Genomic DNA, 1,153,433 nt, shown 5'->3' with positions numbered 1-1,153,433 from the left:
GGATCCCTTGAACCCGTGAGGTCCAGGCTGGAGTGAGCCATGATCACCCTGCAGTGGAGTGGAGTGGAACACCACTGAGTCCAGCCTGGGCCACAGAACAAGACCCTGTCTCAAACAAACAAACAAACAAATAAACAAACAAACAAAAAAACCCAAACAGATACTGGGCATTGAACCTGGACCCTCTGGATTACAGTTGCCAAGAGTAGAGCACAGTAATGTGCATTTTTAAGTAGTTCTCCCAAGGCGACTGAGTCTAAAAACCTTTAGAACTTTGTGTGTGAATGGTCTCTAGGTGAGTTTGTCTCCTGGTGGGTTTGGTGAGGTGGCTGGGCTGCAGCCAGACTGTGCTCTCGAGCCACCAAAGCACCACAACACCTTAGAGAGCCCCTAATTCCTAGCCTGGGTGGGGCCTGGAACATCTTACACTATCATTAAAGAAGGACGCTCTCTGAGGCTCATGGCGGCAATGCCAAATGATTGAAAACCCAACTCAGACAGGCTTCCAATGGCCACAGAGGGAATAATTTGAGCAGCAACAAAGAAAGAAGACTGCTCTGGACTGGGGCACATCAATCATTTTAAAATTAATGAGTTCATCATGACAACAAAGAATGAAACTCGTTGACCACCTGGAAGGATGCTGGGGAACCAATCAATGCATAAAGACTGTGAATCATGCATGGATCCTGCCTTCCCCTCTGTGACCGAAAGCTGGCCTTTTGTTTCTTCAAGGAAGGTACTGAATCCCACTTGTCTGTGCGGTCCCGACAGCAGCCTCTCTCAGCCTTGCAAGTGCTTAGTGAGCATTAAATCAGGAGGACGAGGCATTTCTCCACCAGCAAAGACATCCCTCGTATGTGTAATTACCTCAGACCATTGAGGGAAGTGTCTGCTCCAAATTCTCACTACAGCGGCCCAGCTAGTTTGCCTCCTTACAAACTGTCGGGATTGCTGGGGTGACTTTACCCTTACCCTGAGGCTAGAGTCTCTCATTTTTCATCCAGGTGACTGCATGTTGCCGGTTTTCTAATGTCATGAGCAGCCCCCACAAGCTGCAATCTTCAGACCTACAACTACCCGATCAGTTGAGTCTGCTCGCTCTGGTTTTGCCAAATTGGTCTAGTTTCAAGAGGCCTCCAGTTACACATTGCTCATTGGAGAAGGGGGCTGTGTCTGAACCTAGAGTGACCTCAGAATTGTGGTTGGGAACCAAGTTCACCTTCCAAGTGCTAATCTCACTCTGTAGAAGAGTGGGCCGCAGTGCAAGGGGTGGTAGCTCCTCAGCCTCCTATTGGTAGAGGCCTTGGGGGAGCAGAGAGGACATCTCCTCCCTTTGGATCCTGGCACCTGAGCCAGACATCGGCTCTCCCAGAGGCAATATGCATCTCCAAGCTGAGCTGTACACAGGGCTGAGACCCACATCGGCCACTGGCCAGCTGGTGACCTTGGGTAAGTAATGGCGGCCCTGAATCTCTGTATTCTCAACTTTAAAAGATGAGAAAGGTGTTTTTCTTGGGAGTGCTGTGTCAATTAGGAAGAGGATGGTGTACAGCAGGCACTTAATTGGCACTGCGTTCGTCCTGTGTGGGGTACTCTGGACCTTCCCTCCTCCCTCTGGGCTCCTTAGAAGCGAGGATCAACCCCTCTGGGCTTATTATCTCAGGCTGCCCTTTCACCCACCCTGTTTGTTGTCTGCTCCTGGGCAGGGACTCTCATTAAGGGCAACAGTGTCAAGGGGTGGCCCAGGCCCTGGAGCCTGTTACCCCTATTTTGAGGCTCAATGGGAATGCCCATGGCCAGCTCCACAGCAGGACAGATGGCTCTGTCACTGGCCTTGAGTAATGGGAGGCTCCTCTCACCCTACTGGGTCAAAATCAAAGGTTTCTACCATCTTTGTGAGGCAGTTTTACATATATCAATCTCATGTGGACCCTCTCAAAAACTCAAGATGTGGGCAGGGCAGGGGCAAGGTAATTTGCCCTCTTTAACGGGATCAGAAAGTGAGATTCAGAAAGCCACTCATCCGGTGTCTTGCAGCTCCCAGGGGCTGCGCCACACATCACGCAGCCTTGGTGCCCCTCCTCCTCCCATTGGCCAATTTTACTGGAACCCATGGGTACACGAGGCCTCAGGACACCTCTGCTACTCTTACTAGCCCTACTGAAAAATCCCTAAGGACAGCAGGCTCCAGGATGTGAGGTCTAAACGTTTACAGCTTTTCTCAGGGGAACTCCAGTTGTTATCTCATCATTTCAACACAAAACCTCAAAATAAACCCACACGAATTATGGACGAAATGCCCAATTCACAAGAATTTTGTAAAATAAATGAAGAAGCATCTAAAATATTTCATGTATGTGCCGGACAAATCTGAATTGTGTACCCAGGTCTATCCTTAGAGCCTTGGTAAGTAGAGATTCTCTGGGGAAAAAGTTTGAGAGCAAACTTAGGCTTAGGAGAAGCAACAGGGTTGAGACTGAGCATGGGGTTTGATGCTGGAGTGTCTGAACACAAATCCCAGCTCTGTCTCTCACTTTACTGGCCTCAAGGAAGCCGTTTAGAATCCCGAGGCTCAATCTTCTCATTTATAAAATAAGGTAATGGCTGGGCGCAGTGGCTCATGCCTGTAACCCCAGCACTTTGGGAGGCCAAGGTTGGCAGATCACCTGAGGTCAAGAGTTCAAGACCAGCCTGGCCAACATGGCAAAACCCCATTTTTACAAACACACAAAAGTTATCTGGGCATGGTGGTGCACTTCTGTAATCCCAGATACCCAGAAGACTGAGGAGGGAGAATCACTTGAACCCGAGAGACGGAGGTTGCAGTGAGCCGAGATCACACCACTGCACTCAGACCTGGGTGACAGAGTGAGACTCCATCTCAAAATAAATAAATAAATACATACATAATAAATAAAATGAGGTAACAAGGCGTTTTTCAAAGGGTACTTTTGAAGTTTCTAACTTTTTTTTCTAAATGTAATATTGATTCTTTTTTTTCCTTCTCTCCTTCCCTCCCTCCCTCCCTGCCTCCCTTCCTCCCTCCCTTCCTTCTTTTTTTGATGGATTTTCACTCCATCACCCAGGCTGGAGTGCAGTGGTGGGATCTCAGCTCACTGCAACCTCTGCCTCCCAGGCTCAAGTGATTCTCCTGTTTCAGCCTCCTGAGTACCTGGGACCACAGGTGTGCACCACCATGCCCAGCTAATTTTTGTACTTTTTTTTTTTTTTTAATGAGATGGAGTCTTGCTCTGTTGCCTCTGACTCCCAGGTTCAAACAATTCTCTGCCTCAGCCTCCCAAGTAGCTGAGGTTACAGGTGCCTGCCACCATGCCTGGCTAATTTTTTTGTATTTTAGTAGAGACAGAGATTCACCATTTTGGCCAGGCTGGTCTTGAACTCCTGACCTTGTGATCCACCCACCTTGGCCTTCCAAAGTGCTGGGATTACAGGCGTGAGCCACAGTGCCCAGTCTAATTTTTGCATTTTTAGTATAGACAGTTTCACCATTTTGGCCAGGCCGGGATCAAACTCCTGACCTCAAGTGATTCGCCTGCTTGGTCTCCCAAAATGCTAGGATTATAGGCGTGAGCCACCCTGTCTGGCTTGATTCTTCTTCTTCTTCTTTTTTTTTTTAAAAAAAAGACTTCATACTTTTCTTTCTTGTCCTTTGCCTTGTTGTCAAGTTTGGAGATGATGAAATTGAGACATTATGATCACCTTTTCTTGTATGTTGTTTGCAGTTGAGTCCTAAGAGACAGAAGGGGGCCACTCTGGAAATTCCAAGTCCTTGGGAGTGGTTTGTGTTTGCAGTTTCACATAAAAATGAACCTGTTCCATGAAGACTCAGAAGGGAGACTCAGAAGGGTGGGAGGAAGAAGAGGGGTGGATGATGATAAATTGTTTAATAGGTATAATGTACATTATTTGGATGTTGAATACACTAAAATACCGCTACACAATTGATATGGTTCGGCTCTGTGTCCCCACCCAAATCTCATCTGGAACTGTAATCCCCATGTGTTGTGTCAAGGGAGGGACGTGGTAGAGGGTGATCATGGAGGCAGCTTTTCCCATGCTGTTCTAGTGATAGTGAGGGAGTTCCCACAAGATCTGATGTGTTTGTAAGTGTTGGGCAGTCACTCCTTTGCTTGCACTCTCTCCCCTGCCACCTTCTGAAGAAGGTGCCTGCTTCCCCTTCTGCCATGATTGTAAGTTTCATGAGGTCTCCCCAACCATGCGAAACTGTGAGTTAATTAAGCCTCTTTCTTTTTTTAAATTACCCAATCTTGGGTGGTATCTTAATAGCAGTGCGAAAACAGACTAGTAAAACAATATATCTGTGTAACAAAGTTATACTTGTACTCCGTAAGTTTGTACAAATAAAATGATAAAACTGAACCAGTTCTAAATCAGGTTAAATTGAACAAGAATATCAGGCATAGTCCATGGAAAACGACTCATGCTTCTCTCTGATTCCATAATTTATTTTTTATTTCCAACTTCATGCCTCTCAGCCACACCGGCCATCTCTATCATGTACCTTGGACCCTCTGGCCTTGGGGCCCGAGTGACGGCTTCAGCCCCTCTGGCCAGTATGTCTTTCTGCTGCCTGTACTGGACACATGTACTGCCTAAACCTGGAGACTTTCTTACCTGGTCCAGACCCCCAGTTCCTCTAACACACTCATTCCACAAATAGAGCCTCAGGCCCCTCCAGGCCCATGGCTACAGAGCCTTTCCTCTCCTAGAGCTTCTTTCCTTTTAGACTCACAAGCCCTCTGCTTACCTGCAAGGTGACAGCCTCACTTGAGGAGGAGGAGCTGAGGCTCACCAGGTGGGAGCTGCCCCAAATCAGTTTAGCTCAGAGGTCAGGGGTCTTTGTAAGATGCAGCAGACAATGAAGTGTTACAACCTCAACCTCCCTCTTCCATCACCCACTAGGCAAACGCCAATGTCACATCCTATAAACTGACTTCCTGCCTCCTAGGTCTCTGCCTTGCCTGGTTTAGATCAAAGTGATCAACCTTCTCCCTGGAGCTCGGGGAGGGAAATCTGGATGAGCCCTCTTGCCCTTCAGTTCTGCTGTCCTGCTCTACCCAGGTGGGTATCTGACAAGTTTGTGGATTTCAAGCAAAATGTATCTAAAACACATTGTCTTACAGTATGAACTAAAGGAAACAGTGTTTAAATGATATCTGTCTCTTTTGGAACCAAATCATTGGTTTGGATGACTTATTAAGAATTGAATCGGCTGGGCCGGTGACTCATGCCTGTAATCCCAGCACTTTGGGAGGCCGAGGTGGGCTGACCACTTGAAGTTAGGAGTTCGAGACCAGCCTGATCAACACGGTGAAAGCCTGTCTCTACTAAAAATATCAAAAACTTAGCTGGGTGTCCTGGCGCACACCTGTAATCCGAGCTACTCAGGAGGCTGAGGCACAAGAATTACTTGAACCTGGGAGGCGGAGGTTGCAGTGAGCCGCAATCACACCATTGCACTCCAGCCTGGGCTCCTTTGTCTAAAAAAAAAAAAAAAAAAAAATTAAAATGCTCCAATTTGGGGGGAGGAACAGGGTCACTACTATGAGAAAGCTAGACATAGCCTAAAGTCCTTTCTAAAATTTCCTCTGATATTCCTCGCACTTTCGAATGATTTCTCCTTTCTTCCCATTCCAGCCACAGACTGCTAGGAAGTACAGTATTTTTTCTTTTGGAAGAAAATATAAATGGGAAGGCACAAGGTTTTTGTTAATGCTGTTGCTGATTTTAAAATAAGCTAAAAATGTGCCGTCAATCCAGTTGGCTGCTCCCTGCCGCCCACGGAGCCTGTAATCACTGCCTTACAACTCACAGGAGCAGTGGCAACACAGGCAAACCACATCTGCATTTCCAAATTCTGAGCAGCAGGTCCCTGAAATAGAGGCAGGGTGCGGGAAATTATAGGACTTGAGTGAAACTGTAGGATTGCTGGGATTCCCACAGGCGCCCAGCCCTGGCTTGGGGAATGTTTGAGTGTGGGAACTACCCCAGCTTCTCCGCACTTACAGGAGAGCCGGGGATTCGCCCGTCATGAGAGCAGAGCTCCTGTCCCCTGGCATCCTACGCCCCAGGCAGGGCACCTGAGGAATCCTGGGAAAACCCAAAGCTATGTGGCTGAAGCTCCTACTTTGGGGCTTAGGGTTCAGCGGGTACACTAGACTTCTGTCCCCATTTGATTCTTGCATTTGGCAGACGAGTCACCCGGGCAGTGGGATGAGGAGGTCACTAACAGAGTCAACAGCAGGAAGGCGGCTCCGGCCGGGCCCCAGGGAGGGAGGCAGTGGTTAGGACAGTGATCATTTGTGGGGCCTGGGAGGTGTGGATGCTGGGAGGGACGTGGGGGTGGTCTTGGAGGACTGTTGTTCTTTCTGGACCTGGGAAGTGGTTCCATAGGCGTGTCCACTTCATGATAATTTGATTTTTTGCCTTTTTTCAAATGTTTGTTATCCATAAAAATTTGAAAAAGCTCCCAGGGCTTTGGTAACTCCCTGTGGGGTAGAGAGAGGCCCTCAGAATGTCAAGGCTGGATTTTCCACCAGGCTAGAGGGAGGAGGGCTCCTTCTAGAGCATCAAAATGTATTTGATTTGTTTAGCAGAGGGAAAGAAACTGGGCATGTCTTACACAAGGGAAAATAATTGTTTTCCTAACATCTGGGGTCTCAAAGGCACTTGAGAAGTGATTACTTTGGGGGTTTCTGATTCTCCTGGCAGGCTGAGCTGTTCTGGCTGGGGGGCTTCACTGTCTGCCTGTCCACAGTGCTGGCCTGCAGGGTCTCGTGATGGCTGATGCAGACGTGTGGGAAAGCCACGTACCCCAAGAGGCTCCATCCTCCCAGTAAGCACTCCATGGAGGAAAGAGAGAGGTGGCAATCAATGAACTTGAGTCATTATTGATATTAGTTGTATTGAACATTTACCACGTGGCTAGCAGGGGTGCCGGGGGGAAAGTGACTAAAACCTGGAAGGAAGGTTTTTGTTGTTGTTGTTGTTTTGTTTTTTCTTTTGAGACGGAGTCTCGCTCTGTCGCCCAGGCTGGAGTGCAGTAGCACCATCTCGGCTCACTGGAAGCTCCCCCTCCCGGGTTCACACCATTCTCCAGCCTCAGCCTCCCAAGTAGCTGGCACCCACTACCACACCCGGCTAATTTTTTGTATTTTTAGTAGAGACAGTGTTTCATGGTGTTAGCCAGGATGGTCTCAGTCTCCTGACCTCAAGATCTGCCCGCCTCGGCCTCCCAAAGTGCTGGGATTACAGGCGTGAGCCACCGTGCCTGGCTGGAGGAAGGTGTTTTTATCGGTCACAATTGACAGATGAGAAAGGAGAAGATCCAAGTGTGTTTGGAGTTTGGCCCAGGTTAGGGGGCTACACAGGCTCAAGAACTAACTGCCTTTCGTTTGTTTAGATTCCGTCAGTACCGGAACAGAGAGAAACACAGAGGTATCTGACCTGGAGTGGGCCTTCAGGGATCGCATAGCTTCTCAGTGCTCGGCTTGCGTGATGCGATAAGGGCCCTTAGAGCTCACTCACCCCTTCTGTCATGTGAGGACACAGGGAGATGGCATCAGCAATGAACTAGAAAGTGGGCCCTCCCCAGACAGCAAATCTCCTGGCACCTTGAGCTTGGACTTTCAGCCATGAGAACTGCAAGAAACAAATTTCTGTTGTGTACGAGCCACCCAGTCCATAGTACTTTGTTATAGCAGCCTGACGGGACTAGCAAGCCTTAAGAAAAGTATCAGAAAATTGTCAGCCTGTCTCAAGAGCCTCAAGATATTTTCACTAAGGGGTTGTTGATACCCTTGAACATCTCTTTCTGTACACACATGCGCCTGAGCACATGCGTCTTTTCACAATAGCCCACTGTGCATGTTGCTTCCCACACACCTGAGAGTATCAGTCTTGGTAGGTGGTGTTGGGGGTATGTCAAGGGTTCCCCGTGACCTCCAAGGTGTAGCCACTTCTGGCCCTTACCCACAGCCCTTCCAGACTCGTCTCTCAGCTTGCCCTGCACCCCCTGCCTTGAGCACCTCATCTTGCAGACACGGACACCTTTCACTTGATCTCCTTTGTTCCTTTGGTGCTGCCGCTCTGCTGCCTGGCTGCCTTTTCCCATTTATGAATAGTATAATTAGATTTTCCTGTAATTAAGTGAGTGGGACTTTGGAGGCCTCCATTCCCACTTTGTCCCTGTCCTGACTTCCTCACATCCCCTCCAGGACTGTTCCTCTATGTGGCCTTCGGCCTTCAAGCTTCTTGCCACTGCCTCTTCACTCAACCTGTGCCTTCTCTCTGGAATGCCTCTCCCACCTTCTCTGGGCATCAAAGCCTTATTCACTCCCGAACTCAGCCTGCAGGATTCTACATAGAATGAAACTTCCCTCCTCTGGAGGCCTGTGCACTTGTTCGTTGAATTAGTCAAGTGTCCTTGGTACAAGTGGTCAAGGGCACGAACTGGGTGCGGGACTGGGTCTATATCTTACTCTGCCACTCTCTGGCAAAGTTGGAACATCTCTGTGCCTCGCTCTTATCCTTAAAATGGGGTTAATGGCCGGGCATGTGGCTCATGCCTGTAATCCCAGCACTTTGGGAGGCCGTGGTGGGCAGATCATGAGGTGAGGAGATCGAGACCATCCTGGCCAACATGGTGAAACCCTGTCTTTACTAAAAATATAAAAATTACTAAAAAATATAAAAATTAGCTGGGTGTGGTGGTACGTGCCTGTAATCCCAGTTACTTGGGAAGCTGAGGCAGGAGAATTGCTTGAATCCGGGAGGTGGAGGTTGCAGTGAGCCAAGAACACACCATTGCACTCCAGCCTGGGCAACAGAGTGAGATTCTGTCTTAAAAATTTTTTTTAAAAAAATAGGGTTAATAACTGTGAGTTCCTTGTAGGGATGTGTGATCATTCATTGAGCGGAAATATGGGAAGTATTTAACACTTGACACGGGGTAAGCACTAGGTGAGTATGGCAGTTGCTACATTTATTTCCTTGTGTTCTAGTTGGTTTTTACCCTTTTGTACCCCAATCCCAGACCCCCACACTGTCAGCTACCAGAAAGCAGAAGCCATGTTCATGTTTACATTCCCAGTGCCTTATCTATGGATTGGCACAGGGGAGGTTCCCCCAAATGTGACTAGTGAATGGGCAGCTTTGCTCCAGACCATTGATGCACCCTCCATGGCTGAATGGAAATTAGAATCCCCACCTGAGTTACTTCAGGTATTCCCATTTATAGATTACAGGAAAGTTTCCCATGCTCTTAGGAAAAGGGAGCTCATGGTCACCAGGCACTATACCTAGTACTTTCATGGATGCTATTCAGTTTAACCTCCTAAATGCCTGCTCTTATTGTGCAGGTAAGGAAACAACTTCAGAGAAGTTAAGCAACTTGCCTAGGCCACACAGCTATTCAAAAAAGAGGTAATATTTGAGTTCAGGGCTGGGTGGCCCCAAGCCAGCACACCTTCTTACTTCTTACTCATTTGTAAATTCCATGGTGGGTCGAGGACATATCCTGGAGAGGGTATTGAGTGGTTCGGGATTTACTAAAACCCCTCTTGCTTCACACATAGCTGATGCTGAGTCCTTCAGAAGAGTACCTGCGCATTTGAAAAATGCAGAGAAGTGTTCAGAGCCTGCTGGGGAAGCAGGGAGCTGCTATTTCTGTTCAAGGCAATGAGTGAGGCTGTGGCTGGCAAGATACTGGATCTTGCTGGCTCAGCTAGGCATAATGCAAGGTGGTATACATAAATGGTTTCACTGACTCCTGGAAGGATGCCCAGGCCAGGACACTCACTGTGAGTTGCAAAAAAAGGAAAGGGGAACCCTCAGAGGGAAGGCAGGAGCAAGGGCTCATGGCCGGAGGTGTGGAGCTGCATTGAAATCCTTTTGAGTGGGATGCCCAGGCTTCCCCCAGCAGATCCCAGAAGCTCAACGTAGTGTCCTGATGTCCTGACTGGTTCTGCAGAAGCCCAGGTGTCACTCTGGGTGAGTGGGCTCAGATCCTCCACACTCTTCATCCTCCAGGCACTCTGGGTATCCCCCAATCTCTGGGTGGGGACAGCTTTCTGGTTGAGCTGGGTGAGGGTGATCATAGCCAGCAATCCTGACTGGGCCTTCAGTTCTTGATCCCCAGTACAGGCAGGGGCTACAGGGTGCCCTGGTGCACAGAGGCCCACTGGCTGCTCAAGGTCTCCTCCCACATCCATCTACATCCTGACTCAGTGCTGAACTGTGACACTCTGGAGGACAAGGCTGGTGCTCCCAGTGTGTACCTGCCTTCCTGGAGGCCAGGCTGCCAAGAACTGGCTCCTAGCCACCCGCTTCTTCAAGGCCCTTAACACTTGACACAGGGTAAGCACTAGGTGAGTATGGCAGTTGCTGCATTTATCTCCTTGTGTTCTAGTTGGTTTTTACCCTTTTGTACCCCAATCCCAGACCCCCACACTGTCAGCCAGAATTCCACTGCTCAGAGCAGCGACAGCACTCCTCACCCCCTCCCTGTCCACCCCACAAGTGCTACCTGCTTCCCTGGGTTGTGTCCACGCTGGCCTCTGTTCTTGGGGCCTGGGGAGCCAGAGAGCCACCAAGGACAGACAGGCCAGGCTCAGGAAGCAGCCTTTGGTGGGGCAGCCCACCTGCACTCGCCCCTCCCTTGCGCCTTCTCACCTGGCAGCATCCCCACTGGATGCAGGTTCCCTCCATGCCTCCACCTAGGGGCATCCCACCCCTCATTGCAACACTCTCCAGAGCCCTTTCTCCCCTGCACCATCCCTGCTCCTTCGTCTCCTGCCCTTTGCCTGCCCTACCTGTCACCTCAGTGTGCACTGACCTGGCCCTGCAGGCACTCACACGAGCACATCTTGGCCTCCCTCCTGAGGGCCCTACCCAGACCAGTCACAGGAAGGCAACCTCGGGCAGCACCAGGTGGTCACTGGGCAGTGGGAACAAGGACCAATATGCCCACGGCAGTGGGCATCGTGTGTTGGGGAGGGGGTGTGGGTTGGGGAGGAGGTTTGGGTTCCTGGACCTTTGCCCTGTTCCTGAGGTGGGCAGATGGGGTTCCTGGTTGACCCTGCACACAGCCTCCGGGGTGGCCCCCGGAGGACTGTGCAGTGGGGACAGCCAGTGGCAGCCTAAAGAGTGCAGGATGGGGGTGGGGGGTGCCCACTGAAACAAATGCTAAAGAGCAGCTGGTTATGGCAGGACTTTAAGTATATATTCCCGTACGTCTTTTCAAACATATAAACAAAGCAATTCACATTTTCATATACTGGAAAGGCAGGCTAACTTGGTTAATTTTCCTGCAACATGTGCCTAGTAATAAAAAGTTCTGGCTGAGCGCGGGGACTCACGCCTGTAATCCCAGCACTTTGGGAGGCCAAGGCGGGCAGATCATGAGGTCAGGAGTTTGAGATCAGCCTGACCAACATGGTGAAACCCCATCTCTAGTAAAAATACAAAAATTAGCTGGGTGTGGTGGCACACACCTATAATCCCAGCTACTCGGGAGGCTGAAGCAGGAGAATTGCGTGAACCTGGGAGGCAGAGGTTGCAGTGAGTCGAGATTGCGTCACTGCACTCCAGCCTGGGCGACAAAGCTGGACTCAGTCTCCAAAAAAAAAAAGGTTCTATAGCCTTCTTCCAGTTTCTCCCCTCAATTAAATGTAATAACAATCTAATCAGTGCACTGAAAGTTAAGATAATAGAAAAAATTTCATCCAGAATCCCATCACCCACATGTTACTGAGGGAGAAATAATTTTACCACCTCTCGTTTCAGGCCAGTTCAGGCAGGTGTATATCATCTCAGAAGGAGATATTTCTTTCATCTGGTATTGGAGAGTCACCAGAGTCGCCAGACAACAGGACAGGACACTCGTCTTGCCCACAGGCTAGGTTTGCTGAATGCCACTAGGCATGCCAGACACCAACTCTTGTCAGAGTTATTCCATTTGCCTGTTTGGAGAGTCTTCACCCCTGCATTCCTAGCTCCTGGGCTGGTGGCCTGCCTGACGTCTGGGGGGAGTGGAGTGAGGTTGCACTTGCCCCGCACTGAGAGTGGAGGGGAGATAATGGCTTAAGTGGGAAAGTACAGTCCCTCCAGCTTCAGGGATCAGCTCACAGCAGCAGGGGGAAATCTCCAGAGGAAGACTGGGGTAGGGCATGCCTGCTCATTCACAACCCCACCAAAAGCAGATTCGTTATTACAGGGACTTTAAAGAGGGATGTGTGTGGGTAGATGGGATCCTCACCGAGGTGTGACCTGCTTTTTCTAGTATTTGTGAGGATGTCTCGTTAACGTGCAGGAAAGTGCTGGTTTCAATTCGAGGGTTTGTTTTCTGTTTTGTTTCCTTTCTGTTACAAACACAAAGAGTACGTTAAAGAGCCTTTCCCCACCATCTTGTTTTTTAAAAAATATGTTTTTACTTGTTAGAGTTTAATTATGGAGATAATTCAAATCCACAGCAACATGTAGCTAATGACAAACAATTCCAAAAACATTTTAGGAGGAGCAACACATTGACTTTTCCTTTTTGAAACGTGTAAGGCGTTCATTATTGCAGTGCCGTGCTTATGTGCCTCAGGACTTGCTTAGTTCTGCCCTCTAAGAATACCGCTCTGTCCCCTTCAGGATGGACAGGGTTCCACTGTCGTTCCCCTCATATGTCCTTCATAAAACCCATCAAGTAATGTTTTCACGTGGCTCTCTCCCTCCCAGATATGAGCAGGAACTCATCTGCTGAGCTCACATCCAGGCACGAAGATACCAGCAAAAAAAAAAATAGGCTGGATGTGGTGGCTCACGCCTGTAATTCCAGCCCTTCAGGAGGTCAGATCACCTGAGGGCAGGAGTTGGAGAACAGCCTGGCCAACATGGTGAAACCCCATCTCTACTAAAAATACAAAAATTAGCCGGCATGGTGGCATGCACCTGAAATCTTAGCTACTTGGGAGGCTGAGGCACAAGAATCCCTTGAACTCGGGAGGCAGAGGTTGCAGTGAGCCAAGATTGCACCACTGCATTCCAGCCTGGGCGACAGAGCAAGACTCCATCTCAAAATAAAAAAAAAAAAAAAAAAAGAAAAAGAAAAAAAAGAAAATTTGTGCATAGTCAGACTTTTTAAATTTAGGAGCTGCATAATCATGAAGACTGATCTCAAGAAAATTAAATGACTGACCAATTTGATGAACCATTTCCTGAGCTTGGTCAATTGAATATAAACAGTGGTGCTTTCTCAGCATAAACATTCTAAATGAGGATAGGAAGTGTGCTTTGCAGGATGGACAGATTATTCTTTTAACTAGATGCATCTGGAGAGTCCCTTAGTCATTCCATGACTTTGTAGGGAAAAGACCTTCCTGACCGGGAGACCAATTCTTCTTGGCCAAACTGGGCATGATGCCAGCCTATAACATCATCAATTAAACACAGCAGAAGATTCAGAGAGAGGCAAATTAAAAGTGATAAGGAGCTATCCATTTTTGACATATATAATGGCAATTTTTTTTTTTTTGAGATGAGTTCTCACTCTGTTGCCCAGGCTAGAGTGTGGTGGCGTGACTTTGGCTCACTGCAACCTCCACCTCCTGGGTTCAAGCAATTCTCTGCCTCAGCCTCCTGAGTAGCTGGGATTACACGTGCCTGCCACCATGCATAGCTAATTTTTGTATATTTAGTAGAGACGGGGTTTCAATATTTTGGCTAGGCTGATCTTGAACTCCTGACCTCGTGATCCACCTGCCTCGGCCTCCCAAAGTGCTGGGATTACAGGTGTGAGCCACCATGCCCAGCCTTGCCCTATATTTTAAACAAAGATTTTAAGTTACTGTGCTCAACTTAGTTACTAGACAACCTCCAGGGAGAGAGAACACTGACTGGCATTGTATTTCTGGAAAACTACAGGGCAACTGGTATCTAAAGCTTTAGGTCTGACTGAATAATAATCTTCATACAAGTCTAAAAATAATAAAGTATAAACAGAGATTTATCTACAAGAAAGTTCTTAAAGAGTTATTCATAAAAGCCAAGTTTTTTTTTTTTTTTTTTTTGAGACAGAGTCTCACTCTGTCGCCCAGGTTGGAGTGCAGTGGTGCGATCTCGGCTCACTGCAAGCTCCACCTCCCGGGTTCACGCCATTCTTCTGCCTCAGGCTCCCGAGTAGCTGGGACTACAGGCGCCTGCCACCATGCCCGGCTAAGTTTTTTTAATTTTTAGTAGAGACTGGGTTTCACCATGTTAGCAGGATGATCTCCATCTCCTGACCTGGTGATCCGCCTGCCTTGGCCTCCCAAAGTGCTGGGATTACAGGCATGAGCCACCCCACCCAGCCAAAGCCAAGATTTTTAAAACGTGAAAATGAAATGTTCAATAATAGGAGAATGATCACATTGATGATGACACATTCCTATGATGGGAAGAGACGTAGCCGGTCATCAGTGATGCTCATACATGGTCTTAGTAATATGGACAAATACTCCTCCTGAGATATGAAATGCAAAAAAAAAAAATTGTTTATGTAGCTCAATTCAAAGTATTTTAAAAATCTATGCTATGGTTAAAAACATGCGAACTAAATATTAACACTGTTGGAATATAGATGCCAGCATTATAGTAACTACATTTACTTATTTATTTTCTGATTTTTTTCATAATGACAATGAATCCATTTTGTTTGTTTGTTTGCTTGCTTTTGAGATGGAGTTTCACTCTCATTGCCCAGGCTGGAGTGCAATGGCATGATCTCAGCTCACTGCAACCTCCGCCTCCTGGTTCAAGCAATTCTTCTGCCTCAGCCTCCCGAATAGCTGGGATTACAGGCGTGCACCACCATGCCCAGATAACTTTATTTCTAGTAGAGACAGGTTTCACCATGTTGGTCAGGCTGGTCTCGAACTCTTGACCTCAGGTGATCCGTCTGCCTCGGCCTCCCTAAGTGCTGGGATTACAGGCATGAGCCACCATACCTATAATTTTGTCTTTTTTGCTTTTGTTTTTGTTTTTTGAGATGGAGCCTCACTCTGTCACCCAGGCTGGAGTGCAGTGGCATGATTACAGCTCACTGCAGCCTCCACTTCCCGGGTTCAAGCAATCCCTGCCTCACCCTCCAATCACTGGGATTACAGGCATGCGCCACAACGCTTGGCTAATTTTTGTAATTTTAGTACAGATGGGGTTTCCCCATGTTGGCCAGGCTGGTCTCGAACTCTTGACCTCAGGTGATCTACTTCCTCAGCCTCCCAAAGTGCTTGGATTACAGGCGTGAGCCACTGTGCCCAGCCCACAATGAGTCATTTTATGATCAGAGAACAGCAGAGTGACAGGCAGCAGAGCTAACAGTTCTGTTCCAGAGCCAGGTGTGAGGCTCCATGTTTGACTTGTCTTACTTCCAAGCCATATGGCATCCTACAAGGTGGGCAAAAAAGATCTATTTCCACTGTGAAGAAACCGACACTTAAGTAACAAATTAGTAGGAGAAGGACCGAACTTTTGAACATGGGGCTTTCCTTCCCATTTCAGGTCTCATTCTTTCCATCATGCCACATGACTTGCAGAGTCTGTGAACTACTAGGGGATGAGTAGCTAACTCGTATGCCTCAGGGTTCAAAAACGTAACAAAGAATGGTCTCTTAAACTCCTTAAGAAATATTTTTTCAGGCGTATGGGAATTCATAAATGTAATATCCCATTAAAATGCCAAGCATCTGCTTTTGGTTGAAATTGTATCTAACTTTTTAAATACCAATTGACACCAGCGATTAGCTTTTGGTGAATTGTGTTGCCTATGGAGACATAATTTCCAGAGCCACAGCTCAGGTATCAAAGTTCCTGAAATGAAATTGATCTATCTAGGGATCAGGCCAAGCGTATTAAAATAGGATGGCTACGAGGACAGCGAGGTTGGGGGAGGAAGAGGGCAGAGATGGGCAGGAATATAACTTAGGCCTGACCTTGACTCCCCAAGGCCCCCATCTGATGTTCTGGAGATCCCCCTCATATCTCAGTCTTGCAAGACATTGCCCCAAAACACACCCCTAAACTCCTTCAGTTTTTAGAAAATTAGCAAATGTTGAGCTGGAATAACCATTAGCGACCATCTGGTCCAGACTCATTATCTGAAATTGGAAGAGACTGAAACACAGGAGAAAGAATGACATTTCTGCTGTTCCTGTTGCTGGCTGTGCAGAATGCAATGTTTCCTGCATGGACAATAACAGGAATTATTTTACATGGGAAGAAACTGAAGCTCAGCAAGCTTTGTTAATTTTCTCAAGACACTCAAGATGTTCATTTTCCATAGGACAGCCTCTCTGGGTCTCTTCCAACCTCTCTCTGTCCAATTCTGAGCTAGGGGCTAAGTCTAACAGTGGGACCAAATTCCCTACATAGAAGTGAGATTTTAACCCAGATCTTTCAGTTTTAGGGTTTATTCCCTTTCCATTGCCTTTAAAGGATTACTGTAACTGAATAACTTCAACAATAAAATTAGATTCATTTTGAAGACATTGAAAGATATTTATCTGAGGAATGCATTTATTTGCTATTTACTGAAGAACAACTCTAGGTGCTAACAGTATCAAGATAACTAAGAGACAGTTCTGGGCCAGGCACGGTGGCCCACACCTGTAATCCCAGCACTTTGGAGGCCAAGGTGGGCAGATCATGAGGTTAGGAGATCGAGACCCTCCTGGCTAACACGGTGAAACCCCGTCTCTACTAAAAATACAAAAAAATTAGCTGGGCCTGGTGGTGGGTGCCTGCAGTCCCAGCTACTCGGGAGGCTGAGGAGGAGAATGGCGTGAACCCAAGAGGTGGAGCTTGCAGTGAGCTGAGATCGCAACACTGCATTCTAGCCTGAGCGACAGAATGAGATTCCGTCTCAGGAAAAAAAAAAAAGAGAGACAGTTCTTAGATCCATGGAGAATGTAGACCTTTATCCCTCTCACAGCACATCCAACAAATAGGCATTCATCCTATCACTTACTAGTTACTTATTAAATCCTCACAGCAAACCAGACATTTTGCAAAGACACAGGGGCTATCAGACGGAGACTTCCAAGAAGCTTAGGGGGAGCAAGCGCTGGGGCACAAGTTACTGTTGCAACACAGGGAGCTCATGGTGAGCAGCACGGGATACTGGGGCCTCTCTGACTATGGACTGGGCAGTGGGAGAGGTCTCAGCAGTCCAGGGACTTCTCAAGGGACATTATCTGGCAACACGTGAGCCAATTCTCCCCGCCTCATTTCTCTCTGCATGTTCCTTTAGAGAAAAAAAGAGATGGAATTACATCTACAAAAGTGTTGCAACAAACAGGCTAATTCACCAAGAAAGACTTTTCTGGGACTCTTCCCTGTCACTTGCGCCAGCTCCTAGTGGGAGATAGGCCCATCTATGGGGCCACGTTGCCCAAATCCGATCACCATCTGTGGCTCAAGTTCTGCTCTTTGCTGGTCTGAGCAGGTGCTAAAGAGGACTGGAAAGTAGAATTTAACAGTGCTGGGGAAACTGGGTTTTCCAATTCATTCTTTCATCAGTCCATTCATTCATCAGCATATGAGCAGTTCACAAGGGCCAGGCATGGATGGATGCCTGGGGATACAGATACAGACGAAAGCAGACTGCGCCCGGGAGAAATGCTTACTCTCATGGGACCAGTGGAAGGGCTGAGGGGCAACTGTGGTTGACTGCTGCTCTGTTTTCAAGGAGCCGTCTCTGCCAGCTGCTCTTCTCCAGGCCTTCTCCAAAGATCTGCCCACTAAAAGATGAAAACAACAAAAACAAAAACAAACTTTCCCACAAAATCAATTTCTTACATCACAAATTAACGAGTATGATTATAGCTTGACTGACGGAAAATAAGTGAGAAAGGTCTTCTACCATAACTCATTAGTTAAAGCATGTTATGCATGCATGTATATATGTGTACCCACTTTGTTCCAGACAGGATTCAAAAATCACTTACAAAGGAAAATGTGATACCTTTAGTTAATTGATTCTCTGGCTTTTCTTGGAAATTTGCATTCTTCTTTAGAATGTAAAGTGCTGGATTGGCAGCAGAAGGAAACCAGAACAGAAACCCCCCCGCTTACCTGCTGCAGGGCTTGGACAGGCTGCTAGGCCTCAGGTTCTCCTGCTGAATGAACCCTTTGTGCCATCTGTGCATAATTGACCCGGGCCAGGAGGAACTGTGGAAATGCTGCCTCAGCCTGAATGTCAATTCTACATTCCAGCAGAATGTCTCGAACATCACATGTACTTTAAGGGAATTCAGTTTTCAACCAGCTCCTCCATGACATCCACCCGCCTCAGTCTCCCAAAGTGCTGGGATTACAGGCATGAGCCACCGCACCGGGCCGAGTGAGCCTTCTTGAACGGTACACATATTCAGATACAATAAAGGTAGGTTCATGAGAAAAAAAAAAAAAAGCTGTTGTTTTGCTTTTCTTGCTAATTTTTTTTTTTTTTTTGTCATTGGCATATCAAATTTAAGAATGACCTAACCCTTCAGGAATCATACTGTTAAAATTCTGTGAAAAATATGGGCTGTTCCTGGAATAGTAAGAGTTCAGTTCATGGCAGCGGCTGTGATTGTCATTCAGACAGTGAACTCTAAAGTGCTGTAATCAAATATGGTTAACTACAAAGGCAGACCTAGTCCCACTGCAGTCCTCTGGATCGGTGACTCCAAGGAGCCCAAGGGACCAGTTCTTCTGGTTTCCCTATGTGGAGACCAGGGGGCCTTGGCCCTTGGCTGGAGGTGGAACATGGATCTCAGCCTTGCAGCACAGCCCTTCTGTGACTGGCCTACAAGGACACAAGCCATGTTGTTCATTCCCACCCATGAGTCCCTTTTTGATGACTACTGGGGCCTAAGGTTGAGGGCCATGACACTTCCTAGTGAGTAGGACCTCAGCAGCATGTACTGGTCCCATAAAGCCGACCTGCTGGCTCTGTCCTGCAGGGACCCTAACATGTACCTTGCAAGAAGGCTCACTCGGCCGTCGTGGTGGCTCATGCCTGTAATCCCAGCACTTTGGGGGGCCGAGGCGGGTGGATCACCTGAGGTCAGGAGCTCAAGACCAGCCTGGCCAACGTGGTGAAACCCTGTCTCTACGAAAAATACACAAAAATTAGCTGGACGTGGTGGTGCATGCCTGTAGTCCCAGCTACTCCAGCCTGGGTGACAGAGTGAGACTCTGTCTAAAAAAAAAAAAAAAAAAAAGAAGAAGAGGAAGGTTCACTCAGGAAGGTTGCAGCATTGTGGTGGCAGGATGAGTTGATGAACTAACCTAGTTAAAGCTAGGGTCAGCCTCCCCTGTTGGAAGTACACAGGCCCTGTAGGACCCCTGGTCTTGAGTCCTTCTCTATCATCAAACTCAGATACCCTCTTTAAGGCCCAAGTCAAACGTTACCTTAGGTGGGCGGGGCGGGTGGCAAACCCTTCCCCTTTCTGTTCCCACAGGGCTTTGTGCTGCCCTCAGGAGTATTCAGCCCTGGAGTCTGCAGGGCTGCTGTGCATGTAGCCTCGCTCCCTTGGTTCATGCAGGCATGTAGTCGACCCTCAGTCGAAGCACAGAGCCCATTTTCTCCATAAAGAAAACGTGAATTGGCCGGGCGCAGTGGCTCAAGCCTATAATCTCAGCACTTTGGGAGGCTGAGGTGGGCGAATCACGAGGTCAGGAGTCTGAGACCAGCCTGGCCAACACGGTGAAACCCCATCCTCACCAAAAATACAGAATGTTAGCTGGGCGTGGTGGCAGGCACCTATAATCCCAGCTACTCGGGAGGCTGAGGCAGGAGAATCACTTGACCCCGGGAGGTGGAGGTTGCAGTGAGTTGAGATTGCACCACTGCACTCCAGCCTGAGTGACAGTGAGAGACTCCATCTCAAAAAAAAAAAAAAAAAAAAAAAAAAGTGAGTCAAATGGATGAATGAATGTAGCAAAGTCTAGGAGTGGGCTGTGGGAACCGAGGTTGCCTTTCAGGATCTTTGTGTGAGGAAGAGGACATCCGGGAGTGGGCTCCAGGGACCACTGAACATGGGGACCAAGGAAGGGGCAGCATTTGCAGAAAAGTGAGAGCCGCCCTGGCCTTGCCCAGCTGCTCAAGAGGGAGGCTCCAAGCTCTGTCTGAGCAGTAGCAAGGAAAGGGCTGGACTGAGCCAATGGGGGTCTGCCTTCTGGCTTCTTTTCACTGTGCAGATGTTGAGTGCCTAATGTACTCCAGCAACCATTCAGGCCCTTGGGGTGCAGCAGTAGGAGGTGCTCCTAGAGCCAGGAGGATACTGACGGGTTCCCTCCAGGCCATGTAGTACCTGCGGCTAGGTCCATTGAACTAAACTTGATGAGTGTCATCTAGGTCTGTTTGTCCCTAGGGCATAGCAGATGCTCAATAAATACTTGCTTAATGAATAAAAGTCTCCTATTAAAAATAGTAATAGTAGCCAATATCATTATTGAGTGTTTCCCTGTGTCAGGCATTGTTCTAAACTTCCCATGAACTCAATCCTTTTTTTTTTCTTTTTTTTTTTTTTGAAACGGCGGAGTCTTACTCTGTCGCCCGGGCTGGAATACAGTGGCACGATCTCGGCTCACTGCAAGCTTTGCCTCCCGGGTTCACGCCATTCTCCTGCCTCAGGCTCCCGAGTAGCTGGGACTACAGATGCCCGCCACCATGCCCGGCTAATTTTTTGTGTTTTTAGTAGAGATGGGGTTTCACCGTGTTAGCCAGGATGGTCTCGATCTCCCGATCTCGTGATCTGCCTGCCTCGGCCTCCCAAAGTGCTGGGATTACAGGCGTGAGCCACCGCGCCCAGCCTGAACTCAATCTTCTTAACAGCTCTCATGATGAAGGCCATAGGATCCCACCTTTACCAGTGAGAAAACGGAGGCACGGAAAGCTGAAGGAATTCAGCAAGGGTTGTGTGTGAACTACCTTAAGGAGTGTAGGAGTGAATTCCAAACCTAGCGTGCTTTATCCCGGGCTTGGGTCTGTCCTCAAACCACAGGAGGTGGAGAAAATGGAGCACAGTCTTCGTTTTCTGAGGAAGTCACAGCAGGTGCCACAGGCTGGGTGGCTGAACCCTCGGAAATGAATTCCCTCACCGTCCTGGAGGCAGCAAGGCAGAGACCAAGGTGTTGGCAGGTTTGGTTTCTCCTGAGGCATCTCTTCCTGGATGGTAAATGACTGTCTTCTCCCTCTTCCCTAGGGTTGTGTGTGTGTGAGCCGGTGTCCCAATCTCCTCTTGTTATAAGGACACCAGTCATTGGATTAAGGCCCACTGTAATGCCTCATTTTACCTTAATTACCTGTGTAAAGGCCCTATCTCTGAAGAAGGTCACATCCTGAGATTCCGATTGGGACTTCAGTCTTAGAATTTTGGGGAACACAATTCAGCCTATGACATTGGCACAGCCTGGGGCTGCCCAGTCTTCCCAGAAGGGGCAGGAGGAATGGGTCGAAAACCCATCACTCATCAAGAAAAATCAGTTCATGTGTCGAGGCACCATCTTGTCTGCCGTCCTTCAGAACAAGTGCACAGTTGTTTTGCTGTTTTCTTGGGAACCAGCTGTGGAATGCTGTGCTTCCGTTTTCTTGCTTTTCAAGGACCTTGGTGCCCACCTGGCCTCCTGGAGGACACCTGTGTGCAGAGGCTGCTGGAGCAGGAAGATGGAGATGGGGGAGGGGAGTAGGTGATGCTGGCCATTGTTGAAAGAAAATGGTCAAGAGCACGGGTGGTTATTTCTCCTGTTACAGAAAGGGCTCGCTAAGGTAGGCTTCATGTGGCATTGTGTTCTTTTGAACATTGCTTAAGGCATACATGAAGCGTGTGCGCATCACACAGCCCAGTGGAACCAGGGAGTGACTCAACCTGCTGCCCAGCACTCACTGCAAGTTGTTCCTGTGGCTGCCTCTAGCTGCTTCCCCAGCTGACATTTGTTTTTCATTTTCCTTCACTTAAAAAAAACTTGTTGGCTGGGCTCAGTGGCTCACACCTGTCATCTCAGTACTTTGGAAGGCCAATGAGGGAGGACTGCTTGAGCCCAGGAGTTTGAGACCAGCCTGGGCAACATAGTGAGACCCTGTCTCTACTAAAAGATAAAAATAAAACAATTAGCTGGCCATGGTGGTGCATGCCTGTGGTCCCAGCTACTGGGGAAGCTGAGGTGGGAGGATGGCTCAAGCCTGGGAGGTTGAGATTACAGTAAGCCATGATCTCGCCACTGTACTCCAGCCTGGGCAACAAAGTGAGACCTTTTCTCAAAAAAAAGTTGTAACGGCCGGGCGCAGTGGCTCACACCTGTAATCCCAGCACTTTGGGAGGCCGAGGTGGGCGGATCACAAGGTCAGGAGATCGAGACCACGGTGAAACCTTGTCTCTACAGTAAAAAATACAAAAAATTAGCTGGGCACTGTGGCGGGCGCCTCTAGTCCCAGGTACTCGGGGAGCTGAGGCAGGAGAATGGCGTGAACCCGGGAGGCGGAGCTTGCAGTGAGCTGAGATCGCGCCACTGCACTCCAGCCTGGGGGACAGAGCAAGACTCCATTTCAAAAAAAAAAAAAGGTTGTAACATGCATGTATCCGCAAACAAGAAATTGCTTAGTCAGGCTTATGTGGGACTTTCTAGAAATGCTGTCACACTTTGTATTGACTTCTGAGCCTTGCTTTTTTCCCTTCAGGTTTATGTTCCCTTCCCAAGGCTCTCCCAGGCCAAAGGGTCCATCATGCTCTGTTAAACCTGTGCTCAAAGCTTTTCCCCTGAGGCTCTGGGTGATACTGAAGTAAAACAAGTTCCCAGGAAAGGTTTTTGTTTTGTTTTGTTTTGTTTTTTACACCAGACCAGGCCCAGATTGGGTATTTTTAATATGTAAAAACAAGGCTGGGTGTGGTGGCTCACACCTGTAATCCTAGCACTTTGGGAGGCCAAGGTGGGCAGATTGCCTGAGGTCAGGAGTTCGAGACCGGCCTGGCCAACATAGTGAAACCTCATCTCTACTAAAAATACAAAAGAAATTAGCTGGGCGTGGTCGTGCGTGCCTGTAATCCCAGCTACTTGGGAGGCCCGAGGCAGGGGAATCTCTTGAACCCGGGAGGTGGAGGTTGCAGTGAGCTGAGATCGCGCCACTGCACTCCAGCTTGGGTGACAGAGCGAGACTCTACCTAAAAAAAGCAAAAACAAAAAACAAAACAAAACAAAACAAAAATATGTAAAAACAGGGAAGGCCCCAGTGTGCTTGTTAAGATGCAGATGTGAGTGCCAGTTTGCAGAGCAGGCACAGCCTAGGCGGGCACTGAGCAGGATTCACAGCTGGGTCCAGACGCCTTCGCTCCCTGCAGATGACACCTGCAGCGAGGTTCTGCTGACCTTGAACTTCAAGTCCTGTGCTTCCACTTTTGGCATTCATTTGTTTCTTAGCCTAAACTTGACACTTCCTCTTAGCATTATGCAAATTCAAGGCTGTCACAGAACAGCATCTGGAAAGTTATAACAGCAGCCCATTGGTGGTGATGGTGGGATTGTGTAGGGCTTACATTTTTTAACTTACTTGAGTATACTTTTTGAGTTTTCCACAACTGGCATGCATTGCCTGGGAATGAGGAAAACACAGTGTCTTCCTCAGGAACCCAGGCTTCACCACTCTATGTGCCCTCTCTTCTACAAAATGGGGCTAACATGAATGCTTTCCTCACCAGGCTTGCTAAGGGCTTAGCTTACAGACATTATTGAGCACCTTCTGTGTACCAGAGGTTGGGGGCACAGGAGGAGTCAGATGTGGACCCTGCCCTTTAGGGTCTAGTGCAGAATAGAGGTTTCCATAGGCAACTAGAATTCAAAATGGCATGCACGGCGGTGGAGTGAGGGGATGGCTCTGGGGGAGCTACGAAAAGGTAGATAGGCTGGAGTCTGGCAGATTGGAGGCCAGGGCCTTCTAAGTATCAGAACACATGGGCATACGTGGAAGGTTGAGCCGTTGCATTTGGGAACCCGCACAACCCCCTGGGGCTGGGCACAGCATCCAGGGAGCACACGGCCTGGGGGTTGGGGAAAGAACGAAGGGACAGCACTTGGTCCCTCGGGTCTTGTGCACCGAGCTCAGCTGCTGGGATCCATGGATCCAGTTCTGGTTGCGCTTTATTTTCATTTTATTTTATTTATTTATTTATTTGAGACGGAGTCTTTGTCGCCTAGGCTGGAGTGCAGTGGTACTGTCTCCACTCACTGAAATCTCCGCTTCCCAGGTTCATGCAATTGTCCTGCCTCAGCCTCCCAAGTAGCTGGGATTATAGGCACCCATAACCATGCCTGGCTAATTTTTTTTCTATTTTTAGTAGAGTCGGGGTTTCACCATGTTGGCCAGGTTGTTTTTGAACTCCTGGATCAAGTGATCCACCCACTTCGGCCTCCCAAAGTGCTGGGATTACAGGCATGAGCCACCGCACCCCGCTTGGCTGTGCTTTAGAGTCCTCTGCAGGGTCAGTGGTGAGCTCAGTGCCCAGGCCTGACCCAGATTCATCAGACCACACCGTTAGAGCAAGACCAGCCTGGATGGTATGGGAATTTTTTTGTTAGTGTTCTCAAGTCTACAAAAGCTCTGGTTATAGGCAAGGCTGAGTGACCTGCTATTTGGGGAGCTTTGTGTAATTGAATGAAAGCTAAAAAGATTCATGTTGGTAAAAATAAAATCCCAGAGGGTCTGCACCACGTTCCAGCAATGTTTGAAGGAGCCAGTGTCTCCACAGCCTTACCAGCGTGTGATGTGGGCCCTGTTTTTCATGTTAGCCATGCTGATAGGTGAGCAGCAATATCTCATGTGATCCGATCTTCCACTTCCCTAAAGGCCCCACTGATGCCTTTTCATTTGCTTATTTGGCACCTGTATGTCCTCTTTGGTGAGATGCCTCTTCATGCCTTTTGGCCACACCGAGAGTTCCTTTTCCTTGCCTCTCACAGTGATATTTGGAAAACAAATGGGTGGTGGTTGCCAGGGGGTTAGAGCTGTGAGGGAGGAGAGGCGTATACCTCTAAAGAGGCAGCAGGAGGGAGAGCCATGTGGCGGTGGGACGGTTGTGTGCCTGGATTGCAATGGTTACACAAATCTTCACGTGCGATAAGATGACATAGAACTACACGCACACATTGAAGCTGCGCCCATTTTCTGGCTTTGACATTGTGCTATAGTTATGAAAGACTGGGGGAACTGGGACAGGCATGCGTGGGCGTTCTCTCTGCTATCTTGGCAAGTTCCTGGGGATCTACAATTATCTCCAGACATAAAAATTAAAAAGAAAAGTCAGTATCAATCAGTCTAAGAGTAGAAGGTTCATAAACCTATAATTGCTATTTTACCTTTTCCTCCCAATTGATTAGTTGTTTGTTCTCACACAGCCAGACCACATCATATAACATTTAGGTTCTGACGATGTTCCTTGAAGAAAATACACACTCATCATGTGGGGAAACAATGGTGACATTTCACCTAAGGAATGTGAAGATGGAAATCAAAGTTTTCTCCCAATCAGGTAACTGAGAAAGGCAGGAGGCCAGAGAAGCAGCCGCCCCAGCCCCATGGGCCACATCTGTGCTGAGTGACAATCTGTGTCTTAATGAGAAGAAATAAAGGCTAATTATCCCCAGAGTTTGACAGATCTTTCTCAACACTTCTGCATAAAAAAGCAAGGCCACCCAGTTGGTCTCTGGGTTGCAGCCTGCAAGAATCCCATGGTGGTGTTTAAACAAACGAGAAAGAACACATCAAAGGGGCATCTTACAAAGGCCCAGGAGAAACCGAAGGGACCTGGTGGCCCGTGTCCCCAGCTAGAAAGACAGATTGAAGAGTGGTCATTGCAAGGGCAGGCTTGAAGGGGATCATGTGTGGCCATATGGAATAAAAGAACATCTCATCGGCCATCCATCACTCCCCTCCAACAGGAACAGGTGGGTGATGGACAAAGGCTGTAGATAACAGGTGCGTTTCTACCACACCAAATTAGCCTAAGGAAAAGCATGGTAGGAATGAAATTAGGCATTGCACTTTTTATCTAATTTACGTTTAGTGCCTTAAAAGCCTGTGAATGCACTGGTTTATGCAGTCTGTTCACTCCGTTTTCAGTGGATTGCTGCAGAAGTAGCCTCTGATGTTATGGGGCCTGCACACGCTGGCTCCTGCAATCTTAGGGCCTGGTCTGAGGAGGGGCCCGGAGAGTGTGGGAGGATGAAAAATGGAGCAATCAGGGCCGGGCGCGGTGGCTCACGCCTGTAATCCCAGCACTTTGGGAGGCCAAGGCAGGTGGATCACGAGGTCAAGAGATCAAGACCGTCCTGCCTAACATGGTGAAACCACGTCTCTATTAAAAATACAAAAAATTAGCCTGGCATGGTGGCACACACCTGTAATCCCAGCTACTTGGGAGGCTGAGGCAGGAGAATCGCTTGAACCTGGGAGGCAGAGGTTGCAGTGAGCCAAGATTGTGCCACTGTAATCCAGCCTGGGCAACAGAGTGAGACTCAGTCTCAAAAAAAAAAAAAAAAAAGAACGGAAAAAATAAAAATGGAGCAACCAAGTCTCAGAGGGTCTAAGATGCTGGACGACGGCAACTCTGCAGGGGCAGGCTCGGATTCCCAGCCCGGTGCATCAACCACTGGCCTTCATAGAGATTCTTGGGGGTCTGCGGGGGCCTGCTGTATGCCCGGCCCTGGAGATATGGCCAGAAACAGGACCCACTAGCCTCATGAACTCACATTCTAAAAGTGGGAGATGGAGGTAATCAGTCCATGTGGATGGGGTCAAAGGCCTCTCTGAAGATGTGAGCTTTCCTAACACTTGCACCGGCCAGAGGACAAGGCATTCTGGGGGTCTGGGTTGGGAGGACATACGAAGTCCTTACAGTGCCAAAGAGCTTGGTCCCTCCCAGGCTGGCCAAAAGCTCATCGTGGCTGGGGCAAGCAGAAGGGGAGAGAGGCGGAGCCAGGCTCTGAGCAGCAGGCAGGTGCCCCACCTCACTGAGCTAGGGCCTATAGGGCACGGTGAGGAGCTGGGTTTTAGTTAGAACTCACAGGGAAGCTGCTGGAAGATTTTAGGCAGGGGAATCATAGGGTATTATCAGCTCCACACATAGAGAGCTTAGGTGTTGTGTGGAGAAGGGATTCTGGGGGGCAAATGTGGAGGAAGAGAGGCCAGGTAGAAAAGTGATCAGAGCAGAGGAAACACACCTGCCTTCACACGCTCACGCACACACACACACACAGGCACACATGCACATATCCTGTCACACACACACATGCACACATGCACACATACTCTCATTAATGCTCTCACACACTCACACATGCACACATACTCTCAAAATGCACTCACATATGCACACATGCACACATACACGTACACTCACACAATGCTGTCACACCATGATGCACACACACACGTGCACACATACTCTCACAATGCTATCACACACACATACATGCACACATGCACACATACTCTCGCAATGCTCTCACATGCTCCACAGAAACACTCTCTTATAGACTAATGCACTCACACGCACTCTTATGTACTCACACTGCCTCACAAACACACAAACTTTTATACATATTAGCATAACACTCAGACAAACATACCCACACAAGCACATCCCAGTGGTGATTGATCAGGGCAGTCACTGTGCACATTGTAACACAGGAGAGAAATGGCACCTTTAAGGGTTTGTGAGCTAAAAGCTCTGCCACAGGATGAGGTGGGCTGCTCAGCAGCTGTCTCCTTCCAGGACAACCCAGGGCAAGGACATAGTCACTGGGGAGGGAGGTCCTGATGCTTCAGGCTTTATACTCCATAAATATGAAAAAGCAGGAGTAGAGACAATAGAATAGAATAGAATAGAGAGATAGAATAGAATAAAGAACAATAGAATAGAAGATAGAGATAGAATTAGAGATAGAATAAAATAGAATAGAATAGAGAGACAGAATAAAGAACAGAATAGATTAGAAGATACAGATAGAATTAGAGATAGAGAGAATAGAATAGAATAGAACAGAACAGAACAGAACAGAACAGAACAGAATAGAATAGAATGATAAGAGAATGCACAAACTTTCAGTGCAATTCCTTTTTTTTTTTTCTTTTTTTTTAATTTTGAGAAACAGTCTTACTCTGTTGCCCAGGCTGGAGTACAGTGGCACAATCAGGGCTCACTGCAGCCTTGACTTCCCGGTTTCAAGCAATCCTCTAGTTTCGGCCCACGAAGTGGCTGGGACTACAGGCATGTGCCACCACACTGGGCTGGGCTAATTTTTATTATTATTGTTATTTGTGAGACAGAGTCTCATTGTGTTGTCCAGGGTGGAGTGCACTGGTGCAATCTTGGTTCACTGCAACCTCTGCCTCCTGGGTTCAAGCAGTTCTATCTTGGGCATCCAAGTAGCTGGGATTACAGGCACGCACCACCACGCCCAGCTAATTTTTGTATTTTTAGTAGAGACAGGGTTTTGCCATGTTGGCCAGGCTGGTCTCAAACTCCTGACCTCACATGATCTGCCCCCCTCAGCCTCCCAAAGTGGCGGATTACAGGAGTGAACCACCACATTCGGCCTGAACTAATTATTTTGAATTTTAGTAGAGAATAGGTCTTGCTATGTTGCCCAGGCTGGATTCAAACTCCTGAGCTCAAGCAATCCTCCTGCCTTGGCCTCCCAAAGTGCTGGGATTACAGGCATGAACCACCAAGCTTGGCCTCAGTGCAATTCTTTTTTTGTTTTTTGAGACAGAGTCTCTCTCTGTCACCCAGGCTGGGGTACAATGGCACGATCTCAGCTCACTGCAACCTCTGGCTCCCCGGTTCAAGTGATTCTCTTGCCTCAGCCTACCAAGTAGCTGGGACTACAGGTGCCCACCACCACACCTGGCTAATTTTTGTATTTTTAGTGGAGACAGAATTTCACCATATTGGCAAGGCTGGTCTTGAACTCCTGACTTTGCAATCCGCCCACCTCAGCCTCCCAAAGTGCTGGCATTACAGATGTAAGCCACCATGCCTGGCCACCTCAGCGCAATTCTTAAATGACACTGAAAATTGTTAGCTTAGTATGATGTTTTTCCAGGCATACTGGGAATATTGAATTGACTTAATTTATTACATAGGAGGGAACATGCTGCCTGAAGAAAAGGTATCCTAAACCCTAATGGTTCAAGTCATCAGATATTTCCAAGTTCACCAAGAAATTCAAACCCTGTTCTTCTTTACCATTTGAGGGAAATCTGACTCAGATCGAAATATTGATGTCCTTCATGTTTACTGCCAACAAGTAAGGCAGCACAGAAGAGTGAAAATTGTCTCAGTTTCCCAAATCTTGCTCTTGGGTTCAAATCTTGCCTTTGCTGAGTCTCAGTTTGCCTGTGGATTAAATGGGTGCAACAACAGTTATTGCCCATTCCTTTTTTTTTTTTTTTTTTTTTTTTTGAGATAGAGTCTCACTCTGTCCCCCAGACTGGACTGCAGTGGCACAATCTTGGCTCACTGCAAGTTCCACCTCCCGGGTTCATGCCGTTCTCCTGCCTCAGCCTCCTGAGTAGCTGGGACTACAGGTGCCCGCCACCAAGCCCAGCTAATTTTTTGTATTTTTAGTAGAGACAGGGTTTCACCATGTTAGCCAGGATGGTCTCAATCTCCTGACCTCATGATCTGCCCACCTCAGCCTCCCAAAGTGCTGGGATTACAAGTGTGAGCCACTGCACCCGGCCCAGTTATCGCCCATTCTTACAGGACTGAAGAAATTGTGCACTGGCTATGTAACCCCTGAGTGAAGTGCCTGATTCAAGATGGTAGAAAAACATTCCCTCCCATTCTATAGAACACATATGTATTGGATGTCTTTTCTGTGCTAGGTATGGTGCTTGGTGCTTAGGGAAAAAACATTAGAGAGAATATGTGGTCTGTGCTTGTGACAGTTTCATGTGTCAACTTGACTGGGCTAAGGGATGCCCAGATAATTGGTAAAAGATTATTTTGGGTGTGTCTGTGAGGGTGTTTGCAGAAAAGATTAGCATTTGAATTTGTAGATGGAGTGAAGCAGATCCAGTGCAAACTTCTCTACTCTCTCCTCCAAACCACGTGACACTCCTCTGTACTGGGAGGTTTTGTCATGTTGTTTATCTGTAGATGTCATAGCTCTGCAGTTACCTGCTATGGTTTGGAAATGGGTTTATTCATCCCCACCATCAGTGTGGTGGCTTTGGGGGACGGGGCCTAGTGGGAGGTGTTTGGGTCATGGGGACAGATCCCTCGTGAATGTCTTGGTGCTGTTCTTGTGGTAATGAGTTCTCACTCTGATGAGCCTGGATAATTTCCCACAGAATGAATTAGTTCCGCAAGAGTTGACTGTTAAATAGACACAATACCTCTTGCATTTGGTTTCTTCAGGTGTGTCTTCTTGCCCTTTGACCTTCATCACGTATGTTATGATGCAGCACAAAAGCTCTCACCAGAAACCAGGCCCATGCTCTTGAACTTCTCAGCCTGCAGAACTGTGAGCTAAATAAACCTCTTTTCTTTACATATTATCCAGTCTCAGGTATTCTGTTATAGTGACACAAAATAGACTAAGATAGAAAATTGGTGCTGAGCAGTGGGGTCTTGTTATAAAGGTACCTGAAAATGTGGAAGCCAGTGTGGAACTGGGAAATGGGCACAGGTTGAAAGAGTTCGGAGGAGCAGGGTAGAAAAGCACTGTATTGCCCTGAAGCGGACATTAAGGGTAATTCTGGTGAGGGCCCAAAGAAGACAAAGCGATTAGGGAAAGTTTGGAATGTCTTGGAGACTAGTTCAGTTATTGTGACTAAAATGTTTATAGAAATATGGACAGTAAAGGCCATTCTGATAAGGTCTCAGATGGAAATGAGAAGTATTTATTTGGAAACTGGAACAAAGGTCACCCTTGTTACGTGCTACCAAAGATTTATATTTATGTCCTAGGGCTTTACGGAAGGTTGAACTTAACAGAGATGACCTAAGATAATCTGGCGGATGAAATATCTAAGCAGCAAATCACTCAAGAAGTGGTGTGGTTATTTTTAACAGCTTAGGCTCAGTTGGCCGGGCGTGGTGGCTCATGCCTGCAACCCCAGCACTTTGGGAGGCCGAGGCGGGCGGATCAAGAGGTCAGGAGATCGAGACCATCCTGGCTAACATGGTGAAACTCTGTCTTTACTAAAAAAATACAAAAAAATTAGCCAGGCATGATGACAGGCGCCTACAGTCCCAGCTACTCGGGAGGCTGAGGCAGGAGAATGGTGTGAACCTGGGAGGCGGAGCTTGCAGTGAGCCGAGATCGTGGCACTGCACTCCAGCCTGGGCAACAGAGCGAGACTCTGTCTCAAACAAGCAAACAAACAAACAAACACACAAAAAACAGCTTATCTCAGTTATGGCAGCAAAATAATGACCCGAAGGCAGAATTTGCAATTAAAAGGAAAGCAGAGAAATTCAGAAAATTTCCAGCCTGGCCATGTGGCAGAGAATGAATGGGCATTTTCAGGAGAGGAATTTAAGTGTTCAGCAGAGCAATCACTTGCTGAAGAGATTACTGGGGATGAAAAAGGAGCCAGGTGGTAACAGTAAGAGCAATGGGGGCTGGGCACGGTGGCTCATGCCTGTAATCCCAGCACTTTGGAAGGCCGAGGTGGGCCGATCACCTGAGGTCAGGATTTGGAGACCAGCCTGGTCAACATAGTGAAACCTTGTCTCTACTAAAAATACAAAAATTACCCAGGCTTGTTGGTGGGCGCCTGTAATCCCAGCTACTCAGGAGGCTAAGGCCAGGGGATCGCTTGAGCCAGGGAGGTGGAGGTTGCAGTGAGCAGAACCAGGGAGGTAGAGGTTGCAGTGAGCAGAGCCAGGGAGGTGGAGGTTGCAGTGAGCAGAGCCAGGGAGGTGGAGGTTGCAGTGAGCAGAGATCGAGCCACTACACTGTAGCCTAGGCGACAGAGCAAGACTCCATCTCAAAAAAAGAAAAAGGACAATGGGAAAAGGCTGGAGAGGCATTTCGGAGATCCCCTCCCATCACAGGCCCAGAGGCCTTAAAGGGCAGAATAATTTGGGAAGATGGGCCTGGGACCCTGATGCCCTGCGTAGCCTCAGGAAGCTGTTCCCTGGATCCAGGCTGGAGCAGCCAATTGGCTGAGATATTGAAGTGGTGTCATTGTCTGGGATAATGCCTGAGGTTAATTGTCCTACGGCCATGGAAAGCCAGGATGCGGACACACCAGAGTGAGGTTAAACTCAGAAGTTTAATAGGTGAAAGAAAGAGAAGAGCTCTCTGTGCAAAGAGGGGTCTCAGAGAAAAACGGGTTGCTGTGGTGTAATGCAGGAGATTTTATAGATGAGCTTGAGAAGGCAGTGTCTGATTTACAAAAGGCATGAAAGATTGGCTGGACCAGGTATGCCATTTGCATAGCACACGAATGGCTGGGGACATAGCTCCTGAGAGACCAAGTTGTAAGCCTTGGAGGCTTCCATGTGATGTCAAGTCTGCAGGCACCTAGAAGGCGAGAGCTGTGGAGGCTTGGCAGCTTTTTTATTTCAGAGGATGTTTCTGAAAACCTAGGGTCCAAGGCAGAAAACTGCTGCAGGGGCAGAGCCACCACAGAGTCCCTCCTGGGGCAATGTCTAGTGGAACGATGGGGCCAGGGTCACCGCTGAAAACCTGGAATGGGAAAGCCACCAGCAGTATGAAACCTCAGCCTGGAAAAGCTGCCAGCACCAAACTCCAACCCATGAGAGTAGCCGCATGGGCTGTACACAGGAAAGCCACGGGAGCAGGGCTGGCTAAGACACTCGCTTACTAGGTGTTTCCTTACTAGGTGTTGACTTCTAGAGCAACTGAAATCTACTCCTTGTTTAATTCCGTCGAGGCATGCTAATTAGAATTCTAATGCATAAAAATCCCCTTTAGCTGGGTGCTGTGACTCACGCCTGTAATCCCAGCACTTTGGGAAGCCGAGGCAGGCAGATCACCTGAGGTCAAGAGTTTGAGACCAGCCTGGCCAACACGGTGAAACCCCATCTTTGCTAAAAATACAAAAATTAGCCAGGTGTGGTGGCACGTGCCTGTAATCCCAGCTACCTGGGAGGCTGAGGCAGGAGAAGAGCCAATATCGCGCCATTGCACTCCAGCCTTGGTGACAGAGACACTGTCTCAAAAAAAAAAAAAAAAACTCACCAAAAAAAACCAAAAAACAGAAACCAAAAACAAAATCTTTTAGCTGTCTAGAGAACGTCAATGGTTGTGCATATATCAGTGGTTCTCAAAATGTGGGCCATGGATCCCTGAGGGTCCTTGAGAGCTCCTCAGGGGACTGTCCTTCCCATACCAGGGCCGTTTTCTTTGCCCTTTTCACTGTGTTTAGATTTTCACTGATGGTGCAAAAGCAATGGTGTCTGATACTGCTGGTGCCTCAGTGGGAATGTGGTCACTGATACTGTAAACCAAAAATAAAAGTCTAAGGCTCCCCAGCCCTCAGAATGGACTTCCTCCTAGGCCAGGGAACTCTTATATTTAACCTGATAGACTGGTTCAGGCCATGACAGGGAGACAGAGTTGGGCAAGCTTCATTTTCCCTCTGCAGCACTAACATCAACACAGACCTTAAGTGTGACAAGAAACATTTACAGGCCGGTGTGGTGGCTCACGCCTGTAATCTCCACACTTTGGGAGGCCAAGGCGAGTGGATCACCTGAGGCCAGGAGTTCAAGACCAGCCTGGCCAACATGGAGAAACCCCATCTCTACTGAAAATACAAAAATTAGCCAGGTGTGGTGGTGAGTCCCTGTAATCCCAGCTATTCGGGAGGCTGAGACAGGAGAATCGCTTGAACCTGGGAGGCAGAGGTTGCAGGGAGCCGAGATCACCCCACTGCACTCCAGCCTGGGTGACAGAGTGAGACTTCATCTCAAAAAAGAAAAAAAAAAAAAAAGGAAAGAAAAAGAAACATTTACAATCTATTGTAATGTATTCTCATGCAGATGAAGTCTGCTACCTGGAGGCTTCAACTGCATGATAAAACTTTAGTCTCCACAACCTCTTATGGCAACCCAGACATTCCTTTCTACTGATAACTCTTTTAACCAATTGCCAATTAGAAAAATTGTAAAAGTACTTATAACCTGTAAGCACCCTCCCTTTCCTGCTTCAAGTTGTCCCACCTTTCTGTACCGAACCAATGTATTTCTTCAACGTATTTGATTGAAGTCTCCTGTCTCCCTAAAATGTATAAAACCAAGCTGCAATCGGACCACGTTCTCAGGATCTCCTGAGGGCTGTGTCACAGGCCATGGTCACTCATACTGGGCTCAGAATAAATCTCTTCAGATATTTTACAGAGTTTGACTGTTTTCTTCGACACAGCTTTCTTTACTGCCACAAACTTGGAGTAAGAAAACTCAGTTTCTGATGAAACAGTAAACACTATTGATCAAAGGTCGAGTCCCTGAGTACAGATCTCTTAAATATATTCTGTGGGTTGCAACATGAAGGGCACAGAAAGCCCCTTTGCTGCTTGCTGAATGGCACCTGCTGTCTGCACAGAAGCGTTTGTGTGATCCTTGCCTTGGAGCTGAACAGAGAGCCTTTGCCAGGGAAGGAGCAACGGACAGGCTGTGGTCATTTACACTTATGTAGTGGTTGGCTCATAGAGACTCTTGTGAAGAGAATGGGAACGCTATTAACAAATGGGATTTCTTTTTTCCTATTAAATAATAAAATGAGTCAACATTTGGAAGATCTGCTTAATTCAGTGAATCAACATTTTTCAAATGACCAATGGATGATGTTATATAGGTAAGAGATTCATTCAGTGTGCTAGAGAGACCAACAGATTTTATATATAGAGTAGGAAAAGTTCATTGATTCCACAGTGTAATTAAACTTTAAGAAACTAATGCTTGTCAAGTTTTGGTGGATTATCAAAGAAAAATATTGACAATAATCTAAAAATGCCATTAAAAGTGCTCCATCGGCCGGGCAGGGTGGCTCATGCCTGTAATCCCAGCACTTTGGGGGGCCGAGGTGGGCGGATCATGAGGTCAGGAGATCGAGACCATTCTGGCTAACACAGTGAAACCTCGTCTCTACTAAAAAATACAAAAAATTAGCCAGGTGTGGTGGTGGGTGCCTGCGATCCAAGCTACTTGGGAGGCTGAGGCAGGAGAATGGCATGAACCAGGGAGGTGGAGCTTGCAGTGAGCCAAGATGGTGCCACTGTACTTCAGCCTGGGCAATGGAGTGAGACTCCATCTCAAAAAAAAAAAAAAAAAAAAAAAGTGCTCCATCATTTATTAACTACATATCTACGTGGATCTAGATTTTCTTTTCATATTTCACCAAAACAATACTCTGCACAGACTGAATGCAAAAGCAAATTGAGAATCCAGAATCTCCACTAAGCCAGATATTAAATAGATTTGCATGAAATGAAAACAACACCACTCTTTCCACTAAGTTGTCTGGTTTGGGCACATACAGTAGTTGATTTCCTTAAATTACTATTATTTATGTTAACATGTGATTGATTTATTACATTTTAATAATAAATTGTAATACATTTTAATAAATTTTAAATAACATTTTAAATAAATTTTAAATAAATTACATTTTAAATAAATAAATGTTTAGTTTAAACAATTTCTACTATGATAAATATTGATAGTATGAAACACATAAACATAAGCTCTTTTGGCCTCTTAACACATTTTTTTTTTTTGAGACGGAGTCTCACTCTGTCGCCCAGGCTGGAGTGCAGTGGCTGGATCTCAGCTCACTGCAAGCTCCGCCTCCCGGGTTTACACCATTCTCCTGCCTCAGCCTCCCGAGTAACTGGGACAACAGGCACCCACCACCTCACTCGGCTAGTTTTTTTTATTTTTTAGTAGAGACGGGGTTTCACTGTGTTAGCCAGGATGGTCTCGATCTCCTGACCTCGTGATCCGCCCGTCTCAGCCTCCCAAAGTGCTGGGATTACAGGCTTGAGCCACTGTACCCAGCCTCTTAATAAATTTTAAGAGTATAAAGGGGTGCCTTGGTGCAGTGGCTCACGCCTATAATCCTAGCACTTTGGGAGGCCAAGGCAGGTGGATCACCTGATGTCAGGAGATCGAGACTATTCTGGCCTACATGGTGAAATCCCATCTCTACTAAAAATACATACATACACACAAAAAATAATAATAATAATAAAATAAGGTGGGTGTGGTGGCATGTGCCTGTAATCCCAGCTACTTGGGAGACTGAGGCAGCAGAATCGCTTGTAACCAGTAGGTGGAGGTTGCAGTGAGCCGAGACCACACCACTGCACTCCAGCCTGGGCGACACAGCGAGACTCTGTCTCAAAAAAACAAAACAAGGAGTGTAAAGGGGTCTCAAGACACGAGTTTAAGAATGTTGGTTTCGGCCGGGCGCAGTGGCTCACGCCTGTAATCCTAGCACTTTGGGAGGCCAAGGTGGGTGGATCATGAGGTCAGGAGATCGAGACCACCCTGGCTAACACGGTGAAACCCCATCTCTACTAAAAATACAAAAATATTAGCCAGGCATGGTGGCGGGCACCTGTAGTCCCAGCTATTCGGGAGGCTGAGGCAGGAGAATGGCGTGAACCCAGGAGGTGGAGCTTGCAGTGAGCCGAGACGGCGCCACTGCACCCCAGCCTGGGCGACAGAGTGAGACTCCATCTCAAAAAAAAAAAAAAGAATCTTGGTTTCAAATGTGATTCCAGAAATGAGTTGGGAGGAGGGGCTAGAGAGGATAGCTTGCTCTGCAGATGGAGAAAAATTTGGGGTTCACAAGGTCAATCCAGGGGAAGGTGGAAAGGGAATCAACTGGGTACAGTAGAGGGCTGAGGGGCCAAGCGGACAGTGAGCATCCTGGGTGTGGGGTTGATAGATGACTTGGAAGACTGGGGAGGTCTGACCTTCGACTTGACTGTGCTGCTGTGATGTAGTTTTCAGTTAGGTCTACTATCCATAGGATGGCGTGTGTGTGTGTGTGTGTGTGCATGTGCACATGTATGTGTGAAAAGAGCTGACCCAAGGCAGTTCAGGGAAGAAATAAATTTCCAGGAGATAAACTCCTTCATCCATGGAAGCACTCCAGGTGACACAGCCTTCTGGAGCCAGAGCTAACTCAGAGCATACACCTGACTGCTGCATCCCCAACTCCCCAAGATCAATGGAATTCACAGAAGTCCTAGAGAGACTTTGGATGTCCCCAGTGTGTGGAACAAGAGCTGGACTCTGTGTTGGATTTCTGTGTTATACATGTTCACACGGTAGAGGCTTGGATAAATTATTGAGTAAATAGATCCCACAGTGCCTTTGCCAGGGTGCCCCTGTAGTCGTGGGCAAAGCAGTGTGGCGTGGGCATAGTTCAGTGCTGCTGAGACCTGCAGGAGAGGCCTTCAGAGGCTTGCGTTCTCCCCATGCCCAAATTGCAGCACTGGGGTAGACAGCCACGCACCAGCCCGCTCTATGAGTTGAGTGGCTCACTGTTCCATGTGGGCCTCTGTCCCCTCACTGTGAACTCAGGGCAGGAGCAAGATCTCTAAGGCTGGCACCTATCCAAAGGCCTACTGATGCCATGAATTGAACTGCCAGTAAATCTGCCTTCTCACCTACCTTTTCACAATTTATTTGTCTGCATTTTTCACTGTACACTTGATTTTCTTCTTTCTCAGGTGGTATAATGAATTTTCTCCCAGTCTAGAGGTTGCAGGTTGAGCAACTTACAAAACCAAATATAGCTAACAAGAGAACGACATTTAAAGAACTTTGCATGGAGGTATAGTAGTATGAGGCAACTAATTGGAAAAAGAAAGCAGCAAGCTATTTATTTCCCAGGGTCCAGGTGTTCTGTTTAGTGCATCAAGAAAGTTTTAAGGAGAGATGGAGGTGGACTGGTTTCTTTCCCTTGAAAAAATCATCTGGGGGCCGGGTGCAGTGGCTCGTGCCTGTAATCCCAGCACTTTGGGAGGCTGAAGGGGGCATATCACTTGAGGACAGGAGTTTGAGACCAGCCTGGCCAACATGGTGAAAACCAGTCTCTACTAAAGATACAAAAATTAGCCAGCTGTGGTGGCACGTGCTTGTAGTCCCAGCTATTCAGGAGGCTGAGACAGGAGAATTGCTTGAATCTGGGAGGCGAAGGTTGTTGTGAGCCAAGATCGTGCCACTGCACTCCAGCCTGGGCAACAGAGTGAGACTCTGTCTCAAAAAAAAAAGAAAAAGAAAAAAAGAAAAAAAACATCTGGGTCAGGGGAGTCCATGGCACAGCAAAGATGGAACTGTCTTGCAGGAGGGAGAGAAGGCTGCCTATCCAGGAACTAGGACCCTGCAGACCCAGGGAGCCAGGCCATTAAAATAAAGTTGCTCATCTAGGCCAGGCACAGTGGCTCACACCTGTAATCCCATCACTTTGGGAGGCCAAGGTGGGCAGATTGCCTGAGCTCGGGAGTTTATGACCAGCTTGGGCAATATGGTGAAACTTTGTCTCTACTAAAATACAAAAAATTAGCCGGGCATGGTGGCGTGCGTCTGGAGTCCCAGCTATTTGGGAGGCTGAGGCAGGAGAATTGCTTGAACCTGGGAGGCAGAGGTTGCAGTGAGCTGAGATCACGCCACTACACTCCAGCCTCGGCGACAGAGCGAGACTCCATCTCAAAAAAAAAAAAAAAAAAAGTTGCTCATCTAACAGATACCTGTGAGAGACACGGCTCTGGAGACGAAGCCAGCCTCGTGCAGGGGGCCTCTTGGGATTGCTGTGGACCTTGGTCCTCCTCGATCCTGTTACACCCACACTGTTGGAAACCAAGGCCTGGGAGGTGGAGTGGCTTGCTCTGCTTCACACTGCTGCACCACGGAATTCACATCCAGTCCAGGCCTGTGTGGCTGCATTCTCTCTGTTGTCTACAGTGCTTCAGAAAATGAGTCGAAAGTTTACAAATTTGTGCCACTCTATATTCAATATGCACTGACATCGTTGTGTACAAATTAGTTACATATGCCCTAGAAGTGATATTTACAGATTGAAAAAAATTCCTAGAAAGCAAATAAAAAGAAACTGTAGGGTGGAGAGTATGTGATATTTAAAGGTTGAGTGAAGATAATTTCCACTAGTGCTTCAAAGTGTTCTAATGACTTCCACACCTATTAACCTGCATATATTAATCCCACAGTGTCCTGGAGAAATTGTTACCCCAGTTTACAGATCAGGAAATGGGGGTCGGAGAAATTAAGTAACTGAGGCACGGATGCATTCAGTGTGAGCAGGGTCTGAAGCTCTTGCCCTCTCCTCTCCAAGGTGCTGACAATCTGTCCGGCTAATGAGGCTAACAGGCCATTACTCCTACCCTGTGCTTTTCCAAAGACATGGACACAGGGGTGACTCCAACCCCTCCCACTCCTTCAGCAACAATGGGGCATGCTGACTTTGGGTCTCCTAAGGTTAGAGGTTCTCATCACGTTGTCTCTATCCATTTACCAGTGACAACACCAAACAATGTTTGTCTACAGTGCCCTGTGAATTGCCATTAGCTTTGCAGGAAACTCTCAGAATAGAGCATGAAAGGGTGGGAAGTTGAGCCCAGTGGCCAGGAGTTTGGACCTTCTAGCCAAGCTCAGGGAGATTCACACTGACTGGATTTCCCTCACTGGAGGCTTGTTTGAAAAGACCTTCCAAGCCAGGGTGGCACTGCGTGTAGCTCCTGTAGGCAATCCTCATGCTGGCCAAACACGCCTACCTTGGGTGGTCAACACAGCAGCCCAACTCCCCAGCTCCACTTCTCACAGTGAGAATCAAGATTTAGAAACTGCTGTGACCACAGATGCTGCTAATATGTTGTTAGGGCCAGGTACCTCAAAGGACATTTATTCAGCTAGGCAACCTCTTCCATAAGAATGGCTTGGTGAAAGTGGGCGATAAACGCCAAAAATAAAAGTGTATAATGGAGAGAAATGCACATGGTGCTTAAGTGCCAGCACAGAAACCGCAGTGGGGTGGCCCCAGCCTCTGCCAGTAGGAAAGGATAGTCTGTATTGGTAACTCATCACTGCCGTAAAAGGTGTGAATAAAAGGGTTGGGAGCATGGATACAAAGTCCAAGGACTTTGCTTTTTAAAAAAATTAATAGGCCAGGCGTGGTGGCTCACACTTGTAATTCCAGCACCTTGGGAGGTAGAGGCGGGCAGACCACTTGAGGTTAGGAGTTCGTGACCAGCCTGGTCAACATGGTGAAGCCACATCACTACTGAAAATACAAACATTAGCTGGGTATGGTGGAGGGTGCCTGTAATCCCAGCTACTCGGGAGGCTGAGGCAGGAGAATCACATGAACCCGGGAGGCAGAGGTTGCAGTGAGCCGAGATTGTGCCACTGCACTCCAGCCTGGGCAACAGAGTGAGACCTTGTCTCAAAAAAAAAAAAAAAAAAAAAAAAAAGGAACACACTTTATTTTCTAGAACAGTTTTAGTTTTACAGAAAAATTGAGCAGATGGTACAGAGAGTTTCCATATTCCTCCTGCCCAACAGCTGCCTGTTTATCAACACCGTCCACCAGAGTGAGGCATCTGTTATAACTGACGGACCTGCACTGACCCATCCTTAACACTCAAGGTCCATGCTTTACTTTAGGGCCCTTTCTTGGTGTTGTATATTCTATGGGTTTTAACAAATGTGTACTGACTGTCATGTACTCACCATTAGAGTATATCATACAGTAGTTTCACTGCCCTAAAAGTCCCCTGTGTGCCACCTATTTATCCCTCCCCCAAACCCCTAATCTTTTTATTGTCTTCATAGTTTTGCCTTTTCCAAAATGTGGTAGAGCTGGAATTATACGGTGTGTAGCCTGTTCAGATGGGCCTCTGTCACTCCGCCGTATGCATCTGGGGTTCCTCTGTGTCTCTTCTTGGCTTGATAGTTTCTTTCTTTTTAGCGCTGAATAATATTTTATTGTCTAGATGGACTATAGTTTATGTATCCATTCACCTACTGAAGGACATCTTGGTTACTTCCAAATTTTGACAACTATAAATAAAACTGCTGTAGACATCTGTGTACAAGCTTTTAGGTTTTCAGGTTTTTACAGTAAATACCAAAAAGCTCAATTGCTAGATCGCATGGCGAGAATATGCTTAGTTTTGTAAGAAATCACCTTAGAAACTGCCTATCCATGAAATTGCAAGGAAGGTAAAAGAAGTTTGTGCTAGCTTTGCTGTTGTGCTTCAAACTGCAACAGTTGCAACCAGTGTGTGATGTTGTATGAAGATGGGAAAGGCATTACATTTGCCCCTGGAAGACCTAAAGAGAAACTTGTTACAATTTTTTTCTTTTTTTTTTTTTGGTGGGGGTTGGAATCTCTGTTACCCAGGCTGAAGTGCAGTGGCGTGATTTCAGCTCACTGCAATCTCTGCCTCTCGGGTTCAAGTGATTCTCCTGCCTCAGCTTCCCCAGTAGCTGGGGTTAGAGGTCCACGCCACCACATCTGGCTAATTTTTGTATTTTTAGTAGAGACAGGGTTTCGCCATGTTGACCAGGCTGGTCTTGAACTCGTGACCTCAAGTGATTCGCCTGCCTTGGCTTCCCAAAGCGCTGGGATTACAGGGGTGAGCCACCTCACTCCGCTAACATGTTACAATTAATGGCAATTCAGTGTGGTATCATCTGTGGTTTCAGGATGGGAGGAGGGGGGCTTGGATAAGGGCTTGGATAAGACCGTCAATGCCAGTCTTCAAAGGAGACATAGTCGTATATCCCTTAATGACAAGGATATGTTCTGAGAAATGCGTTGTCAGATGATTTCATCATTGTGTATATATCAGAGTGGACTTAATGCAAACCTAGATGGACTAGCCTACAACACACCCATGCTGTATGGTATGGCCTATTGTTCCTAGGCTACATGCCTTTGCAGCCTGTACCATACTGAATACTGAAGGCAACTGTAACACAATGGGAAGTATTTGTGTATCTAAATATATCTGAACATAGAAAAGGTACAGTAAAAATACAGCATACAAGACAAAAAAAAAAAATGGTGCATCTGTACAGGGCACTTCCCAGGAATGGAGCATGCAGGACTGGAAGTTGCTCTTGGTGAGTCAATGAGTAGGTGGTGAGTGAATGTGAAGGCTTAGGCCATTACTGTGCACTACTACACAGTTTATAAACACTTAGGCTACACTAAACTCATTTAAAAAGACCTTTCTTTAATAATAAATTAAGCTCAGTTTACTGTACCTTTTTACTTTATAAACTTTTCAGTTTTTTAAACCTTTTTTTTTTTATTTTTTATTTTGGAGAGGGTGTCTCATTCTGTCTCCCAGGCTGGAGTGCAGTCGGGCAATCTCAACTCACTGCAGCCTCTGCCTCATGGGCTCAAGGGATTCTCCCGCTGGGATTATAGGCACTTGCCACCACACCTGACTAATTTTATTTATTTACGTATTTTTTTCTGAGACAGAGTCTTACTGTCGCCCAGGCTGGAGTGCGGTGGCGCAATCTCGGCTCCCTACAACCTCTGCCCTCTGAGTTCAAGCGATTCTCCTGCTTCAGCCTCCTGAGTAGCTGGGATTACAGGCGCCTGCCACCGCGCCCAGATAATTATTTTGTATTTTTAGTAGAGACGGGGCTTCACCATCTCGGCCAGGCTCGTCTTGAACTCCTGACTTTGTGATCCACCCGCCTCTGCCTCCCAAAGTGCTGGGATTACAGGCATGAGCCAGTGCACCCATCCAATTTTTGTATTTTTAGTAGAGACAGGGTTTCACCATGGCCAGGCTGGTCTCAGACTCCCAACCTCAAGTGATCCACCTGCCTTGGCCTTCTAAAGTGCTGGGATTGCAGGTGTGAGCCACCACACCTGGCCTGGTTTTTTAAACTTTTTGATGCTTTTGTAATAACACTTAGCCCAAGACACAAACACATCGTATAGCTGTACAAAAATATTTTCTTTATCTATATCCTTATTCTATAAGTTTTATTTCTATTTGTTTCTATTTATTCATTTATTTATTTTAATTTTAAAAGTATTTTTGTTAAAAATAAAGACACAAACACACATATTAGCCTGGGCCTACACAGGGTAAGGAGCATCAATATCACGGTCCTTTACCTCCACATCTTGCCCCACAGGAAGGTCTTCAGGGACTAATATACACAGTGCTGTCATTTCCTGCAACAGCAATGTTTCCTTCTGGATACCTCCCGAAGGGCCTGGCTGAGCTTGCTTTGCAGTTAACTTCTTTTTTGCGTAAGACTACACTCTAAAGTTACTATAAAAGTATACCATAGGGCCGGATGTGGTGGCTCAGACCTGTAATCCTAGCACTTTGGGAGGCCAAGGCGGGCAAAACACGAGGTCAGGATTTCGAGACCAGTCTGGCCAACATGGTGAAACCCCGTCTTTACCAAAAATACAAAAACTTAGCCAGGTGTGGTGGTGTGCACCTATAGTCCCAGCTACTCAGGAGGTTGAGGCAGGAGAATCGAGTGAACGTGGGAGGTGGAGGTTGCAGTGAGCCAAGATAGCGCCATTGCACTCCAGCCTGGGCAACAGAGTGAGACTGTGTCTTAAATAAATAAATAAATAAATAAATAAATAAATAAATAGCATAGTAAATACTAAGGGATAGGAGTTCTTTAGCTCCATTATAATCTCATGGAACCACTGTTACCTACGTGGCCTGCCATTGACTGAAGCGTCAATATGCGCTGCATGAGTGCATTTTTGTGCCATGTGAGTATGGTTTTGTTTCTTTTTGGCAGTTGGTGCACAAGGGTGAGTGTTGAAGAGAGAACATGATTCAGTACATTTTAACTCATAGCTTCCACTGTAAAATCTGTGGCTAACTACTGACCCTTTTATTAAGCTTATTGTTAGGGTGATTTGAGAAAAGATTTCTGAAAAAAAAGCATGTGCTTCAAATTTTTATGCAAAACAAAACTAAACCTAAAACAACTAGTGGCAGCTGCCTAGCCTTTGGCATCGCTTTTAATTATATAATTATTTATTTATTTTTTGAAAAGGAGTTTCACTCTGTTGCCCAGGCTGGAGTACAGTGGCACAATCTCGGCTCACTGCAACATCTGCCTCCCAGGTTTAAGCGATTCTTATGCCTCAGCCTCCCAAGTAGCTAGGATTACAGGGCACATGCCATCACGCCCGACTAATTTTTGTATTTTTAGTAGAGACGGTGTTTCACATGTTGGCCAGGCTGGTCTCGAACTCCTGACCTCAGGTGATCCACCCACCTCGGCCTCCCAAAGTGCTGAGATTACAGGTGTGAGCCACCATGCCCAGCCTGGCACCGCTTTTAAAAACACATGTTCATGGTGGAGAAAAGCTGTGTCCTGTCTTTTGTCCTCATTGTCTGGGAGGCCTAACCTTAGGCTTCCCTCAGAGCAGTAAAGGAACTATAGGGTCTTAGAGCTGGGAAGGGGCCGGATCCCATGTGCCCGATCCCATGTGCCCGATCTTGAGGCCAGTGAGCCTGTGAAAGGGAAGCAAGAGGTGTATGGGATGCCACAAGGCTGTGGCTGGATCAAGGCATCGTTCTAAGAGGATTCCAAACAGTCAGAAAAGCGGGGAGATGAAAAGGGCCTCACAGTGCTGGGCAGGGGGTGCACAAAGGAGCTCTGTTCCTGTGCCCCCAGGGTGCCCCCTCTGCCTGCCTGGCTCTCATGGTTGTCAAAACAGAGGGAACATTCCTCAGCTGACCCAGGACACAAAGGCTTGTCCTGGGCTGAGAGTGAGGCGTGGTGGTTTCATTAGTCCCGGCACAGTCATAAATCCCTGCCCGGAAGCCTGGCCTGCCTGCCTCAACGCCCAGCCTGAGAGCCATGGCCAGCCCCACAAGTCCAAGGTAGGCTCATTTTTCTTCATTTGTAGAAATGACTTTTTGGTCAATGTAACATCAATTGTTCATTGTGGAAAATTTGGAAACTACTGAAATCAAAGAATAGAAAGCAAAAGTCATATATACTATCTATATCCGCAAATAATTACTGAATACAAACATGATATATGTGTATTTACATACATATTATGTATATATTTATATATATGTCAAATATCTATATATGTTTGAATGGGGCGGGATTAGTGTTTTATCAATCTTTTTATTGTGAAATACAGTATTTAGAATGCATAAATATAAGATGTGCAGGTTAACAAATAATTATCATGTAAATCCCATGAAGCTGTCAGTGACACTAAAGACCCCCTGAGATAGTTTCTTCTGAGTCCCCCACCTTGACTGTAGCAGTAACCGCCATCCTGATTTTGAGGACACATCCTCTTGCGTTTCTTTGTGGTTTACCATCTACATATGTGTCCCTGAAAGTTTAGTTTAGCTTATTTTTGAACTGTGTATGAATAGAACTCTCCCACTCATATACCTTTGTTTCTGGGGTGTTTTGCTCAGTTTTGTTTGGAAGATGAACTTATCAACGTTGTTGAATGTAGTTCGTTCATTCTCGTGACTGTAGAGTATGACTTTCCAGGAATAAGCTACTTTCTGTTTATCAATTTACTGCCGAGGGAACACTTGGGTTCTTTCCAGTGTTGGACTTCTACACACAATGCTACGTTGGTTCCTGTGGCCTGTGTGCCTGGACTTCTCATGTGCAGGCCTTGGATGAGAAGCATTGTGTCAACAAGTATCCAAAGAAGATAATGCTGAACTGTCTTTCAAATGGCTGCACCATTTATGTTCCAGATGCTCCTCATTCTCCCCAGCATTGCCAGATATCTGGAAGGTTTCTGAGAGTTTCTCATTTGGTGCATGCAGAAATAACTGACATATAGTAGACATTTAGTATTGTTTGTGGAGGGGCAGGGGGCGACGGCTCACTCCTGTAATCCCAGCAGTTTCGGAGGTTGATGTGGGCGGATCATTTGAGGTCAGGAATTTGAGACCAGCCAGTTCAACATGGCAAAACCCCGTCTCTACCAAAAATACAAAAAATAAAATAAAATAAAATTAGCTACTGCGGTGGCACACGCCTGTAATCCCAGCTACTTGGGAGACTGAGGCAGGAGAATCACTGGAACTAGGGAGGTGGAGGTTGCAGTGAGCTGAGATCCATCACTGCACTCTAGTCTGGATGACAGAACGAGACTCTGTCTCAAATAAAAAAAAAAGTGTCTAGCAGCTCTATTTATTACGAGTGTAATTAGTTATATAACTACATATATCTCATTAAATATATATTATATAGTATAGCTATACATTAGTAACAGTATATACTATATAGTTCCATATAGTTCTGTTTGTTATCAATTATATATTAGTTATTTGTCAGTTATACATGTTACCTCTACAATGAGTTATTTTAGGTAAATTATTTTAGTGAGTATAGACAGACTACTTTGACTCTGCATCTTGTTTTTAATTTGTAAAATAAAGATAATAATCCTTGGGCCGGGCGTGGTGGCTCATGCCCATAATCCCAGCATTTTGGGAGGCCGAGATGGGTGGATCACCTGAGGTTGGAAGTTTGAGATCAGCCTGGCTAACGTGGTGAAACCCTGTCTCTACTAAAAATACAAAAATTAGCCGGGCGTGGTGGTGCATGCCTGTAAACCCAGCTACTCGGGAGGCTGAGGCAGGAGAATCGCTTGAATCCAGGTGGCAGAAGTTGCAGTGAGCTGAGATCATGCCACTGCACTCCAGCCTGGGAGACAGAGTGAAACTCTGCCTTAAAATAATAATAATAATAATAATCCCTTTCTTATAGAGTTGTTATAAGAATTAAATAAGCAATCAGACAGATTTCTGGTACAAAATAAACATTTTAACAAATGTTCATTTCCTTCTATTAAATGGTAACTGTAGAACACTGCTGAAAGGGCTGCTTGTCAGAGTTGCCTGATTAAATGCTAGCTAAGGGCATTCACCTTGCTATTCATGTGCTTCAAACTACTCTAATCTAGAGGATCGTGTAATCTATTTAAAATCTTATTTTCATTTAAGAAAACCGTCAACTTCTCTCTCTGTTACTTTACCTTGAAAGACATTTTTAAAATGTGTGCTACCAAATGACTCATGAGTCATCCATCATTTCTTACAGTGACCCATTTGGAGAGAGTGACTTTTAAAACGTGTGAATGCTCCAGGATCGCGACACCGCGGAATTCAGGATGGTCAGGACTGCAGCCTCCTGTTGTGAGGTTTCCCGAGCAGATCTGGGCCTGTGGGCCAAATGGACACAGCTGGCCTTTGCTTTCTATGTACCACCAGAAAATGCTTGATAATTCACTGGCTTTCTTTGAATCTAATTTAGATTATACAGAGCTGTTAAGTGTGGAATTTCTTTCTTTCTTTTTTTTTTTTTTTTTTTTTTGAGACACAGTCTCACTCTGTCACCCAGGGGGGAGTGCAGCGGCGCGATTTCAGTTCACTGCAAGCTCCGCCTCCCAGGTTCCCGCTATTCTCCTGCCTCAACACAGGCAGCCACTGTGCCTGGCCAAGTGTGGAATATTTTTAAGACAAATGATATGATTTTTTTAAACCTGTGTCTTTGATGTGTACTTTTTGACCATTAAATATGACGTTTTTTGATCTTATATTTAAAAAGATGCACTGGCTTATGTTAGACACAAGCAGAAAATTTGACTTTTCCAAGAGCAACATATAATTTTTAGTCATGGTTTGTTCATATTAAACATATGGTTACTGTATTACTAAAAAATGCCAAAGTAATTTATGACTTTTAGAAAATCCACAATGCTGGTTCTTATTTAAAAAAAAAAAAAATCAGGGTGAAGGTTACTGGAAGGAGTGCTATTTTGCAGTTATTTCTCTTTGGATATTTTTAACATTTCATTACAGGAAGCTCATAAGTAGAAGTAGACAAGGAACATTTTGTCCTTGAGTCTAAAAATATGATTTTCCCCTTTCTTTCAAATTTTGAAGACTTTAACATCTCATAGTTTCTTTTTAAATGAAATCATTTAAACATAAAGTCATTGGAATATTTTTAATGAGCCATTTCAAAGAACTAATGAATTAAAATAACTTTCTGCTTCTCAGCTTAACTGTTTTTTCCCGGACTGTAGAATTATTATTTGGAAAGTGGAAAGACTGGTCGGGTGCGGTGGCTCACGCCTGTAATCCCAGCACTTTGGGAGGCCGAGGCAGGTGGATCACAAGGTCAAGAGACCAAGACTATCCTGGCTAACACAGTGAAACCCTGTTTCTACTAAAAAATACAAAAAATCAGCCGGGTGTGGTGGTGGGCGCCTGTAGTCCCAGCTACTCGGAAGGCTGAGGCAGGAGAATGGCGTGAACCTGGGAGGTGGAGCTTGCAGTGAGCCGAGATTGTGCCACTGCACTCCAGACTAGGAGACAGAACGAGACTACATCTAAAAAAGAAAAAGAAGAAAAGAAAGTGGAAAGATTAATTTTGGCAGAAGGGAAAGATGGAAGTTGGGGGGAGCTATGTCTAAGGTGATGAAGTTCTGGAAGATGTGACTGGGGAAGAGACAGTCCAGTGGAAGGCCCAAAAGCCCGATTCTCTGAGGCACAGTACCAAATCTCTTCCACTGGCTAGATCTGGAAACCCACTGGGTATCTGTCCTTGGAAGGACACACTACCAACTTCTTAGTCCTCATTTGAGGCGTTGGGAATGTCTTTATCTCTTCTGACACTGTAGTCTTTGTGACGTTGGGGACCTCAGCTTCACCTGGGACGTTGCCTGCTTGTCTGATAGCTCCTCTCTGGGCTTTTACTCCAGGACCATTGGTCCTGGGCTGATTCCCCCTCCTACCTCCCAGCTATTCTCATTCTTCGTATAGGCCCAGGATGGCCCCAGCTCTCAAGGTGGCCACCATCCCCTATGAACCATGAATGCACTGTAGTTTGTTTCCAGCCCAGTCTCTTTCCATGACCTTAGGCTCCTATGCTAAGCATCTCCATGTTTCACCGTTACTTCACTGGATGAACTACTCTACCCTTGCACGGTAACTCCACATCCATGCATTCACTCTGTGTCAACTGCAGGATACACACTTCACCCAGTCACCTAGACTAGAATACTTAGTTATCTTTGTCTGTTTGGACTCCATTGTAGACTCATTCAATTAGTCACTGTTCTGTTCATCTGATTTCTTGAATTCCCCTCAAATCCTTCCAGCTTTCTTTATCAGCCCTAGGCTTTAGTTCAGACTATTCTCACATCACTTACTTCATCTTTAAAACTAGCTGCTTACTGGTTTCTCTCCCTATAGAGTTCTCCTTCTCTCCCCAGTCAATAGTTGCAATACAACCAGAGATCCTTCTACAACACTTATTATTTATTTATTTATTTATTTATTTATTTATTTACTTATTTATTTTTCTGACATGGAATCTCGCTCTGTCACCCAGGCTGGAGTGCAGTGGCGCAATCTCAGCTCACTACAACCTCCACCTTCCAGGTTCAAGCAATTTTCCTGCCTCAGCCTCCCGAGGAGTTGGGATTACAGGCGGCTGCCACCATGCCTGGCATGGTGTATTTTTAGTAGAGATGAGGTTTTGCCATGTTGGCCAGGCTGGTCTCAAAGTCCTGGTCTCAGGTGATCTGCCCACCTCAGCCTCCCAAAATCCTGGCATTATGGGTGTGAGCCATCGCACCAGGCCTAACATTCTGATCTTATCTTTTCTTTAATTAAAATGGTTTGATGGGTCGGGGGTGGTGGCTCACACCTGTAATTCCAGCACTTTAGGAGGCTGAGGCGGGCAGATCACCCGAGTTCAGGAGTTCGAGACCAGCCTGGCCAACATGGCAAAACCTTGTTTCTACTAAAATTACAGAAATTACCTACTGGGGAGGTTGAGACAGGAGAATCACTTGAACCCGGGAGGCGGAGGTTGCGGTGAGCTGAGATCACGCCACTGCACTCCAGCCTGTGCAACAGAGTGAAACTCTGTCTCAATAAATAAATAAAATGGTTCGATGGCTCTCTAACTCATCTAGGAAAAGTTCAAACTTCTTAACGTGATGAAGAAAGAAAGCCCTTTGCACAGACTTCAACCTTTCCTGTCTGAGTCTGAGCTGGCCTCTGGTGCTGAATCTGAGCGCCCCGGGTTAATGAGAATGTTGCCTCTCTCTCCATGGGCTCTCTAAGATTTATCCCACGTGTCTGACTTCAGATAGCCGAGTCTCTCACTAAGGACAACCACTGAGTTGAATTCACTGGCGCATCCTCTGCACATATGGAGTTTTGTGCTAAGAAGTTTAACAATATTTCATAAAAATCATGATGGAATTTATTGTCTACCATAAGGAGCCATGCAATAAATTCCTGTGTATGTTCCACTTCAGGAAATATTTAGTCTCTGCAGTTGGAGGCATCTGTTTTCTGTTGTCAAAAATTTAAATCAGTGTAACCTGAGGTCTCCTTTGCCGTTAAATGCCAGAAAACTCAGAAGGAGATACATTAGTCAAGAATAGTAAACTGCTTGGCTCTGCAGTCTGAGACTAGGAACCCCTTTTGTTTACTTTAAATAGATTCTTTTCTTTAACCCCTAAAAAATACTTTTCCCTGCTTGTTCTCCAACAACCTATAAGACTTTCAGATGTAGGTGGGGTACTCAGAACGCTGTCAATGTTCAACATAATGGATTTTCTCAGTTTGATGATTAACCTCTAGCTTTTACCCATGCATTTTTACAAAGTTGCAATTTTCACATAAAATGAGAAGGACCAATAAATCTTGGCCATCCTGTCTTTTCTCCAGAGCTTCTCTATTGCTTTCACTTCTCTCACATTACTCAGACCCTCATGTTCTCTGACCAGGATTTTTTTTTTTTTTGAGGTGGAGAATCTTGCTCTGTCATCCAGGCTGGAGTACAGTGTAACGATCTGCACTGCAGCCTCACTGCAACCTCCTCCTCCTGGGTTCAAGCAATTCTCCTGCCTCAGAGTCCTAAGTAGCTGGGATTACAGGTGCCCACCACCAAGTGCAGCTAATTTGTTTTTGTATTTTTAGTAGAGACGTAGTTTCACGATGTTGGCCAGGCTGGTCTCAAACTCCTGACCTAAGGTGATCTGCTGGCCTCAGCCTCCCAAAGTGCTGGGATTACAGGCGTGAGCTACTGTGCAGGCCCGGTCTTGACCAGAATCATTTCAATCTTCCTTTTTGGACCATTTGCATCCAGATTGTCTTCTGCGAATCCAGCTTCAAAAATGACCACCAGAGCAATGCTCTTAATATTTATGAGGTGGGTCAGATATCGGACAAGGTGAGATTTTAAAATTTATGTCTACATGCATATGTTACTTAGGGAAGAGAACTGTTATGTTAAGTCTGGAATTTGCTTGGTGAAGGAGATGATAGTATTCAAAGATTTAAAAGTATTAAAATTCTGTTAGGTTAGCGCAAAAGTAATTGCATTTTTGCCATTAAAAGTTATGCAAAACCACAATTACTTTTGCACCAACCTAATAGAAACCTCCTGCAAGAGAGAAGTTGGAGATTCCGATCCCTTCTCCCTGAGATTCTAAGTATAACAGGACATTAAATAAGACCTTTTCTGTTGCCTTGACATCCAGAAATGCCCAAAGGCTCAAAGCTGTAGGTAAAAGACTCTGTATTGTGAAACCTGTTTGGAGACTCTTAACTCTTAACCCTCCTCCAGGATACATAAGGAATGCAGAAGATATTGGTGGAGACCTTTTTTGGAGAGAACGTTCGTGTACTGTGCATTCTAGCTCCCTCTGTGGGGAAGTGATCAGGTACTTCTCCACAATCTCAAGCTGCCAGTTGAGTAAGCAGTGGTTTTGGAGAGTCACTGGGAGAGCTGCACATGCCACCCAGGCATTTAGAGCCATCAAAGTCTCATACCTGATTTTCACCAGAAAACATCTAAAGGAGAGAAGCTGGCTGGTGCTCTGAAGATTGGGTCACAGCAGTAGGATGCCACATTCCCACTGATGGAGGGGTGAAGATGTGAGTTTCTGTGGTCAGCTATGGAGTCACGTTATGTGTTAGTCCGTTTGCCTTGCTATAAAGAAATACCTGAGGCCGAGTAATTCATAAAGAAAAGAGGTTTATTTTGGCTCATGTTTCTGCAGACTGTACAGGAAGCATGGTGCTGCATCTGCTTTTGGGGAGGGCCTCAGGAAGCTCAAAGTCACGGTGGAAAGTGAGGGGAGCCAGTGCGTTACGTGGTGACACAGGGAGGAAGAGGGATGCCAGGCTCTGTTTTTTTTTTTTTTTTTTTTTTTTTTGAGATGGAGTCTAGCTCTGTCTCCCAGGCCGGAGTGCAGCGGTGTGATCTCGGCTCTTTGCAACCTCTGCCTCCCGGGTTCAAGCAATTCTCCTGCCTCAGCCTCTGGAGTAGCTGGGACTACACGCACGCCACCACACCTGGCTAATTTTTGTATTTTTAGTAGAGACAGGGTTTCACCATATTGGTCAGGCTGGTCTTGAACTCCTGACCTCATGATCCACCCCCCTCAACCTCCTAAAGCGCTGGGATTACAGGTGTGAGCCACGGCGCCTGGCCACCAAGCTCATTTTAACCATCAGCTCTCATGTGAACTCACAGAGCAAGAATTCATTTATTACCAAGGGGAGGGCACCAAGCTGTTCATGAGGGATCTGCCCCCATGACCAAAACACCTCCCACCAGGCCCCACATTCAATATTGGGGATCACATTTCAACATGAAATGGAGGGAAAAACATCTAAACCATATCAGATTGCATCACTTGACAGTGACCTGGCTGAAGAGAATGGACATTTACCAGCTTTACTCCTTCCAGGTGCCAGGAAAGTTGCACTTCTCCCAAACCATTTGAAGTTGGATGTTGCTGCATGAGTTGCTTTGGCCATTAAAAGGTAGCAGAAACAATGTGGGTCACTTCCATTTTTAAGGGCCAGTGAATGATTTGCCTCTTTCTCTCTGGCATATGTGTTGAATGATCACCTCCTGAGTGCCAGGGAAAGCAGATCAGGCAGTCCATGAACAGGTGCACGGAGATATGGCAGGGTCTTAGACTAGCCACTCAAATCACCATAGACTGCAGGTATCAAGCCAACATTCAGAGGTGAATATTTTTAGGTGGAGTTTCCTGTCAGTCCAAAATGCCTTTACGATGTCTCTTTGATGGATCTGACTCAGGACGATGGACTGAACACCCACATCCACCACTATGCATCCCAAATTTCTTTAAGGTAGAGATAAGGATAAGAGGAGAACAGAGAGGGCTGGGTTACTCTCAGCCATGAAACGCCAATACACTTCTGAAAAATGGAAAACAACTGGAAGGGTGCTGCCTGGTGCAGTGTGGTGGAGGAAACAAGTCCAGGATGTGCCCAGGGCAAGCTGGGACCCAGGAGGTGGAGGTGTTGACCTGGCTAGAGGAGCCCTGGAGGAACAGAGGGGTGGGAAGATAGGAGGGCACACAGCTCAAGCAGGGAAGGGATTGAGGAGCTTGTGGGCAGAGGGTTGACCCTGCCCCTTTTTCCACCAAGCATGCATTCCCTAGGCATTGGCAATTCAAAAGATCCTTCTTGAAATAAACTGAACTAATCCTCTGTGCAAAGTCAGAGCAGCTGCTGTTGAGGCTGACACTCTAGAGCAAGCCCTGTTCATTTTAGCTTTGACTGACTCCCTTGAATTCAATCACTCTTTGCCCACTCAACCTAAAATGGACCTTGCCAATTGACAAGCACAGCTCACCTACAGAGTGAGTGTCTGGTTCTTAGATACTCACTAAGTGTCTGACTATCTGGTTCTTAGGTACAAACAGTTACTGAGCATCACCAGACCCTTGAGAAAAATCTGCAATATAAATTGTACAGACAAGATGAGCCAAGGTAATTCAGAATAGGAAAGAATTAACAACAACAACTATAAAGTTTAAGTATGGTCCAACCAGAACTGCATTCATACAGTAAGGAAGGGATGCTATTGTAAAGTAACAATCAGAGAATAAGAAAGGCTCTTGGAAATTAATTATGTATCTGATTGTCAAAACAATAAAATTTAATACAAATGTTAACAGATAAAGTCAAGGAATATTTGGAATGTAGAACAAAAACTTAATTAATTAAAAATATGAATAAGAAATATAAAAAACACTAAGGATTAGTCCAGGACTGTATTAGCTGATTGACAGGATTTCTAAAAATAAAAAAGAAAGAGCCAATGCCAATGTGTAATTGTCAAGTAGATTGTAAAAAAAAAATCCATTTTGACAGACACATGAACATTCATTGTCAAATTGTATGAATGAAGTTTCACTTCCAAAAATAACAAAAAGTAACCACTACCACCACCAAAACCACACCATCACCACCATCACCATCACTACCACCACCGTCACCACAACCATCATTACTTGCATCATCACCACAATGACCAATGCCATCACCACTGTTACCACCACCACCATCACCATCATCACCATCAGCACCACACCCCTAATACCACCACCATTATTACCACCACCACTATCACCACTACTGTCACCACCAACACCAACACCATGATCATCACCACTGCCACCACCACCACAATCACCATCTCCATCATCTAACCACCATTGCCTCCACCATCACCATCACCACTATCACTACCATTGCCACCATCACCACTACCACTATCACCACTACCACTCCTATCATCACCACCACCACCACCAAAACCACCACCATCACAATTACTACCTCCATCACTGTCACCACAATGATCATAACTACCATCATCACCACAATCACCAATATCATCGTCACCATTACTACCACCACTATCACCATCACCAATAGTACCACCCTTACAACTCCAACCACAATAACCATCACCACCACCAATGTAACTATTATTACTACCATCACCATCTCCGCCATCATAACCACCATCACCTTCACCATCACCATCATCACTCTACACTACCATCACCACCATCACTGTTGTCACTACTAACATTATCACTACCACCAGTACCACCATTATCACCACTGCCACTACCACCGCCACCACCACCACAATTAGTGTCTCCTCCATCATAACCACCTTTGCCTTCACTATCAGCACCACCACCTCCACTATCACCATCACCATTACTACCATTACCATTATCACTACCACCACCATCACCATAATCACTACTATCAACACCACCACTACTATCGCCACTATAGTCATCACCATTATCACCATCATCATCAGTACAGCACCACCACCACCAACACTACCATTATCACCACTGCCACCATCACCACCATCCTGACCACCACCATCATTATCACTATAACCACCTCCTCCGTCACTACTGTCACCAGCATGCTTACCACCAGGAACAATAACTATAACATCTATTTATTGAGCGCTTACTACAATCCAGTCACTGTTTCAGGTACTTCCCACATTTTAACTTATTTAGTCAGCACATTAACACTGTAGGGTGAAATTTGAGAACACCAGGAATGAAGAAAAGGTGGTAAAATCTCCCAGGAACAAAAAAAGTCACTCATAAATATTAAGACTATTACTGGCACCAGACTTTCCATTATCAGTTGTAAATGTTAGAAGGCAAAGAACAAAGCTTTAAAAGTTCTGAGGGGGTCAGTCGTGATGGCTCACGCCTGTAATCCCAGCACTTTGGGAGGCCGAGGAGGGCGGATCACAAGGTCAGGAGTTCAAGACCAGCCTGACCAATATGGTGAAACTCTGTCTCCACTAAAAAAAAAATATGAAAAAAAAAAAAAAAAAGCTGGGTGTGGTGGTGCACGCCTGTAATCCCAGCTACTCAGGAGGCTGAGGCAGGAGAATTGCTTAAACCTGGGAGGTGGAGGTTGTGGTGAGCCGAGATTGTGCCACTGCACTCCAGCCTGGGTGACAGAAGGGGACTCCGTCTCAAAAAAAGAAAAAAAGTTCTGAGGAAATATCTTAACCTTCTATACATTAGAGAAACTCAAGTATGGTAGCAGAATAAATTCTTTTAGACATTTAAGAACCCACAGATGTTTTTGCAGGAAGTCTCTGAAGATGAATTCCAAAATGGAAGAGGAGGGGACTGGATCCAAGACATCAGAGACTAGACAGGGCCAAGAGCTCTTGAAGGATGGTCTCCAGGAATATAGCATAGAAAGTGGACTCCACAACTGGAAGAACTTGAAGACAGGAAAAAGGCACAGAAGGAAAGATTATAAATAAACATTTTTACCCTAGGTAAAACAAAACACTGGATGAGAAAGCCATGAACACTTATGAATAGAAACGTGAAGTCAATGGGCCTTAAGGGGGGGGGGGGGGAAGGATTCTTAGCCATTGAAAGAAAGAGATTAGAAAATTTTAGAGGGCTGGCATTTGTTTCCTATCTTCCCTATACCCCTTCCCTCCACACTGTGAAGAAAGGCATTCAAAATCCCAGGATTACAAAGGAAGAGAGAAAGGAAAGAAGGAAGGAAAAAAGGAAAGAAAGAAGGAAGGGAAGGAAGGAAGGAAGGAAGGAAGGAAGGAAGGAAGGAAGGAAGGAAGGAAGGAAGAAAAGGAAAGAGGGAGGAAAGAAGGGAGAATGGGCAAAATATATGATAGGTGAGGTCTAGAATATGCAAATTTGTTTCATGTTTTCAGCCATTGGTAGAATATGAGAAAAGAGAATCTATATGTGAGCATTTAAAATATGTATTTGAATTTTTATCAAGGTGATACAAACCCATACTTAACAAAAAATTAAGCACCACTAATAATCATATGATGATACACAGTGGTCTCCTGCCCCACACCCCCTATTTTACTTTCTCGTGTCCCAGAGGAAATCTCTATTCTTCTAAGTTATTTTTGACATTTATTTCCATATTTCCAAAGAACATTTCTTATACTGATACTTGTGGATTTATTAATTTTAGACAATACGTTTAACTTCCTTTTATGACAAGTGAGACTTAGCTTTCTTACCTGGTACCCTCCCCAGCAGGGTACACGCACTGCCTCTGCCACACTGTCCCAACAGTGTGTTTGGGTCCTAAAGTTAACTTATATCATTGGTTTATCTTAATATCATTGCACCTGTGTAAACATTGTTCACTCTTGGGCTAAGAGGTGTCTGTTCCATGTTTACATTTTCTTTTTCACTTTAAACATTTTTCCTGAAATTATTGACTGTTTTTTTCATTGCTTTGATTTCCTTTTTATCTGAGCTCATTTCTTCAATATGATCAATCTGATAGCCTATTTTATATTTCTTTTGCAAACCCATCTTGAATATGCATGTCTACCTGCTCCACCCTGCGTTGTCTGCACCCAGGCCTGCTGCACAGCTGTCATTCAGGATATTCTCAGGCTGGAATATCCTGAGTAACAGCTACATGTGAGGCCTGGATCAGGCCTTATTTCCTGGATCCAGTGCTGTGCTGTAGACATGCACATTCCTTTTATGACAAGTGAGACTTAGCTTTCTTACCTGCTTGACTTTGCTTTCGGTCTAACATCATTTTTGTAGCCTAAAATAAACATAAAATAAACAGCAAGTAATAAGTCATCAGAAAAAAACATAAAGTGAGAAATGCCCATTAAAATGATGTATAACATAACCATATATATTTAAGAATGTATTCCAATATCAAATGGCAAATTCCAACAATGCAGAAAACATAATTACTTTTGCACCAACGTGATATTTTCAGTGAAAACCTAGTGATGTCTGAGCATTGAGTAATTGAAAATTGAAACCAAGGATTTACTGTAATTAACACAGAATTCATGTAAAGGATGGTATTAATTTCTACTAAAACAGATGCAGTATATGGAAGAACATATAGACAGAAACACAACCAAGTGCTAAAAGAAAAGTGTCTCTGCTATTGAAACTAGCTAAGGATTCCACCAACTTACTGTGGGGAGGGATTGGGGTTAACTTCAGAATTGTGTCATGTCTTAATTAGAGCTTTTAAAAGATATAGTCATAGGAAATTAACTGCATAAATCTTAACTGCACAAATCGTTCCACAGTGAGAATCATCATTTTCAAAGAATTTGTCTTTATAAAAGTCAAAATACGACTTTATAAAGTCGTAATTGTTATTTTTCATTGAGTTTTTTCTAAGTACTAAATGTTGCATTTATGCATTATGTGTATAGTCTCACATTAAATATATCTGTGTTCATGTATATGTGTAGATTATTAAATATTTAAAATCACTCAGAATTTTGAGATTATCCTCACTTTATGCTTTAAGAAACTAAGCCCAACAAAGTCAAGTTGCTTGTCTAAGGACACTGAGTGACTAAGGGCAGAACTGAGATTCAGAGCAAGCCTTCTGCTTTTAGATTCTGTGATCATTCCCTCAGCAGCACATGTACTCCATTCTCCCCACCGAGGTGTGGTCCAATCAGCTGAGCTGCCTGCCTAGGGGCATCCCAGAAGCTGGGATGAGTGGAAACAGACAAAAAACAGCAATAGAATGCACCCACATAACATCTTCAGCAACAAACTTCTCAGTTTTTGTTTTCAGAGGGGTTTTCTTTTTCTCTTGGAAAAATATAGGAGTGTGGAGATTTTTCACATCTCCAGTCAAAGTGATGAGAGACATGAATTATCGCTTTACCTCAGGTGGTCTTTGACGTGAGGCGTTGGAAGCCGCTATGCTGCTTTGCTGCTTCTCAACACAGACGTCTCCCACCCTTGACATGGAGCAGGAGGGAAAGCCCTTTGCGGGGAGGGAAAAAGGAGCTTCCAAACCCGGACTCAGAATAGAGAGCTGGGTGCAGGTGGGGTGCGCTCATCTGGTGGGGTGTGCTCCTCTGACAGGGGCGGAGAGTTTACCGGTTCTAGCTCCTACCATGAATGTGACAGCCACTGCAGGGAAGAGCTCAGGGAGCTTATTTTAAGATTCAAAATTGTAGGCCTGGAACGGTGGCTCATGCCTGTAATCCCAGCACTTTGGGAGGCTGAGGTGGGTGGATCACCTCAGGTCAGGAGTTTGAGACCAGCCTGACCAACATGTTAAAACCCTGTCTCTACTAAAAATGCAAAAGTAGCTGGATGTGGTGGTGCTTGCCGGTAATGTCAGCTACTCAGGAAGCTGAAGCGAGAGAATCACTTGAACCTGGGAGGCAGAGGTCGTAGTGAGCCGAGATCATGCCATCGCACTCCAGCCTGGGCAACAAAAGCGAAACTCCATCTCAACAACAACAGGAAAATAAATACAATAAATAAAATTCAAAATTGTGGGGAAAATGAAGTCAATGTTTAAAAAAAACTTAGGGTACAAAGTTTTATTTTTAGGAATAGCAATGGTACATGATGGAAGCAGAGGCAGAAAAAAATAAAAAGAACCGTAAAAAGTCACAGAAAAGAGGGAGGGATGGGGAGAGGAGAGAGGAAGATACAGGAGGAGAAGACTTGGAAAAACAGATTTTTTTTTCTTTTTTTTTGAGACTTAGTTTCACTCTTGTTGCCCAGGCTGGAATGCAATGGCGAGATCTTGGTTCACTGTAACCTCCATCTCCTGGGTTCAAGTGATTCTCCTGCCTCAGCCTTTGGAGTAGGTGGGACTACAGAGGCCCACCAAGATGCCCTGCTAATTTTTTGTATTTTTAGTAGAGACAGGGTTTCACCATGTTGGTGAGGCTGGTCCCGAACTCCTGACCTCAGGTGATCCACCCACTTCGGCCTCCCAAAGTGCTGGGATTATAGGCATGAGCCACTGTGCCCGGCCCTCTGTTGTTTCTTTAAAAAATATACATTTTAGTCCATGGATAGATCCGTGATGGAAATAGACAAAGGAACACATGGTGCGAATATGAAAAGAGATTTTTAAAAAGAGAACAAAAGGGAGAACAAAGCAAGGTAAACAGAAGAGATCCCATCGCAATGAAGCAGTTGCCCCGTGCAACGTGTGTCCCACTCACACTGGCGTTGCTTGCCTGGATTCTGAGCAGCTCTCTGGCTCTCAGCACTGTTTAAAATATGACAACATCTGACCTCAAGATTTTCCTATAGAATACACTGGCTGACAGAAAGATGTACTGCAGCGGGTCTTAATATTCTTTCTTTGGCACAGGGCTGTGAGACCAGGAAAGCGATACAGATGTAGTCAGACAGAAATATCCATAACCACCATAGCAGAAAATTCTCAGATGCAAAAGATGGATGATTTTTAGTAGAAGGGAAACAAGTAAGAAAAGTAGAGAGAAAGCACCTTCAACCAAATAACATTTCATGTATTTGATTATGTGTTTTTTTGAAATAGAATTTTCTTTAATTATTTCTACTTCAGAGACATTATGTGGCCCTATGGTCTATGAATATCATCTTAATTGTCCTTTAACATTTAATTAATATTTATATAATTTAATATCTTCATTTAATATTTACCCCAAATGAGGCAGGAAAGTAGAAGTTATCACAATTTGTTTTGTTTTGTTTTGTTTGAGATGGAGTCTCGCTCTGTCGCCAGGCTGGAGTGTAGTGGCGAAATCTCGGCGCACTGCAACCTCTGCCTCCTGGGTTGAAGTGATTCTCCTGTCTCAGCCTCCTGAGTATCTGGGGCTACAGGTGTGTACCACCACGTCCAGCTAATTTTTGTATTTTTAGTACAGACGACATTTCACCATGTTGGCCAGGATGGTCTCGATCTCTTGACCTTGTGATCTGCCTGCCTCAGCCTCCCAAAGTGCTGGGATTATAGGCGTGAGCCACCGCGCTCGGCCCACAATTTTTGATTGATTAATTAATTCATATGAAACGGGGTTGGGGGTGTCTCCCTCTGTTGCCTAGGCTAGAGTGCAGTGGCATGAACATGGCTCCCTGCAGCCTTGACCTCCTGGGCTCAAGTGATCCTCTCGTCTCTGTCTCCTGAGTAGCTGGGACTACAGGCACACATACCTGGCTAATTTTTGAAATTTTCTGTAGAGTCAGGGGTTTCCCTAAGTTTTCCAGGCTGGTCTTGAACTCCTGGACTCAAGCGATCCTCCCTACTCTGCCTCCCAAAGCGCTGGGATTATAGGCGTGAGGCCTTGCACCCGGCCTATCTCAACTTTTAAAAGAATAGACAAAGCTGCTTCCAGTTCTGAAAGAGACCAGGCCTGTGAATTGCAGCCTGGCATGCAGGAGTGCCCTGGCAGCTTCCCTATAGACAGTGGCAGCAGTTAGTGTGGGGACTCTGTGGTGGGGTTACTTCTGCAGCTGTGTCTGCCACCTTAGGCAGGCCCATCCCATGCTGGTCCTGCCTTGCTGCCCTGGGGCCGTGGGCCAGCATCTGTCCCTGTTCCACAGGAAGCAGAGAGTCACTTAAGAGCTCCCTTGGGGTGATCACCCACAGTCACACAGTGATAATATTGCACCTCCACCTCTATTGCCAACCACCACCTTTCCCTCACCTCAGGCAACCGCATTCACCTCCTAATGCAGCAAACACTGACAGACCATCTTCTAGGGTCAGGCTGGTTCCAGGGCCCAAGTGTCTCCATGGTTGAGTGATGTTTGGGGCCGACTGATCATGCACAGAAAAGCTAAAGGAGATGGAAAGTCCTGTTGGAGGAGGGGCAGAAGGCAAGGGAGGGTCTCAGAGAGGCACATGATTCAGGCCTCCACGGGGGCATGGGCAGATAGAGGTGGGCTGGAATCAGCCATGTCACCTGCAAAGCTTTGGTGTGAATGGGAGGTGGGGGAGGGGCACAGGCTGGGCTCAGGATCCACCACACAAGTCATTTCTGAGGGATCTTCCACTCCACCTGGCCATTTGAGAAAGAGGGGTGGATGAACACCTTTACCCAGGAATCGCTCTGTCTGCGCCCAGGGAGAAGCCATCCCTGAGTCTGGCCTTCGAGGCCCTGTTCCTCCTTCCCTCCAGGCAGCCTACAGCCAGAGCCAGAGGGAAGAGGAGCCGACACAGTCACCCACAGAGGCCTGTTTCTCTCTAGACAGAGATTCTGGCACAGCAGAGGACCTGCCCTTCTCATTCCTGCGGGGTCCATGGATTCAAAGAGTCCAGGCCCTCAGTCCCATGGGAAGGTGGCCCCTGGGGAGTCCAGCACATGGCTGGGCTGATTACGCGACGACCCTCCAGCTGCAGGTTCTTGATTTCTGCCAAGGTCCTCCGCCCAGCTTTGACAACACACATCTTTCTGCATTGGGGGGAGTCTCCCCATAACAGATGAGCCACGGTGGCTTTCGGGAGAGCTGAGAGACGTTACGGAGGTTGTATCTGGAAAAGACATGTGTTCTCCCTTCAGCCAGTGCACCGGCCCTGTTTCTGGGCCCCAGCTCCCCAGGCTGGGTGGGTTTCAGTGCTGTTGGGGTCACCTGCGGTCTCAGACATGTTTCCCATCCCTGAGTGCATAGGAGAGGACCTGCGAGGTTGTAAACATCACTGTTGCTAGGCTCCACCTCGACATTTAAATCAGAAACGAGGATGGGAGTGAGGCTCATAAGTCCATATTTTTAGAAATCTCCCCAGGGGCTTTTACCTGCAGTTAAGGGCGAGGACCCCCCCTCCAACCGTCTGAATCACGCTGTTGGTGAGGGGCCCACACAGGCCCCTGTGGGCTGAGCAGCCTCCCAACCCCTGCAGCGCTAGCAGAGGGGCCAGAGGTCAGAGAACTGGACCTGCCCACCGTCTCCAGGCAAGGTGAAGAAAAACAGACTCCGCTGTCCAAGTAAGCAGTGTTATGTGTCAAAGAGAAAAGTCTGGGACTCCATCCAAAATATGGAATGGATTGGAGATAAATGACTCCTTGAAACCAGAGCTCAGCGGCCACTGCGTGAGCCAAGCAGACTCCAGCAAAGCTGGGCACGGCCTGGCTCAGGCTCCAGAGACATCCCCTCCCCAAAGCGGAGGGCAGATCCTAGGGTGAGGCGTGGGTGGCCCCTAAGAACTCCAGCAGGGCCCTGTTCAGACAGAGACAAGCCTGGGACTGTCTGGAACCTGAAGATCTGGGGGTTCTCAATGGTGCACGCTGGCTTCACCCCTGGAGGATGAGAAGCAGGCAGAGGATCTCAAGGAACATCCCCTGGGAGTGGGGGAAGGACTTATCCTTGGGTCCCATGCAGTCACATGCTGCAAGGGCCACACAGGGGCACACCTGGACCTTCTCAGCCACTAGAGTTTCTGATTGTCTAGTGTGGGGATCCATGAAAAGGTTAAATTCAATGGGAGAAAATAGTGAATGAGACAGCAGTTAGCACAGGACTTTCTCCTGTGTGAAAACAGGGTTGAAAATTAAGTTCTGAATAAAAAATCTCTCTGAGCATTCAAAATAGATGTCATATGCATCTGTAGACTGTTGCCTGCTGACTGTGACTCTTCGGTGAATGCCATAGGCCTATAAAAGGAGGAAATTTGTTTGCATTTCTTAAAAAAAAACCTTAAATCCCAGCACTTTGGGAGGCCGTGGTGGGAGGATCACCTGAGGTCGAGAATTCGAGACCAGCCTGACCAACATGGAGAAACCCCGTCTCTACTAAAAATATAAAATTAGCCGGGCGTGGTGGTGCATGCCTGTAATCCCAGCTACTCAGGAGGCTGGGGCGGGAGAATTGCTTGAGCCTGGGAGGCAGAGGTTGCAGTGAGCCGAGATCACGCTGTTGCACTCCAGCCTGGGCAAAAAGAGTAAAACTCCTGTCTAGGCACAGTGGCTCACGCCTGTAATCCCAGCACTTTGGGAGGCTGAGGCAGGCAGATCACCTGAGGTCAGGAGTTTGAGACAAGCCTGACCAACATGGAGAAACCCCGTCTCTACTAAAAATACAAAATTAGCCGGGCATGGTGGCGCATGCCTGTAATCCCAGCTACTCGGGAGGCTGAGACAGGAGAATTGCTTGAACCCGAGAGGTGGAGGTTGCTGTGAGCCGAGATCGCGCCTCCAGTCTGGGCAAGAGTGAAATTCTGTCTCAAAAAAAAAAAAAGAAAGAAAGAAAGAGTGAAAGTCTGTTCCAAAAAAAAAAAAAAAGCTTAAAAATCTGGATGGTGTGATTTTTCAACTGAAAGAAGGCCAGGAGCAACAGGTGTAGAAGTGAGGAGAAGGAGGATGAAGAAAATCACACTGAGTGGAGTCAGGGTTGGGCCCCACAGGTGAGAGCCCGACGTATTGTCACAGCCCCTTCCGTGATCTAGCCCACAGGCGGACTGCAGGGTGCTGCATGGCGTGGTGGGTATGACTGAGGCTCTTCACAAGGTCTACTGCCCAAGCAGTCGTCTTAGGAAAGTAACTGGTACTGTCTTCCGTGCCTCCATTTCCCCCACTGTAAAACGGCATGCTCATAACAATCTCCCTCAGAGGTTTCTGTGAGGATTCCACGTGCAGCGACAGCAATGCTCTTGTTAGAGTTCAGCAATGATCACGACTGGCGCAGAGTCAGTGAGGAAGGAGCCTTCGACTCGGTGCACTTGTGTGGGCTTCCATCTAAATGGGTTCAAAAGCCCAACCCCCACCCCCACCCCGACCTGACATTTACAACAGCAGTCCATCAGCTATTCAGGAAGGTGATCTTTCCAAGGGCTCCTCACAGGTAAGATTTTACTGCAATAATCCTAAAAGTTTAAAATCTGCTTGTGTTTTCTTTTTTTTTTCAAGTGAGCTATTTGGGGCAGCGAAATACTATCTTTGAGTCACTTTTTCCCATGACAGTCCCATTCACAGGCGCATTCATTTGACACCAACAAGTCAGAAATGAAATAGGAACGTCTGTACCTATCACCTAGGGATTCCTGTCAATATCACAGGCAGGTAATTACATTGAAAATTGAACTTGGGGCATCACAGTTGTCTTCGTAAGCATAAAAGCTATCAATGTATTAGGCAACAAGCACTGCGTGCGTACTCAGCACCCCCGCGCTCTCTGCTGTGTCTCAGCGCTTTCAGTTAACCTCTCCTGGGAGCAGGACCTTCCAAATGGAAGACTAAGGAAAGAATGTGAGAAGGGCTGGAAAGAGCTGTGTTCTATAATATATACAAAGTGCCTTGAAAATTGCCAGGAGACAGTGCTTGGGAAACCTTGACTTCAGTTATGTCCCTACACTTCATAGCAGCTTGACTGCAAACTATCTTGGCTAAATTAAAACCTTCAAAGGAAATTCCTTTGAATTTAAACATAGAAAGGTCATCTTTAAATGTAGAAGAACTAAAATATTTGAGGATAAGGACCCCCAAAGTAGATGATACATTATATATTGTCAAGAGCCCACGGGATGTTTTATTTTAAAAATGCTTCCACTTCAACTTCAAGGGGTACGGGTACAAAGTAGGTAACCTGATAATTCCAAAAAATCCAAAAAGAAAGAAAAAATTTTCTCATCGACAGCTCTCACAGAAGTCCTATTTGAAATGCTTAAAAAGATTAAATTAACAATCTTAAAGTAACTCATCTAATACTGGGGGTAGTGTGAAGTAGTTTTCCTCATGAGTTGGTCACACTGCAATTTGTAGCAGACATTTTAGAATGCATATGTGTCCCAAACTATAAGTATATTTTATTTATTTTCCTTGGCCCAGGAATCAAAATTCTTTTGTTTGTTTTTTGAGACAGAGTCTCGCTCTGTCGCCCAGGCTGGAGTGCAGTGGTACAATCTCAGCTCGCTGCAAGCTCCGCCTCCCAGGTTCACGCCATTCTCCTGCCTCAGCTTCCCGAGTAGCTAGGACTACAGGCGCCCACCACCACACCCGGCTAATTTTTTGTATTTTTAGTAGAGACGGGGTTTCACCATGTTAGCCTGGATGGTCTTGATCTCCTGACCTCGTGATCCGCCCGCCTCGGCCTCCCAAAGCGCAGGGATTACAGGCGTGAGGCACTGCGCCTGGCCAGGAATCAAAACTCTAAGTCCATCTTCAGGAAATATTTCAAAAGAGGGAACACTTTAGAAGTAGCATAATACTCCTTGTAGTATTTTATGCTAGAGGAAGAAGACAATCACTTGTAGCAGGGGCTGGCAAACTATGTCCCACAGGACAAACTGGCCTTCCGGCTGTTTTAGCGAATAAAGTTTTATTAAAACACAGCCACACTTGGTGGCTTATTTATGTTTTGTTTTCACACAATCATGGCAGAAGCGAGCAGCCGGAACAGAGACTGTGTGGCTCCCAAAGCTGAAAAATATTTACTAACTGGCCTCTTTTGTGGTACTGAGCTTTGAATCCTGGATTATGATATCACTCGATTCATCAAGTTATTCTGTTTATATCCGTATGTAAATCTTAACTTTAATCCTAGATATTTTAGATTTTTTTGCTGTTGTGAGTAGAATACTTATTAAAAATGATATTCTCTTGCTAATATTGAAAAAGCTTTTGATTTCTAAATATTTATATTATAACTGACCACACTCTGAATTCTCTTATTTCATCAATTAATTTTTACTTGATTCTCTTAAGATTTTTTTTTTTTTTTTTTTTTGAGATGGAGTCTCACTCTGTTACCCAGGCTGGAGTACAGTGGCATGATCTCGGCTCACTGCAAGCTCCACCTCCCAGGTTCACTCCATTCTCCTGCCTCAGCCTCCCGAGTAGCTGAGGCTGCAGGCGCCCGCCACCAGGCTTGGCTAAGTTTTTTGTATTTTTAGTAGAGACGGGGTTTCACTATGTTAGCCAGGATGGTCTCGATCTCCAGACCCCGTGATTCACCTGCCTCGGCCTCCCAAAATGCTGGGATTACAGGCATGAGCCACCGCGCCCGGCATCTCTTAAGATTTTTAAGTAGACATTTTAAATTAGTTTTAAATAATTAGTTTGTAATAATTTTAATTAGTTTATCTGGAAGCAATAAACTAATAGTTTACCCCCTCACTTCCAGTATTTTTCTTTCATCTTCTCGTCGTACTGACTTACTTGCTATTTCTAGGGCAGTGTTAGATACCAATAGTGAAAATGAGTACCATTCTGTTAATTTTGAAGTGGCCTTGACCTAGTTACTCAGAAGTCAGGAGCCTGAAGCTAGCCCTGAAAATCCTGACTGCAAAGAGTTCTATATACCCCTAAAGAAATTCCTCCCGGCCGGGCGCGGTGGCTCAAGCCTGTAATCCCAGCACTTTGGGAGGCCGAGACGGGCGGATCACGAGGTCAGGAGATCAAGACCATCCTGGCTAACCCGGTGAAACCCCGTCTCTACTAAAAAATACAAAAATCTAGCCGGGCGAGGTGGCGGGCGCCTGTAGTCCCAGCTACTCGGGAGGCTGAGGCAGGAGAATGGCGTGAACCCGGGAGGCGGAGCTTGCAGTGAGCTGAGATCCGGCCACTGCACTCCAGCCTGGGCGACAGAGCGAAACTCCGCCTCAAAAAAAAAAAAAAAAAAAAAAAAAAAAAAGAAATTCCTCCCGATCAGCTCACTCCACACAAGGCAGCTGGACACAGAGCAACTGAGACATCCGTGCTCTGAGCAGAGTTCCGGGTCAGCCCTACCTGGGCCACTGGGAGAAAGCCGTGGATTCTTTCTATTCTCTGATCACTGGGATGTTGGTTCCAATGCTTAAGTTTCCCTCCCCCCAGGCACATAAAGACAGGTGTGAGGAATACAAATTTCAGAAGCTAAATAAACCAAACAAAACATTTTAGTCAAAATATGAGGTAAGCACCCACAGTACAGAGGGTGAAAACATCTGTGCTTCGATAGACAGGTTCTGGTTCTGTCCTATCTCCTAAAATCTCAGTGACACTGGCACATCTTCTCTAAGGCTCAGTTCTCTCATCTGTAATGAGAAACAATACCTAAACTGTAGAGTTCTTGCAAGAATTAGAAGGAATTCGTAAGTATGGTATGTAGGAGATAATCAATACATAATTTGTAAGTATCGTATGTAGGAAATATTGAATAAATCCTAATAAAACAGCAACAATAACCACCAAAACTTTCTCAGCAATTTGAGGAAGTTCCATTGGGTGCTGAAAACACAACTGTCCTTTGAACACAAGGATTGACTGTGGGGAGATGCTGTGGTCTTGGATGGTTGTCATTTGCATAGTTTCTCTTTCAGGTTTCTTTCCTTATAGCCATGCAAACCAATATCCAATATGGTCACAGCAGATGCAATCTCAGTCTTCACTTAAAGTAAGCTTCCTTTGCTACAGAATGGCCTAATCTTTTCCATCCATTTTTTGTGGACCACCACAGTGTAACACCCCCACCCCAACCCAAGTAGGCACATGGCAATTGTCAAGTAACCAGAAGTCATTGATTGTGCCCCTTGGGTAGCCATTTTGACCCATGGAGGCCCTGTGTGGGGCAGGGCAGGTTACATGTTAACATATACTTCTGGAAAGTGCTTGATCATATGTCCAGCTAAGAAACCATTGGCACCTCCTCTCACCCCATGCCTAGGTCCTTTCCTCAGCATGCTCTGTTGTGGAGACCCCAACTATTTTTGTCTCTGCCTAAGGATCATATGCAGGTACCTAATGCCCCTGGTGTTACAGATTAATGTACAACGTTGTCACCCCTGCTAAAGAAGGACTCGCTGGGCTTCCGATCTATAAACAAGAAGGCAGGGCTTGCTTGCATGAAACACAAGGACCCTGGACTTGGAGCAAAGGGCTCTGGCTTGATGCCTGGCTCTCCAGCTGGATCTAGTCCTGTCCTTTAATTTTCTCATCTCAGATGTTTAACCCGAAAAAGAGGAGAGCATAGCAATCATTACTCTGTGTGGAAAAAGTAAAGCTTCTCTTTACTGATGGGATCTTTATCCAATAATAATTTAGTTGGACTAAATTATTTACATTTAACTTGTTAAAGGTCTATTTATATATTTTTACATTTTTATGTATTTATTTTTTTGAGATGGAGTTTCACTCTTGCTGGAGTGCAATGGTGCAATCTTGGCTCACTGTGACCTCTGCCTCCCGGGTTCCCGCAATTCTCCTATCTCAGCCTCCTGAGTAACTGGGATTACAGATACCTACCACCAAGCCTGGCTAATTTTTGTATTTTTAGTAAAGACGGGGTTTCGCCACGTTCGCTAGGCTGGTCTTGAACTCCTGACCTCAGGTCCACCCACCTCGGCCTTCCAAAGTGCTAGGATTACAGGCGTGAGCCACAGTGCTTGGCCCTGTTTATTTTTTTAACCTAATGACTTAATAGCACTTAATAAATAACAAATTTATTGTCTATTAATGATGATTCTTAAAACATAAGCTATTAAAATCCATCCTGGAACAATGCCAAATATTATTCTGAATTAAAATAGAAAGTAAGAAATATCGGGCTAGGTGCGATGGCTCACGCCTGTAATCCCAGCACTTTGGGAGGCTGAGATGGGCGGATCATGAGTTTAGGAGTTTGAGACCAGCCTGGTCAACAAGGTGAAACCCCACCTCTACTACAGATACAAAAAATTAGCCAGGTGTGGTGGTGTGCACCTGTAATCCCAGCTACTTGGGAGGCTGAGGCAGGAGAATCGCTTGAACCTAGGAGGCAGAGATTGCAGTGAGCGGCGATTGCGCCATTGCACTTCAGCCTGGGTGACAGGGCGAGACTCCATCTCAAAAAACAAAAACAGAACAAAATAAAACAAAAGAAATATCAAGCTTTGTAAAAGTGAAAAAAATCCTTGCAGCTATTCACAGTTTGTCGTATGTGTAGAGGATAAGTATTGAAGTGGGCAAAATATTTTCTCTCCTTTTATTTAATCATCACAATTACTTTTTAAGGCAAAAGCACTTAGAACAGTGTCTGGGCCAGAAAAATCTGTATATCTATGGGAAATTGATTTTAAATTAGAGTACAAAGACAACTCTTCTTTTCTCAACAAATGGTTCTAGGAAAACTGAAATCCACATGCAAAGCAGTGAAGCTAGACTCAAACCTCACACCATATACAAAAATCTGCTAAAAAATGGATCAACGACCTGCAGGTAGGAGCTAAAGCTATAAATCTCTTACAACTAAACATAGGACTTAATCTTCCTGACCTTGGATTTGACAGTGGTTTCTCAGATATGACAACAAAAGCACAAACAACCAAAGAATAATAGATAATTTCAGTATTCAGAATATAAAAAGAACTAATACAACTCAGCAATAAAAGCACAAGTAACCTAATTAAAAATAGACAAATTGAATAGACATGCTTCCAGAAAGGATACACAAATGGCCACTAAACACATGAAAAAGTACTCAACATCCCTAGTCACTAAGAGAATTAAATCAACACCACAATGAAATACCACTTCACATCCACAGGATGGCTGTAATCAGAATGACAGGCAATAACAAGTGTCAGTGAGGAAGAAGAGACATTGGAGCCCTCCTGCACTGCCGGTGGGAATGTAAAATGGTATAACCACTGTGGAAAACAGTCTGGAAGTCAAGCGTATAATTACCCTATAGCCTAATAACTCTGCTCCTAGGTTACATACCCAAATGAGTTAAAAATATGTTCACACAGGCCGGGCGTGGTGGCTCACGCCTGTAATCCCAGCACTTTGGGAGGCTGAGGCAGGTGGATCACGAGGTCAGGAGATCAAGACTATCCTGACTAACACAGTGAATCCCTGTCTCTACTAAAAATACACAAAATTAGCCAGGTGTGGTGGTGAGTGCCTGTAGTCCCAGCTACTCTGGAGGCTGAGGCAGGAGAATGGCGTGAACCTGGGAGGCGGAGCTTGCAGTGAGCTGAGATTGTACCACTGCACTGGAGCTTGCAGTGAGCTGAGATTGTACCACTGCACTCCAGCCTGGACGACAGAGTGAGACTCTGCCTCCAAAAAACAAAAAACAAACAAAAAAACATGTTCACACAATAATTGGCATGTAGGAGTTTTTAGTAGCATCATTCATAATAGCCAAAAGGTGGAAACAGCTCACATGTCCATCAGCAGATGGCTGGATCAACAAAATGTGGCATATAGGTGCAATAAAATATTACTCAGTCATAAAGAGGAATGGAGTACTGACATGTGCTGCAAGGTGGATAAACCTTGAAAGCTTTATATCAGGTGAATGAAGCCAGATCCAAAAGACCATGTTTAATATGATTCAATTTATATTAAGTGTCCAGAATAGGAAAATCCATAATGACAGAAAGGAGGTTAATTTGTCATTGCCAGGAGGTGGGGGTAGGTGATGGATTGGGTGCAGGATTACTGCTAATTGCTACAGGGTTTCTTCTGGGGTGATGAAAATGTTCTGGAATTAAATCATGATGATGGTTTGTAAACACGCTTTAAAAAACCACTGAATTGTACACTTTACAATGGTAAATTTTATTACAAGTGAATTTTCTCCATTTTAAAAACAAGTGCGTGAAACCCAGGGAGCACCTGGTAAGTGAGGACTATTACGACTATTAAATCCTGTCACCAGCTGCAATTTACACATGATGAACAGTCTCTGAGGGAACAGGTGCCTCACCTAGAAGCACAGGGCTGGATTGCACTGGTTCCAAAACCCACCAGTTAACCAGGATACTTTACGTCTCTCCAGGATTCATCTCTTCAAATCCTGCCAGTGACTTCCAACCCAGAGGGAGAGGGAGAAGATAATATGCTGAGCTAAGAAATGTGTCTGATGAGAGTATGGTTCCTGTTTATTATATAGACAGGTATGACAGCATTTACATTTGCACATTTTCCTCCGTGATTAAGCATTACATGTTGTCTTCATGTAGCATTGTTGACCAGCCTCCATTCAGAATGAAGGTTGGAGAACCATGCAACTTCTCAAATCTGAGAAAGTGTTACTATGAATGTGTTCCAAAGCTCCTACCAGCTTAGCATCACGATCAACCTTTGGAGTTGGAGAGAATGTGGAAGCTCTGGGTACACTGTTAAGTGTTCCATAATGGCGAATTCCAGCAGTAATAGTGATCACTGAAAGGTCCTAATAGTAAGGCGTGGAAGTGGTGAGAGATTGGAGCCCTTGTGTTGGGGGGCAGGCAACATGAAATAGTGTGCCCACTGCGGAAAACAGTACGGAAGCTTCTCAAAATATGAAAACTAGAATTACCGTATGATCTCATGAGTCCATGCTGGATATACATGTAAAAGAATTGAAATCAGGGACTCAAGCAGATACTTGCATACCCGTGTTCATGGCAGTATTATTCACAATAGCCAAAGGTAGAAATAGCCCAAATGTCCCCCAGTAGATGAATAGATAAGCAAAATGTAGTATATGCATACAATGGGGTGTTATTCAGCTTTGAAAAGAAAGGGAATTCTGTCACATGCTATGACGCGGATGAACTTGGAGGACATTCTACTACAGGAAATAGCCAGGCACAAAAGAACAGATACTGTACGATACTTAAGGAACCCAGAATAGAGACCTAGAATAGCTAAATTCATGTGACAGACCTAGAGTGGTCAAATTCATAGAGACAGAAAGTACAGTGGTGGCTGCTAGGGGCTGGAGGGACACAGAATGGAGAGTTCATGTTGAATGGGGACAGACTTTCAATTTTGCAGACGAAAACATTCTGGAGATGAAGCGTGGTGATGACTGCACAATAATGTGAATGTGTTTAAATATCACTGAACTATATTGTACACTTACAATGGTTAAAATGGTAAATTTTATGTTAAGTGTATTTTACCACATTTTTTTTAAAGAAAGAGAAGGTGCAGAAGTTGCACCAGCTCACCTTTCTGTCAGTGAACCTCTTAGATCAGACAGGTCAAAACTTCTGGAGACGTTCAGGCCACTGGGGTCCCCTTTCCCCAACCGCTAAGCTATTTTCTCATTTTCATAGCTGCCCTCAAGGCCTCCTGGCCGATCCTTGAACTTGCTGCGAACTTTATAGCGATTGGCGATTACCCTGCTCCCCGGTGGCTGGGCTGTTATAAATAATAATGATGCTGATAATGAAAAGAATTGCTCAGGGTGCAGCAGGAGGCTCGCCAGGCTCCCAGACTCACTGGGGGAATGAGGAATGTCATGTCCAGGGGGCTGCTTTATGTACTTGGTGTTAATAAATCATAATAATTAGATACTGGTCCAAGTCGTTTGAAATTCATTTCTTTCATTCATGCAGCATTGCAGGAAGATGAAGATGCTGGCTGATTGACCTCATTCTTCACGTGCATTCAGGGCTCAGGGCCAGCGCAGGGCTGGGGACGCTGCTTTCTTCCCACGCCTCCAGGGCCCAGCCTGGCTGTCTCACAACCTGGCCTCCTTCTTGCCTGTGAGCTCACACTCTCTTTCTTCCCCTGCTTGCAGATAGTGATGATGGCCAGGACACTGGCCACCTGCCTGCAGCATGCCCAGGGCCTGGGCTTTGAGGCTTGTCTTCCCATGCTGAGTGCTCCACATGCTTTATCTCACTGGAGTCTCACCAACATGCCTTTGGCAGGTGAGGCGGCCGAGGCTGAAGCTTGGCCTTGAATGTCGGCATGAGTCCTTACCAGCGTGTGTATTTGTCAGGCTAGACTGGGTTCTGCTGTGGTAATGAAACATCTCCTAAATCTCAGTGGCTTCACATTGTCTGTGTTTATTTCTCACATATGCAAAATCTTCTGTGGGCCTGTGACTTCGCAGGGCAGCTGTCCCCTTGTGCAGAAATCCAACCCTGCAGGCTGCTCTTGTCTCCAAGCTTGGCCAGCTCCAGGGGAAGCGACCTTCACCTTCATGGTGGGGGAACGTCCATGGAGGTTTCTCACCCACATGTCTACACTTCTGCCCAGAAGTGACACACGCACTTCCTCTCATGGTCTGTTAGAGAGCAGCCACAAGCCAGTCCCCCTGCAAGGGTCTTGGGGTGTGGAGATCCTGGGCCTCCGTGAGCAGAGCAGGGTCTGAGTGGGCTCCAGTGAGGTCTGCAGCTGTGTCTCCTCACCTCAGTGCTGTTGACCTTTGCAGCTGGAGAAATTTCTGCTACAGAGCCTGTCCTGGGCATCGTAGGATGTTTAGCAGCATCCCTGGCCTCCACCCACCAGATGCCAGTGGCACCATCCACTTGTGACACCAAAAATGTCTTCCATATTGCCAAATGTCCCTTTGTGGGCAAAACGGCCTTTAGTTGGGAACCCTCGGTCTGCACCATGCTGTGTCTGTGGATGAGGTGCCCAGCGTTCTGAATCTCTTCACTGATTGCGAGTTCATGCTGCCCACTCTACAGAGCTGATGTGAGGATGAAATGTCTCTGACGCGTGTGCAGCGCTGAATCCCAACTCAGTAGGCCAGGGTCCTGTTTTTGCTTCCCACTCTATTCCCAGTGACTGGCATGGAGGAGGCTCTCGGTGTTGACTGAGATGATGAATGAATGAATGCTCAGTCCTGGCATAGGATAGTGCTGAGTAAGTGGCAGTTCCACCCCCTCCCCCCATGGCCTATTTACACACAGATATGGGTTTTCGGGCCTTCATGGAGGCAGGAAGCAAGGGGCAGAAAAGGATAGCCCTGTTGGGCTTCTCTACCTGGCCGACAGGTGTCCCCCTGAGCCCCTTCTCATGGGGCACTGCTCCCAGAAGGGCTGTGGTGAGACTGCTCCCCAACTCTCCTTTTCCCTGGCCACTGGTCAGAGTCTCCTGGGAAGGCGCCGACCACAGTTGGCCAGTCCAAGGGGGTCTTCGTCTGTAGGGAGTCCATGCTTCTGCAGGGGAAGAACCTCTTGAGGAGCACATCTGGTGCTTTGACTCTGACGTCAGATCAGACAAATCCAGTGCTCTGCGGTCCCGGGGTTCGCTGACAGAGGCTGTCCCATTCCTTATACACCTGGGACACTTTCTCTCCCTGTTGAGACTAGCGCTTTTTCTCCTTCCCTGGACTTGATTCTCCAAACCTGTGCTCCCCCAGCCCTTCCAGCTACCTCCAGCTCTCAGTGAATCACTCTGTGCCCCTGATACCCTTCACCCAGGCCGTGGGCCAGTCTCCATGAGCAGCGTCTGTGCTCACGCTGGCCTGACTCCATCTGGAGGCCTGTGTGCTGGGCTTCTCAGGCCATGCTGTCCTCACTCTCCTTTGGTTCCACGCAGCTCTGCTGAGGGGCTTCGACTCAGCTCCAAATGCCTCCTCTTGGCCTAAGACCTGCTCACTATCTTCTGCATCTTCTACCTGGGGCAGGGAAAAAGGGCGCTGGGCCCGCCTCCCGTGGTTGTGGTGTGGTGGGAAGAGGAGACACTGAGGAGCCAGACACATCTGGGAACCATCCCAGTTCGGTCCTTTCACAGCCTCGGTTTCCTCAGTTTCAAAGTGTTCATAATAAGAATGACTCTCATGTCTTGCTTAGCTCAGGCTGCTGTAATAAAATAGCACAGACTGGGTGGCTTAAACAACACACATTTCTCTCTCACAGCCCTGAAGGCTGGAAATCAAAAACCAACGTGTTGTCAGGCTGGATTCCCCTGAGGCCTCTCTCCTGGGCTTGCAGATGGCTGAGCTCCCCCTGTGGCCCCACAGGGCCGTCCCTCTGTGTGTCTCTGTCCTAATCTCCTCTTCTTATAAGGACACAGGTCATACTGGATGAGGGCCTACTCTAATCATCCCATGTTACCTTTTTTTTTTTTTTTTTTTTGAGACAGGGTCTCGCGTTTCGCCCAGGCTGGAGTGCAGTGATGCAATCTCAGCTCACTGCAACCTCTGCCTCCCAGGTTCAAGCGATTCTCCTGCCTCAGCCTCCCAAGTAGCTGAGATTATAGGCATCCACCACCATGCCCGGCTAATTTTTTGTATTTTTGGTAGAGACAGGGTTTCACTAAGTTGGCCAGGCTGGTCTCAAACTCCTGACCTTGTGATCTGCCCGCCTTGGCCTCCCAAGGTGCTGGGATTACAGGCGTGAGCCACTGCACCCGGCCCCCCATTTTACTTTAAGTACCTCTTTGAAACCCTGTCTCCAAATACAGCCACATCTGAGGGCCTGGGAGGTTAGACTTCAGCATATGAGTTTTGGGGGGGACACAGTTCAGCCCATAGCACTTGGCAGTAGGACCTGAAGATGACCCCAAATGATTGAATGAGTTGATGCAGTTACCTCCTGTTATGCTTCAACCCCATCCTGCGCCCGCCATCTAGCCCATGGGGTTCTGCCTCCAAACCATCATCTTCTACTCCACTACTGCTGTCCTATTCAATGACCAGAGACAGAGAAGCCAAGACTTCCTAACTCCACATTTAATTTTTAATTCCTCCCAGTTCTTACTTATTCTGTGCTGGGAACACAGAAGTTGTGCATAGATGGAAATGAATAGTGGGTGGCATTTCAGGGGGATTACACATGGCTGTCTACCTCCTTAGCCCAATGGCTGGTTTGCATTTGCCCCAAGGGGTGGACTTGACTTCTGCTACCTCTGTGGTCACCTCTGTGCCCTCCCAGGGACAGGATGGAAGTCCTGATTTCAAGTCACTCCATTATTCTCCATGACATGGGTCTCAGGCCCCATGGATTCTGGTTGGAGCCATAAGCGAGTATGAATAGCACTGTCTGTGTGACCCTGGAGATGGCCTCATGCAGGGGTCCCCAGTCCCAGGGCCGCGGGCTGGTACTGGTCCATGGCCTTTTAAGAACTGGGCCACCCAGCAGGGAGTGAACTGCAGGCAAATAAGCATGACCACTGGAGCTCCGCCTCCCATCAGATCAGCGGTGCCATTAGAGTTGCATAGGAGTTCCAACCCTATTGTGAACTGCACATGTGAGGGATCTAGGTTGCCTGCTCCTTTTTTTTTTTTCTTTTTGAGACGGAGTCTCACCCTGTTGCTCAGGCTGGAGTGCAGTGGTGCGATCTCGGCTCACTGCAAACTCCATCTCCCGGATTCATGCCATTCTCCTGCCTCAGCCTCCCAAGCAGCTGGGACTACAGGCGCCCGCCACTATGCCTGGCTAATTTTTTGTGTTTTTAGTAGAGACGGGGTTTCACCGTGTTAGCCAAGATGGTCTCAGTCTCCTGACCTCGTGATCCGCCCGCCTTGGCCTCCCCAAGTGCTGGGATTACAGGCATGAGCCACCGCGCCCGGCCTGCATGCTCCTTCTAAGAATCTAACTAATGCCTGATAATCTGAGGTGAAACTGTTTCATCCTGAGATCATCCCCCCTCCCCCATCGCCAGTCTATGGAAGAATTACCTTCCAGGAAACTGGTTCCAGGTGCCAAAATGGTTGGAAACCGCTGGCCTACTGGGTGTGAAAGCTGTGTGGAAATTGCCATACCCCTAGAGAAGTGAGACTTTGTCATCCTTCGGCCATTCGTTCATGCCTTCCTGGGTCCACCCCTCTGGTGTCTACTGGAGTCTCCCATTGGCCATGCATAAGGAGGATACAGGGCAAGTCTGACACTGACACTGTTCTCAGGGGCTCTGCCATCCTGGGGTGAATGTCTGAGGCTTCCTCCAATTCCTACATGGCAAGGCCTAAAGGGCCACTGGCAGGATGTGAGGACGCCCCTGTGCTAGCTGAGAGCAGCAGTGCTGGGAAAGGTGCGTGCCTGGTGCGCGGCCTTCGAGTTGGTCCCTGAGGTGTGGCGCGACGTTGCTCAGGGAGTCAGGAGCAGGGAAGGGACCTGAAGCAGGTGGAACAACCTGGGTGGGTGCAAGGCCAGGTATGGTTAGAAATGGCCTGCCTCAGCCGGGCGCGGTGACTCACGCCTGTAATCCTAGCACTTTGGGAGGCCGAGGCAGGCGGATCACGAGGTCAGGAGATCGAGACCATCCTGGCTAACACGGGGAAACCCCGTCTCTACTAAAAAAAAAATACAAAGAAACTAGCCGGGCGAGGTGGCAGGCGCCTGTAGTCCCAGCTACTTGGGAGGCTGAGGCAGGAGAATGGCGTAAACCTGGGAGGTGGAGCTTGCAGTGAGCTGAGATCTGGCCACTGCACTCCAACCTGGGCGACAGCGCGAGACTCCGTCTCAAAAACAAAACAAACAAACAAAAAAATTACCTGCCTCCCTCCACAAAGAGCTACATACATCCAAGCTGCGTACAGTCCCCTAAACCCTGTGCAGATGGCAAAGCCCATGTGTTTAAAAAGCCTGCAAGTCCCCGACCCAAGGGTGGCCCCAGCAGGATGTTGAGGAAGGCCATTCAAGGCATTTGGAGATGAAGTCATCAGGATTCTTTCAATAGTGCTTAGATTTCATGTAACCTGAAACTTTTACACAAGCCAGTCTCTGCCTATAAATGAAAAAATAATGTCCCTCCACCTCCAACCAAACCCTTTCCTTTCCCCCTTTCTTTGATCTGGTGACAGACAAAAGAGACACATTTGCCTATGAAAGCCATGGGATTTAAGTTCCAGGACTACCCAGTGCTCACTCGGAAATTCCCAGAAATAAGGTTAAATGGCTGAGCCTGGCTGCAAAGCTGAAATGTGCAAGGACCAATGAGGGAAATGTCAGAAGGGCAGGGTAGGGTGCCAAGCTGGGATGATGAGGGCAGACAGTGGGCGGTCCCGGTGCTATGCAAGCTCTGGGGAAATATCTGAGCGACTCTGAATCTGACATGATCCACACTGATGGGCTCTGAGATTCAGATAGCAGTAAAGGAGGGGCCAGGAGCTGGCTAGGCCAGGTGAGGGCGGCTGTTCCATCAGGCAGTGGGGACCTTGTGGTCTCGAGTGATGCTGAAGGGCATGGGGCCTGGGCTCCTCAGAAAGAAGCAAGCCCTGCCCCATGCTGCTTGCAGGCCCTCCTGCCCATCTCTGGGGTTATCTGCAAACTACCTTCAGGGAGTTCAGCGGGAACCAAAACAATGAACTCTTGAGAACAAGGTTGCCCTTAAATGAATCTGCACCCTGAAAAGCCCTTGAGGTCTGATACCTCAATTTCCTGGTGAAGGATGTTTTTATCTGGTTGGCTGGGCACTCATCTCATGGTGGGTTTGTTCAGTAAGTCATTCTACCGAGCCCCCACGTGATAGGGGCTCCCTCTTCGGCCTGCTGAGCAGGGAAGGTCAGGCTCTCCATCCAGGAATCTGTCCATTTCATCAACTCGACCTCTCCTAGGTGATTAATCTGCCCCCAACCAGCAAAACAGAATACTGTATGCGGAATACTGTACTCAGGATACAGCCAGGAACACCTTTCATCTGATTCTCATCAAATGTTCTGCTAGGAACACAAAGTTTACACTCACGGAGGATTGCATGAAAGCCTCTTTCTTCTAAGAAGACTACATTTCAAACTTGGATTAAGCCAAACTGGAAAGCATATATTTTAAACACAGTGTTTGGCTCCTTGTAGAACCTTTACCTTTACTGAATTATACATGGGGATTAGGCCAATGGTCAGCATGGAGAAATGTGAGAGTCCATTAAAAAAAAGAAGAGCTGAAACATAGACAGTGTTGCCCAGCCGCTGAGAGAATAGGCTTTGGTGCCAGTAAAAAACTGGTGTCCTCTGGCACATTACTGAAGGTGTCTGTGGCTCAGTTTCTTCACCTGCAAAGTGAAGCTGTCGCTCTACCTACTTTGTAGGCTGGCTGGGATGACTGAGTGCGAGGAAGAAGGTCAGTGCCATGCCCCATAGAGCAGGTGTCCTTCCATGCATGTTGCTGGAGAGGTCAGAGACCAAAGGAAGGCAGGCATGGCAGCAGGCATGATCAAGTGGAGGCTGGTTCTTCTCAGTCAGACTGGCTGGTACCAAAACTGTTTCCCAGTTCTGTTTTTGGTTTTTATGTGTTTATTAATTTTTTCACCCTGCTGCTCCACTATAAAGCCAACACAGAGTTTCCAACCAATGGCTTCTTCCTTCGACAATTTAACATCCAGCCAGGTGCATCTGCAGCTGAGCCAGTTGGAGGCATTCTGGCTGGTGGGTGCAGGGCTAAACTGATTACTCTGCATGTTGCTGTTCTGGTTTGCAGAGAAGCAATATTCCTCATTAATGTGTGTCAGTCTGTAGAGAGCAGAAGTTGAATTAGGAATTGCTGATTGAAAACCTGATTTTTGAACTCTCCATAACCTGGTAAATGTTTAAATGTCCTATTAGGAGGAAATTAAAGCTCTGCTGGACTAGTTATAGATTAACAATAGGAAATCTTATTATAAAAGTATAAAGAGATTTCACATTTCCTCAATATTCAGAACAATATCAACCTAGCAATAGCAACTTGCTGTTTGACATTAAGCACAGAAACCAGATTATTACCATAGTAATGAACTTGTTTTTCTGTTCTTCTTGCAATGAATGACACTGATTTCTGGATATGGTTGACTACAACTTGCCACAAGGGTCATAAGAGAGTTGGCTTTTCTGGTTTTGTTTTGTTTTGTTTTTTTGTCTGTACCCACTGGCATCTCCAGGTCATTGGTTTCTCCATCTCCCTGTCTGAGATATATATGAGGCAAGAGGAAAACGCCCCAAAGAACTCACCATTGAGCCATTCAGTGGGGGCCCAAAGTCTCAATACAGTCTGCCTTCTTTCTACCTTCAGAGTCCTCTTATTGTGTTTAATACCCAGTGCTCAGGCTTTTTAGTTATGCTTAGGGTAAAATGAGTTTATTTCATCTTTCCACAAGATGGAGTACTCTGTTGTTTCTATTCTTTCTTTCTTTTTATTTTTGAGATGGAGTCTTACTCTGTTGCTCAGGCTGGAGTGCAATGGTGCAATCTCAGCTCACTGCAACCTTCACCTCCTGGATTCAAGCAATTCTCCTGTCTCAGCCTCCTGAGTGGCTGGGTTTACAGGTGCCCACCACCATGCCTGGCTAATTTTTGTATTTTTAATAGAGACAGAGTTTCACCATGTTGGCCAGTCTGGTCTCGAAGTCCTGACCTTGTGATCTGCCCTCCTTGGCCTCCCCAAGTGCTGGGATTACAGGTGTGAGTCACCACGCCCTGCCAGCTTTTTTTTTTTTTTTTAAAAGCAGGTTAAAAAATCATACTGAATAGCCCTGAAGTAATCAAGTATATTGATGCAGTACTTTCCATCAGTTATCCTACATATATTCTCTCTCTCATTCCAATTCTTTTTCTCATTCTTTCACTCTCTCCTTTGTTTTTTAAACCTTCTCTCACTGTCTGTCTCACAAAAATATGAACACACTTATATAAGCTCACACACACAAACCTTAACTTATAATTAACACAAGTGAACAAATTAAAATTAAATGCTAGAAGAGTGAAGAATCAGTAAAGAGAATTATGAAGTTATAAAACAAATTAAATATCTAGATACATTAAGAATTTTTAGTTCAACATCTTCTCTGCAAATGTTAAAGTCAACAAAGAGATCCAATTCCTTTGCTGAGGAATAAAAGCTTTTAAAACACATTTTGAAAAGGAGTTGTTTACAATTAGAAGATCCAGATGTGCTCACATTTAAAAAGATATTTTTAAACTAAAAATGACTGCCCAATTGAAAGACTCATACTTTTTTGTTTAATGTGGTTAAAGTTTAGATGAGAATCAGACTAGTTATAATCTAGAAATACTTTAGTTCTGAAAGTTAGGGATCGATGTAAAGTTTTATGGATGAAATTTTCGGATTTTGAGAGAGTAGGCCGCCTACAACTTCATACTGTTTTCAAATTTTAACTCCAGATTTAAAAATGTTTATTGTATTTTCTAGCAATTTCATCAACAGGCTGATGACTTTCAAGTTTAAACTCCAGCTTAAGGATTGAATTTTAATAAACAGAAAAGGAGTCTGGTCACAAGCATGCTCTTTGAAGGTTATCACACATTGTATTCCTTGCTGTTGTGTGTAGTACTGGTTCACTCACTTTAATTCTGCATAGTGTTTTGTTGTGTGAGTATACCCGCTTCAACCATCCTGTTATGCACGGACAGTTGTGGGCTGTTTCCTCCTCGTTCCCTGGTTTTGGTTTGCAGCAAATGATGCCTCTGTAAGCATTCCTATATGTCTATTTACACCTATGGGCTTGCATCGATGTTGGGCTTTCCCTAGGAAGGAAGTCTCTAGGGTATCCAGTTTGTGTAATGTTCATACTTAGTATTTGCTGTCCAAGGGTTTTTTGAAGTGGTTGTGCCCATTTTCATCAGCAGCGTACATGAGTGCCCATGGCTCCCTTCCTTTCCAATGGTTGGTGTTGCCCCAGCCTCCGCTGCCACTGCATCTCACAAGAGCTCCAGGGGAAGGCGTTTCTCTTTCTGTCAGTTGGAATGTTAATGATCCCACTTGAGTAAACTAGAGGACTTCCGCACCCTCACTTTCCCCCAGACTTTTGTCATTTATTCCATTGAGATGTAATTCACATACCATACGCACCACCATTATCAATGTCTACAATCTCCATAAGGTTGTGGAACCACAACCATAATCTAATTCTGTAATATACATCTACTGAGAGCCGTGTTTTCAAGGTTCAGGCGTGTGTCGTTACATGCATCAGTTGCACGTATCATTCATTGTTATAGCTGAATAATACTCCATTGTCTGGCTGGAATGCATTTTGTTTTCCATTCATCAGTTGATGGGCATTTGGGCTGATTCTGCCTTTGCCAATTTGGAATCATGCCGCTATGAATATTAGTGTACAAATTTTTTGGTGGACGTAAGTTTTCAGTTCTTTTGGGTATGTCCCTAGGAGAATTGCTGGGTCATGTGGGAACTCTATGTTTAACTTTTTGAGGGGCCACCAGATTGGTTTCCACAGCAGCTCCACCATTTTGCATTCCCACCAGCAGTGTGTGAGGCTTTTAAATTCTCTACGTCCTTACCAACACTTGTTATTGTCCTTTTTAAAATTGTGTTTTAGCCATCCTAGTGAGTGAACACTCATTTTTGCAATCAAATTTCTCTTAGTAGATTCTCATAAACTCAGAGTCAAGGTTGATTTCTTTCTCTTTATTTCCCTGTAGGAAGGAGATTTAGCACACTTCCTTTTAAAACAGAAATACTCACAGTTAAAAGCCTTGATTTGTTACTAGCAAGACTACCATAATTACACCAACTTTAACGCTTATTCTTTGATAGTTGTCTGGATCATAAGAAGAACTTCTTCTGTTCCCCTGAAATTGAGAGCTGGTCCCCAAATCTTCAGACAAAGAAGATATCAAGTACAGCTTATTCTAAAGAGAATCATGAGTTGAGAGGCAGATACTTGCTCCAGGTTTTATGAAGAGGCCGCTGACTCTGATCACCAAAAAGTAGGGTACCCCTCCTCCCACCCCACTCCACACACCCCCAATACCACATGGACACCCAAGTTCTCCCACTTCAGTGGGCCAGATGCCTCAGCTCCCACTTTGTGGTTTTGTCACGATCGGTGAAATCAGACAATTCCTCAACGTTGTGCTCATATTTTCATTTTGATACCTTGGCATCTATTCCGTTTCCCTTGTTTTGTAGTCTCCCATGATCTCCCATGATTCATAACTTACAGAAATTTCTCTCAATTTCCTCCAAGGAGGTTTCCCATTACATTAATGCACATTTCATCGGCTTGATTTGTTTGGCAAGGAGCTCTGGTGCCTCCGGGGTCAGAGCTAGACTGGAGTACCAGCTGAAGGCATTCTCAGGAATTTCCATAAATCAGGTGTGGCTTCCTGCCCAAAGGCAAGGCAGCTTGGAGGGGGTTTCACAAAGAGAAGTTTCCACACGGGGAGGAGTGGTCTTCCAAGTTGTCTCTGGCTCTAGGGAAACACCCTCCAGGGGCAGGAATTCCTCCTGCTCTCGGTCCCCGGTTCTCCAAGGCTCCACTGCAGGTGGGAGTCAGAACCCAGCAAACACATGACAACCAGGCTGTGCGTGTTGGTTGCTGAAGCGCTCATCACAGTTCTTGGGGCGCTGCATCCTTCCCCGAGGAGGCACACTGCCATGGGTTGAATGGTGTTCCCCAAAAGATATGCTGATATTTGAAAACAAACTTATGGGTGGTAAAGTTTAGAGCCTTATATGTATACAGAGTTTAGTATGCAGCAAAAATGTACACCTGATATTTTTGAACTGGTTATTTGTTGTTGTTGTTGTTGCTGTTGTATTCCAACTGACCAGAACAATGTTAAGAATGCGTCTTAAATGGGTGCTCACTGATCAAGGAATGGTTAATAATGAAGCCATACGTTTATGTCTGGATTTAAACATTTTAAGGAGTCATTTACCAAATCCTTGCCTGTTGCCTTGAAGAACATAGACTGCTGTTTCCAGTATTCACATTGGCAGGATCTTATTCATAATATGAAATGTCTTATTGCACTGAAATGTACTGTAACATGGGAAAGTTTAAGCCTTTTGTATGTTTTTTCTTTCATTGTGAAATAAAATTTAATTCCAAAAGAAAAAAAATACGTTGACGTCCCAACTCCCCACTACCTGTGAATGTTACCTTGTTTAGAAATATGACCTTCACAGGTGTGATCAAGTTAAGATGAGGTCACTGGGGTGGGCCCTGATCCAATAAGACTGGTGTCCTTATAAGAAGAGGGAAAGCTGGACACAGACACAGAGGGCAGAGGTCACAGGAAGACGGAGGCAGCACTTGGAGTGATGAGCACGAGCCAAGGAGCACTGGGAGCCTCAGAAACTGGAAGAATCAGGAGGAACCCTCCCCTGGAGCCTTCAAAGACAGCACAGTCCTGCTGGCCCTTGATTCAGACCTCTGGCCTCTAGAACTGGAACTGTGAGGGAGTACAGTTAGGTGGTTTAAGCCACCTGGTTTGTGGAACTGTGCAATGGCAGCTCTGGGAGAGTAGGACAGATGCTGAGCGCACCGACTCCAGGCATCCCTGGCCAGATGACTGGGCTTGCCTGGTCTGCACCTCAGCCTCCAGGCTCTTCTCCTGCCTGGAACCCTGTACATGGTCTCATCATGGCTGGCCAAGCTCATCATGCTTCTGCTGTGAGACCCCTCATTAGATTGGTTAGATAATGGCTGGGTGTGGTGGCTCATGCCTGTAATCCCAGCACTTTTGAGGGGCTAAGGCGGGAAGATCACTTGAAATCAGGAGTTTGAGACCAGCCTGGTCAACATGGTGAAACCCCATCTCTACTAAAACTACAAAAATTAGCCAAGGCCGGGCGTGGTGGCTCACACCTGTAATCCTGTAATCCCAGCACTTTGGGAGGCCGAGGTGGGCGGATCACGAGGTCAGGAGATCAAGACCATCCTGGCTAACATGATGAAACCCCGTCTCTACTAACAAAATACAAAAAATTAGCCAGGCGTGGTGGCGGGCGCCTGTAGTCCCAGCTACTCGGGAGACTGAGGCAGGAGAATGGCATGAACCCAGGTGGCAGAGCTTGTAGTGAGCCGAGATCACACCACTGCACTCCAGCCTGGGCAGCAGAGCAAGACTCCGTCTCAAAAAAAAAAAAAAAAAAAAAAATTATCCAGACGTGGTGGCGGGTGCCTGTAATCCCAGTTACTCAGGTGGCTGATGAGGGAAGAGGTTGCAGTGAGTTAAATTGTGCTACTGTACTCCAGCCTGGGTGACAAGAGTGAGACTGTGTCTCAAAAAAAAAAAAAAGGATTGGTTTGATAACTTGAGATCCAGTTGTGGGTACAGCTCATAGGATGATTTTTAAACCGGACAAGCTCAGCTTCCTACTTGAAATCTGCCTGGCTTCATCTCCGCTCAGGAACGCACATGGGGTGTAATCATTTTGTTCTGGTTTTGCTTTTCAAGCTGGATCTTCTGGTGGAAGAAACCTCAGAAGTCATCTCCAGACTTGACATTTCCTAGTTTTTATTTGAGAAATCAGGAAAGAGAGGCTCAAAGAGAGAAACAAGGCAGATCTGTCTTCTCAAAGCCCTCTCCATCACCTGGGTCTAAGTTCCTCACCTTCTCCATGAGTTAAATAGAGAGGCGCCACAACCATGCAATATGCAAAATGCATGTGCCTATGGGATCGTCATCGCATTGAACTCTTTGGCATCCTTGAGAGAGGCACAATTGTTAGTCCAGGTTGCAGATGAGGAAACAATCTCAGTGGGGTTACGTGCCTCCTCCGTGTTTCACAGCGAATCCTGGATGGGGCAGGATTTGCACACAGGACTGTTACTGTCGACTGCACAGCAAACACGTGCAAACCTCTCCCTGTAGCATGCTTCTGTCTACTGCCTCTCAAATCATCTCTCCCCAGGTATTTTTGGTTGGCCCGTGGGGTGCTCCAAGGCCACAGCCCTTGGTGCCATTCTTGGGGGATCCATCCCTTACTTCTAGCCTGGATTCTGGAGTCTCACCCCTGAAATTTTGTTCTGATCCTTGTATGTGGTGCCAGAACTTTGTAGAGGTCATTTCCACAAACACCCTGGCACCTAATATCCATGCAGACTGATTAACTGAAGTTTTTGTAGAGGGACTAGTTGGGCAAGGTTAGCTTAAGTTTTCAAGCCATTTTGAGATGCAGATTCTGTGAAATAGGAGTTTGTAAGAAAACAAACAAAATCAGGCAGGGTGTGGTGGTTCATGCCTGTAATCCTAGCACGTTGGGAGGTGGAGGTGGGCAGGTCACCTGAGGTCAGGAGTTTGAGACCAGCCTGGCTAATATGGTGAAACCCTGTCTCTATTAAAAATACAAAAACTAGTGGGGCGTGGTGGCGGGAGCCTGTAATCCCAGCTACTCAGGAGGCTGAGGCGGAAGAATTGCTTGAACCTGGGAGGCAGAGGTTGCAGTGAGCCGAGATGGTGCCACTGCACCCCAGCCTGGGCAACTCAGTGAGACTCCATCTCAAAAACAACAATAATAACAAACCAAAAAATGAAATCAGAAGGAAGCACAGAAATCTAGAGTGGGTGAAGGCTGGGCAGCTTTTTACGCCTCCTCAGGTGTTCATCAACTTAAAATAATCTAGCAAGCCACAGAACAGACTTCCTGCCCTCCTCTGCAGCCCGGAAGGTAGGTGGGAAGGTATTTCTCATAGGGAAAGCAGACACCAGGCATTGGAGCCTGAGAGCTAGGTTGGAAGATTGTGCAGACAAGCCCTGTCATTCCCAAAATGCCGGTCAACTCCATGCAGGGCTGCTCCTCTGAGCTCTTTCTGCAATGTGGTTCTCTCATTGCTCTTTCCTTCACCCTACCTCCAATTTTTATTCTTTTCGTTTTGTTTTGTCTTTGAGATGGAGTTTTGCTCTTGTTGCCCAAGCTAGAGTGCAATGGTGTGATCTCGGCCCACTGCAACCTCTGCTTCCTGGGTTCAAGCGATTCTCCTGCCTCAGCCTCCCAAGTAGCTGAGATTATAGATGCATGCCGCCATGCCCAGCTAATTTTTTGTATTTTTAGTAGAAACGGGTTTTCACCATGTTAGCCAGGTTAGTCTCAAACTCCTAACCTCAGGTTATCCGCCCGCCTCAGCCTCCAAAAGTCCTGGGATTACAGGCATGAGTCACTGCGCCCGACCCAATTTTTATTGTTAAAAAGCTAACTGCATAGCAACACCCATGCTGGAGAATGTGAATATGTAATGAGTCCAGCGCAGAGAATGCTGGGTTCCTGCTTCCATCCACTCCAAGGCAGCCACATCCCTCCTCGTGCTACCACGGTATTCAGTGGGCAGCCGGTATTGCTGCACATGCACAGTTCACTGCCAACACCAAATCTCACTGTAAATTCAGACTAAAAAAATACTAGCAACCCTCCACTGGTTTTTTTTTCTGAATCAATATAATGGTGTAAAATAGCTACCAGGGTACCGGCATATGCAAAGACTCCTTAATCATTCATTACAATAATCATTACTGTTCAGTGGACTTTGCCATGCAGAATACAATTTACTTTGACAGTATCATATGAAGCTACCTTCAGCTGCTGGAGTCCTATAAAATACATGTTCAGTCTGTTGGTCCACCACAGACTGAGTTTTCTCTCGCTGGAAAGAAGTAGTATCCAGCCCATGGTCTGTGACCCCTAAATATTTGCTGAGCGATGGATGATTTAGTGTTTGAATAACTCCAGCAAAGCCCGTGGCCAAGCTGGTGAATGTGTAACTGGGAGAAACTCTTTCTAGATGTGGCCAGTCTTTTCTAACTATAGTCACGTGATGAGAGGAGATGACAACGACAGAGATGAGGAAGGGATGTCTGGACTAGAGACAGAAAGCTTTGTCACCTGTCACCTCAGTTCTGGGCTTCTGAATGGTGACGGGGGTCTGTGTACACAGGACATTTAGAGGCAAAAGAAACATCCGGCTCTGGGCTTCCACCCGACCTGGCTCCCTGCCCCATCCTCCTGCGGGCCCAGGACATAGGCTGACTCGTAGCCGGAGAGCGGAGAAGGTCACCAGCTACAGATCCTCCACCAGTCTGGCTAGGGCACAGAGCTTTCCTGCTGGCCACCGTTATCACAATGCTGTGTGTGTACAGGCGAGACCAGCCCATCCACGCAAGGCACTGACGTCCCGTCAGAGTCTAGGTCATTTCTAGTTCATCCTATTAATGATTTGCTGTTCTCAGTATAGGGTATCTCTATCTTTTTCAACATAGCCCAGCATTTACTTAGTCATCCTACTTCTGACCTAAACAGCTGATTATTTCCAATGCATCTTAAACACAGTGCTTTACGATGGCCTCCCTACTCAGCCTCATGAACAGCCCAATGTATAGATGAGACAACCAAAACCCAAAGAGGTTGCTTCATGTGCTAAGGTCCCTTCATACTAGAAAATCATGAGAGATTCTATTCATTTCCTATTGTCGCTATAACAAATGAACACAAATTTAGTAGCTTAAGATGGCTCAGCTGTATTGTCTTAGGGTTCTGGAGATGAGAAAGGCTCGCAGGCTGTGCTCCTCCTGAGGCTCTAAGAAAGAATCCATTGCCCAGCATTTTCCAGCTTCTAGAGGCCATCCACATTCCTTGAGTTGTGTCTCCTTCGTGCATCCTCAAAGCAAGTGGCACGGCATCTTCATATCCCTCTCCCTCTGTTCTCTGACCTACGCTTCCGTCGTCACATCTCCCTCTCTGACTCCGAGCCTCCCTCTTATAAGGATCCTGTGATGACATTGGGCCCAGCCCCGCAATCCAGGACAATCTTTCTACTTCAAGACCCTTAATTTAATCACATCTACGGTGTCCCCTTTGCCGTACCCACATGTTCTAGGGCCCAGGACGTGGACATCTTTGGGGGTCATTATTCTGCAGATTACAGAGACGTGGTGGGAATTCCCCTCAATTTCTCCTTACTCCCCATTCACTCCTTCACTTTAGCCATTTAAAATAATTAGTCCCCAACAGGGCCCATCCGACCAAAGGCTGTCTGCCTAGGAGTGCCAGCTGTGAGAAGGGATGTGGGGAGCAAGTGAGGGGAGCAAACTGGGACCCACAGAGGGGCCTCCATGTCTGAACAGCTGGCAGCAAGATGGACTTCCCTGCAGCTAGTGCTCAGGTCCTAACCTGGAGGGAGGCTTCAGCTCCCACCTCCATCCTTTCCCTCTTTGTGCAAGCCCAGAGGGAGGGAACCATTCCTCTGCCTCAGTCACAAACTCACAAAGCAGGACTGCCGTGCAACTTAAATGCTCCAGGCTGGGCTCTGGGGTCTACACAGCTGACATTCATTCATTGCTGCAGGGCAGAGAGTGGCAACAGTGACAAAAGGGCATCTGCCTTCAGCTTATGTTACCCTTTTCTCGTGGGAAACACAGAACCAGCGGAGCCTTTTTAGTGTTCAGTCTTGAGCTGTTCGCAGTGGCCCAGCTTGTTCCAATTTCCAGGTCCTGAGCCAGAGGCTAAGGGTATGGATGTGACTATCTCCCATCCCCTGCCCTGTCTGAGACCATGTGAGGAACCTTTTAGGCTCCATGTCCTCTGGCCCCATGTCCACCTGTCCACCTGTCCTGCGGCCCCATGATGATGTTCCTAGTGTTTCACATCTGCTGCAAGTCGCCTCAATTATGTGGGGGCTGGTCCATCTCTCACCTGGGTTTCACAGCCTTTGTCCTCCCTGGTTTCAGACCCTCATCTTCATGTGTGTAGCAAGACTGGTGTCTGCATCCTACAGCCCATAGCTTTCCTGATTCAAAATATTAAACCACGCTTCCCCAGGCTCTCACTGAAGCCTCCCATCCAGTCCAGACTGTGGCTACTCAAAGTGTGGTCCCCGGACCAGCAGCCTTAGCATCTCTGGAGAGCTGGTTAGAAAGGTACAACTTTAGGTCCACGCCAGACCTGCTGAATTCTAATCTTCATTTTACCAAAAGCCCCAACTTGCACGTGTGCAAATTCAAGCGTGAGAATCACGGCCTGGCTTTGGGAAACCATGCCATCTCCCAGAGTCGCACTTTCCTTGTCTGTAAAATGAGCAGTTGGATCAAAGGAGCCCTGAGTTTTCTCCTCTGTGGTGTCTTATGGCTCCTCTATGTGGCTCCACCTTTTGTAAAGTGTTTAACAAGAGACCAGCTCCATGAGCCTCACAAAACAAAGACTGAACAACAATCACATTAGTGGCTGAGTTGTTAAACTTCTAAATAGAATCTGACTTGTGTGCTATATGATGTGTGACTGTCATGAGTGACTTTGACATTTCTGGGGACTGCCCCACCCTTCTTGTGGGCCTAAGCCACACTCATACCTGAGTCACAGCAACAGCCTCCTCAGGGTCTCTGCCTCTGCCCTCAAAAAGCAGTGGAGAGCTCTTTGTGGAGCCCATATGGACAGAGCCTGAATCCCTCCACCAGACCCTCCCTCGCCTCCTGCCCCTTCTCACTCGCTCTTGCCTCCAGCAGCCTAGCCTTGGCTGACCTTTGACCTCAGGTCCTCGGGCCTTTGCACATCATCCTGTGGGCCTGAGACACTGCCCCATAGGCCCAGACTAGTCTGCTCTCCCAGTGCCCTCAGGTCTCTGCTCAAATGATACCATCTGCAGATGCCTCTCTGGAGCAACGTATTTGACGCTTATACTTGCTTTCCACTAGCCCACACCACACTCCTGGTCTCCTTTGCCGTCCTCTAATTTTTCATTTTTCCATAGTAATTCCCACATCCTAAGACGATGCAGCATTTACCTCCTGTGATGATGGCTGTTGCCCCACAAGGACAGGGGTTCTCGTCAATTTGAGTTCCCAGATGTTTCCCAGCATGGTGAATGTCTGGCGCAGAGCATGCACTGTATTTTTGGGAGGAACACACTTCTTACTCCGCTAAGTTTCAGGGGACAGGCCCCATCAGGTGCCTCTGTATCCCTAGGTGATGCCCGAGGGAGGCCGAGGGCCGAAGAGTGGCATTCTCCCAATGTCCTGACCTGGGCCACAGTGGGGCCAGGAAGCCCTCTGGTATGGAGACTTTCACTGAACTAAACACAGCCTGAGTGGACCAGCCCAGGAATGATGTGGTCTCCTTCTTCCCTCTTTTTTTTTTTTTTTTTTTTTGAGACGGAGTCTTGCTCTGTCGCCCAGGCTGGAGTGCAGTGGCCAGATCTCGGCTCACTGCAAGCTCTGCCTCCCGGGTTCACGCCATTCTCCTGCCTCAGCCTCCCGAGTAGCTGGGACTACAGGCATCCGCCACCTCGCCCGGCTAGTTTTTTGTAATATTTAGTAGAGACGGGGTTTCACCGTGTTAGCCAGGATGGTCTCGATCTCCTGACCTCGTGATCCACCCATCTCCGCCTCCCAAAGTGCTGGGATTACAGGCTTGAGCCACCGCGCCCGGCCTCTTCCCTCTTGCTCTGACCCATGTTGGCCTCCCCGTGGGGCCTGCCTGCCCCGAGCCTTAAGGATCTGTTGCTTATTGCTGCTGCTTCTCTGCCTCCAGTTCTTTCTCTGCAGTGTTCCTTCAGCAGGAGGACTTCTTATTTTCTCTATGGACCCCGTGGCTTTCTTATGCGACACAAAGAACCAGCCCCTTAGCGCAACGAGAGGAAGAGAGGATGGTCACTTTGGGAGATTGACTGTGCAGCTTTGATACATGGTGGCTCCTGGGAACATCAACCAGGAGGACTGCGTTTTTATTTTTATTAATTGTATTTACTTATTTTATTTCTAAATCTCATCTGTGGCTTGACAAAGCAGCTGAACTCGAAAGTCCAGCCCCTGCTCCCCGCCCCCAGTTAATCATCTGCAGCTGTGGGTACAGGGTCCCAGTGCCCCTGGGACTTAATGCAGGTGGCCCAAGTCCTGGACACACGATCACAAGAACGGAAGCCTTACTATGTGGAAGCAGCATAAGTGTTACTCAGCAGACAGTTTATTTATTTTCTACTTGTGTTTATAAGCCCCTCCTCTGCAGAGGGAGCCTGGAGGCTGCTCAGAGGCTATTGTACAGAAATGAAAATGTACTAATGTGTACACACACACACACACACACACACACACACAATGGAAAATTGTTCAGCTTTCAAAAGGAGATCTTGTCATTTGCAACAACGTGGATGAACCTGGAAGACATCTTCATTAAAAAAAAAAAAAAAAGAAAGAAATGCCAAGTTAGAACAAAACATTAAATATGCTCAAGGATCAAAATATGACCATGAGACCATGACACTGTTGCCATTCTGCTCTGTTTTCTTTCAGTCTCCTTGTAAATGCTTTGTACAATAGTCCCCCCTCACCTGAGCAGCAAAACTTCCAAGAACCCCAGTGGATGATTGAAACTGTGGCTAGCATCAACCCCCATAGAAACTATGCTTTTTTCCTACACACACACCTACGGCAAAGCTTAATTTATCAATTAGGCACAGTAAGAGATTAATAACAATGAATAATAATAAATAATAGAACAATTATAACAACATATGGTAATAAAAGTTATGTGAGGCCGGGTGCAGTGGCTCACACCTGTAATCCCAACACTTTGGGAGGCCAAGGCAGGTGGATCACCTGAGGTCAGGAGTTTGAGACCATCCTGGCCAACATGATGAAACCCCATCTCTACTAAAAATACAAAAATTAGCCAGGCATGGTGGCACACACCTGTAATCCCAGCTACTTGGGAGGCCAAGGCAAGAGAATCGCTTGAACCTGGGATGTGGAGGTTGCAGTGAGCTGACATAGTGCCACTGCACTTCAGCCTGGGTGACAACAGTGAGACTCTGTCTCAAAGGAAAAAAAAAAAAAGTTATGTGAATGTGGTCTGTCTCAGAATGTCTTGTTATTTCATAATTGTTTCATCTGTTCTTGGACTGCAGTTGACCCAGGGTAACTGAAACGTTGGAAAGCAAAACGGAAACTACTGTACACATAAATAACAAGAATATATATCACAATTTCTTTGTCCATTCATCTGTCAGTGGACATGGAGGTTGTTTTCATATCTTGGCTATTGCAAATAATGCTGCAATAAAGTTTAATGGAGGTGAGGGAAATTCTCTTCCTCCTCAAGTCAAGTCTCCCCAAGCCAGGTCTCCCGCCCTCTACCTGCCCCAGCCTGCCCCAGGAGGTGAGCTGCCACTACTGAGAAAGAGAGCCATCGCCTGCCTCCTGCCTTAACCCCAAACCAGAAACTGTCCTCCAGACCGTGAGAACTCTTCCTGTGTCCTTCCACCTCCACCAAAATCAATCAGAAAAGTGCTCCTTTACCTTCCCCTTAGCTGGGGCTCCAACCTCACCAGTCTTCACTCTTAGTTCTTCACTAAGTTCCTCTCCAAAAGACTCTCCCCTATAAATGTGTTAACTGCACCAACCTGATCTGGGCTCCCTGTGTGTGTTTCTCTGTGGAATATTCTTTTTTTTTTTTTTGAGACGGAGTCTCGCTCTGTCACCCAGGCTGGAGTGCGGTGGTGCAATCTTGGCTCACTGCAAGCTCTGCCTCCTGGGTTCATGCCATTCTCCTGCCTCAGCCTCCCGAGTAGCTGGGACTACAGGTGCCCACCACCACACCCGGCAAATGTTTTGTATTTTTAGTAGAGATAAGGTTTCACTGTATTAGCCAGGATGGTCTCAATCTCCTCACCTCTCCGCCCGCCTCGGCCTCCCAAAGTGCTGGGATTACAGGCGTGAGCCACTGCGCCCAGCTCTCTGTGGAATATTCTTAGGCAGGGAGCTGCCAGCTGCAGGATGCGAGCATCTTCAACTTTCCTAGATGTTGCCAAACGACTATGCCCCGGCTACATTAACTTAACGCTCTACCAGGGTGTTTGGGGTTTATAGAATTCTTATAGGACCTGTGGTCTTGGACACTAGCTAATCAGTTGATACAGAAATAGTGCCATGATCTAGGGGCATGCTTAGAATCTGAAAAGGTAGATTCTGGAGGAGAGCAGCAGTCCTTTGTACGGTACGGACAGACGTAAGGAATTCATTACCCAGGAGGTCATGTGGGTCGACAACATAAATAGACTCAAGAAAGATGAAGACACTCTCAGGAGTGATCCATGAGCAGCCGGGTCATTAGGAAGAGCTGAGCTCCTCTTTAGGCCTTCTGTGTTTATGTTTCCCATTAAAAACACATTTTCATTTAAAAAAAATTAGAAATACCAAGTTATATACAGTACAAAATTAAATATGCCCAAGTATCAAAATACGACCACCAGTGCCATGTGTTTTTTGTCCAGTCTCTCTGCAAATGTTTGTTTAATCGAACCATTGTATATAAACAACTTAATAACTTGCTTTCTAATTCAACATTAGATCATAAATATCTCACCAGAATATTTAAAATTCTTTGTGACCATTTGTATAGTAGCATACTGTGATGAATAACTTTGTACTGTTTTCGTATATTTAGAGTTGTTTCTTTTGGTCATTTAAAAATGCATATTAAGCATTTTGTTTTTGAGACGGAGTCTCACTCTGTCACCCAGACTGGAATGCAGTGGTGCAATCTCAGGTCACTGCAACCTCCACCTCCAGGATTCAAGCAATTCTCCTGCCTCAGCCTCCTGAGTAGCTGGGAGTACAGGCATGCATCACCATGCCCGGCTGATTTTTTTTATTTTTAGTAGAGACAAGGTTTCATAATGTTGGCCAGGCTAGTTTCAAACTCCTGACTTCAAATAATCTGCCCGCCTCAGCCTCCCACAGTGCTGGGATTACAGGTGTGAACTACTGTGCTAGGACTCGGAATTTTCTTTAGTAAGATTTGGTGATATGGATTACTGGTTAAATGATCTAAACATTAGGTTAAAAGGCATGGTTATCTCTTATGGTTCTTAGTACATACTGCCTAATTGCCTTTGAAAATGGTTGTATGGCCTGGCGCGGTGGCTCACGCCTGTAATCTCAGCACTTTAGGAAGCCGAGGCAGGCAGATCACGAAGCGAGGAGTTCAAGACCAGCCTGACTTATATGGTGAAACACTATCTCTACTAAAAATATAAAAATTAGCCAAGCGTGGTGGTTCACACCTGTAGTCCCAGCTAGTCAGGAGGCTGAGGCAGAAGAATCCCTTGAGCCTGGGAGGTGGAGGTTACAGTGAGCCAAGACTCCAGCCTGGGTGACAAAGTGAGACTCGTTCTCAAAAAAAAAAAAAAGAAAAAAAAAAAAAGAAAATAGTTGTACTGATTTATAAGTCTACCAGCATCATATGTGTTTCCCTGATTTTACCCGTTTTATGTATTATATTATTTTTAAGATTTTGTTAATTTGATAGACAGTGAAATAACCTAATTACTTTAATGTTTATTTCTTTAATCACTAGAAGGGTTGAACATTTTCACATATGCGTGTTCCCTAATTCTTTTTCTTCTGTTGGGAATTTTCTGTGCCTATTGCTTACTTGTTTACAGGATCTTGTTAATTTCCATAATTTGTATGAGCTCTTCGTGTAACAAAAATACCAAGCTGCTCACTGAACGCCAGCACCGTGGCTGAACAACAGCACACGGGGTTGGCGCTGCCGGTTGGCCTCACCCAGAGGAAAACGTCCATGTCCTTCTTTCTGGGTCGTCCTCTCCTTCCTAGGGCTCTCTCTGCATCAGAGTCACCCTTTGTGAGCGGGGTCATGTTTGTTTTACTTTTCACAACAATTTATTAAAATAAATGAGTCTGTTTTTACTGACAGCCCACTTCCTCCCTTTTCCCCCAAGGAAAACACAGAGACGGCAGATCTGGAGTTGGCAAGGAGTTCTCCTGGAGCTGGCTGTGCCTGGAGACCCTCCGCAGCTTGTTAATCAGCCCCAAACGAGGTGCCAGCGCCCAGATCCCGGGCTGTCACACACGCAGAGTCAGGTTACAGTGGCAGGGCAGCCCGGACAGGGAGCCCTGGACGCCCAGAGGGGTAGAGGTGGAGGTGGTAGGTGGGGGTGGGGCAGCTCTTCATGCCTGGTTGAGGGGAATGATGGATGGAGGGGTTTAGGAAGAGATTAGTGGCTATGGGACGCGGAATGGCCTCCTTTCTGCGTGTTGCCGCACTTCAGAAAATACTCCCACAGGTTGGGCGCGGTGGCTCATGATTATAATCCCAGCACTATTGGGAGGCCGAGGTGGGCGGATCACGAGGTCAAGAGATCGACACCATCCTGGGCAACATGGTGAAACCCCGTCTCTACTAAAAATACAAAAATTAGCTGGGGAGTGCCAGCTACTCAGGAGGCTGAGGCAGGGGAATGGCTTGAACCTGGGAGGCGGAGGTTGCAGTGAGCTGAAATAGTTCCACAGCACTCCAGCCTGCATGACAGAGTGAGACTCCCAGTCTCAAAAAAAAAAAAAAAAAAAAAGAAAAAAGAAAATACTCTCACACTCTCACATGATCCTTAAGACCACCTTGCAAACTAGGCTATTCGATCGATTTCCTGGGTGGGGAAGCTGAGTCTCAGGGAGCAGGGGTGCATAGCCCACCATCTCAGTACCAGGGACGCGCCCAAGCAGGGACCTGGTCCAGCTGAGCCTTCTCAGGCCGGCAAAAGAGAGGCTGCACCAGGGCGATGTTCATATGCCTGAGAAGACTGAAGCTCTGGGCCCATGGTAATAACATCAAAGGAAGACAGCACGCTGCAGCCGGCCGAACCCTAAAGTGTTCTGGGTGAAATTTCTCATTTCCAGTCCAAAAGTTTCACCCATTTTGTATTTTGAAGCAAAATAACTAAGAAACGCTGGAACACTGATCTTATTGAGGATAAACTTCATTCATATATTCATCCATTCAGCAAATGATGATTTTTAAATGATACATTTTACAGTAGCACACAGTAATATTAACTTTTTGTGTATAGTTCTATGCATTTGGGCACATGTATAGATTTACATGACCACTATGGCAATCAGGATACAGAACCGCACCTGACCCTTAAACTCCCTTCACAATATCCTTCGGAGGCACCCCTACCCCAATCCTTGGCAGCCACCGAGCTGTTCTGTGTCACAATAATTTTGTCTTTTGCAGAATGTCATGTCAATGCAATAATACCTATTGAGACTGGCCTCATTTACATAGCACAATGTCTTTGAGATGCTTTGTGCTGCATATAGCAATAGTCCTTTGCTTTATAGAGCTGATAGCATTCCATTGTATGGAAGTAACACCCTTTCAACCACTGGAGGACTTCTGTGTTGTTTCTAGTTTTTGGTGATTATGAATAAGGCTGCTATAAACATTTGTGTCAGGCTTTAAATACCCTAAATTTCTTTAGGTTATTTCTTTAAGGTAAATGCCTAGTACTGGGATTGTTGGGCCATATGGTAAATGTATACTTAACTTTATAAGAAAGTACCAAATTATCTTCCAGAATGGCTGTACCATTTTGTATTCTCACCAACAACATAGAGTTATCAGTTGTTCCACACCCTCCCCAGCACTTGATATCGTCAGTATTTATCCCAGCCATTTTAATGGGTATATAATATCCCACTGTGGTTTAATTCACATCTCCTTAATGGCTGATGATGTTGAACATCTTTTTATGTGCTTATTTGCCACCTGTAGTAAAAAGATCTGGATATTTTGGTGAAGTAAAAAGACCTGGGAACTTTGCTGAAGTATCCAGGTCTTTTTACTACTTTTCTTTTTTTTTACTGAGACGGAGTCTCACTCTGTCACCTAGGCTTGAGTGCAATGGCACAATCTTGGCTCACCGCAACTTCTGTCACTCAGTTCAAGCAATTCTTCTGCCTCAGCCTCTCAAGTAGCTGGGATTACAGGCACCTGCCACCATGCCCAGCTAATTTTTAGTATTCTTCATAGAGATGGGGTTTTGCCACGTTGGCCAGGCTGGTCTTGAATTCCTGACTTCAGGTGATCCACCCGCCTCAGCCTCCCAAAGTGCTGGGATTACAGGTGTGAGCCACCATGCCTGGCTATCTTTTTACTTCTTTTCAGTTGGGTTGTTTGCCTTCTTTCTGTTGAGTTTGAGAATTCTTTACACATTCTGGAGTAATTTGCCTGATTTGCAAATGCTGGTTGATGGTTCCCAGGTGCCAGAGCAGTGTCCAGCATGACTTTCCAGATAAGGTGTTCCTGAACCAGGGTTTATCCAAACTCCTTGCCCAGTTGTCTGTGGTTATCACACTTCCTCAGGTCCCATTGGTTCCTTGCCTCACTCTGGCCAGGCTGCACACTTACCAGTCCTCTGTGGCAATGATCCACCTCTCACCTGGGCAGGAATCAGTGCTCAGCCCTTACCTGAGTGCACTGTCAACAGCACCCCACTCCATGTCTGGCTACGCCCGTCCTGGCACACTTTCTTTCCCAGGCTTTCTTCCCTGCCCGCACACCCTCCTGGTGCTTCTCCCACCTCCTCTGTTGCTCTTTCTGCATCTCGTTTGTAGGAGGCGATGGTCTTCTCCAGAAGAACCCTGAATGCACAACTGTACTTAGATTTCTGTCTTTAATCCCCTACTCTAATCTCTCTCACTCCCCTAGGTCATCTTGATAAGAACCATGTCTTTAAACATTAGGAATGTGTTTGGTTGGACCTCTCTCCTGCTTCTTGACACAGGCACCCAATAGCCTACTCTGAACCTCTAAGTGTCAAATGCGATGGCAAAGAGAGCTCCCGATTTATCCTGCTGAGCCTTCCCCGGCATGCTATAATCTTAGAATCAGATCAACTTCTGTGTTCTGTGTTCCTTCCGCCCCCGTATCCAGTTCACTCTGTGGGTTCTAATTTCACAATGCAGCTTGAATAGAGCCACAACTACTGCCCTAATCTAGCAATGGCCACCTCTTGCCTGGGCTACTGCAAGAGCTGCCTGTCTTCCTCCACTCTTGATTTTTTTCCAGCCAAGAGCCAGTGGCAACATGCATATCTGCTCTGATTACATCTCATTATACATGGCTTCCCATCATCCTAGTTTTTTTTTTTTGAGATGGAGTTTTGCTCTTGTTGCCCAGGCTGGAGTGCAGTGGTACAATCTCAGCTCACTGCAACCTCTGCCTCCAGGTTCAAGTGATTCTCCTGCCTCAGCCTCCCGAGTAGCTGGGATTACAGGCATATACCACCACGCCCGGCTAATTTTTGTATTTTTAGTAGAGATGGGGTTTCACCATGTTGGCTAGGCTGGTCTCCAACTCCTGACCTCGGGTGAACTACCTGGTTGGCCTCCCAAAGTGCTGAGATTACAGGCGTGAGCCACTGCGTCCGGCCCCATCACCCTAGTATTCTTATCCTTTCCACGGAGGCCCTCTGTGATCTGACCCTGGCTAACTGTTCTCTCCTCCTCCCATTTTTTCTTCTCCGTCCTCCCAGATCTTCATGCTGCTGCCTCCTGTTTACAAAGTTTTTACTTAAATGTTTCTTCATGTTACTACTGTGACTACCCTTGGGAAATCTCTATCCCATTAACCATTTTATCTTCTTCATAAAATCTGTAAGGTCCTGGAAGCATTCTGTTTGTCTGCTCGTGGACTTATTGACATGCCTCTTGCTTGTTTCTCCCTACTAGCGTGTCTGTTCTATGAGGCAGGAGCTCTGCTTGGTTCGCATGGCATCCCCAGCTGCTAGTACAGTGCTCCACACGCAGTTGGTGCCCAACACACACCAGGAAGAGACAGAGTGCTGCTGGTGGGTCCCAGTGGATTACTATGTCTGGATCCTGGGTAATAGGGAGGGAGGAAAGGAAAGCCACGTTCTGGTGTGAAGGGCTTAAAGAAGAGTGTGAAAGTCAGAATTTTATTATTGGAAATTAACTCTGGATACTGATTGGAAAATGGATTGGGGTGGCAAGATCTGAGGAAAGGAGACAAGTTAGGTGAAACTTATACAATTCCAGGGGGAAGGTTGTGCTGCTTTAACTGTAGTATTTGAAACAAAGACTAAGATGAGGCAGCAGAGTCCAGAAATAACAAGGAAGATATATCTATGGGATATTCTGGGTAAGAGATATGAAGTCAAGGATAACACCCAAGTTTCCTTCTTGCCAAATCAGGGTCACAGTGGTGCCCATTCCTGAGGGAGATGGCAGGAAGAGGGAGAGGATGAGTGGGCCTAGGAGGCAGGCTGGCGGATATTCCCAGTGGGCGTGAGGGTTCCCAGCCAAGCAAGCAACTCTGCCCAGCGGCCCATGAACAGGAAGGGTTACTCAAGGGCAATTGATAGGTTATATATTTGATCTAGCTTGGAGGATATTAAATCTTATATTTATAGGGAGAATTTTAAGTACCTGATTCTCTTAGGGGGACAATACATTCCTTAGAAACAGCCTCTTCCCATATTCTCTCTTTTTTAAATTAACGGACTCATTTTTCTTTTTTAGCCTATTGCTATGATTGATTACACTAAATGATTTTTGAATGTTGAACCAGACATGCATACCTGAAATAACTGCCTTTTGGTCACAGCATATAATTCTTTTTATACATTGTTGGATTTGATTTGTTAATATTTTGATTTTTGCATCAATGTTTATGGGAGATATTGGTGTGTAGTTTCCGTTCTTGTAATACTTTTGTCTGGTTTTAGTATGAAGGTAATGCTGGCCTCATGGAACGTGTTAGGAAGCATTACCTCTGCTTCTATTTTCTGGAACACATTATAAGGAATTGGCATAATTTTTTTCTCAAATATTTAGTGAAATTTACCAATCAACCATCTGGGCTCAGCGATTTCTCTTTTGGAGGTTATTAATTATGGATTCAATTTATTTAATAAATATAGGTCTATTTGGATTATCTATTTTTAATGAATTTTGACAGATTCTACCTTTCAAGAAATTGGTCCATCTAATTTATCAAGTTTGTGGACATAGAGTCGTTCATAATATTCTTTTACTGTCCTTTTAATGCTCATGGGCTATAACCTATTTCAATTATGCCACTAGTTTTTTTTTTCTTTGTTTGTAGGTGCTGCATACTAATTTGCTTTTTTGCTTGCCTGTTTCGTAAATATTGATGAATACCTGTTGAGGTCAGGTACTGTGTTGGGGACTGGGAATCCCAATAGCTGTCTAGGGTGACTTATTGACATGCCTTTTGTTTGTTTCTCCTTACTAGCATGTCTGTTCTATGAGGCAGGAGCTCTGCTTGGTTCAGTAAGTAGCCCACTGGAGAGTGGGCTTGGTGGTCAGGAAGGTATTCTGGAGCTAGAGCTGTTCTTTAGGTAAGGCAAATCTGGGTTTGCAGTTTTGTTCTTTGGTGTTGGGGTCTGCAAAACCATTGCAGCAGGTGGTTGGAGGGGCACCAGTGACATTATTAGCTATGGCTACTCACACTTTAAGACAGTGACAGAACATTAGATTTACAGCAACATATATAGGGATAATCCAGTTTAATTGATTAGAACAATGCAGATGAATCTGCAACTGAAATGCTGGGTAATGGAATTATCGAAAGGGATAGGAAAGTTTATCTAATACGATTGACAAATGGGCTTCTTTATTGTATCTGTTGCACATTTCCTTGGTTGTGAACAAAAGCACCACCAACCCTGTCTATATTCAGTGAAATGGGGCTTATACCAACCCTGGGGGCTCACAGAACCAAGAAGTCTCTTATAATTAACATGAGGTTGATACTGGGCTGGACAGGCAGGACCCAAGGGCACAGCACTCTTTCTTGGAGTGAAACCGCAATCATTTCCATTTCTTTGTACTGCCGTTCAAGATTCAAATTCTGGGGGGGATATCCACTTGGGGGTGCGCTCACCTCTTACATAGGAGACAGTGACGTTTCTGATTACAGTCTGCCCGATTCTACCCAATGGCAAAGAAGTCAAACTGGATCTATGATTATTTCTTTAGGATATGGTTTTTATTTATTTATTTATTTTTAGTTTTTTAGATGGAGTCTTGATCTGTCACCAGGCTGGAGTGCAGTGGTGCGAACTTGGCTCACTGCAACCTATGCCTAATGGGTTCAAGCCATTCTCCTGTCTTAGCATCCCAAGTAGCTGGGACTACAGGCGCGAGCCACCACGTACAGCTAATTTTTTGTATTTTTAGTAGAGACGGGGTTTCACCAGGCTGGCCAGGATGGTCTCAGTCTCTTGACCTCGTGATTGGCCCGCCTCAGCCTCCCAAAGTGTTGGGATTACAGGCGTGAGCCACTGTGCCTGGCCTCTTTAGGATATGTTTAAGCAGGTATAATTACTGAATCAAAAGGAATGTCTGTCTTAGATTTGCACAAGGTTTTGTTGAGGGGTGAGTGTCATTTCAGAGTTTCCTGGGGAAACATGTTCACCACCTAAATGTTAGAGATAATTATGGCAAGTAGTATTTTAAGCTTTTGAGATAAAATAATAGTAATCGTGATGTAAAAGAATCCCATCAAGCAGGGCTAGCTGTTCTGTTGAATTTCACTTTCCATTTTGAAACCAAGTATTTGAGCTCACTTTCTTGGAATTGGTTACTGTGCCTTGGGGCAACACGGCACATAAAGCAGTCAATGTTGTATAAATATACTGCACAGCTTCATTGCAGAAACCTCATCTTGGAGGAGGCACAGGTTTTCCAGATCGAAAGATAAATTAGAGACGCGACAGGAGGTGACCTTCAAAGATGTGGTTCTTGTGGTGGGCTATACCACAAGGAGCTAGAGCAAGCAGAGAAGAGCAGACGATTAGGAAAACATGGAGTGACAACTGGAAGAGAGAACACGTGGTCCTGGGGAGGACGGTGATGAGGACAGGGTAAACTCCTGTGTGCCTACCAAGAACCTCTAGGGATCTCTAGGTCACAGAAAGCTGTCCTCTGCCTCAGATGAGAAGTGTCCTCCCTGGAGGAGGCTCTGCTCATGAGGTGGTGTGGCTGATGGGCCCAGGCGACACCAGACTCTCTTGCTGTAGATACCAACCCAGATCTACTGGGGAAATGTACAAGCAGAATTGGCAAGAAAATTAGGTGCTCTTTCCTCCAGGAACTTATATAACAGGCTGGGAACAGTGGGGATAACCTGGGGTCCTGGTGGGAAATGGAAGCCATGCACACCCCTTTCCCACGGAAGGAGAAGGAATCCTCCACCCCTGCTCTGTGTCAGCGAGCCACAGAGGTGCCAGCCGGCCGCTCCTCTACCACCTCTGTGTGACAGGAGCCGCTTCAGATCCACATTCAATGGTAAGAACCAAAATGAACAAGTTGATTGGAACTACAGGACTCTACTTCATTTCTTTTCCTAGAAAGGATTTGATTTAATGTTTATTTTTTTCTCAATTTTTTTGTTTCAAAGCTTATAAAAACATTGAGAGGCTAATACATGAATACCTATATAAACATCACCTGATTCACCAAATGTGAATGTTTTGCCACATTTGTGCCCTCTCTCTCAATCTCTTTCTCTTTGTCTCCATTATATATATTTAAACATATTTTTACTGAGAGATACTAATTGTACATATTTCTGAGCTACATGTAATATTTTGCCACATGTATATACAACGTGTAATAATCAAATCACACTAATTAGGATATTCTTCACTTCAAACATTTATATTTCTTTGTGTTGGGAGCATTTCAGATCCGCACTCTAGCTATTTTGATACGTATTATAAATTATCACTAACTGTAGTCACTCTACTGTGTGATCAAACACTAGAACTTATTTCTTCTTCTACTGTATTTTTGTACTCATGAACTGACCTCTCTTCATCTTCCTCCTCCCACTACGCTTTCCAACCTCTAGTAACCCCCATTCTATGCTCTATCCTCGTGAGATTCACTATTGGTTTTTTTTTTTTTTTTTTTTTTTTTTGAGATGGAGTCTTGCATGTTGCCCAGGCTGGAGTGCAGTGGCACAATCTCGTCTCACTGCAACCTCCGCCTCCCATGTTCAAGCAATTCTCCTGTCTTGGCCTCCCGAGTAGCTGGGATTACAGGTGCCCATCACCATGCCCAGCTAATTTTATTATTTTTAGTAGCAACAGGGGTTTCATCATGTTGGCCAGGCTGGTCTTGAACTTCTGACCTCAAGTGATCTGCCCACCTCGGCTTCCCAAAGTGCTGGGATTACAGGCGTGAGCCACAACGCCTGGCCGAGATCCACTTTTTTAACTCCTACATATGAGTGAGAACATGCAATATTTGTCTTTTCGGGTCTGATTTATTTCATTTAACATAATGATCTCCAGTTCCATCTGTGCTGCCACAAATGACAGAATTCTTTGTAATGGCTGAATAATATCCCCCTTCTGCATATATACCACATTTTATTCATCCATTCATCTGTGGATGGACATTTCGGTTGATTCTCTATCTTGGCTGTTGTGAACAGTGCGACAATAAACATGGGAGTGCAGATACACCTTTGATATTCTGATTTCCTTTCTTTTGAATATATACCTAGCAGTGGGATTGCTGGATCATATAGTAGTTCTATTTTTAGTTTTTGGAGCAACCTTCATACAGTTTCCCATAGTGGTTGTACGAATGTACATTCCCACCGACAGTGTACTAGTGTCCCTCCTCTGCATCCTAGCCAGTATCTATTATTTTTTGTCTTTTTGTTAACAGACACTTTAAAAAATTTTTATTTATTTTATTTATTTATTTTTTTGAGACGGAATCTCACTCTTTCACCCAGTGCAATGGAGTGCAATGGCATGGTCTTGGTTCACTGCAACCTCCACCTCCCAGGTTCAAGCGATCCTCCTGCCTCAGCCTCCCAAGTAGCTGGGATTACGGGCATCCACCACCATGCTCGGCTAATTTTTGTATTTTTAGTAGAGATGGGGTTTCACTATGTTGGCCAGGCTGGTCTTGAACTCCTGACCTCAGGTGATCCGCCCACCTCAGCCTCCCAAAGTGCTGGGATTACAGGCGTGAGCCACCATGCCAGGTGGATAACAGCCATTTTAACAGGGCTGGGCAGATATCTCAACATGGTTTTGATTTGTGTTTCCCTGACGATTAGTGATATGAAGCCTTTTTTCACATGTGTTTTGGCCACTTGTATATCTTCTTTTAAGAAATGTCTATTCAGATCATTTGCCCATTTTTCAACCAGATTTTTTTAAATGTATTTTTTGTTTTATTTTTTCTGCTATTTGAGTTGTTTGCACTCCTTACATATTCTGGTTATTAATCCCTTGTCAGATGAGAAGTCTGCAAATATTTTTTCCAATTCCATAAGTTGTCTTTTCACTTGGTTGATGTTTCCTTTGTTGTACAGATGCTTTTGGCTTGATACAATTTCATGCGTCTACTTTCAATTTTGTTGCCTGTGCTTTTGAGGTCTTAACCAAAAAATATTTGCCCCGACCAATGTCCTGAAGCATTTGCCCGTATATACATGCATATTTTTGAACCATTTAAAAACAGTGACAGACATCATAACACTTCACCAGTAAATGCCTCGCCAAGAATATTCTGCTATATGACACAGAGCCATTATTATGCTTAATAAGAAACTTACTATTGATTCAAATGTTTTCCTTTGTCCCCAAAAGGTCTCTTACAGATTTTTTATTTTTTATTTTTTTTGAGACAGAGTCTGTCTCTTTCGCTTAGGCTGGAGTGCAGTGGCATAGTCTCAGCTCACTGCAACCTCTGCCTCCCAGATTCAAGCAATTCTCGTGCCTCAGCCCTCTGAGTAGCTGGGATAACAGGCATGTGCCATCACACTCGGCTAAAATTTTGTATTTTTAGTAGAGATGGAGTTTCGCCATGTTGGCCAGGCTGATCTCGAACTCCTAACCTCAGGTTATCCTCCCACCTCAGCCTCCCAAAGTGCTGGGATTACAGGCATGAGCCACTGTGCTCGGCCTTCTTACAGATTTTTAAAATACAAAATCCAGTCAAGTATCTTACATTGCATTTGATTGTCATGTCTCTTTAATCTAGAACAATCTTCTCTATATTTCTGTTTTCACTATTTTGTTTTTGTTTTTGAGATGGAGTCTCACTCTGTCACCCAGGCTGGAGTGCAGTGGCATGATCTTGGTTCACCGAAACCTCTACCTTCTGGGTTTAAGCGATTCTCCTGCCTCAGCCTCCCGAGTAGCTGGGACTGCAGGTACCCACCATCACGCTCAGCTAATTTCTGTGTTTTTTAGTAGAGATGAGATTTTGCCATATTGACCAGATTAGTCTTGAACTCCTGACCTCAAGTGATCCTCCCACCTTGGCCTCCCAAAGTGCTGGGATTATAGGTGTGAGCCACCTTGCCTGACCCGTGATTCTGTTTTTAAACAGTCAAATTTTAAGCCAGTAAGGGATCATTTATGGAGAAATCAACTATGTGCCAGGAGTTTTGCGTATCTTAGCACAATTTTAATGGTATATTTTGACATTTGTTTTCCAATTACCTACCTCACAAGAGGTAGGACCCATCAGGGCAAGAGTTATGTCGAAGAATAAACTAAACTCAGACCCTAAACTCAGTCCCTATCTCGGTGCTTACTTACCAGGTGGTAAAGAATGCTTGTTGTAAGAATGATTTCAGTTGATTCCTATGAATGATATACTACTATCTGATTTCCAGGGTGTGGTGGGGAGTACCAGATTTACCCAAAGTGCTAAGAACTGGCAAAATGGGGATTCATATCGGGACCTCTGATTACAAGCCTGAATCTGTTCAACTTGAAGGCAGCCCATCTTCTCAGAACTTTCGTTTCCCCACAGGGAGATTAAGGTATTAAACTATCTCACCATGAAGATGTATCGCAGTTCTTGATGTGCTGAAAGTCTGAGCATTCAGGAGCTCCAGTGGGATCAGGTCCTTAAAGCAGCATGGCCTAGAAAAGGACATGTCCAGACCCTGGCCTCCCATCCCAGCTCTAGCGTTTGCTGTCCGTGGTCATGGGCAAGATGGTAAACCTCACGTGGGAAGAGTGAACAGTATCTACCTAGTGGAGATGAAGGAGGAGAAAATGATGCCAAACAACCAGCACGATGCCCTGTTCAGGATGCCCGAAGTGCCTGATGAATGAGGTGGAGATGGGGGAGCCGTAGCCTATGAGGGCAAAGGGCAGAGCAGGCGAGGATGGAGCAGAAGTGACATCAGAAGAGTTAGGAAACAGCCAACACTTTCTGCTCAGTGAGAGCTCTTATTTCTTATTTTAAAAAATATTTCCAAAAACGAAGGCAAATGCCCTGACTTCTGTTATGTACTTTGCCTTTGCTCCTCCTGGGGGCTTGCTGCCTCTGGGGTTCAGGGTGTCTGAAGAGTTCAGACAGCATCATTCAGAGCCAGTAGAGGACCCCAGATGTGACCCTAGAGCTCCATGCTGTAATTTGCCCACACCACGCCCTGCCCACCAACTTCAGTCTCCGCCCCAGACTGTGGCTCAGAAAATACATAACAAAAAGATACTTGGCATAGTTCTGGAATGACCAGGTGGAAAGTTGAAACAGACTGACGGACTGACTTTTTCAATTCTCGTTAAAGAATTAAATGGATCAGAATGTGTGTGTCTTCCAAGTTTCAGGCAAAATAAAATAGATTACTTTTAAAAGAAAAAATATTTTTGGTTGCTAAGGCCATATATCTAGATCAAAACCATCCTGGCTTCATAAACTTTAAATTATTTTAGATTTCAGAAAAACATGCTTCAGTCTGCTGGTGAGAAAATGGGAATTTTACACGTGTGCCTAATGCTATAACAAACTATCTAGAGAGAAAACCGTAATGATTCCTCCTGAGAATGGAGGTGAATGGGACTTCTTTGAAAGTAAAACCTACAGTGGGTGTCCCCACTAGACGAAAGAGAAGCCCAAATATATACATATATATTATGTGTGTATATATATGTATATGTGTGTGTATATATATGTGTGTGTGTATATATGTGTGTGTGTGTGTATATATATGCATATAATATGTATTTTTTTCTTTTTTTGAGACAGAGTCTTGCTCTGTCTCCCAGGCTGGAGTGCAGTGGTGCAATCTCGGCTCCACCTCCCGTGTTCAAGCAATTTCTCCCGCCTCAGCCTCCCAAGCAGCTGAGATTGCAGGCCTGCACCACCATGCCTGGCTAATTTTTTTTGTATTTTTAGTAGAGACAGGTTTTGCCATGTTGGCCAGGCTAGTCTTGAACTCCTGACCTCAAATGATCCACTCACCTTGGCCTTCCAAAGTGCTGAGATTACAGGTGTGAGCCACCACGCCTGGCCACAGTATTTTTAAAGCCTGGTTGGAGAGTTGACTGGGCAGGAAACCACCTGGATATGCCACTGTAAAACCTCAGGCGGAAAACAAGGTGGTTGAAGCAGGTGGAGGCAAATGGTGGGTGGCCGGCAGCAGGGGTTGCTTCACTGATTGGATGTCGGGGGAGAAAGTGGCCAAGGATGGGAAGTCCAGGACGAACCGGGACTCTGGCTTGAGTTGTTGGATGGATGGTTGGGCCAGTCGCTGTCATAGGAAACTCAAGAGTTAGGGGGACACTTTGGGGGAAGTTACTTAGTCTTTTGATACCTTAGCTTCCTCTGCTGTAAAATGAAGAAAACACCACATACCCGACAGTTGAAATAAACATTGGAAAACTTTATAAAACATCTGAAAGTGCCAGGAATGGAGACTGTCATCAGAAATGCTTTTTCCCACTACGTGTCTCATGGCACTCCTGTTTGCAGGCGCGGCAGCTCCTCCCACAGCCAGGCACGCTCACCCACACTGCACCAGAACATCTTGTTCCTGCAGGATGGCCCAGCCCTTCGCTGGCTGCCCTGCCGACCACGGGACAGATCACCATCACTCTCACCCACAAAGCTGCTGTTGGAATGCAGGCATTTTATGGTGTGTGGGAAGACAGTATTTTTACACTTTTCTCAGAAATTGGTCAAATTCTTTTTGCTCCCTGCTATTTTTCCCCTTCTCCCTCTCCCCTTTCCCTTTTCTTCATTCCAGCAATAGCTAGATCTCTACCACACCGGAGAAAGGACATGACAGTGGCAAAGCAAAACAGCAAACAAGCAACGACAAAACTCCTGAGCCTGGCTGGCTTTGATTTCCCAAAGCAAATCAATCAAGGAATTAAGAAGGCATGAGAAAAATAGAAACACACACACACAATCTTTACTACCTGTGGGGAGGATTGTGAGGGAAAAAGAAAAATATACCCCTCTGTACCCCACAGGTTATGGAAAGAAGTGACAGAGGTGAGGAGTGTGTGTGAGAGAGACAGAGACATAGAGACAGAGACACAGAGAGACAGAGACAGAGAGACAAAGACAGAGATAGACAGAGAGACAAAGACAGGAGAGACAGAGAGACAGACAGAGAAAGACACAGAAATAGAAAGAGAGACAGAACAGAGAGACACAGGCACAGACAGAAGTGTCTCCTCAGGTTGGGCCTCTGAGTCCTGCTCTCTGGAGAGTACTCTAGAAAAATGGCAAGATCTCAGGGACCTTGGTGTTGTAGATGACTGATCGCCAAAGCAGGAGCTCTGGTCTTTGGCCAGATACCCTGAAGCAGCCAAAGAGTCAAGGTTCCCTCTGGGCCGTGCCCTGGGGGTGAGGGGTGTAGGAAGTGCTGCAGCTGGGTGCGGTGTTCCCCTAGGGCTCAGGGGAAGTGACAGACAGAGAGCCCAGCAAGCACCCACAGCCTGAGCCTGGTGTGTCCATTGGTGTGACCAAGACCTATATAGAGAAAGGTGAAGGTGCACAATGAACTCAGACTTTATCTGAAAAGGGGTAAGATCCATTTCAAAATTGGAAGTAGGGCAGATTTGAAAAAATCTATTTTATGGGAATAAACTGATGATGAGATATATTCTATAGATACGGTTTTCCTTGACTTCTAAGAGAACAGATACACAGAAGGTAATTAGTGAGTTAGAGTTGTCTTTCGATTTTGAGAAAATGATAACGACAATTTATATTTGTCACAGTCTTGCCTTCTTGCTCCACCAGGGGTCACAGCTGACCTTACATATTTCGGGGTGTGGACACAACTTTACCACTCTTCCAAGGACCAATGTAAAGCCATTCTTTGCTTACTGAAGACTCCCCCAACCAAATCCACGTGTTACCTGTGCCTCATCCATCACTGGTTAATTACTCTGATTAAAAAAAAAAAACAGTGATTTGATGTTTCCAAGGAGCTTCATTAGAATGAGAAAAAATTATATTTACCAAGGAAAGGAGGAAATGGTTGAATAAAAAATATGACAAGTAATTTAATTTTAGGTCAATGAATGCTGCACTGTGATTCAATTCTGACACATGAAACAGATAATGAGATGATCAAGCCCTCTTCTTCCTTGCAGAAACCCGCTAATCCATATGAATGGTCTGTTGTTCACGAGCATCTGGTTCCCTTAATGCCCTGCGGCCTGTTTACTCCAGGGGGAGAATCTGGTCCTCAGAGCAGCTTTAGGGTCCACGCACATTACTGGACATCCACAATGCATCACAGAGTGTGGTGCAGCAATATGCCACGTGAGGATTTTTTAATCCTCGAAAAGTTGGGTGAAGAGGATAAGGTTTTTCGTATAAGACAATACAGGCTTCAAAAGGTTGGAAAAAGAGCACATTTAGAGAGTCCCAGAGCTGGGATTTGAACCCCTGTGCTTCTGATTCTAAATTGCAAGTTCCTCCCACTACGCTCATGGTGACCTCTAGAAGGCGTTAGTGAGGTGGAGATGTACCCGGTAATCCTGCCAGTGTATCTGTGCACTGAGTCTCTATTGCTAGCTGTCCTTCTTGGCATCTTATTCAACAATAGCTACTATAAGGGGAGAAATAGTCTTATATTTTGCGAAAGAACTCATATGGCCAATTCATATATGGCCAGTTTACTTAAGAATGAAATACTGACTGGGCACAGTCGCTCATGCCTGTAATCTCAGCACTTTGGGAGGCTGAGGCGGGTGGATCACCTGAGGTCAGGAGTTTGAGACCAGCCTGGCCAACATGGCAAAACCTCGTCTCTACTAAAAATACAAAAATTAGCCAGGTGTGGTGGCAGGCACCTAAAATCCTAGCTACTTGGGAGGCTGAGGCAGAAGAATCACTTGAACCCAGGGGATGGAGGTTGCAGTGAACCGAGATTGTGCCACTGCACTGCAGGTTGGATGGAGCAAAAAAAAAAAAAAAAAAAAAAAAAAGAATTACCAGGCTCTAAAAACCTATCAGATTTTTTGGTTTTGTTTTTTGTTTTTTTTTTTTTTTAAGACACACTTGATGCTAAGGAAATTGCAACAATACAATGTCCTAATACACTGTTGACAAGATTAAATTTTTTAAAAAATTTTTTAATTTTTAATTTTTGTGCGTACACGGTAGGGGTATATATTTATGGGGTACATGAGATGTTTTCATACGGGCATGTTACATGAAATAGGCACATCATGAAAAATGGGGTATCCATACCCTCAAGCATTTGTTCTTTGTGGTATAAACAATCCAATTATACTCTTTTAGTTATTTTAAAATGTACAATTAAATTATTATTGACTATAGTCTCCCTGTTGTGCTATCAAATAGTAGGTCTTATTCATTCTTCTATTTTTTTTTTTTTTTTGGTACCCATGAACCATTCCCACCTCATCTCCCCAGTCCTCTACTACCCTTCTCAGCCTCTGGTAACCATCCTTCCTGTTCTCTACGTCCATGATTTCAATTGTTTTGATTTTTAGATCCCACAAATAAGTGAGAACATGTGATGTTTGTCTTTCTGTGCATGGCTTATTTCACTTAACATAATGTCCTCCAATTTCGTTCCATCCATGTTGTTGCAAATGACAGGATCTCATTATTTTTGTAGCTGAATAGTACTCCATTGTGTATATGTACCACATTTTCCTTATCTGTCCATCTGTTGATGAACTGTTAATTTGCTTCCAAATCTTAGCTATTGTCAACAGTGCTGCAACAAACATGGGAGTGCAGATATCTCTTCAATATACTGATTTCCTTCCTTTTGGGTATAGACCCAGCAGTGAGATTGCTGGATCATAGGGTAGCTCTATTTTTAGTTTTTTGAGGAACCTCCACACTGTTCTCCATAGTGGTTGTACTAATTTACATTCCTACTAACAATGTACTAGTGTTCCCTTTTCTCCACGTCCTCACCAGCATTTGTTATTGCCTGTCTTTTGGATAAAAAACCATTTTAACTGGGGTGAGATATCTCATTGTAGTTTTAATTTGCATTTCTCTGATGATCAGTGATCATGAGCACCTTTTCATATGCCTGTTTGCCAATTTGTAAGTCTTCTTTTGAGAAATATCTATTCATTTCTGATTTTTGATTTGGATTACTAGATTTTGATTTTTGATTGGATTACTAGATATTTTTCCTGTTGAGTTGCTTGAGCTCCTTATATATTCTGGTTATTAATTCTTTGTCAGATGGGTAGTTTGCAAATATTTTCTCCCATTTTGTGGGTTGTTGCTTCACTTTAAGAAGATCGTTAATTGCCTTAATCATTCAAAAAAGTGATTTGGCAAATAAGTGTTGAATTGTGTCCCCCAAAATGTCTGTGTCCAAGTCCTAATCCCCTAGTTCCTCAGAATGCAACTGCATTTGGACACAGGTTTTTGAAGATGTGATTAAGTTCAAATGAGGTCATACTAGAGTAGAGTGGGCATCTAATCCAATATGACCAGTGTTCTTATAAAGAAGGGGAGATTTGACCAGGTGTGGTGGCTCATACCTGTAATCCCAACACTTTGGGAGGCCGAGGTGGGTGGATCACCTGAAGTCAGGAGTTCAAGACCAGCCTGGCCAACATGGAGAAACCCCATCTCTACTAAAAATTCAAGGAAAAAAAATAGCTTGGTGTGGCAGCGGACACCTGTAATCCCAGCTACTTGGGAGGCTAAGGCAGCAGAACCACTTGAACCCTGGAGGCAGAGGTTGCAGAGAGCTGAGATCGCGCCATTGCACTCCAGGCTAGGCAACAAGAGTGAAACTCCATCCCAAAAAATAATAATAATAAATACATAAAAATAACGAAAAGGGTAAATTTGAACCCGGACCTGCCTAGAGGGAAGACGATGTGAAGAGACACAGGGAGAAGATGGTTGTCCTCAAACCAAGGAGAGAGGCCTGCAACAGATTCTCCTTCAGCCTTTAGAAGGAGCAACCCTGCCAACACCTTGTTCTTAGACTTCTGTCCTCCAGAAATTGTGAGACAATACAGTTTTGTTGTTTAAGGCAACCAATTTGTGTAACTTTGTTCTGGCAGCCTGAGCAAACTACTACAACAAAATATACACTGTATTGAGAACCTTAACATTGGCAATACCATTTGGCACAGGAACACCTTGCCTTTGGTTGCCACCTAAGAAATCATGCATATTGACATGGAATTACACAAAAAGTATATTTAGCTAGTTTTTCTTCAACATGCTATTGCAAGAGGACAATTCAAAAATCCTCCCAACTCCCAGCTGATTTCTGAAAGTTCTCTGGGAGCCTGCGCATCAGCCATCAAAACACAGCTTGTCATCTTTTTCTTTCCCTTTGGCCTCCTTTAGTGAAGTCAGCTGCCTGAGGCTGGGCAGAGGTGCCTGGCACTCCCTCTGGTTTGTGGGGGCGGTGTCACGCTTATTCTACTGGATATCACTGTTCCTGGGCCCTGCCACCACTCTCAGCCCTGGTGCTGTGGATTCTGTTCATGAGAGGGGCTGAAGCCGAGCCTCCCTCTCAGGCCCAGATCTGAGTCTACAGGTCAGCTGGGGCTGGGGCCTCGCAGTAGCAGGTGGTGATAGAGGATATGTCATCATCGCAGTCACTGAGGACACTGGTTCTCATAGCCCAGCCTCTGTGCCTGGACCTCAGTTGTAGGCCTGGCCCCCTTGTGCTCTCCCTGATGAGAATCTCCAGGCCTTGAGCTACCTGACTCTTCCCAGTTGGCCAGACACGTCCCAGTGAATGATCATCATCCTGCTCGTATCTCATAGCCAGCCGATCAGTCTGTTCACCCTCCACCTACTCAAGTACAGAGTGGCACATCCCAAGCAACAATCGCATGAGAAATTCCACCACTTGGGGAGGGCAGACCTGGGACTGATTTCTTTCATTTTCTGATCTGCTTTTGCCAGATGTCCTCTGTAGCAAGAGGCAGGACAAACAGTGAGGACTCCACCAACACTCACCGGGTGACCCCTTTGCTTTGGAAACTCACTCAGGGTGAAAGGAATTCTGATTTCAAATGGCATCTCTTTGTGTGGCCTGTTTGAGGCACCACACAGAGCTTGCTGCAGCAGCTCTGTTGACCGCTGACCCCTGGCCTGCTAACTGAAACAAGGTGAGCATTTCTAAGGCTGTCCTGGCCAAGGGAGGACCAGAGAATAAATGTGGACCTATTTACATTCTCTTTTCCCTGAAGGTGATAAATGGCTTCCCCCATCCAAACCAGGCCCCTCTAGGGCTTTTATTTGCTATTCTGGTTTTAAAAGGCAGGCCGAGAATGTATTGAGTATCTTTCAACTGTTTACTAGCAGAAGGGAAAAGATCAGATTACCAGCTCAGAGTGATTCATCTTTTCTCCCAAATCAAAGCCATATGTACACAGAGTCTGTGTACACATTAGTTCATTTCATTCATTCATCTGGGTCAGGAGAGGGAGATCAGGGACAAAGGCCCCGCAGAAAGAGATGGAGGCATCAGGTCACAGACAGTGAGCAGCACGGGTCTTTTCTCTGCCTTCACATTAGGACTTTAATGTTGGGGTTTTTTTTGTTTGTTTTGTTTTGTTTTTTAAAAAAGACAAAACTGTCTCTGATTTCTTGTCAGGTCACTTAATGATTTCTTTTCACCATGTTTCTGGTATAGGGGATGTTTTAATTTGAGAGAAGTTTCCACCCACAAAAACGCATATTTGTCCGGGTGCGGTGGCTCACACCTGTAATTCCAGCACTTTGGGATGCTGAGGTGGGTGGATCACGAGGTCAAGAGATCGAGACCATCCCGACCAACATGGTGAAACCCTGTTTCTACTAAAAATACAAAAATTAGCTGGGCGTGGTGGTGCATGCCTGTAGTCCCAGGTGCTCCGGAGGCTGAAGCAGGAGAATGGCTTGAACCCGGGAGGTGGAGGTTGCAGTGAGTAGAGATCACGCCACTGCACTCTAGCCTGGTGACAGAGCGAGACTCTGTCTCCAACACACAAAAACAAAACCAAAAAACATATTTATAATTTTGGAAGCATTAAGCCTCCAACTATGAGAACCAAGATTCATATTTAAAGGGAAATGTGAGGTAATTCTGTGAATCTTAGACAGACCGATGGTACAAAATGGGAAGCTCCATCATCACTGATATTCTGAAATTATGGATGACTTCAAATATCCAGAAAAGCATAAAAACAACATAATGAACGCCTGTATTCTCAAGTACAAAATTTTGGCAGATTTGCGTCAGGTTTTTTTTCCCCTTAAGAAACAACACACACAAGGATCATGGAAGCCCCTCCATGTTTCCCACCCTGTCCTTAAACTGATGTTTTTCATCCCCAGAATGACACTATATTAATACTACATATTAATGACACTGTATTAATACTACATACAGTTTATGGAATGGCTCCATAAACTGTATATAGCAAAGTGTTGAACTTCTGTTAATTACATCACTCTCTAACAAGCTTTTTTCACTGAACATCATGTTTTTGCAATTTAATAATGCCAACAGATATAGGTACATTCATTTAACTAGTGTATTGCATTTCATTTTGTTACCAAACCGAACTGGGGACACTCATCCTGGCATAGCAAAGCCAAACACTGACAGTGAGATTTGCAGTGAAAAAAGTGAGGCATGTATAACAGGCACCAAGCAAGAAGAAACAGATAGCTCACGCTTAGGACCTAAACTCCCAAATGCCTTGAGTGTAAGGGTTTCTAAAGGTGGGAAGGCAGAAGTTACAGGCAAAGTCATAAATCAATACATAGAGATCTTACATTGGTTTGGCAAAAAAAGGTGGGATATCTTGAAGTGTGGGGCGAGGCACAGGTCTTGGGTAGATTCAAAGATTTTCTGATTTGCAAACTGGTTAAGGGAGTGAAACTGTCTAAAGACTAGGGGTCTGCAGAAAGGAATGCTGAGCTCTGACCTGTAGGCATGACTTCCTCCAGGCTGCTCAGGAAGAAATTCAGAGCAAAAAATGGCAGTCAGAGTTCAGTCCCCAGTTCCTCTGTTAAGGTCTATGTGCCAACGGATGTCATTTTCCATTTGGTGGGAGTCCAGGTTTCTTGAAAACAACTCAAGGATATATATTAAGATGTTGTCTTTAGTTTCTATGGGGAACCAAACATTTGGTGGCTCTAACTTCCTTGGCTACTGTCTTCAGCTATTGTTACCTTCTTGCTTATCAGGTTGCTCACTTACTCCTCAGGGCTAGCTAGGTGCCTGGAATTTCCCTCAAAGGAACTCAAGATTTTTCTTTATTTCCTTGCTTGGTTGGGAGGGTGGTAGGCCCCTCAAAAGAATTCCTCCTCTGTCTCCATTTGACGTGAATCATACAATTTAATCATGATGATAATGGATATTTGGGTGGCTTCTGTCAAGAACTGTGAAGAGGCTGAGATTTCACTCACTACTTACAGATTCAAAAGTGAGGCTGCTGCCCCAGTTTCACGGATGCTGGCAGAAGACTTAAGATTTCTGAATCAGAGACAAAAGACTTCACTTATTATTCACAGATAAAGCAATGGCCAGTGTCAGTGTATTTGCACTGGTGCCCCAAGCCCTGACACCCATGAGGTGATGCAGAGACCCCATGACTCCCGCATATGCACTGGGTCAAGTCACAGTGGAGGACCGCTGAGCTAGGGCACCATGTGGGCCCACAGCAGGCAGTAGGCAAGCCCTCTCCTTTGAGGTTCCTCCCTGCAACTATGACCCTGAAAAATGGATCCGGTAAAGAAGAGTCAAGGCTTTACAGTCTTGGTGCACCCAGTAAGACCTGTAGGAGAACAGTAAGCCTGTGGAGGACTATTTCTTCCAAAAGTTTCCAAGTGTTCGCTCTTACAGATGTATAAACAATACTGCCATTTGTCTCCTTGCACAGTACATCTAAGAAGCAGATTTGCTTCTTGCCAAATTGTTTCCCTCAGTGATTTCAAGAACTGACAATTCCCAGGCGCATATAGGAATTTTCTTGCATCTTCATTTCCTGACTAACTCTTGTGTTGTCAGACACTTTCATTTGTGCTAAGCTGATAAGTGTCAAACGATGATGCAGGCTATTCATTATGTGAGTCCTTGATTACTGATGAGTTTGAGCAATTGTCATTTGTTGGATTGATTGTTCAATTTCCTCTTCTGTCCTTGGCCTTTTCACATATTTTGCTTTTTTTGGTAAGTGTGTCCTTTTCAAACTGATTTTTTTTGGTGTTTTTTGTATATCCTGTGTACTAATTCTTTGTCATTTATATGCATTCATAATATCTCCTTTCACTCTATGGCTTGTCTTCTCAATTTGTTTTTGGGTTTTTGTTTCAGAGAAAATTTTATAAACTTTAAATAATAAAGTTTATTTATTTTTAATTATTTTGATTTTGCTTTTGCAACTTGTTTAAGAAACCCTGTCCTACTTATATAAGGCCATAATTATTTCTCTTATTTTATTTATTTATTTATTTTGAGACAGAGTCTCGCTCTGTTGCCCAAGCTGGAGCACAGCGGTGCGATCTCGGCACACTGCAGCCTCCACCTCCCGGGTTCAAGCGACTCTCCTGCCTCAGCCTCCTGAGTAGCTGGGACCACAGGCGTGCACCACCACGCCTGGCTAATTTTGTATTTTTGGTAGAGATGGGGTTTCACCATGTTGGCCAGGATGGTCTCAATCTCCTGAACTCGTGATCCACCCGCCTCAGCCTCCCAAAATGCCTTATTTTTCTTTTAAAATGTAAAACTTAGGCCAGGTGGGTAGCTCACTCCTGTAATCCCAGCACTTTGGGAGGCCAAGGCGGGTATATCACCTGAGGTCAGAAGTCTGAGGCCAGCCTGACCAACATGGTGAAACCCCGTCTCTACTAAAAATACAAAATTAGTGGGCATGGTGGCACATGCCTATAATCCCAGCTACTCTGGAGGCTGAGGCAGAATTGCTTGAACCCAGGAGGTGGTGGTTGCAGTGAGCCAAGATAGTGCCACTGCCCTCCAGCCTAGACAACAAGAGTAAAACTCCATCTCAAAAAAAAAAAAAAAAAAAGAAAAGAAAAAAGAAAAAAATATGAAAGTTTTGTTTTTTTTCATTTAGGTCATAAATACATGGGGAACTTAACCTCTTATGCAGGGTGAGGTATGAATCTAATTTATTTTTACTTGAGGACAACCAGTCATCTCACCAACTTCTGGCGGATGCTCCTTCCTTCCCTGCGGACATGTAAAATATTCATTCTGTCATATCATATATCACTTTGCCAGTTGCTCAGGCTGAAAACCTTGGGGCTATCCAGACTCTCTTGTGCCTGACATCCAATCCATTAGCAAATCCTGACAGCTCTACCTTAAAACAGACTTTCTGAAGCCAGCCATTCATCACCCCCTCCAGCACTGCCACTCAGGGCCAAACCACTGCCATCTTTTGCCTGGACTACTCTACGGCCTCCTAATTAGTTACCCCTTCATCTCTTGCTCCCCTACAGTTTTTTGTCTGCATAGCAACAGAGTTATGTCTCTTTTCTTTCTTTTCTTTTCTTTTTTTTTTTTTTGAGAAGGAGTTTCGCTCTTGTTGTCCACACTGGAGTGCAGTGGCACAATCTTGTCTTACTGCAACCTCCACCTCCCGGGTTCAAGTGATTCTCCTGCCTCAGCCTCCCGAGTAGCTGAGATTACAGGCATGCACCAACACGCCGGGCTAATTTTTGTAGTTTTAGTAGAGATGGGGTGTCTTCATGTTGGTCAGGCTGGTTTCGAACTTCCGACCTCAGGTGATCCACCTGCCTAGGCCTCCCAAAGTGCTGGGATTACAGGCGTGAGCCACCATGCCGGGCCGAGTTATGTCTTTAAAAATACATTTGATCGTGCTTTTCCCTGTTCACATTCAGAATAACATTCCCAATCTTACTGTGTCTATAAGATCTCCTATGTTCTGGTTGCTGGTTGCAGTTTGCACCTCATTTTCTACTGCGCTTTCTCTCTCTCTTGCTGTGTTTCAGAAACACTTGCAATTCCTTGCACACTGACTGTGTTCCCAGTTCAGGCCTTTGCACTTACTCTTTCTTCTTCCTGCTATTTCTCTCCCCTCAGAGAGCTGTACAGCTTGCTTGAACCTCATTCAAGGTTTCTGTTCAAACATCACATTATCAAGAGGGGCCTTCCCTTTTAACCCTCTTTAAAATAGAGCCCTCCCTAATTCACTTAATTTTTCTTCATAACATTCACCACTGTCCACGATTGCAGTATATTATTTTTATTACTTGACCCACCCGCTAGAATGTAAGCACCCTGAGGGCAGGCATTTTGTTGGTTTTGTTCTTTGATCTATTCTCAAAGCCAAGAATAGAGCCTGGGACACAGTAGAGTTTTAAAACATGACAAATAAATGGATGAATGAATGAATGAGAAAGCAAAATTTTCCATCGGGAAAGATAAAATCTTTTGTGGTAATAGTTGCAGAGTTGAGATCTAAGTCTTTCCATTTTGCTATCATTATAAAAATGATCTTAGCTATTCTTGGGCCTTTCTTTTCTCATTTGAATTTTATGATCAATGTATCAAGTTTCACATAGACCTGCATTGAAATTTTGAATGGAAATGCACTGAATTTATGCATTCATTTGACATGAACACCATCCATAAGTATGTGATGTCTTTCTATTCAGGTTTAAAGTTTTTCAATAAACATTGGGTGCTTTTTTTTTTAAAATAAAAAGTATGCACATGTTTTCCTAGATTTACTAGGTACACTCATAATTTTCTTTTTGTTGTTGTTCCCCACACTGAATAAGATCTTTTCATTTTGCATTTTCTAATTGTTGGTGTATAGGAACAGTATTCAGTTTTTATGTTGATCTTCTAAGAAGTTTTCTTAGTTGACTGTCTTGAGTTGGGGAGGAGGGTAGGCAAGTATGTCGTCTGCAACTGAGGACTGTTTGTTTGGTTTCTTTGTCTTCTATTCTTATCCTTTCTGCACCTTATTCCATTGGCTTTATCTTACTGGTTGATTGCATTTTTTGTATTACATTGGTTTTCAACCTACAGGATACATGCAGAAATAGCAAACATCCATGTCCTGTCCTCTGTTTTCCTAGGGATGCTTCTAAGACTGTACTATTAAGCATGATGTCTGCTAATTTTGGAGGATAGCCACCTTGGTTTCCTTACACAGGTTTTATTATGAAATAATGTTGAATTTTATGAAGTACTTATTATTTATTTATTTGTTCATTTATTTATTTATTTTTTGAGATGGAGTCTCGCTCTGTCTCCCAGGCTGGAGTGCAGTGGTGCAGTTACTGCAACCTCTGCCTCCTGGGTTCAAGCAATTCTCCTGCCTCAGCCTCCCAAGTAGCTGAGACTACAGTTGTGGGCCTCCACGCCCAGCTAATTTTTGTATTTTTAGTAGAGACGGAGTTTCACTATGTTGGCCAAGCTGGTCTCAAACTCCTGACCTCAGGTGATCCACCCACCTCAGCATCTCAAAGTGCTGGAATTACAGGTGTAAGCCACTGTGCCCGGCCAAGTACTTTTTTCCTGTAATCTTTAATGTGGTGGATTACATTAACATATTTTCTGATGTTAAGTCATTTTTCCATCTTCAGGATAAAACCCCACTTGTTACCACATGTTAGTTTTATACACTTCTGAATTTGATTTGTGTTTTAAGATATTTGAAATTATGTTTATTAGTAAGATGGGTCTATCATTTTTGTATGATGCTTTTAAGTTTTTAAAAATCCAGATTATACTAGTTTCATAGAACAAGTTGCTAAAGTTTACCTCTGTTTTTAATTCTCTGGGAGAATTTGTATGAGATAAAGAGATCTGTTTTTTGAATGTCTGGTAAAATTTGCTTGTAAAAATGCTCTAGAAATTTTGAGTACCATTAGATTTCCAGTTCTATGTATGTAATGTCTATGGTTTACATTTCCAATTTTCCTTGTCAAATTATTTATATTTTCTAGAAAATGTCATTTAAGTTTTCAAATGTATTGAAATAAAGTTGTTCATGGGATTATCTTACTAATTTTTTAATCTTTATGATATCTGAATTTGCTGTTTTATGCTCTTATTTTTTTGTTATTTTTCTCATTATTTCTAAATCAACTCTGCTAGAAATCTATCCTCTTTAGTGTTCTTTCAAAAAATCATCTTTTGATTTTGTTGAGTTTCTGAACTGTTTCATTGTTTTTTATTTTTGTGCTTATATGTTTAAGTTTTATATTTCTATGGGGTTTTGTTGTTTGAGTCTCGCTCTGTTGCCCAGGCTAGAATGCAGTGGCCTGATCTCGGGGCAGTGGCGTGATCTCGGCTCACAGCAGCCTTCACTGCCCAGGTTCAAGTGATTCTCCTGCCTCAGCCTCCTGAGTAGCTGGGACTACAGGCACACATCACCATGCCCAGTTAATTTTTGTATTTTTGGTAGAGACGGAGTTTTGCCATGTTGGCCAGGCTGGTCTCGAACTCCTGACCTCAGGTGATCTACCTGCCTCAACCTCCCAAAGTGCTGGAATTACAGGCCTGAGCCACCATGCTGGCCATATTCCTATGTTTTTTATGTTTATTCAATTTATCTTCCTCTAAGTTCTTGAGTTGCATATGAAGTTTTTATTTTTAAACTTTCTTGGTCTTAAATAAATACATTTAAAATATAATTTTCCTTCTAAATACTGATTGAGATGCATCATATAATTTAGTTTGCATTGTAATTTTTCTCTGTAATTCATGAGTTTTTTCAGTTATTTAAAATTTTCAGTGATAGTCTGTTTTAAAGTTATCGTTTCACCTTTTGTATATCTAATTGGTCACATTGTGGTAAGAGAATCAGTTCCAGAAAACATCAGTTTCCTGAAATTTTGCTCAGAGTTCTTTCTACAGGGTGTCATGTGAGAAACTCCTTTTCAAAATTAATGCTGGACCGTGAGCTCCGAAATCCACATTTGTTCATTCACTGCAGTGTTCCGAGCAGCCTAGGCGGCGCCTAGGGGTGCATGCCCAATGGTGTGACGGCAGCCAGCGTGTGTTTTCCACCGGAAAGCTCTCTGACAGCAAGGGCTGTGTCTGCCACAGTCTTTTCTTCATCTTGGCCATCAGCAGCTTAACTTCAGTGATTAGTTTTCCTCCTGGGGTCATTTGCTTTTCTTTCCATGACTTTTTATTAACTACCGTGTAGTCTGGACATCCTTCTTTATATACTGTCTTGATTTAGTTTTTTTAATGGAGAGAGGCCAGGTAGAAAGGGAAATAGAAAAACAGAACTCATTCCCATTCACAATGAAAGTGTTTTTTATAAAAACAAAAATAAAGCCTTAAGCAATTTTTCCACTTGTCTCATATGTGACTGTACAACCAGATTCCTAGAAAATGTCCCTGTTTTTCTCATTCCTCTCCCTGTGGTGTGGAAACAGGATCCCAGGTCTAAAGGACGAGAACTCTCAGGGTGAAGGTTAAAACTGGATGGAGGGAGCCCAGTGGCATCGGCTGGCTGCACCCTGGTGGGTCACACAGCTAAGTTCAGCAAGAATATAATTTAATTACATATTCTACACAATGGGATGGAATGAAAGACCCTTTTGAGGAAATAATAGTTTCTCAAAGAAGTGGAGAAATGCCCATGGGAGAAGCACGCTCAGAGCAGGCACAGAGTGGATAGATTTCAGAAGGAATTTGGCTGTCACTGGTTGGAGGCCAGGCCACTCCCCTCTGAGCAGGCTCTGACAGCAAGGAGCTGCTAAGACCTGGATGTGTGGTGAAAAAACAAAGCGGTTGTGCAGAATTTCACAGTTAACAAATCACCTTAATACAAACAATCTCATGAACTCCTCTCATGCCTAAGGGAAAATGTTAATTGTGTTTATTTTGTGAAGTTGCATATTCACTCAGTTTCTCTGAGCCCAATGTGAGCCCCAAACTGTATAAAAACATGCATTTAGCCCCTCTACCACCTCTAGGCAACTTCACTTGCTAAAAATGTGTGACATTCCAAAGTTCTGAAATGGCCAGGGTGACCTGTCATTCCCAACCATTGCTAGAAATCAACGTGACCCATGAGGACAAATGCAGCAATTGATACAGTAACACCCCCATTTCTCTAGGTTTGGTTTGACAATTCCTTTCACGCCTACCCCCTTGGGTTGGTTCCCTAATCATGTCCCCCTACAGAACCTTCTCCAAGGTCCACTTGCCCTACTAAGGACTCACATGGACTGTGGATTGGAGAGTCAGCCAGTGACTTACTCCCTGTGTGACCTTGGGCAAGGTGCTTAACCACCCTTGGACCTCAGTTTACTCATCTGTGAAATGGATGATGTGGTAAAGAGCGAATGAGCTGAAGCGGTCGCCCTTAGAAGATGCACTGGCACATAATGGCATTTCCCTTTCCACAGCAGCTACTTGCCCTCTTTAGCCTCTGTTTCTTGTGAAATGGGGTTAGTAAAAGCTGTGTCCCGAAGAGCTCTTGTAAAAGAGGGAGGCTTCTGTGGGAGGCAGGACAATCGCTCCTCCCAGACCTCCACTGCCTGACCCTCGGCACTTATGTTTCCTACATAACAAAGGGGATAAGGCTGAAGATGGAATTAAGGCTGCTCGTCAGCCACCATGAGATGAGGGATTATCCTAGATTATCCAGCAGGCCCAATGTAACCACAAGGGTCCTTATTAGTGGAGGCAGGAGGCAAGAGTTGGTGTCAGAGTGATGGGATGTAAGAAGGACTCAACCTACCATTGCTGGCCTTGAAGATGGAGGAAGGGGCCATGAGCCAAGAATTGCAGGCGACCTCTGGAGGTCAGAAAATGCAGAGAAATGGACTCTGCCCTAGAGCTTCCGAAAGGAACATTGCCCTCATAGCAGCTTGATTTTTGTTCAGTGAGACTCATTCACACTTCTGGCCTCCAGAACTGTAAGATGATACATTAGTGTTGTTTTAACCACTAAGTTTGTGGTAACTTGATACTGCAGCCTAGCAGGGTGCCTTGCTCAGGTAACCTCCCATATGTGACGCTGTCACCATGTTCATTACCATCACCATTGTGGGCCTAAGGTATACAGAAGTGAAAGTTATCCCAAAGGTTCTCACAGTGGCTTATCCTGTAACGCAGCCTCATTTTAAGACTGTCTGATCTCCATGATACATCACCTCCTCATCCAGACCACCCAGGGCATGTGAGAAGAGCCACTCATGAGGCTCCTTGGGTGTGCTTAACCCTGTCAACTTGCGTCCTGTGTGCTATGGGAAAGGCAACAGTCCACCAGTGTTGCCTCTGTTGGGATTGGTTCTATCCTCCCACACAGAACTCACTGCTGGCCTTACCGCTTCCCCTCCTGAAACAGCTACCTGTAAAAGGGGCATGGGTCTTGCTTTCTTTATATTTTTCAAAGCTCTTTGAACATGGTGAGTGCTCCATGAAAGTATTTGGAATGAAAAAATCCACGAAAAGAGTCTGTCAAAGCACTGGATGAAGATGTATGTTGTGATGCCTTATTTATTTATTTATTTATTTATTTATTTTTGAGATGGAGTCTTGCTCTGTCGCCCAGTCTGGAGTGCAGTGGTGCAATCATGGCTCACTGCAAGCTCCGCCTCCTGGGTTCCTGCCATTCTCCTGGCTCAGCCTCGTAAGTAGCTGGGACTACAGGCACCTGCCACCACACCCTGCTAATTTTTTTTTTTTTTGTACTTTTTAGTGGAGATGGGGTTTCACCGTGTTAGCCAGGATGGTCTCGATCTCCTGACCTGGTGATCCACCCATCTCGGCCTCCTAAAGTGCTGGGATTACAGGCGTGAGCCACCGGTGGCGCCCGGCCTATGATGCCTTATTACTTCACTGGGGAAGGGAGGAGTCTTCTCCAAGCCACCCACCCACCTGGCAGTCCTGGCTCATGCAGAGGTCTCCAGTCTGGATGAGCTCTCACTGTCCATCAATGTGGAACTGGGGCAACATCCCCCAAATGAGTTAGCCTGCCAATCATACAATTTACTCCCTGAGGAGACCTGTACATTCTCAAATACATAAACGCACACAGAGAATTCGTATTAGCTTCAGTCAAATCAATGAGACAGAGATGCCATGTGCCATCAGGCACTGTGCTACATGCTTTAAACAAACTCTTTGAGGTGGGTTCCATTATACTCCCATTCTGCCCATGAGGTAGTTGTGGATTAAGATGGCTGTGCACCTTGCTCGGTTTCTACATAATAAATGATTACACTGAAAATCCTTCCCAGGTCTGCTTGCCACACGCTCTGCCCCTGTCCTTTCCCAGTGTGCAGCCCCAGGCCCACGGGGCGGCCACAGCACGGTGTGTTTCCATGACGCTGGAGGCACCTCCATCCCATTCATCCACTTCTACCCACTGTCACTGATATGCACGCCAAACCAGGCATTTTGAAACTATTTAGAATCCAAAAATATAGCATGCGCTCCAAACTTAATAATCTCCTTAGCAAATTGTGATCTGAGCATGGAGGTTTTTAAATGGATTCAAAAACAGCAGCACAGATGACTTCAAAGTTCAGTTTGAATAACCATTTTATATTGAATTAGTACATCAGGAAAAATGAGTTATTAATCTAGCAAGATTCAATTGTTAAGTTTACAAAATAAGGACTTTATTACGAAAATCTTATTTAATTATTAGAATGTTATCCTGGTCTCTTTCATCACTTTTATTAGACCTAAAAGAAATTTCACAAGATACAAGGCTTTTAATACTCAGATTCAGTAAAACAAACAAATAAGACAATACGTAACTCTAGGGCAACTGGCAAATGAACCATTTGGGAGAAGGCTGGAGTTAGAATCTTGTCCCACATCTGAGCTCTCTGAATGGTGATTATGAGTAACAGTCTGATGACAGATAGACTTTGATTTTCATCCTGGTTTCCCATTTACTTGTTGCATGAACTGGAAAAATTAACAAAACTTCTTTGTATCTCAATTCTTCTCACCTGCAAAACCAGGATATCTGCTAAAATTGGCTGCTGGGTGGGTTAAGCAAAACAGGGTCCGTAGTGCCTATGCAAGGTACTGGGCTCCTCAGAAGTCCTTAATGTCTGCTGGCTAAAAAGAAAAAATGAAAAACATACTGAAACAAATTCCAAATCAACCTGATATAAGTAGCAGAAGGAAAAATAAATCAGTATTTATAGGTCATTGGGATGACAAAAGGTTCTATGAAGCATAATCCCAATGGTGAAAGCTGGGAAGTGACACAGGTTATGGATAAGGTTTGAGACATCTATAAAATCAAAATGGAAGGTCTATCCTTGAGAGACAAGATAGCATAGTGGTTCAGAGCTGGATTCTAGAGCTTGTGTGCCTGGGTTCAATAGTAGCCTCGCCTGTTCACAGCTGTGTGACCTAGGACACATTATCCTCCCTCTCGGTGTCTCATTTTGCTCAATCTTCAACGGAGCTAATAATAAAATATAGTCCATAGGGTTGTCATGATGATGAAAGTCATTAATACTTCTGAAGAATTTAGAACAGTGCCTGACTTATGGAAAGTACTAATTTAAATAATACATATAAAACAACATACACCAGCTCCTCAAACAGCATTGCTTCATTCAATGTTGTTTTGTTATAATCCTGATGAGGAAAAAAGTTAGTTTCGTTATATGTTATTTCACTTAAAAATCATGATTTCCAGGTAAGTGTCGATGTACTCACTCTTACTACATATATAATATACACATACACATATATATGTGTGTATACATATATATAAAATTTGTTAGCTGTCAATATAAAAAATTAAAAGTAAAAAATAGACTATTTAACAAGTTTACATTCTTATTTTAAAGGGTATTGCAAAATCAGACAAAAGGCTAAATATTCCAGTTGAAAGCTAAGCCACATAAATGAACAGACTATATATATTAATATATTATATATTTTATATATAGGCATATTTATATATGTGAAGGTCAGCAAACATATATAAAAATACTAAACTTCACTAACCAAAGAAATGTGAATTTCAGCAATGAGGTAAATAGTAATTTATCACATCAGTCTAAGACATAAAGGAAAGGGAATCCCCAGTATGAGCCACTGTTTCTGAGGGAAAGAAACTTCCCTCCTTGCTGGTGAGAGAGTAAACTGAAAAAATACTTCTGGAGGGCAACTTAAATTGATGCCTAGCGTTCCATTACTGGAACGCTAAGCATGTGGGAGTTGTTTACATCCTATTGCTCAAGGTCATCGCCAAAATCTGATTGCAAAAATTCAAAAAACTGCAACCTCAGGCATAAACGGGTTAACAATAATTATCAAAGTCCCAGCTTCAAAATGCATTCTGCCTGATCTTGCAGGGTTTTTAGATTTTTTTTTCCTAAGAAAATAACTGGACAGGTGAGCAGCTATTTGCTGTGCTGGTGGTCAAGCAGGCACCAGTCTCTGCTGCCCCTCTGCACAGTCACCACCGCTGAGAGCCATGTGGGATGGCAGAGAGAGGGTGACAAGGACCCCAGGGCAAGTGTGTGGGTGCACTGCGGTCTTAAGACTGCTCTTCTAGTTTTGCCTTATGGCCCTTGTTCTTCCTTAGAGACGGATGAATGTCTCTGGGCGAGGAAAAGGATTGACAGCCAACAAGCTTGCTCAGGATTACTATTTTTTAAACAGCTTTATTGAAATATATTTGACAGGCTGGGCGCAGTGGCTCATGCCTGTAATCCCAGCACTTTGGGAGGCCAAGACAGGTAGGTCACAAGGTCAGGAGATCGAGACCACTTGGCCAATATGGTGAAACTCCGTCTCTACTTAAAAAAAATACAAAAAATAGCCAGGCATGGTGTGGGCACCTGTAGTCCCAGCTACTCAGGAGGCTGAGGCAGGAGAACTACTTGAACCCGGGAGGCGGAGGTTGTAGTGAGCCGAGATGGAGCCACTGCACTCCAGCCTGGGCAACGGAGTGAGACTCCGTCTCAAAATAAATAAATAAATAAATGAAAATAATCTATATAAAATATATATATATTTGACAGATAATAAACTGCACACACTTAAAATATACCATGTGATATATGTGTGTGTGTATGTGTGTGTGTGTATATATGTATGTACATATATATACTGTACACATATATAACTGTAAAACCATCACTATAATCAAGATCATCACCCCAAGTTGTCTCAGGCCTCTTTGTCATGTCTCCCTTTTGCCCAGCCCCACCCTCACCCTCAGACAGCCAGGATCTGCTTTCTGTCACTCTCTATTACTTTCACATTTCCTAGAGTTTTCTATGAATGGCAGCATTGTGTAGGTACTCTTTTTGGTCTGGCTTCTTTCACTCAGCATAAATATTGTGAGGTTGTAACTATATTTCATATATTCAAAACATTAAGTAGAGATATGGAAGATATGTTTTAAAAAACAAAACTTTCAGAGACGAAAACTGCAATGTGTGAGAAAAATACGCTGCATGGGATTCAGGGAAGGTCAGACATTGCAAAAGACTCGCGACCTTGATACAGCAATTTAAAATATTTAAAATGAAACACGGGGAGAAAAAAAGATGTTTTAAATGAAAGGAACACCAGTGAAGCTGTGGGACAGCTTTAAGTGGCTTAATACACTTGCAGTTGAAGCCAGTGAAAGTGAGTTTTCTGATCTTGATGAAAACTATAAACCCCCAGATCCAAGAAGCTCAGCAAAAGCCACACACCATAAACATGAAGACAACTAAGACACCAAGACACATCATAATCAAACTGCCCAAAACCAGAGACAAAGAGAAAATTTTAAAAGCAGCCAGAGAAAGAAGACACTTTATATACAGAGAATGAAGATAATGTTATGTGAAGCAAAAACCAAGAGAATTGCAAGAGAAATGAGCAAAGCCACACTTATAGAATGTGATTTCAGCACCCCTCTCTCAGTGATTGATGGGACAAGTAGGCAGAAAGGCAGCAAGTGCCGGGCAGACCTGAACGCCATCATCAGCTAACTTGATCAAGGTGACATTTACAGAACACTTCGTTCAGCAACAGCAGAATACAAATCTTTTAAAGTTCAAAGGAAACATTTGCCAACTTAGATCATGTTTTGGGCCATCAAAACAAGCTTCAATAACATTCAAATGATTCAAGACCCAGGATGTTCTCTGACCACAACAGATTAAAATTAGAAATCAGTTACATAAAGACATCAGGAAAATCTCAAAATACATACAAACTAAATAATATACTTCTAAATCACCCATGAATCAAAGAATAAATCAAAAGGGAAGTTAGAAAGTATTTTTATCTGAATAAAAATGAAAACACATCATTTTCATTCAGGGATGAATACTAACACAGTACTCTGAGAGAAACCTGAAGCACTAAATGCCTATATTAAAAGAAGAAAGGTCTTAAATGACCTCAGCTTTTATGTGAAAGACTATAAAAAGAAAAACAACTTAAACTCAATGTAAACAGAAGAATGTAACTAATAAATAAATAAATAATAAAAATCAAAGCAGAAACCATTGCTATAGAGAACAGAAAAAAAAAAACAGAGAATATGAATGAAACCAAAAGCTAGTTCCTTGAGAATATCAATTTAAATTGATAAGCCTCTAGCCAGGACGATCAGAACAACAACAACAGCAACAACAACAACAACAACAAAGACGCAAATTGCCAATATCAGGAATGAGAGAGGTGACAACACTACACTTCTTACAGATAAGGGATAAAATGGAAATATTATGAACAACTTTATGCCTATACATTTCACAACTGAGATGAAGTAGAAAAATTCCTTAATGATATACATTACCAAAGTTATCTTAAAAAGAAATAGATAAGCTGTATAGTCCTATACTTATTTAAAAATTGAATTCATAGTTAAAAAGTTTCTAATAAAAAACTTCAACTCTAGATGGCATCTCTGGTGAATTCTATCAAACATTTAAGAAAGAAATAGTTTCGATTCTAGTCAAACCCATCCAGAAAACTGAAGCAGAGACAATTATTTCCAAATTTATTCTAGGAGGACAGCATTATCCTGATATTCATATGAGATAAAGACATTACAAGAACAGTAACAACAAAACAAAATTCAGGGTCCCCCATTGTCACTGGCTGCTTCTCCCTTGAGGAATTCTCCTCCAGGTCTCTCAGCTCCAGCTCTGATGCACCCTGATTTGCTCTAGCAGCTGACTGAGCCTGGCCCCAAGCCTAGCGCATCTCCACACCTGTTTGCTCATTTGCTTTTACTGGATTGTGAGATGGTTGAGGAATTTTCTTCTTCATGCCCCAGTGCTGAGAACATAGTAGGTATCTGGTAAATATTATAGGATTCAGTTTTGAAGCTGGGAGATAGGTTGAACATAAGTGTTAGCAGAATCCAATTCAACCTGGAATGCTGTGATAAACATATGAAGTCTAACAGGAATAATAATTAAGAACTGTATTTATGACCACAAAATAAATAGCACCATTATGGAGAGAAAGGTACAGGAGCAAAGACATTGCTTAGCAATAAAATTTAAGGACGGAACAGGTTGGGCGGTGTTAAGACCTCCAAAGATCCTACTGGTTGACACTTAAATTTTTTTTTTTTTTTTTTTTTTTTTGAGAAGGAGTCTTGCTCTGTCACGCAGGCTGGAGTGCAGTGGTGCAATCTTGGCTTACTGCAACATCCACCTCCCAGGTTCAATTGATTCTCCTGCCTCAGCCTCCCGAGTAACTGGGATTACAAGCATAAGCCACCACGTTGGGCTAATTTTTGTATTTTTAGCAGAGATGGGGTTTTGCCACGTTGGCCAGGCTGGTCTGGAAACCCGGCCTCAAGTGATCCGTCCACTTCAGCCTCCCAAAGTGTTGGGATTACAGGCGTGAGCCACCGCACCCAGCTGACACTTAAATTCTGACTATCCCAAATGATTAGTCTAAATTAATCATGATAATTCCATTTCACCAAGATCAATTTAGGAATGAGTTTGAGGGAAAATATTCTTGGGGACTTCCTGAAAAAGTTTCCTCATATCTCATGATAAGACCGAGGGAGATGGTCTCTTCCTTCCATGGACATTTCATCTCTGGATGTGATCCCTGGACCTGTAGCAGATATCCTGCAACCAAGCAGGGTGTCCTCCATCCTGAGGCAAAGCTAGCGCAAAGCTAGCACACAGCAGAATGCAGAGATGGCATCTGTCCCACCTCTCAACTTCTGGTTTTGTAGATAACATATTTCCTTGCAGTTTCAGTCAATTAGGGTCATGTTTTACATTATTTATAGTCAAAACCATTGTCAAAGGTTATAAATAATAATATAATTGGGGGCTGCATTAGTGTCAGTATAGTTTCTAAGGCAAGTGTGAAGCATGAGAAATTATTTGGTAAAAGCCATGCTGCTGCTATAACACAGAGCCCCCAGATTCCTCAGAGCAAAACAGGATCAAGGTTTATTTCTCACATAAGCAAGGGAAAGTTGGCACCGTTCCCATCTTAGAAAGGCAGCTCTGCCATCTTCAGCACAAGGCTTCTTTCTAACCTTGCTCCAGGTATCACTTACGCTTGGGAAAGAAAAAAGAGCGTGAGGTCGGGCGTGGTGGCTCACGCCTGTAATCTCAGCACTTTGGGAGGCCGAGGAGGGCGGATCATGAGGTCAGGAGATCGAAATCATCCTGGCTAACACGGTGAAACCCCGTCTCTACCAGAAATAAAAAAAAAAGGCGGGTGTGGTGGTGTGCACCTGTAGTTCCAGCTACTCGGGAGGCTGAGGCAGGAGAATGGTGTGAAACCGTGAGGCGGAGCTTGCAGTGAGCAGAGATGGCACCACTGCACTCCAGCCTGGGCGACAGAGAGAGACTCCATCTCAAAAAAAAAAAGAGCGTGAAGAGGTGCCTGCCTGATGCCTTCAGGAGCAATTTCAGAAGCAGGGTACATTGCTCTCTGTAGGGGCTATGCGGAGCTGCAGGGGAGGTGGCCTTAGTGCCTGGGCAGTAACTGGGGCCTGGACAAAGCTTGGGCAGTGAGGGAGAGACAGAGATGGATGCTGGTAGCCATCAACATTTAGCACAGCACATACTTTTCCTAATCGTGGTACTCCTGGACTATTGTTTATCATTAAGAGTAGACACAAGAAGTACAAACAAGGCCCGAGGAGAATCACCAGGAGCCAACCAGCAGATGAGGTGACTCAAAGCCACGTCATGGGAGGATGGTGGCAGTGGGGGTTGATGGGACTTAGGCTGGGGAAGGAAGACCACCAGCGCTGCCAAGGTGGGAGGAAGAACACAACACTTCCTCACATGTGAGAGAAGCGGTTAAATGATTAATTTTGATTCCGGGGAAAATTCCTTCCGTCTGGTGGAGTTTACAGAGCAGGTTACGGCTCAACACCAGACGGGAACAAAAGAATGATAGGGTGTTGAAGTCACTCATGATTAGAATAAAGAAACGCCAGTGAGTCACTTGGAGATCATACAGACCTGGTGGCTCATCAAGGAGGTATTATAGCCCACAGACAGGTGAAGATGAAGAAAACATTTTCCCTTACAAACAATAATGCACCTGTATTTGATCTGCTGGAAAGGTCTTTGACCTGTGATTTACCAACTTCCAGTGTGCTTCAGTCTAGAGATAAGGGCAATTGAAATGAGACTATGTATTACTGATATATAGGAGAGTTATGATTTTAAAAGTCATCCTCATCTTGTATGAGATGCTTAGTCTCATAAGAATTTCAATTTCAGGGCTGGGCTTCAGCACATGAATGTCTTCTCTGACCCAGCATACTGTGGAACAGGCTTGGACACTGACTTCCCACTGACCTCAAAGGCAGTGCTCTTCTTGAGCTGGACTTACTTCAAATGCAAGGCAGAACTTTTTATTCTGGAAAGAATTGTGCCCACAGAACAGACACTGGCAATCACATCCTTTTTAAAAAACGATGTTCAGCTAACAGGGTGTTGTATTAGTAACTAAACTAGAAGCTCTTGTCCTATGGAGAGAATCTCAAGTCTTTGGAAACATATTCTCTCCTACCCTTCCCTGAAGTCATTTATCTGCTCTGAAGAATGCCAAAAACACATCACCGTGCCCTGCCCAAGCGCCACACACATTTCCACTTATTTTTTAGGCTAAGCAGCAAATACGGATCCAAAAGTGGAAGAAATCAGACACTGCTGATAGCAGACGTTTTGCCAATAGGTCAGATGGCTGCATGGATTTTATCAAGCAGGCCCCATCACCTGAGAGCAGAGATCGAATGATCAAGGTAGTGTGTGTGGACAGCTTTTTACAGCCACTGGCAGACTCAGTCTCCTTTGTCAGTTTCTGTCTGGGATACGATGCTGTTCAAAATGCTGGCGAGCCTTTTGTGGTTAAATTATGCTGAAACATGGTGTGTTTTGAGGAGCAAGTTGTCAGCCAGCTCAATGATACCATCAGTGGGAGTGGTCCGTAACTCAGGCTCAGCTCCCGTATCTCTGTGTCTTGGTCAGATTCTCTTCCACCCACATTTCTTGCTAGTATTCTCTATGGAGATATTTGGTTACTGATACAAACATATTACTCTTGTCCCAAATAACTCAGATGTTTTGAACTTCTGAGAATGGCTGCACCTTTACAGAGTCTAAGATGACACAGGCTCTTCCCTCCACCCCTATTTGGGTTTTAGTCCAGCAGAAACTGCGAACATATGGTGCGGGGCCCACAGATGAGGCCAGAATCTCATTAGGTAGAAATCTGAGCAATTCAGGATGTCCAGCTACTGCAGGAGCTCAGATGCCTTCACGCTTTGGAGCTTTCATTTATAAAAGATACTTGGGGAAAGGATAAACCATGGGCTGGGTGGGAGAAAGGAGGTGTCCAGAAAGAGCACTTGTTATGCACATTTGTGACTGGACTATTCTCTTGTTTGCTAGAAAAATAATTAATATTTACACTGGTTTTTAAGTTATTACCATTTTCAACTTATTGTAATTTTGTATGCTATAACACTCTTGTTATTGTTTAATTTTTTTTTTTTTTTTTACTTTGAGATAATTGTAGATTCACACACAGTTGTAAGACATAATACAGAACACTCCTATGTACCTTTTACCAGGTTTTCCTCAATGGTTACATCTTGCAAAATTGCAAAACAATATCCCAGCCAGGATATTGACATTGATACAATTAAGGTAAAGAACATTCCATCACCAAGATCCCTTCTGCTGTCCTTTCATAGACGCACCTAAGCCTTCTCCCTTCCTTCCTGACTCCTGGCAACCGCGAACTGCTTCCCATGTCTATAATTTTGTCATTTTAAGAATGTTATATTTGCCTGGCGTGGTGGCTCGTGCCTGTAATCCAGCATTTTAGGAGGCTGAGGTGGGTGGATGGCTTGAGGTCTGGAGTTTGAGACTAGCCTGGCCAACATGGTGAAACCCTGTCTTTACTAAAAATACAAAAATTAGCCAGGCATCGTGCTGTGCACCTGTAGACCCAGCTACTTGGGGAGGCTGAGGCATGAGAATCACTTTAACCCGGGAGGTGGAGGTTGCAGTGAGTCGAGATTGTACCACTGTACTCCAGCCTGGGTGACAGAGTGAGACTCTGTCTCAAAAAAAAAAGAAAAAAAAGTTATATAAATAGAATAATATAGTATGTAACCTTTTGAGTTTGGCTTTTTGCACTCAGCATAATTCTCTGGAGATTCACCCAGGTGGCTGTGTGGATCAATAGTCTTTTTGTCTTCATTGCTTAGTAGCATTCCATGACATGAAGCGACCACAGTTTGTTTAACCATTCACTCAGTGAAAGCTATTTCCAGTTCAGAGGTGTCACAAATAAAGCTGCTGTGAACATTCATGTGCAGGTTTTTATGTAAACCTAAGTCTTCACTTCTTTGGGATCTATGATCCAGATAATTTCTGGGCGATAATTTTCATGTTTCATTTTATAAGAAACTGCCAGACTATTTCCCATGGTTGCTGTACCATTTTACATTCCCACCAGCCATGTATGAGTGATGTGGTCTCTGCATTCTTCCCAGCATTTGGTGTTGTCACTATTTTTTATTTTAGTCTTTCTAAGGTATGTAGTGATATATCATTATGGTCTTAATTTTCATTTCCCTAACGGCTAGTGATAGTCACATCTTTTCATGTGTTTGCCATTTGTACATCTTCTTCAGTGAAATGTCTGTTCATTTTTTTTGGCCCGTTTTCTAATGAGATTATTTGCATTTTTACTGTTGAATTCTGAGGCTTGGCTTCTTTATATATTATAGATACTAGTTCTTTGTTGACTATGTGATCTGCAAATATTTTCCTCCAGTCTGTAGAGGACTGTCTTTCCATCCTCTCAACAAAGTCATTTGCAGAACAAAAGGTTTTTTTTTTGTTTGTTTTGAGACAGAGTTTCGATCTGTCGCCCAGGCTGGAGAGCAGTGACATGATCTTGGCTCACTGCAAGCTCCGCGCCTCCTTGGGTTCATGCCATTCTCCTGCCTTAGCCTCCCAATTAGCTGGGACTACAGGCGCCAGTCACCACGCCTGGCTAAATTTTTTGTATTTTTAGTAGAGACGGGGTTTCACCGTGTTAGCCAGGATGGTCTCAAGTTCCTGACCTCGTGATCCGCCCGCCTCAGCCTCCCAAAGTGCTGGCATTACAGGCATGAGCTACCGCACTCTGCCAGAACAAAACATTTTAATTTTTAAAGTTCCAATTTCTGATTTCCTCCTGTTTTTTCCTCCCCCAAATTTGATAGTTTCATGTTTTGCATAAAGCATTGTTCATGATCCATTTTGAATTACTTTTGTATATGGTATGAGGTGTAGGTCCAAGTTCTTTTTGTTTTCTTTTGCTTTTGGATATTCAATTGCGTCAGTAACATTGTCAAAAAATGCTATTTTTCCTTCAATGAATTGCTTCAGCACCTTTGTCAAGATGAGTCTGGCATATTTGTGTGAGTCCATGCTGGGATCTCTATTTCTGGGATCTATTCTGTTCCAAGGATCTTTGTCTCTTCCCCTCTGTCAGAACCACATGGTGTTGACTGCTGTGGCTGCATAGTATAGTATAACCACCTTCTGTGCAAGGCATCCAGTTCCTCCCCTCTCCACTCTGACCCACCATCCAAGAAACCAGCTGCCTATGAGAGTTATAAATTATGTCACCCACAGCTTTTGAAAAAAGACACTCAACTTCTGCAGGGTGCAGGGTGTTGGTAGGTCCTTTAAAGGTCAGTGCATATTTCTCAACTTTAATAATCATATTTCCTTACTCCTGCCTGGCAACAGGACCAGGATGTTTGTCAAAAAAATGCAGTAACTTATGAAAGTAGAGACTGCAAGGAGGCTCTGGCAAGCACAAATCTCTGGAAAATTATTCAACTCACGACAGTTGCAGCAGAAACTTTCCTAAGGTCTCTACGTTTTCAAGGACAAGGGCTAGAATTTCAGTAACACTTAAATTGATTCTAAACTAGCAAGAGAAGCCAGGAAGAAGGTCACCATGAGAAAAGAGTTCCTTCCTACAGTCCCAGAGATTTGTACAACCTCATTCTATATTTACTTGAATTCTGAAGATCAGATAGAATAAATTCCCACACTGGTATAGTGAATGATGACATTGGTACACCCATGTGTGCTAGCTGTAACTTGGATCTTCTGTCTTCCACTCAAGAAAAGTCTACTGGGATACTGGCTGAGTGAACATAGCTTTGTAATAGGGAAACCCTTGGATCTGCTTTAATTTTTCCTCTCCTTGGTCCTACTTAAAACCAATTAATTGTCAAGCCTTTCAACTATATGTTGAGCAATAAATTATTCAAGACATAGCTAAGAGTGCAAAACCAGTGGGAAATGCTGTGCTAGATTTTACCAAAGATAGACACTCACTCCCAAACCACTGGGGAAATGGATTCGATCTTTACTAAAGGTGTTGTGCTGGTGACATAGATGAGGTATGTCTTTGGGATTATTACATGATTTTATCCCTTGAGAATGAGTCACTTACCCAAGGAGGAGGCAACAGGAGCTCCTGACCTCAGAGGCTCTCCTACATTCCTGCGTTCTGTAACTTAGAAAGCCAATGGGAGTATACATTGATAGCTATATAGTATTTTAGGGAAGACCCAATCGTATTTCTATGTAAAAGTACTATTTTAAATGGCAAAAAATCATCTTTTGTTATTACTTGATCTTTTCCACAGTCAAAGAACTCAGATAATCTACTTGTTTTATAATTTTAATGATAATCAACATATACTAACATACAAACATCATTCTTATAAAAGCATTTCTAAATTAAGATCTATACGGAGTAAAAAAGAAGAGTTTGCTAATTTTTTGAGTATTTTGTTTTACTTTTGTCAGATGAGTAAAATTAAAGTTTTCAAAAAGCTGGAGTTAATAGAAAACTATAATACGTGTCTTCAAATATTTACATTTGCTTAAATGTATTTGTTATGGATTGAACTGTTCTTCCTCCAGAACAAAAAAGGATGTTAACATGCCAACCCTCGGTACCAGTGAATGTGACCTTATTTTGCTGATGACCAAGTTAAGATAAGGTCATTAGGGTGGGTCCTAATCCAATACGATTGTGTCCTTATAAAAAGAGAAAATTTGGACACCTAGGGAGAATGCCCTGTAAAAATGAGACTTACACTGCCACAAGCCGAGGAGCTAAGGGAAGCTGGGAGAGGCCTAGAACAGATCATTCGCCAGGGCCTTCAGAGGGAGCATGGCCCTGCTGACACCCTGATCTTGGACTTCTGGACTCCAGACTGTAAGAGAATAAATTTCTGTTTGTGGCACTTTGTCATGGCAGCCCTAGCAAACTAATGCAGTATTTTACATATTCTTTTGAGAAATAATTGTAGTTTGCAAGACTCCAAATTGAAATAGAAACCTCAAAAAGAAGCCAGCTGACAGTGTATTTTAGTCCTTGAGAATTCAAGTTTCTTGAACCCTGCTAGGAGACAATTTGGCTCAAGTAAATGAATTATGTGTTCACAGTCATTCAGAAGCCCTGGTTTATATCCTTAGTGCCTCGAGTGCCATTCTAGCACACATCTAAATAAAAGGGATTAACAATAATATTTCAACTTCATTGGAGCTATGTCTGCCAGGAAGGAATGAATCAGCAGCCACAGAAACATTCCTGCTTGTGAAGTCATCCCAGGAAGACTTAGTATAATCCATGAAAGCAGAGAGAATTCATTTCATAAGGCTGTCTACTTCAACATTTCTCTTTAGGTTTTAAAGTTATTCTCACTTCTAATATATTAAGTATTTGTAAGCCATAGCTAGTTCTTTTAAATTTAATTAGCTTTTCTCGTGATGTCCATCATGGGAAAAATTCCAAGACATACTTAGAAACATAGAAAAGCTTAGAAAAAACAGTAAGAACCATTAAAACAAATCATATCTCACAGCCATGACTCTATCATTTTGTCATCTCTTTACTTGAGTAATACAATAGCTTCTTTTTTTTTCTGAGATGGAGTTTCACTCTTGTTGCCCAAGCTAGAGTGCAATGGTGCTATCTCGGCTTACTGCAACCTCTGCCTCTCGGGCCCAAGCGATTCTCCTGCCTCAGCCTCCCGAGTAGCTGGGATTACAGGTGCCCACCACCATGCCCAGCTAATTTTTTTGTATTTTTAGTAGAAACGGGGTTTCACCATGTTGGCCAGGCTGGTCTCGAACTCCTGACCTCAGGTGATCCGCCTGCCTCAGCCTCCTAAAGTGCTGGGATTACAGGCATGAGCCACTGTGCCCGGCCCACAATAGCTTCTTTTTAAAAGCGTTTCACTTGGAAATAATTTTAAACTTAAGAAAGTTACAAGAATAATTCAGAAGCATTCAGCTACCCTTTCCAGAGCCACCTATTAGAATTTTCCCATGCTTACTTTATTAGTTGCCCTTTTCTATCCATATACATCATCCACCACTTCTTTTGGCTCACTAACCAGTTCACTAAATATTTACTGAGTGCTGGGTTCTGTGGAAGCCACAGTGGTGGAGAGAAAGTCATGAGAACTCAGCTAGCAAGGGCAGAACCAGGATGTGAGAGCAGGTGAAAATGATCATTTTTAGTTAAGTCCAGGAATATACTGGTCCTTAACATACTGAATGAAGTCTGGGAATTATGGAGTGCATTCTTCCCGAGCATATTTCATTTGAACTTGATGTTTGCATCCTTACTGACCCCTCTCGGCTTCACATGAAGAAACACATCATAACCTAGGTCCAAGTGGATACAAAAGTTGCTCAGGTTTTTGTCCATAATTTTGAGATTTGTATTTTCCAATTCCAGGAATATAATGTTTTCTGAGTGGACATAGTTCACTTTCAAGTCAATGTTGTTCATCTTTGGATCCCCAGCCTCTAGAATTGTGCCTGGCACAAAATTACTTGAGGAATGCATGAAACGTGAAACTCTTACTAGTCTCTATTAAAGCTATAGAGAACACTTACAGCATGCAGACACAAACTCCTTTAACTCCTTTACCTCTCTCAGCGGTCTCATGGGAGAGGCTCTACTAGTGTCCTCCTTTTACAGAGTAGGATGTAAAGACACAAAGAAGTTAAGTCGCTTTCCCATAGTCGCCCAGTCACGCTCCACAGTTGCTCCACCCTCAGACCTGCCTGACTTCCATGTTTATTAGCAGGAGTTGGGGCATCTCTAGGGCATCATCCTTTCTGCATGTTCAGGCCAAGTTGATATTTCCTTTTTTTTTTTTTTTTTTTTTTTTTTAAGGGAGTCTCACTGTGTCGCCCAGGCTGGAGTGCAGTGGCACAATCTCAGCTCACTGCAACCTCTGCTTCCCAGGTTCAAGCGATTTTCCTGCCTCAGTCGCCTGAGTAGCTGGGATTATAGGCACCCATCACCACACCTGGCTAATTTTTGTATTTTTAGGAGGGATGGAATTTCACCATGTTGACCAGGCTGGTCTTGGACTCCTTACCTCAAGTGATCTACCTGCCTCGGCCTCCCAAAGTTCTGGAATTAGGTGTGAGGCACTGCGCCTGGCCAATATTTCCTTTTAAAAAGCCTCTCCTAGCCTGTTTCTTCCTCAAGGCTTCAAACTTAGTGTTCAGATACATTGCATTATCCATTAGAAAATACTGAAGTCAATGAAGATTCAGTAAGTTTACAGGACCCAACTATAATTACAAAAACTTCCAGATTTGAGGGAGTTCAGTAAATTTCTTTGATAGTCACCTGTGATGGGGGCTATGTAAATGCATTGGGAAAAGCTAAGTATTCTAAATCTTCTCATTATTCTACAAACTGGCAAGTTAAGGGAAGAAGCTGAGAGAACATTCACCCTCTCGATGGCTTCCTGCTCCTAAGTAACACTGACCGGCAGAGTTCAGAGCACAAAGCTTGCTGAAAAGAGTGGCTGTGGACTGTGGCATGCCAGTCTTCACAAATTGTGTTGGAGACCCCAAATGTGAAAGGGAATGCAGATTTTCCACGGTTACAAAAAACATCTCACCTTCCTCCTGGCAGGTAGGTGCTAAGGAATTACACTGAAAAAAATAAAGACAAAAACCCTCTAGGACAGACTCTGTGCTCTGAGGTCAGGCACTCCCCTCTGGATGTTCCTGCCTTACGCAGTGGTATTCACAAAAGCAAATCAAGAGGAAGATATGTGGAGGAAAAACCCTTCTGACATCTCTAAATGGCATCCACTGACTAGTGGCCCAGCCAGCTCCTGTAAAGTGGTGAGTCATCGCAGTAAAGAGGCCCGAGCAGGGAGCAGGGAGCAGGGCAAGAGCTCGGAGGTCCTTCTGCGCAATCAGCAGCAGCCCCCGGCTGGGAGCTCTCCTCGGGGTCCAAGGCTGCATAGCTGAGAGGCCACAGAGTGCCAAGAACCGTTAAGGGGGCCGAGCTGGCCAGGGGGAGGAGGTGGGGGCTGGCAACTCACCGCATTTTGTTGCCATGAGTCACTTAAAAAGTACAAAGAACAATATGATTGGTAGGTGGTTATTGATAGCTCCAGGCATCCAATCCTTCTAGTTTATAAAGATACAAATCTTAATTATTAATGGTTAAGATGAAGAAACAAATGCCTTGAAGTTAGGAAATTCAAACGAATTGTTTCCTCAGATCCCCTCACACAAAAGAGGGTCTGTTCTGTAAAGTCCAGTTTGCTTGGCCTATTCCAAGACCAATGACATTCCTGGTTCTTTCCCAGGGAGGCCAGCTAAACTCACGTTGCAGAAACTTGAGTTCTGCAGGCAGAAACCCACCTGGGAGCCAGGTGAGAGAGACCCACCCTTGGCAGCATTAACTTTTTGGCAAACATACTTTTGATAAATACCCCATAAAGTGATAGTCCAGAAAGCATTGTGTTTTCCTGTGGAATGAAACCAAAGTTAAGACTGCATTGCTGCCAAAAACGTCCCACTCACACACAAGAAGAGTAAGTCATAAGGGCAAAGACAGCACCTACAAGCCTCCAACATCATTTGAGGGAAATTCTCTCAGTCATAGGAAATTAGTATGGATTACTATATATTGTAACCGTATAAGGACTCACAATAGTGTGTGTTGTGTATATAAAAGACAGCCCAGCCATATTATAAATTTAAAGTTCTTGCTAGCTCTATGAGCTATTAAATATATAAACAAATTAAGTGGGTTTATAGGAAAGAGATGAGGCATACCCCTTTAAAATGCTGTGGTGGGACTTTGTTTTCATTTTTTTTTTTTTTTTTTCTTTTTTGAGACAGGTTTTCTGCTCTGTTCCCCAAGCTGGAGTACAGTGGCATAATCATGGCTCACTGCAGCCTTGACTTCCCCAGCTCAAGTGATCCTCCCACCTCAGCCTTCCAAGTAGCGGGGACTAGAGGTGTGTGCCACCACACCTGGCTAATTTTGTATTTTTTGTACAGACAAGATCTCATCATGTTGCCCAGACTGGTCACGAACTCCTGGGCTCAAGTGATCCTCCAGTCTCGGACTCCTAAAATGCTTGTATTGTAGGCGGGAGCCACTGTGTCCGGCCTGTTGTAGGACTTTTGAATTGACAATCTTTTTGTCTTTAACCTTAGTAGTAAAGGCTCTGATGTTGTATTATTAAATATAATACTGGCATTTAACTTGAGCTATATTCCTATTTTTTTTTAAACTATCACTTTCATTGTTATTAAGAATACATTTTAAAAATTAGGAATGAATGTTGAATTTTATCAAATGCAGCCATGGAAAAAATAAAATGATAGTTTTCTCCCTGTTTGGTGAAGGTTATTAATATAGTCTTATTTTATTTCATTTATTTTTATTATTTCATTTTTTATTTTATTCATATATTTTTATTTTATTTATTCCATTGCCCAGGCTGGAAATGCAGTGGCGTGATCTCTGTTCACTGCAACCTCCACCTTTCAGGTTTAAGAGAGTCTCATGCCTCAGCCTCCTGAGTAGCGGTGATTATAGGCATGCACCACACTGGGCTTTTTGTTGGCCAGGCTGGTCTCGAACTCCTGGCCTCAAGTGACCCACCTGCCTTGGCCTCCCAAAGTGCTGGGATTACAGGTGTGAACTACCACACCTGGCACAGATATATATATATATATATATGTATTTATTTTATTTTATTTATTTTTTATTTTTTGAGATGGAGTCTCACTCTGTCACCCAGGCTGGAGTGCAGTGGCAGGATCTCGGCTCACTGCAAGCTCTACCTCTTGGGTTCACGCCATTCTCCTGCCTCAGCCTGTAGCTGGAACTACAGGTGCCCGCCACCACATCCGGCTAATTTGTTTTGTATTTTCAGTAGAGACAGGTTTTCACCGTGCTAGCCAGGATGGTCTCGATCTCCTGACCTCATGATATGCCCACCTTGGCTTCCCAAAGTGTTGGATTACAGGTATGAAACACTGCTCCTGGCAAAATACCACAAGATTTTCTATAGGTATTGACAAACTGATTCTAAAATTTATATGAAAAGCAAAGGAACTAGAATAGCCTAAACAATTCTGAAAACGATGAGCAAAGTCAGAGGATGGACACTATTAATATATTTTTAATATTAAAACATTTATATCCTGATTTAATACTCATATGACCATGGGATATAATTTTCTGAATCTGCTGCTGGATTCTATTTGTTAATGTTTTATTTAGATTTTTGATATCAAAACTCAGTAAGACTGACATTGACACTGTAATTTTATTTTTAATTTGGAATATTTTTGTCCAGTTTTTAGATCAATAAATTGCTTGTTTCATAAAAACACATTCAGAAGCGTTTCTTCTGTCTCTGCTGTGGCACAGTTTGAAGATTGTTCTGGACTTAAGTGCTTCTTAATAATTTGGTGTATTTTCTCTGTAAAACCATCTGGGGCTAGTGCTTTTGGAAGGACAGAACTTCAAATACTGTTTCAGGTTTCTGTCTCTACTCAAGTCAGTTTGCTGCATAATGAACACTGACTGATAAGTGTTCTCTCCTTCCAAAATTTTATAATTTATTTAATTTCCTTGAGGTTATTTTCTGTTTCTCATTTTTATTTTGTATATTAATTGTACTCACTTTGTTCATCATATTTAGATATGTTAGCCAATAATTTGTCAATTTAGTTGTTTGTAAAAAGAATCATCTCTTGGATTACTTCATTTTGCTGTTGAGTTCATTAAATTATACTTTCATCCCCTCAACTTCTTCCCTTCTGATTTGCTTAGTGTGTGTGTATATTTGTGTGTGTTGTGAATTTTTCTGATTTGAGTTGTACACATACTTAGTTTACTTTCATTTGTTGTTGCTCCACATTATATACCATGGGTTTTCATCTGTCAGTGCTTTCTGCGAAGCACTAATTAGCAGTATATATGGTCCTTTGTTTTAATCCTTTCATTAAAAAATAATATATACCTTATGGTTTAAATATAAATACATAAAATTATCTTTCTTATAAAATTTTTAATTAAATTCTTTTATGTTACAAATATAGTAAATACTATCCCATCTTTTTTTCCTCTATATAAATCCTCTATTTTATTTATTTATTTATTCATTTATTTTTGAGGCAGAGTCTCACTCTGTCACTTAGGCTGGAGTGCAGCGGTGTGATCTCGGCTCACTGCAACTTCCGCCTCCCAGGTTTAAGCGATTCTCTTGCCTCAGCCTCCCGAGTAGCTGGGACTACAGCTGCGTGCCATCATGCCCGGCTAATTTTCTGTATTTTTAGTAGAGACAGAGTTTCACTGTGTTAGCCAGGATGGCCTCTATCTCCTGATCTTGTGATCCGCCCGCCTAGGCCTCCCAAAGTGCTGGGATTACGGGCGTGAGCAACTGCACCCTGTCAAATTTTATTTTATTTTTTTACAAAATTGGTCATTATATTTTCTTTTTTTTTTTTTGAGACAGAGTCTCGCTCTGTCGCCCGGCCTGGAGTGCAGTGGCCGGATCTCAGCTCACTGCAAACTCTGCCTCCTGGGTTTAGTCATTCTCCTGCCTCAGCCTCCGGAGTAGCTGGGACTACAGGCGCCCGCCACCTCGCCCGGCTAGTTTTTTGTGTTTTTTAGTAGAGACGGGGTTTCACCATGTTAGCCAGGATGGTCTCGATCGCCTGACCTCGTGATCCGCCCGTCTCGGCCTCCCAAAGTGCTGGGATTACAGGCTTGAGCCACCGCGCCCGGCCTTATATTTTCTTTTCTTAAAAATTATGTTTTTCCTATCATTTGCCCAATTTTCATACGCATATTTAAACAGTTTTTTATAATTAAAACAATAATAATAGTTGCTAAATACCTTAAATTATTTTAAATCACTTGAAGGTGACTTGATTTTTGGGGGTAGGAGGTATCTGGGTGTCAGTAAGATCTTCTTGAAGTCCAGTGACTTTATTAGGGTGTGTTTTAGTTTTTTTTTTTTTTTTTTTTGAGATGTGGTCTCACTCTGTCACCTAGGTTGGATCACTGCTCACTACAGCCTCTACCTCCTGGACCCCAGTAATCCTTCCATCTCAGCCTTCTGAGTATCTGGGACCACAGATGTGTGCCACCACACCCACTGAATTTTTTTTTTTTTTTTTTTTTTTTTGGAGATGGGGTTTCACTGTATTGCTCAGGCTGGTCTTGAACTCCTGGGCTCAAGCGATCCTCCTGCCTTGGCATCCCAAATGCTGGGATTATAAGCATAAGCCACTACAGCCACCCATGTTCTAGTTTTTTTTTGTTTTTGTTTTTTTTTGAGACGGAGTCTTGCTCTGTCGCCCAGGCTGGAGTGCTGGAGTTCAGTGGCGCAATCTCCGCTTATTGCAAGCTCTGCCTCCTGGGTTCATGCCATTCTTCTGCCTCAGCCTCCCGAGTAGCTGGCACTACAGGTGCCCGCCACCATGCCTGGCTAATTTTTTGTATTTTTTAGTAGAGATGGGCTTTCACTGTGTTAGCCAGGATGGTCTTGATCTCCTGACTTCATGATCTGCCTGCCACGGCCTCCCAGAGTGCTGGGATTACAGGCCTGAGCCACCGTGCCTGGCCCCCATATTCTAGTTTTAATCGATGTGAATCCATTTCTTCCCTGGGACACAGTTCCTTTTTAAATATATAAGTCTATATCTCTTTTCCAGTAAAGTCTTTTAAAATTATATTTAAAAATTTTTTTTTCTGTTCAAATTTTCTGGGCTTTTTTAGGGGAGACACTAATTACAGATACCCTTTCCATGTCTTATGCACGTTCTTCCCAGTCTGATTTCCATGTGTATTAATTTTCCTAAAATCAATTTTAACTTTTTTTTTTCTTTCAGAATTTTCTCAAATATGTCATCCATATAGTTTATTCTCTTTTCTGTGAATCCATTTGCTTTATTTTATTTTCCATTTCTTTCCTCAACTCCGTTAATTCATTGTCTTTTTATTTCATCTTAGAGTTCTTTCATCTTGACTTCAAACTGTCATTTCAAAGAAATATTTTTTTTTTCCATTAATTTACCTTTTGTGTGGAGAACATCTCGGTTACAATTTTTATCTGTTGATGGCAAATGTTTTCAAAGTGATACTTCATCTTCACTTTTGATCATTTGTACATACTGCTTTTTCCTGAAGCAGATTGCATAGATCCAATAATTAAATAATTATTTATTATTATTATTACTTTTATATATATTATTATATAAATTATATATATCATATATAATTATATACTTTTATTATTATTACTCCTCTCTACATTTGGAAGTTCATCTTTTCATAAAGGTGTTATTCCCTGGGTTGTTGTGAATTAGGGCCAGAGAAGGGCTGGGGCAGACAGCTTGTAGCAGGTACCTCATGTTCTCCTCTGCCTTCAGAGAGCTCCTTCATTGCCACTCAGCCATGTGAACATGACTGCTATGGGCCAGCAGAGTATCTCTCTGGATCTCAGGGAAGTTACCACTGGAAGCTATTTATCGTCGGGGCACACCAATCATTTTTCTTTTTCACTATGTACCTGGCATGTGGTATGTCTATTTGTGTTGATTTTTCTATAGTTTGCAAGTAGTGTGACTCTAGGTCTGTGAATCACCAATAGTTCCTCCTCTAGGCAGCTGCATCAACACACAGCTTCCTACAAAGATGGCTTCCTGCATGTTTTGTCCTTCAGTCCTATGTCCCAGGAACTCTGTGGCATTAGGGTTCAGGGAAATTCCTCAAACTCTTTTGTGCTCTATAATCTTTTCTTCCAAACCAGGGGCCTTTTGTTGGCTCCTCCAGACACACTGTCTGACTTGGAGAATTCTGTGTGCTCTTGGAAATAGTAGCATCCTATCTCCTTTTGATCTAATTTTTACTGTTCTTGGCATCAATTGTTGGGATTACTGGTTATATTCTGGGGCAGATTTCTGTTTTTTCATTTCTGGGAAGATCCAGTTTCCATTTCTGTTTCTCAATCTCCTTGCCGATTTCAGTTGTAATCAGAAATAAGGGGCAGGTAGATACTTATGCTACCATTTTAAACTGGAAGTCACATCATGCACTTTATTAAGTGGTTCTTTAGTTTTGGCCAGAGCATATCTTATCAGCAGTATGATCCCTAGAGAATATTTATGCAAATTGACCTTATAATTTGGAAAAACAAGTATACCAAAACTCCTTTAGAACTTAAATTGCTATAAAGAAAATTGACATAAATAATTTTGCATGGTCTTACCTCAGTAGCTTGTTTACTAGAAATGTCCACCAAGGGACTCTCTTCTGCCCTTGCCTCCCCTGTGCTGTTGGATGTGTTTTCCAGAAGAGGGAGTTGTAGGCTGTCGGACAAACCATTAATCTTCATCAGAAGTTCGTCTAACAGATTTGCAAATTCATCCAAGTAGTAATTCTGAAGGGAAGAAGGTTAGATTAGTAAATGCATTCAAGAATCTCATTATCCCTCTTCCCTCATTATGCGACGCATCTGCAGACAGTATTGGGCTATGTTAGGAAACATACTGATCCTGCCTGCAGTTAGAAGACCTGGGTGCTAGACCTGCTTTTACGTCTCTATATCTCAGTGCTTCGATTATAATGTACATATACATATATGCATGTAAATGCTACAGTTAATAATGCCTACATAAAACATTATTGAATGGATTTAAAGGCAATAATGCATAGTGCTACTATGGGAAATGAGGTCATTCTTTCATCCCTTCAATTAATAAGTCTTTATTGAGCACTGTTAAAAAAAATAAGGCAATAATGAATGGGGAAGCACATGACAGAGAGTAAAGCCCTATCAAAACGTACAGTACCGTGATTTTTTTTTTTTTTTTTTGAGACAGAGTCTCACTCTGTCACCCAGGCTGGAGTGCAGTGGCACAATCTCAGCTCACTGCAAGCTCTGCCACCTGGGTTCACGCCATTCTCCTGCCTCAGCCTCCCGAGCAGCTGGGACTACAGGCGCCCGCCAACACGCTCAGCTAATTTTTTTTTTTTTGTATTTTTAGTAGAGATGGGGTTTCGTCGTGTTAGCCAGGATGGTCTCGATCTCCTGACCTCATGATCCACCTGTCTTGGCCTCCCAAAATGCTGGGATTACAGGTGTGAGCCACCGTGCCCAGCCAGTACCATGATTATATATGATCGCCTTCAGAACCTCACTGGATGATGCTTAAATATCAGCCGATATGGTTTGGCTGTGTCTCCATTCAAATCTCAACTTGAATTGTATCTCCCAGAATTCCTATGTGTTGTGGGAGGGACCTAGGGGGAGGTAATTGAATCATGGGGGCTGGTCTTTCCCATGCTATTCTTGTGATAGTGAATAAGTCTCACGAGATCTGATGGTTTATCAGGTGTTTCTGCTTTCTCATCTTTCTCATTTTTCTCTTGCCGCTGCCATGTAAGATGTGCCTTTCACCTCTCACCATGATTCTGAGTCCTCCCCAGCCATGTGGAACTGTAAGTCCAATCAAACCTCTTTTTGGGGGCTGGGCACTGTGGCTCATGCCTGTAATCCCAGTACTTTGGTGGTCTGAGATGGGTGGATCATGAGGTCAGGAGATCGAGACCATCCTGGCTAACACGGTGAAACCCCGTCTCTACTAAAAATACAAAATAATTAGCTGGGTGTGGTGGCAGGCACCTGTAGTCCCAGTTACTCGGGAGGTTGAGGTGGGAGAATGGTGTGAACCTTGGAGCTGGCAGTGAGCCAAGATCACGCCACTGCACTCCAGCCTGGGCGACAGAGCAAGACTCCATCTCAAAAAAAAAAAAAACAAAAAACCTCTTTTTGTCCCCAGTTTCAGGTATGTCTTTATCAGCAGCTTGAAAATGAACTAATACACTAATACAGTAAATTGGTACCAGTAGAGTCGGGTGTTGCTGAAAAGATACCCAAAAATGTGGAGGCGACTTTGGAACTTGATGACAGGCAGAGGTTGGAACAGTTTGGAGGGCTCAGAAGAAGACAGGAAAATGTGGGAAAGTTTGGAACCTCCTAGAGACTTGTTGAATGGCTTTGACAAAAATGCTGATAGTGATATGAGCCAAGAAGTCCAGGCTGAGGTGGTCTCAGATGGAGATGAGGAACTTGTTGGGAACTGGAGCAAAGGTGACTCTTGTTACGTTTTAGCAGAGACTGGTGGCATTTTGCCCCTTCCCTAGAGTTCTGTGGAACTTTGAACTTGAGAGAGATGATTTAGGGTATCTGGCAGAAGAAATCTCTAAGCAGCAAAGCATTCGAGAGGTGACTTGGGTGCTGTTAAAAGCATTCCATTTTAAAAGGGAAATGGAGCATAAAAGTTAAAAAAAATTGCAGCCTGACAATGCAGTGGAAAAGAAAAACTCATTTTCTGGGGAGAAGTTCAAGCCAGCTGCAGAAATCTGCATAAGTAGCAAGGAGCCTAATGTTAATCCCCAAGACCATGGGGAAAATGTCTCCAAGCCATGTCAGAGACCCTCATAGCAGCCCCTCCCATCACAGGCCTGGAAGCCAAGGAGGAAAAAGTGGTTTTGTGGGTTGGGCCCAGGTTCCCCGTGCTGTATGCAGCCTAGAGACTTGGTGTCCTGTGTCCCAGCTGCTCCAGCCATGGCTGAAAGGGGCCAATGCACAACTTGGGCTGTGGCTTCAGAGGGTGGAAGCCCCAAGCCTTGGCAGCTTCCATGTGGTGTTGAGCCTGTGGGTGCACAGAAGTCACGAATTGAGGTTTGGGAACCTCAGCCTGGATTTCAGAAGATGTATGGAAATGCCTGGATGCCCAGGCAAAAGTTTTCTGCAGGGGTGGGGCCCTCATGGAGAACTTCTGCTAGGGCAGTGTGGAAGGGACCTAGTGGAGCTGTGAGAAGAGGGCCACCGTCCTCCAGGCCCCAGAATGGTAGATCCTCTGACAGCTTGCACTGTGCACCTGGAAAAGCCACAGACACTCAATGCCAGCCCATGAAAGCAGCCTGGAGGGGGCTGTACCCTGCAAAGCTACAGGGGCAGAGCTGCCCAAGACCATGGGAACCCACCTCTTGCATCAGCATGACCTGCATGTGAGCCCTGGAATCAAAGGAGATCATTTTGGAGCTTTAAAATTTGATCGACCTGTTGGATTTTGGACTTGTATGGGGCCTATAATCCCTTTGTTTTGGTCAATTTCTCCCATTTGGAACAGTTGTATTTACCCAATACCTGTACCCACATTGTATCTAGGAAGTAATCAGCTTGTTTTGATTTTACAGGCTCATAGGCAGAAGGGACTTGCCTTGTTTCAGATGACACTTTGGACTGTGTACTTTTGGGTTAATGCTAAAATGAGTTAAGACTTTGGGGTACTGTTGGGAAGGCATTAATTGGTTTTGAAATGTGAGGACATGAGATTTGGAGGGGCCAGGGGCAGAATGATATTGTTTGGCTGTGTCCTGATTCAAATCTCAACTTGAATTGTATCTCCCAGAATTCCCGCATGTTGTGGGAGACCTAGTGGGAGGTAATTGAATCATAGGGGCTGGTCTTTCTCATGCTGTTCTCGTGATAGTGAATAAGTCTCACAAGATCTGATGGTTTATAGTGGGTTCCCACTTTTGCATCTTGATCATTTTTCTCCTGCCGCCTCCTTTCACCTCCCACCATGAATCTCAGGCCTCCCGAGTCCTGTGGAACTGTAAGTCCAATTAAACTTCTTTTTGTTCCCAGTTTGGGGTATGTCTTTATCAGAAGTGTGAAAACGAACTAATACATCAGCCATGGAAGAAAGTGAGTATTCAGTGTGTAAACACCTGGTTTGATTTGTTTACATTCATGTCTGGGATGACCGACTCAAACAATGCACCTAAGGCTCCATGGTTTGGATAGGAGTTTGGGTTTGATAGTAGGCACCAAAAGCAAATGACTAACTCAGGGGACAGAATACAGCATGTCTGTGTCCTGGGGAAGACCATAAACTCTGTCTTTCCAACTGTACAGGTCATTATAAGGCTATAGCGAGTTAATGCAGGAGAATGTGGTTAGTAATCTGTAAAGTGTTTTAGAATTGCAAGGGAAAATTCCATGAGTTGCACTATGATTGAGACTAATTCTGTGGCTTTGCAATGAGATTTGGCATGGAAACATACTCATGCTTTGATAACTGATAGCAAAGTTCTGCAATGAAACCATCACCTTGAGTGTGTGCTATCATGCTCAGTAATCCAAGATCCCATAGCTTACGTGATTCTCAACCATCTCAGCCTCTTCCAGCTTTGGTGTTTCCAGTCTCAGAAAGGTGAGGGTCTTTTCCCACATATAAGCAGTGACATCTTTAAGTCTCACAAGAGATTTACTTTGAAAATATTTTCTTTTTCGGGGTAAAGTCATGAGAAAACCTCTCAGCTAGGAAAAAGAAAAAAATAAAGACAAATTTCATGTTAGCAACCTAAATAAAGAGCCTTGTTAATGTGAAAAACTACACAATGAAGATTATATCTGATGATGCTACTTTGTGACCTTTTGGTAAAATAGTGATTTGTTGGTTAAAAAAAGCAAAATCAGGAAAATACCTCTCCTGAATTGAACTAAATGGCGGTAAGATGATCTCAGCAATGGAAATTCATTGTATTATAAAGGTTGTTTTCAGAATCTAACTTTGAAGACTCAGATTATCAATGCAATGTGCAGGCCTGTAATGTAAAGTCTATGTCTCAGTTTCGGTGTCCCCTGCTGAGCCATTCTGAGCTGTGGGTGAGCCTCAGGAGAGAGGCCTGTGCCCGTGCCTGGTAGACCAGAAAGGGTCTTGGGTTCAGCAACCTGTTGTGCCCTCAGCATGTGCTCTATAAGCCTCCAGGTGTTTTATTTCTTCACTGCAGACTGTAAGCTGTTAGCTCAAAAGCCTACTGGTACCAAATTCAAATTTTTACACATCCAATTATTTCAAAAACAACCCAAACAATTTTTTAGCCACGTTGAGCCTGTCAGCTTTACACACCCTGCAAAACCTCAGGGGACAGCAGTTACCCACTGATAATGTTATAAGGCCTCAAGCTGCCACTGGCCTCAGGAGCTTTCTGACCCAGAGCCTCCCCTCCATGCTGCCCAGCAGCATCCTCTAAGGGGTAAACTCCCTCTCTGCTGCCCCTCTCCCCTGAGATCTCCCTTGCTCTTCCTCCTTTATGGATTGTTCTTGGCCCCTACACTGTAAACCTGTGGACAGTTTCATAGCATGAGGTAGTTCCCCCACATGGAAACACTTCAAAACATTACCCAAATAAAGTTTGTGTGTGTTATCATCTCTTGTGGTCATATGTGTGTTCTTGATTGGTCCGCAAATCCCTCGAACCCCTCACAAAGTTTCAGAACTCTGCAAAGATGCTCAGGAGCCTGAAAGGGTAGGCCACTGGTGTGTAAGTCTGAGGCCTCCCGGCTTTACCAGCAAAACAGCCACGGGGGATAGCAAGGCCTGACTCTTGCACCCAGAGACCTCCATGCAATATTGCCTGCCTGTCTCAGAAGATAGCATCCAGGTGCCTAAGCATGATATTCAAGGCCCTTCACTCCTGACTCTAACCATCCTTTTCAGCACATTGTCCACTTGACCCAGAACTCCAGCATGGCCCTCGCTGCATGCCCGCTGTTTAAAATGCTGCTCTCAGCAGTTGTCACCATGAGTGGAACTCCTTATCAAGGCTCCCTCTCCTGCTGTGTGAAGATTTCCTGGTCTCCTTAGGAAGAATAAATGAGTCTCTGATCTAAGTTTCTTGCTATTTGAGGACACTTCTAGTTAGGCTTTAAAAGTGCCTATAATTGTGTAAGATCTGTATGCTGAGAACTATAAAACAGTGATGAAAAAAAATCAAAGACTACCTAAATAAATGGAGAGAAATACAGAATTCTAGGACTGAAAAAACTTAATATTATTAGGATGACAATTCCCCCAAATTTGATTTATACTTGCATAGCAAGTTCAATCAAAATACCAACATGATTTTTAAAAAAGATATTAACAAGATGATTCTAAAACTTACATTGAAAGGCAGACGAGCTAGAATAGCTACAACCAAAACAGAATAAAGCTGGAGGACTCATCCATGCTACTTTAAGATTTGCCACAGAGTGATCAAGACCTCGTGGGATTGGCTAAAGGAAAGATCAATGGAGTAGAACAGAGAACCCAGGTATAGATACACACAGTCGATTGCTTTTTGACAAAAAAGCACCTGGAGGCTTATAGAGCACATGCTGAGGGCACAACAGGTTGCTGAACCCAAGACCCTTTCTGGTTTCCCAGGCATAGGCACAGGCCTCTCTCCTGACGCTCACCCACAGCTCAGAATGGCTCACCAGCGGACACCGAAACTGAGACACAGACTTTACACACAGGCATGCACATTGCGTTGATAATCTCAGTCTTCAAAGTTAGATTCTGCAATTCAATGGAGTAAATATTCTTTGAAAAAATTGTGCTGGAATAATTGGATATTCATTTATAAAAAACAGGAACTCTGTTCCATACCTCACATCTTACATTAAAATTAGCTCAAAACACATGATTAACCTAAATGTAAAACATAAAACTATAAAAATTCTAGAAGAAAGGCTGGGTGCAGTGGCTCAGTCTGTAATCCCAGCACTTTGGGAGGCCGAGGCTGGAGGATCATGAGGTCAGGAGTTCGAGACCAGCCTGACCAACATGGCGAAACCCTGTCTCTACTAAAAATACAAAACTAGCCGTGCGTGGTGGCACATGCCTGTAATCCCAGCTACCCAGGAGGCTGAGGTAGGAGAATCACTTGAACCTGGGAGGCAGAGTTTGCAGTGATCTGAGATCACGCCACTGCACTCCAGCCTGGGTGACAGGTGAGACTCTGTCAAAAAAAAAAAAAAAAAAATTATAGAATAAAATAATAGGAGAAAATATATGTGACCTTGGGTTTGGCAATTCATTTGAGCCAGGGAACCAACAGCAAAATCCATAAAAGAAAACATTGAAAAACTGGCCTTTATCAAAATTTATAACTTCTGCTCTGTAGAGATGCTGTTAAGGGAATAAAAGGAGAAGCTACATATTTATAAATCACATATCCAATTTAAAAACGGTATTCAAAATATAAAAATCATCATAATTGTTTGTATATGCCAGTCTTCCCCTCTGGACTGTGAGCTCCCTAAGGCAGGAACCAGTTATTATCTTTGTTTCGCCATTGCCTAAATATAATGGGCATTCTTTAGGTTTTTGTTGAATGAGTGCGTGAATGAACAAATGATGGATGGGTGGGTGGATGGGTGGACAGGTAACTAGTTTGGTGAGCAGGTGGGCGGATGGGTGATCAATGGATTTATGCATTCATGGATGAGCAAGAGTGGGGAGCTAGCATCACTGATAAAAGCAAAGGGCTTGGGCCTGAGTGTTGTCAAGGTGTGAACATGAACAATCACTTTTAGTTTCCCTCTAGCTACTAAACTAGAGCACCGGTAGACTTTTAAGGACTGTGGAGAATTTTTATCCACTTACAAAGCTTGAATATTCAATTTACTGCACTTGTAATGGGCTCTACAATGTGTCAGAAACTACTACTCTAAAAGGCAGGCACACCAATATGCCTGCTAGGAATGTGGCTAGAGTTCAAAAGGAAACCAAAACCAACAGCACAGGACAATGGGCGCAATGAGGAGGCATGCTCAGAGCCTTCGGGGCTCCAGGGGAGGATCGGTGCTGGCAGAGCTCCTGGAGGGAACACCACACTGACCCTGTGTGGAAGAAGAATCTCTTCTTCCATTGAAGGAGTTTAAGCCATGTATGACATGACTAGAGTTACCAGTGGCAGATCACTAGGAGGGTGTGAAACAGGGAGCCGTTCCTCCTTCGGCCCCTAGCCTAGCCTGGAGAACACGTCCAGTGGAGGGTGGCTGATGGGAGTGCAACTCTGATAAGATGGAAAGACTGAGAAAAGGCAACAGATACCCCTGAGGCAGTGTGAGATTGCAGATGAAGTTCAAAGCAAGGAGATGATGTGATTCAGTGCAGGGTGAGGGGGGCCAGGGAAGCTTCCTGGAGGAGGTGGCACCCTGGGGTGGCTGTTGTCGTGCTGGACTGTTCTAGAGTAAGTGAGAGTCAAACCAACTGTGTTTGACTGATCTGACCTCCCAGGGCAGGTGAGCTGGGTGGCAGGGATTCATTACTATGAGATCTGGCCTGTGTTGCCTGGCCCTGTCCACGTGGACCAGAGTGTCACTCCAACAGCAAATGAAACTTTTACAAACCATGACTTGAAAGTTGGGGACGTGTTTACTTACCATTCCAAAACACAATGTGGCAGAGACTGTGAAAAGGATGCCAAGGTAACAAGCCATGGCCCGCTGGTCAGACTTGGAAAGGCCAAGGAGGGAGTCTTTTTGGCTTCTGGGAAAATGAAATAGCAGTCCGGGGAAGGCGTCTGTGAAGGTACCAGGTGGCAGAGCCCACATAGTGAGCAGAAATCGGCGCAGGTAGGAGAGGGCAGCCAGCATCAGGGCCCCCGCCAGCTGCAGAAAGAAAAGCCAGAGAGCACTGACCTTGTCACCTCTTCTTAGGAGTGGAAGACTCAACTTCCAAATGTTGAAAATAGAGATGAACTTGGAGGGGCAGTTCTGGGAGTGTGGATCAATCACATCATCCCTGGTTTTGAACCCAAAAGGCGGTGTCGCCCTCTCACCCCTCTCCCAGGCTCCCTCCTCCCACCCCACCAGCCCCCGACACTGTGGATAGTCTTCCTCCTCTCTTTCAAGGGATCTTCCTGCCAGTGCCACTCTTCTCTCCTCAGCTGCCTCCTCTCCTGTGGTGACAAGCGGCCTGCTCCCCTGGCCTTTGGGCCCCTTAGGAGGCCATGGTTGCCACGAGGAGGCAGCTCCCTCATCATCTTTATGCCCCCTGCACCTGGCCAGAGCTTAGTAAAATAAACCCCTTAGGAAGCATCAGGAGAGCTTTCCGATTTTGATGTAAATTTGGTTCAGGTTAAGTTTCATGGTCCTGGTTGTTCTAACAGACTGGGAACTTGGCCTGGGATCTAAGCGGTTGTATCATTGGCCTTGTTCATGCTTCTCACTCCATCTGCTCCAACCAGCTCTGGTGCTGACAAGTATTTTCTCAGCCTGGATGTCAGACCATCAGGCGGTTGTTCCATAGGTCCACACGGGGCTGTGTGTGTAGACTGTGGACGGGCCTGCAGAGAGGCCCTACCCAGCTGCAGCTATAGTCACGGGCTGCGTTCTGTGTGGGTCCTTGCTGGATTCATGTGTAACCCTGGACGGGTACCCAAAGACTCCCCTATGAATGCACTGGGACTCATTTTAGTGTTACTTACTCCACAAGTGAAATCAGACATCAGTGGAACTCAGAAGAAAGACAGCACAACCTGTGAGTCTACAACTGGACAAATTGAGCTGTGTGGTCTCCTGGTCTCCTCTTGATGCCTATGCATCTATACTTGCTGCAGTTAGAATTCTGCTACTTAATTTGGACATAAATTATTTATATTCTGGGCTTTTTTTTCCTTACATAAAAGCATTTTTGCATGTTGGTAAATGGTCTCAATAATGACTAGTTCAATCGCTCCGTAAATTCTACACGCATATAATCTCAAAGGCCAGTAATAACCTTCAGGGCAAACATTGTTAATGCTTCTTCTGGAGGCAGAGGTTGGGCAACTGGTTGGTGCTCACAACAGTAAGTTAGGGCGTAGGACAGCCGGGTTCGAAAGTCACTCTCTCTGACTCTCAGGTTTGTTCTCTCTGCCCTGGTTTGCTGAGAGTGTTCCTCCACTGCAAGGCAAATAAGGTTTGGGGAACCCCTTCCCTGGAGCAGGAGACCTGTGCTTGGTGTCCTGTGTGGCCTGGATGCTGACAGCCAGAGCCTCCTAACTCAGGGCACTTGGCCAAGACTCTCCCTTGGCCCTGATTGCAATTCTGTGCTGTACTAGGGCCTGTCAGGTTGGAGCAAGCTCTTTCCCTGCTGGGACCAGATCGGAATCAACAGCACTCCAGGAACTTCATCAGGGCTCCAAGCTGTACTCCAGACCTGTTGATGTGGGGCTTCACCCTCCAGACCAGACTTCAGGGCCAGCCCTGGATGAAAACTTGGCTGTGCCCTGGGGTTTGAGCCAGGAAAACCTGAGAACCTTCTAAGAAGAACCGTGCCTACCCATAGATATCTTGGTTATGATAGTTAAATGAAGTAATCTATGAAAGGCCCAAAGTGCCATTCCTGGCACTTAGAGAAAGCTCAGTAGGTATTAATAACTACTTATATTAGTCATAATGACATGCTGTTGTAAGGTATAGTACAGAGCAAGTGTTTCATAAGTCACAGTCATTGTTGTCATGAGCATAACTTACTATATAACTATTGATATCAGTTATCTAAAACCGCACTGTAAGGGGTTAGAAGACTGGAATTCTAGACAGTGTTTACCTTGAGAGCAGTTTGTTTTCCCCTTGAGAAAGGCTGACAAGAGTACACAGATCAATGGTTTACAAGGGAAATCACATGATAAAGGGGAGAGTTCTTACCACTGCTACAAAGATGCTGGGGAGCGAGTGGCGCGTCATGGAGGAGCAGGATGCCATTGTGTTTCGAATACCAGGAAGATAGATGCATTTTAATGTGAAGAGGAATAAGAGGATTCCCTGGAGCCATCGAGCCCTCTAAGACAGAAGAACAGAGCAGTCAGTGTGTCATGCCAGTCACTGAAAGGTGCAGACATATTCACAGCTGTCAGCCGTGCATAAAGAGTTCACTGGATTTGATGATGTTATATAGACCCATGAGTCTCCGAGGAACATCAAGTGCAGATGTCTGCAGAGGAGAATGAGTTGGAATTAGGGCTAAATACAAATCATAACATATTTTGAGAAGACCTGCTGTGAATTCTGGCCTGGCCATTTCTTTGAACACCAGGATGGAGCAGGTCTAGCAGGCACACACAGATGGGACTCTGTCCACCCCACATCTGTTCTCCCTGTCTGCGCCACAGTCTAGTGGGCTATAAGAAAATCATTACCACGGAGGGGGCTCAAATAAGTATTTAGTGCATGCTTATTTCCTTCCTCCCCAGTTACATGTACAGAATAGGGCACCAACACTTTCCAAGTAGGTTTTTAAAAATGTAATCCTCACAAATACGGGAGGTACTCCCCTTTTACAGCTCCAGAGTCTACGGCTCAGATAAACAGTGTGAACAGACAAACATAGTACAACTGGAGGCACGGCAGACCCAGGGGCAGACAGCCTCCTGGACTCGTCCACATTCACAAGGCCTCTAGGAAGGCTCCTCCCTTCTCCCCTCCCTACCAGGGACTCACGGGGAAAGTACTTCTGTGTATGATCTCATATGCTCTCACCAAAATTGTAAGGTCAAGAGAAAAGAAATGACAGCTGGATGGTTTAAAATCTATATGGGCAATGAATCAAGGTTTTCTGTTTGTTTTATTTCCTCAGTGATTGGGACAAAGTCAACAATGACTTCTGACAACCAAAACCTAGAGAAGCTGTGAGTGGCTGTCACCGCTCAGGTTCCTTCAGAGCAGGCAGGGCCACACACAGGAGAATGGGGATGAATAGGGCTCTAGCCAGCACCAGCCAAGAGAAATGCAATGCAAGCTGTGGAATTTTCTAGTAGCCACGTTTTAAAAAGTACAATTAAACAGAGTAAATGTATTTTACAATATATTTTGTTTAAATGAGTTCATGTTAAATCATGTAAAATAGCATCATGTCAATATGTAACCAACATAAAGATTATTGAGATATCTTACATTTTTAATTTTTTTTCTTTTTTGTTGAGATGGAGTCTCGCTCTGTCGCCTAGACTGGAGTGCGAGTGCAGTGGCCGGATCTCAGCTCACTGCAATCTCCCGCCTCCTGGTGAGTTCAAGCAATTCTCCTGTCTCAGCCTACTGAGTAGCTGGGACTACAGGCATATGCCACCACAGCGGCTAATTTTTTTTTGTATTTTAATAGAGACGGGATTTCACCATGTTGCCCAGGCTGGGCTTTTTTTTTTTGTTTGTTTGTTTGTTTTTTGAGACAGAGTCTCGTTCTGTCACCCAGGCTGGAGTGCAGTGACGTGATCTCCATTCACTGCAAGCTCCGCCTCCCGGGTTCATGCCATTCTCCTGCCTCAGCCTCCCGAGTAGCTGCGACTACAGGTGCCCACCACCACGCCTGGCTAATTTTTTGTATTTTTAGTAGAGATGGGGATTCACTGTGTTAGCCAGGATGGTCTCAATCTCCTGACCTCGTGATCCGCCTGCCTCCACCTCCCAAAGTGTTGGGATTACAGGCGTGAGCCTGGGTGCCCGGCCTGCCCAGGCTGGTCTTGAACTCCTGAGGTCAGGCAATCCGCCTGCCTTGGCCTCCTGAAATGCTAGGATTATAGGCATGAGCCACTGCACCCAGCACATTTTTAATTTTTGTACTAAGTTTATAAAGTCCAGTGAGTATTTTACACCCACAGCACATCTCAGTTTGGACTATCCCCATTTCGAGTTCTCAATAGCCATCTGTGGCTAGTGCTGACTATTGGACAACACAGCTCTAAACTTCTGTGGACAGAGTGAAAGGGCCCCTTTCTTGCCCGCATCTGACTGACGGATGCCATAAAGCCTTCTGAGTAATTCACCATTATTAGGACTTTTATTTATGGAACATCTGCTAGGTGCCAAGCTGTTCCAAGGATATGTTTGGATATGCATGTACAAATACACAGACACGCGTGCGCACACACACACACACACACACACTCAAATCCTGGCAAAACCCCCAAGGTGTGTATCATAGTTCTACGTTATTAAGACTCGAAGAAAGTTAAGAAACTTGCCCAATGGTACATGGTCAAAGCGGAGCTGGGAGTGAGTTTTAAGTCTGCTGACTCTAAAGCCTGTGCATTTTCATTTTCACACGCTCAAGTCATAGCTCTTTAATTCTGGGTGTTAAATTCCATCATCAGAAAGTCATTTGTGCTTATCTTGAAGATGACTCGTTCTTCCAGCACCTGGGATGCAGCCTACGTTGAAGTTAGAGCTAAATTCCTCTAACTGTCTCTACAGAGAATAAGTTGACGAACAGCACAAGAGGTGCCCACAGAAGTGGAATCAGGAGGGAAACCCATAGTGTGGGCAGAGACCAAGGTGCCAGAACAGAGATGGGTACACGAGGGAACCTCAGAGGACAAACATTGTCTACGCTGCACATTTCCCGAAAGCTGGCCCTGAACACACAGCAACATAGCAATAGAGCTGAATGGTGTGAGATATAGGTTCCTGCCTTGAGCACTCCTGGGCCAGGACAGTGTGGACCATGTCCTTGGAGGGCCGTTCCATTGCATTATAGTTCTGTGCTTAGGAATGCGGCTACCCAGGACCCCAAGACCAGAGGCCAATTCCAGTGCAGCTCGTATGTCAATGTGAGTGACCTTGCGCCAGTTGCTTAACCTTTCAGAGCCTCGGTCTAGATGGGTGGCATATTAGTCCTGTTTCATTAGATGGTGGGATAACTTAACATACACGTGATTATATAGAATTTAGGCAGTGCATGGCAGGAGCAATCCTCAGTACATGTCGGCTCTTCTCAGAAGCTAATTGAGGAAATGGAAATTGGCACCTGCCCTAGACAGGATCCCCAGGGAGGAGGGACTCTCCCCTGGTAAGTTTTTCTGGCAGGGGCAGGGAACATAATGAGAAAGATAGGACATCAGCGGGGAAAAGGGATATAAGGATGAATTCACCTCCCAAGGCGAGAAGTCAGAAGGAGGCTATTTACTCCAAGTCACCAGGTCAGTATGTAGACCAGATTCATGTTTGCCCTAATCATGCTTCTAGAAAACCTCCCCTGCCCACATCAGGTGAAAAGAACATCCTACAAGTGTTTCACTCTGCTTCACCTTCCTGAGGTCCGCACCTGCTGGCCAATCAGTGACTAATCAGATGCTCTTGTAAGCTGTGCACTGAGAGAGAGAAAGCCGGCCACCATCTGTGGGCCTTTAAGCACGGGCTAGAGAGTACCAGGCGTGTTGGCATTGCAACCACCAGGGTCATGCAAGGCCACAGTTATGTGGGTAAGCCAGAACCCAAATAGTAGGAAGTGGGTTGACTAGCAGAGCTATACTGTAAAAGGTAGACCAGGAAGCCTGCTGTCTGTCCCAGAGAGCGATGCCAATAAATTAGGCAGTCAGTCCTCATCAGGCCCTAATATTGGTACCAGGTGAGCAGTAGTGAACAAACTAGATACATTCTCTATTCTGCAGCTTCCAGCCTTGTGGGGGAAGACAGTAAACCAAATAATTGCTTAATGCAGATTTCATTAGATGCTGATAAGTGCCTGCAGAACACGTCCCTAGTTGGCCTTGGCCAGCACAGCTCTTCCCCTTTTCTTGCTTATAGTTCTCACAATAACTGTTGAATTTGCTAGGAATGCAACATCCGGAGATAAGGAGGAACTACATGGAACATCGTGGGCTCTGGTCATGTTCCTCTGAGAAGAGGATGCCCTCTAACACTTTAGCACAGCATGTTATGTTCCCCCAGCTTATGAAACTTCAGGGCAGGCGACTTTCCAGGCTCTCTGAACTGGTGCAAGTGGGACACACATAGACAGGACTCTGTCGGGACACACGCAGATGGGACTCTGTCCACCCTGGTCAGCTTTCCTGAGCTGGGGGCACCAGCTCATCATGCAGCCCAGGCTTCCGCTGTCCCTGCCAATCTGTGAGTGACAGTTGCTTTGCTTTGCATGTGCAAGTGTTCTGTCTCATCAGACTCATGTATTCTTTTTTTTTTTTTTTTTTTTTTTTTTTTTTGAGACGGAGTCTGGCTCTGTCGCCCGGGCTGGAGTGCAGTGGCCGGATCTCAGCTCACTGCAAGCTCCGCCTCCCAGGTTCACGCCATTCTCCGGCCTCAGCCTCCCGAGTAGCTGGGACTACAGGCGCCCGCCACCTCGCCCGGCTAGTTTTTTGTATTTCTTAGTAGAGACGGGGTTTCACCGTGTTAGCCAGGATGGTCTCGATCTCCTGACCTCGTGATCCGCCCGTCTCGGCCTCCCAAAGTGCTGGGATTACAGGCTTGAGCCACCGCGCCCGGCCAGACTCATGTATTCTTTTACTTCAGGAGAAAAGCCAAATCTTCCGCTTGGGCTCCTTTAGAACCTGTTTCTTTCCTCTAGCCTAGGGAGTTTCTCTTACTTGCAACAAAGTAAGAGTTTGCAAAGGAGGCAGGGACTGGGGCACTGGTGGAGGAAGCAGAAGTGTAGTGCAAATGAGCCTCATCCTGCCTGGTTCTCCTTCCACAGAGGACAGGAGCCAAGGGGTGAGAGGGAGGTTGTGGGGGAGATGGATGGACTGTGGGGAGAAGTGGCCTGAAGCTGGAGGGGAACTTGCCCTTGTTCTCTAGGTTGCTATAGGACTCACCCAGCCCTGGGGGTGGCCCTGGGGCCTTGACCGCCCTCTAGATGGGAAAAGGAGGGCAAGGGGGGTAGGGGAGGGGCTAGTTCTGAGGGCAGCAGGGTAAGGAAGCAGAATATGTGGGCTCATCTTCCACCACCACAGCACGGCAGCGTCCCATACTGTTGTGGGGGGATCCTGCCCCGTCTCATGGGCCCCCTCCCCGGGGCTCATCCAGTCCCATCTGTGCTCATTTGCCTGCTCCTCCTAGTAGGAGCTCCCATCCTGTGGGGAACCATTCCCTGCAGGAAGGGCCGCCTAGGGGAAGGAGGTGCAGGGACTTTGAAACCAGACTTCCCTCAGTTGAGAGACCTGATGCTTTCTGTGAGCCTTGGTGTCTTCACTTGCAGAGTGGCTAATACTGCCTGCATTTATGACTGTCACCAGGATGAAGAGAGAAAATAGTGTGTCTAAGCAAGTCAGCGCTAGCCTCCTTTCTCCACACTGCATCAACACCTGCTTCCTGTGCCCCTTACGGTCCCCTGGAAGCACTGGGAAAATTCCAGGCTCTTGAGTTCTGCTCCACGCAGAATCCACACACCCCAGTGTTCAAAGCACGTCTCAAGTTCTCCAGGCCCTTCACTGACTGTCCTGGCCAGTCTCATCTGCCAGCTCAGAGCATCATCTCTCAATATGGAACAAATCTGTTATCTCGCACCTTCTAGAGCTTGTGTGACCTCTGCCTTTTGGATGGCATCACAGTGCATGGCCTCTATCTGTATGGCCCTGAGCACACTATGTACCTGATTCCATGATGTTATAAGGGTGAGGTCCATAAAGGCTTGGCAAAGGCAAAGTCCTCTGTGAAACTGGTCAGTGACGTCTCCAGCAAGAGTAGCAAGGTGGCCGGAAACTGCATAGTAGGTGAGGCTCACTCCAACCACGGAGAGCTGCAACATCCAAGAGAAAGGCCCTCAGATGGCTCCTGAGGAAGGGCGTACCTGGCACCCCATGTGACACGCATCGTAAGTTACAGTGATGCGTTGCTTAACGACAGGAATGCCTTCTGAGAAATGCATCGCTGGGCGGTTTTGTCCTTGGGGTAACATTATAAGGTGCACTTACACAAATACAGACAGTCCCACACCCCTAGGCTATATGAGACAGCCTATTGTTCCCAGGCTACAAACCTGTGCAGCGTGTTCCTGTACTGAACACTGTAGGCAATCATACACAAAGGCAATCATACACAATGGTAAGTACTGGTGTATCTAAATATATCTAAGTGTAGAAAAGATACAGTAAAAATATAGTACGAAAGGTAAAAAATGGTCCACCTGTATCAGCACTTACCATGAATGGTACTTGCAGGACTAGAAATGGCTCTGGGTGAGGCAGTGAGTGAGTGGTAAGTGAACATGAAGGTCTAGAGCATTACCGTACGCTAATGTAGACTTTAAAAACGCTGCACACTTAGGCTACACTAAATGTGTAAACACATTTTTGTTTCTTCAGAAATAAATTAACCTTAGCTTATTGTAACCCTTTTACTTAAAAAACTTCTAATTTTTTAACTTTTTACTTTATAATAACACAGCTTAAAACACAAACACACTGTACAGCTGTACAAAAAATATTTTCCTTATATCCTAATTCCAAAAGCTTTCTTCTATGTTTAAAAGTTTTTTTAAAATTTTTATTTTTAAACTTCTTTACTAAAAACTAAGATACAAACAGACATATGTAGCCTAGGCCTACACAGGGTCAGAATCAAGATGTCATTAGGTGACAGGAATTTCTTAGCACCATATGATCTTACGGGACCACCGCCTCGGCTGAAATTCGTGTGGTACATGATGGTGACTGTAACAACACTAAATGATGCCTGATCTCAAATGCTGTTTTGAGATTAACACTACAGAGGGAGAAAACTGCAATAACGTTAGCAGTAGCTAGTGCATCATCAATTTCTTATTTAAATTATTTTTTCAAGATATACACAGTTTATTGTTATTTTTCAAAAGAAAATGACACAAGAGAGGCTACCTCCAGCCAGTTCCTTGGTTTTCGCCAGTAGCTGAGGAAGCCCTTATCCATCATATGGTAGAGTTGAACACAGAGGTGGACCAGGCTGAGCGCCAGGAAGACCAGCTTGTGGAGAGAATGTAAACAAACAAGATCAGCACGAATGCTGATAAATTGTTTTCTGAAGGTCTAAACATGTGAGTGGCTCCCCTGCCGATCACCTTTGAGTAGCCAGGATGCAAGCCCATTTCCTGTTCTGCAGAGGTTTAATCCTAAACTTGCTCTTCGGTAGGCACTTGGGGTGGTTTGGTGCCTCTCCACAAGTCAAGCACTCACAGAAACTCCATGCCAGGGGTTAGAGCCCGAGATGGTCTCTGCACTCAGGGAAAGCATGGAATACGGGCATCTACAGCCACTAGGTCTCCCGACCGCCATGCCGATCCTCCAGGCCTTCCTTGGCACCACTCAAAAGAGTGAGTTTCTGTGTACATGTGAAATAGATAACATACGAACTATATATACATATATATTAGTTTTCTCAGTCAAGTAAAGCCTTCTTTTAAAGCTCCCTTATAAGCACTTTCTTGAAGTTCTCTACGTGGTTCTCTCTCCATTGGTGAGTTACCTGTTGATTCATGCCTTCAATCACTAACCCAAACTCAAATTTAGTTATGGATTTGCAAGTAACCGAAGCACATCAGCACGGCTTTATGCATCTTCTCTGTCCTCTGTTGGAGTTATGTGCCTTGTGTCCCATTGGCCCGCTGTAAGGAGCTACACACATAATCAGAGCAGGGTTCACTTTTGGGTGCTGCAAGGTGTTTAAAAGCAGTGCTGTGCTGTTCTCTATTGGAGCCTGAAACAAAGAAACTATCAGGAAAAGTGATCCTGCCATTGTCTACAATTGCCATATTTTGTCCAATATGATGTTTTGATATGAATTCTGATGTTTATAAATATCGCACCAGAATACTGTTTGCCGTGATTACCAAGTATTTGTGGTGCCCCTTAAGTTTGATGCCTAAGGTAAGTGCCTCACGTGTCTCCCCCAGGCAGACTCTGACCAGTGGCCCAGGCTCCCACCCTCCGTTCCACCCACTCCAGCACGAGCTGAGCTCTACGCAAATCACAGCCTTTACTGGGTCACTGAACAGTCCCTAGAGTCTAAAACCTCTTGGGACTCCCCTCTCTTCACTCCTAAGGCAAAGTAACCTTGACCTGAAGAGTCAGCAGGACTTAGTTCTTCATAGCAGAAAAGTCAGCTACAGGCAGAAAATCAGGAAAGTTACCAAGGAATAACTCAGAGTGACTTCTGATGTTTTGGATTGTTCAGTGAAGATATGTGGACATATTCCATCTCACCAAGACCCTGGGTACTATGGACTGAAGATTTGTGTTCCCTTGAATTCGCAGGTGGAAGCCCTAACTCCCGGTGTGGATATATGTGGGGAAGGGGCCTATAAGGAAGTAATCAAGGTTAACTGGGGCCCTGGTCCTATAGGATTAGTGTCCTTACGCAAAGAGACCCTAGACAGCTCTCTCTTGCTCTCTTTCCCTGTGTACACCCACAAAGAAGAGGTTCTGTGAGCACATCGTGAGAAGGTGGCCATCTCCCAGGACTAGAGCCCTCGCCAGAACTTGACCAGGCTGGGCTCTTGATCACGGAATTCCAGCCTCGGGGAGTGTGGGAAATAAATGTCTTTTCTTTTCTTTTTTTTTTTTTTTTGAGATGGAGTCTTGCTTTGTCACCCAGGCTGGAGTGCAGTGGCGCGATCTCGGCTCACTGCAACCTCCACCTCCCAGGTTCAAGCAATTCTCCCGCCTCAGCCTCCCGAGTAGCTGGGATTACAGGCGCATGCCACCATGCCCAGCTAATTTTCATATTTTTTTTTTTTTTTTAGTAGAGATGGGTTTTCACCATATTGGCCAGGCTGGTCTTGAACTCTTGACCTTGTGATCTGCCTACCTTGGCCTCCGAAAGTGCTGAGATTACAGGCGTAAACCACCGCACCTGGCCATAAATGTCTCTTTTCAAAGCACCTAGTGTAGGCTATTCCGTTATAGCAGCCTGAGCTAAACCCCTGGGGGAATCTAAGCATCAGGCCCCATTCCCCCGTGATGAATTTGGTACCTCAAGACAGCTCTATATTTGCCCTTGCCACACGTGTGAGGACTGGTTTCCCCACTGGGGGTCTTCTTCGTCTCGTGCCCCAGCACTTAGTGTGATGCCTGCCACATGAAGGAGATGTGACAAAGAGTGTGACTGCAGGGGTGGGTGAATGGGTAGGGAACTAGTCCTGTCTGGTGGAGAAGCCCAGCCCAGGTGAAGCCCCATCTCCCTGTGCACTTCCAGGAGGCCCAAAAGACAGGTCAGCTCACCTGGGGAAGCACGAGGTGGTACTGCAAGCCTGAGTCACTGCGGAAGATGCTGAATGACTCCACCAGGGATGAGGGGACGAGACACCCCGTAGGGAGGATCTCCACGCTCAGGGACACGCTGGTGAAGAGTTGGGTTGGAGGGTTATAGAGGGTGAAGTGCACAGACACAGCCCTGGTGCTGTGGTCAATCCACGTGCTAGCCCTGAGTCGAGACAGGGCTGTGTGGGCTTCAGGCCTGTAAAGCAGCACACACTGGGGTAGGCAGGGCAGGGAGGAAGGCGCAGAAGTCCACTGAGGCTCCCAGCTGCAGGTCCCATGCTGGGAACACCCCACGCAAGACTTTGCAAGGACACACAGTGCCTGGGGCTTCAAGGAGCAGGACAGATGGCCCTCTGTATCTAAGGGACCTCATCAATAGCCCTCTGTCCTCTCTCCTTGCCCCACCCTCTTCCCTGCAGCAGCTCAGGGGACCCTCAGGCAGGAGGGACCTGGAGAACGGAGGCCTCAATTTCCCACCCCACCCCATGTGAGGGAGAGATGCCCAGTGTCTCTCCCCAGGGACTCTAGAATATTCATTTTTCTTTTTTTTCTAGAGACCCCATTGTTTGGAACAGACAAGCTGGGGGAAGGCAGTTACTAAATACTAATTTGCATTTAGTAACAATTCAATCATTTTCTTTTTAAAGAGTATTACTCAAAGACACACATTGCTGTAACTGTCTAGAGCTCCCGGTTGGTCTAAGACCATCCGTGTTACCACTGGGTCAGCACAGCTCCAACCCAGTGTGAGGTGCATGCTGCTCAGGGAGCCCCGGGCGGCTGTGGGCAACAGTGTGCCTGGCTGGATGGGGCAGGCAGCTTGACCTCAGACCTAGCTGCAACATGGGGTCGTGCTTGTTACGCACTTGAACCTCCACCCCTCACCCTCAGGACGTGGGAAAAGTAGCACGGGGCCTACTCCACAGAGTTGGGTGAGGATTAAATGAGACAGTAAACACCCAGCTTGGCACAAGGTCAGCACGCAACAAATGCTCCTTATATTCCATGAGCTCCAGATATTCTAGCGGTCACTTTTTGAAAGAACGTTTGCTCTGTGCTCTCCCACATGAAGGCCTGAGCCTGTGTGACGCTTCTATCATTCACAACAATGACAAGTCTTGCTGGAGCTCCTGGCAGTGGTGCGCTGACCTCGCGGGCCTGTCAGGAGGCTGCACCTGCTGCAGATGCACCGCGTCCAGCAGGCACCCGAGCAGGAGTGGCGGCAGCAGGCAGGATGAGCACCGGACCTTTGAATCTCACTGACCTTGTTCTGCCCAGGCTGAGCACACAGTCCTTCCTTGCCCCATAGCCCCTGGGACCATTCAGGGTCATGTTTTGGTTCTCTGGGTCTATCAGGTAGGGGTTCTCAGGGCCTCCACCTTCGGGGCTACATGTAGGAATAGAGTCTTCAGTGGGTGCTGAAAATGGCCTGGGAAGCTGTAAAACAAACCAGCAGTCAGAAGAAGACACAGATGCTATTCCCAAGGCCAACCTGCAATCCGGGGTCTCCAGGCCTGGCCGCCTGTGAACACCTGCTCTGTCCTGCAACATGGCGCCCTTCTCTCCTCATAGGATCATTCTGCAGCTTGTTTCGTGGTCTACAGACTCTAGCTCAAGCTACAGGATCAACGTTCTACCCATGGAAGGTTGGCGTCTGAGGTGTGTATGGGTCTAAGGCTTAGAGCACTTGAAGACTTCCCCATCATGAGATGCCAGGTAAAATGCCCATCCCTCTAATGGGGAGGGCACACCCTTCCCATTAGAAAAGGATATGTGAATATTCTATTTTTAGATTGTTTGATTAAAAATCCTAGTTTTGCCTGGAATGCCAGTCTCTAAGGCCAAAGAGTGAATTGAATAAATCTGCAGTAGAACGCCAAGGAAGGAAGAGGCTTTGGGAAAGGGTTCATAAGGGGTAAGGAAGGAAGGGCGAGGCTCGCCCTCTCCCCAGCCCTGGCACTGACAATTCCAATCACCACCGACTCTCCGAGAAGTTCAAATGATCTGCCAGGGTCCTGCCCCAATATTGCCTAGACTTCTCTAATTCCATTTATTTTTGGAAGCAAAAGGAAAAGGAACATCTTACCTTGCATAAATGGCTAGGAAAAACTTTTAGTTGCTTAATTACAGAACTGCCTATTAGATAGCATTTTCCTCCAAGAGCTCCAGGCTGAAAGGAGAAAAAAGATCATGAGGACTGGGTGTGCTGAGGACTCAAACCTCCTCATCAAGCAGCACTCAAAAGGTGTGGGGATGCTCTGGGTAACTCCACCTGCTACCATAGAGGTCAGAGTTTTACTTTCCTTCCAACACCATTTTAGGGATATAACCAACATTCCAAGAAGGCAGCAACAACCTCCCCAGGCTTGTCCTGGAAAAGGGTTAACATTCAAATGATGTCCGTAACTTGCGTCACACGAGAATGCTCTCTTTTATCTTTTTTGAAAGTTTCTCCAGCATCATCAACCCAAGAGACTATATAGAATACAACAAAATAAAATTAGAAATAAACTGCTCAAGGAATATGGACAAATATATAAATATATTTCTCTGTCTTTTTAAAATTTAGAGACAGAGAAAAGCTCTGTCACCCAGGCTGGAGTGCAGTGGTGCGACCTCAGCTCACTGCAACCTCCACCCACCGGGTTCAAGCAATTCTGCCTCAGCCTCCCAAGTAGCTAGGATTACAGGCACGTGCCACCATGCCCGGCTAATTTTTGTATTTTTAGGCTGGAGTGCAGTGGCATGATCTTGGTTCACTGCAACCTCCACCTCTCGGGTTCAAGCAATTCTCTTGCCTCAGCCTTGCAAGAAGCTGGGATTATAGGCACGCACCACCACACACAGCTAACTTTTGTATTTTTAGTAGAGACAGGGTTTCACCATGTTGGCCAGGCTGGTCTCGAACTCTTGATCTCGTGATCCATCTGCCTGGGCCTCCCAAAGTGCTGGGATTACAGGTGTGCGCCACCGTGCCCAGTGTATTTCATTTTTAAACGTGGGAAAGGGGTTGAAAATAAAAGATGAGCAAGGAATGGGATTATGCAAAATGCATATTAACTTTTCAGAACTTGGGATCAGCCTCACCTCTTTCTGGAAGCTTCCTTGCACTTCCTCTGTTTTGGTGTGGTTCTTGTGTTTCCTTGTCAGGGTAGTTAGCACACGGAACTAGAATCTTCTATTTCCTGACCTCGCACCCCATCAGCCTGAGGGCTCCTGAGGCTCTGCCATAGCCCCTGTGTCTATCTCAGGCCTGGGAAGCACAGGAATCTGGAGAACCCCTGTGCAGCTCAGCAGGGTGTAATGGGATGGGGCCAACGGGTTCCGGCAGGAAAGGAACAGGATGCTCTGCTGGGACCCGCTGGAGAGCCACCAGCCTTACACCTGCATGCTCATTCAAGAACCTACGCAGTGCTGCAGTTCAGTATTAGTGACTGTTTCACCCACTGCAAGATGGCTTTTCTGAGATGATCTCTGAGATGAAGAGGAGATGGAAAGCTCACCTGAGCCCCCGGCACACGGGTTGTTGGGGAGCCTCCCGGGTACAGGCTGTCCAGAAGTGTGGTCAGACTCCAGTCCCACCAGTCAGTGATGTTTCTCAGGCCACCAAAGGAGTTTCTGGCATTTCTTAATGCAAGAACAAAAATTAAAAGTTGCTTCTGCATCAACAAGAACATTTAAACGTGAGAAAAAAAGCATGTTTCCTTGCCAATTTTTCTCTCATTCAGATTTCAGGTACTCCACAGGAATTAAACTAAAGCTGCCTGCAGCGTGAAGCATGAAACCCTGGAACTCACTTTGCTCCTTAGTAGCAGGAGATAAGAGAGAATGGTGGATGAAGCACTTGTTCATTTGTTCACTGAGTCAGTCACTCAACAAACATTACCATGCAACTACTAGGTGTCAGGCACTCTTCTAGGCACTGGGAAACATAAAATCAATTATTTGCCCTCCTATGGGGAAACAGGCAACAAATAAGATAAATAAGCAAACATACACTATGCTGTGACAAATGTGAAGGAGGGAAAAAAAAAAGCAGGAAAGACAGGCAAGTGGTGGGGTGAGCAGGTGTTCAAGCAGCCATGGAAGGTTTCAGTAGGTGGTGACGTCCAGCAAAGACCTGAAGGTGAGGGTGGAGCCCGTGGTCATCTGAGGGAGGGTATTCCAGGCAGAGGGGACAGCGAGGGCTTCCACAAGCCTAAAGGGTGGGAAGGTGTGGGGGCCACAGAGCTAGTGCAGAGGGAGCACCGGGGCTAGGGTAGACAAGGGAGGCTCTGGGACACCCAGACCAAGACCCAGTCCTCTCTCTGCACTGACTGCCGACTGGGCGCAGCGTGTGACTGTGAGTGGCAGATGTGAAGGCATAGACGAAAGTGCAGTGTTCGCACAAACACTAGTCTGTTTTCTTTCCAATTAACTTCTTTATTATGCTTACAAATATGCTTCATTTTTTTTCCACCAAGGAGCTGATTTAAAGGAGCATTGAAATAATGTCAAATGAACAAAATTTATCATTTTTAGTTTGCTCAGACACTGCCATAAAGCCACATGCATAGGCCAAGGCTGCACACGGCAGCGGCAGGGTGTACATTTGGCTCTGAGCTACGGCCAGAGGCAAAAGAATAAAATCAAGTGTTCCTAAGAGAAAGCAAAGTACCTCTCACCTAACTCTAAAAAACTTTCTCGTACATGGCTTCCCATGAAGAGTCACTGAAGAATGGAAAGGATGGGGTGCTCATCAACATGCCCTGAGCAAACAGAAATGGCTCTGATGTGGTTGTTTCATCCCGGTTTCTCTCCACAAAAAGGGGAGACCAAAATAGTTCTCAGGAAGAGGAATTTTGTCCTAAGGTGAGAAGAAGTTAGAAAGAAGTACACATAATTGAATGCCTGGTCCAGCACCAGATCCAGATTACTACAAAGAATGAACACACTGTGAGTCATTCAGATGATGGCCATGGCTTTGGTAAACAAGGCTTGAGAGCAAAGTTGGGCTGTAGACAGCAGGCCTGGAGCTGACTCTCATTGTGAGAGCCAGTTTTGCACAACTCCTGCCAACTCCATGTTCAGTGATGTCATACTGGTGGTGTAAAAGACCATGGTGGTTCCGGGCACAGTGGCTCATGCCTGTAATCCTAGAACTTTGGGAGGCTGAGGCAGGCAGACCACCTGAAGTCAGGAGTTTGAGACCAGCCTAGCCAAAATGATGAGACTCCATCTCTACTAAAAATACAAAAAATTAGCCGGGCGTGATGGTGCATGCCTGTAATCTCAGCTACTCAGGAAGCTGAGGCAGGAGAATCGCTGGAACTCAGGAGGCGCAGGTTGCAGTGAGTCAAGATCATGCCACTGCACTCCAGCCTCAGGGACAGAGTGAGCCTTCATCAAAAAACAAACAAACAAACAAACAAAACGAAATGAAACAAAACAAAAAAATCATGCTGGGAAGATTTATACCATGGAAATTGGCTGGCAAATGCTATAATTTTGCAGATAATTTAGAAAAAGTTTTTTTAAAAACCTGATAGTCATGACAATAATTGGACAATATTAAAAAAATCAAAGACAAAAATAAATGTCACCAGTATATAGAGTAATAAAGAGATGCAGTAGCCTCAACCAATAATCTATATATACTATAAATGTGTTCGAAAATTTCCATATGGCTGGGCATGGTGGCTCAGGCCTGTAATCCTAGCACTTTGGAAGGCCAAGGTTAGAAGATCACTTGAGGCCAGGAATTTGAGACCAGCCTGGCCAATATGGCTAATGCCCCGTCTTTACTAAAAACACTAAAATTAGCCAGGCATGGTGATGTGCGCCTGTAGTCTCAGCTACTTGGGGGGCTGAGGCAGGAGAATTCCTTGAACTCGGGAGGCAGAGGCTGCAGTGAGCCGAGATCACATCACTGCACTCCAGCCTGGGCAACAGCGAGGCTCTGTCTCAAAAAAAAAATTTCCATAGCATGTATGAGGAAAAGTCTAGTGAATTAATTTATCTGACTGGTTTTATTTCCTTTTTCTTACAAAGAAATGATCTCTTATTCTTTCAAGTATTTGATCTTTATTGGTTTGTACATCTTTAGAACTTAATCTTTGCAGGTCTTTTATTGGGTACTGGTTCTTAACTCTGGACTTCTCTACAAGTTTTGTCAAACTATCAAAAGGAGAGCAAGTTGGAGGCCTGCCAGAGCACCCAGAGGGTGGAATGAGGCAACAGAGAGGCATCAGGAAAGGAGAACACAGATGGAGACAGAGGTGGGAGGCATAAGGTGAGCAGATACATCTCTGCAAATATTCATGCCAAAGGAAAGGATGAATGAACCAGGGGGCACAGAGATGCAGTGAAAGGGCGGGAGGGTAGGAAAGAGGCAAAGGATGGCTGGAGGTGAATTTTCAACAGAGGAAAATGTTGAGCATCTGCTGTGGGAAGCAAGATGGTTTGACAGACAAACATCGTACATTTATAGCAACTAAAATGCTCCATATTCTGTGTTTTTAAAGAGTAAAGTATAGACATTACAGCCATGTTGAGTTTGTACCACTTTCAGGGAAATGGTCTCACTTCTTGACACTTGCTTCCCTATTGGAATAACATCAAGAAACTAAAAAAGCCCTGAAAATAACCCAAAGCACCCAATGGTGAGACTGTAGACATCTCACGCCTCATTCCTGGCACATCCAAAGTGCAGGTAGTGAACCCAATGAGCCAGGAGTATTCTGGCCCTGTCTGTATTAATTACCACAATTACATAAAATAAGCCCACAAAGCTGGTTAAACAATGCAAAAGATAAAATCAGCTGCTTACATTTATGGCACTTGGATAGAACGCTTGCTTCATTGATTGGTGCTTTATTTGCTGGTTTATTTTTTGTTTTATGTATTTTTTTTTGAATTTCATGAAGTATTTCATAAGTTCAGAAACACTTCAAATATGACATAAATATGGCGAAATCCAAGAACGCAATGACTTCTTAAGACGTAAGTACTCAGTAGTCCAGTTCCCTCCCTTTACAGATGAAGGTGCTAAGTCCAAGCACTTGCCAGAGTCACCTAGCAACCAAACGTGAGTTGGGGCCCTGATCTCTGAACTCTGTTTCATCCATTTCCCCTCCTGGGCTTATCTGGAATGCTAGTAAATGCCAAACCCTCCGTTGTTGATATTTCAGGATTAGGTATTGGGGGCTAGGCGGTGAGATGGAGAGGGTCCACTTTAAACATTCCATTACCAACTGGGACACACAAATATCTCTGCCTGGTGGCCAGAGCACCGTGGGGTTTTGCATCCTTGTGGGAAACATAAGGTCTGTGCAAATCCGCAGGAGTTGTGAATGTGGGCACATCAATCTCATCTGCACCTGAGATCTCACAAATATTATCTCAGCTGCGATATTTCTGATTTGACTATCAAGAAGCAACAATTCATATGAGAAATATGCCAAATGATGTTGACTTGTGAAATGTGAGATAAAAAATAAACTAGCAAAAGTCAGAGGTTTTTCATGTTTACATTTCCATTTTCAGAGAGGACCAAATTATCACTTTGTTTTGCACACAGCGCCACCTACTGGCACAGGCTTGCACTTGCACAGATAGGAGGACTGAAAAGTTGGTCATGGATGGAAATAACTGCTCGTTTCACAAATGAGGAGGCAGAAAATTCCACTTAATTTCACTACTAGAATGCTCAGCAGAAAAAAAAAAAACTTGGATTACTGAGCTACAGAACACCCAGACTCATAGCACTGGGACTTCCAGGTCTGATCTTATGAGTGGTTCACAACGCTGACAAAGGGGACAGTATCCATTAACCATTATCTTGCTGTGTATGAATAACCCTCTCTCTTACAAAAAATAAAGATAGATGTGTTCTGAAATAACGGATAAAATTAAATGGACTTTCCAGCCACTCACTTCTGCCAAAAAATCTCACCAAAAAGTATTTATATCAAATTGAATTACTTAGTCAAAGGCAACACACTCATAGAGCTGTTGCATAAATGTGTCTTTAAATATTCACCAGAGTAAAATAAGGTAACTCCTGGAACACACTGAATTATTGTATTTACAGGCATTGCAATCATAGCGAAGAACCAATATTATTTCATATCATGCACTTTAGAATTCAAAGCCACACTGCCTTGAAAGGACTATCAGACTGACTATTTGTGGCAGGTAAAAATAAAGTCTAACCATGGATTCAAGAACAACTCTCATCAAAAAAGGAATACTACATTAAATGCACCTGTTGGTGACAATATGCATCCCAATTTTAGAAGCACTGAGACATGGAAAAGAAATAGGACACAACAAAATGCTATCATGCTTGCCTCTGCCTGGTGGCATCATGGAAATTTTTCTGCTTTTCACTTTTCAGTTCTGCTAGATTTACCTATGGTCAACATCTACTACTTATAGAAAGAAGGAGGAAGAAGCAAATGAGTAACTTGAGAAATGATCAAGAATTTGAGAGGTGTTAGAAATTGTTTGAAGGCCAGGCACAGTGGCACACACCTGTAATCCCAGCACTTTGGGAAGCCAAATCGGGTGGATCACTTGAGGTCAGGAGTTCAAGATCAGCCTGACCAACATGGTGAACCCCATCTCTACTAAAAATACAAAAAAATTAGGCGAGCGTGGTGGCACATGCCTGTAATCCCAGTTATTTGGGAGGCTGAGGCAGGAGAATTGCTTGAACCTGGGAGATTGCAGTGAGCTGAGAGCGCGCCATTACACTCCAGCCTGGGTGACAAGAGCAAAACTCTGTCTCAAAAACAAACAAACAAACAAACAAACAAAAACAAGAAAAAAAAAAGAAACTGTTTGAACTTGAGTGTTGGTTATTATGAACTGCAACCATAGGCTTTGGCAGAAAACTGATGTCTCCAGCAAAAAAGAAACTGCAAGACCCTGTTTTGGTGCAGAACTTAAAATTCCTTGAAATATCCTCGTTTCACTATTTACCCCAAAGAAAATGCTAAGAATGTATCCAAAGTCTGCGAATGGAGGGGGTTTTACTAATACCAGGGAAATCGTGACAACCTTCCTTATATTTCATATGTGGGTTGTGAAATATGGGGAAGGTGCACACGGGCTATGGACTAGTGCAATGGCCCCAGATCTAGAGGAGTTACCCAAACCTCCTACCTTGTAAATTCTTTCCGGATAGCTTGATTGAGGGAGTATTCATCTTGAGAAAACCTCCCATACATTATACCCAAAAGCAGAAGCAGCATGAGGATGTCCATGGAAATGTCTCTGTAAGAAGAGTTTTTAAATTAGCATCCATACAGACCCTGTATGTAAGTATCTGAATGTTTCAATCTGCAATTTTTCTTTTGAGATGGAGTCTCACTCTGTCACCAGGCGGGTGCGCAGTGGCGCAATCTCGGCTCACTGCAACCTCCGCCTCCTGGGTTCAAGCGATTCCTCTGCCTCAGTCTCCCGAGTAGTTGGAACTACAGGTGTGTGCCACCACGCCTGGCTCACTTTTGTTATTTTTAGTAGAGACAGGGTTTCTCCATATTGGTCAGACTGGTCTCGAACTCCCGACCTCAAGTGATCTGCCCGCCTCGGTCTCCCAAAGTGCTGGGATTACAGGCGTGAACCACTATGCCGGGCCAAAAGATTTTAAATGAAGTTCGGCTTTTAAATCCCTGGGAGGAAATTTTTGTATAAAGTGTGAGGTGTGTGTTGGGGTTTGTTTATTTATTTTGCATATCAATATCCAGTTTTTCCAGCACCATTTTTTTTTTTTTTTTTTTTTTTCCGAGACAGAGTCTAGCTCTGTTGCCTAGACTGGAGTGCAGTGGCACAATCTCGACTCATTGCAACCTACCCTTCCCTGGTTCAAGTGATTCTCCTGCCTCAGCCTCCTGAGTAGCTGGGATTACAGGCACCCACCACCACGTCCAGCTAATTTTTTGTATTTTTCATAGAGATGGGGTTTGACCATGTTGACCAGGCTGGTCTTGAACTCCTGACATCAGGTGATCCACCTGCCTTGGCCTCCCAAAGTGCTGGGATCACAGGCATGAGCCACCATGCCCTGACTCCAGCACCATTTTTAAAAGACTATTCTTTTTCCATTGGATCATCTTTGCGCCTCTGCCAAAAAATCAGTTGAGCATATTTGGGTAAGTCTATTCCTGAGTTCTCTATTCTGTTCCATTGATTTGCATGTCTATCTGTCCCCAAACATCATGCTGCCTTGGTTTCTGCAGCTGTATAGTATGTTTTAAAGCCAGATAGTGTCCGTCCTCTGACTTCGCTCATCGTTTTCAGAATTGTTTAGGCTATTTTAGTTCCTTTGCTTTCCATATAAATTTTAGAATCAGTTTGTCAATATCTGTTAAAAAAAGCTTGTGGTATTTTTCTGGGCATAGTGGCTCAAACTTTGGGAGGCCAAGGCAGGCAGATCACGAGGTCAGGAGATCGAGACCATCCCGGCTAACACAGTGAAACCCCATCTCTACTAAAAGTATATATATATATATATATATATATATATATATATATATATATATATATATATAAAGAGCCGGGCATGGTGGCGGGTACCTGTAGTCCCAGCTACTCAGGAGACTGAGGCAGGAGAATGGCGTGAACCTAGGAGATGGAGGTTGCAGTGAGCTGAGATCCCGCCACTGCACTCCAGCCTGGGCGACAGAGTGAGACTCTGTATTAAAAAAACAAAAAACAAACAAACAAAAAACTTGTGGTATTGCATTGAAACTGCAGAAAGAGTAGACACCTGAACATTACTGAGTCCTCCAATCAACGCACACAGTCTCTCTCTTCATTTATTCAGATCTTCTTGACTTCCTTCATCAGAGTTTTGTGATTTTCAACATACAGATCCTGCACACGTTTTCTTAGACTTACGTCCATGTACTTAATTTATTTGGTGCTGTTGTAAATGGTATTCCTTTTTAAATTTCAATTGTTCATTGCTGGTACATAGGAATATAATTTACTTTTGTATACTGACTTGTCTTGCAAACTTGCTAAATTCACTCATTAGTTCCAGAACCCTTGTTTTTGTAAGTTATTTGGGATTTTCTGCATAGATGATTTATGTCATTTGCCAATAGATGGTTTTATTTCTTCCTTTCAAATCGATACGTTTTTAATTTCTTTCTCTTGCCTATTACATTGGTTAGGACTTCCAATGATGTTCAATACGTGTGATCAGAGAGGACATTTTTGCCTTGTTCGTTATCTTAAAAAACATTCAATGTCTCTCTATTAAGTATGATGTTAGGTGTCGAGTTTTCATAAATACCCTTTATTAGTTCAGGGAAACTCTTTTCTATTCCTACGTCTACTCCTAGTTTGCTGAGAGGTTCTTTTTTTTTTTTTGGATGAATTAATGTTGAATTTTATCAAATGCTTTTTCTGCCTCTGTTGAGATCATCATATGGCTTTTCTTAGTCTGTTACTATGACGAATTGCATTAATTGCTTTTCTCCTCATGTCTCTTCCAGTGTGTGGGTATCATCTCTATTTATTTTTGCTTCTTTGCAATCCATTTGTTGAGCATGTTCTCCGAGTCCTGCTTTTCGATGGAGGTGTCAACATACTCTTACTGTAAACTACAAGTTGGCGAAATCACTTCATCAGATTAAGATTGGACTGTTATGTGTAGGTTGCCTCATAGATGATGGTGTTTTCCCACCAGCGGACACAGAATGTCTGATGTTTCTCTCTCTCTCCTTCTCTCTTTTATGTTGGCCACTGTTAATGAGCAATGCCTAGATTCATTACTTCATTAAAACTGCAAAAATGGTCAGGCTCTAATTCTATTGCCTGGTCCTCATTCATTAGCTAGAATTCCTCTCTAAAGAGAAATATCCCCCGTCCTGTGATGTGGTTTCCCAGGGGTACAGTTTGTATAGGAAAGGCAGACTTTCACTGGCTTTTATCAAGTTGGTTTCTGGGTGTCCACCAACACTGATCAATTACATTGCGGGTGTTGTTACCAGCTCATGGCTTTAGATAGATTTCATGAACTTCAATTCAGTAGTTTCTAATCTTGATGTCAAATTACCCCATGTTTGACCAATCTGAGCCTCTTCAAACTGGCTTCTTGGTCCTTTGACAATGACTCCAGCAGTTATTAATTGCTCCCTTGCCTAAGAAAGATTTCAGGCTCATCTTAAACATTTTCCATCACCGTCTTCAAATCAGGAATCCCAGTGACTCCTATTTCTTTTTGGCAGACCAAATCTAGGTGTTAAAAGTGTGTGTTGCTTCTGGGCTGTTTCTAGGTCTTTTCTTGCTGGAAAGATCTAGAAAAATATATATTTTTTTTCCTTAAAAAAAAAAACCACATGATTCCATACCTATACTTGCAATTCAAATTCAGGACTACAGAGTTTTGACTTCCTTGAACTCAGATCCGTACCTTCTTTCTCTCACATCAAGAATTCCACTTTTAAAGGACACCAGGAATGACAGAATTAGAAAATAACAGAATTCATTTCCTTTACCCCACAATAAATCAACAATGAGAATAAAGATACTAACGCTCCACTAACAATACGATTGGTGAAAACAGCTTTAGGGTGTTTTCCCTTCGTTCTTTTCTGTGCTTAGAGACTAGGCTTATAAGTTCGAATTTTTAAACTTAACACAGATTTAAAAAAATCGTATTCTTTCTCTCCCCATAAGTAACTACTAATATTTCCTAAAGGTGCCTGGATTGCCTTTCCCTTGTTTTATTTAGGGTGAGCGGATCCACAGGCACGCATATTCATGTCCCCTTTCATTAAGCAGTGGGCAGCACAGCACGCCTGCTTTCCTCCACCCGGCTTCACTCCTGTAGTGATTCCTACAGGCCTCTCCCTGGGAGTCTGGAGGGATAGTCCTCATGCTTCTACATAGCTGGACACTACTCCACTGTTTTCCTGTCCCTCCAGCAAGACATGTGGGTTCTTTCCAGGCTATTCTCATTACAAAAGTTCCCACACAAATGGCTTTGTGCATGGGTCTGCTCATGTTTTCCTTACTGTGTCTTTAAGAGCGATTCTAAGAAGTGGGGATGCTGGATAAACGGTAAATGAATCTATCGTTGTGTAGAGACTTCGAATTTTCCCCATAGTGGCTGTACCATTTTGCATTCACACCAGCACTGTGTGAAAGTCTCTATTTGCCATGGGCTCACTAACAGAGTATGTGGCCACATTTTTGGATTTTCACAGTTTAATTTGCAATTCTCTTACTGTAAGTGAAAGAGCCATCTGAATTTCTTTTTTTCTGTGAACTCTCTGTTCACTTTTCCAGTCCAGTTTTCTGTTTTAAAGAGTTGCTGATCCCTTAGGCCGGGAGTGGTGGCTCATGCCTATAATCCCAGCACTTTGGGAGGCTGAGGCGGGTGGATCACTTGAGGTCAGGAGTTCGAGACCAGCCTGACCTACATGGAGAAACTCTGTCTCTACTAAAAATACAAGAAATTAGCCAGGCGTGGTGGCACATGCCTGTAAACCCAGCTACTTGGGAGGCTGAGGCAGGAGAATCGCTTGAACCTGGGAGGCAGAGGTTGCAGTGAGCCGAGATTGAGCCACTGCACTCCAGCCTGGGCAACAAGAGCAAAACTCTGTCTAAAAAAAACAAAAAAACAAAAAACAAAGAGAGAATATTAAAACTTTGTTACAAATATTTTTTTCTTAGTTTGTCGTTGTCATTTTATTTTACAAATAGTTTCTTTTAATGTAGGAGTTATTTTTTTCTCTTCAAGTTTTATGTAATCCAATTTATTTTTATTTTCCCCTTTTGTGTCTGGATTTTGAGTCATAGGGAAGTTTTCCTCAGTGAAATCTTAGAGAAACTTAAGATTATGCCTAAGTGTATTTTGTTGTATTTATTTTATTATTTGCTTTGTTGCACATGGTCTTGTATTAAATCTCTGACTTTTGCTTGTATATAAATATGATATTGGTTTTTGTCTTTTAATTTTGTAACCTAATACTTTACTAGTTTTGCCTGTTTCCTAAATGCTTTCTCTGGGCCTGTTCTGCTTGGTATGGATGCTTCCCCCAGCAGTGCCCCAAGCCACCCCACCCCAGAGGGCTACGTCCTGGCAGAGCTGGGTTTGGTTAGTTCTGAGGGCTGAGCTGGCACAGCAGCTCCAGACCTCCAGACCTTGCACTCACCTGTAAACTTGACAGTGCAAATTCCTCCCAGATGTGCCCACCACACTCCCAGTGAACACCACCTACAGGAGCTTGGGGTTCTCCTATTCTCAGATACATCAGGTACCCTATCCTTCCCTCCGCCATGTTCTGTAGCTGCTGAGCTACAGGGCGGGTGCACTATCTGGTTGGTTCCCACCTGAGTGCCTTTGGGGGTGTGTGTGGTGGCGGCGGCCAACTCATATAATTTTGTTGTGCATGTTTTCTATGGGTTTTGTTTTTGCTATCTTAATTGCTCTATTTTTATGAGGAGATTTGGTAAGAGTAAAAAACTTGGCCACCGCTCCATCTTCCCAGAATTCCTCTCCCATTCTCCTTTAAATGTGACATCCTAACACAACCACAGCTCTTTTCCTTGGAAAGGGATGTGAAAATATTTAAGGGGAAGCTAATGGTGTGCCACATGGTATGAAGGGATTGTTTTTTAAGGAAGATGGTTGGAGGTGCTTCTATGACATGCCATTTTTTAAAAACTATCAGAAATTCCCAAATCCTTGACAAACTACACCAGAAAGATTTGCAGGAGACCGAATTCGTGTTTCGAATTTGAAGGGGGATTTTGGCTAGCATTTAGAGAAGGCTCCTTGCGGTGGCTGCCATCCAGCACCACCATGATTGGAGGGGGATGGTACCACTGAGAGAAATGTGTTGGAGGTAGAAGTTGGAGAGATTTGCCACAGCATGGTATTTATTAAGGTTTGTATTTTATCTAAAAAAATTTAAAATATGTTATGAACACCAGCTGTGCATATCTGAATATTAAATATTTTAAAATACCTGTCACTGGGCTAAATCCATGCCCTAAGAAGAGGTGTTGCATTTATCTTACGAGCTTCCACATCCCTGTGTGTCCCAGCTGGAGAAGCAGAAGTCCTAGACCATGTGCTAAGCACACGTATGGGTGGGATGAAATCCAACTGTGTGTGTGAATCCATGCTGGATGCATGAAGCTGAGGCCCAGAGGAGGAAGCTTTCTTAATCAATTTCTCATCATGGGCAAATTGTGGAACTGAGTTTTCTGACTTCAATTCTGTTTCCCTGAATTCCTCCCACCTGCTGGGCAGCACAGGCTGTTACATAGATAAGGATAGCTCTGAGGACAGCAAGGTGGTCCCCACCTCCACTCCTGACTCCTCGAGGAGAACAATCTCCCAGGAGGACCAGCAGCAGCGGGGCGCCCCCTCCGAGAAGGGAGCTGGAGTGGAGCAAGCCCTCCCAACAGAGGCCGCCACCCACCTCAGGGCAGCCTGTGTGCGACTCTCTCTCCTCATCCTCTCTCTGGTGACCTTCAGATGGGCCTTGGAGGGTGGATGTGCCCAGCGCAGGTGGCGAGCTTGTTGTCGGGCAGCCAAGACCTGTCAGGGACAAGAGCCCGGTGAGCCGTGGGCTGTCGGGTGGAAGGAGAGAGGCCCCTGGTGCTCCTGCCAAGCCAAGGAATGCGTCATTGCTGTGCTGTACATTCAGCCTGGCATTTGGGAACAAAGAGGCACTTTGTATGAATAACATAAACCAGGTTGTTGGGGAAGGGACCAGAGACGGGGGGTAGATCCATTTTTAAAAATCTGCTCATGTCCCAGGCAAGCTTTTTTGGCAGGGATTGCAGTTGGGCTATTACAAAGAGCTGCTGTACACGAGGGGTGTGTCTACTACCGCCAAATTACAGCAGCAATTATCTCGGGCACTGGCACAGTATTTTCTCTCAGAGACTTTCAAGGTATGAAAAAATCATTTTAAAGTATAGTCTTAGCAAGAAATGATCTTTCTTTTCTTTCTTCAAAAATCATTTTTACTTTTATACTCTGTTCGTGGACAGGGCATAACAGTAGCCAGATAAATGAACTCATCGTAGGTATTCATTCATCAACACACATTCACTGGATCAGGCACTGGGGACATCTGAGGAATCAGAGACAGTCCTTCCTCCTAGAGACTTGGGCTTCTAGGAACTCGACAGCAGGGATGCAAACAATATAAAGGTGCACATGCAGGGTGTTGGGAGTTAAGTTACTCCCTTCGGCTGTTGTGCCGTTCTGAGAAGGGAACATGTGTGGCCGAGAGATCCGTGGGGAGGCTTGGGTGTGGGGGGCATCCCGATTCCAAGGTGCTAATGAGCCATGCGTAGGTTTGGAGATGACACAGCCTGGCCCTCAGGATCAGGCTGAATTCATCTGAAGGAGCCTCACCCCCAAGGCTGGGACGATAGAAAGAAAATGAACAAACTTGCAGCACAGCAGGGCATAGCTGCCGGAGGGGAGAAGAGGAAGGACAGCCTTCGAAGCACAAAGGAAAGCTGAGATCCAACAGGTATGAGGGAACCAGGGCAATGCTGCTTCTCAAGAGCTAAGGTGCTGCAGGGCGGGGTGCAGGAGGAAAGGGCAAGGTGGGCCAGGTTTGGGCCCCAGACTCCCCTTTATTGCAGTATACCTTGGGCCTAATTGTTTCACATCATCTTTAAATGGGGTGCAGTGATGCTGTCTAATTCATAAAGGTGTTATAAGGAACAAATGATATGACAAATGTAAATACAATGTAGATGCAAAATAGCACAATGACTAGTACATAGCCTGTGTGCACCACCTATCTTCAGCAGCAGCAGCCCTGGTTTCAGGCAGGGCTGAGAGGCCTCAGACAGGTCCTCAGACATGGAGTTTATCAGGATCCTTTGCGAGGAGGAGGGTGGAGATGAGCAGAGGCCCAGACCAGGGTCTGACTCTAAATGAACTGGGATTGGGTCCTTGGTCATAAGTGACTTGTGGTTATTACAAGAGTACAGACTCGCACATGCATTTCATGTGCACTTAATCAATGAGCCTGTGAATTTCTTTGCAGTGGCCAGTAGACCTTTCTCTTCCTTCATATCATTCACACTGCCCAACAGAAGGCTACACATACAATAGGCAACACTGAATAAAAGAAGGAAGAAAGTGAGGGAGGAAGGGACAAAGGGATGAAGTCAGGGAGGGAGGAATGATGGGGAGGAGTACATTTTCTGTGGGTCCACTGAAGGGCAAATGGCCTAAAAGTTCTCGAAAATCATGGCCAAGAATTAGAGTTCTCATTTGCTCCAGTATTTTAAAATATGCTAATTTTCTTGATGCTCTAACTTCTTTAGGATGGGAGTGAAAAAAAAAAATAAGTCCTATGTGTTCATCTATCATATATATGTGTGCAAAGAAACATAAGAAATTAAGACATCCCATGGGTCTCCAAAGATGCAACCCAATTTGAATTCAAAGCCTACATTCAGACATGAGTGATAGAACATAAAGCAGTTTTTTAAAGCTCAATTTGCACTGCATAGGTCATTTTTTTACTTTTTCAACCTCGCCTGCACAGTCAGGAATACCGCAGCTTGAAGAGAGGGGGAGGCGAGTCCAGGAACGTTCTGCCAATTCAGAGTCCAGATCCCTGGTAGCCTCACGTAAAGACTCAGTAAAAAAGTGGTTGTCAGCTCTTCTTTTCCAAGCAAAACCCAAGGCCATGAGGCATACCTGGAAGGAAAAACATGACAGAGCAGAGAGCCACCCTGTGCCTGTGTTCGTTCCACACAGAGCTGTCCTCCTGTCCCCTAATCATGAACAGGACTCCATCTCCCAGTTTTAAAGACACCAGTAGTCACTGCCTTGGATTCCCAGCCCAGCTACTCACCAGGTGTAACCTCGCCCAAGAGACCTAAATTCTCTGAGGCTCAATTTCCTCAAATGAAAAATGTGGGTTAAAGTGGTTCACTTCTCAAAGATGTTTATGAGGATTAAAGAACAGCCCTTTGTGCAGCTTAGCACAGAGCCTGGCTCCTGGTTCTCTCTCACCACAATTGAAATCAGGGTGTAAAGAAAAGTCATACACCACCAAAATGAAGCCTGTATTTCCCCTTCCCGTCTAGGTCCCCTCCTGATGGAAGGCACTTCTACCATAGAGGGTGTTTCTTACCATAAGCGGCTGGGTGATGAAAACACAGCAGACCATGGAGAGGGACAGCAGGTGCAGCCACCGCACACACTGCTCCTGGCCAAACCTGCCCCCAGGGAAAGTGTGGTGGTCAGCACCCTCTAGGGCAGCAGGCCACCCAGCAGTCATTGCTGCCTAAGCACAGGGACACTGCCTGCGAGGGCCCATGGCCTCGCCATGGCAGGAAGCCAGCTGTGGGAGTGGTGCTGGACGTGGGCAGTGTCTTTCTGCTCATCGGAGGGGAACTCCTGTCTGCTAAGAGGACATTGACCTCCCTGAAGCTGCCCAGTGGGAAAGAGAAAGGAAAACCCAACAGGCAGATGGAACAGAGCACAGAGAGGGGAAGGGGGAAGAAAACAGGTTGGGCTATAATAATCATAACAGCAGCAACAACAACAAAGCTGGATGCCGGCGGGCACTCCGATGGGGCAGGCATGATGCTAACAGGACAGCTTTCATATTTCAGCTGCTCTTCCCCAAGCCCTAAGAATTAAGCTCTCTGATGTTCCTGTTTTACAGATGAGCAAACTGAGGCACAAGAGAGGTCTAAGTACCTGCCCATTCTCACAGAGTGATTCAACATCTACAGTTGAGATGGAAGAGACGGGAAGAAAGGGCCTTGGCTTTGTGGCTACTCTTTGTGGTTTATGAAGACGTGGGCCATGGAGCCACACTGAATGACCCTGCAGTGTCCGATGGCGAGTCCAAGCTGGACAGGAGCCAGAGAGGCAGGATGTGCCGGGGTGACAGGATCAGAATCTGTGACACATGCATCATAATCCCTGTCCCAAAGGCATATGCTTTTTCAAATGATGGGAGACCATGAACAGCATATTCTAGCCAGAGCTCCTGGCTGGGAACTGGCTCCTCTCAGGAGCTCAGCAGCTGGGTTGCTTCCTTCCTTAGGCGGGCGTCCTGCAGCTTCTTGTTTAATATCTGGACTCCATCCAGGCCTTCTGCCGTGGCAGGGCTGACCAGACCAAGCCACCCATTGGGATCTGCATATGATTTTATTTACCCCAGGAGGTGGGAGGGAAAAATGAGGGAGAAAATAGCAATAGCGACATCTGGAGCCTGAATCTGGAGAGTTCCCAGAAATGCAGGGATTTATTTTCAAATGCGAGACTTTCCATCTGAGGACCTGAGGATGTTTGAAAACCTCTACAGCTCACCTGTAGCCTAGAAATCCTGTCCCCAAACCGCAGGCCAGAGAAGCGGTCCCACAAATGGCCCACACTGCAGAGCTCCACCAAGGCTGAGGGGCCCTTGACCACCGGGGCATTAGTCCCTCCAAACCACCGTTGGGTGCTGCGGAAGAGTAGGACAGAGACAAGGCAGCTTAAGAGACCTTGGCGTCTCCATCACGCGGAGTGTGGTGGTGAATCTTAGGCATCAACTAGACTGGGTTGCAGGGTGCCCAGGCATTTGGTTAAATGTGATTTTTGAGTGTGTTCGGGGTTGGGGGTGTTTCCAGGTGATATTAACATCTGAATCAGCAGACTGAGTGAAGCAGAGGGCCTTCCTAGCCACAGGCCTCCTCCAATCCCTTGAGGTCCCGAATAGAACGCACAGGCTGAGAACAAGGGAACTCCTGCCCGACTGCTGAGCTGGGACATTGGTGCTCACCTGAGGGTCTGGGGTAGGGGTGGGGGTGGTGAGCAGCAACTCCTGCCTCACTGTGCCCTCAGAAGGCTTTTGGGGGCCTCTTTTTCTGAACAGACCTATGGATCCCCAACATCAGAGGCAGAGGGATCAGTTTCCATTTCAGACCCCAAACAACTAAGCAGGCTGACCTGGGATCTGAGGGTCTGCCCTGATTTGGATCAGGTCCCACACACCACGAGGGACAGGGCTGTGACTGGTCCCCTGTGGTTTTCATCCTTCCCTCTCTGCTGTGTGATTTCCCCAGGGCCAGGTACAGGACCAGAGGGTTGCCCTATATAGCTCTTCATACCTCCAGGTGCAGCCGTCTCAGCCCATTTTCTAGCGACTGCTCTTAGAGGCAGGATGCCACGTCAACCTAGGGCAATCGAGCACAACACCTTTCAACAACTAAGGAGCTCTTGCTGGGAAGCTGGTATTAGGCAAACTGTGGGACACTGGCTGAACGTAAATCAAGGAATGTGAGCTGTGACTGGGACAGTGGTGTCGTCCTGAGCCACACCTCCTCCAAAACCTCATCAGTGGCTGGTCTGCCAGTGTGAGCCTTGTATTCCTGAGTGCTCCCTTCCAGCCCACGCCATGTGTCCAGCTTGTCTGGGAGGGTCGCTGGTCCTTGGGATGAGTTTCCCTTCTGATCTACTGCTGATACTTGTGCCTACACTGAAGGCTCACCTGCCTGAAGCTTGTTCACTCACAGAAAGGATCTTTTTTGTGCCCCACTGTGTTAGGTACTGTGCAGCATGGGTCCAACCAGACATAGCTGCATGCACAGGCCTTGCCAGTCACTGTGAACAAGCACCTGAATCCAGTACACAAGGACCTGGGCTGAGCTGGAGCCTCGATTAAACCATCTGCTCACGTACCACATGGCTCCAGGATCCCAAAGCCACACACCCCTGCCAGGCCAGGCCCACCACAGTCTCCCCTTTGCCATGATTTGGCTGCCCTCCTAGGATTGCAGCAGGATTCAATCTCCCTGGGCACAGCCCTGGTTGTTCTAGGGTAATCCCTGCCTTTACTAGTTCACTGCTGAGATTCCAGCATAATTGGAAGCTGGGACTATCATTCACTGTCATTAGCATTAAAAAATGCAAAGCTTCAAATTCCAGAATACTTTAAAAAGGTTATGAGTACATTACTGACTTTTAAAAAGATCTGACCAAACTTATGTTAAGTACCTGCCAGAAAGCACCAAGACTTTGGAGGAAAGTTGGACGCTTCAGTTTTGGGTGGGCCCATGCCTGGTTTTCAGATGAGACTAGAATATTCAGTGACATTTGGCTTAACTGTGGCTCTGCTTGCCCCACCTCTCCCAATAGCTGCAGGTCTGCTGGACTGGTAGGAAGGGGGCTGTGGTTGCAAGCCAGTTACCTTGAGTAACTGGAGGGCAGCAGTGGCTCTTCCCCATCAGAGCAGTCCCGCTGTGGTCAGCCCCGTAGGCCTCCAGCTTAGGAACTGGACAGGCTGTGCCATCATCACTTGCTGCCTTCCTTTGGGCCCTGCCACTCCCAGAGACAATGGCTGATGCAGGATGCTAGAATGACAAGGTCATGCCGAGGTTAATGTCTTCACAGACAGGGCTTCACACGTGACGCTCAACAGTGGTGTGGCTTGCCGCCTTCTCAGAGGATGGGCCTGACATGGGCAGGGTGTGGTGCTCAGGCCTCTAAAGAATTCTGAGGGAGGAAGCACAGGCGGCCTGAGAGCCCGCTCCTTCATACCCCTCAGAGGACAGTGGCCATGCCTGGGGAAATGTTGGTGGCCTAATAGCAGCTCCATGCGGTCAGGGTGATTGCACCTGGTTCTCTGGGAGGCATGACCCCGCCACAGAGGGGAATTCAGCCAAGAGCAACTGGCTGAACAAAGCCTCCAAGTGGGGAGGGCGCCGAGCTCTGGCATGGTGTTTGGGGCATGGGGGGCACACTGTGTTTCAAGCAGCGGCTCGAGAGTACCACCCTCAGGAACAGGAGCGGCAGAGCTGCCGCCAGGGAGTTAGAACCTGGCAAACCCGGCATCGTGTGTGCCCTCACGTGTCCCACAGAGCAGAATCCCACGTAAGCAAAGGGGCAGTCACACAGATCCGAAAAGCACTATAGCAATGGGGTACCGCAGCGGTGCCATTAGAAGCTGCCCTTCAACTGCCCTGTGTCACAGGCCTCTTTGAGACCTGGAACGGAGCTCCCAGCACTGGGGCAGCTTCTCTGAGCCCCCTCCTCACAAGGAGGTGGAGAAGCTCACTGAGCAATCACCCGAGTCTTGCTGCTCCACAGTGTCTCTCCCACGGGCCTGCTGGTATTGACTGAGTGGACACACTGGGCTTTCCGAATTCTGCTGGGCTGCGCTTCCTTCCTTTTTCAGGCCTCTGCTGAGACCCCTTCTCTCTGACCCACCTGGACAGCCGGGCTGCTGTGGCATGTGTCCTGGGAAACAGACCTCCCTCTAGGGAGGACGGCACCCAGCCAGCACAGCAGGTCTTGCATCGATCTTTTCTTGTGTCCATCTCACCTTGGGCCTGACCCATCCATGGCCAGACCATAGCCAAGGGAGGATGCCAGAGAAATCTAATCGCTCGCATTTCATGCTAGAGGATTAGCTGCTGTGCGCAATGCTTGATTTACCTTGCATGGCTCCTGTGCGTCTGGTATCCTTCCGCAGGAATTAAGACCTGATTCAAAAAAAATAAAAGTCCAATGTGTGATGTTTTGGGATCATACATTTAGACAGGGATATGTTTAAGGATTAGCAGGGATATTTCTTTCTTCAGCAAATACTCTTCCTTCCTGACTCAGCCAGAATGAGTACTTCTGAGAGAACAAGACTAGAACGAGGATTTTGGTTGATGCTTCAGTCCTGGTATAGGCTTGGGCAACCCTCACACCCACTCGAGGTTGCCTTAAGGAAACATGGTAGCTTGAGAAAAATGTTTAATTAATAAAACAAATGGCACTAGCAACTAGAAAATGGATTCACTATCCATCTGACAAAGACCTACTTTACTTAGCTGGTGAAAAGTATTTATGTATCACTCAGAAAAGAAAGGATTTTATAAGGTTCATATAAATGTGGGCAAATAAAATGGACAGACCACAGAAAATAAAATGACTTTTAAACACATGAAATGATGCCCAGCATTACTCATAATAAACACAGTGCAAACTGAAAGCAGAAGATACAATTTCTACTTAGTAGATTGGTGCAAAAGGCTCAGCCCCACGGAGAGTTTCTGAGAGTTTTAATACACATTTACCCTGGGGTGCCTCGGCCTGTGCTTCTCCTCTAGGCGGGCAGGGTGGCTCTGCTCGGGCAGGCCCTGGGGCTTCCTGCAGAAGGAAAGAGGTGGTTTGCCAAGTGTGTTCCCCAGCAATGAAGGGACTGCTCAGGAGAACAGGGCCATGAGGACAAGTCGCAAGTACCTTGCTGAGCCTGAAGAGCAGGGACAAGAGCTGGGCCCCTGGAGAAGCGAGGAGGGTACACAGGAGACCCACCCTGAAGGATCCAAGGGTGGGGCTGACATCCAACTGGGGTTGCAACAAACCAACAGCAGCCGTTACATCAACCTGATATGAGTCCAACTTAAAACAGTCATGGTGTAATTACAAATATATGTAATGTGAATACATACATTATATTTAATAAAAGTACTCTCTTCATGAACCATGAATTTTAAGTTACAATTCAATTGATTGATTGATTGATTGATTGAGATGGAGTCTTGCTCTGTCACCCAGCCTGGAGTGCAGTGGCAAGATCTCGGCTTACTGCCACCTCTGCCTCCCAGGTTTAAGTGATTCTCCTGCCTCAGCCTTCCGAGTAGCTGGGATTACAGGCACGCACCACCACGCCCAGCTAATTTTTGTATTTTTAGTAGAAACAGGGTTTCACCATGTTGGCCAGGCTGGTCTCAAACTCCGGACCTCAGGTGTTCTGTCTGCCTCGGCCCCGCAAAGTGCTGGGATTACAAGCGTGAGCTACCACCCTGGCCACAATTCAATTTAAATACTGCATCATGTTCAATATTGTTCTAAGTAAAAAATAGAACTATATATAAAACTGATATGATGGATACAAGCAGAAGGAATCCAGCAAAAGCTTCTTATACCCCAGGAGTGAAAAAAAAACACACGCAATCATTTTGTTTCTTCTTATACAAATCCTTTTGGATTGTACAAATGCTTGCCAAGCACCCACTCTCTACCAGGCACGTGCTCCATGGATTGAATCATGGCTACGATCCGGCAAGGCATCAACACCCACAAGGTACCAATGAACAGAGAGAAGTGGTCAGTGGCCCAACGTCAGACAACATGTCAGCCTCAAAGAAGAGACTAACCGTAGGTTTCCTCACCACAGGCCCTGGTCTATTTCCAGCTGGACAAAGCTGTTCCCTTCCTGCTACTTGATGATACTTGTTTATCCTCTTTTTACAAATTCTATGCATTGTTATTTTTTCAATTTCACCAATCCATAATTGTTATTGGATCTCTCTGACACCTGGTGTCATAAAGGAGCCACTATGCCTGGCTGTCACATGGATGGGTCGCTGGCCCCCTCCACGGAAACGGACCTTGTCACCACATTCTCCAGGTGCACCACGACCCAGCAGTGAACCCGGTGGGCCAGGTGCATGAATGGCCATGATGTTGTCATAGTAAACAAGTCAGTTTTCCCTCAGCCCACGTCCTGCTGTGTTGTTTTTCCTCAGGAAAGGGACGGTCTCCATTTTAACTGCTGACACTGATTTCGAAGTAATTTACTACATCTCATGAGGAACAATCAGACCAGAGTTGCCAGTGCAAACTGGCATCTTGAGGGAAAATGTGCCCATCAGAATGGCTCTGCGTTCTTTTGTCCAGGGGACTTGTTCAAAATCTAAATGAATTGCCAACTTAAAAAAAAAAAATTCAAGATCATTCTCAAAGACAACTGACTGCCAGCCTCTCTGGAAAAGTTCTGCTGCTGGGCCTGGGCACGAGCTCCCACAGAGCAGCTGTTCACTGAGCCAGCAGAGTCAGGGCTGTGCAGGCCCACCCAGTGCCACACCGGGCAGAGCCCTCCCGCTCCTTCTCTGGTCCCCAGGCAGCCAGGCTTGCTTCCCCTGGTTTAAACTTTTCTCAGAGGACTGTAAGCTTTGTAGATTTCTTAGGCAAAAAGGGGCCACAGTGTAGTCTGGGATCTGGAAGCTGCTGTAAGGCAAAGCGACAGCCCTCACCTGCTCTTGCCCTCCAGTAGCGACCAGGGCAGTGAGACACGCGTAGACGCAGAGCAGGGAGAAAGACACGGTGAGGCGTGGTGTGTGCAGGTAGCGGCTGGAGGAGGGCCTGCTGTACACCGACAGCCAGATGTGGAAATCCTCCAGGTACTCTGTGAACTTGCAATAGAAAAGCTGAAACGGAAAGCGGGAGAAGTGTTCCCTGACATGGGCATTTCTGTCAATAAAGCAAAGTCCTGACTGTTAAACCGCGATCTTCTGAGCAGAGACGGCGAGCTTTCTGGCTCTTCCATCCCAGCTGCTTAGCTGTGTATCAGGTGGGCCATGGTGCAGGTAGATGGCACTGCACTCCCCACACTCTCTGGCTCTGCTATCCTGGCTGGTTAGCTAGGTACTAGGTGGGCCGTGGGTGCAGGTGAACAGCACCTCACTCTAGGCCTCTGGAAGCTGCTCTTCCTTCTGCCTCCTTGGCAACCCCCTTGCTCCAGCCACACTCCCATCATGCTGGACTCTGGCCCACCTGGCCTTCCCCTGGTACCTCCTGAGCTTTGGCATATGCTTCTCCCGGCTTCACCTGCCTGGCTCTCAAATGCCTTCATGCCCAGCCTCCGGAGACCTTCTCTCCAGAGCTTCTGATCAGTCTCTCCTTGGTTCTCCTGCATGTTCCTAAGAGACTTCTTAAAACCCCGCCACTCTCAGAACTTTCCGGGGCAATATGCTTAATTTCAATTGGACTTTGAGTGCACTGAGAGTGGGGCTGAGTCGCCTCCACCTCTGTCCTCAGTAGCCCACAATGTCTGGCACACAGCAGGAGATGTGTTGCATAGGAATCGCACTGAATTTTAAGTTCCAATTCAATTTCAATAATGCTTGGGGCTCAACATTGTTCTAGAAAAAACAAAATTATATACAGAACTGCAACTGCTCTTATGGAATATGAGCAGAGCACAGATACAAATACCAGAAAAATCAAGAATATATCTTCTTTATGTAACTGGATTAGCCAACAAGCAACGCTCGATTCGCAGCACACACAAGTGCTTATACGTGACTAAGTTAATAAGTGTACGTTTCTCACAAAAAGCTGTCAAGCACAATAGCTTAAGGATAAGCGATGTATGTCTCCCATTGTTAACTACAGTTCCTGAGCTAAACAGTCATTCTCACGAGGAAACAATCATCTAAGGGGAAGCCCCAGTTTGAGATGTTGAAGAATTTCCACATGCTGTGACTGATTGAAAACTTGTTTCAAATCCTTTATGATCATGTTTCTTACTAGCTTAGCAATATCTCAGGCCTGAAAATGCCAAGGTCTTGAGCCTGGGCCTCTCATCAAGGCAGGTGGCAACAGGGCAGGTTGGAAAGAAAGCCTAGTGGCCTGGCAAGGTCCGGTGACACTGGGGACTGTCTGAGTTCACTGGCTTTTACCACTGTCTGAGACCCAGTTTCAGGAAGTACTCATCAGGAACAGAGAGTCACACATGAAAGTTTCCACAATGTTGTCCATTACCATAATAAATGAAAGAAAGCTATACATGCCCAACAGGTCTTCAGCAAATGGTCATGTGCAGTGGGCTATTATACAGCCCTGAAATGATGTTTTAAAAATTCATGAAGAGACCTACTCTAAAATGTTGAATAAGAAAGTGCAAAATGCAGCCGGGTATGTTGGCTTATGCCTGTAATCGCAGCCTTTGGGAGGCCAAGGCTGGAGGATCACAAGGTCAAGAGATCAAGACCATCCTGGCCAACATGGTGAAACCCCATCTCTACTAAAAATACAAAAATTAGCCGGGCATGGTGGCATGTGCCTGTAGTCCCAGCTACTTGGGAGGCTGAGGCAGGAGAATCACTTGAACCTGGGAGGCAGAGGTTGCAGTGAGTCGAGATCATGCCACTGCACCCCAGCCTGGCAACAGAGCGAGACTCCATCTCAAAAAAAAAAAAAAATTATTATCACAATTGTATGCAATTTGTTTGTATATAGGGAAAGATGGAAAGGACATGCAAAAACCACAACTTCTATGGTTAGTTTGTGAGGTTATCTGTTATTTTGTCACTTTGGCCATCTCCTGCCATCCCGGCCATGATCACATCTGTACCATATCTGTAATTACTCTATTGATAGTTATCTAGGCCGTTTGGGACACACACAGGGCACTGAATAGTCTTTAATTACGGGCCTCTGGACATCACAGACCACCAGAACCATAAATTCCAGAAATTTACATTCTTATTACATTTACAGAGAAGCATTACTGCAATAATTAATAATTGTGAAGGGTAATTAATCCATGCTTGGATGGCCACTTAATGAATGTATCATTTAATATTTTGATATATTGGTAATTAACTAAGAAAAGAGGAATACACTTTAGAGGAGTTGAAAGACACAACTGTGGCAAGCGAAGCAGAGCCAGGTGCCACGCTCTGCCAGTCAGCCAGGTGCGCCATGAGAGGCCACCTGGAGGGGGCCTACCTTCCGGAAGCCAAGTCCCCCTTGCAGACAGGTGAGCTCCCGCTCCACGCGACCATCATGCCTGCCGGCAGACAGCCAGCACTGGGCAGGGAAGAACCAGCCCTGTCCTGTGCGCAGCTCCTTCACCATCACGTGGCTGATGAACCAGCCTGGGGAAGGCCCACGGCTGTCGTGCCAGAGGCGAATCTTCCTCAGCAGGCCCAGCTGGGCAGGAGTGCTGGAGGCACACACAGCAGCGTCTCATCAGCTGGGAGGGTGACAGTGTGGTCCTGGCATCCCATCAGCCCCAGTGCTCACCCTCAAGGCACTGATGGCCCACAGAGGAGGGATGGGACATGTCAAAGGTGACTGACATGCAGAGTGACATGTGAAGCCCCCTGGAACCCGGCCAGAGGATGGGAGATCCCACCACGCACAGTGACCCTGCACTCAGGCCTTCAATATCCACCAGCTTTCCCAAACCAAAGTCACACAAATCTCGTTCATCTATTTGTCTCTGGTGTGGATTAGTCTAAAGTTAACCTTTTCTCTCTTAATGAAGACATAATACTCCAAACCAATAAATGTCATACATGAAATTCACCAGGAGAAAAAATAATTTAGTTCAGTCCTTTCATATTTTCTAAAACGCCAGGTGCTTGCATCCTATCTTGTTAAACTCCCTCTTTCTCCAACCCCGCCATCTTTGTGACACAACGTGTCCTCGCTCTTCCAAACTGGGGACAAACCTAATTAAGGTCAGAAGGTTTAGTGTCATAGAAAACACTGATTATGAACTCTACTAATATGTAAAATCAGTAAATCTTCTTCCCCCACCCTCCTTCCTTCCTTGCCTCGCATAAACCTATCGTTTAATCTACTCAGAATAACAAACTGTAAAAATACATCATAAAATTGTTTGTATATAAATTGATGCTCACTATTAGAGACCAATGTTATGTAGTCTGTTTTGTATTCGTGATAAGGCTACACTAATTCTGACTGGCCTCTCCCAAATCTAGCAGTGAAATATTTTGGAATACCTCAGGATAAAGGTGTGTCTGGAATTCCTTTCAAACAGGGGCTTCTCTGGACAGGAGAGCTCCTTGGTTTCTGACAGTCCGTTGTCGCCACATAAAACAATGTACACCTCAAAACAAAGAACAGGGGTAGGAACTCAGGCTGTTTCACAGCAGACGCCATCCAATGCTGGGCAGGGCTTCCTCGCACTTTCTCCCAGCGTCTTACCCTTCCACAAAACCACCTGCATGGTGGTGGAGTGCCACAACCTGGAGCCAGGGAATGAGAGGGCACGCCCAGTCCCAGACTTCCCTGGAGAGAGCAGAGGACGGCCTTGAAGTGGAGCCTGGTAGAATTGGCCATTTCCTCACCTTCTTGATCTAGAAAAGCCAGATCCCAACTAGGTTTCGGAAGGGCATTTGTTTTCTCATGAGAGCAGGAGAGCACCACGGTGGGTACACCATTTTCCTCCCTCTGGCTTGGCAGGGAGATGCCAGAGGAGCCTGGACCCAGAGGAGGGTACCCATGCACCTACGGGCATATCCTGGGGAGGCACACGTCAATCTGGCTGGGCTTGTCATTCCTCACTGCTGTCTTCTGTCACACAGAAATGAACAATTCTGATGTAATATAACTTATTAAACTTTCATTTAAGAAAGATATTTCTGTTTCTGAAATCCTTCCTTATTCCAAAGTGTATATTTTCTTTGACTAGTTTCTAAACTTTGTGTTTTCACCTTTCTGTCTCTAATGTTCTGGAGTTTATTTTTTGTGTGTATGATGTACAGATTCAATAGTACCTTTTTCTACAAGGACAGCTATTGTTCCAAAATATTTTTTAAACAGTGCACCCTTTCCTGTGGTTTGTAAGACCTCTAGTCTTCCCCAGAAATCCCTCCTCAGTACCTCTCCTGAGGTCACGACATGATCTCAGGTACTACAGTTTCAAAATAAGCCTGAATATTGGGTAGGGAGTCCCTGCCCTGTTCTTCTCTTGAGAGTCGGCATGACTGGTATTGCAATTCTCTTGTATTCTTTTCCACCTGAATTTTAGGATCAGTTTTCCAAGTTCCACAAAACACCTTCCTAGAATTATGAATAGATCTAATTGGATTTAACCTCATTATGCCTTAGGTTTTCATCTGTAAAGTGGGTATATTAATAGAATTTCATTCATACTATTATTATTAATGTTATAGATTAATTTGGGAGAAATGACAAAGGAAAATTGGCTTTCTCATCCATAAACATAGCTCTTTATTTAGATCTCTTATGCATATTGGGGATAGTTCTTTCATGATGGTCTTGTATGTGGGGTTTGATGAATTCACTTCTAAGCACCCCACCATTTTTTACTGTGACAAAGAGGTTCTTGTTTTCAACTCCATGTTATAAATAGTCATTGCTGTTTTATAGAGATTATTTTGATGATTTTTTCTCAATCAAAAATTCAGCAAGTTTCTTAAATGCTATTAGTGCTAATCATTAGCGTGAACATGCTTCTTCATTTGCTGTGTAGACAACCTCATCCTGTTCGAAGAACCATCTTTTGGCCGGGCGTGGTGGCTCACACCTGTAATCCCAGCACTTTGGGAGGCCAAGACGGGTGGATCACGAGGTCAGGAGATTGAGACCATCCTGGCTAACACGGTGGAACCCCGTCTCTACTAAAAAATACAAAAAACTAGCCGGGCGAGGTGGCGGGCGCCTGTAGTCCCAGTTACTCGGGAGGCTGAGGCAGGAGAATGGCGTGAACCTGGGAGGCGGAGCTTGCAGTGAGCTGAGATCCGGCCACTGCACTCCAGCCTGGGTGACAGAGCGAGACTCCGTCTCAAAAAAAAAAAAGAACCATCTCTCTTTCTCGCTTTTGGAATCTTACATTCCCGTTTTATTTCTTGCTTTATTGTTTTTACCAGGATTTCCAGCACAATGATAAATTGCAGTGCTGACAGCAGAGATCCCTTAGAAACCATCTGAAGCTTCACCACTAAATCTTCCTTTGTTAGGTTAAGAACATTCCTATGTGTATGCATTGCCCGTGAATATATACATGTATGTTTATCTGATAGACAATTTAAATATACAGTTGGTAGACGAAGGGTTTATGGTGAGTAAGGACCACATAAGCTTTAAAAATGTGTCCCCATCTATCCTACTACACTGTGGCATCCCATCTCATTCATCCTCCCATCTAACTCTTTCTCATCCACACCCCAATCCTATGGATTCCATAAAGTAACCATGGTTCCCTCGGGAAATGGGAGTATGAATTCCAAGGGCAGAGGGAGCCTCCCTCTCTTTGAGGGATTTGTGTCACACGCACTTCGAATTGCAAATGGCTCTGCCCAGGCTCAATTTCCGCCCCTGCAGACCTCACCTCTACAGCTCACCGCGGCACCGCTGCTCCACTGGGCCCAGTGCTGGACTATTTCCTCCTCCTCCACCGCATCCTGCTTCCCACCCCACCTTCATCCTCCACCAGCTTCTCTGGGACTGTCGTTTTCTGCCCCAAGCTCAGAATAGTACATCTCATTCTCAGAGTCTCAAAGATCCACTCAGAGACAGAACAGATCTCCCTGGGCTGCTTTCCACAGTGGAGACAGCTGCAGAAGGGACTGGAACAGCTGCAGAAGGTGAAGGGGTCTGCTCTTCACCCTGACAGACGTGCAGGCTGAGGGAGGGCCCTGGAAAGGGCAGGCAAGCCTTGCCTCAGCAATGAGATGGGCCTGCTGTGACAGGTAACAGACAGGGAAGCCAAATCACCAGATCCTCACTTCTGATGCTGACATTGCTTAGACACCATCAAAGAGTACCCCCAGATGCTCGAGCTACCTTTGAGGTCAACCTGGCCGGAGCTCGGAAGCCAGTGTCAATGACGACCGCATACAGCTGGTGGCCTGGCAAGGGGGCTTCTTGCAGAAAGATGTAACCAGATTTCTTTTTTTCATGATGATCTACTTGTCTGCTTTTAGCGACCAAAAATCCATAAAGAATCACAGAACCCATAATAAAAATACTGGGAAGCAAGTTTTCTCGGTGGCTATAAACAAAAGGAGAGATATAAAGAAAATTGCTCATGAAAACAGACATATAGGAAAAGACTGATTGCCACCCCTAACCCCTTATACACAAAAGTCCCTGCTGGGCTTCACTGATACGTTTTTACTCTTGCTGGAAGCTGAATTGGGAGGGCTTTGAAGGCAGGGAGCTGGCCCATGGTCCAGCGAGCAGCACTCCACAAGCATGGACTCCAGAGTCAAAGAAACCTTGTAATGGACCAGCCTCTGTACCAAGTGGCTGTGCCATGCTGGCTCTGAGGAACTTTCATTGTGAACTACGGCTAAGAATGCCAATCTCACTGCTATTGTAAAGATTATTCTTGAAACATACAAGTGGCATTATGTTTCTCCCTCTCTCCTTCTCCTGCTAGCAGAACAAGGCTAGGAGATGTTGGTGATGTTTTGGAGCCCCTGCCTGTGCCTCCCACTGCCCCTGTGGATGCTGCTGCTTGTTGCCTACCTGCAGCCTCCACCTACTTGTTCCCAGCCACCAACACTGGCTTGGGAGACATCACTGAACCCCCACAGATCCGTAGAATGACGTTCATATCAAGCTGCTGTGCTGGGACTCTAATCTAACTGAAGTCTTACAGATTTTTGATGGGATCTCAGAGGATGGGCACCAGGGTCTATGCCACATGGGGATGTTGCCCGCCCCATCCCCTGCCATTCTGCTCTTTGATTCCATCTGAGGATTGGGCTCTGTTCTTGGTTTCTCACCTGCCCTCTTTTTCCCCACCAGGACAGAGCCTGTTCAGAGCTCTGCCCCATGAGCTCTGCAGGGTGCTCACATCCTTCCACCTGGACAATACTCTGAAACCTTCAAGATTCTGGCCAGATATCCCACTCGCTACTGCCTCTGTAGAACTTCAGGTGTTGCCTCTCTCTGGACACCTTCCAGGGCTGCTTCCTCCATGGTTTGCCCCAGCCCCAGCAATATCAATGCCAGACACCACAGTTGAGGCTGCTGTCCTCTGAGCCCTGATCGCTGAATGGTCAGTGACCTTTTCTGTATCCAGCATCTGTTGCATTAGCAATTAATGTCTTTTTTACTAAGTATCTGATCCATCAACTAGTCTATAAAGTAATATGATTGATGAAATAATAGAGTTTCTTACTACTTGAACATAATGAGAAGAAAACTTAACACTCAGCACCCCAGAAAATGCAGACTCTACCCTAGATAGTCATTCAGCAAATATTTACTCTGAGCATTGTATTAAATGTAGGGTGACACTGATAAATAAGACAGGGAAAGCTCCTGTCCACATCAGCTTAAACTCACTTTACCCATATCTGAGTCTAAATATAGTCATTTCATATAAAAGTGGCTATAAAAATAGTGTACATTTTAAATTTATTATCTAAAATGAGATACTCCAGAGAGAGAAAGAGGGAGCTATTAATAATTAGGCTATGACAGTAAACATAAACCAGGACAAGCCCTTTAGGCAGTATTGTCACTGTAGAGATCAACCCTATCAATAATAATTGACCAAATTCACACTGAACTAAAACTAAACTTAAAAATATGAAAAGTATGTTGACTTTCTTGTGTTTATGAATCTCTCATCAGTGAATTTAAGTATAGAGAGACAAAATATATATGTATATATTCAACTATAAAAATATTTAAAGATAATTATAAAAAATATTTAAAGATAATTATCCACTAACATGCATATTTCAAAAACACAAGGATAGTAAGTAACATGGATTTCAAGCACCCCTGGAATTATATGTGGACATCCTGAGTGAACCATAAAACAAATAAAGTCTATGAAGTCTTTATGTAGGAAATGGAACTTACCTCTGTAACTTGGAAATGTCACTCACTTCAAAACTGGCCTTCAGCTTTCTCCTTAGGAGACCAAATGCCGCAAGGCGATCGTAGCTAGGAGGGAAATGCGGATGAGGATACAGAATGTGTGGAGAGAGCAGCTGTTGACGGTGTGAAGGCATGTTGGTTAAAGGAATGTGAAAAGGAAGAAAGAGTGCAATAATGATAACTTTATGACTAAGACCCAGTTTAAAAGATTCACCTGAAACCTAAGTTAGAAATGAGGGACTCTTCCTTTGTGCCAGAGTTCTTCACGTCTGTGTGTTGGGATACATGGCTCCCATGGAGGCTGTCCTGAGACACAAGAGTTCAGAGCAGATGGCCGTCTTCATGACAGCCCTCCACAGCATGGCTGCAGCCTGAGGCTCCCAGTCACAGCCTAGCTGTGCCACTAGTCAAGCTCCGGCCAACTCCTCTGCCTAAGCGCCAGTTCCTGGCATTACAAACATTCAACCCTGACAATCACTGTAAACACTGTCTCCTTTTTGAAAAGTACAGTCTATCTCACCCTCATTCTCTTGTGAGCAGGTCCTATGTGTTATTGATTTTTTTTTTTTTTTTTTTTGAGATGGAGTCTCGCTCTTCTGCCCAGGCTGGAGTGCAGTGGCATGATTTCAGCTCACTGCAACCTCTGCCTCCCAGGTTCAAGCGATTCTTGTGCCTCAGCCTCCCAAGTAAATGGGATTGCCGGTGTGTGCCCATCTAATTTTGTATTTTTAGTAGAGATGGGGTTTTGCTGTGTTGGCTAGGCTGGTCTCAAACTCCTAACCTCAAGTGATCCACCCATCTCGGCCTCCCAAAGTACTGGGATTACAGGCATGAGCCACCACGCCTGGCCTGTTATTCACTTTTGTACCCTTGGCTCACAAAAATGTGCCTATCAGAGAGTAGTTATGTAATGTAGAATGAATGATTGCATTAATGCATTTATCAATAATTTAATATTGAAGCAAAATATTGGGCCATTACCAGTAAGTAATGAAATGGCATTAGATAAATTTAAGAGTGCAACATAAGAAAACATAAGAAAATCAATAAGCGGCTATGAATTGCACTGATACGGTTATCATCTGTATATATTTGCCTCCTAGCAGGAAATCACAAAATATATTGCCTTATGGCTTATTTAGAAATGACTACTTCTATTTCTAAATATGCCTAATAATTGTTTATCTTTCTCCTAATGAAAAGGTAAGGGCAACAAAAAAGAATGAACTGAGTCTCTCATAGAATTGTTAGTCAGCTAGATGACAAATAATTTCCAATTTAGTGACATGACTCATATACCCAGAAATTTCTGAGGAGGCTGCTCATCTTTGCGCAGAGACTTTTCTTGCCTCAGAAGGCACACCTTCACCACCAGGCTGTGGAGGGTCCTCTGAAGATGAGGGACTCTCAGGGCAACATGGGGGCATGGTGAGAGCTGAGGGTCCCACCTGCCTGACTACAAACTGCGTACTCAACGGATGTCGGCGCTTCTGTGATAAGAAAACGGATGGGTTCATCTATCACTCATCCACTGACTCACGTCTTCAACACTTACTAAACACCTCCTGCATGACAGTCACCATGGGAAGGAGGAACACGAAGACAGTCTATAGAGCAGCCCCTGCTCCTTGGGAGCCCACAGAGTGGGAGAACCAAGGCTGACACACGACCCGGCTACAAGAGAACTGACATAGGCTGGAGAGTTGTACAAACCAAGGGTGCTCCAGCTTCTTACGGACAAGGTTCAGGAAGGGCTCTGGGGGTTGGGCCAAATGCAGAAGACAAGGCAGTCATTTACTAAATATCTCAGATTCTTTCTCAAATGTGTCTATACCTGCAGTTCACTTTTTCAGGAGAAGTTCCTGGTTGTGGAGAGAAACGTTCAGATTTCCACTCTCTCTTGTCCCAAAACAGGCATCGGATCCACTGGAAATGTACTGTATAGTTCACTGCCTTTGCTAAATATTTGTTTGGAGGTTTTCTGTCATAGTCAGCATCCAATAAGGATAAATAGCCTACATTGGCATCTAAAAAGAGAAAACATAAATTAAAAATACAACCTGAGGTTTGCAGAAAAGCATTCTCCATTTTAAATGCGGAGAAAGTAGACAGATAGGTGGGGACAAGGACTAGAGATGAGCAAGAACTGAAAGACAGCATCAAATTCTAGACATTTCCTGTCCTTAGAGCATTTAAATTTGGATTAAATCCACCCAGTCAAAGCTCCTGGATGCAGATATGAATTGAGGAACGGTAGAGAATTGGGAAGAAAAACAGTGTTTCTAGCATCCCTTATGTTCCAAGTGCCCCCTGACACCCTGAACATAATTCATATAAAACGCCTATTAAAATGAACGTTTCTCAATTATACGACTGGCAAAACTCAACAGCTTGAAAATACATCCTGTTGGCAAAGATGTGGGAAAACAGGCAGCGTCAGACACTGCTGGAGGTGAATGTGACAATACTTACCAAAATCACATAGGCATTTACTGTTCAACCCAGGAACAGCCTACCTAGGAATTAAACTTGAAGATACACTCCTCCCACTACATTTAATGCACAAGTCTTTCATGCGAGTACATAGGAGACTGGCTGAATAAACTATGGTCCATCTATACAGTGGAGAAGCACACAGCAGTTAAAAAAAAGATATTGATGAATAAATACATATGAAGTGATTTCCAAATATGTAATTTAACTAAGAAAAGCACAATGCAAATGAGTGTAAGAAATAAGGGGAAATAATGTGGGTATGCATGGGCTTATTGTCCCAAAAAGAAACATCAGAAAAACAATTCCCATAAAATTACAATAATCGAGGCAGGGTGCAATGGCTCACACTTGTAATCCCAGCATTTTGGGATGCCGAGGCGGGTGGACCACCTGAGGTCGGGAGTTCGAGACCAGCCTGACCAACATGGAGAAACCCTGTTTCTACTAAAAATACAAAATTAGCCAGGTGTGGTGTAATCCCAGCTACTCGGGAGGCTGAGGCAGGAGAATCGCTTGAACCGAGGAGGTGGAGGTTGTGGTGAGCCAAGATCGTGCTATGGCACTCCAGCCTGGGCAACAAGAATGAAACTCCAGTCTCAAAAAAAAAAAAAAAAAAAAAAATTATAATCATTCTTCTTCACAGAACTAGACAAAACAATCCTAAAATTCATATGGAATCACATAGCCAAAGCAATACTAAGCAAAAAGAATAAGTCTGGAGGCAACACATTACCAGACTTCAAACTATACTACAAGGCTATAGTTACCAACACAGCATGCCAGTGGCATAGAAATAGGCATGTAGACCAATGGAACAGAATGGAGAACCCAAAAATAAGGCCAAACACCTAAAGCCAATTGATTTTTGACAAAGCAAACAAAAACATGAAGTGAGTAAAGGACACCCTGTTCAACAAATGGTGCTGGGATAATTGGCTAGCCACATGTAGAAGAATAAAACTGGATCCTCATCTCTCATTTTATGTAAAAAATCAACTCAAGCTGGATCAAAGACGTAAATCTAAGACTTGAAGCTATAAAAATTCTAAAAGATAACATCGGAAAAACTCTTCTAGACATTGGCTCAGGCAAATAATTCATGACCAAGACCCAAAAGCAAATGCAACGAAAACAAAAATAAATAGATGGGACCCAGTTAAACCAAAAAGCTTCCGCAAAGCAAAAGAAATAATCAGCAGAGTAAGCAGACAACCAACAGAGTAGGAGAAAAAATCTGCAAACTATGCATGTGACAAAGGACTAATACCCAGAATTTATAAGGAACTCAAACAAATCAGCAAGAAAAAACAACCCCATCAAAAAGTGGGCAAGGACATGATCAGACGATTCTCAAAAGAAGATATATAAATGGCTAAAAAATATGTGAAAAAATATGCTACATCACTAAGTAACAGGGAAATGCAAATTAAAACCACAATGAGATACCGTCTTACTCCTGCAAGAATGGCCATAATTTTTAAAAATCAAAAAATAATAGATGTTGGTGTGTATGTGGTGAAAAGGGAACACTTTTACACCGCTTGTGGGAATGTAAACTAGTACAACAGGACCAACCTAAATGCCCACCAACCAATAAGAGGATAAAGAAAATATGTTATGTGTGCACCATGGAATACTACTCAGCCATAAGAAGGAACAAAACAATGGCATTTGCAGAAACCTGGATGGAGTTGGAGACCATTATTCTAAGTGAAGTAACTCAGGAATGGAAAACCAAACATTGTATATTCTCACTTATAAGTGGGAGATAAGCTATGAGGATGCAAAGGCATAAGAATGATATAATAGGACTTTGGGGACTTAGGGGTAAGAATGTGGGGGTGAGAGATAAAAGACTATGTATAGGGTACGAGGTATGCTGCTTGGGTGATGCGTGCGCCAAATCTAACAAATCACCACTAAGGAACTTATTAATGTAACCAAAAACCACCTGTCCCCCCAAAACTACTGAAATAAAATAAAATAAAGGAAACAAATGAAAACCATTACCTATAAGGACTAGGTGAGAACAAGGTAGAGGAATAAGGCTGTTGAAAGATTTAGCTCTGAATACATACATCTTTAAATGTGCTTTAGACATTTGAACAATAAAAATGTCTCACAAATTCAAAACAAAAATTAATGTTAAAAAATGGGGCTGGGCACCGTCGCTCACGCCTGTAATCCCAGCACTTTGGGAGGCCAAGGAGGGTGGATCACCCGAGGTCAGGATTTCAAGGCCAGCCTGACCAACATGGTGAAACCCTGTCTCTATTAAAAATACAAAAATTAGCTGGGCCTGGTGGTGCATGCCTTTAATCTCAGCTACCCGGGAGGCTGAGGCAGGAGAATCGCTTGAACTCGGGAGGTGGAGGTTGCAGTGAGCCAAAGTCGCGCCATTGCTCTCCAGCCTGGGCAACAAGAGTGAGACTCTGTCTCAAAAACAAAAACAAAAACAAAACAAAAGGATAAAAGTAGGCCTTAGCATTAAGTACATGCAAAAAAGTTAACCTAGCTGTATATAAAATGTATAGCAAAACCCTACAGAGAAAATAATTAATTCGACTAACTTTTGACTATGTGCTCTTACTGTAATATATTATGTAAGAATGTAAAGTCAAAACTAAACCAAAAAAATCTAGAAAGAAATATTGAACTTTATCTGGTAGGTTTGTGATTGTTAAGGGTACAGGTGCTTTAATTCTAAAACGATTTTATATATACTGTAGGATACAGCAAAGTGAATTTAGGTCATTGGAAACTGGCTCTCAAGTTCTCGTGTTTTGGCAACTGGAATTCTCACTGTAGGAGAATGGGGATCTGAACACACAATGGGAGAAAGTAAGAAGGAACCCTGGGTGTTAGATTTGAATTAAAGCATTGTCAGGAACTCATTTTACACACACACACACACACACACACACACACACACACACACACACTTGTTAAATCAATGATGCCCCAATAGCAATGAGCAAATGTGATGCGCAGTTCTTGTGTTCTAATTTCACTTCCCATCAATGAACCAAGCCTCACTGAGGACGTGGCCAGTTCCAAGGAAGGGCTGGCCAAACACAGGATAAGCCAGAACACCCTGGTGTCCCAGAAAGTTAAGAAGCACTTGAGGATCATGACGTCATGTCAAAAAAACCTCAGGTAGCATCTTGGAGGAGCTCCCACTGGAATAATTTGTGCATCAAAAAGTAAAACAATGGAGGTGAACTAAACACATTGAATTTTTAAGAAACGCTACGCACCATAGAGACAAGAGAGCAAGAGTAAGATAGAGAGAGACAGAAGCTCTTCTTTACTGAAGAATGCCAGCTAATTCATGGTGGAATTAGCAAATCACCATTTTGTAGCCTTCTGTGTACCTATGTCACCCATGGATCCTTAAAATCACGGGGTGACAGTTTGTAAGGGAAGAAGATACTAAGATGGTCTCACAAGTACCATCTCTCAAAGGGGAAAATGGAGAGATTGGAGGTTCTTTCCCCACGCAAATTACCAAACTTAGCACCATCGCCTATGGAATATGCTGCCAATCATCTGTGAGCTGAATTTAATCATGAAGAAACAGTCAGGCAATTTCCTGAATGTACAACATTCAGAAAATAACTAACCTAAGCTCATAAAAAAAAGTCTGGAAAAAAAAAGGCAAAAATTGGGAGTGTGTTGTAGATTTTACAGGGACTATATAAAAACACAGCAACAAAATGCATTCATGAACTTTCACCTACTTCTGATTAAAAAATATAAAGAGCTATAGAAGGCATTTGGGGGGATTTTAAAAATTTAACTGTGGATTACAGAACAGATATTCTTCAATTAATGTTGATTTCTTTTCCTTATGATAGTGTACTGAGTTTTGTAGAGAATGCCCTTGTTTTCATGAGATGTTTAAGTATTTAGGGGTGGTATGTCACAGGGCCTGCAACTTTCTCTCCAATGGCTTGTCCTTCCCTCAAAAACATCCCCCACCCACATGTGCACACCTGTACACATGCAGATAAGACAAATGAGGCAGAAATCAACAAATGGTGAATCTCAAGTAAAAGGATACAGGTATATGTTGTACATATTTTTCTAATTTTCTATCAACTTGAAATTACAATAAAAACTGTGAAAAAGAACACACGAAATGCAACATTAAAAAATACCATTGAGAATTTGAATTTGGTGAGCAATACAGGTTGATTCATTTTTAAAAGAAACAAATACTGGTTCTCAGAGGAAAATAACTATATCCCAGTAAAAATGTAGAGACAATGGGTCTGGCCCACTCACTGGCAGTCAGAAGCCAGCTCCTCTCCAGGGCCAGGGCCTCTGGAAGTCAGTGTAAAGCGCGTGTATGGTGAGTTGCCTGTGGGTGCCACTTCAGCCCACTGAGCTTCAGTTTCTTGCTTTTTTGGGGAGGCTCAGAATCCTAAGGTACCAGGGGCAGAACATGGAGAAGGGGTGAGCCCCAAACTTCACACTCTGCCCCCACATTCAGAGGGGGTCCTGTGCCCTGTTGATAATGTGAGATACAGAGACATCTCAGAAGTCCTGGGTCAACTCTGCAGTCAGGGAAGCTCAGCAGAGGTTAGTTTGAGGGAAGCAAGGCAGGAGGGTGCTGCAGGCAAAGACTCAGCCTGAGCACACACGGAGCCCTGAGGGTCAGGAGGAGTCGCGAGAGACCAGCTGGGGAGGGATGGGCAGGGCAGCAAGCAGCAGCAGCCACTGCGTCACGTGGGTGGTGCTCACCGTGGGCAGTTTCCATGTGGGGTATCCACAGTGGAGCAGTTTGTTTATAAGCAAGCAGAGAAAAAGGATTTTGATGTTTTTGTCATGAATAAAGAAAAACACCACTATACATACAAAGGTTATAGGAGATGTTTTAATCATGTCAACAGAATTGGAAAAGAAGGCGCTTTGTCCACTGACCTTTCTGAGAAGCAGCAGGTATATAAATCTGCACAGTTGACTCATCCCAGAAGTAGATCTGCTTCACAAGAAAATCAGAGGGAGTAGGTTTCTCAGAGAATCTAGGAGATAAAAACAAAATAGGGATTTCTCAATTTTTTTCTTCTCTCTCAAAGATTTTAGTCAAATTTCTATCAAGAGTTTACTCAATTTGTGCAAAATATCCTTGTCACTGCAAGGAGGTAGCCTGGGACTTAAAAGGGTCAATGTGCTGAATTCCACAACGCCACCTGGTCTCTTAGTAAAAACTCCTACATAACACTTTCACCCTGCATCTCATTAAAAACAAACACTTTGGCCGGGCGTGGTGGCTCACACCTGTAGTCCCAGCACTTTGGGAGGCCGAGGTGGGTGGATCACCTGAGGTAGGGAGTTCAAGACCAGCCTGACCAACATGGTGAAACCCCATCTCTACTTAAAAATACAACATCAACTGGGCGCGGTGGTTCACACTTGCAATCCCAACTACTTGGGAGGCTGAGGCTGGAGAATTGCTTGGGAGGCAGAGGTTGCAGTGAACCGAGATTGCACCATTGCATTCCAGCCTGGGCAACAAGAATGAAACTCCATCTCAAAAACAAACAAAAAAACAAACCAAATAACAAACACTTCAGTAGCAAACAAGTACAAGAATGGCCAGCACAGTCTGTAGGAATAAGACAAACAGCACTGGCTACACGTGGTTAGGGAGGGGCACTGCAGCACACACACATATGTTTGCATGTTTGTATTAACTTTTTACCGTAACCTGTTTATAGATAAAAGATAGCAACACAAAGCTAAATAGTAGTCTTAGTAGTTAGACTCAGAAATTCCTCAGAACTGATTTACTTTTTCTGCATGTGACTTAAAGAATTAAATTAAAATCCAAACTCTAAGCAGATAGCCACTTTTAGACATCGAATGGTTAGCTAAGTTGGCAGAATGAGGGTCAGGCCAATAAGCAGAGATTAAACTGTGTGCTAAGGGCTGTGTGGACAGCGCCTGCATAAGATACAACCTTGTTCACGAGAACCCTTTAATCTAGTTGAGATGCCCACCTAACCAACCAGGAGGAGTAGAACAGTGAGCTCCTTTGCCACATAGACTAAACACACGGGGACTCGGAGAAGGAAAGTGATCAAGGCCCTGCCCATCGAGACCTCCAACGAACTCTGCAGACTATTGGTTTCCATTAGCACCTTTGCTGTAGAATTTCAAACTATCTTTTCAATAGTCACTTACCTTCCCAATAGTCAATTACCTTCCCAGGTAATTTATTTATTAACTGGGGCCTATACAAGTCTCATGAACTCAACATCCCTGAGAAAAATAATTATTTTATCAAGTTTCCTTAGATACATAAATTTAAACACATTTTCTCCTTTAGGAAAAATAAAAAAAATCTAGCTCAGACCTATGCTGAGAGAATTAGATTTCTAAATGAGACTGTATGCATTATCACTAATAATTATAATGCTTCTCACTCTAATAATGTTAACAAGCAGGAATCCAAACTCAAAAACCAAAGTCAGGAAGCTTACTGTCTGAGCGGCAGAATAGATAACAATTTCTTTAAACAATAAGCCTTATTATTGCTTTAAAAACACAATTTAATTCACTGATTTTTTTTTTTTTCACAAAACATTCCTAAGGACAATATGTCTTACTCCAATCTCATTCTCATCGTAGCTGTCACCATCAACACACCTTACTAGCAACATGACCGGAAATGCCCTTGTAACAGGTTTGGAAAATTCAATTTCTATCCGTAGAGATTCCTGCGGGTTTTCAGAAAGCTCAGTGAACTGATGGAGATTCACTTTATCCCGAAGCAATACAAATGATGTTTTATTTCTCCTATTATCCTGTCATCACAAAGAAAACAAGTTAAGCAAAATTTGCCTTTGGTAAAACAAACACATTAGAAGTCAGCCAGCAGAGCCTAAATGAAGCAGAGATACCGAGAAAGGCTCTCCTTACCGGGCCATCTTCCTCCCCAAACTCGACCATCACAGGTTTCCTGAGCCACTGCCTGTTGATGGGTCTTCTGCTGGAGCAGGTATAGAGGTTGAGGCCCACAACTTCACCAATCTTGGGGAACAAAGACCATCTCAGAGCAAAGGACAGCAAGCAGTGGACTTCAGTGAGAAAAGCAGCAAACCAAAGTATCGTGGTGCTGTATTACACTTACATAAAATTGTATATCTGATATTAGAGGTTAGCATACAAAAATAAACTAGTTTTACTAGTCAGGATGGCAGGATTGGAGTGAATACAATGCTTCATTTGCATCATTCTTATTAAAATTAATTATTTCCAAAGTATTTTGAAGTATTTTTTATTTTAAAAACTATTACAAAAGAAATATCCGCTCATTGTAGATAATCAGGAAGGTATAGAAAAGTATATAGAAGAGTGAAGAACAGCTTTTCTATAGTCCCATTGCTCAAACAAATCATATTTCAGGATGTTGAGTATCAAATTTTGCTATGTAATAGAGTACATATTTGGCAGACAATTTAGTCGTCTATATCTATATAGAGAGAGATGTGTACACACACACACACATATATATATTTTTGACACAGAATCTTGCTCTGTCGCCCAGGCTGGAGTGCAGTCGTGTGATCTTGGCTCACTGCAACCTCTGCCTCCGGGTTCAAGCAATTCTCCTGCCCCAGCCTCCCAAATAACTGGGACTACAGGCGTGCGTCACCACGCTCAGCTAATTTTTGTATTTTTAGTAGACACGGGGGTTTCACTATGTTGGTCAGGCTGGTCTTGAACTCCTGACCTCAGGTGATCCACCTGCCTCGGCCTCCCAAAGTGCTGGGATTACAGGCATGAGTCACCGTGCCCAGCCTCAGTTGTCTATATTTTTGCAGTCTTCCCAAATTACTAAAATTCCCTAATTGACATAATATCAATTAACTGTATATGAACTCTATCCCTATGTTGAACACTTAGGTACATTTCTATTTGAGTTATCACAAATAATGTTGTTTTGAGTAAATAAATAAGACGAGACATCTTGCTCTGAACAAATCTTTTCTCATTTCCCCAGCATGGATTCTTACAAGTGTAACAGTGTAGGCCAGGTTGTTGCTGGATGCCTAGTTGACAAAGTGCTTTCCAAAAGGTCACACTGACGAACGCCATGGTTTACTCACTGCACCTCCACAAGCAGTAAGTGTTTTTAAGTAATTGCACTTTTGTAAGTTTAAAAAAAATCATTTTAATTTGTGTTTGTTATTGCTTGTTAGTTTGATTTATTTTCATATGCTGATTAGCCATTTCCATTTCCATTTAAAAAAGCAAATGCTGTAAAAGATGAGCATTTTTTGACCAAAATAAGATGTATCTCATTTATTTGTCCATATATCCATCAGACATTTGTTGGGTCACCAAATGAGCCACGTACTTGAGCCAGACTGGGCTCTGGGGCTACAGAAATATAGAGAATCCTTGCTCTCTGCCCTTCCAAACTCGCTTACGGTGACCCTGGGGTAATTCACAAAGCTTCTGAGTGGATGTCTACAAAATTGCCAAGTGGCTGGGACAATCCTCCCTGACTTCCCCATCCTCACATCCCCCTTTCACTGTGGTCCCCTGTTTCTCCTGACCTCCCAGGGAGCCAGGGGCCACCCTGCAGGTTCAGCCCAGCTGTGCCTCTCCAGTGAGCAGGGAGGATGGGGGTAAGCACTGCCATGTCCTCAGCAAACCCTTCTTAAGTGTCATTCAGGTATACTCCGCATTTGATGTTAGAACCATATCTTCATTGATCTAAAGACAAGATTGGCTGGGCGCGGTGGGTCATGCCTATAATCCCAGCACTTTGGGAGGCTGAGGTGGGCGGATCGCGAGGTCAGGAGATCGATACCATTCTGGCTAACATGGTGAAAACCTGTCTCCACTAAAAATGCAAGAAAAAATTAGCCGGGCGTGGTGGCGGGTGCCTGTAGTCCCAGCTACTCAGGAGACTGAGGCAGGAGAATCGCTTGAACCCAGGAGGCGGAGGCTGCAGTGAGCTGAGATTGCGCCTCTGCACTCCAGCCTGGGCGACACAGCAAGACTCTGTCTCAAAAAAAAAAAAAAAAAAAAGACGTGATTGGCCACAATGCTTGCATAATCACTGCATCACATGCTACAATGCCCCAGAGCCTTCTTTTCTCTGACAATGGATTAGAAGGCCTCAAGGAAACACTGAATGGGCCCAGTGACCCAGATACAAGTGAAATCTAGTTTTGCCAGGAGTTTTCTGAAGAAGTTAATCTTCTAAGAGGAGTAGAGTCAGCAACATGTTCTAAGTGGTCCCTCTTGACACTCAGAGAGTGCAAACATGCAAAAAACCAGTGCAAATATGCCAACCTAGTCTCTTTTTTTTTGTCATTAAAGCCCAATTACTGCAAATTTGAAATAGTCATTAGAAGTAGCAGGTCATCTGTCAGCTTGTACCTGCCCAGGAGCTTGGCCCCCTGGATATGGGTTCTTCTTGAAGAGTATGAGCTGGCTAATGTAGCATGGGCTCTGTGTCTCTGCCCCAGCAGGATTGTGTCCAGCAAGGTCACCAGGTAAATGCACCTGGACAGATCCCAGGCTCTGGACAGAGCTCTGAAGGTTGTAATGAAAAAGCGTCCGGAACTCCATCTGCCCAGTGCTAACGTGGTTCAAAGGGAGACAACCCTGAAACACAGAGTACAGGGAGTGGGGTGTTTATAACACAAATGTGCGAACTGTCTTGAATCCAGACCAGGGGAGAGGGGAAAAGTAGTTAAAAAGATAGCCCATCTCAAGTTAGATTGGATGGCAGGAAGCAAGAGTGCAGGCCTTAGGACTCAGTGCTGGGTACGTAGGCAACGAATGTTCTTAAACACTCAAGAGTAATGGTGATGATTATTAGTAGGTTCAGATAGACTATTTACTTGTTAATTTCCCAAATGTTACAGTAGCCATCAGTTAAATAAGCCAGCAAGACTGGAGAGGGATGCTAAATTGGCAGGAGAGTAAGGCCAGAAGCCTATTCACTTACTTCTTCTTGAAAGCACTGGCCATTTAATAAAGTAAAAATAAAAAAATCTCAGAGACAATTTCCAAAGTTACCAGAGCAGAAATAAATGAAATAAACTTTGGCCTTTTTAAGCAGTTATGTATCAGCAGGGCTACTTTAAGAATTACTGCGTGTAATAAATCATTTGCATTACTTCACATCATTCCTCAAAAAAAAAACCCAGAAAGTATCCTGAGAAATAATGTTTCTGAGTCAAACATCCCAAGTATCCCAGATGAAAACCTACCAAAACAAAAAAGGATAAAATAGAAGCAAGGTTTCACTGGCAACCTTATACTATTACCATGAAATACTTAAAATTCAAAATGAAAGTCTCCAAATACCAAACTGCCACCCAGAAAAATAAACACAGTACTTCAGAAACTGATTCTGTTTTTGGTTTTGAGAAGCAATTACAAATACAGGTTAACATCCTGGGAGAGGGAAATAGTATTTTTATGGATGGAGAAAAAGTGTGACTTACCAACAATAAATCTGAGATGACCGTAATTCCTTCTTCATGTAGATAGCCTTCCTCCTTTGAGTTTCCTTGCTCAGAGACTTCCCAGATTCTAGATATGAGACCGATGAGTTCAAGCCTCACTCCTTTGTCAACCACAAATGGCCCTGAGGACTGGCCCTGAGCAAGGAGCGCCCGGGTATATTTGAAGATGAGAACTGCACTCATAAAATTTAGCTGCACAAACCGAAAAGATGTCAATAAAATGCTTCACGGAGTATGATGCATATATTCTTGCCTCTTTGATTATTATAAGGAATTAAGATGACTGAACTACAGGCTGAGAGAACTGGATTTAAGTCCAGGTTTGTCTTTAGGTGATTATTGGCCAACTTCCTAAGTAACAGGTTGCTTTCTGATATTCAGCCTCTTGACCAAAGGAAAATAAATGGCGTCTATGTTTTATGATGTTACTTGGTTTAAACCCCAACAACCACTTGGCAAATCCCTTCACAAATTGGCCCCCACCTCCTCCCACAGCCTTCTCCCTCCCCATTACCTATGTGCATTCTAATCTCAAGCCACCTGAATCTCTTATTGTTCCCAAAGAATTGAAGCTTTTTCTTTTTGCCCTAGAGATTCCCCACCTGCAGTACCTTTACCCTCGTTTGGATTGGCAAAATCCATCCTACTTTTCTCTCTCTCTTTTCCTTCTCCTCTCTCTCTCTCTCTCTCTCTCTCTCCCCCTCCTTCTCTCTCTCTCTCTCTCTCTCTGTGTCTCTCTCTGTTTAGAGATGGGGTCTCACCCTGTCCCCCAGGCTGGAGTGCAGTGGCACAAGCACCACTCCCTGCAGACTTGAACTCCTGGGTTCACATGATCCTCCCACCTCAGCCTCCCAAGCACTGGGTCTACAGACATGCTTGGACTTCTCTTGATTTTTCTGAACTCTTAATGTAGTCCCCTTTCAAATCTACACGAAAGTAGAGAGAATAGTATAGTAGTATAATATGCCTATCACCCAACTTTAACAATTATTCACCTGAATATTCTTTCTTCTATTCTCTACTCAACTTTTAAAAAATATTTAAAAGCAAAAAGCAAATCTCAGATATTATTTTTATCCATGAACAATTTAGTGTGTAGTACTGATAGATGAGGACTCTTTCTAAAAACATGCCCACAATGCCATTACCACATCTAACAAAACTATGATTCTTTACTATGTTTTTTTTTTTTTTTTAATCTGATACAGAGTCTTGCTCTGTCACCTAGGCTTGAGTGCAATGGTGCGATCTCCGCTCACTGCAACTTCCGCCTCCAAGGTTCAAGCGATTCTCCTGCCTCAACCTCCCGAGTAGCTAGGATTACAGGTGTGCACCACCATGCCCAGCTAATTTTTGTATTTTTAGTAGAGACGGGGTTTCACCATGCTGGCTAGGCTAGTCTGGAACTCCTGACCTTGCGATCCGCCTGGCTCAGCCTCCCAAAGTGCTGGGATTACAGACGCGAGCCACCGCAGCAGGCCCTACTACATATCTTTTAAAACCAACCTCAAATGTCCACGAGACAAAGTCAGCTGCACCGCTGCTTGTGTTTGTGCAGAATTTTGTCATTCTCCTAATCATAGGACTAAGCATATTTATTGAAATATATCTATTTGCAACTTCATTCATCGATGCTTAAAAGACACAGACTAATCTTTTTCTTCTTTGTACCCTAGAAGCTCCTAGCAATTGCTAGATAAAGTGTGTCCATGAAATGAAATTGAGATTCTGTTTTCTATTGGCCATGCTTATTTAACCACAATGATATCTAATGGCTTAGATATACCTTTTAAAATCTAGTTCTTTCACCAACAATAAGGTTACACTAGTTTGGAAATGCATTTAAACCACTATTAAAAGCCCTTTACATGAGGTAGCTTACCACGGATATTAGGACTTAAAATGAAAGAATAGTTTTTAAATTAAACAAATGCTTTAAAGAATATACTATGCCCACTTTCACAATGCCCACTTTTTGGACCAAAAATATCAGAAATGGTCACTTTAAGAGGACAATCATGTTCAGTTTTATTTCCCACTCTGAACTAAGAACTGTGGCAGACCCTGGGGTTCAGAGATGCACGAGACAGGGACAGTGGCGGGAATGATTTGATATCTACCAGATTTGTGCTCTGGAGCCTCATGTAGGGTCATCGCTGGGAAGTAATTCCATTTTCCAGGTGCCTCAAGTCCAGGTGAGGCCATGTGTGCTCACCAGGGGAAGGTGAATGCAGCGAGGTGTGCACCTGCAGGGCCACACGGCTGACAGGCAGCATACCTTCTCCATGCGCCATTCCCCTGACTTAGGAAACCACAGAGTGGAGGTGTTGGGGGCACAAGATGGATGGGGCCAGAGTCCCTGAGTCACCACGAGGGAGACCAGCCACTGAAAACCTGCTATGGAATGTGTGCGAATGAAGAAAAAACATCGGTTGTATTCAGCTTCTGGGATTTCAGGGTTATCTGTTATAGCAGCTAACGTTATTTCAACTAAAAACTTAACTGCATTAAGTTTGTGTCTTAAGAGGCTAAGTAGTCTAAAGTTGGAAGACAGATGTACAAAAAGAAATTACAAAACAAAGGTGTTGAAGTGCTAAAACAAAGTCACGTACAAATTTGTCTCAAACAAAATGAACTCTGCCTTCAGATCTTTGTGAAGATTTCATGGAGAAAGTGGCATTTGAATCTATCCTTGAAGAGAAAGTAATATTTTTCCAGGGGAAGAAGCTCCAGTTACGGGAAAACATACCATTTCAAGGACATAAGGGGCATCCCGAATGCCCACACACTGAAGCTGCTTATGTTGGGCTGCGTGCACAATGAGGTGCAGAGAGTCAGGCAAAAACGGATGAAGTCCTCGTATGATACAAAGCACAATCGGGCTGGGTGCGGTGGCTCACGCCTTTAATCCCAGCACTTTGGGAGGCCAAGTCGAGTGGATCACCTGAGGTCAGGAGTTCGAGACCAGCCTGACCAACAAGGTGAAACACTGTCTCTACTAAAAATACAAAAATTGGCTGGGTATGGTGGCGTGCACCTGTCATCCCAGGTACTCAGGAGGCTGAGACAGGAGAATCGCTTGAACCTGGGAGGCGGAGGTTGCAGTGAGCTGAGATTGCACCACTGCACTCCAGCCTGGGTGACAGAGTAAGACTCTGTCTGAAAAATTAAAAAAGAAGAACAATCGGATTTTGTCCTCAAACTACTAGAAAGCCATCAAGTATTCTGAACAAACAGATGACATGACCCGGTGTGTTGTTTATGAAGACAGCTAATCAGAACAGAGGAGAATGATGATGCTGTCCCACCTAGACTGGAGATTGTTGGGTTGAGCGGCCCTCAGTGAGGAGGGAGGAGGGATGGAAGGAGGACAGGGCCATCCAGCCACCTTTCCTATATCCATTCCCCATCTCTCCTGAGCTTCTGCCATGTGTCACGTATATGGTATTTCTGCACCGAAGAGGAAGGTCCCTGGTATCAGGGAGTTGACATTCCAGTGGAGGAAGAGCAGCAATAAATAAATAAATGAGATAGTTGCTGTTGTGAAAATATTGAAAGAGATAGCCTGTAACAGGAAGGATGACTTCAGATGGTGGGTCTAGGACAATGTCTCTAAGAAAGTAGCATTTGTGCTGAGAGTCAATGAAAGGTCAGCTCTTTGAGAAGCCAAGGGGAGGGCACTGCAGAAAAAGGATCAAGGCAGTACTCCTGGAGGATGGCTAGGAAGGGGGAGAAAAGCCAGGAGAGGAGGACAGAAGGAAAGAAGGAGCTAGACACTGTAGGTGCATAAGATGTTTGGTTTCTATTCTGCACACAATGAGTAGCCATGGGAAGTGCTGAGCAGGAGAATGACACTCACTGACTCAGGCTTTTACAATGACTCGACTGCTGTGTGTAGCATGTATTCTAAGGTGACCTGAGAGGAGGCAGGGAGGACAGGACAGTGAGAGAACGTGCCAGCCTGGATGAGAAATGACATATGCTTGGATTCAGGTGGGGGGCAGTAGAGGTAGGAGAGATAGAAAGATTCTAGCTATGTGTTTGAGGAAGAACAGACAAGACTTCGTTATAAGTGAATGGATGAGGGGAAGAAAGGACTCTGGTGACACCTGGGTTTTAACATGGGATTCTGCATGGACGGCGCCGCCCTGTCCTGGGCTGAGGAAAGTAGGAGGAACACGGGGTTAGAAGGGGTCAGAGGAGGAGCCCACTCTGCCATGCTGGGTCTGTGCAGTTTCAACCCCTGTGGAAATGAGAGCGTATAGTTATATGTGTGTGTATGGGGTGCTTGAGTCAGGTTTGGGTTGGAGGTGTAGGATGTAGAGTCCCTATCAGATGGATGTAAAGTGGAAGGAGTGGATGAGATCACATAGGGAGGAGGTGTGGGCAGAGAATCTAGGTGGCCCAAGACAAAGCCTTGAGGCACTGACCATGTAACTGTAGATGGGAGGAGCCAACAGGAGTCAGCCAAGAAGGCCAACCAAGAAACCATGTCATGAAGCCAAGAGAAGAGTGTGTCCTCCAAAGCAGGGTGAGCCCCACAGAAAGTCCCTGGGAGGGAGAGAATGGGGAGCAGAGCGTATCCAGTGGATTTGGCCAGATGGAGATCTGCTATGACTTTGGCAGGAGCAGCGGCAGTGTGGAGATGGAGATGGAAGCCAGAGTTCGATGATCTAAAATGTATGAGAAACCAGATGTGGTGATGCGCACCTGTGGTCCCAGGTCCTTGGAAGGCCAAGGCAGGAGGATGGCTTGAGTCCAGGAGTTTGAGGCAGCCTGAGCAACCCAGTGAGACCTCATCTCTTAAAAAGACACACACACAAGAGGCAACAAGTATAGCCCATAGCAGGCTCAGAACTCACTTTTTAAATGCTCTGCTGTGAAGAGGAACATGAAAGCTGGGTGGAAGCTGGAAGCAGGTTTGATTTCACTGGAGGGATTTTTTTAAAAAAAATAAATGAGATTCTAAGCATGTGCAGGATCATTCAGCAGACAGAAGTGGAAGCAGCAGCAAAGAGTGGAAAATGAAAAGAGATGATCTCCAGAGAAGGCAAGGTGGACAGGAGCAGGACTGTGCTACCTGCAGCCACGCAGGTTGGACATTGTCTAACGCTGGGGCACCCCCTCACTCAGACTGAGATGAGGGACAATGAGGGGAGCCTGGAGGAGAGCTCTACACAAATAAAGGGAGAAGCCCATGCAGGGGCTGGAGATTCCTTCTATGGTGACAGAGCATGGCCACAGTTAGATTCACAGACTGGAAGTAGATAAGAGAATGACGCGTGTTCTTCTCATCTCTCAAGCAGCAATGCAGGCATCAGCCGACGGGGAGGAAAGCGTGCCAGAGACTCAAGAAGAAAAGAAGATGCGACGAAGGGAAAACCCAATGCCATGTGTTACCAATAAAGAACAAGCCCCTCACCAAAAGTATTCATAGCATGGACAGTATGTGTTCTCATCCATTTCTACTTTGGGATTCCAAATTTCTTTCTTTCCCTTCCTTCCTTCCTTCCGTCCTTCCTTCCTTCCTTCCGTCCTTCCTTCCTTCCTTCCTTCCTTCCTTCCTTCCTTCCTTCCTTCCTTCCTTCCATCCTTCCTTCCTTCCTTCTTTCCTCCCTCCCTCATTCCCTTCCCTTCCTTCCTTCCTTCCTTCCCTGCCTCCCTCCCTCCCTCCCTCCCTTCTTTCTTTCTCTCTTTCTTTCTTTCTTTCTTTCTTTCTTTCTTTCTTTCTTTCTTTCTTTCTTTCTTTCTCTCTTTCTCTCTTTCTCTCTTTCTCTCTTTCTCTCTTCTTTCTTTCTTTCTTTCTTTCTTTCTTTCTTTCTTTCTTTCTTTCTTTCCTCCCTTCCTTCTTTCCTTCTTTCTTTCTTTCTTTTTCTTTTCTTTCCTTCTTTCTTTCTTTCCTTCTTTCTTCTTTCTTTTCTTTCTTTTCTTTCCCTTTCTCCCTTTCTCTCCCTTCCCTTCCCTTCCCTTCCCTTCCCTTCCCTTCCCTTCCCTTCCCTTCCCTTCCCTTCCCTTCCCTTCCCTTCCCTTCCCTTCCCTTCCCTTCCCTTCCCTTCCCTTCCCTTCCCTTCCCTTCCCTTCCCTTCCCTTCCCTTCCCTTCCCTTCCCTTCCCTTCCCTTCCCTTCCCTTCCCTTCCCTTCCCTTCCCTTCCCTTCCCTTCCCTTCCCTTCCCTTCCCTTCCCTTCCCTTCCCTTCCCTTCCCTTCCCTTCCCTTCCCTTCCCTTCTTCCCTTCCCTTCTTCCCTTCCCTTCCCTTCCCTTCCCTTCCCTTTTCTGACAGAGTCTCGCTGTGTTACCCAGGCTGTAGTACAGTGGCACCATCTCGGCTCACTGCAACCTCCACCTTCTGGGTTCAAGCGATTCTACTGTCTCAGTAGAGTACTTCTCCTGAGTAGCTGAGATTACAGGTGCACACCACCATGCCTGGCTAATTTTTATATTTTTAGTAGAGACAGGGTTTGACCATGTTGGTCAGGCTGGTCTTGAACTCCTGACTTCGTCATCTGCCTGCCTTGGCCTCCCAAAGTGCTGGGATTACAGGTGTGAGCCACCGCTCCTGGACTGGATTCCATATTTCTATATTCAAAATATCTGAGATGGGTTTTGCTATTCAGATGAATTCTTAAGGGAAAATCACATTTCTAATCTAAGTGTCAAAATATGATTCCGGGCAGTATATTTTTCAAGAACTGATCATGTCCCTCAAAACTATATAAAATAGCAGGAAAATATTCTTGGGAAAAAATTGCACTTACCTTATTAGAGAAGCTCACGAGGTCCCTCAACATAAGAACAGAACCAATCATTTCTTCCTGACCGGGAGAAACAACAACAAAACAAAAAGAAAATGCAGGGAGAGGAAAATTAGCTTGTTTGGGTTAAAGTTACATTTTGCCTATGTAGAAATAGCACAGATTCCCTGCTTTTTGGCCAAGAGACCAATTGGAGGCCAGATCTTCTGTAGAGAGACCATTACTGTGGTGTCCAGTTTTCCTGGAAATCCAGCATCTCCCCTCAATGTGCCCCCTGGACATCCTCAGCACACCCCACCAGGGAACTGACACGAGCGCTGATGAAATAAGGGCACAGAGCTAAGCAACATTTCTTTCTTTCTTTCAGATGGAGTACCGCTCTGTCGCCCAGGCTGGAGTGCAGTGGTGCGATCTCAGCTCACTGCAAGCTCTGCCTCCTGGGTTCACGCCATTCTCCTGCCTCAGCCTCTTGAGTAGCTGGGACTACAGGCGCCTGCCACCACTCCCGGCTAAATTTTGTGTGTGTGTTTTTTTAGTGGAGACGGGGTTTCACTGTGTTAGCCAGGATGGTCTCGATCTCTTGACTTCGTGATCCGCCTGCCTCGGCCTCCCAAAGTGCTGGGATTATAGGCGTGAGCCACCACGCCCAGCCAGAGCTAAGTAACATTTTTAAAAAGGGTCAGGAAGAATGAGAAAAAAATTACATCAAGTGAAGTAATGGTAATTGTAATGAAATAGGATGTATTCTTTGTAGATGTGAATATTCTCTATTGACAATTATAAGATAGCAGTTGCAGAAATTCTGTGAGCAAAGACAGTCACATTTGAATACATGATTTCTTCAGAAGCTGCACACAATCATGAACTTAACCCTCCAAGATAGAATCAGACTGTTTTACATAAGTTGTACTTAAACAAACTTGAGCAGAATGATCTGTAACAATGATTGACTTGGCCATTCTCTCTTTTATAAACCAGCAGCATTCATTTGTGATATACATCAGCTGACTAGAGAGACCACAGCCATGTATGGGAACTGAACTGGCTGGCCCTCTTGGTCTCATTTCTTGCCTGTGTTTCATAAGCATGACCACTTGCTAGTGAGCCAGCCAATCATGAGCCCTGCCACTTGATAAAGGTTTACAGACACAAACTCACCCTCCTCTGGGCCATACCTGATCTACAAAAGCTAATTTGCATACTGAAGAAATTAATGCATCCTGTATTCGTGACCATTGGTGGCAGGAGGCAGTTTTGTCCTCCTTAGACAAACGACTCAGGATTCTGGTGATCACAGTGATGTAGTTCCTGATTTCTGTGTAACTCCCCATCAGCTGGAGGGTAGACAGGTTTTTCAGGCTGGAATCATACCTGAAGGAAACACAAGAGTTATCATTACTGTTCCAACACGTGGCAAAACTTCTCACCCTGCCTACCAAGAGTGGGATGGAATTTGTTGCAAAAATACCTCTTGGACAGGTCAGGGTAGAAAGAGAATGATGCAAAGGAGAATTGGTCTGTGCAACGGAAACTCTAAAAAGACGCAGTAAGCCATAATATAAAATTTCACAAAAACTCCTTTTATCAGAAGTAAAAAAGGCACAAGAAATCAGCTACTAATATAGAAGCATCATGGCAAGTGAAAGAATGTATTCCAGAGCCAGACAGAGATACCACCGTGCTACAGCTGGCCGGAGTTTATGACAACGGGTTTCAATAATTGGGTATTTATTTACTTATTTACAAACAGCATACTTACTTGCACTGGAAAAGATAACACAATATTGTGAAAAGAGGCCTATGCATGTGGTCAAAGGCCAGTTCCAGCCCTTGCTCTGCAATTTATCTGCTGTATGAGCTCAAGAGTATTGTTTAAGAGAATAAATGAGCCTCAGTTTCCAAATATATAAAATAGAAATTTTCTTTTCTTTTTTTTTTTTTCTTTTTTTTGAAACAGAGTCTTGCTCTGCCGCCCAGGCTGGAGTGCAGTGGCCGGATCTCAGCTCACTGCAAGCTCCGCCTCCCGGGTTCACGCCATTCTCCTGCCTCAGCCTCCCGAGTAGCTGGGACTACAGGCGCCCGCCACAGTGCCCGGCTAGTTTTTTGTATTTTTTAGTAGAGACGGGGTTTCACCGTGTTAGCCAGGATGGTCTCGATCTCCTGACCTCGTGATCCGCCCGCCTCGGCCTCCCAAAGTGCTGGGATAAAATATAAATTTTCATCTGGACACATTGCAGTGGGTCATTGCAAGAAATAGATTAATTAGAAATCATGTTCTAATTGATTAGAAAATGCATCATGGGCTCTATACACATATGTTTAAGCTCACCCTTGACCACTAAGTGATTCGTGGAGACTAAAACCTTAGGAACCCAAGCTAAAGATAAAAAGAACAAATAAATCTGAGCAGAAACATCACTGGCTGCACAACGAGGGGAAGTATACTTCACAGAATTCATCTTGCCAAACTAATAAACATATAAACCAATGACCAAACAAGCAAAAACAATGACCACAAACCCAGGAAAAGAAGATGGGCCAATCCCCAGAGTGGCTGCAATGTATTATCTAAAATGTCCAGTTATCAATGAAAAATTATGAGACATCCTAAGAAACATTAAGTGTGACCCAAACATGAGAAAAATAAGCAGGCAATAGAAACTGCCTATGAGGAGACTCAAATGTTGGATTTAGCAAGGACTTTGAAACAGCTATTATAAACATGATTCAAAGAATGAAAGGAAAACATATTTTTAAAAATCAAAGGAAGTTAGAACAATGATTAGTCAAATACAGACTATCAATAAAGAGATAAAAACTATAAATTTATAAGTTATAGAGAGAACCAAATGGAAATTCTGAAGTTACATATATAATAATTATAACAAAAGAGATGTTTAAAAGTAAATTTGAGAAAGAATCTAGAAACTTGAAGACAGAGCAATAGAGATTATAAAAAACAGGAAGAAAAAAGTAAGAAGAAAATGAATAGCAACTCAGAGAAATGTTAAACAATTAAGTTCATGAATTACCTTTTTCTCTCCCTTCTTATTTAAAAAGCCATTCCATAAAGACATTTCTATAGAGCTGTACTGTCGGGCCCATAACACACAGAAATGTAATATAACAAGAACACAAAGGCCAGGTGCGGTGGCTCATGCCTGTAATCCCACCACTTTGGGAGGCTGCGGCAGGTGGATCACCTGAGGTCAAGAGTTCAAGACCAGCCTGGCCAACATGGTGAAACTCCATCTCTACTAAAAATACAAAAAATTAGCTGGGTGTGGTGGTGTGCACCTGTAATCCCAGCTACTTGGGAGGCTGAGGGAGGAGAATCACTTGAATCTGGGAGGCAGAAGTTGCAGTGAGCCAAGATCATGCCATTGCACTCCAGCCTGGGCGACAGGGTGAGACCTCGTTTCAAGACAAAACAAAACAAAACAAAACAAAACAAAAAACAACAACAAAAAAAAAACACAAATAAGGGAGGTGGGAATAAAATTATATATTTTATTATATGTAAGAATAAAGAAATGACACTAGATGGTAACTTAAAGCCACAGGAAGACATGAAGACAAACAAAAATACTAAATAAGATTAATATACATTAAAAGCAATTTCTAAAAACATATTTGTGCTCTCCTCTCCAGTTTATTTAAAAGACAGAAAACTGGCCAGGTGCAGTGGCTCACACCTGTAATCCCAGCACTTTGGGAGGCCAGGGTGGGCAGATCACCTGAGGTCAGGAGTTCGAGACAAGTCTGACCAACATGGAGAAATCCCATCTCTACTAAAAATACAAAATTAGCCAGGCATAGTGACGCATGCCTGTAATACCAGCTACTTCAGAGGCTGAGGCAGTAGAATTGCTTCAACCCAGGAGGAGGAGGTTGCAGCGAGCCAAGATCGTGGCACTGCACTCCAGCCTGGGCGACAGAATGAGACTCTGTCTCAAGAAAAAATAAAAAGACAGAACATTTTATAAAACCATAATTATAACATTGGACTGTTGGGTTTGTAACACTGATAGATGTAACATACATAATAATCATGACACAAAAAGGGAAGAGGAAATGAATCTATAGAGGAGTAAATTTTCTACATCTTGCTGAAATTAATATAAATTTGAAGTAGTTTCTAGTAAGTTAAAGTGTATATTGTAAGCCTGAGTGCAACAACTAAGAAAATATCTAAAATACATACTTAATAATCATTAAAGGAGTGAAAATGATATACTAGAAAATACTTAACATAAAAGGAGGCAGTAAAGAAACAGAGGAACAAAGCAATAATGAGACATGTAAAAAATAAGCAAAATGGCGTGCATAAATCCATCCAACCACATCAATAATAATATAAATGTGAGTAGATTACATGAGCCAATCAAAAGGCAGAGATTGTAAGACTATATACAAAACCAAGATTCAACTATATGCTGTCTACTGGAGTCTAGCTTAGGTTCAAGGATAAAATTAGGTTGTAAGTAAAAGGATGGAAAGAGACATGCAAACAGTAACAGCAAGGCATGTAGAGTGGTTATATCTATACCAGACAAAAAAAAAAATTAGACAAAAACAGATAGTAGCAATAAAGAGGGACATTTTCTAATGATAATATAGGTAAATTCATCAGGAAGATTAAAAAATTGTAAACATACAGGGACCTAACAATAGGTTCCATATACATGAGCAATAATGGACAGAACTGAAGGGACAGACAGAAAACTCAAAACAATAATACTGTTAATAATGGATAGAACCATTAGGCAGAAAATCAACAAGGATACATAAGACTCAAACAATAATATAAATCAAATAGACCTAACAGACAGCCATTGAACATTTTAGCCAACAAAATCAGATACATATTCTTTTCAAGTGCACATGGGACATTTTCTAGAATACACCGTATAGTAGGCCACAAACAAAACTCAATAAATTTTAAACTACTGCTATTATACAGAGTATATCCTCTGACCATGATGGAATTAAATAATTAGAAATCAATGACAAAAGAAATTTGGAAAATTACAAATATGTGAAAAAGTAAAAAACATTCTCCTAAATATTATAATCAATGGTTCAAAGAAGAAATTGCAACAAGAATTACAAAATGCTTTGAGATTAATAAATGAAAACACCAACATTCTAAAACACATTGGGTGCAGCTAAATCAGTGCTTGAAGGGAATTTAAAGATACAAATGGCTATAAAGAAGATGCCAAATCAATAATCTAATTTTTCACCTTAAGAAACAAAATTAAAAAAAAAAAAAAAAGATCAAAGTAAACCAGAGCAAGCACAAGGGGAAAAAATAATAATAAAAATTAGTGTAGAAATGAATGAAATAAAGAATAGAAAAACAACAACAACAACAACAAAAATCAATGAAGCCAAAAGCTGGTTTTTTGAAAACATCAACAAAATGACAAATTTTTAGCTAGACTGACAGACAAAAAATAAGAGAGAGAAAAAGAGAACACTTAAATTACTAAAATCAGGAATAAAATTGATCTTTACTGACCATATAGAAATAAGAAGGATTATAAGAGAACACCATACAAAACTGTATGCCAAAAAAATTAAGAGAATGTCGACAAAATGGAAAATTCCTAGAAAGAAACAAACTACTGAAACTGACTCAAGAAGAAACAGAAATCTGAATAGTTAAGATACTGAACTAGTCATTTCAAAATTTCCACAAAGAAAATGCCAGATCCAAATAACTTTGCTGGTAAATGTTTATAGAAGAATCACTATCCATCCTTCACAAAATCTTCCAAATATTTGAATGCAAAGGAATCTAGGTGTGGTGGCACACAGTTGTTATCCCAGCACTTTGGGAGGTCAAGATGGGAGGATTGCTTGAGCCCAGGAGTTTGAGACCAGCCTTGGCAACATGATGAAATTAGCTGGGCATGGTGGCATGTGCCTATAATCCCAGCTACTTGGGAGGCTGAGGTGGAAGGATGGCTTGAGCCTAGGAGGTCAAGGTTGCAGTAAGCCATGATCGTGCCACTGTACTCCAACCTAGACAACAGATGGAGATTTGGAATACTTCCAAACTGATTGGGGCCAGTATTATTTTGATACCAAAACCAGACAAAGACAACACAGGAAAAGAAAGACAACTACAGGCCAATACCTCTTATGAACATAGACAAAATTCTCAGTAAAGTACTAGAAGTCAAACCTAGCATGCAGAAAAAGATGTATACATCATGACCAAACGGAATTTGTTCCCAGACTGTAAGAGTGATTCAACATCTGAAAATCAAACAATTTTATATAACTTGTGTCTTAGTTTGTTTGTGCTATTATAATAAAATGCCTGAGACTGGGTAATGTATAAAGAACAGAAATTTATTTTCACAGTTTTGGAATCTGGGAAGTCTGAGATCAAGACACCAGTAGGTTCAGTGTCTGGTGAGGCTGCTCTCTGCTTCCAAGGTGGCACCTGTTGCCGCCTCCTCCAGAGGGGAAGAAGGCTGTGACCTCACATGACGGAAGGGACAGAACAACAAAAGGGGGCCTAGCTATTTCCCTCCAGCCATTTTATAAAGTGACAAATTTCATTTATGAGAGCAGAACCCTTACGGCCTAATCACCTCCTACAGGCACCACCTCTTACTACTGTCGCATTGGGGATAAAGTTTCAACAGAAATTTTAGAGAGGACACAAACATAACAAATTAACAGACTAAGGGACAAAAAACATATAATCATCTCCATAGACCTAGGAAAAGCATTTAACAAAATCTAATACCTTTTTATGATGAAATACACACACAGGCCGGGTGCGGTGGCTCACGCTTGTAATCCCAGCACTTTGGGAGGCTGAGACGGGCGGATCACGAGGTCAGGAGATCGAGACCATCCTGGCTAACCGGGTGAAACCCCGTCTCTACTAAAAAATACAAAAAAACTAGCCGGGCGAGGTGGCGGGCACCTGTAGTTCCAGCTACTCGGGAGGCTGAGGCAGGAGAATGGCATAAACCCGGGAGGCGGAGCTTGCAGTGAGCTGAGATCCGGCCACTGCACTCCAGCCTGGGTGACAAAGCGAGACTCCGTCTCAACAACAACAAAAAATAAATAAAAAAATACACACACAACAAACTAGGAATAGAAGAGAATATCCTCAACCCGATAACGGTTGTCTATGAAAGGCCTCTAGCTAATACTTATATGAAGTGGTTAAAGACTGAGTGCTTCCTCCTTAAAAACGGGGAAGAAGACCAGGATTTCCACGCTTGCCACTCTGTTCAGCATTGAACTGGAGGTTCTAGTCAAGAGAATTAGGCAAGAAAAAGAAATGGAAGGCATCCAGATTAGAAAGAAAGAAGCAAAATTATCTCTAGTGACAAATGACATGATCTTATATACAGAACATCTCAAGGAATTCAGTGAAAAACCATTAACACTAACAAACACATTCAACAGGGTTATAGGATACAAGATATTCCCCCCCAAACAGATGTACAGACTTGACAAAACCCTATGAAAATCCCAGCTGGCTTTTGCTTTGTTTTGTTTTTCCATCCCCTTCAGCAGGTGTCTGGAGCCCCAGTTTGCCCCAGCCAGAGCAAGGCTGAAGAGGCTGGCCGGCACCAAAGCCACTGTGCCATGCCTGTGCTGCTTTGTTTTTGCAGAAATTGACAGGCTGATTCTAAAACTCATATGGAAATATGAGAGACCTGAAATACCCAGCCTTGTAAAAAGAACAAAGTTAGTGGGTTCAGCCTTTTCAGTTTCAGAATTTACTACTAAACTATAGTAATCAAGGCAGCATAGTACTGGTATGAAGAGAGACATTTAGACTAATGGAATAGAATTGAGAATCAAGAAACAAACCTTTTAATTAGGTTATCAATTATAAAAATACAGATAACCTATATAAAAATGGGTAAAGTACTAAGTAGACATTTCTTCAAGGAAGATATACAAAGCACATGAAAAGATGCTCAGCCTCATCAATTACTGGAGAAATGCAAGTCCAAACCTTAATGAGATACTACTTCATACTAACTAGAACAGCTGTGAACAAAAGGACAATAACCATTGTTGATTAGGATATCAAGAAACTGGAACCCTCACACATTGCTAGTGGAAATATAATGGTGCAGCCACTATGGAAAATGGTTTGGTAGTTAACGTATGACACAGTGTTTCCACTCCTAGTTACCTAGCCAAGGAAAATGAAATCACATACTCACACAAAAACTTGCACATAAATGTTCATAGCAGTGTGATTCATGATAGCCAAAAAAATGAAAACAACCTACACATTCATCAACTAATGAATGAATAAATAAAATATGGTATGTTCAAAAACAATAAAATATTATTCAGCAATAAAAAAGAATGAAATGCTGATACATTCTACTACATAGATGAAACTCGAAAACATTCATTCATATGCGAAGTGAAAAAAGACAGTTACTTAAGATTGTATGTTGTATTATCTCACTTACATGAAATTTTCAGAATCAACAAACCTGTAGATATGAAACAGATCTGTGGTTGTCTGGGGCTGGTGGGAGGAAGCTGGGTGGTAGGTAAAGGGAGTGACTGCCAACAAGTCAAGATTTTCATGGGATGAGGAAAATTGTCTAAAACTAGCTTATGGTGAAGGCTGCATAATTCAATAAATTATTAAAACCAAGGAACTGCATACTTTAAATGGATGAACTATGTGGAATGTAAATGATATCTTTAAAAATGGTTTTTAAAAGAGAAGAAATTGAGGCTGGGCGCGGTGGCTCAGGCCTGTAATCTCAGCACTTTGGGAGGCCCAGGCAGGCAGATCACGAGGTCAGGAGTTCAATACCAGCCTGACCAATATGGTGAGATCCCATCTCTACTAAAAATCCAAAAATTAGTTGGGCATGGTGGCGCGCACCTGTGCACTTATAGTCCTAGCTACTCAGGAGGCTGAGGCAGGAGAGTCACTTGAACCTGGGAGGCGGAGCTTGCAGTGAGCCGAGATCGTGCCACTGCACTCCAGCCTGGGCGACAGAGCGAGACTCTGTCTCAAAAAAAAAAGGAAGAAGAAGAGGAAAGAAGAAGAAAGAGGAAGAAAGAAGAAGAAAGAAGAAGAAAGAAGAAGAAGAAGAAGAAGGAGGAGGAGGAGGAGGAGGAGGAGGAGGAGGCGGTGGCGGCGGCGGTGGCAGTTTTATAGGCTCTGAAGCACCTGCACAAATGCCATGCAAATATGAGTTAGCAGGATTGCAGTGATAGCACCCGGACTTTTTTATTTGCTCCATCTTGAGAAGATGAGTTCCTGACACGTTTTTGACACTTGTTAACAACTTGGGGGACAGCCAGCTCTGGAGGAAATACAAACAATGGCTAGGATGTCTGTGTGGCATTGTGTTACTCACAGGTCCTCGACCAGACAGTCATTTCCATGGTAGCGGGGCAGCACAGTCACCACCACAGTGCACGGCTGGACCTTGGAGCCTTTTCCATCTGTGATTTCAGTAGAAACCATGACTGTGAAGGAACATGTCAGAAGAGGGTCATCTTGGACATGTGGGTTACAGAGATGCTTCTTCACACACAGACAGCATCTTCTGGATGACTAAAACTGTGACAAGTGCTAGAAAAGGGGCCAGGTTCCGGGCCACAGGGAGCCCAGGGAGTGAAATACAAACTCGGCAATGGACCGTCAAGGCTTGGGGTTATAGTTTGACCAGTTCCTAAATGATATATACAAATTTAACAGGCCTAGAAAAAAGGTGAAGAAGAATTCTGACAAAGGGGACTTTTTAAAAGACCTAAGACCTGTTTGGGGGACCCAGGAATTCCTTCATGTAACAGGGGTACAGGGCAGTAGTGAGGAGACCTGCAGATCAGGCTCAGGGTGCAGGTGATGGCCAGATAGTGAGGGCCACAGGTACCGTCATGGGAACCACACAGAAAGATCGACACCCAGGTGTGCCCTGCATATCTTCATAACAACATTCTCAACCTAAAACCCAGTGCCAAAGATTGGGGACTTAATTTTGGAGGTCAGTGCTTCTCAAGATGTGGTCTATGGATCTTGCAGCCCAATAGCCAGAAATCCTGTCTAAAAGCAAATTCTGGGCTCCATCTTCTCTCCATGACTCTGAGTCAGTGGATACTAGGTGGGCCCTGGAGGCAGTAATTTTAACAAATACCCTTAACAGATAAGGTTGGTCCTATGCACAGACACAGAAAGTCTAAGAGAAGGAGCAGTTTTTAGGCAAGACTGCACTTACTTTGACAAGTTGAGTCTGTGCCATACTCACTCATGCAAAAGACAGGACAAGAAAAGGTGTGTGTTATTTACTATATTGTATTTATTTTGCTTATGTTTGCCCCCTTATAAATCTTGGGTTCAGGTATTCATAGGAATTGACTGTACTGATACTGACAATTATAAACAAATACCATGGTTGTGAATGATTTGAGTAACATCACTAACCCTGACACTGCTCCGGGACTGTGACCTAAAATTTGGTCTGTAAATTTATGTTAAGAAATCCTTACTTCCAACACAGAGCTGAGGCCCTGGCTCAAGGTCTTTCTACTGGGACATTTGCCCAGCCTAGGTCTCACATAACCCTGTATGCAGCTTGACTTCAAAAAAGCTCAAGATCAGATGGAGTATAAAGTCACTGTGATACAAAGCAGAGCATGATTACGAAGATCTCAAAATGCCCTGCTCAGAAGTTTTGCTCAATATAATTGACTTATATCTACAAGAAGGTGCAAGTATTTCTAACTGAAGGTGACAGGCAAGGTCTCATGAAGAAGGGGGCATTTCAGCTTGGCTTGAAGGAGAGGTGAAACTTAAATAAATCAGGTGAATGAAGTAGTTCAGACTTCAGGCTTAATAATCTTACCAGCCCAAATCAAAGAAACTTCTAGATCAGCGACTCTCAACCTTTCCTGCACGTCAGAATCCTCCAGATGTTTAAAAAATAAAACAGAAATGTAAAAAGTCACTACCCCCCAAGATTTTTATTTAACTTGCCTGGGGTTGTGCATGACAAGACACCTTCCTAAATGGCTGCATGTCTCTTATACTCAGTTGAAACCAGTTCCAAGGGACTGGGTTAGAAGTGACCACAACCTCAGGAACAGGGTCAGAGGAGAAAGTTGTCAACACTGGGGGATTCATTTTGTTTAGAGGTTATGTTACTAACATACTAACTCAACATTCATTTACCCCACATTTTGTTCCTTAGCGGAATACCTTGATTTGGTTTTATCTACAATAAATGCAAGATTCACCAGATATGATATATTTCTTTAGTAAATAAGAAATGTCCTGATTTCAAATATTTATATATGAAAAAACATTCTCTGGCATTTTATCATATACAATATATTTCAGTTAAAATTTAAGATATAAAAAACTGATTTAACTTATTGATATTACTAATGTTCTTTCTGCACTAAAAGGTAGGTAGTCAACCTAAACTGAAAAGCATTAAACTGATCAAGGTGAATACATAATTTTATTTTCTAGACACAGTTCAGTTTTTGAAAACCAGGAAAAAAGGTTTAGAACTCTAGGTCGGCACAGCTAGTGACCCCAGCTGGCACCATGGCTTACCTTTGTAATTGTCCAAGTGCTCACCAGCTGGCAACACAAAATAATACTGGGTGTCTCTCCCATGGTACAAAGTGTGTTTGGAGGCGTTTCCTATCTGGTAACTAAATTCATAATGGAAGTCCTATGATCCAGTCCATGGGAGCAAAAATAGTATAAATGAACACACTGTGAATGACATCCCAAGACATACACACATGCCTGAGCCTTCATTGCACCAAGGATGTTCTTTACAGCCAAAAAGAGGGTCAGTGACAGGTAAGCAGCATTCCCAGCTGCCCAGAGCCCTGGGCCCTGCAGGGCTCTCCCTTCCCCGAGCCCAAAGGGCTCCTCGAACAGCACTGAGATTCCTCACCAGTGTCTGTGTCCTCTCCTTGCCCTGGAATCTCCCCACAGTCACAGATCAGACTGTCACAGACCCCTCAGGGTGAAGGGCCCCAGCTGCCCCTCAGCTTCCCCACTGCTGGGCATCACACAGCAGGAGGGGCAGGAGGGAGGGGTGGGGCTGCCTCAAGAGAAGGCCATGGTCTGGACTGTCTGGAGGACAAGGGTGGGGCTTCCTACAGAAGGGGTCAGGCAGAAGGGCAGGGAGGTCAGTGTCCTGGCTGAGAGGATGGAGAGGGCAGTGCCAGGGTCGCAATATCACAGGCTCCTGCCCTGCCTGCTCACCACCTGAGGAACTCATCTTTTTTATTTTTTTGAGATGGAGTCTCGCACTGTCTCCCAGGCTGGAGTGCAGTGGCCTGATCTCAGCTCACTGCAACCTCAGTCTCCTGGGTTCAAGCAATTCTCCTGCCTCAGTCTCTCAAGTAGCTGGGACTACAGGCGCCCACCACCATGCCCAGCTAATTTTTGTATTTTTAGTAAAGACAGGGTTTCACCATGTTGGGCAGGCTGGTTTGCATTCATCTCTTTAAATCCATCCTCTCATTTCACCTTCTCAAGACCCTGAGCAACAAAATCACAATGGTCTTCTCCATGGCCCAGAGAAAGAGTGAGGGTAAGTCCGTGTTAGAGATGTGACCTGGGAGGGAAAGGGCCAGGCTCCTCTCCTCACTTTGGGCCACGTGCCTGCCTTTTTCTTCAGGGCAGCATTAACGGAGGCCCTTGCTCTAACCAGGCTTCAGGGCAGCGGATGCCCTGCCACGTCTCCTGGTGAGCAGGCCCTTGTCTCTTTGTGCAATTCTGAACCTTCTCAACCAGGGGGCCACTTTGTACTCCTCTCATTAGTGGGTGGGGAAGTCCATTCATGCCTAACCAACTTTCCAACATTCAACTGCAGGCTGAATTCCTTCACAAGTAGGAAAGACATTGCTGTCCATTCCTATAGCACCCGTGATTGCTGTGACTGCCAGGTGCCACTGTCTGGGTGGGGTCACTCAGGACAGACATGGGGTTGTCCACGTACCGGTTTTCCAGACATGCAGAAGACACTGAAGACGGTGTGTGCCTCCAGACCGTGGTGGGGTTGCACCTGACAGACCATGTCCCGCGGAGCCGGGTTGACTGTCAAGTACAGCTGAGTTTTACCCAGTAAGCCGTGCTTTGAAGCTAAAGAGAAAGATGAAGCAGGGGTTTCACCCATGATGGAGAATTACAGCAGCATAGGATTAAGTTTTTATAGATAAACTTTATAGCAGGGATTCTGAAAGTTGGGTCCCCAGACCAGCAGCATCAGACTCACCTGGGAATTTGTCAGAAATGCAGATTCTTGAGCCCCACCCCAGACCTGCTGACTCAGAAACTGAGACTCAGTGATAGTTTTCACATACGTTAGGGGATTCTGAAGTGCTGGGGTTTGAGAACCACTGCCTATAGCATTCATTAATCTAACAAACACTCACTGGGTGGGGCAGGTACTCTCCTAGGCCCTGGGGAGACAGAAGTGGCTCCCTACCTGGGAGTCACATGGCAACCAACCAGACAGGAACCGAAGCCTAGGGGAGAGATGATGCTGACAGACCCATCACCCAGCAAAGCAGACTTTCCCCATTGTCCTGGTTTCTTTCAAAACCTTAGCCACATACACATAAGTACAGCTTAGTTGAATGTACAGCACTGATACAACTTTATATTTTTATTTATTTATTTATTTGAGACAGAGCTGTGCTCTTGTCGCCCAGGCTGGAGTGCAATGGCGCAATCTTGGCTCACTGCAACCTCTGCCTCCCAGTTTCAAGCAATTCTCCTGCCTCAGCCTCCCGAGTAGCTGGGATTACAGGCATGCACCACCACGCCCGGCTAATTTTGTATTTTTAGTAGAGACAGGGTTTCACCATGTTGGTCAGGCTGGTCTCGAACTCCCGACCTCAGGTAAATTGCCCGCCTCAGCCTCCCAAAGTGCTGGGATTACAGGTGTGAGCCACCGTGCCAGGCCTATTTTGTTTTATTAACTATATTAATATCATAACTATTTTCCATGTTGACATAGAGCATTCAAAATCACTATTGTGAATAGCTGCCTAAGATTCCATGGAACAGATATACCCAAATATGCATAACTATGATCCCCAACGATTAAACATTTTGCTTATTTTCCATTTTCTGTTATTATTGATCATCCCATAATGATTATTCTCATACATACAGTTTTTAAACGTTTAATGTATTTTTCTTGAGATGGATTATAGAAATGAAATTTACATGTCAAATGGTTTAAAATCTTGATGATCATCATCCTCATCATAACAGCAGGTACCATCTATCGAGCCTCTGCTACATACCAGGTGCCCTGCTAGACACTGTTTCTGTATTATGCTATTTAACAGTCACATCAGCCGTGGAAGACATATCTCATAACAAAAGTAAAACCCAAGAGAAAAGGATGATGAATCCTGCCTGACTGACCAGGGAAATCTCCACAAAAGAAGACACATTTGAGCTAGCAGTCTTGGGATATCGGTCTTATACTGGGCTTAGGAAGAGATGTGGGGAAAAGAATGGGCATTCTAGCCAAAATAACCACAGGGAAAGACTTAGAGTCATGAGAGGGTCTGGTGTTATCCGAAGAGCATGGGAAGCGAGGGCAGCAGTCAGTGAGGGTGTGCAAGGCTGAGGGGTAGGAGGCTGACAGGAGACCTGGAGCCTCAGTGCACACCTGGCAGTCAGCCAAGGACACTGACCAGGTCCATGGGCCATGAAGAGGCTCTCAGGTGTCTCCTGCGCCAGGTAAGAGAACTGTCTTTAGACTTATCACTTAGGCAAATTTCAGAGGCAAAAGAAAGAGGTCCAGCCAAAAGGCAGAAAGTATTTGTTGAAACCAAAGCAAACGCTGCCCGTCTTGTACCCAAAGCAGGGACCCAAGGCTAGTTGTTAAATGCTAAATGTGGAAGGGGCAGGCAGATGTTTATAGAAACTGTGAGAATCAAGATGACCCTCAAGGAATGTCATTGAGTCCAGCCCAGTCAGTTCTCAGGAGAAAGTGAACCTCGAGTTTCCCACTTGCATGACACAAGAGTTCACATAGAATGCAAGTTTGCAAATTCCTGGTGGGTTTTGATTAATGCAAAACTGTGGATGTTGAACCAAACCTATCCATAGATAAAAATTGTTGGCTGGGCGTGGTGGCTCATGGCTACAATCCCAGCGGTTGGGGAGGCCGAGGCAGGTGGATAGATCACTTGAGGTCAGGGGTTTGAGACCAGCCTGGCCAACGTGGTGAAACCCCAACTCTACAAAAAATACAAAACATTAGCCGGCCATGGTGGCAGGCGGCTGCAATCCCAATCCCAGCTACTCAGGAGGCTGAGGCAGGAGAATTGCTTAAACCTGGGAGGCGGAGGTCGCAGTGAGCTGAGACCGTGCCTCTGCACTCCAGGCTGGGCAACAGAGTGAGACTCTGTCTCAAAAACAAAACAAACCAAAAAAAAATTGTTAAGTCCACTGTGCTTGTCATATGGAATGAAAATCTCTAGAAATGGGGGAAAATGTCTACCGGTTCCCCTAAACGATGATCTCAGATTGAGATAGGCATGGAAATGCAAGAAGGAATACAGAGCAAGGGTAAGAGGAGGCCAGGGGGTGAATTTCAATGAACATCAGCGGCACAAAACAAGCAATAACACCTTTCTAGGGTTTGAATAGAGAAAGGGAGAGAGATTACGGACAGATTTGCAGGAAAGGAATCAACTTGTCCAGCTGTCTAGCATAAATAAGAGATATATGTAATTTTTTTTTTTGAGACAGAGTCTTGCCCTGTCGTTCAGGCAGGAATGCAGTCGCACAATCTCGGCTCACTGTAAGCTCCACCTCCTGGGTTCACGCCATTCTCCTGCCTCGGCCTCCCAAGTAGCTGGGACTATAGGGGCCCGCCACCACGCCCAGCCAATTTTTTGTATTTTTAGTAGAGACGGGGTTTCACTGTGTTAGCCAGGTTGGTCTCCATCTCCTGACCTCGTGATACGCCTGCCTCGGCCTCCCAAAGTGCTGGGATTACAGGCATGAGCCACCGCGCCCAGCCCTATATATATGTAATTTTTTAAAAAGTCAACTGCTCAGCCTTTACCCTGATGTAGACCTGCACCCCATTCCTCAGAAAGATTAAACTACAGAGACTCAGCAGGACTCCTTCCCATCCTCTCATAAATGCAATTGACAATGTAGCATACCCACAGACGCTTGCAGGACGTACGTCTCTCCACTGTTCAGAGAGTATGGCTTGATTGTCACTGTCTGTTCTGTAACACCTGCAGAAAAGACGTGGCTACATGGAAACGACAGTCAGTGGGCTCAGGGACAGAGGTCACACAGAGTCCTTGGGAATGGGCTCCCCTCTTCCCCGAGGGGTGAAATTAACATAGATACTAGTGAAACATGCCACTCCTGCTTGGAAAGTCGGTTGGTTAGTGCCTGCTATAAAGAGCCTCTCCCGCTCAACAGAAGCATTACTGAGGATGGTCCGTCCATCCCTGGCTCAGAAATGACACTAATGTCACAAGCAACAAGAGAATTCTGTTAAGATCTTATTTTATATGTTTATAATTATGTTCATGCTTAATTTGGCAGTTTTATAAATCATACTATACAGTATGATTGAGGAATTTTGAAGCTATTTTTAAGTCTGCAGAATACTAGTTATGGACAATTTTTAACCTGGGTGTAACTGCTGACTGTAGTGACTGGATTATTTCCTTAGCAGGGAGAGGCTGACCCCACACTACTTACCCTGAAAAAAGGAGAGATCCGAAATACAAGATTGATGATCTAAACATGGACAGTTTCTAAAATCACAATTTGACAATAGTACTTCCCGAAATGGTTCAAGGAAAGGGTGAAGGAAAAATTATATAAAAATAGTGTGAAATCCAGATCCTCAAGAGGTCTGTAGGGATGACACAATCACATGCATTACCACGAAAGGGGGCGATCCAACAAATTGAGCAAAATCAGCATGTCTGGGCTGGGAAAATACATTAGAAATTCAATTGCTCTTCAGGAGCAGTTTCATTTTGATCAATTCATGTAAATCCTTGACCACCCTCCAAAAGGCTGTCACAGAAAAGGCTATGCACACCAAGGTGTCTGGGCACACAGAATGTGCAGCATTGGCAGCGCCCCTCTTCCCCTTTGGTCTGCACACAGGGAGCTCCTGGTAGCAACAGATGCTAACTTTACTTTTTTAAGAAGAGTCTCAGGCCATAGTCCATAGAGGAGCAAGCACAAGTAGAAAAGGTACCACAATTCTAAATACTCATCTAATAAAATGAAAAGTTCAGAAGAAATTGAGGGCTGATATCTAAAAGCTTTAAAAATATTGCAAATTGCAGGGTACAAAGAGGACATTCATACCTGAGGATGAATAGCCTTGGAAAACTGCTCGGCTCAGCAGGGCCTTGTGCCAATCAATCATGAGGACAGGCTTGGCTCTGCCTGCAGACAGGGAGGAGTCCACCAGGTTATCCCCATCTCCAGGGCTCTCCTCGGCACTCAAGCTAGGTCCTGATTCTGGAAAGCTCGTGTCCTTCGCTAGGAAGATAAACCAAGCCAATAGATATTAAAGAAAAAAAGTCATGATGATCTTAAAGCATTAGTGATTCAATGCTAATATTAATAACTATTTGTACTATTGCTGGATACTGCATATCTAATATAACATCTTCAGCAGCTAAACATATTCAAGAGATGTACTTTGTTATCATGTAATTAGTGGACCAATGGCCTCTTCCCTCCCTCCCTCCCTCCCTCCCTTCCTTCTACAAGATTTATTATGGTCTACTAAGTCCAGGTACTAGTCTAGAAACAGGAGACACAGTGTGAACCAGATTAATGGTGTCCTTGCTATCTGGAGTTTAATAGTGAGGCAGTCAGAAAAATAAATGAGAAAATACATAAATAAACAATGTAAAGTCAGTTAATGAGGGAAAGCAAAGCGGGGTATGCAGAGGAAGAGAGAGGGGTGTGGAAAGGGAGTCCTTTTGAGATGGAGTTCAGGGAGGTCACTTCTGAAGACTAAGACTAGAAGGAGCTCTTTGAAGATCTGAAGGAAGGAGTTTCCAGGTTGAGTAAAACCAAAATGCCTTGGGAATGATATTCCCTAGGGTTGCAGGGTGGGAGGGAGGGAAGGAGGGCAGGAGGAGGAAAAACGTGGCTGGAGGCATTGCCAAGGTCACATCATGCTGGGCGTACGGTCATGGGCTTTCGTCCTGAGTGCCCTGGGAAGCCACTGGAGGGACCTGTCAGGAGAGTGACAACAGCCTGGTTTGTGGTGAAAAGAGTCCTCTGGCTGTCAGGTGATGAAATGACAGAGAGCAGCAAGAAGAGAAGCAGCGAGAGCAGAGGAAGGGTTCCTGCACGGTCTAGGCAAGAAGGAGTCACTGCACTTCACTTAGGCTAAGGAGGCTCCTTTAAGACTTGAAACCAAGGTCACTGAAGCAAGATGTAGTAATAAAACACAAATGTTGAGGGGTCAGAATTACTCTTGTAAGGAGGAATAATTTTATAAATGCAATACAAAGGCAGATCTTTCTTCATTCATTCAGTTGTACTGTTTAAGCACCTACTGTGAGTATCAATGTGAGTCTCTACAACAGACCTGCGTGTGTATTGTAAAAACTTTTAAACGTTCTGTATGATGATGTTTTGATTTACTGAAGAACAAAATGAAACAAAAGTGTTCTGGTTAAGGAGAGAGTGCTTCTCCTGGGGCTGGGGCTAGCCAACTCTTAAGAGTTTACAAAAGGCCCAGCCTGCAATGTGTCTTCGATTTGCAAACTGATCAATCCAGAACCACCCCCAACAAATCATCCTGGGCAACTAGAGATCACCCTTAGGCCTAGGATCTGCTGAAATTAAACTAACTGATTCTAAACTATTCATCCAGCCCTGCCTTGGCCTTGCCGTTCTTTCCCATGGAAACCCCAAAAAAGACCTTGGCTTAAGCATTCTCCTTGCTCCTGTCTGCTGCCTCTAGACCTCCCTGCAGCTTCCCCATGTGACCCTGCGTGGCCTGCCATGCCTCTTTTCTCTAGGACCTGGGAGTATTTTCTTTGTTTTTCTCTCCTCTGTGACTGCACCTGACTGACCATCTCATCCAAGAACAGCGTGACACACAGGAAGGAACATGGGAAGGGCTGGAGAAGCCGTGGAGTTGGAAGCAGCTGAGGAGGACTGTTGAAGGAAACACTGCCGCAAATCAGAGGAATAAATCATTCATTCATCATCCATTATTCCCTCGATAGATAAATCATTCACTCCTCAGCCATTTATCCATTCATTCATCAAATAAATCATTTACCTACTCATTTGACAGATAAATCATTCACTAGACATCCATCTCTTCACTAGACAGATAAATCAGTCACTCGCTGATCATCCATCTGTTCATTTGATAGATGAATAAGTCATTCACTGATGGCATCAATTCATTCTACAATGTGTTTACTGAGTGCCAATATGCCAGGGACTGTGATCCATCTGGGAACATAGCATAAGCTGGCCATGGAAGCTTTCTGGAAGAGCCCAGAACAGAAGACACAGACACAGAGAGAGCCACTAAGTGCCAGGTGCCACCTACTTCCCAGAGGAAGGAATAAATACTGAGCTGGTGTGTGTGGAGCGGGGGTGGTGGTGGGGGTGGTGGTCCTTACAAGACAAGCCTGAGGAAGACTTCCTAGAGAGAAATGGAGCCAGACCTGAAGGAGGAGGCTCGCTGAACAGATAACTTAGGAAGGACATGGAGGAAGGCATTTTTGGCAGACGACACCCCATGACCAAGGTATGGAAGAGCTGGGATACCCACCCTTGGGTCTGGGGCTACTCTCAGGATTTTGGAGCATAGGGTCAGAGAAGGGCAGAAAGAAGGGAGCTAGAAATAAAGGTTTGGTTCAGACTGTGCCATGTAAGCATTTCAACTTTTCCCTGTGATTCCGTGGAGCTCTCAGTGGCTTGTGTAAGGGAGCAGGTGGGAAATCCAGATTGCAGAAAGGCTGCGGAGGAGAGCTGAGTGGAGAGAGGCAGCAGGCACAGAAGCACAGTCACCTGGCTGTCTTCCTCCCGACGGTATTGCTTCTTGAATATCACTGTAATAGGCTTCAAAATCTATATGAAAGGACAAAATCATAATGTTTCCTTTAAAATCACAGAATCTCCTGAAATTTATAGCAGCTCCCCTGATGGGTCACATTGTCCTTAGTGTATTTCTAGAGTCCATACATTGCTCTGTGGATTACAAAATACCCCCAGTGGTGGTGTCTTTCCTCCCTCATGACAGCTGGGCAAGGCAGGTGCCATTGCCCCAGGGCCCCAGGAGGAGGAGATGGAGCTCCAGTCGGTGTGTGGTTTCTAAGAATAATCCAGCGAGTAAATTGAGACCAAGGCTCACATGTGGCTGTCTGCCTCCACACCCAGCATCTCATCCTCTCTTCAAGCGAGTCTTTTACTGTTCTTTTAGAGAAAATGTCTCGCTCTTTTCTTTTAGAAGGAGAGAAATGGACATAAGAATGCCCTGCTGCAAATGTCGCTTCCTGTCCCCTCAGCCCTCTTTTCCCAGAGGTAGAGGCGCTTACAGTGGTCCCTCCAGCCAGCCAAGCCAAGACTGGGAGGCCTGAAGCACAGCTGAATTGACAAGAGCGTGCAGAGCATGAGACCACCATCACCCAAGAGTAAGCAGCAAAATCATACGGGGTCACCAGCTGGGGACAGTGATGGAAAGACAGGTTCCAGGTCAGAGCTTTTCTCACTATTACCTTTTCTCTCCATTTTTTAAGTACCAGAATGGTTTCTGTCCCCCTGAAACCCAATGATAAAGTGAAACAATTGATCCCAGAGCAGGGGAGAAGGATGAGGAAGCCAGTGTGAAGCAAACGACTACTGTATCATAGACACTGCACACACGGGACCTCACTGCAGCCTCAGAACCTGCTGTGGGTTTGTCATTTTCCCAGTTCAGAGATGAGGAATCCGGAACTCGATGACTATTGCACCATCAGCAAGTGGTGGGTGTGAACCTGGTGCTCTCTGATTTAAAGGCCTGTGTTGATGTGATCTCATACCTTACCCACCAGATTCACTACTTCCAGAGGTAACTTTGGTGCCCAGACGAGAGGGATGATATGTAGGAACAGTGGCACTTACCAGAGAGGTGAGGGCTAGGGCTGTGGGTGGGCTGACTTCTCTCAGAGGGGCCAGTCATCAGGGATCCCTTGCTCTGTGGTCCTGATTCTAGGTCTAGTGAACCTTCCTCTGGAGCCTCCCCCAGGACTGCAGAGTCCTCCGCAGCAGGAATCCAGTAGACTCCAGTCATGGGCTCTGTGGGGGTTCCCCTTGGAACTGAAGGAGCAGGCTGGCCAAGGGTCACGAGTGAAGGTTCCCATGAGAATGGTGTGGTCGTTGCATCAGGATTTACAGTGCCAGGCTCAGTGGGAAGCAGGTTTGACTGCGATGACTTTGAAATGGCACCGAGTCCCAGCGAGCCCAGCAGTCCCACTACTCTGCAGAAGGGAACTTAAGCAAACATTTGGCAGTGTTAGAATTTTGCAGCAAAAATATGAAACATTTGCTTAAAAAGTCTACAGACTATATAAGGATGCTCTGTTTTAAACAAATCTGTTGTGAATTTGAAAACCTACACTAAGAGATACAGGGCACAGAGTGTGGTGTTGGCGTGTTCTGTGTTGGCGTGTTCTGTGTTGGCGTGTTGGCCAACAGCAGGAAGCACACGTATGGAAGTAGAAGGCAGGATTCACAGTGATTGCACCTGGCGTTTGCTCTCCCAAGTTGGGGGGAGGGGTCTGCTGAATCGTATGCACTCCAAGGCATGACTTATTCATGGGTATTCTAGAAACAACTTGGGGTGCATGGGGTTTCTCTTAATCCTCACTCCCCTACCCGCCAGTAGGTGATTTGGTTTGGATGTTTTGCCCCTCCAAGTCTCATGTTGAAATGTAATCCGCAGTGTTGGAGGGGGAGCCTGGTGGGAGGTGTTTAGATCATGCGGCGGATCCCTCACCAGTCACTTAGTGCCCTCCTCGCTGTAATGAGTGAGATCTTGCTCTGAGTTTGTGGGAGGTCTGGTTATTTAAAGGAGCATGGCAGCTGCCCTGCCACCTCGCTCCCTCTCTCACCATGTAATGTGGCAGCTCCCTTTTGCCCTCCACCATGAGTAAAAGTTTCCTGAGGCCTCATGCGAGCAGATGCTAGCACCACGCTTCCTGTACAGTCTGCAGAACCATAAGCCAAAATAAACCACTTTTCTTTATAAATTACCCAGCCTCAGGTATTCCTTTATAGCAGTGTAAGAAGGGAATAATACAGCAAGTATCTAGTATAACAGTTTTCAAAACTGCTGTTAGAATTTATGATAAAGGATCAATAGCAAAGAAAAAAATGCCATGAGCATATAAATGACCTCTCAATAAAGCAAGCTTTCACTTGCAACCATGGGAGAACCCAATTCTTTGAGATATATCTAGGGGCCATGATTCACTTTGTTGAAAGTCTAACTACTGGATGAGTTTCTACTGCAAGTTCCTCTGATCTATTCAGCACGGGCTCTGATTCAGAAAAGTTCAATTTACCTAAAAGAATTTGGAATGCCTCTCTTGCCAAGAAGGGCACAATACCCCTCTATGTCTTCATTTCCCTGTGGCCGCTGAGGTCAGCTGTACCCAAAGCTCTACTTGTGGAAGCTTTGTATGGCCTCATGGAGGGGATCTTTAAGAAACGTGAAGGTCAGTGGGGGCTTGGCACCAGCTCTGTTGTAGGAGCTGGCTCTCCAGCTCAGAAATAAAGCTCCTCTGTTTGCCATTCACAGCCACCTCTCTGATCACAAATATTGCCGAGTGAGAACTCATCTCCCTCCTGGTTCAAACCTTCGTGCCCTGTAGCACCCAGTGTCCTGACACCAGTGCCCCGCACACTCCGACACATTGCATTTAGCCCTGATACCACCCTGCGAAATAGTAGGATCCTCATCTTTCACCTAAGAAAACTAAACCTCAGAATTGCTTAAAGCCACCAGCTGGTAGTGTGGGAGCAAAGATTGGAAGCTTCTGCCCTGGTTCCTCTGCTCGTTCCTCACTGTGCAGCTGGTCCAAAAGACAGGCGAGGTGGTGAGGGACACAGCCCTCTGGGCAGTGTGTCACATCGCAGATCCTTCTGAACTGTGGCTTTAGCTCAATAAAACTGCCTACATGGGGCCGGGCGCGGTGGCTCAAGCCTGTAATCCCAGCACTTTGGGAGGCCGAGGCGGGTGGATCACGAGGTCAGGAGATCGGGACCATCCTGGCTAACATGGTGAAACCCCGTCTCTACTAAAAATACAAAAAACTAGCCAGGCGTGGTGGTGGGCGCCTGTAGTCCCAGCTACTTGGGAGGCTGAGGCGGGAGAATGGCGTGAACCCGGGAGGCGGAGTTTGCAGTGAGCCGAGATCGCACTCCAGCCTGGGAGACCACAGCGAGACTCCGTCTCAAAAAAACAAAACAAAACAAAAAAAAAAAACTGCCTACATGGATGTTGAGCGCAGCCTTCCATATCACACTGAGGTCCGAAGCAGCCCTCGAGTGTGTCACCTCTTCTGCTGGTGCCTCACACGTGTTCATAAGGACTGTAGAGGCAAGAGGGGCTGGGGAAGCACGATGGACTGTTCACCAGACAGATTAGACACACTGGGTCATACCAATTGTATTTTGCAACATTTTAGCAATCTCACAATAACCCTGAGTTTTTCCCTCCCACAACAAAATAAAGCCATCAATCCTTTTTACCTTCTATCCTATTCTTTTCTGTGGCATTGACTAAAAAGAGATCCCAGGAATAAGACAGATTCGATATTTCACTGCAGTCCTCACACGTAGCTTGAAGGGAGAGTTCGTCATTCCAGTTGACGAAGGTGTCTTTAAAGCTGACCCAGGAGATGTGGATGAATCTGAAATATATAAATTGGCTTGAGATCTTACGAAAATAATGTGAGGGTTCTTTGGTCACATTAATTCATGGTAAGCATGTTTAAATCACCCTACTTTGGATCTTAATTAAGGGAATTCAATAGCAATGTCACAGCACATAAGATGGCACATATGGAGTGGCCAACACTGCGCCATGCTTGACACTCACGTGATCTGCTCTAACACTGCGAGATCCAGTGAGGCAAGGACACTGCCACCCTACAGAGTTCAGAGAGGCTGTGCAGCTTGTCCTAGTCACACAGCGGTGAGGGCAGAGCTGCGCCTGGCCAAGGTCCCTCTGTTTCCAAGCCTGGGCTCTGGCCCAGCTCTCCACACTAGAGCGGTTGCCACCACATGGCCCCTCCTCACTGCCTCGCCTCAGGGCTTGCTTCTACCAGCTGCAAACCCATCCCCTCCAAACCCTCCCCGTGGCCGTCCACCTTTGCGATTCCCATACAGCCTGAGATGCTCACAGAGAAAGAAGTCTCCACCGCCTCAGCCCCGCCTCTTCCCCACGGCTGCCTTCTGTCAAGCCCTCTAGTCTCTTTACTGACCCAGCACTTTCCAGAGTGCACTTTTATGGTTTTTCATGGTATCAAGGGGATGGTCTGGGATTTAACAGATTTATTTCCTGTGGGACTTAGGAAGGTTTTTAAACGGCCAGGTCGGTAGACACTCTGGGGTGTGTGTGGTACCTGGTGTCTCCCATGCAAACATCCTATACCCTGCACCTGACGGCCCATGTTTCAGACTATGGCCTCAGCACTCGGCTCCCAGCACAGGCTGAGGGACCACAGTGGGAAGGGCCACACAGCATCCTCACCCAGCACTGGGTCCAGGCTGTGTGTGTGTGTGAAAGGGTGCGTCCATGTGGGTGCACAGTGGGGTGACAGGGGTATGGACAGACATGGGCAAAGAGAGGTCCCTCCAGCCCACAGATCTCCTGGGGACATCATCCACACAGGCCTGGACCTTCCTGACAGGATCAAAAGATGTTCACTCGACAGCTTTGGCACATATTGAAAGAATATTTTAAAATGAATTCTGTAATTATCTCATGAGTAACAGAGGTATATAGTATATTACATTTTTGGAAAAAAAGTATTTAATTTGTTAAATTTAATGATTCAAACGTGCCCCAATTGTTGTAGCCTTGTACCTGGCATTTCTTCACTTTTACTACACATCCGGAGCCCCAAATAACAGTCAGTAGTCTGGGCCTGTGGGGACCCCTGGGCAGGGCTGTGTGACGTTGGAGCCCACCATGGCATGGCCCACTCTTATCTACTGAGCCTTATTTTCATGGTTCTAATCTTGAAACCCTGAATTCCAGTCCAGGGCATGACCTTCAAAGCAGTCTTTCTGATCTCCGAGGATAGCAGATTTGCTTCCTCCTCCAGGAAGCCTTCCCAAACCACCCAGCCCACAAATAGGACCATAGTAGCTGCCCAGGCCCCTTGCCCCTACCATCCATGATGGAAGCAGCTCGATCTACTTGGGGCCTTCCAGGTGACATACAGGGCTACAGGCAGAGGGTCAGTCCCAGCACTGCTTCCTGGGTGGGTGCCAGCTTGCAGCCCCCACAGGAGAGTGTCCAAAGTAGGTGGGCCTGGGCTCCTGCTCCATCCTCGACGCTCACTTACATAATGACCCAACCCCCTCAGAGGAGGAGGCTGTGAAACAGCTGCAACCCGTGCACACCCCTGCACTTGGCTCGGTCCTGGTGTCCTGTGTTTGGTGTCTGGGGGCTGCACTTCACCCATGGGTGCTTTTCTGGCCTCAGCGCTACAGGGGTTCTGGGTTTGGGGCATAGCACTTCTTTGCCTCTGCACCTTTCACAGTCTCAGACATTATAACTTGGCCCACACTGTTGTCCCTTCCACCCTGTGATGCTTGGAAGGCCTGGGCAGCGGCCCTGAAACCCCTGGCTGGGAACTTGATGGCTTTGCCTCCTGGCTTCAGCCCCAAGCCCCAGGACAGTCCCCAATCTTTCGGGCAGGTGCTGTGATGGGAGGGTTCCCACTGAGGCTCCACTCGGAACCCCCGGCTGTGCCAGCTTTAGTTAGCTTGCTTGGCTGTCAGATGCTGCCTAGACGTCAGCCCGAGAGCGCAGACTGCTTCCCCAGCCCCTTTCTGAACAGTCTTCTCCTCCTTTGCAGTGAGAATCCTGCATGGCCAAACTCCAAACTGCTTGCTGTGCACAGCAGATTCCTTTCACGGATGCTAGCACCAGGTGGGAGCAAACACATGTGAGCTGAGCTGTGCTGAACGCAGGGCAGGTGGTACCTGAGTGCCGAGTCAGGGTAGGGGGACAGGAACACCCGGGCCTCAGAAGAGTTCCGGCTACCACTGGAGACCCTCAGCATCACAAGGAACTGATCATAGCTGTCACTGAGCCATTGTGCCTCAAAGGAAACAGTGGGAGCAGTGGCGTCCAGTTGGTGTGCAGTGGAGGAGTCGAAGCAGGGATGTGCTGGGGAGCTGGCCGTGGCGCATTCCCAGTGATACCTGTTGGAGAAGTCATTGGAGTGGCTGAGGGGAGCATCAGGCAGAGCCAGGGACTTCCCTGTGTCACTGCATGGGTTTTCTCCAGGTGAAGGGGGGACCCCAGGGAACAGGTGTTGGGAAAGAGATATTGCTTCCCACATTTTCTCCTGTAAGTGAGGTGAGAGGTTGCAAAAGTGCAGCAGCACCACCATCTGGGGTGGGCTCAGGCCACCCCTCCCGACTCACTGAGGCCTGCCTCCAGACAGCCTTGTTTCCGGCCGCCCCAGGCTTCCTACCCCTTCCCTGCGCACAGCAACCTCCTCTGCTCACATCACTGCCACTTCCCAAGTCACACAGCTGTGCTGCCCTCAAGTATTTCCCAAACACTGCACCCAACCCTCATGACAGCTCCACGTGACAGACAAGAACGCCATGTGAGCCCAATTTTAGGAAGAAAATGCATTTGGGAGGCTTCAGAGTGTTTCCCTGTAGCACAGCTAGTGAGGGGTCTGTGAGATGGACTTCAGGCATCTCTCCTCCCAGTCTCACAGTCTTTCTGCAATATAACAATTGCCACACCCAACGAGATAAACGTGGCTGCTCCGTCCGGGTCAAGCAAGAAGATGTCACCCCCAACCTTGAGCCAGTCTTACTCTAGCAGGGATGCACACTCAAACATGCAGTTCCAGCAGGGAGGAAGCGCTGCCATGGAAATGTTCGTGGCTAGGAAGGCCTGGCTCCATCCCGCAGCCATAAGCCCTTTTTAGAGGTGCCACTTAAATGTGAACTGATATTGATCTTTTAAAGAGCATTTCCCTGATCTTTTAAAGAGCATTTGCCTGTGTGCAGGCACCTCATTCTAGACCTTTCTGTTTCCAGAGCCTGCATAAAGAGGCACTGTGATGGCTCAGGAACTACCCCACTCAGCAGGAACACTGCCTCCAGCTCACAGGCTGTGCAGAGCAACTGCCCCTGGGACTTAGCTGCAATATTCTATATTCCCAGGGAACAAATTCAGCTCATTTCAGCAGCCACACATGGAGCTCTTGTTTTGGGGCACTGTGCTGGTGCTAGGGCATAGGGATGAGAAGATGAGTAAGACACAGTCTCTGTCTCCTTAGATTGGGTGCAGGGAAGTTGGCAGATGGCTGAGGGCTTTCCCCAGAGCATGTGCATGAATCAAATCGTTGAGTCCAAGCAGCCTTTTGCCTCCTCTCAACTCAAGAAACACCAAATCCCACACCTACAATACAGCAAATATGTGTGATCACAGGGGTTGGGAAAACAACACAACTCATCTATTGCTTTATAAATAAATATTCCCTGACTAGCTACTACATTCCAGGCATGGGGGATATGTCAAATAAGAGCCCTGCCCTCTGGAGCAGTGACCATAGTAAGTGAGCAAAGGCTCCATGTCAGGGGTGACTACTGTGAAGAAAGATGCCATCAAACCAGGGCAGGATCTGTCATTTTGGAGTCTCAGCGGGGGCCCCACTGGGAAGGTGATATTTGAGCAATGAGTGAAAGGAAGGGGGTGATGGCAGATGTTTGGTGAACTGAGTGATGAGCTTCAGAGGGAATCCTTGCTGTAAAGAGCTGAGAGAGATGCAACCTGGGTAAATCCAAGGAGGGGCAGGAAGGCCAAACGGGCTGCGCAGTGAGCTGTGGAGGCAGGAAGGGACAGCTGAAGCCGCAGTGGGTTGGGAGAGATCACTTCGGCCTCATTGGCAGTGTGAGGACGTTGGCTTTTACTCTTGAGTAAAAAGAGGGTGCTGGAGGGTCGAACTGTGAAGTAAAGTCTTCTGACTGTTTTAAAAGAATCTGTCTCCAAAAGGAGGGAGGGTGGGAGGCGGGTGAGGGATGAGAAATTACCTATTGGGTGCAATGTACAGCATTCAGGGAATGGTTACATTAAAAGTCCAGGCTTTAACACCACCAATATATCCATGGAACAAAACTGCACTCATATCCCCTAAATCAGAAAGAATAAAAACCAATAATACTAGCAAAAGAATCCATCCCTGCCATGGAGACAGGGTTGCAGGGGAGGATGGAGGTATGGAAACTGGCCAGGAGACCTTACAGAGATAAGCCCAAGACCCTGGCAGCTCAAACCAGAATGAACGGGGGTAGGGGAGGTGGTATGGAACTGATGTTTAAGGGAGGGCCACAAAGAGAAAAAGTAAAAGAAAAAGATGCTGCTAAAGATTTTGGCCTGTGGCCGGGCATGATGGCTCACGCCTGTAATCCCAGCACTTTGGGAGGCCAAGGTGGGCAGATCACTTCAGGTCGGTTTAAAACTAGCCTGGCCAACATGGCGAAATCCATCTCTACTAAAAATACAAAAATTAGCCAGGCATGGTGGCGTGCATCTGTAGTCCCAGCTACTCAGGAGGCTGAGGCAGGAGAATCACTTGAATCCGGGAGGCGGAGTTTCCAGTGACCTGAGATCAAGCCACTGCACTCCAGTCTGGGCGACAGAGTGAGACCCTATCTCAAAAAAAAAAAGAAAGAAGATTTTGGCCTGAACAACGGGAAAGGTCCTTCCATGGGTGCAGAAGGCAGGCGTGTGGCTGAGATGTCTCGAGGCTGTCCAGAGGGGGCGCTGTAGGGAGGCCGGGACTCACAGCCCAGAGTCCGGGGAGTGGTCTAAACAGAGAATCCCTGCTTGAGTCTGTTGCACATGGATCATGGATGGATCCACATCAGGACCCTGGCTGAGGCCATAGGTGGGAAGGGGTGTGGATGGAGAAGAGAAACAAGGCCTGAACTGGGGGCAGCCTCCAGCAACAGGAGACCCATCCACCTGGAGATGAGCAACCTGTGGAAACCAAGCCTTCCACTCACCATGGCATCTCACCAACCAAAAATTTAATAATGGTGACACTCAAACCTCATGTTCCAAAACAGAACATTCTTTAAACACCACCTTAAAAAGCGACGCACATTTTACTTCCACTCTTTTCCTCAATTCCCTTATATTTTGATCCTAAATAAAGCAGTTAAACTTATGAAAGTGGATGTACTTAAAATTTAAAACTATTAATAGCCTCCAACGTCCCTGAGCCTGCATTTGCAGAATGCACGGTCTGAGTAGCTGCACAGCTGTGTGTGTGCGTGGTGCTCACCTGAGAGTTGCCCCAGGGTTGTCAGGGTCGAAGGACTCGGTCCCTCTGAGGACAATGGGGGATGAGGTGGTCCTGGAGAAGAACAGGTGTGTGCCCTCGGAGATCACACTGACAGGGTCCTGGGCTCGCACCTCTAGGCCCACACAGTAGTTGCTGTACACCACACTGCCTTCAATCTGAACCTGCAGGGCCAAGGAAGGACAGGGGAGGTCATGCAGGGACAAGGCAGGGACTCGCTGGAGAAACACATTCATCTGAAAATTAGAAAGGAAACTCAATGCATCCCCGGCTCCAACTAAAACAGTCATGCTAGTCAAACTAACCACTCTACTGTGCGACATGAGAGCTGTTACTGGAGTCCACAAGAGCACGAACATCTTCCTATTCAAGCTTGTGTTAATGTACAAAGTTGGGCATTTCCTAGCTTGTGAACACAAGAGAGACTCTCCATGTGTGCACATTTTATGGTTTTTAAACCTCTTCCTTCCACAGTGAATTGTTCAGGCTCCCGGCTTTTGTGCAACTTCCTTCACCTATCTTAGAGCTGCTTCTTTCTAACCCGCAAACATATCATGGACTTTAGGAAGTGTAAATGAAATTTAAGACAAATACTTTTAAACCGAGGAATAGCGGAACATGTTATAAATAAAAGCATTCACATTGTTCTTTTACAAGTTTGATGCGGCCAGGCACGGTGGCTCATGTTTGTAAGCCCAGCACTTTGGGAGGCTGAGGTGGGTGGATTGCTTGCACTCAGGAGTTTGAGACCAGCCTGGGCAACATGGTGAAACCTCATCACTACTAAAAACACAAACATTAGCTGAGTGTGGTGGCGTGCGCCTGTAATCCCAGCTACTTGGGAGGCAGAGGCACGAGAATCTCTTGAACCCAGGAGGCCCAGAGTGGGAGGTTGCAGTGAGCTGAGAACACACCACTATACTCCAGCCTGGGCGACAGAGTGAGATGATGTCAAAAAATAAAAAATTTGATGCAATTTGAAAAAATACAGTCTAATACTTGCTGTTCTTTCACTGGGCCTCAGCCTTGTTCACTCTAGATTTTCTTCAGATGCACACAGCTCCCTGCTGATCAGTCTCCTGAGTAGGACCAAAGACTACGGAACAGCTGTAGGATCAGAACTTCCATTTCCGCCTTCAACCTCTGCTTGCTCAGCCTGTCCAGCTCCAAGGAGCTGCTGAGAATGTTCCAAGTATATACAAAGGCTGGAGGAGGCACCAAGCGGCAAGCTGCTTGGGGAAGATGCAGGGATTGTCAGGAGCAAAGGAAACCTGAGGCTCTGACTGTGAGGTCAGAGACAGCAGAAGTTACCTTATCTGTCAGAAAGACTCCAAGACTTAGAGAGACACGGATCCCCTGTAAAGACACTGAAGACCACAGAGCTGGCTCCCGGCTCACAGCCAAATCTCCCTTGGAGCTCCCATTGCCTGGCCTGTCCCACAGACTGGACACATCTTCTATGGCTTATTGGGCTTCATTTAAAAAGTACGTAGTTTATCAATTTAGAAAGCAGAGTTTTATTTTTTAAGAAGGGGATGGTAATCTGTAAGCAGGAAGTGTAGTCTCTGGCTAAAAAATTGAAAGTAAGTATTTTGAGGAGGGAGGGAAGTGTAAGACAGGAATTTAAGTTGAATGGGTTATCCCATATTCACAGGATATAGGTGTTATGGATATCTATGGAAGAGGATTGTGTTTTTGTGTAATAAGTAAACATATATATGTGTTTTATGTTTACTTTTGGGTGGAGACAACATTGGAATGTATTATAATTAGGTTGTTTATGTTACAAGGCAAAGTGCGGACATGAAGGCACTTAAATGCGTAGTCTCTATAAAACTGGGCAGAATTAGTTTATGGTTGGTGTTTTTTATTAGGAAAAAGTTATAGAAATTAGTTTTTTGTTTAATTAAAGTTATAGTTATGGCTTGAGGAATAGGGGGGTTTAGTTAGTTGATGTTTGGTGGTTGTAGAGTTGTAATTGTTTTAATGTTGCTTATTTTAAGGCTAGTGTTTGTTTAGTTGATAGAGAAAGGGAGAAAAATCCTGTGGCAATGAGAACCTAGTTTATTTTTTAATTGTAGGACTGCATGATTTCACTCTTGCCTGGCATCACCTTAGGCCTTGTTTATAATTTGGTATCTTATTGTCATAAATAGTATGTCCTGGCCAGACGTGATGGCTCACGCCTACAATCCCAGCACTTTGGGAGGCTGAGGCAGGCAAATTGCTTGAGCCAGGAGTTCGAGAGCAGCCTTTGCAACAGGGTGAAACCCCGTCTCTACAAAAAATTAGCCAGGCATGGTGGTATGCACATGTAGTCCCAGCTATTCAGGAGGCTGAGGCAGAAGGATCACTTGAGCCCAGGAGGGAGAGGTTGCAGTGAGCTGAGATTGCAGCCATTGCACTCCAGCCTGGGCAACAGAGTGAGACCCTGTCTCAAAAAAAAAAGAGTCTGTTCTGTCAGTCTTATAATCTCTATTTTAACATTAATGCTGGTTAGTTGTGCCTAAACTGTGAAAGGGAGGGGGTGTAATGAGGCATATTTGACCTGGAGTCCCATTATGGCCAGGAACTCTATTTTTTAAAGGTTTTTCTGGGTCCCCTTGGCCAAGAGGGGATTTATTTAGTTGGTTGGGGGGTCTTAGGATTTTATTTTTAGTTTACAGTTTCTATCTACCTCACCTACTAGGTTGTTCACGAAAGTGTGCAAATACCTTATTTATCTCCAAATCCCTCCCCCAGCACACAGCCAGGTACAAATAGTGTTGTTTTCATTAGGAAAATGAAGAGCAGACTCACCCTCCTTCACTCGTTCGGTATTACAGATTTTCCTTTGCATTTCACCTTGGCTTCTTACAATTAACCACCCATCAGGTCAGATGCTACCCATCACCCCGAGGTCCCCCGACACTGACCCTACTCTGCTCTCTATTCCCCGGCTGCCCCCTGCTTCAGCCTCTAGTGACTTCTCACCTTCACTAGCACTCTCCCAACATCCCATCCTTCAGTCTGTTTCCTACTTGTTCCCAATCAACATTCCAAAGAAGAGTATACAGCCTGCTGGGAAAGCTCTGGATTTTCCTACAACCTCCATCTGAAGTAATGCTATGCTAAGCCTGGTCTGCAGTCTGCTGTCACTTGGCCCATCGTTACCTGCCTATTTCACAATGAGATAAGTACAGACACTGAGAGGAAGCTTCTGGCAACTTCAGCGTTTGCCATTGCTGTGACATCCCAGCACAGATTGGGAGGATTTGCTTCCTCAGGCAAGGTCAGGGCAGTTTGGATGCCGAGGAGCTCTGTGGCCAGTCACACAAGGCACCAGCTGGAACTGTGCTCAGTAGGACTGCAGGCCCCACAGCTTAAAAGAACAAAGTTCTTTCACTGCAGGTATCCTGATGGTCCCTGATCTGGTCACCGCAGTCTGGCCTGCTCACTATGTCATTTGATCCCAGACTCTCCCACCAGGGTCTGCTCACTATCCCTGGTCTTCTTCTAGCCTTTGCCAAGCTGTTGCCCCTCTCAATCCCTTTCTAAGTCTGTGAACAGATTCTCTTTTCAGGACCCTCTTTCTTGAAGCCTACTTTTTAAAAAATGACCTCTCCCTCTTTTAACTTGCATATTTTCACCATTTTTTCCAGCCAAAATGTACCAAGCACATGCTGAGAATCAAAGTGCCAGGCAGTCACTGTGAATGCCTCTTGGATGCCCTGCCCTCTGACTGTCATCCCCTTTCCTTTCTGGGTGATTGGCCCCTAAATGGTAGGCCACGTATTCTCCTTACATCCCAGCACCAGCACAGGGTTTATTCAAATTAGGTACACAGGAAGGTTTTCTTATACACATTGGAAGGAGTTTTTCATCAATTGCTTTGCCGGCATTTGAACATCATTTGTTCTCTTTGGGGGAATTACACATATCTCTTAAAATCCTATCCAGATTTTTTTTTTTTTTAAACAACCTCCGTTTTCCTGGATAGAACAGGTGTTGAATCACAAATGCTGAGCTCTTGCTCCAGGGTGATGGGAAGCATGGGTTTCACTGGGCCAGTAGAGCCCTAAGTCAGTGAGCTGACCTTGGCAAGGACAGTGTAGTTCCCATACTCCAGGGTGTGGCTCGGGAGGATGAGGGTCTGTCTGCGAGTGTCCACAGCAGCAGGGAGGGAGACAGGGAGCCCTTCAGAGTCCATCAAGTTCCAGGTGTAAGACAGACCATGGGAAATATCACAGAAGACTGCCGCTTCAAACGTCACCCCCAGCCTCACAGGCTGAGACCTCCATATCTAAGTATCAAGAAGAGAAGATGTCTCATTAAAATGTCCACCACATCTAATGTACTGGTAACTTACCAGAAACTTAGTTTTAACTGTAGATCTCCAATTATTTGTTTGCATAATCACAAAATGGTATTCTTAGGGCTGGGCTTTAGAAAACACCAGAATAAATATTACATCTATTTTACAGACAAAAATAAAAGGTAAAAACAAACAAACAAACTAAAATAATAAGTAAATATTTATATACTCATGAGAAAAAACTTCCTATGCATAAAATTAATGGAAAAATAGCAAAGATATCTGATATTTGATTACATAAAAAATTTAAGCTTCCAAATGTCAAAAATATAAACGTTATGCTCCTGGGTTTTGGTACCTATGTATATATATGTGTGTATATACATTTTTTAAATCAATATAATAAGAAAATCATTTGCAGTATACACAACAGATGTTTGCTTTCCCTATTTTTTTCTTCATTGAAATATTCTTAAGTCATTCTCAGAAATCATGACATTTAACCCTTAAATGCTAAATATAATCTCTAAAAACTAAGGGAATTTTCCTACATAAACACAATACTACTATCTCACCTTAAAAATTAACAATTTCTTAATATAATCTAAACCTAGTTTATAATCAAATTTCCCTTATTGTTTCCAAAACATACCTTTGTGCAATTGTTTGATTTGAGATGCACTAAAGATCCTTTGTAAAAAAAAAAAAAAAAAAAAGGAGAGGAGAAAAAAGTTTTCTTATCAACCAGAACTATGAGGTTTCCTAAACTATAGTTTGGTCAGGAAAATAAGCATAAATGCTTAATTCTTTCCCTTAATCACCCACATTCAGAGTAAGAAGTTGGGGCAGTAGTTACTTTCAAAGGTGACCAATATGTTACTTGTGTCTGCCTGCTTGGTGGGAACAGGAGAAGCTTCTCTTTCAGCATAATTATTTTTAAAATATTAGCATTATTCATTCAATTGTAGATGTTCTCTTTTAGACGCTCCAAGTAGCCCATCTGGGACCTGGGGCACTCTCCTTGGCCTGGCTCTGGCAACCTTCTGATATGACCCTACTAGTCTTTGAAAGTGATGGGTTTGTTGCACTATTCTTTCTATTTTTATTTATGCTTTAAAATTTCCATAACAAAGAATTTTAAATGTAAATAGTAGCTGATACATATATAAAAAGCATATTTGCTCACTTTAATAAGCCAATGAGGACAAGGTTATGGGGGAAAATATTAGTGTCTACCCATCCACACCCCTTATCCCTCCCAGTCACTCTGTCTTTCTGAAGCTCCTCCACACCACCTACTTTGGGCTGGATCCAGATTTCACCCCAAGCATGGAGGAGCAAGCCAGGCTAGGGGGCCTCAGGATGGAGTCTCTGCCTGGCCAGGGAGCCTCCACCCTGGGGCAGATACTGAGTTCAGGGTCTCCCCCTGGGGGGCCTTTTTTTTTTTTTTTTTTTCTGAAGATTCTATAAAAATTGGAAAGGGAAGCCCGGATGCAGTGACTCATGCCTGTAATCCCTGCACTTTGGGAGGCCGAGGCGGTTGGATCATGAGGTCAAGAGATTGAGATCGAGACCATCCTGGCTAACACAGTGAAACCCTGTCTCTACTAAAAATACAAAAATTTAGCTGGGTGTTGTGACGGGTGCCTGTAGTCCCAGCTACTTGGGAGGCTGAGGCAGGAGAATGGCCTGAACACAGGACGCGGAGCTTGCAGTGAGCCGAGATCGCACTACTGCACTCCAGCCTGGGAGACAGAGTGAGACTCCATCTCAAAAAAAAAAAAAAAAAAAAAAAAAAAAAAAAAATTCAGAAAGGGAAAAACCTGGAGGCAGCTGAGAAATGGGATTTTAAGAAATCTTGGTGCTCATTACAAATGAAAGTTTATGGGCTACCCTCTTTGGGTCCCCTCCCATTGTATGGGAGCTCTGTTTTCACTCTATTAAATCTTGCAACTGCACTCTCCTCTGGTCCATGTTTGTTCTGGCTTGAGCTGAGCTTTCGCTCGCCGTCCACCACTGCGGTTTGCCGCTGTCGCAGATCTGCTGCTGACTTCCATCCCTCCAGATCTGGCAGGGTGTCTGCTGTGCTCCCAATCCATGGAGGCGCCCATTGCCTCTCCTGATTGGGCTAGAAGCTTGCCATTGTTCCTGCATGGCTAAGTGCCCTGGTTCGTCCTAATCGAGCTGAACACTAGTCACTGGGTTCCACCGTTCTCTTCTGTGACCCACAGCTTCTAATAGAGCTATAACACTCACCGCATGGCCCAAGATTCCATTCCTTGGAATCTGTGAGGCCAAGAACCCCAGGTCAGAGAACACATGGCTTGCCACCATCTTGGAAGCGGGCCGCCGCCATCTTGGAAGTGGCCCCACCACCACCTTGTGACCTCTGGGAGCAGGGATCCCCGGTAACATTTGGCGACCACGAAGGGACCTCCAAAGCGGTAATATTGGACCACTTTCACTTGCTATTCTGCCCTATCTTCCTTAGAATTGGAGGAAAATACTGGGCACCTATTGGCCAGTTAAAAACGATTAGCGCAGCCGCTGGACTTAAGACTCAGGTGTGAGGCTGTCTGGGGAAGGGCTTTCTAACAACCCCCAACCCTTCTGGGTTGGGAGCCTTCATCTGCCTAGAACCAGCTTTCGTTTTCAGTTTTCCTGGGGAAGCCGAGGGCCGACTAGAGGCAGAAAGCTGTCGTCCCAAACTCCTGGCATTAGCTGGTTGAGATCATGGTGCAGCCAGAAGTCTCTACTCAACAGTCGCCCATGCGTGCTCCACTACCTTTCCTTCTCACTCATACCTCCTGGGTCCCGACCACGACTTTCTTGAAAGCATAGCCCCAAAATTCTCCTTACCTCTGAATCTACTTCCTCTGATCCCTGCCTCCTAGGTACTAACAGTTTAGACTTTCATTTCCTCTAGGAAGTTGTATCTCCAAAGGGATCTAAGGAAGCTTTAGGCTGCATCCTTAGGCATCTAGGCTATAAACCCAGAGAGTCTTGTCCCTGGTGTCCCTCCTGATTTAGGTCTACAGCTCTCGACATGGGCAGTTATGTGGGACCCGTTCCCCACCACCCCTGCCAGGGCCCCAAGTTTGTAATGGCTAAGGGAGGGAGAGAGAGAGACAGAGAGGAGAGAGAGAGAGACAGAGAGGAGCGAGAGAGAGACAGAGAGGACAGAGAGAGAGAGGAGAAAGAGGAGTCGAAGAGAGAAATAAAGAGAAAGAAATAGTAAAAAACAGTGTTCCCTATTCCTTTAAAAGCAAGGGTAAATTTAGAACCTGTAATTGATAATTGAAGGTCTTCTCCCGTGACCCTGTAACACTCCAATACTACCTTGTTGTCAGTGTAAACAAGGGCGTAGCCTGAAAACACTGAGAACACTGACAACCTGTAGCCTTCCTATCAAAAATCCTTAACCCAGTAACCCACAGATGGGCCAAATGCATTCAGTCGGTAGCGGTAACTGCTTTGCTAAAAGTAGAAAAATAACCTTTAGAGGAAACCTCATTGTGAGCACACCTCACCAGAATTTTTCTAAGTCAAAAAAAGCAACTGGTAGCTTACTAACTCAAAAATCTTAAAGTATGGGGCTAGTCTGTCAGAAAAAAGTAATTTAACACTCACCACTGATAATTCCCTTAACCCAGCAGATTTCCTTACAGGGGATTTAAGTCTTAATTACCATACAAAGGTCCGACCAGACCTAGGAGGAGCACCCTTCAGGACAGGATGATAGACAGATGGTTCCTCCCAGGTGATTGAGAAAAAACCACAATGGGTATTCAGTAATTGATAGGAGACTCTTGTGGAAGCAGAGTTAGAAAAATTGCCTAATAATTGGTCTCTTAAAACATGGGAGCTGTTTGCACTCAGCAAAGCCTTAAAGTACCTACAGAATCAAAAAGACTATCTCAATCCTGACTCAAAAGGTTACCTACACGCTCTCTGAAATGAATTTGCATAAGAACTGTTTATGGGAATGCATCCTGATGGGGCAGCTGGGTTGTTATGCGATACTCAGGAACCCAGCCCAGCTCTAGGACTCACCCCTGAGAACAAAGGCAATGTTGGACACGCTGGTAAAGGACCATTAGGATCCAGCAGCCCAGACCCCTTTCTTTGTGGTCAAGAGAGGCGGGAAAAGGGGTGCAGGACTGCTACATCCGTGAGCATAACTAATCGGATAAGCAGAGGTCCATGGGTGGTGACGCACCCTGGAAAGGAATAAGCGTTAGGACCATAGAGGACGCTCTAGGACTAATGCTCATTGGAAAATGACTAGGGGTTCTGGCATCCCTGTGTTCTTTTTCAGATGGGAAATGCTCCCCTCAAGGTAAAAACGCCCCTAAGATGTATTCTGGAGAAGTGGGACCAATTTAACCCTCAGATGTTAAGAAAGAAATGACTTATATTCTTCTGCAGTACCGCCTGGCCACCATAGCCTCTTCAAGGGGGAGAAACTTGGCCTCCTGAGGGTGAAAGGAGCTGGGCACATTCCTCAGCCCTGGGCTCAAGACTCCCTGAGCCTAGTACAAACACATTCCATCCTCCCATCCCACCACATATCGCCATATATCTCTCAAACTCCCTGAGCCCAATATAAACACCACCTGGAAAGCCTCCGATAAGGAGACAGCCGTTCAAGGTTTTACTGAAAGCGCGGGAACCAAAAGAATTTCTTTGTTCCCCTGTAACTTTCGGGCTATAAAAAGCAAACGCTCGCATTGTTCGAGGCCCTCTCTTGTATGCTGTAAAATGGAGGGACCAGGTTCGAACTTGTAATAAAGATCCTTGCCGCTTGGCTTTGACACTGGAGTCTGGTGGTCTTCTTTGGGGAACAAACGGTCTGGGCATAACAAGGGGAGGATAAATTATAACGCTATCTTACAGCTAGACCTCTTTTGTAGAAAAGAAGGCAAATGGAGTGAAGTGCCATATGTACAAACTTCCTTTTCATTAAGAGACAACTCGCAATTATGTAAAAAGTGTGATTTATGCCCTACAGAAAGCCTTCAGAGTCTACCTCCCTAACCCAGCATCCCCCCAACTCCTTCTCCAGCTAATAAGGACCCTGCTTCAACCCAAACGGTCCAAAAGGAGATAGACAAAGGGGTAAACAATGAACCAAAGAGTGCCAATATTCCCCGATTATGCCCCCTCCAAGCAGTGGGAGGAGGTAAATTTGGCCCAGCCAGAGAGCATGTACCTTTTTCTCTCTCAGACTTGGAGCAAATTAAAAATAGACCTAGGTAAATTCTCAGATAACCCTGATGGCTATATTGATGTTTTACAAGGGTTAGGACAATACTCTGATCTGACACGGACAGATATAATGTTACTGCTAAATCAGACACTAGCCCCAAATGAGAGAAGTGCTACCGTAACTGCAGCCCGACAATTTGGCGATCTCTGGTATCTAAGTCAGGTCAATGATACGAGGATAACAGAGGAAAGAACAATTCCCCACAGGCCAGCAGGCAGTTCCCAGTGTAGACCCTCATTGGGACACAGAATCAGGACATGGAGATTGGTGCCGCAGACATTTGCTAACTTTTGTGCTAGAAGGACTAAGGAAAACTAGGAATAAGTCTACGAATTATTCAATGATATCCACTGTAACACAAGGAAAGGAAGAAAATCCTACTGCCTTTCTGGAGAGACTAAGGGAGGCACTGAGGAAGCAGACCTCTCTGTCACTTGACTCTACTGAAGGTCAACTAATCTTAAAGGATAAGTTTATCACTCAGTCAGCTGCAGACATTAGAAAAAAACCTTAAAAAGTCCGCCTTAGGCCCGGAGCAAAACTCAGAAACCCTATTAAACTTGGCAACCTTGTTTTTTGTAATAGAGATCAGGAGGAGCAGGCGGAATGGGACAAACGGGATAAAAAAAGGCCACCGCTTTAGTCATGACCCTCAGGCAAGCAGACTTTGGAGGCTCTGGAAAAGGGAAAAGCTGGGCAAATCGAACGCCTAATAGGGCTTGCTTCCTGTGCAGTCTACAAGGACACTTTAAAATGATTGTCCAAATAGAAATAAGCCGCCCCCTGGTCCAGCCCCTTATGTCAAGGGAATCATTGGAAGGCCCACTGCCCCAGGGGACGAAGGTCCTCTGAATCAGAAGCCACTAACCAGATGATCCAGCAGCAGGATTGAGGGTGCCCAGGGCAAGTGCCAGCCCATGCCATCACCCTCACAGAGCCCCAGGAATGCTTGACCATTGAGGGCCAGGAAGTTAACTGTCTCCTGAACACTGGCACGGCCTTCTCAGTCTTCCTCTCCTGTCCCGGACAACTGTCCTCCAGATCTGTCGCTATCCGAGGAGTCCTAGGACAGCCAGTCACTAGATACTTCTCCCAGGCACTAAGTTGTGACTGGGGAACTTTACTCTTATCACATGCTTTTCTAATTATGCCTGAAAGCCCCACTTCTTTGTTAGGGAGAGACATTCTAGCAAAAGCAAAGGCCATTATACACCTGAACAGAGGAGAAGGAACACCCGTTTGTTGTCCCCGGCTTGAGGAAGGAATTAATCCTGAAGTCCGGGCAACAGAAGAACAATATGGATGAGCAAAGAATGCCCGTCCTGTTCAAGTTAAACTAAAGGATTGCACCTCCTTTTCCTACCAAAGGCAGTACCCCCTTAGACCCGAGGCCCAGCAAGGAATCCAAAAGATTGTTAAGGACCTAAAAGCCCAAGGCCTAGTAAAACCACGCAATAGCCCCTTCAATACTCCAGTTTTAGGAGTACAGAAACCCAACGGACAGTGGAGGTTAGTGCAAGATATCGGGATTATCAATGAGGCCGTTGTCCCTCTATATCCAGTTGTCCCTAACCCCTATACTCTGCTTTCCCAAATACCAGAGGAAGCAGAGTGGTTTACAGTCCTGAACCTTAAGGATGTCTTTTTCTGCATCTGTGTACATCCTGACTCTCAATTCTTGTTTGCCTTTGAAGATCCTTTGAACCCAACGTCTCAACTCACCTGGACTGTTTTACCCCAAGGGTTCAGGGATAGCCCCCATCTGTTTGGCCAGGCATTAGCCAAGACTTGAGCCAGTTCTCATACCTGGACACTCTTGTCCTTCGGTACGTGGATGATTTACTTCTAGCCGCCCATTCAGAAACCTTGTGCCATCAAGCCACCCAAGTGCTCTTAAATTTCCTCATCACCTGTGGCTACAAGGTTTCCAAACCAAAGGCTCAGCTCTGCTCACAGCAGGTTAAATACTTAGGGCTAAAATTATCCAAAGGCACCAGGGCCCTCAGTGAGGAACGTGTCCAGCCTATACTGGCTTATCCTCATCCCAAAACCCTAAAGCAACTAAGAGGGTTCCTTGGCGTAACAAATTTCTGCTGAATATGGATTCCCAAGTGCGCAAAAATAGCCAGATCATTATATACACTAATTAAGGAAACTCAGAAAGCCAATACCCATTTAGTAAGATGGACACCTGAAGCAGAAGTGGCTTTCCAGGCCCTAAAGAAGGCCCTAACCCAAGCCCCAGTGTTAAACTTGCCAACGGGGCAAGACTTTTCTTTATATGTCACAGAAAAAGACAGGAATAGCTCTAGGAGTCTTTACACAGGTCCGAGGGATGAACTTGCAACCCATGGCATACCTGAGTAAAGAAACTGATGTAGTGGCAAAGGGTTGGCCTCATTGTTTACGGGTAGTGGCAGCAGTAGTAGTCTTAGTGTCTGAAGCAGTTAAAATAATACAGGGAAGACATCTTACTGTGTGGAATCTCATGACGTGAACAGCATACTCAATGCTAAAGGAGACTTGTGGCTGTCAGACAACCATGAGGAAAGTAAAATCATAAATCCCCATGGCCCTCTCTTGTCATATTTTTTTCTTTACTGTTCTCTTACCGCCTTTCACTCTCACTGCACCCCCTCCATGCCACTGTACGACCAGTAGCTCCCCTCACCAAGAGTTTCTATGGAGAATGCAGCTTCTTGGAAATATTGATGCCCCATTGCATAGGAGTTTAAGGGAAACCCCACCTTCACCACCCACACCCATATGCCCCGCAACTGCTATAACTCTGCCACTCTTTGCATGCATGCAAATACTCATTATTGGACAGGGAAAATGATTAATCCTAGTTGTCTTGGAGGACTTGGAGCCACTATCTGTTGGACTTACTTCACCCATACCAGTATGTCTGATGGGGGTGGAGTTCAAGATCAGGCAAGAGAAAAACACGTAAAGGAAGTAATCTCTCAACTGACCCTCGTACATAGTACCCCTAGACCCTACAAAGGAGTAGATCTCTCAAAACTACATGAAACCCTCTGTACCCATACTCGCCTGGTAAGCCTATTTAATACCACCCTCACTGGGCTCCATGAGGTCTAGGCCCAAAACCTTACTAACTGTTGGATGTGCCTCCCCCTGCACTTTAGGCCACATATTTCAATCCCTGTACCTGAACAATGGAACAACTTCAGCACAGAAATAAATACCACTTCTGTTTTAGTAGGACCTCTTGTTTCCAATCTGGAAATAACTCATACCTCAAACCTCACCTACGTAAAATTTAGCGATACTATAGACACAACCAACTCCCAATGCATCAGGTGGGTAACTCCTCCCACACGAATAGTCAGCTACCCTCAGGAATATTTTTTTTCTGTGGTACCTCAGCCTATCATTGTTTGAATGGCTCTTCAGAATCTATGTGCTTCCTTTCGTTCTTAGTGCCCCCTGTGACCATTTACACTGAACAAGATTTATACAAATATGTCGTAACTAAGCCCTGCAACAAAAGAGTACCCATTCTTCCTTTTGTTATCAGAGCAGGAGTGCTAGGCAGACTAGGTATTGGTGTTGGCGGTATCACAACCTCTACTCAGTTCTACTACAAACTCTCTCAAGAACTAAATGATAACGTGGAACGGGTCGCCAACTCCCTGGTCACCCTGCAAGATCAACTTAACTCCCTAGCAGCAGTAGGCCTTCAAAATCAAAGAGCTTTAGACTTGCTAACTGCTGAAAGAGGGGGAACCTGTTTATTTTTAGGGGAAGAATGCCATTATTATGTTAATCAATCTGGAATCGTCACCAAGAAAGTTAAAGAAATTCGAGATCGAGTACAACATAGAGCAGAGGAGCTTCAAAACACCGGACCCTGGGGCCTCCTCAGCCAATGGATGCCCTGGATTCTCCCATTAGGACCTCTTGCAGCTGTAATATTGTTACTCCTCTTTGGACCCTGTATCTTTAACCTCCTTGTTAAGTTTGCCTCTTCCAGAATCGAAGCTGTAAAGCTATAAATTGTTCTTCAAATGGAGCCCCAGATGCAGTCCATGACTAAGATCTACTGTGGATCCCTGGACCAGCCTGCTAGCCCATGCTCCAATGTTAATGACATCAAAGGCACCCCTCCCAAGGAAATCTCAACTGCACAACCCCTACTATGCCCCAGTTCAGCAGGAAAGAGTTAGAGCGGTCGTCGGCCAGCCTCCCCAACAGTACTTGTGTTTTCCTGTTGAGAGGGGTAACTGAGAGACAGGACTAGCTGGATTTCTTAGGCCGACTAAGAATCCCTAAGCCTAGCTGGGAAGGTGACTGCATCCACCTTTAAACACAGGGCTTGCAACTTAGCTCACACCCGACCAATTAGGTAGTAAAGCGAGCTCACTAAAGGTAAAGAAATAGCCAATCATCTATTGCCTGAGAGCACAGTGGGAGGGACAGTGATTGGGATATAAACCCAGGCATTTGAGCTGGCAAGGGCTGCCTTCTTTGGGTCACCTCCCTTTGTATGGGAGCTCTGTTTTCACTCTATTAAATCTTGCAACAGCCAAAAAAAAAAAAAAACAACAACAAAAAAGTTTACTTTTGACATTATTTAAGTGACTTTAGTTATCATTAAAATTACTTTTCAATTACTTTTTGTTGTTTCTATTCTGAATATGATACCACTCTAAGATTTGTCACAAACCTGCCCAGACTTATATGGGCTATAGCATATTTTAATACTAGGATGCCAATTTTTAGCTCATTCATAATAATAAACATTAAAAAATATGAAATGCCTAGTGAGAGTGAGAGTTGGTCCCTCAGTGCCAACAAATGTGAGCTGCTACAAGAACATCTCTAGGCTTGTCAAGATTCCGGGAAAGGCATTGTGTCCTTCAATTCTATAACTTGTAGTAATTATTCCTGTGAAGAGGCCATACACTTGCAGAACAATGTACAGATAGTGTAATTGCCAAGTTATTTGTAGTGATAGAAAACTGGAAGCTTAGCCAGGTGCAGTAGCTCACTGCACATTGGGAGGGAGGCCAAGGCAGGCAGATTGCCTGAGGTCAGAAGTTCAAGACCAGCCTGACCAACATGGCAAAACCCTGTCTCTACTAAAAATACAAAATTAGCTGGCTGTGGTAGGGGGCACCTGTAATGCCAGCTACTTGAGAGGCTGAGGCAGGAGAATTGCTTGAACCCAGGAGGTGGAAGTTGCAGTGAGCTGAGATCATGCCATTGCACTCCAGCCTGGGCAACAAGAGCAAAACTCCATCTCAAATAATAATAATAATAGTAATGATAATAATAATCAGAAGAAGAAGAAAGAAAACTGGAAACAACAAATTGTCCAACCAGAGGACATTATAAAATGATGTATAATTCATATACATAAGATTTAACATTAGGACATCATTAAAATCATGTAATCGAAAGACTGCTTAATAACAAAAGAAAATGCTCACACTGCAACCCAGGTTTGTGACAAACACACATACCACATATAAAAAGCCTTAGAAAAATACTGAAAATAAACACAGCAGACAAAAGTGGCTATTGCCTACTGCCTGGATTTCAGATGATTTCATTTTTTTTTTCCCTTATACTTTTGGAAAACATGTAAAATAAAAAATGACTGAGTAGGGTCCTTCAGGTATGTAATCCCAGAACTTTGGGAGGCCAAGGCAGGTGCGTCACTTGAGGCCAGGAGTTTGAGACCGGCCTGGCCAATATGGCAAAACCCCGTCTCTACTAAAAATGTAAAAATTAGCTAGGCATGGTGGTGCACACCTGTAATCCCAACTACTTGGGAGGCTGAGGCAGGAGAATCATTTGAAGCCAGGAGGCAGAGGTTATAGTGAGCCAAGATCATGCCACTGCATTCCAGCCTGGGCAACAGAGTTCCCCCGCTTCCCACCAAAAAAAAAAAGAAAAAATGAAATTATCAATATTGTTTTCTGTGTTTTACAGATAAGAAAATAAAAATAAAAATGTTTTACAGATGAAAAACTCAAGAAAACCACTCTGTCCTGTGTCCTAACAGCAGAGTCAGGACAGGAGCCAGAGCTCTCCTGCCTGGAGTCTGTGGTTTTTTCCTGCTGTGCCTTTTGCTTTAGTCCCTTTGCTGTTTGGGTCCATCTCTCACACCCAGAGAACACGTTCCCCCAGCACGCAGACCTCCTCAACAGTGTAGGTGCTCACTGGTCTAAAGGTGGGCAGGGGTCTTGCCTGTGTGAGGGCCAGGACCCTCTCCAGAACGTCCTAGGCACTTGGTCTCTGCATGCTGATCTCCACCAGCACCGTCTGGGGGCTGACCTCTTGGGGTCAGATGCCATAGAAAGCATTTTAGCAAATACAGCTCAGTCACGCATTTTAATTACTGTGTGTCATTTGAGCACCTTTGCCCTGAAAAGGAAAATTTGCTCTAAATCACAGGCCTCAAAGGAATTAAAGAAATAAAAAAGCAACCCTATTTTTTCTAACCCAGAATAGGTGTTCAACAGATAACTGATCATGTCCTTTCATTTTGGTGTCATATATATTCAAATGTTTCATTCTCCTGAAAATGCTACAGTTCTTAGCACAATCCAAAAAAAAAAAAAAAGAAAGAAAGAAAAGAAAAGAAAAAAGCTCCTTAAAGTGAGCTGTGCTGAATGCCAGAGTAATGCAGGCGAATAAAGAACTTATTCACACACCAGACCCCAGAAATGACACGGTCTCCTCCTGTCCAGACTGGGGTAGCCCTCCCTCCCCTGAGGGTCACCCACTCTGAAGCCCTTATAGGCGCTCCTTTGTGTAAATTGCAGCAGGATAAACTGGACAAAGCCTCGCTTCATTCCCCAAACTCTCACCACTCCAGTGGTCCCAACTCAGAGGGAGGCTGAAAAAAGGCCGCTGGAGGATTTCCCAGACTCCGACCCTACCTGAACTTTCTCAGGCCCCATGTTCTTAACCAAGGGTGGCTGGCAGGGCTCGCACACGATGAAAAGTTGCTTTCTTAGGGTGGAGGCACTGACGTCATTGAAGGCAAGTACCTCCACTGTAAATTCTCCTTCCCTAGGAGGATGGAAAGCATGGAAATTAACAGATTTATGTTGATGAACATCAGGCTTTCATTCTCTTCATTCCCACCCCTATCTGCAGAATTAAGTATTTGACAGCAAGTCATCCCAATGAATAAGAACAGAAGAGGCAAAGGTCACAAGACTGATTTCCACAGAGGTCTTTCATCAACTAACCAACAGACTGGCTCCCCGACTTGCCTGGGCCAGGCCAAGGACCAGACTCCCAGACTAATGTCACATGCTATATTCATCCAGGTGAGGGGTGTGTTGCTTCCTTCTTTGGGCAACCGTCCCCACAGCCATGACCTGGCCCCCTCTTGACAACAGAGCAGATCTATATGTCTTCCCTGTGTGATGGGTACCCCAACCCACAACTAGGGGGTCTCTGGGGATGGTCTTCCTGTTCCATTTCTGCTCTATGAATCTGGTTTCCTGACCAATTTCTTAGACTCCTACAAACTCAGGAAGGACAGGATAGATCCATAGCCTGTCTCCGGGGAAGGGGAGTGGGTCATAGCTGTGGAGGGATTCAGGACAGTTGGAGGTGAGAGCTGGGTAGCTCCTGACCCAGCAGGTGGTGCTTTACTAAGGAAATACATGGTTATTTTGCAAACGTTGCAACATGGATAATTACTTAAGACTTCTGAATTTGAAACAGAAAAATATTCCCATCAGAAGATCGCAAATTTGAGTTTGCAAGGACCAAAATATCACTTGCCATCCTGGAGCCCCAGCAACAAAGGTAGGGCCTACTGATAAGAATGAAGACTGGATGGCTGTCTCAGGTTGTCAGAGAGCCCAGAGCACACTCTAGAGATGACAGTGGAGGCACCGAATAAACCATGTCACTTCCACAGGGCACAAAAGGGCTCCTGCAGCTACCGAGTACATCGCAAGGTACCTAGGCCACCATGTGCTCCACTGAGGATACACCAGTCTACAAGCCACTGCTACTCAATGCTTTCCTCATGTGAAAATCTATTTCTGATGAAAAAGTCCTGAATCCATAGTTAGTGATGGGGCCATTCAGTCCCCACCAAAGCGTGGAGAGGCTGCAGTGTGGGTTCTCATGGAAATCCTGCATTGGAGGAAGTTTGCAATCTTTCCCTGATGCCACTGCCTACATGAACCTAATTTTCTAGATACTTCCGCACACTTTGATATTTCCCTATAGCAGCATAAAATTTTGATGCCAGCCTGTGGCTCAGCCTTGGCCATGCATGTCTCCTCACTGAAAGGATTCGACCCACTTGGGTCCTAGAACTCACTCACCCTAGAGGCTCGGTTGGGAATGAGTGATCCAGCCAGTCTGCACCTTATCATAGCTCCGTGACGCTTTGTCCCAGGCACACCGCGGGCACTCAGTAAATGCAGAGTTAAAGGACAGAGTTCATGCTCTTCCATATGACATCAAGGCCCTTCACAATCTGCCAACCTACACTCATCTCACCCATCTATATACGTCTTGCCAGTCACTCCAAACATCTCCTGTTGGCACCTCACCGAGCACCTTTGCCCAGGCCCTTGTCTCTGTTTGGGATCCTCTCTCCCATTTCCCTTTGTCAAGCTCCTACTCAAGGTATCACTTTCAGTGAGCCATCTCCACCACATCACAGGCCTCCTTTGCAGCCACAGCCCTTGTGCTGAAAGCATCTCTTTCCTCTTTGTCTTTCCCCTGGACTAGGAGCTCCTTGAAAGGCATGGGCAGGTCTTATTTGTCTCTGTGTAATCATCTGTCACCTATGCTGACTGACAGGCAGGTCTTAATGTGGAACCCAATGGCTGATGCCTTAAGACTCTGATTCCTGCGCTGTCTGTAGAGAGCACCCTGCTGCCTTGCAGTGGCTCACCTACTGTAGACGTGGCTGCTGGAGCTGCTCCCCAGGCTGATGGTGCCATCCCCAAAGTCCCACAGGTAGGCAACATCGGTGCCGAAGTTGATCCGGCACTCAAAGGCCACACTGGCATTTACCAGAGCTGAGGAGGGGGACATGAGCCGATTGGCCACAATTTTCTTCTGCACCCTGATGACGTGGGGCTCAGAGACCACACTGCTGATCCTGTTGGAAGCCTTAACCATCACACGATACCTGCAGGATGGGGAAAGGAGGGCAGGGAAAGCAGACAGCAAGACAAGAACAGGGTCAGATCTAGAGAAACTGTCTGCCATACTTCAAGAGGAAGGCGGGGGAGGGGTAAGCAGCACTTAATTTGTAAGAACTACCAAAGTATCCAGTGATTTTCATCTTATTGAGGAGAAGGGGGTTGATATTTTTGACTACCCCCTCTTCATTATTTAATTCATTTCTCAAAGCAGTAGGGGTAAGCATCATTGCCCTTTCTTAGATGAGGAATTTCTTAGGTCATATGGGTGGCTGAGATAGAATTTGAACCTAGGACTGTCTGCTTCAAAGCCCTACACCGTTTCCCTTAGTTCAAGCTGAAGAGAAATGAACTAAATCTTCCCCTAAATCTTACTTTGAGTTTGCTTCACAGAAGGACCTAGTCGCCCATTGTAATACAAATGTAACAGCCATAAGATGCCTTCAGTAGCGGCATGGTGATCTTCAGACTGAGTATAGGCTGCGGTACAAACAGCTACTCAGCAGGACTGCTACTTTTACTGACCATTGGGGGTTGCTAAGTCTTTTTTTAATGCTTCTTGAAGTTGTCCTCACTGGTGGATCCTCTCCAAAATACCACTCAAATTCCAGGGGTATTGTTTCCTTGGTAACAGCTGTAAATGTAATGTCTGTGTCTGTGGCAAACACAGTTCCATTTGTGTAGACAGAGACGGCTGTGGCAAAAGAAAGGAAGGCGTAGCTATGTCAACATAGGAGGGCTGGAATCTCCAGAGAAACTAGTACCTCTACTTTCCCACTTGGTCATGGGCTTGAGTGATGGTGAGGAAGCTCTCATACGCATGCAGGTTGGAGGCAAGGATGCAGCTATGGGCACACGGTAGGCAGTGCTGGCCCTGGTTCAAAGGCCCCAAAGTGCTTGCACAGGAGGAGCTCCTAAGGCCATAGGGCCAAGTCCTTTTGGGAGTCTGCTAGAAAGGGTGTGGCACATGGAGCTGACAGATAATAGTCCTGATAACCCACCTTCCCATTCCTTCAGATGGGAGGCTTAATGCCTGTGGTTTCAGAAAAGTCCCAGAACAAACAGCAGGTGAACAAAGAACCTGTCCAAGGACAAATGGGGCTCTCGGGCAGAGCTGATAACAAAACCTGGTGCTGCCTATGGCTTTCCTAATCCCAGTTGACCGCGCGAGGGAGGTTTTTGTTAAGCGAGGGAGGTTTTTGTTAAATCTGGAATTAAAACAAAGACATACATTGCATCCTATACCAGACAGTTATGCTGTGCCAAGCCTGGCTGTCACCCACTTGAGTCTGAGAAATAAAGGACACGTGATATGAAGAAATAGATGGAAAATGATGTATAACAACAGTGCCTAAAATGAGAAAAAAAAAGGAGGTAAGAGAAAAAGTATTAAAATTAATTCACTTTTATCATGCAACACACAGTCAGTATTTTTCTTATTTTTTTTTTTTTTTTTTTTTTTTGAGACGGAGTCTCGCTCTGTCGCCAGGCTGGAGTGCAGTGGCGCAATCTCGGCTCACTGCAAGCTCCGCCTCCCGGGTTCACGCCGTTCTCCTGCCTCAGCCTCCCGAGTAGCTGGGACTACAGGCACCCGCCACCGCGCCCGGCTAATTTTTTTTCTATTTTTTTAGTAGAGACGGGGTTTCACCATGGTCTCAATATCCTGACCTTGTGATCCGCCCGCCTCGGCCTCCCAAAGTGCTGGGATTACAGGCGTGAGCCACCGCGCCCGGCCCACACAGTCAGTATTTTTCATTTTTAACTTTCCCTCTTTGAATCTCAATAAATTTCAAAATTCTAAGCGTGTGCTCTGAAATCAGACATACCTGGGAAACATAAACTTAATCACAGAATTTCTGTCATTAAAATTTTCTTTGTATATTTTCTCTATTTGAGAGCTCCCTACATGGTATTAAATATGTTAATTCCTTTGAAATACGTCAATTACTTTGATAGACGGCCTTGTTTTTAAAGTATTTCTCAATGTGTACACTAAGTAGTCTTCACTTCACAGGAGTTCTTAAATAGAGGTCTAAAGATAAGCCTCATGCATTTAAGTCCTATAAGATGTAAGATTGTGCATATATGTATATATACATGTACACACACCATACACATATCACACAAATAGCACATACACACATACATACCATATACACACCATACACAGCATATGCACCATACACATATGCACCACATGTACACACATACCACACATACCCCCTACATACATACTACACATGCATGTACATATGTATCTGCATACATATGGAGGTGGATACCAAACACTGAATCAGATTCTGAAAGAGTACTGTGATGTCTAGGAAGATTTAGAGCAACTCATTTATCATAAAAGGATATTAAGAAAGGAGGGTTATTTGGCCGGGCATGGTGGCTCAAGCCTGTAATCCCAGCACTTTGGGAGGCCGAGGCGGGTGGATCACGAGGTCAGGAGATCGAAACCATCCTGGCTAACATGGTGAAACCCTGTCTCTACTAAAAATACAAAAAATTAGCCAGGCATGGTGGCGGGCACCTGTAGTCCCAGCTACTTGGGAGGCTGAGGCAGGAGAATGGCATGAACCTGGGAGGTGGAACTCACAGTGAGCCAAGATCACACCATTGCACTCCAGCCTGGGCGACAGAGCAAGACTCTGCCTCACAAAAAAAAAAGAGAAAGGAGGGTTATTTATTATTACTACTGTTCTTCTCTTTATAAAGAGAAAATACTTGTTTATAACAGAGATAAAGTGGAATGAATATTCTGTCCATCAATGCATCAGAGTTTTTGAAAAATAAATCTCATATGACTAAAAATAGATATCATATGATAAATAAATATCACATGGTCTCATTAACTATGTCTGAAAATTAATTCTGAGCTGATAATCAAAAGTGTTAAAGAAAAAGATACAGTTTACAGATTTGCACAAGAATACCCTATTATGAATCTGTAGGGCTGGATGCAAACTTGCACCTTCCTATTCTAAATCCTGGTAGGGAACCACTGGAGAAACAAGAATTGTGCTCTTGCACTGGCTAGACGTGCCGCTTATTCATTCAGGGTTAGATAAGACAAGTCAATATGAATGACCGGCTGGCTAGTTAGGGTATGCAAACAGGTTAAAAAAGTCCTTCCATATGTATGTCATAACTTCTTGGATGGAGAGTTTCTCACTAGTCTGATTGTAAACAGGTACAGCCACACAGCCACTGTGTGGAACAGCTGGACAGAATTCTTACATGGATGAGTTCACTGGGACTCATCCCTCCATTGGATCTCCCTTTCTCCTGTTTCTGGGAAATGCGACCCCATCATCCCATCCACGTAGGCTGCACTTTGGGAGTGCCACTGGCTGGCTCCCCATTTGCTCTGTTGTAAAGTGTAGGGACTCTTTTCTCTACCGTAATTGGCTGGGGTTCCCCATTTCCACCCCCACTGGTCTCTGAGCTTCCGGTCCCTCCCTCTACAAAACTGACATGAAGGGAATACCTTCCTTACAGGTAGCTGTGCGGATAAAGTGGGGTGACACGAGTGAGGTATTAGCAGTGGATAAGGTGGAATGGATATTTTGTCTTTCATCAATGCATCAGTGTGCACCTGGCACACTCAGCGAGCACTGGATTCTTTCTCAGTTCTGTGTTTAGCTCAAGGCCATGCTGTCTGACCAAAATGTCCCTCCAGCCCGTGCTGCAAGGCTCATCATGCCTGCCAGCTCCCACTTCAGATATGCCCTGTCCCCACAGTTAGATAAAGTTCCTGTCTCCTAAAATCTCCCAGCCCCTTAGCCATGTTCCCTCCTAAGCATTTTTAATATCCTGTCTCATCCTGCTCCTATCCATATCTTAACGTTTTCACTAAGATAATAGATTCCTTGAGATGAAGACTTTGTATGACTTTATCTTCGTGTTCCCCTAGAACACAGTATTCGGCAAGACATATTTTCTGAATTAGGGAAGAATGAATGAAGGATGTTGTATCGAATTTAGAACTGCTATAACTTGAACAATGTAAGTAAAGCAGAGACGCCCTGCTTCGTTTATAACTGAGGGGTGCTTGCTCAGACTCCAGATATAGGTCTTACTTTTCTGATTCACTTGGGAGTCAGTAAAGACAAGCACTTCATCCTCATGGACACTGCTGGAGTTCATGAACGCAGACACGGCCTCATGGCCAATCTCCACATAATAAGGTCCAAGCTCCACTTTGGTTCCATGAAACTCATTATAAATAACAGCCTTGAGCATATAGACTCCTTCTGGAAAAATAAGAAAGAACGGACATTTGATGAATTTTTAATAACAGGCATAACAGTTAACATGTGCAGAATGGTCATAATGGGGTGACTAATAGGGGAACTGATACAGGAAAGGTGATCTTTCTTATCTCTTGTGGCAGCAGGATCATTTCACGGGCATGTGGCCCATACAGTTGCACAGAGCCCCACAAGCAATGGAGCTATGTGAGTGATTTAATGCTCTTCTATCTTGAAATTCTTCATAATTATTTTCAGCAAGGGGTCCTGCATTTTCATTTTCCCCTGGGCCTTGAGAATTATGTTTCCAATCCTGTGCAGTAGGAAATATTCATAAGGATGAACATAGATATTGGTTATCCCACAGCTAGACAAATAATACTTAAACAGCCAAATGGGAATATATCAAATAACTATGATGGTGGATGACAAAAATGGCCCCAAACCCTTACCCGTTTTCACACACTTACAATATAACTGTAATATGACTCTGTGGTTCCTCTCATTAAGTGGTGAAGCCTATAGCTTCACCCCTCAAATCAGTGCTAATCATGTGGCCAATGGATTTTCAAAGTGCTTGCACATTGGGGCTTGCCCTCTCTTTCTTGTCTTGGGACCTCTGTCATTGTCATTGGGACCGTGTCATTGCCATGTGAATAGCCTGGCCTAGTCTGCTGAAGGATGAGAGACACATGACTGAGTCCCCCCATGGCCCCAGCCGAGGGTCAGTCACCTGCAGGAGAAGAGCCACCTGGCTGATTGGCAGCTGGCTGCTTATCTGTGAGTGAGCCCCTCTAAGACCAGCTTAGACCTGAAGAACTCCCAGCAGAACTGGGAGCCGAATACAGGACTGTGTTTTAAGGCACTAAGTTTAGGGTGGCTTGTTAACACAGCAATAGACTACTGATACAATTCCACTGAACTGGAAAGACATTAGTAATTCTCTAACCTCAACTCCCTATACAATATTCTTAAACTGTACATTTGATGATGTCATTCTCCAGCTTGGAAAATGTTAAGTGATTCCTAATGTGTCACAGGAGCAAATTTGTAGCTGAGCCCTTCCCCCTCAGCTGAGCTGGTCCCAATCACTCATCCTTGACTCCACCAGGCCCACACCTGACTCATCAGCCACACAGAACCAGCCTCCACTGCTCATATGGCCAGTCTCCACCACAAAGATGCCCCTATACACAGTCTTCTCTCAGTTTACAACATCCTTCTTTGTGCCTCCATCTGGCCAACTTGCACCTACCATGAGCCTCTTTGAATGACCCGGGCAGAATCACTGGCTTCACCTGGCATCTGACCACGGAACATGGGCCGGGCTTCCCTCTCAGACTCACTACATTCTCTGTCTTTCTTGTCCCCAAACCTCATCACAGAACACTTAGGACATACACAATATATGTTTATCAAAGGACCAGTCAAGTTTACAGAATGGAATGCTGAAGCTCGAAAGGTTAAACAATGTACTCTAGGCCTAGAGTATGTAATGCTTTCTTAGGAATTAAGATAGTCATTTCTCTCTTCACTTGCTGCATCCAAATTATATGGAATAATATGTGGATCTACTAGCAGCATAAGAAGAAAAAAGGGAATGATTTTAAAGAGTAAAAGTCTATCTCCGGGGAAGAATAGTGAACGTGGTAGCATGCAGGAGGATTTGGGAATATACTGTGATAAGCAGAGGCCAGAGAGAAGGGCATCCTACTTTAAGCACAACTCAGATTAACATGTAGAAGAAACAGGTACACTTTCCCAAATTGTATTTTCATCTTGGAAGCTATATCTCAAATGTTGAGACACCATTCATAACTTTATTCCAATTTTCTTACAATACTGCTTCTCATAACTGTGTCCAAAATAACTTTGCACATGAATTTTATGACAAGTAGAAAGTGAAATAGACATCCATGCAGGTCATCCCATTCATAGGAAACAGAACTTAACTAAGAGTGTGCTATGTGTTGTTTCATGTCAAAAGGCAGATTTCACGACCACAAGTTAGAAAAGGCAGTTTATGTAATAGTTAAGAATGCACTCCATGGACTCAGAGGAATTTGGCATTGGAAATCTTTGTGACCAAATCTTAGGCATAAATCTTACTTTCTTTTTTTCTTTTTTTTTTTTTTTGAGATGGAGTCTCGCTCTGTCACCCAGGCTAAAGTGCAGTGGCGTGATCTCAGCTCACTGCAAGCTCTGCCTCCTGGGTTCATGCCATTCTCCTGCCTCAGCCTCCCGAGTAGCTGGGACTACAGGTGCCTTCCACCATGCCTGGCTAATTTTGTTTTTGAATTTTTAGTAGACATAGGGTTTCACTGTGTTAGCCAGGATAGTCTTTATCTCCTGACTTCATGATCCACCTGCCTTGGCCTCCCAAAGCACTGGGATTACAGACATGAGCCACCACGCCCAGCCAGGCATATCTTACTTTCAAGTTGACTTTTTTTGAGATGGAGTTTCACTCTGTCACCCAGGCTGGAGTGCAGTGGCATTATCTCAGCTCACTGCGACCTCCGCCTCCCAGGTTCAAGCGATTCTCCTGCCTCACCTTCCCAAGTAGCTCAGATTACAGGTGTCCGCCACCATGCCTAGTTGATTATTATTATTATTATTATTTTGTATTTTTAGTAGAGATAGGATTTCACCATGTTGGCCAAGCTGGTCTCGAACTCCTGACCTCAGGTGATCCACCTCAGCCTCCCAAATTGCTGGGATTACAGGCATGAACCGCCGTGCCTAGCCTCAAGTTGACTTTAGACTTAACCCCTGATAGAAGATGTAACACCGATATAGTTTGGGTGTTTACCTCTCCCTAATCTCATGTGTTGAATTGTAATACCCCAAGTTGGAAGTAGAGCTTGGTGGAAGGTGACTGGATGATGGGAGTGGATTTCTCATGAATGGTTTAGTACCATCCTTTGGTACTGTCCTTGCGACAGTGAGTGACTTCTCTTGAGATCTGGCTGTTTAAAAGTGTGTGGCATCTCACTCTCTCTCTCTCATTCCTGCTTTCACTGTGTGATGTGCCTGCTACCCTGTAGCCTTCTACCATGATTGTAAACTTCCTGAAGCCTCCCCAGAAGGTGAGCAAAGGTCGGCACCATGCTTCCTGTAAAGCCTGCAGAACCGTGAGCCAATTAAGCTTCTTTTCTTTATAAATTACCTAGTTCGAAGTATTTCTTTATATCAATTGGAGAATGGCCTAATACAAATACCAACTCCTTACTTCATTCATAAAGCAACAAAAGAAACCAATGAATATGTATCAAAGTTTCAGATGCTTAAAATTATTATAATAGAGCAAGTCCTGATGTGAAATAGAGATATAGTTAGCCTTCTACTTAACCTTCTAGGAGTTAATCCAAAAATAAAAAAGAAAACAGTGAATAAAAATAAAAACTCTTTCTCTTTTTGTTTAGTGAAACTAAGAGGTAGCTAGCATGTTCAGAATACAAAATGGATGCAAAAACTGCTAAAAGCGGCAAATATCAAACATGCATGAGCAGGAACCATTCTGAAGGAAGAAAACAGAAAACGTCCTAAAGTGAGAACTCAGTTGCCAAAGGGCTCAGTGTCTGTGAATATCAACACACATACATGTGTGTACGCAACACACACACAGACACACACACTCCACCTGCAGTTAGTTAAGAAAAAATGCAACTCTTTAAATTATGAGTAATGCTGGAAGAAAAAAAAAAAAGAAAGGAAGAAAGGAAGGAAGGTAGGAAAGAAGAAGGGAGGGAAGGATAAATGGAGAAAATACCATTCAACACATACAAGATACTACAAGAGTCAAGAGGGGAAATTCTAAATACTCATAGTAGATTAAGATAATTTATCAGAAAAACACTGTACACAAGAACAGGATTGAACAACCTGAGGAATCATTATCTTCTGAGATGTAAGACCAGAGAGCAGAAATGAAGGAAACAAAGTCAACATTTTAGAGTATAATGGAGAATGGAAAGTGCGGAACACAAAAGAAGGGATGCAGAGGAAAATATAAGGAGAGTGGGCTAGATGAAAAAGGAAAAACAAAAAAGATTTGAAAAGACAAAAGAGAACTAATAGATGTATGCCAGTCTCCCAAAAAGAAAGTTGACATATTGGAATAGAAACAATGTAAAGATCTAATTCAAGAAATCTTTCCTGAAACAAAGGACACATTAAAAGGTACACCATGTGCTGAAAAAAGGTGACCCAGAGTGGCCAGCACTTAGACACGTCCTGGCAAAGCTGCTGGAGTTGCAAATAAAGAAATAATTACCGGCTGGGCGCGGTGGCTCACAACTGTGATCCTAGCACTTTGGGAGGCCGAGGTGTGTGGATCACTTGAGGTCAGGAGTTCTAGCCCAGCCTGGCCAACATGGTGAAATGCCATCTCTTCTAAAAATACAAAAATCAGTCAGGCGTGGTGGTATATGCCTGTAATCCTAGCTACTTGGGAGGCTGAGGCATGAGAATCGCTTGAACCCAGGAGGTTTTAGTGAGCCAAGATCGTGCCACTGTACTCCAGCCTGGGCAACAGAGTGAGACTGTGTCTCAAAAAGAAAACAAAAGAAAAGAATTCTCTTGACAATCACAGAAAAACATTAATCGTTGAGGGGGGAAAAGAAGGCTGACCTTGAAATCACCACAAATAAGAAAGATAGAATGGAGAATTTCAGGGAGGCTTCTTCAGACACAGAGTGTTGGGGCCACCAGCTGAATTTCTGATTCAGCAGGTCTGCAGTGGGCCTGAGAGTCTGTATTCTAAGCCAGTCTCAGGTGGTCATGATGCTGCTGGGCCACAGTTGGAGAACCACAGTTACAGGAGAGAACAGAATGGAAAGATAACCACATTCCCCAGGAAAAGAACATGTGTCCAAGGAGTCCAGAGTCAGCACACTGTCATTCCAATATAATGGCTGCAACAGTTTTCAATATGTGGGAACTTAGAGGAAGCTTATTCCATGAATCTTCCTACAAAATCTACTAGAGGGCAAACTTCAGACAACCAAAGAGGAACACTATGCCAAATAAAAGCCGAGCAAGAACCAAATATATTAGCTCCAGAACCAGAAGTAAGACTAATGTGGGGAAGTAGGTTGATATGGTTTGGATCTGTGCCCACATCAAATCTCATGTCAAATTGCATTCCCCAGTATTGAAAGTTGGGCCTTCAGCATTGGCAGTGAGGAGGTGGGAGGTGATTGGATGATGGTGGCAGGTTTCTCATAAATGGTTTAGTGTCACCCCCAATCCCTGCCACTTGGTACTGTCCTCATGATAGTGAGTTCTCATGAGATCTGGTCTTTTAAAAGTGTGTGGCACCTCCCCCGCTCTTGCTCTTACTCCGGCTATGTAATATGTGTGTTCCCCGTTAGCTTTCTGCCATGATTGTAAGTTTCCTGAGGCTTCCCCAGAAGCTGAGTAGATGCCCACATCAATGCTTCCTATACAGTCTGCAGAACTGTGAGCCAATTAAATCTCTTTTCTTATAAATTATCCGGTGTCAGGTATTTCTTTATAGCAATGCAAGAACAAACTAATACATAGGTGGTAAGAAAAAAGGGTAAATATTTCATGTTCTGACAATGTAGAAATCATACAATAAACCAAATTTGGGTGAGGGAAGAGAAGAAGAGGTGGGAGCTGTGGAATAATGCAGATTCTCTCATCAGTAATTGCTGGAAATCAAAAGACATGAAGATTTAACAAAGCAACTAAAAAAGGTAAAAGCATATATAAGAGAAAAAAATGACTAAAACTGGTGATAAAGAAGAGAGGGGAAGAGGAAGATGAGGAATATGCTAATTTCATAATTGCTAATGGTAGCTAATGAATGAATACTCTGAAGAAACAGAGGGATAAGGACATTTTATAAATAAAAGGGGTCAACTAAAACAAGGCACAAACCTTTCAAGTATCAGAAGGCTAACTCAGATGAACATACAAAAGAAAGAAAAGACTACTTAATGAAACGTATTTTAAAATGTACACAGGGCCCATAATGTAAAATACGACAAACAGCTGTCATTTCAATAAAGACAAAATCACTAAACTCATGTATCTCAAATAAGAATGATCAGAATGATTCACACAGCAAAGCCAAGTCCATTGTAGAGAAACATCTAGGACAGTGATTCCAAAGGGTGGCAAATGAAAGAATCTCCCAAATTGTGAGAGGCTGTGTGATGAGGTGGGAGTGATGCCCATCCTGCAGGGGCCTCCATAGGCAAGGCAGGGCAGAAGACACAAAGGAAGAGGCTTGGGCCACCTGGGTTGTTCAAGGAATTGGGATTTCCAGTGAAAAGGGTAAAACGGGGGTTATGTTTTCCTACTCAGGACAGAGGGCCAGCCATGTGGGAGGATCACCCAGAACCCTGATCCTCAACCTCATCTTACCCAATGTTTGCCTCTCTCTTTCCCTCCCTCTCCATCTGTTTTCCTTTCTCTCCCCTTCCTCCCTCTTTCTCTCTCTGTTTTCTCCCCGCCAACATCTCCTCTCCCTCATCAGCCTTTTCCACTGGAGGGTTGGGTGTGGTTATGAGGACCACAGAAGAGGGTGAGCAGAGGGGCTCAGCAGATAGCAGACACCTGGAGCCAGCTCATGCTCACTGTATAGGAGGGACACGGGGCTGCAACTCCCTGTAACCTCCTGAGCAGCCATGGATTTTTATTCCTAACACTGACCACATTTTAAGCCATAAAGACAACATCAGGACTTAAAAAAAAGTTAAAATAGCAGAGAAAAGATTTGCTTATCATGCTACATTAAAACTAGAAATTAATAATGAAAGCAGTGCACAAAGAGGCCACATGGCATGTGAAAAATTTAAATGTAAATAATAACTAATTTAGCATCTGAGAAAGAAAAGAAGCTTTTATCTGAGGAATGCAAACCTCCTCTAAATGATCAGTCCCCAGAGGCGCGTGGGAATGAGACAGCAATCACATACTACTTCCCTCCTTGGGGTTAGGAATGCTGTCTTGAAACTGCTAGCTATCCCATGAGTGGCTATAAATTAACCTAACAATGCCACACACAGGACACCATAGCCCACACAGTGTATAGCCAATCACTAATCAATGTCATCTCTGTAAACCAATGAAAATTTCTGACAAACAGCTTTATATCAGCCCACTCCTTGTGGTGTCTTTTTGCTTTTAAAAACATACTTGTGACAAAGGCAGAAATAAGCTCATATCCAAGGTTACTGGGGTCTGAGTCTTCCTGGCAGCTGTTTTCACTTTGGCACAAGTAAACTTTTAAAGTCATGTTTTTTGTCTCTGCTTCTTTGTAGGTGGAAACATTCAACTGAAAATATAAAAGAAGAAAAAAATACTATAAAAGCAAAAAGAGGAAAATAAACATAAAAGCGGAAATTAATAAACTAGGGGAAAATGTGGAATAAACAAAATCTAGTTAAGAAACTAAGAGAGCTAGTTCTTTAAATAAACTAATGAAAATTTACCCAACCAATTAAGGAACGAAAAAGAAATGAAACAAAATAAAATAAAAACAATAGAAGAAAATATAGATACCAATTAAAACAAAAAAATTATAAGAGCCTATTTTGCTCACCTCTATGCAAATAAATGTTAAAACCTGGATTAAATAGATAATTATACAAGAAAAAATAACTTGAAAGAACTAACTAGTGGAGAAACGGAAATTCTTAACAGATGAATTTCCACAGAAGAAATAGAGGAAGGTGTCAATGAGCTACTCCAATGGCAGTAAGAAGAAAGTACCAGTCCCAGAGGGTTAAAAAGGAAATTCTCTGAAATAGAATATATATTTCTGATGCTATTCAAACTGTTTCAGGACAAATAAAAGACAAAGAAAACTTTCACACAGCACTGATATCAAAGACCAAAACTATTACACAAAAATCAACGACTAGAAATTGTTCTGCACCAGCCATTTGAAGGTGATCCAGTACCTATCTACCTACCTGTTGTTGAGGAGAAAAGCCGTAATGAGGCAACAGGAAAACTGGACTACTTTTCAAATGCATTTGCAAATGCCTTTAAGGACTTTGGCATTTAGAATCATAGGTCTTGCTGTTACCTTCTGAGTTCTTTCTAGGGTTGACCTATTCATTAATTGGAACTTGGGTTCTAAGATTTAGGTGTCTTAGTCCACTTTTTATAAATAAATAAATAAATAAATAAATAAATAAATAAATAAAGGGGAGATCACAGTGGATGGGAGGAAGGACTAGATTGCAGCTCCAACTTGGATGGACAGAGCAGTGTGTGGAGGCTTGCACAGTGAATTTTTGCTCCAGAATGACTGCAGGAATAAATCAGGAAAGCTGAGAGGACCCAAAGACTCCCTGAAGTAAGTGGATTGCTCCTGCAGGACCCAGAAGACACCCCAAATACTGTGCTGGTATACACGACTGAGAGACTCACAAATGGTTCATATCACAGTACTCTGTGCAGACAACCCCCAGTACCAGCCTGGAACCTGGTAGACTGGCTGGGTGGCTAGATCCAGAAGAGTGATAATTACTACAGCTCAGTTCTCAGGAAGCCACATCCATAGGAAAAGGGGGAGAGTACTACATCAAGGGAACACCCCACAGGACAAAAGAATCTGAACAACAGCCTTCAGCCCTAGACCTCCCCTCTGACAGAGCCTACCCAAATGAGAAAGAACTAGAAAACCAACTCTGGTAATAGGACAAAACAAGGTTCTTTAACACCTCCAAAAAAATCACAGTAGCTCAAATCAAGAAGAAATCCCCAATTTACCTTAAAAAGAATACAGGAGGTTAGTTATTATCAGGGAGGCACCAGAGAAAGGCAAAGCCCAGTGTAAGGAAATCCAAAAAATGATACAAGAAGTGAAGGGAGAAATAGTCCAGGCAATAGATGGCATAAATTTAAAAAATCAAAACTTCAGGAAACAATGGACACACTTACAGAAATGCAAAATGCTCTGAAAAGCCTCAGCAATAGAACTGAACAAGTAAAAGAAAGAAATTCAGAGCTCAAAGACAAGGTCTTTGAATTAGCCCATATCAACAAAGACAAAGAAAAAAGAGTAAGAAAATAAGAACTAAGCCTCCAAGAAGTCTGGGATTATGTTAAATGACCAAACCTAAGAATAATTAGTGTTCCTGAGGAAGAAGAGAAATCTAAGTTTGGAAAACATATTTGGGACAATAAATGAGAGGAATAAACTTCCCCAGCTTTACTAGAGACCCAGACATCCAAATACAAGAAGCACAAAGAATACCTTGGAAATTCATCACAAAAAGATAATTACCTAGGCACATTGTCATCGAGTTATCTAAAGTTAAGATGAAGTAAAGAATCTTAAGAGCTGTGAGACAAAAGCACCAGGTAACCTATAAAGGAAAACCTATCAGATTAGCAGCAGATTTCTCAGCAGAAACCCTATAAGCTGGAAGGGTTTGGTCAGTCTCTTCAAATGAAACAATTATCAGACAAGAATTTTGTATCTAGCAAAACTAAGCTTCATACATGAAGGAAAGATACAGTCTTTTTCAGACAAAGAAATGCTGACAGAATTTGCTACTACCAAGCTACCACTACAAGAACTGTTTTAAAAGGAGCTCCAAATCTTGAAACAAGTCCTGGAAACACATCAAAACACAACCTCTTTAAAGCATAAATCCCACAGGACCTATAAAACAAAACTAGAATTTAAAAAACAAAAAACCAATAACGAAGGTATACAGGCAACAAATAGCATAATGAATGGAATGGTACCTCACATTTCAATACTAACGTTGAATGTAAATGACCTAAATGCTCCACTTAAAGGATACAGAATAGCAGAATGGATAAGAATTCACCAACCAACTATCTGCTGCCTTCAAGAGACTCGCCTAACACATAAGGACTCACACAAACTTAAGGTAAAGTGGTAGAAAAAGACATTTCATGTGAGCAAACACCAAAAGCAAGCAGGAGTAGCTATTCTCATATCAAACAAAACAAACTTTAAAGCAAGAGCAGTTAAAAGAGACAAAGATGGACATTATATAATGATAAAATGCCTTGTCCAACAGGAAAATATCACAATCCTAAACATACATGCTCCTAACACTGGAGACCCCAAATTGATAAAATAATTACTAATAGACCTAAGAAATGAGATAGACAGCAACACAATAATAGTGGGGGACTTCAATACTCCACTGACAGCACTAGACAGGTCATCAAGACAGAAAGTCAACAACAACAACAAAAAAACAATGGATTTAAACTATACCCTGGAACAAATGGACTTAACAGATACGTACAGAACATTCCATCCAACATACACAGAATACACATTCTATTCAACAGTGCATGGAACTTTCTCCAAGATAGACCATATGACAGGCCACAAAACAAGCCTCAATAAATTTAAGAAAATTGAAATTGTATCAAGCACTCTCTCAACCACAGTGGAATAAAACTGGAAATCAACTCCAAAAGGAACTTTCAAAATCATGCAAATGCATAGAAATTGAATAACCTGCTCCTGAGTGATCACTGGGTCAAAAATGAAATAAAGATGGAAATTTAAAAATTCTTCAAACTGAACCACAGTAGTGACACAACGTATCAAAACCTCTGGGACATAGCAAAGGTGGTGCTGAGAGGAAATTTCATAGCCCTAAATGCCTACATCAAGAAGTCTGAAAGAGCACAAACAGATAATCTAAAGTCATACCTCAAGGAACTAGAGAAACAAGAACAAACCAAAGACAAACCCAGCAGAAGAAAGGAAATAACCAAGATAAGAGCAGAACTAAATGAAATTGAAACAAACAAAAAATACAAAAGATAAATAAAATAAAAAGCTGGTTCTTTGAAAAAATAAATAAAATTGATAGACCATTAGCAAGATTAACCAAAAAAAGAAGAGAGAAAATCCAAATAAGCTCAATAAGAAACAAAACAGGAGATACTACAATTGACACCACAGAAATACAAAAGATCATTCAAGGCTACTTAATGAACACCTTTACACACATAAACTAGAAAACCTAGAAGAGATGGATAAATTCCTGGAAAGATATAACCCTCCTAGCTTAAGTCAGGAAAGAATTAGATACCATGAACAGACCAATAATAAGCAGTGAGATTGAAATGGTAATTTAAAAATTACCAACAAAAAAACTCCAGGTCCAGACGAATTCACAGAAGAATTCTACCAGACATTTAAAGAATTGGTACCAATCCTATTAACACCATTCCACAAGACAGAGAAAGAAACCCTCCCTAAATCATTTTATGAAGCCAGTATCACCCTAATACCAAAACCAGGAAAGGACATAACCAAAACAGAAAACTACAGACCTATATCCCTGATGAGCATAGATGCTGGAATCCTTAAAATACTAGCTAACCAAATCCAACATATCAGAAAGATAATCCACCATAATCAAGTGGGTTTCATATGAGGGATGCAGGTATACTCAAGTCAATAAATGTGATACACCACATAAACAGAATTAAAAACAAAAATCACATGGTCATCTCAATAGATGCAGAAAAAGCATTCAACAGAATCCAGCATCCCTTTATGATTAAAACTCTGAGCAAAACTGGCATACAAGGGACATACCTGAATATAATAAAAGCCAGCTATAACAAACCCACAGCCAACATAATAGTGAATGGGAAAAAGTTGACAGCATTCCCTCTGAGAACTGGAACAAGACAAGGATGCCTGCTCTCACCACTCCTCTTCAACATAGTACTGGAAGTCTTAGCCAGAGCAATCAAGAGAAAGGAATAAAGGGCATCCAAATCAGTAAAGAGGAATTCAAACTGTCACTGTTTTCTGATGATATGATTGTATATCTAGAAAACCCTAAAGAATCATCCAAAAAGCACCTAGAACTGATAAAAGAATTCAGTTAAGTTTCTGGATACATAACTAATGTACACAAATCAGTAGGTCTTCTATACATCAACAGAGATCAAGCTGAGAAACAAATCAAGAATCCAACCCCTTTTAAAATAGCTGCAAAAAACCCATAAAACAAAAAACAAAAAACAAAAACAAAAACCACGTAGGAATATACCTAACCAAGGAGGTGAAAGACATTTACAAGGAAAACTACAAAACAGTGCTGAAAAAAATCATGGATGACACAAACAAATGGAAACACATCCCATGCTCATGGATGGGTAGAATCAATATTGTGAAAATGACCATACTGCCAAAAGCAATCTACAAATTCAATGGAATCCCCATCAAAATACCACCACCATCTTCACAGAATTAGAAAAAACAATTCTAAAATTCATATGGAACCAAAAAAGAGCTTGCACAGCCAACGCAAGACTAACAGCAAAAAGAACAAATCTGGAGGCATCACATTACCTGACTTCAAATTATATTATGAAGCCATAGTCACCAAAACAGCATGGTACTGGTATAAAAATAAGCACATAGACCAATGGAACAGAATAGTGATCCCAGAAATAAACCCAAGCACTTACAGCCAACTGATCTGCAACAAAGCAAACAAAAACATAAAGTGGGGAAAGGATACTCTTTTCAACAAATGGTGCTGGGATAATTGGCTAACCACATGTAGGAGAATGAAACTGGATCCTCATCTCTCACCTTATACAAAAATCAACTCAAGATGGATTAAGGACTTGAATCTAAGACCTGAAACTATAAAAATTCTAGAAGATAACATTGGAAAAATCCTTCTAGACATTGGCTTAGGTAAGGATTTCATGACCAAGAACCCAACAGCAAATGCAATAACAACAAAGGTAAATCGTTGGGAGTTAATTAAACTAAAGAGATTTTGCATGGCAAAAGAAACATTCAGCAGAGTAAACAGACAACCCACAGAGTGGGAAAAAATCTTCACAATCTATACATCTGACAAAGGACTAATATCCAGTATCTACAATGAATTCAAACAAATCAACAATCCCATCAAGAAGTGGGCTAAGGACATGAATAGACAATTCTCAAAAAAAAAAAAAAAAGATATACAAATGGTCAGCAAACATATGAAAAATGCTCAACATCACTAATGATCAGGGAAATGCAAATCAAAACCACAATGCCATACCACTTTACTCCTGCAACAATGGCTATAATCAAAAAATCAAAAAATAGTAGATGTTGGTGTGGATGCAGTGAACAGGGAACACTTCTATACTGCTGGTAGGAACGTAAACCAGTATGGAAAACAGTGTGGAGATTTCTTAAAGAACTAAGAGTAGAACTACCATTTGATCCAGCAATCCCATTACTGCGTATCAACCCATTGGAAAAGAAGTCATTATACGAACAAGATACTGGCACATGCATGTTTATAGCAGCACAATTTGCAATTGTAAAAACATGGAACTAACCCAAATACACACCAATCAATGAGTGGATAAAGAAACTGTGAGGTATACACACACACACACACACACACACACGTAAAATGAAATACTACTAAGCCATAAGAGGAATGAAGTAATAACATTCACAGCGACCTGGATGAGATTGGAGATTATGATTCTAAGTGAAGTAACTTAGGAATGGAAAGCCAAACATTATATGTTCTCACTCTTAAGTGGAAGCTAAGCTATGAGGATGCTAAGGAATAAGAATGACACATGGACTTTGGGGACTCAGGGGGAAAGGGTGGGAAGTGGGTGAGAGATAAAAAGACTACTAATAGGGTGCAGTGTATACGGCTCAGGTGATGGTTGCACCAAAATCTCAGAGATTACCACTGAAGAACTTACTCATGTAACCAACCAAACACCACCCATTCCCCAATAACCTATGGAAATAAATTTAAAAAAAAAAAAAAACAACGCTAATTGAGGGGACTCTTGAGCAGCCACTTGCTCAAGCCTGCTCCCACTCTGTGAATTGTCTTCAACAAATCTGTGCCTACTCTGGCAAAAGAAAAAAAGGAATAAAAATAAATAAATAAAATGAATGACTAGAAGCCAACACCATTTATGAGGAAGAACCATGAACAATATGTTAGAAAACTGAATGCAATAGCATAATAAAACAAGTAATTCATCAAAATCAAGTGTTTTCCACCCCTAGGAATTCAAGAATGAGTCAGTAAGATATTGGCTAATATAACACATGAGATTTGGAATTCTAAAGAAGCAAAGAAAAATGTTATAAAATCAGCTTCACAGATGCTGGAGAGAATTTAACAAAATCAACAACTCTTATTTTCTTTAAGTCTTCATTAAGAGAGGGAAAGATGAAAACTTCCTTTACATGATAAATTATATCTGTCAAAAATCTAGTATCTAGTTTAATGGAAAAATGTCACAGCCTGATGGGTTCTTCTTTCCCGCTGCCCTGAAAAAAGACTAATGAGACCAGCAGGTGTTGCAGCAAAGAATGTAATAATCACGGGCCTGCCGAGCAAGGAGAACAGGGAGGAAGTTCTCAAACCTGTCTCCCCCAGAATTTGGAGGCTGGGGCTTTGTAAAAGTACTTTTTAAAAAGTACTTTCCCAGCAGGGTTCTGGGAAACTGGAACAAATGATTGGCTGAACAATTGGGAAGAAATCACAGGAGCATCTCAAACTGTCTTTGTGCAGCTGAGTTAGTTCCTTGGCAGGGATGTGAGGGGGTAGTCTTAGAACTAGACAGTGTGTCTTGATCTACTTAAATGTTAAATCTAAAAAATATCTCAAAGACCATATCTTTAGGTTTCACAATAGTGATGTTATCTATAGGAGTAGTTGGGAAAGTTACACATTTTGCAACCCTCAGTTACATGACTCTGGGGCAATAGACAACCTATAGAAACGCAAACTAAGCAATGGCAGATTATGGTTTAATGCCTACTCATTAGCAAAGTTCAAACCCCTATCATAATTTTAACCTTGCCTTATGAATATGGCTTTAATCTTCAGACAAGCAGGGTGCCAGTTTCCTTTGCCTCCAAGTTTAATGATAAACTAAATCCTTCTCATAGTTATATTGGCCTCTGCATGACAATAAGCAAGAAAAATATTTAGTCTGTGAATTTAGAAGCAAGATGGAATCAGTCATGCTAGATATCTCTCATTACTTATAATTCTGCAAAGGCAGTTCAAAAACACTGGAAGGATCCTGAGACTGACATGCCCATCATCATCCATCTCATTTAACACTGTTCTGGCAGTATCAGCCATTGTAATTAAACAAGAGAAAGAAACTGGAGGGGTCAATCTGGAAATGAGAGGTTGATCATCACCATTCATAATTAATATGTTTACATAGCTGAAAAACACTAAAGAATACAATTCAAGATAACTATAAACAACACGAGAATTAAGTGAAGGAGAAGAGGACCTAAAATCAACAGAAAATAGCAGCAGCTTTTCTATATACGAATGACAACCAGTTTGGGGACAAAATGGGAAAAAAATGGAAAAAAAATCCCTTTTATAATACAATAGTACAAAAAATAAAATATCACATAAGAAACATGTAAATTCTATATAAAGAAATGCTCAGGCTGGGCGCAGTGGTTCACGCCTGTAATCCCAACACTTTGGGAGGCTGAGGCTGTAGGGTCACTTGAGGCCAGGAGTTCAAGACCAACCTGGTCAATACAGTGAGACTCTTGTCTCTATTAAAACAGAAAAAAAAAGAAAAAACAGAAATGTTTAAAATACTTTTAAAGAAAGATGCATGGAAAAATGAACAGGAACAGGGCAGTTCATGCAGGGGGAGACTCTTAAATATAAAGGCTCTACATAAATTAATTTATATGTTAAACATTTGTAAATGAAAAATAAAATTCTAAGCCCTCCGGCCTACTGAATGGACCCCTCCTTCTGGCCAAGGGCATTCCAAAGTTAACCTGAAAAATGAGTTCAGGCCATAATGGGAAGGGAGGGTCAGACATTCAGACATGCCCCACGATACCCTCCTTCCTTTGGAATTCAGGCACAACTGACCAGCATTAACATTTAAACAGAGGCCTTAAGAATGACAAAACAGACTTTCTGTAGCAATAAGATACCAACATGACAGATAGCAGGCCATAAAAGAAATCAGATTATTATTACTATTATTATTATTATTATTTTGAGACGGAGTCTCGCTCTGTTGCTCAGGCTGGAGTGCAGTGGCGTGATCTTGGCTCACTGCAAGCTCCACCTCCTGGGTTCACACCATTCTCCTCCCTCAGCCTCCCGAGTAGCTGGGACTACAGGCGCCCACCACCATGCTCAGCGAATTTTTTTGTCTTTTTTAGTAGAGATGGGGTTTCACTGTGTTAGCCAGGATGCTCCCGATCTCCTGACCTCATGATCCACCCACCTCGGCCTCCCAAAGTGCTGGGATTACAGGTGTGAGCCACCGTGCCCGGCCGAAATCAAATTATTTTACCCCAAAATGTATTTGACACTTCAAAATCGTCCTATGAAGAGAGGAGGACCCAAAATCAACAGCAAATAGCAGCAGCTTTTCTATATACCAATGACAACCAGTTTGGGGACAAAATGGGAAAAAATATCCCTTTTATAATACAATAGTGCAAAAAATAAAATATCATACAAGAAACATGTAAATTCCATATAAAGAAATGTTCAGGTCCGGCACAGTGGTTAATGCCTATAATCCCAACACTTTGGGAGGCTGAGGCTGTAGGATCACTTGAGGCCAGGAGTTCAGGGAAAATCTATGTTCTGCAGAGAATTCCCTTACCTTTCCAGATCTTTTCCTGATCCAGGACAGAATTAACTCAATCTGGCACCTTGTAAAGGCTGATAAGAAACATTTACAATCTATTCTCTCTGAAGGCTGCTACCTGGAGGCTTTGTCTGCATGATAAAATCTTTGGTCTTCACCACCCCTTATTTTCACCCAGACACTCCTTTCTATTGATTCCAGGTCTTTAGATAATAACTTAACTCTTTCAACCAAGTGCCAATCAGAAAATCTTTGTATCCACCTATGACCTGGAAGCCTCCTCCTACCCCCATCTTTGAGCTGTCCCACCTTTCCGGACAGAACCAATGTATATCTTAAATGTATTGATTGATGTCTTACATCTCCCTAAAATGTATAAAACTAAGCTGTAGCATGACCTCTTGGGACCTCTTGGGACTGTGCCTCAGGCCATGGTCTTAGGACCTCTTGGGACTGTGCCTCAGGCCATGGTCACTCATATTTGGCTCAGAACAAATCTGTTCAAAAATTTTACTTAGTTTGATTCTTCATCAACACATGATTTAAATAAAAATACCAATAAGATATTTTTATACTAGTCAGTGTGAATCTAAAGTTCATGTGGAAAAATAAACAAGCAAAAATGGCAAGAATAATGCTAGAGAAGATGAGTGACAAGGGAAGCCACCAGCAAATCACCGAGGGCAGAGACGAACCCAGCGTTGGTACAGGCAGCACACCCCATCAGTGTGGCAACTGAATTCCAGCAAATGACGCTGAGCCGAATGGGTGGCCATGCTAGAGAAGATGAGTGACAAGGGATGCCAGCAAACCGCCTGAGGGCAGAGAGGAAGCCAGCATAGGTAGAGGGAGCACGCCCCATCAGTGTGGCAACCGAATCTTCCAGCAAATGACGCTGAGCCAAATGGGTGGCCATTCAGGAAACAGTCAAATGGAATCTACAATGCAGGCTTTATGCCAGGCTATGTATTCAAATGCATTCAGTATTTAAATGAGAAGACAGAATAATAAAAACTCTAGGAGAAACCATGAGAGAATTGTTCCATAAACTTAGAGGAAGGAAATAATTTCTAACTATGACATAAAACTCAGAAACCATAAAATAAAGGGTTGATAAAGTATACTTAATAAAAGTTAAAAATTCCTACATGAAAAGAAAAAAAAAACTATAAGTAAAACCAAAACACAAATGACAAATTGAAAAATAAAAATTTGCAATGTATACTAAACAGACAACTTTTCTTAATAACTAAAAGAGCTCATTGAAACCCCATATTAGATGGAACTGTGAAAGTGCTCTATTTGGTTGAATATGGTCATATACTGGCAGCTGACAAGGATGAACCTAATAAAATGCAAATTTTAATACTTCAGAAAGATACTGTTTTTACCTATCATATTGATATCTACATTGTTCACAGGAATGTAAACCGGACAAGAGTCCTAATCAAAAGCAATTTAGCAATAACTATCAATTACAGATGCACATAGCATTTGAGGCAATAATCTTGCCTTTCCATTAAATGACATACATATGTAATTATTCACTGCAATGTTGTTTGCAATACTGAAAGATCAGAAACAATTTCAATGTCCACCGGTAAAAAGAAATAGCTGAGTAGATTTGGTCCATTAAATTAATGGACTACTCAGCAACTACACCAAAAACCAGGGAAGCCCTTTCTGTGTAGACAGGGAAGCCTGTCTAGATATGGATATGCATTTAAGTGAGCAAGGAGTGGGACATGTGCATGGTATACTTCCATTTGTGGAAAGGAGGGGAAACAACATTTATACTTGCTTATACACATAAAAGAAATACGAAGTAGAAGGCAGTGGGTCAGTAGAAAAGGACTTTTTACTATATATCTTTCTAGAATGTGGGAGTTTACACCATGAGAATGTACACGTTCAAAAAGTAACTTTTTAAAAAAAGGGGGGCGTGAAGGTGCAGTGGCTCACACCAGCACTTTGGGAGGCCCACGCAGGCAGATCTCTTGAGGTCAGGAGTTTGAGAACAGCTAGGCCAACAGAGTGAAACCCCATCTCTACTGAAAACACAAAAAATTAGCTGGGCGTGGTGGTGCACACCTGTAATCCCAGCTACTTGGGAGGCTGAGGTGGGAGGATCCCTTGAACCCAGGAGGTGGAGATTGCAGTGAGCTGAGATTGGGCCACTGCACTCCAGCCTGGGCAACAGAACAAGACTTTGTCTCAGAAAAAAAAAAAAAAAAAGGAAGAAATAATGAAAGAAAAAAAAAGAAAAAATTAAATCCGATCCATAAGTGGTAAAGTATCAGAACTCTCCACTCACCCTCCACCCCCAATCATCATCTCTAGGGGTTTAGTAGTTGTCTGAGTAGAATGGGTCCAACACTGGTGTAAAGAATTTTTTTCTTACTTTGGTTGAGACTACAAAATGTTGGAAATTTTAGTGCAAAAGAATTCATATACAACACTGTGTGTGTGTATATGTGTGTTCATGTACTTGAAGGACAATTTGAGTAATTTTTCAATAGTTATTATTTTTAGCATTCTGCTTCTGTGTAGGATGAAGCGCCAGTACATTAGCTTTGGGACCTCAGGACAAATCCCTCAGGCTCGCCACCCCTACCTCACAAGGCAGGTGGAAAGATTAAATGCGATGAAGTATGTAGAGTTGGTCACAGTGCAAAACACAGTGCACAAACCCACCTACATCTGCAGTGCACCACTGAACTACTATTCTTAGAGCCAGGAAGCTTGGCTGAGTCCAGAGAAATGGAATGTGGTTTCTTTCTATTCCCAACACTGCCTCTTGGGTCTCCTAGCTCAGGATCTCCTTCCCAGGCTCCTGAAAAGGACACTGTGCACCTTACCTTTTGAGTACCGGTGGTAGGCAGTCACCGCCATTGCCTCAGACATGTTGTGTAGCCTCATTTCCACCCCAGAGCTGTCCCCAAAATCCATCATCAGACAGACAGCCTCTCCAGAAGCCATATGAACACGGAATCCCAGATTTGGAGGTGCCCGAGCTTCCATTTCCAGGGAACAATCGAGAACAGGGTTCATGGAGTTTTCAGAATTTTGGGCTAGGATGGCCACAGGAGGATGCTGAGTAGGGGGATAGAGGATCTCAGAACCAGACTGCAATGCCATGAAGCTGGGCGTGCGAGGAGTGCCGGGCGGAAGGCTGTGGGAGCTGTGGGAGAGAAGGAGAGGCTTCAAATTTCATGACAGTGGACCACATCACCAGGTGGGTTGGGAAGGCAGAAGCCAAGCAGCCTGGGCTGGGTCCAACCAGCTAGAAGCCAAGTCTGAGAAACCTGATGAAAGGCTTCACTTCCACTGGTTCTCAGAGCAGGGTCCCAGGGCCAGCAGCATCAGCATCACCTGAGCACTTGTGAGACATGCAAATTCTTCACCCACCCCAGACCCACTGGGTCAGAAACTGGGGTGGGGCCAGCAAGCCCCTAGGTGAATCTGAGGTCAGCAAAAGTTTGGGAGTCACTGCTCTAGCTACATTACTAATAGTAAAAGGTAGAGTTTCTCTCATCACTGATTTAATGGACATGAAAGATGGTATCTCCCACAAGTCACTACTTCCTGTGTTTTTGCGAAAAGCTCCCCGTGAGGGTGGGTGCCATCCTTTCTACATTTCTCCCTAGCTCCTTGTGCTGCAAATCGGTTGGGGAGTTGGGAATAGTCTAGGATACTCGTCTCAGCTTCCAATCACACAGGACTTTCGTGATCATCATATATGTGTTAAAAGCTGGTCTTGAGTAAAGCATATGGTGTTGGTACCAATACATGGCATAAACGAAAGATTAAAGAAAGCAGGAAAAGGAAGATCATGGAAATGGCTTAAGTATCTTAATGGCCAATTCTCATGCTCCCATTTTTTTTTTTTCTTCTCCCAGTGTGCTGTGCATGTCCCGTTAAAAATACACACAGGCGGGTGGATCACAGGGTCAGGAGATCGAGACCATCCTGGCTAACACGGTGAAATCCCGTCTCTACTAAAAATCCAAAAAATTAGCTGGGCGTGGTGGTGGGCACCTGTAGTCCCAGCTACTCGGGAGGTTGAGGCAAGAGAATGGCATAAACCCGGAAGGCAGAGCTTGCAGTGAGCTGAGATCGCACCACTGCACTCCAGCCTGGGTGACGGAGCAAAACTCTGTCTCAAAAAAAAAAAAAAAAAATTACACACAGTCACGCCTGTAATCCCAGAACTTTGGGAGGCTGAGGTGGGTGGATCACGAGGTCAAGAGATCAAGACCAGTCTGACCAACATGGTGAAGCCCCATCTCTACTAAAAATACAAAAAGTAGCCAGGTGTGATGGCACGTGCCTGTAGTCCCAGCTACTCAGGAGACTGAGGCAGCAGAATCACTTGAATCCGGGAGGCGGAGGTTGCAGTGAGCTGAGATTGTGCCACTTCACTCCAGCTTGGGTGACAGAGCGAGACTCTGTCAAAAAAACAAACAACAACAACAAAAAATATACACAGTCAGACAAAGCCTCAGTCTCAGTATGTGATTGATAGGAAACATAAAGGCAACCAAGTGACATGGGTCCCTGATGGCAAACAGTGGCCAATTACGTTTACACCATCGTAACTTGAAAGTCATTGGACTTAATTGCAACAATAATTAAAGCAAACAACGAAGATACTAAAATCACCAACGATTAGGCATGGATGGCTCCAGACTGGGGATGGAGAAGTGATGCTGGCCTCCACACCTCCTTTACCTTACCTTCTGGGAGAAGTGGGAAAATGGGAAATCGGCCACAGGGGTACTCGCTTGGAGCTGGTCTGAGTGGGTCTGGCCACCTTGGTGGGGGTCTCCATCGTGACAGTCCCAGGAAGCAGCCCCGTGGCCGTATCCTCCGCACAGCACAGCAGTCTCAGGACACAGCAGGAAGCCTCCATCTTCAGGCTGCAGGGAGCTGCTGCAGAAGAGGTGCCCTGGACCTTAAAAGTTTAAGAACAGCTCAGGATTTATTGAATGGCCTCGTCCGGCATCAGTAGTTGATGTCCTCCACGCTCAAAAAGCCAATTTAATAAAAAGCCCCACTGCTGCTGAGGTCTCTGCTATTTGGGTGGGCGACCACACATTGGCCCTATGCATTGGTGCTATGTCATGAGTGGTAGGATTCACCCTTTCCAGCATACTAGCCAAGAAAGTGCCCTGCTGGCACCAGCTAGAACTATGAGACATGTTTGATCAGGAATTTCAGGGTTGCTTAGTATTGGAAGTTCGTGTTATCCCCTCAGCTAAGCCAATAGAAAATTAGCAACTTCATAAGGTCATCTATAACTCTATAAGGTTGTCAGCTGAGAGATGGCGCTCTTACAGACAGCAAAAATGTAAAGTCTATTTTCCCTTACTGTGGTGACAAATTTTAGTGATGCCTTCAAACTGCCTGAGCAGTGTCCAAATGACTTAGAAAGGCAAAATATGCTTCACTGACAAACTCTGAGGCCGCCTACGTACGGATGAGTCTCCCAGATGCTCACCAGCAGCTTTCTGATGAAATTCAATGGCAGGGGTTAGATACCAACCTGGAGAAGGCCAGAGAATGTGCTGTCCGTGGTCCCAGTGGCACACAGCCGCCTGTGATGGAACCTGGGGACACCACTGCTCCAGACCCTCGTGATTATAATGGAAGGTTTGTGGGGAATTCTGTATGGGGAGGAAAGTGCAGAAAGAAAAGGAAACCCAGTCATGTTTCAGTCATGTATCTGGCTTATTTGATTACGAATCATGCCGCTCCCCAGGCTTTGCTGGAAATTCCCTCGCTGTGATCGCAGGCCCATTCCTGGGAGTCAGGCCCAGGCTGACCATGGGGATATGATGTGGTTAGAAGCCAAACCAGCGGGGCTGCTGCAGGCACTCGAGCGAGAAGTCTTAGGTAGAGTAGAGCTTATTAAACCATTGACTAAAATCCACGCCCACTTAGGACACTGCTTCAGACAGTTCACCCAAAGGGGCGAGTCACGTACAAAATGTGCTCTGTCTGCCCCGTGGGGCCTGGACTCGGCTGGAACATACTGTGATGCAGTGACTGAGGGGGCACCGCGGGAGGCCTGGTGGCAACTACTTGCCTAGCAGTCAAAGCCTGGCAGGGAGGCAGGGCTTGGGAATGGGACTCAAGGACCGTGCCTCCGGCCAGCAGGGACAAGGGCCATTTAGCTGGTCATCTTTGTGTTCCCCTGTCATAGGACCCTGTTTTCAGCTGTTATCACCACCTCACCCTGCTGATGAGCCCCAGCGAGCCCTGCAGGAGGGAGTGAGGCACAGCGGTTCCTTTCTTAGCTGCAGCTCCAGGCTCCTCCTCTGGCAAGACCAACCTGACTCTCAGCCTCCCTTCCCCAACATGGCTCCAGTGAGGTGAGTGTCTCTGTCTCAGGCTGTGGCAAGGCCAGGCCAGCATTATAATCCTGCATGAGAAAAATCCACGACGAGTATTTCCAATGCCTGCAGCCGACTGGCTCTGGGCTTCTCTGCTCTGCAGAAGAGTTAAGGCACGCTAGGGGACACAGGCTCTGGGTCAGAGGCTGTGGAGCTCAGTCCCCACCTACACAAGAGTCACTATTCCAGTGCCTCAGCTGAGGCTCAGTGTCTGTGTCTGTTAACACGGAGCTCAGAGAATAGACCTGCCCTGGTGAAGAGTAAACTATTAGATGATAAGAAAGAAAAAAAAAACGTTTTATCTGAGGCATGCAAGCCCCTTTACACGATCAGGCCCAGAGAGGCATTAAAATATGACAGCAGTCATGTCTCATTCCACTTGAGCTAAATAATGACCTCTTGAAGCCACTTGCTATGTGGGCTCTAAACTGACTGACGCCAAGTAGCCAAAAAATGCCATCCACCTTATAGTTCAACCATGTATAGCCAATCACTGACCAATGCTATTTCTGTAAACCAATGAGAATTCCTGAGGAACAACTTCTGTAATTGCCTCCTCCTCTCCTGAGTCGCCATTTTTTCTTTAAAACTTGAGCCCCTCATTTGTTCTCCAAAGCACTTCCCAGTGTTTCCCATGCTGCAGTGCTCAGCCTTGGCCCAAATAAACTCCCCATTTATTAACTTTGCCTTGGTTTCTTCCTTTAGGTCAACAATGTGGACTGCACTTAACCTCAAATCCGACGCAACGTCCTGGCCCTGGGACGCTCACAGTGACCACCATGCCACTGCCTGGGCCGCCCCCTGTTTGTCCCCAACCCTTTCTTCACCATGATCAGCCTTTGTATATGGAGTACCCATGACATAACTAACTCCACCTTAGAAAAAGTCTCCATTTCTTTTCACAGGGCACTCTGCCAACAAGGAGAAGATGTTTGGTTTAATAAAGAAATCAAAAAAATAAAGACTGCATCCAATTAGATAAGGACACGAGCACACTCTTCCATTATCGGTTCTTACCAGAGGGCCCTGTGACCATACAAGATTAGGCGTGAACAGCTCCAAATGGCCGTCTTAACTGCCACTTTCTTGTAGTCACTTGTGATGACAGCTTGGCATCTGCCGCCAGAGGCTCTGCTACCTTCAAGATTTTCTTGTAAGACTGATGAACCATTCGGCTCAGACCGGGACTCCTTTTGTCTTCTTGGCTCCCCCTGGACTGGTTCATTAACCCTTTCTCCTATCTCTTTTTCTTATTGATGTTAAATGTTACTTTGTTTGCCATGGAATGTTTAATCTATAACATTTATAGGTTAAGTATACTATTATGTATGGTTTGCAATACTGACTGACAGAGTGGCATCAGCCTGTGTGCCCGCGGCTCTGACTGCCAAGTGAATGGGAAGTACTACGGAGAACTGCCTCCTCAAGAGCTCCATGTAGCTCATGGCTTTTGTGATTGAATCACAATCAATAAAAGCCTGACATTGTGGAAAGACACAAATATGCGTGGACCTGGTTATCTGTAACCTTGTACTACTCATGACACTTCGGCTGTGGGGCTTGTGGTGCGGGGGCCTACATGCTGTCCACTCCATCAGCTGAAGCCCACTTCCAGGCATTTCCAACGGCATGTCAACCCAGATCTTCTGTCCTCCGAGGGACATCTGAAGTCACTTCAGCTGTTCCTAATGTGACATATTTTTAGTCCATTCATCATGCGAGTCACTTGCTTTCTATTTTTCCCTTTATATCCCTTTAGTTCTTAATGTAGTGATTCTCTTTAGGAAAACAACAACAACAACAAACCTGCATGTCTTAGTTGTGTCCTGGGAAAAAAGAAAAAGGCACTCGTGTCTATCCAGATTAAGGTCCATGCATGTTTGTATTTTTCCACAAAGTCAGGCTTTGATTGATTGTGATTCAGTCATAAAAGTAAAGGGCCTCAGAACAGGGACCGGCTTGGGGGTGGAGGGGATTGTGCTCAGGCCTCAGGAGACAGACACAAGAGTACCCCCACCAGGCTTCACTCTGCTCACAGCTAAGAAGGTCTTCTGTTGCTAGGAAGGAAGACCCTTTCCTTCTAAGCACAGGCCAGAGGTTTGCTCACCCAAGCACTTCGAATTTGTAACCAGTGAGGGCCCAAGACAGACTGCAGCAGCTAAGCAGGAGGTGGGAGCTGGAGTCAATGACCTGCCACACAGGGAGACCCCACCCCGCTCTTGTTTCCCGTGTGTATTCACAGGCCCTGCCTGCATTGCCAGGTCTCAGCAGAGGACAAGAATGACATTCCCGTGGCGGCACACAGGGAGTGCTGATTCCATTTGAAGATTTCTCTCTCATTGAACAGTTATTTACACCTTAGCTAAGTCTTGAAATAATTTCTCAAAAATAAGCTGTGAAATTCTTCATTCGTTGACCCAAGCATTGGAGAAAATCATTCTGTTCAAGCTGCAAAGAATGAGTTTTCTTAACTGGGGCTCCAGGAGATACACCAGTCTACCCACTAGAATCCAAAAGAAGTAAGAATTTCACACAGAGATGCTCTGCCCTGAAATGGATGCTACACAGGGTCTCAGTCATCATATTTCCAGGGGACAGACAGACAAATCTGGCCATAAAAGGTAGGCTTATTGTTATCAAAATGGAGTCCAAAAAACAACAGCCCTGGACCCACACATCCAAGTTTCTGGGTCACTGTCAGGAGGGTCCAATTCTCCCCAGTACTGCTGCCAGCAAAGACGCGGAGACTACTATGGTGGGGAACACAGTCAGGTGTGCAGCGTGGGCTGCCCTCACAGGTGGCTGTCAAGGATTCTTCTTTTCCTAAATTTCCACCTAGGGGCTGAATCAGGTGCATCCATGGTCACAGGTTGGACTTGGCCTGTGGTCTCCCAGGGCACAGTGCCAGCTTCATGCTCTGCCCTGCCTCCTTTCCTGTCAGGTTTGAGGATCTTACAAATAAATAAAAGGAGCAATATTATAGCAACAGATCAAGAGTAAAGATCAGGTGGACTGGAGGTAGATCAGAAAGAACTGTGATCAGTTTAGCTGTTCTTGGCAACATTGATGGGCCATTACCAGTCACTGCCTTTGAACAAATACATGAAGGGAAAAGTCGCATCAGTGAAAACAGTGGAACTGAATAATAATGAGGAAAACAAACATCTACATTTACCCATGTTTTTCCTTTAAGAAAGAAAAGTTACATTTGTTCTTTGTATGATTCAATGTTTAATTTCCATTAGAAGGAGTAAAACCATCGATTTCAGGTACAGTGTGACACTAGAGAATCCAGAAGAAGGCCAACTATTTTTTTAAATTATGCCTACTTTGAATTTTGTATTGTCTGGTGCTATTGTGTTTTTTTAAACTGTGGCAAAAAAATAACATAAAATTTACCATCTGAACTATTTGAAGGCACAGTTCAGTGGTGTTAAGTGTATGCACACGTACATGGTTGTGCAGTACCTTTTTAGGACTTTCCTATCCTGCAAAACTGAAGCTCTGTACCCATTAAGCAACCCTCCGTTCCTCCCCACCACAGCCCCTGGCAACTACCCCACTCTCCTTTCAGTGTCTATGAATGTGACTACTCTAGGGACCTCGCATAAGTAGAATTATAAAGGATGTGTCTTTTTGTGACTGGTTATCTCACAAAGCATAATGTCTTCAAGGTTCATCGAATGCTGTTTTAAAGTCTGTATGTTATGCACCATGAAATAACCAATTACCATCATGTCTAGTGCTTGTACCCAGAAGGCTCACCATATTCCTTCCCAGGGTTCATAATAGAGACAATGACGATTCTTGTATGACATCGCCTTCTATGGCTCCCAGCATTCGGGGGTTTGTCATACTACCTGTTCTACTCCAGCAAATTAACTTCAGAACACCATTCTTTTTTCCACCAATTTAAGAGCTGCATTTGCTAACCCACCCTCGGGCCATGTAGGAACAAGCATCCACTTTCACATCTGAGCAATTCTTTGTAAGTCTCATATCATTTGCATGTTCAGAAAAGCAAGATTTCGCCATGGTACATTGACATACCTATCAGCACTGTTATCACAATCCAGAGGCGCCTGTGTTTTTTCATTAACAACACTTAACGCTGCTTTACTAGTTGTTTTCCAAATGTTCTGTAACAAAAAATAATAAAATAACTTGAGAGAGCTGCTTATGAAAACCCAGTACATTTGGGAAAGTAACATTACTTCGTTAACAGAATAGCAGTAGACCGCTGCTATGGACCCCTGCTGTGCACCTGGTACTGTGCTGGGCACCAGAGAAGCAACAGTGAGGAAAGCAGACAGTTTCATCCTCCCAGGGCTCGCCTTCAGCCAGAGGAAGCAAGAAAGCAAACACGTAGCCATAACAGCATCTGCTGGGGGTCGTGCTGCAAGGGAATTCACAAACCTCCAGGTTGCCTAGTCTTAATAGGGTCTTCAAAGAGCTCCTCACACTGTGCAAGATAAGCAGGGTTTCGGTGCTTTGGCTGCTGGAAGCCTTGTCTGTGCTGGAGCCATCTGGGGGCAGCCCCTACTCCCCACCCCGGGGGTAGTCCCACCCCCCACCTGAGGGGCACACCCACTCCCCATCCTGGGGGTATCGCCCACTCCCCACCTGAGGGCTACCCCCTCACTCCCCATCTGAGGGCCATCCCCTACTCCTCTGGGCTGGGCTACCCCTGCCTGCACTTCTTATCTGTGGAACTACACTCTAGAGCTGAATTAAGACTTTATAAGTCACACTTGCTTCACTGGCACAAACACACATGATAGGAAAACAATCCCTTATAAATTCCTGCTGAAACATGGAGGTGCTTTTGAGCTGTACTGTACATGTACTGTATTCAGGAAGAAAAGCCGAATTTCCCCAGATCCAGGAATACCTTCTGCCCAGAAGGCAATGAGGATGGGCTCTGTGATTCCCGGTCTTCTGCCTTTGTCTTCAGAGCACACCAAGGACAGTCACACTTCCCATCCCTCATAAGAAGCACGTGATTAGCATAGACCTCTAGAGAAAACAACAACAACAAGAAGCAAACAGATTCTGAAGACTGCAATGTTCTGGGAAGGTGAGAAAATAAAGCTGGAGAAGCCCTAAGTGATACACAAGTTCAAAGCCACCCGGGCCTAACAACGGGCTGATCATGAAGATGTGTGTCCTTGGGCTGCGGTGTCCTGCAGTGTGTCTCTTCTTTCTATTTCCTTGCTTAAACAATGTCTTAGGTGTAGCCCACGCTAAGCAATATGAGGGAACGCACGACCGCCAGCCACACTGACAATGAATGCCTGTTCCAGAAAAACCCAGCGGTCCGGTCATAAAATAATGAGGGTCAAGGGTCTTGCTCAGTGGTGTGTAGTAGAGGGGGCAATACCACAGTCCGAAGGAGTGGTGTGGGGGAACTGTTGAACAAACAAGAAGACCATTAAAGACACTCCAAAGTTTATAAGCAGGATGTTCCCACCCGGGCAATCTGGCCCTGACAGTAGTGTGGACCTGGCTGATGTTCACTCCTCCCATCTCTGAGGAATGAAGGCTGGGCAGTGAGCGGGGCTGTGTCCACCCAGCTGGGAGGCTGAGGGCCCCGCCACATCCCATGTCTGTGGGAGTAGCTGGAATAGGATCTGCGCACAGCTGACAACTGTCGCCGGCGGTGACAGGTCCTTGAGTGTTTGTGATGCCATTCTCTCTACTCATGCGGATGTTTGAAAATGTCCATAATAAAAGTTAAAAGAAAATATTTCTGCTAGACCTGGCCCTGCACAAAGCCACTCTCAGCAAGAAGCCAGGCGACTGCCTTGGGTGCAAGAGCTGCTTTCCCTGAAGCCCCCACCCCTCTGCCCTTTGGGGAGGGCCTCGCATCCCCGGGTAGGAGGGGAAGGAAGTGGAGGTGGCGGGTGAAGGGGGGACTGGAGCACCCTAACTGCTTTTCTCTCAGACCTGAGTTCCCGCAAGGAAACCCGTTTCTGCCTGGGCTCCCTTAACCCCAGTCTCTTATTCTGGCCAGCTTTGCTCAGGCTAGAAGGAACCCAGAGGCCTGCAGGCCGCCGAGCTCAGCAAGTTCTCCAGGAGCTCCAGGCCAGGGCTGGGCCATCCTCACGGGGGGCGTGGCTTCCTCCCTGCACCCCAGCAGTGATGCCGGCAGGCAGCTTTCCCGTAGCCTCCCGGGACACTCTCAAGTTTAGCCTAGGACAATATCAAATCCAGTGTTAACACTGTGAGTCAAAGCCACTATTTACTGTCAGGAGTCCAGTGTACTAATATCTTGTGATAATAAAAGCTGAGAAAAAAGCAAAGGCTGTGCTTCCGAGGGTTGTCTAATACGTGACGTGCTGCAAGTACCATCGAGTGCCGTTGAGCGCCCATGCAGGCTGGATGCGCCAACTGAGGTAGGAAGCAATTTCCTGAACTGGACACATCTGAGAGGAAGAAATATTTAGAAAATGTTTGGGAATAAGCTAGAATAGTCAAGTGACTCATATTTCTCTGAAACCAATTAGTCATCAAAGTCACTGTGCTCAAATTATCTGAAAAAAAAAATGTGGACATATCCCTGAACAGAAAAAATTCAATAAAAAATCATAAAAAGTACACAAAATCGCAAAATTGAACAAAAGGAAAAATAAACTAAATGAGTGAAACTAATCCTGAAATTGGCCTAATTGTCCCACAGAACTGATATTTATAGGTTTTTTTGAATAATCACGGAAATTGACTCTGCTAGTCTTAAAACTTGAAACTTCACATCCATCTCATCTGAGTTCCTCCCTCAGGAAACCAACCCAGGAAAGGGACCCAGCAGATCCCTGCATCCAGCCAGGCCCCTCATTCCTCAGATTGCTTCCTCACCCCTCTCTTAATTTTTGTTTTCTTGCCTTCCCTGCTATATAAACCCCCAGTTTTAGTCAGTTGGGGAGACATATTGAGACTTTATCTCCCTTCTCCTCATCTGCAGCACCTGATAAAGCTTTCTTCCCTGGCAATCCTCGCTGTCTCAGTGATGATTATGCTCTGTACGTAAGCAGCGGCAGCAGGACATCAGGCAAACCCCTGGCATTTAGGTAACAATTCCACATGATCTTAACATAAGAATTGCAAAAAGAGTTGGCGTTGCATTATTTCAACACTGATGCCAGGCGCGCGCGCGCGCGCGCGCGCACGCGCACACACACACACACACACACACACACCATTTAAATCTGTCACTTCAGAAATTTAAAAAATTTTTAAATTTTAATTTTTAAAATCAGTTTCTCAGGTCTACCAAATGTGTAGCCTAAGTTGAAAACTCAAAAATTCCTTCTACTTAAAGGAATCCTGGCAATTACATTTCAGGCAACACTTTAGACTTTTCATTTTAAAAATTGAAAACAGAGATGCTCTCTGTGTTAAGCAGGAGGAGGAAAACCCCACACCTGTGGCCATGCAGACACCTCCTGTAACCTAAGTATCCCCTTCTGGGGATAGTCTCAGTGGTTCTCGAAGTGTCGCCCCCAGAGCTCCTCAGCCTCACCCCAGACCTAAAGCAGAAAGTCAGGGGTGGGCCCCAGTGAAGAAGTTCAAAATATACCACCCTGGCATGTGGACTATTTAAGTCAGAGGCACTTGCAAAACAGCAGGTTTAAGATCACTCTGACCTTCCTTCTGTTTCTTAAAAGCAGAAAATGAAATTGCCATGTGGAAGATGTCCTCTTTATACCAGGGAAATAAAGCAACATTCTTATCATGGTGGCCATGCCTCCTTCCCCAAGGCCTTACCGACCCACAGTCCACCTCCAGGAGGGCTACAGCTGCACAGATGAAGACCCCAGCTCTTGTCAGTGCTCACAGACAGCTCACCACCGAAGGAAAGGCAGCAGGCAGCCTGGAGACACCTAAGGGAAAGAAAATAACCAGAGGAAAATCAAGCACAACCGTTTAATCACAGCCATCCTGTGACCACTCTTCCTTCCATATCCATATTTCTGCCACAAATGTATTAAGTACATAATTGGCTGCCAAATGAACAAAAAAACGACTTGCATCTGTGGTTTCTTCACTTCATATTTCCCAAACTCAGGGTCTGTTTTGGAAGATTAACTGAAATATAGTTCCCATCTGACTACTAAAACAGCCTCTGAACAGACCCATCTCTCTTCCTGCTGCCTCTAGGGCTTCCTGTTCAGATGCACAGAGCTGACCTTCCAGGGCAAGGCCTGATGGCCCCCAGGTCTCCTCTTCCTCCTCCTTTCTTCCTGCCTCACCGTCCCCATTCCCACTGCTCACTCGCAGTCCTGAAAGCACATACTTCCAGCCCATGGGGATCTGGCATGCTGCAGAAAGGAACAGCATGGAACCCATGGCCCTGAGGAGAGACCCCAGCACAGACACAGAGTAGGCACTGCATGGCATCCTCCCCGTTCATCTCCACAACAGACTTGAGAGGTTCTGTGCAGTTACTTTTTAAGATGCTGGTAACATTTTGATAGTTGTCCCTATGCAAATCTCATGTTGAATTGTAATCTCCAATGCTAGAGGTGAGGCCTGGTGGGAGGTGTTTGGATCACGGGGGCAGATCTCTCATGGCTTGGTGCTGTCTTTGTGAGTTCTCCGAGATACGGTCATTTAAAAGTGTGTGGCATCTCCTCCCCTCCTCTTGCTCCTGCTGTTGCCATGTGATGCATCTGCTCCCCCTTCACCCTCCACCATGATTGTAATCTTCCTGAGGCCTCCCCAGTGGCAGATGCCAGCATTATGCTTCCTGTACAGCCTGCAGAACCGTGAGCCAATTAAACCTCCTTTCTCAGTCTCACGTATTCCTTTATAGCAATGCAAGAACAGCAATGCAGATGGGATCATGGAGGCCCAGCAAAACAAGTGAACTCAGCGAAGCTCACACCATCAGTGAGAGGCAGAGCCAACGTTTAAACCTGGTTCTCAGCACACCCAAAGCCGACGTCAATTCCATGGCACCTTCCTTCAAAGCTCTCTACAGGTGTGCCTCCAGAGCTCAAGCTGCAGCTGAAGTCAGCCCCAGAGCTCTGTCCCTTGGCATAGCTGGTGACTTTCCCTCTGGACTCCCTAGGCCTTGGCAGCTGTCTGCTGCTCTCATGTTTGTCAACAGAGATCACTGTGGGTCGTCATCTGGTCCCTGGTCACTCCCTTTCAGCCTGTGGCTCCTTGGGTCCTGAGGTGTCTGTGTCTGGCACCAATCGACTTGAGAAAGATCAAGTGCAGTGAGTGAAACAGTCCTGATCTAAGGTGCGGGTTTCCTGGGTTCAGGTCTTGATTCAGCCAGAAACGGATGGTGTGATTCGGGTTTCTCCTCCACGCCCATTGCCAGCAACAGGGCAATGGGAACCATCGCCAAGTTCCCGGCTCCATGTAGGCTGCTGTGCTAAGGAAAAGGGCAAGCTCTACATCCACTTCTTCTAGACACAGGCAGTCACCTTGCCTCTCTGTGTCAGTCTCCTTCACTGTTTAAGAGGAACGACACAGACCTACTTCACGGGGCTGCTGCCAGGACTGTCACTCCGGAAAGGAACGCCGTGTATTAGCTAAATGCTTGGTAACCAGCTGCTAAGGGTGTTTGCCTTGTTCTTAGATGCTGTGTTCCACTTTTCCCCTGAAAAATGCATTCAGCTCTTTAGAATTCTCTTTTTTACCCATTTTGGATGTCTATAAAGTCTAAAGGATATCTACTTCATCTTAAACAAGGTTTCTACAAAGATAAAACTGGACAGTTTCACCCAATTTTTACAAGTCTGGTTCTTGATGCCCAAGAAGCCGCCACCAGAGGGCAGACGAGGACACTATTTATAGTTGAGGAAAGTTTGCAGGGAGGTGCAAAGCTGTATTTTGAAGATGAAGATGGTGGCTAGGTCAAAGGCCTCAAACTGTTGAATAATTCCAAGGATTTCCTTGTCTACTCTCAACTATGCTTGTCTTCCAAAGGCCAGAGAAATGAGAAAATAAAAAATAATAATAATAGAAAAGGGGGACAGCTTTGGAATCATACAGACCAGACCAGATCAGACTTAGAGGATTTCTGCAATGATCTGGTGGGCAAATAAAATTGAGGAAAGGACCAACCTAACCTCTGTCCACCGTGTGTGCCTCACAGCTGATGGCTGTGAGACTGCCCGCCACTCTGGGCCCACACAAGGTTAGATAGCCCTGGCACCCACCAGGTTCGGAGACCCTCCCAGACGCCCCCACAACAGGATCGCTTCCAAGTGCTACATACAGAAAACACCAGCCCTGGTTCCTGGGACATAGTTGGCCTTTGAGAAGTAACTTTCTGTCTCAGAAGGTGAAAAGCACATCCCCAACAGCGGTGTCCTCCACTCACAGAGGCGCCAAGGATAGCGCTGCAAAGCTAATATTCCTTGAGATTCCAGAAATCTTTTCAAATAAAAAAATGGAAGGGGGAGATAATTTAAATACAAGGGAGGCTGTTTTTCCTGGTGTTGGGAGGAGGCAGGCCCCCAGGCCCTGGCACAGAATCAGCACCATTTTCACAGAGGCACCTGGCTTCCTCTTAGTTAACTGTGGCCATTGGGGAATGGGATGATACTGATGGCTCAAACACAGTCTGTGATGCCTCAAGGGAACTAGTTGAGTCATTTGTTTGAATTACATGACAGATCTCTTATAATTCCTTAAAAGCGAGTGTTTTTCGGGGCTTGTTGGGGGTTGGGGGTAAGGGGAGGGAGAGCATTAGGACAAATACCTTAAGCAGATAGCTTAACTTTGTCTACTACCGGGCAGCAGAAAGTCCTGTAATTTGGAAGGTATCCTGCATTTGCAGGAAGAGCAATCAGCACTTCTCATGACTGAAGGCATCCGCTTTGAGGAGTCTTCTAAAAAGCCTTCAGGAAAAAATCCATTCTCAACACCAACTCCAACCTCTGAACTGACCTTGCTGGCCAACTGCACCCTCCTGGTACAGGCCCTCCACCTATGCCAGAGTGAGCCCACATCCTGGACGTGATGACTTTTGAAAGAAAATTTCTGAATGCATACTTTAAAATCAAGCTTACCAAACCCTCTGAGAACAGTGCTAACTCACCTTTCCTGGTCACCAGGAATGTTCTGGGCTGCCTCCTCAGCCATGTCCTGTGCAAGCTGGTCACGAGTATCACAGTCAGCAGACCAGCTTCCTCCTACATCCTCTGGAAGACAAAGAAACAGAGCTTAATGCTTCCAGCTTCTGTACTTGTGACCCCTTATCAGGACACACATCAAACACAGAGAGAAAAATCCAAACTCTGGTAACATTTTCCCAATCAGAAACAGCTTTTGTTTTCTAACACTGTCAGACAAATCCCTTCCTAAGAAGTGTGCTTTCAACAGACGTGGTGGTTCTTGCCTGTAATCCCAGCACTTTGGGAGGCCGAGGTGGGTGGATCACTTGAGGCCAGAAGTTTGAGACCAGCCTGGCCAATATGGTGAAACCCTGTCTCTACTAAAAATACAAAAATAGCCTGGTGTAGTGGCAAGCACCTGTAATCCCAGTTACGCAGGAGGCTGAGGCGAGAGAATTGCTTGAACCCAGGAGGTGGAGGTTGCAGTGAGACGAGATCGCACTACTGCGCTTCAGCTTGGGCAATAGAGTGAGATTCTGCCTCAAAAACAAAACAAAATAAAACAAAAGTGTGTTTTAGGTAGGGATCTTTGTGGCTGCCTGAAACAGATCACTACTCAAGGGAAAGACTGTACATGGAAGCTGAGAGAATTCTGAGAATTAAAAGCTGTAACTGTCGGCTGGGCATGGTGGCTCACGCCTGTAATCCCAGCACTTTGGGAGGCTGAGGCGGGCGGATCACGAGGTCAGGAGCTTGAGACCAGCCTGGCCAACGTAGTGAAACCCCGTCTCTACTAAAAATACAAAAATTAGCCGGGCATGGTGGCATGCACCTGTAATCCCAGCTACTTGGGAGGCTGAGGCTGGAGAATCACTTGAAACCAAGAGGCGGAGGTTGCAGTGAGCCAAGATGGTGCCATTGCACTCCAGCCTGGGCAATGGGCACTGTGGCTCATGCCTGTAATCCCAGCACTTTGGGAGGCCGAGGTGGGCGGATCACAAAGTCAGGAGATCGAGACCATTCTGGCTAACATGGTGAAATCCCATCTCTACTAAAAATACAAAAAACTAGCCGGGTGTGGTGGCGGGCGCCTGTAGTCCCAGCTACTCGGGAGGCTGAGGCAGGAGAATGGCCTGAACCCGGGAGGCAGAGCTTGCAGTGAGCCGAGATGGCGCCACTGCGTCACTGCACTCCAGCCTGGGAGACAGAGTGAGACTCCATCTCAAACAAACAAACAAACAAACAAACAAACAAAACAAAGCTGTAATTGTCCACAACTGGATTGGGGAACAGGACACCTTCCAGAAGAGCAGAAGAGCATTCATAAGGAAGGCTGGCAAGGCACACCCTTGGTGCACTCTGTCTTCTGGCACAGCCTAGGAATGATCTGGTTCTGAACCTCCTGCACCTCTCCAGTTTGCAACTGGCGCGTCAGACTGAGTTCTCTCCATTATGAAACATTTTCTGTTACATTTTTAAAGCATTTGTTAGTTGCCTTAGTTCTTTATACCAACATGTAAACCTTCATAGAGATTTGAGAAAACTTAATGTTTTACTTGGAAAACTAGATAATTTTTCTAGTTTTTTCTATCACTCTAGAGAGTGATACCAAGAAGAGTGGGAATGTTTTCAGGCACGAGCTCCTACTCAGATGGGAACAGGGACCCCTTGAACAATGATCCAAGCTACGGGTGTCTGACCTTGGATCCTGTGTTTTCTGGAACTTTGCTGCAGATGAGGTGAGTAATCAGAGCCCTGTGGGGGTTTAAGGGGCCTGCTGTTGACCTAACACACCTGTCTTTCCTGGGGCTTGCTGTCACCTCTGCTTTTCTCACAGTGCCTTGGCAGTGCCTCTGGCTTTGTCCCCACTATGCTTGTTGTGGGTAAATCTCAGATTTGGGGGAAACGCCTACTTTCCAATTTTGTTAGCAATACGCTTTCTTTTTTTTTTTTTTTTTTTGAGACGGAGTCTCGCTCTGTCACCCAGGCTGGAGTGCAGTGGCCCGCTCTCTGCTCACTGCAAGCTCCGCCTCCCGGGTTCGCGCAATTCTCCTGCCTCAGCCTCCCGAGCAGCTGGGACTACAGGCGCCCGCCACCTCGCCCGGCTTATTTTTTTGTATTTTTAGTAGAGACGGGGTTTCACCATGTTAGCCAGGATGGTCTCGATCTCCTGACCTCGTGATCCGCCCGTCTCGGCCTCCCAAAGTGCTGGGATTACAGGCTTGAGCCACCGCGCCCGGCCAGCAATACGCTGTCAAATGTGCTTGTGACCAAGGAAAGGATAAACTGCAACTGCAGTTTGTAAACGAACAAAATTCCTTCTTTCTGGAGCCCCTGTGATTTGCTCTGACACCTTCCTGTCAAATCTAAACAGAGTCCACTGGGTAAAGACACCTGCGCAACCTTGCCTGCTGGCGCAACCTTGCCTGCTGGGCTAGCATCCATACTCACATGTACACCTGGATGCTCTGACCTTGTTGCTGCCTGTGCCTCCCTGTGGGGCTGGACATCCTGAGAACAGGGCCTACATTTAAAGTGTGGGATGTTTTTGAAGCCAGCAGTGCTAACCAAAGATGCCAGGAAATGAGGAGGAGCAAAGAAAGTGACATAACTGAGGGAAGAAAAATGCCTGCACTGCCCTACGTGGGAGGCAGTCTCATAGCCACTCTCAGCTACTGAAGCTTAAGTTACTTACAATTAAATAGAATTGAGAATTAGCTGGAGAAACCCCATCTCTACTAAAAATACAAAAAAAATTAGCCAGGTGTGGTGGTGCATGCCTGAAATCCCAGCTACCCAGGAGGTTGAGGCAGGAGATTCGCTTGAACCCAGGAGGCAGAGGTTGTGGTGAGTCAACTTCCTGCCATTGCACTCCAGATTGGGCAACAAGAGTGAAACTCTTGTCTCCAAAAAAAAAAGAATTAGCTTTAGCTTCTCCATCATTAGCCACATTTCACAGGCTCAGTAGCCGAGATACAAATTATACAATGTTTCCGTCATTGCAGAACACCCTCGTGGCCAGCGCTGGGTTGGGCAGCCTCCAGTCTTTTTCCTGGCCCCTGTGGCCAGCATTGTGTCCTCAGAGCAGTTGCATCCAGACAAGGGAGGGGTTCTCACTTCATCTACATTCTTGGGCCGTACTCCTCCACCTGGGGTTTGCTGAACACTGCATTGGTACAACAGGGAGCACAACACAGAGCCAAACTCACTGTTTCCCTCCCGAGGACAGAGGGGTGTGCCGCTTAAGGAGAGACGTGGATGCAGCCAAGCAAACTGGAAAACGTCAAGTTTTAAAAACTGCTTTAAGTAAAAATATTCTGAATGAAATTAGGTAAATGGCTTCCAAATATGGCCCATTTTAAGAAATCACTATCTAAGCTCCTGATTTAGAAACAAAGATTCGATCAGGATTTTGACTCTCCTTCTGACCCTGATGAAAGGAGGAAAAAAACACAAGAAATATCGTTTCTTTGCATGAAATCAGTGTGCAAGGACAGAATCCCCCTGGCTGGAAGAGATCCTGGGAGGCCTTTCCCTTTGGCTTCATTGTTTTAAACAAAATCCACCTCCTTAGAATTTGTTTTTTAAGCCACACATTCTGTATTTCAGATTTAATACTTAGTTTCTAATACTGCTCCTTAGATAATAGCTCACTTCGTGAACCCCTGCCTTACTCCACAGATTTAAGGTGCTTAGCGTGTACATAGTTCAGAACGGATACCTGAAAGTAGGTAGCACTGCCTGAAGACTTTCAATAGTCAAAGTAGAAAAGCAAACACAGGTGTTTACACAGTTCACAGTGTAAAAAGGCACAAACAGAGCTGCAGTTTCAACAGCACAGGGTTTCTCTTCAGATGGAAACCTCAGCAATTGTTCTCACATGGGTTTTCATACTTAAAGATGTAATAGATGGCATTTAAGGATATTAGGTTTCAGATTTGGGAAATTCTACATTTGCAGCTCAGGCAAGTGCATACATAAAATATACAAGGAAGAATAACACTAGAATGATGATTATCATGAGCAACCAACTTCGTTTCTCAGGTCTCAATGCAAGCCCCGCTTCTGATCATTATCATCTTATTATCGGCCTGCCTCAGTTTCTCACCTCCAAATGGAGCTTCCCGGGAAAGCACCTGGCCGGTCAGCATCACTTGACCTTCTCTTTGCATGAGCAGTTGCACAGGCTGACATGTCCCTTCCTAGCAAGACTGCCAGTCACTGTCATTTCCATTCTGTTCCTTGAGGCAGCTTGTGGACCTCTACTCATCTACCTTTAGATATTCTACATCTTTTTTTTATTACCACCCCATCCCCACCCCCAGCCCACACTCTGGGTCCCATCATACTCACGGAAACAAGCACAGTGCTTGGGCAAATTTTTGTAATTAATTGTGGGGAAAAGAAAGAAAAATTGATAAGATCTTGGTAGGATGTCAAACTCACCATCCTTTGAGCTGGTCCCCAGAGTGGGCTGCACCAGGGAGAGCAGGGGCAAGGCTGCGATCAGCCCCCTCCAGCCTGGCTGCAAGCAGGCTGCTCCCATGGGGCTGCTGATCAGCATTCACACCAGGGGTGGCTGTGGGGAAGTGAGCGCAGGTGGAAAGCCCACAAATGCATCCGGAAGCAACGGGGGACTGGTCTTGCTCCGCCCCATGGGCTGGAGCAGTGAGCCTTCCCTGCCTCCATTAGCATCTTGGGACAAGCAGCCAACAAGAAGCTTCCCCTGAGAAGCAAATCTCCTGCCCAGAAGGTCTGGGACCTTAGCCTCCCTTCACCCCAACATGCGTCTGGGCCATTTCCTCTGAGATGAGTATGTCCTAAGTGATGTTCATTTGCAGGGAAGTATGTGTTAATCTATCTGTGAGGCTCAATCGTAGCTCCACTAAAGAAAAACAACATAGTTATTAAAGTATGATTTTGTGAAAAATAGCTGAGTGCCCTGTAATTTGCAGTGGGAGGGCATCATGGGACACTTTTAAAGCTACTGTCAAACTAGAAAAGACAAATTTGCTGGGACTAAACACCTGGGACTAAACACTTTTAGTACACCTGGGACTAAAAGTAGGTACTTTGTCTTATATACATCCTCAATAATTTGAATTATAAATGGCATCTCTCTCTTCTATAGTCTTCCGTGCTTTCCATTGGCTTCAAAATAAAATTAAGTATCCATGGCTTGATATTTAAACACCTTGATAGGCTGCCCCCAAATGTCTTGGGTCCTCTGGCCACTTGGAATGTAGGGGAACATAACCATACCCTAATTGTTCTCTCTTTGCAGAGTCACATGCAGCAATTCCACTGAAGGAATGCGGTGATCGCAGTAGGAATCATCTTTCAGCACTACAGAGTTTGGTGATCACTTTGATTTTTCCCTCTCAAAAGTACGTTACAAATAGGGAATTGCCATAACCACCTTTGCATTTATCTTGTTCCAATGAAATTGTTAAGAAAAGCACAACACATGTATTATATGGGGTAATGTATTAGGTTCTGAAGCACATATTTTGAGTAGTATACAATTATCCATATTATCTCAGCTTCCTTACCCTCACCCGCCCACCTTATTTTTATCAAAGTCTGTCCTTCCATCTGGAGTGGTTTCTCCACACTGAATATTATTTGATATAGACAACTGATATTTCATAAAGTATGAATAGAATCCTCTTAGGAAAGCATTGCTACTTACGTGAGCCCAGATCATAGGATGGCACATGCCAAGGCAGACCCAGGACAAGTCCCATGGTCCCTGGGCATGGCCCCTCTCAGCTTCCCCACGGAGCTGAGCTGGAGCACCAGTTTCTCTTGGTTATTTCAGACTTGTCCAGTGTGAAGGGAGGCCCACCTGTCATTTGGGACAGGTTAAGCCACTAAACATCTAAGAATCACACTGGGCATTTCTTTCTAGATTTAAGACTGCATGCTCCAAAAACTGGTAAAGCCCCAGGTAGGAGCTGCTTTGGGAAGGCCAAATTTGAACTAGGTGAAGTGTTAATGAGGAGGTTCTACATCCCATCAGGCACTTCCCTCATGAGGGCCCCTTATGTCCTCTGCCTCCTTGGCAGGGTTTATTTGCAAACAGTGAAAGAAGCGAACAGAGAAAAGTACAAAAACACAAGGTAGACACCCTCCACTCAGTTCTGGTTCTCACTTCCGTCTGGTCATCTGTTTTTCTTCCCCTGTAAGGGGAATCCTCACCCAGAAGACTTCACTAGAATTTTCTCTCAATAAGGAAGATAACCAAACAGATAATTTTAAATTGAAACTAGTATGGTAAAAAGTGGTTACAGTGTGTATATATGTAGATTCCTTTAAATTTTTAAATAGTTTGAGGTTAGAAACGCAGGGCTGTCTGGTAATAAGGTTTGAGCTCGAAGGTCACTGGATGATGTCATGGTGTGCTGAGACACGCCAGCCAAACCTCTATGAGCCTTGTAAGAGCCATGGAAGTCACCCAGTCTGCACTGTGTGCTGCTGTGAACTGGCAACATCTGGTTAGCAGCGTATATTCACTGAGAAAAAAGCCAATTTTTGCTTGTTTTGTTTTGTAAGGCTTATGTTATGGTTTGAGTGTGTCCCCTAAATTCCTGTTAGAAGCTTGGTCCTCTGCAGTGGTGTTGGGAGGTAGGGCCTGATGAGAAGTGATGAGGTCACAAGGGCTCTGCTCTCATGATGGCTTAATGCTGTTATTGTGAGAATGAGTTGTTATCAAAGACGGTCCGCCCCTCTTGCCTCCTTTCTGTCTCCTGCACACGCTTCTGCCTTGTGCCCTTCTGCCAGGGGACAATACAGCAAGGAGGGCTTTACCAGATGCATCCTCTTACCTTACTTTGGACATCCCAGCTCCCAAAACTGTCTGTGGGAATCAGCTATAGCCACACAACACAGACTAAGACCACTTATAAATGCTCACATTTTACACTTCCCAATTTAGAAACCTGCCAATGAGTAATGCTATTTTCTCTAATTCCAACCACCACAGGTGGTCAGCACATTTAGTCACTGTTAGAGAAACTGTCTCAAGAGGCTGAATGACTTGCCCAACACTAGGACGCTGGAAAGAGCCAAAATCCATTCCCAGGTCTTAGGATGTGGAATTTAGCATCTTTCCAAGCTACATATGCTGGTTATGGTTTAAGACTGGCTCATTTTGTGCTACAGGCGAATAGGACCTAGATTCCAGGAAGGGAGCTACATTTTCTCATGCTACCCTGTGGGGTCATCTTCCTTACTGTCCAGTGATTTGTGAAGTCCTCTGTGTGGCTGGTCTCTCCCAGAATCCTTTAGCCTAGAACTTAATAAGTGGTCACTCTGCCCTCACTGCAAAGACTTACAGATACTGATTGATCCTCATCCATGTTGGGCCCATGGTAAAAAGAGATGACTCTGCAATGTGGTGCCACCTTATTGATTGAGACTGCCATATTCTAAACCTGGCATAATATCAAAGTGACAAATAAAAAGTTTAATTTTCTATTTATGAAAATAAGGATGTGCTGTGAAGAGTCTGAAGTCCAATGTTCAGGAAACTGTAATTGCCAAGTGAATACGTAAAGCACTCAAATAACAAATATTTATTATTTAGTCCCTTAAAAATAATTTACTTTATTACAAAGATAGTAATACAATTTTTAGAAAATACATACATCTACAAAGATTGAAATAAAAAAACACTCATAAATATCCAGATTTAAATGTCAGTGTATACCTTCCTGATCTTTTTCTATTATACTGTATATATCAACATCTAATCTGCTTTTTTAACTATGTCATATACATTTTGCCATATCAGTACACTTTTTTCTGTAACATTATTTTTTAGAGCATATCAAACCATAGTTTATTTCACTGATCCCCAATTAATTCATAATTAGAATATTTCATGTTTTTCCAGCATAACAGTTCTAGAACATCTTTGATTATAACCTTTGTGTAAATTCCTTTAAGTATTGAGTCAAAGGAGACACACATCTTTTCAGGAATTCTGTATAAAATAAATACTAAACTAGACTCCAGGAAAGTGATATCAATTCACATTCCCAATAGCACTGTCCCAATGGGGCTAATTTATCTCCTTTTTAATCTCGGGGTTATTTCCAGTTATAACATCATTTTTGTCTCTTGATTCAACAATTGTACTTAGAAGAAGCTCTAAAAATCCCAAACTGAAGCTTCCTTTTAGACCCTCCCTATTAAAATCCATATGAAAGAACAGAATTCAAGAGCCATCAGCAAAATGGAGGAGTTAAAGTTACTGGCTTCTGTCCCCACCACATAATTTCAACTAAGCAAATACCCAGTGGCAAGATTATTGCCCTGATTATCCCAGAAATTGGGAGTGAAGCTGTGACAACTCACTGGACCACAGAGCCAAGAAAAACCATGATCAGAGGGTAAAGAGAATGGTTCTGTTTGATCATGACACCCCTCCCCCAAGCGCACATAGCACCTCACTTGGAGAATTTCTCTGGAATCACAATTTCTACAGTGGGAAAAAAGAGCAAGAGGTGGGCATTCACCTTCCCCACCATTCTGAGACTCTTCACAGGGGCACACTATGGTCCTTTCCCACTGGAAGCACTGCAGGTGCCAGCAGGGTTAGCCTACTAGGTGTAAATTAGAAACAAAGAATGGGGGTGGGGCTTACAGCAATCAGCAAACAAATCACAGAGCCAACTGTAGGGAACCTGGGCTTAGGGCACCATTTGGCACTACACGGGCTGTAGCACTCACGGGCTTAAAGACCAAAAAAGACAGTGTGCTTACAATTTCTGGACAGACCTACTGTACAAGGACAATCACAGACAAAGCCAGATTGCAAAGACTGTTTATAAATACCTATATTCAATGCTTAGATATCAATATATAACTACAAGGATGAAGGTCAGGGAAACATGATGTCACCAAACAAAGTGCCAGTGACTGACTCTAAAGAGGCAGAGATACATGATATTCCTGAGATAATGCAAAATAGCTGTCTGAAGGTATAAAACTCACTGGTAAAAATAACTCAGGATGAAACCCTGTCTCTACTAAAAAATACAAAAATCTAGCCAGGCGAGGTGGCGGGCGCCTGTAGTCCCAGCTACTCAGGAGGCTGAAGCAGGAGAATGGCGTAAACCCAGGAGGCGGAGCTTGCAGTGAGCTGAGATCTGGCCACTGCACTCCAGCCTGGGCGACAGAGCGAGACTCCGTCTCAAAAAAAAAAATAAAAAAATAAAAAACTCAGGAACTGATAACCAAATGATGATGATGATGAACAACCTAGAGGACTGGTTGAATTCGTTGCTCAAACTAGAGAAAAACACGGTCCTACTAAATGATACCATTTTAAATAAACTGATTGGTCATTACTGTCAAGCAATTGAAGTAATTTGTCCAGATACAAATAAAGATGAAGGTTTTCCTCAAATTCAAGTGAGATTTAAAAGCTGAATTAAAAGCTATTCAAGAGTCAGATGACGCATAAGCGGCTATAGCAAACTGCAAGACATTTGCTTTTGTGCATCTATCTTCTGCACAATTTGAAATGTCTTAAGGTAATTTCAAAAAAAGTAAACACCTTCTTCATAAAGCTATAAAATATGGAGCAGTACCACTAGAAATGCTGCAAATTGCCACGCAGAATTGAAACCTCCAAGAAAGTAGCTGCTTTCAGAGAAGGAAAAGAGTTCATCAACATTGACAATATTAACTACCCAAGAATCATTCTCTAGTTCATTGGACATTTACAGAATAGGAACATGCTGTAATTAGGCAATTAGGCAACAGAAAGCAAAGGCATCCAAATTGGGAAGGAGGAAGTTAAACTGTCCCTGTTTACAGATGACATATCATAAGTATAGAAAATCTTAGAGACTCCACCAAAAAAACTGTTCAAACTAAAACACATTCAGTAAAGTTTCAGGATACAAAACCAACACACAAAAACTAGTATTATTTCCTTTTTTTGAGACAAGATCTCACTCTGTTGCCCAGGGTGAAGTGCAGTGTTGCAATCACAGCTCATTGCAGCCTCAGCCCCCTGGGCTCAACCAATCCTCCCACCTCAGCCTCCCAAGTAGTTGGGACCATCACATCTGGCTAACTTTTGTATTTTTTGTAGAGAAGGGGTTTTGCCATGTTGCCCAGGCTGGTCTCAAACTCGCGAGCTCAAGCAACTCACCTGTCTTGGCCTCCCAGAGTGCTGGGATTACAGCCATAACACCAGTATCATTTCTATACATTAATAGTGAACTATTTGAAAAAGAAATCAAGAAAATCCCATTTACAATAGCTACAAATAGATACTACATATATATAAATAAACTTAACCATGGTGAAAAATCTCTAGGATGAAAACTATAAAACACTGATGAAAGAAACTGAAGACACAAATAAATGGGAAGTTATCCTGTGTTCATGGATTGAAAGAATTATTTCTTAAATGTTCATACTGTCCAAAGCAATCTGCAGATTCAGTGCAATTCCTATCAAGATACCAATGAAATTCTTCACAGCGATAGAAAAAAAATCCTAAAATTCGTATGTAACCACAAAAGACCTTGAATAGCCAAAGCAATCTTGAGCAAAAAGAACAAAGCCGGAGGCATCATAATACCTGACTTCAAAATATACCATAAAATTAACGTTATAAAAACAGCATGTTAGTGGTATAAAAATAGATAGATAGATCAGTGGAACAGAGAACCCAGGAATAAATCCACACATTTACAGCCAACTGATATTCAACAAAGGTGCCAATAACACACATTTATTGAAAAGAAAGGACAGTCTTTCAATAAACGATCCTGGGAAAACTGAAAATCCACATGCAGAAGAATGAAATTAAACCCTTATCTCCCACCATATACACAAATCAACTCAAGATGAATTAAAGACATAGATGTAAGACCTGAAACTATGAAACTGCTAGAGGAAACACAGGGGAAATGCTTCACTATATTTATACAGGCAAGAATTTTATGAACAAGACTTCAAAAGCACAGGCAACAAACGCAAACAATGGGCAAATCAAACTACATCAAATTAAAAGGCTTCTGCACAGCAAAGGAAACAACCGACAGAGTGAAGAGACAATCTATAGAATGGGAGAAAACATTATATTTGCAAACTATACATCCGACAAAGATTTAATATCTAAAATATAAAAGGAACTCAAACAACTGAATAGTAAGAAAACAAATAAGCCTATTTAAAAATGGGCAAAAGACCTTCAGAGACTTCTCAAAAGAAGACAAGCAAACGGCCAATGGGTATATGAAAAAATGTTCATCACTAATCATCAGGAAAATGAAAATCAAAACTACAAAGACATATCACCTCAGTCACCTCACACCAGTTAAAATGGCCATTACCAAAAAGATAAAAGATTAGCTTTCTTTGGGCCTTTCTTGGGAAAAAAAAAAAAAAAGACAGAAGGTAAGTGTTGGCAAGGATGTGGAGAAAAGGAAGTTTTTGTATGCTGTTGGAAGAAATGTAAATTAGTATCCCCATTAAGGCAAACAGTATGGAGGTTCTTTAAAATATTAAAAATAGAACTACCATATGATCCAGCAATCCCACTACTGGGTATTCACCCAGAGGAAATGAAATCAGTATATCAAAAAGACATCTTGCACTCCCATATTCACTGCATTATTCACTACAGCCAAGATATGGAAACAACCTAAGTGACCACCAACGGATGAATGGATAAACAAAATGGACATATACACAATGGAGTACTATTCAGCGATAAAAAAGAACAAAATCTGGTCATTTGCAACCACATGGTTGAACCCCTGGAGAACATTATATTAAGTGAAATAAGCCGGGCACAGACAATGCACGATCTCACTTATATTTAGAATCTAAAAAAGCAAATCTCATAGAAGGAGAGTAGAATGGTAGTTACCAGATGCTTAGGTGTTTGGGGGCAGCGGGTAAGGGAGACCCTGGTCAAGGATATATAATTACAGTTGGATAAAAAGAAATGCTGGGTGTGGTGGCTCATGCCTGTGGTCCTAGCACTTTGGGAGGCTGAGGCAGGCAGACTGCTTGAGCCCAAGAGTTTGAGACCAGCCTGGGCAATGTGGTAAAACCTCATCTCTACAAAAAATACAAAAATTAGTCAGGCACAGTGGAACACACTTGTGGTTCCAGCTACTTGGGAGGGTGAGGCAGGAGGACTGCTTAAGCCCCAGAGTTTGAGACTGCAGTGAGCCGTGATTGTACCACTACACTCCAGCCTGGGGGACAGAGCCAGACTCTTGTCTCCTCCAAGAAAAAAAAAAGAGCTAAAAACCAGAATAGGCAAATATATAGAGACAGATATTAGACAAGTAATTGCCTGGGGCCAGGAGGTATATGCTGGGGGAGAGCAGAACAAGGGAAGAGAGAAAAATGAAAAATGATTACTTATGGTTAAGAAGTTTCTTTATTGGGTGATGAAAATGTTCTAAAATTGATAGTGGTGATGGTTGTACAACTCTGACAACATACTAAAAACCACTAGACAGTCTATTTTAAATGGGTGAATTGTGTGATATGTGAATTACATCTCAATACAGCTGTTTTAAAAAGTACTGAATTGTTACCTCTTCAAAATGATGGATGCTTTGCTAAATTGGCAACATATACTAAGAACATGAATGTCATTAAACACCTTTGCCTAGTGGCTGAACCAGAATTCCAGCCCCAGGACTACTATTGAGGCCACATTCTAGGTTCCCAAAAGTGGGCTCCTTCACACCAGGCACAGTCCCTCACTGTAAACTCAGCCTACAGAACTGACGGCTAAGCAGTTCCCTGCTGGGCCAAGGAAGCACTGGAGGACAACAGGGCCACTTGGATGCTAGCCAGGAGCACCTGGAATGTGAAATTCTTAAGTGTCTCCAATATGGCACAGAATGACTTCAAAACTCAGCTGATAAAATTCTTGGATAAAAAGAATTGCTGGGTGTGGTGGCATACGGCTATGATCCTAGCACTTTGGGAGGCTGAGGTGGGCAGACTGCTTGAGCCCAGGAATCCTGGGCAACATGGCAAAACCTCATCTCTACAAAACAATATAAAAATTAGTCAGGCACAGTGGCACACACCTGTGGTTCCAGCTACTTGGGAGGGTGAGGCAGGAGGACTGCTTAAGCCCAGGAGTTTGAGACTGCAGTGAGCCGTGACTCTACTACTGCACTCCAGCCTGGGGGACAGAGCCAGATCCTGTTTCCCCCAGGAAAAAAAAAAAAAACAGCTAAAAACCAGAATAGGCAAATATATAGAGACAGATATCAGACAAGTAATTGCCTAGGGCCAGGAGGTATATGCTGGGGGAGAGCAGAACAAGGGAGGAGAGAAAAGATGTGCCTACCAAAAGGACGTGGGGCCCTCAGCCCAGGGCAGGCAAGGCATGGGACTGCCTTATTTTACCCTGGCATTTAGGACAGTACTCCACAAACCACAAATTCTTATAAATCACAGCCAGTAAAAGTATGTCTCAAAATCCAGAAAGCTATTTAAAAGCAGGTCTCAACACTTTGAGATGTTAGTCTTGAAATAAGTTAATTTTTAAAATTATATTCATTCCTCTAAATGGATTAAATTGCTATTTCTTGACCTGGCAAAATTTTACCTTGGGAGATCATTCAATAAAGCAGCACTGTGCCCTTCTCTAAGTCTGTGGTTTTGTACGGGCTCCTGCCATCATTTTTCACAGCTCTTTTGAGGAGCAAAGAGGTGGAGGACTTGGTAGACACTAAGTAGCAAGTTGTGATAAGAATCAGAAACAGACACCAACTTCTTGAATCTCAACTAAGGTTTCTTTAGCCACATTCTACACAAAGATAAAATCTTAAGCCATTCATTAAAATCTTCAAAATTATGTGTATTTGATAATAAACATCATAGAGAGCAAATGGTTAAGTCACTAATACCATTCTCTTTAACAATAATTTCAGTTTTATAAAACTACTTTCAGATATTGTTTCATTTTGTATCATGATTTTTAAGTTTTCTCACTACAGCTGGAATTAATTTTGTTATAACGAGGAGAAAGGGTTTAAAAATTAAAATGGCGTCTTCTAATTTTAAAATGTTAATTTAACAAAATATTCCACCCTATTTAAACATTATTAAACACAGGCCAGGCATGGTGGCTCACGCATGTAATCCCAGCACTTTTGAGAGGCCAAGGCAGGTGGATCACGAAGTCAAGAGATCGAGACCATCCTGGCCAACATAGTGAAATGCCATCTCTACTAAAAATACAAAAATTAGCTGGGCGTGGTGGCACGTGCCTATAGTCCCAGCTACTCGGGAGGCTGAGGCAGGAGAATCGCTTGAACTTGGGAGGTGGAGGTTGCAGTGAGCCAAGATCGTGACACTGGCACTCCGGCCTGGCGACAGAGCAAGATTCTGTCTCAAGAAAAAAAAAAAAACCGAACCAAGCAAACAAACAAAAAACCATTATTAAACATCAAAAGAACCATTCAAACATAATGGTTTTACCAAAAAACATGAAAAAGCCAAAATATAAATTTTCATGTTAGCTAGTCTTCGATTTCTTCATCTTGTCCTAAGCAACTTAGGCCTCAGTTTTGTAATGTGACATTAAGATAACGTTTACGGATGGGTGTGATGGCTAATGCCTGTAATCCTAGCACTTTGGGAGGCCCAGGTGGGCGGGTGGCTTGAGCCCAGGAGTTCAAGACCAGCCTAGACAACACAGTGAGACTCTGTCTCTATGAAAAATTAAAAACTAGCTGGATGTGGTGGCGCACACCAGTAGTCCCAGGTAGTCAGGAGGCTGAGGTGGGAGGATGTCTTGAGCCAAGAAGGTCAAGGCGGTGAGCCATGATTGTTGCCCTTCACTCCAGTCTGGGTGACAGAGTGAGACCTTGTCTCAAACAAAACAAAACAAGAAAATAAAAGATATTGTTGATCATGTCCACCTCCACAGGACAATGAGATAGAATTATAATAGGAAATAAGATAAGTATGTTTCAGGGAGAATGAGCACATCTACCAGTACTGAATCAGCTTTGATGTTCAGAAACATCAAAGAAATATGGTCTCATCACCTAACACAGATGATACCTTAGAAGTTTCGTTTGTTTCTACTCTAAATAGAAGGGTCTTCTTTCCAGAACGACAGATCTGATGCACTGCGGAAGAAAGAAATATAAGGAATTACAACCTAAACCCAAAACTGGCCCCAGGAAGAAACTAATTGGAATGGCAGAAGGAGCTCCCAGTGAAGAGCTGTGTTGGCTGGGCCAGCTTTCCAGGCATCAAGAGGGGAGTGGACTCAGGTGGGCTTGAGTCCTCAGCAAGAGAGAGAGAGACCCCAAATGCTGCAGCTGTGACACCCCACAGCGCTCTGGGTAACCAAGGCAGTGGCGGCGGGGTGACAGAGGCTATACTTTCTGTCACTGGGCTCCAAGGGGCAGGAGCAAGCAGGGTGAACACACTGAAATGCAAGACCGACTGTGCGCTACAGGCTGTGCTGAGCTAGAGCCTCTGCCTAGAGGGAAAGTACCCAGCTCCCAGGCAACAGCTGCACGAATTCTGGCTACTATACCAAGTCTAAATACATGAGGATTTTCACAACGTCAATGAGAAATTGTTCTTTAAAGTCTGAATAAATAAATTCTAGCTTTTCTTTTCAATGTCTTAAAAACAAAACAAAACAGACATGAGCAACATGAAGTGATATGTTTATCCGACTGTGTGCCATTAAGTCAACTTTTAGTTAAAATGTTAGAGAGGGACAAATAAGTACAGTGTGTCGATGTGCGGTGCTGTGAGGACACAGACCAGTGATCAGAACACAACGCCTACGGCCTCTCCCATCCTGACAAAGTCTCTGCATGCCAACTCCAGCAACAGGGTGCTAGGACAGCGCAGGGATGAAGTACTGAAGGGAGACGTCTTCGTGAAGCAGATCAAAATGCACCATCTTGTTATTCACAATATCTGGGAAGAGAAAAGCCATGATTTTAAAGACCTAGTGCAGCACACACATTTTGATATCTACTTTTTCAGAACAGCCTTCCCAGCCTGTGCCTGCTGTTTCAGGCATCTGTCTTCCCCCAGGCAGCTGTGGAGACCACAGTCTCCCACTCTCACTGCCACAGCTGAGGCTGCATCACTGGCATTTAGGACAGTACTCCACAAACCACAAATTCTGATAAATCACAGCCAGTAAAAGTATGTCTCAAAATCCAGAAAGCTATTTAAAAGCAGGTCTCAACACTTTGAGATGTTAGTCTTGAAATAAGTTAATTTTTAAAATTATATTCATTCCTCTAAATGGATTAAATTGCTATTTCTTGACCTGGCAAAATTTTACCTTGGAAGATTATTCAATAAAGCAGCACATCTACCAGTACTGAATCAGCTCTGATGTTCAGCACTGGCGGCTTCCTGCAGCGAGGAAAGGAAGAGTGAAGCGGCCCAAGCCCTTGGCAAAACACCCAGCAGGCTGGCTTTCTGGCAAACCACATTCACCCACATCAGCATCCTTCTGCGGGCAAGAGCAGCTCCTCACCAGTGAGTGGAGGAACTGTGCTGAGAAGAGCCGAGAGCCAGGATCCCCCAACACCTGGGACAGACTGTGTCACACGCTGCTGCATGGAAGGGACCCCTGCATCTCAACGGTCCTGCCAATCCGGTGAGGGCCGTGGGGGATGGCTAAAATCCAAGGCATCAGGCATGCAACCAAGCAGGGAAGTGAAGAGCACATGAGGGCGGGCAGGAGCACACAGTGTGACAACCACCCAGAGCTCGGGGAGCTGCAGCACAGCAGCTGAGGAAAGCTCTCCAGCAGATATGAGTGAGTGACAAGAAACCATGTGTGAGCAGGCTGCAGAGAGGCCAGTCCCAGGAGATGGGAGGTCAGGGAAAGGACCGGAAAGGACAAGCAGGAAGACAAGCATTCTTTAAGAGAGGTGGTGCAAGGGCACAGGAGAGGCAGAGACTGAGGGTGGCAGGACCTAGCTAGAGGAGGGGACAACTGATTCGACACCTGAAGGAGACTGATAGAGACAGAAAAGGGGCTTTGGGAAGTTAAGAAGGTATGAGAAGTTCAACCTAGGGTTTTTTTTTTTAAATTTTTTGCTACATCACAATTTGCTGGTCCTCCTTTCTCTGCTACACGTGGGGACACCAAAATGAATGTTGAGAAGACACATGGCTTAGTCAACCACCTTTGATAAGAACTCTTCTGTATTCCTCATCAGCCTTGGATTCAGAAGGTCCCCAAAATACCAAGTTCAAAGACTGATGTTGTGCAGCCCAGGGACCCCCCAACCCGTGTTTCCGCACTCTACATAGACGAGGAGTATTTCACCCTCTCACCATTCACACTGTGCTTGTCAGGACCAAGGGTCTGGGCATTGTACAGGAGCTTGGGAGAAATGCAGCCATGAGGCCCAGCCCAAACTATGAACAAGGAGTCCCTTTACACAACCTCCAGGTGACCTCCATGCACATCAAGGTTCTGAGAAGCACCTTTAAGGACCCGGCACTGCCACACAGCTCCCACTATGCTCGGCCTTAGAAATATGACACCGTTCATGTCAAAGTTCCTTAAAAAGCAGCACAGGTACCTCACGCCAAAACTCCTCATGATCTGGCCTCATCTAGCGTCTCCATCTCTACCCTCAGAGCTGCTTCTCTGGCGGTATCTCCTTCTGTGCCCATCACTCCAACTGATGCCTTCCCCAATTCCCTAACACCCATCGCTCCTCCCATGGTCTCTTCTGATTCTCTTCATGTCTCTCATTCAAAAGGGCTGGTCCTTGACATTGCCACCTAGAATGTTCTGTTCCTTCTCTATAGCACACTGCAGATCTGAAGGGGATGAGGTGCAGTGTTGGCCCAACCTCCCTCTCAGCTCAGCCTGGGAGCTATTCTACAAAACGTGGAACTTCAAATCCAGGCTGCAGTCGCTGTGATTTCAGTAGAAGGTGACAAAAATGCCTTGAAAAGCTCTTGGCAGGTAATGACCTTCTCATGTGTGGCCAGCAGATGAATAGCGCTGGAGCAGGTGTGTGACGTCACAAGACGGGGCCCAGCCAGAATCAAGAGGCAACTGTTAACCAGCAGCCAAGGGACAGATGTGGGGCAGCGAGTGCAGGCCAGCGTAGCCACAGAAAGGAAACAAGGCATCACAAGGGAAAACTGAAATCCAAGCCAAGCCGTGTCTGGCACTCTGAGTAGGTCAAATTAGATGGCCATGGAGAAGGTGGGAGGATCTGCACCCATCCTCCCGAGGGCGCCTCCAGGTGCGCTGGCCAGCTGAGGCAGCACACAACCCACCTACCAACCAGTGTGGCTGCCGGTTGCAGGCGCTAACAGAGTGCCCAGGGGTTGTTTCTCTGCTGCCACCTTAGGTACTTCTAAATCCAGGAAAATTTAAAAAGCCCGACTGTCCTAGGAAGCTAAAGTCCATATAATTGAGCTTTTTTTTTTTTTTTTTGGACTTATGAGACTATATGCAATCTGTTAGATTAGAGTTGACTGAAGTATTTAGAATATGAAAGAATATGAAAAACAAAAGAGAAGCACACTCACTGCATAAGGCCTTTGTGGGATTTACTTGTTGTCCAGCAAGAAACTGTAGGAGCTTCCTAATATCTATGTGCACTTCAGCCATGTGTTCCATGTTTCTGTCTTGATGGGTGCTTTCAGAGGCTAAAATGATAGGAATGCGTTTAAATACAACATCTTTGCACATAACAGGAAACCTGGAGACACTTGCATTTTGCCTGAATAAGTGATTCACTTTAGCACTGGTTTTAGCATCCCGGAGAAATGCTGCAACTTGTAAATGTTGTCATTCATTAAGCATTAAGTCCTAACTATTTAAAATACTATGATAATTTCCAGGGCATCTTTATTTACAGGGGACTTGAAATATAACTCAATCTCCCTCTTTAGGTCAAAGAAAATTGTATTTATTTGTACTCGCTATGTATTTTAAGAGTGAAAATACATACATTAACTAATGCAAGGCCTGTCATTCTCAAGTGCAATTAAAAAAAATCCTTTCAACTTCTGAGAAAGTACCAAAGATAAGTCCCACCTTATGTTTATTAAAAGAAACAAAATGAGTGACATCAGAATTAATCACTTTACACAATATTATCAAAGGTATAACCACATGGATTTCACTCTGCTAGAATAGGATGCTCTTAACTAGAAAGTAAACATTCCTTCCAATTCTATGGTAAAATCTGTGTTTATATTCAAGCAAACTTGTAGTAACTTAATTCTAAACGTGACCAGGGCCGATTTTATTGGTTCTGGAACACCTATGTATCATAAAATGATTTTCTCATCATCCCCAGGCGTTTCTCCCCTGGTCCTTTGCCTGCTTTCCTGCTGAGGCAGCCCCTGCTACTGTGCAGCTGCCCACTTTCCAGCCATGATTCTAACCCCCTCTTGGCTTATGACTCACCAGACTGTCCAACCGTCCCCTCTTTCCCCACTTGCTGAACTGACTCTATCGTCCCTTATTACCTTGTATGAGATGAGAAATGTGATCAAGTGAAACAGTTTTGCATCTGCTACACTAATTTCTTACATATGGAAGTAACTAAAGGAGGAGAATATAAGAACAAATGTATCAACCTTTCTGAATCCATTCCAGGTGAGAAATGGAAATCTAGGAGTAGAATAGGAATTGAAGAGCTGGAAGGGATCTTGGAGGTTGTTTAACTTGATCCAAATTCTACAGAGTATGGAGACCCTGAACAGATCCGTCAGCTACTTGGTGGCACAGCTTCTCCCCCTGGTGGCTAACTGCTCCACTACACCACAGAGATAGGTAAATCCAATCTCAATTCCTTTGTTCTTTACCCAAGCATGAAACTGACTAAAGTCAACTGAATTTCAACCTTTTTACATTAAGAGACCTCAATAGGTAGGTTATCTGAAACAGTTAACTTATCAAAAGTAAAATATAACCCACTAGAACACTTACCTAAAGGAGGATTTCCAAGATCTTTAAAATGAGTTGTAACACATACTAATTCAGTTTCTATTTTCAAATTCAATTCTCCATCTAGGTTTGCTTCAATAACCTGCAAATTGAGTATTTTACATAGTCTTAGAAAAGGAAGACAAAAGGAAAAAAACTCCATGGGCAGCAGCTTTCACACAACCAGATGACAAAGTACCCTACAAAACCTCAAAACACCTCAGAGCGCCCTGAGACCCCCATGCTATCAGCGAAAGAGAGAAGATAAGGCCCAAGAGCCAAGAACTCAGAAACCTCCCAAAAATCCCAAAGGGGAAGTCCCCCTGCCTGCCTCCCGGAATGGAGAACACAGTAAAGATGTGAAAACAGGTAGAACTCAGAGAGGACTTGCCAGGAGACTACAGCAGCACAAGGGCAGGGCTCTAGGGAGGGCCGGGTAGAGCTGATGAGAACTCCCTTACAGCAGGAGAGAGTCCTGCACTGAGAAGGAACCATGGGAAGTAAGAGCCTCAACTGAGCAGAATGGGAACCTTGGGCGAAAAAAAAAAAAAAAAAAAAAAAGGGAATGAAGCTTTAAAAGAATGAAAAAGAGGGACAGATCTCAGAAAGTCCTGGGGACGTGGTGAGGATGCATGTTTTAATATTTTATGGTTACAAAGAATAGAGAATTCTAGAGTCATTAAATTAGAAAATTATTTTGGTCCACTTTCACTCCTACAATGAAACTTCCTCCTAAAATAACCAGAAAAACCACCTACAACAGCAACAACAAAAGGATTGTGGTTGACTTCCATATAGTAATATTCTGAAAAAAGAAAAATAGAAATTATAATGTCCAAATAGCACACTCAGAAACTAAAAACACTCTGCAAACCAGATGCAGAGTGTAGCCTATTATTTCAAGACCAACTAAAAGAAATGAACAATAATAAAAGCTATGACAGAACAACATGAATCAGAACTAGGGAAGCTCAGATATGAGATGACCAGACAGCACGCACATACGAAAACATAGCTGACAGCACAGGAAGTAATTAGAAACACAAGGAAAATTTTCAGAAACAGAAACTAGTTTAGAAGGAAGAAGACTAGAGCAAAAAGGTGCCACAGAGAGAACAGTAAGAGAAACTGGGATGGAAAGGAGAAAAATAAAATTTACCAAACAGAAACAAAGAGATGAAAAGGATCTGACAGAAAATAATAAAGATGGTGGAGAAGAACCAAGCCCTCTGAGTGCCAGAAGAAAAAGCAAGCACTGGAAAATAAATGCTATCAACTATAGCTCAAAACTTTCCTAAAGTGAATGAAGAGTTGGGCCCACTTACTGAAAGGACACACCACACACCTGGGAAAATTGACCCCGGATGGTCAAGACAGTTGGATTTAAAGAAAATGGGAAAAATCCCCAGAGTATTTAGTCCCCACCTTCAAATGAATAAATCCAAGCTGTGAAACAAAATCAGAATGGAATCAGACTTTTTGACAGCAATAATATACACCAGCAGACAACGCAGTGCAGTGAGCCAAACTGACATTATGATAAAACACATGATAACCAATGGAATCCTATTCCTGTGAGTCCTTTCTGAGTGATATGCTAGAGAATAAGCTTTTGAAAACCAAAAAATCATTGGAGAACTTACAGCATAAACAGTGTGAGCCTTATTTTGACCTTTGGAACCAAAACTAAACAACAGGAGTGAAGAGGACAGAATAATGTGTAGTAATAAAATTTTATGCTCTGATGATGTAGATATAATATAACCATTACAAAACAGGAAGGAGGAAAATGAGAAAAGAAAGTGGAAATCAGTGTCTTATTTTTATAAAATATAATAAACCATTTGTCATAAATACACATTTAATACGACTATAAGGCCTTTAGAATTTCACGAGAACATAGCCATTTATTTAGAAAATAAACTCACATGTTGGAAAATGAAATTTCCAAATCCAGAAGGGTCTGGGGTTGCTGTTGGGTTACCAGGACTGAGGATGGCTGAGCTGAACTCCACATGCCCAGGCTACCAGACTTCTGCCTCTCCCTCACATACCATAGGGCGTCCCTCTTCTACTCCTGCTTTTGCTGCCTTAGGACTGTCTCCACAGGTCACAGGGGGCTCCTTTCCTTTGAAGCTCCTCTCTACCCACCCCAACAACCAATCAGTTCTTTTAATTGGATGGAACCTAGAAATGAAGCCTATGCCACAGTGTGGTTGAGGTTTTGCTAACCTATCCTGGTCTACTCCTGCACCTACAATGAAACTTCCTCCTAAAAGAACCAGTACATATTATTTCTCTTTTTTGACGTTGATATCTACCCAATGTTAAAGCCTAGGAGGTCTCTGGAAAGCCCGTGTGTAGTCTGCCAGACAGCATTTTGCCATCTTGTACTATAAAAGTGTCATCTAGCAACTAGTCTTATTTAGGGCCATTCCATCCTCACAGTGCCACAGAGAGAAAAGAGAGAAGGCATCCTGTCTGCACAGCTCTGTATCAGTGTGCATGTTTACTGAATACAATTTAGTGTTCCTTGTTCCTGTTCCTTAAAATTGGTGAACTCTGAATAGTTTTTATTCCAAAAACAAAGTTTTTCTAACTTGGGTGAGCTCTTATTTCTGAGTTTTTCACATTAATAGAAAAATAGTGCCCCAGACTTACTTGTTGTATAATCTACTTTGAATGAGAAATACTCACTTTCAACCCTTTTCTTTCATTAATCTAAAAAACAGATTGTTATATTTCCTAACCTGCTTTCCTACAATCTGGAACAATAGGTGACTGAAATAAAATATATAAAACAATCTTTGTGAATATGCTGTACTGCTTACTGGGGCTCTGTAAGGTTAACACATGACTTATGCTCATTTGTTCCAAACAACCACACACCCAAGATCTGTAAATTCCCATTGTTTTGAAAAACAATGGTTTTAGATATAAATAAATAAATACTTATTCAAAAATGCAACTTGCAATGATCCTAGATGCACTTCAGGCTTAAATGTTCTCTTGCATTTTCTTTGAATTCCTAAAAGTCTCAGCAACAGAACATTAGATTCTAACTCCCTCCTAAATGTTAACACCTGGTGCCTAGCACATGGTGGCCTTCAGTCAATACTTATTGAAGAAATTAACAAACAACTAATTCTCTGAACACTGGTCACTCATGTCTATTTTATGATTTGGTTATTTGGAATATGATGCACATCAACACACTTGATTTCTTAAGTATCAGGGTAAGATCTTTTCAATGATTTCCTTAAAATAGTCACCTATTGTTTACTGAATGCTCACTATACTGGGCACTTAGTAAAAATTATCTCTAAATTTATAGAAAGTGACGAAGCCCCTGTCATAGCTGCACTGTTATCCCTATTTGGGGTAGTACCCAGCACTAGGGCACTCACTGCACAGCGCAGCCTGGAGCTGAACCCAGGTGTGTGGCTCCAAAGACTCCCCTCTTCCACATCATGACTCTAAACATAGACTCTCTGGTTTCCATCATTAAGGTGACCCTGCAAAGCTGTTTCTCAGATAACATTTGAAGTACAATATAGTATGGCACTGATATGGTTTGTTTTGGCTCAGTATTCCCACCCAAATCTCATCTCGAATTATAATCCCCAAGTGCTGATGAAGGGGCCTGGTGGTAGGTGACTGGATCACGGGGGCAGCTTCTCCTATACTGTTCTCATGATAGTGAGGGAGTTCTCATGAGATCCGACGGTTTTAAAAATGACAGTTTTTCCTGTGCTCTTCTCCAGCTGCCATGTAAGACGTGCCTTGCTTCCCCTTTGCCTTCTGTCATGATTGTAAATTTCCTGAGGCCTCCTCAGCTAGACAGAACTGTGAGTCAATTAAACCTCTTTTGTTTATAAATTCCCTGGTCTCAGGTAATATCTTTATAGCAGTGTGAAAACGGAGTAATACAGGCACAAATCACAAAGTACTGTTACGTGATATGGTCTGAAGGCAGGCAGCATTGACATCCCCCAGGAGCTGGTCAGCAATAGAGCCTCAGGCTCCAGCTCAGACCTCCCAAATCAGAACCTGCAATTTAACCAGATCCCAGGGGATTCACACACATGGTAGAACTTAGAAGCAATGTCTTAGAACATGATGTCGATTCCCTCCAGTTCTTGCTTATTTTTCTGTTCCTGCATGAGTCACATACACAACCCACCCCATCAGTCACACTTCACATTTAATGAAAGGAAGTGACTGGGCATCTCTAATGGGAATGTGGACATTTTTAGTGTGTTGAGTCTACCATTTTCCTTAATTCTACTGCCTGTAATATTCAGACACAGAATTCTGGATACCCAGGAAGACCTCATTATGTACTTTGCTACAGTAACTTGATTGATTATATACTTTGCTACAGTAACTTGATAACTTTCCATTTAGTAATTCCAGATTGTAATAGCCACTCCACAAAATTTTTGTCTGCTTTTTAAACTCCAAAAAAGAGAAAACAAAACACCTCTGATGATTCTAAGCTAGCCTTCTACCTCTCTACTTTGCTGAATCATTTTCATTGAACAGAAAGAACAAACAAATGCCATCCTTCAATTAACCGCCCTGCCTTTCTCTCCTGGGCCTCTTTGAATTTCTCTGGAAGTCCCCAGGGTATCCCTAGATGAAGCCAGCCTGACAACTGGATCAACATCACTGCAGTCACAGGTGACACCAATGTCGGCACAGTGCACATTGCTTCATGGAAAACAGATTTTAAATTAAAATGAGCTCTATATAGAATTTATGAAAGAAAAGCCTTGAGTTAGGTCCAATGACAGCAATGCTCTTAGTGAGAAGAACTCTAGAAAAAAACAGCCCAACGTACATTTTCTAGGCTTCAAAATACTTTTGTGATTTCAAAGACCTCTTGAAGCTAAATTTTAACACTAAAATTTAACACTAAATTTTAATACTAAAAATTTAACACACTAAAAATGTCCACCTTCCCATTAGAGATGCCCAGTCACTTCCTTCTTTCATTAAATGTAACACTTACTGCTGCCTACCGAGTGGCAATCCCAAACTGGGCAGCTGGGACACAAAGATGATTAAGACGGGGTTTCCCTTATCAAGAAGCTAGTGGTTCAGGAGACCTTCAGAGATATTAGCAGGTGATTTACCATGTACACTGGACAGCTCAGCTCCACGGAGGAGGGGCTTCCAGAGGGGTGGTGGGGAAAGGTCTGTGATGAAGCATGAGAATGGCTAAGTGCCTTCCAGGGAGATGGAGAGAAGAAGCCATGTGCGAAATAGCAAAGAAACTGAATAGAAAAGAAGAGGCATTGTCGGGGAATACCAGAACCCAGCCTGGTTCTGCAGGGAGGGTGTGGCAATACAACAGAGATGTGGCTACAGAGGTGGACTGGTATACTAGGAAGATCAAAAGTTTACGCTTCATCAGGTGGACAGTGGTTTTTAAAAGATTCAGGGACATAACCAAGTGTGTTTTTTGGAGTGGCGTAGGAGGGAGCAGGGGGCAGGGGGAGGGGCAGTGAGTGAAGGAAGAACTCGGAATAACCCCAGGTATGAATGAGGATAATCCACGTATTTCTCACCACTGTCACATACTGTAACATTTCAAGCCACGTGGCCATAGGAGACTTTCACAAAATAAACAGAAAATAAACAGAAATATAAAAGTGCCCCCTAGCTTGGTGTGAGGGGTTCTTGGAATACAGGCTGCTATGGTGTGGTATACCTTTGTCCCTGGCTCACTGAAAGACATTTGGCATGCAGACAGGAAACTCCAAACTCACTGTCAATCATATCAGTGACTCATAGAAAAATATGGGCACATTAGCAGGTAAAAGATACAATGTTCTGGCCGGGCACAGTGGCTCACGCCTATAATCCCAGTACTTTGTGAGGGATCGCGAGGCAGATCACGAGGTCAGGAGATCGAGACCATCCTGGCTAACACGGTGAAACCCCATCTCTACTAAAAATACAAAAACAAAACAGTAACTGGGTGTGGTGGCGGGCGCCTGTAGTCCCAGTTACTTGGGAGGCTGAAGTGGGAGAATGATGTGAACCCGGGAGGCGGAGCTTGCAGTGAGCCAAGACTGCACCACTGCACTCCAGCCTGGGCGACACAGTGAGATGCTGTCTCAAAAAAAAAAGAAAAAAAAAAAAATCTTTCATCCAAAATGTAAGAGGAAAAACAAGCAGAACGGCTGAACAGATCCTTAATATACTATAAATATAAACACAAGGCATTAAAGGCAAATATAAAAGCTTTCCTCAGTGAATGAGACTTGAAAAGTACTGGAATAGGTTTCTAAATCCAACTAGCAATCTGCAGGTTCTCAGCACTAGGCCAGGTCCTCATGAGTGGGAACTCGGTTAGGAGGTGCCCATCTGCGTGGACTGCTGCAGGGTGAGCTAGAGCACCCACGCCGCCCCACCAAATACTTCAGAGTTCTTTTCTAAAGATGTTGTGACTTACAAGGTGATTGCTGATGTTTTTCATTTTTTCCACAACACTCTTCATAGTCTTCAAGACTGGTAAATAAATACTAACCTACAAAACCAATGAGAAAAAGCACAAGTATTAAAAAAATTAATATACTCTAGTTATGACAAGGGCCCCATAACTAACTCTGGAACATATGCATGCTCAAAAACTATGGGATACTATTTTACAATTTTCTGAATAAAGTTCTTTTAAAAATATAAAAAGAAAACCAATTCTATTTCACTAACTCAAGGATGCTCAAGCAAAATTAAAGAATGGAATGCCTGCCTCTGGTTACCTCAGCAACCATGTCCCTGCGGGCGTTCTTCTGGCTCAAGAAGGAATAGGGCACTTCAGCTGAGATGCCCCTATATGGGTCCAGGGGGAATAAAACTCAGGCACTCAGCAGGAGGCCCTCCTCTAAGGGACATTTACACCTATGACTCAGGGGCCTTTTCCATGCTCTGTGCAAAAATACGGCAGAGAGTCACTGCATCACATCTGAGACTGTTACCAAGAGTTCTCTATAAAACATGGGCTTTTTCAAAATCAGTGTAGAAGTCGTCTAGTAAAAAGTCAAGTAATTATTTTACCCAGCATATTTTTGTACTTTCTTCTTAAATAAATTGTGAGCAAGAGGAAATGGGCCCGTTGGCATCATCTTTACTTTCTGGGGTTCTAGGGTTAACCACCAGCATGACTGTTAACCCATATTAGCCCTAAACCATGAAATTCCTCTCTTCCTGGCTTTGATGCACATCTAGATATCGCTCCTGACTGGCTGAGGAAAAGATCAAGTCTTGGAAACCCAAATTGCTGTCTAAGGTCAAGAATACTAACAAATACTAATTGTCCTCCAAAGTATCATTTCAGTTGTGTTTTAAATGATGTTGCTGAGTGAGACATTTTCTACATATAGGAAGGCATGACATTTCTATCATATGCAACATGTTTTAAGATGTTTTATGTAAATAACAAAAGGCAAATATTCTAATGTTTTCCTTAAGAATCCTTTAAAAATAAAATATACTGCAAGACTACAACTGAAATTAGAGAATTCAAGTCATGCCATTTAATGTGGGGTGTACAATAGGATTGTGGGCATCACCTACGTCAGGATCTGGGACCACCGGTTCTTGCAAGTCCTTCCACAATTTCCTAGGAATCACCTTTATGGGGATGTCATGTGTCACAATGCGGCTACTGCTTGACATAGATAACTGCCAAGAAAAGAATTAATTTAAAAATATTTCTATGTTGTTAATATTAAGCAACAACAAAACAACCCAAAGACCCAAGGACAAAAAAGTTGAAATGCCAAATCTAAGTGGAATGCTGTCAATTTATTCACTGAAGAGTCATTCGACCATATTGATGGTGCCAATATTTATGGAACAGACTCTGGGTACTTTCAGGAACTGGGAAGTGTGGTGAATAAGACAAAAAGGTTCTCAGTGTTCCAGTGGAACAAACAGATCAACAAAAATGCAAACAAATGAAATTGCATGACATGCTCATTAGAGTCGTGAGAAAGCAAACCACAGTGACCAGAGTGAGTGTGGGGGAGTTTCCTTAGACTGACCAGGTGACATTTCAGATACCACCAAAAGCAGCAGCCATGGGAAGACAGGAACAAGGGGACAGGGTTTCAGGCTGGGGAAACAGCACATGTAAAGACATGAGGCACAAAGAAGCAAGCCTGCTATGTTGACGCAACCAAGCGAAGGCCATTCTTTGGGCATTGGACACTCAGGGTGCTGCAGTTTCTAAACAGTTAAAAGGCAAACTATATTTACTTCTAGGGGCTTCTATGAGACTCGCAGAACAAAATATCTTGCACTTTTGGACAAAAAGTATTATACGTTACTATCTTGCTTTTCCTTAAGCAATAGAAAAAACATACCAAACTTATGTTGTGACATGAAATACCCTAATTAGCTCTAAGAACTGCCTGACTGCAAAGAGTCGAGAGTTATGAAGAAAAGTTGGGTCGGGCGCAGTGGTTCATGCCTATAATCGCAGCACTTTGGGAGGCCTTTGGGAGGACGAGGTAGGTGGATCACTTGAGGTCAGGAGTTCAAGACCAGCCTGGCCAACATGGTGAAACCCCAACTCTACTAAAAAAATACAAAAATTAGCCGGGTGTGGTGTTGGGGGCCTGTAATCCCAGCTACTCGGGAGGCTGAGGCATGAGAATCACTTGAACCTGGAAGGTGGAGGTTGCAGTAAGCCGAGATCGCACCACTGCACTCCAGCCTGGATGACAGAGAGAGACTCAGTCTCAAAAAAAAGGAAATACGAACCTCATTCCATGAGTAACAAGAGCAACTCTGGGTTGTATGTGTGCACATGAGGTTGTGTATTTGTGTGTTTGGAGGACAGCTGTGCACTAAATTCATCTGGCAGTAGCATATAAAACATATGTGTACTGAACAATGAGGGGCCATTTAAAGGTTATCACAGCAGATGAGGCAGGGTAGGAGTGGGGAGAAAACATGTCAACAGTGAAAATGCATAGAAACCATGATTTCTAGACAAGGTGACAATACCACTACAAGAAATAGAGAGGCTGGAAGTTTTATGGCTTGGAAAAAGCAGCAGTCTAGCCGAATGCATATGATAACAACACTATTTTAAAATGAGGAGGAACTGACTCTAATGCAAAATATAATTATGGACCAGATCTTTAAATTTAAATAAACCAAATAGCTTTCAACAATATTTATTGCTAAAGAGGCTAGGCTAACTATGTCTATTCCTTCGAAGCCAAGACTTCTGTGGGAAATTTCTGGAACCCTGACTCTCCTACTCACCAGCTCCACGGAGACTGTGAGGCAGGGAAAGTGTTTATTAGTCAGTTTGATTTTCAAGGCTCTGGCATTCTGTGCAGTTTTCAAGGCTCGAGATAAGTTTTCCGATGTTAGCTCTAAATAAATCTCATTGTTTTCTGCAGAGACACCCTCCATTTGAAATTCGTTGAAGAAGTTCTCCTAAGGGAAAAACATGGGGGATGAGGCAGGGCACTTGTGGTCTTTCCAGAGACAATCTGTAGAGTGTGCAGGGCTCTCAGAAGTTTTTGCTCACCTGTTCCAGCTCACACCACATGCTCACTCCTCCATTAGCCAGCTTGTCACAAAGGATGAAGTTAAGCTTATCAGGGCTGATGCGGAGGGTGCAGGTTTTGGCAAGCTTGGCTATCATGTTACTGATTCCTAAAGCAGGGGTTAAAATAAGGAATTACTAGAACGCACATCATGTATCCTAGAGACCAACTTATTTTACAGAATTTCTTGTTCATCATGGTGCAACTTCTCGGTGGAAAAATAACCACTTACATTGGTATCACATTGGAAAGTCTGATGTCACACAATTCTCCCAACAAACCCGGGGAGATGTACAGCATACATCATCAGTGCTCAAATAAAAAAAACAGGCACCTACTAGTCATTCATTAATTTAACACGAACTTACTGACTACTGGGTACCGCAGTACAGAGTTCAATGCAAGGTTAGGCACTGTCAGGGTGGAGGGACGAATGGGGCCTTGAAGGAATGTCAATGCCTGATAAAGCCGTCTGTCGGAGCAGTGGCCGCTTGCTTTTAAAGCCGCGTGATCGGAATCAAGTTTCAGAAACGTCCCTTGAAAGCCGCCTTCACCCCCACAAGTGCCCTACGATCCGACCCGCGCACCCCAGGCCCATCATCCCGCGGCCTCCACAGCGCCCCTATGCCTGCCCCATCCTTCCGCGGCTCCTCCCGCGGCTCCTCCCGCGGCCCCTTCCACTGCCCATCCCCGCTCTGATCTTCCTCCGCGGTCCCCACCGCGCGCTCACTGCTTCCTTCCGTTCCTCCCTCGCTCCCCTCCGGCCTCCCTGCTCACGTGTGAAGTGGTTCAGACAGGCCCCGTCCACGATCTTGGCCCGAAACCTCATGGCCGTGCCTGCCGCAGCCGCGACGGACTCTGTGGGTAACAGATAAGTGTCGCGCCCTGAGTGTCCCCGCCCGGAAACACGGCGGCGCACACAATGGTTCCGCCCGGCTCGGGCTACCCTGCTCTTGCCAGGATTGCCTCCGGGCCACGCCCCTGAGGTGGTGGGGCCAGGGGTCACGCCCCAGAGAAGGTGGGGTCACGGGTCAAGGATCACAGGTCACGCCCCGAGGAGGTGGGGTCCCAGTCTTCGGGTATGCCTCCGCGCTCCGGGGTAATGGTGGGATCTGCTTTTAGTGAGGCGGTGGCTTCAAGCCCCAGATTTGGGGAGGTGGTTCTGAGAATTCACGTTTTGAAAGAATTTTGTGACACCTACTCCAAGTGCTATTTTAAAATATCCAAATAAAATTAGTCGTTTATAAAGATTAAACAATATTATCTTAAATATACCTAAGGTAGAGCAGCTTTAAACCCTCTAGCCTCAGATGACGGTACCGGTACTTTGGTATTGAAGCATCTTGGTTGATTAAGGTTCTGAAAACTGTTTTAAATGACTTTTTAAAAAATTTAACATATTACTGGCTAGTTGGTAAAGACGGGATGCTTAAAGAACACTGACGTTAAGTGGTAATTCTGCAGTTTGCCTCAAGATGAACTTTATTACATCCGATAAAATTCTTATTAGCATAAATAATGTCATTAGGTTTTTTTTAAAGGAAAGAAATTTTAAAGGGGGAAATGAAGCAACCATTGTATCTAATTTGGTTTTTCAAAGACTAAAGATTATCTATGTTAATTGTTATTTTTAATGCCCTTTGCAAATAGGAGCCTAGACCGTTGTCTTTAACTTGACATATAGAATCAAGACAATGCAGATGATGATGATGATGATGATGATGATTTTGAGATGGAGTCTGGCTCTGTTACCCAGGCTGGAGTGCAATGGCGTGATCTCGGCCCTCTGCAACCTCCACTTCCCGGGTTCAAGGGATTCTCCTGCCTCAGCTTCCCGAGTAGTTGGGATTACAGGCACAAGCTACCAGGCCCAGTTAATTTATTATTTTTTTTAGACGGAGTCTCGCTCTATTGCCCAGGCTGGAGTGCAGTGGTGCGATCTCGGCTATAATCCCAAAGTGCTGGGATTATGGGCATGAGCCACTGTGCCAGGCCTAGGTTATTTTTAAAGACACATGCACACATTATGTTTATTGTGGCACTATTCACAATAGCAAAGACTTGGAACCATCCCAAATGTCCATCAATAACAGACTGGATAAGGACAAGTTGGACATATACACCATGGAATACTATGCAGCCATAAAAAAGGATGAGTTCATGCCCTTTGCAGGGACATGGATGAAGTTGGAAACCATCATTCTCAGCAAAATATCAGGGGACAGAAAACCAAACATTGCATGTTCTCACCCATAAGTGGGAGTTGAACAATGAGAACACATGGACACAGGGAGGGGAACATCACACACTGGGGCCTCTTGCGGGGTGGAAGCCTGGGGGAGGGATAGCCTTAGGAGAAATACCTCATGTAAATGATGAGTTGATAGGTGCAGCAAACCAACATGGCATATGTATACCTATGCCACAAACCTGCACATTGTGCACATGTGCCCTAAAACTTAAAATATAATAATAAAAAGGTGCAAAATACAAAAATTGCAGTTTTTGCCTATTTTAAGACTATAACATGAAGCAAAATTCTAATCTTCATTGTCACATGCGAGCGTTTACCAGACCAAACTTAATATATCACTTTCAAAGTTATGCCAACAGGTGGGGCAGAGTGACTCTCTCCTGTAATCCCAGCACTCTGGGAGGCCGAGGCGGGTGGATCATCTGAGGTCAGGAGTTTGAGACCAGCCTGGCCAACATGGTGAAACCCTGTCTCTACTAAAAATACAAAAATTAGCCCGACGTGATAGCTTGTGCCTGTAATCCCAACTACTCAGGAATCTGAGGCAGGAGAATCACTTGAACCCAGGAGGTGGAGATTTCAGTGAGCCAAGATCTGCCACTGCACTCCAGCCTAGGCAATAGAGCAAGACTCCGTCACCAAAAAAAAAAAAAAAAAGTTCTGCCAACATTTTTCATTTGCCCCATATGATCTACAGGAAAAAAGCATGTTTTTAAATTTCCTCGAAAAGTTTGAGTGAGGGGCGGAGCACGATGGCCGAATAGGAACAGCTCCAGTCTCCAACTCCCAGCGCGAGTGACACAGAAGACTGGTGATTTCTGCATTTTCAACTGAGCCTCTGCTGCTGACACCCAGGTAAACAGGGTCTGGAGTGGACCTCAAGCAATCTCCAACAGACCTACAGCTGAGGGTCCTGACTGTTAGAAGGAAAACTATCAAACAGGAAGGACACCTACACCAAAACCCCATCAGTACGTCACCATCATCATCAAAGACCAGTGGCAGATAAAACCACAAAGATGGGGAAAAAGCAGGGCAGAAAAGCTGGAAATTCAAAAAATAAGAGCGCATCTCCCCCGGCAAAGGAGCGCAGCTCATTGCCAGCAACGGATCAAAGCTTAACAGAGAATGACTTTGACGAGATGAGAGAAGAAGGCTTCAGTCCATCAAACTTCTCAGAGCTAAAGGAGGAATTACGTACCCAGCGCAAAGAAACTAAAACTCTTGAAAAAAAAAGGGGAAGAATTGATGGCTAGAGTAATTAATGCAGAGAAGGTCATAAATGAAATGAAAGACATGAAAACCATGACACGAGAAATATGTGACAAATGCACAAGCTTCAGTAACCGTCTCGATCAACTGGAAGAAAGAGTATCAGTGATTGAGGATCAAATGAACGAAATGAAGCGAGAAGAGAAACCAAAAGAAAAAAGAAGAAAAAGAAATGAACAAAGCCTGCAAGAAGTATGGGATTATGTAAAAAGACCAAATCTACGTCTGATTGGGGTGCCTGAAAGTGAGGGGGAAAATGGAACCAAGTTGGAAAACACTCTGCAGGATATCATCCAGGAGAACTTCCCCAACCTAGTAGGGCAGGCCAGCATTCAAATCCAGGAAATACAGAGAACGCTACAAAGATACTCCTCGAGAAGAGCAACTCCAAGACACATAATTGCCAGATTCACCAAAGTTGAAATGAAGGAAAAAATCTTAAGGGCAGCCAGAGAGAAAGGTCGGGATACCCACAAAGGGAAGCCCATCAGACTAACAGCAGAAACTCTACAAGCCAGAAGAGAGTGAGGGCCAATATTCAACATTCTTAAAGAAAAGAATTTTAAACCCAGAATTTCATATCTAGCCAAACTAAGTTTCATAAGTGAAGGAGAAATAAAATCCTTTACAGATAAGCAAAAGCTTAGAGATTTTGTCACCACTAGGTCTGCCTTACAAGAGACCCTGAAGGAAGCAATAAACGTGGAAAGGAACAACCGGTACCAGCCATTGCAAAAACATGCCAAAATGTAAAGACCATCAAGGCTAGGAAGAAACTGCATCAACTAACAAGCAAAATAACCAGTTAATATCATAATGGCAGGATCAAGTTCACACATAACAATATTAACCTTAAATGTAAATGGACTAAATGCTCCAATTAAAAGACACAGACTGGCAAACTGGATAAAGAGTCAAGACCCATCAGTCTGCTGTATTCAGGAGACCCATCTCACATGCAGAGACATACATAGGCTCAAAATAAAGGGATGGAGGAAGATTTACCAAGCAAATGGAGAACAAAAAAAAGCAGGGGTTGCAATACTAGTCTCTGATAAAACAGACTTTAAACCATCAAAGATCAAAAGAGACAAAGAAGGCCATTACATAATGGTAAAGGGATCAATTCAACAGGAAGAGCTAACTATCCTAAATATATATGCACCCAATACAGGAGCACCCAGATTCATAAAGCAAGTCCTTAGAGACTTACAAAGAGACTTAGACTTCCATACAATAATAATGGGAGACTTCAACACTCCACTGTCAACATTAGACAGATCAACGAGACAGAAAGTTAACAAGGATATCCAGGAATTGAACTCATCTCTGCAGCAAGCAGACCTAATAGACATCTACACAACTCTCCACCCCAAATCAACAGAATATACATTCTTCTCAGCACTACGCCGCACTTATTCCAAAATTGACCACGTAATTGGAAGTAAAGCACTCCTCAGCTAATGTACAAGAACAGAAATTATAACAAACTGTCTCTCAGACCACAGTGCAGTCAAACTAGAACTCAGGACTAAGAAACTCGATCAAAACCGCTCAACTACATGGAAACTGAACAACCTGCTCCTGAATGACTACTGGGTACATAACGAAATGAAGGCAGAAATAAAGATGTTATTTGAAACCAATGAGAACAAAGATACAACATACCAGAATCTCTGGGACACATTTAAAGCAGTGTGTAGAGGGAAATTTATAGCACTAAATGCCCACAAGAAAAAGCAGGAAAGATCTAAAATTGACACTCTAATATCACAATTAAAAGAACTAGAAAAGCAAGAGCAAACGCATTCAAAAGCTAGCAGAAGGCAAGAAATAATTAAGATCAGAGCAGAACTGAAGGAGATAGAGACACAAAAATCTCTCCAAAAAAATCAATGAATCCAGGAGTTGATTTTTTGAAAAGATCAACAAAATTGACAGACTGCTAGCAAGACTAATAAAGAAGAAAAGAGAGAAGAATCAAATAGATGCAATAAAAAGTGATAAAGGGGATATCACCACCGACCCCACAGAAATACAAACTACCATTAGAGAATACTATAAACACCTCTACGCAAATAAACTAGAAAATCTAGAAGAAATGGATAATTTCCTGGACACTTACACTCTTCCAATACTAAACCAGGAAGAAGTTGAATCCCTCAATAGACCAATAGCAGGCTCTGAAATTGAGGCAATAATTAATAGCCTACCAACCAAAAAAAGTCCAGGACCAGATGGATTCACAGCTGAATTCTACCAGAGGTACAAGGAGGAGCTGGTACCATTCCTTCTGAAACTATTCCAATCAATAGAAAAAGAGGGAATCCTCCCTAACTCATTTTATGAGGCCAACATCATCCTGATACCAAAGCCTGGCAGAGACACAACAAAAAAAGAGAATTTTAGACCAATATCCCTGATGAACATCGATGCAAAAATCCTCAATAAAATACTGGCAAACCGGATTCAGCAGCACATTACAAAGCTTATCCACCATGATCAAGTGGGCTTCATCCCTGGGATGCAAGCCTGGTTCAACATTTGCAAATCAATAAACATAATCCAGCATATAAACAGAACCAAAGACAAGAACCACATGATTATCTCAATAGATGCAGAAAAGTCTTTTGACAAAATTCAACAGCCCTTCATGCTAAAAACGCTCAATAAATTCGGTATTGATGGAATGTACCTCAAAATAATAAGAGCTATTTATGACAAACCCACAGCCAATATCATTCTGAATAGGCAAAAACTGGAAAAATTCCCTTTGAAAACTGGCACAAGACAGGGATGCCCTCTCTCACCACTCCTATTCAACATAGTGTTGGAATTTCTGGCTAGGGCAATCAGGCAAGAGAAAGAAATCAAGGGTATTCAGTTAGGAAAAGAAGAAGTCAAATTGTCCCTCTTTGCAGATGACATGATTGTATATTTAGAAAACCCCATTGTCTCAGCCCAAAATCTCCTTAAGCTGATAAGCAACTTCAGCAAAGTCTCAGGATACAAAATTAATGTGCAAAAATCAAAAGCATTTGTATACACCAGTAACAGACAAACAGAGAGCCAAATCATGAATGAACTTCCATTCACAATTGCTTCAAAGAGAATAAAATACCTAGGAATCCAACTTACAAGGGATGTAAAGCACCTCTTCAAGGAGAACTACAAACCACTGCTCAGTGAAATCAAAGAGGACACAAACAAATGGAAGAACATACCATGCTCATGGATAGGAAGAATCAATATTGTGAAAATGGCCATACTGCCCAAGGTTATTTATAGATTCAATGCCATCCCCATCAAGCTACCAATGAGTTTCTTCACAGAATTGGAAAAAACTGCTTTAAAGTTCATATGGAACCACAAAAGAGCCCGCATCTCCAAGACAATCCTAAGTCAAAAGAACAAAGCTGGAGGCATCACGCTACCTGACTTCAAACTATACTACAAGGCTACAGTAACCAAAACAGCATGGTACTGGTACCAAAACAGAGATATAGACCAATGGAACAGAACAGAGTCCTCAGAAATGATACCACACATCTACAGCCATCTGATCTTTGACAAACCTGAGAGAAACAAGAAATGGGGAAAGGATTCCCTATTTAATAAATGGTGCTGGGAAAATTGGCTAGCCATAAGTAGAAAGCTGAAACTGGATCCTTTCCTTACTCCTTATACAAAAATTAATTCAAGATGGATTAGAGACTTAAATGTTAGACCTAATACCATAAAAACCCTAGAGGAAAACCTAGGTAGTACCATTCAGGACATAGGCATGGGCAAAGACTTCATGTCTAAAACACCAAAAGCAATGGCAGCAAAAGCCAAAATTGACAAATGGGATCTCATTAAACTAAAGAGCTTCTGCACAGCATAAGAAACTACCATCAGAGTGAACAGGCAACCTACATAATGGGAGAAAATTTTTGCAATCTACTCATCTCATCTGACAAAGGGCTAATATACAGAACCTACAAAGAACTCAAACAAATTTACAACAAAAAAACAAACAGCCCCATCAAAAAGTGGGCAAAGGATATGAACAGACATTTCTCAAAAGAAGACATTCATACAGCCAATAGACACATGAAAAAATGTTCATCATCACTGGCCATCAGAGAAATGCAAATCAAAACCACAATGAGGTACCATCTCACACCAGTTAGAATGGCGATCATTAAAAAGTCAGGAAACAACAGGTGCTGGAGAGGATGTGGAGAAATAGGAACACTTTTACACTGTTGATGGGACTGTAAACTAGTTCAACCATTATGGAAAACAGTATGGTGATTCCTCAAGGATCTAGAACTAGATGTACCATATGACCCAGCCATCCCATTACTGGGTATATACCCAAAGGATTATAAATCATGCTGCTATAAAGACACATGCACACGTATGTTTATTGCGGCACTATTCACAATAGCAAAGACTTGGAATCAACCCAAATGTCCATCAGTGACAGACTGGATTAATAAAATGTGGCACATATATACCATGGAATACTATGCAGCCATAAAAAAGGATGAGTTTGTGTCCTTTGTAGGGACATGGATGCAGCTGGAAACCATCATTCTTAGCAAACTATCACAAGAACAGAAAACCAAACACCGTTATGTTCTCACTCATAGGTGGGAACTGAGCAACGAGATCACTTGGACTCGGGAAGGGGAACATCACACACCGGGGCCTATCATGGGGAGGGGGGCGGGGGGGAGGGGGGAGGGATTGCACTGGGAGTTATACCTGATGTAAATGACGAGTTGATGGGTGCTGACGAGTTGATGGGTGCAGCACAGCAACATGGCACAAGTATACATATGTAACAAACCTGCACGTTATGCACATGTACCCTAGAACTTAAAGTATAATAATAATAAAAAAAATAAAAATAAAAATACATTTCCTCATGAATGAGTAATTTGAAGAACTGAGCGTCACATTAAATAAAGTGGCTGCTAGTAGATAAATGAATATAATTAAAGAATGTATCTAAATAAACTTTGTAAACAATATTTTGTAACATCTTTCACTTTACTGTAAATTGCTTAATTTTATGTCATAAAAACTGATAAAGCAATTTTTTAAACTTCCTAAGAAGATGTGATATACATTCTGCATTGATAAATGCCCAAATCATATAGGAATTTGACTCAAGAAATAGAAAATAAAGCTGCAGTTATCTTTTCTTGGAAGAAGAAAGGAATATTTTATGTGCTCCTGTAATTTTCTTAAATAGGTTTAGCAAATTAATTCAATAACTTCAGAATTGATAATTAAATATACTGACACTACTTCTGTACTTTCTGAATGATTTTGAGGCAAGGAATGTGATCTCTAGAGATTTCTAGAAGCCCCGTGTACCACTGAGTTTTCTAATGCAATGTATATTCATGTTCTTATCTAGCTACGGTAAATTGCCTTCTGACTTAAGAACTGCCGAACCTCAGGGGTTAGTAATTCAGTCACACAATGATTTGGGAAACGGTGTTGACGCTGTTTGTTAAGTTTGTTTAGTGGGGAGGTAAATGCCTTAATCTTGTGTTAGAAACTGAAATAAATAGTGGTGCAAATAAAATGTCAGTCAGGATGCATGTAGTTGGAAGTAAGGGAAATAACCTCTCTACAGCTACAGATGGTCAATTCTGTCTAGGTATTTGGCCAGTCTCTTTTAGGTACTTACTTGCTTTCTCTAGTTCCTGGGGGAAGTGGCAGCAATTTGCAGCCCTGTTGTTAGCAGTTAATGTCGGAAAAATTACCCAAGGGAAACATGTGACTAGCTCAGTTGTTAAGCATCAAATTTGAAAGGCAGTATTTGTCTTCTTTTTTAACATGAGAAAACTGTAAAATGAAGGAAAGCATACCCTAGAGGTGGCATGAGTGAATGTCTTTTGAGAATTGTACTTGTTCTAAGAGATGGGTTTTTGCTTAAGCACCTCTTCAAAGACTCTTTTCATCTTTAAGGTGTCAAAAAAATTCTTCAATAAATTCCATAGATACTTTTTTAAATGAACATTTGTGGAGCACATGAGAAGTGTCAGGCATGGTAGTAAGTGATGGGGTTTAAGGAAGGGGACCAGCCCCACTCAAGAGGAGGGTGATCAACATTTGTTGGATGCCTTTAAAGCGCTATCTAAATATTATTGATCAGTAGGATGAGATAGATAGCTCTCATTTTATAGCACTCTGCACTGATATCATCACTTAGATAACATAAACATGCATAAAATAAGCACTATTATTCCTGTTTTATTTTATTTTATTTGAGACGGAGTCTTGCTCTTGTCGCCCAAGCTGGAGTGCAATGGTGCAATCTCGGCTCACTACAACCTCCGAGTCCTGGGTTCAAGTGATTCTGCTGCCTCAGCCTCCCGAGTAGCTGGGATTAAAGGCACCCGCCACCATGCCCGGACAATTTTTTGTATTTTTAGTAGAGATGGGGTTTCACCATGTTGGCCAGGCTGGTCTCAAACTCATGACATCAGGTGAGCTGCCTGCTTCAGCCTTCCAAAGTGCTGGGATTACAGGTGTGAGCCACCACGCTTGGCCTGTTATTCCCATTTTAAAGATGGGGACAGATAGAATTGGTAATGTTGGCCATGGCATGCCCTACCTCACACTCTTGGTGAGAATCTGCATCACTGGATTGCTGAGTGTCCAGTGACCCACATGCTCCTGCTGACTGGACCAGCCCTATTTACACTTGACCTTCAGGAAAACAATTGATAGTGTGGAAATAAATGAAGACCAACCAAATGGAACAGGCAAAGCCTATTTATTCAGAGTCAGCCATCATCACTTGCATTTCGGCAGAGACTCAAAGGCAGGCAGAGAACTAGGAATGCTTTATAGTGGAAAAGGGAAGGCACCGGGGGTGAGCCCTGATGGAGGCTGTCGGCCTGGAGAAGCTGAGGGGGCTCACCAGAAGGGATGCTTCCCACATGATTGTTTAGGGAAGGATATTTGCCTATCTCTAGTTATTCCTAAGTTGCAAGCAGGGACAAAAATTATGGAATCTGCAAGTTATTAATCAAATCCTGGCCATTTGAGGTGAATTATTAGAGGAGTTGTTTGGCCTCCTGCATCAGTTGTTAGAGAGAGTTGTCTGTCTCCTACCCGGAGTGTGTCTCCTAGGTAGCAAGCCAGCACCCGGGCCGGTTACTGTAGAGAATGGCTTGGCTTTCTGGTCAGGTCGCTGCAGATTGTGGGCCAGAGTTCAGTTCTGTTTTCATATATGGTCTGGTCATTTGCATGTTCATTCTCTCAATAGGCTGCCAGCAACTTGCAGCCTGGGTAAAAAAAAAAAAATAGAAATCGAACTCAGTCGATTCAGAGTCCTCTTTCAGAAACTGGGAATAGGAACCTGGGGAATTGTAGTAATTGGGGAGTGGGAAGTATGTCGGTTCCCTATTGATGTGTAAGACACTCCCCCAAACATGTGACTTCACCAAGGATTTAGGATGTTGGCTGAGTGATTGCTCTGCTGCTTTCACCTGGGCTCCCTAATGAGGCTGCATTTGACTGAAGGTCTGCTGGGCTGGAAGGTCCAAGGTGGCCTCATTGACATGCCTGAGAGTTGGTGCTAGGATGTTGCCTGGGCACCTTGTTCTCTGCTACATAGTCTCGCACCCTCCAGCAGGCAAGTCCAACTTCTTGACAAGGTGGTTTCTGGAGAGCAGTCCAAGGGGAGAGTGGAAACCGCAAGATCTTTTAAGGCTAAGGCACCGGAGCTCCTAGAACATTACTTCCATCACAAACTACTATTCAGAGCAATCCATGGGCCAGTCTAGATACAATGGACTAGAGAACAGACTTGCCTCAATCATTATCAATAGCTAACTAATATACTCCCCATTTCCTGATTGCTACAATTTCTCAGGTTCCTATTCCCAGTTTCTTCTCCTCCTCCTCCTTCTCCTCCTCCTCCTCCTCCTCCTCCTCCTCCTCCTTCTTCTTCTCCTTCTCCTTCTTCTTCTTCTTCTTTGGAGTTTCACTCTTGCCCAAGCTGGAATGCAATGGTGCGATCTTGGCTCACAACAACCTCCACCTCCTGGGTTCAAGCGATTCTCCTGACTCAGCCTCCTGAGTAGCTGGGATTACAGGTGCCTACCACCATGCCCGGCTAATTTTTATCTTTTTAGTAGAGATGGGGTTTCGCAGTGTTGGTGAGGCTGGTCTCAAACTCCCAACCTCAGGTGATCCACCTGCCTCGCCCTCTCAAAATGCTGGGATTACAGGCATGAACCACCACATCCAACCCCTATTCCCTGTTTCTAAAAGATAACTCTGAATTAGCTGAGCTCCATCTCTATTTATTTTTTATCTGAGCTGTAAGTTGCTGGCCACCTAATGAGAGAATGAATTTATAGAGACAAGTTTCATTTGATTTTAATTGATAGTAGTGGCTGCATGACGACACAATGGGATGGGCCAATGCCATAGGAAGAGTCCCTCTTCAGGGTCACACGGGGAAGCACCAGTTTTTGGTCATGCTATGGTTTGGATGTTTGTCCCCTCCAAATCTTATGTTGAAATGTGATTCCCAATGTTATAGTTAGGACCTAATGAAAGGTATTTGAATCATGGGGACAGATACCTCACGAATGGCTTGTTGCCATACTCATGATAATAGTAAGTTCTAGCTCTATAGTTCCCATGAGAGCTGGTTGTTGCAAAGAGCCTGGTACCTCTTCTGCTTTCTCTCTCTCACTTCTTCTCTCTCCATGTGGCCTGAATGCCAGTTCCCCATTGCCTTTTGCTATGAGTAGAAGCTTCCTGAGGCCCTCATCAGAAGCAGATGTTGATGTCATGCTTCTTGTATAGCCTGCAGAATTGTGAGCCAAATAAAGCTTTTTTTCTTTATAAATAACTCAGCCTGAGATGTAATAGAGTATTCCAGCCTTGAAATGCACTTTAAAACTTTTTTCGCTTCCTTTCTGATTTCAAAACGTAGCCTTGTACTGTGAGATTCTTTGTTTCTCTGCCTTTCCCGCCAGGCACACTGGTGCACAGCTCTTGTTTATCTAATTATGTGCTTGCTTAGAAATTCCCGTGACCAATTTTGAAACAAACCAGGCAGACAGACCCAGCTGCAGAATCTTGCTGCTCACAGGAAGTTAGAAACATTGAGCCTACCACTACCAGGTCAAAGGCAGGATGATGCAAATTGCTCTTCAGGATGGGTGATTCCTCAAGATAACCATCAGAACAAGACAGGCAGCCTATAGCTGGGTGCGGTGGCTCACCCCTGTAATCCCAGCACTTTGGGAGGCTGAGGCAGGCGGATCACCTGAGGTCAGGAGTTCAAGACCAGCCTGACCAACATGGTGAAACCCCATCTCTACTAAAAATACAAAATTAGCCAGGTGTGGTGGTGCAAGCCTGTAATCCCAGCTACTTGGGAGGCTGAGGCAGGAGAATTGCTTGAACCCGGGAGGCAGAGTTTGCAGTGAGCTGAGATCACACCATTGTACTCCAGGCTGGGCGACAAGAGCGAAACTTGCATCTTAAAAAAAAAAAAAAGACAGGCAGCCATGTACTCTCTTTTTCACTACTCCTGTAAGTTTTCCACACTTGTTTTCTTCTTAAAGCCCTTTACTCAGCCCAGAAGGCTGAGAGGGTTCCTTTGAGGCTGAATCCGGCTATTCTCTCATCTGGTAGCATTTGATCAATAAAAGCTGCTTTCCTTTTACCACACCGCAGTTCTCATTCTTTGACTTCTGAATGGCCAGCATCTTGACATGAGTCAGTTACACAGGTATTTCTTTTTTTTTTTTTTTTCTTGAGATGGAGTCTCGCTCTGTTGCCCAGGTTGGAGTGCAGTGGTGTGATCTTGGCTCACTGCAAGCTCCGTTTCCTGGGTTCACGCCATTCTCCTGCCTCAGCCTCCCGAGTAGCTGGAACTATAGGCGCCTGCCACCACGCCTGGCTAATTTTTTGTATTTTTAGTAGAGACAGGGTTTCACTATGTTAGCCAGGATGGTCTCAATCTCCTGACCTCGTGATCTGCCCGCCTCAGCCTCCCAAAGTGCTGGGATTACAGGCGTGAGCCACCACGCCTGGCCAGGTATTTCTTTATAGCAACACAAACGGACTAAGATAGATCAGGTGGCAAAAGTAGGAGCAAGCAGACAGCCTGAGCCGGAGCTGTTATGGGGATTTCCATGGCAAAGGCAAGGCAGGGAAGGGTGAACAATTTAGAACTGGCCCGTCTGAATAATGTTGGCCAACACTGGGTCTCAGGAGTGGTCTCTAGTTGTCTGGTACCTGGCCCTGGATGATTTAAGGCAGGAGAAAATTGGCTCGGCATGTGGAAGTTAGATAAGGAGGTAGTTGGGGCAGTTGGATCTGCATATGAAAGATGTGTGATCTCTAAGAATTGGCTAGCCCTGGATGGGGCAGTCTCTCTTCAGATTTTTATTTTAATTTTTTTAAACTTTTTTTTAGAATTGGCCACTTAGAACTCCCTCCTCTCCCCAGATTTTTTTTTTTTTTTTTTTTTTTTTTTTAAAACAGAGTTTCTCTCTTGTTGCCCAGGCTGGAGTGCAATGGCGCAATCTTGGCTCACTGCAACCTCTGCCTCCCTGGTTCAAGCAATTCTCCTGCCTCAGCCTCCCAAGTAGCTGGGATTATAGGTGCATACCACCACATCTGGCTGATTTTTTTTTTTTTTTTGTAGTCTTAGTAGAGTTGAGGTTTCACCATGTTGGTCTGAAGCAGGAGTTAAAAGAGAAAAACAAGTTTCCTGTACTTAGCTAACACATTCCAAGGACAGTGGTAGACAGGGCCCTGGCGAAACCTTGACAACACTGTCTGGAAAGTCAGAGCCCAAAGAACTGGGCTCCAGACATTGCCCCAGAGCAAGGTAAAGAAAAACAAATTTCTTTACTGTCTCCCCTTCCCCTTGCTATAACTCATAGCTATTTTTATAAGCACCTGTATTTTGCAAGTTTTGTAAGTTCCTCTTTTTCCTTCAATGCAGCTGCAAGGTCACAAGCTATGCTAAAGATTATGAGACCTGTCACTGTTTGATTAACTGTCTTTGTTCTGCTTCCGTGAGCTTGCTTGTAAAAGTCAAGCCCTGTTTTTGTTCAGGGCTCAACCTTTTGGTTGCGAATCTGCTGAGCCAGTGCACACCTTAATAAAATCCTCCTGTTCCACCCATTGGTCTCTCTAGTCCTCTGATTTCCTGCAACAGGTCAGGCTGGTCTTGAACTCCTGACCTCAAGTTATCCACCTCCCTCAGCTTCCCAAAGTACTGAGATTACAGATGTGAGGCACCACACCCAGCCTCCCCAGATTTTTATAATGCCAAATCATCATAAGATATAGAAAAGATAAAAGAATGATTGAAACAAGACTTCACCTCTGGATGGGAGGAGCAGCAGAGTTCCATTGTCAAGGGGCTTGCACATGGGATGTGTGGAGGCAGGAGTATGTTGCCATTAAACAGCTCCCCAACTCCCAGGAACCTGGCTGGTATTGAACAGCCATACTAGTCATGAGTGCAACTCCAGAGAACAGCTGCAGCTCCTGACCCTTGGTCCTATTGTCAGGAGGTCTGGCTATATTTCATTTCCTGCCCTTGCATTTCATGATCTTTTGGGAACTTTGTAAGAACCCTCTCCCAACTACTGCACTAGTTGTAGGGCCTTTCTCTTTCTTATAACCAAAAATTCCTTTTCTAGAACACTCTTCAAGTTCACAGTGCTTGCTAGCTTTGAAATTGATTTTTAACTCACATCTCCTGATTTCAAACCTGCACTCTAAATTTACACCACCCTACTGGAATTAATATCCACCACTTGAAATAGAATTCTATACTTTATTCCTCAACCTAAGGAAAGCCAAGGGAACACAAAGGGATGCCAGCATCATTACTACCCGTGAGAAAGCTGACTTTGCCAAGTATTGGTGCATGTCATGGGTAATTGCTGGAAGGAGACTTAGTTCAACTGCCTTAAGGCAAAGTCTTTTGCGAACTGATTTCTACTTTGAAAGCATGGAAGCAATTGCTTTATTTACCCCATGAGAGCAGTGGCTATTTGTGACTCAGAATGGATCCCATCCTAACCAGCCTACTGGCCCTTTCCATTGATTCTGTTTCTCCTTTTATTTCCATTTTCCTCTCTCCATCCTGCTATTCCCACTAATCACCACCCAGACTATTGCAACAACTCTCTCATTGACCTCCCCTGCCTACTCCTGGGCCTCTATGGTCCATTCTCCACATGCCAACCAGTGTGATATGCCTAAACTCCACTTCAATTATATCACAATCTTATCTTAGATCCTCAATGGCTACAAAAACATTGCTCCTCAGTTAAAGTCTAAAATCTTTTGTCTACTTCCCTGAGTAGCACTGCCTACATTTTCCAGCTACTCCATTTGTCTGCTGCCATCCCATCAGTCTTAAGCCATTTTTGCAAAGCTCTTGAACTTCTCGTTCCTCCAAAGTGTCACACATGTGCCCCCATTATAGTCAAAAGAATGACCACCCCTAGCACTGCTGCCACTCCCAGCCCCACTTCACTGCACATGGCTTTCATGGTTTCATAAAAAGTCACCTTTTCAAAGAAGTGGTACGTTTTTGGTGGGCTACCTGTTAGCAGGTAGAAAACACACATTTACATAGAGAATTGTTTGCTAAAGCTTCCAATCTGCTTAGCAAAGAGACAGAAACTAGGCTACGGCTGTGTGGCCACATGAACAGGAGGAGTTTGGAGCTTCCCTTAGCCCAGGGTCACTAGAAGTGGACCCTGTATTCAAGAGGGTGATTTAGAAGGAGGTGAGGATCATAATTTTGTGCTGGTTTTCCATGCTGAAAATGAGAGGGCTGGCATTACTATGCCTCATAAAAGGCACCCAGGTCTTTTCCATTTTCATACCACCCCATCATATCCACATCCTCAAGAGGATATACAGAGGCAGCACACTGGTGTTGTTTTCTCTACCTTCATCTTTCTAGCTCTTGGGTGTTTCAGAAAGCCCACTGATTTTTCTCGTATGACCAGAGGAATCTAATACAGAGGGTAGCCCGAGACCACTATCTCACAAATTGTTTTCCTGGCAGGGGGCTTCCCTAGTCTCCTGGCTAAGGTCCCCTGGTTTCGTGTGTCTCTTTCTTATGTTTTTCTTTTCATTACATTTATCACTCTTTACTTATTGAATATCTATTTTCTCCTTGACCATTGTATTAAAAAACAAAAGAACATGTCTGTTTAAAAAATCGTGTAATGCCTTAATTGGCAAAATATTCACATGGTTTAAAAACAAAATAGTAGGCTGGGCGTGGTGGCTCACACCTGTAATCCCAGCACTTTGGGAGGCTGAGATGGGTGGATCACAAGGTCAGGAGATCGAGACCACGGTGAAACCCCGTCTCTACTAAAAATACAAAAAATTAGCCAGGCACGGTGGTGGGCGCCTGTAGTCCCAGCTACTCAGGAGGCTGAGGCAGGAGAATGGCGTGAACCCAGGAGGCAGAGCTTGCAGTGAGACGAGATCGCGCCACTGCACTCCAGCCTGGGCGACAGAGCGAGACTCCGTCTCAAAAAAAAAAAAAAAAAAAAAAAAAAGAAAAAAAATAGTATAAATATACAGTAAAACACTTTGGTCCTGCCTATGTGGGGAACTCCTCCTACCCCATTCCTACCTCTCTGATTACATTTCCTCCTGGGAAATATTGCTGATGAATAACATTTTATATATGGCATTTTGCACATAGTTAAGTTTTTCAGTCAAAGGATATATTCATCCCTAATTTTTATAGCTAGGCCAAATTTCCTCCATAAATGTTATACCTATTTGCATTCCTTCCAGCAACATGTGAGAGATCCTGTTTCCCCAAAGCCTTGGAATGAAACATTGTCAAACTTTTAGATCTTTCTAATTTCATCAGTGAAACATGGTACAATATAATTTTTGCCAATTTTCTTAAGTAAATAAGCTTGAATACCTTTCATATGCTTCTCTAGATGATCTGTTCACTGGCCATTTTTCTAATGGGTTATTGATATTATAATTGCTTTCAGGGGACTGTGTATATATTGGAAAGGTTGGTCCTTATAATGTCAACTGTGAATATTTTTTCCATTTTAAGTTTTGTTGGCCATGCAGAGGTTCTTGATTTTTATATAGTAGAATCTTTTTTCTTTTGTGACTTTTAAATTTTGAGTCATATTTAGAAAGCCATTCCTCTATTCAATGCCATACAGGAATTATCCCAAGTTTCCCTGTTAATATTTTTATGGTTTTATTACCTACTTGTATATATTTTACCATATTGGGAGTTTGTCATGTTGTAAAGTGAGAAATATGGATGGAATTTTATTTTCTTAATGACTAGATAATTGTCCCAAGTAATTTATTTTTTTCCCCCGTATTCTTTTGAGATGCTACCTTTATCATACACCCAACTTCCACATACATGTAAATGTATTTTTGGACTTGTTTATCTGCTCCATTGGTCTATCTGTTTGCCAGTATCATACAGTTTTAACTATTGTTTTATACCTATGTCATAGAGCTATTTCTTTTTGTTGATTTTTTTTTCAGAGATTTTCTGGCTGTGCTTTTGCTAAGTTTATACTTCCATATGAACTTTAGAATCAATTTCATTTAAAACATACCCCCCTTTGAGTTTTAAAAAATATATATGTCTTAATTTCTAAAAAACTTTTTAATCGAAAATATCAAACTTTTATAAATCGAGACAGAATAGTATAATGAAGCTCCATGGACTGGCAGCATTCAACTTCAATGATCATTTCATGGCCAATCTTTTTCATGAATTTTCTTATCAATTTCCTCACCTTATGTTATTTTGGAAAAGATCCCACATATACCATTTCAACTTTAAATATTTAAATATGTAAATAAAAAGTTAAGATTTATTTTTAAAGCATCATTGTAGTACCATAATCACACACACCTATAATTTGTTTTTTTCAGACAGGGTCTTGCTCTGCCGCCCAGACAGGAGTGCAGTGATCATGGCTCACTGTGGCCTCAAATTCTTGGGCTCAAGTGATCCTCCCACCTCAGCCTCCCAAGTAGCTGAGACTGCAGGTGTGCACCGCCAGGCCCAGCTAATTTTTTTATTTTTAATAGAGACAGGGTCTCACTATGTCGCCCAGGCTCATCTTGAACTCCTGGAGTCAAGTGGTCCTTCCACCTTGGCCTCTCAAAGTGCTGAGATTATAGGTGTGAGCCACCATGCCCAGCCCAAATTATTTTTTTAATAATAATTCTTTAATATCTCATAACTGTCCCATAAATGCCATATTTTTCTGGTTTTTAACTGAGATCAAGTTACATTTATAAATTAACTTAGAATTGACATCTTGACAGTTGAGATTTCCCATCGAAGGATATGGCATATAGTATATCTATCTTTCCATTTATTTTATTGAAGTCTTTTTTTTTTTTCCTCCAGGCAGGTCACCCAGGCTGGAGTGTAGTGGCTCGAACACACCTCACTTGAAGCTTCAACCTCCCAGGCTCAAGTGATCCTCCCACCTGTCTCCTGAGTAGCTGCAACATGCAAGACGTCTGGTTAATTTTTAAATTTGTTATAGGAATGAGGTCTTGCTGTGTTGCCCAGACTGGTCTCAAAACTCCTGGGCTCGAGTGATCTCACACCCTTGACCTCCCAAAGTGCTAAGATTACAGTTGTGAGCCACTATGCCTGGCCTTAAGTCTTCTTTTAGTCATTCACTGCTGTTTGGGATTTCTTCACGTAGATATTTTATTTTCTTCTTTTATTTGATGTTTATTATCTAAAGATAATAATGGATTTTGTAAGTTATACTCTGTAACTGGTTGTTGTTTTTATTTATGAATGATATTAATTTATATGTGGGAATTTTGCATCCACTAACTTACAACAGTTTTTCCTTGTTTGTAATTCTTTTAAAATAGACTCTATTGCATTTCAAGGGATTCATCAAATTATCTGCAAATGGTCATGGTCAGAACTCCCCACTAATTTTTACCTCTAATTTAAAAATTACTGGTTTCCTATCTAATTGCGCTGACCAGTGCCTCCAGATCAGCACTAAATGATAGTGGTGATAGTGGACACCCAAGCCTGGTGTAAATAAATGAGTCAGTGAAGGCAAATATGGCATTATGAGAAAGACTGATGATGAGACTATCTTCTTCTAAATACAAAATGAGTTTTCAATGCTCGGACAACATGAAGCATCCTTAAAGACTAAACTATGGCAAGGATATTTAATCTACTTCCATATTTTTTATTCGTAAAATTCGTTTACTTTTTATAGGCAAGTATGAACCACTTTGAGGTTTTCTTCCCACTCCTAATTCTCAATTCCTATGTGTGCAGTATCATCTAAGAGAATAAGTGTTCTTGAATATTCTGGACATGTGGCATGACCTTCTGCACCAACTCTTCTAGATGTGCTTGCCTGGTGTGCCGTGGACCCTGAATCGATATAAACAAGTATACTTCGGGTGTCCCCAGTTGCTAAAGATGTTAAGTTTCACACATAATAAATATTCAGAAACAGCATGCTGAAAATAAAGAAAAGAAAATCAATGCCTCATAAAGAAATTCATCGCAAATAACCCCAACGAATACTGATAAAATTTTAAAATTATATAATCTTCTTTTTTTTTTGAGACAGGATCTGGCTCTGTCACACAGGCTGGAATGTAGTGGCATGATCACGGCTTGTTGCCACCTCTACCTCCTGGGCTCAAGCCATCCTCACAGCTCAGACTCCTGAGGAGCTGGAACTGCAGGCACATGCCACCACACCTAGCTAATTTATTAATTTTTTGTAGAGACAAGGTTTTGCCATATTGCCCAGGCTGGTCTTGAACTCCAGGGTTCAAGCAATTTAACTGCCTAGGCCTCCAAAAGTGATGGGATTATAGGCGTGAGCCACCACGCCTGGCCTATATACTTTTTTCTTTTCTAACATAACTGTTTTCAAATATCAGTCTAATGAATGAGAAAATAAGCTACTGGAATAAAGAGCTTATGAAAAGATAAGTAGAGGGAGAGGAGGATAATATGGCAGCCAAGTGACCTCTCTGTTCCACTGTTTCTCCCTTCTACACTCTTTGCTGGCTGTACCGAGGAGCAGGGGAGAGAGGGCTTGTTGTCTAAAAACCAGACCTATGAAGCCAACCATAAGAACAGATAATATGAGTTCAAATGCATATGAATATATAATCAAATATGAAATTTGACAGATATGCTCATTTTTAACATGTATTATTGTTATATCTTTATTTTCTCACTATTTGGCCAAAAAGTGTCATAAGGGGGGCACGCCCAAGAAGGCCGAATAGGAACAGCTCCAGCCTCCAGCTCCCAGCGTGAGCGACACAGAAGATGGGTGATTTCTGCATTTTCAACTGAGATACCAGGTTCATCTCACTGGGGCATGTCGGACAGTTGGTGCTGGTCCGCGAATGGAGCCCGACCAGCGAGAGCTGAAGCAGGGTAAGGCATCACCTCACCTGGGAAGCACAAGGGGGAAGGGAATTCCTTTTCCTAGCCAAAGGAAATTGAGACACACAACACCTGGAAAATCGGGTAACTCCCACCCTAATACTGCACTTTACCAAGGGTCTTAGCAAATGGCACACCAGGAGATTATACCCCACACCTGGCCCAGAGGGTCCCACGCCCACGGAGCCTCCCTCATTGCTAGCACAGCAGTCTGAGCTCTAACTGCAAGGTGGAAGCGAGGCTGGGGGAGGGGTGCCCGCCATTGCTGAGGCTTAAGTAGGTAAACAAAGCCACTGGGAAGCTCGAATTGGGTGGAGCCCACCACAGGTCAAGGAGGCCTGCCTGCCTCTGTAGACTCCACCTCTGGGGACAGGGCATAGCTAAACAAAAAGCAGCAGAAACCTCAGCAGAGGTAAATGTCCCTGTCTGACAGCTTTGAAGAGAGCAGTGGCTCTCCCAGCAAGGAGGTTGAGATCTGAGAACGGACAGACTGCCTGCTCAAGTGGGTCCTAACTAGGAGACATCCCCCACTAGGTGCAGACCGACACCTCACATCTCACATGGCTGGGTACACCCCTGAGACAAAGCTTCCATAGCAAGAATCAGACAGCAACACTCACTGTTCAGCAATATTCTATCTTCTGCAGCCTCCACTGCCGATACCAAGGCAAACAGGGCCTGGAGTGGACCTCAAGCAAACTCCAACAGACCTGCAGCTGAGGGTCCTGACTGTTAGAAGGAAAACTAACAAACAGAAAGGACAACCACACCAAAACCCCATCAGTACATCACCATCATCAAAGACCAAAGGCAGATAAAACCACAAAGATGGGGAAAAAGCAGTGCAGAAAAGCTGGAAATTCAAAAAATCAGAGTGCATCTCCCCCTCCAAAGGAACACAGCTCATCGCCAGCAATGGAACAAAGCTGGATGGAGAATGACTTTGATGAGTTGAGAGAAGAAGGCTTCAGTCGATCAATCTTCTCAGAGCTAAAGGAAGAACTATGTAACCAGCGCAAAGAAACTAAAAACCTTGAAAAAAGAATGGATGAATGGCTAACTAGAATAACCAATGTAGAGAAGTCCTTAAAAGAATTGATAGAGATGAAAACCATAACATGAGAACTACGTGACAAATGCACAAGCTTCAGGAACTGACTCGATCAACTGGAAGAAAGAGTATCAGCGATTGAAGATCAAATGAATGAAATGAAGCGAGAAGAGAAGTGTAGAGAAAAAAGAGTAAAAAGTAATGAACAAAGCCTCCAAGAAATGTGGGATTATGTGAAAAGACCAAATCTACGTCTGATTGGTGTGCCTGAAAGTGACAGGGTAAATGGAAACAAGTTGGAAAACACTCTGCAGGATATCATCCAGGAAAACTTCCCCAACCTAGTAAGGCAGGCCAACATTCAAATTCAGGAAATACAAAGAACGCCACAAAGATACTCCTCGAGAAGAGCAACTCCAAGACATATAATTGTCAGATTCACCAAAGTTGAAATGAAGGAAAAAATGTTAAGGGCAGCCAGAGAGAAAGGTCAGGTTACCCACGAAGGGAAGCCCATCAGACCAACAGCAGATCTCTTGGCAGAAACTCTACAAGCCAGAAGAGAGTGGGGGCCAATATTCAACATTCTTAAAGAAAAGAATTTTAAACCCAGAATTTCATATCCAGCCAAACTAAGTTTCATGAGTGAAGGAGAAATAAAATCCTTTACAGACAAGCAAATGCTTAGAGATTTTGTCACCACCAGGCCTGCCCTACAAGAGATCCTGAAGGAAGCACTAAACATAGAAAGGAAAAACAAGTACCAGCTATTGCAAAAACATGCCAAAATGTAAAGTCCATCCATGCTAGGAAGAAAGTGCATCAACTAACGAGCAAAATAACCAGCTAATATCATAATGACAGGATCAAGTTCACACATAACAATATTAACCTTAAATGTAAATGGACTAAATGCTCCAATTAAAAGACACAGACTGGCAAATTGGATAAAGAGTCGAGACCCATCAGTGTGCTGTATTCAGGAGACCCATTTTACATGCAGAGACACATATAGGCTCAAAATAAAGGGATGGAGGAAGATCTACCAAGCAAATGGAGAACAAAAAAAAGCAGGGGTTGCAATCCTAGTCTCTGATAAAACAGACTTGAAACCATCAAAGATCAAAACAGACAAAGAAGGCCATTACATAATGGTAAAGTGATCAATTCATCAGGAAGAGCTAACTATCCTAAACACATATGCACCCAATACAGGAGCACCCAGATTCATAAAGCAAGTCCTTAGAGACTTACAAAGAGACTTAGACTCCCATACAATAATAATGGGAGAGGCCGGGCGTGGTGGCTCACGCCTGTAATCTCAGCACTTTGGGAGGCCGAGGTGGGTGGATCACGAGATCAGGAGATTGAGACTATCTCGGCTAACACGGTGAAACCCCATCTCTACTAAAAATACAAAAAATTAGCCAGGTGTGGTGGCAGGCACCTGTAGTCCCAGCTACTTGGGAGGCTGAGGCAGGAGAATCACTTGAACTTGGGAGGTGGAGGTTGCAGTAAGCCAAGATCGTGACACTAGCACTTTGGCCTGGTGACAGAGCAAGACTCCATCTCAGAATAAAAAAAAAAAATAATAATAATAATGGGATACTTTAATACCCCATTGTCAACATTAGAGAGATCAACGAGACCGAAAGTTAACAAGGATATCCAGGAATTGAACTCAGCTCTGCACCAAGTGGACCTAATAGACATCTACAGAACTCTCCATCCCAAAGCAACAGAATATACATTCTTCTTAGCACCACATTGTGCTTACTCCAAAATTGACCACATAGTTGGAAGTAAAGCACTCCTCAGCAAATGTAAAAGAACAGAAATTATAGCAAACTGTCTCTCAGACCACAGTGCAATCAAACTAGAACTCAGGACTAAGAAACTCAATCAAAACCGCTCAACTACATGGAAACTGAACAACCTGCTCCTGAATGACTACTGGGTACATAACGAAATGAAGGCAGAAATAAAGATGTTATTTGAAACCAATGAGAACAAAGATACAACATACCAGAATCTCTGGGACACATTTAAAGCAGTGTGTAGGGGGAAATTTATAGCACTAAATGCCCACAAGAAAAAGCAGGAAAGATCTAAAATTGACACTCTAATATCACAATTAAAAGAACTAGAAAAGCAAGAGCAAACGCATTCAAAAGCTAGCAGAAGGCAAGAAATAATTAAGATCAGAGCAGAACTGAAGGAGATAGAGACACAAAAATCTCTCCAAAAAAATCAATGAATCCAGGAGTTGATTTTTTGAAAAGATCAACAAAATTGACAGACCGCTAGCAAGACTAATAAAGAAGAAAAGAGAGAAGAATCAAATAGATGCAATAAAAAGTGATAAAGGGGATGTCACCACTGACCCCACAGAAATACAAACTACTATCAGAGAATACTATAAACACCTCTACGCAAATAAACTAGAAAACCTAGAAGAAATGGATAATTTCCTGGACACTTACACTCTCCCAAGACTAAACCAGGAAGAAGTTGAATCCCTGAATAGACCAATAGCAGGCTCTGAAATTGAGGCAATAATTAATAGCCTACCAACCAAAAAAAGTCCAGGACCAGATGGATTCACAGCTGAATTCTACCAGAGGTACAAGGAGGAGCTGGTACCATTCCTTCTGAAACTATTCCAATCAATAGAAAAAGAGGGAATCCTCCCTAACTCATTTTATGAGGCCAACATCATCCTGATACCAAAGCCTGGCAGAGACACAACAAAAAAAGAGAATTTTAGACCAATATCCCTGATGAACATCGATGCAAAAATCCTCAATAAAATACTGGCAAACCGGATTCAGCAGCACATCACAAAGCTTATCCACCATGATCAAGTGGGCTTCATCCCTGGGATGCAAGCCTGGTTCAACATTTGCAAATCAATAAACATAATCCAGCATATAAACAGAACCAAAGACAAGAACCACATGATTATCTCAATAGATGCAGAAAAGTCTTTTGACAAAATTCAACAGCCCTTCATGCTAAAAACGCTCAATAAATTCGGTATTGATGGAATGTACCTCAAAATAATAAGAGCTATTTATGACAAACCCACAGCCAATATCATTCTGAATAGGCAAAAACTGGAAAAATTCCCTTTGAAAACTGGCACAAGACAGGGATGCCCTCTCTCACCACTCCTATTCAACATAGTGTTGGAAGTTCTGGCTAGGGCAATCAGGCAAGAGAAAGAAATCAAGGGTATTCAGTTAGGAAAAGAAGAAGTCAAATTGTCCCTCTTTGCAGATGACATGACTGTATATTTAGAAAAGCCCATCGTCTCAGCCCAAAATCTCCTTAAGCTGATAAGCAACTTCAGCAAAGTCTCAGGGTACAAAATTAATGTGCAAAAATCAAAAGCATTTGTATACACCAGTAACAGACAAACAGAGAGCCAAATCATGAATGAACTTCCATTCACAATTGCTTCAAAGAGAATAAAATACCTAGGAATCCAACTTACAAGGGATGTAAGAGACCTCTTCAAGGAGAACTACAAACCACTGCTCAGTGAAATAAAAGAGGACACAAACAAATAGAAGGACATACCATGCTCATGGATAGGAAGAATCAATATTGTGAAAATGGTCATACTGCCCAAGGTTATTTATAGATTCAATGCCATCCCCATCAAGCTACCAATGAGTTTCTTCACAGAATTGGAAAAAACTGCTTTAAAGTTCATATGGAACCACAAAAGAGCCTCCATTGCCAAGACAATCCTAAGTCAAAAGAACAAAGCTGGAGGCATCACGCTACCTGACTTCAAACTATACTACAAGGCTACAGTAACCAAAACAGCATGGTACTGGTACCAAAACAGAGATATAGACCAATGGAACAGAACAGAGTCCTCAGAAATAATACCACACATCTACAGCCATCTGATCTTTGATAAACCTGACAGAAACAAGAAATGGGGAAAGGATTCCCTATTTAATAAATTGTACTGGGAAAATTGGCTAGCCATAAGTAGAAAGCTGAAACTGGATCTTTTCCTTACTACTTATATGAAAATTAATTCAAGATGGATTAGAGACTTAAATGTTAGACCTAAAACCATAAAAACCCTAGAAGAAAACCTAGGTAATACCATTCAGGACATAGGCATGGACAAGGACTTCATGTCTAAAACACCAAAAGCAATGGCAACAAAAGCCAAAATTGACAAATGGGATCTAATTAAACTAAAGAGCTTCTGCACAGCAAAAGAAATTGCCCTCAGAGTGAACAGGCAACCTACAGAATGGGAGAAAATTTTTGCAATCTACTCATCTGACAAAGGGCTAATATCCAGAACCTACAAAGAACTCAATCAAATTTACAAGAAAAAAACAACCCCATGAAAAAGTGGGCAAAGGATATGAACAGACACTTCTCAAAAGAAGACATTCATACAGCCAATAGACACATGAAAAAATGCTCATCATCACTGGCCATCAGAGAAATGGCAAATCAAAACCACAATGAGATGCCATCTCACACCAGTTAGAATGGCAATCATTAAAAAGTCAGGAAACAACAGGTGCTGGAGAGGATGTGGAGAAATAGGAACTTTTACACTGTTGATGGGACTGTAAACTAGTTCAACCATTGTGGAAAATAGTGTGGCGATTCCTCAAGGATGTAGAACTAGAAATACCATTTGACCCAGCCATCCCATAACTGGGGATATACCCAAATGATTATAAGTCATGCTGCTCTAAAGACACATGCACACGTATGTTTATTGCGGCACTATTCACAATAGCAAAGACTTGGAATCAACCCAAATGTCCATCAGTGACAGACTGGATTAAGAAAATGTGGCACATATATACCATGGAATACTATGCAGCCATAAAAAAGGATGAGTTTGTGTCCTTTGTAGGGACATGGATGCAGCTGGAAACCATCATTCTCAGCAAACTATCACAAGAACAGAAAACCCAACACCACATATTCTCACTCATAGGTGGGAATTGAACAATGAGAACACTTGGACACAGGAAGGGGAACATCACACACTGGTGCCTATTGTAGAGAGGGGTGAGGGGGGAGAGATAGCATTAGGAGATATACCTAATGTAAATGACGAGTTAATGGGTGCAGCACACCAACATGGCACATGTATACATATGTAACAAACCTGCATGTTGTGCACATGTACCCTAGGACTTAAAGTATAATTTAAAAAAAAGTGTCATAAAACACTTGGTTTTACATGATATAAAATGTCTTCTACGTCTCTTCAGTTACTCCCTGTGGCTAATTTAAAAAATGAGAATATATTTCATATGCTTTGGTGAGTTTCAGGGGATTTATAAGTTAACAGTTGATATTTTCCCCCATTGGATTAGGAGTTTTACTTGTATTAGCTGATATTAAATCTTTATCCACTCTTCCTTTGAGCTTCTCTCTGCCTCTGTCCACTTCATATTGTACCATCTTCCTCCTCCCCTATACTCAAGCAAGGTGAGGTAGTAACTATTACACTTAATAATATTCAGTGCATGGAATAGTTGAGAAAGAACTGAGAAATTAAATATATATATTATAAAAAAGTGATAGGAGGTGAGGAACAATTAGAAACTGGTTTTGCATTTGTCCGTCTTTTGCATTAAAATCCTTGTAAGCACTTGGAGCTAAGAATTGAAGTTCAGATAAGCCTTGTGTAACTCATGCTTTTGTCATTATTATTTTCATACATCACTTTACATGAAGCAATCCCGACAAATTTCTTCCAGTGATAGAGCTACTTATATCATTTCCCAGGGCACACATTACCTGGAGTTCAAATGTTTGAACGGTGGTTCCTGTTTTGTTATATATAAACTGACCTAGGAAAATTTCTTCTCCTTCACATTTTTTTGTGACGCCCTATAAAGAAAGCAACAGATACAGAGATTGTAATGAATGGATACAGTTGTGTTTTCAAAAAGAAGAAATAATTCACCAGATATCTCTGCGTGTCCACCAGGGGCACAGTGCTGTGATCATGCCAGTACTAATCTACGCACCCAGAGGGCATTTAACAAGGGACCAGTGAGGCCAAAGGCTGATCACGGGACTGACTAGAAGGACAGAGGATGGATGGATAGATAGATAGATAGATAGATAGATAGATAGATAGAAGACAGATGAAAGATAGATGATTGATAGATAAACAACTGATAGATGAAAGACAGATACATACATGTCGAGCAAATCCCAGCATTAACTCTGGTCTGATAACTATATTTGCAATAAGCATACTTTGAATAAAATAAAAATGGGTCCCCATATTGAACTGATGTTTTCCAAAATGAGACAAACATAGGCCAATTGCTAGATTTTGATCACACAGATAATTTCCTCTAAAAAGTAAGCTTCTGTTGACTGATAAAAACACTGATTTTTTCTTTGTATGCAATTTCTCTTGTGCTTTTTGTTCTTCCTCTCTACCCTTCAAATTGAAGATTTGTGAGAGGAGAATGCACTGCTGCAAACTAATTCATTTTGTGAAACTGAAGTTTACTGTTAGGTTCCTTAAATTGTAGTAACATAGCAAAATAAAGAGTACATTCATTAAATCATTTTATAATAAAAATATTAATATCAAACTATAACATTTTTATTAAAAGAGTTGGATACATCATGGTTACATAATGTACTGACAATTATATATGTATATGTGACTGAAGCCTCATATAGTCTCTTTAGCTTAAGAGAGGACTGCTAGTTTTATTTCTACCTTCTTTATCACCTTCTTGGTTTTTTTTTTTTAAGAAACAGGATCTGATGGAATACTATGCAGCCATAAAAAAGAACAAGATCATGTCCTTTGCAGGAACATGGATGGAGCTGGAGGCCATTATCCTTAGCAAACTAACACAGGAATAGAAAAACAAATACCTATGTTCTCACTTATAAGTGGGAGCTAAATAATGAGAACACATGAACACAAAGGGGAGCAACAGACACTGAGATCTACTTGAGGGTGGTGGGGGTGGGAGGAGGGAGAGGAGCAGAGAAATACCTGTTGGGTATTACTACTTACTGCCTATATAACAAACCTGCACATATATCCCTGAACCTAAAATAAAAGTTAAAAGAAAAGAAAAACAAACAAACAAAGAAAAAACGGGGTCTGGCCATGCTGCCCAGGCTGGCCTCGAATTCCTGGGCTCAGGTGATCCTCCTGCTTTAGCCTTTTAAGGAGGTGGGATCACAGGAGCAGCTACTGCACCCAGCCCTTTTATCACCTTGTTTTGATTTTACTTGTTTCATAAATTCTCTACTGTAGAAGAAAATAATGAGAAGCAGTTTTTATTACTAAAGGATCCCTGCCTTTGGGATTCACCCATAATTTTTCTAAACAATTAATATGTTCACCTTTCTGAGATGGAACTTAGCTGCTCAAACTCAACTTTTCAGACACCACTTGCAGGTGGTGGGGCTTCTATGAAAGGACAGCAGCCCTTTGTTGTGAAACTCCACATATGGAATGTAGAGGCATTTGGGTGGCATGTAAGACAGGCTGTTTAACCCGGGGCCCTCCTCCAGATGGGAAGATCGAATAATTGAAGTAAGGCATAAACCTATAAGGCAAAAGGGGGAGTAGACAGTAAAACCAAAAACCAAACCAAACCAAAACAAACAAAAACAAAAAGAAAGAAACAAAAAAACACCAAAAAGTGAAGATGGCCCAATGGCAGCTGGAGAGAGAGAACACAAACTACTCTGGCTGTAGGTAGAACCAGCAGCGCAGGACTTAAGCGGCAGGTTCCCAGAAAGGCCGGAAGAGGGAGTCCACGTGGGGCGGGGAGGTGTGGGGGAAAGGAGCCCAAATCTGCGGTTTAGCTGACAGTCGTTTCAAAAAGCACTTACAACGCCTCCACACCCCTCCAGCCCCGCCTGGCCCAGCAGAGGGCTCTGTTCTTCCTCCCATCTCGAAGACCACTGCTGGCACCGCCCCAGAACCGCCCACAAGAGCATGACCCCTGCACAAAGTGGTGGCCCCGCGGCCGTCCTCTCCCCAGCAGTTCCTGGTGTGGTTGGCCAGGCTGGTACCTCCTGTGCACTGCAGGAGTCCTCTCAGGGTCAACTCTCCTGATGGCACACTTGTGACTCCCAACGAAATGGCCTGACCTGATGATTCCCGGGGCAAACTCACAACGTATGAGCCCCACCGTGCGCACAAAACTTCCTGCTGGCTTTGCACCGCCTAGCAATTCATGTGACAAGCATCACAGACATGGGAGAAAAGCATTGTACAGGAAACAGAGAGACCATACGCACAAGAGGGGAAAAGTGGGGCTAGGAAATCCAGACCCGGAAGCGAGCAGAAGAAAGTGAGACAAACCTACAGTTAATATCTTCAGAAGCATAAGGGAAGGTACTGCCTTCATAAAAGAAAAAAAATATAGGCTCTAAAAAAGGGAATATGTATAGAAACAAGAAGTCTCAGAAAGTATAATCATGACAGCAGGAATGAAAATTTCCATAGACGAGTTAAAATATGAATTGATATGATCTTCCAGAAGGTGGAACAAAAAACAGAAAAGGGAAATAAGAAACACTTTTTAAAAATAATAAATTAGACAACAAGTTGAATCCTCAGGATGCAGGCATGAAATCCCATGACAACAGTTGTGCATCAGGCCTACCTAACAAGGCTGGAGCAAAACGCTGAGGGTGCCAGTGGGATATCTCGGGGAAAAAGAAAAAAGAAAAAAATGAATAGAAAATGAAGGAAGGGATGAAGAATGGAAGAAATTTATAAATTATCTCATGTGAATCAACATAATGGGGGAATATTTGTACCTCCGAAGAAGAATTTGGGAAAGTTTTAGTAATAGGAATACAGAAAACTAAGCAAATTAAAGAAAAATAGGCTGGGCACCTGTGGCTCACGTCTGTAATCCCAGCACTGTGGGAGGCCAAGGAGGGAGGATCCCCTGAGCCCTGGAGTTTGAGACCTGCCTGGGTAACATAGTAAGACCCTTATCTCTACTAAAAAACTTAAAAAACAATCCCATGAGTTTGAAGTTGCAGTGAGCTGTGATTGTGCCACTGTACTCCAACCTGGGCGACAGAGCTGAGACCCTGTCTCAAGAAAAAAAAAAGTAAAGCAATTATTACACTCAGAAACATAAAAAAAAATGGAAGAAAGTAGTATTTAAGTACACTAAATAGTTCAACTGAGAGCTGTTTTGTTCACATAGTCACCGTGAAAACATTGAGTATTGCTTGAACAAAAAGATAATACAGTCTTCTAGCAGTGCCTCAAATGTTAAACCTACATTTACCATGCTATCTAAGAATTCCAGTCTTAGGTATACACCCAAGCAAAACAAAAACTCATGTCCACACAAAAACTTGTACATGAATGTTTATTGAAACATTATTCGTAATGACCAAAAAAATGAAAATAATTCAGATGTCCATCAACTGATGAATAGATAAATAAAATGTCATCTATCCATACAATGAAATGTTATTCAGCAATAAAAAATAAATGAAATATTGAGACATACTATATCATAAATGAACCTTGAAAGCATTATGCTAAGTTAAGCCATTTGCAAAAGATCACACATTATAAATGATTCAATTTATATGAAATGCATAGAATGGTAAATTTATTGAGACAAAGTAGATTAGTGGTTGCCAGGGGTTGGAGGAGTACACTAGGGGAATAGGAGGTGATGGCTAAGGGGTATGGGGTTTCCTTTTAGGGTAAGAAAAATGTTCTAAAATTGATTATGGTGATGGATACACAACTCTGTGAATATACTAAAAGCCACTGAAGGGTGTACTTTAAGTGGGTGAATTAATTGTTATGGGAATTATATCTCCAGAAACATGTTTTGTTTTTTAAATCAAGACATAAACATGTTGGGAGGATGGAAGTGCCATGGAAAAGATCAGTATACTCTTCACTTTCCATGAGAGGATGTCATAACTAAAACTGAAAAATCAAGAAGTAATGGTAAAAGCCAACATGGAGGCAAGTACCCAAATAAACATCTAAAATTGTTGCAAGTAGAAGCTCTGGGATAATGAGAATTGGAGATGTGGAGAAGTGGGACAAGGAATAACTATTTCTTTACAAACTTTATGGAAATACTTGATTTTTACATGTACGTGTATAACTTTGATAAAAGTAAAAAAAAGTTGAATAATATAAATCATTTGGTCCAACTCTCTCTCTTTGTAGGTGAGAAAGCAAAAGTTCAGGAAATAAGTGACACAACTAGTTATCTGTCCTAGTTCAGAGGACAGACCCTAATTCCCAGCCAACCACCTTCTATCAGGCCAATCTGAGTGACAAATTTATATAACTTCTTACATAGACAGAAAATTCCTTGGGTGCACTGGAGATGTTCCCTGAGGGAGACACCTTCTCTGAGATGTGCTCCATGGTAACAGCAGTAGGTATGATCTTTGTAGCAAGCTTGATTAGGGTATGACCCTGGGAACCTGGAAAAGCCCAGCACTTTCCAGGGTAGACATCCGGCTGGAAAGAAAACACTGAATTAATCTCTTAACTAGTTATGTGAATCCATTCCCACAATACTGATCAGCTAATCACTATTGACTGCAGATCTCTCTTATGCCTATCAAATAGGAAAACTTCCAAGACACCTCTAGTGTGGTTGCTCTTCCAGAGCACTGTATGCTTATATCAATCAGAGTCCTTTATCATATGAGCATGTTTTCTTTCATTGCTCTAACTAGACTGTAACCTGTTACAAGGCAGCTAGAGGGCATGAGTGGGGTGCTGGTAAGGCTAGTGATGGTGGTAGTGAGGACGATGGTGGTGACCACTGTGGTGATCATTGTGGTGATGATGGTGGTAATAATGGTGGCAGTGGAGGTGATGATGATGGTGGTAGTGGTAGTGGTGATGGTGATGGCAATGGTGGTCATGGCAATGGTGGTGGTGGTAGAGGTAATGGTGATGGTAGTAATGGTAGTGGTGGTGATAGTGATAGTGATAATTGAAGTAGTAGTGGTGAAGGTGGTGATAAAGGCAGTGGTGGTGGTGGCAGTGACATTGGTGGTGGTGATGATGATGGACATGAGGGTGGTGATAAAGAAAGATGGTGATGGAGGTGGCGGTGGTGGTGGCAGTGATGGTGGCTGTGGTGGCAGTGATAGTGGTGGTGGTGATGGTGATGGACGTGGAGGCTGTGATGAAGATGAGGGTGGTGGTGATGAAGATGAGGGTGTTGATGGAGATGGGAGTGGTGGTGGTGATTATGGTGATAGAGAAGAAAAATGAGGTCTACTACTTTGTAGATATAAACTACAGCCTGGAATAAGATCAATGGGTTTTACCCCTGAAAGTTCTAAATTTGCGACTAACTTCAGGTGTATGGATCAAAGTTGAGAGGTGCTCTGCTGTCTATTGATGGCTACTGCCTTTAGAATGTAACTGAAAAGTTTGGTGGGGATCTTACTTGGAGATTTCTTCTATTATAATTAGACTTAAGAACATGTGGTCTGAATAGCACTTAACACAGTACAGTACTGGCACTTAGCAGACAAGTACTTTCAACAAATGTTTGTTGAATGACTGAAGTTTTCAATGGAAAAGGATGGTCACAGAATCAACTTACAGAAAAGACACGGAATGTATATGTTTTATTTGAGAATAAAATAATCTAGTTTACTAATCTGAAAATGATAAATAAGTAAATAATTAATCATAGTTTACTGACCATAAAATAAGACATAATTGATGCAGTGTACTGACTATAAAAAATGTAATGAGATGATTTCAGGTTCTGTAACAAGTTCGGACACTCTTATATTGCCTCTATTTTAAAATTAACATTTTCATGATAAATAATAAGAACAAAATTCTAAAATAGAAATAAGTGATTCTCAATTTAGCTTTACCTGAAGAATAATATCTGGAGGCATTTCATGATTTAGGAAACCTATCCCATGCCAGTACAATTTTGCTTTATTATTTTTATAACTTTCTGAGGTCCCGGCTTCAATGATGGAGGCTCCTAAAATTATAAAGTAAGTTTTAAAATGAAGAAACAACATACACCATTCAAAACACCTCATTTGAATTTTAACAGTGTCTCTAGAAAATTATTACTGGGCAAATTATAAGTGAGGTAAAATTCATACTTAGGAATTGATAGGAAAAGTATGACAGTTTTCACTACCACTGAAATTTTGTCATTTTGAAGAAAACAAGTTTGCTCTGTTTAGTTTCACAAAATGTAAGATAAAAATTGAATTTTGAGGCAAGTAAAGTAGAGATGAGAACATTATATGGATTCTGTATCACCTAAAAACATATGTAGATCTCTATATTTTAACAGCTCATGCGATAAATGAGACTTCCTGTCATCCCCATTCACTCAATAACAAAAAAAGCAGAAAACCAACAATGCTCCAAATGTCCTTCAAGTTACATTTGCAGCAATTATGCAGATTCATTGAACTCAATTTTAATCAAATAAATATGAAATATACTCATCAAACATTATCCCTTCAGGTTACTTCATTTTAGAAGCAAAATGCATTTTATACATAAGAAATAAAGAAAATGCAAATGGCTTTTTCAAATTGCATTTGCATAACACACCACAACACTAAAAATACATGTGCCTCATGAAGTTTTTTTTTTTTTTTTTGAGACGGAGTCTCACTCTGTTGCCAGGCTGGAGTGCAGTGGCGCAATCTTGGCTTACTGCAACCTCCGCCTCCCGGGTTCAAGTGATTCTCCCGCCTCAGCTTCCCGAGCAGCTGAGGCTACAGGTGCCCACCACCACACCGGCTAAGTTTTTGTATTTTTAGTAGAGATGGGGTTTCACCATATTGGCCAGGATAGTCTCCAACTCTTGACCTAGTGATCCACCCACCTCGGCCTCCCAAAGTGTTGGGATTACAGGCATGAGCCACCGCACCCAGCTGATTATCCATACTTTTTCTAAGATGACACACTTTTTGAAATAGTAAATGAGTTCCCAGAGCTGCCAGATTTGGCAAATAAAAATACAAGATGGCCATTTAAATTTGAATTTCAGGTAAACAAAGAATAAGTTTTTAGTTGTAGTCATACAACTTTGGGATATATACATACAATATTTGGGATATATTTATACTAAAAGATTGTTTACTATTTATCTGAAATTTAAATTTAACTGGGCTCCCTTCATTTTATCTGGAAACCCTATGTGTACTTCGTTTTTGAAGGCTGATATTGACTGCCCACTCACTATTCCTACTCGACCAAGTGGCTGGACAGAATCTACACTTTCACCTGCTATTGTGAGGACTGAGCACCCCATCCCCATAATCCTTTCCAGAAAAAAATTAAAATTTTAGTGTTGTGGAATTTTGAAAATAATTCATATTTATTCATTTTCTCATTTATTAAAAAATTTAAGTCAGCTTTATTAAGATATAATTCACATCCTAAACAATTCACTCATTCACAGTGTGTGACTCAGGGTTTTGTATTATATTCTTAGAGTGGCACAGCCACCACAATCAATTTTAGATCATTTAGTCAGCCCCAAAAGGAACCCATAGCAGTTAGCTATCATTCCCCATTTCCCTCAGTATCCCTCCCCAAGCTTTGGCAATTATTAATCTATTTTCTGTCCCTGTGGGTTTACCTATTCTGGACATTTCTTTTGCTGCTCCCTTGTAGTCAGTCACAGTATGTAGCCTTTTCACTAAGGCTACTTTCATTTAGCCAATGCGTTTGAGGTTTATGAATGCTGTAATGAGTATCGGAAGTTCATTCCTTTTATTGACTGCAGGTTAATATTCCGTTGTATGAATGCATCTGTTATTCTTTGTTGATGGACATGGGGTTATTCTCAATTTTGGTGATTATGAATACAGTTGCTATAGATATTCTTGGCAAGTTTTGATGTGAACATGTTTCAATTTATCTTAGATAAATATGTAGAAGTGGGATTGCTGGGTCAATAAGATGTTATGTTGAACTTCATAAGAAATTGTCAGACTTTGCCAGAGTGGCTGTGCCAGGTTACATTCTCACCCACAGTGTATGAGAGGTCCATTTGGTTCATGCTGTTGCCAGCACTTAGTATGGTCAGTTTTGTCCTGTTTGGCATTCTAATAGGTGTGTAATGATATAACATTGAGATTTTAATTGACATTTCACTAATGAATAATAATGTGAGGCATTTTTTCATATACTTTTTTGATATGCATATATCTTCTTTAATGAAGTGTCTTCTAAATCTTTTGCCTATTTTGTATCGGGTTGTCTGTTTGCTTAATTGAGGCTTGACAGTTTTCTATAAATTCTGGATTCAAGAATGTGTGTGGTTTCCAAATATTCTCCCCCAGCCTGTAACTTGTCTTTTCCTTCTCGTAACTGCTTTTTGGCAGAGCAGAAATTAATTTTGATGAACCCTGTATTATCCATTATTTTCCTTTTACAATCATAGTTTTTGATGTTGTGTTTAAGAAAAGTTTTTCTAACTCTAAAAAATTTCTCTTATTTTTTTCTTAGCTTTAAGTTTTATATTTAAGACTGTGACCCATTTGGGGTTAATTTTTACAAATTGTGGGTTTTGGGCCAAGGCATTTTTTTTTCTTTTTTTGCATATGAATGTCCACCTGTTCCAGCACCACTGACTTGCCTTTTTTCCGTTTTTCAAAAATCTATTCACCACAGGTGTGAACTACTTCTAGACTTTTTGTATTGTTCTATTGATTTCACGAGTACCACATGCTCTTGATTACTGTAAACTTATAGTAAGCCTTAAAATCAGGTAGTGTGAGTTCTCCAACTTGGTCCCTTTTTTTCCCAAAACAAATTTGGCTCTTCTAGTTCCTTCACCATTTCACATACATTTTGAAAACAGATTGTCAATTTCTACAAATAATCCTGCTGGGATTTTGATTAGGATTGTATTGAATCCATAGAAAAGCTGGACAGTATTGTCATCTTAATGGTATTGAGTCTTCAAATCCATAAACATGGTATACCTGTCCATTTATTTAAATCTTTGTTTATTTCTTTCATTATTATTTTTTAGTTTTTAGCTCTCAGTTCCCACATTTTATTACCCTTATACCTAAGTATTTTATGTTTTTTACTGCATTTATGAATAGTGCTGCTTTTAAATATTTTCTAATTTTCTATTGTTAGCATATAGAAATTGTGTATATACCCTTGAACTTGTAAACCTCACTTATTCTAGTAGAATTTTTTGGTGGTTTTTCTACATAAGCAATCATGTTGTCTCTGAATAGAACCATTTTTATTTCTTCCTTTCTAATTTGCATGCCTTTTCCCCCACCCTCTGCCTTTCTTACTCTCTCTCTCTCCCAGGTTTTCTTCATTTCCTTTTCCTGCCTTTTTTTAATATGAGTTGAAATTTTTAATTTTTTTTAAATTTTTTTATTTTTTTGAAACTGAGTCTCGCTCTGGGGCCCAGGCTGGAGTGCAATGGCACAATCTCGGCTCACTGCAATCTCTGCCTCGCCTTGCAGGTTCAAGCGATTCTCCTGCCTCAGCTTCCTGAGTAGCTGGGATTACAGGTGTGCGCCACCACACCTGGCTTTTTGTATTTTTAGTAGAGACGGGGTTTCACCATGTTGGCCAGGCTGGTCTCGAACTCCTGACCTCAAGTGATTCACCCGCCTCGGCCTCCCAAAGTGCCAGGATTATAGGCATGAGCTACTGTGCCTGGCCTCCATTTTGATTTCTCTATTAGCGTTTGGATATCTCTGTGTTTTAAAGTAATTATTCTCATGATTACAACGCACATACCTAGCAGCTCATGGTTTATTTAAGAGTTAACTCTTTATTATTCATGTAAAATCTTTACATTTATAGATGCCCATTACATCTCACCCACTGACTTTTCCTTTATGGTTGTCATAGTGTTAAATCTACATATATTAGCCCTCCACCCCCGGATAATGCCATACATTTTTTCCTTTCAACAGTCATACATATTTTGAAGTACTTAATGAAAGAAAATTACCTCATCTTTTGTTGTTGTTTTGAGATGGAGTTTCACTCTCGTCACCCAGGCTGGAGAGCAATGGCATGATCTAGGCTCACTGCAACCTCCACCTCCTGGGTTGAAGCTATTCTCCTGCCTCAGCCTCTGGAGTAGCTGGAATTACAGGCATGTGCCACCACACCTGGCTAATTTTTCTATTTTTAGTAGAGACAGGATTTCACCATGTTGGCCTGGCTAGTCTGGAACTCCTGACCTCAGGTGATCCACCTGCCTCAGCCTCCCAAAGTGCTGGGATTGCAAGGTATGAGCCACCGTGCCGGGCCACCTCATCTTTACTCACAGATGAGGCTGTTGCTCCTTCTTCATTCTTTAAGTCCCAAGTTTCTTTTTGGTGTCATTTCTATTGAGCTGAAGAACTTCCTTTAGCGGATTCATTGGCAGAGAATTTTCTTAGTTTTTCTTCATCTAAGAGTGTCTTCATTTTGCCTTCATTTCCTGAAAGATATTTTCACTGGATCTACAATTCTGCATTACTAGATCCTTTCCTTCAGCACTTTAAACATGTAGTTTCCTTCTCTTCCGGTCTCTTTAACTTCTGGTAAGAAATCTGTAATAATGCATTTTTTTTTTTAAGCTTCTTTCAAATATTTTTCTTCATCTTTGATTTTGAGCAATTTAACTATGATGTGTCTGGATGTCATTTTCCTTGAATTTATCTTGTTTCTGATTTGCCATGCTTTTTGAATCTGTAAATTTATTTTTTATTTTTTTAAATCGAGTTTGAGATGTTTTTGGTTATTACTTCTTTAGATTATTGTCCTACATTGGTCTCCTCTTCATCTCCCTCTGAGACTACAAGGATAAGAATATTATACCTTTTTATAGTGTCCTATACATTTCTGAAGTTGTTTGCATTTTTTTCGAACATTTTTTCATTGAATTGCATAATTTCTTTTGATCTATCTTCAACTGCACTACTTCTTTCTTTTTAATTTTTAAGTTTGGGGCACATGTGCAGGTTTGTTACATAGAAAAACTTGTGTCGTGGGGATTTGTTGTACAGATTATTTTGTCACCCAGGTGTTAAACCTGGTATTCATTAGTTATTTTTCCTGATCTTCTCCCTTCTGTCACCCTCCATCCTCCAGTAGGCCCCAGTGTATGTTGCTGCCCTCTATGTGTTTATGTGTTCTCATCATTTAGCTCCCACTTATAAGTGAGAACATGTGTTTTTGGTTTTCTATTCCTGTGTTAGTTTGCTAAGGATAATGGCCTCCAGCTCCATCCATGTTCCTGCAAAGGACATGATCTTGTTCTTTTTTATGGTTGCATACTATTCTATAGTGTCTATGTACAACATTTTCTTTATCCAATCTATCATTGATGGGCATTTAGGTTGGTTCCATGTCTTTTCTATTGTGAATAGTGCTACAGTGAACACATGCATGCATATATCTTTATAAAAGAACAATTTACATTCCTCTGGATATCCTAGTAATGAGTTTGATGGTTCGAATGGTATTTTTGTCTTTAGGTCTTTGAGGAATCACCACACTGTCTTTCGCAGTGGTTGAAATAATTTACACTCCCATCAACAGTGAATAACCATTCCTTTTTCTCCACAACCTTGCCAGTATCTGTTAGTTTTTAACTTTTTGATAATAGCCATTCTGACTGGTGTGAGATGTTATCTCATTGTGGTTTTGATTTGCATTTCTCTTATGATCAGTGATGTTGAGATTTTTTTCAAATGATTTTTGGCCATATGCAGGTCTTCTTCTGAAAAGTGTCTGTTCATGTCCTTTGCCCACTTTTTAATGGGGTTGTTTTGTTTTCTTGTAAATTTGTGCAAGTTCCTTATAAATGCTGGATATTAGACCATTGTTGGATATAGAGTTTGCAAAAATTTCCTTCCATTCTGTAGGTTGTCTGTTTACTCTGCTGATAGTTTCTTTTTCTGTGCAGAGCTCTTTAGTTTAATTAAACCCCATTTGCCAATTCTTACTTTTGTTGCAATTACTTTTGATGTCTTTGTCATGATATCTTTGCCCATGCCTATGTCCTGAATGGTACATACAACTTTCAGGCTGAGACTATGGGGTTTTCTAGATATAGGATTATGTTGTCTGCAAACAGGTATAGTTTGACTTCCTCTCTTCCTATTTGGATGCCCTATATTTCTTTCTCTTGCCTGATTACCTTGGCCAGGACTTCTAATACTGCATTGAACAGGAGTGACTTCATAGGCAATACCTAGGTTGTCTTCCTGGGTTTTTAATTTTTTAATTTTTTAATTTTTTATTTTTTTTGTAGTTTTGGCTTTTACATTTAAGTCTATGTTCGATTTTCAGTTTTTTAAATATTTGATGTATGGAAGGGGTCCAATTTCAGTCTTCTGCATATGGCTAGCCAGTTATTCCAGTACCATTTATTGAATAGGAATACTTTCTGCAATGTTTGTTTCTGTCAGATTGGTAGAATATTAGATAGTTGTGTGTGGCCTTATTTCTGGGTTCTCTATTCTCTTCCATTGGTATATATGTCTGTTTTTGTGCCAGTACCATGCTGTTTTGGTTACTGTAGCTCTGTAGTATAGTTTGAAGTTGGGTAATGTGATGCCTCCAGCTTTGTTCTTTTTGCTTAGACTTGCCCTTGCTATTTTTGGTTTCATATGACTTTTAAAATAGTTTTATCTAGTTATGTGAAGAATGTCAATGGTAGTTTAATAAGTATAGCATTGAATCTATAAATTGCTTTCAGCAGTATGGCCATTTTAATGATATTGATTCTTTCTATCCATGAGCATGAGATGTTTTTCCATTTGTTTGTATCATCTCTGATTTCGTTAAACAATGGTTTGTAGTTCTCTTTGTAGAGATCTTTCACCTCCAAAATTATCTGTATTCCTAGGTATTTTATTCTTTTTATGGCAATTGTGAATGGGAGTTCGTTACTGATTTGGCTCTTGGCTTGACTTTTGTTGGTGTATAGGAATGCTAGTGATTTTTGCACATTGATTTTGTATCCTGAAACTTGGCTGAAGTTGTTTATCAACTTAAGAAGCTTTCGGGCTGAGACTATGGGGATTATGTTGTCTGCAAACAGGGATAGTTTGACTTCCTCTCTTCCTATTTGGATGCCCTATATTTTTTTTGTCTTGCCTGATTACCTTGGCCAGGACTTCTAATACTGTGTTAAATAGGAGTGACTTCACTACTTTTTTTTCTCTATTTTTGTTTTTCTATTATTAAGCATATGTAGTCAATTTTTATTTTAGATATTGTATTTTTCAGTTCTAAAATTCCATCTGGTTCTTTTTATTCTCTTGGCTGAGAACAGGTATCTTTTCATTCGTTTCAAGTGTACTTACTTTTATCTCATAAAGCATAATTATGCTAGCTGCTTCAAGCTTTGTGTGACAATTCGAACATCTGTGTCATGATGAGGTTGGCATCTGTTGTCTTTTCCCTTGGTAGTTGGTCTTATTTCCCTAGGAGTCTTCATGCCAAGTAATTGTGATTTGTACCCTAGACATACTGAATATTATATCGTAAGACTCTGAGTCCCATAAAAATCCACGAGGGAATGCTTTCATTTGCTTCGTCAATCAGCCTAGAAATATGAGTCCTCCCTCCTTTTATGGGTGGTGGTTCCAATCTCAATTCAGTCCTCAAAACCTTTGCTACAGGCCTGTCATGTCCATGTACCACTCAGGGGTTAGTCGAAGACTTGAGCCATAGTTTACATTATTGCCAAATGCTCAAAGCCTCCACTTTGCTGCTTTGGGTCTGTTCCCATGAATGGGCAGCTGAGAGGTGAGGCCAGAAGCTGGCCACAAACAGACAGGGGAGCAGGCGTCTTCTTTGCAGCTTTGCCTTCCCAGGCTTTCTACCCACACTCTCTGGACCACAGAACTACTTTATTCTGCATCTTTGGCTAGAAAAATGGGGCCTCTCTCAGTTTTAGCTGCCCAACTTGCTGCCACGTTTGCAGCTCTGTAATTGCTGCCTGCCTCAGCCTACGCTGCAAGAGAAAAGAAAAGAAAAAAGGAAACTCCCACAGGCTCACAACTACAGTTTTTGGTTCCCCTCTTCCAACTGCCTGCTTTGTTTACTTTTCAGCTCACTCAGGTAGTTGCTTTTTGAATTTTGTCCAGATTTTTTTTTCATTGTAATCAGGTGGAAGGGACTTAACAGGCTTTCTCCATCTTGGCCAAAGCCAAAGCAGAACTGACATTTGTTTCCATATCTATGGTTACAGAGAAGCCCAATTATCTCCTTCTTTTCCTCACTCTTCATGCGCTACTTGTGCACCTACATTCGTCGTCATAGGCTTTTCAAAATGGAAGTTGTAATTACATCAATTGATATAAATACATCAATACAAAGAAGAAAGCATTTAAAAAGTGTATCAGAATGCCAAGACCAAAAAATAAATAAATAAATAAATAAATAAATAAATAAATAAATAAATAAAAAATAAAGAACTATGGTCCTTCTCCCGTCTTACCTTAACACTCATGCTTTAGGGCATCAGGTTCGGGAAAGTTCTGCCCTCTAACTCACTCTCTCAAAAAACACACACTCTCAAGCCTGAGTAATCATGCTGTTCCAAATGCTCTCCAGTTCATGTAAGCTGGAAATTTATTTCCCTGGCATAAATTTGAGTATCAATTGATTAAAATTAGCATTACTATATGTTTTATATTTCCTTTCTCCTTCTGTCCCTTTCTTCTTTCCTTCCACATTGTTCACTGAACACATATTATTCGTAGTCTATTATAGGCAGAGCATGGTAGAGAAGATTAAGGTTAATGATTCATAGCCTTAGCCCTTAAGAATTAATTTTAATTGAAATATATTAGGAACATTACATATAACCTTTAAACACTGTCATTTAATCCCTAATAATGCATTTAGATTGGTTATCATAGTTGTTTTAGTATATAATAATGTAAAATGTCCTAATATTTTGTGCCTTTCACAACTTCACTGTGGCATCTTGGCTTTCTTGGTGGTTCTTTTAGATGCGTGTTAATGAAGTTGCACAGGCTTTATTCCCTGGAACATTTGCACACAGAAAGCAATCAGTGACAACTATTTCTATTCTCTTCTTTATTATCTAAATTGATTAATTTCCCCCCTCTCAAGTTACCAGATAAACATGTTTTCCTCATAAACAAATGTAGAGGATAGAGACACTCCTGAAGCATTGTTTTTTTAAATGTTCCTCTTTTCACTTTTTCTGTACTCACCGGCCGACTTCAGAGCATAATCAGCCATCTGGACTTGGTCTTCTCTCAACTTTTTAAGTACATAATTGACCAAGTTTGACATTTCCTGTAGAAATTTTAGAAACAGTTTTCTGTTAACAATCTCTGCCAACTGCTTGAGTTTTGACCATTCGTTTTATTGATTTGGACCTAATTTGCAAAATTAGAATAGCAGTGAGCACCTATCAGCTGCACTCTGAGCCAGGCACTGTGCATGTGTCGTGGACTGACATCTTCACGGCTCCTGGGAGTGTCCCTCTCAGGCATACGATGTAAATAAAGCCAAGGTGTGTTCAGGGACTCCCACAAGGTCACGCAGCATGGTGGACCTAGGGTCCCTTCTGAAGCCCTAACCACTGCATCACAGTGCCCTCCCGGTGAGGTGTGAGGTGAGGTTGTGCTGTGACCTACTGTGTTCCATCCCTCATTAGTGTCCTGTGGTTAGCAGTAAAGACTGAAAGACTTGAACATTCTAGAGTTACTTGGGAATCAAGGCAGTTTACACAGATTACATGATTACTTATATTAGACATTTTTCACTGACTCTAATTAATATTGGGTTCTGAAGGATGCTGTCATTCTAAAAAACAAAAACAAACAAACAAACAAACAAACAAAACCATAAGCACCCTAAGTAGGCGCAACAGTTTAAGTTCAAGCTGCCTAAATGTAACACCTTCACAGTGACAAGGATGAAATGGGGCCTGGCAGGCGGCAGGTGGTCTGTGTCAGATTGCTGCGTATTTCAAAAAGTAGACATTAGGGAAGAAAAAGAAAGTAGTAATGACAGCAGAAGAGAAAGAAGCAAAACAGAGCTCATGGTTTCCAACCCAGTTTTGCCTGAATCTGATGCTGACCAGACTAACTGCATTAGCTACAAAGATGATGAATGCAAATCTTTTGCTATTTAAAGTATTTGTGTATAGAGCTCAGAGACTGTTCTTTCTTTCTCTTTCTTTCTTTCTTTCTTTCTTTCTCTCTTTCTTTCTTTCTACTGGAAAATAGAAGAGTTATTTATTTTGGTGTGAAGTAAGTCATATGCAATAGAATGTCTTCTCTGTGACACAGCATTTATGAAACAGTGGGTTTCTGTACATGAACCAAATATCAGTCAACACTGGACTTCCCATTGGGAGAAGAAGTGGATGTGACACTGGAAGGACATACTCCCCGTCACCCTGGACATCCTCACTATCCACCACCCCATCCCGCCCAACACGCCTTGCCTCATCCAGGACCTCTGTGTGGTCTGGGTCCTCCACAGGGACTCCATGGGCGTTCCAGCTGTGATTATTGTCCGTACCATCCTTCGTATCTCTAAGCAATGCCTTCAGGACATCTATTTGTTCAATCAAAAGTAGAATTTTACGAAAATTGTTTTCCAGAGTCTGGCTTTCCTTCCTGTAAAGGGAGAACCTCAGCATGAGAGGAAGAAAGTGTAAAGCTCCTGTTATCAGCTGTGGCTGGGCTTCGGAGCCTGCCACGTGATGAGGTGCTTTATATTGTTGAAGATATACATTCTTGAGTGAGGGGAGAGCAGAGCACACCCATTTCTCTAAAGCATCATGCTTCACTTAAAAAAAAACCCCGAGGCCATCCAGGGGTCACATGGCTGAAGGTGTCCTAGTGCTTGGCTGGGCTCTGCACAGGACGACAGGCAAGGCTCAATCAACCTTGCTGGTCCCCCAGCTGGGTGACATTACACAGGTGAATCCTGGTACCCTCCTTCCGACTGGGAACACCTTGCATTTCCAGTGTAGTACAGAGCAGTGGCGTTTGAACCGTAGCCTGAGTTCAGTGGAAGTGCCTTGGGCAAGGAGTGCTGGGGGATCCAGCCAGTGGGCAGCAACTGGTTACCAGATTGACAGCCTGAGCATGCAAGATTTTACTTCCCAAGAATGGGTTTTCTGTGTTTACAGTTTGAAAATTACTAGTAGAGAGAATAAGAAAATGTCAAGTGAATAGGTATTTCTTTATGCTGAAAAAGTATAAACACTACTTATCTAGTATTTTTCCCCATTTGTAAAACGATACATGCTTAAAATTGGGGAAAAAACAAGCATTTAGAAGAAATAAACACTGTTAAATTTTAATGACTTTCTACCAGTTTTTATTCCATGCAAAAAATTAGTAACAAAATAGAAATAATATTTATAATTTTGTGTCTCTACTACACTTCCAAATGATTAAACCTATTTTAAAAGTATTTAAATGGCTTTATAATTCTTCATTTCATGAATATATTCCAATGTAGTTAACCATTGGTCTATTTTTCTTATAAGGTTGTTTTCCATTTTTAATTATCATAAATAACATGCAAAGCACACCTCAGTGTGTATTTTGTTAAGGAATGCTCCATAGAAGTAGAAATATATAAAGGGGCAAGTAATTTTCTAAAGTACTAAAAATGTTACTGTTTGGTGTTTAAAATTTTAAATTATGTAGATGCACAAGTGAGAGGAGGCAACTTTAATTGGGTTGTTTCCTTCTTCTGAGAAATCCAAATAACAATAAATGTACTATTTTTAATACTAAACACAGCAGGAGTAGATTAATTCACCTCTAACCCTTTAATCTTTTCTATCTTCTTTTTTTTCTTTTTCTTCCTCTTTCTTTCCATCTGCATATATACATAGAGAAATGCTAAGAATGATGTCATTAACTATTAATAATCGTTATTTCTGGGAGTGAAATTTTGAGTTATTTCAGGGAGTAGCTTTTCTTTCTTATGCTTTTTTGTACAAAAACATTTCAGTATTTGAAATCACATCAAAAAGAGACACATAGCAAAAAAAATCTCACTCACTTTAAAAGTTCCAGTTGCTCTTTAGGCATACGAAGTCTGGCCTGAAAACAACAGAAAAAGATAAATCATTCTGAATTCTGCTTATTCAAGTAGAGTTTTTTTTTTTTTTTTTTCCTCAGAAAGGGGAAATAAATAGCACGTTGACTCCTGATATATAGATGTGCTAGCTGGAACTCAGGAGCATCCTCTGAGTGGCCTGCCTCTTTCCCAGCCTCATCTGTACCTCATGAATGTATTTGAAGGAGATGAGGTAATGCAAATCTATTTAATGAGTGACATTCAACAGGAACTCTTGGATGGGCACATCATTTCCTGTTTCTTAAGACTGTAAAGGCCTGAAGACAGTCTGATGGGGAGGAGAGAGTGAGGTTGGAAGAGGAAAAAATAGAGGGAGGAGGAAGAGAGGGAAGGGAAGACAAAGGGGAGAGGCACCCCTGGTGAATGTGGAAAAACCCAAGGAGCACGTGGTGACATTAGAGGGCATGCTGAGCTCTTTGGGCTTGTCCCTGAACAAGGAGGGAGACTCCCACTTACAAATAAGAAAGGGATGTGATTACTTTTGGGCTAGATTGGCCATCACAGTCAGAATATTGCAGAAATGTATCTAACATTGGTGACATGTGTGGTATAGATAGTCTCTGGTGTGGATGGTCTTGGTGGTTACCAAACTAAGACAAGAAACCAGGAAAAGGTAAAATTACCGTTTGGACACAACGTTTGCCTTCAGAGGATTTTCTGCTGTGGAGGTGGTCAGGGAAAATATAAACACTGGAGAGGTAGAGGATACCAGAATGCAGGCAGCACTCTAGTCTGCAGTACCGGACTACTGTGCTGCCTGTTCCTCTCCTAGAATGGGGGAATGGCCTAGCCGCCTCTTCCTGTCACTGAGAAGACCTTGGGCCTGGGTGGCCAACACCTCTATGTTCCTTAGCTCATCCTGCTGTGTGTCTTCCACACATCTGAGGCCCTGCCACAGATGACGGTGGTTGGTTGGGTGCTCACATTTTTTTTTTTTTTTTTTTTGAGATGGAGTCTTGCTCTGTCGCCCAGGCTGGAGTGCAGTGGCACCATCTCGGCTCACTGCAAGCTCCGCCTCCCGGGTTCACGCCATTCTCCTGCCTCAGCCTCCCGAGTAGCTGGGACTACAGGCGCCCACCACCATGCCCGGCTAACTTTTTTGTATTTTTAGTAGAGACAGAGTTTCACCGTGTTAGCCAGGATGGTCTTGATCTCCTGACCTCATGATCTGCCCGCCTTGGCCTCCCAAAGTGCTGGGATTACAGGCGTGAGCCACTGCACCCGGCTAAGGGTGCTCACATTTCAAATGCCCTACAAGTCATTAGCCTGGGAGCCTCCAAAGCCCTGCACTCTCTTCCCATCTGTCTTTACCCAGCATGAAACACACACACACAAACACACACACTCCACATACACACTCTCATACACACATATGCCCATGCTCATATGCACACATGCACACTCACATATGCACACATGCACAGCCTCTATTCCAACATGGGATAGTTGGAGAAGGTCAATAATATTACCAACAGAGAAAGGAGGGCAAAAGAGAGCACCTTGGGGCACCAATCTTGAAGGGCTCAGAAGCCAACTGAGTGGACAAGCTGGTGAGAAGGGGAGGACAAATGTGGAAGGGAGATCTCTTCCCCAGAGAATTCCAGGAAAAATAGTCAACAACGCCCATCAACGGATGGCTCCTGACATCCTTTCTTTATATCTGGAACTCCCCTACCCTGACATGTTTTACTCAAGTGATTTATCAATTAAGAGGCAGTATCTTTGACTACGTGCAAAGAAAATAATGTAAATCAGAGTGGAGGAATGATAAGTGTGAAAACGAAGTCTGACCCAAGCAATCAATTCCCTTGGGTTTAAACTTAAATCTTGGAGGATTCCCACAGCAGTTTCCAGAATTTTGTCTCATCCACATACTCTCCCTGCCAGGTTGGGAAGCAGACACCTCTGCTTTTAATGATCACTTTCTTGTAGCAACAAAGCTCATACTTCAGGCGCCCAACAGAGAACTCAAAGAGACCCTATGAGTTTCCTGGGGCTCTTGACACACATGACCACAAATGAGGTGGCTTGAAACAATGGAAATTTATTCTGTTGCTGTTCCGGAGGTCAGAAGCGTGAGGTTAACGTGTCTACATGGTTAAGCTCCTCTGAAGGTCCTCAGGGAGATTCTGTTTCTTGCCTTTTCTAACTTCTGGTGGCTCTGGGCACTTCTAGGCTTGTGGCTACATCGCTCCAGTCTCTGCTTCTGCCTTTACGTGGTCTCCTCTTCTCCTCTCTGTGTCTCTGTCTTCTGTAAGTCTCCTAAGGAGATCCCTGTCATTGTATTTAGGATCCATCTGAGTAATCTAGGACGATTTGATATCAAGAACCTTAATTACATCTGCAAAGACCTTTTTCCCAAATAAAGGTCACGTTCCCAGGTTCTGGGGGTCAGGAGGTAGACATATCTTTTTGGGGATCACCTTTCAATCTCCTACAGTGACCATCAATGTGTTATCTGGGAAGTAATGCTCCATCTTTATCCAGTAATTAGCCTGCTTTTCTGTTTCAAAGACTGGCTTTTTATCAGTTTTCTCTGCCCAAAATAGTGTCACATACTATAAATGTGTTGTATCTTGTATGGTGCTGTTGCGTCACGTGTGAGAATGGTGTCAGAATGGAATGTAGTGTGACACATGGAAAAATATTGCCTTACTTTTGTTCTGAGCAATTACACTTCTTATATGTTCTCCTCATCATTTTTATTTTGACAAGGATGTGAATTTGGGAGCTTATCATTGGTAGATATTCTCACTTCTAGTTTTTCACATTCTGTTTGAGCAAGTTCCCTGTCAGTAGGAGCAGTGTTTTCAATTTGTTTCTTTTTTCTGTTCTAGCCATAAAATAACATATAGAAAACACTCCTCAATTAGTTTGCTGATAAATGAACTTGAGAGTTCCTTGAAAAATAAAATTTTTCACAATTTTAAAAACATTTTTATTTTGCCTCATTCCCAAAAGCATTTCAGGCAAGTTCTACTATAGGAACATATATAGTATAAGAACATGTAGGACAAAACAGTAAGTGAGGAAGTCAAAGTGACGATAAAATAAAGATTGGAAAAGTAAGGTAACGCAAGAAGGATGAGGTTTGAACCTACTCGTGCCTGAAATTCTTGAAAGTTATTAGCTGTGGGCTATAAATTTGTTTCAGAGCATCACAGCAACCAAATGGGTGGGAAAGGGGGCAGGCCAATGACCAAAATTTACCACATCCACAATGTGGAAAAAGAAAATCAAAAATGTTATAAAGGCTGCTTTGTGTATAGTTGATGATCTTTCTGCAACATTTCTGGCAATGAGATGGGGGTTCAGTGTCCTAGGAACCTTCCTAAAACATCCCTCCCTGTAGGCTGTTGGCCTCATGACAAAGCCTACCTCAGGGAAAGCCTCATCAGATGTGAAAATGTCCAAAGCACTCATTAAGAGGACACAGCCTCCAGGGATATTGTTTTCAGCAACAAAGCCCCTGTGCCCTATCCTAACCATGGATTAAGGTAGGGTCTGTCTGCATGTGCTGTCAATTTACTGCCTCCTGAGATATGAAAGCATCAGGTAGAGGCTGGCAAAAAAATAGCCATGGGCAAAGCCCAGTCTTATTTGTTTTTTGTTTGTTTGTTTGTTTGTTTCCAGATAATGTTGACTGAGACCCAAAGCTTTATGCCTTGGAACATGGCTGTAGTAATTTGAACCAGGATAAATTCAATGATGTGTTAACAAATTTCTTACATGGTCATTAAAATTTTTTCTCAGTGAAGTCCCATAAGATATCTAATTTTAAACCATATAACTTCAAGGTGAATCCTACAAACTATAGAGATTACAGACTATGTCCTGCGTAAATAACTAAGCTTGCTGCCTAATACAGGTTTTAAGATAGAAACCAATTAAATATTGGAGTAAGAAATTTGAAGTCATTTGTCTTGAACTCATGGCTGTGATCACTATGGCTTGAACATCTACCTATATTTCTTCCAAAATTCATGTTGAAACTTAATCCCCATTGTGGTGGTGTTAAGAGGTAGGGTATTTTGGGGAGTGATTAAGTCATGAAGGTACCAACCACGTGAATAGCATTAGTGCTTTTAATAAAAAGCTCAAAGGAAGTAGTTTAGGCCCTTTTTGCCCTTCGACCTTCTGCCACGTGAAGACACAAGAAAGCTCTCATTAAACATAGAATGCTCATGCCTTGATCTTGGACTTCACAGCCTCTAGAACTGTGAGAAACACATGTCTGTTGTTTATAAGCTACCCAGTCTATGGCATTTTGTTATAATAGCACAAATGGATTAAGACTGTGCTGGTGATTTGAAAGTGGCATGTGACAATAAAATTTTGTTCTCAGTGTAGCAGTGAGCAAAGTCTTTGTCTGGATGGCAGGCCCAGTCTCAACAAAATCTGGATCCTCAGGGAGGACTATTTCAGCTCTGGAATATGCAGTGGTGTGACCACAGGCTGCCTTCCTTCACTGTGCTGATCCAGCTTCCTAATCTATAAATGGATTTAGTAATACTCTTACTAAAAGGTCATTTCGAGGATAAAGTGTAATATATATTTAGTGTTCTTAGGATCCCTTCTGATGCATAGTTATTACCATTATCCTGTTCTCCATGGTGGAATATGGGGCGATATATCCAGCTTTTTGAAAAGTAATATCAAATCATTAGAATTCAATATGAAAACAAAGTCACCTAAAAATTATAAATATTCTTTACTTATTTTTCTTTTAAGAGTTTATCCTAAGTAGGTAATCAATGAGAGGCAAATTGATTAAGCCATAGGATGTTTATGTTTATAATATTTAAAAAATTAGAGACAATCCAATTATTTAGAAATAAGTATTCATTGAAAATATTCATTGGAATATTTTATCATCCATTAAATGTCATTATAAAATTATATCTAAAGGCAAGGGAGCATATTTAAAATCTATTACTGGCCGAGTGCAGTGTTTCATGCCTGTAATCGCTTGAGCTCAGGAGATTGAGAAACAACATCTACTTCATGTAGCTTGGGATTTATAAAGAACTCACCTAGATATAAGTTACCATCAGTCTCCAGTGGTTTCTGACAGTGCTCTTGTCTATGTGAAAACCAGGTTAACACTGGTCAAAAGTTAAATGATCATAGCTCAACCTCAACCTCACAAAAAATACTGTCCTTAGAAACACGGCCATAGACATTTTATTTTATATTTTGAGACAGAGTCTTGCTTTATCACCCAGGCTGGAGTGCAGTGGCACGAGCACAGCTGACTGCAGCCTCAACCTCCCAGGCTCAAGTGATCCTGCCACCTCAGGCTCCAGAGTAGCTAGGACTACAGGTATACGCCACCATGTCTGGCTGATTTTTTTGTTGTTCAGGCTGGTCTTGAACTCCTGGAGCCAAGTGATCTGTCCACCTCATGCACCCAAAGTGCTGGGATTATAGGAATGAGCCACCGTGTTGGGCTGGCTAGACATTTTTAAAGGGTTGAATTTGCTGTTGAGTATGCTGGTTAGTCTAAAATCGGAAGGTAGAAGGGAAGGATGCCTTTTTAAAATGTGATTAGTCTCAGATAATTTATTTATTTATTTGTTGATGTATATATTTATTAAGCCTCCATTTACCTGGGGACTCTTCTAGGCTCTAGACAAGCTCCTTGATCATTACATTTTAGTTAAAAGGGGAGAATGCAAAAAGAGAGCTGGTAAAGAAATTGTTGAGTGTCTAAGATAAAGCAGGGGTAAAACTAGGATGCACCTACACCTGGATTTTGTCACAGGTGGTTTGGGTGGTCACAGAAGCCTGTCTGGTGAGGAGACATTTGAGCTAGCTGGAATTTCAGAAAGAAACCATCCCTGCAAAGATCTGCAGCAGAAGACTATGGGCAAAGGGGCACCCAATATTCAGGCACTAACAGAACCTGCCAGATAAACTTAATGAGTATATTAGTCAGAGTTCTCCAGAGAAACGGAACCAAGCCAATGTATATATATAGAGAGATTTATTTTGAGGAATTGGCTCAAGGGGCTAAGTCTGAAGTTTTCAGGGCAGGCTGGCAGGCTGGAGAACCAGGGAAGAGTTGATGCTGCAGCTCAAGTCTGAAGGCTATTTGGAGACAACATTTCTTCTTTCTTGGGGGATCTCATTCTTTATTCTTAAGCCCTTAAAATGACTATGAGATGAACCCACACTGTAGAGGGTAGTCTTCTGTACTTAGTCTATAGATTTAGATGTTAATCACATCTAAAAAATACCTTCACTGAAATATCTAGACTGGTGTTTGACCAAACATTTGGGCACCATGGCCTAGTCAAACTGACACACAAAATTAACCATCACAATGAAGCTTAGGCACAAATTGGCAATAATTGGAGCCACCATTGACCACTCTACATGCTCATCTCTGCTTTTCTGGTGATGACCTAACTATCCAGCTTCAGTTCCCATGGGCTTGGTCTTAGTCTTTGATGTGAGGACCTCGTGGAGTAGGAGCTATCTGAGCTGACTCTCTCTGTGGGGTTCCCAGGTGGCTGTGCTTTTGTGTAAGACTGGGGTCTCACAGATTGTCAACTGAATAGCACATTTGAGATGGGCGTTATAAACCCATGAACATCCAGGGAGGCTTCCTCACTGGACTGGAATGCTATGGGCATCATACACGTGCAGTCTCCTCCCTTTAGGGACTTCACATGGCAAGACACATTGAAATGAGGCAGTTGCTGGAGGAACTGGGAAGTAGAAGATTTCAGAGGCCCTCAGTGCAAAGGGTATGAAGTATGAATCTGATCAGTCAGGCCCGAGGTCACTGACTGGGGTCACTGCAGTCACTATGGGTTAAAAGGTCAGCATACTGGTGGAGACAGGTCAATGTCTGTCCATCTTCCCACAGAGCAGCAGTGACCTGGTCATAGCTTCTGCTGAAACCATCTTTGCAAAAATGGTAACTGAGGGAATTATGACAGTGAAAGAGACAAGACCTATCCTACTCCATTGTGCTTCTAACCTTTAAGCTGTCCTTTTTCATTCCTGGGAGTAGGCCAAACTAACTTTGGGAAGGAATTCAGTTCATGGTTTGACTCTGAAACAAAATTGATAATAGCCCTTTCCTGAAAACACCACCTTCTTTCTTGGGGACCAATCTGCCTTTTTAGGACTAATAAATTCTCTACAAGATTAGAAATTACAGTTTAGGGGTCATGCAGCCCCTGGCTCCAGGAGTCTGAACCTCCCCAAATTGTTCCTGGGGATAACATCACTATTGTAAAACCCGAGATCAGTGCTTGAGGTATTTTGCAGACCCTGCACTGCATGGATCAGCTGACACCACCCAGACCGGTAATCTGACTCAACCAGTTCTGCCAGCCTACCTAGGAACAGAAGACAGCAAGAAAACCTTACTTTGACCCTCTATGATTCCATCTCCAACCTGACCAATTAGCACTCCCCACTTCCCAAACCCCTACCTGCCAAATTATCTTTAAAAACTTTGATCCTCAAATGCTTGGTAAGACTAATTTGAGTAATAATAAAACTCTGGTCTCCTGTACAACCGGCTCTGCATGAATTAATCTTTCTCTATTGCAATTCTCCTGTCTCGATAAATTGGCTCTGTCAAGGCAACGGGCAAGGTGAACCCTTTGGGTGGTTACACTGCCACCCTCCTCCCTCCAGTCTTCTGAGTTTCTGAGCGTAGGTGGGCAAGTCTTATTCTGGAATGTTGGGGGTGGGGTGGATCAGAAAGAGGACATTTAATGACTGACCTCAGTCTAAGCCCACTTAGATCTAACTAGTTTCAGGATAAAGGGAAGTGCCATACTCCTGTCTGGTGTCAGGCAGTGTCAGGCAGAAGTTGATGACAAAGATTTATTTGCCATTTTATTTGTGCTTGAGATTCTCTTGGGGAACTGTGGAGAATTTTTAGGATGTCATAGCTATGAAGCTATTGTCTTTGTCAGTTTTCTGCTGCTATAACAGAATACCACAGCCTGGGTAATTTATAAACGACAGAAGTTTGTTTGGCTTGCAGTTCTGGAGGCTTGGAAATCTGAGACTTTGGCACTGGCATGTGGTGAAGATTCTACCATGGCAGAAGGATGAAAGGACACAGGAACATGTGAGACAGAGAGAAATGGGGCCAAACTCATCCTTTTATTAGGAGCCCACTCTTCAGTTGGGTCTTGCATTCCAATGATAATGGCATTAATTCAAGCTCTTATGATCCAATCACTTTTTAAAGGTCCTACCTCTGAACACTGTTACAATGGCAATTAAATTTCGACATGAGGTTTGGCGGTCACAATCAAACCATAGAAACTACTTAATAGAATTCCATTTCCTACATTAACTTTATTAGATATTCTCATATAAAACAAAGATAACATATTGAAAGTTGAACTAGCCTTGTAGCATATTAAACTTCAAATGAGTGATACACAAAATGACTTAACAAAACATCACCTGATATTTATAAAGCCTTGAGCCATATTCTGCAATTATGGCATATAATTGTCTGGATTTCTGAGGAACCTCTGTTTCTTTAAGCCACTGATGACTTAGGAGTCCTGTTAAAGAAAAGACAAACTCTGATTAAAGAGTTTCTCTGGAAACATAAAATATTTTACATGTATTCATAAGAATTTCCCTAAACTTGAAAAATATATATACTCTTAAGAGTATCAGATCCTTGGGTGAAATCATGGAAAATGGTGGAATAGTACACACAAAAAATCAAGCCTCCATATAAACAATATAGCTGGTAAAGATTGACAGAATCAAATTTTTTAGAACTCTGGAATCTAATTCAAAACCTACAGCAGCCAGATAACTAAGGATGGAGGGCTAGTTTCTAGAAACAGATCATGTGGCATTTTTGTTTACCTGACTACCATCTTCCATTTCCCAACCTGGTGGTGGCAGCTATAGGGACAGCATTTCACATCCCTTTAATATAGACCTTGTTCTTATACCTTGGCAATGTTTTTTTGACCCATCTAGTGGTTCCCTGAGGGGCTGGCACAGAAACTGACCTGTGTTTATTCCACTCCCATAGCTTTCTAGGAAGTGGAAATATCTATAGAAAGCCTTCAAAGACATACTGCCCAAGCCCAGCTGGGACAAAAGACAGTAGATGATGGAAGTGACAGACAGACCCAAAGGCCCATGAATAAAGAGGCAGTCTCCTGCTGGAAAAAGGGCTCAGAAGGACTGCTGAATCATATACTAGGAAAGAGAGAATGTAATGTGCATTTCTAGGACTGGATACATGTTCATAAATGATCTCAAGAAGATGCTGGGTTGCACCTCTGGTGGATCTGTCGATTGTGTACAAGCAGGAAGTGAAGGCTAAGGCAGAGTTGTAGGTGGCCTGGCTTAGTCTTGAAGGAGTGTCCCAGCTTAGAGCCAAGCTGCAAAGACTGAGAGAGTAATCTCCCTGTCTCTGTTTCTCTCTCTCTCTCTGGATTCAGGAATTCAAGGAAATATGTGTGAAATCAGTGGCTAACCACTGAGATAGTGGAATAGTAAACATATATGACAAGAAATACAGTCTCAAAAATAGTTTTGGGTGGCCAAGGCAGGCGGATCATGAAGTCAAGAGCTCGAGACCATTCTGGCCAACATGGTGAAACCCTGTCTCTACTAAAAGTACAAAAATTAGCTGGGCTTGGTGGCACTTGCCTGTAGTCCCAGCTACTTGGGAGACTGAGAGAGGAGAATTGCTTGAACCCGGGATGTGGAGGTTGCAGTGAGCCGAAATCGTGCCACTGCACTCCAGCCTGGTGACAGAGCAAGACTCCGTCTCAAAAAAAAAAAAAAAAAAATTGTTTGAAAATGTTACTAAACAAACAAGTGATTGCAGCCCTTAACATGCAACAGCAGGTAAACCCTGGGGAATAGGAAAATCTGATTTCTAGAGTTGTTAATTATAATATTAAAATGCTCAATTTACAAAATCACATGGCATACAATAAAACAGGAAAGTATGGCCCATTCAAAAGGAGAAAATGGCAGAAACCATCCCTGAGGAATCTGACATTGGAATTATGAGACAAAAACTTTAAATCAGCTATTCTACATATGTTCAAAAACTAAAGGAAACCATGGACAAAGAACTAAAGGAAACCAGGAAGATTATGCATGAATAAAATGAGAATAGTGATCAAAATAAATTATGAAAGAAACCAAATATAAATTCTGAAGCTGAAAGAGGAATAACTAAAATGAAGAACTTACTAGAAGGGCTCAACAGTCAATTGAAGCAGGCAGATGAAAGAATCAGTTAACTTAAAGATAGAGCTATTGAAATTATTGAGTCTGTGAACAGAAAGAAAAAAGTGAAAAGTGAACAGAGCCCAAGAGACCTATCAGACACCATGAAGTGGATCAACATATGCATTGTGCATGTGTTGAAACAGGAGAGAGAGAGAGAGAGAAAGAGGCAGAAAGAATATTTGAAGAAATAAACAAAACCTATGGGATACAGCAAAAGACGTACTAGGAGGGAATATTATAGCTCTAAGTGCCTATATTGAAAAAGAGGAAAAACATACTATAAATGACCTAATGATGTACCTTAAAGAACTAGAAAAGCAAGAGCAAACCAAACCCAAAATGAATAGAAGAAAAGAAATAATAAAGATAAGATCAGAAATAAATAAAATTGAAATGAAGTAAACAATACAAAAGATCAATGGGACAAAGGTTTTTAGAAAAATTAAATGAAATTGGCAAACCTTTAACCAGATTAAGGAAAAAAAAAAAAAGAGAAGATACAAATGAAATTAGAAATAATAAAGGAGACATTAAAACTGGTACTGCACGGATTTAAAGGATCATTACTAGCTACTATGAACAACTGTATGCCAATAAATTGGAAAATCTAGAAGAAACGGACAAATTACTAGACACATACAATCTACCAAGATTGAACCAGAAAGAAATTCAAAACCTGAACAGACCAATAAAAAGTAATGAGATCGAAGCCATAATAAAAAATCTCCCAGTAAAGAAAAGCCGAGGACCCCATGGCTTCACTGCTGAATTCTATCACACACTTAAAGAAGAGCTAAGACCAACCTTATGCAAACTATTCTGAAAAAGAGGAGGAGGAGGGAATATTTCTAAACTCATTCTACAATGCCGGTATTACCCTGATATGAAAACCAGACAAAGACACATTAAAAAAAAAAAAAAAAAAAAAGAAAAGAAAAGAAAAGAAAAGAAAACTGCAGGCCAATATCTCTGATGAATATTGATGCAAAAGCCCTTAACAAAATACCAGCAAACTGAATTCCATAGCACATTAGAAAGATCATCCATCATGACCAAGTGGAATTTATCCCTGGGATGCAGAATGGTTCAATATGTGCAAATCAATCAGTGTGATACACCATATCAATAGAATGAAGGATAAAAACCATATAATGGTTTTCAACTGATGCTGAAAAAGCATTTGGATGAAATTCAACATCTCTCCATGACAAAAACCATAAAAAAAACTGGGTATAGAAGGAACATACCTCAATGTAATAAAAGCTATGAATGACAGACAGATTCATAGCTGGTGTCACACTGAATGGGAACAAACTGAAAGCCTTTCCTCAAAGACCTGGAACACGACAAGGTTTCTCACTTTCACCCTGCTATTCAACATAGTATTGGAAGTCATAGCTAGAGCAACCAGACAAAAGAAAGAAATAAAGGGCATCCAAACTGCAATGAAAGAAGTTAAATTATCCTTGCTTCCTGATGATATGATCTTATATTAGGAAAAAACCTAAAGACTCCACAAAAAGACTATTAGAACTGATAAACAAATTCAGCAGTGTTGCAGGATACAAAGTCAATGTACAAAAATCAGTAGCATTTCTATATGTCAACAGTGAACAATCTGAAAAATTAATAAAGTAATCTCATTTATGATAGCCACAAATAAAATCAAATATCTAGGAATTAACCAAAGAAGTGAAAGAGCTCTACAATGAAAACTATAAAACATTGACGAAAGAAATCGAAAAGGACACAAAAAGTAGATAACTCATGTTCATGAATTAGAAGATAAATATTGCTAAATGGCCATACTACCCACAGCAATCTACATATTCAATGCAATCTCTATCAAAATACCAATGACATTCTTCACAGAAATAGAAAAAACAACCCTAAAATTTATACGGAACCACAAAAGATCCCAAATAGTCAAAGCTATTCTAAGCAAAAAGAAGAAAATTGGAGGAATCACATTACCTGACTTCAAATTATACTACAGAGCTTAGTAACCAAAACAGCATGGTACTGGCCTAAAAAGAGAGAGACAGGCTGATGAAACAGAATAGAGAACCCCTACAGAAAACTCATTTTCAACAAATGTGCCAAGAACACACGCTGGGGAAAACATGGTCTCTTCAATAAATGGTGCTGGGAAAACTAGATATTCATACGCAGAAGAATGAAACCAGACCCCTGTCTCCTGCCATATATAAAAATCAAATCAAAATGGATTAAAGGCTTAAATCTAAGACTTTAGACTATGAAGCAACTATAAGAAAACACTGGGGGAAAATCTCCAGGTTATTGGTCTGGGCAAAAATTTCTTGAGCAGTACCCCACAAGCACAGGCAACAAAAACAAAAATGGACAAATGAGATCACAGCTAAAAAGCTTCTGACAGCAAAGGGTACAATCAACAAAGTGAAGAGACAACCCACAGAATGGGAGAAAATATTTACAAACTACCCATCTGACAAGGGATTAATAAGAATATATAAGGAGCTCAAACAACTCTATAGGGAAAAAAAACCTAAATAATCTGATTTTTAAAATGGGCCAAAGATTCAAATAAACATCACTCAAAAGAAGACACACAAATGGCAAATAGGCATATGAAAAGGTGCCTGTTTCATTGATTGTCAGAGAAATGAAAATCAAAACTACAATAGGATGTTATCTCACCTCGGTTAAAATGGCTTATATCCAAAAGACAGGCAATAACAAATGCTGGAGAGGATGTGGAGAGAAGAGAGCCCTCATACACTGTTGGTGGGAATGTAAATTAGTACAACCACTATACAGAATAGTCTGGAGAATCTTCCAAAAATGATAAACAGAGCTAACATATGATCCAGCAGTCCCACTGTTGGGAATATACCCACAATAAAGGAAATCAGTATACCAAAGAGATATCTGCACTCCCTTTTGTTGCAGCATTGTTCACAATAGCTAAGATTTGGAAGCAACCTAAGTGACCATCAGCAGATAAATGTATAAAGAAAATGTACATATTCACAATGGTGTACTACTCAGCCATAAAAAAGAATGAGATAATGTTATTTGCAACAACATATATGGAATTGGAGATCATTATGTTCAGCAAAATAAGTCATGCACAGAAAGACAAATATCACAAGTTCTCACTTATTTGTGGGAGCTAAAATTTAAAACAATTAAACTCATGAACATAGAGAGTAAAATGATGATTACCAGAAGCTGGGGAGGGTAGTGTTGAAGACAGAGGAGGTGAGGATGGTTAATAGGTACGAAAAATAGAAAGAATAAATAAGACCTACTATTTGACAGCACAATAGGTGACTACAGTAAAAAATTACTTAATTGTACATTTTAAAATAACTAAAAGATTGTAATTGGATTGTTTGCAACACAAAGGATAAATGCTTGAGGGGATGGATACCCCATTCTTAATGATATGATTATTTCACATTGCATGCCTGTATCAAAACATCTCATGCACCCCATAAGTATATATACTATGTACCCACAAAAATTTAAAAATTTTTGAATTCTAAATAAGAAAAATAATATTTAAAGAAATAATAGCTGAAAAAGTTCCAAATTTGATAAAAAGCCATGAATCTACACATCCAAGAAGCTCAACAAATTTCAAGTAAGACAAACTTAAAAAGACTCATGCTGAAACCTATTATAATCAAACTGTTGAAAGACAAAAACACGGAGAGAATCTTGAAAGCAGAAAGAGAGCAATGCCTTGTCATATAGAAGGAAGTCTTCACTGGATTATCACCTGATTTTTTCTTCAGAAACCATGGAGGCCAGAAGAGAGTGGGATGACATATTTAAAGTGCCAAAAGAAAAAAAATTCTATATATGAGAAAAATATTCTCCCAACTGAAGAAAAAACTAACATATTCTAAGATAAATAAAAGCTCATGGTGTCTCTACTACTAGACCAACCCTTCAGGAAATGCTAAAGGGATTCCTTCAGGCTGTAGTGAAAGGACATAGAGAGTAACTCAATGCCACATGAAGCAATCAAAATCTCCAGTAAAGGTAATAGAGAGGTAAATATGAAACCAGTATTATTGTTTTGGGTTTGTAACTCCTTTTTTTATTTCCTACATAATTTAAAAGACAAATTTATAAAGCATAATTATACATCTGTGTTTATGGGTACCCAATGTGTAAAGATGTAATTTCTGACAACATAAAGAGGAGTAAATCCCAGTGAATACAGATCATAAGGAGGAAAAAAAAGAGGAGCAGAGCTGAAAAGGAGCAGAATATTTGTATGCTATTAAAGTTAATTTGGTATAAATTTAAACTATATTGTTATAAATGTAGGGTCTTAGTTGAAATCCCCATGGTAACCACTAAGAAAATATCTAAAAAAAATACAAAATGAAAGTGAACAGAATCAAAACAGTACACTACAACAAAGCAATTAAACACAAAAGAAGGCAGTAAAGAAGGAAATGAACAAAAAGAAGGTATAGATTTTCTAAAAAATAGAAAAATGGCAGAAGTAAGTCATTCCTTATTAGTAATTAATGTAAATGAAAATTTATTAAACTTTCTAATCAAAAGGCAGAGGCTGGCAGAATGAATTTAAAAACATGATTCAACTATATACTGCTTACAAGAGATTTACTTTAGAATCAAAACTGAAATTTATAAAATATGGCTGAAAGAAATAAAGAAGACCTAAATAAATAGAAGGACAACTTGTGTTCATGAATTGGAAGATTTACTATTGCTAAGATGGCAAAACTACCTAAAGCTGTCCACAGATTCCAAGTAGTCTTTATCAAAATCACAACAACATGATACTGGATAATGATAGACATATAGACTAATGGGCTAGAATATCCAGAAATAAACTCACTCAACTATAGCCAATTCAGTTTTTGGAAAGGAGGACAAGGCATTCAAAGATCCCTATAGGGAAAGAGTAATATTTTTAGCAAATGGTCCTGGGACAACAGGCTTTCCACATGCTATAAAATGAAGTTGGATCCCTTGCATCATACACAAAAATGAACTCAAAATGGGTCAATTACCTAAATATTAGAAGAGCTAAAACCACAAAACTCTTTAAAAAAGATTTAGCAATGGGTTCTTCGATATGACACCCTTAAAATTACAAACCTTTTTGTATCAAAGGACAGTATAAAGAAAGTGCAAAGACAACCCAGAATGAAAGAAATATTTTCAAGTGATATATCTGAGAAGGGTTTGGTATCTAGAATACATAAAAAACTCTTCCAACTCAACAACAAAAGGACAAACAACTTAATCAAAAATGAGCAAAAGACTTTACTGGACATTTCTCCAAGGAACACATACAAACGGTCAATAAGCACATAAAAAGATGCTTGACATCATTAGTCATTAGAGAAATCAAACCATGATGAAACATGACTTTTTATCCACCAGGATGGCTGTAATGAAAAAAAAAAAAAAAAAAGGAAAAAAAATGTTAGTGGAAATGTAGAGAAATCGGACTTCTTGTTTTAATCCAGTCATGTTGCTGTAAAGGAATATCTGAGGTTGGGCAATTTATAAGGAAAAGAGGTTTATTTGGCTCACAGTTCTATAGGCTGTACAAGAAGCATGGCACCAGCATCTACAGCTGGTGAGGATCTCTGGCTGCTTTCACTCATAGTGGAAAGCAAAAAGGAGCCAGCATGTGCAGAGACCACATGGTGAGAGAGGGAGCAAGAGAGAGTTGGGAGAAGTCAGGTTCTTTTTAGCAATTAGCTCCCACAAGAACTAATAGAGTGACAACTCATTACTGCAAGGATGGAACCAAGTGATTCATGAGGAATCTGTCCCCATGACCCAAATGCCTTCCATTAGGCCCCCATCTGCAACATTGGGAGTCAAATTTCAACATGAGATTTGGGAGGACAGATATCCAAACTATAACACTCCTCCTACACTGCTTGTGGGAATGTAAAATAGTGCAGCCATTGAGGAAAACAGTCTGGTGGTTCCTCCCCAGAAATCTCATTCCTAGGTATATACTTGAAAGAATTGAGAACAGATGTTCAAATAAGCACACGTACACACTTATGCGCAGCATCACTATTCGCAATAGCCAAAAGATAAAAGCACTCTAAATGTCCATGAATAGGTAAATGGATAAACAAAATGTGGTATATACATACAATGAAATATTATTTAGCTACAAAAAGGAATGAAGAACATGCTAGGATATGGATGAACCTTAAAAACATTATGGTAAGTGAAAGAAGTCAGATAAGAAAGATCACATGCTATATGATCTTTTTTATAACAATAACTTGGTTGAAACTTTGATTTTAATGGGAGATCCATGCCTTAAGTTGTCAATATATTAAAGAACAATTTTCCAGTGTGCTGGGGGTTGTGGATTGTGATATTTCCCAATATGAAACTACACATTGCACATTCTGCAATAATTTTTTGGGGAACTGTGTGATGAGCAAGAATCTCTGGTTGTCAAAACCTCCCAAGTGCAGTCACTTAAATTTAGAAAAGGTAAAATGTATAATATGTTTGCAATAAATATATTAGAAATCCTTAACTTTAAAGCAATATATATGACTACAAAATTTGCAAAAAGCAAACCACAATTCTAAAAGAAAATAGGTCCTTTCTAAATTTTCTATTTAAAAGCCAATATTAACTTTACAATCAGAAATAAAAAACAAACAAAAAAGCTTTGATAATGTGCAGGTCACCTCCAGCACTTTCCATGGCATTTATTTACAAATATGAGTCATTCTGTTGAGATCTCTCTCACCAGGCAGACATATAGAGAAATGGTTTTTAAGGATCATTACTTAGGAAGACTTACCTACAAGAAGAAAAGTCAATGTAAACATTGTACTTAGAATAATCTTCCATGATCGAGTTACCCTAAAAGAATAAAAACAATGATTAGAAAAAGAATTTAACAACATCATGCATTTAACTTGGACTTTAGCCACTACTCCCAAGTCAACAAACTTACTTATTCTCATTCTTGTTTAATCTAGGTTGAGTCTATGAATTACTTTAATTTCCAATCCACTATTTTTTAAATCAAGAGATCATTTTCGTGATGATACACACTTACCAGCATATATGTGAGCACATAGATTTAGTCATACCTCTCGCTTTCACATATGGAATGCTTATGCTAGTATACGTCTATTTATATTCTTAAATGCTTATAAGAAAAAAACAAAGGCAGTTTTCTAGAGGTCTCAAATGTAGAATTAGACGAAAAAAGAAAAAAAAGAAAAATCAGGCTCTAATTTTATGGAAATTCGGTATTAAGATAAAAAACTATGACAATTAACAAATATCTGATAAAACTCTTTGAAGTCATCATGACCTTTTTTCCTACTCTGTTTTGAAGTATAGTATGCTATACAAATACGATTTGTGTTCTTTTCTGTATAATTGTACAGCCCAGTGATGCTTCACAGAATGAACACATCCATGAAACCTCACCCAGGACTGGAAATTGAGCACACTCAGTTCCGTGGACTGAATTGCACTCCACCTCCCAACACAAACACACACCACACACACATTCATTTGTTGAAGCCCTACCCTCATTGTTACTGTATTTAGAAATAGGGTCTTTAATTGCTAATTCAGGGTAAAAGAGGTTATCAATGGGACTCTAAACTAGCAGGATTGTTGTCCTTAGAAGAGGTGGAAGAGAGACTAGAACTTTTTCCCTCTTTGTGTAGTCAGAAGAAAGGTCACATGGGGACACAGTGAGAAGACAATCCAGGAAGAGAGCCCTCACCAGAGACCAAATCAGCTGGAATCTTGGACTTCCTAGCCTCCAAAACTGCGAGAAAATAAATTTCTGTTGTTTCAGCCACGAAGTCTGTGGTATTTATTGTTGCAGCCTGAGCAGATAAATACACCAAGCACATCAGAAGCCCATCTTGTGCCCTCATCAACCCTATACCTCCCACCTCTGAAGGTACCTGCTCTCCTGAGCTCTATCCCCATTAAGTAGGTTTGCTGGGTTTGAACCATCTATAAATGGACCCATGCGGGTATGGGCCCTATCTGTCTGCCTCCTGTTCCTAACCTTATGTCTGTGAGAGTCAACTGTGCTGTTGTGTATAGCCGTGGTTCATTCATTCTTATAACTGTTCATTCATTCTTATAACTGTATTATAACTGTATAATTCTTATAATATTCTTATAACTGCATTCTTATAACTATATTTCATTGTGTGAATATACCATGTGGTTATCCATCCTAACATTGATGGGTGTTTGGGGCTATGATAAACAATGGAGTTATAAATATTACTACAAGCAATGCAGCTATGAACATTCTTGTACATGGTTTTTGATGAAGACAAGTATGTATTTCATTTAAGTATATTCTCAAGAGAGGCATTGCTGGGTCATAGGATACATGCATAATCTGTTGCAGTAGATTTTGCTCAGTTTTACAAAGTGGTTGTAATGATAACCTTTTCACATCCAACCTTTTAAAAAGCCCTAAAGGGTGGATGGGGAGGGAAGCTAAAATGATCACATTAAACTAAGGTGAAAGTTGTAAACTTCTGGATAAAGTATTACAAGTTGGCAAACTAAAAATTTCTACTTAAAACATACGAAAAATCACATTAAGATGGATCATTTGTTAACTGTATTCACTAGAGTGGGCCTCCTAATTCTCCCAGAACATAATCTTTAAGTAGCTTATCTCCCCTACATACAGCAGTCATGCCTATTAGCCATCCAAGAGTGTGAGACAGTGTGGAAAGCAACTAAGAAGAGAATTTTCTTAACTCTCTTCTCTCCAGGGAAGTGTATTCTGAAACCTCTTCCTATTAACTATTATTGGAGATGTGGAGAGCGGTAGGGGGTCCACTGTATAAAAAAGTTGTTCATAGGTCAATTATGGTCTATAAGAGCTCTTCTGGTGGACTGCGTTAAACGAAAATTATCACATTGCCATATTTACCAAAGATTAATTCCAGTGTTATTTTTCTTTTCTACTAGAAAACTTGCTGCCAGGCTCAGCATTGCAAAATTCCTTCGGTGCTTTCTCCTAGCCAGTGGGATTCTGCCATTTGGGGCAAGCATATTTTGTTATTACTGTGATTTTGAAATGCTGCTCTACTTGTACTAATAACTTTGTAGTATTCCTTTTATTTTTATTGACAGTTTTGTTTATGTGCAAGTGCTTCATTGTTACCAATAGGAAGGTTATTTCATCACCATTCATAATGCAGATGGCCACCATGCCCAGCCAGGGCATGGACACGCATCTGCCTCTCTGCTTCAAGGGCCTAATTGTATCATATGTCAAACCCACTGAATAATACAAAGCCCCCCACTCCATATGCCTACCACTTTTCTATGGCAAATCTGGATGTTTTTCTGTGTTTGCTTCAGTGCTTTTCTAATAAAGTTCTTGTTTTTCCAGCAGGCAGCACATGGGCAGGGAATTTGTAAATAGGTTTAGGGTCTTTGGATTCCCTACTATAATAATCCCCACATATGTTCTTACTAGAGGAAACAGGGTGATTCACTCAAAATATGCATCCCCTACCAGAGTCTTTAGTCAATTATCACCCAAGAGTGTAATAAATGCCCCTCTGTGCCCAGAGTCCTGAGCCCGGTGCTAAGCTCTGCATATCACCAAGACTATACAAGTGAGGCCAATGACCAAAAAAAAAAAAAAAAAAAAAAGTGAATTATCTGGATGATTTTAAGTTCCTGCTGCTGCAGCTCATTCTTTTAAACAGGATGACTTTCCTTTCTTAATCCTTGTCCCCAGTCTGCTGTTATTAATCCAGATACTGTTGACATAGAAGTATTGTGATCAAGCGTAAGTACTGTGATCAAGAGAAACCTTCAAAGGAAACTATTTGGAAATGATTTTCTCTATAAAGGAAGAAAACACTGTCTGTCAGGTAACAGGTGAACAGGACACAAGTGACAGATGTAACACATACAACCTACAATTTCAAGCACACCATTCTGCCGTGTTTACCTACCCATTCGCATCAGGGTTTTCATCCTCTGATAGCAAAGTGCTGCCACTGGTGCTACCGCTGGCGTCTTCAGAGCAACCTCTAAAAAACATGGCAGCCCTTCTTGCCTTTGCTTTTCCACTCATGATCCCCTACCAAAGAACAAACAGCTGGTAGGATGAAGAGCAACATTTGTCCTCATTCCTATTTTATTAAAAACATGAAGCTATACATACAGTTTTTAAATTTGTTTTGTTTAATGTCTTCTTCCTCCACGGGTGTTTCTTCTTGAAGAAGGAATTTTGTAAAGCTTCTGAGTCTTCTGTTGCATCATCCTCCGTGACACCTCATAATGCAGATGGCCACCACGTCCAGCCAGGGCATGGACACGCATCCGCCTCTCTGCTTCAAGGGCCTAATTGTACCACATGTCAAACCCACTGAATAATACAAAGACCCCTCGTCCCATGTACCTACCACTTTTCTATAGCAAATCTGGATGTTTTGCTGTGTTTGCTTCAGTGCTTTTCTAATAAAGAAAATATCAGAAATATAATGGTAGACCCCCAGGTATCCTGAATCTCAGCCCTCTCTCTTATTTTCCACAGATAACTACAGCCTGAAACTTGATATACTCTATTCTCATTATTTTTGATACTTTACTATGTAAATGTGTATCTACAAATAATATTGTTTTCATGCTTAAACTATAGACTAAATGTTATGCCACTCTTGGTTTTCTTACAATATTATCCATCTTGAGACATTAACTCCACTCAGTTTAATTGCTCTATGGTATTTCATTATATATACATCACAGTTCATTTACCCATCCTTCTATAGATGTATACTTACGTTGTTTTCAGGTTTTTTTGGCAAAGAATAATGCTTATTGCATGTTGTTATATACACATCACAAGGTTTTTCTAAACATACACCTAGAAACAGAATAGTTAGGTGGAAGGGTGAGCTGGTTTATTCGGGGCATAAATTCTAGGATGACAGTTATTTCACTCTCAGCACTTTGGAGATACTACTGAATGGCTTCGTGGATTGATTGTTGCTGATGAGAATTCTGTCTGATCTTCATTTCTCTTTTGTTTTGGACAATTTGTCTTCTCTGGTAGTTTTTAAGATTTTCTGTTTATCCATATTTTCCAGTTGTATATTAGTGTATCCAGGTTTGATACTAGTTTTTGTTTTTTCTCACTTATAACTCAGAGAGTCTTTTCAGTTTGGACACTTGTGTGTTTTTTCAGTTCTGGACTATTTTTCAGCCATCAGGTCTTCAAATATTGCATCTCTGCCACTACCCCAATTTTCTTAGGATGGTCCACCTATTGACACTTGTGTCTTCCCTTTACTTTCCATATAGTTCAACTGCTCCTTCATATTTGTTTTTGCCCTTTTCTCTTTTTACTTATGCTGATTCCTGGGTGAATTTGTAAGTGTTATTTTTCAATTTACTATCTATTTTCTGAGGGTCTAGATCTATCCCAAGAAACCCCCAAGTTTCTACTTTTTTACCTATTGGTCCAAAATTTGAAAGTTACAAAATGGTACATAGCAAATATGGCCTTTCCACCCTGCATTTGCCTTCTAGCTATTGGTTCCCCTCCCTCCTTGCATCTATGCTACCATTTATACTGTTTCCTTTCAAAGGTGTGATATGCATGCACAATATGTGACATTGTATTATATATGTAGTATTTTATATGTATATTTATCTCTCCACATTCTTAATGGTAGCTTACTATAAATCGTGGTCTCCATCTTGCTGCTTTCACTTAAATATTTATCTTGGAAGTTTTTCTGATGGTTTGAGATAATCTTCCTCATTCATTTATGATTGAATAGTGTTTCATTGGGTGCATGGGCCATAGGCTGTTTAGCCTGTCTCATATTGATGGGAAGTTTGATATTTAAAATAATGTGCAATAGTAATCTTGTATTTAAGTTATTATCCATATGTGTGAATATATCTTTAAGGATATATACCCAGAGGAGGAATTTCTGGGTCAAAGTCTATGTGTATTTTTCAAGAATAAACCCGTACATATACAGTCAACTAATCATTGATAAGTTTGCCAGGTGTACACAATAAGGAAAGGACACTGTAGTCCCTTCAATGAATGGTGCGGGGAAAACTAGATATTCACATGCAAAATAATTAAATTGGACACTTATCTTACACCATACCCAAATATTACCTTGAAATAGATAAAAGACTTAAACATAAGAGCTATAACCATAAAATTCCTAGAAGAAAACAAGAAAAAATCTCTTTGACATTGGTCTTGACAATGACTTTTTACATATGCATCAAAAGCACAAGCAAAAATAAATAACTGGAACCACATCAAACCAAAAACCAAGAAGCTTTCGCACAGCAAAGGAACTTAATAGCAAGAAAACAAATAACTGAATTTAAAAGTTGGTAAAAGTCTTGAATAGACTTTTTTTTTCCCAAAGAAGACATACACATGGCCAACAGGCATATGAATAGATGCCCCACATCATTAATCATTAGGGAAATGTAAATCAAAACAACAATGAGATACCACTTCACTGCTGTTAGGATGGCTATTATAAAAAAGATAAGTAGCTAGTGTTGCACAAAGTGGTACATGCCTGTAATCCCAGCTACTCGGGAGGCTGAGGCAGGAGGACTGCTTGAGCCCAGGAGTTTGAGACCAGCCTGGGCAACATAGCCAGACACCATATTTTAAAAAATTTGTTAATCTTAAAACAAACAAAAATATGTAAAGATAAGTGTAGGCAAGAATGCGGAGAAAAGGTAACCCCTTGTATACTGTTGGTGGGATGGAAATTGGTATACTTATTATGCAAAACAGTATGGAAGTGCCTTAAAAAATTAAAAATAGAACTACCATATGATTCAGCAATCCCACTTCTGGGTATATATATCCAAAGGAAATGAAATCAGTGTGTTGAAGAGATAGTTGCACTTCCATGTTCATTGTATCACTATTTACAAGCCAAGATATAAAAACAACCCAAGTGTTCATTGATGGACGAATGAATGTGATTTATGCACACGCACGCACAAACACACACACATACACACACGGTGGGTAGGGGGTGGCGGGGGGGAGAGAGAGAAAGAGAATGGAATATTATTCAGCGTAAAAAGTAGGAAATTGTGTTATCTGTGTCCACATGAATGAGCCTGGAGGACATTATGCTCAGTAAAATAAACCAGACACAGATAGGTGAATACTGTATGATCTAATTTATATGTGGAGCTTAAAAAGTCAAATTTGTAGAAGCGAAGAGTAGAACGGGAGTTGCCAGTGGCTGATGGGCAGAGGGAGTGGGAATGGGCAGATGTTGGTCAAAAGGTGCAGAGTTTCATTTACAAGAGGCATACATTCTGGGGATCTAATATACAGCAGGCTGACTACAGTTAGCAATATTGTACTACATACTTGAAATGTGTTGAGAGAGTAGATCTCAAGTGTTCTTACCCCACACACACATACACAAACGTAACTAAGTGAGATGATGAATATGTTAATTAGCTTGATTGTAGTAATTATTTCACAATGTAGATGTGTATAAAATTAACATGTACAACCGAAACATAGAAGTTTTGCTTGTTAATTATATCTCAATAAAGTTGGAAAAACTCCAAAATGTGTCATTTTCCTCGGGAAAAATTTCAAACAAAGAAAAAGGCCATTATTTTCACATGCAGAGCACTGCAGAGTCAAAGAAATCCAGTCTCTCTCCTGTGTGAAAGAAGATGATCTTGTTTCTCCAACGAGGTTGAAAACCCAAACTGCTATATAACATTGAAATACATAAATATATATCAAAAAAGAAAAGCTTGTCTTTAAATTACTCAGATTATCAGAAAAAAAGCACAAAATGTAAAAGCCCCTCCAGTTTGTGAAACCCTGGTGAGAGTGTGTTGTATGTTCTAGAGGGAAAGACTGAACCCACAGAGGTGAAGTTTGGAGAGGGGAATTATACAAGGGTTTTCAGCTGCTTGAGATAGGAATAGACAGTAACAAGGCAGGGCAAAAGTGGAGAGATGGAAAAGCACAAACAGAAGATGTATCCTGAAAGTTTAAATAAACCAGCTTCAGGCAACAACATGGGTAAACCAACAGAGACCAGGCAGGAAAGAAAGACCAGAGGGCTTTGAAAAATCCGAATTAGTACTCAAATACATTTTTCCTCTTCTCAAAAAGGTCATAAGCAGGAGATTATCTGCATATCTACAAGTAAAGTGAATAAAATTAGGCACAAAGTGAAAATATATGTCAGAGAATGTTGGATCTTTCTAAATACTGAGGGCCATAATGTGGTAGAAAGATGATCATGTCATAAAGTATAGAAAATAAAGACATTGAGATATTCTCGTTATAAATAAATTATTCTTGTATCATGTTTTAATTTGCATGGCATCATTACCTACATTCTTATCTGATCTGGTTTGCAAATATTTGTAATTTCAATCACACGGCAAAAGTCAAAAATTGGCCAGGCATGGGGGCTCATGCCTAGAGGCTGAGGCAGGAGGATACGTTGAGGCCAGGAGTTGAAGACCAGCCTGGGTGACATAGCAAAACCATTGTCTCTACTAAAAAATTTTAAAATTAGCTAGATGTGGTGGTGTGGGCCTGGAGTCCTAACTACTCCGGAAGCTAAGGTGCGAGGATCTCTTGAGCTCATGAGTTCAAAGCTTCACTGAGCCATGATCACACTAATGCATTTCAGCCTGGATGACAGAGCAATATCCTGTCAAAAAATAAAAATAAAAAATAAAAATAAAATGAAAAGTTTCTTCTAAAGAATGATAACACTTCATCATCACTCAACTTATGATTTCAGCTAGTCAAGAAGGTTATCAGCTTGGATGAATGCTGTACTCTTCTGTTAATCCAATGGAGAAATAAAGATGCTCTTTGGTAATGACAGCTCCAGTTATTACGATCAATTAAAAAATATAACCTTCTTGACTGGGAGCCGTGGCTCATGCCTGTAATCCCAGCACTTTGGGAGGCCGAGGCGGGTGGATCACGAGGTCAGGAGTTTGAGACCAGCTTGATCAACATGGCGAAACCCTGTCTGTACTAAAAATACAAAAATTAGCCAGGTGTGGTAGCACGTGCCTGTAATCCCAGCTACCCTGGAGGCTGAGGCAGGAGAATTGCTTGAACCCAGGAGGTGGAGGTTGCAGTGAACCGAGATCGCGCCACTGCACTCCAGCCTGGGCCACGGAGCAAGGCTGTCTCTAAGTAAATAAATAAATAAATAACCTTCTCTTGACCATACAATCGCTTAGCTAGAGGATGCCGTGACTTTCACAAACAAAAGCGTTTGTCATGCTTGGCAATAACCTAAGAGCCTGTATATGCAGTGGAACAAACATTTGACATTGCAGTATGAAGTCTTGATTACTCATGACTGGACCCCTGAAGATGCTTAGAATTTGTTATGAAATTATATTAGAGCAGGATAAACCACAGAATTAGAGTTAATTCCTGCACAAAAACTATCTTCTCTTTAACCAATTCTGATATTACCTGTCTCCTGCTAGATATCTAAGGCTATACTCATGTAACAGAAACAGACTCATGTTCAGTTCAAGTTGTCAAATACCCACCATTATAAAAAGTCTTGATTTTTTAAAAAAAAATTTCAACAATTTCAAACCAAGGCTACTAACTGTTGCTGCAGTCGTTGGAACAACAGGATTTCTTTGAATGTTCTCTGTATCAACTTATCCCCTCAAACTCTCACAAGGGGTTACCACTGGGTAATTAGCCCTATTATTTTTGCCAGGGTGACATGGGGCTTTCTGGGTATCAAAAGTGTCTCCTACCGAACTGTGCCATAGCTGTTGGTGTCTATTGACCTCACCAAGCATATGCCAGATCGATAATCTTCATTCCCATGAAGCACCATTGATAATATATTCATTGTACTTTCTGTAGACCTCAAAATCCACGCAACCAAAAAGTTCGCACTTAAGCCAAGTGTTTGGAGTTCTAAACACGATTCTATATGAATATGGTCAAGAGCTTTAAAAAAAGTCTCTCAACTTACAAAACAGAATTATTCCCGAAAAATAAGATGTAAGGAAGAATGTTCACATAATTTTTTCATCAACACACAATTTCCAAATACTTATTAGTCTTTAAAAAACGCATTAGATAAGAAATTTGCAAGCAAACTTGTCTAAAATTAAGGATTCCTTTATTTATTAAGTGAACAATTACTCTTGCATCTCATTAGCAAATTCTTTTTTTTTGTATACTGGTGTTTTGTTTTGTTTTGTTTTGTTTTTAGGGTGAGACAGTTATACTTTGGAAAACATGATGCATGTCCCTAAGTTTTCTGGACCTCTCTGCAGTAACTGTGGTTCCCAGCCAGAGCAGCACGAGGACTGAGGTCTGACTCTTGCCTTGCGCCCACGTCCCCACACCCCTACACCCCCACACCCCCACACGCTTGCAGCAGTAAGGCCCTGCTCCCATCCCCGCTAAGTCCCGCCCTGCTCCCGGTGGCATCGCCGCGCAGTCCTGCCCTGGTGCGGCTCTGGGCTCAGGGCAGTTGACAGGCGGCGCCCGCGCTCCGCTTCCGGCCCTGATTGGTCCACTGCTGCCCACTAGGCTTCCCCTATTGGCTGCCAGTGATCCCGCCTCGCCCGCCGGTTGGCCGTTCAGCCGTTGCCCTGGCGACGCCGATGTTGTGGTTCCGCAGCTCCCTGGGAGTTTGGGTTTGGTTGGCTGCAGCCCGCCAGCCGTGTAAAAACTCCACCGCCGGGCGCCGCGGGCAGCACCCACGGAGACCCACGGGGAGCTGGTGAGCCTGAGCGGGCTGGAGGACAATGGGGGCGCCCACAGGGGCCCCGGCCTTGTCCACTGTGCGGAGCTCACGGTGCGGGCAGTGCGCGCCGGGGCTGGAGGGAGGGGACCACCTTGTCGCCGGGTTGGGATGAGCACAGGGCGGGATCTCCCAGCCTGCCCAAGTCCCGCGGCCCCTTGGTTACCTGTTGTTTATCTTCTCTGTACCTACTGTGTCCCTGGCGTGGACATGCCGGTACTGAATACCTGATGTGACGTATCCCCTGCTGTGTGACCCGCACGCACGCGTCTCTGCTGAATACCCCGCGTGAATGTGCCCCTGCTGTGTACCCGGAGTGCGTACGCCCCTGCTGTGTACCCTGTGTGGACATGCCCTGCTGTCTACCTGGCGTGCATGTGTTCCTGCTGTATGCCGGCGTGATGTGCTCCCTTCTGTTTACCTGGCGTCGACATGCCCCCTGCTGTATACCCTGCATGGAAGTGCCAGCGCTAGGGGATCGCAAGGCACCTGCAGGCATGTCAGGTGGAGGCGTACAGACCCACCCAGAGGGGGCGCGCAGATTTTGCTTTTGCAGCTGCAGCTTCTGGCAGCGGGTCAAGCAGGCAGCGTCCAGCGCACCCGCGAACACCAGGTCCGGCAGCATCTGTCTTTTCCCGCAGCGTGCAGCGCCTGACCATGAGGAACACGAGCAAGGAACTTCAGGGCGCCACGCACCGCTACGCTCCCTGCGGTGAGTGCGCCCTGAGCGCGTCCCGGCCAGAAAGAGCTGGGTGCGTGCACTCTGCTTGCTAGACACGCTGTGGACCCGTCGTCCTCTATGTGGGCTGGAGGGGGCTGTGAACGATGGAGGACCAAGTGATAAAACAAGTCAAAGAAAGCCACAAACTACTCCTGTGCCTGAGTGTGAAATCAAGACTTAAAGAGAAATATGAGTGGGGGAAGTCTTGTTTTTCTTTATTTTCAACAAGAGAGAACCAAGGCTACCTATCTTGGTTCAATCTGGAGCAACAGGATCCCTTGGAAGTTTTCATTGTTATAGTTCAATCCTATACAATTCTCACAACTGTGTTCCTGAATGTTGACCTGGGAAGTTTCTTTTCTAGCTGAATTCCCTAGGTATTTCATTGAATCCCTAGACCTTGCTCCTACTTTAGACCCCAAGCAAGTTAAACATACATTCTGGTTTTAGTGTCTGGATACAGGAAAAGGAATTCAGTGAGGTTCACGTCTTCTTATGTGCCAGGGTTTGAAGTGGAGGAGAGGGGAAGGAAGAATAAGTCTTGAGATGCTGTCATCTTTTTTTCTTTTTTCCTGTTGTTTTTTTTATTGGGAAAGGCTGTAAGAGGGTAGAGAAGAGGGTCGTGGGGATCAGCTGGGACAGCCGAGTTGGAGCTGGTCGGCACTCTGGAGCCAGCACATCTGCTCAGAAGTGAACCATATGTGGCCCTTCTGCATACTCTAAACATGTTGCTAGCCCAGAGCGCTACCTTGTGACTGCTATTGAAGATAATGTGGCCATGCTGGGGATTGGAAAGGGAACAGCACAGAAGGCCTGGCTGATTTGCCTTTTCCCAGTGGGCTCTGGAGCCTTTATGTGACTTCTTGGTGTCTTCTAGTGGCCTTGTCTGTATGAACAACACTAAGGAACACTAATAACTGCCAGGCACTGTTCTAAGTGCTTTATATTAATATATACTAACTCATTTAACCTCATAACAGCCCTACAAGGTAACATTACCCTCGTTTTATAGAGTTTGGAGTAATTTGTCCAAGGTCACACACTTTGTAAGTGACTCCACAGCTGTTAAGTGAGGCCACAGCAGCCTAAAGCAGGAGCCTGTGCCCCGCGGGTATGTGAGCATATAACACACTGCCTTGTGCCTTAGAGACCAGAAGAGCTGGAGGATCTTTAGTTCATCTCATAGACTGTCACAGACTGTGTTTCCTCACTGATGAAACAAGGGTACTAATATTTGGCAAACCAGAAGGCAGGGAAGGCTATATATAAAAAAATCTATATGATAGTAAATGACTGATATGGTACAAGTGCCAACAATGTGTTTTGCATGATAAAAACTGTGATAACTCTTAGTCCCTTTAACCCTCTGTGTGTGTGTGTGTGTGTGCGCGCGTGCGCGCGCATGAGGTGATCACGGTTGGTTCTTACTGATCTGGGCCCTCGCTCTCTGAGTGCCTCCTTTGCCTGCATTTAGAAATGGCCAACCAGATTAGAGTTCAGTGCCTGTTCACAGCTTCCAGTAATGAGAAGAAGGTAGAAGACACACTGTTCTCTGTGGATTAATTAGTAATCAAAACACAGAGTGGAAAAATAAAGCAACAATAAAATGCCTTCTCTCAAAAAGAAAATATTTGAACTGAATATGATCAGACTATGAAGCTGCTAAATTCTCCTATTCATTCTTAAATTGATTCTCTGTGATGTTTTGTGCAATTCTTTAAACCTTTTCCAATTTTTTTCTTTCCTTTACAAAACCATATAGTGTTTATTCAGTTATTTAATGTCCTTTAGATACTTAAAAGATTGTCTGTATTAAATACCATCCATTAAAAATTTGATGTCTAAGCTTTTAGCTTTAAAGGATGGTTACTTCTCATTTCTCTATGCTTACATGAATGGATTTATTCAGTACTATTTTCCTGTGTGTCTACTGCATTAGTCAGCATTCTCCACACCAACATAACCAACAGCATATCCATGTCTACCTTTCTATATACATACACATATATACATAGATAGATAGATAGATAGATAGATAGATAGATAGATAGATAGATGGATGTAAAGAGAGAGAGAGAGATTTGTTTTAAGGAATTTGTTTTAATGATTGTGGAGCCTGGCAGGTTCGAAATTTGCAGTGCAGACCAATAGGCTGGAGACCTAGGGAAGAGCTGATGTTGCAGTTTGAGTTTCAGAGCAGTCTGTAGGAAGAGTTTCCTCTTTCTGGGGGAATCTCATTCTTTTCTCTTAAGACTTTCAATTAATTGCCCACAAAAAGAGTCAAACTCTGTAAAATATTTAAAGAGGTTTATTCTAAGCTGAATATGAGTGGCCAAGGCCTGTGACACAGCCCCAGGAGGTCTTGAGAACATATGCCCAAGATGGTTGAGTCACAGAACGATTTTATACATTTTAGGGAGACAGAAGTCATAGGAAGACATCAATCAATCCATGTAAGGAATACATTGATTCAGTTTGAAAAGGTGGGATAACTCCAAGTATGTGTGTGTGTATGTGGGTGGGAGTTGGTTCCAGGTCATAGGTGGATTTAAAGATTTTCTGATTGGTAATTTGTTGCAAGTTATTAACCAAAGACACAGAATCAATAGAAAGTAGTGACTGGGTTAAGATAAGGAGTTGCAGAGACTAGGGTTTTTGTCATGGTAGCCACCTTCAGAGAGAGTATATGTAAACATCTTTTTTTTTTTTTTTTTTTTTTTTTTTTTTTTTTTTTTTTTGAGACAGAGTCTTGCTCTGTCACCCAGGTTGGAGTTCAGTGGCTGGATCTCGGCTCACTGCAAGCTCTGCCTCCCGGGTTCATGCCATTCTCCTGCCTCAGCCTCCCGAGTGGCTGGGACTACAGGCACCTGCCACCTCGCCCGGCTAGTTTTTTGCATTTTTTTAGTAGAGATGGGGTTTCACCGCGTTAGCCAGGATGGTCTCGATCTCCTGACCTCGTGATCCGCCCGTCTAACATCTCTTATCAGACCTAAAAAGGTGTCAGACTCAATTAATTCTCTCCTGGATCAGGAAGAGAGCTGGAAAGGGAAGGGGATTCTCTACAGAATGCAGATTTTCCCCACAAGAGCCAGCTTTGTAGGACCATTTCAAACTATGTCAAAGAAATCTATTTTGTGGTAAAATACTTCAATTTCTTTCAGGACCTGCTATCTGTCATGTGATGCTCTACTACAGTCAGGTTGCAATTTGGTCTCTGATTGCCACAAACAGTCTGTTTTTTCAGTCTTAAGATCTCTGTTTTAATGATAATGCTGGTCTGCTGTGCCTGAATTCCAAAGGAAGGAGGGTATAAGGAGGCACGTGCAACCTCCCTTCCCATTATGGCCTGAACTAGTTTTTCAGGTTTACTTTGGAATGCCCTTGGCTGAGTAGGGGGATTCATTCAGTCAGCTGGGGGATGGGGGGTGCGGGGCTTAGCATTTTATTTTTGCTTTACTCTGATTGGAGGAAGCCCACCCACATTACAGAGGACAGTCTACTTCACTCAAATGCTACTGTTTTTAATGTTATTTTCATCTAAAAAACGTCATAGACACAGCTAAAATAATGCCTTACCAATATCTGGGTACCATGGTCCAGCCAAGTTGACACATAAAATTAGACATTATATCTACCCAAGAAGAGGGTATTGTGTTAGACTCTGAACATACTGCCCCTGTGACAGTACATTCTGATAAGTGCTACTGAATACACCCAGTCACTTGTCTCACATTAATTGCATCTTTTGTATCTGACATTCTTCCTGGGTTTTGTTTCTAAAGTTCTCAATCAGGTGTGATATTTTTGTCTTATATTTGGGTATCTGGTTAATCAATTTCAGATTCAGATAGTTACCTAGAACACCAGGTGTCTGAATGCCCCGGATCTCTTCTCTCTGTGAGGATCATCAATAAACACTGGTAACTCCAGGTCCCTGGGATTTTGCCAACTCACTTGACAGAAGCTCCCAGTAGGACTCCAGGGAGTCTCCTGGGTGGTCCCAAGCCAGTCTGCAGGGCCTGTCCTGGATGCCCTCAGCTCAAGGCCTTAGGGAGCCTCATGGCTTCACCAGGCCCATGTTCAGCTTCTCTGTCCACAGCCCCTTTCTGCATGGGCTCCAATCAGGAAGGGAGGAAGGACAGAGAGTAGCTGTCCTCCTCCACTCGATTGTGCCTGGCTTCTTCACGGGAGCTTTGACGATACAAACCACACAATCTACACTCCCTGTGTTTCAACTTGATCTTTCTCAAGGGAACCAAACCCAGTCACCTTAAGAATCTCTGAGTCTCCACCTGATAAGTTTTTCCATAACACATAGGCACCTGTTTCCACCATTTTTCAGGAACCATCTAGACCTCTGGCCACCTTTCACTGCTCCCTTTGGCTTCAGGCATAAGCAAAGCCATTATTATTGAAAACAGTAATTACACATTAATAATAATGAAAGGGACAAGGAGAGAGGGAGAAGGAGAGTGATAAGGTGAGATGAACTCTCACGTGGGGAGTCTGGGTGGAGGGAAGGTACTGTACTTGCTCGTGTGGAGACGGGCTGCTGAGCTGATTCTAGCACCCTTGCTTGGTGGACAGGTCTCTTTGACCACTCCCCAGTCCCGCCTCTTCTCACTTTTGTGCTAGTGGTAAATGTGTTCAAACAGGCTGTTATTTCTGTGACAGAACTTAGATTTCAGTATTTTTAGCATACTAAATTTAGCAAATCTTGGTCAACATTTAGCCATATATTCCACAGGCTTACCCATAACATTTTATTTAAGTGATTTGGGATTTTTCAGCAATGTATATTTCCCAGCATAACCGGAAATACAGTTGTCTTATTTTTATGGAGGATTAGGAGAGAGAGAGACAGAGACCTAATGAGGCTTGGGTAACTCCCTGGGAAGCTAAAGTGCCCATGAAAGAGGCTGAGCCCTCAGAGCTTTCCCCTCGGTTGGTGCCAGTGGTGGCGTCTTGGTGGGCAGTAGAGACTGAATTGCATGGCTTGTGTTATGATTCACATCAGGAACTCAGAAGAGGGCATTTCCTTCCTTGCTAATAGGCTCTGTGGCCTGCACTACTCCACCTGATGGGGCTGTCTGCATAGACACTCTGGTAGAGGACTAGAGGCCACCCTGGCACACAGCAACAGCGTGGCCCTCTGCCTCTCTCCTCTATAGATTGGTATTACCATGTTCCAGTGAAGCGCTCTGAGAAGGCCGTGGATGCCCCACCAGCGTCCCAGATCCCAGGTCTCAGCAATTTGGGAGACTCACACGGCAGGGACCTGCCTGGGACTCGAAGATACTGGATAAAAGAAACAGATTCGGAATATGTGAAGCTCGCGAAACAAGGTGGCAGGCCTGGTGAGCTCCCGCCTGCCCTGTTCAATGTGGCAGCCTCGTGGGCAGTGATGGGGACATTTGTTCCTAATTTCTTCCATATAAAAATATTACTATAGAGTCTACATGTTTAGCTTAGGACCTTTGGAAATTTAGGTTAATTAACTAGGTGTAGGGATGGGCATGCTCTTCAGGGATGAGCTAATTTTTATGAAGTTAGAATAAATAGGCTGAATTCACAGAATTGCCTGTGTAGGATATTTCTTCTGAGTAATGCCTTTGCGATGATCCAACCTTCCCTCACCCACTTTATATTCTTATTACAAAGAGAATCTCAGGAAGTTGCCTCCAAGAGAGAATCTGTCTTTGCACGCTACCAATTCTTGGCTAATTTTTGAAAAGGTTTTGTTTCCTGTTGTTTATTCTCATTGCGGCTTGTCCTTTGTATGCAAATGTTTTAGAAAATGAAGACCATAGATGAGTTTCAGTGTGATGTTGATGAGGATCAAATTTTGATACATGATTTAATTGAGAAAGGACTGCTTAATCATGCTAAAAACTAAGGCATTTGAGCTCAACAGAAATTACTCAGAGGGTTGGGAGACCACATCTAAAATGTCTCAGAGCCAGTCTTGGGGTCAGTGACTTTGAGAGACACTAACCTTTTTTCCCCTCTGGCTGCCATTACTCCTGTGGGGATTGTCAGAAAGAAAATGGGAAGCAAAATGGCGACATCTTTGCTTTAATATTAAAAAGGTTGGACCAAACAATTTGATGGACTAGGTGTGACACTCAGAGAACAGGACCTAGACATTTTTTCTTAGATTCACCTCCTCCTGCTAAAGAACATTAAGGGGACAAACTCTGAATGTCGGTAAATCAGATAAAAGAATTGCATCAATAGTAGTTTCCTGAATGTGATCATTGTGCCATGATTATGTCAGGAATGTCTTTTGGCAACATCTGCTGAGGTATAGGGGGATGACTGGGCATTGTGTCTGCAACACGCTGCCCAATGATTCTGAAAACAATAACGACAACAAAAATAATAATGAGAGAGAGGGATAGACAAAGAGAGAAAACATAAAGCAAATATGGTAGAATATCATCTGGGGAGCCTAGGTCAGGGTACAGGGGAACTCATACTATTCATGCAATGTTTCTGTAAGTCTGACACATTTAACAATGAAAAGTGTTTTAAAAGTAAAAAAAAAAAATGAAAAGTTAAAATTTTATTATTGATAGTAATAGGTCAACCAAAGTTGTCTGCTACTGCCATGGGCACTGTTACCATTTTGCTGTCCTTATTAACAGGGAAGTCAGTTCTTCCCACTCCCTGCGTTTTGAAACCAGAGGAGGGAAGTGTGGGGAGCTAGAAAGCAAGTGGGTGAGTCGGGAGCTAGTCTCGGCCTCTGAGAAGGACCCTGTACTCTCTGTGCCTCTCAGGGTTGGCTCCAAGGTGACTGTGAAATCTCCCAGGTACCTTTTAGGGGCTTGTATCCGACTTCCCATCTGGAAACCTGGAGGGGTGGTTTCTTCTGGAAATGGTAGGGGTGGGGTTAGGGACAGCTCCACAGTGGCAGAGGACAGTCAGACTGTCCTATGCTAGGAATGGTGTGAGGGTAGCTGAAGATGAGGGAGCCAGCTCATGTGCAGTCCCTGGAGACCTCAGCAGTGGAGGGATGGGCCCGCTCCAGGAACTGGTGGATGCTGGCCTGCATAGATGCTGCTCAAGATCAAGAGCTCTGTCCAGATCTGCAAAGAGTGAGATGTGGGGAGGCATACAGGATGTCCCTTCCTGAGCACAAAGCAGGATGCCCATCTGTTAGCCTGTGCAGAGACAGGTGAGGATCAGGGATGCTCTGTTAGCCCCTGAATCCCAGAGGCAACCCCAGGGAGACCTACAGTTCCCCTTGTAAATTGAGCCTATCACTGGCAATGCTGTGCGTCTGTATAGGGGCAACGGGGTGTCTCACAGCCATGTCATTTTTTCTTTGAGATTTGTTGAAGCACTTTGCCCCTGGGACCAGAAAAGGCTCCCCGGTGGCCTACTCCCTGCCAGACTGGTATATCCACCACAGCAAGCCACCGACAGCCAACCAGCAAGAGTAAGTATCTTAAAGCACTCACATTGTTGTTTATCTTTACAGGAAAAAAAAATAGCCCAATTTGAATTTTAAAAATACAAATGTCTAATACTGATAGTAAGCATGTAATATGACAACTTCAGGTTCTCTTTTACAATAGCCCGCTCTTTGAGGGATATAGCCTAAGTTGTCAGAAAACCAGAGTTCTGGAAACCCTGGCATTTTGTGCCACCCTAGAGTTGTGTGTCTTTGGGCTCCTTCTTGGTAAATTGCGCTGTAGTGTTACCGGCGGGTCTTTGTTCTTAGAGCTCCCAAGATGGTGGCAAGCCTTTTGTTCTCTGACCTGGGGTTCTTGGCCTCACGGATTCCAAGGAATGGAATCTTGGGCCATGTGGTGAGTGTTATAGCTCTGTTAGAAGTTGTGGGTCACAGAAGAGACCCTTGGAACCCAGTGACTAGTGTTCAGCTCCATTAGGGCAAACCCAGGCACTTAGCTGTGCAGGAACAATGAGGAGCCTCTAGCCCGATGGGGAGTGTCAATGGGTGCCTCGCTGGATCAGAAGTGCAGTGGACACTCTGTGGGATCCGGAGGGGTGGAAATTAGCGGCAGGTCTGCGACGGAGGCAATCAGCAGTGGTGGACCGTGGGCAAAAGCTCAGCTCAAGCCGGAACAAACACAGACCAGAAGAGTGTGCAGTTGCAAGATTGAATACAGTGAAAACAGAGCTCCCATACAATGGGAGGGGACCCAGAGGAGTTTGCCACTGCCAGCTCAAATGCCTGGGTTTATATCCCGATCATTGTCCCTCCCCCTGTGCTCTCAGGCAACAGATGATTGACTATTTCATTATCTCCTGCTTTTAGCCTCATTGGTATTTTAGTGAGCTCTTTTTACTACCTGATTGATCAGGTGTGAGCTGAGTTACCAGTCCCGTGTTTAAAGGTGGGTGTGGTCACCTTCGCCAGCTGGGCTTAGTAATTCTTAGCAGGCCTAGGAAATCCAGCTAGTCCTGTCTCTCAGTAGGACTGACCACATCCTCCTGACGTGGAAATAGCAGCCTATCCCAAAGGGTTCTCATTAAAGACAAAAGGCACTAGGTAAAGCTACAAATATATAAAATCCTAAATTTCTATGTTCAGTATTGAGTTATGAGGAGCCATTGTTCCCATAATATTTGAAATGTCTAAGAAATTTGTATTTGTGGACATGCAAACTTTATCTCCAAAACCACCTCTCTTGGATTGAGAGGTAAAATGAAAAATCATTTCAGGCCATTTCCCCATTTTTTTTGGCTTGAAAATAAGACTACCATAGATATATTTCCAAGTAGTTATCTGGTGTTACTTGAGTGTTCTGCCATGGTCACAATATGGCTTTTGTCTTCAGGATTCTGTTTCCCTCTGTAGTTTAAAATGAATACGCAGGGTGGCTCACACCCAGGTGGGTGGATCACCTGAGGTCAGGAGTTCGAGACCAGCCTGACCAATATGGTGAAACCCCATCTCTACTAAAAATACAAAAATTAGCTGGATGTGGTGGTGTAGGCCAGTAGTCCCAGCTACCTGGGAGGCTGAGACCGGAGATTTGCTTGAACCCAGGAGGCAGAGGTTGCAGTGAGCCAAGATAGCACTGCTGCACTCAAGCCAGGGTGACAGAACAAGACTATCTCAAAAAAAAAAAAAAAAAAAGGAATACTCTGTGCTAACAGAGGTTACATCAAAGTGGATGAGCTGAGCAAGAAGAGAGAGTCTTAGAACGGGAAGCAGGAGACTGGGGGCACTCCTGCAATGCTGCTTGCGCTTGCAAGAACAGAGCAGAGCAGGCAGCCTCAGGTGAGAGTAGAGCCCGAGTACCCCAGGCAGATGTGGAAGGATGGGTTTCCTGAGCACCATTGACCCTGAGCTCTGACTGAGGGGTGCCCAGTGGTCCTGCGGCTACTGGACTCTAAGCAGCCGTGCACTTTCTTGCAGCCGAGGGCGGCTCCTGCTCTAGCTGGGTGCCCTGAGCCAACGATTAATTCTTGGGGGGAGGTGGGGGCACTTCATGTCTCTGGGGTGCTCCTGGAGAGCGTTACCTCAGGCATGCCCCTTCCTCCCATATCCACACTTCCACATGGACTTTTTCATCCCTTCTTTCTGCTTTTTCCTTCCAAACTGTTGGTACCCCTGTCCCTTTGCTGTCTCCTCCCACCCCATATGTCCTTACTAATTGTCCAAGCCTTCTAGTGATGATCTTCTTCTGGGGCCTTCAGTGTTTTTCGTCCTCCTGGGACCTTGTCCTCCTCTGGACTGCAGACCACCTGCTCCAGGTCCTGGCACAGGCCGAGGATGTGAAGAGTGGGAAGCACAGGAGAAATTCTTCCTTCACTGAAAATCTGGGAACCCAGGAGCTACAACTTAACACGCTTTTTTAAAAAAAATTGTCCCTCCCTTTGTTGTTTTCAATGCTCATCCGTCTCTGTGGGCTTTTTACTGCCCTCAGACTGTATCAGAAGTGGGAGGGCTGGGGAGAGGTGCCACTTCTCACACCTGTGCTCCCTGAGCAACTCAGTCACACTCGTGGCTTCTCTTACTGGGTATCTGCGGCCACCTTCCAAGCCTGCATTTCCAGCCTCTGACCGCTGCTCCCTGGCCTCTTCACTCGCTCTCTCGGAGGACCCCAGCCACCTCCTTTAGGTGCTTTGCTGCAGTGGTGCCCAGGACCCTACTCCTCAACCTTGCCCTTGATGCCCACTTTGCAGCCGGGGCCTCTTCTCAGCATCCTGGAGCCCTGAACAAGTGCAAATGAGGAGCAGGACATGGAGGAGGGGAGTCGCTGCAGCCCCTCAGACACTGCGTGGTTGGGGGGGTTGTGCTGCCGTGTCAAATTTGAATGCAGTGTTCTTCCCTGTTCAAACCTGGTTATGTGTACAGATGGTCCTTCGGGGATCTAAAGGCTGAAGCATTCCAGTGCCTTTGATGCCCCTTCTGTATGCGCTGTGTGTATGGGAAGACTGGTTGCTGGTTTAAATGCCCACATTAAAAATAACCATCCAACAGGAAACAGAGCATGTTATTATTATTTTAAATGAACATGTTAAATGGTAAATGTTTAGGGGTGTTTAGTTATTTTAAGGGGTCAAAGTGGTAGATGCTATTCTAAAATAAATAATTATTTTAGAAGATATGTTTTATAATTTCATATTTTAGTATATCTTGTTTTACTAATGTTGAGACCTTGTGATTTCTGAGTGGCCCTCCTGGGAGGCAGGCCCCAGAGGGGTTGGTGTGTTGTTTAGCAGGCACAGGAGGGAAAGGCCTGTCTGTGTTTTCAAGGAGGATGGGTAGTGCTGATGTCAAGAGAGACGGAAGAGAAGAGAATAAGGGAGGGAGAGAAAGAGAAAGAGGGAAAGAAGAAGAAGAGGAAAAGAGAGAGAGAGAGTGCAAGAGAGGGAGAGAGAGAGGAGAAAGGAAAGGAGGGAGACAGTGAGAGAGGGAGGAAGACAGGAGAGAGGGAGAGGGAGAGCCAGCAATGGAGATGGAAGGAAGGGAGGGAGCTGAAATGGCTCTGAGCACCTGGCTATAACTGCTGTCTGTCCCTGCAGAGTGCGGGCTGTCTCCATGCCGGATTACATGGCTCATGAAGAATTTAACCCCGATCAGGCCAACGGTAGCTATGCATCCAGAAGAGGGCCCTTCGACTTCGACATGAAAACAGTTTGGCAAAGAGAGGCTGAGGAACTTGAAAAGGAGAAAAAAAAGGTGACGAGAGCCCATAAATAGATGGCATCTGCATCCGCTTTGCTTCTGTGGCCCCGAGTAATTAAGTGCTGTGATGTTAGCTGCTGGTGGTGTCTTATGTTGCCCGTGGCATCGGCCACGTGCTCTGTATTTTAAGTTTGGATCTACTAAAAGGCAAGCAGCCACCATACTGTGGTCTTTCTTTTTCTTTTTATGAATAATGACTTTAAGAGGTAAGATTCCTTTTTGCTAAATGATTTACAGATAGTTAATGCTTATCTAGAGGAAAACTGGCTTAGCACTTCTGATCTGGCAAATACAGAAAAGGAATTTTATATTTAGTTATCCCATTTCTGAATGTTTTCATTTATTTAAGTATTAAGCGTTTTCTGGAATACTCTTTGTTGATAATAAAGGAAGAGAAGATGAATTCTCTTCTTCTATGTGAAGTCCTGGTGGTGTATTTGATCGCAAAGGAGTGACTGGCCGTGCAGTGAAGCCTTCTCAGAGGATGTGTATTTTAAGAATGCAATGAAGAAAGTTGGAAGCAATCTTGAATTGGTGACTCTGTTGTTGGGAAGTCTTGATCAGAGGCCCTTCTCTCCCCTTTCCTTGGGGCTGGAAGGAACAAGAGCCAGGCCTGCAGCTCTGCCAGGGGCTTAGTATTGCCTGGGGCTTCAGCACCACGTCTCAGATTAGTCTCAGTTCTTGCATCTCTGGGGTTTGTGAGTGAAACGGTGAAGTTCACATTACAAATAACAGTAGTGTTTGATACTGAGAATAAGAGTGAACACCGTTGTCACCTGACGGGTGACATTTGAACAGTGAAGAGACTGGATGTGTCTCAGCATAGGCGGCAGTTGTTATGAACTCTCTATGCCTGATTCCTAGACTGTTGCCTCAGCATCTTGGTTTGAAGGGAAACCCCTCAGTTTATTTTGGGGACTTGAGTAGCTGAACACCAAGTAGAATGTCAACTGGCTGCAATGGGCCACATGCTTTTTCTTTAAGATTTCCATGTCCAGCTGTGATTCGGATTTTGGGTTGTTTCCGTGATCCGTGCAAAGGCACTGGACCTTTTATTGTTGTTTTTTATTTTTATTTTTAATTAGAGAGAAGTTCTCGCTCTGTCACCCAGGCTGGAGTGCAGTGGCATTGTCATAGCTCACTACACCCTCGAACTCCTGGGCTCAAGGTCTCCTCTGCCACAGCCTCCTGAGTAGCTGGGTCTACAGGTGCATACTACCGTAGACACTCAGTCAAAATGGACCATGTTAAGAATCAGATCTATCTCTTAGTGTTGTTCAAGTGGCCAATTACACTGAGTTACAGCCTCTAGTGACAAATGAACCTTTGGATATTAACCATGGTTACAGCTCACATCTACAGAAATCTTAAAATGCTAAATGGCTATATCATTCTCAAGTCAAGTGGGGTTTCTAAGTTAGTACCCATTTACAAAAGGTGTGCTAGGGGCTGCACAAAGTTCCTGAAGCCAGCCCCTCACTGTGGGGAAGGAGATAGGGTGACAAGTGGTGGTGGTTAAAGATACACATGCTGAATATTTAACAGGTAGAGGGACACGGTGTCAGGTAAGGTGGAGGGGATGAGCACCACATCGGGATGGGCTCCGATTGCCCTAATAAGTCAACACAATCACCACTTTGGTACGAAGGTCACCTATGAGTGATGATCACATCCTGGGTGTGGGCCAGCACTTTCCTCATCTGTGCCCTGGCCCCACATGGGGCATGTGGTGGATGCTTGACAAGACTTAGGGCACCTGTGTTGCCTGTTGGTTACCAGCATTCATGGGGGTCTTGCTCACCTACAGGGTGATCGGGGGATCTTGTTTCCTTTTTTTGAATAGCCATCTTTTCTTCCTGTAATTGTTAGCAATACCTCCATGGATTTTGTTTGCTTGGTTTGTTTTTTTCCAGTTTTCCTGTAGCATTTATTTATACTTCTTTTAATAAGAAATAATTTACGTAGAGTGAAACCCATCTTTTATAGAGAACTGCTCTCCAGGTTTTGACTAAGGTGTCCCTTGTGTACCACCACAGCCATCAAGGAACATAGCAGTCCTGTCGCCCCCAGCATTTCTACACCATTTTGTGGTCAGCCCCTCACCAGACCGTTGCAAGTCCCGATCTGTTTTCAGTCTTTATAGTTCTTCCGGACAGAGCAGGAGCATCGCCATCTTGGACAAGCCTCTCATTTTAAAAGTTCACCTTAATAAAATCCACCTAAATCCAAGGGGCATTAGCCTAACGGCTAAGGTCAATGAACCACAGGTAACATCTCCAACCAGAAACATTCAAACTCCTCCCTGACCAGAGACGTGGTGGCCCCTAAATAAGCTCCCTCCAGCCAGGAAGATTCCAGGCCCGAGTTAACCGCCCTCCGGGCTGAAAGATGTCTGCCCCGAGATAACTTCCCCTCCTCCCAGAGAGTTTCCAATCCCGCCATGAACTTCTCCACACACATGGACATTCCAAGCTTCTCATAAGCCCCTCACCCTAAAACCAATATATACTTTTAGTCTGTAAGAAAAAGTGCTCCTGACCACAATCGGCCAGGAGCGCCTCTCAGGTTTTAACTAAAGAAAACCTGTCTTTGACTGTCAAGCCACATTTTGTGTTTCTTTCCTCTTTCTTTAATTCTTACACTTCCTTTTCCAGAATGTGAAATCAACGGAATCATACGGCGTGGAGTCTTTCCTGCTGGACTTCTCCAATGTGGTGTAATGCATTTATATTATGCACCTACATTACATACGCGTGGCCGTGCTGTTCCGAGTATCAGTAGTTCATTCATTTCTGTTGCTGAGTTTCATTGGCTGATCATGATACAATTTGTTTATCCATTCATTTGTTGGTGGACATCTGGTTTGCTTCCAGTTCTGGGTGATTATTACAAAAGCATACAGGTGCTTTTGTGAACATATGTTTTCATCCGGGTGTGGGAAATTCCTTCAGGACCAGGCTCTTAGCTATTCATTGTTTTTCCTCCTGAGCAGATGGCATTTTTACTCGAATATAGCAACTGCTTTTGAGTTACAGATAGTCCCTTTTACATAACTATTTTGTTGAATGAGATGATTGCTGAATTATATTTTATTGTGACCATTTACAATGACCACATTGAAAGTCCAGCCCTATAAGCTTTGTATCTTTGCTACCATTTGTGAGTTTTCTTCTAGTTGTTGAGTGCTTTCCACTAACTCAGGGTTTTGTGTGTTTCCTCACACAGCTGAGGCTACCGGCCATTGACTCAAAGTACCTGAGCAAAGCAGACACCCCATTTGGCCCTAAGGACCCTACAGGAAGTAGACTCTCCTTCCCCCCCATGTAAGTGCTTGAGCTACGCCCGCACTGTCTGGACTGGGTTTGGGTTTGGCCTTCCGTCTTTCATCCGGTGATGACTGCGCCAGTGACATCATCCACACAACTTCCCGAAGCCCTGTCTGTGGCCTGGCCTGGCTGTGCCTGTCGCCCCCTCACTGTGGTTTCTGTTCCTTCCTAATGTCATTTTGCTGCTGTTGAACACATCTGCCCTTCCAGGTCATGCTTGCTGCAGGTTGGCAGTGTGGAGGCCCTGCTTCTCCATCAGGCTGTGTCCTGCCTGAAGCACCCACCCCCTCCAAGGCACCACCCTCACCATAGTTTGCCGGGGCTGCTTGTCCTGCATGTAGGGTCCACTAGGTCCTGATGTTTCTGTGTCCAAGTCCTGAACTGAGGTGTCAGCACCTTGTAAGCGTGCTGGCTCTGTTTCCAGTCAGAAGATATAGCAGGCACACTGACATTTGCTGATCTTCCAGCTGGAGAGTGAAATCCCTGAGGCCTTAGGTGTCTTCTTACTCTCCCAGAATCCAAGTTTAATGCTAGGATAAATGTTATTAATTACCTGACTAATTCTTCAAACAGCTTCTTGTCCAATGGGGAAAAAACAATCAGATACATTGCATTGTGACAAATGCCATGACAGCACCAAGCTAGACTGATAGAGAGGGGAATATACATGTATTCATATGTGTTTATATATATGTAAGTATATAGGTATACCTAGACATGTATTTATAGATGTGCAAGAGAGAGAAAATGAAGCATTAGGAGTGGCCTTGATAACAAAGTGATTGGGCACAAGAAATCCTCCCACCTCAGCCTCCCAGGTAGCTGGGGCTATACGCATGCACCACCACACCCAGCTAATTTTTTATTTTTTGTAGAGACAAGGTCTCATTATGTTGCCCAGGCTGGTGTCAAACACCTGCACTCAAACAATCCTCCTGCCTCTGTCTCTCAAAGTGCTGAGATGGAGGCTCAGAGAGAACAGGTGGTGGGTTGCTACTGGTCGAGCTGAAAGCTCACACTACCTCTACCGTGGCAAACTGCCCTGTCACTCTTCAGTGTGGGTCAGGGTAAGATGTGAAGATGCAGTAGGTGGTGAAAGGCTAAGCTAACATCAAGAAATGACTGGAGACAAACCTGTGTAAGAGAGTAAAATAGCAGCGGGTAACCATTGATAAGGACAAGAAAGAACCAATAAGAAAGTAATCATTTCTCTTTTTTTTGAGATGGAGTCTTGCTCTGTTGCCCAGGCTGGAGTGCAGTGGTACGAACTCAGCTCACTGCAGCCTCCACCTTCCAGGTTCAAGTGATTCTCTTGCCTCAGCCTCCCAAGTAGCAGGACTATAGGTGCCTGCCACCACAGCTGGCTTTTTTTTTTTTTGAGACAGAGTCTCGCCCTGTCCCCCAGGCTGGAGTGCAGTGGTGCGATCTTGGCTCATTGCAAGCTCCACCTCCCCTCCTGGGTTCATGCGATTCTCCTGCCTCAGCCTCCTGAGTGGCTGGGACTACAGGCGTCTGCCACCACGCCCAGCTAATTTTTTGTATTCTTAGTAGAGGTGGGGTTTCACCATGTTGGCCAGAGTGATCTCGAATTCCTGACCTCAAGTGATCTGCCCGCCTCGGCCTCCCAAAGTGCTGGGATTACAGGTGTGAGCTACTGTGCCCAGCCCCCTTCCTTCCTCCCTTCCTTCCTCACTTCCTTCCGTTCCTTCCCTCCCTTCCCTCCCTCCCCTCCCTTCCTCTTCTTTCTTTCTTTCTTTCTTTCTTTCTTTCTTTCTTTCTTTCTTTCTTTCTTTCTTTCTTTCTTTCTTTCTTTCTTTCTTTCTTTCTTTCTTTCTTTCTTTCTTTCTTTCTTTCTTTCTTTCTTTCTTTCTTCTTTCTCTCTCTCTCTCTCTTTCTTTCTTTCTTTTTTCTTTCTTTCTTTCTTTTCTTTCTTTCTTTTCTTTTTCTTTCTTTCTTTTCTTTCCTTTCTTTCTTTCTCTTTTGTTCTCTTTCTTTCTCCTTCCTTCCTTCCTTCTTTCCTTCCTTCCTTTCTTCCTTTCTTTCTTTTCTTTCGTTTCTCTTTTTTCCTTTTTTCTTTTTTTTGAGACTGAGTCTCACTCTGTTGCCCAAGCTGGAGTGCAGTGGTGTGATCTCGGCTCACTGCAACCTCCAGCTGTCAGGTTCAAGCGATTCTCCTGCCTCAGCCTTCTGAGTAGCTGGGACTACAGGTGTGCGCCACCATGTCCAGCTAATTTTTGTATTTTTTGTAGAGACAGGGTTTCATCAGGTTGGCCAGGATGGCCTCGATCTCTTGACCTCGTGGCTGCCTGCCTTGGCCTCCCAAAGTGCTAGGATTATAGGCGTGAGTCACCGCACCCAGCAGGTTTTTTGTTGTTGTTTTGTTTTGTTTTTAAAGGTAGTTCTGAGCAATCCATTACTATGAAGGAAGGGGGTGGTGTTTTCTTAGGAAGGCTTCCCAGTGAAATACTAGAATTATTATTAATTCTTAATTGACTATCACAAAGAAAGATTTTGGAAGCTGAACTAAACATGCTCTCATCCCTGTACAAGGGATGCTTTGACATGCACTTGTTATGCTTAAAAATGGAGACAGTGAGACAGACAGAGAAGCAGAGGGAGATACAAAAGGGCAGAGAGAGATAGAGAGAGAAAGAGAGAGGGAGAGACAGAGAGAGAGAGGTTTGTTAGGTTTGAAGGGACAGTGACACCTATTTAGTGTGTTCACGGAATACTGCTTCTGCTTTATCATTAACCCTGTGCTTAAGTTTCACATTACTTTTACTCTTTTTAAGGCCTGGTCAAAAAAACAGTTCACCTACCAATTTTTCCAAACTCATTAGCAATGGTTATAAGGATGAGTGGTTGCAGCAGCAGCGAGCTGACTCAGGCAAGAGGACCCCAAAGATCTCCGGGGCGTCAGTGTCATCTCAGTCCCCACGAGACCCGGAAGGTCCCCAGGATGCAGCGAGGCTCCAGGACACAGAGGCTTCTGAAGGTCCTGAGGATGCCCCAGGTGAGGCACAGGCAGCCATCTGTTTACTGGAGGCTTGGTTAATTGTGATGCAGCAGCTGATGTTCTTATCGCATGATGCTTCTTGTAATGAGAAATGAGTAACCCAAAAACGATGTGAAAACACCCATAGAAGTACCAAGGTTACAGATAAGCAAGAGGGTAATACATGTTTCGCTCTTTCCTCTTTATTCAAATGAATAGCGGAAGTCATGACTTTTGGGGTTTTACATTTTATTTGTCAAAAAGTTTGATAGTCCATTTGATATAACAAACAAATAACATACCAAATAATATCAACTTTTAATCTTCCAGATCCAAAAAATGTTGACCCTAAAATGCTTAGACTTTTGCAAAAGCAACTGGTCCTTTTTGAGATCACTTTTTAAAAATTTTTGAAAATAAGTCAAAATTCAAACTTAAAATTACTCCATTATTGGCATATCTCAAACTTTGAATAATTTAGAACTTTCTCCGTAATTAGACGTTCAAAGTACTATATTAGTTTTAATTTATTATAATATTTTATTTTATTTATTTTTTGAGATAGAATCTTACTCTGTTGTCCTGACTGGAGTGAAGTGGCACAATCACAGATCACTGTAGCCTCGAACTCCTGGGCTCAAGAGATCCTCCCACCTCAGCCTCCCAAATAGCTGGGACTATAGGCATGCACCACTACACCCAGCTACTTTTTTGTTTTTCATAAAGACAAGGCCTCACTATTTTGCCCCGGCTGGTCTCAAACTCCTGGGCTCAAAAAATTCTTCTACCTCTGCCTTGCAAACTATTGAGATTACAGGTGTGAACCACTATGCACAGTCATTCATTTTTATTTTTAATAGTACAGAAAGAATTCATCTTATTTTTTCAACACATCCATCTTAACACCTATTGAGCATTATGTTCAGTATCCATAGCTCTATTAATTATTGACCATTTGCTTCTGGGAAACTTGTTTTTACTCTTGAGGCTTGAGTTATTTGATTAAGAGGAAAGATGGCGTGTTATGCCTCTTCAGACATTTCAAGTGTTTGGTGTGGTTATTTGTAAGTGAGGTCACTGCTTGCCCTTATTCCACACCCTGTTCCTTACTGTATTTGTTGAGCAAGATCTGCCACTTACTGGCTGACTCTCTCCTTTATTATCCTGGAGGATGAGATGGTGACAAGTTCATATTCAGTGTTGGTAAAAAGCACCCTATTGGCTGGGCACGGTGGCTCACGTCTGTAATCCCAGCACTGTGGGAGACCGAGGCAGGTGGATCACCTGAGGTCAGGAGTTTGAGACCTGCCTGACCAACATGGAGAAACCCCATCTCTACTAAAAATACAAAATTAGCTGCGCGTGGTGGCGCATGCCTGTAATCCCAGCTACTCGGGAGGCTGAGGCAGGAGAATCACTTGAACCCGGGAGGCGGACGTTGAGGTGAGGCGAGATTGCGCCATTGCACTGCAGCCTGGGCAACAAGAGGGAAACTCCGTCTCAAAAAAAAAAAAAAAAAAAAAAAAAAAGTGTGCCCTATTGACCTTTACAATGTCAAGAGTGTTTTCTGACTTGTTGTTTTAAGTAATATAGAATTTTTATTAACTCTTCAAGTAATTATGACTTCTTTTAATACTTGGTCTGTTTCGTTAACCTGAACAATGAATGTACTTGTTTTTTATTACAGAGTCTTCTCAAAGTGAGTATTTATAAAGTAACCTGCACCAAAACAAGACAAAAGTCTTGCACAAAAAAATCGATGGACATAGTCCTGTAATCTGAGACTACAGCCTCTGGGCAGCCTGGAATGTCCTTCTCCAAACTGCATGCATTCTGATTACAAAGCCTGTGCCATGTATGTTTTAAAAAAATCGGAGTTCCAGAAACATAACTTAGGGAGAGCAAAAAGAGGATCGCTTACACTGTTACAACATGATTCTTCTTCTTCTTCTTCTTCTTTTTTTTTTTTGAGAGGGAGTCTCACTCTGTCACCCAGGCTGGAGTTCAGTGGCGTGATCTCGGCTCACTGCAAACTCCGCCTTCCGGGTTCACGCCATTCTCCCGCCTCAGCCTCCCAAGTAGCTGGGACTACAGGCGCCCAGCGACACGCCCGGCTAATTTTTTGTATTGTTAGTAGAGACAGGGTTTCACCGTGTTAGCCAGGATGGTCTCGATCTCCTGATCTCGTGATCTGCCCGCCTCGGCCTCCCAAAGTGCTGGGATTACAGGCGTGAGTCACTGCGCCTGGCCTATTGTTCTTTTATACGTGTTACACAAGCAAAAACATACTTTAGTTCATAGGCACACACTGTATTACTCGCCATGTGAGAGTCGTACTGGAAAAGGTAAGTAAAAAGCCATGGGAGACTCCAATTTATTTTTTAGGTTACTTTTTATTTTATTTTTAATTGACTAATAATAATTGCATACAACTACGGGGTGCAATGCAATGTTTTGATACATGTACACATTGTGGCATCATTAAATAAAGATAACTAACATATCCATTACCTCAAATATACTTATGCTTTTTTTGTGGCGATCACACTTAAAATCTGTTCTTTTAACGATTTTGAAATATCCAATATATTATTATTAACTTTATTCACCTTGCTGTGAAATAGATCATTAAAACTTAACTCATCCTGTCTAAGGGAAACTTGGTACCCTTTGACCAACTTCTTCTCTTATCCCATCAACTACTAGCCCATCCCCAGCACCTGGTAACACATTCTGTTCTGCTTCTATGAGTTCAACTTTTTTAGATTCCATATATGGCTGCAATTATGCAGTATTTGTCTTTCTGTACCTGGCTTATTTTACTCAGAAGAATGTACTCCAGGTTCATCCATGTTGTCACAAATGACAGAATTTACTTCTTTTTTAAAGGCTGACTAGTGTTCCATCGTGTATATACCACATTTTCTTTCCTTATTCATCTGCTGATGCACAGTGAGGTTGATGCCATAGCTTGGTTATTGTGAATGATGCTGCGGAAAATTTGGGAGTGCAGTTATAGCTTTGTGACATACTGATTCCATTTCCTTTGATATATGCCCAGCAGTGGGATTGCTATATCATACGGGAATTCGATTTTTAGTTTTTTAAGGAAACTCCATAATGTTTTCCATTATGGCTATTCTAATTTACATTTCACCTTCAGTATGTAAGGGATCCTTTTTCTCCATATTATCGTCAACACTTACTTTTCATCTTTTTGATAATAGCCATTTTGACAGGTGTGAGATGATACCTCATTGTGGTTTTCATTTGCATTTCCCCGATGACAGTAATGTTGAGCTTTTTTTATATACCTGTTGGCCATTTACATGTCTTCTTTTCAGAAATATCTGTGCAAGTCCTTTGCCTATTTTTAAATTGGATTATTTGTTTTTTTTGCTACTGAGTTGAGTTCCTTATATATTTTGGATATTAACCCCTTATCAGACTTATTGGAAACTTATACAGTTTCCAAATATTTTTTCCTGTGCTGTGGCTTGTCTTTTTATTTTGTTGTTTGTTTCTTTTGCTTGCAGAAACTTTTTAATGTAGTCCCACTTATTTTTCCTTTTGTTGCCTGGGTTTTTGGTGTTCTATCCAAAAAATCACTGCCCAGACCAATGCTGGGGAGCTTGTTCCCTGTATTTTTTTCTACAGGTTGAGCATCCCAAATCTGAAAATCTGAAATCAAAGGAAATGCTCACTCAAACATTTCAGATTTTGGATTTTTGGATTTGGGATGCTCAACCAGTAAGTATGCAAATATTTCAAAATTTAAAGATAATTGAAATCCCAAACACTTCTGGTCTCAAGGATTTCAAATAAAGGATACTCAACCTATAGCAGTTTTACAGTTTCAGGTCTTTTGTTTAAGTCTTCATCTATTTTGAGTTGATTTTAGCATATTAAATGAGATGAAGATCCAATTTTACGTCTCTGCATGTGGATATTCAGTTTACCCAGCACCATTTATTGAAGAAACTGTCCTTTCCCTCATTGTGTGTTCTTGGCACCTTTGTTGAAAATTAATTGACTGGTAATGCGTGGGTTTATTTCTTGGCTGTATCCATTGATCTATACTTCCGTTTTTATGCCAATACCATGCGGTTTTGCTTACTCTAGCTTTCCAACATATTTTGAAATCAAATAGCATGATTCCATATATCTGCTTTTTTTTTTTTCTGTTTGCTTAAGATTGGTTTGGCTATTCAGAGCCTTTTGTGGTTCCCTACAAATTCTAGGATTTATTTTCTATTTCTGTGAAAAATGTCATTGGAATTTTGATAGGGATTGCATTGAATCTGTACATTGTTTTGGGTAGTATGGACATTTTGACAATATTAATTATTCTGATCCATGTATGTAGGCTATGTTTCCATTTATTTGTGTCTTCTTCAATTTATTGCATCCATGTTTTATAGTTTTCAGTGTACAGGTCTTTCACCTCCTTGGCTAAATTTATTGTTAAGTATTTTTTAATGCTAATGAGACTGGGATTGTTTCCTTACTTTCTTTTTCAGATCATTTGTTGTTAGTACATAGAATGCTACCAATTTTTGTCTGTTGATTTTGTATCTTGCAATTTTACTGGATTTGTTTATCAGTTTTCACAGTTTTTTGGTGGAGTCTTTAGGGCTTTCTATATATAAGATCACATTGTCACCAAACAGAATATTTCACTTGTCTCTTTATAATCTGAATGATTTCTATTTATTTTTCATGCCTAATTGCTCTGGATAAGACTTCAGGTACTAAGTCAAATAGAAGTGGTGATAGTGAGCGCCCCTGTATTTCTCCTGATCTTAGAAAAAAAGCTTTCAGTTTTCACTGGTGAATGTCATATTAGCTATGGGCTTCTCATGTATGGCCTTTATTGTGTAAAGGTACATTTCCTCTATGCTTAATTTGTTGAGAGTTTTTATCATAAAAGGATGTTGAACTTTGTTAAGCACTTTTCCTGTATCTATTAAGGTGACCATATGGTTTTTGTCCTTCATTCTGTTAATTTGGTATATCACATTTAATGATTTGCATATGTTGAACCATCCTTGCTTACCAGGGATAAATTCCACATGATCATGGTTTATGATCTTTTTAATGTGCTGTTGAATTTGGTTTGCTAGTATTTTGTTGTGAATTTTTGCATCTATGTTTATCAAGGAAATTGGCCTGTTATTTTCTTTTCTTATAGTGTCCTTGTCTGACTTTGGTATCAGGGTATTGCTGGCCTCATAAAATGAGTTTGGAAGTGCTCCTTCCTTTTCAATTTTTTTGGAACAGCTTGAGAAGAGTTAGTATGAGTTCTTCCTTTACATGTTTGGTAGAATTCACCAGTGAAGCCATTATGTCCTGGGCTTTTCTGTGATGGGAGAGTTTTTTTTTTTTTTTTTTTTTTTTTTTAACCTGATTCAATCTCCATACACATTCTTAGACTTCAGATTTTCTATTTCTTCATGATTCAGCTTTGGTGGATTGCATGATTCTAGGAATGTATCCATTTCCTCTAGACTATCCAATTTGTTGGTGTATAATCGTTCACAGTCGTCCTTTGTGGTCCTTTGTGTTTTGCAGTATCAGTTGCAACATATCCTCTTTCTTTTCTTATTTTTTTCAGTCTTTTCTTTTTTTCTCTTTTAGTCTAACTAAATATTTGTCAATTTTGTTTATAATAAGAATATTACTCTTACATTTTTGATCTTTTCTATCTTTCCTTCTGCTAACCTTCGGCTTAAATTATTCTTCTTTAGGACCTCAAGTTAAATATACAAATGCAGCAGGTACAGAAGATCAACTTCATAAGATATGATAAAGGTTTTATTATTCTGCATTGTCTTAAGAAGATAGAATTTACTTCACCATTGACAAAATATTACATATCTGATCAAGGGACTATCATTTGATATTCATATAAATGTATAAACTTTATATTGCAGGTGTTACATAATCTTTGTGTTTATATTATCAGCAAGATCTGTTTAATTTTGAAGAAACCTTTTAAGCTTTCAAATTAATGAAAGCCTAAATAAGCAGCAAAGCCCCTAAGAGCTGGAAGAATCATCATGCGGAGAAGAGGATCTGCTCTGCTTAGTTTCTGGATAGCTGAGGCGGGTGTCACTATGAAACGCTTGCTCCCACCTCAGTATCTCTGATTTCAAGGCTAATGTTAGAGCTTTTGACACCCAAACTCTCTCCACTGTCAGTCTGACCACTATTTTCCTTCCTATATTTCATTTCCTTGTTTTTTTCCTATTTTCCCATTTTCCCTGCTGTCCATCATGGTTTTAACTTTATAAACAATAGGCAATTTAGAAAGTGCCTTTTTTTCCTTCCAACTAGACATCTCTCCACTTAGAATGTGTTGCTATAACTTTCTGGAGACTAATCTTGTCAAGGCTTCTTATTTAATTTAATTTAATTTTATTTTTTTAAGATAGGATCTTGCTCTGTTGCTGGGCCTGGAGTGCAGTGGTGCAGTCGTGGCTCACTGCAGCCTTGACCTCCTGTGCTCAAGTGACCCTTGTGCCTCAGCCTCCTGAGCAGCTGGAACTACAGGTGCATGCCACCATGCCTGGCTAATTTTTTTATTTTTTATAGGGACGAGGTTTCACCATGTTGCCCAGGCTGGTCTTGAACTCCTGAGCTCAAGCAATCCACCCACTTCAGCCTCCCACAGTGTTGGGATTTTAGGCGTGAGCCACCACGCCCAGCCTAAGGCTTCTTCTTAATGTTTCTTTCCCTCCATGAGACACAAGATTATTATTATTCTTGTTTATTGCATTTTTTTCTAGCTGTCCTAGATATTTTGACGTGCCCTAAAGCTTGGCATTAGGAAACTGGTACACTATTGTACTTTGAGAGGGTCAGCATTAATGAAGATTTCAAAAGACTTGGGAGCAGGGATGCGTGTCATGCCAAGACTGACAGCCTGAGTTGCCCCACCTCCCTACTCGCCTTGCCCAGGCTGTGCTCATACTATTTATTTAATAATTCTTGTCAGGGTGCTTATGTCAGCAGAAACTTTCCACAATACACAGGCAAAACTCATGAATTAAACTGTTTCCAATGGGGCACTCTCTTCTAGTCTACCAGTGCAGAAGTTGTAGTCTTGTGTTTCCAATGTATGATTTATGCCAGGATCATAAGCTCGATTTTTCTGTAGACTCAGAAATAATCCTTATTAATAGGTACAGAACTATGTGTTTTCTTATATTTAAAATTAAGGTTTTTTAATTTATAGAAAACGTCATCTTTGTCTACTTATTTATTTACTTTGTGTTGCAGGCCCAGAAGAATCTGTATCTGCATCAACACCAGCAGAGCTCAAATAAATCCTGATGCAATATATATTTAGGATAATTTTAAAATGGCTAAATATGACATGACTATATTATAGCTATATTTCTGAGGCTCTTTTTGTATTTTGTTAATATAGACTCTCATTGAATAATTTAACTTGTAGCAGATTTGACATTGCTGCATAGAAGGGGCAGGTGTTGGTTTTTGTTTCTTGCGTTTCTCTGGGATGTGAAACACATGGCTAACAAACATAACTATGGCCTCTGATACCCTCTGCCCTGCTGGCCTGTTGATGTCCCAGTATCTCAGAACCAATCACTTGCCCCTGTCATCAACTAACATAACCTCCTACTGTGTGAACCACTCTTAGTGGGCATTGCTACTGGATTCTTGACTAGAGGAAACTTACAGAACAGGTGTTAAACCTTTTCCGATATTTGGTACTGCAATCTTTACAGAAATCATTTTCTAGTTACAAAAAAATTTAATTCCAGAATATGGTGATATAGTTTATGTTAAGAAAAATATTTTAATGTATTATGCCATGAATTTATTAACATTTAATATAAAATATTGTAACATTTGCTGTTTTTAAATGTTTGCTATTTTTTCATAAACTGAGATTCAAAATATTAAACATTTATTATTTTGTATAAACCTTTAAGTAAAAATATGCTGAGTTTTAATATTTAATTTAGTAGAATTAACAAAAACTCCCAAGCTGAATTACTTTGTTTTATAAATGTTAAATTGTTTATATTTAAGTAATTAGCTGAAATATAGTTCTATGTTTTGTATATTAATTGATTAATAACATAATAATTTTATGTGGGAATGTTTTCAAAAAGCCAAATAAAGCCACAGATATTTTAGCTTCTTTCCCAGAATAAACTTATCATGCATTTGCTTACCTAAAATTTAAGTTTCAAATTAGTTCTCTATATAAGACACTTAATAGAGCATATATGTCTATATTCATTGATCAAACTGATATGCTACGGGAGAATGTATGCAACATGTAAAAAATGCAAATGGCTGTATGCATTGAATAAAAATCATATGCAATTATAGTAAAAAGTTTGTTTTTTCCCTTTCCTATTCTCTTCCTTCCTCTATATGAATTCTTACCTCATTCCCAGACACCTCCGCCTTAATGAAATAGTCATCAGGAACAGATGTCAATAGTGTAGAACTCTTCAATTCTTTATTTAGATTATTATAGTAACAGAAACCTGTGGTTTAGGAAAAATGAGGACAAAATTTGGAGTAAGGACCAGTGATCAAATTTAGGCTCCACCTACAGTAGCCAGTGTCAACCTAAACAACAAGCAGAGAGGCTGTCTGAAAGCAAATGGTATTTATTTGGGAATGAGGCAGTTCAATGGAAATATAGTAAACTATGCACATATAGTAAACTGTGCACATATTCACGGAGGTCAAGGAAGATAAAAAGAGACAGGATTACATAATTGTTTTTGACATAATTATCCTTGACTATAATGATCAATAATGAGGGTGATGCCACTCCCAAGTTTGAACAGGCAGTGGCTGGACAGATGTCCTCACAGAAGTATTTTTTTATGTATAGTTGCAATACCCTTTGTTCAAGGTTGCAGTTTTATAGAGTCTTTTGTGATTGCTTTTGCTATTCTGTGCAATTCCAACTATATGGCATGCTGGGGATGGTAAAACTATGGCTACAGTAAAACTATCATTGATAGACGGGGATTAGGGAGGAGGAATGAATAGACAGAGCACAGAGGAATTTTAGGCCAGCTAAACTATTCTCTGTATAATGCTACAATGGTAGAGACATATCATTATAAATTTGTCCAAACCCATAGAATCTATAACACCAAGAGTAGGCCTTAATATAAACTATGAACTTTGGGTGATAATGGTGTCTCAATGTGGGTTCATCAGTTGTAACAAATGTATCACTGCTGTTCCAGGTGTTGACGGTAGGAGAGGCTGTGAGTGCTTGAGAGGAAAATGTATATGGGAACTCTGTTCTTTCTGCTCAATTTTGTTGTGATCCTATAACTGACCCAAAAAGTCTATTAAAAATAAAAAAATAAGATAATGCCCTATATGTCATAAAAAAACCTAAAACTACAGTGTGAAAAAAGCAGGTTGGGCATGGTGGCACATGCCTATAGTCCCAGCTACATAGGAGGCTGAGTAGAGACTATTTTTTGAGCCCAGGAGTTCAAGTCCAGCCTGAGCAGCATAGCGAGACCTTGTCTCATAAATAAATAAATAAATAAATAAATAAATAAATAAATAAATATTTGTATGAAGTAGAAAGTGCTGGGTATGCTGCCTGCAGTGCTAAATGATGGGATATACAAGTGGTTATATCACATCCCTTGAGTTAAAGGTTAAAAAACAACAGATCAACTTAGGTCTAAAGGATAAATCCGCATTAGTAACATTTAAAAATGAAAATAAAGGTGCTCACCAGGGCAGCACATATACTAAAAATGAAAACAAGGAGGAAAAAATATTTTCAAGCCTTTTTGTCCTTAGAGAGCAAAGCTCAGCAGCTTTGACAGGCTCTCATGCTCTTAGTTTAGATTTTACGTGGGAGCTCTTTGTGAAACAATAAAGAGGCTGTCTATGCAGTTTTAACAAGTACAATAATGTGCAACAGAAATTCTGATTCAGTAGCAAGCTCTTCAGGTGGTAAGACATGAACCCTCCTTTGAGACATACCGCCCTGTAACTTGGGTCAATGCGACTTAGAATTAAAAGATTTTGTTTTGAATGTGCCATGTTTTTATGAGGTTACTAAAAGATTTGCAATAAAGTACAACTTTTCTACCCAAGAATATCCTAATTTCTTTGAAACTATTCATTATGTATTAATATGTAACTATTCCTTGCCTCATGAACTATAGATGTAAAATTATTTTAAAACTGCATCTTGGGGACTTTCTAGTAGTTAATTACAACCACCTCAGCTAAATCTCCCCACACATCATTTAAAAATTGAGCAGATCGAATAACCAAATTGAGCAGATGTACCAATCTTTGTACATCTATAATATAAAGACAACCACCAATGGCCCATTTCTTCAGCACAATTAGAAAAGAAAGGACATCATAAGCTTAACATGACCTGTAAATAGACAAACATAAACTTCCAGCAGAGTCATTTCTACAGCTCCCACCACACACTTTACTGAAGATGAGGGAGGATCCAGAAAGACTCCAGACAGAGAAGAAAGGGTGCAGGTTAAACTACCTGCAGAAGGAAAAGTCCCGATTATGTGGGAACATAGTAAAAATGCATGGTGAAGGAGAAATTGAAGTGGAGAAAACGGAAGATTCTATCAAACCACAGTAAGCCAAAAAAAATGGAAGGACACACAATTCCTTCCCTGTATGTATGAAAACAGCCACTCAAGAAAAAAATCTTTACGTGTCACTACTGATAGAAGATGGCACATTAGAATTGTATAAATCATCCCAGTAGCCAACTCTATTCACAAAGTAAAATATACTAGAAGTCTTTCTCTATTAGGAGTACAATAAGACAAAGACAAAAACTGAGAATAAAAATATTTTGGCTGATAAAAATTTTCCCCAAAAGTTAACAATAAAACACAAGATACCTCTATTACAACACTTCTCAAGCAAGCATTTAGAGATTTTAAAAATGTGCAGACAACAACAAACATACACTCTGGCTTGGAAATTTAAAAGCTAAGAACAAATTAATTTCATCCTGTAAAAAAAAAGAACAAATAAAATGAGAGTTTATTTAATTTCAAGAAGAAAAAGAATCAAAAGAAAAATTCTATCGGAAATGAGGACTATAAGATGCCCCAAGGAGAACAGATTAAAATAAAAATGCAATGTGGGTCATTGAAGAAAAGAAAGAAAAGAATGAAGAGATTGAAAATGAGATGAAATAGAAAGGATTAGAGGGAAATTTATTGAAATGGAAGACAATGAAAGAAGATTAAACATATGTATAATTGGATTCTCTGAAGAAGGAAAAAGCTATATACAGTGGAACAGAACTAATATTTATAACTGCAACTCTAGAAAATATTTCAGAAATAATACTTGAATCTACATATTGGAAAGATCCACAATGTACCAGGAAAACTTATCTGTAACAATGTCAAGACATATTCTAATAAAATTATGAGATTTTATTGGAAATAAAATATTCCCAGTTCCTCTAAACAAAAAGATCTAATAATTTACAAGGTCAAGCAAAATTATCTGGCATAAGATTTCTCAAAAGCAATATGCAAGGCAACATTGAAGCAGCATTTTCAAGAAACTCAATGAAAGAATATATGAACCAAGCCAAACTGTCCCTCAAGTATCAAGGCTACAGAAGAACAGTTTCAAACATGTAAGAATGAGCCTTTTCTGAAGCACCAGTTAGAGGATGAGATTCACTCAGCTAAAAATGACTGAAGAAAATTCAGCAAAAGAACTACTGATGAGCACTTAATATATAGTTAATTATGGACCTAAAACTAAAATAAAAGTGGGGAAAACATGAGAGAGTAATATATAAGTGTTCTATATTCTGACAAACTGGAAATAACATAACTAAAAATTTAGAAAAGGAAAAGATAAATCTAAAATAAACCCTTTGGTGGATAGATCATGCACAGTACTCAAAGAATACCATTAGAAACTGACAAAACAGATAGTAAAAAATTAAATAAGAAAACAGAAATAAGGGCACTAAGAAAGACATAAGTTAAAAAATTACAGAGAGAAAGAAAAATAGTAAATATAATACTCATAGTAATTACAATAATGTGACTGAATTAAGACTACACCTGTAAGTCATATCAATAAATGTAAATGAGCTTAACTCATTGGTTAAAAGATCTTCATTTTGGTTTACAAAGCAAGACACAAATGTCATATGCTGGAGACATGGGACACATCTGAAACAAAGGATTCAGAAAGGCTAAAAATGAAATGATGAGCAAAGGCATACCAGGAAAACTGAAATAATAGAAAACACAGGTGGCAATATTTACGTCATACAAAGTAAAATTCAAACAATAAACATTACATGAGACAAAGAACTTTTTAATACTAAAAGCCAAAAGTCACAGGAAAGACAGTACAGTTATGAACATCTAAGTATTGAGTATAACAGAGACCACTTTTATGAGGCAGGAACTACAGGAAATGCAAGGAGTCGACTACTAATAGGATACTTTAACACATCACTCTAAGTGCAATTCAGATCAACCAGAAAAAGACAAGAAAGGTTATAGAAGGCCTAAGCAGTGTAATCAATATGATAGGTTTCATGGATATATATCAAAAGTTAAGATGTGATAATAGAATGTATACCTTCAAATGCATGCACAGAATATTCACATAAATAGTTGTTACAGTGGGACACAATAATGTAGAAATGTGCAAATACTACTCTGACCACAGCTCAATAAATCTGGAAATTAATCACAAAATCAATAAACTTAAAAAATTCCCACCAGGAAATTTTTGAAAACTTGCACAACTTATATTTAATGCCTGTGATGAAAGAGAAAGTACTAACCTAAATTACAAAATTTCTAAAAATAAATACAGTAAAAATACTCCTAGTATGGACCTATGAGAACTAGAGCCAACACATTTATACAGAACACTACACCCAACTAAAGCAGAATGCAAAATCTTCTCAAGTGTACACAGAATATTCTTCAGGACATAGCATATATTAGGCAATAAAATAAGCCTCAATAAAGCTAGTAAAATGGACATCATACAAAGTATCCTCTCCAGCCACAATGGACTGAAACCAGAAATTAATAACAGGAAAACTGGAAATTTCACAAATACGTGGAACTTAAACAACACATATGTAAGTGACCAGTTGGTCAAAGAAGACATCATGGGGAAATTAGAAAATAGTTTGAGACGAATGAAACAAAAGCACAATATGCAAAAATTTATGGGGGCCAAGCTCGGTGGCTCACACCTTAATCCCAGCATTTTGGGAAGCCGAAGTGTGTGGATCACCTGAGATCAGGAGTTCAAGGTGAGCCTGGCCAATATGGTAAAATCCCTACTAAGAATACAAAAATCAGCTGGGCATGGCAGTGCATGCCTGTGATACCAACTACTGGGGTGGCTGAGGCAAAAGAATCGCTTGAACCCAGGAGGTGGAGGTTGCGGTGAGCCGAGATCACGCCGCTGCACTCCAACCTGGGTGACAGAATGAGACTCTGTCTCAAAAAAACAGAAAACAAAAAACAAAAACAACACTTATGGGATGCAGTGAAAGCAATGGTCAGAAATTATAAATTTAGAAAATTTAGAAATTTTCATTATAAATTTAGAAATTTATAATTCCTGACCACTGTTTTCACTGCATCCCAGAAGTCTTTTTAAAAATTTTTACATGTTGTACTTTTTTAATGTAAACAAATACATGAAAAAAGAATAAAGATCTCGAATCAGTAACCTACCATTACATTTTGAGGAACTATAAGAAGAACAAGTTGAACCCAAAGCTAGCAGAAGGAAGGGAATGATCAAGATTAAAGCAAAAGTCAACAAAATAGAGAATAGGAAAAAATACAGACTCAATGAAACCAAAGTTGGTTCTGTGAATAGATTAACAAAGCTGACAAACTGTTAGCTAGAATGACAAATGAGAAAGAAAAAAAGAGAGAAAACTCATATTACCAAAAAAAGAAAAGAAAGTAAGGACATTGCTACCAACATTAAAGAAATTAAAAAGGATTATAACACTATGAACAACTGTACTCCAATAGAAATAGATAACCAAGATGAATGGCCAAATTCTTAGAACACTCATATTACAAAAACTGACTCACGAAGAAATAAGAAAATATGAACAGATCTATAAAAATTAAAGATACTGACCCAGTAATCAAAAACCTCCCAATAAAGGAAGTAGCCTTCACTAGTCACCAGTTATTAACAACAACCTTTCTCCAGCTCTTCTAAAAATCGAAAAGGAAGGAGTACTTCCTAACTCATGAGGCCAGCATTACTATGATCCCAAAGTCAGACAAAGGACATTGCAAAAAAAATTACTAACCAATATTCCTTACGAATATAGATGCAAAAATCTTTAACAAACAGTATTCAAACTGAATCCACTAGCATATTAAAAGAATTATATGTCATGACCAAGTGGGATGTATCCTAAGAATACAAGGCTGGCTAAATTATCAACCACATTGAGGGAATGAAAGGCAAAAAAACAAAAACCATAATCATCTAAATTCATCCAGAAATGTATGTATAGCATACATCCACAATATATCCAATATCATGGTAAACACTGAACATACCAGGAATTGAAGGGCACTTCCTTAACCTGATAAAGGACATTTATGAAAAACCCGCAGCTAATACCAAAATTAATGATGAAAGGCTGAAAGCTTTCCTTCTAAGATCAAGAATCAGATAAAAATGCCTGATTTTGGCCAGGTGCTGTGGCTCACGCCTGTAATCCTAGCACTTTGGGAGACCGAGGCGAGTGGATTGCCTGAGCTCAGGAGTTTGAAACCAGCCCGGGCAACATGGTGAAACCCCATCTCTACTAAAAATATAAAAAAATTAGCCAGGTGTGGTGGCTGGGCACCTGTAGTCCCAGACTTGGGAGGCTGAGGCAGGAGAATTGCTTGAACCCGGGAGGTGGAGGTTGCAGTAAGACGAGATCACGCCACTGTACTCCAGCCTGGGGACAGAGCGAGACTGCATCTCAAAAAAAACAAAAAACAAAAAAACAAAAAAAACCCCCTGCTTTTGTCACTTCTATTTCAACAATGCACTGCAATTAGGGAAGGAAAAAAGAGGCATACCAACTGGAAATAAATAAGTAGAATTATCTCTATTTCCAAATGGTTCTACAGTTTGAGTATTGGCGTCTCCCTACTCCAAATTCCCAATTAAGATAGTATTTAGAGGTGGGGACTTTAGGAAGTCATCAGGTCATAAGGGCAGAGTCCTCATAAATGAGATTAGTGCCCTTATAGAAGAGGCTTGAGAGAACCTGTTTGCCACTTCTGCCATTTGAAGATGAAGCAAGAAGCCACCATATTTGAAGCAGACAGTGACTCCTCACCAGACACTGAATCTGCTGGCCCCTTGATCTTGGACCTCCCAACTTCCAGAACAGTGAGCAATACATTTCTGTTGTTTGTTAATTAAGAATTTGAAGGTATTTTTTTATAGCAATAGGAACAAACTGAGACAGATGGAATGATCTTATACAGTGCAGTATACAGAAAATCCTAAAGAATACACCCCACCCCCCCATTATATGGCCTATGGCCAATAAATGAATTCAGCAAAGTTGCAGAATACAAAATCAATGCACAAAAATCAGTTGCATTTCTATACTCCAACAATGCACAATCTGAAAAGCAAATTAAGAAAACATTTCCATTTATAATAGTATCAAAAAGAATAAAATACTTAGAAATAAATTTAAATAAGGAGGAGACTTGTACACTAAAAACTACAAAACATTACTAAAAGAAATTAAAGAATACAGAGTAAATCCAGAGACATCTGTGGTCATGGATTGGAAGACAATATGAAGATAACAACACGCCTGCAAACAATCTACACACTTAATGCTATACTAATGGAGGCATAGTTGTACTGGTATAAGGAGAGGCATATACACCAATGTCATAGAACTGAGTGTCCAGAAATAGCGCCATATGCCTACAGTCAGTTGATTTTAAACAAGGGTGTCAAAACCATTCATGGTGAAAGAATAGTATGAAGTTCTAACCCATTAATTTTACCTTGGTTTTTCCTAATCCTGAAGCTAATCTAGGGGCTCCTAACCAAAAAGGGCATCTCATCATCGTATAAACGACACTCTTTTTCACTCTGGAGATTCCACAGGTTTTAGGAGTTGTGTGCCAAAAACCAAAGACAAAACCCAAGTATCTTTTAAAAATTATAACACAGGTAGTGTATCTGGAAAACCCTAAAACAGAAATAACAAAACTAACCCAGACTGTAAGACAAACCAGTATTATTGGCATATATGATCAATATGCAGAAATCTGCAATATAAGTTTTTTAGTTGACAAAATCATATATATTTATAGTATGCAACATAATGCATGTTATGTATACACAAACGATGGCCATTTAGATGATAAAATGGTAGAGAAAATTCCATTTACAGTAACAAAAAGAAGAATAAATATTTGGGAATAAATTTATCAACAAGAAAATCTATATGAGAAAAAAATTTAAAACACTCCTGAAGACACAAAAGTAGTCTTGAACTAGACATCCCTTGCTTTAGCCAGGATAGCAATATTAAAAGGATGCCAGTTAATTTATAAATTTAACACAATCCCAATAAAAATATGAATAACCCTTTTAAAGTCAATACTAAAACCCCTACAGAGGCCAGGCTCAGTGGCTCCCGCCTATAATCCCAGCACTTTGGGAGGCCAAGGCTGGCGGATCACCTGAGGTCAGGAGTTTGAGACCAGCCTGATTAATATGGTGAAACCCCGCCTCTACTAAAAATACAAAAATTAGCCAGGCATAGTGGCAGGCGCCTGTAATCCCAGCTACTCAGGAGGCTGAAGCAGGAGAATCGCTTGAACCTGGGAGGTGGAGGTTGCAGTGAGCAGAGATAGTGCCATTGCACTCTAGCCTGGGTGACAGAGTGAGACTCCATGTCAAAAAAAAAAAAAAAAAAAAAAAAAAAAAAGCCCTACAGAAAGGAAAATATGCAAGAATAGAATGAAAACACTTAAAACGGAAAATCTACAAGGGTGACTAGGCCTACTGAAAAGTAAAACATACCAAAAAGCCTTCATAATAAAACAGTGCGGTTCTGGCACATGAATGACAAACAGGCCAGTGGAAAAGATGAAAAAATCATGCTTATAACTATATGCCTATAGTTATAGGCATAGATAAATACGTGTATAATAAAGGTGGCATCACATATCGACCGAGAAAATAAAGTTTTTAATACATGGGACAAGTATACAGCCATTTGGATAGATAAAAGAAAAAAAAGAGAAAATTAGACGCACACTTCACACCATACACAAGTAATACTCAGCATGGACGCTGAGAAGGCGTGTCATCAGTTACGTGGTGCCAGGCTACAGTTGCAAGCTCCTCATCTCTCAGTCAGGTGGGAAGGACAACAGCATTGCTAGGTCTTCTTCCAGTTCTGAGAAAAGGGAGTCAAAATTCATGAAACCTGACACTTGGGTCTCTGTCATCCCAGTCTAAATGCCCTGGTGAGAGCTTAATCTGTACATGACAGCGATCGTGAGTAAGACACCAGGTGCCATCTGGAGTGTGAGCTACCTGCAGCCCTTCAAGGGAAAACAGGATTCAGATCCACTTTTTAGAGAAAACAGCGGTTCTCAGAGCATGTTCCCAAGGGTGCTTGGGAATACCCAAGACCTGTTCAGGACTCTGCTAGGTCAGAACTATTTTGATAATAATTTAAAAACTGTATTTATCTTTTTCTCTTATTTTCTCCCTATATTCGGCAGTGTTTACTGTACTATATGACATACGATTCTATTTCAGATTAAATGCAGAGGCAGACCTGAGAATTCAACTGTCTCTATTAAGCTGGATAGTGAAGGAATTTGCAAAAATGTAGAATTATGTCACACTCCTCACACTTTTTGTGGTTTGTAAAGATATAGTTCTGTTTCATATAAATGTTATGTATACTAATGTAATGGGTTAATCATTGTTACTTTAAAATAAATTAATAAGTAAATAGGCTAAATATATTAGTTTTAATATCTAGTATAATAAATATCAATAGCTAAATACCTACATACCCATTTCTTTGAAGTCTTCGGTGATTTTTAAGAGTGTAAAGGGGTCCTGAGACAAAAACGTTGGAGGTCTCTTGAGGTACAGCAACTCAGAGAGGTTAAGTGACTTCCCAGCTATCACACAGCATGTGCCAGACAGATGTCAGTCCACCTCTGGACTTTATGCTCTTTCGTTTCTTGTTTCACTGTGTTCCAGCCTTTGCATTACCCCACATGATACATGCAAATTGGATGCCGCTTTTTAAAAACCCTTACTTAAATAATTCTATTTTCATTTGGTGCAGTGTTTGTGCTTTGCCGGTGGAGTATAAAACACTTATTCTTTCCACTCACTCAGATCTGGAGTTCAAGTAGTTTACAGGACAAGGACACCAAGCTCTCCACTTAGGATGTTACCCAGAAAGGCTTTCTGATATCTCAAGGTTGTGCAAGGGAAAGCTCACACCAGCATTTCTTTTGAGATAGACCTGCTTTGGACAGTCATCTGCCGCAGGGTGAGGTGGTGTGGGACACAGAAGGCAACAGAAGAGAAATAAGCAGAAAAGAATAAATGTCCAAACTGCTTGGCAATGCACAGTATATGTTACATAGCATACAATGCACAGTATATATTACAATGCACGGTGTATATTACATAGCTGTATATTACACAGTGTATATTACATGTTACATTACACATACACAGTGTATAATATTATATTACACAGTGTATATTACTGTATATTACACAGTGTATATTACATATTACACTGTATATATTACATGTAAATAGGTGTACAATGTGCAGTAGAAAGGCATGCACCCATACATGTAAAAAGCAGGAAGTATAGTTAAATCACTGTACTTATCAACATATCCTTCACCGTAGTTATCATTTCCACTTTTTCCTATTTTATTTTATTTTTATTTTTTGGGACACAGTCTAACTCTGTTGACCAGACTGGAGTGCAGTGATGCCATCTTGGCTCACTGCAACCTCCGCCTTCTGAGTTCAAGCGATTCTCCTGCCTCAGCCTCCTGAGGAGCTTGGACTACAGGCATGGGCCACCACGCCTGGCTGATTTTTGTATTTATAGTAAAGACAGGGTTTCACCACATTGGCCAGGCTGGTCTTGAATTCCTGACCTCAAGTGATGCGCCCACCTTGGCTTCCCAAAGTGCTGGGATTACAGGCGTGAGCCACCGCACCTCGTTCTATTTTATTTTGTTCCCTCCAAATCATACCTCATTCAAAGCTCAAAAAAGCTAAATAGGGCTGGGCACCATGGCTCCTGCCTGTAATCCCAGCATTTTGGGAGGCCTAGAAGAATCGCTTGAACCTAGGAGGCGGAGGTTGCAGTGAGCTGAGACTGCAACACTGCACTCCAGCCTGGGTGACAGAGTGAGATTTGTCTCCAAAAAAAAAAAAAAAAAAGCTAAATATATTAATATAGTTGTGCACCAGCAGGGGTCCAGGAACAAACTGTACATGCCATGGGGCTTGGTGTCCTCCCAGCATTGGCACAGGACTCAAAGAAGGCTGGTAACTGCTGAGGAAGTGGAGTATGTGTGCGTGTGTGTGTGTGTGTGTGAGAGAGAGAGACAGAGACAGAAACAGGCAAAAATTAGCACTGTTAGCTGCCATATGTGACTCTGATAATAATAACCCCTACACCCCTACATTTATTTTCCTTTGTATACTGGTGTATTTGGATAGCACATAGTATCAATCAGGGTTCCACTAGGGAATTAAATAATGTGTGTGTGTTTGTGTGTACCTATATGTATGTATGTGTGTGGGGTATGTATACACTCCCCCACCCCACACATACATGAATTAGCTAGCACCTTTGTTGAGGTGGCTGGGCAAGTCTGAATTTCATAAGGCAGATGATCAGGAGGGATAGATAGGAACTCTCTGGTGCAAACTAAAGCTGCTGTCCACAGGACTTTTTGCTTCTTCAGAGGAATCTCAATTCTGCTATTAAACTGTTTCAATGGATAGAATCAGGCCCATCAAGATTATCTAGAATAATCTCCCTTACTAAAAGTCAACTGATTATGGACCTTAATCACATCTACAAAATACCTCACAGAAACACCTAGATTAGTGTTTGACTGAATAACTGTGGACTAGAATAGCTGGCCTGGCTAAGTTGACACATGAACTGACCATCAAAAATAGCAAATGTTTATTTAACAAAGGTTTTATGGTTTTGTTTTTCACGTTTTTTTTTTACTTTTTAAATTTAGAAAATAACACATATAGATGAGAACCTAAACCACACATGTACAACATGACAAATTGTTGTAAAATATACCCTCTTGTTATTACAACCAAGGTCCAAAACCGAAATAGTGTAGCTCCAGTACCCTGACACACTCCTTCCTATCGAGCCCTATTCATCCTCATATTCAGGCAATCACAGTCCTGACTTTCTAAAACTCACTTCTTGCTTTTCTTTACAGTTTACCTCTTTATTATAAATCCTAGACAATATGCTTCAGTTTTGCTTTTTCACCTAAGAAAGTGAAATCATACAGTACGTGTTTGTGTCTGTCTTCTCTCATCTGACATTATATATGTTATTGTACATATTGGTTGTTATTCATTTCTGTTTTGTGTATGATGAACATTATTTCATTATATAAATATGCCATTATTTCTTATCCATTCCGCTTTTGTTTTCAGCTATTGGCTATGGTCAAGAAAACTTTTGAAATATTTTAAATTTTGAAAATTTTCAAAAACATTTTTGAAAATGTTTTGAAATCCTAGGATTATTGTTGGGTCATGAGATATGGCTATTGTCAATTTTACTGGATAATATCTATTTCTAGGATTATTGTTGGGTCATGAGATATGGCTATTGTCAATTTTACTGGATAATATCTATTTCTTAACGTGGTCAAACCATTAGATACTCCTACTAGCAATATAAGAGAGTTGCCATTCATCCAAGTCAAAGCTCAGTTTTGTCACACTTTTTAATGTTGCCAACTTCTCATCCCCAAAATAGAAAAAAAAGCCTCCCACAAAGGAGAGAGAAAGGAGGAGGGTGGAGAGAGAGAGAGAAAAATCAAATAGAAAAATGATCAGGAGCCTGATACACACTTCTCATGGATATCCAATGATCAATAAAAATATGGAAAGATGTTCAACATCATTAGCCATTCAGGCAAATCTTAATTAAAACCACAATGAGCTATAAGCTACTCACATACCAGAATGGCTAAAATCAAAACAAAACAAAACAACGCAAACAAACAAAAACTGACAAGACCTAGTGATGGAAGGCTATGGTGCTCCTGGAACACTTCAGAGCTACTGGCAGCCCAACCTTTCCCAAGATGAGGCACACAGTTTTATAAAGTAGGTGATGCCCATAACATTTTCTGAACATCTGTCTTGCCTTGTCTCATGTTACTCGCTTTATCCACATTATTCACTAAATGTTCACTGTTACCTAATGAGACAGGCATGTTAAAATGATTTTATTGAATCTTTGTTGGGTGGCTATGAATTGACCTATCTCACTCAACACATATTCACACCTATTTAGTTAACAGTCATTGTTTGGGGCACTAGAAACATATCTGCAATTAAAACAAGTCCCACAAGTCATGGTGGCTCATGCCTGTAATCCTAGCACTTTGGGAGGCCGAGGTGGAAGGATCACTTGAGCTCAGGAGCTCAATACCAGCCTGTGTGACCTCATAGTGAGACCTCATCTCTATTTAAAACAAAACAAAACAAAGTCCCTGCTGTAGTGGAATTTGTATTCTATTCTAAGAGACAGATAGATACACAAATAATGTAAATAATGCAAATTCCTTCATGATAATATTTGACAATATCACAATGGAAGACCTCCATCCAGAGAAGTTGGCATAGATCCATTTTTCCTGCTCCTTCCCTCTAAGTGCCACTATAAGCCCTAAAAGTCACTAAAAAAAATAGTCAAACAGAATCTGTGGAAGGCAGTAGGAAGGTAGTAAGCTGGTGTGGGACCCCAAGACTGGAGGAACTACTTCATGGTGGGATCCCTGAGTTCTTCCCATCCAATAGAACAAGAGAAACCAAACTCCAAAGTTTCTCATTCCCAAACCAGCAACCAAAGGCAGCCCAGGTAAGCTCATTCCATCCCTGGACTAAAGGAGAATACCACAAAAAACACCCAGTTAGCTGAGCAACACAGTTGATGGGGAGTCTCACCAACCAGAAGTAGCCAGAGATGCAGTCTCCCTTCCAGACAGGCCTGGGATTCCCCTCCCTCATGGAGAGATACTCAGGCAACTAGATGGCACTGGTGAGAGTAAACATGAGACAAGGCAAGATAGATGTTCAGAAAATGTTAGGGGTATCACCTACTTTATAAAACTGTGTGCCTCACCTTGGGAAAGTTTGGGCTGCCAATGGCTCTGGAGTGTTCCAGGAGCACCATAGCCTTCCATCACTAGGTCTTGTCAGTTTTTGTTTGCTTGGGTTGTTTTGTTTTGTTTTGATTTTAGCCATTCTGGTATGTGAGAGTAAAAAAGAGAGACAAAGGAATGAGAAACAGTTGAAGCAAACAGAACATGAGCAATGAAATGGCAGATTAATCACTAACATATCAACAATTATCTTAAATATAAGTGGTCTAGATAAATGGATCAAAAAATAGAGATTTGCAGACTGGATTAAAAAAACAGAAAATTGGCTGGGCACAGTGGTTCACACCTGTAATCCTAGTACTTTGGGAGGCCGAGGTGGGCAGATCACAAGGTCAGGAGATGGAGACCATCCTGTATAACATGGTGAAACCCCGTCTCAACTAAAAATACAAAAAAATTAGCCGGGTGTGGTGGTGGGCGCCTGTAGTCCCAGCTACTTGGGAGGCTGAGGCAGGAGAATGGCATGAACCCAGTAGGCAGAGCTTGCAGTGAGCTGAGATTGGACCACTGCACTCCAGCCTGGGCAACAGAGTGAGACTCTATCTCAAAAAACCAACCAACAAACAAACAAACAAACACACAAAACACAAAAACCCAGAAAACTACAACCCAACTATATGCTATTTATAAGAAACTTACTTAACTTATGACATATGAAAATACAAAATGATCATGTACCACATAATAATGTTTCTGTCAATGACAGAGCTCATATGCAACTGTGGTCTTATAAGGCTACAATACTGTATTTTTAATTACATTTTCAGTGTTTTTACATGTTTAGATACACTAATACTTACCATTGTGTTATAATTGACTGTGCTATTCAGCACAGTACTATGCTGTACAGGATTGTAGCCTAGAAACAATAGGATATACCACATAACCCAGCCCAGATATGTTAGGTATACCATCTAGGTTTGTAGAAATACACTCTATGCTGTTTTACAATGAGGAAATCATCTAATTGTCTAATGGTGCATTTCTCAGAATGTACCTCCAGTGCTAATTGAGGAATAACTCTACATCAAAATTTGTGGGATGCAGCTAAAGCAATGCTGAGAGGAAAATCTATGCCCACATTAGAATTGAAGACAGGCTTCAAATCAATATCCTAGGTTGTCACCTCAAAAAACTATACAAAAGTAGCAAAATAAGCCCAGAGAAAGCAGAAGAAAGGAAACAACAAAGCTCAGAACAGAAATCAATAAAGTTAAAAATAGAAAAACAGTAGAGGAAATCACTGAAACAAAAGTTTGTTCTTGAAAAAAAAATCAATAAAATCAACAAACCTCTAGCAAGACTGATAAGAATAACAAGAAAGAGGATACATACACCAGTATCAATAATGAAATAGGGAATACCACAACAGACATTGCAGCCATTAAAAAGATGGTAGAAAAAAACAGTAGGACCAACTTTACCTTCATAGACCGAGCAATTTATAAGAAATAAATGAATTCTTCAAAAAGCACAAACTACCAAAACTCAACCAAGATGAAATAGACTGCTTGAATTGTTCTATACCTGTTTAAAAAGCTGAATTCATAATTCCTCACAACCTGGAGGTTTCCCACATGGTTTCAATGGGGAATTCAACAAAACGTGTAAAGAATGAATGCCAATTTTACACAATTTCTTTTAGAAATTAAAAGAGGAGAGAACCCTTTTCAACTTATTTCATGAGGCCAGTATTATCTTGATGCCAAAATGAGATGAGCACAGCATAGAGGAGGAAAGCTGCAGACCAATATTTCTTATAAATTTAGATTTTAAAATCTTCAACAAAATATTAGCAAACAGAATTCAAGAATGTGTAAAAATAATTATATCCAATTACCAAGTGAAATCTATTACAGGTCTGCAAGGAGGTTCAACATTCAAAAATCAGTTAGTTTAGTGCAGTTTGACATGTAAATATGCTAAAGAAGAAAAAATCACATGATTCTAGAAATTGACACAGAGCATTTGGCAAAATTCAGCATCTATGTATGACAAAATCTCCTAGCAAATTAGGAATCAACAAGGATTGCCTCAATTTGATAAAGAACATTCACAAAAAGCCCTACAGTTAACATATTTCATAGTGAAAGATGAAATGTTGCTTTCCTTCAATGACCAGAAACAAAGCAAGGATGTCCACTCTCACCCTTCTTATTCAACATAGTATTGGAAGGCCTAGCCACTGAAGCAAGGGGAAAAAAAAAAACAAAATAAAAGGCATACAGGTGGGAAAGGAAGAAATAAAACTGACTGTATTTGTAAATGAGATGATTGTCTATGTAAGAATTCACAAAGGATCTACAGAAACACTCTTAGAACTAATAAGTGAGTCCGGTAATGTTGCAGTTTAAAAGACCCAGACATACAAATAAATCACTCTTCTATATATAACGATGAAGATGTAAGAATTGAAAATTTAAAACACAATGCCATTTACGTTCACTCTAAAGATAATGGACTAGAAGACTCAACATAGTACACATGTCATTTCTACTGTTAAAGAAAAAATATTATTCACGAAGCTTATTAAAGATAGTAGAGAGGCTTTATTCAGGACTTTTGCTACAGATATACGCACCACTATGATGGGGTTTTACACCACTATGATGGGAGAGAGAGAGATCATGAAAGAACCTTTGCAAAAATTATGACAGTGAATGAAACCTAATATGCCTGACAACATCTTGCTTCTAGTCCCGAGGGCTGACTGTCTTCACTCATTCCTGCACATAGGCCAAGCTAACCACAGGAGGAATTTAGTTTATAGTTTAAGTTGGAAACAAGGATAATAATAGCACTTCCCTAATAGCACTTAGACTATGGACTAAGCCCCTCCTTGCTCAGGGACTGAAAATGGGTGAAAGTCCATGAGATTAGGATCATGGGAAGAACCTGAACTCTGCTAAAATGTAGGCACAGTTTCTATAATTCTTTACTTCTCAAGAGTCATGTGGCCAGAGGTCACAAGATTGGTGACTTCACCAATTGCTCCGGTAGATAACATCACTATTGTAGAACCTAAGATTGGTTTTTTGAGATGGTTTTCAGATTTTTGCCTTCTGGCAGCCAGCTGACTTCATCTGGAGCCATGACTCATGGCTCTACCTGGCATGTAGCCCACACGCAGAGGCCGGCTCAATTTTTCAATCAGCATCACCAATTCCCTAGCCCCCTGCCTACCAAGTTATCTATAAAAACTCGTCTCTGAGTTTTCAGACTGGTTTGAGTGATAACCCCAGTCCTTCTGCTCAGTTGCCTTGCTTTAATTCACCTCTTTCTTTACTGCAATACCGTGGTCTCAGTGAACTGGTTTTGTCTGTGCAACAGCTAGGACTAACACATCAGGTGATTACAGCTGGATTCAATTCCTAATATAAGGATAAGTGGGAATTTACAGCCAAGGAGCTGTACAGGGTCAGTAGACAGAAAATTACTAGGAGGAAACATCTAGGCTAAGGGGATTCTAGCTAAACTGAATCAACCTACTTGCTGAAGACAAGGCAAAGTGATACAGTATCTAGGGCAAATAATTAGAAATTTGATCAGATACCAAGCATAGGGGACTTTTGCTAAATTAACTCAGCAGAATAATTGCTAAAACTCAACTAAGTGGACATAGACTATGGACTAAGGACAGATCAGGTTCTAGTCAGAAAGGGGACTCAGAGGAATCTGACTCAAGCTTGGTCAAAAAAAGAAAGCCTTAGTCACTACCCAAATTGATCTATAGGTTTAATACAATCTCTATCAGAATCCCAGTATGTTTTGTTTTATTTTATTTTTTCGCAGACATAGACACGTGTTTTTGAAAATTTATGCTAGTTAGGTGTAGTGGCTCACACCTGTAATCCCAGCTGAGATCGGAGGATCACCTGAGACCAAGAGTTTGAGACTAGTCTGAGAAACATGGTAAAATACTGTCCATATAAAAAATTTAAAAATTAGCTAGGCATGGTGGCACACACCTGTGGTCCCAGCTGCACGTGAGGCTGAAGCAGAGGGATTACTTAAGCCCAGGAAGTGAAGGCTGCAGTGAGCCATGATTGTACCGCTGTACTCCAGTGTGGGAGACAGAGCAAGACCCCGTCTCAAAAAAATAAAAAGAAAAAAGAAAAAAAAAAAAAGTATATGGAAAGGGACAAGTCTTGGAATAGCTTAACATTTTAACAAAGAAGAATCTAACAGGAAAATCACTCTACTCTATATTGAAGTCTAGTACAGTGATGAAAAACGTACAATATTGACAGAAGAGGGATAGATATGTACATGATTGGAACAGAATAGAAAACCCAGAAACAGACCCACACAAATAAGCTTAACTAAACTCTGACAAAATGCCAAAGCAATTCAATGGAGAAGGATGGCCTTTTCGATCAATGGTCCTAGAGCAATTGGATATCCACAGGCAAAAAAAAAAAAAAAAAAAAAAAACAACAAAAAACTTCACCCAACCATCACACCTAAAAACAGATCATAAACTTAACTGTAAAGTAGAAAACTATTAAACTTTTAGAAAAAAACATAAAATGAAATTTTCAGGATCTAGGACTAGAAGACAGTCTTGACAACAAAAGCATAATTCACAAAAGTGATAATATATGAATTAAAAATTAAAATTAAATTGAAAATTAAGGCCAGGAACAGTGGCTCATGCCTGTAATTCCAGCACTTTGGGAGGCCGAGGCAGGAGGATCACTTGAGGTCAGGAGTTTAAGACCAGCCTGGTCAACATGGTGAAACCCTGATTCTACTAAAAATATAAAAAGTAGCTGGGCATGGTGGTGGACACCTGTATTCCTAGCTACTCTGGAGGCTGAGGCAGGAGAATAGCTTGAACCCAGGAGGCAGAGGTTGCAGTGAGCCAAGATCACACCACTGCACTGCAACCTGGGCAACATAGCAAGACTCTGTCTCAAAAAAAAAATTGAAAAATTTTAAAAATGCTCTATAACAGCTCAAATACATGAAGAGGATAAAACAACAAGTTAAAAACAGGGAAAAAAAATATTTGCAAATGTGTATTCAACAAAAGACTGATATCTAGAATATACAAAGAACACTCAAATCTCAACAAGAATAACAACAACAACAACAGAAAACCCAAACCATTCAATTAGAAAATGGGGAAAAGACATGAACAAATATTTCACCAATGCAGATACACAGATGTCAATAAGCATCACAAGATGCTCAACACTGGCCAGGTGCAGTGGCTTAAGCCTGTAATCCAAGCACTTTGGGAGGTCGAGGTGGGTGGATCACGAGGTCAGGAGATTGAGACCATCCTGGCTAACACGGTGAAACCCCGTCTCTACTAAAAATACACAAAATTAGCTGGGCATGGCGGCAGGTGCCTGTAGTCCCAGCTACTCGGGAGGCTGAGGCAGGAGAATGACATGAACCCAGGAGGCAGAGCTTGCAGTGAACCGAGATCGTGCCACTGCACTCCAGCCTGGGCGACAGAGCAAGACTCCATCTAAAAAGAAAAAAAAAAAAAAAGGTGCTCAATATCATTAGCCACCGGTAAGGGCAAATTAAGACCACAATGAGACATTGAGACATCACTGAACATCTATCAGAATCCCTAACATTTTTAAAAATGACAACATTAAATACTGGTGAGGATGCAAAGAACCTGGATCTCTTATAAATTGCTTTTGGGAATGTGAGATGGAGCAAGGACACCCCTCTTAGGGGTCTGCAGGTCCCCCACTCTTCAAGCATAGCAATAAAGGAAAACCCCGAGTTTCTTCAAGGAAAATTCTAGACACGTAGCTAGCCCTGAGAAGTACATAAGCAACCTGATAAGTAAGAAGGTAATAGTAGCTTAGAACAATAGCTGAGGAAGCTAGAATCACAGGATGTTTGGTTCCCCTATAGAAGTTAAAGATAATAGCTTCACATATGTCCCTGAGTTGTTTTTCAGGAACCCAGACCCCTACCAAATGGATCTACCAGCACATAGACCTCAGATAAAGGGAACTGGGGACTGAACTCTGACTATCATTCTTTATTCTAAATTTCTTCCTGAGGGATCTGGAGGAAGTCACAGCCATGAGCCAGAAGTAACATTCTTTTCTGCTGAGCCCAAATTTTAAAACAAAGCTTCTCTTCCCTAGCCAGTTGGAAATCAAAATATCTTTGAATTAACCTGTGACCTGGAAGCCCCCATTTCATAGCCCATCCTTTAGGCCAAAACCAATGTGTGAACTCCATGTACTGATCTAAAGTTTTGTCTGTAGCATGTGCTTTCCTGAAATCACCCTTGCCTTAAAAATCCCTTACCTGGCCGGGTGTGGTGGCTCATGCTTGTAATCCTAGCACTTTGGGAGGCTGAGGCGGGCAGATCACCTGAGGTTAGGAGTTCAAGACCAGCCTGTCCAACATGGTGAAACCCCGTCTCTACTAAAAATACAAAAATTAGTACCGCATGGTGGTGGGCGCCTGTAGTATCAGCTACTTGGGAGGCTGAGGCAGGAGAATCGCTTGAACCCAGGAGGCGGAGGCTGCAGTTAGCTGAGATTGCGCCACTGCACTCCACCCTGGGTGACAAAGCTAGACTTTGTCTCAAAACAAAAACAAAAACAAAAACAAACCAAAACAAAACCCTTAGCTGACAGGCATCAAGGAGGTCAGGACTTAAGTGTGAGCTGGCTGATGCTCCTTATTTGGTGCCTACAAACCTCAGTGTGGATAACTGGTCTTCCCATGCCAGGGGAGTGGACTCTAGTTCAGTTAGATAACAGATATAAAACATTATAGCCACTCTGAAAAACAGTTGGGCAACTTCTTATAGAACTAAACATGCAATTACCATACCACTCAGCAAGTGCACTCTGGGCATTTATCCAAGAAGGAAGAAAAGTTGTTGCTGAGTTGTATGGTAGTTGCATACGTGAAATTTCATGCCAGCTGTATTCTTAATAGCCTAACGCTGAAAACATCCTGGATGTCTTTCAACAAGTGAGTCGTTAAACTGTGGCACATCACGCCATGGAATATGGCTCAGCAATAAAAAGGAATGAACTACCGATACACACAACATGGGTGAATGTCTGGGGAGTTATGTGGAGTGAAAAAAGCCAATTTCAAAAGGTTACACACTGTATATTTCCATGTACATAACATTCATGAAATGGCAACATTTTAGGAATGGGGGACAGATTAGTGGATGCCAGGCTTAGGGTTGGAGTGGGTGAAGGGGAATTGGGGTGAGATAGGTGAGCTATAAAAGGGCAAATGAGGGATCCTGAAACTGCTGAGGACCTTGACTGTGATGGTATCACACTGTGACAGAATTGTATAGAACTAAAGCCAGCACAAAATGAGTACAAGAAAAACAGGAAATCTGAAGGTTGGTGGATTATGTTAATGCCATATCCTGGGTGTGACACCCTCCTATAGTTTTTCAAGACATTACATCTGAGGGAAACCAGGTAAGGACTACGAGGGATCCCTCTGTGTTATTCCTTAAAACTTCATAATCAATTTAAATGCAATTTAAAAATTGCAGGGGTCCATGGGCTAGAATTTCAGGGATAGGGCTCTAGAAGAACCGGGGCTCAGGGAAGGCTCTCTGGGAGACGACCTTTACGTTGAGACCTAAATGAGGAAGGAAGAGAAGATGCCTGCAGGGTGAGTGAACACTGAGTGGAAAGGCCTGGAGCAGCAGCAGAATGTTCAGAGAGCAGGAAAGGAACCCGTGGGGACAGCTCAAGGCACCTGGATGATCTGACAGCACTTGTCTTCTCACAGACTCCTGGACATTTCCACACCACATGCTTTTTGGCTTCCTAAGTCGGATTATGGCACTTCTAGAAAATGAACAGTGAACCCCTTAGTAATTTAAATAACCATGCCTTTAAGGGTCATCTCTGCCAGGGGTCCCCAATCCCTGGGCTGTGGACCAGAGCCAGTCCACGGCCTGTTAGGAACTGGGCTACACACCAGGAGGTGAGCAAGCGGGTGAATGAGCAAAGCTTCATCTGTATTTATGGCCATTTTTCATTGTTCATGTTACTGTGTAAGCTCTGCCTCCTGTCAGATCAGGGGCAGCATTAGATTTTCATAGGAGCATGAACCCTATTGTGAACTGCACATGTGAGGGATCTAGGCTGTACATGCCTTATGAAAATCTAATGCCTGATGATCTGTCACTATCTCCCATCACCCCCAGATGGGACTGTCTAGTTGCAGGAGAACAAGCTCAGGGCTCCCATTGATTCTACATGATAATGGATTGCATAATTATTTAATATTTCATTATATATTATAATGTAATAGAAATAAATGTACAATAAATGAACTGTGCTTGAACCACCCTAAAACCATCATCCCCATACCCCCACGTCTGTAGAAAAAATATCTGCCAAAAAAATTGAGGACTGCTGATCTATGACATCATAGATGTAAGATTTAGCCAACCTGAAGTTTTTTAAAAAGCAGCAATATTGAAGGTATCTCAGGGCACTGAGTAGTTCTATATGATGAGTGAGAGTTGGTGGGAAGAATCTCACTTTTCGTATTTTGGCAAGAATTTGCCAGTTTTAATACATTTTTCCCTGACCCCAACCATCCTGCAGAACCATATTATTCCCTTCGGTAGATGAGGAGGCTGGCTCAGATGGGTTTTGGTAACTTGCCAAGTCATCAGCTGGGGTGCGGCATGGCCAACAACCCCTGTGTCAAATCTCACGAGGAAAATGTCTCCATGGGTCATATGGTGTGCTGAGCCCAGTTCAGAAATGAACGTTTATTATTCCCGGGTGGAATTTGTGAAGAATTTCAGTCTGAGATAGTAGTTAAGAGCAAAACCAGTCAGGTAGAAGGCTGCCTGGAAAACTGCAGTGCAAACGGAGCTGTGCGGCAGCGAGGCATGAGACAAGGGTGTTTCCTAGATTAGATGGTTTCAGAGGCCCTGCATGAGAAATGCCACATCCTGCCAGCACCTCTTGTCCTAAAAGTGAAGACCGAGAGGGCAAGAACCAGTCAGCCATTGGCATCTGTCGGGTAGCTGGCTGTGACTCCTAAGTGTTTTGTGTGAATATCTCATGGCCTGTATCTTTTCTGTAAACATGGATATGTCTGTGCAGCCTCTGGGCAGCTGGAATCCTCTGGGAATCCTCTACTTCCTTGGAGGCTAGCCATTGACTGTGAGGACTAAGCTCTGATGTTTTTTTTATCTTGCCCAAATTCTCATCTAAGGGCTCTGGGGAGTCATGCCCTACAAACGGGTTTTTGAGATGGGTTTTATTTAACCCTATATATCGTGACTTACTTTCCAACCTGACTCCGGCATAACATTACGAGACAGGGAAGAAAATAAAATTATTTTATCCCAAAACATGTTTCTTTGCCATATCTTGAAATGGCCCTGCAAAGCTGTCCTTTGTGGGGGAAATTTGTATCTGTAAAAAATCTCTATTAACATAGCTAGAGCTTTTTCTTCCAGGCTCTCCCAATTTTAAAGAGATTAAGTGTCTAGCACCTTTTATTAAAGATCTGAATAGGAAACATCTGTCATCTATTGTCTCTAAGGCAGCCACTGTAAGACTTCAAAGAACCTTGGTCTCCACAATCTTTTATCTTAACCTGAACATTTCCTTTCTATCAATCCAGGTCTTTAGACAAACTCAACCAATTGTAAACCAGAAAATGTCTAAATTTACCTATAGCCTTGAACCCTGCCCCCATCCCGCTTTGAGTTGTCTTGCCTTTCTAGACCAAACCAATGTATTTCTTAAATGTATTTGATTGCTGTCTCATGCATCCCTAAAATGTATAAAACCAAGCTGCACCCTGATCGCCTTGGGCACATGTTCTCAGGACCTTCTGAGGGCTGTGTCACGGGCCATGGTCACTCAACATTTGGCTTAGAATAAATCTCTTCAAATGTTTTACAGAGTTTGACTCTTTTTGCTGACAACTAGGACAAGCAACCTGGGAAAGTGATGGCTTATTAGACTGGACTTGGCTGCCAGGGGAGTGGGCCTGCCACTGTGAGCCTCTCTGAGCTGGGGGCAGGTCAGGAGTCTGGGGTCTGAGTCATGCTGTAGTCTCACCACAGGCCCCAGGTGAATCAGCCTCTGACCTGGGGGCCTGGTTTGGGTTTGTGGTGTCTGAGTCATAGTTTGTGTGACAAAAGTACGTGCTCCGGTGTGGAAAGCAGGCAGAGGCTTTTCCACTCTATTCTATCTCATTGACAATGAAAACGCTAGCTGTGACCCACCACGTGGGTTTCATGACCCACGGATGGACCAGGCAGCTGTTTAGAAAACACTGCACCTGAACTTCTGCCCTCTCTGAGGGGTGTTCTAGAAATCTGTATGGCTGCTGGGTTGGAAAGAAAAGAGCAATTGCATGAGGAATTGGGAAGTGAGGCCAAACAGAGAAGAAGCCTCAGTTATTATCATCTGAGAAAGAAAACAAACAAACAAACAAACACCAAACACATTTCTTTTCCTGAGGAAGGTGAACCCCTTTAAATTATCAGGTCCAGAGAACATTTAGAAAGGAACAACAGTCATGGCTCACTCTCCCTTCAGCTAAATAGTTACCTCTTGAAGCCACTTGCTATGTGGCTCTAGACTGAGGCCAATTAGTCATAAGATGTCATCCACCCTATAATTCAACACTGTGTAGCCAATCACTAACCAATGTTTTTTCCATAAACCAGTGAGGATTCCTGACAACTCTGTAATCACCCCATCTCCCAAATTGGTCTTTTATCTTGAAGAACTTGGGCCTCCTTTTTGTTCTTGGAGCACTCCCCAAGGCAACTTGGAAGTGTGTCCTGGGCTACAGCTCTCAATCTGAGCACAAATAAACTCTCTATGTTAATTTTGTCTCATCTTTCTTTTAGGCAGACACATTAACTTTGGGAGAATTTCAAATAGTTTGAAGTTACTCAGATCTGAGAAATCTCAAGGGCAGTGGGGTGTCACTGCCTGGTGTGGCCTGGCCTTCAGCCTCTCAGCCCCTCCCCTTCCCACCTCTCAGAGCTCAGGGCCAACTGTATTTCTGAAAGAGCCCAAAGGCCTTGTTGAGGAGCAGGGGGAGGCTGGCCGAGCCTGCAAGCCCTGGGTCCCTTCCAGACTTTCTTGCTTCTAGCAGCTGCTGCTCCAGGTGACCATTGGTGGGCTGCATTTGCTCTCTGCTTGAAACATTGATGACCCAGGCATTTTGAGTGTGGTTTAGTAGCGGCCCAACACAATTTTGTTTCCAGTTTGTCACACTGACAGGGTTTTAACCTGACACATGTTAAACACAAATTATAGGAGGCCATTGTTTTGGACTAAGCTCTTGCACTAGGCCCCAAAAGACAAGACTAAAAATAAAAATAAACGTAAAGTCACCCATGTTAAAGTTTCAGTTCACCAAACTATTACTGGAAAGGGGTCCTGATCCTGACCCCTGGAGAAAGTTCTTGGATCTCCTGCAAGAAAGAATTTGGGATGAGTCCACAGAGTAAAGTCAAAGGAAGTTTATTAAGAAAGGAAGGGAATAAAAGAGTGGCTACTCCACAGGCAGAGCATCCCCAAGGGCTGCTGGTGGGTACTTTTTACGATTATTCTTGAATATGTGTTAAGCAAGGGGTGGATTATTCATGAGTTTCCCAAGAAAGGGGCGGGTTATTCGGTTATTCCCTCTTCCCTTTTACAAGGGAAGCCTTAATCCTAAGTGTGGTAGAGCCAGGAAATATGTCAGAAGGAGTCAACTCAGAGACTCTTCATCTTGAATAGGAGATGGGTGAAATGAGACTGAGATCTGCTGGAGTGCATTCCCAGGAGGTTAGGCATCCTTAGTCACAGGATCAAATAGGAGGTTGGCAGGCTGGTATCACAAGATACAGGTTACAAAGCCCTTGCTGATGAAACAGGATGCAGTAAAGAAGCCAGCGAAACTGGCCAAAACCTGCCGAAAACCAAGATGGTGAGGAAAGCTACCTCTGGTCATCCTCATTGCTCATTATTCACTAATCACAATGCATTCTCATGCTAGACGACACTCTTACCAGCACCATGACAGTATATAAATATCATGGCAACATCTAGAAGTTACCCTATATGTTCTAAAAGGAAGAATTCCTAGAAAACTCATGAATAATCCACCCTTATTTAGTCTACAATCAAGAAATAACCATAAAAATAGCCAACCAGCGGCTGGGCGTGGTGGCTCATGCCTGTAATCCCAGCACTTTGGGAGGCTGAAGCAGGCGAATCACAAGGTTAGGAGTTTGAGACAAGCCTGGCCAACATGGTGAAACCTCATCTCTACTAAAAACACAAAAAATTAGTTGGGTGTAGTGGCGGGAGACTGTAATCCCAGCTACTCGGGAGGCTGAGGCAGGAGAATCGCTTGAACCCAGGAGGCGGAGATTGCAGTGAGCTGAGATCGTGCCACTGCACTCCAGCCTAAGCCACAGAGTAAGACTCTGTCTCAAAAAAAAAAAAAAAAAAAAAAAGAGGCCAACCAGCAGCCCTAGGGGCTGCCCTGCCCATGGAGTTGCCATTCTTTTATTCCTTTACTTTCTCAATAAGCTTTCTTCTTTCACTTTTCTCTGTGGACTCACTCTGGACCCGAATTCTTTCCTGTGCAAGATCCAAGAATATTCTCTTGGGGTCTGGATTGGGACCCTTTTCCGGTAACAAAACTAAAACTAAGTTGTTAATCTACCTTCTGAGAAATCAACAGAGAGAGAGAGAATAGCCAACTTCCTAACCAGGCCAGTTTCAGTCTTCAGTATGAGGCAGGAAAACAGGGTCAGGAGGCAGGGAACATAAGGCCGATTCACACTTCAGCTATGACAGGAAATAGCCTCTGCGTAGGCCAAGTAAATGACTTTGTAACTTTGCGTCATCTCTTTCATTTACATAGCGTGTACCCCAAGCAGAGGATATTGAAACTCCCAAAAATTCTGGAATGGGGTCTTTGAGCCCCTATGCTCAGGCCCACTCCCACACTGTGGAGTGTACTTTCATTTACTTTTTTTTGAGATGGTGTCTCACTCTGTCACCCAAGGTGGAATGCAGTGGCATGATCTCAGCTCATTGCAACCTCTGCCGCGCAGGTTCAAGTGATTCTCCTGCTTCAGCCTCCCAAGTAGCTGAAATCACAGGCACCTGCCACTGTGCCCGGCTATTTTTTTTTTCTTTTTTTTTTTTTTTTGTACTTTTAATAGAGACGTGGTTTCACTATCTTGGTCAGGCTGGTCTTGAGCTCCTGACTTCGTAATCCACCCGCCTCGGCCTCCCAAAGTGCTGGGATTACAGGTGTGGGCCACTGCGCCCGGCCGTGCTTTCATTTTCAATGAAACTCTTCATCCCTTCCTTGCTTTGTTTGTGCGTTTTGTTCAATTCTTTGTTCGAGATGCCAAGAACCTGGACACCCTCCATGGTTAACAAGCCCACATGATAATAAAGTTCCCTCTTCTTTAATTCTTACACACAAAAATAGGTAGCCTGAAGTAACCTGAGGTTGACTAATCAGTTATTCTGTATTATTCGTCTCCCTGTCCCTGCCTTACAAGGAAAGTAATTTTGAAAAGACCCATCTGCTTTTTGATCTTCATTTCTGCCTTCTTTAGCCCTTCCTGTCTGTCTATAAAGCCAAATCCCTCTGCTCAGCTCATTGGAACACTTATTCTGTTCTACGTAATGATGCACTGCCTGAGCCTAGAACCAAAAATAAAGCCAACTGAGATCTTTAAACTAAATTGGTTATAATTTTGTCTTTTGACACAGGAAGTCTTTGGTGTTGGTTTGATTTCCCCGCTCATGTGCAGCCTCTTGGAAATGAAGGAAAACGTAATCTCCGGGGCATGGGGGCTTACAGGCCATAGCTGTCAACCCCACGTTTTCTTTCTGTCTTTTGTTTTCTTTCTTTCTTTTTTTTTTTTTTTTTTTTTGAGATGGAGTTTCACCCTTGTCACCCAGTATGGAGTGCAATGGTGCGATCTCAGCTCACTGCATCTTCTGCTGGGTTCAACTAAGCCTCCCTAGTAGCTTGGATTACAGGCACATGCCACCACGTCCGGCTAATTTTTGTATTTTTAGTAGAGACAGGGTTTCACCATGTTGGGGAGGCTGGTCTCGAACTCCTGACCTCAGGCGATCCATCCGTCTCCGCCTTCCAAAATGCTAGGATTACAGGCGTAAGCCACCACTCCTGGTCCAACCCCATGTTTTCTCAGGAACTGGAGTTCCCTTTAGGAAGCAAGTAACAGATGTGCTGGGCAGCCCGGGCCGCTAGGTCGTCTTCTTTCCCAGGCTCTGTGCTCTCACCAGAGTGCGCGTTCGGGAAGCAGGGAGAGGACCAGGAAAGACGTCTTAGACGGAGAGTGGGCACCGGCCGGGGAGAGGCGGGTCTGGCCGCTGGGGGTCAGAGTGCAGCGCCGGTGTGAGGTAGTTCTGCCACTTAGCTGCGACTCTAAATGAATGAGTCACTTCCCTTCCTCGGGCGAGCTCCTGGCTTTGCCCCAGCTGGGGAACTCCCAGGATCAGGAAGGTTCCAGAGAAACTTTCCGCGGGGGAAGCGGAGGCCGTCCAGAGAGATAGAGGGTACACACGGTGACAGTGCCAGCTCCACATCCCCGACCACTGGGCCAGGGCTGGTTCCACGCTGGCATTTGTCTCCGCTGGCCCCAGCCGCGGGGCCACCTCCAGACAGACAGACCGGGGATCCTGCCTGGCGGCGTGACCTTGGGTTACTCCTAGAGCCGCTTCTAGCCGGGTTTCCTCCGCCCCAGATCCACCCCAGGCTAGGATCACGTGGGTAAGGAGATTTCCTCTATAGTAGGGGCGGTTTAATAAGTAACAGAACTGGCTGCTGGTTTTTGACAATTGCCCAACTGCTCCGCAGAGGGTAGAAGCAAGTGAGGGCGGAGGCTCCCGGCACCTAGGTGGGAAGAGGGTGGGAGGTGTAGGGTGGTGGGGGTGGGCGGGGCCGGAGGAGCAGAGGAAGGTGGGGGCGGGCGGGGCTTGTCAGCGGGATGGCCCAGGGTGCGGTCAGCCGAGTCCGCCGGCCCAGGGCAGGCGGGGCCTGAGCCAAGCGGTAACCCCAGGGTAGGGCGGGGCGCTCGCAGACTCCCTATGAGCTTCACCTGGCAAGAGGTTCCTTCATTCGAGTGCTCCGGCGAACAGACTCTCGCCCTGTAGTCCGCGAGCCTCCCGAGAGCTGCCCCTTCGGCCTGCCCTGGAGCATAGTGTTTGTCGCCGGTGTAGCCGTGCGAGGATGGCGCAGCGGGTGTAGCGGGTCTCTGCGCAGACCGAGCGGTGAGTTCGCCGCGGCCCGGTTCCCGCCATTCTCTCTTCCCTGGAGGCTGGCCCGTCCCCTGCCTTGGCGACTTGCCCACTTACCGGTAGGGGCGGTGACGGAGGCTCAGGCGCACCCTGGCTGTCAGCTGCGAGAAGGAGCAGAGAGCAGCCCGGGAAGGCTGCGCGGGGAGGCGTGCGCGCGGCTGGGAGGTTCTGGGGCCGATGTGTGCCGGGCAGGTGGGTATGGGGGGAAGCGCGCGGGCGGGACGCGCTTCCTTGGGTCCACCCCGTGCCCGCCTCTGCCACGTCCCGGCGACCGAGCGCGCGGGGCTCCGGGCGGGGAGCCCACCAGGCCGAGGTGCTGCGAGGGTGGAGGCAGAGCCAGCAGGGTCAGGTCCCGCAGGGCGCAGGCGGGCGCTTCTCGCGCCCAAACCCGGGCAGGCAGTGCGGGAACCCCTAAAACTGTGCTGGGAGCCCCAGATAAGAGGAAGGAATTGGTGACTTCAGTGACCAAGTGATGTTTTGGTCCCCACTGCCTTTTAAAGGGAGAGGGGGTAAAATTTCATTTGGAGGATGATTGTTACGGGAGCCCTCAGTTAAGATGGAGTCAAGTGGCCATCGAGTCAACATTTAACAAAATGTTACCGCATAAAATATTGGCATCGAGTTACCTGGCAGCTCCGCAGAGAAACTTTACAGTCATATGCGTTATATGACATAATTTGCATGGGGAAGGAGGTCCCTTTACGATTCTTTTATATGGCAACCTGTTCTTGGACCTGATAGGGCCAAGAGAAGCAAGGAACTCCGCAGCTCGTCGACACTTCTCGACTCCTGTTCCAGTTCAGGGCTTGGTGAGGTGACTCGCGGTCGCGGGTGACTCGCCGGCAGTCTTCCTGCCCCTGCCTGGAACGCCTGGAGGGCCTCCCACTGCGGCTCCCACTGCAGACGTCTGTCCGCCTCCAGCCGCTGTTCTCTGACGGTCAGTTTCAAAGAAGCACAGTCTGGGATCCGGAGTAGAAAGAGGCCGTTTCCCGTGAAGGCCTTGGAGGCAGTTTCCAGGCGCCTGGGTGACCTGTCTCTGCACTTCCGTCTCTGATTCTCCATCCCTGTTTCCTTTCCCCAACGTCCCCTGCCTGGCCTTTCCTTGGCTCATTTTCTACCTTCCTGGGGTCTTCTGGGTTGAAAAGACCAGTGGTTCCATTCATTGGCTGTAACCGCGAGTCTTTAAAAAACTTTGTGACTTCCTTGAATAGACGGAATGTCTTACTCTGGGTTTTTACAAGCTCTGCTGAGCCATTCCCAGGGCAAGCCTTTGTCTCTTCCGCCTCTCAGTTTGTTTGCCATCTGCATTTTGGCCCAAGCTTTCCCCACTTCTCAGCCACTCTTACATTATTTCTTTCTTCAGAGGCCACCCTGACCTTCTGGTCCTCTGCATTAAACCTCATCACCGCAGACCGTTTTAATTCAGCACAGGTTTATCGAGCACACATTTTATTCTTGGTTCCAATACTTTCAGCACTGGTGGGCATTCATGTTTCATTTAAGAAGGACAAATTAGTTTTTCTTTACGTGGGCTTTTTGTCAAAGTGGACTTTTGTTGACCTTATTTATCTTAAAATTAATGCAAACTTATTGTAAACAAAACAAAACAAAACCCAAAAACCAAAAATCAAATATATAACAGAAAATGAAACTTCTAGGTTTTCCTCTTCCCTAAAGATAAACACCATTCTTCTCCCTTCTCTCTCTCTCACACACATTTGCGTTTGAAATATGTTCATTCAAGAAAGTATTTTAAATGTTTACAAACTAAGCTATTTATGCAAGTAACTTACCAATCTGATTTGAGTTCAATGGGTTAAAAGTAAAAAAAAAAAAAAAAGGTAAAAACATCTTCAGTTTTTTTTTTTTTTTTTAGTAAGCTGGATCTGGCTGGTAATAGGTAGGGGAACCCCAGGTGATCACTGAAAAGACTCCTCCTCAGGGAACCAAATCCTGAGCCAGGTTTAGGATTTCCTTGGGAGGCAGAATTTGCAGCCCAGGTAAAACCAGCAAAACTCTCCTGTTACGTGGGGAGGGGAGTGAAGAGCATGACTTTCTAGAGCGGTGAGAGAAGACTTGTTGAGAAACTGAATTTCATTTCCTTACAGAAGTTGGAGAACATTGTGGTACAATGTTAGGAGAAAGGTTTTCTAAAATCAGCCCAGTCTGACATCTTCCTCAACACCAGGGTCTTTTCAACTGGAGCATTGCAGACATCTGCAACTTTCTCTGCCTACATGGGTGTGGTTAAATAGAACCTCCCTGAGTGCAGGACTGAAAAGTGGAGAGAAGGTAGCTCTTGGGACACTCACACCCAGGAGGGGGGATGCTACAGGTACTAAGATTGCAAGGGGAAAGAGAGAGTGAGGCGGGCCCTGGAGCCCACTAGGAAGGAGCCAGCTGAAGGCAATGACTGGACAAGGGAGCTGATTTATCCGCTGATGTGGTCTTGGTTTCTCTGGTTCAGAGTAAAGAAAAGCAACCGAACCTAGAGAGAAACATCCTTACTCTGCAAGACCAGACAGGAAGTTCTGTCTTTGGTTGGGTTTCCTTTTCTACAAATGGGGTTGGATTCTCTCTGGAGAGCTTTCCAGGAGCCACTTAGCAGTCTCTGATTCAGTGGGATGTTCTCAGCTGTTGACCCAAGGGAGCTCACTTCTTAGCTCTTCCCCTGCCCAGTTCACTGGGGGGCTGCTCCCTCCCATTAGCTCCCTACTCCTAAAGACAAAAATAGCAGCTTGGAGGAGACAGAGTTTTGGGGGAGGTTGTAAGAGGGGATGTTCTTCAGAGGAGCCACTCTTACGGGAGAATGTTCCTGCTCAACAGAAACTGGCCCTGGGGACCAGGACTCTCTGCCTGACCCTAAACACTACTTTTTCCCTCAGTGGGTAGGTCTGCTTAATGGATCCTGAAGAAGGTCTGAAATCATGACCAGATGCCAATGCCCCAGGATCCTCCTGTAGGGCCTTTTGATGAGAAGCACTGCTCTGGCTCCTCTCTCCTCCTTCCACACATGTAGGGAGAGGTAGCTCTGCCTATTCATGAAGTTTCATCCCTACACTGTCCTTCATTTGGCCCCTGGTGAACCGGGGACCAGGGCGTGATACCTCTTTTAAAACTCATTCCCTTTACACTGGTGGTGTGACTCATGCCTGTAATTCCAGCTACTCGGAGGCTGAGATGGGAGGATCACTTGAGCCCAGTGATTTGAGGCGGCAGCGAGCTATGATTGCACCACTGCACTCCAGCCTTGGTAACAGAGTGAAACCCTCTTTCTTTCTTCCTTTCTTCCTTCCTTCCTTCCTTCCTTCCTTCCTTCCTTCCTTCCTTCCTTCCTTCCTTCCTTTCTTTCTCTCTCTCTCTCTCTTTTCCTTCCTTCCTTCCTTCCTTCCTTCCTTCCTTCCTTCCTTCCTTCCTTCCTTCCTTCCTTCCTTCCTTCCTTCCTTCCTTTCTCTTTCTTTCTTTCTTTCTTTCTTTCTTTCTTTCTTTCTTTCTTTCTTTCTTTCTTTCTTTCTTTCTTTCTTTCTTTTTTTTCTTTCTTTCTTTCCTCTCTCTCTTTCTTTCCTTTCTTTCTTTCTTTCTTTTTTTTTTTTTTTTTTTGACAGAGTCTTCTTCTTTCACCAGGCTGGAGTACAGTGGCACGATCTTGACTCACTGCAACCTTCGTCTCCTGGGTTCAAGCGATTCTCCTGCCTCAGTCTCCTGAGTAGCTGGGATTCCAGGCGTGCACCACCACACCCAGCAACTTTTTTGCGTTTTTAGTAGAGATGGAGTTTCACCATGTTGGCCAGGCTGGTCTTGAACTCCTGACCTCAAGTGATCTGCCAGACTTGGCCTCCCAAAGTGCTGGGATTAAGGGCGTGGGCCACCTGCATGGCCCCTGTTTCTAAAACGCGAAAAATAAAGTGTCGAATTAAAAAAAAAAAATCAGCAACACCACACCTTATTCCCCTTCTTAGTGCTCCTTAGCTGGATTGCAGTAGGCTTTCCAAAGAAGTGTTGTGTAAATGCTAAGGGAAAATGAAAGCCTGGTGGAGAGATTTAAGGCAGCAATTGGAGGGAACATTTTTGCTCCACACCTAACAACTGTAATTTCCCTGGCATTCAAGATTTGCTGGGAATGATCACTATATAATGGTAATAATAAATCCCATTGTCCAAAAAGGGACCTTTTGGGTTTTAGCTTGGTGACAAGAGACTGCTGAGTTACGAAGGTGAGAACCACGTGCTGGAAACAATGCCTTGACCTCAGGAAAGCAGCTCCACTTCACAAATCCTACTGGTGTCTTTATGAGCTTGGATCATCCCGTAGACTCAGTGCTTCACTCTCCTCCTCTGGCCATTAATCCTGTCCACTCTGCAAGGCTTTCCAGGGAGTTGGGGGCCTGGCCATTACAGAGCATTCAGGGATTTGTTGCTTTATTAACTGAGTTCAAAACGTGAGTCTCACCCTCCTTCTAAGAGCTCTGGCAGAACCCTGCCCTTCTCCACACAGAGAAGTGGTCTTGGGGATTTCTGACTAATGAGCCCTACTGGAGTAACTGCAGGTACGCCACGTTTTCCTTCATGGGGCTTTGCAGTGGAGGCGAGGCTGTGGGCTGACTCAGGTCAGCCTCAGTCCATCTCCCTCCCATGGTGGTCCCCTGTCCCCACTGCCCCGCCTGGAGCTGGTACCTTTTCCTCACCTTTGACCCAATTCCTCCCACTCCCCTGGCTGTCCTTGAATGCTAGAGAAGAGCATCTGAGAGTCTAGAAAAGTGAGGCATTTGGCTGGGCACGGTGGCTCACACCTGTAATCCCAGCACTTTGGGAGGCCAAGGCGGGTGGATCACCTGAGGTCAGCAGTTCGAGAACAGCCTGGCCAGCATGGTGAAACCCCATCTCTACTAAAAATACAAAAATTAGCTGAACGTGGTGGTGGGTGTCTGTAGTCTAAGCTACTCAGGAGGCTGAGGCAGAAGAATTGCTTGAACCCAGGAGGCAGAGGTTGCAGTGAGCCGAGATGGCACCACTGCACTCCAGCCTGGGTGACACTATATTGGAAAAAGAAAAGGGAGGCAGAGAGGTGTGGTGTGTTGGGTCAGTCAGTCTTGACTTGCTGGGCTGGGAAATTGGGAATAAGGGACAGGTTTTTGTTTTGTTTTGTTTTTTGAGATGGAGTCTCACTCTGCAACTTCTGCCTCCCTGATTCAAGCGATTCTCCTGCCCAGCCTCCTGAGAGTAGCTGAGATTACCGGCACCTGTTACCATACCTGGCTAATTTTTGTATTTTTAGTAGAGACTGTGTTTCACTGTATTGGACAGGCTGGTCTTAAACTCCTGACTTCACCTGCCTCGGCCTCCCATAGTGCTGGGTTTACAGGCATAAAGGGGACAGGTTCTCTGGAGATGTGAGGTGCCTGTCCACTTAGGCTTTTGGCACATTTTCACCACCTCCTCTCTGAAACTAGCAACGCTATAAACACACATACACATTCTCCTCTCTATTTCTCACACAGTCCACACACATATCAGGTGTGTAAGGAATTCCACTTCATTGCACTGACTTTCTACATATTAGTGGGGCTCTGCACAACCTTGGTTTCTACTGAGTGGATTCACTCCATTCTGTGATTTTTTTTTCCTTAGGGTCTTGCCTCAGTTGACAGAATGGCGGCCACAGGAGCCAATGCAGAGAACCCTGAAAGCCACAAGTAAGACTCCATTTCATTCCAGATTGGGTTGGGTTGGGTTGGGTTGCGTTGTTTATAGAGCATACGTTGTGCCACACATTTTTCTAAGGACTTGACATATATTAACACATGTGATGCTTGTGAAAGAGACTGAGGCCTGGAGGGATTAATGACTCAGGAGGTTCGTAAATTAAATGGTTAAAGAACTCTGGGGTCGGGTGCTGGGGCCTCAGCTCTTGATTCTTAGGACATGTTTTTTCAGAAAACCAGGCAAGTCCCTGCTCAAATCTCTGTCTAGTAGGTTTTTCCTCTATGTGCCACTTTGCTTAACCAAAATCCCCTGCTTATCACTCAGCTCTGCCTTGGTTCTGAATCTTAAATGCCTTCTTATTTCTTTGCAGTTTGTCATACTTCTAGTATGCTTGGCATGACACCGCTTGTGCTTAGGCATTGCTAGAAAAGCAAGAATTTCTTGTCTTCATTCTGATTCCTATGTGAACTGTAATCCGCTGATTATTCTTATTTTCTCACCCCCCCACCCAGTTGTCTCCCACCTCTGCTGGGGTTACCTGGGCAGGCCTTCTGTCCTGCCGCCATGGCCTCTCCCCAGTCCTGGTGGCCTCTGACCTTGGCACCACCCAGGGTTGTGGTGACCTCTGGCCATCCTTGCTCTGCTGGTCCTTTGTTCCTCTGTAACTTCCCTGAGACCTCTCTGAAGTCTCACATGTGACAGCTGCATACCCAGGTCATAATTCCATATGGATAATACCCCTCTCCTCCTCCATTCCCCAGAAGTCCCGGTGTCCATTTTGGAGTTTCTGGTGCCTGTGGACATTCCCTGCAGTGATTTTTTTTTTTTTTTTTTTTGAGACGGAGTTTTGTTTTTGTTGCCCAGGCTAGAGTGCAGTTAGTGGTGCAGTCTCGGCTCACTGCAACCTTCCCGGTTTCAAGTGATTCTGGTGCCTCCGCCTCCCAGGTAGCTGGGATTACAGGTGCAAGCCAGCACGCTTGGCAAATTTTGTATTTTTAGTAGAGATGGGGTTTCACCATGTTGGCCAGGCTGGTCTCGAACTCCTGACCTCAAGTGATCCACCCACCTCAGTCTCCCAAAGTGCTGGGATTACAGGCGTGAGCCATTGTGCCCCACCTCAGTGACTATTTTTTAATTGAACTAATAGTCTTCCTGGTACTTTCAGTCATTGACAGCCAAAAATGCCTTGTCCCCAGTTTCTGGAGCTCCCCTCCTCCCTCCTCCTGCTCATGGCTTGAGGTTGAGGCCCAGCAGGAGGCTGGTGGGGGCGGAGGGGAGTGGTGGAAATGAAGGCTGGAGAAAACAGGGCCGGCACACCAAGTGCCAAGCAACTCAATGCGGGCTTCCTCCCCTTCCCTCTCTTTAGCAATTATTTTACCCTCCCTTGTTTTATCATCAGCTATTTGCTAATCGTGTTCCACTTGCTGAAAGGCAGTCAGGTGTAGAGCTCAGGGGTACAGCCTCTTAGGAAGGATGTGACCTTGGACTTTGAATGGGGTTACTGATGGTACTTAGTTTATACTGAGAATAGTAAATGAATTGATATGTGCTAGCTATTAATAATTTCATTTCTACCCCAAGTCAAAAACCTTCCATGAGTGGAACTGGATCGTACTCATCTTTATGTTCAGTACACCCAGCACAGGATGCTTGACTGGTGCGAGATTCAGCCAGCATTTTCTAGAGCGCTCCCTCTTCCCCTTCCCCAGAACCCCAGGCCCCTGTGTCTCCCCTGTCTCATTCTCTTCTTGTCTCCACATGTGCCTGTCCTAAGCTATTTGGGCAAGTTTATATAAAGGTTGATCCTGCTTTCTTTTCCCTGCTGATAAACTCTTGGAATCAGAAGCCAGTTTTCATTTCTTTCTTTTTTTTCTTTTTTTCTTTTCTTTTCTTTTTTTTTTTTGAGACAGAGTCTCGCTCTATCGCCCAGGCTGGAGTGGCACGATCTCGGCTCACTGCAAGCTCCGCCTCCCGGGTCACACCATTCCCCTGCCTCAGCCTCCCGAGTAGCTGGGACTACAGGCACCCGCCACCATGCCCGGCTAATTTTTTGTATTTTTAGTAGTGACGGGGTTTCACCATGTTAGCCAGGGTGGTCTTGATCTCCTGACCTTGTGATCTGCCTGCCTCGGCCTCCCAAAGTGCTGGGATTACAGGCGTGAGCCACTGTGCCCGACCTCCTTTTTTTCTTTTATTGAGACAGGGTTTCGCCCTGTTACCCAGGCTGGAGTGCTGTGGTGTGATCTCAGCTCACTGCAACCTCTGCCTCCTGGGCTCAAGTGATCCTCTTGCTTCAGCCTCCTGAGTAGCTGGGACTACAGGCATGCACCACCACACCTGGCTAATTTTTGTATTTTTCATAGAGACGGGGTTTCACTGTGTTGTCCAAGCTGATCTCAAACTCCTGGGCTCAAGCGATCTGCACACCTCAGCCTCCCAAATTGCTGGGATTACAGGCATGAGCCACTGCACCCAGATAGTTTTCATTTCTTTCATCTCACATGTTTCTTTTACATAGTAGATGCTCAATGAATATTTGCTGGATGAATAAAGTGATAGAATAAAGCAGAAGAAAGTCACTTGAAATTATGTGTAGACTAGAGAAATATTTTTTTCCAAGTAGTATGTCTCTGACTTGTTCTTTTAAAATCCTTCAAAAAATAAATTGGGACATCTACTGGTTCATTATGGCACATGTTAAATTTACTTTTTTTATTTTTATTTATTTGTATTTTTAGACAGAGTCTTACCCTGTTACCCAGGCTGGAGTGCGGTGGTGTGATCATGTCTCGCTGCAGCCTCAACCTCTTGGGCTCAGGTGATCCTCCCACATCAGCCTCCCAGGGAGCTGGGACTACAGGTGCATGCCACCATGCCTGGCTAATTTTTGCATTTTCTGTAGAGTCAGGGTTTCACCATGTTGCCCTGGCTGGTCTCGAACTCCTGGGCTCCAGTGATCCACCCGTGTTGGCCTCCTAAAGTACTGGGATTACAGGAGTGAGCCACTGCACCTGGCCACATTTTCATGTTTTAAAATCATTGCCTGTCTTCACGGTTACACCCTATTTCCTTCTTCTTCATTTCTCAGAATCAAGGAGAAAAGACAAGTATTTTATTTTGAAATATGTGACAAAGTGCTTAATCACATCCTGTTTTGTTATTTTGAAGCATGACTCTTAGCCCTTCTGTGTTGTACTCTGTGTATTCCTCACATCCTGAAGAAGGAGAATGAAAATGTTACTTACATGAAAAATAGTTGTCACTAAAGGATCCTAAAATACTGTGGGGTGTGCGGATTGTCAGAATTTCAGATTGGCCTGGAGATCAAAGAGGCTTTCTGAGAAAAAAGTTCAAGGATGGTCCTTACCACACGTGATTCTGGATTTGGCCCCTTGATAAATGGCCTTGCCCCACATCCCAGAGTAGAATGAACCCTGATTCTGGAGACCGCCCCACAGCTTGTTAGGAAGAGGTGGGCTTAGGGGCAGGTGGGTGTGGCTCTGTGCTTCAGGCAGCCTGCTGCGCCTTCCTGAGCAGGGTTTTCAGCGGATTCGCTGGTGTAGTTAGCACAGTCTCTGCCTGCCCTTACAGGAAACAGTCACCTAGCCCCCGTCCCTTTATACAGAGATCTCCCCGTCTCTGTGTATAACCTTTTGTACTTACGTTTTCTGTTTCAGCCTTTTGGAAATGTTCAGGTGTGAGCTCACCTGGGCCCCACTCTAGGGGAATTGACAGGAAGGAACATTTGACGGGCATGAAAGGAGGAAGTGGTCAGGTGTAGGCCACCAGTGTGTTTGCAGCCTGGGTGTCTGCTGTTGATGCGTGCCAGATAGAAATAGGGATTTGATAAAATGATGAAATAAATAAAACAGGATGGGTCCATCTCAACCTTGTTTTGCTTGTCTGCGGTGTGTTCCGTGGGATTCAGAGATAAATAAGATGTGGTCATGGCCTCCAGAAGTTATTGTTGCTGGAGGTAAAGTTATTACATTAATTGTGTATATCAGTGTTAGAATATAGATAAGCTGTAGCAAGCATCGTGTGGGGAGAGAATGGACAATGTCTGTGAAGGGGGTACCTCCCTTATGTAACAGTTATTTTCCAAATCCGTGGCAGCTGAGACCCTGCCTCTCTTGTATCTTTTTCTTTTCTCATGAGTTAGATTGAGGAGGAGACATGACCATGGGGTTCAGGGCAGAAAGTCGGACTCAGAAGGAAGAAAAAGAGGTCCCCAATTGCTCTGACATCAGGGTTCCATGTCTGCCTCGGTTTCCTGTAAGGGAGCCCGCCCATCTCTAGGACTCGGAAGGGATACATTGTTGAAGGAGGTGTGTTTGAGGCTGGCTCTAGGAGACTTTGACAGGCTTGAGATGGACTCATCTAGACTTGGGGCATTTGTTTTGTAAGGAAGGTTTTATTGGAACACAGCCACACTCACTCATTTGTGTGCTATCTGTAGTTGCTTTCACATGCCTACGGTGGACTTGAGAAGTAGCAGAAACCATGCAACCTACAAAACCACACGTATTTATTGCCTGGCCTTTTATGAAGAAAAGCTTGCTGATGCTTGCTCTAGACCAGCATGAGCCACATGTACATTTTCTAGCAGATAAACAGATGTCTTATCATGTCACTCCTATTGGATATTGTACCGAGAAGACGTAGCTAGTGTAACAAACAAAACAAAACAAAACAAAAACAAATTGAAGGTATGCAGATTGGAAAAGTTATCTCTGGGAGGTAGGATTAGAGTTTGTTTTTATTTTTGTTCGTATTTCCTATGGTAAACATAGTAGTTTTAAAATAAAGTCAAGTTTTTACATTGAATGAACTTGATTAGAGGAGCAACTGGCTATACTCTCTACTCCTTGTATGGGTAGACTGAACATTTCCATCTGTGTACTTTTGTGTGTTCTTCTGATTTCATCCCTATTGCCCTCCAAACAGAGCCGCGGGAGCAACAGGGGTTAAGAGGAAGGAGAAGGGGGAAGAACAGAGGGGAGGCAGGTGGGAACCTTGGCAATGTGAGGGTTGTCTTATTTCCAGAGTTGGCCCTGTCCTTCTCCCACCATGAGCCTTTCCCACCATGAGCCTCGTGTGTGACATAGGGCACTTCTGTGATAATGGGCACTGATGTTCTATAAGCCTTCCACTTTCTTGTTTTTTAACAGTGATTGTCCCGTCAGACTTTTAAATCCAAACATAGCAAAAATGAAAGAAGACATTCTCTATCATTTCAATCTCGCCACTAGCAGACACAATTTCCCAGCCTTGTTTGGAGATGTGAAGGTAAGAGGCCAGGTGTTGACACCTTGGAATTTGTCTTAAGATCAACCTCCCCTTGTATCATACAGGTAGACCAACCCACAAATGCTGGAGAGGCCACAGCCAACAGGTTTATGCAGACATAATGTTTACCAAAGTTTTGCAAATTTTTAACTTTCAAATATGTGAACCACCAAGTAAAACTATCCTAAGTAGTGCCAAATTGTTCCCTAATTCACCTCTTGCAAATTTAGAGCAGTCCCGCATGGCTTAACGCTGGAAATACGGTCTGAGAAATGCAGCCTTAGGTCTTTCATCGTTGTGTGGACAACGTAGGGCGTAACCACACAAACCTAGGTGGTAGAGCCTATTACTTGCCTCGGCCATATGCCCCTAGGCTACAAACCTCTACAGCATGTGAGTGTCCTGAATACTGTAGACAGTTGTAACACAGTGATAAGCATTTGTGTATCTGTACATATCCAAACATAGAAAAGCTACAGTAAAATCATGGTATTATATAATTTTCTGGGACCACTGTTGTGTATATGTGATTCCTTGCTTACCAAAACATCGTTACATGGGGCATGCCTATGTATTTGAAACAATATATAAAATAAACTTCCTAATGCTTCATTGAGAGAAGAGAAAGATGTAAACATTTCCTAGGGAAGCAAAGGATAGTAAATAAAAGTCATTGTATCTTGTTATTGATATTCTGTTTAGTTAATTGCCTTTAATGTCTTATTTTGCTTCATGCAGCTTCCAGTTAATTTTTTCTACAAAGTCTTAAGTTGCTTAGTTCTGATTTATCTTAACATAGGACTTTGAAATGTCTAATGGGTAAAGATGAACTGACATATAGAATTAAAAATCAAAATACGCCAGGACCCTGGAATCCAATGCTGCTACATGGGATCATAATTAAACAATGGTGCTATGTCTTATCAATCATCCTGTTCTTTGATAGTGTTGGTTTCCAATTGTGGACAACTTTCCATGTGCTTTTAATTCATTAAATTTTCATTCATCCTATTAAGTTACTCCACAGTGATTTTTATTCCAGGCTATGGAATTTTCTTTTTTATGTTTAGAGAATAATTATTTTCTTTTATCTTAAACCTTTTTTTTTTTTATTTTTCATTTTTTTCATTTTCTTTTATTTTTTGAGCTGGACTCTCAATGCCCAGGCTGGAGTACAGTGATGTGATCTCAGCTCACTGCAACCTCCCCTTCCTGGGTTCAAGCAATTCTCCTGCCTCAGCCTCCCGAGTAGTTGGGATTATAGGCACATGATACCATGCCCAGCTAATTTTTGTATTTTTTAGTAGAGATGGGGTTTCACCATGTTGGGCAGGCTGGTCTGGATCTCCTGACCTCAGGTGATCTGCCTGCCCACTCCCAAAGTGCTAGGATTATAGGTGTGAGCCACCGTGCCCAGCCATCTTCAAACTCTTTAAAAACTTACTCACTTAAAACAATTTTTTTTTTCAAAACCAACATTTTCTTACATGACGTTCTGCAAATTAAAGTTTTTACTTCTCTGAGAGAGACCCACCCAGAATAGCTATCACTTCCTGAGCCTCTTCTAGGCTTCGGCTGGCTCTTCCCAAGCATTGGCCATTTGGCACTCAGGTAACCAGGTGAGAGAGTGATCAGTAGCCCATTTTGTGGGGCCCTGGTATCACAGAGGGACAGTGAGGAGTTGCTCCCTCTGTTTCAAACCCAGGCTCTCTCCACAAGCTGCCTTCTACATGACTGAGGGGGGCTGAGGATGCAAAGGACCTGGAATTACCTCCTCAGAGAGAGCAAGGGTCTGGATTCCTGCGTTTGTGGAGCTGACTGCCTTTTGATGCTTGGCCGCCCACCCTAAGCACTCACCAGGGGGGCTTGTTAAAGCAGATTACTGGGCCCCTTAGATTCAGCAGGTCCTGGTAAGGCCAGTGAACTTATATTTTTAGCAAGTTCCTTGGTGATACTGATGTTGCTGGTCGAGGGGCCCCACTTGAGGACCTCTGCTATAGACAGTGCACTAATGGGGGTCTCTCTTCTCTGGCTGCAGTTTGTGTGTGTTGGCGGAAGCCCCTCCCGGATGAAAGCCTTCATCAGGTGCGTTGGTGCAGAGCTGGGCCTTGACTGCCCAGGTAGAGACTATCCCAACATCTGTGCGGGAACTGACCGCTATGCCATGTATAAAGTAGGACCGGTGCTGTCTGTCAGTGTGAGTACCTGCCCTCCCTTGTGCTCAGTCTCTAGGCTCTGCAAGGCCCTGTGCCCCACCCCTCTGCACACACAGACAGCTGGTCCCCTAACACCTGCTTACTGTAAATGGCTGGGAGCAGGGTGAGCCCACAGTAGCTGGGATTCAGAGATTATTGAACCCAGGCTATTGCCCTTGAGGCTCAGTCTCCAGGGGAGACTAAGTACACAAATGCAAATACACAGCTGTGTGTCTACACAGTGTGAGGGTGGCAGGTGCAGGGAGTTAGAGTGCTTGGGGTATAGAGGAGGGACAGTAGGGGGTGCCCTGCCTGGAGCAGGATGGAAGGAGAGCCTCAAAGTACCAGGCCTCTAATCCCCTCTGCCACCTCACAGTGAGTTACTTCAAAACACATTTTGATTTAAGCAGTGAGCATGGTGAACACAGAAATCTCCAGATTCTACCATAGAAGTCTTTTCATTTTTCAGTTTTGATTTTCTTTGTCAGGAGCCATATAAATGAACAGCTGCAGAGTAAGGAAAGGGAACCCCTTTTGCTGAGACGTGCACCCCTACCTCTCCAGTCAGCTGAGGACTCTAGCTATGTCAACCAGCTAGAACACATTGGGGAACCAAGGCATTATTCAGTTACTGATAATCTGTGCAAGCCTTTCCTGTGTGTAAGGCTCTGTGACCGATTCTAGCAGGGATGCCTCTACTGTATGGCTCTGCCATAGGAACAGCCCCTGGAAAGTGCTGAGGCCATCCGGGGAGAGGCATCATGGAAGATGTGACACTAGGGGGGGTGCTCTGAAGAGGAGAGCAGGAGAAGGAGGTATGCAGAGACCCCAAAGAGAGGAAAAGGCACAGACAGAAGTACAAGATCAGCAAGGCATCCTGTGTCCAGTGGGCTGAGAAACCAGCTGATTACTTAGTTTGGCTGAAGCAGAGGGTGTAGGGAGAAAAGAGAAAGGAGATAAAACTGTAACCTATGGAGGGGTGTGGGGGAATAGGGTGGGTATTTGTGCAGGGATTCAAATGCTAGAAGGAGCTGTTTGTTACCTGGCAATAGCAGACTGCTGCTTCCCTGCTGAGCCCCTGGGTCCTCAGCTGTTACCTATTTGACAAATTGTGTCAATCAAATGGGGTTTTGTCTTTGACAGCTTTGCATACACTTTAAAGTTTCCCAACGTGTTACTACTTCTTAGATGTATATTTAAGAAGTTTATCTTCCATCACTATGACAATGGGCATGTTAGATTGAATTACATCCCTTGAAACGTCAGCCAGAACATTGACAAAGTCACAACCTTGGCTTAACACGGGTGTTTCTCCCTGGTTCCAGCATGGTATGGGCATTCCTTCTATCTCAATCATGTTGCATGAGCTCATAAAGCTGCTGTACTATGCCCGGTGCTCCGACGTCACTATCATCCGCATTGGCACTTCTGGTGGGATAGGTAAGGTCTGCAGAGGGGCCTCTTGCCCTGTGAATGGATGAGGGACCGGGGCATGCCGAGGCAGCTTCTATGTGGTGTGGGATTAGAGACAAAGAGTTCCTTTCTTGGCTTTGTTCAAGGAAAGCTTGTTAACAGGAGGTGTGAAAAGAAGCTTGTTTTGTTGTTTTGTCCAACCCGTTCTCCCAACCCCAGAGCTAGGCAGCAGAAGGGCACCACACCATGCATATGGGAGAAACTCATCCTTTTGGGATTACACACTTTGTGCCTTCTTGTCTGCTTGATTCTCTCTTATTCTTTCTAATTCACCTTCTTCTCCATTCTCTCCTTTCTTTGGCTTACTTTTCCTCCTCCCTAATCCTGCAGGGATTTGAAGCACCTTATGAGAAAAGCCACAGGAAAATCAAAGGGGGGAAGAGAGAGGTGCAGTATGAACCTCAGATAAGTGTCCTTAAATTAGCTTAAAATGTCCCTGTCCTCAAGATGTTTTAAAAAACAAAGATGGTTGGCCGGGCATGGTGGCAGCTCACACCTGTAATCCCAGCACTTTGGGAGGCTGAGGTGGGTGGATCACAAGGTCAGGAGATCGAGACCATCCTGGCCAACATAGTGAAACCCCATTTCTACTAAAATACAAAAAATTAGCTGGGTGTGGTGGTGCATGTCTATAGTCGCAGCTACTTGGGAGGCTGAGGCAGGAGAATTGCTTGAACCCAGGAGGCTGAGGTTGCAGTGAGCCAAGATCACGCCATTGTACTCCAGCCTGGCGACAGAGTGAGACTCTGTCTCAAAAACAACAACAACAACAAACAAACAAAAAACCCCCACAATAATGGCAAAGAAAGAATGAGATTTAACGAGAAAGCAAAAGCTAACAAGTTGTTGAATTGTCTGTTAGGCAGATTTGTTTTAAATAAGTAGTCTCGCTTTCTGGGGTTCCAAACCCTGTGCCATTCTTTCTGCTAAAAACTGGGTTCTAGCGATTCCTGCTCCCATCCAGGTGTTTGGAGCTCAGGGGAGAAGCCTGCACATGCCCTAGAGAAAGTTGAGCTTTGACGCTGCTGGCTAGGCCTGTGTGTACTTGTTCCAGGCTGTCTAGGGTCTGGACTATCTAGGATTTGCAGCAATTCTAGAATTTAAGTGTCCTTCCTGACTTTGAAAGGGGACTTGCCTTAGACCCAAATCTTTTGAATATGTTATCTTGTCTCTTTTCTTTTTGTTATATAGAGAGATTGATGCATACAATCTGTGTTTGTGTGACTGTAATTCCAAGGTTAGTGAAATTGTCCCTAGGACAACGCACCAACAGCCATGAGCCGTGTGGGTCCTGCAGACTTAGTCTCCAGTGCCACCCACCTGACACTAACAGCTGTGCAGAGCTTGCTGGCCTCTGCCAGGAACTCTAGCGAATGGTTCTTGAGTTCTTGCTCTAGAGTGATTTTTAAAACAGTGATCAGATAATTCTGGAGGGAGTAGTATAGATTTTGAATTTTCTTCATTTGCTCTGTAAAAATGGAAAGAGCAACTAGGGACGAAAACCAAAAACCCCTGGACATAGTTGATTATAAAAGGTGATGTGCTCTCTTCACAAACCCCAAAGTATGAATGGGTGGGGACAAAAAGACCTCAAGATCTGGGTTGTGTTGGCAGCTGCTCAGGGGGAAGCTCAGGGCAATGGACAGAGCTGAGAACAAGAGTCCCAGGCGCTCCTAGAAAGGTGCAGGGGACATGGTGAAGATGGCAGCTGACACTGGCGGGGGCCTGTGTGTCCCAATGTGAGTGATGCTGGAATTCCAAGGGGCTTGAACACTCCAGGCCCTGTGGGTTCGCCAAGGCATCAGCCACGCTGTCCTCTAGCTCCAGCCTCGGTGCTGGGAGAAGCTGCTGCAAGGAGACTCTGAATTGCCCAGAACAGCCGCAGGAGTAGCAAGGGAAAGAGGAGTTCAGATACATGTGGGGAGCGAAGCAAAGGTCTTTGCAGTCGGCCGTGTTTTTTAACGTTACATGAAAACAACTGACTTGGGAGCTCTGGAAAAGATCTGACTTCTTGTTCCCTCCCACATGTTTAGGAAAACCAATTTTGCATTAAAATAAGTATCAGAAACGGATCATAGTTATTGTAGTCCTGCAGGTTGATAGACAAGATGCCATTGACCAGGTGGCTTATAAACAACAGGAATTGATCTCTCATAGTCTGGAGGCTGTGAAGTTCAAGGTCAAGGAGCCAGCAAACTTGGTGTCTGGTGAGGGCTAACTTTCGGATTTGTAGAGCTCTGTTTTCTCCCTGTGTCCTCACATGGCAGAAGGGGCAGGCAGCTCTCTGGGGTCCCTTTTATAAGGGCACTAATCCCACTCATGCAGGCTCCACCCTCATGACCTAATCACCTCCCAAAGGCCCTGCTGCCTAAACCATCACCTTTGGGTTTAGGATTTCAGCCTATGAATTTTGAGGGGGAAGCCAACATTCAGTCCTGGTCCATAACAATGGTCAAATCCCATCTAAAATTATTATAACACAAAGAATAAGGAGCAGAGTAGTGTCCCTACAAGCAGGAAACTACTCCAGGAAGGCATGCCCAGAACACAGACACTGGACCCTGATAATGCATCAATCTGAGAGGAAGGCCAGGTAGGTCAGGAGTTGGTCAGAGTTCACCTGGGTTTAGGGTGTGGGACTTCATTATACTGTTCCAGTCTGCCTTTTGCTGGTTTACTTTTCAAGTATGTGCCTGAAATCTTAAATATTAACAAGGTGGGAAACAGGGATCAATGAAACACATCATGGTATATGGTTCAGTGACAGACGACAGTGGGAAATCACAACGAATGGAAGCAAGAAACATGGGACAAAGTACCCGAAGGTTCCTGGCCATTTTTATTTTGTTCTTTTTTTTTTTTTGAGGTGGAGTTGGCTCTTTTTGCCCATGCTAGAGTGCAGTGGCGTAATCTTGGCTCACTGCAACCTCTGCCTCCTGGGTTCAAGTGATTCTCCTGCCTCAGCCTCCCAAGTAGCTGGGATTACAGACACCCAGCACAACGCCTGGCTAATTTTTGTATTTTTACTAGAGATGGGGTCTTACCATGTTGGCCAGGCTAGTCTTGAACTCCTGACCTCAGGTAATCTACTCGCCTTGGCCTCCCAAAGTGCTTGTGATTACAGGCGTGAGCCACCGCACCCAGCCCTCTGTGTTCTTCTTTGTGCCTTTCTCTTCCATAGTGTCCATAATGATCATGCATTAATTACTTTCATAGCTTAAAAAAAAGTGGAATGGGAAAATGGGTCACTGTGTATTTGAGAACAGTACTGGATGCTTCGTGTTTGGGTGTGCGGGTGGATCTGCTTCTTTCCTCTATGTGCTCTGCTGTGTGCTTCCTGGCTGCCCCGCTTTTATTTTATGTTGTTTTACACCCTGCATATCTTGATGTCTGCTTTTTTCCTCAGGTCTGGAACCCGGTACCGTGGTCATAACAGAGCAGGCAGTGGATACCTGCTTCAAGGCAGAGTTTGAGCAGATTGTGCTGGGGAAGCGGGTCATCCGGAAAACGGACCTGAACAAGAAGCTGGTGCAGGAGCTGTTGCTGTGTTCTGCAGAGCTGAGCGAGTTCACCGCGGTGGTGGGGAACACCATGTGTACCTTGGACTTCTATGAAGGTGAGGCCGTGGATACCAGGAGGCATCCTTCAGCCAGGGAGCCCTGGTCCATCCCCTGATCCTGCCTTCTCACTGTGAGCTGGGATTTCTACGTGCCAAGCTGCTGTCTCAGTTGCACCTCTCCCATGGTGGCCATGATGACCCATTTGAGTGGACCTAGGCAGGACCTGGATGGGTCTTGCTTGTCCCTGTGACCTTCTGGGCATCGTGGCGCTGATGTGTTGTAGGAGCTTCTTACATGCATGTGGTTCTCATGTCTCCATGTGTGCCTCAGGGCAAGGCCGTCTGGATGGGGCACTCTGCTCCTACACGGAGAAGGACAAGCAGGCGTATCTGGAGGCGGCCTACGCAGCCGGCGTCCGCAACATTGAGATGGAGTCCTCGGTGTTTGCCGCCATGTGCAGCGCCTGCGGCCTCCAAGGTAGGCGGCACCCGATGAGCCGCAGCATCCTTCCTTCACTTCTGCTCTCCTGGAGCCCCTCACTGGGGCCCCTCCTCCTGGGGCACCCCGGTACCCATTTCTGGCTTCTGTCTCCCCTGCCCCCAAGTCACTTTCTGAACATACATGTCGTCCCCACAGCCCTGTGTTCAATGTCCTTTGATTGTCACATGACAAAATGCAGGATTCTCAGTGTCGTTGCGTAGGAAAAATGACAAAAAGGTTTTGCTGCCCCATGAGGCTGCCTGCCACCAGCTCTATAAAAAACTCGGCTTCCAAAGTGCTTTGACTTTCTGAATTGTGGTTCATCTACCCTCAAGGTACTAGCCACCCTTGAAGGCCAACTCACAGCTCTGCAGAATCCCCTTGTCACCTCACCCAAAATGTGCCTTTCAAGGTGGTGCTTGCAGCCCTGCGCTGGTCCTGGAATGGGGAATTCCTTTTAGAAGGAGAGGCACAAGAATAAGGGAGGGACAGGGCAGGGTGGTGTCAGAGAAGCAGGAGCCTTCCGAGCTCCTGGACCAGCGCCTTCCCTCCCGCGCTCCATCCTCTGGCCCCCGCCTGACTGCACGGGCAGCCCGGTTTCCTGAGGAGGCCGAGAGGCTGCTCCTCAGAGCTCATGGGTCCTTCATTCCGTCCCTGTGAACTGTCAGACCCCCGGCACCTTGCCTTGATGTGGTCTTTTCCCTTTGCAGCGGCCGTGGTGTGTGTCACCCTCCTGAACCGCCTGGAAGGGGACCAGATCAGCAGCCCTCACAATGTGCTCACCGAGTACCAGCAGAGGCCGCAGCGGCTGGTGAGCTACTTCATCAAGAAGAAACTGAGCAAGGCCTGAGCGCTGCCCTGCACCTCCACAGACCTGTTGGGATCACTGGCCATTAAAAGCACTGTCCAAAATCCCCTGTTGTGTGGACTTTGAGCATACTTTACACAAGAATCTAGAAAATCAGATCGCAATTAAGAGACAGAGAATCTTGGATTAACTACCTGGGAGATGTTCTTCCTTTTGAAGTTTCATTGGAGCATTTTCAACTATGTTAGCCTGATTTGGGGTTTCTTCAAGAACATTCTACCAAATTTTTGTGCTATTTCTAGGGAAATGTTTCAGACTTTAAAATTCTAATGGTAGTCAGATTTCATGTCACTAGATGAGAAATCTGACAACAGTGCCGGGAAACTAATTTCCTGATACATTTAAAAAATTCTGTGCACCACTTACAATGAGAGATGACTGAAAACCAATAAAGCAGACAACAGGGATATTTGAGAAATAATGTAAACCTAAATAGGCGTATACACAGTTTCCAAGTTAGAGTCACACACATTCCCAAAACCATCCACACCAGCTTAGTCACATGACAGCAATCCTCCCACCCACTCTCCACACTGCTAGTATCTTGATCCAAGTACCTAGGGATGGGAAATGGGACGCCTGGGCTCAAGACAGCTTGTCCTGTTGTTTCTGTTCATGGTTTGGCAGCCTAGCATTCATTCCTGGCCTCACACTGACATTCCCAGACTCTGTGTCTCTTGGCTTCCTTTTGGGTTGCACCTTATAGTGGAGGGGAGAATCCAAGGTGGCCTCTCTGTCTGTCTCAGATGAGTCTGGCAGCAACTACTTCTTGGGCAGGGCTAGGTCCCCAGCTCAGGGGCAGTTGGGTCTTTGGTCTTCACTGGCTTGCGGGTTGCCCAGGGTCCTGGCTGACTTCTCAACTCAGCCCACATCAGTGTGGCCACTTTCTAGTATTATTGTTTCCTGTCTTTGAGATGGACTTATTTCCTGGTGGACTGTAAGGGACACTACCACGCTCAGGGGCTCTGCTTAGCAGTTTGCTGTGTGACTTGGAGTGGCGCGGGGAGGTGTGTGGGGACCTTGGTGTGGGTGCACGCATGTGGTCTGTGCACTCTTCAATGTGCCTTCCCTGTGATTCTGAGATTCAACCCAAATTGAGGGTCATTCAGCATCTCCTGAGCCCACATGCCCTTCTAGGTGCTAAGAGCAAGAGAGACCCTTGTCCCAATCAAAAACCTCCTTCCCTTCCACCTTCTCAAGCTCTAAGGTCTGTAATACAGATTTGCTTAGGGTGGAGAGTGAATCTCCTTCCATTTCTCCCTCAGCCTTTCTTGGTCCCTTTGTTGAAGCTGTCCAGGAGAAACTGGAACCCTCCAGGAGGCTTCAGTGTCCTGGGATGTGGCTCTGTGTCATCTGTGCACCCGGGGTAGTGTGCTAAAGGCTCTGCTCCTGGCCTCTCCAGCACGAGCTGCAGGGGCTGGACTTGCTACTGTTGTGCGCCCATCTGTCTCCAAATTACCAAGTGCCCCCAGACTTCAACTGGACGTCACCATGCCCCTGTGGGTACAGGACTCAGTGTGGGATAGCCTTTCTCTTCTTTGACCAGCCAGACGATCTTTATCACCAGGCTCTGGGGCAGGCTGAGGATGCAGGTGCGGACCATTGCCCCAGATAGTAGGGGACTTGCAGGTTAATTTCTTCCACACCTCAACCCAGGGAAGTGTGGCCAGGTGGGCCCGCCACTTCCTAGGAGGACATCTTTGGTAAAGCAGAGAAAAAACACACACACACAGAATTTAAGGCTGTAGAGGAGGCTACTATTAGTAAGAGAAGGACTAGTTTCTTTTTGAGGTGTTTTGTCTATGCACTGCCTGGAAGTCTGTGTCACTGTGGGAGCTGTCGCAGAGCCTGTGGCCTGAGCGCCCTCCTCCAGGACAAGGCAGAAGGTAAAGTGACTTCTGAACATGAGATTCTTTCTACAGGTGTCAATGGCCAAGTTGCAGGTGTTGGCACTGCACTGCCCTCTGCTGGTTATGTGAGGTAGGGCACATCAGCCACCCCAGGTGGATCTCTGTTGATCTAATGGGGCAGCATCTCTGACCTTATAGGTGAACCCTGCGGTCCCTGACACGCAGGAAATGCCGGTTGAATAACACATCTTGTTCTGATTGAGTAAACATAATAACTATACTTATATGACAACTGAACTTGTTGGATTAGTTTACGTCGGCCTAAAAGGAAGAAGCCGAGGCAAAACTGGTAAAAGTAGAGAATTAACTGGATCCAAGCTTGAGGACTGCAACCCGAGAACATAGATTCAAGTTCCCCGGAATGAACACTCTGATTAGCAGCACTGACAAGTGGATTTTTAAAGGCAAAAGGGATAGGGAATGGGCTGATACACAGCTGTCTGCCAGGAATTCTCACTGGTTTACAGAAATGACATTGATCAATGGCTACACATTGTTGAGCCATAGGGTGTGGGTTATAGTGTTCAGTGTGGCATCATTAGGTTAATTTATAGCTACTTGTGGCAATAGCAAACAGTTCCAAGAGATGAATACATAACTAAAAAGGAGGAGGGATTGATGTCTTTTTCTTGAGACAAGGTCTTGCTCTGTCACCCAGGCTGGACGGCAGTGGTGCAATCATAGCTCACTGCAGCCTTGACCTCCTGGGCTCAAGCAATCCTCCCACCTCATCCTTCCGAGTAGCTGGGACTACAGGTGCGCGCCACCACATCTGGATAAGTTTTGTATTTTTTTGCAGAGATGGGGTCTTGTGTGTTTCCTGGGCTGGTCCTGACCTCCTAGGTTCAAGCACTCCTCCCACCTTGGCTTCCCAAAGCACCATGATTAGAGACGTGAGCCACTGTGTCCAGCTTATTGTCCCATTTTAATGTCTCTCCGGGCCTAATAATTTGAAAGGCCTCAAATTCCTCAGATGAAAATTCTTTTCTTTCCTCATTCGGCTACCAGGATGTCTCTGGAGCTGACATTATAAATGTCCTCACATGCGTGTTACTTGAATTCCTCAGGAGATGACCAGAAACTTGGTCCCCTTCCTCATCCTACACTGGCCACTCTGACTTTCAGGCCCTTGTGCCACGCTGCTATCATTGGCCTGCTGCTATCATTGTACCCTTGTGTGCGCTTCCCACAACCTGGGCAATGGCCCCTTCCTCAATGCCTCCTCCGTTCCCAGTACTGGTGATAAAGACTCCTCTGAGCAGGAATATAATGACACCAACACGGTTCACTTTCGGTGCTTTCAGCAAGGCAGAGAGAATTAGGAACATAATTGGGATTGTTCTGATGGAACTAATTACCCCGGATTTCAAAAATTGTTGTCAGCGAGTTCACGCCATGTTTTCCTCTAGTGCCTCCCACTAATGTGAAAATAAAATGTTAATAATTATCCATCCCTTTGTAAAATGGAAAATCAGCACGTCACTAGTAAGTTAGTCAAGAATGTACCTCGGGAAGCCTGCCACGCTTTCATGTAAAAGGTCGGACTTTGGTGTCAATTGCGGAAGTGGCCACGCTCCTCCTGCTGCCTCCTTGCGGTCCAGTCTCATCACAGTGATGACAATGCCACCCTGACCAGAAACAATGAGATGATGGTTTGTCTTTATAAATGACAATAGGGACAGCGGAATATGTTAGAGCATGAACTGTGCATCTCCCATACCGTTATCCTTAAACCTAGCACTAAGCCACGTTTTAAAGCCAGGTGTCCTTCATGTATTATCTGGTAATTCCACTCCTCCTGAGCTCATGTGGAGAGAACTCATGTGGCCCAGGAGACATGGACAGGAATGTTCATAATCGCAAAGGCTTCAGTAGCAAAAGTCAGAAGTCAAATATCCATGTGCTAGAGAACGGATGGATGCATAGAGTTTGGTGTGCTCGGATGATGGAAAACAGTGAAAATAAATGCAGACAGCTTCACCATCAGTACAGAACCATCTCAGGTAACATTCTAAGTGAAAAAAGCAAATTGTAGAATAGTACCTACAACATGATTCCATTTATATAAAGTTTGAAAATGGGCAAAACTAAACAATATCTTGTTTAGGATTACGTGCATTGCATGGTAAGACTAGGGGAAAAAACTCCAGCAGGGATTGAGAAAGTCCCAGTTGAGATCAGGAGTTGCCTCTGTTGGGAGGCAGGGTGCATTTGGGAGGAGGGGGGACCTTCAAGGACATGAAGGATGTTCTGTTTCCTAGGTTAGGAATGACTTTCACATCTGGGCTTCTGGGTTTCATGGTAGCTTACTCACATTTAAGTACTCCTTGGTATGTATGTAATAGTAGAATAGCATCTAATTAATCACCACCCAGGCATTAGGCTCAACTTATCAAATAAGGAAGCAGTGCTAGTATAAGAAAATAGTACTGCTCTGCTGGTGCTTAGTAGTTTTTCAGTTACCACGTACATGAAGGAGAGTGATTTCTGACCAATTTTCATGGAGTAGGATCAGCTCTGCATATGTGAGCTTTTAATAATAGCTAATATTTTTTGAGCCGTCATTGTAGGGCCGTTTGTGTGGAACTTCCATCAGCGATCCCGCCTGGCTCTCTCCCCATCGTGTTATCCCCAAATGCCAGATGAGGACACAGCCTGGGCTCAGGTGTGTGTGAGGGTTGGGACTGTGCAGTCACAGTGTGTTATTTACATATGTGCACACATACACACCTGTGCGTTTCCATGCACATCCGTGCACAGACTGTCATACACACACAGCCACGCAGAAGTTTACTTACTAGGAAAAGAGTAGCACTCAGTTCTCTGGACTTCACAAGGAGAGGAGAACGCAGGCGTAAATGTCAGTCCTCTGAATCCTGGCGTAGTCCGTGCTGCGGTGGAGTGGGGTGGGAGCTGGAAAGAGTTCTCCTTTAGGGTCTCCTTCAGTAAGTGTTTTGTAGGAAGAAAATTTAAAAAGGGTAAAATCATGACTGCCATACAGATATGAAATGAACATGTGTGTTATGGCAATAAAGCCATCCCACCAGTGATAGGCCTTTCCATGTCCAGTCTAAGAGACAGAAAGCCCCAGTTATCAGAGGCTGGTGTGCTGAGACTCCGCGCGTGTGGGAGGAGACTATGTGGAGAGACTCTTACTCACATTACACAGTGAAGTGGAAGAAAAATGAGGACTTCTCCCAGATCTCCTTGAATGGTGCCTGGATGTCTTTGTAACAGTCCCTGCGTGCCCCCCGAGGGCGCCTGAGTTATTTGGGTGCGTGTATTCCCAGTTCTAGGGGGCAGAAAGCCCTGTACCTTGCATTATAAAATCAAAATCTCTCACCCGGCTGATTCTGGAGGCACCCTAAGGAGGGAGGAGGGAAGCAACTACCTCCCACAAGAGAGGTTCATCATTTTACCCTTATACATGGAAAAGACTGTTTTTTTTTCTTTTTTCTTCTTTTTTTTTTTTGAGACAGAGTCTTATTCTGTCATCCAGGCCAGAGTGCAGTGGCACTATCTCAGCTCAGTGCAAATTCTGCCTCCCAAGTTCAAGCTATTCTCCTGCCTCAACCTCCTGAGAGCTGGGACTACAGTCATGTACCACCACACCAGGCTAATTTTTGTAATTTTAGTAGAGACGAGGTTTGGCCATGTGGGCCAGGCTGGTCTGGAACTACTGACCTCAAGTGATCCACCTGCGTGATCTGCCTGCCTCGGCCTCCCAAAGTTCTGGGATTATAGGCGTGAGCTGCTGTATTGCACTCACCATGAGGGAAGCTGGCAGGTGCTGTGACCGGTTCTCAGAGGCAGTCCCAGTGGCAGGAGTCCACACGGAGCAAGGAGCATGAAGTGCAGATGGAAGCAGAGCCAACCTCTCGGCAGGGCCCACAGGGGCAGTCAAGCCTCTCCAGGCAGGACAGAAGATAGTCTGCTGAGGACACAAACCATTTATCCATGCTGGTAGTTCTCTACGATTCCCAGGGTTGCAAATAGCTCCTGTGGAAGGGACTCCAGAAGCTCCGCAGAGGCATCTTGCAGAGTCTGGACAAGGCAGGGTCCCCTGCCGGGCCCCACGGCTTCCCTTGGCCAGTGGCAGGAAGACGTAGTGGTGGACTGCCTGGCTGGCAGGTTCCCAGGCCTGCCTGGGCAGGTTCCTCCTTTCACTCAACAGCAGTTTCCTTTCCTGCGAAATTCTATGTACCGGACAGGGCTCTTGTGAAGATGGGATGAGGTCACAGGTAGAGGGGCACAGGTGTGAGGGGCTCATGAACAGACTTAAACTCTTCCCCAGATAGCTGAGCTCGGTGCCATTTGCTCTGGGACCTCTTTCTGGCTCACATTTTCCTCCTATGGCAGCAGTTCCCTGAGGCCAGTCCAGTCTCACCTCAACCTCAAGCACTCCTCCTTGTGCCTGGCCAGTTGTCACCTGTTGTCTGAGGGCTGTGCCCCTGCGTCCCTGACCTCCTTCTCACCGGGGACACAGCGGGTCCCCTCTTTCTAGTCCCACGTGAGAATCACTCCTCGGGGCTAGCTCTGGGCTTTGGTTCACGTGCTGCACACCCTGTCCATGCCAGGCTGGCCTCTGGAAGGCGAGGGTCTCACTGGGGACAGGATACGGGATAGTGTGGTCCAGGAAGGACACCTAGTCGGGGGGCTGAGGAGAGGGAGGTGGCGGTTGGGAGAAAGGCAGGACAGGCAGGATGGAAACTCTGTTGGTCCATTTGCACTGCTATACAGAAATACATGAGACTGGGTCACTTATAAAGGAAAGAGGCTTAATTGGCTCACAGTTCTACAGATGGTGCAGAGAGCATAGCCCTGGCATCTGCTTCTGGTGAGGCTTACAATTATGGCGGAGGGGAAGGGGAGCAGGTGTGTCACACGGGGAGAGAAGGAGCAAGAGAGATGGGTGCAAGTCCCAGATTCTTTTAAACCGCCAGATCTCATGTGAACTCACTCATCACCAAGCGGAGGGCACCAAGTCATTCATGAGGGATTCACTCAACACCTCCCAACAGGCCCAGCTTTAACACTGGGAATCACATTCAACATAAGATTTGGAGGGGACAATCACCCAAACTATGCCAGGAACAGTACTCGGGGATGGTCCTTGTGTGTGTGTTTGTATGTGTGTTTGTGTATGTGTGTCTGTGTGTGTTTGGGTATGTGTGTCTGTGTGTGTCTGTGTGTGTGATCAAGATGTGGGCAGGACAGGTTCCTTTTGAGGCCTCTCTCCTGGGTCTACAAATGGCCGCCTTCTTGCTGTGTTCTCTATTGTCTTCCCTCTGTACGTGTCTGCATCCTAATCTCCTTTCTCATAAGGACACCAGGCATATTGGATCAGGCCTGCCACAATGACTCTGTTTATTCATTCATTCATTTACTTTTAAAAATAGAGATGGGGTCTCAGTATATTGCCCAGGCTGGTCTTGAACTCCTGGCCTCAAGTGATCCCCCTGCCCCAGTCTCTCAAAGTGGTGGAATTACAGGGACGAGCCACCAAGCCCAGCCCCAGTGACCCCATTTAAATGTAATCACTTCTTTAAATTCTCCATGTAGACCACAGTTGCATTCTGAGGTCCTAGGTGTTAGGACTTCAATACATGACTTTTGGGGAAACACAATTCAGCTTATAACCAGAAGGAGCTGGCACCAGGGCCTTGTGAAAACAGAGGCACATAAATATTAATAGTGTTGATCCACCGTCTTTGATATAATACAGATACATCCAGCCCTGGTCCCAAAACAAATGACCTTCAGTCAGAGGTAATTTTTTAAGTGTGGATTTCCCTAGGAGCAACCAATGTGTAAGAGCAGGCTGCTCAAAATTAATCTGGTTTTAAACAATTCTACCCACTTTGCTTTTCAACTAGAACATCATGACCCTTCCATATCACCTTTCCACTAACTGTGTTGCTGCCACTTACCAGGCCACCGGTTTGGGCTGGTCACCAGTGGACACAGGGCTGAGATTCCCTGTGTGGGCTGATCACTGTTGGACGCCGGGCTGTGATTCTCCCTGTGTGGACTGGTCACCAGTGAATGCAGGGCTGTGATTCTCCCTGTGTGGACTGGTCACTGGTGGACACAGGGCTGTGATTCCCCCTGTGTGGGCTGGTCACCAGTGGATGTGGGGCTGCGATTCCCCCCGTGTGGACTAGTCAATGGTGGATGTGGGGCTGCGATTCTCCGTGTGTGGACTGGTCATTGGTGGACGCAGGGCTGTGATTCCCCCTGTGTGGGCTGGTCATTGGTGGACATGGGACTGTGATTTCCCCTGTGTGGGCTGGTCACTGGTGGATGCAATGCTGTGATTCCCACTGCATCAGCTCGTCACTGGTGGATGTGGGGCTGTGATTCCAGTGCTGGGTAAGCAGATGCTTAGAGAGCTTCAGACCCTGGCATGGGTGATGAAAACTGACAATATGGCAGAAGATGAGAGAGGGTTCTTTTGGGAGTGGCTACTTTAGAATTATTGTTGGGGTTTATGATACCCAGTTGGTTATGGGGCAGTGCAGGAACAGGAAGCCTGTGGCTCCAGCAGGGAAACTTGCCAGATACATGGCAGAGGAATGAACTTGGTATGTGAGAAGGTCCCAGTGAAGGGGACTAGTGGTGTGGTATATCAGGTGGGTCCGAGCTGCTGAGAGATCATACAGATTCCTGTAGACCACACATGTCCCTGTAGACCACACATGTCCCTGTAGACCACACAGGTTCTTATAGTCAGAACAGGTCCCTGTAGGCCACACAGGTCCATAAACCATACGGGTCCCTTTAGACAGGAGAGGTCACTCTAGTGCATACAAGTCTCTGTAGACCACATTTTCTTTTTTTTTAAAGTTCACTGAAAAATGCATGCTACAATTATAACCAAATTTTATAGCAGGAGGAAAAAAGTGAAACCAAGTAAAACCAATTACAACAAAATTGAGAAAATATAGGCAGCCAAAATAATGGAAAATAGCATTTTTCATGGTGCTGTCACATTTTTCATTGCAAATCTAAGAACTAAATCAATGTCCAAGCAATCACTTTTATAAGATTTCCATCAAGTTATATTTACTCATCTTATTCTTCAAATCCAAACTGTAATAAAAGCAAAACTTACTAATATTTTTGTGTGTATTAAAGCAAATTTGACAACAATGTTTCATATTCTGTAACTTTGCTTTGGTCATTATTTTAAAAATGACTTTCCATGTTTTTCTTACAGGGCCCAAAAGGCAATCCTGGCCCAGTGGTATGGAGGTCTCCATGTTTTCTGTCATTTAGGATATAGGTCTTTGTTCAAGTTTGAAAGAAAAGAATCAGGAAAGTTAGCCTTCTTAGGTGTTCATCAGTTAACATGTTGGAGGTGACAAGCAGGCCACCAAAGAAATGCCAACATCCATCCTTTCCCTCCCTCCTGCCTTCCCTCCCTTCCTCCCTTCCTTCCTTCTTTCCTTTTTTTTCTTTCATTTTTTGAGACAGAGTCTCACTCTGTTGCCCAGGCTGAAGTGCAGTGGCATGATCTTGGCTCACTGCAACCTCTGCCTCTTGGGTTCAAGCAATTCTCCTGTCTCAACCTCCTGAGTAGCTAGGATTACAGGCACATGCCACCATGCCCAGCTAATTTTTGTATTTTTAGTAGAGACAAGGTATCACCATATTGGCCAGGCTGGTCTTGAACTCTTGACCTCATGATCTGCCCGCCTTGGCCTCTCAAAGTGCTGGGATTACAGGCGTGAGCCACTGCGCCCTGCCTGTTTTTTATTTTTAAGAGGCATTAGAGCTGATGTTGTCACTGCCCTTGAGGTTCGCCTCTTCCCATCAGTGTGTTTAAAATCATCCTGCGATGGAGGACGGCACACAGAAAGCTCTGATAAATGGGACACTTTCTTTTAATAGCTCTCTCTTGATGACTGATTCTATTTTTAGATTGTGGAAGATAAATACTGACTGGAGAGAAATTCCTTAACATATCTACCACCTCCCCAACAAAAAAGAAAGGAACTGTTTCTCCGCTTTAAACCAGACCATATTTTCTTTATCCAATCCGCTGTTGAGGGGCACCTTGGTTGATTCCATGTCTTTGCTATTGTGAATAGTGTTGTGACTAACATACAAGTGCATGTGTCTTTTTGGCAGAGCAATTTATTTTCCTTTGGGTGTACACCCAGTAATGGGATTGCTAGGTTGAATGGTAGTAGGACATAGGAATCTTTTGATTTCTATGTCTTTGGAAATCTGTTTCCTGATATAAAGGAGCAAGTTGAAGATAATGTAATTGGATACAGGTCAGCCCTTTGATATTACTTGGGCTGCAATCCAATTCTTTGAGGAATGACAAAGAACTGCCCTTGTCTCATAAATTGAGCCTTTACAGAAACAAAAATGTGACTCTGCAAGCGATTCAAAACCCATCCATCCTACTTATCAGCCCTCAAACCTCCTCTATTCACCTGGAGATGCATCAGGTACTGTAGAGTCAGGACCCTGGAAATGTAGCCATCCTGCATTTCAGGAAAAAGGAAAAAGTTTAAATAGTTCTAACCTAAAACTCTGATCATAGGCAAATGTGCTCCACAACTCTTTCTTTGTTTTTACCTTTTCTTTTTTTTTTCCCCATAGGTTATTGGGGTACAGGTGATGTTTGGTTACATAAGTTCTTTAGTGGTGGTTTGTGAGATTATGGTGCAGCCATCACCCGAGCACTATACTCTCTACCCTATGTGTAGGCTTTCATCTCTCACTCCCCTCCAATCCTTCCCCCCAAGTCCCCAAAGCCTACTGTATCATTCTTATGCCTTTGTGTCCTCATAGCTTAGCTCCCACATATCAGTGAGAACATATGGTATTTGGTTTTTCATTCCTGCAGAATTCTTTCTTGAAGAAACTTCCATCTTTTCTCTTTGCCATTGAGGTGTAAATCTTCTGTTCTGTCTTCTCTTGGACCCAAAAGCCATCTCTTTGAAACTTCCAGGGAGTTACAAACTTCCAGGAAAATTGTATTCTTCCCCCAAATTTAAGGGAAACAAAAGTGGGGTTAGGGGAGGCTATTAAGAAAAAAACTGGCAAATACAAATTCCTGAAGGTTTCATCCACAAATATTGGTGAGAAGCTTTAGCCATCTGAGCAGATTTGTTTCGTCTTCCAGAAACAACTTAAATCCAGCTATTTTAAAAATATAAACTAGTGAGTTTTGTATTATTGCATTGTATTGTAAAATTTTAAAACAAAGGCTATAAAATCTCTATTTGCATCTGTCTGTTTATGTATGTGTGTTTGTATGTATGTTATGTAGTATGATATTTTTCTACCTTTGGATGATATGAAATTAATATATAAAATCCCTTAAAGGCATTCTATTTAATTAGCTTAAATAAAATAAGTGCTTATATAAGTTTAGTATTTTTTTATTTTTATTTTTATTTTTTAAGATGAAGTCTCACTCTGTAGCCCAGGCTAGAGTGCAGTGGCACGATCTCAGGTCACTGCAACCTCCACCTCCCAGTCCTGGTTCAAGAAATTCTCCTGCCTCAGGCCCCCAAATATCTGGGATTACAGGCATGTGCCATCATGCCCAGCTAATTTTTGTATTTTTAGTAGAGACAGGGTTTCACCATGTTGGCCAGGCTGGTCTTGAACTCCTGACCTCATGATCTGCCCGCCTCGGCCTCCCAAAGTGCTGGGATTACAGGCATGAGCCACCACGCCCGGCCGATTAAGTATTCTTAAAACTTTCAGAGATGTAGAAACGAGTCCAAATGTTTGTTTAAGTTCACATAATCTGTGATAATCTTTGGTAAAGAAAGTTTTAAGATTGCTGACAAAATAGAAGTATGGTTTCCAGAGTTGTTAGTATTAAATATAATAAAGACATACACTCTTTTCTACCTAGTTTACTAGTCAAACAAACTTATGTTATCTCTATTAGATGTTTAAGATTACAAAGCTATAAATCCAACCTAAGAACAACATTAAGAACAAATTGTTTGATGCATGTTAAGTGTGGCAGTGAGGAAAACAAATAGAGAAGAACCATATATTTGCTGTTGTAATTTCCTAGCTTCTGTGATTTTTTTTACTACTTGTCTGATATGTCAACAACAAAAAAGTTAAATAATTTAGGATGATGGCTACTTTTGTTTAATGTCTCATGAAATTTTCATAAGCAGTACTGTTGGGAATAGGCCCCAAAATCTGGCCATTAACTGGCCCCAAAACTGGCCATAAACAACATCTCCGCAGCACTGTGACATGTTCGTGATGGCCATGACACTCACGCTGGAAGGTTGTGGGTTTACTGGAATGAGGGCAAGTAACACCCAGGGCGGAAAACTGCTTAAAGACATTCTTAAACCACAAACAATAGCATGAGCTATCTGTGCCTTAAGGACATGCGCCTGCTGCAGATAACTAACCAGACCCATCCCTTTATTTTGGCCTATCCCTCTGTGATAAGGAATACTTTAAGTTAATCTATAATCTATAGAAACAATGCTTATCACTGGCTTGCTGTCAATAAATATGTGAGTAAATCTCTGTTTGAGGCTCTCAGCTTTGAAGGCTGTGAGACCCCTGATTTCCCACTCCACGCTAATATATTTCTGTGTGTGTGTCTTTAATTCCTCTAGTGCCGCTGGGTTAGGGTCTCCCCGACTGAGTTGGTCTCAGCACAGTACAAATATAGTTGTTAAGAACAAGTAAATTACATAAATATAAGTGGGATTAAAAATGTACAAATGAACTATTCAGCAATGATTATGTTTTATAATATGTCTGCCTGAAAACACTTTTCAGTCTTTTGGTAACTTGCAACCTTAAGGTTATGCTAAATTAAATTAAGTCATAGATACTCATTAACTGTCTGGGTCATTCCTAAATAAGAGAAAATATTAAAATGTTAATTACTAAGCAGAAGTAGGCATTTATATACCTTGTTTTCATGTGATATAGAGAGGGTAAATATATTCAAATTTATTAAGAAACAAGAAATTGTAATATGAAGAAATAGCAAATAGCTACAAAAATGTGAGAGGAATCCTTTTTTAAAATTCGATTTAATTCTTAATTTTTTTATTTCAACAGGTTTTGAGAGAACAGGTGGTGGTTGGTTACATGGATAAATTCTTTAGTGGTGATTTCTGCTACTTTAAAGCACCTGAGCAGTGTACACTGCACCCAATGTGTAGTCTTTTAACCCTTAACTTCCTCCCACCCTTTCCCCCAAGTCCCCAAAGTTTGTTGTGTCATTCTTATGTCTTTGCATCCTCAGAGCTTAGCTCTCACTTATAAGTGAGAACATACAATGTTTGGTTTTCCATTCCTGAGTTACTTCATTTAGAATAATAATCTCCAACTACATCCAGGTTGCTGTGAATGCCGTTATTTCATTCCTTTTTATGCCTGAGTACTATTCCATTTATACACACACACACACACACACACACACACACACACACACACACGTACACACACATACACACACACCAACTTTTCTTTATCCACTTGTTTATTGATGGACATTTGGGCTGGTTCCATATTTTTGCAATTGCAAATTGTACTGCTATAAACATGTGTGTGCAAGTGTCTTGTTCATTTAATGACTTCTTTTCCTTTGGGTAGATACCCAGGAGTGGAATTGCTGGATCAAATGGTAGATGTATTTTTAGTTCTTTAAGGAATTTTCACACCATTTTCCATAGTGGTTTTACTAGTTTACATTCCCACTAACAGTGTAAAAGTGTTCCCTTTTCACCACATCCATGCTGACATCTATTATTTTTTGATTATGGCCATTCTTGCAAGAGTAAGGTGATACCACATAGTGGTTTTCATTTGCATTTCCCCAATAATTAGTGATGATGAGCATTTTTTCATATGTTTGTTGCCCATTTGCATATATTCTTTTGAGAATTATCTATTCATGTCCTTAGCCCACTTTTTGATGGGATTGTTTGTTTTTTTCTTGTTGACTTGTTTGAGTTCCTTGAAGATTCTGGATATCAGTCCTTTGTCAGATGCATAGTTTGTGAAGATTTTCTCCCAGCCTGTGGGTGGTCCGTTTACACTGCTGATTATTTCTTTTGCTGTGCAGAAGCTTTTTAGTTTAAATAAGGCCCATCTATTTATCTTTGCTTTTGTTCCATTGGCTTTCGGGTTCTTGGTCATGAAGTCTTTGTCTAAGCCAATGTCTGAAAGGGTTTTTCTGATGTTATCTTCTAGAATTTTTACAGTTTCTAGTGTCAGATTTAAGTCTTTGATCCATCTTAAATTGATTTTGATATAAGGTGAGAGATGAGAATCCAGTTTCATTCTTCTATTCATTCTTCTACATGTGGCTTGCCAATTATCCCAGCACTATTTGTTGAATAGGGTGTCCTTTCCCCACTTTATGTTTTTGTTTGCTTTGTCAAAGATCAGTTGGCTGTAAGTATGTGGCTTTATTTCTGGGTCATTGATTCTGTTCCCCTGGTCTATGTGCCTATTTTTATACCAATACCATGATGATTTGGTGTCTATAGCATTACAATAGTTTGAAGTCAGGAAATGTGAGGCCTCCAGATTTGTTTTTTTTTTTTTTTTGCTTAGTCTTAATTTGGCAGTGTGGGCTCCTTTATGGTTCCAATGAATCTTAGGATTGTGTTTTCTAGTTCTGTGAAGAATGGTGATGGTATTGTGGTGGGAATTGTATAGAAGCTGTAAATTGCTTTTGGCAGTATGGTAATTTTCACAATATTGATTCTACCCACCCACGAGCATGGGATGTGTTTCCATTTGTTTGTGTCATCTATGATTTCTTCCAGCAGTATTTTTTAGTTTTCTTTGTAGAGGTCTTCCACCTCCTTGGTAGGTATATCCCTATGTATTTAATTTAATTTAATTTTAATTTAATTTTATTTTTTGCAGCTAATGTAAAAGGGGTTGAGTTCTTGATTTGATTCTCACCTTGGTCACTGTTGGTGTATGGTGGTGCTACTGATTTGTGTACATTGATTTTGTATCCTGAAGCTTTACCAAATTCGTTTATCAGATCTAGGAGCTTTTTGAATGAGTCTTTAAGGTTTTCTAGGTAAAAGAACATATCATCGTCTAAGAGCAACAGTTTGACTTCCTCTTTATCAATTTGGATGTCCTTTATTTGTTTCTTTCTTCTGATTGCTCTGGCTAGGACTAGCAGTACTATATTGAATAGAAGTGGTGAAAGTGGGCATCCTTGTTTTGTTCCAGTTCTCAGGGGGAATGTTTTCAATTTTTCCCCTTTCAGTATAATGTTGACTGTGGGTTTGTCATAGATGGCTTTTATTACTTTGCTAAGGGTTTTAATCATAAAGGGATGCTCGATTTTGTCAAATGATTTTTCTGCATCTATTGAAATAATCATGTGATTTTTGTTTCTAATTCTGTTCATGTAGTATATCACATTTATTGACTTGCATATATTAGACCATTCCTGCATCCCTGGTATGAAACCCACTTGATCATGGTGGATTTTCTTTTTGATATGCTGTTGGATTCTGTTAGCTAGCATTTCTTTTTAGGATTTTTGCATCTAGGTTCATCAGAGATATTGGTCTATAGTGTCCTCTTTTGTTCTGTCCTTTCCTGGTTTTGGTAATAGGGTGATACTGGCTTCACAGAGTGATTTAGGGAGGATTCCCTCTTTCTCTGTCTTTTGGAATAGTGTCAATAGGATTGGTACCAATTCTTCTTTCAATGTCTGATAGAATTCAGCTGTGAATCCATCTGGTCCTGGATTTTTTTATTGGCATTTTTTTCAGTTATCATTGAAACCTTCCTGCTTGTTATTGGTTTGTTCAGAGTTTGTTTCTTCCTGGTTTAATCTAGGAGCATTGTGTATTTCCAGGAGTTTATACATCTCCTCTAGGTTTTCTAAGTTTTTGTGTGTAAAGGTGTTCATTGTCGCCTTGAATGATCTTTGTATTTCTGTGGTATGAGTTATAATATCTCCCATTTCATTTCTAATTAAGCTTATTTGCACCTTCTCTCTCTCTTCTTTTCTTAGTTAAACTTGCTAACAAACTCTCAATTTTGCTTATCTTTTCGAAGAACCAGCTTTTTGTTTCATTTATCTTTTTATTTCAATTTCATTTAGTTCTGATATGATTTTTGTTATTTCTTTTGTTCTGCTGGTTTTGGGTTTGGTTTGTTTTTGTTTCTCTGGTTCCTTGAGGTATGACCTTATATCATCTATTTGTGCTCTTTCAGACTTTTTGATGTAAGCATTTAATGCTCTGAACTTTGCTCTTAGCACTACTTTTGCTGTATCCCAGAAGTTTTCATAGGTTGTGTCACTATTATTGTTCAAAGAATATTTTAATTTATAACTTGATTTCATTGTTGACCCATTGATCATTCAGGAGCAGATTATTTAATTTCCACATATTTGCATGGTTTTGAGGATTCCTGTTGATTTCCAAGTTTATTCCACTTTGGTCTGAAAGAGTACTTGATATAATTTTGGTATTCTTAAATTTATTGAGATTTGTTTTGTGGTCTGTCACATATATGGTCTATCTTGGAGAATGTTCCATATGCTGATGAATAGAAAGTATATTCTGCAGTTGTTGAGTAGAATGTTCTGTAAATATCTGTTAAGTCCATTTATTCTAGGTTATGTTTCAGTCTATTGCTTCTTTGTTGACTTTCTGTCTCGGTGACTGGTCTAGTGCTGTCAGTGGAGTATTAAAGTTCCCCACTATTACTGTTTTCTGTGTGTCTCATTTCTTAGGGCTAGTAGTAATTGTTTTATAAATTTGGGTGGTCTGGTGTTATGTGCTTATATATTTAGGATTGTGACATTTTCCTGTTGGACTAGTCCTTTTATCATTATATAATGTCCCTCTTTGTCTTTTTTAACTGTTGTGGCTTTGAAGTCTGTTTTGTCTGATATAATAAGTATTCCTGCTCCCTTTTGGTGTCCGTTTGCATGGAATATTTTTTTCCATCCCTTTACCTTAAGTTTATTTCAGTTCTTAAGTGTTTGGTGAGTCTCTTGAAGACAGCAGATACTTGGTTGGTGAAGTCTTATCTATTTTGCCATTCTGTATCTGTTAAGTGGAGCATTTAGGCCATTTACATTCAATGTTACTATTGAGATGTGAGGTACTATTCTATTCATCATGCTAGTTGTGGCCTAAATATCCTGTTTTTTTCTTTTTCATTGTGTATTGTTTATTTTTATTTTTAATTTTTTTATTATTTATTTATTTATTTATTTTATTATACTTTAAGTTATAGGGTACATGTGCATAACGTGTAGGTTTGTTACATATGTATACTTGTGCCATGTTGGTGTGCTACACCCATCAACTCGTCAGCACCCATCAACTCGTCATTTACATCAGGTGTAACTCCCAATGCAATCCCTCCCCCCTCCCCCCTCCCCGTGATAGGCCCCGGTGTGTGATGTTCCCCTTCCCGAGTCCAAGTGATTTCATTGTTCAGTTCCCACCTATGAGTGAGAACATGCGGTGTTTGCTTTTCTGTTCTTGCGATAGTTTGCTGAGAATAATGGTTTCTAGCTGCATCCATGTCCTTACAAAGGACACGAGCTCATCCTTTTTTATGGCTGCATAGTATTCCATGGTGTATATGTGCCACATTTTCTTAATCCAGTCTGTCACTGATGGACATTTGGGTTGATTCCAAGTCTTTGCTATTGTGAATAGTGCCACAATAAACATACGTGTGCATGTGTCTTTATAGCAGCATGATTTATAATCCTTTGGGTATATACCCAGTAATGGGATGGCTGGGTCAAATGGTACTTCTAGTTCTAGATCCTTGAGGAATCGCCATACTGTTTTCCATAATGGTTGAACTAGTTTGCAATTCCACCAACAATGTAAAAGTGTTCCTATTTCTCCACATCCTCTCCAGCACCTGTTGTTTCCTGACTTTTTAATGATTGCCATTCTAACTGGTGTGAGATGGTATCTCATTGTGGTTTTGATTTGCATTTCTCTGATGGCCAGTGATGATGAGCATTTTTTCATGTGTCTGTTGGCTGTATGAATGTCTTCTTTTGAGAAGTGTCTGTTCATATCCTTTGCCCACTTTTTGATGGGGTTGTTTGTTTTTTTCTTGTAAATTTGATTGAGTTCTCTGTAGGTTCTGGATATTAGCCCTTTGTCTCATGAGTAGATTGCAAAAATTTTCTCCCATTCTGTAGGTTGCCTGTTCACTCTGATGGTAGTGTCTTTTGCTGTGCAGAAGCTCTTTAGTTTAATGAGATCCCATTTGTCAATTTTGGCTTTTGTTGCTGTTGCTTTTGGTGTTTTAGACATGAAGTCCTTGCCCATGCCTATGTTCTGAATGGTATTACCTAGGTTTTCTTCTAGGGTTTTTATGGTATTAGGTCTAACATTTAAGTCTGTAATCCATCTTGAATTAATTTTCGTATAAGGAGTAAGGAAAGGATCCAGTTTCAGCTTTCTACTTATGGCTAGCCAATTTTCCCAGGACCATTTATTAAATAAGGAATCCTTTCCCCATTTCTTGTTTTTCTCAGGTTTATCAAAGATCAGATGGCTGTAGATGTGTGGTATTATTTCTGAGGACTCTGTTCTGTTCCATTGGTCTATATCTCTGTTTTGGTACCAGTACCATGCTGTTTTGGTTACTGTAGCCTTGTAGTATAGTTTGAAGTCAGGTATCCTGATGCCTCCAGCTTTGTTCTTTTGACTTAGGATTGTCTTGGAGATGCGGGCTCTTTTTTGGTTCCATATGAACTTTAAAGCAGTTTTTTCCAATTCTGTGAAGAAACTCATTGGTAGCTTGATGGGTATGGCATTGAATCTATAAATTACCTTGGGCAGTATGGCCATTTTCATGATATTGATTCTTCCTATCCATGAGTATGATATGTTCTTCCATTTGTTTATGTCCTCTTTTATTTCACTGAGCAGTGGTTTGTAGTTCTCCTTGAGGAGGTCCTTTACATCCCTTGTAAGTTGGATTCCTAGGTATTTTATTCTCTTTGAAGCAATTGTGAATGGAAGTTCATTCACAATTTGGCTCTGTTTGTCTGTTACTGGTGTATAAGAATGCTTGCAGTTTTTGCACATTAATTTTGTATCCTGAGACTTTGCTGAAGTTTCTTATCAGCTTAAGGAGATTTTGGGCTGAGGCAATGGGGTTTTCTAAATATACAATCATGTCATCTGCAAACAGGGACAATTTGACTTCTTCTTTTCCTAACTGAATACCCTTGATTTCTTTCTCTTGCCTGATTGCCCTAGCCAGAACTTCCAACACTATGTTGAATAGAAGTGGTGAGAGAGGGCATCCCTGTCTTGTGCCAGTTTTCAAAGGAAATTTTTCCAGTTTTTGCCCATTCAGTATGATATTGGCTGTGGGTTTGTCATAAATAGCTCTTATTATTTTGAGATATGTTCCATCAATACCGAATTTATTGAGAGATTTTAGCATGAAGGGCTGTTGAATTTTGTCAAAGGCCTTTTCTGCATCTATTGAGATAATCATGTGGTTTTTGTCTTTGGTTCTGTTTATATGCTGGATTATATTTATTGATTTGCGAATGTTGAACCAGCCTTGCATCCTAGGGAGGAAGCCCAGTTGATCATGGTGGATAAGCTTTTTGATGTGCTGCTGGATCCAGTTTGCCAGTATTTTATTGAGGATTTTTGCGTCGATGTTCATCAGGGATATTGGTCTAAAATTCCCTTTTTTTTGTTGTGTCTCTGCCAGGCTTTGGTATCAGGATGATGTTGGCCTCATCAAATGAGTTAGGGAGGATTTCCTCTTTTTCTATTGATTGGAATAGTTTCAGAAGGAATGGTACCAGCTTTTCCTTGTACCTCTGGTAGAATTCAGCTGTGAATCCATCTGGTCCTGGACTTTTTTTGGTTGGTAGGCTATTGATTATTACCTCAATTTCAGAGCCTGCTATTGGTCTATTCAGGGATTCAGCTTCTTCCTGATTTAGTCTTGGGAGAGTGTAAGTGTCCAGGAAATTATCCATTTCTTCTAGATTTTCTAGTTTATTTGCGTAGAGGTGTTTATAGTATTCTCTGATGGTAGTTTGTATTTCTGTGGGGTCGGTGGTGATATCCCCTTTATCATTTTTTATTGCTTCTATTTGATTCTTCTCTCTTTTCTTCTTTATTAGTCTTGCTAGCAGTCTATCAATTTTGTTTATCTTTTCAAAAAACCAACTCCTGGATTCATTGATTTTTTGGAGGGTTTTTTGTGTCTCTATCTCCTTCAGTTCTGCTCTGATCTTAGTTATTTCTTGCCTTCTGCTAGCTTTTGAATGTGTTTGCTCTTGCTTCTCTAGTTCTTTTAATTGTGATGTTAGAGTGTCAATTTTAGATCTTTCCTGCTTTCTCTTGTGGGCATTTAGTGCTGTAAATTTCCCTCTACACACTGCCTTAAATGTGTCCCAGAGATTCTGGTATGTTGTATCTTTGTTCTTATTGGTTTCAAAGAACATTTTTATTTATGCCTTCATTTCGTTATGTACCCAGTAGTCATTCAGGAGCAGGTTGTTCAGTTTCCATGTAGTTGAGCGGTTTTGATTGAGTTTCTTAGTCCTGAGTTCTAGTTTGATTGCACTGTGGTCTGAGAGACAGTTTGTTATAATTTCTGTTCTTGTACATTTGCTGAGGAGTGCTTTACTTCCAATTTTGTGGTCAATTTTGGAATAAGTGTGATGTGGTGCTGAGAAGAATGTATATTCTGTTGATTTGGGGTGGAGAGTTCTGTAGGTGTCTATTAGGTCTGCTTGCTGCAGAGCTGAGTTCAATTCCTGGATATCCTTGTTAACTTTCTGTCTCGTTGATCTGTCTAATGTTGACAGTGGGGTGTTGAAGACTCCCATTATTATTGTGTGGGAGTCTAAGTCTCTTTGTAAGTCTCTAAGGACTTGCTTTATGAATCTGGGTGCTCCTGTATTGGGTGCATATATATTTAGGATAGTTAGCTCTTCCTGTTGAATTGATCCCTTTACCATTATGTAATGGCCTTCTTTGTCTCTTTTGATCTTTGATGGTTTCAGGTCTGTTTTATCAGAGACTAGTATTGCAACCCCTGCTTTTTTTTGTTGTCCATTTGCTTGGTAGATCTTCCTCCATCCCTTTATTTTGAGCCTATGTATGTCTCTGTGTGTGAGATGGGTCTCCTGAATACAGCAGACTGATGAGTCTTGACTCTTTATCCAGTTTGCCAGTCTGTGTCTTTTAATTGGAGCATTTAGTCCATTTACATTTAAGGTTAATATTGTTATGTGTGTACTTGATCCTGCCATTGTGGTATTAACTGGTTATTTTGCTCGTTAGTTGATGCAGTTTCTTCCTAGCCTCGATGGTCTTTACATTTTGGTGTGGTTTTGCAATGGCTGGTACCGTTTGTTCCTTTCCATGTTTAGTGCTTCCTTCAGGGTCTCTTGTAAGGCAGGCCTGGTGGTGACAAAATCTCTAAGCATTTGCTTGTCTGTAAAGGATTTTATTTCTCCTTCACTTATGAAACTTAGTTTGGCTGGATATGAAATTCTGGGTTTAAAATTCTTTTCTTTAAGAATTTTGAATATTGGCCCCCACTCTCTTCTGGCTTGTAGAGTTTCTGCCGAGAGATCTGCTGTTAGTCTGATGGGCTTCCCTTTGTGGGTAACCCGACCTTTCTCTCTGGCTGCCCTTAAGATTTTTTCCTTCATTTCAACTTTGGTGAATCTGGCAATTATGTGTCTTGGAGTTGCTCTTCTCGAGGAGTATCTTTGTGGCGTTCTCTGTATTTCCTGGATTTGAATGTTGGCCTGCCCTACTAGGTTGGGGAAGTTCTCCTGGATGATATCCTGAAGAGTGTTTTCCAACTTGGTTCCATGTTCTCCCTCACTTTCAGGCACCCCAATCAGACGTAGATTTGGTCTTTTTACATAATCCCATACTTCTTGCAGGCTTTGTTCATTTCTTTTTCTTCTTTTTTCTTTAGATTTGTCTTCTCACTTCATTTCATTCTTTTGATCCTCAATCACTGATACTCTTTCTTCCAGTTGATCAAGTCGGTTACTGAAGCTTGTGCATTTGTCACATGTTTCTCATGTCATGGTTTTCATCTCTGTCCATTCGTTTATGGCCTTCTCTGTATTAATTATTCTGGTTATCAATTCTTCCACTCTTTTTTCAAGATTTTTAGTTTCTTTGTGCTGGGTACGTAATTCCTCCTTTAGCTCTGAGAAGTTTGATGGACTGATGAAGCCTTCTTCTCTCATCTCGTCAAAGTCATTCTCTGTCCAGTTTTGATCCGTTGCTGGCGATGAGCTGCATTCCTTTGGAGGGGAGATGCACTCTTATTTTTTGAATTTCCAGCTTTTCTGCCCTGCTTTTTCCATCTTTGTGGTTTTATCTGCCTCTGGTCTTTCATCATGGTGACGTACTGATGGGGTTTTGGTGTGAGTGTCCTTCCTGTTTGTTAGTTTTCCTTCTAACAGTCGGGACCCTTAGCTGTAGGTCTGTTGGAGATTGCTTGAGGTCCACTCCAGACCCTGTTTGCCTGGGTATCAGCAGCAGAGGCTGCAGAAGATAGAGTACTGCTGAACTGCGAGTGTACCTGTCTGATTTTTGCTTTGGAAGCTTCCTCTCAGGGGTGTACTCCACCATGTGAGGTGTGGGGTGTCGGTCTGCCCCTAGTGGAGGATGTCTCCCAGTTAGGCTACTCAGGGGTCAGGGACCCACTTGAGCAGGCAGTCTGTCCCTTCTCAGATCTCAACCTCCGTGTTGGGAGATCCACAGCTCTCTTCAAAGCTGTCAGACAGAGTTGCCTGCATCTGCAGAGGTTTCTGCTGCTTTTTCTTGTTGTTTAGCTGTGCCCTGTCCCCAGAGGTGGAGTCTACAGAGACTGTCAGGCCTCCTTGAGCTGCTGTGAGCTCCACCCAGTTCGATCTTCCCAGGGCTTTGTTTACCTACTTAAGCCTCAGCAATGGCGGGCACCCCTCCCCCAGCCTCGCTGCTGCCTTGCGGTTAGATCACAGACTACTATGCTAGCAATGAGGAAGGCTCTGTGGGCGTGGGACCCTCCCGGCCAGGTGTGGGATTTAATCTCCTGGTGTGCCCATTTGCTTAAAGTGCAGTATTGGGGTGGGAGTTACCCAATTTTCCAGGTGTTGTGTGTCTCTGTTCCCCTGGCTAAGAAAAGGGATTCCCTTCCCCCTTGCGCTTCCCAGGTGAGGTGATGCCTCACCCTGCTTCAGCTCTCCCTGGTCAGGCTGCAGCAGCTGACCAGCACCGTTGTCCGACACTCCCCAGTGAGATGAACCCAGTACCTCAGTTGATAATGCAGAAATCACCTGTCTTCTATGTTGCTCGCGCTGGGAGCTGGAGACTGGAGCTGTTCCTATTCAGCCATCTTGCTCCACCCTCCCATTGTGTATTGTTTTATAGGCCCTGTGAGATTTATGTTCTGAGGAGGTTATATTTTGGTATATTATGAAGTTTTGCTTTAAGATTAGAACTCCTTTTAGCAGTTCTAGTAGTGCTGACATGATAGTGGCAAATTCTCTCAGCATTTGTTTGTCTGAAAAAGACGATGTTTCCTTCATTTATGAGCTTAGTGTTGCTGAATACAAAATTCTTGACTGATAATCGTTTTGTTTAGGGAGTCTAAAAATGTGAACCTAATCCCTTCTAGTTTGTGAGGTTTCTGCTGAGAAACCTGCTGCTAATCTGGTAGGTTTTCCTTTATGGGTTCCCTGATGCTTTTGTATCACAACTCTTAAGATTTTTTCTTGCATCTTGACATTAGATAACCTGATAACTATGTGCCTAGGTGATGATCTTTTTGTGATGAAATTCCCAGGTGTTCTTTGAGCTTCTTGTATTTGAATATCTAGATCTTTAGCAAGGCCAGGGAAGTTTTGCCTTGATTATTCCCTCAAATAAGTTTCCCAGACTTACTAAGCTTGCTTGCTTTCTTTCCTCCTTCCTTCCTTCCTTCCTTCCTTCCTTCCTTCCTTCCTTCCTTCCTTCCTTCCTTCCTTCCTTCCTTCCTTCCTTCTTCTTTCTTTCTTTCTTTCTTTCTTTCTTTCTTTCTTTCTTTCTTTCTTTCTTTTCTTTCTCTTTCTTCCTCTTTCTTTCTTTCCCCCTCCCTCCCTCCCTCCCTCCCTTCCTCTCCTTCCTTCCTTCCTTCCTTCCTTCCTTCCTTCCTTCCTTCCTTCCTTCCTTCCTTCCTTCCTTCTCTTTCTTTCTTTCTTTCTTTCTTTCTTTCTTTCTTTCTTTCTTTCTTTCTTTCTTTCTTTCTTTCTTTCTTTCTTCTTTCTATTTCTTCTTTCTTTTTCTCTCTTTCTCTGTTTCTCCCTCTCTTTCTTGTTTTTTGACATCTCACTCAGTGTCCCAGGCTGGAGTGCAGAGGCATGATCTCAGCTCACTGCCACCTCCACCCCCCGTTTGAAGTGATTCTAATGGTTCAGCCTCCTGAGTGGCTGGGATTATAAGAACCTGCCACCATACCTGGCTAATTTTTATATTTTTAGTAGAGACAGTGTTTCGCCATGTTGGCCAGGCTGGTTTCAACCTCTTGACCTCGTGTGATCTGCCTACCTCAGCCTCCTATACTTAAATTTTTCTTCTTCCTTGGGAACACCAATTATTCTTAGGTTTGATCATTTAACATAATCCCAAAAACTTCTTGAAGGCTTTTCCATTTTTTAAAGTTCTTTTTTCATTGTCTTTGTCAGATTGGATTAATTTGAAAGCCTTGTCTTCAAGCTCTGACGTTCTTTCTTCTACTTGTTCAATGCTATTGTTGAGATTTTCTAGTGTATTTTGCATTACTCTAAGTATGTCTTTCATTATCAGAAGTTGTGATTGTTTTTTATTTATGTTGTCTGTTTCTCTGGAGACTTTTTCATCCATATACTTTATTATTTTTAAAATTTCTTTAAGTTGATTTTCACTTTTCTCTAGTGCCTCCTTAAGTAGCTCAATAATCGACCTTCTGCATTCTTTTTCCGGCAATTCAGAGATTACTTCTTGGTTTGGATCCATTACTGGTGAGCTAGTGTGATTTTTTGGGGGTGTTAAAGAACCTTGTTTTGTCATATTACCAGAATTATTTTTCTGATTCCTTCTCGTTTGGGTAGACTATGTCAGAGGCAAAATCTGGGGCTTGAGCGCTGCTGTTCAGATGCTTTTGTTCCACAGGGTTCTCCCTTGATGTAGTGCTTCTCCCCTTTCCCTAGGGATGGGGCTTCCTGAGAGCTGGACTGCAGTGATTGTTATTGCTCTTCTGGATCTAGCCATCTAGAGAAGCTACCAGGCTCCAGCCTGGTACTGGGGAGTATTTGCAAAGAGCCCTATGGTGTGAATCATCTTCAGCTCTCTCAGCTGTAGATACCAGCACCAGCTCCAGTGGAGGTAGCAGGGGAGTGAAGTAGACTCTGTAAGGGTCCTTGGTTGTAATTTTGTTGAGTGTGCTGGGTTTCTTGAATGCTGGTTGTGCTAGCAGTGAAGTTGTCATATGGACAGACTCAGGACCTCTGGTTTTCCAGGATGTTGCAGGTGGTGGAATTAGCTTCCTTTTGGTTGTTTTCTCCTGTCTTGGAGCAGGAAAGAATAATTTTATTCTGAAGGAGAATGACTGATTGTTCTAGAATAGGAAAGAAGTAAAAACAGGACAAAAACTGAGAGGATATAAAAAAATATAAAAGGTTGTAGAAAATTTGCAAAAAAGGAGTTTGCATGGTTGAGCTGCTAAGATTGAGTGGATTTATCTATGAGTTAAAAAATGATAAGTCTTAGTGTTGAAAGGGTATTAATATAAAGCTAGAATGGCAATGCTTTTTCAGATTGTTAGTCTGCTCTTAAATTGTGAAAGGTTTTTTTTTTTTTTTTTTTGTCTCTGAGTAATCTCCCTAGAAAACAAAGATTTTTGTGTTTTATTAAAAATAATTTTCTGTGCTTTTTGTCTTTATCAGGTCTTTCATTACTTAAGAAAGCTGACTCTTCTCAATATTAGAAAGAGCTAGCTTTTTTTTTCTCACCTATGTAACTGTGTATATTTGCCTTTACAATATTTTATTATCACTTTATTTAAATAGCTAGCTAAGTATTATATAATAATCTGAGATTATATTCTAGGATCTGTGATCCTAATTAAGTATTAAAACCTTTTGATTTTTTTTTTTACATCTCAAAATCAAATTCTAAATGTGGCCTTTTTTTTTTTTTTAAACCTTGAACTAACTATGATCTTTCCTGGGGGGCTCCTGGAAAACCTTAAAAGATTTTTTTGCTCTTACAAAAAGACATATGTTAAACTACTTAGGCTTACTTGGTAGTTAAGTTACATGGAAAACATTGCCAAATAAGATGTGATGTTGAATTTTCTTTAAGTTATATTTGTATGGATATGTAATATTAATATAAGGTTTTCAGAAATTCTGTGAGGTCAACAAAAATTTGTCAGTACCCTAGCTGTTTATGACAGTCAGCCATAATGTTATCAGATGACTGATAAGGACCTCTCTGATGGCCCATAGAGCCTCTATCTGCAATAAACGTACACCTGGAGTGAGCTGATAAAGAGAAGATGAGGCTTCCTCAGGGCTTGAAACTTATAGTGATCTAAATGGAGAACCTTTGTTAAAAATTTGTGACTTTAATTTAATAAAAATAAAGTGTCCAAGTAGTCTCTTACAATCTCTTGTGTAATGATTGCTTGTGGGACTCTGGAAGTATTGTTATAAATTGCCTATGTTGTGAATATATTGTTATCCTGGATTCTTTCTCCTACATCCCTAAGTTGACATCTTCCTAGTCAAGCTTGAACATGACCATGAAGAAGCAAGGAAAAATGAATATTCTCTCTGGCCCCTTTATAGAGTGTCTGCTGGTCACTGGTTTCTAAATGACTTTGAATACCACTGCTGGTTGGAAAACTCTTATATTTAAACAGATTTCTCCACTACAGAACTTGTTAGTAGAACCTTTCATCTGTGAAATTGAAATAGAAATTGGGACCTACCACTGACGACTAATTAACAGTTGTATCCAAATAGGTTGGCATGAACTTGGAGGAAGGTCATCAGGACATTTATGTGAAAAAAATCTGAATGTCTGAGGCTAGCTTAATGCAAAAACCGGTAAAAGCAAATGCACTTGTAGCTTCCCAGAGCTCTGTTGTTAGTGTGGAAAATGTAAACTATTACTTTTTAAGTGTGTACAGTTGTGAAAGTGAGAGATTCAGAGCTAGAGTATGTCTCTAGGTATGGAGCTTACAGATGACCAAGACAGAATGCGATCCTTCTTCAACCTGAGGGAGATATTGAGTAGAGAGGAGGCAAGTTGAATGTATTTTTCCAGATTCAAAACAGAAAAGATTCTGGTATCCAGCAGAATTTGGCTCAGGGTAGAACTTTAATAACAGGAAGGAACATTCTTTTCTTGACATCCACTCCTTTCTCCTTCCCTTTGTTGGGGAATCTTTGGTGAACAATCCAAAGAGGTAGACTATATTGGCCCAGTGACATATCAATGAACACCTTCCAGAGGTCAATAATATTTTCAAGATGAAAAATGTTTGTCTGAATTTTTGGTTTTCTTTGAAGAATCTGAAGAAATAAAATATCTTCCAGAGAGTCTGTCAAAAATCTGGGAGTGAGTCCCTGAACCCTACGGGTCTCACACTGTTAGCCACAATAGGTTGGATCTGAGATCCTGGCAGCAGGGTAAGGTGCTAGGGAGAAGAAGAGGGATATGAGAAATAGGGAGCATCAACTTTACATAATAAGCTTCAGAAAATATGATTAGGCATTGAGATTATCCAAGCACAAAGCTTGAGGATGGCCACTTGAGAATGTTGACTCCAAATCAATGGAGTCAGCATTCCAAAGTGGAGAAGTTACGGTTTCACATACGGATTTGTCCATTTTCATGCTGCTGATAAAGATATACCTGAGACTGCACAATTTACAAAAGAAAGAGGTTTAATTGGACTTACAGTTCCAATTGTGTACAATTGGTAGCTGGGGAAGCCTCACAATCATGGCTGAAGGCAAGGAGGAGCAAGTCACATCATACGTGAATGGCAGCAGGCAAAGAGAGAGATTGTGCAGGTAATTCCCATTTTTAAAACCATCAGATCTCACAAGACCCGTTCACTATCATAAGAACAGCACGGGAAAGACCTGCTCCCATCATCTCCCACCTGGTCCCTCTCACAACATGTGGGTATTATGGGAGTTATAGGTGAGATTTGGGTGGGGGCACAGAGCCAAACCATATCAATGGATGTAAGCAGAGACAGAGAAATTTTACACTTTCCATGCAAGACCAGTGCATAGTGACAGAGATTTTATCAGTTACAAATTGCTGCATTCCAAGGAAGATTATTACTTTGTGAGGAGGGGTAGTGATCTGAGGGAGTCTTATCTCTGGTGCTGTTTGGTCTTCCTAATTATTTACAGGAAAAAAATGCAGCAGACTATATAGACATACCCCCTGAAGGATCAGAATAATTTAACATTACCACAGCTTTAAATTCGATTATTTAATTTAACATTTCCCCCTTTTCATTAAGATCTTTCAAAGAAAGTATCGTAGATAAGCTTAAATGGTTTGCGCTCCTTTTATGTTCAGGAGTTTAATTCCACATCACTAGGAAGGGTAATTCTTAGAATGTCATGTCTCACAGAAGAAGGAGCTTGTTAGGCTCTAAAGCTGATGAGGTACAGGCTGAATTTAAAGCAACATGAAGTAAGTGGCTTTGAGACCTGAGTCAGGCTGCATGGCTACAACTTCAATTAATGCAATTCTTTGAATGACAATTATTTTAGTTTTTTTCAGTTGTGCATTGACTACATCATGAACGGATGCCTCAGCAGCAGTAAAGACAAAAACAAGACAAAACAAAACAAAGGATTGTAGTTTTGAGAACACGTAACAGCTTCTGCCATCAAATTCTCCAAGATCCAAACTAGCTGCTCAGCCAATCTTTTAGAGAGGATGTTGGATCTGAAAGGTTAGTTTTTTGGACTTCCATATCGGTGATTAACTTATTGATGATTGGATTCATCTGGGATACAGACATAATACTCAGTCTTTATGATAGCACAGGTTTCCCCCCGGGCTGCAGTGAGCATGTCTGCAGCCCTTCTCATAAGAGCAATGTCATTGTTTAATAATGAGATAGCCATGCAGCTATCATTTAGGGCCTCATTTTATATCGTTGGTTAGGGCCTCTACATGCCAAATGGCATACTCAATACACAGTTGGCCAGAAATATAGAAGCTAAATGATCATACTGATGGGATACAGAAGAAACTCACTGACATTATAAATGAGGAAGATTTGCAGGCCTTGAAGGAATATTAACTGCTTAACCTTATGCCCAGGCATAACCCAAAGAACAACGTCCTAACCATCCTAGGTGTAAACGTGACCACAGATTGGTGCCACAAAACCAAGAAAGAGACATTTAGAGCTAACCAATAAATACCCAGTCACTGTGTCCATTCAGGGGCGTGTCAATCAGTACTTTGTGATATACTGATGTGGTTAGACATCTCCTTGGTTATCCATCCCATATCCCTAGTGCTATTGAGCCATGTATCTTTGGTGTGATTCTTTCATTCCCAACTTAAATCTGACCAAAAGAGAGGGTAAACCAGCTAAAACAGTCCCAAATTTGTATTATACTATCCCCAAATTCAGTTGCCTTATCTCTCAGTTGGGTCAGTGCCAGCACTAAAGCTAACAAATTGGTCTGTTTTACTGAAATGCTCTTTCCGTGTACTTTGCTTTGTATAATATTATTAACAAGCCAGTGATGCACGTCATCCTTTGTCATGCTAGTATGAAGCAGTGATCACTGGTCTTGAGAAACATGGATATATTTCTGATATGCTATCTAATCTGTCTTTGGAAAGGAGATATCCATCATGGTAATCGCCAGAACCACTGGAGAGGGGCATGAGGCCACATACCCAACAAGTGTTTTTCTGTAGTCTGCTAGCATAGTCCTGAGCCCACTGCAAGAAGAGGTTTGCTATGGGCAATAGCTGTTGATAGTGGCAAGAAAGTCCAATAACTAGGGATATAAAAACAAGAAAAGAAATTTAGTGGGAACTTGCAAAGAAAGCTATACTTCATCTACTAACAATTATTAATAGTAAGTGTTTATATAGATACAGGCCTAGTCCAGTGTCTTAGGAAAGCTGTCTATCTCAGATGTTGTCTTTTTCTCATTCTTGTTGGTTCTGGAGAATATTTTTAGATCACCAGTTGAGACAAAGTTCAAATTGGTGAATTGGCTTTCTTTTTTTTTCTTTTCCTTTTTTTTTTTTTTTTTTTTTGAGACGGAGTTTCGCTCTTGTTGCTCAGGCTGGAGTGCAATTGCGCGATCTCACCTCACTGCAACCTCTGCCTCCTGGATTCAAGCAATTTTCCTGCCTCAGCTTCCCGAATAGCTGGGATTACAAGCATGCACTACCACGCTCAGCTAATTTTTTGTATTTTTTAGTAGAGACAGGGTTTCTCCATGGTAGTCAGGCCAGTCTTGAATTCCTGACCGTAGGTGATCCACCCACTTCAGCCTCCCAAAGTGCTGGGATTACAGGCGTGAACCACCGTGCCCGGTCGAAGTGGCTTTCTTTAAATGGGTGACATGAGTCAATTTCTTTAAGCTTAGCGGCATGAGGATTGGTTGGGAGCACCTGATAATTCTCTTTCATCTTGGCTGAAGGAAGTCTTTTAAAAGGTCTTATTTCTGATAGACAAAATCTCCGGGTTGAAGTCCATGGTCCTTGAATTTTTCATCCTACAGGAGGTCACTGTGGAGTCTTTTACTAAATTATAGTTTCTAGTTGGCTGCCTTATAAAACGATTGCAATTATACAACATATTCTCTTTTAATATCATATATTCACAGTTTTCTGGGAATAATTTCATAGGTCTGCCTGCTGTAATTTGAAATGGAGACAGTCGGGGTTTACCAAAAGGGGTTGATTTTAGGTAAAGTAAAACCAATGGAACAGGTTTCAGACGAGGAATTCTACAAATCTCAGTAAATTTTTACCAGTTGAGTTTTGAGTATTCTATTTGTGTTGAGGGTTAAACTCCAACCTTTTTTCGTCTGTTGTCCAAATTCCTACCTAAGAGGTTTGGGGAGTCATGCCCTACACACCATAAAGTCTCCTCAGAGGGGCTTATTTAACACAGCCTGCTTTCCATCCTGACTCTGGCATAACGTTACACGACAGATAAGGAAAGAAATCAAAATATTCTAACTCCAAATGTATTTCCTTGCCATATTTTGAAATTACCCTGCAAAGTTATCTCTTGAAAAACCTACATTCTGTAGAGAATCCCCTTTCCCATTCCAGGCCTTTTTCCTGATCCAGGAGAGAATCAGCTAAGAGTCTGGCACCTTTTTAAGTCTCATAAGAATCATTTACAATCTATTCTCTTTGAAGCCCACTACCTGGAGGATTCATTTGCAAAATAAGAACCTTGGTCGGCTGGCCACAGTGGTTCATGCTTGTAATCCCAACACTTTGGGAGGCTGAGGTGTGTGGATCACCTGATATCAGGAGTTTAAGACCAGTCTGACCAATATGGTGAAACTTCTGTCTCTACTAAAAATACAAAAATTAGCTGGGCATGGTGGCACATGCCTGTGATCCCAGCTACTCGGGAGGCTGAGACAGGAGAATTGCTTGAACCTGGGAAGTTGAAGTTGCAGTGAGCCGAGATTGCACCACTGCACTCCAGCATGGGTGACAGAGCAAGATTCCATCTGGGGAAAAAAAAAAAAAAAAAAGGAACCTTGCTGTCCAGAACCCCTTATCTTAACTTAGATATTCCTTTCCATTGATCCCAGATTTTTCAATAAAGTCTTTTAACCAATTGTTAATCAGAAAATATTTAAATCTACCGATAACCTGGAAGCCGCCCACACCCACCTTCAGTGGTCCTGCCTTTTTGGACCAAAGCAATGTACGTCTTAAATGTATTTCAATGAAGTCTCATGTCTCCCCAAAATGTATAAAAACTAAGTTGCACCCAAATGTTAATGGTGCAGGTTCTCTAGGTACTCGGCATCTTAAACAAAGAACTGGGCAAAATGCACAAACAAAGCAAGAAAAGAATGAAGGGTTTTATTGAAAATGAAAATACACTCCACAGTGTGGGAGTGAGCCTGAGTATAGGGAATCAAAGGCCCCATTATAGAATTTTGGGGAGTTTCGATATCCTCTACTTGGGATACGCCCTATGTAAATGGAGAGATGAAGTAAAGTTACAAAGTCATTTACTTGGCCTACACCCTGTGGAGAGGTTATTTCCTGTCATAGCTGAAGTGTGAATTGGCCTTATGTTCGCTGCCTCCAGACCCTATTTTCCTGCCTCATCTCCCCCTGAGAGATGTGATGAACCCAGAGTCCAAGGTCCTGAAGTTTTGTTGTAGTGTGGATGGCAAGGAAAGTCTTTCTCCAATGTTCTCAGAAGATTCAAACCATAAAAAGCCTTTTTACCCGGTGAAAATACACTGCAGCATAATAATCTACTGTTATAACATCAGCCCTCTTGCATGGGAAAGCTTTACAACCAGAAAATATGCATTGAAAATAACAATCGAACGATCCCTTTAAAACGTTTAAATGACCCACTGGGTATTTTCTTTTTCTTTTCTTTCTTTCTTTCTTTTTTCTTTTTTTTTTTGAGACAGAGTCTTGCTCTGTCACCCAGGTTGGAGTGCAGTGGCACCATTTCGGCTCACTGCAAACTGTGCTTCTGGGTTCAAGCGATTCTCCTGCCTCAGCCTCCCAAGTAGCTGGGATTACAGGCATCTACCACCATGCTCGGCTAATTTTTGTATTTTTAGCAGAGAGAGGGTTCACCATGTTGGCCAGGCTGGTCTTTAACTCCTGACCTCAAGTGATCTGCCGCCTTGGCCTCCCAAAGAGTTGGAATCACAGGCATGAGCCACCATGCCTGACCAAGTGTAAGTGAAGCTTTAATTGTTTTCCCAGTAATATGGGGTCAAGCATTGGTTATAAACATTTTAAACAATTTCACTGTCAGCTGGCTTAACATGAAAATCTGACAAAATATTTTCTTGGTATTTAATTAATTTTTGGGTTAGTAGCTTTATACAAGGAAATTTGGTTATTTCTGTGGTTTACAATAACATATTAATAACCATAATTATAATTGATATCATATACTATTTTAGAAATCCCATACAATTTTGGAACATATGTTAGATTATTCACAAAAATATAACCTAAAGAAGATTGAACACCATTTTGGCAATCCCATGTACCTAAACATGTCAAATAATCCTGTTTACCTCTTCTCTTTATGTTTTCGGGGCCTCTGATCCATCCAGAAAGTCAGGCATTAGGAAGACAATTTTGAAACTGAAGTTTTATTTTGGAATTCCATATTACCATAAATTATTTATTTTGCCAAAATGATGACTCAGAAATTATAAAGAAACAAAAACCTTTTATAATCTTTTACGAAAAGAACACGTTCTACTGTTTTTACACACCTTATATGTAAAACTGTTTGTAGTAGTCTTAAATGCATGTTACAATGGTGACTCTTAGCAATTTTAACTTTAGTGTAAAACCTAGTAAGTTATGTTCTGATAAGGTTTGACTATTTCCGGCATAGCTAGGGCATGGCCAACCCCATATGTACCTAGGCCTTACCTCGCAGGAAAGCAGGCGAGTTAAACAATTTTCAAAAACCAGAAAAGCAGCCTATGACCTTAAAGTATGTAGCAAACCTAATATTTGAACATAATTTAGACCACATATTTACACTTTGAAGACAATTGCATTTTACCAATAATCTTTAAAACCATTTTTAAAAATTTTTTTTTTTTTTTTTTTTTATGAGACAGAGTCTTGCTTTGTAGCCCAGCCTGGAGTGCAGAGGTGTGATCTTGGCTCAGTGCAAGCTCCGCCTCCTGAGTTCACGCCATTCTCCTGCCTCAGCCTTCCAAGTAGCTGGGACTACAGGGGCCCACCAACATGCCTGACTAATTTTTTGTATTGTTAATAGAGAGGGGATTTCACTGTGTTAGCTAAGATGGTCTCAGTCTCCTGACCTCGTGATCCACCTGCCTTGGACTACCAAAGAGCTGGGATTACTGGTGTGAGCCACTGCACCTGGCCCTAAAACCATCTTTATTTCCCAAAGATTGCCAAAGTCATGTAAGCTAAAAGGCATTACATTTTCTACATTTCTGACAAAATATTTGATTTAATCTCTTATTATTATTAAACCAATTAATTTAAAAGTTTACAGAGGGGATGAACAGTGACTTTTTCTTCACATTTAATCAGTTTACACAGACAGAAAGAGGCCAGAAACTGACTGGTAAGAAATTCTTACCCTTTTGCTGGCATGCCAGGTTTCTGGGTTCTCTCTGCCTGAGCAGCCGTGGCAGCCCTGCTTGACTGTATGCAAACAAACACATTGTCATGAATTAAGAATATTCACAAACAGTTTACAAATGTTGGAGAAATTAGGCAGAGGGAGAAATCTGACTCAAATTCTATTTATGAAAGTATACTCAGCCCATTTAAAGTATCAAGAAGCCTAAAATCCAAAAAGTTAGTTTATAGCTGGTGTGCTCCATCAATTCCTGCAGCTTGACAAAAGTAGCTTATGAATTCCAGGTAAATGAAATGAATGATGACTTGCTGGAACTGTGGAGGAAACAAAATAACTATTCATAGAACCAAATAAAAGCCTTCCACTAGAAACTAAAAAGCTTCAGGGTTTTATATATATGGATACATAAGCAAAGCCAGAGGAGAATAAACAGCAAATGAATGAAAACTGGAAGCAAAAACAAATAAACAGAAAACCAATCCTAAATTTTCCTACTTAATTTACCTTGGAGGCCACAGTGTTACCTAGGGTCCCTGAAAACCCACATAATGAATATTTTATTCCTGATACACAATTCAATACCCTTAAGTTCACCAATATCATTATACTTCTGTGCAATCAAGAAGATGGATCACTTGAGGTCAGGAGTTTTAGACCAGCTTGGCCAATATGGTGAAACCCCATTTCTACTAAAAATACAAAAATTAGCTGGGCGTGGTGGTGTGCACCTGTAGTCTTAGCTACTTGGATGGTTGAGGCAGGAGAATTGCTTGAACCTGGGAGGCAGAGGTTGCAGTGAGCCGAGATTGAGCCACTGCACTCCAGCCTGGGTGACAGAATGAGTCTCCATCTCAAGGAAAAAAAAAAAAAAAAGAAAAGTAAAAGAAAGAAATCCTCTTTAGGCACATGCGAGTAAGTACTCTGACACTATCCACACAAAACAGTAAACATAGTGTGAAACAATGCAAGTGTGTATGTGAAATTTGGCTTTACACTAAATCCAGCTTCATGTTTAACTATATTGAAAAAAGAATTGCTAAACTGCCGATGCATTGTACAATACTTTTTATTTTATTTTAATCAAGATTAAGAGATTTAATTATGAAAATGCTCACTAGCCAAATGTTTCCAGTTCTGTATCAGGTTTTAAAGAATATTTTATTATTTAAATTTTTTCCACATCTTTCTCCCCTGCTTAAAACTTCCTTACTACATTGTTTCATAAATAACCTTTTCAAATCTGTAATTTGAGCTAATTTTTAGATAACTTCTGAATTAGGCAAAATTATTTTTTTCCCACTAATAACCCTGTCTGGCACATTTTGTATACAGAATTACGTGTTAATTAGATTTGTATCCCTAGTAACCTAAAACTTTAGCAAAACTCTAAAAAGTAAGAAATCCTGAACTGTTAGATATGGGCATTTATAAATAAGAACAATTCCACAATTTTAGAAACATATTTCCCTATAATTACAATTATTTCTTATTTGGAAATGATCCAGATATTAAATGAGTGTTAAAAATAACTTTAAGATTTTGATTTACAAAAAAAAGTTTACCTAAAACATTTATCCCATGCACTGTACTTAATTTTTTTTTTTTACTTTTAACAAGAGAGACATGAGACATCAATCAACATATGTAAAATGAACATTGATTCTGTCTGGAAAGGCAGGACAACTAGAAGCTGGGAGGGGGATTAGGGCTTCCAGGTTACAGGTAGGTATGAGAGGAACAGTTGCATTCTTTTGAGTTTCTGATGAGCCCTCCCAAAGGAAGCAACCAGATATGCTTTTATTTCAGTGAGACTTTGAATAGCTTGCTCCAAGCAGCTACCAGCTTGAATGAACACTGAAATTTTAAAATATATAGCAAAGACAAACATAAAATTCAGACAAAATGTATGTTGACAATTCTGAAGGCATTTCTGTTTTTATCCCACCAATACTTTTAAAGCTAGCTTGTTTAGTAAAGGTATACTTTAAGTCACAAGAACTTGAAAATTGCTTAGACTGACTGACTTAATTTATGAGTGCTCTTTTACTTATAAGCCAATTTGGTAGACACAACATATGTATAACAATAAGTGTACATACAAATAAACACATCTAGACATGTATACACACACATAAACGAATATCCAATAGCTTGGAATCTTAGCCATGAGATAGCAATATAAGTTTGTCAGTTTTACTTTGCCCCAATAGATAATCCAATGAAGGCTGTAAACCAAAATTTCAGGTAAAGCAGTCTCCATGGTGGTTTGATTTTTTTTTTTTTTTTTTTGAGACCACATCTTACTCTGTCACCCAGGCTGGAGTGCAGTGGCATGTTCTCGGCTCACTGCAACCTCTGCCTCCCAGGTTCAAGCCTTTCTCATGCCTCAGCCTCCTGAGTAGCTGGGACTACAGGCGCCCATCGCTGTGCCTGGCTAGTTTTTTGTGTTTTCAGTAGAGATGAGGTTTCGTCACGTTGGCCAGGCTGGTCTCAAACTCGTGACCTCAGGTGATCCACCCACCTCGGCTTCCTAATGTGTTGGAATTACAGGCATGAGCCACCATGCCTGGCCTGGCACTTTGGTTTTTAAAGGCTCCTCACCAGACTCCAAAGATCACTGGGGCCAAACCATACCAAAGGAGGGCATCACACGTGAACCAGGCCCCCTGCTTAGAACTGCAGCACAAAAGCCTGGATACATGCAATGCTATTCCACTTTCCATTTAACAGTAAACTCCAGATTCCAAACAATGTTGGAGACAAACAACATGGCAACTGCGAGAGAAAATTCTAAGGAGGGTTAGTACTAGACCTCAGAATCTCTGATGAGAGCAACCCCTTTTGGGCAGGCTGACATCTGCTGGACCCCTGGGACTGTCTTCTTGTGGAGTCCAATCTTAGAGTGCCAGACATCTCTGGCCTTAGGTGGTGCCACATGCAGGTTTTCCCTTCCAGAGCCTACTATGAGCTTTATAAGAACAGCCATGAGCTGTAATGTGAAGAACTGGATGCTGGGTGGGCCTTTTTGTTCCTCAGTCAGTTGAGTATGATAAGGGAAGAATTTAGCATAGGAAAAGAAGGTTGACGTCCCCTGAAACATGTGCGAGTTTGCTCCAAGCTGCATCTCGTGTAGGGATCAGGGACAGTGCGTGGAAAATATTTTTTAAAAGTCCTTCCCCTTCGGGGCAGGGCAATTGTAAAGAGACACTGAAAGACTGAAAAAGAGAGAAAGGAAAAAAATAAATAAATAAAAAGAAAAAGACCCAGGTTCCTTAAGCCAACCGGAAGGTGGCAGTCAGGCTTCTCCACATGGAAAGCCCTTAGTTTCACTGGCCACGGCCAGAAACCTGCAGTTGCTTCCATGTTTACGTGCTGCCCACCAAGGGTCCCAAGTTGGAAAGGAAAAGAGAGAGAGGGAGAGGGAGAGCCCCTGTATGGAGCAGAAAGGATAGGGAGAAAAATGAATCCCAAACTTTGGGCTTACATCTTCCTCCTGGCTGGCTCAGCAAAATATGCTAATGGTGGAAGGTGTCCAGGCTCTTGATGTCTTCAACAAAGAATTGGATAAAATGCTCAAACAAAGCGAGGAAGGAATGAAGGGTTTTATTGAAAATGAAAGTACACAGTGTGGGAGCAGGCCTGAGCACAGGAAATCAAATGGCCTGTTACAGAATTTTTGGGAGTTTCAATATTCTCTACTTGGGGTATGCCCTATGTAAATGGAAAGGATGAAGTAAAGTTACAAAGTCATTTACTTGGCCTATGCCCTATGCAGAGGGTTGTGGGGGATTGGTCATAATGGTGGGAAAAACTATAGGGAAAGGGCGCAAACCTTCTGAAAGGTCAGAAGGTTCTACAGAGCCCCGGGGGAGAATAGCTGAAGGCAGCTGTTCTATAGCCCTGATGCAGGGGGCAAAGGGTAGGTACAAGGGAGTGTAGGGGAATTTATCATAAACAGGCTAGTTTACTTATGTTGACCAGGAACTGACCTTTGATCATCTGCATGCCTGACATTCTCTGATAGGGGAACAATAAATGTTAACTACCTATAGGTTGCATTTGCTCCAGGCTTTTGGCATTATGCCTGCACTGAATAAAAGCAAGCAGCTCCAGCTTCTTGGGGCTGCTCTCCAGCCACTAGAGCCAGGCAGTCACCTAGCTGCTCTTATACTGCATATCTGTGTCTGAGCACTCATTTCATCTGTTGACCAGGGTCTGTGGGACAGACCTGGCAGGAGGTGCCCCGTGTGAGGAACGCTGCAACGGATCACGATGGAACCCTCAAAAATGAAAGTGAAGTGACGGCACAGTCAATAATTGGTGCCTGCTGGGGATTTCCAAGTTTGAAGGGATTTTCAAGCTATGCATTTCATCATGGGACAACAGTTATCAGCTTAACAGCAACAGTATATAAAAGTGTTTAAACCGCTGCTTAAAGCTAGCAAAGCCTTGCTCTCAGAGGCCCAGTTAAGGGACCTAATGCAAACTGTTGTTTTCCATAATCCATGGTTCTCAGAAGAAGGCACACTAGACTTAAAGCTCTGGGAACAAGTGGGAAAAAGTCTTAAACAACATTATGTACAAGGACAATGAGTTCCAGTAACATCTTTAATGTTATGGGCCTTAGTTAGGGTTGCTTTGGCCCTGCTTTACATAGAAGAGCCTAAAAAGGGAGGGGAGGAAGAGTCATCATCTACCTTACTGCCTCCTCCTCCCTCAGCCCTGCTGTTACCAGGTAAAGGTGCCACAGAGGAGACAGATTTTCGCTGAGCCCCCTCCCCCAATTAATTGGGAAAAGACAAGGGATACACCACAGTTATGGGACCCTGTCTTAGGCAAGCAGCATTAGAAGGGGAGCTCTTGGCCTGCCCAGTGATGCAAGATCAAAAGGCAATCGGAGGCCGGGCGCGGTGGCTCAAGCCTGTAATCCCAGCACTTTGGGAGGCTGAGACGGGTGGATCACGAGGTCAGGAGATCGAGACCATCCTGGCTAACACAGTGAAACCCCGTCTCTACTAAAAAATACAAAAAACTAGCCGGGCAAGGTGGCGGGTGCCTGTAGTCCCAGCTACTCGGGAGATTGAGGCAGGAGAATGGCGTGAACCCAGGAGGTGGAGCTGGCAGTGAGCTGGGATCTGGCCACTGCACTCCAGGCTGGGCAACAGAGCGAGACTCCATCTCAAAAAAGAAAAAAAAAAGGCAATCGGGTACATGAACCCATTACTTTCAACACTTGTAAAGAAATAAGAAAAAGCATTAGAGAAAACAGAGCCACTAGCCTATTTATGAGAGGATTAATTGAGGCCATAGCAGACAACTACCATATGACCCCTTTCTGATAATGGCCACTGTTGTAATTTCTCCCCTACCCCTGACATGGCTCTCTCAAGATCCAATTTAGGTAGAACAGTGGCCTTCAAAGGGAGACAAGTTAATAATGATCCCATGAATTAGTTGAGGGACAATTAATAGCTGGCCGTATAGAACCATCAAACAGCCCTTGGAATTCGTCCATTTTTGTCATTCTCAAAAAGTCTGGTAAATGGAGACTTTTGTATGACTTACGTGCTATCAATGTTAATTTGCAACCTACTGGGCCCCTTCAACAGGGGGTCCCTTCCCCTGCAGTGATTCCTTGAGATTGGTCTGTAGTCATTATTGACTTGAAAGACTGCTTTTATACTATTCCCCTTGCAGAACAGGACAGAAAAAAATTTGTGTTTACAATACCAGCTATCAATAATGAAAGGTCAGCTCACTGATTTCACTGAAAAGTACTTCCTCAAAGAATGTTGAACAGTCCTACCATGTGTCAGTGTCATGTAAATCAGACTTTGCTCCCCAGTAGGAAAGAACTTCCTAATTCCAAGATCATCCATTATATGGATGACATCTTGCTGACAGCCACAATGGAGCCAATACTTTTGAGTTTATATGCCTCTGTCAAAAGGAATACACAGTTAAGAGCTTTAATCATAGCACCTGAAAAGGTACAGATGTCCTCCCCTTGGAAATATCCTGGATACATACTAACTTCCTGGTCAGTAAGACCTCAAAAGGTTAAATTGAATACTAACAACTTACATACCTTAAATGGTTATCAAAAATTACCAGGAGTTATCAATAGGCTTCACTCCAACTTGGGCATAACTACTGACAAATTACAGAACCTGTCTTCTATCTTAAAGGGCAATGCAACCCTGGACTCCCCCAGGTATTTAACCCCTGCTTCAAAAAGAGAAATTGAGGAAATAGAGCAAGCTATTTTTCAGAGGCAACTAGATTGCATAGGCCCACAATATTCAGTCCAATTATTAGTATTTCCTACCAAAACAAGATTAATAGGACACCTTCAGATAGCACTCTCTGATGATGCAGGCCATATAGAACATCCCCTTCTCACTGAATGACTATTCCAGTTCTTATCTCATACTCCTGTAGTTATGCCTACAAAGGTAGTTCACTCCCCCATAACTAATGCTTTAACACTTTTCACTGATGGCTCTGGTAAAAATGGAAAAGCAGCTATCTGGTGGGAACCACATAACTCCCTCACTTGATCTGGATTTACTAGTACTCAGAGAGTTGAGGTTGGAGCCCTAATATTGTCCCTGGAAACCTTTTCCACTCAGTCCATCAATACTGCTAGTGACTCTGCTTACTCTGTTTATTTATTGGAAAACCTTGAAACAGCCCTCATTAAGTCCACTCTTGAGCCTACCCTGTGCACCCTTTTTCTTTGACTTCAGCAATTGCTGGCTCAGTGAACACATTCTGTTTTTATTATACACAATTCAGGCCCACAGCTCACTGCCTGGTCTACTAGTTCATGGTAATGATCAAGCAGACCTGCAGGTTATGACATCACTGCTTGGCCAAGCCACCAAATCACATTAATTTTTCCACAAAAATTGGAGAAATTTTTCTAAACAATTTCAGTTAACCCAAAGACTAGCTAAACAAATTATCCTGCGATTCCCAGATTGCCAGCTCACAGGCAAGTCCCCTTCCTCAACAGGTATCAACCCTAGGGGACAAGAACCTAATCAGTCATGGCAAACAGATGTTATGCATGTCCCTGAATTTGGAAAACTAAGATATACACATGTATCCATTGATACCAATTCCCACCTAATTGCTCTTCATGGAGAGTCCGACTGATATGTCATTAAACATCTTCTTCTCTTTTGTGTTTATAGGGCCACTCACAGAGATTAATACTGATAACGGTCCAGCTTACACCAGCTCACAATTTCAACAATTTTGTCACACATGGAATGTCCAACATTCTATGGGTATCCCATATAATCCCTAAGGACAGGCCATAGTAGAACCTGCCACTGAACCCGTAAAAATATGCTCAGAAAACAACAAAGGGGGAATATGAGTAAGGATCCTGCAACACTATTGGCACGAGCCTGAATTACCCTTAATTTCTTAAATTTAGAGGATAAATTTCAATCAGCTATATAAAAGCACTTTGCAAAAATCACTCAAGATATAAAACCTTCAGTTTTATGGAAAGATGTAAATAGTAATGTATAGTGTGGTTCAAATGATTTGCTAACATGGGGAAGAGGTTATGCTTGTGTTCAGACCCCCTCAGGTCCTCTTCAGATTCCAGTATGATGCATCAAACCTTACCATGGCGTGGTTAGGACACCCAACCCGGTACCAGAAATGAAGGAAATGACCCTGCAGGACCCACAGCCCTGGATAATGCAGCTTCCTCAGATGACACAGTCCCCCGACATTTTGCTGAAGAAGACAACTCAGGAGGCTGAGTAAATCCTGCTCCAGACACAGACACCATTCACTCCAGATAATTTGTTCCTTGCTATGCTTTCTGTTGTACCTTGCATCTCTCATAGGGTATTAATCTTTTTTAGTCTCTCACTTTGCCTGCTCCCTGTACTTGCTACACTCTGTTGGACCCATCTTCAAGATCTGCCTTTTTTCTGCCCTGTTACTTGGTCAGACACTCCCTTCCAAGCCTCTAACAATGTGATGGATTGGCTGGGAGGGGTTGACATACCCCAGCGGGGTCTCTCAGTAATGGCACACATTGGACTGAGGTGCCAAGTAACATGACATATCACTCCTTGATTGGAAAAGAATAATACTGATTATACTTATGTTTGTCTTATATTATTTACTGGTTCTAGGATGCAAAGCTGGAACATGAGCTGTAACTGCCACACCAGTCAAACCTGTCACTGCGCACATCTGTATGTTTCCATCAACAAAACCTGATGCAAACAAAATGAAATGAAATAAAACAAACAAACAAACAAACAAACAAAAAACAGAAAGGGGGAGATGTGGAGGATTGGTCAGAGTGGAGGGAAAAACTATAGGGAAAGGACGCAAACCTTCTGAAAGGTCGGAAGTTTCTACAGAGCCCCATGGGGAGAATAGCTGAAGGCAACTGTTGTATAACCCTGATGCAGAGGGCAAAGAGTAGGTACAATGGAGTGTAGGGGAATTTAACTTAAACAGGCTTGTTTACGTATGTTGACCAGGAACTGACCTTTGATCATCCACACGTGACATTACCTGAAAGGGGAACAATAAATGTTAATTACCTACAGGTTGTGTTTGCTCCAGGCTTTTGTCATTATGCCTGCACTGAATAAAAGCAAGCAGCTCCAGCTTCTCGGGGCTGCTCTCTGGCCACTAGAGCTTGGCAGTCACCTAGCTACTCTCACACTGCATACCTGTGTCTGAGTTCTCATTTCATCCAGAGTCTGCGGGACAGACCCGGCAGAAGATATTTCCTGTCATAGCTGAAGTGTGAACTGGCCTTACGTTCTCTTCCTCTAGACCCTATTTTCCTGCCTCACAACCACCCTGGACACATGTTCTCAGGATCTCCTGAGGGCTGTGTCACAGGCCATGGTCATTCATATTTAGCTCATAAAGACTAAACTGCTTTTTTTTTTTTTTTGAGACAAAGTCTCGCTCTGTTGCCGGGCTGGAGTGCAGTGGCACTATCTTGGCTCACTGCAACCTCCACCTCCTGAGTTCAAGCGATTCTCCTGCCTCAGCCTCCCAAGCAGCTAGGACTACAGAGGCTTGCCACCATGCTTAGCTAATGTTCATAGTTTTAGTAGAGATGGGGTTTCACCATGTTGGCCAGGATGGTCTTGATCTCTTGACCTCTTGATTCACCCTCAGCTTCCTAAAGTGCTGGGATTACAGATGTGAGCCACCGCACCTTGCCATAAACTCTTGATTTTTTTTATCTTGCCCAAATTCCTATCTAAGTGGTCTGGGGAGTCATGCCCTACAAACTATAAAGTCTCATTAGATGGGTTTTATTTAACCCTATATATTGTGACTTACTTTCCAACCTGACTCTGGCATAACATTATGAGACAAGGAACAAAATCAAAATATTTTACCCCAAAAACATGTTTCTTTTTCACATTTTGAAATGTCCCTGCAAGCTATCATTTGTGGGGAAAATTTGCATCTGTAAAGAATATCAATTAAGATAACTAGACCTTTTCCTTCCAGGCCCTTCCAATTCTGAATAGGTTAACTAAGAGTCTCACACCTTTTAAAAGGTCTTAATAGGAAGCATTTGTCATCTATTGTTTCTAAGGGTAGTTGCTATGAGACTTCAAAAGAACCTTGGTCTCCACAATCTTTTATCTTAACCTGAACATTTCCTTTCTATTGATCCCAGGTCTTTAGACAAACTCAAATTGTCAATCAGAAAATGTTTAAATTTACCTATAGCCTGGAAGCTACCCAGACCCTGCCACCCAATTTGAATTGTCCAGCTTTTCTAGAACAAACCAATAAACCAATGTATTTCTTAAATGTATTTGATTGAAGTCTCATGTCTCCCTAAAATGTATAAAATCAAGCTGCACCCCCAACCACCTTGGGCACATGTTCTCAGGACCTCCTCAGGGCTGTGTCATGGGCCATGGTCACTTATATTTGGCTCAGAATAAATCTCTTTGAAGATTTTACAGTTTGACACTTTTCATCAACATTCAGAATAAATCTCTTTGAATATTTTACAGAGTTTGACTCTTTTAGTCACCAGTGTGTTCCACTAATCCAGATGACTGGGGGTGATTGGCACAAGGAAAATGTTGTAGAATGGGCCATATTTCACATGCTGACTGGATTATTTGTCTAATAAAATAAGTGTCCCATACATTCATAAAATGAGTTCATTTGAGAGGAACTCCCAAAGTTGAAATTATTTTTTTCTAAGGGAATTTTACTTATGGCCAAAGGTTATGGTGGTAGGTGAATAAAATCTAGTTGCCATACCTCCAAGCAGCCTTTAAGGAAAACAACTTTGATAACTGTGTAAAGGTTTCCACGGATTATATTTTGGGCAGGGATTTTTACTGTCACAATGGGTGGGTTCAATTGCTTGGTGGGTGACAGTTCACTTGAAGTGGCATTGATGTCTTGGGTAAATACCAGAGGTTCATTGTCTCACACCAGGGAAATCAAAGACTTGAACATACAAGAAGTGAGTTTAAGAGTGGAGGTTTAATAGACAAAAGAAAAAGAAAAGAGAATTGCTCTTTCCTGCAGAAAGAGAGGGGCTCCTGAATGGGTTTTCTGGACCACCGTATAGTGCATGCGGTCTTATAGGCTGGCTTGAGTAGGCAGTGTCTGATTTACATAGGGCCAAAAGATTGGTTGGACCAGGTGTGTCATTTACATAGCATGCAAAGAAGCTGGCCACCCCACCCTAATCTTTTATTATGCAGTTGGATTCTCTACCTGGCCAGTGCCATGTTGCCTGCTCCTTACTGCACACATGGTTGACAAAGAAAAGAGAAGATGTTGGGAAAACCAGCCCCATACCACCCAGCAGGTACCCTGAGTCCAGCGGAGACAAAGAAGTTAGAGACAGAATAAGAGTTTAAAAGGCGAGTCCAGGGGACCAGAGTGTCAGAGGCTTGCTCACGGCCCAGAGCTCTCGGGTTCCGCCTAATTTATTGGTTTACAAGCTCTTTGTTCTTGGGGCAGATGGGAGGGTGAGGAAGGGATGAGGAAAAGGATTAATCAGTGAAGGAGAACTCGTGAGTCATTCAATAAGATGTATAGCAGTGGTGGTTTCTGTGAATTTCCTTGAGCAAAAGCGTGTGTCTAAACTACTTAAAATCTTTAACTTAGCTCACGCCTGTAATCCCAGCACTTTGGGAGGCCGAGATTGGTGGATCACGAGGTCAGGAGATCGAGACCATCCTGGCTAACATGGTGAAACCCCGTCTCTACTAAAAATACAAAAACAATTAGCCGGGCGTGGTGGCAGGTGCCTGTAGTCCCAGCTACTCAGGAGGCTGAGGCAGGAGAATGGCATGAACCCAGGAGGCGGAGCTTACAGTGAGCCGAGATTGTGCCACTGCACTCCAGCCTGGGCGACAAAGTGAGACTCCGTCTCAAAAAAAAAAAAAAAAAAAAAAAGGTCTTTAACTTATCATCGGGACTGAAATGTGTGGGAGCAGGTTTCAGGAGGAGCCAAGGCGTTTGGTTATACTCCACTGCTTCAAGGGAGTGTTATCTCCCTGAGCAACCTGTGGAATGCTGCAGAGTGATTATGCTCTCAGGCATAAAGACATGAAGGCAATAAGAAGACTTTTCTTCTCAGAGGCTGCCCATGGCTCCCCATGGGTGTCTCACACAGGGGAGACCAACTCATCTGGCACCCTAGAAATTCTCTTTCCCACAGTAGATGGAGCCACCATGTTGAACATGCTTGGCCTCCAGGTAGCCTTTTCCTATAGGCACAGCTGCCGGCGTTCACCTGTGCAGGCTCCCCGCTTGCTTATCTATGTTTGCAGCTCGATTTTACAGGCTGCTCTTTGTTAAAGAATAAATGATTTGACTGGGCTTGGTGGTTCACCAAGGCCGAGGTGGGCGGATCGCTTGAGGTCAGGGGTTCGTGACTAGCCTGGCCAACCTGGTGAAACCGTGTCTCTACTAAAAATACAAAATAATTAGCTGGGAGTGGTGGCGTGCGCCTGTAATCCCAGCTGCTCCGGAGGCTGAGGCATGAGAATCCCTTGATTGCAGTGAGCTGAGATCGTGCCACTGCACTCCAGCCTGAGCAACAGAGCAAGAAGTTGTCTCAAAAATAAAAATTAAAAAAAGAAAGAAAGAAAGAAATTATTTTGGGGCTACTTTTTTTTAAAAAGGAAAACCTTACCAAGGACTCTTACCCTCACTATCCGCCTAAATAATTTCTTTTTAACTCCTGTGTCACAATGACCACAACCAAGGAGGATTTGAAAAGGGGTTTTATTATTTGTAACAAGTAAGGAGGACACCAGGCATAGTTCCTAAAGCAGTGCTTCCCTGAGCAATGGTGGAAACAGGGCTTTTACTGGGCTGGTGAACTGAGTTATTGTAATGTAGAGGTAAAGTAAAGGTAGTGCAGGTGCAGTTGCTGATCATGCTTCACAACACATGTATAGGAAAAGTTGAGTAAGCTCCTCCCTGGGTGAGGATTTTAGTATGGCAATGAAGGGAGTTCACTGAAGTTCATTTCCAAATCTAGCATCATTGGATCCAACTGGTTTTTGTTTTTCAGGTGCTGGGCTTCTTCATGGAATTCAAGGTGCAATAGTTACAAGTGGGTAGTTTTTCACAGTGCTACCCCAAAATTGGGGACCCAGGGTTACAATGTGGCAGCACTTGTACACCTTATGAGCCACCGTTGGACCGAGTTTCCCATTACACTGTTTTCCCCAAGGAATCAAATGATTGAGGCTTCAAAGAGTTAAATCTTGCACATAAATTAAGAAAGATTACGGTAATTTGATTGGGAGTATGGGTAGACCATTTGGTCTATACCATAGCCCAGTTTCAGAGGAGTGTGTTCCCCCTTTTGTTTCCCAGTTTTCTTTTTGTTTTGAAATGCCCTTGGCAATGTAAAGCATTGAAGTGCTAGATATCAGTTTCACAAATCCACAGTGTGCTTTATATAAACTGCTTGCCTCCTCAGTCCTGTAATCCTTCCCCCGTTTGTGATGGCTTTCACCCACCCTTCCTTCCTTCCTTCCTTCCTTCCTTCCTTCCTTCCTTCCTTCCTTCCTTCCTTCCTTCCTTCCTTCTTTCCTTCTTTCCCTCCCTCCCTCCCTTCTTCCTTCCTTCTTTCCTTTCTCCTTTCCCCTCCCCTCCCCTGCTCTCCCCTCCCATTCATCCCTCCCTTGCCTTTCCTTCCTTTCCTTTTCCTTTTCTCCTTTCCTCACTCCCTTCCTCCCTTTCTTAAAAAAAAAAAGATCATAATATATTTCTGTGACATTTAAACCTGTAACTTTTAAAAATTTAACAATGAATAAGTTATATCTGTAAAATGCCTCTAAACTTTAAACAATTGCAGAAAACTCCAATAGCATTCAGTCTAGCAAAGATTTTGCAAAACTGGATTTTTCTCATTTCCTAATATGAAAAGCCAAAAGAATTAACTTTGTAACTAATTAATAGACTTCAATTAAAATATACTATAGAGCCAGAATACAAAATAGAATATTAAGAAAAAAATACCATCTGGTTGTTGAGAAGTGAAGGAAAAGGTCACTAAACAAATTGTGTAAACTCTCAAGTGATACAGAATAATAATGGAAAGAGTGCCACCTTAATGAGGTCTTAATTTTCTTTAAATAAATAAGAAAATGAAGAAAAAAAGCGTGTTTTAAACAACCACCATTGAAGCAAAACCAAGTCTACTGTTTCAAAAGGTGGTTATCAGCTTTTCACGTCGTAAGAGCAGAAATCCACCCTCAAGTTAGAGATTTGATCTGTAGTTACCCTTGAAATGGCACCACCATAGTTTATACATTTCACAGTTTTTCTTCTCTTTTTCTCTTTTTTTTGAGACAGAATCTTACTGGGTCACTCAGGCTGGAGTGCAGTGGTGTGATCTCAGTTCACTGCACCTTCTGCCTCCTGGGTTCAAGTGATTCTCCCACCTGTAGCTGGGGTTAGAGGTGTGTGACACCCTACCCGGCTAATTTTTGTATTTTCAGTAGAGACAGGGTTTTGCCATGATGGCCAGGCTGGTCTCGAACTCCTGGTCTGAAGTGATCCACCTACTATGTCTGCCTCCCAGAGTGCTGGGATTGCAGGCATGAGCCACCATGCCCAGCCACATTTCTCAGTGTTTCTAAAGCAGGTCTTTTAGCACTAATGGGCCAGTCCTGCCTATTATCTAGCTGTTTGCTGAAATCATCAATCCTTTGATCCTTAGCAATCTTTAAAAGTCCAGACTGTCTGAGAACCACTGGAGTTGACAGGGATATCCTACAAAGGGGCTGGGGATAGGGGAGCGGGTTATGTCAGAGTCCAGAGTTTGCATCATTGCCTGCTTTTTAATAGTGAGTGAGCTCTGTTTCCAGAGCCTCAGTTTACCTAAGGTTTCCTGAAATGAGAAAAATCTTCATGCCCTATCTGCTTTGCAGGGTCATTGTGAAGATCAAGGAAAATCATGGAATAAAAAGTATTTCTAGACTGTTTGACAAATGGAAGCCCACACAGGGCTCCCTTGAGTTCTGTGAAGGTTGGTACCTCCTTTCTCTGTGGTCTGGAAGCACCCTGTGTTCTCCGCTATTAGAGAATACCTTGTCATAGCGTAAATATTTAAATCTTCCATTTATTAAATTGTGAGTTTAAGGAGAAAGAACCATTTACCTTTGTAACCAGTGCTTAACAGAGTGTTCAGAACATGGGAATCTATTTGATAACAGTTTGCCAAATGGATGTGAGCAAGTCATTCTCAGGATTTAGCTGCAAGATACTTTTATTTAATATCACACAAAATGAATCCTATTCTTGCTAATCCCCAAATAATCACAATCTGAATGACTTGCTTAGTGATAATTTTATTCATATAAGAATTATTTATCATATGGCATAGAGGATGTTGTCCCTGGGGTGGGGGTAATTAGTGTGGAAAGTAAATGACTCCCTGATGCTTTTTGCCTTTAGGATTGAGTTACCTTGAATCACATGGGGTTCAGGTGTGTTCCCGCCAAGCAATTTCACTGCCCTGCAGGGAAGCTCGAATTCACAGGAAAGAGTTGAAGCAATTAGTCCAAAACAGTGGTTCTCAATGCATGGCTCTGAAAGAACAATGTAAATATTTCTTGAGAACTTAAAAATGCAATCCTTGGTCCTCAGACCTAAGGAATTAGAAAGTCTGTGGATGGGACTGAGCAATCTATGGTTTAATCACATCCAAGAGATTCTGATACCCACTTGTGTTTGGGAACAACTTCCAAAACCAAGGAAATCCCAGCGAGTTCTCTGTTAATGAAGGTTCTTACCATCTCATGTAGGATGGTTTCGTCTCCAGGTTATCATCCCAGCTTCGACTGACTTAAGAGTTAAGAAGTTTATTATGTCACATTACAAGGAGTCCAGGTGGAGAGTGGATTCAGAATCACTGTGGTGTCGGATGGGGCCCCAATCCCATTTCCCTGTGGTTCTCCTCACTCTGCCTTCCTTTGCGGATTGACTTTGTTTTTGTGCTTGGTAAACGGCCATAGCTGTTACAGATGTCACATCCAAAACAAAGACATCTCATCTGGTGTTCTCTTCTCAACAGTTAGAAAAACTTTCAGTGAAGCTGCAGTTGAACACCTCTTCCTATGTGCCTTTTTGGTAAACACAGAGTCAAATGGGAACTCTTATACCAGTTCTGTGGAAAGAGGGGAAGACTACTTTGACAGATCAATTGAGTTTTGCTTTTTAATCTGGGTATTCCGTTCTTCTCTGTGAGTCCCATGTGTCATAACTGGTCACCAGAACAGAAGAAGACTGAAGCTCTGCCTGCAAGTCTTGTTTTTGTAATTTTTTTTTTTTTAAATTTCATATAGTTCACTCTTTTGGATGTACGTTCTATGACCCTTTTAAAAAACTTTATATTTTGAACTAAGTATAGACACAGTAAGTTGCAAAGATGATATGGAGGGATGCCATGTAACTTTCCTGTAGTTTCTCCCAGTGGCTATATCTTATGTAACTGTGGTATAATACCAAAATCAGAAAATTGACATTAGCACAATGTGCATGTATAGTTCTGTGCTCTTTTATCACACATACAGATTCATCTAACTGCAATCAGGATACAGAACTATTCTATTCTATTTATTTATTTATTTATTTATTTAGAGACAGAGTCTTGCTCTGTCGCCCAGGCTGGAGTGCAGTGGCACAATCTCCGCTCAGTGCAAGCTCCGCCGCCTCACCACACCCGGTTAGTTTTCTTGTATTTTTAGTAGAGATGGGGTTTCACCGTGTTCACCAGGATGGTCTCGATCTCCTGACCTCATGACCAGCCCACCTCAGCCTCCCAAAGTGCTGGAATTACAGGCGTGACCCACCGTGCCCAGCCAGGATACAGAACTATTCTATCACATCAAACATCTCCTTTGTGCTAGCCCTTTGTAATCACGTGCAACACCCCAGTTCCTAATTCCTGGCAACTGCTAATATGTATTTCATCTTGATAATCTTGTCATTTTGAGACTATCATATAAATGGAATTATATAGTATGTGACTTTTTGTTTGTTCGGTAATATCCTTGAGATTCATCTAGGTTGCATGTATCAGTAGTCTGCTCCTTTTTTTTTTTTGACAGAGTCTCACTCTGTTGCTCAGACTGGATTGCAGTGGTGTGATCTTGGCTCACTGCAACCTCCACCTCCTGGGTTCAAGTGATTCTCTTGCCTCAGTCTCCCAAGCAGCTGGGATTACAGGTGCCCACCACCACGCCCAGCTAATTTTTGTATTTTTAGTAGAGGCAGGGTTTCACCATGTTGGCCAGGCTGGTCTTGAACTCCTGATCTCAGGTGATCCTGCCACCTCGGCCTCCCAAAGTGCTGGGATTACAGGCATGAGCCACTGTGTCCAGCCATCCATTCATTTTCATTGCTAAGTCATACTCTGGTATGGATGTAAGACAGATTGTTTAACCATTCACCTATTGAAGGAAATTTTGGTTGTTTCCAGTTTTGAACTATTATGAATAAAGTTGCTATGAACATTCATGTACAGGATCTTGTGTGAACATGTTTTCATTGTTTAAATAAGTGCTCAGGAATATGATTGCTGGATTATATGGTGGGTGTAGGTTCAGTTTTCATTTTTATTACTATTATTTTTGAGACAGGGTCTCACACTGTTGCCCAGGCTTGAAAGCAGTGGTGTGATCTCAGCTCACTGTAGCCTCAAGTTCTTGGGCTCAAGCAATCCTCCCACTTCAGCCTCCTGAGTAACTGGGACCACAGGCACGTGCCACCACACTCAGTTAATTTTTTGTTGTCGTTGTTTTTTATAGAGACAGGATTTTGCCATGTTGCCCAGGCTGGTCTTGAACTCCTGAGCTTAAGCGACCTGCCCACCTTGGCCTCCCAAAGTGCTGAGATTGTAGGTATAAGCCATCGCTCCTGGCCTGTACATTCAATTTTTTTTTTTTTCTTTGAGATGGAGTCTCACTCTGTTGCCCAAGCTGGAGTGCAGTGGCATGATCTTAGCTCGCTGCAAGCTTCACCTCCTGGGTTCAAATGATTCTCCTGCCTCAGCCTCCTGAGTAGCTGGGACTACAGGCACATGCCACCACACCCGGCTAATTTTTGTATTTTTAGTAGAGAAAGGGTTTTACCATGTGGCCAGGCTGGTCTTGAACTCCTGACCTCAGGTAATCCACTTGCCTTGGCCTTCCAAAGTGCTGGGATTACAGGTGTGAGCCACCGTGCCTGGCCTGTATGTTAAATTTTTAAAGCAACTACCAAACTACTTCTGGAATGGGCATACCATTTAGTCATCTCACCAGCAATGTATGAAATATCTAATTTAACTGCATCCTTGCTACCATTTGGTATTTACATTAATTTTTATTTTAGTTGTTTTAAGACTTGTGTAGTGATATCCCAGCTTGATTTGAATTTGTATTTCCCTGATGGCTAGTGATGTTGGACATCTTTTCATGGTCATATTTGTATATCTTCTTCACTGATATGTCTCTTCATGTTTGAATTTGAAAAATTCAAATTATAATTTTTTTCTTTCATGAATTTTTTTTGTGTGTGTTGCATCACTGTATTCTTTCTTTCTTTCTTTTTTCTGTGCTAATATCTTTCTTCTCTTCTTCAGGGTCATCACGGATCATAATGTTAGAGTCTTTGGTATTGTTTCAGACATTCCTGAGGCTATGCTTTTTTTCCCTCAATCATCTTTTTCCCTCTGTTGTTCATATTAGATGATTTTTATTGCTGTATCTTCTAGTTTCCTGATTCTTTAATTTTCATATACATTCAGTTATTGAGTCTCTCCAGGGAATTTTTTATTTCTGTTATTTTATATTTCATTTTCATAATTTTCCATTTGGTTCTTTTTTTATAGCCACTAATTCTTTGCCAAGAATTAGTTTAATTGTTTCAAGAGTGTTTGCTGTCACCTAATGGAGCATGGTTATAATAATTGCTTTAAAGTATTTATCTAATAATTTCAACATCTGTGTTATCTTGGGATTGCCATCTGTTAATTGCCTTTTCCTCTGAGAGTTATAAAAAAGGTTTTTCTGGCTCTTATGTATGTTGCATAATTGTGGATTCTCTCTTGGATATTTTGAATATCATGTTACAAGATTTTGGGTCCTAATAAAATCTTCTGAGGGATTTTTATTTTTATTTTTATTTTTATTATTATTTTTTTAAGGCAGGGCCTCACTCTGTAGTCCAGGCTGGAGTGCAGTGGTGCTATGTCTGCTCACTGCAGCCTTGACCTCCTGCGGTCAGTTGATCCACCTCAGTGGCACCCAAGTAGCTGGAACTTCGGGTGTGTGCCGCAACACCTTGCTATTTTGTTTTGTTTTGTTTTGTTTTTGTAAAGATAGGGTTTCACCATGTTCCCTAGGCTGGCTTCGAACTCCTAAGCTCAAGCAATCTGCCCGCCTTGGCCTCCAAAAGTGCTGAGATTACAGTTGTGAGCCATGGTGCCCAGCCTGTTTTGCTTTATTTTAACAGACTGTTAACTTAGTTGGGTTTGCTCTGCAAGTCTTGACCCATTTTCTTTAGGCTGTGCATTCAATGTTAATTTCAAAGCTGTTGCAGTGCTGTTTTGTTTGCTTTATATGTGTGCCACCTAGGGGCCAGTCTGGATCTTGGGGCATGTTCAGTGTTGTAGCTTAGTTCTCAAAGTCTTTGCTATGTTGATTCTTGTCCATTCCACAGCTCAGGGATAATCTCAGGACTTTACACACTGCTCTAAAGGCTCTTGTCTTTAACTCCCTCTATTCTGTGATGCTCCTCACACATAGCAGTTCTTAGGGTCACTCTTTCCTGGTGCCCTAGTTAGGAAGCTGGTACTTTAGCATTTCTGTGCTGTTGCATGCTTCCTACAACAGCATCCACTTCAGGGCAAAGCAGCAAGTAATTGAGGCTGTGGGGCTGCTATCACAACTGTCATCACGGCAGGAGTCCAGATTTGTTATGGGTGTTCACCAGACCTAGAGTTGCGAGACACGACATGGGAGTCCATATGCAGGGACTCTTTTGTAGGTTCTCTGGTGACTGTAAGAGTGTGTGTTTTTATTTTTTTCTCTCCCTTGCAACCTTTTCCATATGTCATAATTCCAGGATTTGTGTTGCCCTAAACTCTATGTAGGTCAACATGAGCAGAACCAAATTTTAAGAAAAAGGGGAAAAATTTTACTGCCATCTGAGTTATTTTCTGAGTTTGATTTCTCTGTCCAGTCTCTGTGTTCCTATTCATTTTTCAACATTCTTCAATAACTTTTATCTATACGATTTTAAGACATATTAGTTGCAGTAAGTGGGAGATAGGGTGGGATGGGCTTAATCCATCCTAACTGGAACCAGAACCTTACATCTTGGCTTTGAAGTAAAAAGGTCATGGTCCAGAAATAAGGCAGGATAATTTGGAAGAATATTTATCAAATTAAAAAAAAATTACTCCCTAGGAATCTAGATACATTTGTCTAAAATACAAATGGATGAGATTATTAGGAAAAACTGAATGGAAATAGTTTTAAGAGGGAACCTTGTACCCATCTCGTCTCCCCTACCATGTTATCTCCAAGGTGGACACAACACAGCCCTAAATAGCACTTGGGACCTGAGTGTAGAGGAGGCTAGTGCTCCACTTCCTTCTGAAGCCCTGAGTGGTGAAAGCCTTCCAGGGAATCTGTGCTATCATGGCATGAGAGTGGTAGAATAGAGATGACAGGGAATCGTTGAGGCAGAGATAGTCCCACTGAGATACTCACGGTACCAGGTGATGTCAAAGAACAGCTGAGGGCTCTCTATGTCTCTGAGAAAAAGGGGGGAGAGGTCTCATGGTCAGGATAAGAAAGGCCAGTGGCCTTTGCTATGACAGGAGCCTAAATTCAAATGTGGGCATTTCAGTAGAGTGCAGCAGTGAGGTGGAGTGATGCTGCGGATTGCTCAGGACCATCCAACATAATGTTGGTAAGGGGAGAGATCAGACCTGTGTACAAATTTGGGAGCAGTGAGTGCATGAGTGGTATTTAAAGCCATAAGCTTGGTTGAGGTGTGGGTGAGATGAGAAACTGGCAAACACTGAGTCCAGGACACTCTGAAGTTCAGAGGATGGAAAGAGGAGGAAGAAATGATAGCAGAGACTGAGAAGGTTGGGCCAGAGAGGTAGAAAGGGAGGCAAGAGAAAGTTGCAAGGAAGGAATGAAGTACTGTGCCAAACACCACTGCTGGGGTCATGCAGGAAGAGGTTAGCTTTGGTCTGACTCTTAGAGGTGGAAATGTGGAGCATGGGGTTCACAGAAGAAAAGTCAGTGGAGTGGTAAGGACAGAGCTTGACAGCCATGGATTTAAGGTGGATAGAATGAAGAGTTGTGGACGGAAAGAATATGCACTTGATCTTAGCTAAAAGGCGGAGAAGCAATGACAGAAGATTGACAACTATTTTGAAGAATTCTGATGTTAATAAACAAAGATACAGTGCAGTACTTGGAGGAACTGATATTTATTTTATGGTAGTGATCTTAGCGTGTTTGTGTGCTCATTAAAGGGAGGAAAACTGATGATCCTGCAAAGGGTACGAGATGCAGCCAGTGCAGCAAGAGGGAGCTGTCTTTAGGTAAGGACAAGGTGGGTCAATCCATTGTGTCAGGAGGGAAGGCAGATGACCTTAGTAAAGATAAGCCAACCTGGTCCATTTGGTGGAAGGATTCTGTGAAAGTTTTATTCTAACTGCCTCTGTTTATTCAGTGAAATATCAAGCCTTAGTTTTTGCATTTGTAAAATAAAACACATAATACCTACCTATTTTATTGGTTTGGTGAGCATCACAGAGTGTTCATTTAAACATATTTTGGAAATTGCAAGACACTGTACAAATATAATCATTGTTATTGGCTTTGGTAAAGTTGTTCCCTCTCTTTGGTTATCGATGCTTTCTTCCTGAGGTCCTCAGGATTCTAGAATGTTGATTTGGGAGGCATCAGCTCCTCACTGCCCTAACCTGACAACAACTCATTTAACTCCTTTAGGGTGAATTCTCTTCCCTCATCCATACACTGAAGGAAAGGTAAGTTTTAGGTCCTATTGCTAATAGAATTTTAGATTTTGCATTATGATTCTGCCATCCTATGCTTTCAAATTAGACCTAGAGGCTCTGACACCAGAGTAAACAAACATTGCATTTCATATTTTCACCTGGAGAAATACAATTTTACTTAAATGGAAGATGCAAGGAGCATGGTTTAAACCTCAGATTGTCTCAAAGAGATGAAAAGGAGAATTCTACTCAATGCCCTTAAAATCCTGGCAACATTTCTTTCAATAGAGAAAAGTAATTGTTAGTAGATTTTTGAGGATTTCTTTAAAATTTTCTTAGCTCAGTGGACACTAAATAGCATTAAAAGTTGAAAACCACTTGTTTCAACTTTTTCAACTTGTTTCAGCTATCCATTTATTATCCTTTGAACAGACATTCTTTAGACAGAAGTTGAAATTATGCTTTTTTATTAGTGTAAGAAGGGAAACTAATTCAGATTAATGAGAAATTACAGAAATTAGCAAGAGAGAATTTCAGAGTCAGAAAAAAGTAAGTTATTTAAATTACCTTTGAGATGACTGTTTTCAAGATTTATAAATTACAATTAAATATGAAGCATTTGAGTCATGAAAGTTCTTTAAGCTATGAAACTTCTAATTTCTTATTGCCTCTAATTTTAATAAAGCTTTTTAACAAAGAGGCAATTTTACCTGAAAACACGGAATATTTTACTTATAACTTTGAAACCACATTACCATAACCTTTCAAAGGAATCAGTCAAGTGTTTCTTGATCATCTCATACATTCAAGTCCATTGCATGCTCAACTGACAGTTTGCTGGGCTCTTTGGGAACTATTCAGCTCTGACCAACTCAATTTATGTTTGAAACTTATTCAATCCAAGCAGCATTAGACTTAAGTGTACCTGGGAAAGAGATAAGTTGGTTTTTGGCCTGCAGGGACCTTTGTTCTTCATTCTTTTCTTTCCTGGATTAGGCCCTCCTTTCTTCCTTCCCTCCCTGGTCTGTGTGGGGCTTCATGTACCCTTACCCCATCCACTTCTCTAAGGAGTCAAACCTCCATTCAAAGAATCAAGTAGAATGGCTTCAGGGTGAAAAGATGGGAGGTGGTAGAGGTGCAAAAAAGAGCACAGACTGGGAGCAAGTTTTGTTATTAGTCATAAAGCCAAATGTTACTTTTGTAAACCAATATGTGATGTCTTATGAGAAAGCACCAGTAGACATGGAATTCTGATTTGCAATGACTGATGCATGAGGAACGCTGTCTGTCCTACACAGATGATTTGTGATTCTGTGGTGAGTATAGAGAGACCAGTTCTCCTCTGAGGGAAATTCTACTTTAGACATGATCTCTGAAAAGTTTCATCCTCTGGATCCTTTCATATAAAGACTTTTCTGTGAACTCCATGGTTTTCTCAGTGCCTTTCAGGGTCAAAGGAATTCCCTGATCTAGGTAAGGTATGAGCATCAACCTTAAATTCCTTAGCAAGACTCATCTTCAGGCACCCAAATGCAAGTTTAGGTTGCAGGTCCCCTTTTTAACCCCTTTGTGTTAGTCTGCTAGGGCTGCCATAACAAAATACTGCAGACTGGGCAGCTTAAACAAGAGAAAGTTATTTTCTCACAGTTCTGGAGGCCAGAAGCCCAAACTTAAGGTGCCACTAACGTTGGTTCCTGGTGAGGCCTCTCCTCCTGACTTATAGTCAGCCACCTTCTAGCTATGTCCTCACATAGCCTTTCCTCTGTGTGTGTCCACTCCTGCTGTCTCTTCTTTTCCTGTAAGGACACTAGTCTTACCAAATTAGATAAGACTAACCTTTATGATCTCATTTAACTTTATTGACCTCCCTAAAGGCTCCATCTGCAAATACAGTCACATTGGGGGCTAGAGCTTCAACATTAAATTTTGGGGGAAGGCAATTCAGCCCGTAACACCGTCCTTTCCTTCTTGGACTCTTCTTGTGATATTGGTTTCATAGTAAATGTCTCACTTCCTAATCACTGTTGAACTAGCAAACCTTCACGTTTGTGCATTATAGTAGAAGAGAGACCGATGACCTTTCTTTCATGGCTTTCTCCTTTGATTGTCATGGCTGCATTTGGACTTTTAATGCTTTCCTCTTTGCATATCATCCACTGAGCAGAGAGTTGTAGAAGAGGTGATTGTTGAGGCAGGTGGCTGACCTCAGGGAAGATGGCAAGAAGTGAGCCAATCTTGGGATGGGAGAATCTGGGAGCAGGCAGCATTAGAAGAATGAGGATTGTATTAAGTATTTAATCGCATTTCATCCATGGTGTTCTCTTCACATGGTACTGATTGAAACAATAAGGCTATGGATGGCCAAGGTCATGCTGGTCATTAACTACAGGTTGGACTAACTACGTGCTGGTCATTAACTCCCACCTGGAAGATTCCAGTGCCAGAACCCGACTTCCCTTGGTAATTTAGCTACTTACCGTGCCACAAACCTCCCACCTACACTTTCTCACTTCCCTTGGCTTCTCCTCCTTCTCTCCTTCTTTGAATGATGTCATCATTCATTCCTTTGTACTTTTTCCATGTCTCAGCCCCTGCCAAAGGCCCTTATTCCCTTCTCCTTGGACAGTTGTCTTCTTCCTGCTGGCCTTCCTGCCTCTAAGCTGTGTTAAAGGGGAAGTGGATAGTTGAGATGGTTATTTACAGAGAAAGGGAAGGACAGAAAGCAGGGTTCCTAGGATTCCCCATGGACAAATTTTGTTATCTTTCAGCCACTTGTGTCAGTGAGGCATGTTAGTGAGATGAGAGAGACAGAGAGACGGGGGGGGGAGGGGCCGGGAGAGGAGGGAGAGAGAGAGAGAGAGAGATGCTTCTTCCTGATGACCATGGCAGGCTGTCCTCAAATCCTGACTCGGCCATTCCCCCTAGAAGCTGATTTTTATGAACCATTTGGTGGACTATATATCAACAGGATCAACAAGAAAAATACAAGTTAATGCTGAATATTAAAAAGAGATAAATTTTAATGTAGAAAACTTGTGTAGGTGATGGAAGAGCCAAGAAGCCAGACAGGCAGTGGTGAAGCGACTCAGGAATCGGCAATTAGGGCAATAAATGGCCAATGGGGGCTCCAGGCTGGAGGAATAAGGGCAGGAGGTGGAACTGCTAAAACTCTGGGTCACTTATGCAGGCGAGAGCCCTGACAGGGGAGGGAAAGGCAGGGGGAAGAATGGAGGATGGAGGAGAGGAGGCAGGGAAGAGAATTTCCCTAGAGAACTCTGCCACACTGGCCACTTTAACCCACTAACATCCACATACCACTGGCTTAGCTCAGGGCTGCTGGCTTCTGCTCACCAAGGAACCCACCAGATGCTCTTTGCTCAGGGGGTTTTGCCACATGTGGAGTTCTAGGGCCCAGGCTGCTTCCATCTTGTTCTGCCATCCCCTAGGGCCTCTACTGGAGAGAGGAGAACATTACCTGATACCGAGGGCCTGGACTTGGAAATGACAACGGTATTCCCGTCACCTTCAGTGGCAAGAGTAAGCCACTTGGCCCAGTGCAAGGGGGCTGGGAAGTTCCTTGCTGAGTGTCCCCATGGGCAGCGGCCCTGCACTGTGTGAGGAGAGTGCCATCCTAAGGGACATTGGCCACCTCTGCCTCATGGCTTGGAATACTTTTTTGCTTGTGAAGGAAACCAAAATATTTCACCCATATATATGTATTTGGACATATTTAGAGATAGCTATTCTGAAGGACTGGAAATACGAGTAGCAGAAAAGCTATCCTTCTTGGGGAGAGCTGTATCTGTGGAGAAATTCTGCATTCCCCTTCTCGGGGTAAACAGAACCTACAGTGTCTTTTATCTAGTCTGCCAGGCTGACTGGCTGCTCCCTCAGGAATAACCTCCTATGTGTCTGGATCATATAAACTTGTCTGCAATTGCTCAATGTTGAGATGTGGGTCCCACATCAATACAAATATGCTCTTCTGCTCTCTAACATTTAAAACCAAATATACTGTCCCTAAATTAATCATTCTTACAATCCATTTTAGTAAAGATGTCTCAGGAAGCTGATAATACTGATCTACAAAATGCTGCAACTCCTTCACACTATACTATTTGGTTTCAATTGTTAGTTGGTTTTCCCCTCTTTCATATTGATTATTTTCTTGGTAACCACACGTCTCAGAGGTACTTTCTGTTGTCCTTGCATAATTTTTTCCTTTATTGTTGACTTTGAGGCGAGAATCCTGAGCTCAGATGGACCCACATCTGAACTTGATCCAGCTTCAGGTTCTGACTCAGCACCCTCTTTTACTTTCATTTTAGCCATTATAGATAACAGTCACCAAAAGATAGAATATTTTGTTTTTTCCTTATTAGTTTACATTTCCTTATGTATCCAATGAACCAATTCCTGGGGAGTAGGATCCATCTCTAAATTCCATTACTTTCACCTTTAGTAATTGGTCTGAACATGGCTGTGGCTTTATAACATGAGTGACTGCCTGGCTACCCAGGAATCAAATATTCCTCATCCCCCACTCTTTGTCCTTTCTCTTCCCAAGCCACATGTTTCCATGAGTCAGTGCCATTCCAACAAATCCCACGTCACTCACCAATTGTGTAGAGAAAAACTTTTCTCAAACTGCATGTTCCCTCCACTCTCACACCACAATAGTGATCAACAGAGAAGACTTCTGTGACCAAATGTGTGGGTTTTTTTCCCCCAAACACCAAGGAGAAGACATTAGCTAAGTGTCCTTTAATTTAGCTCTGACACTGTCTACTCAGATAGTGTCAGATCCCACAGGCTGAGGGCTCAGTCCCTGAGACTGCCCCTCTGTACACACCAGTTACAAGTCCAGGCATCTGGAACTTCTGACTGACCAGCTTTATGTTGGTGTTCCCATGACCCTCTCTTTGGGTTCGACTAATTTGCTGGAGTGGCTCACAGAATTCAGGGAAACACTTATGTTTACTGGTTTATTATAAAGAATAGTGCAAAGGATACAGATAAAGAGACACACAGGGGAAGGTATGGGGAAGGGGCATGGAGTTTTCATGCCCTCCCTGGGTGCCACCCTCCAGGAACCTCCACTGTTCAACTGTCCAGAAGCTCACTGAACCTTGTCCTCTTGGGTTTTTTGGAAGCTTCATGAAATCAGCATTCATTCCCCCAGGGTATAGGTTGGGACCCTCTCATGGGAGGGTCTTAAGATCCACAATCAGAAACGCAGGGAAAGGAGGGCAGGAGAAAGTAAGAGTCCTGTCCCTGAGGCCTAACACACCCAACATTATAAGAAAGGATTGTAACAAGGGCTATGAGAGTTATAATCCAGGAACTGTGGACAAAAACCAATGTATATCATAACACCACACTGCCAAAATAAGCTTAATAAGTGAAGGAGAAATAAAATCTTTTCCAGACAAGCAATTGCTAAGGGAATTCACTACCACTAGACCAGCCTTACATGAGGTCCTTAAGGGAGTTCTAAATATAGAACTCAAAGAATGATACCTAATACTGTGCGGGCAGAGTTGGTTCCTTCCGGTGGGTTCTTGGTCTCACTGACTTCAAGAATGAAGCTCTGGACCTTCATGGTGAGTGTTACAGCTCTTAGAGGTGGTACTGACCCAAAGAGTGAGCAGCAGCAAGATTTATTGTGAAGAGCGAATGAACAAAGCTTCCACAGCATGGAAGGGGACCACAGTGGGTTGCCACTGCTGGCTGGGGTGGCCAGCTTTTATTCCCTTATTTGTCCCAGCCCATGTTCTGCTGATTGGTCCATTTTACAGAGCGCTGATTGATCCATTTTACAGAGCACTGATTGGTCTGTTTTACAAACCTCTAGCTAGCCACAGAGCACTGATTGGTGTGTTTTTACAGAGCTCTGATTGGTGCATTTTACAAACCTCTAGCTAGCCACAGAGTGCTGATTAGTGCATTTTACAATCCTAACTACAGAGCGCTGATTGGTGCATTTTACAATCCTCTTGTAAGAGACAAAAGTTCTCTGAGTCCCCACCCATCCCAGAAGTCCAGCTGGCTTCACCTCTCAATACCATAGAAACACACTTCAGTACATAGTTCATAGTCTCTATAAAGCAACGACACCATCAAGACCACAAAGCAACCAGTGATCAACTTTACAGCAGGATTGAAACCTCACATATCAATATTAACTTTGAATGCAAATAGTCTAACACCCCACTTAAAAGGCACATAGTGGCAACTTGGATAAAAAACAAGACCCAATCATCTGCTGCCTTCAAGAGACCCATCTCATATGTAATGACACACACAGGTTCCAAGTAAAGTATTGGAGAAAGATCTATCATACAAACAGAAAACAAGCAAGAGCAGGGGTTGCTATCCTTATATCAGATAAAACAGACTTTAAACCAATGACAGTAAAAAAGGACAATGAAGGACATTACATTATGATAAAAGGTTGAATTTCATGTGAAGACTTACCTATCCTAAACATATGTACACTCAACACTGGAGTACCCAGATTCATAAAACAAGTACTTCTAGACCTATGAAAAGACTTGGAAAAATACACTACAATAGTTGCAGACATCAGTTCCCCACTGACAACATTAGGTCATTGAGGGAGAAAACTAACAAGGAAATTCTGGACTTAAACTTGATGCTCGACAAATTGGACCTAATAGACATCTACAGAATACAGCACCCAACAGCTAGAGAATATACATTCTTCTCATCTACACATGGAACATACTCTAAGATTGATCACATGCTGGGGCATAAAGCAAATATCAATACATGTTAAAAAATGGAAATCAAACCAAGCATATTCCTGGACTATAGTGGAATAAAAATAGAAATCAATACCAAGAAAATCTCTCTAAACCAGTAGTACCCAACCTTTTTGGCATCAGGGACTGGTTTTGTGGAAAACAACTTTTCCACAGACTGGGGTAAGTGGGGATGTTTTTGGAATGAAACTGTCCCATCTCAGATCACCAGGCATTAGATTCTCATAAGGAGCACGCCACCTAGATCCCTCACATGTGCAGTTCACAATAGGATTCGCACTCCTATAAGATTCTGATGCCGCTACTGATTTGACAGGAGGGAGAGCTCAGGTGCTTGCTTGCCTGCTGCTCACCTCCTGCTGTGTGACCTGGAGTTGGGGGGAGTTGGGGACCCTTGCTCTAAACCACACGATTACATTGAAATTAAACAACTTGTTTCTGAATGACTTCTGGTAAACAATGAAATTAAGGCAGAAATTTAAAAAAATTCTTTGAAATAAATGAAAACAGAGACACAGCATACCAAAATCCCTGGGATGTAGCAAAAGCAGTGTTAAGAGGAAAGTTTATAGTGCTAAAAATGCCTACATCAAGAAGTTAGAAAGATCTCAAATTAACAACTGAACATTGTTCCTAGAGAAACTAGAAAAACAAAAGCAAACTTCAAAGCTAGCAGAAGAAAATAAAAAACTGAAATCAGAGTAAAACCCATTGAAATTGAGACCCTAAAATCCACATGACGGATCAATGAAATAAAAAGTTGGCAATTTGAAAGGATAAACAAGACTGATAGACTGCTAGCTAGATTAATAAAAGAAAAAAAGAAAGATCCAAATAAGCAGAATCAGAAATGACATTGCAACCAATGGAGATACAAAAGACCCTCAGAGAATATTATGAACACCTCTATGCACACAAACTAGAAATTCTAGAAAAAGTGGATAAATTCCTGGGAACACATAACCTCTCAAGATTGAATCAGGAAGAAATTGAAACCCTAAACAGTCCAACAGCAAGAATGAGTTCCGAAACTGAATTAGTAATAAAAAACCTACTAATAAAAAACAAACAAAAAAACCCAGACCAGAGAGATTCACAGTTGAATTCTACCAGGCCTACAATGAAGAGCTGATACCAGTTCTGCTGAAACAATTCCAAAAAATCATAGAGGAAGGGTTCTTCCTTAACTCATTCTGCAAAGTCAGTATCATTCTGATACCAAAATCTGGAAAAGACACAATGATAAAAGGAAAGTTCAGGTCAATATCTCTAATCAATATAAATGCGAAAATCCTCAATAAAATACTAGCAAACCAAATCCAGCAACACAGCAAAAAAGTTAATTCACCACAATCAAGTAGGGATTATTCCTGGGATGCAAGGATGATTCAACATATGTAAGTCAACAAATGCAATTCACCACATAAACAGAATCAAAAACAAAGTATATGATTATGTCAATAATTGCAGAAAAAACTTTTGATGCAATACAACATCCTTTTATGATAAAAAACCTTCAAAAAACTAGGCATCAAATGAACACATCTCAAAATAATAAGAACCATCTATTACAAACCCACAGCCAATATACTGAATGAGCAAAACCTGGAAGCTTTCCTCTTAAAAAGTGAAGCAAGACAAGGATGTCTGCTGTCACTAAACCTATTCAATATGGTACTGGAAGTCTTAGCCAGAGTAATCAGGAAAGAGAATGAAATAAAAAGCATCCGAATAGGAAAAAAAAGAAGCCAAATTATCTTTCTTTGTTGATGATTAATATGATTCTATACCTAGAAACTCCAAAGGCTACTTGTATTAACTTCAATAAAGTTTCAGGATACAAAATCAATGTAAAAAATCAGTAGCATTTCCATACACAAATAACATTCAAACTAATATCCAAATCAAGTATACAATCTCATTTACAATAGCCACAAAACCCAAAATAACTAGAAATACTCCCAACCCAAAGGTGAAAGAGCTCTACAAGGAGAACTACAAAACACTGCTAAAAGAAATTATAGATGACACAAACAAATGAAAAAACATTCCAGGCTCATGGATTGGAAGAATCAATATTGTTTAAAATGACCATACTGCCAAAAGCAATCTGTAGATTCAATGCTATGCCTATCAAACTACCAATGTAATTTTTTACTGAATTAGAAAAAACTATTATAAAATTCATATGGAATCAAAGAAGAGCCTGAATAGACAAAGAAATCCTAAGCAAAACAAAGCTGGAGGCATCACATTATCCCACTTTAAACTATACTGCATGTCTATACTAACCAAACAGTGTGGTACTGGTACAAAAACAGACACATAGACCAATGAAAGAAAAATAGAGAACCAGAAATAAAGCTGCCCACCTACAGCCATCTGATCTGTGACAAAGTCAACAAAAATTAGCAATGAGGAAAGGACTCCCTATTCATAAATGCTACTGGAATACACCTGCAATACCTGACTAGCCATACACCAAAGAAAACAACTGGCACCCCACATTTCACCATATACAAAAACTAACTCAAGAAAGATTAAAGATTTAAATGTAAGACCTCAAACTATACTAATACTAGAAGAAAATCTAGGAAACACCATTCTGGACATTGGCCTTCAGAAACAATTTATGACTAAGTCCACAAAAGAGACTGTGACTCCCCCCAAAAAATTTACAAGTGGGGCTTAATTAGACATAAAACATTTTGCACAGCAAAAGAAACTATCAACTGAATAAATAGGCATCCTACAGAATGGGAGAAAATATTTGCAAGCTACGCATCTGGTAAAGGTCTAATATAGAGAATCTATAAGAAACTTAAACAACTGAACAAGTAAAAAAAAAAATTGTAAAGTGGGCAAAATACATGAACAAACACTGCTCAAAAGGAGACATACGAAAGGCCAATAAACATATTAAACAGTGCTCCACATCACTAACCATCAGAGTGATGCAAATAAAAACCACAATGAGATATCAATTCACATCAGTCAAAATGGCTATTATTAAAAAGTCAAAAAACAACAGATGCGGGACAGGCTTGGAGAAAAGGGAACACATATAGGCTGCTCGTTGGTGGGAATGTAAATTAGTTCAGCTACTGTAGAAAGCAGTTTGGAGATTTCTCAAATAACTGAAAACAGAACTATCATTCAATCCAGCAATCTTATTACTAGGTATTCATCCAAAAGAAAATAAATTGTTCTATCAAAAAGACACACTTACATGTTCATTGCAGCACTATCCACAATAGCAAGACATGGGGTAAACCAAGATGCCCATCAATGGTGGAACAGATAAAGAAAATATAGTACACATGTACCACGGAGTAGTATGCAGCCATAAAAAATAATAAAATCATGTCCTTCATAGAAACGTGGATACAGCTGAAGGCTATTATCCTAAACAAATTAGTGCAAGAAGAGAAAACCAAATACTGCATGTTCTCAATTATAAGTGGGAGCTAAATATTCAGTACTTATAGGCATAAAGATGGCAACGGTAGAAACTGGCACTACTTGAGGGGGAGGGAGCGAGGGAGCAAATGTTGGAAAACTGAACTATTGGGTACTATGAACAGTGCCTGGTTGATGAGAGAAATCATACACCGAAGCTCAGCATCATGTAATACACCCAGATAGCAACCCTGCATCTGTAACTCCTGAATCTAAAATAAAAATTGACATTATTTAAAAAAAAGAACAGGAAAGAAACAAAACAAAACCTAACAAAAATGCTACCGTCTCCCTACAACTAAATATATGCAACTAAAGCACAAACTAGAATTTTAAAAAATGCAAATACCAAACTCATAGCATTTCTGATGATGAATTTTGTGTCAACTTGGCTGGGCCACAGGATTTCTAAATATATGGTCAAATATTATTCTGGGTTTGTCTGTTGGTGTATTTTGGATGAGATTAACATTTGAATTTGTAGACTGAATATAGCAGACTGCCCTCCCTAATGTAGGTCGGCATCATCCAATCAGTTGAAGGCCTGAATAAAACAAAAAGGCTGATCCTCCCCGAGTAAGAGAATTCCTCCTGCCTAATGATCTTTAAATTGCGAACTCAACATTTTTTCTGCCTTCAGACTTGAACTGAAGCATTGGCTCTTTGTGGATATTAAACATGCTGGCCTTTAGATGGCACCGTTTGCTTTCCTGGTTCTCAGACTTTTAGACTCTGACTAGAGCTAAACTATTGTCTCTCCAACTTGCTACACCATTATCTTCAAGTTGCTGATTCATCTGCAGATCTTGGGACTTGCCCAGTTCCATAACTGCTTATGCCAATTCCTTATAGTAAATTTCTTTATATATATAAATATGCATATGATTCTGTTTCTCTGGAGAACCCTAATACAGATTTTGGTACTAAGAACAATTGTGGAGGAAGAGAATCTTAAGGATAAACTTAAATAGGTTCTGAGGTTTCTGTGATTGAATCTCTAATCTGATTAGATTTAAAGACTATTGACTCTATTTCTAGTAAAGAGAAAATTGGTGGTCCATGACATGATGTGGCAATAGAGATGCACAAAATATCACCATTAGATGCTCCTAATCAAACACTTACAAGAAGCAAGGGTCTGGATGTTCTTGCATTTGATACTTTCCAACATTTTTGTCAAACTCATGAGTAAAATGAGGTTGACTGATTGTTTCTAATGTTGCTGGACAAAGTGGAAAAAGAAAAGGATGACCTTAGGGGTCAAATTCCCAGCTGAAGTGCTGCATAAATGACCTGAAAGTTTCTCTGCATGTCCCTGAAATAGACACTTATTTCCTGTAGCTGCAGGGCTGAGATTGCAGAAAATCAAACCAGAATTTCATCTTGCAAGTGGCTGAATCACAACGCAAGTTGACTGCTAGTATTGCAGGGTGTCTACTACCAAAGTAAAGGCATCGACTTGGAGGGAACAGGGTGCTAAAAGTTGGAATGGAGACATGTGGGAAGACCCTGATGAAGCTGGAGACGCTGAGCCCCTAAATAATATCTTCTTTATTACGTGGAAGAAGTCTCCACACCCAAGTGCAGGCAGTTTCTCCAGTTCTAGTGGAAGCAGTCTCTTACCCCGTGTCTGAGGGGATTAACCCTGCCTTGCCTAAGAAAACTGTAATGTCCTAACATGAGGCAGTTGCCATGCAAGGCACTTCTGCTTCTCCTCAGAACCCACCCCCACCACCATTCCTCTTTCATTTCAGACCTATAACTAGATTCAAGTCCCAGCAGCACCCAAAGGGGAGATATAAAGTATAAGCCATGAGTAAGTGTGCCATACATCAAATGGACAATTTGAGTTTTCTAATGTATACAAGCAGAAATCTGGGGCATATGTGTGGAAATGTATATAAGGGTGTGGGATAATGATGGAAGGAACATAATTTGGATCAGGCCAAATTTGCTAATATGGGCTCACTAAGCAGTGATTCTGCATTTAATGTGGCTGCTCAAGGAGTTAGGAAGGACTCTAATTGCTTGTTTGTTTTCTTGGCTGAAACATAGAACAAAAGATAGCATTATTCTGGGAGTTTCTGTGAGGGTGTTTATAAATGACATTAACATTTAAGCAGGTAGACTGAATTCAACAGATGGTCCTCCCTAGTTTGAGTGGGTCTCATCCAATTAGTTGAAGACCTAAATAGAACAAAAAGTCTGACCTTCCCCTAAGTTAGATAATTATTTTTGTCTGATGGCCTTCATACTGGGACACTGGCTTTTTTTGTTTGTTTTCTGCCTTCAGACTTTATGGAAATACCAGCTTGTCCTGGATCTCAAGTTTCCCAGTCTTTGGATGGCAACTATACTATTGGCTCTCCAGTTCTCAGGTCTTTGGACTTGGACTGGAACTATATCATTGGCTTCCCTGGGTCTCTGACTTGCTAATTCACCTTGCAGATCTTAGGACTTGCCCACCTCCATGATTGTGTGAGCCTATTCCTTATAATCAATCAATCAGTAAATCAATCACCCATTGGTTCTGTTTATCTGAAAACTCTAACACAGCATTGTTCCATGAAAGCAATGGATGAAATAATTTTTATGCCTCTGGCATAATTCTGGCATAGCAGCATAAAAACTGGCTGTTACAAACATAAAATGAGAAAAACCTTATGGTTGGAGGCTTTCTTTTATGTTAGATTTTTAAAAGTTATGACAATTACTTGTAATGTAAGGTGTTCTAGATGTTATCTGCAAAGAGCACCAGAGTAGCAATACTTAGACAACCCCAAAGACCTTTGAGAAGTCACAGGTCAAGGGAGAACGTCATATGGGGATCAGGCAAATCCACTTATGGGTGCTGGGCCCCATCCTGCTAAGTAATGGCCTTCACTCTAGCGCTGCCAGTCATGTCACAAAAAATAAAATAAAATAGGCCTCCTTTAAAAAATAAGTTTACAAAATAATTGAGTCAATTTCTTTGCTGAAGCCTGTATTCCCTGTTTACTATTGCAAAAGTCATTTATCGAGCATTCACAGCTTGTGAAAATTACTTTATGAAATAGAAGACCACAAGACTGCATTGCCTGAAATTCTTCTGACCACAACTGGGGGCAACAGGAACTCAAGAGGGCCTGGCTTCCAGGACTATGAAGCCACCAGCTGGTGAGCTGAATCCATCATGCCACTTAGAAAGTGCAAGTGTGCAGTAATCAAACAGGACTCAGAGGTAATCCACAGGCCACTTGCTGAGTCCAGTAACGTCTGCACCTGATACCATCTGAAAGGTAGATCCTGATCCCTTTGGAGGAAATGGGTGAAGGAGAAGTATGAAGTGTAGGTGCAGTAGCAGAGTGGAACTTGATTCACCTATTCCCCAAACTCCCCCAGACACCTGCACTGCTTCCATCTCCTTCCCGTGAAACTCTCTGCCATGGGACCACCAAAATTGAAATATTTTGGCAAATTAGTATAATAACCAATGCTTCAGAAGAATAATGGAAAATTCCATCTAATTAATATCCAGAAAAAAAGGGAAGTAAATGATAAATGTGGGCATTACTTCTTGTCGCACAGATCAGTTGTGTGGGTTCTTGGAGAGGGAGGGTTCCCTCTGTGTGTATGTGTGTATGCCCAAAAAAGTCCCTGAAGGCAGCTTTCTGTAACTCAACCCTCTTGAAACACTGAACAGCTAGTGAAAAGATTTCTCAGCAGATGCAGAACAAGAGGGGACATCTGATGCCTGTTTTATTCAGTCACCAGTAATCTCTCTTGCATCACTCACTTTTGTTAGAATTGACTAATAGGCAACATGCCTTCGCTTGAGCCCAGCAGATATAAGCACCATCCTTACAGGCAGGCTTCCTGACTGAGAGCAGGGAGCAGCAGGCATGGGGCACGTCGGGCGCCAGTTCCAAGCCCTGCTGTGGAAGAATTGGCTCTGCAGACTCAGGAACCCGGTGAGTGCTTGCCTTGGTTTTCTGTAGGGTTCCAGTGAGGTCTGGAGCGAGATCAGGGTCTATTCCTGTCTGCCTGCCTCTGCCTCCTGGCAGGTACAAACACCCACGCTGCAGAGAATTTGGGAGGGTTGGATTATTTTAAATCAAAACCTGTCCCAAGGGTCAAAGTAGCTGAACACTTTAATGACCAGCATGAAATAAAAGCTAAATAATTTATCAGAAAAGGGCAAATTTAGAAAAATTCTAAAAAACAAACAAACAACAAACAAAAAACAAGTGGAATTGAACTATAATTTGTGTTCTGAGCATTCATTGTAACGACTGACCAGTGAATTCTCAGGTTTAAGGAACAAAGCATTGGCTGCATTTAATGCATAAACAGAATGTTAAAGGTACTGACTCCAAAGCACAAGACTGCACAATGTGCCTCACCAGAGCAGGGCATGACGCGTCCACGCAGTGTTATCCTGTAGGGTCACGTCTTTAGTGTTATAGAACTTATTTAAATTACATTAGCAAGGTTTTCTAAGCAGATTGGAATTGTTCAAATCAAACTTGTGTGAGTACTTAAGCAAATATCCTGTAAGTGTATGTTTTATGAAATAGAAATCAATTGCTTATTATTATGATTAACTTTATTCCTGATGCTACTATACACACATTAACACCTATAAATGTCATTTTTAGGAGAAGTAGATGTGCAGTAATTTACCTATATCATTTCTGATTTTAAGGTCTACAGTTAACCTATGGGATTTTTCTGCTGGCAAATGCTTCGGTTTGAAGAGATTTAGTAATTGCCATTGAATTACATTTTGCTGAATCCTCACAGCCAGAATATTCTCTCTCTCTGTCTTGAAATAAAATACATGTTAAAGGAGATGTTTTCTTTTTTATGTGATCTTCAGGATCAAAATAATTTCAGTTGAAAGTCTGTACAAAAGTTTTAAGTTCAGCAATAAAGGAGTGAGATGCTCTTCATCGATTGTTAATGTGTTCGTGTCTGTGTAGGTAGTTTTACATTTATAAACAGTGTATTTCATTGACATGCAAGTTTGTTTTAGGGAATTAGCCTAGTTTCCCATGAAAGAGTGTTACAGGTGGAAGTTGGTTCCCAGGCACTGCTCTTTCCGCTTTATTCTTATCAACCTCAAAACAGTTCGGTGACCGAGGTAGCCAGCCTGCCTACTCCTCCTTAATGGACACTTGAGTTTTAAAAAATTTTCACAATTATTTTTGCTGCTAAGGTAAACATCCTCATCAGAAGGTTTTATTTGTTTGATAACTATTCATTTAAAATGGTATCTCCTGCATCCCGCCTTTCTTTGCCTTATTTTTCTTTAGTATTTATCATCTTGTAACATAGCACAGATTTTCTTATTTGCCAATTGCCTCTGGATCCTACATTAGTACGTTACATTCATGAGAACTGGACATTTTCCCCAATTGGTTCACCAATATATTGTCCAGCACCCAAAACAGTGCCTAGCACACAATGGATGTTCAGTAAATATTTGTTGAATAAGTAAAAGGAGGAAAGAATAAAGCATTTATGCATCTCTGTTATGTGCCAGATAGTGGGTGAACAAGAAAAGTGAGTTCCTGGCCCACAAGGAACTATAGTCTGTTCAGACAAAAGCAACAAAAAATGCAGTTAAATATTTAATGAAACCACCTCTTGGGATACATCCTACAGATGTCCTTGTACAAATGGGAAGTGATATTTTTACAAGGTTATTCATTATAGCAATGCCTAGAATAGCAACAGAGTGGAAACAACACAAGTGGTTCCATGCATGGAATTTGGAGCTGCCTGACTGGGTTCACATCCCAGTTCTGCCACTTACTAGTTTATTTTTTCAGGCAATTTCTTAACTTGGTCTTCTTCTCTGTAAAATGAAATTGTTTGTAAGGATTAAATCAGTTTGTACATGTGATTGCAACAGTACCTGGTATGGGAGCTATTTTCTTATATGGTAGAAATGGGTGGCCTCAGACATCTGTGGACATGAACTGTGGGCTGTGAGGGGAGGAGGCACAGGGTAACTCTCAGTTTGTGGCTTGCACAATTGGGTTAGAACAGAACTCCAGGGGGATAAAATGTGAATATGTTTACATATCTTAATGTTATTACAGTGGAAATATTGAGGGCAAGCCCCTCTGGGTGAATGTCTTTAAACTGACCTATTTTTCACAGCATTCTCCCATTGTCCAATGATAATCTGTAAATTCTTTGTTTTTGAACTATGGAAGTGAGGTGTTGGCATGAACTGTGGAATAACCAAACTGCCCGAGTGAATAAATGGCCTCAAATACATCTTTATTTAGTGAGTAAAGCCAGGAACTACTTGTTAGATGAAGGAAACTTGTCTGTTTTTACATTTACTGGTTTTTTTCCTAGCTTTTTTAAAAAAAATAATTGATGCATAATAGATGTCCATAGTGTCAGCATACATGTGATAATTTAATGATTTGTATCATTCATAAAGAGCAAATCAGCATATGCTTTTACATTTGCTTTTTAAAAATCTTTATTATATTTAATGATTATAGTTTCTTCAAAAAAATCTTATTATAGATTCAAACAAAAATTTAAAAAAATAGAATAATGGATAAATAGTACCCATCATACTTAATACCTAGCTTTATAGATTGTTAAAATTCTACTATTCTTGGAAAAAATAGTTTATTACCATTATTTTAATACCATTTATTTTTTCCTCTTGATTTTTATTTATTGTAAAAACAGCACTAAAACAAAAGATAAACATTTTAAGGTCATCTAAAATTTTATTATCCTAATTAACTTACTTTTGTGATCTTTTCTTATCCTTAGGCATACACAATGCAATATTTTTATGTAATTAAAATCATAGCTTTTTCCCCACTTAATATTGAAGCCTAACATTTTGAAAGTTGCTCTGTGGTCTTCTTATTTAATGGTTTTATTGAATAATAGTTAATCAGTTGGATACACATAATTATTTGACCATTTCTTTATGTTAAAGATTAAGGTACTTTCCAGCTCTTATTGTTATGAATAACATCATTATGCACAAAGGATACACCTTCTCCTGGATCATTTCTCTTGAATAAGTTTCCTGGGGAAGATTCTGGGTCAAGGTAAGGACACATTGCTTTTGGGCAGGTGGAGAGCAGTTGACAATGCCTCAGGGGAGTCCCCATGGATAGTTCCAGTGCAATGCCATCAACATTGTCAAATATTCAGCGGTTTCGATCCATGCTTTTCCACGTGAATTTCTATTAATTTCTACATTTTATTCTAACTGTAAATAAATCTAATTCATTACTTATTTTACTTTTTATTTCTTTTAATTTTAATTTTTTTAAATTGACAGATAATAATTGCACATATTCATAGGGTACATAGTGATGTTTCAATACAAATAATGTATGGTGATCAGACCAGGGTAATGAGTATATCTGTCATGTCAAATGTTTATTATTTCTTTGTGTTGGGGACATTTAATATTCTCCTCGTAGCAATTTGAAGCTATATGATACATTATTATTATTTCATACAGAGTTTTGCTCTTGTCACCCAGGGTGGAGTGCAATGGCATGATCTTGGCTCACTGCAACCTCCGCCTCCTGGGTTCAAGCCATTCTCCTGTCTCAGCCTCCCGAATAGCTGGGATTACAGGCACGCGCCACCATGCCCAGCAAATTTTTGTATTTTTAGTAGAGATGGGGTTTCACCATGTTGGCCAGGCTGGTCTCGAACTCCTGACTTCAGGTGATCCACCCGCCTTGGCCTCCCAAAGTGCTGGGATTACAGGCGTGAGTCACTGCGCCTGGCCTATATGATATATCATTGTTATTATATAGTCATCCTATAGTCATATAGAGCACTGGAACTTATTCCTCCTATCTAGCTGTAATTTTGTATCCTTTAACAAATCTACTCTCGCTCCCGCTACCTTCACCAGCTACTTCTTACCTTAAAGAATTAACAACAGCAACAACAATAACAACAACAACAACAACAACAAGAAAATCATGTAAGCCAAGTGTAAGCTCCTTGGATAGCTCTTAGTTCTGCAGTCTATTTGGGTTCTCCCATGTTTTAATATTGAACAGAGCAGCTGAGCCTGTAGCATGTGTACTGTGGATGGTACACTTCCCCTAATCTATCCTTCAAATCATGGGGCAGTGACCATTCATAGGGTCATTGTTGTCTCCAGGACCCTACATCTGTTGACACCTTGGATCTCTGTTCTGAATCTTGCCTCCTGTGACTGCTACTCACTCCTTTCCCTCCCCACCCAATTGGACAGGACTCTGATCCCTTACTCCATTAAGGAAAGCTGATATCCTGTAAGTGATATCAGCTTTTTGGGTTTGGCTGGCCAATTTTACTGAAGACTTGGGCTAGTGGAAGAGGGTTGAAGCATAGTTTAATACAAGGACATCAATGTTTTAAAAAACTCATGGTTCTCTCCCAGCTATGGGCTGGAAGAGGATAATGGAAACAACAAAACTACACTGGCCACAGTTGTACTAGGAACATCCTTCTGCCCATGGAAACCACACCCCAGAACCCAGTGACAGATACCCAGATGTCTACCATACATAAAGCACCGCATTCTTGATTTAAAAGGCCACAGTGATAAAATGAATACTTTCTTTTAGTTATGAATAAGAATTATGGCGTCACACCAGGGTTCATCCTCTGACCTGGTCTGTGGGGAATACGCGGAAGCCTATTAGAGTGTCTGAGTTCAAATGCCATCCCTCCCACCAGCATTAGAGAGACCTGAGTCAGCTCACCCAAACCCAGGCTGAATCCCTGCTGCGCTCTGCTGCTGCCTATCTACCTCCTAGCAATCTACCCTGGGGCTAGGGAGAGAGCTTTCCAAGATCACTACCTTGGAAATCACTTTTTTTCCTTTAAGATGTAAAGAAACATATTCTAAAGTTTCAACTACTTCAAACCTCAGAGCTTTTGTGTGTATATGTGTGTGTGTTTTTCTTTTCTAAAACAAAATAATCTCATTTCTTTGAGATTTTTGTCTATTACCAAAATCAGGTGCTAAAAACTGAACTTGGTGTTACAAAGAATACTTTTATTTTGCAAACACTAATCCTGCTAGCTACAGTTTCTTTTTCTGAAATTGAAAAAAATTTACAGATATCAAGCCTCAGAAGTAAAGTAGCTCCTATTTCTTTTGGACATTGTTTTAGAGGTTGGATTTTTTGCTGGTTTTGCATAGTTACATGTTATAGCTCATCAACTATTTGTTGTCAAATTTGCTATAAGGATTTACTAAGGGGATCAGCAGATGCCGGAAGGTAAAAGGTGAGGTGCCTGATCTCTCTCATAGTCAGGTTGGGAAAAGTCTTAAACTAACTAGTCTTGAACTGCTCCTATGTCTAGAGGTCCTTGGGGTCAGGGCATCCTCACTAGCTGCGGGTCAGAAGTGGCGCTGGGGTGCTGCTGAGCAACCACCTGCGAGCCAGTGCACTTTCTGCTCCACTTCTCAGCAGCGGCCCACACCCAGGGGCGCTCCATATACAAACCCGCTCAGCTGCAGACTCCAGCACTGCGGAACAAGATTGGCAGTGAGAGGCGAGAGGGTCCTCAGGTGGTGTGGGAGCCCTTGAACTATTCTCGTCTCCAGCACTTACACAGAAGTGACACATTTCTTGCGATTAGGCCACGCGGATGACTGACAAGATGGCTTCTTCGTCTCTGGCTGCAGTCATACAGCAGTGCAGGTGCGATGGAACTCCTGACAACTCGAAGCTCCCACCGAGGGCTCTTTTATAAAATGTAGAGGAATTCAACTTCTGTTTGGCTAGATGAGAAGATAAAGTTGATGATCTTCCTACTTGTCATTAAATCGGGAGCCCGTGGGATCTTGGGGCTTGGCCTGGGCTGCCCTGGCCTTCAGGACTCGCCTTGCACTGGACCCTGGTAGGAAACTGCCTCACTGTAAGGCCACTGCGGGCCATTTGAGTGTTTCTCAGGTTTACTAAGAGCAGTGATCTAGGAAAAGCAGTTCAGAAATCGAATTAATGAAAAGCAAACCTCCCTTTATATATATATATTTTTAGCATGCGCTGGCCTCTACTAAGCTGTTTGGGGTTAGTTGGCCTGGTTTTCCCCATTCACAACCATGGTATCAGCAGTGCCTTTTCTTTAATTTCAATTGATCTTAATTTGCTTCTAAACCTTTAATTTTAGCTTTATTTTCCTCCTACACCCTCTCTCAAAGCACTAGTGATTGAATAAACAACCAAATATAAAAACACAACTTTGAAGGGCAGTGAGGGAACTCCTTGCACAGTGAAAGCGTCTCAGCGTATCATTAAGAGTCTGGCTGTGCAGTGAGCATCTCTTTTGTCCTGCATTGTTGTCTGAGTTTAAGAATGTGAGAATAGTGGCTGGGCGTGGTGGCTCACACCTGTAATCCCAGCACTTTGGAAGGCCGAGGTGAGCGGATCACCTGCGGTTGGGAGTTTGAGACCAGCTTGGCCAACATGGTAAAACCCCGTCTTTAGTAAAAATACAAAAATTAGCTTTGCGTGGTGGTGTGTGCCTGTAATCCCAGCTACTAAGGAGGCTGAGGCAGGAGAATCACTTGAATCTGGGAGGCAGAGGCTGCAGTGAGCCAAGATTGCACTGGTACACTCCAGCCTAGGTGACAGAGCAAGACTCTGTCTCAAAAAAATAAAAAAAAAATGTAAAATAAAATAAAATAAAATGAGAAAAAAAGAATGTGAGATTATCCAGTCTTCTAAAGGTATGGAAAACTGACTGGATTTCAAAGACAAGTCATCCAGTTTCTCATTTACCAATTTGACTGTTAGGCTGAAAAGAGAAAATAATTCTCTCTAGGTTACTCTTTTGCTGAAATTGTTACCAGCATATTGGAGAGAAAATGACAAGATCGTCAAAAAGCTAGGTTTGGGAGATTTTATTTAGGATGGTGGATTTATGTGGCTTCTGTACAAAACGAAAACCAAAAATAATAACAATAAAACAAAGACTTATTTTCCCAAGAGGCTTTTCCTTCTTACTTGTGAATGCAGATCTCCTTGGGAAGCCTGGAGTTCCCTGGCATAGTTATTTACTTTGGCCCAGATAGGCCAGGGTTTTTCAATTACAGGAAAGGTTTTAAAAACAACAAACAACAACAAAACCATCACAGTAACAATAATGTGAGAGACCAGAGGCAAAAGCAGCCTTAAGCCTTGTTTTTATGAGATTGTATTGGAGGCTGAGGCTGTTTATTGGGGAACTGGTCCTCGTGAAAGGCACATTTCTTTTTTCAATTTGGAACTCTGGGGGCTCTTTTCAAGGAAACCTTGCCCGAGGTCAGTGAGTGTCCTCTCCTCTCTCTGCTTCATTCCTGTCAGGGATGATTTAATCCTCCCCAGCTGCCTATTGTTGGCTACGCCAGCGGGGTCCCCTGAGGGGTAGTACCTGTGCCTGGTCCTACCTGATTCTGGGGCTGTCCCGGCCAGACAGCACCTGTCATCCTCCAGGTTTGAAGTTGGAGCTCCTGGGAGAATTGAACCTGTGTGTTCTTGTGCCCACCTACTTGGAAAATAACCATTCCTTAGGGATGAGAGGGAAGCAGCCAGGAGGTACGGTGTCCTGTTCCGGACCCACGGAATGACGTCTGAGTGGCAGCTCACGGGGGCTGCTACAAAAGATCCCAGATGGAAACTAAAATAGCACTGTGCTGTGATCCTGGCAGGCCCTGAGGGCACACTCCCTCCTTCTGCACTTTGTCACATCGGCTGAGCCAGATGGTGTCAGAGTATGCTCTTTTTCCCTGCCAACAATCATGCACTTGAGACCAGGATATCAGTCCGATTTCGCACACCCTGCATGACAGAACTTCTTACTCCCATTTCACAGCTACAGAAAATGAGCCAGGAAGGGTGGTTAACTTGCACAGGCCCATTTGAGGGGAAGCAGCAGAGCTGTGCTGAGACTCGATTTTATCTGATGCCTGAGCCCATGGCGCTTCTGGACAGGTTTCTCGAGTAAACAACATCAACACAGCACTCTGAATGTATCTGATGAAGATTGAAGCGGGTGAGCTAGGAACAAATGCCACCAGACTATGAGAATTAGGAAACACTCTTGCACATGCTAGGGGTGTCAGGAACTACTGGACGTATTGCCACAGCACAGCCTTGGTGCTGTCTCTAGGACAGCCTTGAACTCCGTGTCTACAACACACATTGGCATGGGTGGTATGAATCCCAAATTCCAGGTGGGGTTAGGCGCTGCCCTTACTGCTTCTGTTGCGGGATTTCCTTGTTTCCGGTGGTAATTCGATTATCCTAACATACTATTCTTTTGATACATCACATTATATTGATGCTGGACATCTTTTGGTTTTTTTTTTTTTGAGATGGAGTTTCTCTCTTGTCACCCAGGCTGGAGTGCAACGGTGCCATCTCAGCTCACTGCAACCTCCACCTCCCGGGTTCAAGCAACTTTCCTGCCTCAGCCTCCTGAGTAGCTGGGATTACAGGTGCCAGCCACCATGCCTGGCTGTTTTTTGTTGGTTTTGTATTTTTAGTAGAGATGGGGTTTCACCATGCTGGCCAGGCTGGTCTCGAACTCCTGACCTCAGGTGATCCATCTGCCTTGGCCTCCCAAAGTGCTGGAATTACAGGCATGAGCCACCATGCCCAGCAGATGTTGGACATCTCTTAATAAATTCTAAGCCAGATGTGGTGGCATACGCTTGTATTCTCAGTTACTAGAGAGGATGAGGCGGGAGGATTGCTTCAGCCCAGGAGTTCTAGGTTGTGGTGAGTCACGATCCCCCTCCAGCTCTCCGGCCTGGGTGACAGAGTGAGACCTCATCTCAAACAAAACAAAATGAAATGAAACAAACAAACAAACAAAACCCACCAACAACAAAACAAAACCAACAAACAAAAACCCCCAGATTCTAAGTAGTAATATGGCTAAATCCAAAGGGAACTCGAATTACTAACCCTTTTTGGGTTCGTGCCATTTGTTGACTGGCGTCTGCTCAGAAGGGATGCACAGTTCATGTAAAGCCAGTCGATGCGTCCAGTGTTGTATTGTCCTTGACTCAGTGTGGTCTGTGCTTGCAAACAGTACATGTATTAAGGCTTACTTGGTTTTCTATTTTAAGGAGTTAGTGTAAGAATTAATTTTTTCTCTATTTTTTCCTTCTGTAACTTGCCCATCGAATTCTTTCCAGTTGTGTCATTAGAAGCCTGGTGATTACATGCACGACAAATATTTCTTTGTTTAGTTATCCTCTTTTTTTCTTATTTTTAGTGTTCAGACTTGACAATTCGTATATCTTAAAATATCTTTTCATTTTCTTTGAAACATGTCTTTTGTAATTTCAAAACTGCTGAAATTATACGTCACTCATCCATAACTTTGATCAATTTTCTGCTCTCTTTTTGTTTTACTAAAATTAAATTTACCCTTTTTTACACTTTCATTTACTTTTGAGTTGTATAATGTTTTAATTTATCTTTTTTTTTTAAAAGTCTCCATTCAAATAGCCTAATGTCATTGTTAAATCACTCTTTTTTACCTCCTTGTACATCAAAGGTCATTTTGTTATAAAATAAAAGTAGTAGGGCCTCTTTTTGGACTTCCCACGCCACTGCGTATATTTACATTTCTGTTTTGCACCAATTTTACATTTTTTAAAGCACTGAAATGTCATACTATGTTCTAATATTTTGTAGCATTAGAATTTTTCATAGCTCTTCTTTCTTCTTAGGAAATATTTGTTTTTAAAAACATGTTTACTTACCAATTATATTTTAGAGACATTTTGACTTAATAATTTATTCAATTGGTATTTTGGTTATATTTCCATTTAAATATAAATAGGAGCTTGGGATGAGAGCATCCTCTCACCATTCCTCTTTCCTCATTCCATGGAGTCTTCTTGGCTGACTCCAGGGTGCCAGTGGAAGGAGTATACTGCTTGATGTCCTGTATACCTACCTGCCTGCTAGTTTCCTTCTGGCTGTGGCTTTCCATAGAGTACCTGCACTCAGCCATGGCAGAAAAAGCACTACGTCCTAAGTCACTAGTGCAAACATTCTAACTCGTCCCTTCATAATAATTGTGGATTCAAAAAATGTCCATAAATGTATATATTTAGCTCCATTAAAAATAGTTGTGTTTAGCTGAAAATGCTATATCAATACCCTAACGATTGATGCTTAATTTCCAGTTGTTTTTTGCAGTTGAAACAATATTAAAATAACTCTTTTATACCTATTTTAGATTCTTTCCCAATTGTTTCCTCATGAAAAATCTACCAAATGAGAATCTTCGGGTCGAAGAGCATGCACATCTCACAATTTTAAAACATCTTGCTTACTTGACTTCCTGAAAGGTTATACCAATATGCATCTCCTTTCAGTGTTCATACTTCATTTTGATTATTTGTGTGTCTCCTTTGAGTACTTGAGTGGAGAAATTATTCCTCATTCATCTTTATAATGCCAAAGTCTCTAGCTCGATGTTTGAGAAAGTGCTAAATAAGTGTTCATTGAATGCATATTGAAAGAAAAGCAATTATTTTTCAATAGAAAGCCAAAAAACAATGCTACTTCTCACAAAAAAAGAGAGAAAGAAGAAAAAATTGGTTTATTTCTTTTTATCAGTATCCAACTAACTAGAAGGTTTGCAAAAAGTTTACTTGGGGAAGGAATTTTGGACTTTTGGGGAGAGACGTTTGGAAGCCTCGACTCCCAAGTGTAAAGGATCTAGGCAGATCAACTGTAACTATAGTTGCTATTTGGCACTTGGACTCTCTCTTAGCTTTGACTTGTGCTTTGTTGGAACCCCTTGTGTGAACACTGGACTGTGTTTTCCTGCAGTGCTTAACAATAAGAACTTCAAAATACATCTGGGAAAGTCCCCTCTTTTGAGAGGTTGGCATCTAGAGGCCCCAAATGCCCCAAAGAGACACAATAGAATTTCATGCTTCCTTCAAAGCCCTTTGTTTCCAGAGACAAGGGCAACAGACTAATTATGTGCTTTACTTTAGCTTCCTTGATATTCTAAACTTATATGGTGTTTTCCTCTTCTCTCAGACAATGAGATCTTCTGGCTAGCTCCTCCCTTTGAAAGGCTCTCTTTCTTTCTTATTCATTTACAATTTTATTTTTGTACCTAAGCATTTTATTCTTTGTGGTTTTTAGTTGCAACCAAATCAACATACCGCATGAGCCACTTGGAGGATTTAAAAATGTATTTAAACTCAGTTTGGAAATTGTTTGTTCAAGACAGATGGAAAATTATATATTTAATCTGTGGGCCTGAGCTTCTGTCCAGGTACCATCACAAATTAGTTCCAAGATATTGCACTAAATAATAACTTTATGACATGCAAGATGTAAAACTGGCACAGTATTACCTATCTCACTGGTTGTTGTGAGGATGAAATAATGAATGAACAAGTGCTTGCAAATGCTCCATGGTTACGTGGACGAAATACTTAAGGATAGGGCTTGGTCTTCACGTCTGAATTCCCAGGAAAGCCTCATTCAGGAGTTGTGTATGGCTCTGCTTCATTTAGTTTCACAAGGACATTCATTCTATCCTTCTGGACAGAAACTAGGTCATGTTGGTTCACTGCTATTTCCCCAGTCCCTGTAACAGTGCCTGACGTGGTACACAATTCTGAATGAATGAATGAGTGAAAACACTTATTTTTATGGCTTTAGTACACCACAGTTTACTGATCTATTCTCCCATTGATGGGTTTTGCATGACTTCCAATTTTTTTTTTCTTTCACAAAAATGATGAATGCTGTGTAAACACTTTTGAGCGTTGAGCATACCGTTTGGTTCACGTATATAATCCCTTCTTAACAACTGTGTATTTGGTTAAATCATATGGTTTTCTTAAGGTTGAAACCAGTCTAATCTAACAAAATTAATATGGTTCAATTTACTACATGGTTATTGAATTATTGGGTTTAGCTTACTAATATTGTCAAATTGCTGTCCAAAGTTCCTGTTTATCCATATGGTCACTGACAATGAGTATTCTGTCAGATTTTTTACATTTTCCCGAATTGGTGGGTGTAAAACGATGATCGCATTGGGGTTTAATTTGCATCTGCTTGAGTACTACTGAAACTGAGCATCATATAAGGTGTTCATATTTTGCTCCTGTCTGATCATTTCTTTTGATTGTGTTTGATTCTATCATTTCCTACTCATTGATTTGTAGGCATTTGTAGGTATTACAGACACTCCATTGTCAGTTATATATGTTGAAATGGATCCTTCTAAGTCTATGGTTGGTCTATCCACTCTTCAAATGGCTTTTCTGAAGAACAGAGATTTTAAATTTGTAAATAGCTTGTTTCTTTTGTTTATGATTTTTGTGTCTTATTTAAGCATAAACAAAACATAAAGAAAACTGTATGTTTTCTTCTGAACATTTTTCTAAAGTTTCTTTTACTTTTGGCTGGGTGCAGTGGCTCACATCTGTAATCCCAGCACTTTGGGAAGCTGAGGAGGGCAGATCACTTGAGGTTAGGAGTTCAAGACCAGCCTGGCCAACATGGTGAAGCCCCATCTCTACTAAAACTACAAAACTTTGCCGGACATGGTGGCACATGCCTGTAATCCCAGCTGCTTGAGAGACTGAGACAGAATAATTACTTGAACCTGGGAGGTAGACGTTTAGTGAGATGAGATCGTGCCACTGCATGGCAGCCTGGGTGGCGGAGCAAGATTAAAAAAAATAAAAAGAAAGTTTCTTCTATTTTTTATTGAGACAGGGTCTCACTTTGTCATCCAGGCAGGGTGCATCGGTGAGAACACAGCTCACTGCAGCCTCAACTCCTTGAGCTCAAGCAATCCTCCTGCCTCAGCCCCCCAAGTAGCTGGGACTATAAGGGCACACCATCATGCCTGAATAATTTTTGTACTTTTTGTAGAGATGGGATTTCTCCATGTTGCCTAGGTTGGAAGTTTTTTTTTTTTTTTTTCACATTTAGAGTTTTGTACGTGATGATGACAAAGACCTAATCTATCCCTGCCTCCTCCATCTCTACTCTCAGAATAACCAGTTTTATAGCACAATTTGTTGTGGAAGAAATTATTCTCCCTTTGATTTGTCAACCACCATTCTCGTATGTCAAGTTTCCAAATATGCACAGCTCTATTCCTAGGCTGTTTCATAGGTTACTTTGCTTATTAAGAAACTAATAGCATGGTGTTTTAATTACTATTATTTTACATAGCTTTGTTATGTGAAAAGACAAGTTCTTTCAACCTGTTGATGAAAATTGTCTTGGGTATTTTTGATCATTGTTCTCCCAAATACATTCTAGAATCAGCTCATTAAGTATGATAACAGTAGCAAAATCAAAACAAATAAAACAAACAAAAACCTTTTTGGAATTCCATTAGAATTGCATCGAGCCTATAGATCAATCTGGGTAGGATTAACATTTTTATGGTACGGAGTTTGTTTTGTTTTTGAGATGGAGTTTCGCTCTTGTTGCCCAGGCTGCAGCAGAATGGCGCAATCTTGGCTCACTGCAACCTCCGCCTCCTGGGTTCAAGCGATTCTACTGCCTCAGCCTCCTGCGTAGCCGGGATTACAGGCATGCACTACCATGCCCAGCTAATTTTGTATTTTTAGTAGAGATTGGGATTCTCCATGTCGGTCAGGCTGGTCTTGAACTCCCAACCTCAGGTGATCTGCCCGCCTTGGCCTCCCAAAGTGCTGGGATTACAGGTGTGAGGCTCCGTGCCCGGCCAGTATGGAGCTTTTTTTAATGCAGTAATGATATTCATCTGTTCATATATTTAGCTTCTCTTTGATGTCACTCAATAAAGTTTTATAATTTTCTTTATGAAATAATTGTACATACTTCAGTTAAAATTTTTCCCCAGATGCTTTATCTTTTGTTGATAATACAAATCATATGTTATTTAAAAACACATTTTTTGATTAATACTTGCTATTGTAGAGAGTTATTGTGAGGTAGGTATTGGATTCTCCTCCTATGAAAGTAAATTCAGAATTTTCTTCGTAATATAATATTGTAATATAGTGCAATTGTTTTGCTATATATTTTGAAGCTAAATTATTAAGTATACACATGCATAACATTATTACAGTTGTTTGGTATCAATCTTTTTGTTATGTATTAATCCTCTCAATCATTGATTGATCTCCTTATATATTGACAAGGATAACAACATTCCGTGTCTTAAAATTTTTGTGTGATATTAACATAACTAATTTGTTTAATATTTGCCTACCATATCTTTTTCATCTCTTTATTTTTAATGATTCTATGTCCTTATATTTTAATTGTATCCATTCTAAATAACATATAGCGTTTTTTGAAATCAAATATATCAATCCCTCTCTCTCTATATATATATCACAAATATATATACATATGTATTTGCAAAATTTGTTGCTTAAAGGCCATTTGGTTGGTTGTCATTTTTCTTTTTTTTTTTTCTTTGAGACGGAGTCTCGCTCTGTCGCCCAGGCTGGAGTGCAGTGGCGCCATCTTGGCTCACTGCAAGCTCTGCCTCCCGGGTTCACGCCATTCTCCTGCCTCAGCCTCCCAAGTAGCTGGGACTACAGGCGCCCGCCACCACGCCCGGCTAGTTTTTTTGTATTTTTTAGTAGAGACAGGGTTTCACCAGGTTAGCCAGGATGGTCTCGATATCCTGACCTCGTGATCCGCCCATCTCGGCCTCCCAAAGTGCTGGGATTACAGGCTTGAGCCACCGCACCCGGCCAATTTTTCTTAATCCTACTTTTTTCTCTTAGAACTTTGTAAATATTGATGCATTCGCATCTAACGTGGAATGTTTTGAGGATATGTTTAAGGCCAGACTGAATTTTTTCTCTTATTGTTAGTGAGTTGCCCTTCTTTTTTTTTTTGTCTTTCTAGACACCTATAGTAGTCTTTATTTTTGAAGTTCAATAGCTTGAAGTTTAATGGCCATAGTTTAACTATGACTTGTTTTATTTTTCTGAAATACAGTATACGCTTTCATTCTGCAGATGAAATCTTCTCTATTTCAGGGAAATTCTGCTATCTTATATCTTTGAGGAATAACTTCAAAAAATGTTTTATTCCATTTGTTGGATTGTTTACTTTGGGGATGCCAATTTTCCTTATGTTGTATAGTCTTTGTTTTTCAAATATATTAGCTTTTGTGTCTTAATATTTTTGCCTTTAAAAGGTTTTTAAAAATCATTGTTGTTATTGTAAGCTGTTTCTTATTCCAAAAATTGAAATTTAACTAGTATGTATTTTCTTTTTATGGTTTCTAAATCATTTAACATTCCACAGTGATGATTTTTTTTTGTTTTTTGTTTTTCCTTAGATCCACAATCTCTTTTTTCACTTATTTGTTTATATCTTTTTTTTTTTGAGCCCTTGTATTCTGAATATTTGTCCTTATTAAAGTGTTCTTCTTAATAAGGCACTTGTAAAGAAATTCTTCATTTTATTTGAGTTGTTTCTTATCCAGGCATGCTTTATAACTTTATTTGGTTTGCTTTATCTGTTTTTGTTGGTTTCTTTCCTTCCTAATGTTTAGATAGGAGCTGTGCACTTTGTTTTATTGCCACCCATGGTTAGGGAGTTCAGCCCAGGTATTATATTTGTTCTTGACTCTCTTTTCAATAAATCAGGGATGAGTTTTATTTCTCCCTCAATATCTAGTGTGATCCCTGAGTATATCCTGTATGCTCTAATCATCTATAGAAGGAGATGATTGGAAATGGTCAGGAGGGCCAGGGAGAAGAGTGAGGGAAATCATCTGAGATGCAATACAAACTTTATTAGACCAGTTGGGCTCTGTGCTCTCCTTTGAAAAATTGTTCAACATTTTATGCCATGTTCAGTTCATCTAGTTGCGGAAATTGTTCTCCAGCTTTGGATTCTTCTCACATTTTGTATGTAGTCCTGGAGGCTTCCCCAAGAGTCAGCCTCATTGTTCACTTTCCTTGTTTATTTGATCATTCTCGGTAGCAGTTTTTCCAACTCCTCTATCAGAAGCAGGAGATAAGGAGACTCCTTTGGGGTGCTCATCTCCATGGATGGGTACTGGGGATAGTTACCAGGATTGTGAGGGGACTTTGTTATAGTTTTAGAGATTGTCAACTGAGGCCGGGCTGAGGCATGGTAAGCTTATCTAATCTGCTCTAGAAACTGTTTTCTTCTTTTCTTTTTTTTAACGTTCTGGTAGTTTTTTTGTATTAGGCAAATACAAGTTTATTCCTGCCTCCTCTAATTTATTTTCTTTTCTCTCTCCCACCCCATCCATTTTGTCTGAAAGAAGAAAAAGTCTGTGAGGAAGTTTCAATGTGTCATTTTACACAGAAGTCCTTTTTGTGTACATGTTCATCTGTATGTATTGCTAATGTCTTCCCAAATGCCACTGTGGCTCAGCTGTGTTGACGGAACGATGGAAAGGTTTATGTTCATGCTCGGGCCACAGGGTGAGAGGAATGGGAGTGGAACAGGGATCTGGTTATCCACGAAATTCGTGGTGAGAAGAGCCTTGCGGATGGGAAGCGCCGGGGTACAGGACTGAGCACTTCCACACTCTGCTGCTCGGAGCTTCCCTCCTGGAAGGGTAGGAGGGCTTTGTGGTGGTTTGGTAGTGGGGGGCATTATTTTGTTAACTGTTAATAGGTTTACCAGACGGTTATTTTTCTTGAGAGGAGAGCCTGTGGCAGCATCTGCGTCAGTGCCATTTGGATAGCAGAAGTGCCAGTTTCTGCTTCTGCTTGGGTCACTTCCTGGTGTTAAGAAGTCAGCACTGGACGATCTGAGATGTGGGAGATACGGTGAAACCCTAGCATTAATCAGACAGCATTCCTATTTAACAGGGATAAGATTCAAAATGTTAAGCAAGATTCAAGGATAATAATGACACATAAGAAGAAAAACGTCACATAAAAATGTGATGAGAAAGGGAAGGCTGCCTTTGCACCCCGGAGAGAAATAGTCTTATGAAAGGGTGATTCACTCAGGCACAATGGAAAATGACGCAGCAGAACTGGTGTCTGACTGCTTTTCTCTTGAATGGAGCAACTTCAGACTCAGAACAATGAAAGATATTTTTTCACTTGTGCTTTTCAGAAGGGCCAGTGACCAGCTTGTAAACAAAACACTCTGAGATACTGTTTTTTAGGTTTGATTGGAATTCTGTTATTATTTCAAGATCCTTAGAGATCTCAACGATAAGATTTTCTTCCAATATTATTTTCATTTGAAACTAGAGACTGAATGTTGATTTTTAAGACTGGACTGATAAATGTTTGTGATTTTAGAGTTGCTACTGACTAATTTGGCTTTGGCAGGGTCCTTTAAATGATGTTGTCTTGGTGTGAAGGGAACAATATCCAGATACTATAAATAATAGATCGATAAATTAATGGCATGAACGATTTAGACAATAAAAAGGCAAATACAAAATTGGAGAAAATATTTGTAATACTATAAGCCATGAAAAGGCTGAATTCTCTAACTAAAAAATTAAATAGAAAATGATGCTTTTTAAGTCAGTAAAAATAAAGAACAACTTAATAGAAAAATAGAAAACTGGAAGAACAAAGAATTAATAGGCAAGGAATTATTATATGCTTAAATTATGAAAAATGCTTGATCTAAGTAATTAAAGTTATCATTATGTTTTTGCATATCAGCTTGACAAAAAATTAAGTTTGTTAATCCTAGGTGTTACTGAAAGTGTAATCAGAGTAAATGATAATTGGTTTAGTTTTTAATGAGGGCATTTTGGTTATATCTATACAAATTAAAAATCCACATTAAAAATCATATACACTTTAGTGCAATAATCCCATTTAGCAATGGTACCTCATGGATATACTTACAAAAGTCAGCCAAATATGTAAAATAAAACCTCATGAAGTTAAAAGTTGGGATTCACTGAATTGCATCTACTTGATTTCATAATGTGCGTTGGTTTTAGTATGTTGCTGTTCTGCTATCTGTAATCAACTATAATAGAGTAATATATTTGGTGGTTTTGGACCAAAATGCATGCTACACACGTGTCTGACTTTGACGGCCTTTACCTTTTCAAGAAAACTGTTGCAAACTTGAGCGAAATTTTCCTAGTTGTAATATTTTAATAGTGTCATGTAATGTAAAACATTTAGAAATACTCCTAAGAGAGTTTTCAATGTCAAGCGGAAATGCTTCTCTTCTAAGTAAATACCACCCTAGTTGATAAAAAAACAAAACAAAACAAAACAAAAACCTCATTATATCACTGGCGCCAAAGAGAAAAACATGCAAATTTTCATGATGAAGCGATTGGTTAAATAAATAAAATCCTACAGTGGAATATTATGTAGTCTTTAAAAGTAACAAGGTAGAACTATAAGTGCTGTTATGAAAAATTGGTTCTAACACATAATACATACACATGTATTTTGTAAATAGATAGTTTATCCTATAGGAGAGTGGTTGTAATTTTTGTGTTCTTTTAACATTTCTCAACCATACATATGTTTGTTTACATATTTATAATGTCAAAGGTTATATGAGTCTTGGGTCTATAAACCATTTTCTGTTTTCTTTATAACTGCTTGTCTTAAAAATAGCTATCATATGTTATTAAAAATGAAAAAGAATAAAAAACCCAAGAAAATTATGTGTTTATTCTTCTTAATGCTATCAAGTTATCATTTAATATGAGATACATTTTTTATTTTACTTATGTATATTCAGTCAGAATTAATGATAGAATCTTTCCCCACCACCTCCCTACCCCAATACTCCTGTAACTTATTAATTTGTTACAGAGAATGACCAAAATGACTTAAATAAATAGCTATCTCCTGAGTGTCCTTGACCTTTCTTTATAGTTTAATTGTGGTCCCTTGAACCAGAGGGCAATCTGCAGGCATTTTCTTTGTTATCAGAACGTGTGAAACTGGGTTTCAGGACTGTCAGAGAACTTTTTAATCATGATGCACTTTTTGGCACAAGAAATACCTCCTCATGGATTATTTCAAAGATGGTGATTTATTTTTAATTTTTAATTTTTTTTTGAGATGGAGTCTCACTCTGTTGCCAGACTGGCGTGCAGTGTGTTGCGATCTTGACTCACTGCAACCTTCACCTCCCGGGTTCAAGCAATTCTCCTGTATCAGCTTCCCGAGTAGCTGGAATTACAGGTGTGTGCCACCACTCCTGGCTAAATTTTTTTTTTTTTTTTTTGTATTTTTGGTAGAGATGGGATTTCACCGTGTTGGCCAGGCTGGTCTTGAACTCCTGACCTCAAGTGGTCCATCTGCCTCAGCCTCCCAAAGTGTTGGGATTACTGGTGTGAGTCACCATGCTTGGCCAAAGAGGGCGATTTCTTTTCTTCTTTAATTACACCAGGGATGGAAAAATTCTTTTCCACCTGTGTTTTGTCTTGATGGCTTTAGGCCACTCATCTGGTCACATGTAGATCTGCTTACAGGGAAGGATTACTGCAATGGGATATGACCATGGTAGTTCAAAGAATAAAGAAACCAAAGTGACCAGAAGTTCATGTTAGTTCAAAACATTATAACTGGGAATCTGAAACAGTAAAACATCTTCTTTGGTGTTTGATGGAGCATTCTTAACTTGCAGATTTTTAGGTTTTTGTGCATTTATTCAATAGCTTGCCTATTTTTTGTCTGGCTATAAACTTTTGTATTTGTAAAATGATGTCATCTGAATTCAGTACAAGATTATCTATCATAAAACAAGTAAAGAATGATGACAGTAAAATTAATTTTATGGTATAATGAGACTTTTCTATTAATTTTTTGACCTATACCTTATAGTTGGTGATTTTTTCCTCAAATGATTACATTCCATGTGTCAATGGCAGTTCATTTTCTTTTAACTTTGAAAATTTAAGGTTGTAAAAATTATTGCAATCATTTCAAGTAGCTCTTTTGTAGTCTGTGTCAAGAGATTTTACTCCAGTAATCTTAGTTTTAGGAGTTTATTCTAATTTTAAGACAATAATTCAAATGAAAGATTATTTATACACAAAATGTTCCTTAATAGAAGAATGTGTGAATTATGGTGTATTCATTAGGTAAGAATTTTATGCAACAAGTAAGCTGATAGTTATAAACCTCATGAGGCAATATTGAAAAATATGCATAAAAAGAAGGAAAATGAGAAGTGGATGCTACCATCAAAGCCAGCAAAATATCTATTTGGGTAAAAAAGTCAGAAACATTAAAGAAATTAGAAAAATAAAAATAGTTGCTATATTGAAGTATGGGAAATATGGGTGAAGTTATTTATTTCTTTAATTTCTCTAATGTCATAAGTTCTGCAATAAATAAAAATGTGCAGAAAAAGGAAAGAAACAAAGCTGGGTCTGATGGGAGAAGAACAAGGAGATGACACAGTCACAGATCTGGGTGCAATGATAAATAAACTAGGCCTTTTCTGTGGGATCCTGTCCCAAATGACTGTTCTGAGACACAAAGCAGGGATTACAATGACCTCCTTCAATAGATGAAAATATTGTAATATTTTACAATTTATTCAAGTGGTATTGTTTTTTTAAAAAATTTTTCTAGGTCCTTTTCCTTGCTGAATTCTTCTGGCCTTGTATCCTGTTTATAATTCTGACAGTACTTCGTTTTCAAGAACCTCCCAGATACAGAGATATTTGTAAGTTTTACTTTTTATATACTTTTTGAATTAATCTTTGGAGAAAAAAACTCATAGCACTCTTTCTCGTTCTTTATAAACTCTGAATGCTGAGTAAAACGAATAGATAGGGTTTCATTATGACAATAACAACATATCTGGAGTATATGTTAATAAGCCACAATTTAGGTTTTGTCTTTTAAGAGTGATATTTACACAGGTTCACTCAATCTAGCACACAGATTTATGCTTCCAATTAAAACTGACACAGTTTGGGAATAGGTAAAGAGCCATTATAAATATAGAAAGAGTAGAAGAAGTATAAGTGGGAGATGCATTTCATTGTTTATCAGCATGATACTGATAGTAATGTTGATGGTGATGATGATGGTGGTGAGAAAACAATGATGCTGATGATATGATGATGATGGTGAAGATAGTGATGATGGAGATGATGGTGATGATGATGATAGAAATGATGATGGTGGTGATAGTTATAATGGTGATGAAGATAAAGATAGTGGTGATGGTGATGATAGAGATGATAGTAATGAAGGTGATGATGATGGTGAAGATGATGATAGTGATGATGATGTAGATGATAGTAATGATGGTGATGATGATGGAGATATGATGATGGAGATGGTGATAGTGATGATGGTGATAATACTAGAGTAATGATGATGAAGGCTATAGTGATGATGGTGATGACAATAGTGGTGATCTTGATGGTAATAAAGATGATAGTAATAATGATGGAGATGAAGTGATGATGGTGATGATAATGGAGATGATAGTGATGATGGTGATGATAATAGATGATAGTAATGATGGTGATGATGATGATAATGGAGATGATGGTGGAGGTAATGATGATTGTGATGATGATTACAATGGAGATGATAATAGTGATGATGGTGTTGTTGGTGACGATAGTGATGATGGTGTTGTTGGTGATGATAGTGAAGGTAATGATGGAAATGATGATGATGGTGATGATAGTGATTACTATGATGATATTAACAGTTGTGATGGTGATGCTCTGACACACTATTACTGGTAACTTCCTGTGCCTCAGGAAAGTGGTCAGATGAACCATTTTGTTTATCTGTGTTGAAACCTTAACAAAATCACTCCTTGAGAAATAATGGACTGCTTTGTCTCTATGAGGCTATACCACTTGTATGTATAATGTGGTTGACACTGTAATCATTACATCAGTGAGGGATTATTAAGTGTTGGGATTTACCAAAATAGTGTGTCAGTTATATTTAGGTTTTACACATATTACGACCATTCCTATCAGTTTGTCTTTGTTGTTTGGGGATTCTCCTGTGTGTTGCAAAATGGAAAAATGTAAAACCATGTGAGTAAAATAGCATTTAGGAAAAGATAAAAGCTTTTCAGGGTTTCTACTTTATTATTTATTTATTCAATAAATATGTATTGAGTGCCTTTTGTGTTTCAGGCCTTGCTGAGAATAAAATGGTGGACAAGGCATTTTCCCTCCCTTTACAGAGCTCATTGTAGGGCCAGACTATTACAATGCAGTGGGAAAATTGCCATGATGGGATTTTACACAGGGAGCCGTGTGAGCACACAGGAGGGATGGCCAATCCATTCTAAGGAAAGGCATCTGAGGCAATGTGCAACTTTGTCAGAACAAGGGAGTGCAGAGGAGAAATTGTTTAGGCAGGGCAGACAGCATGGACAAAAGCCTAAAGTACAACCAAAAAAGGCAGAGATATGGCTGGAGGAGTAAGCAGGGTCAAATAAAGGGCTTTGTATGATGTTGAGGATGGTGAACTCTCAAAGAACATGAAGGAGCCATTGGAAGGTTTCAGGCAAGGTCCTAATAAAATGAGCATTTAGGGGTCACATTCTGGATACTGGAAAAGGTTGAATTAGGGGTGGGTGGAAAGCAACACTACAGAAGGCAAGATCAACTTGTGGAACTCTTGAGTAACCAGGCAAGAGTTGGTTGTGCCCTGAAGCAGGGGGAAGAGGCCAGATTTAATGGACATGAAGGAGGAAAGATGGGCAGAAACAACTGTCTGGATGCATGAGGACAGGGAGGTCTTTGACTGGAACAGTTGAGTGGAGAGTGCACTCCCACCAAACTGACAGGGCACAGGACGTGTAGGGGATTTGGGCAGCTGTGCTCAGCATGACCATCTTGAGTCTGAGGGACTCTTGAGATTGTCAGGGTGAGCCACCTAATCAATCAGATTATGAATTTGGAATCACATAGATGAGGACACCTAAGAAGGAGAAACTTCCAGAATATAGGCCTCAAGAAGAGCGCATTCAAGGGATAAACAGAGGAGACAATAAGCAGCAACCAGAGTGCTGGAAGGCAAACAGAGATTTGGAGTCTGCCTGGGAAGCATTGAAAGAAGGAGGCATGGCAGAGTGACAGGTGCTGTTGCTGTGTGCTGCATGAGTAGATAAGGGCTGACAAGTTCTCCAGGGCAGTTCACTGGAGGTATAGGATGAGGAGGGCCAGGCTGTAACAGCCTGAAGAGCAAAGTGGGTGAGAAAAGGAAAGGTAAGTGATAAAAAAAAACAAACAAACCAGGAGTACTATGCAGGAGAAATGGGCAAAACAGGGCAAAAAAAGCTTGCATGCAACCAGAGGATAACATGGTATCAAGACTGATAAGAAGCCTCAAAATGATAGTGGCTAATGCAAAATTGTGAATGATTTAGTTGTAAATGATAGAGAGCACTAAGTCTGCCATCCAGTATGGTACTAGCTCAGTCCTGCCCTATGGAAAAAGCAGCTTATGATGTTCCTTATCCTCAAAGTTTCCATCCATCCCTTAAACATTTATCAAGCTCTTGCTTTGTATCAGGAGTGCAGTCCAACAAAGATGTGGCCCAAAGAAACACCGGAAATATTTCCCAGAGGTATGCAGATGAGCTTTCCTACAGAAGGGAAGGCTTTGTCAGAGTCTCAAAGGGGCTCAGGAGTCAAAAGTGATCAAGGACTGCACGTTGAAGCTCCATCAAGCCCCCCATCAGCTCTGTGGGGATGAGCATGGCGTGCAACCTTTGTGAACCTCTTCTCTATAAAGACAGCAAATTTCTCCTGGCTCCCAGGGCTGCTGTAAGGGCTTGGAGAGAAAGCCGGTCAGGAGCATGCACTCAGCACCAGGCCTGGCATGGAGATGATTTTAAAAATGTCCATCCCCCTCCCTCATGCTTCCCACTGTTTTGGGGTGACCTGATGTTACCATGCCAGGTCTTTAATCTTGGAGAGAAAATGTGTCCAGGGCTGAAATCCTCAGTTTCTGACCCATTGAGCACTCTCTGTGGGGCCATCATTCCTGATGTGTTCCTGGAGAGAGAGATGGGACACAGAAGCCGTGCCAAGGAAGTGTACTCTCTGGGCACTGTTGCTGACCCCTGAAGTCACCACTGTGTGGAAGATGTTCTGTGTCCGTCTTGTTACAGGAAGAGCTGGCCCCGTTCTTATGCTGTGACTGAGAAGGACCTTAGGAAAGGTGATGTGGATTTTACAATTTTAGAATGAAGCCAAAGACTGCATATATGGGTATTTTCACTAAGAAAAAATAATCTTCCAAAGTTAAGATTATTTGCATAGGAAAATGAAATTTCCTGTTAAGTACCTTGAGAGATTAAAGCTTGAGAAGCTTTATGTATATGTCTGTCCCAGTAAAATTCTGTTTGTGCTGTTGAAGTTAGGCTTGTGATCGCCTATGGTGTGGGCAGGCTGCACATGCAGGCTGCACAAGCCCAGGGCACTGCTGCTTCCTCGAGCTACATATGAATGTGAAAACCGCTGCCAGGGCAGTGCTGCCTTTGTGTTCTCACTTTCAGGGACTGGAAAAGAGAAAAACAAGAAGCGGTCAAGGACCCTGGGGAGACCTAGGAAAGTGCTCCAGGTTTCAGACTGGCCCTGGCAATCCTGGGGTGCTGGACAGGCATCTCCGTTCCAGGCCTGCTCCTGGAGGTAGTGAGGTGCAGTAGAATGAATATTTGACCTGGAGTCATTCTTGGGTTTGTGTGTGATTTGGGGAAAGACACACTTGTGATTCTCAGCATCCTCATTGTAAAACATGTTTTTAATTGTATTCCATGAGATATCCAAGATGTTCACACCTGGTTACTTGTATTACAAGGTGGCCCAAAGATACAAAGCCAAATCTTTAGTCTTGGAGATACACTGTATCCCAAACTAGTATCCTCAAATTCTCTGATCCACTGAACACCTCACTGTGGTGACTTCCATTCCTGATGTGTTCCTCAAAAAAACAGGACACAGACATTATGCTAGGGAAATACACTTTTTATTGCTAGCTGGGATATAACTCCAAATGCTTTTATGGTATATTATTCCAGAGCACTGAGTCATGTGTCTGCTAATAACTCCATTTGTTCCCTTAGCTAAAAACCTATTCATGTATTTTTCAATTCACTCATTTAGTGAGTATCTTCTGTGTGACAGGCATTGTGCTGAATGCTGGGCATAGGGAGTCTCTAATTCCTGGATCATCTCCCTGACCAAATTAGATGTGAGCAGTAAGGCTGTCAGCAGGGTTTCATGAGCTACATCGTATTAGATTATGATGGTTATCGTAGCTTTCTTTTTCTTTCTTTCTTTTTTTTTTTTTTGAGACGGAATTTTGCTCTTGTCACCCATGCTGGGGTGCAATGGCATGATCTCGGCTCACCGCAACCTCTGCCTCCCGGGTTCAAGTGGTTCTCCTGCCTCAGCCTCCTGAGTAGCTGGGATTACAGGCACCTGCCACCACACCCAGCTAATTTTTGTATTTTTTTTTAGTAGAAACGGGATTTCAACACATTGGCCAGGATGGTCTCAAACCCCTGACCTCAGGTGATCTGCCCACCTTGGCCTCCCAAAGTGCTGGGATTACAGGTGTGAGCCACCACACCCGGCTGGTAATCACAAGTTTCAAGTTGTTGCAGCCATCAGCATCCTCACTACTCCCACTCTCCTGGTGGTGTGAAGGAAGGATATGGTTGGGGATGTGTAAACAGCATGTTATCCACGAGGTGGCTATTTTCTAGCAACATTTGTCCTGAAAAGTCCTATTCCGTGTAGAAAGACTTTTTTTTTTGGTATTACTCAATATTTAACAACTATATTTAAGCATTAAGGATTCAACTGGCATTAAGCTTGAAGTTTTTGCTAAAACTAGAAACTCCTACATTTTTATATGAGATGGGAAGAAGCATCCTTTTTATTCTTCCTGCTCACAGCTTGTTCATAGAGAGCCGTGTCTGGAAGCCTGGCTGTGCATCAGAGGTATTTCCACTCGGTGAATGGGGAATCTCGTGAATCCTGTAGCTATGGCTGCTCAAAGCCATTCTGCCTTGAAACATGAGTACTGACCCTGGAAGAAAGGTGTTAGATATAAAGATGTTTCATTTTGTTTGATTTTTTTTGGTCTGAGTCCTTAGATCTCCTTTAAATTAACAGCAAGGTTAATAATATTATAATATATTATATTACAATTTCAACTAAACAGGAATTCCATTTCTGGTAGTAGGTATATGGACTCATTTCTTCTTTGCATCTATTTCTAGGTTATTTGCAGCCCCGAGATCTGCCCAGCCGTGGTGTTATCCCCTTTGTTCAAAGCCTTCTTTGTAACACTGGATCAAGGTGCAGGAACTTCAGCTATAAAGGGTCGATGGAGCATCATTTTCGGTAAGAGAAGCACAAAGATATTTTCCAGAAATCTCAGAACGCTGATACGTAGGACAGGCCTCTGCTTTTTGTAAAGCCTCAATAATTTGGGAGAGGTCAGAGATCATGAGAAGTATAGAAATTAAAGTTTTATTAAATTCAGAGTCACATAATTCTGGCTGCAACTAATGGTTAGCTTCCAGCAGGAGATCTTTCCACTGCCACCTGCAGGACTCACAGGGTAATAACTGATTAGCAAATGCCATTTGCATGTGATAATTTGTTTTCTGTAGGTTAAAACTATGACTTCAAAATCACTTGTCTAGCCAACTTTTCATTTTAGTGCCACGTGCCCCTAGAACAATTATTTTTTGAGCTACCTACTGGGTTTTTTCTACTGTGCTATTAGTTGACCAGAATCGTGTCCCTAGCTGACAGCAAATAAAAACTGGGCAGTACTGCTTTATTTGTCATAAACCACCTAAATGGACTACAGGACAGGTAAGTTGCCTTCTCTGAGTCTCTGAATGCTGAGCTATGCAACTGACACTGTAGTTGGCCTTAAAACTCAAGAAGAGAAGGAGAAGAAGAGACGAAGTGAGGGGGTTTCACTTGGGGGATCCTGAATGCCCTGGAAACTTCTCCCAGGTGAACTTAGGAAGGGAAGGAAGTGACTGGTTGATTATGAGAGTTTGCATTTATCAGGTATGAGTGATCTGAGTTTTATTTAATCTGTATTTACTAATATTAAATAATCTAAGATGTTTAAATGTAAAGCAAATGCTGACATATATGATCTTTATCCTCCACCTTTAAGTTACAAGAGGAAAATTAAAAGTTTCCAGATAATTTTCGGCACATCAGGTACAATATTTATAAATGGTGTTGTTTTAGTTCATTTGGGCTGCTGTAATGAATACCGTAAACTGTGTGGCTTATAAGAAATAAATATTTATTTCTCATAGTTTTGGAGACTGGGAAGTCCAAGATCAAGGTGCCAGCTGATCTGGTATCTGGTGAGAACCCTTTCCATAATAAATGACACCTTCCAGCCGTGTTCTCACATAATGGAAGGGATGAGGCAGCTCTCCAGGGTCTCTTTAATAAGGGCACTAACCCTATTCATGAAGGCTCTGTCCTCATGATCTAATCACCTCCCCTATATCATCTTAGGGGTTACGTTTCAACATAAAAAGTTGGGCATGGGAGATGCCAACTTTCAGACCATAGTAGGTGCTTACTTTTTCTGAGACAAATCATATAGAAATATGATATAAAGAGGCTAATTGGAAAATACTGCAAAGTCATAACCCTGAAAAGTTCAATGGCCTTTTCTTGAATGTGTGGAGAAGGGAAATATACAAAACTGTCTTTCTTGGAAGCATTAAAAGAGCTTGAGACTTAGCAGCGTCTTTATTTCAAGTCTTCTTACATCTCTTCCTTACTTGGAATGGGAAGTTTAAATGACGTTGAAGTGGAAAGGATACGATTTTGTGGCTAAACAATACTGGCTCTGTTACCTTTGGTTCTGTGAATCTGTGCAAATTAATTAACCTCTCTGAATCTGTTCACTCACTTTAAGTTTTGTGAATGTTAAAAACAAATATAGAAAACATCTAGCACAATGCATGGCACAGAGGCATTCAACCAATGGGAGTTAATAATAACAAATTCTTATTACTATGGCTGTAACAATTATAAAAATACTACTTGAAGCCCAGGCGTGGTGGCTCACACCTGTAATCCCAGCACTTTGGGAGGCTGAGGCAGGCAGATCGCCTGAGACAAGGAGTTCAAGACCAGCCTGGCCAACATAGTGAAACCCTGTCTCTACTAAAAATACGAAAAAATTAGCCGATGTGGTGGTGGGTGCCTGTAATCCCAGCTATTGGGGAGGCTGAGGCAGGAGAATTGCTTGAACCCAGGGGGAGGTCGCAGTGAGCCAAGATCGTGTCACTGCACTCCAGCCGGGGTGATAGAGCGAGACTCAGTCTGAAACAAACAAACAAAAAACCCAAAATTACTTGATACCAGGAAATAATCTACCTTTGTTTTCTTTGTGTTTTTCCACGTCAACATCCTCACTTCAATGTGCAGAAATTCAGGGGTTATAAAAGCAACCTGGTGAGATTCTTCACCTAACATTCTGAGAGTGGTAGTCAGGTGAATAGTTCACTAGCATTGCAAAGCCTTTAACTTTGAGAACCAAGAATGAAATTCTTCACCTTGTCTAGTAGCGCCCAAGGAAGAGGTATAAGAAATACAAAATAAAATAGGGAAAGGAAATTTTTAGGAGTAAGGAAAGAGGGGAGAGGGAGAAAGGAGACAAGGAAGAGTGAAGCATGCTGTCAATAGACCTGGCTACTCGACTAAGTAGATTTCATGTGTTTTCATATTGGAGCAACTGTGGATTTAACTGAAGTTCAAACCCATAAATAAAGACTCATTCCTGATTATTTTGTGGTAATTGTCTCGGTTTAAAAACACCTGAAAGCAGCTGGGTGCAGTGGCTCACACCTGTAGTCGCAGTGCTTTGGGTGGCCAAGGTGGGCGGATCACGAGGTCAGGAGTGTGACACCACCCTGGCCAATACAGTGAAACCTCATCTTTACTATAAATACAAAAATTAGCTGGGCGTGGTGGCGGGCGCCTGTAGTCCGAGGTACTCACGAGGCTGAGGCAGGAGAATTGCTTGAACACGGGAGGCAGAGGCTGCAGCAAGCCGAGTTTGCGCCACTGCACTCCAGCCTGGGCAACAGAATGAGAATCTGTCTCCAAAAAACCCCACAAAAACAACAAACAAACAAACAAAAACCAAAGATACAAAAACAAAAACAAAAAAATCTGAAAGCAAGTGTCACAGTTAATTTAGTTTGTAAGTTTCCGTGACCTTTCTAATTCCTCAGGTAAGTTCACTTTGGGCGGAAATCCCAGGTACCATCTGATGTAGTTTATGATTATGAAAATCGGCTTCCTCATTCCTGCTTTTGTTGAGGGGTTTCCCCTTCATTTTAACAAGAGGATTTCAGAAACATGAAGCACTGCAGGAAACAGAACTGGATATTCTTGCGAGTGTTAGTGGTCACTCCTATTTTGTTTAGTTTAAAATGCTTTGTAATGCGAATATGCCGTCTAAACACGCCCCTCACTTCCCTTTCACTGTCTGACTACCTTCGGGAGGCTGATCGCCACACCCATGTCGGGGCACGCCCACCCTTGGTCTACAGCACCCGGTGCCTTGCCTTCTCGGCTTTGGTTGGGTGACCAAAGTTTCTTGAAACGTTTCCAGCCATTTCCTACTGGTCTTATTTGGTGGTCATCAATATTTTTATTTATTCTTTTGTCCATTCTCAAACATGCCCAGATACCCCGAGGATCATCTGACCCTCTCTGCCTCTTTTGCAACAACCATACTGCCTGGTTCTCAGCCTTACTTGATTATCACCTGCTGCCGCCTCACCTCAGCTTCTCAGTTTGCTTTTCACTATCTTGACGCTCTTTTTTTTTTTTTTTTTTTTTTTGAGACGGAGTTTTGCTCTTGTTGCCCACGCTGGAGTGCAATGACGCGATCTCGGCTCACGGCAACCTCCGCCTCCTAGACTTATAATTTGTTGTTGTTGTTGTTGTTGTTGAGACAGAGTCTGGCTCTGCTGCCCAGCACTGCAACCTCTGCCTCCCGGGTTCAAGAGATTCTCCTGCCTCATCCTCCTGATTAGCTGGGACTACATTGCCCAGCCCAACGTCCTGGAGTGTTTCCCCAATGTTTTATTCTATTTGTTTCATAGTTTCAGGTCTCAGATTTAAGTCTTTAATCAATTTTGATTTTTTTTTTTTTTTTTTTTTTAGTGTGGCAAGAAATAGGGGTTTAGTTTCATTCTGCGTATGGATATCCACTCTTCTCAGCAGCGTTTATTGAAGAGACTGTTCTTTCCTCATTGAATGTTCTTGGAGCCTTTGTAAAAAATGAGGACTGTAAGGTGTGGATTTATTTCTGGGTTCTCTGTTCTGTTCCATTGATCTATGTGTCTGTTTTCATGACAATACCATGCTGACTTGGTTACTAAAGCTTTGTAGTATATTTTGAAGTCAGGTAATGTGATGCCACCAGCTTTGCTCTTTTTGCTCAGGATTGCTTTGGCTATTTTAGGCTTTGTAGTGGCATATAAATTTTAGGATTTTTAAAAAATGATTTTTTCCCTATTTCTCTGAAGAACATATTTGGTATTTTCATAGCAATTGCATTGAATCTGCAGATTGCTTTGGGGAGGATGGACATTTTAACAATATTGATTCTTCTAATTCATGAACATGGAACATCTTTCTAATTTTTGTGTGTCCTCTTCAATTTCTTTCATCAGGGTTTTATAGTTTTCATTGCAAGGAATTTTTACTTCTTTGGTTAGATTTATTCCTAGGTATGTTATTTTATTGGTAGCTATTATAAATGAGATTGCTTTCTTGGTTTCTTTTTCACATTGTTCACTGTTAGTGTATAAAAATGCTATTGATTTTTCTTTGTTAATTTTGTATCCTGCAACTTTACTGAATTTGTTTATCAGTTCTAATAGTTTCTTGGTGGAGTCTTTAGGTTTTTCTCAATATGAGATCATGTCACATGCAAACAAGGATAGTTTGACTTCTTCCTTTTCAATTTGGATGCCCTTTATTTCTTTCTGTTGCTGGATTGTTCTGACTGGGACTTCCAGTATTATGTTGCATAAAATTAGTGAAAGTGGGCATTCTTGTTCCAAATCTTAAAGAAAAGATCTTCAGTTTTCCCCGATTCAGTATGATAGTAACAGTGATTTTGTCATATAAGGTGTTTATTGTGCTTGACTGTGTTCCTTCTACATCCAGTTTTTTGAGAGTTTGTATCATAAAGGAATGTTGAATTTTATCTAATGCTTTTTCAACGTCTATTGATATGATTGTATAGTCTTTGTCCTTTGTGTTTTGATGTGATGTATCACATTGATTAATTTGCATATGTTAAATCACTCTTGTGTCCTTGGGATGGATGAATTCCACTTGGTCATAATAAATGATCTTTTAAATGTAATATTAAATTCGATTTTGTCAGTATTTTGTTGAGAATTTTTGCATCTGTGTTCATCAGAAATATTAGCCCCTAGTTTTCTTTTTTGTTATTTTTTGTGTGTATGTCTAGTTTTGGTATCAGGGTAATACTGGCACTGCAGAATGAGTTTGACAGTATTCCTTCCCCTTCAACCTTTTGGATTAGTTTGATTAGGATTGGTATTAATTCTTGTTTAAATGGTAAAATTCAGCAGTGAAGCCATTGTTTGGGTCCTGAGCTTTTCTTTGAAGGGAGAATGTTTATTACTGCTCTCTTATTACCTGGTAGTGGTTTATTCAAGTTTTGGATTTCTTTATGGTTCAATCTTGGTATGTTGCAAGTATCTAGGAATTTATTATTTTTTTCTCAGTTTTTCAATTGAAGAGAACACACACAAAAAATAAAGATATTCTATGTCCATGGATTGGAAGAATCAATATTAATAAAATGTCCATAGTCCCGGCATGAACCTGGGAGACAGAGCTTGCAGTGAACCGATTTCGTGCCACTGCACTCCAGCCAGGGTGACAGAGCAAGACTCTGCTCCAATGATTCTTTGTTGCTTTTCTGTTTGAATGATCTGTTCAATGCAAAATATGGGGTGTCAAAGTCTCCAGCTGTTATTATATTGAGATCTGTCTCTCTCTTTAGCTCAGTTAATATTTGCTTTTTATACATGGATGCTCCAGAGTTGGGTGCATTTATATTATTTTATTTATATTATTATGTTTATATTACATTTCCCTGTCTGACAGGTCCATATCTCTGTCACTCCAGGATTGGTCACTGATGACTTATTTAGTTTGGTGAGGTCGTGTTTTTCTGGATGTTCTTGATGCTTGTGGATGTTCATTAATGGCTGAGCATTGAAGAGTTAGGCATTTATTCCAATCTTTGTAGTCTGGGCTTGTTTGTACTCATCCTTCTTGAGAGGACTTTCCAAGAATTCAAAGAGGAATAAATGTTGTGACCTAAGCCTGTGGTCACTGCAGCTGTTTCAGCACTGGTTGCTTCATTCCTAAGCCCAAGAATACTGCAACTCTTGGAGGCTCCCAGGTAATCAGCCTTGTTGGACTTAGGGAAGTTAAGAGAGCATTCTCTGGGTTACCAGTTGAAGTCTCTTGCTCTCTTCCTTCTGTTTCCTGTAATCAGAAGGAGTATCTTTCCACACAGGGCTGTTTGGAATTGGGGGAGGGGTGATGCAGGCACTCCCATGGCACCATGTTGGATCACAACTGAAGCTCATGTTCTTTCTGACCAGTACAGTACTGGGGCTTACCTGAGACCCATGGCCACTACTTCCTGGCTGCTGCTGATGTTCATTTAAGGTTCAAGGTCACCTTACTCAGCAGGAGGCCAATCCTGCTGGGACTGAGTCCATCCCATCAGGGCAGCAGATTCTCATCTGGCCTAGATGTATTTAGAAATGCCATTGGGAAGAAAAGGCCTGGAATCAGGGGCTTCAGAAATCTGCCTATTACTTTATTTTACAGTGGCTGAACTGGTATTCAGCTTGCAAGACAAAGTCCTCTGTAATATTCCTTCTCTCTTCCTCAGGCAGAAGTCTTTCCCCAAGCTCCACTGCCTGGAGTTGGGGAGGGTTGATGTAAGCACTCTAATGGCTACTACAGCTGGTATTGCATTGGCACTGCAATTCCCCTGCCTTCAAAACCAGTAGAATACCAGGGCTTATCTAAGGACTGCAGTTTTTGTGGCCTGACTGCCACTCAAATTTATTTGGGATCCCAAACCACTTTATCAGCCTATAGTGAGGTCAGCCAGGACTTGGATACCTCTTGCTGGGGCACAGGATTCTCATCTGGCTCAGGGCTGGTCTCAATGCTCCCTCTGTGGGCACCAGTAGAATTCTGCCCTTTTTTGCATTCTATTGTGACAGGGCAGCACTGACTTTCAGTACAAAGATTCACACTCAGTTTGCTCTCCCTCCCTCAAGCACACAGAATCTTTCTCCATGTTGCACTGCCTGGGATTGAGAAGAGGTAGGCAACACAAGACTGTCCTAACTTCTTCAAGGCCTCTTTCCATCTTAAATGTTATGAACATTAAAAAATAAATCTTTGTGTGGACAAATATGTTAATTTTTCTTGGGTTAATACCTAGGAGTAGAATTCTTGGGATAAATGTTTAGTGTATGTTTAGCTATACAATATATGTCCAGGCTATTTGCCAAAGTGTTGTGCAATTTAATACTCCCAACATCAATACATAAGAATTCCAGTTGTTTCACATTCTTGTTAACACTTGTTATTATGTTGTTCTCTTTAACTTTAGCCTTTATACTGTTGTATTGTGCTTTCTAATTGTAGTTTTAATTTACGTTTTCTTGATCAGAAATGATGTTAAGCATCTTTTCATATGTTTATTGGCCATTTCAATATTTTTTTGAGGAAAGTGTTCGAATATTTTATACAATTGATTTTTTACTTTTAGTTTTATTGTATTCTTAGAGTTTTTTTTACATATGCTAGTCACAAGTCTTTAATCATATGTATACATATTATACATGTATTGTAAATATTATTTTCTAATTTATGCTCTGTCTTTTGAAGAGCAGGGGTTATTTTGATAAAATATAATTATCATTTTTTCTATTTTGATTTGTGATTTTTGTGTTTTTCTTTAACAAAGAAATATTTGCCTAATATTTTTGAAGATCATTCAGATTTTTTCCTGTATTTTCTTTTAATAATTTTAGCTTTTGTTTACAGGTACAATTTATTTTCAGTTTATTTCTTTCTATGGTGTGAGGTAACTTTTGAGGTTTATCTTTTTACGTATGTATATACAATTCTAGTAGCATTTGTTGAAAAAACTATTCTATTTCATTAAAATACATTGGGACCTTTGTTTAAAATCAATTGATTTGTTAATAGTATGAAGGACTGTTTTTGGACTCTCAGATCTGTAGGTTTAGTTTCACAACATCACAGTATAGCAAGTATTGCAATAAAGTGAGTCACATACATTTTTTAGTTTTTCATTGCATATACAATTTATGTTTATATTGTAGTCTATTAAGTGTACAATAGCATTGTCTAAAAAATGTACATACCTTAATTAAAAGAACACTTTATTGCTAAAAAATGCTCATGATCATCTGAGCCAATCTTTTTCCTGGTGAAGATCTTGTTTTGTTGCTGATGACTGCTGACTGATCAAGGTGGTGGTTGCTGGAGATGGAAGTGGCTGTGGCTATTTCTTTAAGCAAGACAGAAATGAAGTTTACTGCATCATTGACTGTTTCTTTCATGAAATATTTCTCTGTAGCATGTGATGCTGTTTTATAGCATTTACTTACAGTGGGACTTCTTTCAAAATGAGAGTCAATCTTCTGAAACTCTGTCACTGACTTACCAACTAATTTTATGTAATATTCTAAATCCTTTGTTATCATTTCAATAATGTCCACAGCATCTTCACCAGAAGTAGATTCCATCTCAAGAAACCACTTTGCTTGCTTATCCATAAGAAGCAACTCCTCATTCATTAGTTTTATTATGAGATTGCAACAATTCTGTCATATTTTAAGTCTCCACTTCTAATAGTAGTTCTTTTGCTATTTCCATCACATCTGCAGTTACTTCCTCCACTGAAGTCTGGAACCCACTCAAAATCATCCATACATTTGAATCACTATCTATGACTCTATAGCTTTAGGAAATGCATTTCTTAAATAATAAGATTTGAAATTTGAAGTTACTTCTTTCTCCACGTGCTGCAGACTGGATGTTTGTTAGCAGGCATGAAAACATTAATCTCCTTGTACATCTTCATTGGAGCTCTTGGATGACTGGCTGCGTGATCAATGAGCAGCAATATTTTGAAAACATTTTTTTTCTGAGCAGTAGGTTTTGACAGTGAGTTTAAGATATTCAGTAAAATATGCTGTAAACAGAGGTGCTGTCATCTAAGCTTTGGTGTTCCATTTATAGAGCACAGACACAGTTGATTTAGCATAATTCTTAAGGGCCCTAGGATTTTTGGAATGGTAAATAAACATTGGCTTCAACTGAAGGTCACCAGCTGTATTGGTCCCTAAGAAGAGAGTCAGCCTGTCCGTTGAAACGTTGAAGGCAGGCATTGACTTCTCCTCTCTAGTTAATGAACGTCCTAGATAACATCTTCCAATGCAAGGCTGTTTCATGTGCACTGAAAATTTGTTGTTTAGTGTAGACACTTACACCAATTATTTTAGTTAGATCTTCTGGAAAACTTGCTTCAGCTTCTTTATCAATGCTTACATCTTCACTTTGCACTTTTATGTAAGGGAGATGGTTTATTTCCTGAACCCTCATGAACCAACCTCTGCTAGCTTCAAACTTTTCTTCTGCAGCTTCCTCACCTCTCTCAGGCTTCATAGAACTGGAGAGAATTAGGACCATTCTCTGGATTAGACTTTGGCTTAAGGAAATGTTGTGGCTGATTTCATCTATCCAGACCTCCAAAACTTTTTCCATATCACTTTCTTATCATTTGTGTTTTCACTGGAGTGGCACTTTTAATTTTCTTTAAGAACCTTTTCTTTGCATTCACAACTTCATTAACTGTTAGTGAATTGCATTTATTAACTGCTTGGTGAAAGAGTCCTAGCTTTCAGCCTATCTCAGCTTTTAACATGCCTTCCTCACCAAACTTAATCATTCTTAATAACTAATAAACACGGGAGGCGGAGGTTGCAGGGAGCTGAGATTGTGCCACTGCACTCCAGCCTGGGCGACAAGAGTGAGACTCTGTCTCTAATAATAATAATAATAATAATAATTATTATTATTATTATTCTACCTTCTGATTTAAAGTGACAGACATGTGGCTCTTCCTTTCACTTGAACAATTAGAGGTCATTGTAGGGTTATTCATTAGCCTAATTTCAATATCATCGTGTCTCAGGGAACAGGAAGGCCCGAGGAGAGAAGAGATATGAGGGAATGGTCAATCAGTGGAGCAGTCAGAATACACACAAAATTTATTGATGGAGTTCTCTATCTTATATGGGCATGGTTTGTGGCAACTCCAAGCAATTATGATAGTAATATCAAAGATCACTGATTACAGAACACAATAGCAGATATAATAATAATGAAGATTTAAAGTATTTTGTGAGGATTACCAAAATGTGACACAGAGACTCAAAGTGAGCACATGCTCTTGGAAAATTGGCGTTGACAGACTTGCTCAATGCAGGTTTGCCATGAACCTTCAATTTGTGAAAAATACAGTTATCTGTGAAGGACAATAAAGCAAAGCATAAAAAAACAAGGTAGGCCTGTACACAATTCAATAATTATTAATTTATTCTCAGAGCTGGGCAACCATCATCATGGTTAATTTTAGAAAAATTTCACCAACCCGACAAGAAAATCTAAATGTATTATTAGCATACACTTCTCATTTCCTTCCAATCTCCCCCACGCCTAACCTTGGGCATACAACTAAACTACTTTCTGTCTCCATAGATTTTAGCATTCTGGACATTTCCTACATATAGAATTTGTATAAGTTAGCGGCTTTGTTTGGTGACTGACCTCTTTCACTCAGCACAATGTTTTTAAGGTTCAGTCGTGTTGTAGCATCTAAAATACTTCATTTTAAAACTGATGATCAACTAATATTCCATTGTATAGATATAGGACATTTTCTTTATCTTTTCCTCTGTTGAAGTACATTTGAGTTCTTTCTACTTTTAGGTTATTATGGATAATGCTGGAATATTCACGTGCAAGTTTTAAAAAAATGTATGTTTTTGTTTCTCTTTTGGGTATATGCTAGGTCATACGATAGCTGTATGTTTAACATTTTGAGAAACTGTCAGATTGTTTTCCAACATGGCTCTGCCATTTTGCTCTCCCATCATCCGTGGTATAAAGGTTCAATTACTCCACATTCTCACCAATATTTATATTTCTGTTCTTTAGATTGTAGCCATCTAGGTGGATATAAGGAGTTATTCCATTGTGATTTTGATTTACATTTCCCTAATGGTTTATGATGTTGACAATCTTTTTATGTGGTTTTTGGCCATTTGTATATCTTCTTTGGAGAAATGTCTATTCAAATCTTTTGCCCACTTTTAATTGGATTATTTGTCTTTTTATTATAAAGTTGTAAGAATTCTTCATATATTTTACAGACAAGTCCCTTATTAGATATATGACTTCCACATCTTTTCCCCACCATTTTCTGGTTGTTTTTCCACTTTGTGATTGTGTTTTTGAAGTAAAAGTTTTTAATTTTCATGAAGTCCAACTTACCTATTTTTTTCTTTTGTTGTTCGTGCTTTTGGTGTCATATCTAAAAGGCTCAGCCTAATCTACAATCATATTTACTGCTATATTTTCTTCTAAGAGTTTTACAGTTTAGCTTTTACATTTTAGTCTATTATCCATTTTGAGTTGACTTTTGTGTATGGTGTGAGGAAGGGATGGATACAACTTCATTCTTTTGCATGTGAATGTGCAGTTGTCCTAAAGGGTTACCTTCTATCTATACATTAGTTTTGAGAGAATTAATATTTTAAAAATATTGAATCATTCAATCCATGAGCATGATATAGCTCTCCATTTATTTTAAGCTTTCTTGAATTTCTCTCAGGAATGTTTTTGTAGCCCTCAGTTCTATGTATATTTCATTAAATGTATTCCTAAGTTAATATTTTTTTGGTATTGTTTTAAACATTTTGATTTCTCAAAGAACTAAGAATAGAACTACCACAGTATACAACAATTTCATTACTGGATGTCTATCCAAAGGAATATAAATCATTATATTAAAAAGATATCTGCTCTTGTGTATTTATTGTAGCACTATTCACAAGAGCAAAGTTATGGAATTGACCTAGTACTGTCCTCCAATCCTTCCTCTCTGGCACAGATAAATGGGAGCAGTAATGTGAGTCAGCCATAACAGCCTTCTTAGGAGAATTATTTCTGCCTTTGGATCTACTTAGAAATAATTGTCATTTGATAAGAATTTGTCCTTCTTGCCTAAGCAAAAATTAACAAAAATTGTGATAGAAAGAATAATCATATTGCTTCACATTCCTTGCTTATTCTTATAGTCCTTATGCTGAAAATGTGCATATCTCAGTATTAGTCTCACCATTGCCACACCTCTTCATGCTTATTTATGCAGTGCTGGGTGCTGGATGATCCTCACACCACCCTATTAGGTGGGTAATATTTTGATCTTATTTTAAAGATAATCTCCCAAGTGTGACATTGCTTTAAAAACATTTTGACTCCAAGGGAGCTTTCATTGGGTCTAAGTTTTCTCATCTTCAAACTGAGGAAGGGACCTGAATAATGATTTCCAAGGCCCGATTCACTTCTGACAACCTCAAGTGGATCCTTCACAGAATTGCAGGGATATCTCTGGGTGCAGTATTGGTCATGGTTCTTTGAAGGGGTGATTCTCAGTGTCAGTCTGAGGGGTGAGAAAGTTCAGTCATCTCTGCTCAGTGGCCTTCTCTTGTCCTCCTCACTGTAATCTCTTTTATCCCCCACCTTCGCTTTGCAAGTCTTTTCCTAGCCTGGCAGGTCAAGCACTACCTGATAAAAGTCTCAATAAAGACCTGTACTCAGAAAGGAGGAAACTGCTCTCCACCCAAATCCTATTATAGCTCTGGGATTTCCCTGCCGCTCTGGAATTCACCTTCTCTGTCACACACACAAATTAACATTTAATCAAGGATTTTCTATGCATTTTTCTGCTATAAACATTTCTTATGTTAATGATAGTTCCTAATCTGGTCTTAAGGACAAATTGAGGTACTTTTGAGATAATAACTAGAAAAAGAACGTAAAACCTGCTCATTATTACCGGGGAAACTCATCTTGAATTACATCGATCTCTATAATCTGATAATTCTATGGTTTCCCAGGCGAATCTCATGTTTGGGTGAAGCAAGAGAGTTTGAATCATGGTTCACAGCTTTCAGAGGTCATTTTTAGCCTTTAATATGAGGCCTCAGCAGAGAAGTAGTTTCTTGTTGTGTTTTTGAAATTCTGATCCACTCAAGTTGAAGGCCACACTTAAAAGGTAAGATTTCTGGTTGGGCATGGTGGTTTATGCCTGTAATCCCATATTTTGGAAGGTCAAAGTGGGAGGATCACTTGAGGCCAGGAGTTCAAGATCAGCCTGGGCGATATAGCAAGATCCTCTTTCTACATTTTTTTTTTTTTTTTTAAAGCAAAGCAAAACAAAACAAAACCAGGTGAGATTTCCGTTGAGTGTATGTAGTAACCACCTGTAGTAGAAGGCCATCTGAGCCAGTGCTCAGTTCTCTGGGCTCCAAACCCAGTTTTGCTGCAAACAGTCTGTTTGCTTTTAGCAAATTCACTTTGATTATCTGGGCCACATTTCCTCATCTCTAAATAGCTGACTTGAAAGTTATTGAATTTATTTTATTCATCAATAAATGTTGAACCTGCTTTGACTTCATTATAGATTGTGAGAATTAAGTGATAATATTTGTGGAAGAGATTTACTGTAACTCTTTGTGATGTAAGCTTTGTTATTCTTTCATGGTAGATTTACATGTTGACAACTGTTAATTCATTTTCACTATGTTCTGTAATTTGTAAAATAAAGGCGTGGAATTAAAAAACTAAAACATTCCCCATAATTGTCTCTGTCTCCTCCTCATGCAGAGATCATATCATGTCTGTAGTGTTCACTGATGTATTTATTCCACTGCACATCACCGATGTGCAGGGCATGCTGTATAATATGTGTCAAATAATTTTTTTTCAAAAAGGCTTATAAACATAAAATGGCTGAGCTTTCAGATAATACAGAGAATGAAGACAATTTTCTAATTTTAAATTTGTGAAGATTTTTAAAATAACGATTTCTCTTTTAGATGAGGGTCAGGTAAAATGGGCTCTCAAGGTAGATGATGGGAGTGTAAATTGGTACCAAGTTTAATTGAAAACAATTTGGTATCACGAATCTTAAAAAATGCCAAGGAAACTTATTCTTGTCAGAGAGCTTCATTTGCAGTATTTATTCTGTTTAAAGTTTGTCTAGGTTCCAAACTACAGCTGACCCCAAGAAAGTCAACAACCTGGCCTTTTTAAAAGAGATACAAGACCTGGCCGAGGAAATTCATAGAATGATGAACAAGGCAAAAAACTTAAAAAGACTTTGGGCAGAAAGATCCAACACTCCAGGCAAGTAAATCTCTCAGAACTGTGACACTACCCACTTGGACACAGCTTAGGGAGAGCTGTGGAGGCTGTGGGAATCCAGAATGTTTAAAAAACGCTGAATTCCTGCCTGTGCTAAACTGTCATTGTGAGTCTTTGATGGATGAGGTCAGCACCTGTAGACGGTTGTAGAGGGTGGAGCTGGATTCTCTCTCCTCAACCCCCTGGGAAGACACCTTGTGCAGTGCACACACCGCACAACCTTAAAAGGGCTGCAGACCATCCTGACTTTGTCTCCACAGTTACCTTCTCACCACTCTGCCTACTCCTTTACACTCTTTGGCTGTTGTCTTCCTTTCTTGCTTTCTTATTCTGTTTTAAAAATCTGTCTCCACCTTCCACACACATACACACACACACACACACACACACATTCCCAATTTGTTTCGTCCTTCTTGTATATTTGGATTGGTCTTTTCCACGTAAGTAACACTTTAAGACTGGCCTTGGATGATTTATTTACTTTGAGTACAAGCCTTTTGGATTATTGGGGTGAATTATTCCCTAAACAAAAGGAATTTCTGTTCATTATAAAGAATATCCACATTATAAATGGCTTCATCTCATTTATAAATCTACAGTAGGGAAAGTTAGGATGGATAAAGATCTTAGAGAGTTTGGCTTACAAATGGAGAAGTTTGCACCTCTGAAATAGGCAGCCAGTTGCCTCTCTTCACATCCCTGAGTCATTGCCTACTGTGATATTTGTTAATAAATGGGGGTATTCAGTTAAATTTGAAATTTAAATAACAAAAATTTGTTCCTATATGTATGTCCCAAATGTTACATACTTTGGTAAAAAATAATTTATTTCTAATCTGAAATTGAAATTTCATTGGAGGTGCTCCGTTTTAAATTTGCTAAATCTGATACTCCTAAGTATACAGCTCCAACTATAATTCCTATGTAATTTTTTCTTTCTTCATGGAGTATATACAAAACCATGAAATAAAGAGTTTGGCAGAAACGTGAAGAATGCGCTTCCCAAGGCAGATGGCATTATGTGATATTTTTAAGAGACAAAATAGCACCTTTGCCCAGGATGGGGCAGGGCTGGCCACGGCCTCCCTGAAGGCTGATTTCACAATGGACCCAAAATGTATCAACAATAGACCAGAATGGTTTCAAACACCGAATGATGGAGTTCTTATATTACACTCTATTAGGGGATCATTCTATTTTTATAAAATTTGATTTTTAAATGAGGCTTTTAACATGCTTTTGAAAAAATAATCAATTTTTTTTAGATGAAGTCCCCACTTTATTTCTAGTTTTCTATTATTTGAGTCATTTTCTATGGTGTATGTAACTTACAAGAATCTGAAAAATTATAATTTCACTTTTTTCTCTTCAAGTTTTTCCTTCATGTTTTTCTTTTATAAAAAATTTTCATTTATTCCCTCTATCCTATCCTGAATTTTTGCAATGCCCAGTGAAATTAGATACTAATAAAATAATACAATACCCTTTGGCAAATTGTTGAAATTTGGTTTACCAGTTAAATTTTTTCCATGAATATACTTAGATTTGGAAATCTACTATGATAGCTTTCTTCAGATAAATCTTATGAAGATAGATTTATTCTTCAGTTTTGGTGTATTTGGCTTTTGGGCCAGGGCTCTTGGATACTCCATTTGACTTTAGAAGTAAAGTAGGTGTTTAGCATGTGCTTTTTCATTGATGATTGAACTAATATCTCTTAAATCTTCTTTATTATAGATTCTTCTTATGGTTCCAGTTTTTTTACAGTAAGTATCTTAACAATAGTTTGAAAATTAGTCTTCAGAGACAGAATGGTTAAATTTACAACACTGAAGTTTACGTTCTCAAAGAATTATTTCTAATGACTTGACTTGTATAACAATTGTGTAGAAGCTGGATTTGAGAGAGCTAAGATCTTTGTAAATATGGACTAAAAGACAAGTTTGAATTTTCTGAAGCAAGGTTCTGGGCCTGTGAAAAGCAGAGGTGAAACCTGAGGCCAGCAGGTGGTGGGCAATCCACAGAGTTGCTTTGTAAGATGGCTACAGAGTCTATCTGATCCCAGGGATGGCCTGAGATTTGTGCTTGGTACATAAGCGGTGATTCCCTCGAGGCACGAAGCCCTCATTTAAGGCACTATCAACGGGGATGATTTTGACCTCCAAAGGATATTTGTCAATGTCTGGATGCATTTTTGGTTGTCACAACTGTGGACCAATGGGGAGGGTAATATTAGCCCCTAGTGGGATGAGGCCAGAGATGTCGCTAAGAATCTTAGAAAGCACAAGACAGCTTCTACAACAAAGAATCATCTGACAGAGAACATCAGTAGACCGGTTGAGAAATCTCAAGTTAAGGTGAAACCTTGACAATATTAAAAATTCTTCCTTGCTCATATTGCAGCACCAGACACTGACTGACTGTACAGGGTTTTGTAGTAACGTCGCACTAACAGAAGCACCTGTGTCTGTATCTGTTTAATTCTAAGAAAGATTTAGATAGCTCAAAAAAAAAAAAAAAAAAAAAATGCCATAAAACCATTCGGAGTAAAGTAAAAGAATAGGGGCCAGCTAATGAATCCTGGAATGAAGCAGGAATGTCAGTGTCTCCATTAAATAATGACACTAGCAAAGAGTATTGAACAAACACTCATCTTAACTAGGAGCTTTCTGATGCAACAGGTCAAAAGGAAAATATGGGACACACACACTCAAAGTCTTACAAATAATGAAAGAACTTAAAAATAGAATAAAGCATCATTTAAATGATTACATTAGCATTTAAAAAAGAAATTATAACACTTGATGCTTGTGATGTTGTAGCTTAGTGATATAATCTCATATGGTTGTGACAATAAAAAAAAAGATATAATAATTTTTGGAAAAGCAACTTGATTTTTTTTGCCCCTATAATTGTTCTGAAAATTAATGTTATGTATAATACAATAGAAATAAAAAGCTGTATGCATAAAATGTTCATTGATAATGATGGATAATTTGAATTTCCAAGATAAGGTGACCTTGATGGCCTTCTTAGCACAGTCACTTAATAGTATGGTATGTGGAAAATGAGTATGTTATTAGATCAAGTGCAAAAAACAGAGGACATTATCATATCCATCGTATGTTTGTGATGTAAAAACATTTTGGTACAAGGAGTGGAAGAAAAGTGGCTACAGGAAAGCAGTTCTATTTGTTACAATGAAAGATTTCTAGGTTGCTTTTTTCTTACAGAATTCTGATGAAGATGTTATACTGTTTGATTTTTCACTGAGAGTGAAATGGCTATCTGAATAATCTGAGCAGAGGAATGGTGGGACTTGAGTTATGTTTTCGGAGGATTTCTTTGGACATTGCGTTGAGCAGAGACTGACAGTAGTCAGAGCGGAAGTGGGAGTCCATGTAGGGAATCAGCTCATCCTTCTGTGCAACAAATGGAAGTCTTTTAGAACAGACGCACAGTTAGTGAAGGAGGTAGTGAGATGCAATGGTGGTTTTGATATATTTTGGAGGTAAAATCAGTAGGATCTGTTGATGAATGTGAGGTAGGTTATAAGAGAAAGAGAAGAATCAAGGATGACTCTATGTGGTTTGACCTCAGTTACTGGAAAAATGGAGTGGCTGTTTACTATGGGTAGGGAAAGACCGAAACAGGTTTTTCCGAGGGGAGGGGAGGAGATGGTAAAAAGGAAATCAGAAATTGATTTGGGGGATGTTAGTGAGATATCCAAGTGGCATTGCCAAGGACATTGTGGGAGTTTCCAGCTTGGAGCTGAGATAAACTCTTTTGGCTGTATATATAAATTTAGAAAGTGTTGGTGCATAAATGACACTTCAAGTCCATCAAGGGAGAGTGTGTCGACAGAGCAGAGAACTTGCAGAGCAAGAGCACTTGCATTTGAAAAAGAGTGTCAGGCAAGGAGGAAGAAGGTGAGAATGTGGGGTGTCGTGGAAGCCCAGGAAGGCGATTTTCTAGGAGATGGGGATGATCCATTGTCTCAAGTGTGGCTGATTGATCATGTAAGAAGAGGATGGAGAAGTGCTACTGGGAGTAGCAGCATGGAATTCATTGGTGATGTTGACAAGAAAGGCTTTGATGGAAAGATGAGGGTGAAAGCCTGATTGGAGTGGATTTAAAAGAGAGTAGGGACACTCTGGGCTCGGTGGCTCATGCCTGTAATCCCAGCACTTTGGGAGGCCAAGGCAGTCCAATCACTTAAGGTCAGGAGTTCAAGACCAGCCTGGCCAATGTGGTGAAATCACTTCTCTACTAAAAATACAAGAATGAGCCAGGCATGTAATGGCGGGTGCCTGTAATCCTGTAATCCCAGCTACTTGAGAGGCTGAGTCAGGAGAATTGCTTGAACCTGGGAGGTGGAGGTTGCAGTGACCTGAGATTGTGCCACTGTACTCCAGCCTGGGTAACAGAGCAAGACTTGGTCTTGGAAAAAAAAAAAAAAAAAAAAAAAAAGAGAAAGAAAAAGAGAGAGAGAGAATGGGGGCAAGTAAGTGGAGACAGAGAGTGTATATGATGCAAGATGGTAGGCTGTGAAGCAGTGAAGCATGGGGTGGAAGCTGCTGGGCATTGCAGAGGTTTTTGGTGTCTGCTCCCACCCTGCTGGCTCCCTAATTTCTCCCCAGCTAAGATGGACAGTTCTCCGAGAGCTTAGACTCCTGGTCACAGGGCCGAATGTCAAACACGTGCTGAGAGTATTTTGCTTTCTGTTCTTCCTTGAAGTCAGTTCAGCTTGAGAGGGCAGGGGAGCTAACAATTTCATTGCAACCCACAGCTGGGGTGACCACCAGACTCACATTGCCTGGGACTGAGAGTCCCTTGTTCCAGAAAACATCTCAGTCCTGGGCAACTGGAGAAGGTGGGTCCAACTTCCCCCAGCAATGGGTCAATTCTGGGCAGCACCTTTGTTCCTGAGAGGTTTTGAGGATTCAAGCCAGCGTGGTCTGTGCAGGCCCTTGATATCTGCGACTTTTCCCTCTTTCCTATCTCATTCTTTCCATCTCCTCAGCTCCTTCTTCCTGGTACCATTTCCTGAACAAGCTACCTATATACAAGTCCTTGTTGCAGGGGAACCTAAACAGAGACAAGAGATATGGATTTATTTTCCTTCTTTATTTTCTTTATTATTATTATTATTATTATTATTTTTAGAGACAAAAAATGAGCTTCAAACTCCTGGGCTCAAGCCATCCTCTGGCCTCAGCCTCCCTAAGTATTGGGATTATAGGCGTTAACCACCGTGTGTGCCTGCCTGCCTTCCTTCCTTCCTTCCTTCCTTCCTTCCTTCCTTCCTTCCTTCCTTCCTTCCTTCCCTCCTTCCCTCCTTCCCTCCTTCCCTTCCATCTTTCTTCCCTCCTTTCCTCCCTCCTTCTCTCCCTGTTCAGTACAGATGGAACTATTCATTTTTTCCCCTAAATTTTTTCAATCAATGGTTGATTGAATCCAAGGATGCAGAATACACAGATATGAAAGACCGACTGTACTTCATTGTGTACTTCTGAAAAACAAGGTCATTCTTGTACATAACCACAGTACAATTATTAGAATCAGAAAATTAATGCTAATACAATAGAGTTATTTAACCTACCGACTTCTTCCAGATTTACCAATTGTTCTAATAATGTCCCTAACAGCAAAAGAACATCTTGGATCATGTATTGCATTCAGTTGTCCTGTCTTTAGTTTCCTTTGTTCTGGAACGGTCTTTCTTTGTCTTTATTTCATCAGGATTTCTGAGTGGATCACTTATTTTGTAGACTATCTTTCAATTTTGGTGTTGTCTGATGTCTGCTCATGATTGCATTTGGGCTTTTGCACTTATGGCAGGAATAGGTTGTGTTTTTTAAGATGGCAGATAATAACATGCTGATAGGAATGAAACAATAGAGGGGAAAAGAGAAGAGAGTTGCTGGACAATACTCTTGAGGGGTGGGAGAGCAGGAGGGCTGAGCTCAGCCTGAGGACTGAACCACTGAATTTGACTAGAGATGGATTTCTTTCTTTCTTTTTTTTTTTTGCCAGAGGAATATATGATAGATTGTGAGAGGAGAAAAGAGTTGAGTGGGTATGCCAGGGAAAGGTCATCCAGGGATGGACCAGGTGCATGAGGGCAATGGGGACAAGAAAGAGGTGTTGGCAGAATGGAATATGGGCCTGGTAAGGCTGAAGAGTCATTAGAGTTGGGGAACTGTAGAAAAGGAGTGGGGTTGGTCATCAAAAAGTGAGGTGCATAAAGTTGTAGATATTGATAATGAAAATCAAGATTTTGACCAGAGAAATGGGTGATTCAAGCAGGTGGAAGAAAATATCACTGGATGGAAACGAGATCAAGTAACAGAAGGGATTTGAGGATCATTAGATACGGAAATTATTGAGAATGGTGGCTGAAGTCATGCTGAAAACATGGTAGTGTGCTGGAAGTCAGAACCAGAATCCTCCATAAATGGAAGGAGCTCATGCTGGGAGCTTCCCAGGACCCTCCTGAGTTCTGAGACCCTCTCTTCATTCCACTGAGAGTGGTGTGAGGAAGAGGGAGTGTGTCTTGTTTGGAGTAGTTGGATCTCCGGAGAACGCTTCTTTTTTTGTTTGTTTAACTCTGTGTCATCTGAAAGATAAATGCTGTGACTTTTATGAGTGATCTAAAATGGAGGATTCACTTTTATTGAAGGAATGGGAACTAGGCGGCGAGAAGAGAGCCAGCAACTGTGGAGCTAGGAACACAGAGTGTAGGGGAGCTCTTACTGGGATGTCATGGAGCGTTGGGGTGTTTTTCTACCTAGAGAGAACATACAGGCTCAGTGAGGCACTGGAGACCCATGTTCCTTCTATTTTTGCACTTAACCATTCTTGGCATATAATAAGAAAGCCTCGGTTATCTACAGAAATCCAAAAGCTCTATACCATGGGGCCAGCTGCCTTTGCCTTCTGACCAAGCCACCAGTGCTCACTGAAATGTTGGGTTTTCTTGTTCATATTTGAATTACTCTCTTTTCTTTTATCATTTACATGTAAAGAACAGATCATTACATTCTTATCCAGGGTCTATGTCAAAGACTTTGTCGCTTCAAAAACTGTGGAAGTTGGTACAGCTTGTTACAAAAACTGGCCTTATTTTTCTTCTTACCCCATCCATACTTTTTCTCCCCCTTGTCCATATTTTTAAACCATTTAAAAAAACCCTCCAACTGACCAGGATAGTTTTAACATTGTGTTCAACATAGTGGCAAATCTGTTTAATGTAGTGACGTATAAAGTGTGAGTTTCTACCAGGAAAACGTTTGCAATTTTGTACCTTTGCAGCATCTGTCTCTCTGTCTTATTTACTTTATTAATAAAACTCTAGAGGGAAACTTTTGGTATTTTCCCCCATCAGATGGATCTCAATAAGATGGAAGAGGTAATATTGAAACTGGAAAGCCTCCATCAACAACCTCATATCTGGGATTTTCTACTGTTACTGCCGAGACTACACACAAACCGTGATCATGTGGAAGACGGCATGGATATTGCAGTGAACCTTCTCCAGACCGTTCTGAAGTAAGTGAAAAAGAAAAACTTATCTAAGTATTGATATGTTGTTATTTTTACCTTATTTTTAAAATGGGAAATAAAAATTAGTAATTGTTGGATTTAAAAAAACTTCACAATAATGTTACCTTGAAACGACAGGAGCTTCTGCACCTCCACATCTGTCCCTCATCTGTCTTTGCACATATTTTATATATGGGCAGTGAAATTGTTCAGAGCGTGTGCCCCCTGATTTAAAAAGTTAGCGCCATACTTTAATGTTTCATATGCTGTTATAGTTTATAAATGGCCATTTTTAATGGCTGCAGCATATATCATTCTGGTAAAGTACTATATGCCATAATTTACTTAATAAATTTGGCATTGGATTTTTGGGTTTTTCTAAGTTTTTCACTATTAGAGATAGGCTTGAATGTAATGATTTCAACTAATTTCTTAAGAAATGATGCCATAGTTGCCCAACATAGCATTCAGAACTGATAAGTTCAGTTGCTTCAGTTGTGTAATTCAGTGAACTGGACATTGGTCTCCTATGCTGGATCTGACCCCTATGTTACATGGGGTGACCTTTGGGAGCATCCCTTCCCGTGGTGGGCTTCTCATGCTTTAATCAGCATGGCCCTCTTTTATAAACAATTGAATTATTTTGTGTAAACCCATTGTATGAATAATGGGTTTTATTATTTTTCATTAGCAAAGATTTATATTCTTTTCTGATTTTTAACTGTTATTTATTCTATCTGCCATTGGTGAGAGCAACCCACATTGCCCTTAGGCTAGGACAAAAAGGGCCCTGTCCTGGGGGCTATGCTTTGGGGAGGTCCCCACTGTGGCCTTCCCTGGACTGTGCCTCTGCTCATGGCTCAGAATGCCCATGGGGTGAAGGAGATGTGTCCACAGAGCCCATACACCCTGATTCCCTCTCACCCTGGAGTTCCCTAATTTAATGGCCAGAGCCTGGTGAAGCCTCTTTCCTGACCCCTCCTTCTGAGGGCAGGTCTTACCACTGGACTGTGCCTCCTCCAGCCCAAGAGTAGTCTAGGGATGGCTGCAGCCATTGGCAGGAGTGTAGGGTGGGAGGCATGGGTGCTGTTGGGCTTTGTAGGCTGGAGGACCTACCTATGCACACTGAGACCTCTTGAGGTACAGACCAAGCTGAGGGTGGGGAGCACATAGGAGAGGAATGGGCTGAAGGTTGGGGCTAGGGGCAGGTGCTCCCCAAACTCCCACATTCTGGTGCATAACTCTGAGGATCAGAAAATTCTAAATTTGAATGTAGCTTTCAAAGTTGTTATGAAGATCTATTTTCCAATGCAGGAAAATGGAACATATTTTGATAGTTAGTTAGCTTGATTTATAACTTAAATAGTTGAACATATTTGAAATGCTTCCCTTTTTATTCTTGCCCAAAGCTCTGACTGTGTTAGCAGTGAACAATGAAAATAATCGGGCTATTCTGAGAGACACAAAATTTAAAATGAGAAGATACTGATGACAGTTGTTGAACCATATCAGCTTCAGTATAAATTGTATTTCCATATTTTGCTTCAGTGGCATGACTTCAAGAAAATCTGCTTTCATAGAGACAAGTACTTGCAAATGGTACCAGGTTTCAATGATATATCTTATAGTCCTGGGATACTCTTCAATACACGAAGTTGTCATGAAAGATTTTTCCAGATGAAAATCTACAAGGAAATAATCTGTTTGGAAGCACAGCTTATGATTGTGTTGGTCTCATGTTGCTAAAATGCAGATATATTACAACTTCTGTTGAGTGCATTTTCTAATCTACAAATCTAAGCATATTTACTTATAAAATAAAATATTAGTATTTTAAAAATAAAATTATTATCATGTCTATGTAGATTCTCCCTCCCCAGAGCTCCTTGTTCTTTGAAAGAGTTTAACAGACATTGATCAACCCTTGACCTATTCAGATCCATAGGTTAAGACAGGGTGGAGGATTGAGGTATGTGGTATTGCCCCCCAAATATTAGACTGATTATCTGAACTTGAAGCAGCCAGGCTGACTGTTTATTTGCTTTTCTAACATAGCAGCCTTTTGCACCCTGGTTGGCCTCATCAGCTGCCCTATGGCAGGAAGAATCAAGGCTGAGTATAAAATAACATTTATGGCAGAGCCAATGCAAACTTGAGTTCTGTGTCAAAGGCAGAGTGGAAGATGGCCTAAGTTCTCAAGTGTTTCAAGAGAAGACCTTACGCCTTACATTCAGTTACTAGTTCAGGGAGTTAGGGTCACATTAAAGCCACAAAGAATGCTGACATGTAAATGGTCCAGCCACATCTTGCAATAGCACTAGGGGCCCAGTCCATGGGATGTAAGTAAACCTAGAATTGATGCTACTTGTTTTGCTAACTACCCACTCATATTGCTTTTTGTTTTGTTTTGTTTTGGTTCTAGTTCCTTAATATCCCTAGAAGATTTAGATTGGCTTCCACTCAACCAAAGTTTTTCCCAGGTTTCTGAACTTGTATTGAATGTGACCATTTCGACACTGACATTTCTACAGCGACATGGAGTAGCAGTCACTGGTATGGGTGCCTTGTAGCTATTGCTATATTTCAAAACGTTTCACTACTTAAATTCATTGACAGTTGACATAGAGCTAAAATGATGTTTGAAATGATTTAATTAAAATTTCAAATTCAAAAAAGAATCAATTGTTTCTGTTAATACAAGACAAAAACAGAATACAAATTTGGAACTTAAAACTGAATTTGACTTTCTACCACTGTTGAAATTCTGCAGTCATTGCTAATATAAATGATATTTTGAAGGTAAAATTAACTGATTTTAAAATTCTTTGACTTTATTTTTTCTAATATTAGACCTATCACTAGTTCTGTGATTTTAATCTTTCCCTTCTCTAAGCTCCTATTGGGAGGAAATATTTTAAAAATGACAAAGCTACTAAGAGGAGGCAGTTTGATGTGGACTTACAGAGTCCCTAACTAAATAAGCAGCCCTACCACAGTGGAGGGAATGGAATTATATAGCTCTTTTCTTGACCTAGGATATTATTATTTCCTGAATGGCCAACTGAGCCTGAGCATTTTACTTTTAATTCCCTTCTTTTCTCTATTTTTCTATCTTTGGCTGTTTCTCTAAGGGAAATACAGTGAGAGAACAACAAAGTTGGAATTCATCCACTCATCCATTCATCCATCCATTTTTCCATTCATCTGTCCATCCATCCACCCACACATCCATTCATCTATCCATCCATCCATCTGCCTACCCATTCACCCACTAAACAACCCATCAACCTCTTTATACATCTATCCATCAATTCATCCATTAATCCATCCATCCATCCACTCACTCATCCATTCATCTATCCATCCATCTACCTCCCCATTCACCTACTCACCAACCCACCAACCCATTGATCTATTCATCCATCCATCCATCCATCCATTCATCCATCCACTCACTCATCCATTCATCTATCTATCCATCTACCTCCCCATTCATCTACTCACCAACCCACCAACCCATCCATCTGTTCATTTATTTATTAATTCTCTCATTGAATAAACAATGAGCACTTCCTGTGAGCCAAACACTTTCCCAGACAGTGGGAATAAAAAGCTGAATAACACATAGTTCTTCAGTGAGAACACATGGACACAGGAAGGGGAACAACACACACCAGGTCCAGTCATCGGCTCGGGGGAGAGGGAAGGGAGAGCATTAGGACAAATAGCTAATGCATGCGGGGCTTAAAACATAGATGATGGGTTGATAGGTGCAGCAAATCACCATGGCACATGTATACCTATGTAACAAACCTACATGTTCTGCACTTGTATCGCGGGACTTAAAAAAAAAAAAAAAAAAAAAAGACATAGTTCTTACTTTCAAGGAAGTCTTGTTTAGTAAAGGAGAGAGATATGTCAATAATAAAAAACAAACAAGCAAACAAACAAAAAAACAAAGACAACAGAGTAAGGATCTGACATCTGCTTCAGGAAAAGCTTCAAGGAGGAGTTTTGAAGGATGATTTGGACTTTATCAAAGAGATGAGGGAGCATTTCTGGAAAGAGAGAAGACTGTGTGAGCTACTTGGGCTTGCTGAGAGCTGTGAATGTTTTACATTCAGTGTGTCTGAGGTACAGTGGGCAGTAGCAGGGGGTGTCATAGAAAGGGAGCTCAGGCCAAAACACCAGTGGACATGGGAGCAGTAGAATTAGGTCTGCATTATAGAAAGACACTTCTGGGCAGGTGTGAGGAGTGGATTGGAGGCACGCAGGTCTGGTGTTCAGGATCCTGGGATCAAGTCTTCCATCAGCCACTTTCTCCTGAGGTCTCAGTCTCCTGAACTATTATTATTATTATTATTCTTTGAGATGGGGTCTTGCTCTGTCGCCCAGGCTGGAGTGCAGTGGCAAGATGTCGGCTCATTGCAACCTCTGCCTCCTGGGTTCAAGCAAGTCTCCTGCCTCAGCCATCCAAGTAGCTGGGACTACAGGCGTGCACCACCACGCCTGGCTAATTTTTGTATTTTTAGTAGAGACATGGTTTTACCATGTTGGCCAGGCTGGTCTCAAACTCCTGACCTCTGGTGATCTGCCTGCGTCGGCCTCCCAAAGTGCTGGGATTACAGGCGTGAGCCACTGTGCCCAGTCCTGAACTATTGTATAATGAGATTGTTATACACAGAAATTTCTATAATCCCATTCAGAATTTTGCTACTTCATGGAGCAAACTAACATAAAACTCTCTATCGCCCCAAATTCCACCTGTTGCTTCTTTCTTCTTGTTGCTTGTGACTCAGCACAGTGAGACCCACATAGAAAGGTTTTTTTTTTTTTTTTTTTTTTTTTTTTTTTAAGTTTTCTGTAAGAGAAAAGCTAGTTCATTAATGTTTAACTCCATTTTCAGGTTAGGTTTGTTCCGCTGGCAACTATTTCTTATGCTGAGAACAAAACCCAGAGGGTGGTGCGAGATGAATAAAAACACCTCATCGAAATCTTCCCAGTGACCTTAATTTAACAAACTCATTTAGAAGCTCAAGTTTTTGTACATCATCCAAATTACAACAACCAATTTGCCTTACAATTGAAAATGTAATTACCGTTAAGAATGTAATTAAAACAAACAATTTTCTATTAACTCTCCAGCGAATCAAAGCTAAGGAACACTATTACAAAACATACTTTGAGAGGTAACTAAAAATTGTCTTCATGTCTCTTGTCTCCAAGAAAAATTCTTTTGCCTGATGAGCCAATTCCAATGTGAAGAGGAAGGACTGAGTGGCCTCATGTGGCTTTAGGCTACTGGTCCAATTATGTTATGCACTGAAACTGTTAATCTACACATTCTGAATTCTCTGTTGTTTAGCAACAAATTTCTGAATCAAAGTTGTCTTTCACTTTTTGAGAAAGATTTTGTTCTTTTATAAGTATGCCACACTGATGTCACTATTTTCTCTCTCTTTTCTGGAATACTGTGAGTAATTCTCATACCTTCTGAGACTAGTGGAGATTAATAGTTACAGCTCAGCTTCGGGAGCCAGATCATTTGGGTTTGAATTGGAGGCTTAATCTAACAAGTGGGACTCTAAGAAAAAGGGGACAATTACAGCACCTACCTCATAGTGTTGTTGGAGGACTAAGTGAGACCTCCCACGGTATATTCTTAGTCTAGGTCCTAGTACCTCTTCAACATACAATAAATGCTTGTTTTAATCTCAGATACCAATCTTTTTTCCTCCCATGATGCCATGTAAAGGCAATCAGACTGGAAACAAAAAGTCTTGCATTTCTGGGATTTTCCCCATCTTTAATACCTTCCTGAAGTCCCCATTCACTTGGTCTGTCTTTGTAAATGTCATGGATTGTGCTTTTTTTGGAGACCTCACTGCAATTATAAGGATCCTATGAGATAATGCATGTGAAAATGGTTTAATAGTGGCTGGCAGGTGAAGGGGCTCAGTCAATGAGTGTTGAATCATGATCGGCAACAATCTAGTTTCTAAATGAAGGTTCAAGGTTCAAACACAGCTTGAAATGTATGTGTTTTCATGTTTGCAGTTGCTGAGGCATACTCCCCAGAGATTTTGTCGTACCTTGAGAGTCTTGGATGTATATTTTGAATGTGTCACCTCTAGATAGTGCCATGGGTTTTTTGGGTAGCTCATGAATTTTATACGTTGATAACTTGAGTTAGGGGAACTTTTTCTTATGACTTCAAATAATTATTGGGAATACAGTTTTAAAGACTCCATAGTATTTTATGCTATGAATATACTATAATTTATCCTTTCCCTTGATATTAGACACTTAGTTGGTTTTCAATATTTTATCAGTATAGAACCTTTAAAATATTGTCACACCTTAATTTTTGTTCAGATATCTGATTAAGCTTCTTGAGAAAGATTTCTAGAAGTGAAATTATTGGGTTCAATGACTTGAATTTTATAAAGCTCTTGAAATATGTTTTAAAATTACCCTCTGGAAATGTTGCAACCATTTGTGCCAGGGAGCATGGGACACTTCACCATTCTCTCTATAGCAGCAAGTGTTTATTCTGTTTGCTTTTTCTATTTGATGTCCCAATGGTGTTTGGTCTTCATTTGCTCTTCCTTTAGAGGTAAAAAGGTATTTTTTTCTGAATTACATTGGACATATCAAAATATTCAAACAACTGATGGTGTAAATCTTCTGTTGTTCCAGCAGAGCCAGTTTACCATCTGTCCATGCAGAATATAATGTGGGATCCGCAGGAAGTCCAGTATGATCTCAAATCCCAGTTTGGCTTTGATGATCTTCATACGCAACAGATCCTGAACTATTCAGCTGAACTAAAGGAGGTACACATGCTTGACTGCTTCTCACACCGCTGGGTCTTTCCTGGAGACTGGATCTAGAGCATGCTGCTGGGGCAGAGTGAGCAGGTGCCAAGGGAGAGGCAGCCAGACAGGAGAGTTCCCCTAAAACCCGAGCTCCTTACACAGAAGACACCCCTGCTGTCTCCAGCTTTTCTAGAAGTGTCTCTTTCCTCTTACCATGTAGTTTTATCCCAGAATGGAAAGGCAGCTTGGAAGTAATATGACACTTGATTGCTCTGGGAACTAGCAGTGGGAGAGGCCAGGTCAAGTGAGGGTGTGAGATTCTGAAGACAGCGCTAGTGGGGTCCAGGTAGGAAGATGGCGCATCCCCACTGTAGTGAGTGGGGATACAAGTGGGTGAATTTCCAGGTAAAGAGATAGTTTTCATTAGAAGAGTAGGATCTGTGGGTCATGAATGCCTACTGGGTTCACCAAAGTTGAGCCTCTTCCCAAACTAGGTGAAATAAGGGGGTTGGACTGGATGATCCCCAAGACTCAGTTCACTGCTGGTATTGCTGAGGTTCTGGGAGGTATCTTTTAGTTACAGAGTCCCTTTTGTCACTCTGGCCCATATGTAGGCACTTCTGCTTTGCATGGTGCAGGTCCAAGAACTATGCACCTGGAGCTTTGGTCTATAGACTCCACCTCCAGGGTTAGAGCATTTCTGGTGCAGCTCCTGGGCCAGTGTTGAGCCAGGAATGTTGGGAGAGGACCCACTATCTTCTGTTAGGCTCTCAGTCCATGCTGGCTGTGTAGATTTTGCTCACTTCTGTGTGAGTTCCCCACAACCTGGTCTTCCCAGATAGCACTTTTCACCCTATTTCAGTGCAGCTAGTTTGTGTTCAGACTGTTGCTTTCAATATTTAGACTCTAGATCTGTGCTCTCAGTCTGGAGGGTTAGATGGTTGGGCTGCAGCCAGCAGACCCTCTTGCTGGTTTGGTGTTTGAAAAATCAGTTCTGCCAGGTAGGTTTAGGCTTCACCACAGTATACTAAGTTTTGTGCTTCTTGTATCCCTAGCATAATTTTATTAATCATCTCACAATTTTATGAACTATCTACCTACCACAGGACTTGAAATTGTGACCCTTGGGTTTTCTCATGTAGATGGAATATGAAACCCCAGTTGGTTGACTTTTATTCTAGTTTTCTCCATCTTTATGATCTGTTTTCTCATTATATTATAGTTTGAGTAAACTATGTAAAACTTTTACCTTAGAATGTTAAATATATTGAGATTAGAATTAAAAGGAAAATGATCAGAAAATACCACTGTGTGTATCAACAAAGCTCCATGGAAATTGTACATCATATATGTGAGCTTTCTGTTGCTGCTATAACAAGTTACCCCCAACATAGTGCCTTAAGGAAACCCACATTTTCTTTTATCATAGTGTTCTGGAGGTCAAACTCCTGAAATGATCTCACTGGGCTAGAATCAAGATGTCTACAGGGCTGAAGTCCTTCTTGAGGTCAAGGGGACAAACTGTTGTAGGGGAGGAAAAATTATTTTTTTCTTTATTATTCCATATTCAATGGCTGGAGCTCACGAATTACCTGATAAAAGACAAATAAACAAGAGGAAAACCAGTTATTAGGTAGGTATGTATGGGAGTTCACAAAGAGAAATATATAGATGTTCCCTGACAACCATTCTGTTTTTCACTTTCAGTACAGTATTCAATAAATTACATGAGTTAATAAATACTTTATTATAAAATAAGCTTTGTGTTAGATTATTTTTCCAATAGTAGGCTAATGCATGTGTTCTGTTCACAGTTCAGGTACGCTAGGTTAAGTTTGGTTATGTTTTGAGGTTAGGTGTACTAAATGTGTTTTTGGCTTATGATATTTTCAAGTCGTGATGGATTGATAAGGAAGCAACCTCATTGTAGATCAAGGATCATCTGTATTTTAAGGAAGCAGCCAGATGATTAAGGCTTATACACCACCCAAGTCTATCTAAACAAAGGAAAGGGGGTTTTGGGTTTCTAGGTAGCAAGGCAACTTATGGGAAAGTGAAAGGAGGAAATGTACAGTGAATAAGTTATCCTGTTTTGCAGAGAAATATCCCAGGTGATCAGAGTTATTTGGAGAAGCAGCTCTTTTTCTGGTAGGAGACATCTTTACAGATGAAAATTATCTTAATAATGTAATTTTCCTTATAAATCTAAATTTCCTTTACCAAAAGGAAATTTGTACTCTATTTTTAAACAGTCATGGAGTGGTAAGAAGTTTTTCCTGCCTCTGCTGGTTTTCAGTTTGTCTTTAGCTCAAAATAATCCATATGCCAAAGAAACATATTTTGGGCTGGCATATTCCGTTTTCTTGCTTTTTCCAGCTTCTAGTGGCCATCCACATTCCTTGAGTTTGAGCCCCTTTCTCAATAATCAAAGCCAGCAATGGCAGGTCAAGTCCTTCCCACATCCCATCACTTGGGCAGTGACATTTTTCCTCCTTTCTCCAATAAGAACCCTTGTGGTTACATTGGGCTCACCAGGTTACCCACGATAATCTCCAATATCAAGGTCAGGTGACAAGCAGCCTTAATTTCATCTGCAGCCCTAAATCTCTCACTTGCCATATAACATAACATATTCATGGGCTCTTGGGATTGGGACATGGACATCTTGGGGACTATTGCCTGCTTCCCACCATTTGTAAGTGTAATTGCCTGCTGGGAGACTCAGCACATGCTGCCCTTGCAAGAGAATAGTCCTCCTCTTTTCCTGCCTCTGCTTCCCAAATTGGAAAATGATTTATCTAACCGCACATCGTCTGTGGAGCTCTTATGACCTCACTTCAGCCTCTGCCTCTACTCCTTCAACCTTCTATAATAGGGCATGTCCCAGGGAACCTGATGACTGCACATCTGCCTCTCATAGACTGTGAACATCTGAGTGGGGACTTGGCCTTATCTCTCTAACATGATACATGGTATTGTTGATTATTTTTAATTAAGGGAAAAAAAACAAAACAAAACATCAGGGACCCTGTGCTTTGACAGCCACAGGTTAATATTTTAAATATTGATCCTAAAGGAACCTAAAAGTGAACACACGGGACTAAAATTAAGCTTTTTGACTATTGCCATTATTTAGTCAATTCAGGCCGTTATAAAAAAAGACCATAGATGGGGTGGCTTGTAAACAACAGAAATTTATCTCGCTGTGTCCTCACATGGTAGAAGGGGTAAGGGAACTCCCTCGGTCTCTTTTATCAGGGTACTAATCCCATTCATAAGAGTTTACCCTCATGATCTGACCAGCTCCCCAAGGCCCCATCTCCTCATACCATCACCTTGTGGGCTAGGATTTCAAAATATGAATTTTGGGAGGGGGGTCCACAAGCATTTAGACCATGGCAGTCATCAACAGAATCTCTTAAAGATGGCATTAAAATTGTTGTAGGGGAATGTGCATCATTATAACACAAACATAAGTATTTAGAAAGCAGTGTTAGGGAACTGTGTTGAAGTTCATGTATAAAATAAAGGAGATTTGGTTCAAAAATATTAAACAGTTTCTGAACCAGGACCTCAATTTGAATCTTTCCAATTTTATCCATGTTTGATAATCAGAAAAGAAAATGTTCTTGGCAAAACAACTTTGTTAATCCAAAGTATCAATTAAACTTGGCTGACCCATGTTCACTTTTGGCCTGAGAATCAAAAGAAACAAGATTTGATGTCATTTCCATGTCCTTGGCCTGGAGAAACAGCTGTTCCCATTGTTTGTGGATAAAACTGAAAAATGTAACTTTTTTTTTTTAAACTACCAAGTCTTCCCTCAAGGTAAATCACGTGGATATCATCACGTATTACTTCTTCAATCAAGCAAATGTAAGAACTTTTACTATGGCAAGATTGTGGTGTTATTTTTAGAAGAGGAAGGTTCTAGGAAAGGAGCTTTACCTCTAAATGATTTTTCATATTCTTGTCAGATTCCCACAGACAGCTCTTTGGAGAAGATGGTGTGTTCAGCCTTGTCCAGCACATCAAAGGATGAAGCTGAGAAATGGGGCTACGTTGGAGACTGCCACCCCAAGTGGTCAGAAGCCAAAAACTATCTTGTCCATGCAGTCAGCTGGCTGAGAGTCTACCAACAGGTGCTGTCCCCTGTCTATATGTTCTGTTCAAAGGTGTGTCAGTTTGAGTGTCCAAATCCATTCTCCTCCCCCACCCTGCCATGTTGCTTACTGTTGGATTTTATGTCCCTCCCAGGAAAGGGACATAAAATGGCCCCACATCCTGGCCATTGAGTGCACCTTGTCCCATGTGCATCAGCTGGCTCCAGCTCCGTAGGCCTAGGCCCTCAGCACTCATCACCAAACAGTCCATCCTAAGCTTGCAAACACACCTTGGCAACTCAGAAGTTCCTAGACCCATGCTCCGTTATTGGTGCATGAGATTGCCCTGGAGTACTTTGACCAGCTCTTTGGACGTTTGCATGCTAGCATTCAGCATCCTTCTAGCACTTTGAGCTCTGGACTGGCCTTGTCCCTTCACTCTGGTTTTGACCAGAAGCTCTGTGCACAAACAGTGACTGTGATTTCAGTGACCATAATTTGACAACACGAAGGGAGGCTCTAGTCTGTCTTTACAGAGATGTTGGTGTGGGGCAGGGTGCCTGAGTGATTAGACTGCTTTTTGTCTCAGAAGCTCACGGGACCCTGGCTGTTTCACAGCTTTGTGCTTCTTGGGGAGGTTTTGGAGACTGTGAGGCAGAGATCCACTGGCAGTCACTTCCCATTTGTTTTATCAGGTTTGGCTGTCTCCGTCTAATGTTCTTCCTTAAAGAACACACCTCTTTAACTTTGTCCCCTGCTAAAATGTGTCATGTATAAAGGCCAAAATCTCAAATAGTGGATAAAACATCATTAAAAATATATAGGTGTTGTTGTCTGCTTCGTGGCACTACAGTCATCCAGCACTAAAATAATCAAGGGACAGTGTTGAAATGACCAGCATCCAATGGTCTAGTGGACACTCTTGCTTTGTGCATTATCTGGATAACATAACTGGTTAATTAAGGTGTAGTTAGCACACATACATGCACATCAGGCACCTCTCCATGCTATTAGGCTTGGGCAAGAATGATCTATTTTTGTGTAATGTTGATGATAAACCACATTGCTAATTGACTTCAGTATCATCTTCCCCATGTCCATGTCATAAAATGGCACTTAGTAACTATGTATTAACTTTGGTGTATACTTAAAAATATGTAAATATATTTATGTTATCCTAAATATGTCCATTTATGTTTTAAATTATATTTCATTTGTTTAAAGGTGTATGTTATTCCCTTCTCTCTTTTTTTTTCTCTTTGGGGGAAAAAAGAGAAATAAGGCAGAGATTATAAAGTTGTGTGCCTCCATTGTTGCAACATGAAATCTTTAATTTCTGAGTAGAAATTAAATCATAATGCAATTGCTAACGGACATTTTAATTTACCAAAAAATAAAGATTGGTTGTCTGTCATCTACAGTGGTCTGTTAAAATTTATTAACTAAATACTATTCTTTCCAATTTGCTGTTATTAATGCTAGTATTTTTGTTTCCGAATTTGTAGGTGTTTGATCAGTGGCAACAGGGTAGTCTGCTTCAGAAGACACTCACAGGCATGGGCCACAGTCTGGAGGCTCTCAGGAATCAGTTTGAAAAAGAGAGCAAGCCCTGGAAGGTGGTGGAAGCTCTGCACACTGTGCTGCTCCTGCTGAATGATAGCTTGGCAGCAGATGGCCCAAGAGAGAATCATACATTTCCAAAGATGTAAGGCGCATTTCCCTGTTTGATTATTGATTAAGTGGATGATGCAGAATTTTAAAGAGTGCATGATGATACAGAATGTGTTAGGAACACATTGTGTAAAACTACAGCTAAACAATGAATTTCTAGTTAGCAAATGGGAAATCAGAGGCTTTCATTGCGGACTATCGCCAGAGTAGAAGTCTTGGCAGCACTCTGGATACCTATTCAGAGGCTGCAATACACCGAATATGGGAACAATATTTGAGAAGATGTCAGTTTCCTGGATTTTAGATTTTATGTCTTTGGCATTTGTTTAAAAATGAATAAGTACATTTCAGAGGCATTTTTATATACAGAACTACCTTACATGAGTAGCTCTTTTCCTAGAATCTTCCTCTTCTAAAAATATGTTTTTGTATTTACTTAAAGATTTTGTATAGTTGAAGCATTTACATAAGGTCTAGAAATATTTTAGAAGTAGGAAATGATGGAACTTGTTTCTTCCTTTTTAAAGATAACTACAATTTATTCACCAAAATAGCCGACTAGATCTTTTCCCTCAGTAGGTGTGGCAGTTTGTAGTAACTTGAATCTTATTATCTTTCTGAAGTTAAGGCTCTCTTTGGAAAAGAACAATATGATTTCTCAATATTATCTCAAAAATGTTCATTTCAAACCAGGTCACACAAATTCTTGCTCTCTGTGTACCATGAAGGAGAGTTGTGATGACAGAATTGGATAGGACCATATTGTGTTATTATGATTACTTAAGAAATAGCAATTCTAAACACTTTGAATTCTTTCACATATTCTGGAACTGTTAGCAAACAGGATCTTGCTTTCAAAGGTCCTATTTCCTAACTTTTACTTAAGAGATGTTCTAGGGCATGAGGTGATGGTGCTAGAGGCAGCAATACAGTTCCCCATCAGAGCCATAGAAGCTGCAGGAGGATGGATGCAGGGAGCCAGCAAGGATGCCTTGAAGCAGTGATCTAGGCAAAGGGCAGGGACAAAACATCTGTCAGAAATGAACAAATGCAGGGACATTGCATTGGGGATATTGAAAACCTCCCTGCTGGTCTGTTACTTAATGCACATTAATAGAAACACCACATTAAGTAATTATCCCACAAATCTCGAATGCCCCCTGGCACTTTAACCTAGGATTTTGTCTGCTCTGTGCCAGGCCAGGGGATTGAAGCCCCAGGAAGCTGTATCTGGCTCTTAGTCCTACAAAGATTGGGGAAGCTGAAGACTACACCACACTCTAGGTACGAAGCTAGGATAGCCCTCATTCTTCTGCCCACCTATATAATTTCCACACATTCTTAGTGCCAGGAAGGTGAGGCTCAAACACTGGCTTTGCTGTTCACCTGCTGTTTTTTTTTTCTTTGTTTTGTTGTGCTTTGAGACAGAGTCTCGCTCTGTCGCCCAGGCTGAAGTAGGATGGTGCGATCTTGGCTCCCCGCAACCTCCACCTCTCAAACTCAAGCGATTCTCCTGCCTTAGCCTCCTGAGTAGCTGGGATTACCGGCTCAAGCCACTACTGCCCAGCTAATTTTTGCAATTTTAGTAGAGACAGGGTTTCACCATATTGGCCAGGCTGATCTTGAACTCCTGGCATCAAGTGATCTGCCCTCCTTGGCCTCCCAAAGTGCTGGAATTCCAGGCGTGAGCCACCACACCTGGCCACCTTCAGCCTTCTTTACATCTTTCTGAGATTCTCATGCACCCTTAGCAGAAAACTGTGTATCTTTTGTCATTAGCTTTGGTCCAAGAAACCCCATATTTTTTTTTCCTACCCTGTCTCCACAGCCAATTGTTCATATCTTTTTCTTTTCCTAAGCTGCAATGTTCACCCAAAAGAAATGGAAATCACACCAGACTCTCAGTTTTCTACTGAGTTCTTCATGTCATTACAGACTGCCTTTTCTTCTCCAGGTTCTGTCTGGTTCCTGCCCACATCCCTGCATTCGGGGTGGCTGAGGTGTGGGAGCTCTTCACCCAGGCTCTAGAAGATAGCCTGGATTTTGGCAAGGCGAGGACTCACAGAGTCCTGGCCCTTCTGTCGGACTGAAGGGTTGTACGCCACCCGCCTGGCCAAAACCTACTTGAGGGCCTCTGGGCCCTCCAGCAAGGACTCGCCCTTCAATGTCGCACGTTGTTGTGAATGTGAAGTGTCTGTTCACAGAGGTGGGGGGAATAGTTCCTAGGGTCTGGCCATGTGGTATCCTTGCTTGTCAGAGTTTAAAGAGACTTGACAGTAAGATCCAGGTTCCAAGCCGCACAGCATTTCTTTTTTCCTTGGGGAAAATAAGATAATCTCTTTCTCACTTTTTAGTTCTTTCCAGGAGCCACTCTGCTTCCTTCTCAGTGTAACCCAAAGAGTCAGAACAACGACTAACCTAAGCCCAGTTCATTCTGCAGGTGGCCAGTTCCAAAAGCCACGCTTCCAGCTTCACTATAGCACGAGGTGTCAGTATTCTGGTCAGCAGCCAGAAACCTCAAGCATGTGGCTGTGATGGAGCAATTGCTTCGCGTTGTAGGGTGATGACTTGGGGATGGGTACCACTTCCTGCTGGTGTCTCATAGGAGAATTATCACTGGGACCTTGTTCGCTCTCTCTATTCCTTCTATAGTGGTCAGGTCCATCAGCTCTCCAGCTAGAGAATAGCAGCAACTATTTATCAAGCCTGTGTTGAACCCCAAATTATCAAGGTTCCGTGAAGAGACTGACCACTATGACACAGAAGTCCAAATGGATGCCAGGCGCTCAAAGCTGTGGGATGGCTCCAGCCAGTAGAACATTTTGCTTGGGCTTCAAGTAGCTACATCTCTTTCTGCTGTTCTCTTTTTGTAGCTTGCCTCGTTTATCAAGGGTGAGGATTCCATGTAGTTGCTCAAAGACACAGAAAGCCTGGAGTCACCTGCTTTGGGCAGTTCTGCCGCCCACAGTGTGACTGTGTCTTGCTCCTCCCTCTCCCATATTTATTTCCAATTTCAGGTTCTTCACATTATCAAACTCATTTTCTTTCCAGCTTCTCTTCTCAGTTATTTCTTCCATGTCTGGAGCCCATTAGTCTGACACTCCAGGGACTATTTGTATTGAGCTGCCTGGCTGGTCATTCTTCCTTTGACTTTGGAGATTCCTACAGGCATTGCCAATTGGCCTAAGTTGGGACCACGCAATGGGTCCTGTCCACCACCACACACCATCTTTATATTTTGAAACTTTTCTCAAAATATTTTTCTATGTCTCATTAACTATAGGCTTCAAGGCAAATGTTTTTAGATCCCATGTGAAACTTCATCATAACCCTCACTTCTTTTACACACTACTAGGAATATACTTTTCCATTTTGGAGTAAAGAGAATGTTTAATCCATATTCAGTACCAAAAGAATCTCCAAATCGGGTGACTCAAACAATGCAATTCGTCAAGAACCTGGTTGTGTGATTAAGTGTGACTTTCAGTCTGGTGAACACACTTCTCAAAGTAGTGGAATATTTTCCTTTGAATGGAATTTTTATTTCCCTAGTTGGCACTTTGAACTACCTTTCATTTTATTTTGTTTATTTATTTTTGCACTCAGATTACAGCATCTGTGGAAATTGCAAAGCTTGCTGCAAAACCTGCCCCAGTGGCCGGCACTGAAGAGATTTCTTCAGCTTGATGGAGCTCTCAGAAATGCGATAGCTCAGAATTTACATTTTGTCCAAGGTAAGCTAGCTCTGGTGTTCGTTGTCCCCGACTCACTAAGAGTAAACATGAAATTTATTGGAAAATGGACTTGAAACTGCCTGACACATTATAAAGTTGGGAGATAACTTTGCTGGTGTCGTATGCATATTTATGCTTTGCTCTGATGCCTTCTAGGGAATTTAAAATACAACACACCAAGGCTAAGTAAACAATGAGGGCACTGTGAAGAGCGCATCCTTCTGTTTTCCTTAAGCCCATCCTGTGGCCTATGACAAGCAGTGTCCTAGGGCTGGGTTGACTTTCACATTCACAGCAGCATCCATGGTTTTCAGGCTGGAAAGGGAACTTAGTGCATTGTGAATAAGCGAATCTTTTGTATTCTGTTCCTTCTACTGCCTCCTCCCACCGCTGCTCCTTGGTGTCTGGTAGGGAGAGCGTGTTCCCCCTGGGTTTGCAGAATGCCCTTCTTTGAACTTTCTTGACTATGGTGAGCATTATTCCTTCGGCCCTCTTCTGAGGAAGTCGGGTTTGCACTTTTGCCCAGATGGGCTGCAGCCGTTTCATTTTCTCAGGGAGGAGAGGGAAAATGTGAGGGGGTTCTTGCTTTAGAAGCAAAACTCTTCTGTAACTGATAACTCATACTCACTAGTCTTTGGAAAGGATAAAATGATATTACAATGACTCCTGTTTTCCTTTCTAAGGAAGAGAAGAACATGTATAATAATAGGTCAAGTTTTTAAAAATCCATGTTTTCAGGATCCAGTTTATTGGATTCATGGCCATGTGTAGGAGTCAAGCTTACCTACCTTAGGTGAATAATGATCAATTTGTCTACTTTGCAGAAGTCCTCATTTGCCTGGAGACATCAGCTAATGATTTTAAATGGTTTGAACTTGACCAGTTGAAACTGGAAAAGGATGTGTTCTTTTGGGAGCTAAAACAGGTAAAGCACAGCAAAGAGTTATAAATAAGCAATTTTAATAAAACATTCAAGAAGCTCTTGCAATATTCAATTTTGCTCCTTTTGTGAATTGTGCTAGCAAAAAAAGGGAACAATATGCAGGTTTTCCAAAACCTTACATTGTGTTTAAAATGTTTATCATTGCTTATTGTATTTGCAGTTATTGAGCCCATGAAGAGGGTATCTAAGCCTCTTTAAATGTTACTCCTTCCCACTCTTATTAATCTTTTAGATGTTGGCGAAGAATGCTGTCTGCCCAAATGGTGGTTTTTCTGAGAAGGAGGTCTTTTTGCCCCATGGAAACTCCAGCATATGGGATGGTCTCCAGGGACTGGTGTGCTATTGTAACTCCTCTGAGACCAGTGCTTTAAACAAGCTACTTGGTTCAGTAGAGGATGCTGTAAGTATTCTACCATCTTAGCTCTTCTAAGAGCACCAGTTTAAGATTAAATTCACCAAAGATGCTAATATTTAACCTGGAGTTTTGATGAGGAAAGTTTTGCCATGAGCCCATACACTTAAAGGAAGCTGGCTCTCTGAACTTCAGCCACCCTTCAGTGCTGGCCCTTCTGTCTGACTGAAGGGTTGTATGCCACCCGCCTGGCCAAAACCTACTTAAAATTCCTCAAACTTTCAAAACAGGCCACTTCTGCTTTTCTGGCTTCCTGGATCCTTGATCTGCTTCATTCTTGGCTGCACATGCTAAGAAAAGCAGAGGAGTCTCTCTGGTGATTAGTCATTCCCAGCAAAGCTGTGGCTTTGAGTGGTTTACAGGCTTTACAAGTCATGTTCCTCTCATGTAACTGCCCAGGACAATGGGCTACCCCTGCTGAGTGCTCAAGTGTGACTGCAGAATGTTGAACGATTTGTTTGGAAAGATTATTTTGTCAAGTTCCAGCCCATATTCTTTTTACTGAGAATTAAAATTATAATATTTATATTTTTAGAGTTCATTTTTCTTTCTCAGTATTACCTGTTTTTTTATATCCTTCCTTATATACCATGGAACTAAAACCAGTGAAAGAATGAAACTAGTGAAATATAAATGATGTCACAGCAAAATGAAAATTGGGATAGTAATTGAATAGCGTGCTTATTTCAATCAATGATTTCTTAGCATCTACTCTGGGCATGATGGTATGCTGAAGGGAGTACAAACATGAAGAAGACACTATCTTGGTAGAGAAGGGCAGACAACAATGAGAGCCTTGGAGCTCAGCATTTAGGAATCTTCCCAAATAAGTCAATGAGCCTTAGATGAGGTGTAAGATTTGGAAGCAAAGAGAAGTCAGGAGAGGATGCTAGGTAGGCAGAAAAGTGTATGTGAAGGGCTGGGCATGGTAGCTCATGCCTGTAGTCCCTGCACTTTGAGAGGTCTAGGTGGGCAGATCTTTTGAGCCCAGGAGTTTAAGACCAACCTGGGCAATATAGCTAAACCCCATCTCTACAAAAACAAAAACAAAAATTAGCCAGATGTGGTGGCACACACCTGTAATACCAGCTACTCAGGAGGCTGAGGTGGGAGAATTGCTTGAGCCCAGCAAGTCAAGGCTGCAGTGAGCCATAATCACACCATTGCACTCCAGCCTGGGTAACAATGTGAGACCCTATTAAAAAAATGAAAAAAAAAATAAAGAAGAATAGTGTATGTGAATGCATGCAGGCACAAAAAAAATTACCTGTTTGCAAATACATTTCTTGTGACTGGATGTCAGCTCCTTCCTGGCAGAAATCCCATCCCAAATTTCTTTTTATCTGTAAAGCTTAACTTGTAGTCTCATACAAAGCAGGGAACTATGTATTTACAGGTTACATATACTTGAGATAGCCTTTCTGATGATGCCTAGGATACATATCACTAACAAATCACCCCAAAGTTCAGTGACCTAAAACAAAGCACATTCTTTTCTTTCTCTTCTGACTATGGGTTGATTGGGCTCAGTGGGGGTGGTTCTTCTGATGGTCTTACTGGGCGTCATTCATGTAGTTGCAGTCAGGTGGCTGTGAGGGTTGGAGTCTGGTTAGCTAGGATACTGAGATGAGGGCCTCTCACTCTCCTCTCAGACTCAAGATGTTTCTTCTGCAGGTAGCCTCTCCATATGGCCTTTCAGCAGGGTAACCAGACTTCTGACATGGCTATCCAGGGATCCTGCACACAGGATCAGGCAAGGAGGGAGGGTAGAAGCTGCCACTCCTCAGAGAAGGTAGAACTGGAACTGGCACGATCTGGCACAATTCACTTCTGCTGCCTTTTATGGGTTTGTGTGAGCCAGATCTCAGCCTAGAGGAATTGTGGAAGGTGGTACTAAGAATGAGACTCTCAGGGGGTCTTGATTCACAGGCTACTTGTCACAACCAGCGAACACAGATAGCTATGACACTGTGTTCAGTGTCAAGCTATCAAGAAATAAAATATTCACTTTATTATTGCATTAAGTTTTATTTTTGGACTTATTAACCTGAACATGAGTAAAGATTCAAGTCTGGAACTATAACTTAGATAATTACCATGCCATAGGGCACGATCTTTGATGTACAGTTTGAGTGGACCCCTTGTTAAGTGATACAAGGTAAAGGCCGCATCTCAAATACCCACATTTGATTTGATTATTTATTATAAGCAATATCTTCTTTTCTTGTTAAGGATCGTATTTTGCAAGAGGTCATTACTTGGCGCACAAATATGTCAGTTTTGATACCTGAAGAATATTTGGACTGGCAGGAACTTGAGATGCAGCTGTCAGAAGCAAGCATTTCCTGTACTCGGCTCTTCCTGCTGCTGGGAGCCGATACCTCTCCTGAGAATGTCTTTTCTAGTGACTGTAAACCCCAGCTTGTCTCCACAGTGTAAGTACATGTTTGTGGGAAACTTATAAACAATTGGGACATCAAAATGATTTCAACTGCACCTTCCACACAAATGATAAATCAATATGGCAGATTATATTTTGAATAGAAAGAGGTTCAATTTATTTTAAAAATATTAAACTACTGGTACTGTTGGAAAGCATCTAAAAACTGTAAAATATGAAATGATTCCCTTAATGTTTAACCACTGACTTAATCTTTCATTAGAAATTGAGGATCCCTGGTAAGTCCAAGGTATGCATGTGATTGAAGTTCTTGTTTGTGTCATTACTCAGAAATCATGCATTAACTACCAAAAGGAAGCCTCTCTCGGGAGCTGTAACTGTACATAAAATTTGCCTTGTTTTTATTTTATGACTCTGTGAATTATATGTGTGATCAATTTCCATTTTCCTTGACTGCTAGGAAGTTCTTCATCAAATATGTCAAATAGGGAATATTTATTTTCTTAATCTTTAAGTTCACTTCTTGTTATGGTCTTTAATTTTCCTCTTTTTTTACTTGTTGACTTGTTCTGTCTTATATTTTATGTATTCTCATAAATTGCTTTCCTCATTTTTCAAGTCAAAGTAGAGGAGTGTGTAAACAAACTAAAAAAATTAGTAGAACTATTTCTACCACTTATGTAAGATTCTATTTCCTTACATAAGTGGACTGCCATGCATTTACATATATTTGTTTTTAGAAAAATTTATAATGATCTAACTGTCATCTGCAAGATCATTTTTAAATTTTAATTTTCTCTGGATTCTTTTTGACTGCAGGATATTTCCTACACTTGAAAAAGCACAGTTTTCCCTGGAACAAGCATATTATTGGAAAGACTTCGTAAAGCTTATCAGGAAGACTTGCGAAGTGGCCCATTATGTAAAGATGCAAGACAGTTTCCAGAACAGACTATTGGGTAAGTCAGTAGCCTAAATTACAGGAATGGGGGATGTTTTCCCCCTTTAGTGAGGTAACATAATTTCCTGAGAGTCTATCCTATTTAACAAAGGGGGGCTTAAAATGGGTCGCTCTCCATGCACAATTTGGCATTGTGATCATAATTTTTTCTCATCAATTATGACAAGATCTACCAGAAGTCCTGGTTTGACTGAGCCATGTTGTTCCTGCAAAATTTATCATAGTGACTCCTTTTACTCTCAAGACTGTCCTAGTTTGGGTGATAAATACTTCTATATGCAGGCTAGTCATGATCCTACTTACAAGAGTCCAGATTATCTGCTGTGGCCCTTCTCACTTTACTTAGCATTAAGATTGACGCTCCCATTGGGGACAACACCCCATGATCTTGTAGAATGAAACACAAACTGCTTTTCTCTATACACACACTGAACACTTCCAACACTTCTGTGACCATATGTGTGGATTTGTTCCCCAACAAGCAATTCTCCATTTCTCCACTGACCATAACTGGGTATCCTACACTATCTACCTGGAATTAGCATCAGATCCTACAGGTTAAGGGCTCAGTCCCACAAGATTGCCCCTACTTCAGAGGCCAACCCCAAGTTCAGGCTTCCCTTCTCACTTCTGATCAATTGAGTATAAATCAGGATTCCCATGAGCCTCTTGTTGTGTTCAATAATTTGCTGATACAAATCACAGAATGCAGAAAAACAGTTTATTTCCTAGGTTACTGGTTTATTAAGCAGAAATAATTTAGGAACAGTAGATGGAAGAAATGCATAGGGTGAGGTATGTGCGGGCATGGAGCTTCTATGCCCTCTCCAGGCCTACCACCCTCCCAGCACCTCCATGTCCTCATCAACCTACGAGCATTCTGAACACTGCCCTTTTGGGTTTTTATGGAAGCTTCCTTATGTAGGCATGATATCTTAAATCATTGGCCATTAGTGATTGACTCAACCACCATCCCTCTCTCCCCTACCTAGAGGTTAGAGGGAAGGTAAGAGAATGAGAGGGGGGAGGCAGAAGTTACAGTGAGCCAAGATCGTACCGCTGCACTCCAGCCTGGGCAACAGCGTAAGATTCTGTCTCAAGAAAAAAAAAAAAAAAATTCAAGCTTAACTTCCCTTTAATGAGAAAACATATTCTGAATGTTTTAATATTTTGAATTTGTTGAGATATGCTTTATGGCCTATATGTTCATTGATAAATGTATGTGCTCCTCGAAAGAATGTGAATTCTATCATTGCTGGATAGAGTAGTTTATATTGTTAATTAGGTCAACTATATTAATTGTGTTGCTCAAATCATTCACATCTTATTTGTGTCTTATTTGCTTCTTTTATCAGTTACTAATACAAAATACAAGTAGATTTGTCTATTTTCTTTTTGTTTTATCAGAATTTGCTGTATATAATTTGAAGTTATATTATTAGGTGCAAAAAATCTACAATAAACATATATTCTTACTGGATGAACTCTTCTCATTAGGAAATGACACTCTTGCTCTAGAATTGTTTTTGCCTTAAAAATTGGCATAATCTAATAAAATGGTAGTCCTAGTAGGTGCCCCAATGTTTAGCTGAAACACCACTTTAATTAAATTTATTATTAAGTATTTTTTCTCTTTTGATGCTATTGAAAATAGATTTGCTTTCCTTTACAATTGTTAATTGTTGGTATATAGAAATGCAACTGATTTTTGGTTAATGATTTTGTATCTTGCCACTTTGCTGACTTAGTTTATTCGTTCTAACAGTTTTTTTGTGTGTTGAATATTTAGGGTTTTCTATATATAGGTTTACGTTATCCGTGAAAATAAATAATTTTATTTGGATGCCCTTCCTTCCTCCCTTCCCTTCCCTTCCCTTCCCTTCCCTTCCCTTCCCTTCCCTTCCCTTCCCTTCCCTTCCCCTCCCCTCCCCTCCCCTCCCCTCCCCTCCCCTCCCCTCCCCTTCCCTTCCCTTCCCTTTTTTCCCTTCCCTTCCCTTCCCTTTTTTCCCTTTCTTTCTCCTAATTGCTGTGGCTAGACCTTTCAGTACTATGTTGAATACAAGTGGCAAAAGTGGCACCCTTGCCTTGTTTCAGCTCGAAGTGGAAACACTTTTGTCTTTTACCATTGAGTATGATGTTTGCTGCGGGCTTTTCATTATGGTTTTATTATGTTGAGGTAGTGTTCTATTCCTAGTTTGTTAAGTGTTATGAAAGGGTGTTAAATTTTGTCAAACTTTTTATCTGCATCAATTGAGATGATTATGTGTTTTCTTTCCTTCATTCTGTTAGTGTGGTATATTGCACTGATTTATTTTTGTGTGTCGAACCATCTTTGTATTATAAGAATAAATGCTACTTGTTCAAGATGTATAATCTTTTTAATTAATTCTTTTTTTTGCTATTTAGTTCTGTTTTTGTTTTATTTTGTGTTTGTGTTTATTTTTTATTTTCATAGGTTTTGGGGGAACAAGTGGTATTTGGTTACACGAAAAAGTTCTTTAGTGGTGATTTCTGAGATTTGGGTGCACCATCACCTGAGCAGTAGACACCGTACCCAATTTGTAGTCTTTTATCCCTCACCTGCAACCCTTTCCCCCTGAGTCCCCAAAGTCCATTGTATCATTCTTATACCTTTGCATCCTCATAGCTTAGGTCCCACTTATGAGCGAAAACATACAATGTTTGGGATTTTCAATTTTTGAGTTACTGCACTTAGAATAATGGTCTCCAATTCCATCCAGGTCACTGCGAATGCCATTATTTTGTTCCTTTTTATGGCTGAATAGTATTCCATGGTATATATGTATACCACAATTTCTTTTTTTTTTTAATTTATTTTTTATTATTATTATACTTTAAGTTCTAGGGTACATGTGCATAACGTGCAGGTTTGTTACATATGTATACTTGTGCCATGTTGGTGTGCTGCACCCATCAACTCGTCAGCACCCATCAACTCGTCATTTACATCAGGTATAACTCTCAATGCAATCCCTCCCCCCCTCCCCTCCCCATGATAGGCCCCGGTGTGTGATGTTCCCCTTCCCGAGTCCAAGTGATCTCATTGTTCAGTTCCCACCTATGAGTGAGAACATGCGGTGTTTGGTTTTCTGTTCTTGTGATAGTTTGCTAAGAATGATGGTTTCCAGCTGCATCCATGTCCCTACAAAGGACACAAACTCATCCTTTTTTATGGCTGCATAGTATTCCATGGTGTATATGTGCCACATTTTCTTAATCCAGTCTGTCACTGATGGACATTTGGGTTGATTCCAAGTCTTTGCTATTGTGAATAGTGCCGCAATAAACATACGTGTGCATGTGTCTTTATAGCAGCATGATTTATAATCCTTTGGGTATATACCCAGTAATGGGATGGCTGGGTCATATGGTACATCTAGTTCTAGATCCTTGAGGAATTGCCATACTGTTTTCCATAATGGTTGAACTAGTTTACAATCCCACCAACAGTGTAAAAGTGTTCCTATTTCTCCACATCCTCTCCAGCACCTGTTGTTTCCTGACTTTTTAATGATCACCATTCTAACTGGTGTGAGATGGTATCTCATTGTGGTTTTGATTTGCATTTCTCTGATGGCCAGTGATGATGAGCATTTTTTCATGTGTCTGTTGGCTGTATGCATGTCTTCTTTTGAGAAATGTCTGTTCATATCCTTTGCCCACTTTTTGATGGGGTTGTTTGTTTTTTTCTTGTAAATTTGTTTGAGTTCTTTGTAGATTCTGGATATTAGCCCTTTGTCAGATGAGTAGATTGCAAAAATTTTCTCCCATTCTGTAGGTTGCCTGTTCACTCTGATGGTAGTTTTTTTTGCTGTGCAGAAGCTCTTTAGTTTAATTAGATCCCATTTGTCAATTTTGGCTTTTACTGCCGTTGCTTTTGGTGTTTTAGACATGAAGTCTTTGCCCATGCCTATGTCCTGAATGGTACTACCTAGGTTTTCCTCTAGGGTTTTTATGGTATTAGGTCTAATATTTAAGTCTAATCCATCTTGAATTAATTTTCGTATAAGGAGTAAGGAAAGGATCCAGTTTCAGCTTTCTACTTATGGCTAGCCAATTTTCCCAGCACTATTTATTAAATAGGGAATCCTTTCCCCATTTCTTGTTTCTCTCAGGTTTGTCAAAGATCAGATGGCTGTAGATGTGTGGTATCATTTCTGAGGACTCTGTTCTGTTCCATTGGTCTATATCTCTGTTTTGGTACCAGTACCATGCTGTTTTGGTTACTGTAGCCTTGTAGTATAGTTTGAAGTCAGGTAGCGTGATGCCTCCAGCTTTGTTCTTTTGACTTAGGATTGTCTTGGAGATGCGGGCTCTTTTTTGGTTCCATATGAACTTTAAAGCAGTTTTTTCCAATTCTGTGAAGAAACTCGTTGGTAGCTTGATGGGGATGGCATTGAATCTATAAATAACCTTGGGCAGTATGGCCATTTTCACGATATTGATTCTTCCTATCCATGAGCATGGTATGTTCTTCCATTTGTTTGTGTCCTCTTTTATTTCACTGAGCAGTGGTTTGTAGTTCTCCTTGAAGAGGTCCTTTACATCCCTTGTAAGTTGGATTCCTAGGTATTTTATTCTCTTTGAAGCAATTGTGAATGGAAGTTCATTCATGATTTGGCTGTTTGTCTGTTACTGGTGTATATGAATGCTTGTGGTTTTTGCACATTAATTTTGTATCCTGAGACTTTGCTGAAGTTGCTTATCAGCTTAAGGAGATTTTGGGCTGAGACAATGGGGTTTTCTAAATATACAATCATGTCATCTGCAAACAGGGACAATTTGACTTCTTCTTTTCCTAACTGAATACCCTTGATTTCTTTCTCTTGCCTGATTGCCCTAGCCAGAACTTCCAACACTATGTTGAATAGAAGTGGTGAGGGAGGGCATCCCTGTCTTGTGCCAGTTTTCAAAGGGAATTTTTCCAGTTTTTGCCCATTCAGTATGATATTGGCTGTGGGTTTGTCATAAATAGCTCTTATTATTTTGGGGTACGTTCCATCAATACCGAATTTATTGAGCGTTTTTAGCATGAAGGGCTGTTGAATTTTGTCAAAGGCCTTTTCTGCATCAATTGCGATAATCATGTGGTTCTTGTCTTTGGTTCTGTTTATATGCTGGATTATGTTTATTGATTTGCAAATGTTGAACCAGCCTTGCATCCCAGGGATGAAGCCCACTTGATCATGGTGGATAAGCTTTTTGATGTGCTGCTGAATCCGGTTTGCCAGTATTTTATTGAGGATTTTTGCATCGATGTTCATCAGGGATATTGGTCTAAAATTCTCTTTTTTTGTTGTGTCTCTGCCAGGCTTTGGTATCAGGATGATGTTGGCCTCATAAAATGAGTTAGGGAGGATTCCCTCTTTTTCTATTGATTGGAATAGTTTCAGAAGGAATGGTACCAGCTCCTCCTTGTACCTCTGGTAGAATTCAGCTGTGAATCCATCTGGTCCTGGACTTTTTTTGGTTGGTAGGCTATTAATTATTGCCTCAATTTCAGAGCCTGCTATTGGTCTATTCAGGGATTCAACTTCTTCCTGGTTTAGTCTTGGAAGAGTGTAAGTGTCCAGGAAATTATCCATTTCTTCTAGATTTTCCAGTTTATTTGCGTAGAGGTGTTTATAGTATTCTCTGATGGTAGTTTGTATTTCTGTGGGGTCGGTGGTGATATCCCCTTTATCATTTTTTATTGCGTCGATTTGATTCTTCTCTCTTTTCTTCTTTATTAGTCTTGCTAGTGGTCTGTCAATTTTGTTGATCTTTTCAAAAAACCAACTCCTGGATTCATTGATTTTTTGGAGGGTTTTTTGTGTCTCTGTCTCCTTCAGTTCTGCTCTGATCTTAGTTATTTCTTGCCTTCTGCTAGCTTTTGAATGTGTTTGCTCTTGCTTCTCTAGTTCTTTTAATTGTGATGTTAGAGTGTCAATTTTAGATCTTTCCTGCTTTCTCTTGTGGGCATTTAGTGCTATAAATTTCCCTCTACACACTGCTTTAAATGTGTCCCAGAGATTCTGGTATGTTGTATCTTTGTTCTCATTGGTTTCAAAGAACATCTTTACTTCTGCCTTCATTTCGTTATGTACCCAGTAGTCATTCAGGAGCAGGTTGTTCAGTTTCCATGTAGTTGAGCGGTTTTGATTGAGTTTCTTAGTCCTGAGTTCTAGTTTGATTGCACTGTGGTCTGAGAGACAGTTTGTTATAATTTCTGTTCTTGTACATTTGCTGAGGAGTGCTTTACTTCCAATTATGTGGTCAATTTTGGAATAAGTGCGATGTGGTGCTGAGAAGAATGTATATTCTGTTGATTTGGGGTAGAGAGTTCTATAGATGTCTATTAGGTCTGCTTGCTGCAGAGATGAGTTCAATTCCTGGATATCCTTGTTAACTTTCTGTCTCGTTGATCTGTCTAATGTTGACAGTGGGGTGTTGAAGTCTCCCATTAGTATTGTATGGGAGTCTAAGTCTCTTTGTAAGTCTCTAAGGACTTGCTTTATGAATCTGGGTGCTCCTGTATTGGGTGCATATATATTTAGGATAGTTAGCTCTTCTTGTTGAATTGATCCCTCTACCATTATGTAATGGCCTTCTTTGTTTCTTTTGATCTTTGATGGTTTAAAGTCTGTTTTATCAGAGACTAGTATTGCAACCCCTGCTTTTTTTTGTTCTCCATTTGCTTGGTAAATCTTCCTCCATCCCTTTATTTTGAGCCTATGTATGTCTCTGCATGTGAGATGGGTCTCCTGAATACAGCAGACTGATGGGTCTTGACTCTTTATCCAGTTTGCCAGTCTGTGTCTTTTAATTAGAGCATTTAGTCCATTTACATTTAAGGTTAATAGTGTTATGTGTGAACTTGATCCTGCCATTATGATATTAACTGGTTATTTTGCTCGTTAGTTGATGCAGTTTCTTCCTAGCCTAAATGGTCTTTACATTTTGGCATGGTTTTGCAATGGCTGGTACTGGTTGTTCCTTTCCATGTTTAGTGCTTCCTTCAGGGTCTCTTGTAAGGCAGGCCTAGTGGTGACAAAATCTCTAAGCATTTGCTTATCTGTAAAGGATTTTATTTCTCCTTCACTTATGAAACTTAGTTTGGCTGGATATGAAATTCTGGGTTTAAAATTCTTTTCTTTAAGAATGTTGAATATTGGTCCCCACTCTCTTCTGGCTTGTAGAGTTTCTGCTGAGAGATCTGCTGTTAGTCTGATGGGCTTCCCTTTGTGGGTAACCTGACCTTTCTCTCTGGCTGCCCTTAAGATTTTTTCCTTCATTTCAACTTTGGTGAATCTGGCAATTATGTGTCTTGGAGTTGCTCTTCTCGAGGAGTATCTTTGTGGCGTTCTCTGTATTTCCTGGATTTGAATGTTGGCCTGCCCTACTAGGTTGGGGAAGTTCTCCTGGATGATATCCTGAAGAGTGTTTTCCAACTTGGTTCCATTTCCCCCTCACTTTCAGGCACCCCAATCAGACGTAGATTTGGTCTTTTTACATAATCCCATACTTCTTGCAGGCTTTGTTCATTTCTTTTTCTTCTTTTTTCTTTTGGTTTCTCTTCTTGCTTCATTTCATTCATTTGATCCTCAATCGCTGATACTCTTTCTTCCAGTTGATCGAGTCGGTTACTGAAGCTTGTGCATTTGTCACGTATTTCTCGTGTCATGGTTTTCATCTCTTTCATTTTGTTTATGACCTTCTCTGCATTAATTACTCTAGCCATCAATTCTTCCACTTTTTTTTCAAGATTTTTAGTTTCTTTGCGCTGGGTACGTAATTCCTCCTTTAGCTCTGAGAAGTTTGATGGACTGAAGCCTTCTTCTCTCATCTCGTCAAAGTCATTCTCCGTCAAGCTTTGATCCGTTGCTGTCGATGAGCTGCGCTCCTTTGCCGGGGGAGATGCGCTCTTATTTTTTGAATTTCCAGCTTTTCTGCCCTGCTTTTTCCCCATCTTTGTGGTTTTATCTGCCTCTGGTCTTTGATGATTATGGTGACGTACTGATGGGGTTTTGGTGTAGGTGTCCTTCCTGTTTGATAGTTTTCCTTCTAACAGTCAGGACCCTCAGCTGTAGGTCTGTTGGAGATTGCTTGAGGTCCACTCCAGACCCTGTTTGCCTGGGTGTCAGCAGCAGAGGCTGCAGAAGATAGAATATTGCTGAACCGCAAGTGTACCTGTCTGATTCTTGCTTTGGAGGCTTCCTCTTAGGGGTGTACTCCACCCTGTGAGGTGTGGGGTGTCAGACTGCCCCTAGTGGGGGATGTCTCCCAGATAGGCTACTCAGGGGTCAGGGACCCACTTGAGCAGGCAGTCTGTCCCTTCTCAGATCTCAACCTCCGTGTTGGGAGATCCACTGCTCTCTTCAAAGCTGTCAGACAGAGTCGTTTGCGTCTGCAGAGGTTTCTGCTGCTTTTGCTTACTGTGCCCTGTCCCCAGAGGTGGAGTCTACAGAGACAGGCAGTTTTCCTTGAGCTGCCGTGAGCTCCACCCAGTTGGAGCTTCCCAGGGCTTTGTTTACCTACTTAAGCCTCAGCAATGACGGGCGCCCCTCCCCCAGCCTCGCTGCTGCCTTGCCGCGAGATTGCAAACTGCTGTGCTAGCAATGAGGGAGGCTCCGTGGGCGTGGGACCCTCCCGGCCAGGTGTGGGATATAATCTCCTGGTGTGCCTGTTTGCTTAAAGTGCAGTATTGGGGTGGGAGTTACCCGATTTTCCAGGTGTTGTGTGTCTCAGTTCCCCTGGCTAGGAAAAGGGATTCCCTTTCCCCTTGCGCTTCCCAGGTGAGGCAATGCCTCACCCTGCTTCAGCTCTAGCTAGTCAAGCTGCAGCAGCTGACCAACACCGATTGTCTGACACTCCCTAGTGAGATTAACCCAGTACCTCAGTTGAAAATGCAGAAATCACCGGTCTTCTGTGTGGCTCGCGCTGGGAGTTGGAGACTGGAGCTGTTCCTATTCGGCCATCTTGCTCCACCCCCCACAATTTCTTTATCCACTTGTTGGTTGATGGGCATTTGGATTGGCTCCATATTTTTGCAATTGTGAATTATGCTGCTATAAACATTCGCTATTGAATTCCATTTGCTAGCATTTTGTTGAGGTTTTTGCATCAGTGTTTATCAAGGATATTGGTCTATACTTTTCCTTTCTTGTGCTATTTTTGTCTGGTTTTGGTCTCAGGGTAAAGCTGACCTCATAACATTTGAAAGTGTTTTCTTTTCTCCTGGAAGAGTTTGAGGAGGATTCATGTTAATTTTTCTTTAAATATTTGGTAGAATTTACCAGTGAAGCTATTGGGGTTCTGGGATTTTGATGGTTGGGAGATTTTTTATTGGTAACTCAAGCTCCTTCCTAGTTATTAGTCTGTTCTGATTTTCTGTTTTTGTTTTTTTGTAAATCGATTATGGTAGATCGGTCGCTCTAGGATTTTACTCACTTCCTCTAGGTTATCTAACTTTTGATATGCAGTTGTTCATAGTATTCTCCAGTAATCCTTTTTATTTATATAAAACCATTTATAATGCCCATTTTTGAGTCTGATTGTAGTTATTGGAATCTTCTCATAGTTTTCTTTGTCAATCTGGATAATTTGTCAGTATTGTTGATCTTTTAAAATAATCAACTTTTGATTTTGTTGATTCTCTCATTTATATTTCATTTATCTCTATTCTAATAATTAGTAGTTCCTTCCTTCTGCTGGCTTTGGGTTTTACATCCTTAAGGCATGAAGTTCAGTTAATAATTTGTGATCTTTTCTTTAAATGTAAACATTCACAGCTTTATATGTTCCTCTTAGTACTGTTTCACTTATGTCTCACTAACTTTTGGTGTGTTGTATTTTATTTTCAATTATCTCACAATATTTTTTAATTTCCCTTGTGATTTCTTCTTTGGCCTATTTGTTGGAGTGTATTATTGAATTTCCCCACATTTTTCAGTTTTGTTTCTACTATTAATTTCTAGTTTCATTACATTGTAATAAGAAAACACACTTTGTATTATTTAAATCTTTTAAGATATATTAAGACTTGTTTTGTAGCTTAACATGTAGTTTATCTTCGGGGAATGTTCTATGTAGACTTGAGACAAATATGTATTATGCTGCTGTTGAGTGGAACATTTCGTACATGTTTGTTAGGTCTAATTTTTCTGTAATGTTGTTCAATTTCTCTGTTTCCTTTTTCTTCTTACTGATGCTTTGTCTGGTTGTTCTATCTATTACTAATAGTGGGGTGCTGAAGTCTCCTACTGTTATAGTAGAACTGTTATCTTTCTCTTCAATTCTGTCAATGTTTGCTTCATTTACTTAGGAGCTCTGATGTTTGGTGCATAGATATTAATAATTATTTTATCTGTTTTGGTGAATTGATTCTTTTATCATTATATAATGTCCTTCTTTGTGTTTTGTAACAGTTTTTGACTTAAAGTCTGTTTGTCTCATATTGGTATGGATGTCTTATTCTCTTTTGGTTACTATTTTCATGAAATATCTTTTCTCACTCTTTCTCTGTTGACTTACGTGTGTCCTTAGATCCAAAGTGCTTCTCTTGAAGACAGCATGAAGTTGGATCCTATATTTTCATCCGTTATACTAATTTGTGTCTTTTGATAGGGGAACTTAATCCATTTATATTTAAAGTAATTATTGAAAGGGAAAGACTTACTTTTACCATTTTGACATTTGTTTTTAGACTGTCTTACAGCTTTCTTATCCCACATTTCCTGCATTACTTCCTTTTTAGTGTGTGTTTAATTGACTTATGATTTGATTCCCTTTTCATTGCCCTTTGTCGGTATTTAGATATATATTTTTATGCTTTATAAAAGTTATGAAGATATAAGCCAAAATTACAATAATAGGTTTGTATATTTGTTCATGTATTGATCTTTACTAGAAAACTTTATATATTTGAATGACTTTACATTACTGCCTAACATTTTTTTGTTTTGACTTGGAAGACTTCCTTTAGCATTTCTTGTAGGAAAAGTTTAGTGTTAAGGAACTCTGTCCGTTTTCATTCATATGAAAAAGTGTTAATTTTACTTCCACTTTTGAAGAATAATTTTGTTAAATATGGTGTTCTCAGTTGACAGGTTTTTGTTGTTGTTGTTGTTGTTGTTGTTCTTTCAGCGCTTTAAATATGTCATTCAACTGCCTTCTGGCATGTAAGATAAGTCAGTTGGTAATCTTATAAAAGCTCCATTATATGTTGTAAGTCGTTTTTCTTTTGCTGCTTTTAAGATTCCCACTTTGTCTTTGACTTTCGATAGTTTCATTATAATGTGCCTTCGTATGGGTCTCTTTGGGTTTATGCTACTTGAAGTTTTTCAACTTCTTGCATTTGTATATCCATTTATTTTTCAAATGTGGAGTGTTTTCTGCCATTAATTCTTTAAATGCACTCTCTGCCCCTTTCTCTTTTTCTCATCTTCTGCCTGTGTATATTGGTTGGCTTGATGGTGTCTCATAAGTTCCTTGGGCTGTGTTCATTTTCTTTTTCTTTGCTCCTCTGATTTGGTTGTTTCATATGACCCACCTTTAAGTTTGCTGATTCTTTCTTTTGCTTGAATTTCTAAATTCAGTTATTCAATTTTTTAGTTCCATATTTTCTTTTGGGCTCTTTGTAAATACAGGCATGCATCACTTAATAATGGGGGTGCATTCTGAGAAATGCATTGTTAGGCACTTTTGCCATTGTTCAAACATCATAGAGTATGTTTACACAAACCTAGATGGTATAACCTACTCCATAACTGGACTATATGGTTAGCCTATTGTTCCTAGGCCATAAACATGTACAGGTTATTCCACTGAATACTGTAGGCAATTGTAACATGGTAGTAAGTATTTGTATATTTAAACATATATAACATAAAAAGGTAAGGTAAAAATATAGTATTATAATCTTATGGGAGCAAACTTCATTATGTGTTATATGACTGTAATCTCTATCTCTTTGCTAATATTCCACTTTGTTTATAAACCATTTTCTAGATTTAGTTTAGTTGTTTTTCTCTGTGTTTTCTTTGATTCATTGGCCATATTTAAGGTAGTTGTTTCAATTTATTTATCACGTAAGTCAGAGGCCTGCATTTCTTTAGCGGACAGTCTCTAGAGATTTATCTTGTTCCTCTGAATCATTCTTGTTACTCTGTTTTATTTTGGTATGTCTTGTTATCTTCTGCTGAGATTTGGACACTTGAAAAAAACTTCCACTTTCCCCAGCTTTTGTAGAATAGCTTTGTACAGGGGAAGACCTTCATTGCCCAAACTGTTTTAAAGATTCAGGGTCCTTTTAAGTCTTTTCTAAGGATGTGTATTCCCTAAGCCTAAATGTGTGTTTTTATTCCACTTGCCTGCATACATAGTATCTGCTTTAAAATATATTAATTTATTCAGTCTCTTGGTTCATCTCAAAAGCCTTGGATGTTTATTATATTCCTATGTCCATCATTGATCACTCCTAGCCACCTACAGGTCTGCCGACTCCCTGCAGCTCTAGCATGCCACAGTGACTGACTGCTGCTTTCAGTGGCCTCCAACCTGGCATCCAAACTATGCCACTTTTCTCAACTGTGCTGTACATCAGGCAAGACAGAAACCAGTCACTTTGGCAGCCCCTAGGCAAGCCAAATATTGCCAGCAAGTTCTATTTTATCCCTCGTATACTGAGGGAGGAACTTGGAATTGATACACATCTTTCTGACAGTGGCATATTGTGCCATGAAGGGGATGAAGAGTGAGAAAAATGTCACAAAATTTCACAATGAGTGTGACTTTTTTTGGATTATTAGGGATTTACTTGGTTGTTGCATTCTCTTAACTGACTTCCAGTGCAATGGTGCAATCTCATCTCACTGTAACCTCTGCTTCCAGGCTCAAGTGATTCTCCTGACTTTGCCTCCCGAGTAGCTGGGACTACAGGTGCATGCCACAGCACCTGCAGCACCTGGATAATCTGTATTTCTTATAGAAATGAGGTTTTGCCATGTTGCCCAGGCTGGTCCCAAACTCCTCAGCTCAAGTGATCTACCTGCCTCAGCCTACCAAAGTGCTGGGATTACAGGCATGAGCCATAGCACCTGGCATATTTCTTCATATTTATCCATCTGGAGGACTTAAGATGTGTGGACTTATATATTTATTGTCTTTGAAAAATTCCATATTACTATATCTTTAAATATTTCTTTTATCTCAATTTCTATTTTTTTTTTGTTCTTATTAGGACTCTACTTATGTGTGTGTGTCTCTGTGTGTGTTTGTGTGTGTTTCCCAAATGTTTCTTCTTTTCTTCTGTATTGTTCCTCCTTTTTTCTTTAGTCTCTATGCCTCAGTCTGGGTGATTTTCTCTGATTTATTTTCTAGTTGAGAAATTATCTCTGCAGAATGTGTTTAATTAAGCTTACTCCTTTAATCGTTAATTTCAGTTAGCATATGTTCTAGAATTTTCATTTTATTGTATAGGTTTTACTAAATATTTTGTGCCCGATAACTTCAATAACTTTATTTTCTGGGTGTTGGTTTCTATTATATGCTTTTCCTATTTTTTTCCCCAATTCCTGTTTTTTTTAGACAACTTTTTTTTCTTTTAAGAGGTAGAGTCTCACTCTATTGGTCAGGTTGGAATGCAGTGGTACAACCATAGCTCACTGTAGCCTCGAATTATGAGGATCAAGTGATCCTTTTGTCTCAGTCTCCCAAGTAGCTATGACAACAGGTGTATACCACCATTTGCAGCTAATTTTTTAATTTTAATTTTTGTTGAGAGAGGGTCTTGCTATATTGCCCAGGCTAATCTTGAACTCCTGGCCTTAAGAGATTCTCCTGCCTTGCACACCCAAAGCACTCTACATACATCTTTTTATTAAATGCATTTCAGACATTACATGTAGAAATAGTGTCACACTCTGCAGGATTTTTTTTTTTTTTTTCTTGCAGAGGTGCTTTAGTTTTGTTTCTGATAGGCAGTGAGAGTGGAGGCATATTGCTTTAATTCAGTCAGGGATTAAACTATTTTTGAGCATGCTATGAAACTTTGGGAGAGCTCGATTGTTTCTTGTCTTCTTTTACGACTGGGGTGTAGCCTTCTGAGGGTACCAACCTAAAGTTGTGTTTATCAAAGGCATTTTTTCCTTAGCTGTCTGTGAATTTCAGTTTCTTTCCTAGTCTTGTGAGACTTTTGAAAGTTATTATTTTCTCAGCCTCTCTTCCCTCATTTTTGTTTTGGAAACAATTGCCCACAGTGGAAAAGTAGCTTCAAATGTTGGACTTCATCTCTCCTGTCTTCCCTCTTCTGTAATGTTAGCACACAAATTCCCAGTGCCTCAGTAGCTCTCTGATGCCTTAAAAGCCATTACAAATATTATTCTCACTTTTCTGGATGTTTTTAGTGGAAGAGTTGGACTACAACAATCTAGTCTGCTACATACAGAAATGTTTTTTTTCAATTTAGAATTCAAAGCTCTCATGTCACTAACCTCTGAGTGAGAAAGGCTGTGCCTGTGACTCAGTAGTTCAGCCTTGAGAAGCTTTCTTGGCATGAATAGTGTTGTGGTAAAGAGCTCGAATGCTGGAATTAGACTAATTCGTTTCTAATCTTGGCTTTGCAACAGATTAGCCATGAGATTTGGTGGCAAATCGCTTCAGTTTCCTCATCTATAAATAAGTTTCGTAATATTAAAGGAATGAATACTTAAGACAGTATGTGATGATCCCATCACCCAGGTGGTGAGCATAGTACCCAATAGCTAGTTTTTCAACCCTTACCCACTCCTCTTTCCCTAATCTTTAGCTCCCAATTTCTATTGTTGGCACTTTTATATTCATATGTACACCATGTTTAGCTCCCACTTATAAATGAGAACATGTGGTATTTGGTTTTCTGTTCCTGAATTAATTTGCTGAAGAATAGTGGCCCCCAGCTACACCCATGTTCTGCAAAGGACATGATTTCATTCTTTTTTATGGCTGTGTAGTGTTTCTTGGGGGTATATGTACTACCTTTTCTTTATCCAATCAACTCTTGATGGACACCTAGGTGGATTCCATGACTTTGCTGTTGCAAATAGTACTGTGATGAGCATACGCGTGTTGTGTGTCTTTATGGTAGAATGGTACACATTCCTTTGGGTATATACACAATAATGGGACTGCTGGGTCATATGATAATTCTGTTTTCAGTTTTTTAAGAAATGGCCACACTGTTTTCCACAATGTTAAACTAATTTACTTTCCCTCCAACAGTGTATAAGTGTTACGGTTTCTCTACAACCTCACCAGCATCTGTTACTTTTTGACTTTTTAATGATAGCCATTCTGACTGCAGTGAGATGGTATCTCATAGTGGTTTTGATTTGCATTTCTCTAATGCAGTTGAGTATTTTTTCATATGCTTATTGGCCATGCGCATGTCTTCTTCTAAAAAGTGTCTGTTCATGTATTTTCCCAACTTTTTAATGGGGTTGTTTATTTTTTGTTTGCTGATTTGTTTAAATTCTTTATAGATTCTGGATATTAGACCTTTGTTGGATGCATAGTTTGCAAATATTTTCTCCCATTCTGTAGGATGTCTGTTTACTCTCTTGATAGTTTGTTTTGCTGTGCAGAAACTCTTTAGTTTAACTGGGTCCTGTTTGTCAATTTTTTTATTCTTGTTGCAATAACTCTGATATCTTCATCTTGCTGTTCCCATGTGTGGAATGATATTGCCTAGGTTATCTTCCAGGATATTGATAGTTTTAGGTTTAACGTTTAAATCTTTAATCCATCTTGTGTTGATTTTTTTATATGAGGTGAGAAAGGGATCCAGCTTCAATCTTCTGCACATGGCTAGCCAGTTATTCCAGCACCATTTATTGATTAAGGAATCCTTTCCATATTGCTAGTTTTTGTCAACTTTGTCACAGATAGATGGTTTTAGGTGTATGGTTTTATTTCTGGGCTCTGGGCTCGCTATTCTGTTCCACTGGTATATGTGTTTTATTTTTTATTTTTATTGCTTTACCAGTACCATGTCGTTTTGGTTCCTGTAGCCATGTAGTATCGTTTGGAGGTGGGTAACGTAATCCCTACAGCATTGCTCTTTTGCTTGGGATTGCCTTGGATATTTGGGCACTTTTTTGATTCCATATGAATTTCAAAATACCTTTTTTTCAAATTATGTAAAGAATGCCATTGGTAGTTTGATAAAAATAACACTGAATCTGTGAATTGCTTTGGGCAATATGGCAATCTTAATAATATTGATTATTCTTATCCATGAACATGGGATGTTGTTCCATTTGTTTGTATCACCTGTGATTTATTTGAGCAGTGTTTTTAAATTATCATTGAGGAGATCTTTGACCTTCCTGGCTAGCTGTATTCCTATGTATTTTATTCTTTTTGTGGCTATTGTGAATGTGATTGTGTTCTGGATTTGGCTTTCATCTTGGATGTTGTTGGTTTATACCTTGATTTTGTATTCTGAAATTTTGCTGAAGTTGCTTATCAGATCTAGGGGCTTTGGGGCAGACTATGGGGTTCTCTAGGTGTAGGATTGTATCATCTTGCAAACAAGGATAAAACTATTCCTGTTTGGAGACTTCCTCTTTTCTTGTTTGGCTGCCTTTCATTTCTTTCTCTGGCTAGGACTTTCAGTATGATGGTGAATAGGAGTGGTGAGAGTAGGCATCTTTGTCCTGTTACAGTTCTAAAGGGAAATTCTTCTAGCTCTTTCCCACTTGATATGATTTTGGCTGTGTGTTTTTCATCGATGGCTGTTATTACTTTGAGGTATGTTGCTTCAATGCCTGGTTTGTTAAGAGTTTTTAAAATGAAGGTATGTTGAATTTTATCAATAGACTTTTCTGCATCTATTGAGATGATCATGTGGTTTTTGTTTTTAGTTCTGTTTATGTGATAAATCACATTTACTGATTTGTATATGTTGGACCAAATTTTCAACCCTGGGATAAAGCCTACTTGATTGTAGTGGATTAGCTTTCTGTTGTGCTGCTAATTTGGTTTGATAGTATATTGTTGAGGATTTTTGCATCTATGTTCATCAAGCATATTGGCCTGAAGTTTTTGTTGTTGTTGTTGTTGTTGTGCCTTTACCAGGGTTTTGTATCAGGATGATGCTACCCTCATAGAATGAGTTAGGGAGGGGCCTCTCCTCTGCAATTTTTAGAATAGTTTCAGTAGGGATGGTATGAGCTCTTCTTTATACATTTGGTAGCATTCACCTGTGAGTTTATTCATTTATTAATTTTTGAGACAGGATCTCACTCTGTTGCCTAGGCTGGAGTGAAGTGATGCAATCAAGGTTCACTGAACCCTCAACCTCCCAGGGTCAAGCAACCCTCCTGCCTCAACCTCTCTAGTACCTGGAACTACATGCATGTGCTACCATGCCCAGTTTTTAAAAAAATTTTTTGTAGAGACAGGGTCCTGCTATGCTGCTCAAGCTGGTCTTGAACTCCTGGACTCAAGCAATCCTTCTGCCTTGGCCTCCCAAAGTGCAGGGATTATAGGTGTGAACTACCATGCCTGACCTTTTTGGTAGTCTTTTAAATTACTGATTCAATTTCAGAACTCATATTGGTCTGTTCAGGGATCCAGTTTCTTCCTGGTTTGATCTTGGCAAGTTGTATGTTTCCAGGAATTCATTCATTTCTTTTAGTTTATGTAGTTTGTTTGTGTAGAGGTGTTTGTAATAGTCTTTGAGGCTTTTAAAAAGTTTCTTTGGGGTCAGTGGTAATGTCCCCTTTTTCATTTCTGATTGTTTATTGAGATCTTCTCTCTTTTTTTCTTTATTAGCCTAGCTCACAGTCTATCAATCTTATTTATTCTTTCAAGAAACCAAGCTCTGCACCCGTTGATCTTTTGTATGTTGTGTGTGTGTGTGTGTGTGTGTGTATGTGTCTTAATTTTCTTCAGTTTAGCTCTGATTCTGGTTATTTCTTGTTTTCTGCTATCTTTGGGGTTGGTTTGCTCTTTTTTTTTTTCTTGTTCCTTTAGATGTGATGTTAGGTTATGAATTTTGTATCTTTCTAAATTTTCAATGTGGGTATGTAGTGTTATAAACTTCCCTCTTCACACTGCTTTAGCTATGCCCCAGAGATTCTTTTCTGTATCTTTGTTCTCATTAGTTTTCTAAGAATTTCATGATTTCTGCCTTAATTTTATTGTTACCTGTAAGTCATGCAGAAGCAGATTGTGTAATTTCCATGCAATTTTGTAGTTTCGAGCAATTTTCTTGGTATTAGTTTCTATTTTTACTGTGCTGTGGTCTGATAGTGTGTTTGGTGTGATTTTTTTAATTTGCTGAGGATAGTTTTATGGCCAATAATGTGGTTCATTTTAGAGTATGTGCCATGTGCACGTGAGAAGAATGTGTTTTCTGTTGTTTTGTGGTAGAGAGTTCTATAGAAGTCTGTTAGGCCCATTTTGTCAAGAGTCAAGTTCAAGTCCCAAATATCTTTGTTAGTTTTCTGTCTTGATCTAATACTGTCAATGTGGTGTTGAATTCTCCTTCTATTATTGTGTGGTTATGTAAATTTCATTGTAGGTCTCTATGAACTCATTTTATGAATCTGGATGCTCCTGTGTTGGATGCATATATATGTAGGAAAGCTAGGTCTTCTTGTTGGACTAAACCCCTTACCATCATGTAATGTCCTTCTTGGTCTTTTAAAATTATATTTGGTTTAAAGTTTGTGTTGTCTAAAGTTAGAATAGCAAGCCCTGCTTTTTTCTGTTTTCCATTTGCTTGGTAGATTTTTCTCCATTCCTTTTCTTTGAGCTTATGGGTGTCATTGTATGTGAGATGGGTCTCTTGAAGACACATACAATTGAGTCTTACTTTTTTGTCCAACTTCCACTCTGTGTCTTTTAATTGCAGCATGCATAGTTTTAGCCTGTTTACATTCAAAGTTAATATTAATATGTGCAGATATGATTCTGACATCATGTTGTTAGTTGGTTACTATGCAGACTTGATTGTGTGGTTGCTTTATAGTGTTAATGATCTATATACTTAAGTTTGTTTTTGTGGTGCCCAGTAACTGTCTTTCATTTCCATATTTAGCACTCCCTTAAGTGTTTCTTGTGAGGCAGGTCTTGTGGTATTGAATTCCCTTAGCATTTGCTTGTCTCAAAAGGGTCTTATTTCTCCTTTGTGTGTGAGAGCCCTGTTATTTTTTCCCCAACTTGGTCTATTCTGCTGTGAATACTTGCAGTTGTATTATGAAATTCTTATAGTGTTTTTCAGCTCTATGAGATCAGTTCTATTCTTTCTTGTAATGGCCATTTCATTTTTAAGCTCCTGTATAATTCTCTTACATTCCTTAGATTTCTTGGATTCAGTTTCAACTTTCTCCTCTATCTCAATGATCTTTGTTCCTATCCATATTTCTGAAGTCTGTCATTTCAGCCATGTCAGCCTGGTTAAGAACACTTGCTGGGGAACTAGTACAGTCATGTAGAGGAAAGAAGACAATCTGACTTTTTGAGTTGCCAGAGTTTTTGCTATGGTTCTTTCTCATCTGTGTCAACTGATGTTTCTTTAACTGTGGTATAATTTGAATACAGTCAGTTGGCTTCTTTTCTGGATATTTTTAGAGGAAAGAGGCTTTGTGCCGGGTCTTTATTTGTAGTTGATGACAGTTCTGTTTTAAATTATTTGAGAAATCTCCAAACTGTTTTAAACTGTGGCTAAACTAATTTACATTCCTCCAGCAGTGTATAAGCATTGCCTTTTCACTGCAGCCTTGCCAGCATCTGTTGTTTCTTTACTTTTTAATAATAGCCATTCTGACTGCTATGAGATGATATCTCACTGAGGTTTTGACTTACATTTCTCTGATGATTAGCGATGTTGAGGATTTTTAAGTATATTTTTTTGGCCACTTGCATGTCCCCTTTTTGGAAGTGTCTGTTCATGTCTTTTGCCCAATGGGGTTGTTTTCTCCTCACTGAATTAAGTTCCTTATTGATTCTGGATATTAGGCCTTTGTTGGATGCATAGTTTTAAAATATTTTTCCCCATTCTGTAGGTTGTCTGTTTACTTTGTTAATAGTTTATTTTGCTGTTGCATAAGTATTTAATATAGGATCAACATTAAAGTATACATTCCTTGGTGTGTCATGGGCCATACAATTTGTGCCAGGTGCTTTAAAGATAAATCTTGTTTTATGTTTCTATAGGGAGAAGCACCACAACTAATGGGTGAGAGTTACAAGGGTCCAAATTAGCCTTCAAAGGTTAAATACATATTTATGTTTTTAAATTTGTTTTTAATTTGTATCATATTAGTACATAGACACTGATGTCAAATGTAAGACAAAATGAAAAACAGGAGTCCTCTGTCCCTCCCTCTCCAACCCTAATTTTAAAGAGGCAGACTCATTCAGTTCAGTACTTTTACCTTTTTATTTCTAACTAATATGCCTCTTCAACTAATCCTTGACATTTTATATGAACTATTATTTTTGACTTTCCACTGTGTAAAGTGAGGACTGCTTCCCTTACATACTCCTCATTTCCTTACATATTTCCCCTTTACCATCTTAGCAATGTAGTTTCATCACAATTTTGTTAATTCAATGCTGCAGGCTTAGAGTGCTACATCAGTGTTAATAGTGTTCATTTCTTTTTTTTTTTTTTTTTTTTTTTTGAGACGGAGTCTGGCTCTGTCGCCCAGGCTGGGGTGCAGTGGCCAGATCTCAGCTCACTGCAAGCTCCGCCTCCTGGGTTTACAGCATTCTCCTGCCTCAGCCTCCCGAGTAGCTGGAACTACAGGCGCCCGCCACCTCGCCCGGCTAGTTTTTTGTATTTTTTAGTAGAGACGGGGTTTCACCGTGTTAGCCAGGATGGTCTCGATCTCCTGACCTCGTGATCCACCCGTCTCGGCCTCCCAAAGTGCTGGGATTACAGGCTTGAGCCACCGCGCCCGGCCGTGTTCATTTCTTAATTTTGTGGGGAACCAGGATCACATATTCTTTCTTGCACACTGTTCTATTTTTCTTGAGTTAATAATTGGCTCATTATTTTCATTTGACAGTTTTCTATGCATTAATCACCAATTTAACCTACACTTGTCAAATCTGTACAATATTAACATGGTAAAAAAATGTTAGATGACCTGTAACTGTATAAACATCTTCTTCTGTTTTTCCTGTTGGCTTAATGCTCTATGGTCTTCATGCTCCAATTGTAGTTTTGTGGTCCCCTAGAGCCGGGGGTTACTGTCTGGTGATTCTTTTACCTATATCGCTGAAAAGTCCCTACTCTGCTTTTCTGTGTTGGAGCTTGTTTTCTGGATTCTATGTTTTATCTTTCTTGGTTTATTCTCTTGTTTTAGAGAAGCATATCTTCCAGACACTTTTTCAGAGAACACTTTGTAGGTAAGTGATTTTTAGAGTTTGTATGTCTTAAAATGTCTTTTTTTTTCCTCTCAATTTTGATTGGTAATTTAGTTGGGCATAAAAACATAAATTTGAAATTAGTTTGCCTCATGTACCATGTTATATTGAAGCCAATATGCCAGTATACTGACTCTCTCAGTCTGAAATTTTTAGGCTGAGCTGATAGCTTTTAGCTGTGGGCAACCCTGTCTATTTACTCCAATATGCTTGAAAAATATTTTTATTTATCGTATGTCATGTCTTCAAAAAATTTGGGAAGAACTTTATTTTAGTTTATAGTGTTCTTGTTGATAAGATCCGTAGATAAAATTTCTATTTTTTTTAATATAGCTTCCCCACCCCCTTTTCTTTCTCACTGGTAAACTTTAGAATTCTTTTTTAGTCCAAATATTCTGAAATTGTATGAAGACTTAAGTTAGTATGATACTTAAAAATAAACATTTTGGAAAATGTTTTTGCGTTATTTCTTTGGTAATTTCAAACCCTGCCTTGTTTTTTTCTTTTCAGAACTCCTGTTAGCCATCAGTTGATGGCTGTGTGAATTCCTAACTTCTTCTGGGTTTTTCTTTTTTTCATTTGTATGATCTGTCTTTTATGTGCAGTCTTTCCCCAGTTTGTAATGATTCTAGGCTGTTCATTCATATTTAAGAATAAGGCACTAGAATGGTGATGGAAAGTGCCATGTAAAAGGGGACGACTTGTAAAGTGGTAGACATCATTCTAGGATAATCAGGAAGTAAGCCAACCTCCCATGAGATGATTCTCAGTTATTGGCGTGGTTGCACATCTTTTCTTTTAGGTAGTTCAATTTCTCCAAAGCTTACAAAATAGAATTCTTCAAATACCTGCTAACAACACACAGATGGAAAGTAATAGAACTGACTGCCAGCATTATGGGAAACAAACAAAACATGAGGTGACGAAAATATCACTGTTCAAAAATAACAGGTTAAATTAATCCCCACTATTTCCAGTAATGTTGTGACATCCATACCATCAATTGTGTCTATTACTGGAAGCTCTGTGTCAGTCTGGTTTTACTTTTTCAGACTAGTCAATCCCTAGCTTTCTACTGACATAGGAGAGGAGTAGATGCCTGGCTGGGATGGAAAGAATGTGTTAGAATTTATTCTTATAATTTTATCTAAACCCATCTGCATATTTTTAGTTCCACCTCTCATGCTTATAGTCAGATGCTTATACCTCTAAGTCATGAGACTTTGGGGGATTCTGTGAAGGAAATTAACTTTACTTTCTTTTGATTTCTTCTTCTTGAAGTTTAAGCTTAAACTTTTCCTTCTCTTCTATGCTATATACTCCTTGTCCATTTGCTTTCTTCCTTCTAACTCTTTCTCAACTGCTGTTGTTTCCTTTTCTATTCATTTTATCTACATGGTTATATATTTTTATATTATCTACTCTCATTTCAGTTGTGTTTTGGCTCTTCTTTTCGTTGGATATTCCACAGTTTGATAGGGGAGTCCTAAGAAAGTCAAAGTTGGTAGAAATATAGACACATTTAGAGGTGTATGTCAGCATAGAGGTATGGTGTACAGAGCAGATAACAATTTGAGTTGTTTGAACCAGAACTTGTGGAATGAGTGGAATTTGACAGGTAGCAACTGAAAGAAGAGTGTTCAAATACTTGCTTGATATAGTCTCCTCAGAGACATCAGGCACACAAATCTTTTCATGTTGAACTTTGAAATATTATAGCTTTGAGTAAATGAATGTATCATCAGAATTTTTCATCATGATATAGAGACGTGGGTAAGGTGAGATGAACACTAACCAAAGTAAATCAAGAGACTATGTGTTCTCTTTTGCTTGTGTTGCGTGTATCATGCACACCTGATTTGCTTACATGATTGCCACTCAAAGTGTGATACCTGGACAACAGTGTCAACATCATCCGGATCTTGTTAGATATGTAGAATTGTGGCCCCATCTCAGACCTACTGAATCAGAGTATGCATTTTAAGAAGATGCCTAGATGACTTGTAAGCACAGGAAAGTTTGAGAAGCACTGGCTGTTGTTACGCTTTTATCATTAGGTTATACGTTCTTTATTTCCTCCTTTTCCTGTTAGAACAAAACAAAACAACTGCATATGATAAGAATGTGGTATAACAAAGACATCATTTATTCTAGTCAGCATGATATGGTACTTAAATTTATGGAGTGCAGTTTTATGATGCAGATAAAGCATGAACTGTTTGGTGTTTTGACATGGGTTTTGGAAGCAGATGGACTTGGTAGCAAATACTGCATCTGACACAGATTCTTAATTACTTTTATCCGTGGTAAAATAAACATTTACATAGTTTTCTTTACTGAGTTCTTATGAAGAGTAAATCAAATGATGTTTGTAAAATGCTTAGCACAGTATTGCAGGCATATGCAATTAATATTAGTACCCTTTTCTTCCTCACCAAAATGAGTGTCAATTTTGAGGCATTACAACCAATGGCCAGGGAATTTGATATGGAAGATTTTATTTATTTATGTACTTTGTTTAAAAAATTTTTTGATACTGTTGGGCTTTTTAAATTTTTTAATTATTATGCCTATATAGTAGGCATGTATATTTATGAGTAACATGAAATATTTTCATACAGGCATGCAATGTGTAGTAATCACATCAGTGTTGACATATACATATATCCATAAAACTGTGGTTACAATGACGACAGTGAACGTCTTCATTACTCCCAAAAGCTTCCTCTCTATTATCAATTCCGGCTTCCTGCCCTGTCACCAGGCTACCATTGCTCTGCTTTCTCTCACTGCATTTGAATTTTTATTTTCTAGAGATTTTTATAAATGGAAATATGCAGTATGTACTTTTTTGTCTAACTTATTTTACTTAGCATAATTAATTTGCATTAATTAGTTTGAGATTCATTCATGTTGTAGTGTGTTAATTCCTTTTATCACTGAGTACTATTCCATTATATGGATGTATCACAGTTTATCAATCCATTCACACAATTCACAATTGGGTTGCTGACTCTTTCTGACTTTACAAGTAAAGTTGCTGTGAACATTCATGTACAAGTCTCGTTTGGAAATATACTTTCTTTTCCTTAAGATTGAAATGGTTTGATTATGTGGGAGTTGTATGCTTAGCCTTTTACAAAACTCACAAGCTGTTTTTTAAAGTCATTGTACTCTTTTACACTCCCATTGGCAGTTCATGAGAGTTAAAATACCTCCACTTTCTTACCAACACTTGGTATGATCAGTCTTTTACATTTTAATCATTCTAATAGGTGTGTTTTGTTTATATGAGTAATAATTTTGAACACCTATCTTTTCATGGACCTACATACCATCTGTATCTTTGTGCATAAATTGTATATTCATATCTTTCCTACTTTTTAAACTGGGTTATTTGTTTATTATTCAGTTTATAATTTTCCTGTATATACAGGATACAAACTCTTTATCAGATATACGCTTTGTGAATATTTTCTCCCAGCCTCTGGACTGTCTTTTCATTCTTCTTAACAAAGTAATCCAGGAGCAGAATTTTAATTTTGATGATATTTCGGATTTTTTTCATTTTGTTTTCTTAATAGATCCTGCTTTTGGTATTGTAGCTAAGAAACCTTTGCTAACTCACAAGGTTGCAAAGACTTTTGCTTATGTATTTTTTCTATAAGTTTAATAGATTTATGCCCTAAATTTAGGTCTATAATTCATTTTGTGTTAATTTTTGTATGTGGTGTAGGCATATACTGAAGTTTATTATGATTACTTTTGCATAAGGGGACCTAATTGCTTCAGCAAAATTTCTTATGAAGGCTATTCTTTTTCCATTGAATTACATTGGTATTTTTGTCAAAAAGTAGTTGTATGAATATGTGGGTCTTTTTCGGAACTCTCTATTTTATCCTAGAGATCTATTTGTCTATATTTATACCAAAATTAACTACCTTGGTTATCATAGCTTTATAGTAAGGCTTAAATTCAGGTAGTATTAGACCTTTAATTTTGTTCTTTTTTTTTTTTTAAATTGTTTTCAGTTGTTCTAGGTCAATTTGCCTTTCCATATGAATTTTAGAATCTGCTTGTTAGTTTCTCAAAATTATGCTGGAATTTTAACCAGGATTGAATTGAATTTATAGATGAATTAAGGGAGAATTAGCTTTTTAATTATTTTCAGTGTTCTAGCTCCTGGTATATCTCTCTCCATTCTTTGTTTTTCCTTAACAAATCCTTGTAGTTTTCATTCTAAAAGTCTTTCACGTCTTTTTTTCAGATTTATTCCTAAGATTTTAATACTTTTAGTGCTTTTATAAATTGTTTGATTCTTAAAAATTTCAATCTTCAGTAATTTGTTGCTCATATAAATGTATATATAAATATGCATTTAATTTTTGTATATTCATCTTGTATCCTGCAAACGTGCTAAATTTACTTTTTAGTATTTTTATAGATTTCATCAGATTGTCTATAAATCATGTTACCTGTGAATAAACATGGTTTAATTGTTTTTGTATGTCTTTTATTTATTCTTACTACACTGGCTATAACTTCTAGTATAATACGGAATAGAAATGATGAAAGGGAACATCTTTGTCTTTTCCTTAATCCTGGAAGAGGAGCATTTAATCTTTGGCAATTGAGTATAATGTTAGCTATAGGTTTTCATAGATACTTTTTTATTAGGTTAGGGAAGTTTTCTTTTATTCCTAGTTTGGCAAGAGTTTTTAATCAGGAATAGATGTCAGATTTGTCAAATGTTTTTCTGCATCTATTGAGATGATTAAAAAAAATTTTTTTGGATTTAGTTTCTTAAAAAATTCTAGTCATTTAGTAAATTGCATTGATTTTTTTAAATGTTAAATTAACCTTGCATAACTGAGATAAACTCTACTTGATCAAAATAATTACCTTTTTTCTATTATTGGATTTAATTTGTTAAAATTTTGTTTACATTTTGAATTAGTTTTTATGAGGGACAGTGGTCTTTAGCAGTCTTTTCTTAATTTGTCTTTGTCTTATATTGATAGGTAATCATAACCTCATAGAATTAGTTCAGAAGTAGTCTCTTATTCTCAATTTTCTGGAAGAGTTTGTGTTGGATGGGTATTATTTCTCACTTAAATGTTTGGTAGAATTTACTAATGAAGCCATCTAGGCTTTTAGGATTCTTTACTAGAAAATATTTAATTATAAATTCAATTTTTAATATAGGTTAGGGCTATTCAAGTTGTTCAATTTAGTATCATAAGGGTTTTTTTTTTTTAAAAAAAATCTGTATTCTATTATTATTCTCTTAATTTGTATAGCATCTGTGTTAACGGCACCTTTCTCATAGCCGATATTGATAACTAGTGTCGTTTTTTATTAATCACTCTGCCTAGAGGCATATCAGTCTTATTATTGATCTTCTCAAACAACCAGCCTTTGATTTCATTCATTTTTCTTGAATGTTTTTATTTTTACTTCCTTGATTTCCACTCTTCTTTCTTTTTTCTACTTAGTTTTGGTTTAACTGACTCTTCTAATTGCTTTGCATGGGAGATGAGGTCATCAATTTTGAGACCATTTTGTTTTCTAATATAGGTGTCAGTGGTATACATTTTCCCCTAAATACTTTTTTTAGAGGCATCCCACAAATACTGGCATGTTGTACTTTCATTTTCATTCAGTTCAAAGTACTTTCTGTGTTTCCTTTTGATTTCTTTTTTCGTCTCTGAGTTATTTAGAAGTGTTGTTATTTTTCAAATATTTGGGATTTTCAAGAAATATTTCTGTTATTGATTTCCAATTTAATTTCATTTTAACCAGTGAACATTCTTTGTAGGACTTTAATCCTGTTAAGTTTATTGGGACTTGCTTTATGGTCTGGAAAATGATCTACCTTTATAAATGCTCTATATGCACTGGAGAAGAATATGTATTATTTTGTTGTTGGGTGGCAGTTTTTTTATAAACAGCAATTACATCAAGTTGCTTGCTAGTATTGTACAAATCTTCTGCATCCTCACTGATATTTTGTCTTGAGCAGCTTTGAAATGTCTTGACTATAATAGTACATTTTTCAATTTCTTCTTAGATTTCTATTAGTTTTTGTTTCATGTGTTGTGAAGCTCTGTTGTAATGTTCGCAAACATTTAGAATTGTTATATGTTCTTGATTGACACTTTCATCATCATGAGATGATAATTATGTTATCATCTGAAACCTACTTTGATAGCTTTCTTTTGATTAGTGTTAGGGTGGTATGCCTTTTCCGTCCTTTTACTTGTGACGTGTTTATGTCCTCATATTTCAAGTGCATTTCTTGCATGTAGCATACAATTGGATCTTGTTGTATCCAGTCTTACAAATTGTGAGGTTTTTTTTGAGCATGTAAATTATACATTAGGTTGGCGTAAAAGTGATTGCTTTTAAATAGATTTACCATACACTTTTGCATCAACCTAATAGTATGAACTAAATAACATAAACATTTTATGTGATTAATGTTCCTTTCTGCTAGTTCTATAATTGCTGTCATTTTTGATTGATTAATTTTTCTCTTTATTATGGGTCATATTTTTCTGCTTCTTTACATGCCTGGTAGTTTTTTATTGAATTCCAAATATTACAAATTTTAACGTTGTTTTGTGCTAATTATTCTTGCATGCCTATAAATAATCTTGAAATAAATTGCTTGAAATAATTTGATTCTTTAGGATCTCGTTTTTAAGATTTGTTAGGCAGGACTGGCAAAGTGCTCAGTCTGATTTTAAATACTTCCCACTCCTGAAGCAAGACCCTTTTTTCGTACTGTACTCAATGACTAATGAATTATGGATTATTTCAATCTGGCTGATAGAAACAAAGTATATTCCTGGTCCTGACCACCAGACACTGTTACCTTTAATCCTTTTCTTTTTTTAAAAAAATTATTTATTATTATTTATTTTATTTTTTTTTTTTTGAGACAGTCTCACTCTGTCACCCAGGCTGGAGTGCAGTGGCGTGATCTTGGCTCACTGCAATCTCTGCCTCCTAGGTTCAAACAATTCTCCTGTCTCAGCCTCCCAAGTAGCTAGGATCACAGGCGTCGGGCAGCACACCCGGCTAATTTTTTGGTATTTTTAGTAGAGATGGGATTTCACTATGTTGGCCAGACTAGTCTTGAACTCTTGACCTCAGGTGATCCATCTGCCTCAGCCTCCCAAAGTGCTGGGATTACAGGCATGAGCCAGCGCACCTGGCCACCTTTAATTCTTTTGGGTATTTTTTCCATGGTCTCAGGTAGTTTCCTCAAATGCGTGTGTTGATTATTACTCATCTGAATAGTCGAGAGAAGCACACTGCCAATTTCATTGCCTTGTGCGGTCTTCTCTGGCACTCCGTCCTGTGGTTTCTAGCTGTTTTGCAGAGTCTAAGCTTTTTCCCAAATCAACATGTCCACTGGACTCTGGCTCACTTCTCCTTCTTGTGCCATGGCCTGGACTCTGCCTTAAAGCAGCAAGCTGGCATAATCATAGGTCTTGCCCTGTCATCTACTGCCTTTCCTGGATCAGTGTCTTACATTGCTCAATGGCCAGTGATTGGTACTTCATCTTGTCTGGAAGCACAAGTCAAATTAGAAACATTCCTAATTGTCCTTTTTTTTTTTTTTTTTTTTTTTTTTTTTTGCTTAACATTTTCAACCGTATTAGGTGAACTACTCTAGCATTTTTTACTTTTTTAGATTTGTCTCTTATAACCAGTTTATAATTAATGTAGGAAATGTCTTTTTATTTAGCTTTTCCTGAGGAATCTCCTTGTTTTGAAGAAAACGTGGATTGGAAAATCATCAGTGATAATTATTTTCAATTTTTGAATAACTTACTCAAGTCTCCAACAGCTTCCATATCCAGGTAAGTTATCAGAATTCAACTTCTAGGTCTTGATTTAATTATCATCCGAAGATAATCAAAACCTAGTTATAGGATATACATTCTTTAAAATTTATGAGCCTGATTTAGATATTGACACAATCTTTCATGTGAGCTGTTCAATCAATATTTGTTTAATAGAATGTGTGACTCAAGTTTCAGGTTGCTTAATAGAATGTATGAATCAATGGATTTTGAAAGGAAATACAGATTGTAGTAAGAAGATTTTCCTTCAATAATAACACGATTTGTAATAGATGCTCCAAAAATAAGGTATTTGTTTTTGAAAAATTGTCTTAGCTAGTTGCCTAGAGTTTAAACAGGAAATCAATACTATAGATTCTGTTAGTTTCAAAGACTCCTGGGAGGGAGAAGTGGTCTTTGGAACTAAATTTGTCAGACTATTTTCTGCTGTCCTATTTGAGCACATGTATTGAAATGCAGATTTTTATGTATGGTTATGAACAGTGTGTCCAGTTTAAAGGTATACTCTGTTATCTGTGGGGTGTGTTGGAACATGACGGGAGAGATGTTTTGCATAAAAGCAGTAATTCTCAAATTTGAGAAAGGATTGAATCTGTGAAGATCACTAAAAATAAAAATGCTTGCCCCTTGCCCCAGACATAGGAAATTTTACTCTGTGTACAGGACCCAGGTTTCTGTATATTTCACACATTCTATAGGTGGTTCCAGCGCACATCAAAGTTGGAGAACCATTCTGCTGTATCTGTCTAGAATGGGGATTAGTCATTCCTATGGAACTTGTTAAGCCCAGCTATTAGTAGGAACAGAAGAAAGGACAATGGGATGGACCCTCTAGAGAATCAATTCCTTGCCTATGTCAGATTTTTAATTCCTCTTTCCTGAGAGCCTCAAAAATTTAACAGCCCTGGAAAACCAGGACGAAACTAGTCTATTTGTGCACAAGGACACATTTAACTTTATATTTGTAGACCCATAGCAGTTGGCACAGTGTCTTTCATCATGGATAGTAGTAGATAATTAGATGTTGAATTAATGAATGAAAAATCATTGAACGTTAAGCACAATTTATATTAACAAAGCTGAACTTGAAATGACAAAACCTGGGTGGTCTCCTAGTCATGCCACCTAATAACAGCTTGAATCTGCCAATTAAAAAAAATAAAAAGTTTTTTTTTCATGAAAGGGAAATGATGACGTGTACTTCAAAAGGCTGTTGTAGGAATTAACTAAGATTGTAGTTGTGAAAGTGCTTTATAAGCTAAATTACTAAAATAATATAAAAACATGTGGCAATAATACTATTAGTAGTACTACTTCTACTTCAATTTATTATTCTATTGCTACTCCATAACCCTCTCAGTTCCATTTCAAATGGAACTGTCTTTATCCAAATAAAGACAGTTTTATGTTCTCCTCTATCAAGGCACAATGACTTGGATGATAATTAGGCATCTATTCTTAGGGAGGGCTGGATTTAGGCAAGGTTTACGTTGAATTCGTAGTAGAACTTTCTCTTTCCTGATGGGATTTTTTTTCCCCCAAGGAATTATTTCAAAGAAGTCATTCTGTCCGAAAAATAACAACTAACTAAATTAAGCCTATATTTTTTGTATGGGGTGCTCAGATGTCAGCTATCAGGGAGGTAAACAGCATTTTGCCTTTGATAGGTCTTGTGTCTGTCCTATGTCAGAGAGTGTGTTATACAACAGGAGCAGAGGGTTAAAAAACTTCGGAAGTAGTTTACCCTTTAAGGCATAAATAGCCAATAAAGGTCAAAAATTCCTTACCCACAATTCTGGACTCTTACAAAGTCTGAAAATAGAGGCTTTTCTTATGGTTGACATCACAGCTCATTCAGCAGAGATTTAGCATGAACTGATGTGAAGCAGTTTCAAGAGTATTTTCTTGCATTGCAAGATCATTCACAGGTCTCACTGCCGAAGTGTTAATATGTTGATGATCAGGGCTGCCCCAGCCCTCACTGAGGTGCATGAATACATATCTGATACCTGTACCATGCTGCGTTTCTAAAGGATGAACATCCTGAATTCTGAAACACATGTAACCCCAAGAATGTCAAAAGTGGATTTGTAACTTCTGAGTCAGTAGAAGTTAGTTCTGCAAGTGTGGGTTTCTATTGTAAGAGGGGACTTACAGTGACTGAGTTGCTCTTCTGAGAACTCTGTATTTTAAAATTAAACACCTGGAGATAAATTACCCCATATATAATAATGAGTTTCTAACAGTAGGATGTATATAGTATTGTTGAAAGAGCACTGGAATTGCCTTCTAGGACAGGGAATCCCCACACCTTCCTTAAACCATACAGGCGTGGTTTCTAATGCACTCCACTATTTGTACTACCTTTATATGCTAAGACATTTTGAAATGGAATTAAACCCTAGGATTCTTCTGACATAAATAGCAAACTTGTCTTTAATGATCATACATATTATTGTTAAATATGCCAGCGGAAAATAATTAAGAATGCATTCTTTTTGGCGGTAGGGAACATTTTAAGCTAAATGTATATAACTTCATTGTGGATTTCTAAAACACTTTCAAATGCTCACATTAGTTTAATTTCTGTTGAAAAACATGTTGTCTATTAAATGTTTCATTTGTGTTTTACTATCAATAAGTGAGTATTAACTTGGAAATGTGATAAATCACATTTATTTTTTATTTTATATTAAAATAATTCTGCTAATATTACAGGGCTTTAAATTTCACAAAGCACCTTCTGATGATGGAAAAGAAGTTGCACACCCTTGAGGATGAACAAATGAACTTTCTTTTATCATTTGTGGAATTTTTTGAGAAATTATTGTTGCCTAATCTTTTTGACTCCTCCATCGTTCCCAATTTCCATCACCTCCCATCTCACACGGAGGATATTCTGAATATAAATTCTCTGTGGACAAATCATTTGAAAAGTTTAAAGAGAGACCCATTTGCCACTGGTGCTCAGAAACTCTTGGAATTTGGCAAAGAAGTGAGCTGGAAAATGCGAACTCTCGAAAGTCACTGGATAAGGAAGGAACCAAAAAATCTTTTGAGATTCATGGAATTAATACTTTTTGAAATTAATCCCAAATTACTAGAATTATGGGTCTACAGCATTTCAAAAGGAAAAAGAGCTAAACTGGAAAACTTCTTTACACTTTTAAATTTTTCTCTTCCAGAAAATGAGATTCTGAGTACAACTTTTAACTTTTCCCAGTTGTTCCATTCAGATTGGCCTGAATCACCAGCTATGAACATAGATTTTGTACGTCTAAGTGAAACTATAATAAAGAGTCTCCATGAATTTGGATTTTTGGAGGAGGGAGAGGTCTCAGAAGCTCTGAACACCATCTACACTATCAGGAATGCAACTGATTTTTTCTCAGCCCTTTCTGAACCTCAAAAACAAGAAGTTGATAAAATTTTGACTCAAAAATACCTAAATGTCTTTCAGGACAAGGATTCAGCTTTACTTCTGCAAATTTATTCTTCATTTTACCAATACATTTATGAATTTTTGAATGATCAGAGTAGAGGTTCTTCGCTGACTTTCCTTACACAAATCTCAAAACACATTTTGGATATCATAAAACAATTTAATTTCCAAAGCATCAGTAAAGCATTTGCATTGTTATTTAAGGCAGCAGAGGTTCTTGGGGGAATTTCTAATGTATCTTATTGTCAGCAATTGCTTTCAATTTTTAACTTTTTGGAGCTTCAAGCCCAATCCTTCATGTCTACAGAGGGCCAAGAACTGAAAGTGATCCACACTACTTTGACAGGCCTCAAACAGCTGCTCATAATTGATGAAGATTTTCGTCTTTCTTTATTTCAATACATGAGCCAATTCTTCAACAGTTCAGTAGAAGGCCTATTTGATAATGAGTGCTTGATTTTGGACAATAAACACATTTCTTCCGTAAATTATTCAACAAGTGAGGAGGCTACATTTGTTTTTCCATTGGCACAAATTTTTTCAAACCTCTCAGCAAATGTCAGTGTGTTCAACAAGTTTATGTCAATTCACTGTACCGTTTCATGGCTTCGAATGTGGACTGAAATCTGGGAAAGCATATCTCAATTATTTAAGTTTGACCTGAATGTTTTCACATCTCTTCATCATGGTTTCACTCAGCTTTTGGATAAAATGGAAAATCATGTGAAAGTCTCCAAAAGCTGCCAGGGAATATTTCCCACACATAATGTTGCTAGACTCATATTAAATTTGTTTAAAAATGTAACTCAAGCCGATGACTTCCGTGATTGGGAGGACTTCCTGGATCTCAGGGATTTTTTGGTAGCTTTAGGTAATGCATTAGTTTCAGTAAAAAAACTTAACTTGGAGCCAGTGGAGAAATCCCTTTTCACCATGGAAACTGCCCTGCATCAGTTGAAGACATTTCCATTCAACACAAGTACAAGCAGAGAGTTTTTAAATTCTCTGCTCAAAGTTTTCATTGAGTTTAGCAGTACCTCAGAAAATATAGACAGAAATGTAGATTCGATAAATGACTTTCTTTCAAATAATCTCACAGATTATGGAGAGAAATTTGAAAATATCATCACTGAGCTAAGAGAAGCAATAGTATTTCTTAGAAATGTATCACATGATCGAGATTTGTTTTCCTGTGCTGATATTTTCCAAAATGTTACTGAGTTTATTTCAGAAGATGGGTTTTTATATGTAAATACCTCACAGAGGATGTTACGTATTCTAGACATGATAAATTCCACATTTTCCTCTGAGAGCACAATTAGCAGGCTGAAAGGATGCGTTGTGTGGTTAGATGTCATAAACCATTTGTATTTGGTGTCTAACTCCAGTTTTTCACAAGGCCATCTTCAAAATATTTTGGGGAATTTCAGACATATAGAAAAGAAAATGAACTCTATATTGAAAATTATAACTTGGGTGTTAAATGTAAAAAAACCTCTTTGTTCATCAAATGGCTTGCATATAAATTGTGTAAATATTTACTTGAAAGACGTCACTGACTTTCTAAATATTGTACTTACTACAGTCTTTGAAAAAGAGAAGATACCTAAATTTGAGATTTTATTAGCTCTTTTAAATGATTCCACAAAGCAAGTAAGGATGAGCATCAACAATTTAACAACAGACTTTGATTTTGCATCTCAATCCAATTGGAAATATTTTACTGAATTAATTCTAAGACCAATAGAAATGTCAGATGAAATTCCTAATCAGTTTCAAAATATTTGGCTTCATTTAATAACACTGGGGAAGGAATTTCAGAAGCTTGTAAGGGGTATTTACTCTAACATCCTGGAAAATAATTCCTCTCCTAAAACTGGAAACTTGTTAAACATATTTGCCACCAGTCCAAAAGAAAAAGATGTAAACAGTGTAGGCAATTCCATTTATCATTTAGCTAGTTACCTTGCCTTCAACTTATCTCATGACCTCCAAAATTCACTAAAAATAATTTCACCTGAAATAATGAAAGCCATGGGTCTTGGGATTCAACTGATAAGGGATGTGTTCACCTCCTTAATGCCTGCAGTTCATCACATTAGTCCACAAAATACAGGTTATATGCAAGTTTTGAAGAAGGTAACTTCTGTCATGCGTACTCTTAAGAAGGCAGACATAGACATTTTGGTGGATCAACTTGAACAAATTAGTGCAAGCCTAATGGATTTCTTTAGGAATATCAGTAGTGTGAGAACTGGCAAGTTAGGGGTGAACTTGCTTGTTGACTTGATGAAAAAATTTGTAGACAGCTCGCGTTCTTGGAATGTTAATCACCTGCTGCAGCTCTCACGCCTGTTTCCTAAAGATGCTGTGGATGCTGTGGTAGATGTGTACTATGTGCTTCCTCATGCTATAAGGCTCCTACAGGGAGTACTTGGTAAAAACATCACTGAAGGCCTCAAGGATGTCTACAGCTTCATACTCCTTCATGGCATAACCATTTCAGATATCACCAAGGAAGACTTCACAATTGTGATAAAAATTCTTTTGGATATAATTGAATTAATATCAGATAAGCCAGATATTATTTCAGAGACTTTAACTTGTTTTCCTGTGGTTTGGTGCTGGAATCATACAAATTCTGGATTTCAGCAGAATTCGAAGGTAGACCCCTGCAGTGTCCATGGGCTCATGTCTTCTTCCTTTTATGGCAAAGTGGCCAGTATACTCGATCATCTCCACCTGTCTCCCCAAGGTGAAGATTCACCATGTTCAAATGAAACCTCCCAAATGGAAATAAATAGGAAAGTGGTCTGCATAATTCATGAATTAGTGGACTGGAATTCTATTCTTCTGGAACTCGCTGACATCTTCCATGTTAACATTTCTCTTGTGAAAACTGTGCAGAAATTTTGGCATAAGATATTACCATTTGTCCCACCTTCAATAAATCAAACTAGGGATAGCATCTCTGGACTTTGTCCTAGTGGTCCCATAAAGCAAGTTGCTTTGCAAATCATAGAAAAACTTAAAAATGTCAACTTTACAAAAGTTACATCAGGTGAAAACACTCTTGACAAACTAGCTAGTTTAAACAAGATCCTTAACGTTAATGAACACACAGAGACATCTGTTCAAAATATTATTTCCTCGCATTTGGAAAGGACAATACAATTGCTTTCTGAAGACTGGAGCCTAGAAAAAAGTACTCATAATCTACTCTCTTCATTTATGATGCTCCTGAATGCAAATCTCACAGGTAGCAGTTCAGAAGCATTATCAAATTTTATTGAAAAGAATGAAACAACTTTTTACAACTTTGAAGAACTATGGCCTGAGTTTCAACAAATTGTGAAAGACCTAACCCAAGATTTTAGAGTCAGACACCTGCTCTCTGAAATGAACAAAGATATCAAAAGTATAAATTCAGTGGCTCTTCAAAACATTACTTTGCAATTTGCCCGTTTCCTGGAGATCCTGGATTCACAGTCACTGAAGACATTAGAAATTATTGAAGATTTTCTATTGGTCACAAAAAACTGGCTTCAGGAATATGCAGATGAGGATTACTCCAGAATGATAGAAGCACTATTCATTCCTGTGACCAATGAGAGCTCAACTGAAGATAGAGCTTTGTTAACCAAAGCTATTACTACTTTTTGGGGCTCTTTAAAAAATATATCTAGAGAAGGCAATTTTGATGTTGCCTTTCTTACTCATCTGCTAAATCAAGAACAGCTGACTAATTTCTCAGGTGTTCAGTTGCTTTTTGAAAACATCCTAATTAATTCAATCAATAACTTAGCTGGGAATTCTCAAGAAGCAGCTTGGAACTTAAGTGATACTGACCTTCAAATAATGAATTTCATTAACCTTATCTTGAACCATATGCAGTCAGAAACTAGTAGGAAAACAGTTCTCCCTCCGAGAAGCATAGTAGGTTTCATGGAACAACTTTTGAAAACATTCTTATCCCTTTTGCTAAAGGAAGATTCTGAGAACAAAATATCTCTTCTGCTGAAAGATTTCCACAAAGATGTTATTGCAGAGATGAGGTGAGTCTACTTTTGCTTTGTGTCGTATATGTAGTTGTGATATATCTCAAACTACTTTATTTTCTGGAGTATAGGCATGTCAAAAACAATGTTTGTATCTAATACTTTTGAAATATCTTTGATGTAAATTTGTCTTAATAAATATTTTATCAAAATGTCAATGTAAAAGAATTTTGGTTACTGTCATCTAACTAGTAAAATATAAACCCAGTCCAGGGTAATTAATCACATATTATTCTTACATTTTTAGATTATGAAAACAATTATGAATTCCGTTTTGTATGGATCTGAAAAATTAGTTTTCATAGCTATACGTGCATATACAGGATTGCCATAATTTGAATTGCTATACTAACTGTCTAATCACCAACTAGGGACTTAAATATTCTCAACCCAATGAATCTACTGTGATGCTTGCATTTAGAGACATAAAAAGTGATAGTCACATTATCTCTTTTTCATATATCTTCAAAAATCTCATTTGAAGTTTGCCAGTGAAAAGGCTGGAGGGAAATTCCAATTTATTCCATGATGTCTGAAGTTTCAATCAGAGTAACAAAAACCGTCAAAGGATTTAATCCAAGGAAATTAGCTTACACAATTTTGGGGGCTGGCTAAGTAAGTCTGCAATCAGTAGGGCTGACTGTCAGGAAGGGAGGCCCACAGCAGGCAGGGGCGCCGCGGGCATGAGTGAAAGCTCCTTGTCCACAGGTGGTTAGGAAGGAAGACTAGGGGAAGGGAGAGCCACTGACTATGAATACCCAGCGGTGGTTTTGTGCCTCTAAATTACAGAGGTTCTAAGCCCTCTTTCAGTTTTCCTGCCTACTCAGGACAGTATCCCTTCTGACTAATTTAAAATTAACTGATCAGGAATTTTAACTCCGTCTGCAAAATCTCTTTATAGCAACACCTAGATTAGTGTTTGATTGAATAGCTGGGAGAAGATGTATTTATATTATACAATGGCTATAACTCCCATCTATCCTCCATCTCTCATGAGGGAATCTCCCCTATAGCCCACCCAGATGAGAAACATACAAGAAAGGGACTTCTGGGGCTATTATTCAGCCTAGTCACGTTGATACATCGTGTCTAAGCAATTTGCTAGTACTTCTCAAGCTCACAAAAGTATAAATATGCTAACCACTTTTCAGAGACTTATCTCTTACATCAAGAATCACATTGTAGTCATTTTACCTTCTTTCCTAAGTAAAAGCCATTTTAACCTTTTTCGTAAGCAAAAGTATGTGGCTTTTTAAGTTGCCAGGTTTAAAGAACTGTAATAGAATTTGTTCATGAAATTCCTCACTGTTTTCATTACTTGGCAACAAAATATTGAGTTTCATCTGAAATTATTTTAGCATGTCATCTTTTACTCAGTATTATCCTCCCATGATGTTAGTATAAAACAAATAAAATAATATAAAGCACTGTATATCTTAATATTTCCACTGTTAATGTGTTAAAAATAAAATTAAAAGTATATATATATATATTTACAGTTTTGTCCCAAAAGATAAAATTCTAGAAGTTCTGAAACTGGATCAATTTCTTGCCCTGATGAAAGAAGACAGATTGATGAACATTTTTTCAAGTTTAAAGGAGACTATATATCACCTAATAAAAAGTTCACTTATATTAGACAATGGAGAATTTTATTTTGATAGTCATCAAGGACTGAAGTTCATGCAAAATTTATTTAATGCCCTTCTCAGGGAAACGCCAGTGAAAAATGGAACTGAAAATACTACAGACTTTTTCACAGTGGTGAGTCTGTTGTTTTTCCATGGGAATACATCTGGGGACCTCTTCAAACTCAATCAGGATCTTAGGGCAGCTCTTCACCTTGTAAGAGAATGTTCAACAGAGATGGCAAGTCTTCTGGATACAATTTTAAATGCTCCTAATAAGGACTTCTATGCTTCGTATCCTACCCTCCAAGAAGTTATACTTGCTAATTTAACGGATTTGCTTTTCTTTATAAATAATTCATTCCCTCTAAGAAACAGAGCAACATTAGAACTTACTAAGAGATTACTTGGTCCTCTTTCAAGAGCTGGTGAAGAAAGTCGTGTCCCAGAACCCCTCTTAGAAATGTCTGGGACTCTGGTCATGCTGTTGAATGACAGTGCTGACCTGAGAAATCTTGCCACATCAGTGGACTCCATTGTGAAACTTCTTAAGCTGGTCAAGAAAGTTTCAGGGAAGATGGCCACAGTTTTTAAAACTCATTTTGTCTCCAATACCAAGGACAGTGTGAAATTCTTTGTCACTCTCTATTCCATCATGCAACAAAGTATTCAAAATCTTGTGAAAGAAATAGCTACATTGAAAAAAATAGATCATTTCACATTTGAAAAGATAAATGATTTGTTGGTGCCATTTCTTGACTTGGCCTTTGAAATGATTGGGGTCAAACCTTATATATCATCAAACTCTGATATTTTCAGTATGTCACCCAGCATACTGTCATATATGAACGAATCTAGGGACTTTTCTGATATTTTGGAAGAAATTGCTGAATTTTTAACATCTGTGAAAATCAACTTGGAAGATGTGAAGAGTCTTGTGGTAGCATTTAACGATGAAACTCAAACATTTTCTATGGATTCTGTCAACTTATGGGAAGAAATTCTGGGTTGCTTAGTTCCTATAAATAACATCACCCACCAAATGGACTTCTTATACCCTAATCCAATTTCCACTCATAGTGACCCTCAGGATATAAAATGGGAAATAATTCATGAAGAGATTCCTTTTTTGGATAAAATATTATCACAAAACAGCACAGAAATAGGGTCTGTCTTGAAAATGGTGATCGGTCTCAGCTTAGAAGCTCTTTGGAAAAACTTAAAGAAGGATAATTGGAATGTTTCTAATCTGTTGATGACATTTACTCAGCATCCAGATAACCTTTTGAAAACCATAGAAAGAGTTTTAGAGGCCTTCAGTAGAATTAAAAGTGACTATGAAGGTGATATGAGTAAAAGTTTATATTTTGACACACCTTTGATTCAGAATATAACTCATCATCAACTTGAAAAAGCAATCCATAATGTTTCAAGTAGAATAGCTCTCTGGAGGAAAGGGCTTATGTTTAACAACTCTGAATGGACAACTTCCGCAAGAACTTTGTTTCAGTCACTTTTTGAGTTTTTCATTAAAGCAACCACTGGAAAGAATGTCACATCAGAAAAAGAAGAGAGAACCAAGAAAGAGATGATTGACTTTCCTTGTAGTTTCAAACCATTTTCCTGTTTGGAGAAATACCTGAGAGGATTATTTGTATTGACTAAATACTGGCAACAAATCCCACTGACAGATCAAAGGTAATAAAAAGCAAGCCGAATTCACTTTGTTTTTTTCCCTACCACAGTAACTGTAAAATAGAACCATGCAGGAATTACATTGAACCAGGGTAAGTAGTTTTTCTTGACTTCAACTTTCTTACACTCTGAAGTTGGCTTCAACATAGAGCAATTCAGGTCCAGTCATTTTTTTCACAATTTTACTCATTATTTGGCATTCAAATATAATTATAATTTATTCAAAATATTTCAAAAGTTAGTTATTTTATTCTCAGAAGCAAAAACCTCTTATTCTATTTACTCGTCCCAAGACTAGCTGCATAAGCAATTTTTCTATTCATATCCTCTGGCAGCCAAGGGTCCAATGACTCAGTATATACACAGGAACATGAAGCTGCTTGCTTCACAGAAAATTATGCCTCCAGTTGTAGCTAACCACAGGAAAGGGCCAGGCAGCTGCTGGCTTCTGCCTTCTTTTGATTCTGCCACACTTCACGTGTTTGATCCACCTCCAAGCCCTCCCATCTCTGAATGTTATGTCAATAGAAACCTGTTCTTAAAAGCTCCAGTCTTGCTAGTTGACATGCCCTGGAAGCAGTCTCTTGCCTTAGGTTGGAGACCCTGTGCTTCTTGATGTGCAGAGTCCCAGAGATGCTGCAGCTGTCCCTGCCTGTCCTTTCTCTGGGTGACAATACTGTTAGGGTGGTCCCTGGTCTCTGTTTCTCCCTGCCTTCCTCTCTGGCCCACATGGAGATTGGAGATTCCATGTCAACCTTGGCTCATTTGCCAGGCAAGCTGACTTATTTTCTGTCGGTTCTATTACTACAGAGCTGTACCCTGAATCCAGTCATGTTCTATGAGTTGGAAAGATGTCTTTAGTTGGTGAAACAGGTAGCCACTGGCACAAATAACTATTGCTACCTTGGAATTTGACTGTTAGTTTTCAGAGCTTCCTGCCTCATCTCCTCCTTGCTTCTGATCTGAAACTATATTTTGCTTGATTTTAGTGCTCTGATCCCCAACGATACCCTGCTTGACTTTAGTGCTCTTCTCTGAATTGTCTTTTGAGCTGAGGTGGTCCTGGCAACCCCATTCTCCACCAATCTCAGGTTTTATCTCAAATTTTTCAGTTCTCCACAGAGGGAATTTACACCTTAGCTCTTCGTACGGTCATGTTTTGATGCCCTTTCAACATTTACCTTTGCATTTCAAAAGAATGGACCAAAATAAGAAAGAAAAGCAAATATTAAGTGTATTCGCCACAAAATTGATGCTTTGCACTAATTTGGGAGACCAAAAGTTTTCTAAAGGTCCAGACTGTGTTATCTGTGTTTTCTTATGTTCCTACGAAGAAAATATGATTATGCAGGGAGGTTCTTACTTGTGTGTTATAACTTAGCCTACACAGTAGAAATGCACATTGGATGCACATTTTTACCCTTTCATGTCATTGTTTATATATTTTTTCTAAGTGTTGTTGAGATGTGTGAAGTTTTCCAGCAGCCTGTGAAGCCCTCAGAAGCCATGGAGATCCTGCAGAAAGTGAAGATGATGGTCATACGTGTGCTCACCATTGTTGCAGGTGGGCTGTTCATATAACAAATGCTCTGCAATTGCCGTGTGCCAGTTTTCAGAACTCGGGTGTCAGAGAGATGAGTAGATTGCACTTGAGTTTCTTTTAGAACAAAGCACAGCTATCTTAGTCTGGCAACCAGGCCTTGAGGAATCTGCGCCCCCCAACCTCATTCCCACCACTGGGTCTCTGCTCCAGTCAAATTGAACAGCCCCTTCCTGCCCCTTTGCTGGGCTTTCTGGTCTTTATGTCTTTGCTCGTGGAATGTGCTTCCCTTGTCTCCTTGACCTAAACTACAGCCATACTCTGTGGCCTAGAGCTGGGGTATCTTGTCCAGAAGTGTTCCCCCATCTCCTTTACTGGCAAAGACCTCGAAGAGACTTTGATCACATGCAGTACTGTGCTTTCTTCTTTCTTACATCTCCTCCCTCTGCTGCAGTCAATATTTTTTGAAGATAGAAACTGTGTCATAACCTTCTGCGTGCATTTCGTGATGGGTGCTGAGTAGTCCCTGTGGTAACCTGAATTTCCTACAGCCGTGACACTTATTGCTGGTATCATAGTTTTTGGTATCTTCTTTTCCTGCTACAGTCTGTAAGCTTACTGGGAACAGGATCAGCCTCTTGTTAAATTCTGTGTCTCCATAATACTCAGCACACTGTCCAGCAATAGTGACTATATTGTAAATGAATTAATTCATCTACTAAGATGATACTTGCCAAATCCACTCCTGCACATTTCAGTGCAATCTCCTTTCAATGTCACTGCTGAAGGAGAGTCCCACGAGCCACTTTAGAGGGTAACGGGAGGATCTTAGGGCTTTTCTGAAAATGTGAGTGTTGAATTTTAGAGTCCATGGAATGGACCACAGTTGTTTAAGTAATTCACAGTTGCACAGAGGTGCTGCCATCCTCTGGCCCAGTCTCCTGAGCAGGGCTGCCCAGAGTTCCCTCAGTGGGCTGTCAGGCCTGAGTGCTCTGCCTTAGCTAATGGCAGTGGGTTTTGACAACATGAATCGAGGCCCAGAAGAGGAGGGGCAGCGAGGAGAAATGGGGAAGCTAAGGGTGGATCCGATCAGATCAAGAGGAAAAGAGAAAAGTGAGGGGTCATCTGAGTGGGGCTTACCTCCATATCCTGTGTGAGCTCCACCATGGTTGGCCCCAGACTCCCTGCCCCCTAGCTCATCTGATCCACATGTTCATTCTTCTACCTTCCCCTGATTTACTCCTGGATCGTTATTATTATTTAGATTACTATCAGGTTGTTATATTATGATTTGTAGATTAAGTCTTACATCCTTTGGAAAGCTCTCCTTGACCTACCCTGTCTGGGGTCACATGGTCTTAGCTCCCTGTTATGGCTCTTACCACCGTGTGCTGTTCTGATGATGAACATGTGTCTCTTCTACAGTCGTGAGGACCCGAAGACTGTGCCTGTCTATTGATCACTCCAAACCTGGCACATGGGGATTAGAACATGGGAAATGCTGATTGACATTTGTTGAATGAATGAATAAATGCCAGGAGTCCTTCTATACTTAGGTCATGTTTCACTGGAATTACTAAATGTGAAAACTGATCACGGGGGAGTGTTCAGCAATGAGAAGTAGTGGGTGGGCGGTTGGCATACTCTGGGCCTATGTTGTAAGACTGAGCAAACTGTGGGGGCCTGGGGAGGATATTGTAGAGAGGAGTCTGGTTTACTCAGGAAGGGGCAGAGTGGGTGTATTCCCAACATCCACTATCAGAGAGGAAGGGTCACTGGCCCCAGAATGGTTAACTGGTGGGTATGGGCCACTGAGTCTGTGAGCCAGGAGTATGGACCAGTATCTGCTGGCGAGTGTTATGGAGAAGAAGTGAGCCTTGGACAAATCCAGTATGTGAAATCCATTTTTCAAAACTAACTCAAAGAAGATGAATTCTTCTTTGTATTGATAAGTGCTAGAAAGAAGCTAACGTATGGCCATGAGGGTGAGAGTGAGGGGTGGAGGACAGGAGAAGACCTTGGGAGTGCAGGTCTGGGTAAGGACATTTCAGGTGAGACTTGCGCAGTGAGGATGTGTGTCTGCCATGTTCACCGTTATATCTCCCCAGGGTTTAGGAAACATCCTGACATAGATATGATAGGCATTCAATCAATATGTGTAGAAGGATTGGATAGGTCAATGCATGAGGGCTGGCACTAGGCTGGGCACTTGTCACTATTTGAGTTAATCTACATGATCACTGATGGACTTGAAGCTAGTGTGCTGGGACTCGTGGTCTGTAAGGCTGCCTCCTTACTATCATGATAGACCACTTAGGATTACACACCGTCATGTCTGGTAAGGCTTTATTGCTCCAAATGTCTTCAAGGGCATAGTTAAACATGACTGTTACAACAAGTGATGTCGTGAAAAGTGGTGTAATGGAAGAAGCAGGCACTTTGACATTGAACAGGCTGAGTTCCTCGATTCACGCTAAGTGACACAGGGTAGCTACTGAGTCTCTGTGAGCCTTGAACAAAACACAGGGGAACACGTATTTCAACCTATGTGAGAGGATTAAATAAAATAAGTCACCTCCAAGGGGCTTGCCCTTAGGAGATGCCTTGAACATGCTAGTTTCCCTGCCCTGCAAGTTGGAGATGCATCTCCCTGCCTGCCATTGGGAAAAGTACTTCTCAGCTCACAGAGCTAGTTCATAAGTAAAAATTGGTGATTTACGGACTGTCTATCACAGGGTTTGTTCTAATCTGCTCACTCACCTCTTTTTTTGAAATACAAATGGTTCTTTGAACAGAAGAATTGATTGGTCATTGGGTCTAAGAAACATGGAAAAGAAGTAAAAAACAGATGAAGAAGTGAGACAAGCTTGATTTAAAAATGAAACCCCAATTGCTGTGTAGGGGTTTTGCATTTTTTTTTTCTTTTAAGATAATCTGTATTTCCAATTAGATGTTATGAACATTGGTGATTAGGAATATTGCTTTCTATTGTCAAATAGAAAGCAATAACATGCTACAATCTAAGTACAAGTTAGGATGGTCAGTACATGATTTCAGCATGTGGAATTGTGCTCAGGTAAAATTCAAATCAAACTTCTTCCTCGTTCTTGAATGCTTCTCTGGCATATTGAATTCAGCCATGTTTGAAGACATAATTATTTTGACATTTCACAGTCAGCTAATGTAATGGTTTTTAAATGAATTAAACATTAGTTAATGTATGAATTTATGTTTATTTTGCCATTCTGTGTTGCAGCTGCTAAATTAATATAGCATACTCGAGATTACATTAGTAACAGATAATTAATTTTTAATTTTTATATTTTATTTCAAGGAAACTCAAGCATAACTAACATTTAAACTGCCACCCCACTGTCCTTATTGAATTGTTACTCCATCCTGTAGAATAGGAGGGCAGTGACAGATCCCATAAAGTTAAAAGGATGGGGTGGAATTGACCAACATGGGTGCCTCTCCCATCATATAAAGGGAAGAAGAGTCAGGTCTGTTATTACTATTGTTGTTGAAAATGCACTATATTTTCATCATATCACAGAGTTGAGTTTAGTATCTCCAGTAGGAAGGTTGTCACTTTCCTCTTCCTGATCTAATGCTTTAAGGATGCCAAGGACAATTGCAGGAGAGCTCATACAACAGAAGGAACCCCAGTGGGCAGCTGCTTTAATCTTCCAGTTTCCCTAATCGACAAATTGAGGCCCAGAGAGTGAGAGTGAGTGTAAGTTTCCCAGGGTTTCAGAGTGAAGCGGTCAGAGCCCATTTGCAGTTGAAGAGACCTGAGAGGGTCCATGGGGCTGAAGGGAGGAGAGGGAAGGGGTCCAGAGAGTGCTGGCAGATCTGGAAAGCCAGAGTGGGTCTGAATGTGTCCTCGGAGCCAAGAAGAGGGGCCATAGCAGGTGGGAAGGGCTGGAGCCAGGGATTTGAAGAGGCAATGAGAGGTGGAGAAAGAGGGTACCTGGGAAAGTTGGAGGAGCCAAGGCTCAAAACCAGCTCTTGCTAGTGTCAAGACAGTTGTCAGGTGTCCTTGAGGGTGGTGACTTTGAGGGCAGGCTTCAAGATGTGTTAGATGTGAGGCAGATGGAGACCAGATGGCCTGACAGCCCAGCACTGCGTCCCATGATCATACCATCCCTGACCTAACCTTGCAGGAATGCTGGGCATGGTCACTGTCGACTCCAAGTTCCTCATTTTACATTGAGGAAGCAAGGGGCTGACACAGCCCACAGCTTGCCTAATGCCATACATTATGTCACCTTTTTCAGGGTGCATTCTCTGCTCTTTTAGGTTTGAAAAACATAACTTATAAACACATTGCTGTGTCTTTCCCGGACCAGAGGATACGTTTATGCTTAAAGATAAGTGCTGTGATATTTAACAGCACATTATCACCTTCATTTCAAATTTTAATAAGAGATTACTTAACAGACACATTTTACATTTCCTACAATAAAGATATCTGTCTTCGAAATTGGTAAAATGAGATTAATGAGAAAAGAAAAACAGGGCATCATGGTGGGTTGCTTCTGGAAAGCATGACTTTGGGTATATAGTATCTACTCTGCATTTTATGTGGTTGAAAACTGTTTTGTTGATTAATAAATTTTATATTTTAGAGTAGTTTCATATTCACAGCAACCTTGAATGGAAGGTGCAGGGATTTCCCACATACCCCCTTCCCTACCATAGCCTCCCTCATTATCAGAGTGGGACATTTGTTACAGTTGATGAACCCTCACTGACACAGCATCATTCCGAGTCCACAGTTCACGTTGGGCTTCACTCTTGGTGTTGTCATTCTATGGGTTAGGACAAGTGTATAATGATATACATCCAATGTTATAGTATAACACACAGGGTTTTACTGTCTGAAGGATCCTCTGTGTTCTACTCATTCATCCCTCCCTCCCCTCTAGCCCCTGGCAACCACGGATCTTTTTACTGTCTCCATAATTTTTGTCTTTTCCAGCACGTCATTGAATTAAAATCATATAATATGTAGGCTTTTCAGATGGCTTCTTTCACCTAGTAATATGCTGGAACTGTTTCTCCCTTCCTTCCTTCCTTCCTTCCTTCCTTCCTTCCTTCCTTCCTTCCTTCCTTCCTTCCTTCCTTCCTTCCTTCCTTCCTTCCTCTCTCTCTCTCTCTCTCTCTTTCTTTCTTAGACAGAGTCTTGCTCTGTCACCAGCAGTGCAGCAGTGCGACCTCGGCTCACTGCAACCTCTGCCTCCCAGGTTCAAGCAATTCTCCTGCCTCAGCCTCCTGAGTAGCTGGGATTACAGGCACCTGCCACCACACCTGGCTAAGTTTTGTATTTTTAGTAGAGATGAGGTTTCACCATATTGGCCAGGATGGTCTTGATCTCCTGACCTCGTGATCTGCCCACCTCGGCCTCCTGAAGTGCTGGAATTACAGGCGTGAGCCACTACGCCTGACCCAGAACTGTACTTCTAAAGGACTTTTGAGAAACAATTTATTATTAATAATTTAAGAGTCAGGATAACATTTTTTCTTTAATTAAAGAAAAGATTTTCTTTCTTTTAAAAATGTATTTTATTTTCTGTCACGACCAAGGATCTAGGAAGTGGGAAGCCCTGTGCTAGGTGCCACAATGACAGGAAGGCAGTGATAAGAAAAGTTGCTCATGGTGGCAGGTCTTGTGCAGTTGGATTTACCGTGCAGTGGGCGACCACATAGGGAGGTGAGCACACAGGCATCTACGCCGCAGGGAATGGAGAGGCCCTGCTCAGCCTGGGAAAGGTGGGTGTCTGGAGACAGAGCTCTAAAAGATAGGTAGGTTCAGGAAGGGAGAAGTGGTGCCTTGTATCCGATGGCCTTGAGGAGACAGGAGGGAGACAGGGCATGAGTGCAGAGAGGTGGAGGCACCTGAGATTGTGGAAAAACTTTGGATGCAATGTGGAGCCTTTGCACAGATTCCTGTAATGGGGGATCTCCTTTGAGGAAGAGCCCTGAGGTTCAAAGCATAAGGCAGATTGGAAGGGTGAGGTGGGGCTGGGACTGTTAAGAGCACAGCAGTTTCCTGGGCGTGATCTATGGGTGTTGGACAGATGCACAGATGGAAAGACATTGGGAGGTCACCCTCAGCAGATGGGGAGGTTGGTTGGCTGTGAGGACCAGGGGGAGGAGAGTCATGACTGGCTTCCAGGAAGTGACTTGTGAGGCATGGGGCATGGAGAAGACCACACATAGACAGTGTGCAATTCATCCTTCAAACGGGGGCACTTTTGAGAATGACAGAGGGCACCATTCATAACCACGGAAGAATAAGTGAAAAGCAAGTCTGTCCTGGGCAAACTGGGGTGAATGAGTACCCTACTTGTAGGGGATATAGGGAAAGGAGCCAGTTTGGGGACGTAGAGAAAATTAATATTTATAAAATCAATTAGGCCCAGAAAAACAAAATCTTTATTTTATTACATTTGGAACTCAAAAGGCACAGCTTTACCCTCATCATCTGAATGTTCATCTTGATGATTTAAGGAATGTTTAGGAATTTGTGTCACTTTGAATCTTTATGAAGTGATTTTGTGAGAGTGGCTAGTTCAGGAGAGGACTGTCTATTATTTATTTCTCTGTGTGTTTCCTCTGGCAGAAAACCCTTCCTGGACCAAGGACATTTTGTGTGCTACTCTGAGTTGCAAGCAAAGTGGGATAAGGCATCTCATTTTATCTGCTATACAAGGGGTCACTTTGGCACAGGACCATTTCCAGGTTTGTCATCTTTAATATTTCAGAGAATTTCATGTTCATGACTATTGGCCCTTGCAAGGCAGTCAAGTTATTCAAACTTTGCTGCTTGGTTCTTATAACTACAGCAACGGTGTCACACACAGTCTTGTTGCAAGTCGGGCTTACAGAATGACTGCTCACCCTTCCTCCCTCTTGGCCTCTCCCAGTGGTGTGCTGGGGTTGAGTGGTATTGATTTATGAGAGCTGATTGTTAAATTTTCAGGAATTTTGCAAGCTGATTGTTAAACATAGATATCATCATAATAAATAAATTACATAAACTTACGATGAAATAAATCATGTTAGAAACGTAAGAAATAATTACTCAAGATTCATCACTTCCTAATTATTTTAGTATGTTTTGCTGTTATCTATCTTCCTGAGATGATTTGCTTTTGTTGTATCCACATGATGGAAATACTATGCAGTCTTGTGCTAAGTACAGTTTTTTCCATCTCTATGTTTAGTGACGTTATGTTGGTAGCTTGAACTGGGCCATGTGGGAGCATTTGCACCATGGAAATTGGCAAGTGCTCCAAATCAGATTTTTTTTTTTTTTTTCTGGAGAGTTAGTTTTTAAATATTTACCAGCCCAGCACTGGCTCTAACTAATTGAATACACCGGCTAGTACCAAAAATTGATGGCTGAATGGGAACCAGCATAGCAGTTTCCTTTGTATTAAATTGGACACATGCCCGATAGGATCCCATGTAGAGTCTCCAACAACAGCTAAGTCAGAGAATGTGACTTTTATTTGGGGCCCACTCCTTTGTCCTAGAATTAAAGACCCCTGGGCCTCTAGGCAGGCCTGATCTTCCTGACAAGCTTGGACAGTGGTGATGTCTTTCCAACAAAGCAGCGAAGACCTGTCTTTCTTCTAGGTCTGGTTCTGAATGTTGTTTCTTGCTTTTGTGATGCATACGTCTGTGAGCATGAGATTATCACAGAAAGCAGAGAAACAGATGATGCCGAGGGAGACGAGAGATAGCCATGCCAGACTCCCACAGCACGGCAAGGGTGTAGAATGCCATGCCTTGGTGAAGTGTCAGGAGGGAGTGAGAGCTGCTGGTCCCTAATCAGTGTCTTGTGGCCTTTGGAGGAGTTGCGCATGTCAGCAGGAAGCCCTGAGTAGTCCCTAGCAATGATTGACTGTACAACCCCATATTCACATTGATTTATTTAGAAGATCAAATTCTTATTTCCAGGTTGTGCAGATCTTTGTCAGATATTAAATGTGGATACAGAAAAAAAAAATCCTCAGAGACAATTTTTTTTTTTTTTTGACATGGAGTCTTGCACTGTTGCCCGGGCTGGAGTGAAATGGTATAATCTCAGCTCACTGCAACCTCTGCCTCCCTGATTCAAGCAATTCTCCTGCCTCAGCCTCCCCAGTAGCTGGGATTATAGGTGCCTGCCACCACGCCAGGCTAATTTTTGTATTTTTAGTAGAGACAGGGTTTCACCATGTAGGCCAGGCTGGTCTCGAACTCCTGACCTCGTGATCTGCCCACCCGGCCTCCCAAAGTGCTGAGATTACAGGTGTGAGCCAACATGCCTGGCCCCTCACAGACAGACAATTTTTTAGTGGTGAGCGAAGGTTATAATACTAAAATAGTCAAGAGACTCCAGCTTTCAAAGCAACTGACCCAAAGACTGTATTTATAGTTCAAATTGTTATATGATTGTCAACAAGTCTGGCTGGTAACAGTTGAGTTAGTTTTGCTGAAGAGCAGAAGTTCCTGTCTTTAATGACAAAAATAGTATGTTGCTTACCTTAGGATGCAAAGCTTTTAGGATGGGTCTGTGGTTCAAGGGTTTCAAGTATGTGAGACTTTTAGAAATATGAATCTTTTTCAGGCTGTGGGATATGAAGTGCCCAACAGAGGTGGGCCAAGTGCACAATGCCATTTATTAGTTTTCAATATCTAAATAATTATTTTAAATATAGGTTTCTCAGTAGCAACATGGAATTCCCATTGAAAGAGAAAGTTTCAGCTGATCAAATTGATATGACAAAAGTTTTGGGGCTGTCAACTCCTTACCCTCTTCCACCCTTTGTTCCAAACAGTAAAAAGCAGCAATAAAGAGATGAATGGGCAGCAGAAATTAAATTTCAGATATGACAGCAAGTGCCCACTGTATCTCTTGGGATAAGCTGAGTTGGAGAATGTGGCTGGAACTTCAGGTTGGGTGGGGGCTTCCTACTGCCTCTTTAGATCTAGACCTTTGGGTCCACCTGTGTGCATTTATCCCTATTTCCTGATTCCAGGCCTGATCTAGCCAGAGAAGGAGAGTCTGATGGGTGGTGCCTTTTACACATGGTGGTTTTATCAGATCCCAAAAGTATAGCCTGATGAATGTCAATCTCAACCTTTGTCCTAGATGCTTCTCCTTACCTGGAGCCTGGTACACCTGTGCTGAAGAAACTTGGAATTTTTCTTCCAGTAGTCTTTGCTACTGGGGTAGAATGTGCACTTTTCTACTTTATAATCCCCTGTATGTCAAAATTATTATTTTGTTAAATTTAAGAATAACATCCAGAGCAGGAACATTATAAATGCATTGAATGAAAATTAATTTGCATGCAGTTACAAATTATGAACTAGAGGTTCTTTGCTATAAGGGAATACTCCATGGCAAAGCCCTCATGCAATGGGTTTAATTCAATCTGTGTTCTCAGGAGTTAATTGGCCCCTAAGGGGATACTCACCTGTATCTATTGTTCTGACCTAGCTGTATCTGTGTATTGGTATATTACCAAAAGGGATCTCTTTGGAGCAAGAAGAATGCCAAGCCTGTGAAATGCTTGGGTGAGAGAATTGGAGAAGGTTTGGAGACCTTCATACTCAGAAAAAACAAAACAAAATGCAGAGTGTGAAAGTCCAAGGGCTTCTATGCATGTTATTAGAAATGTGCATGCAGCTTGGAGTCTTGAGGCTGGACCTAGACATCTCTCTGCCTTGCAGATGCTCTGTCTGAGTTTGCTGCCATCCTTTTCCTTTCTGCTTTGCTGTGGTTACATTCAGACAACAAATGGGGTCTGTGCACATTAGTGGCAGTGGGTGAGGGAGGAGGAGGCTGTGTCTCCTGCGATAGAGCAGGCAGCGGAAACTTAAGTGACGAAAGGAAAGAAAAGTCTGTATCCTGAGCCCTGCCACACGATAGAAAATGGAGACTGGCTTGAGCTGACCCCTCGTTGTCAGACTCCTTCGGGTGTTACGCACACAATGCAGGGTTCAGTTGCTTGGCAGGTATCAACCCAATGACCACAACCAAGGGGGATTTAGCAATGAGATTTAAGTAAGGAGAACACCAGGGATGGTTCCCAAAGTAGTGCCTCTGAGCTGGGGACTGGGTTAGGTTTTATCAACATCGTGTAATGAGGATCTGATTGACTGGATCCTGCCCTGGGTGATGCCAGAGTTCAATGCAATTGGATCCTGGATCCTGCCATGTAGTGTCCGCTTCTTAATTCAGTCCCCGCTCCTCAGTCCGAGCACTCCGGTTCCTGCTGTGGTTGCATACTGGTTCATCTGGGCATGCTCGGGTTATGTAACCTGAGGGTCCATGGCACCTGAAAAAAACTCGCAACTTTCTTACGTAAAAGTTGAACCAGATGGGCCGGGTGCGGCTAACATAGACAGCAGACACCACTCCACCTGCCCAGGCCCTCAACCTCCACATGCGGAGTCTCACTCCTCTCCTCCCTGTCTGAGCCAGGCATTGACACAGACTCAGCCTCGCCCAGCCCCACCTCACTCAGCTCCCAGGACTTTCCCCGGGCTCCTCTCGCATCCTTCACCAGCTGTCTCCAATTGCATGCCTGGCTCCTGTATGTGGCAGAAGGACCCAGGCTGTGTCCAGACCCTTTCTCTTCTCAGTCTATGCTCACATGCTAGCTAATCTTATCCAGATTCATTTGCAACCTAAAAATCCCAATGACTTCCTGACAACTTCCAAATTTCCTTCTCCAGCCAATACCTCCCCTGACCTTCACGCTCGTGTGTTCAGTTGCATTCCCTCTCAGATGTTAAACAGGCCCTCAACTCTACTCATGCAAAAAACAAAACAAAACAAAACAAAACAAAACACCTCTTCATCTTTCCATGTAATTTTTCCCTCCCCTGGTGTTCTTTCCCTCAGATGCCAGGGACAACAACGCTGGCATACTTGTTTAGTCTTCCTTTTTTTTTTCAGTTAGAAAACTCTCCCTTCTACTTTCCAAATGTTTCCATGATCTGGCCATGCTCCACCACCTCCACCAGCACCTTTCTGATCCGAACCAGCTCTCCTTTCCTCCTCCCCTTGCCTCGATCCTTAATGCAGTAGCCAGAGTGATCCTTCCAAAACATCATCAGACGGTGTTACTCCTTTGCTGAGAGTGCCCAGTGTCTTCCAGTCTTATTTGGAATTAGTGTCTGATTTCTAAGGGAGGCCACTGCTAGGTCCTGCTGTCTGGGTGGCACATCCCTGCCTCTGCCCTCCCAGGCACTCTCTTCTCCACTTTGCTGGCTCCTTTGCACCCAGCTCAGAGCCTTTGCACCTGCTGCTCCCTCACCTGCAGTGTGCTTCCCTAATGATGCTAAGAAGTCCTTCCTCTTGCACCTCCAGCACGGCCCCAACCCCACCTTGTTTTCCTCCAGGTCACCTGTGACATGCTGACCAGTTTGCCCCTATGGCTGTCTGCGGGTAGTGTTCCTGCACTGGAGTGTGAACCTCGTGGAGGTAGGAGTTTTGTCTCCTGTGTTCACAACTCTCAGTCCAGTACCTATCTTGGGCCTGGCACTTGGCAGGTGCTCTATAAGTATTTTTTGAATGAATGAATGAATAGTCCTATAAGATTTCTGTTCAAGTTCCATTCCCAAATCACTTGGGAAAAAAATAAACTTATAAAATGAATGACAATAATAGATGAATTGGAGTCAAGAAGTTGCAGGTTTTGTAATAATCTATTGGCTGGTTTAGTTCCCCCCACAGTGAGATTTTGAGGTTTGGTTGAGGTGGTGGTGACAGTGGCACGAGTGCTCTAATCATGGATTAACGTTCATCAGTTCCTGAGAAGTCTTCACCGCCACTAAATCTACCTCAACTGTGCTGGGGGCTCCATCTCGGGGCGGCCTCCAGAGCTCAGCTCCCAACCTTGACTTTTCATTAGTGTTCACATTTCCTTGGAACATATATTTGTTAGCTCCCTTTGGTCCCTTGAATGGTTCATGGTTTTTCTTTGCAAGAGAAACTGACAGTGGTTTTGAAAAAAAATTTAAAGTTTTATTTCAACAGACATATTACCTAAGTGTTGACCTACATATGATACCTTCCCATAATTGGTGCAACATGGAACTAGGCTTCCAATATCAGTAAGAATATAGTGATATAAATAAAATGTGATGAAGCAAATAAATTCTGATGATGTAAAATAAAGTATTTATGGTAGAATAGCTGTGTCTAGGGAAAGTGTATAGATTCATGTGTATGTTTATAGACATAGACGTTATATGTTTGTGGTATTTTTCAGGTTGTTGTATTTGTCATTTAATTCCACATATGGTAAGTGTTTTGCATTTTGTCAATTAATAGGTATTATTCTAAAAGGTTTTCTTTTTTGGCAAAATGATTGGTCTTTTAAAAAACCGATTATTTCCAGGAAGATACTGATAAGATGTCCATGAAATCTCAGAGGTGGGGGCTGGAGATACGGAGGGTGGGGACCTACTTCTAGAGTCTTTCCAGATGTTCCCCAGTGTCTTAGGAGCCTCTCCACCTCCAGCCGGCAGAACAGGAGCCTCCCAGACTGCACTGCTGACCTTCAGAGTAGGGCAGATCCAGGTTTTATCCACCTCACATATGAATAGCCACATATGATTTCTTTTTAATCATTGTGTTTGTGGCTGTGAATTTTGAAAAGCCTAAATTTTCTTTAAAATTTTGTTATTTTCATATTTATTTTTAATAGCATATATTTAAAATATACAACACAATGTTTAGATAAACACACAAAGTGACATGATTACTACAAATAAATGAGCATATCTGTCATCTCAGAGTTATCTTTGTGTGTCGTGCGTGTGTGTTAAGAGCACCTAAAATCTACTTTCTGAGCAAATTTCAGTATGTAATACAATATTGGCAACTATAATTCTCATGCTGTATATTACTTCTCTAGATGTGCCCATTCTACATAACTGCAACTTTACACCCTTTGACCAACATCTTCATTCCTCCCACGTTCATTCCTGGTAACCACAACTCTATGCTTTGTTTCTATGGGTTTGACTTTTAAAAAGTTTGACTTTACATGTAAATGAGATTGTGTAGTAGTTTTCTTTTTGTGGCTGACTTACGTCACTTAGCTTATCTTCTGGGTTCATGCGTGTTGCTGCCAATGGCATAATTTCCTTCTTTTTATGGCTGAATAATATTTTATTGTATATAATGTCACATTTTCTCTATTCATTCATCTCTTTAGAAACATTTTGGCTGATTCTATATCTTGGCTTTTGTGAATAATGTAAATATCTCTTTGGGATGTAATTTCATTTCCTCTGGCTTTATACCCAGAAGTGGGATTTCTGGATCATATGGTAGTTCTATTTTTAATATTTTGAGAAATCTTCATACTGTTTTCCATAATGGCTGCAGCAATTTACATTTCCACCAACAGGGCACAAGGTTTCCCTTTCCTGCACACCCTCACCAACTCGTTATTTCTTGTGTTTTTGGTAACAGCCATCCTAACAGGTATGAGGTAATAGCTCACTGTGGTTGATTTGCATTTTCCTGTTGATTAGTGAAGTTGAGCACCTTTTCTTTCACCTGTTTGCCATCTTTATGTCTTCTTTGGATAACGTCTGTTCAGCTTCTTTGGCCTTTTTAAAAATTGATCTATTTGTTTTTCTGCTATTGAATTGTGTATGTTCATAAGAACAGAGCTTCGGGAAGTTAAGAGCCAGGCCATTTGGTGGAGAATTGCATGTTCTCTGCTATATGTTCAAGAACATGCTGTCTTGCCTGACTGGCTAGTAGCAGAGCCGGGAGTAAAATTTGGGCTTCTGTATTTCCACAGCCAAGGGCTCTTTCTCCTACTGTGGAATGCACAGAAGCAACTGACGTGATTGTTTGTTCTCTGTGTTTCCTGAGACTAATGAGAATAAACTAAAATCTTACAAATAAGTATGTGTGTTTCTAACCTATATCATTGCTATGTTTTCTAGGAAATTGAAAAGATATGGTCCTTGCCCAATCAGCTAAATTGTGAAAGTCTTGGCAAGAATCTTTCTAGTACCTTGGAAAGCTTCAAGAGCAGCTTGGAAAATGCCACTGACCAAGACTGCACATGCCAGCCGAGGCTGGAGACGGTGCAGCAGCACTTGCACATGTATGCTCTGATATTCTTTCATGCCCTCCCCAGTACTTCCATTCATAGAGACGATGTCTAGCACTTTTAAAATGTGAATTTCAGACAGTAGTCTGTACAAATACTCTTAATGTACATATTAATATGTGTTCTCCAAACATCAAAGTTTTCCATGACAATTTTTGAGTGGTAAAATGTAACAGCAGCGTTAACCAGAAGGCTAACTTTATTGGCGACCAAGATATTAGATAAAAGAATGTAATCCACAATGCTTGGTGGCAAATGCCTGTAATCCCATCTAATGGGAGGCTGATGTGGGAGAATCGCTTGTGGCTACGAATTTGAGACCAACCTGGGCAACATAGCAAGACCCTGTCTCTAAAAAATAAAAGCAACAATAACAAAAAAATTAGTAGGATTTGGTGCAGTGCATTTTTGATCCCAACCACATAGGAGGCTGAGGCAGGAGGGTTACTTGACCCCAGGAGTTTGAGGCTGCAGTGAGCAGTGATTGTGCTACTGAACTCCAGCTTGGCTGACAGATAAAAGGCCTGTCTCATAAATAAATAAATAATTTCTGTATGAGCAGGCAAATATTTTTCTTTTCTTTTCTTTTCTTTCTTTTTTTTTTTTTTTGAGACAGAGACTCGCTCTGTCACCCAGGCTGGAGTGCAGTGGTGCTATCTGGGCTCACTGCAAGCTCCGCCTCCTGGGTTCACGCCATTCTCCCTCCTCAGCCTCCTGAGTGACTGGGACTACAGGCCCCACCACCTTGTCTGGCTAATTTTGTTTTCGTATTTTTAGTAGAGACGGGGTTTCACCGTGTTAGCCAGGATGGTCTCGATCTCTTGACCTCATGATCTGCCCTCTTCGGCCTCCCAAAGTGCTGGGATTACAGGCGTGAGCCACTGCACCCGGTGGCAAATATTTTTCAAATTACATTCATGTCTGATCAATTTTGCATAGTGTTCTGAAAGTGTAAAGCACCAGAAGGGGAAATAAGGAACTTTGAATTCTGCAAATGACTTTTTCACAGAAAGAATTATGTTCATCTGACCCTGGCTATCCTAATTTCTCATACGTTCCATGATCTATCCTATCTATTCTTTTCACAGTTGCAGAAAACCATTTATTATGCATCTTCATTCCCCTGGTTCATCTCGCTTGGCAGGAGCTCTGAGAAAGAAATACTGGAGTGTGGGTAGTATTAATGGATATTCACATACAGATGGTGTCGGGAGACATGTGCATCTAATTGTTGGAGGAACTTTATGGAAATGTGATCTTGTTATCCAGCCCATCTCCTGGGAGCTGAGGCAGTATTATTCATTCCAATATTGTTTCTGATGTTTTATCTTGCCTAATTTAGCTTTAATTTTCTGCTATTTTAGGTTAGCCAAAAGCCTCGAGGAAACTTGGTCATCAGGGAATCCCATCATGACTTTTCTCAGCAATTTCACAGTAACTGAGGGTAAGTATGTGGTTTTCCAAGTTTGCTTGATTAAAAATTAAATTTAGTTTCTCATGCAAATATATTATTAAAATAAAACATACAACAGAAAATTTATGCTATATGTGATACATAATCATTTAGAACTTGACTGGTCTGATGTATTTGGCATTTATAAAGAAAGTCCTGAAATCCTAGGGTACCATATTGAAGCAGAGGAACAAAGAGAAGCTTCTGTGGTCTGGATTTTGCTCTGGCCTTGCCCCCTTGGACAAGCAATTGGTGCCTGTGTGTCTCTGTTTCCTTGGCTGTTCACTCGATCAACTCATGAAGTTTCTTGTAGCATCAACATGCCATATCTGAAGAATTCTGGCAAATACTTAAATGACCCCTCTCGTTAAAAAAGTGAGATGAGTAGATGCATGTATACAAGTGAGTTTCCTATAGCACTTGGTCACTGCTCCCTAAGAAGCAGCTCTTTCTTTTTTTTTTTTTTTTTTTTTTTTTAGTCTCACTCTGTCACCCAGGTTAGAGTGCAGTGGCGCGATCACAGCTCACTGCAACCTCCGCCTCCTGGGTTTAAGCTATTCTCCTGCCTCAGCCTCCTGAGTAACTGGAATTACAGGCTTGTACCACCATGCCCAGCTTTTTTTTTTTTTTTTTGTATTTTTAGTAGAGACAGGGTTTCAACACTTTGGTCAGGTTGGTCTTGAACTCCTGACCTTGTGATCTGCCCACCTCAGCCTCCCAAAGTGCTGGGATTACAGGTGTGAGCCACCGCACCTGGCCAGAAGAAGTTCTTTCTAAAATAAATGTTCCTGAAACATTCAGGCCTTAGAGAGAGTAGACCAGTAACCAGAAAATACCACAGAACCTGGCATTTTGGTTTATTGTCATACAAATTATTTAAGTTATTCCTGGGAGAGAAAGGTATGACTTTATTTAGTGATTTATGGGTTGAATGGCATGAAAGAAACTATCCTAGCCAGGTTGTAATATTAAATTTTGTTTTTGCAGTCAATAATGACCTCAGCCTTTATTATACAAATTTCTTATTTTCCTTACTTTGCAGATGTGAAAATAAAAGATTTGATGAAGAATATCACCAAGTTGACTGAGGAGCTTCGCTCTTCCATCCGCATCTCAAATGAGACTATCCATAGCATTCTAGAAGCAAATATTTCCCACTCCAAGGTGTGGTGCTGCTTCTTGTCTGTCTGTTTTGCTCATGGAAGGAGCCTTAGCCTGAAGTTACTGACACTGTGTTGTCCTTTCTTCCTTCTTCCCTTCCTCTCCTTTGGCTAGTGGAGTGGGTTGCTGCACAAATGATATAATTGGAGGCAGAAAGGAGACAAAAGAACAAGCAAGGAACCAAAGGGTGTCATTGTCCCATACCAAAATCTTAGGGTTTTTAATTCCATAATATTTTCTTTATTTGGAGTTAGAACAAAGTTGGTGATTATTTGTTCAGTTGATTCCCAGCCCTGACGCAAGACACCTGGGAAGAGTCTCTGCTTGGTTCAGCAGGTGTTGCAAAATTCTTAAAATACCCAAAACCAAAAACAGCTAAAAATATCTAAGAATCGACTATGACTTCCTCTGAGTGGAGAGTGACTGGGCGCAGTCTGACTGTGTACTACCGTAGTGAATCACTGTGAAAGCAAATGAGCAATGGCAGGCAGTGTCATCTCCAAGCTGAAAAATGTGATAAAACAATCAAAGAGCTATTGCAACAAACCAAGGAATAAGTAACATACGGGCTACATGGCGTATGGTTTATCTGTGGAAAAGGGGAACAGGGACATTTCATGTTGTCCACAGCAGATATCACCTGGATCCTTAGCAGGAGATTTTCTGAGACAGCTTTCAGCACTTCTAGTTGGGGTTTTACCTGCCTGTACAGAGAACCTTCCAGAAGTAGTAACCGTGGAGCTGATTCATAAGTAAACATTGCAATTGACCATCAACTGGGCCCCAACACACATTTAATTTCATGTCAGTTCTGGTTAATTGGGGCTTATTGCAAGCTTGACGGGTAGACTAATGAAGAATTAATCTAAATTAAAAAGAGATCAGAAGCTGGGAAACCAAAATTCAAATGACAATGTCACCAAGTTACTTATAATAAGGCACTTAGTATTTATCTTCAAGGAAAAAATGTCGAATTCAGCTTATTAAACATGTGAGAGCCAAGGAAAGCAGGGGGCAGTGTTGAAATTGTCTCTTCCCTACCTCGCATGATGCCTTATAGAGAAACAGTGAAGATTTTGGTTTAAAATCTATAGTTATTGAAACGAGTAACTGGGGAAAGAAACAGTGGCTGGAGTAATTGGAGTAGCTACCTGAGAATGTTTTAAGACCAGGCTCAGATTAGCTAACTTTTGGGGTCCCTTTCAAATTCAGTTTTATGATACTTTTTGGGTTTGGGCTCAACTATTTTTGATGACCACTGCCTGATGAAACAAGTGGCCACTGGGTGTCACTGCTGTTCTATTAAGGGAGGGCTGTGCACAGAGAAGGCGCCTGTGATAATGTGGTATTGTCTTGTGTCGATGGTTCTGCAGTGCTTTTCTTGCACTCTGTGTATCTTTCTCTACCTCTTTGTCAGTATGAATCATTAAGACCGCCTAAACAGCTGGACAGTTAAGTAATTGGGAGGAGTATTTAAAAAGCTGCATTCTTGCATTTCAAATAAGTAATAAGATTATTTGCTTTGATGGTTAAGTATATCCATAAATTCACATGTATCTACACATCCTAAGCAAGGAATTCATGTTAGGTTAGGAGGTGACACTTTGGATATTTGTTTTTTCTAGATTGTCAGGTTTTCAGTAGCATCATGTTATTTCTAGCGTCCTTTTCTTGTCTTTCTTCCTGGGCTTCTCTACCATAGCTTTAGTCAGTTTGCAAATAATCACATCAGATTCTTAGTCCAGTCTGTTGGTGGCCTGCATGGAATACTTTGCGTGGTGTTAAAGCCCTGGCAAAATTGCAGAAACCTTCATTCATTCATTTCTTCCTTTATTCACTTAGGATGTTTCTGCATGACAGGAATGGTCCCAAAAATTTGGGCTCCAAGTCCGTGCTCCAAGGGAGCCAATGATCTATGGGGGATGACACAGTAAATATGCAAACAAATGAAGACTGGTGTTAAGAGACCAGAAAGTTCTGTCATGCAAATAGAACACAACAATGAGGACAGGTGGTCCCTGGAAGCCTCCCTGAATCAGTGAAGATGGACGTCAGACTGGAATGGTGATAAGCATATAATGAGTTATGTGAGAGTCACAGAGCTGGGGACATTCCTATCAAAAGACCAGAGGCAGGAGTGAGCAGAAGGAGGGAAAGGCAGCAGATGAATGGATACCATCTCATTTTTGTTTCCTGCCCTCTTCCCTGGCTGCAGAGAACCTGCCATGGGCACCCACCTATGGGAATTTCCTTTTTCTTGCAGAGTTCCATTCTCTAATGTCAGCATCACCCAATTAAAACCACAAATCACAGGGGTTTGCTGGACACTGGAGCCCATCTAGCCCAGCCTTCTGTCCTGGGCTTGGATCCTGTCCACCTGGCCTGTGAAGCACCCATCCACTTCATGCTATGTTCCCATGTTTTAGGCACACATTCGAATCAACAATGACTTCCTTCCTTGTGTTGGGCCAAATTTTTATTATTTTAAAATTAACAATGAGGTCAAAGTGTCAGGACCCAAATAGATTGAGACAGCAATCAAGTCGGCCTTCTGCCCCTTTATTTTCTGTGCTAAACAATTGGGCAGCGTTCAGAGGACTTTTGCTTGGAAGAGGAATATTTTTTCACAATCCTCAGTGGATTTGTTCTCCCTGCCTCACAAATCTTAAGGAGGAAGGGAGAGGGCTTCCCCTGAAAGTTCCGATCTCTTCTGGGAGGCTCCTTCAAATGGAATGGTATTCTGAATTTTTTTTTTCTGTTTCTTTTGAGCAGAAATGATTGAGTTTAGTGAATCTGGTCAAATTTCCTTATCTCACTTGGGGCCGGTCCTGGGGGCTGGTTCTGTTGGTTGCGTCATTAACAGAGCTGCTGGGCACAATTTATGGGGAGGGAGAGATTCCTCTTAGGAGTTTGGAAACATTACACATTGCCTTTGTTTTAATACATGAAGTTTGTTTCCTGAAAAACTTCAACAGATAGTTCTTGGTGAAACTCATTTCAGAGCAGACACTGGTCAAAATCTGCTTATTCTGTTGTTTTTTTTTTTTCCCCCTCCTTTCTCTGAAGACAAAAAGTAATTAATGTGTGACTAGAGTTACGGGTTTCTGGGATCATGAGAAGTTTGGCCTGAAGTTTCCTGGAAGACACCATCTGTTGTGTGCAGCGTCTCATTCTAGAGAGAGTCCTTCCTATGCCCTAGACTGCTTGTCTGGCTCTGTCACCACATCATGACGTTGGGGTTTATGGTCCTTGTAATCCAGGGTTCCCAGAATGAAATGCACACACCCACCCACCACCATCTCGTTCTCTGGTGCTCTTAGAGTAGGACTTTTCTCTTCTTTGATTTGTTGTTCTACTAGAGTATTCTCAGTAAATATGGTAGGTTCTCATTAAACATTCACTAAAATGAAGTGAAATTCCAGCTACTCTCCTTCCATTAACTCAGCTAGCATTTCTTAGGTTTATGAAAGCCACATTACCTTATTTGCTCATTAAGAATCCTGAGAAATGAATATTGTGCTAAGGGCATTTGTGTCTCATTTAACTCCCTCTGAGCAGGGCATTTCTCTTCTTTCACAGATGAATGTGGTACGGTGAAGTCACAGCTGGGAGAGGGCCTGAAATCAAACCCAGGTCTTTGAACTTGAACTGTGTTATTCTTCCATCACATGATGTTATTGCTTCAATTTATTATAAATTAATGGTTCTAAGAAAATTACTGCTTGCCGATGGGTTTCCTCTTCTCCTACTTGCACTTATGTAAATATTTTTAAAACTTAATTCCCCAATTGGCATTGATCTCTGCAAAAATGCTTCTTGCTAGTTTTGGCACAGTATTTTTTCCTTTTTATTTTTAAAAAGTAATATTTTATCTTAGGCTTAGGGGTGCATGTGCAGGTTTGTTATACAGGTAAACTCGTGTCAGGGGGTTTGTAGTACAGATTATTTCATCACCCAGGTATTAAGCCTAGTATCCAAAAATTATTTTTTCTGATTCTCTCCCTCTTTCCAACCTCCATCCTCAAGTAGGCCCCAGTGTGCTTTGTTCCCCTCTTTGTATCCATGTGTTCTCATTATTTAGCTCCAACTTATAAGTGAGAATTTGCGGTATTTGATTTTCTGTTCCTGTATTAGTTTGCTGAGGATAATGGCCTCTAGCTCCATCCATGTCCCTCCAAAGGACATAACCTTGTTCTTTTTATGGCTGCATAGTATTCCATGGTGTATATGTACCACATTTTCTTTATCCAGTTTGCGCTTGATGGACATTTAGGTTAGTTTCATGTCTTTGCTATTGTGAATAGTGTTGCAATGAACATACATGTGCAGGTATCTTTATGGTAGAGTGATTTATATTCCTTTGGGTATACACCCAGTAATGGGTCAAATGGTAGTTCTCTTTTTAGTTCTTTGAGGAATCGCCTCACTGGTTTCCACAATGGTTGAACTAATTTACATTCTCACCAGGAGTGTATAAATATTCCCTTTTCTCTGCAACCTCACCAGAATCGGTTACTTTTTTGACTTTTTATAATAATCATTCTAATTGATGTGAGATGGTATCTCACTGTGGTTTTGATTTGCGTGTCTCTAATGATCAGTATTATTGAGATTTTTTTCATATGCTTGTTGGCTGCATGTATGTTTTCTTCTGAAAAGTATCTGTTCATGTCCTTTGCTCACTTTTTAATGAGGCTTTTTTTCTTGTAAAATTTTTTAAGTTCTTTATAGATACTTGGTATTAAACCTTTGTCAGATGCATAGTTTGCAAAACCTCCTATTCTGTAGATTGTCTGTTTACTCTATTGATAGTTTCTTTTGCTGTGCATAAGCTCTTTAGTTTAATTAGGTCCCATTTTTCAATGTTTGCTTTTCTTGAGATTGCTTCGGGCATCTTCATCATGAACTCTTTGCCCATTCCTATGTCCAGAATAGTATTACCTAGGTTGTCTTCCAGGATTTTTATAGTTTTGGGTTTTACATTTAAATCTTTAACCCATCTTGAGTTGATTTTTGTATTGCATAAGGAAGGAGACCAATTTCAATCTTCTGCACATGGTTGGCCAGTCATCTCAGCACCATTTATTGAAGAGGGAATCCTTTCTCCATTGCTTGTTTTGGTCAGGTTTGTCAAAGATCAGACAGTTACAGCTGTACAGCCTTATTTCTGGACTTTCTATTTTCTGTTAGTTACATTGGTCTATGTGTCTGGTTTTTTTGTTTGTTTGTTTGTTTGTTTGTTTGTTTGTTTTTACCAATACCATGCTGTTTTGGTTAATTGGATATTCTTTCAAGGTGTTTTTTAATATCAAATTCTGATACTTTAATTTGCAAAGTATCATTTTTTCTCTCAACTTCATCAGTCACCAAAAGATGAGAGTATCTTATATTTTCATCCAAGTCGTTAGTGCAGAAAGATTACCATGGCGTAGGAAGGTATCACCTAACACCTATTTATTTGTTTGGGCTCTTAAATCAGTTGCAACAGGTCTGTCTGGGGTGTCTTGGTAAGTGATTAGCCTAATAATTTCATCGTTAAAGGAAAATGACTTTATATTGACATGGCTCGTTGATCATGACTGTATCGACATGGTTTCCAGTAATGTTCTTTTTCTTCAAGGGCTTACACATAATCTTTTTGATAATCCATGATCAGAATTCTTCCAGAATTGACGTTATCATCTGTTAGTAATTTCTAAAGTCTACTTTACAAAATAAAACCTGGATAGTTTTTATTTCCATCGTGACTTCTTAAAAACTGTAGACAGTAGAAATGTCGCTCTTTCTGAAGGCATGAAGAGGAAACAGGGAGAGAGGGAGCTGGAAATGGAGACAGTTCTGGTGGAGAGGGTGGCCGGACAGCAGCCGTGGCCTCACTGAAGAACTACAGCCAGGCTGAATGGTAGTTCTGCTTTAAGTTCTTTGAGAAATCCCCACACTGCTTTCCACAGTGGCTGAACTAATTTACATTCCCACCAACAGTGTATAAATGTTCCCTTTTTCTACAATCTCACAAACATCTTTTATTTTTTGACTTTTTAATAATAGCCTTTCTGACTGGTGTGAGATAGGATCTCCTTGTGGTTTTGACTTGCATTTCTCTAATGATCAGCGATGGAACAATAGACATGAGGGACTACTAGAGGGGCACTACTAGATGGGGAGGATGGGAGGGGGAAAACGGGTTGAAAAACCACCTATTGGGCACAATGCTCACTATCTGGGTGATGTGATGGTTCACACACCAAACCTCAGCAACATACAACTTACACATGTAACAAACCTGCAAGTACCCCATAAACCTAAAATAAAAATTGAGAAAACAAGGAACTGCAGCCAGATGATGCCTGCCTCACTGGACAAGGACACCATTGGCACCTAGAGGCCAGCTGCCAAGATGCTTATCCACAGATCTCTTAGGCATCCTGTTTTACCCTTCCAGTATGAAGATGGTTCTCTTTAGGAATATGAAAACCCAGAAGGAATTAATTAGTTCTCTTAAGTGTAATCATCATCCTTAATCAATAAACCCACTTAATTCTTATTCATCTTTTCCCTTTAATATCCTGTAAGTCAAAACTGTGCTTTTGCTAGTAGTGACTGATAGGCTTCTTAGTAGTAATGGCATTTTTGAGCACTTATATACACTACCCCTGAGCTGAATGCTTTACATCTCATTTAATTCTCCTAACAACCCTTTGGAGTCCTTTGTCTTTTATTGTCATCCCTAGTTGTATAGACAAAGAAACTGAAGCTTGCAGACGTTAAGCAGCTTTCAGGAAGTCAGATAGTAAGAGCTGGAGTCAGGATCCACTACCTTGCCACAGTGTGGCCTCAGTCCTTCTGGACAGGTTCTCGCAGCCTTCTCCTGCCCTCTGATGCTCATCTCTTGTACTTGCCTCGTTATCCTGTGAGCAGCTCTGAGCTCGAATGGGTCTCCAATGGCAGAGAGCCACACTGCTCCTCTCTGAAGTGTGTACGGTCTATTTTTAAATACCTGCCCTCCTTTCATTTTCTTGTCTTACAAATTCTAACTTGGCAGAATCTCTCTCCCCATCATCTCCACTTCCCTCGAATCACTGTCTGTGTTTCCTTTCTGGTCACAGCTGGGCTGAGGGCAGCCTTTCCTCCCATGCTTTCCCAACCTCTGAGTCTACAATGAGCAGCTGGGCAACATGGAGGCCATCTCTGGTGCTCTCCTCTGAATGCGATTTGGGTTTCGGCAGATGTCCAATAAACAAAGCTCTTGCTAAAAATGCAAATGCCTCTCCTAAGGATCTTTGTCATTTTTAAACCACATAAATACCCAGATAATTATCTAAGTGGCCAAGTGTGTATGAGCCAGGCTCGCAGGGCAGAAAGGCATTGCCCTGGATCCTCAGCCCCCTTCCAGCTTTCCAAGCCAAACACGGACACACAGGAAAATCAGCAGGAAGTTGGCATTCTGTTTCTGATAATTTGCAGCATTAGCCTATGCAAAGCCTGAGATAAAAGGTGCCTGTTTTGCTTTGAATAGAAATCACACAAGATGTTTTCAATCAAGCACAACTCAGTGTTGTCTTTGTTTTTCTAAACTTCCTCCCCTCCTACCTACTCTCAAACAGGAACAATGAACACAATACAATCTTTAAAAGATAAATAGTAATGTTTGGAAAACCACAGGAAAGGAGAGGGAGCAAATGTGCTGCTGGGGCTGTTGCTTCTGTACATTGTGACTGCGGAGCTTCCACATGACAGGGTGTGGGATCCTCTCTATTTGGTAAAAAGATATGTAAACAATTTCAGGACAAATATTTTTTGTCCTGGGACTACACTCTAAAAAATGTATTAAATATGATCTTGCATAGGGACCACTGTGTGACATGCTAGAAAGTAATTAAGACAAATCTTCTATGGCAAATGCAGAAAGGACTCTTATTAGGCCAGCTTGGGTTGCTGCTCAGGAAAAGCCAGGGCGATTCCCCTGAGTTGGAGGTTTGGATGAGGCCCATTTTCAGGGATGGTTTTATGCAAAAGCCTATTTTGTGGGATGGATCAAAGAGAGGTTCCTCTTGTGAAAGCAAAGCGTAGATGCCTATATTCTGCTCCCAATCTCCTCCTGAGAGCTTCCCCCTTGTCCAGAGACAGCATGATTGAAAACAGTGGCATTAAGGAAAATTTCACCAGTGTGTGTTTGCACAATGCAAGTCCTATGTGAAAAAACGTCTTCTTGGTAATTAGCGATGAAAATACTTAATATTTTTTCTTAAAGACTCAAAATGCACACTAGCATAGTAAAGTATCATAGCCATTCGTGATGATTAATTTTGTATGTCAACTTGGTTAGGCTGCAGTACTCAGATATTTGTTCACACATTATTCTAAATGTCCCTGTGCAGGTATTTTTTAGATGACAGTAACAGTTAAATCAGTAGACGTTGAGTAAAGATTACTCTCCATAATGTGAGTCAGCCTTATCCAATCAGTTGAAGGCAAAAAGAAAATAACAAAGTCCCCCAAGGAAGAGTAATTTCCGTCTCCAGGCAGCCTGCAGATGTGAGCTGCAATGTCAGCTCCTTCCTGGGTCCCCAGCCCGCTGGCCTACCCTGCAGATTTTGAGTTTGCCAGCCACGTTTGCATAAGCCAATTCCTTAAAGTAAATCTCCCTCCGTGTATATGTGTTATGTGTCACTTAATGACTAGGTTCATTCTGAGAAATGCATCATTAGGCGATTTCACCATTCTGTGAACATTACATAGAGGGTACTTACACAAACCTAGCTGGTACAGCCATTACACACCTAGGCTGTATGGTATGGTCTGTTGCTCCTAGCCTGCAAACCTAAACACATCTACCCTTTGCTTTCGCAAGAGGAACCTCTCCTTGATCAATCCCACAAAATAGGCTTTTGCATAAAACCATCCCTGAAAATGGGCCTCATCCAAACCCCTAACTCAGGGGAATCGCCCTGGCTTTTCATGAGCAGCAACCCAGGCGGGCTCATGAGAGTCCTTTCTGCATTTGCCATAGAAGATTTGTCTTAATTACTTTCTAGTATGTCACTCTAGAATACAGCAGGTTACTCTAGTGAATGCTGTAGGCAATTGTCACACCATGGTAAGTATTTGTATATCAAAACATAGAAAACACAAGAACATATTTTACGATACCTGTTCTAAACATAGAAAAGGTACTGAAAAATATGGTATAAAAGATTAAAAAATGGTATGCCTGTATGGGGTACTTGGTAGGAATAAAGCTACAGGACTGGAAGTTGCTCTGGGTGAGTCAGTCAGTGAGCGGCAAGTGAATGTGAAGGCCTAGGACATGCCTGTACACCACTGTAGACTCAATAAATACTGTGTGTTTCTAAATTCATATAAAAAAATTTCTTTCTTCAATCATAGATTAACCTTAGGTTACTGTAACATTTTTTACTTTATACATTTTATTTTATTTTTTTTTCTAAGACGGAGTCTTGCTCTGTTGCCCAGGCTGAAGTGCAGTGGCGTGATCTTGGCTCACTGCAACCTCCACCTCCTCAGTTCAAGCAATTACCCTGCCTCAGCCTCCCGAGCAGCTGGGATTACACGTGCATGCCACCACACCTGACTAATTTTTTTTGTATTTTAAGTAGAGACAGGGTTTCACCATGTTGACCAGACTGGTCTCAAACTCCTGACCTGAGGCAATCCGCCTGCCTTGGCCTCCTAAAATGCTGGGATTATAGGTGTGAGCCACTGCACCCGGCCGAAACTTTAAAATTTTAAAAAACCTTTGGACTCTTCAGTGATAACACTTACATTAAAACACAAATACATTGCACAGCTGTACAACTGTTTTCCTTTATGTCCTTATTCTATAAGCTTTTTCTATTTTGAGATTTTTTTTACTTTTAACTTTTAAAACTGTATTGTTAAAAATTAAGACACAAACACACAGTCTAGCATAGGCCTACATGAGGTCAGGATCATGAATACCACTGTCTTCCGCCTCCACATCTTGTCCCACTGGGAGGTTTTCAGGGACAATAACATGCATGGAGCTGTCATCTCCTGTGACAACAATGCCTTCTTCTGGACACCTCCTGAGGGACTTGCCTGTGGCTGTTTTCAGTTAACTTTTTTTTAATAACTAGAAAGAGTATACTCTAAAATAATAAGAATATAGTGCAGTTAGTACATAAACAAGTAATATAGTCATTTATTATCCTTGTCACTATTATGTACTGTACATAATTATGTGTGTGATACTTTTACTATGAATGTCAGTGCGGCAGGTTTGTTTACACTGGCACTGCCACAAACACCTGAATAATACACCGGGCTACAACATTACAATGGCTGATGTCACTAGAAGATAGCAATTTTTTCATCTCCATTATAATCTTATGGAACTACCACCATATATGCAGTTTGTCATTATGTACCAGATAACGATATTTTGGTCAACAATGGACCCCATATAGGATGGTCGTCCCTTAAGATTATAGTACTGTATTTTTACTGTACCTTTTCTATGTTTAGATATGTTCAGCCACACAAATACCACAATGGACCAATTGCCTACAGGATTCAGTACAGTGACACACTGTACAGGTTTGTAGTCTAGGAGCAATAGACCATACCCTATAGCCTAGGTATGTAGTAGGCTGTATCTTCTAGGATGCTGTAAGTGCATGCTTTGATGTTCACACAATTAAAAAATTATCCAGTGGTGCATTTCCCCGATGTATCCTTGTCATCCCTTGTCATCATGAGACACATGATTGCATACACACACACACACACACACACACACATGCATACACATTCTATTGGTTCTGTTTCTCTGGAGGACCCTGACTACTACACCATTATCTATCTCTTAATGTATTTTGGGGACATTTTATGGCATCTGTTGAGTTCTCCGTGCTCTTATTCAGTGCGCATGGTTCCTATTCACATGGGTTCATGCACTTCGGCCTCAGTTGGCCTGAATGCTTCACAGCAATTATGCTCATCAGGAGCAAAAACGTGGAGCAGGAAGTATGGTTTTTGTTTTATTTTGCTTTTTGTAATTTGGTATATCACAAATGCCCTTAACTGAAAAGCATGCCCAAATGAAGAGGTGTGTCAAAGCCTTTAATTGCGATGCATGATAGTAATAAACCAGAGACTAATATAAGTTGTCCTCAGTGCCTCCTTCTGAGTTTACTTGCTTTTAAAAAATATATAACAAGCTTGGCAATCTTGTTTTCAATCTAAAAATGAAGGAGGCAAAAAATATCAGCTTCACACTGATGACAGTGAAAAGTGGAAGCTGATAAACTGAAAGCCCAGGGTAAGACTTCATATCAGACAAACAAGACACAGATGCTAACTAGGAGGCTGGCGTTGGAGGGCCGGGGCTTGGTGGGCATTCGAGTGAGCCTCGTGGAGAGCAGAGGGACAGAGTTTCAGAAGGGTGATCCAAAGACCCCAAGCGAAGGCAAATTTTATAAGAAGTCAGAGAATGATGTGGACACTTCAGAAACATTTCCATCAAAATGTTGAGAATCGAACCACAGTTTGGGCTCCCTGCATCTGCAGGTCAGTCCCCGGAGCCAGGAAACCCAATCTTGGGTGACTCTATGCCGATGAAGCTCCTGCCTGAGGTGGTGAAGCACACGATGTCATAGGTATCCTCACTTCTGATCTCTGTGCTTTGAAACAGGTTCTCTTCAGTGCCCTCACCGTAGCTCTGTCTGGAAAGTGTGATCAGGAAATCCTTCATCTCCTGCTGACATTTCCTGAAGGGGAAAAATCTCGGATCGTGACGCAGGAACTCTGTGGCCTGCCGGCGTCAAAAGTATATCCTCTGATTGTGTTGCTGAGTCAAAACCTGGATGTGCGAGCTTTCATTTACAAGGTATGGGGAGCATGCTGGCTCGGGGCGGTCCTCTGCAGGAGTCTGCTGTGGTGGCTGCAGATAAGTAGGGTAGTCCTGGGGGTGCTGCAGTGGGAGAGGAGCACCCGGACACTCTGCAGTGGCCTCCACCAGCCTCTAGTGTCACCTGTCTGCTGACTCCAGGGTAGGGCTCAAGAAGACTTTGTTGTAATAAAGGGATGTTCAGGAGAGCCTTCAGGGGGCCCTTGGAGACAGGTGTCAGGGCATTGGGACAGAGTTTTTGGTGGTCTCCATGCTCATTGTGGAAGGACCCACTGCAAAAACGCACCACCGCTTCCTAATGCCAGGGGTTCTCTCCTCTGTAAGGGCCACCTCCCTGGAGCATGTTTGAGGAGGCTGGGATTGTGCATGGTCCACTCCTGAGCGGCCCAAGTTAGGTGCTGCTCACCGCACCATGGTTCTATCAGTCAGCAGGAAGCATCCAGCTCTGCCAGGGCCAGCGCTGGAGAGAATGTGGAGGGGTTGGCAGCACAGGAAGCCCAATCCCCTGTGTGTGCCGGCTCCGTACTTGCCCCGTGATCCTCTGACAAGCAGCAATGTGAGGGCAGGGAGGGGCTGGAGAGGCCAAAGACGATGATGTCTGCAGAAGAGAGTGGAGAGTGGGAAGTAAGGAGGCCCAGCACTTTCCAGACGGGCCCAGAACCCATGTAAGGGTGACCCAGCTCCCAACCACAGCGCACTGCTCTCAAGCTGCCCCTTCCAGAAGTTTCTCCTCCTTCTGGCCTCCACTCTTTGAATCTTTACTTAAGTTTCCAGAAGCTTCCCTGCCTACCCTTAGGCATCGATCTTGCTCCAAGTACCATTGTTTTCCCTTTAGGGAAGTATTTCATAACCTCTGCGTTCATTAGAGGGGCTGCAGGGTTTGTAGTATGGTCAGGTGGCTGTAGGCACCCCGAGTCTGGGAGAACAGTTTTAGAGTCAGCAAAGGGTAGATCTGCCATTTCAGTCACACATAATTTCCTTACTTTCTATTACTTCAAGAGTCCAGGGGGTAAATGTTGGAACACACACACACACGTACACACACACACACAGAACAAATACTTGTTTTGAGAACGATTACATTTTAAACCCATAAAGAGGAGGATAAACATTTCTTGCATCCCCATAATTTGCAAACCCACCTCTATCTTGGTGGAATTCATATTTCTCGCTAACGTGCTTATGGTTTAGCTCTGCCTTTGCTCACCACAACCTCTCTTCCAACTTTGCAGTTTTCTTTGTGGGAAACAGACCTCCCATTGGCACGATGGTACTTTAGTGGCCACTTTGTTATGTGCACAAAGTTCCCCGATTTGAAGTAAGTGCTTGTAGAGGCCCACATAATTCCTTCTACAAGGGCCATCATCTGTACCAAGATTCCTTTGAAGGATAAGACAGTGGGTTAGATTCAGTCTCCCAGACACAGTGAAAATGACATCATCATTAATAACAACAGCACTTGTTTTTCAGGTACCTTCTATATGCAAGGCTTTATGAAAGTTGATTAAATACGAGATATTGCTCAGGATGCTGGGGCAGCCCCACCGCCATGTGAGGGTCACGTGCAGGTGCAGCTCACTCCCAAGTCCATGTACTTTCTGATTCACTTAGCTGACAATGAATTTCTGAAGCCTTCAGCAAAGCACAATTTGCTATATTAATTTGGCACATCAATCTGGTCTGTTGGAGCTGTGCTGGATCTCTGTCACTCCCCACTGTAAGTCAGGGACCAGTCACTGTATGCCACTTTTTTAAAGGGCAGCTGTAATTAGAAAGATGAGTAGAAAAAGTGACAAAAGTTACACACCATTTCTCCTGCTAGAGTTGTCTCTGTAGTATGAATGGACAGAACTCCATCATTAGAAGCAGAGTGCCTCTGTGAAGGATGGAGCTGTGATCTCGGAGCCCTGGAAGTCATCTGCAGAGCTAGCAGCTAGAACACTAATGAGCAAAAATAAGAAGCAGTGACAATTGGGTTCCTCTGCCCCAGCCTGGAAAACAGAAAATTCAGTATGCAAATGACCGTCAGTGGAAATTAGCTGTGATTTTCCCTGCTCTGTGCAAAGAGCTGGCATTTCCTCATTTATCCATTCATCCAACAAATATTTATCGAGCAACTAATATTTCCTGTTGCTGTTTTATTCCCAGTAGCTACATAAATGATCAAGACAGAAGAAAAGCCCTGCCCTGCTTCCAGTGTAGAACTGAGAATATGCAAAAAAAAAAAAAAAAAAAAAAAATGGGATGGCTGGGTCATATGGTACATCTAGTTCTACATCCTTGAGGAATTGCCATACTGTTTTCCATAATGGTTGAACTAGTTTACAATCCCACCAACAGTGTAAAAGTGTTCCTATTTCTCCACATCCTCTCCAGCACCTGTTGTTTCCTGACTTTTGAATGATCGCCATTCTAACTGGTGTGAGATGGTATCTCATTGTGGTTTTGATTTGCATTTCTCTGATGGCCAGTGATGATGAGCATTTTTTCATGTGTCTGTTGGCTGTATGAATGTCTTCTTTTGAGAAATGTCTGTTCATATCCTTTGCCCACTTTTTGATGGGGTTGTTTGTTTTTTTCTTGTAAATTTGTTTAAGTTCTTTGTAGGTTCTGGATATTAGCCCTTTGTCAGATGAGTAGATTGCAAAAATTTTCTCCCATTCTGTAGGTTGCCTGTTCACTCTGATGGTAGTTTCTTTTGCTGTGCAGAAGCTCTTTAGTTTAATGAGATCCCATTTGTAAATTTTGGCTTTTGCTGCTGTTGTACCATATGACCCAGCCATTCCATTACTGGGTATATACCCAAAGGATTATAAATTATGCTGCTATAAAGACACATGCACACGTATGTTTATTGCAGCACTATTCACAATAGCAGAGACTTGGAATCAACCCAAATGTCCATCAGTGACAGATTGGATTAAGAAAATGTGGCACATATACACCATGGAATACTATGCAGCCATAAAAAAGGATGAGTTTGTGTCCTTTGTAGGGACATGGATGCAGCTGGAAACCATCATTCTTAGCAAACTATCACAAGAACAGAAAACCAAACACCGCATGTTCTCACTCATAGGTGGGAACTGAACAATGAGATCACTTGGAATCGGGAAGGGGAACATCACACACTGGGGCCTATCATGGGGACGGGGGAGGGGGGAGGGATTGCATTGGGAGTTATACCTGATGTAAATGACGAGTTGATGGGTGCAGCACACCAACATGGCACAAGTATACATATGTAACAAACCTGCACGTTATGCACATGTACCCTACAACTTAAAGTATAATAATAATAAATAAATTAAAAAAAAAGTAAAATACAGAGCATTTCAGTTGGTTATAGCATAAGTAAGCTTCAAAGGGTACTGACATTTTTAAAGAATCGGGGTTAAATTCACATCCCTAAACTTTTCTAACTGTGAGACTTCTGGAAGACTTTTAGTCTCTACAAGCCCCAGTTTTCTCATCCAGAAGGTATTAGGAGGACTGAGATGATGTGTGAATGTTATGAATACACTAAAGCAGTAGATTAATGTAAATTGCTTCACATATAAGGACTGCTCGTATTTTGAGCCTCTTCTCAAATTTCCACCTTGGTCACTACAAAGATACAAAGAAATATTTGACAAATGATTTGAATTTTAATGATAGATCACATTTGTTTCTAGTTTACATTTTAACAATGCTAGTGCAATTCAGTGTGCTCCAAAACACCTGAGCTATATATACTCCAACGAAGAGGACTTTCATATAGTACAGCAAAGGCGTCTCTGAAGTTCAAGACAGAAAATAATCAAATAAACAAGGTTTCCCAGCTCAAAAGATGCTTGTGAGGGTAAAAATACAGTGTTGGTTATTTCATGTTGTTTTGTTTTGTTTTTGTTTTGTCCTTTAGACTCTGATGCCTTCTGAAGCAAATGACTTGCTCAACTCCTTGTTGGATGTAGTTTCCAGCCTCAGCTCCCTGCTTGCCAAAGCCCAGCGCATCTTTGAGCATCTTCCTGGGTTTCTTCACACATTTAAAATCACTGCCTTGCTAGAAACACTGGACTTTCAACAGGTGTGTGCTTCATCTTTGTCCCTAGGGAAATATTCAAATTTGCCCCTTCTTTGTATTCGCCCCTTTTTTCCTTTATCTTCCCACATCTAAAATTTGCATTAGAGAGCAAAATACCGAAATGGAAGTACCTCTTCATATCTCTGGAAGCAACAGCATAACATAGAATAAGGCCTGGCATCTCTCCAAAAACTGCATGAAACTGACACCTTTGATCCACATTCCACCAGTGTGGAGATTGGGATAGTACATGCATTATCTATGAAGTAAGAAATTACTAACTCAATTATTGCACAGATGAGATTTCAAGGGTCTGTTTAACTTAATTCAGAGAGCAAATTGCTTTCAAAAACCTTAAAACATTTATTTCCTTATAAATAATTGGTTTACAAATTACAAATCATTTATTGCAAATGCAAACACAAACTTGATTTAGTTTAGTGGCTTGATATTAGGTTTTGCTTGAACTCTCTTTGTCTGGGATGGAACTGACTGGGCACGAATGAGGAGGAGTGTGGAATTTTTAGGGCTGGAGGTGCAGGATAAGGAGCAAGATAGCAATGTTCTCAGAGCTGCCATGGAGACATATTGTAAGTCCATCATGTGATAGATAATTTGTATAGCTATAAAATATCTGGGTATCTTGGTAGCATAGACACACATTAAGACTAGTAATTAGTCTGAATTAGTGATATTTTACAGATTAATAATTTATTACTGGACAAATAGTAAGGCCTTATCTATGTGTGTGTGTGTGTGTGTGTGTGTAGGTATGACATTTCCCTCTTCTACCAGGTATGTTGGCCAGAAAAATTACCGTAGTGTTTCAAATGGTATCCCAAGGACAGAAAACTCTAAAGCAGACATTCGATTCTTTTGACTTGTTGAGTATCTTGTACATTCAGTGGAGGAAGGAACTAGACTTTCAGAAGTATGTGAAGGAATTGTTTTAAGTCACAATGTAGTTGCAATTTAGTTTTCTTATTTTCTCAGGTTTTACAAAATGTCCAGGCCAGAAGTTCAGCCTTTGGTTCTTTCCAGTCTGTGATGAAGTTGGTTTGCAAGGACCAAGCATCATTCCTTAGCAATTCTAATATGTTCATTAATTTGCCCAGAGTTAACGAACTCTTGGAAGATGACAAAGAAAAATTCAACATCCCTGAAGATTCAAGTAAGATAGGATAGTAGTAATATATATATGTGTTTAGATTCATTTGTATCTTGATAATTGGCCCTACTTTATACTAAGTATTCTGTCTGTGTATAAGATTGCTATATACTGGCATAAAATCTTCTGCTTCCACCTCCCCAAACGCTGGCATGGCAGCTGACTTTGAACAGTCCTAGTGCCTTTGAGCACAAACAAATCCTCTCACCTGGGTCACTAAGGAACTGTGTCACCAAGGAAGTGTCTAAAACACCTGAAACACCAACCCTATTGGTTTCCCAGGCAAACCAGTATTGGTGAGGGTCCAGGCATAAAGACCATGAGCACTGCTTTGGTCCATGCAAATGGCTATATTATAATAATGAAGAGAACTTGTCTGTGGTCACCTCCAAATTTGCTCTCTCTGAAGCTCAGGTACAAGTGAATATGCACGATAGGTACAAATGAATGCAAATTAATATGTAATTTTTTGGCCCCAATTTAAGTGGAAACGTTTTTATTAGTAAGGCAGAATAAACATGCTGGTGAGGTTTTGGGGTTTAGACAGTTCAGCTCCATCAGTTGTGCATTTTTGGTCACGTTGTTTTCTGTGTCTGCGTCATGTTGGTTTCATTTATAACATGGAAACAGTAGCACCTAGTTCATAAGCTTGTTGTGAGATGCAATGGAGATGACGAGTATTGGTGCCTTAGCATAAGGGTATAAATGTATCCTAGTGTATTCATTTTCTATGCTGCATGACAATCATTGCACACTTAATGGCGTAAGACAACACACATCTGTCATCTCATAGTTTCTGTAGGTCACATGTCGGGATTTCTGAGTTAAAATTTTTAGTTTTGTACATATCATGACTATGCTTTTTTCTGCAGTAAAATTGCTCCTGTTCATATTAAGCTTGTAATGTAAAGAGTAAGTCATTAAATTTCAGTAAGAACAACTTCTATAATTAATGGTTTAAAAATGTATTATGTAGTCATATTCTTAATTTATACTTTAGGGGGAAGTATTTCCATCAATTTTATTGTACTTGTCAACTAATTTTTTTTCCTTTCAAATGGGGAGTTTGGGAAGATGAAAGTAACATTTAAAACAACCACAACAGTCATACCTTAAGTATTTATAAATCACAGTATCAAATCTAAGATAATATTTTCATTTTATTCTTATAAAGCTAAAATAATATTTTCATTTTAAATGTTCTCTAGATGGGTAAGAAATAATTATACTGGGCCGGGCGCGGTGGCTCAAGCCTGTAATCCCAGCACTTTGGGAGGCCGAGACGGGCGGATCACGAGGTCAGGAGATCGAGACCATCCTGGCTAACACAGTGAAACCCCGTCTCTACTAAAAAATACAAAAAATTAGCCGGGCGAGGTGGCAGTCGCCTGTAGTCCCAGCTACTTGGGAGCTGAGGCAGGAGAATAGCGTAAACCCAGGAGGCGGAGCTTGCAGTGAGCTGAGATCCGGCCACAGCACTCCAGCCTGGGTGACAGGGCGAGACTCCGTCTCAAAAAAAAAAAAAAAAAAAAAAAAAGAAATAGTTATACTGAAGTATTCCTCACTAGCTTAAAACCTTATAAGATTTAGTTCCTACTCATTATGGTGATGAAATATCTACCCTCATCAGGTAACCATTGATTTAGACAATTTAGCTAAGTAAATCTTTAATTGAAATCAACTAGCATCACAAGATTCATGAGAGCCACCAAGAGGGATTCAGTACTTGCGTGAAAATAAGGCAATTTAATATGTCAAAATTAGGAAGTTTGATAGTTCTGCATGGGTTCCTTAAAGACAATTCAGTAGTAACTTGTAAAGCTGACTTCATAAGAAAAGCTCAGTTCTGATCTCAATATTGTGACTGTTGAAATGAGAATTTTCTTGATGAAAAACCAGATTTATTTTTCTAATTGTCGTTTTCATTTTCAAGTGTCCATGTCATTATTTAACACTCTTTTTGATTACTTAGTTTGCAAATGTAAGTCATTCTTTCCTGCCTTTGAAGTCACTTAAGTGAACACAGTATCATGAAGTTTCTTATGCGATGAGAGCTGCTGAAAACTGTAACAGGGAAAAAAATCTTGTTTTACTTCCTGTCTTTGTTTATTTGGTGTTGCTATAAAGGAATACCAGATGCTGGGTAATTTGTAAAGAAAAGAGGTTTGTTTGGCTCACAGTTCTGTGGACTATACAAGAAGCATGGCACCAGTATCTGCTTCTGGTGAGGCCTCAGGCTGTTTCCACTTGTGGCAGAAATTGAAGGGGGGCTGCCATGTGCAGAGATCACAGGACAAGAGAGGAAGCAAGAGAAGGGGAGGAGGGAGGTGCCAGGCTGTTTTTGTGTTTGTTTGTTTGTTTTTTTAACAAGCAGCTCTCTTGGGAACTAATAGAGTGAGAACTACACTCATTACTATGACAGTGGCACCAAAACACTCATGAGGGATCTGCCCCCATGATCTAAAGACCTCTTGTTAGGCTCCACCTCCAACGTTGGGGATCAAATTTCAACTTGAGGTTTGGGAAGTCAGGCATTCAAACTATAGCACTCCCAAAGTTCACAGTCGTGTCAGAAAAAAATATGTCTATCATTGAAAATGAGGCATCCTGGATACGTGAATGTATTTCCCTATTAACCTAGGCATTGTGTATCATTAGTAATGTATTTTTTCTCTTTCTAATTGCAACAGCACCATTTTGCTTGAAGCTTTATCAGGAAATTCTACAATTGCCAAATGGTGCTTTGGTATGGACCTTCCTAAAACCCATATTGCATGGAAAAATACTGTACACACCAAACACTCCAGAAATTAACAAGGTCATTCAAAAGGTAAGTTAAAATGAATGAGAATCATATAGACCTTCCTAAATCGGGAAGGAATCTTTATAAATGTCTGACATAATTGTTATGCGCCTTGGATTATGTAAAAGGCTCTTGTGTTGGATCTATTTCATTTTAGCCTGAGTGTTTTTCTTGTCATTGTTGTTGTTAAATCTGGATTTGCTGACTCCTTCCCTTAGAGGACACTTTGGGGGTTGGGGTTGTTATTTAGAATAATTAATGCAGTGAACTTACAGAACTCTAGTTTTAAAAGTCAAGGACAATGAGACAGAGAGGAGGACTGTTTGGAGTAATTCCAGGAAAACTTGGAGAACAAATGCTAATCTGTTTTGCCTGGTACATCCAACAATTAAGAAAGAATCAGACATGGTACATACAAACTGATGTATTAGCAGTTAGTTAGTATTTTGGTTAGTGATGTTTCTGAATTCACTGTGAGGTTTTGCTTCACCCTTTGGAGAATAAGGTGAGATGAAGACACCAAAACAGGGTTTACCCAGGAGGAAGTTAGACACTAGATGGCTCTGCTTATTTTCCTTTTCTTACATTGTTTAACCTCTCAAATCTGTTTACTGCAGGATTTGTTATTACTAATATTTGCAATTTCTTTTTATATAACTGTGTTGTATTTTCCTGGAGTCTTTTCTTGCCAACTGGGCACCTGGAAAGGGGACATTTTACCAAGGACATAGGAATAACTTTGTCTTATTGTCAAACACAGAAGAGAAGATATCTGTACTATTCATGTTAAACTTCCAAGCCTCAAATAGTATTAATAACTTGGAAACTGTGATCATATGGCAGGGGATCATAGGAGCAGTTAAGTCATTTTTTATCAAACTTGCCTTCATGAGTTTCAATCTCCTGACCCATGGTTGCTGTATGAGGTCACAGCACTATTTCCCGTAAGTTCCCTTTCCCACTTTGCCACCTACCTCAGGGGTTGTATTTACCGCTGCCTACTCTGAATGGTATTTGAACTTTAAAACATTTATTTAATTTTTTAAATTTTTGTTTTGTTTTGTTTTTTGGAGAGACGGAGTCTGGCTCTGTCACCCAGACTGGAGTGCAGTGGTGCAATCATAGCTCACTGCAAACTTGCACTCCTTGGCTCAAGCAGTTCTCCTGCCTCAGTCTCCCGAAGAGCTGAGATTACAGGTGTGTGCCCCCACCCCCAGCTAACTTTTTAGTTTTTTTTTTTTTTTTTGTAGTCTTTCTACTTTCTAAAAAAAAACCTTGGTAGTGTCCTTTTGGAGGGCTATTTGCCTAAAGTCTTACTCTCACATGGAACGGCATTGATCGCCATATATGCTTGGTGTGAGCTGTTCTGTTGGGCAGGACCTCTGGCCTCACAGCTACCATCCCAGGACTGGAGCCTCTGCACCATTACTCGAATTTCCTTAGTCTAGTAAGTTTTTTAGGGTTTTGGATATTTAAGGAATTTCACAGAAAATGGCTCCATATCACAGCTCTGTTTTAAATTCAAAATTTAAAAATAGGCCATGACTTTAAAAAATGATATGCTATATTATTATGTTAATATTATTAATATATGAGTACAGCATTGCATATTATGCTGTATTCTGCGGTATAACAATTAGTATGATGATCTCCGCTTTTAAAGAGCTCACCTTATTGTGGGGAAGAGAAGGCAAATAGCTGAAGAAATAATTTAGATATACTGTGCTGTAAGGACCATTCAGTGCAGCAGAGGCACAGGCTGGGTGGGGCAGCTGGTCTCCCTGGAAAGAAAGACTGGGCAGAGCATTTGGAAGGACGGGCTGTATAAGCCCCTGTGAGGTGGAGACGGGAGGACTCTGGGCCTGGACAGAGGTGTGGGGAGGTGCTAAGCCCCACATGTGTGTTCTGAGAATGATGAGAATTTTTGAAAAATCACCAAAGACTTCGCTGGTTCTTGCTTAGCCCCTTTTTAGATCTTACAGGCAGTGTTAAGAGTTGATGTCTTTTTCACTTATTTAAAATGGCTAACAACTTTGCATGCAGGTGTCCTGGTTTTGCACTTATAAAGCTGATTTTATGGCATGTACCTGGAATGAATTATCCTAGCAGTCAGCCACGGCTATTTGGTTTTGTGAAAATTGTTTCTAGTCATTAGACTCATGGTCTAAAGTCCCGCAGAGCTGGGAGATGCTTGTAGCTTTGTCACTTGGGCTATGTGAAGCAATATTATCTACAGTGTTGGAGTGGCCCATGCTATAAATTATTTAAGACATGATCTTTTTCTCTCCATTACTTCTTGTTAGGTGGAACCATCTGAAGTTGCCATTTTTGCAGGAAAAAAAATCTATAAAAGTTGGTAATTTCATTTGGTTTAACTTGTAATAGCACAGGTGGCACCCAGAAGCATGATGCTGTGGTAAGAAACGTGTGTGTGTGTTGGAAGGCTGGATTTTGGTCCCTGTTTTCCTAACTCTCTGTGACCTTGGGCTTATTGCATTCTCTTTGAAGGACCCTTCTCTGTCTCTGACATGAAAGACTTGAGTAGATCTGTGATTTTCAGTCATCTGGGAGATGGCTCTTCATGGGGGATGCATCAGAATTACTCAGGGACCATTAGTAAGGCCTTCCCCCTTCTGGGTTCTGATATCCCCCGCCCTGGACACTTGTACCCATCACATCCATCCAGACCCTTCCATGGAGCTGTGTGCACCTCTATCCTATCAGCCTTAAAGACAGTGGAAGGCAAACACTTTCATGAACCAGAAAAAAAAGATGGCCAAAATTTCTGGAGAGTGTTAAAAGATAAACTTAGGGACATTAAAATTTCAGTAAGTTTATTTGAGCATTCGGTTATTCATGAATTAGGCAATGCTAGACAATTCAACCCTCCACTGACCATGTTGGGGCGTGGGATATGGGGTAATAGAAGAAGCATATGTAAAGTGTTTGCTGCAGCAAGAGGGAGAAAATATATTTGTTAAAGTCAAAAGTCCCTAGTTGGAGGTTAGTTGGAGGTTTCTGATTGGGTAGTCTTAACTTTTGTTTTACTGTTTGCATTGCACTGGGTTTTGGTTTGCTTACATAGGAACTCAAGGTGCTACAGCCGTCTTAGCTTAACAGCCTCTTGATCAACTATTTTAACAGGAGTTAATTTAACTTATACTTCTAAGGGTGTCAGACTCAGTATTTGCAAAGGAATTGATGGTATTTCCATGTTATTGGTCAAGAGATTCCTCCAGTGCATTAGTATGCTCTTTTTATTTTGTAGGTCAGAGTTGTGTTCGGTTTTGGCCTAGGCTGATGAAAAATTGAAGAGTGATGTGTAGACACAATGTGAGCTTGAACGGAGGCTATGAAAGAAAAACAGATAAAAGGATATATTGTTTTCCCAAGAATAAGTAGCATGCCTGAAATGATACTTCAGTGAGAATCACGAGGCACATTCTAGGCCCCTGCTGCCCAAAGTGGTTTAGTTTGGGCTCCTACGGGATATATAAGCCCATGAAAGGGGACCGTCTTGTTTTCATCTAGCTCTCTCCCTTTGGCCAAGTTATTTGAACTGTCGTGCTCAGTGTCTTCCTTTGTGAAACTGGGCTAAATCATAACTCTCTCTCAGTGCCATTTGGAAGTGGAAAAAATACCAGAAATAATATTCAGAAAATAGTAAACCAATGGGATCTCCTCCCCTAAAAATGTTATTCAAAGAAATGCATTCTGCCATTGTTGCCTCTGGGGAGTGGAGAAGACAGATGTCACTTCAGAAAGAAGAAAGAGATGGTAGAGGCCAGTGGTTCCAACCAGGGTGGGGTCGGAGAAATTTTACCCAACTGGGCACGTGTGACAGTATCTGAAGATATTTTTAGTGTCACACGTAGAAGGCGCTGCTGGCATCTGGAGGCTGAAGGCCAGGGATGCTCCTAAACATCCTACAATGCACAGGACAGCCCCCACCCCCAAACAAACAATGATCTGGTTTACAATGTTAGTGGTGCTGAGGTTGAGAAACCCCAGCCAGACGGGAGCAGGTGGGAGTCCCTGGGAAGAGAGGGATGAAAGTAGAGGAAGTTAGTGGTCAGGTGGGCATCCTGGCTTCTCCTCTCCTGGTGACGGTCCCAAACAGGAGCTGTGGGATGATGGAGGAGCTGCAAGCTGAGGGCGTTGGCCCTACCCATGTGTCTTGGGGGATAGTCCCTGTGTAGGCTGGCCCTGAGCTAGCATGTGCTCCTAGCAGTGTGGCTGAGCAGAGGAAGGATACCTGAGTTAGTGTCTCTGAGCATGGAGTAGAAGGGAGCCAGATTTCCCTGACGTCCATGTCCTGAGCCAGCAGGCCTTGGGGACCTGCTATGAACCAGCTGCCATGAGAGCGAGGTGGCCTCACCACCGAGCTGGCCTAGGCCAGGCTGGCAGAGGAGATGGCTGAGACTCAGAAAGTAGGAGCTGAGGTGAGAAGGAAGCGGCAAGGGAGAAGGCAGTGCCAGACCCCGAGGTTCCAGGTAAGATGTGGGCCTTGGCAGCACCACAGATAGGCAGATGACGCGCATGGCTCTGGGAGTCCTGGGCCCTCCACCCCTGACTGTCACCAGGCTGCCCCTGGAGAACATCAGGGGGTTTGAGCATTCACCCCAAAGAGCCTGAATCCCTCAGAAGATGCTGTTTGAACAGGGAGCCACTGTCAGCTGTCAGCAGGCAATTTTAAGACTTTGTTCTCTTTTCACCATCCCCAGTGGGTAAAAACTGGATCAGCTACAGGAAACAGAGAATTACATTTTCTTAGGAGCCCCAAGCAGTGGAGTGTTAGATATTTGGCTTTGTGGCATTGTATGTCTGTATGTATAACATCAATCAGGACCCAGAGCAGGTCCCATAAAATGGCAGCCCTACCGTGGGCACCTGCCTGATCCTCTGTCTGGAAGCCATCCGCAGAGGAGGGACTCTGATAGTTACGTTTGTTTCCAAGTCTTCCCAGGCTGCTCAAGATGGCAAAGCTCTTCAGTAACTTTGTGTATCACTGCAGACATGGCAGCAGCCCACACCTATCTGGAATTTAAATGCCACACTTCCTTGAGATCCAGTGTGCCTGAGAGGCATGTCTTCACCTGACCACTGTGTTGGAGAGGTCCTTCCTTCTTTCAGGCTGGCCTCAGCAGGTGGCAGAGATCAGAGAGGGGCCACCAGCAGTGACCCAGGCAGCCAAGCCACATCTCTCCCCCAGTCCTCTCTCCCTGTCCTCTCAATGCCCAGGGCAACCAGTGCTCCTACCTCCAGTTCCAGCTGTGGGGGGATCCAGCTGTCTTTCTCTTGCCTTCTTTGTTTCTGGAGCTCATCCTCCAACCTTCTTAAGAAGTATCTTCTCTCTTCAAGCACCCCCTGACAGGCACTGTGTGTTTTTGCTTTGTTTTTACATTAACATAGAGTAAGTTCGGCAGGTTTTTTTTCTGTCAACAGCTCTCACATTTGTCTGGATCAGTACACAGAACAGTTCCATTGCCCGAGCCCACACCAAATCCCTCATTTTGTCCCTTGGTAATCACACTGTCTTCCCACCCTAAACCCATCTGTTCTCTGTCACCATAGGTTTTTCTTTGTGAGAATGCCCTATAATGGAATCATCATCTGTAACTTTGAAAGTGGTCTCTTTTGCTCAGTACGAGGACTGCGATTCACCCAGGTCATTGTGTGTATCAGCAGTTGCCTCCTCTTTATTGCCAAGTGGTATTCTGTGGTGTGGATTCACTGCAGTTTGTTCATCCATTCACCCACTAAAGGGCAGGTGGGTTTTTTTCTAGTCTTTGGCGATTATCAGTGAAGTTGTTTTCTTGCTTTTATCACTACTTGAAATTATCTCATTGACTTACAAGTGTACTTGTTTATTATTTGTCTCCTGCTGTAATACAAGCCTCATGAGGGGTGGGAGCTTGTCTGTCTTCTTGACCACCATCCCCAGTGCCTAGAAGAATGCTAGGAATACCTTCAGCAGTGGCTACTGAATAAGGTAAAGAACAATAATTATTTGACTCTTGTACCCACTTGAGCCAAAGACATTCTGGTGTTAAATATACAAGGGAGATAGAGTAGACTATATGCCAAGCCCTCTGCCGCCTGCCAGAGCCAGGTCTTAGCTTTGCAGATCTGCAATAGCTTTGTCTGAGTTTAGCAGTAGTGAGTGCCATCAAGAAGATTATCTCCCATGGTCATTAATTTCATTTACTGAGCCTGGACCAGGTACCACATGTGGATTATCTCATGTATGCTTCACAACCACCACTGCAGGTAGGTGCTAATATCCCCATTGTATAACTAGGAAAACCAAGGTTGAGAGAGGATAAGTTAGCTTGTCCAGGGTCACACACACTCCGCAAGTGGCAGAGCTGGAATTCAGGCCCAGTGTATTATTTTGAAGTCTTAGATATACTGCCTGTGATATGATTTGGCTGTGCCACCACCCACATCTCACCTTGAATTGTAATAATCCCCACGTGTCAAGGGCAGGGCCAGGTGGAGATAACTGAATCATTGGGGCAGTTTTCCCCGTACTGTTCTTGTGAGAGTGAATAAGTCTCATGAGATCTGAAGGTTTTATAAATGGTAGTTCCCCTGCACAAGCTCTCTTGCCTGCCGCCGTGTAAGACATGACTTTGATCATCATTTGCCTTCTGCCATGATTATGAGGCTTCCCTAGCCATGTGGAACTGTGAGTCAACTAAACCTCTTTCCTTTATAAATTACTTAGTCTCAGACATGTCTTTACTAGCAGTATGAGAACAGACTAATACAGACTATATAAGTTTTCTCAGGCTGCTATAACACAATACCACAGATTGAGTGACTTCAACAACAGAAATTTATTTTCCCAATGTTGTGGAGGCTGAAAAGGACCATGATCAAGGTGTTGGCAGGGCTGGTTTTTCCTGAAACCTCTGACTTGCAGACAGTCGTCTTCTCCTTGTGTCCTTGCATGGTTGTCCCTCTGTGTGTGTGCAATAATCTCCTCTTTTTATAAGGACATCAGTTATATGGATTACAGTCCACTCCAGTGATCTCATTTTAACTTAATTGATGATTTAAATAGGATCTTTAAAGACCTATTTCCAAACAAGTACATGTTTTGGAGTACTAAGGGTTGAGACTTCAGCGTATGAATTTGTAAAGCACATAATTCAGCTAGCCCACAACAGTGCCTCTTTGGAATGATCTTTTACCATTTGTAAATGGAAATAATTAGAGCTATCTATGAAACTTGCAAACCCTGTCCTTATGGTTTTGCAGCTGGTTATGGAATCATATTGAAAGATAGTAGCCCAGGGAGGCTAGTATGCTAATTACTACAGGAACATAGCACTGCATACTAAAAAACAAAACAAACAAACAAAAAACAAGCAACAAAAAAGTAGGAAGCACTTGGAAACCAGTTGCAGGTCATCTGTCAGCAGCCACCTGTCCTCGGAACCTATATGAATTCCCCACTGAACCTTGAATGTTCACAATGCATGGCATTTGTTCTCTGGGAATGTACCAGGGCAGGGTCCAATCTCACTCATCTGTGTTAACTGCCTAGCACAGTACAATGATGCACAGTGTTTGCTTGTAAATAGCTTGTTAAACTGCATTTATGTATGAAGATTTTTGTTGCAAAGCCATTTGGAGGAGGAGAAGATATGGTTCAAATTGCTTTCTTAATTAAAAATTTTCCCTAAAAGTTTAGCTAAACGTTACTTTCCCCTTCCCTTTGGTCACTAGAGACCTTCTCTGTCAGAGAACCAACAATGTCTTTTTTATTCTGACAATAGTTTGCTCTGAAGTTACTGAAGCAGTAACTTAGACATGCCTATCCATGGGAGGCCTGCTAATTTGTGCCTGAGCAAATTTTTGCAGACTGAGGATGGTTTGCATCTGGTGGCAGGAAAACTGATCCATAATGGCCAACTTTTAGTTTTCCCTGTAGTCTAGGTATGTTCTGTAAATAGGGATTGGTGCTGGGTACATGAGCCAAGGACTGAGAACCAGGAACCTACTGGTGACTATGACCACCCTGTGGCTATTGTGCAGAACCCTACCTTACATGAGGCATCAAAGCACTGGCATGTCTGCCTTAACCTCCCTCATGTCCTTAGATTATCATCTGTGGCTTCTTCATACCTTTGCCAACATCACATCCCAAGAGGTTTTTTTTTTTTTCTTCAAAAAATACAGAGTGTGCTTAAAACTGTTGCTTTTGGTACTTTCAGTGATCTTGACATATTTAAGAAATCTGATTACTTTTTCTTTTTGGTCTTTTCATGGCATCTCATTTTTTGCCATTTCCTGAGTGCAGTGTCCATTTTGTTATTAGCCAATGTATCAGTCAAAGTTCAAGCAGAAAAGAGAAAACTGGTTAAGTTTAATGTGAATAATTATTACTATAAAAAGGCATTGGAGTAACGTCGGATTGGCTATCAATAGTGAAGAGATCTCTAAATAATTCAACAATGGCAGATAAAGGGAATAACTCTTGCCCCTAGAGCTGGAGCAGAGAACCCAAGGAAGAAACAGAACTAGGAGTAGCTTCCCCATCCAGGCTTGAAATCCAGACCCTACTGAAGTTAGCACAACCATGGCCCACAGTATGGCAGAGAAAATCACTGAGGTGAGTGGTAATTGCCATGAATCTGCACTCTGGGGTGTCAGGAGAAGTTCTACACTTCTCAACTCTGCAAGGCTATAGGGCATGCCTGAGGAAGTCATCTAGAGGGACGTGCCAGACCTGCAGAAATCCCTGGGACACCACTCTTTGGGATGCTGTGGATGCTGCCTATGAGAAGGTGCCATGTGCCGCTGGTTGTACACATTGCAGGAGCTGAGGTTCAGAGAAGCTAGATGTGGGGGAATCCAGGAGCTTGCTCCATGGGAGCCTGTTGGAAGCAGCATGCCGGAATCTGGAAGAGAAAATCCCTTTTCCTCCACTGTCCCTCCAGAGCTCTCTTCTGGCAAAGCTTAACATTGCATCAATTGGCAAGGGAGAATGTCTAAAAGGCCCAACTTTATTATTGCAGAACAGACAATGAAGAGTGAATTTCAAGTTGTGAGAAGGTAAATTAATAACTGGCCAGCTGTAAATTGGTTTCTTTGTTTTATACTATTGAAGTACAAACAGTTTCCATAAAGCACATGAGTTCTTAAATGTAAGTTTTAATTTGTCAAACATACATTGAATAGAGGGAAGAATTACCTGCTCTAATCCTGACACTGCTAATAACTAATGTTGGTTGGAAACCTCATTTATGCCTTATACCTACAATAGGGGTTGACAATTGTCATACACCTTTTGCAGGTAAAGAAAGTGAGTCTTAGGGGTAAGTAACCTTATCAAGAGCTGTCAAGAGGAGGCAGAGATGGGATTTGAAACAAAGACTGTTTAACTCTAAGGCCAATGTTTTATTTTTTCTGTCATATTTTACTGTATTCTCCAAGTAGAAATTCACATGTGAGTATATCTATTTCTGCCTCAGAGGAACTGCTTGTGGTATGAAGGAGATGTGGAGTCCCAGTGATAAGGGCATGGGGAAGACTGCTTCCTATGGAAGGAGCTGGCCTCAAACTGCGAAATTGGAATATCAGGTTATGATGGGCAGAGATCGGCTGTCAGTCTCATCTATCTGGCATAGTGGATTCTGATTGGATCTGGAGCAACAGAGCAGGACAGATAGAGTTTTACATTTGCTCATAGTTCCCGAACTCTAACATCAATAATTTTACTGTTTTAAATGCAGATTGAATCACTCTTTATTGAGCACTTACTTCTGTAAGGTTAGAGGAGCCATCATGTACACTGTATTAGTCTGTCCTCACACTGTTATGAAGAAATACGGGAAACTGGGTAATTTATAAAGGAAGGAGGTTTAACTGACTCACAGTTTCGCATGGCTGGGGAGGCCTCAGGAAACTTACAATGATAGTGGAAGGCACCTTTTCACAGGGCAGCAGGAGAGAATGAGAACTGAGCAAAGGGGGAAGGCCCTTGTAAAACCATCAGATTTCGTGAGAACTTACTCACTATCACAAGAATAGCATGGGGGAACTGCCCCCATGATTCAATTACCTCCTGCCATGTTCCTCTCATGACACGTGGGGATTATGGGAAGTACAATTCAAGATGTGATTTGGGTGGGGACACAGCCAAACCATATCAGACACTTTCCCAAGTCCTCCCTCATTTACTTCTCACAAGAATCCAGGGAGTAGACATTGTTAAATCCATTTTATAGATTAAAATAGTAAGAATTGGGAACGTTTACATTCCCAAGTCTATTAGATGATAAACAGAAGCTCATGGCTTGAATCCAAATTTGGCAGACTCTGCAGCCAATTTACTTTCATTGGCCATATTTACAGTATTTGTTATAAAATAATAAGGATCCTGTATACTAAAGCTTCCTTCACTATCATCAGTTTGGGATACTGGGTACCTAATTGACCTCATTTTTTAAAATAACTTTGTGTAACAATGCATGGAATTTCACCCATCCCCAGAATTCTGACTGCCTTCACCTTTGGGAGGATGAGAATGAAGTCACACAGTTTAAAGATATTTATTTGTTTGTAAGCAGTAGAGATGGGAAACAACTTGGCCATCAATACAGAGTTTGGTGAATAAGATACAGACTGATCTTCAGGAGAATATCAGGCAAAGTGAAGAATATGCACAGGCTATTGCTAATGTCATTAAATGGACACAAAGCCTGATAACTAACTTCCATAGAAGTAAAAATTCTTGGTTCCATGATACTTATTAAAGATGAAAAATGCCAGTGAAGTGGAATCTGCCTAAGCCTGGAGTCTACATAAACCTATACAGGCTGGAAGTGCACAGGCTCTGCACATATGTGGGGCTACTTACAAGTGCAGAGCAATGGGGAAGGGCACTGGTGGGACCTTTAGGCAGGTCAAGGTCTTTCCCAGGGAGCCCCAGAGAGAGAATAAAATTCATTGCAATCCACTTTCTGACTGTAGGCATCGAATCAGTTATTGGAAAGCAAGTTGTCAGTGGTTCAGCGAGGCTCTCAGATGGATGAAAGTGACCAATATGGAACATTTTATCAAAACTCAGCAAAGTTGTTGAGTAGAAGTAATTACATTTTACAAGTGGCTTTGTTTGATATAATCTCCTATAAAATAGCAGTTCTCTAAGACTGCAGTATCAGTAGACCTGTGAATGTACTTTTTCTGTGAGACTAGATAATATCCAAACCCTCAGATAAGCACAGATATTCCTCTTTTACTGACCTTGGATACCTGCGATTTTCCATCATTCCTCTTCCTGTCTGCTTGGAATTGGTGGTCTATTAGATACAATATTAATTAATTTATTAGTGAAATAGCACATTAGAACATGAGGAAAAATTATAAATACATAGTTCAAAAAATAATTTAAAAAACCCAAGATGTATTTTAAGCAAATGAAAAGATGCTCAAATTTAAGTAATAGTAAGAGAAATGCAAATCCCCAAAATGAGATATCCACAAATGAGATATCATATCAAAATGGTAAAGGCTCAAAATTTGATATATTTTATTGTTTGGAGGTATTAGGAGAGAGTCACTCCTAATACCTTGCTGTTGGGAGTATATTTTTGTGATATCTTTGAGGCCATGTTGGGAATATCTATCAATACTACAAAGACAGCTATCAGCACATGCAAAAAAGGATATTTATTGTGCCATTGTTTGTAAGCAGTAGAGATGGGAAACAGAGACTGGACATCAATACAGAATTGATTGAATCAGATACAGACTGATCTTCAAGAGAATTTCAGGCAAAGTGAAGAAGAACGTGGATAGTATGAGTGAAGAAAAACAGAATACCAACATATGCACCTGTTTTTGAAAACATATAGATAAACTCAGGGGGTCCACACTGAAGAACCAATAATGATGCTTCCTCTGCATTTGAAACTGGGCTTCTAGGGCACAGAGTAGAACCCTTTTGAAGGCTTGGAATTTGGTACAGTGCAAAAAATGTATACAAGATAAAATCCCAGGAAGTCTTTTAAGCTAGTTATTTCATGTTCCATTGAATTTGTGTGCCATATTGAGGACATAGGGCATTGGAAGTGAGTGGGGGACACAGCCAGTCCTAGGGCATTGGAAGTGAGAGGGGGACACAGCCAGTCCTGGTGGACACAGCCATTCCCCTTCGATGCAATAAGAAAAAGGTCTGAATAAGGAGGGAAGAGGGTGATATAACTAAGAAAATAATTGATACAACAAAAAACAATGAATACAACAGAACAAATAAACCCAGAGCTAATATCTTGTGCTATGACCTAGTCACATTTTGATATTTTCCCTCTATTTTAAAAGAAAGAATAACTGCAAGAGAGGAATAAATCATTTTCTACAATTAATCCTGGGGGACTAGCTGTGTGCCCTCTAAATGCCCTGTCTAGCCATGTCCTCTGTATGGGAAGTTCAGGACACAGGTCCCTTTTGTTTCAGGGGCAACAGATCAGCCTTTCTCTTTTCCTCCAATCCATCCATCCATCCATCCATCCATCCATCCATCCATCCATCCATCTACTCATGCATCCATCTATCCATTTATCTATCAATAAATTAATTCATTTATCTGTCCATCCATCCATCCATCCATCCATCCATCCATCCATCCATCCATTAATCCATCCATCTACACATCTATCTGTCCATTCATCTATGCATTCATCCACCCATCTATCCACCCATCCACCCATTCATTCATCCACACATCTATTCATTGATCCATCTGTCCATCCATCCGTCCATCCATCCATCCATCCATCCATCCATCCACCCACCCACCCACCCACACATTTATCTCTTCATTTGTCTATCCATTCATCCACCTGTCTATTCACCCGTTCATTCATCCACACATCTATTCATCCATCCATCTAGCCATCTATCCATCCATCTATCCATCTGTCCATGCATTCATCTATCCAGCCATCCATTTTTCTATTCATCCATTGATCATTTATCCATCCATCCATCCATCCATCTATCCATCCATCCATCCATCCATCCATCCATCCATCCATCCATCCATTAATCTATCTGTCCATCCATCCATCCATCCATCCATCCATCCATTCATCCATTCATCTATCCATCCACACATCCATCCATCCATTCATCTATTTGTTCATCTCTCTGTCCATCCATCCATCCATTAATCTATCAATCCATTCATCCATTTATCTATTCATCCATTCACACATCCATCCATTCATCCATGTATTCATTCATTCATTCGTTCATTCATCCATCCACACATCTATCTGTCCATTCATCTGTCCATTCATCCATCCTTCTATCTACCCATACACCCATTCATTCATCACACATCCATCCATCCATCCATCCATCCATCCATCCATCCATCCATCCATCTATTCATTTGTCTATTCAACCATCCACACACCCATCTGTTCATCTATTCATTCATCTGTTTGTCCATCCATCCATCCATCCATACATACATACATACATACATATATCCATCTATCAATTTATCCATTTATCTAACCATCCACACATCCATCCATCCATCCATCCATCCATCCATCCATCCACACATCCATTCATCTATCTGTCCATCCATCCATCTATAAATTCATCCATTTATTCATCTATCCTCCCAACCATTCATTCATCCATTTATCTGAGATGGGAAGGAAGCAGGCTCTTGTTAGTATGAAGTGCATTGAGGGGAAGTGTGGGATGCTCTATCACTGGGTTTTTCCCTGCCTGATTTTGGCCACATGAAAAAGAAATATTTTTCTTTTATCTACTCTGAATATATCTACTTGTTTCCTTTTCAAATCTTCAAATTCCTCTACCTCATTCCCCTTCGATGCAATAAGAAAAAGGTCTGAATAAGGAGGGAAGAGGGTGATATAACTAAGAAAATAATTGATACAACAAAAGATAATGAATACAACAGAACAAATAAACCCAGAGCTAATATCTTGTGCTATGACCTAGTCACATTTTGATATTTTTCCTCTATTTTAAAAGAAAGAATAACTGCCAGAGAGGAATAAATCATTTTCTACAATTAAAAGTTAGTAGGTGTTGTATAAATGAAATGAAAGCCCAGGACATTTTTCCTAATTAAATAAAATGGAAATAAGACTTTAATCACAGGATATCTGAGAATCCTGACACACTTTTAGTTGGGATTATGAGCTCTGAGCCTCATTAGTTTTCTGTAATCTTCTGAAGGTGATTAATTAAACAATATGATTATGAATTCATAGATTTAAACATGGTAAGTGTATTTCAGTCCATTGCAGTCTTTATTTATTTGTTTATTTTTTTTTTTGATACTCAAATGATCCCATCTGTGATCAGTGGGCACTTATTCATTTAGAATTCCATATTCTTTTAAAAATTAACTTTTTAATTTTGAGGCAGTTATAGATTTACATGCATTTGTAAGAAACAACAAGGAAAGATCGGTGTATCCTTCACTGGGTTTCCTAATGCTAACATCTCATGAAACTACCTATAATGCAGTATCACAAAGAGGATTCTGCCATTGATACAGTTCACTTGTCTTCTGATTTCCCCGGTTTTACTGTGTGTGCATGCGTGTATTCAGTTTTATGCAGCCTTAGCACCTGTGTAAGTTTGTGTGTTCATCACCAGCACTGAAGCAGAACAGTCACATCACAGCAGAGTCTCTTGCTTTACCTTTCATAACCACAGCCATTAATTCCTACACCACTCCCCACCAAGTCCCCGATCCCTGCCAGCCACTAATCAGTTCTTCATTTCTATAATTTTGTCATTTCTAGATTGTTGTATACATGGAATTATACAGTATGTATAATTTGGGATTGACTTTTTAAACTTAGCATAATTCCCTAGAGTAGTATCCATATTGTGCAGATATCAGGAGTTCATTCATTTTTATTGCTGAATAACATTACCTGGTATGCATGGTCCACAGTTTCTTTAGCCATTTACACACTGTGGTACATCTGGATTGTTCCCAGCTTTTGGTTATCGTGTCTTCTGTTTCTCTTTTCTTGCCTTCCTGTGGATTACTTAAACATTTTTGAGCATCCTCACCCTAAGACATGATTTTAGGATACTCATCCTAAAAAATGATTTATTGATACTGTCTTTGAGTGTATCTTTTTGTATGATGTTCTTACAAAGAACATCTGGCTCTAGATATTACAATACAGACATACATACATGGCTTATCACAGTTCATTGGCATTGAGATTTTACCACTTCAAGCCAGGTGTGGAAATCCACTTTGACTTAGGTCCCTTTACCTTCTCTGCTTTTAAATATCATCATCTTGACTACCAGATGGTGTTATGATTTATGTTTTAATCATCAAATACATTTCATAAAACTCATGGAAAACAGTATAGTCTGTTGCGTTCACCCACATTTCTGCTCTTTCTGTTGTTTTTTTCTTCCTTCTCAATTCTCCAAGATTCTTTTTCATATTTTCATTTTTTAAAAATTTTTCTTCATCTGAGAATGTCTTTATTTTATCTTCATTCCTAAAAGATATTTACATTAGATTCAGAATTCACAATGATGATTCTTTTCTTACATTGTGATACATGTTAGGCTACTTTCTTCTGGCTCCCAGGGTTTCAGATGAGAGATTTACTAACCTTTGAGTGGGTGTTCCCTCGAGGTAACATGTCATGGTTCTCTGGCTGCTTTAAAGCTTTTATTGTGTTCAGATTTTAGAAGTTTAATTATGGTGTGGTTTAATGTAGATTTCTCTCAGTTTATCATATTTAGTGTTTGCTTAGCTTTCTGAGTCTGTAGGTTTTTGTATTTCTACAGTTTTAGGAAGTTTTTCAGCCATTATTTCCTCTCGTACTCTTTCAGTTCCACTCAGTTTCTCTTCTCTTTCAGAGAGTCTAATGACACCAATATCAAAATTTTTATTATTGTCCTACAGGTACTTGAGGCTCTGTTCACTTTCCTATCAATCTCCTTTCTCCCTGTTGCACAGATTGGGTGCCACACACTGATCAGCTCTCAGGTTCAGTGGTTCTCTCCTCTGCCATCTCCATTCTTCTACTGAGACCATCTAGCGAGTTCTTGTATTTGCGTTATTGCATTGTCCATGTGGTATCCATGTGGTTCTTTTTTATAACTTCTTTTTCTTCATTGAGATTTTCTGCTATTTTGTTTGCTTCAAGACAATTTACAATTGCTTGCTGAGGCATTATTTTATTCATGATGGGTGCTTTAAAATACTAGCCAGGTCACTCCAATATCTGATTTGTCTCAATATTGGCATCAATTGATTGTTTTTCTTAATTCGAGTTGTCTTTTCTTTGGTTATTTTTATAATGGGTGTTTTTCAGTTGTATCATGGGTATTTTGAGCAATATAATAGGAGACTTTGAGCCCTACGTAAAAATCTTTTATTTTTGTGGGTAGTTGTTGTACTTAGGCTTAACGCACAGTTCTTGGCCCACTTTGTGTGCTGTGGTTCCAATAAGAGTTTAATTTTGGTTTATCTGATGCATCAGGGACTCCCTGATGCTGCTGTTTGAAAGGACAGATGAGATTTCTCCAGTCCAACTGCCTCCCTGTTGGGGAGATGAGCCTCCAGCAGTTGGAGAAGAAGGGGACTTCTTAGGATCCAAGGTCTTTGTTGCTTCAGGAGCCATCCTGCTGTGGGGCAGCCAGTGTTTTCAGGCCAGGTCACTTGTCATTGTGGAATACTCCTTGCCCTGTCTCCTGGGTGTTTATTGTGGTTCCTCTACCCTCAGGGGAAGAACAACCATTTCCCTCGCTGTTCATTATCAGTGTCATCCCAGCTGATCCCCCCTTTGGTGTTGCAGAGCCAGCTTGGTTTGTTGAAAGGACTCCTGGTCCCTCCAGAGAGGCAGCCCAGTTAGGCTACTTTCTGTTACTAGAATGTTAGAAATGTGAGGTCTTCTGGGTGGGGAATTTAATGTGTGTGTGTGTGTGTATTCTTTATTTGTAGTTTCAAAATGTTTTACAGATCTTCTACATTTGTTGCATTAATAGTGTTATTCAACCTTTTTAACTGGTATAGCTGGTGTTTACTGAGTATTTACTGTGTACCAGGCCTGGTGCCAAGGTATTGGAATACTAATTTGTCTTAATACTCACAAGAATCTTTATCCCTGTTTTTATTGAAGGCTGAAGCTGAGACTTCAAGGTTTTTCTCTGTTTGCTGTACTGGCTGCTTTTCAGCTCCTGTGCAGCTGTGAGGGTCTCCTAGTGACCCTAGGGAGATGTGGTTAGACTCTGAAACCCTCCTTAAACATTGTCCCTTTGGCATTTAGACTGCTTTCAGTATTAAATGTAATAATATTGCAATAGACATCTTCATGGAAATAGCTTTATATTTTATTTAAACTATTTCCTTAGGATAGAGTCCTTTTATCTTGAGAGAGTAAAGCATGTGCATTTTTTATGGATCAGTGACTGTATTTTTCTGATACCAAATTACTTTATAAAAGTCTTATGCCAGTGTACTCTGCCAGCAGAAATAAATGAAAAAATATACCAATTTTATTCTATCCTCAATAGTGTTGGGTACCATAAAACAAGTAAGTATTAGTTGAGAATGTATTTTTGAGGAAGAAATGTGGGCAAGCATTGATTAATTAGGTCAACATATACTGGGGACATAGGCTCTACCCAGCAGTGACTCTGGCGAGACAGCGGTGAATAGGCAGGTAGCCCCTGGATGGACAGAGTCAAGGAGAGAGGTCTCAGAGGACTCACCTGCGATATGAGGGCATTGGAACTTTTCATGTTATTGAGGAAGGCATCAGCTGGCCTGCAGGCAGATCTTTGCTCTGGTGGCCATGTCACATACCATCGTTGTTGGAAGATTTACCTTAATATAACAGCTGAATAAGAGATATATCCAAATATGCTTCATTTTGCAGGCTAATTCCACCTTTTATATTGTGGACAAGCTAAAAGCTTTATCAGAAACACTGCTGGAAATGTCCAGCCTTTTCCAGAGAAGTGGAAGTGGCCAGATGTTCAACCAGCTGCAGGTGAGTGGTTGGTCTCTGCCACCGAGGGATAGGGAGCTACTGCTAGGGCATGTCCGAGACATCAGGGCTGCCCTGTAGAAGATTCTACAGAGTCACGTCAGGCATGGTGGTTCTAGTTGACTCATATAATTGACGTAAAATTAGAGATGTGTGAAAACATTTTGTGAATTTTCAGTATTTTACCCATGCAAGATGGTATCATCGTGAGAATGATTAATAATTTGTTAATAGTAACCTGTTCTTTAAATTCTGTATTAAGCTTAATGCTTTTTAGATTGTTTGCATACTTTTGAATTGTAGGTCTATTCAACAATCAATGATCATTTCCTCATATTCTGTATTGACAACTTAATATTTTAAAAGGAACAATTTACAGTTTAGAATGGCCTAACTGCATTAGACCCTGACAATCATTAATGTAAAACTTTAATTCAGGTAGATCACCTAATAATTTTTTGGGCATTTGTATAACTTCAACTTACCTTAACTCTGATAGGATGAGAAAATATGCCTGCATTTTAATTCATGTTTAATTTTTCATTAACCACCAGGTAAGTAGTTCAGAGTAAGGACTCAGGAGCTAGAATCATTTGAGTTTGATTCCCAGTTCAACCCCTGCCACCAGTTGTGTGATCTTAGACTAGTCACTGAAATTCTCTGTGCCTTAGATTTCTTCCCTGAGAAATGAGGAAGTGATAGTAGTTATGAGGTATAAATGGGTCAGGATACGTAGAGCCTTTGGAATAGGTTTTGACACAGAGAAAATGCTACTGGGTGAGTCTGAGTTTTCCAAGAAACAGATGCCAAGACAGGATTACATGTGCAATAATTTTATTTTGGGAAATGGCTGCTGAGCAAAGGAAGAGGAAGCTAGACAGGCTGGAAGCAAGGTTGTCAATGGTCATGCAAGTCTGACCCTGAGGAAAGCAGAGAGGGAGAGGGTCGGGTGGAAGCATCCTGGTGGACCCTGCAATTTAATGGACATCAGATAAGGCTGAGAGGGAGTCACAGAGCTAAAGTCAGTTATCAAGGTAGGGGTCCCATGTCAGTGGAGTCCTGTGGCTCCTGGGAGTGGGCCTGATGTGGTGGTCATTGGTGAGGGACAGCCCATGGGAGGCATGGCCTCAGGGTAAAGTGCCATGGATTCAGAGTCCAGCAGTGGGACCTGCCACTTCCGTTTCCTGCAGTTGGAGGTCTGCGATGTTCATTCTCACAGCGACCATGGCCATATGTATTAGCTAGTATTGTAATCTTCTTTAATTTGCTTGTGCATGGATTAATCTGTTAATACAGACATCAGTGAACCTTTGCAGTTAATGGGACAGACAGTATTTTAGACTGGATGAGGTCTCTGCTGCAACTATATATATTGTGTGCAATAACATATCACACAATATCATAAGCGCCAAGTCGAGAGTATACAAAAATCTAGGAGAACATAAAGCAGTGTCTAACTCGGCCTCAAAAATTGGACAACTCCTTGTGAAGTCTATGGTGTACCTGAGTACTAAGTGGCCATGTCAGAAATCAAAGTCACATGTCCAACCAATTGCAGAACTTATCTTCCATAGGATAAGATGGTGTAAATTGTTCCTCTATTTCTTAGTTTTGGGATCATGCTCAAAGGAACTTGCAGTGCCTTGGGTTTGTAGTAGTCGATGTCTATGTTCCAGGCCTGGTTCCGCCACTAGATGGAGTGGTTAGAGCCTCTGGGTAAAGCCCTAACTTTGCTCTGCTTCCCTGCTCCATAAGTAAAAGACAACAGTAACCTCATGGGGATGTTGTTGAGATTAAAAGACATGATGCATAATAACTAACCTGCACATTGACTGGCAAATAGCGAATGCCCAGTGAAGGAAGATAGACAAGATTTCAAAAAAGAAAAGCAAATACCAAACTTTCATAATAAAGTCTTGTCATCCTCAGACAAGATTAGTTAAAACCATCACATGTAATAAGGTGAATATGAGAAATAAAAGAGCTAATTACAGAGGGTACATATTATTTGAGAATTCCTGTCTGGAGCTCCCGTGTTATCAGGTTATGTGCTGGACCAAAATCTGGATAGCATACAAATATTCTCTAAGAAATTGGCAAATTCCAAAATTAATTCCCAGTCATTGATCCTGAGGCAGAGCCTGGATACATCAGCATCTTTCCCTCTCAGCTTCTTGCTGGTTTTTGTATGTCGTTAAGTGTGGGGCAGTGCAATGCAAGTACATGAATATCATTGGCAAAATAAAGGGGCAAGATGTCATTAAGTTGATGAAAAAATCTTGGAGAACTCTCCACAGTAAACAATTTGTCTCCAGTCATTGACAAATGAGGCAAAGTCACAACCATCAATAGTAATGAAAGAATAATGGTACAGATGAAGCAATGAAAGATGTTTCTGAAGATGAGTAGCAAAACATTGAGAGAGGGTTTGGGAAATTCTGAAATCCTCCCTCAGAGTTTTTATAACGATGACCCTCTCTTTATAACTGGCCTCTGAGGAAGGCCATGCAAAGGAAAGGAAAGAATCTTATAGAAAGTAAAAGATTACTATATAGGTTCGTTAGAAAATTTTGCCAAAAATAAACCGTTTAGTTCATTCTTTGTTTTTAGTATCAATACACAATTACAACTACAACATACATTTTCATAATTGTTGATTTTGTTTTTCAAGGTAAGGTCCTAATAAGATGTTATCCTGTTATTTATTGTGGTGTTTTAAAACTTCTTTTAAGTGGATTCAGTTTATATGCCTTGTTCCTTTGTAATGAAACTTTGAATAAGTCTAATAGGTATTATTCAATAATATGAAATAATGCAATTATTTTTGTTAAGCTATATTATTTTTCTTTAGGAGGCCCTGGGAAACAAATTTGTAAAAAACTTTGTAGAAACGCAGTTGCACATTGATGTAGACAAACTTACTGAAAAACTCCAGACATACGGTAAGTGTGCTGATGGATGTGGTTGTGTTCTTCTGCCTAAATGGCTCTGCCACTTAGGTGGGTCCTCCCCCTTGGGCCATGACGTTGCTAAGTGACTTCCAGCAGGTCGCTTTTCCTCTCTCAGTTTCTATTTTCTTATCTGGATCCTGAAGGGCTTGAACTAAATACACCCCAAAGTTTGTTCATGCCTGAAGTTTTTTTGATTCACTGATTCAGGACTTAACTACTAAAGAACCTAGTTAAAAAGGAAGTTTCCTGATTCAAACACAAGAATTGTGAATTACAAAACAAGTCTATAAAAGAAATTATTATTATTATTGAGCTAAAAGTAACTTGAAAGCCATTGCATAGATTTGAAAATGAGAAGCTCAGATAAAAACATTACGTATCAGTAAACATTTGTTGTACCTCTGCAATTGATGAATCTGTGAATTCATTTAGGTGTTTTAACAAACATTTGCTGGACACACAAGGAAAGCCAGTTCCATGAAATAATCCAGAAGGGCATAAACTATTCCTGTTCCACCATGCAGTGCAGAGAAGAAGATGACTGTGCTTAGAAACTGCAACACTGTGGCAAAATCAGCCATCAGGGCCCTGCCAGAGAAACTCTCAGCAGCCTAATCCAGTTGGCAGGGACCTGGAGTCAGAGGAAGGATGAGTGTCAGGCTGTTCCAGGTCCCTGACTCCGTCACACGCTGCTTGTGCACGGGAAAGGGTTTCGGATCTGCCTTACATATGAAAGTCAGAAGAAGGCAAGACAGTTTATTAGACAAAATATAGTACTTCCCTTTAAAACAATTTCTGGTGAATATAATACTTAATACTACTTCAGAAAGGTTAATCATATTTTAAAATGTTTTGTATTTTAAATGCATTACATAATTTTTTCAATTAATTAAAACACCTTTAAAAAAAGAAGTAGCACTGGAAAGCTTATTACAGTGTCCCCATCTTCTGTTGCTGGAACCAAGGACTTACATGGGTCCGAGAGATCCTGTGTGGAACACAGATGTCTCCTGAGTTTGCATCTACCGTGTTGCTAGTGTTAATGCAGATGTCTCAGAGTGTGAATTGTACCTGAGCCACGTTTGTTCAGCACGTTGCTGCTTAGCCAACACTACTTTTGAATAGGTTTTCCCACATGTAAGCTTCCATTGTAAAATTAAGAGAAAGTTCCCTAGAAATTTAGAACTTTTCCTACAAGTGTGTTGGGACACAGAATATGAGATTCACATGGAATTTTGAGATCCATGAAGTGTGATCCTCTCTTCTTTCTGCTTCTGCCTGATGCTGGAGGTTGAAGACCATCTCATCCAGGTGAATGTCGGCTATTTTCTCCCACCCTGCACAGCCCTCCAGGAGCAGGCACAAAGTGGGGTCAGGCGTTCACGGGTGGGATGGTGGTGAAGAATTGATCGCTGACTGGATGCAAATCTCCTTTTGTAACTTAGCTAACAAATGAACTCACCTTACTGCATGCATCCTTTTAAAATTTATTCCTAGGTCATACTCACTTTTCTTCATCCTTGAAACTGAGGTGACTATTCAAAGATATATTGATGCAACTTCTGGGAATATTTGCCTAATCATGCTGTCATTTTTATTCATTATCTAACTTTTATTTTATTTTTATTTTTTTGAGACAGAGTTTTGCTCTTGTCGCCCAGGCGGCAGTTCAATGGCGCAATCTCAGCTCACTGCACCCTGTGACTTCCGGGTTCAAGCAAATCTCCTGCCCCACCCTCGCCAGTAGCTGGAACTACAGGCGTGTACCACCATGCCCAGCTGATTTTTGTATTTTTAGTAGAGATAGGGTTTCACCAAGTTGGCCAGGCTGGCTCAAACTCCTGACCTTCGGTGATCCTTCCGCCTTGCCTCCCAAAGTGCTGGGATTACAGGCGTGAGCCTCTGAGCCTGGTCTCATTATATAACTTCAAAAAATAAGTTTTTGCTTTATTACAAAAAGTATATATGTCCGTTGTAGAAACAGAAAATACAAATAAGCCAGAAAACAAATCCACCTATAATCTTATCACCACAGATAGCTATTTTAAAAGCCTCGGAGTTCTTTTTTAGATGAATTTATATGTACTCATATGAAGATAAGGATATGTATTTTCACAAAAATGATGAAACTGTTCATATAATTTTGTTACCTGATTGCAAAAAATTAAGATTATTATAAAAGTTTTTCGTATCCATAAATATTGACTGTTACTAAGAAAAAGTCCCTTTTTGTATCCATAAATATTGACTGTTACTAAGAAAAAGTCCCTTCATCTAGCTTTGCCTTCTATTTCACTCCATCGTATGAATTTAAACTTAGGAATTTCTTTAGGATTAGTCGTTACATATCTAACTGATACACCTGTGGTAGTATTTCTTGATTTATTTGTTACAGGAATTACCAATTGATTTTCTGTTCTGAAAGATGCAGATTTAGTTTTGTACTACATCATTCCCCTGATCAGTTGCTCCCACTATGCTAATATGACCATTTTAGTTGTCATAGAACAGTATGAGGAGATAAATGTTGTTCAGTGCAGAGCCAGGCTACGCATTATAATGACATTCCCTTATTTATCATGTCTCCCTTTTCCTAGAGTTTTATGCTCTCTTACTATTACATGAAACACTTGTTCTCCATTGCTCCCACCTCCTGTGTGCCAACACATCATCTTTATGTTGAGTCCTTTTGTCTGTTCAAACGCCACCCAGACCCCCTACCACGCTCCACCTGGGCAGGCTGCCCGCTTCTGCTAGCACCCGGCTGCTTTCCTAGGAATTCTCTGCTCTGCTCTCTTGGGGTGGATACCATGATTCCGGGGCTCAATGTCCTCCTTTTTGTTTTGTTGCCATGTTTTGTGTGTTCATATTAATCAGCATCATCCTGAAAAAGAGAATGAGAGAAAAAATTCCTGAGTGATTTTACTCAGTAAAGTAAAATTACATCTGAATGATATGTGGAAATATCCCCTATTTCATTACCAATAATTTTGTATCTCTTTTTTCTCTCTTCTTTTTGCTTTAAATCAGTCTTGTCAGTCTTTTAATCAGTCTTTTATTTATTTATTTTATTATACTTTAAGTTCTAGGGTACGTGTGCACAACGTGCAGGTTTGTTTCATATGTATACTTGTGCCATGTTGGTGTGCTGCACCCATCAACTCGTCAGCACCCATCAACTCATCATTTACATCAGGTATAACTCCCAATGCCATTCCTCCCCCTCCCCCCTCCCCATAATAGGCCCTGGTGTGTGATGTTCCCCTTCCAGAGTCCAAGTGATCTCATTGTTCAGTTCCCACCTATGAGCGAGAACATGCGGTGTTTGGTTTTCTGTTCTTGTGATAGTTTGCTGAGAATGATGATTTCCAGCTGCATCCATGTCCCTACAAAGGACACGAAGTAATCATTTCTTATGGCTGCATAGTATTCTATGGTGTATATGTGCCACATTTTCTTAATCTAGTCTGTCACTAATGGGCATTTGGGTTGATTCCAAGTCTTTGCTATTGTGAATAGTGCCGCAATAAACATACATGTGCACGTGTCTTTATAGCAGCATGATTTATAATCCTTTGGGTATATACCCAGTAATGGGATGGCTGGGTCATAAGGTATTTCTAGTTCTAGATCCTTGAGGAATCGCCACACTGTTTTCCACAATGGTTGAACCAGTTTACAATCCCACCAACAGTGTAAAAGTGTTCCTATTTCTCCACATCCTCTCCAGCACCTGTTGTTTCCTGACTTTTTAATGACTGCCATTGTAACTACTGTGAGATGGTATCTCATTGTGGTTTTGATTTGCATTTCTCTGATGGCCAGTGATGACGAGCATTTTTTCATGTGTTTGTTGGCTGTATGCATGTCTTCTTTTGAGAAGTGTCTGTTCATATCCTTTGCACACTTTTTGATGGGATTGTTTGTTTTTTTTTTCTCATAAATTTGTTTGAGTTCTTTGTAGGTTCTGGATATTAGCCCTTTGTCAGATGAGTAGATTGCAAAAATGTTCTCCCATTCTGTAGGTTGCCTGTTCACTCTGATGGTAGTTTCTTTTGCTGTGCAGAAGCTCTTTAGTTTAATTAGATCCCACTTGTCAATTTTGGCTTTTGTTGCTGTTGCTTTTGGTGTTTTAGATATGAAGTCCTTACCCATGCCTATGTCCTGAATGGTATTACCTAGGTTTTCTTCTATGATTTTTATGGTTTTAGGTCTAACATTTAAGTCTCTAATCCATCTTGAATTAATTTTCGTATAAGGAGTAAGGAAAGGATCCAGTTTCAGCTTTCTACTTATGGCTAGCCAATTTTCCCAGCACCATTTATTAAATAAGGAATCCTTTCCCCATTTCTTGTTTTTCTCAGGTTTGTCAAAGATCAGATGGTTGTAGATGTGTGGTATTATTTCTGAGGGCTCTGTTCTATTCCATTGGTCTATATCTCTGCTTTGGTACCAGTACCATGCTGTTTTGGTTACTGTAGCCTTGTAGTATAGTTTGAAGTCAGGTAGTGTGTTGCCTCCAGCTTTGTTCTTTTGACTTAGGATTGTCTTGGCAATGCAGGGTCTTTTTTGGTTCCATATGAACTTTAAAGCAGTTTTTTCCAATTCTGTGAAGAAAGTCCTTGGTAGCTTGATGGGAATGGCATTGAATCTATAAATTACCTTGGGCAGTATGGCCATTTTCATGATATTGATTCTTCCTATCCATGATAGGAATGTTCTTCCATTTGTTTGTTCTTCCATTGGTTTGTGTCCTCTTTTATTTCACTGAGCAATGGTTTGTAGTTCTCCTTGAAGAGGTCCTTTACATCCCTTGTAAGTTGAATTCCTAGGTATTTTATTCTCTTTGAAGCTATTGTGAATGGGAGTTCATTCCTGATTTGGCTCTCTGTTTGTCTGTTACTGGTATATAAGAATGCTTGTGATTTTTGCACATTAATTTTGTATCTTGAGAGTTTGCTGAAGTTTCTTATCAGCTTAAGGAGATTTTGGGCTGAGATAATGGGATTTTCTAAATATACAATCATGTCATCTGCAAACAGGGACAATTTGACTTCTTCTTTTCCTAACTAAATACCCTTTATTTCTTTCTCTTGCCTGATTGCCCTGGCCAGAACTTCTAATCAGTCTTTTAAACATGATTACAACTTTTCACAGAGTTCAATACTTCTTATATTCTTTTCTATATATTCCAACCTATTTTTTCTTTATGCTTTAGTATGTGATTTTTTTTTCTTACTAGTTTTTTAATTAACAAATTCTCTCTTCAGCTGGGTCTAATCTGGTATTAAACATATCAATGAAGTTCTTCATTTCAGTTGTTGCATTTTCCACTTACAATTTAAATTTTATTATTTTAAAATAGTTTTTAGCTCCCTGGTGAAAGTCTATTTTCATCTAATTTTGGACACAATAGTCACATTTTGGAAGTGCATGTTGTGAGCTTTAATACTTGTCTTTTGTGGGTATTTTTTAAGTCCATTTTTCTCTTTTTTTTTTGGTTATTTTTCTTGCCTTGTCTCCAGGAATATTAAGGATTAAGAAAATCAAAACCAGATATCATAAATGGTAAATTGTAGAAATAAATTTGAGTCTCCTGATAGTGCTATCTTCCTCTAGATAATGTTATTTTCCGGCTTCTGGCAGAGAGCTAGGGCAGGCCCATGTTCTCCTAATCCAGTTGGGGATAGAGTGGATTGATGGAGGTAGACTTCAGCCTTAGTAGGGAAATTTCCAGTTTCCTGTACTACTGGATAGATGCCCTATTTGGGTGGGGTGGGGAGTCTCACCTATAAAGCTGATATCAATTAGGGACCATGTAGATCCTGAGTTCAAAGTCCCATGGACCACTGGAGACTCAGCCTCTCAGTTTTTGGCAGGAGCAAATACCAGGCTTCCCAAGCTTCCCTTTTCTCTTGCATCTCTGACCTTTGAGCTTTTGCTGTCTTGGTACCTCTTTAAAGTCTTTATATAGATTTTCTTTTTTTTTTAATTTCAGTAGGGTTTTGGGGAACAGGTGGTGGTTGGTTACATGGATAAGTTCTTTAGTGGTGCTTTCTGAGATTTTAGTACGGCCATCATCTGAGCACTGTACACTGTACCCAATGTGTAGACTTTTTTAAACTTTTAAACTGAAGTCTTTATATAGATTTTTAAAAGGTCATTCATATTTTCTGATTGTTCTTGGCAGGAAACTTCATGTGCCCCACGTTGTCTTCCATTACTCTAAGTGGGGGTTTCCTCAATATGGCCTTTCAATCTGAAGATGATGGCTCTTCAATTAAGGGGAGTTTTCTTGTCATCGTTTCTTTGATATTTTTACCTCTCTATAAAAATAATGCTATTTTAACTTTAGTTTATTTTAAAATTACTATTACTGTTTTCTATTTGTTTATTTTGAGTTCTCTCTTTAATGTTGGAGGGTTTGCTTTAAAATTTGGTGACATTATGAGCGAGACATTAAAACTAGACTGAAAGTGTTATGGTGAGTAGAAGTTATTGTGACTCAGTTCACATTAGTAGTTCCCAACTGAGGATGATTTTGTCCTCCAAGGAATGTTTGGTTATGTCTGGAGATATTTTTGGTTGTCACAGCTGGTCACAGCTACTGCCACCTAACAGGTAGAGGCTAGGGGTATTGCTAAACATCCTACACTGCACAGAGCAGCCCTCCACAACAAGAAATTATGGGCCCAAAGTGTCGTAGGGCCTAAATGAGAGTTTGATAAACTCTCATTTAGAGAAATAGGATGGAGTCACCTCTTGAAAACAAATGTCAGGAGGAGACACACTGGAATGTTAAATCCTCTGGTCTGTTTTGGCTGATGCCTGCCATGTCCTCAGGTGTATACACTGAATCAGGAGCAATCATCAACTTGTATTACTATCTTGAGCTTGGACCCACATTACTGTAGAATTTTGTACTATGTTGTTTTATGTCAACCTATATGTGAACTTCAGTATTGTTTTGGCCCTTTCAGACTTAAAGTAGCCTGTGTATCTTTACCACGCCTCTTGTTCCATGGGCCCTGTGTGTTTTTCTTGGCCCATTTTTACTGTATACTGTGAGATGAAGTGACCCAATAAGAGCCGTGACTGTAGGACTCTCACCAGGGGTTTTGCCCATTCGTGTCCTGTCCTCTGTAATCCATCTTTATCACATAGCAGTGCCCTCATCGTTTAGGTTGGGGAGCATAGACGAGGTCTCCAAAGTGATGGAACATGCAGTCAATACTAGACCACATTTTATTTTTATTATATCTAGTCCATTGTGCAGGAACTGTTACCCAACAAGGATATTGCTTCTTTCCTCCCAGAGGAGGGAGATCTGCCCAGTGTCCTAAGACCTAAGAGTTTTTGTGTGGAGCTGCTTTTCTAATTTGTAATTAATACCACATAATAATGTTTTAGTCAACATTGATTTACATACATGATGATGTTCCTATAAGGTCATAATGAGCTGAAAATTCCTACTGCCTAGTGACTTCGTAGCCATCATCACATTGTAGAACAACACATTACTCACTTGTTTGTGGGAATGCTGGTGGAAACAAACCTACTGCACTGCCAGTCATATAAAAGTCTAGCACACACAATTATGTACAGCACGTAATACTTGATCATCATACTATAACTACTCTGTTATTGGCATATGTATTTAATTCAATTTGGAGTGTATTTCATATATATTTATGTGTATATATGTATATATGTGTGTGTATATATATGTGTGTATATATATATGAGTTAAGTGTAAAGCAGCCTCAAGTAGGTCCCTCAGGAGGTATCTAGAAAAATCCATTGCTAGCATAGGAGATGACAGCTCTATGTGTGCTAGTGCCCTGAAGACCTCCTTCCAGTGGGTCAAGAGGTAGAGGTGGAAGAAAGTGATATTGATGATAATGACCCTGTGTAGGCCTAGGCTAATGTGTGGTTTTGTGTGTTAGTTTTTAACAAAAAAACTAAAAAATAAAAAAAAATACCTAAAAAGTAAAACAAGCTAGCTCAAAGAATAAGGATATAAGGAAAATATTTTTGTACAGCTATACAATGTGTTTTGTATTTTAAGCTAAGTGTGATTACAAAAGGGTCAAAAAGTTAAAAAATTAAAAAGTTTATAAAGCGTAAAATTACAGTAATCTAAGGTTAATTTATTTTTGAAGAAAAATTTAAAGAATAAATTTAGTGTAGCTTAAATATACAGTGTTTGTAAAGTGTAGAGTGGTGTATGGTAATGTCCTAGGCTTTCGCATTCACTCACCACTCACTGCCTCATCAGAGCAACTTCCAGCCTGCAGACTTTATTGGTGAGTACGCTATACAAGTGTATCATTTAATACCATATAAAATTTTTCATATCATATTTTTATTATACCTTTTCTATGTTTAGAGATTTTAGATAAACAAATACTTACCATCATGTTACAATTGCCTACAGTATTCAGTACAATAACATTCTATGCAGGTTTGTAGGAGCAATAGGCTATGCTATACAGCTAGGTGTGCAGTAGGCTGTAACATCTAGGATTGTGTAAGTCCACTCTGTGATGTTCACACACAATGAAATTGCTTAATGCTGCCTTTTTAAGCTGCATTTCTCAGAATGCATCCTCATGTTTAAGTGATGCGTGGCTGTAAGATGTACCTATGTCTCCCAATCATATGCATGATAAGAAAGCTTAAAGCCTTCTCCAAAGCAGTTTCGATTCTGCTACTGGGAGATAATGAAAGTCACACTATCGTGAGACCAAGTCACTCTTCACTGTGTTTAACATCTGCCATTTTATGCAGTTAAATTGTCTTACCACGCTTACTAGGCAAGCTTATAGTGCAGCCTATTCCAAATAACAAATGGTCAGCAACATACAGATGCAGTAGAAAAATGTCTCCAGTTTGCCCTACACTGTGAAATTTAACAATCTCCACTTCTCCATTAAAATAAAGTCCCCGCAATGCACAATATACTTTTTGGTTTTCTATTTTCTAGCTGTTCTGCTTACTTTCATGCAGAAAAATTAATTAAAGATATTTAGTTGGAGCCTCGCTCTCTCCTTATAGCTGTTACATGATAATAGCACTTACTGTAAATCAGGTTATAGTGTATATATAACTTCAACTACATTTACTTTTCACAAAAATTTCATGGGTAATTTTCCTTTTCTTATGCTACAGATGAAGAAAGTGAAACTTTTACAGATTAAATAGCTATCTAATGCAAAACAAGATAAATAGTGCAATTGCCATGGGAGCAAAGCCATGTCTTGTCAGCTTTGCAACAACAGTGACCTGCACTCTTGGAGCAGTGACAGCGGGGGTCAATGCCACTTCTATGTTCCCAAACCAGGTTACCCCAGCCCATGTCTTTTGTGGGTCTTGCTTTTTGATGCCTCCCAGGGCTATAATTGCCCATAAGAATATCCAAGTTTAGCCTCATACCCACACTATTTAGAAATCAGAAGAACCCTCAAGGGAGTTTTCATTCACAGCAATTGCATACCCCGTAAATACCAGTCATTACGGTAGCATTTCACAGCACTGCTATGTCCAGAACCTGAGACCTCAGTACTTCTAGCAGGTACTAGGCAGTGTTCCAGAGCCCATGGAAAATCATGGCATAAACATGATGAAATGTCCAAAGGAATCACTTTTGCAGCAACATTTTGAGGGCAATGAGACATCATTTTATACTAAAAAAATGAGTAGACTAGTAGAATATAACATTTTCACATGCAAAAATCAGTTATTTCGTGGAATTTTCACCTTCTCAAGGCTCATCCAGGATCCTATCATCTTCTTGCACACCCTTGTATCCACCCTTCTCCCTGGGTGGAGTAGCTTGAGAAGTGCAATGCAACAAGGCACTGTCAGCAAAGTCTGCTGGAGTCATAGCCAAGGGCTGGTTCAGTGATGTGGTGCCATCTTAGAGAAGGAAATAGAGAAAGCAGACAAGAAATGTTAAGACTGCTGGTGTCAGCACTGGCTCTGCAACAGCCAGTCCAGGCCAGCTGTCCAGCTCTGGCCCTCTGTGTTCTCACAGCAGATAAACTGGGGTGCTGAATGTTTCATTTTGGTTGGGTGGGGGTGGGGCTGGAAATCTGGAAATTCCCCTACCACACAGGACATTGCTTTGATTGTGCTGTGTTACCTGAACTAATATTGGAGTCTTAGAGCAGAATAAAGGCAGTGGAGTTTGTCTGCTCCTCTACTGAAAACAGCTTTACATAGTATATTAATAACTGTGATACTAGGAAATAGTTATTGAGTGCTCTCTATGTGCCAGACACAGTGTCAAGCATGTTACATGTTATTCTACTTCACCTTTGGAAAAAGACCATTGAGCAGATGATTATCATTTCCCTTTCATAAAGAGGACAAGTATTAAACAGCCTCAGATCCCCACTGAGGGGTGGTGAGCAGACACCCAACTCCATCTGACCCATTTGTCCACAAGGCCCAGTAGGCGGTGGAGATCCTGTGTCCGCATCTCCAGGCCAAATGGGCACCATGCCAAGATAAATTCTTTAAACCAAACCACATGACCTCTCGTTGAGTGAGGTGGGCTGGACCAGACTGCTAGCCACCCTCTAATCCTTCCATGTCAGAGCCGAGGGAAAGGCCTCACTGGTGTGCCTTACAGTGGCTCAAAGGCTCAGAACTTTTCCAAGGAACTCTGAGATGCTGTGTCCCAGTTGGGGAACTCGGGGGACTCATGACACTCTGAGGCAGAAAACGCGACGCTGTGGATCCTTCTAGCTCCTCTTTGATTGTGTCATCCAAACACCAAAGGTCCTTTTCTGCCTTAAACCTTAGAAAGTGTTGACTATAAAACTAAATGAGAAATGAAAACTGCTGTGCAATTACATGTTTCTGCTATTGATGCTATTTGAAAACTCTGGCTTGAGCTATTTTCTTCTCACTGATTTTTCCAGTGAGCTTGTTTTATTCTTCTATGAATTCAGTTTGACGGTCTTAACCAGGCCCTTCAGGCTCTACCAAATTGGGAATTATGGGAGGATTTCTACGAGATGTGTGTGAGAGTTCTGATGGCAATAGTTAATTGATTTTCTGCTTTAGAGTTTACTAAATGGCTTTATGCCTTTTTTATATTTTTTATCTCTCTCTGGAAAACAGTACCAAGATTTTCATTCTTTCTAAAATATAGATGATAAATCTCAGGCTTAGAGGGCTTTTTCAAGGCACTACAATATTCTGTGGAATCAAGAACCCAATTCTTTGAATTCCAGATCATGTAATTCTTCTACTATGTGTTAGGCAGGGCTGTCTGGAATTCCTGATGTTTGAATATTTTTGACACACGGTAAGCAGAAGTTTAATATGGTTCCACTCAATATAAATGCAGCCTGGTGTATTTGTAAGAAGGTGGACCCCAAAGCTAGATGGCATGTGTTTGAATCATGGTTTTGAAACTTACTGGTTGATTATACTCTTTGTCCCTTAATTCCTATACTTTAAAATGAACATGCCACTAGCAATTCCCTATGGATATAAGGATTCAGTGAGACAATACACAAGTGCCCAGAATTGTACCTGGCACAAGACTGACACTCATACAATGACACTTCACTATTATTGTAGATAATTAGCAAAAGCTTAATTATCAGAAATCCAGCCTTCCCAAATCCTTACACTCATGTCTTGGCCTGAGATCTGAAAATTACTGGAACATAATAACAGCAGTTACAACATAATAACAGTCTTTTCTTTGAGAAACTGTGCAATGCAGGTTGAGGGGATGAAGGGCAGAAGGAGCCCAACACTCCTTGATGTTGTTTGGAAGCTTACATGTTCTCAGCCATCTGAAGTTGGTGGATGGAAACTAATCTTTCCTTACCAGGGAAGAACTTGAGGCCAGGACATGTCAACTGATTTTTCTACAGACCTCAGGATGATGGAGATGGATCTTGATGTAATTTCTTGTTCAGAGCTGGCCCCCCTTTACAGAGTCCCAACACCCCTTTCAAACCTGGGCAGGGTGCCAAGCAAGCAATGTCCAGACTTAATCCAGAAACCTTGGATGCCAGGAGGATCTGGGAGCAGGGAAACCAGTAGAGGAGGGAAGTAAGCATGAGACACAGAGGCAGCCGTCAGTGGGGACTGATGCTGCCATGTTTGGGGACAAATGCCTGGGATGGCAGGTAGGCTCCAAGCTTCGACGGAGAGTGGAAGTGAGCACAGGGAGCAGCTGACTGTCATTTGGAAAGCTGAGCATTCAGGAGATCAGTGGGATACAGGAGGGCCAGCAGGAAGCAGTGTCTGCACACAGGGCCAGGTATAGATTGTTGTCTGTCATCATACAATGCAGGGCAAGTGATGGGACCTGAAGGCAGAGGCTGCCCCCAGACCACAGAGGAGAAGAACAAAGTCAAGGGCTGACACTGGAGGCACACCTAGAGAACTTCGGTTCCACAGAATATTTCCTAGCTGGACACTTGGAAGTCTGGTGTGGAATATTACAGTGTGCCTGTCAGAGGTGTTGGAACCAGAGCGACCCCGTTTCGAGTGAGGGCTAGGAAAATGAGGCTGAGACTTGCTGGGCTACATTCTCAGAAAGTTAGGCATTCCTAGCCTCCAGATGTTTACAGTTAGGGATCAAATTAATAATGTTTACTAAACAGCCCTAGACTTGGGTGCGTCCAGATATCCTGATATCTGGAGAACAAAAGCATTCTCAATAATATCGATTCTTGCAAAATATGGTAATTGAGAAAATTAATCCTTTATCACAAACCCTTATAGTAGGACATATTTCCCCATATCTGCAAGCATTGTACCTGGGGTGGACGTGTTCCTCCTCTTACTTTTAGGAACATCCATCCTACTCTGTCTATGGAGTGGCTGTTCTTTCACCACTTTACTTTCTTAATAAACTTGCTTTTGCTTTGCACTGCGGACTCACCCTGAATTCTTTCTTGCACGAGATCCAGGAACCCTCTCTTGGAGTATGGATTGGGATCCCTTCTCTGTAACATTCCCAGGAATCACCATCAACAAACATTGCTGGATAGAGAATGCATTTGTATATTCAATAGCAGAATAACATAGAACTGGAATGTTAGTCATTCAACACTTGTCCCAAAGTGCATCATATTCTTTGGTACAAGTAAAAGGTCCAAGAAATATTAAGTGTCATATGAATTTGTAAGTCTGATCTCAGAAGATTCTAAACATGCTTGCATTTCTTTCTGACTTGGTATTTCCCAGACAGTGGATGGTTCTGGTCAATGTGATAGATTTGGGGTGGGTGGAGGCTGGTTGTAACCAAGCTCCTTTAGGAGAGCTTTTTGAGAGGATTATGTGTCAGAAGCTGAGGTCTCCCCACTACTTGAGACTGGATTAAGCAGCTCCCATAGCTGAGAAAGTGATCATTGGCAACCGACAACTGTCCCACAATGATTTTGTCTACAGAGTTTTATAATTTGCCGTGTGTTTTTGTGCACATTGTGGGTTTCTAAAAACACACTGATATGCTTTCAGGTGTATTCAGTTTTTCTCAATTAATTTTTAAATTTTCTTGATAAAGTCCTGAGCGGCGGAAAAAAAAAAAAAAAAAAAAAAAAAAGCCCTTGATCTCATTAAGGGGTGGGTCCTAGGGTGGGTGGAGACTCCTTTGCTGTGAACCTCACACCAACTAGATGATCAGGATCACTTCCTCTTGTACCACCGAGGGTGAAGGCACATTCGCCTCACCTGATATGATGGGGTGGCCCTGGGCATCTTCTGCTGGCAGGGCCTCCTGCAGAACAAACTTGATCAGCTTTGGTTCCCCTTACAGCTCCACCACCTATGGACTCTGCCATCTTTCCTGCTGCTTTCCTTCTTGAGGTCATGTTCTGGGCATTCCCACGCTGCCTTGTTCTAGATCATTTGGTTTTTCCAGCTCCTTCCTGAAACCAGAGTGAAAATACTGAGATAGCCTCAGTCTTTTGCCCTGAAAATGTTTGATGTCAGCATCCATAGCCAAGGTGTTGCTACTTTACTCTGCTGCTCTGTTTCCATTTCCAATGCACAGATCCAGGACAGAGGCTATACAAGGATTTGGTTTCCTCAGTGTCAATGCTTTTTGATAACTGCTTTTGCAAAATTAATGTAATAAAATGACTTTCTCAAAATGACTGCTTCAGGGAAGGCATTTTTTTTTTAGAATTACTTGACTCCAGGCTGGAACTTTTTTTCCCTGAGCTCTCCGTGAGAGGGTCTTTCCTATCACATGTAGACTTTCCCTCTGATGTTTATCCTGTTGTCTCCAACTGTGTTTCCTTAAGCTGCTGTATTACCCTTTGTGCTTTAACTGTTTTTTCCTCATGTACATGTAAGTATCAGTGTTACAGAACATGCGTATAAAAGGGGAGACTTTACACTCAGCAAGTAAATGGCAAATTTCGCATATGACCAAAATTTGACTCTTTTGAGCAATTCTTAGTGGAAGAATTCATATTCATTTTCAAATTCATTTGCACAATCTCCACTATATGAGCGGTAAGCACTGGGAAGAAACAGAAGTTGATCTGTCCTACTCTGTTCACTTTCCTCAGGAGGGCTGCTGGATGAGATGTTTAACCACGCAGACGCTGGACACTTCCGTTTCTTGGGCAGCATCTTGGTCAATCTCTCTTCCTGCGTGGCGCTGAACCGTTTCCAGGCTGTGCAGTCTGTCGACATCCTGGAGACTAAAGCACATGAACTCTTGCAGCAGAACAGCTTCTTGGCCAGTAAGTACTCAACAAGGTGCCAACTTCTGTAAGTTGTCATTTTGGGAGTTTCTCCCTAAAGATGTCTTATGATAGCTCAAAAAGAAAAGAAGTCCTTTCCAGATAAAACATAAAATAAAGCAGAATTATTTGCCTTAGATAAAACATAAAATAAAACAGAAATATTTGCCTTGGTTAATAAAAAGTTCTACCTTATGCCATAGTGACTAATAACGTTTTCACCATCCTAGGACCATTGCTATTTACTGCATCTGCTTTTACCATTTTATGACATCATGTTCTGGTTAAATCTCACTTCATAAATTATATTATTACTGATTAAAATTATACTCTAATTTCCTGCATCACCTTTAGTTTGATCAGAGTATCTTGATATCCTGGTTGGGGCAGAGAGCAGGCAATGGTCAACTCTGCTCCATTAGTTAATTGTTCACCCATTCAAGATAAATATGGTGATGCTCTCATATTCTTTTGGAATACACATTTAATTATTTTTAATAGAAGTTTTCTATTAGTTTGTTGAGGTTGCTGTAACAAAGTATCACAGACTAAAACAAGAGAAGTTTATTGTCTCAGAGTTCTGGAAGCTAAATATTCCAGATGGAGACATCCACTGGTTTTTCCTGCGGGCTATGAGGAGAGGATCTTCTCTAGGCGCCTGTCATTGGCTTGTAGGTGGCCATCTTCTCCCTGGGTTTCTGCACCTCATCTTCCCTCTATGTATTTCTCTGAGTTTAAGTTTCCCTCTTTTTATAAAGACACCTGCATATTGAGTTAGGGCGCACCCTAATGGCGCTAATTTTAACTTGATTACTCTTTAAATGTTATCTCCAAATATAGTCACATTCTGAGGTACTGGGGGTTAGGACTTCCACATATGAATTTAGTAGGGGACATGATTTAGCTGTAACAGGCTTTATGCATGCAATTCAAAGAATCCATGTGGCATAAAATAGAATCCATGTATTTAAGTTATGAATGATAAGTAACCCCAAAGAGATGGATTCTGCACATTGAGTTAACATCTGCAATCAAGAGAAGAAATCCCTGCAAAAAACATCTAACAAATAATTTCTTTGTGTTGATTATACCACAGTTTGCTTTTGTGAAAAATACAAAGCAGCACTGGACAGGGAATTAAGAGATCTTGGTTTAGGCTTACCACCAATTGCCTGTGTGACTGGAAGTCAGCTTTGCCCCTGGGGGCTCGGGCTCTGAGTCTGCAGGAGTGGAGGGCTGTGAGTTTCAGGCTCCTGCAACTTTCTTGTCTTGTCCAGTGTAGACGTGGTTAGAGCCACTCCCTACAGTGTGGTAATGCTTCACTTTTCCTTTTCTGCCACTAGGTATCATTTTCAACAACTCCTTACTCGGCAAGAGCTTCAGATCAGAGTCTGTCAGACTGCCACCCCACGTCTCATATACAATCCGCACCAATGTGTTATACAGCATGCGAACAGATGTGGTAAAAAACCCGTCCTGGAAGTTCCACCCTCAGAATCTACCAGCTGATGGATTCAAATATAACTACATCTTTGTCCCACTGCAAGACATGATCGAAAGAGCCATCATTTTGGTGCAGACTGGGCAGGAAGTCCTGGAACCAGCAGCACAGACTCAGGCGGCCCCTTACCCCTGCCATACCAGCGATCTGTGAGTAGCCTGGGGCTGGAACCACTGACAGTGAGAAGGGCCTTACATTTGGCAAGCCGAGGAGAGAAAACTGAGTTTTTCTATGGTTATTTCAAAAAGCGCTGTTAAAAAAGTTCACCACCCACTTTTTAATTTTGTAAGGTTCATTTTTTTTATAGGCTTGTAATATTCAGGTAGAAGAAATAGAATGGTCGAGTTAATACAATCAAGTGAAGTTTTAAATTTGACATCAGGCATCATCTATAGTTTTAAATACACTTAAAATAAATTTGATGAATAACATTCACAAGGGGTGTGCATGTCCAACAAAAGACTCCACATATCTAACCTTGGGAAAACTGAGGGAGGTTATTTTCTCTGCAGTGCAAATCCTTAGACATAGGCTGTATACTGGGCAGGGTGGCGAGGGATTCCATGCAGGCCTTGATCGTGGCTTAGGTACCCATGAAGTAATACGAGAACATTTAGGACTTCAATTGTATAATTTGGCTGGTGATATCTACAGAAATAGAGGGGAAGCTCAGTGAAGGGCTGGAGCAGCTGACAAGAGGACTTGGAGGGGACATGATGGAGGCATTAAAGCATCCATCAGGAAGGCCAGGCAGGGGATGTTTGCAGAGAGGACTGGAGGCTGTGGTCGGACTGGGACTCAGTGAACCTGAGGGTGAGCTTGGACACCTGGGCAGGGTCAGACAATGAAAGGACTTCAAAGCTCACCAAAGGGGGGTGAGCCGTATTGCTGTGGGCTGTGGGGCTCAGCCTGGATTTCTTACTTTCCTCATGGTACATACTGTTCTCATAAGAACCTGCTCCCACAGCTGGCCTGGCTCTGGATAACACAGGTCGTTCATTTGCAGTCCCTGCATGCTGGCTCTGTTGCAGGGCCTCAGGAAGTTACCACCTTCTTACACTACTGAAGGGACAGGTTTGCGTGTTCTATTAGTTACGAGAACAGGGACAAGTACTCATCCTTCATCGAGACACTGCCAGTAACAACTCATGGCACCTCCCACTCCTGACTGGGGCAGAGCCATGGACCACCAAGCAGAAATCAGGACTGCCTCTCTACGTGACTGGGCGACACACATGTAAGGACAGGTGACTTGATGTCTTAACCCCTCCTTTCCGTCTAGTGATATGCCGCATACATAGGAGCACATCCACACATTTTTTTATGAAAATGCTGGTGGTACAGGAAGGACTTGCCCACAGTGGGAGGATAAAGGCTGAAGATCACCTGATTGAATTTATCTCGGGATAGCCTAGTGTGGTGCAGCGAACCAAAGGTCAGCAAGAAAGAGACTAAGGCGACATTTTCACTCAGGGGCTGCCTTGTTAGGCAGACTGTTAGTAAGCCTCTTAACTTCTTTCTTTGTAAAATGACAGCTTTTCTTTCTTTTCAAAGTGATGATATTTTTGGCTTTGAACATTTTCAACCAGTGATTTTCTGCTCCTAAAGCATTTTTCTTGGAGGTGATAGCAGCAGGAGCAGAACCCGAGGAAACTGCTGTTGTTGGCTAGTTGTCATGCACAAACACTTCATCCTCAGCTCAAACACCTGAGAGGTCTGAGAATTAGTGATCTGTATTAGATACTGAGAGAAGCCAATGTTTTATTACGCTCATTTTCTAAAGGCAAACCTCAAATCTACAGCATTCTGACAGTCTCCTGGCTCCAAAGTATGCTAAGATCTCCACCCATGAAAGAGGGGAGTTGTGCTTACGTGGATGGGAAGATGACAATTCCCTCTGCTCCTGTTCACAGGAGGAGGCTGGGGGTTTACTTTGTCCACTCTGACACAGGATATTTCCCAAGAAGGCACGATGGGAAGAACAGCATGCACTCCTACAGATGTATTGATTGAAAGCTAGAAATGGCCTGAATAATCAGTTTTCAATTCCTACTGATCGGCCGGGCGTGGTGGCTCACGCCTATAATCCCAGCACTTTGGGAGGCCAAGACGGGTGGATCATGAGGTCAGGAGATCGAGACCATCCTGGCTAACATGGTGAAACCCCGTCTCTACTAAAAATACAAAAAAATTAGCCAGGCGTGCTGGCGGGCGCCTGTAGTCCCAGCTACTCGGGAGGCTGAGGCAGGAGAATGGTGTGAACCCGGGAGGTGGAGCTTGCAGTGAGCCGAGATCGTGCCATTGCACTCCAGCCTGGGCGACAGAGCAAGACTCCAACTCAAAAAACAAAAAAAAACCACAAATCAATTCCTACTGATCATAGTGTATGGCTAACGGACATTGCAAGAGAGCTAGAAAGGAGGCATTGAGGGACATGGATGGAGACGTATCTTTTTCACCCCTTGAAGATAAATTCTGATGTATGAGAAACATTCCAGCCTAAAACGATGGAATGAGTGGAATGCCCAGGTATGATTCTGGTGTCATGGAATTACCTATCTTATTTTACTACTGGGACACTGCAACATAACTCCTGAGAAGTATTGTTTTACTTCTCTGAGAAAGATGAAGAAGTATTTTACTTCTCTGAAATATTTAAGTCTTTGAGATTTCTCATTGTGCTACATCCTTCTTTTATCTCTAGTTTCAAAGTCTCCCTTTCTTGAGGGCTTAGAGTACCTGCAGTGATTGAAACACAGTCTGAGATCTTGAAAGAACTCAGCCACTTGAGTAAAAATCCTAAAGCACGGTTTGTCCTGTAGACAACATTTGTTAAACATTTTTTAGTAGTTTCCACCAGCTTACTAAATGAGCTACATATTCACTAATTGATGAGTTTATTCAATGACATTTATGTACTATTTGTCGGTCTCTAGACTGAATCAGTAAAGAAAATAAGTAAACCAGTAAAGAAAATAGGGGAATCAGTAAAGATAATAGGTAAAAATCCCTGCTCTTGTGAGACTTACAGTCCAGGGAAGCAGGGATGCCACAAATACAATTAAGAAGACAATTACATTGAATGATAGGAAGCAGGAAGTGCCGTGGAGTTGGGAAATAGGATGAGCAGGGTCAGGGACACTAGGAGGGGAAGATGGAATTGTTAATGTGGATGGGGTAGACCCTATCAGGAAGGTACCATTTTAATAAAGACTTGACGGGATGCAGAAGCACAAGGGGAAGTGTGTTCTAGGGCACAGGAACCCCCCATGAAAAGGCCCTGTGGTAGGAGTGGCCTAGGGTATGTGTGAAAAGTCATCAGAGCAGAGTGCACAAGGGCGAGAGGGTGGGAGATGAAGTCCAAGAGCTGATCATAGATTGTGTGGTTGTAGGTGATTGGAGTGGTATTAAAAGGCTGCCGGAGAGTTTTGAGCAGGAGTGATGTCATCATCTGACTTACACTGTAAAAGTCTTGCTCAAGCCATTGTGTGGGAAAGAGCTTGTAGGGGTATATGTGGGACAGAGAAATCATTTAGAAGGCTGTTGTAATAACCCAGGTGAGAGATGATGGTGGTTTGGTCCAGTGTGGTAGCAAAGAAGCTGGTAAAAAGTGGTCAGATTCTTGGTTGCATTCAAGAAGTAGAGGCAACAGAATTGCTAAAAGATTTTGTGTGTGTGTGATAGAGAGACATCAAGGAAGATTCCCCTATTTTGGTCCAAGTAACTGGATTGCTGGAATTATCTCTAACTATGATAGAAAAACTGTGGGTAGAGGTTTGGAGGATACGGATAGAAACTCAGCTTTGACCATGTCTAGTTGCCATTTAGGAATCCAAAGGAAATGTTAAGTAGGCGGATTTATTCAGGAGACTGGGACAATGTGCCTGGATCTATTAATTTAGGAGTCTCCCCCATTTTGATGGCATTTAGAACTCTAAGATATTACCATGGGAAGGAGTACAGATAGAAAAATAGAGAGGGCCAAGACCAAGTGTGGGGCCCCTCCCATGAAGAGGTCAAGGAGAAGAGGAGATTGAGAAAGTATCATTGAGGCAGGAGGAAAACCTACAGAGTGTGGAGTCCTTGAGGCCAAGCTGAGCCAAAGACTCCAGGAAGGGGAGTGATCAAGTGTGTCATAAGTGGGTCATGGGTGAAATAAGGTAAAGACAGGTAATGGACCACTGGATTTACATCATCCAGGACTTCATAGAGAGCAGTTTCCATGATGTGGTGAGAATGACCGCCAAATTAGAGTGGATAGAAGGGAGACTTGGAGGGGTAGAACTGGAGAGTGAACTCAGCTCTCGATGGGAAGAAATGGGCAGTGACTTCTTCTTTGGGAAAAAGATTTTTTTTTTTTTAATATAAGATGCTATCTGGGGAATAGTACAGTAAGATGGGAAAATTGGTAGTGTATAAGCGTGGGGGACAGCTGTGTCCTGACTTAGTCAAGGGGAAGAGACCTCAACAAGTGGAGAGACCTACTATAGGTGGGAACATGGCAATTCATCTGTGGTAACAAAACCTGTTTAACTCTATTTAACTAAAAATTTTCCACTTTTTTTGCACACAGATCTCTCTCTCTCTCCTCCTTTTCTTTTTCATGTAGTATCTACCAGCAGCTCATGGAACTATTGTCCTTAAAGGCATGCATTGGAAAATGTTGCTGGAGACGGTAGAGTTAGATAGGTGCAGCAGTTTTTGAAATTTCATGTTCCTATCAACCCCATGATTCATAGGCAGTTATCATATAATAATTTTATGATTGGAACTATAGTGTGTACCTCAAGAATATAAAGGAATTCAATTATTAATGTATTGCTTCAAAGAATAAGCCAACTTACTAAAAAGGTTTTCAGAAAACGAAAACCACAACAGTATTCTGGAATTGTTTTATATGCACATAGAATATTTATTTGAAAGGGCACCTGTTATTTCCTCTGTTGCTTTTTGGCTGCTTCAATTCACACCACCCTGGGGTGGGTTCAAGAGAAGGAGAAATGGAGCGTGCTGGGTCAGGCTGAGTGATGGCTCCCACGAGGCGTTGCATCTGGACTTTGATGTGTCTTGGGCGAAGTGTAGAGTGAAGGGTTGACAGCCACTCATGCTTGAAATGTTGAATTCCTGTTTAAAAAAAAATCAGCTTGATCCACAACAGACCAGTGAGAGGACCTCTCATTTTATTTATTTTGATTGTTTGTCTTCCTTGGGCTCTACTTCAGGAAACTTTATTAAACACCTCTCTCTTCCATTTAGTCAATGGTCATTGTTCTCAGCAGAAATTCCCCTTCCTGATGACCCCCAGTGCTCAGAGCTGCTGGAAGCCTCCCCTGGTGCCCGCAGGCTCTGTGCTGTCCCACCAATGCAGGTAATTTGTTGATGATACCAACTGTAGTGGGAAGGAGAAGAAAAATCCTCGTTAAATTTTACAATTCTTTACTTTCTCAAGCCCCACACAGCTCCTATAAACTTATCTCCTTGCTGGGCAGAGAAGGATGGTTTCCCATTAAAACCTCAGCAAATCATTTCTCCAATTTGTCTATATTCTTTCCTTCAACAGCAGCAAAGTAATCTCTTAAAATTTTGTATCACATTAAAAAAATCATCTCATTTATCCTCTAAGAACCTTAAAAGTACAGCAGAAGAAATTGAGACTCTGATAGGGTAAGTTATTTCCCCCAAGGTCTCACAGCATCTTAATACCCCTCACTCCCCAAATAAACTATTAATTGCCACTTGCTACTTTTAAGCACTTTAAGCAGAAGCCTTGGTCACTTGGCTGCCATTTCATTCCATTGTATCTGAAAGTCTGGTATGTTTTCGGCCAGGCATGGTGGTGAGCTCACGCCTGTAATTCCAGCACTTTGGAAGGCCGAGGCAGGCAGATCACGAGATCAGGAATTCGAGAGCAGCCTGGCCAACATGGTGAAACCCGGTTTCTACTAGAAATATAAAAATTAGCTGGACATGGTAGCACCCGTCTGTAATCCCAGCTACTCGGGAGGCTGAGGCAGCAGAATTGCTTGAACCCGGGAGGCGAAGGTTGTGGTGAGCTGAGATTGTACCATTGCACTCTAGCCTGGGTGACAACAGAAACCGCTGTCTCAAAAAAAAAAAAAAAAAAGAAAAGAAAAGAAAAAAAGAATGCCTGGCATGTTTTCTTATATCCCAGCCAGAGCTCAGATTTGAGCAGTACTTCTTAACCTGGGTTGGTGGGAGTTTGGAAGTGTGTGGGGTGTTTTGATGGTAACAATGGGGTCCAGTGTATGTTTAGTGCCTGAGGGCGAGAGGTGATGATTGTTTTGTCATAAATGGCACTGTAGTGTGCAATGAAGAATAGTCCTAGCCAAATTCCAAAACAAGTTCATTTAGATCCACTGTTTGCTCTGCCTCTGATAAATTATTTCAAGGGGCTTCATCATTCACTCATATAGTTATTCCTGTATTCATCTATGTAAAAACATTTTGTTTTCATATTAACTGTATGACACACATTATTCCATGCTGGGATGGATGCAGAGATGAGCACTATGCAGTTCTTGGGGTCAAGAAATTCGCTGCTTAATGCAGTAGTTAGTGTACATTCGTAACTAATAAGGGCTGAAAAGAGAGATACAGATGCTTTAAAAGTGGCAGCCCTGGGTTGATAACAATTGGTTTCATGCCTTCCTCTACCTAGTAAAATATAGCAGAATTTCTTGGTAGAATTTTTATGATCTGGGAGTCTGAATTAAGGTCTCAAAGTCTCCTTTTCAGACATGTTGGATCTTGACATGCATCTCACCTTCTAAGTTTATCTGATCTCTTTCGAACTTCCTGGATCCCTTTAGAGTCTCAGACTTGGAATGATGACAGAACTGGGATGAAAAAACTGCATTTGGGTGCCAGTTTTGCCACTTGCTGGTTCGCAGGACCTTGGGCCAGTTTTGCACCAGCTTTGGGTGTCAGTCTCCTCACTTCGTACATGGTTTAACTGCTGCCTGCCCAGCGCATTGGCTTGTAGTGGGCAGTGAAGCATCCTGCTTGAGGAGACCCTGAGACTTGTGGGGGGCAACAATAGGCACTGTGAGTGGGTCGTTGCTCTGAGTGGCAGCCCACTCCATTCTTGGGCAGCTTCAAATGTGAGAAAGTTCTTCCACCTACTGATGCAGAAGGTTGATACAGGTCTGATGTTCTTGGATAGTGTTAGATTCAGAGAGGTGAGGATGCACGCGAGCATCTTCCCTTCTCCCTGGTTTTCCCAAGGGAGTTACAAAAACTAGGAACAATAAAATGAATGACAGCCAACATTCCCCTTTGTTTGTAGTTAGGGAGGTGCACTTACTTTCATGTATGGCTCTGGCAATGGCTGAGTCAGGAACACCAGAGTCTTAAATGCCCCTTACTTCACCTTCCCGGACCTCTAATCTCCTCCAATTCACAAATCACGTCAGCCTCCAACTGGCTGTGTTGCAGAAGGCAGCAGAAGACAGACAGCTGGCAAGTGACAGGGGCAACGTAAGTCTGCGCCTCTGGTTTCATGAAAAGGGAAGGGAGGATAAAGGGAGAGAGAGAAAGCAGAGGCCAAATGCACTGGTCCTTCTATTCAGCAGTTGCCCCCAGCTATGTCCTGTCTCCCCAGGGTTGGTGAGGACTGCTCCTGGGCAGTAGTGGTGATGGGGGCCAGTGGAGAGGGGCAGGAGGAGGGCAGGGCAGAGGCCAGGCTGAAAGGTGGTGGCCAAAAATTTGCCACCTCCCTGCACTTGCCTCAAAGTCCTACATCCTGAGGAAAAAAAAACAAAACAAACAAACAAACAAAAAACCCGGCTGATTTCTCAGGGTGATTCATTGCACTCACTGATAGTGCTGACAGGCAACTAACAGATCAAATACTATGAGCAAGGGTTACTAAAATGGGAACCAAAAAGGTCCACTTGCAGAAAAAGCAATGGTGACAATTAATGTTTATGAAGATCAGAGTATCCCTTTAGAAAGGCTTAAAGAAGTAAGAGTTTAATTTTGTAATGGTGCAATTTATAGATAGTTCTTTGATTTGGGTTCCAGAAAAGGGGAAACATACAGAGAATATTCTAGATTCTTAGTTTGATTCATGCTCTTCTGATAAGGAGAGAATTCTATTTCTGAGGTTACTGAGGCATCCCTGACCTTTGTATGTATGTTTTTTTATTTTTAGTTCTATAAACAAGTGATGATCAAGAGTGAAGAAAATAGAGAAAATAATTCACACTTAATATCCTGTTCTAAAACTACATTTATTTGTTTATTTATGTTTTGTTTCAGGATGAGTCCCTCCATCCTTTGTCCTTGTGATGCATGTTTTACAAACTAGAAATCGCAAAATGTTGCCAAGAGTTAGGCTGAAGGTTTTTGTGCTACATATTCATTTGGGAACTATTTATGGAGTGCTTACTACGTGTCATGCACTGTAATCGCATGACATATATAGTAGGGAAACATGTAGTCCTGCCTTGAGGAAACTTGGAGAGCAGGGATTGTTATGACCATATTAAGATGAGACAACCAGCCTGGACAGCAAAGCAAGACCCCATCTCTACAGAAAATAAAATTAGCTGGGCATTGTGGTGTGTTCTGTAGTTCCAGCTACTTGGGAGGCTGAGAGGGGAGAATTGCTTGAGCCCAGGAGATTGAGGCTGCAGTGAGCCCAGATTGTGCCACTGTACTACAACCTGGGCAACAGAGGGAGATCCTGTTTGGAAGAAAAAAAAAGGCAAGAAAACTATGAATGACTCAAATCACCCTACTCTAGTGGAGACCGCAAAGGAAGAGAATCAGAGCACCTCTTTAAAACTTGGTACTCAGTGCAGCTGGTGGTGGTGGTACATGATACATAATGCTTCAACTTTAATACGAACCCTTTCCAATTATTAAGATCCTAGAAGAGAGGAATTAAAGTCAAAAAATGAAATAATTTTCTCTTCTCCCTGTGTCCCTACTCATCCTTCTTCATTTCCTCTCTTCGTGTGGTTGCTCCTCTTTTAACATGCTGTCTTTTTCCTCATTTTAAAAATTCTTGATGTGCAAGTTATTTCATTTTTTTCTTATTTGACTTCTATTTTCTCAAAGAACCATACTTGGACTTTATAAATTCTCTCTTTTTTTTCTCATCTAACTTATTTCTGCTTTTATTTTTATTACTTCCTTTTATGTATCTTCAATATATTCTTTTATAATTTGAGACTAAATTTTAATTCATTATTTTTAGTTTTTTTCTTAAATATTTGTAGTTAAATATAATACATAGGTACCTAAGGTAATGACTTTTCTTCAGCTCCTGCCTTATGCCCCACAGATCTCATATGTAGCTAACACTTTATTGTTTTCTAGATGCGTGCAGTACAGGTTTTTATTTTCTCTTTGACCCAAGAGCTGTTTAAATAAAGCTGCTTTTGATTTCCAGGTGGAAATTCTCAAGAATTTTAAAAATATGAAAAACTATGTTTACTCATTTTACTTGTAATAAGAAATATACAAATTAAATCTACTCTGTAATAGCATGTTTTTACATACCAGATGGATGAAATACAAAAATTGCATCATATGCTACATTGCCAAATTCTGTTGCTAAATCTTAATTTCTGAATTGCAGTCAAAATATGATCCTTGTTATTTCTGTTTTGGTATCAAGTAATATATAACCTACTTTTGTGAATGATTAGTAGACACTCGAAAAAAATTTCTAATTCCCTATTGTAGGGAGAGAATTTGATCTGCATTAATTTTGTTATTTAGGATTTTTCTATCCTTAATTTATGTCCTCTTGGTCTGTCTTAGACTGGGATAGGTAAATTATAGTCCCTTGGTTGTCCTTCTCTCTTTTTCTTGTGGAGTTTGGCTTTTGAATATTTGTGCTTTGTTACTGTGTGCATTGCTATGAATAATTGTGTCTTTTAATGCTTTGTGGACATAACTCTAGCTTGTATGGTATTGAAATGGTGAACTCTGCTTTTTTTCTCTCTTCTTCACTGTCTCTTCCTCTTCTTTTTTTTTTTTTTTTTTTTGCCTTTGGGTGTTTCTATTTACTTGATATGCCTTTGCCTATCCTTTCACTTAAATTTTTTTCTGAAGCATTTTGTTTCAGGTGTGTCTCTTGTATGCATTATGTAGCTTATATAGGTGGCATTAATTCTTTGATAGTATAAATTGCAATTACAAATGTATATATATTGTCTTACCTCTATCTTGTGTTTCTTATGCTTGTAATTTTTCTTTTAAGCTAATATTTAATAATGTTTTCTTATTATTATAGTGGTTACCTTATAGTTATAACATTATATAAGTGATATAAACCCTTGCTTTTTTACCACAAGCAATAAAAGCTTAAAATATGTTCTCTTATTTCATCATATATTTTTTCTTGTCCATCATGCCATTTTAGTTGGTATTGTTAATCTTACTTAATGTCATCTTTTGTACTGTTAAAGACACTTATACTAATATTCTACATTTGCCAATATTTTAAAAAATAGTATTTGAGTTTGGCACGCACCAACTTTTTCATCCTCTCTGACTCATTCCCCATTATCCTTCCATTTGTTTTTCATATCATTTCTGCATTTCAGGGAATAGTAGCATTTGCAATCTGTCTTGTAACCTTAATTCCTATTTTTGCTTTAGTCTTGCTTTTACAGGAAAATGTACTCATTGCTTACCATTAGCCTTTTCACTGTAATTTACCAGTCATTATTTGGTGGGATGAAGTTTGCCATCTTGTAATTTCCTTAAGAAGCTCTGATAAGATAATATAACCTGAATTCTTATGTACATAAAACTCTTTGTAGCATTTATATTTGAAGGACATCTTGGCTGAATATAAAACCCTTAGCTCATTCCTTCCTTAAGTATCCTGTAAAAATAGTAGCTCTATTGTGTTTGGTCTTAAATGTTATTATGGAGAAATCTGAGGTCACATTGATATTTTTCCCCTTTTATATAACTTGGTGATTTTGACAAGCTGCCAGTAGCTTGAAAACTCAATAAATTTATAAGAGTATGTTTCATTGTTGAACATTCTAGGACAATTTTCTATGATGACAAGACACATCCTTTGGATGTGTAGATTTTAATTTTTTTTAATGGAGACTCTTGATGTATTCCAACTTTGCAAATTTAGAAATATTTAGTTTTTATTTTTCAGAGAGTTTAATTGCCTGCATTTCTTTTCCCTGTGTTTCTAATCAATAGATTTTCACGTTTTAAAAAACTATATTCCTGTTTCCTTTAGTTGCTTTTCTTGCACCTATTTTCTACGTCCCTTACTGTATTTTGTGCAGCATCAATTTCGCCTGTGTTTCTTCCAATTTTATTCTTCTTTGTCTGATGGTTAGTTTTTTTCGTATATTTTTTCCAAGTTCTTCCAATTCGCATTCATATCTTTCTGCTACTTTACCATCTCATTAACTCAATTCTTATGATTGTGCTGTGTGGTGTTTCTTATAGAGGGGCTTGCCTTGTTTAAATTGTTTAAATATATTTAAAGTGATGACAAAAAGTATGTTCACTATTATCATCTGTTCAATGAGACCAACTTTTGGGCATGAGTTTTTCACTTGTTAATAATTATGCAACTCTCAACCTCTTTTTATTTCTTGCACAAATGTGCTAAATTTTTCTTACCATGGTTGTTACTCATCTGGAATGAATTGGATATTCCTGCCCAGGTATCTGCAAGAGGGTCCTGTTGGTGGTGAAGACCAGATGCCATTAATGACCACACAGCTCAAAAGCTTACTTTTCCATTGCCACGAAGATAGAGTGCTTCCTGAAAACGTATGGATTCCTCACATAACCTCCGTCTTCTGTTTCCCAGGAAATAGGGTCTAGGAGAAGGCTTTTCACACTACTCAATGTACTTTTTTATTTTTTGCTTTTTATTGTACACAATAGTTGTTCATATTCATGAGTTACTTGTGATAATTGGATACATGCATACAATGTGTAATAATAAAATCAGGGTAATTGGGATAGCCATCACTTCAATGATCGTTTCTTTGTGTTAGGAATATTCCAAAACCTGTCTTCTAGCTATTTTGAAATGTACAAGTTATTGTTAACTACAGTTCCTTTAGTGTGCTATTGCACACTAGAACTTATCCCTTCCTTCCATTTGTACACACTAAACAACCTCCAATTATTTTCCCCTCCCCTTTACCCTTCCCAGCGTCTGGGTAACTCACCACTCTACTTTCTACCTCAATGAGTTCAACTTATTTTAAGCTCCGATGTATGAGTGAGAACATATATTTGTCAGTCTGTGTCTGGTTTATTTCACTTAACATGATGTCCTCCAGTTCCATCCATGTTGCTTCAAATGACAGGATTTTATTCTTTGTAATGGCTAAATAATATTCCATTTTCTATATACACCACATTTCTTTATCTTTTCATCCATTGATGAACACTTAGGTTGAATCCATATCCTAGCTGTTGTGAATAAGTCTGCAATAAACATGGGAGTGCACATATCTCTTTGATATACTGATTTTCTTTATTTTAGATATACACTCTGCATTGCAATTGCCAGGTCATATTGTAGTTACATGTTTTAGTTATTTGAGGAAACTCCATACTGTTCTCCACAGTGTCTACTAATTTACATTCCCACCTAACAGAGTATGGGTTTTTCCCTTTCTCCACATCCCTGCCAGCGTCTATTATTTTCTCTCTTTTTGATAGTAGCTATTTTAACTAGGGTAAGATGGTATCTCATTGTGGGTTTGATTTGCATTTTTTTGATGATTCATGTTGTTCAGCATATATTTGTATAACTGTTGGCCATTCATAGGTCTTTTTTTTTTTTGAGAAATATCAAGTCAGATCTTTTGCCTATGTTTTAATTGGATTGTGTGGGTTTCTTGTTATTGTATTTGTTTGAGTTTCTTGTATATTCAGGCTATTAGTCCCTTATCAGATGGATACTTTGCAAATATTTTCTCCCATTCTGTAGGTTGTCTTTACACTTTGCTGATTGTTTTCTTTGCAGAAGCTTTTTAGCTTGATGTAACATCATTTGTCTGTTTTTGCTTTTGTTTTCTGTGCTTTTGAGGTCTTACACAAAAAGTCTTTGTCCAGAATCAGTGTCCTGAAACAGTTCTCTGATATTTTCTTCTAGTAGTTTTATTGTTTTGAGCTTTACATTTAAGCCTTTAATCTATTTTGAGTTCATGTTTGTATATGGCGAGATCTAGTTTCATTCTTCTGTATATGGTTATCCAGTTTTTCCAGCATCATTTATTGAAGAGATAGTCCTTTTCGTAATGTATGAGCTTGGAGCCTTTGTTGAAAATGTGTTGGCTACAAATATATGGGTTTATATCTGTGTTCTTTATTCTGTTTCATTGGTGTATGTGTCTGTTTTTATCCCAGTACCATGCTGTTTTGATTACTATCATTTTGTATTACATTGTGAAGTTAAGTAGTGTGATGCCTCCAGCTTCATTTTTTTTTTTCCTCAGGATAGCTTTGGTTATTCTGGGTCTTCTGTGGTTCCATATAAGTTTTAGGATTTTTTTTCTATTTCTGTGAGGAATGTCATTGGTATTTTAATAAGGATTGCATTGGATCTGCAGATTGTTTTGGGTAGCATAGATATTTTAACAATTTTTTAAAATCAATAAGCATAGGATATCTTTTCATTTTTTTATGTCCTCTTTAACTTCTCACATCACATCAATATTTCATAGTTTTCTTTGTAGAGATCTTTCACTTCTTTGGTTAAATGTATTCCTGATATTTTTATTTTGCTAGCTATTGTAAATGGGAATGCTTTCTTCATTTCTTTTTCAGATCATTTGGTGTTAATGTATAGAAATACTACTGATTTTTGTATGTTGATTTTGTGCCCTGAAACTTTACTGAATTTGTCTACCAGTTCTAGCAGGTTTTTGATGAAGTCTTTAGGTTTTTCTAAACATAAAATCATTTTATCTAGTAAACAATGATAATTTGACTTCGACTTCTTTCTAATTTGCTTGCCCTTTATTTCTTAGTCTTGCTTAATTGCTCTATATAGGACTTCCAGCATTCTGTTAAATAAAAGTTGGGAAAGCTGTCTTGTTCCAGATCTTGGAAGAAAGGCTTTTAATTTTTTCCCGTGCAGTATGGTATTAGCTATGGATTTGTTATATTTGTTTTTTATTATTTTGAGACATGTTTCTGGTATACCCAGTTTGTTGAGAGTTTTTGTCATGAAAAAAATGTTTATTGTTATTAAATAGGTTCTCTTTTAGTATCTACAGAAATGCTCATAAGATTTTTGTTCTTGATTTTGTTAAGGTGATGTACCACATTTGTTGATTTGCATATGTTGAACTATCATACTTCCATTCCTGGGATGAATCTCATTTAATTATGATTAACAATCTTTTTAATGTGTTGTTGTATTTGGTTTGTTAATGTTTTGTTGAAGATGTTTGCCTTTATATTCTTAAGGAATACAAGCTTGTATTGTTTTATTTTTGTTAAGTCCTTGTCTTGTTTTGGTATCAGGGTAATCCCAGCCTCATAGAACGAGTTTGACTTCACTCTATCCTCTTCAATGTTTTCAGTAGTTGGAGTAGAATTGGTATTAGTTCTTTAAATGTTTAGTAGAATTCAAGAGTGAAGCCATCAGGTCCTGGGCTTTTCTTTGATGAAAGACTTTATATTAGAGCAGAAATAAATAAAATGGAGACTAAGGCAAATAGAAAAGGTGAACAAAACAAAAAGCTGGTGCTTTCATTTTTTTGTTTTTGTTTTATATTGCCATAAGTGACTTCAGGAAATTCTTTATAAGATTTGTTTTCTTAAAAGACCATGAAAATTTATAAATACATTGTTTTCTGAAAACCTGTGTAAAACATTTAAGCAATACCGAAAGGTAGAATTAAAAATAAATCTCCCATCCGGGATAGTGAGCCACTTTCCTCTCCCTAGGACAATAAATAAGAATACTTTTTTTGTTTTTTTGTTTGCATCTTCCAGGAGTTTTATATGCATAAGTACCATTTTGTATAATTTATTCAAAATTCATTCAATATACACTAAACTCAAACATTAGCTCACTATACGTCTTTTCTGTACTTGTTTGTTTTACTTAATGATACCTAGTGGAGAGTTCTCCATCTTAGGTTATATTGACCTCATTATTTTTTCTGTCCAAATATATTTCATTATGTGAATGTAGAATGTATCATGTTTTATTTAGTGAAGCTTCTAATTGGTGGATGTTAAATATGTTTTCCAGATTTTTAAAATATAATTTTAATTTTAATGTTAGATTCAGGGTGCACATGTGCAGGCTTGTTACATGGGTATATTGTGCGATGCTGAGATTTGGGATACCATTGAGCCTGTAACCCAGATAGTGAACATAGTACCCAATAGTTTTTCAATCCTTGTCCCCTTCTTTCTCTTCCTTCTAGTAGTCCCTAGTGTCTATTGCTGCCATCTTTATGTCCATTAATACGCAGTGTTTAGCTCCCACTTGTAATTGAGACCATGCAGTATTTGGTTTTCTATTCCTGTGTTAATTCACTTAAGATAATGATCTCCAGCTGCATCCATCTTGCTGCAAAGGACATGATTTCATTCTTTTTTCATGGCTGCATAGTATTCTATGATGTATATGTACTACCTTTTCTTTATCCAATCCACTGCTGATGGGCATCTAGGTTGATTCCATGTCTTTGTTATTGTAAATAGTGCTGTGTGGAACATGTGAATTCATGTGTCTTTTTGGTTGAACAATTTATTTTCTTTTGGATGTATACCCACTAATGGGATTGCTGGTTTGAATGGTAGTTCTGTTTTATTTGAGAAATCTCCAGATTGCTTTCTACAGTGGCTGAACACATTTACATTCCCATCAACACCATCAACAGTATATAAGCACTCCCTTTTCTCCATAGCCTGGCCAGCATCCATTATTTTTGACTTTATTATTATTTTTTATTATTATACTTGAAGTTCTAGGGTACATGTGCACAACATGCAGGGTTGTTACATATGTATACATGTGCCATGTTGGTGTGCTGTGCCCATCAACTCGTCATTTACATCAGGTATAACTCCCAATGCAATCCCTCCCCCCTCTCCCCTCCCCATAATAGGCTCCGGCATGTGATGTTCCCCTTCCCGAGTCCAAGTGATCTCATTGTTCAGTTCCCACCTATGCATAAGAACATGTGGTGTTTGGTTTTCTGTTCTTGCGATAGTTTGCTGAGAATGATGGTTTCCAGCTGCATCCATGTCCCTACAAAGGACACAAACTCATCCTTTTTTATGGCTGCATAGTATTCCATGGTGTATATGTGCCACATTTTCTTAATCCAGTCTGTCACTGATGGACATTTGGGTTGATTCCAAGTCTTTGCTATGCGAATAGTGCTGCAATAAACATATGTGTGCATGTGTCTTTATAGCAGTATAGATTTATAATCCTTTGGGTATATACCCAGTAATGGGATGGCTGGGTCAAATGGTATTTCTAGATCCTTGAGGAATCACCACACTATTTTATACAATGGTCGAACTAGTTTACAGTCCCACTAACAGTGTAAAAGTGTTCTTATTTCTCCATGCCCTCTCCAGCACCTGTTGTTTCCTGATTTTTTAATGATTGCCTTTCTAACTGGTGTGAGATGCTATCTCATTGTGGTTTTGGTTTGTATTTCTCTGATGGCGAGTGATGATGAGCATTTTTTCATGTATCTGTTGGCTGTATGAATGTCTTCTTTTGAGAAATGTCTGTTCATATCTTTTGCCCACTTTTTGATGGGGTTGTTTTTTTCTTGTAAATTTGTTTGAATTCTTTGTAGGTTCTGGGTATTAGCCCTTTGTCAGATGAGTAGATTGCAAAAATTTTCTCCCATTCTATAGGTTGCCTGTTCACTCTGATGGTAGTTTCTTTTGCTGTGCAGAAGCTCTTTAGATTAATTAGATCCCATTTGTCAATTTTGGCTTTTATTGCCGTTGCTTTTGGTGTTTTAGACATGAAGTCCTTGCCCATGCCTATGTCCTGAATGGTATTACCTAGGTTTTCTTCTATGGTTTTTATGGTTTTTGGTCTAACATTTAAGTCTCTAATCCATCTTGAATTAATTTTTGGATAAGGAGTAAGGAAAGGACCCAGTTTCAGCTTTCTACTTATGGCTAGCCAATTATCCCAGTACCATTTATTAAATAGGGAATCCTTTCCCCATTTCTTGTTTTTCTCAGGTTTGTCAAAGATCAGATGTCTGTAGATGTGTGGTATTATTTCTGAGGGCTCTGTTCTGTTCCGTTGGTCTATATCTGTTTTGGTACCAGTACCATGCTGTTTTGGTTACTGTAGCCTTGTAGTATAGTTTGAAGACAGGTAGCCTGATGTCTCCAGCTTTGTTCTTTTGACTTAGGATTGTCTTGGCAATGCAGGCTCTTTTGTGGTTCCATATGAACTTTAAAGCAGTTTTTTCCAATTCTGTGAAGAAAGTCCTTGGTAGCTTGATGGGGATGGCATTGAATCTATAAATTACCTTGGGCTATATGGCCATTTTCACAATATTGATTCTTCCTATCCATGAGCATGGTATGTTCTTCCATTTGTTTGTGTCCTCCTTTATTTCACTGAGCAGTGGTTTGTAGTTCTCCTTGAAGAGGTCCTTTACATCCCTTGTAAGTTGGATTCCTAGGTATTTTATTCTCTTTGAAGCAATTGTGAATGGAAATTCATTCATGATTTGGCTCTCTGTTTGTCTGTTACTGGTGTATAAGAATGCTTGTGATTTTTGCACATTGATTTTGTACCCTGAGACTTTGCTGAAGTTGCTTATCAGCTTAAGGAAATATTGGGCTGAGATGATGGGGTTTTCTAAATATATAATCATGTCATCTGCAAACAGGGACAATTTGACTTCTTCTTTTCCTAACTGAATCCCCTTGATTTCTTTCTCTTGCCTGATTTCTCTAGCCAGAACTTCCAACACTATGTTGAATAGGAGTGGTGAGAGAGGACATCCCTGTCTTGTGCCAGTTTTCAAAGGGAATGCTTCCAGTTTTTGCCCATTCAGTATAATATTGGCTGTGGGTTTGTCATAAATAGCTCTTATTATTTTGAGATATGTTCCATCAATACCAAATTTATTGAGAGTTTTTAGCATGAAGGGCTGTTGAATTTTGTCAAAGGCCTTTTCTGCATCTATTGAGATAATCATGTGGTTTTTGTCTTTGGTTCTGTTTTTATGTTGGATTACGTTTATTGATTTGCATATGTTGAACCAGCCTTGCCTCCCAGGGATGAAACCCACTTGATCATGGTGGATAAGCTTTTTGATGTGCCGCTGGATTTGGTTTGCCAGTATTTTATTGAGGATTTTTGCACTGATGTTCATCAGGGTTATAGGTCTAAAATTCTGTTTTTTTGGTTGTGTCTCTGCTCGGCTTTGGTATCAGGATGATGTTGGCCTCATAAAATGAGTTAGGGAGGATTCCCTCTTTTTCTATTGATTGGAATAGTTTCAGAAGGAATGGTACCAACTCCTCCTTGTACCTCTGGTAGAATTCGGCTGTGAATCCACCTGGTCCTGGACTTTTTCTGGTTGGGAGGCTATTAATTATTGCCTCAATTTCAGAGCCTGCTATTGGTCTATTCAGGGATTCAACTTCTTCCTGGTTTAGTCTTGGGAGAGTGTAAGTGTCCAGGAAATTATCCATTTCTTCTAGATTTTCTAGTTTATTTGCATAGAGGTGTTTATAGTGTTCTCTGATGGTAGTTTGTATTTCTGTGGGGTCAGTGGTGATATCCCCTTTATCATTTTTTATTGTGTCTATTTAATTCTTCTCTCTTTTCTTCTTTATTAGTCTTGCTAGTGGTCTATCAATGTTGTTGATCTTTTCAAAAAGCAGCTCCTGGATTCATTGATTTTTTTTGGAGGGTTTTTTGTGTCTCTATCTCCTTCAGTTCTGCTCTGATCTTAGTTATTTCTTGCCTTCTGCTAGCTTTTGAATGTGTTTGCTCTTGCTTCTCTAGTTCTTTTAATTGTGATAGGGTGTCAATTTTAGATCTTTCCTGCTTTCTCTTGTGGGCATTTAGTGCTATAAATTTCCCTCTACACACTGCTTTAAATGTGTCCCAGAGATTCTGGTATGTTGTGTCTTTGCTCTCATTGGTTTCAAAGAACATCTTTATTTCTGCCTTCATTTTGTTATGTACCCAGTAGTCATTCAGGAGCAGGTTATTCAGTTTCCATGTAGTTGAGTGGTTTTGATTGAGTTTCTTAGTCCTGAGTTCTAGTTTGATTGCACTGTGGTCTGAGAGACAGTGTGTTATAATATCTGTTCTTTTACATTTGCTGAGGAGTGCTTTACTTCCAACTGTGTCACAATTTTGGAATAAGTACGATGTGGTGCTGAGAAGAATGCATATTCTGTTGATTTGGGGTGGAGAGTTCTGTAGATGTCTTTTAGGTCTGCTTGGTGCAGAGTTAAGTTCAATTCCTGGATATCCTTGTTAACTTTCTGTCTCATTGATCTGTCTAATGTTGACAGTGGGGTGTTAAAGTCTCCCATTATTATTGTTTGGGAGTCTAAGTCTCTTTGTAAGTCTCTAAGGACTTGCTTTATGAATCTGGGTGCTCCTGTATTGGGTGCATATATATTTAGGATAGTCAGCTCTTCCTGATGAATTGATCCCTTTACCATTATGTAATGGCCTTCTTTGTCTCTTTTGATCTTTGATGGTTTAAAGTCTGTTTTACCAGAGACTAGGATTGCATCCCCTGCTTTTTTGTTTGTTTGTTTGTTTTCCATTTGCTTTGTAGATCTTCCTCCATCCCTTTATTTTGAGCCTATGTGTGTCTCTGCATGTGAGATGGGTCTCCTGAATACAGCAAACTGATGGGTCTTGACTCTTTATCCAATTTGCCAGTCTGTGTCTTTTAATTGGACCATCTAGTCCATTTACGTTTAAGCTTAATATTGTTATGTGTGAACTTGATCCTGTCATTATGACATTAGCTGGTTATTTTGCTCGTTAGTTGATGCAGTTTCTTCCTAGCATCAATGGACTTTACATTTTGGCATGTTTTTGCAATGGCTAGTACCAGTTGTTCCTTTCCATGTTTAGTGCTTTCTTCAGGATCTCTTGTAGGGCAGGCCTTGTGGTGACAAAATCTCTCAGCATTTGCCTGTCTGTAAAGGATTTTATTTCTCCTTCACTTGTGAAACTTAGTTTGGCTGGATATGAAATTCTGGGTTTAAAATTCTTTTCTTTAAGAATGTTGAATATTGGCCCCCACTCTCTTCTGGCTTGTAGAGTTTCTGCTGAGAGATCTGCTGTTAGTCTGATGGGCTTCCCTTTGTGTGTAACCTAACCTTTCTCTCTGGCTGCCCTTAACATTTTTTCCTTCATTTCAACTTCGGTGAATCTGACAATTATGTGTCTTGGAGTTGCTCTTCTCGAGGATTATCTTTGTGGTGTTCTCTGTATTTCCTGAATTTGAATGTTGGCCTGCCTTACTAGGTTGGGGAAGTTCTGCTGGATGATATGCTGGAGAGTGTTTTCCAACTTGGTTCCATTTTCCCCATCACTTTCAGGCACACCAACCAGATGTAGATTTGGTCTTTTGCCATAATTCCATATTTCTTGGAGGCTTTATTCATTTCTTTTTACTCTTTTTTCTCTACACGTCTCTTCTCACTTCATTTCATTCATTTGATCTTCAATCACTGATACTCTTTCTTCCAGATGATTGAGTCAGTTACTGAAGCTTGTGCATTTGTCACATAGTTCTTGTGTCATCGTTTTCATCTGTATCAGTTCTTTTAAGGTCTTCTCTGCATTGATTATTCTAGTTATCTATTCATCCATTCTTTTTTCAAGGTTTTTAGTTTCTTTGCGCTGGTTACGTAGTTCCTCCTTTAGCTCTGAGAAGTTTGATTGACTGAGCCTTCTTCTCTCAACTCGTCAAAGTCATTCTCTGTCCAGCTTTGTTCCGTTGCTGGTGATGAGCTGAGTTCTTTTGGAGCGGGAGATGCGCTCTGATTTTTTGAATTTCCAGCTTTTCTGCACTGCTTTTTCCCCCTCTTTGTGGTTTTATCTGCCTCTGGTCTTTGATGATGGTGATGTACTGATGGGGTTTTGGTGTGGGTATCCTTCCTGTTTGTTAGTTTTCCTTCTAACAGTCAGGACCCTCAGCTGCAGGTCTGTTGGGGTTTGCTTGAGGTCTATTCCAGACTCTGTTTGCCTGGGTATCAGCAGTGGAGGTGGCAGAAGATGGAATATTGCTGAACAGCGAGTGTACCTGTCTGATTCTTGCTCTGGAAGCTTCATCTCAGGGGTGTACCATGTGAGGTGTGAGGTGTCTGTCTGCACCTAGTGGGGGATGTCTCCCAGTTAGGTTACTCAGGGGTCAGGGACCCACTTGAGCAGGCAGTCTGTCCGTTCTCAGATCTCAACCTCCATGATGGGAGAACCACTGCTCTCTTCAAAGCTGTCAGAGAGGGACTTTTGTGTCTGCAGAGGTGTCTGCTGCTTTTTGTTTAGCTATGCCCTGTCCCCAGAGGTGGAGTCTACAGAGACAGTCAGGCCTCCTTGAGCTGTGGTGGGTTCCACCCAATTTCAGCTTCCTGGAGGCTTTGTTTACCTACTGAAGCCTCAACAATGGCAGGCGCCCCTCCCCCAGCCTCACTGCCACCTTGTAGTTAGATCTCAGACTGCTGTGCTAGCAATGAGGGAGGCTCTGTGAGCATGGGACCCTCTGGGCCAGGTGTGGGATATAATCTCCTGGTGTGCCGTTTGCTAAGACCCTTGGTAAAGCTCAGTATTAGGGTGGGAGTTAGCTGATTTTCCAGGTGTTGTGTGTCTCAATTTCTCTTGGTTAGGAAAAGAAATTTCCTTCCCCCTTGCGCTTCTCTGATGAGGCGATGCCTCACCCCGCTCAGCTCTTGCTGGTCGGGCTGCACCCGCGGACCAGCATTCACTGTCCGACACGCCCCAGTGAGATGAACCTGGTAGCTCAGTTGAAAATGCAGAAATCACCCATCTTCTGTGTTGCTCACACTGGGAGCTGGAGGCTGGAGCTGTTCCTATTTGGCTATCTTGGGCACCCTCCGCTATTTTTGACTTTTTAATAATAGCTGTTCTGACTGGTATGAGATGGTATCTCACTGTGGTTTTGATTTGCATGTCTTTGGTGATTTTTGATGGGGAGGATTTTTTCATGTTTGTTGGCTGCGTGTATGTCTTTTGAGAAGTGCCTGCTCCTGCCTTTTGCCTGCTTTTATCAGGGTATTTGTTTATTGAATTGTTTAAGTTCCTTATAAGCTGTGGATATTAGACATTTGTTGGATGCATAGTTTGCGAATATTTTCTCCCATTCTGTAGGTTGTCTTTACTCTGTTAATAGTTTCAAAGAGGTGTTTTTTTTTTAAAGATAAAATCAACAAATTGTTAGCTAGATTAAGAAAAAAGAGCGAAGACTCAAATTAAATAAAATTGGAAGCACAAAAGGAGACATTATAACTGATACCACAGAAATACAAAGGATCAGTAGCGACTATTATGAATATACACCAACAAATTGAAAAATCTAGAAGAAATGGATAAATTCTTGGATACATACAACCTATCAAGATTGAACAATTAAGAAATAGAAAGCCTGAAAAGACCAATAGTGAGTAACAAGATCAAGGCAGTGACAAAGCTATCCAATTTATCATGCAACTTGACACCCACCTAACATAATCTGTTTTGTATATTTTGCCTCTCAGAGTGTGTTGTTTGCTTTTAAGAAGTGTTCTTTTTTTTTTTTTTTTTTTTAAGACAGGGTCTTGTTCTATCACCCAGGTTGGAGTGTGATGGTACAATCATGGCTCACTGCAGCCTCACATTTCCTGGGCTCAAGTGATCTTCCCACCTCAGCCTCCCAAGTAGCTGGGACCACAGGCATGCACTACCACATCTGGCTGATTTCTGGATTTTTTTGAACACGCAGGGTTTAACCATGTTTCCCAGGCTTGTCTCAAACTCCTGGGCTCAAGTGATCCTCCTGCCTCGGCCTCCCAAAGTGTTGGGGTTACAAGAGTGAGCCACTGCATCCAACCAAGAAATGTATTTTCAATGGTGCATTTTGAGATCTGCAGAAGGTGGGGTTTTGCTACAGAAATCTCTCCTATTCACATTTTTGTGTGACTCTCACATGAACTTGATTTTTTTAGCACCATTTCAAATGCCTCATGTCTCTTCTAAACATTTATAAAAAATTGAATGTCTTATTTTTCTTATCTTTTTGACTTCAGACCAATTTTCAGGAGCATATAAGAAATTGGCTGGGTTACATAGTCATGTCTTGTAATCTATCATCTCCACTTTCTTATGCTATATTGTTTCTACCAAATGACCTCAGTCTGACATGTCTGTGCAGTGTCTGGGTACTCTCTTATATCTGAGGTAGGTGCTCCAAGATCTTCAGAGCTAGGTTGATCCATCTCCAAGCCTCTCAAGACTTTCTCCTTTACAAAGCTTTAAGGGATCACTAAGATGCACACATGGTACAGAAGTCTGACCTAAGGTAACTTCTGAATCAACAACTTAGAGAAGAATCTTAGACAATGCTTGTGCTTGATACTTATGGACTCTTTTGTAAGATTCAAGTTGCTGCAAAAATAGAGTTCAGTTGTCATCAAGTCCACTACCATTAAGAAAAAAAAAAAGTATGCAAACAGAGAGACAAACTTCTTCAACCCTCCAAATAAATTCATTATTAGTTGTCTTTAACTTTACAAGTGATCTAAACTTCCTCTCTGTGGTAAATTGTGTTACTTTGGGAGAACAAATGGCATTTGCTGGATAGACAAGTATATGGAGTTTATGGCACTTCCTCTTCATAGACTGCTACCTGCTCTGAGCACTACAAAAAATAATGCTTTTTAAAAAACCTAGAAAGTCTCAAAACTGGAAATCTAAAAGACTCTGCCTTCTGCAAACAGTCATTGTATAGCATAGAAGTTAACCATATTTAACTTTCCTTCCTTCCTTCCTTCCTTCCTTCCTTCCTTCCTTCCTTCCTTCCTTCCTTCCTTCCTTCCTTCCGTCCTTCCTTCCTTCCTCCCTCCCTCCCTCCCTCCCTCCCTCCCTCCCTCCCTCCCTTTCTTTCTTCTCAACTCACTGCAACCTCTGCCTGCCAGGTTCAAGTGATTCTCCTGCCTCAGCTTCCTGAGTATCTGGGATTACAGGCATGCGCCACCACACCCGGCTGATTTTTGTATTTTTACTGACATGGTTTCACCATGTATTGGCCAGACTGGTCTCAAACTCCTGATCTCAGGTGATCCACCTGCCTCGACCTCTGGAATTATAGGAATTATAGGAATGACCCACCGCACCCAGCACATATTTAACTTTCAAACATGACCTGCCAGGTTGATAGCTTGTAAAAGTTGCCTTAAGCAGAAAAGTGAATAAAAACAAAGAGGTGAATTTCCTTTTCTTTGTTACACATTCATGTATTTATTAATAAGTATTTGGCATCCATTATGAGGCAGGTGCTTGCCAGAGCAAGGAGATACAGTGGGAGATCTTCCTTAAGGAGCTTAGATTTTGCAGACATCAAAATTTTTGAATGTCTTCCGTGCTGTCATTAATGCTATGAAGGAGAAGTTCTGGAGGGCCTCTAAGAGGCTACTGCAGCAGGGCAAGTGTCCAATCTGGACATTTTCCTGTCTCCAGGGCCACAGTCTTTGTTGGGGACCCCTTCTTTCTCATCTAGACTGTTGAGTCTGCTGTAGCCTTCTGACCCCTCACTTCACAGGCTTCCCCACTTGTACCCCATTGTCTACGTGGCATTTCGTGGTCTTTTTAAAAACACTGTGCACCTAACTATGCCACCTCTCTGTTTCTCTCTCTCTCTTCCTTTTAAAGTCTTTTCAATGTACTTTCTTGTTCACTGAATAAAATATAGAACTTACCCTGACATGAAAGGTCCTTGCATGATCTGTCCTCTGCTCATGCTCTGACCCCATCTGCTGCTGTTGCATGAAGGCCTTGGCTGCTCCTGACATGTGTTCTGTTTGCTCCAACCTCTGGTCCCTGCCCTTTTTTTCCTTTGCCTGGAGCAGTCTCCCTTCAGATACCTGTGTGACTCATTTCTTTACTGCATCCGCTTTCTGCTTGAGTATTTTTTTCCGCTGTCAGCTCAGCTAATCACCCTGTCTGAAATAACATTCCTTCTCACTTTTGGTTAAGCTGGTTCTTTTTTCCTCATAGCATTTATCACTACCTGACATTATGCGTCTCTGCTTTAGTCCTTTCTGTGTTGCTATCACAGACTACCCAAGACAGGATAGTCTGTAAAGAAAATAGGTTTATTTGGCTCATAATTCTGGCAGGAAGTCCAAGATTAGGCAGCCTGTCTGGTCGGCTTCTGCTGAGGGCATCATGCCACTTCAACTCATGGCGGAAAGTTTAAGGGGGAGAGGGTGTGTGCTTCATACATGAGAGGCAAACTTGCTTCATAACAGCCAGCTTTCTCAAGAACTAATCCAGTACCCTGGGAACTCACCTTGTCTCATGAGAACTGCATTAATCCATTCACGAGTGTGGAGACCCCATAACCCAAACACCTCTTAAAGGTTGTATCACCTCTCAATACCATTACATGGGCAATTACATTTCAATATGAGTTTTGGCAGGGACAGAACATAGCAATCTCTGTTTATTGGATTATTTTATGTCCCTTCTCACCTTGCCAACATACTAGAATGAAAGATCCTTAATGGCAGGGCCTTTTACTGTTTGGCTCATTCATGTAACACCTGCCCAGTAACATGGCTTGTACCTGCGGTTGGTCTCAATGTTGAATAAAAAATTATTACATGGATTTAGAGCTCAGAGAGTATGTGGTGGGAGGACAGAGGATCCAGTGTGAGGTAAGGATGCCTACATTTAAAGGCAGGTAAAAGAGAAGTTGCCAAGCTGTGGGTGCAAAGCTGGGAGTTGTTCTGGAAGCTAAGAGGAAAGAGAGGAGAAGGGAATGACCAAAGTCATCAAACATGTCTGGGAACTCAAGAAGGAAAATGACTGGATAATTCTCATTGGATTTTGAGGCATGACTGTCACTGATGCCCTAGATAAGAGTCATTTCAAGTGTATATTAGAAATGGAGCCCAGTTAGAGTGGGTTGAAATGTGAGTGTTGGGAAAATAGACAGGAAGACTTTCATTTGTCAATTTTCACGTATTTTGTAGATGATAATCTATGATCAATTAATATCAATAATTGAAGATAGATAATGGTCCCAACTACGTTGGGGAAATGGTAGGCATGGATTAATGACCTGCTTTTGCTCCAACCTGCTCTGCCTATGGCAAGTGTCATAGAGTATTGTGGTTGAGCTATGGCTCTCTGAGAGACCTTGAACCAGTTGTGTCTCCTTCATGAGTTCCTTCATGAATTTGCACACCTACAAAATCAGCACACCAATCATGGCCCTCCTACCTAAGTCACAAGCATGTAGAAATGACCAAAGGAGACATCGCTCCTGAAAGTGCTTTGTAACTTGAAAGAAAAATGTAAAATATTAGTAGAGTCATTTTGCTTGCCTCCGGATGCTGACTAAATTATCCCCTTACAGATTCCTGAACAACGTTGGTTTCTTTTTTCCACTGATAATGATGCTGACGTGGATGGTGTCTGTGGCCAGCATGGTCAGAAAGTTGGTGTATGAGCAGGAGATACAGATAGAAGAGGTAAATATCCTTAAACCTCACCTGGGAGACAAAGATGGGGAAGCTGGGGACTTTGGAAATGGATCTTGTCCCATAACTAACCTGAGCCTCTCTGTTTTGCTTCCCTCTCCTCTGCTGGGGTTCTGGTGTACAAAATAGCTGAGTCCCTGTTCCAGAAAGATGATTTTATGTTGAAGTCTGAAGCAATGCCAGAGTTTAACAGATATTTTCCATTGACATGAAAGAAAGTCAAAGAATAGCCATATGAGATTGCAAGAACAAAGCCAATGTTCCTCATTCAGCAACTTTTTTCAAACCCAGAAAAACACAGCAGCAGACTTCCCATCTTAATTTTTGCTTAGAATATTTTAATGTAGAGGCCTTGCTATTTTTGTTGTAATACTGTTATAAAACTTGAAACTATCATAACTTAATTTTTTTTTATTTCTATAGGTTTTTTGGGGAAGTGGGGGTGTTTGGTTACATGAATAAGTTATTCAGTAGTGATTTCTGAGATTTTGGTGCACCCATCACCCGAGCAGTGTTCCTGGTACCCAATGTGTACTCTTTTGTCAGTCACCACCCCCAACCCTTTACCCTGAGTCCCCAAAGTCCAGTGAATCATTCTTATGCCTTCGTGTATCATAGCTCAGCTCCCACATGTGAGTGAGAACATACGATGTTTGGTTTTGCATTCCTGAGTTACTTCACTTAGCATAAGAGTCTCTAATTCCATCCAGGTTGCTCTGTGTGCTATTATTTCATTCCTTTATATGGCTGGGTAGTATTCCATGGTGTGTGTGTGTGTGTGTGTGTGTGTGTGTGTGTGTGTGTGTGTATACTTTTTCTTTATTAACTCATTGATTGATGGGCACTGGGTTGGTCCCATATTTTTGTAAATGTGAATTGTGCTGCTATAAACATATGTGTGCTACTATCTTTTTCATATAATGACTTCTTTTCCTCTGGGTAGATACCCAGGAGTGGGATTGCTGGTTCAAATGGTAGATCTACTTTTAGTTCTTTAAGGAATCTCCACACTGTTTTCCATAATGGTTGTACTAGTTTACATTCCCATGAACAGTGTAAAAGTATTCCTTTTTCACCGCATCCATGCCAACATAGATTATTTTTTGATTTTTTAAATTATAGTCATTCTTGCAGGAGTAGGGTGATATTACATTGTGGTTTTGATTTGCATTTCCCTGATAATTAGTGAAGATGAGTATTTTTCCATATGTTTGTTGGCCATGTATCTATCTTCTTTTGAGAACTGTCTATTCATGTCCTTAGCCCACTTTTTGATGAGACTGTTTGTTTTTTTCTTGCAGTTCTTTGTAGATTCTGGATATTAGTCCTTTGTTGGATATATAGATTGTGAAGATTTTCTCCCACTCTGTGGGTTGTCTATTTACTCTGCTGATTATTTCTTTTGCTGTGCAGAAGCCATTTAGTTTAATTAAGTCCCATTTATTTATCTTTGTTTTCATTTCATTTGCTTTTGGGTTCTTGGTCATGAAGTATTTGCCTAAACCAATGTCTAGAAGGGTTTTTCTGATGTTATTTTTCTAGACTCTTTATGGTTTCAGGGCTTAGATTTAAGTCTTTTATCCACCTTGAGTTGATTTTTGTATAAGGTGAGAGATGAGGATCCAGTTTCATTCTTCTACTTGTGGGTTGCCAGTTATCCCAACATCATTTGTTGAATAGGATGTCCTTTCCTCACTTTATGTTTTTGTTTGCTTTGTCGAAGATCAGTTGGCTATAAGTATTTGGGTTTATTTCTGGGTTCTCTATTCTGTTCTGTTGGTCTATGTGCCTATTTTTATACCAGTACCATGCTATTTTGGTGACTATGTCCTTATAGTATAGTTTGAAGTCGGGTAATACGATGCCTCCAGATTCATTCTTTTTGCTTAGTCTTGCTTTGACTGTGTGGGTTATTTTTTTGGTTCCATATGAATGTCAGGATTGTTTTTTCTAGTTCTGTGAGGAGTAATGGTGGTAGTTTGATGGGAATTGCATTGGATTGCAGATTGCTTTTGGCAATATGGTCATTTTCACAATATTCATTCTACCCATCCATGAGCACAGCAAATGTTTCCTTTGTTTGTGTCATCTATGATTTCTTTTAACAGTATTTTGTAGTTTTCCTTGTAGAGGTGGTTCATCTCCTTGTTTGGGTATATTCCTAAGTATTTTATTTTATTTCTTGTAGCTATTGTGAAAGGGGTTGAGTTCTTGATTTGATTCTCGGCTTGGTCACTGTTGGTGTATAGCAGAGCTACTGATTTGTGTACGTGAATTTTGTTTCCTGAAACTTTGCTGAATTGTCAGTTCTAGGAGATTTTTGGATGAGTCTTTAGGGTTTTCTAGGTATATGATATTATCATCAACAAACAGCAACAGTTTGACTTCCTCTCTACTGATTTGGATGCCCTTCATTTCTTTATCTTGTCTGATTGCTCTGACTAGGACTTCCAGTACTATGTTGAATAGTGGTGGTGAAAGTGGGCATCCTTATCTTGTTCCAGTTCTCAGAGGAAATGCTTTCAACTTTTCCTTGTTCAATACAATATTGGCTGTGGGTTTGTCATATATAGCTCAGACCATAGTGGAATAAAATTGGAAATAAACTACAAAAGGAACCCTCAAAACCATGCAAATACATGGAAATTAAATAACATGTTCCTGAATGATCATTGGGTCAAGAATGAAATAAAGATGAAAACTAAGTGAACTGAATGATAATAGTGATACAACCTATCAAAACCTTTGGGATATGGCAAAAATGATGCTAAAAGGAAAGTTCACAACATTAAATGCCTACATCAAAAAGTCTGAAAGAGCAAAAATAGACAACCTAGGGTCACACCTCATGGAACTGGAGAAACAAGAACAATGGAAACCCAAACCTAGCAGAAGAAAAGAAATAAGAAAGATGAGAGAATAGCTAAATGAAATTGAAACAAAAAATACATTTAAGTCTTTACTCCATCTTGAGTGAAGTTTTATATAAGGTGTAAGGAAGGGGTTCAGTTTCAATTTTCTGCATATAGCTACCAGTTTTCCCAGTACCATTTATTAAATAGTGAACCCTTTTCCCATTGCTTATTTTTGTCAGGTTTGTCAAAGATCAGATGGTCATAGATGTGTCGTCTTATTTCTGAGATCTCTATTCTGTTCCACTGGTTTATGTGTCTGTTTTTGTTCCACTACCATGAAGTTTTGGTTACTGTAGCTTTGTAGTATAGGTCAAAGTCAGGTAGTGTGATGCTTCCAGCATTGTTTTTTTGTCTTAGGGTTGTCTTGACTATACAGGCTCTTTTTTGAAATTTTGGTTCCATATGAATTTTAAAGTAGATTTATCTAATTCTGTGAAGAATGCCAATGGTCGTTTAATGGGAATAGCATTGAATCTCTAAATTACTTAGAGCAGTATGGCCATTTTAATGATATTGATTCTTCCTATCCATGAACACAGAATGTTTTTCTATTTGTTTGTGTCCTCTCTTATTTCCTTGAGCAGTGGTTTATAGTTCTCCTTGTAGAGGTCCTTCGCTTCCCTTGTTAGCTGTATTCCTAGACATTTTATTCTCTTTGTGGCAATTGTGAATGGGAGTTCATTTATGATTTGGCTGTCTGCTTGTTTCCTGTTGGTGTATAGGAATGCTTGTGATTTTTGAACATTGATTTTGTATCCTGAGACTTTGTTGAAGTTGCTTATTAGCTTAAGTAGCTTTTGGGCTGAGATAATGGGGTTTTCTAGATATAGGTTCATGTCACCTGCAAACAGAGACAGTTTGACTTCTTCTCTTCTTATTTGAATATGCTTTATTTCTTTCTCTTACCTGTCTGGCCTGGAGAGAACTTCCAATACAATGTTGAATAGGAGTGGCGAGAGAGGGCATCCTTGTCCTGTGCCAATTTTTAAGGGGAATGCTTCCAACTTTTGTCCGTTCAGTATGATATTGGCTATGGGTTTGTCACAAATGGCTCTTTTTTAAAAATTTAACTTAATTTTAAGTTCCAGGATACAAGTGCTCATGAAAATCAAATACCAAGCTTGAGGAGGCAATGTCCTTCCCAGGGCCCTTTACAGGGCGGTATTTGCAAGCAAGCAGATTTACCTTTCCACTGGTCCACCTTCTTTCTCCTACTATCTGATTTGTTCTTCCTCAAGTATGCATTCTGTGGTAACCTTGGGCTTGTTCTCTTTTTGATAGTATCTGCGGATGATGGGAGTGCATCCAATGACCCATTTCCTGGCCTGGTTCCTGGAGAACATGGTTGTGTTGACCGTAAGCAGTGCTGCTCTGGCCATCATTCTGAAAACAAGTGGCATCTTTGCACACAGCAATGCCTTTATTATTTTCCTCTTTCTCTTGGATTTTGGGATGTCAGTCGTCATGCTGAGCTACCTCTTGAGTGCATTTTTCAACCAAGCTAATACAGCGGCCCTTTGCACCAGCCTGGTGTACATGATCAGCTTTCTGCCCTACATAGTTCTATTGGTTCTACATAACCAATTAAGTTTTGTCATTCAGACATTTCTGGTAAGTAAGTTGTTTTGTAAAAATACAAAATAAAACAAAACTGCAATCTATCTAACAAAACAAGACCAACCACCCTCACCTTTTCAATTTGTCATATTCATATCTACATGGGTTTTCTGATATCTGCTTTTTAAAATCTTATCTACAAATGTAAACCATTGAAACTGCAGTGTTTTTGCTGGACAGCAGCCCATTAAGAATATCCAGTTTTTACGTAACAGAGACTTTCTGCAGACTCTGGAAAATAAGCAGCATTCTTAAGGAAGCATATAACTTTATTTTCTCTTTCTTTCATGCATGGAAAATAATAGATTTCTAAAGATATTTTAGAAGCAAAAAATCAGCATTTTTTCTTGAAGCATTATGAATTACATCACATTGAGTAGAAAAATCTCTCCGTTAGCAACGTCAGAGTCACTCGTCCATTTAAAATGTACCTCCTAAAAAAGTATGATAACACTTTCAGGTCTGTAACATCAAATACGTAGAACACAAAAAATGTATTCATTATTTTATGACAATTGCTGGCAAGCACAGTGCCTGAAACATAGTAGGAACTCAATCAAAGTGAGGGTGAGCCATCCCTATTAAAATGATCTCTTCAGAGAGCCAGTGGCGTCACTAAACACTTGCACTGCGCTCAAGACTATTCTCTCCAATAGGTCAAGTGACTTCCTAAAATTGCAGTCTGTTGAGAGATATGACAGAGTCTTAACAGAGACTTTGGGGAAATGTCAAGGAGACTTAGATCACAGGGCTGCTCGGGGTATTTAAAGGCCCTTAAAAGTCCTTTTGTCCAGCACAGGATTCATGAAAGCCCCAGTGCTTCACTCACTTATTGGGAGCAGAACACCTTCTCTGCTCATTTAGGGCCTAGAGTAAAATATTTATATGAAAGCCAACTGATTTTTCTTCAACTTCAATAAATGATTCAAAGCTCTCTGGTTTCTACTAACCATGTACACACAACATAGATACACATGCAGAATGAAAAAGTGGTTATATTCCATCAGTGTTTTATCTATTGATATGTGTTCATTGGTGTTGATTGGCTTATGTCACATTTGTAAAAATTCATAACCAATAATTTCATATTAGTGTTAAGTAGATGTTTTCAGAATAATTAACACAAATGGGACCATTCACGGTCCTTCCCCATATACTCCTTGTACATAGAAAAGGAGTCATCTACGATCTGACCTAATTTTCAAATGGTGGTGTTTTTAATTTTACCTTGGTTCTTATATTTGTGGGTTCTATGCATATAAAATTTGATTTTCTTTTTACATATTCAAATGCTTTTTAGCAAATAAAAAATATCTAACTCAGGTACACTGTATTTTTTAATGTAAGATTTTTTTTTCAATGGGGTTTCTTTCTAACATAAGACCTCTCCACTGAGATAAAATAACATTTTTCTTCAATACGCCTTCTTTCTAGTGTAGAATAGTGTATGTATTCCATCAGACAGCCTGCAGTATGCTCCAGGGCATTCACTTAATAATAAAAAATAGTAAATTGCTCTATTCCATTTTTCACTGTTTTGTGTTACACATTTCTGTGTATGATGCATTGGATTTATGACACTTCAAGCATCTCAGTAAAGAGAAATAATTCCTTTTAATGTTAAAAACTAGCTTGTTATCATGCTTTTCAGAGTGGACTGACATTCCACTAAGTTTTTCAGATTAAAATATTTAAATGACTGCCTGAAGCCATGGTTGGGCGTCATCAGAATGAAAAGTTGTTACAACTTCTCTCTTTGAATTAAGTGTTGTGGATTTTCTGTGTCCCAATCAAACACTAACGTGCAGTTTTTCTTTTCACTCCATCAATCTGTGGGCAGTGCTTTCTCTCCACAACTGCCTTTGGACAAGGAGTATTTTTTATTACATTCCTGGAAGGACAAGAGACAGGTAAGAGCATGCATGTGTAAAAAGTAACTCTCAGTGAATCACCTTTTTGGAAATTAATAGTTATATTGCAAGTGATCCAGTAGGAAGTCTTCATTATCAAGTAGAGCATTCAGAATGAGATTCGGATATCTGGTTTCACTGTTGTATACACCTCCCACTGTCTGGTAGTCCCAGTTTTGAGAACATTTAAGAATAATCATGGCTTCCCTTGCTTCAGACACTATCCAGGTCAACCACCCAGCCAATGCTCGGGTCTTCCTTATAATCGGGTCAGGTGAGTGACCTTCTGAACCTTCCAAGAGTAGGGCATGCAAATGTGTTCATCTGTTAGATCAGGAGTCCCCAACCCTTGGGCCATGGAGCAGTCCATGGCCTGTTGGGAACTGAGCCTTACAGCAGGAGGTGAGCAGCAGGCAAGGGAGAGAAGCTTCGTCTGTATTTACAGGCACTCTCCATTGCTCACGTTATTGCCTGAGCTCCACCTCCTGACAGGTCAGTGGGGGCATTAGATTCTCACAGGAGCCTGAATGTTATGTGAACTGTGCATGCAAAGGTTCACATGGGTGCTTGTGTCACAGAGGTTCACAAACATGCGATAGGTTGCATCATCCTTATGATAATTTAATGCCTGATGATCTGTCACTGTCTCGCATCTCTCCCAGATGGGACCGTCTAGTTGCAGGAAAACCAGCTCAGGGCTCCCACTGGTTCTACATTATGGTGAATTGTGTAATTATTTTATTATATATTACAGTGTAATAATAATAGAAAAAAATGCACAATAAATGTAATGCACTTGAATCATCCTGGAACCATCCTCTATCCCCCAGTCTGTGGAAAAATTGTCTTCCACGAAACTGGTCCTTGGTACCAAAAAGGATAGTACCACTGTGTTAGATGATTGTTGACCTGGGATCTGTCTTCCTAGATCCTCTATCCGTGTTTTCTAGTTTCTCCTTTCTAATTATTCCTTTCACATGACAACCATCCACATATTTGTTGGCTCTCATCTTTACTCCTAGATTTACTAGATCATTCCTGAAGATCAGGATCCAGAAATAAGTCTAATCAGCATAAAATAGAGTGCAGTTATCTCCTACCAATGCAGCCTAAAATGATTTTCTAAAAATCTATTGGCAGCATTTTTTGCTTATATTGAGAATTTGACAACCAAAATTCTAAACCAGAACATACATATATTTCATAGATATTCGTGTGGTTTTGCGGGGGGAGGGGGTGTTTTTGTAAACAGAGGTAAAACACATGCTATAAGTAAAATTTGACTCTAGCTATTGTTGCATTAGCCAGTTAATTTGTACCGGTCTTTGAGTTCTTAGAGTTTTTCAGTAAGACATATTAAAATGTTCTTTTACAGATGAGTAATCCTGAATGATTTCTTCTAACTAACCTTTAGAATAAATTGAATCAAGATGATAGAAACAAAAAATGGTCACTGTTAGACCATTTGAATGTTTTGGTCTAAATTCCAAGCACACAATGATTAAAAAATGTATTTTATTGAACTGTAGCCTGGTACCATAGGGAAATTTAGAAAGGGGAATATTTTTCTTAAATTATATGTTAATCCAGAAATAAATCACAAACATATTATAAGAAAATAATAATTCTTTCCCACCCTAGTTCTCATATATCCTATTTATGTATTTTCCAAGAGCACAGAGAGTTACACAGTTTAGAATTTGGGTTCTCAAGGAGACTTTAAAAATTTTTTTTGAATGCTTATTTTCCTTAAATACAAAGTCCTTTCTACTCAGTAAATAAAACTAGATATGAGTAAGGTGACCTTTAAAACTTTTTAAAGTATTAGATATTAAAATGTAGTTAATGATCACCCCACCTGGTATCATTGAAATAGGTGTAAGATTGCACAAGTTAACATTTCATTTGAAGAGTTATGGCCAGTGGTATTGACCTTCTTTTTGTTTTAGTTCTGTTCAACTTTACTTGAGCTTCCAGAAGTAATGAACTCATTGTGACAAAATCTACTGTAAAAGAGCTTGTGCAGTTCTAACTCTGACCTTTTTCTTCCTGCTAGGGATTCAGTGGAATAATATGTACCAGGCTCCAGAACAAGGGGGCATGACATTTGGCTGGGTTTGCTGGATGATTCTGTTTGATTCAAGCCTTTATTTTTTGTGTGGATGGTACTTGGGCAACTTGATTCCTGGTAAGAATTTTGCACTTTATAAGATAACAAAATAAATTGTAAAAACAGTTTGAATTAATATGCACCAATATTAGAATAATCATTTATTCTTTAAGGAAGATCCAGAAAGGGAAGTCTCAGGATGTATTTTAAAAGGAGCTGTACATTTTTGAGAAAAAATGTGATGCTTTTGTTTCCTGAGTGGAAGGTGAAAGGCCACGTGAGGGGTTAGCCAGGATGAAGTAAGCATGAAAACTGACCAGGCCCACCAATCAGCTCCCAACAAGTGGATTTCAGTCTACACAGAAAATATCCTGGTTTCCTAGATAGAGTGTTTCCCAACATGCATGAGGGGTGAGGGCAAGAGAACCTGGGGGCCCATGGTGCTGCAGGCTCCCAGACAGCAAAGAGGTCAGGTGGGGTGGGGGTCGGGGTGCTCAGAGTGCCTTGGGCAGAAAGTCACTCCTAGTGGGAGTCTAGGGGCCAAGCGCTCAGCCAGCGGCAGGTCAGCAGGTGGCAGGGAGAAGCAGGCAGAGCCTAAAGGCAGCTAGGCAGGGTGGGCTGGGACTGAGGGGCCATGTTCAACCACAGGACTTTCAGTGTTGTCACGGATATGGGGTTTCCCAAATGTGGCGCACTTTTTTCCTGGTGTGGCAGGCATGCCCCAGAGGTCTGGAGGACAAGTGTATCAATGGCCAAAAAAAAAAAAAAAAAGCCACTAATGGTAATGGGTTTTCCTAGCTGTTTTGGGAGGAAAAGAGGCATGCATACTTTACCTTTTTGGTTCAGGTCCAAAAGAGCAGAAATAGCACTTTAAAATTATTTATTTTATTTTTTAGAGATAACACTTTAATAGGGGTGTATTTTCTTGCTGAAATTACTTGCAACCTGGTTCTATGCTTTTCAAGGCAAATAGCATCTAACTAAATTAAAATTTAAAATGTAAAAAAAAAGATTCTAATCTTATACAAATGAAAATGGAGGGATAGAAGGAAAACAAACGCTGTTCATTCTGTTTATGAAAACACATTCCAGATTTGAAGAGCTCATGAATCATTTAGGGATGGGTAAGCATAAAAATAATATGGGTCACTGAAAAGATCATTTTACACAAAAGTAGGAATATATGGCCCTCAACAGGTAGAGAGAGAACATAAATTGGAAACGTGATTTATTCAGGAAAAACTTAGACTGCATCGTCTTGGTACTTTGAATAAAATTTAAGAAAATAAAACTTAAGAAATAAGATTCTAGGAAATAAGAGATTTAAAAAAATGAGTTGAGAAGGCCAAGGTTAGGAAGTTGGATGAGAAGCAATTGACTATTGAGAAGAAGCAAAAATAGCATAAGAAAGTAATGTTACAAAATACATCTGCGATATCAATTTAAAATACAAAAGACCAGCAAAAAAGTCTACTCTCTGCAACATTGAGATGAAGATAAAATGTGTCCTGGGACCCAGAATGATCTGATTTCTCCCTCAACCATCAGCATCTAAGGCAAGAGGCTCCTAGGGGTAGTATTTTTCTACATTATAATAAAGCAAAGGAACATTGTATTCAGCTGAGACTTTCGCTCTGAATCCCACTGTGGAATTCTAAATTGAAAAGTTTTAAAAGAGACTGAGCCTTGAGGTGGATGTCTGGTGTGCAGAGGGTTCACTGTCTAGGTCATATTTGAAGGGAAGAAAAGGGAATTGGGGGTACACTCATGGAAGAAGGTAATTGAACTCAGAAAAGCTGAGTGATGGTGAGAATGTCCCCACCAGTGGGACAGTATTGAGTCATTCCCTATCCTGTGGGTCAGGGGATGTTTGGCTAAGCTGGTGGCTTTTAAGGAGAAATTCTTCCTAAAAGTTCAGTGAGGTTAACTTGAGGCTCAGAAGAAATTTAAAAAAAATCGTTTTCCTCAGGGGACCAGGAGATTCAAGTACTGGATTTGGTAATCTTTTGGAAGTACGTTGGCCATCTGAACCATGCCACATTTGGAACTCACGTATATTCGACTGGGGAAACCATCATCTTCTGTTCCCTCTTTCATCTCCTGTCCTTCCATTTCTTCAGACTCCTAATTCCCTGCCCTCCCATTAGGTTAAGGTTAAACCAACAATCCACCATCTTCATACACTCACGCCACAATCCTGCAGTCTCACAATATGGGTCATGATTAACGTCTACCCAATATGTTAAATTTGAGCTACTTCAGAATCAGCTCTCACCCTACCACATCCAACTGGAGTAAAAGATCTCCTGATTTTACTTCGCAAGTCTCCCTTAAGTTCACTCGGATGTACCTTTTCTAGGGAACGTCTCCATGTTTTCATCAGGCCATACAAAGTGTTCTGTGACCTCTAATGAGTTACGATTCCCAGTTACATTGGATCCTACACCCTGCAAAGGGAAGTAAATGCAGGAGGCCCTCAATCCACCTCTGAATGGCAGACACTCATTTCAACATTTTGTTTAGTGAATTTAGAGTGGTGGGTTTTATATTTTCTCTTTGTGATTGTAACACTAATTTTACCTACCAGCTAGTTAGGAAAAAAGATCAGAGTCTATTATAGAATTTAAAAAAATCAAAGCTCGAACATATTTATAACACATATTTAAAAATTCAAAGGCATAGAGCTGAATAAATATGTCAATAAAGATTTTTGAATTTATCACAAAATTCAGATTCTTTTGTTTCGAAAGCTAAAAATAAGAGTTGGCAATTTGCATATTCCCAAATTGCACAACGTATTTATTTTCCACTTTGACAAAGTCTGCCGATAATAACAAGGAATAAAATTGCCAGACACTATTGATGGGCTTTCAGATCCATAAAGAGGGTTATAATTTCTAGGAGCTCTTAGACCCAATACCCTCTTTTTAAGACAAATATTTTATATTACCTCCTTTACTCTCTTGAAATGAAACTTATAGATAATGAAAACTACCTGTGTATGAGTCTTAAAATTAATGTAATTTTAAAATTTTAGTATAAAAGAGAAATAGAAAGTAATTTATAATAAGATAACATGTAAATTCTCAGTGCTCAGGCAAGAATTCATTAGAACACAGAATGAGATATTCAGCTGCTTACATTTATTTGGAATAAGTTCGGATTTAAAAGAAGGAAATTGGTTGGAAGCCATTTGGTACTAAAAGGAAAGAAAATGCACAAGTAAAGAGTAATGTAGACACTAGAAGTAAAGCTAATGTTAAGTAATACTAGATCAGATTTATTGGTATGCGATTAAAAGATGAAAATAACTTCAACTGAAGTAGGAAAAATGTGGGAAGAAATATTATACACTAATGAGGTGAATAAAATAATGATATTTTTGTAAATGACCTGGGTCTTACTTAAAAGTAATAAGGAAATTCCCTGTGTTAACACATGGGGCAGGTAATGACAAAACATAACAGAAGATCCATTTCCTGTCTTATGATTCTATCTCATTTCAGTCTCTCCATTCAGCCTCCAGTCTTTTAAAGACTTTGGAGATCTATTCTTTAGTAGTGACAGGAAATAGAGGACTGATTGGACAAAGGAATAATATTAATAATATGAGAGGGTTTTATAGAGAAGCCAAGGGAACAGCATCAAAATAAGATTGAAAAGTAATAGGGAGCCTCATGTTAATCATTTCAATGTGTAATTTTTACCAGATGGTCTTATTTTGCTATACAATTTTAAAAAATACATATATATAGAATGACAATGTAACATAGTTACTAACCCTTATTAATACAATTTAGTACATTTTCTGAATTTCTACTAATTTAAATATATCTGTTTTTAAGTTTATTTAAAGCAATCTTCACATCTTTTGTCATGTATTTGGGTATAATGGGGCAGAATGAAGATTGATACAGTCATACTGCATTGCAAACTTGAAAGCAGTGAGTGACATCACTATTGATGGCATGGTTTTCCAAAACAACGAACAATTTCTACTTTAAACAATAATCTTCCACTGGTTTACACAGTGGTTGAATTTCTGAAAAATTTAGTGTATACTGAAACTGCATAGAAACTTTGAGTTTATATGTCCTAGGCTCAATAACCATGCAACACTTTGCATTTACACCACTGGTCAGGCTCACAGAAGGCAAGTCAAGGACATTTCTTTGTTGCACTTTGGAGGATATTGACTAACCCAGGCATCTGCACCCTAAAGGCAATTGTACCATCCCCATTGTATTAATCCTACTTTTTTATTTTCTGTATTTCTGAGGCTTTGACTGGAGTTGAAGGGGTGCAGTTACTGACCCTAGAGGGACTGTTCCTTCCAGGGATAGCCAGTTCCTAGCCATAGTGAAGGACTCACCTGCGGATGTGTCTTTCACATACAACAAGCCAATCCAGAGCCCACACCCCTACCAGTATGGGGTGCTCACACTCAGGGCCACTGTCTACCTGGCCTGATGAGCCCAGGGCAAGGTACCAGCCAACTAGGGACAGGCTCTCTCCCCAAGAGCCTGATGAAATTACTCACACTAGTTAATTAGAAACGTACTTGCCCTTCCTCACATGTTGCTTCCCTTGGAAACCACAGTAAAGGCTCTTGTTCACATTCCCACAACACCCCTCCCTACTTCCCCTGTCTCCTGACTGACACTGGTGCTTCCCTGTGTGACCCTGTGTGGTGTGTCATGCCTCCTTCTCTTGGGGTCTGTGAGTAACAAAGTATAGTTACAATGACAGTTAGCTCCTGATTTGTTGGCATCACTATACTTGAGTAATAATGAAATCTACATTGTAAAACACTGTTCCAAAGTCTCCTGTGGGTAGGAGGGTGTCTCCAAATGAGAGGTAGGAGACAGGTGAGAAATTTCTCTCTTTTGCTGTGTCACACACACACACACACACACACACACACACACACACACACACTCCATACCCCAAACAAATGCTTTTCTCTCCATTTTCTTTCTTTGTTTTAAAGTGACCCGGTGAGTATGACCCCAGCATTTCTCAGCCCCGCTGTCTGACTGGGAGACTCTATAGATCCAGCATCAGATCATTTTCTGGCCTGCAGGGCTCAGCATCAACTGGAGGTCTCCACGCTTGAGTCAAGAGCTCACAAGCAAACATCTGGTCCTCTCAAAGAGTTTTCATTGCATAAACTCTTTTTATATGCTTCCAATTAAATTTGATTCTGCTCGATCTGTCTAATTTCATTGACTTCTTCTTTTATCACTGTCAGTTTTGCGGGGCAATGCTAATTAGTTTCCTGGCCTGCATAAGCCAGCAGGCAGTTCCCCTTGAGGAGAAAAGCTTGGTGTAAATGGAGGGCCTTTGCACGTATTAATGTGCCCAATTACATCTGGTAATGTGAGCAGGTTGTATGTGCTTCTAGAGTGTGCACATAAACCAAGTTTGGATTTATAAGCAAAAGCCGATTGCAGAGGCAAGCCAAAGAGCTGAATGGCCTCCATGCCAACTTGCATCTGGCTGCTGTCTGCTTTTGTTAGATTAGTAGATTAATTAGGAGGTTTTAAAAGTCCAGACAGATTACGGCTGAGATGGTTTAATTAGCAAAGCAACCCTTAATATTCAATTTATTTCTAATTTATTTTTTCCTAACTCTGGAATGTCTTTCATAGTTTGTTTCTACTTCTCATCCCTGAAGCCATTACCTTAGATCAGGCCTCACTGTGCCTGATCTGGACTTACAGCGAATTACAGTGCCCTTGTAACTCATTCCCACTCCTCTAGGTATCCCCAACCCCAGTACCTCACCTCTGCACCCTACCTCCGTGTTGACACAAAGTTATCTTTTTAAAAAATAGACCAAATGGACCATGTCCCTCCCCTGCATGACAGTCTTCCCCAACTCCAAAATGTTTAGAGGATAACTAATATCCTCAGTGGCTCCCAGGCCACCTGAACCTGCTCTGCTGCAGATTCATGCCTCTCTCTCTCTATTCCTGTTGTGCTGATGGGGAGTTGGGGGGCAGTCTCCAATGTACCCAGCACACCCACACAGGGTAGCCAGATAAAATACAGGGCACCCAGGTGAATTCAAATTTCAGATAAACTACAAATAATCTGGGGGACATATTCATACTCAAACATTACTTGTTGTTTGTCCGAACTTCAAAATTAATTGGACATCCTGTGTTTGTGTTTTCTGAATCTAGCATCCCTCCCAGCATCTCTGTCTTTTCATTCTCGCTCCTTTTTCTTGGGTTGAAGGGCCTGCTTTTGTTTTGCATAGGTGGAAACCCTACAATGACAATATTGTCTTGCGTTTTTCTCTCAATGATTTTTTTTTTGGTCATCTGTACTAGAATGAAGGTCCTAAGATGGTGCAGTCTCTGCCTGATTCATCTCTGTGTCCATCATACCACTAGAGGGTGTGACTAGTTGATTTCTGTTTGATGACTGACATCTCCCTGGAATAGGAAGGTGTAAACCGGAGAACAGAAGGGCAAGGGATACGATGTTCCAGATCTAGGGGACTTCTGCTGTGTTCCTTCGTCGCTGTGCTGAGGCCTCACCTGTCCTGCTCATTCTAGGGCTGACAGCTGGAACTGTGAGCCCTGGGAGATGAGCCAGAGTCTGTCCTCCTACCTCTGTACAAAATGCTCATTTCTCAGCAAAGCATCTCCCACAGTAAGTCAGGGCTGCAGTAAGGTGTCATTTCCCAAAGACTCAAGTGAGAAAACAAGGACATAACTAATAAAGAGTAATGACTTAGCTCCATTGCAAGAAACTGGTAACTCCTGACATTGTTGCAGTTGCCTATGTGTGCATGCTTGTGTGTGTGTACGTGTGTGCATGTGCTGCATGAATATGTGCATGTGTACATGTGTGTGAATGCCTGTGTGTGTGCATGTGTATGTGGGTATGTGTGTGTCACACACACACGTATGGTGATCCTCACTTTTAGTCATGGCCCAAAGTTTGAAATCATACTTATCTTTGTACAACTTCCACTTGTATCGAAGTGAAGCAGAGCTGAGGCTTGCTTCAGGATTTCCTTGCGTACACTCACAATGTGAAGGTGTTCAATGACTTCATTTGGAACAGGCAAATTGTGCCTTATTTCACCTTTAGAATGTGCATGTGTGAAATATTCTTTTCTCCCCTATGGTTCTGAAAACTTGAGCTGTAATACATCAGACAGATATGTGTTTATTGTAAAATGTTTGAAAAGTTTATGGAGAAACAGGAAAAATTTTTGAGGAAGCAGAAAAAAAAATTCAATTATCTCTGATTTCACTAACCAGAACTAACATTTCTCAGGCTTTTTCCAGACAGTTTTCTGTACCTAGTTGGGTTCATACTATATATGTAAATTTCCCTCTATGTTTTTAAAAAATATTTTTGTCATAAGCATTTATCCACATCTTTGAAAGTACTGTTAATGGCTGCTCAATATTTCATCAAATGAAAGTAATAACTTCCTGCACCTTTCTCTTACTTTGCAAGTTTAAATAATTTTTGCTTTTTCTATGTTCAGATGTACGTTCCCACTTTTTCACTGTGTCATCTAGAGTCCCGGAATTTTAATTACTAATTCAAATATATAAACAGTTAAAGGCATCCGGATCCCATTGCCTACTGTCCTTGCTAAGGGTGGTGTCCACTTAAGCTGCGACTGAGTGTGGTTGCCTGGGAGGCCTCTCAGCCCAAGACCTGCAGCTTTGTGAGAATAATCTTCCTGATGTGTTTGCTCGCTTTCTATCTCCTTTGATTTCCACACACTCATTGTTCATGTATGTATCAACAGGGGCTTATTGTGTAATTGGTGCTGGAAGAAACTGTGCTTCTTTCTTGTTGTAAAAGGCAACCCAAAGCATCCTCATGGCTGCACTTGCGTATTCAGACAGGCAGGAGATGCTAGAGGAGAGGCTAACCAGTGTGTAGCTTCGGGAGCCACCAGCTGTGCATCACTGGGCAAGCCTTTCTGTTCCTCCTTTTCTTATTGGGAAGGTAGAGGTGATAATTGTACCTGACATGTTGGTGGTCACAGGACTGTGTGAATTAATACAACCAGATACCCTGGACAGTGCCTGGAACAGAGTGAGTGGGATGCTGGCTGTGATATGACCTGATTATCCAGCTGCTACTCATCCTTTTCCTACAGAGGGATGGTTATTGCTTTGCAAGGTTCTTGGAGGACGCCTGCCTGCATTAATTTTCTCAGCCTGCAACAACAAAGTACCACAGACTGGGTGGCTCAAACAACAGGAATGTATTGTCTCACAATCCTGGAGGCCAGAAGTCTGAGATCAAGGTGTAGGCCTGAGTATGTGGGTATATGTATGGGCTGGTTTTTCCCAAGGCCACTCTCCTTGGCTTGCAGATGGCATCATCTCCTTGTGTCGTTCCTGTGTATCTGTGTCCAAATTTTCTTTCATGAGGACAGCACTCACATTGGATTAGTCCTCGCCCTTGTGACTTCATTTTGCCTTAATCACCTCTTTGAAGACCGTGTCTCCAAATACAGTCACATTTTGAAGTGCAAGGGGTTAGAACTTCAACCTGTGAAACCTGGGGAGACACAACTCAGCCCACAAACAACAGTGCTACTCCTGACACCAGCTCAACAGCTTCTCTTCACTTTATTTATTTATTTTTTTGTAACTTTTAAGTGCAGGGGTACATGTGCAGGTTTGTTACATAGGTAAATGGTGTCATGGGAGTTTGTTGTACGGATCATTTTGTCACCCACGTGTTAAGCCTAGTACCCATCAGTTATTTTTTCTCATCCTCTACCTTCTCTCACCCTTCACCCTCCAAAAGGCCCCAGGGCATGTTGTTCCCCCTCATGTGTTCTCATCATTCAGCTCCCACTTATAAGTGAGAACATGCAGTATTTGATTTTCTGCTCCTTTGCTAAGGATGTTAGCTTGCTAAGGATAATGGCCTCCAGCTTCATTCATGTCCCTGCAAAGGACATGATCTCAGTCCTATTTATGGCTGCATGGTAGTCCATGGTGTCTATGTACCACATTTTCTTTATCCAGTCTATCATCGATGGGCATTTAGGTTGATTCCATGTCTTTGCCATTATGAATAGTGCCACAAAGAACATGTGTGTGCATGTGTCTTTATAATAAAATGATATATATTCCTTTGGGTATATACTCAGTAATAGGATTGCTGGGTCAAATGGTATTTCTATCTTTAGGTCTTTGAGGAACCACCACCTGTCTTCCACAATAGTTGAACTAATTTACACTCCCACCAACAGTGTATAAGCATTCCTTTTTATTCACAACCTCAGCAGCGTCTGTTAATTTTTGACCTTTTAATAGCAGCTTTTCTGACTGGTGTGTGATGGTATCTCATAGTGGTTTTGATTTGCATTTCTCTAATGATCATTGATGTTGAGGATATAATATGAGCATATGATTTTTCCATATGATTGTTGGCCCTATGTATGTCTTCTTTTGAGAAGTGTCTCTTTATGTCCTTTGCCCACTTTCTAATGGGGTGTTTGTTTTTTGCTTAATTTATCTAAGTTCCTTATAGATGTTGGATATTAGACCTTTGTCAGATGCGTAGTTAAGCATCCCTATACAGCAACAATAGTCAAGCCCAGAGTTAAATCAATAACAAACTTCCATCCACAATTACCATACACACACAAAATGCCTAGGAATACAGCTAACAAGGGAGGTGAAAGGTCTCTACAAGGAGAACTACAAGCCACTGCTCAAAGAAATCAGAGATGACAAGAACAAATGGAAAAACATTTCATGCTCATGGATGGGAAGAATTAATATCATTAAAATGACCATACTGCCAAAAGCAGTTTGTAGATTCAATGCTATTCTTGTTAAACTACCATTGATATTCTTCACAGAACTAGAAAAAAATGTTTTAAAATTCACATGGAACCAAAAATGAGCCTGAATAGCCAAGACAATCCTGAGTGAAAAGAGCAAAGCTGGAGACATCACACTACCTGACTTCAAACTATACTACAGGGCTACAGTAACCATAACAGCATGGTTCTGGTACAAGAACAGACACACAGACTAACAGAACAGAGTAGAGAACCCAGAAATAAGAACACACACCTACAACTATGTGATCTTCAACAAACCTAAAAAAACAAGCAATGGGGAAAGGATTTTCTATTTAATAAATGGTGTGAGGATAACTGGCTAGATATATGCAGAAAATTGAAACTGAACACCTTCCTTACTTCCATATACAAAAATTAATTCAAGACGGATTAAAGACTTAAATGTAAAACTCAAAACTGCAAAAACCCTGGAAGACAACCTAGTCAATACCATGTAAAACTCAAAACTATAAAAACACTGGAAGACAACCTAGTCAACACCATTCAGGACATAGTCACAGACAAAGATTTCATGACAAAGATGCCAAAAGCAATTGCAAGAAAAGCAAAAATTGACAAATGAGATCTAACTAAACTGAAGAGCTTTTGCACAGCAAAGGAAACTACTGACAGAGTAAACAGACATTTCTCCCATTCTATAGAATGGGAGAAAAATTTTGCAAACCTTCCCTTTACTTTCAAAAGGTAATGGATACATGTGCTCGCCTTTTAGTGCCTGAACATCTCTTTCTATTTTTTGATTAGAAAGTGCAAGGGCTTGCATATCTCTCTTCTGCTTGATGATCAAAGTGCTGTAATAGTCTTTATCTAGGCCTTTTTAATTCTAATCAGTTGTAGAATTTAGGCCTTTAGGTAAGTTGCATTCATCAAACTTAAACTAGAATGGATGTGTTAAAAGAAAATTGGAAAGTGTTAATAATGAAATCCCTTCTCATTTCAGCATGTGATGAGGGCAAAGTGAATGTTAAACGGGCTGAAATGAATTTGGAGAATACTTTTGAAGAATGATAATATGTTTCATATGGAAATGTTAGCATTATGAATTATTCTTCTTTGTGGACGTTTCAATTGATTAATCCCCTCATGCACTTAACTCATGCTCTTCCCCTTGTTTAGGAATCCTTGCAAACATCAAAGATAGACAAAAGAAGAACAATGATAAAATAGAAGGGCAGTGCGGGACAAGGTGACACTTTACTCTGGGAATATTCAGCAATTATCCAAAAAGCATTTATTGAACCCCTACTCTAAAGATGTCTTGGGGGAAGTGGATGAGAGGGGCTTTTAGCACATGGCCGTGGATCAGACTGAGAAGGGAGAGTTAGGGCTCCACTGCAAAGCTAATAGCTGTGCCTTGGGATATCACTTTTTTGTATATGGGACATATATTAAAAATACTAACATGGAATGACATGTTATATTAATTACTTAAGATATTCTAATACAGTACCTTCATCTAAATAAAAAAATTAAACTAATTTTAATTGTCTCCTCTTTCAGGAACATTTGGTCTACGGAAACCATGGTATTTCCCCTTTACTGCCTCATATTGGAAGAGTGTGGGTGTCTTGGTGGAAAAAAGGCAATATTCTCTAAGTTCCAGTCTGTTCTCCTTCCATGAGAACTTTGACAGTAAAGGTTTGTAAGAAGTAGAATTATTAGATGCATATATTTTTCCTCTGACCCATTTTGTTTTTGGTTTTTATTGTTTTTCTCGTCCAGCCTTTGCAAGTGTGTGCTGATTCGTAGACAGACTTATATTTAGGCTGTCTTGGGCTGGGAAACAGCTACAAGGCCAAGATGTGAGGCAGTATGCCCTGACAGTGTTTGTTCTGTGAAATCCAGGAACCCCAGGGAGTTCCCATTATTTGTTATTTAGCATCCTTCCCTGTATGCATTATGTGCATTTGTGTGTATATTACAATTTAGTAAAATTGAAGTGTTAGTCCCAAAATGAATATGTGTAAGAAATAAAAGCAAAGATGGGCAGCTACCCTATGTAAAGCACTTTAAAATTTTTAAGTGTTCTCACCCATGCTGGTGTATTCAGTGTTCCTGTGTGAGGCAGAATATCACTGTCCCTTACAAATAGGGATTGTGGTTCTCAGGAGATAGGGGCAGGACTGTGCCTGTGCCTCTGCAGTCCAGAGTCATGGCCTATTCCTGCAGGTGCAGGCACAGGGCACCTCTGCCAAAGGATGAATTCATAGGCTATCTCCATGGAAACAGAGATGCATCACTCAGAGATAAACAAGCTCCCATCATGGTGGGTTTAGATTACAAGTCAACATTGTACTCTAAACAATCTAAATATTTTTCTGAATTATGAATCTTTTAGAAAATGTGGAACACATCGACAAGCACCTATCCATTCTCACCTCCTCAGGAGACTGTTTCTCATGAACATTTTTTGTGTAACTAATCTGCCTGTTGTTTTTTCTCTACTTAAACCAAAATACATGTGTGTGTTTTTATTTTTATTTTTATTTTTTTACAAAATGGTTATCATAAGGGTTCAAAACTTTGTAATCAGTGATATCACTTAATGTTTGCCATTATGTAGTCTGCTTCTTGGTCTTGCTAAAGAAAGATTTTTGAGTTGATTTGTATGCTTCACAGAGCTGGAATTCAATTTCAAAGCAGAACACTGAATTAATAAATATGAGCATGATCTTCAGGGCTTTTGAAGTCTTTTCACAATGAATTTTCGTCTCTCTCACAGGGTCATCACAGCAAAACAGGGAAGGAGAGCTTGAAGGAAGTCCCCCGGGAGTCACCTTGGTGTCTGTGACCAAGGAATATGAGGGCCACAAGGCTGCAGTCCAAGACCTCAGCCTCACCTTCTACAGAGACCAAATCACCGCCCTGCTGGGGACAAATGGTGCCGGGAAAACCACTATCATGTGGGTCCCATTTTACCCTTATCAAACATTGGGCATTAGATTCTTAAAATGTCAGTTTTCCTGTGAGACAGAAGGTTTGATTTTTTTTCCTTTTTTAAGAATTTTGAGTCTCAGTACAGAGTTTAGAGACACAGGTGAAAGGCAGAGCCCCTCATGAGTGCCCGTGTGAGAGAGGCCCTGTGTCCTCAACCGCACAGGTGCACTGTAGGCCTGGAGCCCTGTCAAAGGGGTAAGGTGGATAGCTTTTTAAAAGCCTTAATTCTTGTATTTTCTACAAATAATTTATCATGTTGTACTTTAGTCTTTGCAAGTTCTTTGGCACTTTCAGCATTTGTCCCATTAAGTATCATCTTGCTTGCATATCTGTAGGAAGAGGAATATCACAGTGGTATTTACAATTTTTTTAAACACGTGATTATTTTTCTTTTTCATATTCTGGTTTTTGTGTGGTTCTTTTCTCGTTAAAGGTGGATGTTTGGTTTAGGATCCAATGGCTTTAGATTTGATTAAAGAATCACATCATGTCCTCCCAGAGAAACAAGGAATTCAAACACTCACAGCCTTGGGCTGGCTGTGGAAGTGAAGGTTTAAGGTTCAACTGCTAAAATTATGAAATATCTCTTTTGAACAAATCACTTTCTCTTTTGTTCTTTTTCTCACTAAATATGTAGCATGTGATTAGTTAAAACAATGAGAAGGGCTTTGCCTCAAACTTAATAAGAAAGGTAGAACAATAACACATGAAACTTCAGAAATCTCATATTGAAAAAATAGAAAGAAAGAAAATGGACAGTTTTTATTTGTTCCTCGGATACAGAAATGGACTTGGAAATGAGTCTGAGTGTTTTTTTAGTGTTTGAAAATTGGGAAACCACAAGTTACACCAATAATGACTCAGCCAGACAGCTCCTCTCACCCTGCTTTTACTAAGACACATTTCTTACAAGGAAAACCGGAGCTGTTTGTTTAGTAGAATGATGTGAATTACATTTGGAGTTTCTCGATGATTTCAGGTTCAATGACTGTGTTGCTTTTAGTGTACATTTGTAGTATGTTTTGAGTCATCCTAAGTGGCTGCCTCCACCCGGCAATTCTTAGATGAAAGGCTGAGAGATCAGTCATAGATGGGATCTTCACTATTTAAAACAACCATCTTTGAGACTTCCAGGGAATGTGTATAAACTATTTTATAGTCTCCCCCAGATAGGTTTGAAAATAATATAGCAAAGAGTTTTAAGTTCATTAAGGTTTAATTTTTGCGCAGTAAACAGTATATGTTGATGTGCACAGTTTGATGGGTTTTGACACATTTGGTTAGTGCTGGAATAAGCACCACAAATGCAGAACCTTTCTATGCTGCTCCAAGGTTTCCTGTGCTCTCCTTTGACCCCGGCCTTCATGTGACCACTGATCTGCTCTTTGTCACTAAAAACTAGGTTACTTATTCTAGAATTTCTTGTAAATGGGATCATGTCTGGCTTCTTGTACTCAGCGGACTGTTTTGGGGACCCAGGCGTGGTGGTGGGCCAGCAGCCTGCTTCTTGGGACAACTGAGTGGTATCCACTATATGGAGGCAATTCAGTTTCTTTATGTTTTCATCTATGGGTTGCAATTGAGGTTGTTTCTCTTCATCAGTGATTGCGAACACAGCTGCTGTGAACATTTGTGCATACAGCTTTGTGTCGGCACACATTTAATTTCTCATGTGTGAATACTAAGGTGTGGATTTGCTAGGTCCTGTGGTAGGGGCATGTTTAACTTTTCAGAAATAAGGAACCAATTTAAAACTTAAATAATAAACTTCCTGAAGCGCGGAAGCAGAACCAGGCAATTCTGAGGCTTCTGTTGGTAAAGTCGGTCGTGTGAGCTTGTGGTGGCCGGCTGCTTGAGTTCTTGTGGTTTTAACACACACAGACTATCCCGGGAGCAGTGGAAGGAAGACTGGCTCCACGGTTGGGGCCTAGCTTTGCATCTCTGTTTTGCTTATATTTAATGATGAGGATTTAGGTATATATGTCATTTCTTTAGCATGTTTCCTCATCTGTAAAAAGTTGAATGTTATCATCTTAAAGTCCCATACAACTATGATGCTCTATGATCTCAGTTCAGACTTACAATGGTTCAACTTAATGATATTTTGATGTCATAATGGTGTGAAAATAATACACATTAGGTAGAAACTATAGTCTGAGGACTCATACAGCCATTCTGCTTTTTACTTTCAGTACAATATTCAATAAATTGCAAGGGATATTCAACACCTTATTATAAAATATGCTTTGTGATAGTTGATTTTGCCCAGCTATAGGCTAATGTAAATGTTTTGGGCACATTTAAGGTAGACTAGACAGACTAAGCTGTGATGTTAGGTAGATTACATGTAAATACATTTTGACTTACAATATTTTCAACTTTTGATGGATTTATTGGGACATCACCCAATCAGAAGTCAAGGAGCATTTGTATTTCATGTGGTAGCATAAACATTATGTTAAACTCATATTTTCAAGATCAACCAGCGAACATGCCCTCAAGCTCCTCACGCCTTTTAACTGATTGTGTAAAAACCAGGACAGCAGAGGGTGGAGTGCTCTTGGCAGGATGCATGCGCCATCCTGGAGCTGACTGGATTGCTGACGCTCACAGTATCAGCAATGCATATTCTCCATGCTGTCTTATTTTCTCTGGCAGATCTATGTTGACGGGGCTCTACCCTCCCACTTCTGGAAACATCATCATCAATGGCAAGAACCTACAGACAGACCTGTCGAGGGTCAGAATGGAGCTGGGTGTGTGTCTGCAGCAGGACATCCTGTTGGACAACCTCACCGTCCGGGAACATCTGCTGCTCTTTGCTTCCATAAAGTCTCCACAGTTGACCAAGAAGGAGCTGCATCAGCAAGTCAATCAGTTAGTAAACAGTTGTCTCTGTTCCTTCTGCCTCTGCCCATTGTGTAAGGAAGTGAAGACACTAGAAAGAGACACTTAAAAATCATCTGTGTCTACATTTATAAGAGGAAATGATTAGCAAATGGTTGTTAACTATGGAATTATGACACAACCACCAACACTGAGAATGTCAGAAAAGGCTTCTGTGGGAAGGCATTGAATTTGATCTAATTTGTCTTTGATGTGGGGAAGAGATGAGCACATGTAAGCACAGAGGCTGTTGATGGAAACTTTGTGTATCTAGAGCAAAAGGTCCCTAGGGGTGTCCTGAAATGAAAAGAATTAAAAGGCAACAGGAAAACTGGTTGTCAAGAAACTGATTAGCCTGCCTTCTCTCTCCTTGATCCCTAGGTCTTCCTCAACTCCTTCCTTCCCTCCTGTCTCTCTCTCTCTCTCTCTCTCTCTCTCTCACACACACACACACACACACAAACACACACACACACACACACACACAAGATTAAGAAAAAAAGAGCCTTGTTAGTCATGCCAAGGAGTTTGAACTTCATTGAGCAAGTAGGTGTTCATGAGTGGGGGATTGTGATTAGCCTGAGATCTGGAAGCTCACTCCTGCCAGATCATAGCAGGTACCATGGGAGAGACTGAATACAGAGTGGCCAATGTAGGCAAGAGGTGGTGACAGCCTGATTTATGGTCATGGCGCTATGGTGCATGGGCCAGGAAGGCCTGTATTTGAAGACTATTCAAATTTAGAAGAATCAGGTCATGCTGACTAACTGATTGCACAAGGTAAGGAGCAGAGAAGTCCTGGTAGGGCCACAAAGAATGGTAGGATATTGGTGGGTCCACATGGAGAGCTGAACCCTATATGAAAGTGGAATAGCACAAGGAAGATTTGGAGTTGAGAATGTGTGGGGAGAGGTGGAAATATGTAGGGAGAGGTGGAAAGGAAGTAGGGTATCCAGGATGGGAAGCAAAGTAAAAGCAAGGCAGTGTGCTCTGTCTCGTTGGACACTGATAGAAGTTTAGACCAGAGGTAAAAGGGAGAGACAGTAGGTTCCTGATTAGAGAACAAAGTGGTGTTTGAGGGTGATGACCATGGATTACAGTATGGATTGGAGGGGGAAGTGGAGCAATGAAAGTCAAGGAGAGTAGCTGGAAGTAGAAACGTCAATCCAGTGCTGGGGTCATCGATTCAGCAAACAGTGGTAGTTAAGCAGGCCATCTGTCCTGTGCTGGGCTCTGCCCCATCAGGAAGATGTATGGCTCTGGCCTCCTGGGGCTAGTGCCGTGTTCTTAGCAATTCCAGTGGATGGACTTTGCAAAGCAGAAATTCAACCATGGCATGAGCGTGTGGGGAAGGAGCCCTTGGAGGCAAGTGTGTAAGCATAACTGGTAACAGACTGCACATTCCTAAGAAGAAAATGTGAATGTAATGAATTCTTACAGATTATTGTTATTTTACAATATTTTTGCAAGCTTTACATTTATAAATAAGTATTTACAATCTGCTTTTAATTAAGGTGAAAGCTCACAGGGTTTGGTCGTTAGTTTGTATGGTGTAACCTTATTTCTTTACCACTTTTTCCACTACGTGCTTCAGGATGGTGGAGCTCTACTTTGATGTTTCTAACCCTGGAACACTGAGAAAAAGAGGAATGAGTTTTAAAGTTGTCACACAATCCATGTGCCTTTGGCGATATGACCAGAGACCAAGCAAAACATTTGTAATGAGAATGCTCCATTCCACCCTTCCTTTGCTCGGCCTCTCCATCTGCCATTGCTTGCTTCTCCATCCCTGCTGTTGCAGGTTACCCTGCATCATGTCTCTGCAGAGATGCCAGGGCTGCAGCTGGCCTTCCTGCCTGCTGTCTGCTTCTTCTCCCCTTTCCTCCAGCCCCTTTGGTTCACTTTTGCAAAGCTTGTCTTGCCCCTAAACCCAACCCCCAGCTGTTCTCCCCAGACCATTATCTAGTGTCCTGATGTCCCCTGCTTTCACCACTCCACATGGAGTGCTCCTTAGAAATGTATCCAGGTCCTGACCCTTCTCTGCCCACTGCCCTTCAAGGACTCACATCACTTGGGGTATAATCTAAAGATATGGAGGCCTACAATTGTGTAATTTACATTCTTGTGTCTATTGTCTCAGATTTATTATGAGTGCCCCCTTCCACCTCAAAACCCTCCTCCTTTGGACTATAAATTTATAAGGCCCTGTCAATCTATCTTGGTTTACCTGATCCTTCATTGTGTGGTGCCAGCTGCACTGGTCTTATGGTGGTTCCCTGAGCACACTGAACAGGCCCTTCGCTGCATTTGTGCTGTGATGGGCTCGGCGTGCACCCTGCCTCACTGCCATCCTGGCTCTTCTCAGACACCATCTTAGAGCAGACTTCCTGATCAGAACACCTTCCCGCTTACCCTCCTGAGTCCTCTCTATTTCTCTGGCTCTTATTTAAGACATTTATCATTTCATGACAGCCTCTGTGTATTTGTCTTCTCTTACTTTCCACCAGATAGCAAACCCCTTGACTACAGGGACGTAGTCTGTTTGGTTCACTGTAGTATATTAAGCATTCTTTGAGTTGAATAACTGGATATTTTTTCAATTGTTATTTTTTTATATTTTCCATAAGTTATTGGGGTACACGTGGTATTTGGTTACATGAGTAATTTCTTTAGTGGTGATTTGTGAGATTTTGGTGCACTCATCACTCGAGCAGTATATACTGCACCATATTTGTTGTCTTTTATCCTTCAACCCCCTTGAGTTCAGAAAGAAACCTCAGGTGCAAACAGTGAAGCTGAATAAGCTCTACTGGGGTGTGTGTGAAGTGGGTGCAGGGAGTCAGCTGCCCCTGCTTGTATGCTGAGGGGTCATAGCAGAGGTAATGATTGAGTAGCAGGCTGCAGGATGAGTAAGGATGACCTGGGGTTGACTGCAGTGGGTAGGCTGCAATATGTTACAGCATGTGCAGCTTAGAGGGTCCACAGGCCTCCTTCTTGCAGGCACAGGACAGGCTGGAGAAGCTGGACAACATTACAGAAGCTTCCTAAGCCTTGCAAGATTTTAGGTTTTGTTCTGTAGGCTGTCCATGGGCATGAGGCCTCTGGAGAGTGCTGAGCACCTGGTTACAGTGGCCACCCAATGGTGGGTCACACACTCTCTCCAGTTGCAGGTGGAGAATGAGGTGGGCCGGAGTGAGCCCAAGTCGCGGGGAGAGCTGGGGGCTCCTGCACTAAGAAAAGATTAGGCCAGGAGAGGTCCAGGAGGGTGAGGAGGAAAGGGAGATGCAAACCCAATGGGGAATAAGAGAGGAGGGGGTGTCCATGGGAATCCCCAGATGTCTGGCTCAGGCAAGCATAGTGTTTATTAACATACAGTTGACTCTTGAACAACACAGGTTTGAACCCTGCAGATCTTACTTATATTCAAATGTTTTCAATACAAGTAACACTCAGTGTGTCTACCTCTTCTGCTACCTTTCCATCTCCTCTGCCTGACCTGCCTCACCCACCTTTGAGATAGCAAGACCAGCTCTCCCCTTCCTCCTCCTCCTCAGCCTACTCAACGTGAAGATGACAAGGATAAAGACCTTTGTGATGATCCACTTCCAGTTAGACAATAGCAAATATAGTTTCTCTTCTTTATGCCTTTTTAAATAACAATTTTTTCTCTAGCTTACCTCATTGTAAGCATACAGTTTGTAATGCATATAACATACAAAAGAGGTGTCAACTGACTGTTTACATTATTTGTGGGGCCTCCAGTCAACAGTAGAATATTAGTAGGTAAGCTTTGGGGGAGCTGGAAGTTATACACAGATTTTTGACTGTGTGCAGTGTGGTGCTCCGAGTCCCTGCATTGTTCAAGGGCTAGCTGTGTGTACAGAGAGAGCCTATTTGAGAAGTGGATGAGAGGAAAGTGATGAGTTTGTCTTAGAGATGTGAGTTACAGAGCCTGGAGGTGTCTGATGCTGAGGCCAGCTGTGGTGCTAGGCTCCCACCAGGGCACTGCCAGCCTGTGCTCCTGCCCATGCTGGTTTTTCTTATTTATTACCCTCCTCTCCAGTGCTACCTCAGTTTCCTTGCTGTGCCCAAATCCTGAGATCCTTCAAGGACCAGATCCCTTCTCACCGCGTCCTTGGGATGTTGTGCGGACCACGTGGGCCAGGGCGGGAAAGAAGCACCCTGTGGGCTCTCTCAGATGGCCAGAGGGGCCTTCTGCTTCCAGTCTCACCTCTGCAATGGCTACCTATGTTTTATAAATGAGGACTTTCATTTGTTTAATACCTTTTCTTGTGCCAGCCACTATGGTGGATATGTGCCAGGAACTTACATGAGTGGTCTCATTCAAGTATCTTTTCACTGGGATACAGGAAGGGCAGAGGCTCCGGGAGATGGTGCCGTGCAGCTCGTAGAGGGAAGTCAGGATCTGACCCAGGACTCTCAGGTGCAAAGTGCCTTCTGCTGCCTTTCCTTCAAGCTGGCCACTATGCTGTAGCATGTGGGCATGGCCTCTGGGAAGACAAGACCGACCGGGCGGAGAGAGGGCAGATTCTCTAGCACATTTCTAGCGTTGATGCCCTAATGAGAGTATGGACACCCATTGGGGATTCCAGGAGTCTGAGAAGTGTAGGTGATTGGTTAACAGTTGCTCTCCCCGGGGCTAGTGAATGCATTAGCTTTAAAATGCACTCTCAGAACCTGGCAGGCAGGGCAGGTGGGTCACTAGCAACCCACAGTGGGGAACGTGTGGATGAAGGATCCCTGGTGCATTGTGGAACCTACCTCTGGAGCATTTCTCTTAAAGAAATCTCACCTGAGTAAGGTCAGATTGCACACACTGGATCCTAGAGGGGCCAAGTGAGGCAGTATTATGGACATTCTGTTGGAGATATGAAACAAAACAAGATCACAAACCCAGAATATGGCAGAGGCACATATTACCTAGGGGCTAGGGTCTTAAAGGAGGGCATTGGGGAAAATCACGCTCATGTTACCCCTGAAAATCTTTTAGTGGAGAGCAGCGTTGGAAAGTGACAAACTGGTTCTCTAGAAATGTACCACTGCATTACACAGTTTTATTTTCCCATACTTGGATGGGATCAGTATTTCTGCAGATGATCTCAAGTTGAAATTTGTGGCTGTGTTTAGATACCATGTATACTATAAGTGCATGTGTAGAAAAAGCCAAATCGCCTTCTAGATGGATGCTGACACTGTGAGGGCTATGTGCAAATTAAGCCTGAATTGATGGAAAAAGTCCTTGAGGGACAGAAGTCCATTGTTAAAGTGATGGATTATACTATACATTTTATTTAAATCATCTTTTTTTCTTTTGTCCCCTGCTCAACATTCACATTATTGTCATAATCTCTACTGGAGGGCATTCTCCACTGGAAGGTGGCTGGTTCACATCTCATGCTGTCTTCAGAGAATGGCTGGAAATAGTAATAATGTTAATGACAGTGGACACTTGGAAGTACAGGGAATATATTTAGTTTGTACTATTCAAACCTGTCTTGAATTTGAGTGGATACTTAATGAGAAATAGCTAGGCATCTTATAGACTGTATATTACGAGATAGCAAATTGTCTGTATCCAACCTGATTTTTTAAAACAAGTCATAGGTCACCTATTGTAATTTCAAAAGATATATCTACCCTAGACCACAGTAAACTCTATTGTGATTGAGATTGGGAGCTTAAATCAAACACCTAACAACGCTACATTTGCTTCATCTTACTTGGATGCCAGGCAACCTTAATGATTATCAGCGCACAGCGTGTTACCTAGCAACAAAGCCAATCTGCACAAAAGAAATCAGAATAAGATCATGTTTTAGGACAGTAGTCTTCAATTAGAGAAAGAGAAAACTGCAAACATCTGATTTAGATCCAACATGCTCCCTATTAGTCTCCTGTATCACCACTTGGTTTCCTTAATGTGTAGCTTCATTAAAATGCGAGTTCAAGGGAGGTAGCATCCCTGCTAGAATCTTTAGAGTAAACATGTGTCAAGATTCAGATCATTACTGTTTTGCCCTTAATTTGGCCTAGAGAAGATAAGCATAGTCAAGAGAGGAAATTTGTCAGACCTTTAAGTCAGTGTGATATTGTTATGTAGTTAACATTACCACTTAGAGTTCTGGAGTTCACCATGCAACTCAGGTTGGAGGCACATTTGTTTGATAGTAATGAGATCACAGAGGGCATAAGTGAAGGACGAGTAGAAGAGGGGACAAAGCATATTGATCCCTGGACACTCCAACATGGAGTGTATGGAGAGATGGGGAGAAACCAGCCAAGCAGGCAAGAAAGAGAAACTAGTAGCAAAGGCGGAAGACAAAGACGTGAACCAAGTCCACTAATGGTGAGGGTGTGATCAGACCTTAAATACTGTTAAGGGTCAAGTAAAATGAAGACTTAAAAAAATGGCCTTTGGATTTAGTATGTGGAGGGCTCTAGTGACCTCCAGAAGGCAATTTTAGTAGTGTGAAGGGAATGAAGGTTTTATTAGAGTCAATTAAAGAGATAATGGAAGAAGAGAAATTGGCAGCAGCACATCTTAGGAGTTTTGCTGCAAAAAAAGCAAAGAAATATGATAGTGTCAAAAAGAAAAAGTGAGGTCAAGAGAAAAAGTGCTCCTCTTCCATTCAAAGAATTCAAAGACGGGAATCACAGCAGCATATCTATACACAGATGAGAATGCCCCAGTAGAGAATGAATAATTGGATTGAGCTACAGAGAAAGTGGCTTCCTGGAACACTATTCTGTATGGGACAGGGAAAGGGATTTAAACAAGAGACAAGGGGTTGTCTCTCCTGAGAGCACAGCAGGCTCACTTCCAATGGAAGGACCAAGGGCTGAGTCTGTGAGTGCTTCCATTAGCTTCATTGTTTTTCAAGGTAAAGAGTGCACGCACAGAAGTGATTATAAAGTTAACTAGTCAGAAGAGGAGGCATGGAATTGAGAGCCTGGGGGAGCTGTGTTTGTTAGAAATTACAAGGTCTAGGATGTTACTTGGTTGTGAGTAAATGGAATTGGTGGAGTGAAGGGAGGAGATGCTACATCAAATACTAATAAAATCTCTAAGAATAATGATAAGAGTAGAGCTGAAGAAAGAGACAGTGCACAAGAGCAGATTCAGGGATGGGTAGATGACAACAGCAGTGACAACACCACCCAGCGGTGGATGATAGGCTCAGATGACCTGAGATTCAAGGCTGGGGGCTTTAGCAGAGGTGGGGAAGGTCATAGTGAGACAAAAGGAGTCAACTGCCCCACATGGAGACCAAGTGAAGGAAAGAAATAGCAGTTATAGAACAGGATTTATGATGGGTATGTGTCCTGGCTCAAGCCTCTCTCTCCTGTCTTATCTGAGGTCGTTGTATGGTTTTCCCTGTACTTCAAGGACAGAATTTCTTTGTTCCTTGCATATGCTAGTCTTTCTCCCCCAAGTCCTGGCAAGTGCTTTCCTCTTTTTTTTTTTTTTTTTTTTTTTCCTGGAACATACTGTTCAAGCATTCCCACTTCACTTACTCTCACTACCCATCTGACTAATTTCATATGCCACTTTCTCTGGAGTCAGAGGGAATCCCTATAGCACCTGGGACTTTATCATTACCCTACTTACTTCTACTCTTATTATAATTTCTTGCCTGTCTTTTCCACTAGACCTTGAATTTCTTGAATCAAGGATAAGATTCGATTTATTTCTCTAGCCCTAGCAGGTGGCAGGTGCCAGGCATTGTAGGGGTTCAGTAAACATTCCTTGAATAAATGAATGGATGATTAAAGAGCAGCATCTGAAATACATTCTCTGGTGCATGATTGGGTCTTAATAGGAGAAAATATCTTTTCCTCCTTTCCCTGCTGCCTAGCAATGTTCTCAATTAGAGGATTATCCTGTCCTTTTGAGAAGGAATTTGGAAATGTAACTTTGCAAAAATTATTTGCTTCTTTTTGGTATATATAAGATCAATAACTACTAGAAAAACCCTAGCCTCTAAATAACTTTAAAATTTAAAAAATATTCAACAGATTAAAAACTTCTGTCCAGTGTTTACAAATTGCTGTCTTCTTTAATTTTTAGGTCCACTGTAAGCATCTGAACAATGCCCAGAAACCAGCAGAGTGGAAATGACTGCGCTTTGCAATGGGGTTCTCTCTCTGCTGCAATGATGGGTGTTCAGACATTGTTTTGCTGGCCCCAGCCAATGCCTCCGTGGCTTAGAGTCCTAGGAATGTGTCGTTCTGTGCAAAATAAGTCAAGGACTTTCACTTCCATTGACCTTAGTGGATATTAAATTCACTGATTAAAATGCCGTGAGTGCTAATTATCTTCAGCCTCCAAGCCTGGGTCTGGGAAAACAGACATACTAAGACAAAGGGGCTTGTTCTTGGGAAAGCTCCAGTCCATGTGGGGAGTGAGACACTTAACAGGTGCATATGATGCGTGTCACAGGGACCCAGTGGATGCCAGTGTGTATTCTGGCTTCAGAGTGCTAGTGGTTGAATGCAGCTCTTCCACTTAGAAAGCTTTTGACAATATGTACTATCTCTCTCTTGGGTTTTCCAAATATAATGTGGTACTAATGATGAGAAGACCCTCATTTGGTGGTTATGTGGATTATAGTAATTTATACACACAAAGCACTTAGAATAGTACCTAGTGTATGATACATGTCTAATAAATGTTAAATATGATTATCCAAGCTTGGAGCTAACATTTAAAAAATAAAACAAAGTGACTAGGATTTCCTCTGTGGGAAAGCGTTTATGATATGAATGAATGATATTCTTCAGAATTATAGATTCTACAGTATTATGATGTGATAAAAAGTTCTACTTTAAGTTGGACCTCTCCAAGACCAATGACTCACCATCTCCTGTGAGCTTCCCATAGCACGTTGCTTATACTTCACCTGTAACATTTATCTCATTGTGTCCTAATTGGATATATACACATGATTTCTCTAGACAACTCTGATTTCCTACAGAAGGACCTGTGCTTTGTTGCTCTTTGATACCCCTACCCTTATATCCAATATGCAACCAGCACCTATGATATTATAGACCATTTGTGCTATCTTGCAAGAATTTATAAAACACACACGAATGAAACAGGCTCATCCTCACTCCCTCCACCCTATCATTATCACCTACCACTCTTGGTTTCAGGAATTTTAAAACACACACACACGCGCGCGCATGCACACACACACATACACAATGGGGAGCAAAATTGTCCATAAAACGTGTTTGTATATTGAAGTTCAAAGTGCATCAGAAAAACAGGTCTCCACTAAAAACAGAAGTAAAAATACAGAGTGAACCAGATTGGTCAGTTTAGTGCTAACCAGTTCCATAAGATATAATAGAGAGCAGGCCTCAGCTTCTTTGCGTAAATTTGATTGTAGAAGCATGGTTGGTTCCTTTTGCTTACATCTTGTTTGACACCTGTGTAGTGGAGGTTCTGTGAAGGACTGCACAGGTGGTGACACAGTGGCAGGGGGCCAAAAGTATTCCTGAAGTTCAATGCCAGGTATATGAAGAGGAGGTAGGCTTCCAGCTTAGTTAGGGTGCACAATGAGGCAGCAGCATGGGGCCACCCAAGAGGATACCATAGACATCCCAAGTAGTGCCAATGGAAGAAATGAAGAAGGAGGGGTTTGAGGTTGAACATAGAAAGGTAACCAGAACATGCACATTTGAGAACATCTGACATCTTACTGACTTTTTTTCTTGTCTATTTGTCTTCTCTGCTGACTGATCTCTGGTTAATGTGCTAAGTTTGGCTTAATAGATGGACCTCCTCTACTAGATTGGAATCTCGCAGCTGAGAATGTGTTGGGAGATTACAGGGCTAGACAGTTACCTGGTGAAATGAAAACATTTGTCTTCCTCTTTTCAATAGGGTGTTGTCCACATTGGGAACACGTGAAAAACAGGAGCAAAAATTACTACTATAAATTTAGGTTGAGATTTAACCAGCTGAAAATGCACTATAAGATTTGAATGAAACATTAAGTGCACAGAGTGAACACTAAACCCTAAGAAGTGGGCTTGAACTCTTTCTAGGTCAGGATGGGAAGTATTTACATGAAATACTTACTTAATCATCAGGCAGACAATGGGATTCACCCAATTCTCTGCTTGGGATTCTGGAATGTTCCAGGCCCCAACTATGCTTGAAGCCCAACTGTCTGGAACCTGTCAAATCCTCCTCTGACTGTCTAGCCTTCTCTCTGGTTGCAGAATGGCACCATGACTTCAGCTGCTGGCTATCAGGAAGGTAGAAACATGCCTGCAGCTCAGGGGAGAGACTCCACTTTGGTTTGAGCAGTCAAGGGAAGGTTTCAGGAAGGCGTTGTTTAAACTGGGTCTCTAACAATGAGTAAGATGATAAGTTGGTGATGAGGGCAGTAAGTATTCGTGTAGAGTTAACAGGGGCACAGTGGTGAGGGAAGTTATTTATGAGAAAAGAGAGTGGATCCCTAGAAGGGGGGTAAAGTTTCACATGGGGAAGGCTTTGCACTGGGTGTCTGAGATCTGGAACTCCCAAGACCAAAAGATCCCTGCAACAGAACAGGAGACTTGTTCTTACGTGAATAGCAAATGATAATTTATACTTTGCACATGGCATTTCATTGGAACATCTGCATTAATCAGGAAGGTTGGGTGATCCAGATTTAGTGGACAGTGGGCCAGGGAGTGAAGGGCTTCTCTGATGAACAGTAGAGCTGGGCTTGCCTTGCATCTTCTGACCACACTGGTGCACCAGCCATTCCACTATACTCCATACCCTGTAGAGGGATGCAGGGCCCTCCCTGGCAGGAGGTACGAGTGAAATGAGAGACATGCTTCTCCAGAGAGGAGGCAATGCAAGTATTTCCAAGCACAGTTCTGGGCAGATATCGCTGGTGTGCATCACGGTTAGTCCCTTGGTGTGATTCCATCTGAACCTGGAGAAAGTCCATGCTGCTATGGTGAGACTCACATATGTGTGTAGCATCCACGCCTCCGTGATATATTTGTGGTTTATAATGATTTCAGTCACCGTTAGTCATTATTTCTGGAGTGAAATTAGAAGCAACGGTTTAAGGTGTTCAGGGAGAAGAGTGATGCTTTCTTCTAATTTCAGAACTCTTCAGGATGTGGACTTAACTCAGCATCAGCACAAACAGACTCGAGCGCTGTCTGGAGGCCTGAAGAGGAAGCTGTCCATTGGCATTGCTTTCCTGGGCATGTCGAGGACCGTGGTTCTGGACGAGCCCACCAGTGGGGTGGACCCTTGCTCCCGGCATAGTCTGTGGGACATTCTGCTCAAGTACCGAGAAGGTAGGCACTGGGCCTTCTTCTGCCTTCTCTTCCCACAATGTTGTATTGCAGGAAATGCATTGCTATTGTACGGAAGAACCTAGTTGTGTCCCAATGAGGCTACATTATCCTTTTCAGAAAAACATAGTTTTTAAATCACTTATAGGGATATATTCATTAGATAACATCTCTATAGTGCTTAGAATTGCTTACTTTGTGTTTGACCTTTTAACTCAATAACAGCAATGACATTTATGTACATTATATATTATCACACGTGATTTCAAGGAAAATTGTCTTCTTCTGGGAGCTTAGTTTCTTAGAAGAGGCATCCCAGATCATAGGACAAACATCCCTTGTCTCAGATGAAGAAACGAAGACTCAGAGAGATGGCAGTTGATTTACTTGTAGCTACAGAGAAAGTTTCCTGAACTGAGGGTGGCCGTTGAGCCTCTGGTCCATATTTCTCGCATCTATTATTGTTTCTTTCCAATTTAGGACATTTGATGGGAAGTTACTAATTTCCAACTTCTGATTCTTTCTGCAATCCTGACAGCTAGGAAGCATTGCTCTATGTATTTTTGATGAGAATTCTCCCTTTTGGAGAGAAACATTGCAACAGTGAAACACATCTTGGTGCTGGTAAACAAGTGTAGAAGCATCAGTGGCAGGATTAATACAGATTCTTATAAAATGTTACTTTGCTTTTTCTTTCGCCTTTTGAGTATAAAATTTTCCTCTGACTTGACCTAAGGTCTCCATTTCCCTGGAGGTGAACTAGGATTTGCAAATGAAGAAATAAAGGAAAAATAACAAGAAAGAACTCTTCTTTTTCTTAGCATATAGAGGGCTGAGCCCAGATGTCTTGGACCATCAAATTCTACCTTTGAAATAGAAAAGACACGTCACTTAAAGCTTAACCATAGGCTGGAGTCAGAAAGGAGAAAAATAACTAAAGGGAGTATAGAAGAACAATCTGTTTTTTTCTGTCCCACAATTTCGGTGGAATTATGGAAGGAGAAGACAGAGATAGAAGTGGGAAAATTGAGCAAGCAGATGTGACTTTTTGTTCCACTCTGGGCTTTGGCCTGGCCTGGGCAATTGCACTAAAGAAGTACAGGCCACATCTGTGATGCTGGCTCCTCAATCATGGCGCAGCCACATCGGAGTTCACGAGGCTGAGCAGAACTCCAGGACCCAGTGAGGCACTGAGAACTGGTATTCCCTACCTTTTCATGCCCATGAGCTTTGACACTGAAAGACAGGGCTTGCTAGGGATGCTGCCATGGAAGTAGGGAACTCCTTGGAGCTAGCTGGCTGGAGGCCAGGGCAGAGATTCAGCCATCTGCAGTCAGCAGGACCTGCTGTGAGGCCTAGACAGCCCGGAAGCACTCTGCTCTGGTCTGACCCCTTTGGAGTCCAAGCTACAAATGCCAAGGTGGGGAGGGGGACAGTGCCATGTGGTCTTGGTTGGCACCCACACACCAGAGGATGCTGACCACATGGTACCCAAAGATTTGAACCCTTCCCCATTGCCACGAGATCACCAAGACTCCTGACTCCATTTACCTGAGTGCCCCTTGGGGAAAGATACAGAAAGGGCGGAAATGGAAAACTGACCACCACTTCAAAAGACTGATTAAATTTTGAGATGAAACAATTTAAACTGGATCAAACAATTTGTGCGCTACCCTGGCTGGGGACTGATGCAGAAAATCAATGGGAGATAGACAAATAGATGACATTGTTTCTGCACCTGTGAATTGCGGTGCAAATTAAATACCACAAGCCCACTACTCTTGTTTAGTTTAAAAATTAGAGCTGGAGTCTCAAAGCTTTAGCTGACAGAACATTTTTGTAATGAGCACAAAGGTTATTTTAGACAGAAAAATAGATACAATGAAAGTCTCAGAAACAGACAGTTTTCTTCAGTTTCTGTTGTTACAAACCAAATATTTTCTCACTGTCCTTCACTAGTTAGCAATGTTTTTTTTTTGTCTTTGGAGGACTTTTTTGAAATCGTCCCTGCGCTGATTGAAATGCAAAAATCAATAGCATGTAAGTGATTAGATAGGCGGTATTGGAAGAAAAATGTGTTTTCAAGAATCAAAATGTATAGCCATTTCTGAAGCAGCCCAAACCTCTAGGTAATCATACAACTCTGTGAGACAGATCTAAGGGCTGTGCAGAAACAAACACTTCCTGCTGAGAAGAAAGAGCTCTTCTGTCAGAATACCAGTGCACTGGGGGCTCAGTCTACCTGGAATGTTGTGTGTGTTTCTTGCTTAGTTATGTACAGTGACGGCTCTTGATCAGCCCTGGTACCGGTATTTCTGTGTCTCCCATGGAAAAATAAATAAGGAAGCAAAAAATACCAGTGAAAACTGGCACATCTCAACTAAATTTCTGTCCTGGGGTATGTACTTGCTCTACAAATCCCATGTGACCCTGCAGAAATGATCAAATGCTTCTGAGCTTCAGTATTCTAATTTGCAAATAGAGACAATTGTACCATCTCATAGGATGTGAGAGTGCACAGTTGTATGTGAAAGTGCACAGCTCTGTATCTGCCATGTGGGTGCTCAATCAATGACAGGTTATCGTTATTATTATTAAAATAGACAAGGGGTGAATGTGGGAAGCGCAGCTTTTGGAGGAACATATCATCTGAATCAGAGAGAGAAACAGTCAAGCTGTGTCTTGGGGAAAACAGTAATATTGCTCTTTGAGGCAGGGCGTGGTGGCTAATGCCTGTAATTCCAGCATTTTGGGAGGCTTACATATAATACCTATTAATAATATAATGTACATACCATTTAAATAGTTGTTATATTGGGAGTCCGAGGCGATGGATCACCCGAGGTCAGGAGTTCGAGACCATCCTGGCCAATATGATGAAACCCCACCTCTACTAAAAATACACAAATTAGCTGGGCATGGTGACACACACCTGTAGTCCCAGCTACTTGGGAGGCTGAGGCAGGAGAATTACTTGAACCCGGGAGGCAAAGGTTGCAGTGAGTGAAGATTGTGCCACTGCACTCCAGCCTGGGCGACAGAGCAAGGCTCCATCTCAAAAAAAAAAAAAAAGTCTATATCTATATATAGCTCTCTGAGGCTTTGGATATGTCTTGGAGTTCCTTAACAGCCACTAAAAAGTCATCAAGGGTCAAATCCCTGCAAACCTAATTGAAATTCTTTGAAAGATTTTTTGTTTGTTTTCCCAGCTTCATTAAAGTATAATTGACAAATGAAAATTGTGTATTTGTGGTGTACAGAGTGATGTTTTGATATACCATTGACTCCTTATATACATGGGTTCTGCATCTATGGGTTCAAACAACCTCAGATCAAAAATATTCAGGGAAAGGCCTAGCACGGTGGCTCATGTCTGTAATACCAGCACTTTGGGCAGCCGAGGGAAGTGGATCACCTGAGGTCAGGAGTTCAAGACCAACCTGACCAACATGGCAAAACCCTGTCTCTACTAAGAATACAAAAAAATTAACCAGGTGTGGTGGTGCATGCCTGTAGTCCCAGCTACTCAGAAGGCTGAGGCATGAGAATCACTTGAACCCAGGAGGTGGAGGTTGCAGTGAGCTGAAACTGTGCCACTGCACTCCAGCCTGGGTGACAGAGTGAGATTCTGTCTCAAAAAAAGAAAAAAAAATTCAGGGAAAGAAAACCAATAAGAAATAATAATACAGCAAACAAAACAAAACAAAACAAAACAAAACAAAACAAAACAAATAAAAATAATAGAGTATAACAACGGGTTTTTTTTGTTTTGTTTTTTTGTTTTTTGGTTTTTTTTTGAGATAGAGTCTTGCTCTGTCTCCCAGGCTGGAGTGCAATGGCACAATCTTGGCTCACTGCAACCTCTGCCTCCTGGGTTCAAGCAATTCTCCTGCCTCAGCCTCCCAAGTAGCTGGGGTTACAGGCATGTACCACCACAACTGGCTAATTTTTATATTTGTTGGTAGAGACGGGGTTTCCCCATGTTGGCCAGGCTAGTCTCTAACTCCTGACCTCGGGTGATCCACTGCCTCGGCCTCCCAATATAACAACTATTTAAATGGTAAGTACATTATATTATTAATAGGTATTATATGTAATCTAGAGATGATTTAAAGTATATGGGAGGATATACTTAGGTTATGTGCTAATACTACCCCATTTTACTTAGGGATTTTGGTATCTTCAGGGGTCTTAGAACCAATGCCCCACAGATACCAAGGGAAAAATGTACCTATACATTGTGGAATGATTAAATCAAGCTAATTTACATGGGCGTCACCTCACATACTTACCTTTTGTTGTTGAGAGCACTTAAGATCTAATCTCAACAATTTTCTGATGTATAATGCATTATTACTAACGGTAGTCACCATGCTGTACAATAGATCTCTAGAATTTGTTCATCTTGTGTTGTTGAAACTTTGTATCCTTTAATTAACATCTCCCTCCTTCTCCTCCCTCCCCGCTCCCCGCCCCACAAGCTCCTGGCAACAACCATTCTACTCTTTGCTTCTCTTTTGGGAATTTAGATTCTAGTTGACTTTTATTTTTAGACTTCATTGTATGGGAACATATCATCTGAACTACATGATAGCTCTAATCAGAGTATCTAAACTGCCTTTAATCCTAGATCAAGGATTATGCAAATTTTCTTAGCCTCAAAGGTCTAACATGCAAGGAGCTTGGCCTTGGACTTGGGGACAGGGACATATATGTGGCAAGAACTGGTCATTGTGGACCTTCAAGCTCTGTTGCTCTTGGGTCTACATTCCATAGTTTCTTTGTAAATGCATCTTTTTTTTTTTTAATGTATTGAAAATCTTAGTCTTTTAAGTTGTCTCCTCTATTATTGTTGTTTTTTCTACTTGTGTTTTGTTTTTAATTGACACATGATAATTGCATATGTTTATTTATTGTTTTTATTTTTTCACTTTTAAATTCAGGGGTACATGTGCAGGTTTGTTATATAGGTAAACTTGTTTCACAGGGGTTTGTTGCACAGATTATTTCATCACTCCGGTATTAAGCCAAGTACCCATTCATTATTTTTCCTGATCCTCTCCTTCCCCTCTCCCTCCACCATCTGGTAGACCTCAGTGTGTGTTGTTCCCTCTCTGTCTCCATGTGTTCTCATCACTTAACTCCCACTTATAAGTGAGAACATGCGGTGTTTGGTTTTGTGTTCCTGCATTAGTTTGCTAAGCATGATGGCCTTGAGCTCCATCTACGTTCCAATCATGGGTTATGGCGTGATGTTTTGACACATGAACACGTTGTGTAATGATCGAATCGGGGTAATTAGTGTATTCACCACCTCAAACATTTACTTGAGTAGAATTAAAGACATGTTTAGCCTTCTCTCTTTGAACATTTACCTTAGGAGCAAGAATCAATCAATGTGTTTCTATTTATTAAAATGGAACAAGTTGAATGGGGCTCAGTGGAAGCCAATGGGGAGTGTCGAAGCTAAAAGCAGCAACATCTTTTTATATAACTGAATCAACTTCATCAAAATATCTTCTGGTTTCTATGGCCTCTGCTCTGCTAAAGCTAAATCTGAGGCTTTTTCTTTCCAAGCAAAAGTCGTAAAACTTGATAAGATCCTAGAATGCTTAGAGAAAACATTTGAACGTAATATTTGTTTCTGCCAAAGGAGGCCATGCCCACTGGGCTCAGTAATGTCTTTCCTGCCAGGAACACCCAAGTGCCCCTACACCCTGGCTCCCTGTGCCCGTCACCCACAACGTACTCTCCTCTCTGTGAGTCATGGCTGCTGTTAGCTTTTCCAGGGAGGCATTGCATGTTCCGACGCTGCTACTTGGAAGAATGAATACATGTGGTTACACTATCCCTGATTCCAAAGGGTATCAATGTATACCATGGCCATTTCAGACCTCTTTTTTATGATTGAATTCTGCCTTAACCCAGTGCTATGATTTTCTTATTCAATTGCAATTCCATAAAATATAGCCTTCTCCCTATATACATCTCCCTGGTCATCCAAAGAAGAATGACGAGGGCCAGGCACAGTGGCTCACACTTGTAATCCCAACACTTTGGGTGGCCAAGGTGGGTGAACTACTGGAGGTTAGGAGTTCAAGACCAGCCTGGCCAACATGATGAAATCCTGTGTCTACTAAAAGTACCAACAAAAAAAAAAAAAAAAAAATATTGCCAGGTGTGGTGGCGCTTGCCTATAGTCCCAGCTACTCCAGAGGCTGAGATGGGAGAATTGCTTGAACCTGGGAGGTGGAGGTTGCAGTGAGCCAAGGTGGTGCCACTGCACTCCAGTCTGGGTGAGAAAGTGAGACTCCCTCTCAAAAAAATAAATAAATAAATAAATAAATGAGGAAGAGAGGACTTTAGTATCTGAGGAGAGAGACACCCACCCAGCTTCTTCTTTTTTTTTTAAAATTTATTCTCTCTGTTCATGCAGTGATCTGCCTCTAAGTCAGACAGAACAGGGGACTGTGTACAACCACTCTGTGTTTTGCCCCGCAGTTTCACCCTCCGTGCCTGGCAGAGCACCCACTTTCATTCATGGAGGTGGGGATGGGAGATCCGTGGGAACTACTGTAGAGGAAAGAGTTTCAGGGCCTCGAATTGGCAAAGTAGTCTTGACTAAGTCCTTCCTGCAGGACACACTTCAATTTTTTTCAGTTTGAAAATTGGCAAGGATCTTTAAATTGTGCCCTGGATCTACCATCCTGAGGAAAGGAGGGAAGGTCCTCCTGGGGCCTTTATCCTCCTGGTCCTGATGGCCCTGTTCTTGCACCCAGGTCGCACAATCATCTTCACAACCCACCACCTGGATGAAGCCGAAGCACTGAGTGACCGTGTGGCCATCCTCCAGCATGGGAGGCTCAGGTGCTGCGGTCCTCCCTTCTGCCTGAAGGAGGCGTATGGCCAGGGGCTCCGCCTGACACTCACGAGACAGGTAAGGAGTGCAACCATTCCATCTCACTGAAGTCCCATTCTTGTCTGTGGCATAAGAAACAAGTGACGACAGTTACATAGTAGTAATGTCTCAGTGGAGGCCTTCTGTGCACGATGGCCCACATGCCAAAATGAGTGCCCCCAGGCCTGCGCAGGGAGCAAGCCTCTGGGAACCCAAGTATGCATTTTCACTGCCAAGAGAAAATACATGAGGAGTCAGAATTACCTGATAGATAACAGGAGCTGCTGTGAGTGTCAGGGCCAGGAAGTACATGACCTAGGTATTCTAGAAACATTTTTCTTCTTTCTTTCTCTTCTTTCTTTCTCCCTTTCTTTCTCCCTCCCTTTCTTTCTCTCTCTCTCTTTCTTTCTTTCTTTCTTTCTTTCTTTCTTTCTTTCTTTCTTTCTTTCTTTCTTTCTTTCTTTCTTTCTTTCTTTCTTCCTTCCTTCCTTCCTTCCTTCCTTCCTTCCTTCCTTCCTTCCTTCCTTCCTTCCTTCCTTCCTTCCTTCTTTCCTTCCTCCCTCCCTCCCTCCCTCCCTCCCCCCTCCCCCCCTCCCCTCCCTCCTCCCCCCTCCCTTCTTCCCTCTCTCTCTCCCTCTCTCTCTCCTTCTCTCCTTCTCTGTCTTTCTTTTCTTTTCTTTTTGGAGTCTCGCTGTTCACTGCAACCTCCACCTCCTGGATTCAAGCAATTCTCCTGCCTCAGTCTCCCGAGTAGCTGGGACTACAGGCACATGCCACCAGGCCCGGCCAATTTTCGTATTTTTAGTAGAGATGGTGTTTTACTATATTGGCCAGGCTGATCTGGAACTCTTGACCTCAGGTGATCTACCAACCTCGGCCTCCCAAAGTGTTGGGATTGCAGGCGTGAGCCACTGTGCCTGGCCTAGAAATATTTTTTTGGCAACGATATTCCCCTCCTGGAGGCTAAAACTTTGCCAGAATACAAGACAGTAGTGAGGGGATAGAGCAAGTGGAGTCTGGCCTGAGAGGCCAAACCTGTGTCACCTCTGTAGTCATCATTAACTGTGTCAACTGGGGGCAGGCAGCAGTGACTCTGTGTCTGGGATTCAGGGTGTGTGGGAAGTCACCTCTCCACTCTTGATGACTGTATTTGACCCTTGGTGGCCCATGAAAAGTCTTCCCTCACCTCTGAGTCAAGGTTCCTGTTTGCGTCCTCTCTAATTCTGCATGAATGTCATCATCCCCAGGTGGCTCCTTTCTTCTTTGACTGAGAATTCTTGTCTCCCTTTTAAGACTCCCTTCAACCCAGTTTTCTGCTGTTCAATGCTAGGCCCAGGATCTCTTTGGGGCCCTCCCAGGGGATGGGGGGCACTTCATGAATACAAACCCCTGGAGGCTGGCCATGGCATGCCCAGTAGCTAAGATGGGCATGTTGGGGGGCATATGGGTGTGACCTCACCAGGTTTATCACTGCAGATTTATATTTTTTAAAAAGAAAGAAAAAAATACAAGATGTCATGGAGATGCTTATTGCTTAAATGTGATGTTTCATTTAAGCTTTGAAATGGAGTTTTGAAATAATTTGCTTATGGATAGACGTGAAACAATTTATGTATATATGGATTAACATTCCTTACTGGTTTCATTTTTCCTTTTTTTTATGGATAGCTTTCTGTTCTGGAGGCTCATGATCTGGAAGACATGGCTCGTGTTACATCCCTGATAAAGATCTATATTCCACAAGCATTTCTGAAAGACAGCAGTGGAAGTGAGCTGACCTACGCCATTCCAAAGGACGCAGACAAGGCCTGCTTCAAAGGGCTCCTCCAGGCCCTGGATGAGAACCTGCGTCAGCTGCACCTGACGGGCTATGGGATCTCAGACACCACCTTAGAAGAGGTACTGAGAAAACTGAAGCATGCTTTAATTATTTATGCTTTCTTGGCCATTCCACATTAAATGAAGAGATGTGGGTAAAGGGGAGGCGATGAAGAAAAGTGTACACTTTTATTTACATTTGGGTTCTGATTGGTAGCATAGTAAACACCAATAACTGAACTTAACACACTTGACAGGTGACGATTGTCCTTTAAGTGAAATGGCATTCTTTTAGCATTCTTTCTTTTTTTTTTTCTTTTTTTTTTTTTTTTTGAGACGAAGTCTGGCACTGTCGCCCAGGCTGGAGTGCAGTAGTGCGATCTCGGCTCACTGCAAGCTTCCCCTCCCGGGTTCATGCCATTCTCCTGCCTCAGCCTCCTGAGTAGCTGGGACTATAGGTGCCCACCACCACGCCTGTCTAGTTTTTTGTATTTTTAGTAGAGACGGGGTTTCACCGTGTTAGCCAGGATGGTCTCGAACTCCTGACCTCGTGATCCACCTGCCTCGGCCTCCCAAAGTGTTGGGATTACAGGCGTGAGCCACTGTGCCCACCTCTTTTAGCATTCTTATAGTTGAGAAGCTTGGTGTCTTTAATTCAGAATCATGAGGTGTTTAAACAGTTGTCAGTAGTGGATGATTGCTGGTTGTAATTCTTCATGTAGAGTTGCCCTTCTCTTTCTGCTTCTGTCTGGAAGCCTCTGGCCCCATGCTGGGTATCTGTAATGTGAGCGGGTTTAGCATGGGAACACTGCAGACGCCTGGTGAGCTCCCATCCCCCAGGTCCCACGTTTCTCTACCTGGATCTGAGGTGGATGAGACTACTCCATGTAGGTTCTTCATAGAGTACACTTAACGACAGGCAGAAATAGGCATTTCCTCCAGGAGGACGTTGTTGTGTTGTGTGACCCAACATAAGGCAAGCCTTGTTTGGGGTTCTTGAAGTTGGCTCTCTGTGTGGTTAGTATTTGAGCCTTAATTTTGCATTACTATTATTTATAGAAAATGTTGCAGATTTTTAAAAAATCAAGTGTTGCAAGTTAAAATTTTTAAAAATCTGCAAAAGTCAAAGTCTGAACATTCAGTTGTGTTTTGGAATTGATTCCTTGGGTTAGTGATGCAGGAGGAAAGGCAATCTTTTGTGTGATAAATCAGTGTGGTCCCAAGTAGATAGCCCCCATCACAAGTTTTGCCTGGAATAAATAGTCATAAAAGATTGTGAAACATTAAAAAAAAATTACAAAATGCTTTTATACGTAGAATGTATTTGGTTCCTCAAAAACTCTGTAACTTATTATCCCTGTTTTAAGGTTGACTTAGCTGAGGCTCACATAGGCTAACTTCTTTACCTCAAATCACAAAGATCATAAATGGTGAGCTCTGCTTAGACCTAGGGTTTCTGATAGTTAGCCAAGTTCTCTAAATGAGCCCATGCCTTTGTGTTTGATGTTCTGTATTCCATGCATCATCAGGACTGGAGTCCATCAATTCCCACTGTGTTTTAATAGAGCAAGTTAGAGTGCAAGAGACAAACAAAAAGCAGCCTAATAAACACACATGATGAATATGAGCTGTTTTCTAAAGCCAAAGGATGTGATCACTGCATCTTTTCTTGTCTGGCTGTCTCCTATTTTCATTCTTCAAGTCTCGACATGAACGGCGTCTTTGCAGCGGATTCCCAGATTCCTCAGCATCAATTCTGTTCCGTGTTCCCCCCACCCGCCCTCACTGCACTCTGAAGCTTTTCTTCACGACAATTCTCCCAACTTGTTATGCATGCATCTCTTGTCTCTCCCATGGAAGCTGAGACCTGTGAGTGCTTGTGTCTTTTCTGCCCACCTCTGTACCAGCAGTGCCCAGGACAGTTGCTGGCACTCGTGGTTGTTTAATAAATGTTTTCTAAGTGAATGATGTGCTAGACCTTTCCAAAGACTCATCCAGCTATATTTTTAATATGAAATAAATAATATTTTATTATGTAATAAAATAATACATATATTACACATAATATACATATAATATACATACATATACATATATTACATATAATAATACACATATTTAATAAAACATATATGTATGTTCTGGGTTTCATTGTGTTGCTCAGGCTGGTCTGGAACTCCTGGGTTCAAGAGATCCTCCCACCTTAGTCTCCCAAGTAGCTGAGACTATAGGTGTGTGCCACTGCACCTGGCACCAGGTTTTTGATCTTTAAAATGGAAAAATCTGAACAGTTTGCATGGTTTCCCAAGGGGTAACAATAAAGGTTAAATTCCTGGAACAAATCTGTCAAAATGGTAATGGCTTTTCTCACTTATAGTGGGATTGCATGAGACGTTGCTGCCGTAGCTTTGGAGTGACCACAGAATTAAATAACATCTATACCCCCAAAAGGTACCTTTCCTCCAGGAATTTTTGGGAGACAGCAGTCTTCCCTGGGCCAATGTAGAACAAAAGGGAATTTCCTAAGCCTCTTTTCCCCAGATTGCATGAGTCAGATGTAGGTTTACAGACCTGCCGCTAATTAAAGCACCGTACTTGAATGCAGCTATGTCAGGCAGCGCAGTTGTCACTGTCTTCTTAAATGTGAATAACAAGTCCAAATATTATATTGGAGGCTAATCGTTTGAATAGTTGAGAGCTGTCAGCTGGCATGAGTCAGTTTCCCTACAGACAGAAGGACATGCTGCTTCCAGGGGTGGTTTTGCCATCCTGGGTCCCTTGGAAAAGAAAAATAAAATAATATTTTTTGGATTATAAAGAGAAATTGTCAAAAAAGTCCAGACTTGTTATGTTCATGTCTGTCCCTCTAATCATTCACCAGGTTAATCCGGTTGTTTACTAGTTGTATGGCATCTTGTACAGATAAATTGAACACATTCATAAGCTCACTGGACTCTCAGGTCAGGGAGGAAGACCCTGTGGGAATGTGGACCAAGCACGCTTATCAGTGAAATAATGAGTGTTCACCTCCAATATATTTACTGATTTACAATTAAACACATGCGACAGGAAGAGTGGGTGTTCCCTTTACATAAGTGGCAGTTTGCTTGTTGCTAATAAAAGAGAAAACCTTGGTAATACTCTTAATTTTATTATTAAGAAGAGTGAAATTTTGTGGAACATTTTGCTTGAATATTTTATGAATTTAAACATCACAGAAAAAAAAAAAAAAAAAAACAACTGGTGAGGAGAGCCTTTATGTCCTGGGTAGATGCTTAGCTTTAAAATGTTTTGTTAATTATTGTGGCATATATGACCAATCAATAATATCTCACGGTAAAACGTACATTTAGGGAGAGGCTTATTCATAACCATAGCACATGTAAATAAGATTCTTCAGTATTCTTCTTAGTAATTCCCTTCTTTCCTGCCTTCCTTCCCTACCTCTCTCTTTTTGCTTCCCTTCCTCCTTCCTGCCTACATCCTGCTTTCCTCCCTAATTTTTAGGTCTGTCTGAGTTCTTGGTCCCATCTGAGACTAAAATGAAGAGCCCACAGAAATAAGAAGGTGTCAGCTGTGCTGTTTCGTGTTTGCTGTGCTTGTGTTACTCGTGAATCTTTTAAAGCCACTATCTCCTTTATAAGTATTATTTTAGTAAAAACTGATAAATCAATGTAAAAATCTACTTAGGCCTCTACAAAGCTGCAACCTGTTGAAACTTAAAGAACTGTCACTGTGGCCACAGAGGCCACCGTTGCTCCTACCAGTCTTAAATATAAGGAATTCTTTATGTCTGATAGGTTCCACCTAGGAATAGAAACTGAGATTTCCATGTTTCCTCCTGCACCCTCTGGGGTGCTAAGAGAGCTGGGCCTGGACAGAGCCTGTAGGACCGTGGGGAGTGCTCTGCATTCTTGATCATGCACAGTGCTCTCTCACTGCAGAACGACTCCCCTACCTTGGCACCCTTACCTGTAGGTTGGGAATCATGGAAGGAACCACAACATAGGGTTGAAGGGAAGAAACTTCTAGTGCAGCGCGTGACACACAGACAGATGACATTCGTTCCGCTTGATAGGGACTTGCATGAGATGCCCTGGGAGGAGCCCCAGCCGGGGAGTGCCCCGGGACCAAGGAAAGCCTCCTGCAGGCACTCACAGAGGACAAAGCTGGAGCTGCAACCTGGGTGTGTTGGGGTTTAGAGGCTGCTCCTTTTGCTTCCTCACCCCCCAGCCTCAGGCCCAGCCTCCCACCTCCCCCAGATCCATGTCCATGCTTCTTCTTCTGATGTCTGCCCCTTCCCCACTCTCCTCTCTACAGAGCTCAGGCCTGTTAAGAGCTTGCTGTACTTCAGTCCTTCCATGCCCCGAATTCTAAACCAGTCTTGAAATCTCACTGCATACACTTTAAAAAAAAAAAAAAAAAAAAAACAGGAGTTACCCATTTCACAATATTTATCTTGAACAGCTTTTATTTTTCCTATAGTCATGATGTTCATGGTGACATAATTTCTTTTATAAAAATGTATCCTTATGTAGTTCCTCTCCTCCCTGCTTTAAGGTGCTTTGGTTGTTTCCAGAGTTTTGATTTTGCCGTTGAGACCATACAAGATGGAAGAACAGGGTCCTCCAGCTTCTGCATAGACTGATTCCCAGAAGTGCGATTACTGGGTTCACGGGGATAACCCTCAAGATCTGTGACGGGGTCAAATGACAGAGTCCCAAAATGATGTCACGCATTTGTGTCCTAGGTGCTTTTTTTTTTCATATGCCTCAACCTTTTCATCATTTCAAAAGAAACCCAGTGCCTTCTAGTCACATTTAGGATTTCCTAACTGGCCTGCTGCCCCATATCTTCTTCAACTTATGGTTGCCATGGGAAGGGTCTGGGAGTCAGGACAAGAACATTGACACTTGCATTTATGTTTCATCACTTCCTGTCAGGGGCAATCTGAACAAATCACTTAGGCTGGACCACATTTATTTTAATTTCAAAAACTTTTTAAAGAGCAGTTTTAGATTCTCAGCAAAATTGAGCAGAATGCACAAATTGTGCATTCTGTGTCCCTCTACCTCCCTTGCCCCCAGCCTCCTCCACTATCAACATCCCTGCAGAATGGCTCATGTGTTACAATTGATGAACCGACATGGACACATCACCATCCAGCCCACTGGGCTTCACTCTTGCTGTTGTACGTTCTGTGGGTTTGGAGGAATGTATAATTCCATGGATCTGCCATTATAGTATGATATGGAACAGTTTCACTGCCCTAAAAATCTCTTGCGCTCTGCCCAGTCATTCCTTCCTGCCCCCAGCCCCAGCCACTGATCTTTTTACTGTCATTGTAGTTTTACCTTTTCCAGAATGTTGCAGAGTTGGGAATCACCCAACCCTTGTAGCCTTTTCAATTTGGTTTATTTATCTTAGTAACATGGATTTAAATTTTCTCTGTGTCTTTTAATGGCTTGATAGCTTATTTCATTGTACCACTGAATAATATTCCAGTGGCTGAATGTAGCATAGTTTATTTATCTCTTTACCTACTGAAAGACATCTTGGTTGCTTCCAAGTTTTAGCAATCACGAACAAAACTGCTATAAATATCTGTGTGCAGATTTTTGTGTGGACATAAGTTTTCAACTTACTTGGGTAAATACCTAAGACTGCAATTGCTCTATCATACGGTAAGAGTGTCTTTAGTTTTGTAAGAAACTGCCAAACTGTCATCCGAAGTACCTGCACCATTTTGCGTTTCCACCAGCGATGAATGGGAGCTTCTGTTGTTCCATATTCTTGCCAACATTTGGTGCTGTTAGGGTTCTGGATTATTGCCATTCTAATAGGTGTGTAGAGGTATCTCACTGCTGCTTTAATTTGCATTTTCCTGATGACATATGATGCGGAGCAACTTTTCATATTCTTACTTGCCATTTGAATATACTCTTTAGTGAGGTGTCTGTTTAGGCCTCTGGCCCACTGTTTAAAAACTGGGCTGCTTGTTTTCTTATTGTTGAGTTTTAAGAACTCTTTGTTAACTTCATTTTCCTCATCCCTACAGTAGGTTTATCTTCCCTATCTTCCACACACAGTTTTTGTTTAGGTCAAATCATATAATTAACACTGAGTGCAGGTTACATATTGCTAGATTGTGACATAAATGTGAGGACTGATCAATATTTTTCTACTATTTATATCCAAAACACATGTGCAGTGGTGTATTTTCAGATTAGACATTGTTGTATTTTAATCTGTCTATATTTTAATGTTACAGTGTACCTTGCATTATAGAATAACTTCTAAAAATTCTTTTTATGCTATGTATTGGTCCATTCTCACATTGCTGTAAAGAAATACCTGAGACTGGGTAATTTATAAAGAAAAGAGGTTTAATCGGCTTAAGGTTCTGCAGGCTGTACAGGAAGCATAGCAGCATCTGCTTCTGGGGATGGAAGGTGGAAGGCAAAGAGGGAGCAGGCATCTTACATGGCAGGAGCAGGACCGAGAGAGTGGAGAGGTGTCACGCACTTTTAAACAACCAGATCTCACAAGAACTCACTCATTCGCTATACACTACCAAAGGGGGATGGGGCTAAACCATTCACGAAAACTCCACCCCCATGATCCAGTCACCTCCTACCAGGCCCTACCTTGGACATTGGGGATTGCGATTTGACATGAGATTTGAGTGGTGACACAGATCCAAACCATATTATGCTATATTCCTTAAACATGTCTATTTCTGTTTAATAGTCACCCTTCTTTTGCAAAATATTTATATTTGTACTTGACCCATTCATCTTCCTTTCAGAAATATCTCAGCCTTTCTCCTCTTTGCCTTCTTTTCTTAAAAAATATATATTTATGTACTTCATATGTAAAATTCCTACAGTAAAATCCACTACAAGTTTGACAAATGTATAGAGTTGTAGAACCACCACTCCAATCAAAGTACAGAGGAGTTTCATCCCCATCACCTTCTGAAAAGAATAATTCTTCCATGTAACCTGCCTCTGCAATTTTTTAAATTCAGGATTCATGTTCTTGCTATTAGTCACCCTCAGAACAGCAAGAACTCCTCGTAAGTCAGGGAGGAGCAACAGAACAAGTTGTTCAATTACTTTGGAGATGTAGTACGTGTTTCTTCAATTGCTTACAGTAATTTCTACTTTCTACGTTTAGTATACGCTTTGCACATAATAGGTCTTAAGTAAATATTGATTTACTAGATTTTACATATCTCTCTTTTTCCACATCTCTCTCACACACAGATGCTAAGAAAGAAATTATCTAAGGGCAACCATGGGCAAAGAATCTGGAATATATACAATGTATATGAGATCTAACAAAATATAAACAGTATATTTAGAGCTGTTTGAGAAAGGTATCTTAAATTGGAAAAAGATTGGGGCTTTTGGAGAACCTTCTTTTGTTTGGTAGAGGCTATAAAATGTCTATCTCAACCAATTTTGTCTCTTCACACTTGGCGAGCATTGACTTTCCTTTCTTATGTCTGTTATTGATCCAGAGTTAGCATGGCTGTTGTAGCACTGAGGCTGCTTTTCTCTTCCTTCATCTGCATTTTGCCTGATGACTTAACAGGAGTGAGGAGCACCTGTCAATTAACTCTCCAGTTTAGCTCTTCAGCTAAAAAGCATATTTTATTTCTAAACTGCAATACACTTAACTATAAATTATTATCTCCAAAACTTTACCTACAAGCTAGTGAAATTAAGATTTAAAATGGAATCACGATAGTCACCAGTTTCATTAAGGCATCTGTACTTTCTACTCCAATGCTTGGACCTAAGGACAATACTGGTAAGTTACAACGTTTACTTTGTGTGGGATGGGACCATAGAGAGCTAGAAGACTTAGCTTTGCCTATGGAATATATTTGCAGCAATCTCTGAAGCCAAGTCAAAACTTTCTGGCATAATGCAAACAGAGCAAATTTTTGCAGTATATTTTTTAAAATAATTTTGAAGTTTTTAGTAATGTTTTAGAAAGGTTGGTGAGCCTGCCTGAGATGGGAAGTTTCTTTCCTTCCAGCTTGCTAAATACGGATTAGTGGGTTCCCTTTGTACCTTTGCCAAGGAGGTTCTGGATGCTAGTTCCTCAGGTGCATGAACTTGGCTGCTGCATCTTACGCAACATTGAGGTCAAGCCTGGGCCTCAGATGTAGGGCTTGATCTTTTTGTTTTTTGACTTTTTTTTAAGAACGATTTTTAAGAAAAAAGAATTCCTGTACAATCTTTGCCCATTTAAGTTTCAGTTGTGCCCCTCATGTCCCTAAGAGCAAAAAGATCCAGTCCAGGATCATGAGCTGCACTCAGTTGCATGCCTGTTTAGTCACTGTCAATCTACAAGGATTCCTCAGTTTCCTTGACTTTCATGACCTCACTATTTTTGAAGAGTCCAGAGCACGTATTTTGCACAATGAGCCTCAATGTGAGTTTGCCCTATTTTGCTGTGATTGGTCAGGTTATGCATTTTTAGCTGCATATTTTGCTGTGATTGGTCAGGTTATGCATTTTTAACTCCAGGGGTGATGCTGTGTCCTACTGCTCCTAGCTGCCTGCTGCACAAGGCTGATCTGCACCATGGCTAGTGGGTGATATTTTATCCCAGGTAAAGTAGAAAGTGGTGTCTGCCACACTTTCTCGCTCTTAAGTTAATTTCCTTTTCTCTCTCTCTTTTTTTTCTTGAGGATAAATTTTGAGACTCTCTAAATTCCACTTTTCTCACTCACCTATTTCAGCATCTTCTAATGTTCATTGCCAGAATTAAAAATTATTACTATGGCACTTGCCAAGTGGTAATTTTTCTAATTCTGTCATTCCTTCTGTGTGTTTTAGTTGGCATTGTCCAGTAAGAAAGAACTCTCTCTTTACTCCATTGACCTATTTATATCAGGAGCCACTCATAGCATCCTATTCTACTCAATGAGTTGCAATTCAGTAGAGTCATTATTTAGTTTGAGGCTCATGTCATACCAAGTTGAGCCAGTGGGAGGTCCTTCACGCTGGTTTTTGTGCCTTTTAACTCATGCCTCCTACTCTTTGAGCATTTTCCTGCTTCCTGACAAAACAAGATGTTCTAAGATTACCATTCTTTCCCAGGCCTGGCTCTAGAATCAGCCATTTCTCCAAGAAATCCTGGCTGCTCAATATACTCATGGTGGCTGGGGTGTTGCTGCTCTGAGGTTTCCTCATGAATAAAGTAAAAGATCCACTTCTATTTTTGCGTCTCTTTCTGCCCATAAATAGAAAACTAGGAGTTCAGCTCCACATGGCATCTCTAATTCCAATCCAATTATGTAGCATTCATTTAGTGTTTCCTCTTGCCTTACTGGTACCGCCCTTCTCTGATACCAAGAAACTCGACTTACTCATTCCTATGCTACCTTTTCCCTCAGTCCTCCTATGTGCAACTCATCTTCCAAGGTCTCCACTTTGCTTTGCTGCTCTGGTCACATGCCCTCTTGTGGGAACCTGCCCCACTCCAGTTGCCACTTTGTGTTGGCCCCAAACCTTAAACTGGTGTCTTCCTTACAAAAAAAAAAAAAAAAAAAGGAAAGGAAAGAAGGAAGAAAGAGGGAAGAAGGAAGAGAAGGAAACAGGTAATTTTTGAGAACCTGTTCCCTTTTTCTTTTATGTGACATCCTGTTTGTTGTTGTTGTTGTTTTCTTTTTCTTTTTTTTCCTAAAGAACAATACATTCAATATTTTGAGGATTCTTCATTTGGGGGCTAAGGTCCTCTTAACTTAGAGCAGCCTCAGGGTCTAAGCATTTATGCAGACAGCCTGGTGTCTTGTAAACACTGACTGTGCTATCAGTCCTTCCACTGGAGTGCTGTGACCCATTCTTTGCATTCTGTTTATAACAAGGTCTTGTAGGATGTCACAGAGCCTGAGTGTGAATTATAATTGACCTTTTATAACTTACGTCTTTTAATCTTCCCCTTGTACGAATAAGCAAACTGAGAAACTAAGAGACCAAAAAGATAATGAGTTGACCAAAAATCAGAAACTGGATTTTTTTTCATTTTGTGTTGGACTCCAAAATTTTCTACACTACTTTCCAACTTCTACTGTTCTGTAGTCTCCAGGGACACCTCAAATCAACAGCCCTTGTTTCAAGGCTGTGATATGACGGTGTGATAGTTCTAGGATAGGCTAGATAATGGTCCCCCAGCGATGTCTACGTCCTTATCACTGAAGCCTGTAAATGTTACCCATATGGGACTGTGGCAGGAGATACCCCAAATTATCTGGGTGGACTTGCTGTAATCAAAAGGATACATCTAAGGGGGTTTGAAGAAGGTCAGAGAGGAAGAAAGTGATGTTATGATGAGGCAGCAGTTGGAGAGATGAACTTTAAAGATGGAGGCTGGGGCCATTGGCCAAACAATATTGACAGCCACTAGAAGCTGGGAAAGTCCAGGGAGTGTATTCTCTCCTGATTTTAGCCCAATAAGGCCTATATCAGGCTTCTGACCCCCAGAACTGTAAGATACTAAATACATTGTCTTAAGCCACCACATTTGTGGTAATTTGTTACAGCAGTGATAGGAAATCATACAAGCTCCTGTAAAATAACAAATCTTGCTGCATGCATCGTGTTAGCGTGTCAGGGGACAGCCCTGCCCAAGATCCCATATTTAGAGAGTAATTGCTAGTACCTCTAGTGTTTCTTATCATCTAAGTTGTCCATGTGTTTTCATCTTCTGCTTCTTTAAAAAACAATTGCTTTGGGGAAACGGAAAGAGTACATCTTATGTTACATGTAGGTCAAGTTTGGAAATTCTTCCTCTGCTCAAGTCATCACTCAGCTGGGTTCCATTGTCCTTGTCTTACAAAAATTTGGTCAGCTTCATAAATTTCTCTAGCATCTAAGCAAAAAAGTACCTTGCACTGACCATCTCCAGGACACAATCCATCAAATTGACACTTTAAGTGTAGATCATATCTGGGGTCTCAGGCTGCTTGACAATACCCTTTAAACAGAGAACCCAAAAGAATGGGGCATAGGATTCATGGCTGAGGGATTGATAGCACAATCAGCGTAGAGATGACACTGGGCTGTCATAAATGCCTAGACCTCAAAACTCTTTTAAATTATGGAGACATAGATCCTCAAATGAAGAATCCCAAAACTTTTGAATTTACTGTCCCTTGAAAAGAAAGAGTAGATATGCTATAGGCATTGCTTTTAAAGCCATATTTTTGTTGCATTTTAAATTACTTTCATGCTAGTTAGTGTCCTTGAGACTTAATTTCATCATTTCTTATTTTATTCTTATTTACTTTGTGTGATGAATTTACCTAAAAATTAATGAGTAGTTTGACCAACTTGATTGTCCTTTGACTTGAGAAGCTTGTAATTTCAGTGAAATTCAAAACATTAGATAAGATTGAAAACAATATTCTACTTATTTTGTATGAAAGTTGGAAGGTGTAGGTCTTATTTGGTCCATTTGAATTGGCCTATGGCCTATGTTCAGTTACAATGATGGAAAATACCACCAAAAGAGGAGGAAGATGTATGTATAAATAATGTCATTCCATACTAAATGCACAAACGCAGCATTCTTCTTGAACTGGAATGTGTTTCCAGGACATAGATGTTTAGCCTGCATTCAGATAACTTCCTGTGCAATTGCTTAACCTTTATTTCTATCTCTTTTGGAGGATCATTTATATGTTTTGACCAGGACTTTTATAATCTCAGTGAGAATATTTTTGCAGTATTTTGCATCTCCTCGTAATTATTGAGATGAAACAGAGTTTAACTTTCTTTATTTGAATTACTTTAAAAAACCTGAAGAACGCCTTTCAGTAGAAATATTGATTTAAATATTGCTGGAAAGTATGTATCAGATAAGAAGGAATGCAGTGAGACCTCAGTTAACATTGTTGATGGGTTCCTGGAAACTAAAAATTTAAGCAAAACAATTTTTTTCCCCTCATCAACGCTGTAGCAAAATGGCATTGAATGAGATGACATTGTTTAAGGACCTGCTGTATGTCCTTTTGCTTAAAGTTGCCCTTGTGACCAGTAACTTACTGATGATGCTGAGTGAGGACTTACTGTAAAATGATACAATGTGGAAATACTATGTTCAGAAGTCAGTGAAATGTTAGGAGCCTTCTTATAAGTTTTCTTTCATTAAATCCCTAGGTAATGTTCTATTCTGGATGCTAGGGTTACCTGAAATACTTGCCAAGGACAGTTTTACAATTGTTGTCTAACTGTGTGATTCAGCGTGAGAATTATAGTGCAAAATAACAAAAGCAAAGTCTACCATCAAGACTCCAAATCTTTGATTACAGTGATCAATGTCATATTGCTTTTGAAAAGAGTAACCTTTATTGGCCCTCTCTGTTAACGGGGCTACTTTGACATTTTGTCAAATTCTCAGAACCTCCTGGATGGTGTGCCTGCAGTTAAGCTTGGCACTCATAAAATTCTGATTGTCTTAGGCTTGCCTTTCACTATTCACAGGCAACGTTCCAGAATTTTCAGACACATTGTACCCAGATACTTAGTGCCGTACCATAATTGATTGTATTTCCTGCTGATCTGTGAGATCACTGAGGGCAAAAACTCTGTCCTTATTCTGTTTCCTCCTCCAACACACACACACACACACGTGTGCATTCAAACATGTGCGTACAGATTCACACATGTTTGCACACACCCACTCACACACACACCCACACACCCTCCACCCCACCACATGCAACTATGGCCTTTTATGAGAGGAGTTAGAAAAGGAAAATTTAAAAAGGACAGATGAATACTGTTATCAATAATGCCTTAGTTATCAAGGTATGCTTCATATAATCATAGTTAAACGTGACCATTAAATGAAAATTCTATTTAGAATATGATGTAAAGGAAAATCTTTAGTCAATGAATAAGTCTTGATTTTCACTATTTCTATTGTTTCCTATTTCATTCCGTATAAATGCACTAGGTGAAGACTTACTGCAGTAAGCCTCAATGCCCTCATCTTAAGCGAGGATAATAGTACCTGTCTCATCAGATTGATCTGAGAATTACATGATGAAACATAGCACATACACCCTACTACACTTACTCATCCTTATCTAGCTACTGTTAAGACCAGACATTGCCAGCATGCTACATGCCAGGCATCGTTTTTATAACTTTATACATAAATGCATTTACTGCTTGCAACAATCCTATAATATGTCTTATTTATTACCATTTATCATGTGAGGAAACTAAGTTATAGAGGGGTAAAATAATTTGTCCAAGGTCACATGGCTGACGCACACTCAGAAATGTTATTTATCATTATTCTTCACATTATTATTTGCAATAGTAGTGAGGTTTGCAGTTTTTCCTTGGAGTCTTACTGGGAATCAGCAAAGGGTTATCTTTCACATGAAGGTAGCTGCATCTGACCTTTCGCTAGTGCTATGCTTGCAGATTTTGCTCAGTAGGATTTTGCTAATTAACCACATGCAGAAATATTGCATACCTCTCCTGAAGGCTTGCTTGCTCATGGCTTCTTCTTTCTGGTGCCTTCACCCATCTTTCCCGGTGGTTGGGAGCTCCTCAGGAACATCTAGAGACAGTCAATGCCTTTTTGCTTATTTAGAGGAATCAGAATGGTGAGGTTGTGTAGAGAAATCAGAAGTGAGGCAGGGTGCTCAGTGTGGGCTGATATCTGTGTATGCAGGTATTGGACTTCACTACCCAGTGCATTGGGTGGGAGGTACCAGCTGGATGGACAGTGACACTGGCCCAGCAGGAGTCACTTGGAGAGGGGCCAGGGCCAGGGACCAATATCTCTATGGATATGTGCAGAGAAAGGGGTGATGGAAGCTCCTGCACATGATGCCAAGGGAGAGAGTGGCAATGCACAGTGCCTAACTTGGTGCATGGCCCACAGAGGATGTTCAGGAAACCTTGCCTAACCACATGAATAACAGAAGAGTTACTGCATGCTTCCAGAGTCTATGCCTGGCACTTTACAGCCATCATCTACTCAACGTTAGATACTGTGATCATCATCTCTGTTTTATTAAGGCAGCCAACACTCTAGGTGGTGCAGTCCTATGCCTGCAGACACAGAGCTGGTCCACATCTTGCCAAGAGTGGAGCTCCAGCAGTTAAGACTGTGCTGCTGCAAGGCTATGTCTCCTTGACTTTTATGCTTCTTGTGCATTGCCCAGTGTTTATTTTAGAGATTCTCTTTCCATCACTCCATAAATCCCTGCCAGCGATCCAGGTGCAGCTCAAGGGCCTTGATGTCTCCAACCCACCTCATTTCCCTTTGTGTCGGCTCACACTTCTGCTTTCTCATCTTAATTTTGCTACTTTAGTCATAGTCTTTGGCTTTGAATAAATTGAGGTTAGACTTCTGCCTCCACTACTAACCAAGAAGTGACTTCAAGCAAGTTATTTAATTAACTACCTTAGTGACATCATATGTCATAGCCCATGGAAAGCACACATTTAATGGGCAATTTTATGCATGAGATCCCATCTACTGTCAGTAAACTGAGCACTGCAATTTTATTGTCTGATTCACCTCTGAATTCCTAAGATGCTGGTACAGTGAGTCACAAACTTAAGTTGAATCGGATACACTGTGTTATTATCTGTCCCCTCCCTGCCTACCACTCACTGCCTATGCATTTGACCAGCCTCCACTAGCTAGTGAGGGTCTGGGAGTTCACAGCCAAGTTTCATTCATCTTCGCATTCTATGGGTAGCCTGTTTTGCTGAGAGCTAGGTAGTCTTAGAGTTATGCCAATTAAATGGACGACTAAGTGAAACATATGAGCTGTGTTTGGCGTATGTTGTCACAATAGATTAGGCAATTGAGGCAGTAGAAAAGAAATGCAATATGTATAGAAACATAAAATAATACATGGCCTTTTTTTTTTCCCCCCCAAAAGGTATTTTTGATGCTTTTGCAAGATTCCAACAAGAAATCTCACGTTGCCCTGGGGACTGAGTCAGAGCTGCAGAACCACAGGCCTGCAGGACATCTCCCTGGCTACTGTAAGTACAGAATGGCTTCCTGCATTTCTGCTGGAAGAACAATGACACCAGCCTTATTCAACATCCCTTGTTTTAAAAGTTGAATAGCAAGGTTCTGAAGTTAGTGAGGAGATGTGAGTGTATAGTGAGGGGGCAAGTAAATACAGGTCAGAGGCAAAAAACTTTGAGTTTTATCTTGGCTTGAAAAAAAACAACTGTGTGTTTATGGGACACATTTATCTTTTCTTCAGGACTTGACTTAGTATATAAAAAATTTCTCAATGTATACAGTTAGAGTAATGACCACCATTCATCTTCTTTTACTTTCATCACAAACTGATCTGGCCTACCTGCGTGGTGTGCCTCTTATGTGCAGGCACCCTTCTGGTAATGGATTTGCACGGCTTAACAAAGCCCCGGATGTGGGCTTTGCCTTCATGCAACCTCTGTCCATTTGGGACCAAATCATGGCTTCAGCATTTGTATGCAGCCTCCTTTATAGGCTTTAATGATTGAACAGAATCTGGATTTGGTGTCTAGGTGTGTGACTGAAGCTCCAGTTCAATCCAATTCCTGGCATATTTATTAGCAGCAACTCAGCAAGGATCGCTGAGCTGAGCTCTAGGGATGTGGAGGGTAATAAATCTAAGGCCTTCCTTCAGAGATTTCAGTCCGCCAGGCACATGAACTCATGAATAAATAACTAGAATTAAATATGTTATAACCTTTTATGATGTTTCCCAAATTGCATCCTCCTGACAACTGTAGGAATTGCTGTTGCTGTACTTCCTCTTTAGCTCTTAGTAGTATCAGATTTGAAAAACATACAATTTAGCCATTAAAATAGATGTGTAGTAGTTTCTCATTGTGGTTTTAATTTGCATTCTCCTAATGATTATGTTAAGCGTATCTTTTTATTTCCCACAGTTTTATTGAGATATAATTCACATAACACAATTCACTCATTTAAACAGGACCATTCAGTGGCTTTTGCTTTCTTCAGAGTTCTGCATTCGTCACCACAATCAACCTTAGACTATTTTCATTACTCTGAAAACTGGTGTCACTTAGCAATCACTCCTCAAAAATCCCCATTTCTTCAGCCATACGCAACCCCTAATGTACTTTCAATCTCTAATAGATGTGCCTATTTTGGACAATTTATACACATGGAATTGTAGTATGTGTGGCCCTCTGTGACTAGCTTCTTTCACTCAGCACAATGTTTTTGAGGTTCATCCATGTTACAGTATGCCAGTACTCAATTTGTTTTGATTACCAAATATTTCATTGTATAAATATATCACATTTTTGTTTGTCCATTCACAAGTTGATGGGCATTTGGGGTTATTTCCAGTTTTTTGCTATTGCAAATATACTATTACAAACATTCATATACACATTTTTTGTGGATATGTTTTCTCTTACACATATACCTAGGAGTGAAATTGCTGAATTATGTTTCAATCATTTGTGATTGAAATGAAATTTCAATCAATGAAACTGCTACCCTATCATCTAAAGTGATCACATCTTACATTCCAACCATTAGTATATGAAGGTTCTAATTTCTCCACATTCTCCCAACCTTTGTTATTATCTGCTGTTTTGATTATAGACACCTTAGTGGATGTGACACACGCCTTAGTGTGTATCTCATTGTGGATTTTATTTACATTTCACTGATGGCTAATGATGTTGAATATCTTTTCATAGGCTTCATGGCCATTTGTATATTTTCTTTGGAGAAATCCATATTCAGATTTTTTTGTCCATTATTAAAATTGGACAGATTTTATTTCTAGAGTTGGAAGAATTTCTAATTATGGAATTGTGTGAGTTAAGTGGAATGGTAACTAGGTTTTCATAAATGCCCTTTATGAAGTTGAAGAAGTTTCTGTCTATTCCTAATTGTGGAGTGCTTTTAATCATGAAAAGTGTTGGATATTGCCAAATGCTTTCTCTGCATCTATTGAGAGGATCCTATGTTTTTTGTTTATGTATGTATTTAGATGGTATATTTTTGATTTTTGGTAGTTAAAACAACATTGCATTCCTGGGATAAATTCTACCTGGTCATGTCATATATTGCTGGATTTTATTGTGCTAGTATCTTGTTGAACATTTTTGTATCTTTATAGCAGACATTGGTCTGCAATCTTCTTTTCTTGCAATGTCTTTGTCTGGTGCTGTTATCATGGTTATCTTCACCTTACAGAATAAGTTGAGAGGTGATCCCTTCTCTTATATTTTCTGGAAATGTTTGTGAATAATTGGTATTAGCTCTTCTTTAAATGTTTTGTAGAATTCACCAGTGAAGGCTTCTGGGCTTGGGCTTTTCTTTGTGGGTAGGTTTTTTTATTATTATTAATTCAATTATTTAATTGATGTAGGACTATTAGATTGTCTATATTTTTTTCAAATCTGTTTCAGTGTTTTGTGTCTTTCCAGGAATCTGTCCATTTCATTTCAGTCAATATGCCGTTTTACGTTGTTGGCATACAATTGTTCATAGTAATCAGTTATAATTTCTTTTATTTTTTTTAAAGTCTGTAGTGATGTTTGCCAAGTGCGGTGGCTCACGCCTGTAATCCCAGCACTTTGGGAGGCCAAGCTGGGTGGATCATGAGGTCAGGAGATCAAGACCAGCCTGGCCAACAAGTTGAAACCCCGTCTCCACTAAAAATACAAAAAATTAGCTTAGCGTGGTGGCAGGTGCCTGTAATCTCACTTACTTGGAAGGCTGAGGCAGAGAATTGCTTGGACCCGGGAGGCGGAGGTTGCAGTGAGCCGAGATTGTGCCACTGCACTCTAGCCTGGACAAGAGAGCAAGACTCTGTTTAAAAAAAAAAAAAAAAAAAGTCTGTAGTGATGTTTCACCTTTCATTTCCACTTCTAATAATTTGAGTCTTCTCTGTTTTCTAGGTTAATCTAGCTGAAGTGTTGTCAATTTTTGTAATGTTTTCACAGAATCAGCTTTTGGTTTTATTGATTTTTCCCTTCTCAATTTCATGAAATTCAGCTCTCATTTTTATTATTTTGCTTCTTTTGCTTACTTTATATTTAGTTTGCTCTGTTTTTCCAGTGTCTTCAGGTGGAAGTTTGTATTATTAATTTGAGATCTGTTTTTTATAATAATAAGCATTTACTGCTATACATTTTTCTCTAAGTATTGCTTCAGCTGTATCCTGTAAGTTTTGATATGTTGTATCTTCATTTTTCTTTCATCTCAAAGTATTTTTTAACTTCTCTTTTAATTTCTTTCGTTTTTTATTTAGGTTGTATTGATTTCCACATATTTGTGAGTTTCTAAATTCCTTTTTGTTATTAAAGTCCAATTTAATTTTATTGTGACCTGAAGAAAACCAGAATGGGTTCATATTTTTAGCAGAGACGGGGTTTCACCATGTTGGCCAGGTTGGTCTCAAACTTCTGACCATTGGAGGCGGAGGTTGCAGTGAGCCTATATTGTGCCACTGCACTCCAGCCTGGGAAACAGAGGGAGATTCCATCTCAAACAACAATGACAACAACAACAACAAATAATTTCTTTTCAATTTATTAAGGCTTGTTTTATGGTCTGTGCTGGAGAAAGTTCCATGTATCCTTGAAAAGAACGTTCATCTGTTGTGATAGGTGGTGTGTTCTATAGACATCTGGTATTTAGTTTGTGTGTAGTGATTGTTCAAGTCTTTTGTTTTCTTGTTGATATTCCTGTAAATTATTTTATCTGTTAATAAAATTTTGGTATTGATATTTCTGATTATTATTGTAGAATTGCCTATTTCTCCCTTTACATCTGTTGACTTCTGTTTTTACGTCTTTGGGGACTCTGTTAGGTACATAAATCATCACAATTTTATATCTTCCAGATGTAAGGCTTATTTCATAGCTTTTATAGTCTTCTTTCCTTCTTGTATTCCTCCTGGTCTTTTTAGACAGTGCTGTCACTATACCTGATGAAGCAATTTTCGCAAAAATCTTTGTGAAACGTTCTTAGGTTTCAGTAATATTCATCCATTAGACAAAAGCCAGGTGGTTTTGAAATAACCTCTTCTCTATTTTTTGGCTTCTGCATAGATGGCAGAGGGAACCACACCACAAAGCTTCCTAGGGGTCCTCTGGTTTGGTTGAGTAGACCTGTGAGACACACTTGATCTTTTAAAAAATTTTTTAATTTTATGTATGTAACAAACCTGCCCATTGTGCACATGTACTCTAGAACTTAATGTATAATAATAATAAAAAAATCTATATACATTATAAATAACCCAGTTAAAAAATGATCAAACAACCAGAAGAGACATTTCTCTAAAGAAGACATGCAAATGGCCAACAGATATATGAAAAAATACTAAATTAATAGTCAACAGAGAAATGCAAATGAAAACCACAATGAGATATAACCTTATATCTGTTAGAATAGTTAATATTAAAAAGACAAAAGATAACACATGGTGGGGAGGTTGTCAAGAAAAAGGAATTCTTCCACACTGTTGGTGGGAATGTAAATAAGTATAGCCATTATAGAAAATAGTAAAAAAGTTCTTTAAAAAATTGAAAATAAAACCACCATATGATCAAGGAATCCCATTACTTGGTATATATCCAAGGAAATGAAATCAGTATATTAAAGAAATATCTACACTCTGATGTTTATTGCAGCACCATTCATAATAGTCAAGACATGGAATCAACCTAAGTGTTCATCAGTGGGTGAATGGATAAAGAAAATATGGCCTATGTACATAACAGAATACTATTATTCAGTCTTAAAAAAGAAGCAAATTCTGTCATTTGTGACAACATGGATGAACCTGGAGAACATTATTTTAAGTGAAATAAGCTAGGAACAGAAAGGCAAATGCTACATGATCTCACATATATGCAGAATTTTTGAAAGTTGAAGTCACAGAAATAGAGAGTAGAATTGTGGTTACTAGGGGCTGGGAGGGGATGTGGTGGGGAGATGTTGGTAAATGGATACAATATTTCAGTTATATAGGAGAAGTAAGTTCAAGAGATCTATTGTACAACATGGTGACTGTAGGTAATAACGTTTTTTATTCTTGAAAATCTCTAAAAGAATAGATGAGTTTTCTCACCACAAAAAAGTATGTGAGGTGTTGCATATGTTGATTAGCTTGGTTTAGCCACTTCACAAGGTATACGTATTTCAAGACATCATGTTGTACATAATAGATATAATTTTTATTTGTCAACAATAATAATAAACAAATAATAGTTTATGACAGGTTAAAAAAAAATAAAATCTACCAAGTGCATTCAAACACATACACGTAAAATATCGTTGGAAGGGTAAAAAGATGCTGGTAATGGAGTTTGCCTCCAGGGGAGGAAACCGAGTAGCTGAAGGATTCTATAGCCCCCGTAGATTTGCACTATATGAATTTTAGCAACTGAAAATAATTAAAAAACAAAGAAAAATAAAAATAAGTACGGTACTCATACATTTTTTTTTTCATCTAGGACGTTTATTAGTAGTAGAAAATATCAAATGAATTAGCAAATGTTTTTATATATGATAAATTTATAATATATAGTACATACATTTATATAAATATATATTTATGTATTATATATAAGATATATTTTTACTGTGCTAAAATATACATAATATAAATTTTACCATTTTAACCATATTTAAGTGTACAGCTCAGTGGCATTACGCACATTCACGTTGTTGGGCAACCATCACCATCCTCCATCTCCAGAACATTTTTATCCTCTCAAATTGAAACTCTGTACCAATTAGACAACAACTCCTCATTTCTCCATCTCCCAGTTCCTGGAAACCACCATTCTAGCCCATGTGGCTATAAATTTAACTACCTCATATAAATGGTATCATACAGTATTTGCGCTTTTGTGACTGACTTATTTCACTTAGAGTAAGAGTTTCAGAGTTTATCCATGTTGTAGCAAATGACAGAATTTCATTCTTTTATAAGGCTGAATAATATTCCAGTATATGTATGTATCACGTTTCATTTATCCATTTATCTGTTGATGGACATTTGTATTGCTTTCATCTTTAAGCTACTGTAGTAATGCTGCTATTAAAATTGGTGTACAAATATCTGCTCAAGCCCCCTGCTTTTACTTTTTTTGAGCATATAACAAAAAATGGAATTACTGGGTCCTATGGTATGTTAAATTTTTTGAGAAATTACCGTATCATTTTCCACAGTGATTGCACCATTTTCTATTCCCAGCAGCCATGAACTAGGGCTCCAATTCCTTCACATCTTCACCAATGTTTGTTATTCCACTTTTTAAATAATAATCATCCTAATGGGTGTGAAGTGGTATCTTATTGTGGTTTTGATTTGCATTTCCCTAATGACTAGTAATGTTAAGCACCTTTTCATGTGCTTATTGACCATTAGCATATCTTCTTTGGAGAATGCTCTAGTAAGGCCTTTGTCCATTTTTGAATGGGGTTGGTTTTTGTTTGTTTTTGTTGTGGTGGTGAGTTGTAGAAGTTCTTTATGTTTTCTGGATATTAATCTCATATTCGAAATATAATTTGCAGTTTTTTTCTCTTTCCATGAGCTACCTTTTTACTCTATTAATTGTGCTTTTTCTTGTACTGAAGTTTTTAATTTTGATGGAATTTAGCTTACCTATTTTGCTGTTGTTGTTGCCTGTGCTTGTGGTGGTAAACTCAAAAAATCATTGGCAATTGCAATATCCTGAAGTTTTTTCCTGTGTTTTCTTCCAAGAAGTTTATAGTTTTAGCTTTTACATTAAGGTCTTTGATTTATTTTGAGTTAATTTGCTATACTGTGTATGGTAGGTGTCCATTTTTATTCTCTTGCATATGGATATCCAGTATTCCCCACATCAGTTATGGAAATGACTTTTTCTCACTGAGTGGTTTTGGCTCATTTGTTGAAACCAATTGACCATATATGTGACTATTTCCTTCTGAGTTCTTTGTTTTATTCCATTGGTCTTTATGTCTGTTTTCGTGCCAGTTCCACACTATTTTGATTGCCCTGGCTTTGTAGTAACCTTTGAAATAAGAAAGTGTGAATTCTCCAACTTTCTTCATATTTATCAATATTGTTTTAGCTATTCAGGGTCCCTTGGGATTCTGTATGGATTTTAAGATTAATATTTCTTTTTCTCCAAAATGTCACTAGAGACTTTTAAAGAATGGTGTTGATTAGTTTAGATAGCATTGGATAGTATTGATATCTCAAAAATATTAAGTTTTCCAGTCCATGAACATAGACACAAGTGGAACATCCTGCCACTTGTTTGTGTCTTTTTCATTTTCTTCAGTAACATTTTGTAGTGTTGAGTACAAGTTGCTTGCCCTCATGGTTGAGTTAATTCTTCAGTATTTTATTCGCTTTTATGTGATTGTAAATGAAATGATTTTCTTAATTTCCCTTTTCAGATTGTTCATTGCTAATGGAAGAAGTGCAACTAATATTTGTGTATTGATTTTGTATCATGAAACTTCGGTGAATTTGTTTATGAGTACTAACATTTTGTGTTTATGTGTATGTGTGTGTATTTTTTAGAGTTTTATACATCTAAGACTATGTCATCTGCAAACAGAGATAATTTTACTTCGTCCTTTTGAATTTGGATGACTTTTATTTCTTTTTGTTGCGTAATTGAGCTGGCTAGGACTTCCAGTACTATCTTGACTAGAAGTGGTGAAAGTGAGCATCTTTGTCATATTCCCAATCTTAGTGGAAACATTTTTAGTCTTTCAATATTGAGTACAATATTGAGTGTGGGTTTTTCATAGATGGCCTTTATTATGTTTAGGTAGTTTCCTTTTATTTCTGGTTTGTTAAGTGTTTTTATCATAACAAAGTGCTGAATTTTGTAAAAGTTTTTTATGTGTCAGTTGAAATGACCATAGGTTTTTAAAATTTTATCCTTTTAATGCGTGGTATTACACTGACTTTTTTTGTTTGTTGACTCATCCTTGCCTTTCAGGAATAAATCCTCCCTTGTTATGATGTATAATCATTTTAATATACTGTTGAATTTGGTATGCCAGTATTTGTTGAGAGTTTTTGTATCAATATTCATATGGAATATTAGTCGGTAGTTTTTTTTTTAATTATTATTTTGGTAGTTCCTTTGGCTTCATAACTCATTCTGTGAGGCTAGCATTGCCTCATACAGTGAATTAGGAAGTTTGTTCTCCTCTTCAATTTTTTCGAGGAGTTCTAGGAGGCTTGTTGCTAATTCTTCTTTATAGGTTTGGTAGAATTTACCAGTGAAGACATCTTAGCTTCAGTTTTATTTTTTGGTGGGAATATTTTAATAATTGATTCTATCTCCTCACTAGCAATAGGTTTACTCAGATTTTCAATTGCTTTTTGATTCAGTCTTAAAAGTTTGTGTATTTTAGGAATTTATCCATCTTATCTAGGTCATTAAGTATGTTGGTACACGTTGTTCATACTATTGTTATAATCTTTTTATTTCTGTAAAATTGGTAGTAACCTTCTTTTCTGACTTCAGTTATTTGAACATTCTTTCTTTTTGTCTTAGTCAATCTAGCTAAAGGTTTATCTATTCTGTTGATCTTTTTAAAGTACAAATTATTGACCTCATTGATTTTTCTCTATTGTTTTTCAACCTTGTATTTTATTCATCTCTGCTTTAGTATTTACTTCATTATTTCTGCTAGAGTTAGGTTTAGATTTTTTCTTCTTTTCTTATTTTTTAAGGAATAATGTTAGAATGTCTACTTGAAGTCTTTCTTTTTACATAACAGAAGGATTTAGAGCTATACATTTCCTTCTTAGTGCTGCTGCTTCTGCACCCCAGAAATTTTGGTATGTTGTGTTTTCACTTCATTTGTTTCAGGGTATTTTCTAACTTTTCTTGTGATTTATTGTTTGATCCTTTTTTTTTTTTTTTTTGACTGTGTTTTAAATTTCCACATATTTGTGAATTTTTCTGGTGTTTTTCTGTTGTTGATTTCTAGTTTCTTTCCACTGTGTTTGGAAAATACATTTTGTGTGATTTCAATCTTATTTAAAACGTATTAAGACTTGCTATGTTGTATAACATATGATCTATCCTTGAGAATGTTTCATATACAGTTAAGGAAAATGTGTATTCTGTTGTTGTTGAGTAGAATGATCTGTTTGTGTCATTTATGTACAATAGTTCTACAGGGTTGTCCAATTCTTTGTGTCTTTGTTGATATTCTGTCTGGTTATTCTAACCAATTTTGAGAGTGAGGTATTGAGGTTTCCTACTGTTACTGTAGTGCTATTTTTCCCTTCATTTCTTCCAATATTTGCTTTATATGTTATGAGCTCTCATGAGGGGTACCTATGCATCTCCAATTGGTACGTTTTCTTAGTGAACTGACTCTTTTATAAAAGGGTCAACATAATGTTCTTTGTCTTTTGCATCTACTTTTTACTTAAAGTTTATTCTATTTGATATTAGAATAGCCACCTTTCTGTCTTTTGGCTACTATTTGCATGAAATGGCTTTTCCCATCATTTTACTTCTAATCTATGTGTATCCATAGACTTAAAATGTGTCTCTGATAGAAGCATGCATTTGGATCCTGATTTTTAGTCGATGCTGCCAATCTATGTCTTTGGTTTATATATTATTTATATATTGCTTTCCTGATTTTCTTTAGTTCTTCATCTGTGTTTTCCTTTAGCTTTTGGAGATTATTTGGTAGTTGCTTTAAAATCTTTATTTAGTATGTGTTTCTTTAGAGACTGTTTCTAGAAGTTATTTCTTCTTTTAATGGGTCGGATTTCCCTGTTTTTCTTTGTCTAAATAATCGTTTTTTGGGAGCTGTGCACTTGATAAAATAGCCACCTCTCCTAATCTTTGCAAATTGGTGTAGAATACTTCTGCTAATTAGTGATCCCTTGAGTCTTGAGATCAGCCTGGGGTAACGGCTTATGGTCTTCTTAGTTATTTTCTGGGCATGTAGCCTATCTGAGCCTCTGTAAATGTGTGCTATTGCCTATTTCTTCTGATGTTCCTTCACCACTTCCAAATGCCTTAGCTTTTCAGAAAGTCTCACCTTTTATCCCAATGCCTCAAATGTTTTAATGTATTCCCCTATCCATAATCTTTTTGCCTCAGGCACCCATACACCTGCACTCCTCCTTTAGTTTTCATGTGCTCTGATGCCCACCAAATGCCTTCCATGGTTTCCAATCTTAGATGTAAACTATGCTCTTATTCTTGTGTGCTTGCTGAATCAGGTGAGACAGATACCAGTCCTTTGGGCACTCCACAGCCAGGCAAGAATTTTGAAAACGATTTGCATTTTGTTCTTTCTGCCCTGAAGGAGAGATCAGGAATTGAGCCATTTCTTTGACCCCACCAATATGGGAAGAGGTGAGCAAAGTCAAGTAAAACACCACAGAATTTTTCCTACCTTTTCAGTGTGTTTTGTTTGTTTGTTTTTGATTGGTGGTTTGGTTGGTGGCTGTAGATCTTAGACTAACTTTCAGAGCTCTTGTAAAGTTGTTTTAGTCAGTCTGTAGTTGTTTATTTAGTGTTTCTATGGGGACAGGGGAGTTTGGACTTCCTAATCTGACATCTTGCCGATGTCACTCTATCCTCTTAATCTTTTTAGGGGACCAATTTTTTGACTAAATACTGGCATTTTGTGAGCTTTTTGAGGTTTGAGCAGAAGGTTCTATAGTCACATACTCAGTCTTTTTTTTTTCTGCCATGTTATCAATAGCTTTTCTTGACGTTTACTACTTTTTCTTTTTTTAACCTGTTGAGGCTGAGAGTTATCGAAATTTTATCAGTTTATTTACCTATTTTTGTTTACTTTTGTTTACATTTCTTTCCTCATTTTATCTCTCTCCTCTCTCATTTTACTATAAGTTCCAGTAGCAACGAGGCAGCACCTTCAATTCTTTTTTGGAAATCTCCTTAGCTAAATATCCAACTTTGTTGCTAACAAATTCTGTTTTCCACATAACCACATAACTGCGGGAGACAATTTTGCTAAGTTTTTTTTTTTTTTTAAACTAATGATCTAACCAAGGAAATTTAGGTTTTCTCTAGCATGCTTCCAAAAACTCTTTCATCCAAACCCTTTCCATGATTTCAAGTTACCCTTACATTTTTAAGTATTTGTTATGTCACTTCTCCATTTCCAGTTTCCAAAATTTATTTTAGTTTTCTGTTGCTATTGATAAATTACCATCAACTGAACAGATTAAAACAATACCTATTTATTGTCTCACAGTTTCTTTTGGTCAAGGGGCTGGGCACAGTCCAACATGTTCTCTGCTTAGGAGCTCACAAATCTAAATAAAGGTATCATTAGGACTGCATTTTTATCTAGAGCTCAGGGGTCTCTTCCAAACTTGTTTAGGTCCTTGGCAGAATCAGTTCCTTGAGGTGCCCATTTTTTGGCTGGCTGTCACCTGGGGGCTGCTCTCAGTTCCGAGAAGTCACCCTCAAGTCTTAGCTACGTGATGAAATGTTTACGAGAATCTAATAATCATATTTTCTTTAAATTCTCTCTTACATATAAAAGTTATTAACAAATGTATCTCAAAGGAAATGAATGCCCAGAAATTAAACCTTTAGGCAAAATGCTAATAACCGAAAGAGAAAATAATGTGTATGTCCAGTTAAAATGAATCTTGACGTAAAGAGTATAGAGATCAATTATGATATATGCAGGAGAATATTACTACATAGAAATTAGATAAGCAAAAAATGCATTTATGGAATTAACAGACTTTTGTACTGCTATGTAATTCCTTTTACATAAAGCTCAAAAACAGGCACAATCATACTAAAGTGATAGATTCACCCTTAGGCATAAACAATTGTATAGGAGCTCTATCAGAAGTAAACTGGTAGTTTACTGCTTCAAAGTGAGCAGGATAACCTGTTTTGATTAATTTAAAGGCAACTGATCAGCATTCTTAATGAGATTTGTAAAATGTCTTCACCTTTGTCATATGACGTAGTTTAATTGTGGGAGTGACAGCTATTGTATTCAAGGTCCCACTCACACTCAAGGGGAGGGGATTGTCCAGGGATTTGTGTCACTGGGGGCTACTTTAGACTTCTTCCTACCAAAACAGTATTATAACAAGCTAAACTGAATTTCCACAACTTAAGCCTCTCTTCATATTTATTAGCCATTTGCATTTCCTCTTTTGTAACAATGTTGTTCCTTACCTTTACACATAAATGACGTATTTATTTAAGAATAGTGTTCTAAATTTATTGTCACTAACATAAACTGCATATATCTTATAGTAAGTGGCATAGATGTTAATTGTACAACCAGATGGATTTTTCTGTGCTACATACCTGTGTAACCACCACCCAGATTGAGCTAGAACAGTCCCAGTACTTCAGCAGGCACCCTCACATCCTCTCCAGGTCAAATCCCTCTCCACAAGGGTAACCGAATTACTTTAGAATAATTGTGCCTGTTTCTGAACTTCATATAAAAAGAATCATACAGTATATATAAAAGTCTGTGTTTTTTTCTACATATGTATTTTGTCTCTGAAATTCATCTATGTAATTGCTTGTGTAATTTCTATGTAGTAATATTCCCTGCATGTATCATAATTGGTCTCTACATTCCACTGTTTATGTCAAAATTTATTTAAACTGGACATACACGTTATTTCTTTTTAGATTATTAGCATTTTGCCTGAAGCTTTAATTTCTCAGTGTGCAGTTTTAAAAAATATTAGTTAATAACTTTTATATGTAAGATTGAATTTAATGAAAATATTATTATTAGGTTCTCATAAACATTTTGTCAACATGAGAATTTAGGATAATTTATGTTGAAGATGTATTGCCTCTATATATCCTCTCTATAGCCTCTTTATTATGCCTATGCATCTGTTTTAAAAATGATAATTTTATGTTCTGAATTTGGAGAACATTATTAAAAAACCCATGTAAATAATTTGGAAATAAAACACGTGCAATAAAAGCTAATGCTATATGAAAAAGAGTGATGTTTTGAATTTAAGGAAGAACCTGGAAGAAAGAAAAATTATGTTTTTATTGCCATTATAAAATATGATATAAAAATATAATTTTATTTATCATTCAAATTATAAATCTGGGACCTGGAATGTATATTATTTAAGAATCAATTTAAGTATTTCATTACCAAATAAGAAGTCCAGGATGCATTAAAACAAATTTGGTATGAGATTGCCTACGTTTGCCAATTTTATTATATTCTGCAAATTCCTCCTATAAAACTCCACATGAGGCCTCAACCTAAGTCCAGTTTATGTTACTTAGTAGATATAACTTAATCACAACATTAGCTCAGGATATTGGACACAGTGTGCATTAATGTCTTCTAAGTAAAGTGATTTAGTTGCTTTTTGTGTTGTGTGTGTATGTGATCTACGCTGGAGAAATTCAATTTCTACAGTAACCATTTACAAAAGCCTTTCTCCTCCTGTTGGTGCCCTCAAAGATTACTCTTTTGTTATTGATTCCTACTCCTGGGCTGCACCTGCCTGTGGGTACCCCTTCTCTCTACAGATGCCATCTGTCTTCAGAAACAGTCTTTTAAGGGCTAGCTCTGAAATAGCTCACTCCTTGCTTTTCTGAGGGATTGATGAAGGCAAAATAAAACATAAAATATATACTTTTTAATCATAGGGACCCGAGTAGCTCCGTAGAAATGAGTTATGAAGACCGATGCCTGCAACTGCACTTTTCTCCTTGTCTCTGCACTGCAGAGTGTAGAAGTCACTTCTTCATGGAGAAAGAAACTATTTATTAGTTGCCTGAAGTGGATCGGACACAATGATAGGCACTTTACGTGATCTGGATTTTCTCACTTCATCATTACAGTCAGTTGGCAAACAGACTTTCCTATCTCTGTTATTGGATGTTATAGAGACGTGATTTGGATTTCTGGGCAGTGTTGAGAGCCCTGTTACTAAGAATCTACTATAGAGACTGTAAACTGTAAATGATAAAAATGCCAAACTTACTGAGAAAAAAAGAATGAAAACTGTGCAATGAGTAACAACAAATTAGCATGGTGAAACCTACAAGAGAACTGTGTGCTAAATGTTGGAAGAACATGTAGCACGGAGTAAATAACTGCTCAGAAGAGCTGAGAGGCTTCCAGAGGAGGGACTGTGTAAACAGAGGCTGTGTGAGTGCTGTACCATGGCCAGTGCCCATGGGGGCCAGCTTTTACTCTAGATCAAGTCAGGTGGCATGAACACACAGAGTGTCCCATTCCATCGCCGAGCTGCTGGGTTGAGGAATCAACCAGTCAAACTCTCACGTTGCCCATGTGTAAGCTCTTCAAGAAAATGACTTCCCCAGTTGTATTATGACTTCCCCAAGTTGTAGTTGTATTGGCAGCTCAGGCTGCCAAACAAACTACTACAGACTGAGCGGCTTAAACAACAGACATTCATTATCTCACAGTTATTTTGTAAACCTCTAAACTGAGGTTTAGAGATGTTATCTGATTTACCCAAACCCTCAACAGGTTCAGCATGAAACTCCCATCCAGGCACGATGCCTCTATGTATCCTCTTTCTTACGGCTATACATCTGCCACTGCAGTTCCTTTGGGTCCCTTTTTAAATAATTTTTATTTTTTGAAAAGACTTTTCCAAGGCCCAATATACATAAATCATTGCATTTATAATGTCTAGTATATACTAAGTACTTAGTGTAATGTTTAGAATATACATAAATCACTGAATTAACTAGTCAGCTTCCTGAGAAATTGAGTGATCTCACAACTGAATGATGACCTGCAGAGTTTGTTACAACACAGATTATTGGGCTTCACCCCCAAATCTTCAGAGTCAGGAGGTACAGGATGGGGCCTGAGAACTTGCATTTCTAACGAGTTCTCAGGAGATGCTGTTAGTCCATACGTCACATCTGGAGATACACTGCTTTGGTGTGGTGGAAAAAGGAGAATTCTATTCTCTCTTTTAGTGGCTTTCTAGCTGTGCACTGGTGTTACGGACTGAACTGTGTTCCCTGTTTGTTGAAGTCTTAACCCTCAGTACCTCAGCATGTGACTATTGTTAGGACTTTCAAAAAAGTAATGAAGACTAAATGACATCAAATGGGTGGATCCTTATAAGAAGAGGAAATTTATGCATACAAAGAGACACAAGGGATGCACACACATAGAGATAAGACCACGTGAGGGAGAAGACGGCCGTCAGCAAACCAAGGAGAGAGGCCTCAGGAGAAATCAACCCTGCCCACACCTTGCTCTTCTTGGTGCTGACAACTGTGAGATAATGATTGTCTGTTGTTTCAGCAGCTCAGTCTGTGGTAGTTTGTTTGGCAGCCTGAGCTGACTAATACAACTGAGGAAGTCATTTCCTTGATGAGCTTACACATGGGCAATTTGAGAGTTCAACTGGTTGATTCCTCAGCCCAGCCACTCCACATGGGATGGGGCATTCTGTGTGTTCATGCCACTTGACTTGATCTAGAGTAAAAGCTAGCCCCCATGGGCACTGGCCATGGCACAGCACTCGCACATCCTCTGTTTACACCACCCCTCCTCTGGAAGCCTCTCAGCTCTTCTGAGCAGTTATTTACTCTGTCCTACATGTTCCTCCAGTATTTAGTACATGCTTCTCTCATAGGTTTCACCTAGCTGATTTGTTGTTACTCATCACGTGGTTTTCAGTTTTTCCCAGTAGGTTTAGCATTTTTATCATTTAGAGTTTGCAGGCTCTATAGTAGATTTTTAGTAACAGGGCTCTCAACACTGCCCAGAAATCTAGCCATGTTTCCCTGGCCAACTCTCTCTTCTTGTGCCAAGTCAATTTCAAATGTCCCCTCACCTCATGACTGGTTTCTCCTCCTCTCACTCCCATTGGAGGAGGAAGTTCCTGCCTCAGAGAGAAAATAAGAGTGAGTAAATCCATCCATCTCCTACTCTCTCCCACCTGCATCCTCTTTCCTTCCTGTTACAGGAGAGAGTAGGGCCCTCTTCCCAGGTGAGGCTGATTTCTTTGCCAAGATGAATCCTTTCCCACCTTTGAAGGAAGAAATCATTGCTCTCTGTTTTCAATGCCTCCCCATGTCCTGAATCTTTCTCATTAGGGATTAAACATGCTCATGGCTCTTCTTTTGCTAGAGACATAGCAGCATAAGAGAAACAAAACCCATCCTTCAAATCATTTCCTTGCAGATACCTCCCTAGCTCTCTCCCCTTTACAGCCAAACTTCTTTCTCAAGAGTTGTGGAGACAAGCTGTGACTCGCATTGTCATCTCTCACTTAAACCTCGGTCAACTCAGATATGTGCTGTTCTCTCACCATCCCACTCAAAAGGCCTGTTTTAATTTCACTGGTGACCAGCACATCACTAGTTTCAAAAGGCATCATCCTTGATCTCTAAGCTATATCCAGCGTCCTCTTTTTAGGCAAAACTTTATTTCTTTGGACCCTATGACACATCACTTGTCTTTCTCTGAGTACTCGTCCTCACCTCACCTCTTCCTTCATCCTGACCTTCATCTGTTAGAGTGCTACCATGCTCACCCAGTCCCTGAGCTCTCTTCTCTCTTTATTCTTCCCAGGGTCATTTTGTCCCTGACTGAGGTTTCATCGTTTCCATGCTGTGGCTGCTCACACAACTGGGGTCAGCTCAGATCACCTCTGTTGTCTATAACTGCCTGCTGAACGACTCCATTCTAATGCCTCCCAGGTACCTCCATCTCAACACATTTATGTCCAACTCATGATTTTAACCCAGAAAACTTTCCTCTGGCTCATTCTTGGTCTTAGAGAATATTGCCACTCTCTACCTAGTTTACAAACCAGAATGACAGAGTTATTCATGAGCTTTTTCTTCTTGCCCTCCATATGTAGCCATCCCTAGATTCTATCAGGGCATGCTGTAGACTGCAGCCAAGTCTTTCTTCTTCTTTTTCTTTTCTTTTACTTATTTATTTACTTTTTTGAGACAGAATTTCACTCTTGTCGCCCAGGCTTGAGTCCAATGGCGAGATCTCAGCTCACTGCAACCTCCAGTTCCTGGGTTCAAGCAATTCTCCTGCCTCAGTCTCCTGAGTAGCTGGAATTACAGGTGCCCACCACCATGCCCTGCTAATTTTTGTATTTTTAGTAGAGGTGGGGTTTCACCGTGTTGACCAGGCTAGTCTCAAACTCCTGACCTCAGGTGATCCCCCACCTCAGTTTCCCAAAGAGTTGGGATTACAGGCATGAGCCACTGTGCCCGGCCTAGCCAAGTCTTAAGAATAAGTATTTGATCACATTATTCTCTCTCCCAAATATTTAATGATTTTTCATCTTCTGGGACTCAAATTCTGCTCATGGACTCCTACGATGATACAAGGACTGGATCCTGACTGCACCTTGTCTATGCCAGTTGGATACCTTTTAGTTTCTTAAACAGATCAATCTTCTTCTTGTCCCCAGAATCTTTACAATAGCTCTTCTGCCTGCCTGGGATGTTGTCTCCTCTTTCCCCCTTCTCTGAGCTAATCTTTGTTCATTCTTCAGTATGTGATTTATTTGACCCTTCTGCAGAGTCGTCTTCGTCTTGCCAGACCGAGTTGGATCCCTCCTGATAAATGCTCATGCTCCCCTCTTATGCGTCACAGCACCTGTGGCAGGTTGTATTTAAATAGCTAATTGCAAGTGTTTCACTCTTTGCCCAGTGAAAGAATACAAATCCAGCGGCGCTGTCTCATGTGTGGCTGTATTTCTGGCAGGAATTGCAGTGTCTGTCATAATAAACTTGGAATACAGGTTGCTTGCCTGACTAATAGACCAGCTGAATGAGAAGGGAGACCTGCATATCAAGGCAAGTGGTAACCACTTGGCCTTACCTGGGTTTTACTCTAGGGCTTCTGGAATCCATGTATCACTGCACATATCTGGACTTTGGGGGCCCTGTCCCACCTACAGAATTAACAGTCCCACAGTGTTGGCCACACTGATGTGGCCAACTGATGTGGCCCAACTGATGTACCACTGCCTTGGTTACTGTGTTTGGAATGTAGTTTTAAGAGAAGGAGCCTTTTTAAAGAAGGTTTAAAAATCACCTGGGTACTTATGAAGATGGCATATCCTTAGGCCTAACTGACAAAAATTTGGATTCTAAAGACCTAGGCATTTACATTAAGGAGCACCCCAAGTTCCTTGATTTGGATGGTTTGTGACCACTATTATGAGAAACATCCTGTTAGAGTATCTTTAAGCTCAAAGTTTATGTGAAAGATCACAAATCTGTCTAATACTGAGTGATTTGGGGAGACATGATTGTTTTCTTTATATAATGCTTTGTCATGCCCTTGTTTTAAATAGAAACCTTATTCCCTGACGTGAGACCTGAGATTGCATTTACATACCACTTTACGTACAATTCTGTTCCTTTTTTCTCCCACAATTTAATCTTCTGTATTTCATTCCTAATTACTGCTTCTTCTGATGATGGAAAGCAATTTTGGCAGTGATTAATTTGAAGGGTCTGCAACCTCTCCTTTGCTTTTTAAGACAATTCTGTTTGCACAGCCCATCCTATGAAGGGCTACTCGAACTCTCTGCCTCTTCAGAGAGCTGTTCCAAATGCTTTGTGTGTCTCCTAGGCTTAACCATGGTGCTAATGCTAGAGTGCTGTCTTTTCTTCTTTATACAAATTTCCTCAAATTTCAAAAACCACCCTCCCTGGAAGCAAGGCGAGAAGTGACATGGCTGCCGCCAATTATACAGGCCAAAGAAAGTTTGTTTTCCACATTAGCTAAAAGCAGCAGAGAGAGAATGGCAGGGTGCTTTGCAGTCTGCCAAAACAAAATGGAATTGAAATAGATTTGGGCAGGATAAATGCTGGTGGCAGGTGCCAGAAAGCAGCAACTTCTGTCAGGAGCAATGAAAAGAGAAGAAAGTAGGTATAATTCTTGCAGCCATGCAGATCAGAGCTACTAAATAAAGTTCCTGAGGTTAATGATAAGTAGTTCAAAACCTCATCCTCTGTACTGGAATATCATATTCCTGTGAGATATTTAACAAAAGATGAGCTTAACTCATCTTAAATGTAGTCATTGCCTCAAAAGTGGGTAATTCAGACAGGACTAGTTCTGAGCAACTTTCACTAACATATCTACCTCCAGGAAGCTAAGGATAAATGGGCCCTTGAAAGCATCTTCAATCCTGTTTCAACACCCGCCTCCTCACTGCCATCTAGGAGAGTTGAGTAGGGCATCTTGAACTGGCTCCTTTAATTCCATCTTCCCCCCTACTGCCATAATCTCATTTCTTTCTCCCTAGTGGATAGAGATACTTGGGAATACTATGAACAGCTGCATTTATCTGTCTTCAGACCATGGTAGAAAATCATGACTTTGCTTTGTTAACTAACTTTGTTTATACTCTGAAAATCATATTGCATTGAAGCCCCTGTTAGTGACTTGAAAACTGCTCCTGAATGAGGCCCACTAGGTGCGGCTGTCAAAGTTGAGAGTGAAATTAAGAGGTTAAAGGAACTGCAGAGGTGGTATTAGGTTTTCTGAGGAGGGGAAGAATGTACCTAGGAGAGAGAGAAGCCGCATCTCAGGAAGGCAACACACAGATAGGGATGCTGAATACAATATTTGGTCAATATCCATCCATTCAATCACTCATCAGATCTTACGGAGCATCTCATTTGGGCCGGGGAGTGAGATTAAAGCTGAAGATATTGAGATGAATTTAAATTAAGCTCCACTCCTTCTGGTTTCAAGGACCTGAGTGCATAAGTGGAAGGTGATAGAAACAGTGAGGGAGATGAACAATGGGCTCAGGTTGGAGAGAAGATTTGATAGTAGGGAATTTTTTCTTCTTTTTTTAGCTGTATTTATTGACCCTTACTTGTGCCAGATCACTTTTCTTGGCTCAGATCACTGTAAGGGCTCCTAGTTGCATTATCATCAGTAACTTTTACAAGAGGAGCTGTCTGAGCCAGACTTCCAATGGGCAGATGCCTGACAGCAGAGTCCACATGCCTGCCCCTGTAGAACCTTGCCTCCCAAATGTGACCAAAACAGAAATCAGAGAGCAGGGTTAAGGCTGAGATCATATTTACGGTGCAGCAAAAGTATCTCTCTCCCTAACCATCAATGACAACCGCGAAGGAAGCTCAGGTTTGGAAACTCAAGTGTGAATCTGTTTAGAGACTGCAGGAAGACCTGTCTTTGGTGCATATTTGGAGTTTAGGTGCCTTGCCCAGGTAGTACAGGCACTTTAGTGATACTGCTGGGTTTGCACCACCCATTCAATATCTGTGATTCCCCAAATGTCAACTCACTGTCTTTTCAGTACAGGTTTAATCAAAAGTGCTTCAGCAACCTTTATTCAAAAAATGTGGCTGGGTTTAAGGGATGACCTTATTCCCTTGTGAAATAGTAATTTGATCTTTTGACATTTTGGCTATTACAATCATAGGGCATTGCAAAGAACCAAATCAGTGATGAATTAGCCACATAGGAATTGGAAATTTTAGTGGCATGACACGTAGCATTTTTCTTTTACCTATTTTTTTTTAAGAAAAATTACATTTGAAAAAGCAGTATAGTGGTTATAAGAAATGAACAGGTAAAGTATCACATAAATTGATAAATTATAATTATGAGATTATCAATAAAACAGTTTAGATAAATATAGCCTCCACTTACTAACTTCTTTAAAGAATTAAGCTTAATATTGATTTTACTTTTTGAGAATATATTTAATTAACCTAGCTTTATTTATTTATTTATTTATTTGAGACAGAGTCTTGCTCTGTCACCCAGGCTGGAGTGCAGTGGTGCAATCTTGGCTCACTGCAACCTCCACCTCCCAGGTTCAAGCAATTCTCCTGCCTCAGCCTCCTGAGTAGCTGGGAATACAGGCACCCACCACCATGCCTAGCTAATTTATGTGTTTTTAGTAGGGATAGGATTTCACCATGTTGGCCAGGCTGGTCTCAAACTCTTGACCTCCGGTGATCTGCCTGCCTGGGCCTCCCGAATTGCTGGGATTACAGGCGTGAGCCACCGTGCTAAGCCCCTAGCAGTTTTAAAATTTGTATATGTCTGTATTGCCATATTCAATAAATAATTGTTTTTCAGGTTTTATGTTGTGTTAGTAAGTACCCACATGCCACAAAAACATTCTTTTATTTCTTTTCTTTTCCTTTTGATTTCTCTCTATTCCCTTTTCTATTTCCTCTCTCCTTCCTTCTCCTTCTCTCCTCTCCTCTTCCCTTTTCTATTCTTCCTTAAAAAGATGTTTGATTTTATTGGCTCTCTACTTGGGGAAACAAAAATGTTTTGAATAAGACAATTTAGTAATGATTTGAATAAATGTCATACAACTATATATGTATATATACAACTATATATATATACAAAACTACATATATACACAACTATATATACATACTATGTAAACACATAACTGTATATATACACAACTATATATTTCTATATTATAAATATTATATAACATTTATATAATATATAATATATAATATATATTTATATAATATTTATGTATTATATATCACATATATTTATATAATATTTATATAATATATTATATATTATATAAGTTGATTATATTTTTATGTATTTACATTATATAGTTGTGTATATATGTAGTTGTGTTTATATAGTTGTATATATGTATTTATGTATATAAATTATATATAGTATATAAATATATAATAAACTTATATAATATATAATATATTATATAATATAGAAATATATAATATATATAATCAACTATATATAAATATGTATATAATTATATATTATATATAAATATATATAGATATATTTATACCAGAACAAAGACTGAAGAGTACCCTATCTAACAGGGAAGAAATTACCTGTCCAAAATGTTCAGTGTATTCAGGCTTAGCCAGGGCTGGAATTCAGACGTCCTAATGCTAGAGTGTGTGACTTCCCCTGTGAGACATTTACAAAGTTAGTACCCATCTTAATGGTGTCTGCCTATTGAATTAAAAGTACATTTCCCAAGGAAACCTGTAGCACTATTAAGGTTTCCATGCAGCTCACCTGATTCTATTTCACTGACTTGGTGAGACACATACAATAATTTATGTCTTTTCATGTCTGCCAATTATTCTGAAATCCAGCATTATGACTGGGGTCAGCAGAAAATAGCCCTCATACCCCTTCTGTAACCAGCTTAGCACATTTCTGTCCCATAATGCGTGTCTTTGCATGAGATTCCTTCTATTTATTCACACTCTGGTTACCCTCCCTACCTATCACAAACATCTTTTTATTTTTGAATTGCTGGCATTGGCCAACTCCTTGAAGAAGCTTCCTCTGATCTGACATTATGTATATTTCACCGTGTTGTTCAGGTTTCACTGACATGTTTTTTTTTTACTAGTTTGACTCTATTACAAGACCAAGAACTTCTCGAAACCCTTATTCAAATAGTTAACCCAGCACCTAGCATAGCACTTGTGCTAGTAAATACTCACTGAATTTAATTCCCCAAATTTAACTCCTTTCACAACCTCTCTTGAACTGGATTTATTTATAAATAAATGAACCTTTTCATCTACATTAGTTCAAAGATCCATTTCAGCACTAGAATTCTGTAACTCACTGAACAGAGAATTATACTGTTTCTATCTCATAAAACCATGATTTATTTCCTGAATAAGTGTACAGTCTTTACAAAGTGATTTATTGTTTACGAGATGATTAAGTGTTCAGTGCCGAAAAAACCCAAAAAATTGTGAAGAAGATTAAAGGAGTCATAATCTTACCACAAGAATATAAAGCTTTAAGTAGGTTATAAAATACTTATGCCACCTTCACTTTTTAAATTAGAAGCTTCCATTTTATCAAAAGGCATGTAGGGGTTTATGAATTATTGGATAAAATGCAACTTTACACTAAAAGCATAATATCAAAATATTAATTTTTACAGTTTAATAGTAGTAGTTTTAGCAAATTATCTTCATTCTATATGTATTACTTTGCAACATTTTTCTTCTGACATATGATGAGAATTCTCCTATAATTTCATATGTGATGTCTTAACCCTCTCTCATTTTTTGTTAATACACGCTGTTAATACCTGGGTCATATTCCCTCTCTCACTCATTTTACTGAGCCACCTTTCATGTTCATTTTTCAAAAGATTATATAATTTCATCTTAAATTGCTTTATTCACTTACAAAATGTAATAAACATTCTCTATGAGTATTTATCTATACTATTCCTTAAGCAGATTAGTATATTTTACTACATCATTGTATTGTCATTTGTTCAGTTAATACCTACATATTAAACATTTAAGTTGTTTCTTGCCTCTTGTTATTATATTCTTTTTTCTCTTTCATTTCTTTTTCTGTTTCTGTTTCTTTTTCTTTTTATTGGCGATGGAGTCTCACTCTGTCACCCAGGCTTGAGTGCAGTGGTGCGATCTTGGCTCACTGCAATCTCTGCCTCCCTATTTCAAGTGATTGCCCTGCCTCAGCCTCCCAAGTAGCTGGGATTACAGGCATGCACCACCAGGCCTGGCTAAGTTTTGTACTTTTAGTAGAGATGGGGTTTCAACATGTTGGGCAGGCTGGTCTTGAACTGCTGACCTCAGGTAATCTGCCCCGCCTCGGCCTCCCAAAGTGCTGGGATTATAGGTGTGAGCCACCGCACCTGGCAAGATGTAACAAATCACCTGGCTTATGTATGTGATGAAATGTTATTTTTTATAATAAAACTCTTGTATTGAGATTAAGCAGATCAAAGGTGATCCATATTTGTCTCCCATAGAAAGAGTACACGAACCTGTTTTCCCACCAGCAGTATATAAGAAGATCCATTTCCTTAACCTTCAATAATATTAGATGTTAACATTATCTTTAATCTTTACTATATTGATGAGTTTAAATACTAAATTATTGCTTTAGATTATAATATTTACATATTGGCTATTTTGTAAATCTTTTATTAACTGTATATTCATGAACATTGTGTGCCCATTTTCTTTTGGAGTATTCATCTTAATTTTATTGACTTGAAAGCATTATGTTTGCAAAGCTTTATTTTAAAATCTTGAAGAACACTTGGATGAACTGGGTAGTGTGGAGATCATATTCTCGGATGCTTGCTGAGACTTTGATATTTAAGCTATTTCTCATAGGTGTTAACGTTTGAAAACTTGCAACCAACTGATCAAAAATAGAAAAAAAATTCTTTGGACATTCTTCCCAAGCAATTTGATGGTCAGGGTAAATGGGACTGCATGATTATGGATGAAACTAGAGCCCTTGAATATAATTGCACTCATAAGTCAAAGAAGGCAATTCATAACAATTTGGCCCAGCATTTTAATTTTATCTGTTAAATTATTCATGTGAATACTTTCATGAGTTAAGCCATGAATATTTGATTGGTGGTTGATTCATAACCATAAACTATATTAGCCCTTTATTTTTCTCATTTATGTCCAATTAACATATATGGGAAGGTGGAGAAAATTTATTCTTCTTAATATGAGAAACATCTTTCCCCACAGACTTATTGAGGCTGCCTGATGAACATTTACTATGACTCCAGGTCAACATTACGGCTGTTCTGGCAGTTTAATAATTGTTCTAATAATAATTCTCATTACATAGAGGGAAAATATTACAAATCTCTTCTTTGCAAGTGAGGAGATGACATTCAGAGAGGTTAAATAATGTTTCAGAATCCACATGATATGTTGGTGGCTGAGATTAGATTCAAATCCAGGACTAAAAAATTGAATGTTCCCCACCCCACAGTGGCTCTGATGATTGTTCTCAATGAGTCAGGTCAGCGTGCACGTAAATCACCACTCTCTGAGTCTGCTCTATACCTTTTCTGTTACCAGAGTAAATTGCTAAGTAGATATCCAATACCCATTTAGTCATGTCAGTTTTGTATCACTTAACAGAAATCTCTTCTGTCAAATAAACAGGTATTTACAGCCATTTCCCTGCTGTACACAAATATGAGAAAGTGCACAGTTTGGCAGGCAGCTAAGAATGGGTGGCTAGATGTGAATGTCAAAAGCTGCTACATAAAGGCTAATTTGTGGGTTGTGACATCTGGTAAACTGTGGCTATTCAATTCCTTTTAAGCCTGAACAAAGTATGGCATTTTACTTTGTCAGAGGAAGAGCTTCTTAGTCAAAGGACTGTGAAGATATCAAGTAATTATCTCAATAATTACTTTTAGAAATCCAGGAACGGGCATCCAAAAACATCCCAGTTATTTTAGCTTGAGTTAGATAATTCATAGATAATTCATATATATATATATATGTCAAATTTAGTTTAATGACATACTTTTTCCTAGCAGTATAATTTCTCTATATGCTGACTTAACAACTGCTTTATGAGAGCTGTATGTGGATCACCATTGATAAATGCATTAAATCAGTGGTTCCATAGCCTGACTGAGAATTTTAATCTTCTGGGAAGTTATAAAAACACATTTTTAACTCTGAGTCTCTGGAGATGGGGATTTTTTTTTCTGAGATAGGGCCTGGCAACCAGCATTTAAAGTGTTCCGTGGTGCATCTGATATGTAGCCTGGTTTAGAAACCACTGCTTTAACCACCTAATGCCTCATCCTCATTAGAACTTTACTCATTAAAATTAAACACGAATTTGCCTTATAATTTGGAAGTCTAACATGTGACTCAGCCCAAGCGACTCCTGGGTTTGAAAGTCTTCTGTCCAGCACAAACCCTGAAATCCTTAAAAATGGGTCTGCGGGTCTTTCTTGTCTTAGTTTCTGACCACCTTTAACTCTCATCTCCTGCCACTTGCTACAGATATGTGCCACATTCTGCTCCCTTGCTATTCACAGAGAATGCCAGGCCTATTTATACCTCCCTGTTTTGATCTTTAGACATCCACATTTTCTTTTCTGCCTGTAAACTACCAGGGATCTCAAGGATTTCACCTGAACGTCCGGGCCACTGGGCCTGTTTCTCTTTTTCCTCAGCATCCCAAGGACTCACTCCTTGGTACTGATTCTTTCCAGCCTGACACTTTGTTACACTGTGCTGGGTTATTTCTTTACATTTTCATCTCAACCCCTATGTTGGGGACAGAAACCAAAGAGCCCAGCGCCTGCACACACTGGGCACTCAGTAAATATCCCAAATGAAGGAGTTTTCTCAGATATGCATTGTTATCCCCATGACGCCTCTACAACTCTCTTCTCAATGCTATGACAAATGATTTCTCTTTCACATGGTACAGCTTTAAAAATGTTCTCTTTTGGATCTTCAGACTTGTTTGCTGCTCTCTATTAACTGTGTTTCAGTTTGGTATTTGTGAGCAGTACAATCTGTTTAGTACATCTGTTCTTTATAAGACTGCCTTTCTTGTGAAATAGTTTGTATTGGATTTTCTGGAGTACTTTAGAGTCAATCACTGGGAAAAACTATCACCACAGCTGATTGATCCGGGTGAGTCCTGCTTTGGACGTGGTTTTAGACTGCAGTCCGTAGGCTGCGTCTGACTCTGCTCCCAGCTTCTCGTCCTCACAGTGGACAGAAATGCTGCTCTCCACAGCTTGTTTGGAATGTGCAACCTCAACTCCAGATTCACTGAGATTCGTTGGTAGAGGTCCCAAAGGATCATTCTTGAGGGAGCGTGGCTGGATGATCAGCAGATCAGTGATGCACAGCTCACGCTTTCCTTTCGAATTTTGCTTGTGGACCGCTGTGATAGCTGAGGATGTTTTCACATTCGCTGTGTCCCACAGAGCAGGGAAGCCGGAGCAGCGAGGCCCACGGGGCTCTCCTATGCCCTCCTATGCCCTGCGGGGAAGTGGAAGGCGCAGGGGAGCAGGGACGGTGGAACTGAGGAAAAGCAGGCCGTGGGTTATTCCCTGAATGAATCCCGACCCGAGCGTAATCTGGGGTTTTCCCAGCAGCCAACTGGAGTTAAGAACAGAGAGGAAAAGGACTGTGGGAGAGGGGAGGAGCAAGCAAAGGGGCAGCGTAGGTGTGTCATCCAGTCTAAGCGCAGCGGAGCGCACATGCCCTGATCCTGCCACGCGTTGTCACAAGAGACTTCCTCTTGCATTGCAGGCTTCCCGCCCAAGGCCCAGTTTCCGCACTTCATGTGTGCATAAAGGGGACCCTCAAGGGAGCCCTGATGGGGTGGGCCTGTGTGGCATTCCCATGGCTGCGAGATGCCGCAGGGTCACTGAGAAGGTAAGTGAAGAAGTGCAGTCACTTCTGCGGAGCTGACCCAGCCGCCCTTCCTCCCGCCCGTCCCGCAGGCGGCTCCCCAGCACGGCCAGCACCTGTGCGGGGCCTCCCTCTGCTCCGTGCACAAGTGGCGGCGCTCCTGGCCTGGAGGCTCCGCCACACGCTGCGCGCCGGGAAGAGCACCCTCGCCGACCTGCTGCTGCCAGTCCTCTTCGTGGCCTTGGCCATGGGCTTGTTCATGGTGAGACCCCTAGCCACCGAGTACCCTCCCCTCAGACTCACACCTGGACATTACCAGCGGGCCGAGACCTACTTTTTCAGGTAAGTTGTTTTTGTTCCTTTGATTTCAAAATTATGTCAAGGTAGATTATGAATTGCAATAGCTTTGATACTTTTGAGAATTCTAGATAAAAACTTGAAATGTAAATGTTTTCATTATTTCCGAGGTCTGAATTCACGAGGAGATCCTTGGAGAAGCTTTTGCTCCTCTCAGGCTGTCTCAGGGCAGGCGCTTAAGGCTAATGAGGCTGCCTGGCCTCCGAATCCTGAGCCTGTGACCCCTCCTCATGGTGGCCGAGTCCCTGCACGAAAGGGCGCATGTGGTCACGCGCTAACCTGCAGAGGGCCCACACGCCCTGCCCCACAGGAGGGCTGGATAGACACCGGGATTTGTAGGATTCTATAACGTATTAGATATATGTGGTATATTTCACAAGACCCTCCACAGTTGTTTCTGGGACAACAGCCCCACGGTTGCACACACCTCTCTGACAGCACGGACGGAATGGAAGCCCTAAGCCTCCCCAGGCCAGGGTCAGTCGAGCAGGATCTGTTGCTGGTGCGTTCAGAAGAGCCTGGGTTTTTGCCACCAAATGAATTAACTAAAGAACTCAGAGCTTTCTGGGTTGCAGATTCATACACAAGGGTTGGGAACCTAAAATGGAAACCCATCCCCTAAGTTCCTTTGCCTTAGTTTAGCGGGCTCCTCTCTAGATTCGGGACAATCTGTGCAGTCAGGGAGGCCCGCCTCCTGCCGGACACGGTCATGGCTGTGATCCCAGACATTACTACATGGAACATGCAGAATCGTCTTCAAGGTGGCTATAATTTTTCACAGTTGGGATGGGGAGACAAATGACTGCTAATCTCTAAGAGCCTAGTAATATTTGTGTAATTTTTGTAGTGATGTGTAATTTGGAATTAGATTTAAACAAATACAGGTACAAAGTAAAAATCTATGGTAAACTCTTCAGTTTGTTCCCTTCTTGTCACACTCCTCAACTATAAAAGAACTGTCACTATTTTGAGTCTTTTGATTATAAAATATGTTTCTTGAAGAAAATAATACAAAGCACAGGCTAGCCAAAAAATAAAATAAAAAGCAATTACACGTAATTTTACCAGAGATATCTACTGTAAACCTATTGGGATAATCTGCCGCATGATATACATAATACTTGTATCTACATGCATTTGTGTTTTTATCACAATAAGATTACACTATAATACTCTATGTAACTCTTTTGCACTCCATAATATTTTTGTATCTCTTCTTATATATCAGTACAACCACTTTACTCATGAAAACTACAGTACCCTGACTACTGAACGATTCTTTAGTCGTGTGTTGTTGGAGGCACATTAATTTATTTAGACAATCTCTTTTTGGGGGCATATAAAGGTTTATTTATTTGTTTTTATTTTCCTATTATAGGCAATGCTGTATAAGAATCTTTGTTTAGTTAGATTTATGTGACTACTTATTCTTACCATCATACATTTCTGTTAGAATTTTGGGGGGCAAAGGCATCAGTATTTTTATGGTAGATATTGCCAAATTACCCTTATAAATGTGTGCCAATTAATAGCCTTATAAAGTCAGTGATTATTTTCTTCAACAGATATTCATGGTGCACTTACTACATGCTAGGTACTGTTCTAGGTGGTAGTTATATGTGTAATTAGAACAAACCAAAACCCCTAGTTTAGTGGGAGAAAGGAAGTTCAGTTCTCTAAACTCCAACTAATAGGCCGGGCGCGGTGGCTCACGCCTGTAATCCCAGCACTTTGGGAGGCCGAGGCGGGCGGATCACAAGGTCAGGAGATCGAGACCATGGTGAAACCCCATCTCTACTAAAAAATAGAAAAAAATTAGCTGGGCGCAGTGGCGGGCGCCTGTAGTCCCAGCTACTCGGGAGGCTGAGGCAGGAGAATGGCGTGAACCCGGGAGGCGGAGCTTGCAGTGAGCCGAGATTGCGCCACTGCACTCCAGCCTGGGCGACAGAGCGAGACTCCGTCTAAAAAAAAAAAAAAAAAAAAAACTCCAACTAATAGTTTTGATAGTCCAAACCTGATATTTCATTGCTTTATTAGGCAGCTCTTTGATTACTATTGAAGTTGAATATTTTCAAAGTTTTTTTGTTATTTAAAATTTTACTTTACATGTTGAACATATTAAGCATCATCTATACGTATATTTCCACATCATATTTTGCTTCTAACTGTCTTCTCCTTTACCCCCTCCCCTCTCTCAACTTTACCTCTTGTCTTTTTCTTCTGAGACTGTTGAGAATTTCTCTACATGGTGTTTATTTCACTGATACCATTTTCACTTGACTCCAAATAGCCATTCACTTTCTCTACTGCATTATTAATTTGACGATTACATTTTTCATTTGAAAGCATTTTTCCTACTCTCCCAGTATTCATTTGTTATAGAAGTAATGCACTTACTTTAATATTTTCTTCTGTTTCTAAGAGTTACTATTTTAAAGTAAGATATTTTGTTTGTTCTCATTTTTGATAATGTTACTTGAATTATGAAACAGAGGCATTCACGTATCTGGAGGTTTATTTTCTCATCCTTACAGAGGAGTCCTGCCTGCACAGGCTATAGTACCTGCTCCATCAGTGACTGCAAGTGCCCCACTTCTAATGGTTAATTTCTGTCTAAAGAGAAAAGAACAAGCTTACATTTTCTCAGTTTTTATTTTAGTAGAATGGTAGTTTAGTTAGTTATGAGGAAAAAGTAAAACAGAGAGCATCTACATTGATGGAACATTTTCTTGCTTTTTGCTATTATCAGTAATGTTTGCAGTGATAATCAAAAATTAGTGGGGGAGAAGAACAACTATCATCATTTTATCATTTTATGGCCACTGTAACTGCTCTTGTTAGGAACTCTCCACTGGCATTCAGGACTTTTCTTCTGCATACTGGATCCTCTCTGAGTGTGTACCTTGATTTCTCTGAAGACAACCCCTGTTGTTCTTCACTTGTATTAAACTTGCCTCTTTCCACTTTCAAGTGTCCTCGTGTGAGTGATAAATGATGTGGCCATTCCTTCTTTATTGAATCTGAGCACCATGGTCTAAATCTTGGCACAGGAATGATTCACAAAGGGGCCCAGATTTTCACATCTCATAGTCCTCCTGACTCCCTGTGTACACAGGCCACCCATGGTCACTCAGCACCCATCCTTGCTGCTCCAAATGGGGGACAACCCCATTTTATAACATCCGTGAGCCGTCTCCTTGGGAAAGCATATAGGATTGCCATTACACTCCCTCGCTTTCTCCTTAGGGTAACTCCCTGTTGATAGGTGAGTAATTCAGGCCTGCATGTAGCTTTCAAAAATCATGAACGCATTAGCTTTGTGCTGATTTGGAAGGTACATATAAATCTTATCTTATTAGTGTTCTGACAATTCTCAATAGAGCCCCATGCTTCTAAAATGTTAGAGTTGAGGAAATGCAATTATATATCCACATTAAATTCGCTAAAAATTTCTTGCAGAATACAAATCTTCATAAAAGCACAAACCAGAAGAAATGCACCAGAGAGGTTCTCTTCTACCTGAATCCTCCTACAAATAAAGGGGACAGATGACACCCCCCCAGCTTATAGAGGGTTTGAGCTTCTTGGGCCCAAAGAAACCTGGGGCTTTGACAACTCAGTCTCCAGTGGTCTCCAACTCACATGCTTTGGTGTACAGGTGGGGAGTGAAGGCATGACATCCACAGGGCTGTAAAGATGCTTGTTTTGTGACCAGACCTCCACAGCACATTGACTTTATAGACTGTGAGGAAGGAGAAGAAGTATGGAGCATATCTGTGCTGGTTTGGGGTCTGGTCAGCCATTCATGACTCAGGCTTCTGACTCAGTTTTATTCTGAATCAACTTGCTCTCTGACTGCTGTTTTGAGAGTGCTCCAGAAATTCTCCCTCCCCACTAAGAAGTGTGAGAAAAGGGTGGCAGGGCCTCTGTGCCTGTTTAGGGTGGAGGCGAGCAGCATAGGGCAGCCCCAGAGAAATTAGAGGAGGGTGGTGCAGCTGTGAGAGATACAGTGTGAACACAGCTGCGCCTGCTTGCAGACATCTGAGGCTGGTAAGACCTGACGGACCTGCTCAAAACCTTGAGCAGCTCCATATTGTCCAAGGGATGATATTGGCACATCTTAGCATACCCTACAGCTCCTCCTGGTGCCTCTGCAGCCTCTGACACTCCCTTTATCTCATTCTCTGAACTTCAGAATGACACAATCATACATGATGTTGCTGCATCTCTCCCTGTTTAAGGAAATGGAAACTACCTTCCTCTTCTCAGTCCTCTGCCACTCCCACTGTATACACTCTAATGTTCCCAGCAAAATAAGAATGCTTCCAAAATCTGGCTCGGATGCCCCCTTCCAGGGATCCTCTGTGGCTGCTCTCTCAACTGAATGTCTGTCATTGTTGTATGGATGTCACTGTGGCTTAACTTAGTGCTGGAGATTCTTGCCTTCCTTCCTTCAGGGAGACTTCCTGGAGGGTAAGCATCAAGCCTCCTTTATATCTGTACCTTTAGTTCCTGCCAACATGTCTAGAAATGGTTACTTTCATTAAATCCTTGTTAAAATTGAAATACTCAATGAAAATGAAATGTATCAAAAATGTTTTCCAGAAATTAACTTGGACAGGAAGCAGATAAACAAATGGAACATGGAAAGACAGCTCTCTACACATTAAAAATATAGAATATTTAGACTCCATGACCTCATCTTCTGGGATGGGGCAGTTAGTCCTTACTAGAGGAGATGCTCCTAAATACACTGCTAAGTTCACTGCATTAGAAAAACCTGTGAGTCCTCCTTGAACATGGACCTGACCCTGGCCCACTGTCTGCTGAGTTTGTTCCTACCCCCAAACTCTCTCTCTTTTTCTCATAGTTCTCCAACCAGAAAAAGACCTAGAAGGAACAAGTGTAGGACTCCAAGTCCTGGTTGCTATACCAGTTCTTTAAGAACCCAAGAGGGCCAGTGGATGTATGTAGCCAGTAAGTGCCCACTGTCACCATCCCCTTCTCCTGTTAGCATGGCAGCAGAAACTGGGTGCCTTTTTTAGTTTTCTAGGGCTGCTATAGCAAAGTGCCACAAACTGGGTTACTTAACAGAATTGTATTTGCTCACTGTTCTGGAGGCCAGAAGTCTGAAATCAAAGTGTCAGCAGGACCATATCCTCTCTGAAGGCTCCAGGGGGGGATCCTTCCTTGCCTCTCTAGCTTCTGTGGCTGCCAGCGATCCCTGGCATGTCTTGACTTGTGGCAGCATCACTCCAGTCTCAGCGTCCCATCTTCACATGGCCTTCCTCCTGCCTGTCTCTGTGTCCACATTTCCCTCTTAGAGGGACACCTGTCATATTGGATTTGGTACCCACTCTAATTCTGTATGAACTCACCTAATTATATCTGGATAAACTCATTCCAAATAAGGTCACATTCTGAGGTTCTGAGTGGGCATGACATTTGGAGGGAAATCATTCAACCCACAGCATTTCCTCCAACGTCTTCCTGAACAAATACCACTAAACTTGACCAATCTCTTGGCCACTTGCCTACAGTAGAATCTCTTGGTGTTCTGTCAAACTCACGCTTTTCTGTTATATGTAGAAGGATAACAGAAATTAAATTAATTGAAGACTGACAGTGATTGTTGTTGTATATTCATTGATGTTCTGTCATCTCAAAATCATCCACTAGGTTTTGCAAAATGGTCACTGGGATGTGACAAATGTATCCTTGATGAACCAGTGATGTTAACATTCATAGAGAACATCTTCAATTATTTACATTCTTCTCCCCATATATGTACAACTTCCTTTTGTGTATGTGGCATCTTTATCACGTGAGATAATAGCGACTGCTTCACTTTGTTTCAGTAATTCAGTGAGAGGACGAATGGAAAGCAATTGGACAATTGTTTGGAAGAAATACAATGAAAGTTATTTTTCTTCTTATTCTCAGTAAATACTAGGATGGACCTAATATATCATCTGTGCTTCTGAGTGGGATGGAGAGGATGTAGTACACTCACCAGTAGGCTCTTGGAAGCCTTTTTTCTGGCAGAATAACATACAAAGTGCTGGTTGCCTCTCTGATCTCATTTCCTGGTTGCCGTCCCCTCGTCTGCAAGGTCTGCCTTCATACCAGGCTTCATCCAGGTCATGGAACATCAAAACTCTGGACTGATTTTGCATGTCCGGTTGGACACCCCAAGAACATTCTTCCTTTCAGTCATGGCACAGAAGCTGCCTTCTCAATGTAACTCACCCATAGTCCCTTTACAGTCCAGTGGGAAAAAATAGATGGTAAACAAAATAGCTAAAACTAGTTGCTTGACTTAATTATGTATACATTATATGGGGACAAAGTCCGGCACTGAGTAGGCATTTTTTAAAATGTTTACCCATGACTGAATGTATATCCTTCATGCTCTACCCAACCATGCATTTAGGATGTACTTCAGGGCCCCTCACCCTGGGTGAACTATTCTTCAGCTCGACCCACCTGAGATTCAGTAATTTGTGAATTGCTGGTAGTCATACCTCTTAGTGGGATGAAATTTAAAAAAAAAAAGAGAAAGAGAGAGAATCCCTGATGACGACATTCTCATTGTGAAGAGAGTGAACTCATAGATGTTGGGTGAACTCCTCGGTTGGCACAAACAGGACCCAGAATCCATTTCAGGCCTCCTGGCTCTAATTCTCGTTCCACAAACACTTACAAGGCCATGAGTTCTACCCTCAGAAAGTTTACAGTCAAGCAGAGAAATGATCCATACAAACAGATGGGCAAGTCTTATAGCTAGATACTTGGTGCAGGGGTTGTGCATAAACCACATGAGGAGATCTGCTTAGGGGTGTCAAAGAAGGTTTTTTAAGGCTATGCCCCCTAAATTGCTTCTTCTGAGATAAATAGGTGTTTTCCAGACATGGAGGAGAGAAAGTTTCTTCTCTTGTACTCTCTCCAAAGGAAGAAGTGTGAGTAAATGTGAAAAGTAATGAAAGAAGTCTAGCAGAAGCCTTGATGGTTTCTGGCAGGTACTATAAGGCATTCTAAGGAGAACTCACTTTATTTTGCAAACACAGTGCAGGGAAGCATTCAGGAGTTCTAAAATCCAGGGAGTGATATGAGGGGGATTATTTTTGTAGCTTCCAGGTATGAAGTCTGATTTTAGCAGTCTATCTGAGTCTCTTCCGCTCATAGGTAACCTTTTCTGTCTGGAATTGTGTAAGATTTCTTCTTTATCCTTGGAATAAAGGATTTTTCTTCCTACTGTTTCCTCATCAAAACTGCGGATTTAAGTCTTCTTTCAGTTCAAGGTAGTTTTTTTTTTTTTTTTTGGTAATATTTTTAGGGGGGTGGGTACGGGATGTCCCTCTGTTGACCAGGCTGGAGTGCAGTAGTGTGATCTTGGCTCGCTACAACCTCCACCTCCTGGGTTCCAGTGATTCTCCTGCTTCAACCTCCCGAGTACTGGGATTACAAGCATGTGCTGCCACACCTGGCTCGTTTTTGTATTTTTAGTAGAGACGAGGTTTCACCATGTTGGCCAGGCTGGTCTCAAACTCCTGACCTTAGGCTTTCTGCCCACGTTGGCCTCCCAAAGTGCTGGGATTACAGGCGTGAGACACCGCATCCTGCCAGTTCAGGGTAATTTTCTTCTAATATTAATCTAGTTTCTTCACACCTATTTTTCCTTTTCCTCCTTTTAGAATTCCTATCACATCTCATGTTAGGGTCTTCCAAATCCATCTTTTCTTTATCTTTCCTTGAGGATTTCTTTTTCCTTTTTGTCCTCCTTCTGTGTGGATATTTTTTATACATCACTGTTTGTATCTATACAGTGGCTATCATCTTACTCAATTTCTACCTCTAATATTATCTTCAGGAAGCCATTCTTCTTGGTTTGAGAAAGTCCTGTGTAGGCATGTGCTTCTCTGGTTTTTCTGTTTTGTTTTTAACTTTAAAGTGTGTATTCCTGCAGCACCTTTATTTTTCATAAGTATTGGCACTGTTTGGGTTTTTCTCTGCTTGCTGGGACCCCAGGACATGTGTTTGCTATTACTGTTTTGACAGATCAGATAAGGATGTTGCCTATCAACTGGATGAAATTCCAAGTCAAAGCACATTCTGCTTCTGTAGAGCAGCAGCTGGGCTGCCAGCAATGTCTGTTTTGTTCAGGGAGGTGGGGACCTTTGCTTCCTATACTCTGTCTCATTTAGAAATAGAAGGCATCAGCTCCTTTAATTAAGCCTTTTCTTGACTACTGAGGTTCAGCGAGAGAGGGGAGGCTGAGGTCTCTGGAGATTTGCAGGTCTCTGAGGGGCACACTTCCCAGAATAGGTCCTTTCTGGTCCTTTCCCCTGGATGCTCTGCTCCTGTTCTTCACATTGCATTCATATGTGGCCTGGCCTGTGGGGATGATGGCCCTGAATTTGCTTGGCCAGCAGTAAATCCCACAGAGCCCAAGACCTCACATGGAACCAGAAATTTATCAACACCAAAAGCTAGTTAGATCAGGAGGGGTTGAAAGACTGGAGGTGAGAGTGTAGGGAAGGAAGGAAAGAAGGAAGGAAGGAAGGGGAGAGAGCAGGCTGCTGTCTTCCCAGATGCCCCAGTGTTTCTCAAGGTTGGTTTGATCCTCGTCTAAATCAGAAGCACTGTGGGGACCTGTTAACCAGGAAGGCCCATTAGGAGTGTGCATTTGTTCAGCCAAGCTCCTTGGGTCACTCTGGTGCACACTGAATTTTAAGAGATGATTATTAGAGAGAGTGATTCCATTTATGAACTTCCTCGAGAATCAGGTAGTAATTTTCAATTTCTAGAGTCTAGTAAGGACAGATGTCAAGTGTTTCTAACATAGGGATGTACTTTAAAATATAGCCGGGGGTTTAAAGGCAACAAAAGAGGGATAGTTTAGGAAAAAGCATTTGAATTTTGTGGTGACAAAGATACTTTTAAAAGAAGCTTGTATTTCCTAATTTGTTAGAAACCTGAGGGCTGTTTATACAGCGGTCACACTGCCTACTTATGAGACATAACTTTGTTGTAAATTTCAGCATGTTCCACCATTGTGTGTTTCTGGCCATAGCTGTAGGAAATTATATTAGGACAGTTGTAAACCATACGAATATTTTAAAATCTTTATTAAATTTTATGCAGTGGGGAAGATAGTGTTTTTCTATAAATATTTATTTCTGGATTTGGATGCCACAGAGGTGTTTGCATTTTAAGTTTCTCTGGAAACAAAGTCCTCCTCAGCAGAAATATAGTACTAATTTGATGTAATGCGTTGCAATATCTTTTCAATTAAATTTTGTTTTTGTTTGAATGGTAAGAGTTCAGAAAGGGCCAGATTTAGGGAAGTAAAATAATTGGATAGAGATTAAGGATGAGGTCAATGAATTCAATGCGTTTTTAACATATCACAACTTGTTCAACACATCATTTATGAGACCCTACTGAGTTCCAACACCTATCCTAAGCATTGTGCCTTTTCCTCAAGGATTGCTTCATTCCAGTAATGAGAACAAGGGTAAGCCTCCAGTTCAACTCCAGTGAAGATGTGTACTAAGGCCACCAGGCAGGACAAATGGAGCAGAAGAGGCAGGGAAGACTTGTCGTGGAATTGGTGTTCCAACCAAGGTTTCCAGGTCAGGCTGGAGATGGCTTCCAATCAAGTGTCCAGGGTGTTGGAGCTACTGACTCAGAGGGATCACCACCCTCAAAAACAGATCTGCCCAGTCAAACAGTGGTTCTCCTGGGCTGGGCTGTGCTGGCTAGGCTGGGCTGGGTGCCCTGTTCAGGAAGAAATGTTGAGCAACAGGCCCTAGGATTGTGGAGGGATTCAAATACTATTTCAAGACGCATAGGTAACAAGAAGCCATTGATACATTTTGAGCAAAGAAAATATCAGATTGGTATGTTAGAGAGCTCACTAAAGGAATTAAAGAAATTGGGGGTCTGTAATGTTGCATTCTATGTGTAGGGTCACACTGAACAGTGGCCTAATGAGAAGTTTCTTCTTATTCTGAGCTTACGTTTGTTCTTCAGGATGTGGTTGGAAACTCCTACATTTCCACCTCAGACCTTTGTACATTTTAATGCTAATAGCAATTCAGAAAAATATTTTGGGCTCATTTATTTATTGTCTGTGAACAAAAAATTAATTAGAGAAATAAGTTGTTGCAGATTACTCTGTGGTTGCTTACATTTCTTCTTTCTTTTTTGGAATTTTCAGTTATAAAACTTTTTTATTGCTCACAATAATTGTACATATTTATGGGGTACATGTGATATTTTGATACATGCATATGATGTATAATAACCAAAGCAGGGTATTAACCAAAGCAGGGTATTTGGGATATCTATCAGCTCAAATATTTATAATTTCTTACTTTGGGAACATTTCAAATCTTCCAGCTGTTTTGAAAATAGGATAAATTGTTGTTAACTACAGTCACCCTACTGTGCTACTGAACATTAGTACCTATTTTTTTTTTATAACTGTATGTTTGAACCTATTAACCAATCTCTCTTGCTCCCCTATTCTTTCCAGCCTCTGGTGCTTGCATTTCTTCAATGTAGCTAGTATTTTAAGTTCTTTAAAAGGAATCACTTATGTATATTTGTTAATTTATAAAGAATTCTTTCCAAAAAGAATTGAGGTCACCAAGTATATCTGTACAATCTATAATGCTGCTTATACATCATTTTTTAAATTTTTGAGACAACTGTTTGCAAAGATTCTTACTCAAAAAGTATTTTATAAATAACACAATGTAAATTCTGAAAAGTAATGGATCTGTACTCTTTTCTAAATACCAATTTATAATTTTAATTGATTAAATGAGCTCATTCTCTTTCAGTCCAATTTAGAAAATCTTAAAATGTCTTTTTCTCTGCATTTTCTCAAGATTGTCTTATTATTGAGGTGTGAAATTTAATACAGGGTTTGTTTCTACAACTCCCCACAGTGACATGAATAGTCTTATTGCTGACGGTATCTTCAGTAAGGAAATTCAGTATTGGTGGTTTTGGCTTTCAGTAATGCTGCTTGAACTACAAATAGACTTCTGAGATGTGTGCCAGTGAAATGTAATGTGTACTTAAAGCACACATAGGATTCTGTGTTGAGGACCTCTTGTTAAGAAAATGTAGCTCAATATAGCTCACATATAGAAACCAAACGCTATTTCTTACTTTAGAAATTGTTTTATTTCAGGACTATGTAATAGAACAAATATTCAGACCAAACTGGAGCTCCAACTTTAAGAGCATAGTTTTGCAGATTTTAATATATTAACACAATATGATATGATGTAGCCTTTAAAATGTGTTTTTAAAAACCATGCAAATATGTGAAAAATGGTTGTGTTATAACATTAAGTGAAAATGTTAAGGAAAATAATGTACTGTGAATGCAAGTCTCTAAATATGCCTATCTCATGGCAAAACTATACTTTTAATAAATTTTCCAATTTTATTGCTTGTTTGACATTACCATAAAAACAGTGGAAAATTAACTTTATCTCACTTACTGGGAATCATTAGATGGATCAGCCTGACTAGGGCACAATGTGAGGTCAGCAGCTGGTTGTCCGTTCTCTGTTGGGAGCCACTAATAATCCCACGTTGTTTCCTTTGTCTCACAATGAACAGCAGCAGTGGGGGCGACGACTTGGACCTCACCCGTGTTCTTCTGCGGAAGTTTAGAGATCGAGATCTGCCCTGTGCAGATGTAAACCCAGACCAGTAAGTATCAGGTGCTCTCTGCAAAAGTGAACACTCCCAACTGGTAACATTGTAGCCTGGGAGGATCGTTTTTCTCCATGATTGGTTATTTCATGTCACAAGTTTACATTATAAAAAATAAAAATTAGCCTAATGAGTATGTTATTACTGAACGGGCCTTATGGGTATCACCACATAAAATGATCCGAAATAAGCTACATAATTACCCCTTTTCTCCCTTGTACGTGCGTGCTTTATATTATTGCAAAATAAATTATTAATTAATAGCATTCAATTTGTTTAATAAAACCCAAAGCTGAAAAGAATGAAGTAGCAATTAAGTTTGAATTATGTATTAGCTGTTATTTACTTTTAGAGAATACTTGCACATATAAAAAATTAATTATAGTTTTTTTAACTTAAAAGATTTAAAGGTCGGTACTGTATATCAATCTGGGGTGAATTACTTTGAAAATTATCTCTTTAGTGTTTAATCATGGTTATTGTGACAACCTTTCTATGAAACCTGGATAAGGGAGGCCTTTCTGTATAAACACTTATTTCCCTCTTATTTTGCTCAATTGTTATATATTGAAGATCTACTACAAGTAAAGTGCTGCTGTAGGAACTAAGATTAATACGGAATATGGCCCTGGTCTCAAGGAATTTACAGTTCTGGGTAGAGTAAATGAGGCAAGTGATAAAAGCCATAATGATTTATTAAGTGCCAGAAGTGTATGTTTTTAAGTAGTAAATATAAAAATCTAACAATAATACAACATTGGCAATACGTTTTCTAATTTATGATGACATATTTTGCACATTAGTCATATTGGTAATTAGTGTGAGACTGAAAAACTATTAATGTTCCCAGTAAGAAAGAATTAATAGATAATTAATTATGTTGCTTCACTCTAGTTTTTGCAAAACAAAGTAATTTATTTAACTAAGGCTTCAGTGGTAATGTTTTTATTTTTCTCCTCTCTAATGGAATACACGGGGTGTAAAATACATCCACCTTTGAAAAGTTGAAATGTAACTTAGGGCCCCGCTGGGTCCAGCCCTGGCCCAACCTGGGATCAAAGAAGAGCCAGTCAGAAAAAGAAAAACATTCTTTTATCTAGTCCTTCTCCTTCAAGGGGAAAAAACAAAAGGTGCAATCAATAATTAAAAGACAGCAGAACATATTGGACATTTTGTTTGGACACATATTTTACTTCCAGTTCCTTTTACATGGGTTGCAATAGAGTCCCAAACTCTCCTCCTCCCCTCTCTCTGTTCCGCGAGCTCCTGCCCTCCAGCCCAGCCTGCAGATCAGCCTCATTGCTTTTCTCCTCTGTCCATTCTTCTTCTACCTTCCTGGATTTATGTTTTTGTGTTTTCCCTTTTCTTTGTGAAATCTACCTAATCTATCCTTAACTCATTTCTGTGTTTAATGATTTCTATCTATTTTTGTGGTCAGCATAACAAAAGCCTAGGGGAGCTAGGTACATGAAAAGATGCTGTGAACACTTGTATTAATAATAATTTATGTCCATGTTATACAAATAGGGCTTGATTCACTAGGACCCCAAATCAAAGCAAAAAGTTTTACTTAAAACTTGTAGATTTCCTTCTGTAAGTGTAAAATATTGTTGAATTTGATGATATCTACATTTTACTTCCTTGAAAGACTTGGGCAATCACTTGATAATTAACTAGAGGAAACCTTTAAAAATAATAGATTAGATTCTACTGATAGGTTGTTTTTCTGATGAGATACTCAACTCTGAGTGTCAACTCAAGGGTACTATGTTGAACTTCTGATTTGTTCCTCCCTCTCATACGAAGACAATGAAGAGCTCTACAAAAATCCACTGTCGTGTAAATCTGATCTAAAATATGAGTTTTCTCACAGTAGTAGGTGATGCATAATTTAAAATTTAAAATGTGTTAAAGTTGTCAACTTTTAGAAGCTGATGGGTAGATATACATATTTAGCTTCATTTTACAAGGCTTACATCTGGTGGCACTTCAGTGTCGAATTCTCCTACTATTTCTGACACAAAATGGTCACTTTCCTCACCCATTCTTGTTAATGCTTTACTATAGAACAAAAGTGATAGCAAATCTTATATATCTATCAGACTTAAAAAGCCAAGTGAGGAGATGGGTAAGGTTTATTTTTGTAATTAAAAAGAAAGTTATTAGATTGCAGCGATATAATAGATCATCTCGGTACTCAGGAAAATCTAGAGGGCTCATTATTAGCCAAAAGGTGGGATCTTCAGAATCTGTCATGGCTGGTGACAGACTCCCTCTGAGGGGCCTGTAAAGATGAAAGTTGAGGCCACGGATCAGCAGTGTGTGCATACCAGGGATCATGATAGAGGGGTAATATGGGACCAGTCTGCCTCAATCCAAATCTCAGCTCCACTCTTATTGGCTGTGTGACCCATGCAACTTGCTGAACCTCTCTCTGCCTTCCTTCATTTGCATCAGTGTGCTCTCAGTTCTGTAGAAAAAACGGTCACCTCAACAGCAGGGTAGCTTTTGTGGAGAGCTTTTGTTCTTTTAAGGTAAGTTCCTGCCTCAGAAAGTGACTCTCAAGACAGTAGGTCCTTAGAGCTTCTGCCTCTCTGTTCAAGATTTAAAATGCACCTTAGCACTTTGGGGAGGCCGAGGTGAGCAGATCATGAGGTCAGGAGTTTGAGACCAGCCTGGCCAACATGGCGAAACCCCATCTCTACTAAAGATACAAAAAATTACCTGGGTATGGTGGTGCACACCCATAATCCCACCTTCCCGGGAGGCTGAGGCAGAAGAATCTCTTGAGCCCAGGAGGCGGAGGTTGCAGTGAGCCGAGACTGTGCCATTGCATTCCAGCCTGGGTGACAGGGTGAGACTCCATCTAAAAAAAAAGAAAAAAAAGAAAAAAAAAGAAAAAAAAATGCATCTTAGATGATTGAAAACTCCAGGCATCCCTGTAGTAGAGAGAGCTATTTCACGCAGTGTGTCCAAACCTGAAGGACCAAATGACTGGGCTGCAGCAGCCTCTCTGCAGCTGTGTCCTGTAGGCCACTTTAGGGAAATGCTTTGCTAAGTCGAAGTTTATTTTTAGATTCCTAAACTTTAACAGAAAGATTATGTAGAAACATCTGATTTCTCATAGATCATCCCCTCTGTCTCTCCCTTTTATGGACATTCACACAGCTTCTTAGTGAGTCTGTTGGAACACAAAAGTTGTTGGAGGCTGAGAAGTGCTCAAAAAACTACCTGTCATGGGCCATTATGTACCTCTCATGGACACGTAGTTTTGCTCTATAAAAGGGAGCTAGGAGAAGAATAAGGGAGGATTTGGAAGAGAAAAAGAGGACTGACATTTTGAAGTCATATATTAAATTATAAACACTTGTTAACCATCATCTAAGGCATCTGAAAAAGAAAGGCCTGCTGAGTTTCAGAAGTATAAATGGAATTATTTTTTTAAAGTACATATCAGATACAGTACTCTGATTAAATACATAACTCCCTTAGGTATTATTTCCATGTAAACTCTTAGGTTTCAAACTGGAGTCCCTATAAGCTAGTCAGCCAAGAAAGGAGTGTGGAGAAATCTTTACATTATTTTTATTGTTTCAAAAATTACATAGACATTGTACTTTGCTAACCTGGTTAATAGAAATGGCAAATTTCTTTTCACTGGGCCGGGCTTTCATTAATTGGTGTTATCGTGCTGGCTTTCTCATTGGAGCAGCACACATTTTGCATAGAGCTGGGATCTCAACAGCTGCTTCACCTCTCTGGACCCCACCTCTTCTTCTGAAAAGCAGGGCTAGTAAGGATGGTGGTAAAAATATCTTTTTCAATTTTCAAGTAATTAAGAGTAATTATCATTATTAAAACAAATTTTGATTTACAAATGCTAGAACAAATATTTTAAAGTGTAGGACTCATAAGGAAATAGAAATCATAGGGAAACTGTGGAATCCAAATGTGTTTTTGAACCACTGCTACAAATGGTTTTCATAACTGTTTCTGTTGCACCATATTTCTGCAACAGAAAGTTTAATCAGAAAGGTTTAAAATGGAAATTTAAAAATTGTTTTTCCTTAAGTGATGATTAAATTACTGTGTCATGCCACAAAAAGGAATTAGCATCTTGCTGTTTATTAATTGCTACTTGGTACCTGGTTATGAGACTGGAAGCCTAGCCTCAGGGTCCACCAGGAGCCGCAGCCCTGCTGTGAAAGTCCTAGGGAGCCCTGTGATACACTCAGTACAGTGAGAAAAGTGAGCCCCATGTAATATAATGGAAATTCTGGCGTTGTAATAAAACATTGTCATCAGATTAACAGCTCAAGCTGTGAAAACAAATGTAAGAGCTCTGCCTTCTTGGCAGTAAGAGATGATTATCTTGTGAACTCTGTTCTAGTCTGATGGAACTCTCCTTTGCAGAAATACAATGGCTTTGTAAATCTAAAAGATCATTCTAATTCTCTCCTTTGTTTTTTAGGATGAATTCTTCATGCTGGCACACACATCCCTTTTCTCACCCAGAATTCCAGGATTCATGTGGCTGCCTGGTAGGTCTCTGCAGCATTTTTGATCCTTTTAAGTCTAAAATTCAAGTGAAAAAAATGAGTTTGCTCCATCTATAAAAATGTTCATATTTGTACCTACGTCTCTATGACTTTTTGGTTTCCTGGATTAGTTGTTTCTGGGGAAAGTTTCATCACATAAAGTGAATATTTATAGAACACAGATGCTATAGAGATCGACAGTGGCCCCTCTCCTTCATTGCCTGCTGCCTTTGGTCATTAACATTCCCCTGGCATTCATTAAGAAAATGAATATTCTTCAAGTAATGATAAAGAAGCTAGAATTGCCCTATGGAAGGAAATTTTTCTAAATTTCAAGGCAGCATGACCTTAAGGCTCTTGCCGTATTTTTATTTGGGCTAGATATTAACAGCTAAGATGCCCCTTAGCTCTCTGACTATGGTTGATTCATACAAAAACATGTGGAAGTAGGTGTGCCACTATTAAGGTGAGAGACATCACTGTCTAATCTGTGAAGGAGAATAAATTGAAATTTATTTGGAAAACTGATTGGAACTCATCTCAAAGAAAATCTCAGACTCTAATTAACAAAAGGCATAGACCTGCTAGCCACAATCAATAAGCAAGTATGATGGCAGGTCTAATTTATAGGAAAAAGGGAAAAGAAAAAATACATTGAAGTTAATTGAGCATCTATAATGGAAATGGCCACTTGGAGAACACGTTTACAGGGCTTTCCTATTTAGTGGCTCATGAGATGCAGTTCTCCTTAAATAGGTGTCAACCGAAGGGAAGAAACTGATACAAATTAATATAGGTAGAGTTTATTTGAGCCAAAGTTGAGGACAGCTATGTGGGACACACTTCCAAGTTATCTTTGGAAGTGCTCCCGAGAGTAAAAAGGAAGCTCAAGTGAAATGGCCTTAGTGTCTAGGGTGTCAACTGAAGTTCTTTGTCTCATGGTCAAGGAAATCAAGGATGTGGACACACCAAGAGTGAACTTAGAGCAGAAATGTAGTAAGTGAAAGGAAGAGAAAAAACGCTCTGCTTCAGAGAGGGATCTCAAAAAAAGGTTGTCATTTTACAGTGAAGTGCAAGGGTTTTAATAAAAAAGCGAGTGGGGAAGGGTGCTCCATTTATATAGGGCTCAAAAAACTGGTTAGAACTAGGTGTTTCATTTCCATAAGACGCGAATCCCCGGCAGTCCCCACCCTATCTGTTTAGTGCACATGCAGATCCTTAACCTAAGTTACTCCATATTGCTTATCTCCTCCTACTGTGCATGAATCAGGGGCAGAACCCTTTTCATTAATCCATTTTCGTGCTGCTGATAAAGGCATACCCGAGACTGGGCAATTAACAAAAGAAAGAGGTTTACTGAATTTACAGCTCTACATGGCTAACGAGGCCTCACAATCATGGCGGAAGGCAAAAGGCACTTCTTACATGGTAGCAGCAAGAGAGAGAATGAGAACCAAGGGAAATGGGTTTCCCCTTATCAAACCATCAGATCTCATGGGACTCATTCCCTACCATGGGAACAGTAAGGGGGAAACTACCCCCATGTTCAGTTATCTCCCATTGGGGTGCCTCCCACAACATGTGGGAGTACAAATCAAGATGAGCTTTGGGTGGGGACACAGAGCCAAACAATATTACCCTTCAAGGTGGATGTGCCTGGCCGAGGGTAGCTCTTCTTTTCTATAGTGTTGCAGCCATGTTCCAAGCAAGCCCCCTGTGCAAGCTTCCTTACGTGAGTATGTCCAAAAAGGAAAGGAATGTGCTCACTGGGGCCCACTGTATGTCAGTGAAACTTGCTGACTACACGGGAGGCCCCTTTCTGTGTGGGAATTCATCTCCGTATCTATGCTTGCAGCCCGAGCTTTCAGACTGCTCTTTGTTAGAAAATAAATGCCACTGAGGACCTTGCCCTAACTATCTGCCTAGCCAGTTTCTCCCTTCCTTCTCTCTCATAATTTATTAAAGAAAAAAGAATGAATCAGGAGAGTAGGTGATTACAAAAGTTGTTTGTCAGGGATTCTCATTGGCATTGTTAAGTTACTTTATAGATCTGGTGGTGGCACTCAGCCTGGGATCCATATAGTGAGCTGCTTAGAAATGATTGCTTAGCTCAAGGGGGATGGGGTGGAGTGTGACTGCTGTCTCACTCCCGTGCCTCTCTGGGCCTGATTATTTAAAGGCAGCTCACATTCCTCAGATAAAAAGCCTTTTTGTTTGTCTTTTTTCTAGAGATTTTTAGAAAGCTTGCTTTTGGAGTAACTAGTCTGCTTTCTTCTCTTAGACTAAAGATACACATGTAAGCGGGAATAATGACACAGCACCTTTAGTGAACACTCAAGAGTGTTGGTTGATGTGGAAGAGGTAATGGAACTCTCCATATTTCCCTCTTGGCTTCAGCTGTCAATAAACTCAGCTACATTTGACATTTGGTGATCCTTTGCAGTGATCAGTTATCTTTTTTTTTTTTAGACATGATTATTGTTTTTTTCCCTGGACTTGTTTTTCCATTTATTCACTTTAGGGGCAAAGGGAAAATTTGCTTTTCACCCTCAGAAGCTTCACTGAATATCAATTGACAAAAGGCAGGTTAACTGGGAAATACCATACAAACGTGTTAATGTGTATGGGAGGATCACATCATAGAGTAATTACCTCGAACCCCCAAAGAGGTATAGAAATTTCTATACCCTTTTCATAGGGGAAGGAGAAGATGGGAAGTGTGGATAATTCTTTTGAGGGGCAGGAAATGGTTGTTATAGAGAAAGAATGGGCCAGGGAGACAGAAGTTAACTTGAAGATGATTCTCCTGGAATTTGAGTGAGCCCAAAAGTAAGGCATTATTTTGTGAAAAAGTTCATCCAAGAATCGTTGCATTCTTCACTCTTCTTTTCTGAAACAGATAATGAGATTTCAGGGAGGGGATTGAGGACGTATGTGTTTCCTTTGGTAAGGGGTTTTTTGGTCAGATATGGAAATTCCAAAGAGAATTGGAATGGAGGAGGAACAAGACAAGGTTCCAGGGACCTTGATTCTGAGGCTTATTTCTGAGGCCTTTCAATTGATAGAAATGTCCAGCATGCACAAGCACCATATTTTGGGAGATTGTTTTCTATGCCTCAACACTCATGAGATCTCTCATTTTTTACACCACGCTCTTATTCTCCAGGCTTGATTTGATCATTCTATTATACTAGTAGCTTTTACTACCACCAGCTACCTAAGGTCTATTGGGTTAGACTGGGTTAATATCAGAATGATTGGTGTTTATGTTCTTATATTCACTTCAACTCACATGAACTGTGAGATTTCAGTAATATGCGAGAAAGAAACGTTTTACATGAAAGAGTTCCATAGTCAAGTAAGTTTCACAAATGCTGGATAAAGCAGTATTAAGCAGGTATCTTTGCCACAGCTCTTCTAAGAAGCTATTTGGTGATAATGAAATTGTCCTTGAATTGACAGTGGAGTAGATGCAGCATTTTCTGCAAATTTGACTGAAGAGTCCTTCCCTTTTGTGGCACCAGTGTGTTTCGGGATGCACTTTGAGAAATACTGGACCACATGATAGAAATCAGAGAACCTCAGGAGAGAAGGAGTTGAGGTGGAATTAATGAAAGTCCTAAGCAATGGGTGTGGTTACCCTTCAGGGTTGGCTCAAAGGAGATGTACTCAAAGATGTGTGGAAGGAAGGCCTATATACCCATGGCCAGTTCTCTGGTCTTTAGTGTTCATGTTGAGCCAAGCTGACGGTGTTTTGCCAGAAGGAAAAAAATATTTCTCTCCCCTTAAATACATGTGTGCTATCTGGAAGCCCTGGGTCTGCAAGGGCACGTCAATTTCCTCTTTTTTTTTTTTTTTTTTTTTTGGCAGAGTCTCACTCTGTCACCCAGGTTAGAGGGCAGTGGCATGATCTGGACTCACTGCCTCCTCAGCCTCCTGGGTTCAAGTGATTCTTCTGCCTCAGCCTCCTGAGTAGCTGGGGTTACAGGCATGTGCCACTGCACCCAGCTAATTTTTGTATTTTTAGTAGAGATGGGGTTTCACCATCTTGGCCAGGCTGGGCTCGAACTCCTGACCTTGTGATCCACCCGCCTTGGCCTCCCAAAGTGCTGGAATTGCAGGTGTGAGCTACCGTGCCTGACCGATTTCCTCATGTTTTATCAAAGATGCTGTGGCTCTCTCTAAACCTACAAAAAAGTTCCATGGTTAGTTCTTCTGAGGATGAAAACATGATTTGGAAGAGACACCATTAGAAAAGGCTCAAAGGGGAACAGGAATTGAGCTAACTCTAAAGAACAAACAGGGATTTTCAGGGCCTGAGCTCCCATGGATAGCAACACTATGACCCAAAACATGTCATAGGGAGTGAGTGTGGCTTTACACAGAATAGGTGGAGGGCAGATTTGTTTCTTGTCGCTGAGGTAATAAATTATCACACAGTTGGTGACTTAGGAAAGCATGAGTTTATTCTCACATGGTTCTGGAGGTTGGAAGTCTGAAGTCAGTGTCACTGGAGTGAAAGTAAGGTGTCTGAAGACTCTTGAGGACAATCTGTCCTCTTCCTCCTCCAGCTTCTCTTGCTTCTGGTCTTCCTTGGCCTCTGGTGACATTACACACATCTCTATCTCCATTGTCACAGTGCCCCCTCCCCTTGTTTCTCTGTCTAGTCCTCCTCTGTCTCCCTCTCACAGTGGCACAGGTTGTAACCAGCAAAAGGGCCTGGCTGCTCGCTGCTTGTAGAAAGAGGCCAAAATAATAACAAGCTGATTAAAAGTAAGCAAGACTTTATTATCTGTGCCAGCAAGGGGAAGAGCAGAAATTACAGCAATTCTGCTGTAATTTGTGGAGGGAACATAGGGTTTTTTAAAGAAAGGGTTTGGAATGCGGAAGAGGCAGGGCTGGTAGGTTGGGGGTTGGGGAGAGGGGGAGCTAGGAGGTCCCAGGAGGAGTTACTTACTCCAATGACTCATCTTGAATTGCTGTTTATTTGGTGAAGAGGCTGACCCCATCGTGGATCCTGCCAGGTTACAAACTAATCACAGTCAATCTTATAGTCAGTCTTCAGCTGGGATTGGGTTCCAGCCTTGAAGTAATCTTTTTTTGGGGACAGATTTTCAGAGGTGTCTAGTCCCCTGAAACTTTTAAGGAATTATATGACCGGATAAGTGAGCACGGCGTGTGCTTAACAAGCATCTAGATAAATAAATGTGCATAAGGCATGGGGGCATGAAGTGGGAAAAGAAAGAGAAAGAAAACATTTCAAGGCTGTAAAGTTTATCTCAGAGCTACATCTTGAAACTGGGGAGGGGAAAGAGGAAGAGGGAAAGGATAAAACATTTTAAAATGAGGTTTGAGGCTAAACTGCTAAGCAGCTCAGTTACAAGGTGACTGCATGAGGGCGAACTGTCACAATCCAGGATAATCTTCTGGACTCAAGATCTGTAACTTAATAACATCATCAAGATACTAAGTGGCATTTAAAGAGTCCAGAGATGAGGCTCTGATATTTTGGTGGGGGGCGGGGAGGTCAATATTCAGTTTAATACAGAGGTTATATTTGGGGACACCTACAGATAATGGTTAGAATGAGATAATGGTTAGAATGAGACCAAGGACATTTTCTAGTAGACCTGAATTCTTGATAAGAATTGGAATTTTTTTTAACAAGAAAATCATCTAACTGAAAACACCATTTTGAAGGATGTATCTTGATAGGTATAGGGGGTGGTAAAGTGAGTTGGAGAGAGGAAAGCTAGAGGTAGGGAAAATTTAACGGTTGTTATGTTCATCAAGTTTGGTTTATTTATTTATTTATTTTAATTGAGAAGCAGAAGTTATCTATATTTATGGTTACATCATACCATATATATCTATTATATATAAAATGATATGATATATACATATATCATGATTTTTATATATTTTATATATATTTTTTATATATATATATATAAAATCTCTCTCTATCTCTCTCTCACACACACACACACCCATTATGGAATGGCTAAATCCAGCTATTTAATGTATGCATTACCTCATGTACTTATTGCAGGGGCACAGGTAAACTTGCCCTTCATCCTCTGTAGGTTTGCTAAAAATTCAACTCATAAAAGGCAGATTAATTGGAGAAAAGGCACATACATTCTTTTAACATGTACAGGGGGAGAATTACAGAGTTATTATCTATCCCCCAATGAAGTTCAGATGTTTATATATCATCTCAAGTTTACAGAAAGTATAGGGCCTTGAGTCCTGGCAAATCAGGTCATGGAGGGAGAAGACGAATTCTGTACTGGGACAATAAAAGATTACAATAAAGAATAAATGGATCTGGGAACAGACATTATCTGTTTAGGTTTGGTTGCATTCTTGGTCTTACAGGGAGGAGAAGAAATAAAACATTCTCCTTGGTGGGTCTAGATCTTAGGTAGGTAAAGAATTTCAACTTCGTCCTGTGCTTTGGGAGAGAAGGTGGATAGGAGGCAGGTCAGAGAGACCTTGAAACTTCTTGAGCTCAGCATGTGAAAGCACCATATTCTGGGGTATTGTTTCCTGACCCCAACATTACTATTTGTGTGCGTGTGTTTGTGTATGTTGAGGATACTCAAAATCTACTTTTTTTTTTTTTTTTTTTGAGACAGAGTCTTGCTCTGTTGCCCAGGCTGGAGTGCAGTGGTGCGATCTTGGCTCACTGCAAGCTCCACCTCCTGGCTTCAAGCCATTCCCCTGCCTCAGCCTCCCGAGTAGCTGGGACTACAGGCACCCGCCATCACGCCTGGCTAATTTTTTTGCATTTTTAGTAGAGACGGGGTTTAACCGTGTTAGCCAGGATGGTCTCGATCTCCTGACCTTGTGATCTGCCCGCCTCGGCCTCCCAAAGTTAAAATCTACTCTTTTAGCAATTTTCTTTTTTCATTTTTTTGAGACAATCTCGCTCTGTGGCCCAGGCTGGAGTGCAGTGGTGCCACGTTGGCTCACTGCAACCTCTGCCTCCCAGATTCAAGACATTCTCCTGCCTCAGCGACCCGAGTAGCTGGGACCACAGGATCGTGCTACCACACCCTGCCCATTTTTGTATTTTTATTAGAAATGGGGTTTCATCATGTTGCCTAGGCTGGTCTGAAACTCAGGAATGTAATCCCAATGTGCTGGGATTACAGGTGTGGGCCACCTCAACTGGCTCTTTCAGCAATTTTCAAGGTACAATACATTGTTACTAATTGTAGTCATCTTGTTGTACAATAGATCTCATACTTTTGCCTCCTGTTTAGCTGAAATTTTGTATTCATTGACCAATATCCTCTCTGCCAATCACCATTTTATTCTGTGTTCCTATGAGTTTGACTTTGTTAGATTCCACAAATAAGTGAGAGTTTTGCTGAATTATGATGTACAACAATTATTATTCTTTTTCATATCTTTCCTCAAGCCTTTCTTTCAACACCCTGAAAGCAGTATCTTAAATCGCCCTTCTTACTTTGCTGTAGTTCTTTCATGTGTATCTGAATCTAACAGCAAATCCAAGCATTTAGTTAAGCTTGTTTCCGTTTTCATTTTGCAAATAAGCAGACAAGCTTCTAAAGCTGTAATGAATGTGAAACTGGCCCAAATGTATCTTAGAAGTAATATTTATGGATTTTTGAATAAACATAGAAATGGACCCTCCCTGGTCTTAAAACCTGAAACTTACGTTTGTTTCACCACCCGAGTTTCTTCCTCAAGAAACTGATCCTCAGGCAAGGGACTGAAATACATTAGATCCCTGAATTCAGAAAATGAGACTCCAGACCCCTCATGCATCATGAGTGCTTCCTTACCCCTCCTTAATTCCTGTTTTCCCATTTTCCCCTCCATGTAACCCCCACCAGTTTTAGATGGTTGAGGACATGGATTTGAGACTTTTTCATTCTCCTCAGCTGCAGAACTCAGTTAAAGGCTTCCTCCTTGGCAACACTCATGGTCTCAGTGATTGGCTTTCTGTGCAGCAAGACCAAACCCCTGGCATTTTGATAACAAAAGACTCAGAGACAGAGTCGTTTCCTATTTTAATATATCATCTTTTCTGAAAGTGTTTGAGAAATGGAAACAAAGCACATTAACTCCAAAGCCGTTCTGTGGCAGGACAGAGCACATCACTGAGCAGCCTCCCGTGGCCTGGGTTTTGTGTTGTGTTGACCACCGCCTCCTACCTGGTTAGGTGATTATTCCATGATGCAGAGCTGGTGTTGTTGGCATGCTGGTGAGTCGCTGGAGAAAAGCTGTTTGATTTCTACTTTAAACCCTTATGAAAGAGACACACGTCTTTTGAGTTATCCTGCTTATCTTCCTCCCACTAGTTGTCTCTGACTCTCTTTCAGGTTCGTCAAATGCAAGATCACCCCAGTGAAAACATTTTTTTTTTCCTTTTTAGTTTTTGTAAATCTGCCCAAACCTACATACAGAAAAGGATTTGAAGTTCTCAGATATAATTGACTGCAAAAGTCACAGTGGTATTCTGGCATAATTCTCAAATATATGTGACCCGGAAAGAGATTTTAGAAATCAGAACATATAAAAGGCTACAGATAATTTATTAAAAATTGAAAGCTAGAGAAGATCACAGGTAGTTTCGAGTAATGTCAGTGAACCAGTTTGTGAGTTATAACAAAGTTTTTTTTTTTTTTTCTTTTTGAAAACAATTTCAGAAGTGTCCAAATAGAAGTTCCAGTGCTCCCTACCTGACCAACCACCTGGGCCACACACTGTTGAATCTCTCAGGCTTCAATATGGAGGAGTACTTGCTGGCACCATCTGAAAAACCAAGGTGTGTTCACATCTCTTGCTGGGTCTTTTCTGTTGTATTTGCATTACTATGGAAAACTTACTGTTTTAAATGCCAATGTTCTTCAAAACTCACAAATCTAAGACTGACCTTGGTGCTCATAAAAATTCCAAATAGATGCTATGGACCTTAATAAGATTCCTTACTGCTGACTTTCACTCTTTTAAGTGCTGGGGGAAATCCTATCAGTTGAGATTTGTCAATGGCAGAAGCACCAGAGCCAGAAGCGGTTTTACTGCTTTAGGGGATAAGAGCAGATAAGTTTACAGCATAATGAAAGCAAGGCCTTACTTTAGAATTATCTCTATTATGCAGCATTCAGTGTGGGAACCTGGGTACAACTAGCATCTTGAAATTCCTTTTGGGCAATTTTTGGGAAACCTTTTGTGTTGTGTTGAATTTCCTTGAGACTAAGGGGGTGAATCCAGATGAGGGAGATCAGCAGTGAGTGCTTCTTATTGCTTTGAATCTTAATAACATCTGCCCACTGTAATTTTCCCACGTCTCCCAAATGTGTTATATTGCTTCATGTACGAAGGCATCCCATAGGCTGACCTTATCGTCTGGGACTCCCTACTGCCCTCTACCTGCCCCACTGGGATTTGCCTGCCTCTCTTCTGCTGCTCCACCTCTTAATATCTTTCAACATACACTAGAATCTCTGATTTTCTGTTCTAACTCTGATGGTTAGCTGCTTTTTTTTTTTCCCCCCCCGAGATGGAGTCTCACTCTGTTACCCAGGCTGGAGTGCAGTGGCACGATCTTGACTCACTGAAAGCTCCACCTCCCAGGTTCAAGCGATTCTGATGCCTCAGCCTCCAGAGTAGCTAGGTCTACAGGCGCCTGCCACCACACTCGGCTAGGTTTTTTTGTATTTTTAGTAGAGACAGGGTTTCACCATATTGCTCAGGCTGTTCTCGAACTCCTGACCTCAGGTGATCCTCCCACCTCGGGCTCCCAAAGTGCTAGGATTACAGGCGTGAGCTGATGGTTAGCTTTTTGAAGGTGGGAGCTTGTGTGCCCAGAATGTAGAATATTATCTGGCATATCAAAGATGTTCAGTCAATATCTATTGAATGAATGAATGTATTCAATTGAGCCAGTTGGGAATGTGTACTTATTCCTTTACCTGAATTTTTGCTGAGAGTAGAACACTATGATAGAAGAGAAGACTATTCTTCAGTCTCCTTTTATCTAGTGGGTGGAAGACAAAATTTATTGATATAATAGTTAACATTATATTTTTTAAATGTTAACTTTTTTTTGAAGTTTAATAGATACAAGATACTGTGCAACTCATGGAGATATATAAAAAACAATATAATTCCCACCCAGGAAAAATTCACAGAACTGTATAAAGATAAACTGGCAAATAGACAATAAAATCCCGTGTGGTAATTGATAACAATGGATGGAAATGTAGGGTATTGTGGGAACTCAAAAGACAAGGAACATCCAACCCACCTGAAATTGTCTGGAATGCCTTCCTGAACCAGGCAAGATTTGAGTGGAAGATTAAAGAAATAGAGTAGGGAAGACAAACCAGAAATGCCTCAAAAGATTATGATCACTATTAAGAAATTCTTTAGACTGGGCACAGTTGCTCAAGCCTGTAATTCCAGCACTTTGGGAGGCCGAGACGGGCGGATCACGAGGTCAGTAGATCGAGACCATCCTGGCTAACATGGTGAAACCCCGTCTCTGCTAAAAAATACAAAAAACTAGCCGGGCGAGGTGGTGGGTGCCTGTAGTCCCAGCTACTCGGGAGGCCGAGGCAGGAGAATGGCACAAACCTGGGAGGTGGAGCTTGCAGTGAGCTGAGATCTGGCCACTGTACTCCAGCCTGGGTGACAGAGCGAGACTCCGTCTCAAAAAAAAAAAAAAAAAAAAAAAAAAAAAAAAAGAAAAAGAAATTCTTTTTGGTTTTCTTTTTTTTTTTTTTTCCTTTTTTTTTTTTTTTTTTTCTTGGAGATAGAGACTTGCTCTGTTGCCTAGACTGGAGTGCAATGGCATGATGTCCACTGTAACCTCCGCCTCCCAGGTTCAAATGATTCTCTTGCCTCAGCCTCTTGAGTAGTTGGGATTACAGGTGCCTGCCACTATGCCCAGCTATTTTTTTTTTTTTTTTTTGTATTTTTACAAAACACAGAAAAAGACAGGTTTTCACCATGTTGGCCAGGCTGGTCTCGAACTCCTGACCTCAGGTGATCCACCTGCCTTGGCCTCCCAACATTCTGGGATTACAGGTGTGAGCCACCACTCCTAGCCCAAGAAAGTCTGAATAGTGGTTTCGTAGAGGGAATGATCATTAATTAAAATAATTACTGTGGTGATGATGAAGCCCTATCTGTTACATGGCATGTATTTCCTCACAAGACAGTTAGGCGTGACAAGTACACTTTCTAATGTGGCCAGCCTTATCCAGACCTTCTCAATTATCAGTACCTTCCATTTTGCCTGGCTTGAGAGCCAGGCAAGTTCCATTAGCACAGCGGCTCTGCCTGTGTGTTCATGTCACAGATCACAGATGCTCAGCTGGCTACTGTCCTAAGACTGCTGTACCTGGTGGGGTTAGTAATGAACACCCTCTGGTTAGCAGTCCTGGTGTTCTGTGGTTGAAGCACTAACACAATGTTCATTGTTAACAGGCTTGGAGGTTGGTCTTTTGGAGTACAAATCCCCAGTGAAGCTGGAGGTGCAAATGCAAACATATCAAAAACCCAAACTCTGGCAAAGGTAATCATATTCTTTTTATTTTTTTCCTGTTTTAGAAATTATTTAGGAAAACTCAACATTCAAATACATTTTTGAGCACAGGGTTGGGAAGGACCAGATTAAATCCCAGCATTTGTTACTAAGCATTAAGAAAAATTATATGTAAACATTGTCTTGAAAAAAAAAATGACTTGTTTTTCATTAGAAATAGAGGAAATAGATTTTGCTTTTTGTTAAGACAGGACTTCACCTAGTAAATATAAAGTGGAGGAAAAAATCTATTTTTAAAGTATCCATAGTTGTGATAATTGGAAATATCACTAGTTTCTTTGCTGGCCAAGGAGTTCTTCCATTCATGTAAATGCCTTATCTTCCAGAAGGCTGGATAAATAGGCCTGGGGATGACACAAAGAAAGCTGTAGTTACACAGAGCTGCTCTTAGGAGTCCTGGATTTTCAAGCCCTGCCAGGACTATTCCTGTGAATTAGGAATGGACCCCTTGGAATTAGAGAGGCTAGGTGGGGGGATTCTTCAGATGTGAGAGAATGGGGACTGGGATAGAGGAAAGATGCCTTGATCCATCAGTAGGAAGAAGTGGTGAACCCAACAGCGAGTTGTTGTTGTTTAAGGAAAAAAGTCAACACTACGTTAAAATGGGGAAAGCAGAAAGATTCAAAGCATTCAGTCTCCATGACTAGAGAAATAGTATTGTGTGTGATTGAGAGAGAAATCGGAAAAGGGTAGATTGTGGGAGGAAGTTAAGTCCACTGTGGGAGAGTGAGTGTGAGTTCTAGTTAGGACATCAGTATAGACATTTCATTCTGTAGTGTGTGGACGTTGTGTCTACTCATGAACCCATTGTGGAACTATGAGAACAAGAACGATCTCCATGAGCCCAGGAAGGCACTCTGTCTTTTCTGTAGTGGGGACTTTGATGGTTCATGTGAACCTGAAGAAGCTTATTGGGATAAAGATAAGCCCATGTTGGAGGTTTATTCAGTGAAATAAAAATTCTTACAGGTACTTCACAATGTCATCCCTGACGAGACAGTCATACTTCACAATGTAATCCCTAAACAAAATTTTAACAGTCATGCATTACAATGTAATCCCTGGGAAAAATTTTCAGTCATGGTGTGGATGATTCAGGAATCTCTCCAACAGCTGAGGTTTGTTCAAATCTCTTTTCCTTCTCAAGGCAACACGCATCCATGAAGATTTAAAGCTCAATATGAAAATATCATTTTTAATAACTTGATAGAAAAATAACTTAAAATATATTTGCTGACATATATTGGAACATATTATGTGGCCGTTATGAAAATACACCTAATTAGCAGAAGGAATCTGTTCATTTCCCCTCAAATATTCCGACTTTTTAGTCTATCCCAATCTAAACCCTTCTTACATATTCATAGGAAATGGTTGTGTCTTTGCTTTGAAGTGTTTGAGGCACAGATCTCTTGTTCAGTGATGACTGGCTGGGGATTTGTGTGTTCCCCTCACGTCTGTAAATTTTTTGTCTTTGTTTAGATGAGTCTTCTGTACTGACACGTTTGAGTGGTGATTGCTGAAGTTTTTAATGTTATTTACGTGTCCTTTGACAGGCACAAGCATGCAGGTGAATTATACTTGACCCTTTGGAGGCTGAGCTCCTCTCCAGCAAGCCAAGGAACTCGACGTTGTTGTGGGATGTAAAGGGCAATCTATTATTTGACATACTCACCAGAACTGCTGGTGGCTGATAGTGCATCAAATGATTGCATTTATTTTTCTGTAATTAATGACCAGCTTTTTCTTTCAGCCTTTAGGCTACATTCACCAACACAGATGATATGAGTTTCATAGTCTTTCTGAAGGAAAACATGGAAAATTTGCATATGAATAGGCTTAATGTATGGTTCATTATCTTGTAGAATGTCTCTTCTACGACCTTTATGAGTTCTATCATTCACATCTTGAGTGTTTAGCTTGTTTAATCAAAACACTCTTTAGAACTTACACACTTCAGTTAAAGAAACCAAACACATTTTCCCTTTTGTTTTTTTTTTTTTGCATAATTCTGTTCTCCCACGGAATTTAATGTATTTGAATATCCACTGAGTTTTTTTTTTTTTCCTTATAGCTACTTAGTTACTTTTCTGAGGGGCTGTTATTCCTGAGATGAAAGGTCTGTTCTGGGGTGTCATAGTATGTTCCTAAAAGAAGATTAATTTCCTATTTCATTTATTGGACTTTATCACTTCATGACTTATGGACTGGTAGGGAAGGAAATCCCACAGCTTATTTCCAGAACACAGCCTAGTTTTAGAAAACCATTCTTAGGAGAAAAAGAAAAAGAAAAAGAAGGAAAGAAAGAAAAGCTTTTTATTTGAACTCTTTTAAGTCCTGAATGCTAACTTTAACATCATCACAAAGTATGCATTTATTACTTAAAGAATTTATAAAACCTTTCTCAAGTAAAGGCCAGTTTATAAAGGAACGGATCAGGAGTTCCAGAACATTTTAAAATCTGTTCCTTGCAACTCTGCAAATCAGTCATTTATTGCCAAAATGATGCTATATAGCAAACAACTGCAAACTGTTAGTAGCATCAGAATAAACATGCATTTCGCTCATGAGTCTGTGGGATTGTGCTGCTGTGGGCTGTGCATAACAGATGGTGCCAGGCTGCACTAGCTGTGGGGAATTTGGGATGCTCCTTAGCCAGGCCCTGGTTCTGTGTCCTGGGAATGTTCCCCAGATCATCATCTGCATTGGCCCTTAATTCTACTCTGCGAGGTGCTTTCCCTTCCATTGCCCTCCATGGCTGTGTGTGAAGACACTTTAAAATACGCCTTTTGAGTAGCTCTCAGCCTGCTTCCTGCCTGTGGACAGCTGGGTTCTTAGAGAGCTATTTACATTTTACTTGTATTCCAGCCTGGGGTACCTTCTTGATATAGCTTTCTATAAAGCACTCTAGGCTTTTTAGTTTTCTAACTGAGATCCACAAGCTACTCTCACGATGTTGTTGAGACATGCTGCTCTCTCTAAAATTAATTAGTGGCATTTGGGGAATGCCAGAATACTAGGGGACAACACCCTTTAGGTTCCTAAAAGCCCTGTGTCCCCCTGAGAGAGTCTCTAAGCAGCATCATTCTTTGAAGATCTCAACAAAGTTCTTACAATCGCACCCTTGACTTGATCTTTCTTCTGAGGCCATGTCTTTCAACATTTTCTCTAGAGAGCCCCATACCCAGGTCAAAATGTTTATTGGGCACCATTTCCATCTTTGAAGTTAATACAGGTGATGACATTACCCACTGTTCTCACAGTGTAATATGCATCGTCCTTTTTTCAGCTATTTATAGCAGTTTGTTTTTTATTATTTTTCTCCAGTATTCCTAAGTATTTTATCATGTATTTCCAGGCTTCTCTGATTGTTTCTTTGTCCCCCAACTTGCTGTTCTCAAAAGCGATGCCAACTATTTTCAGTTTTTGGTACAGTAACACCCCATTCCAGTGTAAATCACTATGTTGGTATTCTATTGCTACAATAATGCTCTACAACAACAATTTCAAAGCTCAGTGGCCTCCACAATGGACGTTCATTTAGCTCATGGGTCTGTGAAGTTTTTCTAATACAGAATGAGCTGGGCTGATCTTGGCCAGGAATGAACATGTGTGTGGTTGGCTGGCTATTGGCTTCAGCTGGGATGACAGTGGAGGTCTCAGCTCCATTGTTGCATCTGATCCTCCAGCAGATTAGTCTGGCCATGCTCCCATAGTGATAGCAGAGGCATAAGGGAGCCTTCAGGAACGTACATGTCTCTCTCAAACCTCTGCTTGTGCCACATTCTATTGGCCATAGCAAGTCACATGGTCAAGCACAGCATCAGATTGGGAGGGCATGAAAGTCATATAGCAAAACATGTGGATACAGAGATGGTGAAGAACTAGGGCCCTTAATGCAATCATGAACAGAAGTTTTAGCCGGGTGCAGTGGCTCACACCTGTAATCTCAGGACTTTGGGAGTCCAAGGTGGGCGGATCACCTGAGGTTGGGTTCGAGACCAGCCTGACCAACATGGAGAAACCCCGTCTCTACTAAGAATACAAAATTAGCTGGGTGTGGTGGCGCATGCCTGTAATCCCAGCTACGCGGGAGGTTAAGGCAAGAGAATCCCTTGAACTCGGGAGGCAGAGGTTGTGGTGAGCTGAGATTGCGCCGTTGCACTCCAACCTGGGCAACAAGAGCAAAACTCTGCCTCAAAAAAACAAAAACAAAAACAAAAAAACCCACACAAACAGAGGTCTCAGAGTCTACAAAGGGTGAAGCTAAGGAGGCTGAGCAGGCGGCCTCCTATCTTTCTAGCTCCATTCTGTCAAAGAAGCTCTGCTTTTGTTTCTGTACTGTAGTGTAGTGTCATTTTTAAGTTTTTTTTAAAATCACTCTACTTTTAAAACAAAAATTAAAATAATAAAACAAAACAAAATTAAAAAACCTTAATTCAGGGCAGGGACTATCATTGTGTCTTCTATTTTTTTCCCTTCATTTGAGCAGTTAAGGGAATCAAGGCTTGGGGGAGAAGGAGGTCACAGACAGGGCTAGTGGGAGGTTCCACTTTCCACAGGCAGTGGGCTTTTCTGCCAGATTAGCCTGTCCCATAACTTCAACAGAATCTTAAGCTTCTATCATTTCCAGAAATCTGGCTAGTGCTAGTGCCTGTGCAGGGGTGTGTGTGTGAGGGGGCAGGGTGGCATGGGCGAGAGACCCCGGAGGGTGACAGTACAGAGCTGTGTGAGTGGGTGACGTGGACACACCTCTGATATATGACATAAACTCTTTCAGTTCACTTTTGACTTTTCCATCAAAGGAACTTGGAATTTACCCTACTTTGGAGAATTGTGTGTCTACGTTGCTTTAGATTTTCTTTTTCTTTTTGGTCACAAAATCCCACTCTGTTTAGGCATAGCCTTGAACACTCACAGTTCTGTAGTTAGTGGGTTTCAAGTTTCACTTCTTCCCCCTGGGGTTTAAAAAAATGATTGGCAAGGATTTCTCTGTGAACTCAAGAAAATATTTAAAAACGAGTGGTGTGAAAGATGAGGTCTGGTTTCTGAACTGCCTGAAGAGGCAGGCTATTTGAGAAAGAATTGGGGAACATTGTCTTGTGTCTTAGGGTTTTGTTTTTGTTTTTTCTGTTTTTGGTTTTTTAACTATATGATCAATATTTTATTACTTAACTGTTTCCACGAACACAATAGCTGCCACACAAGACTGAGGTTAAAAAATAATTAGTTATAGCATGAAGGAGTGGAAAGAAAATAGATTGGAAGCCCTCAAGTTGGAAGGGATTTGAGATCTAGTCCAAAGTTTGCATAAACTATGAGAACTTGAATAGGTTCCTCCAAGCCTTAACTTGCTGTGGTGCAGTTCTAACTCTACCAAGTGGATTATCTGTCACAAAAGGCAGACTCTTCTAGAGAAATGAGCTGTTCAGTCAATTGAATTAAGACCAAAATGCATCAGTTGGAGTCATCATAGTTCTTGAAGATACTCACTTGCTTTTCAAATTAATAATATATTTTCATTTTTATTAAAATATTGATACTTTGAAATATAGATACTGATGGTTTGATTAGTGTTTTTTATGATGCTTCTTATTCTAGCTTTAATAACATTGTCTTTCTCTTATTTTCACCTTTCTCTTGACAGGAATGCTACTTTATTCTCCATGCTCAGTAAATGTTCAGTTCAGTTTATTCTGAGAAATAATGTTCCATGCTCAGTTATTAATTTGAAAGTAATCATTTTTTTTCTGATCATCTTCCACACTTTTAATTTGCAGGTCAAATTTCATTAGCTTACTAACTGAGAAGGAAAAAAAATGATAGGCTTTGGTTCCTTTTTTCTTGTAAGAATATAATTATAGAGCAACATTCACATTTGTTCTGGGGAAAATTAATCTATTTTTAGCTGTAAATTATATGCTTGAGATAAATATAAAATAGCATACTGGAATTGACTGTTCACTGTCAGCCACGCAGGAACATTACTTTGAATCCTGCACTCAGGTGCCTTGGAAGTTAATTGACACATATGTTCTTTATATCCCAGAATAGTTGACAAACAGACTTAAGAACTAATTTTGTGAGAGCCATTAAATTATCTTTCTTTTTTTAGGTGTGGTATAATCAGAAGGGTTTTCATTCCCTACCTTCCTACTTAAATCATCTAAACAACCTTATTTTGTGGCAGCACCTACCCCCTACTGTGGACTGGCGACAATACGGTAATGTTATTTTTCATGCATTATAATTCACTACTTTCAAAAGACAATGTTTTTAAAAGTGAAAGAAGCAGAAAAGGTTCTGAATAGAAATGTGAGGAGCAATGAGAAAGTTTCTACTTGGCAGCCAATCCATGTCTAAACACAATACAAAGTTGTAGGCTCTCTTTCCCTTTATTTGTGTGTCATTAAATGTCTTTACTTTCTTGAACCTGTAACCTCATCTGTAGGATGAGGGGAACAAAATGTGACTGGAGAGTTCTCTCCTAAAATTATTTTATTCTGTGACTTAGTATCTTACAGAAGCAAGAAAAATTTTATCTTTTAAAGACAATATTATATGGAATACTGTGATAGAGAATACAGATTGTCCCTCCTCCTTATCATTGGGAAGATGAACATCACATTTTGGTTTATGCTGAGCCCTCAATTCATCAATTATTTATGTTGATCATTGATTCATTATCTATGCTTTCTTATTTTGGTAAATGGCATGGGTCCATTTCTGGTATCCAGAGTTACCTTATTGGTTTAAGTAAATGTTTATTTATTTCACTTGGGTGGGATAAATTATAATTTGTTAATTTAACTTAGTTTCTTTTCTAAAGAAAGGAAAGAAACAAGAAGTATAAGCAACAGACCATGTCCACCACAATTTATTGACAAAATATATTTGCTGAAACATTAATTCACATAGACATCAACACTAAACAATTTTTCTAATGTACTCTCACTTTATTTCAATTGTACTTTATTTTTCCATATTTATTTTTCCTTCTACACCAATTTTTTAACAAAGTAAATTTAATTATTTTGTGGTACTGTAATTATTTTGGAATGATAATAGGTAATATAAAAGTTAAAAATGTACATGACTAAGAGAAGTAAAAAAATAGTATAATAGTCATATAGAGTAGGGACAGCAGAATAACATTTATAAAATATTTGAAATGTATCAAGAACTTCATTAGATATTTAACATTCATGGTCTTATCTAATTTTTATGTCAATTTTGTAAGATAGACAATATTTGCCTACTTTACTGTTTAGAAAACTGATTTTCAGAAAACATCTGAGCAAGGTAATAATGGGGCCATGATTGGATTCTAGCTCTACCTGATGACAAACTCTTGCTCTTCTACGACATCAAACCGAGATGTCATTCTGCTGGGCATGAATACAGCATGGTTCACAGAGGGGAAGTCATTAACATTGGATCTTGAACAATGAGCAGAAGTTTGACTGAGGTCAGAAAGCCATTACAGGTCTTAGCAACGCAATAACAGTCATAGTGTATGTTCAGCTTATGTGGAAGAGTCCAGTTTGACCTCATCATAAAGCTGAACATAGAGGGATAATTGTTGATCACATCGGAAAGATTGTTTAAGATAAAATGCTGCTTGGCTTTGACTGGCATGATGAAGAGTATGGAGTTTGGTAAGTAATAGACAGGCTTTACCAATATGTGACAATCAGAATGGCATCATATAAGTAATATGTTAGGAAGAATGATCTGGAAGCCGCTGATTAAAGGAAGAAGACTGGTGGCAATTTAATGACCTATTGGAAGGATACTGCTTACAATTTTGAGGTTAAGGCCAGGATGAATCCAGAGGAAAAAGAAATGATAAATTTCAGACGGATGGGAGAAAAGATTGAGGCACTAGGGATGGGAATAAAAAAGATTTTAAGAAAGGCTAAAATACAAACCTGAGCATTTTAGAGTTCAGTACTGATGACATTATAAGAAATGTCAGGGAGAAGATATGTTTTCAAGGAAGGGGTGAGGTGATTTGTGCAGGATCAGAGATGCTAGTTTGGTTCACATATATAGATGAAAATGTGTGGTAGGATTCAGAAAACTGGAGAGAAAAGTTCAGTAGAGCAGTCATAGGTAACCTAAGTTCTAACCTTAATAACAAATGATAGATAAAAAGTGTTGGTAAAGTGAGATCCTGCATGGGTCAGACACAGGCTCAGAACAGAAGAGGGCTATGGGTAGAACAGAGGGAAGAGGACAAAATTCTGTATCCCTTGAGGTAAGAAGATCTTGGCACGAAGGCCAGTGGGGGGCAGAATTTCACACAGATGGGCGGGAAAAATGAAATATTTCAGGGTCATCCAGAAGAATTAGAATGCAGAGGTTTTGCTGGTGACCTCCAGAGGGCTAGTTTAATGGTGTTTCAGAAATGGAAAATTAAAGTAGAAGGAATTAAGCAGAGAGAGTTTTTTTTCGAAACGAGACTAAACAGATAAATTCTAATTTGACTTGTTGATGCATCATCATGGGAAAGGAAGGTTTGTGCAATAAATTGGGAATATGCAATACATAGCCCCACAGGAGGGTGTGTTGGGAGCTATTATCAAAATATTGATAAAGAACTCCCACAAGCAGGGCTCTGAAGAAAATATTGTATTACATCCCTTGATGCGTGCTTGTTCCTATGGGAAATGGACAGAGCTAGAACTATTAGCTTAATAATTATAGTGAAACAAACCTTGCCCCAGTATGGAGCTTTGATAAATCCCATGAAAGCAGAAGTTGTGTTTTGCTCCCTGTTGGTCTCAGCAGTCCCACAGCACCAGGCTCAGGGGACATTCAGGCTATAACAAGTGAATGCACAGATCATTGTACTACACGGACAATATATCACACTTCTCATCACAATGGTTTTTGATGAGGTTTCAGCAGATGTACACATTCTGATATTAGAGATTTCTGAATCGTGATGCAGGCCACTTGATAAGAAGCTATTTTCTTAAAACCCAGTTTGGCCCTTTCTCTCTGTTGAGTAAATTTGCAGCTTTTCAGAACCCCTAATTTTGAACCTAAAACTCATTGTAAATCTGAATATTATTATGATTCAACTGGAGTCAGTTTTTAAAGTATCGAAAGGCTGATACTGGCCTAGACCAAATAGATGTGGTTTGAGAAGTGAATCTCCAAGGTAAATCATTTCCTCCTGTATGAGTATGACTGCAGTTGGGGTGTTCTCTACTTAATGAGTGCAAAAGATGCCAAGACTTCCTTGCATGATGAGGAGAGTTTTGCAAGTACAGCCTAGAGCCTGGGGGAAAGGCGTGGATTTGGGAGTACATGTAAGGGATGAAAAAAGCATGGAATATATTTTCATATCAGAGACCTTTTTCCCCTCTTTATGCTCACATTAGTAACTTAGTCACATGTCATATAATATTTTTCAGAATCTCAAGGAAATTTAAGTCAGTTGAGGCCAAAATCCTAATCTGGATTGTGTTTTGTCCTGCATATTCCATGGTAAATCAGCAAATCTTATCTCTTCTGCCCTTGAAATCCTGAATGTGCACATTTTCCGTAGGTTACTACTGCTCACCTGGCCCATGGTCCATGCACTCCTACCTGGACACTTTCACCAGCTTATTTTGTGGCTCCCTGGGGCCACCCTTGCTCCCTACCCGAAAAGTCTCATCTCTGCATATGTGCCCACCATCACCCATGGAATGTGTCTGTCAGATTACAGCATCCCCTCTGGCTTCCTATATCTCTTGAAAGAAAGAAACAGTTCCTACCTATGACCTGCAGGTCCTCCCTGGTCTGGGCCCTGCAGCCTCTCCTGCTTCATCTCAAACCACTTAATCGCAACCTTGCTGAAATTTCAACTCTAGCCACACCTGACTCCTTGCTTTCTCCTAAGTATGCCACCTATTCTCCCATTTCACATCACAGTTCCCTTTTCTGGAATTTTCTCTCCCTTATATTTACATGACTTGCTCACTCACTTTCTTTGAACTTTTCCCAGCAATGTCCAACTGGGGTGAAATACTAAAAATACAAAAACAATACACAAATCCAATTCTATGTGCCCACCGCAGATGACCTTGTGTAACTTTTTGATGAGAGTCTATGTCTGCGCATCTTCCTATTCTGGTTGCACTCTTCTGAAAGCGTTTTTGTTAAGATTCCACTTATATTGATTCAGCAGTAAAGGCACAATCAAGATGTTGATATTTCTCTGGGAAAAGTATTTCTAAAATTGTAAACCTCGTCCTTCTTGCCCAATATTCAAGACTTTTAATGCCTCACGTGTGTGTTCATGATAAAGATCACACTTCTAAATTGGCATGTGCTAGCTGCTCCTGACCTATCATCTCAGCCTCGTCTCTCCCTTACGGCCCCTCACTTTCCCCTCTGTGTGGCTGGCCTTTGCATCACTGCCCTGCCGTCCCTGTGAGCCTGGTAGCTGCATTGCCTCTGCTGAGACTGCCTGTCTTCTCCTGCATCACCTTAAGCATTCCTGCTCAACTTTCTAGGCCCATCTCAGACATCACCTCTGCTGGAATACTCACCACCCTTGCAGGATGAATTAGTGGCTTCTCTTTCTTCTCCCACAGTTATTTGCTTATGAAATTCATCCGTATATTTATTTTTAGCAAGCATGCATATAATGACAGATATTTCCCAGACACTGTGTTAGATTATTGCTGTAATTTAAATGTGTCTCCCAAAAGTCTGTGTGTTGGAAACTTGGTCCCCAGTGTAACAGTGTTGGGAGGAGGGGCCTTTGGGAGGTGCTTGGGTCATGAGGGCTCCACTGTCATGAATAAATTAATGTCGGTGTCTCAGGAGTGGGCTACTTATTGTTGGTGCCATGCCCTTGGAGTTCCCAGACTCCAGACTGTGAAAAACAACATTTTTCCTTTATAAATTACCCAGTCTCATAGCTGGGCATGGTGGCTCATTCTTGTAACTCCAGAATTTTGGTTGGCTGAGGCAGGTGTATTACCTGAAGTCAGGAGTTCGAAACCAGTCTAGCCAACATGGTGAAACCCTGTCTCTACTAAAAATAAAAAAAAATTAGCCGGGTGTGTTGGTGGATACCTGTAATCCCAGCTACTTGGGAGGCTGAGGCAGGAGAATTGCTTGAACCCGGGAGATGGAGGTTGCAGTGAGCTAACATCACTGTACTCCAGCATGAGCGACAGTCTCAATAAATAAATAAATAAATAACCCATTCTCAGGCATTCTATTATAGCAAAAGAAAACAGACTAAGACAGTCATTAGAGCAGTTGATACTTCACATTATCATTATTTGTTTACATTCCTTTGTTAATAAGAATGTAAACACTTCTTGGAAGGTGTTTATACTACTGATGTTTGTGTTTTCTAAAGTCTTTATTCATAGGTATTTAATAAATATGTCATTTAAGTGAATTTGCTTTTGCACTACATTTTAGGGTTACTATAGTACATTACATTATGATAATTACCTTCTAAAATAAAGATAAATATGCAGCAAAATGTGTACTTGCTTCTTTCATTACTAGGACCTTTTAAGCTGGCATAATTTTATTAAATTAAAATGTTAAATAAAGACATAATGAACCTAAGAGGAAATTTCTTTTAATAAGATTAACAGAATAAGTGAAAACAGAAGATTAAGTAGGTAGTGCTTAAGTAAATAAGAAGGTCTCTTCCTCTGATAGAGTAATAATGAAAGGGGATAGGTATTATTTTATTTTGTGTTATTGGGGGTGGTTGTGGGTGGTGATGATAGCAATTGTAGAGGTTAAACTTCTTCAACTACTTATTGAAATTTCACCCAAACCTTGGAGTGCTAGTAATGAAGTGCCACCGTGTGAGAGGAATTAACCTCAGCAATGTCATGAACAAGCTAGATCTGTGGCCATTAAACTGTCTACTCATTGGAATCACTAAGGCGTTTAAAAAATACTGATTTCTGTCGCTAACCCAAAAAGATTCTGATTTGGTTGATTTGGAGTAAGTCTTTAACAGCAGGCATTTTAAATGTTTTTGGGTGATTCTAATTGTAACCAAGTTTGAGAACCACTGGGTTAAACTGATAAACTTCCCAGCTGATCCATATTTTGACCATTGAAGCGGGAAAACAGACAGAAGTATAAGTTAGTAGTCAGTTTAGAGATATCCACACTCACCTTCTCACTGCTAGGAAGGAACCTGATAGATACCTGGCTACTGGGTGTCAGGGGAGGACTGTTCTGTATTAGAACAAGAAAGAGCTCTTGTCTTTCTTTTCTCCACATTTATATATCTCTTTTGTAATCCCCTGGAGGGCCACAAGTCACTAGTATGCTGCAAACCACAGTAGGGAAGGAGAAGGGTGGTGCATGTTGCATGCTAGGATGATGGGACAGAGATGAAATGAACCTGGGAGCAGTGAATGACATGCATGGTAGTTTTTCCTGGTTTGCTTTTGATGAAATGAGAAACCTGCTAAAATCTCCAAATCATAACAAGAGAGTATGAGCATGAGAACAGGGGAAAATCTCTGATCTGTAATAGACCTACTGAATGAACAGCATTGGCTATTGGAAATTGGCTGGCATCCATAACCTTCAACATGCCCTTGAGAGCTTTGGAGATATTGAGAGAGAAGATATGGTGGTACCCAAGTGAAGGTAAAGTGGCACCCTGGTAAGGGAGGATTCTGAGCAATGAAAAGCATCAGTACTAGCTTGCCCTTGCTGGAATCAAGAAGGAGTAAGAAACAAAAGGACAGCAAAGCCAGTTATCAAACCCAGCGTGGAACAAGGACTGATCCCCCAACCACAGAGAGGAGGACATTGCATATATTGAGAGGATGTTTTCATGGGGAGCATCTCATGGTGTGTTTATATCTGCATAAATAGAGGAAAATGTGTGAACTCTATGGAAGAGAGGATAAAAGATAAGAAGAAAATGCCAGGCGGAGCCGCAGTGTGTTACAAAAAAGGAGCTAGCTTAGATGAAGACAGAAATATGAATTTTCGTTGGATGCAGTGAATAACATTATTGATTGATTACAAACCTCTCTCCTTCATTTAGAATTATTGACTTAAAGAACAAACATGCAGTATTCTCTAAGAACACATAGGGAAAAGGTGACACAGTAAAACTGATCAGAGGGGAAAAGCTAGAGGCGTCAGGTATAGAAAAAAAGCAGATGAATCACAAAGAAAGAAGCAATGATGTAAGAAGAAAATGAATCAAACACAAAACAAAACAACAAAATAATTCTGTACCAATGGATTGGAAGGGTTTGTCATGATTCTATCAAAATTTGTGAATTAAGTATTATGGCAGTAGCAATGATTGATGGACAAATTTGGTGAATTTTCTAAAGTTCAAGGATAAAGAAAAAAGTTTTTACAAAGCAATGAGTCAAAGCACATTAGTTTCAAAGGAATGAAAATAAGACTGGCCTCTGATATTTTTTATAATTTCCTTTGAGACTTCATCTTTGACTCAGGGATTGTTTAGACACATGTTGTTTAAATTCTAAGTTTTTGAGATTTTCCTGTGGTCTTTCTGTTACTGATTTCTGGTTTGATTCATCACGGTCAGTGACCATACTCTGCATTATTTGAATTATTTTAAATTGGTTGAAGTTCATTTTATGGTCAGGATATTGTTTATCTTGAAGCTTCCATGGGTGATTAAGAAAAAAGTATTCTACTCGTTGTTAGAAATGTATATTATATGTCAATTAGATCCTGTTGGTTGATTATGTGGTTTTGTTCTTCCATATCTTCCCTGATCACTGAAGATTACTGAATCTTCACTGAAGATCATCACTGACACATATCATTTGCTGAGAGGCGAGTAGTAAAGTCTCCAAATTGTGGCTTTGTTTCTTTGTTCAGTTCCATCAGTTTTTGCTTCATGTATTTTGAAGCTCTGAGATACACGTCAAATGTGTACCTCACATTGGTACCTCACAGACATATGGCATAGTCACATATTTCTGGTGGATTGAGCCTTTTATCATTTGGGATGATTATATTTTCCTGGTAGATTAATCCTTTGCATATATGTAGTGTTCCTCTTTGTCACTAGTAAATGTAGTTGCTGTGAGATCTATTTTATCTGATAGTAACGTAGTCGCTCCTTCTCTTATTCTTTTGATTAATGTTTGCGTGCTATATCTTTTCCATTATTTTTTTTCCAACCTATCTCATTGTGTAAAGTGAGTTTTGTGTAGAGCGTGTATTGTTGGGTCATATTTTTTAAACTGAGCTTCCTATCTCTGCCTTTTAATTGGTGTTTGGGAATCATTTACATTTAAGGTAATTGCTAATATATTTGGGTGTAAGTTTGACACCATCATTTGTTTTATGTTTCCTGTTTCTCTTTTCTTGCTTTCCATGAGTTACTTGAGCATTTTTTTTCAGGATTCTATCATGGTTTATTTATAGTATTTTTAAGTATATACATTGATTTAGTTTTCTTAGTGGTTCTTCTAGGTGTTAAAATACTTATGTATGACTTATCACAGTTTACTAATATTGTTATTTACTATCTTGGGTGACATGTAGAAAGCTTACTTCAATTTAGGTCCTTTTACCCTGTTTACCTTTAAAATATTATTGTCTTAAGTATTTCCTATACATCGAGCACCACATCAGATGGTGTTCTAATTCTCAGTTAAGTCACCAAATGTGACTTAGAAAACTCATGAGATGAACGATAGTCTATTATGTATGCTACTATTTTTAATACATCTTGATGTTCATCTTTCCTTTTGGAAGTTCTAAGCCTTTTCCTGTTATGATTTCCTTTATGTTTAAGTAACTTCTTTTGCTATTCTTTAAGAGTAGGTTTGCTAATGACAAATTTGCTTGTTTTTTTCAATGGATATAATGTTTATTTCACCTTGATTCTTGAAAGATATTTTCACTGAATATAGAATTCATGGTTGACAATTAAAGAAAAGCTCAGCACTTAAAAAATGTGCTACCTCCTTTTGGCCTCCATGGTTTCAAATTAGAAATCCAACTATTACTCTAGTTGGTATTTTCTTCCCTCTCTCTTTGTGACTGCTTTAAAGAATTTTTTTTGTTGTTGACTTATTAGTTTCTAGAAATTTAATTATAATGTATCTGGGTGTGGCTTTCTTTGGTTTTATCCTATTTGGGATTTACTTAGCTCTTGGATTTTTAGATTTTTTTTTTTTTTATTTTGCCAAACTTGGGAAGTTTTCAGCTGTTATGTCTTTGAACACTTTTTCAGCTCCACTCACTCTTTCCCTTTTCTCTGAGATCGGGTAATGAGATTATTAGCTCTTATATTGTTTTTCCACAGGCCTCTTTCCTGAGTCTCATTTTTAAAACAGTTTATTTCTCTGTGTTATTTAAATTGGATAAGTTTTATGTTTTCAACTCGAGTCCATGGAATCTCTGTTTGTTTAGCTGCACTCAACTGTGGAGCATATCCAGTGGGTTTTTAATTTCTGTCATTGTATATTTTAGTTTTAGAATTTTCATTTGTTTTTTAATCATTTATATTTTCTAGTGAGATTTTAATTTGTTTTTCATATTTAAGGAAAATTCAACATTACTTTTTGAAGCATCTTTATGATACACATTGTCAGATAATTCCAACATTCAGTTCGTTTTGACATTACCATCTGTTTATTATCTTTCTCAACTGGTAATATTCTGGCTCTTGTTGTGAAGGATTATTTTCAGTTGTATCCTAGACATTTTGGAAACTGTAGTATGTGACTCTGGATCCCTTTTCCTAGCAGGCAACCCTTTTGTTGAGGAATCGTATGGGAGCCACCTAGATGTGTATGTTTTGATCCCCTGTGGGCCCGATGACACCACCCTGACTAGGCAAAGGTAGAGAACTGACTTACACTGCTTTTGTGCAGATGAGTGGGATCAGATTGCCCACCAGCCTCACCGACACATTTATGGTAAATGAGGCACTGACTCATGCTGTCTCATTGCCTCTAAGTGAGCGAGGAGTAGATTCTGCTCCCCACTGGGCCCTGATGATGCTGGAGATAGTTAGTGAAGTACCAGCTAGCTCACTTTGAAAGTATTCTTTAGTCTTATCTGATCAAAGCCAGATGGAAATGGATGCTTGGCATCCCTCTGGGCCTTGCTGACACTGGGGTCGGGGCAGTGGTGGAACCAGGGTACTGAGTATTCTGCGCTTCTGGGTTCAGTCTCGTTGCTGCCAGGTAGATGTGGAGGCTCAGTTCTTCACTGGTCCCTCGTGACATGAAAAGTAGAGTGGCAGCTAGCCCTGTCTCACTCTGCTTTGTGAAGTCTCATTGCTACCAGGTAGGGATGGAGACTCAACTTGTCTCAGGATCCCAGCGAGAAAACCATTGTGCCCCTTGTCTCTGTCGGGTGGGGAGTGGAAGATTCACTACCCAAAGGGCCCTGCTGAAACCTGAGAGAGTGGGGACAGTTTTGCTGGTGGTGTTTGCCTAGGATAAGGCAGATATTGCTAAAGAGTAGTTCTTTTGTTAGACTACTCTTTTCTGGGTCCTTTGGTATTTTTATTTGTGGGAGTCTTTCTTATTTGTACTTGTTGAGTTTCAATTTGGAGACTTGGGCAATGCCTTGTTCAGGATGTGTGTGAGGTGATAAGGAAGCCAGGGTATTTATTGTTGTATTGTTGACAATACAACACCACCATCTTGTTTGCATCTCAGGGCACCACCATCTTGTTTGCATCACAGAATCTTCCTATTTCTATTTGTTGTGTTATGTCCAGCAGTTTTTCATTGGAAAAATGAGGACCTGGCAGAACTGGGGCTGCTCCATCTAGAGGGAATATCTCTGGCATATTAACCACAACCTCAAAGGTGAGAATAATAGAATAGCACCTATGGAATATGGAAAGAAAAAGCTATACTCCCCACATTCTGCACCTAGTGAAGATGTTTCCCGTAAAGCACACAGGCCACAGAGATATGCTCATGTAGAATGTGGCTCAAAAATATACTAAAGACATATTTTTCATTAAAAAGAATGCCAGGAGATAGCTACTTGAGATATTAACTGAAAGGAAGATCATGAAAAATATTGAATGCACACAAGGAAGAAAAGAACTTGGGTGAGTACAGGTTGTAGTGAAGGACATAGATTATGCAAATGTTTGCATGCATGTGGTGAAAAATTAATGGAAGATCAAGAATTATCCATTAAACTGAAGATATGTAATATAAAACTTAATAATAATGGCTACATGTAGAGAAAATTCTCAACAGAAATAATTAAGATCCAAATGTAAACAGTGATTACTTCTGATTGGTTTTGGATAGGATTATAAGTTATTTTAATTTTATTCTTTACCCTATTTTAAAATTTAAAACCCTTCTACAATTGGCATCTATTACTCGTAAGAGTAATAATTAATCTTAATGTTGAGAAAAATACATTTTTTTCAGGATAGATTGATGAGGAAGAGAGAGAGAAAGTCATCAAAATGCCTTGTAGTCAGAAGAGCTCATATATTTCTTTTAATAGTTTGTTAGATTGAATTAACTTTTTACCCTTCCATATTTCAGTGATATCTCATAGTGAATCAATTAAAACAACATAAACTTTCCACATATACTGATGGTAAGACAAATTTTTTCCTTTTGATGTAGATGCTTACAGACATCTGGGCATTAATACTTCTAAAGATATATATTTTATAGGAGTAATGAAACCAAAAGTGAGTACTTGAATTGGAGACATGTTAAGTATCTTGCTATCATAATGGATATTCGACAAAAACACAGATGTGCGTTTTTACTAAAGACAAATAAACAGAGTCTGGAAACCATAGCAGATGTAGCCATAATGAGAACACTAAATGAGAAAACTAATTTTGTACATTCGTACATTGCTGTGGGCCAATTCCTGGAAAGAAAAGCCGGAATATAAATGATAAAACAAGCAAACAAAGAAAAATTATTCAAATGTACTCAACATGTACATTATGAAACGTCATTTCTGAAAACTTATGAAGTAATGTCGTAAAGACTTGAGTGAGCTTCTTCTACTCAATTCTGGTGTTGAAACTATGCCCCTTTTACTTAGGAGCCTTGTACCTTTTACCAACATCATTGTCTCAAGATTCTATTACAGTACAATTGTTATCTAACTAGAATACTGAGTGCTCAACATACAATGAAATCAACAACCCAATTACAGAGACTGTCCATTGCAATAACGTGTTTTTTATAGCAAGGATATCAAAGACTATAAATGATTTTCCTAGTCTCATAGGAAATTGATTAGACTGGTATCCAGAAAATCAGGGTTGTAGTTCTCACTCTGGCACCAATTATGCTTGACCTCAGATAAGTTAGTAGAGTATGCTTATGCCTCAGTTTCCTTACCTGCACCCACTCACCAACCCTCGGCTACACTTCCTTTACAGTAGGCTCCATCACGTCTGGTGGGATTCCTCTTTATGAGACAGGGCATAGCTATCCTCTCTTTCTTTGGATCCATGAAGAGAGCTCTGCTTTCTAACATTTTACCTTTTTAAAGAACAAGGGGTATCATGGGAAGGTGCAGGGTAGTGTGAGGGTGAGCCCATGCAGTTGCAATTGCTCCTACCTGCTGCTTTTTGCTCAAGGATCTAGGACAACCAAGGATCCTTAAGTAGGAGAGTAAGCTTCCACCTGTGTCTTGTTTGTTCTTTCTTTATTCATTACTCTTATTTTTGAGAAAGTACCTGTTATTTATTTAAATATCTCCAAGTCTGTCTTCCTTTTTAAAAAATAAGAGTAAAATCTTTTTAGCACCAATTTAAAGATATATTAGCTTGATTTTTTTTTTTTTTTTTGAGACGGAGTCTCACTCTGTCGCCCAGGGTAGAGTGCAGTGGCCGAACTCAGCTCACTGCAAGCTCTGCCTCCCGGGTTTACGCCAAGCTTGATTTTTATATATGTTTAATTCTATGCAGCTGGTTTCAAAGAATGACTATGATTCTAAAAATATCTAATGTAGTGATTGACAAGCTAAATCGCAATATAAAAATGAAAAATTCTCCCAGTGTTCCTAAACCAAAACATTACATGGGTTTCACCCTGCACCTCTCTGCCACCCCTCCAGTCTTCCCACTGAAGCTCCAGGGCAGCCCTGCAGGATTGCACTTTCCTTGCACTCCAGCCCTGTGCTGAGGTATCCTGTGCATCTGGAATCTACCCTTCCTTAGAAAGCTCCCCGACTTCCTCCCACCCTGGTGCACCCAACATCCTAAGTGACTTTATAAAGGACATAGTCCTGTGAGTGGGCTGTACTACCCCCACCACAGTGTGCTCTCCCAGGGAGGGCCTACTTGTCCCTCCCATCAAACTGCTGTGGCATAATGGGCAGAGAAAAGATGCATGTTGAATGAATTCTCAGTTCTGTGAAGGAAGAGGAATCAAATCTCTATTTGACCCTTGGTGAAACTCAATTACTATCCAGTGCCCTGGTTTTCACCACCAAAATCATACCAAAGTCAGAACATTCTTTAACCCTTGGCCTGACAGGGGCAGGCTGTTGTCTTATAAAAGGTGGTGGTCAATGTCCAGTGGAGGGAGGTGGGGAGTGAACTCAAGACTGACAGCAGGTCCAGGGTTTTCTCTACTTACTTGATGACATTATTTTCCTAAACACTGTGGTCTAAGGCCCACTCATTCTCTGTGTCTTAGCTTTGAAAGACACTTTTTAATTTCAGAGTGAAAACATGGGAATGTTAAGCCCAAAGTGCTTAGGAATTGTCCAGGAGTTCTGAGTACTGAGCAGAAAGGCCCCATTCCAAGGCCATGAGGATTCCCTAGAGGGCCCTGTGAGAGGAACTGTAGATCACTGTATTCTTCAACAGAGTGTCTTTAAATATTTACTCTGTGACAATCATGTAAATTATAGGACTCTAAAGCCAGTGCGAAATTGAAAATCTGTGGCCCCTCTGAATTATTTATGAGTAAGGGACCTAGGAAGGGAGAGGTAGCCACCGTAGTTTGGGGGGTTCTGGTATTTGCACCAGTGGTTTTTTACTTCTGAGACCTAGGCGGAGACAGGGGTCATGGAGGATTATAGCTATGTGCAAAAAATTGGAAGAGAAGGCAGGATGGCTGCCATCAGTGGGCTCTCTCCTGAAGTTCATTATGTGAAATTTATCAGCTGCTCTTTTCTGCTGTCATAGTTGAGGTTTTCATTTCTATGTTATGCTGTCGTTGGGATCCATTGTGGCTCATTGTACAGGCAGGATTATCAGTGCTCTGTATGTTAGTAGGTGATTTGATGAAAGAGCCACAGACCTGGGATTCCAGACATGTGGGTTCTGTCTGTGTCAGGAGCAAGTTCCAGACTCCAGGAAAAGTCACTACATTCCTCTGATTCTGTTTCTACTTCTGAAACACAAGGGCCTGTCCAAGCTAGACCACTTCATGAGATTTCATTTTCCTATAATAATTTACCGTTCTAAAATGCTGAAGCTGACTTACAAAGAACTGTGCATAGTATACTAGCTTCCTTAACACAATTTCACCATCAGATTACTGAATGAGAAAATGTATTATGAAAATATCCAATAGAAGATCTGGCACATTGGGGAATTACTAACTGCAGGAGCAGTCAATCATTTCACCAGCGAGATGGGAGACCAGATGTACTCTCACCTCCTAGATTAAAACCCTAAAAGAATGACACAAATCCAGGAAATGTGCTAAAATGAAGGACAATAAATTCATAACAGAGGAACTAGGATACAGAAAGCAAATATGAGAGCACTGTTTTTAATCTTTCAGCAATGACTGTCATGGTTTAAGGTAAGGAAAAGTATTTATGCCACTTGACCAAATAAAGATCCAACCTTGGTATTTTAACATTTTATTATTGAGCTCCCCACAGAAACAGCAGTGTTCTTTTGGCAGCTTTTCACTGCAGAATGAACAGAACAGAGGCCTTCAACCTCCAGCCTTGTATCTTTCCCACTGTATGGCTATAGTCTTCGGAAAACCAGACATGTGTGCTGAAGATGTATGATATGCTGGCAGGGAAATGATTGTGGTGTCTGCAGACCAAGGTCTGAATCTCAGCTGTGTCACAGCTGTTAGTCTATAGGAAGATTTCCTAAATATTTGTGCTTCAGATACTGCTTCTGTAAACAGGCATAATATTTCTGATGTGACATAGTTGCTCTATCCGAATTTATACAAACAGTCTAATGTCCTAAACAGCATACAGCACATGGCTACAGGCTAATTTTTGTGTGTTTCTGGCTACCAACCCTTTCTTTCTGCTCACAAGTATGAAAGGACTTAGAGTTTGAGATTTTCCTCTCCTCCTTTTTACCATTTTCACACTCCTGAAAATTTAATTAATCCTTTTTTTGTGCACGGTGAGGATAACTAAGATCTAATTTCTCAGCGAATGTTTTAGTATGCAAAACATTATTAACTATAGTTGCCATGCTATACATTTGGTTTCCAGAACTTATTTATATATTTACTTATGTATGTATTTATTTATTGAGAGAGATGAGGTCTCACTCTGTTGGCCAGGCTGGAATGCAGTGGTCCAGTCATGGTTTACCGCAGCCGCAAAATCCTGGGCTTAAGCAATCCTCCCACCTCAGCCTTTCAAGTAGCTGAGACTACAATTGCATGCCACCATGCCTTGATAAGTAAAACAATTTGCTTGGTAGAAATGGGGTATCTCCATGTTGTCCAGGCTGGCCTCAAACTCCTGGGCTTAAGCAATCTTCCTTCCTTGGCCTCCCAAAGGGCTGAGATTACAGGTGTGAGCTACCATGCCCAGCCTTTATCTTATATCTGGAATTTTGTATCCTTTGACTAACATCTCCCCATTGCCTCTTTCCCCTGGCCCCTGGTGACAGCCTTCTGCTCTCCCTTTCTTTGAATTTGATTTTTAAAAGTTCTACATATAAATGAGATTTTGCAGTGTTTGTCTTTCTTTGACTGGCTTATTTCACTTAACATAATGTCCTTCATGTTCATTCATGTTGTCTCAAAGACAGAATTTCCTTCTCTTTTGAAGCTGAGTAATGTTCCATTATGTGCATGAATGTCTGTCTATCTTATATTTTCTGTATCCATTCATTTATCAAGGGACACAGGTTATTTTCATATCTTGGCTATTGTGAATAATGCTTCAATGAACATGGGCCTGCAGATATCCCTTCAAGATAGTATTTTATTTTACTTTATTTTTTGACATATATCCAGAAATGGGTTTGCTAGAGCATACGGTAGACCTATTTTTAATTTTTTGAGACACCCCATACTGTTTTCTGTAATGGCTGTACTAATTTACATTCCCACCAGCAGGATAAAAATTGTGATGATAATTTTGTAATGTATACATATATCAAAACATTACATTGTACACCTTAAACATATGCAACTTTTATTTATCAATTATACCTGAATAAAGCTGGAAACAAAACAAACAAAATGAAAGCAATAATAATTGAAAACAAAGGAAATTTAATTCAGCGTTGGACAGACACGAGGCAGGAGTGGGGTGTCAGCAGGGCTGGACAGGAAGCATAAGGAAATGATGACGCATGCCTGCAGCCATAGAGTTTGGGGAAATGATAACAATCCAGCTTTTCAAATGGGAGCAGTGGGAGAATACAAAGATTGGATTTGACTTTAAAGGAGATCTGTGTCTAGGTAAAGAATATGGGCTCTATATTTTTCTATTTCTTTCTGGAAGTTCTCCAGACTTTCTGGGTGAGGGGATTCATGAGTGTGCGGAGAAGCGAGCTGAGCAGGCATGCACATGTTTGTGAGTGAGGCCTGGCACTGCGAGGATGGAGTTCAGGTGAAAGTAACAGGACTCGGCAACTTCTTGGACGTGTGGGGTTAAGAAGAGCAGGGAGATGGGAAGGACTTAGTGTTTTCTGAGCCTGGGTGACTGGGAAGATGATGGGGATATTTGCCCCAGAGTGTGTGTGTGTGTGTGTGTGTGTGTGTGTATTTAGGTTAAACAATTTCAGTATTCTACTGTATTCCTCAAATAATATAATTCTAAGACATGTACTCAGCTAACCATATTTCTCGGGATCCTCTTAATCTAGAATGTTCTCATTCTTTTGTAGAATCTGGAAGAGTACACAACATTGCAAATATACTCCCACCATCCACAGCACCAGTGGGGCATGGGCCATACTTTGGCAGGATCTGATACTTTATAAACACTATCTAATGTCACTTGACTTTTTCCAACCCCCTGACAAGGTTGGTTGACATTGGGCTGCACATGAAGTGAGAAGCTGCCTGTGAGTCAACACTTTAGCTAGGAAGGACAGGACTGGCAGGCCCCATGAGAAGTAGGCTAGAAGTCAAGCTTGGTGAAAGAAAGACACATAGGAGAAAGACTGGTGGGTGTTACTGGTCCAGACAGGTGAGGGTTCAAGACCATAATTCAGTTCATGATGAATGTGGTAAGTCCAGGATTCAGCAAACGATGCAGCAGGTGTCAGGCACACACACTGTGAGCCTGGACCGGAATAGCTGGGCAGTATTAATTTATAATAAAAAAAAATTATTCTGGAAAACTGTACAGTGAATTTGCTGAACCAACAGCTCCTACTGTTGTTGCTTCTATGAGCCAGAACTTGCCTTAGTGTGTAGCTGAGTCCCCAGTGGAAGGAAAAAAAGGCTGGCATAGCTGGGGAGAAGAGCAGGTGGCAAAGGGACAGAAGATGCCTGGTGGCAAAACTGTTGGAATTTTGGAGCACTGTAGCCTGTTCCAACTCTGTACCTTTTATGTATGTTTACTTATACCCCAGGATGCTTCAGTAAGAATTTAATATGCTCTCATAAGGCAATGCAAAATACCAATGATAAGATAAATTAAAATGCAGGTGATAGGATAAATTAAAATACAGATGATAAGGTAAATTAAAGGTGAACCAAAAGAAAAATAAGCAAAATCTAGGACTGGCAAAATGAAATGGAGCAAGGATTTGTGCCTTTGGTAATGGACTCCACATACAAGCCACAGATTTGACTCCAATCACTGACACAACCAATTAGGAAAAGGAAATCTGATTACTCTCATGGTCCACAATGTCCAAGAGAAAACACGAACCAATTTTATTTATGGAATTCTTCTTAACACAATATTGACTAGAATTCTCTAGGGAAGCACTATCCCACTCGGTGATATTATAAACAGCTCTTATAATAAAATCCTTTTAATTGATAAGCTGATGGCAATTTCTTCATTTTGGCTGCTGGCATCACACACATGCACAAGCCCAAGAAAGCAAGCAAAGCAAAACAAAACAAACAACTCCAAAACCAAAACTGGTTCAATGGAACAGTTCAGTTTTCTATCTATCTAGACCTGGCTTCATCTAGAAGTGAATATTGATCTGATACATATGAAATAGTCTTATTTGCGTATTGTTACTTAGCCTGAGTATGTTTCCTCTCTGCAAACATAAGCTATGGGATACTTATGAGGATTAGACAATAAAATATGAGAACCTGTAAACACAGTGCCTGTCATGTAAAACATGAACAAGTCATACTGGTTATGTTTGACAACAACATCAGTGACAGAAATCCCAGCACATATTTGCTGAATTTCACAGTGCCATTTGCCATTCTTTTGTGCTATTTGGCCGGGGCATGGGCAAAGCAAGCAGGATACATCGTGATGGCACAGGGAATCTGCGTAGCCTGTAGATGAGCCGCGATTCACCATGAGCAGGCTGAAGGCTTACTTTTCCATTTGTCTTTCACAGGAATAACACTCTACAGCCACCCATATGGAGGGGCCTTGCTGAATGAGGACAGGATGTGAGTTGACGGAATGCTGAGGGGTGTGCCACTCTGACTATGGAAGAAAATCTGTGGGTTACTTAGGGATGACTTTGGTCTCTCTTTTGTATTTGCCCCAAGAGATGGCTTATAGAGTTAGTAAGAAATGTCCACAGGACTTGAGCGTTTCTTTGCACAGTGTGAGAAAAATGACTATTAAGAGAGGCGGTGCATTGACTGAGCTTAAAACAGATGATTATGTCATGCAACTGTACTTCTAAGCAGAAATTATTCTAAGGGAATGATTTACCGGAAGCTTATGTGGCTGTACACCTTCCAAAGAGTTTTTGGGGTTAAAATCATAAACATTGCATTCATGTAGGTCAACATAGTAATGCCTCCTTGAATATTTCTCATGCAAGATTTTCCTCAAGATCCAGATGGAGACATGGGCGGGGATAAGGCCAGAGCTCTTCAGGTACAGAATTCTGTGTCAGTTCTCACTGTCTTTGTAAAGGGTAGCATACTTCCACCTGTCTTCTCTTTTTCTTCCCCATCTCCCTTCTCTGTGATATGGTTGACAAACTTTTAATTAAAAGTCAATAATAAAAATAGGTATTTAAAAATACTTTTTATGACCTACCAAATTAAGTTGGAGAATGCAAATCTGCTTAATGGGCATTCTCTGCTCAAGTTGTTAATCTGGCAGGAACCGGCAGGAAGCATGGGTTGGGTTGCAGTTTGTCCTCACATTCCCATAATGATTTTCAGGATTCTAGCTTTAACAGTGTCTGACACCTTCCAGAATTCCAAGAGTAGGCTAGCTGACATCTGTTGTAGAGTGTGACACCATGGAGCAGAAGGCATGGCACAGCAGATGACTTGTGCTGAGGAGTTCCATCGTGTCGGCCTCCTGAAAGACCATCTGTGGTCTGACTGTTCCTAAAGAAGGGGTTGAGAGGAGGCAGCAATTGGCTTGCGTGAAAGTAGTAGTGCTCCAGGTATAACCATTACTAAGAAAATGTACAGTGTATATTATTACAAAGCACCTCAATCTACTGCAAAATCTCTTTGGCATTTCATGTGACTAAATTCAGAGATGGGCCAGTAGTACAGTGTGGAGCTGTAGTGAAGGCTCCTCTCTGGCAGATGCTACTGCATTGCAAAGCAGTCCCCGTGTGGCAAAAGGTCACAGCTTACCCGGATGCTGCTCAGAGGATATCTTTCATCTTAATTGGGAGTCAGGCTCAATGGTGAAGAGCAGATTTTGACACAAGAAGACTCTGAAATGCCTTCAAACTGTGCTCCTCAGTTATGTCTTCTGTAAACTGAGCTTAGTCATCCATGTCTCAAAAGGTGGCTGAGGGGGCTTAATGAGGGAATCCATGCCCTTAGCCAACATGCCTGGCTGATTATGAATTTTTAATTAGCAGTTTTCACTGCTGTCATCATTGCTGATTGTTATTAGCAAAGAAGGCCTGTGTTCTTCGTCTGGCGCCTGAGAGCTGCTCTGTTCTGCCTGCAGCCTGGAGAGCATCCGTCAGTGTGGAGTGGCCCTCTGCATCGTGCTGGGATTCTCCATCCTGTCTGCATCCATCGGCAGCTCCGTGGTGAGGGACAGAGTAATTGGAGCCAAAAGGTTGCAGCACATAAGTGGCCTTGGCTACAGAATGTACTGGTTCACAAACTTCCTATATGACATGGTATGATTTGGGAATGAGATTCTGTGTGCTTCCACAATACTGATCTAAATAGTGTGTGTGTATGGAGGGATGGAGGGGAGCATGGGGCCCTGGCTGCCTCAGAGTGTCCACAAAAAGGGGCCATCTTATTGATAAGGGCATTTCAGATTAAGTTACCTTTACTGATCACCATAGAATTGGTTCCTAATGGGAAGACTGACAAGCTTCAGGCTGGAGAACTCGGAAATTATAGAACTTCACAAAGATGTAAAGTTTCTTCCTGAGGAGATGAGGAAATAATCACCTTTACTATGCTTTTTTCAACGGGGTAGTAGGTGAGATGATAAAAATCACTAGAAATGATATTTCATCTGCATGCCTAACATCTGCTTCTGTAAGACCTGTGCCTCATTGCCTAATAGGTATGGCAGGTATTACTAGCATTTCTGGAATGCACTCAGTTCCCCAGTGGAAACCCTCCAGATCAGTGTCTCTAGTCCTTAGGGACAATGACAGATGCTTTGTCTAGGTGTTCCCTATTCTTCAGTACATTTATCTTAACTAAAAAAAATGCATCTTATATGATAAGTTGTTCTTAGTGGTCAATATCTACTGTTATTGTTATCTGGTGGAGCTGTCTTTATTTTGTAGGAAAGTGATGTCCTTGCCCTCATACATATGATTCATCCTGTGATACAGAAAATCATATGTAAGTCAGTGGAAGGCTGGAGGGCTACTATTTACTGAGCACCGTCCACGCACCAGGTCCTGTCCGAGCTGTGCTACACCCTGCACAAAATTCCACATATTAACATGTTGCTTTCCTGTAAGGTTTATTTCTTTGAGCTGGCTTAGAATTTAGCTAACTTATTTCCTTTTGATGGTGTATCTTGGATTTTTGTTTTGTTTTGTTTTGAAAGTACACTTTATAGGGATCACACCTAAGTTACCTAACATTTCAGGAGTTCATTTAATTTAATCAGAAGTTTCCCTGAACCTGCCTGGTGATAGATATCACCTGGGACATTTGGTAACAATAAGGATTCCCAAGGGCCTATCCTTCAAGATTCTATGCAATAGGACTGGGGGGACTTGGAGGTCTGTGTTTTACTAGGTACTCAAGGTGATTTATGAATCTTAACCAAGATTGACAAATTCTGGGTCTTTAAACCCTTATATTTACTGAGGGACACTTGAAGGCAGGTAAGTGGAAGTGACTTGTCCGAGATTTTACCTCTAGTTGGTACAGAGACGGCTTCTCAGTGCCAGCCTCTGTCTCCTGGTCCAGTTTTGTTCACAGTGCTACACACTGCTGCTGGCTACTTGACTCTTTTCCATCTGTCATTTAACAGTGTCTAAGGGCCACAACTTTCCCAGAGAACAGGGAAGAAGGGTGTGGCAAGAGAGAATCACAACACACAGGGGGCCATGCTTCTAGGACACCATGGGGCTTTCCAAATCTCCAAAACCCCAGGATCTTCCTTCCTTTCTGCATCCTTAGTTTATTATCTCTTTATGCCTCCCAGTCAGTCTGGTTTTTCTTTACTCTGTGATGTTTGACCTTGGGGATTAAGGACAGAGAGGGTTCTTTGCTTCTTGTTTGGATGGTTTTCCATCTTCATCCAATCATTCTCTGCTTATTCTATTCAATCACTGATTTAATAAATATTTTTGAGGATCTATTGTGGGTCAAGGTGTGTCCAAGGTTGCTATGGACTAAATGATTATGTCCCCCCAAATTTCATATGTTGATCACCCCAGTGTGATGGTATTTGGAGGTGGGATCTTGGAGAGATAATTAGGTTCTGAGGGTGGAGCCCTCCTGAATGGGATTAGTGCCCTTGTAAAAGAGGCCTCAGAGAGCTCTGTGTGAGAACACAGTGAGAAGTCACAGTCTGAACCAGGAAACCAGCCTTCGCCAGACACTGAATCTGCCAACATCTTGATTCTGGTCTTTCCAGCCTCCAGAACTGTGAGTAATAAAGTTGTGTGGTTTATAAGACACTTGGTCTATGTTATTCTATCACAGCCCCACAAACGGTGTTGGGCATAAAACCATGCATAAAACAGAGAAGATTGCTTCCCTCAAAGAGATTCTCATGAGAGGAAGCAGAAAACAAGCAAGTAAACAAACAAATAAATAAATGTGCAAGATACAGTTGGCCCATGACTGGGTCTATTGATAGAATGAAAGAGAACGATGGGGTGGAGAATGACTTCAAATGTGGAGGTCAAAGAAGACAATGAAACTTAAGCTGAGATCTGTGAGGTAAGAAGGGGCCCTCCCCATGGATGACATGCAGGAAGAGCTCTGCAGCTTGAGGCTCTAAGAGAAGAAGGAGCCAGGTGTGTGACAGCCCCAAAGAAAGCCATGGCTGTTGTTGGCCTGTGGGGAGCACCTTAAGGTGAGGCTGGGTAGAGAGATAGTGCGAGGAGTCTGTCCTTCGTTCTACATGTGTGGGAGGAGGCTGTGTTTCATGAAAGCTTATTGGATTCCTTGACCCTCCTCAAAGGAGCTGGGTATGCATGACAGTAGTAGTCTCCTCAGGCTGTCATAACGAAATGCCACAGGCTGGGTGCCTTCACCAGGGAAACTTGATTCTCTCATTGTCCTGGAGGCTGGAAGTCTGAGATCAAGGTGTTGGCAGGGTTGGTTCCTTCTGAGGCTTCTCTCCTTGGCTTGTAGGCAGCCATCCTCTCCCTGTGTCCCCACATGGTCAGCCCTCTGTGAGTGACTGCATCCTGATCTCTTCTAGGGACACCAGTCGTGTTGGATGAGGGCTCACCCAATTGACTTCATTTTACCTTAATCACTTGTTTAAAGCCCTGTCTCCAAATACAGTCACATCTCGAAATACTGGGGGTTCAACATATGAATTTTGGGGGGATACAACTCAGGTTATAACAAGTGACTTTCCAGGACTAATTCCATGGCTACAGAACTCCTAATGTGCAAAATAGGAAATATATTTGTGAAGTTGAAAGGAAACTTCAGGATAAGTAGATGATAATCAATATGACCATGTGATGTAACAGCTCTCCCTTATTTCTTTTTATTTTCTCAGCTCTTTTACTTGGTTTCCGTCTGCCTGTGTGTTGCTGTTATTGTCGCCTTCCAGTTAACAGCTTTTACTTTCCGCGAGAACTTGGCAGCCACGGCCCTCCTGCTGTCACTTTTCGGGTATGTGATGAGAAACGCTGCTGCAGAATTACGGTTTGTTTTCTAAAAAAGAAAACCCTCAGGATGGCTTTGAACCTGCTGTCGACTTCATGATTTCCTCTCTTTTGAAGCAATTATGTTGCTTCTGCAAGGGACACGGAGCAAACAAGCCTGAGTAGGATGATGAATGCCCTGTGGAGGAAGGAAGGGCTGACCTGGTCGTGATGAAGACAGCTCTGCCCTGTCTCAGACAGACCCTCAAGCTGTTTGACAAACTTGTGCAGCTGAAAATGGATTCTCTATTATTCTCACTTTGACATTAATCAGGGGCTCAAATACATAATCCAGTTAGCTGGGAGATTGCATTTGTGGAGGTTCTCTCAGTAAGCTGTCCGGCATTTTTTTCTCCTCTCCTATAACATTAGTAGTTCGAAAATGTTTTGTCTTATTTCTATCACTTTTTTTCTCAGATGAAAAATAGCAAATGGAGAAAAGTCATTTTATGAATTTCTGATTTATGCATACTAGTCAGGATCATTGCTAGTGGCCTCAAAATTATATCTACCTGGTATCGGGATATATATGTCTTCTTATGTGTCATGCATGTATGCTTATATACAGGCTAACTACATAAGAGATACTTAGTAGGGAAAATAATTATCATACTAATTTATTATAATTCAAAGCTATTTTTAAAAGATAAAACAACTTGCTTTTTTAAAGAGGATTGCAAATAAAATGATTTTTACAGTTTGTATTTATATAAGTGACCTAGAATTATTCAAAATGTCTAATTAGAGACAGAGTTTTACTTAAACAAATATATACTATTACTAGATGAATGTGTAGGTGGATGGGTGGATGGATGGAAGTATGTAGATAAGAGAGAGAGAGAAAGAGAGATAGAGGGAGAAAGATTAAGAGAGAGAGGGAAGGAGAGATTTAGAGAGAGAGGGAGAGAGAGATTGAGAGAGAGAGAAACAAGACAGACAGACAAACTTTTGGGGGAACATTGATATTACTACTCACTAACCCCAATTCTGTGGCTTTGGTAATACTAATTATTCTGTCTAATGCTCAGTTTTTTCTCTATAAAACTTCGTATCTTTTGCTATAAAGATTAAATTAAATAATTTATGCAAATATCATGGACAATGACTGGTACAAAGTACTCATTAAATTAATTTTAGCCATTATTGTTACTCTTTAGAATTATTTTACTCTTTAGAAGATGTAATATCCTAAGCTATAAAGCATGCTTATAGTAGACAAACGTTTATTATATTTAACTAGAAATTTATGGACTTGTGTATAAAGATCTATATGTGTGTGTACCCAGCTCTAAGAACACAGTTTGATTTCAGTTTATTGATCCAATTGAATGGATAGTGTTGTCATGTCTCCCTCTATTTCGAGTTAAATAAACTTTGCTGTAAAATTATTTTTGAATTTTAGGAGAGTATATCTCAAAAACTGAGTTAAAACTTAGATAAAATGGTTAGAAAGCCTTAAAAACATGCTTTTAGAATTTTTTATTAATGTTTTGATTTTGAAACCCTTTAAGAATTTGAATTTGAATACCTTCATTTAAAAAAAAAATTTGAATTACACTAAGAATTCTCTTCATATACATAACTACCACATTTTTCAAAGAATTTCTGGAGATTTACAGGTCTGTTGAAGCACAATCATAGGCAATAGGGGTTACACACTTCTGGTTAAGAACTCTTAGGTTGCAGGGACTGGAAAGATGTCAAAGATAACTCAGACTGTGTTTGTGGTCACAGCTAATTCCAGGGAAGAAGAGCCGCCAAGGGAAGTCAATCAGGGTCACCGGGTGACACCCATGGGGATGCAGATTTAGAAGGTAGCTCTTTCTTCATGGAGCACAGCCAGTGGAACTGGTGACCCCTCACTGTAACAGGAGGGGCAGTGAGAGACCTGGTTTGGGGAACCACTGTCTCCTGTGTGCCTGGCAATCTCTGGGTGAGGATAGCAGAATTTGCTCATGCCTGTTGTCCCTCTAAGGATCTGTGGGTACAGGGAGCCCAAGGGCAAACTCAGGAAAGCCGAATCCCGAGCTGAAACCTAAGAGCAAGTCCAGGCATTAATGGCTGCTTAAAGGCAGGAATCTGAAAATCTACTCATCTGACAAAGGGCTAATATCCAGAACCTACAAAGAACTCAAACAAATTTACAAGAAAAAAACAAACAACCCCATCACAAAGTGAGCAAAGGATATAAACAGACATTTCTCAAAAGAAGACATGCATACAGCCAACAGACACATGAAAAAATGCTCATCATCACTGGCCATCGGAGAAATGCAAATCAAAACCACAATGAGATACCATCCCACACCAGTTAGAATGGCGATCATTAAACAGTCAGGAAACAACAGGTGCTGGAGAGGATGTGGAGAAATAGGAACACTTTTACACTGTTGGTGGGACTGTAAACTAGTTCAACATTTGTGGAAAACAGTATGGCAATTCCTCAAGGATCTAGAACTAGAAGTACCATATGACCCAGCCATCCCATTACTGGGTATATACCCAAAGGATTATAAATCATGCTGCTATAAAGACACATGCACACGTATGTTCATTGCGGCACTATTCACAATAGCAAAGACTTGGAATCAACCCAAATATCCATCAGTGACAGACTGGATTAAGAAAATGTGGCACATATACACCATGGAATACTATGCAGCCATAAAAAAGGATGAGTTTATGTCCTTTGTAGGGACATGGATGCAGCTGGAAACCATCATTCTCAGCAAACTATCACAAGAACAGAAAACCAAACACCGCATGTTCTCACTCATAGGTGGGAACTGAACAATGAGATCACTTGGACTCAGGAAGGGGAACATCACACACCGGGGCCTATCGTGGGGAGGGGGGAGGGGGGAGGGATTGAGAGTTATACCTGATGTAAATGACGAGTTGATGGGTGCTGACGAGTTGATGGGTGCAGCACACCAACATGGCACAAGTATACATATGAAACAAACCTGCACGTTATGCACATGTACCCTAGAACTTAAAGTACAATATTAAAAAACAAAAACAAAAATGAAGAATAAGGGATAGTATACATGAATTGATTCTTTTAAGAGATAACAAGACAAACATGCCCAATAGCAGTTTTATTGTTTTTCTTCTTTCTATCAAGGACAGTTTGTTATTTAAACTACAAAACGGAGAGTCAGGGATAATTAGCATCCAAAAGAGGGAAGTAACACCTGAAATGAATGAAAGAAAACAGAGCCTAGCTTACATAAAAATTGAAACCTTAAGAATATATTTGATGTATATTTAGTGCCAAAAGATGAAATTACAGAATCCTGTTTAGTGTCTTGGGAAATTCACAGAGCATGGGGAAGTGGCTGATTTTCAAAAGGGGAATTTTCTTCCCCCATAAATTCCATGATGTTGTGAACAGTAAGTCAATCTCTAGCAAATTTTAAAATCATTAAAATGATATTATATTTTAATAAAAGCCTGGAGATTATTGAAATTCACTGTAATTTTCACACACAAAAAATGATGCTCTCTAAGTCAATTTCATTTTTTTCTTATAAGAAAGGAGACTGGAGCTGCGAATATGTTAATTTAAGGCAAGCATTTGAAAGATAACTAATGAAAATGGAGTAAAAAAGTGATGGAATCACAGCCAGTTGGAAACCACACTGAAGACTCTTCATTCATCTAGCAATAGGAACTCTCGTGTGACTTCATTTAGGACTATGTCTCTGATTCTTTGTTTTTCTTAAATAATGCTTTGATCCACTTGTAAAATATTTAAATGACATAACCCAACATGGAAACCTTATGTAATAAGTAACAAAGTACAGATGCTGAACCATCTCAAAGGAAGTAGAGCCTAGTGTTGAGGTGCTAATTAGTCCCTCAAGTGCAGATCTGGTATGCAGGCTCCACAGCAAGACAGGGAGGCTGCTGCACCCTTAGATTGTATTGCTGAATGTGGAGATGCTGATCAAAGCAGATGATAATCTTGCTGTGTGTTGTGCCAGGTCAACCACATCATGTTCTCTGTGAGGTGGCCTTACCTAAACTCCCCTAAGTTCCACAATGCAAAATGTAACAGGGAGAGCTGGTTGAATATCGTGTTGTTAAAGGAGCAGAGAAAGACCCAGTCTTTTGTAGTGGAGGTTTAAGCGGAATAACATGGCTATCCTCAGCTATTTAAAGGACTGTCACATGGAAAAGAAAAGCAATTTGTCACATGTTGATCCAGAATACAGAGTTAGAATCAGTAGTTATAAGTTGGAGAGAGTTTTCATTCACTCTTAGAATGAATGTTATGGCAATTACAGCTGCCCCAAAATTTGGCTCACAAACTTCTACTACTGCTTATGTTTCCGTTGCAAAATTACTTGCAATTCTGTGATTTCATTTGATTCTCAAAACAGTCGCATGACGGAGTGTAGCACTTGATTTTTGTCTCAGAAGGGACAATAAAGGAAAGAGGGGAGGTGTGTGGCGTGGGTGAATATGTGTTGGGTTTTGAATTCTCTCTGTGGTAGTGTATTTCAGACAGAGGTGTTGATAATGTACAGCCCTAAGAAGCCATGACTTACCTCTCTGGTAATTATTTTGATTTAATTAGTTGATTATCTTATGCAGCAACTGCTTTAGAACAGCTCTTGCCTCCGTTTTGTGCTTTGAAAGAATTATCTTCATGCCCACATTTTGAAGCAGATTGCTATTGAGTGTCTAAAACACTATATGATTTTATATATCATATTATATATATCTAATGAGCTATGAGAATGTATCTTTTAACCCAGGAAAGCATTTGAATATCATAGATATCATATGAAAGGGAGTGTATACTAGACTAAGAGTTAACTTGAAGGCCTGGCATCTCTTATATCATTTTGAAGTCTCATACTTTTCAGAACTTGTTAACATATTAAGAAAATCTCAGACATTTTGCAGGCACTGAAATGTTTCAGGTTAAGCCAATTATTCACCGTAAGAAAACAATGATACATTTACCTTGAGTGAGCAGAGAACTTGTTGGAGCGCCAGATACATGAGAATGTTTCGGGAAAGTTGTGATTCAAAATCAGTGACTTCTCTGCTGATATTAGAAACCATCATTCAAAGTGTGTTTCCTTTATTGGGTGCAGTGGTATTATTTCAGGAAGGAGCTGAGGGAAGGTGCCATGAGTGAAACCTGGCTCTAGAATGGAGGAGATAGAATGAAGAAAATGAGATGTTTTCCTTTTAGGGACGTTTGGGTAGTATCTTAGATCCTGATGTCATCTGACACATGTGGGGACTGCTTCTAGGGTTCAATATTTAGCAATACTTCTTACTCCCCAGTTTTGGGGCCACATGGAAATGAACCCCATGTTCAGCTTCACCTACTTATCACCTGCAAAGCTCGATCAAGTGTCTGAACTCTGCAAATCCCCATTATTTTGCCTGTGAGATGACGGTTACAGTGCTGTCTCCTGGGTTGCTGGGGGCTAAAGGAAGAATAGGGCACACTGAGGAGTTACAGATGGTACCTCTGTGCAATGGATGCTGGAAGAAAGCTTTCAGTTTTTATTTTTGGGCCTTATTTTTTTATGTAGCTCTGCAGCTTTTTATATTCTTGATATCTTTTAATTCTCAATATTACAACTAAGTATTATTCCTGCCTTCCTGATGAGAAGCAGAGCAAAGAAGCTCCTTCTGGGGAAGAAAAGTTGGAGAAGTCAGCTGACTTTCTCCAGGCCACAGAGCCAACGAGTTCAGGCCCATGTACAGCCCGTGTGTTGTGACCCCATCCTGTGTTCTTTCTATTGCATTGCAGAGTCCTTTGAAGCCCCAGGAAGAGTGTGTTGTCTTTGGAAAATACCATGGAATGTATTTATGTAAAGTTCATTTCTGTTCACCAAGTGAGGAAAAATTGCTGGGCCAATAAAATTGCATCTATAATTCAGTCTTATGGCTGTCCCCTTATCTGCATTTTTGTTTTCAGAGAATTCAGTTACCCACAGTCAACTGTGGTCTCAAGATATTAAATGGAAAATTCCAGAAATAAACAATCGATTTTAAAGGGCACAATGTTCTGAGTAGCATGATGAAATCTTGTACTGTCCTGCTCTGTCCTGGCAGGGACATGAGTTTCCCCTTTGTCCAGCACATCCTCACTTCAGATCTGGGAGTCAGTGAGTTACCAAATTGACTGTCGCAGCCTGGTGGTGCTTGTGTTCAGGAGACCCTTGTTTTACTAGATGGCCCCAAAGTGCTAGAGTAGGCATGCTGGCATATTACTGTAATTGTTCTATTTTATGTTAGTCATTGTTCTTACTCTCTCACTGTGCCTAATTTATAAATCAAACCTTATCATAGGTTGCATGTATGGGGAAAAACATAGTGTATATAGGGTTCAGTAATAGCTGCATTTTCAGGGATTCACCCCAAGGTCTTAAAATGTATCTGCCATAGATAAGAGAAAACTACTATAAATATTACAGTAAAACAAACATGACTTTTCACTTTGCTTTTCAGATATGCAACTCTTCCGTGGATGTACCTGATGTCCAGAATCTTCTCCAGTTCAGACGTGGCTTTCATTTCCTATGTCTCACTAAACTTCATCTTTGGCCTTTGTACCATGCTCATAACCGTCATGCCCCGGTTGCTAGCCATCATCTCCAAAGCTAAGGTCAGTAGCTTTGTAGCATCACCTCTACACTTCTGCACCTCTAGTGCAAAGACGGTGTTAACTCATGTCTCTTGTTGCTTTTCCAACTGGAATTCAATGGAAATGCATTGGTATCCACTGTCTTTAAACTCCAGAAAGATAAATTGATTCTAATTAACAAAAAACATGTTGCCATTATAAAAGCCATTATAAAAAGGCTTAGCAACAATTGGTTAAAAGATGTGCTGTTTCAGCCACTCCATTCTTGAAGGTAGAGTCATGAAGATGTTCACTGCCACATCCCCAGCATTTTCATCAGAGACTGTTGATGAATTACTGATGAATGGCGGAACAGTGAGTCATTGAAACACGCCCTCTCTATGTTCACTATTGTTAGGGTCAGACTCTACAAGGTAGGATGGGCCATACCACAGCTGATCATGCTCTCAGGGCACAGCATGTCTGAATGATGATCTGGGGGATTCTGCCCTCTTCTTTGTGATTTCTGGAACAAATTTAATTTTGCTATTTTCCAAGTGTGGCAGCCAAGGGCTTACCTGAGCATAAGGCCCATGGTCAGGAAGAATTTCTCCTTGTGAGATCAGCGCCACTCTCCAATAGGCCGTTCCGATTGGCAAGTCATTTCTTAAGTGTCATCTCAGCAGGTGTCTAGGTCAAGCTGAACCCATTCGTCCTGCCACATTCCTTTCACTCCTGTCTCCTCCCTTAGTGAGGCCTACCTGGGTCTTTGCCTCTGCTTTAATACATCTTTCAGCCCCTCAGCATCCCCGGTGCTACCTGGAGGTAAGGACTTCAGATTTTGCACTTTCCTCTGCCCCCCTTATTGCAATCCTTTTCTTTCTGTTTTCTTTTCTCAGCTCTGGCCACACTGTTCTCTCCTGATTCCTTGCTGTTTATATGGAGTCTGATTCCTCAGTGGTTCCCAAATGTTTGGCCAACTCAGAGGCTGAGAAAATGACCTGGAAAAGCTACTGAGCCCTAGTTTTGAAGCATGTGCTGCAGTTCTCATTTAAAATCAAACAGGGGCTGATGCCTGTTTAATTGGGATGAGTCTACTTCCTTATGGCTGCACTTTCAGAGACTTAGTAGATTTGCCAATGATAGCTAACATTAGTTTTTATTATTGTGCTTCCTATTTCGATAGAAGCAGTGAACTCTGTAAACATCGATTATGCATTCAGTGAAGGTAATAATCTATTTTGGTGATTTTTTACAGATTTATTATTGACCCTGATTTATATTAATATGTCTACACTTTAAAGAGAAAACTTGCAGAACAATTAATTGGCTTTAGCTTGAGAAGAAAATCGAAATCAGTAGAGATAGTGTACAATTTTCCTCCTCCCTCATCGGATCTCTAACATGACATGAACCATGAGGATGTCAACCATGAACCATGGTGAAACTGAAAAGAGACTCACAGTAGATAATCCTAGTGTTGAGGAACTTGGAAGCAGAGAGCTGCCCTGAGGAGTGGAGTCACAGAAGTGAGATTTAGCTCCAAAAGAAAAAGGAAGAATTGTCCATATCCAAAGAGGAAGTGGACCAGGAACCTTTCCACTCATGAGGTTCTACCCGTGTGGCAAGTGGAAAGGCATTGTTACCTTTATTTATAAACAGCATTGCTTACTTGTAAAAAAAAAATCAACAGCAATGAGGTGTTTGCCAAAAATGGATGTACATCAGTTGGTAAAAAATAATAAAAACCAGCTTATTGCTTTTGTTTGGGTCTTTCTTTTCCTTTGCTCTTTTATTTTGATATTATTTGCTTAGGAAGCAACATTATTCAAATGTTTATTTCAAATAATTTCAAATTTTCATTTGTAGGTTATGGAGCTTTGTGGCATTAATTCTTATAGAATTAATGAAAGAAACCGAGGAAGGTGACTGGATTCTCAGATCAGTCTTTTGTTTAAAAAAATATATATATATTTTAAGTTCTGGGGTACATGTGCAGCATGTGCAGTTTTATTACATAGATAAACGTGTGCGATGGTGGTTTGCTGCACCTATCAACCCATCACCTAGGTATTAAGCCCAGCATGCATTAGCTATTTTTCATAATGCTCTCTGTCTCCCACCCCATCCCCCAACAGGCTCCAATGTGTGTTGTTCCCGTCCTTGTTTTCATGCGTTTTCTTTGTTCAGCTCCCACTTGTAAGTGGCAGTGTTTGGTTTTCTGTTCCTGCATTAGTTTTCTGAGGATAATGGCTTCTAGCTCCATCCATGTCCCTGCAAAGGACATGATCTCCTTCGTTTTTATGGCTGCATAGTATTCTACGGTGTATCCATCTATCCAGTCTGTCACTGATGGGCATTTGGGTTGATTCCATGTTTTTGCTGTTGTGAATAGTGCTGCAGTGAACGTATGCCTGCATGTATCTTTGGAATAGAATGATTTATATTCCTTTGGGTTTATACCCAGTAACGGGATTGCTGGGTCAAATTGTATTTCTGGTTCTAGATCTTTGAGGAATGGCCACTGCATCTTCCACAAAGGTCAACAATAAGTCTTAATATCTAGTGTAACCAGTATTTAACCATTGTGTTTACAAACTATAGTGTTAATGAAATCATTTTCATTGTTACCAAATCACAGTTTATATGATGACACATTTTAAGTTCAAACACAAGATCTGGAACATCTCTCTTTCCCACTGGTGAGGCTTCCTGTTGGAGTGAGGGGGATATAGGGCGAGCAAACACTTGTGTTTCCTAATTTATTTCTTTGTATAATTATCATTTTCAAAATTTTCACATAATCCTAAATCGAACACTTATGGATGGTTATTCTGTGAGTTTGTGCAGCTGCATCCCCCTTTTATGTATGGATTATTTGTTAACGTAGTGTTCATATATTGCTAACACTTTTGTTCATACTTGTGTAGAGATCATTGTGATTTCCTTAAAAATAGATGTAAAAATCATCACTGTTCTCAAGCAAGGAAAACTTTGAAAGGTAAATACCAGTAGATCTAATATCTCAAGAAGGATCTGCTTTGTTTTGATGGCTGTCTGAGAATATCAGTGAGTAGTTGGGATAGGGAAGACTTGGAACACAGAGTAACCAAGGAGAAAAAGAAGTTATTGGTATATGTTATGAAAAAGGGAATAGCTTTTAATTGGATTTTTTTCTTTTTTTCACTGTACAGAATTTACAAAATATCTATGATGTCCTCAAGTGGGTCTTTACTATTTTTCCTCAATTCTGCCTTGGTCAAGGACTGATAGAACTCTGCTATAATCAGATCAAATATGACCTGACCCACAGCTTCGGCATTGATTCCTATGTGAGTCCCTTTAAGATGGACTTTCTGGGCTGGATCTTCGTGGAACTGGCAACGCAGGGCACAATACTTCTCCTCTTGAGAGTTCTGCTACATTGGGACCTTCTGCGATGGCCAAGGTGGGTTCCTAAGGGCTCATTCTCAAGCTGCACTTACTCCTACAAAAAGAGAGGAAGAGAAAAATTCATCCTGGAGGTTGTAAAATAAAAACTGTATCTGGTCAGCATTATACATAGTTCTAATGCATTAAGATTTTATTATTTTTTAAATGTTGATTGATGTGAGTTACTGACACCAGGAAAGAAAATTTCAAAAGATCAGGGGCCAAGCTCTAAGATAATGTTTCCAATTATTTGTCTCAGTGTATTTTCACTTTGAAATGGCTGAATTTCTCTGTTACGTTGAAGCAGCTAAGGTAAATTTGGTTGATACCGCAGTGATTATTTTTACGACTAAATGCCAAGAACTCTGGGGGCAGGAAGATAGGAAAATTCAGTACAGATGTCTGTATGTCCTTTGCTGGATCTTGTTGCTTATGCTGCTGTGTTCTCATCTTTGTCAGGTGAGGTCGAAAGTCAGTAGCACGGGGCATATGTAGACATGTAGATGTATAATGTGGTTTATACGCATGCATGCACACACATGCATTCCTACTACTATAAATAGGATTTAATGTGGCCTTGCAAGAATATCTGAAATATTGTCAGATAAAACATTTGAACTACGTAAGGAAGCAATGTGTTTTCCTGTGTAGGGTCCACAGTGGTATGGCTTCCCCTCCTTACCCAAGTGGTCTGAATTCACTGGCCTGCTCTTTCCAAGAGCTATGTATTTCCTTCTGACCTCTACTTGAGGGAGGGATCCATTTTGGAGAAATTACCAATTAAGACCATGTCACTAGAAAATCTATTAAGGATTATAAAGACACATGATTAATGATTTATGGTGATCCCCTCATAGAATTATTTTTCCTTTCAGCCATTTCCTGACATATTTTGTTACATAACCCCTTTTAATAAAGGAAAGTAGGCACAATTTTGAATATAAATCCCAATGTGCTTTTGAATTGTCCACGTCACCCTGGAGTCTGCAGATTTCCAATAGCTGAGTGAACCTGGAGTAAAATGCGGAGTGCCTTTTAAACATAATTTGTTCTCTGATGTCCCTTACTAGTTTAGTCTATTTTAAAAACCTATAATGTAGGATCCCCCTTGGCAGATTTCAGGGTACTCCATTTTCCTATAGTATCAAAAGATTTTTCTTTAAAGAAAAAAATCTATTACCTTTACTTTCTAGAGTTGTAAGTATAAGTTGAGTTGTATTTTAGAATAATGTCCTTGTTATTCATAGTAAAGAGTCAATTTTTTCTCTACCTGAAAGTTACAGAGCAAAGAAATTTAAGTGAATTTAGACACTAGTTGCTTACTACCGTTTTATGGATAACTGTCATAATGACTGCATGACCCAGTCAATTTACTTTTGAAACCCAGATCTAACTAAACCATTAATCATTGTTTGAAAGGTAAAGCCCAAGGTTCTTAGCAAGCCCCCCACCCCCCGTCAGGTGTGGTGCCTTCTGCTCAGTGAAGGTGTCTGTGATCCCCCTTCCATCCCCACAGGGATATTTGTTGCCCTGACTCTGGGACTGGGCTGATGCCTTCTCAGTGTTTCTGTTATGCCCTCTTTCTCTATGAGGGCATATCTATGTTGCTTTATAGTATTGATATGCGACTCATAATTGAATCTTGGAAGAAAATAGGAAGACCCTGCCCTGTGCAACTAGGAATGGATAGATCCTGCCTTCCCAGCCTGAGCACGGCCCCTGTCACCTGCACCCACTGCTGGACGTGAGTGCTGAGATCCCACTTCCTTGCTGTCCTTCCCTAACCTGCGCTGGCTCCTGTCCAGCTGTCCCACTGTCCTGCTGCTGGCCTTGGGTTGTTTGCCAAGAATTCAGGTTTCCATTAGGACCTGGACCCTAGTTCCTGCCTTTTCTGTCTCCTGCCTGGAGCTGCACTTTTGCTCTCTATACCCTAGGTGCTGGCTTGGTTGGAACAGCCACACGGTTCAGATGTGAGATACGCTGCATATCTGGAAAATCCTGCTATACCTAGGTCCCATCTGAATTCTTCCTATTTAATATAGAGATCATTGGTTAGTCATTTTCAGTTAGAGGATACCTAAGTGGCACATTGCTGGGCATAGTTGGATTCCTGTATTAGGACACTGGATTACTGTGAGTGGGTGGATCAGAAGTAACCTCAGTCAATTGCCTCCACCAGCCAGAATGCCTTGAGGAGATGTAAATGAATGTGCACACCTGGGCCCCTTCCTGGAACTCTGCAATGAGAAGCTCTGGGGATGAGACCCAGGAGCTGTTCATAAAGCTTCCCCGGTAATCCTCCTGAGGAGAGGATGAGCAAGCTGATGTGGGTTGCTGTGAGTACTGCTCTGCCAGGCAGGAGGGAATACAGGTGGCACAGCTTCCTGTTGGAGTGTGAAGACCTCTGGAAGTCCAGGACAGGGGGAAGGTCAATAAACACACCATCATCTGGGGAAGGGAAATAACATTCAAGCAGAAAAGTGTAAAATTCAATGAATTTTCACAAATTGAACACACTCATGTAACCCCCTCTCACTAATAAACTGAATACTACCAACACTTCAGATGGCCTGTCATAAACTTCTCCATCAATAGCTGCACCCTAGGTAACTGCAATCCTTATTTTTATTTTTATTGATTCATTTTTCATGCCTTTGAACGTTATATGAATGAGGTCATATAAGATAGAATTCTGAGTGTCTAGCTATTTTTCTCATCATCTATGTTCTGTGTAGAATAAATTATATATTTATCAAATGGTGATTTCAGGTGTGGAAAAATAATAAAGAAAAGTTGCCAGGGATACTGGGAGCTTGCCATGGATATTGGATTTTATTTTTGATACCTTTTTTATTTTGTAATAGCTTAATAATCAGATGAAGTTGTAAAATTATTATCGAACGTTGCTAATGTACCTTACACCTAGCTTCTCCCAGTGATAATATAATGATATACTACATGACAATTTACACTGTCAAAGCCAGGTAACTGATTTTGGTTATGATACTAACTCAGTGGTTATCATTAAAATATAATCACTAAATATATTTTATATGACTAATATTTTAAATATATTTTAATAATTAAAATGTTGGCATATTATAGTTTTCAGGGGAAATTGAAATTTATTTGAAAGTCAAATGTGTCAGATTGGAAATTATAAAGATTAAAAAGTGAGCAGCTCAGATTTAGAGAAAATAAGAGTTGAAAATGAAGTTTGCATTACTGTGATAAATACTTATTGAATACTTTTTGCAAACTATTGTGCAAGTGCTGGTTACATAATCCTTTTACATGATTCAACATATACTATAAACTTACAGTGTTTGAGTACTTTTATATGCAGTCTACTTTATTAAATGGCTCTTTCAGTAAAAGTGCTTATTAGGTAAATGTCTTATAATAATTTTGTGATAAGCTATTTTGACATTTAGTATAAAAGTCTGGCATGACTTTATTATTCATAAAATTAAAAACTAGCTGTAGTTTAGTGTCAATCTATTTCAGTATCTTTTTGGAACATGTATATTTCATTTATGTTAGACAATAAAAATGGATTCTTGCCTGGTAATCAGGATGGCAGAACTGGGGTGCTCTGGACAAAACTGATTGTGCAGAAGTCCAAAGGCAGTATCTTCCATTATTTACAAATCTCTGACCCTTTTCCCTCTTCTAGACTATTCCGGTATCATTTGCCAGGTGTGAATTCACTCTGATTTCATCTTCCCAGGGGTCAATCTACTCTCCAAGGCATAGTCAAATCTTCCAAGGATATAGATGTTGAAAAAGAGGAAATGAGGGTGTTTGAAGGAAGGACCAGTGGAGACATTCTTGTGTTATACAACCTTAGTAAACACTATCGACGCTCTTTCCAGAAGATTATTGCTGTGCAAGATATTAGTTTGGGCATACCAAAAGGAGAGGTAATGAAGCTTCTATTTTTAATCTTCTTCTGTTGTGAACCTGTGCAACTCTAGTTGCTAATCTGCTTGTGTTATTCTCAGAATATTGAAATCAGAGCCAAAAATAGCCTTCAAATTTTGGAAATTCCTACAAAATCAGTAGGAGCAGAACCAAAAGAAGGTCTGTTGACTATTTCATAGTAAAAACTTGGCTGATTGATAGGATTTATTTTGTTTTATAATTTTAAAAATGTCATGTGATTGCATAGTTTTAATTATGACTTGGGCTATGGGATAACTTTTTGCTGAGGAAATTTTTCTTTTAATCTAAGTAAGGACCACTTTTATCTCTTACTGGGACATCAATACTCTAAGTGTCCAATTAAGCCAATCTGGCAAAATGCTACTGTGAAAAGGTAAAGAACACTCACCCACCATAGCAATAGCTCAGGAAGTTTTTTCTCACAGGTAAGACATTAATTCTAGTTATAATGTTGAATCAGAACTGACAGAAGTCATATAAATTGTTCCTGATTTGAGCTTAATGTGTAAAGGGAAATCAGTTCTGGAAGTGATTGCCTTCAATTAACTGTCAAAAATAAAAAAAGCACCTTGCATTCATAATGTTCCCAGCTCCTGAGAAATTCAAAATAGGTTATATTGTTATCTGATTGGTATTTATGTTCTACTTGTGATCTGACAGTAGGTGTCTCAGATATGAGTATTCTGAGGTAAAGAGAAGCCAAGAAACCAATCTGAAGTAATGCAGGCATATTCTTACTCTCTGAACTATGATTTCTGGTAGATCAGGACAAAATGTTAAGAAAGAATTTTTTTTATTTTTTTATTTTTTTAAATTTTTTTATTTTTTTAGTAGTTGTTAGCTTCTGCTCTAAGACTGGCTATGCAATCTTACCCATCTTATTGAACTATTTTTTTTAACCCTTGCTTTAAAATTCATGATTATTTAGAGTTTTGCCAGTACCTTTCCATAGTAGTTTGAAGCAAAGGAGTGTGGGGGGGGGGGGCAAAGTTCACTGGAAATCAACTGACAAAAGGCAGTTTAACAGGAAAAAAAACCTATGAATTTATTTGATTATAGTTTTACATGCTACAAGAGCAGCTCAGATTTAGAGAAAATAAGAGTTGAAATGAAGATCGAAAGATACAGGGAAACTATCTATTTTTATGCTTAGGTTCAATCAAATACGGACAGCCATGTAGAAATGGGGCTGGACAAAAAGAGTATGACCCAATTAATGCTCTTAGACTGAGAGGGGAAGCCCAGCAAGGCCTCTCTGTTTAGATGTTTTTTTTTTTTTTTTTTTTAGTTACTATCTAGATGTTTTATTTTTATTTTTTAAAATTTTATTTTAAGTTCTGGGATACACACGCAGCACATGCAGTTTTGTTACATAGTTATAAACGTGTGCCAAGGTGGTTTGCTGCACCTGTCAACCCATCACCTAGGTATTAAGCTCCACGTGCATTAGCTGTTTATCCTCATGCTCTCCCTCCCCCCACCCTCCTGACAGGCCCCAGTGCGTGTTGTTCCCCTCTCTGTGCCCACGTGTTCTCACTGTTCGGCTCCCACTTGTAAGTGAGAACAGGTGGTGTCTGGTTTTCTGCTTCTTCCTTCTGGGTGTGGGGCAGGACCCTCTCTGGAATACAGGTCTGTCTTATGACCTACAGTCAAACAAGGTAGGTCAGATCACTTCTTTAGGGCTAATTTTTGCACTGAAAAATACGTAAGGGGGGAGAAGTTAGGGTAATATTTTTAGGTTTAATGGCTGACTTTGAGGAAAAGAGATTCTAGTTTCTATGACCGCCTCAGGGGAGAAAGAGGGGCCAGAGACAGCAGGGCAGGGAAGGTCAGAAAAACTTTTGATTCTGAAGCTGCCTTTGAGGCCTTCACTTTGGGGTATTATTTTCTGAGTCCCAACAGGGCTAAGAGAGAAACTTGTAAAACATTGATAAGAATGATGCTCCAGGTATCTTAAATGATCCAGGATGCCATTTAAAGTTGGATTTTATTCTCTTAAGCTCTTATAAGCATTACAGTTTAATGACCTAGATGGAGAGTGCTATGCAAGAGTCTGTGGAAAATACAGAAATAACTAAGATACAGTCCTGTGTTGTTTAACAATGGGGATATAGTCTGAGAAATGTGTCATTAGGTGATTTCATTATATAATATACTTTCACAAACCTACATGGCATAGCCTATGATACGCCTAGGCTGTAGGGTACAGCTCATTCCTCCTATGCTACAAATCTCTATAGCATGTGCTGAATACTGTAGGCAATTGCAACATAATGGCAAGTATTTGTGTATCTAAACATAGACAAGGTATAGTTAAAATATGGTATTCTCATCTTGTAAGATGACTATTATGTATGCAGTTCATCATTGCCTGGATGGTCAGACTATATGTCTTTCTCCATCTAGAAATTAATAATCAGTTAGGAAACAAAATATCATAAGCATATACTATGTTACATGGGAGCATGAGCATTGTCCCAAGGCGGGGACAATGATATAACAACATAGTATTTTTTGGAAGCACAGCATAATAATAATTATTATCCTCCCAATTTCATTTTTGTATATATTAAAGTATTTTCTAAAAATAACTGAAAGGTACGTGAGTGGTATTGTCTTCAGTGCTGTCAGTCCAGAGAGGGTGGCTGGGTAGACAGGGAAGGAAAGGTGGGAGGACAGGGTACGTGGGGAGAACTTTATTAAAAAGGTGGTTTATAGCTAAGCCTTAAAGCATTGGTAGAATTTGGATAGCTGATGGTGGTGTACCCTGGGACATGGACAGGGTAGGCCTGGAGGGAGATGGACTCACATTGCAGATGGTGGAAGAGATGCAGGGCAAGTGGGGAAAACATGGTAATTGAAGCAGGTAGCAGCTCAGGGGAGTTGTGAAATCCAGAGGTCCAAAACAGGGTTATGTGATGGTTAGGTGATGCTTGGTGGCAGAAAATCCAGAAGCAGTCACTTCCCAAGATTTGAGAAGCCAGGAAGCCGGTTTGTATCTGTAGATCGCAGCTCCTAGCCATCAGAAAACACCTGTCTTGGAAGGAGATTGACAGAACCAGAGAGACACAGTCACCAAGGTGGACTCTCAGGCACAGTATATGCTGAGGCACATGATAGAGACAAAGTGTAGAAAAGACAGCAAGAAGGCCATTTTTCACGTTGGCTGTAAGGCGAGATTGGATCAAGAACTGAGTTGACTCTATGCTCAATGTCAGAATATAGAATTAATATCAGAATTAGCCTAGACTCTGAGTTAAGAGTGAATTTACAGGAATTTACAGCCTCTTCAATGGAAAAATAAGGTACATAAGAAAGCTGTGAGCACTACACACACACACACGCGCGCACACACACGTATACACAGTAGAAGATGGAATCTTTTAAGAAAATACTTTAGGCCAGGTGCGGTGGCTCAAGCCTGTAATCCCAGCACTTTGGGAGGCCGAGACGGGCGGATCACGAGGTCAGGAGATCGAGACCATCCTGGCTAACACGGTGAAACCCCGTCACTACTAAAAAGTACAAAAAACTAGCCGGGCGAGGTGGCGGGCGCCTGTAGTCCCAGCTACTCGGGAGGCTGAGACAGGAGAAAGACGTGAACCCAGGAGGCAGAGCTTGCAGTGAGCTGATATCCGGCCACTGCACTCCAGCCTGGGCGACAGAGCAAGACTCTGTCTCAAAAGAAAAAAAAAAAAAAGAAAAGAAAAAAGAAAATACTTTAAAATATACAAAAATGAAATCAGAGTAATAATTATAATGATGTGACTTCCAAAGAATATTATATTATCTCCGCATAATTTGGGATAGTTGGCATTTACTCTCATCCTCTTGAGTTTTCCACACATGAATTTATTGTCTGTAAATTACTGCTGAAATTCTTATACCACTCAAGTGCCATGATGATTTTGAGAGGACTTTGTAATCTAGACAGTGTTTTATACAATATTGTCATTTTAAAACTCCACAAATAACACAAACCAACAAAGTCAACCCAGAGTTGGCTAAAAGCAAGTGCTGTTTCTAATATAATTTTGATTTTATTTAACTTGTTCTATTTATTTAGCTTGTTTGATTGAGTGCGCTTTACTTAACCTTATTTCCTCTTAGTGCTTTGGACTTCTAGGGGTGAATGGAGCTGGGAAGAGCACGACTTTCAAAATGCTGAATGGTGAAGTTTCTCCAACTTCAGGACATGCTATCATCAGGACTCCCATGGGGTAAGATCCAGATTTCATCACGTTTGCTGCTTAAAGAGATAACAAGCCCAGAGAACCCCCAGCATTCCCTCAGTCCTGTGGAATAAAATTTGAAAACATCATTTTCCTCCAAATTTACCTTCCAATTTCTTTGAAGGGGGAAAAAGTTTCCAAATATGAATGAACTGAGCTCAGTACTTCCAGCTGGAGTAAAGGGTCAAGGAGGTCTTATCACAGAGCAGCCACAGGCAGACCTCCCTGGGACCTATCAGAGTGGATTGGAAGTGCCCAGCTCCTCTCTGCACATGGAACTAAGGGGAGCAGGAAATGACAAAGGGGTGGTTCTTCTTTATTATCCTCTGGATAAAGCTTCAGATGTTCCCATCAGCCTAAGTGGCCAGATGCTTTCCCTCCTTTTACCACCCAGACTTCCTCTTTCAGGTGATCATGACTCCTTCAGGGTGGGGCAGTGAACACAATAAAAACCAAGAAAGCTGCCTCTAGAGGAGTAGGCAAGATGTTTATTCACCTTGCTCTAACATACGTGAGGTCCCTGGGCACCCTGCACACTCAGAGGCTGCCTGAGGCCGGATGACCCCTATAGCCTCTGTGGGTAACATGCACTCATGCACTCCTGTATGTCACTCTTACCTCAGTCCCTGTTTCACAGGGATTCTTCACCTCCTTCTAAACTGTGTGCTTGGTTGGGAACATTCAGGGCATGGTGCCTTCATGCCCCTTTCTGCACCTGTATGGTAGCGTGTCTTCCCTTTTCCCCTGCTCTGATCAGGACTAATGTTAATGATTTTTCTCTCTACTGCAAGAAGTAATCACCTGCTCTAAACCTCTCTGTGCTCAATTTGCTCTTTGATTTGTGTGCGGTCAAGTTTACCCTAACAGCAAACTGGGCTCAATATCACAAACTAAAATCTTAGATCTTTAATTTCCCAGCCAGTTTCTGGCGATTCGTTCTCCACATGCCGCTCCTGTGCTGTGCCTCCTTATACGGATGTCCTCATATCCCATTCTGTTTTCAGTACTCTGTTAAAAGGCCCCAGGCATCTATTTTTCTTTTTTCCCACTACAGCAAACTCATTGTAACTTGATGGGTAGTCAAATTCACAGCTGTATTTATGAATTTAAACCCAGCACCCACCAGCCAACAGGTTGAGACCCGACCTCCAGCTTTCTGTTCAGTTTCTGATCCAGAGAGATATTTATTTTTAAGAGTGGTTAGATGTTCTCGACACTAGTTTTGCAGGAATGAATATGGCACATAAAAATCGATTAAACACTGTTCTGTGGATGTAGAGAAAGAACTGTAAAGCATTGTGTCTACAATTTCTCACTGGAATTTTAATTGACTTTATGTTGCATTTATAAATTAATTTGGAAAGAACTAACATTTAACTTTTTTTTTACAATAACTTGCTAAAATAAATAGAATTCTTTTGTAAAAGTATTTTAATTAATCCTTATATTCTATTGGAAGAGAATGTGCTTATCAGTAATTAATGAAATATTTTTCTACACTTTATAGTAATGTCTCTTTTGTAAATTTTATTTTTTATTTCAATAGGTTTTTGGGGAACAGGTGATGCTTGGTTACATGAATAAGTTCTTTAGTGGTGATTTCTGAGATTTTTGTGCACCCATCACCCAAGCAGTGTACACAGTACCCAATGTGTAATCTTTTATCCCTAACTCCCCTCCCAGCCTTTCTCCTGAAGTCCCCAAAATTAATTGTATCATACTTAAAATGCATTGTATCATTCTTATGCCTTTGTGTGTTAATAGCTTAACTCACAATTATGAGTGAGAATATAAGAATGTTTGGTTTTTCATTCCTGAGTTACTTCACTTAGCATAATAGTCTCCAGTTCCATCCAGGTTGCTGTGAATGCCATTATTTAGTTCCTTTTTGTGGCTGAGTAGTATTTCATGGTGTATATATATGTATATATACACATACATACATATTATATCACATTTTCTTTATCCACTTGTTGATTGATGGGCATTTGGGCTGATTTCATATTTTTGTAATTGCAAATTATGCTGCTATAAACATGTGTGTACAAATATCTTTTTCATATAATGACTTTTTTCCCTCTCAGTAGATACCTAGTAGTGGGATTGCTGGATCAAACAATAGATCTACTTTTAGTACTCTAAGGAATCTCCACACCGTTTTCTGTAGTGGTTGTACTAGTTTACATTCCCACCAATAGTGTAAAAGTGTTCCCTTTTTACCACATCCATGCCAACATCTATTATTTTGATTTCTTCATTATGGCCATTCTTGCAGGAGTGAAGTGGTACCACATTGTGTTTTGATTTGCATTTCCCTGATAGTTAGTGATGTTGAGCATTTTTCATATGCTTGTTAGTCATTTGTCTGTCTTCTTTTGAGAATTATCTATTCATGTCCTTAGCCCACTTTTTGATGGTATTTGTTGTTTCTTTCCTGCTGATTTGTTTGAGTTCTTTGTAGATTCTGGATCTTAGTCTTTCGTCAGATGTATAGGTTGTGAAGATTTTCTCCTGCTCTGTGGATTGGCTGTTAACTCTGCTGATTGCTTATTCAGCTGTGCAGAAGCTTTTTAGTTTAATTAAGTCCCATCTGTTTATCTTTGTTTTTGTTGCATTTGCTTTTTGGTTCTTGGTCATGAAGTCTTTGCCTAAGCCAATGTTTAGAAAGGTTTTACTGATCATATATTCTAGAATCATTATGGTTCCAGGTCTTAGATTTAAGTCTTTGATCCACCTTGAGTTGATTTTTGCATAAGGGGAGAGATGAGGATCCAGTTTCATTCTTCAACATGTGGCTTGCTAATTATCCCTGCACCATTTGTTGAATATGGTGTCCTTTCCCCTCTTTATGTTTTTGTTTGTTTGTTTGTTTGCTTTGTCAAAGATCAGTTGGCTGTAAGTGTTCGACTTTATTTCTGGGTTATTGATTCTGTTTCATTCATGTTCCTATTTTTATACAAGTACCATTCTGTTTTGGTGTCTATGGCCTTATAGGATAGTTTGAAGTTAGGTAATGTGATGCCTCCAGGTTTGTTCTTTTTGCTTAGTAATTGCTTTGGCTATGTGGGCTTCTTTTTGGTTCCATATGAATTTTAGGATTTTTTTTTCTCGTTATGTGAAGAATGATGGTGGTATTTTGATGGAATTCCATTGAAATTGTAGATTGCTTTTGACAATATGGTAATTTTCACAATATTGATTCTGCCCATCCATGAGCATGGGATGTGTTTCCATTTGTTTGTGTCATCTATGGTTTTTTTCAGCAGTGTTTTTTACTTTTCCTTGTAGAGGTCTTTCACCTCCGTGTTTAGGTATATTCCTTTCTTTCTTTTTTTTTTTTTTTTTGGCAGCTATTATAAAAGGAGTTGAGCTCTTGATTTGATTCTCCATTTGGTTGCTCTTGGTGTACAGCAGAGCTACTGTTTGTGAACATTTATTTTGTGTCCTGAAACCTTGCTGAATTTATTTACTAGTTGTAGGAGTTTCTTTGGATGAGTCTTTAGGGGTTTCTACATATACAATCATATCATCAGCAAATAGCGACAGTTTGACTTCCTCTTTACCAATTTGGATGCCCTTTATTTTTTTCTCCTGTGTGATTGCTCTGACTAGGACTTCCAGTACTACATTGAATAGAAGTGGTGAAAGTGGGCATCCTTGTCTTGTTCCAATTCTCAGGGGGAATGCTTTCAGCTTGTCCCCATTTGGTATAACATTGACTGTGGGTTTGTCATAGATGGCTTTTATTACCTTAAGTTATGTCCCTTCTATGCCTATTTTGCTGAGGGTTTTAATCATAAAGAATGCTGGATTATGTCAAATGCTTTTTCTGCATCTATTGAGATGATCATGTGAATTTTCTTTTTAATTCTATTTATGTGGTATATCACATTTATTGGCTTGCATATGTTAAATCAACCCTGCATCCCTGGTATCAAACACATTTGATCATGATGGATTATCTTTTTGATGTGCTTTTGGATTCGGTTAGCTGGTATTTTTATGAAGATTTTTTCATCTATGTTCATTAGGGATATTGGTGTGTAGTGTTCTTTTTTTGTTATATCCTTTCCTGATTTTGGTATTAGGTTGACTCTGACTTCATAGAGTGATTTGGGGAGGATTCCCACTTTCTTTATCCTGTGGAATAGTGTCAGTAGGATTGGTCCCAATTCTTCTTTGAATGCCTGATAGAATTCAGCTATAAATTCATCTGGTCCTGGATTGATTTTGTTGGGAAGTTTTTTTAATTATCATTTCAATCTCACTGTTTGTTATTGGTCTGTTCAGAGTTTCTGTTTCTTCCTGGTTTAATCTAGGAGGATTACATATTTCCAGGAATTCATCCATCTCCTTCAGGTTTTCTAGTTTATATGTGTGAAGGAGTTCATACTAGAATTGAATAATATTTTTTGTTTCTGTAGTATCAGTAATAATATCTCCTGTTTCATTTGTAATCAAGCTTATTTGAATCTTCTCTCTTCTTGGTTAATCTTGCTAATGGTGTATCAATTTTATTTGTCTTTTCAGATAACCAGGTTTTCATTTATCTTTTGCATTTTTTTTTGTTTAAATTTCATTTAATTCTACTCTGATCTTCATTATTTCTTTTCTTCTGCTGGGTATGAGTTCGTTTGTTTCTCTAGGTCTTTGAGATGTGACTTTAGATTGGCTGTTTGTGCTCTTTCAGATGTTTTGATGTAGGCATTTATGGCTATGAACTTTCCTTTTAGCACTGCCTTTGCTGTATCCCAGAGATTTTGATAGGTTGTGTCACTGTTATCATTCAGTTCAAAGAATTTTTGAATGTTAATCTTGATATCATTGTTGACCCAATGATCATTCAGGAGTAGGTTATTTAATTTTCATGTATTTGCATGGTTTTGAGGGTTCCTTTGGAGTTGATTTCCAATTTTATTCCACTGTGGTCTGAGAGAGTACTTAATATAATTGCGATTTTCTTAAATTTACTCAGACTTATTTTGTCCCTATCATATGGTCTATCTTGGAGGACGTTCCATGTGCTGATGAATAGAATGTATATTCTGTAGCACATGAATGTTCTGTAATCATCTGCTGAGTCCATTTGTTTTAGGGTATAGTTTAAGTCCATTGTTTCTTTGTTGACTTTCTGTCTTGATGACCTGACTAGTGCTGACAGTGGAGCATTAAAGTCCCCCACTATTACTGTGTTGCCATCTATCTCATTCCTTAGGTCTAGTAGTAATTGTTTTATAAATTTGGGAGCTCCAGTGATAAGTGCATATATGTTTAGGATTGTGATATTTTCTTGTTGGGCTAGTCCTTTTGTCACTATATAATGTCCTTCTTTGTCCTTTTTTAACCACAGTTGCTTTAAAGTTTGTTTTGTCTGATATAAGAATTACTACTCCTGCTTGCTTTTGGTATTCATTTGCATGGAATATCTCTTTCCACCCCTTTACCTTAAGCTTATGTGTGTCCTTATGTGTTAGGCGAGTCTCCTGAAGATAGTAGAAATTTGGTGGATGAATTCTTATCTATTCTGTCACTCTGTATCTTTTAAGTGGAGCATTTAAGCCATTTACATTTAATGTTAGTATTAAGATGTGAGGTACTATTCTGTTTATCATACTATTTGTTGCTTGAATGTCTTGTTTGTTTGTTTGTTTTCATTGTGCTATTGTTATATAGGTCTTGTGAGATTTATGCTTTTAATAGGTTCTATTTTGGTGTATTTTGAGGATTTGTTTTAAGATTTAGAGCTTGTTTTAGCAGTTCTTATAGAGCTGGGCTGGTAGTGGCGAATTGTCTCAGCATTTGTTTGTCTGGAAAAGACTGTATCTTTCCTTCATTCATGAAGCTTAGTTTTGCTGGATACAAAATTCTTGGCTGATAATTATTTTGTTTAAGGAGGTTAAAAATAGAACCCTGATCTCTTCTAGCTTGCAGGGTTTCTTCTGAGAAATCTGCTGTTATTCTGATAGCTTTTCCTTTATAGGTTACCTGATGTTTTTGCCTCATAGCTCTTAAGATTCTTTCCTTTGTCTTTACTTTAGATAACCTGATGACTATATGCTTATTTGCATGGTTTTGAGGGTTTCTTAAAACCTAGTTGATGATCTTTTTCAGTGAATTTCCCAGGTGTTCTTTGAACTTCTTGTATTTGAATGTCTAGATCTCTAGCAAGGTCAGAGAAATTTTTCTTGATTATTCCCTCAAATATATTTTCCACACTTGTAGATTTCCCTTCTTCCTTGGGAAAATCAATTATTCTTAGGTTTTGATGTTTAACATAATCCCAAACTTCTTGGAGGCTTTGTTCATTAAAAAAAAATTTTTTTTTTTTGTCTTTGATGAATTGGATTAATTAGAAAGCCTTGCCTTTGAGTTCTGAAATTCTTGCTTCTGCTTTTCCAGTTCTTTTGCTGAGGCTTTCCAGTGCTTGTTGCATTTCTCTAAGTGTGTCTTGATTTCCAGAAGTTGTGATTTTAAAAAATTTATGTTATCTATTATACTGGAGATTTTTCATTCCATGTACTGTATTATATTTTTGATTTATTTAAGTTAGAGTTCATCTTTTCCTGGTTCCTCCTCAGTTAGCTTAATAATCAATCTTCTAAATTATTTTACTGGCAATTCAGAGATTTTGTTTTGGTTTTGATCCATTGATGGTGAGCTGATGTGATCTTTTAGGGGTGTTAAAGAATTGTGTTTTGTCATATTACCAGAATTGTTTTTCTGGTTTCTCCTCATTTCAGTAGACTATGTCAGAGGGAAGATCTGGGACTCTAGCTGCTGTTTAGATTCTTTTGTCTCACAGGGTGCTCCCTTGATGTGGTGCTCTCCCCCTTCACCTAGGAATGGGGCTTCCTGAGAGCCCAACTGCAGTGATTGTTTTTACCCTTCTGGATCTAGCCACCTAGCAGAGCTACCAGGCTCCAGGATGGTATTGGGGAGTGTCTGTAAAGAGTCCTGTGATGTGATCCATCGTCAGGTCTTTCAGCTGTGGATACCAGCACCTCCTCAGATGGAGGTAACAGGGGAATGAAGTGGACTCTGTGAGTTTCCTTAGTTGTATTTTTGTTTAGTGTGCTGGTTTTGCATTGGTTGGCCTCTAGCCAGGAGGTGGTGCTTTCAAGAGTGTATCAGCTGCCCCTGTGGAAGAAGGATCAGGTGGTGGGTGGGGCCACAGAGTTCCCAAGAGATTATGTCCTTTGTCTTCAGCTACCAGGGCATGTAGAGAAGGACCGTCAGATGTGGGCAGAGTTAGGTGTGTCTGAGCTCAGACTCTCCTTGGGTGGGGCTTGCTGTGGCAGCAGTGGGGGATGGGGGTGTGGTTTTCAGGCTGGTGGATTTATGTTCCTCAGGGGATTATGGCTGCCTCTGCTGAGTCACACAGGTTGCCAGGGAAGTGGGAGTATGCTGGCAGTCACAGGCCTTATCCTGCTGCCATACAGCCTGCAGTCCTAAAGACGGGTCTCACTCCCGCCGTGGCCCTCCCAACAGCACCAAGTCAATTTCTGGGCAGTTGGTGACCAGGGCTGAGAACTTGCCCCAGAGAACTCAGCCTTCCTGCTGAGAAAGCAAGTAGACTCATGGTTTTCTGATGTCTCATTGAGCCAGCAGTGGTGATCCAGTTCCTTCAAAGGGTCTGTGGATTCTCTCAGCTTTCTCGGTATGTTCCTAGGGTAATTCTTGTAGCAAAAGTTCACGATATGAGTCTTCACATGTGGCTCTATCTGTTTGAGCAGGAACTGCAGGCTAGCCCTGCCTCCTATTCCTCTATGGTAACATCTCTGATTCTCATTCTCCTTATTGCTTTCCCTAGAACTATCAAAACAATGTTAAATGACTACATTTTCTCATTTAATGGTGATATTTCTATTTATGAAATATGATGTATTGAAAATTGTCTATGAATTTTCATCTAATGTAGGCATTATTTTGTTTGCAATTTTATAAAAAGTTCTTATAAGAATATTTTAAATTTATCACTTTAAGGCCGGACATAGTGGCTCATACTTGTAATCCCAGCACTATGGGAGGCCAAGGTGGAAGGATCACCTGAGGTCAGAAGTTCAAGATCAGCCTGGCAAACATGGTGAAACCCCATCTCTACTAAAAATAAAAAATTAGGTGGGTGTGGTGGTTATGTGCCTGTAATCCCAACTAACTTGGGAGGCTGAGGTAGGAGAATCACTTCAACTCTGGAGGCGGAGGTTGCCGTGAGCCGAGATCACACCACTACTCCTCAGCCTGGGTGACAGAGTGAGACTCTATTTCAAAAAAATAATAAAATAAAATTATAACTTTAACATATATAAAGTTGCATGTATTTTCTAGTTCTTTTCCTTTTGAAAAATTTGTTATGAATGGGAGATTCTTGATTATCCATCTGTCCTTAGCTTTCCCTGATAAATTTTTATTTTTGTTAGATTTTTAATATTTTTTGTTAAATTTCATATGCTAAGTCTATATAGATTTTATATTTATTATTAAAAAGAAAAATTAATTTGTTGAAAACTTCATTTTCAGTCTTTGCTATTAAATATTTTGCATTTTTGTAATTTGACAATTTATGTTTCCTTAGAAACTCATTAATTTAATTTAAAATTGCAAATTACTTATACAGGGTTATTACTATGGTTCTTTGAAAATTTGTATTTCCTTTCTATACATATATCTGTATATTTGTGTTTTATTTCTATAGTTTTACATTCCAGATTCTGAATTTTATTTTTAAAAGGATGATATTTAATTTATTTAGAAATTCAAATTATTTTTACTTTTCAAATTTATCAAACTTTGTCATTCTTCTTAACCCCCCACCATGCTTTTCTCAATCTAGTTTTGTTGTTTTATTTCTAACTTTTTGATTTAAGTGATTTTTGTGTTTTTCATCTTAAAATAAAAAATCAAATTATGAGGACTACCAATATGCTTTTTTGTACAGCTTTTACCTTGATCCTAAAAACATAATAAGTGACATTACTGTTGTTATTCTCTAAATGATGTTAGAAATAAATTTTCAGTGTCACAAAATAAATAGCACTCTAACATGAATTTTCTCAGCAAAGCAATTTTACTTCTATAGAAGGATGCATCTCCCAGATGGAGCAATGGCGAGAGCACACCTGAACATGGGAGGGGAAAGAGTTTTTATCCCTGACACAGGTAGCCCTTACTGCTGTGTCTTTCCCTTATTGGTTAAGTTTGGACCACACAGTCTAGGCTAATTCCTATTGGCTATTTTAAAGAGAGCAGGGGTATGAGCCAGAGTGGTGGGGTGAGCTGTTTTGGTGGGAAAGACAGTTACAGAACAGATGACTAAAGGTGACTCAGGTCAGAGCAGGTGACCAGGGGTGACTCAGGACTGAGCAGGTGACCAGGGAAACAGATGTGAACTACTAATTATAACTGGTGGGGAGGTTGTTTACTGAAATTAGGGGCACGGAGATGAGGAGAATGAGGAAGTTAAACTTTAAAATGAAGATCATAGAACTGAACATACTGACATACTGATTCTTTGAAGAGAAACTTAGAACTCACTGTATTTAACAATGACATACGATTTTAATACAGTATTTTTATCAAAACTTTAGAAGACTTTTTTCAGATACTTATTATCTTCTCTCTTTCTTTCCCTCCCTTCCTTCCTTCCTTCCTTCCTTCCTTCCTTCCTTCCTTCCTTCCTTCCTTCCTTCCTCCCTCCCTCCCTCCCTCCCTCCCTCCCTCCCTCCCTTCTTTCCTTCCTTCCTTCCTTCCTTCCTTCCTTCCTTCCTTCCTTCCTTCCTTCCTTCCTTCCTTCCTTCTTTTTTGATAGTGTCTTGCTCTAGCACCCAGGTTGGAGTGCAGTGGCACGATCTCAGCTCACTGCAACCTCTGCCTCCCGAGTTCAAGCGATTCTCCTGCCTCAGCCTTCTGAGTAGCTGGGATTACAGGTGCATGCCACCACACCTGACTACATTTTGTATTATTAGTAGAGATGGGGTTTTACCATGTTGGCTAGGCTGCTCTCAAACTGCTGACCTCAGGTGATCCACCCACCTCGACCTCCCAAAGTGCTGGGATTACAGGTGTGAGTCATTGTACCCGGCCTATCTTATTTCTTCCTTCAATATTTTTATAAAATAATTTTAAGGACTTTTTTGAAGTTCAATTTACATATGAAAAAGAACATCCAACGACTTTTAATAAAGTGAATATAATTATATAATCAGTACCTACCTCAAGAAACAAAACCAGACCACCACCCCATAAATTCCATCTAATCACATCCCTGTTGAGGTTAACTCTTATTTGCATCTTTTTGTTTTTGTTTTTAATACAGCTTAATGTATTATTAAAGGCAATCTTGTAAACAAAACTCAGGACAAGAAATAGAACTTTGGCAGCTAACTTATAAGTCATTCTATGTACTCCATTCCAACACAACCTGTTCTATCTAAATGATTTTTTATAATTCATTACTCAAGAGTGTATTCCTAGACACCACAGTTTAATCCTGTGTGTTTATAAGATACTTGATAGGGCCTTTAAGTTACTCAATTCACAGGTCCTTTCTCCATTCCTTTCATTTCTTTACAAACTCTCTGTTGAAGAACCTGGACTGTTGGACATGGAGAGTTGGCCTACAAACTTTGCTGACTGCATACTGATGATGGAATTTAACATGTTCATTTCTTCTATTTCTTTCAGTTGCAGCTGGATTCAGATGTTTAGTTAGACTAGGGTTCAATCCTTTGGCATGACTAAACAGGAGATGATGTTCTCTTTCATCAAGAGGCACATAATGTCTGGGCCAGGTGAGGTGCCTGTAATCCTAGCACTTTGGGAGGCTGTGGCGGGTGAATTGCTTGAGCCTAGAGTTTGAGACCAGTCTGGGAAACATGACGAAACCTGTCTCTACCCAAAATACAAAAATTAGCCAGTCTCATAACCCTTGTGTAAAAATAAATAAATAAATATTAAAAATGTAAAACTAAAAAGTAGGCACTAAAAAGTAATAGCTGGTCTTTAGTCTTTTTTTTTTTTTTTTTTTTTTTAGCTGTTAGCAGTTTTGATGTTGAATGCTTAGGTGAATTAGTCCATTGCAAAATGGTGACATTTTAACCTAGTCTTTTTGTTCTCATTTACTAGTTTGGATAATTTTGTACAGAGATGCTTTAACTGTCTTTTATTTGGCTACTCAGAGGTACAGTTCATACAGAAAAAGAGATAGAATTTATTTACTCAGTTTTCATGATAATTGGTTTTCAGCTGTCCTCAGAAAGTGACAGATTAGGTTTCATGTATTTGTTTCCTTGTATCATTCTGACTTCATTCTGATAGAATTAGAGTGTATCACAAGTGTCACTTTGTGCTTAGTTATCTCTTTTACTTCTTAGAATTTTCCTTTTTTATTCTCTCCCCATTCTCTTTTAGTCATTTCTTCATCCATATCCTAGAAATAATAACTCAAATGTTTAAATGAAGGTTCAATGCTATACCACATAAAATCCACCTTGTGTAGAAACAGACATGCCCTTGTCATTTAACTGCAACTAACTTACATAAAGAAAGTTGCAGATCTGAAATCAAATCTATCTTGCTTGCTACAAGTTGCTACATGCTATATCTATTTCTGTCTGTGGGTAGATAATGCAGTTTTACTTGGGTTAATCTATGTCAATAGGTGAAATCTCAACATTAAGAACTAATTATGTTTGAGAACAGAAAGTAGAGAAAATTTTTTAGTTGAGCAAGTGTTTGAGGTTGGTATATGTAAAGAGAGTTGTGATACTACTTACTCTGAAAGGAAATCATGCTGTATGGGATTGAATCTCTCTCAAGTATTTCCTTGATTTTTCCCTGTAGTCATAGAAGTCAGATATTTTTGTTGAGTTTGGAGGTGGGTTTTGAAAAAAAACAATTTCTAACTTCTCTATTTACAAGTACGTGTAGACAAAAGAATTGTAATTTATAAAGCAAAATTAGGTTTATTTCTTCATCCCTGGAAGACTGACTCTCTCCTTTATAATTCTATTTCATCATTTGTAAAATAATTAGAAAATGAAATTCAAATAACTACTCTTGAAAAGAAGAATAAATTTACATCCAAATAATGGTCTGCAAGTCCCTTATTATACTACATATCTGTGTAATTAGTTTAATTATAACTAAGTCACACTTGCATTAATTATATTTTAACCTTGATTATTTGTAATGTTAATTGCACATTTGTATTCAAAGAATTAAATAGGTAATTAGCAGCACAATGGAATTTTTCACTACTTAGAGGGTTGAAATGTACCTTCCTGCCCATGAAGCCCATAGCTTATTGCTACCTAATTGAAACACATCCACTCATCCATTCATTATATTAAGCTATTTTTGTCTCTTCTTTGAGGTTATATCATCTAAAACAGTGCTCTTTTACTTTCCTGTTCAATTTACTGATTTCCATGAATGCACATCTTCAAACTTGAGAGTAATACATGTCTAAATATATTTCAAAATTGGCCACTATAGTTTGGGTCCGAGCATGTCATGTTCTCCTGATATACTGATAGTTGTCACAAATTGACCACAGGCCAGAAATCACATGCATTATTATTATTATTATTATTATTATTATTATTTATTCTCTGTGGCTCTTCTTCCTGCTGTCGTAACTCTCAACTTTTTGTCTCGGCAAGTTGTCAACGCTGCAGCATAATAGACTAGGTCCCAGAGGAAGTGAAGACAAGGAAGTGAAGTAAGGAATTTAAGGCTAAGATTTGTTTTATGAATTTGATCAACACGGTTGAGAAGTGGGCATAAGAATAAATAATTATTTGACTTAAACTAGCAGGCTCATGTCTGGCACACTAAAGTCCTGCTAAAGTAGTAGCAAGATTAACAAAAGTCTCTAAAATTGGAGACAGGTTTTCTGATGAAAATCTTATGTTGTGATATTTACTTAAAATATGAAAGGCTGTGGCATTTTTATTTGGTCAGCACAGCGTTAAAATTTTGGATTTGGATTAGCGTTGGTTCCAGTTTGTCACAGTTGCCACCATTGCTTGTTGCCTTATTGATGGACACCGTCAAATATTTACTCGTACTATTATGTCTGAAATTATTGAAATTTATGGCTCTTGAACACCATAAATGTTAATCTCATTAGCCATCATTTACTGTGTCTCTTATTCAGTGAGTATTAAGTTAGGGGCTTTACATTCTTGATCTTATTTGATAATTATAATGACAAAGAGGTTGTTATCCTAATTTTATGACAAGAATCTAAGATTCAGAAAAATTAAGTGGCTTGCCAGAAGTCAAACTTCTAGAACATGATGGAGTTTTGAATCCAAGTTTTGGAAACTCTAAATCACATGCACTTACTATCCACCCTTTGACTATTAGAGAAAACCCACAAAGTAGTCGTAATCAATGACACAGAATATAAAATATTTTAAAAGGGAGAAGGAAAAAATATATATATAAAATATCCGGTGGCTCAAGCCTGTAATCCCAGCACTTTGGGAGGCCGAGACGGGCGGATCACGAGGTCAGGAGATCGAGACCATCCTGCCTAACACGGTGAAACCCCGTCTCTACTAAAAATACAAAAAACTAGCCGGGCGAGGTGGCGGCGCCTGTGGTCCCAGCTCCTCGGGAGGCTGAGGCAGGAGAATGGCGGGAACCCGGGGGCGGAGCTTGCAGTGAGCTGAGATCCGGCCACTGCACTCCAGCCTGGGCGACAGAGCGAGACTCCGTCTCAAAAAAAAAAAAAAAAAAAAAAAAAAAAACATATATAAATATCATATGATATATATCATAGTTATATCTATATATATTTTAAAAGGAAAGTTGACAGATATCAGAGCAGGCATATATTTTTATAATAAATATTTTTGGGAGTATCTTTCCTTAAAAAAATCAAACACTCAGAAACTGGGTTAAAAAAGGTAATTTTTTTTCTACATGACACAACACACCGTTACAGTGAAATTAAAAATAATGGCCATTATGCAAATGAAAACAAAACAAAACTGTATAAATACGTTAACATTTAAAAATATGATTCAAGAAAAGACACATTTGAGGCAAAGACACTACTAAATAAAATATATTATTTGATGTGAAGTCATTGCAGTCAAGAAATTCTGTGTATGAAAGACATAGAATAAGGTGAAAAGCAAAATCTGTTGGGAAAACCAGAAAAAGAATGAGAGGATATATCAGAAGGAAGAGATCTTAACTCTTTACTCTAGTTATCTAATAGTTTAAAAGTGTAATACATTTGGAGAATGAGTTTCACATCATCAACACAAGAAACAAGACTGTTTATCATACAAACATGACAAATACAACTCCTCATATTTATTTGTGAAGTACTAGAGTAATTCCCATTAAAATAAGAAACAGAATAACATGATCAACCTTATTATTTAGCATTTTCTGGAATTTAAGTTCCTACTATAAGATATAGTTTAAAAAATAGCATGAGTATACTACAAATTATTATCTTTTATGTCATATCATACAGTTAAATACCCAAGAAGATCAATTAAGAGATAATTTCAACTAAAGTGGCCAGAAAAAATAATAAATATATACAAGGCTATATAATATGAAAAACTTAATTACAATAGAAAAAACACATGTAAGGTAATAATGAATAACCTTAGAAGGAAATATGGTCAACCTATATGTTAAAATCTAGATGATGTTTTTAGCGTAAAGGAATACATAAGTAATGAGATATATACCATCTTGCTGAATGGAAAAGCTGAATCACCTTACTATTATTCTCCTTTAGCAAGTTTTATAGATTTAATGTAATTCCAATTGATATTGCAGAGAATAGAGTAGGCTTTACCCGGAATTTCTGAAGTTTTAAACAGAAGAATAAATAGATGGGTCTAATTATGACATTTTTCAAAAAGAATAGGTAGATAATGGCTAATTGACTTAAGAAGTATTTCAGTGCATTACATTGACTTTGTAATAAAATAATGTCTTTCCAATTGGATCACTTAATCAATAAAAGAAGAGAAAATCAAAATGTAAAAAAGGTAGTATACACATTTTACATTAGCGATAAAGGGAAAAAAGTTGCAAAATTTTCCTGAGATTGGTATTTTCTATCCCTCAAAGAAAATTAGAAATAAAGGAAATAAATGAACACATTGTTTATTCAATACAGACATTTCTTTTAGACATTAAATTAATATAAAATTTTCACTAGAAAATACAGATATATTTAAACATAGAAATTTAAATTTTTTCTGTAAGTCAAAACATTAAAATTGAAAGACTGAAAAAAGGATCAAATAATACAAAGCATTAATAGATATAATATGTAAATTACTGTATAGTGATAAAGAAAAGACTACAATGATAATAAAAATAGGCTAGCTGAGCACGGTGGCTCATGCCTGTAATCCCAGCACTTTCGGAGGCCGAGGCAGGTGGATCGCCTGAGGTTGGGAGTTCGAGACCAGCCTGGCCAGCATGGTGAAATCCTGTCTCCACTAAAAATACAAAAATTGGCTGAGCATGGTGGCAGGCACCTGTAATCCTAGCTGCTCGGGAAGCCGAGGCAGGAGAATTGCTTGAACCCCAGAGTTGGAGGTTGCAGTGAGCCAAGATTGCACCATTGCACTCCAGCCTGGGCAACAGAGGGAGACTCCATCGTACCGAAAAAAACCAAAAAACCAACAAACAAAAAAACCCCCAAAAAACGCATAAGACTTAAGCATTAAACACAATATGAAAATGAATGGCTAATAAACATTTTAAACACCCAAAATTTAGTGCACAATTTCATGAAGATATAGTAGAGTGGACATTGTTATATGCTTGTCTTTGGAATATAAATCATTATAATTTTACTGGAGTTTAGCATGGCAATATATATAAGAAATACTTGGGCTAGTAATTTTCCTTCTGAGAATTTGTACCTAAGGAGATAACAGAAACTTGGATAAAGGTTTAAATGGAAATATATTTATTCTAGTAAATAAGTAAGAAGATATTGTTCCTATATATTTAACAATTATGTTAATTACAAAATATTGCTGCAAAATCATTTAAAATGATATTAAATAGATTAAAATGGAAGATTAGGATAACTTGAAAATGCTCTCATTACTAGATAAGAATTATCTAGAACTATTATATTAGTACCCATCTGAGGTCACAACAAAGAAGGGAAATTTTCAGGTGCCGTAAAAGAAAAAACCAACAAACCTGATGTGATACTGTGCAATATATATTTTTGTCTTAGACTCATTTCCCAGCCTACAACTCCTAAAATTATTGGAATGTCCAAACTGATGTCATTTTATGCTAATGATTTATGGGGCTGGCAGCCTCTAGGTCACTTCAGGATGGGGCTGGTCACCAGAAAGACCAAAACAGGATTAGACGACTTGGGACTTTCAGGCGCACCCCTCAATCTCAGGGGACCATGAGGGGCTGAAGGTTAAGTAGATCACAAATGACCAACGATTTATTCAACCATGCCTCTGTAAAAGCTTCTGTAAAATCCCCTGGTGACTGGGTTCAGGGAGTTTCTGGATAGCTGAACACATGATAGTTCCTGGAAGGTGGTTCCCAGAGAAGGATGGAAGCTCCATATCCCTTCCCACATGCTTTACCTTATATACCTTTTCATTTCTGTCTTTTGTAATAGTCTTTGTAATTAACTGGTAAATGCAAATAAGTGCTTCCTTGAGTTCTGTGAGCCATTCCAGCAAATTAATCAAACCCAAGATGAGGGTCATAGGATCCCTGGCTGATCCCAAAAGGTCAGAAGCTCAGGTAAAACAATCTGAGGCTTGTGACTGGCATCTGAAAGGGAGCAGTCTTGGGGACTGAGCCCTCAACTTGTGGGGTCTGGCGATGTCTGCAGGCAGATAGGGTCAGAATGGAACTGAACTAGAGAACGCTCAGCTTGTGTCTGCTGCAGAAATGATTGCTTGATTGTTGGTGGGGAGAAATCCCCACACATTTGGTCACAGAAGTTTTGTGTTGATTGTTGTGGTGTGAGAGCAGAGGAAAATCAGTTTTCCCACTTTCATTCCAGAGTAATTGCTTGTGTTGCTGCCTAAGAAAGGGGCAAAGCATACGTAGATTTCTGATTGGGAGGCATAGGTTTTAATGTCCCTGATGGTGCAAGAGCTATGACTGCAGCTCTGCATGAGGAGAAGCATTGAACTGAAACTCTGAATAAAGCTAGTATCGTTGAAAGGCTGGCTGCATCCTTACTGAAAGGGTAGGATCTAGAAAAGTCCTTCTACTGGCATAGAAAGATAATAGGAAAACATTGATTTCTGTCTAGGATTAGAGGTGAAAAGAAAAAAAAAACTCCCCTAGAAGTTTGAAAATCTGAGCTTATACCCTAGCACTTAAACTCCTAGAATTGTGAGAGTTTAAATTTAACTACCTATGATCTGAGAACCACAACTCCCCCTACCCAAGAATATAACATGAACATTGACCCCAGTTTGATGGTACCCATGGGCACTTTTAAGAAGAAAATACAAATCTTTGCAAGGATGGTCTCACAGCTCATATATCATTTTTTTAAAGACCCCATTAAAGTGGAGTGCCTAAACAAACATTACAGAACACACAAGACAACTATCTACTATATATATTAATGGCTATAACAAAAAGGAGAACAAAGAATGTAATGTAAAAGAACTACAATCACAAAGAAAATGTAAGAAGTACCATGATATTATGAGAGAGAATAGATTTGGAAAAAAAAAGTACTAAGATTAAAAACTATGGCTATTAAAAAGAAAAACAATGGTTGGGTTAAAAACAAATGATGTACTGCTAATAAAAAATATGAAAATCAAATTATGTGAAATATGGAGGATAGAAGAGGTCTAATATAAATCTAATTAGATTTCTGTACAAAAGAATAGAGACAATGGGAGAGAGGCACCATTTGAAGAAATAATAGGTGAGGATTTTCTAGTACTAAGACAGTTGATTCCTTCAATTGAAGAAACATTACAGTTATTGAGTATAATAAATAAGACATTCATACGTAGCCACTTTGTGTTGAAACTAAGAATTCCAAAAACCAACTCTTAAAAGAAACAAGATGGCAGGTCACCACACAGTAAAAAATACACCTGCACCTGTTCACAATAATAGCCCCACTAGCCACTTGTAGCATTTAAAATTAAATGTAAATATGTTAAAATCAAATCAAATTATAATTTTTTTCTCAGCAGCCACTAGCAACATTTCAAGAGTACAAGAACCTTCTGTTTCAGACAGCACAGATACAAAACATTTTCATTGTTGCAGAAAGTTTAATTTGGCAGTGATGAATTAGACCAAAGACCAACTTCTTGACAGCAAGAATATAAACAGAATACAGTAAAATTAAAGAACATAATGAATCAAAATGCCTTAATAGTTGTCAATGGTTGTTATATCTAGATATATAATTATAGGTAAATTTTATTTTTTCTTAATCCTTCCTGTACTTTCCAAATCTTGTGCTATGATCATGTGTTAGATTATCAATTAAATAATAAACAGGATATAAACTCTTAAGACAAAAGCCTTTCTCTTCACATTTCAAACTAACATTTTTTGAGTTTGCTCCATTTTAATACATGCAACTGGGATAAACTGTTTTTTCCTTTGGTTTTCTCATTTCTTAAGTGACCCCATCATAGAATTCATGTGAAAAATAGCTATGAAGTGCTATGACACCATCAAAATTCTAAGTATTATGTATATAACACTTAAAAAATTATGTATAAATTACTGTGCTTCATAAAAACCAATGCATTACTAATACATACGAAAAGACATGGAACTCATTTATTGCTTTTAAAGGTTTCGTCTTCCTTTAGACTAATATGAATCACAAATTAGAGTAGTTTGAATCATAACCTCACCAACTAGCAACTAGTTGACAATTTAATTTTCTCCCATTTAAAATTAAATGACAATTTAACAATACTAACATAGGAAAACAGTGAAAGAGAATCCTCCCTAATTTTACATCAAAGTGATTTTTATTCTTTTTTTTTTTTTTTTTGAGACGGAGTCTCGCTCTGTCGCCCAGGCTGGAGTGCAGTGGCTGGATCTCAGCTCACTGCAAGCTCCGCCTCCCGGGTTCACGCTCTTCTCCTGCCTCAGCCTCCCGAGTAGCTGGGACTACAGGCGCCCGCCACCTCACCCGGCTAGTTTTTTGTATTTTTTTTTTAGTAGAGACGGGGTTTCACCGGTTTAGCCAGGATGGTCTCGATCTCCTGACCTTGTGATCCGCCTGTCTCGGCCTCCCAAAGTGCTGGGATTACAGGCTTGAGCCACCGCGCCCGGCCATAGTGATTTTTATTCTTGCAGACAACAGTTAAAAAAAATTATCTAACTGTGCCTCTATGTATGTACGGATCAATCATCTGTCTGCATGTACACATGCTTGCAAGTACACATACACAAAATGCAAATTTACAGTGTATATATATATTTTTCATTCATTTCATCCAGTCTTTTAATTTACAACATCATATCAAAATGTTTTCGGAACTGCTGCACAGTCTTCACATGAATGCCTACCTTATATTCCACTGGTTTTCTGTGCCAGCATGTACTGAGTCACTTCTCTGTTACATAGTTATATTCTCATTTGAATTTCTCTTCCCTGGAACAAAGTATCTCTTAGCTGAAAAAGTCTTACTCTGTGAAAGAAAATGCTGCCTGTTCCGTGCTGTATCTAAGATAGGGCAGAATGTACAAACTAGCAGAAAGCATCTGTATTTCGCCACAAGCATTGACTTCAGTGGGCCCACGTAGATCTGTATTAGAGGGGTTTCCCTGCTGCTTGCTGCCTCAGGCTTCCATGGGAAGCACCCAGAACACAGTATGTGCAGAGGTGTGCTTAATTTCACACTGAAGATGCTCACTCCTCTGCACACATGGTCCGTGATGTCCCAACTTTACACTGGTGTAAAGTTGATACACATTTCAGTGAATACCATACTTTGGGTACCCATACAATCATTCTTTTCACTTTCAGTGCAGTATTTACTAAATTACTTGAGATACTCAGGACTTAATTTTAAAATAGACTTTATGTTAGCTGATTTTGCCTACCTGTAGGCTAATGTAAGTGTTCTGAGCACGCTTAAGATAGGCTAGGCTAAGTGATGACGCTTGGTAGGTTAGGTGTATTAAAAGCATCTTCAACTTACAATATTTTTAACTTACAGTAGGCTTATTGGGATGTAACCCAATCCTAAGTCTACAATATTTTAAATTTACAATAGGTTTATAGGTTTATTGGGATGTAACCCCATCCTAAGTTGAGAAGCATTTGTATTTGCTAATTGTTGATGTTTACTTCCTGTTTACTAACACACTACCTGTGGTGTGGCGTCTGTCATCCAGGATGTCTTTCGTGTCTTTTCAAGAACAACAAGGTTAATGCATAACTGCATAACTAGAACTGATAATATGTTCTTTTTAGTGGAAAATACCTTCTGTGTGTAACAAACTGCTACCTTCTCATACACAGTGAGTAGTTTCATTTGTTAGTTTTCACTGGAAAATATTATTTATCCTATAGAAATACATATATTTCTATATTCCTATCCTGATATGCCACTATAATTAAATCATCTTAGGTACTGTCTTTGTTTCATTACACAGTGGTATTAGAAAACTTCTGAAAGTCCCCCAGCAGAGCAATGTCCCTAAGCATTTTGTTAATTAAAGGATAATGTCACTAAAGAGGAATATTGGAAGGAATTGCTTTCTTTCTCAGACATTTAAATACAAAAGCCAAATTGAAGTCTTTGTAAATCTAGAATCTGTTTTTCTTTCTAAGGCTATGCCAATATAAAACCATATTTTCTTTAATTAACATAATACACTGCTGGGAGTAAAAGATGATAAAAACACCAGCATGAGACACTTTTTTTTTTTTTTTTTTTTTTTTGTCCAAAGATTGTTAAATGTCAAAAGCAACCTCACACTATGGCTTATATATTGAGCTGTGTGAGAGTTCACATGTCGACTTCCAGTCTTCAAATTAGAGTTAATATATTGTTTGAGCTCCCTAGCGCTTCATGGGAAGTCCTCCCTGGGAGACCTTATCTCCCTTTCAGCTGCTCTCGTTACACAGAAACTAAGCCACCATGAGCAACGTACAGGTTCCCTCATGTCAGGGTGATTTCTGCATGCCTTGCTGGCACAGCTTCTATGTTCACTACATGCTCCTTGCACCTGGGGAGCTCTAATCATGTCAGTGCCAGGCACAGGTGAGTCTACTGACTCACACAGGAAGGGAGGATCATTCTCAGCTTCTTTCTAAGGTTGAAACTTGACTACATCTCTATTAAAATAGAGATGGGTGGCTGTTGCCTGGTAAACCTATGGCCAAACAACTCTAGCCTATTTAGGAGTCATTATTTCTTCTTTACTTTTTAAAAAAATTTTACTTTAAGTTCCAGGATACATGTGCAGAATGTGCAGGTTTGTTAGATAGGTCTACATATGCCATGGTGGTTTGCTGCACCTATCAACCTGTCATCTAGGTTTTAGGCCTTGCATGCATTAGGTATTTGTCCTAATGCTTTCCCTCCCCTTGCCCCCTACTCCCCGACAGGCCCCAGTGTGTGTTATTCCCCTCACTGTGTCCATGAGTTCTCATTGTTCAGCTTTCACTTAAGAGTGAGAACCTGTGGTATTTGGTTTTCTGTTCCTTTACTAGTTTGCTGATGATGATGGCTTCCAGTTTCATCCATGTCCCTGCAAAGGACATGATCTTGTTCTTTTTTATGGCTGCATAGTATTCCATGGAGTACATGTACCACATTTTCTTTATCCAGTCTATCATTGATAAAATCAAAGAAAAAATCATTTTTTCCTTTAAATATTGATGTATTTTTCTTTTAAATTAGTTTCTCTGCATTGTTTCAGCTACCTCTAATTTTCTGGAGATTTTGTTTGTTTATGTTGTTCATGGTACCTATTTCCTTCAAATAACTAATGTTTTATGATTGTCCACTCCTATTTAATATGTGAGCATTAAAATCCTTAATGAAAACCCTTGGTATATGGCTAGGGCTTACTGACTCTATTCACCATAGAGTAAGTCATCATTTTGATAGAATTTGATGAGGCAATAAAAGTAAAATGTACATTTAAACTTCATCTTTAATTAGATGTCCAGATTAACTAAAACCACTTTTGCATTGCCACTGTAATCCCATGTGATCATGTTGTATTCCTTTGAATTTTTCAAAAATTTGAATTTCCAGAATCAATAGTGAAATATTTTTGAGTTACAGACACATAAGTCTAAGGATTATTAGATCTGTCCTTTTTCTCTCCAGTCTTGATAATGTTCTTTGATTTTAGATTTAGACTGCTTTTAGGTTATTACTTTCTTCTTATTTTTTCTTTTCAAATAAATTTGTACATATTGCACTCCTTTTTTTTTTTTTTAGATATATATCTGTTTTAATTTGTTTCTACTGACCGCCAACTTTTTCATTCATTTTAATAATGCTTAGTTCTCAATTTGGTAAAACTAATCTTAGTTGTTTTTTATTTTTGTAACAAAGGATGACTGCAGTGGGAGATTCCGTGTCCTGATTTCCTGACTATCAGAGAATAGGTTTCAGTTGCCTTCTGTTCTGAAAGACAAGAATGCACATGCCATTCTTAGGTCACACGTTTTCTCACCAGACTCTGGGCATTGTCCTACTGTTTTCTGACAGTCAACGTGCAATGGAGAGGTCCGAGGCAGCCTCACTTTGCTTCTTGTTCAGATATTTACATGTTTTATGTTCTTTACTCTGAAGTTAACCAAAAAAAGTGAGGAAACAAAACCCATTGAACTCTTTGTCAAATCATCAAGGCTAAGTAGTATTTTCATTTTCTTTTTAGCCTTTATTCATAGTTTTTTTTTTTTTTTATTTAAGAAAATAATTTTGGTTTCCTTGGAGTCCTTACTAATTTTAACCTATTAACCTGTTATTCTCATTCTAGAGGTCCTTAAAAAAAAAAAAGTTACAATTTTATCTCAGACATTGCTTTCCTTGGGTTTTGTATTTCTATTTCACTGATGCTGCTTCATCTTGCATTCTTCTGAAAATATCAATGCCTTTCCTTAATATTCAGATAAGTGTTTTGCTGAATCTTCTAGATGTTGTTCCCTTTCCACTGTTATTTTTAGAGGATGTTGTTTTACTCATCTAAGAAAATGTAAACTTTTTATTAAGTTGATGTTTATCAACAGCGATAGACAGTAGAATTCTCTCTGCTTACTTTGGTGGTGTTTGGATAGAGAATTTGGACATATAATATAGGTTGAATAGAAATGTATAGTCTTGGTTTTTAGCAAGTTTTTACTTTGTACTTCCTTTGTATTGTGGGAGAATTGTTCCTCACCTTTGTTGCCTTTTTTTTTTTTAGAAAAAATATGTATTGACAAATTATAGTTTTATATATTTATGGGGTACAAAGTAATGTTATGATTTAATTTTGTTTAATTTTTAATATTTGTTGGTACATAAGAGGTATATATATTTATGGGGTACATGAGATACTTTGATAGAGGCGTACAGTGCATAATAATCACATCATGGCAAATGGGGTATCTGCCCCCTCAAACACTTATCCTTTTTGTTATAACAATCCAATTATACTCTTAGTTATTTAAAAATGCATAATTAAGTTATTATGACTATAGTCACCCTGTTGTGCTGTCAAATACTAGGTCTTATTCATTCTTTACAACTCCTTCTTGTACCCATTAATCATCCCCATTTCCCTCCCCACACACCCACTACCCTCCCTAGCCTCTGGTAACTATCCTTCTATTCTCTATCTCCATGAATTCAATTGTTTTAATTTTTAGCTCTCACAAATAAGTGAGAATATACAAAGTTTTTCTTTCTGTACTTGGTTTATTTACTTAACACAATGACCACCAGTTCCATATATGTTGCAAATAGTGGGATTCTCTTTTATGGCTGAATAGTACTCCACTGTGTATATGTGCCACATTTTCTTTATCTATTCATCTGCTGATGGACACTTAGGTTACTTCCAAATCTTATCTATTGTGAACAGTGCTGTGATAAACATGGGAGTGCAGATATCCCTTTTACATGCTGATTTCCTTTCTTTTGGATATATACCTAGGAGTGAGATTGCTAGGTCCTTTGGTAGCTCTAATTTTAGTTTTGAGGAACTTCCAAACTTTTCTCCACAGTAATTGTACCAATTTACATTCCTACTGACAGTGTATGAGGGTTCCCTTTTCTCTGCATCCTCTCTAGCACTTGTTGCTTGTTGCCTGTCTTTTGGATAAAAGCCATTTTAATTGGGGTGAGATATCTTTTTGTAGTTTTGGTTTGCATTTCTCTGATGATCAGTAATGTTGGGAACCTTTTCGTATACCTGTTTGTCATTTGTATGTCTTCTTTTGCAAAGTGTCTATTCAGATTTTTTGCCCATTTTTAAATCAAATTATTAGATTTTTCCTGTATATTTGTTTGAACTTGTTATGTATTCTGGTTACTAATCCCTTTTCAGATAGATAGTTTGCAAATATTTTCTCCCATGCTTTGGGCTGTCTCTTCACTTTGTTGGTAATTTCTTTTCCTGTGCAGAAGTTTTTAAACTTGATGTGATCCCATTTGTCTGTTTTTGCTTTGGATCACCTGTGTTTGTAGGGTATTACTCAAGAAATTTTTGCCCAGACCAATGTCCTGGGGAGAGTTTTCCAAAGTAATAGTAATAGTAATTGTTCAAGTAATAGTTTCGTATTTTGAGGTGTTAGATTTAAGTCTTTCATTGATTTGGTTTTATTTTTTATAGGATGAGAAAATAGGGGTCTAGTTCCATTCTTCTGCATGTGGATATCCAGTTTTCCTAGAACCATTTATTGAAGACCATCTTCTTCTCAATGTATGTTCTTGACACCTTTGCCAAAAATGAGTTTCCTATAGGTGTATGGATTTATTTCTAGGTTCTGTATTCTGTCCCATTAGCCTGTGTGTCTGTTTTTATGCCAGTACCATGCTTTTTTGGTTACTATGGCTCTGTAGTATAATTTGAAGTCAGGTAAAGTGATTCCTCTAGTTTTGTTTTTTTTTGCTTAGGATAGCTTTGGCTATTTTGGGTCTTTTGTGGTTTCATATAAATTTTAGGGTTGTTTTCTCTATTTCTATAAGAATATCATTGGTATTTTGATAGCGATTGCATTGAATCTATAGATTGTTTTGGGAAATATGGATATTCTAACAATATCGATTCTTCAATTCATGAATATTGAATATCTTTCCATTTTTTTTGGTTCCTTCTTTGATTTCTTTCACCAGTGTTTTGCCATTTTTATTGTAGAGATCTTTCACTTCTTTGGTTGGGTTAATTTCTAGATATTTAATCTTGTTTGTGGTTATATTAAATGGGATTATTTTCTTGATTTCTTTGTCAGATCATTCACTATTGGCATATAGAAATGCTACTGATTTTTGTATGTTGATTTTGTATCCTGAAACTTTAATTTGTTTATCAGTTCTAGTAGTTTTTTGTGGTAGACTGTTCAGATTTTTTTCACATATAACATGATATCATCTGCAACAAAAATAATTTGAGTTCTTCCTTTCTAGTGTGGATGCCTTTTATTTATTTATTTTCTTATTTGATTGCTGTAGCTAGAAGTTCTAGTACTGTGTTAAATAACAGAGGTGAAGGTAGGTGTCGTTGTTGTGTTTTAGATCTTAGAGGAAAGTCTTTCAGGTTTTCCCTCATTCAGTGTGATACTAGCTGTGGGTCTGTTGTGTATGACTTTTATTATATTAAGGGATGTTCCCCAGTTTTTTGAGGGTTTTTAATTATAAAGGGATGTTGAATTTACTAAATACTTTTTCAGTATCATTTGAAATGATTATATGGTTTTTATCCTTCATTCTATTGATATGATGTATCACATTGATTGATTTGCCTATGTTGAAACATCCTTACATCCTTAGGATAAATTTTACTTGGTCGTGATGAATGATCTTTTTAATTTGTTGTTGAATTCTGTTTGCTTGTATTTTGTTGAGGATTTTTGCATCAATATTCATCAGATATATTGGCCCACAGTTTTCTTTTTTTGATATGTTGTCTGATTTTGGTATATTAAGATAATACTGGCCTCATAGATTGAGTGTGTAATTTTTCCTTCTCTATTTTTCAGAATAGTTTGAATATGATTGGCATTAATTTGTTAAATACCTGGTAGAATTCAGCAATGAAATCATTGGGTCCAAGGCTTTATTTTTCACTGGGATATTTTATTATGGCTTTGATCTTGTTACTTGTTATTTGTACGTTCAGTTTTTGAATTTCTTCATGGTTCAATCTTGGTGCATTGTATGTGTCTAGGAATTTATCCATTTCCTCTAGATTTTCCATTTATGGGCATATAGTAGCCACTAATGATCCTTTGAATTGCTGTGGTATCAGATGTAATTTCTCCTTTTTCATCTCTGAGTTTATTTATTTAAGTTTTCTCTTTTTTTCTCAGTCTGGCTACAGGTTTGTCAATTTTATTGATCTTTTTAAAAAACAAATTTTTATTTTATTGATCTTTTATATTATTTTCTTTATTTCACATCCATTTATTTCTGTTTTAATCTTTATTATTATTATTATTTTTCTTTTACCAATTTTGTGTTCGGTTTGCTCTTGCTTTTCTAGTTCTTTAATATGATTATTAAGTTCTTTATTTGACGTTTTTCTTCTTTTTTGATGTAGCCATTTATAGCTATAAATTTTCTTCTTGGTACTGCTTTTGCTATATGTCATAGATTTTGGTATGTTGTGTTCCCATTAGCATTTGAAGAAATTTTTAAATTTCTTTCTTAATTTCTTTACTAAGCTACTGGTTATTTGTGAACATATTGTTTAATTTCCATGTGTCTCTATAATTTCCAAAATTACTCTTTTTCTTGATTTCTAGCTTTATTCTCTTGTGGTCAGGGAAGATGCTTGTTATTATTTCAAATTTTTGAGTCTTTTAAGACTTGTTTTCTGATCTCATGTATGGTCTTTCCTTGACAGTGATCTATGTGCTGAGAAGGAGAACATATATTCTGAAGTTGTGGGGGGAAATATTCTGGAATATCTGTTAGATCCATTTGTTCTGCAGTACAGATTAAGTTCAATGTTTCTTTGTTGATTTTCTGTCTATAATATATGTTCAGTGCTGAAAGTGAGCATTGAAGTCCCCGGATACTGAGGTCTATCTCTCTTTTTATCCATAGTAATATTTGCTTTATATATCTGAGTGCTGCTGTGTTGGTTACATAAATATTTACAATTGTTTAACCTTCTTGCTGAATTGACCCTTTTATCATTATGTAATGGCTTTCTTTGTCTCTTGTTATGATTTTTGTCTTGAAACCCATTTTGTCTGACATAAATATATCTACTCATGCTATTTTTTGGTTTCCATTGGCACAGAATATAATTTTTTCATCTCTTTATTTTCAGTCTATGTTTATTTTTATAGAATAAAAAATTCTATTTTTATAGAATAAAAAATAAAAAATATAGGAAAAATGTATTTCGTGTAGGCAGCAGATCACTGAGTCTTGTACATTTTTTTAATTTGGCCATTCTAGGTTTTTGATTGGAGAGTTTTGTCAACTTACACTCAATATTAATGATAAATAGGGATTTACTCTTGCTATCTTGTTGTTTTCTGTTTGTTTTGGCATCTTCTCATCCTTCTTTTACTCCTTTTCATCTTTCTTTTAGTGAAGATGATTTTCTCTGGTAGTATGATTTAATTTCCTGCTTTTTATTTTTTTGTTTATCCGTTATATGTTCATTGATTTGAGGTTACCATGAGGCTTGCAAATACTATTGTATAAGCCACTATTTTAAATTGATGACAATTTTAAATTGATAAACTTAACAGTGATTGCATAAACAAACAGGCAAAAGGAGAAAACTAAAAACTCTAGGTTTTAACTTTGTCCTCCAGCTTTTAACCTTTTGTTGTTTCTCTTTAAGTTTTATTGTGCTATCTATGTCTTGAAAAGTTATTGTAGTTATTATTTTTGATTGGGTTCATCACTTAGTTTTTCTACTTGATAAGAGTAGTTTATATACCACAATTATAGTATTATAATATTCTGTGTTTTTCTGTGTGCTTACTATTATCAGTGAGTTTTGTGTTTCAGATAATTTCTTATTGCTTATCAACAACCTTTTCTTTCAGATTGAACAACTGCTTTTAGCATTTCTTGTAGGACAGGTCTGGTATTGGTGAAATCATTCGGCTTTTTTTTTGTCTGGGAAAATATTTTTTTTTTCCTTCATGTTTGACAGATATTTTCACTGGATATACTCTTGTAGGGTAAAAGTTTTTCCTGTCTTGCCATTCTCTTTTTGCCTGTAAGGTTTCCACTGAAAAGTCTGCTGCCAGATATATTGAAGCTTCATTGTATGTTATTTGTTTCTTTTCTCTTGCTGTTTTTAGAATCCTTTTTAAAATTTCTGACCTTTGGGAGTTTGATTATTAAATGGCTTGAGGTAGTCTTTTTTTGGTTAAGTCTGCTTGGTGTTCTATTTGTTTGGTGCAAAAGTAATCATGGTTTTGCCATTAAAAGTAATTACTTTTGGCAATTAAAAGTAATTACCACAATTACGTTTGCCTCCATGTAATATAACTTTCTTGTACTTAAATGTTGATATCTTTCTCTCAGTTTGGTAAGTTCTCTGATATTATCCCTTTGAATAAACTTTCTGTCTCTTTCTCTTTCTCTCCCTCCTCTTTAAGGTCAATAACTCCTAGATTTGCCCTTTTGAGGCTATTTTCTAAATTTTATATGCATGCTTCATTCTTGTCTATTCTTTTTTCTTTTGCCTCCTCTGACTGTATTTTTAAATAGCTTGTCTTCAAGTTCACCAATTCTTTCTTCTGCTTGATCAGCTCTACTGTTAAGAGGCTCTGATGCATTCTTTAGTATGTCAATTGCTCCTTCCTTCCTTCCTTCCTTTTTTCCTTCCTTCCTTCCTCTCTTTCTCTCTTTCTTTTGTTTTGACAGAGTCTCACTCTATCACCCAGGCTGGAGTGCAGTGGCACAATCTTGGCTCACTGCAACCTCTACCTCCCAGGATCAAGTGACTCCCCTGCCTCAGCCTCCTGAGTCACTGGGATTACAGGTGCACGCCACCATGCCTGGCTAATTTTTGTATTTTAAGTCAAGATGGGGTTTCACCATATTGCCCAGGCTGGTCTTGAACTCCTGACCTCAGGTGATCCACCTGCCTTGGCCTCCTAAAGTTCTGGGATTACAGACATGAGCCACTGCACCCAGGCATCAATTGCATTTATTGACTCTAGAATTACTTCTTGATTCTTTTTAATTTTTTCAATCTCTTTGTTAAATTTATCTGATAGAATTCTGAATTCCTTCTCTATGGTCTCTTGAATTTCTTTGAGTTTCCTCAAAACAACTATTTTGAATTATCTATGTGAAAGGCCACATATCTGTGTTTCTCCAGGATTGATTCTGCCATAGTTCATTTGGTGAGGTCATGTTTTCCTGGATAGCCTTGATGCTCAGAGATGTTTGTCAGTGTCTGGACATTGAAGAATTAAGTATTTATTTTAGTGTTTACAGTCTGGGCTTGTTTGTGCCCATATTTTTGGAGAAGATTGGGCTACTACTGTCATAGTGACAGCCTTTTTGCTCTCTTCTTTGGCCCCCTCTCAGCTGCTAATATCAATCTAACTACCTAACATAACCACTACCTGCCTACCACCTATGTTCACTCAAGGCCCTAGGGTTCTACAATCAGCAGGTAGAGAAACCAGGACACATGTTTGTGTCCTTCCCTTCAGGGCAGTGAGTTCCCCCAGGCCCTGGGTGGGCCCAGAGAAGCTGTCTGGGATCCAGGAATTAGAGTCAAGTAACTTAGAAATCTACCTGGTACTCTATTTTGCTGTAGCTAAGCTGGCTCTCAAACCACAAGACAGAATCCTTCCCTCCCTTTCCTCCCTTTTGACTGGCAGAGGAACCTCTCTCAGTGGCCACCATCACCCCTGACTCACAGGGAGTTCTTTGAGGCTAAGGCTGATGTCCCTTTAAAGCCCAAGAATCAGCTTGTGATAAATGCTGCCAGGCCTGTGACTCACCCTTCAAGGCAGTGGGCTCCCTTCTGGTCCAAGGCAGGTCCAGAAATAATGTCCAAGATACCCTAAGAGCACTTGCACTCTGATACCCTAAGAGCTCACTCAGGTACCAAAGGTGCTCCACCCCACTATGGCTGAGCTGGTACATAAGATTCAAGACAAAGTCCTCTTTCCTTTGCCCTCTGCCTTTCTCAAATAGACAGATTATTTTATCATAGCCACTACAGCTAGGAATGTGCTGGATCTCTCCTGAAGCCAACACGACTCAGTCTCATCTGAGGCCCAAGGCATATTACCTGGGTATCACTGCTGGTTATTCAGGACTCAAAAATTCTTTGGTCATCAGGCGATGAAACCTGCCAGGACTGGGTTCTTCCTTTCAAGGTAGCAGGTTCCCTTCTGGCTGAGGTTATTCTAGAAATGTCATCCGGGAACCAAGGCCTAGATTGGAGGCCTCATGAATTTGCCTGGTGCCCTATTTGATTGTGGCTGAGCTGTTATCCAAGATACAAGACAAAGTCCTGTTTACTCTTTGCTCTCCTCTCTAGCACAAGGAAAGAGCCACTTTCATTGCCACCAGCTCTGCTGCCTTGGGTTGAGGGAACGGTGGTGCAAAGACTTCCTTAGCTGACCCCTCTGGTGTCTCCTTAGGTCATGTGCCACCCTAGTCCACTGGCTGTAATCACAGCCTAGAATTAGAATTTGCCTAGGAATTTTAGTCCTTGTGTTCTAGGCTCCCTTTCAAGTTTACCTAGGACCCTAGAGCCCTTTAGCCAGAGATGGTGAGGCTTGCTGAAACTCAGGTTCCAACTGCTGGGATGGATGACTCCCCTCCAGCTATGGCTGGTCCAAATGCTACCTCCATGTGTGGGCACTGACTGAGCCCTGCATGATTTTGCTCTCTGCTGTGACAGGGCAGCATTTAATTAAGTGCCAAGTCCCCCAGTCACTGTGCTCTTCCTCCCCCAAGTGCATAGATTGCCTCTCCACACCATACAGCCACTGCAGGAGTATGGGGGAGGGATGTCATCAGTGATTTGTGACTGTCTCCCACCCTCTTCAGTGGCTCTTTTGGTGATATGAAGTTAAAACCAGGTACTGTAATTACTGTAATTACTCACCTAATGTTTGGTTCTTATGATGGTGCTTTTTTGTGTGTAGTTAGTTGTTAAAATTTGATGTTTCTGCAGGAGGGGCAATCAGTGGAGGCTTCCATTCTACCATCTTGTTCCACCCCCATTATGATTTTTGATGAGAATATGGAATAACAAAATTAAGCTAATTAGCATACCGATTACTTCAAATATTTTAACTTTTTTGTGATAAGCACATTAGACAATTACTTTCTAGCAATATTGAAATGTGCAGTATTCAATTATTAGTTGTATTTAGCATGTTGTGCAATAGATCTCAAAATAAAATCGGATTTATTTATTCTATCTAACTGAGCCTTTGTGTGCTTTGACTATTATCTTCTGATTCTCTTCACCATTCAGTCTCTGGTAATCGTGATTCTACTGTCTGTTTCTGTGATTTCAGTTGTTTTAGATTCCCCATGTTAGTGAGAATATGTGGTATTTGTTTTTCCGTTTTTGACTTATTTCCCATAACATAATGTTCTCCAATTCTCCATATCATCACAAATGACATAAGTTCTTCTTTTTAAGGGCTGAATAGTATTCCATTGTATGTATATGTATGTATATATGTGTATACATATGTATGTACATATACATATATATTTTTTCTTTATGTATTCATCCTTTGCTGGACATGCAGGTTGATTCTATAACTTAGCTATTGTGAATAGTGCTCCAGTGAACATGGGAGTACAGCTAGCTCTTCAACATAATGATTTCAAGTCTTTCAGTTAAATACCCAGAATCAGAATTGCTGGGTCAAATGATATTATATTTTTAGTTTTTTTGAGTGATCTTTATACTTTCTCTTTCATAGTGTTTATACTAATATTACTTTCCTGATCAATAGTGTATAAGGGTTCCCTTTTCTCCACATCCTCACCAACACTTGTCTTTTCTCTTTTTGATAATAGATGTAACAAATGTAAGGTGATATCTCATTGTGTTTTTAATTTGCATCTCCCTATCTATTAGCCATTCAGATGTCTTATTTTTAGAAATGTGTTTCTTGCCCATTTCTTAATCAGATAATTGGTTTTCTTTCTAAAGAAAGTTTTTTTTGAATTTCTAATATATTTTGGATAGTAATAGCTTATCAGATATATGGCTTACAAATATTTTCTCCCAATCCATAGATTGTCTCTTCATTGTTGTTTTCTTTGATGTGCAGAAGCTTTTCATTCTGATATAATCCCATTTGTCTTTGTTTCTATTGCTTGAGTTTTTGGAGTCAGGTCTAAAATATCATTGCCCAGACCAATGTCATGTAGTTTTTTCTCCTATGTTATTTTTTCCTGCTAATGTTATAGATTTGGGTCTTAAGTTTCAAGCTGTAATTTATTTTGAATTGAGTTTTGCATATAGCATAAGATAGGTGTCCAATTTCATTCTTTTGCAGGCTGTCTTTTCTGAGAGCTTTCTGAATAAGTGTAGAACATGAAAACAGGCCCTGTCTCGTGAGCAGCCCCCAGGGTTTGAGGAGCAAAGTGCCCTGTCTTCTGGTTGGAAAGCTTCCTTCCTTTCTGAGCCAGGGTTCAGAGGACATATTAATATGTATGAAGGGGTGGATACAAAGTTTCCCTATCTTTTTTTCCTTCATATATCCTCTCTTTATGATTGGAATCCTCTTATTATGATCTGAGCTGCAGTTGTGATAGTTTTTGGTTGTTTGTTTTAGTGCCACTCTTCACTTCTGTCTTGTAACTATTAGGACACCTTCTAAGGTTATTATTATACTACTTTTTTGTGGGCTAAGTTTTTGTTTAATTCTATGGGCATTTTAGGGAAATATTAGAAATGTCATTCCTTAGTGACATCTAAGGTTGGAAGTTAGAGCTTTGGTTTTGAATAATAAATCCAATAAGGCAAAGTGTGAATCACCATGGACAAAAACCCTTCTTTTCTTCAGATATCTAGGCAAGGGATCATGGGGAATGAAACAAAGGAAAGAGCTGAGGAGTTAAAGACACAGAAATGAAATATGCAAACATGGATTGGATACCATAGAACCATAAATCTTGACCAGGGGCCTTGAAAAAAATAGAATCAAATATAATTTTGAAGTAGGAGATGTTTGAGTCACGAGTTTTTGAAGAGTGACATGTTAATAAGCAACAGAGAATATTAAAAAGGAACCACTGGGGGACAAGATGCTGTCTTTACTTTTAGATGTTATTATTTTATTTTTTGGTGTTTGTTACATGTTCAAAGATACATATGCATCCTGAAACTGACAGGCATAAAGTTGTGATTTTGTTATAATTTGTTACCTGTGAATACAGCAGATGATTGACAAAATTATGTAGCACAAACAATATAAACATTTGGTATCATCCTCTGTAATGATACTAATATATTGTGATTTCCAAAAAGAATGATGATACTTTATAGTTTTGAGTTATTACAGATATGTATGTGTGTGTATATATAGATATATATATATGGCTGGTGTATCTACATATATATTATGTGTATACTTGTATACTTATATATATATGTCTTGTGATATTGCTTTAGCATTTGCATTTGGCATGATCATTTTAAATATTTTAAAATATGCAATGCATATTCACGGTATAAATATCCAGGCTATAAAAAGGTACAGTCAAGGTGTGTTAAAGGCACTGAAAGGTATAGTTTTCCCCAGTCATGCAGCACTTCTCTTCACAGATGTCTTGTTTAGTTTTGTGCACCTTCTATGTGTAGATTTGTGTTACAGTGAGGAGGTTGTGAGAAGGAGTTGTTCTTCAGCTCATTCTTTCCAGTTTCTAAATAGTAATTGGTCATTGTTTGCTGGTCTGTGGGGTCAGTTTGGGTTTTTTATATTTCCTGAAGAAGGAGAGGGTTAAAGGCTAGGGTGGAAAAGTATTGGGTACGTAGTCAGAGTAGGGAAATGTGTCATTAAGGTTTTCCCTCGCTCCTCCCATAATGAGGTCTCAGCAGAGATGATGAAGGACTCAGATGAAGAGCTAAGAATGAAATCACCTGGCTAGAAATGCCAATACATGTAAAAGCATGACTGGCCAAAGGAGCCTGAGACCTTGACTGGGACCTTTTTCAGAGACTCAGTGTGTTGGCTATGCACCAGTTCTCATAGAGGAAGGGCAACTTTCCCCCATGAGGCCTGTCAGGTACAGATTTTGTAATGGCCTGTGGTCAGGCCTGAAAAGCTGCATAAGTCTTTAACTGAAAGCAAGACTCCTCAAATCTTCCCAACCCCAACCACGTTGAATTATATCCGTGTATGGTCTAGCTTTTGTTGTTTTGGTTTACTGCTGTGTGTGTGTGTGTATGTGTGTGTGTGTGTGTGTGTTTTGCATGGTTTCATCTTTCTTCCTATAATTTGGAGGATTTGTAGCCTGTGTTTAGCTTCTCTGGTTTCCTCTACAAATATAACTCTATATAATGGTTGGTTTCCTACTCCTTTACAGGGACTATATTAACTCCTCAGTGTAAACAATAGCAAAGTTATTTAGTATATCCCTAATTCCACATGTCATCTCCTCTCTTTCTCTTTAAATAGATCTCCTTTCGTCTTTTTCCCTCTAGCTTTCTTCTTTTGGAAATGCATCATGGCATGAAACTAGAAGTGAGACTTGGACCCACAGCCAGAGGTTCTGGGTGCAACCCATCTCTCAAATCTATACTAGCACATTGATTTGGTCCAATGTAACTGTCATATATGGTCCTGAATTCTGTCCCCTTTAAATTTGTAAAATAATAATAACCTCAATTTTTCCATGTCTTTTTTTTTGAGGTAAAATACATTAGAATATCCGAAAGACACTGATGGGTTAAAAGAATGGTATAAAATTGAGGCATTATCATCTTATGGCTACTGGTTATCGACAGTTTATTAACAAAAAAAAGAAACTCTTTTTTCTGATAGCTGTAGTTTCAACTTTTTTTTAAATAATAACGATTCTTAGTATATTTTGACACATAATATAGTAACCTGTGCTCACATAGGAATTTTTTTTAATATCACTTTAGGAAAATAAAAGTCTTAGTAAGTTTACCTTCCCTTGCTTAAATATCTAAAAATATCAATCAGGTGGAGAATAGTTGTACTAACATTTTCAATCTTTCAATCTCTTGTAAATAGCAAAGTTGTGGTATTTCTTTTTATAAAAATTTCTTATTAATTAAAAATAGATTAGAAAATACATTAGAAAAATTTGAAATACTAAAGTTTAAAAACCCTTTCTGACATCATCTATTATGGAATTAATAATGCATTTAAAATTTTTGAATCTACATATATTTGGAAAATAATACAAATATGTGTAAGCTATATTACAGATAATTATTATGTGAATTAATGGCTCTCATATTTACTATCCAGATTCTGTAAAACTTAACAATGACTTGCTTGATCTCTAACACTAACTTTGTGGAAGAATTAGATTTGGCAAAGGCGTTCTAAGAAAACTGGAACTGTGCGATTTTCTGAATAGTTTTTAAGACTGAACCTGTGTGTATCGTAAATTAAGACATCAAATGAAAGAAACATTAAATGAAAAGTCTGAGTGACTGCGGAACAGGTGATAAACAAGAGCCACCATTTGTTCTTTAAAAATATGTCTTTGATATATTAGTCTCTTCCTCCAATAAATTATTAAGTGGGAAGATTGGCAGCTGCTATGAATAGAGCATGTGTGTAGTTTAATGAGCCTTCCTTTTTTTTTTTTGCCAGAAGTTTATAATGTTTTCTTCATGGGCAAGAACAAAAACAAAATCTCAGGAGTATGAAAATATAATTGTGTGTTAATTTTTCTGTTTTGAAAAGATGTAACTTAATCACATTTGTGATGTCTCCCTTAGCCAAGTACAAAGGAAGAAAACGAATAAAAATCATTACTGAAGTCCCTAAATGAATGACTGTATTGTCTTATGTTGCAATTGTACTGATGTTTAAATACCAATCTGAAATACGTGAGGGAACTTCAACTTGTATTACATGGTTAAATAGGTGTGTTTGTGTGTGTGTGTGTGTGTGTGTGTGTGTATCTTTAAACCGGTGGAATAAACTTACTCTACCTTTCAAAGAAGAAGGTAAGGCTGGGCATGGTGGCTCATGCCTGTAATCCCAGTACCCAGACTCCATCTCAAACAAAACAAAACAAAACAAAACAAAACAAAACAGAAGATGGTAAAAATATATTCCTGATCCATATGTAAGAAACAAATCAGCATGAGAGCATCGTAATCTTTCTAAAACAATGTCAAGCTGTCATGGAATGTGCGCTCCCTGAAGTTGTCTTTGGATTCAGTTTCTTTGGCTTTGGTCACAGGCTCAGGGCCTTCTCCTGACAAACACATGGCCCATGTTCAAGATCCAACAAGACCAGCAGACAGGAGCCTGTGACAGGAGCCTGTTAACACACAGAAACAATTCAGATATTCAGGATCCAGTCACTTGATGAAAGGGCAGGTGGTAAATTGGGGGTTAACCTTGCAATAAAGTATGGACAGTGGCAGTAGAAAATCCAGCAGTTTGGAAGCAAATGAATTTAAAATACTCTCTGGAATGCAAATCAAATCATGACCATTGAGCTGTTCTTTCTTGACTCTCATTGACCTACTTTCACAGTTTACAGACTGCTGATAATATAAAGGAAATTAAATGCCTGCAGTGAGAAGGCTCTTGATCTGGCAAAGACCCCTCAGAGTGCTCCAAACATTTTATTTAATTTCCAAAATTTCTTGATCTGTTATGTCATTAAATAAAGGGGGAGAAACAGCTAGTCAGCATGCATCATGATAAAAGCCACTTGAAGCTCACTTTTGTGTCCGACCCAGGACTAAAAAATGTCTTGCCTTTCTAAGTGGTGCTGAAGTGTAAAGCATACAGTTATGACTTTCACTGCTAGGTTGAGATAACTGAAATGCAAGTGCATGGAAACTGTAAAATGAATGTGAGCGTTTTCTAATAATATCAATATGATTGACAGTGATTTTGATTAAGGAGGTGTTGGTTAGCATCTCACAGAGATAGATTAGAAGATTTATATAGATGAGCTCACTTCTTTTAGGTCAGTCAGAATGAGCTCTGGTTTAGATAATAAACTCTTGCCTTGCTGAAAAGCTTTATTAGCATATGACCTCCTTTTGTATGCAAATCTTTATTAGGCTGTACCCACTCAGTGCTTTCCATCTGGATTATAAGAAGACACCATGGAAAATGGGTCCTGTTCACTTAAACTTAGTTGTGAGGTTGGTCTTCGTAGATCCTTATTTTCCCCAAAAATTCACATAAAGAAATTTAGCTATTCACAGAGCAGCAGGTATTTAAGCTAATAAAATAGAACATGGGAAATCACAGTACAGTTTGACTTAACATGTCTTTAAAATGCTATTTGAGTACTGACCTCTACTGTGGTTTAGCACACTGTGGATCCTCTCTGCAAACATTCTACCGAACTACTTATAGTGATAGACATCACTGCTTAATAAAATCTAAAGCATTAATAGATACACTGTGTGCAAAAGTTGAGTGAGGTTATTTCCACTAACTGCAAAGCAAATGCAACCATTTTAATTGCACAGGACGCAGAAGATACCCTGCTCTGAAAGTGAAAGAAAAGGTTCTTCATTTGTTTTCATTATGAAGTCATGCCCTTAGTTTAAAAATTAACCTAAGTAATTAAAAATTAGGCAGCTATCATTGAACTGGATGATGGCTTGCTTTGAAGGCAGAAAGACCTTTTCCATTGTTGAATCCCTGTGTTCTCAGAGTGCTGTGTTTCCTGTTTTGAAGTGGAAAGATACTGAGTAGAAAAAACGAGTATGGGCCTTGGGCAGCGCAGAGGCTGGAAGGGTGCTGGGGTAATTGGACAATGAAAAGAATATTTGAATATGTATTCCATATCTTTATATGTTTTAGAACATTTAAAATATATATTGTATGTCTTTAAATTGTTAAAGAACTCATTGAGATTGGGGAGTAGTAGTTAGGAGACCATTCAAACACATTCTAGCAGAACTTATATAGAGACTTTCTAAACATGAACATTTGTGCTAGGTGATTTATTAATTAATGTGTGGAGATTACCAACAGTTTTAAAAATATCAACTTAAACATTGAGATATATAATACTCATAAATCATAAATATATGGGTTGATGAACTTTTATAATATTAGCATACGTGTAACTATCATCAGGAGAGAGACCTTCGGCAGACCCCCAAGAAACTCCCTTCATGACCCTATCTAAACCAAAGATAAACACTGTTCTGGCTTTTATTACCATAGGTTAGTTTTACTTGTTTGTGAATTTTATATAAATGGGATCATACAGTTTATATTTTTACATGAGTGATTTTTTTCTGTAAAATCATATTTGTAAAATGCATCCATATTATCACATGTTGCAATAGTTTTATTGTTATTAATAATGACAGATATTTGTTATGAACAATTCCTGACACACATATGAATGAAATTGCCTCCATAGAGCATGTGCGTGTTTCGCTTTTGTAAATACTGGTAGTGTTTTGGTTAACTGAGATATAATTCCCATACCATCAAACTTACAGTTTTTTAAATGTAACAATTCAGTGATTTTTTACCATATTCATAAAGCCATGCAATGATTTCTACTAACTCTAGAACATTTTCATTACTTTGTAAAGAAACCCTATACCAATTAGCAGTCATTCCCCATTGCTTCCCCCCATTGTCAACCATTAATCTACTTTCTATCTCTATGGATTTGAGTATCCTGGAAATTCCATATAAATAGGTTCATACAATAATTTCCTTTTATCTCAAATTCTTTTACTGTTTTTCATAAAAGGGTATTGAGTTTTGTCAAATTCTTTTTCTGAGTTTAATGAGATGTGTGGTTTTTGCACTTTGTTCTATTAACATGATATAGATGATTGGTAGACGCAACAAATGATTGATTTTATATATTAAACTAACTTTGCATTCCTGGAATAAATTACACTTGAGCACAGTGCCTACTTCTCTTTATATGGGCTGGATTTGATTTACTTGTATTTTGTTGAGGATTTTTAAACATCTATTTATAAGAAATACTGTTATATAGCTTTCTGTCGTGTCTTTAGTTGTGGTATCTGGATGATACTGACCTTATGTAATTAGCTTGGGAATGTTTTTTTTCTCCTTCTACTTTTTGAAACAGTCTAGAAGCGTTAGTGTTAATTCATCTTTAAATATTTGGTAGAACTCACCAGTGAAACCGTTTGGTACTGGGCTTTTATTTATGAAAAGGTTTTTTTGGCATTGTTTCTATTGTTTTTATTATTATTATTACTAATTCAGTATCTTTACTTGTGGATCTGTTTAGATTTTCTTTTTCTCATTTGGTCACTTTCAGTATTTTCTGTCTTTCTAGGAATTTGTCCATGTTATCTAAATTTCTTAGGAGTTTGGCATATGAACATTTAGACTATTAAAAAATTTTCCATTTCTTTAAGATTGGTAGAAATATTTTATTTCTTATTTTAGTAATTTTAATATTCTTATTCCCTTTTGTTGGTCAGTATAGCTATGAGTTTGTAGATTTCTTTTTTTTTTTTAAATTTATTTATTATTATTATACTTTAAGTTGTAGGGTACATGTGCACAGCGTGCAGGTTTGTTACATATGTATACTTGTGCCATGTTGGTGTGCTGCACCCATCAACTCGTCATTTACATCAGGTATAACTCCCATTGCAATCCCTCTCCCCTCCCCCCTCCCCATGATAGGCCCCAGTGTGTGATGTTCCCCTCCCCGAGTCCAAGTGATCTCATTGTTCAGTTCCCACCTATGAGTGAGAACATGCGGTGTTTGGTTTTCTGTTCTTGTGATAGTTTGCTAAGAATGATGGTTTCCAGCTGCATCCATGTCCCTACAAAGGACACAAACTCATCCTTTTTTATGGCTGCATAGTATTCCATGGTGTGTATGTGCCACATTTTCTTAATCCAATCTGTCACTGATGGACATTTGGGTTGATTCCAAGACTTTGCTATTGTGAATAGTACTGCAATAAACATACGTGTGCATGTGTCTTTATAGCAGCATAATTTATAATCCTTTGGGTATATACCCAGTAATGGGATGGCTGGGTCATATGGTACATCTAGTTCTAGATCCTTGAGGAATCGCCATACTGTTTTCCATAATGGTTGAACTAGTTTACAATCCCATCAACAGTGTAAAAGTGTTCCTATTTCTCCACATCCTCTCCAGCACCTGTTGTTTCCTGACTTTTTAATGATCGCCATTCTAACTGGTGTGAGATGGTATCTCATTGTGGTTTTGATTTGCATTTCTCTGATGGCCAGTGATGATGAGCATTTTTTCATGTGTCTGTTGGCTGTATGAATGTCTTCTTTTGAGAAATGTCTATTCATATCCTTTGCCCACTTTTTGATGGGGTTGTTTGTTTTTTTCTTGTAAATTTGTTTGAGTTCTTTGTAGGTTCTGGATATTAGCCCTTTGTCAGATGAGTAGATTGCAAAAATTTTCTCCCTTTCTGTAGGTTGCCTGTTCACTCTGATGGTAGTTTCTTTTGCTGTGCAGAAGCTCTTTAATATAATGAGATCCCATTTGTCAATTTTGGCTTTTGCTGCCGTTGCTTTTGGTGTTTTAGACATGAAGTCTTTGCCCATGCCTATGTCCTGAATGGTACTACCTAGGTTTTCCTCTAGGATTTTTATGGTATTAGGTCTAACATTTAAGTCTCTAATCCATCTTGAATTAATTTTCGTATAAGGAGTAAGGAAAGGATCCAGTTTCAGCTTTCTGCTTATGGCTAGCCAATTTTCCCAGCACCATTTATTAAATAGGGAATCCTTTCCCCATTTCTTGTTTCTCTCAGGTTTGTCAAAGATCAGATGGCTGTAGATGTGTGGTATTATTTCTGAGGACTCTGTTCTGTTCCATTGGTCTATATCTCTGTTTTGGTACCAGTACCATGCTGTTTTGGTTACTGTAGCCTTGTAGTATAGTTTGAAGTCAGGTAGCGTGATGCCTCCAGCTTTGTTCTTTTGACTTAAGATTGTCTTGGAGATGCGGGCTCTTTTTTGGTTCCATATGAACTTTAAAGCAGTTTTTTCCAATTCTGTGAAGAAGCTCATTGGTAGCTTGATGGGGATGGCATTGAATCTATAAATTACCTTGGGCAGTATGACCATTTTCACGATATTGATTCTTCCTATCCATGAGCATGGTATGTTCTTCCATTTGTTTGTGTCCTCTTTTATTTCACTGAGCAGTGGTTTGTAGTTCTCCTTGAAGAGGTCCTTTACATCCCTTGTAAGTTGGATTCCTAGGTATTTTATTCTCTTTGAAGCAATTGTGAATGGAAGTTCATTCCTGATTTGGCTCTCTGTTTGTCTGTTACTGGTATATAAGAATGCTTGTGATTTTTGCACATTAATTTTGTATCCTGAGACTTTGCTGAAGTTGCTTATCAGCTTAAGGAGATTTTGGGCTGAGACAATGGGGTTTTCTAAATATACAATCATGTCATCTGCAAACAGGGACAATTTGACTTCTTCTTTTCCTAACTGAATCCCCTTGATTTCTTTCTCTTGCCTGATTGCCCTAGCCAGAACTTCCAACACTATGTTGAATAGGAGTGGTGAGAGAGGGCATCCCTGTCTTGTGCCAGTTTTCAAAGGGAATTTTTCCAGTTTTTGCCCATTCAGTATGATATTGGCTGTGGGTTTGTCATAAATAGCTCTTATTATTTTGAGATATGTTCCATCAATACCGAATTTATTGAGCGTTTTTAGCATGAAGGGCTGTTGAATTTTGTCAAAAGCCTTTTCTGCATCTATTGAGATAATGATGTGGTTCTTGTCTTTGGTTCTGTTTATATGCTGGATTATGTTTATTGATTTGCGAATGTTGAACCAGCCTTGCATCCCAGGGATGAAGCCCACTTGATCATGGTGGATAAGCTTTTTGATGTGTTGCTGAATCCGGTTTGCCAGTATTTTATTGAGGATTTTTGCATCGATGTTCATCAGGGATATTGGTCTAAAAATCTCTTTTTTGTTGTGTCTCTGCCAGGCTTTGGTATCAGGATGATGTTGGCCTCATAAAATGAGTTAGGGAGGATTCCCTCTTTTTCTATTGTTTGGAATATTTTCAGAAGGAATGGTACCAACTCCTCCTTGTACCTCTGGTAGAATTCAGCTGTGAATCCATCTGGTCCTGGACTTTTTTTGGTTGGTAGGCTATTAATTATTGCCTCAATTTCAGAGCCTGCTATTGGTCTATTCAGGGATTCAACTTCTTCCTGGTTTAGTCTTGGAAGAGTGTAAGTGTCCAGGAAATTATCCATTTCTTCTAGTTTTCCAGTTTATTTGCGTAGAGGTGTTTATAGTATTCTCTGATGGTAGTTTGTATTTCTGTGGGGTCGGTGGTGATATCCCCTTTATCATTTTTAATTGCGTCGATTTGATTCTTCTCTCTTTTCTTCTTTATTAGTCTTGCTAGTGGTCTGTCAATTTTGTTGATCTTTTCAAAAAACCAACTCCTGGATTCATTGATTTTTTGGAGGGTTTTTTGTGTCTCTATCTCCTTCAGTTCTGCTCTGATCTTAGTTATTTCTTGCCTTCTGCTAGCTTTCAAATGTGTTTGCTCTTGCTTCTCTAGTTCTTTTAATTGCGATGTTAGAGTGTCAATTTTAGATCTTTCCTGCTTTCTCTTGTGGGCATTTAGTGCTATAAATTTCCCTTTACACACTGCTTTAAATGTGTCCCAGAGATTCTGGTATGTTGTATCTTTGTTCTCATTGGTTTCAAAGAACATCTTTATTTCTGCCTTCATTTCGTTATGTACCCAGTAGTCATTCAGGAGCAGGTTGTTCAGTTTCCATGTAGTTGAGCGGTTTTGATTGAGTTTCTTAGTCCTGAGTTCTAGTTTGATTGCACTGTGGTCTGAGAGACAGTTTGTTATAATTTCTGTTCTTGTACATTTGCTGAGGAGTGCTTTACTTCCAATTACATGGTCAATTTTGGAATAAGTGCGATGTGGTGCTGAGAAGAATGTATATTCTGTTGATTTGGGGTAGAGAGTTCTATAGATGTCTATTAGGTCTGCTTGCTGCAGAGATGAGTTCAATTCCTGGATATCCTTGTTAACTTTCTGTCTCGTTGATCTGTCTAACGTTGACAGTGGAGTGTTGAAGTCTCCCATTATTATTGTATGGGAGTCTAAGTCTCTTTGTAAGTCTCTAAGGACTTGCTTTATGAATCTGGGTGCTCCTGTATTGGGTGCATATATATTTAGGATAGTTAGCTCTTCCTGTTGAATTGATCCCTTTACCATTATGTAATGGCCTTCTTTGTCTCTTTTGATCTTTGATGGTTTCAAGTCTGTTTTATCAGAGACTAGTATTGCAACCCCCGCTTTTTTTTGTTCTCCATTTGCTTGGTAAATCTTCCTCCATCTCTTTATTTTGAGCCTATGTATGTCTCTGCATGTGAGATGGGTCTCCTGAATACAGCAGACTGATGGGTGTTGACTCTTTATCCAGTTTGCCAGTCTGTGTCTTTTAATTGGAGCATTTAGTCCATTTACATTTAAGGTTAAGATTGTTATGTGTGAACTTGATCCTGCCATTATGATATTAACTGGTTATTTTGCTCGTTAGTTGATGCAGTTTCTTTCTAGCCTTGATGGTCTTTACATTTTGGCATGTTTTTGCAATGGCTGGTACCGGTTGTTCCTTTCCATGTTTAGTGCTTCCTTCAGGGTCTCTTGTAAGGCAAGCCTAGTGGTGACAAAATCTCTAAGCATTTGCTTATCTGTAAAGGATTTTATTTCTCCTTCACTTATGAAACTTAGTTTGGCTGGATATAAAATTCTGGGTTTAAAATTCTTTTCTTTAAGAATGTTGAATATTGGCCCCCACTCTCTTCTGGCTTGAAGAGTTTCTGCCGAGAGAGCTGCTGTTAGTCTGATGGGCTTCCCTTTGTGGGTAACCCGACCTTTCTCTCTGGCTGCCCTTAAGATTTTTTCCTTCATTTCAACTTTGGTGAATCTGGCAATTATGTGTCTTGGAGTTGCTCTTCTCGAGGAGTATCTTTGTGGCGTTCTCTGTATTTCCTGGATCTGAATGTTGGCCTGCCCTACTAGGTTGGGGAAGTTCTCCTGGATGATATCCTGAAGAGTGTTTTCCAACTTGGTTCCATTTTCCCCCTCACTTTCAGGCACCCCAATCAGACGTAGATTTGGTCTTTTTACATAATCCCATACTTCTTGCAGGCTTTGTTCATTTCTTTTTCTTCTTTTTTCTTTTGGTTTCTCTTCTCGCTTCATTTCATTCATTTGATCCTCAATCGCTGACATTCTTTCTTCCAGTTGATCGAGTCGGTTACTGAAGCTTGTGCATTTGTCACGTATTTCTCGTGTCATGGTTTTCGTCTCTTTCATTTCGTTCATGACCTTCTCTGCATTAATTACTCTAGCCATCAATTCTTCCACTTTTTTTTTCAAGATTTTTAGTTTCTTTGCGCTGGGTACGTAATTCCTCCTTTAGCTCTGAGAAATTTGATGGGCTGAAGCCTTCTTTTCTCATCTCGTTGAAGTCATTCTCCGTACAGCTTTGATCCGTTGCTGGCGATGAGCTACGCTCCTTTGCCGGGGGAGATGCGCTCTTATTTTTTGAATTTCCAGCTTTTCTGCCCTGCTTTTTCCCCATCTTTGTGGTTTTATCTGCCTCTGGTCTTTGATGATGGTGATGTACTGATGGGGTTTTGGTGTAGGTGTCCTTCCTGTTTGATAGTTTTCCTTCTAAGAGTCAGGACCCTCAGCTGTAGGTCTGTTGGAGATTGCTTGAGGTCCACTCCAGACCCTGTTTGCCTGGGTATCAGCAGCAGAGGCTGCAGAAGATAGAATATTTCTGAACAGCGAGTGTACCTGTCTGATTCTTGCTTTGGAAGCTTCCTCTCAGGGGTGTACTCCACCCTGTGAGGTGTGGGGTGTCAGACTGCCCCTAGTGGGGGATGTCTCCCAGTTAGGCTACTCAGGGGTCAGGGACCCACTTGAGCAGGGAGTCTATCCCTTCTCAGATCTCAACCTCCGTGTTGGGAGATCCACTGCTCTCTTCAAAGCTGTCAGACAGAGTCGTTTGCGTCTGCAGAGCTTTCTGCTGCGTTTGTTATTGTTTACTGTGCCCTGTCCCCAGAGGTGGAGTCTACAGAGACAGGCAGGTTTCCTTGAGCTGCTGTGAGCTCCACCCAGTTCGAGCTTCCCAGCAGCTTTGTTTACCTACTTAAGCCTCAGCAATGGCGGGCGCCCCTCCCCCAGCCTCGCTGCTGCCTTGCCGGTAGATCACAGACTGCTGTGCTAGCAATGAGGGAGGCTCCGTGGGTGTGGGACCCTCCCGGCCAGGTGTGGGATATGATCTCCTGGTGTGCCTGTTTGCTTAAAGCGCAGTATTGGGGTGGGAGTTACCCGATTTTCCAGGTGTTGTGTGTCTCAGTTCCCCTGGCTAGGAAAAGGGATTTCCTTCCCCCTTGCGCTTCCCAGGTGAGGCAATGCCTCGCCCTGCTTCAGCTCTCGCTGGTCGGGCTGCAGCAGCTGACCAGCACCTATCGTCTGGCACTCCCCAGTGAGATGAACCCAGTACCTCAGTTGAAAATGCAGAAATCACCGGTCTTCTGTGTCGCTTGCACTGGGAGTTGGAGACTGGAGCTGTTCTTATTTGGCCATCTTGCTCCGCCCCCTGAATATATTTGAGTTTGTAGATTTCATTGACCTTAAAGAATCAAGTTTTGATTCTGATTATTTTATTTATTTTTTCTTCTCTGTTTTATTTATTTCTGCTCAAATCATTATTATTTTTTTCATTCAGTTTTCTTTAGGTTTAGTTTGCTTTAGTTTTTCTAATTTCTTAATGTAAATGGCTAGGTTATTGTTCTGACATCTACCCTTTTAAAGAATAATACAGCTATTACAGCTATATCTTTCTCTTTATGTACCTTTTCAGCTGAATACCATGTTTTGGTGTGTTGTGTTTTTGTTTTCATTCATCTCAAAGTATTTTCTAATTTTCCTTTTGGTTTCTTCTTTGACCCATTGGTTATGAAGGCATATGTTGTTTAATTTCTACACATTTAGAATTTCCTAAAGATTGCTTCTGTATTGATTTTTAATTTTAGCCCATTGTAGTCAAAGAACATACTTTTTATGATTCCAGTTCTTTTCATTTATTGAGGGTTTTTTTTTTTTTTTTTTCCCTGACAGAGTGTTGCTGTTTCACTCATGCTGGAGTGCAGTGGCATGATCTCGGCTCACTGCAACCTCCACCTCTTGTGTTCTAGTGATTCTCCTGCCTCAGCCTTCCAAGTAGCTGGGATTACAGGCATCTGCCACCATGCCTGGCTAATTTTTGTATTTTTGGTAGAGAGTGTTTTTCACCATGTTGGGCAGGCTGGTCTTGAACTCCTGACCTAAAATGGTCCACCCACCTTGGTCTCCCAAAGTGCTAGAATTACAGGTTTGCGCCACTGTACCCAGCTAATAAGGCTTTTCTGTTTGTTTGTTTAATAGCCAAACACTTGTTCTGTTCTGGAGAATTGCTTCTATATACATTTGAGAAGAGTGTTTATTCTGCTGTTTTTGGGTGGAGAGTTCTAAGTCTCTATAGTCAGCTAGGTCTAGTTATCTTGTTGTATTGTTCCAATCTCCTATATTTTTGTTAATCTTCTAGCATAGTTAGTCTATTAAATATTGAATATGGTGTATTGAACTTGTTATTATTGTTGAATTGTCTATTTCTCCCTTTAATGCTGTCAGCATTTGCTTTGTGTGTTGTGAGGCTCTGTTCTTAATTTCATATGTTTTTATGATTAGTTTGTCTTCCTAAGGAATTGACCCTTTTATTGTTATGTTTCTCTTTGTTTTTAGTAACAATATTTTCTTCAAGTCTATTCTGTTATATATTAGTAGTGTCACCTCAGCTGTCTTTTTGATACTGGTTTCATTGTATATCTTTTTACATCCTTTTATTTTCAAACTATTTGTGACTTTGATTCTAAAGTGTATATTTTATAGACAGCATATAGTTGGATAATTAAAAAGAAGTCCATTCTGCCAATCTGTGAATTGGTTAAATGTAGAATTAATTGATAATTGTGTGGTAATATCATTAAATGTAAATGAGCTAAATAATCTAATTACTGAGATGGTAGAATTGGTTTCCACCATTTTGCTATTTGCTTTCTATATTTCCTCTGTATTTTTCATTCCTCTGTTCTTCTATTGCTGCTATCTTTTGTGCTAAATAAGTATTTTCTAAAATACCACTTTAAGTCCTTATTGTGTTTTTTGCTATACATATTTTTGAGTTATTTTCTTAGCGATTTTTCTGGGGATTGTAACTAACATCTTGAGTTAAAATTCTCTAATTTAGATTAATACCAATTTAATTTCAATAGTTTATAAAATTGCATTTCTATATAGCTCCTCTCCCATTTATGCTATTATTATTACAAATTACATTTTTAGAGATTGTGTGCTCATCAGGGTTGATTACATTTATCTTGTCATTTATACTTCTTTATATGGTAATCTTAACCAGTGCTTTTTATTTTATTTCATTATATGGATTCATGTTACTGTTAGTACTTTTCATTTCAGCTTAAAGACTTCATTTAGTAATTTTGAGGCAGTTATACTGTCAACAAACTCTCTCGGTTTTGGTGAGCTGTGAATATCTTAATCTCTCATTAAATTTTGAAAGACAGTCATTTCTTCTTTACTGTAGAATTCTAGGCTAGCTTTTTTTTTTTTTTCTTTTTTCTTTTTTTTTCTTTTAACCTCTCAACACTTTGTGCATGCCATCCTATTGTGTTCTGGCCTCTATGATGTCTGTTAAGAAAGCAACTATTAACCTTCCTGGAGATTCTTTGTACATTATGAGTCACTTCTCTCATTGCCATCATGATTTTCCCTTTGTCTGAAGTCTTTGACAGTTTGATTATGATTTGTCTAGGTATAGATTCTTTTGTATATACTACACAGATAAGGATCTCATTCCTGAATATATACAACATTATTATTTTCTTTCAATCTTTATAACTTTCTTTTTCTTGCCTTATTGGACTGACCAGCACTGGCATTAAAATGTTGAACAGAAGAGGTGGTAATGGGGACCTTTTGTTTTTGATAAGAAGGGGAAAACTTTAAATATTTTATGATTAACATAGGTTGGGTGTAGTGGCTCATGTCTGTAGTCCCAGCACTGTGGGAGGCCGAGGTGGGTCGATCACTTAAGGTTAGGAGTTCAATACCAGCCTGCCCAACGTGGCAAAACCCCATCTCTACTAAAAATACCAAAAAATTAGCTGGACCTGGTGGCACATGCATGTAATCCCAGCTACTTGAGAGGCTGAGGCATGAGAATCATTTGAATCCTGGAGGCAGAGGTTGCAGTGAGCCGAGATCATGCCACTTCATTCCAGCCTGGGTGATGGAGTGAAACTTTGTCTAAAATAAAATAAAATAAATAAATATTTTATTAAACATAAATATATAGCTTCTATTGTCTTGGCATACATTTTAAAATCAGATTAAGAAAGTTCTTGTATATTTTCCTTTCTAGCTTGTAAAGTTTTTGTTTTTTTTTTCCAATTTTTGACTTTTGTTTATTTTTATAAAGAATATATTTAGAGACAGGGTCTTGCTCTGTCACCCAGGCTGGAGTACAGTAGCATGATCATAGCTCACCACAGCCTCAAACATCTGGGCTCAAGTAATCTTTCTTCTTCAGCCTTCTGGCAGGTGGGACTACATACCCAGCTGTTTTTATAAGCAATAATTTTAACATTTTACTGACTATTTTTTCTCACCTTTTCTTTATACTCTTAGTATACTATATTACATCTTATTTTAAAAATATTGAATTCATGGATAAAGTTGACTTGGTCAAAATTTCATACCCCTTTTATATATCACTTGATTTAATTGGGTAATAGTTGCTAAAATTTTGTGATGATTTTTATATGAAATTATCTTGTGAATTTCACTTACTGTAACACATTTGCCAGGTTTAATTGTCAAGGAATAATGGGCTCAGTAAGTAACTTGAAAATTGTTTCCAGTCTGTTTTCCAGAATAGTGTATGATCCATGTAATTTTTACATAGATATTTCAAAGAATGCCCTAATGAATGCCTTTGGGTCTAAATTTATCAAAACAATTTTAATTAATGATTCAATTTCTTTTTACATGTAGAAATTTTTAGGTTTTCTATTTCCTCCTTTTCTTGGTATATTGTGTTTTAAGGAATTTTTCTATTCCATCTAAATTATTCCATTTCTATGCAGAAATTTGGTGCATAATATACTAAAATTTTATTTTTAATATCTATCTTAAGTGATGTTGTTAGTATTACTGATTTGGATATTTTGTATCAAATTACATTAATATTACTATTCATTACTATGTTTAAAGTACTCTATTACTGTCTTAATTTTGCTTGTTATAACTTTCCAGTTCTAAAATTTTTATTCGATTTTTTAAATTGATTTCAGTTTTCTGGTAAAATTCACCTTTTTTCCCTCTTTTTTGCTCATTTATTAATTAAACTATGTTAAAGTCTATGTCTGATAACTCCAATATCTATATCACTTGTGGATTTATTTTCATTTTATTTGTTTTTTTATCATAGTTTTTATTTATTTTTATTTATTTATTTTTTTTAGTGGTATTCTGGTGTATTCATTTGCTAGGACTACTGTAAAAAATATACCTCTGGCCGGGTGCAGTGGCTCATGCTTGTAATCCCAGTGCTCTGGGAGGTTAAGGTGGGAGGATCATTTGAGGCTAGGAGTTTGAGAACAGCTTGGACAACATAGCGAGACTCCATCTCTACAAAACAGAAACAAAACAAAACAACAACAACAAAAACATTTAATTAGCCAGGTCTGACGGTAAGGTGCATGTACGTAGTCTGAGCTACTTGGGAGGCTGAGGTGGGAGGATTGCTGGAGCCCAGAATTTAGAGGCTGCAGTAAGCTATGATCGCGCCACTGCACTCCAGCCTCAGCTACAGAGTGAAACTCCATCTCAAAGCAACAACAACATGAATGACAACAAAACACAAACTTAGTGGCTTAAACCAGGAAAACTTAAGATCTCATGGTTCTAGAGGCTTGAACTCTGAGATCAAACTGTTGCCAGTATTAGTTCCTTCTGACTGCTGTCGGGGAGGGCTCTGCTACAGGCCTGTCTCCTTGGCTTATACATGGCCATCTTCTGTCTGTTTGTTTACATGGTCTTCCCTCTATGTATGTGTCTGTGTCCACATTTTCCCTTTTCTAAGGACATCAGTCATACCAGATTAGAGCCCATCATAGTAGCCTCATTTAAATTTGATTTTTTCTTTGACATTTTATCTCCAAATAAGGTCATATTCCAAGGGACGGGGAGTTAGGGCTCCAACATTATTATTATTATTACTATTATTTTGGATGGGACACAATTCAACCCATAACAACTGATAAAGTTTGATTGAATGAAAACATTTAGAGTCTCTGGATGATTCTGTTTTCCTTCAAAGAGAATTCTCTTTAGCTTTGATATGGAATTATAACATATGAAATTATCTCAGCAAACTCATCTAAAATCATTTAAATAAATTTTTTAAAGGGCTTGTCTATTTGTACATTTCCGGAGGCTTCACTGTTCAATGGTCCTGATTGAGAGCCATGTTTGTTTGCCAGAGTCCTGAGGCCTGAATGTCTGCTTAATGACAGTTTCTGTTATCCCAGTTGGTTATTCCAGGTTTGTTATAAACTTGGTAGGTTTACTTACTTTTTAGATTCTTAGAGTTGTGACTTGATTTCCCTCCTCAATTATAGACCTGCATTGCTCATACATTAATGAACATCTCAAGCATGAGACACCTAGAGTTACAGTTTTTCTTACTTTCTTCCCCCTGGGGTATTGGCCTCTCAAGTCCTACCTGCTCTGGTAGCCTGGAATCTCAATTTTTATGTCTTCCAAAGACTAATAACAGCTTTTCTTAGCTCCTCTGCCTTTTAGCAGTCACTTTCTCCACAGTATCATTACTTCTTCTTCCTTATTTTATATGTGTGGCTAATACTTCAAGGAAAAACAAACAAAACATGTGTCTCCTCTCAGTGAGTTTTTCTTCTTTTTGGGATTTGAATCTTTAATTCCTAGTCTTTAAATAGATTTTTCTGCATTTTATCCAGCTGTTCCATTGTTTTATGGGCTATTGAAAACAACTCCCATTTTAGCGTCAATTTTGATAATAAAGCACAAGGATAATACAGCACATGGATGGTATATTTGAAGCCACAGATAATATATACATTAACCTTTACAAATATTCCCCTATCCAGAAAACACTTGAAACTTGAGTTTCCAGTAGACTTTTTTTTTTTTTTTAACATAACACATATAAACATTTTATGGTACATACTTACATTTAACATTTATTCATTGTTTATGTGAATTACAAATTTAAGTGGATGTTTTGTATTTTTTTCTGGCAATCTTGCTCTCTTTAGAAGAATGAATAAACAATAATACATCGGAATAATTATGGTACAAAAACTGATTGGAGCACTATGGAAAGACTGTAACTAAATATTATACATGGATATTCTTATTATTTAAATATAAGGGAATGCTTTTTTAAAAGTTGATACTCTGAAGACTTAAAAGTTAAAATTTTATGACACAAATGTGGAAACTCTCATGACAAATGTACTAGCTGAATTTGAAAGATAGGAGAATATGGATGTAATAGAAACTGATGTAAAGGAAATTAAGCACCCCGTAGATCTTAAATTCTGTTTTCTCTTATATTTATCACGTACTATAGAATTAAAAGTGCAGAATGTTAAATTAGTGCTGCCAGTGATAAACTTGAGAAATTGTTCCATGGTGTACATTAGAAGCCATTGACTCGGTGAGTAAGAGAATGGTAGACAATGTGCAGGATGGAGGGATTCATTTAAAATGTGTAGCTTTTCCTGTGGGGCAGAGATATGGAACATGAAAAAAATGAAACAAAAACTACTGAAAAAGGTACTGAGTTGTGGTTTTTGGTACAATATTTAAAGAGCTTGTAAGTTGTCACTTTCGTTTTCACCACAGGAAAATACCTTAAAAGCTAAAAATTATCAACTCTTCTTAGAGCCATCAGAGACTTGAGGTCATAGAGCAAACTGCTACCCCATACTGGACAGACAGTCAGGGGATCCCCTACACCTGTGGGTTCATATCCTTGGATTCAACTAACTGCACTGCAAAATATTCAGAAAAAAGGGGATGATTCTGTCTATACTGAACATGTACAGACTTTTTCTGTTGTTAATATTCCCTAAAAAATACAGCATAAGCACTATTTTTATGGCTTTTACAATGTATTGGGTATTAAAAGTCATCAAGAAATTATTTAAAGTGTTTGGGAAGATGTTTGTAGGTTATAAGCAAATACTACACTATTTTATATAAAGGACTTGAGCATCTGTGGATTTTTAGTGTCCAAGGAGAGTCCTAGACCCATCCTCTATGGGTACTGAAAATACTATAAATACTATAATAGAAGGAAGCCCAGGACTGTGAATCAGGAGACCTAGAAGCAGAAGTCACCAGATGGAGCCAGGATCAGTAGGAACACATCAACTATAATCAAAAAGCGATGTAGGCTCAGTGTGGACTAACTTGAAAGTAGCCCTGGGGGCTCCTCACTGGTGAGTATTACCTACAGGAACTCTACCAGATTCTCAGTGTGAAGACTGGGGAAAAAATCCCTTTGTGCTTTCAGCAGTAAGTAATTATATGAAAATATGCCCAGACCTCTCTGTAAGGCTTAGAAAGACCAGCCCTAAGGGGAAGCTGTTTTTCCAGAGCCTAACTGACCTGGGAAAAGGGGAATGCCCAGCTCAGGCACTAGAAGACTGAGACATGATTGTGAGAATAGACAACTCTTCCCCTCAACCAGCTCCTCACCACCACTTCGGTGGAGCTCCTGTGTAATAACCAAGGACTATAAGAAATACAAGCCTCAGACTCTAAGATGGAATCTCTAGGCAAACTCAAAGACAATTGGATATAAACCCAAGGACACTAGAACTGACACCACTGAGACAGCCACCAGTAAGCACAACATAACTTCTAGTCAGATGAACTCAAACCTCACACTAAAATCCCAAATGCAGCTTAATGGTAAAGGAACAGACATCATCCAAACTATGCCGTCAAACCACAATGGAATTAAACTAGAAATAAAAAATAGAAGGATAGCTTTAGACATCCCCAAATATTTGGAGATTAAACAACATATTTCTGGGTAACACATAGGTCAGAGAAATCAGAAAGGAAATTACAAAAATTAAACTTAAGTGAAAATGAAATTTAAACTTATCACAGTTTGTGGGATACAGCTAAAGTGGTGCTTAAAGGAAAATTAATGGAATTTAATGCATCTATTAGAAAAGATGAGAGACTAAAATAGATAATCTAAGCTTATACCTTACTAAACTAGAGGAAGAGGAACAAATTAAATTGAAAGTAAGCAGAAGAAAAGAACTGATACAAATTGGTGGAGAAATCAATACAATTGTAAAAAGGAAAATAATAGAGAAAAATCAATGAAACTAAAAGTTGAAATCAATGAACTAAAAGATGAAATAAATAAAATTGATAAACTCCTAGTGAGATTACCGATGAAAAAAAGAAAATACAAATTACTAATATCGAAACTCAAAGATGTCATCCTTACTAATCTCATGAACAATAAAATATTAATAAGGAAATATTTTGAGCAACTCTATGCCCACATCTTGAATAACTTACTTCAAATGGGCCAATTCCCTAAATACACGATTTACCCAAACACAAACAATGAGAAATAGACAATCCAAATAGGTATATATCAATGAAAGAAATTGAATCAATAACCAATAACCATAAAAGCAAAAGCACTAGACTTAGGTGGTCTCACTGGTGAATTCTACTATTTAAGAAAGAAATGATATCAATTTACTAAAATGTCCTTTGAAAATAGATACAGAACAAATATGGTTTAACTGTTTTTATGAGGCCAGCATTACCAAAATACTGAAACCAGACAAGGACATTACAAGAAAGGAAAACTATAGCTTAGTGTCTCTTATGAATATACATGCAAAAATTCTCAACAAAGTATCAAATTGAATCTAACAATGTATGAAAAGAATTATATACTATGACAAAGAAGGATTTTTTCCAGATAGGCAAGATTTATTCAATTTTTGAAAATCAATTAATATAATCCATTACATCAATAGAATAAAAGGAAAAAATAGTTTGATCATATTAACAGATGCATAAAAAAGTTTTTCACAAAAGAAACACTCATTCGTGATACTAACTCTCAACCAACTAGGAACAGAAAGGAAATTCCTTAACTTGATAAAGAACACTGACAATAAACCTTCAAGTAATATCGTACTAAATCATGAGAAGCTAGATACCTTTCTCCTAAATTTGGGAACAAGACGAGGATGTCCTCTCTCTCCATTCTTATCTCAATACTCTGCCGGCAAGCAGTCCTACATAATGCAATAAGAGCAGAAAAGGGGCTTAAACTCACACAGATTGGAAAGGAATAAATAAAACTGTTATTGCTTGTAGATGACATGATTATATATGTAGAAACTCCCAAAGAATCGTCAAAAAAAATGCTCCTAGAACTGATAAACGTTTATATCAAGGTTTCAGGATACAATGTTAATATAGAAAAGTCATATGTTTCCCTATATATCTACAATGAATAATTGGAATTTGAAATTTTAAAAACATATCATTTACATTAACAATTCCCAAAATGGAATACTTAGCTATAAATCTAACAAATTACGTGAGGAAAACTACAAAATCCTAATGAAATAAATGGAAAAAAGCTCCAAATAAATAGATATTCCATGTTTTGGGGTAGAAAGATTTAATATCAACCAGATGTTAGTTCTTCCCAACTTGAATGTTAGGTTTAACACAACCTCAGTCAAAATCCCAGTGTTACTTTGTGGATATTAACAAACTGATTTTCAAGTACATGTGGAAAGACAAAAGATCCATGACAGGCAACACAGTATGGAAGAAGAACAAAGTCTGAAGACTGACATTACCTGACTTTAAGATGTACTGTAAAGGCTCAGTAACTTCAAGAGATAGCCCCACACCAATACAGTCAACTAATATATGAGAAGAGAACAAAGGCAATCATGTGGGAAAATCATCAATTTTGCAACAAATGGTGCCAGAACAAATGGGCATCCACATGCCAGACAATGAGTCTTGGCACTTAACTTACACCTGTGACAAAAATTAACTCCAAGTGGATCTATGACCTGATTGTAAAATGCAGATTATAAAAGTTCTAGAAAATAACATAGGATAAAATCTAGGTGACTTTGGATGTGACAATGTCTTTTTAGATACAATATCAAAAGCATGATCCATAAAAGAAAATGCTGGTAAGTTTGACTTCATTAAAGTATATTTCTGCTCTGCAAAAGACACTGTTAAGAGATTAAAAGGTCAATCCATAGACTGGGAAAAAAATTTTGCAGACCCATGTCTCGTAAAAAACTTGTCTACATACATAAAGTTTTGTATACATAAACTTGTATGCAAAATCCTTAAAATTAAACCGTAAGAAAACACACAGCTAAAACATGGGCAAAAGATGTGAACAGATGTCTCACCAAAGAAGACAGATGCAAATAAGTTCATGATAAGATGCTCGACATCATATGTCCTTGGAGAATGGCAAATTACAGCCACAATGCAATGCATTTCTATACCTAATAGAATGAATAAAATACAAAACACCGACAACACTAAATGTTGACAAAAATGTGGAGCAATAGGAACCCTCATTTGCTGCTGATGAGAATTCAAAATGGTACAACCACTTTGGCAGACAGTTTGGCAGAATCTTATAAAACTCAGTACAGTCTTTCCATCTGATTCAGCAATACATATTATTAAAAAAAAAAAACAGTTTTATTATGTATGTATGCACAGGAGTTTCACACAAAAAATAAGACTCAAGGAGCTTCCCAGATGATTGAGGCTTACACACCATTTGAGGTTAAACAAAGCAAAAGGGATTTGGGGATCCCGGGCAGGGGAGGCCAGCTATGGGAAGGTGAGGGGAGGAAATGTATGCTGGATTAGGGTTGTCTCATTACGCAGACAAGAGTCTCTCTGGTTCAGAGTTGTATGGGAAAGTAGCTCTCTTTCTGGTAGGGAGACATCTTTACAAATGGAAATTTCCTTTGTAAATGTGAATTTCCTTTTCCAAAGAAGACAATTTATCCTCAATTTTTAGGCAGTTAAGGAGAGGTAAAGAGCTTTTCCTGTGTCTTCTGGTCTTCCTGTGTCTTCAATTGCCTTTAGCTCAAAATAATGCATATGCCAAAGAGGCCTATTTTGGGGTGACTTCTTGTATCCTTCATTTCTCATGAATTGAACTTATTCTTGTGAAATGAACTAATTGTTTTAAATAAACTGCTGTGGACTTGTTATTGATGAGCCACATTTTAAAAATGGGTTGATGCCAGCTTGGGAAGCTGCTGTTCTCAGCCTGTGCTGCTTCTCTCTGCAGGGACGCCGTGGACCTGTCTTCTGCTGGCGCTGCAGGCGTGCTCATTGGCTACTGTCCCCAGCAGGATGCCCTGGACGAGCTTCTGACTGGTTGGGAACATCTCCATTATTACTGTAGCTTACGCGGGATTCCAAGGCAGTGCATCCCTGAGGTAAATCTCCCTGGGGTCTTCTAGATAAAGGGACCCACTGAGGAATGCTTGGTGACTACCTCTGGCTCCAAGGCAGCTCTCTCACCCTGTGAGGAGAAGGAACTGTAGTAGCAGATAAACTTACCTGCAAGAGATTTTCCAATGTGATTATACTGAAGAAAACATTAAATAAATTTGCCTTATTTACATTATATATTTAAACTGCATCTGTGTGAGGCAGTCATGTGGTCAGAGTTAAAACATAAATACATCATTTATAACTTTGTATCCCTCTTGCTCTTTTCTTCTTCTCTAAATACCTTTTACATTTATTGAACTACTAATTTGTATTCAGGAAGAAATATCACAAACTCTGTATTTTCAGAGCTTATGAAAGAGTGGGCACAAAATATGTGTGGAAACTGGGGGATTGTTGGAAGGAATGACTTCCTGATGAGTGGGTGGACAGCTTCCTACTGCCAGGGGATTCCTTCCTGGGTGGCCTTAGGGGAATGAAGGAGTGGCAGGAACTGCGGATCTCCATACCCCCATCACTGCCTGTGACAGGAGAGAGGCAGGTGGAGCAGTGAGAGAGCAAAAGACAGCTGCCACTTCTGCGCGAGTAGAGGTCAGCAAAGCAGAGCGGACAGCACTGATTGACAGCTCAGGATGTTGTACCGTGAGCCACCAAAATTGCAGTTATTTAAGCACATTTTTACCTTTTCTGCATCTCATTATAGAAAGTCTGGGGTGTGTGCTCCTCAGATTTCTGGATTCTGAACTACAAGCAGAAATAAGTGGCTTATATGATGCATTTGCAATTAGATTCTGCGGGAGAGGGAACATTCTAGGACTCACAGGAGATAACACTAATAGCCTTCACCTTCACTGGTCCTGAACATTCATTCTGTGTTCTGTTTTTATAATGCTTCAGCATTTGTTCTTGTTTATGCTTTCTAACTTTAAGTGAAACTAAACAGAATGTCTGCACCTCATTGTAAGGACTCTGGCCCCTTTTCCCATCTCCTGTCTTAATAAAGCAAAGATAACTGACCACCCCACAGAGACCTGCTGGTTGTAGTTAAACAGTTATTGGCATCCGTGACTAATTGTTGGCTCAATTTTTAATTGGTGTTTATCTCTGTCAGCTCCTCCTTGTTAGTTTTTGGTGAAAGAGGTGGCTGCTTGGCAAAGGCTTTAAGCTGGCGCTTTTGTTTTTTGAGGGAAACATGCTTATGAGAAAAGCTCTCATTAATGTAGCAAGAGTCGGTGCTTTCTGTCATTCAGGGCAATTGTGTCTTGATATTCAGCTGTCTTACAACTTTGTTTTTCTGAATTGTTCTACCAAGAAAAGTTATTTAAATGGTAACCAATTAGGAACTGCCTTCATTTCCTTTATACAACTGTAACTGATTTTGCAGACAGTAATGCTACTTGCTCTTTTTTCTAAGATGTCAGCTCACTTTTGCATCTGTTCCCAAAGGAGTTAGCTCCTTTTCTGGAAAAAAATTCTCTCTTCTATATATTTGGGGGATATTTAAGTTATAGAACAGGCATATCCATTCTGAGGTGCTTATCACAAGGTGTCCAGAAAGAATTATTATAAAATAATGGAAAACAGTAGTTTTATCTTTCAGTATTTATTCCATGTCAGGTACTGTTCTAAGTATTTTACAGCAACCATATGAAGTAGATGCTTATTCCCATTTTACAAACTGAGAAATTAGACACAGTTTAATTGGGACACAGAGACACAGGAAAACTGAGACACCAGAGAAATTAGGCCATTTGCCCACATTCACATGGCTAGCATTTGGCAAGGTTTTGCTTTGAAACCATATAAACCAGCTCCAGGGTACAAGTTCTTGACTAAGACATTACTCTGACATTTATTTTATCCAGGTTGTTAGTTCTATAAGATGGAATTCTTGGTGTATTAACAGTTCAGTCTTATCTTTACACCCCTGGGGTGGCCAAAGAAGTGGAAACTGTGTGGGATTAGTGCATGACTTCTCTAACATGGAACTCCTCCTGCTGCCTGGCTTTCCATTGGACTGGAGTTGGGCTCAACATGTGCGCCTCATGAGTCTTTCAGAACTCATAGATATGGGGGTAATCTTTAGACACATCTGCTGCTCACCTAGGCTGCCATCTATTTTCATTGTAACATGGACAGCCACCATTGTATGTTCTCTGATTCCAAGTGGAAGACCCTTTGTGCTTGCTGGGAGGCTCCTTTGTTCAGGCTTACAGTCCCCTCTCCTCCCTCCCTGGGACCCTCAGAGCCCATGCTGTGGCTGAGCCAGGCCACCTGTGCTCCACTTGCTGGTCATTTCTATGTATGGTCAAATTGCTCACTTCCCCAACCTTTCAAAAGTTTGATGAGGTAAGAATAAGATGCCACTTTATAAAGCTTGAATTTAGGTTCGGCAAGTTAACATAATGATTTTCAATTTTCCCATGATTTACACTGCACAGTTTTGTGCAGTGTGCATATTTGAGCCTGAATTTAATTAACCTTGTATAACATGTTATATCAAGTTATATCACTTGATTATTACCAGATGATGCAAGAGATGAGGGCTCCACAGTCTGGGATGCTAGAGAAAATGTGTAAAAGTCCATCATGCTAGGTAGTTTTAATGTTAGTGCCATACCATAACAAACAAACAATACTTCTAAATGGGAAGAGATTTGGCAAATTCTGCGTGTTAGTTTTCCCTGGTATAGAAGAAGTATGGCCCCTCATCATCTTAGTTTTGTTAATACCTGCATATGCCTACCAGGAAATATCCCTACTGTGTCTTGCTTCCCCCTGTCTTCTCTAAAGGCATGACTTTTATCTTTAAGTTTTCTTCCATTCACACAGTCAGTTTAGCTAGAAGGAGCTAGAAGTTATAAGATAGTAGGAATGGGGACAGGAGGTCATCTTCAGAGGAAGGGCCAGGATAAACATTTCCATCTGAAATCCTTGGTTTCCTTTCCCTACTTTACCACTCATTTTGATCTTTAATCTCACAGAAAATGTTGACCTGGCCATTATACATGCTAGTGGAAACATTTTGGCTTTGGTCCATCAGATGTATGTGTGAATCTCAGGGCAATTTATTTTGGCTCCAGTGATGTTTATAGAAGTCCTACTATGTGCCAGACATGAATAAGCCCTGGGGCTATGCATCCCAGTGTATATCCCATTGGGATTCATCCCAAAACGAATACATCCCCAAATGAAAGCATCCCAAAACAAATGCATTCCAATAACTTGCCTTAAATATGGTACAATTTCTAGAGTTTCATGAGAGAAAAATACCAACCTGCAGAGAGAGATTCTGTGAACTTTTGACATTTTGGGATTTTAGGCAGTATTTTGCCAACCGAGATTGCTAAGGCATTGCTTTTGCCATTACTTTGACAGTATTGCTGAGTGCAGAAAAGACTACAGCAAAATACTTCTTATTAGGCTATTTTCAGTTATTTTCTGACAACATGACATTCAGAAAACATTGGATCAAACTAATACATTTGTTCCTGTATACTCTGGAATCTTTCCTACGGTTAACCAATCCAGAATTTGCAGGCGGCAATATGTAACCTTTTGTGAAACTGGGAAAACATGACCTATGTTTCCCAACTTCATAAAAATGTGCAAGAATAATTTGGCAAGTTTATTCAAAATGTAACTTGCATTCATTCTCAGGTGCATTTCTCCAGAACCAAGTGCTTATATTATTATTTTTTTGTTTCGTTTGTCAGTTTATCAGCTTTCATTTATGTCTTGCTAATCTTTGAATAACATAGATGAGAGTAACTAACAATTTCTTTCTAATACATGCACACACACGCATATTTTCATTCTCCTTTTCTTGTAATATTTATAGGTCTAAAAATAACCAAAAAAAAAAATCGACTTCACAATTTGTCATTTTTGCCAGCCTCACCACTTTTAGCACAGCAGTTCTCCAAATAACGTTGTTTAGTTCAACATTGTTTCATTACAATGATGGGAAAAATAAAATTGATTTTCTGCCAGGACTGCTGTCGGAGAGGAGTTTGCACGCTCTCCCCATGGTTACGTACATTTTATCCAGGTACACTTGTTTTCTGTCATGTCCCAAAGCTGTGTACGTTAGTTTCTTTGGTGTGTCTAAATTGAGCCCATGTAGGTGAGTACATGTGGACATGTGAGTGCACCCTGTGATAGAATGGAATGCTGTCCAGGGCTGTTACTGCCTGGTGCCCTGAGCTTCCAGGATAGACTCTGACCACCCTCAACCTTGAACTGGAATAATTGGGTAAATCATGTTTTTGTTAATCTTTCACAAATGTATGTGTAGCTCACGTTTATTTCAGTGTTTGCTCTTAGAAGTGTTATTTTTATTTAGAAGTTTGGAGATGTTTTTGTGACCAGACATATGACATAGGAACTTTTGTTTCTACCAATCAGCTTATGGTAAAACTGGTTTTGTTAAATGTTGCTTCAGTTAAAGCAGTCTCCAAGAATATATAGATGACATTAAGTAAGGACTGCATTGACTTTTTCCCGACAGATAAAGCTTTCTAACAGGGTCTATCATGCTCTTAGTTTTCTTCTCTTTTATGGGGACATGTGCCTCCTTTTCCAGGAAGCCTCCCTGGTTTCCTTCCTTCATCTCTCATTATGAGTGTTTATCTAGCACTGATTTACACTTCTTGGCCATTCTTCTCTGAGAAAAATTTGGATGAAGCTACATTACTACTTCTGTTATCTCTTTAATTCCTGAAATGCCAGGCATTTATATTTCTTCATTTATATGACCCTTCTCTTAATATTTGTGTGTGTTTGCTTGTGAGGAGTAAAATGTTTTGTCTGGATATTTTACAATTCACTTAAGTGAATTTTTATTCAACTTGTGATAATTGAAATAATTGGTCTGAATGGAGCCAGGAAAAAGGATGATTCATATAAAATATTCTGGGGAAAATGACTTTACTTTCAATAAGACCAACTACTGGCCTTGATAAGATTTTCTTAGGCAAATAGGAGGAGATTAAATATTTCATCTTTATGTATCTTTGGGGCCTGGAAATCTGCATTTCCTAGAATTATACTATTTCACCATAAGACCAGTCCTTGACCCTCTTCATTCATCTGCAATATATTTTGAAGTTGTACAAGTAAAGCCATATAACAATTTCGGTTGAAAGATTTTATTGGGGGATGTAATGATTATCCTAATATTTGTAGAGGTTCTTAATGCTTCATTATCCTTCATTATCCTGTTATTATCCTAACTTTTATGCACTTGTCAAAAAGAGTATACGCATTAGTTTATATTTATTTAGTTATTTGGGATGCACAATTATTAACCCATCTTTTTAGTCCTAAGGAAGTTTCCCTCTTCTCCTAAATTTGAATTAAAATATGATCTTGGTCAATTTGGCTAAATGATGATATCTAAAAAATGAATCTATATTAATACTTCTATGGTCATAAGAGTTAAATAAAATTGTTTGCAACATTTTTAAATTATGCTAAGTTGGAAACGAAAAAGTTGCTTACCTTGGACCCCAAGAAGAATTAATCCAGCATAGGAGACAGACTGGAAACAGAAAATATAGTGTGGTACAAACTATAGTGGGAAATGCTAAATAAAAGCATTCTATAGACACATAATACACAGAGGAGGTGGCACATACAACACATAGATGAAGTGACAATTATTTTTTCTGATGAGAGATACGGGCTGGGCCTTCTAATATGTGGGACAAGCTGGCAGGGTGGAAAGCAGGGAAGAATAAAGAAGCTGTGAACCCCAGCTTTTGGGTACAGTCTGAACTCTACTGTGCCCGGGGCGGGGGGTGAGGTTTGACAAATGTGCCACCATCCTTGGGACTTGGCAAAGTGATTTTCAGCAGTTGCAAATAAGAAACATTTCCCATTCCCCTCCCCACCTCTAGTTACTTTATAAACCAAACTCTGAGTTTGCAAACATTAACAGTGGCTTCTCAATGTGAAAGGGTTATTTCTTTCCCTGTGTTAATATTGAAAATTCCCTCCAGCCATAAAAATGAACAAAATCACATCCTTTGCAGCAATGTGGATGCAGCTGGAGGCATCATCCTAAGCAAATTAACACAGGAACACAAAACCAAATACATGTGCTCTTATTTATAGGGGAGAACTTAACATTGGGTACACATGGACACAAACATGGCAGCAGTAGACACGTGGGAATCCAAAAGTGTGGAGGTAGGGCATGAGACAAGGGGTGAAGAACTACCTGTTGGGTTCCATGCTCACTACTTGGGTGATGGATCATTAGAAGCCCAAACCTCAGCATCACACAATATACCCATGTAACAAACCTGCACATAGACTCCTGGAATCTAAAATAATAGAGAAAGTGTTCTACTTCGGTTGTCTTCTCCCTTTAAGTTTTGACACCTCTTTCCATTAGTTCCATTCCTATTTATTTCCTTCTCAGTTTTCCTTTTGGCATACCCGTCTCTGCTCACCTTAACATGGGTATTTATCTGGACCTCCAACCTCGAGTGTGTTTCTTGCCCACCCTGCTCCCTGAACTCTAGATGTGATTATTTTGACCGTCACTTAGATGTCTCCAGCCACAGAAAACTCCCACCTGTTCACTCTCAATTACTGCCTGTATGGTGAAGGGGGATGTTTCAGGAGATGTACTTGATTGTGTGTGTGAAGATGAGCGGGGTTAGTGGGAGGGAGAAGCAGGAGTGGGGACTGAGACCAGGTTTCTGGTGAGCACTTTGGTGAACGCTGGTGTGCACATGTACATTCCTCTCTTCCAGGTTGCTGGAGATCTCATCAGGCGCTTACACCTCGAAGCCCATGCGGACAAACCTGTGGCCACCTACAGTGGGGGAACCAAGCGGAAACTCTCTACAGCCCTGGCCCTGGTGGGGAAACCTGACATTCTTTTATTGGTGAGTAGAGGAATGTCAGTGTCTTGGAATAAGACACATATTGCATATTGATTTATAAGCTGATTTTAAGAGTTTTTCTGGGAGGTAACTTCAGAACTTGCAAAGCTGGTTCTACAAACTAGTAAACTGTTTTGCCATAAGCCAACATTTCCCAAACATCATTTGAATTTTGCAGAAATAAAACACTTACTTTTTGCTAGATTCACTCATATTCGTCAAACTGAAAATTCTATAAAATTTTAACATTAAAACAGTGTTTTAAAAGATTATTAGAATTCATCTGTAAAATCTGAAAACCATTATGTTTTCCTCTAGAATATTGCTTTGATGTCTTCTTCTCTGTGTAGTTGTATGTTTATCACAGCAGTAGTGACACCAGTCATGGTGAATCTTGAAGATGGATGTTGAGAGTGAAGGCTGGCTATGATGTTGAGGGTAGGAAGAAAACTCCAGCAAGAGGGTAGAGTATATGCAATGGTCTTGAGACAAGGTGGTCTGTAATCAGTCTGGGAACTGCAATTAATTTGATTTGAATGAATCAAAGCATTAATTGGAGACAACTTTTGTCAAGAAATGGAGTTAATTGTCTTGCATTTCATAAAACAGCTATAATTGTTAATACAAGTAATGCCATTGAAAGAATAAATAAAGGCTATTGTTACATGCCATCAATTGGATTCTAATCACTAGAGTGCATCTTTGGACTTCACACCAGTAGAGAGTCTGAGGGGTGTCAAAAAGTACGGAAAACAAAACAGATTCCTTTTTTTCTATCTTTCTTCATCAAATGAATACACCCTTTCAGTGGGATAGTAAATGGGAATTGAGAAGGTCTGTGTTAGAAAATGGTCTCATCATTTTCTGGTTGTTTCCTGGAAACTCATTTGAATATTCTTTTTAGGTGCCATAAATTTGCTTTTGCAATGTCCAAATTCCTGGACCATTGTATAGTTTCATATTCCGGAATCTGATAATAAAAACTACCATTTGCACAATCCTGAAGTTCACAAATTGCATTTTATTTTCAACACAAGGCGGGATTATGTTGAGTAGTTAACAATATGTGGGCGTTCATTACTTTCTGAGGAATTTCCCTATGCCCAGCCCCTTATAATGCATCTCCTCAGTTGGATGAAGGGGCAGCTGCTCTATAGCCATGACCTGGTTCACTGCAGACCCTGACATGCTTTTCTGTGATACATCCTTGCTCTCAGCTTTCCGTGGATGCCCAAACCTGTGGCACAGTGGTCAAGGTGGGGACTCCGGAGTCTGACTGACAAGCATTGAATTTTGCTTCTGCAGCTGCCCAACACTTGGCCTTATATGTTCTATACCTGCTTCCTTCTCATCTGAAAATTGTCCCGATAATAATGTCTGTCTCATGGAGTCATTGAAAACTGTAAATAAAATAAACTACATTAAGCATATAGCCCAGTGTCCAGCAGACGGAAAACCACAGTAACTATTTATGACTATGATGATGGTTACTGTTTAGAGCAATAGGTTAAAGAGATTTGTTGCTGGGCCTTTGGAGTTCTCAACAGAGAGACTAGAAGTGACTCTCAGAGCTGACATCAAGGAGGGAATCAGGAAAACATAAATTACACATCCAACTCTCATGCTAAGCATTGCATGATCACACCTTTTATTTACTTATTTTTATAACTAATACACATATATTGCTTGATTTGCAGAAAAGGCTAGATATTTATATTTCTGTTCAGTGCTTCTCCCCCCACCCCTACTGCTTCCCATCTGTTTCTTTCTTTGGGGAAGTTTATGACCCTAAGCTCTTAAGAAATATGTGTTTAGTACTCCCTGGCTAATAAAAGCACAGAAATACATCTTACGGTTTGGCAAGATTTCTCTAGAAGTGGTTCATATAAGAAATGCTTTAGTGTCTATTGAAGGAGAAAGCTTCAAGTTCTAAGAAATATCAATTTATTTGATGTTGCTAAATAAATGAAGCCTTTTTTCTGCTATCATATGTCTTCCTAGGGCATATCATTCTGAAATTTTATGGAGGTTGAAAATTCATTTTAAAAACATCAGGGTTGGCTTACCTAGCCAGATCATGAAGAACCAACCTGGCATGAAAATATAGCCCAATTCCCCACCTCCCAGTTTTATGGAGGTATAATTAATAAAAATGATATATATTTAATGAATTCAACATGTGTTTTGATATACATAAATATTCTGATGTGATGACTACAATCAAACTAATTAACATATTGATGATGTCATATAATTGCCATTGTTTTCCCTGTGTGTGGTGAGAACACTTAATATCTACCCTCTTAACAAATTTCAAATGTGTAATACAGCATCGTTACCTACAGTCCGTCTCTTAGTCCACTGTGCTGCTATAACAGCCTGGATAAACAGAGAACAGACATTTGAGTTTTGGAGTCTGGGAAGTCCAAGATCGAGGTACTGCCAGGTGCAGGTGCCTGCTAAAGGTGCCAACCCTGCTTCCAAGATGACTACCTGAACCCTGTGCCCTCCAGGGGGGAGGAATACATGTCCTCATAAGGCAAAAGTCAAAAGAGCAAAAAGAGGTGAAGGTCCTTCATCAGGTGCTTTTATAAGGTCACTTAACCTTATAAACTCATTCACCTCCCAGTGGTCACACTTCTCAATATTGTTTCATTAGGGATTGAGTTTTAACATGAATTCTGTAGAGGACAAAACATCCAAACTATAGCAGCCCTATATGCTGTATATTAGGTCTCCAGAACTTGTTTGTCCTGTATAACTGAAATTTTCTGCCCTTTGACAAGTATCTCCCCATTTCCACAGCCTGGCACCTTTCTACTGTCTCTTCCTATGTGTTCAACTTTTTAATATTTCATTAAGAAGTAGTGTTTTTCCATGCATGGCTTATTTCACTTTATGCTTGGCATAAGTCCTCCAGATTCACTTATGTTGTTGAAAATGGAAGGATTTCCTTATTTTTCAAGCAGAATAATGTTTCATTACACACACATACACCCAGAGAAGAGAGAGAAAGGGAAAGAGAAAGAGAGAGAGACAGACAAAGAGAGAGAGGGAGAGAGAGAGACAAGGAAACAGGGAGAGAGAGAGGGAGAGAGAGAGAGAGAGAGACATACACATTTTCTTTTCCCATTTATACACTTAGGGATGCTTAGGTTGTTTCTATATCTTGGCTCTTGTAAATAATGTTGTCATGAATATAGCACTTGCAGATACGCTTCCAGCTATTGATTTTATTTCTTTGGATACACACACAGATGTGAGATTACTGGATCAGGTGGTAGTAGTATTTTTAATTTGTAGAGGAATCTCCACACTGTTTTTCACAATGTGTGTACATTTACATTCCCACCAATTGTGTATAAGGGTTCACTTTTCTCCGAATCCTTGCCATTGCTGGTTATCTTCTGTCCTTTTAACAATAGCTATTCTAACAAGTACAAGGTGATATCTCATTGTTGTTTTTATTTACATTTCCCTGATTATTAATAATGTTGAGCATCTTTTCATATACCTATTGGCCATTTGCATGTCTTCTTTTGAGAAAAGTCTGTTCAAGTTTTTTCTCTATTTTTAATTATTATTATTTTTGCTCTTTAGTTTTATGAATTCCATATATAGGATGTAACCCCTTATTGGATATATGGCTGCAAATATTTTATCCCCCTCTGTAGTTTGCCTGCTTTGTTGATATTTTCCTTTCTTGTGCAGAAACTCTTTTCATTTGAAATAGTACCACTGTATGTTTGCTTCTGTTTTCTCTGCTTTTGGTGTCATATCCAAAAAACAAACAAAACATTGCCAAGACCAATGTCAAGGAGCTTCTTTTTTTTTTTTTTCCTACAAGTTTCTTGGTTTCTGATCTTATGTTTAAATCTTTAATACATGTTCAGTTGATTTTTGCATATGGTGTAAGATAAGGACCCAGTTTTAATTTTTTGTATGTAGATATTCAGTTTTCCCAAAGCCATATATTGAAGAGACTGTCCTTTTCCTAGTTTTAATTTTGGTGTATTTGTCAAAGATTAATTGACTATATGTGTGTGGGTTTATTTCTGTACTGTCTATTCTTTTCTATGAATCTATATGTCTGTTTTCATACAAGTACCATATTTTTAAAATTACGATAACATAGTAGTGTATTTTGAAAATAGGAAATGTGAGGCCTCCAGCACTGTTCTTCTTGCTTAATTTCTTTAGCTATTTGTGGTCTTTTGTTGTTTGTTTGCTTTTTTTTTTTTTTTAAATAAATTTCGGTATTCTGGTTTTCTATTTCTGTGAAAAAATGACAGTGGAATTGTAGGAATAGCACTGAGTTTGTAGATCGCTTTGGGTAATATGGACATTTTAAAATATTAATTCTTTCAATCCATGTGCATGGATGGCTCTCCATTTATTTGTCTTCAATTTCTTTAATCAAAATGTTATAGATTTCAGTATACAGCTCTTTCACTTCCTTTGTTAAAATTATTCCTAAGTATTTTATTCATTTTGATCTTACTGTAAATGAAATTGTCTAAAATTTCCTTTTCTGATAACCCACTGCTATTTTATGGAAGCAAAATTGATATTTGTATGTTGATTTTGTATCATATGACTTTATTGAATTTGTTTATTAATTCCAATGGATTTTTTGGTGGAGTCTGTAGTGTTTTCTGTATATTAGATCATGCTTTTGGGAAGATGATTTTACTTATTCCTTTTTGATTTGGATGCCTGTTCTTTGTCTTGACTAACTGCTCTGGTAGGACTTCTAGTATTATGTTGAGTAAAAGTGGCTAGAGTGGGCATCCTTGTCTTGTTCTTCTTAGATTTGAAGTTTTTAGCTTTACACTGTTGAATATGATGTTAGTTGTGGGCTTATGACGTATGGCCTTTTATTCTTTTCTTATTTCTGCTAACTTTGGGCTTAGTTCATTTCTTTATCCAATTTCTTCAATTGCAAAGGTAGAATATTTATTTGAAATCTTTCTTTTTTCTTAATGGTGATGACTTATTCCTCAAACCTGCTTTTACTTCATCCCATAAGTTTTGTTTTGCTTCCATTTTCATTTGTCTCAAGATACATGTATTTTTTAAAATTTTGTTTTTAATTTCACTTTTGATCCATTGGTTGTTCAGGAACATATTGTTAATTTACATGTATTTGTGAATTTCTCAGTTTTCCTCCTTATTAATTTCTAGTATCATACCATGTTGGTCTGAAATGATACTGGATATAATTTCAATTTTTAAAAATTGTGTAGACTTGTTTTGTGGCCTAATATATGGTCTCTCCTGGAGAGTATTTTATGTGTGCTAGAGAAGAATGTGTATTCTGTTGTCGTTGGATGGAATGTTCTGTGTATGGCTGTTAAGTTCATTTGGTCTAAAGCGTAGTTCAAGTACGTTGTTTCCTTTTTGATTTACTGTCTGGTTAATCAATGTATCATTGAAAGTGGAGCCTTGAACTCCCTATTATTATTGTAGTTATGTCTTTTACTCTTTTCAGTTCTGTTAATATTTGCATTACATATATAGCTACTCTAATATTCAGTGCATATCTATTTACAATTACTCTTTTATCATTTTATAATAAATTGACCATTTTATTATTGTATTTTTCTCTTTTTACAGTTTTTGACTTAAAGCGTATTTTGTTTGACATAAGTATAGATAAACATGCCCTCTGGGTCATCATTTGCTTGGAGTATCTTTACCTATTGTTTAACACTCAGTCTATGTGTATCAAAAAAACTGTACTAAGTCTCTTGCAAACAGCATAAGTTTGGATCTTGGTTTTTATCCTTTCATTCACTTTATGCCTTTTGATTGGCAAATGCTGTCTATTTACAGTTAATGTAATTATTAATAGGTAAGAACATATTCTTGACATTTTGTTAATTGTTTTCTGGCTATTTTTAAAGCTATTTATTCTTTTTTTCCTTTATTACTGTTTTTCTTTTAATTTGATAACTTTTTTTGTGTGTTGGTGTGTTGGTATGCTTTGATTCATTTCTCTGTTTTTTTTTTTTTTCTTTTGTGTGTGTGTGTGTGTGCGTGTGTGTGTGTGTGTGTGCATCCACTGTAGGTTTTTTATTTGTGGTTACCAAGTATCTATATAAAACATCTTATAGTTACAAAAGTCTATTTTTAACCTGATAGTAACTGAACTTATGTCACATTAAAAAAAACTACACTTTTACTTCCAACCATCTCATTTTATGTTTTAGATGTCACAATTTGCAGCTCTTTATATTGTGTTTCCATTAAAAAATTATTGTAGCTATAGTTATTTTTAATACTTTTTTATCTTTTAATCTGAATATTGCAGTTATAAGTGATTTACACAACAACATTAAAGCATTAAAGTATGCTGAATTTGGCTATATACTTAACTTTACTGTGAGTTTTATAATTTCATGTTGCTAATTAGAATCCTTTTATTTTGTTTTGAAGAACCCCCATTAGCATTTTTCTTTTAAGACAGGTATTGTGTAAATGAACTCTTTCAGCTTTTGTTTGGGAAATTCTTTTTCTTTTTTTTATTTCTGAGGAGCAGCTTTGCTGGGTAAAGTAGGCAAAGTATTTTTGATTTGGTAGGTTTTTTTTCTTTCATTGGCCCACTCTTTCCCCGTCCTGAAGATTTCTTCTGAAAAATCCACTGATAACCTTGTGCATGTATGTAATGAACCTTTTTTTTTTTTTTTCCTCTTGTTGCTGTGAAAATTCTGCTTTTCATTTTTGACAGTTTGATTATTGTGTATCTCAGTGAAGAATTTGTTGGGTTGAAGCTGTTTGGGAACTTTTAAGCTTCATATATTTCAGTGTTCAAATGTCTTTCTCTTTATCCAAATTTGGGAATGTTTCAGCCATTATTTATTTAATAAGCATTCTGCTACCCCTTTTTCTCACCTTTTTTTATTTTGTAAATCTCATATTGTAAAAGTTAGGTCTCTGGATAATGTGCCATAAACCTGTTAGGTTTTCTTTGTTCTTCTTAATTCTTTTTTTTTTTTTTTTTAATTTTCCTTGGCTGCATAATTTCGAATAATCTGCCTTCAAGTTCACAGATTTGTTTTTAATCTGCTTGATCAAATATGCTTTTGGCATTCTCTATTATATTTTTTATTTCTTTTTATATTTCTGCTCCAGTATTGCTATTTGGTTCTTTTATATATATATAATTTTGATCTCTTTTTTGAATTTCTCTGGATGAGGTGAGAAAGAAGTGGGACTCTTGGGTAGCATGCTGCGTGGCTGGAGGAGTCAGGCACTCACTCATAGCTCCTCACGTTCCCCTATCATTCTGGCTTTGTTGAGCAGAGTGTAACAAAACCAACTGGAGAGGTGCGCGTTAGAGCCAGAGCAGAGATTTTTCTTTCACCTGGGGTCTGGCCTCCCATGTCGTTGTGTATATTTCTATTTGTGTTTTTCAAATGCTGATTACTCTGTATTGCCTTTCCTTCAGGATGAACCCAGCTCTGGGATGGATCCCTGCTCTAAGCGGTACCTATGGCAAACAATAATGAAGGAGGTTCGGGAAGGCTGTGCTGCAGTGCTGACCTCCCACAGGTGAGCTCCGGTTTCTCTTGTAGCCATTTCCTGAGTAAGACTGAGTAACGAAGGTTAAGAAGTGCATTTAGGCCCCTGCACAGTGCTAACATAGACATTTCTTAATCTTTACAGCACAGTAATGGTGATATTGTTGTTAGCCCTTATTGTATAAATTGAGACTGAAACCATGAGGGATGACGTTATATAACCAAGTTTACATAGCAAACAGGTGGCAGAGCTGGAATTTGAACCTAGTATTCTGTGTCCAAAGACGATATTCTTGCCTCATCCATTGCTACTGTTCAAGGATGAGTGCTAGACTACTGTTTTCAGGTCTTCCTGAAGGATCTTTCAGATCCTTTCCATCCAAGGCCTCTTATTTCAGCAGGTAGAATTACCTGAACTAAAATACTTAACAGGTCACTGAATCTGGTTTAACATTTTCTTTATCACAGAATTAAGTTTGTAATTAGATTTCAAAACCATTGACTTCTTTTTAATTTTCTAATACACTGTTCTAGGCCACACAGAATTACAAATACAGATTTTATAAAACCTACTTATGGGAAGTGAGCAATGTAATTTAACTAATACAAATCCTAATGATGTAATAAAGACCAGTCTTTAACGTTTAGACTTGTTTTGTCCTTATGCTTAAGTAAAATATACTGTCAAGATGTCAAGAGTTGCCAAAGATCTGACATTTTGCCCTTTTGCAAGCTGGCAAATTTAGCTTGATACAGTTTTACGGATGTTGACACAAGAAATGAGACTTCTGGGTCGGAGATGAAATACTTTATTGCTCACAGCAAAAACAGTAGCCAGAGTGTCAGCATGGTTTCTCACTGGTTCCCTAAACCCCAGTTTCTACTGGACTAATGGATGCCTGCACACATAGGAGAGGAATGCCAAATCTAGTGAAATTACCATCTTATAACATCTAATAAGGAAGCCAGCTCTTGGTTTGGGAGGAGGTGTCGCTTCTTCCATGGTTGTTTGCTGCAAGCACAACTTTGAGAAATGGCCCAGGTAAAGAGCAGTTAGGGCCTTATATTCTTGCAATTCGTGGCAAGACATGTAGGAACACAAGGGACCCATGGAAACATGCTTCCCAACAGTCTAAATCTTTCAGTCTATGCTTGAGTACCCCAGCTCTTGTTACCAGAAGTGATATAAAGCTAGCCCTATCATTTGAAATGTGAGATTTCTGAGAGGACCTCAGAAGACTTTGCTGATTACTGCAGCATTATTAGTTTATGTAAAAATACTATTAAATGCTATAACTCAGCATGCATAATCCTATTATACATAAATCTTACAGCCATTTCCTGTAATAAGTATTAGTGGCTGCAAAGCCAATGTATTGTGAATAAATCAGCCATTCCCACATTTCTCACATTGCTTCATGTCAAAGTAGACTTCTCTTTTTAATTTTCTATCTTTGGGCTCTTTCTTTTTTTAAAAAAATCATTCACTGATAGGTTTGTCTATATTGCTTAACATTCCCCAATTTTCACTGTCAGACTAAACTTTACACTGTTGTTTTTTTAAATATCACTTTCTGAAGTATAATTTACATGCATATAACTTAACCACTGTAAGTATGGAATTCTATGATTCTTTAGTAAATTTATAGACTTCTGCAAATGTTACCATAAATAAGTCTTAGAACATTTCTGGCACCTGCCCCCAAATTTTCTGATGCTTATTTTCAGTTGAATTAGCATTCAAGGCCAGGCGGGGTAGTTCACACCTGTAATCCCAGCACTTTGGGAGGCTGAGGCAGGCGGATCTTGAGGTCAGGAGATCAAGACCATCCTGGCTAACATGGTGAAACCCATCTCTACTAAAAATACAAAAATTTAGCCGGGCGTGGTGGTGGGCGCCTGTAGTCCCAGCTACTCAGGAGGCTGAGGCAGGAGAATGGCGTGAACCTGGGAGGTGGAGGAGGTTGCAGTGAGCCGAGATTGTGCCGCTGCACTCCAGCCTGGGCAACAGAGTGAGACTTACGTCTCAAAAAAAAAAAAAAAAAAAAAAAAAAATAGCGTTCAAAACCTCCACCTAGAAACACATTGACGGCGTTCTGTCTATGTAAATTTGCTTTATATGGATATTTCATTAACTGAATCATATAATCAGTAGTCTGCTGCCTCTGACTCTTTTTTTAATTTACTGTAACACTTTTAAAGTCTATCCATTGCGTTTTGTGTCAATACCTTGCTCCTTTGCATTCTGAACAGTATCCCATTTTATAGCTATACCTCTTCTATTTATCTATTTACTGGTTGTTTCCAATGTTTTGCTATTATAGATAACATGTTATGAACAGTCATATAAATGTCTTTGTATGTAGACACGTTTTAATTTTTTTTATTTTTTCTGAGTCAAGTTGCTAGGTTGAATAGTAAGTTGTATTTGACACTTTAAGAAACTGCAGAGTGATTTCCCAAATTGGCCTTATCAAGTATATGTTCCCAGCAACAATGATGAGTCTTCTTTATTCCACACCCTTGTCACTACTGTCTGTCTTTTTTGATTATAGGCATCCTAGTGAAGTTGGGTTTTAATTCACATTTTCTTAAGGACTAATGCTGTTAGAATCTTTTCATGTGCCTAATGGTTATTTATATTAATTCTTTAGTGAAATATCTATTCCAATATCTCCTCCATCCTCCATTTTTTAAAAATGGCTTTATACTTTAGAATAGTTTTAGGTTCACTGCAAAATTGAGAGGAAGGTACAGAGATTTTTAAAATCCCTCCTTGCCTTCACACATACATATCCTCTCCTATTATCAACATACAACACCAGAGTGATACATTTAGTAAAATTGATCAGCCTACATTGACAGCACATCACCACCCCAATCCAGTTTACATAGGGTTCACTCTTGGTGTTGGACATTTTACAGGTTTGGACAAATATCTAAAAAGAAACCACCATTATAGTATCAGATAGAATTGTTTCTCAGCCCTGAAAATTTTCTGTGTTCCACCTATTCATCTCTCCTGCCTAACTCCTGGTAACCACTCATCTTTTTACTGTCTCCATAGTTTTACCTTTTCCACAGTGCCATATAGTTGGAATCATATAGTATGTAGTCTTTTCAGATTGACTTTTTGCGTTAAGTTTCTCCCATGTCTTCTCATGGCATGATAGCTCATTTCATTTCAATCCTGAGTCATATTCCACTATCTGGATGTACTACAGCTTTTTTATCCACTCATCTGCTGAACCGTATCTTGGTTACTTCCAAGTGTTCACAGTTTTGAAAAAAAGCTGCTTAAGGATCCGTGTGCAGTTTTTTGTGTGAACATATTTTCAACTCCTTTGGGTAAATACCAAGGAATGTGATTGCTGGATCGGATGGTAAGAGTATGTTAATTTTTGTAAGGATCCTTTATTTTTTAATTGTTTTTTATCTATTATTTTTGAATTGTAATAGTTCTTTTTATGTAGTAGATATTCCTATATTCTGAATAGAAGTCCCTTGCTGGATAAATGATTTGCACATATATATTTCCAGTCTATGGCTGTCTTTCCATTTTGTTAATGTCTTTCCATTTTCCATTGTCTTTGGAAGTGCAAACATTTTAAATATTGATTACATTCAGTTTATCGATTTATTTTTATATGGTTTGTGCTTTAGGTGTCTCATCTAAGAACTATTTTTTCAAGTGAAGTCCTAGAGATTTTCTTCTATCTTTTTTTTTTCCCAAAAATTGTAGAATTTTAGCTCTTATATTTAAGTCTTTGATCTATTTCAGCTAAATTTTGTGTATAATATGAGAAAAGCATATAAATTCACCTTTATGCATGTTAATATCCAATTATTTCAGCACTCTTCCTTGAAAAGATGATCTTTTATCCCACTGAATTGTCATAGCACCTTTATTGTATTATTTATTATGTGATTTATTTTTGGACTCTCAATTATTATCCATTGATATGTATGCCTATTTTCTCACCCAATAATATCTTATTGATTATGGTTGTTTTCTGTTAATTTTGTAAACAGTAAGTGTTATTCCTTCAGCTTTTTCCTTCTATTACAAAATTTTTCATTCTCTTGAAATATTTTTCAGTTTCTCTTATGATTACTTCTTTGACCCTTAGTTTATTTAGAAGCGTTGTTCCATTTTCAAATACTTGGAGATTTTTAAGATTTTTTTTTCTGTTATTCATTTCTGGTTTAACTGTTGTATTTAGATAAAATATGTTTTATGATTTTCATCCTTTTAAATTTGTTAGGACTTTTTAATGGCCTATCAGAGGGATTACAGTTTTTTTTTTTTTTAATAAAACCCCATTATATATATATTTGGTTTGCAAGTCACATGGTGTGTACTGCAGTATCCAACTCCACTGTTGCAGTGTGAAAGCTTCCCCCAGCATTAGGTAAATGCATAATTGTGGGTTGTATTCCAATAAAATTTTATTCATTCCTCTCCCCCTATCCCCCACAAAATTGTGGCAGGCTGGATTTAGCCAATATGCTGCAGTTTTTTACTCCAGGCTTAACGTGTGGTTTATCCTAGAGAATTATCTATGCAAAGGAAAATGTATTCTATAGTATTTGGATGGAATATTGTATACACAGCAAGTCAGTTTTGACAGTGTTGTTTAAGTATTCTGTATTCTTGTGGATATTTCCCTGGGTATTCTATCAGTTACTGAAAATAAGATACTGAAATCTTTAAGTATAATTGTTACATTTTTCTTTTCCTTCTTTAAATTCTGTCAGTTTTTGCTGCATATATTTGGAATCTGTGTCGTTAGTGAATATGCATTCTTAACTGCTATCATGCTCATATTTTGACTTTCTTATCATTATGAAATGTCTCTTTTTCACTCTAGCAGTATGTTTTATCTTAAAGTCTATTTTGTTTCTTAAAATAGCCATTGCTTCTGTCTCTTGGATAATGTTTGTATGGTATATCTTTTCATATTCTTTTACTTTCAAGTAATTTGTGTCTTTGAATAGAAGGAGTGTTTCCTATAGATTGTGTATAGTTGAATATTGTTTTTTTCCCAATCTGACAATGTCTGCCTTTTGTGTGAGGTGTTTAAACTATTCCACATTTAATGTAATTATTGATATGGCTGAAGTAACATTGACTGTTTTGCTATTTTTTATATAATGTCTCCTGTGTTTCTTGTATCTCTGTTTCTACTTGACAGTCTTATATATTAAATGAGTAATCTGAAGTATTCTGTATTTGATGTCTTATCTATTTTTTAAATTATGTTCTTACTGGCTAGTCTAAGGATGATAGTATACATCTTGATGCTAGCTTAATTAGCATCTTGATGCTAACTTAATTCTGGAAAAGTATTATAATCTTGCCCTAATATGGCTCTATTTCCTCCATTTTTCTTTTTGTTATTATTACCATATACATTACATTTTATATGCTCTAAATCCAATAAAGCGCATTATAAGTTTCACTTTACACAATTTTGAGTTTTTAAAGAAGATAAGAAAATATATGAAAAAAGATATACACAGTCTTAAATAGTAATCCATATGCAACTGTCATTTCTGATGCTTATCTGTCTGTATGACAAATGTGAGAAAATTTTGGCTATTATTTACTCAGATAGTTTTTCTGGCCCTATCTATCTTTCCTTTTCTTGTGGTCTTCCATTGCATGTATGTTGAAAATCTGATGTTATCGCACAAGTCTGAGTTCTTGGTCATTTTTTTAGTCTTGTTTTTCTCTATTTTTGGATTGGATAATCTTTATTGATCTATGTGTTCACTGATTCCTCTGCCATTTTGAATCTGGTATTGACTCCTCTAGTGAAGTTTTCATTTAATTTCTTGTAATCTTTAACTGAAAGATTTATTTTTGGTTCTTTTTTATATTTTTTATCCCCTTCTTCAGAATCCCTATTTACTGATTTTGTTGTCACATTTTTCTTTAATTCTTTTTTTTTTTTTTTTTTTTAATTCTTAAAGTTCTGGGGTACATGTGAAGAACGGGCAGGTCTGTTACATAGGTATACATGTTCCATGGTGGTTTGCTGCACCCATCAACTTGTCATCTATATTAGGTATTTCTCCTAATGCTGTCCCTTACACAGCCTCCCCGCCCCCCAACAGGCCCTTGTGTGTGATGCTCCCCTCCCTGTGTCCATGTGTCCTCATTGTTCAACACCCACTTATGAGTGAGAACATGCTGTGTTTGGTTTTCTGTTCTTGTATTACTTTGCTGAGAATGATGATTTCCAACTTCATTCATGTCCCTGCAAAGGACATGAATTCATCCTTTTTTATGGCTGGATAATATTCCATACAGTATATGTGCCACATTTTCTTTATCCAGTCTATCATTGATGGGCATTTGGGTTAGTTCAAAGTCTTTGCTATTGTGAATAGTCCCTCAATACATATGTGTGCATATGTCATTATAGTAGAATGATTTATAATCCTTTGGGTATATACCTAGTAATGGGATTGCTGGGTCAAATGGTATTTCTAGCTCTAGATCCTTGAGGAATTGCCACACTATCTTCCACAATGGTTGAACTATTTTACACTCACCACCAACAGTGTAAAAGCATTCCTATTTCTCCACATCCTCTCCAGCATCTGTTGTTTTCTGACTTTATAATGATCGCCATTCTCACTGACATGACGTGGCATCTCACTGTGGTTTTGATTTGCATTTCTGTAATGACCAGTGATGATGAACTTTTTTTCATGTTTGTTGGCTGCATAAATGTCTTCTTTTGAGAAGTGTCTGTTTATATCCTTTGCCCACTTATTGATTTTTTTTTTCTTGTAAATTTGTTTAAGTTCTTTGTAGATTCTGGATATTAGCCCTTTGTCAGATGGATAGATTGCAAAATTTTTCTCCCATTCTGTAGGTTGCCTGATCACTCTGATGATAGTTTCTTTTACTGTGCAGAAGCTCTTTCATTTAATTAGATTCCATTTGTCAATTTTGGATTTTGTTGCCATTGTTTTTGGTGTTTTAGTCATGAAGTCTTTGCCCATGCCTATGTTGTGAATGGTATTGCCTAGGTTTTCTTCTAGGGTTATTATGGTTTTGGGTCTTACATTTAAGTCTCTAATCCATCTTGAGTTAATTTTGTATAAGGTGTAAGGAAGGGATCCAGTTTCAGCTTTATGTATATGGCTACCCAGTTTTCCCAGCACAATTTATTAAATAGGGAATTCTTTCCCCATTGCTTGTTTTTGTCAGGTTTGTCAAAGATCAGATGGTTGTAGATGTGTGGTGTTATTTCCGAGGCCTCTGTTCTGTTCCATTGGTCTATATATCTGTTTTGGTACCAGTACCATGCTGTTTTTGTTACTGTAGCTTTGTAGTATAGTTTGAAGTCAGGTAGCTTGATGCCTCCAGCTTTGTTCTTTTTGCTTAGGATTGTCTTGGCTATGTGGACTCTTTTTTGGTTCCATATGAAATTTAAAGTAGTTTTGTTTTTCCAGTTCTTTGAAGAAAGTCAATGGTAGCTTGATGGGGATAGCATTGAATCTATAAATTATTTTGGACAGTATGGCCATTTTCACGAAACTGATTCTTCCTGTCCATGAGCATGGAATGTTTTTCCATTTGATTGTGTCCTCTCTTATTTCCTTGAGCAGTGGTTTGTAGTTCTCCTTGAAGAGGTCCTTCACATTCCTTGTAAGTTGGATTCCTACTTATTTTATTCTCTTTGTAGCAATTGTGAATGTGAGTTGACTTATGATTTGACTCTCTTTGTCTGCTATTGGTGTATAGGAACGCTTGTAATTTTTGCACATTGATTTTGTATCCTGAGACTTTTCTGGAGTTGCTTCTGAGCTTAAGGATATTTAGGGTTGAGATGATGGGATTTTCTAAATATACAGTCATGTCATCTGCAAACAGGGACAATTTGACTTCCTCTTTTCCTAATTGAATACCCTTTCTTTCTCTTGCCTGATAGCCCTGGCCAGAACTTCCAATACTATGTTGAATAGGAGTATTGAGAGAGGGCATCCTCATCTTGTGCCAGTTTTCAAAGGGAATGCTTCCAGCTTTTGCCCATTCAGTATGATATTGCCTGTGGGTTTGTCATAAATAATCTTATTATTTTGCAATACATTCCATCAATACCTAGTTTATTAAGAGTTTTTAGCATGAAGGGCTGTTGAATTTTGTCAAAGGCCTTTTCTGCATCTATTGAGATAATCATGAGGTTTTTTTGTTTGTTTGTTTTTGTCATTGGTTCTGTTTATGTGATGGATTATATATATTGATTTGTGTATTTTGAACCAGATTTGCATCCCAGGGATGAAGCCGACTTGATAGTAGTGGATAAGCTTTTTGATGTGCTAATGGATTTGGTTTGCCAGCATTTTATTGAGGATTTTTGCATCGATGTTTATCAGGGATATTGGCCTAAAATTTTCTTTTTTTGTTGTGTCTCGGCCAGGTTTTGGTATCAGGATGATGCTGACCTCATAAAATGAGTTAAAGAGGATTCCCTCTTTTTCTATTGATTGGAATAGTTTCAGAAGGAATGGTACCAGCTCCTCTCTGTACCTCTGGTAAAATTTGGCTTTGAATTTATCTGGTCCTGTACTTTTTTGATTGGTAGGCTATTAATTACTGCCTCAATTTCAGAACTTGTTATTGGTCTATTCAGGGATTCAACTTCTTTCTGGTTTAGTCTTTGGAGGGTGTATATTATTTCAGTAATTTCTCCATTTCTTCTATATTTTCTAGTTTATTTGCATAGAGGTGTTTATAGTATTCTCTGATGGTAGTTTGTATTTCTGTGGGATTGGTGGTAATATCCCCTTTATCATCTTTTATTGTGTCTGTTTGATTCTTCTCCCTTTTCTTCTTTATTAGTCTGCCTAGTAGTCTATCTATTTTGTTGATGTTTTCAAAAAGCCAGCTCCTGGATTCATTGATTTTTGGAAGCATGTGTTGTTTCTCTCTCTCCTTCAGTTCTGCTCTGATCTTAGTTATTTCTTGTGTTTGCTAGCTTTTGAATTTGTTTGCTCTTGCTTCTCTAGTTCTTTTAATTGTGATGTTAGGGTGTCAATTTTAGATCTTTTTGGCTTTCTCTTGTGGGCATTTAGTGCTATAAATTTCCCTCTACCCGCTGCTTTAAATGTATCCCAGGGATTCTGGTATGTTGTGCCTTTGTTCCCATTGATTTCAAAGAACATTTTTATTTCTGCCTTAATTTCATTATTTACCCAGTAGTCATTCATCTGCAGGTTGTTCAGTTTCCATGTAGTTGTGCAGTTTTGGGTGAGTTTCCTAATGCTGAGTTCTAATTTGATTGCACTGTAGTCTGAGAGACTGTTATGACTTCTGTTTTTTTGCATTTTCTGAGGAGTGTTTTATTTCCTTTTGTGTGGTCAATTTTAGAATAAGTGTGATGTGATATGGAGAAGAATGTATATTCTGTTGATTTGGGATGGGCAGTTCTGTAGATGTCTATTCGGTCTGCTTGGTCCAGAACTGAGTTGAAGTCTTGGATATCCTTGTTAATTTTCTGTCTCATTGAACTGTCTAATATTGACAGTAGGGTGTTAAAGTCTGCTACTATTATTGTGTGAGAGTATAAGTCTCTTTGTAGGTCTCTAAGAATTTACTTTATGACTCTGGGTGCTCCTGTGTTGCATGAATAAATATTTAGGATAGTTAACTCTTCTTGTTGCATTGATCCCTTTGACATTATGTAATGGCCTTCTTTGTCTCTTTTGATCATTGTTGGTTTAAAGTCTGTTTTATCAGAGACTAGGATTGCAATCCCTAATTTCTTTTGCTTTCCATTTGCTTATTCCTCCATCCCTTTATTTCAAGCCAATATGTGTCTTTGCACATGAGATGGGTCTCCTGAATACAGCGCACCGGTGGGTCTTGACTCTTTATCCAATTTGCCAGTCTGTATCTTTTAATTGGGACTTTTAGCCCATTTACATTTAAGGTTAATATTGTTATGTGTGAATTTGATCCTGTCATTATGATGCTAGCTGGTTATTTTGCCTGTTAGTTGATGCAGTTTCTTTATAGTGTCGATGGTCTTTACAATTTGGTATGTTTTTTCAGTGGTTCGTACTAGTTGTTCCTTTACATGCTTAGTGCTTCCTTCAAGAGCTCTTGTAAGGTAGGCCTGATGGTGACAAAATCTCTCAGCATTTGCTTGTCTGTAAAGGATTTTATTTCTCCATTGCTTATGAAGCTTTGTTTAGCTGGATATGAAATTCTAGGTTGAAAATTCCTTTCTTTAAGAATGTTGAATATTGTTCCCCATTCTCTTCTGGCTTGTAGGGTTTGTGCTGAGATATCCACTGTTAGTTTGATGGGCTTCCCTTTGTGGGTAACCCGACTTTTCTCTCTGGCTGCCCTTAATATTTTCTCCTTCATTTCAACCTTGGTGAATCTGATGATTGTGTGTCTTGGGTTTGGTCTTCTCGAGGAATATTTTTGTGGTGTTCTCTGGCTTGTAGGGTTTCTGCAGAGAGATCCACTGTTAGTATGATGGGCTTCCCTTTGTGGGTAACCTGACTTTTCTCTCTGGCTGCCCTTAACATTTTTTCCTTCATTTCAACCTTGGTGAATCTGACGATTATGTGTCTTGGGTTGGTCTTCTTGAGGAATATCTTTGTGGTGTTCTCTCTATTTCCTGAATTTGAATGTTGGCCTGCCTTGCTAGGTTGTGGAAGTTCTCCTGGATAATATCCTGAAGAGTGTTTCCCAACTTGATTCCATTCTCCCAATCACTTTCAGGTACACCAATCAAATGTAGATTTGGTCTTTTCACATAGTCCCATATTTCGTGGAGGCTTTTTTTGTTTCTTTTCACTCTTTTTCTCTAATCTTGTCTTCTTGTTTTGTTTCACTGAGTTGATCTTCAGTCTCTGATATCCTTTCTTCCGCTTGATTGATTCGGCTACTGATACTTGTGTATGCTTCATGAAGCTCTCTTGCTGTGTTTTTCAGCTCCATCAGATCTTTTATGTTCTTCTCTACACTGGTTATTTTAGTTAGCAATTCGTCTAGTCTTTTTTCAAGGTTCTTAGCTTCCTTGCATTGGGCTAGAACATACTCCTTTAGCTCATAGGAGTTTGTGATTACCTAACTTCTGAAGCCTACTTCTGTCAGTTCATCAGACTTATTCTCCATCCAGTTTTGTTCCTTTGCTGGCAAGGAGTTGTGATCCTTTGGTGGAGAACAGGCATTCTGGTTTTTGGAATTTTCAGCCTTTTTGCTCTGATTTCTCCCCATCTTCATGGATTTATCTACCTTTGGTCTTTGATGTTGGTGACCTTTGGATGTGGTCTCTGAGTGGACATGCTTTTTGTTGATGTTGATACTATTCCTTTCTGTTTGTTAGTTTTCCAAGAGTCAGGCTCCTCTGCTGCAGGTCTGCCAGAATTTGCTGGAGATCTGCTTCAGACCCTGTTTGCCTGGGTGTCACCGGCGAAGGCTACAGAACAGCAAAGATTGCTGCCTGTTCTTTCCTCTGGAAGCTTCATCCCAGAGGGTCACCTGCCAAATGCCAGCGAGAGCTCTCCTATATGAGGTGTCTATTGGCGCCTACTGGGAGGTATCTCCCAGTTAGGATACACGGGGGTCAGGGACCCACCTGAGGAGGCAGTCTGTCCCTTATCGGAACTCAAATACTGTTCTGGGAGCACTGCTGCTCTCATCAGAGCTGTCATACAGGGATGTTTAAGCCTGCTGAAGCTGCATCCCCAGCCACTCTTTCCCCCAGGTACTCTGTCCCAGGGAGATGGGGGTTTTATCTGTAAGTGCCTGACAGAGGCTGCTGCCTATTTTTCAGAGATTCCCTGCCCAGAGAGGAGAAATCCAGAGAGACATTCAGCCTTGCTGAGCTGCAGTGGGTTCCACCCAGTTTGAACTTCATGAATGCTTTGTTTACACTTTGAGAGTAAAACTGCCTACTCAAGCCTCAGCAATGATGGACACCCCTCCCTCAACCAAACTTGAGTGTCCCAGGTCCACCTCAGACTGCTGTGCTAGCAGCAAGAATTTCAAGCCCGTGGATCTTAGTTTGCTGGGTTCTATGGGGGGTGGGACCCACTGAGCCAGGTGCCAGGCACTGGAGGAAATCTCCTGGTCTACTGGTTGCAAAGATCATGGGAAAAGCGCAGCATCTGGGCCGGAGTGCACCGTTCTTCCCAGTACAGTCTCTCACAGCTTCCTTTGGGTAGGAAAGGGAAGTCCCCCGACCCCTTGCATTTCCAAGGTTGAGGCAACTCACCACCCTGCTTCAGCTGGCCCTCCATGGGCTACACCCACTGTCCAACCAGTCCTCATTGAGATAAACTGGGCACCTCAGTTGGAAATGCAGAAATCACCCGCCTTCTGCGTCAATCTCTCTGGGAGCTGCAGACTGGAGCTGTTCCTATTTAGCCATCTTGCCAGCTCTCTCTTTAATTCTCTAAAGTTGGTTTTCATTAGTTCTTTGATGATGTTTATAATAGCTGCATTTAAACTTTTTCTTCTAAATCTAGCATCTGAGAATACCTATAAACAATTTCTTTTGACTGCTTTTTCCTCCCCAATTATGGGGAGAAACTTTCTTGTTTCTTTGCATGCCTTATAGATTTTTATTGAAAATTGGACATTTTAGATAATTGTAGCAGGTCTGGATTCTGATTCTCCCTCCCCTATGGTGGTTATTGTTGCCAATTTTTTAAAAGTTTATTTGCTTATTTTGTGTTTGTGTCTTACTTAGTTGCCTGAGATAAATCTATGAAAACTCTTTCTCCTTTAGTGAGTGGCTACCGATTCCTCTACTCATTTTTTGTTTTTTATTTTTATTTTTGGACCATCTCACTCTGTCACCCAGGCTGGAGTACAGCAGTGCAATCTCAGATCACTGCAACATCTGCCTTGTGGGTTCAAGTGATTCTCCTGCCTTAGCCTCCCAAGTAGCTGGGATTACAGGTGCCCACACCATGCCCAGATAATTTTTGTATTTTTAGTAGAGATGGGGTTTCACCATGTTGGTCAGGCTGGTCTTGAACTCCTGACCTCAGGTGATCCTCCCACCTCAGCTTCCCAAAGTTCTGGGATTACAGGCATAAGCCACCAAGCCCAGCCAGTTTGTTTTTTTTTAATTTGTTCTCGTTTTTTAAAATTTCTTCTCATTTTTTAAGACCAGCTCATAGGGGTCACTCTGTTTATGCATAGGTTAGTTGCTAGTGAGTGACTGGGCACAAGTTGTGCTCAACCACCTCAGACCAACAAGGTTTTTTCTTTGCAAATATATCTGTGTGTGGATAGTGAAGAAATTCCAAGTTCAGGCTATTTTCATGTTAGCCTAAGTTTACTGGCTCCTTTTGTGTCTCTCCTATGGGCATGTGGACAGCCTCTGGGTTGACAAAGAACATGTGGTTGGCCTGGGCCCTCTCCAATCTCAGCTGCACATACATGCAGCCACAGCTATATGCATGCTACATCCACACAATTCCAGTCCAGTAGAGGACAGATCCTGGAGGTATTGGCTTTTTCTCTTTGCTTGGTTCCAAAATACTCGGGTGTATCAATCCAGTGTCACTGGACCTGGGCGTTACCCAATGATCCAAATTGTTTGCACCCTCTTCAGCTGGGGCTGAGCTACTAATCCTCATGGTCTGCCCTTCCTGCCAGTAGTTGCATGTTGGCGAAACTGGGGAGAAGGGGAGCAGCCTATGGCTGGAATACCACTGATTATTAGTCTTCTTACCCTAAGTTTAACAATTTATCAGCTAAAAGTGCTCTTAGATTGTGCTATACCTTTTTGTTCAATTTTCAGAATTTTGAAATGGCTATTTTTATTAATTTTGTCCATATTCATCATTGCTTTTTGAGAAAACAATTTACCAGTTTCTTCATTTGACCCTAGTTGGAAGTCCTACCCTGGGATTTTCTGTTGTTGTTTTTCTTGTATTTCACTTCAGAAAATAAAATTTTACATTAAAAAAATTAAATTTGATAAACCTTCTACTTTATCATAATGCATACATATGTTTGCTTAAAATGATCATTTTATTTTGCCACTTCTAGAAACTCTCTACATTCTTGTATTTATTTTGCTGGAGTTTGTTTGCTGGCATGAGGACATGAGTCTTCATGTTCATGCAGAAGTTCTAAGATTGGGTAAAGTGGTGTCATGATAAAAATTTCATTTATTTCTCATATAATTATTGTAGATTGTTCTCAGAAAGACTGTATGTCATTGAAATTTCTCTTTTATATCCTCCTATTCATTTGGTTTCACATTAAATATATATATATATTCATTTCCATAAATCTGTCCATATCCATGCAGTACAAAGATCAAAATTACTCATTGTTAACGAAGAGTGGGGAAGCTTATGATTTATTCTGTGATTCTAAAATGGCAACCTTTGTTGAAAAAAAGTCTCTGTATTGGACATTTTCCCCTTAACTTTGAGTTCATTTATCATTGCCTCTTCTGGTTCCTTACCCCAGGGAATCTTGGTAAAGTGTGGAGCTGGAAACTGAGGGTAAGAATATTGTATACTACTTTTCTTACTAAGGGAGTTGAAATCAGTATAATCAAGAGTGACCAACACTACTTTTTTCTCACACATCCAACATCATGAATTCCAATGTAACTCCTGAAATCTCTGCATTGCCTAGCCATATTTTTGTACTAATTAGATTATCCAGCCATACAGGAAATGTTGTGTTTATTTTTTGAAGCCGGCACATCTTACTTGGCCGGAGAAGGAGAGAGTCAAGGGGAAGGTGCTACGCATTTGTTAACAACCAGATCTCATGAGAACTCACACACTATCACAAGAATAGCAACGGGGAAACCTGCGCCATGATCAAATAATCTTCGACTAGGCCCTTCCGCCAACATTGGGGATTACAATTTGACATGATATTTGGGCAGGGACACAAATCTAAACCATATTATTTTGTAACTGGCCTCTCCCTTATCTCATGTCTTTCCCACATTGCAAAACACAATCATCCCTTCTCAAAATTCCCCCATGTCTTAACTCATTTCAACATGAACTCAAAAGTCCACAGTCCAGAGTTTCGTCTGAAAAAAGGCAAGGCCCTTCTGCATGAGCCTGTAAAATAAAAAACAAATTAGTTACTTCCAAGATACAATGAGAGTACAGACATTGAGCAAATACACCTGAACAGAAAGGAAGAAATCAGCTAAAAGAGAGAGGCTACCGGCCCTGAGCAAGTCCAAAACCCAGCAGAGTAGTCATTAAATTTTAAAGCTCCAAAATAATCTCCTTTGATTCCATGTCTCACATTCAGGCCACACTGAAGCAAGGGGTGGATTGCAAGACCTTGAGCAGCTCCACACCTGTGGTTCTGCAGGGCTTAGCAGATTCCCATGGCTGCTTTCAAGGACTGGCATTGAGTGCCTGTGGCTTTTCCAGGAGCTTAGTGCAAGCTGTCAGTGGATGTACCATTCTGCAGTTTGGAGAGTGGTAGCCCTCTTCTGACGGTTCTACTAGGCAGTGCCCCCATGGGGACTCTGTGTGGGTGCTCCAGTCCCACATTTCTCTTCTACACTGCCCTAGTAGAGGTTCTCCACAAGGGCCACATCCATGCAGCAGACTTCTGTTTGGACATCCAGGTGTTTCCATACATCCTCTGAAGTCTAGGTGGAGGCTCCTAAGCCTCAACTCTTGCCCTCTGTGCATCCACAGGCTTACTGCCATGGGGAAGCCACCAAGGCTTACTACTTGCACTCTCTGGACCAGTAGCCTGGGATCTATCTGGGACAATTTAGCTATGGCTGGAGCTTAAGCAGCTGCAACACAGTGAGCAGTGTCCAGGGCAGTGGGGCCCTGGGCCCAGCCCACAATTTCTTCCCTCCTAGGCTTCCAGGCCTGTGATGGAAGGGACTGCCTAGAAGTTCTCTGACATGCTTTTGAGGCATTTTTCCCATTGTCTTGGTTATTAACATTCAGCTCTTCTTTGCTTATGCAAATTTCTTCAGCCATCCCTCCTCAGAAAATGTGTTTCTCTTTTCTACCACATTGTCAGGCTGCACATTTTGCGAACTTATATCCTCTGTTTCCCTTTTAAATAAAAATTTTAATTTCAGGTCATCTCTTTGCTCATGCATAACAAAAGTGAACTATGCTCCAGTTTCCAATAAGTTTATCATCTCTATCTGAGATCTCCTCACGCTGGACTTATTGTCTGTATCACTATCAACATTTTGGTCACAACAATTTTACAAGCCTCTAGGAAGTTCCAAACTCCCTTATTTTCCTGTCTTCTTCTGAGCCCTCCAAACTGTTCTAGCCTCTGCCCATTATCCAGTTCCAAAGCTGCTTTCACATTTTCAGGTATCTTTATTGCAATGCCCCTCTTGTCTGTACAAATTTTCTGCATTAGTTTGTTTTCACATTGCCATAGAGAAAAGAAATTTAACAGGCTCACAGTTCCACAGGCTGTACAGGAAGCATGGCTGGGGAGGTCTCGGGAAACTTACAATCATGGCAGAAGGCAAAGGGGCAGCAGGCATGTCTTACATGGCCAGAGCAGGAGGAAGAGAGTGAAAGGGGAAGTGCTACACACTTTTAAACAAACAGATCTCGTGAGAACTTACTATCATGAGAACGAACGGCAAGGGGAAAATATGCCACCGTGATCCAGTTACCTCCCGCCAGGCCTCTCCTGCAACACAGGTGATCACAAACCGATAGGAGATTTCGGTGGTGACACAAACACAAACCATATTAGACCTCCACTTGTCTGAACTATGTTTAAGAAACTAATATATAAGTGACTTCATATTCTACCTTGCCGAGACCAGCTCCATCAGGGAGACCCGAATCCAGTGGTGCTAGAGGAATTGAAGACACACACACAGAGATATAGAGGTGTGAAGTGGGAAATCAGGGGTCTCACAGCCTTCAGAGCTCAGAGCCCCAAACAGAGATTCACCCACATATTTATTAACAACAAACCAGTCATTAGCATTGTTTCTATAGATATTAAATTAATTAAAAGTACCCCTTATGGAAAACGAAGGGATGGGCAGAATTAATTGCAGCAGGAACATGCCCTTAAGACACAGATCACTCATGCTTTTGCTTGTGGCTTAAGAATGCCTTTAAGCGATTTTCCACCCTGGGCTGGCCAGGTGTTCCTTGCCCTCATTCCTGTAAACTCGCAACCTTCCAGCTTGGGTGTTAGGGCCATTATGGACATATCACAATGCCACAGAGATTTTATTTATGACCAGTTTGGGGGCCAGTTTATGTCCAGATTTTGGGAGGCTTGTTCCCAACATCTCTCCTTCTTTGATTTGCAAAGAGATCAAAGCAAGGGCAGCTTTGTCACAGTGAGCTACTTCTCGCAGAAGTCAGAATCCGCATCTGCTGACTATACAAAGACAAACAACATAGATTAAAAGCACAAACCTCATTGAAATCACAGAGCTTCCAAGTGTTTTATCCATTTTAATGGTTTACTAGCTGCTAGTCTGTCTGCAGCTCCTTCAAGCATTCCAGTTCCTGGCATGAAGGTCAGGTGTGCCTGGGATGCTTGAAATATTTGTTCTTGTAATTTTGCAATATCCAAAGACAAGTTTGTAGAGTGTCCGTCTAGATACTTTTTATTCTTTCCCAAATTTTGATCCACAAATCCTTATGTTAAGCTCCTAGAGTGGGCCATATCATTTGAGATTGAGGTGCCATGATATCGCCATGGTTCCAGATAATAGGAACTTTTGCCATGCTTCTCATCATTTCTACCATCTGACCGTTTTGTTCAGATCGTCTGAACATAGTGTGGCCGTGGCACACAGACTGAGAGGTGCAATTCAAGCTAAACATCCCCTTAGAGGGCCAATTAATAATGATTCCATAGGAATCATTGTGCAGCACCTCTGCCTGTTCTGCAAAGCAATCTTCCTCAACAAGTATGTTCATTTTTTCGAACTGGGTCCAATCCTGTTTATAAAATAGGTTTTTAAGGGCGGTATGCCTCAATTATAGGAGAGATTATTATGGTAAATACTGAGCTCAGAAAGCATGTGTAACTGTTTCATACAGTGATTGCATCCAGGCATTATTATCAGGCCTTGTTGAAGGAATACTCACGGCAGTGGTGATAACCACTATCATAGCTACCATTAAATTATTCATTGTGACTGGTTGTCCCGCTTTCCTCAGGTTTTCTTCTGCCATCTGAGACAGCTTCTTGATCTGTCCCCAGGTGGGTGGCTGTGTTCGACGGGTGTTGCTCCTGACAGTTGGGGTCCTCCTCAGTGTCAGTCTTGACATGGCTGCAACTGGGGGGTAAACAGCTTCATTTTAGGACAATGATTATCGAGAATACCCACACAGTCAGCTAAATGGGTTTGCCAAGTAAGACTGTTTATAAAGCTTGCTGTATTTGTGCCTTCATGAGAGGGACAATAATTTTTCCAGGATCATATCTATGTAATTTAGTAATCCGAGTTCTCCCAGTCCCTATCATAGTAGTGACTTGATCTAAATAAGGAGTTAGAGTCCGTGAATTAGTATGTGGAAGAAAAAGCCACTCTACTAAGTCCTGTTCTTGGGCAATAACAACAGTAGGTGAATGCTGAGTTGAAAAAATTGGCAAATCCAGAGTTTCTCTGGATCTATTCTGTTTATCCGAGCTTTATGGACTTGCTTCTCAATCAGCTATAACTCTGCCTCTGCCTCCTTTGTTAATTGCCAAGGGCTAGTGAGACTAGGATTTCCTCTAAGGATAGAAAACAAATTACTCGTGGCATAGGTAGGAATGCCTAGAGCAGGTCTTATCCAATTAATATCCCCTAGTAATTTTTGAAAATCATTTAATGTTCTTAGTTTATCCCTACGTGTGGTTACTTTCTGTGGCACAATGATAGTGTCATTTACTAAGGTCCCCAAGTAGGAGTAAGGAGGAGTAGTCTGAATTTTGGCAGGAGCTGTAATGAAACCCGTGTGAGAAATCGAATTTTGCAAGTGATCCTAACATTGAAGTAATATTTCTCGAGTGGGGGCAGCACAAAGTATATCATCCGTATAGTGAATAATGTAACACTGTGAAAATTTTTTACGAGTAGGTTCAATTGCTTGTCCCACATACGTCTGGCAAATAGTTGAACTGCTTAACATGCCCTGTGGCAACACTTTCCAATGATAATGTTTAGCAGGCTGCAGGTTGTTTACTGCAGGCACTGTAAATGCAAACTGTTCACGGTCTTGCTCAGCTAAAGCGATAGTAAAGAAACAGTCTTTTAAATCTATGACTATTAAAGGCCAGTTTTTTGGAATTATAGCAGGAGAAGACAATCCTGGCCGTAATTCTCCAATAAGTTGTATAACTGAATTGATGGCTCTTAAGTTAGTTAACATTCTCCATTTTCCTGATTTTTTTCTTAATTACAAAAACTGGAGAATTCCAAAGGGAAAATGTTGGAGCTATGTGCCCATTTTCTAATTGTTCAGTAACTAATTTCTCTAAAGTCTCCAGTTTTTCTTTACTTAGCAGTCATTGTTCTATCCAAATTGGCTTATTTGTTAACCATTTTAAAAGTATAGGTTCTGGAGGCTTAACAATGGCCACCATCAAAAATTTTTTTCTAATCTTTGGCGGGAACTTTGTTTTTCCGCTTGAAGCGGTTCTTTCAAACCTTGCAAATTTTTTTCTTTGAATAGTTATTTCACAGGTAGGATGTTTATCAGTAATTTGATTTACCCAATAAGTTGCTTTGCCTTGTTTATTTGTGCTTCCAAATCCTCCTGTTCGTTTAATTTCACTTTTTCCCATTCCCACATATGGCACAATCAGGAGCTATGCTATGCGCTCTCCTGGCTCTGCTTTCCAGGGAACAGAAGTAGATATAACAATTTGAATATCCCCGTTATAATCTGAATCAATGACTCCTGTATGTATTTGTATGCCTTTTAAACTTACACTAGACCTTCCTAAAAGTAATCCTATTGTCCCTGCTGGCAAGGGTCCACAGACTCCTGTTGGGACCTTTTGCGGGGGTTCCCAGGCAGAAGGCTCACAGCTTTTGTGCAGTATAAATCTACTGAGGCACTACTGACTGTGGCGGGGGACAGACATTATACAGGGGTGAGAGAATGGCCTGAGCTGGAAATGCCCCAGTTTAGAACGGGGCCCGGGACAGGCCCCTCATGGCGTTTCCTGAAATTGAATTTCTGTCTTTATCAAACTTAAGAATGACACTCACTACCCCAGTGTTTTCCTTTTTTACATTTTGGACATATTTCAGGCTCAACCGTTTTCTTTTTTTCCCCATCAGGTGACCTGACTCGCTGATTTTTTCTACATTCTTTTTTAGTGCGACCATGCTTCCCACAGTTAAAACAAGCTCCAGGAAATGGAGTATTTCCTTTATCCACTCTCAGTCCTGCCATTGCCTGTGCCAACAAAGTAGCTTTATGCAGATTACCTCCGATACCATCACAGGCCTTGATATAATCAACTAAATGTACTTTCCCTCTGATAAGTCACAGAGCAGCCTGGCAATCGGGATTAGCATTGTGGAAAGCTAATAATTGCAACACTATATCCTGAGCAGCCGAATCTGCAATCATCTTTTTAAAAGACTCCTGTAACTGAGCTATAAAATCAATGTACGGTTCTCTGGGTCCCTATTTTGCAGCACTAAAGAAAGGGTAATTTTCCCCACCTGAAGTGATTTTTTCCCAAACACTAATGCACACTCCTCTAAGCTGTTCTATGGCATCATCCTGCATGACCAGTTGTGCATCTAAACCAGTCCAGCCACCAACCCCCAAAAATTGGTCTGCAGATATATTAATTTGAGGTTGGGCCTGGACATTGTGAGCAGCCTGAATGGAAACTTCATCTGCCCACCAAGTTTTAAATTGTGAGTTTTAAACTGAGCAGGAGTTAGACAAGCTCGAGTAAGAGCGTCCCAGTCAGTAGGAACCATCCGACTGGAAAAGTAACATTCTTTAACAGTCCTATTACAAAACGAGAACCTGGTCCATACTCATTTATAGCTTGTTTTAATTCTTTGAGTAATTTAAAAGGAAAAGGCTCAAATGTAGGTATAATATTTCCCTCTCGATCCCGGGGGTGTATTCTAACAGGGAACTGCCAAGCCTCTAAATCACCCTCTTGTCTAGCTTGCTGAATTCCTGCCTGAATAGAACTAAGAGCCATCACTTGAGGTGCTGCTGGAACAGTTGCCGGGGCAACTACTTTTCACCCAGTGTCCTCCAGAAAAGAAAGATCTGGGGGGACATTTTCTTCAAAATAATAAGGAGGGGGTGCAGAAGGGTAGGGATGAACTTCTCCTTCCTTTGCTGCTTTAGCTTTAGCTGGCAAATAAACATGCTCTGTAACCTCTTCTGTTACTTTGCTATACTCTCCTTCCACCTCGTCATCCGTGTGAAAAAGTTCCAAGGTGAAACGAACCAGACCCCAAACTTTCCCCATTGTTACCCTGATGCTTCTGAACTCCCCTTCTTACTCACCGCGGGATTGCTTTAAGAGTTCTCGGCTGTCCCCCAGCTAGTTTTCTGTTCCAGCCATCGCTCCGGCAACCCTTCAACCTGGATTCAAGCCCCCACGAATAGACACCATTTGCCAAGACCAGCTCGATCAGGGAGACCTGAAACCAGCGGCGCTAGAGGTATTAAAGACACACACACAGAAATATAGAGGTGTGAAGTGGAAAACAAGGGGTCTCACAGCCTTCAGAGCTGAGAGCCCCAAACAGAGATTCACCCACATATTTATTAACAGCAAACCAGTCTTTAGCATTGTTTCTATAGATATTAAATTAACTAAAAGTATCCCTTATGGGAAACGAAGGGATGGGCAGAATTAATTGCAGTGGGAACACGCCCTTAAGACACAGATCACTCATGCTTTGGTTTGTGGCGTAAGAATGCCTTTAAGCGGTTTTCTGCCCTGGGCGGGCCAGGTGTTCCTTGCCCTCATTCCCGTAAACCCGCAACCTTCCAGCTTGGGTGTTAGGGCCATTATGGACATATCACACTGCTGCAGAGATTTTATTTATGGCCAGTTTTGGGGCCAGTTTATGGCCAGATTTTGGGGGGCTTGCTCCCAACACTACCTCTTTAATTAGAGTACCTACAGTGTGCCCGTAAGATGATTACTTTTAAATTGAAATTAAAGAAATATATGTTTGTACAGGAAAATATATAAGGTATATTTGGAAAATTTATGACATGTATTTCTTGGACTTCATGCTAAGCAACTGTAACAAAGAGACCGCAACTTACAGTGGCCCAGACAAGACATATTTTTTCCTCTTGCTTAATTCATGTCAGTGGACTGTGCATCATCAGGCCGACCAAGGCCTTGAGTTCTTTCTACCATGCCACCATTACAATCATCATGGTTGATGTTGACTCATCAGCACCGTGTCTACATCCTAGCTCAAGGGAAGTGGAGAAAAACAAAATCCAGGTCAAGTGGCTTGCTGTATTTCAACATGACCCAGAAATTGTGCATCCATTGACCTGAGTTTGTTGCATGTCCACATCGAGGTGCATGGAAGGCTGAGAAATGTCTTTATCTGAATGTCCATTAACCTACCTAGAAGACTGCTTTATGACTGTACTCCAATAATATAAATAACACATACTTCCTGTAGAGTATTTGGATAATGCAAAATGGTAAAATAAGTAAAGAAAATCCATCATTCATTTCATTTTTGAGATATTGACAGTCATACTTTTTTGTGTGTTTTTCTTCCTAGGAAGTTTTTTTAACATACTTGTGCAATTCTCTGAATACATATTGTCATTTTACCATTGCTGTATTATGAACTTTTCTCCATATGATTAATTGACTTTGGTGAACCTCATTTTAATAGCTAACACATGGATGAACTCTTACTTATATGAGTGATATATTGTCCTACTGTGAAATATTGACCTGTTTCCAGATGCTTGCTATTATAAATAAGTTGTTACATGCATTTATATTTTCAGTGTTTTCTAGGTTAAGTTCTTAGGAAAGGAATTATTGCCAAATTGTGTTCAAAAAGTTATGCCAATTTTTACTCCCACCAGCAATATATGAGATGACATATTTAACATTACTGGGAAAATGGCCTTAACTTTCTGGGCAGTTTTTTTTTTATTTGAGAACTCATTGTTTTTGAAGTGACGATTGGAAATAAAAACCCCCCATTTTTCTCTACAATACACAAAAGCACACATGAACACTTTTCCAGCAAGAAAATAGCTTTAAAATCAATTGATTTAATGGTTTATATTTTATAATTTGTTGGTATGTTTATTACCCATGAGTAGTTCTTTGAATGGTCTCTACATGTTATTTACCCTTTTTTCTCTATTATATTTTTATTATTTTGTTATAAATAAAATTATATGTTATATTATTTTATTTTATTATTTGTTTTATTATGTTGTTTTATTATTTTGTTTAAATAATAATAATTATATCATTATTTTATTATTTTGTTTTGTTTATTATAATATTTTTACTATGAAGAACTCATATGTGAGTTCTTTATAGTAAGTATATCAACCTCTACCCAGTATGTCTATTGGAATTTTTTTCTTTTTTTTTTTGAGACAGATACTGGCTTTTCTCACCCAGGCTGGAGTGCAGTGGCACAATCTTGGCTCACTGCAACCTCCACCTCCCATGTTCAAGCGATTCTCCTGCCTCAGCCTCTTGAGTAGCTGGGATTACAGGTGCCCCCCACCATGCCCGGCTAAATTTTCATACTTTTAGTAGAGATAGGGTTTCACCATGTTGGCCAGGCTGGTCTCGAACTCCTGACCTCAGGTGATCCACCCACCTCGGCCTCCCAAAGTACTGGGATTACAGGCATGAGCCACCATGCCTGACTGGAATGTTTTAAATGCTAGTTTGCTGTGTTAAGACACAACGACTACAAACGCCTTAATAGCTTCTTCCATTGCTTTTCTGCTTAGAAAATATCTTCTCATATTCAAATCATTATGTATATAAGATAGTAACATCTTGTTTGTGGCTGTCTTATCTTGTTCTAATGACATCTGCCTTGTAATTCTTTAGTGTATTACCAAATTGCAATTGTTTTAGTTATATAGAAAATATTTATGTTTTCTGGAGCAAGTCTTCTTTCATGATTCTTCTTTCATTATTTTTCTTCCTTTCACTAAGTAATTTTAAAGATATACTTTATAATTATTTTAAAATTTTCTCATGGGAGTGATAAATGTAAAATTTTGATTAGATTTACTATATCTGTATTATAATATATTTTCATTATTATAATACTATAATTATAGTTATCCATTTTATAACATATTTTGAATTGAAATGTCAAAAGATAATTTAAATTATAGCTACACATTACAATGTTATTTATGGTGTTAGATTCTGTATTATACACTATGTTAAAATAGAACTTATTTATATTTTACATATAATTAATTTACTTCTGTTTTATGTTTACACTTAAGGTAATATTTGATATTTACACTAATATATTAATAATATTTTATATTGCACTAATTTTCATATTATAACAGTTTTTTCATTTTCAAAATATCCATTCTTTTCTTTTCTTCCATGCCTCCTTCCATTGATTCCAGATTTCATTTGTGCCTGTTAGTTAGGCTTTCTTGTTTCTTTTCCTAAAACATTCACATTGCTTTGTTAAGATTATTCTTACTTTGTATTTTTGTACTATTGTGAAATGCTTCTCTTCTATATATTTTATAGCTGATCTTCCTGGTATAAGAAAATACTGATTTTTTGTTAATTGTAAAATTGGCTGTCTAAATAAAACCTTATTGTTTTTAAAAGCTTTTTATTTGGTTAACATGAGATTTCTGTATACAAAATTAAGTAATGTGCCCTAATGGTATCTTGTCTCCTTTCTGTTTTGAAAAGTTTGACTCGAGCCTCCCCTCTTCAGGAAATGGCTCATTTTTGTCTCTTTCCCTTCCTCGCAGCATGGAGGAGTGTGAGGCTCTTTGCACAAGACTGGCCATAATGGTCAACGGCAGCTTCAAATGTCTTGGTTCTCCTCAGCACATCAAAAATAGGTGCGTTGAAGTTCTCCTTTTGCTTAAATCTTTACTATGAAATCAATAGCACGATGCAGGGTTATGACTGGAGATGCCTTAGAGGCAAGTATGTTCCAATTACCTGCTGGCATAAAATAGGAGATGAAGGCTCTGAGGGGATAAAATACTGTGGCTAGTTAGTCAAAGACACAGCAACTCCCAAACACAGAGTCTAGCAGTCTCCCTGTAAGGGAGACATTTTGTTTTTCTCTTCCCAGAAGGACATTGCTCCCTCATTGTAGTGACATTGGTAGGGGTGAGAATAAGATTGCCGAGTCAAGATGACCACAGGACACAAAATGTACTCTTTACACACAAAATGCCTTATGAAAAGGCTGTACTGTGATGTCCCTCATCTGCAGTGAATCAAAGTCTGAAAAAGACCATCAACATGTAAGGGTTAGAGAGGGTTGTTATGGTTGCTTTCCATTTGGATTATGAAAGACTAAAGACTTCTTTCCTGTGCTCACTGATCCTTTCTATTTCTTCCTGGTTAATTCCCTTCATGTATTCTCTTCATTTTCTTTTTGGAATCTTAATGATTTTATTATCAATTTGTGAGAGCATTGCTACATCCTGCTATAACATTAAAAAAAATTAAAGATGCCTAAATACATGTTCAATTTCCTTTTAATTTGTTTAACCTGTCATTCTTATGTAGAATAATTTATTCATTTATGTTGATAAATCTCTTATTTTCATTTATTCAGTGTTTTTAAGGTTAGGATTCTCAAGCAGAGATTTGGTAAATAGTCATAGGTAAATTTTAAATACTTTTAATTTATGGAGAAAATAGCTAATGCTCAGGATTGAGATGACATAGTAGGGTGTGAGTGTCCATTTTTAGAGTTAGGCGCTGCTGGAACGGTCAACCTCACAGCTGTTTGCTGCTTCGGGTCAACCACTGGTCAGATGCACCTACTAGAAACTATTCTCGGTATGTACACTGCCCATCTTTAATAGGTATCATCAAAAAAATACTATTTCATGCTCTCCAACCTTTATGAATGCCTACATAAAGTTTTATAACCCATTCCTGATTGTTGGGTGATTTATGTCTGATTTATGTTTACAAATGTTTGCTGCAAGAGCCAGCAGGATGAAGCACATGGGGATAGGTTTTCTCTAGCTGTTGCATTCTACATACTGGAAAATCTGTGCCTACTTCTGAGTTTTGGTTCCAATAATGTGATATATGGGTTGAGCATGAATTGTTAGTGGATATGAACTGTAAGACTATATTAAACGAGAAATGGCTTGTGGGTTATTCACGGAAACATCAAACTTAATAAAATTTAAAAAATAATTTGTGGCCAGGTAAGGTGGCTCACACCTGTAATTCTAGCACTTTGGGAGGATGGAGTGGTAGGATCACTTGAGGCCCAGAGTTTGAGACCAGCCTGGGCAACATAGTGAGATCTCATTCCTACAAAACACTTTTAAAAAGTTAATTTTTGAAAATTATATCCAGGTGTGGTGGGGTGCATCTGTAGTACTAGCTACTTAGGAGGTAGGAGGATCAGTTGTGTCCAAGAGGTCAAAGCCACAGTAAACCATGATTGTGCCACTATACTCCAGCCTGCATGACAGAGCAAGACCGTGTCTGAAAAAATAAAAAGTAAAATAAAATAACATAATTCGTAAAGTGCTTATTCTCCTATAACTATAAACCTATAATAAACATATGATGATGTGTGTTTCTATAATATTGAAATAAAGAATAAATGATTGATCATGACATAGATCGTAACAATAACTAGATTTTTCATAAACTTCGGCATCCATACCTAGGAGTCAGCGACATCAGAACCCATTTCTCTGATGTGGAGCTGCTGAGATGGATGAGAGAACTTTTAGTGGAGCTCCTTCCTCCTCCTCTCCATCCCTTTCTCTCCATGAACATGAATTTTTAGGAACATGAATGAGGAAGAGTAGGGTCTGGGTGTGGGGAAAAGTTCTGAGGAGATAACTCAGGAGAAGGTAAGGGTTTGGAGAGAAAATTTTGGCAGAATTTGGGCAGGGATCTGAGTATCAGGATTTCCCTGTGGAGAAGCAGGAGGCTGGTGAGGAGGGTCCCTGGCTTGGGCTGGGAGACATCTGCCCAGAGGGAGAACAGAAGAAAGGAGCTACAGAAATCCCACAGAGGTGGGACCCAGAGGGCAGGGCTTGGGCCTCAGAGACCAGCTCCCCCGGGGACGGGCAGGTGCAACAAGAGCCTGCTGTGAAAGCCAAGTGGAGTGAAACCAGGGGAGCACGAGGGTTTAGCCACCTTTAGCTTCTGAACTGCAGTCCTGACTTTGACCTCATGAACAGTCAGGAAGCCTCAAACTTCAGTGTAGGTCTCAGCAAATTCGCCTGTGATAGGAAGCTGAGGCTTGCACCTGCTATGGCAGTTCACTTGGACAAAGCAACCATCTTTCAGGGTGAAGGGGGGAAAGTGGAAAAGGAATGTCAGAATCAGAAAAATGAGGAGCCACAGAAATATAGAAGGAAGAATGTATGTGGCAAGTAGGGACAGATACATAAGAGGAAAAACAAAATGGAAAGTGAAGTGAAATTGCCCAAATCAAAGAACTCTCCCTACCTCACTCTCTGCCCCCGGCACAGCCCTCAGAGAAATGGGGCCTCAGATGAGAAACAGCTCTTCCATGGGACTTCAGGCCCCGCCTGAGCGCCCTGAGTTCATCTCACCTTCTTGAGTCTGGGGAGAAAGACTCAAACACAAGAATCACTTCCTACCCCAATCTGCGGGTGGCACTGTCTTTCCTTCCCACCCTGTGTTGGTTCAGTCGGCCCAGTACACCTGTGCCTGACTCTGCTGTTTGTCTTCCCTCCTGCTGTGCTCATTTGAGTTCCTTTCTTGGGTTCTAAGCGAAACCTTGGTACATGCACTTCACCATCAGAGAAGGGTTTCTGCAGAGGACACCAAATCCCATTCCCATGCTCCTAACAGAGCATTAACACCCCAGCATCCTGCTTCATGCCCGGACTCACCTCATCCCTAGCCCACTGTTTTAAAATATCGTGTATTAATAGAAAAATTGAAGTACCATAAGGCCAACAGATCAGGAGATGACTGCCTTTGAAAATATCACACATTACAGTTTCCAAGAATAGGGGTATGGGACACAGCATCCCATGACGGAGCATCAGGTCAGCCAGGAGGCAGAGGGCAGCTGGAAGGAAACATGAGCAAGGGCTTTTATTGTGGTTTCTTTTGGAAGGAATGTGTGAAATAGGACAAGCAGGCCTAAGATCTGCTAGTTTGAATAACTTCAGTGGGCCGTGCAGCATAGGGGTTTTCCCTAGTTGGTAGTACCTGTCCCTGGGGTGACTGGGGAAGGGGGTCTGTGGCTTAGCATGGGAGAGCCCCTTAGAGGAGGTGTTAGAGATCTTGCGTGTTCTGGGTCAGCTGGTTTGTATTTGAAAAAATCAATTTATGCGCAAGTTGTTTGCTATCTTTAGGAATTGCCTAGCTCTGGGAGGGGCAGTTCTTCCAGAGTCAGCAAGTCCCCACATTTTCAAAGTATTAGAATACAGAAGATAATAGGCATGGTTAATATACCCACTCCAGGACTTACCGAGGTTAAGTGGAGCCCTAAGTGCAGGGCCAATCACATTCTCCCTGCCTGGAGGAAGCCAGACTTGCCCACTTTGCAGAGGAAGGCAGGGAGCTCTGGCTTTGCCAGAGGTTCTGAAGTCCCCCTCCTCTTCCTTGCTACAGACTTTTGTTCTTCCTGGGAATCTTTTAAATAGCTTGTTTTAGAGCTATTATCTACATAGTGAATTTCCAAACACTTTGAGGTTATAGAGCTGTATTAAAAGACAAGTTCCTTGGACCCCTGGTCTGTGGATAACCTAAAGCTCTGTGTGACTGGTCTGTAGCAATCATCCATGAAGAAGGGCCTCTGAGAAACAAAAAAAAAAATGCAATAGGCCACTATCTAGTGTTTATGTCTATCCATTGATATCAAGTTGTTATGTTAACCGTGATGTTGCTTCTCATCTGAGTCACAATTTAAGAAAAGTCAATCAATATTAGATCTTTTGCTGGTAAAATTGAGGCTGTTTGCTTTTGACATTTAATATTTCTTTAACAAATGTTTATTGAAACCCAGCAAGGGGATGCAGAGGTAGGTCTGATGCAGTTTATGCCTGCTTTGGTGCTCACAAGTGCAGAGAGTGAGCCCTGCACACACCTGGTGACATCACAAGGCCTAACAGGGCAGGCAACATAGAAAAGGTATCAACTAGGGTGTTCCGTGAAAGGGCCATATATGCCAAGTGGTCTCCAAACCCAGGAAAAGTCGAGAAACCAAAGAAGGAGGAAGACAAATCCAGTGTTTTGGTAAAGGGTGATTTCCTGGGGCACTTATGAATGGAAGTGTGGTCTTGGGAAGCAGCAAGACAGGTAGACCTCTGCAACATTACTCCCCAGACCCAGGGCTCTTGTATCATAGGGAAAGGACACCTACCCTAGAGAGATAATTGAAGACACCCCTCCAGAACAGGCAAGAGTGCTGCATACATCACGGGCTATCATTTGTACAATAACATAAGGGTCACCTTGATCTAAAGGCAGGAGCACATGTTCTTACAGGAAGGACAGGAAGTAAAGTAGGAATCAGGAGGCACTCGCGAGACCAGGCTAACGAGAAGTTAGTGTGGCAGATTAGCATCCATGATGAGGTCATTTTGTCTCCACATGGAGCCCTGAGGAGGAGGATGCCTTTTTTAGTTTGAAAAAATAGGGAAATATCTTAGACCTGGAGGTACAGGTAAAATTTGGTTAAAAGGGGATTTAATTCTAGATTGTATTTAGTAATAAAAACATCACTACAGAATCAGAATTTGAGAGCAAGTAAGAGGGACAGACATACCAGTCAAAGCAAAGTTTACATTTCAACATGAAAAGTAAAGTAAATCCTCAGGTTAGGTAAAAGCAGCATGACTATTTTAAATGTTCCTTGGGCAACCTTCGGCTTTGTGGTCTTAACTTCGTTTCTGCAGCTCGGCGTTGTTGCATTTTGGGTTGGATAATTCTTGGTTGTGGGAGGTTGTCCTGGGCGTATAAGATGTTTAGCATCATCCCTGGTGTGTGCAGCACGCTCATCCCAATTGTAACAACTAAAAATGTCTCTGGACATTGGCAAATGTCTTTTGGGCAGCAAAGTGTCCCGGTTGAGAGCCACTGTCTCAGCTGTTATTTTGTTCTATGTCCCCAGAGACATGGAACATACTGGGAAACCTAGTTACAGTAATAGTTAGACCAGATTCCAAAAACATTAGGCAGTCAACCCTGCCTTTCCTATGACCCAATCTGAAACGTGTCCTACTCAGTGGCTAAGAGGAAGCAGGTATGAAGTAGCAGTATGTCAGCAAATGGGCACAAGGATGGGTAGAGGGCATTGCACACAGGGCATTGTCTTCCCAGAGGCAAACCCTCTGGGCTGTGGAGTGACCTCATTTTGCAAAAGTCCAAGGTCCATGGGAAAGGAGTGCTGTCTTCTCCTTTCAGTCTCAGTACAGCCCCAGTATGAGATGTATGAAGTCATAGTGGAAAGCCAGATGGCCTGAGAGGAGCTGCAACTCTGCAGGCCAAGGTCACTCAGGTGCTTTCTCATGCTCCTTCAAATACATCCCTATCCCACCTCAGTGTCTGTTCTTACTTGAACGCTTTGCTTGGACCACTCTCCATCACCGATTACACACTACTCCCACCCACAGACACCCAGGATGATTCTTCCTTTTCCCTTGAGACTTCTCGGCTTTTTCAATGCTTGGCATTTTGTTCCCTTTGCTTGTGTTTTTTTCTTTATAGCAATAATCTTTTCCTCGTCTTTGGCATAAATTTGCCTCCTGCCTGCCAAAAGATCTGTTTGTAGAGTGTTTGATATCCACCATCTTACCTCGTTCCAATTCAGTGCTCTGCTCCTGGAGAGCACAGACTGTGTCTTTTATCAGTCCTACTCTTGCGATATGCTCACATATCCATGCGATTTTGGAGACAAAATCTGAGGGCAAGGACAACCAGTCCAGTCCTGGAGGCCTTGGTGTCCGAAAACCCAGGGGTACCAAATAAACAGAATATATGTGGTCCTGAAATGTTTAGGTTTTAGTTCACCAAGAGGTTTAATACTGCCAGATTCTACATTCATTGTTTACTAAATTGGTGTCCTATGCTCTTCTCAAGCTCCAGATCTTCTTGTCATAGTTCCTTAAATTATCTTTTTGATACTCCTAAGTGGTTAAACAATGCTTTAAACTTTAGATTGGTATTACAATATATTTCTAAACTGCTGTATGTGTTCATAAGTTAAGGACTAACCAAATTAAAGTTTGAAGAATCATGTCTATGGTATATCACTTCAACAAAAGAAGTCAACAATGGATTTCTATTAGTGGGATTTAGCTAAAAGGATTTTCCTGACTCTAGTTTGGGACCTCATCATGCTCTTCCTGGCTTCAGCCAACACCAACTGCCCCAATCCTGAGTCTGGTGCAGGTGGAAATATTTGTTCAAAATTGGTAACTGATTTCCCAGAAGGACAGACAGTATCTAGAGTGTAGAATTTCGGGGACCCAACCTCACAGGGAAAAGTAGATTCGCTCCCTCCATGGTCATCTTGGCCTCATTCCAGCACTTCCCTTCTTCTCTCCCACCCTTGTGACCCTCCGCCCTGTTTCAACTGGAGAAATCATCAAGTCCCTCCCTGTCCCCTCTCCAGCCTGCAGGACTCTTTTTAAGCTTGCAAGGTTGTCACAGAGTGGTCCTCAGATGCATTCTTCAGCTGTCCTTCCTGTGGCATTACCAAAATACACCCTCAAAGGATTATTATTATTTGTTCTTTCTGCAGAAACTTCTCTCCCCTAATCCATTCTCTGCTTCTCAGTTTCTCTAGCCTAGACCCAGTTTACACCTGGGATACACCTGTGCCAGTTTCCTCCTGGAGCAGAAGGGGTTATAATGCTGCTGGATGTCTTCCCTTTGGGCTCAATAAACTCCTGGAAAATTCTCTTCTCCCCTTTTACTCCCTGGCAAAGGAAAATCTACCCCTTATAAAATCTGTAGAGTATGTCCTAACGTGCAATCCTGGACCATCTCTTAGTGATATTATGCCCCCTTGTCTTGCATCACTATATTCCCTTCTTCTTGCCTTTCTAGCCTATAGATATTCCCCTTTCCTAATTGTCCTCATCCTCATCTTTTATCGCTTTTATCTTCACCATTTATTATAGTCTCTTATCTACTGCTCTGAGCAAGGTATATAGATTATCTAGCAATCTGGATAATAATATTGAGAACTAATTCTTATATGGTACTTATTGTATGCCATCTCTAAGTGCTTTATACACATGAATCAATTTATTCCTCATCCTCATGACAGTCCTACAAAGTAGCTTTTATTATTAGCCTTCATTTTATAGGCATAAAAAAGTAGTCGTAGAAGGGTTGAGTGACTTTTCCAGGATTACCATCTAGTAAGCAGAGGGATTGAGATTTGAACCCCAGCATTCTGGTGCTACTTTGCTCTATGATGCATCATCTCATGATTGTCCACATTTGACAAATGAAAGAAGTGAACCTCCCACCTGTGGGAGAACTGCCTTTCAGCTGCAGCCAGTCTGACTCCAAGCTTGCAGGCCTGGTCACCATTTCCGCTTCCCTCCTGCTGGAGCACATCCCAGAACTGTAAACATGAATGTGCAAACTCTCACTCATCTTCAATGGCGTCTGCACCAGCAACTCTCTCGTTGACATGTCTTTGGGCAAAATTTTAACATCTTTTCCATTCCTGTTGAGACCTCATCACCCTACTCATTTAATAAATAATTTCTAATTTCCTGAGAGACACCTCTTGTCAGCTAGCTTTTTGATGGGCTCTCACAAAGTTTTTGTTTCTTCATCATCCTTCTCTTTCTTTGTGTCTGCATCTGAGAAAGAAATCTGCTTCTTTATTAAGTGTTTTTCTTCTGTTTGATGATAACATGATTGATTTCCCTTGGGATACCTTCTGTCAGTGGTTTTATTCTGCTTTATATCCTTGATCTTTTCACAGTCACGAGCAGTTAATAACAGAATATCAACCACATAGACTTAACCATATTCATCATTATTTGTAGTAAGAATCCAGAGGTAACTGATTATTGGCATTCCTTGAGAGGTCCTAGACCTGAGAGTGTGGGTGTTCCCAAAGTGGCTGCTGTGGCTCCACCCAACATATCTATGTTCTAAGCAACAACTAAGAGAAGCAGAGAAAAGCAAAAAGAGCACATACCAACTGTCTGTTCCCTCTTAAAGTAGCTTTCTGACAGAGTCCTACCCAGCAGCTTGTACTTAGGTTTATTTGTCTAAGAAATGTTTGCTTTAGCTGGGCACTTTGCTACTTAAATGAGGTTAGGTTTCTGTTCCCGAGGAAGATAGGGATCATGGATGTGGAGTGGGAAGCCTGAAGCCTCACTTATTCACCTGACTGGATTCTTTTCCTCCATTGAGGGTGGGTCATTAGGTTGAGCAGTTGAGCTGAACAGACTCTTGGGCTTTCGATTTAAGATTGTTGTATGCTATGAAAGAGCCCACTATGTAATAGAGATTCATGAGTTTATGTGTGAGCACATGATTTTGTGTGTGTGTGTGTGTGTGTGTGTGTGTGGCTCAGTTAACAACAGAGGAGAGCTGGAGTGGAGTGGCACTCACCTAATAGCCACGGGCAGCTAAAACTATCCTTTTGGGCACTGAAGTTTTGTCCTAGGCAATTAGGGATGCATCCTCAAATCCTCTGCATGTCATAAATTGAGCACATAGTGGTGCCCTGGTAGCGAGCTGCCTTTGTACTTGCAGACACTGAGCATATACGTAACTCACCTGTAGGGAACCATTAACAGCTGCATGCAGCACCTATTTGCTTTTCTCCTGCCTTGAACCTGATTGAGGTAGGAGGCTTAAGTCTGACTTGGTAAAAACGCTCCTCTCATGGAGAGGAAATAAAGTATGCTTCTGAAGCACAGAGTTTACAATTTGAAATACTCCAGGTCAATTTATGATTTTGGGGTGAGGGAGGATAAAGGCTGTTTATTTTGTTGTTGTTGTTTTTGTTGTTTTCTTGTTTTTTTTTTAGACAGAGTTTTGCTCTTGTTGCCCAGGCTGGAGTACAAGTACAATGATGCAATCTCAGCTCACTACAACCTCTGTCTCCCGGGTTCAAGCAATTCTCCTGCCTTAACCTCCCAAGTAGCTGGGATTACAGGCATACGCCACCATGCCCAGCTAATTTTGTATTTTTAGTAGAGATAGGATTTCACCATGTTGGTCAGGCAGGTCTTGACCTCCTGACCTCAGGTGATCTGACCGCCTCAGTCTTCCAAAGTGCTGGGATTACCGGTGTGACTCAACGCACCGGCCTGTCTCTCTCTCTCTCCCTCCCTCCCTCCCTCCCTCCCTCCCTCCCTCCCTCCCTCCCTTCCTTCCTTCCTTCCTTCCTTCCTTCCTTCCTTCCTTCCTTCCTTCCTTCCTTCCTTCCTTCCTTCCTTCCTTCTTTCCTTCTTTCCTTCCTTCCTTCCTTCCTTCCTTCCTTCCTTCCTTCCTTCCTTCCTTCCTTCCTTCCTTCCTTCCTTCCTCCTTTTTTATATTTTATAAAGAAAACACAGCTTCAAATGATTTAAAGAAAATTGTTAAGATTATGAGAATTTACATTTCCTTGAGTTATCAACTGAAAACTTTGAGAACCAAGAATAAAAGTAGAATAAAGTTCAAAGCATCCCATCATAGATGTGTTATATAGCCATCTAAGTTAAAATATAAATAATAGCCTAGAAGGGTTTGTTTGTGGATTTTTTTCGTAACAAAATGAAAGGAGGCAGCATGTTGTTTGAGCTCTCAAGCTACCACTATCTGAATAGCTGCAAATTAATGTATCACCTCATGTGACACCATATGCTTTAGTGTGGCAACTTTGACTTAATATATCTATAAACCATTACTATAATCATAACATCTCAGATTAACATTGCATCACCACATAATGAAGTGGATCATTTAAAAGTGAAATAGATAATTCAGTCTGTTTATGTCATTTTTCACAAATGGGGAAGGAAGTTTGTACATGAGCACATAAAATAATTTCTGCCATGATGTGGAACTATGGAATGATGTGCTACTGAGTTATCTTTTTCTACATTTTACTTTAAAGCATGATATAATTCAGCTGCTGCTACTAACCACTGAACTAATTCTGTTTACTAGAAATGTTTTTATTAAGAGAGATAGTGCACTTCCATATCCTCAGCATGTTTCACCTCACCCGCTATGTGTAATTTGTCATCTCATTTGTTGTCACAGCATCATGTTGTATGAACACAGTATTGCTCTGACAAAATTAGCTGGGAAGAGTTTCTGATTCTCATGTCATTCTCGTGCTGGGCATTTTGGTTAGCTGCCTCTGGTCTTGGAAATTCAGGTCATGAACAGTATCACCCAGAGCTGTCACTTTACCAAAAGTAAACATTCGGCATTCATTTCCTAACATTTTCTGTAAGAACAACCAGAATGCTTTTCACTCACAATGAAGATGGAGAATAGAAGTGTTGGAGATATTTTTAGATGGCTGAAGTTGTTGGGGACTCAGACTCACATCATGAGTCCTGTTCATTCACACACATTTATTGAGTAACCACTTTATTAGAGATGATGAAAATGTGATTCCTAATCTCAATAAACTCAGCATAGTGTCAGAGGCAGAAACATGACAATGAATGCAACACGATGTGACAATTGTTCTAAGAGACTGGTGAACAAAATGCTGTGTTGTGCACCTCAGTTTAAACCTGCAAACATTACTGAATGTTTACACAGTGCCAGGGTCTTGGGATTGAGTGGGTAATAAGGCATGAGCCCTGTAAGAACTGGGCTAGACACACAAATAAAAAAAAATTACATAAGAAAGACCATTAGTGCCATAAGAAGGTTTCAAAGTCCATGAAGTAGGAGTTAGGAGGAGGAAGAATGCACACCCATTGTTTTCGGGGAAGGATTGGCACAGGTGGTTTTATGGGTGAGGAGGAATTTAAACCACGTGTATGCTTAGCCAGCTAATCAACTATGAATGCATTAGAGGTAGTGGCACAGCGAAGAACAATGCAAACCATGTTTGAAACAGCTTGACTGCAAGTGGAATACAGGTGGAATCATGGGGCATACACTTGAAGAGAATCTTTGGGACCAAATCATGGGAAATACTAATTCTAAAGTTAAAAAAAAAAAGGCAAAATAATGGAGGAACAAAGGGAAGCAAAAAGAAACAGGAGAATAACTGGCCTATTAAACAGAAATTTTTGTTCTCTAGCAGAAAGTTAAATAAGACAAACTGAAGTAAACTGTGACCAAGCACATGGAGAAGGCAACATGGGTACAGGAGACATTGGAGAACATGATAGTAGAACTTTACAGCCGGCTGATCTGAGCTTGAGAAAGGGAGGTGCCTTCGAGTTTGGGACACGGAAATATAGTGATGTCATTAGAGAAACAGAAGTTGGGTGGGCCGTGAGGGTTAGGAGGATTCTGGGTGTTGAGTATGTTCCTAGGGAAGCACTGATGGGCTGTTTAGAGAATTCCTATGAAGAAGGGCTGTTGATATTCATGTTCTTTTTGCTAAGGCAAAAAGCAGGAGAGAAAACTTAAAGTTGGGGGTGATTATTGCATATGGTTGAGACAGAGGAATAAGTAGCTGAACTCATCACAGCTTTGAAGCAAAATTCATCAACTCTGAAGTAAAGTGAGCTGGGCTCAGATTCATGCTGCTGCATTTATTTTAATTATTGCTGAACATAGGCAATTTGCTAAATGGTTTCTGTGCATGGTCTTATTTAATCTTTATTACATAATGGCTATTATTGTACCCACTTCATGATAAGGAAACCAAGACCTAAAGAATTTAAGCAGTTGGACCCAAAACAGAGTTGGTATTGAGAAAAGCAATTTTCAAAAAACTAAATTTCTTGACCCTATGTTTCTTATTCTTTCCATACCACTTCAATTGTCTCAACCAACTTTATGTATAATTGACTAAAGAACAAAGCTTTGCTTCAAGTACATGTCATGGACACCTGTGTGATGAAACCTACATGCTTTACTCTTTGTTGAATTTACTTCCTGTGTATTTACTGAGAAAACAGACTATCTTCTTTTAAAAAGATGCACAGACTCCTCTTTGAAAATCTGGTTTGATGAAATAAAAGATATTTAAAGTAAGACTTTTACTCACTCACTACGTGTATAACTTGGAAAAAGTTAACATCTCTGGAGGTAGTCTTTTTCTTCAATGGAGATAATAATACGTATTTTATAGTATTTTGAAAAGAAATGGAGGAATATACCAATCATTTTCTCACCTGTGTTAATCCATTTGCTCTTACTATAACAGAATACCAGAGACTGGGTAGTTTATAAAGGACAGACGTTCATTTAGTTAAGAATTCTGGAGGCTAGGAAGTCCTAGATTTGGTGGCTGCCTCTGGTCAGCTTCTGGTGAGGGCCTAGTGCTGCTGGAAAGCCTGGCAGAAGCACAGAGGTATAAGTGCAAACTAAAAGAGACAAGCACAAGGGGTCAAGTTTGCTATGTAACAACCCACTTTAATGAGAACTAACCCAGTTCCCTGAGAACGAACCCAGTCTCTAAAGAACAGCATTAATCCCTTCATGGAGGAAGAGTCTCCATGACCCAAACACCTCCCACTTAGTCCTATGTCCCAATACTACCACATTGAGGAATTGAGGTTCCAGTACATGAACTTCTGGGGGACACGCTCAAACCATAGCACCACCTGAGCATGTTATGCTTTCTCTTTCCCCCGCTGTAAAGTTCTTTCCCAAGAAAAACACAAGACTAGTTTCTTCAGTTCTCTGCTCAACTGTCCCCTCTTCAGAGAGGTGTCCAGTATTGATTGTAATTATTCATAGAAGCAGAAGAATACCTGGATGTTAGCTGACAACATGCCTACATAGGAATAAGACTGTTTTCCAGCTTTCCCTACAGCTACATGTGGCCAAAGAGTTATAGTAAGAAGAGATGTCCACAATGTCAGGGATATGAATTTGCAAGGAGGGACATCCCTGATTCTTCCTTTCTTCCTTCCTTTTAATTTATGCAGAGGTGATGGCTACAGATGAAGCAGCCATCTTGAGCCATGAGGAAATCTTAGCAATGGAGACCTGTGAAGCAGAGCAATAATACAGAATGAGCCAAAGGAGTGCTTTTTCTGCTCTGGCTGCCTGACTTCAGACTTTAAACACTAACATCGTTACTATTTTGGGCTTTCTGTCACTGTATGTGAATCTGAACAGAGTAATATTCCCGTGACATATTAAATATAGCATTAATTGATTTACTTAGAGGTTATTGTCTACCTCTGCCCAGTAGAATGTAAACTTTCTGAGGGTAAAACCTTTGCTTCTGTTTACTTCTGTATCCTTACCATTTGAAATAGTGCCTGGTACATAAATGTGCTCAACGTATTTGTTGAACAAATGAATGAATGTATTAATAATGAATGTACAATTCCTAGTACATGGCAGCTTTTTGCTTAGTGGGAATTCCTTTCAGAATGCTGCAACTAGACTCTAAAAGACGAATCAGATGAGGCCACTCAAGCATTCAGCTTCTGCCTAGCTTAATGAACAACAACCACTACTAAGAACAATGACCAACTTCTTTGATGGAGACTTTTACTCTGATCCCATTTATCTTTAAGCAGGGTGAAGCCTGTTTTCTCTCAAAACAGTCTGCATTATTCATTATTAGTGTGCTGCTTTTCGAAACTGGACTCTGTCTGCCTTTGGCATCTCCACTAACAGAAACTATCAGGTGTATGATTCAGGCTTAATTGCTGCCATGGCCTTGGCAATATTGTGCTGTCACCTTCTCTGCTGGACAGCCAGACTTAGCACTGGTGTACACCAGCTTGCCAAGAATTAATGTGCATTGCAGACAACAAAAATATGCCATTCCAGAATCCAACTGTACACTATGGGATTATGATTTCCTATTGTAAATACAGCCAAGGCACAAGAAAACACAGCCTAACCAAGGAAATGGATTTCTTTATTCCAGGTTTAAAATGTATCAGGATTGGGATTTGGGAGAAGGTTTACTTACTCTGAGTTCAAACTATCAACATAAAATGTGTGTGTGTGTGTGTATGTGTGTGTTATGTGTGTGTGTGTGTATTTTTAAATGCACCAGCCCGGAACATTTCTTTGTTTCATAGTTATCTGAAAAATTTTATTTTTTCATTCCATTTTGATAAAAGGACAAAAAAATTCCTAAAGCATCAGTTACATTTTGGTAAAAAAAAAAGTGCTGCAAAGTCTATAAAAACTCAGTGGCTTAAAAAATCTTCATTTGCCCCCAAGAACCTGCAGGTTTTATGGAGATGGGCTGGCCTGGGCTGAATTTGTTCACCTGTCCCTTGTCATCCTGGTATTGGTGTCTGGAATGTTGAGGCACCAGAATGGACAGGCCAAACTGCACAAGCATGAATCAAGCCTCTGGTCATGTCACAGCTACTAATGTCCTTTTAGCCAAATTAAGTCACATGGCTAGCCCAAAGTAAAAGGGTAGGAAGGTAGTCCCACCCATAGTGGAAGAACACTACATATAGCTACATAGCAAAGGACACAGATGTAGAAATGAGAAGAATTGGGGCCATATTTATAATCTACTGCAATCTCCAAACATTTTTACCAATTTTAAAAGTTATTATTATCTATTTCTTGGTCATTTTTGTTCTACTTTTCCTTTTAGGAGAGTTTCCTAGATTTAAAATTTTTATGTGTTTTGAAGATCTTTTTTGTTTTTAGATTACTACTCTAAATATTTTATATAATATCCTATCAATATTTCAAGGATAAAATGTCTTTTATTACTTTTATTAAAAAATTTGGTTTTAGGGGTACATGTGTGGATTTCTTATATAGGTAAATTTCATGTCATGGGTGTTTCGTGTACAGGTTATTTCATCACCCAGGTAATACACATAGCATCCTATAGGTAGTTAGTTTCTCAATCCTCATTCTCTTCTCATCCTCCACTTTCTTTTTTTCTTTTTTTCTTTTTTTTTTTGTGTGTGTGCTTCCAGCATTTATTTCCCCTTGATTTTCTTTTCTTGTCTTTTTTATTTTTATTATTATACTTTAAGTTCTAGGGTACATGTGCACAACATGCAGGTTTGTTACATATGTATACATGTGCCATGTTGGTGTGCTGCACCCATTAACTCGTCATTTACATTAGGTGTATCTCCTAATGCTATCCAGTTTCTATTGTTCCTTTCTTTGTGTTCATGCATACTCGTTTAGCTCCCACATGTAAGTGTGAACATGTGGTATCTGGTTTTCTGTTTCTGCAGTAGTTCAGTTAGGTTAATGGGCCCCAGTTCCATCCATGTTGCTGCAGAAGACATGATCCTGTTCTTTTTTTGACTGCACAGTATTCTGTGGTATATATGTACCACATTTTCATTTAGTTGATGGTCATTTAGGTTGATTCCGTGTCTTTGCTATAGTGAATAGGTGCTGCAACAAACATATACATGCATGTGTCTTTAAGGTGAAATGATTTGTATTCCTTTGGGTATATACCCAATAATGGGATTACTGGGTTGAATGGTAGCTCTGTTTTAAGTTTTTGGGAAGTCACCAAACCGCTTTCCACAGTGGCTGAACTAATTTACATTCCCACCAACAGTGGATAGGCATTCCCATTTCTCTACAGCCTTGCCAGCATGTTATTTTATTTTTTTCTTTTTAATAATAGCCATCCTGACTGGTATGAAATAGTGTTTCACTGTGGGTTTGATTTGCACTCCTCTGATGATTAGCAATGATGAGTGTTTTTTTCATATATTTGTTGGCTGCTTGTAGATCTTCTTTTGAGAAGTGTCTGTTCATATCTTTTGCCCATTTTTTAATGAGGTTATTTGTTTTTTGCTTGTTAAGTTCCTTATAGATTCTGTATATTAGACCTTTGTTGGGTGCATAGTTTGGAAATATTTTCTCTCATTCTGTGGGTTATCTTTTTGTTTTTTACTCTGTTGATAGTTTCTTTTGCTTTGCAAAAGCCTTTCAGTTTAATTAGGTCTCACTTGTCAGTTTTTATTTTTGTTGGAATTGCTTTTGAGGACTTAGTCATAAATTCTTTGTCAAGGCTGATGTTCAGAATGATATTTCTTAGATTTTCTGCTGTGTTGTTTTTCTTTTTTTAGTTTGTAGTCTTATAATTAAATCTTTAATCCACTCTAAGATTAGATAGTTGTAGGTGTACAATTTTATTTCTGGAACCTGTATTGTTTTCCACTGGTCTATGTGTCTGTTTTTGTACCAGTGCCATTATGTTTTGATTATTGTAGCCTTATAGCACAGTTTGAATTCAGATAATGTAATGGCTCTAGCTTTGTTCTTTTTTATTAAGATTGCTTTAACTATTGGAGCTTTTTCTTTCTTTTTATTTTTTTTTCCATTCCATATGAGTTATAGAATAGTGCTCTTTGGCCATTTTTATATGGGTTTATTTCTCTTTGTTATTGAGTTGAGATATATATCTATATCTCTATCTTCTGGATGCCAATTTCTTATCAGGTGAATTTTTCCCATTTTGTGGGCTGTCTTTTCATACTTCAGATATTGCCCTTGAAAGCACAAACGTGTTTAATTTTGTTGATACTTAAGTAATCTTTTTTTTTTTCTTTTGTTGTTCGTGATTTTAGTGTCATATCCGAGGATTCATTGCCAAATCCAAGGTCATGAAGATTTACCCCCAGGTGTTTTTTCTAAATGTTTTATAGTTTTAGCGCTTGCCTTTAAGTCTTTGATTCATCTTTAGTAATTTTTTTTTTTTGTATTATCTGTGTGAGGTAGGGTTCTAACTTCATTTATTTGCATGTGGTACTCACAATAGGATATACCTGTAGATCAGTAAAATAGATTTCAGAGTCCAGGAGTAAACCCTGGATTTTATGGTCAACAGATTTTTGCAAGGGTGCTAAGAACATTTGATGTTGAAAAGATTATTCAGACATTTTGGTGTATGTGCTTGGCTGAGGAGTCAATGGGATGAATAGGATTTTTGAATAGTCTTTTCAATAAGTGATGCTGGGAGAACTAGACAGTCACATGCAAAAGAATCAAGTTGGGCCCCTACCTCTCACACAGTTAATACAAAAAAATTACTGAAGGTGAATGAGTAACTTAAATGTAAATGCTAAAACTGTAAAACTCTTAGAAGAAACCATAGGGGTAAATCCTCATGACCTTGAAATTGTCAGTGGATTCTCAGATATGACACCAAAAACACAACAAACAACAAAAGACAAAAAGTAAATTAATTGCCATCAAAATAAAAAATGTTTATGCTTTAAATGACACTATCAAAAGTGTGAAAAGACAACAGAACGGGAAAAATTTACCTGATAAGAAATTGGCATCCAGAAGAGAGATGGCTGTAGATTTATATCTCAACTCATTAATAAAAAGATAAACAAACCAATATGGAATGACCAAAGGCACTCAAATTCATGAAACAAGTACTTCTAGAACTATGAAAAGGCTTAGACAGCCACATAATAATATTGGGGGACTTCATCACCCCACTGACAGCATTAGACAGATAATTGAGGCAGAAAACTAACAAAGAAATTCTAGATTTAACTTCGACACTTGACAAATTGGACCTAATAAGCATCCACAGACTACTTTACCCATCAACCACAGAATGTACATTCTTCTCATTTGCTCATGGAACATACTCTAAAATCGACCACATGCTCAGCCATAAAGCCAGTCTCAATAAGTTAAAAAAATTGAAATCTTGAACCACAGTGGAATATAAAAAATAAAAATCAGGCTGGGTGCAGTAGCTCACCCCTGTAATCCCAGCACTTTCGGATGCCAAGGTGGGTGGATCTCTTGAGGCAAGGAATTTAAGACCAGCCTGGCCAACATGGTGAAACTCTGTCTCTACTAAAAAACAAAACAAAACAAAACAAAATTAGTGTGGTGGCACATACCTATAATCCCAGCTACTTGGGAGGTTGAGGCCTTAACCCAGGATATAGAGATTGCAGTGAGCCAAGATTGCACCGCTGCACTACAACCTGGGTGACAGAGTGAGTGAGACACTTCTCTTTCATAGATAGATAGATAGATGACAGATAGATGTAAATAAAAGAAAAATCAATACCAAGATTTCTCAAAACCACACAATTACATGGAAATTAAATAACTTGCTCCTGAATGACTTCTGGGTAAACAAAAAAATTAATGACTTTTGAATGATAAACAAACCTCGCATTTCTAGAATAAATCTCACTTGATCATGATGTCTAATTTTTTTCAATGTTATTGGATTTAATTTTCTAGTATTGTGTTGAGGATTTTTGTGTTCATATTCTTAAGAGAGAATGGTCTGTAATATTCCTTTCTTTTGAGATTGTGTGTGTGTGGTGTCTTTGGTTTTGGTATTGTGGTAATACTGGCCCCAAAGAATGAGGTGGAAAGTGTTCCTCCACTTCCATTTTTTAAACATGTTTATGAAAAATTGGTATTATTTCTTAAAACATTTGGTTTACCAGTGAAACCATCAAGGATGGCTTGTTTTTGTAAGGTCAGCAATAATGCTTTCTCTTTCATTTCGGATACTAGTAATTTGAATCATCTCTCTTTTTAAGAAAAAAAGAGACCAAGAAAGGTCAATTATGCTAAATATTTGTTAAATTTGTTGATTTTTTCCAAACTTCCACAGTCAACTTTAGTTTCATTTTTCTCTATTGTTTTTATATTCTTGATTTTATCAATATCCACTCTAACTTTATTATTTCCTGTCTTCTTGCTTTAGGTTTAGTTTGCTTTTCTTTTTCCAGTCTCCTAAGATATACAGTTGAGTGTTATTTTGTAATTTTTCTTACATTTTAATGTAAGCATTATTACTATAAATGTTTCTCCAAGCACTGCTTTAGCTACATCTCGTGAGTTTTGGAATGTTGTCCCTTCATTTCCATTTATCTCTAAGTATTTTATAGAGTAACTTGGGATTGCTTCTGCCTGGTTGTTTTACGCACACGCAGCTGGTGAGATTCACTGATTGCTGTATTGTTTTCAACAATATCATGGGCATAAATTGTTCTACATATAAATCTCATCAAATTTAGGCTCTGTTAAAGGGCTCCTTCCTGAGACCAGTCTTTGAGGTTTGTTTTAATCACAAATATGCCACTGCGAGGGCTCCTTCCAGTGGTCTCCCTTGTTCTCTCTGGAAAATTAGACAGCCTATAGTTTAGCCTGTATCTCCAATGAATCGATCAATCTCCCAATTGCCTTTAACCACAGCTTCCAGTTATTAAGAACACCCTTATGGTTGAACTTCTCCACATTTTGTTGCAAAAAAAAAAAAAAAAAAACCAAAAAGAAACCCACCAAAAAAACCTAAACAACAACAAAACAGTTCCTTTGGGAATAGATTAGCAGTTATCTGTTTATGGCTTGCTTCTTTAGAGGCAAGGAAACATACATGCGCCACATCTGTGGAGCTAGAAATGGGAGCCATGTCATGTTTCTTTCTGAATGACGCTCCCACTTTAGGAGCTGAACACTCATTGGAGAGGGAGGACAGTGACCTCAGATTCTCTCAGCTTACTTCTCCCATTGTGGAAACCCCACACCATGATATGAGGCAAGAACAAGGGGGACCCCAATATTCTCAGCAATGCTGTTCTTAAAGCCTCTGTCTAATGAGCCTCTGTCTAATGAGGTAGAGCTGGGTAAAAGAAGAGCACCATCACCTCATCTGTACTCACTGGCAGCTTAACCTCATGAACATGTAGCTGGGGCCAGGATGAGAGGGGGAGACAGCTCACTCATGGAGAGCTAAGGCGGGAGGGAGCCCTGTGTTCTTGGGTGCAGCAACCTGGAGTGAAGTTTTCATTTCCCTGAGCTGGGAGATAGGAGAAGAGTAGATTTTGTTTTAAATGCCACAGACTATTACTGTTCTTACTCAATTTTAGTAGACTTTCTTGAATAACTGTATTTTTTCTCTTGCTATATACAGAAAAATACCATTTTGGAGACTTTATTGCTTTTTAAAAAAATAATTTTCAGCAGTCTTACTGGGAAATGAGTCTGCAGAACTCCTCATACTGTCCTGATGGAAGTCTTGGCTAAATTCTTTCAAAGACATCTATTTATGTCTGCTTCATGCCGGTACTGTACCTACACCTGAAGTGACTGTGCCCGTAAAATATGGAGTCTAGGTCTATTGTTTTTGAGTTCAATTTTAACATCTATATTGACTTTTTATGACCCCTGCTTTCTTCTCAATATTGTAAACACTTATAGTATTAATTTTGTTGTGTACAGAGGCATATTTGAATAATTAAAAGGCAAGCACCAGCCTTTTGAGAACACTTTATCAATCATTCCAGCACAATTGTTCACAAAGCAAGGAATCAACTCCCTCCCATATAGGCATCCCCCAACCATAACGTGGAGAACCTGATCCCAGTTAGTACTTTCTTTGTTATAGCTCCTCTAGTTTGTACTTAGTGTTTGAAAGGATCCAGAGTAACATGGAAAAGATTCACTGTCTTCATTAACTTTCATAATTCAGCTGTCACTTGGGTCTTTCCTGCCCATGGGAGATTTAGGAAAATGTGCCTGATTTCTTGCTGGGGGGTCCAGGACCCTTGTCTCAAGGGTTCTATGAACTCCTGGTTAGTCAGAGGCCTGTGTGCCCTGCCCTGTCTTTGAACCTGTGCAGTCCTGCCTGGGCATGTGCTCCAGTGCCTGGGGAGCCAGCCACGTATCACCGCCCCTCCAACCATATACCCAAATGTATCAATAATTCCATGAATTTAGTAATTTTCCAACATTTTTGAATGGTGGGCCTAAAGAGAGAAGTAATGGGGGATCCTTGCACTGTCCATCCACCTGGCCCCTCCCTGCATCCTCAGCTGTTTCCCCTCTTGTGCCCCTGGCTGCCAGGGTGCTGTCCTTACCCAGGCATCCAGTTGGAAAGTTCCAGGCACATTTTGACCCAGAGTATCTCACCCAGCACATGGCTTATCAAAGCCTTTTCTTAACAATGGGAGAGAGGTTGCACCCTAAAGCAGTTCTTCTCTGTTAAGGCAATTATGCATTTTTTTCTTATTATTACATTATTTATTTAAGAGCCATATTACATGAGATCTGACTGGAGACTATACAGGTTATTTGCAAAGCCTTTGAAAATGAACTCAGAAGAAATTTAATCCACTCTCCCAAGGGAACCATGTCCCCACACAAACTTAAAACAGCAGCAAAACAGAAAAGAGAGGGTTTGCTTGTGTGCCTGCAGCAGAGCACCCCCTCCCTTATGGAAACACTTACAAAGCTGCCATCTTTGCACAGATGGTGGCTGAGTGGGGTGTTGGCTTTGAAGGCTCCCTGTTTAAATACTGGTGTTTTCCTCCTCAGGTCTCACCCATGAAGTACTGCAGGCTTCTCTATGGGCAGCACTCATCAAGCCAGAAAGTAGCATGGCTTCTTCTATGGGGTGTTTTCTTTATTATGTTCATAAAGCAATAAACAAAAAGAGAAAAACAAACAAACAAAAAAAACTCAAACAACAACAACAACAAAAAAAAACAAAACAAAAAACAAAAACAGAGAGAAAGAAAAAAAAAATCAGGAAGAAAATGACTACTTTAGCTCTCTTGGCCTCTCAAGGTGACTGGTGTGAGAACAGCTTGGTGGCTGAGGACAGAAAATCACATATGTGATTTATTTCAACAATAACAGAATTTTAGGCACTCCTCTACGCTCTAAGCAAAACTCATCTGCTGCTACTCATAGTGGAAATCATGTGTAAGAATTTCAACTTCATGGATGATCATTTATTTCCCAACATTTTCTTTAAAAGTGTGGGGGAAAGAAATGCTTCCTTGTCAAGTTTGAGGAATAGAGCAAACCACTCTTGCAATATTGTCAGCTGTAAATGGCATCTTTTGTTTATCTAGACTCTAGGGTATTTCTGAAATGAAGGGAAATGTTCAGAGATCATTAAAAATGCAAGAGGCCACATAAGGGACTGAGTCATATAGCTGTCACCTCACCACCTTGGAAACAAAATGCTCTATCATGTTTGTTTAGCTCGTGACAATGATATAATGCTGGAGATGAGGCTATGTAATTTTTTTGTTCTGCTGACTTGGCTATTGTTCCTTACTTTAAAATGATCCCTTTTGATTACTCTAAGGAAAAAAGGAAAAAAATATATATATACATTTTACTGTTCAGTTAAGGAAGAAATATTGTTTTCATTACACCAAAGCCTAACAAGGAATTTAATTCACTCATTACTCCATTAAATATGAACTGGGCATCTGCAGGGGTGTTAGAGTCAGTAGCAGAAGGGTTTATGTGTCCTGTGTTCTTGGAGCTCTACTGTAACAACTGATGGCATTGAATGTACCATACACCTGCATGTACACGGGAAGGGCTTTCACAGCCAGAATAGGACCTTGCACAAGTGAGTGCTGAATTAGTACTGAATGGATGGAAGAAAGGAGATCTGGTTGTGGGTAGCATGAAGGACGCTCTTAGATGCAAAGTCAGAGAGGAAGGCATTAGTTACATCATGGAGAGCCTCGTGGACAAGCTGAAGAGTTTGATATTGAGTCATTGTCTTTCAGACATGAAGTTAACATGGCCTCCAGAGTTCTGAGACAGTTCTGTTGACCTTTCCTAGAGGTGACATTGACCCAACCACTTTAATCTGGATCTATGACTGGTGGAGCCATTTAAGAAAGTGACACGTCCAGCCACAGAGAGCAATGTTTATGGAGTGATGCGTATTAGCATGAATCAAGCTTCTTTTTTTATTGTGAAGCTGTGTCATCTCCCTATATTGTCTTTAAACTCAGAAGCATATTGAAGATCTTTTCAAAGAGCGTTTCTTCTCCAAGAGGAATGTGGTTGTCAGCTGCCAAACACTGTTTTGTTGTTGTTGTTATTTGTCAAGGGCTCTCTTTATGTTAATACCTTGGGTCTATAATCCTCACAGCCATTCTGATTTGCATATGCAATGATTGAAAAATGATCCAAGTCAAACCTAACTGAAGTTGAAATAATAAAGGTGCTTGCAATGAAGGGGCATGGTTGTGAGGTAAGCCCCATGGTCTCAGCTCTGCCAGTTAATAAGCTGAGTGACAAAGAAAAAATCCCCTGATCTCTTTGGGTCTCAAATTTTTATATTTTATAGAGAGGAACTGGTATCTATTCCAGTCCGTGTACAGGTGTGATAAGAGTAAAATGAAATTATTGATGTGAAAGTATTAATATAAAGGATGTAAGAGCATTAACGATTAGATGAGATGCTCCTTCAGGCTGCAGTTTTGAGGTTAAGTGCTCAACATTGGAACTGTAACTCCCTCCATTCCCTTGGAGTTGCGTGACCAGAACAAGTTATGTAGCTTCTCTGAGATCCACCTCACTTCTGTAAATCAGTGGCGGAGACAGCAACATCAGTATTTTGTGGGGATTAATTGGGATAATGTGTTTGGTGCCTCGCTCACAGAGGATGCAGGACAGAGCACATGTCCTCAGTCTTCTCTCTTGGTTTCCTTTTCTTTCCAGTGGGTAATCATGAGGACTGAGATTACGATGAGGAAGTTTCTATTAATAATACAGAGATGGCAGCTACACATCAAGTGCTCACATAAATGTTTGCATCCTGCTGTTTGCTCAGCCATTCTTCCTCAGTGCCACCCTCTCCTCCTTTCCTCATCCAAAGGCAACCTATTACAATTCAGTAGCTGAGGACAGATCACTGGAATTTGGTACTTTGTTGAGGCACCAACCCACGAGGAGTGGGGTGTGGTGTGGTGAGGCAGGAAGAGGAGAATTAGGGACCAATGTAGTCTGAGGCAGCGGGGGCCCCATATTCCACAGTCAGTGCTGTAACACTTATGCTGGATGAGAGTTTACCGTGAGACCACAGGAGTCCTGGTCCCCCTCTGCTCTCTGCTCTCGCCCTGTGGTGGATGTCTTTAAAGGTATTTCTACTCAGATATGTGTAGGGAAGGGCACATGTATGGGGTTGTGGAAGTGAGTGTGAATAGACTCCTCAAGGCGCAGATGATGGAAATCAGTGGGCACATATCTATAAACACATAATAAAAATATTACATATTTCACGAATCCTGTTATTTTCTAAAGTCTAAGATTAGCTTTTATACCAAAAAGAATTTTATGCATTTAATTTTTAGAGTCAATGTGACAAAAAGTTCCTAAATAAATGATTTTTAAAATCAGAAATTGAAATACAGTTGTAGAGTATGAGACATTAGTATGTTCCTTTAATTCTCTTAGAAGCCATGTATATTTTTTCTTTCTAATGATAAAGTTATATGTGCTCATTATTTTAGAATTCAGAATAGTATAAGGAAAAAACCTAACAGTCATACAATTGTTTCTTGTCCAGATAACATTCCAGAATTTATTTCAGTCTGACTATAAATATATGCAAACATATTTACATCATTAATGTAACACTGAGTCTATGATTTTCTATTTTGCACTTAATGTTATATAATAGCCATTTCTCTTCATTAAGTATTATTTGTAGAGATTTTTAATAGATGAGGCTGAAATCAATGCATTTGTTATATATCATGACTTTTAATTTGGGGGGAAGGAGGTTTATAAGAGGAGCCTTAAGCCCAGGAATGCAAAGCTTCATAGGCACTTGGTACAACTTGACAAGTGATTTTTCAGAAATGTCTCTGCAGGTGCATTGCCACCTCTTTTGTTCTGCTCTTGAAGTGTCTGACTTTCAAAATATATGTGTGTATGTTTTTTCTTCTACTCATGTATTACTCCTGCTTCTGTTTTAGCATTAATTAATATATTACATTTAATGTCTGTGGTTCCAGAATGTTGTACCTCAAAAAATTGTAGAATATTTCTTATAAGCATCTTTACCTACAGATAATCCTATTTATTTATCTCTATTTAATCACCGATTATACAAATAATGTGGACATAATGTATTATCTAGAAATGTTAGATCAATGAGTGAACATAGAAATAAATGACTCCTTGGCTATTTTGCAACCTTTCATTCTGTGGAAGTATGTAAATCAAATAAATCCTTCAGGGAATTTCAATTATTGACATAACTGTGTATGTTATAGACAGAAATGAAAAAGTCCAGCTAATGTTAATTAGGTATTTATATCATAATGAATTTAATAATCTTCAAAGAGTGTCTGAGTTGTTGAAGGTGCCATGCTTTTATATTTTTATGTTTAGAAGTCTTTTTAACTGTTAACTGTTTTAGAGAGATACTGAGTAACCTATTTCAACCTATTTCCTATCTATTTCAGGCATATTTTCTCTAGAGTGTTTCTATTTTGGAAGAATGGTATCATTTACTTTTTGTTTAATTTTTGCGTAATTTTTCTTTTTGTATAATTCATATTCTTCCCAGTAAAGTTGGAATTCTTTTAGTTAAAATGAAACTTTAATTTGAAAGAATTTTAATTATTCATATGCATATATGCTTATAGAGAATTTATTAGATAATTATTGGAAATTAGCATGAAATTTTCAAAATTCATTAACAAAATACACCCATAGGGCTGCAATTTCTACTAATGGTGAAAATGAATCCTAATATGCATGAGAACATACAGCCGTCTCTCTGCCACTGTCTCCTCATACCAATTGTATTTTTATTTAGTGCTTCCTATTCATATTTGAATTGTTTTATCTGCTTTTATCTAAGTTCTCCCTAAATAGTAGGCTTCTTCACTCCCAGAAGAACGTTCTTCTGTTCTGGTCATATTCTGAATAGATCCTAAATTTCACTGCTTATTTATCTACTTATTTACACAGTGCCAGACATTGTTGCAAGTAATTTGCAAGAATTAATTCAGTCAGTCCTCTCACAACCTTATTAGGCAGATACTATAATTAATCTATTTACTAGGTGAGGCAACTGAGGTTAGAAAATTTACCAGACTTTCCAGGGTCACACAACTAGTATGTGGAGGAGCTGGACTCAACCTCAGTAGTGCCAACACTACATTTTGTCATGCCGTCAGAATCATTAATAAACATGAGACCAGAAACACATCTCCATGCAACACATCCCCTCTGCCCTGGAACACAACATTATGTCCACACAGAGCTGAGAGCTCTCCCAGGAGCATTTACAAAGCTCCAGTGACATGGTGCTTCACCTTGGGAAGCCCCTTCAACCACCTGGGCCTCAATCCCTTCTTTTCATGAAATGCTGACAAATACACCCACTTTGGGGGATTTGGTGAAGACACAGTGGGTTGATTGTGTTATTCAGCAGCACAGCTTGTAACATACTGCTGAGAAGAGGGATGACCATAGAATATATTCCTCTTGTACCAACCCAATGTGTTGACCTTTAACAATTGTGAGAGATAGCCAAATAGAAATGTTAGAGAGGTGCTTGTCTGTATGCTTTTATGTATATTTTATCAGTGTCCTCACCAACCTCTCAGCCATGTGAAGATTAGAAACCATCAACTGGAATGATGGGAGGCTACTGTGGCCATGCCCAGACCTCATGGGGAAGTGACATCTGACAGCCTGAAATTAAGGCAGGAGGACAGGAAAACAGAACCCCAGGGCAAAGAGCTCCATCGGTGCTCACAAGGGTGATCTATGTCACTGACACAAGGTCACATTGTCTTGGGTCCCCTGTCTTAAACAGATAGACTTGAAAAATAATTTGACCATAAATCTATTAGGGATCAGCCTCATTTAGGGAAAATTTACTTAAGTGTAACACGTTTTTCCCCAGCAATGCTTTGTAAATGAGATGACTATGATTACTAAGACTGGGCATGCCATTTGTTCATTCTTCACTCATTAAACTAATATTTACCAGTGCTAGGTACTAGGTACTCATACTGTGCTTCGTACTTAGAAAAGATGCTTCAGTGAACAAAAGGGACAGAGATTTTAGTCATCAGAGTATATTCATGTATTTGTCTTTTATTGAACAGATTTTTATTGGGATGCTATGATGTGCCCAACACCACATGAGATAAGGGAGTAGAATAATTCATATAGTTTTTGGAGAACTCCTACATTACTGGAGATTGCTATTTGAGGTTACCTTAGGGTGTGAGTATGAGCTCATGTCTTGTTGATGGGACACCAGTGGAACTACTGTCTATAACTCTGCAGTGTGAGGAACAGAGCCCCTTAGGCAGGAGACTTCCTCTGCAGTCACAGGGCCTGTCCACCTAGGCTGGGTTGAAGTATAATTGCGGTAACTTTTTTATGTAACAAACAAACAAGTGCCTGGTAATTACATATGCAATCCCTTTCATCTTTTCCCTGCCAAATTTTAATCAGTACAGACCTTGAAGCAATAAGGCCAACAATCATGCTTCCCAGGGCCAGTTTCCAGCCCAGCTTCCCACTTCCACTAACTCAGGACTTTGCTTTCACCGTTTGTGTTTTCACCTTCCCTCTTTTATTGACTGGGTGTTGATTCTGGGACTTGCTGATAATTTTTTTTAAGGTAAATCAGTGTCTGTCAATATAAATGAAAAACAATTAATTGTGTAAATGACTTAACTATTAATTTCTGTGTCTTATATTGAGAATCCAAACTCTCAACAATTTGGAGTAGGTACTTCCTTTTTCTGCCTCTGTGTGAAAATGGACTTAGAATTTACTCGTCTTAGGTCAATATGATAATAATCTTGTTTTTATTTTATTTATCTTTCAGGTTTGGTGATGGTTATACAGTCAAAGTTTGGCTCTGTAAGGAAGCAAATCAACATTGCACTGTTTCTGATCACTTGAAGCTTTATTTTCCAGGAATTCAGTTCAAGGTAGTGCTAATATCCTGTATTATTTCTTTGTTGTCAGCTAAAAAAGCTAATAAACGTACCTGTCTTTTTCTGTTTTTATTCTATGCTGTTATAAGATACTACTTGTTACCTTAGTCACATTGCAAAGTATAGACCCTGCCTCCCTGCCAAAAATAGCATGGATGGCTGATATTGCTTGACCACTCTGAAGAGTGACAAGCCTGCTTAATTGCTTGCTGGATTGGCCAGAGCAGCCTGTGATTACATATCACGCCTCTTATCTGTGGGCCTAAGTCCACTGCATAGCTCATCTTGTTCAGCATAGAAGATTGCAAAAGCTAATCTCTTCCATATATTTGCGGTAGGGTTTATAGGCTTGATGGTTTCAGCATTGCTTCACAGAAAGAGCCCTGTGCTTGAGATCACAATCCTCTACGAACTTGCTATCATCAAGTATGGTCACTGAGCCAGCAGCATCTTCATTACCTGGGACCTCTTAGATGTGCAGAATCACAGGCCCCAACCTATTGAATGGGAATCTGCATTTTAACAAGGTGACCCGGCGATTCCTATGAACACTAAAGTTTGAGAAGCACTGTCTAAAAATCTCTTGGATAACTGCCGGATGCTGGTTTATTATAACTTCTAGCAGGTTGTAGTCTATAAAGTAGTTATGTTTTATTTACTTCAACAACTGTTATTTAGTGAAATCCTACTATGGCAGAAGCATGCTGTGTGAGACTGTCATTCATGCTCAATTATGACTCTGAGCTACTCTATAAAATAGATATAATTATCTCCATTGGCATACATGAAGACAAAGATCAGGGGTTTAAATGTCTTCCCAAGAGTTGCTCAGCTAATGATGAGAACAGTGAGAGACAAGCCCAAGTCCCAGTGTAAAACTCAGGGCTCCTCCATCCATCTCTCTTAGGCCATGTTAAATCACTACATTTCAAATATCTTTGGGCATCTTATGATTCCTTAAACAGGGCTTCCCCATGCTATTGCAAGGTTGGGGCATATCAGGGGGCAGAACAGCAATGCCACTCAGTTGAATGTCATTTGTCAAATATACCCTGTGAAAAATTGTCATCAATAGGCATCCATTGGAGACTCACAAAATTATTTGTGTAGGTTGAGAAAACATAACTGAATTTATTTGCCAATTAAATGTAGTATGATCAATTTCATTTAATAATGCTAATTATATGATACCTTTTTTTTTTTTTTTTTTTTTTTTTTTTTTTTGCTTTTAGGGACAGCACCTGAATTTGTTAGAATATCATGTGCCAAAAAGATGGGGATGCCTAGCTGACTTGTTCAAAGTTATAGAGAACAATAAAACCTTCTTGAATATTAAGCATTATACCATTAACCAAACCACTTTGGAGCAGGTATAGTATCTTGAATGATTCAGGAGGTTGCATTTTGGTCTGTTCATCAGACCTAATCTAGTCAATTTTAAATTAATTGAATTGCTTCAATTCACCACTTTATTCATTTCATCTTTTTAAATTTTATAAAATTAGGATAAGGATGGTGTCAGAAAGTTTGTTTATTGTATACTCTTCTACTTAAGATAGATATTCAGTAGAGTTTCAGTTTGTTCATGATTATGTTGGGCATTCAACTAATTAAATCATGTCACGTTAACCTTCCTTTCTCCATCTTACTCACCCCCACAAGACTTGTCGGGGCAGCTCCACTGTAATCAAATGATAGCTAACTTCTGGGGAAGCAAAAAGCATTTCATTTACCAAGAGTACCAGAAATATACTGTACTGTATATTTGTATATAAATATACAAATATTTATATAATGTATATAAAAATACATCACAACATCTTTCTAAAACCAGGCTTACAGTATTGAGAACTTCTAGGTGATTTATTATTATAATTATCTAGAAATATGAACGTTCTTAGAGTTGTGTCCTCAATGGATTTACATATTTATGTGATTTGGGAGGGAGTGGTATGAATTAATGATCTGTGGTTTTTAGGACAAGTTGGCCAGTGTTCTGAGACAAGGTCTCCTTTCTAGTAAGTGAGACCAAAAGTTTGTATTATAAGTAAAAAACATTTTTATGGTTTTTTTCAGGTATTTATTAATTTTGCTTCTGAGCAGCAGCAAACTCTACAATCTACTCTTGATTCATCCACTGACAGTCACCACACACATCACTTGCCCGTCTGATCACTAAAGGAGTTTCCGTAAGGAATAAAGCCTTGTCTTTCATTACAATTAACAGTCAAGGATAAAACAAGCATGCGCACAACCAAGGAGCTGGGGCACACTCTTCAGGCAGTCAAATTACATTCTCTTGTTCATTTTCTATTTTGAATCTCCTTGTTAGTTAATAACCACCAAATGGAAAGGTTGTTCTTTCTGCAGACTTTTGGGGAGCTCCTCCAAGACATTTGTTCTTTTTACCATGCCCGATGGACACCAGCTTCTTTGTGACAAAGGCATGAATGATTTGACAGTGTCCAAACTGAGACATTCTGGAGCTGGAAAGGCTGTCACAGATTGTCCACTCTAAGCATGTCATTTTTCTGTTAAGAAAACTGAGCCCCCCTACATGTTTTTAATGATTTTAATGTAAGCTTTTACTAATACTGATGACATTATATGGTATGATATGAAAGAATCACCAATTTTTTACATATAAAAGTTGTCTTTTTAAAAAAATAGGATTTGAAAAGCTCTTTTAGTATACACTTTAGCAAAATTAATTAAATTGAACTAGTTACTCTGTATCAATTACAGCCGTTCTACCAGATTCTCCCAGGTTATAATTTATGAGGGTAGATAAACAAAATGTAGAGGCATTTTCTTTTTCTTAATTTGGATGAATAATTACTGGATTTTGTTACTCTAAGTCAGTGTTTTTCAAAGCGTAGTGGTCCCCATATTAGCTGCATTGCCATCAACTGGGAGCTTGCAAGAAATGTACATTATCAGGATCCACTCCAGACCTAGTGAATCTTAAATTCTGGGACTTAAACAAGCACATTCCAGTTTAAGAACCAATGATTTAAGGGAATGTCTCGTTACCTCCTAGTTATACAAGCAAAATCAGCATAGTATGTGGTCTTTTTCTTTTTTTTGAGATGGAGTCTCGCTGTCTCTCCCAGGCTGGAGTGCAGTGGCGCGATCTCAGCTCACTGCAAGCTCCGCCTCCCGGGTTCACACCATTCTCCTGCCTCAGCCTCCCCAGCAGCTGGGACTACAGGTGCACGTCGCCATGCCCGGCTAATTTTTTGTATTTTTAGTAGAGATGGGGTTTCACCATGTTAGCCAGGATGGTCTCCATCTCCTGACCTTGTGATCCACCCGCCTCCGCCTCCCAAAGTGTTGGGATTACAGGCGTGAGCCACCGCGCCCAGCCATGGTTTATTTTAAAATATATTTTTAAAAACTTTGTAAAAATTATGTCATCCTCAGAATTGTTGTCTTCAAAGCATTGTCAGATAGAGAGTGCTCAGATATGACTCTTAAAGGCTATATACGTCTGATATTTTTCATCCTATAGTTAGTAAAATGCATAAATTCAATCCACTACTGAAATAGTTTCCAGTCAGACATTTCTGAGTTCAGACATTTCTCAACATTCTTTTAACAACATTTTTTTTCTGAATCCTCAATAGAAAATCACATTAATCTTATTTTAAAATTTGGTCTTTTTCAACACTAACATTGACTACCAGCAGCTTGTGATCAAAGGCATATACTTCCTTATGAGATTTCGTTACTAAAGCAAGATTTCATTAAATCTCTATTTCTTAAATATCATTCCATATAAGAGATATTTTTTAAATGGTAAGGATTAAGACAATCACAGATAGCTTTGTTGTGAGCAATTTTGATTCTCCTGTATCACATGAATTACATTTCCTTAAATAAATTACGGTTTATGGCTGTATGATTTATTCTCTAATTCTAACATAGTCTAGTTGTCAAAAGGAAATATGTAATCTTTTTATGACTGTTGAATCAATAAATACCAATTTGTGAAACATGAACTTGTTTAAACTGCAGTGAATAAATGAAATGTGCTTTAATTTAGCGTGATTTTTGGAATGTAATTGTGCTTTTGCCAATATATTTTCTTGTATTTTTATCTGTGTCTTTAGGGATCCAATTTAATTTAGGTAAGCAGGAAATGAAGCTACTCCAAATCTTTGAAGTTTGAAAGGTTAAAATTTAATTGAGTTTTGCTCTGCTATATTCTGCTCTTAGGGGTTCTTTCCTGGTTTTTGAACTGCTGTATTCTTGAATTTTATGCTTCAAGGTATGCCTTTGAACAATAAACAGAAAGAAAGAGGAGCCCAACATGCTTAAACACCACATCCCAGAAGACTGGATACAAAAGGTCAAATCTTATGTTAATGTTGAAAATGTCATTGCATTTATAAGTCATGCAGGTATTTTATGCCTTTGGAGTTAAACGTTTGTCTTAAGACCTTTGGGCTTAAGGTCACACAACTGAGACTTTTAAACAGACTACCTGCTTTTGAAATCATTCTGAGTAGAGTACTTTATGAAACACAAACAACAGTGATTATCTCAGTTCTAGTAATCTAGCATTTACTATATAGATTATCTTTACTCAGATATTTAAACAGTTGATGTATTAAAGCTTTCACGCAAAATCAAGATAGTAAAAAGCAAATATAAAGTGTATTTTTAGCATAGTAAAGACTAGGTGGCTTAGGGTCATAGGTAGTTTTGTTTAATAAGCATTGAATTGAAAAATAGCTCAACATGACATCTTACAAAATATCTTAGAAAATACACAGTCCCATACACACCCTGCAACCTCCCCCCATAGGCACACTATTAGTGTTAATGAGAGTGACATGAATATTAGCATAATCACACATGTTTCTGCCTATGTAGGAGTTACAGACACTTTACATTTTCAAACTGGGTTGACTATGTTTCTCCTTTGGCTTTTGCTTTGGCCTGCTGTATTATTTCAGCTCAGTGAATTTTTTTGATAACTTGTTACAACTCAATTTCACACACTTGAATAATTCAAAGCCCTTTCACACATACACACAGACATACATATGCACACATCATGCATATACAAGCAAACATATGCACACATTCACATGTATGCACACTCACACACACATTCATTCCTTCAGCTAACACTTTTGATCTCATTCCATGCACATAAGTAGGTGGTGGGTACTATAAACATGGGGTGGTGGACTAATCAATAGCAGAGCCACAGTCATTGTCCTTGAGGAGCACTCAAGCAGGTGGAGATGGCAAGCTGAGAGCTACAAGCAAGGAGTACTCCCTGACATGGGATCGGAATGATTCGCTCTCACGGAGGATGTGGGAACAAACTTCGCGAGAAGTTACCACCTGCATGGGTCTTTGCAGATGAGGAATGGGGGAAATGACATCTGAGCCTAAGAATATCAGAGCAAATGGAAAATACTTAATGAGCAGTGGATGCTTGCTTGTTATGTTGGAGAGCCTTAGCTAAAATAGTGGTTCCTGTAGACATAAATAACCCAGGTGTCTCGTTTTTAGAATTTCTCTTACATTCCAGAATGGCTGCTAGATCTCTAGTTATCACAATATTCAAAGCTGAAATAAAAGAAAAATTGGACTAAGGGGATAATAGCACATCTGTTTCAAGAGCTTCCCTGGCAACCTCACCTGCATACTTAGGCTTATATTACATCACCTAGAAGTATTCACATGACCCTAACTAGCTACAAGAGTGTTTGGTCAATGCAGTTTTTATCCAGGCCTCTGAGCACCCTAAAATAAAATGAAGGTTCTGATTCGATGTGAGAAGAACTAAACAGCTACTGGATAGATAACCAGCAGTCACTACTATAGAAACACAGAGAAGTTTTGTGGCCATTTTGCTTGGGAAAAGAATTCATTCAATCTTGGACATGTTGAATGAACCAGGTAATGTTAAATTATGTGGCTATTTTGGGCAATCTAGGTTCTAAGAGTGTTACTATTTTCAAGATTACAGATGTATGCTAAGATCTGTGGAGCAGATATCATTTATATTTATAAACATTACTATCAAATTGAATGTGGCAGATAAAGAGAAGAAAATTTTATGGATATTTTCCATTTGGGCTAAATAAATAGCATTGTCATTTTCTCACAGTGAGAATTCCTCTTGAGAACTTTAATGAATAAATGTCTCTTGCTGGAAAGGGTTGCAAATTACAGAAAGAAGTCAGAGGCATTTTTCTTAATTATTTGCTATTGCTTGCCATCACAAGAGACATTTCACTGTCTTTCACTGTAAGTGAATCTATCACATTTTTTCTCTTAAGTTAAAGTGTTTTAAAGAACACTCCTTACATTAAAATATTTTAAAGAAAAATTAGGTCCACTGAATTAAAGGTACATCTGAAACCTAGCAAAACTCAATGGTTAAAAAGCACATCTAGAAATTTAATGAGCATATTCTTCTTTCCAATACAAGGCAACATTCTGAACCCCATATTTGCCTTCACATTTATGTTCCATGGGTGTGGCTTGGTATTGATGGATGACAACTGTTGTTGGTGGGAGTCTGTTTGTTCCTTGGTTTTGTTCATGAAACACTGGGGACTCTTTGTGGGGTTCAGTGCAGGGTGAGGAGTCACTGCTTCCAATCTGCTTACACTTGCACTTAGTGTCACGCTGCAGCTTTTTCTACCCACACATAACCAAGTAAAAACTTTGTTTGCCTCAGCATAAGTTTAAGTGAATTAGGGTAGTATGCTAGAGCAAGGCAGCAAGTCCAAGGGGGAGTTCATAATCTGGGCATCAGGAGACCTGGCTCTACTGCCAATCAGAGTGTGATTTCCAAGCCCCTTTGCTGTTGTGTGCTTCCGTTGTCCTCACATTTACAATCATGACAAGATCTTTAAGAAGATTAATGAAATCAGCAAATTTCCACAGAGGGTGCACAAATACACAATTTTAGAAAAGAAAAGGGAGCATATCTAAAGATAGAAATGAAGAGTAATAAGAGAATAATATGAATAACTTTATGCAAAATATTCAAAACCAAATAAATAATATTTTTAGTACACAAGTAGGAATCAAGATTGTCTCAAGAAAACAACAGCCACTCCAGAAAATGAATCAACCATGAAATGTCATCACAAGTATATCCCTACCAGTGTCCCATCCCAATACAGCAGACCCAGATGGTTTTACAATTGTGCCATTCTAAGAGATAAACTCTCTATTACACAAACTATTTCAGAAAATGAACAAATTCTATCTCATTTTAGACACCAGTATAACACTGGCACACAAACTTGTCCAAGAATACAAGAAAAGACAAATATGGAGAAATTAATGTATGAACATGGGTACAGAGAGAACTAATGTAAATAGAATCAGTAGTATATGTCTCATAATACAGTGTGATTTATCTAGAAAATGCAGTTGTGATATAAACTCAGAAACTATTACTGTAATCCATTGCATTCAAAGGTAATAAATGGTGTCAAACGCAGAAAAAATATTTCATAAAATATAATAATCTATATTAGAAAGTTAAGATTACCAGTAATTTTTCACAATCTGATATGATACAGCTAATAATATTTATGAAGTTTTAACAGCTGATTTGTGTTACACTGTCAAAATATAGCATGCCCTTCTCAGGAAACTTTATTTATTATTTCTCTTCTGTCTTGTATATTTGATACCTCTCTTAGAGCTAGGCTCTTTCTAGCAACACTTAAGATGCTTTAGTCTGTCCCACTGTATAAAATACTGTATCAGTGCCTCATCAGTGTCCACTCAATCAATAATCCATCCCTCCAGAGTCTGCTCCATCTTCACCTCCCACTGCCTCCTCTGCCTGTTCTACTTTGGCTGCTGCTCCCTCTATGCCACCAAACAGTCCCAGCTAAGATCACTGAGGGTCTCCATTTTCCTAAGTCCAACAGATAATTCAAAATTCACACCTTCTCACCTCTCTTTTAAGATAAGTTTTATTCCTTGGATCCCATGACTCTACACTTTTCTGGGATTTTTCCCCCTCTCCTTAGTTTCATTTTAGGCAAATGCTCCTTCACATGGCAATAAACTGGGGGCCTTTGAAAGCCTAGTTCTTGGCCTTCTGATTTTCCCTCTATATTCTATCTTCTATCTGTTCCTCATCAACTATCCCCCACAGATTGATTTATCCACAGCAGGCCTCTCTACTGAGCTCTAGACATGCAACAAGGTCTACTTGGCATCTCCATTGAAGTCTCATGGGCTCGTCCTTCTCACCAAGAGAACAGATGAATGTGCCTTCTCTCCAAGCCAACCCATTCATCTCCTTTGTGTTCAACATGCCAGGGAATATTACTAACAACCTTCAAGTTGCATGAACTATCTTCTGAGAGTTTTCCTTATCACCTGCTGCTCCCTAATGTTCCAGAATCCGTCCTTTATGAGTCCTGGTGACTTTCCTTAACATCTCTTGCTGATGATTTTTTCACCTCTTCTTTCACTATTTTAATGAACACCTCTATTATTTCTTGCTTGGATAATAGTTTTACCATAACACTGGTATCATAACTGGTTTCCCTTGATCTAATTTTGCCTGTCTATCATCTGCCTTCTCTGTTCCTGAGGGGGTGGTTTGTTTGTGCGTTTGTTTGTTTTTTTTGAAATGTAAAGCCAAGAATGTTATTATTTTGATTAAAACTCCATGCTTTCCCAATGCTCTCAGAATAAAGAAAACACTTTTAATAATGCCTGGAACATCTTGACTGGCTTTTCTTCCACATACCTCCCGCTTCAGCTGCTAGAACTGCATTAGCCTTGTGTTCTTCCAATGTGTCCTAATACCCTCCTGCTACAGAGAATGCGTGCATTGATTTCCTCTGCTGTGAACTCCCTTCTTTCCCTCTTATTTACCAAGCTAACTTCTTCTCCCACTTCATATGCCAGCACAAATGTCACTCCTTGTGGGAGCTTTCCTGAACACTGCCCACGGTCCTTCCCTCTGCGAATCCCTCTCATTTCACCCAGTACAACTCCTTCATAGCAAGTACCATGATTATAATTTTACTTGTGTGCAATTATTTGAAAAATGTTTATCTCCCTCACTAAATTGCAAGTTCCATCAGGGCAATGACAATGGGATGGAGGTGGGGAGGTGTTTCCCTTTCTCCATTTTATTCCCAGTGCCTGGCACTGAATAGGTGACCAATAAATACCTGTTGAAATGATCAGTGGATGTATTCATTCTCACACTGCTATAAAGAAATTACCTGAGACTGGGTAAATTATAAACAAAAGAGGTTTAATTGATTCACAGTTAAGGCTGGGGAGGCCTTGGAAGACTTACAATCATGGCAAAAGGAGAAGGGGAAGCAGACACCTTCACAAGGCAGCAGGAGAGAGAGCACAGGGGAAACTTATAAAACCATCAGATCTCATGAGAAGTCACTATCGCTAGAACAGCATGAGGGAAACCACTGCCATGATTCAATCACCTCCTATCAGGTCCCTGCCCAGACACGCGGGGATTATGGTGATTACAATTCCACATGAGATTTGGGTGGAGACACAGAGCCACAGTGAGTGAGTGACTGGCCATCGATTTTGCTTTCAGAAGAGTGCAGACTTCCCTAGGCCTCCAGGGTCATGTTTAACGTGGAGGTCAAATTGGCAGCGTGAAGTGGTGTGGGAGCACTGGGAAAGTCAAGGAAAGGTCGACAGAGAATGTGGCATTTGAGCTGAGAGAGGAGCTGATGATAAAAATAACCACATTCCAAACAGGAGGTGGGGGTAGTCCTGGGAAGGCACAGAGGCATGAAAGAACTTAAAGTGTTTGAGAATCTGCAGATAATTCATTCTGGTTGAAGTTTAGCATGGCTGTGAGGAAGTATCAGGGAAGGCAGATGAGGGTCTGGTCCCGGGCTCACCCTTTGGACCTGCAGGAGCAGACACGAAGATTAGCAGCAGGTGCATACCCTGATTAGGTCTGTAATTCAGTAAGAGAGCCTGCCATCCTGTCTCCCTCTTATTGTTCATCTGGGTGTGTTTTAGAGTAGCCTCTGATCGGACTCCTACACAGCTCTCCATGCTGCTCAAGATTGGTTTTCCAGACTCAAACTTGATCGTAAAAGGCCTCTTCTCACAGGTCCTTTGCTGACCCCAGACCATCTCCCCGTCCTCCTTTCAATGGAGAGCCTGCCTCTGCTCCACTGCCCTGCACCACCTCCAGCTAGAACACCAAGCCTGCTCTTGTACAACTGTGTCTCTGGCACATGCTATTTTCTCTGCTTGCCAAGGCTCATTTGTTGCTTTCCAGGGGTTGTTTTTCAGGAAACATTACTGTTTCTTCTCTTAATTCTTCCTTGAACCCTTTCCCAGCTCAGAGTGTTAATTGTAACCTCTGAGCATCTCCATTTCTATATATGCCTTTGTTGTTAAAAACTGCATTTTTTCATATTAGTTTCCTTGTATGTGGTGGAATTTTTCAAAAATAACTTCAGAATCAGATGCATGATTATATTCCCAGAGCCTCATAGTGGATCCAGTTCTAATAAATGTTTACTGAAGGAACAGAAGAACAATGTGGAGGATGGAGACAGGGACTACATCAACCTTAAAAACCACATAATCACTATTAATCATTGCTACTTGAAACTAAGCAATAATAAGTGAATAATTTATTTTATTTAAGAGACTCCTCAATTTCCTGTTAGGCTCTGTCAGTTCTCGACATGGTCCTGTACACAACCCTTTCAGCTAATGCTCATGGACACGGAGACAGTGTGCATTTTTCCATGGCCCTGGGATGTAGGAAAGTTCCCTGAATATAAATGTCTTTGCATGAATCCCATGGTCATGTGCAATACTGAAGTCCTTGTTCTCCAGAGTTAGCAAGGTCTCCCTAATTGCTCTTGTGTTTTCCTTGAAAACCCTATGTTTACTGTTTTCTAAGAAAATACTTGTACATTTTTAGATGCATGAAAAGTGTATCCATTTTTCCTTCAGTTTCTGCAAAGTGAAAAATGTGGAGTTATTCCCCATCTAACTGTAATGCCAATGAGGAGAAGAAAACACCCAAACTTCAGGTCCCAGGCATATTTAATAGAGTGCTTAGGAGACACTCACCATACACCAGCTTAATTTCATTTCCCTCAAGTTGGTAACAAAATCTTCATAGAGACTTGGCACCTTTAGGGAAGGAAATGTTTTGCCCATCAGATAAAAGCAGAAAACATGATTACTACTAATATAATACTGATAATATCTCCTGTGTTTGATTACAGAAAGAAAAGGGGTACTAATCTATTTTAAGGACAATTTTCACAAAGATACCTGTCATCGCAAAACTCAGACTGGACGCTAGATTAGTTTGGGCAAAATTTCTTTCCAGGGCTTAGAGTATGGTTACTGAAGCTTGTGAGATACTCCATGTCTTTAGGCAGGAGATCGGCATAGGGGAGAACAGAGAGAAATATGAATGGCCAGGCAGCCAGAGGAAGCCGAGCAACATGCAATACCAACCTCTTTAAGAGTATCTCTCCACCCTGAGATTGTTATTGAACTGGACTGGGGTCTGCTTACTCAGTGCAGCAAAACCAAACACTGACATCCGGATAGGAGCGAAAGTGGGGCATTTGTTTGCAGCCAGCAAACAAAATTGGGCAGCTCATACGTAAGAACTGAGCTTCAAGGTGCCTCACAGGTAAGGGTTTTTAAAGGTGGGGAGACAGAGGTTACAGGAAAATCATAAATGAGTACATGGAGACTCTACATTGGTTTGACATCGAAAGACAGAACAGCTCAAAGCGGGGGCCCACAGGTCACAGGTGGATTCAGAGATTTTCTGATTTCTGATTGGTTAAGGAGGTGAAGCTTGTCTAAAAATTTAGGATTAGCAGAAAAGAATGTAAGCTCTGGTCCACAGGAATGGCCTCCTCTAGGATCCTTAGGAAGAAATTTAGAGGAAAGAATGACCATTAGACCTCAGCTCTTGTTTCCCGTTATCTGAGGTCTATGTGCCAGTGAATCCATGTGGTGGGGATCCAGGTTTCTGATAAAACAAAAAACAAAAAACAAAAACAAACAAACAAAAAAACAAACAAAAAACTCAGGGACATATGTTAAGATACCATCTTTAGTTTCTATAGGGAACCAAGCATTCCTGTGACTCTAAGTTCCATGGGTATTGTTTTAGTCTACTATTTCCTTCTTGCTTATCAAGTTGCTCATTTACTTCTTAATGCTACCCAGGTGCCTGCAATTTCTCATGAAGGAACTCAAGATTTTTCTGTACTCCCATGGGTGGTGGGGCCAACAGGCCTCTAGCAGGGGTCTTTACTCCATCTCACGATTTCCCACTGGCCACTGAGTTGAGTTCGGAGGGGAGGGGACAACAGTCTGGATCCTGAAGAGGACCTACAAGAGCATGGGATTTATGACAACATAAGAAGAAAGGCAGAAACTTGGAAACTGGCAGGCTGTCATAGGACAAACTTTGCTTCTGAATCATTCTTCTTAAATCTCAACTTTTATTTTTGCTTCACTATACCATTGCCCTCTGGATTTTTGTAGATTCTGTTTTTATTATTTATTTATTTATTTATTTGAGATGGCGTCTTGCTCTTTTGCCAAGACTGGAGTGCAATGGCATGGTCTCAGCTCACTGCAACCTCTGCCTCCCGGGTTCAAGCAATTCTCCTACCTCAGCCTCATGAATAGCTGGGACTACAGGCTTGTGCCACCATGCCCAGCTACGTTTTGTATCTTTAGTAGAGATAAGGTTTCACTATGTTGGCCAGTCTGGTCTTCAATTCCTGACCTCAGGTGATCCTCCCACCTTGACCTCCCAAAGTGCTGGGATTACAGGCATGAGCCACAGTGCCCAGCCTAGATTCCTCTTTTAATTTTTACAATTTACTCTTTTATCTTCCTTCTAGTCTTAGGACTTATATTGTAATTCAAGAGTGCAATGAACTTTGATACTTTCATTACTCTTACATAATTGCAACTACTCCTTTTGTTCTTATGTTATTCTGCTCTCTTCTGCCTGAAGCACAGTGACCTAAAATAATAAGCCAATTCTCAGTTTGGTATGTGCAGCCCTGTTTTGTCCAGCAACAGCCAGAAGCTGAGTTTTGTTTGGTCTTCCAAGTTGCTCTTGGTAATTGGGAAAGTCTTTGATGAGAACAAAATGCTTTTACCACTCAGTAATAGCTGTGTGTCTCCCACTCAAAATTTATGTATCGAAGTTCTAACCCACAAGATAATAATTTTAGGAGGTGGGGGTGAAGCCCTCATGAATGGAGTTAGAGCCCTTGAAAAAGAGGACCCACAGCGTTTCCACCACATGAGGACACAGAGGGAAGGCACTGCCTATGGGGAAGCAGGCTCTCACCAGCCGCTAAATCTGGTGCTGTGGTCTTGGACTTCCCAACCTCCAAACCTGTGAGAAAATAAATATCTGTTGTTTGTAAGCCCCTAGTTTATGGTATTTTCTCACAGCAACCTAAATTGCCTAAGACAGTGTCTATGTAAACTAATTTACACAATGTAAAATATAATCCAAATATTGTGTTCACAAGTGGAATGGTCTATGTAATACAAAAGTCAGATTTTGAAGTTAGACTGGGTCTTATATCTTAGCCCTAGAGTTGCCATAACAAAGTACCACAGCCAGGATGGCTTAAAAAAACAGAAACTAATTCTCCCAGAGCTCTGGAGGGTAGAAGTCCAAAATCAAGGTATTAGCAGGGCCATGCTCCCTCCAAAACTCTAGGTGGAATCTTTTTTTGCCTCTTCTAGCTTCTGATGGTGGCCATGCTTGTTTTGCATTCCTTGACCAGAAGACGCATCACTTGAGTCTGCTGTCACATGGTAGTCTCCCTGTATACATCTGTCTGGACATCGTGTTCTTTTCTTTCCAAGATACAAGTGATGCTGGATTGGGGTCCACTCTGATGGCCTTTTCTTAATTAACTCTGCAAAGACTTTCCAAATAATATCACATCCACAGCCACTGAGGGTTAGGACTTCAACATCTATCTTTTTGGAGAACACACTTCAATCCATAACACACTGTGTCACTTAAGCATTTTGAATTTCAGTTTTATTAAGCTGGGGATAATAATGCTGACTTCACAATGTTTCTGTGAAATGAAATGGAACAGCACATGTAAATGACTGCCATGGTGACTGACTAATATTAACATTCTGTTTTTCCCCTCACCTCTAAGAAAAGGTGTATTCTTCTCTTTTCCAGGCTCTCCCTTTTCTCTACCTTCTTTGCTGCTTGCATGAGGCATAGATGACAGTTCAACAGCCCATATCTCAGATTTGTTTTGTGGCCAAACTGCTGTTTAGTTCTAGATCTGTTTTTCTAAATATCCACTTGGAATCTCCCTTTGAATGACCTTAAGACCTTTAAGCCCGTTATCCAAAATCTAATCAATGCACTTTCTCACCAAACCTTAATCCCTCTCTAGCATAACTATCACACTCATAGGACTCATATTGTAATTCAACAGTGCAATGAACATTGTCTTTGGTACTTTCATTACTCTTCTCACATCCAGTCCACTATGAAGTCCTGTTAACTTTGCCTCCTATATCTCTCTCAAACCTTTCCTTTTATGTCCATCTCCACTGCAAACATTCTGGTTCAAGTAGCCTTTACTTCCCACCTGGCTGCTGCCTCTTAGCTTTTCTACCTGTGTACCTGTGGTGGACAAAATAATAACCTCCTGGCTGACAATCCCTAGAACCTGTGAATATGTTACCTTACATAACAAAAGGGACTTTATAAACGAGATTAAGTTAAGGACTTTGAGATGGGATAATAACCTCATTATCTAGGTGGGCTCAAGGTAATCACATGAGTTCTTATGTGGGAAAGAGGGAAGCTGTAGAGGCACAGAGAAAAGAGGTGATGATGGAAGCAGAGGTTGGAATGATGAGCTTTTTAGATGGATGCGGGAGCCAGGCACAAGGAATGCTGGTGCCTTTAGAAGGTGGAAGGGATGAGAAAACCCATTCTCCTCTGGAGCTTCCAGAAGGAGTACATTCAGGCCAACATCTTGATTTCAGCCCAGAGAAATCCATTTCCAACTTCTGGCTTCCAAACTATAGGATCATAAATGTCTGTGGCTTTAATCCACCATGTTCATGGTAATTTCTTACAGCAGCAACAGGAAACTAATATGCTACTGTTTGCCTCTTCCTGTACATTCTCGACACAGACAAAATAATGCCATCTTCGAGAATCAGATCTGATCATGTCAACTCCCATAGTCACTCTAGTGATTTTGAGTTTTTCTTGAAACCAAAATTAGATAATCTTCCTGACACATTCTTACATCCTTGGTCCTTCTTCTTGAAACCAAAATTGAGTTCTTCTTGAAACCAAAATTAGATAATCTTCCTGACACATTCTTACATCCCTGGTCCACACTCGTCTGAGCCTTGTGTAAGATCAAGCTCTCCTTACTCTTCTTGTGAGATCAAGCTCTCCTTACTCTTCACATTCTCCACACTGAGGTCTCCCAGTTCCTGGATCTCACTGACTCCTTCCTGCTACAGGAATTTGCTCATGTTGTTCCTTGTCCTCAGAACAGCTGAGAAGCCCTATCATCACTTCTTACAATACTCTCTTAGTATCACACGTCTTCTCTTTTTAACCCTTGGCATCATTGCCACTGCCATTTTACAGTTCTTGTTTTTTACTTTGTGTCTCTTTTTCTACCTGATTTTATGTTTACTCCTCCACAGAGTCAGGGACAGGGCCTCTTCTCCTCCCTCTTCCTTTACATCATTGTGTCCCCACCCTCTAGCTCAGTGCATGTGTCATTGTGGGTGCTGAAACTTATGAGTTTAGGCAAGGAATACACAGAAGAACTCCCGCAATCTCCAGGCTGGAACATGTTTATATTGCTGCCTGAACTCTTAATAGCATCTGTAGCTTTGTAATGTATCTACTTGAATAATTCTACACTGACAGTGTTTCTACCTATCTGAAATCAATAAATTAACTTGCATCATCATTTCATAAGTTCAGGAAAGGCATTTCTTATAGAGTTATCATCATTTGCATGTCAGGATATTTCTGAGGCACTGAAATCATTGGCAATTCAATGTAGGAAGTGATAATGTTAGTGTTTCATGGTTTTAAAAAATCTGTAACAGTACATATCCAATGTGTTCTAAATCTTTATGTCTCAGAACAGTAAATTAATACAGGTAAATAAAGCTAAAAAAAAGAATAGAATTAAGCTCAATCTGATGTGAATAAGAGCATAAGATAGTGTTTAATTCTTGAACACATTCAGTTATAAGCCAAATGGAGTATCAACAATCCAGAAAAGATTAAATAAAATGTTTAAAGTACATTTTTCAGTTCAAAAATAGGTTATTTTCGATGCTCATGGCACTTACAATTCATTAGAAATATTCTGTCCTTTTTATGTTACAAGTGTGTGGGAGATGGCTGTTTCACATAAGAGTAAGTCTGGTTCAGGCCCTGTTATGAAGTGTTTCTTATTCAGAGAACCCAAATCCACAAAAGCCCACTAATCCTAATCACCCAGCTAATCCTTTTGAGAAGAGAGTGGAGACAGGGTGGAAGGTGAAGGTGCTGCTCAGGGTATCAGTTATACTTTCTGTTTTTCCAGAATTGTGGTCTCCCCCAGGAGAAAGAATTTACTGAGCCTCTGGCTGTGGAAGGGAAGCTGGGTGGGATAGGGTGGGGCAAAGCAATGGGTGCTCAACCCAAACTCTTGTAGAATCTATTCCAAAATTTTCAAATTAAAGAGGACCAAAGACAGAGGCTGTCATGATTGACATGGGGTCATCTGAGAGGAGTGCCTGTTCAGGGAAGCAGGACAGAGGGAGGGGCAGGGGCTTGGATTGTGTTGGAGGGAGTAGAGAATTTGCTGCTTTGTGAACTTGACCTTGGGCAGAGGACAGTTGCTACATCCACATGTTCAGGCACACTATGGTCCTACCAGTACCTGCAGGGGTTCTTTTAATTCAGTATGTTGTGATGCTAACAAAAGGGCTAGTTAGGAAGGGCCTGCCCAATGGGGTGAAGGATGTTGTTTAGGTGGCTGCTACAGTTACTGGAGCACAGGTTGAGACAGGCATGGTGAGAGTTGGAGCTGGACAGGTTGGTAAGGCATGGTCATGAAGGGCCTGCAGGGCCATGTTTTGGAGTTGAGACTTCAGTCCAACAATGAATTCTATGGGACGTTATTCCAGGAGGCTTTTTTCCTATGGTTCTTGAGCAAATGTCTTGTACACGATCTCTCCCAACACATTCTAGCTTATACCATGTTGGTCAATAGGAAACTGTTGAGGAAGGTTAACAATGGAGTAAAAATGTCCTCTTTTGGACAGACAACCCTGCTGTTCCACTAGGGTCCGGTTGGAAATAAAGAGAAGGCGAAAACCCCAGCATCCTCCAAGTGGCTTTGGCCATCATCTGAGTAACAATACTGGAAGACCTTAGCTGGCACAGGTGAGTGGGGAGAGATTTAGAAAGCAAAATTGATAGAGGTTCAGCAGAGAAATAAATATGTAAATGTAGGAGAGAGATATGGACTGGGGGAAGACATCTGGCAAATATAGAGAGCTGTAACATCAAAACCATGGAAAGACTGACATTTAATAAACATGAAGTGTGGAGAAAGAAGAAAACACACAAATGCTAAGGAGACTGAAATGCCAAAGAACAAAGGGAGATGAGCCCTTGTTGAAAAGCGAGAACCAAGTGAGGTAGAGGAAAATCAGAGAAGAATAAAGAATCAGAAGAAATGTGAAGAAAGGGTTTCACCAAGGGAGATGGCAAAATGCTGCTATAAGCAGCCTGCTAGAGCAAGCTCCTCTTCCAGACCACAGTTATCCTTCCTTAAAACTTCTCCCTTTCCAAGTTCCTGGCTGAGAGTTTGGGTTACTGCTGTGGATTTCTTCTATCAGATATGCTGCCTCCTGATCTTTATCACCTCAGTCCTTATCAAGGGGATTGGCAACGTATTGTTCCTCTCGCTTCTTGTTTTGGGTGGACATCTCTATTCCGCTTCCTAGATATGGCCAGAATCCTTTCTCCTTCCCACCCCCCTCACTTTGCAGTCAATATCCAAGATGGATAAGGCCCATTATTCTGAGAACACCTATCATTTTTTCAATGAGAGTTGTCTGAGCCATTTACTCTCTATATCTAAAAAATACCTTGGAAAGGAGGGAAATGCAGCTACTACTGCTCAGAGGTGACTTCACTACAACCTGAGGGACTGCTTAGGAGTAGGTTGGCAGGTACCAGGGGCACTGGCCCTACACTCTGCCCTGGAAGGTTGAAGCCAGAGAGCAGAAACTCCCGGGTTCACTTTCAGCAGCAAGTAAACATCAGTGCGATGTGACAGGGTTTCCCAGAAGTTTGCATGGGTCACTTTACGTTGTTGTCTCCCAGCAGTAAACTGATGATGGTCACACTTTCTGTGTATCTAGATTATGCCCTCTTGGGTGTGATGTGTGTCTCCTGGCAGTGACATACAGAGGCGTTTTCCCACTTCTCCAAGGAATGGAGTCACTGTGACCATTTGACATCCGGAGTGGAACAAAGGAACTTTGCAAGCCTGGTTCAAGAGAAGGGTGAGGGAGCCTGTGTGTCCAACCTTTTCACCCTCTCTGGACCACTTCTTTGCATCTGTGCTGCATTTTCTGATCACAGCAATGTTCTCTTTGAAGATGGGATAGGAGTAGGGACCCATGCTCCTTGCTGCCAGCACTTGACCCAGCTGGCATAGGTAGAGCAGGGCTAGTCCCAAGTAAGAAAGCTGGTTCCATATTGTGGTGAGACTAGGAGAGTGGCAGAGAGTGCTTTAGCCTCACATCTACCCTAGCTAAGCTCTGGAATTCTTTCCACTCTTAAGCGATGCAAGGGACGAAAGACGTTTCTCTTAGGATGGCAGGCTCTCTCCTCTGGCCAGCTCTGAATGCCTATCCCTCATGACGGTTACATCCAGGTAAGGTATGGAGAAGAAAACACAGTGTCAGAGTTTAAAGTCAGATTTCATTATTGGTAATGATTTCAGGACACTCAGTAGGAAGAGGAAAGTGAAATGTGTGGTTCTAGATTTCAAACTTCCAAGTAACTGTCAGGGTTTGTGAAGCTTCTGGGATTTTTATTCTAATTGCAACCTAATGTATTAACGTGTTATTGCTTCACGAATGCTGGCAGAAGACATGATAGTCCTATGTCAGACACAAAGGACTTTATCACTCATGGAGAAGCAAGCAGCATTAGCTTCACTCTGGTTTGCACTGGTATCTCTTTCTCCCCAAGTTTCGTGGGCTGACACATGTGGGTCTACATGATGCCTGCCTATGAAGTGGGTCGGGTGACAGCAACAAGACGTGGAGCCTGGAGAAGTTATTGCATTTGCATAGAGCAACAAGCAAGCAAGATCTCTGTCTGGGGGATGGAGGTTGGTGACACTGTTACATCATCCTTCATTGATGCTGGACAAACACAATCCTGAGAAAGGGGCCAGGATTCTTGGCACACTAAGCAAAAACAGGCAGGGATGCTAAGGCACCACGGTAGGTTGCCTTTCTGACAATGACTATCTGAAAAGGATGCTGTTAGCATGCTTTTTAAAGAAATCGTGTTATTTGTTTAACTAAATATTTAATATCTATGACAATGTTATAGCATTAGTTGAGGGTAGTAAATCAGGAAAGATCTGTTTTTAGTTGAGATGTATAATGTATTTACGTATGTGACATGAAGTTATAGGGGTTATATGGAGACAGTTTCCCCTGCAAGGGTTTCTAATGCCTATGCAAAATTCTGAATGTGGAATCCTGGGGATTTCCAGTGGTCCTGTATCTGACATGTTATTCTCCAATATACTGAACTTGTAACGTTTGTTCTTAATGCACAGATAGATTAATCTCCCTGCTTCCACTCTTCATGTGCTCATGAAGTATAGCTCTAGTCACCTTCATCCACTCCCTTTCCCTGGACACAGCAACACGTGTATGATGAAAGATCTTTTCACAAAGATGGTATCCCTCTTCTGTGACTCTTTACAATAACCAATAGCACAGATATTTTCTAGGTCCGTGCATAAGCGGATATACCTGCCACTGTATGTATAGGACCTAGAGGATACAACCTGATAGAACATCGAAGAATCTAATACTTAGAAGGATAGCTCTGTTGTTACTGCTCCTACAAATGGACGAACTGAGTCATTCTCTTACCATTGTGGAGTTTGCCTACAACAATTCGCCACCCTTCTTGAGGTAAAACATACTGTTCCCTTGCAACTATGGCTTCCCTGTCACTGGCTCCCTTGACTGCTGACTGCGCCCACCACCCTCACTTCTGGCAGTAGCAGGAGTTGTGGACTTTCCAAGAGGATCTGTGATATATTTTTAGCCATGCCAATAGGCTGAGCAAGTTTTGAGGACCAAGGTTTGGTTCCAGTGAAGGCTAGGGCAGCCCTATTACTTTAGCTACAATAATAATGAAGGACCAGTGAAAATATAATCATGAAAATCTACCCGTAGTCACCATAAGAGTCTCCAAAAGGCTCCAGAATGTTCCAGAATGGCTTCCAGCAGGTGATCCCAAGAGGTCTCCAGGTGGAACTCTTGGATTCTCTGGTCCTTACACTGGCAGGTCATGCAGCACTGGGCTAAAGCGCAGTAAAGCAAACTGTGCACAGGACAAAAGGTAATGCCAAGTGACTATTTTACACCTCTCCTCTCCTCCATACTCCTTCCACTTTTAATGTTCTTCACTTGCTTACTGTCACATCCCGGGTTTCCAGATCACTAACTCCTCTCCCACTTCACTTTCTCTCATAGGTTTATCCATTCTTTGGATTCCCTGTGGGATTGTTTGCTCAGTGGCTGTCATCTCTGCCTTCAACCCTCACTGCTCACCTCGTTCTTCTATATCTAGGTATGTAACCATGGTGTGTGGGAAAGTGGTTTTGTTAATTAGAGAAATAGAGATGCTCTCCTCTGGGTTTCAGGAAGTAGGAGAAATTGCTTACAGGTGGAGGTCAGGAAAATACTTGTGGAGGAGAAAGCATCTGCCTAGAATCTTGCAGACAGTTTCCATACCCGACCGGGAAGACATCACGAGGGGCTGGGTAACAACAGAAAGGCCCATAGGCAGTTCACTGAGGGCATCCTGAGCGAGGGTGAGAAGCTGAGTTTAAACAAAACAGAACACACATATGTGCTAGTGAGTGCTGAATTCTCAGATGTTGCTTTTCTGATGATTGTGCGTGTAATTCTTCCTCTGTCTTTTTCACTTTCCAAGTGTTTTTTTTCTCTTTTGTTTTCAAAGCTGCAATGTTGGTTGCCACCCTGAAAACTCAGTGTTATCTGGAGAAACATATGCATTTTATAGTCCCCATCGCTTGACTCTTCCTTAACAATCTCATCTTTGTGGTTTCTTCAGTAAATTTATCTGAACAGCAGCACTTTATTTTCTATTTATGCTAGATCATTTACAAAATTTCTCAAAGGGATTTCTTCAAAGTTCACTAGTTTCTTTCTCTTGCTGTTTGCCCGTATTCTTGGAAGCATCATAGCATTAATGGTTCTGTGATTGCTGGACCATAGAAACTCGGCCCTTGTATATTTGTTTTCATCATTCTTTGTTTATTAGGAGGAAATCCAGTAAATAAATCAAGAAATAGGAGCATTCTCTGAAGTTTTACTGTGGCTCAGCACTACTTAAAAAATATGTCCTGCTGTTCACTTATTCCAGAGTGTACTTGATGATTCTCTGGGAATTCGCTGTCCATCACATGTTAGAACATTGCACTATTCAAAAATTCATCGCTTAGGGACATAAACTCATTGGGGAGAGTTTCTTCAGATGTTTTTCTCATTAGTCTTCAACTTTCCAGAAACTGCCTCAGAGAAAACTTTAAATGCTCACTATTTAAACTACAAGTATACAGCAGTGATCTTCCCATTTTGTCAAAAACTTCCAATGGCTGCTGACAGAATTGGGTCTGCAATAAGAAGAAGAGTGAAAGAGATGGATCAGAAAACATTAGACTGCAGAATTTAAAGCATATATTTGAACATACTGTCTGAATAAAAAGGGATTAAGCCATAAAGTTGAAAACATTTGTGTTATACAGCAGCTCTTCTTTCCAAGCACAGACTTGGTCATGTCATTCATTTTTCCATTGACATTTCTTGAATTAAATATCTAAGAAACATCAATCGAGTGGCTAAGTACATCAACTGAGTACCTAAGACACAAACAATGTAAGCAGAGTCTCCGGCTCCAGGAATATTACAAATTGTAGTGTAATAGCAAGATTTAGCAAATGATTTTGATAATGAGCCAAATAAAGATATATGCCCAGATGTTTCCACCAGTGGAGGACCACTCCATGCCTAGGCACAGGCTGTGATTAACGTGTTTATCGCAGAGGGGTTGATTCCAGGAAGCAGCACCCAGATGGGAAAATATAGCCAAGAGCAATCAGGGTCAATGAAAGGATGGTGAGTGGCCAAGAGATTGGAGAAAGTGTGAGCTATCATCAAAGTGGCACAGAACAGCCCTTGAGAAGATATAACAGGAGGAATTCAGGTTCTCATAGCATCTTTTTCTGTGTTGAGCCACCTTTCATTATATGTGCTGGGGGCAGTTAGAAAGTAAATTGCGAAATGGAGTTGGGTAATATGTTCAGCTTTGTCTCAGGGAAGCAGTGAAGGTGCCATAGGATGAATTGGATTCTGAAGGATGAGTCGTAGACCAACGCTGTTTTATTTTGTTTGGAATGAAGCCATCATCAAAATATGTATAAAAGATCATCAAAATATGTCTTAGAGATTTTCCTTCTAAGAATTTTTATGTGCATGTGAGTGTGTGTGTACATGTTTGTGTGTGTATATATATAAATACATATTTACATATACATGTGTCTATATATGGGAATATATATATTAGAGAAAATACATATTTCTCATTTTCTGAAAAGTAAAAGGCTATATTGAAATGATTTTCATTTATATAGTTAAACTATATTTATATCAAATATGCAATGAATTAAAGAAAATTTGTGTTTTGGTTAATCTAATTGGTTAAGAATATTGCTCTGTTTCTGATTGTATTATTCTGTTTCCTACAGAAAAAAAATAATGAATTCTTTTGGGTTCAAATAAAGGGACTTTAAGAAAGAGAACAGTTACAGAGGTGAGGTCTTTGTTAAAAACAAGGGTACTCTATAAATTACCTTGGGCAGTATGGCCATTTTCACGATATTGATTCTTCCTATCCATGAGCATGGTATGTTCTTCCATTTGTTTGTGTCCTCTTTGATTTCACTGAGCAGTGGTTTGTAGTTCTCCTTGAAGAGGTCCTTTACATCCCTTGTAAGTTGGATTCCTAGGTATTTTATTCTCTTTGAAGCAATTGTGAATGGAAGTTCATTCCTGATTTGGCTCTCTGTTTGACTGTCACTGGTGTATAAGAATGCTTGTGATTTTTGCACATTAATTTTGTATCCTGAGACTTTGCTGAAGTTGCTGATCAGCTTAAGGGGATTTTGGGCTGAGACAATGGGGTTTTCTAAACATACAATCATGTCGTCTGCAAACAGGGACAATTTGACTTCTTCTTTTCCTAACTGAATCCCCTTGATTTCTTTCTCTTGCCTGATTGCCCTAGCCAGAACTTCCAACACTATGTTGAATAGGAGTGGTGAGAGAGGGCATCCCTGTCTTGTGCCAGTTTTCAAAGGGAATTTTTCCAGTTTTTGCCCATTCAGTATGATATTGGCTGTGGGTTTGTCATAAATAGCTCTTATTATTTTGAGGTACGTTCCATCAATACCGAATTTATTGAGCGTTTTTAGCATGAAGGGCTGTTGAATTTTGTCAAAAGCCTTTTCTGCATCTATTGAGATAATGATGTAGTTCTTGTCTTTGGTTCTGTTTATATGCTGGATTATGTTTATTGATTTGCGAATGTTGAACCAGCCTTGCATCCCAGGGATGAAGCCCACTTGATCATGGTGGATAAGCTTTTTGATGTGCTGCTGAATCCGGTTTGCCAGTATTTTATTGAGGATTTTTGCATCGATGTTCATCAGGGATATTGGTCTAAAATTCTCTTTTTTTGTTGTGTCTCTGCCAGGCTTTGGTATCAGGATGATGTTGGCCTCATAAAATGAGTTAGGGAGGATTCCCTCTTTTTCTATTGATTGGAATAGTTTCAGAAGGAATGGTACCAGCTCCTCCTTGTACCTCTGGTAGAATTCAGCTGTGAATCCATCTGGTCCTGGACTTTTTTTGGTTGGTAGGCTATTAATTATTGCCTCAATTTCAGAGCCTACTATTGGTCTATTCAGGGATTCAACTTCTTCCTGGTTTAGTCTTGGAAGAGTGTAAGTGTCCAGGAAATTATCCATTTCTTCTAGATTTTCCAGTTTATTTGCGTAGAGGTGTTTATAGTATTCTCTGATGGTAGTTTGTATTTCTGTGGGGTCGGTGGTGATATCCCCTTTATCATTTTTAATTGCGTCGATTTGATTCTTCTCTCTTTTCTTCTTTATTAGTCTTGCTAGTGGTCAATGCCATCCCCATCAAGCTACCAATGAGCTTCTTCACAGAATTGGAAAAAACTGCTTTAAAGTTCATATGGAACCAAAAAAGAGCCCGCATCTCCAAGACAATCCTAAGTCAAAAGAACAAAGCTGGAGGCATCACGCTACCTGACTTCAAACTATACTACAAGGCTACAGTAACCAAAACAGCATGGTACTGGTACCAAAACAGAGACATAGACCAATGGAACAGAACAGAGTCCTCAGAAATAATACCACACATCTACAGCCATCTGATCTTTGACAAACCTGAGAGAAACAAGAAATGGGGAAAGGATTCCCTATTTAATAAATGGTGCTGGGAAAACTGGCTAGCCATAAGTAGAAAGCTGAAACTGGATCCTTTCCTTACTCCTTATACGAAAATTAATTCAAGATGGATTAGAGACTTAAATGTTAGACCTAATACCATAAAAGTCCTAGAGGAAAACCTAGGTAGTACCATTCAGGACATAGGCATGGGCAAAGACTTCATGTCTAAAACACCAAAAGCAACGGCTGCAAAAGCCAAAATTGACAAATGGGATCTCATCAAACTAAAGAGCTTCTGCACAGCAAAAGAAACTACCATCAGAGTGAGCAGGCAACCTACAGAATGGGAGAAAATTTTTGCAATCTACTCATCTGACAAAGGGCTAATATCCAGAACCTACAAAGAACTCAAACAAATTTACAAGAAAAAAACAAACAACCCCATCCAAAAGTGGGCAAAGGATATGAACAGACATTTCTCAAAAGAAGACATTCATACAGCCAACAGACACATGAAAAAATGCTCATCATCACTGGCCATCAGAGAAATGCAAATCAAAACCACAATGAGATACCATCTCACACCAGTTAGAATGGTGATCATTAAAAAGTCAGGAAACAACAGGTGCTGGAGAGGATGTGGAGAAATAGGAACACTTTTACACTGTTGGTGGGATTGTAAACTAGTTCAACCATTATGGAAAACAGTATGGCGATTCCTCAAGGATCTAGAACTAGATGTACCATATGACCCAGCCATCCCATTACTGGGTATATACCCAAAGGATTATAAATTATGCTGCTATAAGGACACATGCACACGTATGTTTATTGCAGCACTATTCACAATAGCAAAGACTTGGAATCAACCCAAATGTCCATCAGTGACAGATTGGATTAAGAAAATGTGGCACATATACACCATGGAATACTATGCAGCCATAAAAAAGGATGAGTTTGTGTCCTTTGTAGGGACATGGATGCAGCTGGAAACCATCATTCTTAGCAAACTATCACAAGAACAGAAAACCAAACACCGCATGTTCTCACTCGTAGGTGGGAACTGAACAATGAGATCACTTGGACTCGGGAAGAGGAACATCACACACCGGGGCCTATCATGGGGAGGGGGGAGGGGGGAGGGATTGCATTGGGAGTTATACCTGATGTAAATGACGAGTTGATGGGTGCAGCACACCAACATGGCACAAGTATACATATGTAGCAAACCTGTACGTTGTGCACATGTACCCTACAACTTGAAGTTTAATAATAATAAATAAATTAAAAAAAAAAAAAAAAGAAAATATTAAGCAACGCTAGTAGATCACAAATAATATTGCTTTCAAGTAATCCTTTAAAAAAAGTTCTTTCTCTTAAGACTAAGACTTTCTCCACCTAGGAAGAGGGGAAAAATGCATTTTTCATAACGCTGAATTATCTAATGGCACAACCACACTAAATCCTAATAAAGATGACAAATTCGCAGAGTACTGATTTACTCTTGTATGAGATAAAATGACCTAAATAAATCTTTTATGGACTAAAAAAAAAAAAAAAAAAACAAGGGTACTCAGAGATGAGCCATAGCAGTAGGAGAAAACCAGTATGACTTGTAATGCCTGCCAGATGATGGGGGAGGGGATAGGAGATGCTTTTTGAGAGCAGTGATCAGGTAGAGAGATGGAGGAAAAGATACCTGAGAAGGTGTGGTGCCAAACCAGAATACCCAAATATACATCTGGACAAAATATATTTGTATTAGTGATGTGGTTTGGCTGTATCCCCACCCAAATCTCCTCTCCTCTTGAATGGTAGCTCCCATAATTATCTCCTGTTGTGGAAGGGACCCAGTGGGAGCTAACTGAATCACAGGGGTGGTTCCCCCGTACTGTTCTCATGGTAGCGTATAAGTCTCACGAGATCTGATGGTTTTATAAGGGGAAACCCCTTTTGCTTGGCTTTCATTCTTCTCTTGTCTGCTTCCATGTGAGATGTGCCTTTCACCTTTTGCCATGATTTTGAGGCCTCCCCAGGCAGGTGGAGCTGTGAATCTATTAAACCTCTTTCTTTTGTAAATTGCCCAGTCTCAGGCATGTCTTTATATGCAATGTGAAAACAGACTAATACAATTGGGTTATCTGTAATTTGTTAGCCTGGATGCAATTCTACAAGAGTAGAAAAAGCCATTCCACCCAGAGAAGAAACCTGTATGAAGATAAGAAGACAAGAAAATGCACGGTGACCTGGAGACCACCTCAGTGGACTTCAGGTGGAGGGAAGAAGAAGCTAAGTCTGCAGGGGAAGATTTTGGGAGAACGCAGGCTTTGTGCCGTGGTTGATGAGACCTACAATTAGCATTGATCTTCACTAGCCTATACCTTAGAAAATGTCTTCCAAACTGTATGTGAGACTCTGTCAAAGACAATTAAATTGGACTTAACTTGTTAACTAGTTAATGGGACAACTTCTAGTTACTTCAGATTCTGTCTCAGGAAACAGAAATTGAACCAAAACTTTGTGAATGCCTTTTATATCACCATCTCTCTGGCATGTTTTGAAAATTATTTGAATAATTCAGAAAGAATTTTCTGAATCTTACTATATGCTAGGCTCTGTGATACATGATATACATCTGATTTCACATATTAACAGTAGGCATAAGATGGATACAAATGCTAGGAACTGAATGAGAACAGTGAAAAATATGAATAGAGTCCCTATCTTCATGGAGTTTATAATTCAGAAAGAACCACTGAGAATTTAAAGTGTTTATGAGAACATGATATTTTTGAAGGACACGTGGCAGGTGTTATATGTGAAGCAGATTCATGGTGCACTAGTTACCAGACCTAGGGGAGGGCTCCCACTGCACGGAAAACAGCAAAAATCATTATGAAGTCAATCATGAGGAGTAGGAGTCCAAACAGTTTCACCGATTGCATTTTGAGCTGCAATTTCTACAACTTGCACAAGTCTGGTGAGAGAGAACTTATACAAGTGAAGCAACTTTATTGCTCACAGACATGCAGCAAAAGACAGCAAAAACCATGGTGAGCCAATATCTCAAAGCTCAGGAAAGCTTCCTAGGACAGATGGAGTCTCACCTGCATGTTACCTACATTACACCATAGCTGAGGAATCCAAAAAGCATTCTGCACTAGGGTTTATACCCCAGGAAAAACTGGGATCGCTGGGCTAAAGCATTGTGGGACATTCTGCTCTAGGAGGGATAGGAACAGAGCTCAGGCTACTCCAGCCAGTTCCTCCTTATCTCAGCATGTTGCATTCTCAACATGTTCCAGAGTTATTCTGAGATCTACAAGGGAGAACTGAGGAAGAGCTGGTTCAGCCAAGGCTATCTTGGGATGTCCTGCACTATGAGAAAAAGTGGAACTTCATCTGTAGGTGATAATTCAAGGCTCCCCGGAGGCAGAATGATAAAAGCTGAGACTTGAAAGTGGAAGATTCAGCCATGAAAGTAAGTTGTGAAGGTGGGCATGTCAGTGCAGAGAGTCCCATTTCAAGCAGGAAAGCAGTGAGACAGTGGGATTCATTTGAGACACTTAAGATCATTATGTTTAAAGTAATGACTGCAAGAGAGAAAGCTAGGTTGCCTTGTGCAGGATCTAACCATAAGTGTGGTTTGTGACACTGACCCTGAAAGATGAAGTTCTTTGTAATGCTAAGTTACTTGGCACAAACCCAGAAATGCATTCTACCCCTGGTGCTATGAGAGACATCCAGTGGTTAGAAGCTGAATAAGGACACTATCATTAATTTGTAAAGCCTATTATTTCTGGTGTACCTATCCTGGCTGTGAATGTAAAATTCTATATATTCAAAGTTAATACATATAGGTCTCTCTTCACTTGGATGTGAAACTGCTGGTGGAGCTAGCAAAGAATTTGCAAGTTTAGTCAAGTCTAACTGACACTCACAAGGGCAATGAGGCATTTGCCCCTGATTTAGGTGACTAGGCTCGTACTCCTATCCAGGGTCCCTTCATTTCTCAACAGATATTTATTGGGCACTTGCCATGTGCTGGGTCTGGTACTCAGAATTGGATTGATTAAGTTATAGCTCTCAAGGCAGCCACAGTCTATTAGGAAAGCAGAGAAGATTATACATCAGAGATCATACCACATGATAATGCTTCACAAAAGGAAAGTACAATATGCTAAGGGAAAAAAGGCTACTCGAGGAATCTGAGTTAACTCACTTGAGCCAGCTTCAAGGAATAAACAGGAGATTTATAAAAGTGAACTGCCATGGCTGAAATTTCAACTCACTTGGCAATTTGGAAATTATGTTAGACTCAAAGGCGTTTAGTGCCTCCTGCCACTCCTACAAAAAAAAAAAGTCCACACATTTTCCAAAAATTTACTAGAATATTTGCATTGAAAATAATGTTTATGGTTGGATATAAGAACATTGATCAAATACACTTATATCACTGATTTTTTAGACAAGTGTCAGACTTTAAGGAAGAAGAATTAGGTTATCTACAGAAATAACTGAAAGGGAGTTCTTAATTAAGCCCATCATTTATGACTGTATTAACTTTTGGGAGACAGGGAAGGGGCAGAGAAAGTACAAGATAAGCCTGGAACTTCTTTCTTTTCACAAATATGTAAAGAAAAGCACAGAGAATGATAATGATTGATAAATTAGGCTCCTCTGGCCACATATGAGATAATTTAAGCACTGTGTTAGTGATAGTAATCTATTATAATTTGTCCAATAAAATAATGAACCATGAGATTATATTAACAGAATTTTTTTTTCAAATGAATAAATAAATAAATAATTTGATGAGGAAGAGGATATTCAAGTAGTTTCAAAATTCTTCCCAATATAATAATAAATTATAAAGGAGAAAATAGTAACCTTACAGTGGAGAAGACTGACCGACACCATTTTAATCAAGCAATCAAAATGAATACCATCAAGAATGGGGTGGATCAACATCATATGTTACCTTATAGGATATAATGAGAAAAAGTAGCATTGTATTTGTGATATTCTTTATATATCTAATAGTAATGAAATGTCCAAATTCAAAGACATTTTACAAATAACTTGCCTTCATTTTTCTTTTTTTTCTTTTTTTTTTTTTTAATTATACTTTAAGTTCTAGGGTACATGTGCATAACGTGCAGGTTTGTTACATATGTATACTTGTGCCATCTTGCTGTGCTGCACCCATCAACTCGTCATTTACATCAGGTATAACTCCCAATGCAATCCCTCCCCCCTCCCCCCTCCCCATGATAGGCCCCGGTGTGTGATGTTCCCCTTCCCGAGTCCAAGTGATCTCATTGTTCAGTTCCCACCTATGAGTGAGAACATGCGGTGTTTCATTTTTCAAAAGGCACAAAAGCATGAAAGACGTGAAACATCTGAGGAGCTATAACTAATGGAAGCATACTAAAGATATGCAATAAGTGATTAGGTATTGGATCTCTTGCTTGTTATATATTGGATAATTGGTGAAATTTGAATGAGGTCTAAGGTTTAGATGGTAGTTATGTGTCAATGTAATTTCCTGATATTGATATCTGTACTGCGGATACATAGGAACATGTCTTTGTAGGACATACAAGACATACACATTAGGAGTTATTCTTCAATGGCTTAGGAAAAAAAGAATATAAACTGTTTTTGCAATTTTTTGTGGAACTTTGAGGTTGTTTTATATATATATAGAAATAAATTTTTATATATAAATCAATATATAAAAATAAATTTATATATATACAACTATAGTAGAGAAAGTTTAAGTTTAGTGGGAGAACTGGTGTTGTCACTTAAACCAGTCTCGCTGAAGACTTGGAGGTTAGAGTTTTTCAAGAATAATTTCGTGGCCAGGGGATTAGAGGATAGGTGCTGCTGATAGTTTGGGATGAAATCATAAGGGTGTGGAAAACAGTCTTCTTGCAGTGAGTCCACTCCTGGATTGGGGATCACAGGACTGGTTGAGTCATGAGTCACGAGTTCAGATGGGGTCAGTGTGAAAATCATCTCAAAAGACCAATCTTAGCTGCCACAATAGTGATGTTTTCAATAGGAGCAATTGAGGAGGTCACAAATGTTGTGACCTCTTCCCACGTGACTTCTGAGTAGTAAGAGATTACAGAAACTATGCCTACTTTTTAGCAGAATGTAGGTCCCTCCAATAATTCTAATCTTACGGCCTTTCATTAGCCTAACAATGGCAGTTTTGGCCACCCAACAAAATGGGAATCCATTTTAGAGAGAGACTATTATCATCCTTGCTTCTAAATTAAACTATAATTTCTTCCCATGGTTAGCTTGGCATAAAATGAGTGAGGACAGCCAGCCTGTGAGGCTAGAAGCAAGGTGGAGTCAGTCATGTTAGACTTCTCTCACTGTCACAATTTTTGCAAAGCTGATTTCAATCTCTGCCTTAGGCTTAAGGATACCTAAATTCTGAGGTGTGAGCTACAGAGATGAGAAACAGTCAATGACCAATCTAACTTCTTCCTACTGAAACGGGACATGGTTTGGGTAGGGGTCACCCACAGTATAAGAGGAGTGAAACCATTTTGCAGTTGTCCATATGTAGTTATGGGTGCCTGGTTTGGGTCTTAAGGTCTGTATAACAAAAACACTAGTATTTTTATTTACAGTTTTAGTACAGCACTTAAGAGAACAGCAGACTAAAAAGCAAATAATGAGCCCTAACATAAAGAGTGAAGGTCTTTGCTTCAAGAGTCCCTGCAGAACTGACCTGAAAACTTGAGGGATGCAGCTGAACGGCCTTGAGAACAAATCAGATTTGAGATCACCAGTAGAGACTCAAAAACAATGGAATACAACAACAACAGGTATGATATAGTTGGAATACAACAACAGGTATAATATAGTCTTTTTTTCCTGAGACATAATTTTTCTCTCTCCAGTTCCCTATTTTTACCAAAGACAAATCATAGCAGCACCAATTTATTTGCAAAATAGGTTTCAGTTGCATTATATTTGTCCTAATTATTTGCATAAAATGAATTATTTTCATGAGGAATTTCAGATTTAACCTTTTAAAAACCTCTTGAGCCCAGCCAAGGATTTATCTGTGCCTACAGATACCTGTACAAATTGGGTGAATTCCTCTCTTCTTGAAGTCTCAAAATAGCTTGGGTTTTCTGGGCCTGTCAGAAAGTGAAATTCTTTACTTACCACAGATCAGGAACCCTGTACAGGACAAGATATGAAGCCAGTTTCTCCAAGGGGCTTTCATTGGCTCTATAAATCAACCTCCATTCCACAAAGCAGTCTGAAAACTTGTCATTCCAGTCAAAATCTTGGTAAAAATAACCAGTGTCTCTAACTGTGTTCTGTTATAAACAGAACTAATTGTGTTCTGTTTATAAAAAAAGGCAAAATACCTATATTGCCATAAATTAAGAGCATTCACCAATAGTAAAGTATACTACTGTGAGCAAAATTTGGAGCCCATTTCTCTCTACCTGATTTCTCCAGAATTTGGAAACTATTGGTTGTAAAAACCAAAACCAAAGTAATCAGCAACATTTTGAGTAAAAACTCATGCTATTAACTCCTGCTCTACTTGATCCTGGGCCAGCAATCCTTACAAACACATCAGCTTTCCATGAGAGTCCTGAAAGTTATTGTTCTCTATTTCTGTGACACAATTTTTAAAGTTATCAGGAACCCATCAGAGCACCCAACAGAGTCTGATAGCTAATTATAAAACCACCTTTTGAAAAGAATTAAAGTAAAACAAAAAATACATTTTTTTAAATTAAAAATTAGATGACACCCTTGTATAAATACCTAAATATTCTGAAAATTTTCCTGTGTTCAGAAACAAGGAAATAGGGATCATCAAACTTTTTGTAACACAAAAGATTGGAAATACCATTACAATACTGGAGAATAAAATCAGTGTAACTATGGCACTGTGAAACTAAGAATTACTTACTTTCTGACTCACAAATCTCAGAGAAAACTTAGACACTGCTGTGTTCCTCAGAGCTCGGAAGAAGTGTTGCTTCACAAAGGTTGGGCATGACACTCTTATGGTCCTCACATGTGCTCCAAAAAGGGGCCTGGTAATGTAGTGAAGCTCTAATGAGACAAATAGGCTGCTTAGAAGGTTCTGCATTGAATTCATATTTTAGAGAGCAAGATTTTGGAGAAAGGTTGGATGATAATCCTATGTGAGGTAGAATAAAGAGAACTAGTCATATTAAAGCCTGGATCTATGTTGTTTCTAATTTTGGTGAAAAGGAGAACAAATCATCTTCAGACTGGAAAAGATAGATCAAACATGAGCAGGAAGGAGTAGGTGAGTTACTTAGGAGACACAGTGGGTATTTGTAGAGGCAAAGACACAAATATTGGCTCTCAAAACTGGCCTGAGTGTTTTTTTCTCCAGGCACAAATAGGGTCCTTGTAAAACTCTCTGGCATTCTGAGGGATCAGGAAATCTTGCATCAGTGTGAACAGAGGTTCACAAGATGGGTAGGTACTGTTTCAATCTTTACAAAGGAAGGAAAATGTGAGCTGAGTAATTTTACATTGGATCATTGAAATGGTGGTTCATGAGAATATATAAAAAGAAGTCAGGAAAAAAGGAATCTATGAGAACAAATCACATCAAACATTCCTTTCCTTTTATGATGCATGTAAAGAACTAGTAGGCCATGGGTTACTCCTCATATTGTAAGTTCATACTTCAAGACACCATACTATGCGGTATGTCTGTGGATATGCTGGATAAATGGACAAATGTGAGCTGATTAAACTCTAAATGGTTGAAGCCTTATAACACAGATGACAATGCACTGAATTACTGACATTAATTTATTGATCTGGGTTATACAGTAACAAATCTGTAGAGGAGAAATAAGGCTTTGTGCTTGAGCTAGTCCTCTTCAAGATGTTTTCAAAACATGTAAGCATCCTCTGCTCTGCGTGTAAGACTCCACAGTGTGTCAAACAAATTGGCCCTGTGTGAAGACTCCATGGCTTGCAACCTGCTCACCCTTAGAGACTCCATTTTCCACACTTGCTCCCTGAGTGTCCTCAAGTAAGCCCTCCTATGATGAATTTGCCCTTTCATACATCTGAATATTTTCTCTCTATCTCCTCTTTTTGAAAGCTTTTTTTCTTCTTTACCTCCTGAACGAAATGCTATAAATGTTTGGGAAGTCGTAGCAAGATAGGTTTTAAAATTAAATGACCAATTTTCAAATCTTGTCCCTTTTGCCTGAAAATAGTAGGACAACTGGAGCTGTTACTTAAACTCCCTTGACGTTAGATTTCTTCTCTGTACAATGGATATGGAGAATGTCTCTAATTGAGACAGTTGTTTTTTCAGGATCAAATTAGGTAATTAATATAATGCCTTTATCACAAGTGCTCATGTAGTAAAGATTAGTAAATATTAGCTGTCATATTGTCATTGCTATTATCAGACCCGAGGCTGGATCAGGGTATCATTAATAATCTGGGCTTTGGCCAGATGTACCAGCTGTGTGACTGTGGAGACTTTATTTAAATTCTCAGTGATTCAGTTCTCTTATCTGGAATATCAGGACAGTAAGGGTTGTTTTGGGAATTAAATGAGATAATGCACATAAAACTGGCATGGTAACTATTTTCATTACTAGTTGCATTACTCAGGTTGCCATAATAAAATACCATAGATGGAGGGCCCACACATCAGAAATGTATTTATCACAATTCTGGAGACTGGAAAGTCCAAGTTCAAGGTGCTGACAAGGTAGGTTTCATTCTGTACGTGCTTCTCCTTGCCCATATGTTGTCCCCATCCTGCCTCCTGTTCACATGACCTCTTCTTTGTGAACACCAGGGAGAAGGAAGAAGTTCTCTGCTGTCTATTCTTACAAGGGCACTAATTCCATCAGACCAAGTCCTTACCATATGGCCTCATTCAACATTTACTTTCATAAAGAGCCCTCTCCAAATATAGGCACATTGGAGGTTCGGGCTTCAACATACAAATTTTGGGGAGGACACCAACATTCATCCTGTAACAGTATTACTATAGTGGCTGTTATTTTTTTAAGGTCCAACGTAACTATCACCTTATATTTTAAGCCTTCTCTTACTTTCTCAAAATGCTTTCCTCTTTGTATTTATGTCTTTATGTATAGAGATGTATTTCATCTTAAAAAAGGTTTAAGTTACTGACATCACATATAACTGGCTCACAAGAAACTTCAATAGACCTTTACTGAAAAAATGATAGAATAAACACATTCATATGGAACTGATATCACACTTATTATATGTGAGTAGTTACAGTGGGTAGAAGTTATGTGGATTCTGGGTTAATACTGAAAGAACTTTCTTATAATTAATGTTGACTAAAATTGAAATAGTTTGCCTCTGTGGTAGCATTACCAATTTATTCAGTTACTTGGTTCTAAATAGACTTGCCCCAATGACATGTTCGTGGCTGAAAACTGCCTGAGTTACCTGGGGCAATGCAATTGCTCTTTATGGGCCTCATGTGTAAAATGAGAAAGTTGGTATAGATGTTTCTCTAAATTGTTTTCCATTTCTTCTTTATTGCCATGGAGATGATTTTTTTTTTTTTTGGTTGTCACGTTCTAGAGTTTTTTTTTTTTTTCCTAAGAAGTCAATATGCAGGTGAGTATTCACCTTAGTCTTAAGCCCCATGTTATCTGCTTCTTTTACTCACAACACATTTAGTTAAAAGAGCAGAAACTCACTTGAGCTAGCTTAAGTAAAGAAAGGTTTATTGTAAGGACATAGCAGGCAACTTCATGAGCATCTAATAATAAGAAATAAAAGAATTGGACCTGAAAAGTCAGATTCCAAGGCTATGTCTTCTTTCCTGCCTAATGACAACATTAAATTTAATCTCCATTTCTCTCCCCTTGCCTGTTCCATTATCTCTCTTTTGAATTACTAACCTTCTCTGTTTCTTCGTGAGTATGCTGTGTCATTCTGGTAATAACTTCCTGCTTGACTCAATCAATAATGATACAACAACAACAAAAACAAATTAAGCCATATTTTAGTCTCTATACACCTTAATTCAGTTGGTTGAAATGAGAAACTTGATTTTTTCCAGAACCAGCCTTGGATGGTGTCCCTTGGGTTGGGCCTCTCTTTTACCAAATAGTTGTGGTTGGTGGTAAATGGAAATAGGATCACAACTCCCAGGAACTACATGTAGGAAAATAAAACTGACTGAGAAAATAGCCACAGAGATGGTCTATAAATATGCAAAGAGTCCTATAATAAACTGCTGAATTTCAAAGAACTTCAGGGAATGAAACATGAAACATGGTCTAGGGAAAAGAGCAAGATTCTCAAGATGCTAGCAGGATAATGTGGACCCTCAGAGTGAAGCCATGTGGTTCTCAGTAGGGCTGACTTGAGAAAGCATGCTTCTGTTGATATGGTTTTTCCTTTTATTTGTTAAGGTATAACATATATATATAATATAACTCACCCATTTTGATGTATAGTTCTGCAAGTTTTGACAGAAATGTATAGTTCTGTAACTACTAACACATTCAGAATGCTGAACAGTCCAATTGCCCAAATTCCAAAATGCTCAAGTACTCCTTTGTAATCACTCCCTCCCTATCCTCAGACCCTGGCAACCACTAATCTATTTTCTGTCCCTAGAGTCTTGCCTCTTCCAATATGTCACATACATAAAATCAACACTCTGTAACTGTTTTAACCTGTCGTCTCTTACTTGGCATAAGGCATTTGAGATTCATCCTCATTGAGTGCATCGCAGTAGTTTGTTCCTTTTCATTGCTGAGTAGTCTTCCACTGTATATATAACACAGTTGGTTTATCCATTTGCCAGGTTAAAAACATTTGAGTTGTCACCAGGTTTTCATTGCTATTAATATTCTGCACAGGCTTTTTTGTGTATACAAAAATTTCTGATTCTCGTTACAAGATGGCTGAATAGGAGCAAATAGGAAGAGTTCCGGTCTGCAGCTGCCAGCATGATTGACACAGAAGATGAATGATTTCTGCATTTCCAACTGAAGTACCTGGTTCATCTCATTGGGACCTGTTAGACAGTGGGTGCAACCCATGGAGGGTGAGCCAAAGCCGGGTAGGGCATCACCTCCCCCAGGAAGTCCAAGCAGTTGGGGAATTTCCCTTTCCTAGCCAAGGGAAGCCAAGACAGACTGTACCTGGAAAAACTGGACACTCCCACCCAAATACTGTGCTTTTGCCATAGTCTTAGCAACCGGCAGACCAGGAGATTTTCTCCTGTGCCTAACTCAGTGGGTCCCATGCCCACAGAGCCTTGCTCACTGCTAGCACAGCAGTCTAAGATCAACCTGTGAGGCTGCAGCATGGCAGGGGGAGGGGTGTCCACCATTGCTGAGGCTTGAGTAGGTAAACAAAGCGGCTGGGAAGCTCAAACTGGGCGAAGCCCGCTGCAGCTCAGCAAGACCTACTGCCTCTATAGACCCCACCTCTGTGGACAGGGTATAGCTGAACAAAAGGCAGTAGAAACTTCCACAGACTTAAATGTCCCTGTCTGGCAGCACTGAAGAGAGCAGTGGTTCTCCCAGCATGGTGTTTGAGCTCTGAGAATGGAAAGACTGCCTCCTCAAGTGGGCCCCTCATCCCCATGTATCCTAAGTGGGAGACACCTCCCAGTAGGGGATGACAGTCACTTCATACAGGTGGGTTCCCCTCTGGGACAAAACTTCCAGAGGAAGGGTCAGGCAGCAATATTTGCTGTTCTGCAATATTTGCTGTTCTGCAGCCTCTGCTGGTGATACCCAGGCAAACAGGGTCTGGGGTGGACCTCCAGCAAACTCCAGCAGATCTGCAGCTGAGGGACCTGACTGTTAGAATGAAAATTAATGAACAGAAAGGCATAGCATCAACATCAACAAAAAAAAAGGACAGCTACACCAAAACCCCATCTGTAGGTCACCAACATGAAAGACCAAAGGTAGACAAAGCCACAAAGATGGGGAGAAACCAGAGCAGAAAAGCTGAAAATTCTAAACACCAGAGTGCCTCTTCTCCTCCAAAGTTTCGCAGCTCCTTGCCAGCAGTGGAACAAAGATGGTTGGAAAATGACTTTGATGAGTTGACAGAAGGAGGCTTCAGAAAGTTGGTAATAATGAACTTCTCCGAGCCAAAGGAGGATGTTCAAACCCTTTGCAAGGAAGCTAAAATCCTTGAAAAAAGGTTAGACGAATGGCTAACTAGTGTAAACAGTATAGAGAAAACCTTAAATGACCTGATGGAGCTGAAAACCATGGCATGAGAACTTTGTGATGCATGCACAAACTTCAGTCATTGATTCAATCAAGTGGAAGAAAGGGTATCAGTGATTGAAGATGAAATTAATGAAATAAAGTGAGAAAACAAGGTTAGAGAAAAAAGAGCAAAATGAAACAAACAAAACCTCGAAGAAATATGGGACTATGCGAAAAGATCAAATATACGATTGATTAGTGTACCTGAGAGTGATGGGGACAATGGAACCAATTTGGAAAACACTCTGCAGGACATTATTCAGGAGAACTTCCCCAACCTAGCAAGGCAGACCAACATTCAAATTAAGGAAATACAGAGAACACCACAAAGATACTCCTCGAGAAGAGCAACTCCAAGACACATAATTGTCAGATTCACCAAGGTTGAAATGAAGAAAGAAAAGTTAAGGGGAGCCAGAGAGAAAGGTCGGGTTACCCACAAAAGGAAGCCCATCAGAATAACAGTGCATATCTCGGCAGAAACCCTAGAAGACAGAAGAGAGTGGGGGCCAATATTCAACATTCTTAAAGAAAAGAATTGTCAACCCACAATTTCATATCCAACCAAACTAAGCTTCATAAGTGAAGGAGAAATAAAATCATTTACAGACAAGCAAATGTTGACAGATTTTGTCACCACCAGGCCTGCTTTACAAGAGTTCCTGAAGGAAGCACTAAACATGCAAAGGAAAAACTGGTACTAGCCACTGAAAAAACATGCCAAATTGTGAAGACCATCGATGTTAGGAAGAAACTGCATCAACTAACAAGCAAAATAACCAGCTAACATCATAATGACAGGATCAAATTCGCATATAACAATAACCTTAAATTTAATGGGCTAAATCCCCCAATTAAAAGACACAGACTGTCAAATTGGAGAAAGAGTCAAGATCCATCAGTGTGCCATATTCAGGAGACCCATTTCACAGGTATAGACACATATAGGTTCAAAATAAAGGGATGGAGGAAGATCTACCAAGCATTTGGAAAGCAAAAAAAGCAGGGGTTGCAATCCTAGTCTCTGATAAAACAGACTTTAAACCATCAAAGATCAAAAGAGACAAAGAAGGCCATTATATAATGGTAAAGGGATCAATTCAACAAGAAGGGTTAACTATCCTAAATATATATGCACTCATACAGGAGCACCCAGATTCATAAAGCAAGTCCTTAGAGACATACAAAGAGACTTAGATTCTCATACAATAATAATGGGAGACTTTAACACCTTACTGTCAATATTGGACAGATCAATGAGACAGAAGGTTAACAAGGCTATCCAGGACTTAAACTCAGCTCTGCACCAAGCAGACCTAATAGATATCTACAGAACTTTCTACCCCAAATCAACAGAATATACATTCCTCTCAGCACCACATCACACTTATTCCAAAATTGACCACAGAATTGGAAGTAAAGCACTCCTCGGCAAATGTAAAAGAACAGAAATCACAACAAACTGTCTCTCAGACCACAGTGCAATCCAATTAGAACTCAGGATTGAGAAACTCACTCAAAACTGCACAACTATGTGGAAACTGAACAATCTGCTCCTGAATGACTACTAGGTAAATAATGAAATGAAGGCAGAAATAAAGATGTTCTTTTCAAACAAATGAGAACAAAGACACAATGTACCAGAATCTCTGGGACACATTTAAAGCAATGTGAAGAGGGAAATTTATAGCACTAAATGCCCACAATAGAAAGCAGGAAAGATCTAAAATCAACACCCTAACATTACAATTAAAATAGCTAGAGAAGCAAGAGCAAACAAATTCAAAAGCTAGCAGAAGGCAAGAAATAACTACAATCAGAGCAGAGCTGAAGAAGAAAGAGACACAAGAAACCCATCAAAAAATCAATGAATCCAGGAGTTGATTTTTTAAAAAGATCAACAAAATTGATAGACCGCTAGCAAGACTAATAAAGAAGAAAAGAGAGAACAATCAAATAGATGCAATAGAAAATGATAAAGGGGATATCACCACCAATCCCACAGAAATGTAAACTACCATCAGAGAATACTATAAACACCTGTATGCAAGTAATCTAGAAAATCTAGAAGAAATGGATAAATTCCTGGACACATACACCCTCCCAAGACTAAACCAGGAAGAAGTTGAATCTCTGAATAGACCAATAACAGGATCTGTAATTGAGGCAATAATTAATAGCCTACCAACCCAAAAAAGTCCAGGACCAGACAATTTAACAGCCAAATTCTACCACAGGTACAAAGAGGAGCTAGTACCATTCCTTCTGAAACTATTCCAATCAATAGAAAAAAAAAACCATTAGGTTTTTAGGAGGCCAGTATCATCCTAATATCAAAGCCTGGCAGAGACACAACAAAAAAAGAGAATTTAAGACCAATATCTCTGATGAACATCGATGCAAAAATCCTCAGTAAAATACTGGCAAACCGAATCCAGCAGCACATCAACAAGCTTATCCACTATGATTAAGTCGACTTCATCCCGGGATGCAAGGCTAGTTCAACACATGCAAATCAATAAATGTAATTCATCACATAAACAGAACCAATTATAGAAAACCATATGATTATCTCAATAGATGTAGAAAAGGCCTTCAACAAAATTCAACAGCCCTTCATGCTAAAAACTTTCAATAAACTAGGTATTGATGGAACATATCTCAAAATAATAAGAGCTATTTATGACAAACCCACGGCCAATATCATACTGAATGGGCAAAAACTGGAAACATTCCCTTTGAAAACTGGCACGAGACAGGGATGCCCTCTCTCACCACTCCTATTCGACATAGTGTTGGAAACTCTGGCCAAGACAATCAGGAAAGAGGAAGAAATAAAGGGTATTCAAATAGGAAATGAGGAAGTCAAATTGTCCCTGTTTGCAGATGACATGATTGTATATTTAGAAAACTCCATCATCTCAGTCCAAAATCTCCTTAAGCTGATAAGCAACTTTAGCAAAGTCTCAGGATACAAAAATCAATGTGCAAAAATCATAAGCATTCCTATACACCATTGACAGACAAACAGAGAGCCAAATCATGAGTGAACTCCAATTCACAATTGCTACAAAGAGAATAAAATACCCAGGAATTCAACTTACAAGGGATGTGAAGGACCTTTTCAAGGAGAACTACAAACCACTGCTCAACGAAATAAGAGGACACAAACAAATGGAAGAACATTCCATGCTCATGGATAGGAAAAATCAATATTGTGAAAATGGCCATACTGCCCAAGGTTATTTATAGATTCAGTGCCATCCCCATCAAGCTACCAATGACTTTCTTCACAGAATTGGAAAAAAACTAAAGTTCATATGAAACCAAAATAGAGCCTGCATTGCCAAGACAATCCTAAGCAAAAAGAACAAAGCTGGAGGTATCACACTACCTGACTTCAAACTATATTACAAGGCTACAATAATCAAAACAGCATGGTACTGGTACCAAAACAGATATATAGACCAATGGAACAGAACAGAGGCTTCAGAAGTAACACCAAACATTACAACTATCTGATCTTTGACAAACATGACAAAAACAAGAAATGGGGAAAGGATTCCCTATTTAATAAATGGTGCTGGAAAAACTACCCAGCCATATGTAGAAAACTGAAACTGGATCCCTTCCTTACACCTTATACAAACATTAATTCAAGATGGATTAAAGACTTAACTGTTAGACCTAAAACCATAAAAACCCTAGAAGAAAACCTGGGCAACACCATTCACGACATAGGTGTGGGCAAGGACTTCATGACTAAAACACCAAAAGCAATGGCAACAAAAGCCAAAATAGACAAATGGGATGTAATTAAACTAAAGATCTTATGCATGGCCAAAGAAACTACCATCAGAGTGAACAGGCAACCTACAGAATGGGAGAAAAATTTTGCAATCTACCCCTCTGACAAAGGGCTAATATCTAGAATCTACAAAGAGCTTAAACAAATTTACAAGAAAGAAACCACCCCACTGAAAAGTGGGCAAAGGATATGAGCAGACACTTCTCAAAAGAAGACACTTATGAAGCCAAGAGATACATGAAAAAATGCTCATCATCACTGGTCATCAGAGAAATGCAAATCAAAACCACAATGAGATACCATCTCATGCCAGTTAGAATGGTGATCATTTAAAAGTCAGGAAACAACACATGCTGGAGAGGGTGTGGAGAAATAGGAATGCTTTTATACTGTTGGTGGAAGTGTAAAGGAGTTCAACCATTGTGGAAGACAGTGTGGCGATTCCTCAAGGATCTAGATTAGAAATGCCATATGACCCAGCAATCTCATTACTGGGTATATACCCAAAGGATTATAAATCATGCTACTATAAAGACACATGCACATGCATGTTTATTGTGGCACTATTCACAATAGCAAAGACTTGGAACCAACCCAGTAGTCCATCAATGAGAGACTGGATTAAGAAAATGTGGCACATATACACCATGGAATACTATGCAGCCATGAAAAAGGATGAGTTCATGTCCTTTGCAGGGACATGGATGAAGTTGGAAACCATCATTCTCAGAAAACTAACACAAAGACAGAAAACCAAACACCACATGTTCTCACTCATAGGTGGGAATTAACAATAAGAACACTTGGACACAGAGTGGGAAACATCACACACTGGGGCCTGTCAGGGATTGGAGGACTGGAGGAGGTATAACATTAGGAGAAATACCTATTGTAAATAACGAGTTGATACGTGCAGTAAACCAACATGGCACATGTATACCTATGTAACAAACCTGCACGTTGTGCACATGTATCCTAGAACTTAAAGTATAATAAAAAATAAAACTAAAAAAAAGTTTCCATTCATCCCAAGTAAATGCCTAGAGATAAAATTTATGGAACATATGATATTTCTTTAACTTTATAATAAATTGCTAAATTATTTGCAATGTCCTTGAAACATTTTACATTCCACAAGCAATATATGGGAATTCCTGATCCTCTGTATCCTCTGGATGTATCAGTTATTTTTATTTTAGCAGTTTAAATAGCTGTGTAGTGCTATCTCATTGTGGTTTTAATTTGCATTTTTCTAATGATTAATGACGTTGAACATCTATTTTGTGTTTATTTGTCATCTGCATATTGTGTTTGATAAAGTATCTGATCTTTTACCAATTTATATTAGGTTGAAAGTTTTCTTATTTTTGAATTCTCATAGTTTTTAACGTATTTCACACATGCATATACACACTCACTTGCTTAATCAAATGTTAACAGATTTTCCTCCCTGTCTAAAGCATATATATATATACACACACATATATCTATATATATATTTTTTAAAAAACAATATTTTCAACTAATTTTAGACAGAAATACAGAATTAGTTTCCTTATGTTCTTCACCCTGCTTTGTCTATGTTACCATCTCACATGCTCCCTTAATAGCATTGTTTGAAGAGCAGAAGTCCAATTTACCATTTCTTTTTTTTTTTTTTGTAAAACATGTTTTTGGTTTCCTGTCTAAGAAGGCTTTATCTAACTCAAAGTCGCAAAGGTTGTCTCTGTTTTCTTCTGGAATATTTAGAGTTTTAGGACATATGCTTATATTGCCCATTTTGAGTAAATTTTGTATACAAAGTGAAGTGTGGATTAAACTTCATTTTAGCTTTCTTTTTTTTGCAAAAAAATATCCAAGTATTCTATTATTTTTTATTAAAAAAAATACTATCCTGTTTTCACTAAATTTTGTTTGCAATTGTGTTGAAAATATCTTGAGCATGGGAGCTTATTTCTGTATTGTATCCTACTGCATTCATCTATGTTCTTTCACCAACACTATATTGCTTTGATTACTGAATATTATAAGTCTTAAAATCAGATAACATGACTTTTCCAAATCTTTTCTTTCCAAAGTTGTTTCAACTCTACTGTTTTTGCATTTTCCCATAAATCACAGAATCATTAAGTCTACTTCTATGATTCCCTGCTGTGATTTGTATTGGAATTTTGTTGAATCTATAGAATCACTTTGGGGACAATTAACATGTTAACAAATAGTTTCTAAAATAAGAATTTTAGGCTATTGATATGTGACCTTTTTCTTTCTTAATATACAGTTATTAATGATGTTTTGGTCAATGATAGACTCTGTACATGATGGTGGTTCCATAAGCGTACAGTATTATATTTTGTCCATGTTTACATGTTTAGATACACAAATGTTTACCTTTGTGTATAATTGCCTATGGCATTCAGTACAGTGACATACTGTACAGGTTAGTAGCCTAGGAGCAATAGGCTATACCATGTAGCCTAGGTGTGTAGCAGGCTCTACCATCCGGATTTGTGTAAGTCTACTCTGTTGGTCTCACAATGACTAAATCACCTAAAAACACCTTTCTCACCACATGACCCTGTTGTTAAATGATGCATGGCTATACATGTATACTGCTATAAATTTACCTCTATTTGTGTCCAAAATTTGATATGCTACAATTTTTATTTTATTCAACTCAGAGTATTATCTAATAGCCTGTTTAATTTTTTTTAACTCAAACCATATAATAATTCAAAGTTTGCTGTGTAGTTTCAATGAATTGTTTTGTTTTCACTGAGACTATTGTGTTATTGAATTTTAATTTGATTTTTCTTTACATAACTTACTTCGTAGGATTCTAATCTTTCAAAAGTAATTTAGAATTGTTTGATAACCCCAGATATGTTCTATCTTGGAAAATATTCACATACACTAGAAAAAAATGGATTTTATTCGGCTGTCAGACAGAGTATTTGATAAATATCAGAGTTCTTTTAAAATTAAGCTTATAAAAGGAATAGCTATTATCTCTTCAAAATTTCTTCTTCCTTCACTTTTTTTCATTGATTCCAATTGTGCATATATTGGCCCAAATGAAGTTGTCCTATAGTCACTTGTTAGTACTCTTCTTCTGCCCAAATATTCTGTGTTTTGTTTTAGATATTTGAATGGCTGCATCTTCAATTTACTAATGTATTCCTCTGCTGTGTTGAATCTGCTGTTCCTTTCATTTAGTTATTTTTCATCTCAGACATTGTAGTTTTCATTTCCAGAAACTGAATTTGGATTTTATTTTTTATATCTTTGTGTTTCATGATTATGCTCTTTTCTACTTTCTTAAATATATATAAAAAAAGTTATAATAAGCATATTGTATACTTAATGTCTGGACATTTTTATCTAGATGCTCAATGTTATGATTGGGTGTTAATTGGGTCTGTATCCTTTTCTTCTTTAGTTGTAAGTTATATCTACCTTACATTGTCTTTCTAAGTATTCTCCTATTATTATTAGGCAGTTATTAGTTCTTGTTCAAGTTACCTTTAAACAACTTGATATTTTTGAAGCTTGATTTTAAGGCTTGTTAGATTGAACCAGATCAGCATTTAGTGCAGGACCTATTTTCCCCACTTTTGAATCAAAACCCTTGGGTTAATTCTTTCCAATTCCTTATGTATTATTTATTTATTTGTTTGTTTTCATTTTACTTGGAATGGTGCAAACAGTAGCTCTTCCTGGCCTTATGTTGTTAGCTTTGGAGATTCGTCCACCTGCTCCTTTCACGTGCTTCTTCCAAGCTTCGAGTGCTTTCTTCACTTGCATGCACTAAGCAGTGCTGTGTTATACACTTGAGGGAGACCTTTTGCAAACTCTGGAGCTCACTTACCATGCAGTTCTCTTCTCTAGGATACCTTGCTCTAAAATCTCCAACTATTTTTGTTCTATCCAAACTCTGCTCTTCATCTACTAACATCCAGGCTTTCACTGGGCTCTGTCTTTATTTTTCCTTTATGCTAGGACCCAGAGTCTCTCTCCAGGCAGCAAGCATGGGCAATTGCAGAGCCCTTACCATTTGCTTTCCCACTCATAGGGATTTTCAGTGTCTCAAAATATGTCGTTTCATATATCTTTCCATTATTTTTAGTTGTTTAAGTTGAGGAGACAAATCTGGTTTTTGTTACTTCATCTTGTAAGAAACAAAAGTGCCTCTGTAAATATAATTCTGATTGAGAACAATAAAAACGAAATAATAACGAAAGGGCTTTCCAAAAAACAAGGTGTGATGGATCTCATAGTACTGATACAATAGAATGTTTTAGAAGCGGAGCAAACAAGACCATATGGAAAGAATACACAACTATTTGAATTACATGTAAATTAAGTAGTAAAATATGTGTCAAAATGTCTATCATGGGGTTTGACTCAGATTAGAAACTTTAATATTAGGAATGGGGGATAGTTATGTTCTGCAATTCTGTTCGTTTTCTTCCATTAAATTCCATTTTTTTTTTTTTTTCTGAATCAATGGTGGTTCAGGAATTATCAATCAGGCAGTTAGAGAGATGACTTACAAATTACAATACAACTTACAGAGTGTACTGTGACTTACAGAGGCTTCAAAACAAGTTAGTTTGAATATTGAATTGCCTGTTTTTCTTAGGCTAGGGGAAGCATTCTTGAAATTGGAATTCTGTTTTTAAGTAGAGAGCAGACATGTTTAGTTCCAATATAGTGTTTATTTCTCTGACATTATATCAAAATTCAGACTATTTAGTGTTTAGGCCTTTCCAAAATATATTGTCAAGGTTTAAAAAGAGTTAAACTTCATTTTGTATGAATATTCTCAGAATACTCCTCAAGTAAATTCCCACCACATCCTCATATTTATACTGCTTTTAAATAATGAAGCAATGTAAATTGTTTTTCATGCATATGGATTAGAACATTCAATTAGTTTTCAATTATGCACCTGACTGCTTTTAAGAAATTCCAAGTTTGTATTATGATAGCACCAGCTCCTTCTTTTTCTTTTTAACCTTAAGCAATTTTGAGAAATCATCTGGCAATATTACGGCATCTCATGAACTGAGGAAGAAAGAGTTCATGAAGCTTCAAAATAAAAGATGTCTAGCAGAGCTCAAACATTATAACCCAGGTTTCCTGTCTTGTCTACTGGATTCAATTCAGTTAATGGCAATATTTGCAGAAGAGTATAAAGAATACTTCAAGGTGTTTACAAACTAGAAGAGCTGGACAATAGGGACCAGAAGACACACTCAGAGGTTCATTATCCACTTACTCATTCCTCTATTTAATAATTCACAGGATTTGTACTTTGCTGATACTTACTAAACAAAGAGTTGGAGACTGTCAGGAGAGGAGTATGAAGACACGTCAGACAGGAACGCAGCCTCTAATGAGTCTACTGAGCTGTCTACACTGATCATAATCAACCAGTCATGATAAGCACTCCCTTTTGTTAGATGCTTGCTCTGTGACTGGCACTTTTATATGGTTTAACTAGTTGACTCTTCCCAGTAGCACTGTCCAGAAGGTGTTATTCTTCCAATTTTATAGATGAGGTAATAGGAAAAAATAGCATTCACTAAATTACTGAGGAAATAGTGGAGTTGCAGTTCAAACCAAGATCTATTTGACTCTAAAATGATTATTTTTTTCCACTATGAGGCATGATTACATTTTTCCTCAAGATTCCTCTCATAAATTAGTATCTTAGATAAATTCGAAAAAGAAAGAAAAGGACAAAAATAGAAAGGAGTAAAATTGACCATATGTGCTGGCCTCATCCTCTCTCTGTCTAGGGCAGGCCCTGCTGCGCCTCAACCTAAGGACATGAAGTGCTTTGCACACCAGCTTCTCTGCACTGGCTTAGCTGCTCACACTGGTCTCCTTGATTACTCCAGGCACATTCTCATCTTAGGACCCTCACCTTTATTGTCCTCTTTGTCTTGGAGCTCTTTCCCCAGAGATTCTTATAGCCTTACCTGCCACATGTTTGTTTAAATGCCACATCCTGAATAAACTCATGACCACACTGTGGAAAATTGTAACCATCTCAGCACCTTTTTTCATCATTCTTCCTGGCTTAATTTTTCCATTGCATGTATTAGCTTTTAATATACACATTTCGCATATAAATATCTTCCTTATTTTGTTTATTGTATCTTACCCAGTTAGAAAATAAATTTCATGAGGCCAGGTATTTTGCTTAGTGGTGTAATCTCAGCTCTTAAAACAGTGGATGGTGCTTAATAGATGCCATTGATCAGGGTTGGTATAACAAATTACCACACACTGGGTGGCTTGACACAGCAGCTATTTTTAAAAATTTTCCCATATAAGTGAGATCATACACAAAGATAGAGAATGAAACAGCAGTTATCATGGGGGGTAGGGGGAGAAGAAATGGGAGATGTAGGTAAAAGAATACAAAGTAGCAGCTATGTAAGATGAATAAGTCTAGAGATCTAATGTGTAACACGACTATAATTAATAAAATTGTATTATATTAGGAATTTTTGTAAAATAAGTAGATTTTACCTGCTCATGTCCCAAAAATGAGATCATGTGTTAATCTGCTTCACCATTACAGTACCTATTTGTATCTACATATATATCCCATAGTATCATGTTGTAAACCTTAAATATACACAATATAATTTATTTTAAAATAGACATTTTTAAAAACACACAGCAGGTTTTTATTCTCTCCCAGCTCTTTAGGATAAAGATTTCAAATGAAGGTGTCAGTCTGCAGTGCCATGCTCTTTCTGAAGGGTTTTGAAAGAAAGTCCTTCCTTGTCTTTCCCTGGCTTCTGCTGAGTCCCGGCAATCCGTGGTGTTTTGTGACTTGCAGCTGAATCCTTTCTGTCTTTGTCTACATTGTTATACAGTGTTTTCCCCGTGTGTGTGAGTGTGTGTCTTCTGCCATGCCTTCTTCCTATAAGGCACCAGTCATGCAATTTAGGACCCTCACTAATCCGGTATGACCTCATCTTAACTAACTACATCTACAATAATTCTGTTTCCAAATAAAGTACATTTTGAGGTTCCAGGTAGACACAAATTCTTGAGAGGAGGGGGCATTTATTCAAACCACAGCACATGGTATGCAATGCATGCTCGTTCAGTGATGGACTATATAAATGTCCTGCACCTGCCCTACCCTGGGTTCCTCGCTTAAAGGTATTGTAGCCCAGGAAACTCTATGTCTACGGTCAATTGATTAAAGAAGTGGGCCCAATTTGTTCATACTTGACTGTGTCCATGCCTTTGAATCTCAGTTTAGCCATTCAGCTGATATTAGCCAATAAGACATTGCAAATGTGATACAGAGATTGGAGGTATTTGTGCATTAAGTCTTGTTTGCTATCTTAGGAACCCTGAGCCCTTCATACGAACATGACTTGTGTAGAATGAGAGATCACATGGAGGGCTCCCATTATTCTAACTGGCCCACCTGAGACCATCAAAACCCTGCCAGTTCTAGACAGCCTACTAGCTGACCACGGACGCATGAGAAAGCTTAACTGAGTGCACCAGAGCCTGATACTGAATAGAGCAACTGCTTAGTTGAACCCTGCCTAAATGACCAAGCTGCAGAGTTATAAACTAAAATTTTGTTGATTTTTTAACCCATTGAGTTTAGGGGTGCCATTATTCAGAAATTATTACCTCATTGACCTTCATTGACTCTCTATTCTACTTTATTAGGAATAACACACACACACACACACACACACACACACACCTATATCTAGCTACATATATATACACCCTACTAATTCAGAATTTTGATATTGTTTTAATTTTATTGAAGACTTCCAAGTATAGGCAGATAATTAAAGAAATATTGCCAATCTAAACTTCAATTATTCTTAATTTTAGATACCCTGCACGGAAGTTCTAAGACAAGAGATTTACATAGAATTAAGTTTTGAGATTCATTTACTTTGAATCATTTTGGAATGTATTGACTTTCTTGCCAAAGAGATTATCACATACAAAGAGAAAATTTACACTGCTGTCATCAGATCACATGTAATTCTGTGTCTTTGTGCATTTGTTCAGTTATGGAAGGAAGAGATCTATGAGTCCTCTTCTAATAAGTTCAAACATAATTACTTTTTATAAAAATCATATTACACAATGAATAGAAAATATATTTTGATTTCTTTTTCACATGCAACTTTCAATTTAGCCTTGAGGTTGTAGAATTTCCCTAAGGGACAATAAAATCCTAGCAGATAAAAATTGTGTCTGCAAAAGTCTAATAAATTTGATAAAGTTAGAAAATGCATCATGTTCACAAAGTATTTGTAACTAGTGCAATTTTGGTGAAACGAATTTTTAGAGGTTCAGTCCTTTCTCTGGGCCTCTTTGGAGATAATCAAAACGCCTCATTGAAACATGGATCCTGCTTAATTACTGATTAGTCCTTTCTTTTTAAATGTAACTGTGTTTTAGCTTTATCAAATTATTAGAGTGAAAAAATGTCAGAGAAAATTTCCAAAAATAATTTCGTAGACAGGAAAATTGACTCACGAAATCAAGAGAGGAGTCCAGAGTTTCTGAGAAGATTAGAATTTCAAAAAAATATTGCCAACACCAGAAGGCCCACCAGGCACACTATCCTTGGAGAGGTTTTAGGGTGGGAAAAGCATCGTAAATGGCCAGCTTAAATTGACTGTTCTACGGAGGCTACTTTTGAATAGAGGGCCTTCACGATGAGCCCGTAGCTTATAAGAAGCATTTGGAGCAGACCTTGAATACATTTTATTGCAACTAACAGGTTGTCAGCTTTCACACATGTAGGAGTTTGTCTAAGGGAGATTTTTACATAATTTTATCAGAAAATGATAATTTATGCATAAGATCCACTCAAAGTTATTTTTCGATCAATCTTGTTCACCTTTTCATGTGGAAGCAGCAGGAAAGAACATGTTGGGATTATTTTTTATGCCATGCTTTGATCAGCTTAGCTCAGTCTGAATGTTTGTTGTAAGGGCTTGTGGCTGCTTCTAGCAGGCACCATTGTTAGGCAGGAATAGAGACACTTTCCGATTTAAAGAACCCCGTCTGTTTACAAAGATAACTTTTTTTCCCTAAAGTTTTAGCTGAGAGAGGAGTTGAGGCCAAACCTGAGAAAATGCTTACATTGTACTGTTTTCCTGAATTCAGAACTATCTTTAAGTGGTGTGGGGGCCTCGTCACAGCCCCGTGCTGCTCCTTGCCTTTGTGCTCCATTGCAGCTGGGTTCTTATCAGGAGATGAGGAAAGGGAGGCTGTGAATAGAAAGTTCATTGGTCTAACATGATTCAACTTTGGGCAAGTATTCAACCAGTGCTTACAAAGGCAGGATTGGGCATGCACTGAGCATCCTAAACCTTTGAGAAATTCAACCCCTTACTCTTGTATATAATCTTTCTATAAAAATATGTATTAAAGCCAGTGAGCAAAAGTTGAAATAAGGATGTCTGCTTTGCAAAGAGATTTATTTCTCTGGAGCAATAATGATAACAAAATATTGTAAAACAGTACTTTATCATAATTACAATCATCCAGTGAACACTTGCTATGAGCCAGCTCTCTGAGGTTCTGCTCACATCACATGTTAATTTTTTCACTTCTGCTTTACAACAGCCCTTTTGGGTAGATACAAATGCGCCCTTTTTACTGTTGAGAGATCTGAGGCTCAGAGAGGAAGAGTTCCAAGCAGAGTTAGGGAGTTGCACAGCCTAACTTTAAACATGCCAATGTGTCTCTTAACCTCATTTATAACCACTATGCTGCTGCATATTACATTTTAAATATGCATTTCAGTGTCCTTTTTATGTTTAATGGCTATATTTAAATTTTGTGATTTTTTTCTCTTAATGATTTAATGCAATAATAGAAGCCAGAAAATGGTGACAGGAAAACTGGGCTTCAGAGAGGGTAGTAAATTGCTGAAGGCCATGCAGGTAACTGGAAAGATAGAATTGGACTCAAGCTCTCTCTGACCACAAACCTCATCAAACATATTATGATGTTTTACAGGCAGCCTGGATTAGAACTAAATTATGCTGCTCCTATTTTAGGAATACCAGTCCCTATATGAAGATTATAAGTGATATTGCCTGGTTTTGTTCTGCTTTTCCCTTAAGGTAATTCAATAAAGGAAGCTTCACGTGATGTATGGAATACAGGGGAACAGGCAAAGTGTTGGATGCAATAAAGTTTTGACATTTTTGAAGAGTAACTTATTACTCGGGACCTTAACTAAGTTTAATTCAGTTCTCAGATCCCAGGTCCATGTCCATCAACCCCCACCCCACAATCCCTTTAGAACAAGAGCAATGAACAAGACTTCAGCTGCTAGACGATCCTTGAGGAAGCCTAACATTCCATGATAATACGTTTTACTTGAGGAAGTTGAACTTATTATATGTAACATGAATCAAGGAAAACTTTTATTTTTGACCATTATGTTACTGATAAAATAGGAAAAGGGCAAAAAATTTCTTATATTAAAAAATCATAACTTTACAGTAAAATAAGTCTATTGTGTTCATACGTAGTAGTTATAAGTCTGTTGTTTTGCTCGTTGCTTGTGTATATTTCTTTCCTACTAATTCAAAAATACCTGAAGAATCATGCATTAATACAACATTTGCACATTAGGGGAAAAGTCCAGAACAGCAACTAAAAAGATTAAAAGGAACAGATTACATTTTATTGAAAAAAGCATAATGCATGATTTCATAGTCTAAAAATATAATAGCATTTGATGAATGCCAACATACACCATCAGAAATGATTATGTCTTGCATTGTGGAATGACTTCTTTTGCACTTTGTATCATCTTGGGAATCACAACAGCAAATAAGTATCTGAAAACAAACATTACCATCATTTACTACTTCTGTGCCATCATACATTTCAAGTGTCGTGTAGCACCACAAAGACACATGTTCTGACTTCCAATTTCTAAAGGTTACCCATTAAATTTACTGGGAAGGTGTTGTACAATGAGCATATTTTGTTGAGGTCTACAAAATATCACTACACATGTGTTATAAGAATGACATTTTAATCACTTATTTAGTTGTCCACCCTGAATATATTCAGCTCATAAAAATGAATATATATTTGTCTCTACAAATTTCCCAGGAGCAAAAACACTATTCAAAGCACCTACTTTTGAGCCTTTGTTTTTAATTTACACCCAGGGATGGTGTGATAAAACTGGTTTCATTTCTAGTCTGGTTTTGAAACTATCTAGATATATTGTGGTCTACTGAGCATCTGTCTTAATCAGATTAAAAATGTTTTCCAGGTCAAAAATTTCTTCAAAAATGTCATCCATTCATTCAACAAAAAAAATACACTGGACTCCTACCACGTTCCAGTCAGATTAGTGATTAGACAGTTGGGATGCCTGCTTTAAGGGTGCGTCAATTCTAAGAATGAGGATAGACACCCAGCAACAAACTTTATGAAAGGGAAGCCCAATTTGCCTGAAATATGTGAAATTTGGACCTAACTTTATGTAGTAATATTTTCATTCCTACAGTGTTCTGTGTCTACTTATCCACAGCACAAACATCTTTGCATTTTAATTGTGTGTTTATACTTTTGATATGAGGGACAAAAAAAATAGACGTTTTATTCATCTAGTTTCCAGCAGTGTCTAACACATGGTAGGTGGTCAATATATTTTCTTGAACAGGAGTTAACAATGGGCATGGATGCTTGCAGAGTACACAGTGGACTTCACAGTCAATCATCTCATAAACAGGTGGGCAAGGCTAGGTTAGCAATTTAGCCTATATTCTCTTTTATCTTATTCAGGATATTTTTAAATTTCAATAACAGTGTTTTCTTTAACTGTGCAGAGAAATCCATGGGCTAACATTAGAGCATGTCACAATATCCAGAGATTTAGAAATTCTTATCCTAGATAAATAAAACTGAAGAAATTGGTTGTGGGGGGTCTGCTTCAAATTAACAACTAAAACTGAGACCTTGCCACTTATGAATAATTAGAAATAAAGAAAATGGTGTATATAGTTGCTCTAGAATTTTTTTTTTTTTTTTTTTTTTTTTTTTTTTTTGCGAATCCTAAGTAGAAGAGTCATCAAATTTACCTAGTTCTGGATACATAAACTTACTTAAGGAAATCAGGACTCTTTCTACCATATGCTGATGAGAAATGCTACTTAGAGAGGAGTAGATGCACCACAAGATGCTCTGCTATGGTGCACCTGCTCTTGACAAGTACCACTTGTGAAGTCTTAGCTCAGGGTTTATCAGAAGCAGACCCTGAGTCAAGCAGTACTGAGGCAAGTGTTTGTATGAAAGTAATTCATTTGGCCAGTGATCCTAGGAAGCAGCGTTAGGGAATGTGGAAGGGAGACCAGGGAGGGAGGAATGTCAGCAAAGAGTGCAATAAGTGGCAGGAGATCTCTGTGGACATCTGCAGCTCAATCCCCTTGGAGTTTCCCTAAGAGATTATGGGGATCTGTCTCACAGACAGAAAAGGGGACTGGGGCTTTTGCACCCATGCTTATCTCTTCTTGGTTGAGATTGATCCTGCGGTGTTCACTGCAGCCTGTCCCTGTGTGTGCCTGGCACACTCCCAGGGGCAGACAGCACCCTCAGGTAGAAAGATGTTGGATGCTGGCCAGGCACGGTGGCTCACCCCTATAATCCCAGCACTTTGGGAGGCAGAGATGGGTGGATCACCTGAGGTCAAGAGTTCGAGACCAGCCTGACCAACATGGAGAAGCCACGTCTCCACTAAAATACAAAAAATTATCCAGGTGTGGTGGCGCATGCCTGTAATCCCTGCTACTCGGGAGGCTGAGGCAAGGGAATAGCTTGAACCCAGGAGGCGGATGTAGCAGTGAGCCAAGATCATGCCATTGCACTCCAGCCTGGGCAACAAGAGTGAAACTCCATCAAGGAAAAGAAAGGAAGGAAAGGAAGAAAGAAAAGAAAGAAAGAAAGAAAGAAAGAAAGAAAGAAAGAAAGAAAGAAAGAAAGAAAGAAAGAAAGAAAGAAAGAGAGAGAAAGAGAGAGAAGAGAGGGAGGGAGGGAGGGAGGGAGGGAGGAAGGAAGGAAGGAAGGAGGGAGGGAAAGAAGGAAGGAAGAAGGAAAGAAGGAAAGAAAGAAAGAAAGAGGGAAAGAAAAAGAAAGAAGGAAGGAAAGAAAGAGAGAAAGAAAGAAAGGAAGAAAGAAAGAAAAGATGCTGGATGCCACCAGCAGGACTGGCAATTGTTCAAGGTCACCTCCTGGGTAGATTGAAAAGACATGGACAGGGACCAATAGCATCAGTTACGTATATCTTATGTTAACTCTTTTAATGAGCTGGTGAAGTTGGCTACATTGCTCTGTTGTTATAATTGAGAAAAAGCCAGAGAGGTTAATAACTTATCCTGCTTTATCAGTACAATAAATGATAGAGCAAAAACTCAAACCCACCTATACAGAAATCCAGGAATTTTTGCCTTCCCATTATACTATGTCTAATATATAGGGATTAAACAAACGAAATGTTATAATCTTTTATCAAAGCACAACTGCATCAAAAATGCCGAACTCAAAACCTGAAACATTAGATACCTCAAACATATTATACTTTGCCAACGCAGCACAATGATAGTACCTAAATCCAGTGGCTGGTGTCTCTATAAGACAATTATTTATAATTTACTGCCTAATATTTTTGAGAAGAAGAATTTGGTTTAGATATTAACAGATCTTTTTGAAAGAAAAACAAAGGAGGGAACATTAATTGCAAGAATCTGGATTTGTACAAAAAATCTTTTAAAAATGCATATGTTCGTTCATCATACGCACTGACATGATTTTTGTTATTATTTATTACTCATTATTTATTACTCATTTTTAAAGAAATTCAGCACTCTCTAAATGGCATACTGTATCATCCTTCCCAAATTATTTGAAATTTTATGGTATAAGTTAAGGGACCTTTACTTTCTTTGAGAATCCCTGTTTCATTTCCTTGTTACTATTGTAATCCATCCAAACAACTGTCTTTCTTAAGCTATGTAATTTTTCCTAATTAAATTGTTACACATCCTGCAAAAATCAACATGGAAACATTAACGATGACCAAGGCACAGCTATTGATCAATATTGATGCCCAGAACCCAGGCAGGCATGATGGAGTGAGAGGCTTTACCTTAATAAATGGCCACTTTGCCTTTTCTGAGCAGTTGTCATAAAAACACTCCTTCGAGGGGTAATTTCTCTTTCCACCAGAACTTTTTATTGCTTGTAATTTAGAGCCACAGTAATTGAGATGTTGAGCGGGGAATTGGTGACAGAAAGGTGAGAGCTTGGGGAAAGGAAGTTTTGACCCACATGTTAATAACGCACGATCACAGCTGAGAAGATGGTAGATCCTGTTTCTAATAACAGAAAAAAAGAGGCTTGTCTTTGTTGGAGACTAAAATAGCAGCCCTGGAAACTGAAGGGGAAAGAATGGATATTAAAATGAAGACACTGGGACTGTATTTGTTAAGAAAGTTGTATCGGGCCTTGGTAACAATAAAATCTATGCACTTGGTTTAACCTGATACAGGGTCTTTGAATTTCATTTGAGATCTCTCCTCTTTTCTCCAATCACTAAAAAGCCAGACCTGTATTTGTCTTCCAAATTTAACAAATGCGTAAGACATTATGATATGAATTTTGTAATTACTCTTTCCTTCGAATGAAAATTAATTTCTTTCTTTTCTTCCTTCATCTTTGAAATTTTGTTTGGTATTGTGCATACTTCTGGTCTCAAAGCCTTCACAGACCATGCAGGATATAAATCAATCTGTCAGTTATATTTTAACGAACATGGCAGGCTAATAAAGTGAACTAGACCATCGACCAGATCATAAATATACTGCATTATTTTTGGCTCTTTTTATTTATAAGAAGAGGAGGTCAGAAATGCATTTTTTCCCTTTAATGTTCATCTTTGTTTAGTTACCCTTCTCTTATATTTATGTATAAAAACGTGAGGTTTCATTCAGCTTAGAAAATATCTGCCTTTAGGCAACCAACTAGTGTTCCCCATCCCATAAACTGTGAAGAAGGGGTTTGAGTAAATATATTTTACTTCATGGTTACTGATTTGAAATTGTGAAGACATCGTTCCAAGTTGCATCCCAGATGAAGCTCTCAGCAAATGTAATTCTGACCCATTTCAGACAAGCATAAGAGGATGTGTGTCATGCACCCGTTCTGTAGACATGGTGAGCACTGGCTGCTTGCAGGGCTCATACAACACTGAACTCCGACCCCTCTCAAAGCTGGGCCACCGTTATGATGGCATTTCTCTCAGTATTTCAGAGTCCTCCTGACTTTGAGGGATTTGACTCTGTTTTATTCGTCTGTGTGGTCACAGGGCTTGCAGACAGCAGAACCTCAAGAAATAGCTGATAAAGGAGTGTGGGGTTTGCCTTTTCATAAACAGCTCCTCTTTTATTCCTGTGACTGATTCCACGTTCTTTCATTTTCCCAGCCTAGACATCTTTTACTTTCATTGACCCTGTATTTCATTTGGAAGAAGAAAAATCATGAAGACCTCTGGATTCTTCCTTAGAAATGTATTCTACAGCAAATCTCTCCAGACTTTATTTCATTTAACATTATCTTTATCTGTGGCCTTATTGTACTGGGTACCATATACTAACATAACTTTGGGACTATCTTAGCTGTCTCTAACTGTCCCTTTCTTTAGGCCATTGGAGCAAATCTAAAATATGTTTTTTGTTGAATCTTTTCCCTGATGAATAATTTCTGTCATTTAATATTTAGTATGTCTTTTTCGGGCACTCAGCTATCTCTACAGTATGGCTTCACCTGCCACACACATTCTTTTCACCAGACTCCCTGTCCAATGTTGGCCTTCAGAAAATCTGTTGTTATAGTGCAGATTCAGATTTTACAACTGTAGTTTCTCCTTTGCAGAGGCATGTAAAAATCAGTCTTTTATGTCAACATATGCACCACCAAGAGCGTAAAGTTCTTCTTCATTGCTCACATCCATATAGGTTTTTCATTATGACACGTGAGACTCTAAAACCAACAGTGAAGGAAAGATGGAAGGATGCTGCAAGACATTTTATTTTACACACGCAATAAAATAAGGATGTGCCAGATTAAAACATAAAGATTAGGATGGACACATTAAGCACAAAATTGAGATTCTTTTTCACCCTGTTATACCATTACTTAAATAAATATTAGAATTTTCTTGGGTTCTATCTCATATTGCATTTCTTCTCTTGCTGGACCACACTACACATTTCCTAGTTTCATGTGTCACTAATATGCCAGCGACACCCAGAGCTGTGCCTCTTGTGTCTATCTCTCTGCTGTTTGTTGTCCTAACTCTATCTAGATGCCTTCAAAGAAGCTCAAATGTTTTAATTCATTGTAGTTTTCACCAAACGGTTTATCCTCCAAAAATTTCTATTGAATGTTCACCTTGAAGTCTACCTTCTATAGAAGACTTACAAAAAAGAGGAAGAATCAGTGGAGATTGGAGACTCCGAGCAGAAGTATGAGAACAAAAATACCCCAGGCAAAGGGGAGGGCCCATTGTATTGTTTGGGAAGGACAAGATGGTAGCTTTACGTGGTAAATAAGCATGCTACCAGGCACAAGAGTAATGCACAATAGAATTGAAGTGCAATGGATATGTTTGAAAATATTCTAAAACAAGGTGGAAACAAATACCCACATTTAGACCACCTGCCCCTCAGAAGAATGGAGGAAAGGCAAGAATGGAGGTGGGGGATAGGAAAAGAAGGACAGAACCAAAATGTATTGTTGAACATTTAAAAGGTGATGTATACCAATGATCAACAAATAATAATGGCCTAGAATCACCTACTGAAATGAAATGAGTAAAACTGTCCTCCAGAAATTCCCAGTTATTATTTATGTGAAAATAACAGACTTACCACTGAAGGATGGTTGGAAGTAAGGGGTTAAACTTAGAAAACATTAACCACAAGAAAGTTATGAAATATAATAATTTTAGGCAAAACAGATTTTAATAATAAAAGCATTTTTAGGCATTTGGAGGATAAAATATGTCATAAAATGTTCAATTTAGCAGGAAAATATAACAGTAACCATCTTAAATGCATGGAATAAATTAATATCAAATAAGATAAAGGAAAAAATTGTATCATTACAAGGAAAAATATAAACTACACTATCAAATATGGGAGTTGTAATATAACTCTCTTGGCAGTCAAGCATTTACGTAAGTAATATTCATACACCAAAATAAGCAATCTGTATAGCATAAACTACATGCTTTTTGTTTCTTTACACCAAAAAGAGAACTCAGGTTCTCAAGAACATACACAATTTTCAGTTCACCATGGTCTTTGCATTACATTTTTTCAGAAATAGAAATTGAGATAAATATATTAGTACCAGTGCTTTACTTATAAGGGGAAGGAAACACTGATAAAGAAATGGAAAGTGAGATAGGAAAAGGAAAAACTAAAGCACTGAGTTTTAAAGCAGTTATCAGTAAGAGTAAATGGAGCTTGTTCTTGTCGAGAAACTGACAGCATAAAATATGCATCTGAATTATTCCAAACAGGGACAATGGAGCTGGAAAATTGAAAGACTAACTCCCATCAGTCATTGGTTGAGTGGTGCTCCTTGGGGGTAGCAAATTCTGGAACACCTCTTGTTCCAGCTAAGCCATTTCACAGGTAGGTGGTAGCAGAGGCCATGGCCATCAAAAGAAGTCTGACAAAGGGCTGATATCTAGAACCTACAAAGAACTCAAACAAATTTACAAGAAAAAAACAAACAACCCCATCAAAAAGTGGGCAAACGATATGAACAGACATTTCTCAAAAGAAGACATTCATACAGCCAACAGACACATAAAAAAATGCTCATCATCACTGGCCATCAGAGAAATGCAAATCAAAACCACAATGAGATACCATCTCACACCAGTTAGAATGGCGATCATTAAAAAGTCAGGAAACAACAGGTGCTGGAGAGGATGTGGAGAAATAGGAACACTTTTACACTGTTGGTGGGACTGTAAACTAGTTCAACCATTATGGAAAACAGTATGGCGATTCCTCAAGGATCTAGAACTAGATGTACCATATGACCCAGCCATCCCATTACTGGGTATATACCCAAAGGATTATAAATTATGCTGCTATAAAGACACATGCACACGTATGTTTATTGCAGCACTATTCACAATAGCAAAGACTTGGAATCAACCCAAATGTCCATCAGTGACAGATTGGATTAAGAAAATGTGGCACATATACACCATGGAATACTATGCAGCCATAAAAAAGGATGAGTTTGTGTCATTTGTAGGGACATGGATGCAGCTGGAAACCATCATTCTTAGCAAACTATCACAAGAACAGAAAACCAAACACCGCATGTTCTCACTCATAGGTGGGAACTGAACAATGAGATCACTTGGACTCGGGAAGGGGAACATCACACACCGGGGCCTATCATGGGGAGGGGGGAGGGGGGAGGGATTGCATTGGGAGTTATACCTGATGTAAATGACGAGTTGATGGGTGCAGCACAGCAAGATGGCACAAGTATACATATGTAACAAACCTGCACGTTATGCACATGTACCCTACAACTTAAAGTATAATAATAATAAATAAATTAAAAAAAAAAAAAAAGAAGTTTACAGGCGCAGGTGCTGGCAGTTGGAAATCAAGAAAACTGAAGTGGAAAGGAAGAGGGAATAAGGCTAAACTATCAGCAACGTTTGCTACAACCCCATTCTAGTCAATATAACAAATATAAGCACATTGAAGAAATCTGTTCCATACTGTTTAAAGTCTCAGGTACAGTGCAACTAAAGTACAATAGTAAAGATATTTTAAATCCACATACATTTGAATTGTTTTTTAAAAAAGTTCTTAATAACTACACATCAAAAATAAACTCCCAATAAAAATTTAAAGAAATACCCAGAATTGAGAGATAATAAAAATTATGTATAGAAACTTAGGAGATGTAGTTATAGAAAGATTTAGAAGAACATTTACAAAATTAGCTGAAAGTTAATAAGCTAAGTAACTGCATTATAAAGTAGTAGGAGTACGGCAAAATAACCAAAAAAAAAAATTGAAGGAAGACCATAATAACCAAGATAACAGTAGAAATTAACAAAAGAGAAAATACCACAAAAAGGGTCAGGAGAGCTAAACGTTGATAGAAAAACAAAAACTACTGGAACAGATAAATACCTGGGAAGACTGAAGAAAAATAAAAGAAAAAAATTATAAATAAACTATATTAGAACATTAACTATACATATAATAAATAGAGAGCCTATATAACTATATATATATAAAATGGTGTGTATGTATAATGTTTATGTCCCTAACACAGTTCCATATATGTGGAAGTTTTTCAATACATTTTAAAATTTATATTAAATATTTGAGTTTCTTTTAATTTAACATTTGAAGTGCCCCTCAAGTTATAAACTAGCTTTTGGCCACAAGTTTGTATACATAACAAAATAAAACATTGCCTTTGAGATTAAACATTCCTCTGGACACACTGATGACATTTTACATGACTCTACAAAATCAGACCGGAGCATTGACATTGCTATTACACTTTTAGCTGGATTACAGACGTCAGTCAGTTCCATCTTTACATGCAAACCTGTGTGTATTATGTTGTTTCCAGTTCGACAGAAAGAAATCATGTTTAGAAAATTTAAAATTAAGTAAAATTACTCTCTCTATACTATATGTAAATTTTAAAGATGCTTATGCATACCATAAATATGTATCATAGAGTATATATTTAAAAACAGATGGTGACATAGGTGAGGAGATATGCAGTGAAAAAGAGAGGTCATTTTAATGTTTTAGGTTTTAGATGGGTGGTGAGTTCACAAATTTCATTTTCAATGTATCTTTCTAATTTACGTACATGAAATATAAATATATCCATTTTTATGGAATAAAATATTTCATTGCTTATAGGAATTTGGAGGCTGTTGTTGATCTCCCTAGGACCGTTGCAGAAGATATTCCCAAATGCTGACACAGAGATGATAGAGGAAGGATTGCCCTGTTGAGAGGATGGGAGGGGAGGAGAGAAAAGGTAGGCCTGAGTGGGCATAGCAAGCAAAATGGCTTTTGTACAAGTGTATGCTCCAGCCTGGAGCTGCACACAGTGGATGACACTTGAATGACTAAAGATGGAAGAGACATCCAATGCAGCCACAGGGAGGGGAGGGAGTCCACAGACATCTGACTGATCACTATCAAAGAAGATTAAGGAAGTTTGACCTCCAAATCTTGGTTGGACATTTTTGTGCCTGGGGGAAAGTTAGGAGAAAAGATCTGAAACATTTTCTCTTAGATGCATTTACCTTTTTACTGGTGCCCTCCAAAGGTCAAGGGTTGAGAGAACAACAGAGGCTAGGCTGGATGTTGGGAGCAGACGTAAGTGGAAAATAGCTACAGGGAAGAAGAAGAATAAAAGTTATCTGAGAGTGAATAAAGATTGACTGAAGGCCCAGCTGGAATCAGATTACACAAGTGTGCAGGGGAGGTTTATTATATTCTTGGAGGGGAGCCTGACAAGGATTGAGTATTAATTAGTCACTGATCTATATTAAATGATATATATATATTTTCCAGGCTGTGGCGATTTGGAGTGTATGGATTGGTAGGAACAAGCATCCCACCAGGTCAGTGGGCAAAGGACTTTACCTTCCATGGGCATCATATGATATGGATTATGAGGACACATCCAACACACCCTCAATTTCAGGGATATTGAAATGCAGACGTTTTGATTGAGATAAGAGGATTCTTGGAGGCGCCCACTTATATACTACCCTGACTGCTCTCCATGCTGTGAAGAGGGATTTTTAAAAAGAACATCATGGGCTGGGCATGGTGGCTCACGTCTGTAATCCCGGCACTTTGGGAGGCTGAGGCGGGAGGATCATGAGGTCAGGAGATCGAGACCATCCAGGCTAACACGATTAAACCCCGTCTCTACTAAAAAATACAAAAAAAATTAGCCGGGTGAAGTGGTGGGCACCTGTAGTCCCAGCTACTCGGGAGACTGAGGCGGGAGAATTGCTTGAACCCGGGAGGCGGAGCTTGCAGCGAGCCGAGGTCGCACCCCTGCACTCCAGCCTGGGAGACAGAGCGAAACTCCATCTCAAAAAAAAAAGAAGAAAAAAAAAGAACATCATGATCTGGAGAAAGGCAAGGATTAGGTTTGCTGAGCTCTACATTGAGAAGACGAAGGAGAGTGAGAGATTGGGTGCTCCCAGGCTCCCAGACAACAGGTAGTAAAGGAATTAAAAACAAAAGCAGAAAAACTATGAAGAAAGAAACTTTTAAATATTCCTTTGATTCAATGCCCATTAAAAAATATGCTCTATGCAAATTTACATCTATATCTATATCATCTATATCTGTTTCTAGATCTATGTATGTATCTATCTGTCTATCTGTCTGTCTATATCTATTGTGTATTTTTTTAATGAATACTGGCGAGCAAGTTTGATGTAAAGACTATCCCTGATTTTAAAAGGTGTTTATAGTCCACAGTGGGTGGGGGTGGGGGTGGTGACAGACAGGTAAAGGAACAATTTGGTGCTATCAAAAATGAGGGACGTGCTGCTGGGTAGGGGTTGTGGATAAATGTGGCAAACCTCAAGTTCATAAAATGTAATAAAACCAACAGTAATCACAATGGATACTATTTCTGAGCACCTAACTTAAATTAGGTGCTTTACAGTACCATTTCAACCACAATGTTCTTGTCTCATTTTGTTGAAAGCTGCAAGCTCTTTAAGGACAGGAACCACGTATGTTCTGTTTATCAGTCTACACCAGAGACCTAATCTAGTGCCCAGCTCACTGTAAAAATAAATAAATAAATAAATAAATGGGTAATAATAATAAATAAGGGAACTGAATCTGTCCACCACACCATGCTGCACTGCTGTGGGGGAGAACTATGTTAAATCCTTGCAAAGGCCTAGTCAGCCCTCACCAGTCATCCCAGCCTGGAGCAACCGAGTCGAGTAGGCTGTATTAAGTCCTGTCCCACAGGTTCTGTCCATGGCTTCTCCTCTTTGGCTGGATACTTGAGAGTACCTAATATTCAGCACCTGTCCAAGCAGGCAAACGTTCAGAAGCCAGCTTTCCCATCAGCAGTAGCATTTATGCTCCAACCTGGGAGCCATGCACAGTGGATGGCATTTGAATGACCAAGGATGGAAGAGACACCTGCAAACCCATTTGTGGCGTATATGTCCTTCTTTGAAAGCAAACATGGTAATTTGTGCATTTTAAAGTATATAATATGTTGGGAGGCTTCAAAGCAACGGGGGCAACTTGGAACACCAAGTAAATGACAAATGCATAAAATCATTTTAAAGGAAATGCATGAATAACCGATTTTTAAAAAATCAGTAAATAGTTCTTTCCCCTTCTAATTTTAAAAGTTGGGTTGTTCATTTTCCCCAAGACTTTCATTAGCCTTAGCAAATGTGTGCTGTTCAAGCCTCAATTCTTGCCATAAGTGCTATTCAGAGAACATCTGCGTGTAGCAGTTCTTTCTCTGTTTCCAAGCAGAGCTGCGACACTTGCTGAAAGGGAGCTGCCACACTGTTGTGTCATCGACAGGCCCAATCAGGCTGCCTCTTTCAGATGTTGAAATCACATGTTTTCTGTACAAAGCAGATGCTTCCATCATATAGGACTAAATTATCCTAAGAGGTTGAGGGAAGGGTCTTAGGATGAGCCAAAACAGGAAGCTCTGCAGTAGGCTTCAAATGCTGCTAAATTCTGGTGTTTGTTTATGTTGAAAAGGAAACAATGAGAGAATGGGACAGATGATCAGTGGCATAAAATTCCAACCAAAGCTGAGGAAAAAAATGAGCTCATAGTTCGGTTTTCTGTAAAATGGCCCTGTGTGGTTTAGTTAGCAGAGACTCTGGGCTGAAGCTGTGGTCCATGCTGTAAGGGGTCCCCAAAAAACGGATCTTGGCAGGCAGATACTGTCTGAGTTTTTAACTTTAGTCAAGGTTACGAAAAGGGTCTACAAAAAGGGTCTGCTTCAGTGAAGATAATCGGGGTCTGGAAATGAAACTTGGCGTAAGCTGGTTGTGGTTAGGGAATCTGCTCTCACCACAGGGTTGGACTCTGGTAATGGTGCTTCCTGTCCAGATTAGGATGTCAGAATGGGCATCGTGGACTCAGTGGGCTGATGGATCCTGTCCTGTGGGGGAGTCTTCAAGAAGCTGGGTTTTTGACTCTGAGATTCTTCTAATCTTGGAAATGTTATCCTTTTTGATCCTCTCTCAACCTTAAAGAAAGACCTCAGCAGGTAATTGTGGCTACAGAAGGCATGCTCAGCTTCCACGGAGATAGGACAGGTGGCCAGGGACCCAGCAATGTGTACTGATGTGCAGAGGCTCAACAATGTGGCAAGATCTAGCAAAAGGAAAAGATCAGAAACACATTTGTAGAGCACTATAATGAAGTCCTAAGCTACCTCATTCAATTCCTAAAATCTTCTGAAAGGTAACTATTACTATGCTAGATTATATAGAAAATATAGAAGTTTATAGTGGTGAAGTAACTTGCCCAAAGTCATGTGCCTAGTAAATGATTAGGGCAGAAGGGAGTTTCAGGTGTGGATTACAAAGCTTCCATCTTTAAGCTACATCATACAACCAAAGTGGGGGTGGGATTATCAGGTAAGTCTTCAGTATTGAAGGCCCTCATAACAGACAATCTGGATATCATGGACACAGGAACACAACTTGGAATCTAAAAACCTTGTGAGCCTGGTTCAGATAGACTGTGAAACCTGACGTTCAGCCCATGAGATCCAACGGTGATGGCAGCAGAAAGGAGTCACTGGCTTGGTTTGCATGCACAGGAGCCCATATACAAAAAGGCATTTTTACCCACCTGGAATACCAGGTGAAATCCCTGATTAGTCTGGTCCTATGCCACAGGCAGAATTGAGAGCTCAGTGCTGCACTTTCTCCAGTGGGATCCAGGATGGGGCCTGCCTGATGACCTGGAATTTTATCCAGCCCCTTTCACTACGGCACTCAGAATTCAGCAAGGTTAGCTAATGTACACTCACACTCCTCTCAGATTGTCCTTCAGTTATAAAAATCAGTTTTTGTCAGACAAATTTATTAATGTCTTCCCCAAGTTCAGAAGCTAATTTCTAAATGGATTCCATGGCTTTTGCCCTGCAGAACAGGGAGTGCTGACGTGCCAGCTCTCTCAGAAGGTGATTAGGAAGCTTGGGGTGAGAAGACAATCCAGTTAGGAAGACTCCTGCAAAATAGAGCTGCTGTGTTCCTGCATGTTGTGCCTCCAACCCGTTTAATGCGCAGCTGTGTGTGAAGAAGGAAGTTAATTACTGTCATTTTAGCATGTTGGGACATCACCTACATGCCTGTAGGGTTCTAGGAATATAAGGAAACTCCAACATTTAATTAAACTGCCTGCAAACATTGATTCACCTGTTACCACCTGAATGGATTGGTCAGTGAATGTCTGGAACTCCTTCAGAGAACCCTGGAAAATTGATAACTCAGGGGCAGAAATCTGGTGTTAAGGGGCCACAGGGAAAACAGGAGTTACTTCTTCCAGAAATGCCTTCAGGAGGAGCCATCCTACAGACTTTTCACAAGTATGCAAACTTGGGCCAGGATAGTGATATAACATCTAGTCGGAGGCAAGGGGAGTGTGAGAACTGTTGGATACTAAATATGCCTTTGATTCTTAGAAACAGCTGTTTTATGCAGAGATTACTTGAATTTCTCTCCTAAATGTTTGAAAGAGAAACTACTGGTTAATTAGGATTATGCTGACTTTGAGTTAATTTTCTGAATAAGTGTTCATCCAAAAAATTTGTTGAGAACATGTAGTAGATATTCAAAAATGGAAACATAAAACTGCTGGCTAGGGAAATAGCTATAGGAGATCTTGCTCTTTAGTTTTCATGCTTTTATAACTAGGATATTGACTGCAGTAATCATCAATGTTCCACACAGACTCAACTTAAGTATCCATCATTATATGAATTAGTTTATTAAACTGGACATGGAAAAAGAAAAATCAAAATTAAGTTGAGAATGCCTGAATGCATACTCTGAAATAAGGGTGGTATTTTTCAGTAGCATAACTTTGTGAGTACTTATTTATGACAGACTCAATGTTATGCACTGAACTTTCTCATCAGTCTTTCTTTGTGCACACTCATTTTTGGTATGACTCTTTAACCAGTGCAATCAGGGGAGTAGACTCTGTCTTGGTTTATCCTGAACGAGTGGTTCTCAACTTCAGGAACTTTGACTCTCTCTACTGAAAGGACCATTTGGCGATGTCTGAAGACATTTTTGGTGGTCACAACCGTGGAGAGAGGATACTAGTGGACTCCAGTGAGTGGAGCACAGAGATGCTGCTAAACATCCTCTAATGCACAGGACAATCCCCCAAAACAAAGAATTATACAATCCAAAATGTCCATTGTGTCAACATTGGGAAACCCTATCCTGACGGAGGTCTCCACCTTTAGCAAATAAAAATACAGGACACCTAGTTAAATGTGAATTTGAGATAAACAACAAATAATGTGTATGTATTATGTAACATATAAATAATATGTTAGTATATATACGTTCAACTGATTATAAAATTGTGATGTTTAATATGTCCCAAGTTTTGTATGAGGTGTATTTTTTCTAAAACAATATATAGCTCATTTGAAATTCAAATTTATTTAGACATCCTGCATTTTACCTGGCAACCCTAGATCTATCTCTTGTACAAGAATGTGACCTATTCCATGAATTCTAAGCTTTTCTGCAACAGAAGGAAATTTAATTTGGTTTGCAGTTTATTATGCAATTGCATAGACTTTGTAATAAAGCATGTCTCAATGCAGATTCCGTTTCTGGCCTACTGTATAATCATGGAGAGGTTATTTAATTTCTTTAAGCCCTTGTTACCTCGTATATGTTATGGCAATAATTATGACAACCTCATAGGTTTATTGCAAAAAGGAAATAAAATAATGTATGTAAAATGACTAGTATTCATAAAGGATAATTATGATTTTTATTATTGATTTATTATTTTCCTCAGTAATACCTTGAAGTTCTCTGTCAGCCCAGGTTTTATCAAGATAATTTTTCTTTGTGATATATTCAGTGGATTTATAGCAGCTTGCTTTACTAGATAACCCAAGAATGGGTTGAGTTTTCTTTTAACGTTTGTTGAAGTAAAACACACATTTATCAAGTGAGCAAATCTTGATTATACTCTTCATCATTTTTCTTTACAAAGTGAACACACTCATGGGTATCATCCAGCTCAAAACATAGACCATTGTCAGACCCCAGAGACACTACCGTGACCTTTTCTATTCATTATACCTCTAAAGATAATGAATATCTTCATGTCCATCAGTATACATTAGGTTTTTTTTTTTAATTTATGATGAATGGAATTATGTGATAAGTACTCTTTTGTGTCTGGATTTTCTTTTCTTTTTTAAAAAAATATGTTTTCTTAACACTATGTCTGTGAAATTTGTCATGTCGCATGTACCAGTAGTTTAATCTTTTTATTTACTGTGTGGCATTCCATTGTGTAAATATGCAAGGCTTTATTCACCTATTCAACTGTTGATGGGCGTTTGGGCAGTTTCCATAGTTTTACTATTGGAAATGGTGCTTTTATTAATATTTTGCATGAGTTTTGATGCACATACAAATGCATTTACATTGGGCAGAACAGTTGTGTTACAAGGCACTCATAATTTTAGTGTTAAGTAGATAGCTATACAATTTTGCATACAGAATGTGCTAATTTATGTTCCTACCAAGAGTGTCCGAAAATTTCATTGTCCCACATTGTCTCTACAGTTGAGATTGCCAGTTTTTATAAATGTTAGTTCTTATGGTGGGTAGGTAATATTATCACATTGTGATTTGAAAAACATTTTTCTGACAATAATGTTGAGCACCATTTCAAATGCTTATTGGCCATAGTAATATAGTATAGCAATATAGTGTTTTTTATTATTATACCTGCAAAGCAGGTTCACCATGCAATGGATATCATTTCATTCCAAAGCATCATGGGCTGCAATTTCTACTCCTTGCACAAGTTCAGGACACTTACAAACACAAGTTACATGCAGTAGATTTATTACTTATAGACAGCCAAAAAGGGACAACAGAGGCTTAAGATTCATGACAGCCTGATCCCCCAGGCTCAGGAAAGCTGCCTAGACATAGTCTTATTTGTGCATGCCGCACTTGCACTGTAGCTCAGGAACCTTGAAAAAGTTCTCCTGTTTGACAAACATCACCAAGCTAAAGTGTTGTAAGACATCCTATTCTAGGAGAGATTGGAACAGAACTTGGGCTGCTCTGGACAGCCTCTCTTTATCTCAGAATGTTGCATTGTTAGCGCATTCTACAGGTATTCTTGAGAACTACAGACAAGAAGTGAGAGAGAACTGGGTTAGACTAAGGCCACATAGAGATCTGTCTTGAACTGTGTTGAGTTACTTTAGAGACCTCAGCTATAGACCAGTCAGGCCTTTTTCTTCTGAGGTCAATTAAGTCCAATCCTCAGTTATCTCCTTGTTTGTCTCTCAGACCCTTGACCACTATTCAGTCACCATATGTGCCTCAGAGCCAGGTACCAGACAACCAGGAGAAAGCCCACTGAAATTACTTCAAGTCATCAAGCCTATGCCTGTTTGCCCTGCCTAACCATTTCATTCCTGCAAAAACCACAAAAAAAATGTTTTTGCCTACTGCTGCCCTTTATCCCTCAGGCTCAACTCTGACTCTAGTGCTCCCCTGTGGCATGGCATGCTGTGTTCTCCCCAGGGAAGTGTGAGTTAACAAAAGTGTAGAACTCTTTCAAGCTTCTCTTTTGATCTTCCTCTGGCTTCCCCACACCTCCTCCAAAGTAATATGGTTAAATCAACCATCTGATATCTTGTCAAATGACAATGTTTCCCTCCCATATTTTTTGGCAGGCCTTTGTTTTCCTTGTTGAATTGTAGAAATTTTGTTTTATAAAGGATATAAATCCTTTGTAAGGTGAATGTATTTCCATTTTTATTTTCTATTTGTGGCTTGCATATTCACTGACTTACAGTATCTTCTGATGAAGAGTAATTAATGATTTAGCAAATTCCAGCATATCAATATTTTGCTTTATATTTGGTGCTTTTTGTGTGCAATTTAAGAAAACCTTGCCAACTACAAAACAATGTAGACATTTTCCTATGATACCATCCAGAACCTGTATTGTTTTAATTTTCACATTTACTTAGTGGTAGATCTAGAGTTTTTGTTTGTTTGTTTGTTGTGTGTGTGTGTGTGTGTGTGTGGTGTGAAAAGTATGGCATATGTGGATAGTGAAGTAGATGTGACAGATTCATTTTGTTCTTCAGGTATCTGGTTGACCCAGCACTGTTCATGGAGTATGCCTCCTAGCATTACAATGTCATCTTTTCATAAATCAGATGATCACATACATTCCATTGTTGAATTTAAATTTTTGATTTTTATTCTTTCTTTTGATTTTTAGACTTTTTAAAAAAAATCTATCAGCTTTTAAAAATTGGGCTTTAGATCCATTCTGTAATTTTTGACATGCCACATTCTAAATTTTCATTGAAATTAAAACAAATTCTTTTATTTTGATTTCTTTTTTGAACCATGGAATATTTAATAGTGTATTGCATAATTTCCAAAGATTTGAGATTTCTTTATTAGCTTGTGAATTATTCTCACCTTAATCGTTTTAAACATTTCTTTTTTTTTTTTTTTTTTTTTTTTTTGAGACGGAGTCTCGCTCTGTCGCCCAGGCTGGAGTGCAGTGGCCGGATCTCAGCTTACTACAAGCTCCGCCTCCCGGGTTCACGCCATTCTCCTGCCTCAGCCTCCTGAGCAGCTGGGACTACAAGGCGCCCGCCACCACGCCCGGCTAGTTTTTTTGTATTTTTTAGTAGAGACGGGGTTTCACCGGGTTAGCAAGGATGGTTTCGATCTCCTGACCTCGTGATCCGCCCGTCTCGGCCTCCCAAAGTGCTGGGATTACAGGCATGAGCCACCGCGCCCGGCCATTCGTTTTAAACATTTCTAAAGTGTTAATTGTTCTGATAATATTTTAAGTTAATTTCCATGTGATCTGATTATCGTATCTTATTTTTTAAGACTTCTGTTATAGCTTAACGTTTAATTAATTTTAGTACACATTCACATGGAGAAAGAAATTGTCTTCTCTTGATCTGTGTTCAGGTTTTATATGTGTGTGGACTGGGTGCTGTGGCTCATGTTTGTAATCCCAACAATTTCTCCTAAATTGAAGCAGGAGGATTGCTTGAGCCCAGGAGTTTGAGACCAGCCTGGGCAACATGGTAAGACTGCATCTCTACAAAAAATATCAAAATTAAATAGCCATGGTGGCGTGCACCTGGGGCCTCACCAGCTACTGGGAAGGCTGAGGAAAGAGGATTGCTTGAGCCCAGGAGGTAAGGCTGCAGTGAGCCATGTTCACATCACTGTATCCTAACCTGGGTGACAGAGTGAGACTCTCTCTCTCTCAAAATAACAACAATAATAATAAAATAAAAGATTTTATGTGTGTTAATTATATCAATTTATTAATTGTATTGTTCTAATATTTGATATTCTTTCTGATTTACTTATGTTGCTCTGTCATTTACTGAGAATGTTAAACATGAAATTATAGTTATAAATTTGTCTACTCTTTTAAAATTTTTTTCATTTTTTTTTCCAAGTTTACCTAGTTTTAGTAGTAAGTAGGAAAAGTTTAAGCCTCAAAAATTATGTAATTGGAGACAAATATATTTTCCAGGACTTTTTTTCTATTTCTCTACAAAAGTTAATAATAATATCCATTCCTATCTTCCTGTGGTGCGTAACATTGCTAATTATAAACAAGTCTGTGGAGCCCTGATAAACTATCAACAGGTTTTCTAGGACTTCCCTTGACATAATTTTTAACACTTAACAAATGTGACTAAGTTAGTAGGTATATAATTTTTGTCTCCCCTTAAATGGAACCAAAAAAGGAAGAAACATTTGAATGTTTCAGCAGATAAATACAACTACTACAATCTTTATTATATCAACCTGTTAGAACATATTTCAATTATAAATGCAGCAGAGAGATTTCGAAGTCAAAACGTTCAATTAAGGCAACTGGTTTATATTAAATTAACATGTCCATGATCTATTTTTGTCTTTTATTTTACTTTCAAGCTACTTACGTTTTGAATTTAAGGTGAATTTCTTATACATAGAGTATCATTGAATTCTGTTTGTTTATACACTCTGAAAATCTTGCTACCCATTGTAATGCCTCTGTGACCTAGCTGAATTTCTACTCCATCTTAACTCTGCTTAGCTTTAGGAGACAGGATGTCTGAGGTCAGAAGATCCCTTGGTGATCAAACCAGTTAAGACCGATGGGATTCAAAATCCAACTCACTTGGCCTTTGGAAGAACCTCTAACTTCATTATAATTTATTTTTCATGCTAAATGACACTCCCACCAGTGCCATGACAGTTGATAATCACCATGACCATGACCGGGAAGAAACTATGAAAGGACAGAAAGGAAGACCACAACTCCAGTTCTGAGGAATTCTCCACCCATTCCCCTCCCCTTGTCTCTAATGCCCAAACCCCTCATTAAAGATGCCCCATATCTGTGACTTTCTCTCATTAATTGAGAAGTTAATTTGTGAGCCAAGCTCCCACTTCTCAAGTCCATGGCCATTGAACAAAGCCTGCATTGCTCAATGCTCACTTTTGGTTTCATGCATTGTCTTCTCAGCACTGAATAGAAAAAGAACCCATTTAAAAATCAGTGACACTCCTACTTCGAATGGATTAAATTTGACGTTTTATAATTTGTTTCCTGTTTGTTTGTTTTGCTTTGTGTTCTTCTGTTTCAAGTGGATTACTTGAACAGTTTTAAGAATTCTGTCTTTATTTACAGTGTTTCGGAGTATAACTCTTTGTACAGTTTAATGTTGTTGTAGGTTTCACAGTATGCCTAATATGTGACTTGTCATAGTCTATGGGTATCAATGTTGAGTCCTATGAAAGTTTATTTCCACTTAGGTCTCTTTGCATTCCTAATTTTTAAGTACCATTATCTGGAGTACAAGATGATGTAACAATTTTTATTTCACTAATCAAATATGGTTTATAGAATTCATAAAGAAAAGGATAATATATTATTATGTATCTATATTGCATGTCCAGTTTTTTCTTCCTTTCTGATCTCTAAGATCTTTTTCCTTTTATTATTTCCTTTCTCTTTGAAGACCTTCCTTTAGCGTTTAGCTAGGCTTTAAGAGTAGGTCTACTAGTGACATATCCTTTTAGTTTTCTTATGTCTGAGACTGTCTCTATTTTATCTTCTCACTTTGAGGATAATTTCACCAGTTAGAGAATCTGTGGTTCAGTTTTTTTTCTTAAATATCATTTGAAAGTTTTGTGTCACTTTCTTCTGGTTTTCAGGGTTTTGGGTGAAAAATTCACTGCCATTTGAATTGGTGTTCTCTTGTAGATAATATTGTTTCTTCAGCTAATTTCAAATCTTTTCTTTGTCACTAACTTTCAGAAGATTAATTATGATGTTTCTTGATATAGATTTCTTTGGATTTATTCTATTTGGGATTCATTTAGGTATTTAAATTTGTAAGGTTTATATATTTTGCTAATTTTAAGAAGTTTTTATCCATTATTTTTTTAAGTCGAAATGTTGAAAATGTTACTTTTCTGTATCCCTAAGGTTCTGATCAGTTTTTTTTTTCTGGGTGGTGGAGGGGGAGTTCTGTTTGCTATCTATTGTTCAGATTGGGTACATTTTAGTGATTAGTCCTCAAGTCCAAGGATTCTATTCTCTGTCATCTCTGTTCTACTAGGAAGCCCATCTGGCAAGTTTTAAAATTTTCATTGTTTTATTTATACCTAGGTAATTTTGATTTGGTCTTTTGTGAGTAACTTCTACTTTTTTATGCTGAGATTTTCTAGTATTTTGTTTGTTTCAAGAGAATTTATAATTGGTTATGGATTCAATTTTATGATAGTTGCTTTAAAGTCCTCATCAGATATTTCCAACATCTGTGTCATTTCAGTGTTGGCCTCAGTTGGCTGTGTTCCTCAGGTTGTGATTTTCTTGGTTCTTGGTAAGATAAGTGATTTTCAGTTGTATTCTGTGCATGCCTGTTATACCTATTATGAGATTCTGGATCCTGTTTAAATTTCCTGTTTCAGCAGGTATGTTATCTGTTTAGATTTAGCATGCAAATAAATCTTAGATGAGCCTTTGTAGTAGTATTCTGGTCTACTTGGTTTATATGGAGTGCCTGGGGCTCCTGTTGAATCTTGCTGGCATCCGAAGGGGGCAGCAAGTTCTTCTCAGGATAGGCCATATGGTATCTCTAAGTGGGGGAAGTGGTTCTCCACTCTGGAGGGACAACAAGTCTTCCCAAGCCAAGTGACTTGTTGAGGCAGGATCCCACTTGCCTGTGCTTTCTGGCCACCCAGTGTCTCTCAGTGACAGAAGAGATTTTCACGCCTATGGGGATAGAAATTGCTTACCAGAGTGCTTGTTATGGAGGAATTCCCTTGCCCTTTCCAATACAGTCTGGCTGCCTGGTGTCTCCTGAGTGCAAGGGGAGTTTCAGGCCTGTGAGACCAAAGTTGTCTCCAAGGCTGGGCACCCCACCATGTCTTGTTCTTTCAGTCCTCAGTACCTAACAAACTCACCTTTGTCCTCCTATTTTTCAGAGTACGCCTTTTGTTGCATCTTGCACTATTTCCAGGATTTCTAGTTAGACCTAGCAGGAGAAGCAGGGAAAGCCAAGTCTACACAATGTTATCCAGACCACACGCCTCCTTCAACTCCGCTAAATTCAAAGAAGTAACAAATATAGAAATGTTTTATTTCTTGCTGAATTGACCTATTTATCATTTTAAGGTATGTTTCAATCGTGACTAATGATTCTTTCCTTATACTCTTCATATTCTTGAAGCACTAGCTTTCACTGGTTAGTGTTTGCATCGTATATATTTTTCCAGTGTCCTTTAAAACTCCTATCTGTTTATAATGAATCTATCTTGTAGGCAGCTTGAAGTTTGGTTGTATATTTTATCAAATTGACAATATTTATCTTTTGATTTGAGTTTTTTAGTCTATTTATATTATTTGACTTAATATAAATCTAAGTGCAGTTAAGTCTACATCACCAATCTTGCCATGCTTTCTATTTCTGTCAACTTTTATTGGATCAATCCTTTCCTTGCATGTTTGTAGGAAGCAAATATATTTTATTCCTTCATATTTTTTCAATCTCTTAGTATGTTAATCATTATTATCAATTCTTCTTTTTATTAATACTTACCTTCGCAATTACTATTTGCATCCCTGATATAGTTGAGTGCTATTGTCCAACCTGGCAGCCACTGGCTACATGTGATTTTGGAACACTTAAAATGTGCTGGATTGAATTGTGCTGCAGATGTAAAATACACACTGGATTTCAAGTATTTACCACTGACAAAATAATACATAATATCCAGTATTAACTTTTGCATCTATTAAAAATAGCATTTGAGATCGAGGATTAAATAAAATGTTATTAAAATTAATTTCATCTGTTTCTCTAAAAACTTTTTAATGTAGCTATTAAAATTTCTGACTTTTTATGTGTGATTTACATTGTATTTCTATTGGAAAGTGTTCCATTGTATTCTACCTTAAATCAGTGTTTTTACTGCTCTGTGAATCATACAAGGACTTTAAAACATTTTAACTGCACTTAGACTCCTTTTCTCTTGTATTGCTTCAGTAAAATATTTTAATTTTACATATTTTAAATCCACCAAATAATATTAATGCTATTTTAAAGAGCCAAGCTTTATGTACATTTACTGACATGTTCACCCTTTTTACTACTACTGCTTATTCTATTTTACATTTCCTGGGAAAATAATCTAGGGTCATTTTTCTGCAAGAGCTTCCTTTAGCAGTTTCTTTGGTGTCATTTTTCTCATAATGAATTTTTTAGTGATTGCCTGAAAACATCTTTTTTTCCCTTTCATTTTTGGAGGATATTTTCACTGGATGAAAATTTCTACATGGTCAGCTATCCTTTCCTCATTAAAAATAAATATCATTATATTGCCTCATTTTTCCCATCACATCTTTTGAAATGTTAGCTTGTCAGTTTTATTGTTGCCTTTTTGAAAGTGTACATATTGTTCAATGATTACTTCGAAAATTTTATCTTTGTCTCTATTTTTTAGTAGTTTGCATATGGTATGTGATGGTGTAAGAAATGTTTTCATTTGTCTTGTGTGAGGTTTGTAGAAAAATCTGTTTATGATTTTTTATCATTTTTACAAAATCATTTGCTAAATATCTCTTCAAATATTGCTCCTTTCCCATTCTCTTTACTCTCTGATTTCAGATGCTAATTACATATATATCTTAGACCTTTTCTCTGTGCTTCATGTGTCTCTTTTTGTTATTTTCCTCTTTGTCTTTCTTTGGTTCAGTATGGGTGTTTTATGCTTAGTCATCTTCAGTTCAGGAATCTTCTTTCCTGCTGTATCTAATGTGTATTCACCTATCTATATCAAAACTTTTTGTCACTAAATCCTTACTATCACTTACATTATTTTTAATATCTAGAATTTCTGTTTCATTATTTTATATATTTTAATTATCTGGTGAAATTTTCATTATTTCATCTCTTTAATTGAATATATCATTGTAATTTAAGTATTCATAGCCTCAAATATTTAGATCACCTATTGGTCTGCTTCTGATGTCTTATGGTCTCTCGGGTTTTAGTGATTTGTTCTTACTTCCTGGCATGCTTGATAAATTTTCATTGAAATCTCCATATAGTGCAGGATGATTTGTAGAAATTCTGAATTAAATTTCTTTGCTCTATAGAAAAGAATTTAATTTATACTTTTAGTCCTATAGAGTATAATCCGATATTTACTTTCAGTTCACATTTACTGCTAGAGTATATCCTTTCTGGAGTCCCACGAAAAAGCCTGAGTTATGTCTCAGGGCCTCTCCTTTTTGGCAAGCCCAGAACTGTATTTTTTATCTTCCCAGAATCACCAAAGTTCTGAAATATCTGCTTAGCTTTTTACTCTGTCGAAGCCACTTGATGCTTGGTTTTGCAGATTCTTGCCCTGTTGTGTGTGCAATTTAGGAATCAGTATTGAGGGGAATTGTGTGCAAAATGTTGAGAGCTTGTCTCCATGAAATTTCCATTTCATTTTGATCCCAAGCCCTTCAGTCCTGGATGCTGTGGTATCATTCAACATCAGTTTAAATGTGTGTGAGCCAGAGAGGCTGCCAGATGCTTTCATTCACGTGTTTTTCTTCAGATTCTATCCTGATCTGAAAGTCTACAAATGTCCTTAGAGAAAAAAAACCTGTTGTTAATCTAATGTTTACCTCATGTCTTTCTCTTTTTTTCTGGGACTTTCGTCCTTTGACATATATCTGTGTTAGTTTCTTCTGATGCTTTTAAACAGCTATTCCTGCAGTTGTTTCAGCTTTCTTATTATTATAGATGGGCAGGTTAGTCAAACAACTATGACTTTGTTACTGCTGGTAGCAGAATTCAGCCCTGAATTCTCATCACTGAAGTTTGGTTCTGGGGTAGTGGAGAAACTTAGTACCCTCTATATAGTTGGTTTCGAATCTCCCTAGAACTTTTGAAAAATTAGCACCTTTTATTCTCTGTTTTAGGGCTTCAGATGAAATTTTAATACTATATAAAATATCTTATTCCAAATGTTCTAAGCACTGTGAAGAGCACAGATGCACTTGGTGAAAGAGATGAGCCAAAATGGAACCTCCTAAGGGAGCTTAGCTCTCATTTAAGAAGGTTAATAATAATTATATGAGAGTAATAATTATCATGGCTAGTTTTTACTGAATACTTACAATATTATAATAATATTCCAAGCTTTATCCCAGGTACATTTTAAATGTTTACGCACTGAAGTCACAGCAACACTTTATGCTACTCACTGTCATTTGTCCTCTCTTATAGGTGACCAAAGCCTGGGAGGTTAAATAGGTTACCCAAGATCTCACAGAAAGTAAGTGGCAAAGCCAGTGAAAGATATCAGAGCAGAGATTGTTGTTGTGAAATTGAAAATGCGATGTATTTTAAGTTTCACAACAGATCTCCATCTACTAAACTTAAGGCAGTCACTGCTTCACAACAAGGATACAATCTATAAGAAAAAAGCCAGATAGTTCAGGCAGAAGTCAGTTACATGAACCAAATGTCAGACAGATTTGGTAAAAGTCAGACTCTTGCCCTGTCTACTGGAACATCATCTGGAGAAGGTGCAAGTTCTCAGAAGTCTCCTTTTCGGAAGAGTCATGATTTTTCATCAGGGTGTAGGAGTCGGAGGGATGGCTGAGGAAGGTGTCTAGATATGTATATCTGAAGAAGGTTCTTAGGAAGAAGGTTCTTATAGTGTACTGTACCATACTATACTATACTAAACTATGCTATACTATACTATATTTACAGCAAGACAAGATCCTGTCTCCCAGCAGGAATTTCCAAGGGCTTAGTGGTATTTCCAGTAGCTAAGCCAGGGCCAAGTCGCCCTTTGAGCAATGTTAATCCTTCACTGTGTGGTTCGCTATTGTCATTCTTCTGGAATGGTGCACCAGTTGCTATGGCTCTGTTTATGTCTCTAGTCTTCCTGTCCTTTAGTAGGGGAGACAGCAAAGTTACATGTCAAAGGGTACAAAATACATAGAGGAGCGAAGACTTTAAAAAATAATATATTCTGCCACAGTGAACACCCCGGAGCTTAGCTTTGGAGATTATGGAAAAGGATAAGGAAAAGATACTCAAAGACTATCTGTGCCAAAAAGACCACTTTGAGAGAAAGTGTGACTGTGATATTAATGTTTCAATTTAACAGGAAATTCAAAGAACTGAACCAGAAATACAGAGATACCTTATGTATATTTGAAGAGGGAGGCACTTGTAGGATAGATGAGTGGTTACCAATTTCTGCATTACAGAGTATCAAAGAGAATGGAGAGGAGGAGACAGATTAAAAAATGATGACCTCAGAGTTGTAGATGTAGGGGGTTTGAACAAGGCGTGACTGAAGATGATGTTATTTTTCAGTTGAGCGCCGGGATTCTAGGAATGAGATTAACAAAATCAAGAGAAGAAAGAATAATTTTGGAGAGAATTGCTCACTAGGGCTCTATCACAATTGTGTTTCTACTAATTTCCCATATATTTCCAACCTCTTTTTGGAAATGACATTTTTTCCAGGCTGTTCCATGCTCCAAACATCTTTGACCCAACCTGTTCTCTTGGCTTTGTCCTAACCATGTACCAAACCTCAATTCAAACATCACTTTCTCTGGGATATGTGTGTTGACTCCATATATTGGAGGGAATATCATGGTTTCACTCAGCCCTGCTCTTTCATGACATTTTTCCTGTTTTTTTTTTTTTTTTTTTTTTTTTTTTTTGGTAACAACGTTTTTTTTAAATAGCTGTTTTAACCACTTAATTGTAATACCAATAAAGGTGTCCAGGAAGTTCGTCTGGCTTATCGTATATTCTCTGTGCTGAGCTCAGTGCCTATTTCATAGTTGGCACTTACTGAATACATTTTGAATGGGTGAGTAAATGAAAGAATAAACAATGCTATTATCATTATCAGAATGGGCCACCATTCTGAATTTGGTCTTTCCAGAGATGACTTCACACAAATCTGCTATCATTATTCACCAGGGAGTATTTTTCACAGTGTAGTTTCAGAGTACTGCATACATAGTAGTATTAAGATGAATAATATTTTATACACTTGTCTTTTGATTGTAGAGTGAGCCTATATGTAATTCCTGACTTTTGAATGTTTAAAAGTTCACAAGAAAACAGTATTGTGTAAAGAAGAGTAGATAAACCTCAAAGTTAAGACAAAATTCATTCTGCTTCCTTTATGCTAGGCCATTGCTGGCCAACAACAGCCCTTTTCCTTTGGAGCAAAGACTGTTAATTTTTAAAATGTTCTCCACATAAAAATTGATAATTGATTGAATTATCAGTGTACCATACTTTTAAAAAAAGAAGGCAATGAAGAAATCTATATAGTAAGTAATGTATTAGGGTTCTCCAGATAAAAGGAAACAATAAGATATGTAAATACATATATATCATGAAAATGATACAGACATGTGAGAGAGGACTTGTTAAGAGAGATGACTCATGTGACTATGGAGGCTGAGAAGTTTCACATTAGGTCGTCTGCAAACTGGAGAATAAGGAAAGCCACTAGCACACTGAGTCTACGTCTGAAGGCCTGAGAAGAACCCGGGAAGCTGGGGGGCTTCTAGTACAAGTGCCAGAGTCCAGAGGCTGTAGAACCTGGAGTTCTGATGCCCAAGGATAGGATAGGAGCTGAGTGTCCCAGTTTCAGAAGAGAGGGAGGGAATTCACCTTCTTTGTGCCTTTCTGTTTCATCTGGGCTTGCAGCCAATTGGATGATGCCTGCCCACATTGGATAAAGGCAGATCTTTCTCACTCACTTTGTTTATTCAAATGCCAATGCATTCTGGAAACAGTCACAGACACACCCAGAAGTAATGCTTTCTAAGCTATCTGGCTATCCCTTAATTCAGTTAAGTTGACACCTAAAATAAACCATCACAGGGAGTAACCTTTGAAATCAATTATTTGCCTAAGTTTGAAAAAAATAAAAGAAATACATTCAAAGAATTAACCATAATCTAATACAAATGGTTACCTCACAGGCAAAGAGAATTGGATAAAAAATACAGGCATGAAAGCAATATTTTACTGAATGTACTTTTTTGTATAGTTTGGACTTCTGTAAATATTTTCCATGTTCAAAAAGCAACATTTAGTTAAAAAGCACACCTCGAAATTGAAAACAGAAACAAATGAACCTACATATTAATATGGTGAAATGAATATATAATTATTTTAAGTAATAAGTTTAAATATAGTGACCTGACCATATACACTCTTTCAGTGGTTATATCCCATAGAACAAAAAACTACAAAATAGTTTTAAAACTTACTTATATTATTGTAAGTAGTAATATTGACATGGTAATTTTTAAAACTTTGAAGTTAAGTTCTTGTTTTAGAGAACAATTTTAGCTCATAAATGTAGAAGAAAAAATCAGAAATAGTCATCTTTTTAAATAACCATAAAATATTAAATTAAGTCAGAAACTATCCATGGTTACTAATTCATAAAAGTTTCTGGTGAATAAAATTCTTGTAGTGTAAAAAGCAAATAAAATGTGTGCAAATATTTTTGATCATCGCAAAAAAGAAAAAATATATTTTAATGGAGAGATTAGTGTTACTACTAGTGCTATATCTCAGTAATATTTGCATCTGCATGTGATACAGTAGGAAGGATAACTTCACTTGGAAATTACCCTTGCAACAAATGTTTTAACTAAATTGAATGAAATTTTTAGACTTAAATTTCATTCAGGAAATACATGGACTAGAACAGTATTGCTGAACCTTGGTTGCCTATAGAGATCACCCTACATCTTTAAAAAATACTGATGCCTGGATTCTATCCTGAGGATTCTGTAGAATTGGACAAATTTGAATGTGGACTGATTATTTAGAGAATTATTCTTTAATGAGCTGTGATCATGATATCATGCTTCTATTTAAATGAGAAATCTGTTCCAAAGACCAAAATCACTGAGATTAGTGGCAGCTTTTTAGTCCATATGTTATATCAATTTGAAATAATCTATTTTGAACATTGTTTTAAAACACTAGGTTTAATAAAGAAATAATTAAAGACTTTTCTGATTCCTTTAAAGTCATCAGTTTATTTTTTCATAATAATGACCACTGTCTGTGGGTATGTAATTCATTTTACTTATATATGTAGTGGCTTCCACTTGCCTCTAACCACAAGATAGTAGATGAAAACCAATATCACATTCCTGGAGGGATTGCAGAGATTAGTGCCACTGTCTGGATCTTGAAAGATACCGAGATAGTGATTTCTACCACATCTCAATTCAACTTGCAGGTGAATCTTGGGAAATGATTCAAGAAAATAGCAGCTGCTATTCCAGATGTGGTTTTGCTGTGTTATAAAAGTAATGCAGCCTCTGGTATCTGACACACTGTTATTTATCTTGTGATTTTTTTTTCTCTATATATCTGCTGAGAAAGATCACCAGAAGAAATTTTCTTTTCATCTAGCCATGTCTTCATAGACCTCTCTGAGGAGGAGATGAACATTTCTGCCCTATTCATAATTTAGTTGCGTTTTCTTCTATAAGACATGATGTTCGTCCATTACATTGATAACATGATGATGATAAGACATGCTGGATTAGTTTAAGTTACAAAAGAAGAAACGCTTTCATTAGGGGACACAACAACTCCATTAAACTAGCAGTTAAGACTGACACCTGGCTACTTAGGTTTCTTCTGACTGTGAATCAACAGGCAAAGGAGGAGGTACTGGGCTGACTAGGGTGATTGACACTAGGTATCAAGGAGAAATTAGGTTTCTGCTACATTACTCGGGTAAGAAAGAATATGTCCAAAATAAAGGTGACACTTCTTAGTATTCCTATGTGCTATAATTAACATGAGTAAAAAGAAAAAAAAAGGAACATCATTCAGATAAAGCAGGTAGTAGCCCAGATCCTTCAAATGTGAAAAATTGAGTGACCCCATCAGACAAGAAATGATGACAAGCCAAGGTGTTTGCTTTGGGAAAAGGAAATATGAATGGAGAGTTGAAGAAGATAGTTATACGTATCAGCTGTGACCTTGTGACTGGATGCCGAAATGAGAACTATAATAGTTGTAAGTATTTCCTCTTGATCTCAATAGAAAAATGTTTATAATAACACAAAAATAAGCTAGTATATTAAATCCTAAATCTTGAGAAAGTTCACCTATAATGACAAATTCAGCCAGATGGAGCACTTACATCATCCTCCATCCAGTTACCCCAGGGTTATTCCCACACATGGCCCACAGGCTCTTGTCAATCTTTTCTTATGGGACTTTGTATTTTTCTCCTGAAAGAATGTTGTAGTCTAATTCTCAAGGTAAGTTGGAAGCTATACGAATTGGAAGGCTTAACTGTGGCATGTGTATGAGGCTGTTCTTGTATTGCTATAAAGAAATACCTGAGACTGGTTAATTTGTTTTAAAAAGAGGTTTAATTGGCTTACAGTTCTGCAGGCTTTACAGGAAACATGAGACTGGCATTCACTCAGCTTCTAAGGAAGGGCCTCTGGAAGCTTGCAATCATTAGCTGGCACCTCACATGGCAAAAGCAGGAGCAAGTCAGCAGGTGGAGTGGGGGTGCCACACACTTTTAAAAGACCAGATCTCTCATGAGGACTCATTATCATGAAGACAGCACTAAGCCATGAGGGATTCACCCCCATGATCCAAACACTTTCCACCAGGCCTCACTTGGAATTACAATTCAACATGAGATTTGGACAGGGTTAAATATCCAAACTATATCATTCCACTCCTGCACCCTCCCAAATCTCATGTCCTTCTCACATTGCAAAATACAATCATGCCTTCCCTACTGACCCTGAAAGTCTTAACTCATTGATGGAAAGCATTAACTGAAAAGTCTAAAGTCTCATCTGAGACAAAGCAAATCCCTTTCATCTATGAGCCTGTAAAATCGAAAACAAGTTAGTTACTTCTATGGTACAATGCAGGTATAGGAATTGGATAAACATTTTTATTTCAAAAGGGAGACGTAAGCCAAAAGAAAGGTGCTACAGGCCCCATGCAAGTTCAAAACCCAGCAGGGCAGTTATTCAATCTTAAAGTTTCAAAATAATCTACTTTTTTCATGTCCAGGGCACACTGGTGCAAGGTGGGGATAGGGGGCTCCCAAGGCTTGGGTAGCCCCGCTTCTGTGGCTTTGCAAGGCACAGCCCCCATGGTTGTTGTCACAGGTTGTTGGGTGCCCTGTGACTCTTCCAGGCTCAGGGTGCAAGCTGCCAGGGCTCTACCACTCTGAAATCTAGAGAATAGTGGCCCCTTTCTTACAGCTCCATTATGTATTGCCCCTCAAGGATTCTATATGGAGGCTCCAACCCCACAATTTCCCTCTGCACTGTCCTAATAGAGGTTCTCTATGGGGGTTCACCCCAAAGCAGACTTGTGCCTGGGCACCCATACTTTTCTATAGATCCTCTGAAATCTAGGTGGAGGGTGCCAAGCCTCATTCATTCTTGCACTCTTTACACCCTTAGGCTTAACATCACATCGAAGCCACCAAGGCTTATGGTTTGTGCTCTCTGGAGTGGCAGCCCAAGCTGTAGCTGGACCTGGGTACCTTTGAGCCAAAGCTGGAGCTGAAGCAGCCAGGAAGTGGGGAGTATGATTCCAAGGCTTTGCAGAGCAGTGGTGCCCTGGGCCTGTCCCACAAAACTATTCTTTTCTCCTAGGCCTGTGGGCCTGTCATAAGAGGGGCTGCCTAGGAGGTCTCTGAAATGCCTTCAGGCCTTTTCCTCATTGTCTTGGATATTAGCATTTGACTCCATTTTAGTTATACCAGTATCTCTAGCAAGAGGTTGCTTCACAGCTTGCTTGAATTCCTCTCCCAAAAAAGCTTTTTCTTTCTCTGCCCTATGGCCAGGCTGCAAATTTTCCAAACTTTTACACTCTGCTTGCTTTCTAAAATAAATTGCAGCTTTAGGTCACTTCTTTGCTCCTGCATTTGAGGGTAGGTTGTTAGAAGCGTCTAGACCACATCTTGAATGCTTTGCTGCTTAGAAATTTCTTTCAGCCCCTAGGTTACCACTCTTAAGTTCAAACTTCCACAGATTCCTAGGGCATGAACACAATGTAGCCAAGCTCTTTCCTAAGGCATAACACATGTGACCTTTGCTCCGGGTCCCTAGGAGTTTCTCATTTCCATTTGAGACCTTGGCAGCCTGAATTTTACTGTCCATATCACCATCAGCATTTTGATCACAACCATTTAAATAGTCTCTAAGTAGTTCCAAAATTTTTCTTATCTTGTTATCTTCTGTCAAGAGTCCTCCAGACTCTTCCTACCCCTGCCTGTTAACCAGTTTCAAAGCTACTTTCACATTTTCAGGTATCTTTATAACAATACCCTAGTCTTATTATGATTGTTTTTTTGTATTGGGTAATTCTTGCATTGCTATAAAGGAATACCTGAGACTAGGTAATTCATGAAGTAAAGAAGTGTAATTGGCTCATAGTTCTGCAATATTTATAGGAAAGCATGGTGCTAGCATCTGCTCAGCTTCTAAGAATTCTTCAGGAAGCTTACAACAGTGTTGGAAGGCAAAGGGGAAACCAGCACATCACAAGGCAAAGTATCTCTCAGGAGGCCTCATCTCCAACATTGGGGATTATAGATCAGTGAGATTTGGGTGGGGACAAATATTTAAACTACATCAGCCTATAAACTAAAAATAAAATCCTAAGCTCCCCACCAACTGAACAGATTCCCTCTTGGCCATAAGGATCTCAGAAAAGTCTTAAAAACTGAATTTCTGGCTGTATTAGTCCATTTTTACACTGCTGATATAGACATACCTGAGACGGCTTAAGTTATAAAGAAAACAGGTTAAATTGACTCACAGTTCCAGATGGCTGGGGTGCCATCAAGTCATGGCAGAAGATGAAGAAAGAGCAAAGGCACATCTTACTTGGCAGCTGGCAAAGAGAGAATGAAAGACAAGCCACTCTTATAAAACCATCCAGTCTCGTGAGACTTATTCAATACCACAAGAACGGTATGGGGTAAACCACCTTTATGATTCAGGTATCTCCCACTGGAATGTTCCTATACCACATGGGAACCGTGGGAGCTATAATTCAAGATGAGATTTGGGTGGGGACACAGCCAAACCATATCATTCCACTCCTGGTCCCTCCAAAATCTCATGTGCTCACATTTCAAAACCAATCATGCCTTCCCAACAGTACCCCAAATTCTTAACTCATTTCAGCATTAACTCAGAAGTCCACAGTTTAAAGTGTCATCTGAGATAAGGTAAGTCCCTTCCACCTATGAGCCTGTGAAATAAAAATCAAGTTAGTTACTTCCTAGATATATGGGAGTTCAAGCATTGGGTAAACACAGTCATTCCAAGTGGGATAAATTAACCAAAAGAAAGGGGCTAAAGGTCCCACTCAAGTCCAAAATCTACTAGGGCAGTCAAATCTTAAAGCTCCAAAATAATCTCCGTTGACTCCACATCTCACATCACGCTGATGCAAGGGTGGATTCCGAAGGTCTTGCCCAGCTCTGCCCCTGTGGGTTTGCAGGGTGCAGCCTCCCTCCTGGCTGCTTCATGGACTGGCATTGAGTGTCTGTGGATTTTCCAGGCACACAGTGTAAGCTGTTGGTGTACCTATCATTCTGGTATCTGGAGAACAGTGGCCCTCTTCTCACAACTCCACTAGGCAGTGCCCCAGTAGGGACTCTGTGTGGAGGTTCTACCACACATTTCCCTTCCACACTGCCCTAGCAGAGATTCTCTATGTGGGCCCTGCCTCTGCAGCAAACTTCTGCCTGGGCAACCAGGCATTTCCATACATCCTCTGAAATCGAGGCAGAGGTTCTCAAACCTCAATCCTTGACTTCTGTGTTCCTGTAGGCCCAATACCTTGTGGAAGCTGTAAGGACTTGAGCTTGTACCCTCTGAAGCAACAGCCCAAGCTATACTTTGACCCCATTTAGCCAAGACTGGAGCGGCTGGGATGCAGGGCACCAAGTCCCTAGGCTGCACAGAGCAGGGGGCCCTGGGCCCAGCCCACAAGACCATTTTTTCCTCCAAGGCCTCCAGGCCTGTAATGGGAGGGGCTGCCATGAAGACTTTTGACATGCCCTGCAGACATTGTCCCAATGGTCTTGGCAATTCACATTTGGCTGCTCGTTACTAATGCAAATTTCTATTGCTGGCTTGAAATTTTCCTCAGAAAATGGGTTTTTCTTTTCTATTGCATCATCAGGCTGCAAATTTTCTGAAATTGTATGCTTTGTTTCCCTTTTAAAACTAGATGTTTTTAACAACACCCAAGTCACCTCTTGAATGCTTTGCTGTTTAGAAATTTATTTCATCAGATACTCTAAATCATCTCCCTCCAGTTCAAAGTTCCACAGATCTCTAGGGCAGAGGCCGAATGCCACCAGTCTCTGCCAAAACATTGCAAGAGTCTCTTTTACTCTAGTTCTCAACAAGTTTCTCATCTCCAACTGAGACTACCTCAGCCTGGATTTCATTGTCCATATCATTATCAGAATGTTGGTCACAGTCATCCAAAAAATCCTCAGGAAGTTCCAAACTTTCCCATACTTTCCTGTCTTCTGAGCCCTCCAAACCGTTCCAATGTTTGCCTGTTACCCAGTTCCAAAGTCACTTCCATATTTTCAGGTATCTTTACAGCAGTTTACCATTTTATCAGTACCAATTTACTTTATTAGTCAGTTTTCATGCTGCTAATAAGACATACCAAGACTGGGTAATTTATAAAGAAAAGAAGTTTAATTGACTGACAGTTCCACACAGCTGGGGAGGCCTCACAATCATGGCAGAAGATGAAGGAAGAGCAAAGGGACGTCTTAATGGTGGCCAGTGAAGACAAAATGAGAGCCAAGCAAAAGGGGTTTTCTCTTATAAAACCATCAGATCTCGTGAGATTTATTGATTACCACAAGTATAATATGGGGGAAACTGCCCCTGTGATTCAATTATCTTCCACTGGGTCCCTCCCAAGACATGTGGGAACCATAATTCAAGATGACATTTGGATACGGACACAGCCAAACCATATCACTGACCGTGATGGAAAGAGAGGTCAGACATACGTTATTATATCTCATCCCTTTCGGAGTTTAGGCTCACCTGACAAGCATGAAGGTCAAAATAGATATTACAAGACTGACAAAAAAGACTCTTTGTGGCAACAAAATATCAAATTATAAACAAAACCTAAGGCCATGCCGGGCAAATGTTAAATCTTGCCTGCAGGTGATCAGTCTCACTAAACAGGTCATATTATGACTGACTGACACACCATCTTTATTTTAACTTAAACATTCCTTTCTGTTAACTCCAAGTTTTTAGACAAATCTTTGTTTCTTTAACCAATTTCAGATTAATGAATCTCAATCCATCTATGACTTGTAAGATCCCATGTCAAGATATTCCACATTTTGGGGGCAAAATCAATGTATACCTTTCATGTATTGATTTATGTCTTTCCTTATAACTCCTGTCTTCCTGAATTTATCCAGTAATCCAGCTGCCTCAGAAGCATTTATTCAAGGCTTCTTGGGTTTGTGCTTTCTCCAGGTGATGGTCACTCATAATGGTTCAGAATAAACCTCTTTAAGATATTGTATAGAATTTGTTTTTTCCTCTAACTGGAGGATAATAGAAACCTCTTTATGAGGCACCTTCCTGGGTGATGTTATTACCTAGAGTTTTTAAGCACAAGAGAGCCCGTCTCCAGACAGAGAGACTGCTTCCATTAGTTAGCTTGTCCATGGGTATTGACTTTTAGCATCCCATTTTCCAACAACAATGAAGTCATCATTAATTCAGATCCAACTGGCGGGCCTTCAAATTTTTAAATCTTATCTCAAAGGTCTGTTTTCTGAGCTCAGTCTTGGTACCCAGCTGCTGTCAGCCAAGGTAAAGCTAAGAGAATAAAAAATCTACTCCTGGAGTCCAAGAGAGGAAATGTAATGTGAGGAGCTGCTTACAAAGTTGTCAGAAGAGATAAAAATGAGAAAGTAAGGCATCTCAGAGATTAATAATGACTGATTAACAACTTACAAACTAATACACAAAACTTTGACCACAAGTAGGGCTAGACGGTCACCTGGGAAAAAATGAGGTTACTATATGACAGGAACTGGAACTGCCTGGTAGGACAGAGAAGCATAGTAGAAGGGATAGGTGATGAGGGCTAGAGCTGTGAAGAAGCTGTCTGGAGGAAGATGAGATTAGGTAAAGAGACGTCACAGTAGGAGATTAAATCACAGAAGACAAATATTAGGCTGGTGCAAAAGTAATGGCGGTTTTATACTGTGAATTTTAAATAATTATAACTAAGCTCAAACACATCATTTTTAATCAAAATAGGAAACATTACAATCAACACATTTTTGACAATGAGAAATAAGTTTGTTTATTCCTGTAGTGTAAAAATCCATGCTTTGGGATTCAATGAACTCTAGGAAAGCATTTTCTGCACCCTGTTGGTTGTGGAAGCCTTTTCCCTGCAAAAAGTTATTGAGATGTTTGAAGAAGTGGTAGTTCATTGGCGAGAAGTCAGGTGAATATGGGAGGTGAGGGAAAACTTTGTACCCCAGTCCGTTCAACTTTTGAGGCCTTGGTTGTGCGACATGTGGTCAGCGTTGCTGTGGAGAAGAATTGGGCCCTTTCTGTTGACCAACGCTGGCTACAGGTATTACAGTTTTCAGTGCATCTCATCGATTTCCTGAGCATACTTCTCAGGTGTAATGGTTTTGTTGGGATTCAGAAAGCTGTAGTGGATTAGACCAGCAGCAGACCACCAAACAGTTGCCATGACCTTTTTTAAATTTTTTTTTTAATTTTTATTTTTTGGTGCAAATTTGGATTTGGGAAGTGCTTTGGAGCTTCTTTTTGTCCAACCACCGAGCTTGTCATCACCAGTTGTCATATAAAATCTACTTTTTGTCACACGTCACAATCGGATAGAGAAATGGTTCGTTGTTGTTGTGTAGCATAAAAGAAGACTCTTGAAAATGACAATTTTGTTTTGTTTTTGCTCAGCCCGTGAGGCACCCACTTATTGAGCTTCTTTACCTTTCCAATTTGCTTCAAATGCTGAATGACCTTAGAATGGTTGATGCTGAGTTTGTCAGGAACTTCTAGCATAGTTGTAAGAGGATCAGCTTCGATGATTGCTCTCAGTTGGTCATTGTCAAGTTCTGGTAGCTGGCAACTACACTCCTCATCTTCAAGGCTCTCATCTCCTTTGCAAAACCTCTTGAACCACCATGGCACTGTATGTTTGTTAGCAGTTCCTGTGTCAAAAGCGTTGTTAATGTTGTGAGTTTTCTCTTCTTTAGAACCTGTTTTGAATTAGAATAAGAAAATCACTTGAATTTGCTTTTTGTCTGACATTATTTCCATAGTCTAAAATAATCATAAAATGAACAGCAAGATATTAGCAAAAAAAAATACAGTGAGAAATGTCCATTAAAATGATGTATAACATAATGAGATTTATTTAATAATGTATTCCAATATCAAATGACAAATTCCAACAACACGAAAACCACAATTACTTTTGCACTCACTGAATAGGTGTACCTAGGCATGCCATATAAAGAGGAGGGAGGGCGTAGAAACAGCTGAGATTGTCTCTTCCTCCTGCCTCTAGCCTACCATCCACTGACCAAACATGCCTAAAACCAGTGGACAATGAAGCCTGGGGAACGTAATTTTTAGGCATCAACCCCTTAAATTGCAGAGCACAGCAATAGAAACGTACAAAGTGAATATGAAAGTAAACAAATGACCAGCATGTTGGTTTTCTTCCCACAAATCTCACAGTGTAAAGGATAAATCAAAATTGAAAGTGACATTTTCTATACCAGATCAATGTCTTTTCCCAGTAAGCATGCATCTCTATGGCTACTGCTTTCATTTTCTGTAGCTGTGTAAAAAATTAATGGGTTGAAACAACATACACTCAACATACACTCATCTCACAGTTTTGGTGGGGCAGAATCTGAGCATGGCTTAGCTGGATCTTCTGTTCAGCATCAAACAAGACTGCAGTCAAGGTGTTGTTTGGGCTGCAGTCTCATCATCAGTTTGACTGGGGAAAGAGCTTCTTCAAGCTTCCTCAGGTTGTTTGCAGAATTAATTTTCTTGCAGCTGTAGAACTCACAATGTCTTCTTTCAAGGCCAGCAAAGGTGCTTCTCTTCAACATGGACCTAGTCTCTTGTAGGGGTTTTCACCTCAGTGTCAAGTTCATTCAGGATAATCTCCCACTTGATTAACTAAAAACCAATTTATTTGGGACCTTACACTACATCTGAAACATTTTTTTCACCTTTACCATGGAACGTAATCTAAATACAAGGAATGAACTTTTATTATAATCATTCCTAAATACAAAGAACCATCTTTTATTCAAAGATCTTGCCCACACTCAAGGTTGGGAGGATTATGTAGGGTGTATATACATTGATGGGTTGGGGGGGGCAGGAATCATGGGGTCTTCTGAGAATTGTGTCTACGTCAGGTGCTTTGTATAATCTTCATTTTTTTCCACATATAGAAGTCACATTTCAGAAGTTCCACTATTGAACTTTTTTCTAGTTTTATCAGTTGACATAATTGCCTTTTCTTAAGAAAAGGCAACTTCCATTCCATAGTCTCAGAGATAATGATCTGAAGCCCAGTACACGGTGATTGCACTTTCTAATTTTATTCTGTTTACTGGTAACAGATTATGTCATCAGAATCGAAGAAACAAATATAATGTACTGCTAAGTTATTCAGTTGCTGGGAGGAGATAATAGTATTTCTTATGATTGATGAATGAAGTCAGCAAAACTAGAGGTGAGTATGCAGTAAACTGGAAACGTAGAATAAAACATTTAATTTATTACCTTAAGGAGCTTTTATCTTATGAAGAACAGTGGTCTTTTGGATTATAAATCTACATTTATGGGCTCTCCAAACAACTGTCACATTAGAATAGAAAGCACTGCAGTCCACAGAGTGAAGATCAGTGTCTTTACAGAACTGATGGTAGATCGATGCTCATTATTTGAATAATCCATATGCAAGACTCTAGAAAGTGGTTTGGGGATTCCTATTTTGGGAAGCTATACATTATAATGGGTATTGTAAGGGCCAAGTTTGTGGCCATGGCTCTGAGACTCATTGCTGAGTGAATTTGAACAATTTTCTTAATCTCTTTGGGGCAGTTTCTTTCATCCATAAATGAATTGGTGGAGTCTAAAGTCAGAGGCTCCAACATCCTATATGTTTTAAAATTACAATAGAGATGCTATTTAGATGCCTTAGAATTTGGAATCCTTTTCATTTTTTAAAAAGAGAAGGATTTCAAGTGCATGGTGTGTTGTCAGCTGGGAAAAAAGAAAACACAGAAAATGCAAAACCTAAGACCCTCATTAACTAGATGGTAATACACATAGCCCTTATTGTTTTCATGTCATAAAGAAAAACCTCCTCAGTATGGCTTTGAAACCTTTCTTGTTTTTGTTCCCTCCTGCTGAAGCAACAGGAGCCCCTGCCTTACTTTATGTATTTCATATGTCACATCCTCTCTTGATTTTGACTGAAAGATACATTCTCAGTTTCTTAATCTGACACACTATTTCCCCTTTAAGGTGGAAATCAGAATGTCTGTGACATATCCTCCACTCCTCCTTCTCCTAGGCTGTAGAGCTCTGCCCAGCATTTATTGTATAGGCATTGCCTGCATCATTGCAAGTTCTATAGTGGCATCATCCTGTTTCTTTGAGGCAGGGACCTTAATTGTTGCTATTGGCTTAAATGACTAAGTGAATGCATATATTAGACTTTACCCTACATTGAAGTATTCCAGGGGTAAGATAAAGGGATCTCCCCTCTCTCTAGTAAGCCATATGCTTTCAATAATAAATAGAATTTTAAAGAATAGCATTGCCGTGGTTTGAGTATGTCCTCTAACAATCATGTGTTGGAAATTGAATCCCCAGTGAAACAATGCTGGGAGGTGGAGCTAAGTGGAACGTGTTTGGGTCATAAGGGCTTCACCCTCATGGATGAATTTATGCCAATTGTAAAAGAGCTTGAGACTGGCAGTTGGATGTCTTGCTCTCTCTTTGTCCTTCTATCATAGGATGACACAGCCAGAAGTCCCTCACAAGATGTGGGCTGCCTGACGTTGGACTTACTATCCTTTAGAACTATAAGAAATAAATCTGTTTTCTTATAAATTACCCAGTGTCAGGTCTTCTGTTACGGAAGCACAACATGAATAAAAACAAATATATGAGTCACTTTTTAATTTAACAAATATGTAACACTTACTGTGTAGCTGGCATTATTCTATGCACTACACATACTAATTTAATATACAACAACTCTATGAGGTCATTGCTATTATTGTCTCTGTTTTATAGACGAGAGCTGAGGCACAAAGAAGTAACTTCCTTAGTGATCTTGCTTGTCTCGTGATCAAAACCAGTGTTTTCTTTTTTCCCCAGCTTTTAAAGTGGTCTGTGTAGTAAAACAATTTTTAAATAGAGAAACACAATCATTGTTTTTTCCCCAGAATGTCCAACTGAAAAGTAGTTGTTTTTAAATCAATTAAGAGATTCTAGTTTTGAAGTTTAACCCTATTGTTGACAAGAAGAGAGCACTAAAGGAAACCCTTGGGACTAGTCACGTAATGTTGGCTCTCTCTGGTTTTCACACAGAAAGATAATTCTTAAATTAAAAACCAGTTACTAATAGAGCAAAAAGAAAAGGTTGTTTAGAGACAGCATGACACAGAAAGGGCAGTTACTTTTAGAGGACTTTTTCTCCAATATTTCTAATAAAATGGGACATGTTTCCTCAATCCTGCTTTGAATAAAATATCGCTAACTTAAATATAACTTAAATCACAATAATAACAATCCAAGATAGAGGAAAGAAATCACACTTTTCTAGTTTTATTTTATTTGCATTTAATAGTGTGGTAAAGCTTCAGAGATCTTTTCCAAGATTGCTTTAGCAAATTTTTGCCTTTGATCAAACACACACCATACCCCACACACACACACACACACACACACACACACACGTCTATTTTGAAATCCAGTTGCCTTAATGGTCATCATAATGATGCTGTCTATACTCAGCTTCCCAATACTTCTTTTATGACAAAGAACTAGACAATTGTCAGTACAGAAAAGTCAAGGAGGTCAACCATGTGACAAAATGTAAACAGGTGCCGATAACAATATCTCATGAAAATGACTGCTGTTAGAACAGCAAAAGGATTTGAAATCATCTGAGGTTCACATTCCTATGGGCCCTCTTGCCTATTTGGGGGCTAGGTTTATGGGGGACATGCAATAATACATTGATTCAACAAATAAACTTCTGAGTGTGCCAATAAAAAACTAAAGTCCAGGGAAAAAAAACTAAGGTACATTACTTAATGTAATGCAACTATGAGACAGCAGAGAGAAACACTGAATCTAGGCATTCTGTCTTCATATATTACATTCTTTCCCATACACCTTGGCTATTATTTTTACACAGTGCAGATATTTATTTTGTTTCTTAAAATAATATATAATGCCACTATGTATGGGGTATAAATCAATTTGGCTATTACTTATTTGCCTAAAAGAATTTCTGACATTTATTTTGGTACAAAAATGTTCCTAAATAGCAAATAAATTTCTGTTATTACTTTATTAGAATTCTTTTGGTGTACCTACTTGCTTCTCCCTCAAAAGTGCATGTCTGCAAGAATGCTTTTGTAGGTAGTCCAGGGTGTACAGAAAGGTCTGTGGGAGAAAAAAATGTAAAGATTGAACCTGAATATGAATTTTGAAATTGACGTGTTTTGTCAAGAAATTTCCAGATAAGTTAATGTATGCCTTTACAGAAGCAATAAAATGATTATGGTATTTTTTCCTTTGCCTATTATTGATTCATTAGTTCATATTAATAGATATCTTAACTTAAAATATTGGGGAGTTCTCCAATTATGCCCTAAATGTTCAAAGCATAATACATGCTGATATAGTTTGGCTGTGTCTCCACCCAAATCTCATCTTGGATTGTAGTTCTCATGATCCCCACATATCATGGGAGGGACCCCATGGGAGATAATTGAATCATGGGGGCAGTTACCCCCATGCTATTCTTGTGATAGTGAGTTCTCATGAGATCTGATGGTTTTACAAGGATCTTTTCCTCCTTTGCTCAACACTTTCTCTCCTGCTGCCATGTAAAAAAGATGTGTTTGCTTACCCTTCTGCCATGATTAAGTTTCCTGAGGCCTCTCAAGCCATGCAAAACTATCAATCAATTAAACTTCTTTTCTTTATAAATTACCCAGTTTCAGGTATTTCTTCATATCAGTGTGAGAGCAGATTAATACAGTAAATTTGTACCACAGAGAGTGGGATGCTTCTTTAAGGATACACTTTGGAACTAAGTAATACGCAGAGCTGGAATGGTTTGGAGGGTGCTGAAGAATATGGGAAAATGTGGGAAAGTTTGGAACTTCCTAGAAACTTATTGAATGATTTTGACCAAAATTCTGATAGTGATATGGACAAAGAAGTCCAGTCTGAGGTGGTCTCAGGTGGAGATAAGGAACTTTTTGGAAACTGGAGTAAAGGTGACTCTTGCTATGCTTTAGCAAAGAGACTGGTGTCATTTTTCCCCTTCCCTAGAGATCTGTGGAACTCTGAACTTGAGAGAAATGCTTTGGAATATCTGGCAGAAGGAATTTCTAACTGGCAAAGCATTCAAGAGGAATCAGAACATAAAAATTTGGAAAATTTGCAGCCTAACAATGCTGTTGGAAAGAAAAACCCATGTTCTGGGGAGAAACTGAAGCAGGCTGCATAAATTTGCATAAGTAATGAGCAACCAAGTGTTAATCACCAAGACAATGGGGAAAATGTCTCCAGGATATATCAGAGACCTTCATAGCAGCTCCTTCCATCATTGATTCAGAGGCCAAGGAGGGAAAAATGGTTTCCTAGGCCCAGCTCAGGGTCCCCTGCTCTGTGCAGCCTTGGGACATGGTGCCCTGTGTCCCAGGTGTTTCAGCTTCAGCCATGGCTAAAAGGGGCCAAGGTACACCTCAGACCACTGCTTCAGAGGGTGCAAGCCCCACGTCTCAGTGGTTTACACATGGTTTTGGGCCTGCAGGTGCACAGAAGTTAAGAATGGGGGTTTGGGAGCCTCCGCCTGGATTTCAGAGGATGTTTGGAAAAGCCTGGATGTCCAGGCAGAAGTTTACCACAGGGGTGGAGCCCTCATGGAGAACTTCTGCTAGGGCGGTGCAGCAGGGAAATGTGAGGTTGGAGCCTCCACACAGGGTCCCCCCTGGGGAACTGCCCAGTGGAGCTGTGAGAAAAGGGCCACCATCCTCCAGACCCCAGAATGGTACATCCACTGACAGGTTGCACTGTGCACCTGGAAAAGCTACAGGGACTCAACACCAGCCCATGAAAGTGGCTGTGATGGGTGCTGTATCCTGCAAAGCCACAGGGGCAGAGCTGCCCAAGGCTGTGGGAGTCCACCTCTGGTATCAGTATGACCTGGTTGGGAGACATGGAGTCAAATGAGATCATTTTGGAACTTTAAGTTTTAATGATTGCCCTATTGGATTTCAGACTTGCATCGGGCCCGAAGCCCCCTTTGTTGGCCAATTTCTTCCCTTTGGAAAAGGTGTATTTACCTAATGCCTGTATCCCCATTGTATCTAGCAATGTAATGACTAACTTGCTTTTAATTTTTCAGGCTCATATATATAGGTGACTTGCCTTGTCTTGGGTGAGACTTTGAACTTGGACTTTTGGGTTAATGCTGGAATGAGCTAAGATTTTGGGGGACCGTTGGAAAGGCATCACTGTGTTTTGAAATGTGAGGTCATGAGATTTAGGAGGGGCTACGAATGGAATGATGTGGTTTGGCTGTGTCCCCACCCAAATCACATCTTGAATTATAGTTCCCATAATCCCCAGATGTCCTGGAAGGGACCTGGTGGGAGGTAATTAAATCATGGAGGCAGTTACCCCTATACTGTTCTTGTGATAGTGAATGGCTTCTCACAAGATCTGATGGTTTTTTAAGGGGCTTTTCCCGCTTTGCTTGGCATTTCTCTTTCCTGCCACCTTGTGAAGAAGAACATATTTGCTTTCTCTTCCACCACTATTGTAAGTTTCCTGAGGACTCCCCAGCCATGCAGAACTGTGAGTCAATTAAATCTCTTTCCTTTATAGATTAACCAGTCATAGGCAGTTCTTTATAGCAGCATGAGAACAGACCAATACGCAAGCCTATGTGCGTTGTGGACACTGATCTTACTCTTTACAGGTCTCTGGCTCCTACATGAAAGTTCTGTTCACACCTCCCTTCATTACTACTTGCTTTTGCTTCCAAAGATACTTTGCCTGGGACTTGTTTTGGAGACCTGCTCTTGGACTACTAGAACCTCCTGGAGCTACTTTGCAGACACAAAGGAAGCAGAAGTGCCTGCAATTTTATATTCACATGAGCAACCCACAGCCAGTGCCTAACTTGTCAAAGAGTGTGAAAACAGAGCTCCTTGCCCAGTCTTGGGACAAACTCTCACGTATCACTTACACTGCAGCATCTGGCCTAGCCTTTCCCGCCTGGGACTCAGCCTAAAATTTTCCTTACTCTTGCATGACTTCATCTTTCCATTTCTTTTTTCCTTCCTCTCTTACGCATTTTTTCCTGGGAGCACTTCCTGAATAACTCACTTGCTCAAGAATCTTTGTTTTGTTGTTTGCTTCTAAAGAATTGACCTAAAATGTATACTACATGATTGACTAATGTTAAATTCTGAATTTAGCCTCTGCATCAATTTTCTAAAGGGGACTCTATGTTTCTTCTGGAGGCTCTGGGGAGAATTAGTTCCTTGGGGTTTACTAAGTACATTCTGAGTATCTCCCAACCTCTGCTTCCATCAGCAAATCTCTCCTGCCTCTGCCTAGCAAGGATCCTTGTGGTTACATTGTGTCCAATCTGATAATTCAGGCTGATCTCCTCATCCTGACGTCTTTAATTAAAGCAAATCCTCAAGTCCCTTTTGCTACATAAGATAACATGTTCATAGGTTCTGGGGATTAAAATGTAGAAATTTGATGGGGTAGATTATTCTCTTTACCACAGCAACTCAGAAAGATGCTCTTCTCTGAAATTTTATTAATCTCCTGTTTGTTACTGTCTTCTGTTACTTATACTCATAAGTGAGATCGACCTATCAAAGGTATTTTTGTGTGTCAGTGTTTATGTAATATTGGTGTTAGTGTAACATCATTTGCTGAGAAAATTACTTTTTTCTTTGGTCTAAAACTTTTTACATTGCAAACAATGATCAATGTGAAAAAACATGTATTTATAAAATCAAAATGAGTGGACAATGCTTGAAAGTTGTTCTTAAGATTTTAAAACAAACACACTACACAACTTTTCTAATTATTTTCAGTATTGTTTTCCCCATGAAAGTTTTTATTTCTTCTGTGTCGGTTCAAAGTTATTTGCAGAGCATTTTATGGGATGTTAACTGTTTTCTTTCAAAATATATCCTGCATGCTCATCTTTTCTAATATAATGTTCTTTTTCTTTCCTTCTTGATTATAAAGTGCATGGAATCTTATTTGTTACTAAGCCTTTAAATGTCCTAGCTCTTAAATTTATAAATTGTTTTATTTACACATTTTCTCTTATGAATATTTTGAATGTAATATATTTAGGTTTGCTCATTTTTCATTTGCTAGAATTGAATATTTAGCATATATTTTATAGTAAATGATAATTTGTTTTAGTTTTTGAAAATGAGATTATTAGTTTCACGCTGCCCTTCAACATTTCATTCAATTATATTTTGTATTATTTGGAAGAGCTGGAGTATTTTGTAGATATACCATATATAACTGATCTCTTATTGCTACACATTGAGATACTGTTCAAGGTTTTTATATCATAAAAAGCACTATAATAAACAAATTTATATTCACTTCTGTATACTTTTGTTTAAATTTCCTTAGAGAACTTTGACAAAAATCTTGAAGGAGAAATTGTCTGAGTGTTGGGGGAAATTGTCTCTTCCCCTTTCCTAAGCACAAAGAGTCTACCAAATATTTTACTTCCCATTTGAGGAGCCTCTGATCAGTTCCCCACCTCCAGTATGGCCCCACAACTCAACAAGTTTTCTTTTTTTTTAAATTTTTTTAAAATTTTTTTAATTTTTAATTTTTTATTGTTATACTTTGAGTTCTAGGGTACATGTGCATAACGTGCAGGTTTGTTACATATGTATACTTGTACCATGTTGGTGTGCTGCAGCCATCAACTCGTCAGCACCCATCAACTCGTCATTTACATCAGGTATAACTCCCAGTGCAATCCCTCCCCCCTCCTGCCTCCCCTTAATAGGCCCCGGTGTGTGATGTTCCCCTTCCCAAGTCCAAGTGATCTCATTGTTCAGTTCCCACCTATGAGTGAGAACATGCGGTGTTTGGTTTTCTGTTCTTGTGATAGTTTGCTAAGAATGATGGTTTCCATCTGCATCCATGTCCCTACAAAGGACACAAACTCATCCTTTTTTATGGCTGCATAGTATTCCATGGTGTATATGTGCCACATTTTCTTAAAACAAACAATCCCATCAAAAAGTGGGCAAAGGATATGAACAGACATTTCTCAAAAGAAGACATTCATACAGCCAACAGACACATGAAAAAATGCTCATCATCACTGACCATCAGAGAAATGCAAATCAAAACCACAATGAGATACCATCTCACACCAGTTAGAATGGCGATCATTCAAAAGTCAGGAAACAACAGGTGCTGGAGAGGATGTGGAGGAATAGGAACACTTTTACACTGTTGGTGGGATTGTAAACTAGTTCAACCATTATGGAAAACAGTATGGCGATTCCTCAAGGATCTAGAACTAGATGTACCATATGACCCAGCCATCCCATTACTGG

General features: G+C 40.9%; 6 protein-coding genes and 1 long non-coding RNA gene across 13 annotated transcripts; 4 read left to right on the top strand and 3 right to left on the bottom strand.

Annotated features, from left to right (window-relative positions):
* The first annotated feature begins 112,119 nt into the window (after positions 1–112,119).
* On the top strand, positions 112,120–117,451 carry LOC103226098 (uncharacterized). The gene is made up of 3 exons (XR_494641.3): positions 112,120–112,158; positions 114,001–114,206; positions 116,506–117,451. It is a non-coding gene; the product is annotated as an uncharacterized lncRNA (long non-coding RNA).
* An 8,264-nt stretch (positions 117,452–125,715) lies between these two features.
* On the bottom strand, positions 125,716–306,700 carry PKD1L1 (polycystin 1 like 1, transient receptor potential channel interacting). Its single transcript, XM_073008857.1, has 57 exons — positions 306,511–306,700; positions 303,219–303,334; positions 300,346–300,470; positions 299,505–299,593; positions 294,605–294,725; positions 293,796–294,013; positions 291,913–292,240; positions 279,583–279,748; positions 272,242–272,415; positions 269,388–269,507; positions 268,682–268,850; positions 267,904–268,143; positions 265,913–266,045; positions 253,511–253,717; positions 249,418–249,599; positions 246,086–246,307; positions 243,620–243,780; positions 240,989–241,357; positions 239,894–239,953; positions 237,206–237,382; positions 236,026–236,103; positions 232,827–232,969; positions 231,422–231,542; positions 229,218–229,329; positions 221,013–221,208; positions 219,841–219,897; positions 213,065–213,277; positions 211,989–212,216; positions 209,514–209,624; positions 209,241–209,398; positions 207,513–207,613; positions 201,925–202,117; positions 200,073–200,156; positions 198,036–198,243; positions 195,227–195,333; positions 194,205–194,421; positions 191,726–191,899; positions 189,930–190,034; positions 189,764–189,836; positions 189,135–189,181; positions 187,888–188,050; positions 186,027–186,162; positions 184,837–184,921; positions 184,221–184,397; positions 182,143–182,261; positions 175,862–175,972; positions 170,218–170,341; positions 168,801–168,884; positions 167,979–168,151; positions 166,676–166,910; positions 164,318–164,422; positions 163,075–163,221; positions 157,407–157,541; positions 155,157–155,384; positions 151,098–151,259; positions 147,135–147,305; positions 125,716–126,127 (listed from the first exon to the last, which is right to left on the bottom strand). The coding sequence occupies exons 1-57, from the start codon at positions 306,552–306,554 to the stop codon at positions 126,104–126,106; spliced, it is 8,526 nt and encodes a 2,841-aa protein (XP_072864958.1). The 5' UTR covers positions 306,555–306,700; the 3' UTR covers positions 125,716–126,103.
* A 15,505-nt stretch (positions 306,701–322,205) lies between these two features.
* HUS1 (HUS1 checkpoint clamp component) lies at positions 322,206–336,987 on the bottom strand. Of its 3 annotated transcripts, none has more exons than XM_007981370.3 (8): positions 336,842–336,987; positions 336,046–336,173; positions 335,775–335,951; positions 334,074–334,181; positions 332,953–333,027; positions 326,493–326,592; positions 325,082–325,201; positions 322,206–322,480 (listed from the first exon to the last, which is right to left on the bottom strand). In XM_007981370.3, the coding sequence occupies exons 1-8, from the start codon at positions 336,891–336,893 to the stop codon at positions 322,398–322,400; spliced, it is 843 nt and encodes a 280-aa protein (XP_007979561.1). In that variant the 5' UTR covers positions 336,894–336,987; the 3' UTR covers positions 322,206–322,397. The 3 variants fall into 3 exon arrangements, with proteins under 3 accessions (XP_007979561.1, XP_007979562.1, XP_007979563.1); XM_007981371.3 differs by lacking the exon at positions 336,842–336,987 and adding an exon at positions 336,433–336,605; XM_007981372.3 differs by lacking the exon at positions 336,842–336,987 and adding an exon at positions 336,297–336,374.
* Positions 336,988–355,834: 18,847 nt separating this feature from the next.
* Positions 355,835–402,805, bottom strand: SUN3 (Sad1 and UNC84 domain containing 3). 2 transcript variants are annotated; one of them, XM_037988278.2, is made up of 11 exons: positions 402,727–402,805; positions 402,515–402,642; positions 399,346–399,407; positions 390,714–390,817; positions 382,194–382,234; positions 380,626–380,788; positions 379,370–379,454; positions 370,037–370,152; positions 368,481–368,648; positions 363,935–364,027; positions 355,835–356,135 (listed from the first exon to the last, which is right to left on the bottom strand). In XM_037988278.2, the coding sequence occupies exons 2-11, from the start codon at positions 402,634–402,636 to the stop codon at positions 356,016–356,018; spliced, it is 1,074 nt and encodes a 357-aa protein (XP_037844206.2). In that variant the 5' UTR covers positions 402,637–402,642; positions 402,727–402,805; the 3' UTR covers positions 355,835–356,015. The 2 variants fall into 2 exon arrangements, with proteins under 2 accessions (XP_037844206.2, XP_037844207.2); XM_037988279.2 differs by lacking the exons at positions 402,515–402,642; positions 402,727–402,805 and adding an exon at positions 391,932–392,029 and having other exon boundaries at positions 356,016–356,135; positions 399,346–399,395.
* Positions 402,806–409,208: 6,403 nt separating this feature from the next.
* C21H7orf57 (chromosome 21 C7orf57 homolog) lies at positions 409,209–427,673 on the top strand. The gene is made up of 7 exons (XM_007981365.3): positions 409,209–409,327; positions 409,990–410,060; positions 415,241–415,426; positions 417,402–417,510; positions 421,074–421,230; positions 424,462–424,559; positions 427,355–427,673. Exons 1-7 carry the CDS (start codon positions 409,209–409,211, stop codon positions 427,671–427,673), a joined length of 1,059 nt encoding a protein of 352 aa, XP_007979556.3.
* Positions 427,674–464,494: 36,821 nt separating this feature from the next.
* UPP1 (uridine phosphorylase 1) lies at positions 464,495–484,997 on the top strand. 4 transcript variants are annotated; one of them, XM_007981359.3, is made up of 9 exons: positions 464,495–464,858; positions 466,127–466,322; positions 471,014–471,078; positions 476,260–476,377; positions 478,416–478,574; positions 479,898–480,012; positions 483,452–483,661; positions 483,936–484,082; positions 484,796–484,997. In XM_007981359.3, exons 3-9 carry the CDS (start codon positions 471,035–471,037, stop codon positions 484,933–484,935), a joined length of 933 nt encoding a protein of 310 aa, XP_007979550.1. In that variant the 5' UTR covers positions 464,495–464,858; positions 466,127–466,322; positions 471,014–471,034; the 3' UTR covers positions 484,936–484,997. The 4 variants fall into 4 exon arrangements, with proteins under 4 accessions (XP_007979550.1, XP_007979549.1, XP_007979555.1 ...); XM_007981358.3 differs by lacking the exon at positions 464,495–464,858 and adding an exon at positions 465,127–465,358; XM_007981361.3 differs by lacking the exon at positions 464,495–464,858 and adding an exon at positions 465,459–465,577.
* A 69,899-nt stretch (positions 484,998–554,896) lies between these two features.
* Positions 554,897–1,057,558, top strand: ABCA13 (ATP binding cassette subfamily A member 13). Its single transcript, XM_073008854.1, has 62 exons — positions 554,897–554,965; positions 575,572–575,665; positions 581,219–581,342; positions 595,435–595,586; positions 597,342–597,370; positions 602,992–603,155; positions 605,572–605,702; positions 609,852–609,985; positions 613,945–614,109; positions 615,576–615,775; positions 619,348–619,475; positions 620,300–620,400; positions 620,651–620,818; positions 623,063–623,265; positions 624,051–624,190; positions 653,369–653,483; positions 656,205–660,983; positions 662,486–664,312; positions 665,764–665,873; positions 672,478–672,596; positions 679,827–679,990; positions 681,361–681,440; positions 682,492–682,613; positions 694,285–694,479; positions 698,402–698,566; positions 699,557–699,734; positions 702,422–702,561; positions 720,465–720,578; positions 723,427–723,517; positions 738,079–738,255; positions 739,599–739,905; positions 766,360–766,474; positions 770,680–771,009; positions 772,856–772,925; positions 774,982–775,113; positions 786,407–786,544; positions 787,629–787,809; positions 790,502–790,720; positions 801,870–802,066; positions 808,843–809,000; positions 810,630–810,860; positions 825,715–825,820; positions 853,102–853,351; positions 865,013–865,102; positions 869,577–869,646; positions 878,328–878,446; positions 881,113–881,200; positions 887,346–887,454; positions 905,955–906,009; positions 907,496–907,673; positions 910,718–910,833; positions 917,349–917,505; positions 920,658–920,911; positions 924,626–924,818; positions 928,951–929,060; positions 985,956–986,106; positions 992,887–993,021; positions 1,000,469–1,000,572; positions 1,025,493–1,025,585; positions 1,053,407–1,053,512; positions 1,054,751–1,054,888; positions 1,055,595–1,057,558. Exons 1-62 carry the CDS (start codon positions 554,897–554,899, stop codon positions 1,055,688–1,055,690), a joined length of 15,174 nt encoding a protein of 5,057 aa, XP_072864955.1. The 3' UTR covers positions 1,055,691–1,057,558.
* The last annotated feature ends 95,875 nt before the right edge of the window (positions 1,057,559–1,153,433 follow it).

The sequence above is a fragment of the Chlorocebus sabaeus genome, chromosome 21 (genome assembly GCF_047675955.1).
Source record: "Chlorocebus sabaeus isolate Y175 chromosome 21, mChlSab1.0.hap1, whole genome shotgun sequence".
NCBI classification, from domain to species: Eukaryota; Metazoa; Chordata; class Mammalia; order Primates; family Cercopithecidae; genus Chlorocebus; species Chlorocebus sabaeus.
The sequence above is the reverse complement of the archived record's forward strand: the minus strand, read 5'-3'. Positions and strand labels throughout refer to the sequence as shown.

Coding starts and splice junctions, on each gene's coding strand:
- PKD1L1 (XM_073008857.1), bottom strand. CDS start 306,554: ATGGCTGAGGAGGCAGCCCAGAACATTCCTGGTGACCAGGAAAG. Junction 170,342..175,861: donor ATCCGGAAAGAATTTACAAG/GTAGGAGGTTTG, acceptor TCTTGCATTAAG/AAATGCCAGAAACTCCTTTG. Junction 168,885..170,217: donor CCCGTGTGCCGGGGGCTCAG/GTGAGCTTTCCA, acceptor TTCTCCTTTCAG/CCTGGAGCTCTTGGAGGAAA.
- HUS1 (XM_007981370.3), bottom strand. CDS start 336,893: ATGAGGTTTCGGGCCAAGATCGTGGACGGGGCCTGTCTGAACCACTTC. Junction 333,028..334,073: donor CGGTGGTCCCAGATCCTGAC/GTAGGTGATGCC, acceptor TTGGTTTTGTAG/GTTAGTATTTATTTACCAGT. Junction 326,593..332,952: donor AAAACATCAGCAATCACCTT/GTAAGTCACAAC, acceptor CTCAATTTGCAG/GTTATTGAAGCAAACCTAGA.
- SUN3 (XM_037988278.2), bottom strand. CDS start 402,636: ATGAGTGGAAAAGCAAAGGCAAGAAGGGCTGCCATGTTTTTTAGAGGT. Junction 382,235..390,713: donor CAAGGCTTTATAAATATCAG/GTGATGTTTTGT, acceptor TGTTGTTTTCAG/GCCAGACTTCGTATGCCTAA. Junction 368,649..370,036: donor CTCCAGATATTATTCTTCAG/GTAAAGCTAAAT, acceptor TTTTCTTTCCAG/CCGGATGTCTACCCTGGAAA.
- C21H7orf57 (XM_007981365.3), top strand. CDS start 409,209: ATGTTGTGGTTCCGCAGCTCCCTGGGAGTTTGGGTTTGGTTGGCTGCA. Junction 415,427..417,401: donor GAAACAAGGTGGCAGGCCTG/GTGAGCTCCCGC, acceptor TTTTTCTTTGAG/ATTTGTTGAAGCACTTTGCC. Junction 421,231..424,461: donor TTGAAAAGGAGAAAAAAAAG/GTGACGAGAGCC, acceptor TTCCTCACACAG/CTGAGGCTACCGGCCATTGA.
- UPP1 (XM_007981359.3), top strand. CDS start 471,035: ATGGCGGCCACAGGAGCCAATGCAGAGAACCCTGAAAGCCACAA. Junction 471,079..476,259: donor GAGAACCCTGAAAGCCACAA/GTAAGACTCCAT, acceptor GTTTTTTAACAG/TGATTGTCCCGTCAGACTTT. Junction 483,662..483,935: donor TACCTTGGACTTCTATGAAG/GTGAGGCCGTGG, acceptor TGTGTGCCTCAG/GGCAAGGCCGTCTGGATGGG.
- ABCA13 (XM_073008854.1), top strand. CDS start 554,897: ATGGGGCACGTCGGGCGCCAGTTCCAAGCCCTGCTGTGGAAGAATTGG. Junction 672,597..679,826: donor TGGCACAGGACCATTTCCAG/GTTTGTCATCTT, acceptor TATGTTTTCTAG/GAAATTGAAAAGATATGGTC. Junction 682,614..694,284: donor CAAATATTTCCCACTCCAAG/GTGTGGTGCTGC, acceptor GCTTTGAAACAG/GTTCTCTTCAGTGCCCTCAC.